Source organism: Mchenga conophoros, linkage group LG15 (assembly GCF_057382185.1).
Source record: "Mchenga conophoros isolate Kocher_MC1m ecotype Shallow Benthic linkage group LG15, M_conophoros_male_GT1.1, whole genome shotgun sequence".
In the NCBI taxonomy this organism is placed as follows: Eukaryota; Metazoa; Chordata; class Actinopteri; order Cichliformes; family Cichlidae; genus Mchenga; species Mchenga conophoros.
The window spans coordinates 11516604-12606175 of NC_140540.1; the positions used below are offsets into that span (position 1 = coordinate 11516604).

Sequence of the window (1089572 nt, forward strand, 5' to 3'; positions counted from 1 at the left end):
TCCTTTTTCCTTATCTCCTGCTCCTGCTTAGCACAGAGGACACTGGCATAAAGAGGAGGATTTTCCACAGTCCTCCACAGCTGATTACGAGGTTAAACAGATCAGGGTAATACTCAGCCTCCTGCTGTTTGCAAAAGGAAATGGTGTTCATAATTCTGTCTTTGTTAACAGCCCTAGTGTGCCACCAGACCCACACTCATAACCCAGCCAGACCTATAATCCTAAAACGAACTCTATATCACTGCCTCTGCTGCTTGAAGGCCATAAAAAGAGCAATGTTAAGTACACTAGGTATTTGATATCTACACATACCACTACACAAGCATTTTGGTGCTGAAAAGTGCATATACACATGGTGCCTAGTCCCTCTGGGACAGCCATAGAGAGAGGGGAGAAAACTAGACACAACTAGAGAAAATATAAGCGAGTCAGTGAGAATCCAAGAGCTCCTGTGCAAACACTATGAGTAGTATGAGCAGAAAAGACAAGGCGGAACGCATGAAATAGAGAAAAGGAACAACAAGAACTGTTTTTCTTCTTCTGCACCGACTCACGTTTGTATTGGCTAAGGCTGTGGAAGACACAGAGCTGAAAGCAGCACAGTGAAAGAGAAAGGGGATTTACAAGCTACCTACTCTCAAAGACAAACACATGAGCAATGATGACATCCAGCACAGGTAAACAGAAGATGTGATTTGCATACATTTGCTGCATTGTTCCACTGAATGTCATGCATACTGCATAAATTTCACATATTTAAAGAGACAGCTAATTAGGCAAGATGAACATCAGGTATTATGCGTGTGCTGGAGAGAGAAGTATGTATAAGTTGGGTATTTATGAGGGGTAGTGGTGTCTGTGACATCTGCATAACCTATTCATGAGAACCGTGATGGAAACTCAGTTATCCTGCACTCAAATCCTACAGGTGAAAAAAGGAACAGTGAGGTTAGAGTGGGGAGAATGGCAATGAAGATGAAAATAGAGGAGGAAGCAAGCGAGTGAGGGAGGGAGAGAGAGAGAAAGGTAACAGAAACAAAGTGGATAAAGAAGATGATGAAATAGGGCTAGTGGAGGGAGTAACAAGGGATGCCGTAAATGGTGGAAGACATACAAGACAAACGACAATGAACAAGGAATAAGATGAGAGGAATTGAGAGACGCAGTGTAGGGAGACAGAGAGAAAGATGGAAGCAGACGAGCACAGGAAAGACTAAGAGCAATTACCGGTAGGACGAGGAGTGTATTTCAATAAACCCATACATGTCGATTCTGCCCAGCATACCCGACACTTGTGTCCTGCACTCTGAATACCAATGAATCAGATGTGCCATAACTGGAATTCACAATCTATACAGACAGCAAGGGCAACAACATTAGATATTCTCCCAGAGAATGGAAAGAGAGTGCAGGAGAAGAAGGGGAGATGCATGGCCTTGCTTAAAAATGAAGGACAGAGGCCAGAAGCAAATCAATCAAACCTGCCAGTTTTTCCTTTTCTTTTCTTGCAAGGAACAAGAATTTCTTTCTTTTATCTTTTTAATTAGACTGAATTATAAATACCTGTTGATACATGACCATACACTGTGGTTTTACCTGCAGTGCCTAAAAGAGGCTGGGTGCGGGACATGCACTGGACTCCTAAAGATTTTCCTGCCTCAATGACAACAGATGGCATTCAACACTGCCTGGGCATGACGTCAGGAAGACACAAGGAGGGCTACAAAAATGCCAAGAACTCAGGAGTGCACTAGTTGTGGTTTACCACGGCGTATGTCCAAAAGCGGCGAACATCTTGTGCTTTATGTCCCTACCGTGACTACAATTGTTGTCCCACTTTGTGGAGACAGAGCTGGGATCCCAACTCTGAGCAAGCATCATGACCAGTTGAAACAGCATGGTAATTATGCAAAATAAGAATAGGGGAAAATCAGAAATTGTGATGTAGCGGGTGCCAAAAAAAGACATTTACCTTCTAGACCAAACTCTAGGACTCAAGAAGTTCCGCAATGCAAATCAGCTTTACTTCTATTTAACCCATAGAAGGTATCAAAATGGTTATCAAAAATGGTTATCAACAGAAAACTGGGATAATCCTAATGAGCATCGTTAATAAACACATCCTTACACAAATTGAGATGCTGTGTATTAATCAAAAGAATAAAAACAACAGAAAAGCATGTTTTATAATAAATCAGTTAGATTCTGAACCTCAACCAGTTATGTGTGATGTGTGATAAGACATGTTTCAACATTTATAGCAACTCATAAGAGCACTCAGACTCTATACTCAATCAAGACAACAACAACAAACCTTTTTAAAAAAACAAAAAACAGACTAATATTGTAGGTTACAAGTTTTAGATTTTATTTTACTTCTAAACCTTCTTTATGCCTTCAAATTCTCTACTGATACTCTCTAACGGTGTGTTCACACCGAACACGTGTGAACACACCGTTACGGGAGCCGCAATCGCGGGTCATCACGCTTTCTCATTGACTTTACATGTAAACCTGACGCTCTGTCCGCGTATATCGCGTTCGGTGTGAACACACCATAAGACGATTTCAGTAGTCTTTTAATGTTAAGTGGACTTCCAGCTGCAGTGTCATCAGTACATCTGATTTTAGGACACATCATATATCTTGCACTACTCAGCACCTTTCACTCCACAAGCTTTCTAACTCCATTGTGCACCGCTGCTCTTCAGTTACCTGCACTTACCCCGAGGCCAACAACAAGTACATTAACGCTATTAATGGATTATTGATCATAATGATTCAGCTAGCTTTAAGCTAACGCCAGCACCTGTCCTGCTGAGCATGATGACTGGGACGGGAGAAAGTTCCCAGAATTCCTCAGTGCAGCAGACAATGGAAGAGCACAGGCCATTAGTTTTTGTCTGAATGATAAACGACCACTAAGAGAAAGGAGTTGGGACCTCTGTGGTTGTGGTGAGAGCAGTGATGGTGGGCAAAGGCCACTGTGCTACATAAGCTGTGATTAAAATGAGTCATACGAGGTTAAGCTGATAGATCTTCTCTAGTGAAGAAGCATTGCTAATGAGAATTAGCTACGTTTTGGTAAGTACAATATAGAATACGAAAATCTGACTTTACCTGACTGTTGAATAAAACGAGTTTATAATTTACAGTTTATCTCTACCAGGCTTAGCTGTTTTGTTTTTTTTAAGTTAGCTAGTTTCCTGTCTTTATTTTGATTGAGCACTTCACAAGTCTCACAAGCAAGTGTTTTTTTTTTTTTTTTTGAAGTATTCCTTTACATTTAAGGTATTATTTAAGCATTTAAATAATACCCAAATGCTACAATTTATCTCAACTGAGTTTAGCATTATTTTTTGCTAGCTAGCTAGCTAGTTTCCTCACCTGTATTTTGACTGAGCAGTTTGAAAGTCACATAAGCAAGTAATGTAGCAAGTAATGTTTTTGTGTTATTGCTTTACATTTAAGGTATTATACACTTTATGCCAAAAAAAAGAACTTGTACAAACAAAGGTATATTTCGCTGTGTTGTTCCAGTGATATAAAAAACAATTTATGGATTCATGCCACAATGTGAAAGATCCCTAGGTTCAGAGTTCCCCATCCCAAAAGCCCATTTTGAAACAACCTGGGTGGTTAGAGTGGTGGGGTAATGGTCTCCTCTCTCTCAACAACTATCATTAAGCTACACTTACAATGGCCTTGAATGCTCAGTCCCAAGCTGTTTTTACACAGGACAGCTCAAAGGTGTTGATGTGTGCAGCCGACCACGGCCCAAAGAAAGGATGCATGCTGAAAACATCTATGAGATAGAAGCTAGAAAAAAAAAAGACAAACAGACAAACAATATAAAAGCTGCCCATAAAAACTGATGAGGAGTAGACCAGACAAATTAAACTGTCCGGGCCCATTTTCACCACAGCTCAAAAACACCATGACTGGACAGGAAATTGACAATGTAATAGCATATTTTGGAGCATATTTTGAGCAATTTGTCATTTTCTGACAGCACACTCCTTTCCAATAAATTGCGCTACTCTCAATACAAAAAGCATTGAACTGAACTGACAAGAATGAATTTTCCTTGTCCAAGCTCGAAAATGAAAGGAAAGAAAGTCTGTTTTCATCTGGGGGTGTAACACAACTAAAAGTATTTCCCCCTCTCATTCTGACAGGAAAGGAAAATAATGTTACAGTTAGGTGAATTATACACAAACCTAAATTCTTCTGTATATCCGCCCATTTCCATGTGTGCGGTATGGAAAGGTGTGGCAGGGTTAACAATTGTGTTGTGGCTACAGAAGGGTCAAATGGGTGGCCTTGGGACAATGACATATCATGAGCACTCCCTGAATAGACAAAGTGGATTTTGGCTCCCATTTTTGGCCCTGGATTTAATATTAGTCTTTGTTTAAACATGCCTTTCATAGATTAGCATACTCTGTGAAGTATTACACAGTATTCGAGCCGTGTGCTGATATTGCAGCTACATGGACTTTATCTGTTCTTTTATTCTGCAGCATTCTACTGTTATTAGAAAACAAGGACTCATTTTGTATTGTGGTTTTGCCACTGACCGAATCCTGGCTACAGCTAAGCTGAATCCACACACCATGTCTGCTTTAGTCAGCACTGTCTCCAGAGTGCTTCTCCCAGTCAAGCACCAACAACCCCTGAAAGAAACAACTGGTAAATAAATAGGCTCTGCTCGTTGTCTTGTCTCCTGCTATACATAGAAATGCACAAAACCCTGATTGCACAAGAGGGAGAAAATAGTAGGAGGGCAAATTAAAAGTCTTGGAAGTATGTTTCTGCCAAACCAGCAGCAGAGTGTTTTTGCTTGCATGGACACATTCCTCAGGAGTCGCACCCTATTATTATTAGAAGCATGTGTATGTTTGTGCGAGGGTCTCCGAGTGTGGTGTGCAAAGCTTGTTGAGTAGCTTCTTGCTATACAGTAATGACCCACAGGATCAAGTTTGTCCATTAGCTGTCATGGTTTACTTCTGATTTTGGAAAATATGTCATTAGACATGTGATGATAATTTGAAGAACAGCAATTAGGTAAAATTGTACTAAGAACTAAAGTTTCCCAAGGAAACAAAGATTTATTAGTAGCACCAAAACAATATGATGGAGAAATTACTAAAGGTTAGGTTACTTGCAGGATTTCATCATAATCATCATTGGTGGGTCTGATTCTGCACATCAGTGCACATTAATAATAAGTGATTGGTATGGCAAACAAATAATTTATTTAATAAGAAAAGGTCAAACTTTATAAATGTTACCTCTGTACACCACCAAAGTGGATTCAGTGCAGACACACAGTTTATTATAGACAGGTGAGGCCTGATCCCTTGACAAATAAAGCAGAGATAATGTCTGAAGTTTATTCAGAGCGTTGAATTTTTATCTTATAGCTTTTTACTGTAACTTACTGTAAGAAAAACCCTTTAGAAATTGCCAATCTGGTACATTCTTAAAAAGAGTGAATGCACTGCCCAGCTCAGTAACACCAAAAGGGCTGAAAGACTAAAAAGGATAATGATAGAATCCTTTCAGTAACTCAGAAAAAACTACTTCGCAACATCTAACAAAGTCAAGAAAACGCTCAATGAGTTAGGCATATTATTGTCAAAGTCTGCTATGAATGAATGGATCTATAGATGGTTTACAGCAAGGTGCAAACCACTGGTTACATACAAGAGCAAGGAGGCCAGATTAGACTTTATCACAAAATATCTAAAAGGTTCTGCGAAGTGCTGAAAAATAATTTCTTTGGACATTTCAAATCTAAGATTAACCTGCAGCAAAATGATGGGAAGAGAAAAGTATGGAGAAGGAGAGATGCATACCACATTATCTGTCAGACATGGAGGCAATGTTGCTGCCAGTGGAACCGGGCCACTAGTGTTTATTGATGATGTGACTGCTGATAAAAGTAACAGAATGACTTGTGAAATGTACACAGCTATACTCTCTGCTCAGATTCAGCCAAATGCGGCAAAACTGATTGAACACCACTTCACAGTGCAAATGGATAATGATCCAAAGAAAAAGCAATCCAAGAGTTTCTCAAGGCAAAGAAATGAGATATACTCCAATGGCCAAGTCAGTCACCTCAACCAAGTAGACGAGATACTGGAGATAAAACTGAAGGCAGGGAGATATGCAAACAAGCAAGTGTAAAGGCCTGACGTAGCATATAGGAAACACAACACAGGAGTTAAGGCTGCTTAACACAGGGAGCAGAAGCAGAGAGAACTGGCTTTCTTGGCAGGAGCTGAATAAAATTAATAACAGGCCTCCAAATCTGTTAAACATGATCTTGCAGCTCCAAGACAGTTAGCTTAGCTCAGTATATTTTCATAGAAGCAAGGGAACTAGTGCGGCTCTGTGTGAAGAGTTATAAAGATAAAAATATAGATAAATATTACATTATTATTTCAATTATGTTACAGTTTAAGTTGGTCTAGAGTGAGGGTGGTGATTTCCTGCAGCTTCCTGTCTAAGTACTAAGCAAAAATAATCATTTGCTGCTTGTAGTTTCATAGTCAGTGCAGAAACATGTGCTGTCAATATTAATAGAAATTAAAAGTCTAAACATTGGATTCCTGACCTCACATGAAAGAAAGCTATTCTGCTTTTTATGAGCAATACTATGACTGAGAGCTTGTGCTCAGTGGAGCCAGGACAGATGTTTACCACATTAAACCACGTCTACGGAGAATAGGTTACAGTCTGAAATCCGTTTCACCCCCTGACATTTGAATTCTTTTAATTCCAGCTAATATTGACCAGGCTCCAGATATTTGACTCTGTTTTAATAGAAGCAGCGTGACCTTGGATTCAAATGAAGCACATTATTCAGTAGAGAAAATTAGAAAGTGAGAATCTGTGAACATACAGCCAAATAGGCTCACACTCACACACCACAATAAAAAAAACACCTCCCACCTCATGCACAGTTTCCCCAGCAGAGACAGAGACCACACAGCTTGCCGTGCCATTGCTTCTCTGCCTCCACTGTGTATTTACCACTCAGAGACAAATGGTCTCCTGGTAGAGCAGCACTTTAATGCACCTTGGGGGGTCTGCAGGAGGCACATTTATCAGCACAGTTTTATTTCACTCGAGTTTTATTTCAACTCTTGACATACAAACATGCACAAACAAAAAGAGACAAAGGGGCATACGACATACTTGCTAATGGAATGTTCCATTATGGGGCAGAGCAAACGGCATAGCTTTCAAACACTGTGCCCAAGAGACACAAGGTGCAAAACAGTTTGGTTAAGTAAAGATAAACCAATAATGCTCCTTATCTTAATCCTGTTCTCACTGGCTTGGAAGCCAGGAAGTAGTTATCAAGTTGCCAGTGTCTGATATAGATTACAGATATTGTCATTAATATTAATGAAGCTGATTTTATGGGTTGGGTTTAGGTCAACTTGCACCATTATTGCTCATGTTTTGATAAAATAATTTCATCTTGACAGAACAGAAAGTCAAGTTTATAAATGCACTCTAATTAAAATTAAGATGACAAATTATTTATATTATAAAATATTCCAAAATGAAAATACAATAAATGTATGATGACATGAACCAGAGTAAAGAAGCAAACACACATTTAACAAGCTTCAATCCACTGAACAATTGGCATTTTAGTCAAATAACTGACCAGAGTAATCAATGATCAGAACTGGTAGTCACTGAAAAATTGGTTAATTGAATAGCTGTGTCAGCACATCCAAAAAGAGGACATTTCAAACAACACGGTGCATGTGTGTGAGTCCATGTCATGCCTCAGTTAAAGGTTCTGTCCAGAGTTGACAGATGAGGCCACAGCTGTCCATTAAGGAACCACTTACTGTAACTTCCCCTCTCACAAATCTATCCCATCAGCCATCATACCTACATTTGGGCCAGAGACTTGCATCCAAATGGCCATGGAAACACACTTGCGCACACACACAGCTATGTTGCACAACTCATCAGATCAATTAATTAGTCCTTGACCACTCATTTATCCCCCTCTTATTCAGCCATCGTTCCTGCCTTGTAGTATAAGCAAATCTGTAATTCTGATGGGTGCTTATGACCTCAGTCTCCGGCACAGCCATTTCATTAGTTGGATCAATTTGCCTTAGCATTTGTTCCATTTTGCCATAGGGGGGAAATACCTGACACAAATGGAGAGAAAGGAGAACTCAGTTGCTCAGATCTTTTCGATTTGAGTTGACAGCTTCAACATGCACATATGGTATCTTGTTCTCCTTGAGCAGAATGCTGTTAGTATAAATTGAAAGACTGGCAGATTGTGCATGGCAATACAACAAGATTACACATGAAGTAATTAAGACCCCCGAGCAACTGGTTTATCTTCATTAAGATTACCTGTCCAGTGTGATTTCTTACACTTGGGGTTTTGGCTCAAAGACGGCCATCCCATTACTTCTGATGTCTTTTCTTGCTAATCAGTTCATCAAGGGTGTCTTTTGTAAGCCAATTATGACTTTATCTATTTCAGCTGTCAGTGTTAGCCTCATTCTCCCTTTTCTGCTTTTCTCTTTATTATTGCTGGAGGCGAACACATTATTGTTAACCTGCTTCAGAAAACACAACAGTTTTTCATAGTTTTCACTATGTAAATAGCCATGCACATTTCCAACAATAAGACTGTCAGTGCTGATAATGGCAGTGCTGATCTATAACCTTCTCAACTCCAAAAACCTACTGTTGGAGTGGTTAGCACTGTTGCCTCACAACAAGACGGTTTCTGGTTCAAACCCTGGCTCGGACCTGTCTGTGTGGAGTTTGTTTTCCCTGTTTTTCGAAGACATCCACGTGGAGTTAACTGATGATTCTAAATTAGCTGTGGATGTGCAATAGGTGAGTTGTATAGAATACTTCTGCATTGTTAAAATCTTAAGATTGCAGTCTAAAGTACTTTGAGAGTGAATAAGTCTAGAAAAGCTGCATATAAAATGTGAGGACAGTATATTACTATACACAACAAATCTACTGCTCTAAAAACACTCTACGCTCTACAAAATTGCTTCAATAGCTAAAACTATTGAAGCAGGAATTCCCTTCTGTTTTCACCTTAAAGCTTTAGTTCATATGAAGAGTAAACACATGTGCCTTTGTTTGTTTGGCGGTAAGCCTGTACCACAGAGATGTGAGAACTGCAATACGAGAGCTGCATTCCAGATGTTGATCTTCTGCAGCTTTAATTGTTCTCTAAATGGATGGAAGTATTAATTTCATTTTTGACAGAATTCTGCCAAGTAAAACCCTTATATACTACATTTGTTTGCATTTATAGATAGCTGAGTGAACTCGATCATAACAGGTTCCATCCTGTGTTTCACTTATGTAAGTTTCTTATTAAATGTCTGTATCCTGCAAAATCTTTCCCACCAAAACTATAATAGGGATGTTCTAATATGGAGTGCTTAAAAATGACTTTTCTTCATGTTCTAAACAAAATGCATTTCTTTCAACAGCTTTTGTTTTTTAATGATTTTCTAAAAATAAAGTATGAGTAGAATAAAAATCAAAGTTTATATATTGATGTCTTGAACAATAATCACAGGATCTGGATAACAGATCTGAAAGATCAGAGAAGGTGATCTGACTTCAAAAGAAGTCATTACACAGGCTCCACATTTCCATCTGTCACTTAATCCGAGTACAAGTTTACTGTTTATAACAGTCCTCCCACACAAATATGTCAACCAAGTATCTGTGTATTCTCACTACTCATTGTTAATGAACTGACACTGAGTCTGACTGCCAGCAGTTTCTTGGTGTAGCACGCTGAGCTTTAGCCAAACAGTCAAGCTGCCTTTGAATGGGTGTTATAGCTGACTGCGAACTGGATTAGAGGGTTAACCAATTAGCAGTAAGAGGATGGGTCAGAGTACCAAGTCAATCCCAAACTGTAGTCGAGCTGACTAAGAACCTGCTAATCCACCGCCAGGTCAGAACCTCCAACACTACGGGGGCTGCAGAAGTCATGGAGAGGGAGGAAATTGTTCAACTTTTTTTTTCTTTACCAAACTGAAAATATCAATATCCATCCATCCATCCATCCATCCATCCATCCATTATCTTCTGGTTATCCAGTTCAGGGTTGCAGTGGGGTTGGTCCTTAACCCAGCTCTCATAGGCCAAGAGTCAGGGTACACCATGGACAGCTCACCAGTCTGTTGCATGGTTCGTATTACTTACATAAATCAATAATTATAAAACCATTACACAATTTGTTGTTTCTTTTCTTTTCTTTATGTTCAAAGGTCTTTGTCACTCAAATCCACCCTAGCTTTTTGTGCTTTACTGCCTCCAACAAAGCAGTGTAGCTTTCAGTAAAACACAAAATGTTTTCTTGTATTAGCTCAACAACTGTAAAATTTCAGAAACTGTTTTTATCTTTTAAATAAAATCCTATCCAGTCAGGCAGAATCCTAAGACTAAAATGCAAAACTAATCATTCTACATAAAACATAAAAGCTTTCTCTTTATATTTAGGCTCTATTTAGGCTATTTACCCTTAACCTTATAAAACATCATTATGGTCAAATTGTTTGCATTTCATTTTGTCCTGCTTGCATATTAGGGACTGCCGAGTCTCCACAGAGAGCCTAACAACATCTTCTCAAGGTTCAATAAATCTGGCCTTACCTGAGTGGTTTGAAAGCTGATTTCTACCAACAGTAGGTGCTGGATATCATCAGAAATACGTATCATTTTGTACCTATTGCTACAATGGGATTAAAGAGATGATCAGCTGAACAGTAGCGTATTCATTCATTCTTTATATGTGCAAATACACTACAATTCACTTCTCACGCACAGAGTGTCCTTTCTTTTAAGTCTCCATTTCCCAGCAGCTCCAGTTAACCTTCGAGGAATCCATCGAGGAGCTGTTTTTACTTTGTCACATGGAACTTGACAAAAAATAGCAAAAATGACCATTTTTTGTTGTAAAGCTTTTACCCCAACACAAGCAGCCATGTGGAACCAAGCAAGCAAGCAAGCACACTTACATGTTGCAAGTGTTGCCACTCTTATTTCCATTACAGGCTTGAGGAAAACCAACCTAAGAGATCGAGGTGTTTATATGAATTTACTATATGTGATCAGTGAATTTTGTTTTCTATTATTAGTTATGTACCAGGTAAACTTGTCCATATTTTAACCTCTACTTCAGATATGTTATCATTTCAGATATAACAGGTTTGTCTTTGTCATGACCTTTTTAAAATGTTTTGAAAATGAAATAAACATTATCGTATGAATTTTATCTTATCTTTTAATTCACACTTGCTCTTCAATCCCACTGCTTCCTAAGTTGACTGAGGGACAGTTCTCATCTGAGGAAAAAAAACAGCCTGAGCTTATCAGCCAAATTGGATGCAAGTCAGAAAGATTTTTACTTCATACCGTGCATGTGGGGAAAATAGATAGGTACAACTTCTGAACTGAAAATGCATTATCTGAATATATGTATGTATTTTTTTTCCATGGAGAGTGAAGGAAACGGAGAATCTAAATTATGAGATGTGATTTATGAGGTAGATCAACAGAAAGATCTGTTTTACAATCTTACCAGTTAAATTACAGAAGTGCATCTGAGGACAGAGTTGCATAAAAACAAGTAGGTTAAGCCTGAGGTAAAATTCCCACAGGGAGAAATCCTACAAAACAAGTGGAGGAACTTGCGAACACAGCTGCACAGTTACTGACACTTCTATAAATCCTGCTTCTATCTGCATCGCACTGAATGTGCCATCCAAATGCCTAAGCCCCTGGTGCTAATGGTATGCACTCAGCTGTCAGATTAAGGCTCATTTACTCCCAGCAGGGTCTTCAATTACCAATGATTAAAAGCTCTTTTGGTGTTCTGTTTTAAGAGACACAAGGTCTGTCTAGGTTAAGAAGAGCATGAAGGAGCACGGAGCAAGGCAGTGAATTTCAAAGTGGATTTTTGAATTTACTTACATTAAGGGAAAATCAACAATAATGTTAAAAAAACATAAATTGACATTAATATCTAGTAACATTTGTGATAAAAATGAATATTATCTCCTTTAAAAAGCTATAGCTTATTAGAAGGATTTTGTGCAGGTCTGAGAGTCAGGTCCTGCATCTGTGCCCAATAGATGTATACCTCTAGACTTATTAATAGAGGGTAGTTACAGCAACAATGTGATTTTTAACATTGCATATGAGATGTTAAAATTTGCTCTAAAGCCCCGTGTTGCTTTGCGGTCTTGTGTGACTTTGTTGTTTCAAAAGATTAATCGAAGTATCAGTGTTGCAAAAATGACACAAATCACTAAATGAGAGCAATATACTATAACAATGTCAGGTTAATCTTAGTAATAACAGTCTGACAGGCAGGAAAAGTAGTAAAAATACTCCAAATATAACATGCTGATAATGCAAGCCTTTTATATAATCTTGGCAGTAAAGCAAATGAAGAAGACCCAGTGGATTACGAGGGTTGCTGGTTTTCAACAACCAACTGCAGTGAGAACGAGGACAATGAAGAAAAAGGGTTACTGTAGGGTTGGTTGCAGCTCTATGAGTTATCAAATAAATTACATTTTTAAGAAAATACTAGTCAGTTTTTGTCATTTGAACCAATTCTTTCAAACGAGAGAGGTGACGCGGTGAGGTTAAAGGAGAAAATATCAGCTAGGATGGGAATGAAAACGTCCATATCTGAGGCCATGTTTCTTACCTGCAAAAAGATGCTGTGCCCACTGATTTCAGGTATCTCAGGGTCTTATTCATAAGTGATTGCAGCGTGGAGGGGGAGACTGACAGATGGATTAGTGCTCTGTCTGCGGTGATATTGAAGAGAGAGCTGAACGTGAAAGACAAGCTGATGATTTATCGGTATATTTATGTTCCCACCTTCATCTGAGGCCGTGACCTGTGTGGTTAGTAAGCGAAAGAATGAAATTGCAGATACAGGCAGTGAAAATGAGCTACTTCCATAGGGCGTCTGGGGTCACCCTTAAAGACAGGTCGATGAGTTCAGTCATTCAGGAGGGTCTCAGATTAGAACCACTGTTTCTTGACATCAGTGTCTCCTCGGGGCCTCCTGGATGAGGTGTTTCAGTCGTGTTCTACTGAGAGACTGACCTGAGGTAGACCCATGACATGCTGAAGAGCGATTACACCTCTTAGCTGGCTTGAAAATGCTTCAGTCTTCACCCAACTGAGATGGAAGTGTGGCTTTTGAGAGGGAGGGGTCTGGACATCTCTACTTAGGCTGCTACCATCCAGATAAGCACTAGTGAGCAATTGGATGGATGGATGGATGGATGGATGGATGGGTTGTCAAATGGGCAATTCCATGACAAAAATTAATGAGATACCTCCCACCTGACACTCTCAGATTCAGCTGGATTTTTCTGTAGAATAACCACACCATATTTAATGAGGCTATGCAAAACTTTAGCAACTTTCAGCAATAACAAGGGATATACCATAGTTTCCATAGCTAAACTCATGTCTATGACAGAGAGTAATAGAACCAACCACTGGAACACTAGATGTTTCAGCTGGTAAGGGCTGTGGCTAGGTTATTTCACCTAAGAAGTCATGAGAGCTTAAAAATGGTGGGGAAAAAATAAGGGGGAATTAAAACCCATGCCTATGCACATGGAGGGGCAGTAACTTTGCACATATAGTATGAAGCCAGTATATTAAAGTTGTTATATTTTTCTAATTTCATACAGAAAGATCCTGCTCCTGTCCTCTATCACTTAAAGACCTCTTGCATTAAGAGGACAACAGCCGCAAGTTACATTTACAGCAACAGCTGGAACCTGTTTAGAACTACTCTAAGGATATAAAGGATCTAAGGATATAAATATCATTTGTAGAAATTAATGTAAACTTCCAGGACTGTAGCTCTTAAAAAAAAAAACAGCAACTTTCCAGTTAACCTTAATATCCAGCAGTTTGACCTGAGGCTGATAAAAGCAGTACCAAGTAGCCTCAAGTTCTATAAGCAGTAAAACAGAACCAGATACAGGTAAATAGATATAACAGGACACAGATACCCTATTAGAGCTGAGGACATTGCTCTAATTCAATTTGTTATTCATAGAAAACACAGGTCCACTCATCATATGAGGGGCCTGCTTTTGTTCCACATTATTTTCATGTGTCCGTTCCTCTTGTCTTCTCTCTCTTTATGCATGTTTATTATTTGAGGATACAGACACAGACAACTCTAATCCAACACGGTCATTATATGTACACCACTCTTAAAGTACAGCGTTACACACTACTGAAATCTTCACAAAAGTAGATGAAGTTGCAATTGTGGTGTTAGGCCTGGGTGTATATTGTCTAGCTGAATTAGTGTGATCATTCTTAGTGTTATTGCCCATTTTATTTTGAAAATAGACTCTTTCCTGTGTGTTTCTTTTTAAGCTGTGTGTTTTAAATGCTGTCTTGTTACTCTATCACTCCAGGCCTTGACTCAAGTCCAGTAGTCTAGTGGGTTTGAGCCCTATGCATTATATTCTAAAGCACCACGCCGACACTGAACAGAGAACCATGCCACTCCATAGATGACAAATCATTTGAGGTTGCTAATCTTAAGATGAGGTAACAGGCCTTTAGCAGACCACTGTCCATATTCCAGCCTGCTATTTCTGTGCCTGTTTCAGCTCATATGTCTGCCAGCCTTTGGCTCACTAACTCCAAGTTAATCTCCCTGATAACTTGGAAACAAACTGGCCTACTAGCCTCCTGTCTGTTTTTATACCAAAGCAATGAGCCCCCCTGCCAGCATACCAGATACGTGTGGTTACCATAAGCCTTCACATCACTCTGTTAAGTCCCCCTGAGTTGGCCTGTTGGGTTTATTCTAACCTCAGCTGCTCGGTTGAACCGTCTGCTTTACCTGGATAGACTAACAAGTCCTCTGTTTCTGGGCTTGTCAATACTTGCCATGTTTCAAAATCTGTTTCCAGGTAGGTCAACCAAGGCATTCCCTGTTCCTTAGCCAGTTCCATAGTTGGCTTCTGTCTATCCTCCTCTTGGATCTGTTGATGATCCTCCTGTTCCTGAGTCTATAGAGACCAATCAGTGAAAGAAACATACAGGTACAGGTGTAGTTTTTGTCATTCTAGTCTTGACATGTACCAAATTTGCCTAGAACTCTAGTACCTGCTTTTATTTCCTGTTGGGATCTTGCACAGCAATCCTTGGTTTTGACTTCAACACCAGTCCCACCTTTCTGCCTTTCCACTATCTTCATGTGTGTACTTATCATTCTGCAGTGGTTTCAGGCGACTGACCTGACCAGCTCACCCTGAGTATACACACATGTGCGTATGCACAGCCATGCATAAAGAACACAGGGATGTAGCAGCGAGCTGCTGTTTGTGTATGACACTGTAGGTGAGGATTTAAGTGGGCAAAAATGATCATGTCAAGGGAAGCACTGAAGAGAAAAATAGGATGTATGTACCACACGCACACACAACTGTTACACACCCTAATTTTCTCTGAAATAGGCCCAGCAAGCTTGGCTGCTTGAGTTAAACTCCTTTTAGTCTGTACTGCAACTTCCAGGGACCTGCAGCTGCAGGTCTACAGATGTGATGTAAAGCTTGGTGTTCTAACTCAACTAGCTGTGGAGGTACTCTTGCTAAATATTGCCAGGTAAATCATCCATGATTTGACTTGTAAATAAGATGTCTATCCTCTCTAAATGAAGATAAGTGATGCGAGTTATTCGGGCAAAATCTGCAGCATAAATCAAAATTTAATCGTGTTTGCCGTTAGTCGTCTCTCTTTCTCCCTTGGTATTTGTATGTCTGTGCATACTCTACTCATGGCATGTGATGTTTTTCTAATTACTCTGAAAAATGACGGAGGGCGTCTTCATTCAAGTGTGTCGCTGACTATGGCACCACTGGCTGCCGAGACATACATCACTCTAATTGGCTCAAATGGCTCTAATATATGCCACCATGTTGCCTTCATGGATCAGCAGCGTCGCCTTTTGAAAATCAATATAAGAACAGCACGCCGGGATAGAAGAGTGTTGCATTCAATAAGCAGCCCAATGACTTTGGCATTTCAGTGTTAATCTTTTTGCTATCCGCCAGTGGTGAGAGCGGTAATTGGCGGTAATTGGAGGAACATTAAGGCCTAAGATAGAGACAGGGAGGCTTGACACTTGCAAGGAAGCACTGTGTTTCCTGTGCATCTTTGTGTGTGCATGTCTTTCATAAAAACATATGTGTCCAGTGAAATATTTGTGTAATTACAGCTATCTTGGAGTTTGACCCTGCAGGGTACTGCTATTTAATCGCTAGCATAATGTTCCATAAGAGGCTGGCACCTCTTATGTCGGGTAAACTAGAAAATTACATGTTGCGTCAAGAGGAAATTATGGCACTACTTTTGCACAGGTCAAACATGAGGTGACTGAGGTTTTATGGCAAAAAATGCTTCTGAAACATTTACTTGAAAGCTCAGTTGAGATAATACAAGGTTTTAGGAAGCACCACCACATTAAGTTACTGAAATTCCCCTTTTCCCCCCTCATTAACATATCAGTTCATTAATAGATGTAAAAATAGCAAAAGGAACTTGAAGAATAACCATTTACGTCGTGACATTGTGGATCTAGCATCTGTACAACAAAGTACCCAGCATTTTGATGTTTTGTCATACACTGACACTTTTGATCATCCCACATCCCACCTGCAGTTGTTTTATCTACATCTGAATGATCTTCAAAAGTATGTCACCTTTATTATTTTAATAACAGCTAGTAACAGCCCTGACAGGTTGAAGACATAAACAAATCACACAGATTAAAGCTTGTTGTATCCTCTACCTCCCGAGTGTGCCGCAAAGTAAAAAGTGATATCTACTTTCAAGAAAATTCTCCAATTGCTTTAAGAAAAGCTAACATGGTTAAATTATTTTTTGTTAACTTTTTATGAATGCAACTCGTATATGCTTACAGTAATATGTATTTCTGATCAAAGCTACTATCAAATGGCCTTTCTCGGCATTACGCCGAGGCCTTATTGTATAGTAGTTATGTGTCAAACCTTGAATCAGTAGGTGGGTGTGGCAAGCTCGGTCCATAATCGTCCAGAGCATTGCCAGAGCAGCAGTGGCTCAGTGTGGGGGGTTTTTTCAGGTGGTGTAGGGGTGGGGGCTCATCCTTCATTCCGTGAACTGATGTATTCACTATCTGTATAGTCTATCTGAGATAAAGGACAGAAGGAGAAAAACTGTATTGCCCGCTAGGAAACATAGATCACTGTCACCGTGGTGGAAATGGAAATGGGCCTTCGTCAGGATTTTTTAACACACTATTTTCCCTACATCGTTCTCTCTTTCTTTCCTGTCTCTTATCTAGATGTTCTTTGATTGGAGGCCCTGTGGAAAATATTTCAGCCGATGTTACTGGTCTCCATTTAGAAGGACACAAAGGTTTGAGGAATGATAAATATGGGCTTGGTAGCCATGTAACTCTGCAGTGCAAAAACCTCTGTCACACTGGGATTCTGACCATGCCTAAAGAAATAAAACCCAGCGTTGGATTTTTGCTACCTTATCACACCATTACAGCTGTTGGTGCTCAAAGAGGCTCAGCTGCATTCCTGTGTGTGTGTGTGTGTGTGTGTGTGTGTGTGTGTGTGTGTGTGTGTGTGTGTGTGTGTGTGTGTAAATTTAGGTTAGGGGAGTGGCATTCCAGACAGTCTTATTCTCAGCAAAGCTTTCCTAGTCCTTCAAATGTATCCTAAAGCATTCCCAGGTCTTGGAAGATATAATATCTTTGGGTTGTGTGTACCTAGAAAAGCGGTGGGAAGTGCCCAGACTTGAGCAGCGGCTCTACTCTGCAAATGTCCAAGGTGCTCAGCTTCTCCCAATAACATGGAATAGAATAGAATCTGTCGGGATAGAAATTGGGATACCGAGATGCATGAAGGGTACTCATTGTGTGCCAGGTAACATTTCACATGTATTTCATCTCCAACTTATCAATAATGGAAATAAAAGTTTGCGAGCATCTGTTTGTGAAAACAGAATTTGTGTTTTCCTATATATAGAGAGAGAAATTACCATGAGAGCCATGTAGCTCCAGTTAGCCAGTATGTAAATGTGATTTAACGCTTTAAATAAGGGGCACAGAGCTGGTGACTGCTCAGTGGTCTGCGGGAGACCAGGAAACCCACATTTAACAATATTCCTGTTTCAGAAGTATTTGAGTTATGGAGTATATAAACAAGTACCCAAAGGAGGACAAATAGCTGGATTCAACTATGCATGCACATAAAAAGCAAATTATACTAATATGAATTTGCAATTCCTCATATGTTTTACTATTACAAAAGCAATCACCTTGTGGTGCTGCCACATTAATGTAGACACATTAAGTGCTATAGGAATGGTCTTAAGGACTGATCCACTACTGGGCGTCAATGTCATCTCCCACAAAAACAGTCTGACCACAAAATGTCTTTTCAGACATTTTCCTAGAGCCATATATTTAGTATATTAGTAGCTAATTGAGGCCACATTTACTTTGTTCACTTATTTTACTTAAATCAAGCTCTTTTGTATAAGTCTGAAAAATAATGAGATTCTGTTCTTCATTTAATGCAATACTCGTAGAAAACTCATATAAACTCATATATATATATATATAACTCATATAAAACTTGAGATATGTGTATATATATATATATATATATATATACACATATCTCAAGTTTTCTTTAACTTTCCTTCCCATCAACAGATTTTTGGACGCTTACTGCAGAAATCTGATTATCTTAACGTCCCAGACCCAGCTGGCAATATTTCCTGAAACTCATTAATCAGACATCAGCTCTGCTGAACATTTAACTGATAACATTACAGATAACATGACCCATCCTGTTCCCTTAATAATCTCTGAGCCCATTTCCTAAAGGATGTAATTCAGCTTGTCTGTCCATTTATTTTATCCGGGCTATATGATAAAATGAATGAGCAGACAAGCTCTGCCAGCCTCATTGTTCAGGCAGTCACACGTCCCTTTGGAGTGCTTCTTTTTGAGAATGTTGGGTTAATATAAAATAAAAGTAGCTTTTATTTACAGGATTAGAGAATTTTCATCACTTAAATATGCGAAAGGTATTATCGTTGCAGTTTGCAGTCTGCAGTCTCATGTAGACCAAACCATGTTTGATTTTTGGCTTTTAAATGATATAACGCTTTCTCGTTCCTATCTGTATGGAATACATTGGTATTAAAGTGCTTGTGTGTGCTCAGGTGGGAATGTCCCAACAAAGAAAGTAAACAATCGCAGCTGAACAGCATGCATAAAAACAAGGGACAATCTCTTCTGGGAGCTCTGTGCATAATGAGTTGGCAGATGATACCAAGGTTTCTACTAAAGGATTAATATACCGTGTAGCTATAAACACAGTCCTAAAAATCTGAACTAGAGCCAGAGGAAACAAGGTCACCTTTTTAGCCCACTCACATAAACTTTCCAAACTGTCTTGTTGTGTTTACTTAACCTGCCAGATAAGACTGGTGAGAGCTCTTTACAGGACCACACAACTGAACCTCTGAAACATGAAACTGAACAAAAACCACTCACTCACATAAAATGGGGGTTAATCGGGGGCAGCGATAATCATTCATTTAAAAATCCCTGCGTACATCTGCCCTTACAAATATACAGTCAGCTATCAGAGTTTACTTTTCATTCAACGAAGAGGGAGACGTCTAAAGAGTCTATACTTTTGAAGGAACTTGTAAAAGGCAAATTCCTGCTAACACATTGGGAGCTCCAGATAGCTGATTTTGACCTTTACTGCCTTTTTAGTTCACAGTGAATCAAGCTGGAATGTAAATCGGCTGTCTGGCTCCCCTCTAAACACTGAGTAGGCAAAGAACCAGACATGACCCATGATAACAATAATGAAATACTTTCTGACTTGTGGTTAAGATTTTCTTATTTGGTCCAAAAGAATACACACAAGAAGTTGAGTGAAAGGAGCATTTTGTTAAGGTTTATAGTGTATTTATGCCATCAGTATAAACAATTTGTCTCACAACTGAACAGCGTTATCCTTCCATTTTTGGCAGCGTTAGATGGCATCCACGTGGCGGATCTACAGGCGGATCTCTGTATATTGATTGGCTTCTTCCCAGACTGCATTGTACAACTGCACTGTTTTAACCTCCCTTTAAATAATAACAGTGTTAGTTAAGGTCGTGTCTTTAAGCTGAACTTTTCAACTCTGTCTCATACACAAATAAGCCTCTGGTCCCGGCCGTTTGTGCACAGCGAATATCTTCAGCGGGCATGCGTTTGCAAATAAGCAACACTAAAAGCTTTTGACAAGCAGAGGTCAGGAGAAGGGGTTATCTAGCTAACATTTTTAGGATGTGAGTGGAGGGTCTGGCCCACATCTATGACCCCAAACATCTCCACTGCTGTCAAAACAAATAAACAGCGCCAAACATGGTGTTCCAGGTCTCTGCAGAGGTGGTTAGAGTTCAAAGTTCTGCAGGATTATTTTTCTCCAGGAAACACAATAAATGTTTTTCAAGAGATAATTACGTTTTTCCTTGAAATGAAAAGGCTTTGGATGAAGTCAAAGCATCTCTATGATAACCCCAATTAACCCATGAACAAAAACAGAATGACAACAAAACTGAAAAATAAAAGAAACTCCTGTACCAAATAATACTTAGTGTTTAAGGATAGTCTTTAAGGAATGGTAGTCATTAAAGTGACAGCTGCAACGGGGGAAAGTGAATTTGAAAGTGATGATAAATTAGAGCCTCTCATCTTATAGACAATTGTAGAAACTACTCAAAGTAGGCTAGACCTGATATCATCTAAACATCCAATAGACACTAGAAAAAGTTGCATTTCCTGCGAGAATGTGGGGTGAATGCTATGTAGCAGAAATCGTGCGCCGAAAACAGCTGAAGAAGTAGAACTATCTGCTGAAGATGACTTTTTTTTGAAAGGTTACACTGAAGAGCGACAAGAAAGCAGAAGGCGCAAGAGTGGGAAAGACATGTGGCAACGAGTGGGATTCAAACCACCCGTTTCCGCATCAGGGTGCCCGCTAATCTCAGTGAGCCAAACCGGCATTCATCCCAAAGAAAGATACGACGATAGAAAAAACGGCTTTAATTCCAGAGTTTGAAATCTCAGAGGATAGATTTCCTATCCTGAAACAAACGTAATTCATGGGTAAGCGGTATCAAAAAATTATTTCGCTGTGAGTGTCTGAAGATATATTGGCACAAGGCTCATGTCTCTGGAGTCCACGGTTTAGGAGATATGACGAGTAGAGATGTTCAAAAGCTTAATATTTTAAAAAGCATAAAAGTTATGAGCACCAAAAGATATAGCTGGCATTAGCAGAAATAGCATAACAGTTTAAAATTTAAACGGTGAAAATAGCACAGAAACACTCCCCCGTTTTCAGAGGCTGAAAATTTGTTTGACACTCAAAAGTTTGGTGGCCAGTTGAGGCCTGGTTCCATGGCTTCTAAACTGTATAACCCCCCATTCTTGAAGGTGAAGTAGAAATATCTGAAGCTGATTCCAGGTTTTTAATAAACTTTTTATAGTCTTTCATTGTAATTTTAAGCCGGTCAAGTCGGTCTTTCCTCTGGTTTGATCCTGATAACGTTTGTGAGCTGAAGGACTGACTAAACCAGCAGCGAGCAGGTTGGCGCCTGCGGCTTCTTTTGCCGCACTAAAATCTGAAAGCACAAAGAAATGGTGATGCAAGTGCGTGAGGCCATCCTTAGGCTAAAGAAAACACATTGTTCTCAGAAAGACAGTGAACGATTTCGAAGAACTAAAGAATCTAATCTATCTCAATGGAAGTGCATGCGGTGCCGTCCAAGTATTCACTGAGTGAAAGGATTTTTATCCAAGTATTAAAAGCAATCCTTATGTTTAAAATTAAGTTAGTTGGTCCAATTGATTCTGAGCCTCCACCCAAAAAAGAGTAATGCTGTATAAAGACTCACTGTAAAATGACTGAACCTAACTGAAGTCACAAATCATCATGTGACAAAGGAAAAAAAAAAAGATTACATTTTTGGGCCATTTCACCGAGCTCTATTTACAGCAGTAAGAAATGGTAGGGCAGACAGGAAAAGACTAATGGTGACCTAATCCAATGTCTGTTCTTTCCTAATTAAAACCTCCAATCCATTCATTTTCTTCAATAAGGACTCTGCAGAAAGCAGCAGACGGAGGTCTGATTCAAATGAATGGAGGAATTAAACACAGAAACAAAGGCCACAGCCGTAGATAATTGCAGAGGGAAAGGCAGTGCAATTGAAAGTGACATCACCAACATAAACAGTCTTCTTAGATGAAAGCACATTCTGAGTCAGATGCCTCATTTTCAGAACAAGGAAGTACGGAAAGCTAGTATGTTACAGTACATCAAAATAATACAAGCATGTAATTTTTTTGGAGGGAACTGAAGTGGTGGGATTAATTGTTGTTAGTGGCTCATGCAATGAGCAACTGCAACGTCCGTAGGCTACAGTTGGTGCTCTGTGTGTGTGTGTGTGTGTGTGTGTGTGTGTGTGTGTGTGTGTGTGTGTGTGTGTGTGTGTGTGTGTGTGTGTGTGTGTGTCGCCCCTGCTAATATTATTAGGCGTAACATCTAGGCCATTTGAATACAATAACCTTTCTGGCGACGGAATAATAAACACAGGGAACTCAAATCAAATCATCTGTAAGCAACATTTCCATTTTTTCATGTGCTCCTTTGTTTGTGCATCAGAAGATTCATTAAGGTTACTCAGCGCTCAGGGTGTCACTGCATAGCCTGTGAGTAATCGCGTCCGACTGCAAAGTAAGTAAACTGTATGTGATAAATGTACGCAAAAAAAAATCTGATGTCTTTAAAAATTAATTTTCCATTTACTAGCTATATCAGCACACATTAGTCATTTAGTTTAGTGTTTAGCAGCATCAGTGCCCTCTCAATGGCATTGGTGGCACTATCACATACTATCATATTATGAATCATTAAAAATTATATATAAAATATACATATATGAAACAAAAATAAAAATGTTTTATGACATTTACTATGCAGTACATAAAAACACTCTTATCAGAAGCAAGTGAATGTGCATAAAATATAAAACATAGGAACTACTGGGTAGACCTGAATGTGAGCATGAATGGTCGTGTCCTACTGTAAGCCTTGACTGACTGACAAGCTCTCCATTTACCAGATCTCGCTCCCAAAGTCAGCAGATGGGCTTAATTGCTATGCCCATTACACTGGCATAGCAAACAAGCAATACAAATACATCTCTTTGGCCCATCAGAAACACCAATTTGAATCAGTCACAGAGCCGAGGCCTCAATTTTTAGATCACATTTAGTTAAGTCAGTGCAGAATTCCGACTTGTTATGAGGGGGAAATTTGCTGTGGCAATAAATGGAGAAGTAACATGCAATACAGTTTCACATCTAAATAGCTGTGGGTCTCGTTTATTTCATTTATGTTTTCAGTCTAAATATAGACTTCTTTTCGTGGCATTCTCATCCAAGGAGCAGAGACAGATCCATTGCATGGATGGCTGGACAACTGCAGCAGCTGGACGGGGAAGCATACATAGTCTATACTGGGATTAGTGCAGAATATGGAACTGGTTTTAGCCTTGTGATTGAAATGCAAATGCAAAAAATGTACATCTGGTACCAAACAGTGTGCACAAGTGTAATTAATATGTAGTAGGTATAGATGTATATGACACCGGGACACAGCAGAGGCATGTGTTCTTTGCACTATGTGGTGCAGCTGAGGAATGGCTGTGTAACAGAAAGAGAGGGGGTCACTGCATGCCTTTCTACGGGATATTAATGTCAGGATTTTTTTGGACCACTGGTGCTCATTCTTAGCAAGTTGACTGACTGACGTGGTTCTAATCGCACCAACTGGCCAAAGTCTTTTTGTATAGTAGCTTCTGCACACTTTACTGTGATTTTAATATGCTTTAGAAGTGTTCAATAAACCTTGAATACAGAAAACTAGAAAATTAAAACCTTGTCTTGCTACCTAGAAAAACTCATGCCACGGGACCTAAGAAATGGGTTATACATTCTTGAGAAGTAAAAGGATTTTAAAATAAATACAGATACTTACACACAACCACCGTGAGGTCTTTAAAACAGGAGTCATTTGCGCTTTGCTCCCGGCCCGAGTTATTATTCAAACAATTAGTTGTAGTTGATTTTTGGGGAAGTTAATTCATTTTGGCACCTAAGGCCCTCCATATCTAAGAGCCTTTACCTTAATTTTAAGTAGGTTTCATCCTGGTTTAGCCTTAAAAGGCTGTAATATCCAAGTTATGTACTTAAAATTGGTTATTTTCCAACAGGAGAGCAGCACGGCAGTCTGCTGATTACATCTCAAAGGGGTATAAAGATGGTGGCTAAAATCAACTTAATTCAACTCATTCCTATTTATAGAGTGCCAGCTGACAACAACAGTTTTCCCAAGGTGCTTAATATACATTTAATTATGCCGAAGATGCTGGATTGTCCCAGCCCTTCCACCAAACAGCCAATCATCTACTTTATAGTGGCTGAGGTGGAAACCATAAAAATTGGTCAGGATGTTGCACTGAAGCATGTGCACAAGGTTCAATAGCATGGTGGCAGATATATCTATACTTTAATATATCAAAGAGATTTATGGAACTCCTTTCTCTGGGCACTCTACATGACAAAATGCTTTCAAAAATGCTTTGTGCGCCCTCTGAGCCACAGCCACACTATCTGTTCTTGCTCAACCAGCCGTTTGGCCGGCGAAATGCCCTTTGCCTTGTTATCCCTTTGCTCCCACTCCCTATTCTTAAGCTTGAGCTCTTTATCCTTCTCATCCTACCTGTCGTTATTCTGTCTTGAGTCTTTGAAATCCCCAAGTCAGGGAGATATTCATCTTGAAAGTAAAAGTGCTGACTGGATATGATCTTGATGGCAGAAGAATTTAAGTATACTAGTTTGTAAAATGCTCTCAGCACGACAGAGATTCAGAGGTGTGTGTAAGCTCAGCGCTTTAGAAGACTATATAATGGCAATGTTTGAACACAGAGTGCACTATGTAGTCTAGTGACTGACAGTGCCAATACAGAGATCTGTATTTTTATAACATCATTTATATTTGGACTGATTTTTTATTGAATGGTTGAAGTTACTGTGTTGTGCAAAAGTCTTAAATCACCCCTAATTTCTTTAGATTTCCAGGAAAATGTGAAATAGGTGTGGAAATTTATTGAAAACCGTCCCCACAGACGTGGAAATGAAAGACAAAAACATTTTGTACTACTTTTTTGTAATTTCTTTAGTCTTCAGGAATAGTTCTCCAGGTTTCTTGAAGGACTCTGAGCTCTTTCTTGGATGTTGGCTGCCTTTTGGTGTGTCTTTGTCAAGATGATGCCACACTGCTTAAATAATGTTGAAGCAAATTTGGAATTTATCACTCCATAAAACCTACTGCCACATATTTTCAGTCCAATTCTTGTGTAATTTGACATACCCCAGCCTTTTCTCCTTGTTTCCCTTCCTTAAGAATGGTTTCTTCATAGCCGCCCTTCCATTGAGACCATCTCTGATGAGCCTCTGGCAAACAGTAGATGGATTAGCGTAAGGCCCAAGTGTATTTCTCAAGTCTTGTGTCAGGTTTTTGCTGGATATTCCCCTCAGTTTTTTCTTCTTTTTTCTTTTTTTTTTATAGAAACAATTCATATGCTGGAGATAGTTTTTTAGGCCTCCCACATTTCCCTTTATCCTCCACTTGTCTATTAGCCTCAAATCTTTAAGGATACACAGCAGACCATGCTGAGATATGCCACATTTTTGGCTAATAGCTCATTCAGGGTGTTGCTGCCAAAAAAAACTATGTTATGCCTGACAAACCGCATTAGCTAAACAAGAGAGAACAAATTGTCTTCCTTCAATAGGCTGCTAGTAACAAAATGCCTAAAGATACAGAATTGAAAATTGATTATTTGCTAAGTTGTTTGTTATGTGTAGACACAACACTGCCCTGGAGAACTACTCTTTAACACCACTTTAAAAAGCAAGAAGGGAGACTTGCTATTTGGAGGCAAAATATAAACAACTGAGTGGTGGTTCAACACTTTTGCACAGTATTATATATGTGAATTTGAATATATTGTGTTATAACCAACTATTCTTCCATTTTATTCTACTTATCCCATTTAGGGTCAGAGTTAGTTGAGCTATCTTAGCCATCACCAGGCGAGAGACTGGGTACACCCTGGACAAGTCATCAATCAGTAAGACCAGGAAGAGTTATACTATATATCTTATGTGCTTCTATTATTCTCATGTGTCCAACAATGCTTAAACTTATAATTTTAATACATGTAAAAACTCTTACCTTTACCTTACAAATCACGCAATGGAATAAAAACTCTCCCAGTTAATATTGAAAGTCCAGTAGTAGTTCAGGTAAGGAAAGCCAATAATATTTGCTGGCAGAGTTTGCATTTCCATTACACATACATCAGTCATTACAAAAAAAAGATGAACCATGGAATGAAAGAGAAAGGTCTTGGGACCATAATTCATTCCATGAGGGTAGGCTATAATAAATTCCTGCTAAATAAGTTTTTCAGAAAATGGAAAGAATATAAATATATACTTGAATCAATATATTTTCCCTTTCTTTTACACTACATCATGTTTCTCAGTGTGCTTCTATATTAAAGGCAACACCGAGCGCAAAAGAGGCATGAGAAAATAAAACGCATTAACACTAGTTATGCAACAGCAGAGAATGTGATGTTACAGCTCTATTATAGCATCAGATGTGCAAAAATCAACACATTAGAAGGTGCTCCTCTTCACACATCAGCTCTGATGTAACTCCCTGCGTGTATGCGCACGGTCGTGCTTCTACATCTGTTAAATAGACACGCTTTTCAAGAACTAATATAGCATCTGGATAGTTTTTTTGTCACCAAAAGGCTTCTCAAATTAATATGACTGTCAAAAAGTTTTTAAACACGTCACATGAAAACTTTGGAGCACTTTTAGCTTATACATTTTCATTAAGGCTCTTAAGAAAATGTGTTTTTAACATGATTTTTTATTTTAAAACATGTAAATAAGAGAGTTGACTGACTAACCTGACTAACTGGCTAAGCAACATTGTTCTTGACAATATGTATTTGATTTGAAATGTTTAGGCTAATATTTAGGATTCTTTGTACAGTTTTTTTGACTATCAGATAGTAACATTGATGTATTTACTGACCAGTGTTGGGTGTAAAGGGTTACAAAGTAACACATTACTGTATATCCATTACCATACATACAGTGGTCTACAGCCTTTAAGAGTGGAGTAACATTACTTTTATTTTTATTGCACAAAGAACAAAAGTGTGATGTGTCCCCATTAGGATAGGGTTTCGTTGTAGCCTATAGGTTTATATTGTTAACTGGTAATTATGAGACAACACATTTCAGGTTATTTTACTGAGTAACGAGAAAGTAATATAACAAGTAGGGTGATAAATTACTTTCTTCAGCAAATAATTTTTGTATTCATTACTTTTATGAAAAGTAACAAGTTATGTGTGATACATGACTTTTTTTGAGTAACTACTCCAACACTGTTATTAAGATTGTGAAACATTTAAGTGTAATCCCTTAATTATGCTTTTGAAAAGTAGAGCCCACGCAAGTGCCACTGGCAGCATTTATACCTGTGTGCGCTGTGTTGGTTCATGTCAGGTTATGCCATAAGGTTACAAAAGGGTTTGTGGTTAGTATATGCGTAGCATAGTTATAACACAGAAGTAAGTGATTTATTTTATTTTTTGGCTGATCAGGATAAATCACTGACAAGGAATGTCTGGAAACACATTTAACAGTGCTAACAGGAGCTCTGCGTGTACGCACACAGAGTGCAGACAGTCCCACAAACACAAGTCCCACAAGCATCAACACTTCTGGTAATGATTAACTATCTGTTTCTCTAAATAGTGTCCCTAGAGAAACGATTATAAATGAGCAGTTTATGTGGGTGTGTGTGTGTGTGTCTCCCAGCATGAGCTCTTCACACAGGCTAAAACTTTCTCCCCAGTGAATATGGGCCAGTAAAGAGCCAGTCTGCTTACCTCAGCACTAATCCAGGAAGAAAGCACAAGCCAGCTGAGCCATGGATCCACTGCTGCTATTCATGGACAGGGCAAGGTTGGATTTCCAGTTATAAAGAGGCAGTACAGGTTTTCAGTACATTTTGCAATAAAAAGCCTTTGTGTTGAATTTTTTGTGTTGCTTTTATCCTTGTACTAAACAAATAATAATAACCAACAGATACCTCAACTCACAGAAAATTAGCTAAAAGCTGCAATTACAACATTTTAAATAAGTATAAGATCTTCTCCTAGGCCTACTAATGAGCAACTTAACGTGTATTCTTTTTAAACACAAAACATGAGATCTAAATAGCTATATTCATACAACACCAGCATGGTTAAAATATAGGATCACAGTATTTACTTATGCTGACTTGAATTTGCTGAAGACAATATAAATTTTACCATCTTGTCTCTTCAAGATAATCTCCCGTTTCTATTCTTTATATCTTCTTCTGCACGAAACAGCATTTGGATTCGTGAAAACTTCATAGCCTTGGAATGACTGACAGCAATTTATCCAATGTGTAATTCACAACCAAGTTAATTATAAGTCTGTGTATTGTTCTTCTGCTCTCATACATGTCTAAATGTCTAAATGAATCATGCAAATTAGACATTTGTGCTCTATGTTGAACATTTTACCCAGTGCTGGATGGAGGTTTATGAAATGTGACCTTGGACCACATTTCAGAGATGGCTTCTGTTTCAGAACGAGTTGATGCAAAACTATCTGTAAGTCTGTCAAGTGAACAATAAGAACTACAGTTATTGGGTGGAAAGGGAGGCAACAAAGGAACTGCTCAGATAGTCAAGACAATCATTGTCTACTCGTCCCCAGTAAAAACATGCCATTGTTGTACTATAATTTCAAATTCACCCCAACAAGTATTGCAGTACTCTCTTTTTCTTTACACTGCTGCTCACTGGAGAATTCTATCTCCTTTTTCAAAACCTAATAGCGATTAAAATGTCAGCTTTTATAAAGCTTAAATTAAAAACCATAACATAAATGGGAAGACTGACACAGTTAAAAAAATAAAAAAAATTTATATCAAGGGGTTAGGATTCAGAATTAAAATTAATTTAGTTGTAACAATGGGAATTCTATTCTTATCAGGGAGCGCTTTAGTTGAGAAAGACACTGGCATGTAAGTAGTTATTACTTTGATGAATAAATTTAACAGCTTTAGGGATTTGGGGTTTTATAAAAATGTATTTATGTATTTTTTTTATAGACGTATTCAAATTGACAGCCTAACACACCGATTCTTTTCAATATTATCATCCGGGTTGATTCTCTCTCTCCCTCTCTGTGATTGGTTGATACCTGTCATGTGTGTTCACATCTAATACTCTGTTTTCTGTGAGAATGACAAGCACAAGCATTGTAAGCGCATTCCCTGAAATTGACATAAAGCAACTTATCATCTGTCTGTCAGTGTCTCTGACTGTATGGACAAAAGAAAGCAAGTATATATAATGTTGAAGCTGTAAAAAAATATACACATATGTACTTGTTTATATACCTAGACACAAGTATATAAACAATTTAAAGCTGCTCTTGTCTGCCTCTTCCTCACACATTTATATTGATGAAAAAGTAGGCAATAAACATGCTAATGTATGTTAGATTTTCAAAATAAAGTACACTGTTCTCATTGAAAGAACGGTATACTGTACAAAAAAATGTGGAATTTTATAAATAAAAGCCTGGGGAAACTGAATGTTTTGCTTGTTTATTTTTGTTTGTTTATCAAATAAAAGCCTGCAATTATTTGTTGGACGTCACTGCAATGCTTTAATTCTGTTAAATAAAATCTCTTGTTAATTGTATATTTTACACAATTATCACAATGCTAAAATAATATCTCAGATTTTCAAAGTAAAGTCCCTTCAACTTTGTTAGACAAGTACAGCACACAATGGAAAGTAATGCAATGCAGCAATGCAACAGGTTAAGTCCAGCTGTAGCAACAATCCCATCGCATTCTCCAGAAACTCAATGGCCTTGTCATTGGCTAAAATTACATTACTGGAGCAATAACAATAATTTAATTTGCCAAAAACATATGAACCACTGATGTATTTTCAGGTGCATGTACAGGTGCAATATGTACAATTTGTAAGCGTAGGCGTCTCGACCTCAATACAACATCAGAAGGAGAATCAGACCTTTGTGCACACGCACAACCCATGCTAACAAAACGCTCTCCAGGGAGAGGCATTTGGACATGGAAAAACATGCTTCTTTTTGTGTTTGCAGCTGTGTTCAGCTTGGGCTTGAAATGTGATAGTCTCCTTTACATTTTGTCTGTTTTAATTAAACAATTTCATAATCCAGAGTACTCGGCAGATACCAGAACTTACTGTACAGTTAAAAGGAGGAAGAAATTAAAAATATTTCTTCCTCATTTGAAGTTCTATCCGGAGATGGTGATGAAAATATTTGTGCAGCATTCAAAATGACATTGTGCTTTGACACACAACTCAGGCATCTTTAATAAGTTGGAACACAGAACCACTGTAGGAAACAGGGGATTCAGTGTGGAGCAATTATTTGATAAAAGCTTCCTATTTGATTTCTCAATGGTGAGAAATGGTTGTACAAATCCAGGCTGACAGAAATTGATCACGCTAATACCTCAAAATGTAATCCCTCAGCCTTGGGGGGATGACCTCATAATGAACCCAAATGTACTGTGTAAGTTTTGCAACCGTCTGCCTTTAGCCTGGCTGATATTTACATTTAGATTTTTGCAAACAAACATGAAGAATCTGTTTTTGACAGGTTGTCCTTTGCAAGGTGGTTAAACGTCAGTGCAGCCTGCATGATAGCAGTCAGATAGCAGTCTGCACAGTTTTTGCCAAAAAAGGATTGCAAGCCTAGAATTTTTGTTTTATATCTGCCACAGAAATCACTGCGTAATAAACTCGTACATCAACATGTGGTATATCTAAAAGATAGATAGATAGAAAACAAGACAATGTGGAGCTTTTCATTCAGTGTGGTTAACTTGACACAGAGAAGCAGCATAGTCTTACATTTCCATTACATTCCTCCAAAGATAACAAAAATAACTTTGGACGTCTTGCTGAAAGGACATTTTCAGTTCTCATAAAACAAGAAACATTCATGAGTGCAGTCTCAACACTTAAGTGATAAAATAGTGATGGGTAGCAGGCCTCTTTAACATGCTGGTACCTAAAACACAGTTTTGGCAGGCCCAGTGTAACACTTCTATTTATTTAATAATGGTTCAAGCGGCTTTGTTAAAAACTGAGAATGAGTTTCGATTAAACCAGGCTGAACATCACCAAATTGTCATCTTTTATTTGTAAAAAGCCTCTTTTAAGGGTACTGTATACAGTAGGTCGGCGATAGTGTCCCAGAGAGATCAGTTCAACAATATTGCCCAGTAGTATTTAATTACAGAACAGTCCGTCTTGTTTAATTGTTGCTAAAATTAAGCAACAAAGTTTATTTAATTAGGAAAACCATGCAAAAACTGTGAATATGTATAAGTCTTGAACACATGGGGCAAAATAAACACTTTTTTAACTACAAAAAAATGCTCTTACATCATATGAAAGTGCCTTTTATGTGTTACTTCTGCCACTTCGAACATCGAACAACTTGACAAACTATATGTGTGCTGGCATCGCTTCAAAACTTGGTTATTTTTTTAATTTTTGATGTGTTTTTTTTTTTTTTACATGACTAAAAAAAAACCTAAAAAATAAAACCTGTCAATCCAAATTACATTTCTAAAGGAAAGAGGCATTCAAATCACTGTGAAGCTCTTTGGCACCGCTGGCAGTTCCTTCCAGGCAGGCGGCCCGAAAAAAGAAAATAAAATCTCGGGTGAGAGTGTTTGTCAGAGAAAGGAACCAACACATGAGTTTTAAGGTACAGTGCGGGTTGTCATTTTTGTATTGAACGTTTGACAGCTTGCATGTCTGATTTTTCGCTGGGGAAAAGAGCACCGGCACATCAGGCAGCCGTAGAAAGTCCTTTTAAAGAATAACTGTTTGTCTGACACGAGTGCTCCAACACTTCATATGTAAATTTTCTTTAAAAAGACACTTTTGCACTCAAAGAAAATTAGAAGGTTAAAAAATGTGGTGATGCCAACTTGAATACAACTAAAATGATGTAATTAAAGGAGTCATCTTTTGATTTATTTATTTTTTTAGCTGAATGTTATTTGCCAAAAATCACTCTTTTTTTAATCTCCTAAATTATCCATCCATTCACTTCTTTTCAGGGTCACGGGGGGCGCTGAACTCAGGGCCTTCTTGCTGTATGGCAACCGTGCTAATATATCATTATCTATTTATTTCTTATTTTATCTGCTTTTACTTTTAATTGACTTATATTAATTTAAGGTCTGTTCTATTATCATTACTAATTTTTCTAACCCCTTGGAAATACACGCCAGGACCGATTCTTATCAAATGAACTTCAAACTTCAGCATCCATTCCAATATTATAGTAACATGACATCCCTGGCGCAAAACAAATTCTCTATTTGTGAAGTTTTTGTAATAGAGAACTGCCATCTGCTATTTCTCTCCTTATCTTTCAGCTGTCTCATGTGAGTTGGATTATGGTGTATGTCTTGTCTATAAACACAGAGTTGGCCCTTGTCAGCTCATTCCTGCTGTCAGTGAAATTTGCTGTCTTGCCCAGCTGCTGATGTCTGCAGCTGCTGGATTCTGCTTGTTGGGTCATGGCTGAATTTAATCGGGCGAATGTCACACGCGCACATACCGAAATGCACATCTTTGGATTGGCATCACAGCACAATGGGTTAGGGTGTTGATCGCTCCCTTTCTGCAACTGAGCACAAAAGCTGGGTTTGTGTCTTGCTGTGATAGAGGAAGCTGGAGCATGTTCCTCACTGATGACACGGGATGGTGAAATTGAATCTTTCATGGTGGATTTGATGAACAAAGGCTTCACCAGCTGTTATTACTGTCTCCGTGCAATAATATCATATGATATGTAATGACCCCATGACTGGCAAATTTACCCAAAACACGGGTCAATGTCTCATTTAGCACTCAGGCACTCGCTCATACTTTGTGGTTAGTTACCATTGTAACAAACCAACAATATTTCAGGTTTGCACATGTGTGTCCTACATTTACAGTAGTCCAACTATGATTGTTCATTTTGGTGTACTATTGTTTTATTTTAGATATTAGGTATGTTGTTCTGATCTAACACTGCATTTTTAGCATATTTACACTACATATTATGAGTAATCTGTTAATGCAAACCTATAAAATAAGGCCTGGGATAGCTTTGCATGAAATGTATTTTATGGTTGTGTGAGAGATGTTGACATAGTAGCGGCTAACTGTAGAACTGCACCTCTAGCTTTATTTAACAGTCACCTTAACGAACTTTACACCTAACAACCGGCTTATGTCTGATCTGTTGGGGTGGTTTTGATAGGCCTGGTGATGAGCTTCCATCTTTATCCACTAACCACAGAATCCCTAGTCATTTAATGTCATATCTGCACTTCAGTAGCATGTTAAGCTAGCAAAACATGGCAGCGAAAAGTGTTTAAAGTGGCAATCTGTCATCCGAGTCTTGTCTGGAGTGTGGAGACTATTTTCCCTTGCCTCCCTAGCTGTATATATTAGTGTCTTATCAGCAGTTCTTGAGGTCTAGCTTCTGCACCAGAGAAAAGACTTTGAATGAATTACTGAAGGTATACATGAACTGATACCATCAATAAGAGAGTCATGCATTAGCAAGGGTTCAGCTAAAGAAGCAGACATGGACCACTCATGATATTGCTGTATCTGCTTTATTCCCATGAAAATTTATTCATTGGTCCATTCTACTCTGGCTGAAGGGTTTCGGCTGAATTTCTTTGATGTAAAAAGTAATTTATGAATTGCAAAGTTGCTTTAGATTAATTTGTAACATTAAATTGAGCCAATATCAACTTCCTCTTCTGTCTGTCAGCTGGTCACGTCTGAGCAGGTCAGGATGTGTTTAAAATAACACATACAGAGTATAATTGTCATGTTTCGGCTGTGTGGCAGGCAGGAGAGGACCCAAACGCAAACTCACAGAGACAAAAGGTAAACTCAAAAAACACAGCTTTATTGCTGGCGTGAAGTGGGACACGAAAAACAATACAAAATAAACTAAACTGGGAAAACTAAAGCACAAAGAGCCACAGGGAAAAATCACACAGCTATGATGGAGACTACGACACTATGCACTACGCATACAGAGCCACCCCCCTCCCCCCACTAGGGAAGTCAGACCACAACCTGGTTTACCTACAGCCACAATACACACCCCTCGTCCAAAGGCAGCCGGTCACAACGCGCTCCATCCGGAGATGGACCCCAGAAAAGGAGGATGCTCTGAGGGACTGTTATGACACCACAGACTGGGATGTGCTCCTGAGCCCACATGGTGAGGACATAGAGGGGGCGACACACTGTCTTACAGACTACCTCAACTTTTGTGTGGACACGGTCACCCCTGCTAAGACGGTACGGTGTTATCCTAATAACAAACTGTGGGTAACACAGGAAGTCAAAGCTGTCCTCAACATGAAGAAGAAGGCTTTCAGGAGCAAAGTGAAGGAGGAGATGAAAGCAGCACAGCGGGAGGTGAAACGCTGCCTGAGGGAAGCAAAGGACACCTACAGGAGGAAGGTGGAACAGAAGTTGGAGAGGAACAACATGAGGGAGGTCTGGAATGGTGTGAAAACCATCACAGGCCACAACACCAAGAAAAGCACAGTGGGGGGGACTGTGGAGAAGGCAAACGAACTCAACAACTTCTTCAACAGGTTTGACCAGCCCACAACCCCCCCACCCTCACCCTCACCTTCACTACAGAGTCCAATCCTCACTCTCCTACCTCCCTCGCTTCCCCCCCTTCCTGACACCATGACACCCCCCTCCTCCAATCCCTCTCTCAGCAGCAAGACATCTCCCCCCCTCCCCTCCTCCCAAACATCTCCCAGTGTCACAGTGGATCAGGTCAGGAGACAACTGAGGAAGCTTCGCCCCAGAAAGGCAGCAGGCCCAGACAAGGTGTGTCCTAGGATGCTAAAGGCGTGTGCTGCTGAACTTGGGGAGCTGCTACAACGAGTCTTCAACCTCAGTCTGCAACTGGGGAGAGTGCCCGCCCTATGGAAGACATCCTGCATCGTCCCGGTCCCCAAAAAGAACCGGCCCAATGAGCTGAATGACTTCCGACCGGTGACACTGACGTCACATCTTATGAAGACTCTAGAGCGGCTCTTCCTCAACCTCCTCCGACCACAGGTACAACATGCCCAGGACCCACTACAGTTTGCATACAAGGCGGGTGTCGGAGTGGAGGATGCCATCCTGTACCTCCTACACAGAGCCCACTCACACCTGGATGGGGGAAAAGGCACGGTCAGGATCCTGTTTCTTGACTTTTCCAGTGCCTTTAATACCATCCGGCCCTGTATGCTTAAGGAAAAACTGAACAGGATGGAGGTGGACCCCTGCCTGGTCGCTTGGATCTCCGACTACCTCACCGACAGACCACAGTACGTCAGGCTGAAGGACATCACGTCTGACACAGTGGTCAGCAGCACAGGAGCACCACAGGGAACTGTGCTGTCCCCTCTTCTCTTCACCCTGTACACCTCTGACTTCTGCTACAACTCTGAATTATGCCACATTCAGAAGTTTGCAGACGACACAGCCATCATGGGGTGTATCTGGGATGATCAGGAAGAGGAGTACAGAAGTCTGGTGAGGAACTTTGTCGCATGGAGTCACACAAACCACCTGCAACTCAACACCTCAAAGACTAAGGAACTGGTTGTGGACTTCGGGAGGTCCAGAGAAGATCCACTACCGGTTCAGATAGAGGGGGAGGAGGGGGAGGTGGTCAACAAGTACAAGTACCTCGGGCTGTGGGTGGACAATAAACTGGACTGGTCATGCAACACAGAGCACCTGTATAAAAAAGCACAAAGCCGACTGTACTTCCTCAGGAGGCTGAGGTCTTTTAACATCTGCATGAAGCTCCTGAGGATGTTTTACCAGTCGGTGGTTGCTGGAGTACTTTTCTATGCTGTTGTGTGCTGGGGGAGCAGCACAGCAAAGAAGGACTCATCCAGGCTGGAGAAACTGATCAGGAGGGCTAGCTCTGTGGTCGGCATGAAGCTGGACACTCTGGTGACAGTGGCAGAGAAAAGGACATTAAAGAAACTGATGGACATTATGGACAATGCCAGGCATCCTCTGCACATGGCCATTAACAACCAGAAGAGTCTGTTCAGTGACAGGTTGCTTCTCCCAAAGACAAGAACTAACAGACTTAAAAACTCCTTTGTCCCACACGCCATCAAACTGTTTAACTCCTCTCTGGAGGGGAGAGTGAGGGGAAACAGGAGGACAAAGGAGGGGGGAACAACTAAGCTGTAGTGCCTCTTCACCTCACTGTGCAATACCTTTTGTGCAATACTTTTGTAAATAGTCAACAGTGCAATAGACCTCAATACTTGAAATGTGCAATTCACTTGTATTTTTATTTTTATTTTTATTTATTTATTTTAAATTCCTATTTATTCTATTTATCCCCTTCGTATATTTTATTTATATTGTCTCTGTATTTATATATATGTGTGTGTATATATATATATATATATAATATTCTGTAACTCTGTAACTTCTGTCGGTGCTGTGCTTTTTTGGAAATCGAATTTCCCAGAGGAACCCACCCGAGGGATTAATAAAGTTCTATCTTATCTTATCTTATCTTATCTTATCTTACTGACAAAGAGAAACACAAGGCTTAAATACACAGAGGGATAACGAGGGAATGAGACACAGAAGGGGAGCAATCAGGCTGGACGAGACAGAGACGCAAAACTAGAAACACTCACATGAGGCATGGACCTACAAAGTAAAACAGGAAACACACTGACTGAATTCTAAACATGCAAACTTAACAGCAACAGGGGAGACATAACATGGAACACAGGGAAGCCATATGACAAAGCCAAAGAGCAAAACCTAAGATAACCATAACAGATCTAGGGAAACACGAAACAGTACCACAAAGGACTCAAAACATAATCCATAATATAAAAACACGAGATCTCTCCAAAATGAAACAGGAAACATGAGAGGCAGACATGACAACATAAGACAACAGACATGAAACACACGAAGGGCAAGGGAGACTTCACAGGGGTTGAAAACACAAGAGGGAACTAATAAGCAAATGAACATAGGAGACCTGATGAGCTTAACATACTATAAACATCAAAATGAACTAAAACTCAAAACACTGGGTCCTAAGACCCAGGATCGTGACAATAATGAAAGTAGCTTATATATGAGATAAGTAATCAGGGCCAGTATATCAGTGGATTTGCTGCTAATCGACAGCCCTTTGTGTCTGTAATTAATTGCTCCTGTTTGCAGTGCAGGTTTCTTTTAAGATGCTATCAAATCCACATTACTCAATAACTGCCTATATAGTGGTAACACAATCTAGTTTATCTCGAAAATTTGGCAAAATAAAGTTATTATCACCAGTAATTGGATTTCTGTACTGATATCATTCAGGACAAAATGTTTAAATAGAAAATATACCATAAAATTAAAAACAAAACCGGTTAGTTCACTTTGGCATTAAAGCAGCTGATCAGTTGACCTTCAATTTAAATCCCCAAGTAATATTAATACTAAATAAAGTTGTCAAACTTCTTTATTTTTACTATTTCACAAAAACAAACAAAAATACAGGGTATATGGAAAATATATCTACAAATACATTAGAATAACTGAAAAAAAGGAAGGAATTGGGTCATTAGATATTAATACTACTATCAATTACTTATAAACATAACTTTTATTGACTGTATATAATGAAACTTTTGTTTATTAGGAATTGGGCAGATTTACATTTTTTCTTCTCTATTTCTCATGTAAATGTAATTATAGTTCAAGCCACTGTTTGATGCAAATGTAAATCACTGTTTTTAAACACAGGACCTGGAGACTTTCAATCATTCTGTCCTTTGCTATGTGTGCTGAGTAGAGAATGTGACAGTGACTTAAACCATACGGGTTTTTCCTAACCGAACACCTTGGATGAGGAGTGAAGTACAGGCTCCGATTAGAACTCAGCCTCCAGGGCTGAGTGACAGCTCTCTGTACAGCACTGCCAGAGTCAATCTGAGGAGGGGCATCAAACAGGCAAAGGAGGCCTACAGGAGGACAATACAGGGTTTCCTTGATCCAAGCCCCCCTCCCTCCCTCCAGGAACACGAGGTCAAGAGAAGACTAGGAGCAGTGAACCTCAGGAGAGCTGCCAGCCCAGAGACTGTGGTTAAAGCTTGCGTACGCAAACTGGCAGGAATCCTCACCAGGCTGTTCAACCTCTCCCTGACTGATGCCACCATTCCCACCTGTCTGAAGGCCTCCACTATCATTCCCATCCCCAAAAAGACTTGAATAGACAGCCTCAATGACTACAGACCTATAGCCCTCACGTCTGAAGTGTTTTGAGCGCATTTGGTCTCAGCACATCAAAGACTGTCTACCACCCTCCCTTGACCCCCACTAGTTTGCGTATACAGAGCAAATCAGTCGACAGAGGATGCCATCACCCTTCACAGAGCGCTGAAGCACCTGCAGAACAGGAAGAGCTACATGAGAATGCTCTTCGTGGACTACAGCTCCGGGGTCAACACCATAATCCCAGACATCCTCACCACCATACTGGACCGCCTTCAGATTCCCTGCCACCTGCTCCTTGAGACTTCCTCACCAACCTGCCTCAATCAGTCTGACTCGGCCCCCACCTCACCCTCTGCCACCCCTGGAGGCAGGCCCACCACATGTTTGACCCACTGTCCTCTGGTCTGTGACTCCCACATCAGGTCCCACACCTCCAGGCTCATAAACAGCTTCTTCCCCTGGGTTATTCGGACCGTTAACAAACACTATCCCCCCCACACCCCACCAATCTTTGCACTTTGCAACTTGTTCTCTAATCTGTGTCTTTTCCTTAAATTTGTATATATTTCTCTAGTTTTGTGTATATCCCTTTTTCCTGTTTGCTTTTCATTGCTGCTGACTACTATTTATATTTTATTGCAGCACAGTTTGTGTGGAGCACCAACAATTTCGTTGTACATGTACAATGACAACAAAGCACTATTCTATCCTATTCTAAGACAAAAGATGGTGTGATACATTATAGGAAGGCAGTAAACATTTACCACTTTGTCTAATATTTAACCACTGATGATAATTTTACTGAATTGAGTCAGCACAGACTTTCTGCTATGATTAGCGTCGCTGCTTTGCCACATAGCTCATGCTAATCAGAGCAATTAGGTAACAGCATGTGTATTAATTTATGCAACTGGGGCCAACTCTGAACCTCATTTAAAAATGCGGTACAGTGACAGTGATCGTCAATTATAGACGTGGGATCAGGGACATGCAATGCCACAGATGGATAACACATCATCATGATCCCTCCCGCTAATTTATAGCCTGATTTGCATGATCCATTTAGGAAGCATTTATGAGAATGGAAAATGGCTGTTGTCAGTGATGAGGAGGCAAGTGGGATAGATAGTTAGTGGTATTTTTTTCCTCTATTGTAGCTTATTTATACCTGCTTTGATTTGTGCAAATGGATTCTCAACGCGAACCAGCAAGGATTTTAATAATTAAGTGAAATAAGGAGGGAAAATGAAACTGAGCTCGTGCTGTTTTGTAACAGCCGGTGTATGGTTTCCCCAAATGTTACGCTGAGGCAAGACTGAGCATAACAGTTAATTATAAGTAAGTTATAATTAGTTTGTGTGGTAGCCTTTTGGCTAATGAGGAGCTGCTTTACCACGGACAAAAAGTAGGGCAGTTTGGGTCCAGCAAATTATGATGCTTGAAAACAACAGATTAACCAAGTGACTCTGAGGTCAACTAAAGGTTAACACATGCTAACCTCCACTAGCTGTAGTATTTTCTTTATAGAAATAAGATGCATTTAAATAATGTTAAGAAAAGAATGATTAGGTAGCACAACGTTTGCAGCTTTTATTAGTGATCAAGAAAATTCCTTCAGATCTGAGCACTGGTTTCCACCACTCATGTTGATGTGGACAGCTGCCAGGCAGCTGCAGGGAAGTGCACTGCCATATATTTAAGGGTTTTCCTACTTTGGAGGCATTGTTTCCTCTGTTTCACACACACATAGTCTTCTCTTTCTTTTGTTTGATTCAAGTTGTAAGCCGCCAACTGTGTCAACTGCAGCCTCTCCCTTGAATGAGGTCAAAACTCGTATTATGTGTGAGGGAAACAGGCAGTAATTACAAAGTAGAATAAGATGTAAGAATCGTGGCGCTTTCCTCAATCCGTTGCTTTCATTTTTTAACAAACCACCCCATTGATCTAATTTGGTCTTTTAAAACATTTATCTCCCTTCTTTCTTCTCTATGTGTTTGTTACATCCCGGAGCCATTATGCTTTCAGATTCATCTTCTTTGTGGCTCCATTCAGATCCAATAATGGTTGAACTGGGCCAGGGTTCAGTGGTTGTCACACATCCTCGGGCTATTTCAGGTCACTCCAACAGATTGAGATGTAGACTCGGAGTCTCGGTACAATTTTATAGGCAATGATGCAACCACAAAACCAGCATTTCTTCTGTCAGCAGATCTCGCCACGTTGCAAAACACAGTTTTTCAACAATATTTGAATCTGTTGGAAATACTGAATTTCACTGTGCTGAAATTCCACCCCACAAGTAGGCCCTTTGAAAAGAATTGGTGGAAATAATGATGGTCCTAGTTTGGCATCTATGCGAGGCTGAATCAATGGGAATTTTGTTTTCAAGAATGCATGTAACCATAAAGTTTAACTTGCAATGATCAATAAACTCAAAGGCTTGAGATGAGCAAACCCGCTTCCAAAAAGTTGGGGAATTCATTAATATTTACCTGCTAGTGTACCCTGCCTCTTGACATATGACAGCTGGGATAGGCTCCAAATTCCCCAGTGCAGCTGTGAATTGTGTTTATGTGGAATTTTCAATTAAATATAGATTTTAAGTGACTTTAAATTCCTTGAATTTTTTAATTAATATTTCCAAAGTTACGTTTCAGTTGAAATCTGGTAGTAATCGTGTTTGGGATGCAGACAGTTTCTACTGCACTAATAACCCTAGTTCACAGACCAATGTGTAGGATGATAGTTGCAGACTTGTGCATCTGTGACACATGCAAATGTTTCTACACATACTAAGTTTTAGGACATGCATAAGTGAACAAATCCTGCACATATTCAATACACAAAACAGGATGGCAACATCTCAACAGCAAAACAAGCTTCTTGGTTTTTGTTTTGTTTTTTTAATTCTTACAATTGTGTTTTTCCCCTCAGTGTTTTTCATTTATTGAGGCCTTTCTCTGTGGCTTAAGAATGATACAATATACAATTGTGCTTTCTGGATGAGTGGTAAGCATTTTTATTTCTAGATGAAATTATGCATTCCATGAACAATGCCCTACTATATGCTACTACAATAATAATAAAAAACAACAACAACATGCATTTAGATGCAAATTATGAGACAGTAAATATTGTGTCTAAGAGCTGGTACATATGCCCGACCCAATTTACAGTTAATGGCATACAGCCATGCTCATTGAGCAGGGATGCAAAAAAGGGGGTATTAAAATAAATAAATAAAGGGTCATACTATTGTGTTGACGTGAAACCACAGCAAGTGAATCTGCTGGCATGCTCCCCCAAGAGAAAAATTTGAAAGAAACCTCAGTGTACGTGCACATTTCTAGTTACTTGTTACATATGCAGCTGCACAATAAGTAATTCTAGCAGCTGTTATGTACTCATGGTCCATATCAAGTGTGTGATAGAGTCATTATGTCAATTAGTGTCACACTAGTTTCTGTCCTCTCCTCCACAGGACTCTAGGTTTCATGCATCGGGCAAAGAGCCACCCTATTCTACCCTCCATTTGTCTAGGATTTGTTGTCTTTGCTGATTGGGCTGAGGAGCAGTGAGATGTTCGAATAGAAAAAAAAAAGACTATAAAGCCAAATGCAAGTGCAAAGTCAAGACAAGTGGGCCAAATTTCACTAAAAGTTGGATGAGAACGCCAGTCTGATAACTTATCTCAGTATACTTTAATGCATTTGCCAAAACGCTGTGAATCAGCACTCGCTTTATTTGACAATACTTCTCACAGAGATATGATAATAATGGCACAACTATAAAACAAATGGCACTGTTAGTTATTGGTTCGCCATCTCTGGTTAAAGACAGGGCATTACAGCTGAATATTGCTTATTGCAAACATCACATAAGTGGCTTTTTTACAGAGCGAGAAGCCTGTCTGTACTTTACAGAGTAGTTTATTCTATGAGAGATATTACCCAAGGCTTCTGTACGTGACCACAATTGATGAAGCAAACCATTCAATGCACAACAGAAGCACAGGCGTTCAGCGTTAAATCAACAGGTTGAACAAAAATACATGATTAGGGGGAATTGCATTTAGGAATTATATATATTTTATGCACATTTTCAGAGGTTCAAACTGCATTAATTAGCATACTAATAAATAAAATGCTCACTTTTAATCCTTTGAATACAGCGACTGATTAAAATCTGGGGCTCACAGGCATTGTAAACAATACATTTCCTGCGCTGTGAAGCCGAACCAAGGCTTGACTGCAGCTGCCCTGCTCTTTCCAACTTTAATTTGGTCTTCAACAAGTGAAATAAAGCTTGATTAAGTTAGAAGAAAAAAAAACAGTTCCTGACTTGATTTTGCAGTATATTTTGGGTCACTGGCCATCTGCACTGTGAAGCCCTCTTTATTCAACTTTGGCTGAATCTGAGCTGAAACCATCATTTTATAAACCCAGCTGCTTCTGTCACATAATCATTAAACACTTTTAAACCAGCACCATTGACACCAACTAGGTTACAGATGAGATTTGCTTTTGATCAGCACCTGTGAACCCTTTCCACATTTTCTTTCCGGAATTCAGGAGCAGATCGATATGACATTCATCTGTCCATGAGCTGTCCAAGAAGTTGTCTAGCCTGTTTTGGACCTTTATAGGGTCTTTGATGAAGTCTATGCTTTATGCTGGACTTGAATAATCACATGCTTGCCTAATTTCTTCAGTGGGCTTGATTTCCTAAGTAATCAAGCTCAGTTCCTCAAAACTTACCTCACTTTGCCCAGAACTTGTACTTTAAACCCATGTTCATTATTTAAAAGTAACTTGAATATGTTTTGGTGAAAGTTATACTATATTTGAACCTAACCATATAAATGAATCAGTAGCTTAGATCATTTGAGCACACACAAATTGAAAAACAGCCAGTCACAGAAGTGTGACTTCGTGCTCCGGGCTGATAATCTGAATGACAGTTTGGGTAGTAAATTAGCCAAACCTATAGCTAATTGGAATTTTAAACCTATAAGTCTTATAATCTGATGCTTTGTACTGTTTAATTTTAAGATGAGATAAATTCACACTGCTGTCACACTACAGCTATAAATAAAGCACTAACAATTTTGAATAAAATCCATATTTGCATGTTCTGGAAGGATGCTTTAATACAAACTATTGTCATTTTTTTTACTTAATTACTGTTCATTCCTTGTATATCCCATAAAAATCCTCGTTAAATGAGCTGCCTGATCAAAATAATAATAACAACAATAGAACTCAAAAGGCAAGCAAAGTGCAGGATGACATCTGCTTCCATTAGCCCGCAAGCAGTGAAAGATCTTTATTTCTCCCTTGCTTCAAACTGCCACACATTCATCACATGTTACACTGCATCTCAAACCAGCACGCAGCGCACGACTCTTAATGGAATACAGACGAGGCAAGCAAAATTCAAATTAATATGCCTCACCAGGGTGAAGACTTAATAGAAGCTTATGATTGACCCACATTTAACGTAAACTCTCACAGGGTAAAACGTATCCCTGTGGCAGCACTCAATTTTCCTCGCTGACAGCGACCATTCAGATTCACACAGTTGCCTTGGAAACACCAGCAGCTGCCAGGCAGTCATTTAAAAATTCCAAAATGAGGTGCCTAATTTTGTGAAAATTCCAGTGGTGGGAATACCCTTTGCCAGAGACACATGCACGCATCCATCGCCACAAACTGCTAATCTGTTGTGCATAGCACCTCGTTTTCTTAAACTGCACATTAAATGATTATCTTGTGTAATCTTAAATGACACAAAGGAAAATTAAACGAGGAAACGGGACTTAGCTGTGTATTTAGTGGTTTGTGTTTTATGGAGTGCTTTTATGCTCGAGACCATCTTCCTTGTTTGTGCAGCCAGTATGCTGAGCAGCTGAGTCGGTTCATTCTGGCTTTTCTTTTTTTTTTGCTTTTTAAATCACTGCTGTGGTGGGAGAACAAGGCAATTTACTGACCAGACATGTTAATTAGACCCTGTGTGCTACTCAAGCAGATAGAAGTAGAAAGACTCTCTGTGTACAAACAACAGCGATTCCACATTAAAGGATGACAGTTGGTGTTCGTTAAAGAAGTCTAACCACAGGGTCCATCCTGGAGCTTATTATTATCATACATTTTAAGAAAATCATGTGTAAGATAAATATAACATATTAAAATGTTCAAATGAAACACGATTATGTCACTTAATTTTTTGTTCATTTATTTTGTTTCCAAGCACATTCAGTGTGATTGAGAGACGCAGCTAATGTTACAATATCCCTTAACTGGACGTAATTGCAGCAAGGCAGCTCTTTAAATAGTAATTTGAAGAGTAAATAAGACTATTTTTTAAAGTCTTCTTGGGCAGCCCAGTAAGATTAGTAAAATCAAGCACACAAATTGCACACACAAGCCACGTTGTTTTGCAGATGTTGAATATGCCAGAAACACAAACACCTCAAATATCAAAGATGTTTAGTTTGGGAACTAGCTCTGGTGACACCTATCAGATACCTGTGAGTATTTGTCATGGTGCTTGATTTTCGACCCATGCTGCAACTCCTTATTCTTAGATAAGAGTATCCTTAGTTTTTGTGAGAATTTATGTTTGAAGTCTTACAATTTCCTGATAGTGGTTTGGATTGTTTGTTCTCTGTGTCATCCAGGGGCCTGTTCTTCGTACCTCGCTAAGTAAGTTAGCTGGATTAGATTGTTGACGATTTTGCGTGATCCTGGATCGTTCGGTTCCCCGAAGCTCATCCGGGACTTGCTGTCATAGCAACAGAGCCGTAAGCGTAAACCTGCTCGGGAGCAGGTTTACTTTATGTAAACAGGATTAGATCGCGGCCACGCAGGTATGTCCGCTTCATTTATACGAAAGCAACAGCGATATTCCACCACTGTTTCACCATAAATAAATATTATCAATGTAACTAAAGATAATGCAGCACTTGATCCTTTTATTGATGTCACACAGATACATACAGGTCATTTCCTAAAAAAGGGAAATGTACTATTAACATTCTATTACATGTATGTGATTATTACAGATGTAATTCATATTTCAGAGTAGTAATTGTAAATTACTTCGTGTAATCAAGATGAGAGACCACGGCTATAAAAGCGAAGGTGGATTTGGGAAGTCTGTCGCAGCCATGTCCTGTCCGTATACGCGACCAACCCATTGCGGAAGGTGCAAGATTGATAAGGAGAGTCCTCAGAATTCAGAGTATATTGCGGGATAGACAGGATCCTTTAGCTCAGCGCGACAGTGTGCTCATTGAGAGATATCGATATTCCCGTGAGGGTATTATTTACTTAACCAACTTGTTGACGAGGGGGTGCAGGACCACCACCTGTCTTTTGTTGCTCTGCCCTTTTCTTGGTTGCTGTTATAAACAAACAAACAGAGTATTACAGGCCAGTATTACCTTGCCAAGAGACGAAAAGCAATCTAAGAGATAAATATTACCATTCTGTAGAATACTCCTGTATTCCACTTTTACTTGTTCCCATGTTCTTGTGGGTCCTGTTGTGGCTCTAATGTGAAAGGGGATATAATATAACATATTATAATATAATATAATGCCATATGATATTGGACAATATAGTGTCATATGATAGATCTACCCTACCGCCTACTGGTGTTGGCCAGAGGGGCCGATGGCGCGATATGGCAGCCTGGCTACAACCGTAGCTGCCTCCACCAGTGTGTGAATGTGGGAGTGAATGAATAGTGGTATCGTACAGCGCTTTGGGTGCCTTGGAAAGCGCTATATAAACCCAATCCATTATTATTATTATTATTAAATTACCTACGAGTTTGATTTGTCAGCAACTTTCTGCCAGCCCTCTCTCCTTGCTTCTGCAGCCTTTGCAGTGTTCTCTTGCGTTTTAATTAAACTCTGAAACTCCTGAAATCCCTCACTCATGAGTTCTTGCTCTGCTGCTGGAAAATACCGTGCACGCCCCTTCGACATTTTCGCCGACCAATCAGCGGGTTGCCGATCACTGTTTCTACTATCGATGCATAGCCCCTTTTACGACACCCAGTGATGTCACATTACTGCGTCCAGCTGTACTAATCGTCAACAGCAGGTGTGTTCGGGGAACCGGATTAGCGAGCTCACGGTTAGCGCGATGGTTTGGTCTTGGATGTGTCATTTGATCTTGGATGTAGTAAGCGACGTACGAAGAACAGGCCCCAGGTCTGTTCCCCAGTTGTGTTTCTGTGTCTCTCTAGTTGCTCATGTATGTGTTTATTCTACCTTTGTCCTTGTCAAGTTTGTATGTCTCAGTCTCTGTTCCCTGTTTTATTGTGATACTCACTTGTCCTGTGTGCATCATGTTCAGTTTTGCATCCTCTTGAGTTATTAGGTGTATTCATTTCAGCTGTGTCCCCATGTGCTTCCACTTCCCCCAATCACCTGCCTGAGTCGCCCTTTATTCTTTTGTCAGAGTGTTTGTCGTCATCGGCTTGTGTTGCTGGTTCTAAGTGTTATATTGTTTATAGGTTTAGTTTGTCAGTTCCCTTTTATATTCTCTGTATCTTTGTATTTACTTGTCGGCCAAACAAACAGTTTGCTTTTTGTTCACTACATCCATTCCTGCATTCCAGGTTCACACTCACCTCTTCACTTCATGACACTATTTAGGACCTCCTGTCACTTAACGTGGCCTAAAACTTAATAATCCAAAATTATTAATTTGATCATTTATCCTGGACAAGTGGGAATATTGACCTTAACCTTTATAAACCTTTTTTTAAGCTGTTTAACACTAGCATCCCCAGGCTTCTACCTTTCTACCTATAAAACCCGGAGAGCAGTCAAATGGTGGAAGTGGAAGCTAAATTGGCTAGTCATTCATATGTATATTAGGTCGTTACCTAGGAATTCTGGAGGGAGGGGAGTGGGGGTGAGTGATTGAGGGGGTGGGGGAGTGGAGTGTTTCAGTTTGCCATCTTAGGGAGAAATCAACACATGTCCTTTGTATGTCCTTTGTTGCTGACATTTATTGATGAAAACAGTACAAAAAACCAACCATTTGTACACATATTTACAAATAATGATAAAAAGTGAGTGAGTACATTTCAACATTTTCAGCAATCACTCACAATCCTGGCACTGCCACGGTATCTGTCGTCTGCATTTACCACATGTGTACCTGTAGCAGTGAACACATCGCACAGTGGCCTGATTTTTTTTGCATCTGTGTACTTGGATTTTAGGTCGCAAGCCACCCAAAACTTGATCCCAAACTTGTCAGGTTTACTTGCAATATACTGCAGGAAACAGCACCGAGTCTTTGATGGGAAAAGCTGTTCATCAACGGTGATATGTAGACCAGGGTTGTAGCACGTGATGCAGTTGGTGACAAATGATCCCCACACACTGGAAATTGCAGCGAACTTATCAGTCTTTGCTCGATCACTGCGGGTGGACTTGTCATCAAAGCGTAGGTGTTGCATGATGTCTTGGAAGCGGTTTCGTGCCATAGTTCCAATTATCTGTGGGTTTCCCAGGTTTGCTGACCAGCAGTCATTTACCGATGGAACCCTGTAAACCCCCCGCAAGATGACAATTGCAATAAATGCCATTAGTTCAGGGAGGTCCATGAACCAATGAACATGCTCCATGCACCACTCAGCAGGCCATTTGTAAATATGTGTACAAATGGTTGGTTTTTTGTACTGTTTTTATCAATAAATGTCAGCAACAAAGGACATACACCCATGTGTGTTGATTTCTCCCTAAGATGGCAAACTGAAACACTCCAAGTTGGTGACTTTTGGAGATTTGTTTCCCTGGATGATTGAGAATGCATCAAGATGAAACACAAAAGGAAGCTCACCGCTTTTAGCAGCTCCCCCACCCCCTCAATCACTCAGTGAGTGATTGAGGGGGTGGGGGAGTGGAGTGTTTCAGTGTTTCAGTTTGCCATCTTAGGGAGAAATCAACACATGTCCTTTGTATGTCCTTTGTTGCTGCCATAAATGCCATTAGTTCAGGGAGGTCCATGAACCAATGAACATGCTCCATGCACCACTCAGCAGGCCATTTGTAAATATGTGTACAAATGGTTGGTTTTTTGTACTGTTTTTATCAATAAATGTCAGCAACAAAGGACATACAAAGGACATGTGTTGATTTCTCCCTAAGATGGCAAACTGAAACACTGAAACACTGATCCCACCCACGACTCGGTTGGGGTCTATCTGTGTGGGGTTTGTGTGAGTTCTCTCTGGCCACTTTGGATTCCTTCTAAAAGTCCAGTGTTTCCAATGTTTCACGTCTAGAGTCATAGTTTGTGAATATGGGCTGCATGCATTTTGTGCTTTCACAATATATATATAACACGCTTTATGATCAAAAGGAAAAAATGAAAATGTCATTCTCTGCAATATGGAACCTTTAATGAATCTGTTTTTGTAACCAGGACACATGAAAGTGGTTGCCAGATGGTCCAGGGCTGAGTGCGTCTCACCTGAGTGCCCATTAGTTTGTGGAGGAAAAAAATGTGTGGGCATTGAAGCACATCAGGCATGTGTATGATTTCCCGAATGTTTTCTTTTTTTAATTAATCCTCATTCGAAGATAATTAAAATGAAGCCCTAAAATTTTACTATATTTTTAATTAGGAGGAAACTTTGGAAACTCTCTTGAATGCAGTTATGGGTTAACTGCTGAACTAACATGGAACTGGCATGTAGTGAAATGATCTGGTGCTAGCCACTGCAGCAGCTCAGCTGCTTTCAAACCAGCTATTAAAGTTTCATTCCCTTTATGCAGGAAAACAGCATGCCCTGCATATTCAAATGGATCCGCTCCAGGAGAAGCCAAGCCACATGTTTCTAAACAGCATTACATTTTCTGACAAGTGAAATGTTCGAGGATTTCACATATTCACAAAAAGAATCCTTGAACAAAAAGCCACAAAAGGGAAACTTGGACCTCTGTTTAATTACTTGTGGGATATGAAATAACGGCACTAATTACACGAACTGTAGCAGTGTAGGAATGTTTTTGGAAAACAAGAGATAACCGTTTTCTGCTTTCTAGGAACAAGCATTTGATCCTTTTTTCGTGACTCAGAGAAGTAAATTGATTAAACCTCACTTCAGTGCTTGTTTGAATCATGCACACACATAAATCACTCATTTCTGCTTAATAGAGCTGCGGTATTTTAAAACTAAATATTACAGCAAACACAAATTGGTCACGCAGGCTGAGGTTTTGGATGGTGGCCATTTCGTTTTGGTGTGCATTCCATAACTTTGCCTTTTGCATGTTTGCCTCTCTGGAGATGGTTTAAAAGAGGAGGACTTGCTGTTTACACTTTTATTCTACTTTAGTTTCTTCGAACAGTTGGTCTACATCTGAAGGAAAGTGGACAACAGATGAATAAAACGGGGTCTTGTGGCCCTGTGGGACCGAAATCTTGTCTCAGAAGCACCCAGCTGAGCATGTGGCACACTGCACAGCTTCATCACTGAGCCTTCCCTTCAGACTCCCTTCACTCTGTCGAAAGAAGCACTGAGTTGGAGCCTTTTTTAAAATTAAAAGGTCAGAGTTTCAACCGCACCCGTGTCGACGACACCCCTTCTTTCCCTTTACTCATGCATGCACACAGGCACATCGCACACATAAGCCCACAGACACACACACGTACACAGGGCCAGCCCAAAGATGATCTTCAGTTTACCTCCGAACACAGATGTTTCTCAGCTTGACAGACTGAAGCTAATGATCCTTTTTAACACATTTCTGCTTGCATGTTAACTCGGTACAGATGAAACAAAACAGTAACATATGTATTTAAATAAGCAAGGACTCCGAGCTTGAAATATCTCTCTTCATCACAAGAGCTGTTTTTTTCAGGAAGCAACTGAAAAGTGAAAAGTGGTTAAAAAAAATCACACAGATAATTACAAGAAGTCTGCAGCACATTTTCTCCTTTTTTCCCCCCACACAGCAAAACAGTCTAGAAATATCAAGTGAGTCACGATGCTCATTACCTTTCCAAATATGATCCTTCCAGCACTTATTTCCTGTAAGGGAGAACTGTTATGGGGACGTGAACTGCTAATGCAGTACTGACTCTCATATCAAATTTCTAAAACAAATTAGGAAGGGATGCTTTGCTTTAATGGATTTCTGTCACCATCACTGACCAATGGGTATTGTTTAAAATATAAGATTTTTTTTTATTTAGAAACCCCAAAACTTGAAAGCTAACAAATCTATATTACTAACAAAGACATTGAAACACTGAACACATTTTGTTTCCACATCTTTCCACAGTACTGTGCAGAAGTCTTGAGCCAACATCTTATTTCTTTAATTTTTTAAGGAAAAATGGAAATAGGTGTAGGAATGAATGGAAGGAAGAAAATTAATATTTGGCATGACCACCTTTATTCTTCAATAAAGCCTGAACTCTCTCAGTCAAGCATTCTTTTAATTCCTTAAAACAGTGATTAGCAATAGTTCCTCCCATGTGGGGAAGCCTATCCATGACTCATAGTGTTCCACTGTGTGTTTTTCTATCCAAGTGCTTTTACTGCATTGGCAGTGTGTTTGAGATCATTTCCTTCTTTAAACGTTGCTTCTTTTCAGCCACCCTTGCATTGAGATTTCCTGATGAGGTATCAGTGAATAATAGATGGATCAACTGCATCTCTCAGGTCCTATGTCCTCGCTGGACTTTTCTCTATTTATTAAAAACATGAGTTCCAGATTCAAGATTCAAAAATACACTGCGTGCCATGCTGAGATAGGTCAAGGTTATGGCTAACTGATCTTTGGGATTCGCCTTCTTGGTGGAAGATATACTGTTATGCTTTTCAAAATCTTTTCTTTTAAATTGGACTAAGAAAATATAGTGTGCTTTTATGACAGACTGCTAGTAACTGCCCAAAGATATCTTTTAAAATTGATGATTTGCTAAGCTGTTGATTATGGGAGAACATAGGTGAAAAGGCAGAGCAGTCAAAGTCAAAAGAACAACTTTTAAATGGGTTCAGAAACCCTGTCGAACTACTGCTGAAGACCAAATTCAAAAAGATAAAAAGGAAATCTGTTTCCTTAGAAGCCAAATATAAAGACATATGAGGTGACTTCTTTGTATATGAGGAAATGTTTCTGTCAAAACGTCTGTTCAGGCTTGTTGCTTGTTTAGAATGCATTTCTAGAAATGGTCTTTTTCTTATGCTGATTATAGTTGGGAGAACTTGAAGCACCGGTATCAGCAACTGAATTTATGTATGTGTGCTGCATATTTGTGCTGTGATAGAAGTTAAGATCTAAGAAGTGCAGCGGTTTAGTTCATGTCACCTTTGTTGAGCCATAAGATTGAAAGGTGAAAGCTTAAGAGCTGAAAAGTTGAGAGGTCACATAGTAGTTATTCACAGATGTTACTACAACTTGGAACAGAATGAAACAACATGTTAACTGTCCGAGTGATGTAACATGTTTGTTGGCACAGTCATTCAAGAACATGATACCTACTGATTGTTACATGATTGGACTAAAACTAGCTTTAAAAAATATATCTATTGCAGTATTTCATATTCTCAAGTACTTTCAAAAGCTTGTGATTAATGCAATTAAAAGGGGCGCTTATCTGATCAAACCAGTCTTGATAAATAATCCTTAAACAACTGGTTGTTTATCGATGACATTTTTGATGATATTTTAGAACAAAATACTCATTTTGAGTCTCCCTGCTGTGCAGGCGATGCTCAGGTCATTCACGCTTCCAGTCACCACGGCAACAGTCTCACGGACATGTCATCTGCTGAGCAGCATGCTTAGCTGTGGATTGCCTGACCCTATATCTCAGTCAGTCAGTAGTTCAAACAGTACGCAACAACAAACATTTCTCCCCAGTGACCTTCTCTTCATGGCTTCAGCCAAATTGAACAAATCAACTATTTTTTTTCTCCTTACCTACCACATTTCCCTCTTTGTCTCCCTCTTCCACTCTCCCCTTAATTCACCTGTCAGCCTCTCACACCCACAGAAGCTTATCTGTGATGAAAAACACAAGCTCTCTTACCTAATAAAATGGCACCACTTTGTCTGATAATTCTGTTTAAGCAAAGACGGGAAGAACCATAAAGCCTATTCAATACACGGGAAGAGAAAGGGCAAGAGAAAGTAATAGATTCATTCAGTTATCTTTTCCAGAGATTTATGTTTTATGGAATTATAAATTTCACATATGGATTTGTTTATAAGTCCGTGGTGTATCTTCATTTGTTATTATTCCAGGAAACTCTGCTTTTCCCAATATTTGAACTATAGTGTCTCTGCTTTTAGTTAGATTGGGCATTAATCAGCTAGAAGAAGGCAACATTCAATCACAGTCTGCTTTATCCCTCTAGCCAGCAATCAATATCTGAACTAAGCGTTGTTTGTTGGTTTATAAATCATTTGTCCTTTTATTACCAATTCTAGCCGCAAAAGATTAAGATATTCTATCACTATATTACTCTTTAACCTAATTACTTTATCTAGTTTCGTCTCTGAGCTATTTTGTCCACATTAATTCCAGCTATGGCTACCTGACCTTAGTCACACATACAGTGGGGCAAAAAAGTATTTAGTCAGCCACCGATTGTGCAGTGCAAGTTCCCCCACTTAAAATGATGACAGAGGTCAGTAATTTGCACCAGAGGTACACTTCAACTGTGAGAGACAGAATGTGAAAAAAAAATCCATGAATTCACATGGTAGGATTTGTGAAGAATTTATTCGTAAATCAGGGTGGAAAATAAGTATTTGGTCACCTCAAACAAGGAAAATCTCTGGCTCTCACAGACCTGTAACGTCTTCTGTAAGAAGCTTTTCTGTCCCCCACTCGTTACCTGTTTGAATGGCACCTGTTTGAACTCATCATCTGTATAAAAGACACCTGTCCACAGCCTCAAACAGTCAGACTCCAAACTCTGCCATGGCCAAGACCAAAGAGCTTTCGAAGGACACCAGGAAAAGTATTGTAGACCTGCACCAGACTGGGAAGAGTGAATCTACAATAGGCAAGCAGCTTGGTGTGAAAAAATCAGCTGTGGGAGCAATCATCAGAAAATGGAAGACATACAAGACCACTGATAATCTCCCTCGATCTGGGGCTCCACGCAAGATCTCATCCCGTGGGGTCAAAATGATCATGAGAACGGTGAGCAAAGATCCCAGAACCACACGGGGGGACCTGGTGAATGACCTGCAGAGAGCTGGGACCAAAGTAACAAAGGTCACCATCAGTAACACACTACAACGGCAGGGAATCAAATCCCGCAGTGCCAGACGTGTTCCGCTGCTGAAGCCAGTGCATGTCCAGGCCCGTCTGAAGTTTGCCAGAGAGCACATGGATGATACAGCAGAGGATTGGGAGAATGTCATGTGGTCAGATGAAACCAAAGTAGAACTTTTTGGTATAAACTCAACTCGTCGTGTTTGGAGGAAGAAGAATACTGAGTTGCATCCCAAGAACACCATACCTACTGTGAAGCATGGGGGTGGAAACATCATGCTATGGGGCTGTTTTTCTGCCAAGGGGACAGGACGACTGATCCGTGTTAAGGACAGGATGAATGGGGCCATGCATCGTGAGATTTTGAGCCAAAACCTCCTTCCATCAGTGAGAACTTTGAAGATGAAACGAGGCTGGGTCTTCCAACATGACAATGATCCAAAAAACACCGCCCGGGCAACAAAGGAGTGGCTCCGTAAGAAGCATTTGAAAGTCCTGGAGTGGCCTAGCCAGTCTCCAGACCTCAACCCCATAGAAAATCTGTGGCGGGAGTTGAAAGTCCGTGTTGCTCGGCGACAGCCCCAAAACATCACTGCTCTCAAGAAGATCTGCATGGAGGAATGGGCCAAAATACCAGCTACTGTGTGTGCAAACCTGGTAAAGACCTATAGTAAACGTTTGACCTCTGTTATTGCCAACAAAGGTTATGTTACAAAGTATTGAGTTGTATTTTTGTTATTGACCAAATACTTATTTTCCACCCTGATTTACGAATAAATTCTTTACAAATCCTACCATGTGGATTCATGGATTTTTTTCACATTCTGTCTCTCACAGTTGAAGTGTACCTCTGGTGCAAATTACTGACCTCTGTCATCATTTTAAGTGGGGGAACTTGCACAATCGGTGGCTGACTAAATACTTTTTTGCCCCACTGTAATGCCCGGAAGCATCAAGCGGCAACGCAGAGATACAGTCTGTAAATTTGTACTCTTACGGGAAATCATAAGCTAAGCTGGTAGCCTCTCTGATTTTCACAGTAATTGATCCACATCGTAATCCTTTGTAAATACAGTATGAATTTACAGATAGTAGGGATTAGGATGATTGCATCTGTGATTCAAGAGGTCTGTTTCTATCTAGAGGCCAACTGTAAGGTATTTACAGTAAATATTAGTGGACGTCTCCCCGTGTGAGATAAAACATTTAACAGAAGTCAGACTTGGGGTGACTTCCTGTACATTACCCCAAGATGAATATATAAATAAATTAACCCTCCTTGTCTGCATCACAAGTGAGCACATGTGGGAATCTGCTGTGTTCAGTACAGGACAATGATGTTTGAGGAAATGGAGCCTTGGAGTATAAATAAAAAACTAATAAACAAGGAAAACTACTATATAACTTCATTACTACTATGTAGCTTTGGCAGTTTTCTGCTTCACTGATGAATATATGTATTTATTTTTGTAAAAACTAATCTTTTATTTGCAAGTTGTCAAACATTAAACCTGCTAATAATAACTAGTAGGATCGCCCTTTCACTGTTTGCATTTTTCCTATTTATTCAGTATTGCTTGTTGAGGCAACCATGTGTATTTACTGCCATCTAATGTTGGGATAAAATTGTGATGAAACCAGTTTTCCATGATCTAACTGTATTTCACTGAATATGCAGTGTGCCTGCATGTCGTTGAGATACTCCAACATTTTATTCCTCTTTCTGCTAAACAGAAACCGTTTAATAACCGAAGACAAAAATCCATTTTCGACTTTTATTTTCCATTGCACAGTAATCTCTATCTACAGAATTTCTAAATTTTTGTGGCAGCAGATAAAGTCATAAACATCCATGTGAAAGTTGCATAAAACTGTACAAGAAAATTGGCTACAATGAGAAAAATACTGCAACCCACTGATAACTGTTGAATCGAGGACAGAAGATGGCATATGGCAGATAGACAGGACTCCCTCTTATTGAGTGTGGATCATATCAGGTAGGAATACTGCATACTGTAGTACATGGGCTGAAAAATCAAATTCACTCAAAGATGGGAAAACAAGTATAACATTCAAAGAAATAACAGCTGGATTAAAGGGAAAGACATCAAACGGATATTGGTGGGGGGCTGACTTGTAGCTAAAACAGCTATTTTTCCTGAAGTACTTCGTTTTGTCTCTCTTTTTAAGCTTAGGGGCGAAAGATAGACCAACCAGCCAACATTCACACCACAATGCTTACTGGAAACACAGGAGGCCACACCTGTAGCTGCGCAACCAACGGAGAGAATACAGAGGACAAGTGAAGGACTTTTAAATTAAACCAAAATTTAGAGGTCGTCCTCACATATTATCACACATTATCTTACCCTTGTCCTCTTTTTTTTCCTTTTTTACTTAATTGGTGGTTTGAGTTTGTCCACACTTACCTGAACTAGGACATCACCAGCAATGAGTAAACAACCGGAACAAAATATAATAAATCATATCACTTCATTTACATGAACATAACCTTACATACAGACAGAGAAGATGTACAAATACACCCATTCACACAGATGAATACCATAAACATCATTTGAGGTGTGGTGGAATGATAGTGATTTTTATGATCCATCGTGTTATAAATGGCTGAGTTCCTTTGCGACTTTCCATTTCCTGAACCCTGAAAAGTGACAAGGGTGATATATCTAAACTGGATAACACATATTCACATGTACCGTGTGGTTTCCAGACTCGCGGCCAAATGCTATGGGACAACGCAATGGGAAAGGTAAAGCAATTCTTTGGCGTCAGAAAAAAATATGGCCTGTCTCCTCTTTTGTTGCCTGAGCAACTTCGGCATTTACTTTCCACTTAGATTGTCAAACTATTTACTTATATACAAATAAAGGTTAAAAGCCCGGCAGACAGATACATCACATTTGAGTTCGACTGCAAACATGGAAAATAGAAACAGGATAATAATGAAGATAACACCAAACACAGCTGTCTCCTCCACCTCAGTAAGTAAATATTAAAAGGAATCACACGTACAGACAAGTGTGAGCAAAACACAGAGAAAATTTAAAAAAAAATACACAAAAAAAGTTTCAAATATGTCCCTTTGAAAGATTACTCAGCCATTTTCTTGTTTTTATCCCACCTGTATGATTACTGTTAGGATTTATGCTTGCAATGTATGTAATCCAATACTGATACTTGGCTATTTGTGTATTTAACGCTGATTTCATCAAACCACCGAGCTCGTGACATCGGAGACAGAGCGAGCAAGTGGGAGGCAGCTCACATTGCATCTGCTAAGTGATTAAATTACATTTTCAGTAAAGGAATAAATGTGTGTGGCTCATACATTCTCTCTTTTAGAATAATAAAAAAAAAAAAGCTGATGTCACCATGTTACTGAGTCCCAAATATGCCTTTTATATCCTTGCCCTCCTTATAGATTCCAGCCCTTTTCATAAGGAGAAATTAATTTCAGTTGTTAGACAAAAGTCACAAAATGTATTTTCTTTTTCAACAAATTAAATATCATCCACTTTCACAACAATAGAAAAATAAGAGTTTTTCCAATAATATTACTACTAACAATAATGATCATAATACAGACGGAGCAAATAACCCAACAAATAACAAATAGAGGAATGGCGAGAAAAGAAATTCACGCACGCACATACGTTCTCACGCACGCACCCACACACACGGTAACGATTTGAAAGTTTGTCAAATACAGAGGTGAGTCTAGAGATTGAGCAAGATGATGAAATATCCAGTGTACTTCCGAATGAGTTATCCCTGCGACCCTCTGCATAGAGGAGACATCGCTATCGCAGCACTTCTTATACCTCTCCAACGGTGCCTCCTTCGGCCCTCGCGCCCCGCTTCCATCTCCCCGATGAGTTATCCCTTTGTTTTGTACTTGTCACTTGGAAGTGGATACAGCATTGCACATTTATTAGATCTATGTATATATAATGATGTATTTACTTTTTTTTTTTGTACATTTTAATAACTTTTTGAAGTCTTTGCTTCTTCATTACACATTTGTCTTTTTTTTTTTTTTTTTAGCCAGTTTGAATATTGGCCACGAGGGTACAGAGTAGAGACAACAGTAAAGAACATTTTGGCAAATGAGAGTGAAGAATCTTCAGGTGCATGGGCCAGTCAGCTACCTCAGAGGAGAGGCTGAACAGAGATAAACAATGAGACAAGAACATAAAAAGAAGACACCATTTATTAAGTTATTCCCTCTGAGGTCATCTTCCTCTCCTGTCTACCCCTCAGTTCCACCCCAAGACTGAGGTAAGTACAGTGTTTCATCGTTGTGCTAGGGAAGAAAATCCCCAAGTGTCTCAGTGAAGGAGGCTTGGAGGGACGGATGAAGGGACAGACAGATGGGTAGGGGTCACGGTGAGTCCAGATGAGCCAGATGAGGGAGGTCAATCAGACAATGGTGTCCACAGAGCTCTACTCCACCCCTTCCACCAATCAGAACTGGTACCACTTTTTGTCTTTGCACTTCAGCATCATCTGGAAACAAAGAACACGTAGTCATGGGAACATGGTCCAAATGATCGGGCAGTACCACAAAACCATCACGTCTCTCTCTAAAACCACTTCCATTTGCTGTTGATAAAGTTAATTTTATGTAAGAATGTATATGAATTTGCTTTGATTTTGAATTTTGTTTACTTGGTCAGTCAAACACTGTAAAGAACAGGGGCCCTCACATAATTTTAGAAACCGTTTCCATTCTGAAAGAAATCTACAATTTGAGTAAGTTTCTTAGTTACAGTACAGTGAAAGTTTCATGGTTACATACTGCCCTCTACTGGTTAAATAGTGTCAGGTATTACATGTAATATTTCACAGTAACTGCTTTGCTGTGTAAAATATTTTATGGAGGGTCAAGACTGGTCACAAGCATTTAATTTCATTGTTTATTGTTTGTTAGTAGCACTAATGTACAGTGAGCATTCATGATGTCACATCGTCGCTCTGTTAATTGTGGGTATGAATTTTCAAGCTCGACGTCCTTCTTGACACTTTTGCTCACCTCGTGGGCGTGTTTGGAAAAAGAGTCTGCACTGGCCATCATGGCGGCCGTCCTCTCCTCCAGTTCACCCAGTTTCTGGCCTCTTTCATCTAGTGCTATCCGGGCACGTGCCAGATCACCAACCACACCAGAGGCAGCTCCCTTCATCCCCTCAATGCCACCTGGGCCAGGGATGTGCTGGGCCAGACTTCGCGATGCCCTTCCAGCTGTTACTTCACCAACTGATCGAAGGAAGAAAAGACAGCTAAGCATGAAGTGATGGTACATATAGGACAGAAATATACTGTATGTATATCATCAGATACATATTCGGCATACATAGTTCCTCTCTGTCCAGCGACTGTGCACCGCCACCAAACAGGCCTTTGAAGAACCCTCTGTTGGGGGCCTCCGGTGTCTCCACTGGTGTGAAAAGTTCACCCAGCATCTCCTGAAATATTAACACATTTTATAAATACATATATAAAATGTATAAATATAGATAAAGATATATATATACTAGACATATAGAATAGAATAGAATAGAATAGAATTCAACTTTATTGTCATTGCACATGCACAGGTACAGGGCAACGAAATGCAGTTTGCATCCATCCAGAAGTGCTTTAGTGATATAGATATATTACAATATATATTAGCAATAGTATAGATATGTAAGTATATTACAGAAATGGGTCTATTATGGTATGTTATAATGTACACGGTATGAAGTATGTTGTGAATATTCTATAACTATAAGTATGTACAGGCTGTAGTGAGTACAAGCTATGTACAGGCTATGAACAGGATATAAATATGAAAAACTATACAGAATATGAAATAAATAACTTTACAGAAATCTGAGATATACAGCTATACAGAAATATGAACTATGGAAGTTGTAAACAGTTGTAGAATTAAAGATTATCGAATGTACAGAATGATTATTTACACAGAGCTATACAGTAGTGCAGTTAAGATAAGTGAGGGTGTAGATAGTTTCTACAGAGGCTATATAAAGTGCTAGTGGTTGTGAGTGGTGGTTCAGTCCATGTTATTATTGTGTGTTTGAGGGTACAGTTGTCCATTGTGGGTGTGTGTATGTTCAGTCCATGAGTTAACGTGGGTCAGATGTCAGGAGGCAGAGTTCAGGAGTCTGACAGCTGTGGGGAAGAAGCTGTTCCGGTACCTGGTGGTCTTAGTCCGGAGGCTCCTGTAGCGCCTCCCAGAGGGAGGGCTATCCCCCAATAATACAAGTCCCTAGCTTGTGAGACACACTGCAGTAAAATCTGGACACGGTTATAAATAGAATAGTTCTCACCATGGATGACTCAGTTCCCCATAGTTATTTCAGGCCAAGCAACTTATGTGAGACAAGTTTCAAACTACTTAGGCTACTTTGGATTAACTCCATTCCTTGCATTCATTTATTGATGTTTTGTGTTCATTAGCTATGACACAGGCAGTAAGTGAGTGTATGACAATATAAAGGTTTCTCCTGGTCCAGGCTTAGGCGTCAGAGCTTTGTGTGCCCGCTGGATATTCAGAGCAGGGTCTGGTGGGAGAAAGAGCTCAGCTCTCAACAAGTGTTCCACAAACTGCAGCACAGAGTTTCCTTCAGAACCTTCTATTAGGCCTATTGATCCATTGATAATATACATTACTGGACAATATACATTTTTCTAGGGCAGCCAGTTTTGTTACAGTGACTGAATTAATGCATCTTTTGTGGCCATGTTCCAACTTTCCATCTCTTCCAAGTGTTTTGCAGCTTCTTTGAGCCTATTGTTTCTGTCAGTTTTATATTAATGTCTGGAATTCTACCTTCATTTCTTGTTTAATGTCTTTGTTCAGTGGGACAAAATCAGTTCTGAACTTTGCCTTAAGTGAGTGAATTTCTTTAATGATGTCCTGGAAGCCTGAGTGGAGGTGGCTAGCCCCTTCTCCTTCCACATGCTCACCTTGCATGCGGTTTTCCGGCTGTCTCCTCTAGCCGGCTCCCCTGTCTTCTTGACCTTCTCCCACCGTTCATGACATTTATTCCACAGTTTAATGATTAAAAATACTTCAGCACTTTTATTTGTGAGTTTTTACCAGGAGCTGCAAACTTATGCTGCCATCCTCTCAGCATCCCCCTTGTGAATTTTGATTAGATAGAGGGAGTTTGGCAGGAGTTTTTCAAAATCTCATTCTGGCATGACAATAGGAATATAGGGTTATGGTATTTCAAAATTCTTCCTGTCTGTTACCCATAGAGACAAGGTTAATTTTAATACGTGAATATTTCTTATAGGTATAAACAAACCAAAACAAAATAGCCTAGGTACTTAGTTGGCTAATGTGTGTCTCCAAGCCATGCAGAGATTTTAAACTGTTTTGCAATAGTAACACGTAGTAGTGCTGTATATAGAAGGCTAATTCACCTGTAGGTTTTCACAAGTGTCCTGACTGTAAGTGATCCTCTGGATCTCAGTGGGGGAGCAGAGGTACATGGCCTGACCCAGGTTAGTAAAGCAGAAAGTCCTGGCTATCCGCATGTCTGTCAAAGGTAGGTAGTTCACATCCATGAGCGGTCTCAATCCTGGCACACTGTATGGGAGGCACATAAACAATATCAATAAAGTTTCTGACCTACTCTGAACTCTAATTATTTAAACTCAACGTCCATTTTGTTAGGTATACTATTTTGTTAAGGCAAATAACTCATCAGCCAAGATGTGCAGCAAATCCATAGACAGTCAGACCTGCTGAAATACAATCTGAGCATCAGAATGGGAAAAAAGGTGTCAGATTGTCTGGTCTGAATATTTCAGAAACTGCTGATCTAGTGAGATTTTGCCGGACAGACGAAACTAGACAATAACCCAAGATCAGCAGTCGTCTGAGTTGACAGGAAGGAAAGAGTAACTTGCAAAAACAAAAAAAAACAAACTCTGGTTATAAACAAGTTATGCAGAGAAAGATCTCTGAATGTACAACACGCTGAACTTGAAGCAGATGGGTTACAGTAGCAGAAGACCACACTGGATGTCAATCCTGTCAGCTGAGAACAAGAAACCAAGGCTATATTTTGTAGCCCAAAACTGAACAATAAAAGACTGGAAATTGTTGCCTGGTCTGACGAGTCATGATTTCTGCTGCGACATTCGGATGGTAGGATCAGGTGTTGGCATAAACAACATGAATGCACGGATCCATCGTGCTTTATATCAATGTTTCAGACTGATGGTGGGGGCGTAATAGTGTGGGGATAATTTTTGGCACACTTTTGACCCCTAAGTACCAACTGAGCATTACTGAAATGCTACAGCCTGCCTGACCATTGCTGCTGACCATGTTCATCTCTTTATGAACACAGTGTAACCATCTTTTGTTGTTTCCTTCCAGCAGAATTACACACCCTGTCACAAAGCTCAAGTCATCAGACTAGTTTCTTGAACATGACAATGAGCGGTGTAATGAGAGATTCACGTCATAAATGTGTAGCCGACAAATCTGGTCAAACTGTGTGATGCCAATTCCAATATGGACCAAAACCAAAAGCTCTTAAGATGGAATGTTTCCAGCATCTTGCTGAATCTAGGACATGAATAATTAAGGAAGTTCTAAAGGCAAACACTTTTCCAAACCAGTAAAAGCAAAGTGTACCTAATAAAATGTCCAGCATTGCCTGGTGTTTGGCACTTTATCCTTGCTTTTAACATAGTCCAGAAAGAGCCTGTATTATGACACAAAGTCTGAATTCTAAAAATGAAGTCCAAAGTGTGAAAAAAAGTGAGAATGCTGAGATTAAAGTTCGAATTCTGAAAATTCAGTCTGGAAAAATTTTTTATTTCTAAAATCAAAGTCCAGATTCTAAGTAAAAAATCTGAACTTAAGATCTGAACTAATTAAAGTCTGTATACTATAAAAAAAACACCTCTGGATTTCGATGAACAGGTGCAAATTATGACCAAATTAAATTATGACCCCAATTTTTGTATGTACCTGTCCTCTTTCTTACCATATGGCAGCTTTCGCTGTACACAGTTTACAGATTTTGTGTGGAAAGTCTTTGCAACAAGCACAAATATGAGCAAAATTATTTGCTCTCCTGCTTCTTTTGTTAAGTCAATTCCAGTTCATGTATATAAATATATAGACATGCCATGCATGATAGAGGGGAGAGCAAACATTCTTAATTCTAACTGCATGTATTGGTTGAAACATTGCCTGACTTTAGATGTAGCCTTACCTGAGGGTCATGATGTGGCCGTTGGCACAGAAACAAGCCACGCACATGCCTTGGTTCATCTGCACCACATCTGCCCGTAAGATGAAGGAGGTCTCTGTGATACTGTGTTTATAGATGCAGGACTGGGAAGGAAGGGCAATGACTTTGGCCTGTTTCTCTGAACACACTACAGCATACTGGCTCTCATTGAGGTCCTGGGAGGTGGAAGGGGACACTGAGACGGGCCGGCGCTTACGGACTTTTTCTCTTTCTTCGCCGTCTGCTGTAACGTTGGGTTCATACCAAGGCTCATATGCAGATGGCAGCTGAGAACCCGTGGAGTCTATAAAGGCCATCCGCAAGATGCTTCCCTTCAGCCGTACCAACATACCTGGTGAACAGGAGGAAAAAAAATCTATTGGAACATTATATTTCCAGAGGACTGCTGCATTTTGGAAATGCTTAGTGTGTTCTGGTGAAAAATGACTCCAAAGTTCAGTGATGGACGCCGAGATAATGCCATTCAAAATAAGTATCAGGCTAGACACTGGCTGCCTCAGATTTTTAAATACAAAAACTAAAGTTTTGACTGAATATATCGATAGGAAATTACAAGTTATCAAGGCCTTCATATCCTTTATATCTTTAAGACACTCCTGCAGTTTAGTAGAGGACAAGTAGAGGACAAAAGAAGAAGAAGAGGCAGGCCTAAAAACTTACACACAGAAGTAGAACAATATATGAAATTCGTTTCTTTGAGAAACAGGAAAAATCTAAAATATACACATGATAAACAGTATAATCCAATGATCTGCATATGATCACACCGTATATTTAAAACAACTATTTTAAGAACTTTTGGAATTAGTCATAAGGTCAGTAATTAGTAAATAAATGACTAAAGTGCCTACTTTAAAGTAATGGTTTGATTAAAGCCACCTTAAAAGCCTCTGGTATGTAGCCTATTAGCAGAGATAAATTGGTCATACTGTATTTATGTGTACCAGTTTTGGTCCATTTTCACTTAAACATTTAAAAATCATTGTGTACTGTTTTTCCTTAAAATTTACAGAGTGGGTTGCCAAGTTTGGTCTTTATTGCCGTTAAAAAAAACAAAAAAAACCTCTCACACTCTAATTTCCCTCCCTCCCTCCCATCTGAGATTGCTTTACCCACCGGCAGGTGAAAGGATAACTGGCTGCAGTTGCCGTTGCTCTCCAGCAGGTGGCAATGTGAGAGCCAGAACCAGGACAGTTCCCAGGGAGGTGCCCACATACAGGCAGGGTGTCAAAATGCTGTCCCCCTTCCGAGCGAAAGTCTCACAGAAGTGGAATGAGCTGATGGCCTCTCGTGCTTCCTTATCGATGCTGGTGACACTGGACGAGCGTGAGCGGCTGAAAGAGTTGTCCCGGTGGTCTAATGGGTTGGCACCCCGCGGCGGGCATACAGACAGGAGGACAGTAAGGAGAAAAAACAGAGAGGTAAAGCACCTGCAAAAAAGTATTATTGCAAGACAAACAATGGAGAAGTTGGCACAGAATATGCTAAAAAAAATAAATAAATAATGAAAAAAATAGAAACATAACAATCACTAGCTTCTTACTGCCTTAAAAGAAAGAGTTTGGAAGTTAAATGCAAATGGATTTACACTTTTCAAAGCAAATTCAAGGCATACCAGTAATAGCATTTTTATTTGTTTATAAATGATTGATTTTAGTACTGATAATGTAGATACTGGAAATTGAGAGAAAGAAAGTCGACTCGCACTTTTAACAGCTAGTGGCAAAATAAAAGTAAATAGTTAGTGGTCTTGTCTTTCTAGGAAAAACAGATCTCATAAGTTGAATTGCCTTTTTTAACAGAGCAGCATCATTTAAGACCTATTTGTTGATGATTTAACATCACTGCAGTTCCCTTACATTATACAAGAGCCATCAATTTAACACAATTTTATTACTATAAAATAAACCAGCTGTTTGGCACATTACGAAAGTTAAATGTGCATAACACTGAGATCATTAAACAAGCATACAGGTGAATATCTTATTTTAAACCCATGAAACCTAACAATATTCCATGTTTGGGAAGAAGGTTGTACAGAAAAAAAGTTGTATTGATATTATTTTATTTTATTTTTTTTGAAGGACCAATCAGACAGAGAAAAGAAAGCCATGAAAAACACACAAGAGAAAAGAAAAGCTGCAAAAGTTACACAAAGCTTTAGAGTGAGATGGGGTGTAAAAAGTTTAGCTTAGCACCACTGACCTCTGCTTTAACCCCCACCATGGTCAAAAGAAGTGTGAGCAAGGGTTCATTTCCAACAATTTGATTGAGTTCAATCATTTTAATTCAGTTCAGATCAGTGCTACTTTTGATGCATGCAAACTAAAGAGAACAGTTGCACAGCTTGCCAATTTTGAGACTAATAACCAGAAAAAAAACTGGACTAATGTAAAGTGATGGAGTCCAGTCAGAGCGAGAAAAGTATATTGCATTTCATACAAATTGTTTGGAGACACGAAGTCAAGGCTTACCCAAGTCTGGCTTTAGCTCAGTAGGCAAGCTTAATTTCCGTGACATCTTTGCTGGAAAAAAGAGAACATCCCTCTTTACAAACACATGTCTAAGCTAACACACGATGCCATGCAAAGCTAGTTAATCTAGCATTGGAGTAGGACTGTGCACACACCTGAAATACACCAAAATGACAGAAGACTGTTGAACAAGTGCCAAGGGATTGTTTTATAGAATAGGAGAGCCAAAATGCTTTAGACAGGAGGAGACACTGCATAAGGATTAAGAGACGACCCTCTGTATCACAGAGGCATGCTGTTACAGACTAAACAAAAGAGGTGACGTCTGTTTGCACAATGCCCTGAAAGACAGGACAGGTAAGACACACGTCAAAACTGCACGGCCATTCAGGACCTTCATGCCAAAGGAGCATGCAGCAAGAAGAAGGAAGTAACAAGAAACAAAAAATGAACCAGAGATGGAAGAAAACATAGTGAAAAGGATGGTTAAACCTGCTGCTGGTTATATACTTTCAGTACTAGTTTGTAAAGCATTCCATCTTTCAGAAGAGTGAATATAAATAGCAGTGAATGAAAGTCCTAAATATTATTTTCTCTGTCTGTAGGAAAAAGAAGAAGGACGATAAAATGAGACATTCAGGTAATAGAGTTATGACTGTCTTGCAATTTAAACTGCCAGAAACAATACATAAAGAAATCCATACAAGTTCCTTTAAAAAAAACTGCAACATTCGTAATACCTTCAAGTATTTGAGTTGAATTTGATTATTTTGGCTTTTTATCATTAGCGTTTTATTTTTTAAGCTAAGTGGAGAACATAAAATCTTGCTGTTGCCCGTCTACGGTACTTATGAAGGTGTAGACCAACTTTTAGAGCCCAAAACGTGCATATGCTATCCATACATGCATGATTTATCCAGATGATTTGATTTCTGTTCTCTAGTATGCTGGAAATTGGGGGAATTTTATTGACTTTATCAAGATTTTTTTAAGCTAAACTAAAATACTGAACTCACATATGTGGGTTTTGGGGATATTGTAAAAATATTGCACTGTGAATAATCAGGTGTTAAAAGGACTCAGGAGGACAACATCAGTTTCCGGACCAGGCTAAGCAAAGACAAATAATCCAGCACAAACAAAGCAGCCACAACATTAAAACTATTTACGAGACGTTGTTAACAACAATTATCTTGTACTCTGAAAAGCTGGCTCTCAACAGTCACGTGAACGTTACTTTGGCATGGTTCACCCACCTTCACATTGCTAGAGACCAAGTATATCGGACATGACGACAGCAATCCCCAAACTTTGCCTCCTGATGTTCACGTGGACGTTACTTTGGCATGTTTCACCCACCCTACACTTTGCTGGAAATCAAGCGTATTGGACATGGCAACAGCGATCCTGAAAGGCAGAGGCCTCCCCAGAAGTGCAGAAAGTGATCAGCAATAGCTCAAGCAGCATGTCAATGAGCCCAAGATGTTGAACTCCCAATACCCATGGGATGTGCCTGAGTAAGCCTGATCAACAGAGGGCTCCACTGTCAAAATGTGAGACACTAAAGAGTCAGGGCTGCTATGTCATCACAATGACCAAAAGAAATTTGTGCAGGTGGTTTTAATGCTGTCGCTGATTGGTGTGGATATTGTACTTACTCACTGTCACTTGTATGAGATACCGAATCCTTCCTTTGCTAATCCTCTTTTTTGACTTGCTCACTTAGTTTAAATGTACTTTTACAAAGTTTTATCAACACACACTGAAGTTGGACAAAGACAAAATCAGACAGACGAATTGCTCTCTGTTCAATGGTATCATCAAACTTCGTACAATTAGTTGGGACAAGTATCAGATGCAGGCACATTTACAATATGACACTCGTGCTACATACATGTAGCATGCAATATGTACAGTATATTTGACAAGTAAGGTGTCTCAAGAAAACTGCAGTCCCACCGTCCTTCCAGGTAAGCTTTTGCTTCACAAGCTCTGAATCCTTAGAATATAGTTTTCGTATATTACTCTTCTGTGCTCAAATATCAAATATGAGCATCTTGTCATTTCAAATGAAGAATACTCATTTATGTTAAAATACAAAGTGGCTTCAAAGATAGTTGAATAGAAGCTAACCCAGGAGTATAGAGGAACGTCAGCTCTCTGTTCCCTACTTTAGTTCTTCCCACTGTGGTGAGTATGGACAAAGACAGAGACACTTTCTCCACAAAAAGAAAAAAAGGGAAACAAAACAGGGCCACCAAATCTAGACCACGTTTTTTCCTGCCTAAACAGCCTCTGATAGACATTTTTGCCCAATCTTACCTCCTCTACCACCTCCATTGTAGAATTGGTGTAGATTGCTGTTTGACATCAAGACTTTTGAGGGTGTTGGGGAGGAGGGAGGAGTAAAATAGAGTAAATGCGCAGTTAGAAAAACACCCATTTTTACCCCATTACCCCAGTGCGTGTGTGTATTAGCACAAAAACTGAGTAAATATTTATTTGGTCAACTATTTCTTTGTTGTAACAATGCTTCTTGGCAAAAAATCTTGGAGAGGCAGTTTTTTTACCCTTAAGTGATGCCACATTTGTAAGGAAAATGCATTTGGAAATCCCCCATTATATGGATGTTGGCCCTCAATTTGGAGATTGTACTAAGGCTCACTCAAAATGGTTTTATGGAACACCAGCTTAAAGTTGCCCTGTGGCTCTATCCAGATCAGTCAAATGTGGCACAACCCATACTCTGCTGCTCAACCCACAAATGCATTTTCCTTACAAATGTGGCACCAATTAAGGGGAAATAAACAGGCTTTCCAAGATTTACTGCCAAGCATAGTTAAAACAAAGAAATAATCAACCAAACACAGATGTGCTTACTTGTTCTGAGCAGAAATTGGCTTGTAATGTCAATGGCACCTTTCTTTTTGAAGGAACACTGATTTCACTAAGACATCCTGTCTTCTGATGTAAATTATTCTCGTACAATGTAAAGAACTGGGAAATAAATCAAGCCAGGCCATCCACATTTACACTGTATTTAAGTCTAAAACAAGCCATCCTACAAACGTTACATTATTCCTCTGCAGAATTCATACCACAAATACTCAAAGAGAGACAGAGAGAGGAAATAAACAAAAATCTAAAACAAACTGGCTCACACTTAAAACCTAGATTACAAAGAGAGTTTTGTAGGAAAGCACTCTTTTTCTCTCCCTGTCCCATGAGTATAGCAAAGCAGACAGATGTATCACATCACAGTCTGGTGGCACCAGACACAGAGACTGGGACAGCCATCATACCTGGAAACAGCAGCAAGCAGACTCTGTGATTTGTTTTCTGTCTGACCTTTTTAAAAAGCTCCTTATTTTCATCGTGGTAATGCCAAGTTACCCATAATGAGATAAACCTAGGCTGTTCTCTCTTCAAGCGCCTTCAGATGAAATACTAATGACGCAGATTAAGATGGAAGCAAGTAAAAGAGCAACGGGGAATCTTGTTCCTGCATATCACAAAGCAGTAGATCATCAAAAGGCTGAATATTTAAAATCAGAGGTGGGATAGTGCAGCATAAAGTGGATTGTGTTTTTGTTCTAGTACATTCTATTGAGTTTGCTGTCTAAATGTCATATACACACAAAAACTGCTTAATTTGGCAATACATTTAGACGAATCTGCTTCAATACACTGCATCCGGACACAGGGAGATGTTGAAAGACGCACCCTTATCGAAATCCAAGTTAAAAATAATCAAGAATCTTGGCATGCAATATATTTGTGAGTATCAAAAAGCATGGAATTTCAGTGCTACGGAATATGTGAAGCCCCTTTTCCTACTAATATTCATGTAAATGAATAGGTTTCTCTACCAGAATGCAGAGTTTGGTTTTCCCATAATTTCGAGCAGCCTCAGTGAATTACCATCAGTCCCCGGATGCATTTACAGCCTATGTAACCCAGTTTTTCAGAATACAGAGTGAGATTATAAATGACGTATTCCCCTTTTTTCAACTCTGCAAAGTGGTAAAAAAAAAAGAAAAAAGCATGGACATATGGCAAAACTATTATAAATCCATAAATGTGCAATATTTAACTGAAACAGTGCATTTTTAAAGAAAGAGGTTGAATGAAGCCAAACACGTGAATGACTCAAAAAAGAAGAAACTTCTAGAGTTCAAGTTTGATGAGCAACAACTTCATTACAACATTAATAACCGTAAAGGCTATTTTGAAACATTAATCTTCCTCCCAGCACACGTAAGTGGTTTTCTAGGTATATTTCTGACTGCTTTACTGTTTGGTTGTTATTTCTGCTATATTCGCCACTCCTCTCTTTCAATGACAAGCTGAAAGATATGTTACCTGAAGTAGGCGACTTGCAGCGGTCCTCCGATGTAGCCGAGCCTTCATTGATGTCACAAAGACCTGTATGAGAGATGACATAATCAAAACAAAAATCAGGTGGATTTTCAAAAAAAAAAAAATATTGGCTGTTCGCTCTGCGTATGCATAAAAAATATGTTTCTTTAACTTTATATTTTAGTGTCGCCTTGGCTAGGATCTATGTGCAGTCTCATCCGCCATCTGTCAGAGACTATCAAGGTCTCTAGTTTTCTTTATCCAGTTTTAAATGCTACTTCCTCCCTTTCCCGCATGCATGTTTGAGTATAAGTGTGTTTATTTGTGTGTGACATTGTTCTGTGAGGCAGAAAGCCAAGCAGACAGAAGTCCCTATTGGCAGAGCAACACAGCTGGATGCCTGATTACTGCTCACACTTGCCAACCACTGACAAGTGCCAGCCCACTGCTCACCAGTTAGTGACACCAGATGCTCTGCGAGTATTTAATGTGAGCCTTTTTGTGAACATTCGGATGTTTACACATACAGTACTTTGAGTCTTTACTTGCATGTGTGGTTGCTTTGCATACAGCATAAAAATCTCTCAACCCACGTGGACACACTTTGCTAAATTCATTAATCAAACTTTTGCTCAAGTATGGACAGGAAACTGTCGTGACGTTGCGGCAGTATCAAAACATGCACTGCTGTTTTCTGACACGTGGTGGCAGTGTGTCCTTACTGGAAAGGATACCGTTCGCTGTCCGTGGTAGACAATAGTAAAAAGGAAGGGATGCGTGGAAAAGGGATGGGCTGCGAGAGAGTGGGTATGTGAATGAGAGGCAAAGAGAAAGAGAGAGGCGGATAAACAAAGAGAGAAAGTCAATCGAAGCACAAAGAGAGAGCGAGTATTTGGTCGTCATCGCTCAATCATGCGTCAGCATTGTAGACTAAGCAAGAAAGAGAGCATCATTGTGCATTCAAAGCGTGTCGTCACTTTATTCATTCTCATATTTGCATCAGTTTACAGTTTAGAACGGGAACTAAAGAACTGTGGGGTGAGCTGTTCTGGCAAAAAAAAAAAAAAAAAAAGCTGTCATGCTCAGAAAAATGAATAAAATGTTTTTCTTTCTGGCTTCAATCTTCTCTCTTTTTATTACCTCCAGAAGGCTGTCGCGTCTTTCTTGGCGACCGGGGCTGTCTCTGGTAGGGGTCATTAGAGCCATAAAGCTCGACCGTCCCCAAGTTGAGGACTACTGTCTTCTGGATGTAGTCCACCACTGCCAGACCGTTACTGTTGCCAAATACCACTCTGGGGATTGGCAACAAAGTAAAGAAGAAGTGGGAAGAAAAGGAGGGGTGAAAGTTTTTAAAACAAGAATAACGGAAAGTTACAGTTAGGAGATTTGATTTTGTTTTGGAATACGTAAACATTGTAGTTGAAGCCCAAAATCAGGTGGAATCTCTTAAATTCCCGTAGCTGCTGAACTGTGTCGACAGGACTTGAGCAGTAACTTCTTGAACAGCACCGGTATCTGTGACGATTTTGCCTGCAATTTGATTTGCGCTAACTTTGCTAATGTTGCTTTTTACCTTCAGATTAAGCGTCTTAACATAAATAGCATAAATCCCAGCAAAGTCCCAGAAAATGCTTCTAGTTTCAGTTAAGGCTTGCGTGTACTTACAGGCCGTAGGAGGAATTGACGGCCAGACTTGTGATCTGCTGAGGAGGCTCTCCACTCACCCACACTAACTGGACCACCAAATCTACCTGGTAACCTGGAGACTGCTTCAATGGAGTACTGCGCACTCTGTGGATGAAAGGAGGCCATAGACAAAAAAAAAAGGTTTCATAAAAAGAATGACGAGGGGCGCAGCTGCGGTTGTGAAGCTGTTGTGTATTGAGTGGCTGCAGGGGAATGTTGGGGAGGCTGTGGCTGAGAATGCTTCGAGTGTGCTTGAGGCAAAAGGCAAGACTCTTGTGTGCATGAGTATGTGTGCAAGTGCTCCTGCAGCTTATGAGCGTTTATGCGAGTGCTTCTCTCTCCCTCTCCTTAAAGTTATATATGTGTGTATGTGTTTCATACTTGAGGCAGGGTATGTTGCCTCCATCAGAGTTGTTGCTGCTGGTGGAAGGGTGTGAAGGTGGGCCGCTTGTCTGAGGAGAGGCACCGGGCGTCGGGAGCGCCGATGTCTGTTCACCCCCGCCATCTGGAGACTCTATGTCATTCAGCTCGTACTGCATTCGCACCTCTAGCAACTGGATGAGAGGACATACACACAGGTGCACATATTAACATGCACATTATAAACGAGGAACATCATGAAACTTCCTCTTCTACATTATTGTAAATAATAATTCCTCAGGACATGATGACTGTGTCGCTAAATGGCTTTCATATGCGATCGCAGAGTCACTTTGATGATAAGGAGGTGTTTGATGTTTGTGTGGGAAGATTGAGAGTCTTAGAGGTCCTCCAATACTGCGATGTTTCATTCCTTCTGAGTCCTCCTTCAGGCTACCCCTTTGCAACCCGCGCCTTCGCAGAGACACGCGTGTACGATTCACACACACCGATACACACGCAAACTCATCAGCTCCTCTCTTTTGCATTCTGTCAGTCTCATTAGCCCCACTGACATGTGGGAGTGAAGAGTGATCAGTGCCCTTGTTCAGAGACTACCTTCATTTCTGCAAGGTTATTTAGAGGTGTTTGACCTTGTTCTAACACGGGCTGTTTCGCCTAATTACTGCTCGCCATTGCTGCATGTAGCGTTCTGATCCACATTACAGCATGTGGCGTTTAGGACTAAGGGCTCTAACATTTCTCTTCTGCGTGCATCAATGCTTACTGTCATTTACCCACAGAAAACTGCAAAGCTTTCAAACATGAACGTAGCTGATTTTTAATCTCTTCCAACAGCTACTAAGAGGCTCCTAAGCAAGGCACTTGAAGTCTATAAATTCATAATTGCTTCTCGCTGTTTGTTTGAAAGAACAAAACATTTGGGCATTTAGGACAAACAGTGCTGAACACAAAAAGGGCATCAGCTAAACGCGCCACAGTGCCACCCACATGCTTTGATTGACAAGTGAACACTGCGAAGTCTGCTGCAACAACACCTCAGCAATGACTGTTCACAAGAAATATGTTGCCAGGACTAGAAAGATAATCTCATGCTAGACACTATTTTATTGCTTTGCTACCACAACCAACAGCAAAGCATATATGCACAGTTTCACGCTAATACAGAAGCTGTGAGCATACGCGGAGATAATAACGGCATTTCTCTTTATTTCATTAAGCACCCGCTCGCATCACACCACCATTAGCATTTACATCGCTATCAAAGCAGGTCATAATGATGGTCTAGCTTTGCTTGTTCACTGCCCTGTCTGTTGGCATGGTAACCATACTGCCTTTGACTAGGCAGATCTTTGAGTTCATGTGGTTGTGCATATGCCTCAACATCTGATGCTTAATTTATAATACCGCAGTTGTGTCCGTTTGCTTACGGAGAGGGGTTTTGGAGCGACGAAAACCAACCACTGCCAGACGAATGTGGATGACACTGTGCATTGGTCAAATGCAGATTGGTTGACGAGTGGGCTGATGTCATGCCAGAAAGTGATTGCCTTCATTTGCAGTGTTGTAAATGACTTTTGGCCGATAATTTGTCAGACATATTATGAACGATGAAATCATTTTGAGCCAGAAAGAACATTTCTGTCAAGCTGTAAAGACACACTTATATATCCTTTATTTATCCAGGTAAGAATAATCCTAGATATTAAAAATGTCCTTTTTAACCAAAATCTGGAGAAAAAGGCAACAGAAACTACAACAAATATGTCATGAAAGTTCTATAAAGATACACTAAGTGGTCAAAAAGGACAAGATAGATTATAATGTAAAAAACTGAGTAGGTACAATAACGCAGAGTTATAAAAATACTCGCAAAACAGGTAATTTCTTAATTTTATCTCCAGTGCTTTGTAAATCCTGTTGACTACGGCCTATTTACCAATTTTAAGAAATAATATGAAACATAAAAAACATCTACAATCACTTTTTTGCAGATAATCTTGTTTTTGACATAAGAACAGGGAAGGGAGTGTGAAAAGTACAAACAGTGGCTGCAGTGGACACTTCATTGTTTTTAACACTGTTTCACTTCAGCTCTTTGTATCTCATAACTTAGTTCTCCTCCGAGGCAAACCGATGGACCAAAAACAAAACAAATAGTAGCCCACAGCTCTACAACATATTTCTGACAATGCACCCAGTGAACAACAGGCATTTATTGCAGGCAGGCATTAGGAAGCCACGTATTACAAAAGATGATTAAGAAAAACATGAAATTCCTGGAAGTTGAAGCTAAAGGTAAAACTGAAGACTGATACCCACCTGAACCACCTCAGTAGTTACTTCCAGCTTACTGAAGCGGTAGATGATAACATTGGCTGACACACCGGCCACACACAGCATCCGGCTCTCAGGGCACCAGGCCATGATCTGAATGGCAAAGGGGTCTTCATCTGACACCTCAGTGCTGCCCTTGTCCTCCTTAGACCTGTTCCTGTCAAATATCTTGGCTGTTTTGAGTTTATAGAGCACCTGGAGCATTACTAGAAAGAAAGGAGGAAAGAAATAACATCAGGAGGAGCAGCTATATTGAAGCCTATGCTAAAGGAGACGCTCTTACAGGCTTAAATGAATGAGTAAAAAACAAAGTGTCATTTAAATTTTCAAAGTCATTCTGTTTTCTTTCTTTCTTGACTTCCCTCCTTTTTCTTCCAAGTTAAATTGAAACTCAAAGTGTCCTTTGACTTTTTCTGTTTAAAAGCTAATAAAATAGTCAATAAAATAAACTATATTTGTAATTTATGAGCTTAACCTACTTGCAGAGGCATCCCAGAACTTCACAGTTCCATCAGCGTGCCTGGAAATGCATGGGAGTGACACGAGACACAAATGAAGGACCATGTCAGTTATAACTTTTGGCTTTTTATGTGAGCAAACAACACCAGCCAATTTGTAACATTTGCAGGGAAAGAAAACAATATCAGCCCTGGTAACAAAAATGTGTCAGAATTTGCCATAGTAAAGCTTTTACAATCAAATCTCATGAGAAGTGAGAAAATCAAAATACACTAAGAGGGTAAAATGACTGAAAGGGAAGTTATTTATCCCTTAAAAAATCCTTTACATCAGCCACACGTCTCTTCTTTGAAACCAACAAGCTGATTCCCAAAGAGCTATTACCCGAAAACTTGGTGTGCGGTGTGTTCTTGAAAAATCTGAGGAAACTGGACAAGTGGAGTGAAGTGGAGTGCAAATGAAGAAGTGACAAGCCTATGTCATGGTTTGATCCACCATGCAATACAGTACCATCTCCAAAGCATCAATAGATTGATGTGAAGGTCAAAGTGATAATGATGCTATATAGAGCTATTTAAAACATGTTTGTTGCTGCCATTATTTTGTATTGATAACATATAGGTATTCTTTGGGACTCTGACATCTTCTTAAAGATCAAATAAGTCAAAACTTTTATAAAATGTCTTCTACTGTTAAAAGGATGCTGACATTTCTTCTTCTTCTGTTTGTATAGTGAACATTTAGATAATGATACTGGTATCTGGGTATTCTTTCAAGTTGTTCCCAAAACGCATTATATTTTTAAAGAAGGTATTGTCAACATAAAGAGAATGAGCTATTTCTAGTTAGTTAGAAATATACTGTAATAAGCTCTCATTACTAAAGTAGTAACATTTAGAATCCCCATATGTCATTTCATATATGCCTATATGCTGTCAATACAAACAAAAAAAATAGTTCTATATTGCATTTTTATCACTCTGACCTTCAGACCAATCTTTTGACCTTCAAGGAGAGGCAAAACGTAGCATAATTTAAATCTTCATACAGCAGTTTCTATTTGTTAATAATACACACTACACTTGTTCACATGACCCCACTCTACACCCCTACAAAGCTATTCAAAACTTCTCAAGCTATCATATTTAGAGACAGAACGATACGCATGCATGTAAACACTACCAAAAACATTTTGGCAGAGGTAATTAGAGACAACTCAAGCCTTCTGCGCAGCGCTGTCATTTGTGATTTTTTTTCATAACTATAACAGTAAGAAATAAATATATAGCCAGAAGTATTCGGGCATCTGAACAGCTCCAAAGCAATATCAACATAATTCAGATCACAAGACGTCCTAATGATATAACGAGGAGATATATTCTAGACATACACGGGTTCCCAACTCACTAACAAACATTAGAAGAAGAAAACCTTCAATAATCCATTAATATCCAAGCACTTCTAGACAAACATAAAGGCGTAACATCAATATGTGTTATAAAAGAATGCTTTCATATTGATAATTGACAGATTTTCTATTTGGTGTCACAAAAAAATGCATGTCATTTGGCTGTGTTTCTTCTTTGTTTTGTTGGCAATTCAGCTAAGTGGAGAGGGAGAGAAATACTGTGCAGGCTGTGGCACTCTTTGAAGGAAAAAAACCTGGGCAGAATAATAATGTGGCACATGGGGGAGAAGAGACAAGGAGGAAGGAGAGGAGCAAGGGGCTCCTACTGCCTAACCCATACCTCAATGTCACTCCTTTCCTGCATGTGTTCTGTAAAAAACACCCACCCCCCACCCCTGGCCCCCTTTGTTGACAGCTTTGAGAGGGATAATAAGCATCAAATGGGAGCAAAGTGCACATGATGGGAATATATAAAAACTTGGTGACCTGACAGTGCAGGAGAGGGGAAAGCAATTGTGCAGGATAATAAAGATAACACTAATGAAATTAGTGTCTTACCCAGTGATGATGATCTCTGGGTAGCTCTGTATGCCTTGACCCCAGTTTCCACCACTAATGGGCCATTCCTGGACAGACAGCAGACAACACACGCGTTACCTTAGTAAATGAGATCGTACAGGAATCACTATGTCAGTAAACAAGGTGTCAATGAACACACTGATTGTGCAAATAGATGACATGATAAACCAGCGCAAGTGTGAGTGCACGCAGGAAAACAAGCGCGAGTCCTTGGTGTACGTCTCTCAGCGTGCCTTGCGATTATGGTGTGCGTCTCCATGTGTGTTAGCGGGGGTTTGGCTATGAACACGTTGACACATACAAAGGTCAACGGGATGACTCACGGTGATCTTTATGTGAGAATACCCTCCCGCAGCTCAGTAAGGCTTGTGCTTAACAGGAAAAAAAAAAAAGGAAGAAGCTAGGCTGCCAGTTTGGGTCAGTGCATGCTGACATTTCAGACAGAAAGCCAGAACAAGGCAACAGAGAAAAGAACATAAGCATACATAATGGCTGAAAAAGCAGGGGGTCTGTCTTAAATGACACAGAGATGTGAGAAGAGAATGAGAGGAGAGAGGAGGTGTACTGAGGACGGGAGTATCATTAGGTAATACGGCACTATTATATAGTCCATTTGGCTTCATGGAAACATTAAAAAATATGTTTCCGAGGACTAAGACAAATTCACCTATTATGTAGAGCGAGGTATTAATCTACCCTTCATCCTGTGACCTTCTTGTTCTTTATGTATGTAGGCGCATTGTGGGAATTTCTGTTTCTTCGTTCATCACATCAAAAATCTGTGATGATTATTTCATGAGTTACTGCAATTCATTTTATATCAAAATATTTCAAAACGTGCCTCATTCAATAATGTGGAGCAGCATTTAGTTGTTTGTAGTCTCAGACTTCTAATTACAGTTCAGTAACTTCCTAATAATTTGTGTTTTCTGTGACGTTTCCCCAAAATACTCATTTGACACCAGTAACAGCTGTGATAGCAGCTCTCTGAGACACAGTCATGCTTTGATTTCATTTCTAACAACAGCATGCTATGCTGACAAAGCGGCAATATAAATATAGGGCTGTTTAGCATGTGGTGTCTACCCGAGGCCTGTACTCAGAAGCTGGATTTCAAACATAACCTGCTCTGGACCTTGCTGCGAAAATATTGAGGTGTCTAGTTGATCACTGAAAGCTTTTTGTGTTTCCCAAATGACCACTGATAATATAGATTTTTAGACGCAACTTTATTCCTTGTTTTTCCTGCTACGAGCAATTTAAAACCCGTTATTATTATATAAGTTTTAATACAGCAACATAAAAAAGGGCATGTGAGTCTAGTGCTTTCCGAGCTTATATAATTATATATGCAACTAAGCGTAGTTACTGGTTTGATATTGTTTTTGATATATATTTTTTTCTTTTATTGCTCTCAAACCTTTTTTACTGCCTGGTTTGCAGCTGAGGGACCTGCTAAAATTGTCTTACACACCATAGGTAGGCCTTTATTTATTCATTATTGTGCAATAAGAGCAACATATCTATGAATTTACAGTGTTTTTTCCCCCTATCATTACTTTCTTGCTTTAAAAACATTTTAAGTAGCACCTTTTTCATCTTACTTACCACTCGCACACATGCAGCACTTTTTATGACGACACTTACTTTACAGCAGTTTCCTTCTCACGCAGACTCACATACCACCTTGACTAAAGCAGCTGTATTTCATTTCATTTTAAGTATATGCTTCTTTCTTTTTATTTGTTTTATTACATCTAAAATATCGCAAAAAGCAACGAATAATGCCTCGATCTAAATAACCTCAAGAACAGATCAAAAAACAAAGTCACTGACGTCTATCAGTCTGGAAAAGGTTACAAAGATATTTCTAAAGCTTTGGGACTCCAGTAAAAAAAACGAGCTGTGAGAGCCATTATCCACAAATAAAGAAAACTTGGAACAGTGGTGAACCTTCCTAGGAGTGGCCAACTCATCCAGGAGGTCACAAAAGAACCCAGAACAACATCTAAAGAACTGCAGGCCTCAGCTAAGGTCAGAGTTCATGATTCAGCAATTAAAAAGATTTGGCAAAATAATGGTATCCATGAGAGAGACCCAAGGAGAAAATCTGTACTGACCAAAAAGAACTCAAAAGCTTGTCTCGCATCTTGATAATCTCCAAGATTTTAGGGGAAAATATTCTGTGGATTTATTAGGTTTAGGGGTAGTTACTTTTTCACACAAGGCCAGGTTTGGTTTAAAAAAAAAACCCAGATTTTTTTATTTACTGAGGTTATCTTTGTCTAGTATTACATATTAATATTTGCTGAAACATTTAAGTGTAACAAAAACACAAACATATATGGTGGATGCACTACTTTTAGTCTCCTCAGAATAAATGAATATTTTCAACCATGTAAAACTGCAAATCTGAAAAAAAAAAAGAGGCTTTGCCCTTTGAGTCTATGTCTTAATCCAAAGTCTCTTCTTCACCCACGATATGTTATACAAGTGATTTTCTATTAAGATGTCAGAGGAAGAAGGACACATAATGGCATCTAATGATAAAACGTGCAGTACCTTTTTGCTGTAGCCCTGTCGTTTCTGCCGTGAGCCAACAGAGTAAAGTGCAGGTATGAGGTCCACAGAGCAGTCGGCAAAGTACTCGCAGCAGGTCACAGGAGACTCGTGGATAGTCAGAGGATAGGGGTTCTCGAATATTGGATAACTGTTAAATACAGCCCGCACATACTCAAGTGACAAGTCAGTCTAAATAAAAATAATATGTCTGCCGGTGTCAGTTGCACTGGTCAAACACAGTGTTGCATACCTGCAATTCAACAAATGTTGGACATTGACTAAAAATGTTGAGTAAAGAAAGGAATAATAAACAACAGTGACAAGCTGTACTACTGGGCCAAGTAGCAGTTTACCCCATGGTTAAGAAACAAAAGTCAAGATAATGAACCATTTTTTGAACCTACCCATTTTGTGCAAGGTCGATCACAACTAAATCCTTTTCTAGAAGGACGACCACAGCATAGGGTTCCTGAAAATCTGCAAACCGCACAAAGATTCATAACATCACACTTTTATCAGTCTTGTAATTCCATGAGAAAAGAGCTCCCCTAAAATATGCAAACCACATGGGAAGAATTTCCCACTCTTTATACAGCAAATTATATCTATGCCCTTAAGATGTGAGGGCAGGAACGCTCAACGCTAGAATTTTATTATACTATGTAATTTATAACTGTAGGGGATATTGCTCAAGTTGAATATTTGTATCAGTCTGATTTGAGAGTAAAATGTCATATTCCATTTTAAGATTAGTGCCTCATAATAGATTTTAACTGTGGTAATGAATAAATTCATTTTATTTTACTTGCCACTGCATATTCTGCAGAGGCTCAGTATATATTGTAACCTGCAGTGCAAAAATTACTTCAGTTTCATACATTTGCAATAATCAACGTGTCAAGTGGAGCGTTTCCCAAATCTGGTTGTTATTAACAGCCCCTTGACAAAAGCAGACTGGAGTTATAAAGACCCACTTAATTTGTGGGAGAGGGCAAACATGCAAAACCTCCTCTGGAGCTTGCTGCCCTAAAGGTTTGTCCAGACCCGGCTGTCACAGAACACAAGGGTTGTTTCCTATCATATCGTCCACGATAATGTAAAGTAAAAATTCTAACGTGCCATAAAATGTCATATGCGATATAAAATGTTTATGTTTCCTAGTGTGTGCCACCATGAGACAAGCCCAGGCATGTCTGAGAACAAAAACTGTGTCTTAACCCTCGATGACAAGCTTCAATAAAACACCATTTCTCTTATATCGTCAGAAATATCATCATTGCAGATTTTCTTGACATATTGTTAAATTACTTTAAGTCCAAAGACATGCAGTTAGTGGGGATAGGTTATTTGGAAACTCTAAATTGCCCATAGGTTTGAATGTGAGTGTGAATGGTTGTCTGCGTCTATGGGCTAGCCCTGCTACAGACTGCAGACGTGTCCAGGGTGTACCCTGCCTCTCGCCCTAAGACAGCTGAGATAGGCTCTGGACCTTCCTATCAACGCATCTGTTGACCACTTACTCCCTATAAATGGGGACATGGCAAACCAAAACAACATCATTTCCCCTCACTGAAGTATAAAGCATTTAGGCATTTTCTTTCATTTGTCTCCTATATGTCTGTACTTTAAGTACACCTTAAAAAATTCTTCAATTTCCAACACTACCGTTTGTCAGTGTTTGGATTTTTATCATTTCCTTGTCTGTCTTAAGAAATCCTAGTTTGTCTGTTTAGTTTATCATTCATCCAAAATATTCAACTTTGTATTGACAAATATAGTTTATAAATGATATTTAGGGATACCGTCTCATCTGCTTGTGCCAGGATTATTAGACTATGTGGACAAACATTCATTGTGGAATCCAAAGACCCAGTAATGTCCATTACCAGATGATTTCAGTGAGCAGTGACATCAGATTGTCAGTGACATAATGAAGTCGCCATTCTTACATAATTCACTAATCCGTCCTGTAGCTGTATACGTGCCAGATAACACAGCAGCAGAGATTGCATCCTGGATCACATACATACAGGCCATACTGGTAAGCTCCAGCTGTTGGCTCCTCAATACCATAAATAAAATAATAATTAAATTTAGATTGAAGGGCATTGTGCACAGCGGGATGAAATGAAAATGTAATAGCCTATGTGTCAGATAATAAAACTGAAAAGTAGCATCCTTTCCCTTGGGAAATTTCTGATTTATTACAGAAACACACTCACACACACAGACAGGCTGTCCAACATAATTAAGAACCAGAAAGTTGTGTGCATATTTCCGCAGGTGTTAGTGCAAAAGAAGAGTAAATTAACAATGTCCACAATTCTCAGACGTTCTCATTCAGACCAAAATATGCACACTTACCATTAGGATATGGTGTCTCACATAGCGTGAGGAAGTCTACTATAGGATAGTCCATCTCCAGCACAGCAGTACTCTTCCCATGCATCACTGTTAGACAAGGCCTCCGGCCCACCGTGTCGTAGGACAGACCACCAGAAAAGATTATGAAGGGGTCTCTGGAATGAGTTGCATTCATGCAATTATTTACTTAAATGGGTTTTTAAAATATTAGGCATTTTATATGGTGGGGCTTTATTTAATAATGTGCGTTCACACTCTTAATATTTTATTTAGCCAGCAGGAAATTGTTGTGGCATTAAGAGCCTTGGCACAACTTAAAGCATGAGCCAATCTGACTACAAATGAAAAAAATCAGTACAGTGAGCTTAATTTTTCAGGAACTGTTGCATGGATATTAATGTATGTATACCATGGTATACTGTAAGTAAGATGTCATCATGCATACAAAATAACATCAGGGTTGGAGTTAAAACAAAAGACTTTGATTTAAAGAGGACTGGGCTTGTCTTGTCTTGTCTTTAGTATCCACAACTCTGAGTTTATGCTTTATATAACAAAATAGCTGATTAAGAAAAGCTGATACTACAAAATATATAGTTTTAAATGATTGGCTTAAGTTACAAACATGAGGAGTATCTGTATGTAAGTAAAATGCAACTTGAGCTGCTTTGTGGGGACTTTTGTCATGGCTCTGCCTGCATTAAACACATGCATGTCTATAAATATGCTCAAGTGAACGTGCATGGGCACAAGTGTATAACAGTATATGTGTACGCGTGTGAGACTGAGGGACCATACCCAATTCTAGTTGTTTTGTACTCCACTTTAAGAATGGGCTTACAAGACTCTGGCTTCTTCCCGTCCTTGGGCTGTTTTCCTAAAATAGAACAAACAGAAGTTACTTTGGTTTGCAGTTCACTCCTTCTTCACCCAGTCTCTTCTGTCATCTTGGGGTTTTTTCCCCCCAGAAGCAGCATTGTAAAATGCTGTGCTGAAGAGTATGCAGCAAAATAACAGAAACCTATTCATCAGAGAGAAGAAAGACAAATTCAAGGACGGGGACATGCAAAGAAAGGTGTAAAGATCCTGGATGATTTACAGAATCCATCTTCTCAAACCTCAAGGGGTGTCAGTGTGGAATAAAATTACACATCCATCACATGCATGCCTATGTGTGCGCATTTCTGTATCACAAAGTACAGTGAGCAGTTGAATTTATATGAAAAGTCTTACTGAAGAGCGAAAGTGACCCCAAATGCAGGTTATGCAAGGCAGGTCTGTATAATAAAGAACACTTTTTAATAACTACCATTTAATAATGGATATCTAAAAAGACAATTAAAAGAGGACTTATAAGCCTTACTTAAACATGTCAAAGGAATTTGCATAATTGCCCATTAAATACCAAACTAATTATGCATGCAGCAGTGGGAGAAACAACTAATTAAAAAGCCCATGCGGTGAAATCTTTTCTGCAACCCCCGACACATAAAATCAGCTTGAAAAACTGATTCAAAGTTGTTGTAATTTTTGATTTAATTTCTTTTCTTGTTCCCTTTTTCTGACTCTCTTGCTTTCTCTGCCCAGTTGCCGTCGCCTATTTTTCTTCCAGGTGCTTCATCTGTGTGAACTAAGTGGGGTGAGTCAGTGTGTTGGGGGACAGAAGAGTATGGCTTAAATGCATCTTCAAAAGAGCAGACTTGCTTTCTGCAGGAAGTAAACAGAGGACGCACATGCACACACAAAGTAAGGAAAACAGAGGCAGGAAATAATTGAACCGACAATAATCCTCTGCCTGAAATGAGGAAACAATGATTGAGCCATGTGTAGGCAGACACTTGAGAGATGGCTACAGCGAGAGTGGCTACAGAGGGAACAACATAATCAACACTACAAGACCGTCAAGTCATCAGACCATGGGCAATCAGTGTTTTTATGTAACAATTAAAAAATAAAGTTACAATCACACTCTATATGGATGTTTGTTCCAAAGCTATATTCGAACAGGTGGCACCCAACTTTTTTGTTTAGATCCTCTAAAGCAAAGTCTACCTGCAACCCATCCACCCATATTTTAATTCTCCAGCCTAATAAACATCTCACACCCTTTAGATTTATCTCAACACTCTCCATGGAGGTCTTGATCCCTTCACCGAAAGTTTCTTCACTGTCCTCAGTCAACTAGCTTGTGAGACAATATAAATTAACTCCATATGCACTGCATGTCAAATTTCAATTCAATTCAATTCAATTTTATTTATATAGCGCCAAATCACAACAAAAGTCGCCTCAAGGCGCTTCAATTTCAATAATGGTGATTGTTATACAGAAACGATGTGCGTCAAAGATTATAGAAATGTTGAATCTTGAGAGGAAAAATCAGTTAGAGTTCAACTATAGTTGATTAATGACTTATGAAGTGTAAGGGCTATTAACTTCTTATTAGTGATTGTGATTGACAACAACTGGCAGTTTCTCTTTCGATGTATAAAAATAATTGTTTTGATCTCAGAACAATGAGAAAGTCCTAAATGGTGGTCGTTTTGAGCTATTTCTAAGTAACTTAAGACACCAAGATCACTTCAAACAGGTGGAACATCAATATAACTGCCCATAGTGAAATGAATTTTACATCACCATGGACTGAGAGGGTGCCAACCAAAAAAGAAGCCCCTACTCCACTGACACCTTTAAGCTTGACTGAAGGTTTCGGCTGCCCACAGAAATAACCCAAATGCCTTGTGAGGTAAAGTTTTATGGTCATATGTGACAAAGATTGAGCTATTTGGTCATAATGACAAAGGTGTGTTTAGAAGAGTAAAGGTAAAGCTTATAAAGCTAACATTGTACCAACTGTACCAACTGACAAGGTGGTAGCATTGAGCTCTGCAGCTGTTTCGCTACCAGTGGTACTGGTATATTGCACAAAGTGGATGAAATAATGAAGAAAAACTCCAAATTCCCCAGGAAACCAGCCAATTCAAATGAATTGTATCAATGAGCGGTGAAATATCCAGCAAGAATTATGCCAAAAGCTTTTTAATACCTACCAAAGGCATCTAGAAACTAGCTAAGGGACATTTAACCTATCAGTGAGTGCATGGTGTATGTAAATATTTGAGGCAACACGTATACCTTTGACCCTGTCTGGATTAAAGGAAAGACAAAATAAAGTCAAACTTCTTCACCCAGTTCTAGTCATTAAAAATGTAGGAACCCTTGAAAAAGACCAGTTCAAGGAAATCATTACAAGCCAAAAAATTACTGTGACATTGTATGTATAAAGTGTGTGTGTGTGTGTTTTTTTACTTCCTTACCGTGTGGTGTGATTGTCTGTATGGGCTTGCCCTGGCCTCTGACGTTCCATATGGTCAGAGTTCCATCTGAGTGACTGCAGATGAACTGCTTGCCCTCGTGATGCCAGGCAACTGAGTGGATAGCCTAAGAAATGACAGGCAGGAAGGCAGGGGTTGGGGGCAGTGGTTTATTCGAATGAAACCTTATGTGCCAGCATGCAACTTGCACACTACAAGTTTGTTGCATTACCACAGCCATATGGTACATGACTTTCATACGTGGCTTAAATGGCCGCGACTTTGCACACTTGCGCAGATGGTTGAAGTGAGATAAAAGAGCTCCCTGGCTTTAGAAAATTTCCTGTGGCACAAATGCATATATTAAAAGCTTTCATAGGAACCATTTGTTGAATGTGAAATAAAGAAAAAAGAAACCCCAGCTAGATGGTTCCATTAGCAATATTATTAACTTAGGAGTCATATTTCATAAAGATACAGCATTACTCTGACAAATGTGTCCATAATATTCAATATATTTGAAAAACCGCTAATACTTCAATCAAGACCATATGGTTTAGCATGAATTACTGTGGAAATAAGAAAAAAAGTATTTCGCTTTGACTCTAGTCCATCATTGAGAGCTAGAGGAACAATAGAAGCTTTTTAAAAGGTTAAAAAAACTACTAAAAGGAAATACAGTTAATCACAAGCTTAATATCAACTACAACAGTTACAGAAAAGGTTGCAAAAGAGGAAGTTTAAGAGGTGACCTTTAGTTAGGGCTTCAAAACCGAGAAGAGGGCACAAGTGAAGAAAATAAAGACCAAATGGAGATACAGATCTGTGATTCACAGACAAGCTAACAGATAAAGAGAATAATGGGGAAAGACAGACAAGATTGAGAGAGCTGGTGCCCTCTCTGTCCTCTCATCTTTCCCATCATCTGAACAGTCCTGCTGCTGTTGTAAGCCTGGCTTGGGATGATTTATGTACTAGCAACAAAACACAAACACATCAAAACCAAAGTGTATCTGCAAAGGCCAAGCTTGCCCTTTTGTCATCGTATTCAATGCTGATAATTAAAACCAGCAAACATTTTGACATCAAACCATATGTTGGCTGCACGATGTGTGAAGCCGACAGCCATCCACATCAGCCCTTTAATATTTAGGGCATTTTGTCTGAAAATCCCCTCGTTGTCACTGGTCCCACTCGCCTTGTGTCCTCGGCGCTGCTGCTTGTCTCACATTGCTCATCTGAAATGAATGACTGCCTCTCTGTCAGAGCTGATGTGAGTGCATGGTCAGGTTAAGTCAATCTCTTCCAATTGCAGCTGCCATTTATTTAGGTGTATATCAATTTTGCCTTGAGTGTGTCATTAATCATAAGCAGTGCTATATGTCAGGCTCACCAAATCTGCTGAGTTTTAAGAAAAAAGCTGCATGAAAGGGAATAGCATCAGTCAGCGCTCTTATGGCACGCTCTGAGCGGTGTACCTGTTTTGTGTGCTCCAAAGTGAACAGTATCATACTTTTGCTTCCTAGTTAAGTGTGTGGTGTGCTGCACAGACTCTCCTGGCACGTTTTATGAAATCATAAAGACTGAATCACCTTTATGATCACACTGCTTGGTTTTAACAAACTAAAGACCAATCAGAGACTGAGATCAGTCTGCTATAAAGCGTAAAATACCCCCCCCCCCCAATGTGCTCTTGGTTCTGAGGTTTTCTCATGGAGATTTCGTCTTCCTGAGGATTGTTAGAAATAAATAGACATGATGACTAACGGCTTCTGTGTCTCTTTAAACTGGGGCGGCGGTGTGGAGAACATGGTGGGGATGGTTGGATGCAGCAGCCCAGAAGGAGAGACAGTTTGACAGCACTTTTTTTTCACTATACACCAGTGATTCACTGGTGTATAGTGGCAGGTGGTGTGGATGTAGTTATTTGCAGGTGTCTCGAATACAGTGCGAACACATCTCTAATTTTGTCAAATGTTTAGCATCCCACACTGTGGAAATGAAATCAATGTTCCAAGTTTTACTTTCAGTTATAAGTGCAGACTGTTCTCCTGGGGATCTAAATTCTGTTGTCAACACTAAAAGTATACTTATGGATAGATGATATCTAATAATGGATACTGGTATAAACTGTCTATGATTTTCCCTCAATGCAGTCCAGTCCACTTTTGAATATTCCTCCCTGGAAAATTCGCCCATTCTGTGTTACCCTGACACTAACAGACTTCTAGAAATCTATCAGTGCATTGTTCATCACGCCAGTCCCAAGAGGCAACAATGCCCTGTGCTTAATTGGAAATGAGCAGGATAATTGAAACACATGGCACTCATCAAATCAAACAATACCAATTAAAAAGGCTAATTTCATGATTTATCACATCAGGTCAGTTTTTCACAGATTGGTCTTTGGGGGCTGAGAGGATCCTGTCTACATTCATCACAGTTACACAAGACCTCCTCACACAGACACACAAATACACACTCGCGACAAAGACGCTAACAAGCATAGAAAACAGGAGAAAACAAACACATTAGTTTTGTGTCACAGTATGACCCGAAACAGCCCTGAAATATCATTGGCTAACCCTAAATGACACTTTACCTTAGAGTAGGGCTGTGCGATATGAACAAAATCTCATATCCCAATATAAGAATTCTATCATCCTGATAACGATATAAATCACAAAAATGTAACATTTTCTGTAAATTCTGTGAATCTCGGGCAGCTCGACTTGCGGGAAGTGTTTCCAGCTGCGCGTCATGTAGCTGGAGTCGAGTGTTTTAACAGATGCATGAAACGATACATTTTTAGACATAAGTTGTAAAGGCCGCCGTTTTCTTTGTGAGTATTTATTACACGGCGTGCTGCGGGGAAAAGCCTGGGCCCTGTGCTTCGTACGTCGCTTACTACATCCAAGATCAAATGAAACATCCAAGACCAAACCATCGCGCTAACCGTGAGCGCGCTAATCCGGTTCCCCGAACACACCTGCTGTTGACGATTAGTACAGCTGGACGCAGTAATGTGACATCACTGGGTGTCGTAAAAGGGGCTACGCATCGATAGTAGAAACATTGATCGGCAACCCTCTGATTGGTCGGCGAAAATGTCGACGGAGCGCGCTCGGCTCGGTATTTTTCGGCAGCAGAGCAAGAACTCTTGAGTGAGGGATTTCAGGAGTTTCAGAGTTTAATCAGAACGCAAGAGAACACTGCAAAGGCTGCAAAAGCAAGGAGCGAGGGCTGGCAGGAAGTTGCTGACAAATTAAACTCGTAAGTAATTTAATAATAACAATAATAATGGAGTGGATTGATATAGCGCTTTTCAAGGCACCCAAAGCGCTTTACAATGCCACTATTCAGTCACTCTCACATTCACACACTGGTGGAGGCAGCTACAGTTGTAGCCACAGCTGCCCTGGGGCAGACTGACAGAAGCCAGGCTGCCATATCGCGCCATCGGCCCCTCTGGCCAACACCAGTAGGCGGTAGGGTAGATTTATTATATTACACTATATTATCCAATATTATATTACATTATATTATAATATGTTATATTTTATCCTCTTTCACATTAGAGCCACGACAGGACCCACTAGAACATGGGAACAGGTAAAAGTGAAATATAAGAATATTCTACAGAATGGTAATATTTATCACTTATATTGCTTTTAGTCTCTTGGAAAGAGACCCTGGAATAATCTGTTTGTTTATAACAGCAACCAAGAAAAGGGCAGAGCAACAAAAGACAGGTGGTGGTCCTGCACCCCCTCGTCAACAAGTTGGTTAAGTAAATAATACCCTCACGGGAAAATCGATATCTCTCTATGAGCACACTGTCGCGCTGAGCTAAAGGATCCTGTCTGTCCCGCAATATACGCTGAATTCTGAGGACTCTCCTTATCAATCTTGCACCTTCCGCAATGGGTGGCTCGCGTATACGGACAGGACATGGCTGCGACAGACTTCCCAAATCCACCTTCGCTTTTATAGCCGTGGTCTCTCATCTTGATTACACGAAGTAATTTACAATTGCTACTCTGAAATATGAATTACATCTGTAATAATCACATACATGTAATAGAATGTTAATAGTACATTTCCCTTTTTTAGGAAATGACCTGTGTGAAATCAATAAATGGATCAGGTGCTGCATTGTCTTTAGTTACATTGATGTTATTTATTTATGGTGAAACAGTGGTGGAATATCGCTGTTGCTTTCGTATGAATGACGCGGGCATACCTGCGTGGCCGCGATCTAATCCTGTTTACATAAAGTAAACCTGCTCCCCAGCAGGTTTACGCTTACGGCTCTGTTGCTATGACAGCAAGTCCCGGATGGGCTTCGGGGAACCGAACGATCCAGGATCACGCGAAATCGTCAACAATCTCATCCAGCTAACTCACTTAGCGCGGTACGAAGAACAGGCCCCTGTTCTAACATTTGAGTCTAAGATTTATTTTTTTAGCACCTGGCGGCTCTTTTTTACTTCTCATCCGTAAATAAGCTGCTCTTTCACGTGGTTCAGTTTATTTTGAAAAGTCTCAACAGGATCTTGAGCTTTATTGTGAAAGGTTTATGTGGAACATAAACAAGCGGACACGTGATGGTGTTGTTACCGTCGTTGTTGCTAACCACAACACATAAAAACAGGCGCTTGTCCGTCCATAGTGTGGTTATATTAAATATAAGAGAAAGAGAGAACTTTAGGAAATTAATATAGCCACTACAGTGACCATCAAAACAATGAAAAAATATTGCTGTAAATAGTTCATTTTGCGACACCACGAAACAAACGATAGCATGAAATGAAACAATAGACGTTTTTATGTCGTCATCCGATATATATCGTTATATCGAACAGCCCTACCTTAGAGCAAGACTTTACACAGAGTACTCAACATACTGCTGTACCTGTTTTTGTACACATAAAAACACATACACACACACAAGCAGTCACATACACACAGCAAAAGTAATGCGAGTCAAGCAACACAACCAGCTTAATCTGAACAAACAAGGCATTTGGGGGCAAAACGTCAGCAGTGATTTGCAATGAGCAATCCATTTTTATTCAGTTATTTTAAATCCACATTTTCTGCTTTTGTGTTGCAAGATGCTCGTTACATAAGTCTTGAAAGAAACAAGCCCCAGTGAGCCTCTTATTTACACATTTAGATTTGTCTCTGTATTATGAAGATGATTCACCATCACTGTTTCTGACTGAATAAACAACTTTGGAAGCACAATATACTGTCAATCTCTACATAACCAGCATAATCAGACACTCCGAGTATGATGGCAAGGTGGCAGTGTGTAAATACCCGTCTGAACGAAAAGCTTTTTTTCTGTTCAGAGAATCAACAGGTCGAATTTCTTATTCTGCAAAACTCAAACTGGATCTTCTTGAGATCTTTTATAAGTTTTTAAAGAATTCTAAAAAGAGTAAACAGTCAGTATCCAACATGAAAGCGTGGATCCATCCTGCTTTGTATCAAAGGGTCAGGCTGCTGGTTGGGGTGTAATGGCTTAACTGCCACAGCCTGCCTGAATTTTGTTGCTGGCATGTCCTTTTCTTTATGACAACAGTGCACAAACAGTTAAGGCAGTTCTGAAGGCGAAAGGGGGACCAACCCAATATTTGCAAGGTGTACCTAAGGTGAGTGGTGGCCAGTTGATAACATGCTAATGTTGAAAATAAACTCCAAGTGGAGCCTCACAGAGCTGTTGGCATGGCTGTGCGGTTTACTTGTAAACAGGGTGTTGTGGTTTTTTTGTTTTAAATGAGTAAAAATGACCAAATCAGTGAGATATGTTACATGTTCTTATGTGGGTTTTTTTAATAGTCTGAGCAATTGATGACTATTCTACAGAGAGAAAGACTCATCCAAATGGTTGGGATACCACCCTGAAACCTCACAGCTGGGATGATTATGTGACTCACGTGTTATAAACAGCAGCTCGTAAACATCTCTAAAACAACTTCAGGGTGGGAATAAGCATTAGAAAACCAAATTCACCAGCAAACCAAATGCATGGGAAGTCTTGTTACGACATTACACTTATGCATTTGCATCCACTTTATCCTGATGGATGGACTCCCTAAGAGACTGACCATCATGTAAAGAGTGATACTCTCACCACTAATGGGTATTATGCAAGCCTTGCCAAATCACCCATGAGCTCTGTACAGTTAAGTTGTCTGTCTGAAATCTCAACAGGTCTTAGGGGGAAAGAAAACACTTCCTAATGAAGGCACACTTGTGTCAGATAGTTTGCAGATCATTTTGTAGCATTTGTTTTTAATCTTAAGGGATAAGCAGATGGGAGGGATTCACTGCGAGAGGACGCATTAAATTAAGATAGCGGAGCTGCCCATCACAGAGAATGCTGCAGGAAATGTGTGGAAGTCTTATCTGCCAGGTGGATTTTTTTTTTTCTTGTCGAGAATCTCACCCATCCGGTTAGAACAGTGCCGGTCTGATTCAACAGTATTAAAAATACTGGCAGGCTGTTTACAAAATGAATGCTGGAATAAAATATGTTAACAATGCAAATTTGTCCACAACTGGAGCAGGTTATTGTTATGTTTTATTTAAATTCAAATAATTAATGCTTCGTGGTTGAGGGGAATATGTTTTCCAATTTTATTGTTATTGTTGCCCTTTATTAGTAGCTGCGAGAATTATGACCTGCTCCTGCACAAATCCCTGCAAATATTTTGTCCCCCAAGTTTTTCTCTTGTGTTTGTGGACTTTTCTTCAGATCGTGGCGTAGGTGCTAAGTTTGGGTGCGCTTTGTGTTTGCGCGTCCTGGTTATCGTAGTCGCAGTCAAAGTAACCAATTTCTTATTTGTCCATTTGTGAAAAGAAATAGAAAGGAAAGGAGGAATGGGGAGAACAAAAGGAAGGGTAATAGGGAAAATAGAGTGCCTTATCTGTGCAGCTTTGGCTGGACATCTGTGACAAAAGCCTGAACAGGTCGTGCCTTTGCAGCTATAGAGACTGACTGCCAGATGCACTCCGAAGTTGAAATCAATAAAAATAAACTGCAAGCTGCAAAAGTAATGTTTTTTTTCCAGGGATACTAAAGATGTTTACTTGAATTCTACGCTAAATTCTTGTGAATAATAGCAGGTGCTGTGCTCCCTACTATATAACACTGTATGGCATCTATACACCAAAATACTACTAATTTTTTTTACTGTAAATGCACATGTATGCGTGCAGAAAGGAATGTTCATCTTTCTTAAAAGCTCCTTTCCTTCATTCCTTTCTGCACACAGTGGAAGAAGGCTGTCTAAATTAGTGCAATTAAACAATAGGCTTACTGAAGGGGAAAAAAGGATTACAAATTCCATCCATGCATTCAGTGTGCGCCACCAGGACACAAACACAGAGGGCGGAGGGAAGAACTAACTCAGATTTGGCTGCAATATTAACCATTCATCAGGTTTTGAGTCAGATGGAGAAGAGTGAGGCAGGGTCACAGTGACAGATGCTCTCTGGCTAGCACTCACTGGAAACCCATACTGCTGATCCACAGCTAATAATAGACAATCCACTGAAAGACACAGAGTTGAAGGCGTGCTCTCTCAGCTCTTTAGGAGCTTGTAAAAACAAGTTTTATTGCCTTTGTTTGCCTGAACTCTGCTGGAAAGTGTCAAAGTTTTTTCTTTGCGGTACAGGATAAGTTTGCTAATTTGCTAACTGTTCTTCAGTTTGTCAGCATCTGTAATTTCCAAATGCTGCCTTCATATATTTTTTTTTAACAGAAAGAATTTCATTTCCTCTACTTGCACAAATTATACAAAAACGCTTGCAAGACATGTTAAAAAATGTGGCAGGAAAACAGGAAGTGGCATTGCTCATTATCTCGATCTTTTGAAATCAAAGACCACAGACTGCCTTTCAGCTGTTTAAACATTCGCAAATTTCCATCAAGAGTAAAATACGCTTTAAGATGTCTGTGCATTTTCTAAAGTCTGAATCCATCACCGCGCGGTCTGCTGGCTTACTCTGCTGTTGAAAAGGAGAAGACGAAAAGCTTCCTTGTTCATTTCAGTCGACAACTTTGATACTTGGCAGGAAGCTTCTAGGCAAATAGGGTTTGAATGAAAGCACGCTGGAGGAAAAAAAAGCACGCGCGGCAGGAAGACTATAGCTTGGAGAGGATGTGAGAGCTGGAAAAGAGTTACTTCACAGTATTGTTTGAAGAAGCTATGTGGAGTTTGCATAGAGTCATGATGCCAGTAAATCACAGCCAGCGAATATAACATCGCCTGCAAATCCATGCATTATCAGTGGCTTACAATTAATGTTAATAGTTTCATTTATATTGAGGTTAACAAATGGATGCTAATTCTATTTATGCTTATTATTAAGGTTACAGTGGGTGGCATTTTAAAGCATATTATAAGAAATATGCTTTAAAATATAGACAGAAAATAAAAAGAAATTAACTGCAGTGAAGTCCATTTTAAAGATACCTGACCCTGGAAAACATTTAGATTTAGTAGCCAGGGGAGTAACTTCACCACATATCAAATGAGATGAAAGAACAGTTGCATGTTGCAGGCCCTTTTTTTAAGTCAGCCAGTGAAAAATTACATTGAAGCAAGACATAACACCCCGCCCAACCTCTAGCTCAATACCCTGTCCCTCAGTTCCCACCCAATCTAACCCCCCCAGTCCCTGGGGAGGTGTATCTGCGAGGGTTTGGAGAGAGGAGATGAGCTCCTCTGGGAGATTCAATACTAGGATCTGTAATGCCCAGGAGCAGTGGGAGGATATTAGCTTATCTGAGAAAAGGATGTAGGGAGAGCAAAGGCAGAGAGGCAGACAGAGTAAGAAGGAGAGCTTCATACATACTGAACATACAAAATCTCCACCTCTTTTTTTTTTGTATTTGTATCTTACAGACTGCCAACAAGGTGAGCATCTATGTGAGTGATACGATAATCTCATTATCTTAAACAGACTAGCCCTTTGTAAGGCCGCAGACACAGCTGCATGGCCGTGTACATGCTGAGTCAGCATGTGTGTCTATGTGTGTTCTTACAGCCATTCAGCTGGCTTAAGCCTCAGTAACAAAGTTATGAATGAGAGGTCCTATTCATAGAGATGTTTCGCTCCTACCAGGAAGTCTAAATCATGGACTGTAGGAGTTCAGACTATAATCAGATTGAAGGGGAACAGCTAGGTTTGATGTAAAAAGGCAGATATTTCTTTTACCGAGTAATAGCATTAAATTAGTCAAATTTAACTCATACATTAGTAGAATTTGTGGGGGTTTTTTAATTGCAAATCAATAAATTAATAGAGTTTAGAAAGCAGAGTAAGTGATACAGTGCATGGCTAATATCAGCGTTATTAGTCATGTACTGCTTATAAGATGAAAGCAGTGAACATGAGTCTAAATCTTAGTTTAAAACAAGATTTCATTACAATGCTGTTTAACTTGCAAGACCCAATCTCAGTCAGATAAATGCTAGGTCCAGAGAGAGTCGAAGCAGCTCTGACACCATCTCTATTTAACTGTCATGTTTTCTGTTATTTACAGAAATACACTGTTACCTTATAAAGCCAAATAATCCATTATTTTAAAAAAAGTGTATCTGTTTTTATACAAGAAAACCACTGTGCTGCTTTACAATCAGACATGAGCACATGGCACTCTACTGTGTGAATCATAACCGTGGTAAAATATGTATTTAACAAAGTCTTCTTCTTTGTAAATGACACAACACATCTTCTGCAGTGCTACCCAGAAATGCTTTTAAAGCTTTTAGAAACTACTAAAGTTTTACATACTTAAAATTCCTAAATATTAGCCCGTGCCAGCACTTCATTTGTAATTTTACACCCTCTCATACTGTTTGGGTGAAATTTGGCCCGTTTTGATATTTGACAGCAGCAAAAAATATCCTAAATTGACCCAGAATACAAATGAAAAGTGAAAATATTTGAACATTTTGTACTGTTACCTTGTACATTTAGGCTGTTCTGGGTCAAACTGAACCTGTATCTATTTTAAATGGATTTTAGAGCCACCAGTGTGAGTAATACCAAGGGAAATGGTGGTTTTAGGAAATCTTGAAATTGTATTTTCTTACGGGACAGTGGTGACAGAATCTAATGGGGATTTTGACACTGTAACAAGAACTGTCTGTGTTAGCCTGAGCTCCTGCTGAGACGGGCACCTGCTGGTCTTTGAAGGATAATGGGCAAACCTTGAAACAGCGAAACAGAACAGAATACGGTGTACATAAGGGGTCAGGCAGAGGTTAGAGAATTTCTTGAGAGATGGTTCCTGGACACTTGAGATCTATAACAGAGTGATGCAGTGGTTATCACTCTCACCTCACAGCAAGAAGGTTCAGTTTGAAGTTAGAGCTGGGCGATATGAGATTTTTTCATATCACGATATGTTTTTTTCATTTCAGGCGATAACGATATCTATCACGATATAAGCCAAATAACTATATTTGTAAGATTTAAATGTGCCGTTGCTCACAAGTAAAATGTGAAATAATCAGCAGCTTGTTTTTATTTAAATATTTATTTCCCATAATAAGTTCAACAGGGTAGATGTACTTAAGGAACATGAGACTTTTTCAGATAAATAAAGGCAAATATTGCAAACTACACAAAAGGCAGCCGCTAAAGCGTTTAAGTTTCAAAATAGAACAAACAAAACAGACTAAATTGTCAATTCCACTTAGAAACAAAATATTAATTCTAAAAATAAATCTTAGTTTGTTTTACAGAAGATCAGACAAAACTGACTAACTTTTGTCAATATCAAACTGAGAACTAAAAGGAAATTCTCAATCTCTCCTTGTTGTATAGCTGAGCTTTTCAAACAGTTTTAACAGTTACTTTAGTCTGACAAAAGCCGAATGACGAATTAGCGCTTCCAATCAGAGACTGAGGCTACGTCCACACGTACACGGGTATTTTTGAAAACGGAGATTTTCCGTTTCCGTTTTAAAAAATAATCCCGTCCACACATAAAGGCAGAAATGAAGGAAAACGCTGCTATGAACATGCCAAAGCAGCAGGTGGCGCTAGATTCCTAACCATACCGAAATGTTGGCCAATCAGAAGTCTAGAAGCCTCGGTGGGAAAAAGTAAACAAAGCTGGGGCATAGAAGCAGAACCGAGTCGTATGTGTGGAGGGACAGTAACTGTGTGTATATGTAAGCATTTAAACACTGCAGAGAGTAGAATTAACAGTAACAGTATTGTAGAAATTCATTTCACCGAAACAATAATGTGGCGCACAGTGTGACGCATGCACCAGTTTATTGTATTTCCAGACTTGCTTTCGGCACAATTTACAGTGCACGCTACTCTGTTTTTTGTCAGACTTGAAATAGCCGAAATACCTTCACACTACGGAACTTCTATGGCTCTTCCGTTTGACAATCTCTCCGGCATTGGAACCATCATCTGTTTTCTCTTCGGTCACGCTCGGTTGATTTTTCTAGTCAGCACACTCATTTCCTCCATTACGCGCTGGCTCCATTACCCGCTGGCTGCTTCCCAAACAAACACACGTGCGGCTTGGCACTTGTGCTGTACGTAACAAGTCACGCGACGTGACGCTGCGGCTGTGATTGGTTTGGCTCTGCGCTACTTAATTTGGATTGGCTGACTTTTTTTTTTTTTTGAGGACAAGAGCGGCGAGGTCTATCGCGATAGCTTAATTTCTCTATCGAGTAAAAGTTATATCGCGATACATATCGTTATCGTTCTATCGCCCAGCTCTACTTGAAGTATATGGACTAAAGTGCTGCATGGATGCATATCTCAGGTGGTTAGTAAAACTATAAAAGCTCTACGTGAATGTGAGTACATTACATTTGCATCTAGGAGCTCCCACAACGTAACAAAATAATCTGAGATTAAAACAGAAATCAAAAGAGGGACTGGGTGTTTTGTTTATGATACAGCAGTGAGAACAGAGTTTAACATTTACAGAGGTTACACGTGTTTTCCATGATTTATGTAAAGCAGGACATAGTACTGCATAAGAGTAGATATTTTCTCAAAAAACAGTAGTAATTAAGGTTTAATTATCCATTAATTGTCCATTTTTAAGTCTAAATTTCCAAATAAACCTGTAGATCAAAACTTGATTTAGACACTTATAATGAGAGAATTCTTGGCCTGTGTCAAAATGGACCCAGACCATGCTGTGAAGACATAAAATATGAACAGTGTGTGAGGGATAAAGAGGAAATACTTTGTCTTTAGCTTGACAACACAAATCTAGTTAGTGATGGCTTATTTAAAAGTTATTCTCTTATTAAGCAAATTCTGGCTTCATCCTACTATGAAGTCAAACCTGACAGCCCCCCTTTCTTATTGAGGTGAAGCAGAGACTAGAAAGTTTTATCTTTCTTATTTTATCACCCTGCCAGCACTCTTTTTGTCCTCCATTGTGTGGTTTAAAGCACAGACAAGAGAAAGGAAACACAGCTGTAGTAAAGTATTTCAAACTCAGGTAGACACACAAACACACAGACCAATACACACATTCACAAAAATGTATGCAATTCAGTTCAGAATATGTGATTTCACTTCCAGTCCTCGTATTACATTTTCTTAAAATGGAAGTCAAATGAATGCTGGAAATCTATTAGAGAAGAAAAGAAATCTGGGATATTTGCCTACCTCATCATATGTGTAGCGATAGTCTGCCTTCTTTGATTTGAGATCCCACAGGACCACGATCCCAGACTCAAATCCAATTATAAGCTGGAGAGGAAGAGCGACAGGCAGTCAGTGAGATAGGTAGGAGAGATGACAGACAGGGGGATAGAAAAGACCCCATGATGGGCAGAAAAAGAAGTAATACGTTTGACATTCAAGCACAGCGTGAAAGGAAGTCAGGTGTAAGAAGACTACAGCGGCTTAGGAAAAAAAACCTGCCCACCCTACTTCACAAAAAATGATATCAGATAATACAAAAAGAGCTGTAGAAAAAGAACATGATGCTTTAAAAAAAATCTGAGCTTATTCACAGAAAAATACTTCCCGCACTCAGTCTCAAAAATCATCAAAAATCATCTGCATTTGTGTCAAATTCCTCTCATCAATTAAAATAACCAAAACAAATATATACAGTAGTTGTCCTCCAGCACCTCATGGGTGCTGTCTTGTCAACTTATATCCTTATATACTTATCACACGCTGTTTAAAAGGCATGCTGATACATATCTGAAGAGTGGTCAAAGTGGTCAGCACAACCTGCATTCAAATTAAACTATACTCTAAATGGGGCTACACTAAAAAACTAAGTAATGCTTTCTCTTGACTCACCCCTTGTTTCTTCATATTTTGCATCCGAGGTGCCAGACTTCCTGTAAATTATTTTTAAAAGTGGGCTTAAGCTGTAATTTTCCTGGCTTTCTGAAGCTCTTTCAAAGTTTTTCATTGTGCACTGACTGCTTTTTCACTCATTGGCTTTCAATGAGGCATTCTTAAGGATAGGAAACAGGAAGAAAGGGCCGAGATGTGCCAGTTTACACAAGAACTGGCCTGAAAATTAGAGGCAATAGGTCTTATGGTGAGATCAATACCAATTTAAAAACTCTGGTGCAAATTATCATCAGTACGCTGAAAAGTACCCTCAGATGTTGATCCACCATGCAATATCATCTGGAAAGTGTCTGATTGGCAAATTTCAACATGGCAATGATCCCAAACGCACTGCCAATGTAGTAAAAACATACCTGGACAGATTAAATCCAGGTGGAATCAACCACGGAACATTATCAGTCATGGCCTCAACAAAGTCTGGACCTGGACATTGTTAAAGTACTGTGGGATCATGTTAACGGAGTCCTTTAGGAAGCCTGGAGAACTATTCCTAAAAGTTACTCAAATAAATTACAAGAAGTGTTGCCTAATAGAGTTCAGGTAGTGTTAAAGAATAAAGGTAGTCACATTAAATATTGACTTTCAAGCTTGTTAAAATTTTATAATCTGTTTGCTTTATATACTTTATATACTGTGCAATCCCTGTATGTTTCCATGTTTTAATAACTCGCTGCACATTTATCCAATTTCTTAGAAAAATATAAAGAATTGTGGGGTAATTCAAGACTTTTGCACAGACTTTTGACCAATGTAAGCTTTGCAAGATATTGCGATTGGGTGCAGAAAGCCGCTGATTCTTACCTTTCCTTCATCCATGGGGTTATCACTTATGTGAACAACTGGTCCAGGATGAGCCTTAGAGGACCTTGTAAGAAAGATCAAAAAGACAGACAGTTTTTTTTCCCCTTTAAGCCAGGATGGAGAAGACAGGCATCATGTAAGATTTACTAATATGACATGGTCATAGCCCTCATCTTAACCCCTAGTGAGGGTTAAGATGAAGACCGAGTGTCTTTGGACTTGTCGAAGAGGTCTGCTGGGAGGACAGAGCTGTCAATCATTCCAAGGCTCTAAAAGGCCGTACAAAGAAATAAGCTTCCTGAAGGTTGTGATGGATGACTCTGTCAGGCCAGGAAGTCCCCAGTGGCTATGTGTATGTGCATCCACGTGCTGATATGTGTGTCCATTTGCATGTCAGTGGAGAAGATAGGGCAAAAAGTGCTCGACAGCCTCTCCTCTCCCCCTGCTGTCTGTGCTTTACCCTCCAGACAGTCTTATGTCAAAACTCCTCTTTCTGTGAGCCACATGGGAGCCAAATGTACCTAACCTGCCCTGCCTTAAAGAGATGATGTGGACAGAGGATTGCCAGGCAAGGTCACTGCTGAAAAAAGTGGTGACTCTTGGAGCCTGAAACATATCCCCAGCACCGTGAAACAAGGGCAGGGATGCCTGACAAAGAGAAGGAGAGGAAGGAGCTGCAGCCAAATGTAAGTAATGCAAAAATGAGGCAAGGCAAAGTCGTTGTTTTGACCTATGCCTTTGCATATTTGTGACAGCGGAGGACACGCTGATGACAATATCAAAAATGTAAAAAAGATGTACATATTTCACTGGGAACATATTTTGGATGGAAATCAATTAGCAAGGGATGAATGTTAACTCTGCTCATTCGATTTAGCTTAGTATATTTCCATGAATCTATGAATATAACCAAAGGGCAATAGAAGGAAAGAAGAATAGACAACAATGTGTGTGTGTGTGTGTGTGTGTGTGTGTGTGTGTGTGTGTGTGTGTGTGTGTGTGTGTGTGTGTGTGTGTGTGTGTGTGTGTGTGTTAGAAGGTAGCAGTTAGTGGGCAGGCAAGCAGTCATTCAGTCATCTCTATATTTAGCCCGTTAGTGCTGGAGCCTTATTACCTAAGCTCTGCTGCAGCCAGAGTTGTTGATTTATCTAATCCCCCCTTCACTGCCTGTGTCTCAGCGAACAGCAGTCCACACCCGCGCACACATTTGTGTGTCAGTGCAATTAAGACACATCTTAACATCTACCCCATCTGTAAACAATCCCCCTCAATGCCACAGCAAAATAGTACTCTGTTGCCAAACTACAAACTGCAAGTTCCCCTCCGTCCCACATGGTTTACTTGGGGTTTTAGGGTTTTTATATATAATGTTCTCTGTGCTTCCCTTGAGACTTCACAGCAAATCTATTTTGTTAAAACCTGTTGTCGTACAGTAAATAAACCAGAAGTGAACATATTTACAAAGTTCACAAAAAACCCCAACACATTCAGGTTTGGAGATAAAGGAATCACCATAGCAACAGAGGCAGGATGGGCAGAGCGCGAGCAGGCTCCCAAAAATCATCCACAAGCAAACACACACATGCACACACACACACACACACACACACACAGATACACGGAATGGTGAGATGCTATACTGTGCATGTATGCCACTGTATTTGTCTCAATATATGCTTGTGTGCGCAGAGTATGCTTGTATTCTCATAGTATGTTCGCATTTATCACATTCTTGTCTTTCAAAAACTAAGTGAAGGTTTTATATGTCACACAGACAGACACGCACACACACACACACGCAGAACCAACAGCAAGAGTAAAACTAAATACCCCGTGGCAAATATAATGCTTGTTCAGAACGTCATAAAATCTTGCAATCCCCCCCACCCCGATACCTTCAGCCAGTCATCTGTTATAAAGCCTTACTGCACCAAATCCTTCTCTGTATATCAAACATTCTCCCTACCCAGCAATGCCTTTAGCGCATTAAAGAAAATGGCCTATTACAATACATATGTTGCATGCATGCGCACGTGCACTGTAAAGCAATTGTCTTTGCGTGTATAATGAACACAGGAGTGAGGGGGTATTTAAGCACTTGTAAAGGTAACACCTCATTGAATTTAAAAGCATCTCCTCGGCGCTGACACACCCACATTTCCTCATTCACACGCAGAGAATATAGCAGTAACTGAACTCATAGGACGGTATAATTTCAGATATTATGCATTTAGAAATGAAAGCACAAAAAAATCATCGAGCATACCTATTCAACAGCTTAACTCCAACACTGACACATGCCCACACAGTGAAGTCCTGAACATCTGGTGTCATCATGGGTGACAATCTCTCAGGCTGCAGAGGCGCAGTCAGCATGGCAGTGCCTCTGCGGCAACATGGCTTGAATAGCCTATTCGCAGCCTGCTGATTTCTTATGTGGCCTGATGTGACCTCAACAGACCACGCGTGTTGTATGTGTGTATGTGTGTGTCTACTATAGCGTCATTTTGTGTGATTCTTTATGTAAGCATTCATGACAGCTACATATTTTTCCAGCATAGGATCACGTTCCAGACATCAGTCCTGGCTTAGCTATACTAATTCTGCATAGAGAGCTGCTTCCTCATCAAAACTGTAGCCTCCTGAAAGAGACCAAAATCAGCAGAGGCAGCCATGAAATGGTAATTGTTATATTATTGGAACAGATTTACTTTTTTTGGAGACGTGCTCTCATTCATCTTCTTGCCACAGGTTAGAAAATAGGTGACACATCTCGGATCCGTTTCTTAAAAATGAAGCTACCACTAGACATCGATTGGCTTAGCTGAGCACAGCTACACAATATCTGCCAGAACTCGCTCATAATCCCAACATCCGATGGCATAAACCCCTATAAAAAGGTAACATGTTTTTTTTGGAGAAAGAATAAATGAAATTTTAATTAGTGACATTTAGCGTTACTGCTAGGCTTGGTTTAAGACAGGGTAGCTGTTTTCTGCTGCTTTCTGTCTCTATGTTAAGCAAGCATTTTCAGTCATATTTAATGTACAGAAATAGAGTCTTCACCTTCTTCATCTTTCCTAATGTCTTCACCCTCTAGCAGGCCACAAGGCCACGAGTTCCCTCCATTTAAGTTGTCCCCTGAGCTTGCCCTCAGGTGTAGCTCTGACACAACAGTTCTCTTCCAGATAATTCAGGGTCTGCCTGGTTTGTTTTGGGGGGGTTTTCCCCTGGTGAAGTCCAATTAATGACCCAACCATTTAAAACATTCCAGTTTTACTTTACTGCAACGAGAGTCTTCCACTCTAACTTTCCGAAAAACACCAAATACAGGTATTTAAAAAAAAATCTTGATGTTTTACGACCAAAAATCTATTTCTTTGGTACTGAAAAAAGATTAGAACAAGAACCAGACTATAAATATGTGTAGGAACCAAACAAAATTAACCTGTGAAGTGACTTATTTCTACCCTTAATTAAACAGAATATCAAAAGGATATGTATAACAACAAAAGATCACTGTACCGGGTCTACAAGCGGTAGCACAGCATTCCTGAAGTCCGAGTACATGGCTAGGGGGATACTCCCAGCCATAAATCTTCTCTAATCTATTTTAGTACCAGCTGAGGATTTCACACATGCATATAAACAAAGTGTGCAAGAAGTATTCATGTAAGAATTTTTTTTTTAAGATTCAACCAAGTATTTATACTAGCTGCAGGGTTCGAGTGGGGGAGCAGGAGGAAATGAAAGTGGACAGAACAGGAGATGCCTCGGGTCAACATGTTCACGTGAACTATGTGTCATAGTAAGCTCTTAACATTTGCTCCAGTCCCACTTCTCCTTGTCTCTCTGCACCCAGTGACTGTTTAGCTGATTTAACACACACCAGCACACACATAGTCACTGCTAGATACATACAAAACAGCTTCAAACTGTATATTCAAGTTAGATGAAAGGATACGTTGAACACTTAAACATTCAATAACTGCATACCCTCCTACACAACTAGACAAGAAAAAGGAGCTGTGTTAATATCAGAACAGTTAACAGCCACTGAAAAGGATATAATAACTCAATCTGAAATCATGGAGAGATGTATTACAAGTACGGGGTACTTAAAGAATATGCCTTTTTTCAGAAATTGTTAACTTGGTTATTTATTTATTTTTCTTGTCTTTTTCATAATTCACTTTTTGGGGGAGGGAATGTAATGCCACTGGGAACGCAGCAGTGGAGTGATGAGAATGTAGGGGATCCTAATGGAGTTAAGTCTTTGATAGGGATGCTTAGAAGAGCACAGTGGTACACATTTTGCATGTATAAAGTTTGTGTATGCTAATTTATGATTAATATACTGCAGTCAAGTATATCATATATGAAGGATTAGCCTAATTCTATTTAACCTCCTAAGATCCTGACTCTTTAATAGCATGCATTTTTAATTTCTCTTTGCTATTTGGGCTGATCAGGACCTGATGAATGCGAAAACAAAGAATTACATGATTTTTGATTTTTTACCTCATTTTTGTTTCTGAGAAAAAATGAGATCTGTATATGAGGACATTTGCTTTAAATTTCGATAGAACAGTGGCAGTATAACGTCCTCGTAAGTGGATATCAGGCCGTTGTAGAGCAAAATTTAGCATTTTGGTCTAGACAACCCAAAATGTGATGTCGACATATGTGGACGCCAGGTCCTAGGAGGTTAATTTGCTTTCTAGTAATGTTGTAAGAAGAGCTTTAACCAATACAGAATTATTTAAGACCAATACTAATACTGATATTCCAATACACTGGCTATTTTCTTTCCTTTCAGACACACCCAAAAAAAAGATTTCCCTGATATTTATTATATTTGCTTGTTTAAGCTCTTCTCGGATCAGCTGGATATTGTGTTTATGGGGCATTCAAAAACACGTGTGTGGCTAACAAGGAAGTTGGAGAGTGCCTTCCAATGACTAAGGCTACGTCCACACGTACACAGGTATTTTTGAAAACGAAAGCTGCAAACGCACGGAAAAATCTGCGTTTTCAAATATAACCGGGTACGTGTGGATGTAGCCCTAAGTCTGTAACGTCAACAATCATAACATGATTAAAGGGTTTTCTTGTAGTTTTCTTTAGTTTTCATTTAAAAGGCTCTTATAAATGCTAATACCAAGAAAAATGGCTAACATCGGCTGACAATATCGGCCCGCACATAAATCGGTCAAGTTCTAACAGTAAGTTTGTTGTGTTGTTATTTAAAGTATATAATATACCAATTCATTTAGAAGCAGAATCCTTTTGTTGTCATTAAACATCAGATGTTCAACGATATTAAAGGCAGTTTCCTGGTAGCAGCATTTAGACTAAATAAAAAAGTAATAAAAGCTAGCAATAAAACACACCTAATAATGTCAGCTGTACAAACTAATGTGCAAGTTTGCTCTGAAGTATTGCACTTTTCTTGGGGTGTGGTGATGTGTATGAGATATCATGTCTATTGAGATATCTAAATTATTTCTATGATTGTTTTAAAAAAGAAAAAACGTGCATGTTAACAAACTCAGATTCATATGTTGACGTAGCAGCCTTCATGCCTGTAGCACTCAGTCAACAACAGGGCTGTGCAGACGGCGTAGGATGTTAGTTGGTCTAATAGTCCAGTACAATTTCTAACACAGTAGCTTGGGAACAGAGGTGTGAGTCATCCAAATACTCGGAGCACTCGGCCTGGGGCTACTGGCACAGCAACTGCACAATTTGTCTCCAAATAGCAGGGCCCAAAGGATGATGACCCCTGTACACACTGCATCTTATCCTCATTAGAGCAGTCACAGCTGCACTGAGGTGTACTAGGCAGGGCTTGAAATACAATGTTTAGGTTATATTTTCCATAATACAGCATGCAGATAACAGCAAGAACATTTTGGATATTTATGTCTAATGGAGATTTGTTTCATCAGAAAGCTGCCCAAGGTGACACCTTCCTATTTTCACTCTTAAAAAAAGGCAAATTTTTCGAATTTCATACTTGAAACCAGCAGGTGTTGTTTGATAAACGAGACAAACAATTAATCACTTTGCTGATTGGATATCTATCACACAACCAGTCACTGCAGATGTAAGTGGAGTGACTGTGATTTTGACAGAGCACTATCTTGGTCTGATGAGAACAACAGAAGACGCTTTTGTATCTGGAAAGTGACGCTACTAACGCCACAGCTGGCTGAGGCTCAAGAGACAACAAGAGAATCACCTCACACCTCTCTGATCTTCATCAAAGCAAACAACCACCACACACTCATACATTTAAACAGATATGCAAACTGAATGCATCCGCATCAAGTCTGAGAACTGATTCCTGACGATGCTGACATCTTATGCCGTCGATCGAGGCTTGAACCGGAGATATGTCCTCCGACTCACACCGCAGCTTGGGACAAAAACAGCAATACGTGAAATAATAGTTTGCAACTTTATTTTCTACAAACCTGAATGACTTAATGTCGTGTGAGATGATGCCTGATAGGGAACAAGATTCATCTTCAGCTCGAGGTAATGAAATGAAAGGTGAAAGCAGATATACTGTAGAGATTTAGATGTGAATGTGATCTTGAGAAAAAGTGGAAATCTGAGGAAGGTATGGAAGCCACACAGGTCAATACATATCAAGAATGTTTAAAGAGATCTAGCATGAGCAAAAAGACAAGTATGGCACGCTTTTGTAATAATATTTGGTTTTAATACTAGAAATCCGGTCGTTAAGTGATGACGTGACGAATCCTACTTCCGGGCCTAAAGTAGTCTGCGTTTAATATGGCTTTTGTGTTGTTAACATGTTTAATGTTATGTATTTTCTTCTATTTAATCTCAAAAAACTCCTAAAACAGTCAGTGATCACTGTTGACCTCCCTCGGCTTTTATTACCACTAATCATTTATTTAAGCTCAGTTTTTAAAACCTTAGGATGTAACTACAGCCCAGCCCATGCAGCAGTATATGAATGACTAACCTCGTATTGTGGCTGGATTATCTCAGTTGTTCTCCTGGCTGAAGTTTGGTCCTTTTACAGCATCCTGCCATGCGATTACATTTGTTCCTGACCACCGAGAACACTCACGTTAACTTTTATCGAGTGGAAAAAAAGTTAGCTTGTTTATATTATGCTAACATAGCTGTGTCGCTAGCGGTCACGTAGCACATCATTATATACCAGCTAGCCAAACTTCAGTAACCCTACAAACGTCACTTCTGTTTAGTTTTCTGTCTTCATTTATGCTGGAAGTGATAACAGAGCTGTACGTTTTAATTTGTTTCCAAAACCCCGCAGTCAGGACATGCTATATTGTATTTAGATAGAAGCTAGCGAGCTAACTTCCTGCTAACTTCTAACTCCGTTAAATGTCATAAATTCCGTTTTCATGGATGTGTGGATGTTAAACTCAATTGTTACACCTGGTAGAGCAGAACGCTGATTATTTTATTAAAGATGAAAGACTTTAGACAGTTTTTCAACTCTCAGTAATGCCATAGTGATCGTTTGATATATGGACCTGCAGCGGAGTTTAGGCCCAGACACGGCTAGGGTTGCCAACCGTCCCTTAAAAAACGGAATCGTCCCGTATTTCGAAACAAAAGTACACGTCCCGTATTGAGCTAATAAGGGACGCACTTTGTCCCGTAATACAGTGAGAATCAAAAGTAGTCTATAAATGTTAATGGAATTAACGCTTTGTTTGAAAACATAATTCCCAGCCCCTCTCCTGATTTGTGACCAATGAGCTGACAGCACACTTATGACAATTCAGATTACCGCTCATCTCATTGGTCGAGGAAAGGTCGCTTACGGAGAAAATACCGGAAGACAACAGATGACCACAACAAGAAGCATGGCCAACAGGGAAACAAACGCCGACACTGCGGTGCAAGTCTCGGACGACAGTACACCTAAAGCTGGGCAGACACTGTGCGATTTTTTCAGTCGCGTTATTCAGCTCCTGCTCAAACTGCACAATTGACTCGCAGGGGTTAAAAGTTGGTAGGTCACGATGCAGGTCTCACACTATACGGCCCGATGCTCTGATGCGACCTGAGTGCTCACACTGTGCCTCCATAAAATGAAGGTTATAACAGAAAATCTGTCGCGCTCTCCCTCTGTCTTTCACTCACACAGACACACCACCACCACCATCAACTTTGCTAAATTGCTAATGAAAAACATGATCAGGCAGCTGTGATTGAGCAGCAATGTAAATCCAACTATTTTCATGGTTGTTGTGGTCGTGATAATTTTGTGAGGCCACATCGAAAAGGCTCGGATGAGCTTTCCAAAGTTCTACAAGTTGTGCCTCCATCGCTTGTGTCCAGATCACACGCTGCACAGCCGTGCTGCTCCCGTCTTTTTCGCTGACATTTGTGTTTGCGCGTGCGCAGTGTGACAAACTGCGGTGACACCCTCACGACCAAGCGATTGATGATCGGGAGCTGGTCGTGAGGTGTTAATCGCGTCTCGTTACCCCACGTATACTACACGATACACGACGCACGATGAAGGCCAAAATCGGGCCGATCGCCAAATCGGTCGCACGACTCAAAAATCGGTTCAAAATGGGCCAAAAATCGCAAAGTGTAAGCCCAGCATTACACTCACACAGACACACACACCACCACCATCAACTTTGCTAAATTGCTAATGAAAAACATTGATCAGGCAGCTGTGATTGAGCAGCAGTGTAAATCCCACTATTTTCACGGTTGTTGTGGTCGTGATAATTTTGTGATGCCACATCGAAAAGGCTCGGATGAGCTTTGAAAAGTTCTACAAGTTGTGCCTCCATCGCTTGTGTCCAGATCACACGCTGCACAGCCGTGCTGCTCCATCTTTTACACCAACGTTTACGTGTTTGCGCGCGAGCAGTGTGAGCGGCTGTGATGAGACCCTCACGAGCGATTGATGATCGGGAGCTGGTCGTGAGGTGTTAATCGCTTCTCGTTACCCCACGTATACTACACGATGCACGATGAAGATCACTCAAAAATCGGCTCAAAATGGGCCTAAAACCGCACAGTGTAAGCCCAGCATTAGAGCAGCAATGTTTGTTCCCCTCAGAGAAAGGGAAGAATGGGAAAAGGAAAACACCTGGCTGGAAAAAGTTAATATGGGCATGTGCAGTGAATATCAGCGCTATGTGGCCAGAAGTGTGATAATATAATTTATTTTGTGTAATAAACAACTGCAAGGATAGATGATTACAAATAGATGACTAATACATAAAAGTAACACATAGATGAATAATGATGATGAGTTAAGATGCGTAATCATGGGAACAAGCGGGTTTACAAACAGGAGCAGCTGATTAGCATTAGAAAAGCTGAAATAATACCTCAACTGAAGCCAATTGTACTAAATGCACTAAATGTGCACTGTTACAAGAATGTTTTTCTTTCTATTGTTTTCTATTATTTTAAGTTAAGCAGGACAGAGTTCTTTTAAAGAAAGATTTACTTATATTCTCAAAAGTTAAGCATGACAGGCTTCTGTTTAAGAAGGAGACCTGTTTTATTGTGTTAATGTTGTCATTTTGAGCTAAAAATAAATGGCTAAATGATCATTTGTTTCACATGTGTTCATATCACAAAGAATAAACATCTACTTAAATCAAATTCAAGTCAAATGGTTAAAAAAATAACTTCACACACAAAAAAAGAGCTAGAAAATTCACCACACTGGGAAGGGTGAAGACAACTGGGTCGCCCGGCCCTGGCCACGAGGTGTCCCTTATTTATTTTTCAGGGAGTTGGCAACCCTAGACACGGCTAGTGACGTCAGACTTAACGACCGGATGGAAGGACTAGATTTTTATCATTTCCAACATGGACGTTTTTGCAATTTGTGATATCAAAATGGGAAATTGAGTAATTTTTGAGATTACTACTTTGAAGAAGGTAGAAGAGTAGGGTGAGCTTTTACTTTAAACTTTCACAATTTCACATTTTCTGGAGAATATCACAAATATTTTGAAACTCAACAAACAAAAGTGTAACTTTTGGTGAAGCAGCCATATTTAAATCAGCTAAAACGTCACATTTCAAATCAGATATTGTTCCTACGGTAGTTGTTATGGCGAGTGCACTGGTAGCATACCACAAGCTGTGTGTGAGAGTCTTAATGAATTTGGGAGTAAAAGAGAAAGCGCTATTTCCATGAAGTCAATGTTAACATGTACATATGCAGTATTAACTCAACTGGCTGTACATGCAGCTGATGCCCAATAAACTGCTATTTAAATATTCTTCCAGAGATGAATACATTTCTCATAGTGCAAAAGTCTTTAATCTTTCATTTCCCACCAGACAAACATTGAAATAGAAGTCACTGAAACAATTTATGGGTGGCAGGGGATGCCAAGGGAAGGTGAACAGACATTATGAAGGTGAAGGGGAACAGCGTGGAAGGTTTTGTTTGTCCTTTAGTCAAAAGGCACCCCGGTATCTACCTCACCATCATCCATATCTACTCTCCATCACACATTATTACTCCTTGCTTTCCCCCTTTGCCCTTTTTTCTTTAATTGGAAAACTTTTTCATCTGCCTCTCTGACTTATCCGTGCAACTTTATTCTTCTGGGCGATCATTCCCTGCCCTCTCTTACCTGCATTTATCCTTCTGTCCTACTCCATTCCTATATCACTCTTCATCTCTACATGTCCTTTCCCTCAGGCAAAAGCCCTGTGTCATCCTTTCCACTCTTCTCCCCTCCTCTTCTTTCTCTCCCTCTCTCTCTCTCCCAACGCTCACTCTCGCCTTTTCCTCCCTGCAGCCCTGTCGACAAGACGAGACGTCTGTGTGTACCATACACTGATCTCGGCAGACACCTGTTCCACCCCCTCTCTCCCTCCTACTCTTTTCACTCCGTCTCCACACACACACACACACACACGCAGACACACATGCACAGTTGGAGATGAGGGGAAAGCATGAAGCAAAATGCTCCAGTGAATAATTTAAGTCTATACAGCAGGGAACCAAAATGGAGCCTGTCAAGCTGACAGATCCATTCAAACAGCAAAGAGACAGGTCCCTTACTAGCTTGAATCTGATACTGGGAGTGGAAATGATACAGTGACTAATGATTCTTTCTTATCTCCTTACATTTGGAATACAATAACCTTTTGACCGGTAAAACGTCAAACGGCGTTCTTCTGTTTTCAAGGTGAGTCACAAGACCCCAAGGTCCTCATTGGAGTGTCGCTGATATGAGTTCAACTCTAACAAAATCTATATATTGATCCACTTATCGGTGATTCTCTTTGGATAAGATACCCCGCCATGTGAGACAAAACCTATGAAGGTTATTAAGTATAAGACAAAAGCAAAGCTTTCAGGACACAATCTGGAAGAGAGCATCAGAGGGTAAAAAAAAAAAATCACGAGGGCCACTCACAGTTCAATGGCTTTGTTCCACATGATGACGTAGCCTGAGAGCATAAAGGACTCCACGTTGACAATGTGGATGTTCCCTCGTTCTGTGCCGATGTACAACCATTTACTCTGGAAGGGCAGGTGGCAGAAAGTTATTCTGTGGACAGAAGGAGAGGAGTGTTAGAAACAGAGGAAAGGGAGGAAAAGAAAATGTGGACAAAACCTCAGAGGAAGACAGAAAGCCAAAAGTAAGAAGCTTCTTGAAAATCACTCAGTCTTATTCTAACACGACAAATTATGCAAAACTATGAGAGGATTATTTACCACTCCACCAGGTCGAAGCAGTCAAGATGAGAGTGGCAAACCACAGATTTCTGAGTCATTCAATCAGACCCTTTTCCTCTACACCCACAAGATACATGAGGGCAAAGAGGCAGCCATCATTTTCTTCGGGTTTTTTTTTCATTATCACCCACATCTCCTCCTTTTATCCATCAATCAGACTCAAGTTTAATGAGAGGTTATAAACCCTTCCCTCCTTATCCATTCATCTTCTCATCCCTTTTTCATCATTTTGTTCTTTCATCCATTCTCCAATTCAACTTTCAATCCATCTGAGGAATAGTAATGTACAACCTTGCTAATCCGGCTTGCTAATATTTCAAGGTTATTCGGCTCCTCCAGCGATCCTTTTGATTCTGCATGGTGGTTTGAGCCACACCTGTGGTGCTGAGAAGCTTGTATCTATAGGACAAAGCCCATAAGTTTCATCAGCTGAGAAAGCCATCCATGCAGGAGGAGAAATAAAGCTGCACTTCTTGTTCAGTATTTCTAACAATGGTACAGCAACGTACTTCCTCCTCAGCGCTGACGGGTTTGCTCAAGTTTAACAGCAAAGTCACTTGGCACAATTGCTGGCAATTTGCTGCTATCAAAGACAGATTAAGTGGAGGCAGTGTGTCAACAAAATGCTTTGAGATAAAACAGAATATAGTTTACATTTATCTTGGTACCTTGGCAGGGATGAATTAAAAAAAACTGAACTTAAAATCAGGCTCTGTACTATATCATGAAGGATTAAATTAACCATACGCAACTAGGGCTGCCACGATTAGCCGACCAGTCACAATTATGTCGACTATCAAAATCGTCGACGGCGTTTAAAGCCTTGTAAAATCCTGAAAGACGCAGGAATACGTAGTAGGATTTAAGTGTGTAATAACGGACTGAAACAGAAGATGCATGTACAAGGATGCCAGCTGCTGTTAAACCCCGACGAAGAAGAAAAGTTATATCGTAGCTGTGTTCAGGGGCCGCATCCTTCGGAGGCCGCATTTGAAGGCCGATTACGTTACAGCGACGTGACGAAGGCTTTCCAAATTCGAAGCCTTCTGCAAATGCAGCCGACAAATGCATCCTACTTTTCCCCAGATTTGAAGGATGGGTCGGGCGTATCCTTTGTGGCCCAACCTATCCCAGAATTCATAGCTCAGCCAATTCGAGTTTCAAACAATGGTGAATGTAGCTGTGTAAACTTCAAATATCTGCTCGGTTTATCAAGACATCACATATTTGCAAAAGTGCTTCGACGTTTTCAGAGACATCTGTTACCCACCAGCTCGATAGCTAGCCGGGGTTCAAGGCTCACTAGAGCCCGTGAGAACACCGGACTCCCGGCAAATTGTTTTCAAACCCACCGCGGTCTTTCGCTACTCAGGTTAAACATGATATATAAGTCACTTAGATAACTTAAAACTTTTACTGTTTGGCTTTTTTCAGTGTTTTATTTGTTCCTGAGTAAATCGGTTTGGCTGATATTAAAGTTACAGTTTTCACACAGCTGAATAAATGTCAAACAGAAAACTGATTATCAGAAGCGTGAGATGGTCGAGAATTTACTCCAGTGTCCTGTCCTAGATAGCAAGAAGTTTATTAAACTTCACCGAGACAATCTGCAAATTTTATTAAAAGTTTAATAAACTATCATCTTGTCTTTATTTTTAGTTAGCACATACCGTAAATACTTAAAGCTGTAAGCTAATGATAGTTATATAAGTGCAGACGCATGCTGATGCAATAAGCTGTACGTTTTACGTCCAATGGATGCATGATCTGATTAGTCGACTAATCGCAAAAATAATCGGTGACTAGTCGACAATCAAAATAATCGTGTGCGGCAGCCCTATACGCAATATTAAAACAATTCCTTATAATTAGAAAAATATGCAATCCCATTTTCTGCATGATTCAATGTTGATTCAATTGAGCATAACTAATGTGCAAAAGCATTTTAGAGATTAGGGATGGGTATCGTTTAGGTTTTATCCGATATCGGTGCCAAACCGGTACTTTTGAAACGGTGCCCGTGCTTAAACGGTGCTCAAACCGGTGCTTAAAGAATGGAGAACACAAAATTGGTCCAAAAACCTCTCATGTTCAGCTGTTTTTTTGTAAAAAGATAACAATGTTAGCCTTTTTTATGGCATCACTCTTGGCTGGAAGCAGTGCTTAATCAATGGAAAAAACACAAACTTTGTCCAAAAACCTCTCATGTTTAACTGTTCCCCACTTTTTCTTTGGTCATTTTAGCCTTTTTGGCCAGGGTGAAGGGAGTATCTGCCATCAAACAAGAAGACAGCCGCATGTAGCTATGATGATGTTTGCTAGTTCACCTTACATGCATTAATTTGATAATGCGGTTAGCCTACTCAGCGTAAATTACACACGAACAACATTAAGCTACTCACTCAGAGAAGAACAGCTGCTGCTGCTGCCGTCATCATCCGTCATCATTTCTGCTACACTGGCAGGGCTAGGGGCCAGGACTCTCCTCTTCGGGTTTTTGGGGGATGTTGCTAACTCCGGGTCCGATAACAGGCACCACACCCGCAGTAGATGCGCTCGGTGTGAGGTCTCGCAGCAAGCTATCAAATACGGCGCATTTCTCAGCTTTTAAAAAAAACGCTATGCGTCGCCAGGTGTTTCATGGGATTCGAGGTGTTACCTCCTTTGACAGTATCACAGTATCAGCTTAAAGCACTTGTTGCAGGCTGCTGAGTTTGCATATTTTGCTGTGAAGTACAGCCAGACTTTGACCGCTTCGCCTTGGGCATTTTTAATCTGTAGCTCTGCTCTAAAAGAACGTACGTACCTGGACCCGCCTGCTATCCTCGGAAACGTAAAATGATTGGCTAGAATCTAAAGTGTATGACATCTCAGGAAAAAAAGCACCGAAATAAAGCACCGAAATGTGCGCTGCTTTTCGGTCTGGTTACTACCGTTTATGTCAGAACCGGTACCCATCCCTATTAGAGATACAACTAAATAATAGAAACTGTGATCTTGGTTATACATATGCAAAAAAAAATACCCTGTTGAAGCATGACGGGTAACTCGATCTCTAGTTATCAGGATTTGTGTCTCCATGTGCAGCATATGGATGTTGCCAGTGAACATTAGTAATTGCATCTCCTCCAAAACTTACTTCGCAAAGCTGTTCGGTAGCTTAAAGCATTTTAAAACTTTTCATTCACTCTGGGAGTCGATCTCACACTGTTGCTCCGGGGCTGTACTGAGATCAGCAGCAGCTCTTACTATAACACACGCTCTTCCCCTCTCTGCCTCCATGCTCTGCTTTAACAAATAAATATATTCATACTTTTGGAGAGGCAGCAGGCTGCATCACATACCAAGCCTCCAAAATAACACATGCAAAGAGACATAAAACAACATTTAACTCATATTTTGTATGACCACGTTTATTCTTCAACAGAGGCTGAACCTTCTTGAGCGATTTGTCTTGTGATTTCTTTAAGTAGTCTTCAGGAATAGTTCTCTAGGCTTCTTAAAGGACATTTAAAACTCTTTTTGGATGTTGACTGCTTTTTGTTTTGCTCTTAATGTTCCCAATGTGTTTGGGATCACTGTCATGCTGACAAATGAAACTGTTGCCAATCCAGTGATTTCCACATGGTATTGCATGGTGAATCAAAATCTGATGGTACTTTTTGGTGTTCTTTATTTCATCATATTTTGTGAAGACCCCCACCACCACTGGCTGAAATTCACCCTAAACCATGACAGAGCCTCCACCATGTTATACAGATGGCTGTGGACATACATTCTTGTACCTCTTTCCTTATACTGTTGATGATTTGAACCACAACTTTCATAGATTTATCAATCCATAAGACCTGTTGCCACTGATTTTCAGTCCAGTTCTTGTGTAATTTGGCATTTTGCCACCTTTTCCCCTTCTTAACAGTCACCTGAGATCATTTTTCACGAGCTTTCGGCAAAGTGTAGATAAATCAACCTGCAAAGACCTGAAACAGATCCTGTGTCAGAACCCAAGGACATGATTTTCAGATGCCGTTCATCTGCCTTGCCACTTCTTCCAAAGAAATGTTCGCAAATTCTTTAGAGACACATGCATCATGCCTAGATACACCAGGTTTCCAGCCAATAGCTCTTTGGGAATCACTTTTTTGGTGCAAAAATGATATTTTATGCTTGTCAAAATGTGTTATGTTTAGCATTTTTTGTAAATTCAGCTAAAGAAATGGAACAACTTTGTGGTTTTGCAACAAAATGCTAGTAACATTGTGTCTACAATTAAAAATTGGTTATCTGTTATGTGTAGACGTAACAGTGGTTCATCCCTTGGGCTAGATGGCTCTTTTGCGCTTGAATGGTTCATAACTCAAAGGTTCACAAAGCCAAGGACATTTTAAAAACTGAAGAATGAATGGTTCCCCAGAAGCAAAGTGTAGAGGAGTGAGGTGTGGATCAAGGCCTTTGGACAGTCTTGTACTATTATAAAGTGGAAGAGCTTAGCTTTCATCATACTAGGTTCATGACAAAATCAAAATCAAGTTTTAGCATATTGTGGAAAGTATTTTGCAGTGACTGACCTTTTGAAATCTTCAAAAAATAAATGTAACCCAGATTTTTCACGTCCATGTGTAAGATGCATCTACGCAAAGCAGGGACATGATAAGGCTTAAAGGTTGCTGATTTGATTTTGTGTGTTTACCAATCTCAACAGTTTCCATATATCTCTTTCTTCAAGAATAGTGTTATATACACACTTCAAAATCTCTTAGGGAAAAAACGAACCAGATACCAGAAACCATAGTTGAAACCACTAAAAACGTGATTTTTAGTGGCTAACTCGCATGTGGATAGATTATCAGAGAGATGCACATCTTTGTACAGATGCACTTAACCAGAGGAAATGTAACAGCAACACGGATATTCATGATAACTTGTGGGATCCTTTTATCTAGCAGACGGTCCACTGCACAAGCAGATGTGCCTCGTCTATGCATATGAGGGCTTGCATGTGAGCATGCGTCGATTTCATGAGCGATGGTTTTGTAAAATGCAAACATATTGTAGTTGTTACTGCATTTATGCTTACTGTCTGTCTGTATATGTGAGTGCAAATGGGTGTGTGTGTGGTTATTACGTGCTCCCCAGCTGTTGATATGAATTAATGTAATTGCACATGTATTGTGTGCAAATGTATGTTGTGTATAAATAGGTTTGATCCATGAGCATATACAAGTCAACTGCCAGAATATAAGGGCCAACTGTGAAGCATAATTATACAAATTATCCTTGCAGTTTGTTAGTGTGTTACTGTGTATGTGTGTGTCCATTTCTCTGTGCGTGTGTGCAAACACGCACTCAGTTGTTTGTGCAGTTGTCATTACGTGTGTGTCACTGTGTTCACACTTGTTGTGCATGCACGCGTCTCCTGGTGAAACCTCCAGCTTCAAGTGGTCACCACACAGCTGCTGGTTGCAGGCTCGGAGCCAAGCACACTGCCTTAGAAATGACAGACACCTGCTGCACAACACAACTCTGACACTAACTGCAATGTGAGCTAGACGTATGACAGTACGGTTCGCTGTGAATTAATTGTGGAGAGGGGACACTCCAGAAAGTCATCTTTTATAAAGCCTGGTTTTATGTGGCGTTCCTATCAGTGAGGATCATCCAGTAATCTGCTCGCGCCTGTAATTAGAAATCACCAGTTACAATACTTTGATCTACGCTGCCTTGATCTTGTGACACTTTCCTTTTTTCTGAACAACATTTTACCATGCTATCCTTCAGCACAGACCACAGGGTGCAGAATGGCTAAATAGACAGTAATATGAAACAAAGTTGTTTCCAGTGAACCTGTCCTGTGTGGTTTTATATTAATTCACATTCCTGTTTGCAAATACACTCACTGGCCACTTCACTGGTTACACTTTTTCAACTGCTCCTTAATGCAAATACCTTATCAGCCAATCACATGGCAGCGATTCAAAACATTTAGAAATGCAGACAAGTCAACCTGCTGAATTTTTCCCTGCATAAACATCTATAAGGTTTACAGAGAATGATAAAAGGAAGAAAAAGAAAATATGCAGTGAGCAGCAGTTTTGTGGGTGAAAATTCTTTGTTGACACCAGAGGTCCAAAGACACTGTTTCAGGCTGATAGGAGGCCAACAGTAATTCAAATAACCACTTGTTACAGCCAGTGTATACAGAAGGGCACATAATACATATAATCGAAACTGCAGCAGATGGGCTACAACAGCAGAAGACCACACTAGGTGCTGGATTAGTCCACAATTCACCTGCACTAATCAAAATCTGATAACAGAAGACTAGAAAAACGTTGCCTGGTCTGACAGGTGTCAAATTCTGTTGCAACATTCAAATGGGAGGGTTAGAATTTGGTGTAATCAACAGGAAAGCATGAATCCATCCTGCTTTATATCAACGAGTCAGGCTGCTATTGGTGTTATGGTGTGTGGGGGAAATTTTAGTACCTTCGTGCCAACTGAGCATCATTTAAACACCACAGCCTACTTGAGTATTATCCATCTTCTGATGGATGCTTCCAGCAGGATACTGCACCATGTCACAAAGCTCAAATCATCTCAAAGTGGTTTCTTGAACATAACAATTAGTTGACTATACACAAATGGTATCCACAGTCAGATCTCGATCCAAAAGAGCACTTTAGGGATTTGATGGAACAGGAGATTTGCATCATGGATGTGAAGCTTTGCAGCAACTGTGTAATGCTATCATTTCAATATAGAGCAAAATCTCTGAGGAATGTTTCTAGCGCATTGTTGAATCAATGCCATGAAGAATTAAGGCCATTCTGAAGGCAAAAGAAGGTCCAACACGAGCAAGCTGCAACTAATGAAGGGGTGAGTGTATATTAACAGGGGTGATCATGAACATAAATGTATATTGTTTATAAATATGTTTGATCTGTAAACAATGGGAGGAGAGGATGAAGACAAAGTTAATCATTGTTTCATTTTACTCACTGTGTTTCTTGCCAATATTCTCTTTCAAAAGCTATTCAAAGTCTGAAATTTTACAATAGTTTGGATTTCTTTGGTATTATTTGGATTAAATTGGATTATTTGGATTAGAGTGATTCAGACACAGACAGCGAACAAAAAGAAATCTCCATAAAAATGACATCACCATTGTCAAGCAGTTACAGCAGCCAAAAAAAGTCGTGTAAGAGTTGAACAGTCTTTAAACATAGCAAATTATCCATGAGAATGAAAGCTTCTAATACCCCAAAGCGGTTAGGCGGATTTTAATCTAAGGTGCCAATGCTCAAAGACATGCACGTACTTTTGCACCTTTGCATGTTTCAATGCATGTGTGCAAGGTTAGAAGCTGGGGAGAAAGTTGTGGAGTGAATCAAATCGAAATCATCAGCCCTGCAGCAGCTTTAATCAGCCAAATATCTCTGAGCAAAGTCTGCTGAACTGAATAATTCATTTTTCAAGCATTTTTAAGACATTTGATTGACGCACTCCCAATGTCAGCAAACTCCTAAGTACAAAAAAAATCTGTGATAGCAGGCTGTGACTTTAGGCTTATTATTAAGTCACCTTGATTGACTGTCAGACAGCTTCACTGAAGTATAAGAGGAATACAATGAGGTAGTATTTATAAAACAGACTTTCCTTAATCTTACCACAGAGAACATAAAATATTAGGTGTCACTTTTTTGCAAGCACACACTCCCACCTCTCCCACCATTATCTCGTATCATATCACCCTATTTTGACGATAACATCCACATCTGCAATGCATTCCTGTGAGGCCAGGAGGTGACGAGAGCATCCTACGCCAGAATGACTCGGCAGGATTTCTTTTTCCCCCCACACTCCTTCCCACAGACTGACTCACTGCTCTCTGGCTGAGGCCCAGTGTGTCTCAGCTCATCCTCTCTTCCTTTCTCTCATCTCCCTGTTGCCTAATGTGTATGGATACTGATGCTCGAGGGGCTTTCTGCAACACTGCTCTCAATCATCAACTCAAATTCTGATCAGGGCTCAATTAGGGAGGAATGAAAGATCTGTTTAGAGCACTTGAACGGGCCTAAAGATGATAGGAAGTGGGCTGTGGTGGCTCAACAGTGATATTTCTATCATGGAAGAGCCCACACTCTGACCCCAGGTATCAAGCAACTTGGCATACACGGAGAAACAAAATTTCCCAGCATGCCTACTAACCAAACTACATTTTTTGGCCATTAATCACCAAATATAGTTCGCTTTCTTTAGCTTCTCCACATTTTACAGCCTTATCAATAGTAAAAGTGAAGTTACCGTTTTAAAGATAGCAGTCATAAAGACTGATCTGCTGGCGAGAAAGCAGTCGAAAGCGAGTACCGTCCAAAACCAAAACATCCATTAAAGGAATAGTGCAACATTTTGGGCGACACGTTTGCAGTAATTGCTTTCTTACTGAGAGATACTGCAGCTGGCTAAATCAATAGCACCCTCATGTCTGTGCATTAAATACAGAGCCTGAGCCAAGAGGCATTTAGCTTAGCAGGAAGAAACAGCAAGCCCAGCTCTCTCCAAAGTTAAATAATCTGTCTACTGGCACCTCTATCCCTCTCATTAATTAACGCGCTTTATCGTGTTTCGATAATCACGGAAAGAAAGAAACAATTTGTGGCTTTGTGGTAAACGCTGGAACTTTCCAGACGTGTCACAGATTTGTCATCACCAAGAGATTAAGCAATAACCACTGACTGCAGTGAAGCGCAGAGCCAAAGGAATTTTGTTCATTACGCCAAGTTAAGTCCATCTACAACCACAAGCTGTCATAATATTTGTTTTGAATGTTGTCTTAACTTTACTATGACTTAACATTATTATTATAATTTTTATTACTATAGTGGAGTATTTTTCACCCTGTTAAGAAGCTGCTGTCACAGTTCTGGATGGGTGAGTCAGTGCTTTTCTTGATGGAGTTCACAGCTGCTCTGTCCTCTGGCAAGTTCAATTCAAGCTTTGAACAAAGTGTCAGAGAGGGCAAGAAGGAAAAAAAGATGGGATTGGATTGCAGTGGGTGACCGACATCTTGGCCTTACAAATAATTGAAAGTTTTCTGGCTTTACTAGAACACTCACTCTTAACTTCAGATGACACTTCAAGGTGTGATATCTATTGGGAAACATGACCTCATGGTATTTCTTTCTTTTGACAGCTACAGAAAGTATGATCGGGGTGCACACTTAAAAAAACGCACACACACAAACATAAACAAAGCAAGGATTACAGATATCTGTAGCTTCTTTTTAACGGTGTGACAGAAAAGCTGAGTGTGCATGAGGTCCTACAAAATCTAAGTAATTCCAAAGATCAGTTGTTTTAATAAAAATACCTATGGGAGGTATCAGCATATAATAGTAAGCTGATTTCTAATACTGTTAAAGTTTAAACCCATTAGCTTCTACACACCTATCATTGTATGTTTAGTCCAAAGAAGTCATCCAAAAAGCCTTATCAACTTCACCTTATCTGGTATTTTATATGTAAGACCAAATCAACTGATGCACATTTCTATCCGATTGTTCAGTCAGACGTCACTAGCCGTGTCTGGGTCTAAACTTCGCTGCAGGTCCATATATCAAACTATCACTATGGCATCACTGAGAGTTGAAAAACTGTCTAAAGTCTTTCATCTTTAATAAAATGATCAGCGTTCTGCTCTACCAGGTGTAACAATTGAGTTTAACATCCAGGCATCCATGAAAACGGAATTTATGACATTTAACAGAGTTAGAAGTTAGCAGGGAGTTAGCTCGCTAGCTTCTATCTAAATACAATATAGCATGTCCTGACTGCGGGGTTTTGGAAACAAATTAAAACGTACAGCTCTGTTATCACTTCCAGCATAAATGAAGACGGAAAACTAAACAGCAGTGACGTTTGTAAGGTTACTGAAGTTGGACTAGCTGGTATATAATTATGTGCTACGTGACCGCTAGCGACACAGCTATGTTAGCATAATATAAACAAGCTAACTTTTTTTCCACTCGATAAAAGTTAACGTGAGTGTTGTCGGTGGTCAGGAACAAATGTAATTGCATGGCAGGATGCTGTAAAAGGACCAAACTTCAGCCAGGAGAACAACTGAGATAATCCATCCACAATACGAGGTTAGTCATTCATATACTGCTGCATGGGCTGGGCTGTAGTTACATCCTAAGGTTTTAAAAACTGAGCTGAACTGAATAAATGATTAGTGGTAATAAAAGCTGAGGGAGGTCAACAGGGATCACTGACTGTTTTAGGAGTTTTTTGAGATCAAATAGAAGAAAATACATAACATTAAACATGTTAACAACACAAAAGCCATATTAAACGCAGACTACTTTAGACCCGGAAGTAGGATTCGTCGCGTCATCACTGAACAACCGGATAGGCCTGTAATGTACACAGCTACACTAAGGTTTCTATAGTATTACCACTTGTCTATAGAGAAGCACCAATTTTTATCTACAGTATAAGTTGGATGAGTATAGCCCAGCTAAAGACAGCTGACTCAATTTGTTTCAGTTTTATTTATATAGTGCCAAATCACAATAACAGTGAAGTAACGTCAAGACCCCACAATAGTATGAGAAAACCCCGACATTCAGATAACCCCCAATGAGCAAGGTGACAGTGGGAAGCGAAAATTTACTTTTAACAGGAAGAAACCTCCAGCAGAACCAGGGTCAATCCCTCACTGCAAAATAGTTGGGGGTGAGGATACTGTCTGCTGTGTCAGATGACACAGTGGACTTTAACACCTACAACCAACCATTTTCTTCTGTTCATTTAATTCAGAATCAAGGTGCAGTTGAAGCCTATCCTAGCGGTTGACAGGCGATGTACATCCTGAGCAGGTCAGCAGTCTGCCGCAGGGTTTTACCATCATTAACACCTCAGCTAAGTTGTATGTCTTTAGAAAGTAAAAAAAATCTATTCATACCTGAGAAAAAATGCAAACTCATATTGTGGATACACAGGGCAAATAAAAAGTTAATTCAAACCTCAAGCAAGATTGTGCCTGTGAAGGGCAGAAGAGATAGTCAGTCTGATTTTCCCAATGAGTCTGACTGGAAAGACTTCTTCATGAAGCTCAGTTATCTGAATTTTCTCCAACTTGTTACATGTTGTGTATTGATTTCAACTGAATGGGGCTGAGAACATGAATGAATTAAATGGATGCTCCATTCTCCTGCTCCTACCTTATAACCTTCTTTGGTAATCTCTAGCTTTCTTTTCTTATTCTATTTCCATCTCAAATTCGTTAACTGTTCTAAGCTTCTTCCTAAGATTTTTTCAGTTGCTTCCATTGCATTAGTTTAACGGTCTTCTCTTATTTTCCCATTTCAAACGTGTCAAGTGACTTTGCAGCTTCTTTTTCCCGTCTTGACGTCTCTTAGCAGTAACTCTGCTCTTCTTTGATGCTGTGTCTTGAGGTCATTCGGCTGGGCGGCAATGTTTACTAAATGTCAGAGGCAGTCAAGCGCCTCCACAAGAACACAATCCGCCCTAAAAGCTGCTGCTGGCCACCTGTCCATCACATCATCGCCATCTCAGATCATTTGTTCTGAGGTTTAACCCTTTCACCGCTTTCCACAGTGACAGATCGTGGGCCAGTGATATGATTGGCTCTGATGGGTGTACACTAACTTCCTGGAGGTGAGGTGATTCTGTACTTGTGTCTCAGAACTTAAACTGCATAAAAAAAAAAATGCAGTATTCAGACAGTATGACTTAGAATTTTGCCAGTATGTGCACCATTCCCTCTGTCCTTTAGATGCAACCCTGAGAAGATGTCTATCCTGGCACCTTAATTATCATAACACAATACAATTATAGGCAAAAAACAGTGTTGATTCTTCAGAAATTTACATCACAATCTAATGTTAGGAAGTGGTATACTAGCGAGCAATAATATGGTCCACATATCCATATGTGGATTTGGGACCTGAAGAAGACTGAGTTTTGGACCCAGATTACTCGTTGAGGCTCCTGACTACGGTAGCTGTAATGCTCAGACAATCCATTAAGCGGTGCAGCTTCGTCGCTTACCAAAGTCGTACTAAAGCATTTTTGATTTTTGAGCACCGTGTAGCACATAAAATCAGTTCGAGGTCAGTAAGCACAACCAGAATTCAAACATAAGGCGCCCTGGATTATAAGGGGAACTGTGGATTTTTGAGAAAATTTGTATTTTAAGTGCGCCTTATAGTGTGGAAAATACGGTAATAACTTAAAGTCGATTGAAACATGCAAAGTGGCCGAACAAATATGTATAGACTGCTTTTCTTCTTCAGGGTAACAATAGGGTAGATTTGTCCAGTGGAGAAAAGGTTTACATCACCATACCTGATCAACTACTTGAAAAAAAAAAATCACTCACATTACTTCTGTTTTTATTCATGACATGTTTGTGTCTCTGCGTGGTGTAAACTGGTATAAACCTTCAGGTGTTTGGGTAGGTTTCACACCTGTGCCCCAGTGATGGGAAAAACCTCAAAGGCAAAGCAAGTGACCCAAATACCAAGTGTTTAGTTGGAGACCAGCAGAGAGAGAAATCGAGAGTATCAGACTCTCTGTCACTTCCAGTGCTCTGTGCACAGTTTTGCAAGCGCACAGACAAATGTGCCAAATGAAATACCATCTGTTTGCACACTGTATGACTGCAAAAACTAACAGCTGAAACAGGCGGCAAACTGACACTAACCCTACTCAGAAAATCACGGTTCATGTTGCACCAGACCAGGTGTGGGGTCTAACTGAGCATGCAGAGAAACAACTGAGAGAAAAACTGGAAAGCAAGTGGACTCAATTAAGTATGCGGTGTTTCTGACCAGCTGCAGCTTTTATGCGCGACCCACTTACCTCTCTCTGTTGAACTTGAGGGAGTGGAGGATGGCTGGTCTCTTCTGTCTCAGGTTCCATAGGTGGACGCTGTCATCTGCCAAAGCGCTCACCAGCGCCCCCTGTCATAACAGAGGCATTGAGTTTCCTTTTTTGAAGGTGACAAAGGAAAAGCATTCACACAAACATGGTAGTGTCATTAACTACATACTACTGAAGCTTCCATGAACACGTCTGCACATTTTGTCTGCGAGCATGACATGTATTAGTCAGACTGCATTCCCTAGAAACTCAGGGAACTGAGTTTAAATCAGGCAGCTTTCTCCCAGGTAACGATGATGATTCATAAGATGTATATAAGTGTATGTCTGTGTGTGTGTGTGGGAGGCACAAAAAAATCATCTCGATCTCCCTAAGGGTTCGTTTGAGCTGCTGAGTCACAGCCACACAGATGCTAACACACACAAGCACACATACCGGAAACACTAAGTATGAAATACTGCACTGGTCGTAAGTGATAAAAGTCTGAAAAGATAGTCAAAAATGTTTGTGTCTGGCCTGTACAGTACTGTGCAAAAGTCTTGAGCTGCTCCTTCATTTCTTTATATTTTGCTTCCAAGGAGCCAGCCTTTCAGTCCAGGCTGGCTGACAACTCTGAAAAAAAAAAAACCTCATAATTTCTAATTTCTTTAGCTTATTCTTTAAAAAAATAGCTAGGATAGCACAGTTAGTCAGGCATAAATAGTATTTTTTAATCAAAGAACCGTTGACATATCTCAGCATGCTGTGCAATGATTTGAGAAAACTGAACAACAACAAGAAAAGTGCCGTAAAATTTTGAACCATCGTGCAAAATATGATCTCAAACACACTGTCAATGCAGTAAAAATGTACCTTTATAGAAAAGACATCAGAGACCAGACATCAACATTGTTGAAGCACTGTACAATGATTTTAACCGAGCTACTTTTGCACAGTATTGTAGCTTAAAATTATATAAGAGGTTTTCTGGTGCAGAATAATGTTTGGGTAAGTTGTGCTGTGACTGTGTTATTACAAGGAACAAGCCAAAAAACAGTTAAACTGCCACAAGATGTAAAACAACTTCATGTTATATTGTTTTTTAAATCAATTCGGCACAATAAACTTTCAACGCATCAGTATAGTTCAAACACAAGCAGCCATATTGTTCTAAACTGGAAAAAGCTCAATATTACCTGATAAGATCAATGACGAAACAAAGAAGGTTGGAGAAAATCGTGACATGGCTGTTGATTGCTAAATTTCAAGACTAAACAGCAGTTGTTTGAAATAGCAAAATCAGCCTAGTAGCTGCAATCAGTCATCAAGCGTGTATTAGAAGTAACCACAAGTAAAAATGGGAGTCATTTCTCTGTTTTTGTAACCTACCTCATTGATGAGAAACTGTAGCTGGATGACAGCCGCTCCACTCTCATGCTGACAGTAACACTCCACACCAGGACGCCCGAACCTGAAAGGCTCTCAGTCAAGGAACGTACAGTTCCAGCAAAGAGATCATCAAAGCAATAGCGCATGTTTCTGTTTGTGCAGAGAAAGCTGGTGTGTTCTGTGTCTGCATGAGAGAAGAAAAAAAAAATGGCAAAAAAGAACAAGTGCCTCAGCATTTGAAAGCTCGAGGGTCATGACACCTGATTTAAATGTCATGACATGTGTTCCTGGGTAATTGTTAGGAAGGAAAACGAAACATCCACAGTGACGTAAATTTTATGGTCTGGTAACAGAGATTCAGCCCATTCCTCCCCTCCAACAAAACTCTTTACAGTGCAAGACTTCCTCCTTACACACATTTCATTTAAAATATTAGCTCATTATGTACCCTACAGATAAAAATCACAGGGATCAGTTTCACCAAGGAGCATTTAATTTTAACCGTACGCTCTCAGTATGTATGCACTGCAAATGTAACTCAGGAAACAGTAAGCCACTTACAGTAGATGACTGCAGTTCTGTAGAAATAGCAATAAATATACAGAATCAACACAAAACAGAGCTACAGTAAGGAACAGACACAGACAGATTGACAGCGAGAAAATGGAAATGTGGGGTCATGAATTCAAGTATAGAGAATATGAATCAGCAGAGAGGAGGTGGATATTATGTGACCAGCTGAGCAAATAAGAGCAGGAAGAAGAAAAAAAAAGAAGAAGAAGAGAAATGGCACATTTGGATATACTGTACACTGACAATTCTAACAACAGATGCAGAGAGAGAAAATAGACACAACGATGGAAGTTTTTTCCTTTCTTTAAAATAAATAAATAAATAAAGGGGGAAAAGGAAGGAAAGAGCACAAGTCTAGCAAAGAATAGCAAGTTTCCTTTCTCGAGGAGAGTGAGTGGGTGAGCTTACTGATTATTTTTATTCTTCCCACGAGTATCAGCACTAAGGCAGGGGGTGTCAATTTTCATATGGGGGCACATGAAGACACCGCACTCTGGGGATGACACTATCGCTCATCATTAATATGCGAGGGGAGGGGGTTGTGTGTTTTGGCATGTGGCCAGCTACAGTAAATTTCCTGAAGAGCTCGATATTTCTCTTGAATCTACATAGACACAAGAAGCAGGATGATTCAAAGGCAGAGAGAGAAATGTTGGTTCAACAGTGGTAGCGGCAGCAACAACAAACAAGAAGAAGCTTATCTCACCTGAATGCAAACACCAATAATCAAGTCCCACTCAACACAGTGCGCCATGTGCCATAAGCCCTAAACATAGGTATATCTTATCAAAGTATTTTACAGGTGATCATAACACCTACGAAGCCTTTAACGCAGCTAGCATTCACCCAGCTATGTTAGGCTTTTCGTTTCCTCCACATTTATTCTTCTTTTGGCCTCAATACACAGGAAGGTATATATAAATACACGCACTACAGTATATATTTATCTGAACTCTATTCGTATTTTTGGTCATTTAGTCCTTTGTATTTAGTCATCTGTAGCTATGTTGACAACAAGGTGTTGTCTGATAGCATGGACAAGGCTATGCCTAAACCAGCTCGAGCCAGTATGTTTTATATTGATCTTATTATTATGTGTAAATCACAAGGTTCGCTCATAGCAAAGAATCCACAGAGAACTGTTGCATCATTAACCATGGAGCTCTCATTAGGCAGCAGCAGGTAGCCAGTTTTAGCTTTTAGCAACTCAATAACCGGATATTTTCATCAAGAGCTGGTTGAATCTGTATGGGACTGTGAAGAATTTCCACTCATTTGAATCCCTGTTTTACCCTGAACAGGATTATGTCTAAGGTAATGAAAGCCCTAGGACCCCTTGACAGTTTTTCTAAATATTCTAATTTAATTCAGCGTTTATTTTGGTTGCTCATGTTGAATGGTTTTGCACACTGTCCTACTATGGACCCAGTGACACCTCTTTTTCAGTAATGTTTTTGTTGTAAAGCACTTTGTGATATTTATCTTGGACGGTGCTACAGAAAGAAAAAATATTGGGGCAAAGTCTCAACAAATACCTGACAGGGAATTTACCTGGTAAAACAGGTTGTTATAGAACAGAGTTTTAATTGCTGAAAGGGGGTTTTGTTTGGTTTTTATTTCAAATCCAGTTGTAACCTCAATATCTGTACTGAATAATTTTACTTTTACATCTAGAATTTCTTTTATACCTGGTGTTGTTACTCAACATAATCTGTAATTTAAAAACTGCATTCTTCTTCTTGAGTTTGCCAAATTGGTTTCATATGAAAAAATGACATACCAGCAGCTAGCTCTCTGTTTCTTAAGGAGTAGCAAAGTGACTGAAGACTACACACACGTAAGCTAACCTATTTATTTAGAAATACAATGTGATACAATGTTTACAATGTGGTTTATCATTTGCAGTGTTGGGAGCAACACATTCCATTTAATCACATTACATTTCTCAGTGATGTAGCAGCATACCATGCCACAGTGATTACATTACATTTACAATTATGCTATCACTTGCGTTACAAAGGTTCAAACAAACAATCTTTTTCTTCTTTTTGTGCAATTGTGCTGCAATCGGCTGATTTTACAAAATAGTGGGGCAATCTACCGCTTTTCAGAAGTGGACACATGTGCACTGGGTTTATTTTTATTGCACAAAAAGACAAGACCACATGGCACAAACTGCCCCCAAGCCAGAAATAACTACATTGCACTGCTAGCACAACATTAGCTCTTTGTAAGCATCTGCACAAAAAGCCATAAGCTAGCCAAGAACCCAAAATGATGTTAAAGCTGGGTGCCAACCCCAGCCCAGGACCTAGAGCCTGAACTTCAACAGGTAGTAAAGGCAGTGATGAGCAGTCAGGCTTGTAGCACTGTAGCGTCCATTTTGACATTTACACGTTTTTACAGTAAAATGCTGTGAAATGGCACGTTGCATAAAACTTTTGTGGTTTTATGGAGAAATGTGGTGCATGTCTACCACTGTGATGGCATTTGTGTGTGGTTACAAAAATGTTCATGAGAAATTTTTAAAAACCACAGACAGGACATAAAGAAGAAGTTTAGTGACTGCAAAACTCCTCAGACAGTATTGAGTTTGGGGCTACAAATGAAGAAATAAAAAAGAGAATAATGAATATAACAGAGGGCCAGAGAGCTCATCAGCATGCACCAAACCTTTTACACCCAGTGGATGAGAGTCTCAGTGCTCTCTCCACTTGACCTAGTGTGCCTTCTTTCCTCTAGCATACCGCTACTAGCTAACCTGTCACAGGGTAATGTAAGCCAAATGTGCAAGTAAGGGGGGAGAGAATGATTATAAATATATGAATGTTGTGTTCATATTACATAAGTGTTTTTTTCATTACACATCACCCAACTTTTTTTGGAACTGAGGCAGTACTTTGCACGGCTAATGTAGCTAATGTCACCATTAGTTTTGATCGTGTGTACAGAGTTTAGTCCAACTTGTTTTAAAGGGAAAATAATTTAGAAATTGTGCCTCAACTTTGAGAATTTCGATACGAATACGATTGCGTTGTATGGCATAGCAACTGCAGTCTCTCTACTTCTAGGTCTGATTCTGATCTAGAACATTCAAAAATACAGTAAATAGTACAGTCTACAATAAACAGCACAGTTGAAATAAAAGGGGCTTATACTATGAAGTAGTGCAGGAATTTATATATCTACAACAGTGATAAAAACCAAGAAAAGTAAAAAGGAAGTTAGTTAAAAGTAGTAAAAGTAAGACTGAAGACTGACATTGTGGAAGACAGAAGTGCAAATTGCATTAATAAATATTAGATCAGAGCAGACTAGGCTTAGAAAAGGCTTGACAGGACAAGGGCAAAGACAGAATATTTCAGACAGAGAAAAAAAGATGTGCTGCTCAGTTTTTTTTATATTTAAGCATGTAAAACAATTCTAGCAGACCTCTAAAATAAAAAAAGAAAATGATATTATTGGCCTGTAAATGATAACAAGGATTTTTTGTTTCAACAAAACTCAAAGTAAACGGCAATACAATTGTTCTTAACCATCAGGTCACAAAGTGGAGCTAAATCAGCCTGCATGACATCACCTTATGAAATCACTCTGGGTTTTTTTCAGAGGGGGGGGTTTAAAGAACCATTTTTGGATAATTAGTGCGAAAGTGGCCCTTGTACACATTTTGTCTTTCATCTCTTTGCAGAAAGCTGCCGAGCAAACAAGCAGAAGGGCCGGCTTGCTGTTAGTTAAGATGGTTTGGACCCAGAGACAGTGCAGACCATCTAAGTCAAAGTGGCTTAATTGAAAACTCTGTCTGAATGTTGCCTGGCAACCAAATCTTCCTCTCTGTAAAAGAGAGGAAAGGATTTAAGGTTGTGCTTTTTAAACTGCTCTTATTGCTTTCTCTCTGAAGGAAGGCAGCCATCCCACATGTACGATATCATGAAGCGAACACACAAACACGCACACACACACACAGCCTGGGGATGTGATCAGGAAAACATCCTGCCGCAAAATATGTTGAAAACACTGGCTTTTTAAAAATTGTTTCAGTGAGTGTCGCTCACTTTTGGTCATACCCTCAACAAGAGGGTATGACCAAAAGAAACTGGTCATAGACTGAATTTCCTCATGTGTAGTTCAGTTTGAGTTTACCTCTGCTCTGTGTTTCTCAATTGGCATGCACCAATTCCCTCGGCATCCAATCAAGAGTAACCAAAACTGTCAAAAGTGCCCTGTTTCCTCTTTTTATGTGTTATATTGTTGTTGTGTCTCTTCAGGCAAATAGAGGAACTGCAGGACAAAAATCAACATTTTCTTTTTACCATTTGCTGACATTTCAAAGAACTAATGATTAATTAAGGAACAACAAGAGTCAATAAATCACTAAACAGGCCAACAAGCAATTCATTAAACAAAAGCAGCTATATAAAAATGTTTTGTACAGGTTATTATTGAATGCCCTTTCTGCTGATCTCAATATCTGATTAAATCTTTATCCAGTAAAAGAAAGCTTCTACTTGTGTTTTTGTAAACCTCTGGGCCGAGTAAATGTTTTCTTATGCTTTGTCAAAATGACTTTCCTATAAAAATACAAATTCCCTCTGGCAGTGTGTTTGTGCTGCAATTTCATGGCAGGGTGGGGAAAAAAACAACAACACAGCTTTCAATTCCTGTGAATTGTTTTCACATCACTGACTTTTAATGTGTTATAACAACACTGACCGAATATTTTAGCAGATGAAGAATGAGGAAGACAAATTAGAGACAAAGACAAAGTTTCTATAATGACCATGCTTTTCTGTATCGCTTGATGTACAACCACGATTCCAAAAAAGTGCAAACACTGTAAAAAGAAAATAAAAGCAATAGAACATAGAAAACGCATCAAGTGCTTGAGCTGATGTGAAGATGGCACAGGTTCACCAATTGGGGGAAAGAACTGCATCTACAAACTGTGAAACGATTTCTGAACAATGTTCCTCAACATAAAATTGCGAAGACTTTGAATATGACTGTGCCTTCCACAAATGCAGGTTAACATTTATCATCCAAAGAAGAAACCATATGTGAATATGATTTAGAAATAGTGGCATCTTCTGCTGGCTGAAGTTCATTAACATGGACTAGCCCAGGACTGTTGAGCAGCTAGAGTCCTGTATCAGACAGCGAGGGAGCAACATTACCGTCCCAAAAGTCCAGCAGCTGATCTCCACAATCCCTGCCCATTTATGGACTGTTGTTAAAAGAAAAGCTACACAGTGGTAAATACAGCCTGTGTTGCCGTCGTCAAGTTTAAAATGAGCTAATATTTTTCATTAAATAGTAAAATGTCACCGTTTAAACATTTAATTTGCTTTCTATGTTCTATTGTAAATAAACTTGGTTGTATGAGATTTACAAATGGTCGCATTCTGCGTTTATTTACATTTTGCACAATGTTCAAACTTTTTATAAACTGGGTTAGTACACAGAATAAAGCGAATGTATTTTACCTCTAATATTTTCTCAGAGGAAAGCATTTTAGTTACTCACAGTCCAGTACTGGTTGCATTACTGAAAACAGAATAAGAATATTACATAATCACAATGATATTCACCACTTTGCAAATAAAAAGTCCGGGACAAGTCAGTTGTATTTTTTTCATTAAACAAACATGCTTCAAGCTGTCTCAGCTCGATGCACATGGGACAGGCTCAGTAGGAGCCGTGTCGCAGTTGTCGACAAGAGCGGTCCTCATTCATTTTTACTCGAGCGAGCTCTATCTCAGTTTACGTCCCGCCCACTGCACCGACTCTAAAAGTGGACCTCAGGCAGCGATAGCAGCGAGACAAGTCAGGAAGACAGAGAGCAAAAGCAGAAAGTGGGTCAGCGTCCCGTCTTGTCAAGCCTAATGAAAGTTTGCTGAGCTATTCTCGAAGTCAAAGATGACTGACAATTCGCTTTTTTATTGCTCTTCTTATATTTATCTTTGTCAAAGCCACAGGCAATTTTTCTGACAAATAAAGGTGAGTCAGTGGGAATTTGGTAAAGGAAAAACGGTCATAAGGAGGACTGGCTGTGGGAAACAGACTATGGTATGGAGCTCAGCTTATCTTGATAAGTGGAACTGAACAGGGATGAGCCTGTGTGTCATACAAGACAGTAATCTTTGTTAGCCTTTCTGCTCACATCAAACATGAACTCACTGTGCATGGTATGTTTTTGAGAGGAATAGCAAGCCACATCAAGGGGGTGCAGCTTCTGACGAGAACAGAATAAAGAGGGTGGACAAAGAGAGAGCGAGAGACTATAACATGAATCGGAGTGATGCAAAATAATGAAAAGGCATGATAAAGAAATGAATTTGCAAAACGTGAAACATTAAGAAAAGTGACCATATCAGAGGAGTATACAGTGAAAGCGAAAGATGGGGGGGAAAAAAAGGTGATTAATGGAGGATACAGAGGAAAAGGAATGAGGGAGAGGCAGTGAAAGAAAGCACCAGAAAGAGCAAGCCTGGGAGCACTGAGTTGCTGTGACGTTGGGCCTGAAGTGACGTCAAAGCTAGCCACTCGTACATCACCCTGCCAAAGAAGAGGCGGGGCCACGGGGCACAGCACTGCTCTGCACTGGACCCAGTGACAGGGATGAGGTGATGGAAGTTGGGAGGCAGAAAATGCAAGGAACAGAGTGAAGGCGAAGCGAAAACAGTGGGGGGAAAAAAATGAAAGACAAACAGAAATAAAAGAATAAGAAGGATAGATGCAGGGGAAATAATACCATAGCAACAGCAAACCAAAGAAACAAACTGAAACAGACAAAAATGTTGCAGAGAAACCCGCCCCGCGGACAAAGGACTCGGCTGCCTCTCCTCACATCATCGGCTCTCATTTAAAGGCAAAATCCTACTGATCGTACATAACGTCGCAGCAGACCTTCACCTCAGTCTGCTAGGTCCCGTGTCACTTATCTCTTGCCCTTCCTCTGGCTGCCCACTGTTGTTAACATCCAATTTAAAAGCTGCTAAAGGAAGCTGTATCTCCTTTTTCTCCATCATGAACAAGCCCTACGCTGCTATTACCAGACACCTTTGTTAAGTCAACCCATATTGCTTCATGCTGATTTGGCACATCTACAGATATCCTCATGCATTTTTGATAAAGATTATGATTGCATTTAATGGGCACTAAATGCATTTCAATGTATGACTTAATCAATTAATTCTTTTGGTATATTCTAGAGTCCACAGTATATCTCTCAGGGTTAACACATTTTCATGTGCCTTTATAGCACTGTAACACATTCTGTGTGTTCACAAGGACCCTGCTTTATAGTGTTGACATGGTTTTATTAATTTAGGTTTAAAAAAAACAAACATGCAATGGGTAGAGAGAGCAGGGCTGGATTTTATTTATTTGTGAATAAGATACACGGCAATCAGGCACAGGACACACCAGTGACAGAGAAAGTGCAAAGATGCTCCAGAAATCACTCTTTTTCCCGACTTTCAGTGTCACGCATGCAAAACAGACAGTTTTGATAGTTAGATAGTTATACCGAAACACAAAAAGCACAAATGCAAAAATCGTATGCAAGCAGCATGCATGTAAAAAATAAATAAATATGCAGAGTTGAGAAAACTGGTGATTTATTTGTTTAACACGCTCCTTGTATAAATAATCCCCCCTGACACATTTGATTTATTATGTAGTCAAACAATTAAACTGTGTTGAGCCACAGTATTTTCCGCTGCCTCAGCTCCCACACACACACACGTGCATATATATAACACCCCCTATGTCTATAGATGACATTCCTGTCAATGGCTATTTGCTGAAGAGCACAGCAACATGGCAGTAATCGCCCTCCAGGTTAAAAAAAGAGGCCCGTTTTAGGAATTTAAAGATAGGTAGCTTATTAGGAGCAGTAAGCTGCAGAATGAGTGGTGCACTGGCAGGTCCATTGTGTTTAGAAAAATCATAATTTACCAAGAGTTGCAAAACAATGGGCAAAGAAGAATTACCAGCATTCCAGAAAAGATCACTCTTGACTTGTTCTTTTTTTTAGGACTTGTGTATTGTGTGTTGCACTGAATTAATCTGGCCACCATGCTACTATGCTCATGTGAGCCTTTGGTCTCCTTGAGTGACTTATGAATGCAATGCAATGATGCAGAGGCAAAAATGTTTGTGGCCAATTGTACCAGAATCTCTGTTCCGTTAAGAAATATTAGTCTGGGTCTGAGCCAGTAGGCGATGCAGCCACAGTTATGATTCACAGTAAAAATGCTGTAGGGATAATAGGGATTGTTGGGCTCTGGAGTATGGCCAGTATTAGGGTGTTAATAACCAAGAGTCTCATCTATACCAAGACAAGTCAGCGGTTAGCTACTGTGCATCCACTCAAGAGAAGCAAGAGAAAGAGAGTGAAGAAGAAGAGAAGGAATGAAATTAATCCACTGGCTGTAGAGATTGAAGGTGGGAAAGCGTAAGGGAGGGTGGGAGCGGAGAATCGGCAAGGCCAGAAAGGAAGCAGAGAGCGAAGGGGGTAAACTATGAGAGAATAAACGTTGAGTCAGCGGAACAGCTTGTGGCCGATTGCTGCTGCAAGAACATGCAAAGCAAAAGGGAGAAAACGAGAGATGTGAATGAAGGAGGAAGAGGTGAGATCGAAAGAGACAGGAGAGGAGAAGGGAAATAAAAGAGTGCGACAGAAGAAAGAGGTAAGTGGATGAACAGGAATAGAAATACAGGGATATTTAGTTGTATGACAAGATCAGCTTTTCCTATTCCCTGAGCATTTTGGAAAGAAAGGAAAGATTTTTTAGGTATGCTACTGCAACCGCCAAAAAATTCAAATTCAAATTTTTATTTGTCACGTACACAGTCATACACAGTACGATATGTAGTGAAATGCTTGGACAACTGCTCGTGACCTAAAGAGAACAAAAAAGGAAAAGGCTATGAATAAGATAGGAAATAAATATGAAAAATTAAAAAGGGTAAATTTAACTAGGAAGGAATAAAATATAAATTAAGGTTAAAAATGAAATAACTGTACAACACAAATTAGAATGAAGGGTAAATTTAACTGGGAAGAATAAGATAAAATATATAAATTAAAGTTGAAAATAAAATAACTGTACAACAAAATACACAATATAGAACTATATAAGAATGTATGAAGAAATCTAAATATAAATAAATATATACACAATAACAGCAGCTGTACAAGTATTAACTGGAAATGAAGAATATAGTGACCAGTGTTGTGCAAAACCAAAGTCCAGAAAGTCCAGTGTGTGTGTAAGAACCATATGTGTGGGTCAGTACTGTGTGGTGGTGTGATTGAGAGACCGTATCGCCTGCGGGAAGAAGCTCCTCCTCAGTCTCTCTGTGTTGGTCTTCAGGGAGCGGAATCGCTTTCCTGACCTCAACAGAGAGAACAGTCTGTTGTTGGGATGGCTGAGGTCCTTCACGATCTTCCTGGCCTTGGTCCAGCACCGCCTGCTGTAGATTGAGTGCAGGTCAGGGAGCTCGGAGCGGATGGTGCGCTCAGCTGACCGCACAACCCTCTGTAGAGCTCGTCTGTCCTGCATGGTGCTGTTCCCGAACCAGGTTAAGATGTTTCCCGCCAGGATGCTCTCTATGGTGCACGAGTAAAAGTTCCTGAGCACCTTGGAGGGCAGTTGGAAGTCTCTCAAGCGTCTGAGGTGGTAGAGACGCTGTCGGGCCTTTTTCACCACGGTGTTGATGTGACAGGACCATGACAGGTCCTGCGTGATGTGAACTCCGAGGTATTTGAAGTCTAAAAGTCTCATTTAGATGACTCTGACAGCCTGCAGCTTAATAACAGAAGTCATGAGTTCTGCTGTTGTGATTGCAATGCAAAGCCAGTTAAAGGATTACGCTCCAACAGGCAATGGAGCTCAACACAACAGGGAGTGTGTGTGGATATTGGCACTGATTCCTTCTGATTTGGAGCCCCTTAGTGCTAAATTGATTACATTTAACTAGATCTGGTTTTTAATTTGATTCATTTACATTTTTGGTGTTTTCAGTTATGCCACACAAAGTGGGATAACGCAGTTTTACCATGCATGAACTGTCAGAACCAGATGTTTCTGAATATTCGCTTTAAGGACAAATATGCCAGAAACTGAAGGGCTGAGGACTCGTCCACCTGCAATGTCTGTGCTGCCTATATAACGGTGGGGTTTAAAATGTAATAGTAATGCCAGCGAGTAACATCAGAATAGAAAGAGTCATATTTTCAGTGTATTTAATAGCAATCAGACAATCCCACATAGTAGATTATCCTAATTTTCCATATGATCGGATTTCACAGGAAATCCAATCGCATCATAAAGTAAATAACACCATTGTATAACCCTTCCAGTGCAACATGAACCGTGTGATTAGTTGTAACAACATCAAAATGCATTTTTAAGGTCACAGACGTTTGTAATCAGAAAACAGGATGGCGGACTGACATCCCGAAAGAACCATCAAAGTCGTCAAGCAAGCACCTTCACAGCTAATGTCATGTGACCACGTGGGGAGCTTGATCATTCGTGATTATAGCCCAAAGGATGGTCCCATCTTTCGGCCAGATTGCGCACTGCTAGCAACAAGCAGTGGACAAGAAAAATTAAGTTTAGTGTACAATTTAAATCAGATGGAGATCACCAAGAATTCACAGGCCTCCTATGAGATCCCTCCCTGAGCCTGGTTCTGCCGGAGGTTTCTTCCTGTTAAAAGGGAGTTTTTCCTTCCCACTGTCGCCAAATTGCTTGCTCATAGGGGTCATACGATTGTTGTTTTTTTCCTCTGTATCTATTATTGTACGATCTACTGTGCAATATAAAGCGCCTTGGGGCGACTGCTGTTGTGATTTGGCGCTATATAAATAAAACTGAATTGAATTGAATATGAGATGTATTATTTACTATATGACATTCTGGAACTTACGATAACCACACTGTAATGCCTCGATTTCCAAGAAAAGGACATTTTGCATATTCCACATCATTTAGCTCTAAATGAACCATTTACAAATATTCAGTGGGTACACAAGGCTAGTATTTCATGCAAATACATGTTCACTCAAAAAGGTGCTGAGACTGAAAAGATTTGTATCTTTAAAATAAAAATTGTAATAATTAAAAATGTATTATTTTTGTTTAGACCTAAAGAAATGCAGCCAGATTGCTGTGCAGAATAAAGAGGTTCCTGCAAAAAGAACCTTTTAGATTCTTGTTCAGTTCTGGTTCACGTTCTGTAAAATATTTAAGAGAGATCATTGGCTTTGGCAGAGGATTGTGCTCTTCAGATGCCCTTCTTATTTCATATGTGACAAGAGAAATATTTGATAAAAATTAAAAATGAATCACACAACCCCCTTATCTCCAAAGGGATACTTGCAATTCCTTTGCACACAGAGCTTATTTCTATTTCTTCTGCCACACATTCGGTATACCGTGGTCAATGAATTGCACAAAATGAGCATTATCAATATGAAAACTGTGTTCAATTCATAAGCTCATATCAGATAGGCCACCCAATTGGGTATTGAATTCAGGAAGGGCTGTGGAGAGGAAGAATAAAAAATCTCCTTAACATCTGGGCAATTTTACCCAGTAAACATAAGGTTTCACAATAAAACACGACTGTTATTGAATATAGTGAATGAAGAGAGTGAGGAGGCATCTAAAAGGCAGATCCAGTTGAAATGCTTAAAGTGTGTGAATAAGATACACGTGTAATAATTTTCTCTCTGTCACACAACTGAGAGATTGAAGACTGGGGAAAAAAGACAGCGGGGAAATAAAAGTGGCTTTTAAAGACAAAACCTCGAGTGGAGATTGAGAAAGGCACCGGGGAGAATTATTGAAGGAAAAAACATGGCTGGAACGTATAAAGATAGAAAGGAAGGAGAAAGAGAGGGAAAGGGAGAAGAGGAGGAAGACACAAACATCTGCAGGACTAACTCGGTGACTGGTTTTTTCCTGCTGTCTATGAATAATGGATGTGGCGAAAAGGAGCCAGTATATGCATTTAGATAGCCTCATGTATTATCCTTTCAGAGTAGTTGGGAAGAAAATGTTTTATTAGAATTTAAATCAATGCCAAATTAACCTTAAACACATTCACGTGGCAACATCGGGATACAAGTTTCAACAGCAATAAAATGCACCTGGAGACCTCGTTTATTCTGCTCTGAACGGGACTGCGTGGAGGGGAAAGTGTGCTGTTTTCTGCTGTATTAACTCGAATAAAAACTAGCCACTAATTTCAAGCCAGGTTTGGGTGTGGGTGGTTGTCACGAACAAATACAGATAAGCTAAGGAAGAAATATAACATATAATGCAAGCCCTTTTACAAAATCCAGTATTTCTGTCCACTGAAATTTTTAAAAAATGCTTACGTTTCTTACTTCCACCCAATGTTTTTTCTTAGCTGCTTTTCGAGCTATGGTATGTGAAGTTCCTTGGACGTTTCAAAACTAATGTGTTCAAAGATGGTGCTTAGTTTTCAACTAATCACAGATAGCTAGGAGACACTGGAGAGCTTAGTACTCGAGAGTTAAGGTGAGAGGCAAGACAGCTTGTCGCAGTGAGAGTCTCACATCCACAACTACAGTTAATTTAGATTTTTGTGTAACAACCACATTTTTGGACTGTGGGAAAAAATCACTGCAACTGCACCAAACACAGCACGCCCCTGCAATAACCTTACAGGGCAAATGATGCCTCTGATATCATCCTGCTTCAAATAAAGGTCTGTTACATGCTGCGGTTGAGGCATGCACTCCCCCCAGCACTGATATCAAGAAAATCTTTCAAAGGTAGGATCATGGGAGATTAGTAAAGATTGGCCACTAATGTGTTTCTGTGTGCCAACCGATGCAGAGCCAGATTGTGCTCTCAAGGTCATGGACCTGTGAGCTGCAAGTAAAGCCAAAATCGCTGTATTGCTAGACACGCAGCAGTATCTGATTGATAATATATACGCATGCACACCTCAGCAATTATATATGTAAAGAATTGATCATTAAAAAGAAAAATATGAAGAAGAAATGATGTTATCATCATCGGTTTGATGACTGAAATGACGAGAATGGAATCCATAGATTTACTCGGGCTGATGAATCGAGGTATTCGTACCACACTCCCTGTTGTGTCTGGTTTAGGACTAATTAGGCATCGTTGGTACACTGTATGGTTGTCAGTTTGCCCGTAGCACAGCGGAGAAGGGCATCTTGCCAAGTGTCACGCAGCATATAAAATATTAATCTGAGTGCTGTCCTTTGCTCTTTGATTAATGCGAGACAGAAGGCCAAGTATTCGCAGCACTTAACCGGAGTCTACCGGTGAACTTGCACGCATGCACGCATACACTGAGGCAGCAGGGTGCCACAGCCGGTAATGAAGGTGTCCTTCAACTTGAGGACAAAGGTTTAAGGTTTCCGATGTGAGCAGCCACCTGCCCTGCTGAAGTATCGTTGAGCAAAAAGCTGAATTCTTCACTTCTCTGCGGTACTATTCAGCAAAGACCTGGCTCCCTCCCCACAAAGACAAAGACATGCAAAGGAGGTGAAATGGTGATTGTAGTTTGGATCTAGGTGTGAACGTGAGTACGATTGTCTATGTCTGTGTTAGCCCTGGCAATCTGACCAAGCGTCCCCTGCTTCTCGCCCTGTTTCAGCTAGGACACCGCTTAAGGAGACTGCTGTTGTGATCTCAGAAAGGCAACCCACTCTCTCTCTCTCTGGGTGTCCATGCTGCCTCGGTAGTGCCGGGGATGTGCTGGTTTTGTTTCCGGGTCTTCCGGTGGTGCATTCTTTTTAACCATTTGTTATTTACTTCATTTCTGATTAGTCATTCAAGGCATTTTCTAAGGAAACAAAATGTATTTCCAAGGTTGGTCCACCACATTTGGTATAGCAACTAATATAATAGAGAGGTTCACTGGTATCATGATGATTTCTGGGCACCTTTATCAATGTCAATAAGATCAACTATATTTGTATAAAATTTAAAAAATCAATAAAGTTTCAATTTAAGTTTCAATTTAAGATTTAATTCACACTGCTAGCTGACCAAAACAGCCTAAATACCATCGTTCCCTCGAAGCTGGACAGGAAACTGCAGGATCTAGGACTGAGCAGCTCCCTCTGCAGCTGGATCCTTAGCTTCCTGTCTGACAGACGCCAGGTGGTCAGACTGGGCAGCATCACCTCATCCCCCATCACACTGAACACTGGTGCTCCACAGGGGTGTGTACTGAGCCCTCTCCTGTACTCACTCTACACCTACGACTGCACAGCCACTAACAGCTCCAACATCATTGTGAAGTTTGCGGACGACACTACAGTGGTGGGTCTGTGCCAGTGTGCCTGCACATGTGATGTGACAATAAAAAGTGATTTGATTTGATTTGATTTAAACGCTTTAAAATCCCTGACCAGGCAAAGCTGTTATAAAATGCACTGATGGATGGATGAGTGTACATTTTAATACCTGTAAGTGCAGCTGTGGATTAATTCAGGAGATGCATTCAATTGGATTAAGCAATTCGGGGCACCGAAAAGGAAGATATTCTCACTGAATGACCGGATTAAAAAGAGAAGAATGCATATTCACACAGGCAAATGCGCCATGCACTTAATTAAACAGCAGCGCTTTGATGACTCACATGTCCATCTGTGCAATATAAAAATATGTGCCTCCGACTGCAGCACAAACACTACAGTACATGTTTGTATGCCATCTCCTTCATGCAGCGCAGTTATAGTCTCCCTGAGCTTCTTCCAGGGATTATAACAGGCAGGTTAGGGGGAAAAAAACGGAGAGAGTCAGGCGAACACAGTCACATCACACAGCACATACAGGCTTTCAGGGATGGATTTGAAGTGAGTGCATGGTACAACAAAGACAGCTGCATAAGTCGACAGAATCGTTGCTGTTTATGAATGTGCGCGTGTCGGTGGGTGTTTATAGACATGTGCCGCGCTTTGTGGAGGGCGCCCAGGCCGTGACATTTCCCGTTTTGCCACTGAGTTTTGGGCAAAGTGTATACAGCGTGGGAAAGACAGGAAAAAGAGCAACAGAGTGAGAGCACAAAAAAAGAAAGCACGTCTTCCTCGCTCTGCTGCTAATCCCCTCTGTCGCCTCTCCGCCTCTCTTGCTCGTACCATTGCTGTCATTTTTATCTCTATCGCCTTTCCGTCTGATGTGTCTTTCAACTTACTCCCCCCCTCTCTGCTATTCCAATACTCCTCCAAGTTGCCCATAGCCCAACTAAAATATGCATTTACACACACACAAGCTGTGATGTGTAGTGTTTTGAAACTAGGACAATGGATGTCTGTGTGAATGTGTAATGCATGCGTGTCTGTTTGCACATATTTTACCAGAGCGTCTGTCTCTCTCTCTTATGCAGTTTTTCAAACTCGAAGTATGGCTGTAGATGCACCAACCAGGCAAAGCATGTTACAAATAAATAAACAACCTTTTATGAAGTCTAGTATAATCCGTTATTTGAACAGATTTTTGTTCTTCGGGTTCCTCATCTTACTATTTATGTTTGAAACTAAATTAATCTCAAGTAGGTGCTTTTTTAGACTTTGAGTCAAGATTGGGTTTCAACACACACACACACACACACACACACACACGTTGCATTGTATACAATAGGCATCGGTACAAAATACTGCAAGTGCAAGAATACTACCATCATCGCCTGCTTGTGGTTTCTCCCTGCATTTAGTAACATCTTTACAAAGCCAAACGCTGCTGTTTGGATCAAGGTCAAATAACTGACTCAGCTAGTCAAGGATTCCCTGCTTATTCACCTTGAAAAGCTCTTTGGTTGCTTTGGCCTTATGATTAGGATCTTGAATAAAATGCTGTCCAAAGAGTTCTGGTGCAACTAAATGAATCCTTGCAAGCAGAATTCTCCTGCACCTCAGAGTTCATTGTCTTTTTCTTCAATAAAGGCATCATTACATTTTTATTACGTTTTTTGAGCTGTTCCTTTTGTTTTTCCATTATACTGACAGATTTACACTCGATCTTATATTCTTCTGGTTTTGGTGATCCTTAGTTTTTAAGGATCATTTGTGTCTAGCTGCTTTGTATATTAACATGGCCGTAGGTTTCTATTGGCATTTATTATACTCTATTTGTAGTTAGTTTATATTCTAGTTAATCTTTTAGGTGATATGTAGTTATTGTTTGTGGTCCCTGTCTGTCTACACTCTCTGTGCCTTGTCTCTGTAGTTGTCTGGTTTTCCTGTTGTGTAAAGTGAGTCTTGTTCTCTTTTAGTAACGTCTCTGCGTTTACTTCTTCCCTGCGTCAGGTTTGTATGTCTTAAGTCTAGGTCACCGTCTCACCGTTTCCTGTTTTACTTTGATAGTCCCTTGTCTTACGTGTGTTATGTTCAGTTTTGCTTCCCTAGGTTCAGTAATTGGATTCAGCTTCCTGGGTGTTTTGTAATTTTTTTTTGTTTGTGAGTATTAGGAACAAAGCTACCCTTTATGTTTATGTTTAGTCATGTCTGAACAGTGCAGATTTAATACTAAACTGGAGTAAATCTTCTTTATTCAGAATAGCTGGTGGAAAATATAAGACACAAGGGGAAAAAATGGTGGTTTGAATGTTTGTGAGAAAGTTAATGTACAGACAATATAAAGTCAAATTAAATATATGAGTCGAGGCATCATCGTACGTCTAAGTAGTGTTTGACTGTGATTTCAGCACAGTCCAGGTGTGGTACCGGCATTTCATGAAACAAGATCTCATGTCTCATTTTGTGTGTATTCTAACGGTTCTAGCGAACATTAAAATAAAATGATTTAAAAAAAAAAGGGAAATTCTTTGTAAAATATCCGGTTGCAGGTTGTTTGTTTCCACTTTTATTTTGGATCGTCATTTTAAAGGCTTGCCAAATCCTCAAATTAATTTTGGAAGAAGCGCAGGCATGATGAAAGCATTATTGGAGAGACCTCTGGGAATCTGAGCCCAATAGAGCTTATTCAAAAATGATTCAGGGACTCTGTCTGAAGCCCAGAGCTGCTGCATCACATTAGTCCCACTGTTAGCTGGTACACAAGCAGAAATGCAGACACTCATATACTAACTCACACATGCTATATGCTGATAGACCCTTACACACACACACTGAACCAGCAGTTCTCCTTATAATGGCAGTAAAGACACCTCATGCATGCAGAATGCACCAGCTGTACACACACCCATGAACTCTCATAAAGGACAGCCATTTACATACATTAAATGCATATACTTAAAGAGCACAGTCTAATACAATGGCCTCAGCCATTAAAAATGCATTATACTGCAGCAACAGTTTCTAAAAATGACCACCTGGGCAAGCTGCTGCAACAAGGATCAGCCTGAGAGTGAGATGAAACCTAACAATACTCTTCTTTAAAGGATTCAGTTTTGTTTGCATTTAAACCGGTGATGCAACCGTCAGTGAAGTAGTTAACTGCATTCATTATCTGTCTGGATGCTAATATTTTGAGGTCTGCCGCAAAGGTTAATGCACTCACCATTGTTACCCCCCCCGCCTCATCGTGTTATTGGCAATCATCAACGCCCACTTTTAATGTGAAAGCAAAAGCACTGCCAAGCGCCAGACAGGAGGAGAAATAAGGCCAATAGACCCCAGTCGAGGCTTAATGGGGGCCTAGCGGCGTGGCTTACTGAGACCTCTCCTACCGCTTGTTCATCGCTCACACCTGCTGGTCGCCTGAGAGACGGAGGGGGCTTCTGGCTTATCAAACAAATTAGCTGCTTCATCACAGGGATGAAAGTGGCGATACACAAGCTGTGAAGCTGTCCTTTTCTTTCACGGGCAGTCCTTGCTCGAATACAGTCAAACAGAGAAACGATGCTCTGTTTGACGGAGGCCGGCGGATCTACAGTGCACTGCGTGGTGAGTAAGAAGCGATGGGTCTCCCAGCCCTCTAGGGGTCTGACACTTCAACCTGCTGTCACAGCAGACAAATGGCCAAAGTGCGGTGGCTTCTGCTTGGACAGAGGTCTGATTACAGTTAGATCAGAAGCCAATTTTTTGCCCTTCCAATCTCTGCAAACCCCACCCACACAGCACCACAGTTCTGAGTCACAGAGCTGAATGGCTGCAGCCACTATGGCTAGCGTCCATATGCATACACTCCTACAGTACACTTTATCTCCCTCTAATTTCTCATCCTCCTCTTCACTTTTCTAAACTTAGATGCAACTTCGTCAGTCTGCAGTGAGATCATCCCTCTGCTCTTCCTGTTGATTGTCATCTTGTCTCCTATAGCTGTAGGGCTTGCAGCCTGCTTGTGCTGCAATGAATGACAATCCAAGGACACATCTGCACCACTTTTAGGTATTTATGTCTTGACAGCTTTGCGTCATGTTGATGTTATCCCAGAAGTCTCCATGCTTGTGAAAAACAAAAAGAATCCCAGTATACGTCCCCTCATATGGAGTCTGCCAACTCCCAGCTGGATGATGCTACAGCAGACAGACACATAGACATATAGCTCTTTGTCTCTGGACAAACACGTCTAGAATTTTGTCCTTATTTTCCCCCGTCAGCCCTCCTCCACATACATCCCCTCGGGTCCTGAGATGTGCATCTCAACATCCTTGCCCAACCACCCCCCACCATTTCCACATTTTATAGGACAATATCTTCCACGCTGTGCACATATCAGACAAAAGTGCAGCCCGATGGCCAGTCACGTGCCACAGAGAGACAAACATCTTGGTCGTTAGCATACTCTTATGGACTTAAATATAGGCCTGTCACACTTAGCAACAGGCTGAGAGCTGAGTGGGGAGGGGGGCCTGTGCACATGCCAGCCATGTGGCAGAGCATTAAAGCCTGAGTCATCGCGTCATGTGACATGCGTGTCTTGCCTGCAGGCACTCGGCAGGACTGCATACTAAAGAGCAGCCTAGAGAAGCAACAGGGGGATAAATACCATTGCAGCTACCAGCGGAGGAAGGCGAACGTCGGGATTTGCGGAGCTCTTATTGACAGACAAAGACTGTGCCAAGTCCAGGCTCGCAGTCTCAGTCGGCTAAAGTTTAGGACATTGGCTTTACTCAAGCAAACTCCATTACAAAATGCCATTTATTTAGGCTGGCAGCAGTGAGGCTTAAGTCACTGATCAGACATTTAGAGCCTTTTCTCTCGAGCTGGGGAAAATTTCAAACATTTGTTTGCAATGTCACTGTCAGCATAAGGAAGAGACACAGAAGCCATCCAGTGCTCTCAGTCGAGGGAGGTGAAATAAATCAATGTCCCAGTGCATGAATCTGCGATCAAACTAAGTTTGGCCAGTTCGCATGGAATAGATTATAATGTAAATGTAGGGCAAGTACAGAAAAATAAAACACAGAGCTCACTTCAGCAGGGCATGGGGACCGACAATAATATCTTCCTCCCAAATAAGAAAGCTAGACTCAGGGCTAAAAGGTGGATTTAAATTCAGGGTGGGGCTTTTGAAATGTTAGCAACAGCAATGACAGGCACTCCAAGCACTGTGAAAGGCCTATACCAGTCGAATTACCTAAAAGTGAGAGGCCACATATATTTCATTCATTTTCATTTCATTCATTTATTTATTCATTTTCAGGCACAACAAATACCTATATTGAACATAAAATACACAAAACAAAAAACAAAAATTGCCTGAAAAAGGAGTGGGACGAAGAAAACTTATTAAATCCCACCCCTATACTCACTCATCAACAAAAAAAACAAACTTCCCGCAGCTACGCCCATCATTGCATACAGACCACACAGCCTCCTACACTCAACTGCAATTTCCACTGTTGCAAAAGCAGCCGTGGAAATCAGAAAGATTTGAAATTCATATTGTTTAAATTGAGAGTAAATAGGATTTGTTTGTCTACTTGGATGCTTTCAGACAGACTGAAGACCTTGGTGACACATAACTGAAGTCAGCGGCAACAGCAAGCTGTAAGAGTGCACTTTCTGCTTTTATAAATGTACATGGTTATGTTTTAACTTTTCCATCGCTGCCCCCTTTGTGACCATGGAAACCACAGAAGCTGCAGGACAATACAGGGACTCATTTTGCAGATGGGCTAATGAAGCCTTTTCTCATATAAAAGTAAGACATTTGAGGGTTTTTTTTTTAAATTTATTTCCTTTTTTCCCCTTTTTTTGTAGATGCTATTACACTCTGTCCTATCAGGAGATATTAACAACATTAAGTCTTACCAAAGCAAAGCATTTTGTACATGATTCAGCAAAAAAAAAAAGGAAGTAAAACACAACCTGTTTGTTTGTTCTAACATCATCTTTCCCCAGACACTGCCCACCAGCTACACTTTATTTTATGTCAAATACTTTCTCTTTGACAAATAATGCACAGTGACAGCCATACAAGTGCTGCTATTTTGTTATTGTGGCACAGCTGCCCCTAGTGTGTTTCTTTACTAAGTTTCTAACATGTTACATATACACAAAACATACAATTTCAATTTATGTGTGTAAGGCCAGTGCAGGAGCAGAGCTCTTAAAAAAAAGAACATCTGAGAGGTCGTTCCAGCGTGGTGAGAAATTTTTCTGTTGGACATAGCCATGAGCAGCTTCAGATGACTGTGCAAAGTATTATCTTAAGGTAAGTGTCATACACACTTTGTTCAGCTGGTGTACACTGCTTAACACTGACTGTGCAACGCGGAGCATGTGCTACAAGTAGGACCAGATTTATCCTGCTCGAAGGTTTTTGCGGCAGTTAAACGACAAACATCTTAGTTGCAGTTAGTTATATCTTCCATAATATGCTTATGAGCAACATAACCCACATGTCCACACTGGCAGTCTAGGTTTGTTAGCTAGAGCTGACAGAGACGCTAATATTCTACAGCTGGAGCTGATTTAGTTGACTATGTAGAAATTAGCCTTTAGCAAAGAAGATAAAAAGCATGACATAGAAGACTCAGACTCAAATTGCATAATCGTACGTCTTGGACCTAAGCTGTGAAGCAATAAAACTATAGGAAACTTTGTGTGTCTGTCACAACAGATGGTTCATTTGTGTGAACGTTAAGGCCTTGCTGAGGTTAACTACACATAAATATAGAAAAGGCAAGGCAAGGACACCTACCTACTGTACGCATGCAGCTCCGTCTCTGTCTACAAGAGTCTTTATCACACACATACACCCACATCTCAGCGCATAAAAACGCAGTGACAGGCAATTCCTCAAGTTCTGGCGCCTTGGGAACCTTTCTGTCTTTCCTCCTTTGCACACTCGCAAAAGGTTCAAATCTGGTTTTAGCCCTCAGGTTTTGGCTGATTTGCAGCTTTACATGTTTTATGTATTCATGCTTACAGAATCATCAGCTGGCCTCACATTATCTGCAAGTGCCCTTTTGATATCAGGATTTATTTTTAGTCAGTGACTCGAGCTGCCCGTTCTCTGAGGCAGCAAGGCAACCTCAAACCATAACTTTCCCAACACCATGATTTGCACTTAAAAACTGCCTTCAGTCCATGCCAAACATTTCTACCGTTTATGTCGCCAATTCTGTATCTATCTTTGACGTGTCACTCCAAAACACTTTATTCCAAAAGACCTGATTAATCATTTTCATTGGCAAACTGTAGTTTTGTTCTTTCTGGACAACAAAAACTCTTCTTGCCACACTTCCCATTCAGATCAAATGTGTGATATTTCCTGATTTTTTGAACAACAACAGTTGCAAGAGTTACTTAAGATCCTCTGACTACATGTTAGGTTGTTTTAGAGTTCTTTTAAAGCAAGTGACGCGCTATTAGAATGACTTTGCTGGAACAGTCGGTCCTGGACACATCGGTAGTGATTTGAAATCTATACCACTTGTTTGAGTGATTTTCCTTACAGGGGAACGATTACTCTCAAGTCATTTGGAAACCTTTTCAAAAATCTTTTCCCTGGCTCACAGCCATCCAGAAGCCTTTTTGTCAGGGCCTTGGAGAGCTCTTGAAGACGTGAGGGTAAAAGAAAGCAAAGCAAACACCCTAGAAGGAAAAGGTTTAAACAAGACTGGGGTTACCTGCCACTCCTAATGGAGATTTTAATCCCTGATATCTAATCTGGAATTTGTGATTCTAATTTTATGATTTTGAAGAGGTGATAAATGTAGCTATGTACTACAAAATGTCATTATGTTTACTTTACCTGTAGGCTGTATTTTAAAGATCAATTTTTTTAAACGTGTGAAAAACACTGGTAATTTTCATGTAATTTAATTAGATTTACATAATAAAACATCATTAACTAACAATCTATCTGTTTCTGGAGCTTGGCATAATGGCCTTTTTACATTTTGCTTTTAATTAATTGGTCATAACCGTTGTGTTGGGGAAACAAAGCACATGTGGCGAACATTAACATGCGCGTCACCTCTCGCAAGATAAGCTCCTGGATGTCTGGGTAAAGCGATTGGAAGAGGAGAGTGTTCCGAAGCCAAATCATAAGGAAACATATGAAACATTAATGCGGAGGCAGCAGCGGCCCTTGAGACAGAGTGGAAGACTGCCTACAGTGGTTGAGAAGAAATAATTGGATGCAGAGAATAAGTAGCAAAATCAGGAGCTTAGATAAAATAAAATACATTTTAAAAGCACAATGCATAACAGAAGAAAATGTAGAAAAGAGTGAGACAAATACTTCACAGTCATTTCAGAGTCGTGGCCCTACGGAGACCCGGAGGTCACGTCAAAGGCAGGGGGAAAAGCAAGATGACAAAATCTTTGTGCTTCACAGCGTTCTGTAAGCCAGTCCCCCTACAAGCACCACAGGGACTGTGCCAACCTGACAGCATAAGTTTGACTCACCCCCACCACAGTTCCACACATTAACAACAATGTCAAGCAAAACCACCGAGTCTCAACCGCTCACGTCATATTGAAACAAGCACCTGAACAAACACTCGGGTTTTTTTTTGCTTATTTTTAGCTCATCAAATGAAGCGTTTTTATCCACTCGAGGAGAAGCCTTTAATTCAGTCCAGTCATTTTGACAGCAAAGCATGTGCGGGACAGTTATGCAGTTATGATTTCTTGCACAAGCTGCTTCTTGCTTTGTGTTATCAGTTCTTTACCGTAGAGAGCAGGCCACAAAGCCATGCTCAGGACACATGTTCACCCTCCCAGACGTGAGGATAAACATGTGTTTACAGACCAGAACAATCCCCTGGCACACACTGTGTGTACTGACGGTAATCGAAGGACATCGCATTCTCATTCAACCTCAAAAATGCCTTTAAATGAATCCCATACTGCGTGTTCTCTGTTGACGTCATGTATGATTTGTTAGATGACAGTGATATTTCAGCGAGATGCCGGATTTCCAGCATGTATGATGAAGTGATATTTATATCCCTTGACAGGGGAGCGCTATCAGCACGCGCCAAAACCTTCTCTTGGAAAGTTGCAAACAACAGCTTGTACTTAACCTACCAAATAATCGGCTATTTATAGGCAAAGGGCAATCTGGAGCTTTTTTTTTTAGCTTTGAAAGGAAAGAAACGAACGGTTTACATGATTTCTGAAGCACCAGCATTTAGTCCTCTGGGAGTCAACCAAAGTGCTACGATAATGAAAGCGACAGACTCACAAATGAAATCAATAGGAAGCATAGGGTTACCACAAATATCATCACTTAATCGGAAGCCATTCACAATGACACCAAACAATCTATTAGAGTGTGCAGGGTATTTACCTTTAATGCTTGACTCTTGATGACAAGGGACCTGCTGTTGTACAGCAACCGGACAGTGGTCAAAGCTCTTGGTTGCAAGGATGCCGTTACATTAAGAGAAGAATATTGACCAGGACTTACACGAGTGCAAATCAATACAATAGGAACATGATCCTCACAAGTGGCCCAGCCAATGCTGAAAATGCAGCTGTGCGAAATAGATCCTGCCGTAAATCACAACATTCCGACAGAGCTGCGGGCTCTGACTGTCACTCACTCGCTAGGCCGAACAGCACAGCGGCGAGTATGTTATCAAGAGTGGCGTGGTTAAAATGGAGCTCACGTCTCAGATCAAAGATTATCAGTATGTTACAAAATGGGTGATATTTTCACAGTTTTGGCCACTGCTTTGGTTATAATAGAACTACAATCACTGAGAATATTGCTAAGACATGGGATGAAAGCAACAATGAAGTTAAATGAAGCGATAAATGAGCAGCAAATTGATTAGACAGCTAAAAAGGGAAAGTGTGAGGGCCTGAAATGCCTTTCTTAATATCTCACTGAACATGGAAACTGTAACTGTTGGTAAATACCGACATGCTTCCACGCCCTTAAAATTCCTACATACATCTCTAATTTATACAGCAACTCATATGGACTGGTACTTATATAGTTCTTTTCTACTCCAACAGTCCATCGACTGAGCACTCAAAGCACTTTTTAGGAAAACCCATATTCGTCCATCCTCAATTAGATGTCTGTGAAGGTTCTCAGTCATTCAGGTCATCGTAGTCTAAGGAGCTTGGAAAGAAAAGCGTCTTTAAGTTGCTTGAAGACGTTTCGACTCTCATCCAAGAAGCTTCTTCAGTTCTAAAGTCAAATGGTGGGGAGTCCCAGATTTAAGCCCTGTGGGAGGGACCAAACAGCCACTTCATAAACGCACGGCACAACATAGAAGAGCCACCTCCACGGGACAAGACTCGGCTGTCTATCTGCATCTAAAGGACAAAGGTCACTCTTTTGAGGATACCAGTGTTCACATTTCGGACAGATAAGACAGATGGTTTGAAAGAGAAGTGAAAGAGTCCATCTATGTCCACTGTGAACGGCCATTTTTGCACAGAGGCGGTGGCTTACGACACCAACTGTCTGCCATCAATAATCCAGTTTTTGGTTTCCCTTCCCAGACGCCTTAACACCCACTCACATCCTGGGCCATTGACTTCAGGAAATCACATGATAGGGTGGGGCTAGGTTTAACAATGAGCTCACCCGAAACCTCGGCTGATTGTGACCTACACCCGTTGTCACACCTTGGCTCGTGTGATTAGGTAGAGGATCAATAGGGGATCCATTGTACCTCTTGGGGGGACACTCCCACAGGGCTTAAATCTGAGACACCATTTGACCTTAGAACTGAAGAAGCTTCTCGGATGAGAGGTGAAACATCTTCAAGCAACTTAAAGAAGTCCAGACGCTTTTCTTTCCAAGCTCCTTAGACCACATCAATTAAAGTTTTGCAGGCAGGATTAAAAATGTCAATCCAAACTTCCTACTGCGTTTGCTCCACTGTCCTGGAAAATGTTAGCTAACCTTATACGGTAACTAAGGTTCCTTCAGGCTAACATAGGGATTTGCTTAGTACCACTAAGCTCACCTTAGTATGACTTTCTACCCATGTTAAAGTGGTCCGAGAGAAAATCAATCTTTTCATGGTTACTTACAGTTAATAATTACAGCTAACACAGACAGTGTAGCTTCACCTGTCCACAAGCAGTCAGAATAAAGCCGGTCAACATCCAGTACAATAGGTACACTCTCCGAGTGCGTGTGTTCAAATATAAACCTATTTATTCTCTCCAGCCCACGTGACACTGTGTATTTTCATTGAGCCACTCAAGCGTTGTCTCCCGTCTGTTGGGAATAATTAGTGCACAGGTTGGTGACCTCTCAGGCATTGCTACTCTGCATCAAACAGTCAGTACATGTGCATTACTTATAGCTTGGTTTCTTTTCATGCAGTGTACAGACAAAAGAATGAAAAAGTGCACATGCATTAACAACCAGCAGATGTAAAATGTGCCTTTGGTCAAAAGCTTCTAGACAGCACTTATTAAGCAGTCCTTCAAGTTCCCACCTTAAATGTGATGAGTCATGGTAAGTAGGAAGGCCTGTGTGTCTGGATGAACTTTACTTTTAGATGTGCACTTTTCCATTAGTTAACTGGTCAAACGGTTTAAACCATCAAAGCCACATGCCTCTCTTTAATGCGCAGACATACACACACTCATCATCCCTGACAAGGCAGGAGTTAACAGAGCAGAGAGACAAGGAGCAAGAGGAGTAAGAGCTGGAGATAAATGTACACTAAATTATTGAGGAGAAGCAACATGGCAGCACAACTTTAATCACCCTAAACCCGGATCCCATTTGGTGCCTGTCAAGGCTAAAGGACTTAAGCAGAACACGCTGTCAGGATATTGGACAGGGGGAAGCAGCAAAAACACTGTTGCGGTACTGATGCAGCAAAATTTTTTTCCATTTCTAAGAACCGATAGAACAGAGGACGCTGAGTGCTTTGGGAGGGCATGAAAGATTCAAACCTGGTACATAAGGGGTCTTTGATTAACAGCACTTCAATACAGCGCACAGCCACAAACACATGCCCTCTTTGTTCCGGTAATAGTGTAAAGTTGATGTGCACAGAACTGACATGAAAGCCACATCTTGGAAGTTCCCTTGTGACCTTACCACGGGCTAAACTTTCAAGACTTTTTTTTTTTGACTATATCACACGGTTATATCGACTGGCAGTTTTAAGACTTAATTTCAACAGATTTTCTCTTCTTTCTCTCCCCCAGTCCTTGTTCTACTTGTGTGAAAAGTAAAATGTGGTCCGCTGGGATGAGATACTAATCCCTCTTTATATTCTGTGATACCAAACCACAATCCTTCATCCCCCATATGCTACTGCCAGCTCTCCAGCTAGCCACTGAGAAGGAAACAAACTATACACTTGTAAATTTAGTAACCTTTCCACCAGAGCAGATTATATGAAATGTGAAGAAATACGTACACTGATGTTTAAGTCACCAATATATAAAATATGCATTTCCCTTCTACACTCAGTTGCTTGCAATTAAGAACCTAAATCACACCACAAAAAAGCAAAGAAAAGAAAGTTTTAACAAAACAGATAAAACACCAAACAACTGAATAAATGGTCTGTGACCTGAAAACAAGCTTTAGCTTTCCCTCCATCTCTAAAGATAGTGCAGCTATGCAGAGAAAAGTAGCCAGAGGATCACTGTAATTATTTGTTAAAGTCGAACTGTACTATGAAAGCAATAATAATAATAACCCAGAACTTATATCACTGGAATCCTCCAAGAGAGTCTCACATATATTGAAATACACGGAAATATTAATAACGTTTCATCGCGAGTTTAATCAAAATAAGAACTTCCCTCGCATACATATGATGAAGCGCTGTAGAGATTGTGAGCTACAACTGAACACTTCCTTTGGTGCATATTATACCAATTAAATTCACGCTTGTATTGCTAAGTAAAAACAATCTGTGTCATTAAGATCACGTCTCAGCAAGATTTTCAAGTGACTGTGGGCAAACGTTGAAGGGTAGCACACTCACTCATTGAATCAGAATCTGCATGCGTGCATGCATGCACGTGCCGTTTCTGCATCCACCAGAGTCTGCTCGCATATACAAATGTTTGCCCTTTTGTGCACGTCACACATTATTTGCATCCGCATCCATTAACATCTGTACAAATCATCTATCATCGTGCGTGTGCATATGTGCAGAGGCACAACTGCATGTTACCTCAGCCACCTCCGGACAGCTATTCTGAAATAATAATTCTGGGGATGAGCGCACGCGCTTCTGTGTGTGTGCCTGTGTGCCTCCATTTGGACGTGTGAGGCCTATGATGTCCTGCGTTTGTCGATGAGATAATCTGGCGGAGCATGGACTGACAATTTGATCTATTGATGGCTCACAGGGAGTCTCTGAGTTATAGCGCTGCCATTTCTCCTGGCCACCATTAGTAAAGAGCGATCTCTCTGGGGAGGTGATGCTGCCACAGTGTTAAACACATTTGCTGCAGACCACCCAGAAATTGAAATACATACAGATGACTCTGGTTCCAGTGTTATCACATTCCAAAACTGTAAATGTTTTCTGTCAGCCGGACACTCAGTTTCTATATACTGTTGCTTTGATGCGCAAAAACAATGTCTGATTAAAATCGTGTTCAGTATTACACGTTCTTGCTGACACAGCATAGAAAATATCTGACCAAAAATGAGCAAAAGATTTTCACAGTTGTTGACAGTTTGACACATTTTAGATTGTACTTGATTACTCCAATATACTGAAGTTGGAGATCCTAAACTACGGGTAACTGATCCATGTGTTGATGTCACTTGTCCCATGCTTATCATACGCCTGCAATCTCATATATCGACTACTTCTCTCACCCCAACCAGTCGGAGCAGATGGCCCCGCCCCTCCCTGAGCCTGGTTCTGCTGGAGGTTTCTTCCTGTTAAAAGGGAGTTTTTCCTTCCCACTGTCGCCAAAGTGCTTGCTCATAGGAGGTCATATGATTGTTGTGTTTTTTCTCTGTATGTATTTTTGTAGGGTCTACATTACAATATAAAGCACCTTGAGGCGACTGTTGTGATTTGGCGCTATATAAATAAAATTGAATTGGAACTGAATTATTATGCAGGATATAGCACTTTTTAATGTAAAGACTTTAATGGGTTAAGCACTGCGTTTGAATCCGCTCCAAAGCCCTACCCCTGGTCCTTCTCCCAGTTTTCCTGTCTACAACTGGTCTATTACAATAAAGGCTAACAGCTTCTAAGAGAAGTATAGCAGGTATTAACTGCACGCTTGGTTAGTGTTAGTTTTGTCTTTGGTATGCCAAAGTATCCTGATGATAGTGAACAAGTTACTGAAGCCCAAGTTGCTCCTGAGTGTGAATGTTATACGGAGAGCACTTAGACATATAAAAAAGTGCTTGTGCGAATGTGTGTGTGGATGGCTGAATGAGACATGCTGTATAAAGTGCTTTGAGTATTCAAGTAGAGCAGAAAAGCGCTATACAAGACTCGTATGATGGAGCTCGGCTGGCACATGCGGTTTAATTAAGGCAAAAACTAGCATTACTCTCAGTACTGACACTACTATTATTTAACACAATCCTCTTTTTACTTTTACCCTTCATGTTGATCCACAGCATCACATTAAAAAGAGGTGTGGAGGAAGAAGCAAGAGCATCATTGCAGAATGGTTTCAAGTAGGGCTGCTCAATTAATCGAATTTTAATCACGATTACGATCTGGGCTTTCAACGATCATTAAAAATGACTGAGCCGATTATTAGCCCCTCCCTCATGCTTTACTCTCGCGCTGCTCCGTGTGGTAAGTCAAGCGCACCGCTCTCCATTTCGAACACGCGTCACAACAATTAAGAGGACCCGAGGGAAGCTCGGAAAGCTAAGCAGAAGTTATTTGGAGAGGAGAGTGACTGCCGTTGGTTGAAAAGAGGTTAAAAAAAAAAAAACTTCAGTGGTGTGGAAACATTATGGGTTGGCGGAGTCAGACGTGGATCAAGTAGACAGTGTGTAAACTTTGCTACGATGTAGTAGCTGCACCACAGAGCAACACTGCAAAGTTGACTAAACATAGATGTTTACATTTTTCATTTATTTCTTATATTGCAAACATTTGCACTGTTATCAGTATTTGCACACTATTTTATATTATTTTTTAAAGTCATTATTCAATACATTGTTATTGTTAACCCTTTAAAGCCGGTCAGAGCAGCACACTCCGTTTTGCGTAACTATTTTTAAATCCCTGTAGAACCTGAACCGCTAAGCTAGCGCAATAATTTGTTTTGCATTATGAAACCGGAGGAGTTGTACTTACATCTTATGCCATCAGCTTGTCCTCGGTCACGGTTTCCTTCCACATAAAGCTTTGCAAAAATTGCATAAAAAGCGCTTGCAGGAACAAAAACATAATATTCCAGAAACACGCTTTGCCGATCCATCAGCTGTTCCTAACACTTCCCACTTTGAAAAAGACGTCAACTCGAACTATCGCATTTCCTGCCCGAAACCGGAAGTGATGTCATTTTTGCGGAAAATGTAGTTTTTTACTTGTAGGCCTTAAGTAAAAAACTATACTATACTATACTTATACTAGTGTTTTTATAAGTCATGTTTGACTCTATACTTTTCTGAATAGTTGCTGGGATGCTTAGAACTCAAATTGCACAGCTGGAAATAGTTTATTTTGATGCACGTGCTGTTTTCTTTGCAAATTTGCATCATAGGATTGTTTTTTTTGTTTTTCCTGCAGTATATAAAAATTGCTGTATCTCCAAAATAAAACTATGAAGACACTCAAAATAAATTTCCTGTTGTTGTAAACTATTTTTTGCAACTTTTTTGTATTTAAAGTTTTGAGGGATAAACCTCTTAAATTTCTCCAAGTAGAAATATATGTAAACAAAACAAAAACGATTTTCAATTTTTTTGTAGTTTATTGCACTTGTTTGCAATTAATGTAGTTACTATGGACTTAATGCATACATATTATTAAAATATGGGCTATAACAGTTGTATTGATGTATAGCAACTTGAAATGCTCCCACAAATGGCACTACAGCATGTACAAAAAAAATAATATAAGCTCTGGCGGACTTGGTTCTATGGTAGGTCTTAAAGGGTTAAATAAATATCGTCAAATAATCGTGATCTCAATTTCAGTGAAAATAATCGTGATTATCATTTTTGCCATAATCGAGCAGCCCTAGTTTCAAGCTAAATGCTCGTTTTATCTTTTAACCTTTTCATTTTTATGAATGCTGGAAGCCAAGATTGCAACAGTGTTTTTTTTAGTCCGGTGAAAAGCTAATCTTCTCATCTTTTTGTCTTATGTTGATGGCCTTGTGGTTAACCTCCTGGTAAACACTAAAAGGGCCTCTGCAGTGTTCATTGAAAAGTAGCGTCATCAGAAAGTATTTGGCCAAGAAATAAAGGGCATAGGAAACAAGGGAAGCTTTCTTTTTTTTTTTGCTCCTCCACCTTCATCAGAAACACTGTCTCATCACTAAAACCACTAAAAAAACTGCTTTATTAATTCAGCATTTTGCAATCTTGCTTATTTTTGAAAATACACAGCTAATCCAAAGGATAGCTAATGTGGGGTGACTGCTTGCACAGCAAATTCCGTTGTTTTTTTTAAATGCTTATGACTTCTTTTTGCTGTTGATACTGTGCAGAAAACAATTGAGTGTGTGTCTCTGTGTGTGCACTTGGGCATATCTGTCTCACTGCATTACCACACACAGATCAATAAGGATTCTATTCTTGGCCATTAGATCTTGAAAAAAAGGGATAGCCTGCCTCTCTCACTCTTCCCTAGCTATTCCCCCTCTCTCTCTGCTCTTCCTGGTTTATTGGCCTGTTCTTTCCACGGGCTCACCAGCCAAGCTCTTTCTCTATTTCCCGTCTTTCCCTCCTCCAGATAACACCAAAGGGACATTGTCATCTTCCCAAGTGGACACTGAAGCCAGAGGCAGAGTGAGTGGTGAGCAGCCAATACGAGGCAGTTTTGGGGGACCACAGAAATGATTGGCTTTATGTCTACAGGGATGAGACATATCCTCAGAGAACACAAACACCGACATGTATCGCACATGTGTACACATCAGTGCACGCCTCCCGTTTGTGCTGTAATTTTCAGTGCTTTGCCACGTTGCCAGGCTGAGGCCCTTGATCTGCCACTTCCTGTAATCCTTCATGGAAGAGGGGTGCAGCCAAATGTCCTGGCAGGCCAACCAGGCAAACAAACACACATATACACACACTCACACAGACGTCGATATCCATGAGAAGCCTCTCATGGCCCGCCAGGGCTTAGATGTGACCATGTGTATCAGCACAGGGAATCCCTAGATGCCTTTCCAAAACCTGCAACCAGCCAAAACTTCAACGAAATCACAACCTGCCACAAGACCCACATCCGGCAGTTCAGCACTGCACAATTTATGAATCGCGAAAGCTCGAACTACCCCGCCTGCATCTGCGCCACAGTGGTGTCGCTGTCATCAGATAAAGAGACAGGGCTGACTAAACAGTAAAATAACGGGGGAGGAGAACCAACACCAAGGAGCAGATAGATGACTCCCAATTCACCTTCCACTGACTCTGATAAGACTCTATCTGATCCACATCACTCAAACACAAAAGAGATCCCTCAGTTCATTCAGTTTCAAAGTGACCAATTACAGCCAGCAGGAAACATCTGACAAGATCATTCGACCAAAGTCGGTATAGTCTGAGTATAGGCTGACTCGCTATAAACTTCTTCTTCCTACTTTGGAAGTAATGGGTAATGTACCAGAAAGCAAGACACAAGCCCTATTGAGCTTATCCCCCTTAACATAGTTCACCTACCAAAGCAGGAATTTCTACTTGTATCTACTAATACAAGTGATCGAATCTGCTCTAGTCCAGTTAAGGTTTATTTTGAATCTGTAAAGCTTTAGGAACATACAGTTATCGCTTTAAAATGTGGTGTGCCTACCATCTCACTCAGTCTGTCTTAAAACATTTAAAAGGTACACAGGCTGCCCATCTTTTTAAAAAAAAAAATCTGGCAAACACGGTTCAGTAGACTCTCATGCTCATCATCATCCTCCCTTTTTTCCAGTGCAAGGTGAACGAGACTGAGTCACAACCATACCTGCCAGCAGGTGGGAAAGAAGGACAGCCAGGCGGACCGCTCTTAATCACACCGTAATGAGCTGGCAAAGGTTGTCGGACAGGCAGGAGAACACACAGAGGACCTGTAAAAGCGGCCTCACACAGGCAAGTTCGCGGGCGTTCTCTGAAGTTATATGACTCCCCGTGGTGCCATTTCATCGCAAGCTGTTGTCCCTGTTTGTGTTAACGTCCTCATATTGCAAGAAAGCCGATGCGAGCTAACACAGCCGAACGGCAACACGTATTTCAATATGTAGGGTCTGTGTGGGCTTTGCTTTGATTTAGCATCGTGGCTCAAGAGTTAGGAGTTCGCCTTGTAATCGGAAGGTTGCCGGTTCGAGCCCCGGCTCGGACAGTCTCGGTCGTTGTGTCCTTGGGCAAGACACTTCACCCGTTGCCTACTGGTGGTGGTCAGAGGGCCCGGTGGCGCCAGTGTCCGGCAGCCTCGCCTCTGTCAGTGCGCCCCAGGGTGGCTGTGGCTACAATGTAGCTTGCCATCACCAGTGTGTGAATGTGTGTGTGAATGGGTGGATGACTGGATGTGTAAAGCGCTTTGGGGTCCTTAGGGACTAGTAAAAGCGCTATATAAATACAGGCCATTTACCATTTACCATAGCATTCGGCACAAGGGTGCAAGAATGTAGCACGGTCAAGGTCTAAAAAACAGCTAAACTGTGAAATTCAGTGAAGGTAAATGTGGTCTATATTTTATGCATTGTCTCGCCTTGGGATAATATCTGGATGTTGGACTTTAAGTTGAAGAGAAATCAAACACTGAAGCTCGCAAACCCAAGAAACCCACCTTTCCAAAATCCCTCTAAGATACTGAAAACCAGCCAACATACAGGAGCATCTGACAACAGCAGCTGAGGGGACTGTTCACTTACCTGCTGCTGCCTCACAGGGATGCACCTACCCAAAGGAGCTGCCACGGGCCACAGCAGCTCATAGAGGCTCAGCGGCAAGTAAAAGGATACAATCTGAGAGCTCCACTCTGGGTGCCAACGGCCAATATCTTCTGCACAGGGTCAAAAGCCATGGACGACGGCTGATAGGGGAAGCCATGACGGACAGTCTGGTGCGATACGTAGAAAAATGAAGAAGAAGAAAGAAGGGAAAGAAAAAGAAAATGTGTTAGAGAATATCAATTTGCATTTCACAGCAGGGGTGTTGTTTTGTCAGTGGATGCCACACACCTGACTTTGATAAACAAATAGCCCAGACGGATGCGAAGAGTGTTATGAAAGAAATATAAAAACTGAAATTGTGCAGACAAGGGAATATTAAAAAAAAAAAAAAAAAAGATAGAACAAATGCTCTTTCTGTGCACAGATATCCTTTTCTTAATGATAGGTATGATATTTGGACTCGCTTTTTTGGTTCCGTTTATAATCACTGGCCTAATTTGAGATTTCATCTCTCTCTCATTTCCCTCTTTTTATGTTGTTTTCCTTCTCTCGCTGCCTCCCACGTGCAGTCGTGATAACACTTAAAGTCTGGAAATAAAATACATGGAGAAAAAAAAAACATGGATAAGGAGGAATCAGGTTATGATTAGCTTTTGTTTCTTCTTTACGGTATGCGACGCATTATAAGGTGTTCCTGGTTCACTCTGTGCATTTCTGTGAGGGTAGTTTTATGGCATCAGTCAGCCGGCGGTGGGCTGTTGGATTTGTTTGCTTAGTGACAGAAGGCTAAAGTACATTACATAAGAAGCACTCGGTGCAGCAGAGACACCTGCCTTCCTCGTAGAGAGACATTACAGAGAGATCCTGTCCAGACAGACAGCAAAGGTGCAAGAGTGAGCCTGAAGTCTTGTTCAAAGGCACTTCAATCAGACGTCTTGCTGTTGACAGACATATTTAGGCTGCCGTGGCTATAAAACCTGCAGTCTTTAAGCTGGTCTGTCTAGTCACCAAACCCCAACGTCCCCAAAGCCCTCGGGTATGTTGACATGATTCTAGATTATTTTCCCGTGTTTACTTCACGCGCTCTCAACGTAACACTTCTTACTGATGTTAATCTCTCTGGATTTGCACCTCTGTTATGTGACTACTAAAATACACGAGGACAAAAAGTCTTTTAACACACAAGAAAAGACTTCATGGTGCAAATATGCTAAAGCAAATCAATGGCAGTGTCATGTTTTTCCAGCAACCAGACATAACGAAGGATATCACACATAGATGATTTCAAATATATCAAAAACATTAGGTGGAATAAGCAAAAAAGCTTCACAAGCACACAATTTAAATATGTTGGGAAATCAATGAGAAGCACACAGTGGGGTCTATTAAAAGGGCAATTAGAAAAGCTGCTGAGGAAACTCTGAATTGACTTAACAGTAGCATGCACGTCATGTAAACTGGACGGGTATTATCCCAATTATCCCATCTACTACTGTGGTCAATACAGACAGAGGAGGGAGAGCCTTTTTTAATCTCCCAAGCAGGCCTGTACTCACTTCAGGCGCCATCAGTCCCCAATGATCTGGGGATAAAGTGGTCTGTGTTTAGGTGTGGATGAGGGAGACCGAACGGAGGGGGGGTGCGGAGAGACACTGCGTGGAAAAGACAACACGCACAGTGCCACACGTTCGCTTACACACGCACATCAATCACAAACCAATGTTTTACTAATCCAAACCAACAGATTATGCAAGAGGGGATCAGTTCAGCCCAACCCCTCGATATGACAGTTCATGCCATGCGCACATGCAGAAAAGTCCGGGATTTTCACAGAGTACACTGGCGCAACCCTAACCCTACCATACCCCGTGTTGCTCGATGATTTTAAAAAAGCTCGAAGTACATTACTTAACAAAAACATAAACAATCGAATAGAAACTTGCAGCTGGTCGGTGCAGCGCACTCGCCAAACAGCATGCGCATCGTAGCTGCCTATGTTGCACTGTTTATGCGCATAGGATGTGATCTTTCTGAAATGGACAGGCTGCTCGCCAAATGTTCATTAAATCTTTAATGAGCACGTGCTTGTTGTAGTTTAGAAGAAGACTGCAGTGTAAAACGCTTTGCGGCTAATAAATAATTCCGTGGAGCTCCACTTGCACCATCCGTGTTCTGAGATGGGATAAGTGCAAAACATTGCCTGCAATAAATATCATTAGCGCTAAAAGCCAATACGCAAACAGCTGTATGATTGGAAAAAAAAGAAGAAAAATCTCCAGTCTCGCCCACCTTGCAGAGCTGGAAATGCTCGGACTGGAGGGTCTCCTGGATGAGATGGTTCTCTTGTGGCCCCACTTGGACAGACGGCGTGGAGGAGGACACCTCTTTTAAACCGTCCAGCACCTTCCTGATGTTGAACTTCTTCATTTTCAGACTGCAGAACACAGAATTGAAATCACCCGCAATAATAATGATTTTAAAAAAAGATAAAGGGAATGGCCACTTTATTTTTCTCACACACACGCGTGCGCTCTGTTCCCCCCTGTGGCTCTTACATTTTAGTGCTTATTATTTATCGCAGTCTCCATGCTGGAAAGCTCAACGCGCGCACCGCACAGGTCAGGTCGCCGCTTGAGGTGTTTCTGGAGAGGGGGCGGTGGGGGTGCTGGTGCGTCGGTGTAATTTGCTCCTTGGAGTCCGTGCTGTGCCCCACTGCGTCTCCGTTCTTCCTCTCGGCGTCCCTCCCCTCCCCTCTCGACTGTGTGCGCCGCTCAGCCAAGGCGGAAACGCAGCGCGGCGGCGGTGGTGGTGATGCTGCTGCTGCTGCTGCTGACGCTCTTGCGCATGTCTGACAGAACAGGCTTCAACACAAATCCCGCCACCTTGCCAACCCCCCCTCTCTCTCTCTCTCTCTCTCTCTCGCTCTCTCCCTCTTGTTTCATCGGCCCCAGCGACAACGCCCCCTCCCTCCCCTCCCTGTCACGCACGTATAGTAGGTTTTGCTCCACTGCACCTGGTGATGCTGGTGAGCCTGGGATGCAGCAGCGTTGAGAGAGTCTGTGTGGAGACAGACGAGCAAACAAACCGGGGCTCAGTGCCATTATTTCCAATACACCCTTGCCTTAACCTCTCCGCCTCTTTTTATGTGCTTGCGTGGAAGATTCGCCATATTAAGGGTCACGCACAACAGATGATGGATGTGGAAATCAGTTGTTTTTTTTAAGCGAAAGAAATGGTTGTGCCAGGCTCAGCAATAAAAGACAGTCACAACAATATTAGAGCTGCATTTTGAACAGTTTTTGGGGGGCTTGGAGAAAAATGATAACATGAAGGACAAAATCATCCACTTTCAATCTATATTTAATTTTTTAGGATTTCTTTTTCCTGCTTTTTAAAGACGTTATTGCGCTCCCTGTGCTGTTTGATTTCATTATTTATTTATTTTTTGGCGAATGCTGCAAGGAGCGTTTGCAGAGAGGGAGCCACGTTAAGTAGCCCAACAGCTGAGCAAGCAAATGCGTCTATCAGTATCCATAGCAATGACTGTGTCCATCCTAGTGGAAGTTTACGCGCTCAACCGAGTTCCACGGCTACAACGCAAGAGCAAGACTTCATAGTCCAAAGCTGATGAAAAGGAAGGAGTTTGGAAATGTCTGGAACCGTATGGCATGTATGTCTCTCAACACAATAGATCTAATCTTTATCATTCTGTTTAAGATTAGATGTTGAACACATACAAATGTTTAATCCTACTTATTTTAAAGGAATTAACACTCTAATGTGTGTTTGCTGTCTTTATAGATTTGAGACTAACATTCACATGAGTCAGCAACAAAAGAGGGGCTCTGACTTTAGCTGTTCCACATACTTTTTCTGAAAGAACTTTCATATTTGCCATCTAGTGGATATATTGAGGGATAGCATGCCAGACGGTTGAAAGCTTTGAACTATGGAGGGTGTATGTCCCACCACCAAAGCATGGAGATCCTCCAAAGATTTAAGATATGCAGAGTCCGTGACATATGATTGTTAATACCTTGTGTGTATCAGACTTAGAATAGACTGGTGAGTATTGAAGAGCTGGACTCTGACCCTTCAAATCTACCAGTACAAGGGCACCAAAGATTTGAGATGTGTGCAAACAGTATTTAGATAGTCAATCCAATTCAGTTTTATTTCAATAGCACCAAATCAAAACATAAGTCACCTCAAAGTGCTTTATGTTGTAAGATAAAGACCCTACAGTAATACAGAGAAAACAGCAACAATCAAGTGCACCCCCTTTGAGCAAGCAGTTGGTGACGGTGGGAAGGGAAAACTCCCTTTTAACAGGAAGAAACTTCTAGCAGAACAAAGCAAAGGGAAGGGCAGTTATCTGTTGTGACCAGTTGGGGGTGAAGGGAGGAAGACAGGATAAAAAAATACTGTTTTTATACACTTCTGTAAACCTTTTTCACCTCACACCTAGATTAGCCAAGGCTTGATTCATGAGCTCACAGTTGCCCTTAAAGAGTAATAACATATAAAATATGTCTCCACATAAACACAGTCACTTCACAGAGTCCCGTGATCATACCTATTCGGTACCTTGCGCAGTCTGTAGTCTACCAGGAGCAGCTGCTATCGAGATCTAACGCTCACACAACTTTAGCACCAGGTACGATTCTCCTGAGCACTGAAGTGAGTTGAGTGCAGCACCCTGGTACAGCTGTGTATGTAAGGTCACAGATGAAGCACGAGCCTTGACAAGCTCATGCTTGAGTGACACAAATGTTGCCACCTGTTTGGGTTGTTTGCTAACACTCTCATCTTAGACAGGTGCCCTCGAGCAGCATGTGTGCAGCAGTGGAAGTAATAGCTGTGTGTCTGCGCTCGCTAGCACCTGATGCCATTTCTGTCCTAAAGTGGAGAAAGTGAGGGGGGGGGGGGGGAATGCATTTCTGCGACTCCTGCAACAGCATATTGTAATCAAAGCTGATATAATGAGCTGGTCTATATGTGCTTTTACGTAAGCAGTCCTTTGAGTGAGCTTGGTTTGATGTAAAGGATGCATCGAGGAAATGAAGGCGCTGCTGAACAAAACGAATCAAAAACATCTGAAGAGGACCAAAGGGAGAGGGAGCAAATTATGAAATCAGCAATCATATCAAGTTGGCTCGAGAACAATTGTTGCCACGCTGATTTGCATAATGAACTGAAATTGACCGTGCAGACCTTCCAACCCCAACCGATATCTCCTGATCCAGAATACATTATGCCGCCAAACAAAGAGGTCCTTATTAGGTGATGCTTGCATGCGTGTGAGTGTGTGTTGTTGGGCTCACATGGTGACACTGACATCAGTGATTTAATTTGGCACCATTGTGTTGTAGCCTGGCCATTCATCTGGCTACGCCATGTGTGTTTGTGTGCGTGTTGTATTTAAAGTGCTTTGTGCTCTTTGTTAAGGCTACCGAGGCAGCGCAGTGTGCGAGGACTTTTTAGGAGTCAAAATGTAAATAAAGCAGGATTCACGGGATTTATAATCCCATGTAACATTTAAGATATACAGTAATAGTTGCTAATATGGTTTTTCTTGATGATTTCTTTTGATTTCTGCAAAGTCTGAAACAGGTTTTCCTACTATGTCCATTCTTTTGGGCCATTAAGGACTTCTTACCTTAAGAACTTCCTGTAAGACCGGAGGTGAATAGGGTACACAGTCATTAATTTGCAAGAAAAGAATGTTTCAAAGTTTATTTAACCTCCTAGGATCTGGCGTCCACATATGTGGACATCACATTTTGGGTTATTTAGACCAAAATACTCAATTTTGCTCTCCTAGGACCTGACATCCACTTACGAGGACGTTGTACTGCTACTGTTCTATCAAAATTTTAAACAAATATCCTCATATGTGGCTCTTATTTTTTTTAAAAACCAAAATAAGGTAAAAAAAAATAAAAATCTGGTAATTCTTTGTTTTTACATTCATCAGGCCCCAATATGCCCAAATATCAAAGAGAAATAAAAAATGCATGCCGTGGAAGAGTTCGGGTCTTAGGAGGTTAATGTAAATTAAAAAGAATTAAAAAATAAGTGTACATGTCACATTTTTGTTTTAGACATGCATGTACCAGCCAATCATGGTTCTCTACTAGGCACTTGCCACTACTTGTTATCAATGTATTGAAATGTCCCCATATTTGAAATATTTTCTCCTAGAACTGTATCATGAAGAAACATAGAGGCGTAGTAAAAAAAAAAAAAAAGTGAAAAAAAGTAATGCCAAGAAAGTGTTTCCCTGGGAGTAATGACAGTATGCAAAAAACCAAACAAAAAAACTGCAAAGCTTGGACTGCAATAACCCAAGTTGTGAATGTTGTGTCCCTTGAGACAAGACTGCAGCTAAGGTAAAAAAAAGAAAAGAAGAGCGGACCAGAAGAAAAAGAGGGAAGGAGGCACTGGATCTGTCAGCTTAAGTCAAGAAACTCACCCCAGTTTCTGGACAAACATGCATTAGTGGGGAACGTGATGACATCCATACAACGGGCATACTTTTTATGGCCGTTTCATGTATTTGGCTGCATGTACACTGATTAAGCCTAAATTTGTATCTATGCGCTCTTCATGAACGATACCCAGGAAGAGAACTGCACGTGGGCCAATTACAGCAGAGCACAGCTTCTTGCTTCAGTGGTCCCTCCATTATCTGCGAAAAACCATCTAATGCTGCTGACCCAGCTATATATATGCAAACTGAGCTGTTATACACACACAGACTCTGAGCCTATTCGCTGCTCATTCCAGATCAGAGATGATCAGCACTGATATCTATTTTCAGCAGTTCTGAAGAAACAAATCTTAGACTCAAAATACATATTTTATGCCTCTAATTTACACATACCCAGTTGTAAAACATGTTGCTGGACAGCAGATTACAAAGAAAATTGGAAAAAAATCCACCTCAGCATGCAAATTTGCATATATTACACAGATGTTTGGATAAAGATGATAAATACGCATTTTTATCCTACATACATACATCTATCTGCATAATGCTGCTGCGATCCTGTAAAAAAAGGCTTAACCATTCTGATTATGTATCAATATGTGTACTTTATCCTCAAATAATACACATATGCCCTAAAAGTAAGTCTCTTTACACATAGAATACCTCAAGTGGATTTCAGCCCCTTATAATTGTACTGACCTAACAGGGATGCACCTTGTCACATGAGCAAGGATGAGCCTTCCCTAGCACCACAATATGCCGTTTCAGAGCTCAGCATCACAGTAAGCCCTATATGACCCTTATACCAACAAAGTCCCTGTGCTGTCTGGCAAAAGTGAAAAACCCAGAGGGAGGCAGGGGACAATATCAGGTTGCAGAGAGTTGAGGCGTCTGCCTGTCATGCAGAAGGACTGGAGGGACAGCACCCTCTGCCCTCACTGACAGCTGTAGTTAATCAAGCGAATCATAGCACACCTGAGTTTAATGCTTATGACCCAAACCCTCCCTGCAGCATTCAACCACTGTTTCCTTATACAAGCACTCTGACAAATGACAAGACGTACAACATCATTACACAAAGCCTTTACGTAACTCACACACACATAACGCTGGGAGCTTGTGACTGAAAGGAACCAGCAGACAAAGCTCACAACAGTTTTTGGCAATGAGAATGCCAAACTCACCGCTCAGTAGTCAGGAAAGCTAAGAGGGAAGCTATCTAGCTAACAAAGCCACGCGTGATACACACATACACTAGAGCAGTCCCAGAAGGATTGACTTTAATGAGCAAATGCCCTTGAGAAAACATTTGATTGTTTCTGCCTGGCTAAATGGGAGGATGTTTCAGCGACAAATGTTCAGCGCACAAACGCACGTGTTGGCGCATTACATGAGGAAGGTAACAAAATGTACACACTTCATTCCAACCAATAACACTTATAAATAGGGATGAGAGGATAAAAGACGGGAGATGGGAGGTGGAGAGATTGAAAACACTATAAAGCCTCCATCATGTTCATAGTTCTTGTGATCAAAAGCAAGAGAAGAGAAGAGAAGTCTCCTGCAGGCGAACACAACAAGACGTGTTTTACAGTTTTCTCTTCAAGGTCATGAGATTATGTGTCTTCAATGAGTCAGACATGTCTCATACTGCTGATTGTGGTTTGCGTGATTGTACGTGTGCGCGCGCAGTCATGTTTGTGCTAACAGCTCAGAGGATAGACGTAACACATTAGCCTGTCTCCACTCGGGGCAGCACAGCTGGTATCAACTCCGATAATCAGGCAAAGTGATAGGTTGACCGTTAACACACACACACGCACACAGGCACAGGGTATGGCATACACTGGGTGTTGCCAGTGTTACCAGTGCAGTGACACAGAATATCTGAGAGAATAGATTTTTGAGTAACCGCAGTTGGCCCAATTCGGCCAAAATTGAGTTTACTCGAGCCAGTCGTCTGGAGGTTGAAGAGACACGAGAGGTGAACAGCTCTTTATCCTCACATCCATGTCCCTGACTCACTGAGTCGGTGTGTGTGACCAACTACTAATGCTGGTCACAGTCCAGTGAAGTCAGTCAACAGAAGGCAAACATGACTTTACAGCTATTACATCAGACAAGGACTTGAATGTAGCCATTGCTACCATCTTCCCTTACATATACCCTATGTAGAGATAAATATAAGGGGGGGGGGAAGAGGCGCCAAGAGTTTGTGTGTCTCTCTGTTTGAGAGGGAGAGAGACAGAGGTCTTCTGTCCTGTTATCTGAGATAGCAATAATCAATGTGAAGCACAGGCAGGTTATCGATGACTCCCTTGCACAGCTGGCCCCAATTGGTCCAGCTCTAATCAATTCACACTTTATCATTTACACTTTATCATGACCGTGGCTGTGTCGCTGAGGTGCTGTGTCCTCTTTATCCACACATTAATAAAGAGAGTGTATGTCAGGAGGGAATTATAACTTGATGTGTTCAAATAAATTAAAAAAATCCAACGCTCAGAAGAGCTAATAAGTGCCAAAAGCGGATTCTGAAGAAAGTTACATTTCCTTTCCTTGAGGAGTACAGTTGTGTGGCGGTGAGCCGTCTTAACGGGGGGAGTCCTCTCATCTTGTAGCCTCCGATGGTAAATTAAGCTGCGCAATTATCCACCGTGATTGGCAAAGGGTATTGCACAATCCAATAAAGTGGGATGAAACTCAGACTCCTGTTTTATTGGCAACCTGACACCTCTCGGCTTTACTGTGTAAACTGCGTGCGCCTTGCTGAATTAATGAAAACTTCTCAGACACGAGGCAATTAGGTGGCGATTCAAGCAGTCACTGCTATGCTATTTAAGGAAATTGTGTGTATCCTTTCATCACACTGTCTATAGATTATGTCTCATCAACACTTTAACTAAGGCAGCGCTTTGAAATGTCGAACATGATCAGTGCTGCACTACGCAGACGTGTAGCTCCAGACCATGCGTGTATGTGGCACGCAAACAAAGAACCGCATCTTGGCCGAATGTTTGAAATAAACGCTAGGTAAACAGATCAGCTGCACTCTCACAATCACACCGACCTCTCTATAATAACTATAGACATGTACAACTTTGAAACACAACAGTGCCCAAAGGAGTTCCCACATATCAGCAGTAGTTAGTATAACTGTCAGGAAATATAGTTGGGACCTAAATCGCAGAGGGCAGCTAAGATACCAAAGCAAACCTTGACGAAAAGTAGGTGTGGACATTCGCATGTACACCTACACACCTAATCCTTTCATTCGCTCTACTGTAACCTGTCAACACAAGCCATTGCTTTGAATGGTGACTAGTCTATCTCTGCTGTCACTGTCAAATCTTCAAGTATACACAGATGGACCACGGACAGTTTATCCAATCTGCCTCAACCTGCAGTTCCACAGCCTTGATTAAATATTGACTTGGTGTGACCTCCAAAAAACAATAGACTAATCTTTACAAAGTATTAACTGGGAGTGCAGGGAGGACCTTCCAGACATTGATAAGTGAGGACCACAGGGAAATAACGAGGATACAATTAGAAAGCTAATCTGTGTCATTTACAATAGAACACATTATTACCTAGGATTTCCCTCCACAGGTCTCTTGTCACCCAAATCTGATGACGGCTACTGTTTTTCTCCAGTGATGATGACCTTGTGTCCCCTACACCTAAAAAAGAATATTGAAGTGAAGTGTTGCAGTTTCTTTTTTTTTTTCTAAGAAATTCTAGCAACCAGTTATTTGATTTTCACATTCTCCCTTGGCAGAAAAGAAAGACATCATTGTTGGCGAGTTGGCCACAGAAGAGTGAAAAGAGAGTGAAGCCAAAGCAAGGTGAGAAGAATGAGGCTGCAAACAGGTCAGCAGTCTGTGGTTCCATCCAGCCTCCAGCACTGGCTATAGATTGTGAACAGTGTGTGTGTGGAGTGCAGGTTGTATTCCTGCTGTGGGGACCTAAATCTGTTTACACACTCACATTATAGATGTATATCCCCAATGGAGTCCAAAACAGCAAATTCTGTTAATATAAATTGTCAAATTTTTATGTTATTTAAGGTTTAAAAAGGTGGACGTTATTGATGATCTTGGAGTAAGTGAAAAGTAAATGACTGTAATGATCTAATGTCAAGGATTCAGAGCTACCCTTGTGTGTGCATTAGCGAGAATTACAAGGGGGGAGTGAGGCTACTGCAGTAATACATTGGCACTAATCTGTGAGCCCTAACCTTTTGCCCTTCAGTGATATCTTTCTGTCAACATAAGGCTTGGCCCGATGCTCTTTGTCATCTGAAATGTGGCTTAGCCATAACAGCACAAGCTTCTCCTTGTGAAGCCTTGCTCCTCTGACTTTTATCAGCAAGGCAGGCTCTGAGTGTGAAACTCTAGAGATGTTCAATCCCACAGGAGGAGGGCAACAACAACTAAACAATGCTCCAGCAAGTTGGGTCAATAAGCTAAAAGGACCCTGTGTGCACCCCTGTGTAAGCTGGAAGTGTATATTTGTGTCTGGGTACCTTTACTCCTCCCAACACATTTTCTCGTTGTGAACAAAAAGCTCAATCTTTGTCTTGTATCGCCATAAAGCTTTTCCCCAGAAGGCACTTGGCTTGTCCATGTGGGTAGCTCTAGCTTTCAGTTGAGCTTGAAGGTGCTGATTTTGGAGCAGGGTCTTCTTTATTGTTCTGCAGCCTCTGGTCAATGGTGATCTAAAAGTCTCTACACTGTGGACAGTGATGCTCGTAGAAATGCCTTCATAAGACCTTCCCAACTTGTGTAAATCTTTAATTCTCCCCTATAACTTCTCCTCTCAAACAAATCCTTTTTATTCTGGCAAAGAGAAACTACCAGTCGTAGTAAATCACCTATCTCCCCCCACCACACTCCCTGCTGGTGGTTGATGCCCTCAGCTGCCAGTGCATTGGTGTTCTGGGCTGGACGCTCAGGTATGCACCGGCTCATTCTCAGTGGCTGCTTGGCAGATCCAGGCGCCCGTGGCTCAGTCGGGCCCCTTCCGGGTGTTGGGGGCCCTCGGGCCTCTGGGCCCAGGGCTTGGACCACTCTGGCGTGGGTGGCTGCCAGCGGAGCCTGCAGGCTCGTCACTGCAGCCCCCTCTGGCTTCTGCACTGTGGCTCCTGGGTGATCCCACATCTGGGGCTCTCTTCAGCTCGTTCCAGGAGGGTGGCACGGTTGCCCCTCCAATGGTTCTCCTTGGGCTCTTGTGATCTGGGGGCCTCTGGATGTCTGGGGCCTGGATCTCCTCCATGCATGCTTCATGCCCTGGGGGCGGGGCTATGTCTTCTCTCACTGTCCCTCTTCCCCTCTGTTTTTCTTTTCCTCCCTTTCCTATCCCCCAGTTATGTCTGTCCTGTCAGTAATAAATAAAATAAAATAAAATAAAATAACAAAGGTCAATAAAATGGACCAATACGGCAAAGCCGTGATGAACCACGGTAAAGTAAATCTGTTGGGTATCTTACTTGGCCTTCAGACAAAAATTCTGATTGCTGAAGAACCAAATGGGACAGGCAAAAAACAAACAAACAAAAAAAACAAAACAAAGCAATAGACCATGTAGAACCTTCAGTACCACTTATTATTATGACATTCATGCCCATGATGAGTCTACATTAACTTTAGGTAGGCCATATTTTGTCATTTGAAGACTGTGAATTGGATTTACTGCTCTACAAGATGTTGATAAAAACAGATTAGTAGTTTTTCCATTGTGGGCTATGGTCACTAGAAATAATAAGTTTGGTAAAGATTTTTTTCTAAAGGAAAAAAAAGAGAGAGCGAGAGGGCAACCAAGTAAAGACAGGATATCCTGCAAGTGCAAAATGCCCTTTTTGTCATTCATAAAACAACAGCAAAGAAATTGATTAAGGTATTCTTGAATTATTACCTCTGAAATGTAAAGTGAATTAAAATACCATCACCTCCACATCACTCGGGAATGTGTATTTAGTTCATTTCAACACCGCTCAATATGGGTCCATTTAAGAATCAAATATTTTCTTATTACTTGTGGAAGTCACACACCCATTCTCTCTCTCCCTCTCTCTCTCTCTCTCACACACACACACACACACACACACACACACACACACACACACACACACAGACTCATATACAGTGGCTGTCTGTCCCCTTGGTTTCAAGGTTACTTTAGAGTTCCCCTGTTGCTCACAACACATTTGCATCAAACCACCAGCTGCCAATTAACAAACCACCTCTCTGTTAATACACACACATCACTGTCAATTAGAGTCATGGCTGATCTCTCTAACAACAGAATAATACAACACACATACACTGACAGACAACCACTGTATCACAAGCACCCTGCAGGGAGAGCGAGGTCGGCTTTAGATGTATGGAAACTGTCAAATAACAGCTAATGCTTTAGAAGGGAAAAAATGAATCGGGCAAGTGAGAATGGTGCAACAGTGCAAGAGGGAATGTTCTGTTCCAGTATTGAGGCTTTCAGGATTAGCTTTGTCATGCTGTTGCGAGAGTAGAAACAGTCATTGGTTAAATGAACCCCAACAGAGTGAACAGACACACAAAACACGGCATGAGTTGTACACATAAAATAGCATGGCAATAACACTGTGCTCAAGGCATATTTGTGGAATATTAGATAGATTTGTAGTCTGTATGCATGTTTGACTACACACACAAATGAATTCAACTAAAGTGTTATGCGTATGCTGAATGTGCCTAATTTAGCTCCATAACAGGGACTCATTTTTTGCAAAGAGGAATTTTATGCTATAGGTTTTCAGCAGCAAAGTACAAAAGCCTCAGAAGAGGAGCAAATTGCTGCAGGACACACATACTACACAAGCAGGCACATATAATTCTTCTCCTCCTGCTATCTGGTCCACAAACATGCACGCAGTCTAGAATGTGCACATATACACGCGTAGCATAATGATAATTTCCTCCATGCAGCAGCTAAAAAATTGAACTATTTATTATTGTCAATCTTGAGACAGCACAGTGCAGGCATGGTAATGAGAATTTATTAATGTCCACTAGATGGCACCCTCTTCCTTTTCATTTCCAATTTAACTTCTCATTTTTCAGCTGATCAGCCGACTCTGAGGTACACAGAACTACATGCATGCTAAATACTAAACTAAGATAAAGGGCACTTTACCATATTAGATATATTTGACCACAGAAAAGCAAAACAAAACACCAGCAGCATTCTGAGTCTGTGCATTCACTTAGCTTTGATGTTAATCAATCGTTGCCATGTGGCAGTAAAGATCTGCCACCTACCTGTGTTACATTTTGTTATGTGCTTGGCTTTGTCTTGCACAATGTGACTGTATCAGCAAGAATATATCAATCAAGCGATCAATCAGTACCACTCAGCTTGTGGGAGGTTGACTGTACCCACTATGCATCGAGTCGTACGGTCAATATAGTGACCTTCAAGAAAACTAAAGATTGGGGGAATATAATCAAAGATATTGGGCACCAGAAGGTCCCAGCCATACATTGCAAGTGAGACTGGCTTCTCCGTGAAGCCAAAGGAGGCAAAAGGAAGATCCTTGCAAGCTTGTTTGTTTGACATATTATGTTTGACATATTAAGTGGTTAAATAGTTTTTTATTTAAATTCAAAATTAAGTTAAATACAGAAACTATCACTCAAAAAGAATCCTCAATGTGACCTTCAAGTTTTTCTAATTTTTAATTTATACGATATCAATACGATACTCCCGGATAGACTAATAGTTAAACTGCAGGAAATCGGACTTCCTTCTTACCACCTGCCGCCTGGATCAGAGACTTCCTCTCAGACCGTGTACAAAGAGTTAGAGTGGGGCCTCATCTTAGCTCAGCCCTCAGCCTTAACACCAGCTCTCCACAAGGCTGTGTACTGAGTCCCCTACTGTACACACTGTACACACATGACTGTGTTAGAACCCACCCAGACAACGCAGTCATTAAGTTTGCAGATGATACCACTGTATCATCTCTGGGGGCTCATCTCTGGGGGAGATGGGACGGCGTACAGAGCTGAAGTTCACAGGCTGTCAGATTGGTGTGTGGACAACAACCTGGACCTCAATACCACCAAGACAAAAGAACTGGTAGTCGACTTCAGAAGGAGGAAGTCCGAGCTGTAGCCTGTCAGCATCAACGGGGAGTGTGTGGAAAGGGTGTCCAGTTTCAAGTTTCTGGGTGTGCACATAGACACAGACCTCCAATGGAGCTCTAAAATCTCTGCGGTTTTAAAAAAAGGCCCAACAGCGTCTCCACTTTCTGAGAATCCTCAGAAAAATGGACCTGAAGGACCTGTACAGCACTCGCTGTCTCAAGAGGGCACGCAGCATCCTACAGGACTGTACACACCCAGGACACCAGGTGTTTAAGCTGCTGCCGTCTGGCAGGAGGTTCAGGCTGCTGAGGTCCCAGACAAACAGACTCAAGGACAGCTTTTACAAGCCTTATTCTTCATTTTTTATTACTAAGTTAAGTTACTGTGTTGTGTTGTTTGTGTTGCATTGTGATGTGTCGTATCGTGTCGTTGTATGTATGACTGTGCAATGACAATAAAGAGTTATCTTATCTTAACTTAAACTAAAAACTAGCTTTGCCATTAAAAAAAAATCCTTCAGACCTCCAATTCAGTTTTAAGGTTAGCTCAGCAATATTTTTACAGTTTCAGCAAGAGAATTTGAAACGTGTTTTATTCTTGTGTAGAGCAAAGAGAAAACATGGACAGTGAACATTCACTTTAGATTCAAATGAATAAAAACTACAAATCCTGCTTTCATAGCTATTAATGAACAGTATAGGTAAAGAACACATTAAATATCTCATGGGATATGATCTAAATATTATAATTGTGTGAACATCTTTGTTAAACTACTATCAAACTAGAACATTTAATAAACACTATAGTTAGAGCAACTAGTTGTTTCAAAGTTAAAGGTGTAGTGAAAAGGCGAACGCACTGAATCGTGAACAAATAAACTTCCCATCTGATGTTGTTTCGTAAGGCGCACGTAAACAATGCTGGGACACAATGACGATAATTCAGTGTGACTACTTCTGAGATGTCTACTGAGGAGAATTGAGACTGGATGTTGGTGCTAAAGACTATCATTTCTTCTTGCCAGCTTTCTTGTCTTGCTTGTTGGGTGGCTGTGCGGAAGCAGAGGTGAAGGCTGCTTGTTTTTCCAGAGCTGCGGACTGGGCCTCCTCCAGAGCCTCCTTCTCTTCTTGTTCCTTTTTGATGCTTGCGCGATGACGGCTATTAAATGCTTCGCACGTATTGTGAAAGTTCTTACAGCGCTGCTCAAAGGCTGCCTGGAGACAAGAGAAATGGCAGCGAGAAAGTAGTTAAAGAATTAGAGGGAAAGGCAGCTGACTCCTTTTAACTTTGATAGCCACAGTGGCTCATTTCTTTCTGTTTCATTACATTCTTCTCCCTCTCTGTCCCTTACCTGCATGTTTTGATACATCTCCAGCTGACATTTCATTAGCTCCTTCCTTTTGAACGCCTCCTGTTTTCTGCACTCCAACACATGCTCTCGGACCAACCGGTAAGTCTGGATCTTTTCAGTGCGCTCCCTCTGCTGGGCCTCTTCTATGTATGAGTCCATCACCACTGGAGAATCCTTTTGGTGTCTACATGTATGCACAAGAACTAAATGTATACGGTGTGCACAGCATTTTTCTGTCACATGAATGTATACCCATCTAATGAGAATGAATAGAAATCTGAAGATATGTTCAAGTACTTTGTACTATAGCACAGTGTCATTACATGCACTGTAGCTACTGTGTCAGGATCAGGTGTTAAACAAATTTTTGGAGAGGGAAACTGAGGATATAGCCACGCCTGTGTGTACACAAGTGTGAATCTTGATGTGCCTGACACCCTTTAATAAACTTAACACATCTCTTTCTCTGCTCATATTGCAGGCCAGTGTCGACAGCCACCATTAGCTGGACACACGTGTTGGCACGCACATGCGCACGCTCACAGCAGGAGAGGATGGAGAGGTGATGGGAGAGGGGCACATCTCATTGGAGTAACGAGCTCATAGTGTCCCTGAAATAGCTCTCTAATTAAAAGACCCAAATATCATCTCATTTATCCTGGAGAGGGATGGACAGAGGGAGAGATGGAGGGAGGGAACAAGAGATGGTGTCAGGGAGAGTAATGGGAAACCCAGGGGGGACTGTGGAGGGAGATTCTTCCCTTTAAAACTCTTACTCTGACAATACAGTCACACACAGGACATAGACCAATTTGGAAAGCCATTGGCTAGTCTGTTGGCTTAACCTTTGGTGCTCAACGTGGAATTTGGGGGGGATTATGGTGAAACTGTTTCCTAACTATACTCGATCAGTTTACACTGTACAGTATGTATCTATATGCAACCAAGGTTAAGTGAAATGTGATTGGTCAATTGCTAAGCGACTTATACGAAAACCAAAAAGCCCTTTCCCTATTGATGCTCAAAATTAAGTGCAAATAGTTGTTTACGATGGGTACACATAGATGGGCAGCAAACTCATAGTTGCTTGTAATCCTAGATGTGCATTGATATCAAAGATATTTAAAAATTAATCTCTTGGTAATCGTCATGAATTGCAGGTTAAAGGACCCAAATGTATACTCTGGAGGCAGAGGGATAAAACAGAAGGTAAGCCTTTGTTTCACAGTTCAAACTAACAATGAAAACTAGAAACCCAAACTCTAAATTAGCCCAGCAGATCACAGAAAGAAAACACACGGGGAAGTTAACACGAAGACAGAATTATTTATACACATGGGGAGAGCAGGCAAGGAAAGACAGCTGAGGAAAGCTAGACACAGTTGTACACAATCAAGACAATGAGGTTGGGGGAAAAGTAAAACGGGAAATAACTAAGAGTCACTAATCACAAACAGACTCCATAAACAGTAACTAGAACTCAAATGCAACAAGAACAAGAACAAGGCACAAAAAGCACAAATCAACCAAACATAAAACCCCTGAAGATGACGAAGAACTCGAAATTCTAAGTTAAGGACACAGGGAAGGTTAAATAACACAGAATATAAGGAGGAAAAATATGCTAACTAGCCTTTAAAGGAAACCAGAGTAACATTAAAGTAGAAATCAGAACCAAAGATTAACCCACACAATAATGCCAGCCTCAAAATATAGAAATCAGAACCTAAAATATAAACAACAACAAAAATGTAGCTGCAGTAAAAACTCTCGGTGACTGTTACTGTCAGTCCTTCAGTAACTGATGTCAGTAGTGGAGCTGCTGTATTGTCATTCTGAGGGCTGAGGCACATTTAGCTGTGCTGTTAGAAACTGAAGTCAGCTATATAAGAGGAGGAATGGCAGGCTCACAAATGTTACATTTGTGTATATTTTTAATGCATGAATAGCCTGTAAATCCAAATGTTTAGAGATTTCAAAACAATAAACTACTTACTGTTTTTGCTGTGTCATGTACTAATCACCCTGATGTTCAGAGTACCCACTCAAATCAAGTTACTATCAAACACTAGAATATGAATGATTAAGTGCAAAGCTATCAATTCATCCATATTCCTAACTATTTATCCTATTTAGGGCTGCGGGTTAGAATTTAGAATCACCAGTTAACCTGAGATGCATGTCTTTGGTCTATGGGGGGAAGTCCAAGTACCCAGAATAAACCCAGACAGAGAAGGGAGAGTTTAAAAGGATAAATAAGAAATAAACAGCAAAATAATATAATGCTTATTATGTAAATAATTTCATTACATTCTTAAAAATGAAAGGTACAGCTTACAAAACATTATGCCAGTAGCCGTACTAAATAGCATCCACCTTGCTTGAAGTCCTTGCATTGCCCTTTCAGGCCCTGTTAAGTATACAATGTAACACTGCTATTCACACTGGACCAATGAGAGCAAAGGTCATAAAGACAGGAAATTACTAATAATGTTCTGCAGATATTGTATGAACCAATCTGTTCCTGAGAACAAGAACACCGACATATTCACCAACCTTCCAGCTCTTAATTCAGGTCCACAAATCTACATTAGGTAACTAGACTGCATCCTGCATATTAGCCACAGGACCTCAACAGGGGGAGGAAAATGCAAGCATCTGTTTTAAAATACAATGAGATGATGTAACTTTCTTTGTTGGCTGTGTGTCATTTCCCATCTATATCGTCTAAGCTTGCATGCTGGGACAAGCTGAACAATCAAATAGATAGTGAAAGAGTGAAAAGGGACAGAGACGGAAAAGTATAGCAATGGAGAACCTGGTAAAGTGACTGTAGTCCATGTGAGGAAAGGAGCAGGGGGTGTCAGTCAACTTCTGATTGGATGCACTCTGAGAGATGTCTTGACCAGGTCTTGAAGCATCTATAGAAGTACCAATAGGACAAGCTCACATTACCATAAACCATATGAGTTCACATAAATATGTTTCCATTTTTAAAGATTCATACCATTGTTTTCCTCTGTAGCAGCATCACCACACTCTTTTTGCTGCACTTGTTTAAGAAAATGGAGACGAGACTGAAAAGCCTAAAAGCAAGACATAGTAAATCATTCTGTCTGAAGCGTATGTTTCAGTGTAGCCCACTTAAATAAATACATAAAAATAAATAAATTAGAGTACATTATATATTCTAAAAGAAGACAGAATATATTAAATTAAAAGGGTTACCTTGGCAGAGCGTCCCGGCTCGGCCATTTCCCATGCTTTTTTAATGGTTTTAATCTGGTCTATTCTTTCTGTGTCTCTCTTAACGTCGATGCCTTTTGCTTTGCTGTTGTCCGTGACAACACGTAGCATCCAGTTTGGTTTAGTTAGGTCAAGGCTCTGCACAGACATTTGCACACAGAGTGCAAAGAACCCACAGAAAAAAAATAACACATGCTGAGACACACAAACACTAGAGCGGAAGGTCGGTTTGCTAAAGTGCGCATGTCTACTTCAAACTTAGTTTTTTTGCCTTTGTTTTACACAACAGATAACTTTTAGTTTATTTGGAGATCGCTTAGTGTCTTTTCTCCATTAAAGTTGCACTTACCATCAAATTTTAAATGAAAAACGAAGGAGGTCAGTATTAGAAAAACGTTTAAATGTCACCGTGCTTAATGTGTGAATTTAATGTGTGGCACAGCTTTGATCAAAATGCTGCTATTATGTGGATCATAGGTTTATTGAGTGGTTCTGACTGATGAACCAAGTTCTTATCTGAGACTATTATTCACACTCACCATGCAGATTATGTTATCATGAATGGTGAATGTGTTTCAGACATCCTGTATACAGGCAGGCCAGAGATTTGGTTCACCCTGATATGCATTGCCTAGCATTTCATAGCTGGATGAACATCTTTGGAGAGACGTGAACTACACTGTCAAAACAAATGCCTCCATCCTGTACTCCTCAAGCTACAACAAGACCTCTGTGACATATCTTAGCACCTTCTCTTAACTTAAAAGTCGCTGTGAAAAATACATTTAGGTAAACATGGCCTTCAATCTGAGTGGGTGACTGTATAAACATGGGTATATACATGTGAATGCATGCATATACCTTTCTATAAGCGCTTTTATATTTCTACTCCTTATGTGCAGTTGACAGACTTGCAGAGTTGCGGTGTTTTGTCTTTCCTGTACCATACTGTTGTAATACATTACCGTTTCATTAGCGACAGCTGGCTTCCCCTTGTCTCCTTTGGTTTTGCGCTGGGTTTTGGTTGCATCAGACTTGAGGCCATCACGATTTGGTGTGCTAGTGGTAGATGAACGCTTTACATCCTCAAGCTTATTTACTGCATTATGAAGCAGAGATTAAGAACATTAACATTTTCTGTTGTCTTCAGAAAACCTGCTGTGCATTTAGCTTCATAAATACTTTAACTACGGTGTTCACTTTACATTAGATCTAGATTTAAGTTATTTAATGTCCTTATTGGGAAATGCTAAAATTTTAGATTTTTTAAAAAAAATTCTAATGTGAAATGTTAGAATGCTTCAGTTTTGAATGCATGCCATGTCTATAGACATTCAACAGTATCAGATATTCACATTCTACTTAAACAATTAAAGATGGGGACTGCCACACAAACAGCAAAGGTGCTGTGCGGCTGAATGTATGCTAGATGGCACTGTTGCACTTTAAAAACTGAGTCAGATTCAATCCTCAGCTTAGATGAAGTATTAACTATGAGTCTCACTTCTCTGATATAAAGGCGTAATAATCCATCATTTAGCTGACACCCTGCCATTCTGCCTGAAGAGCTTTGGTGAATACTCAATGACTTACTCCTATCTCAAGACATAAAAAAAAAAAAAATCAATGCTAAAACTGGATGTAAATATCAATCTGTGCTGTTGGAATTTATCCCAAAAGGATCCTGAAAACTGATTTAAGTTGGACATGCTTGAAGAAATTGTAAGAAAAGACTGTTGTGTGTTCTCATGGTAACGGTGCAAAGAACTGAGGCTGACTCCTCCAACAGTAGGACTTTAGGCAAATATGTGAAAATGTGCATGCATTCAAAAACATAAGCAGTGCAGTTTTTGTGTTAACTACAGATTGTTAAACAGCTTGTTAAAGAGGTTTTGAGGCTTGGCGTGCCATGTAGTGCGTGCGTATCCATGTAGCATGCAGGGAGCATGATCAAGGGCAGAGGCTCACCACTGAGACGGAGTTAAACTGGATGAAATTAATTCACTTTCCTGCTGAGATATTTCCCAGGACACCAGGGGGCAAGAGCCTGCTTCATTTGACATCCCACTGACCCATTTTCATAAGCTTAGGGAAAACATAGACGGTTTTGTATGGACACTGGCATATAGATAGATATGTGGGCTAATGTGAGCATAAACTGGCAAAAAAAATCTTAACATGCAGGAAAAACGACATTTAAAAAGACAGAAAAACACTGTCTATTTATGGCAGTCTCAAATGACAGTGTTCATTTTACACACTGACACGCACACACACCCAAACACACATGTCACCTGTAGATTTCATATCATGCAAATGGAATAACTGAATGGTTAAGTACGGGGAACCTTGGCATCAGCTCTGGTGAAAACACAACAGAAATTCGGTGATAGCAAGCTTGCTTTCCTCTCCAGGCATTCATGCACGCTCTCCCCATGCAGCAACCCGTTCAAATCAGCATCGACAGATGCTGCGATTATTTTATCCCCTTCAATTTTTTATTTTTTTTTAAGAAGCTTCAACCAATTTCAAAGACGTGATTTTTCAATTGATCCAATTTGTATAGCATGATTAAAGGCAGAGAACCAAGAGCTGGTGGCAGAGGACGGGATTACTGCCACAGCCAGCGACCACTGGGCACAAGAAATCACACTCTATGATCTGCAAAAGCAGCTGCATTCATTTGGCTTTCATTACAGTTGTGATTACAGGCCCATGGCAAGTGGAAGCAAAGAATAAACTGTGCCTGCCTTGGCCCCTGACACTGCCTACTGAGTATCACTCACATTTCAGACTGAACACAAAATAAACTGTGCGAAAACAAACATTAAGGGCTTAGTAGAAAATCCATTCAGAACCAAGTGCTTAAATGCTGACAAAGTTTTGATAGAATAATAAAAATGAACTGCTTTGTGGCCCATTACAGTCCTATCTGTGAGAAGATTCATGGCACTATAGTGAACAATCCAATCATATGTGTATGTTTTCCAGGAAAAAGATGCAAACAGGGTTTCTTTCCTGGCTGCCCCCTTGGAAACTGATGTGGTAATAGTAAATGCCTTGAGTATGTACCTCTTGTCTCATTGTTCTCCAAGTCTTTGACTGAACAAGCAAAAGCCAACTGGGATTCACTCAGATTCCAAGTCTTATAAAGCACCTCTGCCTGCACCACGTACTTGTGAACCTGTGAAACATGGATGAACAATGTAAAACACCTGCATCAGAGTACAATATAACGCATTACACACATACAAAAAAAGGCATATACGACATGATTTATGCAGGAATCAAAACTATGAACTAAAGCCAACACAACCTGACAATATACTATAAACATCTGCATCAGTGTTCATGACACAGGGAGACAAAAAAGACCTAGAACCCACTTTGCTGCTGTGGTAAACAATTAAAGTGCATGTTCACCACAAAAACTAAGTGAAGGCAGAGGGCTGGTTAGCCAAGGTTATCTCACGTAACACCCACGTCCATCACACTGAACAGAAAGGACAGAATTCAGACAAAATTCCAAGAAGTAAATCAAGCGTATAAAGAAACAGAAAAAGCACTACAAAAAATAAAAGTGGCATATATTTAATTTTTTTCCCATTCGCTTACATATATCTTTGAGTCCCCCCCCAACTCACCCTACACAAGTCTTTACAATTATTCCACCATTACGATGCATCATTGTGTGTGTTGTGAGTCCCTGTGGCAAACAACGCCACTCTATTCACTCACCCTCTGCTTTAAGTCTTTATCTGCTCTAAGCTCTAATCAATAGCTGCTATCAGTGTCATCCGACATTATCTGTCTTAGTGCTACTGACTCACTGTGTTCCCAAAAAAAGATTTAAAAACACACATGGCGTATCCGAAGCGAACGTCTTAACAGGTCTGTAAAAATACATGTTTTTGTAGCCTTAATTCACTGCTTTAACTGCGGCATTAACTGTGTGTATTTGTAAAAATTTGCTGTGTGTATTTGTGAGTATTTGCTGAGGAAAAGCAACTATTATTCACCAGATGCATCACTGTAAAAAAAATCACCACAGAAAAGAATGAATAATAATAATAATAATGAATGACAATAACTATTTTTCATTTTCCACTGTATGCCTATGCATGTGAATATGTGATGATACACACCTACAGAGCATAACATATGCTTTTGCAACCCTTAAACTAAGACAACAGGTGTGTTAGATGGGGGGTCTTCAGACATTACAGTGAGTCATAAATCATGCACAAATCATGGCTCCCTGACAAGCACTGATAAGTCAGACAGTAAAAAAACAACACCCCTCCAGTTTCTGCTACTCTCCTCTTCTTGTCAAATTGTGTCTCTGAGAATGTGAGTGTGGGTGAGACTAAATTTGCGTGTGTGTGTGTGTGTGTGTGTGTGTGTGTGTGTGTGTGTGTGCTTACAGGCGTAATCTGGCAGAAAAAAATGATATCAACAGGCAGCAAGCACGTGGGTGAGAGAGACAGAGAGGGAAAGTGAGATGCCCATGAAAGTGAGAATAGTTAAGTGTTTGAGCAATAGCAGATACCACGCAGACAGTTGTCAGTGATACCATAGTCTCTGTGGGAGGCTGGTACTGGTCAGATGAGGAGATAGATTTTTTAACTGCGCTGTCTTCCCCTTCATTTTGCTGGAAAGTGTTCTCCGAAGGAGACTGCTCCTGTTTATTTTCTTCGGTGTCTGTAACAGAAAGAGAAATCTATTAATGCTGATAAAAGACAAGAATAATAAATATACTAGGAAACATTTTATAAACACTCTAGCATCTGGTCCAAATAAGTGCAAAATTCTAAAGCTCTTCTCCTATTATTTTAACATTTAAAATTAACTCTGAATAACAGGTAGAGTTCCAGCACATTAAGAACGCTTGCTCGTGCTTTCCGAAGTGGTTCAAGGGCGGTTTTGTGTACAATTTGGTTTTAAAATGAGCATACAACAGCAGAGCTTTCTCTCAGCATATGAGAGAACAAAAAGTGCCACATTTAAAATGTTTTCTGCAAAACGAAAATCATACTCAAAAGGTCGGGAGGAACATGGAACTCTTTTAAGAAGGATTTTGTAGAAATTGCTGGCCAGCTGTGGATTGTTGGACAGCTAGAAGATGAAAAGAAAAACGAAATAAAAGAGTAGGAGGAAAGATAATCCTCTTTTTTTTTTTAAGTGCAGCATATGTTTAAAACCCCCCAAACCCTAATATTAGCAGTGTTGACTGCTGAATCCGTTTTAACATTAGTAGCATACCACCTTCCTCATAAATTTGACGTGTCTTGTGTGTGATTGTCTTACACTACACTACAAATGTTACTGTAAGCAGAATAAAGATTCAGGTTTGCTGTTGGCAGACTGCAGTAGCTCTCACCAATTAAAACTGCAAGGTGGAATTTCAAGAACTACTGAACAACTACGGTCACAAAAATTTACTGAAAGAAACAGTAAAACTGTGAGACAGTTAAATTGGTTTCATATGTCGAGTGTTAAATTATGAAACACAGATCATCACAAGCTTTGGTTACTGCACCCAATGACACCTCACCTTTGTTCACCAGGAAGAAAAAAACAGGAATCACCACATAGCCCTTCCCGGTTTTGCCAGCTACTTGTTTCTCATGGTCCAGAATGGATAGACGTATCAATACATCTGGGTGGGAAGTCTGAAGCTGAACGGTTGCTACAGTGTCTGTTGTTACATGTACTCTGTAACTATAAAACATTTCACATTATAGCATTAAATTCTCAGAGCATCCCTGCTTTTTCCATTTTATTAACATTAAAAAACAACACTGTATGCCATATAATTCTCTTACCAACAAATGAGATTTTTGTTATTTGGAATGTAATAATCCCGTAATTCCTCTACTGAGAATTCACTAACTGGGGTGTCGCGGGACAGCTTTGGAAGTGGTTCCTTTGAGCCGATCAAGCACATCCTCCACTTTGCACCAGAAGGGGGTAATTCAGGTGTGATAGCTTCCGCTACAAAGGTATAACCAAGCTGGGCCAGGGGATAGAAAGTTCATCATAAAATTATAATTTTATTTTAGAAGGGAGGTATATTGGAAAGAAAATATCAATACCAAATACTATAATAAAGAGTTTTAAAAGGATTTTTCTATATATAATACTAGAAAAGTTCAAAAAAAGCACCACGCAAAAAATTCATGTTATATCCACACACCTTATTGGGTTGATAGACATGGGGTGCTACTCTGTTGAAGACCGTGTTTACCTCCTCTCCTGTGTCATTATTTATGACGTGCAGGAGACAATTAGGGATTGGAGAGTAGACCTTTGGTATCACCAGCACCTCCTCAGAAACCAGGAAAATCTCTCTGTGAACCAGTAAAAAGATCAAGCCGATAATATATCAATATATATAATATATCTAGCACGGCTAGGTAGCAAGGTTATAAGAGGACATCATGCATTTCCACCAGGGTTTTCCAAGACAGCCTAGGAATTCTCTTTCACTGAGTTTATAATGTTCTCTGACCTAAAGACCAAGACCCATGAGTTGGCTGTGTCTGGAAGAGAGACAGTGTAATCAGCAAAGGCGATTTTAGTCGATTCATCTCGTAGACATGGGTAGAGGTCCGCTTTCCTCTTAGAATTGTTGATGATATGCCTGTGCAAGAAACAGAAAGTTCAGAGCACATTTAGAAATTTCAGCTTAAGCAAAAACTATGTCATGAATACAGTTTTAATTTAAGTAGTTAATTTAAGTATTCATTACAAAGTCCCAGAAAACAATCTATGCCTCTTTCATAAGAAAGAACCAGGATGCACTTTGCTTTTCAGTGTGATCTTTGACTTAAGTGATTATTTATGTCAGCTAAGAAAACCACCTCTTCATCCGCCGTACACACATTGACCGAGCTTTTATTGCTCATGCACACACACATGCATCCCCAGGCAGCAGGTCATTCGGCAGACGCTGGTAGTTGATTGGAACGGGGAGAGTATAAACAGCAGATGGTACCACTGGGAAAAGATGGAACACAATGTGGAAAATGCTCCCTGCATGTCCCCCACAGGCTGCCACAACCAGGAGAGGGAGCAGATTCTGGACATGCAGTGCAACAGAGAGGCTAAACGCATGCCATGCAATATACACAGCATTGGCACTGGAACGCATTTGCAGCGCTTTCATATACTTTCAAATATTTGTGTTGACAAAAAAACCCACTACGATTGCTAGACTCACCATGTAAGCGCACACAGTCAGTACATTTTTATTACTTAGTCACCTCTGTCATACACTTTGATAGACCTCAGTTGTTCATTTACCTCAGCAAGAAAGCTGCATGTTTGTGTGCATCACATTCAATTGTCGACCACACGGATGAAAGGATCTTGGACGCATTGAGGTTCTCCTTCGTTCCTGAACGACATGAGCACACGCACAGAAAAGTAGCCTCCATTAAAGATGAAAGAAAAACCCATGTTGCTGTCAAACGCATGAAAAAATCATTGAAGTTGACCTAGTTCAGAGTGGGAAGCAGATATTGCAAAGTGCATTTTTACTTCATCCAGCGATAGGCTGATAGGAGAAGATTATTCTCACCTTGACACTTAATTTTCACACTCATCTCACCTGAGAGGTAAGCCCTCTGACAGAACGCAATTTTTGACAAGAAATCCTGCATACTTGCAAGTATGCATGTATTAGTAAATGTGTGCGTGTGCACAGAAATGCTCAGAAGAGATTGTTTAATGCTGTATTTTTTTTTCACATATTCACATGTGGCAAAAGGTATCCCCAGTTTTTCCCGCCACACATCCTTGCCCTCAGCTCTCTTTTCTAAGTGGCACTTCAAACTGACCAGCATAATGTAAGACTGGCAAATGAGATTTACAAATGGAGCTAACAGAGTGGAAGAAAATAAAGCAAAAGCAGTGCGCATAAATACCGGGGAACTACTGAGGTACTTGAAGGGGACCATGTCATTAACAAGTACTATCCTGGGCAATGTGGACATTGTGGCATGTTTTGAGTGAATGGTTTTTTAAAGTGCTGTTAGACAGTCAGTATCACGCTGAGTGGAACTCTAAAGGCTGCACTTTGTGCTTTGATTTGAAAGAACTTAACTATGTTAGGCCAATTTCATAAAAAAGTCAAGCTGTTCAGTGTGTGCATGTACATGTGCTCATACTAATGTCACACGACCACCAGCATAATAATTTCGAGATGCCGGCAGACTGACTCTAATGATGTGGGTATTTTAGATGTCTGAGATGCTCAAGCTACATTTTCAAGCCATGGGAAATTAGGCACTCTCTCATTTCTGGTGTATTACAGTGCTGCTTTAGGCAAACCCCACACTAATGAAACTGTCCATACCCCCATATGTACAAGTTACTCAGAGGGGTCACAGTGTCATGTGTTGTTGCCTGGAGAAGGCACAGCAATAAACAGAGGATGGCTGTGCAGTACATCGCCTTCAGCGATTCCTTGGGAATCAACAAACAGTGATGGACCTTCACATTAAGACGATTACTGTTACATTATCTCTAAAAACACATCCAAATATTTTCACTAAAACTGAGGGAAATTTCTAATTTACCAGAAAACTGTTCAAAAGCAACACTGATACTAAAACAGTATATTATTCCAAAGCCAGACTGGAATAGCTGCACAACACTGTCTCTATGTAATCTCTCATTTTTCCTAGAAAGTGTCCACTGCTTCCCCGTCTTCTCTTCCCTATCTTTCTGTTGATGTCACTAATGAACATCAGTCAGTGATGCAGGAACGCTGTTTGCACATGTATATGATGCGCATGTTTCCTCTCGTCTGTGTATCCCCGATGTGGTTAGCCTCCATCGGTCAGGATTTATTAGTAAGAGTGGCAGTCTCATCAATACATATTTGCGTTGCTGCTCAGGAGCTCGATGTACGCCAGCAGGCTAAATTATACAGTGAATGCAGAACTAACAGGTGTTTTGTGTGTGAGGGGTTTTTTGGATAATAAATCTAGGAATGAAAAACAGGCCATCCTGTGTTTTTGTGGGTCTTTTTGCACATTTTCTATTTTTACTTAAATTGCTGTAGTTGCTGTGTCTCTCTTCTCCTTCACAGAGCACAGAAAATAAAGTATTCACTGGCGCTGTCTACTCAAAAGCCAGTATTTTTTATTATTGATTTGAAAGATGAGCTTTGAATCACACCACTTTCCTTGAAATATTATATTCTCTGTGTGTGCGCGTGTACATTCAGTTGTTTACCAGGTTTTGAGGCATCAAGGATCTCGCGCACTAAGTGCCCTCTGAATCCAGCCTGCAGAACGGTCACTGCCTTGACCTCTCTGTCTGTTGGCTCCCTGTCTCTCCACATTTCTGGGGGCTCCAAATCTGCATTTACTTAACAAACAGAATGAGGGCATAAAACAGCAAATTGTGGGTGAATATGAATTAATGAAAAGAGCGACACTGCATGTAAACAAAGACACATTTATTAATATTCTTTTGATTTAATGTGTAGTTGCAATCTTATGATATTTCTAATGTGAACAATTACTTAGGATGAGTCAGTGCCCTAAAGTGTTTAAAGCTACTGAGTTTAGTACACATATATAAATATATATATATATATGTATATATATTTAGTATATATATTTAGGTATACAGACTTTTATAAGCTTAGCACAACTGATTACATCTATGAGCTTCTAATGTTATGTATATAACATGATAGCATACAATATCTCCAAACAAATAAGTGGCACCTACATATAGGGGGGTATTCTTCAGGGAACAGTGAAGGGTCAGCAGTGAGAGCTTGTACAGCAAACTGCTCGTCTGCTTTCAGCTTCCTCCCCAGAGCCTCACGCAGCATGTGGTAAACTGCCAAGTTAAACACCTACAAACACCAGAACACATGCAGTCATGGTAAAAAGAAAACACACCTTCTGTCAATTCTAAGGTTTTACATACCAGGACATAACAAGCAAGCAAGCCTGAGCAGGTCTTAAAATCACCTAAATACAACCTGAGATGAACACCAATATATGGCATATTACAATGTGTCATTACAATGTGTCATTTATTTAAAATATAGGAGTGTGTGAAAAACCAAGTACACCTTTACTGCTTCCATTTGAATTAGGAGGGTAGGTAGCAGCCAGGACCTGCTAATCAAATAGACTTAATTAATTGATCATCAGCAAATGTGACCATTTGGGTGTGTGTAACACAAGGCCAAGGAGGAAAGACAGCAGCAATGACCAAATTAAAGAGGATGTACGGTCATTTTGTTGTGGTTGCACATTTTGCAAAATTGTAACTATGTGAATCCATAGCTCCTATGACCAATAGCCTTTCATGTGTAGGAGGGTTGTTAGACCCCACATCAGTCATTACCACTACCTAAATTCTTTAAATGAAAACCTTTTCTTCCATTGGTATCTTTGTAAGGCTTGTGAAAAATGCATTCGGTTCCAAGTAAAAGACACCACAGTCGCATAAATATGGACTCCATTGAGGCAATTCAGAAATTCTGACCAGTCAGAAATGATTATTCCTCAGAGCTATTGTAAATCAATGTCAATTAAGCAACACTAATTTTCTATAACAGCCAAACATATTTGTTCAATAATAAATTAAGTTTCTGGTCATTCAAAGTCATAAATCAATGTAATTTATCTAATCTAAATTAAAGACATGGCCTAACAACTGTAAAACGAATTTTTCAACATATAGATTTAGCAGCTGTCAACTGTCAATGACTTGCCAAAGGTATAAAGGATGCTGAGCTATGCACTCTACATAGAATCTGTGTGTACCTATGAGCAAACTACCTTGCAGTGCTCCCATTTTTCCTGGGTGGTGCTGATGTTTCTGGGACAGTGAGTTTCTTCCAGACCCTTTCTTAGTGCTGGCTGCTGCTGCTTATCACTAAAAGAAGCCACCAATCTGGACAGGGCCCTAAAGATGGAAGAGGCCTGCTCAGTGAAATGGGCACTTTCCTATTAAAAGAGAAGAACAGTTGGGAGGCATCTCAGTTTTATTTAGTGTTGGGAGTTTACACAGACAGAAAGTAAACAAGGACAGTGTATCATGCTACAATCTGGTGCACTTCCATGGTGATCAAATCAGAATTGCTTATAGAACATTTGCTATATGCACATAAACAGTGATGGGCTAAGGCTACACAATCGACAAAAGAAAGATGAAAAATATAAATTCAGCTATACAAAGGTAAGAGAAAATGTGTGAGAGGAGAGTCACTAACATGATGTGATTTTTTAAATTGAAGCTGGAGTAAGCCCAGTTTCAAAATGCCACAGTGAGGAGATTGCAACAAGGGCAATGTTATCCTCTTTGTCACTATGTTCCAAAAAGCTCTGCTTTTAAAAAAAAAAAAAATGTCATGAGGTAGGATAAAAAGCACATATTCTCTTTAGTTTCCCTTTATTTTATTCTGTTCCAGTGATTTCACCACAAAATATCATGACAGATGTGCTTAAATTGAACACCATGAGGGCTAGTTTCTCCATGTGTTTAACCACCCCTTATATTTCTTAGTCAGTATGCGCCCCTTTGACCCTTTCTATTTACATATACTGTATCATCAAAGCGATCACTTCTATTTTTGTGAAAATTTTCCTGGAGATAAAAAAGAAAGAAAGAAAGAAAGAAAGAAAGAAAGAAAGAAAGAAAGAAAGAAAGAAAGAAAGAAAGAAAGAAAGAAAGAAAGAAAGAAAGAAAGAAAGAAAGCCATTTACATGTCAAATCTTATATCAGAAATGTGAATGTGCATCTATTTAGTAGCAGCATGTGGCAGAATACGGCTGCAGGATAATATTCTGAAAGGAGCGCCACCGCTCAGAAAGCAGCCCATTTACTACAATGGAATTACCATCATTGTCATAAATAAAGGCACCTTTGTAAGGTGTGGCATGATGGTTTCTTCTTCTCCAAAGATAAATGGTGTCTTGCTGCAGAGGTGGACATGGTAACCCAATGCTGCATTTATGTGGATGCACAGCACATGCCGCCTGATGGGAAGAGCACAAAAAAAAATTTGCATTCTGAAAGCAATCACTCATTCATTGCACTTTCCTAAAACCTGTGGTTTCCAGCCTATTTGGCTTGTGACCTTCAGTCTGTCCACACCGGGCCTGACGTGTTGCCATTAGTTCAACCACAGAGTGACGTTTCCTTCTTAGATTCAACTATAAAACTATCTAGGATAAAGAAATCAAAAGAAAATCAAACTATTTGTGTAGAATCACCAACTATTTTTGTCCTACAACCACATTTCAAAAAAAATGTGTTTCTGCATTTTGTTTTTATTTACATTTTGCTGTATTTAACAATTAAAGCTACTGACAGAGAACGTGAATAGCACTCATTAACTAGTTACAATGTGATGGTCTGGTGCAAAAACGTGGGTCCTGTAATTCATGCAGTTGTTAACAGAAGCTACAAAATCAAAGAGAAATTCCTTTTCTTTTTTTTGCATTAGAGGAGCTATGTTCCTGTCAAATAATACTGACTAGGTCAGACAGTCAGATGTGCAGTAGCCTAATGTCCTCTCCACCAAATACCAAACTGAGTTCACAAGGCCTGGTCAGGCATGAGAGAGTGGAGCTCCACTTTCTTGGCCCCATTAGCTTTACATAATTTAGCCATTACAGCCCTAACTAGATGGATGAGCACTGAGGCAGAGCTGGGCTAGTACTGTGGAAACATTCAAAAGGGAAATAAATGCGAGCGAGACAAAAGAAGATAAGGCGTATGGGAGAGAAGACAGTGAGAAGAAACTAAAACAGAAACTGAGACAAAAGAGACTTAAAAACAAGATTATAATGGAAAAAAACCTCTTTAACATTAACAGATTAGCACAGATCAGCATGTGAATGGCGAGACCATAAAGTTTAACATATGAAAATGGGCATACAAAGAGAGCTTTAAAATGATTGCTGCCCAGAAGCAAGATCAGATATTATGTCTTGGAGAGCTAATACTATGAGGTTTATGGGCATGGTTAGTTGAGTGCTATGTGTGTGATTATGGCTCAGTGGTAATTGCACTCCTCCATACCTGCACCTGACCCCAGAAACTAGGCCCTCTGCTTCTAGGCCAAGTCACACCCAATAATAGAGACTAGGACAGATGCTTTTTACTGCTTTTCAGAGCATCTGAGGTAGGCAAGATATCCTCTGCAGGGTACCCTCTGCAGGATGCTCTACAGCTATGCAGAACAGATCTTTGCTCAGCTGTATAAATCCCAACAAGTGTGAAACATGAACATTTTCTTTTCTTTGTCAAAAGATCTCACAGGTGCTGTACAAAAAAGGAAAAATTCACCATTATTAGAACAAGTTCCCGTGATGACAATTACATACCGCTTAGGGTAATTTAGGATTATGAGAGTAAATGTGAAGGAGGAGAATTGAAGTGTTAAGAAATGCTAAAACAGCTGATTTTTTGTTTCAATACATAACTTGACAATGAAGTCAGAAGATAAGGTTTAAAGCTACATAAGGATGAGATTAGAATGGATACAATTGTAATGCTTTTACTTAGTATTGTGTGTTGAGTGTAATGTGTTATTAGGAAATCATAGCATCACCAAAATCCTAGGCAAAAGAAACAATGGAGCATAATAAGTACAGTACGATGATACTACAAAGGCATTGCTGCAAATTTAATCTAAGACTATCATTTTGATCAAAATACTCTACAGTTCTTAATATAAATCAGTGCTGTCCTACCCCGAGGGCAAGTTTAACACAGCTGCCTTTGTGGAGGTGGTCTTGATGGAGAGAACTGGCAGCTGAGACTGCAGACTTGTCCAGGAGTGTGGCACGGCGATGAGAACTGCAGACCTACGTGCTGCTGACATTTCCTGTTCTGTGAAAGTGGAGTAAAAAAATAAATGCACTGGTGGCACTCTGCAGGGAACAAAATTACAGTGGTTTCACAAAATAAAAATAAAAATAACCCAAAATGTAGATTAAATATGTCTTTGATGCACGGTTTGTACCTGCGAGGAAAGTTAGTGTTTGTGTTTCCATGTATGTGTGTCTGTGTCTGTGCACTGATAAGCCCTTACTCTCCTCAGCTGCATGTCCCCAGAGAAGAAGAGAAGAGAAGCTGATGAGGATCTGGGAAGGTTGCAGGCTGTCCACACACAGGTAATAAGTGCCTCTCACCTCTGGACACTGCTGGAAGAAACACAAACACGGAGCAGGACAAGTGGAAGAGAGAAAGAGCAGAAAGCCGTCGGGAGACATGGAAGATAAACTAATAGAACGGTGGCTTAGTGGAGGAGCAGTTGAAGGAAAATTCAGAGAAGAGAAGGGAGCATGGTTGCAGTGGGGGATTCAAATAAACAGAAGTAAAAACAAAAAACAGGTGGAGGCTTCATAGTTGGCACCTAAATGAGAGATACAGAGACAAAGACTTAAGTAATGTCAGAAAAAGCAGCTGCTGAGAAAGGCAAAGCAGGAGACAAAGAGAGGGGAAGACTGACAGAGACCAAAAGGGTCAGAAAGTATGAATTTCAGAATAACAAGTCGAGACAATTCTTAGTATGCATATTGGAGTGTTGCTGTTGTTTACATGCTTACTTCAGGGCTTGCTACAGCAAGGGATCCGGAGCTAAGTGTCTGTGTGGATGATCCACTGCATTTGACGGCTACTGTTGTTTTGGAGAGGACAGTATTCTGCAGATAAAACCAGCTTAGTTAATCACAATATGTCCCGTACAATTACTAATTGTATGTCAAAGCACATTCAGTTACGTGGGAAAATAAAACCAAAGTTTAGTCCCGTAGATAGAACTTGCACAGTCTGTACCTTAAAATGTGATTTCTCAATATGATGCTGGTAAGTCTGTGGCTTATGAAACACCAAGAGAGTCCTGAAATTAGAATACAAATAACCCCGCTTACTTTATTTTATTTTTTAGCATGAGCGATTATGATATTAATCAGAACCTATTTCTGCATGTATGTATATGTGTCTCACTGAAAGCATTTATCAAAGTCCTCCAGGTCAACCCAGGTCTTCTGTAGGACTGGCTTGTTAGTCGCATAGTAGGATTCCTCAGTTACAGGCTCTTTGATTTCAGTTTGGGGCCTATCTGCAAATAAAGTTTAAATTGAACATAAGGTGGCACCGTTCCTGAGTAATAATACATTTATATACATGCATTTTCTTGTGTTAGTCATTTGGTATAACGTAGTATGCATGTAGAATATAGACACCTAGCTGAAAGTGGAGCCACTGGGTAAAATTCTTGATATCCTCTTTGTCAAAATTCAGTAACTAAACGCTTTTCCTTTTGTGACTCATAGCAAGTTATCCTAGACTCAAATCATTATCTTAAACACAGCGAGCCGAATTGGCCAAACTCCCACATAATGGCACAGTGTAAGCGCACATGCACATCCTCACTCCCACTCACCGACTCCCACTATCTCAATGCATCTCATAGACATATGCACACATCCCCAAAAAACACACACATGCACACCCATACACATACAAACAGTCTGCCCCCGAGCTCTACTTAAAGCGAGAGTCTGATCAGAAAGCTGAGGTGGCAAGGGCCACCGTCTCTGCTGTTGAGCAATGGTGGTCCGTTAACTCAAACTGCAGGTGTTACTAAGCAACTAAACGGGGGCAGAGAGGAGGCAGGGAATTGGCCGGTTGTCACAAAGCATAATTTCAGTCCTATCTTTTTCAAAACGTCTCGACCAACCGCTACAAGCACGGAGAGGACGATGGTTGGATTGGAGGCAAGAGATAAAAATACGTCTAATTACATTAATTGGGACTATGATGCACGGATGCCGTTCGAGTCAAACAGTAATGAAGACCTCCATAACATATGTCAACTGCATAAAAAATCCAGAAAAAACTGAAAATAAGGGGCATTTGTTATTTGTGGCAGTCTAATATTTGACCTCGGGTAAAGCCATCTTATGTTGGGATTCAAAGACAGCTCGCATTAGGGGCCTGGTGTTGCAAAGGAACAGCTTTTACCATTGGAGATGTCATCACTGTTCTTCTTGTCCTCTGCAGTAACCTAAAGGGACAACGAGAGAGTGAAAAAAGAGAAAGTGAGAGAGGCATGAACTGTGTGTTGCTGACAGAGTAGCACTGGCAGAGATACGCCTCCACCCTCTAGTGATTCCATGCCAGCTGTGGTGTTGGGCCATTCTCACCCAACACTGAGACACGGTTTAATGTGACAGGGTCTGCCCCTCCCCCTGCTAAAAACACCAACAGGGAATACCAGCTCTAATTTACCCCGACTGTCAGTGACAGATGAGGAGTTATAATGTTGTTTAGTGTGTTGCTTCTCTGAGAGGGGATTTACTAAACAGTCCTGATGTCATGCTTATCTGGCCAGCACAATAAAGAAACATAGCTAATTAGTTATTATCATATGCTTCAAGTAGCATTATGTTTGGTGTGAGCAAGAAGGAAGATGCTGCGGTCTTTAAAAGAGCATTAGAGCTATCAAAGAGAAGTGCAAGAATTAGTACACCAATATCAGCTGGCTCCAACTTTCCTCCAGCCTCCCCACCTCCTTAAAAGAATTTTTTTTAAAAATGTATTTCAAACAATGCTCCCCTCTGGGAAAATTCTGGTGAACGTCCAACAGTTTACTCAGCTCCGAAGAAGAATTATATATCTTCATGTCGTGTAACTTCAAAGCAACCCCTGCCAAGACTCTCTGATGAGTCAGAGTGAGTGTGTGTGTCTCTGTATGTGAGTCACCGCATATTTGAATAAGTACCCAGAGACCCAGACAGACGGAAAGAGGCATTGTGATTGGGAGGCACACTTGACCTCCTCTTCATCACTGTATAGCAACACTTTCCTGCTGCAAAAATGTCAGCGCGTATGTCAACGTGTCTTGTGTGCATAAAACTTTAAGCTTTCGAGCTCCAGTCTGTGGTAGGTCCTGTTCACTGACAGCACAGCACTTTGGTGCGCTGCTTGTTTTACCTGTGTAGACTAAGGAGATATTGAGACAGACACAATTTACACACAGGGCTCCTAGGAGTTTAGCTGCTGCTTTTGGCTTTTCAGCAATTTTCCACAAAAGAAATCACAGTCATGATGGGAGAAAGATGGCATTATCAAAAGCCACCCCACCGTTTTATTTTTGCACAGACAAATTAAAGCATTTCCAATGTACTCTTAACTAATTTAACATTCTCCCCCTGAGATAAACTGTAATTAGTGATGCAAACTGAAACTATGCAGGTGCTTGGTTGTTTAATGACTACCATACTCATATTAGAAGTTGAAACATAATGCTCTAACCCACACTACGGTTGAGAGAGTGGGGCATTTAGGGTATTACGCACATCATGTGAAGGCACCTTCTTCTCTCATAGAAATATAGAGCTGGATCAAAAAAAAACCCAAAAGAAAAAACCCCTCTCATGTCATTTATAGTCTGTCAACACGTGACCCTGCCATGTGCTTGTCAAGAGCAGGAACACACACTTTAGATAAATGTGGCCCATGTGACACACACACACACACGCCTGCACACACATCAAACGACACATCAAATTAGCATGTCCACACTGCCCTAACCTAACCGCTCTATAACTGGTCACAGTTACACAAGAGGGCGATTAATATGAACTCTATTTTTTCCCCTATGCTAGGAGTGAAGTGTAATAATGAAGCCCCCAGGAGACGCAGACACTGATGGCTCATCATCTAATTGCGCTGCTTTTTTCATCAGCACAGTACATGACCTCTCCCTGCATGAAACCCACGCATTCAGCTCACCACCACCACACACCAGAGATTCTCTCTTCCCCGCTTCCCAGTTTCTTGCCCCGCTTTCATCTATTTCAGTGCAAATGTGACTCTGTTTATATTTTCTTATTTTTTTTAGTTCCCCTAAAAAAATTTTAATTGAACAATAGAGTTGTCCACCCTTTTTTTTAGTCTTTGTTATCTTTGTTTCTGCCCTCTTCTCTTTGTCTGCATGTGTCTGCTACAATGAATCCCCACCCCCTGTTATTTCCCTTTTCTAGCTGGTTCTCTCTTTAGTGCAGATGTGCCCCTGGTCAGTAGTGGCCTGGCTGGGAGACAACAGAAGTGACTTTGAGACTGGGGGATGGCAGCCGTGTTGTCACTGACACACAGAACTACTCTGAATAGCCTTTGACCGCATACATGCAGGGCAGAGAGACGAGTGAGGCAACAGGAAAGCAATGAAATGAAGACATGACAAAGGGCAACAAATCTTTTTGCAGAAATAAAATAATGTCTTCATTCATTCCTTTTTTGGCATTCCAACAGGTCACAGATGCTTAAATTCTATTTGAGGGATAACAGCGGTTCTACAACGATGCTTTGTTTGCAAATATTTGTGAAATCTGAAAATATTTCGCCCTCGTGGACCATAATGCTATATACCTCCATTTTGTCAGTGCAGTTTGGTGAGTTAGTGGTGCATTCAGCCGCGTCAAGCTCAAGGCCTTCTTGACATTCAGTCTCCTCTTCCTCAGTAATGGAGACCAGAGGGGATCTGTGGGAACACTTCCTGGGAGTGTTTTGCTTGGTCTCTCTGACACATAAAGACACGTATTCAAGCACCAAGTTGTGTGCAAATGTAACATATCATAATCATACCATGCACAGATCTCATTGTATTCTATAATCTGCCATTTTTCTTTGTTGATACAAAAATATATAGTATTACGGTAGCAAAAGGAGCAAATCTCTAATCTTTACTCCACTGTGGGTTGTAAAACACAAAAGCAAAATTCCCATAGTTCACATTTCTCAATTACTACGAATGCATTCATAACAGAGAGTCGAGATGGTGGTTAAGTAAGATCGTAAAAAAAAACAGGTGATAATGGTGTATTATGATAATGGTGATGTACTTTATTGACCTCCATATGGAAGCTGTTATCATGCTTTCCTTTTTCTATAAAGAGGTCAGGCTCAGGTTACCTATAGACTACTGAAAGACATCAGAAAGGAGAGAAGAAAATGTTATTTATAAAGGTATCAGTTTCAGTGTACGCACGGCTCTGGAACTGAGCCCCCGCTGCTCCTGGTACGGTAGGAGAGAAAAGGGCTGGCAACCTCAATGAACTGCTCTGGTTTTGACAAAGGGATCTCTACAAAAAAAGGGAGAGAAAAAAAACCTTTACATATCATGCCAGCACCGATTTTTCACACTCGGACTCTTTTTACTTCATTTTCTGTTTTTCACTCAGAGATCAGCTGATGTCAGATATACCTGAGCCAGCAGCTATTTTCAAAACTGAAATAATGTAGCTGCCCTACTCCTATTTTCATTTCAGCATGCGGTGCTGCATGCCCTCTCTAGTGCAGGTTCTAAATCTCCTGCATTAACACTCACTTTTCGTTGGAGTCATATTTATTTATGACATTCACCTACACGCTATCGCATAATTTGTGCTTTTCTATTTGTTTGATATCCTCCCCTGCATACTCCTCCTGATTCTCCTTCACCGCCTTTTTTCCAAACTTAATTTTAACATCTTTCATTTCCTGTTTCAATCTTCCTCTAACTTACTCTTTGGTTCAGCAGTGACCAAGATCTCCTTGGGCTGACGGATGAGTTTCCAACGGGGCACAGGTGGAGGTTTGGGTGGTGACTCTAGCGGGCATGCGCGGGTACGAGTCAACAGGACAGCATGGCTGTGTAGCAAGGAGAGGCCATAACGACGTAGAAATTCAGAGGAATTAGCCTGCATAACCGACACACATACACAGAAATCATGCATGCAGGAGTCAACCATTAATATTTAAAAAATACTCTGGCAGATAATTAGAAACTGTTCTCCAATCAGGTTTAGGGGTGTATATAGTAAACATTTTTTTAATCTTTAACACCCACTGCATTTTAACAATATTGTGTGATTATCTAAGGTGTTAGTTTAAAAACATAGCGACATATTAGCATGGAGGACAGAATCATTCAGGCAATAAGTTCAGACACATCTGCCAAAATACATGAAAATACAGTATGTAAGGCAAAAACAGCAATTGCACAATTCTAATGAGCTTTAAAGTCAATATTTGGTATGATCACTTTTTTAAACATCATAGCCTGAACTCTCTTGGGAAAAATTTCTTTTCAGGAATAGTTCTCCAGGCTTCATGAAGGACGTTTAAAGCTCTTCTTTGCATGTGTTTTGCTCCTTTCTCTGTCAAGATGATCCCACACTGCTTCAATAATGTGGAGGTACAGGCTCTGGGGAGGCCAATCCCTGACTGAGTTTCATTGTGTGTTTTTCCACCCAGGTATAATTACTGCAGTGGCAGTGTGCTTGTGATTACTGTCCTGTTGACAATTGGAACCCCTGCCAATGAGCTATATAAGCACCAGTCCATTTACCATCAATTTTGAAAAGATCTCCGACACAACTGGCCCAAACCATGACAGAGACTCCAGTGTGTCAGTATGTTTTACAGATAACTGTAGACACTCACTGTCATGAACCCCACCATACATACTGGTGGCATTTTAAATCAAAAATGTAAAACTTGGAAATTTTCCATCAGACCTGTTGCTACTGAATTTCAGTCCAGTTCTTGTGTAATTTGGCATACCTCAGCCCTTTGTGCTGTTTCCCTTTCTAGAGAATGGCTTCTTGACAGCCAGCTTTCCACCGAGACCATTTCTGATGAGCTTTCAACGAACAGTAGATGGCTCAAGTAAAGGGTCTAGAGTGTGTCTCTCAGGTCCTGTGCCAGATCTTTGCTGGATATTACTTAAGCACAAGACTTTCAGATACTGTTCATTTGCTATAAACATTTTTCAGGCCTCAGATTTTTTAAGGATAAACTGCTAATTATGCTGAAATATGTCAGATTTTTTATTTATTTGTTTTATGCCTGTCAAACTCTGTTATCATTCACATTTTTCAAAGATTAAGCTCAGGAAATGGGAACAAATTATGTGTTTTTGTAACAGACCACTTGTAACAAAGTGCCTAAAGATACCATTTGAAACTGGTTCTTTGCTAAGTTGTGTGGATACAACACTGGTTCATTCTGTGAATTAGGTGATTTTATTAATGCTTGGATGATTCATAGTTACATGTTAAGTGGGTTAACATACAAAAAACCTTTGGAGAGCCTGCAGAACTATTTCTCAGGAGCCTTTAGAAAATTACAGTTAAATAAATATAAAGAAATGAGTCTTGACTCAAGACACAGTACAGTATATGAAATCATTACATAAAATTTGTGTATATATACTTTAAACCTGTCACGATGTGCATGTTACAGTTACATCAAAATGTGAATTTGTATCCTCGCAAATTTGCACTAAATACCTAACTACAATCTCTAGCAAGTGAAATCGAAATTTCATAGTTCCAAAAGTCTGAAGACTAAAAATTGCACATTATGAGTCAACATATATACGTGGTCAACATTTTAGGAGGAATATTAAAAAGACATACCATTTGGCGAAACCCAAAGGAACCGTTATGTAGTTGAAAAGGGTAGCAGGCAGCACAAACCACTATGTCAGGGTCTGCTGAGAAACACACGCAATGAAGAATAACAGGTACAGTTAAACTGCATTGTCATAAGTGTTAATATACAACTAATTTTAGACTAAATGTGATTGATTCTAAATAGTAACATCAATATAGTGAAAGCGCCACACAACAATTAAATTAAATCCAACAAAAGAGAAAGCAGAGCTGACAAAAAATACCATACACAAAATAGCTTCCTACAACCTGTTTCACACCCCCTGCCTGGAATGGGGGTCGTACAGGCAGTTTGTGGTACGCTTTGGCTTTGTCCCAGTTTGCTGCTGGTTCGCGGCAGCACCTGCTCGCCAACACCTCTAAGGGGAGGGGGTCAATATGTGTACATGTGTCTTTATGTCTTTCTATGTGTCATTAGTGGGTCGGTGAGTGTAGGGCTGGTTATCGTCACTGATTTCTATAATCGATTCGATTCCGATTCACAAGGTCCCGATTCGATTCAATTTTGATTCAGACTGTTAGAAATATTATAATTCTGATCATTTATCAGTACATATCCATATTTTTATATCTATGTATAAAAACAAAGCTGACACGTGTGAGACTTCATCACAGCAGATGCCTTTGTGTCAAAGTAACTGAGGATAAAACACAGAAAAACATGAAGGAAATTTCCCTGGTCTGGCTTTTTATAGCAGATAACCCCCTTAAAAATATTCTGCAGTGCATCAAAAACAGAAGAAAACCATGAATCAACATATGAACATTACCTGATGCTGCTGAAGTGAAGCAGAGCGAAGTTACAGAGGTTTTATTAGAGACACAGCCAAGCGTTTTGCAATTTGCCATGATTTTACAAAGTTTAAATTTCTTTGGTATTAAACAGTCAAAATTAGGCTTTCTTGTTGGAAAAAGAAAAAAAAACAACAGGCCGATAGCACTGTACACAACACTAGACTGATGTTTAATAAGCAAGTGAATAATGAAGAAAACAGAGATTTGAGATGGCAAACTATTCTATTCAGTACAATGAGAGAGAGAAAGAGCTGTGCAGGAAGTGTGATTTTATCGTGTGTTTAAACAGCAAAAGCAAGAGGGAATTAATGACAATGTTTATTAAATGTGAAGTGTAGCTTTGATCTTCTTTTGCTGCTGGTGACGTGAATTTTGGTCAGAGAGTGACGAAACCTGTCGGCATCAGAATCTCTGAGATGTCAGCTTTCACCACCCGATGGCGTGTCTGTTTATGTGCTGTTGGGTGCACGATCCGTGTTTACATCTTTGTGCCGAATGTGTTTACCTGCTCTCAAATAGTTTTGTGAGCTTTAACCTGAGATTCTGGCGTTTCTGGCAAAATACATTTATATTTAAAAATCGATTCAGGATTTAATTAATCAATATCACGTTATTCAAGCTAAAATCGATTTGAATCGGAAAATAATTTTTTAAACCTACTGCTAGGTGAGAGTGAGTGAGCGAACGGCCTGTATGAGTGTGTGTGTGCATGGCTGGAGCTCGCTGAGCCTTTGCCCCTGTGGGACATGGTCAACGCTCCCCACTGGAGGCTTCTCTGTTTGTTGGTTCCACGGTGCATGGCTGGATGTTCTTGTGTGGTCGTTGGCCGACTTCCTGGCTTGGACCTCCTCCTTGGGACCTGGATCTCAACTCGTGCAAGGGTGGCCCGCCTCTAGCAGGGTCAACTTCCCGTTGCCTCTGGTCCTCTCACCCTTTGGTCGTGTGGCCTTCCTCCGGGGATGTCGCAGAGAAGTGTGACCTTAAGTCTACGGTACTCTTGGGAGCTGTGGATTGCACGGTTGTCCTGGTATCAAGCCAGTCTGCCTCTGGCTCCTGGGGGCGTTATTGCGGCTTTACACCTTCACTATCAAGTACATCTGAGACAAAGACACAGATACTCCCACCCTCTCTCTCTCACATTCACACTATAAGAAGATTGTTGACCTATATATCTGTGTATTTTCTAATTTTTGTGTTCCACGTGCTGTATGTTTGTTTTTTCTTAGAGGTGCAGCAGTTGGCGATACATTGTGTATTTCTATTTGCACTCTATCCTTTTATTACATTTACCCCTATTTTCCCCAGACTAGAAAGATTACATTAAAAAACACTATTGTCCTCCACGGGTATAAACAATGAGGCTATATTTAGGTTCTTTAGGGAGTTCTTCCCCCTTTAGTGCATCTTAAAAGTATATCATATAAGAGCACATGGGCCAGGAGACATGGAAAATCAATTTGGCCGACCATGGTGAAGAGTGATGGGAACACCGCCAGGCTAATATAAAGGCTACACATTAAAAATTGAAAAGAGAAGTTGTTGTCACATTGACTACTAATTTCTGCATTTCACTGGAATTTCACAGTAAGCACCAAAACAGCGAAATAGAAGAAACGTGTAGGGTCTTTTAGTGTTTGCATACGTAGAAAAGGACAATGCAGCAGATTTCCCTCAAGCAGAAAATGTTTTGTGAAGTAATACCACCTTCACATGCATGACATTACATTATGTTAATATGCAACACTTGAGTTATTCCAAACAAGTGAGACTGTAGCAGAGCACAGGGAACAGTCTACTGTCAGAAAGAGCAGGTGGGTGAATGTGAGAGCAAAACAAAGATAGATTTTAATTTATATAGAAGTTGAAAATAGCAAAACATCACAAAAGGATTTCTGAATTCAATACTCTGAATATTACATATGCAGGTTTTAATACAAGAGGAAGCTTTTCTTCCACATAATTACCTCATACCCATACGGAAAAGAAATAGTAAAAACTTATATGTGATTACTCATGAAAGTGGCCACTTTCATGAGTAAATCATATAAGGCTTACATGATTTACTCATGAAAGTGGCCACTTTCGCATTACTTTCATACATTGTTTTAGTAAGTATCCAAAACATACAAGTTTCATTATATAATTTTTCAAGGGATCTTATATCTGTTTTCACACTTATATGCTTTTCATACAAGTTTCACACAAGACAGATACAAACTTTATAAGATTTATATATATCTTTTCCATATGGGTAATTACCTGTTTTGCCCCTTCACCTTTAATATGCAACACCAAGACCTTAGCTAATTTATCCACGCAATTAGCATTTTGAGCAAAGCATTTAAATGAACTGTACAGCCTTAAAAAGCATTGTATTTCTGCTATGGCCTGAAACAACTCCAACCAACAAATACATTTGTGAGGACGTTTCACTTTTATCTTCCCACAGTTGACCGGGGAAGCTCTCCTGCCCTGCGGGAGCACCAAATAATTTACCCTTCTAAAGCTCCCTCTGCTGGTTTATTCATGGTCCACCATACACACATTAACCCTCTGCACTCCATAATATATGGGCGGCAGACCTCACAAAAGACAGGAAGTTATTCTTGATGTAACATGAAAGAGGCCCCAGGGCTGACAACGGAGTTCAGAAAGTTTGGCATTTTGAAGTACAGCAAAGTAGTGACTTTAGGTCTTAAGCCTGTCCTGTCCTAAAGTAAATCCCTAGACCAAAACTGTGATTGCTACAAGTTGGATTTCTTTAGCTCTATAAGCATTAACTCTATACTTGTGAACTTTTAAGCAGGACCTCCGTATTTAAATTAAGCAGACCTTCCTCTACCTCTCTACCAAGTTTCACGTAATTCAGTTTTGTCCTTTTTATGTCATTGTGGTGAGAAACAGACTGGCTTCTGGTGTGCCTTGGGAAAGGAAATATATATTGCATATAGCTGTTAATTCACCAAAGGAAATGTAGACATGACATATAAATCCATTAATACAGCACAGTTACAAAGACACAGGACACAGAAATGATTCTAAAACCTTCTGCTGATAAATTAATTAACTGAGCAGCAAAGCAATTCTGTGCATACAAATTATGACAGTAATGGCTGACTGCATTGACTTACTCACTCAATTAAATGTGCAAGCAGAGTGTGTAATTGAGACAAAAGTTTGCAAGTATGTATAATTGCATAATTATTTGCCTCTTTGTGACTTTGTGTCTTACTTGTTGTGTCTAACTGAGGCACAATATCTACCTTTACATTGCTCTGACTCCAGTAGCTGATTCTTGCTGCTACTTAGGGTGGAATCCTTCACTTGAGCTGCATCTGTGGGCTCAGGCTTCGTCACTGGCAAACTGTCATCCAGGTGTTTAAATGTAGGAATGGAGTGTTGTAAGAAATCCCAAATTTCTCTCAAGTACACTGACCTGAAAGAGAGATAAAGACAACATTATCAGGCTACAGCAGGTTATATTAGTTTCACTGTAATCACTTGTTAACTATCTGCCCCAAATAGAAAACATTTCACAATGTCACCAGTACCCTTGATGATGAGTTTTGACACCAGAGTATATATCAATAAAGATGTTGTTTGACAACCATTATACCATGCTCCCGCGTTTTTCCAAGGTTATCCTTTGTAAGGTCTATAGGTATAGATCATTTTCACTAATTTCTGATGCACACCCAGTCATTTTGTTCTGAAAGCAGGCCTGAATGAATGGAAAGCAGGTCTGAAACTGCTCAGCTCAGAAAAGTGAAACAAGGCTTAACCCTAGTAGTTGTGAGTTAAACCCTTTTTATTTGTAACTCATTCCAACTTTAAGTGTGTCTGATGTCAAATGAAGTACACTTTTGCTTAGTGTCTTTGTGACAACTGCAATTTCAGTTCCTCTTCCTATACTGTCCCTTTGTTTGCAATACAATAGGCTGTTGTATACACAGTCATGTGAAAAAGCAAGCATGCATCCAAAGGAAATTATTGACTTTTTCACTGATTCGGGGGTGGAGGTGGACGGGTGGGGGAGGTGGACTTGATACAACAGCCAGTACATGCAAAAAAAACCCTGAACATCTCACAAAGAAATGAATGAGCAAAAATAAAAGTCTGTAGTGTCGTTCAGGTATACCAGCTTCACCAGTCTGCACTTTCAAAGGTTTGGAAACAGGTGATGACTGGACAGAGCATCCAGGAGATGAACATGTGTCACCAACTCATTTCATTTGACTTCTCCATGCAATCAATTTCTCTATTCTTGCATGAGCTCAATCGGACATTACATCGACTTTGTACTGTGGAGCTTAAAGGAAAAGCCAAGTCCTTTAATGTCCGGTCCGAACGATTCTGAAGTTCTCATGCATAACTCAGTATGGTAATGTCTAGAAAGGTTAGGGCTGCAGTGCATGAATAAAAACAACTTGAGCTAATATTGCTAAGTGGCAGTATTAGCTGCACTAATATACAGTTACTTGTTATTAGTACAGGCAGAGAGGATGTAAATGTGTTATTTATTTTAGCGTTTTTGACCGTCTTTGTGTTTAGCAGTCTAATTGAATATTACAAGCAAAAGAAAGAAGCATCCTAAGGGTACTTTACAGTGTCACATAATATTTAACATAATGATATATTTATTTACTATGTTTATATTGTCAGAACTTCTACCTTGCAGTAACTGAGGTATATTAGATCCTGCGTATTCTGTGTGGGCAAGTGCATAAGTAACTACAACTTCATGTTTCATTAATCAGTCTGAAACACAAACAAATGTCATGCTCATTTATTGCACGTGCTGATAAGATTCCCCAGGCGACCCACTAACAACAGCTAACCTGCTGAGCTACAGAGAATAACACTCCCTGGGTCCACCAACAAATACTGTTGCCCCATTAAAGCTCTATCACTGATGAGCTGCAGTTCTACACTGATATTACTCTCCCTCCAGTATACAACATATCTCCTTCCATCTCTGAGGACAGATGCAATTTTCTGCATTATTTTTGCCACAGACCTTAAACTATATAAAAAAATTAAAAATATCAGCCCTGTTAACAAAGACACACAGTAAACGGAACATATATTCCATGTATATCCACTGGATACCTTATTAGTACACTTTGCCAGTACTGGATTCCCCGATTGCCTTCAAACATTCCTCTGAGATTTTGGTATTTACATCACAGCATCACACAGTTGCTACAGATTTACTGGCTGCTCATCCATGATCTGAATCTCCAGTTCCACCACACTCCCAAAGGTGCTCTATTGGATCTATTGACATCTGGTGACTGTGGAGGCCATTTGAGTGAAGTGAACTAACTGTCATGTTCACAAAACCAGTTTGAGATGATGCGAGGTTTGAGTCATGGCACATTACATAAAGTCATCGATGTAGTCAACAGCAATACTCAGGTGGCTGTTGTGCTTGAATGTCTAGGGGGCTTAAAGTTTGCCAAGACAATATCCTCCACACTGAATAGTTTCTCTTTTTTGGAGCACATGGTTGTGTGGGAAAATTCCAGTAGATCAGCAGTTTTTGAAATACTTAGACCAGCTCTTTTGGCACCAACAAATACGCCACGTTCAAAGTCATTTAAATAACCTTTCTTCCTCATTCTGATGCTCATTTTGAGCTAAATCAGGTCATCATGACCATATTGACATCCTTAAATGCAATGAGTGGCTGCCATGTGATTGGCTGACATACCTGTGTTAATGAGCAGTTGAACAGGTGTACTAATGAAGCATCCCGTCAGTGTATAATTTATTGAACAGAAAGTGACATAGAACATACAAAGCACATATCATACAATAGATCAAAAAGTATGGTCAACCATTAAAGTCCTTACTTTATAGGACGAGTTTCTGGAATCCAGCTGGTGAGGGTGTGGATAAAAGTGAACTGGTCCATCCCCCCGCAGACATCTGACAAACTGAGAAACAAACACATAAGAACTTTTTTTTTTCTTTTGTTCAAAATATGCAACATACCAGATACAGCACTCAAACTACCATTTTTAGCACTGGCACTGTTCTCAAACAGATCATGTGAGGTGACGGTTTCAACGCGGGAAATAAGTGTTTAATGTGATTGGTGACAGGGTGGTTAAATCATGAGAATGCTGTTAACTGAGAAGAAATATTGAATGTGTCTTTCTGTTTTCAAACATAGTAAAGAACTGTGTGTTTAGATTGTGTCATTAATTTCCGGTCATGCTTTTGAATTACAGCTAATAGGACAACAAAGGTCATTGATACCTAGTAGTATTCTAAGAGTCACATTATCCTGACTTGGGCATTTTTATAGTATAGTTTTTTTTTTAATACATATCAAGAACACCAAAAATTTAGGTTCAGGCTACATTCAGCATTGTTGAATTTGCATTAGTTGGTAAACCTTGTAACTGCTCAAATAATTCTGAGGAGTGTGTGTGCAAGAATGTCTATATTAGGTATCCTTCTCACACAATTTTCGCTTGAAAGAGACAGCTGCCCTCGCTTTAATTGGTCCTTTTGGGAGTCCAGTCCACGTTCATGCTATGTTCGAGTAAGTGAAATTCATAAAACTTACATGGTAATGCCATAGTCTTTAATCCTGCCAAAAATCCTGCTCAGCACCAAAGTGAACGAGACCTCATATTCAGCTTTCACAAAAAAATGACAAAAAGTTTTTCTGAAAAGCAGTAGCGAACACCTGAACAGGTAAATTAGACATTTATTATATTAAAACGTATGTCTTATAAATTATTATTATTATTATGAGGAAGACTCTTTATTTTCTGCCCTAGCTGAAACATCTATGTCTCAACCTTCAAGCGACAACAGAACAGCCCCATCAGAGGCATGAACATTGTCTATCTGCCACCAAATTACACTGTCAAATTACACCCATGGCAAATACACAGGATAAGTCCTGGGAAGGTACAGCCAAGTCAGCAAATGGCACTCCGCAGGGGTTCTTGTGCATGTGTGTAAGCTTCAAATTTTTTCAACAAATGTGGGCAACACACATATGTTTGCCAGCTTAGAGATTAACGTCCTGAAACTAAGTTTCACGGTGAAAATTGGAAACATGAAAACATCTACAATGCACTTAGACGGGGAGGAAATAACAAAAAACAAAGTGAGCAGATTTAATGACTTGCTCCGTTTTTCACGCATATATAGTTTATCCCCATATATATTTATTGAAATAAATTAAAATTTAACACTGTACAGTAACCCTGCTGAAATTAGGTTTAGTGTACAGTCTTGGGGTGCATACTGTGTGATGTATTTTTACTGTGGCCTTATTCGCTGCTACTTACAAAAAACTCGAGGTCTGTTCTAAAGCAGCATTACATTAGGATTATAAATTATTTCCCCAGCTCCTTGGGGTAGTGCTAAAATACTTATAAAGTTTCTGTCTGAACATATGTTAACTCACTTTGTGTTTGCCACTTTAATTAGAGCTTTAGCCAGCAGCATTGGCCATAACTCTGACTGACAGGTAGAGGCAGGGAGAAGCAGGTTATTGTCCTCATCAAATGGCATAAAATCATCCACTAATATCTTCCTCCAACAACCCTGAAAAAAAGAAAGGAAGGAAAGAAAAGACAGTGAAAAATAAAACGACGTAAAAAAATGAGTGCTCCACAAAAAAGAGGGCTAAACAATTGATTTGTGTTGTTTAGATGATTATCTGGCAGATTATTTTGGAGTTTGGAGTTCCAACTTTTTTGGAACTGGGGTTGCATCTTCAGGATAGGACAGCCTTTTGGTATTGCTGTCCCACATTTCTCCTTAGCATTTGCCATGATTATGCTTGTGTCTTAAGCCATTATCTGTGTTGTGGTCTATCTGGAGGCCATCTGAGGGAGTTTCACGCTGCTTAAGGAAACGCAGCAAAGCAGGTAATAATCACATCCGCAGTTCTCCTTATCTATCAGAACAGTGTACCCAAGTAATGCAAACCCACACAGAGGTCGAACGAATATTCCATTTCTCACTTGCTCTACCCTTTTCTCGTCAAACCACTGCCCAGATAAGGACCGGTGGATGAAAATACAGTGCAATTGGGGAAATTATAGGACAGATCAAGAAAAGCAGGAATGGGAACACAGTGTTGACAGGATCCATACGGAAAAATATAGGCACGGAACCACAAAGAATCAAGTGACTGAGAGAAAAGGAGCAGCCTTTAAGGAAAAACAGAGAAGGAAATGGGAAGAGGGTGATGGGGGCTGGGTGCTTAATGCCATCTCAACAACCATCTGCTAGCGTGCTAAGGTTGGCACGGGGACGGCTGCCTACAACCATGTCAGTCTTGTTTGTCAAGGCAAGAGTCACAGTGTCACAGTCACAGAACAATATCACTCTGTCTTTTTCACTCTCTTGTTGACCCAAATTGTCTCTCCCTCTGAAAAGACACAAAGATGCAAGGTCTGCCATACAGAGATTCTAATGCAAGCCCTCAGACTGTGTTCCTGTGCGATGTTTTTAAACCTGTGAAGTCTTTACACTTACACATAATCAAACTGAACGACGCTATCATCCTCATAGGCTGTGCCTGCTCTCAGGGTTTTACTAAGTGTAGTTATAAAACTTGAGCTTTGCTCTGTGAGAAGCAGCTGACTCCTGTTAAGCCTTATCTATTCATCAGGCAATGTATGAAGCCCAGCCACTTTTGGCACAGCAGCAAGACTGATTGATTTGAGCTCTGAGAGGATAAGGCTTTCTCATCCCTTCCCCCCCTACATCCCCCATCAGTCCGCTACCACTCCCTACTCATGTGCTACATCCTGCAGTCTGTTGAAGAATGTATGACAATGTTTTGCAATCCAGCTATGCCTATTTTTAAAAGATTCATTAATAAACAGTTGCTGTAAAGCTGCGACTTCCTAAGCAGCGATAAGAGAATTTTCTAGTTCTGCATAAACGTCAAACCAAAGCAATTCTCACTAGTAAAAAGGGCTTCTTCCGAACCATACTCATGTCTGAGTATGTGTTTGCATTCTGTCTGGATCCTTACCATCCAGTAAAGTCTGATGATGTATTTGCCATAGCTGTTGAAAAGTGGCACATGACCATTCACCACCTTACACATAGAGTAGATGTGCCCCCAAGGTCTCCATCCCTCGTGCTCTGTAGATGGGCAGTTAAACTGCATCCAAAGAATGTGGATCTCGCTGACAATCCACCTCATCAGCTTCATGGAGCATGGAGCAGAGACAGGATGGAGAAGAGAGAGGAAAATCGGTCTGCATCCGTTAGCGAAACCCTCAATCATCTGATTTTTAATTCACAAAGGGCATTACATTTTCCCCCATATAATTTGTTTCTGTCAGTCAGACATCACTCTGCTGACATTGGAATTAGACTATCTGAGCACTGATGGATGACAGCTAACAACAAGTCAGTGTAAAGTAGAAAACAAATATTGAATACTAACCTCACTACAAAGCAGATGACAATTAGGGGAGACTAGGTCAAATGTCATTTGATTGTCAACGACAGTGGGAGTCTGAAATAAAGCAAAAGAGTTTTCACTGTAGGTAAATTATAAAAGACATTTATTCGCTTGAGAATCGTCACAGAAAACTCACAGAAAAAGCTGCAGTCAGTATAAAGTGTATAGTAGCATGTGTGCATAGCATTCATTATAATAACATATCAGCATTACAATACTGCTGTCAAAGGTCACCAATTTAAAGTACACAAGAATGAGGGACCTACACAGTCAGCTCAACCCAGGGCCTAAACTGGTGTAACCTTACTATGACACTCCCAGAACTGTGTCTGCACTGAATATTTGACAACCAAGTTCATAGCTTCTACCATGTTACTAATTAAATATGGATAAATGGGTCAGCTAACTATGAGGCAGGCTGCAAGATTTAAAAAAAAACGTTTTGTACAATTGCAAGCAACTCTAAGCAAGAACCAAATTTAAACCATATCCAAAAACAACGTTGCTAATCTAGTAATACTTTCTGTGGAAACAGACTGAAGACAGAATGCTGTAGAAGAGCTGCTGCCTCCATCTGCATGGCTGATGGCTTTTGTGATTCGGCTCTGCTCCTCTTTTATGAAATTAATTAAATGATTTTGACATCTTGAGTGAAAAGGCAGCATGTGACCTGGCAAGGACTAATACAAAAAACAGGAAGCCTGCAGTAATTGCTCAATACTGCACTAAGAAGGGGGTAACAGAAAATTAAAACTTCATTGGAGGTGACTAGAGAGCATGTTTCCATAACTATATTTCACACTGTGTGGCAAAGAAACACAGAAAGTTAAAACAGGTTTAGCCTGCCTTTTTTATTAGTAGATCTATCCTGTAGTCTAGAAAGTATCCAATAATGACAAATGGCCGAAAAGGCTAAAGGAAGTAGGAATTGTCTTAAAATTTCATGTGTAAACCTATTGCACGCATATTCTGGACCCTGTATATCATTGTTAACCTTGCAAGGTATATAAACATGAAATGAACTGCCGATGTCTAGGTGGAAAGCCCTTTTGTATAACAGCAGTCTTCAGTGCAAAATCGAGGCGGGCAGGTAACAGAAGCATGAAGGTTACCTTGTCAACAATAAACTCTGCTGGGCGCTTCCAGGTGTGAACTTTCAAACACGGAGGCAGAAGAAGCTTTCCTTCGGGATCCTCAAAAAATGGCTGCATACAAAAGGGAACAAAGTGAATGTGAAGTACAGAAACCATAAATTAACACAACTTTACAATTTACGTAACCCTAGCTACACATATTACATATATTCTTTACAGGGTAGTTTGGGTAATGATAAATTAACTGATTATTTTAAAAAAGTAAATATTGTCCTCTTCATATTTACAGCACTAGGACTCTTGGTTGGCTTGCCATCCTCAGGACCTCTGTTTGAGTCCCATTTCTCCCTGTTGACGTCTGCATCATTCCACTCGGGCCAAATGGGGACCCTGTATTTCCCCACACCTCCTAGGCTCTCAGAGGAAGTGGCTGCTAGAGACGCTGCTCTGAAATTATGACATACTTCATTTGTTCTGTGCGAGTTTTTAACAACACAGTTAACCAGCTCCACGATTTATTACATAAACCCAACCAGTTCCCTTTTACCCTCAGACAGCGAAAGAAATACTGTAAATACTAAAGTACATCTCTTCTTAAGTGGCTTAATGGTAGCTAACGCTAAAGCTAACTATGTCTCTCCTTTCATTACACTGAACTCACTCCGTCTGCCGGTCGGATAAAGACACTTTGCTGGAAGATGACTCCTTTTTCTTTGGATGTGCCTTGGACATTATTGTGGCAAAGACGCGGGCAACTCACACAGTAAGAGAAGGAACCTCTAGAGGCGGCCTTTGTTTATCATCGTCTCTCTGTCCTTGTCAAACTGCTCTTGAAAGTTTATGCGTTGCTACGCAACCGAGCTGTAACGCGGGAGGGAGAGGCCTTGACCAGTTGCGTCTCTTGTTGCTATAGTGAAGGATGGACATATTTAAATTTTAAGCATCTTCCCATCTACCACAAGAAAGCGGTGTATATTTGATATATTAGAAGAATTCCTTAACATAAAATGAAATTAAAAGCATTACTACCTAAAACTACAGAATATGCCGCAGAGTTTCATAAGAGGAAGCAGACTGGAGTACCAACAATGAAAAAAGTTACACTAGTGCTTGTAGGCTTAACAGCTGGCAGATCTCTGTGCTAGGTGTGTGGAAGAGCACAAGCTCTAGTAGTGAGAGAACCCTGTCTGATGACTATCACACACTGTTTCGTGAGAGGAGTCACATGGAGCACCCTGCACACACACACACACACACACACACACTGTAGTTTTCACAAATACAGCTGTCGTCAGTGCTTTGAATTACTTAAAGGTAAGTTTAACACAATGGGTATAGTGTTTTCTAAAATGTGGTATATATAGTTTTCAAAATTAGTGTTAATAAAGCACTTCTGATCAACAATTGCAGTGTGTATTTCCTATGAAGAGATCCAAGTCCTCACAAGCATTAGTGCTTGTGCTCATAATGCTAATATGAAATTTGTTACTAGGAGAATATTCCCAGCTCAGCCATGCTTGAATTTCTACATGCCAATAAAAGCAGGGTATTAATATAATAAGGAATAGTTATACTGCTATGATCTTTTAGGTATACGGATCGGCATACGTTTACTAATTCATACAATCTACCAGCAGATTATGCAACATGATTGATTGATTGGTTATAAAAGATTGGTAATGTACACTGTCCTTTTCTTGTTACATATGTATAGAGTTCCGATAAACACATTTAATCAATTCATACAGTTGAGCAGACAAGTTAATCACAAGTGGACAGCACAAACCTGTTCGAATGTTTATTCTAGTTTTGGTCTTGAGTTTTTTTTTTGTTTTTTTGTTTAAGTATTTCTACATGTAAACGTGTTTAAAAAAAAAATCCTTTGCATTTCATCTGAACAGTTCAACAGATTGAGCGTAGTCCTTGCAGTCCGTTTCTGCTTTTCACAAATTCCAAAGTTATACAATACATAATCCAACACAATTTAAAAATGCATACTGAAACATACATGAACATACTATCATACCAGTGGAGAGACAATCAAAGAAAGGTTTCCTATTGTCTCATTTAGTATCATCATTAAAGTTTTTATTATTACTCATATTACTGAAATACTTCATTGTCCGGCTGTATACTTCTGTGTAAAGTAAATGCGCGATCCATTGCCTCACTAAAATATGAATCAATTAAGGCACTTTTAGAGAAAATATGGCATTAAGACAACACATTTCTAATAAGATAATACTTAACTAAGATGCCCATTTACTTGCTTTTTTACACGGTACTCTAAAAAAACGAGAAAAGCTACAGACACAAACATGATTTGCTGCTGTAAGATGAAAAATTAAGGGCCATTAAAGTCCACCTGCGTTGGTTCTGAGACACTTTTTTGTTGCTGGGTGACAAAAATAAACAGAAGGAGGCTGAGAGAAAGTACAGCAAAGAAAACACACAGACTTTGAAAGGCTACAGGTTATTTTAGAGCTTGGGTTTCTCAGCCTTTTGCTTAGATTGAACCCTTCTTCAGTGTGATACAGTCTCGAGCCTTCAGAGGCTGTCAGAACAACAAGGGGTGAGTGAGTGAGGTGAGGTTTGCTGGTGGTGGTGAAATGCACCCTAACATGAAGACAGCACTGAAGATCCTGAAAGAGTCGTGTAGATACAAGAAGGGGAACGGTTAAGGCAAATCTAAATAAAATGTATCTGTGTAAAAACTACGGATACAGAGGTCAAATGGGCATCAGTGAAGAGAGAAGTTCCTGGAGCTTTGAAGACACAAAAAAAATAAAACAACCCCAAAAAATATATTCCTCTCCAAGGCTGCAATAGAGAGCAGAAGCCACAGGCTGGATGGGTGCCAAAGGGAGGCTAATGTGAATGGATTGAGTGTTAGCAGCAGCCTGACTTGCTCTCAGCAGCCACAGTCTCCTGGTCCAGTTTGATCCTGTCTCCATTGCTCTCCTCATATGGCAAACCTTTGTCGTTAGCCAAGATGTTCTCTACCAGGAATCGAGCAGCTTCATCCACATTGATGTTGTCCTATAGAAAGGTCAAAGCATATATTAGAGAGGTGATAAAAAAAAAAATCATAATTAAAACAAAAAGTCATTTGCAGCACAGTATGTATGGAGACTGGAAATTTCCTCTGCCTTGGCCTGCACTATGGTCCTCAGAGCAGTTTCAGAAGTTCACGAAAGCCCTTTATGTGAACCAGCCTGTTTAGCTGGGTAACAGAAGGCAAAAGTGAGACCAGCAGAGACAGGCTGAAAATCACTGTTTGCCTTTGTCCTTCACACTGTGGCCCAAAAGCTGTCATAGCATGGGTTGAAGAGGTAATGAATATTTATGGATTTTGCTCAGACTCTACAGTAGCAAAGATGTTTTCAAAAAAGGCAAACAGAAATAAAATAAAGATTTAAAATATAATGAAATAAACTGGTTTGTAGTATTTACTCTATTAAAGACTACTGAGCTAAAAACAGTACTTACTGGTATGCTAGCTCAATCAAGCCAGTCTTAAAGTAATTTCTTTTAATAAATTGTAATGGCATGTGGTTGTTGACGACATTATAACTCATAGTTCACCGTGACATTGCATTTTTCCCTTGTACTGTATTAGGGAAAATATGCTCTTCGTCATTTAAATCAGCATGAAAGTTTGGCACTTATTAACAGAATCCCAGTCGCAGGTTGTTGTGGGTTGAGTTTAGTGCAAGTGTGACAGGCACACAAAACATTAATCCACAGAAAGGAACTGGCTCTGCACTCATCACACGCCCACATAGACACGTCACATGACTCAGTACGTAGCACAGCTCCAGGAACAACAGTTATTTAGAATGAGCTAAATGGGAACAGCTGATTCCAGAGTCATCAAAGCATTCCACAACATGGAAACATAATGGATGTTTGTTATTTGAAATGTACATGTGCGTGACTGTAGGCATTTCCCGGTTTATCGGCTTGTCATTTTGAAGTTTCCAAGAAGGAAGAGGCTCACTGAGGGAGAAAAAAAAAAAGAGGTCTCCCTGGAGTCTTAAAATGTAGAATATTCATGATCACAAAACAAAGTTCTACAACATGTACTAACAACTGAAGCACAGAACTTTTAGCACAACTAAGTTTAGCACTACACTTTATTTCAGATGGAAATATTATACCTATCGGAACATTTTATAAGTGAATTAATTACCTTTTAAAGGCCCTATTTCCAATCCACTCTCAAAGAGTTATAAGATTTTTCTAAACTTTGTAAAGTACGAGCGTATCTGAATTTCCCTTCTTTCTACGTGGATAACAGTCCCTTAAAAGGGCGTAGAGAACAAACAACATTAACATTAATATATCTCCAAGCAGTAGGATGTGGGACCTTTAAATGAAAGTGTGTGGAAGAGAGAGATGAGAATTAGCTTACAAAGCAAGTGCAAGATGGCAGCAATCTCAAGATAGTAATAGCAAACCAGTGACATCATGGCGCAAGTTGAAAAGAAACACTACAAAACATTATCATTCAAACCTTTATCCCTCTAATCCTTGCAGCTCTGGGCTGTAACATCCATCACTGTCATGTGATACCTTATCACACCAGCTGTCCAACAAATTTTTTTTACCAGATATTGTGCATGCATGCATGCATGCCAAAGACAGCTGGATTGATGCTTGTCTTTTTGAAAAGAAATTTCATTATTCCAATGTATTTGGTAATTTTTAAGTCATTAAACAGATTGCAGCCCTTTAATCTAATGCAAATTACTTACAAGCCTCCATATGTAACACTGAATTCTGAATCAAAAATGCTAACATGAACAACTGCTGAATCGGCTTCTGACTAAAAAAAAAAACAAGAACGTGTAACAATTTCACAATAACTACAGTCAACCTAACGTGATTACGCCACACAGAAGATGTCTCACTTCTCTTTGGATTAACTTTTGAGGATTTCCTGTCTTTAAAAATCTGTTCAGTAAAAGAATAAGTATCTCCTTTTATTCTGACTTTGCTACATGAGCACTGAGCACAAAGCTGTTATTGAACACAAGTCACATTCACGTGTAAAACGTGATTTGAATCCAGCACTAATCATGTTTAACAATGACTCGGCTGACTTTAAAGGAAATATTTCAGCCTGCCTTAACTTTTCATTTCATGCTGCTGTAGGATGTTTTAAAGTGCAGAATAAATATGAGAGGACACAAGTTTAAAAAGAAGAGCGTCACCCAGCTCTAAAGAGGAATGCATATAAAATTAAACGGCTTTTGTCCACTGGCACTTTCTCACCTTAGCCGAGGTTTCAAACCAGCCCAGAAAGCCAGTTTCTTTGCAGAAATTGTCCATTAGAGCTGTGCTGTTGGAGTTCTCTTTCTTCTGGTCACATTTATTGGCGAGCAGCACTGAGGGGATGGGGTTGCCGTTAGCCAGCTTCACCTTACTGTCTAGGTCATGCTTCCACTTAGACACGGCGTCAAATGTGGAGCCCCTTGTTACATCGAACACCACAAATGCCCCCACGGCTTCTTTGTAGTACACCCGCGTCATGTTCCCAAATCGCTCTTGACCTGAGGGGTGGGAAAAGGATGCAGCGGTAAATGCACAGTTTTTACAAAACAGCTAAAAGCAACTAAAAGATAAATAATATGATTTGGAGTTTGTGAGAGAGGAAAAAAATAAAATAAAAAATCATGGACCCTGCAAAGACGTGATAATTCGCCTGAAATGAACAGAACAGTATCTGAAGAAATAAATATTTAGTACTCGGACTTGTCATTTCTTACTCCAATTTGTAACAACTTGGTGAGAAATGAAATAATTTCGCCTCTAAATGTGGCCAAAAATGACGAGGATAGAGATGGTTACTATTTGACCTATTTTTCTCATTTGCCACGGGCTTAATCCACACACACTATGAATGACGGGAGTAATCTGCCACTATAATAAGCCTACTCTCTGAAGTTATTCTCTAAGAAAATCTGAGGTGATATTTCACCAAGCCAAAGCAAGGGAAATTATCAGCAGTATAAGGTGTGTCACTTTCAATCTGAATCACTTTAAGGCAGTTTTTCACCCCAGTTCATTAAGAGTTTTACAACCAGTGAAGACCAATTGCTTCCTTTGGTTTTGTTACATATGGATCCTTAAATCAACCAACTATTAAGAATACAGATTTTATACTCAGTGCAGTAAATGCTTTTTAAATGCCAAAACATCATGGAAATGCTTACAGTTTCATAGAATAACTGTAATTATAACTGAAACCTCAGTACTTGAGTACTTCCATTTTCTTATTTGCACTTTTAAAATGAAACTTTAAAGAGGAAATACTCCCTGGGGGTAAGTAAATAATACTAGGAACTGAATTACATGCTTTAACCTTCCTGTGTTATTTCACTTTAGTCCAGGTGTGCAGGGAGTTCAGCACATGCAATGCACTTGTACACTCTAAAATGTGCTTAAACCACATCTCCAAAGGTGTACAAAGGAAAAGGCTTTTTCCAGGGAACATGCAAGTGTTACACATCCATAGTGTGCAGATTTATCAGGCAGCTGAAATACCAAAACTGTCTTAGGAACTAGATAACCTTAGGTCTTAATTACTTTCCCAAAATGTCTCTGTAAGAATTAAGGGGTTGCCGTATCATTAATGGTTCATCTTTATGGTCTTTGATGGGAAGTCAAGCAGTTGATACTTTGATGCAAGTGATGGATGAAGGGCACCCTTTTTTTTTTTTTTTTTAAATACTGCAAGCTTGTAAGCAAAGCAACATCCAGAAGGTAGCAGTAGCAACAGCTTTGGAACTTGTGATACTTCATATCTCTGGACAGTCCCGATAGGCCAGGAATATACCGATTGCAGTGAACTGTATCAGGTGCTGGGTTGTTAGTAGGCTCAGACAATTGTTGGCAACAATAAAAGAAATGAAAGTAGGACACAGCTCTATTTGAATTGTTTATGCATGGAAGCCACTGATGTTTCAGCAGGCAAGTATCCTTGTTCAGCAGAGCAATAGAGCAGAGATGAGTTAAATACCAGCATCACTACATCACATTCAAAATAAAACTTACTCTGTCAATTTATATATGCATATATTTGACTTATTAGGTTACTTGATTACACTTTTTTATAATGTTACAAGGCTTTAGCTCGCACTCATTAAATGGGCCAGTCTAAATATTTCAGTGCAGTGTGTCAGTACTGCGCCAACCTAAAACCACTAGTAGCTAGTAGGACTGAGCACAAGCATGAGCTCCTTTTTAGACATACAGCTTTGGAGATTCCTCCACAGATTTAATCTTTTTCCTGTCAAGAGCCAGTGGTTTAAATTTACCAGATATAACAAAAGCACTTTAACGTCAAAACTTAGATAAGGATGTTTGCTTTTCTACTTTTTAAATCATATCTATCTTATCTCTATGTGAACAGTTTCTCGGACATATGCTCTCTTGCATATGGTTCCTAGTTGTAAGGCAACATCAGCTCCTCTAAGAGGTCCTGGCTCTTAAATGCCCTTGCATGTAAGAAAAACATGGGTCTTTTAATTTTCTAATGGGGACAAATTTACAACAGCATCCAGTTTGAACTTGCCTTTGTAATCACATGATTAAGACTGCTGCTGGTGCTGCTGAGGACATTTTAGTCCATATGCTATGCTTAACTAACTATTCAAATATTGGGTCACCCCCAGAGGTATAGTTACTTAGCATATTACCACAAATGAAGCCTTTAAAGCACCTGCTCGTTTATCATATTTAGATCGAGTGTCTGCAATTACAGCAGGCCACGATAAGCTTGAGATAACATGTGATGGATTTAGCACATATTTATGCTACACTGCTCCAGGGAAAGTTCCAAGTATTCAGCGTGTTAGATAATTTGCAGTCTTTACTATTATTGAGTCACAAACAAATAATGAAGCAAAAATGAGATTGAGGAAGTGCGAGCAAAGCTTTACCCAGCGCACTTTCACTTTACTGTACTTACCCAGTCACGCAATAAACTGGAGTGGCGTGGCACAGTGCGGGTGTGAGCAAGAGAGTGAATACACTGTGGGGCCCACAGGCCTGACGGTAATTGCTCATAATTGAGAGTCTAATTTTAGCTGATATAACCCCAGGTGAATTCACCAGAGACACGACACAGTGGGATAAAGAGCCGATAGACTGAAATAAGGCTTTCATTTCCAAGCCTTGTAAAGCTCATACATCCAGGATAGCGAAGGCAAGGGCAGAATATAGATGGAAGTACTGTCTTAATAATTTTTAAGGCCTCTTTTCTTTTCATTCATTGCAAGGTATTATAGGACGACATATGATTTTGCCCAAATGGAGTGACAGAACAATGCTGACCACTGATTAGTTTTGATATTTACAAATATTTTCACTTGTATTAGTTGATTTAAAATATAGTAGAGCATGTTTTATTCAGATTAGTAAAAAAAAAAAAATTTGGATTAGGGAACAGTATAACAACAGCATATTTAAAATCAATCCAATCTTCTCCAAAAGGTCCAAAAACAGACAAGATCTGGAAAAACAAATCCTGAAAACATTCTTTGTGCCTGCTTGCTGGCGAGAATTGTAACACTGTCCTGAAGAATTTATGTTTTATGATTCTATCTTGAATTTGGGGGGAAAAAACATTGCACAATAAGCAATAAGTTGCTGAACTGTCAAAAACTGGATTAGAAGTTTTTCGGGTATTCGCAAGGTTTCCATATATCACTCACTAACCTTTCAGATACTCCGACTGCTGTGGTTGCTCCACATACCTGGCTGCTATACGATTGTCTAAGGGTTTGTTTGGGTTTTTTTTGTTTGCTTTTCAGGGCATTCCCAAGTTGCTGTGGTTTTTCCCATGTGAGTCACTGACCTTAGGTAACCTTAGGTAGTTTCAGCTGCTCCACGTATTTGATTTGGCAGATTTCTACATCAGATGCCCTTCATGATTCAAGAGGTTTGTGTCTCCTTCCAGGCTCTTTCCCATCTTTTCTTTCCACTTGTCTGGCAAATGTGTAAACCACTACACTGTGGAACCACTAAAAGTCACAAACCTTAAGTTAAATGCAAATCCTGCGATGCCTGGCCTTTGTTGTGTTGCAGTTCTTTTAAATTATTCTGCTTCGCACGTTTACAGCTTAAAAAAAGTTTTCACTGTATGGATTTTCATAGGAAATAAAATTCTAAATGGATACAGACTACAGATTTTCTATCTGAGATCCATCTATCAAGCTGCTTTACTTTCCTGTAAAAGCAATTTTCAAGGACATTTTACTATTTAAAAAAAAAAAAGAACAAATTTAGTTACATTAAAAGCAGTAACGAGTGTCATATGCTCCTAACCCAATCAGCAGAAAAACATGGGAATGGATTGAGCAAGAATTGCGTATTTACTCAGAGCATGCTACAGAGAAGCATGAGATATCAGGAAAGTACAAAGGTGTGTGCTTCTGCATTAAAAGCACAATATTAGGCAACAGCATCGAAAACTAAAGAAGTGGAAAACTAAATCTACCCAGAGAGAAAACCAACTTTGTTGAATTTCAAGGGCTTTAAACAGGGTTGTTCTAATTCAGTCGACCACACTGATAAACACGGATGCATGACCTCAAGTGCAGTTAGACACTCTGCTTATGAAATCTTCATAAATTTTCAGTTACAGAAGTACTTGATGAAATTGAAATGGTTTAGTTAGATTCACTGTATCATCTCTGTTTGCTGTGTGGGAGAGACTGAAATAAAGCGAAGTCTCATCATTATCCAAAGCCCTAGCAACCCTAGTTTCCTCTTCGTTCGTAGATATTGCTATCCTGTGGGTGGGTTACCATAGAAACTGTCCAAGCCAGACATGGCAGTAACAACAGCAGCAGTCACCGTCTGCTGTTAGGAAGCAACTGGCTGAAAAACTTCCCCGCACACTCCCCCCATCAACACTAAAGTAGCAACATTGGGCCCAGTCACGAAGGTAGTCTTCAGCATGAGTTTCAAAAGAGCGTAACACATGACTGGCACGTTCAAATTCCTCAGAGCAGCATGTGAGACATGACTTACTACAGCTTGCTACAGCCTTTACCGCTGAACAGTCTGAACTGAATCCACAGCCTTTTTTCCCTCCTCACTTTGTGCTAAGAGGTTTTTGTGTGCACCTTAATTTAGAAATTTAATTCATAATTACAGTGCTACTGCCGCTGACAGCCCAGTGGGAATCTGTGCAACTTTATAGAACGGGTAGGGAGAGGTTTCTTGGTCTTAACCTCTATTGTTGGTGGTAAGAATACACCAAAAAGTGACCAAAATGTCAGTAACTACTACTACTACTACAACTGCCGATAACAGCCAAAAGAACACAACCACTCTACCATTAAATCAGGTAACTTATGAGGTAATACGGCAACCGGATGACCTTCCTGACACAACGCCAAAGGGGACTGGTTACAAAGAGGGTGCTGTATTAAAAATCTCCTTGTGATTCCTTTGGTTGTTAGCACATTAGCACAGTTCCCTGTAGTTTGAATAAAAGACACTGACTTGCCTGAGTTTAGTCTACGAGTTTTCCTGAAACTTGAAAAAGTGCTGGAAACAGAGAACTTTCACCTTTTAGGTAAAAGTTGTGCCCTACTGCTGCAACCAAATACTTCAAAAGGCTCATTTTATACTTTGAAGGTTAATGGTCTTTGTTTCCGTTTGGGTTGTACGTCACAAATTAAGTCACTTCCACTTGGCAAGTGGTTAGGAAGTCTTTCTCTGATCCCGGAGCACGCACTGTTCCCTATCAACCAGCGATTGCCTGGGTGTCAATGACTGGCCTCTAGGCCCAGGTGACTGAATCCTTAATCAATCTAAGGACTGATGATCTACTTAAGATATACATTTGATGACAAGCATCAGATTTATTCCCGTTATATACAAACAGATAAGTGGCATATTAAAGGACAACCTGGGCAAACAACAACAAATCCAGATGTCCGAAAGCAGAGAGGCAAAGAGTGTGAAAATAAAGGTGAATCACACATTACAGGATTTGCATCTGGACGCCCAATTGGAAACGAAAAGCTTTAGGTGTGAGGCACTGGTCTTCATCATCACCAAATGAGAGAATTGGAAGAATGGTGCTCAGCTTGTCCAAGAGAGTTTAGACTTCAGATGTGTGAATATATGCCAAAAACCACCAAAGCTGTTCTGGCACCTTGAGGTTGTCCAACACCTTACAAAGATCCTTACATTTGGTATTTCCTTTCATTTCGCACCGACTGGTACATTGTGTTTTCTGCCTTCGCTTCCATTTCCGTCGATGGCTGCACTGCTTGCCACACTGTGCGCTTGAAAACGTCTCAGTGTCACATTTAGTATGCACTGTCATACTTGGCAAAAGGAGCTAAATTGCTTGGCAGTGATTTGGCTTCATTCGGTCGTTTACGAGTAGAGCACAAACAGCAAGAAGATGAATCTTTCAGACCACTGACAGAAAATTAATCAGCAACTGTTTTGATAGCAAATGAATCAGTTGTGTAAATGTTTGAGAACATTACATATTTTGATCACGGGTATATGTTTTTCTCAATATGCTTAATGTCATACCATTAAGTTTTTAGAGTGTCAAATCAAACACAATGGGCGACTGAAAAAAATCCCTTCTAGTAACGGAAAACTGATTTGTTTCCCCTGTTTTCTTGTTATTTGTAATCGAAATGAGTGACTGTTTCTTCAGATTACTGATAACATAAACATTCGGCATCAAATCATCAAATCGGTTACAGCTCCTCGCCAGCCTTTTTGGCTCTTGTGCAAACAAATAGATAAGAGCCTCTTTGTACAGAACACTTCAGTTTTGGGGTATTTTTGCAAAAGTAATTAAAAATTAGACTTCTCCTTCCTCCTTAGTTTACCTGTGTTGGAAACCTCGTCCTGGGTAGCATCTACTTTTTCAAACCCTGTTAGAAAGCGGCAGCGCTATGAGATAAAGAGAAGTTTATCATTGAGGTATAATAAGTTCAGGTGAAATGAGGGATCCTAATGGGACAAAAAGTTTGGACCGCAATAGGAGTCACTGCACACATCCCATTAATGTGAAACCGTTCATCACTTCTATGTTTGAGCCCAAAAGGTGCAGGCCTTTTCACTCTATGCCATAGCGGTAATCATTGTGTCCACTGGCTTGAGTAAATCCAGGAGAGAGTGGAAAAGGGGTGGGAAACCTGCATGCTTCACACTGACTTCCCCGATGTTGTACAGTCCTCTGATTACTGTTATTCCTCCTAGACTGTAATCACTGGTGAGGTTGGTAAAAGACAAAGAAGCTCTGAAGTTGCTTTCAGTGTTGCCAAGATGATTATTCCTGCTCCTTTTCTGTACATTAAATGGCTTAATGGCCATTCATTAATGGTCTTAATGACTTGGCAACTACACCTCAAGCTTTTAGCCTTTACACCCACGTGTCGTTACTTATTTTATCCTCAAAGTGTCCTCAAGGCAGGCCTTGATGTAGGTGTGAATAACGCAGTTTAATAACAGAGTCGTCCTACCTGGTGAGACCATCCAGATCCACACACCTTCCCTAATCTATACTAGCATGTTCCCCTGTCTTAATTAATGATATCAGCCTATCAAAGTGTGTGTGTGTGTGTGTGTGTGTGTGTGTGTGTGTGTGTGTGTGTGTCAGGCTTTTATTTACCCTCGCAGATCCTCTAATCAAGTGCTGTCGGTCTGTGACAGGCAGACAGCACTTCCTGGCGCTCAGTCACAGATGCTCCTGCACACTGAGCTTGTGCTGCCAGGGCCAAAGTGATGGTGGGGAACTTGAGCCCGCACTGCCACTCACTCTGTGACAGACATGCAAGTTGTTGTGATGACTCCCCCCCGACACCCAAATGTTCGCCCCCTTTCTGTCACTGCTGTAAGCGGTGGAATAAATAAAAGAAAAACAGCAGTCTTCTAACCATCTGTCCTGATCTGTCTCAGCATATGAGCTTTGTTTGATTGAGGGAGAGGAAGGACCTGCTCAACCCCGCCAAAAAGTAAGAATAGAACATATCTAGAGGCAGGGATTGTTTTTGTTGGGTTTTTTTTAAATCATGAAAACTTTATATAATAGCCAGACAGACATTTTTAAAACCCTTGAAACCCTGTTTGGTCTCTAAAATTATGATTGTAGTTTTGTCTTATTGTTCACTATAACTTGACTAATCCAACAATGTGATACTAATCCAGCACTTAAGATCACCAAAGCGGTACGACAGGCTGTGAACCAAGAACCAAGATGAGGAACAAACACAGTGACCAAAAATTCCTTTGAGGTATAGGTTATAGAAGTCCTGTTTTTCACTTCTTTAAACATCTGTAATCAAACCACAATGGCTTTAACCCATTGCATCTAACTTCAGACTGACAACAACAGTAAAAACACAGTTAGATGAGAAGCCAACAACCTTTTTTATCCAAGACTATCAGAATAGTAGTAGAAAGACTTACGCCCAGAATTTGTCCCACTTCAAACCTCCTGGCATATAGACTTTTCTCATTGAAAATTCTCTGCTTTACCCACAGCACATGGAATTTTTGTCTCTTTAGGCTACTTTATAGAGCTCACCTTATTCTAGTCTTTAAAAGCTCTGTTATTAGCCTTAAGAAAACAACAACTTTGAAACGGCATTTTAGCAACAAGACTGTCAGAAATGCCAAAAGCTGCAATCTCATCGAACTTAAAAATGTCAGGAACACAATTTGCCACTTTGATGGATACTGAAATTATTTCTCAGGCAGCAGCGGCTCAGGCTGTTAAGTACTTGTTTGCTTTTTTAAACCTTTCTGGTGATGATTTGGGCTTAAAATTTAATAAAACCTAATTTTGTCGCATTCTTTGGACAGTTTTTTAATCAAGTATTTATTTTTCCCAATAAATAGTCAATTCATTTGAATAAAGAAAAGAAAACACACAAAATAACTGCAGTCCTATTCACCTTGCCATTTTTGAAAAGCGTAATATATGTTTCACTACTGATACAAAAAAAGAGACAAATTATTATTTTTCCGTTTTGTAAACTGCCTCAGTTTATACTTTGCCTTTTATAAATACTGTAAAATTTCTAAAATATGCCCTAAAATTTGACAGTTCCACAACGATTTCCACGAGGTCACACTCCTAATGGCCCTTAAGTCACATGATCTCATTATGTTCAACACAAAGATAACCATCACAAATTAGAGCTGGGAGTTGCAACGCAGTCAGCACAGTTCTGAATTTCAAAAGCCCCAGTGTCAGATGGATTTTTGGCACTGGGATCAAACATGAAAAGATAGAGGCTAATGGGACAGTGCAGAGACCCCTCACCCACGTCACATCACACCCTCATTCCCTCTGACTGAAGAGCAGCGTAGACCGTGTCTGGCAGCCTGGCTCCTGCTTGCGTTTTGAAGGTCGGTCTTTTTTGCTCACTTCTCATCTTTGCTCACTTCCTCTCTCTCACCTGTCCTCTCAAGCGCGTCATTCTCAGACTCTTTTGTTTACAGTGTGATATTTCTGGGCCTGGAGATGACAAACACTGGGAGTCTGAGCAGTGCCGCCTGCATGCAGGAAACTTGTATTTACACTGCTCTGATTCCTCTCAGCTTGCTTACTCAAGCTGCTGGAATGCACAGGTTGGCCTGTGTGCCAAGTTACTTAAGTTTACTGAAATCTTCTCGGAAACAGAGCCAGGCCGTTTGAATCACAGGACGGTAACAGTGATAGGATATCGTGACCAGTTTAACAAAAGATACTTGTAAGCCGTGGTGAGAATTACACCACAATATGACGGCGAGTTTAGCGAGGCGGGGCTTAGTCGATAATAACAACGTGACCTACATTCCACTGACAATTATGAGCTGCTGTGATCATAAAGTGGGCAAGAGAACAGCAGACGTGATCAACTGGTCTTTTGTACTGGAAATTCCCCCCGTGCGCCGTTGAATTCGTGGCCATCTGCGGGTTTAAAAATTTACTCTTTGCAAAATAGATAAATAAAATCTGCCTTTCTGGTTGATTATTATTATCATCATCATCATCTTAAATCATTTTTCTGATAAAACATATCTCTGAAGTCTCGATGTGGCGTGCTCAAGTGAAACTTCCCCAATGTGACACGTGACGCACGGAAAAGTTAGATTTGGTATCTCGTGGCTCCAAAATCACCGGATCCATTATTGAAACGTAATTATAATGACGTCAGCGAGCGTGTCCTTACCTGCGATGTCCCACAGCTGTAACCTGACCAGCGTTTTGCTGTCCCAGTTGATAACTTTGAGTGCAAAGTCGACCCCGATCGTCGCCCTGTAGTGTTGCGAGAAAAGTTGGTGAACGTAGCGTTTGATGATGCTGGTCTTGCCCACACCTAGTTCTCCGATCACCAGCACTTTAAACAAGTACTCCTTGCACTCGGACACCGAGCCCCCGGCCATGCTGAGACTGACAGCTGTTCTCAAACTCAGGCAACCTCTGCTTTCTCGCTCATATAGATGTCCTGCGAGGAGCGACGGAGGACTAGGCCGGTGTTACAGCTGAAGACCAGATGCGATAGAAAGTACTCGAGTTTCCCCCCAACTTTCTAATTCTCCTTTTTACTCCTCCTCCCCCTCCTCCTCCTGACGCTCAACAACCACCTGATAAGTCACAGGACTCAGGCGGAAATGCAAATCTTGATACAGTATGCTTCTCCCTCTAGTGCGAGTACATAAAGCTTTTCATGCGGAAATCATGGTTTCTGGTTTCGTATTCGAAAAAAAATAAAAAATAAAAAAAATATTTTGCGTGCTAAATTCAGGAAATTGCCGGGGCGGGGGTCATTTTAGCACATCTAAGTGAAAGAACAAAACAAACAGTGAAAAAAAATCCTCAGGAATCCTCAGTGGAACCAAACCTCTAATTTGAAAAACATGGCTCTCTAGTAAAGGTGCTCTGCACATCCCATACTATCTCAGTTGAGCCAAAAATAATAAAACCATTGCACAATAGCTCAAAAAACACCTCAAAATTCTTGTTTTCTTGTGATGTAAAGAAGTTCAAGGATATTCCATTTCAAATCAAGTTAATAGACATAGAAATCTTAAAAAAAAAAAAAAAAGATCTCGGTTTTTCCACTTTAACTACATGGAAAAAACGTACAGTTTACACCTACAGGAGATACTAGGTTGTAGAAACCCATACTATGAAGCTCCCAGTGCACAGGTTTGTGCTGATGTTAATGCCAGAGGAGCAAGCATGATCCCAGGTTTTTTAAATGCGGTGGTACAGGTCAGGAAATTGTGTTGGATAAATGTTTTGCATGTAGGATTTTTACACAAGTGAAAGTTATCATCCTATTCAAGCAACTTAATAGTGCACTCGTTTCATAATCAAAATATATTTTGGAAAAAAAACAACCCTAAAGTAAGGGTACACATTATATAGAATCGGATTAGAATTTCTGAATGTGTTTAGCCCAAACAACTACAATAACTATATATTACAATTACTGGTCCATTGATGTATGTTCCAGCTGTTGATGTATTTAATTTCTTCCATATTTTTTGTTTGCTTGACCTATAGCACAGGTGTCAAACTCCAGGCCTCGAGGGCCGGTGTCCTGCAGGTTTTAGATGTGTCCTTGATCCATCACAGCTGATTAAATGGCTAAAATGACCTCCTCAATATGTCTTGAAGTTCTCCAGAGGCCTGGGAATGAACTAATCATTTGATTCAGGTGTGTAGACCCAGGGTGAGATCTAAAACCTGCAGGACACCGGCCCTCGAGGCCTGGAGTTTGACACCCCTGACCTATAGGTTTAATAATAGAAATTATCTTCAAAAAATAAAAAAACTAAAGATATAACATTTGCATCTAAAATATAGTGGCATATAAGCAGGAAAAAGGATAACACAGAAATACGTACATTAAGTACAAGTATATTAAACCTGAAGTTCAGTAAAGTATTCAAGAAAATATCAATGGGGGTATGGTGCCACCCCATGACCCCCGTCTAGACATGCCCCTGGCATCTAGGTAGAACGAAATTTAACAGACTTGTTGCATTGATAGCATTCTATTACAGTACCAAAGTCAAACAAGGGAGCTCTTTAGAATGACAAGTGTTTGTAAAAGCAGACTGCATGGCTAATATATCATGCAACTTACTATATAATATAACTTATGACACACTGGCTCAAACATATTATTTGTGTGATATGAAAGGGCAGTCAATAAGAGGCTTGTAAAAGTGATGACAATTGAAATCTTTGGCCAATTTGAATAATTATTTTCTTCATGCAATTATTAACATCTTACAACACAGTGCATTATGCGGTGCAATTATGAGGTCCAAAATGCATGCCCTCTTTCCCTACAGTGTTCACATTTTGCAGGCCGGCCAGATTGGAACATTTTAAAGAATCATTTGGGGGGTGTCAGGATATATGTTTGACTCACTAATATAACTTTAGTTTTAGTTTGTTTGGTTTTTTCAGCTAATATAGGCAGTAATCAGTCTTTTTAATATAAGTTTTGTTTTTATTTTACAGCATCTTTCATGTTCAGCTCACCCAAAACATAAAGGCCTATTTCGTTCTAGATTTGACAGTGTTTTTCAGGTGGCACCTGATATATTTTACACTGGTTAAGATCATTTAACAACTTACACTATAATAGACTAAAAACATTTGGAAATACAATACAATTGCACTACGTACTGTGTAGTCTCGTACTTTGAAATTATTTGCATTCTTATAGATAAAAGAACTAAGAAACTTAACCTCAATTAAATTACTTAACTTTATAATGCAAGATTTAAACAAAATTGAAACATGTATCATCTCGTTACAAGAAGCAATCAATCATTGGTTACTTTTACAACCAAATGTGTTCAAGAGGATACAACTGGCTCAACTTAAAATTTACCCCAAAAAAACAAACACACTGCTTTTTGACGAGTATCCGAGGACAGTTGCAAAATGTATAAACTTTGTTTTTCTGTCGACATTCTAAATATAGAAACATTTATTAGTATTACAAACATACCACCTGCATGAAAAACAAGAGATGGCTTAACAGTATTACAAACTTTGATAACTTGTACAACTTACTGTGTTTTTCCATTACAATGACACAGCAAACTCAGAAAATGTGGGAAATATCCACACAGCATGGAAAGCAAAATCTTTTTCTGTTGTCATTTCCCACGCGCGTAAAAATTCTCAGGGTTATGGTTTTAGTGTAAACGAAATAAACAGCATTGCCATCATCTACAATCACCCTATTTACCTGTTTACCAGCTACGTCATAAAAATAAATAAATAAATAAAACAGAAAGCGGGGGCTGTAGGCTGATAACAACTTTGCTTGGCACATTGTAACCATAGTCACATATCATACAGCGCGAGTCTTCAGCAGGATCTGAGTTCGTTGATACTACTTTTGTGATGAGCACACCTTGCGGCACATAAATGTAATACTCAAACAACATACTTCACTTTTCTTGTTAATTTGTAATATATAAACTGCAATGAGGTTTGATTAGAGAAAGAGTGCAGTTACTTAATGAATACTCAATGAAAAGTTGATTTTCTTGAATGAAGCTTTGACTGCTATACACATGAACAGACCTGTGCATGTGCTGCAGCAGAAGAGCAGAGCTAATCAAAACTGGCATGAAATGCACTTAAGCTATTGCAGTCTTTAGAGAAAGTTTGGTCTGTGATGTGTAAGCGCGCTGCGCAAACACTACTGTGTTTCTCTTGCCGTGTTTTCTTTTTTGCAGACTCTACAATTGCACTGTCTCTATTAAAACAAAAAAACAAAAAAAAAACACAGCTACATCTTCTATTATGACTCTCCGTGTTACTTCATTCATTAAAAAATTTGGCGTGAGAGCTGACTAGTTTTGGCACGCGTCCCAGTTTTACATTTTTCAGGAAGGCTTTGTGCACTCACGGCCCCTCAGAAACGTAAGCACTCGTAGATAATTTGTGGTCTACCTGTATTTTCGATTAACCACTTACTGATAACAGCAGAGTAATAAATACAGTTAAGCAAGCAAATGTCAGAGCAAATAAACAAATGTTAAAAACTCGAAATGTTAAATCGTATCGTTGCACGTGTTGTGTGTCGGTGTGTGTCGGTGTAATGCACTCTGTGTGATGCTCAAGTCTGCTGACAGCCGCTGTGCCAGCGTTGGTTTTTGCTCTCACAGTGTTGAGGAGCTGTGTGCGTAGTCTCGGAGGATGTCGGCGGTGTAGACCGAGGGGCTACCGAGCATCGAATCGATGATGGGGGAGCCGGTGACAGAGTCCCCTGAATACACAGAGTCTCTGAAAGGGGAGGGGGGAGACAGAGCTAGGGAATCCTCCAGTGTTGCCTTGTTTTGAATTAAATCCTCACCTTCCCCATCCTCCCTCTCCCCTTCCTCCTTGGCGTCATAAATGTAGCCGTGTAAGAGGTCCAGTTCCTCATCCTCAAGCCCCTCTTCTGCAAATGCCCCGTGTTGTGGAGCTGAAGGAAGGTGAGAGGGTGTCAAGCTCAAAGGCTCGTTGGCAGGCATTGCCTCCTTGGCAGTGCGGTCATTCAGTGCAGGTGCATGGGAGCTGTGTGTGTCCACCACATCCCTGTGCAAGCGATCTGTGGTGTGGCCTGTCAAGTGGGAGGGCAAAAGAGAAGCCGGCTCATCCAAATCCGACTCCCGCCCTCGCAGCCGATCAGTGCTAGTTGGAGTCCAAAGGGGGCGCTGCGCGTCGCCCTCGTCGTCTTCCTCCGTCAGGTTGTACAGAGGTTTAGTGCCAGGTGGTTCTGGGGGGGGATCTTGGGAGGCGGTGCCAGTGTTGCAGGTGGAGGGCTCACAGCTGTGGGGGTCGGGGGTGTTAGTTAGGGGCCTGATGACCGCCGTCTGATTCAAGCCGGCTTCCTGTTTCCTCACATGCACAGACAGTCTGTGCCACACATTCCCCCCCCTCGGAGGGTGTCTTGGACCTGATTCAGACCATGACACAGACTTGCCATTAGAACTATGAACGAGATAAAAACCCAAGTTACTATCACAGGAAACCAGGAGGTGAAGGCAGAAAAACAACATCAACATAGCAGCAACGTAAGACAACAGAGCAGCAGCATTTCAACATTTCATTGCATGTTAAAATACTTTTGAAGTACGTGACTTGACATTAAGAGCTTGGCTAAAGTGTTCACTCATGACCTCTAAAGAGCGTCACATTTATCAGCCTCACAAACAGTGATTCATAATGTGCTGCAGACAGCATTATGATCATACATTTTTGTCAGACATTGAAATAACAGATTTAAGAGCCATCCATCTCATTTATTTTTGTCTTCTTCCTGACTGTCTAATTTTATTGTTAAAGAGGGGTGCATGCATTTGCAAAGTATTTCGGGTTTTGCCCGGACTGGCCTGATGACGACACAGTGTTTAGCGGAGAATGAGCTAGGACTGGCTCTAATGTGATTAGTCGGGGAGGTGGTGAGGGGAGGGTGTTCATGCTGAGAAAAGTTAAATGTGAGGTTAATTCAGGATAAACCGAAAGCAGCAGGGTGGCAGATCACCCTCTTGGAGGGCTGCATAGTCAAAAATATTTTTGCCACTGCCAGCTCAGGAGTGCCAGGATCACACTATCAAATGATGTCTTTAAATGAGATCTAGAATCCAGGCAGGTTGGCAACAAATGATCCAAAAGATGAGAACCAATCAATAAAAAAACAATTACTTTCAGCACATCTTTTTGACCTAAAGATTTTTTTAGTGTCATAGTGTATTGGGGAAAAAGCTTGTAGAAAAAATTGATTTCAGCTTTAACACTTTTCAGCTGTCTTGTTGCTGTGATTATCTGAATGGTGGATACTTTAATTATTCCCCAGACTGTATTATAAAATAGACAAACTGGCAGTGCAGCTCTCCAAGAAAGAGGTTGAATGACTCCAAAACATTTGCCAGCCTTGACACTTGACAGTGCGCTCCTCAGTATAGAAGGTTGAAGGGTTAGAAGATTAGATAGGCTGCATAGCAAGGGTAAGAGACAACACTTAAACATATTGGGATCACTCTCCTTCTCTGCCCCGCTCCTTACTTTAGTCACTTGTCCATGTGCCACTGCTGTGGATCTCAAAAAAGTTATATGCAAGTCTTACATCTAGAATCGCCACATGAAATCTCTACTTTCATTATCCCTGACACGTTTGAATGGCCTTTCAGCTTTAAATCAATAACAGCAAACGTCCCATCTTGACTTTCCTATTAAATTTCGCTGATGATATTTCATTCTCAGGGGGAGGGGGATGTGCCTAAAAACCAGTTTTTACTACATAAATACAAACACTCATTGGGGTACTGGAAAGATGAAAACAGACCACTGACATGCAAACACATCATAAAAAAGTGATAGCTTGATATGATTTTTTTTTTTCCAATTTGAGAGTTTAGTCACCTTTTTGGTCTCTAACCAGTGACCCCAGAAATGAAATCCAAACAGAAAGATGAAAAAGCACAAAAGGTTACTCACTTGGCATTGCCTGTTACAGTCTTCTTCCGGCGGAACATATTCAGGAAGCTGTTGCTTGTTGATTGAGCCGCAGACTTCCCATCTCCGACGTGCATTCGCACCACGTCAGATGTGGTGAAGGCGCTTCGGACGTTCCTCTCTGGTTTGGCGATGATTATGTACATCTTGGGTGTGAACATGCAGCCCAGTGCCACTGTTACACTCAGGCTGACGGAGAAGGATGTGGTTATGATCTTGTAATTAGAGCCAAAGTAGATTGGCACGAAGGCCAACCAGATGATGCAGGTAGTGTACATGGTAAAGGCAATGTATTTAGCCTCATTAAAATTGGCGGGCACGTTCCGCGTCTTGAAGGCATAGTATGTGCAGCTCATGATTAGGAGGCCATTGTAGCCCAGCGGCGCTACCATGCCTACGTTGCTGGTGTTACAGATGAGGTAGACCTCACGTATGCTGGGGTATGACTTGATGGGCTCGGGGGGCTCTAGAATGATGAGTGTAATCTCCAGAGTTAGCTGCACACTAATAAGCATAAAGGCAATGATCACTTGGGCCCAGGCGCTCATGAAACGGGGTTTCCTGGTGCAGATCTTTTTCTTGCTGCCAGCCAGAATGCGTGCAATGCGGTTAGTTTTGGTCACCAGGGCAGAGTAGCACATGGCAGATGAAAGGCCCACTAGGAGCCGCTGCAAATAGCAGGAGGCCACTGTGGGACGGGCGATTAATGTGAATGGACAGATGTAGCCTAGGAAAATGCCTGCCAAGATGATGTAACAGAGTTCTCTGCTGGAGGATTTAACCACAGGTGTATCACGGTACTGGATGAACACAAAGGTAACAAAGGAGGTGATCAGGATGCCCACGCAGGAGAAAACCACAGCAACTATAGATTCCACATCTGCCCAGTCAAGATACTTCAACGGCAGGGGCTGGCAACCTGGAAACAGTAGAGGAAACAGTGTTCGGTCAATTTTTTAATTCATCCTGCGGTTAGTTTTACTGAATGAAAGGTGCATTAAAAGATGGTGGGAAGCAGTTAGTCAAGGAGAATGAAAGAGTGGGCAAAGCAAATCAGAGTGTTGGCAATGGCCTGATTTTAGTGCCTTCCACATGCACATATTATTGTGTATATATATATATATGTATATATATATATACATATATATACTGCAGTATTTTAATTGTTGCATTCTGTCTTTTTGGGTAACAGTTAATGGTTGTACACTGAAAATAGACTTCACTGGTAAGGCAATTTTTTAAATACATTTTGGTTTTCGGAATTTTATTTTAACACTTACAGTATTAAACTACACTCAGTGAATAATTTGACATGATGACATCATTTTCTATATGATAATAAAAATGAACTTTCAGCAGCATCAGAAAAGTTTAATAACCTTGATATATGTTAAATACTTCTTATGGTAAGTCTTTGTGTTATGTTCAAGGTATAAAGAGAACGAAAAATCTGTGTTGGAAATAATGTTGTATAACCTCAGAGCCAAAGCCTCACACAGCAATAACAACACGCTGGAAAAAAAGGTTTGAAATTTTTAGATTCTGGATTTCTTAGACTGTCCTAAATGTATTTGACAATATTTAAATGCTGATGACCATATTAATAGATGTGTTTTTTCTTATTTATGTAGTTCCTTGTACACCTATAGCTGCCCATACATGTGCCCCCAACATTTGCGCTATGGCACTGATAGGAACTCATTTGCATTTTTCATCCTACACACCCCAAAGCTCTATTTCTCTTCTGTCATGATGCCCTGCATACTCATCATCCAACACAGAGAAGAAGTCTGGAGAGCTTAATTGGAGAAAAATGACATCCCTAGACTTCCCCAGCTTAACACTTCATAAATTACATGCTTCTGCTAATAGCATTACAGTGACTTCACGGAGGAACCCAGTTCTGGTCTGCATGCTAAATCCTAATATGCCAAATCATAAGACATATGAAATTTTAAAATAAACAAAATTGTCGTCCTCTGGGGATTCTAATCAGAAAGGTAGTAATGAGCATCTCAAGGTGTAAACCAGCTCTTATAGCATGGTTTCATTTAAATGCAGGGGGAAGTGGGGACAGAGAACTGTTGCTTGTTTTCTTTTGGCCACACACCCAGCTCAGCTTGCAGATGATTTTGCCCTTATGCATGCAAACAGACACGGGTGGCAAAGATGAAATGTATCTGCATTCACTTATCTAACACAATCCTCAAATCGCTTATTTGTGTTTCTAAGCTCTGGGAAGACCTTTGAAATTTACTCTTCTGCTGTATATTTTCAAAAATACACATTCACAATTGTAAACCCTTGTTCAGTGAATAGCATATTACCTCTCTCTATTAGTATTTTTCAAATGTAATGAGACTGAAGGAAACTTTTCTTTCTTGACAGACTGCTGAAATGTATCCTCAAGCCTCTCATGGCAGTAATAGGATTTTACACCTGGGAATTGAGGGCTCCTCTCAACTTTATAAATCGCTGTCAGAACAAGCACCGGGTCACAACAAGAGCAGAGAGGAAGGAAATGAGCAGCAGCATTTTTTTGAGGGAGTGGTGTTAAGGTTTGAGGAAATGAAGAAAGCAAGGGCATAGGACCTGCATGGTGAAAAAGGTGTTGTTACACTGAGGTGCTGTGTGAATAGCCTTACGGTGGGGGAAGATGACTATTGAGAGAACAGGGGAGTCAGCCCCACTAAAAGTACTGTGGTTGAGCTAAGGGTAAACGCATGAAATGGGCAAAATAATAAGTGTGAACCGTTTCAGGGGTAATGGACAAGGAGTGTGGATGAACGATGTAATAAAAACAAACACAGTTTCTGTTTTTGTTTCTCCTACCTGCCAGGTCATCATCCGGCCACCATCCCAGCTCACACGCCTTGCAGGTAAATTCATCCTGGACATATTCGTTATCCTTGCATGTGGTGCAAATCCAGCAGCAGCTCACCTCACCCTTCCTAATCACCTGCACGCAGAGAAACAACACACAGTCAACAACATGCCAAAGAAAGCTCGGTAGCAAGTCACTACACTGAGCCGTGGAAAAAAAGCACATCTCACCTTAAGCAACCTAAATAATTAATCAGCACAGAGGGGATATCAAAATGAGGATTTGTTTGTGCGTTTTTTGAGCCCCAGACAGAGTGTTTAGAAAACAAGGCCGGCTGCTTTTACATTCTGCTCCCAAAGAAGCTGTTACCAGCACTGTGATATGTAAAGCAGGGTGATAAGTGGGGCACGAAACAAAGCAGATAGAGGGGGGAAGCATGAGCAGCTAGGAGAGAGGATGCACCCTCCCTCGAGGCAACTTGGTGCATAGCCAGTCTGAAAACAATTGTCCCCAAATGAAGGAAATGAGGGCATTTATTCAGCCTTTGCTCAAAACCAGTTTTATTGCTTACTGTCCCAAACGGTCCATCTCCTCGCTCAGGTAGAGCGCAAGTCCCGTGAGTTTATGGTGCAAACCTAAACTTTTTATGTGAAATCAGAACTTATCCGTGTTTGTCATATTTACATAGACTTCTCTTTTCCTTCATTATCCCTTCTTTAAATCATTTGTAATGGGAGGAGGATTTAAAAATGTAGGACAGTGTAGCATCAGCAGCCTTCTTGCCAGCATGTGATTTAAGCAAATAAAGGATTAAGATTCACTGCAAGAAAAATCAATGACATATTTACTGGGAACAGATGTACAGTAAGGGCACCGGTTCAGCTCTTAAAACATTTCTCTTTTTAATTACAGTAGAGATTAATTGGAAAGTTAGACATTTGTGGTTCCCCCAATGCTTAATCCTAATGATTATATTGATGTCTTTACTTGACCTCCCCCATTTCCATCCGCAACCTTCATGCACATGAACACATACGAAGTAGGTGGAGTGCTGAAGTCCACGCAAAGTTTTTCACACTTTGTCCTAGTATTGATCTGATGAGGCAAATCATTTTTAAGATGGGTTTGTAGGGAGTGCTGATCCCGATGGGACATTGCATGCCCACATGATTAATCCTAATTTGCGATAGAAAAAAAAGATTATCACGGTAGATTACATTCTGCTTGTAAATCTCAAAATTCCATTAAACACAGAGACCTTTCTTTCAAACTCAAACATCACTTCCCCATAACTGTACTGCAGAAACAACAAAGAAAACATACTGCATTTGGAATTTAGAAAATGGCAAATGGTTGTGCCCTTTAAGATCTGCATGCACTTTTTTTTGTTACCAGTATAGCAAGTAGCAAAAGAAATTTAATTACACCTTCCAAATTTAATTACTAGGTCCTGCAATCTGTGAGGCAGCAAAATATTCCATATTATTCATCTCCAAGAGACGGAAGGAGCATAATCAAACCAAGAGAGAGAACTAGAAGTGCATACTAAAATTTGGAAATAGCCAGAAGAAGCAAAAGGGATCATAAAAGAGTAAATATCGACCCAAGTGAGTATGTCCATTTTAAATATTGATATAAAAGCGTTGAGTTAGTGTGGGAAATTACATTAGGTTTCAAATGTGCCTGTATTTACCTTGACAATTTTGTGTTACAGTGGATGACGTACAAGAGGACACGTCAACGTGAAGATTCTGGTATACGGGAGGGCAGAATGCTTTTAATTGCTGTCCATTTGATTTTATATTCACATAATAAGCGGAACAACTCAAAAGTGGAAACATGTGGTAAAGAGGAAACTGCACTACCTACACAAAGAAGGGTATTATCAGCATACAATGATAATCTCTGATTTTCTGATCCAGTGTTTTGAGGAAGAGAAAGAATAGTATTGTTAAAAGGGGTCAACTCTAGTTGATCCCTATACACAGAGAATAACTATTTCCTGTGCTGAACACTGACAATTTGTCTATAAGTGCTTTATCATAAGGATGAATCGTATTCTCCAGCCAGCCTGTATCTGTACCAATATTGTCCCAGTCTAACAAGCAGGAATATTCACCCTCTGCCACAAAATGATGTGTGATAGATTAACACGTTTTAATAAAATTGATTTAATCAGTGTGGATCACCTTCATTCGGTGTACCTCTAATAAAGTAGCAAGCAAGTAGACTGACTCGGATTCATTATCAGACAGAGAAGGCAGATTGAGTTCTTGAAGAAAATGCAAACATTTTGAATGCTGCACTGTGTATTACAAGAGTCTATAAAACTAAGAAGTGTTTAAAAAGCAATGATACTGGAGTATTCTTTACAGTTTTTCAGCCTTCAAGCTGATAGAGGACTGTGTCTGGGTCTTTTAAAGCTTTACGTTCTTCCGGCTTTGTGAAATAAGAACACCTTTATGCATCGCAACAAAGAGTTAAGTTATTCTTTCCTGTAAAGCCTCAGAGAATCCGACTTCTTGTTGTGCCTGAAGCTGGATCAAAGTATTTTCCAGCTCAGTTATCCTGCTAAGTCTATTTTTATTAAGGCGAGGTAAAAACAAGATTGAGAAATCCATAGGACAGCCCTTTACGTCATCGCATAAAGCTCTGGTTGTCAACTAAACCTCAGCTAAATTCTATAAAGGCTTCTTAATTGTTCTTTGTCTTCTAAAACGTGAAAAATTTTGCATTTTTCTCAAACATTAAATGATTATTAGGTCGCTCTGGAAGAGTGTGAAATGTGCCGAGGTGATATCTCAGAGAAGGATACGGATGAGTTCGTATGGGAATTTACTTTAAGGAGGATCTGAATCCCTACCTTTATCTGTCCTTTGGAACAGGGCTCACTACAGACTGAGCGAACCATGTCGCTGCTGTTCATCCACAGTTTGTTGTCATCGATGCTCAAGATGCCCTCGCTCCACGACCCCACGTTTATGTAGTCATAGCGATCATCACCCACGCTCTGTAAATTCATGATGTCATACCTGGATGTTTGAGGAGAGACGGAGGACTGCGTATTAACACACTTATTAAGTGAGAAAGGGAAGGATTTGAGAGGGAGTGGGAAAGGAGAGAATCAGAGTGAAAGGTAATTTAATGATAACAACTCCACAGCTTAAGCCTTTCCTCTTATCTGAAGCCGCAAACTGCTTACAACTCTGTTATGTGACATCAAGCGCTCATACCAGTGCACAGTGTGCCCTCATTTTTATACTGAACCAGGATGCGCTGCACCTAACCTCCAGCTGACAGAGGAATGACACGGCTGTGTTTTCTGACTGTCAAATGTTGTCCGTTGGACTGTAAAGACATGAAAGTGACTGCCGCAGTGGACAATCCACTAAATCTGTTCCAGTCCAGACTAATTACATCCTCTCATGCTCAAGACTGGGACACACATGTGTGCTAATGAGTTGGAGAGTGGGAGAAGGGGAAATGCACTTTGTGACCCAGATGGTGATATCAAATCTCTATGTTCATTTCTTGGCTTTTCTTAATTTTTTATTAGCTTCTTCTTCCTCTTACCTTCCTGGGGTGTCTCCATTTTCGTCAAAGTAAATCTCCTCTCCCGAGACTCCTCTGAAGGATGTTTTGAGCAGGTAGTCCAGAAGCTTGCTGCCATCAATGGGATCCATCGCCTCACAGAGCCCTGTCTGTCCCGGACATAGCTCCTTGTGCATATCATGAAGGCCATGAGCCATGGCGTAGATGGCATTGATGACAAAGCCCATCTTACTATCCTGCACATAGTTCTCTTGCAGACTTTCATTTCCTGTTAGAGATGAAAGAAGAGGTCGTCAAACAGTCGAAAGAATTCCAAACTGCAAGTGTAGAAAATCTGCTTCAAGGCAGAAAGAGAGATAGAGAAATTAACTGTACAACTCAAATCACCGTGTTAACCTCAATTCATTTTTTTTTAGTTCTGTCAATCTCTTCCCCTCTTCTTAACCTTGATCACAAAGGGCAGAAGATTAAAAAAAACATTCATAAGGAAGAGTTTTAAATGCAACTATTCCTTAAACTATTTTTTTGTGCTGCTGTATTAAAAGATTTATTACTCTGTGTGAATGACAGCATTAGAAGTATGATGAAATTCGAAGAACACATGAAGAATATAGAAACAAAGACAACTCTTTTTTTGTGCAGCAACAAAATATATTAGCATTGATGCCCAAAAGCTCAATAGGAAACAGATGAGGAGAACAGCCAGTGCCTGGGAAAATCCTCACTGTTTGTGCAAGCGGTACTTCAGTCATCTAAAGGCACTGTCCCACAGTCACAGTGTTTGGCAGAAGGAGGGGGGAATGATCTCTTCAAAACTACATTTATTGTTGCCTCCTTTGACAGTGCATTTAAAATACTGATATGTTTTGCTTGTGATATCAACATGCACACGCAGTGGGGGGGGGGAAAGGGATGCAACTTCTCACCATACAACATATTTTTCAGGTGTTTGTGTCAGCAGCGTGTGCTGAGTGAGCCATTCATTTGTGCAGCTTTCCAACGTATATGTCAACTTTTGTTTTCTTTCCTTTTCCTCGTACAGACCAAACAAGCAAGTGCTTTGCATCAGAGTTTGACTGATGAATTTCGCACTCTAAGCCTGCCAGGATGAAGACATCTACCCATCTACTTTATTTGACTAAATCGCAGATATTACAGAGAGCGCTGGGTTTAAAAAAGCATCAGTCAAACTCATCCTGTCTTGGAGGAGTCAAATGCAAACAAAGTGCAGATGAAATTCAGACAGTTGTTGTAATAATCGTGTCTAGAAAGATACACTTACCACCTCGAAGATCTATGGAACATAAGAGGTTTGTAAACGTGTGATACAAAGTAGAAAAGCGTCCATAACCTTACAGCTCTGAGTGTCATCACAAACCACTTGTTGATTTTTATTGATCGTTTGAATTTAGAAGCATGCTGACCAATTCGTCTTAATGCCATTCTGCAGGGTGGATTTGTTTGGAGCAGTTTTTGAATTGTGGTTGAAAAGCTATCAACAAGTCAAGAACACAATTTACCGTGATCACCTTTTGCGAGCAAATGGAGAGAATATTCATGGAGGAAAACACAGGGGGGAAAAAAATAAATCACAGGTTTTATTAATATTCACGAGTTCTGTTCTTATATTCATGATCATATTTAACCCTATGGTCAGAAGAAAAGAAGACAGTGCCTGAAAAACTAAACTCTGTGACTAGTCATTTGTTTGAAAAATATCCACTCCTACTTATGAACGTCAAAAATTTTGTTATGTCCTACCGGAGCAGACTTTTTTGTAGTTCTTCTTTTCCTGGGGATGGCCTGGGAGGCGGCACTGAAAACGATACTGCCAGAACTCTGGAAACCAAGGGTTCCTGGTATTGCTGTCCAGACGTAGCTTTAGGTAATAGTCGTCAAAGGACCTGACCACCGCTGATTGGAGCTTCATTGTGATGCCTCCCTCTGCTTCCTGCTCATAACCCTCCACAACTTCGTAACGGTCTGCCCATCCATCGCTACAGACAGACAGAAGAAAAAGAGGAGACTATGATCTTATGGTCAAAGGGTGGACAATAAAAGACTAGAAGATAAAGAAGATTTGAGGAAGGACAAAACATCATAGTAATAAGAGGTACTGTTAGACACTGATGATATTCTGTGCATAGTTGTTTTATAAAGGATTGTTGAATATTGTAATTAGTACTCAACTATTAATTCAGACTGACAAACCCAAAAAGCTGTTAACAAAAGCTGCTTTGTTCATTCATTCAACACGATGTAAACAACGAGGGTTTGAGACACTTGCTGAATGGATGGATGTCAGAGACCAAGTAGTAAAAAAAGTTACATTTAATTTGATTTAAATAAAAAAATGAACTATTATTAATAATATTATCGTAAGGTAAACTTTAGTGTCCTGTTTCTTTCAACTGACATGAACTACATGAACTTAGTAGAAGGTTTCACATTAAGGCTATAAAATAAATCATCAAACTCATACATCATCAATCAACCATAGGGTTAGTTCAGGTAGGCCACAAGGTCAAAGGGCATAGCAGATCAGCTGATCTTAATGTCAGCCCCTATCAGCTGATGGCTCAGCTGATTCCTTTGCACGTGCTCCATGAATACCCAGCTAGGAAATCTCATAAAAGCATTTAAATTGCTTTAACCTGCCTACAGTTGCTGGATAGCTTGCAACCTTCACTCCAGCTTCTTCTTCTTCTCCGATCACATGTATCACGCTGTATCTTTTGCTACTGTTGCCTGCTATGTCTTTTTATGAAAAGCCGTGTTGCTGCTCAAGCTTTATATGTATGTGTCTGCGAAGGTGGTGGGGTCCCAAAACAGAGCCTTAACTCCAAATATAGTGAGGAAATATTTTACTGTGATCAAAGGCTGTACATGCATTTTAGTTGCAGATGTGTCTGACTGTGTTTTAAAATGAATTAGAAAGTGGTTGACAGGCCAGCTGTCATCCTGTGGTGGGACTCGTTTGTCTTACAGGCTGTAAATTGAGTATCACTGTACGAGAGGACAGATTGTTCGCTTTGATCATAATCACATTAGTCAGGAGAGGATAGGTGTTTAGCACAAGCACAAAGATATTAGTTACACCAAATCTTTAAACTGAAGCACTGTGCTAAATCACTGTTATCCCTGTAACTTTTAACAATGAAACTTCTCTCAGAGCCAAAGTAGGGGAGACCGGGGATAGTTGTAACATTTTTGACATTTCTGTCTGTAAATTGGAGCTCTTTTAAGGTAGTGGATTCAAAATGTAATGCAAAGTATTTACATGTCTCGGCTATTAAATAGTGCAGCTATTTTCTCTGCAGCACAATTACCCATTGCATGGTATGGCCTCAAACACAAAGAGTGAAATGTTACAATTGACCCCATAGTCTGGGTTAGTTGTAACATATCCTGGGGTGAAATGTAACACAATGAAATAAGGGTACTAACAAAACATTAACATGTAATCTTTGTTTATTCAACACATGAATGCACTTAGAGCCATTTATGTAGCTCTGTGTGTGTGTGTGTGTGTGTGTGTGTGTGTGTGTGTGTGTGTGTGTGTGTGTGTGTGTGTGTGTGACAGAATGCAGAAATCTAGCTTTTGAACATATTCCAACCCTCCAAAAAGACAAATTATGGAATTTTCTGCAACTGAATATTTCATTAATTTTGGTTGGTCTTCCTTGAGTTTGGCCTCATTGGCTCAGTGGGCATTATAACCTACAACTCTTGCACCAATTTTGAACATAACAATGAAGCTGAAAAAATGTAGTTGTTCACCAGCATCGCAATAACATTACTTTTTATCATGGCTTACCTTGGTGTGGTTTGCAAAGTGCTTCAGAAAGATGAGGAAATCTGTTTCTTGCACTCATCCTGATTTATTTCCACTACCAGTACTTCCTACTGGTCCATCTCTGATACAGTGGTCTGCATAATGTATGTGTGGGAACACAAACAGTGGAGGAATTGTGTTGCCAATGGCATTAACCGCATATACAAAAGCGACCAGTGAACCTCTCTCTGCTGATGTCGTTGCCCCAACTTGTTTAATATAAGTTAAAGTAATAGTGCGGTAAGTTGTAACGTACATTATTATTACAACTGACCCAGACTCCTATAGCCATGAACTAGCTAACATTACAGCTAACGGCTAAAACATTAGCACTAAAGACCTACACAGAATATATCCCCATAGACATACAAATAACATAATTTAAGTTTGATGACTTTAACTGCAAAGCAGATAATGCTATTATAAATTGAAATAAAGTAGAAAAACTTACTTTTTGGCATACAAATTACTTTTTTTGGTGTTAAATTGTCTGTTTTTGACAAAATGTGCTGATTTTTCACATGTGATAGCAGAACTGAATTGGGCATGCACAGGATGAGTCACATCATTTGAAACTTAGCCCTGATTGGAGAAATTGGAAGTGTTACAACTGACCCACGTTACAACTATCCCCAGTCTCCCCTACATTTTTATTACCTTAATAAAAGTGTTTTTAAAGACACAGAAAAATAATGAGGCTTATGGTGGCTGGTATGGCCTAACTAGCAACAAAGCAGTGTTAAACTTCAGCAGTGGTCCAAATCTTATGGATTTCTCTGCTTGGGCTGTAGAATAAGTATCCTTTAACAAAGCAAAAACGATGACAGAAGAGTATCATAGCACAAGTCAAAACTTTAAGTCAGGCGTTGCTTTTATTTAAATAATATTCCATCACAAGTAGGTAGACTGCAGCCTCGGCTCTTGTGCAGCGCTAAATTAGCATGGCGGCTTGGGGACTTATCTCACGTCCCCTGCAGCAAGCCTCAATTTAAGAAGACCGTAATCATCTCAGCAATAGTGCCTCAACAATAAATGCAGACTTTACACAATCAAGTCAGCTTGCCTGTTTGTTTACTTTTGTAACCCTGTGCGCAAGAATTTCTAGCCTACTGAGCTAATTTGATTTGGGCTCTAAGAGAGATGGAAAACACCAGTGATGGGGACACTGAAAAAACAAATTAACAGATAAATAACACCACAATGAACTTGCTCTTTCTCTCTGTCCCATTGAAAGCTTCCAGCAGCACTGCTCTTCAGCTTTTACTCTCTTTTACACTCTTCTACACTTTTATGTGGGATTCAGTCTACTGATTCAACGTACCTTCGCTATAGACAGCTACACGCCAATTAGATATGATTCACCGCGGAACCAATTAGGCACCTCACACACAGGATGCGCTGGATGATGGATAAGGACGTGTGCCTGTTCATGTAGGTGCAGGTCGAAGTCTCTGACCTTTTCCTCAACAATTACTGCCAGTCAAGAAAAAGGAGACATTGAAACTAATTTGTGAGAATTTATGGTTGAGCTATTCCACCCTTCTCGTGGTAAAATCCACGTGGGTTCCTTCAGCCAGCAGGGAACTAAAAAAACATCCTAAAAATAAACCCCATGTAATCCAGACGTTGTTAAAGTAGCTCCAGCTGACCCTAATGTCCAACCTTTCGATCCCATCACCTCTCTACAGGCTTTGTGTCCTAAAAGAAAACCACACCATGATCAACTTACTGACCAGGAGCTGGAAACTCAAAGAATTATGATGGAATGATAATCGATTGATTAATCAATCCTATGAATACTCAACTGGCACATTCAGCACCAGGTGATGTGTAACCATACTGATAAAAATAAAAGGCATTTTATATGCACAGTATGATGAAGCATTGTGCAATGGGTGTATGCTCTTGAATTACAAAATTCATAGTCCAGGGGATAAAAAAACAATTAAAACTTAATGAATAAATAACTAACTGTTGTTGTTGCTTGCGCAAGATAAGTTCCCAAGTTTCACAGCCTAAGGGAAAATAGCGTGTTGAAGTCTGATACTAATTCTTTTGTACTGCTTGCCAAACAGCAGAAGGGTGAACAGGCTGTGACTGGGCTGGATATTGTCTTTTAATATAATTTGGGCCCTGCACCTTGACGATGTCGCTGATGCTCAGTCGATGAGTACTGGCGATGTTCTGCTTTAATCACCTGCTGCAGAGGCTTGGGGGTTTTCTTTTCTTACAACACAATCCAAACAGTTCTGAGAGTTCTGGGTTGGATAAATGGTCCCGTCCAAAAACCTGCCCAGTCTTGGGCAAGAAGGCTCAAATAAGAAAAGGGCATAATAGCGCCAGTCTATATAAGAGGTGAAATGAGAAGATAAATAAGGTATATTCAATACTTTCAAATGATAGTTAATAATTTAATATTATGCTAATATTCCTCAGTACCATCTTTGCAATAATGTGCATGCTGTAGGTTACTTTAATTGTTTATTTTTAGGCAAGAAACCTCCAGAAGTACTGTACATTACAGCACTCCATTCCAAAGCCTGATGTTGAAACACAACAAAAAGGTCTTTGTGGACTTTTCTCCCCGTGACTGCGTGCGTTCCCTCCTTTTACTCTGGCTTCCTCCCACAGTCCAAAAACATGCATGTCAGGTTAAGTGTCAATTCTAAATTGGCTGTAGGTGTGAATATGAGCGTGAATGGTTGGCTGTCTCCATGTGTGAGCCCCGTGATAGACTGACAACCTGTCCAAGGTGTACTCCCACCTCTCACCCCAAGACAGCTTGGCTAGTCTCCAGCACCACGACCCTGAAACTGATGAACATAAGAAGATGGATGGATGGATTCCAATTCAGCAGCTTTGGAAAATGTAAATGTAAAAAAAAAAAAAAAGTTAGAAAAGCTTTTCTCATCTTGTTTGGCTCCCTGACTTTAATCGCTGGTCATTTTTCTTTTTGTTTAAGAACAGCTCAGTCAGTGCCATTCAAGTATGCTTTAGTCAGAGTGGTGTATCTAGGAAGAACAGGTTTGCATATTTGCATAATTAATTAATCAATTTGATATCAATTGTATTGACATATTGCAATGCATGATAGGTTGACAAAGGTATGCTTTATGTAGCATTTTTTTGATAGCTTCTAATGAATGTTGTTCTCCAAGGCTCCAAAATTCATTAAAAATCCTCTGCTGCATGCAGCTAATATTGCTAAAGACAGCAACAGTGTTAGGTAATTGTGAGTGGGCAAAATAACACAACATAACATCTGTTTTATGTGGGTAACTACTGCAGTATATATTTGCCTAACATGTTTCAACATGTTTACAGTATTTTCTGTCGTATATTTGGAGATCATAATTCAGCCGACTCATTATTTTCTTCCTTGTAATTAAGTCAAGAGTTGGAGAAACGTGAACTGCATTAGTCCTGGTCACGTTTACTTCATTTAGTCTAAGTGAATACAGTCCTTGTCCTTTACCCTCCATTTCAGTACATGTAGTACAGGGAGAGGCACAAAGACTCATACACTAGCCTGCAGATTTCCATTTCGATGTTCCGAGTCACACATACGTTGGAGGCTAACTGCATTTAACGCGTCCTAATGTGGTCAGTACACTTCAGGTTTTATGTGAGAGAAAAGCCGACTGTTCGCGGATAAAAAGACAGGAGGGGCGTAGAAGAAGAGATAGATGGAGAGACAGAAGTGCTGTTCAACACGCGACATGAATAATGCACAACGCGCAGAAGACGTGCTCGACTGTTTCTCACAGTGGAGTTTGTGATGAGGTAAAATGACATTCTCTTTTCTCGCTCGCCTCTCTCAGGATGGCGTCGTCTGGCAGGGCTCCAAACAGCTCATCAAAACTCTCGGGCCACCAGAGGGATGCCTAATGGGATCAAATCTGATTTAATGTCACCTCAATGTTCACACCGCATATCGGAAGGCCCATTATTACATAACCTGGGTTAGATATACTACAGGAACACCTGTTTAAGCAGATTAAGGAGTCGCTGTTGTTCAAGAGTGTTAGTTTTGTAGTTTTCCCACTAAGTGCCAGTAAGAACGAACACAGACTAACACGTTTATAAAGTATTGCAAAAATAATTCTTGGCTGATGAAATAATATTATTAATAATACCTGAAAAGCGTCTATTTCACCATCCATAAACGATCCATGTGACTCTTTCAGAGGTGATCTTATGGGCGAATTCTGAAGATGAACCATGGACAACATTGTAAATAGCATTATGGTGATATTAAGCAGTTATGATGTGAGTCTTTATTCATGTATCTCTTTTTGTCTCTTTACAAAGCAGCCACCGGAAACCTGTCCAAGAAATATTAATCCACATCCATGATTTGTTAAAGAATTAGAACAAACTGGGAAGGCACTGGGCTTAATATTTGAGTTCAAAGTCAGTGATTATGGCAAAATAAGCTGCCGATTTTCTATATTGGATCAGTTATGATGTTATGTAAAAGTAATTAAAAGAATTTGGAACTAAATTCCAAATCTGACAGGAAGCCAGACTCGAAAAAAAATCGAGATAATGATTTGAAAAAAGCTGTAGGATCTAAGATTAAGATGCTTAGAGGTTTCACAGTGTTATAGTGATATAAGATTACACTGATGCTCATCTTATAGGCAGGACTTGATAAACACCGCTCTATCGTGTGGTCCATGAGTGTATGCCTACGTTCACAGATCAATAAAAGCTTTTAGAATAAAATAATAAAATTTCACTTCCCCTTTATTCCATACTTTCCCCAAAAAATCTACTGAAATCTAATAAATCTAAGTCAGTATTTATCTCGGCGAGTAAAGTCAGCAAGCTGCTATCCCTTCAACGGCATATGCTTAGCATTAAGACGAGCGCATTTTGATAACATACTAAGGCTCGATGATGTGTGGCATTGTTTAGAGGAGCACAGTGTGTCGACAGCTGTATAATTAATAGAAGTGTACACAACAGAGAGCAGACCGAGAGCTCTGTTCGCTCTGCCGGATGATCTAGTTCCAGTTTGATAGCACATTTGTATATTTATGAAGGCATGAATTAATTGGCAGGGCAGAGATTTAATCACATGCACTGTTTCCCCTGGAGGATGAATGAGAAGAGTTACTTTAAAAAGAAGAAGGGGGGATAGGGGAGTCAAGAGTTTCCTAATTGCTCTGTACAAAAAGTTCAGTTAGTTAATAGAAAAAAAAACTTTTAATCTGTCTGCTTCACACAAATTTAAAATGCCAACGTTTATTTGTTCTAAAAGTAATAAAAGTCAATAAAATTGTCTTTTTAATGTTTCATCGTCATGTTAAACCCACATGTTTGAACATTTGTGTTTATGGGCATATTGCATTTCCAAGCTAATCTAAATGCTTGCCTTACACTAACCCTAATTTCTCCACCCTAATAGCCCTTTAGGGTGTAGCAGAGGATGATGGACAAAAGTTCTCCCTTTCAAGGTTTAAACCTCATACTGTTTCTCTTTTATATCTTATTTTGGTGTCATTTATCTTTTTGCACATTCTCCAGTTAAATTTAGTGATCTACATACAAGTGAATGCAATTTTTGTGCTTAGCATTGGAAATAGTGTAATTACAATGCCTCATTTCTTTTGGTTTGAAAATGGGAAATGGGTACAAAGTTGTATTGAATCAGAAAAACACGGAAAGGCAAAAATATACTTTTTCATATTTATCTAATTTTAACGAGCTTGTGAGTAAGTAGTTGGTATGACCACCTTTGTTCTTCAGCACAGCCTGAACTCTCATAGGCAAATGTTCTTGTCATTTCTTTGAATAGTTTTCAGGAATTGTACTTCAGGCTTCTTGAAGGACATTCAAAGCATTTTGAAGTCATAAAGAAGTCAACATCCCAAAAAAACAACAACTTTAAAAGCCCTTCAGGAGTGCTGGAGAACTTACTGGAGAACTAGTATATACTGCAGTATACTACTACTGCAACCAAAAACCTCAAGACCCCTAAATGAAATGAAAACTGATGAAATAAACTGCACCCAAGCGCCTCAGCCTGTAAATAACAGCTATTCATGAAACTCTTTACAATTTCTAAACTCAAGGACAACCAAGCCGATGGACATACAGGCTAGTAACATACCTCCGCACCATACCATAAAAACGCATGCTGAGATGTTACAAATAACCCAGCAGCTTATTATCCTTACAAGGACTTTTGTTATGGTGACTGATAGCATAGTACAGCATTTCTATTACAAACCTCACCTGAATAAAAACACAAGCATCACATGTTATAAGGTGAACATATGACTTGTAGGAAAGTAGTGAACGCACTGAGTCAAAACATAATGAATTTAAATATTCCAATAAATAAAAAAAGAGTCTCATATATTTTCTTAAGAGCAGTATTTAAGTAAATGTTTTATACATTTTCAATGCTGCTATCTTTGTTTTTTTTTTCAGGTCTCAGTTCTCCATCTTCATCCCGATCCCACAACACTCTTAATTCATTTGAAACTGTTCAGGCGGATGAAGATCTCATCACACCAACGCTAGTCTTCTCAGCTAAGCACTAATCCTCTGTCTACCAAATTCTGTCTCCCCGCTCTTCCATTCTCCTCATTTTCTCTTATTTCTCTCAATCTGCGTTCTTCTGAGTTAAAACAGAAGTGGTGGCTTGTTAGCTACTTGGCGGTATAACAGCGAGACGCAGAGGCCCTGGGTTTGCTGGGAAGCCTTTAAAGCCTATCCAGGCTGCTTTTATTTATTCATCATGCTCCAGTTTGAGTTGGGAGATCACTGTCCTCCACAATGACAGGAAACACTGCTGGGAAAAAATAGCGTTTGCTTTTTACTGCCAAGAGACGTCAGTTCAATAAAAAATCTCATCACAAAAATCTCAATGATATTTTATGAATACTTGATAAAGTTAATGCAGAATTTCTATTAAAGTGCGAGGAGAATGCTCTTTTAGATGTTTTTCTTTCCATTCTCAGCATATTTTGTTACATTATTACTATATAACTATAGGACTTATTAACCAGTATCATTTTGATTAAGGTGTATGTTTGACTTACTTGGGCTTCCTCCCACCGTCCAAAGACATGCAGGTTAATTGATTAATCCAAATTGCCCATAGGTGTAAATGTGGGAGTGAATGTGAGCGCAAATGGTTGTCTGTCCCTGTGTGTTAGCCCTGCGACATACTGGCGACCTGTCCAGGGTGTACCCCGCCGCTCGCCCTATGAAAGCTGGGATAGGCTCCGGCGCCCCCTGCGACCCTGAAAAGGATAAGCGGAAGCGACTGGATGGATGGATGGTGTAAGTTTGAGATTTTTCTTGTACAACTGTACAAGTAACATGTTAGAAAACTATCATTATGCCACATGTACCCCAAAAATCTAATAATGCAATATTTTTGCTTTAAATGTTAACAGAAAGGGCAAAAAGCCTCATTCTCTCCTAAAGACAAACTGTAGCCTTACGTAATATTTATTTACATAATACACTATTTTATGGGGATGGTTTTGTACCATATTAACTGCCCATGAGAAAAGAAATACTGTAAAAGTAATAAATATTTATAGGTTATGGGAAACTAAGCCAGCGAGGTAGGTCTGGATCCATTTGCTTCACAAAGGCCTTTTAGGTAAAAGACTTTTTTTTCTTCTACTCTTTTTTCAATTCACTGCCGATTGCCTCTCCTTTTACTCAGCCCGCTGCTTTACCCAGCCGGGGTTGGGGCGAGCACTATCCGGCGTTACGTGAGAATAACTCAGAGCCCAGGATGATGAATTCCAGTCGCTTATTTCATCTGAGAAACCGTCCAACACTTGAGGCAGTCCGACTGGCAGCGATTCTAAAAAGCTGGAAAAACAATGTTTGCTATTTAAATTGCAAACCGTTGTAAAAAACATTGCTATTGATTGCTTTTCTTTTTTCTGTGATGTTTTGAGTGGAGGTTCAGATTTTCTGTGGCATCTTTCGCTACTCTGTTGGTCCACTGTTAGCTGTCTGCAGCAGAAAGCTTCTCAGCTTCTACTAATCTGGATCTGACAACTGTGTCCAGATGCAAAGCCCGAGTGCTATTTTTGATCGCTCCAATGTCATTCACCCGTCGCTGTGCACTTTGGGAGCACCGGGCTTCAATTGCAGAGAGGGAGATGTCCTTGGCAAAGTGTGGCTGCTTTCAATTAACATCAGAGGCGTGTTATAAATATTCAAATGGAGCTCATTGTGCTCCCTTGCACAGTGGAACACAAACAGATGTAATCGTGAATTCTGACTCAACTTGAATATACTTTCGGAGCCACAAGTGTTCGCGAGCCAGGCTCCATTACTGAATGATCATCGCCAATGTTTTCTTATCTTATAATTACCATCTTTGTTACTGTTGTTGCTGGGATGAATTTTTCAGATGTCAGCCATATTTTCTGAGAAGGGACTATTGTGCTGTATTCTGTGGAGCCCCCGCTGACAGACTGAGTGACAGATCTGCAGCGAGACGATCATACCAACTCCATCTCGAGGCCAAACAAAATCTCCATGGTGACTGCAGCACAAGCAGCACACGAGCCTTTTGTTCCAGCGGTACTGTAAGCCCTGTTCTCCTAACAAACAAACATACTGCCCTTAATTCATGAAACTCTAAACTTTCCTTAGAGCAGGGGGGTCAGAAAATAGAGGGTCACATCACAGACTGAGGATAATGTGAGAAGGAGGTTTCTCTCCCAGGCCTCGTGTTGCCTTCCACACCTTCTCTCTCTATCTCGAATCTTTGCATTCAGAACTGATTCATCAGTCACGACTTTGCTGGAAACTGGAAGTCTAACAAAAGGAAGCCGTTGCTTGAAAGCAAACATGAAGCACATCACCAATAAAGAGGAGAATCTAAGATGGTGAAAACACGAATGCAGTACATGAAACGCACTCTTCTGAAGTGTTGGATTTCAGTTTGAAACCATCACCAAATTGGAAAAAAAGATTTTAACTCCTTAAACTTGATATCCAAAGAGTTTCCTTTGCCTTAAACATATTTTTTTTAAAGATTTGACTCAGTGAGAGCTACTATGGGTTACACCCAAGCAGAATAAATCAGAAATTTAGCCCTAACCCTTTCTGGATCTACAGTTCTGGATGGCAAATATACCCGTTTATTTTGGCGGTGTTTTCAGTGCTATATTGCCAGAGATAACATCGCTCTTCGCTGAAACCCTGCAATTTGCCAAATTACTCGCAAGGAGAAGTCAATAGGCAAAATTCCACATCCTCCACGCTTTCCTTCCTGAGATGTGGAGGAGATGAGAGCCTTAGAGATGATGGAAAAAACACTTTAAATGTGTCCCACCACAACCCTTCTCTCTCAGTCTCTCTGTCTCTCATTCCTGCCTTAAACATTTCATTTATTCCGGCTCAGCGTCCCCTTAAAATGGAACAGGACAGGCAAATGCAGAAATGCATGTGACGCACACAATACGGGCTTGCAGCTTTCTTCGCACCTCAGTGCCGTCTTAAAAGATGCAGTCATACTGCGTTAATGACCGGTGCCAAGCTATTACAGAGGCAGAACATCCGCATTCCTGTGTCAGTGTCCATTTTGTCAGGAATAAAACACAAACAAGAACTGAGCAGTCAAAATGGGACCCGGACCGAAACTGTGTTTGTAAGACAGGGACAGAAATGAGCGTTACATGTGGAAAAGCAGCTTATGCAAACGATGTTTAGTAATAACAGCATTCAAGCAGCATTAGCGGGAGAGAGAAAACGAATGATGCTAATTGCAAGAGAGCAAGCAGGCAAGCAAATGAGTAGGTGGATGCGCTCCATGCTGCCATTCAGAAACCAAGCACGGTAGGCCTACTGGGGAAGAGACTTTAGAGGCAACGATAATGACACCGTACAGTAAATGTGCATCCAGCTTTCGAACATTTCAGGAACTACAGCTCAGCAGACAGAGCTGAACTGAAATTAACATTCCAGATTCAGAGGTTTCCTGAGACTGTGAGAGAGTCTAATGGTCCCCGAGGAGCCCTCAGTTAAACACACACGGCACACAAACACACACATGCTCACTACACTGTCAGATTCGTTAATGATGCATTTCTGTCACATCTGCAATCTGCAACAAATACTGCGAAACATGCTGCTGTGTTATACGGAATATAAGCTTTACAGTAGAATACTGTCAGCTGTTTGGCTGCCATTATGCTGATCCGACTGTAAAATATAACTCAATATATTATATATCGCTCTGTGTAAACTGTAGCAGTATCTGAAAAAGACGAGGATGTCTTTTTCAACTTGTCACATTTTGAGAATAAAGTTGAAATTTGAGGAAAAACGTTGTACTTGTGAGAGTAAAATCCACCTTTAAGATCAAGGCTGGCATGCTTTCTAAAGAATAAAGTGAAGTCAGCTTCAGTTTGCAAAACGCAGACGCTAAAACCAGTGAAGTCAGTGTTACATGGCTGCAGTTTATTGGACTAATCTGTGTGTCGAGGCAACGCCTTCATCCCAGATGCCTCACCTACCTAAACTCTACACCTTCACGGCTAAACAACTTGAACAAGTGTCCTATTGTGCATTATGATGCAACCTAGCCTGTACTACACAAAGATTTAAACATCGATGAGGCCACTCAGGCCACTAATGTCCTGGAAAAGGAGCAATTTGCTTGTTAATAAAAGCAGTTTTAAAGTATAAAATATGATGAACCCACCAGCACAAGGCTTTTTATAAAGGAGTGTCATCTTTATTCTGTAATTAGATATTACTCTGAAATTGGTACTTCAACTTTATTTTGAATATATTAACTTTAATCCCTTACTCAATTATTTTACTTCTAATATTTCCCCCGTTTTCCCCTGTTATGCCTTTGTAATCCTACTTAATTCAGCTCTATTGTCAAAAAGCAATTTCCAGTATTTTTACAGCAAATTCCTGACTAACTAATTTAATTAAATGTATATTTTCCATGTAATTTTGTTATGTATGGACAATGTAAAACGTTACATAATACAACTTGGTCAAATCAAATTTACTTGCTTTGATATCCATTCCGACCATACCAAGCACATTTTCCTTGATGAGTTTTTAAATAAATTAAACTTTGATTTGATGTTTTTCAGGTGCATTTAATAAAAGTTATGACTTCATGTTTACTGAGGGTGCAGAATCATGTTTTTGATTGTGGAAGTTACCACTACAGCTTACATAAAAGTCTACATTTTCAGATGTACTGATGAGAGTTTCCATTACATGATGCTTCACTTTTTCTGTGTTTTTGAAAGCGGGCACTGTGCACATTAAAAGTTAAGAGAGCCTGTTCTCGAGTTAGACAAGAGGTGTAAGCGACTCAGCTGCAGACTTGCAGTTCCATCAGAATTTGCAGCTTTTAAATATATGGGACTGGATAGAAAGGTTCAGTGTACAATGATACGTCCAAATTAGATTAATTCATTTGTCATTTTGTTAATTTACTTGCCATCCTCCAAGGAGTCCTTTGTTTAACATAGATTTGAGTAAATGATGCTGCTGTTTTCCCTGTGAGATCAAAAATGAGAGGAATTACTCAAACTATTGAGAAGCAACAAAAAACTGGACCAGTTGCAGTATTATGATAATAAACTAACGAAGCCTGTTCCCTCTTACATTTAAGTTTGTTACCTCTTCTTCTTCTCCTCCCTTATGTGTCTCCATAAACGTCTGACTAAGCTGCACTTACTCTTATGCTTTTATATTTCACTCTGTCTCATCTTCTGCGGAACATATTATTACCTAATAGAAGAGAAGAAATTTGAAATGTACTTGAAACACAACAAGAAGATGGACATCAGTGTTTTCTTGATTGGAATGAAGTAGATAATCTATGTTGCCACTGTGCCTCGGCAGCTCCCTGACAGAATATATGGATGGAATAAATATTGTCCCTTTATGCAATGTGTGTGTGTAACATATGCCTGCAGCAACAAAGTAATGGAAGCAAATGATTGGCAAAATCATGATTGACAACAGAGAGAGAAAAACAAGAGGCCCTCTGACTGACAATACGAGAGTGGAGTGGATGTAAAGTGTGGAAGTAATGCAGAGCAGCGACCGCAGATAAGGGATGAAGTGGGTCGAGCACGTCGCCACACCTGGCCCTCGTCTGAAGAGCAGGTTAGCTGCACAGAACAACAAAGGCTCTCAGATTCAAACATCCCCGAATGCCCACTTGTAGTTTATGCAGCCACTGCGGTATTGTGTTTGTGTCTGCTTCTGTGCTGCTCTGTGATCACTGTAAAATACGAGACAAGGAAAAGAAAACCGCAGCGTTCCCTGCTTTTGAACACTGCAAACATTTAGGTCTGGTGCACCACTTACGCTCCTTTATTATTTTTAATGCCAAGTAAAATGAAATGAGGACGTGCATAAAGCTTCAAAAGAAATTGGCCGCAGTATCTGCCTCACTGGTTTTGCTTCATTATCCTTAAAAAAATACACCAACTATGTTAAATTGGTGTCATATTTTAAACTCAAATATTCTCAGTTGTACCCTTACCACAAAAACAATGGGATAATTGTGATGAAGTGTAATGCTTTTTACTCGCACTTACATTTTAATTAGTACACTGATTGGCCTGATGAGGACAGTATTTGGAAGTTTTATTATTTTGGTGAAAAAAGCAGTGAAAGCCTCAAGTGTGCCTGTGTGATTTTTAAAGAACATTATGCTCCTATTCCATCCTGACTGTTGCTGATATTATTCCTGTATATTTCCTGTTTTAACTTATCTGATATTAAGCATTTTGTGGTGATTTTGGGGGCGATTGTGGCTCAAGAGTTGGGAGTTTGCCTCGTAATCGGAAGGTTGCCGGTTCGAGCCCCGGCTCGGACAGTCTCGGTCGTTGTGTCCTTGGGCAAGACACTTCACCTACCGCCTACTGGTGTTGGCCAGAAGGGCCGATGGCGCGATATGGCAGCCTCGCTTCTGTCAGTCTGCCCCAGGGCAGCTGTGGCTGCAACTGTAGCTTGCCTCCACCAGTGTGTGAATGGGTGGATGACTGGGTGTGTAAAGCGCTTTGGGGTCCCTGGGGGGACTAGTAAAAGCGCTATACAAATACAGGCCATTTACCATCTATATAGTTGACCTTGAATGAACTTCCCTGGTGTAGACCATTGGACGGACATTTTTGCGGTAATACAGAGAAGCTTTTTTGACTGGTTACTGAAGTTAATGAGGAAGTTCAATAAGGAAGGATTACAATCTGCCTGCTTTCCTGGGTGTTCGGTCGTTGGTCTATTATTTACACCACTTCCACTTTCCCATGCTGTTGAACTCAGCGTTGACACCAATGCTGACACTAGTCGAATCATCTTTTTGTCCACCTTCTTCGAACCAATCAGCCACCACTCCACGTGCTTTAAATCTCACAGCTCAACAGTTTTCACGCTCTTGTCCGCTCAGCCCACTTCCTCCCACCGTGGTCACTCAGATCTGTCCTAATTTCTATCACCAGGATTATGTTCTGCTGTGTGGAGTGGATGTAAAGTGTGTAATCGCCAAATAGATTAATTGAATTCTGTATCTCAATAATCGTGTTCGGTTCTTCTTGAACTGGTGTCTCAGTATATAAGGCAGAAAGAAGATTATTACCATATTACCAGGTTTAACTTGATATTATGAGATGTTTATTTACACACCCAGCAGGCATGGAGCAACATTTGTCATGTTTTTGTGCTCAGTTATGTTCAAAAGCCACTTGTTAACTTTGTCTGCCTACCATTTGGTGCTGGTACTGGGTTTTTTGTGGCTCTTTCCACTGAAATCAGCTACCTGCTGCCACTACAAACAATGCGGGGCTGTAAGACTAAAACAGTGCGCTGAGTTATTGTCAGCTCTTCATTACAAGTGACCTACTTTCCCAAATATTGCATAGTGCCAAAAAATTGATCACGGCATGCAAAGTCATCTAAAAATGTGCAGAGGACTTCTTTATTTCTTTTCTTTTCTTTTTACTGGCCCTTTTTTTGCTTTCTGTGGTAGATTACCACTTTTATTAGAACTCGCACACATGCACACACAAATAAAGCACGAACATAAACAGACGCACACGCAAATTGTAAAAGCTTCCTCAGAGGTGAAAGCATAAACTACGAAAACAAGCTTCTCTTTGATAAGCTAATACCTGTGTGCCAGCTTCATTCATTCACACACATGGCTTTGCATGTGTTGGCCCTCACTCTCTCCATCTCTCTCTGTCTCTCTTTGACCCAGAAGCATTTCTTCTGCCCATCGAGACTTTCACAGAAGCTAAAAAAAGACACACTTTTCCCGTCTCCTATGGAGGAAAGAGAAAAGTAAAGATATGGGAAGCAATGCAGCCGGCCCAGAGTGTCATTATAATAGATAATTTAAAAGCCTTGTGAAAAAAGAAAGAGTGCCATCCTCTGCTATGAACCTAAATATGCATGTGTGCATTGAACATGGCATATTCAATCAAAAGAGATGCTCGTGATGAGAGCACCACTTGTTTTCTCTTCATATACCGACGCAAAACATGGAACAGGAAGTCAGAAAGGCGTCTAAGGGCAATGACAGGAAACAAATGCTCTAATCACACCAGCAAATCTTTAAGTGTGTGCAAGAGAATTCGATTCGGCAAACAGTCACTGACAGATTTTATCTAATGCAACAGCAGTTTTTTATTCACAACCTAAAGACAACTTAAAGTTTAAAGTTTAAGCATTTTTCTTGGTGACAACTTGTAATAGAGATGGTTAGTGATCATACCACATGAGTGCAAATGCCATCAACAGTTTGCCCCAAATTCATTTGCAAGTCAATCAGAGCTTTACTTCATATCATTCTCCTGCTACTTGTCACCTTTTTCTTTAGGTTTCTACATACTGCTAAGTAATGAAGGGAAAATGTCCAAATCTCTTGACAAGACCAGCAGAATTATAGAATGTGTCTTAAATATTTTTAACTTCCCTCCCTTGTAAAGTGGTTCTCAGCACCAGAACAAACAGTGTCTATGGAAATCCACTAACACAGTGTTTCAATTCAATTGAAGCAGCTGGGGTCTAAAGCAATGATAGGTGAGGCTTTGGCTACACAAATAAAACTTATATTAGATTGATATGTGTACAATAAACAGCATTATTATAATTTGTCGACAGAAAAAAACGTATGCTAATGCACCTTATCGGCTTCAGTTGAGACTGATGCAACACTTGAACATCAATGGTAACAAAGAGGAAGTGATTCTGTCTAAACACACTACTCTGTAATGAAAACCACAATCTAGTTAAGAGGAACAGTTAACTGATGTCAACAAATATAACGGAACACACAAGATTTTTAAACTTCAGCTGCTGACTGACACGTGTGAGGTAAGCACTGAAATGCACCTTCAGTCCTCCTTTAAAACATGTTTCATGCACAGAGCTTTGATTCCAGATTAAATGTGCGTCGCAGAGTTTGTGACAAGAGCGTGCAACACGCAAAGAGCCAATGGCTGTTAACTGCAAAAGGATTTTCACGTGCAATTAACCCATTTAACATCCAGTGTTGAATTGGTTCGTACATTTTTGTAAGTGTAGAACAATAACGGTTTTAGTCTGTGAGAACTACCTTTTGATATGAGTGAACATACAAAAATGAAGGAAGTCACTGTACTGTATTGTTTTTCTAGGCTTATGAGTTTGATTTGCATTCATTCAGGATTCAGCAGTCTAATCATCATCAGTAAGGACTCTGTGAGCACAGGCTTCCTTAGCCAGCCATTTAGCCATTTAAGTAACTTAACAGTATATGTAAAATATTACATTTAATGTGGATATGTTTTGCCATATGTATCAAAATACATATTAACAGTACTGTGCATATGGCTGAAATAGTCTACAATAGAGAAGTGCCAAAAAACCTCTTCCTTCTCTGAAATGAAGAGTGAAAGATGCTGCAGGAATGAACTGAAAATTAGCATTAAATACGCTGTGACTTTTATTGACAACTGTGAATGTTCCTTGAGGATGATTTCATGGTGTAATGTGACACTATAAGTGTGTGAGACAACTCTACTTGCCCTTTTCCAGTGACTAAGCCACCACCAGAAATGACAGGGACAGTAAGGAAGAGAAGAAATATGGAAAAGAAAGGACTGGGTGAATATCTGAGAAGGATGTTTAATAATAAAAGGGATTGATTCTTATAAAGAAGGTGGATTCAGTATGATCTTCGTGTATAATCACATTTGAATATAAGAAATGACTGCTACTGCCTTAAAATAAAGACAAATATGACGAAGCATGGACACAGAGAGTATGGACTTGAGGCATTGTTTGCAGCTTTTTTGGCAACACAAATGCCAATTATTCATTGTTGGAGAACATTTCTATTCAGTGCTATTGGTATGTGGTCTAATTCTTCTCAGTTGCCTTGGCGACATGCACATCAGGAGGACAACGCAGCATCTCGCAGCCTTCCAAAGGCAGGCTCTAAATTGTTCAATAAAAGGCAAAAAAATGTAAAATACCCACACACCTGCCAACAAGGAGGAACTCTCCATAAACCCCGAGCCGCCTCATGGCCATCAGCAGACCTCGGACAGTCATGCCCTCGCAGAAACACACCACCACACGAGCTTTGGGTAGTCGCTCCCGTAATTTCCTCAAAAGGCGGTCGTAATGTTTCTCCCCTGCGTTACTGTAGATCTTGTCCGAGTGAGCAATGCACAAGCCTTCTTGAGAGGCCAGCTCCTTGAAAGCCTCCATGCCACTCTCCCCATAGTTTCCTGCAGGTGACGCAACAAAAGAGACAGTGAGAATAGCGAAATTTTAAATGGCGTCCCATAAAATGTATCTTCAGCGTCTTGGAATCCCATTTCTTAATGATGGGTCCATTTTCAGTCATTGAGAGCTTAAAAGATGAAGCTTTCATCTGTGATTGGAATACAATCCACATCTTGGTGTTTTGCATTACATGCCTTTTTATATGCAATAACACACTGGCATCATTAAATATGAGTAATTGCTTTTAACCACACATCTCTAATTATTGTGCTGATGGACAACAAGTGTTTAAAGCACCCCACCCTTCCCACCAGTTGTTCACTGTAACAAGCCCTGACCGAGTTGAAGCTCTGATCCACTGATAATGAGTGTGAGAGTTGGCCGGCTAGTGATTGCAATCAAAGCCAAGAGGGGTAAAGATCGTTGTCCTTGCTTAACAGCATGCTATCCCAATCAAGAGCCCGGCAAAGCTGTTGAGCCTAAACCTTCTCTTTTCATGTGAACTACTTTTCTTGACTAATGTGTGAAGAGCTGGATTTCGGATGAAGCCAACGGATCTTTAGCAAGATACCTGGATTGTACAGACAAGTCAATCAGCTGTGCATGCAGGAACACGAACTTGCATTTGATTGTGCTTGTTATCAAAAGGGAATTAAAAGCACCTTTAAATAAAAATGTGTAAACATTGGGCTGTGTGATTGGCTTCACTGCCCCCACCCCCCTCCCTCCCAAACATGGGTGATGGAGAAAAAGTATTCTCTCTGTGCATGGCATGGCTTTACAGAGCGAGGAAGACAGCAGCTGACACAGGCATCACACTAAAGCATTTATTCTGACACAATGTGGCCATGTGTTGGTTTTCCGATAGCCCTTTGATGATATTTTCAATTGCCTCGTTTCATTCTTCCACTGGTAAATGGAAATAATGATATCCAATTATTTTACTCTTTCCATCTCAGCTGTGAGACAGGTGGGCGGTGGTGCATTAGTTGACAGGCCTTTTGACAATGACCACCAAAAACCCACTCGGAGCATTGCAACCAGACGGATGATAATCGGGACAGGTAATTTATGCAATTTCACAGCCCTAGCTGTTGCTACTGGCAACAAGCTGCAATTATAACTTGAATAAGGTGGCAGGGAATAGGAACTCGTGGGCTTAAGACAGTCGTGACCACAGTTTCAGAGATAAATAAAGATAGCTCAAAACAAATTAGTGGATTTACACTGGACTTCTCAAAGGTCGAGTAAGGTCGCCATATGGCAAAATATATTAAGTCTGAATAGACTAAAAAATAGAATGCCTACAGTTAATTAAATCTTAAAAGTTTATATTGTGCAAAAGTATATTACTGTAATAATAACTGTACGCAATGAAATTCACCCTCCCCTGACTGTGCTCTCATCACTCTTAAATTATGACTTCAGTCCCACAGGATCCTGCTGTAGGTATATTGAAGGTCAGACAGCTGACGCCACCTAGATGTGCCTCCAGGTACTACACCTCCCTAGCTCCCTATCTTCATCTATCTGAAAGCAACCTGTGTCAAAGCCCATCTGCAACACCTGACTATAATAGGACTTTCCAAAGATGTTTTACACTCCCCATGAGTATGCAGTTCCTCAGGGGGGGATCCTGGGTAATGTAGCCTGTCACTCATAATTTGGGCACACAGTCGATGACTGTGTGTTCACCAAGACTTTAATGAAAACCCATGGACATAATTCATGTCATAGTAATTACTTTGTCTTCCCAACCTGTCTCTCCTTTTTACCTCCCGTCTCCACCATAATGCACTGGCAAGACTTCTTGAGACAAAAGTGAGCCCCGCTGTGTGAGACATGATATTCATTTTAATTTATATGCACTGAGAGGAATTTTAAGAACTAACGTCATTTTTCAGTGCAGTCTCACCCTTCACACTTAACAGTTTGAAAATTTCCACAAGAACACCTACAGTTTTAATGTTAATAAAGGGCCTGCTAGATTTCTACTTTTTCAACTTGTAATGATGACTTTAATAACACTGATGAGAAAGTCCAGCTTTGGATCCCAATACTGTAACATCATGCCAATATGAAGAAAAAAGAACATCAGACGACCTGATGTGTAGTCACCTTACACAGTTGCGCATGTTTGTTTGTTTATTTTTTGCGAGCAAGGCACCCATAACTCTGTTTTAGTGTATATGAGATGTTTTGCTGTACATGAGGCCAATACAACCCTCCAAACTAATGAGGGTCTACACTTAATACAGAGATGTGGATGCATTTGCCAAAAAAGCAAGAGACTGACAGGAAGGTGCAACGTGATATTCAAAGAGAAGTAAAATAGTAATCAAATGTCTTAGACCAGCTACCTTGAATTTTAAAAAAACATACACGTGAAGCTATTTTTATATATAAATATAAAAATATATGTAGTAGCCCTTCACACTTGGACAATCAAACACCCAGGATTGGCACAACATCTTATATAAAAGCTGGACATGTGTCACTGTCAAGCTCCAAACTCTGTGATCAATTACAGCCTTGCTGTGATGCTTCACTATGTTGTCCACTAATAGGCTGCAAGACTAGGGGTGAATTATTCTACTGTTGTGGTGGTGTTAGAGACAAGCAGTAATGGGCTCTCACCCTCAGTGTGCACTGCAGACACATAGGTCCAATTGTAATGCTTGACAATGTCCAGCATGGCCCGAGCCTGAAGAGTGTCTGAAGGAACGACCCTCAGGAAGTACTTGAACAAAGTCTTGTCACTCAGGTCGATGCTGGTGGCAGAGTAGGCAATCTGGGGGATGTTGAAAAGCTGCAACAGGTTTTGCACCTGAATAGCTACAGAGCTGGATCCAGGTCCGATCACACCAGCGATAGGTTTCTTGGAAGGTGGTGGCTGGTTGGATGGGGTACCGTCAATGCACCATTTGGACCCGTCCTTATCATCCCGGATGGAGATGAGGGAGTCCCGGATGAACTCGATGCTCTGCTCCAGGGCGACAGACGAGTGCCAGCAGGAGTCCCGGATCTCACAGCCAAGACTGATGTTGGGGAGCAGGTTGGGATCGGCGTTAATTCGGTCCAAAGTGTGGAACATGGCCTCGACCCTCTGTATGCCGTACTGCTCGCGCACGTCCCCGCACTTCCGCTCGGCCACCTTCTCAGCAGACGGCTGGTGGTGGACAGAGAAGAGTGCGCCGATGATCACGTCTCCGTCCATGCGAGCCACGGAGCGGGAAACAGCACGTGGGACCACCGACCGCTCATAGATGCTGCTGCTGTGGGAGAGCACGAGAACCCGAAAGAGACACGCGGGGAGACACAGGAGAGCTAAGAGACCCATCTTTACGCATGCCATGTTGCGCCACATCGCGTGAGCCGTGCCAACTGTGCAGGCATATCATCTGCTGTCTGCCAGTACTTCCACGCTTATCCCATCCATGACCTGCGAGCACGACACCTGGGAGGCATCCACGCACACCTGCTAAGAAACAAGACAAACTGCTGTGACGTGCAAGCTAGGAGAAACGAGGACAGATGTGCCAAACGTTTATGTATAAAGAGTTGACTAAGCACGCATGCTCCTTTACATCAACGCCCTGCTTCACATTCCTACAGCTGGCAGCCCTCCTTATCCCGCTATTATCAACCACCAGACGCGAGATGCCATTGAGCAAGGCATTCAAAACGGACACCCAGCTGGTCTATGGCCAACAGTGGTTCAACAGTACTACTGTCTGGTCCGCCAAGCCTCTACGTCTATTTAACACGTGCGGAGACAGTCCGTTACTTCAAAACCTCTCAGACAATACGGTGTTTTCATTGCAAATGATCGCTTGCTATTTTGTGCGGATGCTGGCTGAGCCATCCACAAGATCAGGCAGGCTGCCGATTTCAGGACCGTGGACAGCGCGTTTTCCAAACACGGTACAAGGACGTCTTTGGGACTACTGGCTGCACTCGTCATCCCCTCACAGACGCATTCTTCACGATTTTACTCATCAATAGAAACTATTATACGAATCTATGTGAGTTTAATACGAGGAAGCCTACAAGATAGACGATATACATATAAACATATTATTATTATCCGTCGTGCAGCCTAAGGTACCTCTAGGTTTAAATGAATAATAATAATAATAATAATAATAATAATAATAATAATAATAATAATAATAATAATAATAATAATAAACAAACTAAGCTGTTACCTTTATAATAGGAAGCATGACATGACATGTTCTTATTGTCACCTTTAATCAGTCCATGTTTCCCATTCTGCTACAAACACCATGCACATTCAAACATGTTTTTTTCCTGGTGTGTTAAAACTTACCTGAATCCTTGAGACATGTCGCGTGCCTTCATCCGTCTTCTGTAGCGCGTGGTCTTCGGCGGTATTAGACTTGAGTCTCTCTCTTCCCCCTCTCTCTCTTTCTCTCCGTCTCTCTCTCTCTCTCTCTCGTATTTCTTGCTTGCTCTCTCGACTCCAAACATGAAAATGAACATCCCCTCTGCAAGTGTCACCCCTTCCCCCTCCCCCTCCCCGTGTCTAAGCCCATAAATCTTGCAATGTTTTATGAGAGATAAGAATACGAGCATATGAGCAAAATCTGTATTTAAACACAACGCACAAAAAAATTTCATATTCTGAGCATTTTGTGACGTCAGGTGAGCAGGGCACTAAAAATCTATTCTGTAGTTGTTCATGTGTGTGTGGATGTTTATGTTGGATACAGGCTTTTGTATATCATTATTTCAATTAACTTGTATTTTGTCACTTGCTTTATTTTGAAAGGGAGAAAGAACATCAGATTAGTCTGAAGTCTGGCGTTACACACCATTTTGAGTCATTTGACAGCTGAAGAGAGTTTTAGGACGTTGAGCTGAGAAGTGCAAACAACAAACAGAGAGGAGCCTGCTTCTCATATCTCCACTCACTTGAGTTTACTTGAGGCCTCTGGCTCCAGCACGAAAAATAAGCCCTGGATGTTTTTAGCACGGAGTAGAGTCTGTTGCGCCACCTAGCGTTCGGTTGAAGGAGCTCGATGACTTCTCAGTCATTAGGTCAACAAAACCGGCCACGGATCTCAGCTTTTCGACCCTTAAGCAGATTCAAAGAGCTGCCATTAGGACGTAAGATCAATTTTTTATGTATTTTTAAATAATTATTCCCTGTGAGTTATGATTACAGAGAGGAATCTGAAATAATTTCGCTCAAATCTGGCGAAATTGCGAGTGAATTTAGTAATTGTTTCATCTTTACCCATCCATTATGATAAGCAAAGGTTTCCCTCCCGAGAGGCATGTATTCTCAAGTAGTGGGCCCTTGTCGTGACTCACGCCAGGCGGTATGAATCAAAAATAAACTTATACAAAGGCGTCACTACTGCCATTCCTGGTGCCCGGGGCTCCGGGAGCGAGCATCTGATATTGAACCTGAATAGAAGTGACATGTTTAAGAAGGAGACACTGCTGGATACTACGGCCAGCTGTGGGCGGGGACTTCAGCCTGAGTGGGTGGACCGCAAGGCTTTGTAGCAACCACTTAAGAGTGATATTATTTAGATTATGCAATATTAGTGAAAACAGATAAGAAAAAAAACCCTTAAATTTATTTTATAAACTGGGTATTGTATGTTTGATGTCCATTTAGATCAGGGGTGTCATACATAAGGCCAAAATCGGCAAGGCCAAGACAGGACAGCTTTAGAAAATGTGAACTTTTAATTGTATTTTACAGCTTTTCAAATTATATCCTTTCCCTTTAGTTGGATTCATACCACATATATACGTCGCTTCTTACACTGAGTCCAAAAAAAGGACATTTTCTGTGAAAATGAAAACTTTATAGTTTATAATTATAAGACAGTCTGGGAAAAATATTTGCTGGAACCTTTTCTGTAATTTTACACATTTATCATGTTTTTTATGGGTCCGGCCCACTTAAGATTAAAGTCACCTATGATGCAAAATGAGTTTGACATTCCTGATTTAGAGTTTGCATTGTTTCCACCTTCTGCTATTAATACAGTGGCTGCTTATGCTTGCAAAAAGAGACATTACAAAAAAAATAGATAAATCACCCACAAAACACTCTTACCTAGCTATTTTACATCTTCAAAACCTTACTGTCATCAATCAACGTTTTGAAAAGTCTTATGTTACTAGTCCTTATTTTGTTCCGCTTGCAGCAATGTCTGCCCTTCTCATCCAGAGCAGACGATTGATAGCCTCTCTTAAAGACAGAAAATAAGAACTGCTTAATAAGCAACGGTGAAAAGATGATACATAAATATCTGTTTTCTTGTTGAAATATTTTACATTAACCCCCTCGTGAATGTGCACAGATAGACATGGTTTTCAGGTTGGTGGGGGTGGGTGAAGTGAGAATTAAAAATAATCTACAAAGACCAAGAAAGTTTTCACAGTTCTGTGAAAAACTACGTAGTATAGACTACAACCCTCTATAAAATTAAAATTAAATGGACTCAATTAATCGATCATCAATAAGTGTGAGCACTTTTATAAAAGCCAACGTTTTGGCAGTTTGCTGGTCTAGAGCATTAAGGTGCAAAAACCCATGAGCTACATCTCAGAATCTACAAGCGTCAGTTAGTATGTTTAATGTTAAAGGTCACAATTAGAAAAAGACAGGACAAGTGTCGCTTGTTTGGAAGTGAAAAGAAGATCGCAGTACAGCCTTGGTTTGTCAAGTTGCATCTGAACAACCCACAAGACTTCTGGAATAAAATCCTTTGGACAGAAAAGATCAAAATGGAGATGTTTGTCTTTAATGCACAGAACCACATTTGGAGAAAATCAGACAAGGCATATCAGCACAAACACCTCAACTCATCCCTTAAGCATGGTGGCAGACTGGCAATGATTTGGGCTTGTTTTGCAGTCAAAGGGCTTGTGCACCTTGCAGTCACTGAGTCAACCATAAACTCCTCTAGAGTCAGATGCGAGGCCATCTGTCCAACAGCTAGATCTTGGCCTAAACTGGATTATGCAACTGGACAATGATCCCAAATACAGCAGTAAATCTGCAACAGAATAGTTAAAAAAAACAAAAGAAACAAGATGTTGCAATAACCCAGTCAAAGTCCAGACCTCAACCTGAGTGGACCTGAATGCATTTTGTTTGTTTTATTTAGTTCTTTAAATTAAATGACAGTGAGACTTCGGTTGATATGATGTTGATATGATGTAAAACAGCAATATTCCCACTGCATGGGTTTGTTTCAGCACCTCGTGACAGGTGTATTCAGTTCTGCTCAGCTTTGATGTGTCCGTGAGTCAGCTCCCCCGGGTCCTGTGGTGCTGTTATGTAGGTGGCCTCGACCTCTAAACGTGGCACGTCCTTCTGTTAACAGCAATAAAGTGAGGCACAGTCCATCTTTTTCCACCTAGGAGGAGGCTTAACAAAAACAACGGTGCAACAGTGACCTCTCCTGTTTGTTAGCAATTACTGCACGTTAGTTGAAAAATGTTTGTAAAGCTGCATTCTCTTGGACATATTAGACTCAAAAGTTTATATTACTTCTGTTTTTAAAGAGGAGCAATTTTCAGTTTAGCAGGTTATTCATTTTCTTACTTTTTCGAAAAAGTTAGAATCACCAGCACATAGGAAAATCAGTAATCTTCTTTCTAATGATCGTTTAAGTCATATTTGTAATGTTTTGTGGACTTAAGGCCAGCAAATTTATTTGTAAGCTATTTTTTTGCACGCAGACATAATAAAATGAACAAATAAAATAAATATCCGGTACACATTAAGGAGCTTCCGTCATCAGTTCATACACAGCATTGTAAGGTATCCAGAAATTGCTGAACAGAAGCAAACAAGGAATACAAGTTATTATTGGAAAAAATCTTTTTTCACTAATGGTTTAATCTATATAAAATAATCAGGTTTGTATGATGTAATATGCCAGTTTTGTTAGTTAGACTTGCAGTTTATAATGAATTGAAGCTGAACTTAACTTAATTATTGGACCCTCTTGTCCATCCTTATCCACTGGTGTTGGACGAAAATCCTGTTAATCTTACAGAACCCAACACCATTGGATGGCAGCACGTATAGAATCAGCAGTGGGATGTAACTCAGTACATTCCATCAGAAACTTTACTAAAGTATTGTTTCAGTGTAATTGTATGTTGTTACTTTCTCCTTCTATTTACAATTGTTGTAAATATTGTACTCCAAACAGTTTATCTCTCTCTCTCTCTCTCTCTAATCACATTATTAAACACATCATTAAAGTGATATACACACATTACTGAAGTAACATTTGTGTGTTCCTATGATATATGTTTGTGCTTCCAAATATATTTTTATAGGTTTTACAAATTTTAATGCTACAATGTCAAAATAACCCATGACATAACAGTACAGGTTTATCCTGTCATAGTTATTATAGATGTCATGATGTATAAGTGGAACTAAACAATGACCATAATGTGTCCTTTTTTAAAAAGTTTAGATTAATTGTTCAGTTAAAAACACCAGTTTTTCAGTATTGTTTGCTTTTAACATCGTTGCAAAACTCCATGTCTTCGCCTATGTAGGCAACTCCCGTGATTATTCTCAGCTTTTTTTTTTTTCTTTTACCCCGTGTAAAACAGATGTGCGCTTTGGTCAATAAAGTTTTGAACACAAAAAAAGAGAAAGGCTGAGAGGATATGTAGCTAGCTACTGGCTATCATTAGCACTTTCTCTATAGCCGTAACTGCAGTTAACAGCTGGGTTTGTTGTAATTTTTTTAAATACTTTTGATCGGACTTTTTGCTGCCAACATTACGATCAGGTAAGAAGTGCCCTGCATGCTAGCCCGGGTTTATACCGCTGTTGTTTTGAACCGTTCAACTTCCGAGCTAGCTAGCTGTTGTTAGCTAACAGTATGAGCCTGCCTGCCATTGTTACAAAAACAAGTTGATTTGATGGTGAAGGAGCTGATGACAACAAACAAGCTTGCAGCACTGGACTCGTAATATACTACTGTACACGGTAGTGAAAGCTTCTCGTCTTTTTTTGCTCTTGTTTTAAGTAAACTTAGCGAGGAACATTAATCTAGCCACGCTGTGTTTTTGTGTTACGTTTGTTGTCAGTGAATGCGCTTTATTTGGGTCAGACATCTGAAAAGAGATGCTGGTTAAAAAAAAAAAAAGTAACTAGTATTGTTTTGTTAAAATATTGTGGATGTTAGTCGCGTGTTTGGTTATGTATTTATACATACTGCAAGGTTTAGAAGTGACGGGGTAGCGTTTAACTTTCCAATGGATTTGTTTGCATTCACTCGTTTGCCTGAAGTGGTTACAGAAACAGATGCTCTGAGTAACTTGCCACTGGCATCAGGGTTTTTTTTTTTTTGTTTTGTTTTGCTTTGCTTTTAATCTTTTTACACGTGAGATTTAAAAATGGCTGCACAGTAAGTGTCCTTTCTACATGTCCAGCTTCGTTGGATACATTTTAGACGTGTTTCCTACTCTTAAAGATGTCACTAGCTGATCTCTGGCTACAAAAGAACTTTATTTAATGTGTTCTGTTCACAACTTCTGTTAAAGTCTTTAATATAATCTAGAATCATTCATTATGAGCCAACACACTTTTGCATTTTATGCCCGTAGGAAGTTAAACTTTAAGTGCACTATCAAATGCTAGTGCAACAGTGGAATTACACTGGCTATGTAGATTCTTAAAGATGAAGATTTATTTTGCTCCTAAATTTGCTTTAATACAATTTATTTGTTTTGTAAGATTTTTTTGGAGCCTTGCCAGTGAATGACATAATAGATACAGCAATGTGTTTATTATACTCAAAACGAGTATGCTGTTTTTCAGTATAAGTTCATTTGTAACATGTTATAAACAGAACACACTGCCGACTCAAATCATGCACAAAATTAGGGAGATATGTTATTCTCCTGTCCAAAATGTGAAAAAGAAAACGTTTTAGCGTCCTGCACTGACCAGGGAATTTTCCTAATAAGGTACTGTATGAGACAGCCTTTTAGGTGTGTCACGTGACTGCAGCTGAGTTTGTTATTCTTTAGCAGAGAGGGCACTGTTTCACAGTTGCCATGCAGGCTTCATTCATGGGAAGATGAAAACTGCAGAATATTTAGGTTTGCTTTGTAACTACTGATTTTTTTCCCCAGTGCATTCATATGAGGCATGTTATGTTGTATGCAGAGGGGGCAAGTATAATGCGCCGCTCTTTCATGAAATAATATGTGACAATAAATTAAAACGGTTCGTACACTTCTTTTGAAATATACTGCAATGAACTACAGTAAAAGTCTCTTTTAAATGCAGTTTCTGCTACCTAGAAATATCATTTCTGTTGTATTACCTACTTTTCTTGTTGCACTTTTAAGAAGCTTTGATGCTTTGCTTACATGCTATTTGGTTGAAATAAAGATCTTTAGTACTGAGGCATGGCTCTCATGTGTGACATCTACTGGTTTGTTGTAGTTGTAACAACCTTTCAAGACTTGACCAAAACTCTAGGACAGCATAATACTGATTTTATAGTTTCCTTTATTTTATGTGTACAAGGAAGGGCTCAGATGGCTACTTTTTTTTTTTTTTTAATTCTTTTATCTTTAATATTTCTCATTTAGAAAGAACAGCTGTAGTAAATGCAGATATGCAATGTGCAACATACTTCATGTGGTGCCGAGATGGCGTACATGTCAGTTATTGTTGTTAGCAGGTATATTCCCAGTGACCATTGTGAACTGTCTTTTCAAGATGATGCTATTTATTCTAATTGTAAAACGCAAAATATAGCAAAAAATAAAAAAAAATCTTGGTTTCGTCATTTACTGTATTGTAATAATATCACACTGCATTCTGTTGCTTTTTGACTCGAGCTCCGATACTGTATTAAAGCAGTCTGCTCCACAGATGTGGAGCAGACTTTGTTGCTAATGTGTCGTCGCCCTACACTTACTGCATTTGATCTTTTGGCAGGACTGTGGACTGTCTTCTTCCAGAGTCACTCCCCATCACTCTGGTCTGAAGATGGAAGAGGACCATGTTCACTGTATTTCCTGTTTTAACCAGAGGTGCACGGTCAAAGCTGAAACAGGAGTTTCTTGCGAGCTTATAACGTGTCCTTTGGTTTGTGGGGCTGTTTTTCACTCCTGCAAAGTGGATGAACATCAACTTATGTGCCCACTGATGAGGATTCCTTGCCTAAACAGTGGATATGGTTGCCCCGCCACCCTGGTGCGCAACCAGATGTATGCTCACCTGGAAGTGTGTCCAGCTGGACTTGTGTGCTGTACTATGGAGTGGAACAGATGGCCTGTTAGCTGCCTGGATTATACTTCCTATGAAAGCCTGAGCCGTGGTGTGGAAGAGGTGGAGCAGCTGGACATGGCACTTGCCCTTCAGGACCAGCGTACACTGCTGGAGTCCCTCAAGGTGATTGCCATGGCACCTACTGCACAAGGAGAGCCACTTGTCAGTGTTAGTAAAGAGAACAGAGCGACACACTCCACTTTACAAACATGTGCTCCTAAGGCCTCCTCATTTATTCAGTCACCTTCCCCGCTGCCAGCCACTCATCAAGCACAGCCACACCCACCAGGCTCAGCAAAGGAGAAAATTTTCAGTGGAATTAATGGCTTGAATGAAGAGCACTTTGGTAAACTGTATGAGGCCACAGTTGAGACTGCAAGAAGCTTAGCTGCTGCTTTAGACTTTGTTAGCAGTGCCAGCTCTGGTGAAACCAGCGCAGAGCGTGTGAACAAAGAAGCTGCTGTACAGAAAAGTAGATTGAGCAACAATGGAGACTTTCAGAATGGACTGGAAGACGAAACACCTGCAGCTTCAGATAGTTTGCATAAAAGCGGCATTGAGGAGGAAAGTGTTTGTTCAAGCTGCTTGAGTGGAAATGGGTCTCTAAACGAAACAGACGTAATGATTGTGAATACAGCCAATGGACCATTTTTAGGGGCACCTGAGGCTTGTCTTGAGACGGCCTGTCCCATTGAGGTTCAAGATAACTTGCATGCTGATGACTCTCAAGAATTACTTGCCCGTCAAATGGCACCTCCACTCCATGTCAGAAAGCCTGTGGCACAGAGGGCTGGTCATATCGTTCTAGAAGATAGAGGGCTCTTTCTTTCAGAAAACCATGGGGTCAAGAGGAACTACCAGACCTTTAGGGGCCCAAGCCAATCTTCATTTTCTAATGGTCAGATGGGTATCACTCCAGGCAGGTCATTGTCTAGGTTCCAACCCGTAATGGAGGACAAGGCAGTGGATACTTCAGAGCTAGAGCAGGATGACGACCCCATGGGTCTAGGAGAGATCGATCTGATCACAGCAGCCCTGCTCTTCTGTTTAGAGGAGTCTAGAGAGTGCAGAAGGATCTCTGATACAGTCTATATTGATGGTTACCATGTTAACTTTGGCACACAGACTTTCACCTTTCCTGCTGCAATCTTAGTAACTAACACCAGAGTGGGTGACATGGCCTCTGCTTCTGCCTGCGACCATGCTGCCCCACAGATCTCCTACCCCAGCCCTTTCCGTACCCTCCGCTTAGGTCTCGTCCTGGAAGCTCTGGAGGTCGAGGCAGTCCCCCATAACCGTTACCTCCCCCCTAACCCCCGCTACCAGCATATGTTCCCCTTTATCTGTGGTCAGTCATTCCGCCGGGACCAGTTTTCATCCCATTTCACAAATGTCCACGGTGACATTCACGCTGGTCTCAATGGTTGGATGGAGCAACGCTGCCCCCTGGCATATTATGGCTGCACGTTTTCCCAAAGAAGATTTTACCCATCTGTCCAGGGGGCAAAGGTGATTCATGACAGGCACCTCAAATCCTTTGGAGTCCAGCCTTGCCCTAAAGCAAAACTTCCAGGTGACTCCCAGTCAGACCAGTTTAGTGGGCTTCCTATTGAGATACTGTGGCACATAGCTGGATTCCTGGACAGTTTCAGCTTGTGCCAGCTGTCATTGGTATCAAGGACTATGAGGGAAGTGTGTGCCAGCCTCCTTCAGACCAGGGGTGTAGTGGACCTGCAGTGGGAGCGAAGACAAAGCCCTGGTCCTCATGGCACTGTGTCATGGCAGACGAAAAATAAAGTAAGCAGAAATCCAGTGTACTGTACTGTATACTGGTGTTTAACTATTTCTCTAAAATAGTTATTAAAATTTCTTGTTAGCACCAATGTATATAGCTATCGTACTACCTATATTAAATGCAAAGTAATATATAAAAGGCCAGATTTTAAAGATAATAAATCAAAAACTACTTTTTTTATTTACTACCCCAGGTTTGGCGATTCAGCACTGCCTTCAGCCCGGTGTTAGCGTGGGGCTTCACTGATGTCCCCAGCATGTCGAACCACCTTAAGAAGTGCCACTTCAACAATGTGGAGCACAAGACCGAGCCTGTACCCCTTCCTGCCATGTGCACCGCACGGGATGGACACTCACTCCGTCGCGTCCTACGCCATGTTAACATCTGACCAAACACAACCGACCAGTCAAAGCTGCATGAGATTCACTGCCGTAATCTGTGAATGCTGCAACTAAAAAAAAATCTCTTCCTGCATCACACTAGATTATGAAGAAGCCTTAATGAAAACACTTCACTTGCCAGGTTTGTTGTGTGTGTGTGTTTGAGGTCCCTGTGGAGAGAGAGAAATAAAACAAACATTTCACTTCGCATGGATATGATCTGAAAATACGCACTTATTCTGATAAGATGAACTATATTTTCTTGAGTACAGATATGCACAGTGGATTTATGTTATTCTATGTGATATGATATCTATATTAACAGGAATTTAAATGTTTTCACACTCTTGCCTTTCAGTAGTAGCCATGGGGAAAAGCAGATTGTTGTTTTTGTTTGTTTGCATAATTTCTGTCTGTCAGAAGGTATGCTAGCACTTTATATAATATTTGCTATTCCCTCTTCAGTGACCCTAAATGATATAGCTCTGATCTCTTTAAGTGTCAGCCAAGTGCAAACTTGTTGTCTGGGTGTGTAGGATGTCCGAATGTGAGTGTAAACAGATGGATAACACAGAAATGCATGTGCTTTAATACAGTTTAATAAAGTCTTTACAATTTTTGTAAAGTTATTTCTTATTTTTGGAGGGTTTGTTTCATTTATTTATTTATTTCTACTACTGTAACTAGGCTAGTATAGTTAAATCACAGTTAAATTATTAATTAAAATTGCATAGCTGTCTTTCTAAAACTAGTATTTCAGAAACTGTTGATCTACTGGTATTTCCTGCAGAACCATCTCTTGAGTTTAAAGAGGATGGTCTTCAAAATATCAAGTGAGCATCAGTTCCCTGGACATGTGTTTGCTAAACACATGGCAAATTTTGAAACAGATGAACTATAGTATCAGATGACGCCACCGGGTGTTACTCCAGTCAGGTACAAACTGAAAACTGAGGCTACAATTTGCAGAGGCTCACCAAAATTGGACATAATATTGGAAAAACGTCTCACGAGTCTCTATTTCTGCTGCAATACATGTCTGTAAACATGAAAGCATGATTCATCCTGACTTGTATCAACAACTCAGACCACTGCTAGTGGTGTGATAGTGTGTGGGACAGTTTCTTGGGACACTTTGGGCCTCTTGGTACTGATTGAGCATTATTTAAATAGTGTACCCATCTTCCGATGGCTGCTTCCAGCAGGATAACGCTAATGTCACGAAGCCGATTTCATCCCAAACTGGTGTCTTGAACGTGGAAATGAGGTCGTTGTACTCAAATGTCCTTCACAGTCACCAGACCTCAACCCAGTACAGCAGCTTTGGCATGTGGTGGAACAGGAGGTTTCATCCTGGCTGTGCTGCCAATAAATCTGCAGCAGTTTGCAGATTTTTTTGGCCATTATTGCAATCTATGAAAAAAACAGTGCATTTAAAAACTATAGCTACATCTATTATTGTCATCAACTCTAGAATAACATTTATGGTATAATTTAGATTAACCTCAGCTAAATTAATTATAAAACATTTTCACCACTTCTTTTTCTAGTCAAATATCAGCATTAAAATATTCATAAACAAATACAACAGTATTTATATTCTCCTGGTGAAAATACAGGAAAACTGTGGTATTTACTCAGTGATAAAAATCATCTACATTTTATAATTGTGTGAAAATATTTCTATTGCGTCTAGTACTAGATTTAGCATCAGTGTATTTATATTTTACATTTGCATTTAGATTATTCTTAATTCAAAAAGTACATCTACTACTAATGTTTTTGATTATTAATTATATTTAACTAATAATAATTATTCTCTTTTGGGTCTGACAGGATCAAACGGTTCATGAAAAACATGTTTCCTCAGAGTCTGTACAGCTGCTCATCCTACCTACTTGCAGGTATGGGAAAGAAGTCTGACTAAAATGAGCTACAGCTCCATCTGTTGGCCAGATAACATCACTGCAAAGTCTGGACTCAATCCCCAACTTCTACTACAGAGATATAATATACTAAATGCTGCTTCCTTATTCACAAGAGGTTGTCACAGTGGGTAGCTTTACATGTTTAATTTAGCAGGGTTTTTTTTTGCCGGATGCACTTCCTAATGCAACCCCAAAGGGATTTGTTTCTCCTCCCGGGATCATATAGTGAAACATCATTAGCAAGTGAAGATTAAATTAACAGAATAAGCAGAACAAGCCAACCAATCATCTAGCTGGTCCAGCCAGCAGCCCACAGCCAGGCTCCACCATCAGCCCACAGCCAGCCTCCACCATCAGCTAGCAGGTCCAGCCAGCAGCCCACAGCCAGGCTCCACCATCACCTAGCAGGCCACAACCAGGCTCTACCACAGGTCTACCAGGTCTATCCGTCAGTCAGCATGTTATCCTCGGTAGTCTTTTTTCCTTTATTGCTTTTATTGACAGCTTTTTGTCTACATGAGGTGCAGAAACAGTCTGTGGAGCAAGAGAAACCATACTTCTTACTCCTCTCAAAGGGAACAAGGTGGGATTTTACATCTTTTAGAAGCTGTGATCATCAGCAGAGATCTCATTTCAACTGATTTAACTGATTTATTTATTCCAATATGTGTAAAAAGAAAATGTTTTATTGTTCTTCTGCTTCTTTTATCTGGAAATGTGCAACCTAATCCCGGTCCAGATTGCAAATGCTTAAGTACTCCTTGTGATTTTAAAACTCGAACAGGTCTTGGTATCATTCATTGAAATGTCAGAAGTCTTCTTCCCAAACTTGATTTTGTGAAAATTTGGATGAGAGAGTTAGATACCGATATTCTCATATTATTAGAAACCTGGCTTACAAAATTGATTACTGACAAAGGCATAACGGGCTATAATCTTTTCCGTTGCGACCGCCCCAGAAAGGATGGCGGTGTTGCAATTTATGTAAAAAGCAAATTCCATGTTACTGTCGATTCATCGGTATCTGTTCGTAAACAGTTTGAACTTCTTGCCCTCAAGCTCCAACTTTTCAAGGGCTATTTTATTACCATTGTGGGTTGTTATAGACCCCCCTCGGCTAGTAGTAGATATTTTTACCAGCTTTGTTAAGTATATAGCACTATTATCCGATGTGTGCAAGGACACCGAGCTGCAGGAATGGATCAATGAGATATTTACACACGGCGTCTTAGGAAACAAACTCTCTGGTAAATAATAAATACCCTTAATTATATTTGTCACATAAAGCCTAGGTTATAATGAAAAATATAGTGACTGACAGTGAGCGTTCTGTTAACAGGGTTTCCGGCATCCTTTAATACTGTTGAGGAGGTGATCAAGTTTATCACCATGGTGATCTTCACAGTGTCAGTTCAACATGCTGCACTCAATAATGGACAGGTATGACAGCACGCTATGTAATTATGTTTGATCAAGTACAGTGAGTCTTTGCATCTCCATTAAGGAATTGATTCAACTGCCTTTTGGCCACAGAGAAGTGTCTCTATTCTATTCCATGTTTCCCTGGTTTGCATTTTTGTAAAGGATACATACTGCAGCAGATCCAGAGAAACACCTCATAATTTAACAAGAAATTTAGGAGCATTTGGCTGAGTCAAGTCATTCCAAGTTACTGCACCCAGTTCTTTGGATCATTGTCCCATCATGCTGCGATAAGCTGAGTTATCAGATTTTATGCAAACATGTGAATGTTGTCAAATTCTGACATTCTGAAACCAACTACATTTTCCAGATATTCAACTTTCACCTAATGTTATCATAAGGTGAAGCAAAAATCAAAAAACACACATTATGGCACGCAAAATCTTGGACCACATTTATCATTTATATAACTATATAAAAACATTTAGTAAAATCTTCTTTGTCAGTTATTCTCTCCGACTATAATTCCCTTTGCTTTATGTATCAGAAAAACATAATAGAAGAATAATAGAATTTGCTGTAGCTCTGAAGATATTGATAGATAATGTTTAACATGAGAACAGATATCTACCCTTATTTACATAGATACAATAGCTATGTCCTTTGTTTGAAAAATAAAGCAAGTCATTTATAAAAACTTGTTTCATTCTAGTTTGACTACAGCTCCTGGATGCCCTATGGCTCAGGCTTGCTTCACAAACCTGCTCCAACCACAAAGGGGCAGTCAAGCATGACGACATTATTGGAGACTCTTCCAAATATTGGGGAGACAGTAAAGTTTGCAGGAATGCTTTGGGTACTTTCCCACAAGTATACAGATGTGGTATGTATCTTTTTTTGCTTTTCATGCTTTATTTATATTCCTTTAAAAAAAATATCACAAATAAAATATTGTTAGTCTGACTAACTAACTTTGCTTCTGCAGGTTCTGTTGGGTCAGTACCCTGAAGAACGATTCGATGAACCTACCCCGAAACAAATGATTAAAGAGTTTCAAGCAGAGCTGTCCTACCTCAGTGAAGAAATTACAGCAAGAAATTCTCGGCTTGAAGTACCCTACACATATCTGAACCCGACTGAAATAGAGAACAGTGTAACCATTTAGTCAACAATACATGGTATCCTGCTTTCTTTGTCTATAATTCTGGTACATATAGTACCAAGTGAGGTGACGCTGGCAGCTTCTCAGGTTTTATATTTTAGTTGTATCATGATAAATAGGCATGTACATCTACTATGTATTACATAGATTACAAGATTAGTTTGGGGACATTGGGGGACATTTTCTTTAACAAAAAAATGAGAAAATGGTTTTTAATTTGTTAGAATTTCATGCTTTTTAAAGAATATACATACAATTAAAATTGTTTGTTCCTATACGCCTAAAAGTAGCATACACATCTGAGTAACTAACCCCAGTGAGTTCAGACTGTCACTGCTTTTTTTGGTTGAAGGAGGCACATGATAGACACATAGTGTGTGCATATCAGACGTCACAAAGGATAATGCCTATTACCCTAACACACACTTGTTAACTACTTATAGATATGTAAAGGTTAGTCCTTCTTTTACAATGCTGAAGATTTAGACTATGAGCCAATGTAAAGTTTATAATAATAATAATAATGGATTGCATTTATATAGCACTTTTCAGGGCCTTCAAAGCGCTTTACAATTCCACTATTCATTCACGCTCACATTCACACACTGGTGGAGGCAAGCTACAGTTGTAACCACAGCTGCCCTGGGGCAGACTGACAGAAGCGAGGCTGTCATATTGCGCCATCGGCCCCTCTGGCCATCATCAGTAGGCGGTAGGTGAAGTGTCTTGCCCAAGGACACAACGACCGAGACTGTACGAGCCAGGGTTCGAACCGGCAACAAGACAAACTGCCAACTCTTTGAGCCACGACCGCACAAATTTATAGCACATTTGTATAAAATAAAAAGCACTGGTAATTACCAAAATCATTTTTTATGTTTCTGTAATGGTTAGTGCAGCAGTATGCACGAGCTGCATTGTAAGTATTGTTATCCATTAATTTTCAAATGTACTGTTTTATAAAAAAGAAGAAGAAATAGTAAACTAATTATTTTTTTATTAAGATACCAAATTTTATTATTTACTTGCATTCCTGAACAGAAAAAAATATATGCTTGGTTCAAGTCCAATGTGTTGGCTAAAATTTTAGTGTAAAAATGTGAACTCACTTTATTTCCCTAATAACAATATAACTCTTAATTTTAAACAACTTTTTGACAAAGTTCTAAAATATTTATTTCTTGTTTTTTTATGACAGGTGGCCTAACAAATATGTTAAGCACTGTACAGTATGCATGTTTTTTACTTTCTTTTTTAAATCTCTGTGATTCAGAATTGATTTAAAGGATCAGCCAAACAATGTAAAAACGCTGGGAAACAGAAAAATTATCAAAAAGATTATCCAAAAAAAAAAAACATGATGCAGGTACAGACCTGCAGGCAAACCTACCTCACCACACAAATTCTTCAAACTGGCTTTAAAAATAACAAACACAAAGAAGGAAATTTATTCGCAACAGAACGGTGGGAACAATCACTCTTTGTGTAAAGCTGTATGTTTTCATTTTCATCTTGCTGTGACATTAAATACCAATAAAGAAATACTAATGAGGCGCAGCAAATTCAAGCATTAAAAATCTCTTTGCATCTCTGATTTCTTTTTCTGTAGTTTCCACAATGCAATCATGGGTAAATAAAAGCTAAAGGTGACAACAGCTCGCACGCATTACGCATGTGAGCTGTTGTCACTAGACCACATATACAGTACATCACTTTATGTGGAACAGAAAGGGGAGTGGACAATTTCAGCCGAACATTCAGACAGTGATTCTCAAAATAAATCTTGGAAAATAAACTTTTATATGTAAATGTTATTCTTTGTAAATAAGGACTGTGACTTTAAAGCCTGTAGATTTTTAAGATGTTAATCATTATCTGACTTTTATCACGAATCAGATTATTTTCCTGGTGATGCCTGAGGGAGGTGGATATCTTGGAAGAGAAGAAAAACACACCCGAAACAAACATCTTGCCTGACCAGTACTGTTTTCCAGTAATGAGAAACAGATTTTATGTTCCAATACCAAACTTACATTTAAACTTTGACAACACTTTCAAGTTTAATCATCTGAACTCGTGTTAAATAAGTCACGGTTATCTATTGTACACTGTATCATACATTTGTTTAATATCATTTTAGGAATTGTAGGAATGGCTGTCACTATGTGTACTTTGATTTTTTTTTTCCCTATATTTTAACTTGACTTTGTAGATATTATACAGCGACATGCATACATACAGACACACACACACACATATACACACATATATATGTATATATACGTGTGTGTCTGTGTGTGACTTTATTTTGACAGACATATACAAGGGGATAAGCCAGTGTAGCTCTAAGAGGGTTACACAAAAAAGGGGTTACAGCACATAACCAACACTTTCTAACTATGACTGAAGAATCACCTTAAAAATCAAAACTTTCTCATAAACCTAAATTTCCATTTCTTATCCAATTCGGGGTTGCACATTGGCTGGAACTCAACTGACACTAGACAGTTTATATTTATATTGATGCTGTTTATTTGATATTAAATGGATCTACTAACCAACGGGAAAACAATAATTATCTGGAAAAATGTCTGTGAGTTTTTTTCCAAGTATAGACTACACATTCATCTAAGGAGCTGCTCTCAAGCAAACCTGATTAACCAGGCATACCTGTTAAGTGAATTTTTAAAAGGGAGAAATCAAACTCCCACTTTACTTGAAACCACAAATAAAGCCAACGACTAGTGCAGCCTCTAAGAGGAGAGTAAGAACGGCTCCAAAGCAAAGGTTTGTGTACTTACTGCGCTTGTGCTTGCTATGATAGCTGATTATCATTGCATTTTAGGTTTAATAATATACCCGGGACAAGATTCAGTGAAGCTGGGCTTAAACAAGAATTTCCTTTGATTAATATTTTTAAGTTTACAAAAGTTAACGTCTTTCTGTTGTTTGCTATCATATTTTTGAGATTTATTTTCTTCTCCTACACTTTTTCAAAGACATAACCATGGCGGTGTACAAGCTAGAGGTGACAACTGGTGACATGAAACACGCAGGGACAATGGACAATATATACATCACCCTGTTTGGAACAGAAGGGCAGAGTGACCGAACTAACTTAGACAACTTGGGCATCGACTTTAAATCCGGCAAGGTAAGATATATTCAGAGTAACAATGTTTATAAAATAGGGGTGGGGGGGGGGCTTGTTCCTTCTTCCAGAGGCAAAGTCCAGCCATGTTTTGAGTCACTATTAGGGACTAGGCAGAGAACCTACCAGCACCCGATGCCATAATATACCCTCTGTCAGTGCGCCCCAGGGTGGCTGTGGAGTGGGGGGCGGCATCACGGGCATCGGCAACAAAAAAAAATTTAAAAAAAATTGCTCATACTCATGCTGCCCCGACATCAGCCAGCGCATATTGGGAATGGTACAGGCACCGATCGGTTTTCTATCACCCATTTGCTGGGAGTAAGGGCCCCCTCCGTTTGCGAGGTGCGCACAGGGAGGAGAGGGCGGGGCGGCGGGGGATTCTCTGGCTGGCTGGAGCAGCATCTAATAACTCGCAAAATAAAACAAAAATAAAACAAAACAACAAACACGAAAACACCAGACATTATGATACAGACTTATAATTTGCACCGATGTTTTTTTGAAATTCTATACGCGAAAAGTGAGCGCGAGAGCCCTCGGTGCGCCTGCTCGCTGCTGAAGTCAAAGTAAACTTTATTGTCATCTCCGCTACATACAGTACAGTATATAGAGAGACGAGACGACGAGGCTCCAGTTACGGCAGTGCAAGTAAACAAACAATAAATATAAGAACAGTAAGAAAATAAATATACGCGTTAGGACTCGGGGTAAAGGGATCAATAACAATTTAAAATTTATAATTTACAGTTTGATGATTTAAAGTCTGACACACAACCCGTCGAAAGGGGAGGGGGCCGGCTGCTTCCAAATAGAGCCCATATCATTCATAATGTTGTAAATTATCCTTCGATGCTTGCTCCCTCCTGGGAACACGGCGGGTCTGAGGCCGCGCTGGAATGGTAGTGCTGGGCAGGATGGCTGCTGTGTTTGCTTCGGATTACTCCTCATCCCCCATCCGACCCTGTGGCTTGTCACGTGTTCCATAATGTTGTGCTGTGGACATTTATGTGCTTTTTTCTGCAGAGGAGTTTTCTTGTTTCCTGTTCTCATGCTGTCCTCCCAGGACTCTTGTACTTTCCCATTGTAGTGTATATTTCAGTGGGGTTTTTTTTTTCTCCGACCTGTATCCCCACGTGATGTCTGTGTTGTGTGTGTAAGGTCCGGGGGGGGGGGTCCTATTTCACTGCAGGGCAACCTGCACGTGGCGAATAAAGCCTTCATTGATTGATTGATTGATTGATTGAAATGATGCAAAAAATATTATTTTTAAGAAATATAATAAAAACTACTGGATTGAATTGTTTATGGACTATAACAATGACAAATTCTCCCCAGCCAGTGGTTTGGTACACCTTGCTAGTATTGGGGAGGGAACACTATTTTCCTTCAGAACTGCCTTAATAGAGAAAAATTCCTCTGAGAATTTGAGCCATCTTGCAGTTGCACCAGATTTTCCAACTGTGTATCCATGATGTGCATCTTCTGTTCCAAAACATGCCAAAGGAGCTCTGATGTCTGGTAACGGTGGAGGCCATTTGAGTACAGTGAGCTCATTGTAATGTTCAAGAAGCATGTTTTAGATCATTTGAATGATGCTCAAGTGGTACTAAGAGGCCTAGAAGGTGCCAAGAAAATTATTCCCGCACCATTACACCACCAGCAGCCTGGTCCATGCTTTCAACATGTCCATGCTTTCATGTTGTATTATGCTTTCATTATGCCAAATTGTGACCCCTGCAGCAGAAATCAAGACAACTCCAATATTCACCCAGGCTTTTGATGCTCAGTTTGAATTTCAGCAGGGTTTACCATGTCTATATCCCAAAATGAATCTAGTTGTTGCCATTTGATTGACCATATTTGTGCATTAATGAGCAGCAGAAAAGGTGTACCTAATATAGTGTCCTGTGAATGTATATTGAAGTCCACTAAATTCTGTCTTTTTTTCCCTAGCACTTGAAAGCTTTAACTTGTGTGACTGCACTATTGCAGGAGTCTCTATCTTGCTTTCAACATGCATGTATGATAAAGTTGAATAATGCAATGAGTTTGCTTTTTAACGTTTGTTTTATATTCTGACTTCCAGACGGGAGCGTACACCATAAAAACCAGTATGTCACTGGGAAAGCTTCTTCTTGTCAAGGCTGAGAAAGATCCATTTTTTCTAATCTCAGAAGATGAGTGGTACTGCTCCAGAATAGTGGTGACCACTCCAGAGGGAGACGTCGTTCTCTTCCCCTGTTACAGATGGATCTCCAGGGGAGAGCTGGTGGAGCTCAGAGGAGGGCGAGGTCTTCTAAAAAATGAAATGGCAATTCATTATAAGTTAATGATGCTAACATCATTGAATGTTTTTCAAACTATGTTGTATTTTGCTTTTGACTATTTTTTTATTTATTTATTTGAAACTGTTTTTATACCTCACAGCTATGAAGGTTTTTGAGGATGATCATCCTCTGCTGATTGATCACAGAAGAAATGAGCTACTAGATAAAAAGAAATTGTACCAGTAAGTTTACATGCATATTTATACTGCTAATACTCTTACTTTTGTGTCTTTTAACATTAAACATTGAGCTATACACATGACTTTACACTTTTCTTTTTTGTTGTTGTTTTTAGATGGGAGATCACAGATGAAAAGCTACCACACCACAGCCATTTTAAAAATGTGTCTGAGTTTCCAGCTGAACTACGTTTCTCTGCAGCCAAATCAGATGAGATGTTTCATACCAAAAGGATGACGTAAGTTGGGAATTCAATCTGTATCTTAATAGTAGCTCCAAAAAAAGGGCAAAAGATTTTTTTGAATTGTGAATTACTGGTCATGTATCTTGTTTAAAATTTTTCTTACTCCTCCTCACTTAGTGGTGCTGAACTGATGTTCAAGGGGCTCGCTGGATCTACTGAACAATGGAAAAACACAGATGATATGAAGAAGATCTTTTGGTTCAAAAAGACTACAATATCAGGTAGAAAACACCATCTTGGTGAAATACATCTACATCAACGGCTGACGGCGTCAATAACTGTCAACAGCTAAACCTGAAGAAATTAGACTGTTTTATTGGGCCGTATTTTAAAGGACAGTCTGAATCTCGTTTTTCTTTGTTGTTAGCAGTGATTATGAGCAGGTACTCATTTGTAAAAGCTCAATGATTACTGACAAGATAGGAAACAATATTTTTTGCCAATGTGTTTCAGAGTATGTCATGCAACACTGGAAGGATGATGACTTTTTTGGATTCCAGTTTCTGAATGCTATAAACCCAAATGTGATCAAGAGGTGCTCAGAACTTCCCCCAAACTTTTCCGTCACAGAGGAGATGGTGAAGCCATTCCTGAGAGATGGGACCTCCTTGAAGCAGGAAATGGGGGTATGAATGAAACGTAGTTTTAAAATTTGCTGTCTCCAGTTAACTTCTGAGCTTCTGTTCTCTGTTGTTTGTTCAGAAAGGAAATATCTTCATCTGTGACCAGAAGATCATGGATGGAATACCCACCAGGATGTATGATGGTCACCCTCTGCAAGTGGCAGCTGGCTTGTGTTTGTTCTACATGAACCCAGAGAACAAACTGATGCCAATTGCAATACAGGTATTTTACTGAGAGAACAGATGGCATTCATATTATGAGCTCTTTTGTGTTGCGCAGTGATGACGTGCGTGTGGAGCCACTGGTATCATTATGCATTTAAGTTGTAGTTTTTCTCTCTTTTTGTTTTTATTTTTTCAATATATTTATTATCTTTATTTTCTTATAAATCCAGCTGCATCAACAGCCTTCTGAGCAGAACCCCATCTTTCTGCCCAGTGACTCTGAGGCAGACTGGCTGCTAGCCAAGCTGTTTATTAGAAGTTCAGATCTACTGGAACATCAAGCAGTCTATCACCTCATGAGCACTCACTTTCTGGCAGAGGTCTTTGCTATTGCTACTTTCCGCTGCTTCCCTGAGATTCATCCTCTCTACAAGGTAAAATGACACCACAAATTAACAGGTGTGGTAATATATACTATAGAAAAACGTATTTCAACATTAAAAATAATTTCTTTTCTGTTAACAGAACTTCACTTTGATTTGTATTCTAACTTGTATTTGGTATTTTACCCTCTGTCTGCACAGCTTCTGATCCCACACTTCCGTTACACTCTGAACATAAACAGCGGGGCTCGCAACTCTCTTTTGGGACCTGATGGGCCTTTAACCATTGTACATCCCAACGCTCTCATAGTTCTTGTATTTTATATTTCCATAACTATAAATTCTAGAAACCTACCAAACTGCAACTATTTAATTACCAATAGAGTTCACTTGGATATGAGGGGATAAAAGAGCTCATGAGACGGGGTCTCTCCAGAATGACCTACAGCTCCCTCTGCCTGCCAGAGAACATCGCTGCACGAGGACTGCAGTCAATCCCCAATTTCTACTACAGAGATGATGGCCTCAAACTGTGGAACATCATCAACAGGTCAGGATTAAATTAACTGTATGGAAATAATACAGTTTTTAAGCAACAGCATTGCAATACAGCTGCAAGATGTTCATTACTAGATAATATTAATCTGATTTTGTTAGTTTGGTACACTACAGATTGCATTTATATTTTTGCAACTACAACAGTGATTAATTGATGGAACTTGGTGTTAATATGGTTTTACAATGCAAATTTAATGTAAAATTGTATTTACATGCATATATTACATATTTTTACCAGCTTTGTTAAGTACATAGTAGAGCACTATTATCCATCAGACAGCGATGTGTGCAAGGACACCGAGCTGCAAGAATGGATCAATGAGATATTTACACACGGCGTCTTAGGAAACAAACTCTCTGGTAAATAATAAATACCCTTAATTATATTTGTCACATAAAGCCTAGGTTATAATGAAAAATATAGTGACTGACAGTGAGCGTTCTGTTAACAGGGTTTCCGGCATCCTTTAATACTGTTGAGGAGGTGATTAAGTTTATCACCATGGTGATCTTCACAGTGTCAGTTCAACATGCTGCACTCAATAATGGACAGGTATGACAGCACGCTATGTAATTATGTTTGATCAAGTACAGTGAGTCTTTGCATCTCCAATAAGGAATTGATTCAACTGCCTTTTGGCCACAGAGAAGTGTCTCTATTCTATTCCATGTTTCCCTGGTTTGCATTTTTGTAAAGGATACATACTGCAGCAGATCCAGAGAAACACCTCATAATTTAACAAGAAATTTAGGAGCATTTGGCTGAGTCAAGTCATTCCAAGTTACTGCACCCAGTTCTTTGGATCATTGTCCCATCATGCTGCGATAAGCTGAGTTATCAGATTTTATGCAAACATGTGAATGTTGTCAAATTCTGACATTCTGAAACCAACTACATTTTCCAGATATTCAACTTTCACCTAATGTTATCATAAGGTGAAGCAAAAATCAAAAAACACACATTATGGCACGCAAAATCTTGGACCACATTTATCATTTATATAACTATATAAAACATTTAGTAAAATCTTCTTTGTCAGTTATTCTCTCCGACTATAATTCCCTTTGCTTTATGTATCAGAAAAACATAATAGAAGAATAATAGAATTTGCTGTAGCTCTGAAGATATTGGTGGATAATGTTTAACATGAGAACAGATATCTACCCTTATTTACATAGATACAATAGCTATGTCCTTTGTTTGAAAAATAAAGCAAGTCATTTATAAAAACTTGTTTCATTCTAGTTTGACTACAGCTCCTGGATGCCCTATGGCTCAGGCTTGCTTCACAAACCTGCTCCAACCACAAAGGGGCAGTCAAGCATGACGACATTATTGGAGACTCTTCCAAATATTGGGGAGACAGTAAAGTTTGCAGGAATGCTTTGGGTACTTTCCCACAAGTATACAGATGTGGTATGTATCTTTTTTTGCTTTTCATGCTTTATTTATATTCCTTTAAAAAAAAAAGAGTATCACAAATAAAATATTTTTAGTCTGACTAACTAACTTTGCTTCTGCAGGTTCTGTTGGGTCAGTACCCTGAAGAACGATTCGATGAACCTACCCCGAAACAAATGATTAAAGAGTTTCAAGCAGAGCTGTCCTACCTCAGTGAAGAAATTACAGCAAGAAATTCTCGGCTTGAAGTACCCTACACATATCTGAACCCGACTGAAATAGAGAACAGTGTAACCATTTAGTCAACAATACATGGTATCCTGCTTTCTTTGTCTATAATTCTGGTACATATAGTACCAAGTGAGGTGACGCTGGCAGCTTCTCAGGTTTTATATGTTAGTTGTATCATGATAAATAGGCATGTTCATTTTTTGTATCTACTGTGTATTACATAGATTAAGAGATTAGTTTGGGGACATTGGGGGACTTTTTTTTTTTTACAATAAAATGATAAAATGGTTTTTAATTTGTTAGAATTTCATGCTTTTTAAAGAATATACATACAATTAAAATAGTTTGTTCCTATACGCCTAAAAGTAGCATGCACATCTGAGACTATCACTCCTTTTTTTTTGGTTGTAGGAGGCACATGATTGACACATAGTGTGTGCATAGCTAATGTTACCAAGGATATGTAAAGGTTAGTTCTTCTTTTACAATGCTGAAGATTTAGACTGTGAGCCAATGTAAGGTTTATAGCACAGTTGTCTAAAATAAAAAGCACTGGTAATTACCAAAATCATTTTTTATGTTTCTGTAATGGTTAGTTCAGCAGTATGCACGAGCTGCATTGTAAGTATTGTTATCCATTAATTTTCAAATTTACTGTTTTATAAAAAAAGAAGAAGAAATAGTAAAGCTCATTATTTTTTAATTAAGATACCAAATTTTATTATTTACTTGCATTCCTGAACAGAAAAAAATATATGCTTGGTTCAAGTCCAACGTGTTGGCTAAAATTTGGGTATAAAAATGTGAACTCACTTTATTTCCCTAATAACAATATAACTCTTAATTTTAAACAACTTTTTGGGAAATTTCTAAAATATTTATTTTGTGTTTTCATGACAGATGGCCTAACAAATATGTTAAGCAATGTACAATATACATTTTTTTCACTTTCTTTTGAAAGGAGGAAATTTATTCATGACAGAACGGTGGGAACAATCACTCTTTGTGTAAAGCTGTATGTTTTAATTTTCATCTTGCTGTGACATTAAATACCAATAAAGAAATACTAATGAGGCGCAGCAAATTCAAGCATTAAAAATCTCTTTGCATCTCTGATTTCTTTTTCTGTAGTTTCCACAATGCAATCATGGGTAAATAAAAGCTAAAGGTGACAACAGCTCGCACACATTACGCATGTGAGCTGTTGTCACTAGACCACATATACAGTACATCACTTTATGTGGAACAGAAAGGGGAGTGGACAATTTCAGCCGAACATTCAGACAGTGATTCTCAAAATAAATCTTGGAAAATAAACTTTTATATGTAAATGTTATTCTTTGTAAATAAGGACTGTGACTTTAAAGCCTGTAGATTTTTAAGATGTTAATCATTATCTGACTTTTATCACGAATCAGATTATTTTCCTGGTGATGCCTGAGGGAGGTGGATATCTTGGAAGAGAAGAAAAACACACCCGAAACAAACATCTTGCCTGACCAGTACTGTTTTCCAGTAATGAGAAACAGATTTTATGTTCCAATACCAAACTTACATTTAAACTTTGACAACACTTTCAAGTTAAATCATCTGAACTCGTGTTAAATAAGTCACGGTTATCTATTGTACACTGTATCATACATTTGTTTAATATCATTTTAGGAATTGTAGGAATGGCTGTCACTATGTGTACTTTGATTTTTTTTCCCCTATATTTTAACTTGACTTTGTAGATATTAACATACATACATACAGACACACACACACACACATATATATATATATGTGTGTGTGTGTGTGTGTGTGTGTGTGTGTGTATATATATATATATATATATATATATATATATATATATATATATATATATATATATATATATATATATATATACCTCATATATAAAAATTTTTTAAAAAAACACCCAGCACGCCCCTGCGGGCGGTTTATCCTTCAAGCTCGGGTCCTCTACCAGAGGCCTGGGAGCTTGAGGGTCCTGCATAGTATCTTAGCTGTTCCCAGGACTGCGCTCTTCTGGACAGAGATCTCCGATGTTGTTCCCGGGATCTGCTGGAGCAACTCGCCTAGCTTGGGAGTCACCGCACCTAGTGCTCCAATTACCACGGGGACCACCGTTACCTTCACCCTCCACATCCTCTCGAGCTCTTCTCTGAGCCCTTGGTGTTTCTCCAGTTTCTCGTGTTCCTTCTTCCTGATATAAAATCCCAAATGGGATCAAGAGGTGCACAGAACGTCGTGGCGGGAACGTGTCATGTGTCAAAGATTAGGAAGAGGGGCAGTTCAGGGTGTGGTAATGCACGGTTACTGCTTTTTAGATGACTTCCAACAGGACTGTAAATACAGAGGTGTAATAGAAGTTGGTACCATTGGAAATCTGCATTATAAATGGGTTGGGGTTTTATTCAGAAGCATCAGTACAATATCTTTCAATATATTTTCTATTACAGCTGCATCAACAGCCTTCTGAGCAGAACCACATCTTTCTGCCCAGTGACTCAGAGGCATAATGGCTGCTAGCCAAGCTGTTTATTAAAAGTGCAGATCTATTGGAACATCAAGCAGTCTATCACCTCATGAGCACTCACTATCTGGCAGAGGTCTTTGCTATTGCTACTTTCCGCACCTTCCCTGAGATCCATCCTCTCTACAAGGTGAAATTTGGTGAGATACACTATAAAACCCTTCTATAGTGATGTTTCTATATTACTTAAATCATTTTATATCATATAGAGGACTTTATTCTGATCTTTATTCAAATTTTTACTTTGATAATTACCTTCTATGTGTACAGCTACTGATCCCACACTTCCGGTACACCCTGCACATCAATATATTTAGAAATTTCAACTAACACCTATCTGATTACCAACAAAGTTCACTTGGATATGAGGGGATAAAAGAGCTCATGAGATGCAGTCTCGCTTCCTGCAGCTCCCTCTGCCTGACAGAGAACATCACTGCATGAAGACTGCAGTCGATCCCCAACTTCTATTACACCTCAGCATTAAGTTAAGAGTATGAAAACTGCTACAGTATGAACTTTTTTTTCAATCATTATATATTTAACAACAACCAACACGTTCTCACTCCCAACTCATCAAACGTGTGACGCATGGTCAGGCTCCCTCTGCTTCACTTATGGACGCGCAGGGTACCCCCCTCGCGTCGGGAATTGACATGAAGGGTCCTCCGATTGAAGAGATTGCTGCGGAAGTGCCTGTTGTCGGTATATTGTACTGACAATATAGTGGCTGATGCACTCTCACGCAGCTCGCAATAGGGTGTTGTTGTTGTTGTTGTTGTTGTTTTGGTAGGGCTTCAATGTAAGGGGGGGGGGGGGGGGGGAATGTTACGTTCTGTGAGGCTGTGGGAGTGTGTGGGTGGGGTGTTTGCCCACTCTCCCCGCCTCCACCCCTCTTGCCACTCCTACCCCTCTCTGTCTCTCTCACTCTCCTCTCTCCCCAGGACACAGCTGCTGCTGATTAGCCTCGTTTGCCACCTGACTCCAGTCAGCAATCATCCTCTGAGGCTATTTAAACTGGGGATGAGCTGTGAGCAGGGTGGCTTTTTCCTCGGTGGCTCTACGCGTTTCTGTGCTAGATTTTGGACAGACAGCCTCTTTCTGACCAGTGAGCAGACGGGCTTGTGGGCCCTGAGAGTGTCTCCCCGTGGTGGGGAGTAGGGTAGGAAGTGTGGGAAGTGCCTCCTTTTTTATTGTGTTTGTTTGGTAGTCTTCCTGCTGCGAGCGTTTTCTTTGTTTCTTTGGCGTTGTTGGTAAGACGGCGTTGCCGGCCCTTTAAGTTAATGTTAATGTCGTTTGTAATCCACCTGTACCATTTCGTAATAAAGTTCTATTAATACAGAACAACTCTGTCTGTTTTCCTTTTCATTCTGATTCCGGACTCATTTGTTACTGGTCCCCTCACTCACATGCCTAGACCCCTTCGGGGGGGGAACGTAACAAAGTGGGGGCTCGTCCGGGATATGAATGGAAGGAACAGCGATTGAGTTTTAGTGAGTTGTTTGCCGGTGGCCTGGTTAGTTGTGTTGTATCTGCTGCGCTCTCTCTCCAGTTAGCGAAAGGGGAGTGTCTAGCTGAGCGTAAGCTCCTCCTTCAGGCACTCGTTTTTTATTTTTCCTTTATTATTTTCGGAGTAATCCTGGGTGGGGATTAGTTCCCTGTCGGGGGTAGGCTTGTCGGTGCTTTGTGCACTTGATGCTTAGCCTTTAAAGTTGCCTCGAGCCTGGTACACTCCAGAAGCTAACTAGGCTAAGATTTTAGTAGGCAGGTCTGGGGAGAGGGTCGGTGGTATTTTTATTTATTGGTTAACCTGTGGCCACACTTTTCCCGCCTGTTTCTCATTTGTGTATTGGAGGTGGTGTTTCTTTGTTGTTATTGTTAGCCTCAGGTAGTTTTTGTTTTAGAGTCAATGGCTACCTTTGATATTGCAGTGTTTAAGGGTGAGCGTGGTGCAGCGTCTCAGCCCGTTCCGCAGGCGCCAGCTCAAGCTGTAGGTCCATTGGTGTCGACACCTGTTGATCAGGGGCTGCCTGAGGACAAACCCATGACAGTGCCTCGCTTCGAACCCCTCTCCATTGAATCAAGTGAAGGCTCGAAGCTGGATGCTAAGCTCCGTGTACGCCTGGCTCGTCTCCAGTTAGAAAAGGAGGATCGTGAGAGGGAGTTCCAGCTAAAGAGAGCTGGAGCTTAGGCGTTTAGACGCAGAGCTTGCTAGAGCCAGGGAGGTCGAGTTGAGGAAGGTGGAGGTGGAGGCAGACAGCTGTGAGGTTGCGACAGCTGGAACTCCGGCAGGTTTCCCTTCCTCCGACTGCCTCCATTCGTCAGGCCGACACCTCGTTTGACGTAGGGAAAAACAGTCGTCTGGTTCCGATGTTCCGTGACATTGAGGTCGACAGCTACTTCGAGTCGTTTGAACAAATAGCCACGGCCTTGCACTGGCCACGGGATTCGTGGGCCATTTTGCTCCAATGTATGCTGGATGAGGGCAAACTCATCAGCGAGTGTTGCAGCATGCTGTAATGAGGAAACCTTCTGTTCACTGAGGTATACTGCAATCTGCTCGGAGATGCAGTTCTTAAATTCCTCCACCAGCATTAATTCACGCATTGACGCCAGGTCAGTAGCTTCGCTGGACACACACCACCGATCAAAAAGCACACTTTTCTTCCTTGCAAAATCTCGGTAGGATTGACCCTGTCCCCTTTTTAATCCCCGGAAATGCTGCCTGTAAGCTTCTGGGACTAGCTCGTAAGCTAGCAGGATGGCACTTTTCAGCTTGTCATAATTCAGACTGTCCTGAGCTGACAATGAGGAACAAACTTTTTGAGCCTTACCCGCCAGCTTCACTGATGGACGCGCAGGGTACCCTACTCGCGTCGGGAATTGACGTGACGGGTCCTCCGATTGAAGAGATTGCCTGTTGTCGGTATATTTAGACATTTTCCAAATCACATTGTAGTGACGTATACAGAACACAATAAATTGTATAATGTAAACAACTACCTGAAAAACAGGTAGAACGATGCTTTTTGTATCGTTTATTGCATTTATGGAGGGAGTGGTTTATGCTGGGTAATGGCACAGCTAGCTACTGGGTGACTTTATTCACCCGCTTCGGCTGTTATCAGTCCATACAATGGGCGTTATTAGCACAAATCAGTCCCATAGATATGGGCCATCTCCTGCTAGATTGTTCAGAAGGTTGTTCTCATCCATCCAGATGGAGGATCACTAACAGGAGCGTGGAAGACTCCAGAACCCACTCTGGCTGGAATCCGGTGGATATGCAGTGTGTACAGGTAAGACCATTTAAACGGACAGCATTTATAGAATGACTATTAAAAGCCAGCGAGTGTCAGTAATGTTAATGTGGTTATCTTAGTAATACACCGAGTGCTAATATAACAGCTTTAAGATGCATTTGTAGATGTTGTTACGTGTTTTACCGTCTTTATGGTGCTAGCTTAAAGTTACGGTGTAAACGTTAGCTTATATTGGAGGAAAGCTGTTACTGTTTAAACGATGTTAGCACAGAAATATTAGCTTCTGTCATGACTGATGAAGTTACTAGTTAATAAAGTTTCCAGTAAAGTGTTTAATCGCAGCCACAGATTGACAGCAAATATCTCGATTAGCTTCAGTGCATCTATAATAAATATGTGCAAGTTTCAGTGCTTCGTTTAAACTGTATGATACTTATACTGACCCAGGGTCAGTGTAAAATACAATCCTAGCTGTGTGAACAAAGCCACTGTAAATTTAATCCTGCATGACAAACCTCAGGATGCAGGTTATTATTACTCTTTCCTGCTGGCACACCTGTCACACCTGAGAGTCAGCTAGAAACTTACAGTGACGTGGACATCATGCAAAGACTGCCAGACTCTGTAATACTGCAAATGATCAGTGACTCAGGTTATCACTAAACTTTAAACGATACCTCTGTGTCTCTGTGTGCTGAACATCTAGGATTGAGTCAGGCTGCATTGACTGTGGGACTTTAATGTGTTAAAAGCAGGTTGAAGACGGCTCAGAAACATTTGAAGATTAAAATTTAGCATTATGGCTGCTGGTGGTTTGTAAAGCCTCTACTCAGCTGTATTTTTGTTACTAATTTATGTTTGTTGTTGTTTAACACAGATTTCAGAAGAGCAAATATGCTTAATAGTTTAACTAGATTTCATTTGTCAGTGTGGGACTGCTGAGTCACCTGAAGAACTCATTTCATTCATTCTCCACATGATGTTCATTTACAGAAATGTTTCACAGGAACTGATTTCTCCCAAAGGTTGAACTAGTGTGTTTCCATAGATTACCTCTGTATGAATGTACTTCTTAAATGAAGGCAAGTGTTTGTCCTTTTTTGTTCCTCAGGTACAGTACGTGATATCAAGGGCAGGCAGTCAACACTGGGGGTAGACAAGAAGCAGACTTACTTCCAAGAGGGAGCTGCAGTGAGGTCAGAGGTCAGAATCTGAAACAGCTCAGGTTTATATTTTAGAGGTTATAAAAAATCAAAATGTATTTATAAAGAAACCTTTAAATAATAGTCATAATTATGATTATTAAGAAATATCAAACATTTAAGTGGATTTTCTGTTACACATATTGTGTTAGCCCTGCAATAAACTGGCAGCCTGTCTTTGTCCTGTATCAGCTGGGATAGGCTTCGTCCTCCCGCAACCCTGAATTGGATACATTTTATTCCAATTATGTAATCTGATCATTTACAAACTCAAGGTATCTAATCAAAATGTAAGTAATAATTATAAAATGGGAAAGCAGAAATAAGTGTGACATAAATGTAAATGTGTTAGCTGACATAGAGGACAGCTACATGTAGTCTGAAAAACCTTTGTTATCAAGTTTTCAGGTATATCAGCATGAGACATTCTTACATAGAAGAGACATTAAAGTCTCTAACTCAGTGAAGCATTATTGGTCCCGTCTGTTTGGATAAATATAGTAAGTTGATGTATGTCCATTTATTGACACATTTTCTTAAGTGCTTATCCAGCTCAGGATCACAGTGGAGCTGCAGCTGGATATGTTCACTAAATAAACCTTACAAAAGTTAACAATAAACCTGCATCCATGTACGTTGTTGTCCACAGGATGAGAAAATCAAACTGGAAGACTGTGGAACATGTTAATAAATGTTTGTGTGTTTATGCCTGTCTTTCACAGGAGGCGCTGGAAGGTTTCCCTAATAGTTCCTGGTGAATCAAAGCAGAACCATAAAGGTTGCTGGACTGCATGATGGCCTTACCCCTGAGCAGTCATCCTGTTAAAGGAGGAACCAGTTAGAAGCTGTTTTCAAAGTAGCTGAGCAGATTTCATCTCAAGTAAGCAATTAACTGTTTGTTCATCTGTTCTGCCACTTAAAGAGCATTTAAGGACATCTTTTGAGTGTCCAGTTGAATTAATTCTACTGGCTCTCATGGTCATTTGTTATTATAGACATATTTTTCATGTTCATCCAGCTATTTAGTAAATTCTATCTATTTAGTAATATCTGTCAGCTATAAAATGTAATATAAATATAAAAATATCTAAATATCTCCTGCCCTTTATGTTTTAATGATGTAAGTCTGTTTACATTAGCATTCCTCACATATCAATGAGATGCTGTACAGTACAATCCTACTGTCACAGCAGAGGGATAACGATGGCTATTCAACATCGTTACACGACACATTCGAGCTGCATGATGCAGACAAAGTGACTAAATCATCTTTTTTGTGGTTTATTGTCTTCAAACCAGCAGACTAAGTAAGTAAAACTTTATTTATATAGCACCTTTCAAGATAAAAATCACAAAGTGCTTCACAGAAGCTAAAACCTAAAAATAAAAATCAACTAAAAGCAAGTTTAAAAAGATGGGTTTTTAGCTGTTTTTTAAAAGCGACCACTGAGTCCACAGATCTCAGGCTCAAAGGGAGAGAGTTCCACAATCTGGGGGCCACAGTTCCAAAAGCTTTGTCGCCTTTTGTTTTCAGCCTCGTGTGCTGGACAGCAAGCAAGCCCTGGTCACATGACCTCAGGGACCTGCTGGGAATGTATGGATGCAAAAGTTCACTTATATATGTTGGTGCTTGTCCATGCAGGGCCCTGAAAGTCAAGGTCAAAACCTTAAACTGGATCCTGAATTTAACGGGGAGCCAGTGCAGCTGAATCAGCAGGGGTGTGACATGGGAAAACTTGGAGGACTTGGTCAGAAGCTTTGCAGCAGCATTCTGAACAACTTGCAGACGATCCAAAGAGGCTTTACATAAACAAGTAAACAAAGAATTACAGTAGTCCAGACGAGATGAAACAAATGCATGAATGACAATTTCTAATTCGGAGCACGATACAATGGGACTCAGCTTAGCAATGTTTCTCAAATGATAAAAACAGGAGCGAACCAAAGATTTTACATGGGCATCCAAAGTCAGAGCTGAGTCAATACTAACACCAAGGCTCCTGATAGACGGTTTTGCAAATGTAGCAAGTGGACCCAAAGCCGATTGCAGAAGATGTCAGAGAAGAACTTCAGGCCGTGGACTGAAAAGGTGTTTTTTTTTCTTGTTATCAAAAGACATTTGGAGTGGCAGCTTCTACAACTGGTTGTGCTAAAGTAAAGCTTACAGTCTAAGAAATCAGTGTTGATATTCAGCACAAAGAGAAAAGCTCACTTGTTTGAATTTATTTACAATCATAGTTTTATAAATTCTGACTGTAAACAGATTTTACAGCTTTGATATTGTTTGACACTCGATATCAGGTGATAGGGTTTAATTTAAAGGTTTCTGTGTCCCAATGAGCCATTTACACTGATCAGTGTCAGTTTAACTGTAACACATTCATTATTTAGATTCAACAAAGAAATAACTGAATGTAAAAAAATGGCAGCCCTCAGGCAGGTTTATAGAGATACATGCATGCACTATGAAATTTATGTATCCCAGATAATTGTTATTCATCTAGTCATGGCAGACCTACCTCTTCCTTCCAAGTTAACTGCAACCCAAAAGAACTAGTGGGGCTATTTACACACTCACAACCAGTGTGGGGTAAAAAGAGCCACCAAAAAGCTGTCAGCCACAGATGTGCTATAAGAGTTAGAAACTCTACTTATGGAGAAACTTTCTAAGTCTAACAGAGGACAGGTACTCCTGCCCAAATAACATGATATAACCCCACATACAGCCCAGCCATAAAGTGAACCAAGTCATTTAGTTAAAGACAGCATGGGACCAAATGTATGTAACCAGCCTGCATCAACCTGACATTTCTTCCTCCTGAATTAAATGAATGAATGGATGAAAGTTAAATGACTACAAACCTAAAGCCACTAGTTCCCACACTGGAGCTCCCTGACACTGTGTGTTAACCGTATTTAGCTTGTATCAACAGTTATAACAGGCTAAGCCACCTGAGCCACTGCATTGAATTTGTTCCTGTCTTAATGATTTCAGCTGACTGGTTTCAGCTCAGATGTTCTGCTTTTTCCTTTCAGTAGATCAAAGCAGCTCATGCTCCTTCTGCTTCCAATTTAGAAGAAGAAGGCGAAGGCTTCAGCGAAGTGGCGTTCATGGTCTCAGTGAACAGTCACGGTCACACACTGCATGTGGTTTTAAAAGCAACATGTCTGTTCACCACAACAATGGAGATGTGTAATATTAGTGCAGCTACGGTTTGTTTTTGAACATCAGTTCTGTTTTCTACTTTGATCACTTAGACCAAAAAAGTGTTTTCAGATTCTTTCTTTTACATCTATAAACCACCTGTTCATTTTTTTATTACAATTAGTTTCACATAAATGTTAGTGTTTCCTTTATGATCTTTTAATGCTTACACTACACTGTACATGTCTACATTAGAGACATTTCGGTTTCCTGTTTCTGTTGACTCAGAGTTGTGAAATGTTCTTTTATTTGATGCACAATATGAAGTTCATAATTTTCTTACAAATAAAACTATAATGACAAACATGAACAGCTGTGCTTATTTCTGAGACAGGAGTTTTTGAATGTGTTGATATTTAGACAGTGTGCATCTGTATGCTGAAACTGTAATGGTGAACCTGAGGTGATGGTCAACAGAAGGCAAATATATATCAATATAAAACAATATTGAAGTAATGTCTTTACCCTCTGCAGCGTGTGCACGCAATCACCTTATTCACTGTAGTAAACATGCACCGCTAGCTCACGTGACTGTCTCCATGGTTACATCGTATATTATTAGCTATGTAAACAGCTTCCAAAGATACCGCCATAGCTCTCTGCAGCTGTAACACTTAAACACTTTGCAAATCATTTCACGTTTTTGATAGTTATGAAGACAGAATATGTTTTTAAGGTCATGCTAGGCGGTTGCTATGGTGGTTGCTGTGGACTCGGGTGGACCGCGTCCGATTCCTGTTATTAGCTGTCCGCCGTAGGAAGGCTGCGTTCCATTTACAAGTAGTGACAATCTGCCGCAACTCGAACTCAAGAACTTTGTTCTTTAATTATAGGCCTTTTATAGCCGTTCATGACACACACATAAAGCACTTTGCCTCACCATGAGAATGCAAGTTTACCTAACCCAACCTTAAAGTATCTGATATAGGATAGAAAAATGAAGCAACCAGAGATTTAATGATGAAGACTCTGGGTTCTGTAGTTCACGTTTTACAGTCCCGAATGACTCTTTGCATATGATTTATTGAAGAGGACTTTAGAATGCACTTTACATTTAGACTGTTGCTGTTTCATTTTTTACATTGTTGCCGTGTTATGTCATGAATAAGGTTCACCTGCTGGGGGTTTGATGGATCAGCTGGACAATACAGTCAAAGACAGACTTCATTCATCATATGCAAGAATCCTAGTTGGATTTTTGTTGTCACTCATGTTTTTGAACCAAATATTGAAAACAATTTTGACAGACTGGATACCTGGTCAGGGTCTACATTACCTTGTACTCAAGCATCCCAGGACAGAGCCCTGCCCCACCATGAGCCTGGGTGGATACGTGGTTATTAATATAAAAGGACCAATACTGAATATGAATATTTCATGAAAATTGAATTATAATACAAATTAGTAATAAGGGTTTCTCTGCGCCCTTCTCTACACCATACTCAAAGAGCTGCAGGCAGAGAGGGTGACAGGCGAGGATGGCACTGAAGAGAAGATGCTCGGTTTCTGGAGTCTCCTGGTCCTGTCAGTATTAGTAGGATGCATCTGCTGTGTCTTCTTGTGGATGCTCACCTACCTTGACTCGTTCCAGCCTGGTATGGATTTCCCAACACTGCGGACAGTGGCCCACGTCAGAGATGTTTAATATTGATTACATATATCTGAATTCCTAACCCTAGCTCAACAGACCACAATGCCCTGGACTGTCAGTATTATTACATGCTGTGAACATAAGTACCTTTGATCACAGTTTATGTTGTAAAAGACAAGGAATATTGGAAAGAAAGATCAACATTGTGATATTATTTCTTCCAAACTGACCAGAAACATGCTTGTCAGACTCTCACAGCAAAGGATGAGACTCACTGTGCATGACAGCTCGGGCCAATGATGTCTGTTAGATTGTCAGTTGTTTAGTGCTTCTGTACAGTTAGGGTCACCGTCTCTATTTCAGAATAATTAATATGCAGAAAACACTAAAAGTTGATTGTCTTCCAATATTCTAGCATAATTAAAAAACTTTGACTTTGTAAGTACATAATATTAGTCCTAATGCCAGTATGATTCTTCATAACTCCTGCTTTGAAATACTGAACTTTAAAATTTACCTGATGAAAGATAATTTACAGTGGCACTCTGTCAGGATCATTCTGACTGTAAGATCACTGTATTAATCTGAATCCTTCTGAAATGTGCTGTGAATGAATGCTGATGCAACTCACTGTGGGAAAACTGTTAATAAAATGAATCTGTGACACATGCAACACATTCACAGAGGAAGAGGACACAAAGGGAGGACACGCAGAGGCTGTGTTGAAGTCAGAAATCCAAATCTTTATTAAAAAACAGGCGGCGGTTACAAACAGGAAGACAAGCAGTCCATCAAACAGTCTACAGGGTCAAACATACAGAGAATTCAAACAGCAGTAAAAAAAAATAACTGGACAGTGAAAAACTTAAAGCAATGTGTGACGCAATAAAAGGAAGCAGCACAGTATATTCACTGAATTATCATCAATTACAAAAGAGAAAAACGACGATTTCTAAGGATTATTTTCTTAAATGCAGTTAGAGTGTGGCTGGTAAAGATGGAAACATACAGAATGTAAATTGTGTGAGTTTGGTGAACTTTGTTAGTAACAAATGAGGTAAAAAAAAAAACAAAACAACCCCAAAACAGACAAAACACAGAAAGAGGCTCTCAGTATTCATTAATAATTAGAAAGAAACATTCTGGTCGTGGATTTTTACAGTCTTAGTTCCGCTCGCTGTCATCATTATAATCATGATCAATGGCGAGGTCCTGAGGTGGGTGGGGCTGTCTCTGGTGATGTCACCATGAAGGAACAGCATCTGGCACGTGTTGGTGAAACATCTCAGTACACTGGTGTAGTTTCCTCTCCAGCTGTTTGACATGTGACACTTGAACATTAAGGGGAAGAAGAAGAAACAGTGTTAGGTCAGGTGACCACATGGTTTCTAAAGTAACTGACAGGAAGTAACCAGGCCGTTAGAAATGGATGGCATGTGTTTAGAGTTACTGGAGTTGGGTAACTCTACTTACCAAAAGCAGAAGCACACAGATGAAGGATCAGATGCTGAATGTTGCAGGAACATGCTCATGTGTGGTGGTCATTCAGTGCTGCTCCGGCAGGTTAGACAGTCCAAGACTGATATGCTGCCCATCTGAGAGTTTGAAAACACACAAGCAAAGATTTATTTTGTATTACAGTCAAAGTTGGATGTTCATTTTTGTCCTTTAAAAATGTTTGTGTATTTGAAAGCACTAACATTTAAGGATGACTTGGATTGTCTCCTTTAAAGGGGAGACAAGTGTATCCACTGATCCACGTCACTTTACCTGGATGATGACTCCTCTCCCCCTCACTCAGAAACACTCCTAATATAACCAAGCAAATAAATAATATTGAAGATTTACTTACATCAAAAACATCAAAAACATCTCCCTTTGATTCTATTGCTTCATTCCTGCTGAACATCAGGCAACAAATATCTCAATAAATCACAGTAAAATGTAAAGCACATGTTTTCTCTGCTTTGTCTAACCTCTGCAGAGCCTCTGTCAAGAAAAACATAACTGTAAGCATAAAACAAATATACATTCATAACACGTCACTGGACAAACCTTGGTCAGTTGATTTCCTCTGTGCAGTGCAGACGAACATCAGTCAGCAAGTGACTCTGCTGGTTCTTCTGAGGAAACACCACCGTCTCTCCACACCGTCACCATCTGTGAGCACAAACTGCCACTCTGCTCTGCAAGCATGTAGGAAATCACATATCACACACACAGGGGTGAAGAAACATCAGAGCTCAACTTTGGATACTTTAGATCTAAACAGATCAAAGCAGCTCTTAGTTTCAGTAATCAGTGAGCAGACAAACAATGATACCATACTGATTCTGTATGAATACAATATTGTCACGGTCCGCTGTGACAGACCGTGTGGAGAGTGCGTGGAGGACTCAGGTGCAGACACAAGTGATACGGGAGTGAACTTAAACCAAAAGCGAGCCTTTTATTGTGGCTGATGAATACAAAAGAAGCAAACAAGAATAAGGGCAGCACAAGAGCAATAACTAAACAGAAACCTAAACTGGGAATAAACTATGGTAAGGCTATGACTTAGAATACAACAGACCGGGCATGGAAACACGGAGGGTGGGAACACAGACGACGCGACACAGACTGTAAGAAACACAGAGACTAAATACACATGAGGGATGATCAGGGTAAGTGGCCACACATGGGAACACAGCTGACACACATGAACTTAACGACAGGACAGAAGGAGTGAAACTGAATACACTGACAGTGAATGCAGGCCTTCAAAGTAAAACAGGAAACATGGAGATTAGACATGAGACATGAACCGGGGAGACGTAGTACAGGGGGAGGTGACAGACGCGACAGCATGAACTTGACAATACAAGACACACAGACATAAACACACGAAGGGCAAGGGAGGCTTGATACAAGGGTAACATAATTACAAAAGGACTGGACTACCTTAAAGAACCTAAACAAACAAACATCAAAATAGGTTAAGCACAAAACACTGGGTCGCACGACCCAGGACCATGACACAATATGGTATTTTCAATACAGGTGTCAAATTAATTTATTAAAACTAATACAGATATATGTATATTTTTTTGATAAATTAGTTTGCTAAATTATAAGAATATATATATATATTTTTTTTCATTTAACAATTGCAACTGAAAGAAATTAAATATTGAACAAAAATATATTGTCACATTCTGAGCATGCTCAGCACGCTGACAGACTTGAAGTTGCTACAGATTTTAAGAAGTGATAATTATAGGGAAGAAACTTCTCTTTTTCATCCGTTTAATCAAACATTTGATGCCTCAGCTGTCTCAGTCTATAGCGTTCTGCAACTACAACTAACCTGAAGCTTGGATTTGGCTGCAGGTGCCCCTGTACATCCTTCTCAGCAGCACACATGTGGGTACCATTTAATCCCACTTCTTCCTGAGCTTTGCTTCATCACAAGACCAAAGGTGGTATCCCGTGTCACAGTCTTATCATCATCCAGAAGAAACATTTGAAGAAACATCATGGAGAAGAAACATTTATGCGCCTCCTGGTTTTGTTTTCTGATCCTGCGAAAAGACTGAGGACAACAAAGCCCAGAGAACACGAGATACACAATATCCAACATTCAGACTCAACAGCCTCCATAAATGAAGAGCACCAGGTTGGTTCAGTTATAGTAGATATAAGCATACTTCACATTACTGGGTATGAATAATAATGAGGAGGCAAACTTTGAAGATGCAGAGCATAATGTCCCATCATCAGACTGTAAACAAACAGCCACCAGGCTTCTTTGTTGCCAAAATTGATGATTCTCCTATCAGGGATCAGTAGCGTGTATTAACCTGTGGTATAAGCAGCAGTCACTGAAATATTACTCTTTCAGATAAGAAATCTAGGACATAAAAGCCAGGGTGGGAGGGATCTCTGCAAACTGACTTAGCTCTGCAAGTGTGAAGCTCAACAAAAATCTGACTCTCCAGTCACAGACAAACAAAAACTCCAGGTGGGAGATAGAAAACGCTGTCTGGGTCCTGCTGGATGTTGCTGGTCAGGGTCCACACATTAGCAGAGTGCTTCTTGGTCCCACTGACCCATGTGGACAGCGACTGTGGAGAACTGTTCTGGAAAACAGAGAAGAGAATTAAAATAACAAAAAGCCAAACAGGATTTCCACAAAGACTCTCTTGGAATCAGCAATCAAAAAAAGAGCTGTGATCAAGCCATTTATTACTGCGCCAACACACATCAAACATCACGGTTCAGTCATGTCAGCGCTGCCACAGAAGTTGTGCTCCTACTCCTTTATGCATTCCAAGGAAGAGGGAGGAAGTTACAAACTGATCCTACCACACTTCAACGGATCAATGGTTAAGCTGTTTTGTGCCCTTGGCCTTATCAGCACCTGTAAAGGGAGTTGTTTTCTCAAACTGCTGACGCTGAAGTAAGTTCATCTAGTTTTAGAAACTTTCACTGAACAGTAACAGTGTCACAACTAAGCATATGCATAAGCACTTAAATACTTTAAATGAGAATAACAGAAAATTTCTATTAAAAAGGCTAGAGCCTGTCCCAGTAGTCATAGGTAGAGCACATCTGGACAGGTCACCAGTCTGTCAGAGGACTAACACAGAGACAGACATCAGAGTAACAAATCTATTTAAAATTAATGTAAGTTTGCTGCAGCTGTATGTATGAACATGTGTTTCTGTGCTCACAGTCCACCTCTCAGGAACCTGCAGTTCACTTTTAGTCAACTTTAAACAGACCTCACAACAGGCTGATGTGGCTGGATCAGTAGTCTGATTTAAGTACGATACCTTTGGCCAGGGATTAATCTGGTGCATCGCTTCACTGCAGTCTTACGTATTTTCCCCACACCTGAATAAAAAATACTGATATATACAAATAACAGCTTCAGCTGATGCAGCCTGACTCAATCCTAAATGTTCAGCATACACACAGAAACACAGAGGTACCGTTTAAAGTTTAGTGATAACCTGAGTCACTGATCATTTGCAGTATTACAGTCTGGCAGTCTTTGCATGATGTCCACGTCACTGTAAGTTTCTAGCTGACTCTCTTAAACACTTTACTGGAAACTTTATTAACTGGAAACTTTATTAACTAGTAACTTCATCAGTCATGACAGAAGCTAATATTTCTGTGCTAACATCGTTTAAACAGTAACAGCTTTCCTCCAATATAAGCTAACGTTTACACCGTAACTTTAAGCTAGCACCATAAAGACGGTAAAACACGTAATAACATCTACAAATGCATCTTAAAGCTGTTATATTAGCACTCCGTGTATTACTAAGATAACCACATTAACATTACTGACACTCGCTGGCTTTTAATAGTCATTCTATAAATGCTGTCCGTTTAAATGGTCTTACCTGTACACACTGCATATCCACCGGATTCCAGCCAGAGTGGGTTCTGGAGTCTTCCACGCTCCTGTTAGTGATCCTCCATCTGGATGGATGAGAACAACCTTCTGAACAATCTAGCAGGAGATGGCCCATATCTATGGGACTGATTTGTGCTAATAACGCCCATTGTATGGACTGATAACAGCCGAAGCGGGTGAATAAAGTCACCCAGTAGCTAGCTGTGCCATTACCCAGCATACATCACTCCCTCCATAAATGCAATAAACGATACAAAAGCATCGTTCTACCTGTTTTTCAGGTAGTTGTTTACATTATACAATTTATTGTGTTCTGTATACGTCACTACAATGTGATTTGGAAAATGTCTAAATATACCGACAACAGGCAATCTCTTCAATCGGAGGACCAGTCACGTCAATTCCCGACGCGAGGAGGGTACCCTGCGCGTCCATCAGTGAAGCAGAGGGAGCCTGACCATGCCTCACACGTTTGATGAGTTGGGAGTGAGAACGTGTTGTATAAACATGTCAGAGTCTTTACTGAACATGATTATGTCATTTGATACCAGAAAATAGCTGTAATAAATCCATAATATTTTTTTAAAAACATGCTCAACCAAACAGTTGATTTGTCAATTGATGGTAAGAGTAGAAACTTAGCTAATGTTTAGAACTGTTGTTTTAACATATGAAATTGACTATTTACTATTGAATATAAATAATTTAATGATCTATACATGTAAATATGACATGTTTAAATTTTTCCATGACAAATACTGTATGTTACAAAATGTTCTAATGTTTAAAGATTTACTCACTTTCTGTGATTATTTTTTAAAGTACAGTTTTAAATGACACATGGAAATCAAACCAACTATATTTCTACAATTTTATTTTTTTTTAATGGTTATTAGATGGATTGCAAATCCTTTTATGGAGCAAGACAACGCACCTACCTGGCCCTTGTACCTGAAAATTCTCAGGACTCCGATGGTGAACTGAGTGATGATGACCCAATAGAGGATCCAGATTTTCAACCCAATTTTGCAGATGATAGTGATGAAAGCTGCTTTGATGTTTCCCTGGATGAAGATGCTCCTTCAACAAGTAGATCTAATAAACTTTCGCGTAAAATGAGCAAAAAAGGGAAACCTATCCTAAAAACAGTTCCCTTGGATGAAGCAGAGGATACAGTAGACCCATCTTCCAAGACCCCAGCCAAGTCTACAAGATGGTACCTGCCACTCTTTGGTTACATGCTTGATCTGTCCATTGCAAATTCCTGGCTGGTCTACAAGAGGGAATGTGGACAACTAAACCAGAAACCAATCACACTCAAAAGATTCCGCCTGGCAGTTGCGCATAGCTTGAAACAAGTCAACAAGCCAGCATCCAAAGTTGGCCGACCATCATCCAGCTCTCCACCACCACCAAAGAAACGATACACCCCAAGACCCTCACATCCACAGCCAGATGTGCGATATGACTGCTTTGGGCATTGGCCACTTCACTGTGACAAGCGAGGCTGATGCAATTACTGTCCAAAGGGCGTCTCAAGATGGAAATGCCAAAAATGCAATGTTTTCTTGTGCTTGAATGCCAGTCAGGAATGCTTTGCAGTGTACCACCAGAAGATCTAATCATCAAGGGGTATTGGTGAAGTTGCATGAACGGCAAAAGAAAAGAGCCAGAACTGTTTCAGTGTGTTCTCAAATTTTTCAGTGCAAAATGGCAATGGTATATAATATACCACCAGAATTTTCTGGAAAATAAAATAAAAAATGTTAGTGCTGTTCCAACACTACAGTGAAAAGTTTATGTTAACAACAGGTCAAAAGTGAATTTGTATGTTTATGAATTTTCGGTAATTGCAGATCAAATTTTTGATCAAATTTACAATATTTTTGTGTTTCATACATTTTGTGGTTTGTTATTATAACGCCCACTGTTGAAATGGAATCCAACAATGTTTGATGTTTTACTACCACAATAAAGTGGGTCAAACACAAAATTTGGTAGTTATTGTTTTGCAAAATGAGTATAACCTTTACTTTTTTCTACTAGTTATGTCTGTAGAACTTTATGTAGTTGTACCATAGAGAGACATCTCAACCGTTTGGTAGAGGGTAATATTTAAAAAACTATAAGGTGTGTATAAATTTTTTTTTGATTGTGATCATTATTGACCTAAAGGAATAGAAAATATGAACAAATAATTTTTTCATTGTATTTTTCTTGGTGAGGCAGTCAAAGGGCTAAAGTGACATCCCAGGTTGGCTCAAATGGCTGTTGCCACAAAGGCAAAGACTAGTGAGCTTCCTGAATAGCCTGCCACAGGTATGCGTTTATTTATACCTTACTAGGTGTGGCCAATTAGCAACAGCTGAACACATTGAGGAGATTAGGGGCTGCAGAGGGGCGTAACACCACCTCACTCAAAAGGGTTCCTCTAGGACCCCTAAATTTATTAAGCCAAAGCCAAAACTTGAGCAGTTTATTACCTGCTCTCCTGACACAAAACTAAATACTCAAATTCAAATTCAAATTTTATTTGTCACGTACACAGTCATACACAGTACGATATGTAGTGAAATGCTCGCATTTCTTAACTTGGCATCTTTAAGCAAGGATGCACCTGCATTAGGATTTAAAGTTGCCACACTGAATGCACAAAGACTAACATGTGCACTGTAACAAAAAAATAATTTCCCCCAGGGATCAATAAAGTATTCTGATTCTGATACTGAAGGAACAACATTTGTCTCCTATATATGATACACCTATATATGCACTGTCAAAGATACTTGTCTTTGAGTGAAGATTTAAGGTGATAAGACATATAAATAACTGCAACTTGAATCTGTACTGAGGCTCAGTATTTGACACAGTTCATGTTCACTGCTGTAATAGCTAATAATGATTAATATAATAACTATAATATTGGCCATATTATACTTACATTACCAAAGTGATATGACTTTAGTCTCATGAACAACATTAGCTAATTGTTATTTACTAACTAATCTTAAATGACTGTTCAGTACAGAAATGAAGCCCAAAAATCATGTTTTACTGTCCTGTGGTCTCAGCCTCAGATACTTATCAAATCACACAAAGCTCTTGTAGAAACAAACAAACAAATGAACAAAATATGTTCTCCTTCATTTCTGTCAAACAAAGTTGTATGACACGTTTCCAGCGGTTAGTATCATGGTTGCTAGGCAACCTGGGAAGCGCGACGGAGACTAGACCGTCCCATTTCACAAGCCTCTCACTTCCGCACTTCTCGTAGTACGTAGTACGCGTAGTGCGCGTACTTCAAGCGTGCAGACCCTGCCACAGCCTGAGAACCATCACAGACAACAGAGTCGGGGGCGGGGCTTAAGCTCGGACAGATCAAAGGCCTTTACAACGTCACAACAAAGGCCTTTGCAACGTCACAACAAAGGTGCTTCGAAGGAGCTTCCAAATAGCATAAATAGAGCCTTGGCGACACTCTACACCAGTGAACTCCAAAGTTGGTCCGTCTAAAGTATCGCTGAGTCTAAAATACCGCTGAAAGTCAACCTTTATTAAATATGTCTCACGTTTATGCTAGAGCTAACGATCGCGTTTCCCGTGCAAAGGTTCGCACAACTGAAGAGTTGTCGGCTGAAAAAGAAGCCACAAAAAAAGAGAAAAAACGCGTCAGGTTTGCAACGCTCCCGTCACTCCACGGGAGTGTGTGCTGGGAGCACACAATCCGACTAAAGAGAGAGAGAGTGCAGGATGAACAAAGGGTAAGTCCGGAGTGGGGTCAGGCTGGCAGTACTGATCGGGTTAGTTTCTTCCGTTGTCAGCAACGGAGCAGCTCGGAACAAACAGCACCTAAAACGGAATGCCTGTTTGTTAATAAATCAAATAGGGTGGTGTCTGTAGCTAAAGACTCACCAGCTAAGAATTTAATCCCACCCCTGCCTCCTCTTCCTGTTAAACCACAGAAAACACAGCGTGCCCCCATTATTAAAAAGGTTCGCACAACTGAAGAGTTGCGGGCTGAAAAAGAAGCCACAAAAAAAGAGAAAAAACGCGTCAGGTTTGCAGTGCAGGACGAACAAAGGGTAAGTCCGGAGTGGGGTCAGGCTGGCAGTACTGATCGGGTTGGTTTCTTCCGTTGTCAGCAACGGAGCAGCTCGGAACAAACAGCACCGAAAACGGAATGCCTGTTTGTTAATAAATCAAATAGGGTGGTGTCTGTAGCTAAAGACTCACCAGCTAAGAATTTAATCCCACCCCTGCCTCCTATTCCTGTTAAACCACAGAAAACACAGTGTGCCCCCATTATTACAAAGCAACACAAGGTTCTGGCACCTTACGCAACAAGCATGTTAGAGAAGTCGGACATAAATACGAATAAGAATTTACTCCCACCCCTGCCTCCTCTTCCTGTTAAACCACAGAAAACACAGCATGCCCCCATTATTACAAAGCAACACAAGGTTCTGGCACCTTACGCAACAAGCATGTTAGAGAAGTCGGACATAAATACGAATAAGAATTTACTCCCACCCCTGCCTCCTATTGCTGTTAAACCACAGAAAACACAGCATGCCCCCATTATTACAAAGCAACACAAGGTTCTGGCACCTTACGCAACAAGCATGTTAGAGAAGTCGGACATAAATACGAATAAGAATTTACTCCCACCCCTGCCTCCTCTTCCTGTTAAACCACAGAAAACACAGCATGCCCCCATTATTACAAAGCAACACAAGGTTCTGGCACCTTACGCAACAAGCATGTTAGAGAAGTCGGACATAAATACGAATAAGAATTTACTCCCACCCCTGCCTCCTCTTCCTGTTAAACCACAGAAAACACAGCATGCCCCCATTATTACAAAGCAACACAAGGTTCTGGCACCTTGGGCACCACACTTATAAGAGACATGGAAATATTAACAGCAGTAAAATATAAATTACACCCCCCCCCCCCCCCCAACCGGTTTCAGCAGATAGCCGCCCCTCCCTGAGCCTGGATCTGCTGGAGGTTTCTTCCTGTTCAAAGGGAGTTTTTCCTCCCCACTGTCGCCATGTGCTTGCTCATAGGGGATCATTTGATTGTTGGGTTTTTTTTTCACAACAACAGTTGTGAAAATATTCACAACTGTTGTTGTGAAAATATAACTGTTGTTGTGAAAATATTCACAACAACAGTTATATTGCAAAGTCTTCACCATCCATCAGCCATTACAATACAAATAATAAAAATCTTGAAATACATAAAAATGTTGATGTTTGATTTTGTTTACTTTAGTTTTGTTTACTACTACTTGTCTGATAGTGATTGTCTGAGTAGATAAAACAGTGGTCCTGTACCACCAACATCATTATGGAGATGTGTGAGAATGACTGGGAGACAGACTGGAGGATTACTGTGAAATCAGAAAAAGCAGAGTGGGGAGGTACTTCCTGTACATTGCTTCTCCAGCTGTGTAAATTACATTTTTCTCAGCAGCAACAGCTTTGGGGTTAGGAGAATGCCAGGACCAGTCAGTGCACAATTACCAATTCATCAGCTGCATAACAGCAGCTGGAGCCTCACAGCTGGAGCGCACTGTACTGAGTGAAACATTTTCACACTTCGGCGGCTCCGCTCTTTGTGTTTGTCTTTTTTGCGCTAGATTCTGAAGCTGTAGGTTTGATCTATCTTCAAACAACATTGACTGAACCAGCAGCAAAAGAAGATCCAAACTAGCTTCATGTTTCGCTTCACATCAACATTAAATAAACACCTTAAATTCCCTCTTACTTTTGCTGTTTTAACTCCACCATGATAAAAAATCACACGTCATGCAGAGCTCTCCGTCTTTCTCTCTCAGGAATAGATTCCCATAAGAAAGTCTGTTTTCTGCGTTATTCGCTTGCTTATTACCCACCAGGCTACCGTTGTTTACAGCGCTGTCTGCCACTGCTTTTTGTTTTTTAAATTTCCAACACGAAAGCCTAATTTCTTCACTTCAATACTGAACAAATGTATCTACTGCAGAATATTTTTAAGGTTATCTGCTATAAAATCCCAGGCAAGGAAAATCTCCTTCATGTTTTTCTGTTTTATCCTCAGTTACTTTGACACAAAGGCATCTGCTGAGTGTCAGCTTTGTTTTTATAGATGTAAAAATAAGGATATGTACTGATAAGTGATCAGAAATACAATATTTCTGACTGTATGGGGCAAAATTTCCCTGATTCAAATATAATCACCGAAATTCAAAAATTGCGGTTTTAATTTTCGCAAATGGCGCTCAATGACTCATTAACTGGCGCTACTTATCAGCCAATCGGTGGCATGTAGTCTGACGACGTCACAGTGTAGTACCTGATCAGAATGCTTGGAATCCCGGGCTGTGAACTACTATGACCTAATGGAGAACCCAGAAAAGCATTCAGGATTTTCAGACAGAGCAGAATCATGGTTCCATCAATTGTTTGATGTTCATTTTATGAAATACTGTTTTAGCTTTATGATCTCACTACCACAAATAACAGAATTCAAACTATCCGCAAACTGTCTCATGACTCCACAGAATATTTTCCCTAAGTACTTGAGGATCATCTATCTGTTTTTTTTGGAAAACTTAAGGGGAGGTGTTATGACCCGGCTCGAGGCTGCAACATAAAAAATGAGACGAATATCAGAGTGTAAGTGAGAAGAGGTTTTAGCTTAAAATGACATCCCAGGTTGGCTCAAATGGCTGTTGCCACAAAGGCAAAGACTAGTGAGCTTCCTGAATAGCCTGCCACAGGTATGCGTTTATTTATACCTTACTAGGTGTGGCCAATTAGCAACAGCTGAACACATTGAGGAGATTAGGGGCTGCAGAGGGGCGTAACACCACCTCACTCAAAGGGTTCCTCTAGGACCCCTAAATTTATTAAGCCAAAGCCAAAACTTGAGCAGTTTATTACCTGCTCTCCTGACACAAAACTAAATACTTGCATTTCTTAACTTGGCATCTTTAAGCAAGGATGCACCTGCATTAGGATTTAAAGTTGCCACACTGAATGCATAAAGACTAACATGTGACCAACATAAAGGGGTACAAAGGTCAAATCCAAAATGATTATTCAACCTGCTACAACACAAAATCAGAGCAGCCACGAATAATCACATTCACAAGTGATCTGTGGTTCCACCACACAAACGGTCACATACAAGTGGCCTCATACCACAACAATTTGCTGTAATATACAAAATTCATTAAAGCAACGCTAAAAGCAATAATACCCTAACTTTACATACCTACATGCCGGCAAAGTTATGTGCCATTAGCGATGTTAGTACTGACTGGGTTTTAAAACCTTTACTTTAAAATATACGCCGCTATATATATATATACCTGACATTAATCTATGTATATATATATATACTCAACAAAAATATAAACGCAACACCTTTGTTACTGCTCCCATTCCCCATGGGATGGACGTATAGACCTAAAATTCATTCCAGATACACAATATAACCATCCCTCCCAAACAGTGGTCACAAATCAGTCCAAATGTGTGGTAGTGGGCACATCTGCTATATTGAGATAATCCATCCCACCTCACAGGTGTGCCACATCAGGATGCTGATCTGACATCATGAGTAGTGCACAGGTGTACCTCAGACTGCCCACAACAAAAGGCCACCCTGGAATGTGCAGTTTTTTGCTCTATTGGGGGTCTGGGGACCCAGAACCGGTCAGTATCTGGTGTGACCACCATTTGCCTCATGCAGTGCAACACATCGTCGCATGGAGTCTATCAGATTGTCAATTGCGGCCTGTGGAATGTTGGTCCACTCCACTTCAATGGCTGTGCGAGGTTGTTGGATATTCGTGGGAACTGGTTCACGCTGTCGTATACGCCGGTCAAGCACATCCCGAACATGCTCAATGGGTGACATGTCCGGTGAGTATGCTGGCCATGCAAGAACTGGGACATTCTCAGCTGCCATCTGCCCTGAACAATGTGAACCATGATTCATTTGTGAAGCGCACACCTCTCCAACGTGCCAGACGCCATCGAATGTGAGCATTTGCCCACACAAGTCTGTTACGGCGACGAGCTGGAGTCAGGTCAAGACCCCGATGAGGACGACGGGCATGCAGTTGAGCGTCCCTGAGACAGTTTCTGACAGTTTGTGCAGAAATTGTTTGGTTGTGCAAACCAATTGTTCCAGCAGCTGTCTGGGTGGCTGGTCTCAGACGATCTTGGAGGTGAACCTGCTGGATGTGGAGGTCCTGGGCTGGTGTGGTTACACGAGGTCTGCGGTTGTGAGGCCGGTTGGATGTGCTGCCATATTCTCTGAAACGCCTGTGGAGACGGCTTATGGTTGAGAAATGAACATTCAATGCACGGGCGACAGATCTGGTTGACATTCCTGCTGTCAGCATGCCAATTGCACGCTCCCTCATTGCTTGTGGCATTTTGCTGTGAGACAAAACTGCACATTCCAGGGTGGCCTTTTGTTGTGGGCAGTCTGAGGTACACCTGTGCACTACTCATGATGTCAGATCAGCATCCTGATGTGGCACACCTGTGAGGTGGGATGGATTATCTCAATATGGCAGATGTGCCCACTACCACACATTTGGACTGATTTGTGACCACTGTTTGGGAGGGATGGTTATATTGTGTATCTGGAATGAATTTTAGGTCTCTACGTCCATCCCATGGGGAATGGGAGCAAAAACAAAAGTGTTGCGTTTATATTTTTGTTGAGTGTATATATATATATATATATATATATATATATATATATATATATATATATATATATATATATACATATACATATATATATATGTATATATGTATGTATATATATATATATGTGTGTATATATATATATGTATATATATACCTCTTATATATATAAAAAAATTTGTCCCCTTAAATTAACTTGACTTTGTACATATTAACATACATACATACAGACACACACACACATGTATGTATATATATATATGTATATATATATATATATATATATATATATATATATATATATATATATATATATATATATATATATCCCTCATATATAAAAAATAAAAAAAAAACACCCAGCACGCCCCTGCGGGCGGTTTATCCTTCAAGCTCGGGTCCTCTACCAGAGGCCTGGGAGCTTGAGGGTCCTGCATAGTATCTTAGCTGTTACCAGGACTGCGCTCTTCTGGACAGAGATCTCCGATGTTGTTCCCGGGATCTGCTGGAGCAACTCGCCTAGCTTGGGAGTCACCGCACCTAGTGCTCCTATTACCACGGGGACCACCGTTACCTTCACCCTCCACATCCTCTCGAGCTCTTCTCTGAGCCCTTGGTGTTTCTCCAGTTTCTCGTGTTCCTTCTTCCTGATATAAAATCCCAAATGGGATCAAGAGGTGCACAGAACGTCGTGGCGGGAACGTGTCATGTGTCAAAGATTAGGAAGAGGGGCAGTTCAGGGTGTGGTAATGCACGGTTACTGCTTTTTAGATGACTTCCAACAGGACTGTAAATACAGAGGTGTAATAGAAGTTGGTACCATTGGAAATCTGCATTATAAATGGGTTGGGGTTTTATTCAGAAGCATCAGTACAATATCTTTCAATATATTTTCTATTACAGCTGCATCAACAGCCTTCTGAGCAGAACCACATCTTTCTGCCCAGTGACTCAGAGGCAGAATGGCTGCTAGCCAAGCTGTTTATTAAAAGTGCAGATCTATTGGAACATCAAGTAGTCTATCACCTCATGAGCACTCACTATCTGGCAGAGGTCTTTGCTATTGCTACTTTCCGCACCTCTCTACAAGGTGAAATTTGGTGAGATACACTATAAAACCCTTCTATAGTGATGTTTCTATATTACTTAAATCATTTTATATCATATAGAGGACTTTATTCTGATCTTTATTCAAATTTTTACTTTGATAATTACCTTCTATGTGTACAGCTACTGATCCCACACTTCCGGTACACCCTGCACATCAATGCTGTGTACAACTCTATTTTTTGGACCTGATGGGACTTTAAGCAATGTGTGGATTCTCTTTTTTTATGCAATATATTTAGAAATTTCAACTAACACCTATCTGATTACCAACAAAGTTCACTTGGATATGAGGGGATAAAAGAGCTCATGAGATGGGGTCTCGCTTCCTGCAGCTCCCTCTGCCTGACAGAGAACATCACTGCATGAAGACTGCAGTCGATCCCCAACTTCTATTACACCTCAGCATTAAGTTAAGAGTATGAAAACTGCTACAGTATGAACTTTTTTTTCAATCATTATATATTTAACAACAACAGTTGTCTATAGGCACTTTTATATTGTAAAGAAGCGAGGGAGAAGTAGAGAAGTATGAACTTGATGAAAGACTAAATTTAGAAAGGGCAATAATATGGTGTCACTTGGTAGGGAGAGAAATAAATGGATCATAAAGAGAACCATAAATGGGGTGGGGTGGTATAGGGTGATGGGCTACAAGAGAAAGTAGACAAAAGGTAATTTGTGACAAATGCATGAGGAGTAAAGAAACGGGAGGTGCTCAAGCACATAGAAGCATAACTGTTATATTAAGTTTAATCAAAAAAGAAAGCTTGGTCTTAAAAGACATCGAAACCCAAAGTGAGAGCTGGTTCCATAGGAGAGGGATCTAATAGCTAAAAGGTCTGCCTGCCATTATTCTTTTGCAAACTCTGGCAAACAAATAAATTCTGGATTTAACTGGAAGCCAATGAGTAGAAGCTAATATGGGAGTCTCGGTGATGATGAGATGAGAGATGAGATAGCCTTTATTTGTCAGTTGCAGTTGCCCACAACCGAGATGACAGACCTAGCCAACCGTACATACAATACACAAACATCACATTGGGGAGACAGGTCAGGCTAGGTAGCAAGGGGGGAAAAAAACATTGAAATGTGTAACACAGAATACAGGAATGCGCAGATATCAACACACCATAGCACAATAAACACAGACAAACAACATGGGAGAGTATTCCAGTGTGTACAGCTGATCTGGGACCGCTGCAGTCTTCGATTGCGCCTCCAGCTGATCCGGTGTCCACATCGGATGCGAGGTGAGCATGAGAGGAGGTGTTGGATCCGGGGTAGGGAGGGTGATAGCGGGGGCGTATCAGTGTACGTGTCATGGTCCTGGGTCGGTGACCCAGCGCTTTTAGTTTGTTATCATTTTCCTGATGATGATGATGATGATGATTGTTTTAGTTCTGTGTTATATTCGATCTGCCTCTGAGTCTGCGTCTGTATCTGTCTGTCTATGGTGTCACCCCATCTGTTTGTGAAGCTGTCTGTTTAGATCTGTGTCTTGTTTGGTTCCCCGTGTCTGAGTTTCCTGTTTTATTGTGAAGGTCTCTGTCTGATGTGAGTGTGTTCAGTTTACATTTCCCCTGTCCCGTCAGTTCTGATTTCTCCCAGCTGTGTTGCCCTCCTGTCCCTCATCCCCTGATTACTGGTGTGTATTTAAGCCCTGTGTGTTCTCCTGCCTGTTGTCGGCTCGTCTGCATTCATCCGTCTACCTCTGCGTTCTATGGTGTTCCTGTCTCTGCGTCTCTCTGCCCCGCACCCCTTTTGTATGGTCTCAGGTTTGTCACTTAGTTTCTCCCAGTTTAGGTTTCCGTTTGTAAAGTACTCATACCTCGTTGCCTGTTTTTGTCACCACCACCTTTGTAAATAAAACATCACTCGTATCATCAGTTTGCTGCATCTTGGGTCCTCCTTTTCCTCCACACCACACGGCTCCCTCCGCCAGCCGTGACAGTACGTGTTTCGTGCGTGTCCATGTGGAGGGGTGATGAGTGAGTGCTTATCAGTGTATATGTATATGTGTGCGTGGCCATAGTTCAGCTGAGACAGTGTCCTTCGCCCTGGCAGGCTAAGTAAACAGTCTTCCAGCCAACCCAGGTGGCCTTGCATGGAATGGGAATGAACAGTCTAAACACAGTCGTTATCAGGGAGTTTTTGTTCGGCTCCAGCCTTGAGCCCACAGCTGGCGCTGAAGGGATAGCCGCATTATGATGGTGGTTTTTCGTTTATGCGAACAACTCATGAGAATTTCAAAGCTGTTCTTTGACACTGGACTCTTAATCTCCCGTTGGAGAGCAGCAAGCTTCTCCATGATGTTATCAAACTTGCGCTCCGTGGTCTTGTCATTCTTGTGCTCAAAGAGCAGATTCTGAGACGTCACGACCGCAGTGAGCGGCTCCAAGATGTGATCCAACTTTCGCTCAGAGGTCTTATTCTGAGTATTCACGGCAGCCATAAGCTTCTCCAAGATCTTAACCATGCTGCACTCAGTGAGCCCATTCTGAGAAGTCGCGCCTCGTCGCATCCTTTCAATCCCAGCGGGAAGCCTTGGGGGGTTTTGAACAGCCGTTTCCGCTTTCTCAATTGTCCGATAAGCCAGGGCCAAGCCAGCTCCGATCAGCAAGAACCCTGTTATCATGGTTCCAAATAGGTAGATATCTTCAGCGTCCTCGATTGACAGTCCCGCCAAGCACACGATCCTCCATGTCTGCCACCCGTCCATCGTGTATCCGGCAGGGAAAGTCCCTCCAGGGCACTCGGGCTCTCCCGAGCCCAGACTTCTCGTTGAGAAAAGGGTGTCAATAGCATTCAGAGACCATTTGATCAAATCCATAATTCTCTTTTAGGTTTTAGAAACAGACTGTGAGAGAGTGTTCCAGGGAAAAGTAATACAAAAAACACAAGGGAGAGGAGAAAAAGTGCATCCGCCTCCTCCGAGAGCCAAAGACTGTACTCTCAGTGCTCTCAGTGCAGTGTTTTGGATCAGCTAAAGGTTTTTCAGAGCATTTTTAGGACAGCCTGACTCTGAAGAATTATAATAGAGTAGCAAAGGAGTAATAAACTACTTTGTCACTCAGAGGCAGGATGTCTTCATTTTGGCAATTCACAGTAATACTGGAGGCCATGTAATTCAGGAAATCCATTCAAGCATTACATAAATGTCTACAAATTAATTTATTAATAAACAGTCTTGCACATCGTTGGAAGTGTGGTGATTAATTCTTCATTTAAAAATGTTGCAGTGATGTCAGATTCATTGAAAGTCAAACTGTCATGTTTTTGCCAGATTTGTGAGGAATATAGTGGATTAATACTATCTGTCAGATAGCTTCAAAAGATGATCCACAAGATATTCATGTGGATCATCTTCTTCTTGGAAAACAAACTCTCTGGTAAGATGTAAATGCTCCAAGTTTTATTTTGTATACATAAAATCACACACTATTACATTTTCTTGTGAGTCATGACTGTGCTGTTAACAGGGTTTCCAACATACTTATACTGTTGAGTGATCAAGTTCATCACAATCCTGATCTTTACAGTGACAGTTCAACATGCTGCAAACAGACTGGTGAGGCAATGAAATGCATAAAGTGTTTCAATTAAAACATCTTTTATATATAGGGTGTCAATTTTAGATCACATTTTATAGTAAGCTAAATTTAAAGTCCAGAGATTTCCTGATGATTTCCAGAGGAAGCTGTGTGCACAGCTGTGAAGCTAATTTACTCGAAACTCTTGTATCTAGTTTGACTACCACTCCTGGGTGCAATTCATGGGCTGCATCCTCCTGAGGCCGCATTTGTAGACCGATTACGTCACAGCGACGCGCCGAAGGCTGTCCAAATTACTACCATATCCCAGAATTCATAGCGCGGCCCAGCCAAACTCCAGTTTCCAACAATGGCGGCCGCTACTAAGTTTTAAAATTACTCATACTAATCTTTCTGGGTCACAAAATAAACTTTTAACATATTTTCAGGCGAGAAAGTAGTTGTGTAAACATCAAATATCTGCTCGGTTTATCAAGATATCCCATATTTGCAAAAGTGCTTCGACGTTTTCAGAGGCGTCTGCTACCCACCAGCTCGACAGCTAGCCGGGAGCTCGAGGGTTACTGATGCGGCCGAGAACGGCACAACTCCCGGCACATCATTTTCAGATCACCGCGGAGTTTCGCTGCTCGGGTTAAACGTAATATATAAGTCACTTAGACAACCTAAAAATGTTATTGTTGGGCTTTTTTCAGTGTTTTGTTTGTTCGTGAGTAAATCGGTTTGGCTGAGATTAAAGTTATTAGATTAGATAAAATAAAACTTTATTAATCCCCCGGGTGGGTTCCTCCTTGGTTTTCACACAGCTGACTAAACGTCAAACAGAAAACTTATTAAACAGAAGTATGAGACAGTCGAGAATTTACGCCAGTGTCTGGTTATATTTTAGATAGCAAGAAGCAGACGGCCGAGTTTATTAAACTCCACCGAGACAGCGGTGACGCTAATCAGAACTAGACCGTCCAATTTCACGCCTTTAAACTTTAAAGGCGTGTTTGTGTGTGTGTTTATACAATTGCTATTATGTTTGCACTTTATGTGTAATGTTACTGACTGCAGAGATCAGTAAGATGTGTGTATTTTTTATTTATTAGTTTTATTTATTTAATATTATTTTTTAATTGAATGACTGTCTAGTAGTTCACAGATGTCGAAAAACTGAGTGTGGTAAAGCCACTGATTTTGTTATGTATATTTCTGCAATCTGCACATTGTACTGACTTTCATTTTAATGTTTACACCAGGGTTCCTTGTCAGCACTTTATGCTCAGATGTTTGTAAGCTAAAAATAAACTATTGTGTATGTTCAAATATACTGTTGTGATTGAAGTTAAATAAAAATGTCAGTCATCAATTCATGCATCACCTCATGTCATCATAACAGAGGTCTGTCTTCCAGGAAAGAACAGTTTAAAATTAATGTAATATAGTATTGGCCATACTATATGATGTATTGCTTGTCTTTGTTTAATAATACAGAAGACAAAGACCTTAAAAAATAATCGCATATCGCATCGCAATCGCAATATTGGGGCAAAAAATCGCAATTAGATTATTTTCCATAATCGTTCAGCCCTACAACAAAGCCAGGACAAATCACACATAACAAGACAAAGGATGCAAATCAGAATACCCAGACTTAAGGAAAGGACTTTCAAAGTAAAACAGGAAGCACAAGACATTCGCAGACTCAGAGACCCAGACTTGACATGACTGACTGGATATGAAACATAGAACACAGGGAAGACACAGTTACTGAAACCAGGAGCTAGAACTACAAATATAAAATGAACAGAAAACCATCAGCAAAACCAAAGCCATGAATAACAAGTAATAATGGTATATAACTTAAACACAAAAGCCATGACAGGTATAGTAAAAAACATGAACTCTCCAAAGGGATTGTGTTTAGAGTCTCTTGATTATACAAACTGATCCTTGCCACCAATTGCACGCATGTCCATATACTGCGGATGCTCACATTAGAGGAGTTGGTCACTTCTAAAGCACAGTATTAGAAATAGTCCATGTACAGCATATAGCATGCACGGTGGCAGTGTACAACAATTATTCAGCTTTAACTGATCAAATGGTGAACTGCATGTACGGATCATAATTTCATCCGGTCAGATGAGTGGCAAATTCTGTGCATGATGGCCTAAATTCTACCGACAAGAGAGCACATCCATAAGTCAAAAATGAGCAGATCTAATAAGGGAAAAACAAGTAACCTAACAAAATGAATACTATGTAAGTGCAGATTTTACACATGCTCAAGAGACGGCTAAAGAAGAATCAATACAGTTTATAAGGTTGACCCCCTTTATTTGAAATCGAAGCTAGTTGTGCAGTCTTAGAGGCAGCTGTTCTCTAGAGGCTGATAAAGGGCAGGATTCATCTAGAAAAGTGCTGCTTTATTAAAATGCTTCTACTTTAAAAGATGTGTGTAGAAGAACACAAATCACCATTTAGGGTCGAGTCAGGTCCTGAGCATACCTATATTAATTAAGTTACTGTGCCTTGTGATTAATCCACACATTGCTGGTGTCGTTTTCTGCTGCAGGATTTGTTAAAGTTTCTGTTATTGCCTAATCTCTGAGTAGAAATGTGATTAAAACCCTGAAACACTGCAAACCTATCGGCTCACTGCAACACAGAACTTGGCTGCCTAACACGCATCCTTGCTTTTCTTTGGATTCTCCTCCTTCTCGTGCACCACATTACTTCTACTCTGTATAAAACCAGCATTTTGTCATTGTTATTATTATTGTTATTATTACTGAGGACCAGAAATATTTGGATGTTAGCCCTATACATGCAGGGTGATTGTGAAGGATTAGAGGACAGAGCCCAAGTTTTGGCACTCGGCCACCCAAAGCAATTATGTGCTTGTTCTGGTAATACCTTCTCTCATTCCAAATAAATGAAAACGCCTGATGGCAACAATCACAACCACACCACACAGCTTAAGATGTTCTATTCTGTGTTAAAAAGGATCTTTTGTAGTAAATTATGGATGGCAAATTTAGTTCATTGTGTTTGTAGGATTTATTTAAATGCTATTTTGTTGCATTTGTTGCCTCTAGAAGCACTACATGTTTAAATGTAAGCACACAATAAATATCCACCAAAGTTGAAGGTCAACTTAATAATTTATGGATTAAAAATTGACAAAAAAAAACCCCTGAGAACTTAGATACCATTACCAGTGTGGTGGTTTTGTCTACACATAAAATGTACTATATAAAAATGTTAAATATTGTGTCAAGTTTGACCTCTGGCTTGTTCTAGGTCAACAGCTGATCTGAAGGCCAAAGTGATGATAAAGCTACGTATAGCTATTTAAAACTACGTTTCTCACTGCCATTGTTCGTGTTGACAAACTACAAGCATAGAGGGAATCCTATTCTAAATAATGTTTTTAAATATCACATTACTTTGTGCTTTTTTTGTACCTGTTCTTTTGTTTTTAAAGCTGTACTTAAAATTCAAATGCCACAATTAGAAAATTATACTGGTATCTGGGTATTCTAAATATCACGTTATAGTTTGCAAAAAAAAATCATGTCACATTTGACCTCTGATCTCACTTTCGCACTTCACGTCTGCCTTTCTTTCAAATTCTAAAAATCTTTAGTTAAAAGTATTGTTTGCTGCCTACAGTAGTTAGAAATGCACTGTAATATAATATTATATAATAAACTCAAGTTATTGGTGTCCAGTTATTTATAAAGCAATAAATGTTATCCATCTGTCACGCTTCCTTTTTTTATTGCACTACAGAAGTACGTTAAAAACAAAAAACAAAGAAAAGAAAATGAATGTATTGAAAATACAATACTTTTCCCTTAAGAGTAGATGCTGCCCACAGAGTAATGCGTTTTCTGAAGCGCAGTACTTTGAGCCGTCCAGTCTTACGTGGCTTCTGCAAGGTGCCCGATAATCCTGGCAGAGTGGGACCTCATTCTCTTTTTCTTGTCTTTGCTGCAAACTGAACTGTCCAACTACACCCGGTTATTTTTAGGCTACACCATACAGTCACACCGTCGCGAATGTAACGCAATAGCTGCTATAACATTATAAGCCATAATAACCCATAAGGTCGCCATACCATAATCGGCTGAACAGATTTAGGCAAGCCTGCGGTCATGTTATTTAGATTCGGCGTCATTCTCACTCCGGAGTCCTCGGAGGTCGACGTCTTTGTTTTGGGTTCGCGTGCTGAAATGGGGAACTGGGACCCGAACAGAGCGGTTCGGATGAAAGCCACACAGAAACTCCCGTCACCCGCAGAACCGTGTCTGTGGATCGGTGAGGTGCACCTGGCCGAGCCCCACAGAGACACACTGTGGTTCAAGTTCATCCAAAGAGTCAGAGGCACCTTTATCTGGGAAGGTACCTGTGCACTTCTGGTTTAATGCGCATCACATCTGGTTCACATGTAGACGGTTTTCCAGACGTCTCACAGATTTGCTGTAATTACTGTAAGGTTAGCGGGGAGAGACATAAATATGACTGCGCCATGTTTGGTTGCTATTGTGCAATGTTTTCATAGTGCCACATGATGGCGGTAAGTGACACTAAATGTTCAGTGGCTAACAAATTGCATTGAATCTGCGAACCTAAAAAAGTTTAAAATTTCTGAAAAACATCCGAAAAAACTATTGAGTCTTTTAGTTTAAATTAACAGTTGAAATTCAGCATGTGAATATAACGGTTTACAGATAGAGTTCAGCATTTATACTTCATCATCTGCACCCAGGAATGAATGCACAGTAATGCAATACTGGATTCCTCTGAAAGTTTCTTTAACAGGCAGGATGGATAAATGGATATTTCTCATTTGAAATTAGTCATATGGTCCTACTGTTGGACACAGGGGCGTAATTTCCAGGGGGGTAAGGGGGGTTATGACCCCCCCAATAATCAGACCCAACCAATATACCCCCCCCCCCCCCCCCCCCCCCAAGTAAAATTATGAATTATCTTGCATAAATAGGCTGTTGATTTTCTTTACGCATTTCAGGTATTACCAGCAAAATAGTTACATGTTTAATCATCTAGGAATTTATTTATTTAGACATAGATCTTGACCCCCCCCAATGTTCAGCACAAAGTTACGCCGATGGTTGGACAGTTTATAACAAGGGTGTCAAACATAAGGCCCTGAGGCCAGAATCAGCCCCCGTCCCAGGGATTACTCCAATCTGCCACACTGGATAGCTTTAGAATATAAGAAGTTTTACAACTTCTCCTGTTGATAAAGAATTCCCCCCAGTGGCTATTTATAGTGCATCACAGAAATTAAGTTATTTAACAGTTAAATAACAGAAAAGTGCCTGTTTTTTGTTTGTTTTTTTACAATCACTATAGAAATGTATGCTTTTTACAGTGGGCCCAGAAAACTGAAACTCATTTCTATTTTTATGTAATTTGACATATTTTTGTCATACAGTTTAAATCATGCTGACACATTTCTTCTTCGTTTACTACAACACCATCTCTTTATCATGTAGAAAAACTGAGAAATACTGTTGAAATCTGTTTCTTATTTCAAGACATCTCAGCTAAATGTGTAGTTTAACCTCTTTACACTTTACACTCGAGATCTGGGCCGCATGTGACACACCGTGGAAAATCAGTTTGACGTCCCTGATTTATATGCATTAACGTGCTTGACATCATTGTCACCAGGAAGCGGGCCGAGCCATGACAGATGGTGTACATATGATGATAAGAATGTGGTGGATGGCGTGTACTGCCACCCGATCGGCCACTGGATAGAAGAAACGGGGCACACAGATGAGATGAGGCACACCACCAACTTTTACTTCAGTGTGGCTGGTCAGAAGGCCATGCATTTCTCCAGGTAATACAGTACATATACACGCTTTCTACATGATGTTCTAATCATAGGATAATTTGCAGTGTTATGCGTTCGTACACTTCTTAAAATTTCGGTATGTAAAGACAGTTTTTTGCACTTTTACTAAGTAATTCTATGATGATCACAGTTCAGTGGGTTAGGAAAGGCTGGTTTTATTTTATTTATTTGTTTTGGTGATTGAGGTTTGTGATTTGTGATAGAAGGATAGCAGCGAGACTGAAAGGGAACATTTAAAGGATGGTAGTGAGACCTGCTGTGATGTATGGTTTAGAGATGGTCGCTCTGACAGATTGACAGGAGGCCAAGCTGGAGGTGGCAAAGACGAAGATACTAAGATTTTCATTAAGAGTGACCAGGATGGACAGAAGTCGAAATCAGTATATCAGAGGGTCAGCTCTGGTTAAGCAGTTTGAACACAAAGCTAGAGAGGCAAGGCTGAGGTGGTTTGGACGTGAGCAGACGAGGGATAGTGTGCGTATTGGACAAAGGATGGTGAATATGGGGCTGCCAATCTGGTGACAAAGAGGAAGAGCACAGATGTTGAAGTAAAGGCGAAGTATGCTAGCAATAAGGTCAGATGGACACAACTGGTCCATCTAATAAATAGCTCTTTAATCACCATTTTGCAACACATTTCCTTTACTCTGTGTTGCATCTTTTCTCTATAATTGTTACATCTGAGAAATCAACTGGAACAGCTTTGAAATTAATAATACATTTTATTTGTAAAGCACAAAAATGGGCATTTCTATTAAAATAACCCTCATGACTCAAGTGCAACGTCAAACTAAGATTAAGAAGCAATGTGATTCCACTGTAATTATATGGTTGACATAAAAACTAACGATATAAGTTGAGCTTAGAGTGACAAAAACTCTGAATCTATATTAGAAGATGGTCAAACAAAATTTAAAAAAACAAGCCTCACAATATGAATGGAGTGATTTAAAGAAGACACAGATGAGGCGATGCGTATTTCCTCAGGTCATTCCACTTCTGAGGAGCTCTAACCGCAAACACCTCCTTTGTCTTTAAGCATAAGGTGAGAACAGTTAACAGGTTCCTGTCTGAGGAGCTAAAGAACAAGCCTGTTGGATACTTTCATGGTTGTCAGTGGGTGACAGGTCTGGGCTGCAGGTAGGTTAGTTTAGCGCCCCAGACCCTTTTGATACGGAGCTTCCTTCTCTGAAAATGGTGTTATTGGGATGACAGCAAATGTTGATCCAACTATATACCTCATGAGGCAAAAGCCAGCTCAAGCCAGCAGTAAAGAAAAAAAAGGATAGCAAAGTCAATCTGGCAACCTAGTGGAAAATAGGGTGTAGTTTATAACTTAATAACCTGAGGTGTAGAGGTGCTAGTACGCACATCTTGTTACCCTCAGACAGAGCCTGAGAGTCACCTGTGGTCCATCTGCATTTCAAACAAGTCTCACCTCACTGAAAGTAGCTCCATGTTTAATATACAGACGTGGGAATGATTTATATATTTGCTCTGCAAACTCTCTGCAAGTAAGTGGATAAAAAAATCTTCTCAGAAATATAGAAGTATTCCTTTGGGGGGTTCTTTGTGATTTTTAGCCATTTGGACATTAATATATTCTTTACACCATGTCTAAAACTTCCAGATTGCTATTCGTGTTGTAGCCTGGAGTATATACAAATGGAGATCCACACCACCGCTCACTCCCAACACCACACTTCCTCTTCAGCCAGATACGCGCACACACATGCATAGACGTAATAATGAAATGCAATGATTTTTGAATCTTTTCTGCAATATTTGCCTAATAATGCTATAAAAATTAGTTAGCTCCTCTGGGGGGAATTAATATCTATATGATTGTTTCTTTATTTCAGAATTAAGTTTTGGTAATGTTGCCTTCTTTTGTCGGTCTGCAGTTTTAAGAGAGACCAAAACAAGGCCAAAAAGAAGAAGGTGGGAGGTTCCTCTGCTGGAAACTGAGCCTTGGATATTATCACTATGTGGCATGTGTCTTAAAAATTATGCCTCCAAATAGTTACTTGAACAACCTTGAGAATTGCATCACCCTGTCTTCTTACACTTTTCTTACAGTTTTCAAACTTACGCATATTCAGCAACGAGCCTTGTGCTTTCATCTGTATTGTCCATGAACGCCTAATTTCTTCTCCGTTCTGACACTAAAACGTCAGAGAAGATTTCTGCGAAGTACTTCAAGCATTAGTCGTGTCACCGTGTCCTTTCTTCCTGATAGTCATTGAGTTTAAAAACCTTCATTGTTTACAGGACAGACAAAGCCTGGTTCTCGTCTTTGTTTTTTAACCTTGCCGTTCCTCATTTAGTTATAACTCCTTTGTCACTTTTAAAATGATTACCCATAAAAAAGGTAGACCACTAGCAGTTGTATTATCACCTCCTTAACCTTGCTTGGGTTCTTAAGAGAGAGGAGATGGCATCGTTCAGAATTCATTTGGATTTCTAAGGCAATTCATACAGCGCTGGTTACTTGACTGATACGTTATTCTCTTGCATTGCTTACATTGGATTTCAAGATGGTTTAAAACTGTGAAAGTGAGAAAAGATGAACTTTTAAGTACAAGTGTATTGTTAAACATATGGATATTAAGAAAGTTAATCTCGTAGTGTTGAATTACTATCCTTTCTTGGGTCAAATAAGGTGTAAAAATAAGATCCCAACACCTGTTGTCAGAACATTTTCTTTCTTTTGCTACTCATTTCATGTTCAGGTTGTAGCCAATGAAAATGAAACTTCTGTAGATGTCCTTTGCCTAAGAGCTGGTGCCATAAAAAATATTATAAAATTATATAATAAAAGTTATTTTAGATAGTTTGAAGGATGTGTAGTACTGTGCAAAAGTCTTGAGGCATCCTACATTTCTTTATATTTTGCTTACAAGGAGCCAGACCCTCTTGTCAGGTCAGTGTTAAGCCTCTTAACACTGACCTATGAATCATTCAACCATAAAAAGGGAACCTAACTCAGGGGATGAACCAGTCTTGTATGTCTCCTTCCAAAATCTAAGGAAACTGGATTAGAAAATGATGAAAAAAACAAGTGGAAGACCTAAAAAATTTAAAAAAAAAAAAACCCTGATGAACAGTATCTGAAAGTCATGTATTAAGAAAAATCCAGCACAGACCTGTCAAAGGCCCTAAGAAATGCACGAGGCCCAACAGTTGATCTATCTACTGTTAACTGAAGGCTTCTTAAAGATGGTCTTAATAGAAGGGTGGCCATCAAGACGGGAAAATGACGTTAAAGCTGAGATATGGCAAATTACAGTCAATGGCAACAGGTCCCGTGGAGTGATGGATCCAAATGTGAAATGGTTTTCTTTGTTGGTTGTTGGGAATCTTATCAACATTGATGGAATTATGAATGCAGAAAACTACCATCAGATTTTTATCCATCATACAATATCATCTGGAAAGCATCTAATGAGCAGCAGCTTCATTTTTCAGCATGACAATGATCCCAACCACACTGCCAATGCAGTAAAAGCATAGCTGGGTAGAAAGAGACCCAAAAAAGACTATCATCCATGGATTGGCCTCCCCAGAGCCTGCATCTCCACATAACTGGAGCAATCTTGAATCATCTTGACAGAATGGAACAAAAGGTTGCCACATCCATAAAATCCAAACTCTGTTTCTGCCTTATATGCTGTATTTCCATGTATGTTTAGCATTTCAATAAATCTCCGCAACCATTTCCCATTTTCCCAGCAAAAAACAAAGAAACCTGGGTTAGCTCAAGACCTTTTTTTTACAGTACCGTATGTTCATGTTTCAATGAACGCTACATATTGGTCTTAAATGGCAGAGACCAAGTAGTTACACAGCCTACCGGTGCATGCCCTCCGTTTGTAAGGCACAGACTCGGTGCCATGGCATACCAGGCACTTCAGAAATTAGCCCCAGACCCCTGAGGCAGCAAGCACATAACTTGCATAAGAATGAGCTGGCTTGGCTTGTGCCATCAGGTTTTAATTTGTGTCCAAAGACCTTACAAGGCTTATGTCAAGGACCTGTGTTCAATAGGAAGCACTGTGCCTTTGTATCTTCCCTGTTAATAGCTTTTTAAATTAGTCTCTCAGACCTTGCATCCATATAGCCCAAAGTGTTACACACACTCTGCAGTAAGTCATTATAACATTCGCGGGGAGACCACTCACTTTATAGCTGGTAAGTCATCTGTCAAACTCATATTTAGAGAGAAGGCCCAAGGCTTACTCAGCCTTTTTTTATGATGTTTATCATTTTTATTTCAACAGATTGAGACATTTGTTTTTCAGTTTGATTCACAACTAAAGACCAGAGACAAAAAAGGCATCTTTCTCATAAGATAGGATATTACTGCACTTCTAAGTGTATGAGCTCATGAAAAGGAAAAAAATAAACTCTTAGAATCGTCCAGTGCATCTTTTGTTTCCATTTTAAAATAAACTAGTAGGAAAAAATGCTACACACATTCGAAAGGTAACAAGAAATCAGGTTACGGTTACACACAACTTGTTGTTTTTCGGTTTATATTGGCTGCTTGGTTCATATAATAAGAGTCCTTCCATCCATCCATTTTCTTAACCACTTATCAAGGGTCATAGGAGGGCTCCAGCCTATCTCAGCAATTGTCAACTGGTAACCAGTCCAACACGGGGATGATAGAGAGGGGCAATTTATGCATTTAGAATTTGTACCATAACCAGTACTATGGGAGGAAGGCACAGTGGAAACAACAAGACTCCACACAATTCATCCACATATGACATATCACTAAACTGTGATATGATGAGGTTTGTGGGGAGGGAAAAACAGAGGTGAAGTTAAGCTCCAGATACTTCCACTGCAGAGCTGCTCTGGGACATCAGGTATTAAAGGCGTCGCCTTTGTTTTGCCTGTCACGTCCTAGTTGCTGACTTTATGCATGCTAATGAACACCAGTGGAGTCTGCCTCAAACCAGAGTGGTCGGGAAGAAAATTAGGGGGATGAGGGGGTCAATAAAGCATCACTGCTATGAGGAAAAGTGTGAAGAAGGTAAGACAATGACACATAAGTGAACCACTTTTGCTTACTGTTGACCTATAATGGTCAGCTTTGTTCTGATAGCTCTGTCATCATTGCTTTGCTTATAGGAGCACCTTGAAAGTCCTAGCTATTCCATCAGCCTCTGTGTTACCTATTTTATTTGTTACCCACTGAGAGTTTTAGGCTCTCTTTATGGATTTTAAATGTGTTTTCACATTTCATTCTTCTTTATTCTTTATTATGCATATTATATACTTGATAAACACATAGTTAGAGACTGTGACACTTGAAAGTTTTTTAATGGATGGTCTGGCTGGTAGGATCTAAAAAAAATTGAGATGAAAATGCCTTGTTAGAAGGTTAGAACATTTAGCACATAATCATCACTTTAACATACAAGTAAATAATCAGTGTACACGTCTTTTTATTGACCCCAGGGTGCTGCCACGTATTTGGCTGGGCAGCTGCCCTCGACAGGTGGAACACGTGACAGTAAAGATGAAGTATGAACTGGGAATCACTGCAGTTATGAACTTCCAGACAGAGTGGGATGTGGTGAACAATTCCTACGGCTGCCGGCGTAACCCCGACGAAACCATGACCCCAGAGACCATGATGCATTTGTACAGAGACTGTGGCCTTGTGTATGTGTGGCTGCCCACACCGGACATGAGCACTGAGGGTAAGGACGATTTTCTGGTCATACAAGGTTGAAGAAAAAGCCCTTTTTAATTCCTAGTAGAACCTCTTAAGTGTGTTTAACCCCATTAAAACATTATGAACTTAGAGCTATTCAAAGGTTCAACATGAGACTGGGAATTCTGTTCGGAGGGTAAAGCCCGATGGACAGTAATAGAAAAACAAATTGAAGATGTCCAGAAAAAAAAAGTTTTATAGTCTAGGTTTAATCCATGTGTGAGAAAAGCAGGCCCTATGCCTTTGATCAATTTAATTTGGACATTCATCAAGACAGAAATGCCCATTTGATAGCAATTCTTCCACAGATGACTGAGAGTGTGAGTACGGGATGAGAACAGCCTGTATCAGCAATTATATTCCATCAGCAATTACACAGAGCAGGATATTATAAAAGGAACCATTCATTACAAATAAAGATGCAGATTTGTTTGAGTGCAGTGGGACAAAAACTGTACCTGTGGCCTGCAAGTAGAAAAAAGTGTTGTGATTAGATAAATTATCAGCATATTCTTAATCTTAGACACTGGTACATGTCTAAGATGCTGGTTTGTTCTGTGAGGTCATTTTTATCCCATGATGAATTATTTCCAATATGATGGGAGCGGTCTGTCCCAGGATCTATTCATATGGAATAAGTGATCACTGTATGCTTGGATGAGGGCGAAAATGACCTCAAAGTCATCACATTCCTACCTAATTGAACACCAATGACGGATTTTCAGCATTTCGGTATGTTTCTTTATGACCATCATCAAAACATCAAATGAGAGACTATCTTTTGGAAAAATGGCCATCTATCCCTCCATTAGAGTTGCAAGCACACTGGAACTTTTCTAACACGATGCTGTGGCCAAACACTTTAATAGCAAATTTTGATGGTTTTTTTTTTTTCCATTTATTACCAATCTCGTTGGCCAGAAACTTTAAAAAACACATTTGAGCTATGGGAATGCATTCAGTCTTTCTTACCTATAGTAATTACAGCTACAGGTAACTGCCCCCAGCAAATTCACTGTTTATTTCTGTTTGAGTAATGTCAGTATAAAAACCACAGCCTGCAGCACAGGAGCATTACTGAGCTCGAAAAAATGTAAAGATTTAATCCATCAGGAATTAACTGACCTGTTGCTGCATGCCACAGACTGCAGTACAGACAGAAATTATGGAGAGGGGAAGAGGTTTCAGTCCTTTAATTGAAATAAGTAGGATAAGAAAAATACACAAATACTCAGTATCTCTTTTATGAGTTGCCGTCTTCTTCTGCAGGCCGGATCAGGATGCTTCCTCAGGCTGTATTCTTGCTTCATGGTCTCCTAGAGAATGGCCACACAGTCTATGTCCACTGTAACGCTGGAGTGGGGAGGTCGACTGCAGCTGCGTGTGGCCTGCTCATGTATGTCCTCGGGTGGACCCTGAGGAAGGTGCAGTACTTTGTAGCAGCAAGGAGACCAGCAGTGTACATCGATGAGGAAGCTTTAGTCAAAGCTGAGGCAGACTTCCTTCAAAAGTTTGGCCGGCTGCGCTCATCTATGTCTGACCCTGAAACATGAGATCCGAGTGGCTTTGTGCTTGAAATCTGAAGCTGAATCCTTTGGACTTTCTGAGAAATAAAATGATTGAAAACTCAAAACAATTCTTGATGTGCAAAATTTTAAAAATTAAAATCTGTATCTCGACTTTAATCCAATGTATCACTTCAGCCCAAGTATCTGAGAGTGTTCTGGCAGCAGAAATGTCAATCAATCCAACTGGTGTGTGAGCTTTTAAAAGCTGGGGTAGGCAGCATGTTTTTGGCGTCACTGGGCAAATAATCCCATCTAGGCTTTCGGCGTATTGTATTTTAAATGTTCTTAAGAGGTACTCGACTCCTGCTCCTCCACTGGGCTCTTTTTTCAGGCTTCAAAAACATCTAGTCTGTTATGGGACCTTAAAAAAAAGCAGAAAGGTTATAAAGTCTTAATAGGAATCAAAGTGTGGCGGTTCAGTGGGTACTTTTTATACCACTGACTAATCTTCTGCTGTATGAATATCGTGCATACACCCATGCTCATCTGGTTGGAGGGGATTGGAGAGAGATGACAGCTGCAGGAGGAGATGTGGCTTTTAAAAAAAAATCTGGCTCCCCCTCATTCAGGGCCTTAACTCAGCCTTTAAAAATATACACATGTCCACATGGGTGCTTGTAAAGGCCTTTTCTTTTAATGCTTTTCGAAGTTTTAATGAACAAACAAAGCTGATGTTTTGAGCAAACATTAGGTTCTCTTTTAAAAGTTTACTGCAACTAAATCGCAGGAACTATGGAGGTTGATATTTCTCATTTCCTGCGTGCAGGAAATAGGTCAATTATTAAGAGAAACATACATTTTCTGTGTTGTTTTGTGTTTGTTTGTTTTTTTTGTCATTTCTGAGAATCTCTTCTTTCTTTTCAGAAAGGAAATTTGTAATTTCCCAGGTTTTAGAGATGGAACTTAATGCTGCATGAAAATGACTCTGTGCCAAAGCTACAAATGAAAATTTAAAACTAATATATCAATAATGTCTCTCCCTGTGTGTATGAGAGGAACTCAGCTCTCGGGCATCAAAGAATATAGCTCGTTCTCTCTCTCACTCTGAGCGCTTGATAGCATTTCATGTTTTATTTACCTGACAGATGCTCTTCCAATCATCTGCTGAATAAGAAAAAACATCTCTTCTAGACCGTTTTAATGCATACATAACAGCCCATTAAGACACGGAGCATTATTTGTTGTCATTTCTGAACATTTGACTACACTGTTATTGTGACGATGCTGCATTTGCTTTTCTTCAGAAGATGTTTTTGTTAAGAAAATTAGTGAATTAGAATATCAAAGATTTCTTCCCTCTAGCACAAATCTGTATACTTTTTTTATTAGTTTCTGTGAGTCTCTGCAGAAGGCAGCACCATTATGAGGGGATCAGCGGGGATGGGTGGGTGGATAGAGCTAAGCACCTGTGCTATTCAAAGTGAATCATCACGGTTTTCTAAAGATCTAAAAATATTCACAAAACTGAACATGAAGGAAAATGCTTTTCTATATTTATTTTCAGTTTTTTTGTTTTCTAAGGTATCAACATTGATTTGACAGAAAATCATGTGTTATGTTTGTGTGCATCTTATTGTATGAACAGTATATTAGTAGTGTTGGGCTTGCCGTGTCTTAGATATCAAAGTAGCTGATAAACATGCTGTAATTATTGAAATGGATTACTGTCAATGATTGATCACAAAGCATCTGAACCCCATATGATTTGCTGTTGCATGAAGTTGCATTCAAATTCAAGTGCAGAGACGACTTGCAACTGACACAGAACATTTAAAAAATGAAAGAAAAAAACCCCGCCAGTGCACCAACACTTGTGTTGTGTCTATTATTTTGCCCTGCAATAGCTGTGCATGGCATCAGCTTGTATATACTCTCTTTGCTCGGTCTTCTAGATCCACTTCATGCTGAAAGTGTCACAGATCATTGCTTTTCATTTCCTTCTGCAGTTTACCCTCTGTTTTTTATGCCTTCATGAATCAACTGAGACCGACAATGTCTTCTATTTTATCTTTACTGTAAATTGAAACATTAATAATAAAACTGAGCAGTCATTTAGAAGTAACATCATCTTAGAGTTTGAGCCACATTGCGCTTTATGCTGTTTGTCATTTTTCTGTCCTCTGCTTTTCTCTCTTTCTCGTCACTCCAATTAGCAGCAGCAGGTGGCCCTCCCACCCTGAGCGTGGTTCTGTGTGAAACTCTTCCCCCCCCCCACCCACTGTTGCAAAGAGCTTATTCATTTAGATGGATAGTTTCCATCTCTAATGTTGTAGGGTCTTGACTTCACAGTATACAACGCCTCAAAATGACTTTTGCAGCCATTTAGTGTTGGGTTCAAATGTTCAGACACATCTAAGCATTCACATCTCCCCCCTGTGAGTAAGCTCTTGGCTTGGTGTTGATAATGCATTGGTGTAAAAGGTGGATAGCGTTCACTGACTTCAATTAAAATCTAACAGAGTACACTTTGTACTTCAGTGCAGTCCTCAGCATTCATGTTCACTATGTAAACTAAATAAAAAAGGATTTACTATATGATGCTAAACTGTGAAAAATAATGAGCACCAACACAGTTTTAACCTTGTAAACTTGAATTAAGCATTAAAGGATACAGTTAATCTTAAGTATACCCCCCGCAGCTTCAAAAGGCCAGGCAGATCAGCGGATGGGCCCGTATTTAAACTAATTGGACACACATTATAATATTTTGACTTTTAACAGCCAAAACTGAATTTCTTCACATCCTAAGTTTTCTACACATCGAAGACTTTCACAACTGGTGAAATCTAATTAGTTGGAGAAAACGCCACATTCTGAAATAGGAGAAATGCCTGTAAGATGAAAACAAAATATCTTAGCTGTGCTCAGGTACTTTGAAATGATCTTCGCAGCTGTGAAGAATGAATCCCATCATTGTTTGCATGGACGCTGAATCCCAGAGAAATTACCCCGATATCTCTTGTAATGCCGGAAGGATCCAAATCAGAACTTCAGACAACTTTCACAACACACCCCTGCAGCGAGTTATAAAACATCCACCTAAACTGTAGACAGATATTAAAGACTACAGACTGATCCTGTAATTTTATCAATGACCTGAGCTGTGCCACAGGTGAAAAAAGAAATTAAACTGGAAAAGATTAAGTGTTAAATTCAATACTTTATAACAGCTCGAAATCAGGCTGTTTCAGATCAGTTCAATAGTTCTAATTCATTGTGAATTTTGAAAAGGGCAATCCATGACTTGAGACGCAGTACTGATTGAGTGCAGGCACAGTTTACGCCTCTGGTCAAATACACTGATATCAGCTACAACATTAAAACTACCCACCTAATGTGTGGTCAAAACAGCTTGGATCCACAAGGATACATTCAGGTCAGTCAGGGGTTTGCTCCAGGATGCTGGTAACAGAGTTGGGGTCTTGGTTTGTTTGGGCAAATCCTGTAGGTGTTTGATCATACTGGTTTCTGGTGAGTTTTGATGCACTATGCTTCTTGTCACGCCATGGTTTTGAAATAACTATAACTGACATGGTTCAAATTATGCAAAGAAGATGACAGAGCAGACTAAATCTATCACATTCTAACACATAAATGTCACAACTTATAGGGAAATAGTTATTAAAAAACCTTTTACACCAAAAAGTACTGAATCTAAAGAAATCCTCCTTTAAAGTATATTTTTAAAAATTGATGTTATTGAAGTATAATCAGCATACAATCGAGTCAAAGCTTTTTTAATGCTAAGAGAAAATAATTAATAAAAACTATACAAAAAATGTACATGAGACAGCCGAGACAGTTCCTTTGAGGCACTTCAGAGTTCACAATTAGTTGAATAACTTCCATTTATGATCACCAATTCACTCTAACTGATAACCCAAATATCAATCTTGAATAGTACAGACTAAGAAAAACTATAACATTTTATAATTTTAAAAAGATGTATATATCCAACTGTGGATGTTTGCATGGCAAAAGGTAAATAGGATCAGAAGCAAAATTATCACACACTTCCAAACAAAAACTATGATACAGAGCACTGAGCCACACCGTCCATGGGCGCCCCCATTTTGGGTGTTGTGGATGGGAAAGAGTTGTTGAAGCTAAATTGAGACGCAATCAGCAGGCAGAAATATGGCTTCCTGCTGAGAAAGAGCACTATAGGTTCAATGTTTATGTTGAGAGTGTTGATGGAGTTGCACTGTTCCTTCTAGAAAGGCCAATCCATGGTTGATTATGATCATTCAGACAGAGATCTTTATCAATCATTGACAGATAGTGATAGTGGTTAGACATTTTTGAGATGGTGTTGGAAAATATGATGGATCAAAATCAGAAAGTCTTGTCAGGTCTTTGCTTGATTTTTCCCCGTTTCTCATCTGCTGTAGATATCTTTTTAGGCCTGCAACTTCTTCTTTTGTACTCTTCTTGTCTAGTTTCCTCAAAAATTTTAAGGACACTTTACACACCATGCTCATGTGTAAGTTTTCAGATTTTTGCACAGTACTGTAGATTAAACACAAATCAAGTTCTACATTCAAAGACAAATGTTTGTCACTTTCCAAAGATTTTATAACAAGGCTGTTTTCAGTAACGTGCCAGACACTCATACCATATCTTAAAAGGGATAATTAAAAGTCTCCTAATTCTTGCTTTTGTGTTTCTTAGATATGATGAGCACAGTTATTTTCCATATTTAAATATAAATGTTATTATCAAATAGAAATAAGCTGAATTTGTTTTTTCCAATAATACTTTGGTTCTTATATTTTGAATGTGAACTTTGTCCTTTGAAAAAGTACACGATTCATTTTCAGTGCAGTTCTATTAGGTTGAATGTTCACATAAAGCCACAAATGATTTATATTCATTGCATCAGTGTGGGTACCCCTAGTAAATTTACTTAATATATTCCTAGTCCATCATTTGCATGGTCTGGGCTCCATTTTCTTGAGAAAAATCCAGCAATGAAGAATTTGGTATTCACTTTCCCCCAGGCAGAAGTCCAACAACCCTGGCAGATGTTTGTCAAGTTCACAATTTGCAAAAGCCAGCTCAAAGTTCAGTTCATGCAGAATGAAATGAACCAAGTCATGTTCAGAGTTACAACACATCACAACAAATGCCCAGCTGTGGGAAGGGGAGGGGGGGTATACAATGTAGTTTGCACGGACCCCGTGTGCTTCTGTGCATGACTGACAATGTTAGGGCATGTTCCTAATGAGACACTGGATGGTGTCCTAGAGATCTCCTGCCAGATCTGGACCAGGGCATCACTGAGCTCTTGGACAGTCTGAGGTGCAACCTGGCGATGTCGGATGGAGCAGAAACATGAAGTCCCAGAGGTGTTCTATTGGATTTAGGTCAGGTGACCTCCTGTCAGTGGTATCAATGCCTCCCTCCTCCAGAAATTGCCTGCATATTGACAAAGGAATCCATTGTCTATACATTTCAACAAATGTAGGAAGATGTCATTTTAATGCCTAATAGCAGTCAGGGTGCTGTTGCTTTGCCTGTAGAGGTCTGTGCATCGCTTCATATATATCCCTCCCCAGACCATCGCTGAAACCACTATCAAACCGGCCATACCGATTGATGTTGCAAACAGCATAATGTTCTCTACAGCTTCTCCAGACACTTTCACGTCTGTCACGTGTGCTCCGGGTGAACCACTGGATGCCAGTGGTAGACCTGATAATTCTGGTGTTCCATGGTAAATGCAAATCAAGCTCCACTGTGCTGGCACCTGACATACTCTGGCACACTGGAGGATGTTGGGCCAAATGTCTCTGATTGTTTGGTCAGAGACATTCAAACCAGTGGCCTGCTGGAGGTCATTGTGCAGAGTTCTGGCACTGCTCTTCCTGTTCCTTCATGCACAAAAGAGCAGATATTAATCCTGCTGATGGGTTAAGGATCTTCTGTTCAGTGTTCCTAAAATAAAAGTCTCCTGTAACGCTTTTATGTCAGGAAGACACAGCAAACCCTCTGGCGTTGGCATGCATTGCTGTGTCATCCTGGAGGAGCTGGACCACTGTAGTTTACAGGTATCGCCTCGTGCTACTAGTAGTGACACTATCATAACAGTCAAAAAAGATGAGAAGGGAAAAAATGGGGGAAAATGTCAGTGGCCCACACTTTTAAAACCATTCCTGTTTTTTGATGTCTCATTGTTAATTTCATTAGTACAAAAAGTAGCTGAAACTGATTAACAACCTCCTCTCTTACTTAACCAACCAGATCAATATCCCAGACATTTAATTGACTTGATGCAATACCCTGATTTAGTGGGTGTCCCTTTAATAGTTTTGGGCAGTGTATGAACTTCTGACTGAATAAATTGAATGGTTGCTTTTGAAATTCATGCTTCAGTGGCTGGAAGCTTCCTTAGTTGGATTTTTAAAAGCTTTGGTTTAATAAATGCAGCTTTGTGTGTGAAGTTTGACAAGGCTATTCTTTGTCTGACAAAGAATTCTCTCATTACACGCCTATCTAGAGTTATTTAAAGTAATGGCACCAAACTTTTGTTCGCTGTTGCTCGACTGCAAAGAATCTTTTAATTTATAGGCACAAGTTGATGGAATATTAGCGACTAGAATCCCAGCCTCCATTTATGATACTCGGGCGTTGCATTCAGTTTGAGCACCTTACTGTTCATCAGAAAGAAAGGAAGGGTGGTAGGTGACGTAAAATGAGGAATGGAAGAAGTAAGTCATTTGCTTTGACAAGTTCTCCCCACAATCAGTCACCGTGTTACTGTAGTCACTCGCTTTCTGTAAAATCCATTCTTGCTGTCAATACCCCTGTTGTTCTTGCGGTCTGTTACACTGCCACTGCCATTGATCAATGTCAGCTGGACAGATTGCGATGTGAACATGTAAAAGGGAAACAAAGCTGTTGTGCCATAATGGAAAACAAAAAGGATGGTGTGTCACAGAAAAACAAAAAAAAGGGGGGGGGAATGAGTGATTGAGTTGTGTGTGGTGCACAACGCTGACCAAATACTGTTGTTTATATATGTACTCTGTCATGAAATGTTGCAGGAATATGTCAAATTCTGCAGGTCTATATAGATGAGACGCCATTTGTCATGCTCAGAAAAGACTGACAGCTCTTCACAGGTAGACACTACGTTTATCGACCTTGGACTTGGCTGATAGAGATGTTTCCCGAGTCAATAAATCCCATCTGTTACCTGCAGCTCCACTCTGAGTCACAAACCCGCCTGGGACCTGAATTTCAATCTCTTTTAATATATCTTTTTTCTTACACAGAAAATCAAACAAACAACATTTTACTGTGGTAGTACTTTCACGCTGTAACTCTGTGGTTGCGTGTGTTTTTGAAAGAAGATCTCATCCCGTCCCTCTGAACCTGGTGACTGTTATGACAGGACCAGGAGCTCACAATGTTCACTACGACCCAGCCTTGTAGGAAACACTTACTTGTGTCCAAATTGTTAAGGTCTTTCGCATTTTTGGTCTCCTTTTGATTTTAAGATGCTACTGAGTTTGAGGAGGATGAAAAAGGAAAGGAAAGACATTGTTTTCCAAGAGCTTCTGCTCAATATAGAGGACATTCTGCAGCTGCAAGGACAAGAACTAAATTGCTCTATTAAAACCTCCTTTGCTATGAGAAAGTGACAAATGGTGCACCTAAACTATTCTTCAGAGGTTACGCAGCTCTAGAGATAGGTCACAGGCCACAGAAAATTAAAAGGGGAGGTTTTGAACAAATAGTCTGAACTATGTCTCTCATTTCCTGCTGCTTTTTGTTGCTTAACCTTGTTTTCTTGTTTCACATGCTCTACTTCCTGCCCTCATGTGTTTTCCATCCCTGAGATTGCTCTCCCAACACTGCCCCTTTGTCTGAGGTCAGAGGGGCTATTGATCAGGACCTGAAAAGAAGGAAGCAGAAGAAAAATCTCACAACTGGTATTGACAAAAGAGCTATGGACCATCACAACTGAAAAAAGAATGTCATGGTCGCTGCACCACTCTGAAAATAAATATGAATGAATTTATTGTAGGTCTTGAAGCACAGCATTTTGGAGAGGGCATGGTCAACTTATGTCTCACATCAATGATCAGCTGCTGGTAACAAAACATGATGGTAGCAAAAGAAACTAGTTCCCTGAAAAGAGTCGCCAACTCATGAACTGGAGTGAATCATTTGAAATGTTTTTTTGCAGTGTGATTAGAAGGAAACACAGAAATGAGCTGCAGCCAGACGAGCTATTTTTCAAACAGCATTGGTCTGCACTACACCCCAGGTGCTTGCAACAACCTACCTCTTCACCCTACCTCCTTGCCCATTCTAGTGATTTTAAATTTATTTCGGTCAGGTTTTAAAAGTACATTAGGCACAATAGGTTTGGTAAGGCCCCAGAGTGCTGTAAATGACAAACAGATTTGTAGTTATATAGCACCTTATTACTCTATTTGAGTACCCAGAGCATTTTTTTTAAATCTCAAAAAAGTAGAAGCCTTTACTGTTCACATCAACTCAGTGGATAGAAACATAAAGTTCACTGGGAAGATACAAAGGATAATAGTTTGCCATTTTTTGACTGTGCTGTAGACACTGAGTGCACAAGCTGTACATCTGCCTCTAAAGGATAAAGGTCACTCTGTCGAGGATGTCAATGTTCACATTTTGGACAGAGAAGACAGTTTTAACGGAGGAGTAAAAGAAGCCATCTATCTCCAATGTGAGCGACCGTCTTTAAACAGAGGGGGTTGCTTACAACACCATGTCTGCCACCTATATTTCAGTTTTGAGCTCCCTTCCCATGTGCCTCAATGCCCACTCACGTCTTGCGTCAGTTGATCCCAATAAGTCACATATAGGGTAAGGCAGGGTCTCCCAATGGTTTCACCTGAAACCTCTGCTGATAATGACCCGCACCCCTTTTCACACCTTGGTTCACGTGGCGAGGTACATGATCAAAAGTGGGTCAATTATACACTTAAGGGACACCTCCCACTAGAGCTTAAAGACTCTGGACTCGCCACCATTTGTTCTTAGAACCAAGGAAGCTTATTGGACTTCAAGAAACTCAGTTTAGTCGCTTTTCTTTCCGAACTCCTTAGAGTACCATGACCTGGATGACCGAGACCCTACACCAGGGGTGGGCAATTCCAGGCCCCGAGGACCGGTGTCTGGCAGGTTTTAGATCACACCTTGGGTCAACACACCTGAATCACAAGATTAGTTCGTTACCAGGCCTCTGGAGAACTGCAGGAGCTAATTTAGCCATTTAAATCAGCTGTGTTGGTTCAAGGACACATCTAAAACCTGCAGGGACACCGGCCCTCGAGGCCTGGAGTTGCCCACCCCTGGCCTACACAGACATTTGACCTCAAAGACTTTTTCTATCTCTAAGCTCTTTTAACCTGACATTCACACACACTTCACGGTGGATGCATCAGGGGCAACTGATGTTCAGGTTCAGTATCTAGCCCAAAGCATACTTTAACATGCAGACTAGACGAGGCACTTATTGAACCACAAACCTTCCAATTAGTAAATGACTTTCTCTACCTCCTGAGCCACTCCTGCCACACTCATTGCAAGCAGCAGGGCAACAGCTCAGGAAAACGGTTTTCGTAAAGGAAAATTTGGACATCCTAAAAAAAAAAGGTCTGTGAAAAAAGTGAAAAAAAGATTTATCCAGGTACCTCAGGTAACTAATTGCTGGAAAGAGGCATGTATTTGTTATTTGTTTCTCGTTTCCTGTTTTGAATTCTTAATTTAGATATTTAGATATAGTTTGAGTTCCTGTTCAGGTTTTATGTTTCATATACTTGATTTTATTTCTGGATTATTTTGTGGTGATATTAAGCCCTTGTTTTTTAGTATTTACTTGTTACTTCTTACTCTAACTTAGTCTCTAATGGTTGCTTTTATAATTGGTAGTTGTTGTCTTCATCTTCACTTTGTTTCCTTGTGTTGCCTCAATCTGTTTATGCCTGTTCCCCTTTGTTCCCTTGTCTCGTAGATGTTTAGTGTTGCATTTACGTCTTCCTTTATTACTTGCTGTCTTAATTTGAATGGCTGTTCTCTTCAGTGTCCTGGGTTTTTATTTCTGTCTGTCCTCCCCCGATTCCCTGATTATTTTCAACTTTTGTGTTCATTGGTGTTTCTCCTCTTAGCAGATGATTTGATGCCCTTGAGTTGTGGATGCTCTTGTTACAAGATATTTAGAGAATCTTTTTTTCAGCACCCAATGCATAGCATCTCATGTGTAATGGTTGTGTATTTTCTGTGCCTTTGAGATCAGTCTGAATAACAGTGTAGGTGAACTGAAGTGCTCCCCACTCAGTGCTCTAAAAAGAAAATTTATGCAGGTATTATGGCTTTGCAGGCAGGCTTTGGGTCGTTGCCATTTTACTACTGTTTATTTTGTTAGCCACATGTGAGCCACTGAAAGTGTGTAGCCTATATTTTACTTTTATGTCTTAGATGATCATTTAAAAGGCAAATATTGTCTTTTCATTAAAGTATTTAAGTATTTTTAAGGATAATTATCACATGAAATCATGCATAACCAATGTATATTTGATAGTAAAGATGGTTAATATGGCTGTTTTTAACAGTTGTGTTAAGAGTGCTTCCCTTGTGTTGAAAGATAAAGGTGCGCTCTAGTTTTCTTCTTCTCTATACCCCCTTTATTAAACACAGTACACTACAGCTGCACCGTAGTATAACTGATAGTGGTTAAGTTTATTTTTTATCTAAAACTGATGAAGAAGTAAATGAAACACTTTAGACACCTTTGACGTTCTGTCAAAGATATACAGTTCATGAGTTTGTGTAACTTTTTGGGAAAATCTGCACTGAAAGAATTTGGGACTATTAAATTTCTGTGAATCACATTTTTGGGGGGATAATTTTGAGTGTAGGACAGTCCAGGATGAGAGGAACCACTGAGTGAAAGAAGTGAGTCTAGATATTTTCAGGTTAAAGAATGTGGGGGGGGGAAAGGGCATATAGGCAAACAATCAATTCAAACATCAGCTTTGCAAACAACAGTTAGTAGTAAAACTGAAAAACAATACAGAGAAATGGCACAACAGTTATTTTTTTCTAATTTATTAAGCTACCTGCTGTGTATGTGCATGTGTGCAGCGTTACAGGTGGTTGATGCTACACATAAAATTGCAGCCCTCTTCTATTGCGTGGGAGTCACTGTGAGTCTTATGACGGTAAGTCAGAAAGTGCTCATAGGTAGACTATGTGTCCGTGGTGTCACGATGCAGCCTGCAGCTGGACAAGAACAGCAGGCAGCAGACTGAAGTAAGGTGAGATGATCTGGACATTCTAGTCATCAGATAGAAAGCAGAAATGAGATGAGAAATAACAAGTTCAGCACTCATAAGAGCAGATAACCACGATGTGGTCCAATATTCAGGAATAGCCTACAACTAAATATCTTACACATGGGACAAGAAAGCCTGCACTTTTTCTTCATAAGTGCAACAAGAACACAAGTTAAGGACCACAACGACACCGGTCTTGAATGAATTACCTAAGAAGTACAAATGTGCTGCTCGTGAGCTCAAAAACCTGACAACTTAAAAAATGCTTCACTGTTGTGGGCAGCTGCTAGAATAGTCTTTAGCAGTGCATTAAACTGTACTCCAACGCACTTTTCAAATTGAGTGGGTTTATGTTTTGACTTGCATAACTAATATCTATTTTCTAATCAGACTAAAAGGATTTTGATTAGAATATCAATGCAAATGGAGACCTGTGAAAATACTTTTGCAAAAATGATTCATGAAGTTTTATTTATTTAGTTTTTTTCAATACTCAGAAGCAGATTTATGGCATAACAAATCAGAGCCTCAGACTGGCTGATACAGTATCATTAAACCGTTGTTTGTAGTCGTATTCAAAACAGCTCGCAACTATTTTTCTCCATCTGAGTCTCGAGGTAGAGGGACATCGTTGACAGTTTGGCAAAACAGTAATGCTATTTATGCTATCAAATGAGCTTTAATGCTTTTCCTTTCATTTATTTTGATAAATTGTGTTTTTGAGACACTAATCCATCCTATGATTTAGCAATAAACAGCAGCGCTGACATGACAGAAACTAATGTCCTGTTTGGTGTATCTGTAGAAACTGTACCATACATATTTGTCAGCTTTTGAACTAAATAAGACTGGACAGGTATAAGTTACTATGTGAAAGGAGCTTGTTTGAGCACATAATTAAGCCTTTGGAGAAAGAAACTAGAGATTGTGTGACCATGCATAATAAATAGGCCTGCCTCCTTGCTCTATCGCCATGCCTGAATCAGTGATGCCAGATGCCCTAGCTGACAACTCAGTTAGCATGATAATCATAAGATCAATGAGTGGTAAATGATCCAGTGAAAGACATGCCCATCATCTTAGCACATCTCTGCAGGGAGAAGGCTAGCATGTGATGCGCATTCGTAGTCTGTTTTCACATTTGTTTTTGGTTGTTCATGAGGGTAATTTTTCAGATAGCAGACTGAAATATTCCTTAATTTCTGTCATCGAACAATTTGGTCTGCACCTTACTAAAAGTATGTATTGTTGATTTCATATATATATTTGAACTTATTCAAATTAAAATTTTGCAATAGAACCAAGTTAATCTCCGTGCACAGTTTTTACAACATGTTATTTACAGTGTAACAGAAGCGCTGACTTAACCATGACTGTGAATATATTACTGATCTTACAAGGGACTGCTAATACACTAAGGGAAACACATCAGCTATGGCTCCCCTGATCCCACCGTGTTAGTCGTAATCATAGAGCCCCAGAAGGCCACTGGGGGAAAGAGGGTGACCTAAAGTGAGCTGACAGGGGACAGAGTGTGACTCTAGTATGCTTTGTCACACTGCACAGCTTCCCACTATTTGACATGGACTCTCTGCCAGAACAGATAACACTAACCACAGAGCAGAGAAGTAATGTGCCAGATGAACCACGCTATAGTAAAATTTGTACATGTATTTTTTAGTGCTGTTAATAGATTTAAAAAAAAATTAACTAATTAATCTCACAATTTTCTGTAATTAATCGTGATTAATCACAATTACTTGATCAGTAGCCTGGTTGCAATTACATTTTTTCAACTTTATATTTAAGCTTGTAACTGACATTCATGCAATATAATTAAGTAAATGCAGAATAAACACAAAGAATGTATGCTTAAATTCAAAGAGAATTTGAATAGTTTTCTTCAATCTTTTAACAATACAACTTTTAAAAAAACCCTATATACTAATAGGTAAGTAGACACTAATATATTATATATATTAGTGCTGTCAAACAATTAACATGTTTAATCAGATTCATCACAGGGTTACTGTGGATTAATTTTGATTAATCACGATCAAATATCATTCATTTTTATTCTATTAATCGCATTTCATTTTGCATGAGCACACAGACTCGAGAAAAAAGGGAAAATATACACACTTAACATGTTTACTGAACATCTTTAACAAAAAACTCTGTAAACATTTATCCACTCTCTCTCTGTCACTCTTGGGGAGGCACTTCAAGTCCTTGAAACGAGGAACCAAAGCTATGTAAAGCACAACATTATTAATAGGTCTGCAGTTTGTTGCAACCCACTTGGCAATTGTGTCAGTTAATATTTCCGAGGTAGACTTACTGAGTCCCCGATGCTGCGTGAGCGGTTTGTTGCAAGCTGGGTGACGCGTTAGTCAAAGTCCTAGCATCCACAGCTAATGTATGCTTTACGTCAATGTGATATTTTAAGCTGCAAGTGCTTCGGTGAAAAGAAAATTCCTTCTTGCACAACGTACATAATACTTTATGCCGGTCGACTGTTCCGTCTTGTTATTTTTTTAATACTCAAATTTCCCATAGAGAGGGCCAATGTGCGTTTATCATCTTCCATACTCAGTTTATTGGTTCAGCTGCCTGTCACTACCAGATCTACTGCCCATTTGCGTTTGTGCGAAGGTAACTCTACTTGGACAAACTGCCCAAAATGTGTTGACAGAAACATTTCAGGGATTTTGAGTCATTCTGCACTCCAGATACGTTAATTGCGTTAAAAATTGTAATCGCGTTGACCATGATGGCGGATTAATTTGGGTTAATACGTTCATTTTGACAGCACGAGTATTTTTTCATTATCCCCTTCTCATTGTATCTTTCTCCTACTCCACCACTTTACTCGCTCTCGTCCTTATTTCCATCTCCTTCCCTTCCTCTTCGACTCAAACCTAAATACCTTAATACATTAAAATGTACATAAACATGCTTGTTTATTCCTGATATTGTCACAGTCACTTATTGTCAGCAGATTAGACATCCGATCCAATTCCACAGCAGCAACCGCCAGCTAAACAATAACAACAGCTCGTTCTAAGCTAACATTATGCAAGCTAATGTTAGACTTAAGTGTCTTAAAAACCAAACTTCCTTCTAATAAACAGTTTAATTACATTGTCACAAGTGTCCAACACTGTTGGACCCACTACAAAGAAATGTTTCACTAATGCCAACTAACAGCAGCTAACAGTGGATAAAAGCAGCTAACAGAGGCAAAAACAGAAACGCAAACAGAGAAGTTCAGAGCTCACCTCGGTATCCCTGTAGTGGGACAGAAGTGGGCTTCACTGACTCATCAACTCCTTTCAAAAAGTTTTACAGTGTCCTGCAGAGTTAATAGATGTGGACACCCACCATAATGACCCTGCAGTCATATTGACAGCTGAGGTTAACAGCGGACTGACAGTCTGCACTCACTACAGATACACTACCGCAGCCAGAGTTGTTTGTCCTATGGCATCCACCTTAGCTAGGATTATGCACTTAAATTGAAAGAGCAAAGAAATCAGACAACAACCACGACTAGAATCTGCAAAGTACTTACATCTAGTGGTGCCATTTTACATACTGTACCATTAAAACTGGAGATAAGTTGTTTAAAATTCAGGAGCAAGAGCTGCCAAAGAGGTTAAGATCGCCAATGTCTCATCCACTGGGGAGTATTTAAATTATATCAAGCTCTAGTACAGTTGATAGAGTACAGATTTGTAGAAATATATACACATGTGATTGTGCTAATGGTAATTTTATTTGAGATGCAGAATTTAGAATTAACCAATATAATGAAAAGTCATCATTCTGTAATATAATTGTAATAAGTTCAAGACCTTATGCACAGGAAGTCATTGAGGTTACCATTGTACATACAAATTGTTATGGTCAAGGCAGGCTTGGATTTTGCTCTTTCCAGTCTATCTCTAGTCTCACATGAAGTTACCGGCCTACACACACTCTGCCTCCGCTCACCTTGCCACTCTGGATATTTGTCTGTAACCTCTCCTGTGCTCCTGCTCCTGCTCCACAAACAAGTGAGGTTGTTGAAGCAGACCACAACAATCCATCCGAGCTCACCTCGGCCACTGCTAATACGTCTGTCCTCTCTAAAGCCAGAGAGTAGAATGTGACACTCACCACCTCTCAGTTAATTCTAGTTTACTGCTCAATAAACACAGTAAATGTGAGTCATGTGATCTCAGGAGGAGTCGTATTAAAAAGTGATGTTTCTGTAATAAAGGCCTGTTATTCCCCCAGACCTCACTGTAAGCTGACGAACCATCTTGAAGAAAGGATTATACGAAAGGTTCACAGTTGGATTATAAAATGAGGAGTACGGGAGGATTAGCTATAGCCAAACAAATGCGATATGAAAATTGGATTTATGAGACTTTTCTTCTGTGCTCGTTCTGTCGTGTTGGATTACGGACGTTACAGAACCTAGTGGACTTGCTACTTCCTCATCCGGTCTTCAACCATCACTGATGGAGAAGAAATATAGAGATTGGCCAGACAACTATCTTCGTTTTTCTCTCTACAAAATCAGTCGTAGTCATCCAGCAGCAGCTTTTGAATATCTTTAGTGATTTATGAAGTGATTTGTGCACTCATGGCACTCATAATTTAAGGTTTTAACGTGATTGAGCCTTATGCTTTGCCCCTGCTTAAATCCTTTAATTTGTGGGTTCTTCGTTTAACAGTTAAGGTTAAAGATTAAGTTTTTTTCAGGTTGTTTTAAGATGCATAGATAAAAGGTCCTTGGTGTCTATGTTCCTCATCACTTAAGTAAAAACCAAGCAATTCACCAGGTGTACAGATATAGAGGAGAGCTGCCATTAACACGTGTTTTATACATGTTTTTCTTACCCCCACCTTCCATCCTTAACACCCGATGTGACATCCACCCTGTTGTTCTCTTTCTAAAACCTTTCACACCCAATAACTAGGGCAAAGTTCAGTTATTCATTACAATGTTTACATTTTCTAATCCATATACTGTACATAATTGTATATTTATATGCTGTCCTTCAACAGGCTTTATCATTAGCTCAATCACACATGAATATTATTACTCTGTGTACTTCAGTTACCATGCTGCTTCTTTTTCATTACTTCTTTTTAGCTCAGTTACATATACATGCCCTGTGTTTATGAATCACAGCATATTCAATATATCTTCTTTTATTCAAAACCATACATGGTAAAGTCAGACATTCTCACATTTCTCTGTCTCTCACCATGGATGCACACACGCTCTGTTGACTTGGTGCTTTCACTCACACAGACAGAGCCAAGGACGCACCGTAGTTATATCAATTCTCCCAGAATAGGTGAAACGGTCAGGCAGCAAAATCATTCCATTACTCAAACTACATTTTCGGTTCTTGATTATACATTGATTACAATAAAGCATGAGTAACAATTAGCAAAATGGCATATAAATAAACTCTGCTTTAGCACTCTGTACCACTTTCCTATTAAAAGGATGGATGTTAAGACCTTTTATTCCACTTTAGCGTAAAGATAAGCCCAGGGTTCGCAATCTCTTTGACACTCCTGGGGTAATACTCTTTAGGAGGAGAGATCCAAGCCCTTTAAATAGGTCCAGGGGTCACAGGGATCTAATAGACCAAAGCTCAATATACATCAGCTGATATACATCAATAAATGTTAACCTGCTCTTCATACATGTTGTCATTTCCATGCCCCAGCCTCCTCCTCTCTTCCTGTTTGTCATTTCTTAGGTTCCATGCCTGAAAGCTGCTGAAATCCTCAGTGAGGCCTCAAAAACTGAAGCCTCAAGCCTGGTTACTCATTTATCAGTCTTCATTACCAATAAATATTGTTTATTGCTTGGGGTTTTGGTCTTTCCCTGTGGTAAATAAACATTTACTAGGCTGGGAGGCAAACTGATTGTATAAAGTTGGGGTTTTCAGTGTGCTGAAAGCTGATGATGTGCATCTTATCGTTAACATGGTATTAGGAGGCTAACTAGATAATGACTCACTCCTCACAATGGGAAGCAAATTAAGATTACCCATCAGCTAATGGGCCATTTTTGGACCTGATGTTATTTCCTCCTTCTCAACATTACGCCATGTGGCCTGATGGATAACTCTTACAGGGTAATTTCTCTGTCTATGTTTGGTAACAGCACCCTTCGGTGAAAACCAAAATTGCTTTGTGGAGCTTTTTCTTTCCCCGGATGAAAGTCCGCAGTTATGCTTGTTAAGCCGAGGTGGGAGGTGAAAGGCGGGAAAGCCCAGGTGCTGTCAGTATCATCAACAGTTCATTCGGTGTGTTCATTGTGGCTTTGGATGATGAATCTGAAAATCATTAATAGGACGGTCCTGTGTGTGGAGGAATGTGGAGACATATGGCTGCCAGTAAGCAGGTCCGCCAGACCCATAAATCACCAGTGACAATGGATAATGAATGCAGGCCCATCAGAGAAGATTGGTTTGCCCATCTGTATATACGCTCTCTAAAGTAATGGCAGAATTTATATTTACAAGAAAATCAGTGTTCAACATGAGCTACGTGTGGCAGCATGGATAGGCAAAGACCAGGATAGCAAACACTGTCAGCTAAAGTACAACATGCTGCCCCAACAAGCACAAACACAGACTAAAAAACTTACAAACACATCTTTATTTTAATATAATGCACATCTACTTGTATTATTCCACTTTCTGCATTTTGCATATTCTTTTCCAGATTTTTCCTCACTCTGCTTTGCCTTCATTACTGATCTAGTGTTCTCAGCACATCTGGCCACAGTAGCCAGACAGATGGTTAGTAGATGAGTCCTGTCTCTAGTCCGGGGATTTAGCCAGGTGTTCCGAACTTACTTCAGGAATAGATTCTTGCTACCAAATCCCAGAAGATATTAGTAAGGGCCTCTATGCAGCACCTTGGAGGCATCAGTGTCTGGTTGTTGAGTCCGAATATGATTGTAAAACCTTGAGGCAATATTCAGAGGCAAATTAGTTTTTAAATGAAGGCTAATATTATACCGCAAGTTGTCATATACTGTTAGAAAAAAGAGACAGATTAAAGGGGGAATTTCAGTGAAGTTCATATAGTTAGTTAATGAGCCATTTGAAGAATTTACTCGCACAGTCAAATCATGCACACTAAGACTACCTTCTAATGAATTTGCAAATGAAGCATCAACGGAAAGCGGTTTGCACTGTTTGACTTCATCTATATTTCTTTATCTTCAGAAAAGAAAGTGGAATTCACTGTCAATCTTTCAACCTGAGTATACAACGTGTCGCTTTCTCACTCCTTCGCTCTCACACACACACTTGCATGCAGATACACACACAAGTATACACAATTTCACTTGAAATCCCTACCTAAATTATGCTGCAACTCTGGGGGCCTGTGAAACTGCCAATCTGATGGGAAGGCAGGAGGGGATTGTGGGTAATTTCATGTCACATTTCCAGCAAACGAATGTCTCTTTGGACGGATAATAGCCTACACCACGCGCTGACAGAAAAGGCAAAGTCACAGTGCACCTTTTCATCAAATAGTTTTCCAGAGACGGTTTTATGAAGATTTTTCCGAGGAGGAATTTTCCACATTTATAAATTAGCATAGGCACATAAAAATTGGTTGCTTCCCTGAATACTGCTTCCCTGGTTTTAGTGCCTCGGCTAATAATATACTGAAAGTGGTACGTGAGGAGCCTAAAAAACAACCAAGGCATCCAAACAACTTCTATCCTCTTTTTTATATTTTGTTTGGCACGTAACCTCTTTATATGTGCACGTCACACCTATTCACATCACTAGTGGGTTGTTTGCTTTATGTAATTCATAAAGCCCTGTTTGTTTTAGTAGTTCATTTTTAATCGAGTTCTTGTTTAGTATTTCGCGGGGTTTGGTTCCTGTTTTGTCAAGTCAAGTCAAGTCAAGTTTATTTATAGAGCACATTTAAAAACAACCAAGGCTGACCAAAGTGCTGTACAGTAAATACAGATAAAAATACAATAGAACACAATTTCGTAATAACACCTCGCTGATAAAAATAAAATAAAAATATATAAAACAAATAAATTAAACCTTTCTAAAAGCCAATGAAAAGAGGTGAGTTTTAAGAGCGGTTTTAAAAGTTTCTAGGCTTTTGGAGAGTCTGACGTGAGGAGGTAAACTGTTCCACAGTCTGGGTGCAGCCACAGCAAACGCCCTCTCTCCCTTTGTCTTTAATTTATACCTGGGAACATCTAAAAGCATCAGGTCGGCTGACCTCAAAGATCTCCTGGGGCGATAAGTACTAAGGAGTTCTGACAGGTAAGAAGGTGCAGTGCCATTTAAAACCTTAAAAGCCAGCAATAAGATTTTAAAATCAATCCTAAAGGCAACTGGGAGCCAGTGGAGAGAGCAGAGAACCGGAGTGATGTGGTCTCTTTTTTTTGAACCGGTCAACAGGCGAGCGGAAGCGTTCTGCACCAGTTGAAGGCGATGTAGACAGGAACGATCTAGGCCAGCATAGAGGGAATTGCAGTAGTCTAGCCGTGAAGTAATAAAAGCATGGACCACTCTTTCTGTATTTTGTATTCTGTGATGTTCTTTTAGGGTTTCAAATATCTTACAGTCCCAGAGTTCCCAGTGTTTTCGCAATGTCAGTGCCTTCTATGATCTTTATCTTTCCGATTCTCACTGCCTTTTTATTTTAGTAATTGCTTTTCCTTCTGTGTCTCTGGTGCTTTTACTTCCTGTCTTGTCTTGCCTCCTTTATGACCATTATCTGTGGCTTAATCGTTTCCACCTGTGTCTCGGAGTTTAGTCAGCCCACTATTTAAAAGCACTCTTGTCTTTTACTTTGTCCGATCGCCTGCTTTTGCTCCTGTTTTTCTCTCGGCATTTATCATTCCTGCTGCTCCACCTGCTTCCTATGGATTATTGTTTTGTTCTTTCTTTCGCTCTGCTCCGCAGTGTTTCCTTCATTTGGGTCCCCTAATACTTCCAGTTCAAAACATAACACACATATCTCCGCTTTCATTTTGAGAGAAAAAAAAAAGACAAATTGCTAAAAAAAAAAAAAAAAGAAGCAATTTTTCAAAACAAAAGTCATCTCCATCTTGCTGTGCTTTTATTGATAGGAATGAGGCAGGGAAATGCAAATGTTCTGAATTTCAAAAAGAGTTTATATGCTATCTCTTCCCACCACCACTTAGATATTCTGTATCTAAGCCTATGACTGTGTGTTTGCAACAGAGACAGGGTAGATATTTTGGATAAATTTGGAACCAGATAAAATGGATTGGGATTTCTCTATTTCCCAACCAGAAGTGAAAACTAGCAGCTAACTTATCTTAGGAACTAGATCAGGGAATAAAATTACTTGATTTAAGCTGCAAGATCTCCACACCAGTCTTCTCTACTGAAATCTGAGGATGTCTAACAGGACTTCTTTACCTGTTCCAAATACATTTGTGTAAAACTAACAGACCTAAAAATGAAACGTACGCTTCTGAACTATTAACAGCAGCAGCAGACTTGCTTTATTATTCAGCACTGCTCGAATAATAAAAGCAAATGTGAAGCTTTATCAACATGCTGTGAAATATTAGCATTTTGCTGCTGGTGTGAGACAGGAACATACATTTCTTTTGAATAATCCACAATCCCGAACCTGCCATTAGTTTTTGCTGAGCTATAACAATGTCGTCCTATGTCCTCTTGCTGTCAGGTGCCATTAAATGTCTCTAATGGTTGTCTATACTATTAGAGAATACCTGCATCAGTTTTAAGAAACACAAATGTGGTGACAGATTTCAGCAACGAGGGTGATGTGCAGAGCTGTAGCTACTACAGAGGGATAAAGCCAGAGTGAAAGGGAAAGTTTACAAGATGGTAGTGAGATCCGCCATGATGTATGGTCTGGAGATGATGGCGCAGGAGGTGGAGCTGGAGTTGTGAGAGTTGAAGATTAGAGAGACAGCTCAGGTTGAGCAGTTTGGAGATAAAGTTAGAAAGGAGAGGCTGAGATAGTTTGGACATGTGCAGAGGATAACAGATAATGGATATATTAGACAATGGATGCTGAAGATGGAGCTGCCAGGCAGGAGGAAAAGAGAAAGACCACAGAGAAGATTTGTGGATGTAGTGAAGGAGGACATGCAGAGGGTTGGCGTGTCAAAGGAGGATATTAGGGATGAGATGAGTGGGAGGCAGATAATCCACTGTGGCGACCCCTAAAGGGAACAGCGGATATAAGAAGAAGGAGGAAACAGTAATGCATCATTTTTGCACACTTTCTGAACTTTCTTCCATCCTTTGTTCTCTTCAAAAGAGTTTAGAATTTGTTTTTGTCTCTTTTTTTGCTGGTCTTTTTTAGATTTCTTGTTTAGAAGTAAAGAGTTTTGTGATCTAATCTGGGCTGCCTGCAGCCTGTGTTCCTCATACTCTATTCCACCACCTTTACATTTCCTCATATCCTGCATCTCTCCTGTAGTTATGCCCCTACCACACTGGGTGGTTATCAAGGCCTCGTTCTTATTCAAGCATTAAAGAGTAACAAGGGAGGTGAGGACTGACAACACTGACGCATTGTTTTGGTCTGCTTTAAATTAGTTTGGCATCTTGACAGGTCGAAAATTGGAAATGTCTAATATGACATTTTTTGCCATCCTTTCCTTCAAAACCCCGCACTGCCATCTGAAACACACAATTACTGACGTAAAAATTCAAGCACGTTACTCTTCGATACGAACATGGCCGTGGTATTTGTTTCATTTAATCAGGAAAAGTGGGAATGCTTTGAACTTGCACAGTGGTAAGGAGAAGAGAAAAATAAATGGGGAGAAAATAATTCACCACAATGGCTTTAAGCCACATGGTTTCTTCATAAAGAACATAGAAATATGGCAAGATTAAATTACTCCGCCTCCACCTAATAGGGAGTGAATGTGTTAATATATGCAGTGCATTGTAAAAACAGTATTAACTCAATTAATTCTGTCTGAAAACAACATTTACAGGTACATTTAACTTGTCTTGACAAATGTTTGGCCAGTGTTGTTGAAAACCAACTGCATCATTTTTGAAAAGTCCTTGACAAGTAAAAATAAATAGACAGCATTCATCTTACCAGTAGGTACGGTTGTGTTTTCTCTGAAGATTTTTCACGCCCCAAGGTGTGTACGCTGTTCTGTATTTCAAACTTCCGAAGCAAATCACATGTCATTCAAAAGTTGTGCTCGCTGAACAATCTCTCATTTCCACACAGTAGAAATATCCTCCCCTTACTTTTGTGATTATTTCTTTTGATTTAAACCCGAAAGGTTTACATCAAAAGCTAAACTGCGTGTAATTGCACCTAGCTACAGAGCATCCATCACTGTGAGGGCTCTTAGGGCGTCATGTTTGGTGGGTCAACCTTAAAAGCCTGGGATGAAGTCCTGTCCTTGCATTAGGTTGTCATGGATACTTGGCCCTAACATTCACTCTCACCGTCAGTCACCTCACCGACCTGAGAAGAAGGTTTGCCACTTAAGCCCTCATACTGGTACCGTGTCTCCATCTCTGTGCTTGCTTACTTGGTGCACACTGGCAAACACTTCCCCCATTTCAACACCAGAAAGGAAGCTGTTTGGCCGAAAAGACCCAGAGAGAGAGATGAGCAAGTAAGCGCAGAGCGCTGAGGGATTTGAATACAGTATAGTCTCGACACATATTTCACAGTCGTTACATCAAATAACTATCAAACACACACTTTTATCACCTTGAGCATGTCAATAGCGGCTTCAGAGCTTTGTGTTCTTACGTAACAATTCTCATTCGTCTCATGCTTCATTAAATAAACAGTCTTGAGTGGCAGCCTTGAAAATATCCTGCAGGCAAACAAAGCAAGTTTGAGTGAATTTCCCTAAATAGTTGCAGTTCTGGCACTCTTTAAGAACACAGAGAGCTGTTTGGGATCATGAACGTGGTCATTAATCAGAACTGCTGCACAGAAACAAGACTAGTATTCTATATAATGCAGTGTAAATTAATTTAAATTAACTTTCCTCTCCCTCCAGCTTCGGTTGCAAGGAGAGGAGGCTTTATGCAGATCGTATCCGTATATGCCGGTGAAAAAAAACAACCTTGGTCATTAAACAGTTATTCTTGTTTTATGAAAAAGCTCACATTAGGTGATTTGTTCACTGACTTCTGTTTAGGCAAATTAGGGGAAACCCAGTTGCTTTCTGTTGCAAAGAGGATTTTTTTCTTTGGTCTCTAATAGTAGCTTCATCGCCTCCATTCCAAGAAAATATTGTCTCTTCTGCAAAATCATTATTAACATTGGATTGGTGTGATTTGTAGACAACAACAGCCCTTTCATGACTGCAATTTCTGAGAGCCTACTGGAGTTTAATTTGAAAGATTAATGGTTGTATAACTAATTATGTGGGGTTGCGTAGAAAAGTAATCACCACAGGAAAACTGCATACATATTCATTAAGGCCCATCAGAAAGTTAGTTACGGGAACTCTGAAAGTACTTTAGGATAGTTCCTAAAATGAAGATAACTGTATATGGGATAATGTAATCTCTGCACAGGAAACTGGGGGAAGACAAGGGTGGTATCTACAAGGGTGTGTTAGAGCCATTGTTGAGAAAAGATAAATAAATAAAGGAGGCAGGGGAGGAGTGGTAATAATGTGGAGGGAGAAAACTCACAGATTTAAGCAAGAAAGATATGAAAACAATTCTGACGCTTCCTGAGATTAAAGTGGTAAATGTATCCGAAAAAGCTAGTAATATTCTCTAAAACCACATACTTCACTTTTCAAATGCAGTTCGTAGAATGATTCGCGTTAAGGATGGTCACTGTGTTTGCATCATAGTGACGTGAGACTGGCTTTATCTATTTGCATGGAGCTCAAAAAGAGAGATCGACTCAGGAGTTCGCCATAAAAGTGTCCCTGGTTTGAGATCTGTAATGTGGGGGTAGGGAAGATGTTAGGCACTGATTGCCAGGAGGCAAGGAGACAAAAGATCGAGAGGGAGGAAATGAAGAGATGTACGAGTGAGAAGAGTGGGCTGATTTAATAGCGATTGTGCTCGGTCCCGAAGCTGTCGGCCAATTCCATCGAAATGAAGATCCTGATATCTGGCACAAGTTTCGAAATAGAAAGTAGGAAGAGTGAAAGAAGGAAATACATTTGCAAAGGCACACTAGTGACAAAAGAAGTTGGAAAGTCTTTACATAATATTCAGATGACTGTAATTGCTAGAAATCCCTAAATAGCCAGGCAATCATATTAATGTTGATATGTGTATCACCCAGATCTGTTATTCTCAGAAGGTAAGCAAAGTCACAAACACAAAGGCACTTAAATCTACATCTACAAGCTCAGGATCTTCCCTTTCCAACTTTGCTGTTATAAGTTTGTTGTATTCAGTATGCCCACTTATGTTTAATTACTTCTGCTCGCTATAAATACATTCATTTTTGTTTTTATTTACACACAGAAAGTCTTTTTAAGCTTCTTTGATTGAAAAGCGCTGCTGTCCTAGTAATCTTAGTAACAACCACACAGCTTAAATGTTCCTCTTTGTTGCCAGTATTTTAGCATCCCTTCCACCTGTGTCGTTCTGTTTTCAGCCCTCTTAGGATGTGATGGCTAAGGCTTGCAGTGATTGCATCAGGCTTCAGTATCTATCTAGTGGCCATTTTCATCAACAGAGCACAATAGATGAGAGAGTGGTGATACTGAGTGTCCAAAGAAGGTGAGCGTCTATCTCCTTTTTTATCAGCATCCAGTTCCCATAGCTAATACACCACTTTAGACAACAGCTCGATGAATTTCTCTAATCACTGCGATCAAATGTAACGGAGGGGATGTGTGTGTGGGTGTGACCCACATAGTATAGGATTGTCTTTCCTTTATGATGTCTAAAGCCACATATCAATATTAAATGTGATTTATTAAAATGTTCAAACATGCATGAAGAATCAGTGTTTTTACAATTCTAATGACCTTGAAAGTCAATATTTGGTATGACCACCTTTATTCTTCAAAGAAGTCTCTTTTCTCTTCCTGTCATTTCTTTTAGTAGTCTTCAGGAATAGTTTTCCAGTTTTCCAATCCATGACTGACAGTGTTCCACTCTCTATTTTTTTCTATCCAGGTTTGTTTTTACTGCATTGGCAGTGCTTTTGGCATCACTGTCATGCTGAAAAATAAAGCTGTTGCCATTCAAATACTTTCCAGATGAAACTCCGTGGTTGATCAAAATCATGATGGTACTTTTCTGCATTTATAATTCCATCAGTTGTGACAAGATACCAAACACCACTTGCTGAGATGCAGCTAAAAACAATGACAGAGGCTCCACCATGTTCTACAAATGGCTGGAAACACCCACTGATGTACCTCTCTCCTGACCTCCTCTGTAGATATTAAACGTTGAACCAGGGATTTTGAATATGGACTTGTCACTCCTGTGACTGATTTTCAGTCCTGTTCTTGTGTAACTTGGTGTAGCTCAGCCTTTTTTTTTCCCAGTTTCCCTTCCTTAGGAATGGCTTCTTGACAACCACCCTTCCACTGACACCATTTCTGATGAGCAGATGAGCAGTAGGGTCAATGCATCTCTGAGGTCCTGTTTCATGTTTTTGCTCGGGTTTTTTTCCTGTATCTTTAGATATTGTTCGTCTGCTGTAGATAGTCTTTTAGGCCTCCCACTTCTTCTTCTTGTCCAACTGCACACTGCACAGCAATGCGTTCAGCTAATAGCTCTTTGCTTTGCACTTTCTTGGTGCAAAAAAAAAAAAAGATTTTATGCCTGTCAAACTGTGTTATCGTTGGAATTTTTCATACAATCAACTAAAGAAATGTGAAGAGAAAAAAATGTGTTTTTGTGACAGGCTTGTAGTAACACAGTACCGAATGATACAGTTTAAAATTGGTTCTGTGCTAAGTTGTAGTTATATGTGGACACAACAGTGGTTGGCAGACACAACACCCCAAGCTTGGAAAAGTATTGCTCAAGACCAGGTTACTTTTAAAATGTATTCCACTACAGATTACAGAATAGGTGGCCCAAATTGTTGTTCATAATGCATTCCGCTAAGTTACTCAATGTGAGTAACGTATTCTGAATACTTTGGATTACTTGATATATTGTAATGCTTCCTACAAATACGTGCATGTACTATTGCGCTGTGATTTATTATAATTACTGAAGGTTACTCGCCACCAAGCTAACATTGTTAGCTGGCGTTAGCTGAGCTTGGTTCATAGACTGCAGCTAGCAGGTTGTAATGCAGCCTTCAGTAATAGTAATAAATGACACAGCAACAGTACATCGAAGACTCTGAAGTGGTACATAACCCAGGTAGCTACCACAACTAAAACAAGGTAGTTGCAGGGGGCTAATGTTAGTCTTTTTTTTAAAAGAACTCACTTCCAGATGTTTCTTTAGGTTGGAGCTGGAATCTTTTGGCTGAGAACAGCTTGGTTGCTGGCAAACAGAGTTTGCATTGCACGCTCAGATTTCGTCCAATCCCTTTCTTCTTTAAATGTGAAGTGGTGTCGGAATTTCCAAGTATGAAATGCATTCCTGTCCATGCACTGCTGGCTCTTTCATCCTGGCTCCAGGTCCATTGCGGAACTGATGCCGCTAACATTAACAGGACGCTTACATTAGAGCCTCTTATTGTGAGTTTCGTTTGGGTTTCTGGCAATGCGTGGAATTACCAAAATTAAAGAGGGGATAGCCTAATGTATAAAACAGGAAAAGACCGCAGTGTAATCCTTTTATTTCAACAAGGTAACTGTATTCTAATTATCACCTTTTTAAACGGTAACTGTAACGGAATATAGTTACTCATATTTTCTGTTTTAAATACGTAACCATGTATTCTGTTATTCCCAACCGTGCTCAAGACCAGATTTTTTTTTTAATTACAGGAAAATCTGTCTCCTTGAAAACAAAATATAAAGTAAAGAAAGGTGGCTTCAGACTTTTGCAAAATATGCTAAGCTGTCCCCTGCAGTCATGAATGCATGACTGTGTGCTGTCTCTATCTTTTAGCAATAAGGCAATGAGGACGGGGGAATAAATGAGCTGAGAGGCACCAGAGCTCATGCTTTGTGATTTAGAAAACGCAAAACTGGTCATACATCATAGTCACTCTATAGAGCTGCTGGTGACCCGTGAAATGTCAAAAATCTGACAACTTTTTATATAAATCACCCACTGTGCTGCAAACTAACGTATAAACATATTTGTCAGGATCAGGCACCTGAGACATGTTTAAGATGTTGAGTTGAGCACATTGCTACTTTGTACCATATAATGTATATTTATAATTTTGTTGTGTTTGATAAGAGATGATTATTCATCCCATATTTGGGAAGTTCTTTAGCCCAGTGATGTGCAGGGTGACTGTCCATTGCATGCTGGGATGAGGGTCCTGTGGGTCTCTGCACATCACGCTTGATGTTCAATCTGAATGTGATATGGGGGACTTGGAGACCAACACCCCGGGGGTCTGTGTGTGTCAAATTAACATCCACGTGAAAACCAGAGCCGAATGTTATTTTCTTCGCCTGTCAGTGGACTTACTGTTGTTGCTGATCGGTGTACTAAAGTAACCCTTCAAACTTTGAAGTAGTTAAACTTAAGGAAAGTTAAACTTTGAAGCAGACAGAAGCATCTCACTCAGACTGATAATATACAAATTAGCTGAAAATTGACTTCACAATCTCTGCATCAAGATTTTTTTTTAACGTTAGAGCAGATATATTATGTCAAACATGAGGAGCAGCAGTAAAATCTTCTCCTAGATAATGTGTTTTTTAGATGACAAATTGCCTGTAATTTGGTTATTAGTTTTCAGCAGCTTGTGAGCCTGACAAGAATCGAGTACAACCATTTATTATGGACATAGGGAAATTATGTTTAATGAAATATTTGACGCGATAGCTGACTTTTTCTCTCAAGAGCGGTTTTATCAGAATGTAATTTCAAATAGTAGGACTATGATCAATAATAATAATAAATAGATGGAAGAAACCCTGTGGAAGAATACATTTTTGTATCTTTACACTTTATTGCTCTTCAAAGCTGTTTTTTTACCTTCAAAATAGAGGAAAGATACACCAAGTCACTGCAGGTCCAGATGACAGAAATATAATAAAATACCTCAAGTGTAGTCTTAAGTTGTTTTTTCCTGAGTGCAGCCTGAATCCAATTTTCAATATTCCCTCCATGGTCTACCAACTCCATTGTAACATGCTCCTTTTACAGCATTGGTATTTTGGGTATATGGGTGGTCTCCACTGTGTGCGTGTGTGTGTTTGTGAGATGCCCATTACTATTTACTTCTTCCATTACATGTTGCATTACAATCTGAACAACATAAGCTAGCTAGATATTGGTGTTATATAAATAATTTCATTTCATTTAATTCGTGAACATAATTTCCTAACTACATGGGACAGGGAATTGTTATTGTTGGGTAACGCCACTACACTTACTGAGGACTTTAAAAAGACTAACCACTCTCATTAGAAATGTGTCTCTTCCACCTGATAGGATACATCCAAGTGGAAAATATCATATAGGGATAATATTTAAGATGCTTTAGCTCGCCATCCATTACTGCACATCTGCAAACCACATTGCAACCCACCACCAACCTCATTTTTACTGTGTGCTTAATTAACTGGTGTCACAATTGATATTGATGCTCTTTCTTCTGTCATGGGGTAAGGACAGAAATATCCCAGATGTTTTCTTTTGAAAATAAGGGACTTGCATTTTTGTCACATACTGGCTGATTGGATTATAGTATATATTAGAGGGTACCCAGGTGTTCCTAAACAAATTCTCAGTGAGGGTGTACATGCTGTGAAACTAAAGCTTTAAAAAAAAAAATGGAACAATTCTTTTTGCTTTGGGTAATATTTATCATAGCAATTCATTCATTTATTCATTTATTTGTTGCTTTGAGGAAGGTCACCATATTAATGCAAGCATTTGGCACAGCATGAGGCTGGGATGGTTTGTTTTGTTTTTGTCTAGTTAATTATTTATTTTTTATTCATTCATTTTTCAGACTTTGATTTCTAGCACAAAACAACCAGCCAGTGTAGATTACTCAGTTCAAGATCCTTCTAATTGCATTTACTTTTGGCTGTTACACTTGGCTCTTTACAATAAGTATTACACAGACCTGAGGCAACCCACCAGGAACAACAAAACAAACCAGGAGCAAAGGAGCATCTTGTTATGACAGGGGAAAAAATTACCTTACAACAGAAGTAAGACTAATGCTCTTATCTTGTACATTTTTCTATATATTCCAGGTGGTTCCAGCAGTTAAACGCAGGAATGAAAACGTAATTGTCTTTGGGTTTTTCTTTTCTTTCATTCTATCCATTTTGTATGATTGGTTTTTTGCTTCCTGTTTGGTTTATGTTCAGAGTATTCAGCTTTTACCTGCCTGTCAAACTCTACATAAAAAAATTTCATTATTATTATTATTATTATGAGTGGTTGGCATATAGTCTGAATAGGAGTGCTCACCGGGACTATACAACAGCTAAACCTTGGAGGAGAAGAAAAGGCTTCAGATATAGTCTTTAGAAAAAAGACATTTCAAAAGACATTTTCAATATTGAACTTTAACTTCTGTAAAGTTCAATATTGTTAAGATCCAAATGCTTCGAATAGTTGCTTTAAAATCCTTTAAGGAAAATAACGAGGTGGAAAAAATCAAACACAAATATTTGTGCCTTCTCTCGTTCTGCGAAAACCGGAACGATAACGGCCTACATGTGCAGCCTGTTAAAATGTGCTGCCAGTTTTAATGCTTCCATATTTTAACATTTACATTCCTCTAAAGGATGTGACAAAGAAATTTATTTTGGCAGACGGTCTACGTCTTGGCATCTGGGATAAATCACCCCTCGGTGCATCCTATCAGTCAGAGCTCTGCGGCAATGCATATTCTTGATGTCTTTGTCAAGCCTGTTGTTTATCCCCAGGCTCTTTAAATACTCAATCATGTTCTGCAGCGACCAGGGTGGAAGAGAAAAAATAGATATGACAAATCATATTTTATGGTTTCCAACAAGGAAATCAGACCCGATTCTGAATATGTTCCAGGAATTGATGTTGGATGCCGCTGTTATACTGGCAGTAGACATCTCGTATCTTTCCTTTTAATGAGAGGACATCAGCTCATGCACCACAGTGAAAGCAAACAGCAGGAATCTGAAGCCAGCGAGGCACTGATCTGGCAGTTGTGAAGCTTAAGCAATGGTTGCTCGCCATTATCAGCGGAAAGCCATATTTATCTCATATCATCGCGGACTGGATCCAGAGTTTACTTTTTTTCCAACAAATTCTTATGCTATCTGTGTCGAGCAATTCTGTGATGTTAAATTTAATCAGAATCAAAATCAGGAAAAGTCTCTCAGTTCTAATATGGAGAAAATCTGTTGCTTTATATCTTATTGATATACAATGAATATACATGTTGGCTTTGTTCACATATTCAGCCTTTTACATCAGTCTTAATGTTTTTTTTGACTGCTTGGAGTCATGTGTGCATGTGATTTTTAATAATGTCGTAGTTATTCATGTTTCTTTCTTCCTAGACTAATAAGTGTCACGTTTGTATCATCTCAGCTTCCATACAGCTTCCTCCATATCCTGTTTTTTCCATTCCATTGTGTATGTCTGTTTCTCTGTCCATATACCTCTCTCGCTAGTAAGCTTTTTCCTGTTTGACTTTGATGTTTGTGTCTCTGCTGCTTTGTGAGTTTTCCTTCCTTTGTGATTGCCTACTTTCACCTGTTTTCCCTCAGTCTGTTAGTCCCTTTGTATTTACCTTTCTGTCCTTATCCGTCATCTGTCTTTGTGTGTTTGTGTACGTCATTAGGTCTCTTCTCCTGTGTTTTTCTTTTGTCACTTTATGTTTCCTTCTTTGTTCATACGTGGGACTGCTGGATTTTTTTTTCTCTTTGATTTTTTTGCGTTGTGTTGTTCTTATTATTGTTTGCTGGATGCAGTCTGGGCTCCCCAGCTGCCTTTAGTGATCCTGCCAAGCCCAGCTTGCTTCAGTTATTACTTCCAGTAAGTTTATTAAAGTTATCTTTTGTGTCCTCCACCTTGAGAGTAAAACTTGTCCACTTGTGTGGTATCCATCCGTTACACAGCACACATCTTGGATACATGCAATCACATCCATTCAAAGCTATTTTTCAATATTGATTTTTATTATCTTTGACTATTTATACTACAAGCCAAAGTAAGCATTCCCTTCAATTATAAAAGAAACACAAATTACTCAACTAACACAAGAAGAACTTAAAATTCCCACATAAATACACCAGATCACTTGTAAATGTGCTTTTTTTTTTTTTTAATTAACATTTTAGAAACTAAAAGAAATCACAACTTGTAAAAATAAAACTTAAAAACAAATCTCCAGTTTGCACACAAAGAAGGAAAAATGAACACAGGCCAGTAATATAAAAAAGTAGAGTGAAGGCTACTGCTAATTGTTCCACAAGTGTCTGATTATGAACGTGCATGACCCGTCTCCCCAACCATGGAGTAATCAAAGCAGACGTGAACGTGTTAGCATCCTCATAGCGCCTCTTTGTTCCAGGACAGTGGCTCTGCTCTCGCCCTCAGGCTCGAGCAGGATCTCTTTATTCCGCTTGGATCCTCTTCTCTTCACAGGCAGCTGCCACCCTACTTGGGTTTCTCATTCTTTGCCTACAATCGCCCTCTCTGCTTAAAGCCTGTGCCACTTTCATCAGAGGGCAATTTGAATCCATTCCACCTTGAATAATTGCACAGGTCAAAGCTCAGTGCGGAGGTGCAGAGTTTGAAAATGGTTTGACATGCGTCTTTGGCTTCAGCTTCAAATATCGAGGTAAATTGGTTCATTTGGAATTGCTGCATGTGGCAGATAGGGTCTCGGTCTGGATATAAATGACACATTGATTTTTCCGTCTTCCAAAGTATTTCTCGTTCAACTCGTGAATAAGGTGTCTGGTTAGTATTCAGTTTGAGCACCTCATGCAGTAATTGAACCTGTATTACCCCTGTTACATCACCAAGGCCCATTTAACATTATTCAAGCAGGCATGCAACTCATTATTGTATCCAAAGGAGAGAATGTCGAAAACGGAGAAGCATGAAGAGGTGCGTCATATTTATCACGAACACAATAGACAGGAACAGAGAAAGCGTGCGAGTGAAGAATCAAACTTGTTATGAATTCTGCACCAGGTAGCAGATTCACCAGAACGTTCTGTAAGTCAAGACAACCCTCATTAGAGCGCTCTTCCTATTATCATTAGCCGGGTGAATATGCGGCTCTGCGCTTGTTAGGCGACCCTGTGTCCATTTGTCAAGAATTAACAAGTAGCTGTGTTCATTACAAGTAGATAAGCTCTGGGAAGGAGGTTAAGTGATGAGTGCAGAGGTTATCCCCTTCACACACCCAGACAAGGTGCTCAGTGTGAAATGTCAGACAAGCGCACGTCTGTCTTGTTTCTTTTCGGTTTCACTCGGTTATTACTGCAACACGTTGCTCCAATTTACTATGACAGGATTAGCGGTGATTCAGATTTACGATGTCATGCAAAAAGTAACAGGAGCAGACAAGAAGCGGGGTCATGAAGAAATGCCGTGATTCTTTGCAGGTCTTTTAAGTCGTACTTACTGCCCAGCTTTGGTGCTGCTTATAGAGACATAAACTCCTCTCTTCTGTATAATCAGAACCTCCAGATACTTCCTGCGTGAAATGTTTTCTTTGGTTCCTCATTTTGTGCTTGTCAGTGTTTACAACCAAAGCTGTACCTGCCCACTTCCCATCCCGGGCTGCTTGTGTATTCATCAGCGAAAGGCCCAGGCTACCTCTTTTCATCACTGACATTGTACTTGCAAACTTCTACGTGTTCCAGCTGTGACTGCATAGCGGACAGGATGCATTTATGGTTTTCAGTTTGAGGCATGTGTATGCGCGAGTGTGTACATTGTGTTGTGTTTGTTGTGAGAGAGGAGGAGGAAAGGGGCAAGGTTCGGGGAAATCCAATAGTTGTGCTGGTAGTAAATGACCTTTACAATAAATGCATTCCTTTTCTCAGGGCAGGCAGGGATAAGCAATTCAGCCAGTCAGTTGCAATGAAGCAAACTTAAAATTTAACTTTAAATCTACTTTTACTCTCTAGGAAAACATGAACTTGGGGCACCAGGTGATTTCTGTGCAGCCAGGCCTGAACACTATGCATGTGCAGTCTGTGGACCAAAATGATGCAAAAATACTACATTTCCTGGCCTAGTGAACTATAACTACTGGTTTTCATTGTACAGAGTGACAAAGAAAATTAGAATTGTAGGTGCACCCCCATTATGTTTGTCCTCAGAATTAAAGTTTGAAAGTTTGATTCGGTGAATACAAGGAGTTGGTAGAGTAGGCTACATGCAGAAAATTGTCCTTTTTGGAGAGTAGGAAAAATAACATGTGATCATCAAATCATTAAAAAAGCTATATTGATTTTTTTTTTTTTTTTTTTTTTTTTTTTACTTTCAGGTCAATAAGCCTCTATTTTCCCCCACCTACACTTACTTTTTTAATCCCTTAGTTTGTAGAAAATACCAATAAAGGCACACTGATGATGATGAGACGTAATAACTTGCGTATATGTTTCATCTGCTTTGATAAAAGTTACACAGAACGCCTCAGTAACAAATATTAGCTGTTACACTTGACAAAAGCTTAGGTCATTATTGACTCAACCACTTTGGCAAACTGCAGCAGCAGCTTGCTGGCACTTAATGTTCCTCCCGCATCATTTCTCAGAAGACTGTTTTAGCACAATATGGATCGGTAGGTGTGAAAGCATCCCTAAAATGATTCATACAGTGGGTGGAACTAACTTTTATTTAGAGCTAGAGGGGAAAAGGACATCTGTGAGGATGAGAGCACTTTATTAGAGCATGGTTTGGCATTGTAATTTAGTCGTGCTCTTACCAGTGGTTCCTGTTTGCAGCGAAAATGCTTCATTCTATTTGCGAAACCTTTACCAGCCATTATTTTGCCGCCTCGCTTCATCTCAGTGGAGACACAAAGTGAAGGCGGGTGGCTGTTTGGTCCAGGCTGACAAAATCTCATTAAATTGTCCAAAAGTGGCATTTGTAACCTATTTGTGGCTGTTAATGGGGTGGATGCCGGCTGTTGTTGTATCCAGCCTTTAGTGGTTGTTGCGGGTTTGAGAAATGCCATTATCGGCCACTGTAATGCTCCAAAGCAATTGTAATAAATAGCTCTATCCCGTCTTCACAGGGCAATAGTAGGTGGATGAGACAAAAGACCAATCACATTTCCCTCATGTGGCCTATAGGATGACTGATGACTCAGACACAGTAGATAGATGTAATTAAAAATATGCAAGTTTCATTTGTGCCACTTAAGTCTAATTTAATTTGTTCATAATTTCAACCATAACAGTGGCAGAAATCCAATTTCATGACATTTAATGGAGGCAATCTGTCTGACTCTAAAGTGGTTAAAGTGACTATTTGGGCTTCGTGCGAGGATGAATTAAACAAACATGATGCTCTTTTCAAAAACTCACTACCAGAGATGGGCAGTAACGCGTTACTTGTAACGCGTTACTGTAATCTGATTACTTTTTTCAAGTAACGAGTAAAGTAAGGGATTACTATTGCAAAATCGGTAATTAGATTACCGTTACTTTCCCGTAGGAACGCTGCGTTACTGCGTTACTAAAACCGTGATTTTTTTTGCGAGAATGTGTCATGACAGTGACGTAAGCAAGTGCGACGTTGGTGACAGCAGCTGTGTGCAGATCAACAATGGATAACATATCGAGTGCGGGAGAGAGTATGAGCATGCAGCGTTTAAAGCGTGGAAGTACTGACCTTACTTTGAGTTTGATTCCATAAAAAGTGACAAAAACATTAGCGTCCATCGTGCGTGGGAAGAAAACTTCTTTTTACAGCGAAAAAAACCCCTAAACTTCCGAGCAAGCACCGAGTAGCTACGACGTGATGGGAAACTCACAGAGACACTCGCGCGGATTCTTCAACTGACCGCAGCACACCTGCACCAGGGTAACCCTCCGCCTACCCTGCTCCTGCTTTACGGGTGAAAATAGAGCAAAAGGACCGCTGAGTCTTTGACTTTATTTATTTTCTGCTGTGTTTTACTTGCATCTGTTTGAAAGAGTGAGTGAAAACACAAAAAATATTTTATTTTATGAGCTGGAATGTGCAGAAAATAGGTTTAAATGTTAAACTAATTTATTCAACTCAGAGAATGTTGCATATAATTAAATGTTTTGCTTGATGCATAAAGTTAAAAGATTAAAACTGATAAAACAAGTTAAAAAAGAGACTTTTCCATTTGATTACATTTTGTATGATGGATTATGTAGAAAAAGTAGAATTGGGCTGAAAGATCTATCACTTTATCACCTCTTCAGGTTGTATATCGTGTTTTTAAAAAGTAACTAAGTAACTAAGTAATTAATTACTTTTGAAAATAAGTAATCAGTAAAGTAACGGGATTACTTTTTGGGGGGAGTAATCAGTAATTAGTTACTGATTACTTTTTTCAAGTAACTTGACCAACACTGCTCACTACTGTATTAAACACGTCTGCGTTGGTTTTCTTTCAGTTCCTTAAACTCTAAACTCTAAAGTAATAACAAAGCTTCAAGCCATTTATTTGAGTGTAAACAATTCACGGTGGCTTTTAACCTCAACCTGTTTCTGCATGCCTTTTTTTTTTATAACAGGCAGTGGCATTTTTAATGGAAATGAGAGGAAACAATCAACGCAGCTATTTTGGCAGCAAACCAGCCTCTGTGCTGGGTGATTGCATGAAATACATTTGAAAAGATTCTTTGTTTTAGAGGATGAAAATGTCGCAAAGAAAAGTCACTGTGCACCGTGCAAATTGCCTTGACCTTCAATAAAATTCAGTGCTTTTTATACATTTAATAGTAACAAGTGTGTGCAGGGTGAACTATACTGCAAACACTATGGGTGAGACTCCTACTTTAGACTTGTCCTGTGGGAAGTGTTAGCCACTGATGCTATATAAACATATTGGAGCCCTACAATGAAGGTGGCACAGCCTGTTAAATATAAATGAGGACATCAACATAAGTAATAGGTATAAATAATTAAAAGTATTTACTGCTACAGTGTAGGCTGTTATTTGGGACTCTAATAAGAAACTAATAAGACCATGGTTTATTGCATCAGTGAAGTTATGGAGCTAATAGTAATTAAAATTTGTAAGAGGGTGGTAAAGTCAGCTCAGAATGAAGCAGTCTTCTTCTCTTTCCTTTTTTCAGACCTGTAAACAAATACAAAACTGGAAATGCAAAGTAAACAAATGTTGACAAATATTCATTCAGAGTCGCAGATCCATGACCTCTGTCTTATGGTGTTTTGTGTAGTTGCGTTTTTGTTAATATTTTATGAACTTTCAATATTGAAATTATTGTAATTATTATTGATTGTTGTTAGTTTGACTCCTTTTTTGATTTCATCATTGTGTTATTGTCGGGGGGTTTCTAAATTTAAGATTCACTTTCAGTTTCGAGCTTTTCTTCTTCGCTGTTCATTCCTCTGTCTTGTGTTTCGGTGTCAGTGCCTTTGTCCTCCTGGGCTCATTAAAATCTGCCATCTTGTTCAGTGTTAGTGTCCGTGTTTCATCTGTGTGCTATTGTGCACTTGTCTCTCTTTTGTTTGCTCTTTTGAAGGTTGGTTTTTGTTTCGTGCTTTTTGGAGTTTCACTTCCTCCTTTGTAATTATCCTGATCGTTTTCAAGTGTGTGTAATTACTTCCAGTTGTGTCTCATTGCCCTCCTGTTTCTCAGTCCCAATCAGCCCTCAGCGTATTGAGGCTATGCAGACACATGAGACATTCACTTGTCTTCCATTCTGAGCGTGCAAATAAGGCCCCAGTGGTTGCTGTTGGTTGGTGGCTTTTGCTGGGAAAATTATTATTTTTAAAACTGCCCAAGTCCCAGTTAGGCAGGCCTAGAGACCAGTCAGTGGCCCACAGTCTCCAAGCAGTAGTTGAATTGCATCCAATATGGCAGACCAATCAAAAGTGGTGGTTGTCTTCTTTTTGTTCTTTTTCAGGCTTCTGTTTTCACTCCCATGGTTGGGAATATAAAGAGAACGTGTAACCACTCACTGTAGTAATGATCTAATGTCCTTGTTAGTGTGTGTTGGAAACACGAGTACACACTCTCAGCCATTACGTTTTGTGTTGTTTTTTTGTCTGCTGTCAGCCCTAAATAAAACCTGAAAAGCTTGGGAAACTGTAACAGAGTTATCTATAGCCTCCCACAGGAGAGAAATTAGCCTATTTTTCATGCTGTGTCTCTACTCTGCTATCGTGGATTACCAGCATTAGCGTGGCCAGTCATGATAAGCTAACCCAGACAAACGGCTTTCAAAACAGAGGAATGGTTTTCTATGAATACCACAGACTAAGAACTGTGGGTCTTCATTGCTACACACCTCACATATAACTTTATCTCCAAATGCCATGGTCAAGTGCATCATTTGTGTACCTCCAGTAGTAGCTTTTAGTAGTAACTTGAGGCTGTAATTCCTGCTAAAGCTGCTTTGAGCAAAGGCAGTGAGTACTCATATACATTTTATATTTTATTTTTTTAATTTGCAATCTTTATTTTAACTTTCTGGATAGATTGTATCTATTTATACTACTTAAAATTTTCAAGTATTTAATCTGGTATCCAGTTACCGGATATAGTGTGGCAGTTTTGGTGATGTGTGACAGCAAAATTCCCACTTTCTGTTCTTTTATTGATTATAATTTTACCTAACACAAAAATGCTGAATGTCCCCTTTCAACATTACTTCAAATACTTGTGTGATTAAGGCAAATTTACTCCTGGCATCCTATCATTATACGTGCCACCAAATTAAGAATAAATGTGCCAAATATGTAAATAAATGATCATTGCAATGTTTGCAAATATTTTTTTTCCTTTCATTTTTAAATAAAATAGCAGTCCAACATCATGAGAGCCTGAAATGGCTACACTGCAGATAAATTGTCCATTAAGGCAAAGAGGCAGGGGATTCTAAAAAAGATAAAGTGATGTAATCTGGCATTCTTCCACTGGAGTAAATTGGACTGTTAAGGGAAGCCAGTGGTACCGAATGTCCCCAATTGAAAGGGCTGCCACTGCCATATACACTTGTATTGTGGGCCCTAAAATGGATGATCTGTTATACTGCGACTGTCCTATCCTTGAAACACTATTAGCTAATCAGCCTAATCTCCTGTTTTTCAAAGTGATAAACTGAATTCTTTCCCAAACAGAGGAAACAGATAAGTGTGCCATTATAGTTTCTACAATGGAAATGCAAAACTCAGCCATGTCACCTGTTTCTGCTTTATTCTCTCTTGAAAAGTGAATTTCAGCTTGAGTGATGCCGGGCCTCAGGAAACCGAAACATTCTGTATATATGTGCAACTCTTTCATAGTGTCACACAGTCTTTTTAATTGTTAATGTATTTGCAATTCCCCATATGAGGAATGTGGCGTATAAGTTTGTGATATTTCCAAAAAGATGGATGTGTCCGAGAACTCATTGCCGTTACGGTGGTGTGATCCCATCACAAGATGGTCTCTAGTTTCTTGTGCATTCAAGCACAAGATAGTCTGACTTGGGGGATAAACAGAAGTAGAATCCCATTACTTATACAGCCCACAAGTTGCAGTGCAATGTAACCAGGGTAGGATTTACTGTGGGAGGATCTATTCATGGCCTATAACTGAGGGAGCTCCAAGCTACTTGTCTGAAGATGTAGATAAAGAATGTGACCTAGCTATGACTGCAGCAGTGCACGAACACACACACACACGCATACCGCACTCAAAGAAAGAATTGAAACAATGTCCACTCCAGCCAACCATGACGAGCCTGACAGGTAATCTTGGGAGAGCAAAGAAAGGGCCATTCAATGTGGCTCTGCACTGAAACTTTGTGTAAATATGAAGATGAGAAATAAATTTGGTCACGTTGGTATAAAGGAGACCCAAAGGCTTCACTGAGCATGGAGACCCTCAATCCTGCATCACCCTGCTGAGAAAGGCGCAATAAAATGTCTTTTCTCTAAGTCATTGTAAGAAACTTATGTTATTATTCATGTATTATTATTTATTTACTACTTAGTCATTAGTTACACTTTGAGTTAGACCCCTGTTTTATCATCAGAACTGCTTTAATTCTTCATGGCACTGATTCAGCGATATGTTGTTGTGGTCTCAGGTTTCACCACATCGCAAAGATGCTCTATTGGATTGAGATCTGGTGACTGTGGAGGCCAGCAGAGTACAGTGAAGTCATTGTCATGTCCTGGTGAACGCAGTAACCGGGTCATTGCAGCAGATTTCGATGCAAGACACCCAACGAGACCACCCATCTCCCATGCTACAGTTAGCAAACTGCTTGCTACGTTTCGTGAAACTGGTTCAGTGTTGGATTTGCCAAAATGTGGACGCAAGAAAACTGTCACTAATGAAGAAACATCAGTGGCTGTCCTAGCTTCATTCAGCAAGAGCCCACAGCGTAGCACTCGCCGCATGTCACTGGAGAGTGGCATTAGTCGAACATCCCTTCGGCGGATATTAGCTACTCACAAATGGCACCCTTACAAACTCCAGCTACTGTAGTATCTTAACGAGGACGACCCAGATCGGTGCACAGAATTTGCAGAATGGGCAAAACAAAAATTGGAACAGGACCCTCAGTTCACGCAGAAGATTTTGTTCAGTGATGAGGCAAACTTTTATGTGAATGGTGAAGTTAACAAACAAAACCACTGCTATTGGTCTGACACTAAGCCACATTGGATGGATCCCTCCAAGACTCTTGGCACAACAAAAGTGATGGTTTGGTGGCCGAATTGATGAATTGTACATACACATAGGTAAACATGCTTTCATGTTTTTTAAACCAAATTCTGACGCTTCCTTCTGAATGTAGCAGCAGACATTAAGACTCCACAGACATGGCAACATTCTTCCAATCATCAACTTTGCTGATCCCGTGTTTATTGTAGCCTCGGTTTCCTGCTCTTTGCTCATAGCCCGTGTGCTTCAAGGTACCCTGTGTTGTGCTGTTGTGCTGTTTTGAGCATTCAGAGATGTTCTTCAGCATACCTTGGCTGTAACGAGTTGTTATTTGAGTTACTGTCGCCTTCCTATCAGCTCAAAGCAGCCTGGTATTTTTGACCTCTGGAATCAACAAGGTATTCTCAGCCAGTAGCCCACTACTCACTGGCCATTTTCTTTTATTTTTTTCTCTCTGTAAATCCTATAAATTGCTGAAATCCCAGCAGATCAGAACCTGTCATGTTCAAAGCCACTTAAATCACCTTTCTTCTCCATTTTGATGCTTTGTTTGAACTTCAGCAGGTCACCATGTCTCTATGTGATTGGCTGATAAGGTATTTGCATTAACGGACACTTGAGCGGGTGCCTAATGAAGTGGGTAATCTTTAGATACATATTTCTATCTAAGGTTTGCTCTTAATTCAACACCTTCCACAGAATGCGATTCAAATGAGCGCATGGCAGCACATGGAAAAACGACATTTTACAGCAATTTTATAACTTTTTTCTTGTCCTCTTTTAAGAAGTAAGCTTGCACAGAGGCTTTCCAAATCTCAGCATCAGGTTATTACACAGAAATCCCACCTGTAAAATCAAAATTTGCACAGAAACAAGATCCATTTTAAATTAGCAATTATTTCCTCGTGCATGTGTTGGATGCCGGTGTTAATTCACCCGAGGCCCATGCTCTACCCTGTGATTAGACGGGAACAGTGAGATATTATTATGAATTATAGACCTCAGTGTGCAGTATATTTTTCTCCAACACAAACAAAAACACTATTCTCCATTGTTGTGAAATGAAGCAGGAAAAATGACAATAATTCGTTATTTTTATGTAGCTTTCAGCACTCATAACCACACACACACACAGGTGTAGAAAACAAAGCACAGGTCTACCTGCTCATGTATAATAAACCCACACATTACACTCACAAAGAAAGAAAAGCTCAGCAATGACTAATTAGTTCAAGGGCGCCCCTGTACTGGAGAGGAATCAATTACGTTTGCGATGCAGATGTGCAACATCAATTTATCCTCTCACAGCGAAATGGGCAGTAAAGAGGCCCGAGCCCATCACATTAGCATGAAACTGTTGTCGACAAAAACACCGAAATAAAGCAGCGGGCTCCCGGCATCCCAGCGCCCAACACACATTGGGGTTAGTCCCGTGCTATTCAACAGCTTGGCTGGAAAACAAAACAGCACAGTGTGCAGGTTTTTACATCACAGTGGACACCAACACAAATACACGGGCGGAGGCAGCACCTGAAATGTACTCGACTTCATCAGGGGAACCAGAGGAAAAACTATTTGTCTTTTGGTGGCAGCTGCCAAGAGGGAAACAGTGGAGGTGCTATATGTTTGTGTGTGACAATTCACCCTGAATTTAATTACAACCATATGTAATTGTGTGTCTGTGTGTGCGTGCAAATACGTGGATTTCTCGGGCTCCTTTTCAGTGCGTCTCCCCTCAGAAAGTGATCGGGAGAATATTGGACCAAATGCGAAATGGTCTAAAATATTATCTGCACACAGCCGGTCGTTCCCTTCTAACAAAAGCCATTCTCTCCATCCCAGAATATTAGCCGTTGCCGTGGCAATCTTCTCTGACAGACCCTGTCATTGGCTGGATTAGTGAGGATCAGTGTTAGCTGCCGGTGTGACTGAATTCACCTGGGCTTTCTGATACGTTCTGTTGTCTTTGGTAAACAGTAGTTTAGCAGAGTGTCAGGCGGGGAGATAATCCTCCACACGGGGAGGGATTAGCCCCAAATCAATAATGACCCCACACTGTGAGCATGTTAAGGCGACTGGCATCTCCCTTTCCTGAGCTGTCCGGGTGCAATTGCCCAGGTTTTGTTTTGGAAATCAGGGGGAGTAATTAGCTTTCGGGACAGGGAGGTAAATCTGTGGATTATTATGTAACAATTGAGGAGATTACTAACAGAAGAGCTCACATTCTCTGACACCAGAATTTGTGCAGTAAATCGGTTTTCTTCCATTTGAAGTGAAACGAACAGATTTGCTGTTATCTAAAAAAATGAATGCTTTCAGGTAATGCGTGCCCTGTTTTTGTTAAGTGAAGCAAAAGCATTCACATTTACTCAACGCAAAACCTCTACGGCCAAGTCTTCCATGCCAACTAATCGATGAACTTGTCAGTCAAAAACTCTCCTCTTGCATCAGAGGAGTAGCGGTCCACATGTGGAGGCTTTTCCACTCAGGAGAATCACCTGTAAGCACCAGAAAAAGGAGGGGAAAAGATACCCACAGAGGAGTTTACATTTGGGTTTTTTCTTATTTGGACTATTTCAAGTAAGATTTCAAGTTTGTTGATGCCTTGTTTGGTCAGGGCAGTGTGAATATTTAATGGCTTTTAAAATTGCTACTTGGATCGCAATGTGCTTTCGACCACTGAAAAACAAAAAAATAGCTGCTATTACTTTTGGTGCCAGTGGAGTAAGGCAGTTTACATCCCATCTGGGAGCCTCGATATTCACTTTTCAATGGCTAGAATTAGGCACCAAAAACTACTTGATTAGGTCGTTCATAACAGCTGCATGGTCAGCTGAAGGTAAAGGTTTTGGATAACACAGGCTGTGCGCATGGAAAATGTTTGTCCAGAGCATTTAAATGTGATGCCAAGGGGTCCTTGGGAAGCATCTATATGTGAAAGCTGGAAATGAACGATCCACCTCACTGGTGCCCGTATCCCCATGTGTCACAGCACACCTTGTGGGTATCTGTGAGACACCAATGGTTTTTGACAAAATGTCAGAATGGGACGCCCTGGGAATGAGAACGGGCCAGCCTAGCACACTGAGATATTACCGTCAGCATTTTGTTTCTGCACGTAAGAGCGAAAGGAAGGCAGGAAGACAATACGAGCAAGAGAGAAGCAGAAAAGAGAGAAATGGAAGAAATTAGTTGAAGAGAGTGATCGGATACATGGGAGATGAACACAATTTCAGCATCAGTGTTGCGAGTGAAGGGAAGCAAAAGCAAGGAGAACGGAGAGAGAGAGTCATTATCTGTAGGGGATGGACATGCACCATTAGGTGATTGCTGCAATGTTTCCCTTACACAATAAGGTTTGAATGCAGGCCCTGTGGATGCATTGCATTCTGGAGACCAAATAAGACTGCCTCTATGCAGAGACGCGTGGACGGTAAGATGACGGCGCCGGCACTTTCTCTTTTCCTCTCCGAGTCTCTGACAAACGCAGTCACGCTCTCTCAAGGTCAAAAACAACCGTTGTTTCCCTCCTGCTGTGCCAGCGGCGTTTCTTCCGCACGCTGTAATAATTAACGATTAACCTTTAATCGACAATGCTTGTCAGAGCTCAAACTTAACATGTCCATTAGTTTCATGTCAGAGAACGTCCGATATTAGCATCCCACACAGACACACGCACACACGCACGCTTAATATCACACATAATCCAAGATACACAAAGTCTGACCTTCTAGCTTTTGAACAGATGATTAACCTTTATGCTCATTTAGCCTTTGGTTCGCTTCATTACTTGATGAAATTTTAATTACAAAGCTGAAATTATGTTCCGAGAGCCCTCCCTAGAAATCTGTATCGAAGTTCTCCATGAAGACTATCAGCTAATGTGCAAATTGAATCCATCCACACATTTTTTTTTCTTAGTTCCTACGAGGGAACTAAAAAATTTTGAGTTAAAATTAAAAATCTCCTGGAAGGGGAACCAGGAACACCTTTTTTCCTTCGGTATTTTTTTTTTTTTTGTATTACTCCCAAGCCTATAAGTGGTGCCCACATTAAACAGCTCTTCAAACCTCTGCTGCTTTAAGCTCCAGCGCTTGACAAGGAACTCTCTGAAGCAGATGTTGCTGTCAATTATTAATGCAAAGGATGAACACATATCTTCCACTCATACAACCCCAAAGCTATAGAGTTCCACGTAAACAACCTTCAGGCTGACAGCTGCGCACAACTAAACAAAGCTCCCACATCAAAGCTCATATAAACCAATACAACTGTGTCTGTCTATATATTAATTCGACACTAGTGGATTCGCACGAGGCCGCGTTGCAGATCTCAGAGGAGTGTTTTCCTGTTTTGCTCCACTTCTGCACTTTTGCTCGTCCCTCATCAGCAGAAACCAGCAAATACAAGGTTGGCAGCTTCGGTTCAGGCGATGCCAGTTCACAGCTTCTATTGTTCACCTGCGGATTTGTGAACAAAAAAAGACAAGGTGTTGTGTTGTGTCATTCCAGGCCCCTTACTATGAAAGGATAACCTGCTTTCCAACTGCAATCTAAGCTGGATTTCCAGCTAAATTCTCATTGCGACTACAGCAATGGAAAGAGGTTACGATGGGCCCTAAGCTGGATTGGTTTCAGTTTCACTTCACATGGTAAAGAAGAAAGAGGGGAGGGGAGGGAAAAGTGGGGCAATGCTTTCCCTGGCAAGCTTGTCATCCATGAATAATGGAATACAGACATGTAGAGGGAGCAGGGGGTGAAACTGAGAAACTGGTATTGCAGCCATGAGGCTTTTGGTTTATTTTGAGGGCTGTCATGCTGCAGCTTCTCCCCTGATTCTTGTAATGAGAGTTGGGGAAATTTGTAGTGGAGTGGAAGCAAGTGTTAGGGTTGTCCACAACTTCACCATAACTTCTCTGAGGTGTAAATCTATTGTGCAGTATTGATTTGCTGAGGTCGTGGACTTATAAAGCGCACAGTGTTAGCCCCCAAAAAACAATTTCATGTAAAAGCTGCCGCGAGCCCGATTCAGAGTCAGAACTTTGTTTGGCACACGTGTATTCAACTGGTCATTAATGTAAATATCCAATCAGCCAGTTACATGGCAGCAACTCAATATATTGAGGCGGTTTATGTAGACATGGTCAAGACGACCTGCTGAAGTTCAAACGAGCATCAGAATGGGGAAGAACAGTGTTTTAAGCGACTTTGAATGTGACGAGGTTGCTGGTGCCAGACAGGTCTGAGTATTTCAGAAACGGCTGGGATTTTCCTGAACAACCAGCTGTGGGATTTACAGGTCTAAAAAAAAGTGAAAATATCCAGTCAGGAGAAAATGCTTTGCTGCCAGTGGTCACAGGAGTATGGCCAGACTGCTTGGAGCTACACTATATTGCCAAAAGTATTCACTCACCTATCCAAAGCATTGAATTGTTCCAATCACTTCCATGGACACAGGTGTATAGAATCAAGCACCTGGGCAAGTCCAGTCGTGAAATTTCCTCAGTACTATAACTGTATTTTAAGAGTGGAAGTGACTGGGAATGACTGCAACCCAGCCACGAAGTAGAAGGCCACATTAAAAACAGAGTGGGGGATTTTCTTCATGTCTGTGACTCAGAATTTCCTGAAAAAAAGTATTCTGTGTTTTATTTTGCAGTATTGTGAAATACAGCTATTTCCCATACATTTTGCAATGTTATCTGCAATTATTTTTGAAATTAAATATGGGACTTAATAAGACTTCTTTAATTTTTTTGTAAAAAAAAATATTTTAACTAGACAATTAACTAGTCTTGGCTTCACAAAATGTGAAAAAGTGTGCTAAAAGTGGGTCAACAGACAATCTTTTGAACAACAGAACACATGTTCAAAAGGTATTTGATTTCAGGTTAAAAGCAATTGTTATATTTTTCTTGAATCAGAGATGCATGATGGAATGACCCGAAAGATTGTCTTGGAACATCGTTTTAATTGTGTTATAAAGGTCATTTGTTCATTTGAAGGAAACTGTACCATAAACCTCAGTTATAAAAGAGCAAGGTCAAATGGTCAAATGATCCGTCATAGCCTGGATGATGTTTCCAGAGTTTGTAGACAGTAATTCCTCAGCACTTTGCTCAGATATGGGTTGAGATATGCTATTTCATTATTCAAACCCAGAAGCCTTATACTGAAGAAAGCCCTGGTAAACCACCACTAGCTCTGAATTTTCCATCATCAAACACTCAAACCTTGTTAAGACAGTATTTTTTGGCCTATTACGAAAGAATTATGCTGTAAAATAAATGAAATTGCATCATTATTTCCTACTGTTAGTAGCTCATTAGGCTTACTTAGAACATAATTTGCAACCCACTGCATTACGCTACACACATTACTATACTATAGTAGCAGTATCATGTTTGTATTTTCACTCCTTTTCTCATCGTTAAATTCGATGACGTAAAGTCCAGTATTTTGTATGTGAATGTGGGTTAATATCCATTGAACTGAATAGAGTGATTCACCCTGGCAATACAGAATAGCAAGTGCAGCTGCAGACAAATGGCAGGATCACCTCTAAGTAGAAATGCCCCCCAAAAAACCAAAACACCGAAGGTCGGTCGGCGTCAGTAGCTCCTGTACTCATGGACTAATGAAAGCATTACTCATCCACATAAAGAAAACACAGTGCCACACACACACCGTAATACAAAGATGAACCACAAGTAATTTGGTATTCAGTTATTCATAAAAGAACTGATTAAAATGGGCTGAATCAGAGACGGCTGCCACCAGCTGCCAGCTTGATTCTGTCTTTCTCTTAAGCTTCGGTTACTTTATGATCTCTGCTTACGTTGAAGAACCATTGCCAGTGTCCTTCCTGTATCTCTTTTTCTTCAGTTTTCTCAGAGTTTGTTTTTACTTTAACAGTCTCGTCCTTTCATTGCTGTAGATGGGAAAAGTTGTAACCCAACAGCTTTGTCTGTAGGTTTGTCACAGGAGCTTATTGAGAAACTGGATTGCAAGTAGTTAAAATGTAAAAGGAAAAAAAGGAAAATTGCAGCTTTGAGGTTTTTTGTAAATACACACACACTTTCTCTCTCTCGTTAGTGACAAGTCGGATGAGCACATCTCTTACAAGCTCCTACCTACATAATTCACTGACATCTCCCTTGTTCCTCGGCTGGTAGCGTAGATACCTGTTCCTTTGACGCGTGACAGCTCCCTCTCCTCACATCAGCCTGGATGCTGAATTTGACAGGCTCTTTAAAAGCTTCAGTGAATTGCGTTTTGATCATTAGCTCCCCATTTGTCATAAAGAGGATGCATATTATTTAAAAAAGAAAAAAAAGAAGCTGTATGTGATGAAGCTTCTTCTCTGTGGAGCAACTTTTTTGCTGTTGTTGGCGAAGCAGATACGTGGAGCTGCTACAAGGTCTGTTAATTTTCACATAAATGGCTTTCACGAGTCCATGGGTTTGCACTGTCAAAGCTTTATCACGCTTTCAGGGCTTAATCATCATCAACTGTTGATGGTAATTAAGGAGCAATTTCCCTGTCTATTTACTTACTCTTTGGGCAGACATGATAGGCTAAAGAAAAACTCCTGCAGTGGGAGGACCAGGAGCCTGTGTTATGTTAGGATCACTGAAAATCAATAGTTCAGCTTTATTCACTGGTAAGATTTTTATTTTATCCAGAGGGGGATGGTGTCTTCGAGAACGTCAGTCAGCAGAAGGGCATATTGAATAAATTTTGTTACATCCTCAGTTCATCACCCCAGATGAACACCTACAAGTGTATTATTATTATTATAGTCCGGTCTCTCCCTTTGAATATACAGTAAAGATCATTGAGGTGACTGTTGTTCTGATTTGGTGCTAAAAAAAATAAAACTGAATTTAACTGAATTAAACTGGAGATTTTGGACCGATGTATTAGACAAACATCATCAAATTACCAGTTGAGGGAATATCTTTTGGAATATATTCCATCTCTCCAATAGAATTCCAGAGACTTGTATGGGAAGTGCACCAGCAGCTGTTCTGGCCCAGCACCTCACTCCTGTTAGTCAGACTCAGAGATGGGCAGTAACGCGTTATGCGTTACTGTAATCTGATTACGTTTTTCAGGTAACGAGTAAAGTAAGGGATTACTATTGCAAAAACGGTAATTAGATTACCGTTACTTTCCCGTAGGAACGCTGCGTTACTGCGTTACTAAAACCGTGATTTTTTGCGAGAATGTCTCATGACAGTGCGACGTTCGTGACAACAGCTGTGTGCAGATCAACAGTGCATTATATATAGAGTGCGGGAGAGAGTATGAGCGTTTAAAGGGTGGAAGTACTGACCTTACTTTGAGTTTGATTCCATAAAAAGTGACAAAAACATTTGTGTCCGTTGTGCGTGGGAAGGAAACTTCTTTTTAAAGCGAAAAAACCCCCCCCTAAACTTCCAAGCAAGCACCGGGAGTGCGCTACCACGTAATGGGAAACTCACAGAGAAACTCGTGGATTCTTCCACTGACCGCTGCGGCACACCTGCACCAGAGCACACCTCCGCCTACCCTACTCCTGCTTTACAGGTGAAAATAGAGCAACAGGACTGCTAGTCTTTGATGTTATTTATTTTCTGCTGTGTTTTACTTGCATCTATTTGAAAGAGTGAGTGTAAACACAAAAAATATTTTATGTGCTGGAATGTGCAGAAAATAAGTTTAAATGTTAAACAAATTTCTTCCAGTCAGAGAATGTTGCATATAATTACATTTTTGCTTGATGCATAAAGTTAAAACTAATAAAACAAGTTTTAAAAAGAGACTTTTCCATTTGATTACATTTTGTATGATGGATTATGCAGAAAAAGTAGAATTGGGCTGAAAGATCTATCACTTTATCACCTATTCAGGTTGCAAATCGTGTTTTGTTTTTTTTTGTTTTTTTTTTCTAAATGACATCAGAAACAGCAGTATGCGACATTACGTGATGGCAGAGCTTCAGTTCATTCTTTGTCATTTTTTTTTTTTTTTTTTTTTTTTTTTTTTTTTTTTTTTTTTAATAAATAGGACAGGGGGAATGAATGAGAGAGAGAGGGGGAGAGAAAGAAAGAAAACCAAAGGGGAGAAGAGACGGTGAGAAGGGGGGGGAAGAGAGACAAAAAAAAAAAAAAAACTCCTGGGTCACCTGTATGGAGAAAAAAAACAAACAAACAAACAAACAAAAACAAACAGAGGAGACAGCAAACAACAAAGAGCAACATAATAATAGAGAAAACAAAGCACCATCACAATAAACTAGCTAGTCATAGATATCAGTATTTACTAAGTAATAAACGATATTGTGCAGCACGCAAGATAGACAGCGCACAGTGTGCTTTGAGGCAGCAGCCAAGAAAGCTTTAGTCCGCGTCTGTGAATACCCATGTGTGCATACCTGTGTGGATCAGCATGCTTGCAAATCGTGTTTTTAAAAAGTAACTAAGTAACTAAGTAATTAATTACTTTTGAAAATAAGTAATCAGTAAAATAACGGGATTACTATTTTCGGGGAGTAATCAGTAATTAGTTACTGATTACTTTTTTCAAGTAACTTGACCAACACTGGTCAGACTAGGGAAAACAGTGCTTGGAGACAGATGCATGATCAAAATTCCTGCAGCTGTTATACTGAATTTAACCAGGATGCAACCAGTTGAGCTGAGTCTGCTTTTGCTAAGAAACACCAAGTGTAGGGCTGGGCGATATGGCCCAAAATCAATATCACGATAAATTGAGCAGTTAACCTCGATAACGATAAATGGACGATAACCACCCCAAGTGCCAAAAAAAACAAACTTTTTTTTTGGGGGGGGGGGGTTTCATTTGATGGGGCTGTGGCAAGCAGCATAGTTCCTCCAGTTATTTTGATAATATTATTCCCCCTAGACCTATTCATTGCAATTATATTATTACCACTTTAAAGGACTGTAAAATGTCACTGAAAATAAATGAAGACAATAGTAGTAAGTACTTTTAGTGGTTAAGATTTATTAACTGAACAAAATAAAAAGTGTAGGATACAATATGTAACCATGCTCTCTAAAAAATGTGTATCCCTTGCAGTGTTGGTCAAGTTACTTGAAAAAAGTAATCAGTAACTAATTACTGATTACTTCCCCCAAAAAGTAATCCCGTTACTTTACTGATTACTTATTTTCAAAAGTAATTAATTACTTAGTTACTTAGTTACTTTTTAAAAACACGATTTACAACCTGAATAGGTGATAAAGCGATAGATCTTTCAGCCCAATTCTACTTTTTCTGCATAATCCATCATACAAAATGTAATCAAATGGAAAAGTCTCTTTTTAAAACTTTTATAGTTTTATTAATTTTAATCTTTTAACTTTATGCATCAAGCAAAATTTTAATTATATGCAACATTCTCTGACTGGAAGAAATTTGTTTAATATTTAAACCTATTTTCTGCACATTCCAGCACATAAAATATTTTTTTTTTTTGTGTTTACACTCACTCTTTCAAATAGATGCAAGTAAAACACAGCAGAAAATAAATAAAATCAAAGACTAGCGGTCCTGTTGCTCTATTTTCACCTGTACAGCAGGAGTTGGGTAGGCGGAGGTTTACCCTGGTGCAGGTGTGCCGCAGTGGTCAGTGGAAGGGTACGGCAGTTTCTCTGTGAATTTTCCATTACGTCATAGCGCACTCGGAGCTTGCTTGGAAGTTTAGGGGTTTTTTTCGCTGTAAAAAGATGTTTTCTTCCCACGCACAATGCTAATGGACACTAATGTTTTTGTCACTTTTTATGGAATCAAACTCAAAGTAAGGTCAGTACTTCCACGCTTTAAACGCTGCACGCTCATACTCTCTCCCGCACTCGATATATGATCCATTGTTGATCTGCACACAGCTGTTGTCACGAACGTCGCACTCGCTTACGTCACTGTCATGAGACATTCTCGCAAAAAAATCACGGTTTTAGTAACGCAGTAACGCAGCGTTCCTATGGGAAAGTAACGGTAATCTAATTACCGTTTTTGCAATAGTAATCCCTTACTTTACTAGTTACTTGAAAAAAGTAATCGGGTTACAAGTAACGCGTTACTGCCCATCTCTGATCCCTTGTAAACAAAATAGTTTAATAATAAATATGTTTCACATTGGCTATTCACAAAGTAAACAATGATTGTGCAAATGTAATGCCATCATGGACAAAGGCCTATCTCTGCTAAGGCCTTGAGGTACTATAACTTGTAAACAAATAATGTCACAAACACAAATGTCAATTGAACACAGAAAAAACTATAATAAATACTAAGCACTGCCATGTGACTAGTGAAAACTATAAACTCTTAAACAAAAACATTAAATAGTGCTGTTTGCAAAAAACTTCAATAGAACACTGATAGTTAAATTTAAGCAGGGCTTGAACATTTTTTTTGTTAACAAGCGTCTCCTCTTCCTCCTCCACCAGCTCTACCTCCGTCGCTGCTGCTTCAACATTTAAATCGTCCTCCATTTGTTCACCCGTGTCTCGTCTTGTTACAGGTAGTAGAGTCATGTGACTCCACCCCGTCAAGTCTGTAACGTAGCACAGCGTCTTAAAGGGACATGAACATCGCCAACCTGCACATGCCTTTTCTTTTTTTTTTTAAATACCGAATTTACCGACATGGGCAAAATGACGTCGATGAGAGTCATAAATTTCGGTAACGATAAATTTTTGATATATCGCCCAGCCCTAACCAAGTGTTTCTTATTTATGTATTTATGATCTGTATGAAAATCCCAATTATTCTTGGATTAGTTGGTAACATCCTGACAGTGTGGGTATATGTATACTATTATACAATAACCCACAATACAGGGTATAGTTCAAAAACCTGTGCATCTTCACTGTGCTGTTACATTCAAACATCTGTCAGCTGCAGCTGTCAATCATCTCTGTCTGCTCTACTGTTGAAAAGTTTCCACAGTTGGGAAGTCAAGTTTATTCAGTGGAATAGTTAACGGCAAGGACAAAGCCACGCTGTGTAATTCTGAATAAATTAGTCCGGATCCGCAACAAATTCCTCATTTGCTCTTGCCCCACTTCTACAACGTGATTCATGAAACTTGCCTTTGTAGTTTTGGGTAATCTCTGTGACAGACATACAAATGACACCTCCTCGCCTCAGCTCCCGCCACGCCGGAAGAAATATTAATGTCTACAGCAGATAAAAGAAAGCTGAGCTGTCATGCTGTGCGGACTTTATCATCTGATGTGACTGCATCATCACACTGAGCTTATTTCCAGAGCTTCCATAATGCACGAACCAAAGTTGTTACCAGTGACAATGGCTGGATAGATAGATGTGGAGTGTAAGCCAGAGGAAAAGGGAGTCAGCATGGACTCCGCATAGAGTTCTGCCGTCATTATTTTTTATTATACACTAGTAGATAATCGTATCCGACTGCAACATGGTGGTAAACAGCGATTGCCCCAGCCTAACCTCCATCCTTGTCCCTTGCTGTTATCTGCATGTTTTCACCTAGCTGTCTGTAAAGCATGAAGTTGGTTGATGAAAAACAGAGAGCTGTTACAAAGACAGACGAAACATAATTTCAAAAACACATCCTCAGGATAAGAAGTGAACCTGTCCTGCATGGCAGTGTAATCAGCACTGAATTTGCTTCCGGCAGACACATTTTGTTTTACAAACATGGGGAACATTGTGTAAATTCTAAATTCTTCCAATTCTCTTCTTTAAAGCATTTTACGAACGTGACAATGAGCAAAACACCTGAGAGCGCGTTAAGCACGCCCAAGGTTGGTTTTTTTTGTCCCATTTAAAATTCAGAACATCATCTGCGTATCAAACACCAACAAATCACTGCGCGAGACTGATTAAAATCACAGCGCCTTCGGTAACTTCTGCTTTGTGCAACTTCACAGAAGCCCTTAGCTGCTCCAATTTCAAAATATGGACCGTGGAATATGACATGGTGGCATCCACATTCAGTATTACGCTCATCAATATGCTAGTGTGTCTGTGCACCATGACCAAGAGCAATCTTTTAATAATTCAGCATGTTTCTCATTCACAATCCTGCAGGATTGTGGCACAAGTGTTGTGACACATCAACCAAACCCCTGTCAGCCACAGAGGTGTGATGAGCATGAGAGCTGCCCCTGGCAGGATGGTGGGTTATGAAAGAAAAGGGAGGCGGCAAACACCTGAGACATTTTGCGACTAACACACACACACACACACACACACACACACACACACGCACACACACACACACACAGAGAGAGAAATCAAACTGCTATCAGTCTGCACAGATCAGATTGGGTGCTATGATTATTTTGTCTTAATAATCATAGCAACAACGGTCCACTTCGTACTTTCCAGATGTTCCGGTGAAGCGATACAAAATGCCTATCAAATTTCATTAGAGCCCGGTCTTCTGTGTTTACAAGAGGCCTGATTGGTTTATACTGGTGTGATGGCAGCAGAGCTCTTAAAAACCAAGAGAGGGAATGTCAGTGACCTGCCTGCAGCTAATTGTCCATGCTGTAATAAAAGTGAGAAGACACTGACCAATTCTATGCATACCTCCCACTGCTTCCATTTGAGACAGACCAGTTTGGGTTCGTCTCCCTCAATTAGCCCTGACTGGGCATCATGGATGAGCCTGTTACAAAGAGATGAGGGAGCTTAAATAGCCTCAGAAAGCACGTTACAGTGGCATGACTGAAAAGGAAAGTGGGGGAAAACAGCCTTTGCATCTATTACAGCCATACGAGTGTAAAGAACAATGTAATGACTGCCTTGAAACACGAGCACCATGGAGACAGGCGGCTAATAGCGCTGGATGACATTATTCTCAAGAAGAGGTGAAAGCAAAGAGAAATGAGTGAAAATTAATGTAAGGGGAAAATTTTCAACAAAAGACAAGAGCAGGAGAGGGTGACATGTAATGCTGACTCCTTAAAAAACAGACAAGTGCTATAAGAAAGCATGCTTGATATATCAGGCTCTCTATTTCTTTTTGCCAACATGTAAAAATGCTGACATGGGCCAAATGCCCAGAATATTCCCAAAAGCATCCAAAATGAAAAGTCTAGGTCGACGCCCTGCCAAAGGGTCCGCTGCAGTTAGCTACTTAAAATTAATTGTCAGACAGAGAGATAATATGCAGCTAATGCTAACTCACCATGTGCGCTCAGCATATTCTGTGGGTCTGAAGTGCACCGAGGACAATAAACTTCAGCAGATAAGTACTGCGAAGGAACTGTTAAAGCCAGGAGGATCATTAGGATACAAGTTTAACTCAAGTTTGTGTGTGATGGAGCTTTTACATGCAGGGCAACTGTGTCAGCATAAAAGAGATTCCACTGCTGACATGATACCGATAATGAAAACAGAAATTACAGCAGCTCTCCTCTTTAATCCGTTTTTGAGTCTCCCATCTAGTTTGCCTGCCTCGTGCTCATCCATTCCCCACTCTCTCTGACTTCATCTGTCTGAGGTCTAGCTTGTATCCTACACCCCACACAGGTCCTGCCTCCCCCTCAACATCTGTTCCCTGTCCTTGCCTTGTGCCAGGGGCAGCTATACCCACCAAGACACCCATACCAGCTATGCCGCTGCCTGCCAAGCATCTGATCAAAGAGGACAGCTGTCGAACTGATCTGCAAGCCAGCATTGCTTTATGAATGAAAAATGTGCAGGGGAGGAAAAAAATAAATAAAAATAAACATCCAGCATCATCAGCGGCACCAGCATCCTAAAAAATGGGCTGGCTAGTTAGGGGACTGCTGAGGCCATACGGCCAAAGCCTGGAGGCGCCGTGGTCTGTTTTTGCCCACAGCAAAGAGAATTCGCAGATCACAGATGGTGTTGCTTAGAGGAGAAAATGGACAAGGGGACAAGAAAATTAACTAGATTAGACACTACCTAGGACCCTGTGAGAGGCTCGTATGCACAGGACAGGGGAAACCCTGCATGAACCAACAAAGAAACAGAGGAAGCTGTGACATTTATGAGGGCCCCGTTCTTCAGTGAGGTAAATTGCTCGGTTACTTCCCTTTGCATCAGTGCGTATTTGACCCCATCTTCAACACCTCGCAGCAAAATCAGTGTTGTTTGAAGTTTTCGGAGATGAAAGAAAGTGCTGTCTTTCAAACTGCTCGGCTGTATTTGAATGAAATTAAATGAACCTGCAGGCACTTGCCTTCTTCACACAGACCGCTTTTCAGTAAAGCTCTGAGCAAAATGAGCAAACAGAGTGCTTGAGAGTTCAACAAATCCATCAAATAGGTTCAGTTCGTTCACACAAAGCAGATCGGGGGAAAAGCAGTCACTTACATGATGCAAAAAGTAGCGGTATTACACAACTATGGTGTCCAAATTAGCAGTGCATGTATGCCAAAATGTCATGTGTGTATGAAATTTGAAGGGCTGCAACCTCATGGTGTTGTACTTGTTAAAGTACATAAATAAATGTCTGACTATAATGTTTGTACTTGAGATTTTTCAGGGTTGTTTGCAAACCCCAGCAGGCATCATTTTTTACACTAGTAACATTTTGCATCTCCTCCCGGGATCAAACGACAGGTCTTTGGCTTGGTAAGTGAAAGTGTTAACCACTACAGTATGGAGCAGTAAATAAGTGCTGGATATGGCATTAAGTGTTATTAATGTTTGGCAGCACAGACTCAAAACTTCAGTAATAATTATAATAATAATAATACTTGTGTATTTTTAATATTAAATTTAAATTACATTTAACCCTTTCACGCATAGCGGTCACTACAGTAGAAAGCTATTCAAAGGCTGCTTTCTTGTAATTGTGTCAGTGTTGATGGTACACTTGCACATCTGTCACTCCATACCCTGCCACCCACTGGTGGTTTAATGTTACTATAGATGTATGACGTGTTTCTTTGTAATTAGTGTTATTGTTTTCTTAAGTATTTTTATTCATCTTTTCATGCCTGAGATGAATAAAAATACTTAAGAAAAAAAATCCTGATTGAGGTTGTCATAATTCATGCATGATAGGGTTAAACTAATTTGTTTAATTAAGATTAGTTTACTGGGTACTCCGGCATCCAACAGTCCAAAGACATGAGGTTAGTGGAGATAGGTCAGATCAAGTAATATATATATGTATATATATATTTTTTTAATGACAGGAGAGTTTTAGTTTTTTCACACTCTACTTTAGGAATTTCTGTGAATTAAGAAAAACTCAGTTTTATAATTACAGGACAGTCAATGAGCTACAGCTACTAGTATGCTTTCTGTAGTTTTACATGTTTATTTCTTGCGATTTAAGCCCAAAGAGTCAACCCTCTTCCATTTACTACAGTAGAATTTCTTTGTCATGTAGAAAAAAATCTGTTAATGTTGAAATTGAACTCTTTCTCATAGATTAGGATTAAATTTGATCAAATCAACTTTTTCTTATACCGAAAGAAAGAGGGGCTCCACTTGTCTGGCCCACTTAATATCAGAGTGGGATCTATCTGGACCACAAGGCAAACTGAGTCTGACACCTGTGTTTTACACGGTTCAGGGTTTAAATTCTATTCACAAATAAATGACTGGTTTTAATACAAGTTTGATATCATGGAGTGGTGTGGGAGCTCCAGCTATACCACTTAAGGAGTAAACTCACAGGAGTGAGTGGAAGGGACAGTTAAACATCTAGTCTGTAAATATATTGTCATTTCAGCACATCTCACTGCACCCTATGGCCAAACCTCACAGTAAAGCAGCTTCACCACCATCTATTCAACAGGGTCCTTTGGGAAATAAAGATTACAACCACAGGACGCTGTTATAGGGAGTTCCAGTCTAGACTGAATTATTCATTTTCTTTCCCAGATCTAGCCTGAACTTTGCTTAAATTGATATCACGTAATGACAAACTGACGTTTCTGCTCAGTCTAGCAAAAACACTGCACCTCACTCGAATTTGACAGCCTGATGCACCGAGAGCTCGGCTCCAACCAGACAGGATTAAAATGTGTATAAGATTTCTAATAATTCCTGCAATCTTAGTTCAACTGAGTTTTATATGAGGCCATCAGAAGTCAAAATCAAATTTCACTTGTAAGATTAATATTAACAACAACAGTATCATTTCATTATAGGATATAGTAAATCACATTAGCACATCTCCCTCACTCTAGTACTTTACAGCTTAAAACGTCCTTTGCCTCTGCATATATGGGCCGACTCTTGCAGCATATTACAGATATGGGAGTGGTGGACTAATTAAAGCACCTCAGGGGTGCTGAAGGATGTGAGCAGAGCCAGAATATGTAGTAGCCTCAGATCCAATTAGGGTGCACCACCATTTGGCTACTCTTGCATTATTAAGTATGGAATTGCTGGACCTTGAATGATGGGGAACGCCATTAAGAATACAGGGTGGGGGAAATCAACTACTTTCCTTGCCTGGTTTGTTGAATCTGTACAGGTGTTACAACTTAATAAAATAAAACTTAATGTAGTTAATTTTTCTCCTGGAGAGCACAAGATTATACAGGTTTGATGCGATGAGGCAAGAATGACAGGAAGTGCTGCAAGTTTAGGAAGGAGCAGTTAAACTGAAAAACAAGCAATTTAGGTTTGGCACGGTCTAATAGAGTGCTGACGGTCTCCTGCTGGGAGACAATTTAGTCGGACAGGTTGATAAAATGAGCTGATTTTCCATCACCGTGACATCACAGGTCCCGTCAGATTTTCATTCATAGCCACCATCAAGGAACAGCCAAGCAAGATGAAGGTAGATGTCTTTAGTCAAAACATCGTGCAATCGCTGAGAAAAGTGAAATAATTAATGCGTGCAGCACCACTAATGCTGCTCCAGTGAAGAAGAAGAAAAAAAACCATCTGAAGGGTTTAAGTAAATTATGAAAAAGCTAATTGCGCTTCATTATTCATTTTGAGTTCTCAGCTACAGCTCAGCATGCTCACTGCAAACATGCAATAATGATACAACCTCTCACTGCGTGATCAATTCCTTTGATAAATAATGACTCCTGTGGCTGGATGACAGCTGAGGGAGTTGGCTGTAATAAGCCCTATAGTCCTTAAAACAGGTGTGCTTTGAATCTCATTAGAGATTGAGTCTGTAGAGTTATTAATCTGCATTACATTAATACAATTTGGAGCGTTAAACAACCTTCAAGTGCACAAACATGCGCCAAGGCAGCTCGCTCTCTCACTTTTAATAGAAGAGTAACGAGCAGTGCAAAGTGCAGGCTTTTGTTATTTGCCCGGCTGAAACTCATTTTAATAAACTTGACTTAAGCCTTAAGTTTGACCTCATTTGATCTTGAAGAGGTTGGAGGTCCAAAGTAACGTAACATTTACAATCCCCATAACATATATCAACATATGTGTTTGTCAGTACAAACAATGGCAGTAAGAAACAGTATTAATGAAGCTATGTAGAGCTGTTTATCACTATGACCTTCAGATCAATCTATTGACCTTGAAGGAGAGGTCAGAGGTCACATGTGACATGATACTTTAAATTTTTATATGGTACTTTCTATACACTGATCAGGTGAGTGAATTACAATGATTATCTCGTCATCCTTCATCTGGCACCTGTTAGTGGGTGCGATGTATAAGGAAGCAAGTGAACATTTTGTCTGTAAAATTGACGCATTAGAAGCAGGAAAAATGGGATTTGAGTGAGTTTGACAAGTGTTAAATTGTCATGGCTACGCGACTAGGTCAGAGCATGTCCAAAGCTGTAGTTCTTGTGGGATGTCCTTGGTCTGCAGTGGTCAGCATCTATCAAAAGTGGTCCAAGGAAGTAACCAGTGACAGGGTCATGGGGAGCCAAGGCTCACTGATGCACATGGGGAGTTAAGACTGGCTTGTGTAGGCAAAACACATTCGCACTACCAAAACGTAATATTTCATGCTAGGTGACAAATGGTAAACATATTACGCTTCAGAGCACCGAACACGTCCCTAAATGACGAGAAAAAAAAACGAGGAGACGTGAGAATTGTTTGGAATCAATCTACATGTTTGTTCATTTGACTTAAATCGCTTTGGAAAACAATATTTAACATTGTTAAAGTGCTGGTTAAGGTTATCGTTAAGGGATAAGGTTAGGTTTAGGGCTGGAATACATGGCTAGAACGTCATTTTACTGGATTTCACCCATAACCTGGTGCGTAGCATAAGAACACGGAAGGTCACCTTTTGCACTCCTCAGGAATGCCGGGGGATGTGACAAATCGTCGGGATGTTACACCTCAGGAGTGAGAACGGGCTGGTGGACAACAGATGAGCTACTGTAGGTCAAATTGCTCAAAAAGTTAACCTTGGATCTGATAGAAAGGAGCATCTTAATCTGTGGGATGTGCTGGGAAAACAAGTGTGATCCATGGAGGCCCCATCTCGCAACTTACAGGACTTAAAGGATAATCAAGTGGACCTTGAAAACCTTACTGGATATAAGCCAAATTTTAACGACTTGTTAGCACGACCCGACTTTACAGCTCTACAAAGTTTTATCAGAATTCATTTCTAATTTTTCAAGCTGGCAGTGGCGCCACTCGGCCTTCCAGTAGATACACCGATGGTTTCAGTTTCAAAATCATAGGTGACTTCCATCTCGAATTATCGCATTCACAAGACTTTCAGAAAGCTTGACCTCTGACCTCGACTTTGAGGTAGATTCCAACTAGCCCAAGATTTTTTAGTAGATATACCTATGGTGTAAATTTAAAACTCCTACATCGCTTTGTTCTCGGGTTAACGCATTCACAAACTTCGACAACACGACATCATTTTCAACTTTAAACGCAGACGTTGCCAAAAACATAACCTCCTGTGGTGGAGGTAATAACGAAAGCACATGGGGGACGTGTACTTGTTATAAAAATTTTATTTTGAATAAAACAACGTAGCCATATTACATGTAGTGTGGTCCATCTATTTTACATACCTCAGGAGAAGCGACACAGTTCTGCCATGGTACGGTTCATCATGATCATTAAAATCATCATCACCATCAGTTTACAGTCAGAGGTTATAGTAGTGTTGTTCAATCTCACAAGTTTTACAGGGTAACATATAGCACAACAACACGACGCAGTGAGGGACCAGTGCTAGAAGGCCAGTGGAAAACCCCCCCAAAACAACCCAGCAACAGATAAAATACTACTCATCATAACGGGAGGCTAGCTTCAGCAGGCCACAGACCCATCGTGGTACAGTAATAGTAACTTGTTTTTTTTCCTTTTTTTAAACTTGGTAACTCCTCATTGCAGTGTACACCAATACATTGAGCTAAAGCTTAGAAATCTATACCAGGTTGCTCATGGTTGTAAATGAACACACAACTGTTTGACGAGTTTACGAACCACAAAAACAAAACTGTGTCTATGAGTCTGAGGTAGCAAGGCAATCATGGCTTTCCTCTGATTTCTGAACATATATCTCTTTTAAAAAAACAAACCAAACCTATTCTACATGATAACGGCGGGCCTCTCATAAACCCAGATTCAAAACAACTTTAGATTTAAATCTGTAACTTCCAAAACCATTTTTACACAATCCCACAATAATACATCGACTCTCACCTCCGTCTTCCACGTGTGGAACGACAAACTTTGTAGGCACAGAAGGGGTAAAAGTTTACTTTAACAAAATCGCAGCTGAGACAAAGTCTGCCGGCATATCGATGCTTTTTAAAGGGGAACTTGACATCAAGCATGCTACGAGATAGATAGGAAAACAAACCAGGTGATCCGAGAGGTGATAGTTTACATTTTGGAAATGATCCTTTCAGCCACCGGGAGCAGTGTGTGCGCTCCCCAAGCATTTAACAAAAGTCTGGGGCTATTCGGGGCTCGATGGTACAAAGCAGTGGAATGACAAATAAAAATGGAACAGTTTGATTCCCAGTTAAGTCAACAGAATTCAAACAAAATCCCAACCACCCTCTGAAAAACAAAACAAAAAAATCTATACAAAGCCCCGTGTCCATATACTCATCTGCATACCTAAATAAATCACTGACAAATGTTCAATTCGGTACAATCTACAGTTCATAAAATATACAGTTTGCATAGTACAAGACAAGGTGGTAAAAGTAGTTAAGTTGTCTGCTCCTGTGCATCTTTGGGATTTAGGGGCAGGGGATTTTGTTTGTGTGGGAATGGTCTCTCCATCGTCCAGTCAGTCCTCACATCATCTGAAAACACACAGAGAGAAAACGCTTTGGATCAGACGACAAAAAGCAAGAATCTTGAAACACGACAGCGCCAGTTCACATACAGCCACAGAAAAGCTCGGATTTATGAGTCTCTTTGGTTAGTCCCGAGCGCTGCAGGTGAACCCGCCTCATTTCTCTTCATCAAGACATCACCGTGTGGAAACGTCAGAAGTTCAAACAAAGTAATCGGGTTTGAGAGCTGGCAAATGGACTGCAGTCCCTCAAGCCAGTTAGAGTCCATTAGGAGCGCAGAGGGGGGAAAGTGGGAGGTGGGCATGGATGAATCTGGGAAGATTTTACAAATCAGAGCTCTCCTCAGAAATGAAATTAGGCACTCAAACTAAAGCTTTGCGCTGAAGTTAAAGGAGAGTGCATGGAGCGCTGTCCGCCGAGGACTATAAAAAGCCAGGAGTGGAAGATGTTTGGGAAATGAACTCATTAGATTTAATATTCAATTGATGTGGTAATGCATGTGTTGTGTAACACTGCTGCAGATGAGTCAGATGAGGTTGCATTATTGTACAGAGGAACGTACTCCAAAGCAGGTGGTAAATAAACACATCATTAACATGGAACCTGCAGGAGAACAGAAGAATGAGGAGACCTGTGGTTCACATAGTGTTTGTAGTCAAAGTGCATATGTAGATAATGAATACAAGTCATAAACTCACAGTGCTGTAAAAAAGTATTTGCAGTCTTCCTGATTTCTTAGTTTTTTTTACATTATGTTTCAGGTCGATCAAATTCTAATATTAGACTAAGATAACCCGAGTAAATACAAAATTCAGTTTTTAGGTGATAATTTCATTTATTAAGGGGGGGAAGCTACACCTGCCTGGTTATGTGTGAAAAACTTATTGCTAAATGATAAATTAACTGTGGAAAGCTGAGTTCAGTTTCAGTACCCACACTCAGGCCTGATTACTGTCTGATCTCAGGAAGCAACACATCATGCCACGATCGAAAGAAAGGGCGGAGAAACAGTCATTAATATCTATCAGTCTGGAAAGCATTACAAAGCCATTTCTAAAGCTTTGGGCCTCCAATGAACCAGTGTGAGAACATGGTAAACCGGCCTACCACAAATAAAGCGAGAGAGCATCAAAGACTCATTCAGGAGGTCACAAAAGAACCCAGAACAACATCTGAAGAACTGCAGGCTTCACCTGACTCAGTTAAGGTCAGAGTTCGTGATTAAACAAGAAAACGACTGGGCAAAAATGACATTCGTGGATCCAACACAAAGGCTCGTCTAAGATGATCCCCAAGACTTTGGGGAAGATATTCTGTGGACTGAGGAGACAAAAGCTGAACTCTTTGGAAGGTTTGAATTACATGAATTACATGTGGAGTAAATCTAACACGGCATTTTTATAAAATGATTATTGCACCAACATCCTGACAACAATTCTACCTTTCACCAGAAGATCCTAAAGGAAATTACTCTGTCACTAGTTCATGCCCTGAAGCTCAAGAGCATTTGCAGCAGGGCAATGATCCGAAACACACCAGCAAGTCCAGCTCTGAATGACTCAAAAAATACAAAAAAAACAAACAAAATGAAGGTTTTGGATTGACCTTGTCAACGTCTGCACCAAATGAGACTTTTTGACACGACCTTAATCAGGTCATTCATGCATGAAAACCCTCCAGTGTGGCTGAATTAAAACAATTGGACAAAAATTCCTGCACAGGGATGTGAAATACTCATAGCCAGTCGTTCTTGCTGCCAAAGGTGGCACAACCAGTTATTAGACATAGGGGGGAATTACCAGGTAGGTTTGGATAACAAACTGCATTTTGTATTTACTCTGGGCATCTTTGTCTAATATCTTCGATCTCAAACATGTATGTTTATCAAATAAACAAAAAAACAAGCAAACCAAGAAATCAGGAAGAGGACAAAGTTTTTAACAGCGATGTAAATTTTGAGTTGCAAACTGCTTGAAAGGACGGGCTGTATTGTTCTGGTCAACAGAGAGAAAAGTAGAAATGTCTGACTCTCAGAAAATAGGCAGTTTAACTGGCATGTAAAAGTACTGCTTATTGTGCAGGGAGACAAGCTGAGCAGCTTAAAAAGACCCTGAGGGGAAAAGAGGTGTGAAGCAGAACCAAGGGACACCGGAGCGGGGTAAATAATTACAGTGGGAAGAGGTCAGCGGCAACAGCTTTCACTATACCTCTGTCCCAAAATGCACCTTGGCCTCAGACTGAGAGAAAGAGAGGAGCCGTTAATGGCACTCCCCTGGGATCCATTAGCAGCCGCTTTCTCACAGAATGTGGAGGGTTGAGGCAGGTGAAGGCTTCGTGGAGGGGACTGCTTTTGTGGCAGCAGCTGTAATTACCTCTAAAACGTGCTCTCTTCCAACTTCTCTCACCTTTGCCAATTACCAAAATACCAATCCCTCAATACAAACAATACGGCGTAAGAACAAAAAAACAACCCACTGCTAAAAGACAAATTAACATCCCCTGTTGCGTCTTTAAATTTATGGGAGAACGTCTTACCTGTGGTCTCGAGGAGAGGCTTGAGGCTGCAGGAGGCAAAACAAAGAAAAATTAGAGCAGTTTAACACTTGAACTCCCCAGTTCATTTCAGCATTTATGAGTCTACACAAAATTGTCAGCCTCTGGGTACCTCCCACGTACTTGTGCGCACACTGAGCGGCTGAGTCCCGGTGCCTCCGAGCTATGCAGTAACCAAATTCTAATAACGCTGGAACGTGTGCCAGATTACAATGGATTTATAAGTAAAGCCCTCGCAGGAGTTTCGACTCTCCAATAATGGAATACAATTTAAAAATCACCGAGCTCGATATTTTAGCGTTCTAATTTATTTTGCTATTTGATTAACGTTCCCAAAGGTGAATATTGTTTCAGATTCAGCTATTAGGAGTAATGAGCTATAACGTTTTCTTCCCAATTTGATCAAATACCAAATTTAAATGATGATGGCTGAAACAATTAGGCCTGTATTTAAACTCTGTGCATCTGAGCAGACATCAGAATCGAAGGCACAAAGTCACAAATGGGTGCAGAGGAACCTGGACCGCACTGAGCAAACCATCCGAAAACAGAAAATTTCAGCGCCGTGCAGGACGAGACCATCTGAGTTCAGGATTGCAATACTTGACACTTTGCTGTGCACACAAAGACACGGGAAACAGGCACAAAGCCGAGTGGCAGCGTGAGAGATGAGGAAATAAAAAGGAAGGATACACAGCAGGAGTGTGCGAGGGGCTGAAAGAGGAAAAAGACACGAGGATCGATAAGAGCACTGAGAAAAAATCGGAAGGCGGATGATGAGTTTGGTTGATATTGTAGATTATGATGATTACATCAGAAAAGTACCACCGTTTCTCCACAGGCTCAAGCGTGCACCTTTTTAGCAGAAAAAATACCTCAGAGATGTCTAAAGTCAGTGTTGTGCTGTGAACATACTGGGAATCATTGACTTTCATGCCATGCATGTGTAATTTCAGTTATCCCATGAACCTAACGGATCTACTTTGAGTTCAAGTTAAATACTGCTTATAAACATTCAATGGTGTTTTAACAATAATATGTAAAATAGTATGATAAAAGAGGGGAATGTTACAAAACCATTTGTGTAGCTGAAATGTAAAAGGTGGTATTTAATAAGTAAGATGACAGACAATTACTGTAAATAGCAACTATTTTTAAAAACTCTTCGTTGTTCCAGACGTGATTGAAGCTAAACTGCCAAATATTCTCCTGTCCCAGCAATTCAACAGTCTGTTTTGGCAAATTTATCTCAGTCGCAAACACATATTTCAGATCAAACAAATTTAAATATTAGACAAAGATAACCCGAGTTAATACAAACTGCAGTTTTTAAATGACGATTTCTTTTAAGTAAGTGACAAAGCTGTCCAAACCTAGAGTACCTGGTCCTAAGTGAAAAAGCGATTGCTAATAAACTAATGTGGCACCCTTGGCTTCAAGACCTGCAATCAAGCAGTTTGTGATAACTAGAAATGAGCTTTCCACATCAATGTGGAGGAATTGTGGCTCACTCTTCTTTGCAGAATTGTCTCAATTCAGCCACAGTGGAGGATTTTCCAGCATGAACAGCCTGCTCAAGGTCATGCCAAAGCATATCAATCAGATTTAAGTCCAGATAACCCAGTGTTTACATCCAAAGTGTGCTTGAGGTTCAGGACATGAGCTGATTGATGGTCAGGATTCAGGATTTTCTGGTAGAAAGCAAAGTTCATGCTTCCTCCAATTACAGCAAAACAGCCCGAGACCATCACACTACCACCACCATGTTTGACTTTGGCTATGATGTTCTTTTCTAAAATGCTGTGTTAGTTTTGTGCCAGATGTAACGTTTGTCTCGTCAGTACACAGAATATTTTTTCCCAAAAGCGTTGGGTTTTTTTAGCAAATGTGAGACCAGTCTTTGTGTTCTTTTCTCCTTGGAACTCTCTCATTGATACCATTTTTGCCAGTCTCTTTTTTGTTGTTCAATCATGAACTCTGACCTTAACTGAGGCAGGTGAAGCCTGCAGATGATGTTGTTCTGAGTTATTTTGTGACCTCCTGGATGAGTCGTCGCTGCGCTCTTGGGATAATTTTGGTAGGCCGGTTACTCCTGAGAAGGTTCACTGCTGCTCCAAGTTTTCTCCATGTGCAACTAATGGCTCTCACCGTGGTTCACAGGAGTCCCAAAGCTTAAGAAATGGCTTTCTAACCCTTTCCAGGCTGATAGATGTCAATGACTTTGTTTCTCAGCTGCTTCTTTAGATCGTGGCACGCTGCTTTCTGAGATCTTTTAGCCTACCTCAGACAGCTTCTGTTTAGATGATTTCTTGATTCAGCCAGTCTGGCAGTAATCATGCCTGAGTGTGGGTAGTGAAATTGAGCTCAGCATTCCAAAAAATGTGGTTAATCACAGTTAATTCATCGTTTAACGAGGAGGAGATTAATTACTTTCTCACACAGGGCCAGGTAGGTGCAGGTAGGTCCTTTCTCTTCATAAATGAAATAGTCATTGAATAACTGTATTTTGCAATTACTCAGGTTATCTGTGTCTAATATTAAACATTTTTTGACGATCTGAAAGATTTCAGTGTGACAAATAAGTAAAAAAGTAAGAAATGATCACAGCACTGTATCTTGCACATGCTACATCAGTTTTTCTGTGAAGGGCTTTTCCGGTTAAGCAAACTGTACTTTTTCCTCTGCTGACCTTCGACCTTATGGTGAGACAAAAAAAAAAAAATCTGCTGCAGGAGGCTGGGAAGACACGGTGGGAAATTCGAGGAGGAGGATTGGGAAACTTACGACTGCATGCAGGGAAGGAGTTGTTAATCTGCTCCATTACATCTGCCAGGTCAGAGCTGCTGTTATGGGAGTCCAACAGCTCATCTGAACACACATGCACGCAAAGCACAGAGAGGTTGATTTTCAGTTACCACACGCACTCACACTTTAATACTGCACCACAGCGAGGAACAGTTTACATTTACAGAAAAGCGAATATTTTTTCTCTGTTGTGAGCAATGGACTGATATCTTCCTATTTAAATAAACAACAGTACATTAAGCCTTTTTCAGCTTGAGTGTCTCACCTGAGTTTTCAGTAAGTGGCCCTCGATCTTGCACGATGGGGGAAGACAATCCATTTACCCTCGAGTCCACATCGGGCTGATGGAGAGACAGACATGAAAACAAAACAAAACAAAAGAACATTTAGTCATTATAACACAATTATTCTACTTGGTGGCTGCTTGACAACTTCAAAATTAGCCCTGCTTCACAGCAGCAGGCGGAGACAAGAAACAACCAAAGGGCAGCACAACGAGGCTCTTGTCATGTGTACAATTTCCCCAAACAAGCCAAAACTGAGTTTAACACACTACAGTATCAATCACATTTCAAGCCCTCAATTAAAATTAGCCCAGTTTTTTGTTTTGTTTTAGCTCAAATGCTTTACCCTGATGGTCTTCAGTGAGTGGAAAGGTAAAAAATATGTGCACATGCTCTTAAATATAACTGAAGTAGAAAATGGTTAAAACAGATGATAGTACATACTTAAATCTAAACAACAGCGCTCATATTTAGGATTTTTCTCTGCTTCTTGCCACTCTGTAACCTCTAGCCTCATCTTGATATAACAAATAATTATTTGCCCTCCAGTGTGCTGTGTTCTCAAGATCTAAAGATTCACAAATAAATTAATATATTACACACACACACACACACACACACACACACACACACACACACACACACAGCAGAATATGTCAAAAGTCTGTTGAAAAACCAATTTCTCAGATGCTCAGAAGTGAACACTTCATGTCCAGTGACATTCACGGCACAATCTCCCATTCCCTTTGGCTTTTCAAGTTCAAGAAACTAAATCAATGCTCCCTCCCCTCTCTCATATACCCTCCTTCTTCCTCTCCTCCTTCATCTCCTCGTGCCCCTAGCGCTAGCGAAGGCTAACATGTTGGAAACGTCTCTGGAGCACAACTAAGTGTCTCGAGGCTCGTCTTAGAATAGCTCAGGTCAGGGTTTTGGTCACCCTTCGGGAGTGTGAATTTAATGCGTGCCATCAGGAAGGCTGGGTTTATTACTCTGAAGCTTGGCAGTAACACAGCACTTGATGGAAAGACGTGTTGACACATCGTCAGGTCTCCGGGGACTCTCTGAGAACTGTAGTTCTTACTTAAGTGTTTGGACGTTTCCATGTGTGCAGGTAGCTGTGTGCGCCGTTTATGTTTGGATTTTCTGTCTGTTGCAATCAGCGTCAGAATAAATCCACTGCAGCATGCGGCAGCATTGATGGAAAGTCTAAACAAGGCTAACTCAGCGGAGGTAGAAATGCAGTAGCTTAGACAGTATACAACACTACAGCACATTGCAACCTGACAGTCTGCTGTATAAACCAAATTAAGAATCGCCTTTCAGCCCAGGTTTTTCAAGCATTTCTACTTTGAGATTTTACTTCCTCATCGCTATAATTGACAGTTATAGCAAACGTTTTAGCATTCAAAATAAACATGAGCGACACAGTCCTTGATTCGCTTTACTTCTTTAGTTCTGTGTGTAGTATAGGGATGAGAATTGCCAAATGACTTTCGGTTTGCCATCATTAATTAGACACCATGGGAAGTCATAAAATATTCAGTTAAACTTCAATTTTATTTTTTTCCCCCAATTCTGTTTTATTTAATGCAGTGGCAAATTACAAAAAAAGTCTCCACAAGGTGCTTTGAATTGTAAGTTAAAGACCCTACAATAATACAGGTACTTAAAGAAAAAACACTGAAAACACTGCAGTGCAAGTGTTGCTGCTGCTGGTTGCTCTGTGGCTTGTTGCTAAAAGATTCGAAGTGATTTGGTGAGCTAATGAAGCTGAAGGGAGATTGCTTTTGATACTTGTATCATTAAAAGTTAGGGGGAAAAACACTAAATTTGAGGCTTTTATTTTGGAAATGTGGCACCTTAAGGATGCTGGCAAACTATAACTGATGCTTTTTTTTAATTATGAATTTTTTAAGCATTCTCTTCAGGTTATAAATATAAATTGGGAGCTTTTATTTTTGAAAATTTCACAGCATCAAAGCACCTTAATAACATCCGATAAATAACTGAAGCCATAATGAAATTTTTAAAGAATCCTGTTCAATTCCTGCAACTATTCTGATGCTTTTCTTCTCATTGACAGATTAATAATAACACATTTAACCTTTTATTTATTAAGAAAACACACTGAATTTGAAGCATACTGGTCTTCCATTTAGAAACTAAGGACTTTTATTTAGAAAATCTGACAAACCTGTGCAGGTCACTGCCACTGTCAGGGTGTAGGACTGTTATCTAACATTGTGTGTGAGACGGACGATGAGAGGGGCAGCTTTAAATTGTGAATGACAGCCAAAATACTTCAAACTGCCTTCAAACTGCAGTATGACGTTAGCTCGTTTTAGATGACTGACTGGAAAAAAAAACCTACATATACATCTTGTTTCCCACACTTGATGTCAAGAAAGTGAGAAGAAATCCACCAATCAGAGATTCAGAATTTCAAATTCATCATAAGTCATAAACTGTCAACTGCATCCACCTGTATCAGATAAGCTGTTAGTTACCATGGCGATGGCATTCCTGAAATGGGCTTGGCGCTCCTCTCAAACAAAAATTGCTTTCATCCTGCAAACCGCGGCTCATATTCACCAGCTTTAAAAAGCATGAGCGCCCCAAAAAGTTCACTAACAGATCTGCATTTTGTTTTTGTGATTTTACTTTTAAAAACATGGCCATGGAAGCTACATAAAAATGGTGCTTATTTCTAGTTTTTCCTTGATCAAATTATAACGGGCCACCCAGATACAGTATCACTCCTTTCACTTAAATACTACAGATTTTAAAAAAACAAACATTTCCTACAATCTGGTGGTAAAATGATGCTTGTAGAGTTAAAATTGACAAATCGAATCAATGAGCAAATGTGGGTTATAGTGTCTGTATGTCCTAATAACACTACCAGTATCTGGCAACCTTGTATCATTAACTGCATTCTAAGAGAAAGTAGAAATCAGTGTCCTAACAGCTATTTTATATTTTATTTTATCTACTGTACTTCTGCTGAAGGACACATTTAAATTTAGTGAGAGTGCAATACTAAAACTGTTTCTGTCCAAATGTTAATCATCTGCCATTAAATATCTGCTGAGTCACGTCAGCTGCCGCCTGTTGTTATGAGTTATTGCCCATGCTCACAGCTTCTCAGCTTCCAGAGAGCCAATACCTGCCCCCCCCTCCCCTCAGTTTGCTTTATCAGGATTGCTGCTTGTTTGGCTTGAGGCTTGTGAATTTCTCACTTGGCACAAACAATCCAACCTCAGTGAGCAATTAGGCCGGGTATAAACAAATCTGGAAGTTATTAATACGGAGATCGGAGATGGATGCTGGGTGGAATGGAAATGATGTGATTAGGATCTAATCTGAATGATGATGAGCAGTTTTTTAAAAATTGTGATAAAAGTGGGTTATCATGTGGATTTCGGGATTAATAACTGCAAGCTCATGATGGAGCTCGACTTTGAACGAATCCCTTTAATTTACTGGAAGCTTTCTGTATCAGCATTTTACTTTTACGTCTGCTTAAATTATTTTTTTCCTGAGCCGTCTGAAACAGCCCTGCCAGCTGGTGTGCGTGAGTGAGTCTGTGAACCGTGATTACTGCCCTGCTGCTCCTCAACAACAAGCCTAATGAACTGAACGGAAAGGAAGCTAATGTGGAAAATAAACTTTATATCGCAGTTGTGTATGTGCTGTACTCAAAGGAGAAAACCATAATTCCTCTGCTCTGCTGCAAATTGGTCCTACTAGCCATAAGACAGTAATCATGTGCTGTATGAACTTGCTGTATTAACAATAACAATGTTACTTCAGGTTTTAAATTATTTTCAGAGAAACTGCATGTTTTCTGTCTGCAAAGCACCAAAACTACAGTCGGTAACGGGAACAAAACATAACCCCAAGTCGGGGATAAAATGTGTACATGATACGTCACCTGGTGCAGTAGCTGTCGGAGGCGATGAAGCTGAGATTCCAGCTGTTTGTTGTGTTCCTCCAAGATGTGCATGCGGGTCTCCAGCCGGCCTTTGTGTTGTCGTAGCAGCCTGGCTTCAGCTAAAAGATCTGCCTCATCGGGGTGGGCCGAGGGGCCCTCCGTCTCCCAGGGGCTTCCTGTAGGCGTGCCTCGCTGTCCATGTTGCTCCTTAAGTTGCTCATACTCCCTCTGCAGTGTCCTGAAGAAAAATTGAGAACAAATAAGTGAAGAAACAAGAAATGTGTCCATACACATGGATGAATGTGAAATTGACGCAGAAGCTGTGGCAGCTGAACAGCTGGGAAATTGGACAAATAACGGGAATATGTTCTTCTGCCTGGTGTTTCCCGTGTAAATATATAATGTTTTAATATTCTTAAAACATTCAAAAAGCCAGTTCTGAACCTCCACAGCGGGACGCCACACAAAACACCACACTCGTGTTTACCTCTTCATTCTGTGTGAAATCCTATCCACAGTGGATAACCAAACATAACGCCCCCTACCAAATCTCTCGCCTCACTTCCTCTTCACCCTCTCAGTGCAGAACTATAAGCTGCAGTACTTTACTTAAGTTGGCATTTATGAGACCAGCTGTAAAGCTCTCACCCGCTCCCCTCTGCCTGTGTATGTGTGTGTGTAATCAGTGTTAAATCACTCCAGTCGAGATGCTGGAAAAAGCATCTCGACAACAATAGATTGCACAGTCACTCTGTGTCTATACCAACTCCATTTACAAATCAAAACGGGGAAGGAGCTGGCGGGTGAGATGCACTGGTGGTACGGTAAGTGTCTGTGTGCTGTAGTGTGACTCGAGCGTACACGTGTACTTGAAAGAAGAAGCTGTCAATAAACACTTAGCGTAACAAAGGCAAACAGATAAACCCCATTTTTATGCATTTTGAGAATGTCACTTTTCATAAAATTAATCAATAGCTTGTAATCACTATCAGCAAAGACGTGATTATCAATTTTAATAAGATTAGCCAGTTTTGATGTTTGTCTCCTACCTCTGCTCCTCCTCCAGACGCGCTATGATCTTTTCCAATTCGCCGCGCTCTTCCTTCTCCACAGCCTGTAAGATTTGGGCAGGACTCTGAGGCTGGCTGCAAGGAGAGGCCTCCCCCCCCAGTGTTTGGCAGTACTGCAGGATCAGGGCATGCTCATCATCCCTGTGGAAAGTGTAGAGCTTATGATGAGTGACGAGACCCACACATCCTGTCCCTGCTATTCAGTTCAATTCACCTTCTGTTCAGTTAGAGACGAGCTATTTACTTTTGCCATTTGAAAGAATTATGGTAACTACTTGTATCAAATCAGTACGCTTGAAAATGGCTTTGAATGAACCCTGGGTGATTACCATGACACAGTGCTGCTCTATAAAGGCAGCAGAAGGAAAGTGGAGGTTGAAGGGTTTTTCATGCCAGCCAGCAAACTGTATAAAACAGTGGTTCCTAAATGTTTCACCAAAAACAGCCCAAAAGCCCAAGAACCCATTTATCAACTACAAACTGAGCTTTAACAGTGAATTTTAATCCGTTTACCAGCTATGCATAATAATTTTGTCTTTTCATGTTTTTATTATGTTTTCTGACTTTCAATTGATCCGTTTTATTAACTCTTAACTGTGTTCTCATTACATCTAGCTGACAGTAAGGTTCAGCTACGCATGCTGTTAGCTTACAATTTCAACTGGCACTTAAATTTCACCTCTTCAGTCATGATTATCTTCTGATGGTCTATTTCTACTCTTTGTTCACTTTAGTCAACTCTTTACTTGTCTGCTTAAACATGTGCAAATCTATAATTTTTTTTTTTTTAAACAGCTGTAATTTGTATTTCATGTTAGTTATGCTAACTATTGCGCATATTTCTTGACTACTGCAGAAATACCTTTTCAGGCTATTTGTAAACAAGGCTAAGGTTCTCAGTTCTGCTCAATATTGTTATTTATTTATTTAATTTTTTTAATCTCTTTATAAGATTATTGGTCCCTCCACAACAATCCCAATTTCTCATTTAGCCGCTTGGGAAAATGAATTGCCCACCCCTCCTTGTCTAGCAATCGATGCTATACACACAGACGGGAATGCTTTTCCCCTATTTAAGCCAGTTCGCATCTATTCTCTTGTTTGTCTGTTTTGATTTTTTTGATTACATTTAACATTTCAGCTTTACATATTCCATAGCTAAATGTGCAGTACACTCCGTTGATTAGTCTCTGTGTATTGATAGCATGTATAGTTAATTTAAATCAATAATAAATTTAGTTTGTGTTATTATTTTCCTCTTTCACCATTAGCAGACCCAAACTTCATACATGCAGTAATCAAATTCTGAGACCACTGCTAAAAAAGACACCAGTTTCAAACAATTTATTTATCTATTTATTATTATTTATTTATTTTACATTTTTCTGTCCAAATTTGAGTCAAAACACTTGACTTCTCTCAGAAATGAATCAAGCACAACATCAAACCGCTTCTGTTCAGGAATGCAAGTAAATAATTTTTTAAAAAAGTGCTTTGCTACTTTAATCTGCTTTGGAAAAAACAATAATTATACTTAAACATTAGAAAAATAATTTTGATTAAAGAGTTTAGTGTAAAAAAGCAGTAAATTAGCCATTACAAAAAGAAAAAAAAATGTTTACCAATTATAAAGTCTGAATTTATGGCAGATGCGGTATAACCCTTTGACTGGATAGTGGTCTAATACATTTCTTAAGCACTGTATGTTATATAAAAGTATATAACAACTATGTAACAACTTTATCTATAACTCTCGACTTAATGTTTCAAAATACGAGTTTTAACAGAAGAACAGAAGAAACATGAATGGCAGCTTCCAAGCACCCGATCTAAACAAGGATTGTGTTAGCTGACGTCTTGATCCTTAGACACAGTAGGTGTGCCACGCTGTAATCTCCACAAACCCGGGTTTAAAACACAGATGTGTCAGTCGTTACCATCAGATAACTGAAATGAGGGGAGGCTGTGAGGAGATGGAGGGAGCAGAGAGGAGAAAGAGCCCGGCAGACAGCGAAAAGATATGGAGGAAGAAACAGCTGCTGCTCTATACCTGCATGTGTGGTTATCCGCCTCTCTCTTTATGTGCCATCTCAGTGATGCGAGTAGTGCCAAAGCCCACCTGTCACCTTCATTCTGAAACACAGCCTGCGCTGAAGCCGAAGCCCTGACACACTCACACGAAAAGTTACACTATAACTTAAAAATCCTTTCTCCGGCTGTTGTCCTATAATGTTTATAAATTTACGTGAATAAATTTTAAGGAAAATTTCAGTCTAACGTCATCTGTAGAACTTAAGTATTTAACATCTGTGTTAAAGATAAATATTTATTTTATTTATGCTATTATTCTATGCTATTTTACATTAACATTAACCTGCTCACACTTCCTGTAGCGTCTGTGCCACACGTTAATTGCTTAAATCCGTGTTCCCAGATCTCAGCAATTAACCTGGTGAGTGTAAGATTATTAGCATGGATAAGTTTTATGTATGAAAAGTAAATGCACATTATCTGACTCACAGAACATAATACTGTGCTTGAGGTGAAATTGAGTCTGTGAGCTGAAAACCCTGCAAAGCTGACTCAGTGACATTAGGCAGGTTTGATTGATTGATTGATTGATTGATTGATTGATTGGTAATTTATTTCAACATGTGAACAATATACAAGTACATTTAGAAAAGAAATGAGAGAAAAAAAAATATACTATACAAATTACATACAAAAAAACATTCTGATTAATTTACATGTTGAAAGGGAGTGGGAAGAAGTATACACTTATTTAATCCCACCCCTGTCCCATAAATTATCAGTGAATATTTAGTCAGCTTCCTTACTGATATAATTTGTAATAAAAATAGTGAACAGATTTCTGATATACTATATACTATAATATCACATCATGAATTTTTTGTTTGTTTGTTTTTAAATAGAGACATTCACTTAATTTAAATATTTTCCTTTTCTTTATAGATCGAGAAGATCATATTTTTATAACTCTTTTTGAACAGTTTTATGTTTGGACATTGCTTTAATTCCATATTCAGTTTGTTCCATAGTTTCACTCCTTGAACAGAAACACAAAAGCCTTTTCTTGTAGTACGTACCTTCATTGTTTTGAAGTTACAAAAACCCCTTAAATTATAACTTCCTTCTTTCAAAAAAAACATACTCTGAATATTACCTGGCAGTTCTTTATTTTTTGCTTTGAATAGAATTTGTGCTGTTTGGAATTTCACTATATCGTCAATTTTCAATATTTCAGACTGCAAAAATAGTGAGTTTGTATGTTCCCTATAACCTGCATTGTGGATGATTCGAATTGCTTTCTTTTGAAGAGTAAAAAGTGAATGTAATGTGGTTTTATAGTTATTGCCCCAGACCTCTGCACAATAGCTTAAGTATGGTGAAACCAGTGAACAGTAGAGAATATGAAGTGATGTTCTGTCGAATACCTGTTTTGCCTTGTTTAGTACTGCAATGCTTCGTGATACTTTGGAATGAATATATCTTGCGTGAGCTCTCCAGTTAAGTTTTTCATCTATTATTACCCCCAGAAATTTATTTTCACTGACTCTTTCAATATCAACACCATTTATTTGAATCTTTGCATTTGTATTTAAACTACTATTTCCAAATAACATAAGTTTAGATTTATTCAAATTTAATGATAATTTGTTTTTATCAAGCCAGAACTTCACTTTACTTATTTCATTAGTCATATCCTCCAATAAATTCTGCAGATCATCACCAGAGCAAAAAATGTTTGTATCGTCAGCAAAGAGAACCATTTTTAATACTTTGGACACTTTACAGATGTCGTTAATGTACAAGTTGAAGAATTTTGGACCCAAAACTGACCCTTGGGGTACACCACAAGCAATGTCCATACATAAGGAGCAACCACCATTTATTTTCACAAACTGCTTTCTGTCACTTAAATAACTCCGGACCCAATCTAAAACTACCCCTCTGACACCATAACGTTCCAGTTTTCTTATTAATATATCATGATCTATAGTGTCAAATGCCTTTGTCAAGTCTATGAATAACCCAGCCACATATTGCTTTTTGTCTATGGAATTTGTGATGTATTCTATTGAATCTAATAGTGCCGATGATGTTGATCTGCTTGATCTGAATCCGTACTGACTCTCAGTGAGTAGTTTATGTTTATCTATAAATTTTTCCAGTCTGTTTTTAAACAGTTTTTCAAGAACTTTTGAGAATTGAGGTAGTAAAGAGACAGGCCTGTAGTTTGTGAAATGGTGTTTGTTTCCAGATTTGTATAGAGGTATAACTTTTGCTATTTTCATTCTGTCTGGAAATCGACCAGTTTGAAATGATAAATTACAGATGTATGTAAATGGTTTTATAATAGCCTCAATGACTCTTTTAACCACTATCATATCAATATCATTACAATCCAAAGATTTGTGATTTTTACATTTTTTGACAATTTCAAGAACTTCATTTTCATCAACGGCTGTGAGAAACATAGAATATGGATTTCTGTCAATCAGCGTATCGGGTTTTTCCTGTGCTTTCCCAGGATGAGTGATTGTTCTTGCTAAATTTGGTCCAGCAGTTACAAAGAATTCATTGAGACTATTTGCCACAACATCCATATTGTATTCTTCATGGTCATTACAAATGAAATACTTGGGATAGTTCTTTTGTCCAGTCCCACATTTTATAACACTGTTCAGGATTTCCCATAATCTTTTATTATTATTTCTATTTATATCTAATTGCTTCTTATAGTATTCCTTTTTACTAAATCTAAGTATATTAGTTAACCTATTTTTATATCTTTTGTATCTGATTTCAGCATCTTTAGTTCTCGTTCTTAAGAACTCTCTGTATAGAGCATTTTTCTTTATACATGCATTTTGCAGACCTTTTGTTATCCATGGACAGTCCATATATTTCTGTTTCCTACTATATTGCTTTATTGGACAGTTGGTATTGTACAGTAATGTAAATATTCTAAGGAATTTATTATAAGCACTATTAACGTCCTGTTCCTGATATACTTCACCCCAGTTTTCCTTCAATAAATCTTTTTTAAATGCATTCATTCTTTCTTCTGTTCTTACTCGTCTGTACTCTTTTTTACTGTCCATTTTATTGATCTTGTAATTCCTATCATAGATTGTAAAAATTGGAAGATGGTCACTTATGTCGTTAATCAGGAGTCCACTTACAGTCTTATTTTCAATGTCATTTGCAAAAATGTTGTCTATGAGAGTTGCACAATGTGATGTAATCCTGGTAGGTCTAGTAATTTTAGGGAATAGATTCATACAGTGCATTGTGTTTATAAATTCCTCAGTGGTTTTATGTTTATTTGGGTTTAGCAAATCAATATTGAAGTCTCCACAAATGAAAACTTTTTTGCGAGCTATTTCAATAAATGTTTCTTCTATCCAGTCTTTAAATGTCTCAATACTACTGCTTTCTCTATACGCAAAGGAGACTATGAAATGAGTCCCTAATACTTGGCTATCAAGAAAAAGTTAACACAATAACCCTGAAGAACAATCTGGTGAACTAAAATGTCTCAGGTTTTCCATTTCACTTAAGAGTAGTGAGCAGAAATTCAGAATCCATTATGGTCACATGTATAACCACAGACAGAGGTTACCGAAAAGGACGCCTTTTTTTCTGGAGACGACAGTAATTATACTATTTCATGACCAAGGTATGGGCTGAGTGAAACGCTTATGAAAGGGAGCTCAAAATAGTCTTTTTTTATCTCTTTTTAACATAAAAGAAACAATATGCCCAGCCTTGCATGAACACAGAAAAAAAAGCTTTTTATGATTAACCGGCCTAAGCAGCTTATATGATGAGTTCAGAGCATCCTTTTCTTTAGGAATTCAATTCGGGTCTAGTTCAACCTTCCCTGTATTTCGGTAAAGATTTTAGGTGCCAGTCATAAAAGGGACATGAAAAAAACTTTCTAAGTGGTGAATGTAATGCTTAAACCTTTCCGCACTCTCAGAGAAGAACAAACACATTCCATAGCTTAAAAAAAAAACGAACTCCTGTAACTAGCAGCTCCTCTTGGCCTCTTCTTGCATACCACTTCTTCCAAATATAGTTTGTGTGATGACTGCTTTAACTTTCACACACTCTTCACAAACTTAACTTTCCTAGACTTTCTGAAACTTTTATGGAGATTCTGGCATATGCATGAACACAAAGTATCTGTAGTTATTCATCAATTTCACTAAATAATTGAAGGCTGAAGATGCTGAAACCAGTTGTTGAAAAACGGCACAAAGAAAGCAGAAAGAGACGGGAAGTCGACACAGCTGTTGTTGCAACAAGCAGCAATACACCAGCAGGCACACACACAATCACATTTCTCTCTTTGAATTATCACTCTGCTGTGACAGGGCAGACGCTCATGATGGAGATGGAGCTACTCGCTACAGAGAAACTAGGACCGGGGTCCTGCACAAACCGAGTGACCAATTAGGGAAGGTCCCCGACAACGGAAAGCTGCAGCAGGACATTATAGCTGGCAGGAGGAACCCAGAGGACTGCAGGAAGGGGATCATTACGTGCGAAAATGGGGACTAGAGGCGGTAGAGTAGTCTCACAGACCACCTGCTCTGAAATCCTGAGAGAAGGAGGAAGTGCCCTTTCAGTGCACTTCCTCCTGCAGGCTTACACAGCGTGGGGGCGGCTGAAGAGAAAGAGACCCAGAAATTATAGAGATGATAGAGGATCAGTGTGGCAGAAGATTTAAATGTGAATAATAGTGATGAATACCAAGGCTGTTAGTTCACTGTAGCTACAACTTGAATATGAATTCCATGCTTGGTACGCGGGAAGGCGTAGGACATGCCCGAGGGGACTTTTACAGTTTATTCCGCTACAACAGTGATCTCCAGGCTCAAAGTCTACCTAACATATCACAAAGCAAGCATCTCCTCTCAAGCTGAATGCCACGATCAACTGAGTAGTCTAAGCTCAGAGAGAAACAGTGAGAGATGAAGACGGATGAAAATATAAAGAAAGAGAAACAACGAAATCAGGAATACCAGAGGAAACAGGGAAAAAAGGGGGGGATCAAAGACGGTCAAAGGCAAAAATCTTTTATTCTTCTCCCCCGGCGAGAAACATTTATAATCCTTGATTTCTGTGTGTAAAGTCCTTCATTTATTAGAGTTACTGTTCTGCACTGCACGCAGGGCTCTAAAACATTATTTCAGTGTTTAACACCCTGCAGTGTTTAATCTGAAGGTTGCCTGGGCCCAAAGGTAAAGCATGATTAGACTAGAACAAAAACTGATGAAAGAAGGAAAAGAGAAAAAGGGGACAATCGGGTAGGATGAAAGGTGGTTTCAAAAAGTAAAGGGCTGGAAAAATAAAAAGGGAGAGGAACAGGAATAAAAGGGCAAAATATGAAAGACAAGAAAAAGGGACAGTGCTCGGGGAAAGACTGGAAAGCGAGAGATAACCAAACAATAAAGCCCGGCAACAAAAGGGGAATTGGAGAGTCTCGCTCCTCGGTGGTGTCCTACGGCGCAGATGACAACGCTGCGCTTCGGTTGAGGGTCAGAAATAAAAATAGGCAACGCTAGGTTTCTAATTAAGAATTCCCTTTTACATAAAAGTGACGCGAAACAAAGAAGCACACGTGCATGCACGCGCACGTAATAATTATTGAAGTCAATGCAAAGCTAAAGATGAGTGGATGTACTGAAAATACCAGCCAAAAGCCAAACACGCGCATTTAACGGGCAATCGCAGTCACCCGTGTTACGGAAGCGCCGACACCGCCGCCTCCTACAGCAGTTGGGATAATTTCTGTGACTGTGTGTCCTTACAAATCACCAGATGGAGTGCAGTGATAGACAAAGAGGCTTTGGTGAAATCAGCTGTAGGCAGAAAAAAGTAAATCTCGCAAAAAGAAAGAGGGGGAACAATAAACCACTCAAAACTCAAAGCTTTGAAAGGAAGGGGAATGAGAGTTAATTCGTTGCAGAGAGGGACGCGTGGCTGAGTGGGCTGCTTCACTGTAGTGGTCTATATAACAATGCCTTTAAAAAAATTTATTTGATTCAAAGTTACTAACGGGCCCACTGATGTGCAAAACAGCTGCTAGAACTACTGTGAATGGCATTCAGCTGCAGAACTGAAGCACTTAAGTGGACACTCATGACGTTTAGTCTAAAGTAAATTTCAGGGCAAGTAGGCTGGCTCTAATGATTATGCTTTTCACGTGTAACAATTCCCATCAGGGATGAATTCAGGATTGTTTAGCCAATAGTCAAATGTAACAGCAGACAGACTAAATGTAGGTAATTTTCCCAGTCAATTAGCGATACCCTTTAGGCTGAAATATAACACAAATGTTCCCCATTCAGGGCCAGGTTATTTATTTAAAGCACAGTAACTAGAGCAAGGTTTTACTGCATTAAAAAGCATATTACGTACATGACCCTGCTGAAATTGGATATATATAGAAGATGGCTTTATGGTGCACCATGAATATAAAACACTAACCAATCAAATAACAATGTATAGTTGATAATACATTACTTCTATGGATCTAAAGGCATTTAAATGTCCCTGTGCTGTTTGTATATGTAGTTTGCATCTGTTGCTTTGCAGTGAAAGTGTAAAAGTAAGAGAAAGCCCAACTTTGACTATGCACTAAATGTTCCCTTTCTGCTGTTAAACCCATTAGCCTTTCATCGAACCACCATCTTCCTCACTTCATTAATGCCCTGCATACATTCTGTGTCTAACATCTGCGTTCTTTCCAGTTTGTTTTAGAGTTGGAAACGATAATGGCTTCTTCTCTTAAATAAGCCCGAGCGCAAAGCACAAAAGAGAGCGTGAGGAGGAGTAATGATAATATGTTTGTCCCGCATTACGAAAGCTTTGAGCGAAAATAAATCCACCTCTGTTTCTACTTTGCCCTGCTCGCCAACAGTTTTTGTCTTTCCATTCTTCGGTCCTCCTATTGAGAGCGGACAAATGCAGCTTTTGGGAGTCTTCAATAGCGTTTTGTCTTCGTCTGAAACTGTTATTCTAAGCATCAAGGTTGGTTGAAGGTGAAGTGTGGGAGCAGTGGTCCACATGATGCAAGCACATCAGCAGGGGATACAACCTACAACACAGCGAAGTTGCTTTATAAGGTTTTAACCATCCACCCCGTGTGCCCTTCCTCTGTTGTGCTGTAAATGCTGTAAATACTCTTTGTTTTTTAAAGAAGAATTTCCTTTTAGAAATCCCCAAACTATATTCGCTTCTGTTCACACAGCGTCTAGGGAATCTCTTTGCTCTCCACTTCCAAAACCTCCAAAAACACGTTTGTATAAGGTTTTTTTTCCTGCCACTTCAAATTGTTTTTGAAAATTAAAAAAAAAACAAAAACAGCTTAAATCTTTCCATGCACGTATCCAAACCTATTTGGAAAATCTTAAAGATCTACAAATGTCTTACCAAAAACGATGCAAAACCCAGAAGTAATTCCCTCCGCAATGATGAGTGTGTGTGTTTCTATTTGAGCTCGGAGGGCATTTGAGCCGCAAGAGCAGCTCATTCCCGCGATTGGGATCTTAGTTGGGAACCAATACGTCCTTCAACTTGAAAGGCCTGCAGACAGAAGCACGAACACAATCGGGATCCTCTGCGCGCATGCTCCTCATCAGCTTTTCTCCCATTTCTTGTGATTTTCTTTTCACGGTTTGCCATGTTCTCATCTCCTTTGATTAACGATAGCGCTGTTGTTATCGCAGATCCTGAAAGCAGACACTCTCACTTTGTCATTGTTGGCACTCTAATCCGGTACGTTCTTTCTAAAGTCCTCTACTTCACACTAATCAACCACATTGTCTTTTCCCCCTCATTTCTCACTTCTTTTACTCTCCAAGAAACCTTTCTAATTTTTTTGTGTCTCCAGATCTCGGTGCAAAGATGTCAAAAGCTACCTGGTATTTATTTATTTATTTAAAAAAGTGCTAGGCAAAGCAAGGTGAACAGTTTTCACTGAGGATTATAATGAAACCAAATATCTAATATGGATATCTGGAACATATTCACTTGTGAATTATCAGCTTCATGAACATTAAAATGGGTGTTACAATATATTATTAGACAAATCTCAAGTCCCAGACACTGGAAATTGAAATCTGTCCAACATAGTTGAATGGAAAACACGTAACCATGTAGAAAAATGCTGAAAATGACCAGCAGTGACTCACATGCTTCCTGTGGCTGAGCTGCTGTCTGTGGGTAGAGAGCCGTTGGAGCGTTCCATCTGAGCCAACCTGAGGAAAAAAACAAAACAAAACAAAAAAAACACCATCAGGGAAATTACCAGCTGAAACTAAACCATTTGAAAGCTGTCAGCATCTCATTTAAATGCAACAGAGCATTAGAGCAACAGCGTCAACAAATTATATTAATGCCACAGTAGCAGACCAATTAAAATTTAAAGCATCTCGTGGAGTCCACAAGCATGTTAATGATAAAGATGCCACAGTTTGTTTGGGCTTTTTTTGGTGCTTTTTGTTTTTAAGGGAGGAAATGGATTACATCATTGAGTGATTCTACTTTATGCATGCACAGTTTATATCCGAATGTATGGGATCAATGTTTGGATGAATATGTACGACATGCTATGGGGAAAACGTTTGTTTTCTTGATGACATATGCAGTCAAAGCAGCCATGCTAATGAGGCTGGTTCCCCACATCAAAGCCTGTCTTACACCAGTGTAAAAGGGGCAGATTAAAAATATAACCCACAATATTAAGAAGTTGATCTCTGACAGAATATACATTAAAGGGAGAAGCTATAATTCTAATATGAAATCTCATCAAAGTGTGCATATCTTCATGCGCATCCGTACGCTCCAATCTAATCTCTTATGTGTTTTTATTACAGCTGAAATTGTAATTCTGGTGTCACTTCTTCAGTGAAACGATACCACCAGAAACAGTGAGCGAAGGTTAATGATGTGTAGCTAATGGAAGGTTACAGGGCTGCGTCACGAGAGTCATAATGAGTAAAGCTTTCTGCAGAAGTCCCGGAAAACTGCGGTTGGGTTTTGATACAGGAGATGAGATTTGGACCAATTAGAAAATCTTTTTAATGGCACAGATAGGATATAGCAAGTATATCAGTGGATCTTAGTATTAAAATGATTTTTAAAAGAACACGACAGAAATTCAGTCCAAGTGCAAAAAAAAAAAAAACCTACTAAAAACATCAGTTTGTTGATGCTGTTAATGATTAACTGCAGCTCACACACTGTGCATACAGATGTGCTGATGTACACAGCAAGATAATTTGAAGCAGGCGGTTAAAAGCAGCTATCAGGCCAATCTGTTACTAGACTGATTTTAGCAACACATCTATAATGTCACCAGCTCATGTGGTGGGTGGCTGCATGCCACTAAATCCACTCAGCAAGCAGACATCGGCATCAAGCTGATATTTAATGTATGTCAACACTGTGATGGATTGTCACAAAGTTCAAAAAGAGCATATTAGGATTGTTTGTGCCTTCCCTGGCACCCAAACATAATCTCCCTCTACCACCAACGCATTTCCCTCACTTTAATCAAGATTTGGAAAACATCAATAAATGTTGTATTTTTCTATTATGGATCTCTTGAAAGGTTCAGGTCAATTATTTTTTTCTATTTTTAAAGTAACAATGAAAAATCCAAACGTTATCGATTTTAATCAGATGCTTTGGTGCCGTCTGAGAAGAAAACTGGCAAACAGTATTCCGGTTTCTCTAATTTGTATGAAGCAAGTTTTAAAATGACACTTTCAGCACATAAATGAAGGCGAAATGCTTATTTTCGTCTCCAGTTTAGTTGGAACCATGCCATTTCCATCTTTCTGGGCTTTTTTGCCTCCCTTTCTTTTCTTTTGTCTCAGCTAGTAGGAGACATTTAATGTCCCTGACAATAGAGCCAGCTCAATTTCCTAAAATAAGCAACGGGGTACTTTGATAGATGCAGAATTTACTTTTTTTGTGTTTGTTTCCGAAACTGAAGAGCCATTTGAGACATGTTTTGCTGTGTAATGACACTAAAACACAAAAAGAAAAGAAAAGCTGTTCCATTACTTATGAACGCCTGCACTACACATGCATCTTATGGTACTAAAAACACATTATTTACTTAATTAGATCCCATTTACTGGAAATTACATTAGATAAATTATACATTTAAGAAACCACAATTGAATGTTTTCCCTAGCTTCCAAGCACCGACTGTTTCCGATTTATTCCATTTCTTTAGCTTGGAGAGATTTAATTTGGTTGTCACATCTGCATTTGTTGTTGCCCCTTTCAGATCATTATTTTAGTGCAGACTGAAGGGAAGTGCGGCCTGGGGGGAGGGAAAAGCATCTACTTAAACGCTGATGTCCATTAGATAAGGGTCCGCAGTTACAAGAATTCATAGAAAACTTTTTAAAATGGTCCTCAAAAAAGAAGCTGTTCAACATTTAAATGCAATTATCGATTCTTTACACACATGCTTCGTGGCATTTGCAATGAGAGGATGGTGACTGGAGAATCCAGTGCCTACCTGCTGGCATAGTGCCCTATCCTGGAATGGGTGTCGTCATGAGAGAGCTGAGGTGACTGGGACAGCCTGAAAATGAACGGGGTAATGGAGATGAATGAGATTCAGCAAGCCCACACAAGCTCATTAACACACTGATATTCACATGCGCGCACACACACACACGTTCATGGACAGCCTAACAGCCCCTCATAACATCACCTAGAAAACAAATCTCATGGTCCTAGACAGAGAAATAGGAGAGCAGGATTATCTAAAGAGCGACTGGATGGTTTTTGACAGGCCTGCTGGGATCAGCAACTGAATGCTAGCTGGGTGCTCTAACAAGGAGAAAAAAGTGAGGGTGAGGAGACAGGGGGAGACTTTTTTTGGTCCCATGCTCAGCCAGTGACTCAGGCAGGCAGGTGGGCAGGCAACATGCAGAGCAGTCATGGCTTAGTTGGTGTGAGGATGATGGGGGGAGATGAGTAAGTGAACAAGGGAGTAAAAGAGGCGGTGTTTTAAAGGCATTCCAGGCTGGAGACGAGGTGGTGTTTACTGGTGGCGTAGATACTCACTCATACTGCTCCGGACACATGCTGATGAGGGTGACGGGACTGTAAGAGAATCGGGAGGGGAGAGGGAAGGGAAGTAAAGGAACCACAAATCATTTCAGGGTCAAAAACCACTGAGCGGGTCAGAAACAAAACACACAGCAGGTAGAGGAAGAAGTGGAAGGAAAAAGTATGTCCAGCTGCTGAGCGCCTGGATTCAGCACACGAGAAGTTTGCCTGTAGGGCTTTCTTCGACTTTCAGATTCTGTCACTGTTTGGTTAGTTTTACTCAGCAAAAATACTTGTTTAGCTCTGGGGAAATCAAAATCAAAATCAAATACATCCTTTCAAAACTGTCACCCATATCTACAGAGTCTGACTGATAGAAAGCACTGAGCGCAAACTTCCCCCGTGTGCACACAGGAAAGGCGTGTAAAACAGTGACCAACATATCTAAATATACACCGAATGTGGCCGAGACTATCTCTCGTGGAGTTATCTTCAATCTGTTTCAGAAGTAGACTTGGAAACAGTTTGGAAAAAGTGAAAATGGGCAGCTGGATCTGTCAGTAACACCCTGTAACACAAACAATGGTTGTGTGTGTCTGAAAGATCTCACACACAACGGGTTAATGATGCAAGTTGATTTTGCTGCAGTCACACACATCTCATTAAATTGGTTTCACAGTTGCTCCTGCATACAGAATGATATGGCCTAAATTCATTCCCTTTTCTCATTTATTTCCTGCAGGATTTACAGAAATAGCAAGCCAGGAAAAAAAAAATCAGTACAGTAGAACCTATTTCCTGGTTAATCTGCTATTGAGTCCAATACAATATGTTATATAAGGAGAACTAAAAAAACAGTGCAATAAGCACACAAACGAAGATACGGGTCATCGAGTTTTGCTAAGAAAACACTGATGCAAGTCTTTTAAAGTTTCTGCTTTCCAGCCCACAATAACTGCTGCTATTTTTAGCGACCCAGAACACAAAATTGTCATTTGTAAACAAACGGGACACCTTCTAATCCCAAGAACACAAAGAAATGTGCCGTTTTCACAAAGGAGGCTGGCTAGAAATTGTTAAGATAACAGTTGAGGTTGACGTTCTGTTGCCTCGCGCTTTTGTTCCCACATTAAAGCAAAGAAAATCAGAGGGAGACGTGAGGCACGGTGGTTATGTTTCTCACAGCGGGGCAGCCAGCGTAGTCACACTTCTGTAGCTGTGAGGAGAATTCAAAATGTAACAGGAGATTCAGACAGAGGAGAGGAGAGAGAGAAAAAAGACGAGATGGGGGTCGGTATGGCAGGCTGAGCTAACTTCTTGGAGGCAGTGCTGCAGCATTTTACACACCCCCGCCTAAATCTTTGCCTGGAGGAATACTCGTTGTGCTCATCTCGCCTTTCAGGAGACCGACATTAGTCTTTAGCTCTGCAAAGATAGATAGCTTTGCAGATTGCAGATGTGTTTCCTTTCATACATATCTCTGCAACCTCTATTCAGTGAGAAAACTTCACTCTTTAGATGAACTCTGGAAATAAAGAAAACAGGGGGGGGAGAAGCTGCTGCCTGCGAGTTTGCTGCAGACAGAGGAGAGCTTAAGTTTGACCAGGTACCAAAGCAAATCATTTTGAATACAATTTGGTGCCATTTACAATTAAGAAATACAGACAATTTCTCTCTTTACTCTTAAATTTAACAAATGTTTTTATATTTATCAAACTAAAAAACTAAACATTTAGTCTGATTTGATGTTACAATTAAAAAAGTGTTTGTGTTTTTAGCTGAAGAGTATGTAAATATCTGGTTTTAACTGTATATTTGATGATGTTGGTGTTTGGCTTGATTGTCAGCACACAGAGGGAGAGAGAGGAGAATGAGGACAGAACAGAGATGGAACAAGAACCAGGTGAGACAGACCTGTTAGTCAAATGGTTGTTTACCAAAACTCATGAGAACATGTATCCAGTACCTAGTGTTTCTTCTTAGATACCATTTGTTACTTTTCAAATTCTATATTTATTAAGTTATGCAGGCTTGTTTGCACAACAAGGCTAAATAATTACATAAACTTTTCTCAATCTAAATAGTGGACTTTGGTAAATTAAAAAATGAGTGTAGTGCAGGTCTGTGATGATTTTTAGTGCTACTATCATGTAGTTGTGATTGTGGTTCTGTTTTGGTGAAGTCCTAAGTAGTCCTGATTTTGAACTGTTGTAGTCCTGTTTTAATTCCGGATCAGTTCTGGGTCTGGTTGAATTGGGGTTTAGTCCATGTGTCTTGATACAGCCCCGACTTTGTTCTGCCTTGCTGCTTAATTAAAAACCTAGTTTAAGGTGTCCTGCATATGTGATATATATTTTTTTCCTATGTGAAGTCATTCTTTTTTTAACAAAACTCAAAACAGAGCCTATTAATCTTTCAGTCATTTCTACCCTCACTTAATTTCCTTTCGCTGCTCAGCTCTCACACAGTGGCTCAGCTATGCTCCAATCCCTCCTGTGCTGTGCGAAAGCAAAAACACAAATATGCCTGACACCCGTAAACGAAGCAGCATCTGGCTGACTTTTTTCGTCTCGGTCTTGGTCTCGTCTCAACTTCGTCTCGGTCTTTGTCTCGATACCCTCTGATCTTGGTCTTGTCTTGGTCTCGGTTTAGGCGGTCTCGACTACAAGTCTAATTCAAAGTCATGTAAATCACCTTTAGTTTGTTCTTTTCCTCAGTTTAAACATCAGCAGGTCATCTTGTCTATATATGTGAACTAACAAGAGTTTGAACAGTTGTACCTAACAAAGTATAATGTGTATGTGTTAGTCACCGTAGGGAAATTACTCCTCTGCATTTAACCCATTCACCCAGTGAAGCAGTGGGCACCAGTGCCACCAGTGGCCACCAGTGCAGCGCCCGGGGAGCAGTGTGTAGGGACGGTTCCTTCCTCAGGGGTACGTTCAGTGGATTCAAACCCCCGACCTTCCGATCATGGGGCAACCACTTTACCTACTGAGCTATCCCCCTTCCCACTGAGTGGCCACTGAGTATTTAAAAATAGCAAACATATATATAATAAAACAGTTTTTTTCTTAATGTAATTAATATAAAAACTATTTTACTGCCATATGACAATAGAAAACTTTTCCTTTTAAAAGTCTGCTATTGATTTATCCTTGTCAAATCATTCCATTAAAACTTTTAGTTATATAAGAAAATTCTCCCACAAGCTTTCAAATCCACATTCAAAACCATTAACCTTCCTGCGAGACCTAATACAACAGAGACTCATCTGCTCCATCTAGTAAGGTTGGGTGAAAAGCAAAAAAACCTAACACTGAGTGGAATACCATTTGAATGGTTCTTTCACATTATCAAATATAGCTGCGACGAATCAAAAATCCTATCTGCCGTGAAATGAAGCAAAGATATCAGTGGGAGGTGAGAGTAGGTGGTGTTTTGCTCACTCTCAAGGTGGAGAGAGTGGGTGGAATTAAACAAAAAAACAAAAAAGAAACAATGTTACACGAGTGGAGAAGAGGGAACGCGAGAGAGCGAGTGCATTAGTGAGGGCGATTATTCAGCAGACAATCTAATTTTCTCTTCTGCTGCTCAGTACTATAAAATCACTACTTCTTAAAAGTTCCCTTTGTTATGATGACTAATGAAGACTGACAACGCACTAAAAAGGTTTGGAGTGACACTTAAAATCTCTTAATATTTAGAAATAAAAACTGCAAAACAAATTGGAAATTAAAAACTGTATATTTTAAAATTGTAAACAAGCATTATCTTACTGCAACAAACATGACTGCAATTGTTCTGGTGTTTACCTAATCTGTATTAAAGCTCTTATAAAGCAGGAACCCAGACCTTGTTCCAATTACAGAAAAATCCATTTCAATTTAGGTCACGGTATTCATTTTTATGACGCAGAGATGGCAGAAGCCACCAGACTGTGACAATACAGAGCCAAAATGAACAGGAGCATTTCTTAACACTGGCTATGTTTGGGCCAGATCTTACAGGCGGTTCAAAAGCTGCTTTCTTTGCCTGTGGCGATACATGGATGGCCCGCTGATCACAGATGAGACCTAATGCTGTAAAAGAGACAAAATGATGAGCATGAAATAGCCCTAAATTTCTTTAAGTCTCCATTCGCTTCTGCCATATTCCCTGCATTTCGCTGTAATTTCACTACCTTTTAGAGACATTTATCAAACCAGAAGCTCTGCAGGAGTCATTTGTCAGAGAGGAAGAGAAGTGAAAATGGAGCGAGGTGGGAGGTGAGGAGGACAGGCAAGGATGGGAGGGATGAAAGCGGTACGGCAATCCATCTGAACGGTGACTGCGCACGAGTCGGGGAAAAATTTATTGAGAGAGAACAAGTGACTCATTGTGTGTGCATACGTGAACAGCGCCGAGAGTTGTTTTGCTTTAAAAGATGCAAAAAACTACATGGTTCAACGGAAATGAATGTTGCATTAGGAGTGAGTGAGTGATGGCACATTAAAAAAATACTAACAAAGAAAAACAAAGGAAACAACGGGGGGACAAAAATGCACAGTGAGGGACGTTTTATTTTATTGTGAGTCTCTTGTTTGAAGGGGCAGTAACTCAGACAGCCTCCTGGAAGGTATGACGTAGGGTATCTACATAATATGGGCCTAATTAAATGGCTCTTTTCAGTAGGATTTAAGGCTGGTAGCAGAAGGGACATAAATTAGACATAATCACTGGGCCAGTGCTGCAGACAAAGGATCCACAGTGCACCCGCTTGAATTCAATTGGTCCATTTCTAAGAATTAAGAAAAAGAGTGTTAGTGCTAACTGTTGCTTATGCAGCGAACACCACAGTTCTGTCCCTTACTGAAGGATAGTCCAAAGCTCTGTGGAGGTTGGCTGTCTTTTGCACATCTTTGTGAATTCATAATTCTATCAATTTTGATAAGATGCAGATAACTGCAGACACGCACTGCTGCTGTAGCTGTCCCCTGTCCTCCTTTGAACATGTTGTTGACTATCTGAGCAAATAATCCCAAATTTAGATGAATGGAGTGAAAGACTAAATGCATGTTTGAGCTTTGAGTTAAGTCTTTGCTGGATTTTTTCATATTTCTTAAGGACATGACTTTCAGTGACTGTTCATCTTTTGAAGATTGCTTTTCAGCCCTGCTTTTGTCTCCCACTTGTCCGGTGTCCTTAATTTATTTATTTTTTTTCCACAGACACAGTTCACACTATGCCGATAGCTCTTTGGGAATCACTTTGTTGGTGCAAAAATACTATTTTATTCCTGTCAAACTCTGTTATCTTTGCCATTTTTCATAAAACGAACTAAAGAAATGGGAACAAATTATATGTTTTCATGACAGGCTGCAAGTGAAAAAGTGCTTAAAGATAGAAAAGTACCAATTTTAAATTCTAAGTTGTGTGTAGGCGCCTCAGTGTTTCATCCTTTGTTTGTTAAGCCACTCAGCACTGACATATGAATCATTCAAGCATTAAAAAGGCACCTAAATCAAACAGAAAAACCAAAACATTGAAAATGGCCAGGTTGCAGGACTGGACTGAAAATGAGTGAAATAAGCAAAAGGCAGCCAGTGTCAAAGAAAAACTTTCAAAGAGCTTCAGAACCCTGGAGAACTGATACTCAAGACCACTATAATGAAAGTGAAAGAAAGTCTGTCTCCTTGAAAGCAAAATTTAAAGAAATGCTGGGGGGCTCAATGCCCTCAAAACAAGACTCTAAGAACTTTAATGGTGTTTTTATGCTTGCGGCGTCTACTACATGATGTGCCGTCAAACTCTATGCGTGCCACCATATTTGGGACACTTTGGCTAGTCATGCACCAGATTACAAAAATCAAGCTGCTGCAGCTGAGTTGAGGGTACAGTCGGTATCAGGTTTTATCACCATTTTAATGTTACTCCAGCACTGAAGCTCAGAGATATACAGATATACACTGGGACATGTTGCAACAGTTTGAAAACGTGAGACTATATCAGTGCTTATGTGGTGGAATTGTCAGTGTGTCTTCTTATGCCTTCCTACACCTTAATGGTAGCACAAATAGAAATGCCAGCGTGAGGATATTGCATCGCGCGTGGAGGGTTAACTTGCTGCTTAATAGTCCTTAACAACAGTGTGGACACACAAAACATCCTTTAAGGGTTATAGCAACTATGGAAAAGTTTTTGTGATCCAAAAGCACGTATAAAAAACCTTATGGGTTACTTACGTTTCCATGTTGTCGCCCTCTAAAACCGTCTGTACTGGTAGGTAACCTAGCCGTGGATGTTTGGCGAAGTACTTCTTAGATCGGAATTTGTTCTTCAGCACTTTGGTGAAATCACGCATGTCCTCACCTGATGTCGTCTGTAAGAGGAAAAAACATAGATGGGCAGGGGGTCGCTTATTATTTATTGTAGTGTGCAATGAGTTCAAAGATTTCTACAGTCTCTTCTGCACACATAAGCATTTGCGTGTAAGAGAATGTGTTTGCTAATTAGATACTTAGCAGAGGTGCGCTTTCCGCCACGCAAGCAACCAGTAAATTACCAAACGGGTTTGACCACAGGGAGAGAAAATCCCTTCCAAAAGATGCAGACAACCACTGCTAAACACACACACAGGGGCACGCGCGCACACACACACGCAGGCAGGCAAATACACAGCTCCTACAGTTGACAGATATGCATAAATGAACAGACTCTATTGAGTTCACTCGGCTTATTGACTAATCCACACAATTTAGGATGGTAGCCTGAGCAAACCAACAGCAATTACAGAAGAGTTATACTAAAGCTGGAGAAAAATTTGTGCAAGTGTGTAAGCTCCTTCCTGTGAGGATTGAGAGACATGCATTTTTTATTCTACTGCCTCTATTACATTGGGGGGGGGGGGGGGGGGGGGATATAAGACCCCAGTTGGAAACGAGTCAAGACGTTTCAATAACATGACCAGACAGGCAATCGCAGTCAAACTGAAACACAATATTCTCTTAGGTCAGTTCAAAACTTTGAAATTACGGTAATCAATACATCACGCCCCAAAGTTGTTTAATATCCCTGACAAAGACAATGAGAAATATGAAGACAGCACTCCCATAAAAATCATAAGCTAATAAAAAAAATACAATATTGTGGCCATAAAATAAACAGTATGACAAAGATGAGAAAACAATCTTATTAAATGACCGCAGTGAGTCTCACCAAAGCCGCTATAAATCTGTAACTCTCTGCAAAATGCGTTTATTATTCAATATGGACTTAATATTTTCAAAAGCATAAAACTGAAACACAATTTGGTTCGAGCATGGGGAGACACACAAGTATAATTACATATCATGCTGATGGTTTTTTGTGTTTGGTTTTTTTTTTTTTTGAGGGAAATAAAGAAAAAAACAATTAAAAAAAGTCTGACTTTTACTACACAGGTGCAGATAAAGCTACGCTGAACTGTGAGATTTAAAATGAGACAATAAGGTGATCCACAACTTATTATTTTGTCAGAGATCTATATCTCTCAGGTTGAAACAGCAAGATCTGGGTGATTTCCTCTCAGTCCTCACTGTGCTGAGGTTCAATAAAGCTCTGTGGAGATGGATATGTAGCGTTTATGAACCTGGAGTTGAGTTTTGGGGCTTTACACGGGGATTTGAGTCAAAGCTTTCAAAGTTTCTCTTCGTGATCTTTTATTGATCTGGCTGTAAGCTTTACGTCAGTGTTTGAGCAAAACACAGCTTCACCATGTTGTGTTGTTCTTGTACTTAGCCCCATCCACTCTTTCTTTCTCCTCACACATTTCCCTTGCTGAAAAACCTGTGGATACTATGCTGCTGTCACATCCTTTCAGACACATGCACGCAAACTGAAAGTTGCAGCTGTTATAGCAGACACGAATCTGAATACTCTGGCTGACAACTTAAAATATTCATTTAATCTTTGTTTTTTGTTTTGTTATTGCACTTTTCAGGCTGCTGTCATGAAAAGAGATCTCTGCAACACTGATTACTGTCCCTCTGGCAAGATCTGCCATCATATCTCTTGCATGAGCGTGGCCCCCTTGAGTTCACAATCATATCTAAGTCTGTCTTGTTCCACTGCATGGGTTGTTGGGCAACCCGTGAAGTACCTCCCTTCGCTTTGGCTCCAACAGAGGTAGAGGTGGATATCCACAGATCAATCTTAGTCAGAGTTTCAATTATCTTTGCTGTATTTGATTTGCATTTCACTTACATGTGTGCAAATGGCCGAGAAAGACCTCAATAAAATCTCCTTTGATGTTAAGAAAAAATAAGAAAAGTGAAAAGGGAAAAAGCCTTCCCCCCCCCCCCCCCCATTTTTATTTTCAGTGAAGGGAATCAGTAACCTCTTGAGTGATTACCCGGTAGCTGAGTACTAATAATTAACCAACAGATTAAATGTTTGTTGCTGCAGCACAGCTGAAAGTAAAAAAATAAAATAAAATAATGTTTTTTCAAAGTCAAGTCTGTCAGGCAGCTGCTGGGCATTTTAACTCAGGGAAGAGTGATCACTGCTCCCTACAGCTACTCCTCCAAAGTCAATATCTATCCCATTTAGGAAATTGAAAAAGCTAATTAAAAGACAGAAATGAGAAATGTCGAGAGAAACTCGAGTCACTCAAAGTATGACGTTAAGCAATACTGAAAAGAGTCAGCCCACAAGTGTTAGATCCTAATTGAGGAGAAGAGCAACGTTCAATTTTGCCAAGCTCCCGTTTTTCCAATATTCATCTCTAGCTGTGAAGTGAAATATTTTTGGCTTGGAAGGATAAAAATATAACCTTGAGTATTTTACCATTTGTACGTTCGGAATTAAGCCAGGGGTGTTTCGGGAGGGCTGATTGAGAAACAAGACAAAGGAATTTAACAGCATGTGAGGCGACAAGAAATTCTGCAGTTGACAGAACCTAGTTTAAAGGGGAAAAAAGAGGTTAGTTAAAGCCTAGATGCTTCAGATTCACTAAATGTGTCGTCAGTATAACGTGATGTGAACAAGTCTGTTTGTGTTTTGATTCGGGCTGTTTCTAATCTACGTTACATCCGATACGTTTGCCTCTTGTTGTGCCCTCTGATACACGCAGTTTCTGATTTCTCTGTAAAATGCCAACCACCTTCAGCACGTTGGGTGACTGCCAAGGTATTATGCACATTAAATGCTGTCTGTCAGTTTCATTAGAAAATTCATACACTAAATACTTACCAGTAACTTCCATTAATCATGCTACGTTACCATTCTCATCATGTATATGCGGTATCATATAAAGATTTAGGAACTGATGCATTTTCATACTTTTTAACTCTAGACTCCTCCTGCCCTAAAACCTACCCAATACTTTAGAAGTGAACCTATCCTGAGTCTACAGCTTGATCTATCACAATTTCTCACTGAGGCTGCTGTGAACGTCAGAGAGAAACTCCCAGCAAAGTTCAAAAAAATTTCCTCCCAGAAGAGTGCAGTCTACTTTAGCTGCAGATGAATGCAAATGACTTTCAAACAATGCACGTTTAATAAATAACTCTGGTTGAACCCAGACAAAGAAAACCAGAGAGTAAGACATGACTAGAAGATTAAAATAACAGCATGCATTAAGTGCAAAGAAATTGGAAATGAAAATATGTATGAATGTGCTGCTGTAATACTTCGGATTTCCCTTAACGGGTATTAAAAAAAGGACATGAATATTCAAGGAGTGGGAAGAGTGTGAGTCAGTGATTTATGACATCAGGCACGGAACGGTTTTAATGAAAGATGGGTTAGGAGGTAACCAAAGCCTGAAGTCTGTCTGAACCCCGAATTCGTGTGCTTTCATTAAATGGATGAGTGGAATGTGTGAGCATGTGGAAAAGAGATATGAGATGAGTTAGTGAGCAACGTCTGTGTGTGTGTTACTTTCTTACCGGTGTGCAGTACTCCACCATTGGGTAGTTAAGCTTGTGACCCTTGGCGGTGCGCCCAGAAAAGAAGCAGCTCTGACACACGTCGTAGTTGAAATGCTTCAGACTGCGATACCTAGAGACAGAGAGAGGGCGAGGTGAAAAGTGAGATAAGTTGAGATGGGACGGTGTGTGTGTGTGTGTGTGTGTGTGTGTGTGTGTGTGTCACTTTCATGTCTTCAGGATGTGTTTCTGGGTGTGTGGGCACATATACACCACTACAACACGACTCCTCTCCAGGCTACTCCGGAGTCACCTGGAGAGCTGCTGTTTTCCAGAGTCACTCCATCAACCTTTGCTGCATGAATATGTTTATGTGCACACAAAAGTACATTCACGTGCACATACACACACACACACACACACAAAATGTGCTGACAGAGCGACAGACAGTTGGATTTTCACCAAAGCACAACAATGTGACAACAACTGTTGGGATGTTGTCCTCAGCAGCAGCTGTAGCCAGAAGGCCATTTAACAGCTAAATTGAGACAGGAGCCATTCAGACATAATAGCTTAAGTCTTTTATCTTTCTCTCCTTTCCAGCTCTCCCAAGGTTAGCTGACTGATGAGCTACGAAAGAGAGCTATATATCAAAGGATGCAACAGTGCGCATGACACCTCCAAGTCAAATTTGCCATTATGTACTGACACATAGCATATTACTGTTAAGGGGATGGGGGTGGGGTTTGAGTCACCTTCACTTAGAAGGTGTTGAGATGGCCCTCATTTAATTCGCCAACTTTGGGTAACCAGCAAACTTGTATTGTTTGGTGATCTCCTTTTTGCTATTGATCAATGTAGGATCAACTCAAGCGGTGGAAAACCCCCCCCCCCACAAAAACCCAACAGCAACAGCAGCCTTGGTGATAACTGATTAGCGTTTAGCATTATTGCCTCTTCAGTTACGTACTGGTAATTTTAAGCCCATGCTCTTGGTTGTAAATGTTCCTTGAATGGCCGATTAATGGCTCAGTCTCAAAACATTAACCTCCTAGGACCTGGCGTCCACATATGTGGACATCACATTTTGGGTTATTTAGACCAAAATACTCAATTTTGGGCCTGATATCCACTTACAAGGACATTATACTGCTACTGTTCTATCAGAATTTTAAACAAATATCCTCATATGTGGCTCTTATTTTTCATAAAAACTAAAATAATCTGGTAATTCTTTGTTTTTACATTCATCGGGCCCCAATATGCCCAAATATCAAAGAGAAATTAAAAATGCATGCCATGGAAGAGTTCGGGTCTTAGGAGGTTAAAGTAGGACGGTAACCTCCTTCAAATTAGGGGGGAAAAAAAGACTGCATTTAGGTTTTTGCAACTGCCGACTTATTCCAAGTAGTTGCAGTGACTGGCTGGTCGGACAGATGTTGGGGGTTTTGCACTTTGGATTGAAGGATATTGCACAGGTCACCCTAGTGGGAGACAAATTGTCTCCAAACTCAGTCCAGCTCAGTGGCTAATCACTCAAAGACAGCGTGGCAAAGGTTCCCAAGTAACTGACATCTAAATTATAAACACACATTACAAACAGAGCACAACTCTGTCGCTTGCAGATAAACTGCTGTCCTGCAGCAACTTTGTCACTAATTGTGGAATTTCGGCTTTAATCCATGAAGTTCCGCCTGGTCTCTGTATGCAGGTAATTAATGTAAATTTCTGTGTTTGTAGACAGGAATAAATCTGTAATTTTCACAGGTTTATCTAAGTTAATTGCCGTTTTTTTGTTGTTGTTTTCTTTCTTTTGGGGGGGGAGGGGGGGGTGTTCTGTTAATACCTTTGGTATTAAGGTTGTTATCAAGTTGTTATCTTCTTTTTGGGGAAAAAGAAAAGTACTTAGAAAACCAATGTGAATAACTATTTTCCACTTAACCACAAATATATTAATTTAATCAAACCATCCATCTATAAACTCTAATTAGTTTACGATTCATTCCGATTCTTATTATTACATTTTGAATTTTTAGCCCCACAAAATATGTAAAGCCTTTGGGCTCCCAAGGATTTTGCTGTAACAAAGTGTGATGACTGCTGTCAGAATCAACAGTGCAAGAAAAAAAAATACATGCAAAGTACCAAGAGTGCAACTACGACTCAGTGGCATATAACCTATCTCACTAATTTGCAGAATTGAGTTAACATACACCCAGTCAAATCAAACGTATATGTCGACCCTCCTCATCCGAGGCTAATTTTAAACCTACTGATATTCTGAAGAACATGAAAAGTACTTGAAACCCAGTTGGTGCCATGTCTCAAGACCACACAAAATGCCTGCTATGCATTTTTCCTCCCCTTTCATTCCTGCTCCCTGCCTTTCCTTCCCACTATCGCGCTCTCTCATCGATCAATGACACAACTTGGGAGATGTGTGCTTCATCAAATGCCTGAGCGTATTTCTCTTTCTGCTGGCAAAGCAAGGTATCCGAAGGAGGCAATCCTGCCACCTAACCTTACTTAGAAAGGTGGGGTTATTACCATCTCCGGCCACACAAAAAGCATTTCCATCATGCTGGCCAGTGGAAAACCTGAATTTTGTTTTGAAATAAATAAACCTGTTGATCTTTCGCTACCTGTGATTACTCAGTAAGAGCAGTAGCCAAATAAAAGACAGGCAATATTTAGAGCACGTGTTTGTGTGTGTCAGTACTGCACAGGATCACTGCCAGTTGTTAGCTGGGTGATCAGCTGTTTAAAATTTTTGAGAATCTGGTGGTGAGCTACCTGTTTGTGTGCTACCTGTTTGTGTGTATGAGGATGTCATTTTGTTTGTGAGTACTTGTGCAAGCTCCACTGCAAACCTCCGGATGGTATTTAGTCAGTGGTGTATCAGCTGCTGACATTTAGATAAATGCCTGCCCTCCAGAGCAGACCTGCCCTTTATGCTCAACCAGGAGAAAACAATGCAGAACACTTCTAGATTTGCTGTGTGTGTGTGGAGCCTGTTACAAGTTGCAGACTTTATCACCTTTATTTATTTGGCATGTTACGCAAATGCCGACCTGAATGCTAAATAGGAATATGTGTATTTACCTGAAGCCAACAATAGGACACTCCTTGCAGATGTTACACTTGGCCTGATGTTTCGCCGTTTCTGCAGCAGCCACTCTGTGCAGGACAGGAAGCCAAACCATGGACTGAGGCTCCAGACGCATCCAGTCAATGAACTCTCTGGGCTTTAGCTCCACCTTATTGTTTACCTGGACATTTAAAAAAACAAGGGGGCAGGATTAAGAATTAGGCTTTTAAATCAAAGGTTTATCAATCATATGATTTACAGTTCAATAAAGGTTCAGCAATGAGAGCTGATAAAATATAAAAGGCACTCTCTGCAGCATGGGAGAAAAACACGCAGACCAGAAATAACTAACAGGCAATAACTTCTGACTTGTTACCAAACACGCAATAAAGACGCAGACAAATTTAAGATGACCGTACATATTAAAGTGATGAGTCCCTGCGGCTCGTTAAGGCCTTGAATTGTGAACCAAGACTAAATAACTTTTATGAGCTCTTTATTCGTGTTTATTGGTTGAAATATCTTACAGTAAACAATGATTGAGTTTAACACCCTCTCTGCCCTACATACCCCATAGTTGCACTGTTAGATAACAGCATTGTTGCTCTGTGCAGATACCTTTGAAAAATGCTCTTAAACTCCTACTCATAAGTGCTGCTTTATACTTTTGGGGGTGTAACGTGTACAGTGCTATGCATGAAAACTGCAGAGTAAACAGTCTGCTTATCTCCTGTTTCAATAACTTAAGTTCTTTATTAGCTTAAAAGAACTTAATCAAATGTTTTAAATGATTCCAACAAGTGCCGTAATCCAACACAGGAATGTTCACAACATGTTTTTCAGCTGGATCTTTGCTCATCTGCAGAAAATAATGAACCCAATGGAAAAGTCAACACATGAAGCAAAGCTTTGACATGGCTGCTATTACTGCAAAACAAATCAAAGGCAACCTTTCCATCATGCCTGACACACAAAAGGGCAGCAAAGGGCAGAATGCATTTGCAACAAGAAGAGCAAACAATCAAAAGGAATAACATTAGTAAATGTCTTTGTGTGTTTCCTCCTGATCCCTTTTCAAGGCTTATGGTGTGCAGGACTATACGGCATCTCGACTTCATTTACATATACTTCTGAAAATAAATTCCAGCTCAAATTTAAACCAAAGAAATCCTGTTCTGGCTGGACTCTCAATGTAAGCAGTGTCAGGATGTCTTTACCTTCTTTCAAAGCTTTTGTTTTACTGAACAGAATATATATATATTTTTACTTCTACTCAAATCAAAGTCAGGTTTCTAAGCTTTTTTTCCTTCACCATCCCAAAGTTTAAACTAACAAAATAAAGGTATTGTGGAACAGTAACACTTAATTTAAAATTATCTGTGGAACAGATAGAAAAAGGATAAATTTCAACAAACAAAAAGCCAAATATCCCCGTTTTCTGCTTCAAATGCCAATCTAAAAGGGAAATATTTGCACTGTTTATAGGAGTGTGGTGACAGAGAAAAACCCTATCCTTCCTGACTCTTGTAAATATGTCTGCGGGCCTTAAAACCCCTTAATATTATCTAAATATGTGGTTGATAACCTTTAAAGGGAAAACAGCTGAATACTTAGCTCACTGATCAAAGACAGGACATATTGACATGTGGCATCATTGATTTTATCAATCAAAACTGCCTTCAAATTATCCCAAAAAGCCATGGTGTACTCATTTACTCTCAGCCTTTCCCATTTATCCTAACTGTGTCATAAATGCAGACGACGATACTGTAAATCAGCAAATATCTACACTGGATATTGGTGAAGCTCTAGTTTAAATGCATTGTATCGGTGGCTCTTTTTACTCAATTATAATCTTGTAAATAATAACATGCTCCATGTAACATATATATCATTAACTGCAGGTAATCAAAGAAAGCTATATTTTGGTATTCTTTATGAAACTCTGGTTTTACACTGACATTGTCTTTAAAGTACTAAAGTGAGGTTTAACTTAAAAAAAAATTAACCTTGGGTTTGGTAACTGTTAATGTTTCTGAGGCAGGTTTGGGTTTTTTGGGGTTTTTTTAATTGAAGGCAGCTTTTAAGATTCAGATTCATAAATGAGAACACATCCAATTAATTCCTCACCTTTATGACTTCTCAAATGGTCTTTAACGCTCCTCCACTCTTTCATTTGATCTTCCCATGCACCACCTCTCCATCTCTCCTTTCCCATACATTAGTCTGATCTGCGCCTTCTCTCCCTCCTACTTACCATCTAACGGCAGAATTATAGCACTTACAGATTAATTGCTGGGTGTCTCGAAGGATGACTAGATAGATGGACGGATGGATAAATGAAGGAGAGTAACAAAGGAATGGCGAAAGAGGCTATATTTATGGCGGCGCAACTCATTTATCACAGACCCCATTAAAGGAAATGGAATAAGCGACTGCCCTGTCACTGATGGGGCTGACTGACACACAGGTGGCATGGGGCTTTGCTCGTCCATGTGTATGCATGTGTAAATAAAAGAGAGAGTGTGAGAGTTTATGTCTGCCTGGTTTCCACTTGCCAACCCGGCTGGATGATTGAATGATTAATGAGCAACTGGACTACAGCTGGCACAGCAATTCACGACCAAGTTTGTGAGCAATTTATGTCCATATAAGCTAGTGTGTGCACTCATGCATGTATATATCTCCTTGTGGATATGTGCGTATTATTATGACATCAAGGCGAGGCAGCAAGGTGTTTGCCTCTTTGCAATATTTCGAGAAGAAAACAGAGGGAGAGATAAAGTTTAAAACTGCCTCCCTCTGCTATTTTGGGAGGCGCGCGGCAGGAAATCAGTGAAATTTATAGCTTCCTAATTTTAATGTTTGGCTCCCATTTATGACCACCGAAGCACGAGCCAGGGGGAGGAAGAGTGAGAGGAATGAAACAGTGATTCTGGGGGGGATAAGGACATCATTAAATGCCAGTAATGTCCAGAGGTAAACTCGCAAAAAATGGTTAGCTGACTGCAGTAAAACACTAGAGGACAGCCAGCAGAGCACCGGAGGCCATTTGAGGCTTTGTGGTTGGTTAGCAGAGCTCAAACACTCAAGTACTTTTCTCAGGATCTGGTGTTAGGTGGCTGGAGAAGGTGAAAAAAGCTCAGATGCTCGATGATAATCAGCCTTTGGAAGATGCACTGAATAATAATGTCATATAGCACACCCCACTGATAAAGCAGCCATGGAAGGAGAAGATGATATCAAGAAGGCCCTGAGTTAATGTGGTTATCCCAGCTGGACATTTGTCAAAGCTAAGAAGGCACCCAAAGAATGCTCCAGGCCATTCAGGAGACATGGACAACTGCTGCCTTAGCGAAAACCTATAGAGATCCTGTATGTGTCAGGAGTATCGGAATAAGCTGAGACGCATTTCCTCTAAACACTGTGGACTCTGTGGCTTTTAAACCCCACGCTGTGCCAAAAATTGGCCCACCCCAAATATCCGATCACCCGGCACAAACAGAGTAATATAGTGCACGCTGTTAAGTGCCAGGAGGACTGGATGATTTATACATCGGGGAAACCAAACAACCTCTGGCTAAGTGGACGGCACAACACAGAAGAGCTACCTCGTCAGGCCAGGACTCTGCAGTCTATTTACACCTACAGGCCAGTGCACACTCTTTCAATGATGAGGATGTACACATCCTGGACAGGGAGGAACGCTGGTTTGAGTGGGGAGTCAAGGGGCCTAAGGGTACATCTTTCACCATCCTAAAATGCTGTGATTGCAGCCATTCCCCAACTCTCTGTGAATGGTACTCATGGCCATTGATCAGTGGTCATGACAATGTGCATTTTAATGATCAAGAAACTGACCTTACAGCCCATTGTTCATTCAGTGGGCTACTTTCCCTCGTTGTGCAAAGGTAGTTTCTTGCACTGAAAACGCTACGTCAAGATGAACGGAATCAACTTTTTTTGGCAGCGCTTTTTAAGCTCATACCTTTCAGCTTTTTTAGATTCTGTAGCAGAAAGCTGAATCAAAAGAGTGTCAAAGCAGTGTCCACGCAAGAAATCTTTGTTGGATAATTGGAAAATCAGACTTTTCTTTTACAAGTATTCACAAGCAGTGACAGATAGCAGAGACAAAATGTGCTTGTGACAAACAAGAAGATGTCTCTTAAGATAGAAATAAATATGATACGGTGGAGTAGGTTCAAGAGGAAGACATGAATAATATATTAACAGAAAAATCCCCAGGGATCGATTGCCTAATCGGCGTTATGAGTTATATAAAAATATAAAGCATAACATGAACCCTGTAGCTAACAGGACATATATTATCTTAAGAAGAGATTTAAAGCTTCTGCTTACGCATGAGCACCAGACTACCAGTTAACTGTACACAATATGTGTACATATTGTGTACAGCAATAAAGAGGTCATTTTGAGTCGACTAGTTTTGGGCTCATTTTGTCCTAGCATTTCTATTCTATCTGCCCAGCACACATTTTCAAACCTTTATTTTAATTAGTCATTAATATGCCATCTGATTTCCCCCACCAGTTAAGCAATCACAAGTTCACATTCAGACTGTTTTTGTCAAACGAAACAGAACAAAAACAAAGCAAAACAAGAAAATCATTTTCAGCTTATGTATTAGAGGTAAAACCAGTGAAATCAATAGTTTAAACACGGAGAAAAATCACTGATTAATCAGATTGAGGTTATAGATTTGTTACAAACAAAAACCCTGAACTTGTTATTCATTAACATGTGGGGAAAAAAAGAATTTAAATGGAATTTAAATGGATTTTCCCCCCATGCTTATAATCCATCCAGTGGTAAGAACATTAAAAGACTATGGCATGAACAGCTTATGTGCTTCTGTATTCTTCAGATGTGTGTAGGTGTACACTAATGTGATGTGTTAAATGCACATGTTTGTGTGTTTCTGTGTGAACATACATGCTGGAAGCAGCTGCGAACACTGGGTTCAATGTTGGAGCCTCCAAAGGCAGCCACCTCGCCCAGCTGTCTTGGGATCTGGATGGCTTCATGAAGCAGCAGTCCAAGCTGCCGCTGGTCGCACGTGTCACCTGCTGACGCCACCTGGCTGAAGAGGTCTGCAGAGAGAGGACAGGGAGGAGCGGTGAGGTAAAAGAGAAGGAATAAGGGAGAAAGTTAGAGCATGTGGGTGATATTTAAAATAAAAATAAGTATAAATAGAAAAGATGTAGAGAAGGAAAGAGTGACAATATAGCAGAGAGTGGGAGGGAAAAGCGTTAGTGTATATGTGGGTGAGAGGGAGGACAAAAAGAATCAGAGAACAGATGCATTTAGTTTTTCCACAGCAGGCTTTTTTTCTCTAATCTTTCCCTCCCCGTCTCCATCTTTCCATCCCTTCTCACGGAGATTGACAAAGCTCCGTACTGGATATGGATGCCTGCCCAATGACACACTATCTAAGCTACTCTGCATGTTGGCAACACCCCCCCAGATGAGGTTACGAAACATTGCTGGAGCACATGCACAAAATGAGCAAAGAAGGCAGAGAGTGTAATCCAGAGAAAAAGAGGAGAGGAAAAAACAGAGGGCATGACAGGTCTTTCTGCTCCGCTTGCCACTGTCTTTGATCTCTCTATGAAGCCTGGTCCTGATGCCAGCTCCTGCCATGACTGTGTGTGGGTGTTCATGGATTGCACATGCAAAAAAAAAAAAGAGAGACAGCAATTACATGTCTCTGACCCCATCCCCCCCCACGTACACATCTCTTATGAAATCAGTCCAGTACAGATATACATCTGACATTTGCAACTGTCAAAAATGGGTGTCAAATAACAGGACACCTAGTTAGGTGCGTGCGCAATGCAGTGCAGCTATCTGCAAGGGACTGACAGTCAATGAGACCCTAAAAGAGTAAAGGAGGAAGGACGCAATCAACCATGCTAGATACCCTTCTCAGGCTAATAGAAACTGCCAGTGGAACGAATAGGCTCAGGGATGGAGTCCATGCCATGGGAAGAGAAAAGGAGGCGAAAGAGTAAGAAAGGAAAGAGGATGGAAGCAAGACTAAGTAAGACAGGACAAAAGATAAAGTGGAACTGTTAGCTGGATGAACAGTGGCGTGAGCAGTGACAGCAAAGGAAGACAGGGAGCGAGAGAGAGAGATAAAGCAGCAAAAACAAAGAGCAGGAAGCTAGGATGACATTCTCCTCCCAGTGCAGCAAGCCTATATTCACGCTCCCTAATCCTAAAAAATAAGGGAGAATAGAAAATTAAATAAAGAACAAGAGAAACGCGGAGGAGGTCTCTCATCCAATTAGACGACCCGATTTCTAACTCCTCTCCGTCTCGAGTTTGATTAATACTGCTGGGAGTACAGCCATCGTGCAGCAGTATCACTTGAAATCGGAGACAGGCTGGTCTCTTATGAAAGGGACGCGAGTGGGTTTAGATGCACGTGTACAGAATCAAACGTCACACCAACTCGCTGACACTTACATTTGTATTTCTCCTCCAGGTGTCCCTTGGAGAGAGAGAGCAGGCCGATCTTCATAGACAGTACCCGGATCTTCCCACTGCGACCACTGCAGACAGCACCACGGAGACACCAAGCAGACAGTGAAAATTAGTTACATTTACTGTTGCTGTGTGTTTCTGAGTATACATTCAATTTAAGTGTAGCGAGATCATTTCAGATTTGAATTACATGCAACAACAGAGACATAAAACCATTATGTGCCTGGAAAGGAAAGGATTGCGTGCAGGACGTTGTGAGTTGTTTGTGCTTTTTTCCCCTGAATGCGCACAAATGGTATTTAGAGTGCGGAGATGGTTGGTTTACAGTGTATGAGTGCACACATGATTATGCAGAGAGTACTGTATGTTCTGGCGAGAGCAGATTATATTGACACATGAAATTTGCTCCTAAATTAGCCCAATGCGTAACACGCCCACTGAGGCACTTGCCGACTTATGCATATGACATGATGACAGCATGAATATGTGCATTGTTGACATGACAGCTCCTTTAATGCAGTCTAATTTTAAACAAGTGCATGATTCATGTGCATGCAACAGCATGAAGTAGTAAGCATTGCTTCAAATATGTACGGCAACATGTATCGCAGAGGGCATACGTACGTGTCATAAACATTAAGCAGCCAGTTGAGACACATGTCAACGCAGAGAGGCACGTTAACCAGGTCTTTGTGCTCCTGTTCCAGGCCGTCGTAGATAGAGGTTAGGCAGTTGATGACGTCGGGAACGGTAAGCAGCTGATTGTTATTGGTGAGTTTATGCTGCTCAAAGGTGTTCTGGGCAACGCTGAGGTCCAGCAAGTCCACTGCAGATGAATGGGGCGGTCGAGATATAGAAGGAGAGAAACAGCGAGGAGAAGGAGGCGGGAGGAAAATGGAAGAAAGGGACAAAGAAACACAGGACCATTAGTAACCTTTCCAGCTTGCTCACTGAGCTTTCAGCAGCTGCTCTGATTTTTTCAACAAATGTCAAGATATCAGAAAAGGACAAGGAGCTGAAAATGGCACAGGCTACTTATAGAAGAACGTCTAAACTACAGACTTGACTGATATTTTATCAAAATAGGTTCATAAAAAAAAAAATAAGTGCAGGGGTAGGCCAGAATTACAGACAGAAAATAGACGGATCCATTGAGGAGAAATGTGAACTAAAAAAAGACAAACGAGGAACAGAGATGAAATGAATCAGACAGAGCAGTCTCTCTGGAGTCTTGGCTCTAGAATGACAAAAACAAAAATGTAACCATATTTTTTATATAGAATTTCAATTATGCCTCCATCATACTGTCCCCTTCACTTACGCATCTGAAGCGCAAGAGAGATGGCAAAAAAGACGGAAAATCGAACGGAAGAGGATAATTGAATAAAAAAGCCAGCGCATTGAGACAAAGTACCTAAAATATAAATAAATACAACAGAAGCTGCTGTATTTATAGTGCTTGAGCATGAACTCCCCATCATAGGAGGCCTTTAACTGTAACAGTGCAGTACTTCTTTTAGAATAAGGAAATATAAAAGCACTCATAGAGCGTAACGCCTCTCGAAGGACAAGGGTTATACTAAAAATCTGTTCTATGATGTTTTAATTACACTATGATGACGTCAGCCTATTTTCATTACAATATACTGATAATCTAGGGAAGTATATTAAACTTTGAGTGTCACTGTGAAGTCATACTGTTGTATTGAGATTTTTTTTTTTTTAAAAAAGCCCAGACTAAGAAACATATAACATAACATTATTAAACAAAAATGCTTCCACAGTAAAGATATTGTCTCCATTTTCAAGAAACCAATCTGTTAAATATCTGACATTAAACCATGACACAACCCACTAATGAGTTAATAAGATAATCAAAACTGCGCTAATATCCTGCTCTTTAATATGACACTGGATCGAACAGCTGGCTGTCTCTGCCCGAAGTGCCGACCAGCACCTTTCAAGCTCACTAATTAACAAATTATATCTCATTTGGTTTTGTCAGCAAAAAAAAAGTAGATAAGTAGTTTTCTCTAAATGTTAAAGCATCTCCTTCTTTGTTTTCTACAGCACATGTACTGCTTAATAAATACATGACAAGAGTCAGGATCTAGTTACATAGTACAAGAATATATTAATAGGTGAGGATGAAGCTCAGATACCAACAGGATTTTTAATTAGTGCTTTGCTTAGATCCACTGGCAGGTCAACCAACCAGGAGGTAAAATGCAGACAGTGGGATAATTACCACAGAAAGAATCTTTAACATTTAAAAATCTACCGTACTTTATGGTCACGGCATCTTGTTTCAGATTTATCAAAAGATTTCAAATCTATTTCACAGGTATACAGGAACATAAACCACAGTTGTAAACTCCTCTCTCTGCATTACTCTTCTGACCTTTAATGAATTTTCTATAAATATTTAAAAACTTCCACACTGCACATCTCTCTCACCCTCCTGCCCTCAAAGACAGCACTAATTACTGGAGTAATCCACACAGAGTGGACGCAGCAGGGCAGCTGTGCTATCAGAAAGCAAAACTTTCCTTCTCTGCAGCTTTGTCATTACACACTCTGGTATGGAGCTGAAAGGCTGTGGCACATTAGTGGATGCCACGCAAGCTCATTTGTGCTTCTCCACCCCCCTGGCACAGACTTAACCCAATTAGCCGTTTTATAGTATCCCCGTCACGTGTGTGTCAAATTCTCTCTCACACACACACACAATCACAAACAGTCAGACACATGGATCTCCAAGCAAAGATTCCACATGAATCCAGGCTAATAACTAATAACTACTGATCCTTCTGTGCCTCCATGTGCATGTGTGTGTGTGCATGTCAGTGTGTGTTTGTATACTGTGACTGCTCCAATCTAATGAATGAAATTGAATCGCAGTGCCCCAAGTCGAACTCACTAATGCATTATCGTCACAATCACACGCACACACAGAAGCAATATGAGATAGCAAACTAAAACGCCTGAATCATTCAAACTCATTGACAACCAACACACACAATAACACACTTTGACATACCCTGCTGGGCATGCTGCACATGCACACAACCGTCTGAGGTAACGGTACGGTTTTGATGTGTGGTATTTGTTACACTCGTACACACTCCAAACTTCCTACAAACAGCAGGATGTAAATAAACAGTGTAGGCTCACAGTGTGAGGTGCACTAATTATGTCAACAGCTGGATAATGGTTAACATTTGTCACCATTATTACGTTGAGCTGAGCCCAAGTAGCTACTGCCATGCTGGTTGAAACCCCACATGGAGGAGTCTACATGCACCTGTAATGTGTGTGTGTATTTGTGTATATATATGGTGTTTATAGCCACCTGAGACTCTAAGTAATGGCAACTTCCTATCGAAGATTACATTATAAACACAAAAACCATCACTCTCTCATTCTGAGAATGTATTTAGTTATTTATTTTTAAAAAAAACTCCACCTGTGCTCACCAAATGAGGCTTACGCTCAACAGGCTTAACACAAGCACCAGCTGTGACTCTGTATGCAAAGAATCATGCACATACGCGCACACAAATTCATGCAGAGTGGGTAATTTTAAAGCCAAAAATATGCTTGGCTCCTATGCTGTTCTGGCACAGCATCTGGCAAAGCTTCAAATCATTACTGCATCCCCTTGTTGAGCCCAAACATCAAAAGAAGCAGACCGCGGCTGTAGGTATTAAGGTGTCTGTGGGTGTGTGTGCGCGCGCGCGCGTGTGTTCATCTTACTTACAGCACAGTGCTTTCTGTAGTCTGCGAATCTTCATGGCTGTTCGGTATGCTGAGAATCTCACATTGTTCAAGTCCGCTACAGGCAGGAAAGGAGACAGAGAGATAAAAGGTAAATGGACAAAAAAGGAAAACAGAGGCAGAAAATTGGAAAACAAAATGCAGCAGAAATCTGCCTTCTGGGCAACACAAGCAACCTCTGTCTTCAGTGAAATCTGACTTCTGTTAGTTATTGTCTGTGGAGACGGCTGAGGCGAGAGGCTGCTAATATGGACTGTGTAATTAGGTTAGTGAGTTCTATCTCAGTGGAGTCTGGTGCTATTTGTTGAGCTCCTGGCCTACAGAATACTCTCCCAAAGTTTCACAGGTTATTACTTATCTGGCAGCTCATTAAAAAAAATACCACAGTCATACGGGTGATCCTGAAGGGACACAGGCACGCATATGGATATTATCAGGGAGGGGGAGAGAGGGAAAAGATCAGGGTGTCAGCTTCATGTAGTCAAATCTAAAGAGTAAATGAACCAGACAAGTGAGAATGGGTCAACAGCGCTGTGCTGATCCCTGATCAGAAACAAGACGTCTGCTTCAAAGAGCCACATCACTTGTTTAAAAGGTGATCTTGTTCATGCAGATATTGCTGTGCAGAAGTTGAGATCACAGTGATGATGCTTCAGCCCACACCCTGATGGGAAGCTGCAGAGCCTTTAAACCTTTCTGCAGCTACTTTGCAGTCATGTGAAGCTTTACTTTGCCTCCCGGTCCAGCAGATGTACATTTCAGTCTTAAAGTATTCTTCTTCTTCACCTTCACTGCATTTCTGACAGGGAGCACTTTGCTATCTTTTTATAGCCTTCCGCTGCTTTGTAGGCATGCATCGGCTTTATTTGAGATTCTCAATCAGTTTCTTAGAGATGCCAGAGTTGGACGAAGTCAGGGAACGTATCAGCTATGATACGTCACGATCAGCTGACACCTAATGACAATTTTACCTGACTTACAAATCACATTCAGTAAATTAACACTTAATTCATACTTTAAGTAAACTTTAGTTCACAAAACCAAAACCAGCCTTGTGTTAGTGTGGTTAATAAGTGCTGGGTTTGACTCAGTGGACATTTCTGCGTGGCATCTGCATGTTCTCCCTGTGCTGGTGTGCATTTTCTGTGTACTCCGGCTTCCTCTCACAGTACAAAGATGAGGTAAATTGCCCATAGTTGTGAATATGAGTCTGTCTCTGTGTGAGCTGTCGACCCGTCCATGGGGTACCCCGCCTTAAGCCCTGTGACAGGACTAAAGACCAGAAAAACAGTTTTTGGACCCTAGCATCATACAGACAAATTGCGTTATGTGAAGCACAGAGGAATGACAGATTACATTTGAAATATTTAACAGCAGCATCTCTTTTCAGGATCAGCAACCTCAGTACTTTGGATAATATGAAGTACAGACTGTGAAAAGTTCGCATTGGAACAACTTTCCCCCAAAGAAATGCTGAGGGGGAAAAAAGCTGACAGTGAATTCTGTGGATTATCTTGCGTGACAGTCTTTTTTTGGTATGGAAATGTTTTTAAATTGAATTTTTAATATCTCCATTGTACATTTCTCCGTCAGTATCTTATTACCTGGGCAAAGAAACCCCAGCTAAATAACACTATATAAAGTTGGAAATAAGTTTATTCTTAGCAATTTTCTGAAGCGACATTTATTTTGAAAAATAAGTCGGGAGCCTAAGTCCTCATACATAATACTATGTTCTATACCTAGTGATTGGTAGAGCTCTGTCATCTTTGGATGGTCCCAGCACGTCGTTTGTGTCTGATGACTAAAAATGGAAACACAGAAGAGAAAACTTAAGAGTGCAAAATACACAAAATCATGAGCTGACACATAAACAGAACAACTGCTGATGTCTAAACACAGACACACACACACACACACTCATAAATACTTTCTACACTTTCAAGGCTTATCACAAAAAAACAAGAAAAAAAACACTGAATAAGAAAGGTATGCAAAAATCATACAGAGAAACTGAGCAAAAGGATAAACAAGTGGAATTACACAGAAGCTAACATTACTTTTATCATCATCACTGGAACAGTACAGACACTGTGGACGCTCATATTGGCATCTCTTTTGTTATCACCCCTGAAATGGAGACAGAGGCTACGAATACATCATAAATCACAGAACTCTTAATGAAACAACACAGACACACACACCCACCTTTCCTTTCAAATACCATAATAAACATGAGGGGACCAAGTCTAAACCTTCTGTTTACATTTCTGCTTCAGGTAGAAGCCACAGCACGCACGCACGCACGCACGCACGCACGCACACCTAACACAAATAAAAGCAGTCGGAAAACCAACAGTAGGAGAAGGAAAAAAAAACATTTAAAAAGAATGATCAAACATGAGCTGTTTCGCCTGCCAATCACTTCTTTTATTTGAGCTATTCTGGCCATGATGTGGCCTTACGTGTGTGTATGTGTGTGCGTACGCCTGCATAATATTTCAAGGAGGCACCTGGCTGTCAGAAGCCACACTCAGATCTGCGTGGGATGTTTGAGGAGTTTTCTGGAAGATCTTTTTTTTTTTAAAATAAAAGTCTGCTTCAGAATGCAGAGGCTCCCCTGTGGATTCTGCGATGGCTCGCTCTCTGCTGACAGTCGGCAGGAAGTAAAGCCGAGTGCTGACAGAGAAGCGCAGCGGCGAAGTGGATGGCATAAGCCCTCCTCTTGCGCAGATGTTCATCGCTATTCAACGGCTACGCAGACTGGTGACCCTTTTCACACCTGAGCAGGCATATTTAATGCCGGGACATTCCTGCACTAAGGACCTGCGAAACATTTGCCTAAATTGTCAAAGGCTGGTAGGGGATTCGCTGATATTTGCTCCACACAAACAAACACTAGGAGAAAGAGCATGATCTCTATGCAGACCACATTCGCAAGCAGCTATCACCAATAAAATGTTTTTTTACACCGACGTGTCGAATGGTACATCGCAGACGAGACAGAACTAGTACACTGATAGGATACACATGAACTCACAAAACATCAAAAATCAGACTTCTGTACACACACACACACACACACACACACACACACACACACGGCAGCCAGTATTTCCATCACCAGAGAGATTAGACAGCTTGTGCTCATATCCACAGCTCATGAATGCCATGATGGGGACAACTGAATTGTCAAATTTAACAGTCTTCACTTCTTTCCCCTCAAAATATTCCCTTTGCAATGTCAGTCCTTTTGTTGTCCTGTAGGAAGGCAGGGGGGGGAAAAAAGAAAGCTAAGTGAAGTGATGGCACACTTATGACAAAGCTGTTACAGTTTAGATGGCGCAGTGTGAAACATTCATCCACAGTAAAATTCAGGGTAAGGTTGGCTTTATACAAACAAATCAGGCTTGACGGCTTGATTCAGTAAACACACATTAGAACTAAACCTTTACAACGTTTTACCATGGATGGCTAACTTTGCTAAAGAGCAAAAAATCTGTGTCTATTTCACACTGGCTGGACTTTTGTGTTGACGATTATCCCCAGAGATGATCACTGTGTCTCAGCTGTTTTTACCTGACTGGAAACAGCAGCTTTCAGTGGAAAAGCTGAAAGGCAGTGCGTCAGGCTGGGAGTAACACTAGGAGCATGCTTGTTATTTTTGTTTGGGTTTTCCCTCCTTTTTTTCCACTGGATTGTGCACTGTAAATTTATCCCACAGGGTCAAAACATCTACTATAACATCCTGAGTTTTCGTGCCCCAAACTTTGGTGCATGCCCAAGTTTTTTTATTCACTTCCCTAAAATTCAATCCAAGTTTAATGGTCATGATCCAGAAAACCTTGAAAGGTAAACCGACAAAATTTAGGAGTGGACTTGAGCCTAGATGGACAACTGGAGACCAGACGGCCGAGTAGTCATGCCCATTATGCTTCTTTGAAGTCTGCTGCTTTGGCTCATACGTGTTTAGCGTATTGTAATGTAAATTCAGACCCTCCTTTTTCAGGAATATTGTTTAGCTCACACTGTAGTCAACAAATAGCTTTCACACCAGCTTGACTAATCCAAATGGTTGAACATAGAAGCATTCTTGAATGTTTCATTGACTGGGCATATCAGTGATCACGGGATGTCGTTGACTTGTAAGTCATAAGCCTGTCCTCAGCATTGTTGTTCATTCTGGCTTTTATCACTGATTCCTGTTTAGTGTCGCCAGCAGCAGGTGCAAACACAGCACAGCTGTCACTCCTTCTCTTCCTACGCTCCAAATCCTATTTATCTCCATGCTGTTGTCTGAGCGAAAATCTTTTATTACCTCATGAAATTAAGCCAGGTTATGAGTCAATAAATTAACTAAGCTACTTTTAATTGTTTAATTGGTGATTTTACGATGGATAATTGTCCTTTACTAACTTTCAAGAAGCATTTGAATGCACCACAAAGTTCAAAAACACTCCAAAAGCACACCATGATGCAAGGCTGCCAATTTCAATCGAGTTGAGCGTCTGAAGTTATTTCATTCCAATATCTCGAGCTTTTCAAACTCAAGGATTAGCGTGATAGATATTGAACACTTCTCCAAATTCCTCGACATTGATTTCCACAGTGGAAAATGACTTCTCATATGCATCAAATTAAAAGGAAATTCAATTAGAAACAAGGCAATTAAAGCGGCCACTGATGACACGTAGTGGTTTTGCCGATTCGTCAGGCAGCAGATAGCTGTGAGACAGGAGTTCTGGAGATGAATCCTCTTGGGTCTTGTTTAATGCATGTGACATTTTCCCTCATAAAAGTCATTAAATGACATCTCAGAATAACCATCTACAAGTCGAACGGCGTCACAGAAAGGGGATGCAGCAGCAGGCACAAAGAAAAGGATGATATTTACGTATCCACAAGGGTACTGTGAGGGGAAAATAACCTTTTACAAGATGTTTTAATGAGATTTCTGTCTCACCAAGTCAGCATAATAGGCAGCTGAAGTTATGACATAAGTGATACGATCTGACCCTCTTAGATTAACTGATCATAATAATAATAGCAGTTTAGCTTATCAAGCTTGTGTAGCTTTACAATTTCCAGCTACTTAGAGTCTCATTGAAGGTTAAAGTGGTTCTGCTAATTACTACGTCTTCATTGGTGCTTCTTAAAAATAAATTATAACCACAACAACCTCCTACTCTTTCCCTCTACCCTAGAAGTAACCTAGACGTTTCATATTTCCTGAGGGAAAAGCCAAAATCCTTCTTGGATAGATCTACAATCACAGCACGGCCGGAGACGATTCCCTAAAAACGGCAACAGTGTGGCCAAACACGTCTGCAGTCGCTTTGCTGGTGGGTGGTGGGAATTTGTCACTGTCACACGCTCAGAGACTTCCATGAATAATCATGAGCGTGCACTTGAATGATTAGTAGCATATCTGGATATTCAAAGACACAGAATCAGGGAAATATCTGAGTAAGCACGAGGAAGATTTCAAGAACTATTTTTTCCCCCCACTGACAGCAGCCTGCCAGGCTTATCACCAAGTGTCTGTGACAGGTGATAAGTGCCTGCATTCACCACCTGACATCTTCTGTCTCTCACCGCTCCACCTCCACCCTCCCTTAAAAAGCCACCCCCATCTTTCCTATAATAGCATCCCCCTTTTTTGGGCTTTTGAGTTACGGTTCAAATAGTTTAGGATTCCTATTAAAACTTCCTAAACTAGACATCCTGAGGAGCATACTGTCACAGTGAGCAGAGTGGCTGTTTTTTTGGGGGGGGGGGGTGGGGTTATTGCTAGGCTCAACCCCACCATAACCGTTTGGCACCATTTCACAGTGCCAAATGTCTCCTAACACAAACACAGACAGACAGCACAACCAAAGATTTCTTCGAATGTCGAGAGGGTGCCAGTGGTGAAATGGGAAAGCATATGAGGTTGCCAGCATGATGCAATAAATACACCGAACTTATGTGAAGCCATTTCAGTTTCCCCACAAAATGTCACTGGAACTGCTCGCTACAGGGGGTGGACAAAGACACAGTTTTAATCAGAGGCCCTTTGTCAGCCCGGAGAAAAGAGGCAGAGTATGAAAGGAGATGGGAGACGAGATGGGGAGGAGTTTGGGGAAATGAATGTTTCAGAGAGAGGCACTGATGTCCCAAGGATGTCACGGCACAAAAAGCGACCTGTGATTAGTCCTGGAGATGGATTTAGACTTGAATTCAAACAACAAATTAGGTGGAATTTTAAAACTGCCTCCAAGGCCGAATATGTGTGGATGTGAGAGAGGAGGATACTGCTGTAGACTAGCTTCAATTTGAAATAGAAAAAATATATATCACTGCTTGTGTCTCTAAATACATTTCTGTGTACAGTTTTCTGTGAATACTTTATATATTTATTTAGTTAGGACAGTGCATGTTAATGAACATAAATGTAAAAAAAAATTACATGAATGTAAACATACCAGATTATAGCCAAGGGCTAATTTCCATCTGTTGTCCTTAAGCATAAAAATAGACATAATAATTCATAAAAATTCATCATTCATTCATAATAAAAACTCCATCACCAAACTTACACATACACACCATTCTGTTCCCAAATAAAACATTAAAACTATACAACTCATACACGATCACACACTTGATTTGTCCATAACCACTTTTTAACCTTTGCCTTAAACAAATTGAATGTCGAGCATTCTCTAATGGGTTGAGGAAGACTGTTCCACAGATGGCCACCCTGGACAGAAAGGACGTTCTGCCCAAATGCTGTCCGTCTGTGGGGTATAAACAAGTCTCCTCGGATTGTAGCTCGAGTGGTCCTGTCTGAGCTTTCTTTATGCCTAATGAACTGCTTTAGTGGTGGTGGAGCAAGGGAGTGTAAGACTTTATATATTAAACTCACTCTTTTAAGTTTCACTAAGTTATTGAAGTTCAGTAATTTATGTTTTTTTAACACATGACAGTGGTGGTGGGAAGTCGGTTTTTTGTCAAGTAGTTTTAAACTTCTTTTATAAATGTTTTCAATAGTTTTAAGTGTTGTTGGACAAGCAAGTGACCAGGACGTCAAACAATAGTCCATATGAGAGATGATCATTGAGTAAAAATAAGTTTTTGCAACATTCATATTTAAATTATTACGTATATGATTAAAATTTCGATTATTAAATTTAAGTACCTGGGACACTTTATTTATGTGTCCCAGGTACTTAAATACCCCTGTATTTTGTTTGTGTGTTTGTATGAGTGGGTGGACGCAGGTTCATTGGCTGGCCACATCTGTGATCACAGGCTGTTGTTGACTCTAAAGTTATAAAGCCTGTCCTCCGAGTCACTGGCTTTCACATCTGAACCCTTTCTAGTGCCAAGATGCAGGCCCAAACCCAAAGCAGGTGTCCCTCCCCTCTCTCTATATATATAAATCCCATGTTTGTCTTCGTCTAGACATTACCTAGCTCTTTAAAGGGGACCTATCATATAAAACAAAGATTTTTTTCAGACGCCCTTACTGTTGACATCCAAATTAAGAGGGTAAGAAGCAGCCAGGTGCTGCTAATCAAATGCTAATCAAGTGCACCTCAGCACCAGTAAGTGTGAGCACCTCTATAAAAGCAGAAGCTTTGGCAGTTTACTGTTCTGGAGAAAGTGGGTGTGTGAATACAATGCCAGACTTCCCAGGTATGGACATCCCAGCAAATTCACACCATGAAATGCCCCAAGAGCTACATCTCAGACTACAGACCTCAATCGGCAGCTTAAATGTTAAAAATGTTAAAGTTCATGAGAGTACAAAGAGAAAAGAACTTAACAAGCATGGATTGTTTGAAGATAAAGAGAGAAATCCTCTCTGAAAAACAAAAAACAAAGCACAAGACTTCTGGAACAATGCCCTTTGACTATAATGCGTTTGGCAAACAGCATATCAGCTCTAACACCTCACACCAACTATTAAGCACGGTGGCGGAGGGGTGATGATTTGAGCTTGTTTGACAGCCACAGGGAACCTCACAGCCATAAACTCCTCTGTGTAACAAATATGAGGCTGACAGCTAAATAGTGACTGAAATGCTGTGGCGGGACCTCAAGAGAGCGGTGCATAAACAAATACCTACAAACCTCAACGAAGTGAAGCCACGTTGTAAAAAAGATTGGTTCAAAATGTCTCCACAATAGTGTCAGAGACTGAAAGTCAGGCAGAAAACGGTGTTGTCTTGTTATTCAATCTAAAAATGGCTTTACATGCCTCTTCCTCTAAAAACACAAGGCTTTTAGACACCATTCACAAGGCTGTACATAAACATTGTATTATTAACATGATTTAACACTTAAGCCTCTTAATACCGTCCAGCAAAAAAGATTATTATGAAATTTTGTTTTTCTTCATTACTGCCTATATGCACACAAACGCATCACCAAATAAACAACAACAGACAGATTTTCTACATAAAAATAAAACTATAGAAGCTGAGATTGTGACCACACTTAATAATATAGAATCTTTTGGAAAATGGATTCATCAAACTTTTTTTGAAGACATTTAACTAGTTACCGAAACATGACTGTATCTTTAAATCTTCATAGCTGTAGCTTTTATTGTGGACTGTTCTGTGGACAGTGAACAAGTGGGGTTTTTCCCTTGTGTAAATGGCCATTTGACAATTTTAACTGAGACGGTGACATTTCCACTCAGGGCACAGGATGATTTAGGAGGGCAACCTGAAAAAACGCTACCACTTTATCATCCTAAAAATAAATACAGGCAGTAACAGCGTTATAAAAGAAACCAGAGAGCAGCAGAACTGATAAATGATAGCTGAAATAGAGTTTTCTAACCGCTACACAAAAATAAGTGTAGATCTGGTTAAGGCAGCAATTTACTGACGTACAGTTAGATGTTTTTTGGATAATGAGGTCCTTTATACTTTCAAAACTGACATCTCCTAAGCAGTAGAAAAGCTGTCCTGGACGCCATTTCTGCCCATTTAAGCAAAAACCTGCAGTTTGGAGTGATTTGGCAAAAAATTAGAATGGGAAGCGAGATGTCAAGCTAAAGTCATTACAGCCACTGTTAGAAGAATATGGGAAGCAGTCCTGGGATTCAGCCAAATATTATCTATTCAAAAGGAAGTGCTACTGTTGAACTGAATGCGAAATGTGCAGGTGAAACAGCCTGAATGGTAATTTACAGACAAAAACCAATCGCGAGAGAAAGAAGTTCTTAATTGGACGACAAAGAAAATGCACAGAAAATACAAAGGAAAAACAAATGGCTACTAAGATCCATGACCAGGCGGTGTTTACCGGAGGTCACAAGAGGTTACAGCTCTGACGCACAAAAGAAAAAACTGAAAAGATCAGATAATAATGAGCCATTTCACAATCAGCTCTCAGCATTTTCAAAATGCAGATCATTTCAGTCTGCACCATACTGCCCGCATCTGAATCTACCTTGAGATGAATAAAGATGTCATAAATGTGCAAACTTCAACTTTTCTACCAAATCTGTTACTTAAAAGGCAGAAAAGATCGTATGACAGTAAAGACTGTTTTCACACCTGAAACGAACACAATGTCAGGAGATTCAAATCAGGACATTAAATAAATGTAAATGGTAAATAGACCGGTTCTATATAGAGCTTTTCGATTCCACGCTCAAAGCACTCAGGAGGTAGGAGACGGTCAAAAGTAGCAGTTGCTCCTGATCACTTGAGTGTGAATGCATAGTCTACTTGAGCACTCACAGCACTTTATACAGCATGCCTCGTTCACCCATTCAAACCCCATCATACCATTATCATCAGTCAACACCAGTCATTTTCTGCACCTACTATCTAATCGGCTTTAATCACCAAGGTGTCGAACCACCAACCTTCTGATTTGTGGATGACCTGCTGAAAGGGTTTAGACAATGATGCTGCCTGAGTAGAGCGTCCAAGAGACATGACACATGGCACCAGCCTGCTCACTGTCACTTCAACAGACAGTTGCCTACATTATTCTCAGATAAGTACAAATGAACTTTGCACGGACTTAACTTTGGGGAACTGACCGTTTTAAAGGAAGAAGTTATTGCAAAATTACAAAAGGGTCATGCCCTATAAATACTCCCTTAAAAGCCTTAGAGGTCCTTTAGGAGATTACTTTACAAAGTTGCACAGTCTAGACTTGAAATATTCTACTATGGTCATATGCCGCAAAAGGTCATGTAATAAAATTCAGGTGCTTGAGACTACCAGTGGACAAAGAAATCCCAAGAATGAAAATTAAAGCAAAAAATTAAAGCAAACTCAAATTTGATTGGAAAAAAAGACATTTAAAAAAATCACTCACACACAATCATTCCATTTCAAATAGCATTTTTTTCCTAACCTACTACAGCACACAGACAGACGCATGCATACAGTTTATACAGGCACAGTGAGTGCTATCGAAGCCATTTCTCGCCACTTACTTGATGTAATAAGGAACCTTATTCTGAGAAACTGCACGTTGCCAGGGGAGCTGTACAGATGCTGCAGACAGAGAGAGACAAAGATAAAGAGAGCAGTGAGATGAGGGGAAAGACAAAAAGTCGGGCAACTAAAATCCAAACGCCATCTTAATAAATGCTGCACAATTCCACCAAGCAGTGAAATAATCCATTTAGTGTTTGGACCTTGACTTGAAATAATTTTTACATGTAACGCTTCCATTATAACACAGTCTAGATGTATAAGGAAGACTCTCACGGAGCATGAAATTGGGGTGGGGGGGGTGGGGGGTGGGGTTGGGTAAATGGATATTGTTTTCTTGGCAGAAAATCCGGAGGAGGGAGACAATGGGACATGAAAGAAAAGATTTTTTTTTTTTTTTTAAATAGAGGGAGAAAAAACTGGGGGCACAAAACAAGACAAAAAACACAGACAAGCAAGGGAAATCTTAAAAATGACAAGCTGATAAAGTGTTAAAACCAGACAAATATAACTCTTGAGATGTTCTCAAAAGCAATAAGCAGAAATGTTGCTTGATTTATCGCCCTCCCACTTTCCCTCCTCCTTGACACAGCTCTACACTCCGATATAAAGATGAAAAGACAGTAAGAGAAAGAGATTAGGCGAGATTGGGAGATATACGAGATGGATAGGGGACGATAAGAACGCACTACTTTATTGATCCCTCGGGGAATATTAAGCTACTAGTGTAATGAGAGCGAATGTGTGATGGAGAAGATAGTGTCATAGTGCCAGGAAGATGAAAGAAGAGACAGAGTGGTGTTTTGTCTGGGTGCAGTTGCTGAGCTCTCAGCAGCGCTTACTTTGTAAACTCGTGTCTGTTGGTGACACAGCATGCCGGCTGAGCATGCCACCTGCTCTGAATCGCACACCGTCCATTTTGTCTCCGTGTCTGACAGCCAGCAAAGCAAATCAGGTGGAACGGGGAGAACACTAATGGCTGTATGATTATAGAAAATGACGAAAGTCAGAGAGCGAGGGAGAGCGCGACAGAGGCGCAGGGAGCCGGAGTCTGGCTGCTCTGTTTAATGTTCACGCTTCTGCATTTGTCTTTTCTCTCCAGCTTTGTCTCTAACTCTCTATGCTCTGCTAATGACCACTCTAAAGAGGGAGGGAGAGGAAGGAGTCAGTGCAGAGCTGTAATTAAGCCTTGCATTATTCATGAGTGAAGTGGCGCGTCTGCACGCTATGTGTATGCGCGTGCACGCGTCCACTGAGCATCCGCGACGGCGAAGCATATGGCTGAGGATGAAAAGACGGGGCATGGGAGAGAAATTGGACGATGTGAAACTGTGTAACTGAGTGGAATCAAACCAAGTCACCCCAAATCTATAATTTCCTTAGAGAAGTAATAGGCTCGGTACTCACTGGAGAGGAAATGTTGGGAGGAGGGGCCAAAGTCTCTGTGGGCTTCTTGAAGGAGCTTCAGTCTGTCATCCACTGCCACCTGTATGATGACCACACACACACACACACACACACACACACACACACACACATAGAGACAGTCAGCTGTGGGCTGGCAGGCTCTGCTCGCACAGACAGAACTTTACAGTGGCTAGACTTGGCGTCATGGTTGGAAAGAATTCAATTTCAGTGCAATTAAGTTACAAGTGGATTTTCTGTAAGACCCCAACTCAAGAAATTTTATTTCCAATAGAGGTATACATATACACAGTATCACGTCTTGACTCGACTCACAGGCACTTGGTGTCAATTTCAGGACATTTACCATTGTCTGGAAATTATAAAGCAGCTTCAATTAGCTGAGCACATGTCAAACCCACAAACAGCAGGTAACTGAGTGCTTACATGCACGTGTCAGCTAATAAGTATCTACACCGGATGCAGTCAATCACAGTACGGCTGTACGCTCGCACACAATGAGCTCAAAGCCCATAGCAAATCACTGCAGTGACAATTACAGGTAACTGTGGACCAAAATAGACTTGCAGGTCACAAATCCACCATCTAGTGTGCTGGGGCCAGAGGGAAACCCATTATCCAGATTTCATGGAAGTGTGCCATGTGCATTCTCAACTTTGATGGTATATGTGACCGTAATGGGAAACAGAGAATTAATGGAAGTTTTTTTTTTAAAATTGAAAAATGAAGAGAGAAACTCAACGGGGAAACACATAAGAAGCTAAATCAGGCAGCACACAAGAACACTAAGTTTCCTAAATCTCTACTTTTGAGCTAATCCCACAAAAACAACAAATATATATCAATATGGGGCGATCAGAAACGTAACATAGCACCAGAATCACACTGTGCCTATTTGTGTGTTAACATAAAATCGTATATACTTTCAAAATCAATGCTAAAACACTGCTGTTTACTCCATGTTATTATCTCTACTACTACTTCAGCTTGCTTACAAAAAAAACAAAAAAAAACAACACTCCGATATAAAGATGAAAAGACAGTAAGAGAAAGAGATTAGGCGAGATTGGGAGATATACGAGATGAATAGGGCACGATAAGAACGCACTACTTTATTGATCCCTCAGGGAATATTAAGCTACTAGTGTAATGAGAGTGAATGTGTGATGGAGAAGATAGTGTCATAGTGCCAGGAAGATGAAAGAAGAGACAGAGTGGTGTTTTGTCTGGGTGCAGTTGTAACATAGCACCAGAATCACACTGTGCCTATTTGTGTGTTAACATAAAACCTTATATACTTTCAAAATCAATGCTAAAACACTGCTGTTTACTCCATGTTATTATCTCTACTACTACTTCAGCTTGCTTACAAAAAATTAAAAAAAACTTGTGTGAAAAGCATTTAAGTTATCAATCACTCAGACTCTTACTCCCGCGCTCCTTTGAGAGCCGTGTATTGACCTCTCAGGCACTGCACCTGTGCCCTGCCGCACATGATTTGCTTTGCTCCATCATTCTGACTAGCTGGACAGTATTGGCAGCCTATAATACTGAGACTCGCACATTCACACATGAGCCTCGGGTATTAAGTCAGCCAGATCACAGAGGGATCCTGGAAATGGGTACAGAAAGACCAGTAGCTCAGTTTCTTTTTTGGCCACTTAGTGACTATTATCCTCACTCTCCCGCAGCAAGGAAGATGGTAGCTGTCTGGAAATGAAAACCAAACCATCAAACTACACAGCCAGATCTGGCTTATTAGTGAAGCTGAAGCCGTCCTGCAGACTGAAAGAAATGAAAAGAGCGGACAACAGAGAGAGACAGAATGAAACTAAGCCCTTCTCTGACTCACAATCTAAATTATAGTCATATTCCAGGCAACAAGACTGTTAGTGGGTATCTGTGCAGTGCACTGGAAAAAAAAAAATATCACAGGGCTACAAATTAGCACAGCTAACCAGTTTTGCTGAGCGGGGAAGGGGGGCCACATTTCTTTTCCTGCTTAAATTCCCGAATAATGCAACCACACTGTGTGCCTCAATTATAAAGGAAGCTTCAAAAACATTGCACTGGAAAAAAACTCTACATCTGTCTCATGTCCACAGCTGAGCATCTAACCTGTATTCAGTTCCTCTATGTGACAAAGTGGGTGAGAACACCATTTGTCCATATTCTTAGTTAACATTCTTGTTTTGATTTAACCATATTTCATATGTAGTCTGCAATAGGCAAACATCTACTATTGTTTATGTTTTGCACTTTTACAGATTATGTACAATAACATCTTGGTTTAAATCAATTCTGACAAGTTTGTCAAGTTAACATGTTATTTATTTCAACTGTTAATTGGTGTAGTTTGAACTCACCTTACTTACCTGTGTTCCAGGAACAAAAGGAGGAAATTATAGCTTTACTTCCTGTATTTATAGCTTTATAGCTAATAGCTTATAGCTAATCTGAGGTCACAGGAAGAGACCAGGTGAAGAAGTCGGAGAATTTTAGACTGTGTTTATACAGAAATAGATTTATTGGTGCAATATGTATTGATTACACCGTAGCGATTTTATTGCTAGTAAAGAGTAGCAGTATAGGTTTGAGTATGATAATGTTCATCTTACCTACTGAATGGAATAGTCCAGGGGCGAGTGGACTATTTAAGCAGATGAATGCAGGTGTTCAGGGGGGAAAGGACCAGGTCAGTGTAGCTGTGTGCAGTTTGACCTTAATTTCCACTGATTTAAGTTCAGTTATGTTTATTTGAACTGAGTTAACTATGGAGTTGAGCTTCTTCTTCTTCTTTTTGTAAATATGGTTTGATCACAAAATGGTGAATAAATCACTCGCTACACTGGACAGCACCTGTCTCCTGCCATTCTTAGCCGCTTAGGTCAAGTCCCACCGCACTCTACCACTGCAGATCTCAAGCATCACTGGGTATCAATGCCAAGGACCCTAAATCTAAGAGACATGACAGAAAAGCTACTTTGGCATAGCAATCTAGAGATTAAAAACTGACTAACAGTGCACCTTTAAGTTTAAAAATCCCCAATTAGAATACAAAAATGACTGAAACTTGTCTAAAGGATATCAACACAACTCCAGCGCTCATGCTCAAAACCCACTCCTCTATCTCCTTGTAATAACTTGTTAAGAGACTTTTTCACGACTTCTCCTCGAGGTCTGAGACATGTTCAACTCTGAGAAACACTCGTGACTGTCTAGCTGTGACTATCAAGCGTGCAGAGAGCCAAGGATATGACCGGTGCGCTGCGAGAATAGTGGCCAGTGATGTGTAGTGACAAAGTGTCGCACTGAACATAAAGCTGCGTTCAACTAAAACAAGTAAACAGGGAGAGGGACGGCTCCAAATCCCCGTGTGTTCAGCTGACAAAGTAAAATTGGTATACAGTGAAAAAAAGCGAGGGAGACACAAAAAACAAAAACATCGAGACAGCGCAGTCTCCTTTGAAGTCATTTAGACAACTGTGACAAAATATAGAGGAAAAAATGCGCGCGCGCGCACACACACACACACACACACACACACACACACACACAAAAAACCCTACTCCTGCTCCGAAATCTGTAGCTGTTTCAGGGGGATTTAAAGTACCTGCAAAAGTTTCCACCTCATGTTGAGCTGGTCCAGCTGTCTCGAGGCTGTGGATGACAGCTGAATGTCCAATGGTGTCAGCTCAGCAGAAAGCTCATTGACAATTCGAACGTCCTGACGCAACGGGGCAATCTCCTCTCTGAAGGCCTGGGAAAAAGATGATAGCGTATTTGTATTATAGTTGTGAGATTAGCCTAAAATAAATATGCTTTAGTCCAAACTGCTGACTGCTGTTTGTTTATCCCTTTCTTGTTTGACCACCTAAAATCTAACAGGAGATGAAGTTTGCAGCTTCAGCTTTAAAATTTGCATTTAAAAAGTCTCCTCCGTGTACTGTCCTACCTGTCTCCCATATTAGAGACAAGTGCTGCTCTGGTTGCAATCTAATCTATCAATAGACCATTTGATCTAAAGTGGATCGCTAAATGACACGGATATAAAGAAATACGAGTGCCCGGACTGGCTGTACCTCAGGTGATTAAGATCTGAGGTGCAGCAGAGAGAGAAATGAGTGCAACAGCTGAATTTCCTCATGCAGGCTGTGAATCGTGACTTGGCTATTTTCAGTGCCCTTTTGTCCTCCGCTTCTCGACTCTTTCATTTGTTGTTTACAGTTTACAAGAAGATGCTCTCATTTCTCTTGCTTGTTAAATTAAATTTGTTGCTTGTTTCTCAGCCGGTTCTCCTTGGCAAAACGAGACATCCTCAAATATGATGTGTAAACAAATAAGACTATACTGAATATATCCTCAAATGAAGTAGCACTTTCTTTTAAAAAACACACACACACAAAGTAAATAAAGAACCAGGGAAACCATGTGAAGCATCAAACATTTCTTCTTCTTTTTTTAAAATCAGGATTTTCAAAGATTTTATAACAGAAAACAACAAGATTTGTTAAACAGCACTCAAACTGAGCATATCTGACAGTATAAGAGGGATGGTTATGGTGCATTAGCAAAAATCTGACCCTCTGACTCACCGTGGTTCTATCGATGTGATCCTGCAGAGAGTCGATCAGCAGATCGCCCACAGGCTGCCAGGTAGCTTTGGCCTCCTCTGCCCGAGTCAGCCGCAGGTCAAGCTGGTCCATGGAGCTCTGCAGCTCCTGGAGTCGCTCCAAGGCTCGCTCCACCTGACTCTGCCAACCGCCCACGTGCCCTTTCAGACGCTCCCACCGCTCCCTCACTTCACCAGATTGCTTTCGGATAGCCCGGGCCAAACCTCGGGCCTTCTCCTCTGGTGTGAGATCTGAAAGATAAAAAAAAGAAAATACGGGAAATAAAGAAGCACGCCATTTTGTGGAGAAACGCTCATGGCCTTCATTATTATTTCATATTTTGTTCAGTTATTTCTTCACAATATGCTAATGAAAGGCATTTATTTCAAGACTACTTCTATAAAATGGAAGAAATGATAGAAATGCATTTGTAATGTGTTCACATCCTTGCACTGAACCGGATCTTTTCTTTTATTTCACAGTCCTTGACTTCTTTCCAGCGCTGCAAACAGGCTCCCCCACACTGCTTCACTTGCAAAAATACACATGCTTGTGACGTTTCAGTGCTAGAGCTTCCTAAAAACAACCTTTACCATCTTCAACATTTAATCATTGTTCTCTAAATACGTACTTCTACAACAAAAACACTGAAGAGACCTGTATAAATTTTTATTAAAGTCTCTTCTTTTCTCTTCCTAACATGATGTGGCAGAAGATTCTGAAGAACTACGAGCCATTTATCTGCAAATTTTACTATAATTATACAGCTGAATAAGCCCTTTGTGATCATTTTTTCTTTTATTGCACATTCCTTCAGTAGTTGCACATCTTTCATGTCTAAGTCTGACCCTTCTATGACTCATCTGCAAACCTGACACCCATCGACAAATCAAGCTCCAGGACAATATAAACCCCAGCCCTTCGATCCTCTTTCTGACTTTGTACTGCCTGGTAGAAAAACTACAGTCTTGTCAGAACTGATATGTAGAATTTTCTGACCCTTAGAACTAATTCTTTTGTCCCTTTGTGTCTCAGGTCTACTAACTTCTTTCCAGTAACAACCTGAACTAATCCAAACTGCACACGCGCCTCTTCTCCATCACTCTCGCCAGCCTTGACCTGCTCTCTGACACGCTATCTGCCAAATTCAGCTGCATTCAAGTCACAAATACGACCTGCTGAACTATTCACTGTTGTCCCTGAATTCAGCTTTTGAGTCCTCACTTCTTCAGTTAAAGCTTTGATCCCATACTAGGTAAATGAGCGACACTCAACACGAGGAGAATGGAGGAGCAAAGGAGAACAGGAGGGCAGAAAAATAAGAAAAGAAGGTAGGACGCTGAAGCTTTAACTAAAGTCAAGGCTTGATCAAAGAGAAAGACAGGAAAAAAATGAGAGAGACTGAGGGTCTAAGAAGTGACAGAAGTCTAAGAAGTCAGAAGGTGAGAAGACATGACGACTGTGGCATATCTGAGGATGCGGTTAGAGAAGAGGAGGGAATAAAAAAAAAAAAAGAAAGAGCAGGTATAGGAGAAAACTGCTCCCCAGATAATCATTTTAATTGCAAAAAAGATGAGCAGCTCTCAGGAGTTCTTAGGTCTTATCTCCAGGGTAGTGACTGAATTACCATCTTCACCTGTTGCACCTCTGCAATCTCGCTTTTTCTCATCTTGCTCCCGGCATACAAAAACGCCTGACACTGCAGGAAGCCTCATGTCATTGCTGATACTGATGGTGTCTGTAGTTTATAAAGAAGAATGATGTACACAGGCAAAGTAATGTAAGCTCGTTTGATTGTCTTTACAAAGCATTACTATACTAATACACTATCAGAGTGTTACTCTGACACATTCAATATCCTCTCATTACACCACAAGCACAGCTTCTGATCTTAAATTAGCTCGTTTTAAAAAAAATCTATTTACTGTATACAATGAGATGACACTTTGATATCTGCATCAAAGACCACAGACAACAAGCCTATCCGTCTGCGCTCTGAAGTCTCGCCACACCCCTACACATTCCCTTGGGTCGGTTTAATTATTTACACAGTAGGGGTTTAGTTAGAAGGGAAATATGCTGACCTAACGAAGACTTCCCTGCTGCACCCAAAAAGAGACAGAGAGGGAATACTGAATGAGTTGGTGTATTTGTAAGCCCAGCTCCTTGTCTATTTATACCAACTTCAACAGAGGTAACAGCTTGAATGATTTTAACCTCAGAAGTGAGGCAAATAAGACCTTAGATTCTGGTTCTTCAAACTGGCTGAAAAGCAGACATTCTTGTGATTGATGACAGGTTAAGGTACCCAAAACAAAACCCTTGTGGAGCAGAAAAGAAGAAGTTTCTTCTGGCAGTTCTCCCATTTACATCAGGTTATCACAGCGGATGGATCCATATATTTGATTTTGCACAGATTTGAATGCTGCCCTTCCAGACACCCGCACCACCAGGTATCTTAAATCCAACTAAAAACCTTTAGCAAATGACTTTGTAGGATGCAAGCTGCAACCTTTTCCAGCTCCTTTTTTTTTAATATTGTGGCTCGCGTTCGGGGGCACCACAGCACGTCATCTGCAACCACCTCACCCTCTCTTTTGCATCACATCAACCCTCTGCATGTCCTCCATCACTACCTTCTCTAGAACTTTCTCTGAGGTCTTTCTCATCCTTACCGCCAGCTCCATATTTCACATCCTTTGTCCAGTGTATGCACTATCCCCCCCGTTACACATGTCCAAACCATCTCCTCTTGCTTTGCTTACACTGTCTCCAAAATGCTTAGCTGGCACTGTCCCACTGACATACTGTGACACTAAATCTGTCCCTCCAGGTCACTCCCAAACATTTTCATCTTCATCCACCTCCTCTCTTTGAGTCAGACCTACCATCTCCAAACCATACATCATAGAGGGTTTCACAACAGTGTTAACAACCTTCCTTTTCAGTGCTGCTGCTATCCTTCTGTCACTATGCCTGAAAAATGAAGACAAGGTATAGGTGCCAAAAACTAGAGTTCTTTCAGGGGCCAAAGGTCCAACTTTACAACAGAAGCAAACATGGAAACTGCTTCAACAAAGACATTTTTGTGTAGCTAATGTATATATGGGTGATCTTTTTTGATAACTCAACAGCCTAAATTGCATTAAATTTAGTGGTGTGGCAGTATTAATTGTGGATGGCTTCAAAACAGGGCTTTACAAAGCAATTTTGTCTTTTTAAGTGTTTACAGTCTGCAGTTTATTACCACGGGCTGCGTCCAAAATCAATGCATTGTTGTTACCCATCTACTATTGTCATACAGTACAATTTTAGAGTGGGAAATTATGTTTCTACAAGATTCTGGCCATGTAAGGGTAGGGCTGTTCGATATAACGATATATATCGGATGACGATATAAAAACGTCTATCGTCAAACGTCAAAATTAACTGTTTACGGCAATATTTTTTCATCGTTTTGATGGTCACTGTAGTGGCTATATTAATGTATTAAAGTTCTCTCTTTCACTCATATTTAATATAATCACACTATGGACGGACAAGCGCCTGTTTTTATGTGTTGTCGTTAGCAACAATGACGGTAAAACCATCGCGTGGCTCCGCTGTCCGCTTGTTTGTTTTCCACGTAAACCTTTCACAATAAAGCTCAAGATCCTGTTGAGACTTTTCAAAATAAACTGAATCACGTGAAAGAGTATGCAGAGAAGCAAAAAAAAGAGCCGTCAGGTGCTAAAAAAATAAACCTTAGACTCAAACTTTGAAAGAAAATGGTTGCCGTTACAACTTGTGTCTAAAAATGTATAGTTTCATGCATTGGTTAAAACACTCGAATCCAGGTAAAAAGGACGCCGAGATGGAAAAACTAAATGCAAGTCGAGTTGCCCGAGATTCACAGAATTTACAGAAAATATTACATTTTTGTGATTTATATCATTGTCAGGACGATGAGATTTTTGTCATATCGCACAAGGGAAAAAAATGATATGTGAATTACAAAAATAGGCGATTAGTGATTTAAAATCTGTTGAAAACAGACTAGACTAACTAGAGACACAGAGAACTGTGAGTTTCTAATAGTTTTTCATTATGTCATTATCTCCAGATACTTACTATACCTAAAAGATAAAACTGCCTAAGCCTCATTATGAGCTCTGATTTTACCACAATTTACTCAGGAGGTGGAAAAAACTGCATGGCATGGCTTTAATGGACTCGGTAGTGGTGTGCAGTATTTTTAAGCTGCAATTATCTTTTCAAACCTGTTTCCAGGACTGAAAGTTTATATATTCTGTTAGAGATATTTTTTTTTTTAATGAAAAGGAACAAACCAGTCTTTGGCTGCAGGTTCTTGCGTGGCTCTCCAGGACCCTCAATGGGCTGATCAGCAAGAAACGTCCTCGCCTGGTCCAAAGTGCTGATTACCAAGTGCTCACGCTCCTTCAGTTCTGACCGTAGCGCCTGCGGGAAAAGCACAGAGCAATGGCTTAGAGGGGACTTGATGTATATAAAAATGTTACTAATATCAACCACAAATTTTTTGTAACTTTGTTATGATCTATATATTAAAAAAAGAGTTTGAGTTTAATTTTCAAACAGTTCTTGCAGGTCCTAGTTTTTGAAATAATATACATACTAATCAACCAGTTCTTAGAGTTCTTGTGATTAAAACACTCACATCAGCCCAATGAACAAACGCAGATGTTTACGTTCTGCCTATCGGCAAGATAACCAACACATTCAATGGCTAATTAGGTGATTGCAGCACAACAACAGTTTCCCTGCTCAGTCTTTGCCTATTAAGAAGGAATCAAGAGGTAAGAGAGACAGTGTGAGAGAGAGGCTATGTAAGGAGTGTCAGCGGTATTGAAAGCTCTGAGAACAGAGCAGCGATTGAAGTGCGAGTACTGGGTCAAACTGGGCTTCTCCTCTGGGTCTGTGTGAAATTAGCTGAGCAAGGCACAGAATAAAGCGAGTCACTGTAACCCTGCAGGAATAATCATTATAGAGCTTGCTAGTAACACCACACATCCTGCACATCCTCTCACAGCGCCGCTCATATTGAAATGAGCATAGTGCACCACACACTCCAGGCTCTAGTTCATGAAGTTCATGAAGCAATCTGACAAATGCTCTTAACCTTATGTCAAGAGTTCTGCCTCAGCAGAGTGCACGGCAGGCGATGGAACTACATAAAGGGGGTGAGATCGGTATGTAACGGCATAATTGTTCTTGTCTGAATATACATGTGACACCCCGAAGGACTTCATTGCCTATCGGAGTGTGTGATTGCTTTGTGAAGAGGTGATGTAGTTGAAGACACTGTGAAGCTGGTTGACCCGCTCTGATAAAGTCTCACACTTATCAGACTGATCAAACAGTCGACTGCAGCAAAAATGAGATGCAAAAGATTGACGACAAGATGCTGGCTTGGGTGCAATCGTATTACCGGCAACATTTGAAGACGTAAGACAAGAACAATAAGAATCGCCTAGAAGAGAAACTATCCAATCCATATGTATGAGAACACCCCACCACTCCAGCAGCTTACATCCATATACGCACATACCTGAACTCGCACCTTCTGTGTGACCTTCATTATACAATGTCATCACAATCTAATTTCATCCTTTTAGACATTTGTGTGAAGATTTGCCATAATTAGCCTATAATTTCCTGAGTGACCTTAACCCTCTCACCACTTCTTTCAATTCTATTTCACAGTTCACACACGGCTGCTGTGGAAGCATTTAAAAATAAAAAATTTAAATTCTGGAAGTAAGTTCTTGTAAAAGTTGGATTTAGACCAATGCAATGACAATTTCACACAGCCTCCTGCAGACAAATGTACTCTCACCCTGAAATGAAGCATCCTGCTGAACACAAATTAGATCATCCCTGCTAATAAATGGTTTGCTTCGTTCCAATGATTTCCTCCCCGTTCACACAGAGGAAGCATAATAGGCAGGTAGCGCAGAGAGGGGACCTTGAGAGATTGAGGAAGAGGGAAAGGGGTGTGAGCAGAGATAAGAAAAAGAGGATGAGGAGCTGAGCAGCGAGGACAACTCCCAGTTGATACCAGCACCATTAGTTTTCCATATATTTCCTTTTGTTTTTGCTGTCAGATGTAGAGTGGTGGTTTAAATTAGGAAATGAAATGAGGGTAAAGAGGCTGTTTATTTTCAAAGTTTGTTGCATGTTACTCGGAGTGACGCCAGTAAAATATTCCGATGTCAGTTTTGTAATGTGTTAATCACAGATAACAGCTCAGGTCGATGAACAGCATCCTGGTGGAAACAAATTGCACCTGGTTGAATAATTCAGGGAAGTCTGATTACAGCCAGATGTAGAAGGAACCAACATATATACAGCATCAAAGCAGCAAATGGCTTGTTGAAGCCATTTGTAGAACTGGCTTGTTTATAGATATGTGAAGTTTGACTTCATGTATTACACTTTTAACATCTCCAAAGATCCGTCAGCAAATATTTGCAAGTCTGATAAACCCATGTTATTCAAAATAGAAGACAGAAAACAAATACTTAACCTCAGAAAATTAAGAAATATCCACTCATTTTGAATGTGATGGAAGCAACATCAAAAAAAAAGTTGGAACAGTGACACGTTTATTCAATTCAACAGTTGCCTCAAGTCGCTTTATGTTGTAAAGTAAAGACCATACAATGACAGAGAAAATGAAGAAAGCTTCAACAGGGTCTGCCAACAGTCTGAGAGCAAAACGTTTTACTGGGGCGATACTGTGAGATGAATGTTGTCCAATTCTTGGCCGATACAGGATTCTAGCTGCTCTACAGTTCCGGGCCTTCTTTGTCTTATTTTTGCATTTCATGATGTGCCAAATGTTTTCAGTTGGTGAAAGGTCAGGACAGGCAGGCAGGCACTGTCCCTTGTGCACAGAGATTTCTCTAAATTCTCTGAATCATTAAATATTAGGCCGTATAGATGATGAGGTATTCAAAGTGTTCTTTATTTTATGTTGAACATCATTACTCTGAAATTTGCAGGGGTTTTTTTGCAGATTGCTGAGCCTCTGCCGATCTTTACTTCTGAGGAGCTCTGCCTCTCTAAGATGCTCTTTTTATACCCAATCATTTTATTTTGATGAGAATTAACCCAATTAGTTGCAAAATGTCCCTGCCTCCATTTCTTTATAGAACATTTACTTTTCTAACCTTCGGTAACTCCCAGTCCCAACTTTTTTGAGACATGTTGCAAGCCATCAATTTCAAAATGAACCCCCCCCCCCCCCCCCTTTTTTTAACGAAGTATTAATGTTTCACTTTAAACATTCTGCTAAAAATGTGTTTATGACACGCGCACATCATTTTTTCTGGTGTTTTCTTTCATAACACACAGCGTCTCACCTTTTTAAGAATTGGGGTTATATTGTCAGGAATTAATTTCGAGTCACTTCTAAGATAACGCCTACCGATTTCTTACTGAACGTTTGATTTTTCTCCTTCTCTTGTTTGAACATGTATCTCATTTCTCACACACTCATAATTTCTGAGATACTGTATTCTGTTTGCCATGTCTGTTGTGTAATATCACTTCTGTGAAGTGAAATGCAGTGCTGTGTTGTTGCTGCACTGTTTACTTACACTGTGTGTGAGAATAAATTCAAGCTGGGGAAAAAAAAAAAACTGTTGATAAAGATCATGTGGCTCAAAAGCTCAAGAACAGCCTGCAGTAAGGCCACTGTGGTCAAAAGTGAACTCTGCGTCTCAGACGTATTTACTATAATAATACCCATATTAATAATCATGTCACACAGGCATAGTTTGAGTAATACAATAAATGTAATATTATCTTCTAATGTAAACTGGCTCCAAAGAAATGAGCCACAGAAGGCTTTAATATCTGCAACGTGAGCAGCGCCAAGTAATCCTCTTTGTTAGATACAGCCTCGCCGTCTGTTATCCAGCCACTGGGTATCCTTACAGTTCAGGCAGGTGACAGCACAAAACACTTTCACCCAACACTCAACCAAATCTTTTTAGTGAAACCTCAGCACGCGCACATTATCAGAGTTTCACACAGGGACACACTTTTCACGCTTTTTTGAAAGGCGGATATCAAACACATACGCCGCTTTTAAGTTAACAAAAAAAGCTCTTTTTCCCCAAGCAAATCCCAGACAGCCTTTGAGTGATGAGACATAGACATCTAAGTCAAAGATAAAACAGGACAGGTCTTCTCTTTGCTCTTTTTCAACAATTTCCAGGCTCTGGCACATCAGAATATGAGCTGTGATTTATGGAGACTAGAGCAAGAGGGGACTCTTGTCACTTTCACAATGCTTCTGGCATCTACCTTGAAGCTACGAGTGACCGTGACCTTGGCTGTGAGTGTGTGATTATGTCTGTGGGCAAGTGCTTGTGCCCAGGTCTGTGTAAGAGTGTAGTTTGTGGCTGTAGCAGCACAGCAGACTCTTATCACTAAGTGCCCTGTGCTGTGGCGCCAATGAGATAACATCACAACACAGTTTCTTTCAGAGCTCTGCCAAACATCCCTCTTCCTGCTCTCAAAACCCTGCTATCTCGTCCACAATATTACCGTAGCCCTCATCTTCTAGAAGAAATAAGCCTCCCAAAAAGGACTGATACAATATACCATCTCTCAACATAAGAGAGGCACAAGGCAGGAATTTTCAGGCGCCTTTGCAATAAGGGTTCAATCACACTGCGGGAGAAGGGGGAGAAAGTCACAATACTGATGACTTCTTATTTTTCTCTAGCAAAAACTATTTTTAGTTGAGGCCAGAATTTGAACTTGTGTCGTCTGGGCCAAATTAGATTTTACAGTTGCATACAGTTGCACAGTTCATAAAGGAGCCACAGAGTGATTCAACTGGAAAAAAAAATTAATTGCTCCTTTGCCCTCCCAACATTTGCTGTTATCTCAGAATAGCTGAAAGCTAGTGATAGCTGCTAGTAGTTTGAAAACAAATGCTCCACTTAACTAATGCATCCAACCTTGGCCATTGTTAATTTAGTACCAATACCCACAGGCTGTGAAATGCCTGTGGATGTACAAGAAACCTATATGTGACAAATTCGCAGTTGCCGAAATAAAAATATAAATTTTTTCCATGTAAAACATATGTATATTTTACATTGTTGTGTTAGTGCAACTGCAATAATTTACAAGTTTGAGGTCAATTTAGAACCTTTGTTTTTTGAATCGTCACTGCATCACTCTTTAGCATAGTTTTGCAGTACTTAATGAGGTTTGCTGTCACCGATAATTATAACTGCTAACAGCAGCATTGTTCATATACTTCTTTGCTTCTTTAAGCTATCATAGCCTTTAAAAGGTTTATTGCACACTTACCAGAATAATATTAGCATTAATTTAGAGGATTCATCTCCTAACACAGTCCAAATATGCAGTCTCTTTTTAGTAATCTGTTTTGGTTTTGATTAACTCCCAAACCTCTCTCTTCAGCTCATAAATGCTCGACTATACTAACCATCTATGTAGCAATCCGTCAAAGGCTCAAAAGTAATTAATTGACAAGCAGCTTTGTGGCCAGATGCAGTCTGTTCCCTTGATGTTCCATGACAAATTAAACCAATAAAAACATCTGTATTTGACTCCAAGTGTATAAGTTGTGTTTTCACCGGATCTCTCAATATGATGTCGGCAGAGATTCTGACGTGAGTGAGGGAAGCGGCCATTAGACCAATAAACCAAAGTAAACCCATAGAGTGATCACAAACACTATGAGAGTGGCCAAAAATTTGGTACATTTTTAAAAAGAATGAACACACTGACCTGCTCAGCAACCCCAAAAGGTCTGAAACACCACATAATAAAACTGAGGTGGATGATCACAGAATTATTTCCATGGTTAAAAAAAACAACAACTTCACATTAAAAACCAAATGACAGGCGAAGTGAAAAACTTTAAATTGTACCTAGATGATCAATGTTCTGCTGGATCCTAGCATCTTGATCCACCTAATCACTGCTGCAGACCATGCATACACATGGCACTGCCCTTTGGCACAAAAGAGACAATAAAGGACCCATGGCGTTGACCTGGTTTGCAATTGCAAATTCCTTTGATTCTAGCTAAATCTGCATCCATGGAATGTGCTGAAACATACCGGATCTAAGGATGCCCCACCCCGGAGCTGACAGGACCCAAAGGATTTGAGGCCAATGTTTCAATACTGCAGGACAAACCCATAGGACCCCCAGCAGATAAGGGCTGGTTTTTGCCAGCAGTGCTTTAGACCATCAACACACACGTCTAGCAATTTCATTAAACTGCAAGTGTAAATGAAGCAGACAAAAACAATTTAAAGTTCCTCAGAAAAAAACCCAGTGGTGAGTTCTAACAAAAGCCCTGTGTCTCCAAAGACACCCTGAGGTAAAGTCCAGCACAGCACTTAAATCCATTTCATTCTCCTTTACTACCTGTCCATTCAAGAGAAAATGGTGCTAATCAATCATTCAGGCACAATGATTAAGATGAGTCCTGTGGCAAATTATTAGACTCTCCCCACTTTAGTTTGAGTAATGGTATGCTACTTAAGCATATTTAGAAGATATGGGGAAGGGGGGTTTAACTAAATTTAAAGTATATTGCCTGTTGCCTGTATTCATTCTGAATGAGTCGAATGAGCTTTTGAAAGAACCAGATTGAACTTGCGTAACAATGCAGACAAGAAACCAACTGTTGCTGAAAGATAAGAGTCGTTAAAGATGCCCACAAGCCTCTGGTCCCTCGTTCCCACTCCTTGATCTAAAAGCTGCTAATTTAATAGAAGAGACTGATGAGTTTAATCGGCTTGATGCTAACAAAGGCATTTTTACTGGGTAATTGAATGTGCAATTAATAAACGCTATTATGGCCATTTTAGAAGAGAAAAACACAGACACGGATCAATACACAGAGGAGGGCGGGAGAAGTAACTCAAGTTAGCACAGACAATACCCACTCAGTCGCCTCACACTTTCAGCACTTCAACAATCAGCTTGTTGAGCTAGATCTGAATGCAGCTGATGTGTTGGAAACCTAAATATTATGAATATAAAAAGATGTACTATGTATACTTTTCCTACTTCCACTAACCTGGGTTCTCATCTACTGTACATAACATCTTTCTCTTTTCTCCTCATTTAATTTTGCTTCTGTTTGCCACTTCCTGTCTATCACTTTCTGCTTGGACCACTGCTCTTTCATATTTTTCTTCCTTCCGATTCTTTAATAACGGCAATATCCGTTGCTCTCTGCTGGGCTAAGTGGCTTAGCCTTCATCTTTTATCTCGCAAAGTCTCCCAAAACAAAAAGAGAATGGAAAAAAAACCCTCACTCTAAGCCTTCCCTACCTCAGAGACACCAATTTCCATATATTTATATCCATGCACATTCCCCCAATCTCTCCGGCAGAGCAGCTGGTACATGCACTGCTCACCAACTGTGTCTGCGTATGTATGCGTGAGCACAGGGGACTTGCAAGTGTGTGTCTGTCAGTGTAAGCAAGTAATAGAGCATGACATGTTCAAAGCCCCAGCTTTTTGTTCTGCTCAGCCACCTCCCCTCATCCTTTTTAGGGTCACCAAGACCTCCAGGCCAATCTACTAAGAACACAGAGGAAGTGAGGGAAAAACATAACACAGGGAAAAAATGGTAAGTGAGACTCCCGCACTTTCAACACGCCAGTTTCATTATTTCCTTTTTTGAGTATTCTCAAAGCTGAATACCTGGAGATGAACAAGGGAAAGCAGAGAGGAGAAAATGTGAAAGAAATAGAGAGGAGGAGTGTAAAGAAAAGAGACAAAAAGGCTAGAGACAGGAACCACAGCAAAGGATGACAGAAAATGAGATAAAAGGGCTGAGAGAGGGTAATGAGAAAAGGAAAGTAGAAGTGGACATGAAGGTAGATTAAACTCTGTGGTTACTGCGTGTGCTCTCAGACTCATTGCTTATATAATGGAGCTCATCTGATCAGCTGGGGTAATGCCTTTCTCTTCTCTCTGTAAGGTGTTCAGCAGACACGTGGAGCAAGCCTCATCTCAGATCACTGAGAGCATACTCTGATGAACCCATCTCAATTAAAATCAGAAACAAGATTCCCATAAAGGCTCCAAGTTTGGACTGTCAACCAGGCAAAGTGTGGAAGAGTGTCTCTCTTTTCCCATAATATATAGTTTTTACATAATCTGCTCTGCTTTCTGAGTAACGACTCTTCATTAAACCATTAAAAGACTATATTTAGCAGACATTACAGCAGCCAAGAAATTGATTGTGTGCCACTGGAAGAGCCCACTCTTAGTCTCTGTGGTCGATCAGTTATGTCTTTTTTTTCCTTCTCCATTTTCTTTCAAAAAAGGGAAAGCACTGAGCACATTGCTCTAATGATTTTTTTCTTTTGAAGTTTGGAATTAGTGCTTTAAGTATTACACACTTTATTATGTGTGCGTGTGTAATTTGTCTTATTTTTTCCCTCTCTTTCATATTTCTTTCTACAAATTATTACAGAAATGCTTCACAAAATTGAAACTCCTTTCTTTTCTATGTGCATGATTGCTTCATTAGCCTCAAACAGTATTGTATCTAACAAATTGCCATCTAAAATTACAAAATGACATTTCAAAATATAGTTTGTCAAACTTCATTGAAAAGTTACACAAAGATGTAGCAGATCAGAGAAGGCATTCAGATACAAATGCGCTTCGCGTATGCTAAGGTGTCGCAACGCAGGAGTACTGAGCTCCGTGTGCGCGTGTGCCAGCTGATCTGTCAGCGTGTCTGTGATCCTTGCGTCTGTGACACATGACTGCACACGTGTTTACTCTCAAGGCGTTTTGGGGAACAAAATAATAGTGTGGCGAACGGGATGCCGAGAAACGCATTACGATGTCAAGAGCGGCCGGCAGGCTCGGAGTAAACAGTAGCCACGGGCTGAGTCATTTATCTGAAAGCAATTACACTCCGGTGCACTATCACAATAACCAGTGGTTACAATAAATAATACAGTGGGGAACACTGCTGACAAACGGCACTGATGCCAAAGGTACGAATGGGTCAGCACAATAAAGGTATTGACTGCTTGTTAGAAAAACTGATTCTGTGTAGTGTAAAAACATCAATAAGTGCAATGATAAAACACGAGAAAGGACACTACTCACTGTACGGCAATGATGTCGAACCTGGCCTTTAAAACTCTACCAATGCAGGATTTGGAAACGAATAAATGTACCATAGCCACACGGCTGCTGGGCTTAACGCTTGAAAAACAATCATCGTTAGCACGGTTATATTTTTAATAACACGTTTGTTTATCTTTATGACAACAACAACGCATCTTGTGCAATTTAATATCTTTATTCTAGTTAATTAGACGTCTGCTCAGGATAAGGAGGGAGGAGTTAGGCTGCTACGATATAACATTAGCAAATTTCACGAAATAAAAGAAATCTTAACCCTCTGTACCCTAACAGGAGAAAATGATTAGGACAGTGAGGGAGATGTTAGTCAAACGCAAGGAAACCATCTGCGCACACAGAAAGAGAGAGAGGACAACTAATGAGGCATTTGCTTTAAGAAGGGGAAAAAAGCTTGATAACATGGGGCTGGCTATATCAAGCTGAGAGTATGGTTACAAATGCTTAAAATGTTCAGAAGGAACGTTTATTTTAGGAAAAAAAAGTTACTTTCTTGAAGCTTCTCTCTGAAAACTTAAAGAAAAATCAATAAGGAAAGGACAAGGTATGGATAAATCTTTCAGAGTGTGGCAGGAACATCGCCTGTGGCAACAATTCATACCGTGCAGTGATTCTGCTGCTGCAGCAGAGTGGGCACATCTCCTCCGATGGGCATCTGCTTCGCCAGCTCCTCATCCTTCATGCAGATCCACCTCCACAGCTCCTCCAAAAGGCCCAGCAGTCGAGACCAGCGCTCAGCACTCACCTCCAGATGTGCTCTGCCAAGATGAAGCATCCACTTAAACTAGTACCACCAGATCCCTGTGACAGTATCGCAGTAAATCCTTTCAAACTGTACTCCTTACTTTACACTTTATTCTATACATGCGCACATATTACGGTCTCAAATTTGTTATTCTCTAAATTATAGCGTTTAAATCACATAGTAAGGTTCAACAACTTTTGAATTCTTCCTGCTACATTCTAGCTATGACTGTATTTCAACACGTAAAAAGACATATCCTTACAAAACCCTGTAAAAACCAGATTGCTAACCACTCAAAAAGAGGTCGCTGGCCTTCTGGAGTGGACGTTATTTGAAGAAGGTGGATGCAGTTGGCTGCTAACGGTGTGGGTGGCAGCTTGAGTGCAATGTGTGTTGATAATCACTTATTTTTCTCTTCTCCTCTGGGCAAAATGTATCTGAACACGGTGTACAGAGACCTCCTAATGCCACTTACCGAGTTAGCCTTAATTACACATGTACTGCAATTAAGGCATAATGGCCTGCATGCAATCATCATACCGTATCCCATCTCCCGCACGCACGCACACACACGCGCACACACACACACACACACGCACACGCAGTTTTCTTGCTGTCTATTTCCCCCGTTCTATCCTTTCTGTGCAATGCTTCAGCTTGACTAAGTCCCATTTCTCCCACTAAAATAAACCATTATAAATTCAGAATCATTTCATCAGTTTTGTTTTTTGTTTTGTGTATTTTATGTTCAATATAGGTATTTGTTGTGCCTGAAAATGAATAAATAAATGAAATGAATGAATGAAATGAATTTGTATTGATATCCCAACCTCACTTTGTTCTCCTGGCATGGCTTTATTCACCCTCCCCTCTTCCTCTTTGAACATCTCCATCTGGCCCTGTCACCTTCACTTCTGCCTTCACTTTCTTCACCGTCCGCGTCCCTACTCATCACCAATCTTTTTTATTTATGCCAAGGTTGTGGCTGACGAGGCACTACGTGTGTGAAGTTTATGTCCTACCGTGGTTGCTCTCGGGTATTTTTTGTGCTATACGTCATCCCTCTGCTTCACGATGGACATGCAGAAAACAGGAGGCAGTGTAAGGCTGTTATAAACAACTCAAATGAATATTTCCTAAAATACTGTATGCAAATGAATATTTTCATATACGAAGAATGTTTTTAAATCATGACTACAATAGGAGCAACCTTGAGACCAATTTCAATCATGCAATCAGAAAAATCAATCCATCTCTCTCTTTTTTGTTTTTAAATTAAAGTACCACCTGAATTCCCCCCAAAATGGGACACTTCAAATTTACAAATTTCTTGAATATTCATCAGCTTCAACTTCTTGCCTTCGGGATTGCATGTGTAGCAGCCCAAAGTTGGGCTGACTGCTGCAAGTCAGTCAAAGAACTACCTTCACTTCGCTGAAACTGCAGTACCAATCACAAAGAAATAGGATGACAAAAGCTCAACGAGCTATAAATTGGTTGCTGCAGGATGTTCTGTCGTAGTGTCAATAGCGCAGAGAGAGGCACGATGCAAACAGACAGCACCACTGTTTTGTGGCTATCCTGCATCGACCTGACATTTTATTCTGCAGTATTTGATGCTGTAAACGGTCACATCACATATAAAAATATCACGCAGTAGCTATTGTTCTTCCTCCTCCAAAATTTCTAAAGCATTTTAAGAAAACAACATTGGCAGCAGCCTGGGATGGAGGCTGTGATGCATAAGAGTAATGACTGAATTAATGAGCTTGTTTCTGGAATGAGTAGATTACTGAGTTAAGTCTGACCCGCCTGATGTAGTTACTGTGTAGAAGCCTGGTGTAATTTGTGTAAAATAATCAAAGTAGACACTATGGACACTGTGTTTAAAGGCGCAGTGTTTAGGATTTTCACTGAGTACAAAGCAGGTCCAAATGCAGACCATTTTACTGACATTGTTATTTCATTTTTAAATGAAAGCATTTTCTGATTGGATTGTTTTCATTTATCAACTTCCTGGGCTCCAGAATTCCACATGTTGGGGAAAAGGAAATTTTCTGATCAGGAAATAGCACATCTCCCAATGCACTACATTTAATAGTTAATCAAAACTTCTGCAATGTTATGACACACTAGCTGATTAAAAAAAGGAGTACACTCAAGCTGAGACCTACTTGAACCATTGCCTTGAGACCTTATGCCAAGATATCTTTTTTCTTCCAAGTTTGAGAGCAGCAAAAAGGCAAAAAACTGCAATCTGACATCCATGACCCAAAAGACTCGAGAAAGCAAAAGTTAACAAGTTAAGTTGAGAGCTTTTACTGACCTGATGTTGGCAGATTTGGTCTTCAGGTCGCTCCATCGTTGATTCATGTCATCCAGCCTGTGCTGGAGGAACACGGCCTCCTCTGAGCTGCCCAGCGCTTTAACCATCTTCGACTTGTTCCCGTCGACGCTCTTGTAGATGTCATTGTGGGCATCGATCTCAGCCTGGATGTCCTAAAAATACGAACAGAGAACATGGTTTTATCAGCGGAAAATTAAAGTACAGTCAAGGGCAGCAATATAGTAGTTTCACATCATTCTTATCACAAAAAATGGATGAGACAGCTGACTACAAGTGAACCTAAAATTTCTTCGGATTGTGTCACAAAGACTTTTCTTGAGGGACATCACAGCGTACTGTAAACAAATTTACCAGAGGGCAGAAAAGTTTATATTTTCTGGAATATCCTCAAGGTACTTTGACTAAAAAGATTTGAACTTCTATCCTTTTGCCGACTTGGAAGGCCCACGCCATCCAGAAGCAAGTCCCCGAGCAATATCAGCCTTCATATTAATGCTGGACCACCATTACATTACACCAGGTCTGAATGACAGCAAGAATTTCTCATTTTATGCTGGTATAAAGTTCTAATGCACTGCAGTGTGACTCAAAAATGCTCTGTGTATGGATGTGTGTATGTTTACAGGACCAAATTCAATATTATGATGAAGCAAGATTTTGTGCGTCTGTGTTCTTAACTCAGTGGCTCTATTACAGAACCCCATCTCAAAGGGCATGTGTGAACGTCTGTGTGTGAGGGTTAAACCACAAGGGGCGCTGACGCAAGCAGAGGATCCTGTCAAATGTTTTATTTTTAGATGTATAAAACTGTTCCATGTTCTTCTCTCGCGCACTCTCTCTACTGGGACTCCCCTCAGTTCAACCTTTTTCAACTGCACATAAAGAAAAGACTCCAAAGAATACCATGTGTGTAAGTGTAACACTGCTTGGAGCACAGAGGTGTGCAAATGGGGCAAAATTGCTGTAGCTAATAAAAGTGTAATAAGACATATAGCCTACAACAGTGCAGGAACGTAAAATAATACAAGACATGGTGTATAAAATTACACATCTTCAGCAGCTTAAGTAGTTAATTGTGTATCATTTGCACTGGAAATGTAATATTTTACATTTATTCTAATTATAAAAACACAGGAAAATCTTGGAAAAGGCCATTGTTGCGGAATTGCTTTCCTATCCTCTGCATCACTATAATAACTGTGTGCAGTAATGGAAATGGTCTGTACTGCCATTAATGTGCTACTACACTAACTAGAGCCTAAAGGATACACGGATCACCCCGTGCTAATTTTGGCCTATTACAGATGAATTAATGAACATATCTTCAAAATGTTTCTAGATATGAAACTTTTTAATATTACACTATTATATTTGTAAATTATACATCATAACTGAGCAGTTAAGCAATGTATTTGTGTTAAGTTTCTCACTGGTTTGTCAAAAATGATTAGGGATTTGGCAATGTCCCCCATTGTTCCATCATCCTGCCGTTCCCCAGTGAGTAGGGAATGGGCACAGAAACCTGGTATTAAACAGGCTCCAGAGCGAAATTATTAAAAGATTAGAGTATTAGTAACCTACAACATTATTGGAATTGGTTTCGGTACTGGATTGCTTAAGAAAAAAGAATGCAGTCATATTCTAGTTTCATTTTTCCTGCCCAGTTTCCTTAATAATTTGCTATTCAATATCCTGAAGATAACTCCTCTCGCTCGACTTGACTGAAGTCTGTTGTAGACACGGACAGCTGGAAACACAGGTTCAGAACCCATTTCATACTTCCTTTAAGCTCACCTCAAGTCCACCATCTGGGATGCAAGTCCAGTTGGGGTGGGTGTAATGTAAATTCTCAGGATGAGTCCGCGGTCACAAAAAAAAAAAAAAAGAAAAGAAAAAAAAAAGACAGGTACTCCCCATTTACCAACAAAATTTGCATCACTTGAACCCAAGCGGCTGCAGAAAGTATAATCAAGGCTTAACAGGAATAACTATCCGGCCATTGTGTCTCCAGCTGTCCGTGTCTGTGTCAGCAACAGAGTATAAACAAGGCTTCAGGCGCACACATCATGCACACATCCACAGACTCTGGTCTTAGTGAGGACTGAGGAGAAAATGAAACTCTCCAAAGTGATGGATTCACTTGGCCAGAGTCGACACTTACAGTACACTCATTGCCACAAGTGCAACAGGTCAAAACATGAGTAGCGTGTGAAAACATTGAATGAAAGTCCATCACACTAAGGTGAAAAAATGAAGAGTTTTCAACTGTCCAACTACCATGACCTACATGTAGCGATGCCAAGTGTGTGCATTTTTTGTACACAGAAAAAATCCACTGACAAAAATCAGCCGTGGTTCCAAATACACACTCCAATATAAACAGAGGGAAGACGCTGAATGGGTATAAACAATACAGGAGACTCAGAGTGGATGTATGTTAGACGAGTATGAAAAGACATGACCTGTGTATATGTTTTGAATAGTTTATAGTAGAGTTTAAATACTCTGCAAAGTGCGCTGATGAAAAACAAAAAATACATTTCAAAAAGTAAATTTCAGCCACAGTGCGACCAGACTGCACATGAAACGGCTACACCTGTGGCAATATGCCGCAGTTAGTTAATGCCAATGGGCATTTCACTGAAGGCCGAAGCAAATGCCTCTGCTGTGATCTGCAAGGATAATGATCCACTGCATTTTTTTTAAGGCACAAATAAAATCCTTCTTAAAGGTTACAGAAGAAAGAAGGAAAGCCAGGGAGAGACGGGCAGAGGGAGAGGATATGGAGATAAAGACAGAAAGAAAGAGTAACACCAAGAATAAAAGACAGAGACACATTTGGCTTCTGAGCCAGCTGGCTGTGTTTCAAGTCATTACCCAAGTGCTTCCCTTATATTTTCCTTTAGCGCTTCTACTTCCAGTGGAAATAGTTTGCACACACTAGCACATTCACATATAACACAGAAAGCATACATTGAACGGACATACAACGGCACATATATTCATTTACAAAAAACCCCTTTTAGGGTGCATTTCAACTAATGAAAGACTGCTTGCAGCCAGAGGATTGTATATGTTGATGTATAAGTGTAGCGACGGATCATTTTCTCCCTCTCGTCAACACAGACATACCCAAACACACACATAAAAAACCATTTGTATGCCACAGGTCACCATGAGAGTAACCACCGGCCTGTGTTTACTTTTCTTCTATGTTTTATTTATGAATTATTGACTAAAAATGGACCATTTTAGGTCCTGGCAAAGGACCTAAAATATGCCTCCTCTCCTCGATCTATAAACTCGCACTCACCATACACACAAACACTGATTTATGTGCGAGTGGGAAGAAAAGCAGCAGAAAGGTTAATGGTTCTGGATCTCATGCACATTGTAATGAGTGATAGAGATTTGCTGGCTGTGAGCTTGTTGGAGCTGGAGAAGCGATTCGACCGAGTCTCCCTGGAAACTGAAGCAACAACTACTGCTTAAAGCTTTATGAAGGATAAAAGCATTAAACATGCTGTTAAGCTATGGCTGAAGGGCAAAAAAAACAAAACACCCAGACGTGCTCGCCAATCGGTGAAACTCTCACCTAAAGGAACTTGTTTACATTAACAAAACAACAATGACCCTTACTTGGCTAAGCCATGTTAGCCTTTAGATCTTAATAAAGCAATTAGCGTAAAGGTCCGCTTTGACAAATGATGCCGATTTCATGGCTGTGGGTCTCATTCTATACTAATTCGCTCTCTGCACAGTATCGTCTCTCAGAACCATTCATTCCACTTTAATGAGTCCAATAAGGACTGCTTAGACTTCATAAAGCTGACTAAATTTGGACCACAACAACAAAGATAGGGGGAAAAGAAGAATGAAAGATGGTTGTGTTTGTACTGATAGTTTGCATCATTCAAAAACTAAAGGAAGTCAAGCTATGACAGAACAGACTTATAATATACCTTTTCAAACTTTCTGAGCAGCTCCTGCAAGCTGAAGTTGAAGCCAATCATTCTGACTCCTCCTACTCCCTTGTGTCCCTACATCTTCTCTACTTTCATACAGATGAAAGGATGTTTCAGGTTTAGAGCAAGTAGACAAGTCCTCCAGTGGTTATGGTCAAAACCAGAACATTCAAGGTCAGCGTTCAGATCAATAATAAATCCAGAATTTGAAGAATCTCGAATCTGGCAACTGAAAAACCCAGCTCTTGCAAAAAATCCAGACACAAAAGGGTCAAAACCAGGTTGCAATCCCAAAACAGGCAATTTACACACCCCTTGGCAGCATTCGAACATGCATGCCGGTGCGTGTGCTCGCCTAATCCCGCCACATGTTGGTAGCATCCTCCTTTGAAAGGCAGCCAGACTGCATAGGGAAGGTGACAGTTACCCTGCAGTCATGCTTCAGAGCTGAGACAAGGATTTAGGGACAAGTGGTGCCACTGGAGGTTTGACAGAGTAGCAGCTGTAGGCTGATTGTTGAGTTCCTCGGGCCAGGAATGGAGCACCTAAACCGCGACAGAAATCCGACAAATCTTGGGTGGAGGTCTGCAAAGTGGAGATAACGGTTTGTGTCTTGAGGGACGACTGGTGTGGTTGAGGACAGGTCTGCGCTCTCCTTCGGGTTTGCTTTGCTTTCCTTCTACCACTTCCCTTCAAAGTATGAAGGAAGCTTTGTTCACCGTGTAGTCCACCAGTAGTCCAACCCTGGGCAGGGCCGGGACGTTTGCTCTCAATTAGTGAAATAAAAAGCACTTTCTCTCATCCAGTCTCACACACACCAAGAGGAGAGACCACAGCAGACGGAGGCATGTGATTTACCCTTGCTAAAGGTAACTTGGGCTCAAAGAGACAAAGTCCCCCTCAGCGTCCGACTTGCTACCAGCCCCAGTTTGGTCGCTCTATGACACCCTCCTAATCACTGCCATGACTGGGCCACTTAGTCAAAGAATGCCGCCTTCTTTTTGTTGGAGCCACATGTTCGCAGAGAGCTGCCTCGAGGTTCTGCGTCTAGATCCTGAACAGCGAGTCTGACACTTTGGCCCCTCTTTTGAGTTGGAGCTCTGCCGGATATCCCCTTGTCTCTTGGGAAGGTGAAAGAGATGAGCGAGACCTATTTGCCATTCCGTCCTCTCTCCCTCTTCGAGAAGAAGAAACTTTTTTAAAAGTTACCTGAATTCTCCAGCTCTCTGCTTGATTTTTTAGCGGGGGGCGGGGGTCATACAAACTCCATAGCTGGTATCCCCATTCCTCTCTCTTCCTCTGTTGCTCTTTCTTTCTGGCCACTAGCCTCGCTCTATCACACAGCTGTTTATTATTTTAATCAGTATCCTCCCTTTCCCCTCCTCTCCCTACCTCTCTCTCTTTCTCTCTCCCCCCTAAACCCATTCAACACACTACACACCCACTTCCTGAGGCCTGCATGGGCATAGAGCTAGGCAGTTCATGAGAAAAGTAAGGCTTTCTGCCAAGAAAGAAAATACAGACCAGAATTCAGTAGAAGCAAAATAAAAAGTGGATAAAAGGGAAAAAAAAAAAAGATGTCAGTGAGAAAATGGGCAGAGAGGAAGAATATTAATAGAAGAAAGGATGTCTGTGAGGGTTAAGAGAGAAAGCGAGGGGAGAGGGCCAACAGTGCAGGTGGAATCTTCTACCCGTCTGGTGCAAAAGGGATGAAAACGTGGATGTTTTGTTCATAGATGAGAAAAAGGAAAGTAATGGGAATTTGGGATGGTGGGGTGTCAGGACAGGGGCCGATATAATCTGCTCCACAAAGAACCTTTTTCATTTCTTATGTATTTTAATCAGTGAACAGCACCTTTCCTTGACAGCCCTTATTCAAATTACTAGAACTACCCAACTACTAAAGGCCGTTACTGTTCAGATCCCACAATTTGAATATCATCACTCTGCAGAGGACTGAATTAAGTGAGGCCTGAAATTCCTACTATAGTGTAAAGGCTAAATGCTTTGAAGAGGCTCGGATAGGAGCTGTGTTATATAGGGCTATGTTAAAGAGGTGCAAGCATTAAAATTGATTCCATATATTAAACCTGTGTGTGAGTGTGGAAGTGATAGCCTGACTCCTCGAGTGTGTGCTGGCATTTTGAACAGCAGGGTAGACATGTGGTGTGCATCAAAGACATGCAGACAGATGGCTGTCAAGTGAGGGGGAAGAAAAAATACAATACAACCTTGCATATTCATCAGACAAAGACTTTGAAGTGCACTTAGCTAATTAAAAATATTTACATACTCGAGGCCATTAAATCGCACTTGTGAGTTATGCTGACAAATATATGCCGTTTGAGGGGTTTCTAGTGAAAGATGTAAAATTAACTGCAGCGAATTGGCACATTTGACAAGCATAACTAATTCAACAATGGGTGGAAGCTGGGAGAAAAGAAGAAAAAAAAACGCTAAAACTTGTTTGATGATTTTGGCTCACCGAGGCTTTTAATGCTTTAACTTTGTGCAATCAACTTAAGGAGTGCGGTTTACAAAAGTAGACATTTATTAAGAATGCAAAAACAGAGATGGATGAAGCCTAAAGCGAGGCACGTCGGGGTTAATGTTGGGCTACATTACTAAAGTAAGCGGATTAGAACCATTACAGGGGTAAGAATGTAACGCTTCTAATCCCTCGGGCGAAAAGAGGAGAGGAAAGAAAAATAAAGTTCAGTGAATGAGCAAAGAGTAACACAAACTTACGGAGTAATAACATGAAGGTGAGCAAAGCAGAGAAAATGCGAGGAAAGGCAAAAAAAGGATTTAGAAAAAACCCCGTAATAGATTCCCAAACGTTTCCAACTTTTGCTTAAAGAAAAAAAGAATGGGAAAAAAAAACCTCGAAGCACTTAACTGTAAACTAAAAGATTTATATTTGATAAAATAAGCTGAGTGAGTCAGAAATTAAATATTACAGTGCACACGCCATATGTCTCAAATCCTGTTTTTTCTTCCGCATAAGCTTTAGTTGTTATACTTTTACTTTTTTACTTTCACAACCAAGCGAAGGATTTTATTTTTTTCTAACAGTTTACATATTATTCAATATGTGTTAAAAGGCCAAAGAGAATTAGTGTTTTACCAGTGATGAGTGATGTAGTGCGCTTATCACTGAGGACCGAGTATTTACGGCCTTAGAGAACTCTTCATATCTTGGTACGTTGAGATCACACACTCCAGCAGCAAAGAGAACAAACCCTGAATGTCAAAAGTTTGAGTAGTGCAGATTTTTACCAGGGATCGGATCGTCAGAGCTTCCACTCAATTGACAATGTACCAAACCCTTACAGCACTTCCTGCAGGTGGTGGCCCCATAGGAGGGCAGACCCCATGTAGCTCTTCAGGCTAAGACACCCAGCCTTGAGCCAATGCCAGACTGGGACCCTGGTAACCCTCTCCCAGGGTGAACTGGTCCCTTGTCTGGTCTCTTTGTCGTCATATGGGTTTTCTGAATTTGTTTTGCCCCTCGCCGACCACATCGAATGAATCTAGTTGAGGTGGTTCAGGCATCTGACTAGGGTGGGCCTCCTCCACCTCCAAGATGATGTATTTTCAGGATGTCCAACCAGATGATGCCCCTGGGGCAGACTCAGGACATGCTGTACCAACTATATCGCTCAGCTGACTTAGAAACACCTTGATGTTCCCTGGATGAGGTAGAGGTGGCAGTGAGGGACGGCAAGGAATGAGTTTCCCTGCTTAGACTGCTGTCCGACTGATTGGGAGGGATGAATCAGGATGGATATATAGATGCTTTTATCTCTCTTTAATGCATTTTTGGAATGTGAAGGTGATTCATGTAGGTTTATACCAACTTTTTCCATGTGACTGATTTGTTGTTTTATACGTTTTAAAAAAAAAAAAAAAAAAAAAAAGTACATTTTGTGTGTTATTCTTGAGTGTGTCATGATTATACGTACACAAAGTTTCACAGATGGCTAAGTGTTTGCTTATTTCTAAATTTCTAAACTGTTTTTTTCCACAAAGACTTCAGTTGAAAATGGAAAAAAAATATTGAAAAACCAATTTCTAAAGCTTTCTAAAATTACGCCAACGCGTCATCAAAGATTTAAGACAAAAGAAAGAACCTATACAGAAATATCTGGACCAAAGGAACTATAAATATTAGGACAGGAATGACAAATCCAAAGCATATTTAATCAAAATTATCCAACAAAAACCTCGTCTCAGTATCTACACAGAAGACCACCGAAAAGGATATGAAAGCGTTAAAGAGCAACTGCTGAAGGACAGGAGACAGAAGCAGGGCAATTTACCATCTCGGATGATGTCAAGAGGGAGCCGGGGCCATATTGTCCAAATAAAGATTGTGATCCTGTGATATGGTTGCCAAACAGAGCAAATGAATAAACACAAATGTGGGCACGTAAACCAAAACACACAAGCACACACAACGCAATTCTAACAGCAGACCCATCCACCAGTAACCATTCCCTGTCAGATCAGTTAAAATTCACACAAACCTATCTAATCCAGGCTCTGTCTTTACAATGTGCAGCATCTGCTGAAAAATCAATGCAGCTGCAGCATTCCACTATAATTCGCAGCCTCTTAAATTCACATCTAGTGAAGTCACTTCCTGTGCCTCGGGTTATCACTGACACTCCTCTTCCTGTTAGGAGGGCAGCAGCCCTTTGGGGAGATCTGAGCCCTGAAGAGAGATAGTGTGTGTGTGTGTGCGTATGCGTGTGTGTATCTGTGCGTAAAGCGGGCAAACTGAGTGCGTCTTCGTTGTGGCTCATTTGGCAGTATAACAAATGTGTCAAGTTTTGGAACAAAGTGTTGTGGGTGTGCACAGATGAAAGAACTCTTGCAGTATTTTAAAGTACTCTGCTTTCAGATGTGTAAACCCTTCTCATCGAACAAATGTGCAATTGTGCAGCAGAAATAGTTCTGTAAACTTGAAGGCCACTTCTCGAACTCGTTTAGGCTTAAATTTCTCAGAGAATACGATCGCAGAGTTGACAGCAGTTTCAGCTATCGAATTCTGCACCGTACTTAGTAAACACAAGGTTAATGCGGCTCCCAATGTGACTACTGTGAAGGAGCGTGAATAAAAAGACTGGCAGATAAAAGAAGAATAACCAACATAAGAATGATGACATTGTTGCATCACATGCTCTTATTATACAGAGTCTCTTCCAAGAAAACAATTATCTGGCGTATCTGCTCACAGAAGTTATATATGGGCTACACTTACAAGCTGACAAAGTAATAAAGCATGTTCCGGCTAACACGCACATTAAAAAGCCACAATCCGATATTCAATTGACAGCTAACCTCCAGTGATGTGACAGAGCTGCCATTAGAGAAGACAACTGGAGTCAAAGGTCATGGAGAAGAATAATAACTTATTCTGGGGATTCAATAATAGCAGACACTCTACATAGCCATTGTAATAACCAAGAAAAAAAGGACATCCTGAAATTCGTATGCAAGCTCCTTAACACAGGGAGTGGAAATTGATTAGAAGAGCCTGTGTGCTGTTACCTGGTAATCAGCTATTGATTGTGGAGAGGCTTTTTGTCTTGCAGTGTGTCTACAAGACTCTTGGGAGATGACCTGAAGATTGAGGTAAAATGCAGTGGTTCTTAGATGCTAATCTTGTGCCTCCGGGGTTGTGTGTCCAACGAGTGTGCCTCTTTCCTGGTGTCTGATTAACAATTAAAAGCCATCCTTGTCTCGTGGTAGGTCAGATCATTTAAAATGTGACCAGCAAGTAGTAGAAAATGTTTATTTTCGATTAACAGCAACTTAATATACCGCCCGCATTGCCATAAAGACTAAGCAGCAAGGCAGACATCAAACAAATCAAATAAACGGTAATAGCATTGTTCCCTGTAAGCCACTTGTGCATTTTAAATCTAACAAGGTGAAGGCAAGCTTGCAACAAACAATAAAAATAAAATACAGAGTAGTAATTGTACAACAGAATATGTCAATAGCTTCTAGGTGTGTGTTGGCTACACAGTATTAAAAGACAAAAACAAGGTCTGACTGTTTTATGTCAGTAAGATTATAGTTCTAGTACAGTTTAACTAAAGCAGAGGTCTCACTTATTAATAGAAATCAATGAATCCTTGGATAGCAGACCTTTGGAAGTAAAATAATGAACAAGAAGTCATTGAATTGTGAGCACTATTAACTTACTCAATTTATTGGATTAAAAAAAAAAAAAAAAAGGGTTTTTATCACCCTGCTTTTCCCTAGCATTCAAAGACTTCTCCCTCTCCATCCTTCCTTTTCATCACTATTTTCCTCCAGCGGCCCATCTCTTTTACTTTATCTCCACTCTTGGCCACTATTTGAAGTGAAGCCATCTAGGTAAAGGCATCTAGGAACAGAAGATCTTGACCTTTGTGGGTGGTCTGCCAGCAAGTCACCGCATCATATCACAACAGAAATTATTTTTAAAAGGAAGAAGAAGAAGAAAGTCGATGTGACGTGATTGCTTCTGAGGCGGCTGTCGCCTCCACGGCGGGCTGCCGGAGAAATACGCTTTGAACATGAGCCTGACACCTGCTGTGTTTGGTGGGGAGGAAAGAGGCCTCAGAAGGTTAGGTGACTGGACCAATTAGTGTGCTCCAATAATGAACAGTAGGAGACCACTGTGTGAAGGACTGTCCTGTGTTATGCAATGAGCCCACTAACATACATTCAAATTACATCTCAAACACATTGATATTCTCAAAGAAAATGAAAAGCATTATGATAATGGCTTAAAAGCAGCACATTGTCACACTCTGTGGGGCTGGCCTGGAGCAACAAACCACACAAGAAAGGAACTGATGGATAAAGGAAATGGTGATGATGATAAATTATTGCATACTTATGTCGATGAAGGAAGAGAAAGTTGGAAAACAATCAGCAAATGCTTTAATATCAAAAGAATGGAAGAATGAGAGCGCCCTGAAGAAAGCAACAACAGAGACAAATGTGCACAAAGTGACACATTTAGCAACAAAGGCATGAAGGGAATAATTTGTTTTCACCAGAGAAAATAGACACATGAATAATGGGTAGTGTGGGAAAGCCTGCCTTCATATCCTCCACCTTAAAATAAAAACATTATCGAGTTTCTGGTAACAGTCTTAAAAATTTACTTGGCGATTCTTTACTTTTCAGTGAATTGCATAATTACGCAGATCAACACTACCTCCTACTCACCCTCTCACACCATCCTCGCCAAGCAAACCAACTGCTATACATATTGTTTTTAAGAGAAAGAAAATCGCCGACATTTGCTTCATATAACAGTTGTGCCTCGCTTTTTTCAGCCATCAACTTCAAATATTATCGACGACTAAAGAAAACACCCTTCAAAGATACTCAATCTTTAGACAGTGAACTCATAGAAACTGACTGATTCTTCACATATTGTTTACAATTGCCTTTTTATTGAAGTTTGAAACACGGCATTCAGCTTTGGTGTGACATTTACTTTCCCATCTGTCTGAAGCTATTTTATTTAGAGCCCACATCGTTCAGTGAAGAGGAAGGATTTCCAAATTGGGGTGGCCGAGCTGGTTGGCGTCCAGCTTTGAGGCTGCACAGAAAACAATTTGACAGCTTCTGTGTATCTTCAAATAACTGATGCATCGATCATACGGATAGCCAAGCTAGGATTTCAAAAGGATGTCAGTGTAAGAATTAGAGCTTCATTACAGTAAGAAAAAAAAAAAAAAGGATCAATAACCACAATCCATTCTCTACTCCAAATTTAATGACAACACTGTCATCAACCACTGAAACAGCAAACAGGGAACAAGAACAGAGTTGATGATTGATGTTGCACATTTCCATGAAATCTCACGGTGTAGGGGTCTAACCGCCTACAGACACAGTTCCTGTCTAACCCCTCGGGGATGAACTGCTGGGTGGGACTCACAACAGAGCTTCAGTTCAGAGGAAAGATAAGACCACAGAGTTTCCAAAGGCCAAACCCTACACCGTACAGCCGTGAAATTTCATGAGAAACAAAAAACACCACAGATTTCCATTTGATTAACTCCTGAACATGTTTATGAAAAAGCACCATAAAGGGATAAAAACCTACACACACCAGCCTTCAAGCATCTATACGTAACAAAGTGGTACATCCACTTTCTGTAGATTTTCTAAAATAAAATAATTCAGCTAGATGCCTTCTTATTGTTTTGTATTGGAGAAGACATGAGTGATAATTAACACCACAAAGAAAGAGCTTAAACTTCAGATTTAAAAAAAAAAAAAAAAGGAAATGTCAAGAAGGAGAATAATTCAACAAGGGAATTGGATTTTTGAAAGTATTTCAGCCAAGCTACATAATGAATGTTTGGCCTGGCAGCAAAGATGCTAATAAGAACCTCCACCCCCCAAAACACTGACAACAATCCTGGGAGGCAAGAAGTCGGTGTCCAATAAAAGAGCGAAAATGGGGATAAAACCATAAATATGTAATAATACATCCTGCATATGGTGCTGGAAACTGAAGCGGTGAAGTCTTTCCACAGCCTCTGAGCATCCAAACAGACTGATATTTTTGCATAACTGCTCTGACAAGCGCTGTAAAAGTTTGCGGCTCAGCAAAAATACGCCCAACCTTTCATTCTCTTACAACTCCTTACTGCGTGTACTTCCTAGTTTTGTAAGTCACACCCTAGTGAGATTTAAACAAATACTAAGATTTCTTTGCAAAAACACTATTAGACCCGTGTCAAGTTGAAAACAAAAATGGAAGTGTTTACTGAATACAAAATAAGACGCGAGTCAAAAAAACCTGTGCCGAGGATATAAAGGCCCCGCGGAGGAAGCGATGACACTGACATAGTGGGCGCCTAAGTGTATGATGAGTTCTTTTTATTGCAATGCAGTTTTCTGGTTATACAGCCTGTGGGCTCCCTCTACACCCCGGCTTCTCCATCCTACCCCTTCATATAAACTTTTCATCCCATTTCTTGGCCATATTTATCTTTCTCCACTGCTCCTGTTAACTCCAACTCCTCTTTTTTATCCTCCTTCTCAACCTCTATCTCCTACTTTCAGAACCTTTGTTCCACCCCATTTATCTTTTTATTTTCTGTCATCTCCACCTCCTAGTTAGTTTACTGCCCAGGGGAGGTGAGTGAGATATCCAACCCCCACAAGCCGGCCTCTTGCTGAGCTCCCATCACCACAACAACAGGCCGGGCTGATGGTTGGCTTATTACTTCCTGGAATGTTTACTGTAGGGAAGCTGTCTCAGTCCGCATCATTGACGCGTCTTCTGTCGTGCTGTGCTAAATTACTTTACCCATCACTCAAGCATGACTCTGTCTGGAGTCCCTGCCTTCATTTGTCTTCTTCCCTTCCATAAATTGCCTACTGTCCTAACAGTCACTACATGTTGCTATTTCAGACCACGAGTCAGGAACCATTTGCTGCTGCTAGACTGAAATGACTTGTTTGATGGTGTGTAATCCTCCGTGCCCTGATATCCAGTTTACCCATCGGATTTAAGGAAGATCTGACTCTGTGTCATCTCAGCAGGGGCAAGTTTTTTACCCTGGTTTAAACAGCTTCAATTGTCATGTACATGCCTGAAGTTTAATATTCCGTCTCCCACCGAGACTCCATTACAAGTTGTGATGAATACCATCAGCATACAGCAGCAACTTTACTTACTTAAGACGTCCTGCACAGTGCAACAACTTAATATAAGCTGTGGACTCAATTTTCGTCCCACGGATGAGCACTGAGCCACTTTTTACGCTCCGCTGGGTACAAGGTGAAAATAAAAGAACTAAAAAAAATGAGTGCGTTCTGTGACCGCATGGTTTTTCTCCCAAATTTCTTCATCTCCAGAGACACATGGATCTTTTCCATCAGTGACAAAAGCAATATTCTGCAGTCAACCACAAAGATCTTATTCCTAACTGAATAACCTTTCCCCCCCCTCATTTTCTCTCATCTCACTGACATTTCCCTGTTGACTTTCACATGATCAATGATTTGTCTCTTCATGGCTTTATCAAGCTTCTCTCCAGGGATCGGGTCCAGTTCTAAGCTATAAAGCCAGGACATCACACGTCTCCAACCCTACATGTGCTGCTGCTCACCCCAGAGGATGAATAAGGACCACTATAAGAAACTTTTAAGCAAGTGCAATTCTGCTAGAGTTTGAGAGAAATCAGCTGCCAACGCCAGATAACTTTGAGGCTCTGCTGTCACTAGTGTCATTCGGCAGTTTTTTGCACTCTGAACAGTGATGTCAACCAGCAACAAGCAAAAAAACACTGCATTCAAAAGTTAAGTATGAGCAAGGATCCGAAAAGTTTAACCAGCTGCCCAAATACTTCAAATATATCACAATGCATCAGCGCTCCTTAAACGAAAACTCAACTGCACAGCTTCCTTCTGTCTGACTGACATACAGGGTCATGCAGAGACAACTGTCAGCAGATTACACGCTTTACTGCTTCACATAATACTTAACAATAATCCCAACCAATAATTCGTCACACTAATAAGCTACACATTCGGCTCCAAAGACAACTTCTTCCTGCTACTAATGAGACATATTCTGTCAGACGATAACTGAGGCGCAAACCGAATTCTAAGGATTTACTGAGCTGGAATAACATCCTAACCTCAGTGCTGTTTTGTATTTGATGCCCCCTGAAACAGAAAAATAACCACTTGGATAGTCCAATCGAGGGGAGGAGAAGAACATGCAGTAATTTAGGCAAACTGCAGACCATCTGGGGCACTGAGATTATTTAACCAAAAATAGAGTGGCAGGAAAGGTATCATCAGTCCGACAACCAGTAGGTTTTTCACTGCGTTAGAGGAAGCAGAAGTAACAAAGTGCTGTTTAAACTAAAGATCAATGTGGGAATCAAGACATCAAGACCGTGAAACCAGACAGCCTGCCGATGGCTACCTTTATTCTTCAACACGTTCTGCATTCTCTTGCAAACATTCTTGTAATTTCTTTAAGTAGGCTCCAGGAATAGTTCTAAAGGCTTCTTGAAGGACATTCAAAGCTCTTCTTTGAATGTTTCCTGCCTTTTGCTTTGTTCCCTGTCAAGATGATCCCACACTCCTTAAATATTGTTACGGTCTGGGCTATGGGGAGGCCAATCTATGACTGATAGAAAAAACACACAATGGAACACTATCTGGGTGTGGTTTAACTGCACTTCGTTGGGAATCCCTGTCATGCTAAAAAATGAAACTGTTGCTAATCAAACGCTTTCCTGACGGTATTGCATGGTGGATCAAAATCTGATGGTACTGCTGTCATTCCTCTCTGATCTTTTAACAAAAAATACTCCAAATAGAACTCTCGGGTCAGCTGATAAGTTCCTTCTGATTGTCTCTAGTAGCAGGCTAAACCACAGAGGAGACCAGGCCTTTGCGATTGCTGCGCCCAAACCTTGGAACAGTCTGTCTCTTCAGGATCAGGATCAGTCCAAAACTTGCCATCTTTAAAACCCTTTTACTCACTAGCTTTTAATTGTGACTGAGTTTTTGTTTTGTGCTTTGTGTGTGTTTGTTCTACTTTTTAACTATGTACAGCACTTTGCTCAACTTCTGTTGTTTTTAAATGTGCTTATAGATTTATTGATTGATTGATACTGTTCTGCTTTCATAATTCCATCAATTTCAACAAGTTCCCCAACCCCAATTGCTGAAATGCAGCCCCAAACCATGAGAGCACCTCCGCTGTGTTTTACAGATGGATGCAGACACTCATTGTTGTACCTCTCGCCTAACCTCCTCCATGACTCAAACCAAAAAAAATAAATTAATTAAAAATTAGATAACCTCTGCACTATTTAAGACTGGCTGCCATCAATTTAAGTTTTGAATTTTGTACTTCCCTTCCTTAAGGAATGTGTTTTTGACAGCCAACGTTCCCCTGAGACCATTTCTGGTGAGGCTTTATCGAACAGCAGATCAACTGAAGGACCAAATGCATCTCTCAGGTCCTCTGTCAGGCTTTTGCTTCATCTGCTGTAGATATTTTTAGGTCAGTCAGCCATTTTTACTTTTGTCCTTCAATTGTCAAATGTCTTTAAGAATACACTGCACACAATGTTGATATGTTTTCAGCTTATAACTCTTTGGGAGTCACCCTGTCAGTGCATACTATTTCATGGCAATTTTATCTATTTTATGGGAACATATAATGTTTTTGCAACAGGCTGCTAATAAAGTGCTAAAAAGATGCCATTCATTGCTTTCCTAAGTTGTCTGTTATGTGAAAATGCTCAGGTACAAGGACTGGACTGAAGAGGAGAGAAAAAGCAGCCAATGTCTAAAGAAAAACTCAAAGAAAGAAGATGGTGATAAAGTCTGGCTCTTGGAAGCAAAATATAAAGAGATGAGAGGTGACTCAAGACTTCTGCACAGTATTATACATGAAGTTAACTTTTAATGGGTCAAACGGTTGTCTCTCGGCACATCACGCTGATGTGACATTGTTTCAGGGAACTAAAAACTGAAAGCCATTAATTGCTGCTGCTCTTTGATCTCCCATAACAAACTACATGGAAGTCACACACTCTATTCTGTGCGCTTTTATCATTCCTTTCACTGACATTTCATGACACTCACAAACACACACAAAGCGCACACAGTTTATCACGTCCCTACTGATGGGACCGGGGATGATATGATAAAACTCAATCTCTCACTATTTCCTGTCGAAACAGGGTCACTTTAGGATGAACGACAGTACAGACACCCATGTAGTGGATGTTAGATGAATATGGGAGCATGAATGCATTTATTACCAGGGTCGCTCAAGTAAATAGCCGTAATGCACCATGCCACTATTATGAAGGAACATCATGTTCCATGTTATGTGGTCGTCTCCACAGAACTCCTCCTGTGAAAAACACAAAGCCAATAAGAGTGACAGCTTATGGAGCCCCGCAGGGGACATGGGAGAAAAAAAAATTAAGACGAACTTTTGCGAGATCTCGCAAAACTAACTCGGGATCTCGCAAAAGTCAGTCTTAATTTTTTTTCTCCCATGTCCCCTGCAGGGCTCCGTAACAGCTTGATATGATGGTGGAATTTTATAGTTTATAGTTAGCGCTAGTCGCAAGTAGCAATGGCATTGATGTGGCTTCAATATAGCGGATATGGGCCGTGCGATTTGCAACAGCCCACACCCAATCAGCATTCAGCACATCTTTGTTCAGTAGTAAGTTTAAAACCAGTGTAAAGTGTCAAATTTATTTATTTATTTTCGAAATATTGGCAGACTTTAAATGAGCTCTCTAGAGGACATGCATTGTTTGACAGGGCCAATTATAGAGGATTTGTCTAGTCTGTGTGTAGGCCCAAAAAGATTGATTGGGGTACACAAATCTGTTCTGTATGTTACTCGGCTTTTACTGAGAAGTCACTAAACCCCCCCTTAAGATCAATCAAATAGAAAAGTTTGCTCTCTTGCCCCGACAAAGTTTGTGCCGATCCGATCACAACACCATATGACAGAAAAGAAAGGAAACGGAAGCCCTTCTAACTTTGTTTTTCTGCATGCATTACACTAATGTGTCCTCACTGAGGAAATCAGGGCAGATGTAATCTGCTTTCAGTCAAATATATGAAGAGAGGACATGGTGACACAGCTCTGAACTTGTACTCACAAGTACACCAGAGGGTTATTCAAATGAATCCATGCGAGGGACAGGGGAGGTGGGGGAGATCAAAAAGACAGCGGCGGCCCTGAAAAAAGACTGACATTTCCTTTTTGCCTTGATTCGTACAGAGGGAAATCGTTTTCAGCCTGTGCGAAAATATACACATCCCCCAGTCTGATCTGTCTGCGCCTTTTCTCTTCCCCTGACTTTCTAGCTGATCAAACAAAACCCAGGCTCTCTACAGTGGCGTCGTAAGACGAGCTAGAGTCTTCAGAGCAAAGAAAACTCAATTAGTCTAATTAGATGGAAAGACACAAACAATCAGCGTGCAACAGCAAGACTGAGAGAGAGGTGTGCTAAAAGAAAAACACCGTGTGCCTTTTGCAGCGGGTCTGTGTGAGAGGGTGAATGTCTGGGAGTGTGTGACTGCACGAGCACGTCGCTGAAACACTGTTGGATGTGTGTGCTAAACCTAAAAGAAGTTAATGAACAAACAACAGCTGCTTCCATCGCTGAGGAGCAGGAGCACGAAGAGTGGGAGGAAAATGAGCAAGATGAGGAGAAAAGGATAGGAAGACTACTTGTGCTCATCTGGGCCTCTGGTGTGTGCGAGCTGTGCCTCAGTACTTCAAATGAAGATGGGAGAGTGTAGGTAGGGCGGGAACAGTGACAAACACACACACAGATAGGGCCAGCCCCGTGGAGGCTCCGGCGCACGTTTCTCAAGCAGCACTGAAGGAGGCACAAATGTTATGTAAGTATGCCTTGTGACTTCAAAGCCACAGATGGATGCATGTTAAACATCCTTCTGCCTTCCCAGGGAGATCTGTCTGAGTCATGCAGGGTCATAAGATGAGCCAAGGACATGACAAAGTGAGACCAACCATATTACATCTAAAGTGATAGGAGAGTAATGAGTTAGTCAGCATTACTGTCACAAGTGTGCAAAATCACAAAGCGGGGACTTTGGGAATCAATCAGATGACCACACAGAGAGAACATGTTAATAAGATACCTTCAGAAAAATGAGAGGCTAAATCAGCCTAAATGAAATATGACTCACTGGCCATCCAGTGTCTTCAAATTTAACTTTACTGGAGAAACCAGCATGTTTCATATTTACACTTGTGCACATAACTCATCACTTTGGGTCGATGTTCTTGGTCAGTTTCCCAGATTCCACTAGGAAACAATCTGCTAATAGGTGCACCAGGGGCAAACTTTTTAATCGTTATTGCATCTGAAAAAAATATTGATTTTCTGTTACTGCTCGACTGTCAAGCAGCGTGCGAGTGTTTACAGGAAGTACATTTATTTAGTCCCGAGTAAAACGCGGCTTGACAAATAGAACAAACGAGAAAGTTAGAAATGTGTTAACAGAAGGACTAAGAGGCTACAATTTAAAAAAACAAAAACAAAAAAACATGATTAACAAGACTTTAAGAAACTGAAATTACACAGGCTAACACAAAATGACAATCTGGAATAAAACCAACTAAAGCCAAATTAGCGAGTGAAAAAAGCCGAAGAAGCGTATTCAAAATCTAACCAAATTCCCAATTCGCAGGAGCCCCATTGGGCAAAATTCCCAATCGCAATTTTAAATACCTAAAAGCCAAAGTTCGATTTTCTATCCTGCTGATAAATTAGAGTTTCCGCTTCGTCATAATAGCAGCTCTTTGCTGAGCAGCAGAGCCAGACGAGGATTAAGAAAAACAGATAAACAGTGATAAACATGGAAAAGAGGGGGCTGATATCAATGTTCCCTCAGATTTCCTTTTTTGTGATGAGTATTTGCAGACACACGCATATATCTGCGCGCACACACACTTATACTCTCTTCTTTTTAATCTGTAAGTGGTGCCTTTGATCTGCCTCGATGAGGAAACGCATATTCAAAGGCAGCGAGAGCGGGAGATGAAAGGCCTGTCCAATTATGGTGAAGTAAAGCGACTCCCGAAATATGCAGCTGTTCATAAACACTTGTACACATTAGTTTGATACGCTGCGAAAAGTCCATACGCTAACATATTTACAGCTCTGCGGAGGTAACAGATCATTTTGAATACATAAATTAATCCTGCTAATCATTCAAACAGAGAGAGGGCATAACCTGACAGATAATTACAACAAAACACATCAACGGCAAAGAAAAATAAGACAAAACTGTTAGAATAGAGCTGTAAGGATGCAAATAAGGTCATTAGAAATACAACACAGAAATAATTCGTTAATAAACTAGACGACAACCAGGTGATTCTGTGACTAACTCGAGTGTCTTATATTCTAAAAACCTACTGACAGTATTTTGGATTTTCAGTCTGTAGTGTACCATTGTACAGTCTATACACATTGTCTATATTTATTCATCACAGCAACTATAATCCTCTAGTCACTCTGTAATCTCCTTCATTAGGCTCCATCCTACCAAGCAATCAATTACCAGGACAGACTTAATGATATAAACAAACTCTCAAGTGAAAAGCTGAATAAAAAAAAGATACAACAGTGTAACTAAACGACTTTTTAAGAGTATTGTATGTAGTTAGCTTTCTATTGGTGGCATGGCACCAATTTTATGCTCAATCTGAATGGATTGTTCTTTGGATGAATGGATTTCTGTGGATTACTTGTTAGCTTGTCATCAATTTCATGGTTTGTTTCAAAGGCTTGTCTAATCACAAGGCTTCTGATATTACAGCTTTAACATGCAGATGCTTGAAGTGGAGCAAAAAGCTGACACGCCAAAAGCAGATGACTCTGCTCTATATTTAAAGTTCATTTTGCAGCTGGTAATGCAGAAGTGATATAACAAATTACCGATGCGGCACGTAACACATCATGTTCAACAGAATTTATTTTACTTTAACTGTAAATAGCATCTGACACGCACCAAGACTGTTAATCTGCAGTCATGCATTGCATTTCCATGAGGGCTGCTGTTAAAAACAACAATACTGATGTACCAATGCAAGGCACATTAGTGCAGCATGTTAGCGTGCTAGGTTTTTTATTTAGCATGTTAAAGGGACAGCTGGCGCTTATATAAATATGACGGTTTTGCAGACATGTGTAAGCTTTGGGCAAATTAAATTTAAGACATAATAAAGGCACTATATAAAAATTAAAAAAGGATCCACAAATATATTACACATCATCCTGAGGGAGACATGAATATACACAACAAAAATAAAGTTACATATTTTACAGCCGGCTGAAGAGTTTGCATGCTCTCCCTGTGCCTCTGTGGGTTTTCTCCGAGTACTCCAGCTTCCTTCCACTGTACAAAGACATGAGTGGGGTTTAGGTTAGCTGGTCAATGAATGGTCATCTGTCTCTCCGAGTCAGCCCCGTGACAGCCCGGTAATCTGTCCAGGGCGTACCCCTGCCTCTCGCCCTATGACCACCGCCCTCATGACCCTGAATTGGATAAGTGGAAGAAAATGGATGGCTGCATGAAAACAATGACATGTTGGTGGCGGCAAGTAGTCAGAAGTCCCTATGGATCATGTTCCCTTTCCATCAGTCCAACATGTATTGTATGTGTTGTACCTCGTTTCGCTCCTACTGGGAACAAAATTTATAAACACTTCATTTTTGGGACCAATTTTGATGGCAGCTCACTCACTCTAGTTTGGACTTAACTGGTGAACCAACAAAATAAAAAAGGAAATTAAACTGCTTAACTGGTTTGTAGTTGTTATACTCAAGGCACTCAAGACTTTCCATTTCTTTCAATTGGTTTAAAAAAAAAAAAAAAAAGTCCAAAAATGAATTAACCTTTCATATCAAACATCCTCTGCTACAATCATGCTAAACCTTTTAACGGCAAACATACTAATGCATCAGTGCTTAATGTGGGTCATTTTAAGTGGCAGTAATAAATGTCTGGGATAAGTCGGAGATGACCGCCGAGATCCATTTTAATGTGTGCCCCATTTGCATGTATTTTGTGCTTTAGGCTATAACTGGTGTCAGCTGCTGCTCACCTTTTGATACCCAATTAACCCTCCTCTGACCTCGTGTACTTTTAGCGGCTGTGTTAAGAAAAAGAAAAGAGCACGACTGATTGAAACCAGGAAAAAAAAAAAAGTTTAATTTTTGTTTGTTGGCTTTTTGTTGAAAATTTGGTAGGAGAAAACAGAAGTCGGCCGCGGGGAAGATGAGAAATAATAACTTCGTTCCAACAAACAAAAACAGGAACAAAGTAAAAGTCTAAAGCACTGAAGCTGCAGTGATTGCAACAGACCTGTGAAATTCATTTCATCATACTCCTAATCAGCGCAGTAAATGGAAGAGAGAGGTCCAGATATACCGAGTGACACGAGGTAATTACTCATCTGTAGGAGGTCTCCCAGAGTCTGCTATTGCTGAGCAAATGAAAGTGTTTGACTGCACGTTACGTAAAACAGATTTATAACGTGACGTGTTAATTAAAACTCAGGCCATACTGGTCTGTAGCGCAATTACAGAGGCTCTTCAGAAGTCAATTCATTCACTCAGCACATAGTTCCTTGCAGCACAACCACTCTTCTCGCAACTGTGTAATGTATATTAGCATATGCGTGTTTCGGTTTGGCAGCATTAAAAATAAATAAATAATACACTTTCCCTTTTTTAATGAAGCCTGAACTGCTGAGCTGTTCTCTCTGTCGATAACAGCCTCAGTAATTGAAGTTAGGATGTGGCTGAGATCCGATTTTCAAGGCTGAAAAATAATAAAATAATAACATGCTTTGAAGAATCCAGGACACCCTGGTGATAGATGTTTACCATCACAATCTTCCAAACACACTCAGACACTTTTGAAATTTAGTGATGGCCTTGACCGAGTTGGCTTAATGCAGACAAAACAGTAGGTGCAAAAATACGTTACTGAAAGTGGAAAAAGGAAAAACACAACTTGGTTACTATTGACTTCAAAGCTATACTCACTTTATCTGATTAAAGGAAAGTGGATTATATTTTTTAAATCAAAATTGATGTTCCAATTCTCAGCAGTTATTTATTTTTCTATTTTCTTTTTATTTACTATTCTTCCCCCCCATCCAAGACTGTGATCAAACCCATTTGGAGTCTGATGCCGTGATGCAGTTTAAGGTCCATGTTTCTCTAATAAACCGTTTAACCCTGAGGAGGATCGCTGCGATGCAGTAATGGGCTTGACTTAAAGCCCAATCTCTAAATCACATTGCAAGAAAACGCTCAGAAATCACGCGCCTAGTCATTGACCATTTTCTCCGCTTTGTGCACTTCTCCCTGACAGAGCACACTTTAGACGCATTAGGATGCTCCGAGGTTTTAATACTGACAAGACACTAATAGCAGCCCATAATGGGAGCTCATGCTCCATCACGGACGAACACGCAGTCAAGCACGCGGCCCGCAGACAAATGTACCAACTGCAGTGGTCAAGAGTAATGGCTAGCGTTGCGGAGCTTCTCATCCAGGGTAGCCAGTATTGATTCAAACTCGAAAGAGATGCTTTAAAAGCTTTAGGACAAGTGCAGTGAAGCTCCTCTCACTCTCCCTCAGCTTGTTTACTTGTTTTGGGTTTTTTTTTTTTATTTACATACTGTGGCCCTGCAGAGGCAATTCACCACTGCAGCAAACATCTCAAGTCCTCATTTCTACCTGCAGAAACATATTTCAAAGAAAGCTAAAGATAAGCCATTAGGCAGCGTCTACTTTGTGCAATGCCATCATTAGCATAGTGTGCTGCTACTTTTAATTTGTCTTAAAGCCTCCCAAAACATGTTTTTTTCCAGTGATTCAAATCTGCTTTATTTTCAATAATTAACTGAACAATGCAGCGTCATCTTCAATCCATCAACATCAAAACAACAAGCATTTGAACATTTTTTTGCATAAAATAATTGCATTTTATCCATTTGGTCTCAAATAGAGTTTACATTTGAATAGTCTGAACACAGGTTTAGTCAACAGAAGAGACACACGAACCATAAGTGTTGGTTTGCGCTCACAGAGTTCAAGTCAAATCAAAGTGTAAACTAGTTTCATTTATTACCAGATGTGTTTTTTTAAATCCAAGATATATCTCCAGAAATTCTCCATCAGGTTTGACTGATCTGAAAATATGAAAATCAGCAAGTCGACAAGTCACCCGCTATCAGAAAAATGCAACACATCATGCTATCATAAAGGTCATCTCATAAAACTAGACTGCATCAATAAAGCCAAATGTCACCGAAAGGCAGCATGACAAACAATCCAAGCTGACCCAACCTTCAGTATCAATGAAAAATGAGAGCTACACAGACTGTAAGACAATATATAACAGTCTATTCAGATTTTCTCTCATTGATAGAACAATTACAACAACAACCTGTAAGTCAGACACCTCAGTGAAATAGCTAGAAGATGAGCACTTGATGAAAGTCATCAGAGCAGCCAAAAAAGGTGAAGAAAAAAAAAAAAACTACAAGCGAGAGAAGGAAATTGGTCTTTTCTTGCACTTTAGGTTTGCATACACTGTTATATATTCTATGATAGGAACGCAGCAACAATGAGTTGTGCTTTTTGTGGACAAAATGAGCTTTTGACGGATACAGACTGTGACTGATCAAAAAACTTCAACCTAAAAAGCGGGGGGGGATATCGAGTTATTCTCACAAACATTTTTCTACCAATGAGTCTGATTTCGAGATCAAAGCATTCTTGGACCATTAGTAACTGGGAAAGAAATTTTTTATGCACGCATAAAAAGAAAGAGGAACATTTCGAAGTCAATGCAGACGGCACAAAGGAAATCACACGTTTAGTAAAGAACACGATGTAAATGCAAAGAAAATAAAAAGCAAATCTCATTTATAAGAAGGAGTTTGTTAAAAAAAAAAACTATTTAAAAGAAAAAGTAAAGTCCAAGTTTTTAAGCCTACAATCCATTTATCTCTAAAGCACACTGTGCGTAAAGCCATTTAAGCGACTGGTTTACATAATAGAACTCTAGCTTTGGTGAATCATCGATATTATGGCCTGAAACAACTTCGTCATTACAAAGAAAGCAGTCACTTATAAATGTCAGCTGAGCATTAACAAGGCACTCGGTGCACTCTACCCACTGACAGACCGAGAGAGTGAGGCGGACGCTGGAGAGATTATAAAACAAAAAGATGGAAATAGAGCGTGTGACGTCTTAACTGAACAGCCAGTCAGCATTAGATCAACAAGCGCCAGCCAGCACCTCCAGCGTTAGAGCAATTTATCAATCCAGTCTGCTTTGTGTAGAAAAAAGTAGAAAGTGTGGCACAGCTGCTGTGTCTGCACGTCTAGATGCTCAGTGTGTGTGTGTGTGCAGGCGTTAGTTAATTAAAGTGAACTAGTGAACTGAGCAATTAGGTGATGAGTGACATATTTATGGAAAGGTTAAAGCCTCTAAGTTGATTTACTTCCTGCCTCGGGGCCAAGCACGCCAGTCCAAGTTTATAAATGGAAACAAACCAGCGCAGACAAGAGGAAAAGTTACAGTGTCACAGTTTTCTACCGAGGTGTATAAAAGAAAAGGAAGGGGTTGAAAAAAGAACAAGAAAAGAAATGAAAAAAGTACACATGAAATTGAGAAAAACTACGCCGTCTATGATAACAGTGTGCTGAAATTGGAGAACAGAAGTGAATAATACCCACTAAACCTGTGGAAAAAACCTCGTTATTCCACAGACAATGCCGAAAGCCATCTTCCATTACGGAGACCATCTGTGCCCAATTCAGTCACTTAAAACATTCGGTTTCCTGAAGCAATTCAGCAACACGGCACATCACCTCAATATCTTCCATTCTACTGGGAAAATATCAAACTATGGTTGGAGCCATCCAGTCAGACTAGCAACAGTTTTATATGATGAAATGGCACCGAGGCAACAATGTAGCCAACAATGCCCGAGAGAGCTTCAGCTGGACGTTATTAGATATTCGATACGAATTCACATCTGACTACTTTGTAAATGATTGTCGCTAAGCTGTGATTATTTTATAACTCTTGTATTATTGGATTATTGTAACACACACAAATACCATCAGAGACGGTCAGGGTTTGAGCCTCTACTCAGTCGGACTGGTTCATCTTCTTGGGCATATTCGCACAGCTTTGAGGAAGAGCAGGGACAACTACTGAAGCCAGATACAATTACTCTAATGCATGCCATTTAGTGGAAGATAGTTTTATCATAATTGAAGCCATTAAAATATCTGAACCAGTGGTTTGAGTATACAATGAACAGCCTCCTCACACCAGACTACAAATGAGTATAAACGTTGTCTCTTTTATCGAAAACACTTTACTGGCACCGTGGCTCTTTTTCGTCACCTGATTGACATTTGTCATCTAAATGGAAACTTTCTCATCATTTTTAAGCTCATAAATCACTTAACCTAGATTGACTTTATACATTCAGGTCACTTCTTTCCTGAGCATTATTGCCTCCCACATCGTGACTCACAGATATCTCTGAGTGCTTCTGCTGCTCGGGACCGGCTGGCTAAGCCAATAATGAGAAGGACTGTTTAAATAATAGAGCAGTATACAAATCAAGGATGTTTATGATTGTGATGTTCTTTTATTATATAAAAAGGAAATTACTTAGGTAATTAGGAAGAGGAGTATACAAACATGTGCCCTCCCAAAGGGACAGGTGAACAGGGTGAGTTTGTGTCATAATGCACCGGCGAGGTGGCGAGAGGCTCAGCTCGAGTCGCAGCAGTTTTCTGTGGTCGGCCTCGCTCTGTCGTCTGCAACCTTTAAAGCGGGCCGTCTCTGGCACTTCTTTAGCTGTGACCAAACTACCAAAGCCCATCTCTGCTGCATGTGTAGGGAAGGGAGAAATGACATTTCATGTTCCTTCATTACATTTCTTTTTCATTTCCTCTCACCCGTCTGTGCACTGGACCCCTTTTCTCCTCGAACCATCTGCCAGTGACACTGTCATGGCAACCAGAATTTGGAGATCACGCTTGCTAGCTATATAGGATTGTACTAAGTGAAACCCACAGGATTATTGGAATGGAAAGGGGCAGACACCCAGAGTGAGCTACCCTTTTAAAAAAGTGGAGAAATTTGGATCAGGTCAACAGTCGGGTTTCTGCACCTTCCACAGTCACATGGATCTTAAATAGTGTGTTGAGGTAAAGAGAGACTTGATGCTATCAGAAAAAGCTTCTTTACAGGTGGCGAGTTTCTCCTGACATCTGAGTCATGACCTCAAATCTGAGATGAGTGGCCAAATTTGGTGTACAGAAAGAACAATGCTAGTTTTAGCATTTGAAGGGAAAAAAAGTCTATAACCAAAAAGTGGAGAGTCCCAGGTATTTAAACCCAAGTGGGAGTCGTCCCTTAGAAGGTGGTCGTTGACCCACTATTAATCATGTGTGTCATCACGTGAGCCAAGCCTGCAGGTGTGAGCCAAGGTGTGAAAGCTGTGGGTCATTACCAACAGATGTTTCAGCTGAAACTACTGTGAGACCTTACCTCACTCTATAGGGTGACCTACTGAGGTCACCTGACGCAAGATGCGAGTAGGGGGTTGAAGTGCCTGGGAAGGGATCTTAAGACAGCAGTGTAGCTGGCTGACAGTGTCGTGAGCCGCCCCTCTGTTCAAAGGTTGCTCACAGAGAACTAGATGGCTTCTTTTACTCCTCTTTCAAATCATCTGTCTTCTCAGTCCAAAATCTGAGCATCAGAATCCTCGAATGAGTGACCTTTATTCTTTAAGTGCAGATGTACAGCTATCTCACGCTATCCTTAACATCCTCCTGTGTCACACAAGCCATCACCCTCTCTGCCCATGCTTTTTTTCTTTTCCCCTCATCCTTCGCACACAGTAATAGTACCAAGGCTACTTCTTTGAGCATATTCCTCTAGGATTTACATGGATAGCAGTGGGTACATTCAACCGCGGTAAAACCTCAAGCAGAGCCAAAGCACGGTGGAAGAACTCCATCTGGCCTGGAAACACTTCCTCCAAGAGGAGCTGAAGGGCATGGTTGGAGAGAAAGACATTTGACCTACTTCGCTTTTTTTGCTAGGGGGAGCAAAAGACTCGACTAAACCACTCATGCACAAAACAAGCAAACAAATATTGAAATATAAAAATATGTAAACACTTGGAAAGATTGCAAAGCTCCAAAATAGAGTTAGTTGATAAGACAGAAGGAGAAAGGCAGCACTTGAATGAAATGCATATCCGCAGAGAGCAAAACGGCTAAGCATGGGCAAAAAAATATCAGCTCGATTCCCAAAGCATGCACTCTCAGAACCGTCCAGGGTTGTGCCTATGCCGATATGGAGACTGTACGTTTCCCATGCTGTCAACAAACATTAAAACAAAAAAACAGAATTGCAGCTTCTTATGGTGATAACAGGGCACTGTGTAAAGTTAGTAGTAGGTACAGCTAAACTGCAGGACAAGAGAAAAACAACAGGCATGGAAAGAAATAGGTCGCAGGCAGCAACACTCAAATGAAACGGTTTGAACATAACACCTTGGAGGATTTCTGAGAGGTCTGCATAAGTGAAGAGGTTCAGTTAAACTACGGGGTGAAATTAAGTGCGTTTGGGCATGTGATACAGAAGGTGACATTCAAGCTTCACCCAGTAATAATATATGAAAATGTGAGTCTTAGTCCTCCCTCAAAGCACATTTTAGCATTTTTCCTTGATTTATTTATGGAATATACCACTTTGGTAGGTGGCCACAAATCTTTCCGTATCTGTTGAAGGTGTTTTTGTTTTAATTACTTTTAATCTGCCAGTAGTACAGAAGCATGGCTGCTGCTACTTATTTTACCACAATTTATATGTAAAGTTATTCAAAATATACAATACTTTATCTCCTGGAGATTAAGGGTGAGGCTTTCATGAATCTGATGCATCCTGAGTGATAATTTTCTTAACCTCTACCTAACCACGAGCACTACTGCTTGATTCATGCTGCCACTTTTGCCTCAGTTGAGTGACAGCCAAAATTACTCTTTGTAATTCAACTCAAGCGGCTTTATTGGCTTCACAATATTGCGAAGGCATCAGAATATGCAATAAAGAACAACAACAACAACGATATTAATGTATTATATAACAGGAAAACTGATTTATGCATTAATAATTTACAGTGTTTAAAGCACATCATGTGCCCTTGTGTGTCATTCAGTATCTCTCAGATTGCAGCATGTTTGTACAAACTGGGCATCGAGGTCTGCCCCGCCTCCTTACCCAAGAAGCATTTTTAATTGCATGTAATAACTCATAATAAACCCTGCCTTTCATACGGATCACCCCTGCTGAAGTAGGAAGCCTGCTGCATTTACAGTTTTTAGGCGGTGTCTACAATTGTGAATAAAAAGTAGACACACAGTTGATACACAGGCACAAAGGTTGAGGTTAAAAAGGTGATTAATGGATGTAGTCATATGCAGTTAAGGTAGTATGTGTACGAGTGTGCGTTTTATGACCCGCTCTTCCTCTCTGAGCTGCGTATCTATCTCTGTGTGAGGGGGACATTTAGCAGCGGGGTGCAGGGCCATCCAAACTGAGTTATGATCACACGCAGACAGTACGGACTGAAGCGAGACAGTCAGACGGCGGTGATGTCAGAGAGAAGGTCAACGGGAGGAAAGACAGTAGACTCAAAAGGATCAAGCGCACTTGACAATTGGCCTGTCAATCATGTAGTTGCCATAGTGCTGTCTCGGAGGGTGGGGCCTAAAACGAGCTATAAATAGAGCAAAGCAAGCTGGGAAGAGGACAGAGGACAATTATGATACATCAGCCGGGGGTAGTGAGGGGTGTTCTTGCGCGTGTGCGCGTGTGTGTTGTGATTGTGTGTGCATGAGCACTTTTCATGCAGCGTTTAGTGGTAATTACTGGTCTCTCTCAGGGATGAAAAAACATCAAACCAAAATTAAATCTTGATGAACTACAACAAATCGTCAAACCTGAGGGCACAAACAGATTACAAACACACACACACACAACTTAAAAATGCACAGGAGTGAAAACTTTGTCTCTGTGGCAACCAAAACCACAATTTTAACGCAAATTCTCTTCCTATATGCTCTAGGGATGCACCCATTCTGAATAACGCAATACTGGGCCAATACCAACACCAATGTTTAAAACTAAATTTCAGCTGAGAGCCAATACAGATAATTTTGGCTTGTTTTATTGGTGGAGGAGAGGGCCATTGGGTCATTTCTTCGCCCCTTTGGCCAAGGACGCCAAGTAATCTGCCAGTACAAAACTGATGAAACACAACATGGTCCAATGGCATGGGTAAATACTAAATTATTTACAGATATATCATTTGGGGCAGGGGAGGGGCTAATATCTGATATTATCCCACCTATCCAAAAACAGACTAACCTTAGAGTGGCTTCAGACACTAAAATTAGATCTATCCAAAGTTCAACTTAGGCTAAATTCTCAATATCCCCATAGATAATCTTTGATTTTAGGTGTACACAAAGCATTGCTTTGTATTCAGACAGCTTCATCATTTCAGGAAATGACCCACCCCACACTTTTTTTGGCAGATTCGCCTCTATTGTATCGAGCATACTGGGGGTTTTCAAGGGCACAACAGAGTGAGTCTCAGAGAGATGATCTAATTACTGTCATTAGCGACATCTAATTGGAGCTTTAAAATTAAAAGATTAGCCCAGGCGCTAACTCTGCTAACCTATTTTAGTGTTTGAAAGCGCAAGAAGAGAGGTACAATGGGAAAGAGTACACATGCTTAGGAGCTCCAAAATGAATTGGATGTGGGGTATATCATTTGCCCACTTAACCTCATAAATAAACTCACAGAGGCCGTGAGATGCAGAGGAAACGGTGCGTCTGGCCCTGCAGTCCCTCTTCTACCCTTTCAGCCCCCACCCCACTTCGCTAATTAACAATTGTTTTAATCCCCCTTTAATTCTGCAGACAACTGCACACATCTGTGTGCGCGCTACATGCTGAGGGTCCCTCACAACATTCACCAGATTAGTCGAGCTACCCTCCGCCAAGCGTCACCCGCAGCGACCAAAGGTAATTGCTTTTTAATTAAGCCTCCGGCGCTAATCCCAATGATATTTAGCAGGCACGAATTGGCGCGCACACACACACACACACACACACACACACACACACACACACACACACACGGGGGACAGGCTAAAAGAGGGAGACGTTCAACAAGACATACTTGGCTGTAAACTGGACAAATGTGTAATAGGCTTTGTTGGCATTTCTCTTTTGTCCACAGTGGGAAGCAAGGCAGCCAGTGAAAATGAAGTCACTCATGTACTGAGGCAATAAATGAATTCTCACCCCCTGCCCAATCTGAGAATATCCTTTAGGCTGAAAACGAGTACTCGGGTCGATTCTGAACTCTCTCTCTCTCTCCCCGTCTGTCCGTTTGTGTGCGTGTTTGTGTGTGCGATCGTCTCTCCGGTGACCCTGAAATAAGCCCTGCAAACCCCAGAGATGGAAAAGGCAATCGCACACTTCTATCGACCCTTTCTTCTTCAATCCCTTCTCCTCCTTTCAGGCACTGGTCTCTCTTTTCCCATCTTTGCACCCTTTTTCCATTTCCAGGTTCCTACTTGATCTTGTCACCATATCCAACTTTTCCCAGTTTCCATCGTCCCGGTGTCATGTTTAGATAGCTCTTTCCTCACTTCAATTTCGTCCTTCTTACAAAAAATAAAACATACTTGGCAGCCATCTTTTCTCTCATGACATGTTTTTCTTCCTCTTCTGCTTTTTGAGTCAAAACTTTTTTTGTAACTTTACTTTTCAGAAAAGGCAGACTTCTCTCCCCAAGGAACAAAAAAGTCCCCTCTTCTCACACATTTCTGCTCTAACTATGAAATATGCTGAACCAGTGAACACCCACACTTGCAGCACTGTAGTACATCTAATTTGATTCCTTGTCTCACCTAACAGCTCTGGATTTTCTTTGATGTCTGCGGTCCGACGTGTGAAGGCACCACTGAGATGGAGTTAAAGCTTACGTCGAGCTGTCTTTCACAAACATTTTCATTGCTCACGCTGATCCGCTCCCGTCATCTCTGATCCCTCTCTCAACTTTCTCGAGTATCACATGGTTCCGTCTCGTGTCTAATCTTTTAACCATGTAGTACGGAGAGGACATTTCTAATTTAAGAAGAGTTTTACCTTTCAAAAGCTTGTCAGAGCAGAAACTGCACGCCAACAGTGAGAGCTCCTCTGGGCAAACTTAAGACTTTACAAAAACTCTGCTCAACACTTCTGTGACGTGATTGTGACTACCCATCAAACTCCTTCCCCCCCCCCCATAGTGGCATTTGACTCTAGCAGGCTGTTCCTGCCTGCAGATTACAGACTATATATAGCTTGATTTATCTTTAATCTCCTGTGATATAACAGTGAAAACCATTTTCAGCTCCTCTTTGTGTTATCTCTGAGAGGATGCTCAATGCTCCATTTCCTTCATCGCAGTACCTTCTACACTGGGGCTAATTTCTTTTCCTCTTGTCTTTCCCACTTTTTCTTCCACTGCTATTTTCTTGGGGTTCTTGTTCTTTTTAACCTCCACTCCTTTTTTTAATTTAGGCCACTGAAAGCCCCAAGTCAGGGACATTCAGACAAAATAACACAGGTGAAGTAAACATCCGCTGATTTAACCAATTGGAAAAATGTTAAGATGAGCTACCTGGATGATAAACCTTGAGGCGACTCATATATGACATCCACGCAAGTATAGTTTCAGTGTTGGAAACTCGCAGAATGCAAGTATCTGGTTTGTAAAGGGTGCATGAATGAAGGCTCAAGTAACATCTAGTAAGCCATCTAAGAGTTGAGGAAGATGGGCAGAATGTTTTTGGAGGATGGGAGGGAAAAGACAGAAAGCATGAATGATTTAGAAGCGGTGTGCAAAGAGCAGATGATGGCATAAATAGAAAGAGGGCGAGGTGAGCCGGTGCATATGCTGCATATTATGGTGATATTAGGAAAATTGCTACTGAGTGAAATGGTGATAGTAGATCAAGAAGAAAGGGAATGAAGTGTGTCTTTGTATTTCTCTGCTAAAAATAATTTGTAGTTCCATCTAAGTGTTTTCCCCCCTTTTTTGAGTGGTTGTACAAAAAGCCTAAAAGACAGGTGAATAGATCAATTAAATGTTTATCTCTACAGCAAGGACAAGATTCGGAGAAAGAATGGCATCAAGACAAAGACGCTTGCTCATACGTGAATGTTTCACCTTTCAAAAGAGATTTCTAGACGTGATAAATCACTGCAAATGCACACCGTGTTTTTGATAGATGTTTTTAAAAAAAAAAAATAATGATGAAATACAAAATCATTTGGGCTCAGAGCACTGTGGAAATAACACAGAGGCGTTGAAACGTAGCAGGAACAGACGTTATCGTGGAGCGAATGTTCCACTCCTTCTTGAAGAATTAATTATCCTTGACAAGAGAGGGAAACTGTCCGAAGGTAGAAGAGATTCACAGAGGAGAAAGAATGAGAACTGAAGCTGATGCAGGTAAATGGGGGGGGGGATAGGAGGGAAGGGTCAAAGAGGAGAGAAGTAACAGAGGGTAGTGAGAACAGGATCAATCGATACACTTTCTAATCTGTTGAATACTAATTGGCTCAATCACCTTCTGATTATTCTGACCTTATGTTATCAGCACATTTGTATAAACACAATCTCTTCTTCAACTTGAAACTGTGGTATTTGTCAGCACCACAAAAAGGTGCAGGCGCTCACATATACACACTGAGAGAAAGCAAAATATGGACGGTGAGTCAGCACTGTTTGTGTGCTCACCATAGATATTGGCAAGGTGGGACTCTGGCAAGGTGCAGAGCGCAGGCCTTGTCCCCGCAGATTGATTGTCAGCACAAGAATAGAAGGAACAGCAAAGGAAAAATGATTGCATGCTTCATTTTATTTCCCGCACTTAGGGTGCCCCCTGGATCGCACCCCGACTCAGTCGGGCAAGCGGTACATGAGACAGTGAAAGGATGATAAGAGAGCTGGAAGGTCATAGGGACCTCTAGATGGCAACAAAAATGACTGCCTCCTCATTGCCTTCAGGTCAATATTTCCCTTTTTTCCCCTCTCTTACGGGTTAGTTTCTACAAATCTTTAAGCACTTTAAGCACGTATTGAGAGATTGCCATGCCATAAGGGAGAACAACGAAAAGGCAAAAACCTTGAGATCTCTATCTCTCCCTCTGCTTGCCGTGATTCGGCTCAGGCCATTTTTGGGCCGGCCATAGATCACGGTGTCAGGTGGGCCAGTGAGTTTTGGCCAAGTCTGCTGTCTGAAAACAAACATGTCCTCTAGTAAACCTGAGTACTGGACCTCAGATCTATCACATCATCTACTTTCTTAATAGCTGGACAGACAGGTGGGGAAAAAAAGACTGTAGAAACGTTAGATCAAATTTGTATCAAGACTGTAAAATGTGATCAAGTTGTTAGTAACTTTGACACTAAAATGTAATGTTAGTTCAGATTTTTCTGTTATATGTCACATGGTTATGTCATTGTTCTGTGCTCGGTGTGTTTAATTTATTAACTTTTAACTGGGCTTTGATGCTTTTGTATCAGTGATTCCTTTTAATACTTATGCATGCCACGGCAAAATGATGGGTCCAAGTAGTCATGCTAACTAATGTGCATTGTCCCTTTAGGAGTTACACAATACCTAACTACCTCTCTCTCTGTTTGTATACAGACTTTTAAGAGTGAATTTTGTAGGTGCTTCTCATGGTTAAGCTATTTTTCCTCCCGTTTCCAGCCTCAGTGCAAAGATGCAGTCATCACAAGAGAAAAACAACTCCTTTGAAAACTGATCACGACAGTTAACCAGTACACAGTTACAGAGGTAATTGCGCACATCTCTCCATCAATATCTTTCCCTTTCTTCCTTGTTATTTACTCTGAATATCACATGTTGAAGTGCTGGGTGAATACAGAGCTTTCCAGCACCATAAAGTATACGTGATGACAAACTACACAGGCATTAGCAGCTTTAGCTTGGTGTTAGGAAGTGCCTGAAAGCCACTAATGGAAGTGCACATAAACACAAACCGGACACACGCATGCATTACTGGCTCGATAAATGGGTTTACTGGATGTGCAAGAGACAAAATGGGATGTAGACAAAGGGAGGAGAAAGGCGAGGAGGTTGAGGGTCTCCCCCCCCTCCTTTCTCTGTTTATATTTGAAGCAAATATAGTATATTGTGGATTCCATCTAATCCTGGGGTGTTGATTTTCAATCTCAAGACCAGTTTTTCTGTCCTCTTCATCTCATCTTATCATAATGGAACGGTCACTTTCTGCCGTAATGGCAATCGAGAAAAGGAGAGCAGCTTAACTCGGGGCTGTATCAGTGATTTAAGTGCTATTTCACCTCAGTCCACTCCCAATAGAAAGTCCATCTGTGGTGATTTACATATAATGTTGATTGGGAGAGAAAAACCCATCTTCATTTTCTTTTATTGTCCCTGCTCGTTCCCAATACGGTCTTGATGAATTTAAATGACCTGCATTTATGAATCTGTTACCACATAAATCTCCCGCCTGTGACTCATCACTCACAGAGGAGTTGAGGAGTGAGTGAGTGTGTGGGTATGCTTGTATTTTAAATGTGTTCATCCACATATGTGTTGGAGAACTGAATGCATGAGTGTCCGTAAGCTAACTGTGTCTAAGGATGCATGAAAAAAATAAAGAAATAAATTATCCACAATCTGAGCGTGAGCCAGGTTACTGGGGGGAGAGGATTGTGGGGGGTGGGGTGTAATCTGACTGCACCTGAGGCTCTAACTGCTAATGCTAACACTTGCTAATAACCCATAGGACCCCTGTGGAGCTCAAGGACAGGGAGGTCAGACAGCTGGGCTCCATGCCCACGCCTGAGTCACCTGTCCTGGGGTAGCAGTGAGCCAGGAGCAAAGGTGGATCGAGTGTGGAGCCCAAAGGCCAAAGCATTTTCCAGAGAAACAGAGACAGACAAGGCATGACTGCACATTTTTGCTGCTTTAGGGCTGTTTCTAAAGTAGGCTTTGGTTTAACACAGACACACGCACACACGAAATAGCAGCCAACGCTACAGTAATGAGAGTAGGAGGACGCTCCTCTGGAGAGAGGTGGGCCCTTCACCCAATTCTCAGCTAGAGATTACACATGGAGAGACAGAGCGCAGCAAAAGTGAGGAGATGAAATGAGCCACAAGGGCCCCTCTGTATGCCTCACTATAAATGAACCAGGCATGCCACTCAGAGCTTCTATTCACCAGTAAACTATATGTCACATGCTTGCAAGCAATTTTCAAGAGAGAACGCTACAGAGCGAGAGCGCCAGGTGAAAGGCCGGTCAAGAGGAACAATCGGGATGCAGCGAAGCTCGCATTTACATTTAAGGCATTTAGCCGATGTTTTTAATGAGTACAGAATGAATGCATCGAATGCAGCCTCAGGGGAACGCCGTATAGATTAAAGAAAATTTCCCAGAGCATACAACCTCATTAAATGTTATTGCTTTGAACTGGAAAAGATAATTTACTCTCCAAATAACAGATGAAATTTTAAAAACGTTAAATGGCTGCCGTTTGCAAACACAGCTAAGCTCGCTATTATACATCAAAATAACTGGTGCTCTGCATAAACCCAAAAGCTCCCAGAAAAATATGATTAACAGATAAAAAGATATGACTCTGTACATTTCATACTCTTCCCATCCATCACAGCACGGTGAGTCAGTGGTCACCGTGCCCTGCACTGGTACTCTGTTAGAGGTAGTGACGACAAACATGATGCAAGTCCGTGTTTTTCAAGAGGTAAGCTTGATATTGCCGTCTAATTGGTTTTCCAAGGGTAAAAAGCAGCCTTTGTGACAGTGAGTCAGACGAAAACACGAACTGTTGACTTGAGTTAGTGTGATCAAATTGAAAGTGTTGGTGGGATTTATTTTTCTTACGATTTTAAGAGTGGTACGAAAACATAAACAACATGTTCTTCAGGAAACTAAGGAATACAATATATGAAATCAGTTATTTCCTCTGAGAATAATTAGAAATGTTAAAATTATTAAATTTAAATGAACCAGCTCCCATTATTTTTGCACTTAATAACGCGTGTCAGACGATAAACAGGCCGTGGTCTGCCTCCAAAAAAGAAAGAATGACCAGAGCCGGAGGGTGAGCCCATTTCGAATCTATCATCAGGATGTCATTGTTCCAGTCTGCCGGCCAGTGAGCGCACCCCAGGGAGGCAGGACTACCCTGGCATTACAGTCCCCCAAGGGAAGGCCAAACGAAGCTGGAATGACTGATGCAACCCAGGGGAGGGTAATCGGCTGTGGAATGACTGATTCCTCCCACAAATCAACTCAAGAGGGGTAGAGTTGCTACCACAGATCTAGTTTTAATTGTTTTTGCCAAGAACTGTTTAAAAACAAACAAACATAAGTCAAGCATCTGCAAGATAAGCTGAGAAAGAGCAGGAAATAAATGCCTAATCCCAAATGCCTAATGCTCTGTTTATCACTCTCCCATAATTTTTTTATTTTTTAACAAGGTCTAATCCTTGAGTCGTCACTATTGCTTTTTGTTTCTTGTTTTGTTCCCAGAGAAACAAGACAGGCTAGAAAAAAAACAGGGAAAAAATACATATAAATAGACTTTCTCGTGATAATTTTTGGCTTTTCTTCTGTAGAGACAAAAAAATAAATAAATAAATAACCACACACTTGGTGAGTAGGAAAAAAAAAGGCAAAAACATGCAGCTCTAAAGCGTAACGAATTTTCAGGATGGATTAAACTGAGCCACCACATGTTTGTCGAGCCATGATTGAAGCTGGAAACTAATCCAAAACTGTTCTGATGCATTAGTCTGTCGCTCTCCAACAGTCACACACGCACAGTACTGTCAAATCTCAACAGCTGGTCTCCCCTCTCCACCCCCACCCTTACCCTCTGAGCGAGAGCAGGTCAGTGCTGTGCAGCGCAAGAGAGACGGCAATGAAGATCAGCGATCAATAATGATCAACAGGGGTACAAAATGACATCGAGTCCGGTGCACATCAGCGGTCGTTTTCTCTCAAGTAAAATCAATAAAGCTGACTTTGATTTTCTTTTTTTAACCAAATACACTCTCCTCATGTTTCTCTTATGCGCTTTTCGAATGAATGTGTGTGTGGCGCCAACCTGTTAACCGGTGTGTCGTGTCAACATAATGAGATCAGCTAAAAACTTTAATCAAGAGATCGAATTAAATTAGGTTACAGAACAGCGTCCCATCAGTCCCACCTGTCACAATGTCTCTGAAAATCCCAAACAAGCAAAAATAGTTGTGTACCAAAAACAAATACAACACACTCTTCACCACAATCCCTGTGTATGCCTGCACTCACTTTAAAAGCTGACAAAAATACAAAGCGTGCACACACAACCTCACTCTACGGCAGGGACGCACAGTTTGAATTCTTCTTTGATATGTGAAAGAAGTGCCAAAAGTTCCTAAAGCTGCTGATGTATATATGCACATATATATTTAAAACGACAGGCTGTGGAGGTGACTGGAGTCCTCAAAACAACTTCAGCAGGAACTGAATGTCTTGACAACCGAATGACTCATGAATAAAAAGGCCAAAAATAGAGGAGAAGCTATGGATGAGGCAAAGACGGGCAACTTGGTGATAAGCTCCAGATTTCTGAAAAGCAAGAGCATTTACACTGGGGGTGGGGGAAATACAAATACACATGTGCAGCAAAAACTTTATGGCTGCTTGCTGACACAAACCGAGCATCTGATAAATATAGACTCCAAACAAATCCCAAAGAATCAAAAAATAATCATTTAAATGACACATACGAGTGCAATCGTAAAAGTTTAAAAAGAAAATCCAATTAAATTAGGAAAAGAAAAATAGAAAAAAAGAAAAACATGAACTCTCTGCTCTCCAGCTCCGTGTCTCCACGTACCTTGCAGAGTTTCTGGTAGCGCGGCGAGGAGATGGCCATCCTCTGGAGCCTGTGTAAGAAGACCACCACTTTCTGGAGGGAGGTCCGGACCATGGCCATCATCTTAAGACTGCTACAAGTCTGCAGCAGCCTGCTCCTGGTCCGCATGCTAGCACTGCCCTACCCCGCTCATATTGTTCTCCCTCTCCAGCCGACCAGACCCCAGCCAAGCTGACGTGATGCGCACACACACATGTACACAGAGAGAGAGAGAAGGGGGAAAAAAAACCCCACACACACTCACTCACTCGCAGGCGTACTCAGCTCAGCATGCACCCACGTTTTGTCACATACACGCACGCACACACAATAAACATAGTGAGCGCAGCCTCAGTTTGCTTTCTCCCCCCCCCCCCCCTCTCTCTCTCTCTTTATAAATAGTCACTCACGCAGCTCTTAGCATGCACTCACACATGCGCGCGATGATGCAAAAGAGCCGGACAAGACGAGACACTCACTTTCTCCTCCACGCGGACATTCACACGCGCACCTCGACCGCAGAGCCAGAAGAGAATCAAACAAATCACTCGTGACGGCACCCTGCAGAGTCAAGAGAGTGACAGAGAAGAGGGAAATGATGAAGAAGAAGAAGAAGAAGAAGAAGAAACAAAGAAGAAGAAAAAGATAAACGGGGAGAGAAAGAGCGCAAAGTGCTGGCAGAGATGAGAGGGAAGGGAGAGAGGACGGCACGAGTTGCACTGGACGAGAAGAGAAGCTGTCCGTACGCGGCTTACTTTTTACTGCTGCCGATCCGGAGAGGAGAAAGAGAGGGAAGGAGTGACAGAGAGAGAGAGAGCAGGAGGGAGAGAGAGAGAGAGCGAAAGAGAGAGAGAGCAAAATAGAGTGAGAGACTAAGAAAGAGGGAGACGGATGAAAAGCACCACTGAGGGAAGACAAACAATGCATCTGTTGTGAAGGTTGAATGACATTATGCCAGGCAAGAAACAAATCAATGAGCGAGAGACAATCAGACGAGAGAGAGAGCGACAGAGAGAGATAGAGATTGTGCAAGAACTTGGAGGACAAATGAGAACCACACACAATAGAGATATAGAGGAGGAGGGGTTATTTCAGGCATCCAGGATTCTGGGAAGTAGCGGTCCCATTCATTTTCTGCACTGGCAATCTTAGCTGGAGCACTTCCACGGCTTAGGTGCCCGTGAAGCTGGTGGCTGACTCATGAATGTTAAACATGAGTAGTCAAAAACATATTTTTCATTTTGATGACAAAAAGAAAAATACATCTTTGCACATGTGCAGAGGTCAAAAATAAGTAAGAACTGTAGTATCGCAGCTCGAATGTGTGACGTGAGCGCCAAGAAGTCTGTGTCGGTTCACAGTCATCCGTGTCATGGTAGTCGAGTGCTTGATAGACTCTGCTGTACACCTACAGGAGAGAGGGCATTCCGTCAAGGATGCCAGTGTTCACATTCTGGACCGAGAAGACAGATAGGTTGGAAGGAGTAAAGGAGGCCATCTACATCCGCTGTGATCAACCATAGTTGAACAGAGGTGATGGCTTACAGCACCAGCTACCAGCCACCTTGAGTCAGCAGTCTTCAATCCCCCATTCTCACCTTGCCTTATGATGGTGGGTGAGGCTACATCTTACAGAGGTTTCACACCTCACACCACTACACAACCCCCACATTACCTCGGGCTCTGTCAGTTGCTTAAAACTGAAGAAGCAAGACATCCTCACTTGTCAAGCACTCGAGACACTATGCCAAGAAGGCTGGTACCATTCATACTTGCAGACAACACTGTTGAGTGCTTGTTCTTAAGCGTTACTGATGCTCTGTAGTAGGGCTGTTCGATATAACGATATATATCGGGTGACGATATAAAAACGTCTATCGTTTTTTATTGTACGCTATCGCTTGTTTCATGGTGTCGCAAAATAAACTGTTTACAGCAATATTTTTTCATCGTTTTGATGGTCACTGTAGTGGCTATATTAATTTCTTATATTTAATATAACCACACTACGGACGGACAAGCGCCTGTTTTTATGCGTTGTGGTTAGCAACAACGACGGTAACACCATCGCGTGTCCGCTTGTTTATGTTCCACATAAACCTTTCACAATAAAGCTCAAGATCCACTTGAGACTTTTCAAAATAAACTGAATCACGTGAAAGAGCAGATTATTTACGGATGAGAAGTAAAAAAGAGCCGCCAGGTGCTAAAAAAATAAACCTTAGACTCAAACATTAGAACAGGCTTTTCCCCGCAGGACGCTGTGTAATAAATACTCACAAAGAAAACGGCGGCCATTACAACTTATGTCTAAAAATGTATAGTTTCATGCATCGGTTAAAACACTCGACTCCAGGTACAGGACGCGCAGCTGGAAACACTTCCCGCAAGACGAGCTGCCCGAGATTCACAGAATTTACAGAAAATGTTACATTTTTGTGATTTATATCGTTATTGGGACGATAGAATTCTTATATCGGGATATGAGATTTTGGTCATATCGCACAGCCCTACTCTGTAGTGCACTCAGGTGGATCCAACAAATCTGAGAACACATAGGATTGCATGAACCCAAAAACAATGCTTCTAGAGATACAATAATGCACCATACAGGTTAAAGGTCAATTCTGAATGCCTTCAAACTACACTGAGCCAATTTGTTACTACACCTACGCAACTTCTTAATGCAATTTGCGACAGACTTTTTTCTCCATTAGGGTAGCTGACAACCATTGGTAAGGTTTTTATTAAAGAAAAAAAGGTTTGTTGAGAAACTTTAGTTTCAGACAGTAATTTTTCAATGCAAAAAAAATAACAGTCTACTTTTTTAGCTCTAGTTCTCCTCTTCCATTAAGGAAGCCATTTTTGTTGTCTCAGTTTCAGACACCTGAGATATGATCGTGGAACAAATTACATCAGGAAATGCCAAATGCACTTAAAATCTCCCGAAAAAGCCATTAAGTGACTGTTTTTGATTTAGTTTTTATCTGTGGTGCCAAACACAGGCTGCATCAGACCAGACTTCTGTCGTTACCCATGTGGTGTCTCCTCCTGCCTTCCTTGCTGTCTCTTTGCTGCCGCTTATCTAATAAAACCACTAGCAGTCCAAAAAAATTAAGTATTTAAAACTAAAGGCCAAAAACTACAGTACACCTACCAAAAACAGAAAATTATGTTTTTTCGGTGTTTATAACTGATAATATATCTCTTTAAAAAGCCAAATATGTTACAGAAAAATATTTCCAGACACAAACAAGTGTGTGGGAGAGATACGGTGCATGTGTCTTTAATTAAGAGCCATGTTTTTGTCGCCAAAAAAAATAAAAAAAATACTATTTTTTTAAGCGATTAACTGAGAAGAAAAGAGGGAGGACATGCTGGTAAACTGCAGATAAAACCAAAAAATGAGGAAAATAAAAAGTGGGTGGAAAGCAGAGCATCAGAAGATAGGGTAGGAGGGCAAGGTCAAAAATAAAAGATAAAAGGCTTTTAAGTATCTTTTATCAGTGCAGAAAACAGCTGAATGTTTAGAGAATGTATCTGCTGGAGGCACCAGGCAGCAGAGAGATGACATTTAGAGAAGAAAAAGAGCAGAGAAAAGCAGCCGCTCACTTCCTCCTGAACTCCTAACCACGCTGTATAACAAAGTATAAACCATAGAGTGGATATTTTAACCCTTTTCATGCCCTCTGCTAATGTCTGACTTTCATTTAAAGTGATGAAAAACACCCTTCTTTCTCCCAACCACAAGACAAGAGGCACTAATTTGAATTGAGGATGAAAACCCAAGACCAGCCGCCTCTCCATCATTTTTTTTTTTTTTTTAAAAAGATGTGACACAAATTGACGCACAAAACAAAAACTGTTTTGTTTTTTGGTCCCTGATTACCGGTAAGTTTATTTAAATGACAGTAACTTGACAGTGGAAAGGAAGAAAAAGATGCAGCCAACTAGAGTAATCATCATTCACCAACAGGCACACACACACACACACAATGAGAGATGGCATGATGAGCTCACTGAAGAGCTGTGTTTAGACAAGGTTTAACTGGCTACAGCATCCATTTCAGTCATTCCACAGAGTATTGACTCTGCTTCACGGGGAATTACAAGAGACACTGAGTGTTTTGTTGGCTCTGGGTTAATAAAACTATGAACCATTTTTCAAAGAAAGAGGTTGTAGAAAGCATGTGCGACTCATCTGCTTACACCACAGTACAATCATGCACAAACCCACATAAATCTAAAGCCCACAGCTAAACATGCACAAGGCAAGCGAGATATAAGCAGATCATCAGGCTGTGTACATCTTTGCACCTTCATGATGGAATAAATCTGCACATTATTCCACCAAATGTGCAGATTTGTGATGTAAACAAGTGACTTCCTGTATGCTCCAGTAAGACAATATGCAATTACATAACATGGTGGTAATTATCCCTTTGAAGTTTTTGTCTCTACTGGACCAGTGCAAATTAATGAGAGGGAGTTTGTTATAAAAAGGCACAATTTATAGAATTAAATGTCCAGAAAATTAACTATTGAAAATATAATGCATGTAGATAAAATAATACAAAGTTACATATATCTCTATAATGGCTCATGCACAGCCTGCCTTCCAGTGCCAAGATAATGAAAGCGCACTGAACTGGATCAAAATTTATTTTTGTAATTAATTACCGACGCTTCAAAAATGTAGTCAGGCGACCTTATTTTCTGCAAAGTTTTAGTGTCTGTTAATTCAAAAAGAAATAAAACTGGTACTTCTTCCACTCAGTGAAGCAAAAACTATTTAAGGAATTTTATAAATTCATAAAAAAACCCCAGAAAAATAAATAAATAAATAAATAAATAAAACAAGGACTTTTTTTTATAGTGGCTGAGCCGAGTAAAGACATCAGATATCTGCTTGTGATTATGGGGAATCTGTAGCAAAGGGACAAGATTTCTGGCACAAAGTTTGCTCTACTGAGCAAACCTGAAACGATAGCTGTCATCTGACAACGATTAAGCTTTAATTAGCTTTTTTCTTTTCGTAACCAATGACCAATGAAGAGAACAGGAATTTTTGAACTGGAAATCCATTATTCTTTATCCCCGATTTCCTGGCTACATTGGAAGCCCACAAAAATCCGCAGGAGACTAACCAGACTGATCACATAATTCCCCAATTTATCAGACAGTCACGATCAATTCTAATCCAACTCGGCAAGAGAACAAACAAGTTTGTTTCCCGGTATGTTGATTCCTGTGGCCATGACTGTCATTACTGCATCACACGCAATAGCATCAGTTGTTTTTCGGTCTTATGCCATTAAGCCTCACATTTTCATGAAATATCAGTTAATGCACCAATTTGTATTTGTCACCGAGTCTGACCAGTCACCAACTGCGGGCTTAATATGAAAACAGCAGTGAGAATGACAACCGCCTGCGGCTACAAATTGTCATTAAAGTAACTAAGCACCGAACAGTGGCAGAGCAGTCAATGAAAGGGTTTGTGGGGAACAACACTCAGTAAAGCCACAACATCAAAGGCTTGAAGCCTGTCTGTGTTATGTAAACCCACTTTCTGGGCGAGGACCATCCATCAATCTCGACTCCAACTGGTAATGAAATGAGAACAGAAGATAAAGACAGGCGGCGGGTGATAACAAATTAGGAAAGCTACACCAATATGTTTGCTCTTAAGCACAAACATAATGGAGTCAGGTGGAAACTACCCTTAGTTACTATTTTAACACATTTACTGAACTCACTACAGTAGGTTGATAGGTGGTTGCTAGGCAACACGATGACATTACAATACATGTATAAGTTAAGGTTTGTGAAAATAAACTTGTCCAATGCTTGTCTAAAGTGTTCTTGGTGCAAAATGCTACAAATGGCTAATTTTAGCCCATTGGTTGGTGGTTGCTAGGTTGCAACATGATAATGTGCTAAAACGTAATATAGCTGATAACCTTCAGAGCCCTAAGATCTACCTTTGTGCCAATTTTGGCATCCCAACTCATCGTATAAGAGGAGTTTATACAGACAGTTTCTGGTGTTCTAGTAAGACACACGACCTTTGCAGGACTAAATTGTAATAATATGCAGGACGTAAGTTTGAAAAGGTTTATATAATGATGGATTATGTTCAGTACAACAAATATAGATGACTGTAATGGGCAGGTAAATGTGATAATAGCATTCATTACTTCCAAATCCGGCAAGGGTTCAACAAACGGGTTACAAAAGTCTGTGACCATCAGATTCGCATCAAGTTGATGAATCAGAAATCTTTGCAGCCATTCATGCGGTGATTCAGCGTCATTTTTCTCTATAACCTTGGCCTCTTTTTAAATGATCGGAAAATGGAAGCGGGAGTGATGGCAATGTAGCGTTCAAGACAAGAAAACACAGAATTTTTATTGGACTGGTGATTTCGATTCTGAAAGATGGATGACACTGCAGCGCTTTTTCAGGGACAAGGAGTTCCTCTGAAAAAGCAATGAGATTGTTAAAACGTCGCTCAATGTAGAAGCCAAAAGAGATGACCACAAGACATTTTTAAAAACACCTTTTCAACTTCAGCAAGAAGTAAAAAATAAATAAATAAATGAAAGAAGATTAGCGCCTGTTGTATCTGCTGGAAGGCTGAGGTGAGGTGATTTTGGGATTAAATCATTACATAGAGTATAGGATGATGTGCGTCAACTGATCCTGGAGGGAACATCTGAGTAAATGACAAGCAAGCTGAGGGCGCACACACACACACACACACACACACACACACACACACACACACACACACACTTCGTAAGCGGGACAGAACAAGGAGATCACTGAGCTACGTTCAAGGTGTAAAAGCATTCACACGCCCTCTGATTCACACACACCTTTAACCAGCAGCATACACACACCCCAGCCCCTGTTCGGTAGCTGAAGGATGCGTTAATGAAGGATGACAGTGAGATAATAGGCTGGCACCTGTGCATATATTCCTCACATACTCGCGGTTTCTCTATCAATTTACGGCCCCTACCTCCAGTTGTCGCCTCAGCTCCTTCGCGTGGGCGGAGTCCTGCGACACATCTTCCCTCTGGGAGGCATCGGCGAGAACGTTGACCGTAGTCTCAGCCTCCTGGAGCCATTTGAGGAAGGACTCGAGCTCCCTGAGAGACACTTGCACGCCCTTCAGGTCACTGTCCAGCTGCGTGTGACGGTCATTGGCCCTGTCCATTAATATGATTGAGACAAACGCATAGCTATATATGAGATATAGCAATAACTTCAAAAACATTTAATACTGTTAAAGGGTATCTGCCTTGAAGCACAGTGAGAGGGTGAGCGGGCCAACTTGTATGCACCTATTGTTGAGGCTGTTCCAGGCAGCATTGTGTTTATCTGCGACCTCTTTGATCCTCCTGGTGTCATCGGTAGAATACTCTCGTAAAAGGTGATTAGACAACTCGTTGAAGGCTGCGACTGTAGCTTGGCCTCGGCCCAGAGCTTGGAGAAACTCCTGTAAAACAATGCAGCGCTTTGATATTCGTGACACTGGACTGCCACTCTGAGGATGTGACAGATGTGAGTCAGGGTGAATACTGTAAGTCACTGTGAAGGGCATTGTTTATCATTATTGGAGTTATCCATCTTCCTGTGCCGTTTGCTGTATACTGTTGCGGCCTGGTATATGAAAAACTGCCGTGTGAGGATATTAATGACTCATTCTCTAAGATGAAAAAAGAAATATTAAACTAACAACAAAAAAACAACAACATGCACACACACACACACACAAATTTGTTATTCTGCTGCTCGGCTCTTTGACATTGTTTGTTTAACCTCTGCTTAATCAAGCATGTTACATTAGACCCTGGTGATTAAGACTCCAAATTCAGCATTTGGAAGTAAGTCATCCATATAAGACTTTCTTTTAACAAAAAAAAAAGTGTACTTCACTATTTTAAATACATAATTACTCATTATTACAAGACCACACACCAGGAGCAAACAGCTGTGTATACAGCATCCTGGATTCTGTTAAACTCAGTTGCCCTCTAGTGTTCGGTCCCTGTAATCTGTCAGAAGAGGCAGGATTTGGTGCCAGAAATCATTGGCCAAGACATCATCTCAAATTAAAATGATGGATGATGTGGGTGTACGAACGTTATTAAAGTTCAAAGTGATACTTCAGAGAGGTGATTTATTCATTCTCGCCTTGTATAAACTTACACGACTGTATAAAGGACCTCTAATATGTTATAAAGTTCGCTTTGATCCATTTTTTTTTCTCTCCGTGAGGAATATGAGTAGACAAGCTTGCTACAGAATCACAGTAAATGACCTCAAGAGGACAGATGAGGCGTACTGAGGTCACAGAGAGAAAGTTTAGCAGTGTTTTTTTCCTCGCTAACCTTATTGTCTTTAAGCTGTTCAGTCAGGGGATCTCTGGACTGACGCTGAAGAAGGTTATGGAAACATCCTTCGTGGTGCCCAATAAGGCCCATCACCTCCTTCCTCCGCTCCTCCCACTGGTTGCTGTGACCAATCATATTATCCAGCTGCTGGAGCCGTGCCTCGACACCATGCTGAGTGCTGTCCCACTGGCTGCGCACCTTCTCCACTAAAGCCAGAGACAGATGTGGTTATATGGACAAACAAAGGCTAAAGCACAACATACATATTTGCTACTATTTTTTTTTCTTTCCCCTGACAACTTTTTTCTTACATTTCTCAGTAATGGATGTGCGAACATCAAGGTTGGAGGTTTTGTTTTTGATGTTCTGCGCCAGTGTGAAAATGTCCTCTAGCTGAGGGTGACGCTGCTCCAGGTCATTCTTTGTCACCTGTCAAGTGAAGAAACATACAAGGAAAGTTTAGTGAAAGTTCAGTTTAAAAAAAACAAAAACAAATGAATCACACACATAAAAAAAAAAAAAAAAAAAAAAAAATCAACCAATTTCTCACCTGAAGACGTCCCATAGTGGTCCTGATCTCCTGCGTGTCCCCCACGGTGACAATATTAGACTTGAGCATCTGGGTGATGAGGACTAGCCAGTCTGCAAGCTCAGTGGCAGTCTCGTTAAGATCAGTGGGCGCCACGGTGTCCGGTGTGTGCGGGGTTTGGTGGTGTGGGTCCTCGCTCACCAAGCTGGCCATCTGCACGGCTGAAGGGACGGCAGACACTGAAGCAGGGGTGGGGGGAGGAAAAGAAAAAAAAAAAAGGAAGAAATCTTGATCCAAGCAAGGTTTGACATATAGAGCTCCTTTAAAAGGAAATGATGCAACAAACATTAAAGATGTTAGAAGGAGGGAGGTGGTGTTGTCAAAAGGCTCTCAGAGGATAGTAGCACCATACCAAATCATGACGAACGAGCCATCGGGGACTGTTTTAGTTTGCTACAACCTTTGCCGCTCACCTCTTGTTATTTTTAATCAAGCATTTCATGCTCCAGATTAAGGCAGGACAAAGGGGAATTGCAAATTTAAGAACTTATTACTTATTTTTGTCATGCCCTGCTAATGATCCACAAGCATCTCATTTTTAAATACTTCACTGGGGCAAGTTTTGGATGCCTTCTTCCTTATGCCCTTGATGCACCATAAAAACAGAGGCAGCGATACATAAAGAGAGAAATAATTGCATTTCTTGGATTTTTATTTTTTTTTACCCAGCTGCTGGTGTTGGACTACATGTTGGTGATGTGTCCATGGAGACAGAGGTGGCTCAAGAGATTCCCTCAGCCGGCCATCCAAGGCTTTCCAGTCAGCTGCCAGCTGCTCAACCTTAGCCTATACACATGATAGCGCATAAGGAGACACACACACAAACATGTATATAGACTTAGTACAAAATAATAGCATTAGAAATGGTGTGTAACCAGATAAAGAGCTAATTAAACTAAGAAATTACAGGAAATTGTATCTTTTTGGCCCAAGGTGAGGCAGCAGCACTTCAACAGTGCAATAATGTGTAATTATATGCCACAATCACTAGTACTTTGTTATTAAATTATATTACTATGGAAACCTTTTCTTGAGGCAACAGCTGCTGTCGTCTCTGCAGCTCTATTGAATGAGCTAACAGGTCCTCCAGCTCCTTCTTTCTGTCCTTCATGGAAGCCTCCAGATCCTACAGCGTATTTAAAAATCATATAAGAGAACAGGCCTGCATAGAATTGATGGATTTTCAGTGAGCACCAGTGTATTAGTTTTCTGAGTTCTGTTTAGTCCACCTACCAGTGCCTGGCCAGGATTCAGGCCGCGGGTCGTGACCGTCTGGTGCGTGATGACGGCCCAGTCAGTCAGTCTGTTCATCCGGTCTTGAAACTGGGCGTGACTTTGCAGGTTGGTCTCCACTTCACCCACTTTGTCCAACAGCTCATTGGTCACCTGCAGGAGTGGTAGAATCAGGGATGAAGCAGCAGATGAAAGGGAACTCAACGTTTCACACCAACCACTTTGACTACAAGGCTAAGAAGCCAGCTATAGCTACTGCTAGCCCTCAGCCTCCTGGTAGATGCACCTATGGTATAAAATTGAAAATTCTAGGTGATTTTCAGAAAGGTTGACTATGAGGTCGAGGTCACAGAGATTCAAACCCGCTCAAGATTTTTAGTAGATGGACATATGGTATTAATTTCAAAATCCTACATTGCCTCATTTGAGGTTCTGCATTCACAAACTTGGGTGTGCATGCCGCCCGCTCGGTTTGTTTCATACCTTGCTCCAGTTGAGGTTTATGCCTCTGAGTTTGGCAACATGCTGTTCTCTGTTCTGCGGGCTAACACTGGGACTGGACAGGATCTGAGGAGCGTGCTTGTTAAGCCAGCCAAGACGCTCGTTCTGTAAATCCATTTCCTCAGCAAGGGCCTGCAAGGAAAGATGCACCGAGGCTTAATTTCACCGTGTGATCGAAAATGAGAGATAAAGTCAAAGGAATGGGAAACAAAGAAGCAAACTCCTGTTGCACAGAGATATGTAGTGTGAATGATTCTACTCTGCAGTGTATTTCCATAAGGTACAAGTCTGAGTTTGAGGGCTTGGGGGATGTAAACAGGAATATTAAAAACAGGAAGTGTCAGTGCTCTTTCTGTTTACGTTTGCTGGGTGAGACTGGTTCTGCTTGTGACTAACTGAGACACTCTGAGCAACTTGTGCTCACAGTACAGCATAGAGGGGAAAGAAGAACAAAGGACAACACAACACAGTCAGAGCTGACCATAAAAATAGCACTTCCCCAGCAGCTCCTGAGCAGGAATAGAAATCTCTGAGCTCCCATGAATCAGACTAACTCGAGCATGTTTTGAGTTTTGCTTTACCTTCAGTTCTTTGAGATTTCTGTCAGTGGCAGTGACAGGCAGGGAGCTAACAGCGTTTTCTGCCTGCTCGAGCCACACAGCGAGCTCATCGCGCCTCCTCACCAGCTCTGACAGGGCCGGATCCCTTCCAGCCAACCTGCACACACACACACCTTAGATTAGGATCTCCATTTCCTCCAGGTTGCAGGCCTGATCCTAAAAATTTACATTTAAATTGCTGTTATAGGCTGACTGACCGCATTGATAACGTTAACCTGACAAACACTGATAAAGAAACAGACTGATGGTAACGGAGAATGAGCACCAACCTCTATGCTACATTGTATTCTAGAACTAAGATGTTATATGTCAACACACAAGAATGTCAAACGCCAAATCCTCAATCTTTCCCCCCTCGTTTGTACAAGGTCATTTTTACCTCCGCTGTCTGTCTAGGACTTGGCGGTTTACCGCTCTCCAACGCCGACCCAGAGTTTTCAGCTTCTCTTCAAGCAGGGGCCCATCAGGAGAGGAGAGCTTGCCAATTATCTGCTCTCCAGTGTGGCTGAGTCCAACCAGGACGGGCTTATGACTGGCAATGCCTTCTTCCAACTCCTAAAATGCATGCCGAACAAAGGAAGAGACAAAAGGAGAAAAAGAAAGGGGGGGAAAAAAGGCTTCAGTCAAACAGCATAATCTGATCTACTAGTGCTGAAATCCCGAGCTCAGGTCCATCTCTCCAGGCAAATCTCTTATTGACACATAGGCATGATTTGTAGCGAGTCACGACTTAAGCTGCCAAATCTCTGTTTCCACCGAGAGAGATTTAACCTGCCAAGACAGACTCGTAAAGTAGAGTGAGTGATCGTAAAGTCCGCTAAAGGGTGACTCAGCTAATTGATCTCTCAATTCCCATCCACTTGATCCCTCGTCTCATTCTCAGTCTGTGAAAACGTAAAAAAGACAGACGCACTGGACTGCGGCTCGAGCTTTTGCAAATCACGCCGATAAAGGTGTTAATGGCACCGGCGCCGTCAGCGACAATGCAACAGCTTCAGAGAATTTAATTCCCCTTGGAAATGAAATTACCGCTTTAGCAATCAAACAAAGCGAAATTTAAGTCCCCTTCTAATCTTACTCTTCAGTTCACTTCTCTCCATTTCCACTCTGCATAATGAACAGTCAGATGTGTGGTGTATTTATTAGATACAGTATAGCACCCATTTTCCCCTGGGGGAGCCAAATGCAATTATCTTCTGTCTAACACATCGAACCATCAAGCTGCCTATAGCGTGAACATATTACTACAGCATCCTTGGGAGTTAATAATCTTGATTTAAACTTGTAAACACACGCTGATGATGTGATATTGCCAAATTAATCTAATTAGTCTCCATAACAATAAAAGAAAGAGACCTGACAGGCCTTTTGTCACAAAAAATACATATTTATTCTGTCTCTGGGGTAAAGAAACCAAAACAGATTAGGAGAGAAAAAACAAAACAAAAAACTTAACACAGACCAACGATTCACCACCCTCCACTGACCTCTTGGTATTGTCGTGCAGATTCCAGGTCCAGCTGTCCATCAGGGCTAACGCTCTCAGACAGCAGGTTTTCTGTGTCAGTCAGCCACTGACTGATGTCTTTCAAGTCACAGTGAAACTGCCCCCACTCTTCTACAGCACGGTCGAAACTCCTGCAGCACAAAAAGGAAACGCACATGCATCAAAGCTGAAATCTGGAGATAATCTGTAAAAAGAGGAAGGACACACCGACAATCTGTCCAACTTTCTGCCGTCGCTTCAGACCCTTTTAACACAGCTGAACTCAAAAGTGTGGTGCACAGCAAAGGCTCTGTGAAGCACTGGGCTATAAATTATATAAATGTAATACATCACCAATAAAACAGTCATATTGTGTATATCACTAACATCGATGTTATCTCTATGGCTGTAAATCCTCTCGATTGTGACTCAAACTGTCATTTCCGCTGCCACTTTTATTGAGAACAGTAGCCAAACTGAGTGAAGTGTTTTCAGCTGCATTGATACCATAAAATCACTGTGATCCAATTCCCATTCCGTTGACTTTCTCTCTCATTTTCAATTACGCATCCACTGTTCAAAAAGCATACCTAATCTACTGTATCTGTAGTGAGTAAGAGTATAGTAGTGAGAAAACAGTCTGCATAGTTTATCCGTTGTGTTGGTTGGAATCATATCCGCTTGTTAATATGCTACAGCTACGGAAAAATGAATGAATTCATCATGTTCTACCATCGGGAAATGATAAGGGAAAACTGAACAGTTGACCTCTATTAAAAACGCTGCAACAATCAGGAACCTCTGACAACACCGTGAAGATCACAGCACAACTACTGAATAAAAAGAAATAGAGAGCGAAAGGATGATTACTTAAAAAAAAACAGATCTCTATCACAACGGTGGTCTGCTCAACGGCTATTTCCTTTCAGAGCATCGCTCTGAAAAGAACAAATCTGATCAGAGGGACAAGCTGAGGAAATGAGTTCTGGATGAGTAATTTTACAACATGTACTCTATTCTTTTGATACTTAATGATGCCCAGAGGTTATTGTGATTACAGATGCAGTGCTGCAGAGTTTGTGTGCAATCTCAAAATTAGCTTACTAGTTTACTACAGTGTCTTTGCACACACTGCACTCAGCAAATGTGAAGACTGTTTATGCCCAATGGACTGTGCTGATGGCACTGAGGGTCATGCACTGTGCATGTGTGTGAATGAGTGAATGACTGTAAGACTGCGTGAATTGGCATGAGACTGTTTATGCCCAAGGAATTGTTTTTGACATTAACTAAGGTCAGCGTGTACGTGTGTGTGTTCTTTACCATGTGTGCTGGTCTCTCTTTATCTGGTCCTGCTGTCTCTCTTGACTAGTGGACAGCTGGCATATATTGTCCCTGCAGCTACTAAACATCCTGACATGCATATTCTTACTCACACAAATACACCCCAAGTAAAAATAGCAGCTTGTTCACTGTTCTCCTTTGTTGCGTTTAAAGGTTTGATTTAAAACCTTAAATCTAGATAATGAATATAAATACACCTTTATCTGTTATATTATAGGAAGCTGGTGCACGCACCCTTTCCTCTGGTTGTACATGCGGTTGAGGCGGTCCCACTCGGCATTGAGCTGTGTCAGGGCGTCTGCCATTTGCGCCACCTCAGCAGGCGAAGCGTCCCGGATGGCGTCAGGCTGGCGCTCGTGGATCCCTGTGACCTGCTCGCTCAGACGCTCCAGATTGTCTTTGATATTCTGTGACATGAAAACGGAATAATAAAAGAAGAGGAAGTTCATGCAGCAGGCAGATTGCAGAACTGCAAATGTGGTCGCTGGTTATCTGACACCAATTAACGTCAACAATTCCACCCCCAGTCTTATGAAGCTTATGGGTTCAGTGGTGATGGGCAGTATACAAGATAATCAGTGAATTACATATTTATTTATTTTTAATAGACAGAACAGCCAGTGTGACTTTTTAAGAAGTCTGAATGAATTCTGTTATTGGTCTGTTAAGTGTACTGATGAGGGGATCAATTAAACTGTAAAGCTTTCTTCAACAGATCAACCATGATGGAACACACCAAACCACCAGAAAACGTACATTTCAAAATAAAACCCTTGATGAACCTCTAATTTAAACTGTTATTAGGGCTGCCACGATTAGTCGACTAGTCACGATTACGTCGACGACTGATTTAATAGTCGACGCGTCGTTTGAGGCTTTGTAAGATCCCAAAAGACGCAGGAATAAGTAGTAGGATTTAAGAGTGTAATAACGGACTGAAACAGAAGATGGCAGCACTGCATGTACAACGATGCCAGCTGCCATTAAACCCCGAAGAAGAAGAAGCTGTGTCCCAGGAATCCATAGCGCCCTGCTCAGTTGTCAACAATGGCGGCAGCTAGTTAGTTTTAATATTACTCTTATTATTCTTTCTGGGTCACAAAATAAACGTTTAACATATTTTCAGGCGAGAATGTAGCTGTGTAAACCTCAAATATCTGCTCAGTTGATCAAGACACCACATATTTTCAAAAGTGCTCCGACGTTTTCGGAGACGTCTGTTACCCACCAGCTCGATAGCTAGCCGGGGGCAAGGCTCACTGGAGCCCGTGAGAGCACCGGACTCCTGGCAAATCATTTTCAAACCCACCGCGGTCTTTCGCTACTCAGGTTAAACATGATATATAAGTCACTTAGACAACTTAAAAATTATATTGTTTGGCTTTTTTGTGTGTGTTTTATTTGTTCCTGAGTAAGTCTGTTTGGCTGAGATTAAAGTTAAAGTTTTTACACAGCTGAATAAACGTCAAGCAGACAGCTGATTATCAGAAGTGTGAGATGCTCGAGAATATACTCCGGTGTCCCGTTATATTTTCGATAGCAAGGAGCTTATTAAACTTCACCGAAACAATCTGCAGACTTCATTAAAATTGAATAAACTGTCATCTTGTCTTTACTTTTAGTTTGCACATACCTTAAACACTTAAAGCTGTAAGCTAATTATAGTTATATAAGAGCAGATGCATGCTGGTGCAATAAGCTGTACGTTGTACCTCCAATGGATGCATGATCTGATTAGTCGACTAATCACAAAAATAATCGGTGACTAGTCGACTATCAAAATAATCATTTGTGGCAGCCCTAGCTGTTATTGGTGCAAAATAAGTTTTACTTGGGGGGGGGGGGGGGGGGGGGGGGGGGGGGGGGAGGAGTCTTGTGTCTCTTCTATTCTTTAATTTGGTTAAACTTTTTCAAGACTGCTCCACAAAACCAAACCACATTTATAAAAAAAAACAAAAAAAACAAAAAAACAGAACTTTCTCCACGATTTCTACAGTAGAGAGACTCATTTCAAAGGCTGGGTATGGCTCACTCTCAGTGTGTCTTCCTGGCTAGAAAAGTCTTCATAAAGGCCCCCGCTGAGCTCAGAGGAGTTCAGCAGCAACTCGTTGTCAGCCATGGCGAGAAGAACTTTATTGATGTCTAAAAGGTAGTCAGATGGAGTCAGCGAAGGAGCAGTGCTGCGCCCCACTGCAGACATCTCCTACAAGACAGATGAGAAGAATTAAGTGGCACACTAGGTATTTAAAGTACTTATTCGTTGTTACAGCAACCAAATTAAATGAACCACAAAAAGAAAGAGGGTGGATGAATAATAACACTATTTAAGGATAAATGCGTATAATAACCATAAAAGACGAAATACAGTGTAAATTAAATAAAAAATATTGATATTACAAAAGAAAACAGGAAGCTAAGAAGACCTTCGGCTACACTGAGAGCTGATATTATAATAGTACAGATCTAAATGAGAGCAAATCAGAAACAACTACACTTAATGTAATTAGAGGGGCAAAAAAACACTAAAAGATGAGAATCAAACTCTAATACAGAACTCAAATCCACTGAAAAACTACAGCACTCTCTGACAAAGAGGAAAAACAGTGTAAATGTGATGCCAGCTGACACTCCCTGCTTTTAGCCCTCTACTGGATGATCATCAGGTCACAGAGGGGATGCAGCACCCTCTCCATGATGGTTGGCAGTTTAAGTTGAATTATTCTCTTAGAGCTATCCTTCCTATTCACTTTGCTGGTCTCACTGGTTCTGATGCTGCTACCTCAACCGACTTTAAGCAAAGAATGTTAAACTTGACTCGTAAATGAGCTGCAGCATCATGAGGCACACGCATTAAGCCCTCCCTATAGTTTCTCATCAAGGACTGCAAAGTATTTATTCCTCCCCTTTCTTAGATGTGTATGCTTGCATTCGTCTCTCACCTCAGCTGTAAACTCAGCTGTCTCCTCTCTGAAGGTGTGAGAAGACGACGTTTGCACGGAGACTTCGGCTCGCCTGATTTGCAGCGCCTTAAGCTCCTGAGACAAGCAGACACAAAAACACACTTTCAGTGTACTGCATCGGCGCACAGCAGAAAACACAATATAAGAATATCCCGTGTTTTTCTAGGAGAGGAAAAAGAAAAACTCTACAGAGGACACATGATATGCATCTCACCCTGTGAGCAGAGTATTGACTTTGCAGCCGGAGCAACAGAAGTCTCAGCTCCTCCCTCTGGCCCTCATCTGAAGTTTGCTGCAGCAGTTCTTCTCCTCTTCTCAGCAAGTCCTCCACACTGGCTTTTTCCTCATCCATCTGGTACAGAGAGACACAGGGTAAAAGGGCAAACTGAGCATTCAAGAGTTCAAAAGTTATGCGAATAGTTATTCCCCCCCCCCCCCCAACAGTCCTCGATGGATCTTAAATCGAGCATCTTCTATTCAATAAACATGAAGAAAACATTTATACCACCATCTGACATAAACTCTGCCTCTTTAGAAGCCTGAGCAACATGTTGCCTGTTTAGCTAAGTATACACCACTCAGGAAATACTGTTTAAAACACAGCAAGAACTCCCTGACTGGCACAGTGACCTTGCTTGTGATTGGTCTTTTTTCATCAGTCAGTTTGTTTAACATCATAAACTGTGATAAGTCAGACTGAATTCCAGGACTATTAAGCCAATCAAACCTCATCTTATCAAGTGAGAGCTTTACATTACACAATCTGCAACCTGGCATATTCAGAACATTTCACTGAAATTTCAGAATAACCTGGGTGAGTACTCTGTGTGCTCCAATTCCTCCTGAGAACTGATAGACATGGTAAACCTTTGACCAGGCAATAGACGGAGTCTTCTTTCCTCTGTACAGTAGTTGAAGCTACTTTTCTATTAGCATTACTATCACAATCAGTACTGCTACTTTTAAATAAATGGACCTTATTTAATAATATTAAAAGAAAAAGTCTAACTGAAAGGTAATTCTCTGTACCTTATCATCATCCAAGGTGTTTACTGGGTCATGCTGATGCTGCTGCAGAGCCTTCAGTGTGTCCTGGAGCTCTGCCTGAAGGTCCTTCACTTCACCTGGGACTGCAGCCTGGTCAGGGAGACTCTGACTCCGACTTTCAACTTGCATCTCCTGACTGTGAATGACCTGATTAGAAGAAAATGGGGGAAAAAAACAAACAACAAACCTCAGGCAACACAGTCAGAGCTGCTCACGTCAATCTAATTATCTGACTAATTATCTGAGTTCAGCTGTGCTGCAATTCATAGAGACACACGGAATAGGGCCGTGTTTTTGTCTTAAAACACTTGGCAGCAGCATTTGTAACTTACATAAAATTAATTATAAGCCTATTGCCTGTGATATTATATCTCCTGGTAAGATATGGTGTGTTTCACCCTTGCATTTAATACCAAGGATAGATTCTTTACCTGCTGGTTCACCTCAGCAGTGCCTGACTCCAGACTCGTCAGCATCTGTGTTGCCAAAAAGAAAAGAAACAGACTGGCTGAACAGACTGCATCTATTTGACAGTGTAACCTTCTGTGGATATAGTGAGATTTAATTCCACACTGCATCAAGGCAGTAATTAATCTCTCTTTTGTTCTGTTTTTAATACCTTGGCTGTTTTTATGTGCTGGGAGACTTTGTCAAAGTTGCAGTTAAGCTCAGCCAGTTTGGGCTCCACCACATCTCGACATGCGGGCCCCCTGCTGGTCATCAGGATGACAGCTTGATCTCTGACGTTGTCCACGCGCAGACCGATATCCTCCAGCTCCTCCAGCATGCTCTAAGGACAGACCGCAGAGTAGCTGGTCATTGAATTATCAGTTGATGCCATCAGTCATCCTCCCTCAGACCGGCTGGCAGTGTAGCCTTGGGTCAGATTAAAGAGCTCGGGACATCATGTACTGATCAAGGTTAGGAGGCCTTAAGCTCAGCTGATATGTAGTGGGGACCTTCACTCTTCTTGGCAAAAGGAGAGTTAAGAAATTAATGCAGCTGTATGACGCCATCCTAGCATTTATAGACACAACAGACACAATAAAGGATTCTTCAGTTGGCCTCTAAACAAACAAAGATTAAAGATGGTGCTTTCATTCACTTTATCTGCTTTAGATAAACGCGTTTCGAGGTCTCTGCTGCCGTTTTGCTGCTCTTATTTCACTGTGCATATCTCTTTGTGCAACAGGCACTCGTAAAATGGAGACGGACAGATGAGAGATGATAATCATTTTCTAAAGCCTTAAAAGTATTTTACAACGCTACCTACAGATGAATAGACACTGCAAATACTAAAGAAATTGCTGATTTTAGGAGGCAACAATCCACCCACTTTCATTAATTGAGAACTGCAGTGTGCAACCTTATATATGTACCTTGGGGTTGTAGCTCACTACAGACTGAAATGAGAGTCCTGGACTGAGTGTCTGAGCACAGAGGCACAACAAAGAAAACACTTTTATCCTTGACTGCAGACAAAATGTTCCTGTGCTCTTATTGAAATTGTTCTGAGTTTTTGGATCATTTGTTGGTTTGGAAACACTTCTGAGACCCAGGGAAAGTGTTAGAAAGATAGCAACACCAGACAGCAAACTGCTGGCGAGTACAGAAGCGAATTAGGAGCGAGGCAAATGCTATTGCAAGTGATGAGAGGCATCCTGTTACGCTCACTGAGCTTTTGGCCTTTTTCTGAAAGAAAGATGCTCTGTCGCTCCCTTTCAGTTCCAGCTCTCCCACACCTGACTGCAAAAGCTGAACATCATTCAAGTTTTGTGTGGAACTTCATTTGCAGCTCCTGCAGCTCCAATTTTGGCCACTCGGCTCAGAAGTGTGTGGCCACCGGTTTGTTTAGTGATATTGGAAGAAAAAGTGGCAATCTTGAGGGATCCAATTGATCTGCTATTTTGATGAAGTGTTGTATTTGTTAATGGAACCTTTGTAGGGGTCCTCTGCCGATATTTTGGCCTTGGAGACCCCGGCATGAACCTTTTTATTTTGAATGGTGTAGCCCAGGGGTCGGCAACCTTTCTGATGATGAGTGCCATCGAAAATTTCCACAGAAGTCAATGTGCCATACCAACCATTGCAATAGCAATAAATGTAATAACGCTCTATATCAACAGTTACACACTACAGTGGGGCAAAAAAGTATTTAGTCAGCCACCGATTGTGCAAGTTCCCCCACCTAAAATGATGACAGAGGTCAGTAATTTGCACCAGAGGTACACTTCAACTGTGAGAGACAGAATGTGAAAAAAAAATCCATGAATCCACATGGTAGGATTTGTAAAGAATTTATTCGTAAATCAGGGTGGAAAATAAGTATTTGGTCAATAACAAAAATACAACTCAATACTTTGTAACATAACCTTTGTTGGCAATAACAGAGGTCAAACGTTTACTATAGGTCTTTACCAGGTTTGCACACACAGTAGCTGGTATTTTGACCCATTCCTCCATGCAGATCTTCTCGAGAGCAGTGATGTTTTGGGGCTGTCGCCGAGCAACACGGACTTTCAACTCCCGCCACAGATTTTCTATGGGGTTGAGGTCTGGAGACTGGCTAGGCCACTCCAGGACTTTCAAATGCTTCTTACGGAGCCACTCCTTTGTTGCCCGGGCGGTGTGTTTTGGATCATTGTCATGTTGGAAGACCCAGCCTCGTTTCATCTTCAAAGTTCTCACTGATGGAAGGAGGTTTTGGCTCAAAATCTCACGATACATGGCCCCATTCATTCTGTCCTTAACACGGATCAGTCGTCCTGTCCCCTTGGCAGAAAAACAGCCCCATAGCATGATGTTTCCACCCCCATGCTTCACAGTAGGTATGGTGTTCTTGGGATGCAACTCAGTATTCTTCTTCCTCCAAACACGACGAGTTGAGTTTATACCAAAAAGTTCTACTTTGGTTTCATCTGACCACATGACATTCTCCCAATCCTCTGCTGTATCATCCATGTGCTCTCTGGCAAACTTCAGACGGGCCTGGACATGCACTGGCTTCAGCAGCGGAACACGTCTGGCACTGCGGGATTTGATTCCCTGCCGTTGTAGTGTGTTACTGATGGTGACCTTTGTTACTTTGGTCCCAGCTCTCTGCAGGTCATTCACCAGGTCCCCCCGTGTGGTTCTGGGATCTTTGCTCACCGTTCTCATGATCATTTTGACCCCACGGGATGAGATCTTGCGTGGAGCCCCAGATCGAGGGAGATTATCAGTGGTCTTGTATGTCTTCCATTTTCTGATGATTGCTCCCACAGTTGATTTTTTTCACACCAAGCTGCTTGCCTATTGTAGATTCACTCTTCCCAGTCTGGTGCAGGTCTACAATACTTTTCCTGGTGTCCTTCGAAAGCTCTTTGGTCTTGGCCATGGCGGAGTTTGGAGTCTGACTGTTTGAGGCTGTGGACAGGTGTCTTTTATACAGATGATGAGTTCAAACAGGTGCCATTCATACAGGTAACGAGTGGGGGACAGAAAAGCTTCTTACAGAAGACGTTACAGGTCTGTGAGAGCCAGAGATTTTCCTTGTTTGAGGTGACCAAATACTTATTTTCCACCCTAATTTACGAATAAATTCTTTACAAATCCTACCATGTGAATTCATGGATATTTTTTTTCACATTCTGTCTCTCACAGTTGAAGTGTACCTCTGGTGCAAATTACTGACCTCTGTCATCATTTTAAGTGGGGGAACTTGCACAATCGGTGGCTGACTAAATACTTTTTTGCCCCACTGTATATAGAACAACTTTATAGAACTATATTTGTTCGCACATGTTGGCATAGTACAGTATTGTATTTGTGTGTATTTCCATGGTGCTGATGCTGCGCTAAGCGGACGGCTCCTGAAGCATTTGAAGTGTTGGAATGCGGAAATTTCAACATCGCTTGAAAAAACTGCCAGCAAGCAATGTCCCTCTCACCGGTAGGCCAAGTGATTTTTAGTCAATTACAAGTTGAATCTGGTAATTGGGGTTGTTAGCAAAGATACCATCATTAAGAAGCAGCACAACTAATGTGTCTATGTGAGCTAATTTGCAATGTGCATCAGTGGCCCAGCCATTTATTTTTAATGCACCTTCTCAGAATCTTATTCACTGGGAGCTTTCTAAAAAAACTCAGGTTTTAGAATCACTCAGGCAGAATCTACACATTAGCTTCACGCTCTATTGTTGCTTTACCAGTCACACTAATAACCTGCGCTGCCTTACCTTTATTACTTTTTCTCTTTCTGCTGGAGCCAGCCGTTCAGCCTCATCCAGGTGGATCTGGGTCTGGTAGAGCCAGGTACTGATGTGAGCCAAGTTTTCATCCAAAATTTCCACCTCATTCTGGTGACTCTAGACAACCCAAAAATGGATATTTAGGCAATTAAAAGTTCTACATATTCACCATTTTGTACTTTATCATAGACTTGCTGCAGTGCACTAAAGAGGTGATTTGAAGTCTTTTTTTTGGTTTTGACATTTATTTATTTCCTGCAATCAGGTGAGTAAAAGAGCACAAAAAGAGCATGTTTCATGTGAGTTGTGAATCCTTAATAAATATAATCTTGTAATGCACTTTGCACTGAGCAGAATATGCAACTTTTAAATACATTTCTTAGAATTTCTAAACTCACCATGTCCAACTAAATAATCCTGTACTACTGATATGCATTATAAAGTATGCATATGCAGTAATAGCTGACATGGGTAATTGCCTTTACCTTAAATATATCTACTCAAGAGTAGCCTTTATGCATTTGCAAATTATGCAAAGAAATGAAATGAAATGTAAGCAGCTGGAAGGCTCGACTTCATTAAGAAACCAAAATATGACATCTTGTGACCAATACGGCCTTTTATTAGTCTTTCTATATGCAGTATTTGCACTCACAAGAACAGTGCTAAGCCAGTCCTCAGTCAAAGTGTGAACACGTTCCCAGGCTTCATTAAGACCACAGAGTTTGTCCTCCAGCTGAGCGTCACTTCCCTCCACCAGAGTCTGCAAACCAGCGCTGATCTCCGTCAGGCCAGATAGCTCCGCCTTCCGACGCTCCGACTCCTTCAGCAGACCCTGGTTAAGCACATCCAGTTCAAAATATTCAACAAGATCATGTTATGACCACCATGTTTCAATAATTCAGCACCACCTCAGCTACCTGTCTTAATATTATCACACAGGCACATGTACACACTGACACACTGCTATATAAAAGAAAAAATAATGCTGATGTTACTAAAACAACAGCCTGCCTTCACCAAGATATGAAGAACATTTTCAGATATTTCACTGCATAAATGTTTCAAAACAAGCACAGCTGAAAAACAACAAAAACACTTTCTACACCCTACTGGACTAAAGCACTTTTAATGACTTTATGTAAACTAGTGAACTATTATTAATTCATAGCATTTCAGTTTTAATGTCGTTTCTGGGTATTTTTGGATAAACAGGGTCATTTTTTTTCCTGGTTCTGTGTATGTAATCATAAATCTTTCAGTCCTTTTTACCAAAGTGGGATCAGAGAAGAGCTCATCAATTATATACGAAGCCACACAAAATTCACACCGCTCATAATGTTGATTACCATATTAGAAAGAGAATCAGATTCATGTGTTTAGGGGCAAGAAACTGTCCCTCTGTGCCATCTACTGGCAAGAAACAGACTGACCGCTATTGTTTTGAAAGGTTTTGTTTTCACAGCACACTTTTTTCTTAATAAATGTCTGTTTAAAAAACAAAAAAAGCTTTCCACATACTGATACAGCTACTCACATTAGCCCATGCAATCTCAGCGTCGATGTCAGCTGGCATGTCTCCGCAGCCATTTTTCTGCTGGAGCTCGGCCTCGTTTGTGTTCAGCCAGTCCTGCAGGACAGCACTTTCCTTCTGGAACTTTTGGGATAGAGACAAAGCTTTTTCCAGGTCCTGTTTGCCCTCTGTTACCTGTAAGGACAATTAATACAATGGCATCTTTAAAAAGGGCTCAGAGCTATGACAGAAGTACTCAATGTTAAAAGCTAGATTTTGTGGAAGTGTTAATTCGCCCAGAATGAGGTACCTGCGCCCCGAGTTCATTGTAGAGCAATTTAAGAGCAGTAAGCTGCTCGTCCATGGCCTTGGGGTTCTCTGTCTGCTGTTTCTGCACAATCTGGCGGCCTGTTTTTATCACCGTCTCCACCTCCAGCTTCACCTCACTCAGCAACTTGTACAATTTCTATCCAAGAAAAAGACATGAAATAAGTAGCTGTGTGGATTGACTGGAGAGAGAGAAAGAAAAGAGAAGAAAAGGTCGGTTTCTTACCAGACAACCAGCAAGATGAGACTGAATTTTTTCCGGTTCCACATCTTTAACATCCAGGATGTGAAGCTCAGCTTTAGCACCATCCAGGACCCTCTTACAGTCCAGCATGCGCTGCTCAAAGTTAGCAGGCTTCTGGAAAAGCTGATATTTTGTGGAGATCTCCCTCAGTTTCCTCTGCGGAGAGCAATTCAGAAGGCAAACAAAGTCAAAGATCGCCGAAAAAATAGCCAATGTTTACCCAGCAAAATGTTAAAGAAAGTATGAAACTTTGAATGAAATTTAAATGCATCTTCAGGATTACAGAAACCTTTATACAAGTAAAAATGGAAGAGAAGAAATCTACTATGTCTTATTGGTAATATTAGCCCAACACATAGTAAAGAAAATGTATGTAAAAGGTATTAAAGCTATATGATAAGTGGTGGTGGCATGACAACTCCTAACATTGTCCAGCAGGGGTCAGTGTTACCTGTAGGTGATCCAGCATTGTCCCACCACGGCCAGCTTTGCCATCAGCGGTGTTAGGAGGCAAGTTGGCCACATTTCTTCTCTTCATCTCTTCCACTGTCACCTCGTGAGCTGCGATCTCTGCTCCAATAGTCTAACGAAAAATTCAAAACAACCCTTATACACCGAGGGTTTTTTTTTAATGCACATGGAACATTCAAGTATGCATTATTATGGTGGTTTTATGTTTAAGACGACAATTTGAAGTTCAAGCATATTTCATTGCATATGCAGTTTATTAGTGTTAGATGAAGGGCCTTTACGCTCCGAGGCTTCTCTGAGTGTCAGATCTCATTAGGTGAGTCTTACCAACACGGAAGTGTTTTATGTTCACGTGCGCTGTACCTGTGCTTCCTGTGGAAGCTGGAAGGCGTCTATGCGATCAGTGAGGTAGGAGGTGAGCGTGTGGTCCAGCTGGCTCAGAGACTCCTGCAGCGCTTGGAGCACCTGTTCGTTTTCTCTCAGTGTCTGCAGCTGCTGCTCGAGGCTGATCTGCCGGTTCACTGCCTGGACGAGGACACAGACACCGAGACACACATTTGAATCTGTTATAATCACAGATTTTAGTGTAGACAGATATTATATTTATTCTTATCATGCATGTGCAATTGGCTAAGAAAAAGACTGAAAATAATAGCTAATATACACAGTGTTACACTCGCTGTAAGCCTCTTAATTATTTCTACTTTTAGCTGCACTCAATTACATTTGACAATACATTGAGGCATATTTCTCCATGTAGCATAGCTGATACAGTAAAGGAGCACTCCATAAATACTGTATGAAATGTCAATGCATGAACTCTGTACAGATATGGACATGTTCTAGTTTGCAATAGACAGAATCAGATATAAATTCCCCAAAAAGAATAAGCACAGATTCTCCGTAGAAAAAGGAACTGAGATGTAATTTGCAACATTCCTGTTTATGCAGGAACAAATGTAGAACATGCGCACACACACACACACACACACACACACAGAGACAAGGTCCTGACCTGGTGGTTCAGTTGCTCGTAGCGGGAATTAAAGGCCTCTAGTTTTTCACTAATGAGCTCATCAAGTATGCCCCCGTCTATCAGCGTCTGACCCAGCTCTCTGATTTGTGTCCGGTTGTCCCCAGGGTGGCGGAGCACACCCTCCAAAGACTGGTGGTGACAAAAGAGATGGAGAGAAACATAAATACATTCGCAAAGAATCAGGAAAAAAATGAATAAATAAGAATGAAGCAAAAAGGGGAGGAAAGCAAATCCTTTGAGGATGCTGAAACAATGATGAAGCTTTACAGTTCCAAAAATTTGCAACAGAAACTTGCAAAGCATGAATGAATTAAAAAGAAAAAGAAGAGCAGAGCTAACCTTGTAACCAAACGATCAAAAAGCGCAAAACATCAGGGTGAAAAATGAATTCCGGTACATAAGCGTATGTGTGAATGAAAGAGAGAGAAACAAAAAAACAACAAAAAACAAAAAAAGCTGAGCAAACAGATGCAGTCCAGATGCAGAATTTCGCTGGGCTGGGTGTGTCAGACAGCGGCAAACCAAAACAAAGATGATAACTGAATGAGAAATGAGAGACGAGTGAGAGAGCGAGCTTGAATAGTGACGGCACCGGTTTGGACCCAACAGTCACTGTTTATGTGGGGTGATTAAATTTGCTTTTCCTTCCCCGGAGGTAACAGACACAGAGAAAGACAGCCCCCACCAGAGGGGTGGGTCTGATTAGGAAACCGAGAGGCCAGGAACGAGTGCCGGGTGATGAAACAGGATTTAAAAGAGTGAAGAGGAAGAGAGAAAGAGAAGGACTTGTTGGAGGAGAAAAGAAAAGTCAAAAAAATATATTATAAGGACACAGACTAGAGCGGGGAAACATTGTCTTCAAGGGTCTTCAACTTCCTTCATCACTATGCAATGTTACAGAAGCAGCACTGTGATTAAATTGACTCTGACAGTCGTGCCGCAGGCGGTCTACAGATATAGCAGCAGATCAAGGCAAAGCAGAAGAAATTTGGAAGACAAATCAAAGACAAATGAGGTTATTAACATCCAGTTCAACGTGTAATGGAAGAATTAGTTTGTTAAATGTTGCCGCTTCATGCATACAGAACCAGAAGTGATCAGAACTTTACATACAGTCATCACAGGCATAATTGTCATGGTAATTTGAGGCTTTTAAATGATTTATTTGAACTGTTCTTTTTCCGAGGTGGAATGATTGTACAGCTTACATCTTTAATGATGTTAAAAACAAGTATCCAAAGCACAAGTTTGAATATAGTTTAGACCACAACTCTGTTTATTTGTGAGGTTATGGTGTTGTATCGCAGATTAAAAGATAAAAGATAAAATCCATTCAAAGATTCATGTCTTCTCTGTTTATATATTAAAGATGTAACTAATTATATCAGATTTCTTACACACTTGCTCCTGACACATGCCTTCAGCTGTCGAAAATGCTTGTGTGTACTTTAAAACTGTTTCCACATTTGCTTTTGACATCAACATGTTTCCTAAAATTATGTAGTTGGATGTATAATATTAAGATTTCCCACTTTGAGACGAAGAATGGTGCATTGTTCTCATTTTATGTCAACCGCCCCTTAGATGATGAGGATATTAGGACAGGCTTGCCGGTTTAAAAGAAAAATGAGACAGAAATTGGAATGTGGCACTGAATTACATTGAATTTGATTACAGGTGTGCGTTTTTACCTCCAAGGCTTCATTAACGGCCTCGGTGCTCTCTGGCAGGTTTTCAGTAGCTTGGAGCTTCTCCTCCAGAGTGTTGAGCCAGCTCTGCTCCATGTCCAGGTATTGAAGCAGCTCCATCCAACAAGACCAAACCTCCTACAGAGCACAGAGCAACACAAAAACTATTAAAAGGGAAATTCTTTATGTTACTATGAGGTGACCACACTCATGAGCATGCCCCTGTTCAGGCGCTTAAAGAACAATATAAAACATTTTAATGCTTATTTTCTTCTTTATAGCAAGACTAAACAGCCAAATTCTACGGACAAAGAGGAGGTTGTGACAAACAGGCTGCAGGCAAAAAGCAGACACAAGCATAAACACAGCTTTCTGACGTGCCTGACCTTTACTCTGCAGTGTTTAATCAAAAAAGGAGCCCTTAAGTAGGACTTTACACTTACAGATTAGCTCTGAAAACAAGAATCACCATTTTCCCTTCAAGCTTCTTTTGGTCTTTGCACGAAAATTAACAAACGAGGGCCCAAGAAATGACACATTGCATAACCCGACATGTCATTCCTCTACTGAACTACGGGACTTCTGAGCTGATCGACAAAATCGTGCCACTCAAGCAGAAAACCATGAATTAACTTCATGTTAATGTGTCATAGCAGCTTTCACTTAAGCTTCAAGGTAATTTAAATGCAACACAATAGGGGGAAATGCCACTTTTTATAATTTACTTAGTTAAGTACAGGTTTCAAGCAATAAAAGCTCATAATAATGAGATTAATCAATATATTATGTGAGTAGAGCTCATTTATTACATTTTTATTCACCACCAACATATATTACATTAATAAATTGATTACATTACCTCCAGGGTGTGACACTTGCTGTTGAGGCGGTCACAGAGCTTGTGGTAGTTGGCTAGTACCCCCTCTAGCTCTGAGGTCAGTTCTTGCCTGCTGCCTCCACCTGTGGGTGATGTTCGGGACACCAGCAAGTTGATGCTGTCTTTCAGGATCTTCACTTTCACCTCTTTCTGTACAACATCCTCTTTAGCCCGCTGCGAGAGCCGAGGCCACCCAAGATGAGAGAGAGCAAGAGTTAGATTCAAACACAAAGAATTACTCAACACCGCTTTCTTTGACCGCCCTTCCAGTCCAACCTTCATCTCTTCCAGCGATGCCTCCAGCTCCTCTGGACTTTTGTATTCAAAATCCCTCATGAGAAACTCCTCGTCAACTTGGGCCATCCACTCCTGCATCTCTGCCAGGTCTTTCCTCAAATTCACATGCTTCTCCTGACTCTCTGCCACGCGCTCCTGATGGCTCAGCAACTGGAAGGAAAATGCATTTCATCAGGTTTGTAACGAGCTGGCATCACATTTTTAGAATTTTAGAAATTCTAATATTGCTTTGAAACTCGCATTTTAATTGATCTTTTAATGGTTTACATTCATGATGAAGCAATTATGCAATGATATATACAGTACAGCATATTAGTGAAATGAAGTGGACTTCATCTTCCTGTTACTTATGATGTACAAAACAAAAGGTACAGGACACAGGTGAGACCACATGTTATGAAACCTTAACATTAAAACATTAAGGTTAGTTGTGCATGCATAATTTGTTATTGTAATTTATAATGTAAAATTAGTGTTTTAACTTATTTAGCCTCTGTGTACTACTGATATGTGATTGTAACTTTATTATACGAATAGTTTGTGTGAAGACTGCAAACAAAAGGCCCAAAACTAACAGTTAGCTGTGTTCAAGGTAATGATGCACTTTCCATGTCTCTGTTATCAGACAGGTTCCTACATGACTGTGAGAAACAAGCTCCTTACAGCTGAGCAGAGTTTGTATCCACACAAAGAGCATAAAGGAGCTGTTATTCTTCTGTTCTGTGCTGCTATGAAGACTGTTCGTGCTGTGCTGCTGGTTTGGTTTCAGCGTTCAGTTTATTTTTCCATGACATAAATCAGCCACTAAATAAATTATAAGCAATAAAACAAACTCACCTGTTTGCTGAGAGAAGTCCACCGAGCCTGGCACTCATCCAATTTGTCCTGCCCCCACCTGGCCAGTCCTGGTAGTGCAGCTGCCTGTACCGAATTCACATTCTCGCCCATATGCTTCAGTGAACCTTCCACCTGCTCCATCTCATTCACATGCTCCTGTTTATAGGAACATGAAAGGAAATCTTTTAAAAAATAAAAAGTTCATTCAAGCCAAGCCCCCCACAAAAAAACCCTACTTCAGCATATTGTTCAAGTTGATTTCTGAGCAGTTTGTGCGTCATTACCACCAGTGTTTGTTTTTTGTTGCATTTTTCTCTCACCTTGCACTGATTCAGTTCTTCCCTTAGACTCTCTGTGTCACCCATCCCTGTGGCATCCCGAGACAACAGCTCCTGAACTGCATCTAGCCAACGTTCCACTTGCTCCAAACGAACCTGAATGCAGCACAAGAGCAAAACCACAGTGTAAACTACAGCCATAATTTAAGCAGAAACAGACTCTTTATTCTCCCTGACAGCTGCTCTACCTGATTGTCCTTCATGCTACCCAGAATGCACTGCAAAGTGCCAAGCTCCTCACGGGCCCGGGAGGACAGCTGACTCCATTTTTGTAGTTCTGCAGGGTCAGAGGCTTGCTGTGTTTGCTCAATATCCAGACACAGGACCTGACGTGAACACAAGTACAGAATTGAAATGACATTTCTGAGAAACAATCAATCAATCTTGGAATTCTTGGAAAACAAATTTGACCGCCTGGAGTGGAAAACATCTCTTAAACATTTTTGCATTTGTAAAAGAAACATTTAAAAAACAACAAAAAAAAACAACAACAACTTGAGATTATTCCAGAGTTTAACAAAAAACAAAAAGTTGAGTCTGACAGGAATTTAAAGACCGATATGATATTTGGCGATTTAAAAATCCAGTATATCAGCAAACATTTGTTCTTCTTTCAGGGTCACACAACGGAAAAATTTCCCTAAAAAAAATATTATCTGTATCTTTACTCAGATACAATTGCAGGCATAACAATGCAGTTTAAAAGTAACCTTGTTTTATTAGGTCATGGATTACTTGTTTACACTCTGCCCGACTCTGCAGGGATCATCTGGTTGTTGTGTTTGAGGCTCCAAACGCATATTGCCAACAGGGAAGTGGCAGCATCAATAAGATGGTTGAAGCGTGTTTCTGGTGTCTTTTCTTTAATTTAAAATTACCTGGCTCTTATAATGCAGTATGTCTGCAAATAACTAACACCGTACATCATATTGCGGTAAGTTATAAAGTCATTAGATATTGATCATATATTATACACACTGCAAAATGTAGCTTCTTGAAAACAAATATAGGGGTTGTGGGCGGGTGGGTGCATGGGGGCCCATCCCTGGCGCAGGGTGCCGCCGGTGCGTCGAGCCGCCTGGGGGGGCTCTTCAACTGGTGGGGGAGATTGTAACACCTTGCAGGAGCTTTCCTCTCCTCAGGAACTCTCTGCAGGAGGGGGAGATACAGGAGAGGTGGAGAAAGATCTCAGCCTGGGCGTCTATTGTCTCATGTAGTCTGGAAGATGAATGGATGGTGGGGTGGGTGCAGTTTTCTCTGTGGTGGGGTTGGGTGGACTGTCCCGGGCTCTGTGGGGCCGGGGGGCGCTGCTGCGCTGGGCCCCGGTCTGGATGGGCCTGGGCCCCCTTCCCCTGGCGGGTCGCGGAGTATGGGAGTGCCTACTGGGGTCAGCGGGGGAGCTGGCCCCAGGGAGGGGTCACCTGCCCCTCCCTTCCTTCCCTCCCCATCTCCAGCTGCCTCTCTCTTCCCGCTCCACCACAACCACCCACACATGCAGGGCCTTGGAGTAGGGGTATGTCACCAGGGTGCAGAGGAGGCTACCCCCCCCCCCCCTCTGTCCCCTTCTGGCTGCCTCTGCCTCAATTTTATCCCACAACTTAGACATTCACATTACTCACACTCTCATTACACATACATATAGGATCTTGGGGGTGGGCACGATACACGGAGTCCAAATTACCATCAGGGTGTACACCCCACCCCTGGCGTCGTTGCCCACCCCTCAATACACGTAGACATTGAGGGCTAGCAGGAGGGACCATGCGCTTACCTGCTTCTCTCTGGCAGGTAGCTCCATGCCCTCCTGGGTTTTAATTGCACCTTAAAACACACATGCATCAACACTACAATGAGCGGGTGGGAGGGAGGTTTGGAGTCTTCTCTCACCCCCGTTCTCTGCGACCTGCTGGAGCGGGGGGGCTAGGAGGAGTTGGCCATCCGACTGCGGCCTGGAGTGTGGGGCCTCCCTGCTGCTGTGGAGTCGGGGCGGTCTGCCTCTCCCCACCGCAGGGAAAAGGGTAATACCACCTGGGTCTGGGTGCAGTTCCCCCCCTCCAGGGGCAAGGGTACCTAGACCCGGTTTGTAGAGTATGCTTGGGGTGTGTGATCGTGTGTACAGCGTCTCTTTATGTCTGTCTCCACGTTGGTTGAGTGTGGAGTAAGTGCATATGAGAGCATGAGGGTGGGAATGGATGTTTGTGTCTGTGTGTGCCTGTATGTCTGTGTCTATATGTCAGGTTTGGTATCAGACGCCACCTCTCTGGGGACATCTCATGCCCTCCAAGGTTTGGAGGCCTATCTCCACCCACCACCACTTCCCCTGCCAGTGGCGGACTCCCTCAGGTATCGATGCGTTGGTGGTTCTTTGTGTCTGGGGGTGGGCGTCCGGGTACACACCGGCTCACTCCTTGGCGGCCGCTTATCGGGGCCTGGAGCCTGGGGCTCGCTCGGGCCACTTCGGAGGTGGGGTGCCCCCGGCCTCTCGGCCTGGGGCTCGGTCACTCAGGCACAGCTGGCTGCCGGCGGAGCTCACGGGCGCGTCACTGCAATTCCCCCTGGCTTCTGCTCCGCGGCTGCTGAGTGAGCCCTCATCTGGGACTCTCCTCAGCTCTTACTGGGACAGTGGCGCGGCTGCCCCTCTGTTGGTCTTCCTTGGTCTCTTGTGTTCTGGGGGCCTCTGGATGTCTGGAGTTTTGATCTCCTCCATACCTGCTTCAAGCCCTGGAGGACGGGGCTGGGGCTCCCCCACACTCCCTAGCAGATCGTTACATGGAGAAACCTTTGGAATGCAAGCATGCTGATCCACACAGGTATGCACACAGGTGTACACATGGGTATTCACAGACGCGGACTACAGCTTTCTTGGCTGCTGCCTCAAAGCACATTGTGCGCTGTCTACCTTGCGTGCTGCACAATATCGTTTATTATTTAGTATCTACTGATATCTACTGCTAGCTAGTTTATTGTGATGGTGCCGTTTTTTTTTTTTTATTATGTTGCTCTTTGTTGTTTGCTTTCTCTTCTGTTTTTTTTCTCCATACAGGTGACCCAGGTGTTTTGTTTTTTTTTTTGTTTGTTTTTTTTGTTTTTTTCTTTCTTCCCCCCCTTCTCACCGTCTCTTCTCCCCTTTGGTTTTCTTTCTCTCCCTCTCTTTCTTTCATTCTTTCTCCCTGTCCTATCCCCCAGTCATGTCTGTCCCGTTTGTAGCAACTGAAAATAAAATTAATTCATAATTATAATAAAGGTCAATCAAATGGACCAATATGGCAAGGCCATGATGATCCACTTGGTAAAATAAATCCGCTTGGCATCTTTCTTGGCCTTAAGACAACAATTCTGATGGCTAAAGATCCAAACGGGACACAAAAAACAAAAAAAACAAAAAAACAAAAACAAATATAGGTATGATTGTAATCTGCATGTGTACTGAAGGCCTAAAAAGCATGTGGTTTGTTCCTCATTAAATGTTCAACTCTTTAGTTAAATAGTGTGTAAATTAATTTAATTACTCATTATTCATAAACACTCCTAGCAATTCAATTCAATTTTAAGCCTCAAGGTGCTGCAAGTTAAAGACCATATAATAACACTGAAAAAAAAAACAAACATCAATCAAATGACCCCTTATCAGCTAGCGCTTAGCGACCATGGGAAGGAAAAACTGCCTTTTAACAGAAAGAAACATCCTGTAGAGCCAGGTTCAGGGAGTGGCAGCCATCAGCTGGGGTTTGATAGGAGGAAAACAGGTTAAAACCAGCAGTAAACTAGTGAGGTTTAACTGTGGATCCAAAGCTTAAACACTGAAAAGTGCTGCTGTTAATTTTATGTCATCAACATAAAATATCTATATTACAAAAAACTGTGTGCTGTCATACATTAACACAGAGAGAAACCAGAGCCAATATGGTGATTATCACCTTGCCTCATTTGACTAAAGGGAACCTGAACTCGCACATGCTGCTATGGTATTGCATGTTGCGATCAACAAACTGACTGACAGGTTCAGCGGCTCCACACTGAGCTGTTAGGAGCTCCGCGCTGCATGCACCGGCATGCTGCCCAGAATGCGCGTAGTCCCCGCCCCCCTCCCCGGCACCGTGCCCTATCTGCCATGATAACAGGAGCGCAGACGGAGCCACATTCCACTGAAGGATGGAGGAGGAGACCAGCACACACAGCAACACACAAAGCACAACAATGCACAGATAACAAATCTACACACCCTTCCCTCTTACACAAAGGTTTAATACAGTGCAGAGGGAAGTGACTGGCTGATACAAGGATCTGTTATTCTTTCAGAGGAAAAGAGGACAGCAAAAACTGAGATAATGTACGTACAAGGACACAGAAACAACCAAAGTGAATGATGAGAATAAATTACTTGGGTCAAAGGGCACATATGACAGCAGCTAAACTTTTCAGCAGGCTCAAAATAACATTTAACATTTATATATTTATATAGTTTCATTGTGCTTTAGAATACAAGCCACATTTAACCACACATTAATAAACCCCTTTATTCTATACGATTTAAGCACTTTATCTGACTCGCTGTGGGAGGAAACTGGAGAACCCAGAGGAAACCCACTTAAGCACATGATCGAACCAGGATCTTTCTTGCTGAGAAGAGACTGTGCTAACCGCTGCAACACCGTGTTGCACAAAAAGCAAACCTAAAGTGCTAACGAGTACCTCAGATCATCAAAAATACTAACTATCCAACTAATTAATGCAGCTATATCCTCCTCAGTCGAATTCACATTTTTGTCCTAGCTGTCTGCTTGTCAGTTAGCAGAATATCTGTATTTAAACTCATCTGGAGGTATTCAAACTCACCTGTGCCCGCTCCACTGCCTCTTGTGTTGTAGGCATGTCAACCATCCCGTTCCTCAGAGTGGCCAGTCTGGCTTCTAGACCCTCCACCACAGACTGTACCAGCTGCGTGGCTTCCAGATTAGCCAGGGCTGAAATAAGGCAAAGAAGAGAAGCTGTTTTTAGAAAATAACAGAGAAGAAAAGACAGGAAAAACTGTGAAATATAACTTTAGCATTCAGGCTTAAGCATCAAGCTTCTGCCACAAGGGGGTAGTGAGCAAGTTTGGGATTCTCCCTCTTTACAGTTGGAGATGCTTGTGTTTTCCATACACTAAGAGGTTCCCAAACATTGCACTGTGTGTTAAACTTAAAATAAGTTTAACACACTATTTCCAAAATAGCAAATCCAAACCTCCAAAAGGTTCACAAGTGACCAATTTATTTTAATTAGTTCAATTACCTTTCATTTTACTCTTATTCCTCTGCACATTTTTCTATACTTCCACTCCTGTCTTCCTTCCCCTGTGTCCCCTTCTCTGTTAACTACCAGGTGATTTAATGCTTACGTAATCTGGCTATGTTCATATACACAAGGAGCAAACCTGGAGTGAAAGTGTGGGGTGGGGGTGGTGATAGAGAGGGCCCCAGCAAGAATCAAACCGCCCTCAGGCAGAAACAAAAAGGTTTTCCTTGGATCCCATCCAAACCCTCAGTGTCATAAAAGCCCTAGAGGTACAGCAAAACAGGCATGCAAACACAACACCCACCCACATCCCCCTACAGTCAGCAGAGCATTCAAGCCTCCCTTTACGGATATTTTTTGGCCAGGATCAGCGCACGTAAATTCCAGAGGTAAAACGGTGACTTATTTTCAGAACTCGTCCAGGTCCAAGTCAGGTCCTCAGGTAGAGACGGAGCTGGCACAGAGGTACGATCTTACGCACGATCGCTCACGTACACACTCGCATCTCCGTGAGCTTTGGAGGCCATATAAGGGCATCATCTATTACTTGTGGCTGGCCAAGGATTCGTATAAAAGCTCATGTCAAATTTACACAGCCCGTGTGGAACAGGGCTCTGCTGATCGTAACCATTACTCATTCAGTCTCCCATAAACCTGAAAGCTTTGCACCACAAGCAACGAGAGAGATAAAGGCATTTGTTTTAAGGGCGGTTTAAATCTCTGCCCTGCAGATCTCAGGAATAAGAGGATATCTGAAAGCTCTCAGGTCACTGGAAAAGCAGGTGGACCTGCTCAGAGTTTCGGACTTCATTTCTACTGTATTGATTTACGAAATTATTTCAATGCACTTAAGCAGTACCTTCATTGACTTCCTTTTCTCTGCTCTGCAGCTTCTGCAGGGTGGAGGCATGATGTGCAGAAACCACCACCATGTTGTCTTTTAGAGAAGGCAGGGCTCCCATTGACCCTGCCTCTGCAGACAGCTGCTCCAGTCGTGGACTGAAGGCGGTGACCTGAGCGATTCGAGACTGACAAGCACAAAAGAAAACAAATGTGTTCAGTGCTTGAAATGAGGAGTGATCACATGACCACACTTCATTCAATTAGCTTTCAGACTTCTCATGTTTGTTGAAGAGAATTAGAAACATTTACATTTGATTCTTTATTGTGCAATTACATACATTTATCTAAAATAATTACAAAACATCTTACTCACACTGCTGCAGTGAGTTAGCTGACTGGTCTGGAATTTACCAGATGGAGTCATTGTTTCCAGTGACAGGCAAGTAAGTTAAGCTCAAATTATGACACACTGGAGGGAGGTTTCATGTGTCTTACTCTACTCTACAAGCTTTTGAATGCATTTCAACTTGATTTACTGCATCCCTGCTGTGGCCTCGTGGTTTCTGATCAGTGATTTTAATGGTGATTTATCTTTGCTGTAAAAATTGTAATACTTGTAAAGAAACTGCAGTTGAATGAGAGGAATTTAACAAGTGACGTTTAGGGTTAAAGTCACACAAAGGACATTGAAGTGTCTGCGAGTGAGACGGTAAATCTTACCTGGCATTCCCCCTTCAGGTTTCCGAGCTCCATCTTGTTGCACTTTTCTACAGGCGCGGTCGAGTCCAGCCACTGGTCCTGTTCCTGCAAGACCCGGTCCAAGCCTGCAAGTTCATTAGAAACCGCTCTCAGCCGGGTCTGCGTGAGAACCCGCTCACGGGCTGCCTGCAGCTCCCTCGCACAGACATCCCACTCAGTCTGGAGCTGCTCTATGTTTGCCCTCACCAGATCCACACTCACAGCCTCTATAGATAGAAACAAAGACACCGGCTCACATCAAATGCACTTAACAGCTAACTGATTTTAAGCCTTTGAATGTTTGAATGTGTCACAGCTTTTGTTCTAGATTTTATGTGGGAGCTCCTAGCAAGTAATAATTGTAATAACACCAGAGGATAAAATAGTGGAGATAAGGCAAAATAGATGAAAAAGCAACTGATGGAATAAAACTGTTTAATGGAAATTTTGACGTTTAAAAAAAAAAAAAAAAAAAAAAAAAAGTAGTCTCCAACTTAGCCACGCCGCCACCTCCCACTGCCTCCAGAGCAGCGTAAACACGTAAAAACCCTGAGTGCCTCTTCATTTCATTGAGTGGTTATATGAAATCAGCAACCCTGCAGACTGACAGGGTTTTATTACTCAAACTCCAAATACACAAACACATGTTTAGAGTTCTGGCATTTAAAAATAAATAACAATAAAAATACGTAGGCTTGTAAATACCCAGAAAATACCAGACAGCTGCAGAAAAGTGGTAAAATCTTATGAGGAAAACACAGTTTAACAAGGAGATGGAAGATTGTTGTTTGAGCTGCCTTAAGGCAATAAATAGAAGTCAAGATCTTTACACACTTTAGAAGAACATACGTGACAAAACTTGGATGATTTGTTTCTAATAATTTGGTGGTTTATACAGAAAGAGGAACCTTTACTCTATGTTTCATACCTCTCTCTAGCTGGTCCATCAGGGCTCTTCCCCCCTGGATCATCTGACTCACTGTGGCTTCTTTTGCTTTAAGTTCTGCTTCCAAATCCTAAAGTGGTTGTTTAACACATATTAAAGTTTATGCCTACAAAATATATTTTGTTAAATTGAAGTTGAAATTATGTTAAATGTCTGCAGGTCTACCTTTAGATTCTCCTGAAGGTCTGGAGTATCAGGTGTAGTCTCAGGATGTGTGGTGGCCAGTGCCTGAGTGGACATCTTCCACGTTTTTATCCAGCTCAAAAGCTCAGAAATTTTGTTTTCAAACCTGCAGAACACAAAAGACATGCACACTATGTACACACTGCTCTGTGTGTGTGTGTGTGTGTGTGTGTGTGGGGTAGGGTAGAGAGATTTATTCTGTCTGTTTATGGCCCCATTCTTACATTCTTATGACTTCTGCATCCGTCTCCATCAGACGTTTCTTTGGGGGAGCAGGTGGGGCCAGGTCCTGATCGTCAATTGAAGTGACTGAATCCACGGCAACTGTATCCACAACGACCTGTTCTTCCACCTGAGTCATCCCAGCATCCGTCACAGCTTCCATTAGCTGTGAGGAGTGAGTTAAAGTATTAGTGAAAAAGAAAGGAAGATAAATCAATCTAAGCTAAGAAAAAGAAATAAAAGTACACTACCAGTCAAAAGTTTGGACAAACCTTCTCATTTATGTTTTTTCTTTATATTTACTACTTTCTACATTGTAGATACATAATGAAGATGTCAAATATATGAAGCAAAATATAAGGAATAATGTAGCAAAGAAAAAAAAAGATGAAAAAGACTAAATATGTCTTATAGTTTAGATTCCTGAAAGCAGCCACCCTTTGCTTTGTTGACAGCGCTGCAAACCCTTGGCTTTCTCTCACTCAGCTTCATGTTGCAGTCACCTGAAATGGTTTTTACTTCACTTGGTTTTCATTGCCTAACTTCATCCGAGTCACCAGCCTCAGAAATCGCAAGTTAACAGCACCTCAGATTAGAGCCCAGATAAATGCCACACAGTTCCAAGTCGAAGACAAATCTCTACATCAACTGTTTAGAGGAGACTGTGCCAATCAGGCCTTTATGGTCAAATAGCTGCTAAGAAGACAGCACTAAGGATAGCAACAAGCAGAAGAGATGTATTTGTTCCAAAAAAACACAAGGAATGGGCATTAGACCAGTGGAAATCTGTACATTGGTCTGATGAGTCCAAATTTGAGATCTTTAGTTCCACCCGCTGTGTCATTGTGTGACACAGAAAAGGTAAACAGACGGTCTCTACATGCATGGAGGATGGGGTGGGGAGTGCTTTGCAGGTAACATTGTCAGGGATTGATTCAAAACTGAAGCAACGAAACGAACCAGCATGGATACCAGAGCATCCTGCAGCAATATGCCATCCCATCCGGTTTCAGGACAATAACCCCCAAACACACCTCCAGCCTGTGTAAGGGCTATTTGACCAAGAAGAAGAGTGATGGATTGCTGCGCCAGATGGCCTCCACAGTCACCTGACTTAAACCCAATCGAGATGGTTTGGGATGAGATGGAGCACAGAGTAAAGGCAAAAGGTCCAACAAGTGCTCAGCATCTCTGGGAACTCCTTCAAGACTGTTGCAAAACCATTTTAGATGACGACCTCGTGAAGCTCATCGAGAAAATGCCAAGAGTGCGCAAAGTTGTAATCAAAGCAAAGGGTGGCTGTTTTGAAAAATCTAAAATCTAAAACATGTTTTTTTAGTTACTTCACACTTTTTTTGTTTACTACATAATTCTATGTGTGTTCATTCATAGTTTTGATGCCTTCGGTGAGAATCTACAATGTAAATAGTCAAGAAAATAAAGAAAAAATATTCAATGAGAAGGTAGGAACAAACCTTTGACTGGTAGTGTATACAAAGCATTTTTTTTAAATAAAGATGCTTGCAATGCCGAGCAGTTGGGCAGTGTGGACAGTTTTGAAAGACACTGCTTTCATTTTTATTTTTAACCATGTTTTGATCTAATCTTAGACTCTGTTGTGGCTTAACCTCATTTGTAAAGTTTCAAACTAACGCAAATGAAGGCAACTGCACTTGAGACCATGACCTTGATGACTGAGAACCTACACAGACAACAAGCATGAGTTTTACTTCAATCAAGAGGTCCATCATTAGCACATTAACACATATTATATATGATGACTCCCTTGCAAAAATGGTGAAACAGTAAATGCTCATACATTTGAAGCATTAACCATGTGAGAATCATGTTTTACCACCTGAGATAGAGTCACACACCTGAAACGAGCAGTCTTCTAACTTCTGCACCAAGCTGTCCCATCGCTGTGTCAGCTCCTCTGTGTCTGCCTCGATCTTCGCTCCTGCCTCAGGACTTCGCAGCAGCTGAATCACATCCTGTCCTGCATCAGACAGCTTGTCCAGAGCCCTCCTTTTCTTTTCCATGTCTTCCTTTAAAATCTATAAGAGCGGAAGACAAAAAAATTAAGTAAATACATAAAGATGGAAAGGTCATTCATTACAGTGAAAGCTGTACTGACATTTACAACGCCAGAAATTCAAATTTGCAACAACCAAAACAAACAGGCGTAATACTTACAGCTAACTGGCGCACGTTCATATTGATTTCAGCGGAGTCTTTAAAGTTGCTCGTCTTTACTTCATTCAAGGCCTCCTCTTTTTCAACCAACCATATACTAAACAAGCTCTGCAGAGAAGTAAAAAATGTTTTGTAATTACACACAGAGACTCGTGCCTGGGTTAATCTGTTTTTATTTTAAAAAGTCTGATGCTTTTCATCCCAAGTGGAGACACAAGTGATTCATTTTTTAAATCATCTCAATACAGTTTAATTTTTCTCTCCTGAAGTAGTTTGTTATAAATGTGCATTTAAACAGGAGGGAAGAAAAACCTGTGCAAGATATGAATGTACTGCATAAGGACATAAATATGTTACCTGGTCTGATAGAAGCTGTTGCCAAACCATAAAGACTTCCTGCAACTTGTGCCACCTTTCCTCAGTCCAGCGGCACACGGCTCCCCAACGTTCACCCAAAGACTGAATTCAAGATGAACAAAAAATGAATGAAAGCAGTAGCTCATTAATGACAAAGCATTTTATACTCAAGTGCATCCACATAAGGAAGCAATTAAAAGATACTGAACACAAATTCGTATGTTCTGAACATAATGGAAGAAAACTATTTGATAAATGACAAATTGCTGGCCAATCAGCTTCAAAGCCTGAAAACTTACTTGTAATTGCTCCTCCAGGGCAGCAGTGGCACTCTCACCGCTATTCTCATCCACCACAACCACCATGTGTGTTAACGAATTGACCTTTACTTGCTCCGCCTCCAAGTCATTCTGGAGTTCCTGTGCAGGAACACAAACAACGAATTCAGTCATATGTTGCAATTAACTAAGCAGGCAGAGAAGCTACTCAGCCTTATCGTGACTCATGAAAGATTACAATCAAACGGGAAGGAGTGATCACAAGACCAGCCTGTTTTAGAGCGAGAGCTGCATGCATGCACTGGCACTTTTTTGGCATTTTACTTGACACTGTCAACAATGAAGCATTTACCCATGCAAAAGTGTTTTAATATTAAGTGTTAACGGTAAACTGTCCTCACTTTGTGTTGCTCTATCTGTTCTTTATAGGCCTCCATGTCCTTTGCTGCTGGCTGTGTCTCTATCCTCCTGATTCGCTCCTCTGTCTGTGTCAGCCAGTCAGAAAGCTGCTGCAGCTGCTGCTGCTGAAGATCCATCAGGACTTCATGGAGCCTGGAGAGAAAGAAAGCGAAGGCAGAAGGGCAGTAAAGTGAGCACATAAAGGTAGAAAGGATATGTAAGCCATAAATTTCATAAACTTTAGGACTAAGATTTAACTGCAACAACACAGGAAGACAAACGCTGTGGCTAAAAAAGCTCAGGGTCAACAAATGTAGCGTTTATCATGAACACAACTTGTGTGCAGTTTGTGTGTGTGTGTGTCGTAAACCTTGATGACACAAGCTGAGAGTGCAAATCGTAAGACCTTGGGTGGCTCAACGCTCAGCATGTGTCATGTCTGGCAACTTGCACCCCTGTCCATTCTTTACAGCACAAACTGATGGCTTGATAACACTGCACACTAGACCATAAAATGTTCAGGTTTATAGTCATATTTGTCCTGAAATAGAAATGTCCTTTACCTGTTTCTGAGATGAATCAGTAAGGGACATTTAAACAACTCCAGAAGACCAATTCAGGTATGTCTCTGTTTACCTGGCCTGACGGTCCATGCTTTCCACTCTAAGAGCCTCCCAGCGGGCATTGAGGAGGGTCATCTGTTCCTGGATTTCATCTTCTTCCTCATCTGTTAGGTTGCCTTGAGCAATCAGTTGGTTACCCGCTTGCAGCACATAACCCACACTGCTCTGACGCGCTGTCAGTTTCATCATAAATGTCTTGAAAGGAAAGAGTAGTAAGTGGTTACAATTTTAAACAATAAACAGAAAAATCTCTGTCTATGAAACAGTTTGCATCCTGGGAACATGAACACGCAGCACTCATAATAAGGCCTTTATAATCTGAGCCTGTTTGTTAGCACTTGGCAGACACATGCTAACATCTGGATGCGCTTCTGTCATTAGGTTTAATGTTAATAATGCCCTGCAGAAGTACTGAGCAGTACCGTAGCACCCTCATATTTAAGTGCTGCTGTAGCAACAACACAAAGCGTGAGCACAAATCGAGGGGTGGGCTGTCAATTAGCAAACCAAAGCCATCCAAAACAAAAAGAAGCGTAAAAGGTTTGAAGAAGAAATGCAAAAGCTAATGTTTGGTTGTTTTTATTTCATTGTAGCTGTGGAGAAGCCAGTGAACTGAGTTGCTGTCCATTACAGGGAGCTCTCTGGATGAGTAAGCATTTTCAACTGCGCCTCTAACGCCTTTGTTTTTTGACTAAGCTTTACTGGCGAAACTGGAGTAAGTCAGGGAAACAAGGCCGAAACAAACTGGATTGATTTTTGTAGACTTTCTGAAAAGCCTGGCTGTTAACGCAGCTTTCAATCCTGTTGCTTTCTGTCTCCATAGCAGATTTCAGCTTTGACCTGGATTCCAGGCATTCAACTTCACAAATATTCACAGTTCAGCCGAGGGAATCCAGCCAAAGCCCCTTTACACACATGCACCGAGAGAGACGATGTAACTAAGCCTTGTCGAGCAAGGAAGTAAGCTGTGGGCCAGGGCACCATGGAGTGCAGTGTGTCACTGTTAGCCATGGAATTCCTGCCATTCTCAACATGTTAAAGGCATGCACTGCTGTTTGTGGGAGGCCTCTGTCTGTGGGATACTTTTCTCAGTCTCTCTGGAGAGCGACAGCCTAAATGTGTCACCAGTTATTGTAAAATTGATGCTCCTGAATGTGACGTCTCAGTCCAATCCATTTTTGTTTTTTTACTGTTTCAGAACTGACAAATGAATTCCAAAAAGAAAATAACAGCACTGTTGTGTCTTCTTACCTCATGTGTGTGAAACTGCTCTTTCACTTCTTCCACATCGTCCGAGACGTCGTCCTGACCCTGTAGATCATCCTCAGCCATCAGCAGCCAAGTCAGAACCTCCTCTAGCGTAGTCTGGTAGGTGTCAAGGTCCCCCTCCAGCAGGCCGCCCTTCATCTCACCCTCTGTCTCCGTCATGGTGCTGGGGGTCTCGGGCCGAGGACTGCTGCCTGCCTCCTCTGTCTGTACAGTCTAAGAAACATTAGGCAAGGTTTGACCAAGTTATAAACAAGATCATTACTTAATAAGTAGGAAAATAATACTGAAAGCAGTACAACACTTGATTGAAAGAACTGGCTTATATTTTGTAAGTATACAGGCCAAAGTGTACAGTAAAAATAAAAAGGAAGGTTTTTTTGTTTTTTTAATTTCCCAATGTGCCACATTCATAAGACCAAGACGCCTATGAAACATAACAAGTCGAAGCAAGACTTTGGTTTGTCTTCTGTGCTCATCTGCACACATCAGCTGGCAAGTTTTAAAATAGACCCAGACATCTAGAAGGGGGTTGTGCTGCTCTTGAGCACGCAGTGCGACCTGCCCTGTTCAGCAAAGGGGGGGGAAAAAGAAAGACTGCAAGCCAATTATGGGATGGTGGGAAGTGGGCAGGTCAAATCTTATTTTGGGAACAGCAGTAAGTCTGAAACAGCATTAACCAAGATAAAGTTGGATGTGCAGTGCAGAAGGACTGGGAAAATTACATTAAGTCTACACTTAACTTTACCAACCTTTATCAAACTGAACCATCACTAAAAAAAAAAACCTACACTTCAACAAAATCAACACCTTTATAACCGACTGCACAGACAAAACTATTCCAGGCTTCTAGTTTTGTAAAGAAACGGCTCAAAGGTGCTCAACAAATCTGAATGAAGCTGAACTCCAGATAAAATCTCCACAATGGCAGTGAAAGATGGCAGAAATGGTAATGGGTGTGCAGTAACAAATCAAACAGACTTTTGTTTTCCAGGCTGAAATTATACAGTGGTAATGCCTGTGCAACAAACTCAGGAAAGGTCACCTGCTGAAAATATTCAATGACCTTTTGGATATTTTTGGAATAAGTGACAAAAGAACTGTAAGCCCTTATGTTACATCAATGAGGGCTGGCAAAGAAGGGCGACAGGGAGAGAAATAAAGAGGAGAGAGAGTGAGAGAGAAGGGAAAACTGCAGCCTTGCTGCATTTATTGAGTTGAATGGCTGTAAAATAGCTGTGGTCTGGCTCAACAGAACACTTTATTATCACTACATGATTTGCTCAACTGTCTATGCATTCATCGCGTTTACAGTTGTAGCCGCAGAGCATGTAATTCGCTACCACACACCAGCAGCTCTCTAATTATCAATGATATTACAAAAGGAAGGCGATCGTGGGAGGATCTCTCAGTATGTTTCAAAGTATCATCAATACCGAAAACTACTCTCATAACAAATCCGATTAAAATTATGAATGTAAAAGAAAAGTGGGAAACCATATTGAAGTTATGAAATACAAAGAGCCCTTTATTTTAACTACACTCAGTCTCCCAGCAGCAACAGTCTTACACATTGGTTCCTATGCAGAGAGGAAGCGAGCCAGGAAAGTAAACCCTTTGTTGGACCAATCAGAACACTATTTTAAAAAAAGACTGTTCCAGGACTCATTCCAGGGGCGTGTGAAGTATGTGCCCATGGGCAATAAAACAACCTAAGAGGTGGTTTGGGGGTTTTCTGACTTTTGACCAAAAAACAAAAAACCCTCTTAAATGAGAGATGCCCCAGAGCTATATGTGATTGACCAATCCAGCAAGCTGGGAGGGGATGAAAAGCTAACAAGACGAAAATGCATACTTAACTTTTAATTAATGTCAGCAAACTCCTTTTCAAAACACAAAGATTAAAAACTAATAATAATAATTATAATAATAAAGTACCTGGAGTTGTCAAATCACAGTTAACAGGATAAAGCAAATTATAAACAGATTCCAATCACTAGTTTGTGAAATGCTGAAGAAAAACTACTGAATTCACGGTGACACTGCACTGCACCCCGACTTTAATGTTGTAACAACCTTTTCCTTTTCTCTCAGCTATCTGCACTCCCATTCTCACCAATTTACTCCCCTATTTCCTTCCATCCTTTTACAGCTCTGCGCTTCCACCATCCAGTTCGGCCTGTTGGATAATGTCAGGGGGGTGAGTCATGGCTCTGCTCCCCATTTCTCTGCGCTTGCTGCGCCTTTCATGAGCGGTGCCGGAGAGAATGAAGGAGGCTGCTTTATCAGAGTGACTCACTGTATCTGGCAACATACAATAAGACACTATTCCTTATGACAATATTCCTCATGCTTGCACGTAGCAACATCTGCTGCCTTCAAACTAAACATGATGATCAGAAATGGAGCACAGCAGCAAAGCAAAAGCTGGAGCTGTTCAGTTTTTGCAACTCAAGATTTTCAGTTGTTTAAAAAAAAAAAAAAAAAAAAAAAAAAAGGAGCTGGACTATCATTCCTGCATTCATAGAAAAGAAAAAAAAGATAACAGTTGTTTATATCATCATAGTTCATCAAGGTTCAGACAGGCAACGTCTGGAGATAATATAGCAATAACCAGCTACTTTGAAGCACCTTCAGGGATTCTTGTTTTATGATCATAAGATAAAACAAGGAGGTAAATTCCTTCTCTGTAGACTGACGTGAGGTCAAAGAAACAGTGAATGGTACTATCTTACTTAAACACAAAGATCCACCATCTCTGAGCCACTCAGAAAGTTCTTGCTCTTAAAGAGGGCTTCTTTTTTTCCCCTCTCCGCTGTGCCAAGTGCTCAAAGAGATTTGTTGATTTGCTGGGCTTCGCCCTCTAAAGTTGTAGCATCTTAATAATATTAATTGCCTTGAGGGACCGCTGATGTGAACGGGTGCTACATAATTGAAGCTGTTTGACTGAAATGCATGCAGGGCCCGTTTCTGAAACTGAATCTGGTTTGAGTTTTGATTTTGCTAAACTCCAAATTTACATTCTTTGAAACTTATGAGTGTTTTGCTCTGAAAAATACTTTCTCAATTTCTTTTTATGTTTAGGTCAAACCTGACATGTCCAACACCTCTGCCCTAAACCTAATAGCTTGTCTTGCACCTTCCTGTTCCTACATGTCACGACAGCTCTACTCTAGATTTTACCTGGGCACCGAGTCCTGGACCTGAGTCTTCTGACTCCACTTTATATTTGCGTGGGAGGGTCTCCACTTCTTTGATGGCCTCCATGCTCACGTCTTTAGGCAGCACGGCAAAAAGCGATGTTATATACATGAGGATGGACTTCTTATCTGGTACTTGCACTGCCACGTCTGTGAATGATAAAGAGAGCAAGACGGCGTTAGGGAGAGGGATTTAAGGCAGAAAGATCAGAGATACAAACTGTGCGTGACAGGCAGGAGGGAGAGAGTGGAGAGAGAAAGAGGGGAGGATACAGAGGTGAAAATTGCATGAGTAGAACAGAAGCGTGGCGCGATAGCCGTTAAGGGTGACAGAAGGAGATTAGATGGGAAGGACGGTGAGAGAGACAAACAAAATGCCAGGTTAAGACAAGATGTACTAATTAAATACGCTTTCAGTACAGGTCAGGAGTGACTGCTCCTCAGTCATGACATAAAAACAGGCGTCTGACTTGGACAGCTCAAGCAAGTAAGTAAGGGTCCAGCTTGTTACAGATGTTCAGCCAAAGCAACATCAAGATCCTTCTTCACTCTGAGCTTATCCAACTGCTGGCAGGACATGAAGGGAAGGTTTGTGAATGCAGACTGTATTTTACTATGTGGGAATTTTGGCCAGTAAGATTTATGTCAATCCATAACCAGGTGCTATAAAAAGCAGATGCAGGTGCCAATTCTTAGACTTACATCTAAAAACATTCCTATAATATTTACCTGAGTCACAAATGTGCTCAGAATAGCTCGGAACAACAGTACCTTCAGGATCCAGCAGCTTCTCAATACCCAGCTGGTCTTTGGCGAAAGTGAAGGCGTGGTCCAGTCTCTGCACAGGGTTCATCGTGACCACCTTATCCCAGCTAAAAGCGTCTGGCCTGAAGTCACACACAGAACCGCACCAACACAGTTTTATATCATGGCTACTTTATACATCAGAAACTACAAACGTGCAGAAGCAGTGAAGAGCCTAGTGGCACAACTTCATCTGCTTTAAAGGTCAGAAGAGGTCAGAACTTGAGCAACACTTGAAGTAGAATGATGCAGACGAAATCCAAAACCTGAAGCCAGGTGCTGCTGACGTTTTCATCTTTTGAAAGCGCACACATGTTCAGAAACATATGCATTCTTCTGAGTGCAACATTGTTTTTTTTACCATTTCCCCCATAAAGACAACATTTGATGACCTCCCCTTTACCCGTAGTGATACGTTTTGAAACCTCAGTACATATCAATAAAGACGAGGTTTTATGACGATTAGAGTCGTTTCTGGGTTTTCCAAGGGTAGCTGCACACCCTGAGACAATTCAAAACTCGTTCTCTGTTCACCTAATGTAGAAACTAGCTCATAGATATCTGAAACATTTACAAACCCTGTGTATAGGCAAAGGTCTTCCCTGATCTGTGCATTGAGGCCAGCCGTGTGTGGAATGTCTTTAAACCCTAGCCCAAGGTCTAAACCAACACTGGACTGTATGTGTGTGTGTTCATGTCACTAGTAAGAACAAGGGGTTACAAGAAAGGGGGAAACACCCCAGACAATTCTTTCCCTCTTTCTTTTACGCACACACACACGCACACACATGCAAACAGTGACATGGCAGGTGTAAACGAACACGCTAAGCAGTATCAACACACCCTGCAGGCGCTGACCTATCAACCTGATCTTCACCCACATGTACAGCTTGGGTATCCTCACAGCATCTCTCTCTCTCTCTCATATACATGCACAAAAAAGGTCCTAAACTTTTTTTTTTAATGTCCTTGATTTCTTCACAACTTTGTATCTAAAGGGTACATGCCATACTACGTTAACTTCAACAGTAAATTCACCTCACAGCAACACATACTACAACAGAAGGCTGCTGCACGCTTGCAAGTGTGGAAAACAATGCAATCACGCAAAAATTGGTCATCAATATAATTTAGACTTAATGTAACAAAACACAATTGCATGACCTGGACTTGCAGGCTTTTACCTACGATGAGTATTATATATGTATATAATGTTCGTTTTGAGAATAAAGCTGAGATCTGGGGATTAAAGTTGTCATTTCAAGTCAGGCAACTGCCACAGCTGCTATACTCTTTACAAAATGCTTTGTGAAGTTGAGTTACAACATGAGACACTGCTGAGCGTCCCCTTATTCCTCACCTGAAGTGGTGAAGTATGCCGTTTAGAGCTAGGCCATCCACCCAGCTGGTGGTGAAATTCAACACATTGATTTGCGGGTAAGAGCGGGTGCACTGTCGTACCCAACTCAGTAAGAGCTTTTCACTGTTGGTCTGCTGTAGGTTGGACATAACATCCTTCATGACGTCTTTCACCTAAAGAGAGACATGTACATTGAAAGAGGAGTTTTAATGTGGATGATTAATGAAGAGCAAAAACCTGTACGCCCACATTTTGATACAAAACAGTAGTTTCTATATTCTGGCTGAATAGATCACTTCTCCTTGTATTGAAAGTCAGCAGAATCATTGTATTGATTCTCTTATTAGCAGGTGGGCACATTGAATAGGAGCATCAGCAATGAAAACCTCTTTCTCAATAACTCTATGCACATTAAATAAGCCATTTTTTTTTATCCTAAAAGGATAAGGATTCCTGTAGTTATAAAATATAATGCAGTTAATAAAACCGACACCATGTCTAACACCCAAACAAAGACAAAAAAAATGCACGTGGCATCTGTTACATTAACTAACAATAATGAAAGTAATGAAAAACAAATGTTGAAAAAAAAAATGGTAAGGTTCAAACCTTATGAAAGAACCTCATGAGCCGTTTTACGCCAGCAGGTTGAGCACACAAAGCACTGGATGATATACATGTTTACATGCATACACGCATGTGTGAACATCAATACTGATTTTCCATCATCTGTTTTTTTTGATCCCAGGGTTAGCAAACAGAAGTGTGTATGTGTGTGCGTGCACCCTGCTCACCTGCCAATGAAGGATAATACTCCAGATGAGGCCCAAGGTCAGCTTGTGGTTCCCATCCACAATATCTGTCCCTCCTATGTTTACCAGATCCACCTGAAAGGAGGACAGACCAAGTTGTTAAAAATATCACAAGCAACCAAATAAACATTTGTGATTTCTACTTTCTGAGCTTGCAGGTTATTAACGTTCAAATATATGGAAATGTGTTCTTATGGGGAACATATTAATCCTAAAAATTGAAGCTATTGCTCTGAAATACTTCTGAGTGACTTGAAGAAATTAATCAGCTTTCCCAAAGATATCTGTGGGACCATAAAAAGCTTGCTGCGAGTCGTTATGCTCAGTAACACTCGGCAGAACCTTTAAACACACTTGCTGAGTAAAACCAGAGGAGCTCTCCTTTGAAATGGGATTCGAGTTTTCTTATGCAGCTGAGTAATATTACTTTACATCTTAATGAGCCATCAGTGTTAAAGCTGAACACTTCCACCCAGTCAACTGTCTCCACAAAGCAGATTATGCCACCCTAATTACAGCCTCCCAGTGGTGAAGTGAGGTCTGCAGGTTCATCAGACATGTATCATATGAACTAAGGCCAAGTGTGAACTGATTATATATAAATATTGTGGAGAGGATCAAGGCACAGGGTGGAACATGAGGTCATGTGTCTGGTCAAGTTATGAAGTGTCCTTTCTTGTTCTATGCAGAGCTGGCCTCTGACCCATCTAGTACCAATTAGCCTCATGCTGCCACACCATTACTTCTCCACATCATGAAACAAAGCCTCACATATGCATCAGAGCAGACACGCACAAATACAGTCATCACCCACTCCAAAACTCGCAGTATTGTCTCCTGAAGTACCCTCCATCCGAAAAATAATAATAATAATAACATGAACTGACTAAATCCAATTGCAGAGTTGTGTCTTCCATGGGAAAATTTTTAATTGTTTTCAAATATATTTCCACTGTTCAGGCTTGTGGAAACTTTGGCCAGTTGACACTTATTTTGCCTCTTGCAAGAGTGAAAGCAGCAGGATTTGCATGCAAACTTCAGTCTCTGCTGCTTCCCATGAGTCTGCCCTGCCCCTTATCTCCCACTGCTGAGGTCAAGGCATTATGACCAACTGTTGTACACAGAAAGTAGGAGGAGGGATGATGAAATGAAGCAGCGAAGGAGGCAGAAGGACAAAGAAAAATACACAAGAAAATGACTTGTGTATGAAATGAATTCAGAGGCCACAGGAGATTAAGGAGTTTTGTATAATTAGAGGAAGAGTTACTGGTTTGAATCAAAAACAGTGCAACCATGACTGTAAATGTGCAGTGTGGACATAGGGTTTGGGAGTTTCTACTTCAACAAAATACAACATGACATCATTTCACAGTTTAATATAGCTCCTTATTTCTGATTATCTTATGAGGCTGAAATGAAACAGACTCTTCTTTAACGGCACGTGGCAGAAAATGACAAATGCACAACAGTTTTGCCACCAAACAGGAAGTACTCACATTGTTTTGATGTAGGACTTGAAGTACTTTGTTGACGTTGTTCAGAGAGTGCACTCTGGTGGAACCTCGCTCTTTGCTCTGAGGAAGAGGAAATGCAGCATAAATCAGCTGACACGTTCACGGTTCACCAGCCAATCAAGGCTAAAAATCATGCAAGTCAACAGTTTTGGCTCTCGTTTCCTGTAACTCATTTATTCAAATGAGTTTCTGCGGGTTAATAAATAAATAAATATATTCTCATTTGCGAACAAGTCACCTTGACGACTTGTTCCCCAACTTCAAGCCAAAGCTTGGGGGTTAAATGTAGATAAGGTATGCCATCACTCCACACAGTGTTTCACACCATACATTATCACAGCTATTACGCTCTCAGCAGCGTCCACAAGAACTTATGGAAAGAATGGCTCGGTGAATGGCTGCCAACTGCTAATCCCTTTTAAGTCTTCACATACGTCAACCACTCATTAGCACCCAATTATAGAATTAGTATTCTGGTATCAGTGAAAAAGCCTTTGTGCACATGTGTGTGCCAACATATATGGCACAAAGACAGTTGGCATTCAATATACGGCTGCAGGTGTTAGAAATATGATATGCTGCTGAAGGGTGGTACAGAAAAAAAGAAAAAGAAAGAAAAGAAAACAGTAAAATTAAAATTGCATATACAAGCACAAAGCCAGTCATAGAGGACATGCATATCTTTAGTCTCCTTTCCCATAGTACTTCTTTATCCATTATGCCAACCTCTTTTTGAATAAAGTTTTAGGTGAGTAAAGTGATAGTTTGCTGAAAGCTGCAGAAATTCAAATAACATAACATGTATTTACCAAAATTAAATAAGAAATAACATAAGCGTAAAATACGTGTTTTAATTTAGGAAGCAAAAGCCAAGCACGGCACTCCAGAGTGGCTCAGATGTTTACATTAGATTTAACCTGTGTGTTTACATCACATCGTGCATGTGCTTGTACTGGCATGACTTTCACTTAAGAGGAGGAGGAAAGGGGGGAAAAGAAACAAAACAAAACACTGCACTACTATAATTTGACTGCATGCACTGCCAAACCTTTCATGAGCATTTCTGCGGCTTGAACGTGCCTCCTTGAAATCAAATCTCGAACTTCATGCATTCAAACAGCAAACTTTTTTAAAATGTCAAATTTGAATAAAAACAACAACAACAAAAAAAAAGTCTCACGAATGTTAATGTACGTATACAAAAACCCACCAGGACACTGCCAGTGAGACCCTCCAGAAGGTCCAGCAGCTTCCTCCCGTCTCTCAAATCGGTGAACATGTCTTTGATGGGCGTCTTCCCTGTCTGGAAACATCACAATTTCTGCATTAGATTTATCATAAGACTGGATTAGAACAATCAATACCAGTGATAAGAGGCCCTGAGTGTGGCTGTAGCTTTGGAGAGACAGGCATTTACATTTAATTCAAACACTTCAAGCGTCACTGAGAATAACCTCACATGTCACAGTGTTATGCAGAAAGAAGAAGAGAAAGTTTGGCACATTGTAACAACCAGTGTTAAAAGGCACAGACAGTCAACAAATCTGAAACTATCCAAATGAAACAAGTGTAAGAATGAAACTCAAAGTATTTAGGAGAAAACAGTGTGAGGACAGTAATTAGCTCAGGTAGACCAACTAGAAGAAAAAAAAAAAAATCAGCCAAAAATATTTAATATCATTCTCTGATTGTTGTTTTATAAGAATAAAAAATATATACAAGGACCACACACATAGACTATTAACGCTCTGACATAAACGAAAAGACATTAACATTACCCTTTTTTAATTTATTATTTAGTTTTTAGCTTAAGAAATAATAGAAACAATAGTATGGCAGCGCTGGTATCATGGATGGGTCTTGAGGTCACTGTGCCCCCTGAGCTTTAGTCTAATGATGCAGCTTGGTAATGAAAAGGTTAAACACCCACTTCGCTGATAAGTTGCTGCAGCTCAAGTTCAAGTTAATTATTCAGTTAACAGTTGTTTAGAAGACTAACTCTGGAGCAGGTCTATGCAGGTCAGACTGTGGGAAGTACCCCTCATGTCTCTTTAGCACAAGAAAGATGTCATCCATCAGTTTGTGCAGCTGCACTGTATGGAAAAAAAAAATACTGGGCCACACCTGTTAATCTTCAGTCTCATTGGTGTATAAAATCAAGCACCTAGACATCCAGTCTATCTTTAAAAACTTTTGTGCAAGAATGGTCATTTAAAGAGCTCACTGCATTTGAGTGTAGTACTGTAACAGGAAGTCAACATTACTCGGCTCACTGTGAAATTTTTCTCTCCCAGATATTCCACGATCAACTGGAAGTGGTATTATTGCAAAGAGGAAGTGTTTAGGAACCACACAGCAACACGGACAACGTAAATTTACAGAGTGGGATTGCTGAGTGCTTAGTCACATAGTACGAAAAAGATGCAAATGCTCTGCTGACTCACTAACTGCAGATTTAACATTTTACAACATTATTAGGCAGATGAAGATATTTTTGTACTATGAGGAAAAAAGGAGAGTGCTTGACATCCATTTGAAAATGTTTGGCTCTAATGTTTCACATTACCTTGGAGAATTGTGCATTTATCCATTTGGTGAACGTTTTCTTCTGCACTGCGTCGTGCTCATCTGTGCAGGAAAAGAACAAAGAAGAAGAATTGATTGTCAAGAACATGAACAGGTGGATCAAAAGTGACGTCAGGTACAGTCAGCCTTTTAAAAGAAGCAGCGAACATTGTTACAACTTGATGTCCATTTCCACCTGGTTTTCCAGGGAGCGACTTGATCTCGGCACAAATTAACTTACACTGATGAGGTAAATGGTAATTACAGCCTGAGGCTTTTTGACTTAAAAGCATCCCGATCAATGTGGCTGGAACATCAGAAAATTACCAGAACAAAATGAGGGGTATTTTAAACGTGCGTACCAAATGTCAACAGGTGCACGGTGTGACAAGTAAAGCCAACAAACCTTTTTGCACATGTGCGCACACCCTTGTCCATTTATAATGTTCCCCTGAATCCAACTGTACAAATATTTCACATTCTCTTCCCACTTGACTCCCTCCCTTCCTGCGCCTCCTTTATTCTCTCCAACATGGCTCTCTAATAAGGCCTCATTGTGTGACAGGCAGAGGGTCAGCTGCTTTGATGTGCCAGGGCGATGGCTGGCTCCTGTAATGGATCAGAGTAGCTCGCACAAAGCCTTGGACTTCTCTTGAGAATTGATTTCAGTTTTACTTAGGCTTCTTTCTAATGTGCCGTTTCTATGAACTCTAAAATAACTAATCCATTGCGTTCTCAGTCAATTTCAGTGTAACCACCAAGGAAACGGGTAAAAAGACGTATTCACATCTGCCTCAAAACACTCTGGCTGAGGTCTTGATCAGACTGTAATCTAAGGTTAGGAAAGCTGTTAAAGTGCCTTATGTGTGTGGGGGTCAGGTCAACCAGCAGCTGTGCAAAGCACCATGAAGTGAACAAAAGGTTAACATCACCAGCCTCAGCACTGGTTGGCTTCTCTGTTTGGGATGTGTAGAGTGTGTGTGTTTGTGTAGCGGCTGGCTGGGTGACAAACTGCATAAAAACAAGTGCATGGTAAGAGTAGAGTAGAAGCAGGTGAAACAGGTGAACAGGTGACGGGACTGGATAAACAGTGGTAGCAGAGAGGGTTTCTCCTCTGACTTTCCCCAAATCAGTGATCTAAAAGACCTTAAAGACCAAATACATAAGGGCAGATGAGGGAAATGGACAATAGTTTTATAATATACATTTCTTCAGAAATGCCACAGGAAAGGACGAGGTAGCAAGAGACTAGTAAGCGTATGAGGAAACAGGCAACTGGCTAGGTTAGATTTTGAGGTGGGGACCAAACCAGAAGAGGCTTGTTGCCTAGACTGGTATACGCTTGAACTTTGCTATCTTTGTGTCATTGCCTTTAGTGCATCGAATCACAGACTGCTATAGAAACACCTCCCGAGTGTTGGTTGAACCCTCTTCCATATAAATTTGAGGCAGGAAAAAAAAAAAAAAACGCTTGGGGTTTCTTTACTTTTTTGTATTATTCTTAAAGAAAAGACAGCTGATGGAAGGGTTTAATGAAGATGATGACAGAAAAAGGATACATGAGACAAAGAAGGTTTCATGTTGAAAAACAAAATGACAAAATGGTTGGCAAAGACCACGAGCCATAACACGGCACCCAGTAACAGATGATGATCAATTACAGTAGATAACTTACAGGTGGTTAAACATGTTCTGACAAGGAGAACAGACAAGGAAAGGGATGAAAGAAAAAATAGGTGGACCACCAGACAAAAACAATGCTGGGGGGGGCAAGCAGAGTGGGCCAAAAATACTAGAGAAAGGCAGCCAAAAGGGGAGGAATCACTGGCAAGAACATTGAGAAAATAGCTCACAAGGAGCAAAGACAGGTATGCTTTCAACACAATATCAATTTTCCTTTTATAAAAAGGCCCATGCACAGGCCTCCTGTTCTTACAGCGTTATTGGCACCCTGTAGAGGCCCCTGGGGAGAGGGTCCCTTGGGGTTCAGGTCTCCTAGGCTCTCTACCTTACCATCTTCATAGGACAATACACTCGATTCATACACAATGCTCCCCCTCAATCTGTCTGCTGCTCCTACTCGCTGCAGCACAGGAATGCCTCGCTGCAGGATAGATCAAAGTAGGCAGCAGGCTGTGTGTGTGAGAAAGTGTGTTCAAGAGTGTGTTTGTATGAGCAACACAAGAAAAAGCAATTTAATAAAAAAGGGGAGTATGCACAAGTTTACAACTTTACATTACACATGTACACCGATGCCAGTTTTCTCATTTGTAGCTAGTCACAGCATCACATACACAATTCAGCTACAGTCCTATTTGTGCAAGGCAGGTATTATGCTTGATTGTGGACACAAACATTCCTTTTACACTCTTCTAGTGTCCCCGAAGCACACGTGCACACTCAGTGTGTTGCAATGTACAGCTTGTGCAACAACTCTTGCAATGACATCTTGTTTAGGTCATTTAAAAATTGTACTTTTATTTTTATATTTTGTTTAATTGGGCCAGAGCCACAAGTGTTTGCTCTAATCAGCTGGGAGGCTTCAAGTTTAAGCTTCGCTTCATTGTAAGTTGATGTGATACGAACATCCAGTGTGACAAAAATAATTCAGCACAAATTCTTGTATCTGTTAAGGAGCTGAATTTAAAACCTGCTATTACAAACATGACTGTTTAATCCGGTCTTTAAGTGATGACGTGATGGAGGCATAAACATTAAAGACTTATGTTCTACATATGGTGCTTTCTATTGACAATACACCAACAATAGCATAGAATAGACATGCTAGACATAGAATAAATAGAATAAATATACAATATTGACTTTTTGTTACGCTTTAAATAATCTGCTTAACACATCAGTCAAATCTTTTGCACTTTCTCTTGTTGCTCAGTGAGTAACCGACCCTTTTATCCATCAATGAATCAAGCTTTTACTAGGGCTGCAAAGACTCATTGAGTAAATTGAATAACTAATGAAAAAACCACAACGCAAATATTTTTGCTTTGATGCTTCATTAACCCATGACTCTGCAGCACTCAGCTGTCACTATGCAAGTATTTTAGCGTGGCTAGTTTACGTCTACACACAGCAAAAAGCAAAGAGGCCGAGCTGTTTTCACGACTGTGAGCTCAGGTGGAGTGAATAAACATTTCTTCTAGTGTTCAAAACAGCAGCGCTTGTCACTGTAATCACCATAAAAAAAGTTTACTGGGAAAAAGCTAGTGAGCGTCCTTAATCAAATCAAACCACCTGTTCAGCAAGCTCCAGTGTCAAGGAAAAACAAACATTGTAGCTGCTCCCATCAACCGCTGTTGGTTTTACACTGAAAAATGTACAAAAAGCCGCAGAAGTTTAAAATAGAAGCGCATGTGGGCAGATGAACTGGTAACTTAGTCAAATATCGTGTTTAAATCACGCAGCTTGCTAAAAGCTGACAGCAGCCGTCCCACTTTCTATTGCAGTGATACCTGCAGCAAGCAGGGGTGAGTCTAAAAGTGGGACATGGGGTGTACTAGACCCTATTTAGCTCAAAGCTTTAGTAACATTATTTATCAGATTTAGATTAAAGGAATATATAAATAAATTATTATGATAATTAAATTATAATATTTTATTGCAGGCCAGTAAAACTCTGAGCCACTTACCTGAGGCAGTTAGGTTGGACACTGATTTATTATTAACATTAATTATTAACATCTACACCATCAGAACGTGCATTTCTGCAGCAGGAAATTTCGCATCAAATTAAAGCTCAGAGAATGCTCATATGCACCTTTAAAGGTTTACACACTTCAATATGCACATAAACACACCAAAGCTTCCTGCTAATGTAGGAAAGCCTTCAAAGAAGACAGCGCAAAGCCTCGTTTTAGGTTCTATTTAAACATTGTTTTATATGCCATTACTGCATTTGTGATTACTTTTTTTATGCACTTATGTTTGCGCTTAAAAACTACTTTTAAATTTAGCATCCAAATATAGTTTTTAAACTATTAAAACACTGAAATTTCTCAAATAGAAACTGATTAGCTTATTTTTAACATTTTTATTATTGTTTATTAATGTGACACAATTTTTTCTTGTTTCAGTATCTTTTACCAGGTCCTCGTCCAATCAGTTTGGAAACTTTCACTTCACTTATTCATGTAATCTGCTTTGACACATTCTATCAACCAAATGAGGAGAAGTAAATATACAGCACAAGCACAGTGAAGAAAGGAATTACATGCACATTCCTTCACGGAGAAAAATATTCCAGCCTTGCCAAACAGTCAACATACGTCTAATAACTGAGTCATACATAAACACATCAGTCTAAGTCTGTATATGCTTTGCACAGACAGTACTGTTATATAGTATTGAGAAACAAGTGATTGTTTTGTTTTTGTTTGTTTGTTTGTTTTTGTTTTGTTTTGGGGGGGGGGGGGGGGGGGGTTGCCAGCAGTCAAAAAATGAAGTAATGATTACATCAGGAGGAGTAATCTCGAGTTCAGCAGAGTGATCCAACTCATACTCTCAACACATGGTATGCATGGGTGTGCACCCACACCACAGCTTAAGACCAAAGTGTTGTGTTTCATCCTGTTTGCAGAATGACAACAACCAAGGTGATAAATTCTAAAAAACTCAAACCCACTTTACAGTTCACACCTATTTCTGTCCAGAGTAACAACTTTGTTACAATTACAGTAGGAATTCTTGAGTTATGTTCAAAGCATGTTTCATGAAGTCAGTGACCTTTGATGCACAAATTCTAATCAGTTCACTCTTTGAACCTGATGTGATAACACAAGTTTATTTTTCCTGAAATTTGGCCAAGATCCATCAAGCTGCCAAACTGCAATCATTTCCCTAACTGCTGGATAACAGCACGTTAATTAAAGTTTAAACAGTGCTGACAAACCTGAGAAAAAGAATCACAAACACACCTGAAAAAGATAATATAACATAAATGTTCAAGGAGCAAAAGAAGAAGGAAAAAAATTAACAGAAGCACACGTTTCTCAAAGCAGCCAGCTGGGAACACAAGAGCAGACACATAAAATATACAGCCCCGGTCTCCCCCTCGCTCTCACAGGTGGAGAGAGCCTGTGACCGCAAAGTAGAGAAAACGGGGAAAACTATGTGGAAAGCACCGAGGTGAGAAATCAAACAAACCATCAGGGTTTCCACGACAGCACCACACAGTAAACACACGGGAGCTCGGAGCTTTTCCAAACAGAGATATTTACAAAGTTTGCCACACCAGTGAGCAGCTGTTACCTCTAACTAATTCATACCCAGCAGCTAAAAATCTTAGCCCAAGGTTTTCCCAGTTCGCCGTTTCAGCGAACGGCTTAAAATGCATGTTCGACCGATGAATGAGCACGGCTAACACGTCAACAATACAGCTCCTGCATTAGCTGAAGTGTCTGGAAAAGTAAATGAAAGAAAAACAACAAACTAGCATGAGTGTGGCTACACCAAAAATAATGAGACTGAATGCGTGCCTTTCTCAGGTCATTGGTGAAGCATTAAACTGAGCTCTTGGCTTGGCTGCCACACAGCTCACAAAAAAAAAAAAAAAAAAAAAAAAAAAAAAAGCATCACATGCTGAACTTCACCTTGATGGCTCCTTGGAAGAAGCCTTGGCTACGGACTGTCCTGTCAGGAGAGCACCACCCACGGTTGAATGAAAGGCGCTAATCCGTATACAGGAAATACACACAATCCTACAACAATCACGCTCATACAAGGATACTGCTCAGTCTGACTCAAAGTGTGCTGGCAGACGTGTATTACTTTGAATCTGTAGGTTTAGAGGAATGAATAGAATTCCTATAATTTCCTATGCATTCCTCCTCCCTACCCCACTAGTCACTTGTCTAAGCTTGCCCCAGCCCATACAGCTTTGTTGACACTCTACCCTTGCCAAGATCTGGGAATTTGCAAGGAAAACACTCATAACGTCCAAATGGATTAACCCATATCCCCACTTACATTCTTCAAAACACCCCCATGGTCTGCAGAGGTGCGTGTAATTAGGGCTGAGCAGAAACAGTGAGGTGAGAGGGCACGGGGCTTTGGGGAAGTCAGGCCAGGGTGACGAATTTTGTTCAACAAGCCGGATCACCCCACACACGGCAGAGATTTAACAAGAGCAGTATAAATCGCCTGTGCTGCTTGTAAAAGTGAGGGAAAGAGAAAAAATATAATAAATGCAGTGAAGGAATGTGAAGGAACTCGAACTGGTTTTAACTCCATATGCCCAATTTACAACAGTCCAAATATAGCTTGTATTTTTCTATGCTTGTTCAGATATGTTCAGTTTTTCAGTAGAAATAAAAAGAAATGTCCAAAAACTGACCTTTGGTAAACCCCACCAGTATCTTTGGCGCATTTAACAAAGTGCATGAGAGAAGAAAAACAGAAAAAAGACAGTTTGAGAAAACAAAATCTCTCGTTTCATGGCACACTCTCCTTTTAATCCAGCCACCCCATATCTTGCGCCTACACCTTGATCAGATTGCAAGAACACTAAAAATATGCACGATTTAAAACCAAGGTCCTAGCTGCCACCAAACTACAAGCGCGCACACCTGTCAAAAGTTCCTACCTCTAAGACTGAGTCCATGCTGAGCCATCTTTTACCAGAGGCCACCGTAATGCTCAACATAAGAACCAACAGAAGTCAAGTAAAGAGCCGGAGGAGATAGTCCAAGAGTATCTGCGCAAAGAAGAATTCGATATTCCTGCCTCCCTCTTCTTGTCTCTCCCATGTGTCTGTCACTCCTTGACCACAGAGAGAGGAACAGATCGCAAGAATGCAGCAACAGAGAGAAAAAGGAGAGGGGAGGGAAACAGGGACGCTGTCAGGGAAAGGGAAAGTGGTTGGAGCAGAGCGAAACAGGACAGGGCAAGCCAAGGGTAGGGAGTCATGATGCATCGTGTGATAGGGGGCGAACACAGATGAACGCTGTTCGGCACCATTCCAGCATGCGATGGGACAGAATGCAAGTTTGAGGAAAACAAAGGCAAAAATCGGCATGTCAGACAGAGATTGGCACACAAACATAGATGCAACACGGGATTATGGAGTAGGCGATGCGGTGGGGCAGAGGCGTTGACTTTCCTATCTGCATTTGCTGGAAGTCTACACAACTCAAACTAAGGTTGGAAAGGAATTCACAACCAACTTTAACACAACACAGAGGAGCTGGAGTGAAAGAAATGTAAACGCTTAACTCAATTATGTGTAAATGTTGGCAATCTTTACTCCAGTTTTATCAAGAGGTGGTGCAAGCTCTGCAGTGCAATTTGCAGAGCTTCGTGTAGTTACTTTTTCAGTAGAGTATGAGTGTTTTGTGGATGTGACAAAATGAGACATCACACTCTCTTCCATTGTGCAGATAAATCACAACACGACTGCTGATCAGCAGTCTTCTGCTGTGTGATGGTTGACTGGCTAGATAAGGAGCCATAAAACCCAGGGATGATCAACTATCTCATTCACACAAATAAAAAGTATGCACATCACGACTAAAATATGACAGAAAGAGAGAAGTTGTATAAAAATCACAAGGAGGAAAAGAAAAAGAATCGATCAATTGATCAAAGTCATGGGTAACGTTCACAATTACGCTCCTTCGGCTATGAAAAACAGAATCAATGCCGGTGTGTTTAGTCTGCTTTTTAGGTTAATCAAGACAAGCTTACCTAAATCGAGGCTACTTTCATGCTTTCCTTTTCTTCTGAAAAAGTTACGCTTTCTCCACGACATCCATTTACCCAAATTCATGACAGCAATACAGACCTTACAAATATATACACACACACAATGGAGAAAAAGAAAAAGGAAAACAAGTAATCCGGAACAGGAAGACAAGGTAGTGGCAGCAGCGTTAGTGGTGGGAGAGTGAGTGAGTGAGAGAACAAGAAAAAAAGAGAAAGAGGAAGTGGAGGTGTGACAGCATTCATCGATGACGCTGGGTGGGTTTATGTGGGGTGCCGGGTCGGGCACTCTGTCACGACATACAAATGTTCGCACACACAAGGCTGAGAAAAAACCACGAGTGAGAAAAACAGATCGTTAATTAAATAATTAATAGGTAAGTGAAAGGTTAGAGAGGTGTGTGTGTGTGTTGTACGCTTTGTGAAATCAGTTGATTCTCGCCTGCAAACACGATACTGCTGGAAACAACAGCTCTAATTCAAATAACCGCGACCCAGAATGAGCGTGCCTTAGCAGAACGGTTTAGGGTTAGGACAGCCACCTCTTTTGCCTTTGGTTTACATCAAAGTGAAGCAATCAGTGTCCCTGACTCTCAGAAAAACAGAACTGTTACAGCAGACTGAGTTAAAACTGAGACGTGGGTCCTGACATTCACCGAGGGTCTCAGCCGGGGCAGTGGAGCAGGGAACAGGGAAAAAGCCAGAGTCCATTTGCCCATTGATATATTTAGTCAATGAGGGCCAACTGAACAAACAGCTCTATTCCCACACAGAGAGAGTGAAAAAAAAAGAAAAGAAAAAAAGAGTAAGAGAGAGAAATGAGAGGGAGGGCAGAGGGTGAGGGCAAAAGAGAAAGTATATTTTCCTGTGTTTTGTTTTTTGCTTTCCTTTCCTTAACAAAGAGGAAGTAGAAGAGGTGATTCCAGCTTGGTGACCAGCTTCCAGAGTCTGACTGAATTAAATCCACTTCCTTCCACAGGGAGCTGCGGCAGCTGGTCTGGTCACAACTCAGAGGAATGAAATGGTTCGGGTCAGGCTGGCTTTGGCAGTGAGTGAAGGAAGCAGACACCAAAAGGAACTTTCCACTAGGGTGCGTCAGTCAGAGACAGGCGTCCTCCCCCTGTCAGTCCATCCTTACACACCGTCCCCAGAGCATCATCAAGCTGCTTCACTGAAGCCATGCAAAAATGCCCCCCTCCCCCCTTAAATATGCACATAAACATCTCTCTCACGCTTTATATCCAAATATCACTTCTGACTAGAGACTGGAAGACATGAATGAAACCCTTTCATTCCACGTCTCACCACAAACAGTCCTAAGTTTACATGACAATCAAAGTTGATGGTTTCCTGGATGTCTGGTATTTGAGCTTCAGTAATTATTAGACAGAAAATTACTTATAAAACTTAATATAATTAACTCTTGCCATATATTAAGTCTAAATGTGTATGTGAACATAAAAGTCAAAAATGGCAAGTGAGACATAAAGTTAGATATGCAAAACATGCGTACATGCAGTTTTCCCTGGCTCAGCATCATAGCTAACACTAGAACTCCTTTCAATTATGAATAATACAAAGGACCTTATGAAATCTATATGCACAGAGATGAGACCGCCCATCAGCGATTCATCTACACACATCACCCTCTGGCATGGACAGTGCAGTCGCTCTGCAGCTTAATGCACAACTGTCACCCCAGTATTTTTACATTTACAGTAATCACACTAATAGATGTACAACCTTCTCAAATGATCTCAGAAGAATGCACACAAAGCATAAATCAATATAAACATCATATTTGGTGTTTCACACACAGTTTTGGAGGATTTCATGGACATGACATTGAGTTAACCACATCAAAGTGAGGTGAAAAGACATATTCATGCTTAATATCATGAAACGGTAACCCAGCTGTGCATTAATCCTGCCACCTGCCACATTCTGGCGTCATCCTGCATTTCAGCTGCTGCAGCCTACAGTGTCACCAGCGTACAGTGCAGCCCTCCGCTCTGCACTCCGGGGGTAGATAATCACAGGAAGACAGCAAAATGCTGATTGGATTTTATTTTGAGATTCAATTTAGCTTATATCCATAGTGTTGTGACTCACTGGCAAGAACAACAACACTGATTTAAATGTTTTCTATAAAGGAGAAGTACAAGTACTGCACTGTGTAAAGAGAAATGAAAGAAGGGTAAGAGTCGAGGTATGTTATAATCATTCCTTATTTATTAGGGGTGGGGGAAAAAATCAATACTGTGTAGTATCGTGATATTTTGTTTGCTAATAATGTATCGATACAGGGACAGCAGAAATCGATATTTTGTTACAAAAACATTTTCGTGGACTGGAACTGACTTCAGAGCATGTTGATCCTTTTTCTGAGCAAGAATCCTGACATTCCTTCACTGTCCAAATGTGTTTAACTTTTTTTTTGGCAGCAATAAACATGACAGTTTACTTATTTTAATTTAAGACATGTTTTATCTTAATTAAGCTTAAAACTTTTTTATTTAATGTAAAATTATATTTTGTTTTAATTTACTTTCAAATTCTTCAGTTGCTGAATGGGCTGCATAGTTTTCATAAATTGCATAGTTCAGAATAGCTATAATTGTACCAGATGGTTGCATTCAGTTAAGTTGGACTAGACTGTAATACAAACCGTTCAGTTTGTATTACAGTCTAGTCCAACAATGTTTTGCCAGGTTCGCTTGTCTCCAAAATGTCTGTACACGTGGGTCAGACACAGACAGACTGAGACTACCTGATTGTGGCTGAGAAGTCCCATGTTAGCCAACTGCCTTGTCAAACTGGATTCTGAAACTATGGATTCTGAAACTATACAATCATTGAGCATGCAGTTCAGACAGATCACAAAATAAGCTCAACCAACAGCCATTCTCCGCTGACAGAAAATCCCCAAAAGAGACCTTCCGACTCTGCTGTCACTCTTTGATGTTGATGTGTTGCAGGAGTTAGGTGATGAAATGGTGCAATTAACTTTGTGTTTGTTTCCTCCAGCCTCCCTTCCTGATATTCCACATTGATTTCAGGTTTGTGAGCCTCTCCTGTCACGTGGCTTCTCTGGCTTTTTCTCTCTCTTTTAACCACAAACAGGTTCTTCTTTAACAATAATGTCTGTGTGATCGTTATATCTCAACACAACATCGCACATCATACACCAAGTTAAAATTGAATAACTAGGAAATCCAAACCTTTTACATGTTGGACCTTCACTTAAATCCACTCAAGTAGATTCCTTTGTTTACAGCCTAGAACTTCATCAGCTCATTAGCACATGTATCATTGTAGTCAGTCCTTTCCATCTCTATTGAGCCTCTCTATGCAACGCTGGAAAAACAAAGTGGGTTGTTATGGATCTATGCTAGTTGCCAAATAACCATGCCACAACTTTATATAACATTTTTAGCATGATAACTAAATAGATCTGTATCATTTTATGCACCAAACAACAAAAATATTTAGTACTGTAGCAAGAAAGTAGGAGTGATGCGATAGGTCAGAATGTAGAATAGACAACATAGATTGTAGCTGTAATGAGCTTAGGACAAGGGGTAAGAAAGGAGGAATGAAATGGGAAGTGCCTGCAGTGGAAAATAAGAAATCCACAGGAGGAGGGGAAAAAAGTGGTCTGTGAGTGTTTAACAACTGTAGGAACATTTAAGACTGATGATTTTCTGCCATTCCCAGTGTGGTCTTGAAGAGCTTGACATCTTGCCTGGGCGGGGTGTCTCAATGCTGCTCATGCACATGCACCAAAGAGGCAGAGTCCCACACACAACCACACCCAGGGGAGATGCTTTGGCCCAGGCCTTCATTCCCACATTTCCAGCCAGGACTTTGCAAAGTAAAGTTTCCTCCCATTTCCCAAGCAGCCAGATTAAGCTGCAATCAAAGACATTAACACAAACACAGAGAGGCTTGTGTGCCCATATAGAGTGAAGATACATCCAGCTGCGTGTTCCCTGTGGAAACTTCTTTCTCAAAGTGGAATAAACTCATGAAAACTCCCACTGACCCAAACAAGCCTGGGAGTCTCCAAAAAAGCAGAGGCAAAGAAACAATTCAGGTCATTACGTTGCATCAAGAGGCGGCACACAGTGAAAGCCTCTTTGTTTTGATTTGTATTCCATGCTACCCACACATGCAAACACACACCCATTATAAGCATTTTGCATGTATATCATTGCACTCACTGACAGCTTGAAAATCTGTTTTTAAAGTAACAGCAAAGCTATGAAACAATAACAAATGAGAATAATAACAACTCCGGATCGTCTCAGTGTTTCACCCAGTTACTCTTGAACACAGGCACGCACAGAACAGCTGAAATACTGAGTACACCCAGCTCCAAGAAGCCAAGGCCCGAATTAAGGATCTGTGACATGTAGCTGAGCGAGTATGGTGACAAAACACACCCTCTACACCACCCATTTGGTGACATTCACATTCTCTTGTTGAAAACACAAATATGTCTTACATTGTGTCACACCCAAAGGTAAGCAGATGATCCAGTCTGTGGCTCATCGCACATATAAAGCTGATGGTTAAGCTTCCCATTTCAACCAGTCAACCAATTACTTTTTCCTCATATCTTTCATGTGACACATATTGCACAAAGCACGTACCAAAACAAAGTGTGGGAACCAAGTAGGATAGACTCCGTCAGCTAATTTCAAAACACTACACTACACAACATTTCAAGGCACCCACCAGCTCTTAAAATATATTGTCTGGGACTTATACAGATACTGTTATGGATCATACGAAATCAATACTGATGAGTGGAGAGCAGAACAAAGAGCAGAAACAATAGAGAACAACAAGGCCAGGTCAGGTACTGACTCAGGTTTAGAGCAGGCTCCTCCACAGAGCTCTCAAGTGACAAATAAGGATCGGGTGATTGTTTCTCACCTCATTACCGTGTGATGTTAAACAACAGCCGCTAACCCTGTGAGTGATATATGACCTTTAACATTTGTATGCACTCAGGAATGGAAAGAAGAAAAGCACACGCACAGACAGGATGTAAAGGCAGGACTTTAGCGGTTATAAGGTAATCCAGCTGTAACTGTGTCAAGTAGTGTGTCTAACCATCCTCTTATCCCATTCAGAACTGATTTGCAATGTGGCAAACCACAAAATTAGCACTTTACCATATACAGTACAGCCTACAGGTCAGATGGAGGGCAGCAGCTAGTGATTTATTTATTTTAATTATAGGGGACTTATTACCCTAAATTCCAGCTTTAAATTCTTGGACTTTGTTAGAGTAGTTTTGCATGATGCATCGTTTAACATAATCCTTATTTACAATTTCAGCCACTCAGTTCATGCTGTGTGAAACATGGCCAACCTTTCTCCTGATTGGTTGTCCATCATGAACAGAAGATTTGTGTGCTAATAGCCAGAGCTGTGTGCCTGGGATTAACAATAGCCCCTCTTACTGACATCATGCTAATCCAAGAAAAGACAAAACTCTGGAAAGTGTTAAGAGCAATCAGAAGCCTGACCTGTTTGCTCCCCACCTTTCTTTCACATGTGAGGTATGTATGCATGCATGCAAGTATGCATTCATTCATTTTCTTAACTGCTTACTCATCTTCAACTGGTGAGCGGACTCGAGCCTATCGTAGCTGAATGGCAGCAACAGGGTTGTGCAGAAGGACAATGGTGTCAGACATGGTCAAAGTTAACGATGACAGCTCGCCAATCAAGGCGACTTTTAGCCAATTTCCCCATTGATGTGTTAAATTTATGTTGTCATTGTGCTGAGATTTGTGATAAATTCAATCTGTGAAGCACTAGGTTTCACATCGTACCTCAACACATAACCAAAACTTGCAACGCAGATGTTTCCAGGCATGCACAAGTTGGTACCCAAACTTCTCTGCACTTTGAAGTTGGTGTGTGTGTCTGTTTATGTGGATAGCGGCTAAGAGATCCATCATGATCGTCATCTAACGAGAACAAACAAGAGGAGGATATTTCTGACTACTGCTGGATTGATTTTTAAATCTGAGTGTAATATGACCACATCTGCAGAGATCCAAGAGATGCCATTTCATCTTCCTCCACTGGGTGTTTTTGTCTGTGAGAAACTCGGCTGTGTTGGGGAGGGGAGGGTAAAGACTGCAGTAGAATCAAGTGAGATTTTAAGTAGAAGGAACCAGGATGAATTTGTAGAACTGGAGTTTCAAGTTAAACTCCAGTTCCACAAATTAAGCTATGTGTTTAAGCCATACATCTTTACATTATGGAAAAAGAAGAGCATTACCACAAGGTAGGCTCCTCTGCAATGACTGAGCCTGATCCTAGTATCCAGTCTTCTAATGACTTTCACACTGAACTGAGATGATACAATGCAAATACATTACTTTGCACTAGTATAATTACATTAAAATAAATGAAATTAACATGTTAACATAAAAATATGAGCTTATTTTTTTAAACAAGGTTGTTAGCTCCCGAACAAATGCCACATAAGTTTGGCTCTCCTGTTTCCAGGAAACTCTAAACTTTTCTCTATAACCTTCGGGAAATCAGCTTCATACAGACAAACATGTAATCTTAACCTTTTCAATTCCACTTCCTGCTCTTTTGCCTCTCTTTTCTTCACACTCCAAAGTGTGTTGATGCTGCAACATTAACATCTCTTTCTGCTGTTCAAAAGTTAACGCAGATGGAATTACCTTGCGGCCACCTTCTGCAATCAATACACCGTTCTCAATAAGCTTTTCTTTTAAAATAGAAAAAACTTCATCCTTTTGGAGAGTCTAGAGCAATCAATGCCAAAATGCTCTGCCACTTCCCAGTGCTCTTTTTTTGTAAGCAGTTAACAACTGTTCACTGGGAGTTTGAAAAAACTCATGTGCAGATGCCATGTCCACACAAAAATAGTGTAAAATATACTGTACACACTTCTGGGACTGGACCACAGAATATAACTGATAGAATAAAAAACAGTTATTGATACAAAATTGTTGTACAACACTAGGTTAACAATTACTGGTATGAAACACCCAGCAGTAAGGCACACTCTTCCCTTACTAGCTACCTAACCAAAAGAAACTTACTACATACACTAGACCGTAGTTTTCATGCATTTGGTGGTGGGTGTTTTAAACACACAGCACGGTAACTGATGACAAACCGACTAGCTGCCAACTTTGGCAACAAATTGGCAACAAAAAGACAAGGCTTAGCTTGTTCAATTAGTTTATTTAACAAAGAAATACTTAAACGTGAGATGAGTAATCGCACATATGAGTGATGAAATGCCCAGCATGGATGCTTGTAAAGGTAGGTGCAATATGTTGTAAAAAGAGGCATGTAACAAAAATACTACACGTTGGCAAGCAGCCTCCCGGATTCTCTCTCTCTCTGTCTGAGTGAGTGAGTGAGTGAGTTGGTTTTATATACTCCTGTCACTCCCACCTCTCAGGTGCAGCTGGATATGTAACAATCTAACCCAGGGCTGCAGGAAGGGAAAACACAACAGTGCCAAATGAAGTGCTACCAAGCCATTATATGTTTCATTATTTTGATCCCACTGTCATTTATTATTTTACTAATAAATACACTTACTGTAAACTATTCATTGTTGTATATTCAAGTTATTTTACTCTAAGATGGAAGAAGTTCGATCAGTGCATCCCTAGCAGATACATTACCTGCTCTGTCAGCTTTAACCTCCACCCCATTTCCTCTGTTTTCTTTCCTCCTTGATCCACTGTAAGCTTGGATAGTAACCTGACACACTGAACCACCTCCCCTCGCCCCTCCAGAGACACTAATGTGCATTTGTCTGTGAAACGGAGTGACTATATAGCTAGTTCATAGGAAACTTGGTAACACACATACACACCCCTGCTCCAACCTACACTGCAGTGAGATCTCAATCAAGCACCAAATGGAAAACGAGCCAGCTGAAATAACGAACGTGCTCACTCTCTCTGCAAGATCAGGACGCCTGGCGCTAACTTTGTGACAGTCACTAAGCGTGACAAAAAACAGAGTTTACCGTTTGAGCGCGCGCTCTGCTGTTGGCTATGAATTCTCCAACCTTTCAAACATGCCCACATGGTGGCCGGCATGGAGATTAACAAGTGCGCTAATGCTTGTCTTCACAGCTGCAAAAACATCCCTCCACCTGCTCACCACACACACACACACAGACGCACACACACTCACCTGCTTGTCACTCTCTTCTAATACCCCATGTTTCAGCTCTGTGTAGACTTTTTCTCATGATGACAGAAACCACATGAAACAAACCCAGTTTTGGGTGGGTGTCTAAGGATCACTGTTAACAATCAGCCTCACTAGTTTATAACATGGTGAAAGAAAGAAGACTTTATAGTGATCGGGGTAGACCACATGATATTTTATCAGCGTTTAGCTTGAAGCCATTTCCCAGATTTGCCTTGGTTTCAAAGCAAGCGCGTACTCTCTGAATTCTAAAACAGAACAGCTAATTTCTGTCATATTTATCCACCAACTACAAACACACACCACAAATTTCCATCGTCAAAGAGAAGATAAGAACCACTTGTGCCGAGGCTCCCAGGTTACCTCGACATACATGTGAGCGGCCGTATTTTCTAAGTTGCGTTTTTTTGTGCAGCTATGCTACGTGCTAAATTTTCCCCTCATTGCCATAAAAGAAAACATTACTTTTAGGGTTGCTAGGGAAACCTGAATCTTTGTGAGAAAAGCATTGTGGTCTGGAGACAAGCATTATAAATTACAAACTCCATCGGCACAGTGGAATTCCTGGCATGGAATCCACCAGTGCTGTGAGGCTGGGTGGGTGAGGCTGGGTGGGTGAGGAAAGCTGGCATGAGAACTGGCCTCTTTTTTACTGTATTTAACAAGTTTACAGCAGGAATTGGGAGTTAGAAGGGGGGAGGGCTATGGTGAAACCCAGAACACAGGCTTTAAATATATTTATATGTGTTCTTTTTTATAGGAACATTAAAGTAGAAACATTCCAAGGCCGAAGCTCCTACTTACCAATGACCTAAAATAGGTCAAGTAACACTTTAGCCTAACATATAGCAGGGTAATCCTATTACCAATATCAGTGTGTTAAAATAACAATTGAAAGACACTGTTTTTTTCCCCACTTCTTCATATTATTAATTCCATTTTTGACACTGAATTTTTTTAGTACAACAGGGGTCAACCTCATTTATATCAACAGCCACATAAAGCCCAATTTCATTTTAAGAGGGCCAGACCAGTAAGGCTACTGCCTAATAACCTATTGAAAATACCCAAAACATTTTCCCCTTACCGTCAGTCTAAAGCAGTTTGACTACACATTTAATCCTGAGATGTTTTATAAAAGAAACCTGCAATTTTACTATTACATCTCACTTTTTCCAAATCACAAAGACACCAAAGAAACCTATTGACACGGCTCATTGAGACTACACTGTAAGAAATAAACAACTTTATCCTGTAATTTAAAAATAATAAATCATGTGAGAACTCAAAGAAAAACTTTCTTTTTTTTTACTGTTTAAAGCAGAAAAGTCTTATTTTTAAGTATATGATAGGCTTATGTTTTACATCATTGTCAGTAAGAGGCCTGTAAAACTGATCCAAATACAGTCAAAAAGCCACACTTTATACTCTCCTTTGAAATTTCCATGTTTTCCAAAGCCCTATAGTAGGCCAGATTGAACTCTTTGGCAGACTGATTCTGGGGGGGTGTTTTAAACTTCTGTCTGTGCCAACAGATAAATATTGAAATCTGTAAATTATTTTTTAAAAATCTAAACAGGAATAACAACTGTTGCTCAGCTGATCACAATAGTTGGCTGATGTATATAAATGCATTCCTAACTTTGAACCTCATTTCAGTTATCAGTGGAAATGGAAACCTCATGAGTTACATGGCAATGATTTTGCACCTTAAGCCAAATGCTGCTTTAACATCAATTTACATCCAAGACGTTTAACTTAAAGCTCAGTTTTTGTCAAAAGTAAACAATCCCCATATGACAATAGTGTTTGTGTAATAGTTACTCGTACAGGTAAAGTGTTTGATATAAGAGTGATGAGCTTGCTTTCCTCTGTTCTGTCTTACACTCCAATTTTCTTTGTATCTTGTCAGCCCATTTGACCTGGGCACCAATTTTAAAATGGGACATCCTTTAACAACCTCTTTAGCGGGATGTATAATGATAAACTTACAATGCAAAGTTTCACTCTAGACTCCTCTAACATAGGAAAATGTGTGCTTATATTGTTCTTCCAGTTTGCCATGTTCTAACTAAATGTACTGTTCAAAGAGCCAGGAATAGACTAAATCAAGATGGGTACACAACATCAGGGCATTGTCCTCCAATTACCTTAATTTAGACCAACTAAAGCACTCCTCTAACTAGAACAACAACTTGTTTGTAAGCGTCTCTCCCTCTGAGGGCGGTGTCTACGAAATATTAACCTATGGAATGGAACGATCTGCAGAGAACGTGATCAGTGGGTGTGTCTCTCTCTAAAACCATCCCTACATTCTTGTCCTCCCCTTCTTCTGCTGCTGGACACTTTCCCTTTCTGTTTCCCCTTGCAAAGGTGTGATCGCAAACCCACTCTGTCCTCATTACGCTGTGTTGTGTGCTGTGTCTCTCTTCCCCTGCCTCCACGTATGGTTAACCATACACCAACAGGATTTCTGGCTCTGTCACGGTTTTCTAACAGTGACTGCACATGTTCACGCACAACAAACTGTTGCCTCGTGCCATTTATTCTGTTAAAGAACACTGAAAGCTCTGACAACCTTTGGACTTGCATGCTCTGCTTCATTTGTTCACGTTAGGGAACATTAAGTACTGGAGACAGCTGCAAAATACCAACACAAACAATGGACATAAATATCAAAACATACCAGATCTTGATTTGATTTTGTCGTTGAATTCTTCATTAGCTCCTCCCCCAGCGACGTCTCCGGGTGACGCCATTGCAGCCCAGTTAATCCAGTGCTAGATTAGGTAAAATAGTGATCAATTTCCAGGCCTCTCAGCAGCCCTCTTCCTGCACCTGTAAGGAATAAAAATGAAAACTCAAACTCCACAGTTCCTCCAAAAACAAAATTTTTTACTGTCAAATTAGTTCTCTATTGCTTTCATATGACATTTAGTAGAAGACAAAAATCCACAAATGGCCAGATCAAGTGTCTCAGACCTGGTACCTCATGACAACCTAGGATGTCTCAGGAGGAAACAAGCTTTTTAAACCATGTCTTAGGATGCCAAGCTGTGCTCTTCTTTATCTTTAAATAACTCCTTAACTGGCAATTAAAATGTGGACTTAAACCTTGGCATGGAAGCAATCTAGATATTGAAATCAGCATCAACACAACAAAGAAATCTGACCGAAGAGATGTTTTTTGTTCAAGTCTCAGTTTGAAACTCAAAAGAAAAAAGCTCCAGTCAATACTTCAGCTGGTCATCTCAATTCACTAGCTTACATTTCTGAGTCATGCTGCAGCTTTTGAGACCCCTTTTTTTGGTCTCGCTTATGCCTGTGGTCTGTTTCACTTCAGGGTATCCTTTCATTAAAACTCAACCACTTTCCCTTCCAAAATAGCTTACTTTTTTACCATGAAAGGACTTCATGTGCAGTTTCCCCCCCTTACAGTTCTTGGTGAGTTACAGTTCTTGAGGGATGATGCAAGACCCCAAAAATAACAACTGTAAACTCAATGAAAAGTCAGCCTCATCTGTCTTGCAGCTATCTTTACTTTAATTTCAGTTCCTCTTCTTGTAAGTGGAGTAGTGCTGACAACCAGACCAAAACAACTGAGAAGATTTAAAAAAAAAATAAAAATTATATATATATATATATATATATATATATATATATATATATATATATATATATATATATATATATATATATATATTCTAATCTCATCTCTTTGACTCACAAGTGTGGTGCAGAACTTTCTAGCTTGCCCCAAAGTGGACTGGACCAAAGTGCACATGTTAACTGCTTAAAAGCACGCATATATATGGATAATCTGACGGGACTAGCGCGATCCTTACAAAATATGCCAAGTGACTTTTAAACAGTGAATCAATGATAGTCTTGTTTTAGTTAATGTTTTATCTCTTAGGTATGACTGCGGCAGTTTGGGAATTTTTGTTTAGTGCTGCACCACCCCTCAGCCAACTCACTGCAAGATTACTGTGATTTTTTTTCTTATCCCATTTAATTTCAAACTTTTCTCTCTCAGTGGCTCCTTTTACAATTAAATCCGATAGCGAACTTCACAATAACGTACCATAGTGATGAGCACTACAGGTCATGGGCGTTTTCGTGGATCCAATCACTCACCTCTGCTGTCACCAAGGGTCAGGAGACGTGTTCCCTCAGAGCAAGTCCAAAACGTGTCGAGTACGGATGGACAAACAGGGTAAAATGTATTAAAACTGCGTGGATCTAATTCATCTAAGGCATTTTCTACGAGAAACGAGGCGTCTTTCCCCACTAACTAGCGTTAAAACTTAGCTGACGTTAACCAAAGAGAACCGTCCCCGAGCGCATCCAGTCTCCGCGATGTGCCAAAAAAGCTTCAAGAGACGCCTTTTGGCAACGCAATGCAAGGTGAGGCCACCGTCGTCTACCAAAGCACACGGCTAGCTGTCTGTTGCAAACGGAGAGCTGGTTACAACATTTCACGGGTGAGCACCGCAGAGCTGTTCACTCAGGTCCACAACTTTTGTTCCTGTTGCTTTTCTCCACTCTTTCTCCCTGTTACATACACTGACGCAAACAGCAAACTAAATGCAACGGAAACGGTAGCGCTGTCTTTCAAAATAAAATAGTCAAAGAACTAAAGCAGTTCCTCGCAGTGTTATATTGTTACTGAGGCGTCGGAAATAAACGAAATAATCTTTTTATAGATGGAAAATGATATATTCACCGGATAATAGACTCAATCCTAATAACCGACTCACGTTGCAACAACCGAGGACTTATTTTGAAGGCATATATCGGAACTACATTGGCCCCTCTGGGTGACTTGATTTCGCTCTGTAGCGTGTCCCTCTGGCTGTAAAAGTTTTCCTGAGTCTGAGATGGAAACATGGCGCGGTGGCCGTCACGTGATGTAATTCTAACAAAACCTATGACTCTCACGGGGAAACACAAACTTTAATAGAAACACTAAGCCAGGAGAAATAATGGACGGTGGAAAAACAGTTTCCACGCCTTTCCACCTAAAGGGAACGCAAACTGACTAAAGCCTGACGCTGGATCAGAGAGATTTGTTTTATTGCAGCATGTGGGCAATGTGACCCATTTAATTAATTGAACTCTCTGCATTAATGGTTGTATTTAGACACCTACAGATTTGTTGTCTCTACAAACTGGTCCGTACCAATGCTTGATTGTATATCATATTATAATATTGCTATTGATGCATTAAGAGGGGCATTTCATTTGACCTATATTTTGGGTAGTTTTATTTATTAACACTAAATATTTCACTGGCAGATCAAGCAAAGTGATTCATTTTTATTTATATACCAACAAATCAGACACTGTACCTTACACTGTAAGGTAAAGACCCCTGCGGTATTAAAGAGGAACCCTCCGATAACCCCCTGTGAGCAAGCATTAGGCAAATGCGGGGAGGAAAAACTCCCTTGCAAGAAAAGAGACCTCCAGCAGAACCAGGCTCAGTCATCTGCTAATACTGGTTAAGAGGTGAGGGTAAAGAGAAGAGAAAAAGGAGATGTGATGCACAGAGACTATGCAAGAGACAGGACAAGAATTAATAGCCTGCAGCAGTGGTATATAAACACCTGGGGAATGAAAAGAAATCTAGAGAAGAAATGCTGAATGGATCACAGGAAGTACCCCAGCAACCTTAGTCTAGAACAGAATAACTAAGATATGCTTCAGGGTCACCTGACCCAGCCCTAACTATAAGCTTTATCACAAAGGAAATGATGACTCAGCGAAATAGTAAGTACAGTCATGTAAAAGGAAGAGGGACAGAATGTATAAGATGCATAGAAATGGACAGGTACCCCAAAGATGCACTTCCTGGAAAGAGTAACTGCATTCCATGCCTGGCTGCTTATCACTTTATTGAGTATTTCAGCCCATAAACAAATCCTGGGAATTACTGGGCACCCAGGTACAGTGTAAAATCCCCAAAATGTGTGTTTGTGTGTGGGTTTTTTCTAGTTTAATTCAAAATTACAACCAGCAAAGCTCCAACAAAACATATGTTGCTTTTTTCAATCAACACACAAAACAGGTTTCTCCTCAATAACCAACTTTATTCATATAGCAGCTTTGATACACAACTACAAACAAAACAAGACAGGAAGACAAACAGATAATCAAGTTTAAAACATAAATAATGACAAGTAAAATAAGAATCAAACCCTTATTTATGGCCACGGCTTAAATGGAAAAAATAATAAGAAAGTTAATACATACAACAGCAACAATCGTTACCATACACACCCCTCCACCCCTGATGTCTCAGGTTTCATGTTGTGATAGTGAGTTATGTCGGCCTGAAAACAACAACTTTTCCCGTGTCTGAGGGGACTGAATAATAGATTAGACCCCATTAGAAAAAGTCTCTGAGGCTTTGGGGGATGTTGAGATGTTGATCTGCCATTGTATGCCCTCATCCTTCTCCCTCTGCGTCTCAGTTGTCGGGCCTCTTTTGTGGATGCTTCCTCACGCAGCCTAAAGAAGAGGCTCAATTTCACAAATCAGTGCTCTATTAATGCCTCAAAAACGTATCAAGTGACAGCATATGCGTTTGTCAGTGAAAAAAAAGAGGGAGGAAGGGGACAAAATATGGTCTAAGACCAGGAAATCTTTAGTATGTAAGGCCCCATTAGCGATTTTTACACACAGTAATTCTTCCTCAATTTACCCCAATTTGCTAAACATGATTCATAGTTACACACTCACCATGTTTGTGAAGTTGAGAAGTATTTATAAGGCTGCATGACTACAGTGCACCAAACTGTTGAGTACTGCTTGCAGCTATTTTCTGTCAAGCCTTTCCGGTGGCATATGCAGATGACTGGGTATCGATGGATCTAAGGCATCGCCCTGGCTGTGAAATTACAGGGGTGAGTGTGTGCAGGCCTCCTCTGGGCCAGTGCTGAACTCCAGCCCAGAAACTACAAGAAGGCGTTAAAGTGCCCTCTTCTGTCCTAATCACGCAACTACTCCTGAAAGATTTAGTAATGCAATGTGCTTTGCTAAGATCTAGTTTTAAACTTCTGTGGATAATCTTAGTATATCCTAAGTAATTTACAGATGCTGGTGTGCCAAAAAGTTATTTCTGATGTTTCAATTTTTTATGTCTAATATCTTATATTACTACTACTAAACTTATATTGATAAATAGACTGTAATCAACAGGATTTCCCAATCCTGAGTTATAAAGAAATTACCTGTTTTGACTCTGCGTTAACTGCACCTACATTATATTTAGTTATATTTCTTGCAATTTCTGCTGCCTCTGTGGTCCCTCAGTTTTTCCACTACTTTGTACATTCACTCACTCAGTTTCAGTTTCTCCTTGCATTAATTTGCCTAATTTTGTGAGTTTTTATATTGACGCTATGATTATTATACCTTATATTGAGATAATTCTTGTTATTCTTTCACTGATAAATCCAAAAACTGCGGCGAAATTCACAAGAGGAAACGATCTCACTGAACAAGCCAGTCACAAGAGTTCCGTCAATGGGGGTGTAGCTGCATTTCTAGAGTGGTGCACGTCGGGTTACGCCTTAAACAAGTAATAATCAGACGGATAATCAGAATTTAAACCAACCTTCCTAATTCTCCAAGTAATGTTTGGATACTTGGGTTAACCGCAAGCTGGCGGCTGGCTTTGTAATACGACACTATTTTAGCGCCCGCGATTTTCAGCACCGTTTTATTACCAATAGACTGCTGCAAATCTGTTAACTTAGAGGAAAACTGTTATTATCAAAAGAAATTGGCTGAAAAAAAATGTGTATTTTTTAAATAACTAATTACAAAATGGGAGAACTGTTAAAAAGTGCAATTTTAAACGGAGCTGAAATTGTTGCATTCGGTGGAAATAATACAAGACGATGCATACGCAGCTACCACATCTGCAACTATAAGCTCTTTATCATCAGTGCTCTCTGTTTTGCCTCGGTCTCGCTTATAATGTAACAGAACTGTTTCTTTGTTTATGTTATGTGACGCAAACCTTCCAATACATCAACAAAATAAATTTACCAGGAGTGGGGTTCGAACCCACGCGGACATATGTCCATTGGATCTTAAGTCCAACGCCTTAACCACTCGGCCATCCTGGTATATACACCGTACCCCAACACATCCCCACACTTGTAAAACTCAACACATCCAAATACCGTTAATCATTATGTATTCTAGACTTAGTCATTAAATTGGCACGAAGCTAGCAATGCATAGCAGCGTAAGCCGACGAGATAAACAATAGCAAACAAACATACTGGTCTAAACAATTGACATTACCGCTGCTAGTAGCTAGCAGCTAAGTCATTTACTATCATGCTAACGACAAGCCCGACCTCAAAAGCTTGAAATAAAACTACCGCTATCCTTAAGGTGGCTTGTATTTACAAAAAAAACCTAAAATATACACACACACACATACATACATATATATACCAGCTCGCATACTTGGGTTAATTGCTTCCATTCCATTCGAATTCCTGTGAACCGCTCTCTCAAATTAGAACCCGCATAATAACATTAGCGTATGCTAACCCGTAGCAGAAGTTATAGCAGGCGTACAACTTCTATATTGTAAATATACACAGCGTGTTTAGCTGCGCATTGCAGCCAAACAAAACCTCGAAGCAAAGCAAAACACCGATACCGCACAACAAATCTCTAAATTACGAAGTCACGGAGAATAAGTTGCCAAATAAAGTCCGTAGAAACTTCGGAGACTGAATGACAGCTAGTCTTGCTAGGTGTATGTGGATCTGAGTGAGTGGGGCATTAACGGGACAGGCGCCATCAGGGATATTTCATTCTGTATTTGAAAAACGAAAAAAACGAAAACAAAAAAACTATAGTATAGGGCCACATTAAGAAAAAAAATAAATATTATTGTTCATTTTGACCATAAAGATGAAATTTCGAGACTGAACTCGAAATGTTATTTTGAGATTAAACTGTTTTGAAAATAAAATCTAAATACTGCTAACTGGTACGGAAATTAAACTTTGAATTTTGATCATACATAAGCTATTATGCATAGTTTTAAAAAGCAAAAAGCAGTTAGACGTGCACACAGTCTGACTCCAAATGGCCGAGATAGGAAACTTCAGTTTGGCATCTAGTTTGTTAAACAGTTTGTGGAGTAGAAACTGACTGCATCTATTCGCATGGCTGTTGTTGCCTTGTCTTGTGCACTGAGCTATTCTTGAAATAACTACAGGATTTAATTCCAAAAAGTTCCAAATATTATACAAAGATTCAGGGTGCGTTTTTCTCATTTTTAGCAGATTTCCAGCAATTTTTTTTTCAAATAACAGCGAATGTTCGATCTTACATTCAAAAATGAAATTTAAATTGAAATACTAAGTGTTAATAGGTACATCTAAATATTACATTTAAAGCTTAGGATGCTGAACAGACCGGATAAGCTGAAGAAAATGATAGATGGAAGCTTGAATATGTCAAATATGCACTCACCATTTAGGTACACCTTGCTAGTATTAACATGAACCCCTCTTTTTCCTTCATAACTTCTTCAATTCTTCATGGAATTAGTTGATTACATCAGCAGCAGTCTGAATAATTGATACGTGCAGGATGGAACAATCTTTCATGTTGTTCACCATAAATTCTGCCCTACCAACCATATATTGTGGAAGAAATTGAGGGTTAATCAGACCAAACAATTCTTCCAATCTTCTATTGATCTTCTATTAGTAAGCAGGTACAGATTGTAGCCTCAGTTTACAATTTCTGTTCTTAGTCTTGCCATTCTCCTCTGACCTGTGGGATCAGCAAGACATTTTCACCCAGAAAAGTACACGCATCATGTGTCATTCTCTGTAAACCCTAGAGGTAGTTGTGTGTGAAAATCCCAGTACATCAGCAGTTCTTGAAAGACACAGAATAGTCTGTCTACTTGACACCAACAATCATGCCACATTTAAAGTAATCCATATCATCTTTCTTCCCCACCCCAGTGCTCATTTTAAATATTAAATCTAAACATAAATTTACAGATTAGCAGAAAGTACCAAAAATAAAACCTTAATGGATTAGATCATTTTGTTACATTAACGCAAAATAATCTTGGGCCAGTGTAATAAGAGAAATGTACACACAAGTCCCCTTGTCTACATCATACTCACTGCACCTCTTACTGATATAACTTAGTTTTATCTCAGTCTGACATGACATTTAGTTAAAAGCTACACAGTACAGCTCTTGTTAGTTGTGATTATGTCTGGATCATTTGGGTGTCAAATAAGAATCTGGAAAAACTAGCAGATCTTTTTTTCCTACAGCTATAGTTTATTTTGTGCATCACTGAACACGATAACAGTCTCAACTTAAAACATCAATTTGTTAAAACTTCTCTCAAATACATACAGGGGTAAATTCTGTGATCATAACATTATCTGTAATTTGATAAATTTTGAGCTTACAAATTACTCCCTTTCACAGAAATACATTGTGTTTCTACCCAGGGAAGAACTGTCTTCAGTGCACTTAGTGCCATCGTCTTTCATCAAAATATTGCACATTACTTTTTCCTTTTTGTTTAGTTCCATATCTTTTACGTAAATAGTTAAATGTTTAATCAGAATTTCAATCATTTAAGTCAAACACAGTCCTAAAAAGTTTGGTCGTTTTTCCAGCACAGTAGACAGGGGCAACACTGGAGGAAAGGGTTTTTCCTCTTGTACTGTATGGCCTTCTTCATATGAACGTGGACTTTTTCAATATATTCCACAGTGTTGCACACATGAGCCTCAATGTTATTGAGCATGGATCCCTGCTCCTCCACTAGTATGGCCATTTGGAGGAACAGTTCGTGGATCTCCTTCATCCTGGCCTCCAGCTCCACCAGGTCCTTGTGTCTGCCTTTGATCTCGCACAACGCAGTGCGGCAAGAGCGTACACTCTGATTCTGAAGGCCTTGGGACAGCTCCGCCCAGCCCTCACCACCTTTGTCCACCAGCGCATCCAGCTGCTCATCAGTGATTTCTTTCCCCAGTATTGAGGCCTGCCTCTGGATCCTCACCCTGCAGGTATTCCTCTGAACCTCTTCCGCCTTACTGTAGTCAGTCATAGCACTGTGGAAGGCGCAGGTCAGTGACTCGTACTGAGCACGGGCAATGCGACTAACAGCACTGTTGGGGCCCTCTTTCTCTTCAAGCTCTTTGCTCCGTTTACCCAGGACCTGTAGACGGGCGTACAGAGCCTCCCCCCGCTGTTGGATCCCTCTGGCAATGGAGTCACAATCCTTTTTAATAAGGGTCAGGCGGCGCACAGAGGTGCCAAATCGTTCGTTGTGGGCGTGCAGACGTGCCACCTCCAAGTGGAGCAGGGAGATGTCCTTGCGTATTGACTCAGCCTCCTTTAGGATGACCTCAGTAGCTGAGGAGCTCTCAAATATTACCGCTTGATGAGACAAAGTTCCCTTGTCTACATCATACTCAAACCCATAGAATCCGGGCTCGTACTCCTCCTGCTCCTCTCTAATGGTCTGCAGCCTCTCCAACCTGTCCCGCATTCTGCCTGAGAGACTAGTGTATTAAAAAAAAGAAGTAAAAGGTATAATAAATAAAATCCATAATTCAAAATGATTATCATGAACATTCTTCAAAGTGATGACACACATGAAACAGAGTAATCTGATCACTTGGCTGTAAATTATTGTGCTTTGTTAATTTAGTAAGGGGGGAACTTTAAGAGCCATCTAGAAAGATTGTTTTAAAAACTGATGATGCAACTGATGCACGTAAGTTTAGTTTTATCTTCAGTAGCCTTTTCCCGTCAGCAGTCACAGCTAAGTGACCAACAGGAATTTCTCAATTTAAACCAGGAACAAGGACCTTCTCACCTTAAAGCAGACTTTTCCATTTAAATTGAGGTTTTGCAATAGGATGGTGGTTTCTGCATTTATCCAAGTACTTTCTCTACGTTAGGTCTGTCAACTCCACAAGTTGCAGTGCTTTTGGATGGCAGGTATCTTTTCATCAAGTTCCTGTCATAAGCTCAGAAAGTCAATTTCCTTATTCCGTACCGTTCGAATGAACAACATTCACTTCAAAAGTTGCCTCAATTAAAAATAAAAGACTTAAACAAGTCTTCAGAAATCATATCTTCCCCTCGAGTTGCCTGTAGAGTGGAGCCCAAACTAAATAGCCAGCAAGTCCCATCAATTATCCAGTTGCCTCCAGGTGGCAACACTTTTCCTATGAAAAAACCCAAATCATTAGACTCACAAATCAAATGATCTTACCTTCTTTAAACGGCCACCACGCTACAGAAAAGGTAAGTAAATCCTTTCAGCTTGTCTCATTTGACATTTTTGTAGCAAGTATGTGTTTAATCTACTGAAGGAAGTTGGCCGTCTACTTTCTTTTCAGCATTGTGTGTGATTGCCGGCCCTTTAACAGGTGAGTCACTTAAGCCTTCCCACTGCGACACATAATACCTCCTAAAGTACTGTTTCAACTCACGAATCAAGCAAATGGATTAAGTAAGAAGGCATTCCTGGTAAATGACATGCCCAAAAACAAGAATTAATGAAAATTTAAGGAAACAAACAAGAAAACAAAGGGATTTGACTAGACGTCTTGAAAAACACGTAATAAGCAGCTTTATTTGTTTTGTGACGGCACCTGTGTGCAGGTTAAACAACTGGTTAATGGCGTTATACGCATCATGACAAAGAGCAGCTGTCATTGAGCTGGAAGTCCAGATTTTCTCCAGTTTTCTGTGTTTGAGTAAGAACATAGCAGGCCTTCTAAAATATTAGTGTTAATGTGAATTGTATGTTTAAAAAATAAACCCAGACATATTATATTTAATATATTTAATATTTACTTGTAAGAGAAATCACATAAGACAGACAAAAACATTTTAATATACAGAAGTCAAAATAAGGTAGTGTGCATTGTGCATCACAAGTACAATCCCTGCAGAAATTATATCCCTGTTAAACTGCTTCGTTACCGGTACGCTCTGTTTTACTTCAACCACAACATCCATGGTATTAGTGCTAAGATGTGTAGTGACAAACCAAACATTTCTTCAAGGTTATTTTAATGGAACTTTCAGAAATTGTATAAAAATATCTGAAAGCTACTTATTAGTAAATGTGTAACCTGAGCAAGCTGAAAAATACCTTCACGTACCGTTTGTTTTCAAGTATGCATCGTGCCTAGGTCATTGTTATTTGACACAGGTTATGTCTCAAACCCTTACTACAGACATTAAAAATCAAGGAATTACATAAATAGAGTTTTATGAAGTTTAACCCAAGAATTTTTACATTTAAACCAAGCAGTTTGAACCCTTTTCCTCAAACCTTTATTTTACTCTCTGAGAAAATATTAGGCAGTAACTACAAAGACCGTGATGATAAATTATTGTGAAACTAACATTTTCGTGACACGTCGAACATTTTGAATATCCTAAGAACTAGCTGACATTGTCTTTGCCGGGTCATCCTGTTGTACCGATTAGTCGACGCACGGAAAACAGCTGCAAAACATCTTTCTAAACGGGTTCTTGCTGTCGTGGCGTTTTGCCTTGCCAAGTTTGAAGAGGACATCCTGCATGACAGCATCGGTTTTCTGAACGTTGTTCTGGATGGAGTCCATCATGGGGCCCTGCTCCTCTACCAGCACGGCGATGTCCAGGAATATCTCATGGATGCCCTTGATGCGGCTCTCCAGGTCCAGCAGCTCCTGGTGCCGTTTCTCAACCTGGGACAGAGCCGAGCGTGCCGTTCTGCCTTCAGTCACGATGTTGTCGTTGAAGATGTTCCACTGACCTTTCTCAATCATCTCCTCCACCTCCTCTCCCGTCACCTCGTGCCCCATTATCTCCATTTGCCTCTGGATCTGGGCTTTGCAGCTTTCCCGGTGGCTCATCTCGGCCTCATTGTAGTCAAACATTGCATCGCGAAAGCCATTACTGAGGCAGGCGTACTGGGTTCTGGCGATACGCGTCACAGCAGAATTTGTGCCGTGCGTTTCTTCTAGTTTCTGCGTCATGTCGTCCATTTTATGTAGACGTGCTAGCACATCCTCAGCCCGCGCCTTGATATCAGCTCCAATAGTGTTAGAGTCCTTTTTAATGGTGCTCATGGTGGTGGTGGCTTGGAACATGCGGGAGTTCTGCTCACGAAGCCTCTTAACCTCCAGGCGGATGAGCTGGATGTCTTTGTGGATACCTTGTGCCTGGGTAAAGATTTCGCCCAGAGCAGGGCTGTTGTCGCTAAACACCACTGCTTCATGAGGCAACTCATCCTCCAGGTCAACGTTACTGAAGGAGTCAGAGACAACGGACTCCGCATACTCCATTGGCTCCATGGGGCCGCTGGACAGCTCCTGGAGGTCAGTTAGTCTGTCCCTCATGGTTGGTCTAGGGAACAAGTGAAGGTTAGAGGTCAAGATGCTTTTCTCTCTCTCTGATTGCTGTTGATCTAACATACAATGATAAAGCTGACTAAATAAACAGGGGCCTTTCTCAACAGTGCAACACTAAGCAACTCAAGACACCCCCCCCCCCTTTTTTTTTTTTCATAATTAAACACCTTCACACCTTGTCTTTTAACCTGTTTCATACCAGGTTAAAAATATTTTCCTTCTTCCTTTACATATAATCCACCCGGCACCAATCACTGGCCTAACAGGTTCTCTAAAGAATAGTAAGAGGTGTTCCTTCCTACCAAACTAGTTCCTTCAACTTAGGATCTTTCTGTAGCTAAATTCATTTTGACTTTAAAATCTCACAGACAGAATTATTTGTCAGAGTCTGAGAAGCAGTCTAAGTAAAAGATCTTTATAGTGTGAAAAAGGGACGGTGGTGACATAATTTAAAGGCATTTCTGGCACTGCCACTACACCCTTCCCGTCCTGATTGCCCTGTCTGATTTTGTCACTGCTTCTAGTTGAGAATAACTGATAATCTATATCATTGATCAAAACAGCCTTTATACAATTTTCCAGTTAAGATGCAATCTAGTGGATTAAATGTGTATTATAAATAAATAAATACATACATGTGGTCCTTATCATCATGTTGTTGTTTTGTTGGTAGACGTATTCAACACTTAACTTGTTTCAATAATCCGAGTTCTTTTAATCTAGGAAATATTTTGATTTGGGCACAATGTATCATAAAGTACAATAAAAATGTAAAATAACAACGATAATAGTAAAAAAAAAAAATTAAACAATTGTGGAAGAAAGGTGTACGTTTTTCCACAAATGTATGGACATGGTTTTAGGCTGTGTATATGTCACGCTAGTGTCTATTTCTACTACGATAAATCTCGTTTACTACTAAAAACCCCAAACAAAAACAAATTTAAAATCACTTTTCATTTGTCTGATGGGCCATAACTTAAACTTCATCTTCCTTCGCCGTTCATGAGCAACGAGATGAAATAATCTCGTGAAAATAAAAGGAAGGATCCTCACCTGTTTCGCTTTTATGTCCACAGATATCAAAGTTTGTACGTTGCTGTCAGGTGGCCGCCGTGCCTCAGCAGCATCCTCCTGCTCTGATGTCGACTGCTCCTGGCCGTGAGCACAACAATGGGCCCTACACGCGTAACGCTGCTATATCTGGAACTAAAGCTGGAATTTTACTGTGTTATTTCTTTTTTGTCAAGTTGACCAACTGCGCCTCGCCATGCAACTGCGATGAGATGTGACTTGAGGAATGAAGCCCGGTCGGTTTGGTTTGCAGTGACGCCAAGGTGTGAGCAGCGGGTGTGTAACACTCGAGTGCCAAATGCAACTTGGCGTCTATCTTATTGTACAATTAAGCAAAACTGTTGGCACGGAACCTTCGAGGTCACCTTTTTTAAGGGGGTTGCGCTTAAAAACGCATTGGCGACACTTGGCCAACCACTGCCATAATATCTAAAAGCCGCGGTAGGCTACCTGACAGTTTCCGAGATGAGTGAGTGAAGCCTGAGCTGATTTTAGCTCACGTCAAGATTTTCCCAGCCACGCCCAAATGACTTACACAGTACCGGCTTGTGTTTGTGCAGGAGAGATCAGACTTGTGTGGTTTTACCAGCTTCTTGCACTGTACCTTGACTAGAACACACAATAAATTATGTCCATTAACAGGTTGGTTAGGTTCCAGACATTCAAGCACTATATATACACACACTAATAAACATACGAAACTAATAAACAATATCGTTGTGCTTTATTAATGTAAATCTATAGGCAGTATTTACTAAAGGTTTTACTGTTTCAGAGATGCCTGAAAAAGCAAACAGTGTGTCTGCCTCTTTAAGAGTGACTTAAAGTAAAATGTGTGTAGTATCCATCCATCCATCCATCCTCATCCGCTTTGTCCGGGGCCGGGTCGCGGGGGCAGCAGCCTAAGCAAAGAGGCCCAGACCTCCCTCTCCCCAGCCACCTCCTCCAGCTTATCCGGGGGAATACCAAGGCGTTCCCAGGCCAGCCGAGAGATATAATCTCTCCAGCGTGTCCTGGGTCTGCCCCGGGGCCTCCTCCCGGTGGGACATGCCTGGAACACCTCATCCAGGAGGCGCCCAGGGGGCATCCTTGTCAGATGCCCGAACCACCTCAGCTGGCTCCTTTCGATGTGGAGCAGCTCTCTCATGTGTGTAGTAGATCTAGTCAATTTTTAAATGAGCTTGTGTGGATTATATGTTTAAACAAATATGTTAAAAATTTCAATATATTTACTTAGAGACAAGGCACAGAACACAAGAATAAAACAAAACGTTTAATATTAAAAAAGTAATTAAAAGACAGTAAAACAGATTAGTGCATAAGTAGTGTAATCCCTGCATAACCTATATAAAATTAAATCTCTGTTAAAATGCTGTATTATTGCCTCCCTTTCAGGGGTCTGGATGAAAGGCTTCTGAAAACCAGCCAAAGTTTAACAGTTCAGTCAGACTACAAATAATTGAAGAATAATTCAGCCTTTCTTCAGCTACAGCAGATATTTTATTGAGTTTTATCTCTTTTCTGAAACTGGAAAAAAATATTTCTCAAAGTCACAGTTTAAAAAAAAACAAAAAACATCAGACACAAATTAGACAAATCCCCTTGGGGCTGCAACAGGAAGCGTATCCGACAAAAAACAAAACATTTAAAAAAAAAAAAAATAGCCAAATCAAGCATCCGCTGTGGTGACACTTTGTGAATGTGGGAGGAGTCAAAATTAGCTTTAATAGCAAATCCCTCACATGATGAGACTGAGCCAGCTTAAAAACCAAAAAGTGTCTTCAGCTGCTATGTCTTTTTAAATATTCTTTTGAATGGGTTGTTGCGGTCATGGCGTTTGGCCCTGCCAATTTTGAAGAGAGCATCCTGCACGCCCTCATCGGTTTTCTGAACGTTGGTCTGGATGGAGTCCAGCATGTTGCCCTGCTCCTCTACCAGCACGGCGATGTCCAGGAATATCTCATGGATGCCCTTGATGCGTCTCTCCAGGTCCAGCAGCTCCTGGTGACGTTTCTCAACCTGGAAGAGAGCTGAACGTGCCGTTCTGCCTTCAGTCACCACGTTATTGCTGAAGATGTTCCACTGACCTTTCTCAATCATCTCCTCCACCTCCTCTCCCGTCACCTCACACCCAACTATCTCCATTTGCCTCTGGATCTGGGCTTTGCAGCTTTCACGGTGGCTCATCTCGGCCTCATTGTAATCAAACATCGCATCGCGAAAGCCATTACTGAGGCAGGCGTACTGGGTTCTGGCGATACGCGTCACAGCAGAATTGGCACCATGTTTTTCTTCTAGCTTGCACGCCATGCCATCCATGTCACGCAGGCGTGCTAGAACATTCTCAGCCCGCATCTTTATGTCAGCTCCAATAGAGTCCCTTTTAATAGTAGAGGTGCCATGGAACATGCAGGAGCTCTGCTCACGAAGCCTTTTAACCTCCAGGCGGATGAGCTGGATGTCTTTATGGATCCCTTCTGCCTGGGAAAAGATTTCTGCCAGAGCAGGGCTGTTGTCCAGGTCGACTTTGCTGAGGGACTTGGAGAGAGTGGAGTCTGCATTCTCCACTGGCTCCACAGGGCCGCCGGAGACTTCCTGCAGGTGGCTCAGTCTGTCCCTCATGGCTGATCTGGAGATCAAGTGAAGGTTATAGAGGTCAAGATGATTTTCTATTCACTTAACAAACATTAGTAAAGCTAATTCATTCAAGTAGGTGAACCATTTATGTTTGAATTTAAACACACTTGGCACCTTGCTTGCTTCTCATATCTGATGAAAATAGTTTTCCTTCTTCCTTCAAGTATAATCCACCCACCACCAATCACTGGCCTAACAGGTTATCCAAAGAGTAGTCAACAATGTTCCTTTTCACCAAAGAGAGATTCATTTTGACTTTAAAAACCGAGCTTTAGATTCTGCATATAAGTTAGAGTTATATCTTGGATAAACAGCCTAAATATTTCTAATGCATAAAGTACACTTGTGATAGCATTAAGAGGCATTTCAGTCGTTGGCGCTACACAACAAATATATGGTTCCAACGCTATAAAATCTAAGAAAAACCCCAAATGTTTTAGAAGAAATGATAACTTAGACATATCTGATCTTTTCTTACATCTCATACAAATTACTGCCTCCTGTGCTCAGTATCTATCACCATGTAATTTCATAAGTTACCCATACTTTCTGTCAAACCACAAAATCCCACTGTTACCATTTCATATGCAACAAGGTCAAATAATCATGCGCACAGTGACAAGATTAAAGGAAAGATCCTCACCCGTTTGCTCTTTATCTCTACAAATCAAACTTTGGCCATCATCTGAAGTCTACTAATCCGGACTGTGAGCACAAAAAACAGTCCCACGTGTTACCAGTGCTGCAGGCTGTGAGGTAAAAACTGAAAATCTGCTGTGCTTTTTGTCAGGGTGCACAATTGCGACACTCAGTCACAGTCATGTGACTTTAGGAATGAAGACAGATCAGTTCAACCTTGACCTGCACCACAGGAGCGTCAGTTGTGTAGGACAGCTTTGTAAACATAAACTTGGACCTAGACTTTAAATCAACACACCAGACTTTCTCTGTTCCCACACACAATCTGGTGAATCACCGGTTGATTCACCATCAGCAGCTTTTCTCCTGGCCCCTGATCCTCTGAGTCTCTGTCACAATGAGATTTCCCATCAGTTACAAATCCCAAATTATCAAAAGAAATAAAATGGTTCTGGATCAGACATGGGTACGAGAAATTTAGATAATGCGCAGTTTAAACCGCTCTTTTTAAATTACTTTTTTAAAATTTTGATTGTAATATTTAATTAATTAAATGGCTGGAAAATAAAATGATGCCACGGCTCATCTGCACGGCCACCAGGGGAGGGCAGCCTACACTATGAGAGTAGGCAGAACAAGGTCTGTGCAGTTTGTGTGTTAGCCACACCCAAATGACTTCCACAACTACATGCACAAACAAGTTTGGATTTTAGTAGCTTCTTCTTCTTTTTTTAAATTCTTCTGACTACTACACACTTAGTTATGCCCCTTAGCAATTTAGTTAGGTTTAAATCAACCCCTGTATTTGGCGACGGTTTTACTATTTTGAGGAGGTCAAGTCTGCTGGAGGCATTTGTAGCACTGTCCTCATTTTTTGGCTCCAAAATCAACCACAACTAAGCACAGCTTAGGTGCTTGTTGATCACACATAGACAAACAATGTTTTCTTATCTGGATAGTTGATGTAGGAAGGGGTGTACGAGCATAGATAAGAACTTTAAACTTGGATGAACATTCCTGCTGTAAAATGCATATTAACTGTTTCTTATCTATAGTATATTTATTGCCATCTTTTGAACTATTATTGCACAACAAGGGCAAACCCGGTCTCACTGGAATTTCTATTAGATTAGACGCATTCTCTTTATATATAGATACATTAGTTTTCTTTAATATTCTGCCAAATCCCTTACTTGCAGTCTTTCGGACACACATCAAATTTGCACGGTTTAGGCTTCAATCATAGGGAACAGGAATGTCGCTAAACTTACCAGTTCAACTTAGGCCACCAACCCACGCTGTGTATAGAAGCCTGATTTATCACATGCTGTTAAATGAAGAGTGCCAGCTCTGGTTTAGGAGTATATTGACACGCGTTTGCTGATAAGGAACCTGGTTTTAAAGTATTCTAATACGACATATGAATTGAGGGAATGATTATTAATACTGATTGTTTGGCCTCCTGTGAATAGGTATGTTTGAGTGAGTGAAACGTTGATTCTTAATGAGCCTGAGACTAAATATAGTTTTACTCACTTACATTATTGCATTGGGTTGGATGGATATGTTAACTTACCGACTGAGGTGTATTTTGAACCCAATGACCTAACTCCTCTCAGGGTCTTCAGCACGTGAACTCGCGTAGTCGCGAGCATTCGCTTCTTGTTAGGCTGCTGCTTTCAAGTGTACCCCGGATTTTCAAATGAAAACATATGACTTTAAAATGCTGGTTTAATAACAGCATCTAGACTTGCAAGAAATGTAGCATTTATTGTCTTATTCAAACAGTCTTTCATATTACCAGTGACTTTGGAGGAAGGAAACAAATGCGTTTACACACGTTATTAGATAATCAAAATATTGCGGAGGCATATACACACTAACAACAAGGTATCCATATGTCACTCCTAAACGCAATGTGTTGTCTTAAAAGACCTTTCTTTCTATGGGAATTGCCCATTTGTGGGTGGGAGGATGGGGGAATGGGGGGGAAACAAAGCACACCGACCGCTAGTTTTTCATCTTTCCGACTGCTCGTGAAGACAGCGCACCTTCATCAGCACCCTGTTGCAACCTCAACTTTCTTTTTGTTCCTTTCAAGGAACCGGGCTAATCACCGCCGCCAGAGACGAAAGGAGAAGAAACAATTTTTAGTCCTGTTTATTTTTTTAAACATAAAACTACAATGAAGTTGGCGCTTATTCGCAGTGCTTACATGAGTCTCCGGGCACATCAGGTCCGTCCGGGTAGCAGATTCACCGGGTTTTCGCGAAGATGCCTACCGATAGGCATTACCAGCAGTCGATTGAGCCTCCGAGCGGCAAGCGCTACCTCCAGCACCGGCACCAACCCGAAGTTAACCGGTAACTTTGGGGTACAATCTCAGAAGGGGGATGAGTCTGATTACGACAACCATGTGAGGTAAAATAACAACAGCAGCAACAACAATGTAGAGTAAAAGTCTGATTGTGGTGTGTCATGACAAATTGTTTTAACGGCTAGCTAAAAAAACGAAGTTCGTTGGAGGGATGGTTATCTACGTGACAAAGGTAGTAAGCATTTCCGGTCTCACCGGCGTTTTGGCCCCTGGCTAGTAGCCAGTTCTGCACGTGTCCCCGGGTTAGGGTGTCAGAGACACCAGCCAGCTGATGCAACCCTTTTCTGTTGTTGCTAAACATGCGACACATGAGGAACCGAGTAAAAACACGCAGGCGTGGATGACTGATGCTAACTAGTTTTGCTGCTAACATTTAAATGCAATCAGATCTATAACACTTGTATTGAGTGTGAAGAAAATTAGCAAAAAGGATTTATTCAGTTAAAGTTTAACTTTAAAGTTTTGGACTTTTAACGTATTTGTAAACATTTTTCCCCGCCCGCCCGCATATTGCCGCATGCGCACTGAAAACGACCATGGGTTGTTCCATACCACAAATTCTGGTATCAATCCGATACCAAGTAAATGTAGGGCCAATATTGCATATACCAATACTGATACCGATACATTTAACTTTTAAAGGCATCTTATGTAGGGGAGAGCAGTGGTCAACAATTTATTAATGTTGATCCAATACCAATATAAGCTCTGGTTTCGATACTATTGATATTTGGATTACTACTACTCTACTCCACAGAGCCTGATGCATAATTCATTAGGAAAATTCCTGCAAATAGACAAAAAGTGATGGCTTGATAGGTCCTAAGCAATACTTATCTCACATATTTCACAAGCTAGTCTGTGAATTAAAGTAAACACAGCACCTGACTGCTTCCCACCTTCTCATCAGCTCCATAGTTTGCTGCAGACATTGCTTGAAAATTTAGTTACACCATGTGCTGCTTTCAGTGTTTCAGCACATGTATGTGTACTATCTGTACTTTCTCAGTGTTCATGTGTTCGATTGTTCGTTCTCTTCTGAGCCGCCTCCTCGCATTTCATCTGATTTCTTGTTGCATTGCACTGAATTCTCAAAGCCACTGTAGTTATAAACCCCCCATAGTTATGCTGCTTCTTTACCTTGCAGCATTCAGCACCTTGAGATGGTTTTTGTTGTGAATTGGTGCTATATAAATGAACATATTTGAACTTAATTATGTATTATCTACTTTCCTGATGGGGGTGTTTTATCCTGCGTGTACCCATTAATAGGTTAATGGGTATTTCTAACCAGGTTGTCTTCTCTTGTAGGAAAGTGGTTCAGAGCACCAGAGAAGCAATTGTGACTCTGCAGAAAAGAAACCCAGCAATTCAACCCTTGTTAGCCATTCTACAGGTACTGTAAGGGAATACTGTTAAAGAACAAAAAAATGAGTGCAAACACACCGTCTTATTTTGTAGTAAGCAGTCTTACGGTAAGTGTTGTTAATGCTTAGAAAAAGCGTAGCCTAAACATTTGATGCTAGAAGTCTCCTAATTTGCTTTAATCTTCTCCTGACCTTGAGGGTATCTGTTTCTACTGAAGTTTCATCTTAGCTTTTCCATATTATCAGGGTTCTGTGCGTTGTTTCAGTGTGCTCATTTTATCTCAAAGGCAGGTGAAGACGACAGCATGCTGGAGATCAATAAGAAAATGGCAGTAAAGGTAATCCACGCCACCACTTCTCCTTTTTCTGACTTCTCTTCTTCAGCTTGGCCATTTTGTTCTTTTGTAATGTCTACAAAAGATCTCCTATCTCCTCGTCCGCAGATTGGTTTGAACATCACTCAGATTTGTCTGGTAAAGGAGTGCAGTGAAGATGATGTAAGTCGATGTGACTCACAAGTTAATTTTCCCCTTAATAGAGAACTCTTCCTCCCCCCTCAAAGTTTAGTAAGTCACTACATGATTACCGTTCTCATGTTTGTGCAGCATGTGATTATGGTGCCTGTGTGTTCAGGTCTTCAGTATTTCCAGTTTATTCTTCATTTATCATCTAAGTTTATCATCAGGTTTTATCCTACCTAGTGATATTTTCCAGCATTATGTAACTGAGATTTGGGGAACCTTCTTGGCTCTTCATTCAGCTGGAGCCTGCCACTTGAACCATGTAGACAGAAGGAATTCATGGGAATAGCTTAGACATTTGACCTGACAGTGGATGATCTATGTGTGCCATGCCTGGCCTTAGGAGAACTCAGCTGCTCTACTTTTACACATTATCTCGTCCCCCTTTCTCCTGTTTTTCACCTCCTCAGGGATTTCCACCACCACTTTCCCTGTGCTCATTAGGTAGTGCTGCTTTGTTAGATTTTGAAGGTGCATGTGCTGTTTGTTTCTCTCTTGACTTTTTTGTAGACTGCCACATAAAGTACCTGATTGTATTTGGTATATCTTCAATATTTTCACACTTGTTTCGTCTGCTATTTTTTCACTACATTTCTCAGATGTGTGTCATTGTTATTTGTTCTCTTTATGTATGCATGTAGATTGTAGAGGAGTTGCTGAAGTTGAATGATGACCCCAAAGTGCATGGTATCTACCTTCACCTCCCCCCAGCTTCAATCACCAGTCGGGTCCTCAACACCTTAAAACCCGAGAAGGACATCGAAGGGTAAAAACCTGCAGGGGCATAAATATTCAGTCATTTATTTTATAAGTTCTATAAATGTAAAAATGTATGTAAGGTTGTTATTCCAATTTAAAATAAATGAATTAACTCACTGTGCGTGTCCTATTGACCCAAATCAGAAAGGACTGCTCACAATTAAGACGTTTGTGCCCAGTGTGTGTAGACACGTGATGAGAAAATTAGCAGGGGACCCTTCTTAATCACGATAAATTGATCAGATCTGGTTCAGTTAAGGATAGATTATCCAGAGGAAAAGTATATATGTTCCTGATGATTAATGGAAAACTTTTTTAACCTAATCCTGATGAAAACTATATATCCTCATATGTTACTTGCTAGTACTGTGCTGTGTCTTTAACATTTATTATGTGTGATTGTGTTATCCATCGCACTTTATTAGTCTGTTACGGCCTGTAAAACTGGATGGTTAAATAAAAAAATGAAATTTTTATGTTTTTCTCTTGTTGCAGCATATCAGACTTGAATATGGGCCGTCTGATACGAGGAGACCTGAGTAAAGGCTTTGTACCTCCTTTAGCTAGTGCTGTTTTGGATCTGCTGGAGAACCATGGTGAGTTTCTGCTGAAGGAAACTGAAGGTTTTCCTCTCTTTACACAGTGTTCACACAGCACACAGGAAACATGTCAGAAGTGAGACGTTAAGTCTCCTGTGAGATTTTAATTTTAAAACTGAGTTGATACTTTAGAAACCAATTATATGCCTGACTTTCTGCCATCCTTAACTGCATTGTGCAGGTTTATGCCCCTTGTGCCAGAAATAGAGTAGGAGCATATTTTTAGCCAGTGAGAAAAATCATCACTTTTGAGAAAGTCAGTGTTCTGATTAAGTGCATTTGCATTGGTGTGTGTAACCAATCGACTGTATAAAATTACAGTTTATATAAACAGTTGACCCAAAAGTGTCAGAGTGAATGAAAAAGAAATTAAATGCAGCCAGTGTGCTTGAAATATTTTCACATTTCTGTTCAGTTCAATTGAATTTTATTTTTACAGCGCCAAATCACAACAACAGTCGCCTCAAGGCGCTTTATATTGTAAGAAAAGTGTCTGGACTTCTTTAAGTTTCCTTGAAGATGTTTCACCTCTTATTCCAGAAGCTAAACTGAGAACCTTCACAGACATATATTTACATCATAAGGTAGACCCTACAATATTACATACAGAGAAAAACCTAATAATCATATGACCCTTTATGAGCAAGCACCTTGGTGACAGTGGAAAGGAAAAACTTGCTTTTAACAGGAAGAAACCTCCAGTAGAACCAGCCTCAGGGAGGAGCGGCCATCTGCTGCGACCGGTTGGGGTGAGAGAATGAGGACAGAGATTTATAACAAGTATGATATAATGCAGAGAGGTCTCAAAGTGATTCTCACTGTGCTCTGACTGGACGATATATAAACACTAGAAATTAAATTACATATACTAATAAATGTGACAGATGTTTCTCTTTTTTAAATTTACTGTAAAATACATCAGTATCCTTTACTGTTAACTACTGAGATCTGATACCTAACAGGAAAAGATACCATTGCTGTGGTTATTGTAAAGACAACTGTGACTTTAGAAAATATCTTCCAATTTATTATTTAAAAAAATACAATGAAAACATGAGCAAGAAAAATATCAACAAATATGTGAACACGTAATGTACTTGAGTCCAAATGACTATATTATAAAAAGGTGAAGGAAAGACATTGAATTTGGTAAGATTTGACCATATTTCTGGGATGTTTCTTTTTAATTTAAAATGCTGGTAATTTACTGAACAGGGGATCTGTGCATATGAGATACAGACTTAGATCATTTTGGTTGAAGGCACACTTCAGGGTTTAGATATTTTCAGTACTTCTGATATAACTACTAAAGATTTCCAAGCTCTTTAATAAAAACGTTGAACATTTCTGTGTAGAATGTTATAAGCTAAAGGTACATTTAAAAAAAAAAAAAATCTGGTTTAAGATTTTTTAGATTGTTATTTTTTTATATTTTGCCTTTATTTAATAGTTTGGCTTCAGATATATTTAAATGGGGAGCCTGACAGGGAGTCCATGGACAGACTCGGCTGCTGGGAGCATTTCCACTCGTGAATGATCATTTTAAACATCCCTACAGATACTCCTTTGGAAGGAAAAACTGTGTTGCTGGTTGGTGGAGAGGGTCCCCTTCAGCTGGCTGTGCAGTGCCTGATTGAACGAAGTGGAATGGTGATTCTGAAGAGTCACTGGAGCTCCAAAAGCCTGCAGGCACAGGTGTGACAGGGTGTACTCACATTAGATGATCTGCATTGTGCCTTAGAAGCTACCTATGTCAAAATCACTGTCCTAAGTAATGAATTAATGTATAAGGAGTGCCAGCTCCTTAATCAGAAGTTAACCAGAAGTTGTTCCAATGAATCCTTAAAATGCATAAAAAAATTTTCTCCAAAACAGAGAGGGAGAGCTTGAGAGAGAAGAGTTGTAGACTAAGGCCCACTGCGGGTGAGGGTGTCCAATTTAAGAACCAGTTCAGTTTACTAAACATTCAGTATGTACAATTGTGGTTTGAAGTTTGTATACACACATGGGTTTAAATCTCATGTCGGGCTTGTGTAGTGTTAGTTGCTGGCCACACAGAGACAGTATTCTCATTTTACAGCAGCTCACTGGAGCAGTTTTGCTAATGGGAAGATGCTGAAAGACATTTTTCTGCAGAGGTTCTTTTAGGTCATTAATATTTCATTATTTTAATTATCATTTTAATTTCTTCTTCTTTAATAATTCTCCATTTTCCCAGGTTATGCAGGCTGATGCTGTGGTCCTGCTAGATGTTGGAAATATGTATGTTCCACCCACCTGGATTAGACCAGGGGCTGCTATCATTTACTGTAAGCCAGCTCTGGAGAAAGGTATTGCATTATATGTTGTGTTTCCAATTAACTTGTGCTATAATGAACATGAAATGATTTTAAAGCCCTCCATTGCAGAGACACTTTTTAAAGTTATTGTTTAAAAATGAATAGAAATCAGTGAAACTGCAGTTTCAGATGCACTGGTTTGCTTCCACTATCACATGCTTTTTGTTGTTGTATGGATTTGTGTACTTATTGTGTTCATTAATCCTGTTGTCGTTTGTTTTAGATGAAAATGCTTTTGGATTGTCTTCAAAATCTGGATTAGAAAGCCTCACAGCAGCTTACAGAACACAGGTATATATATTCCCATGTGACTCCTCTCTTTGGCTTACTATATTCTTCCTTACTTATTCGTTAGCTTTCTCTGTCCTTCTCTTTTCTTTTCTTTTTTGTCCATTAGAATGTTGTCCGGAGTTGCAGTCGGTGGCTCAAGGGTCAGGAATACAGACCCTGGCATCTGAGCAGCCTCAAACTGCAGCCCTTAACTCCTGTACCAAGGTATAGACCACTGTGTGGTGAACACTGGAATTTAACTTCATTAATCTTACCCGGATTCTTGTATACCTCATTTTAATGCTATTTGAATAAGATGTGGTGCGTAGAGCCATTATCCATATAGTCTATATGTTTTCTCTGTCAGTGATTTAGAGATATCCAGAGCTCAGATACCAAAACCAGTAGATCAGCTGGCTGAAGAGATTGGTTTGCTACCAGAAGAGCTAGAAGCCTATGGGAGGAGCAAAGCTAAGGTTCGACTCTCTGTGTTGGAACGCCTCCAGTCACAGCCTAATGGCAAATATATTCTGGTTGCCGGGTGAGTGACTGACCAAATCCTCTCTTATTCTTTCTCCTGCTTCATAATAATAATAATAATAATAATAATAATAATAATAATAATAATAATAATAATAATAATAATAATAAAGTTTATTTGAATAGTACAAAATTACCATTACAAAGAAAATACATAGGTCCTAGTATAGAACCCTGAGGGACTCCACAGTACAGGGTCATATTGTGCACACCAGAAAAAGTGATATTTGAAAATCTTCTGTATTCTCTCTTTGTTCAGTATAACTCCCACCCCACTGGGCGAAGGTAAAAGCACAGTGACTGTTGGTCTGGTCCAGGCGTTGTCCGCCCATCTTAGGCTCAACTCTTTTGCCTGTCTCCGTCAGCCATCCCAGGGACCAACTTTTGGAGTTAAAGGTCAGCAATGAATACTTGGGTCTTTATGCTAACTGTACTTGGCTTATCTTCTCTGAAAGATATGCTGTCATCTCTCTGTGCTCCTTTGCATTCCTTCATCTGGATACTTTTTTTTTTTTACTTTACTGTTGGTCATTCCAAACTATTTTCTCCAAAAACAATGAGTGTTTTCTTTAAAATCCTGTTTTGTAAGAAAACGTTGATAGAATAGTGTATTTTCACATTGGAACCAATGTTTAATGTTTCAAATTGTGAATATTTCTACTGAATACATTCAGTGACATTTGGACAAGTTTAGCTATCTTTGTCAGTGTGAGGTCAGCTCTACATTTTGTTCTCGGGTGGAGCAGTTCATTTAAAGTCCAACACTCAGCACTGTTTCTTTGTGTGTCCTCGTCCTGTTGCCTGCCTCTCACAGTGTTTCCTCTCCTCCTTTGCCTAGGGGGAGCTGCAGGAGGTGGGTATGCCCAGGTCATCCCTATGGAGGAGGTAAGACACACAGACAGGCTCAGAGTGTTCCCTAGCAGGACAAACGCAGGCTTCAAAGACCTGAGGCATGCAAAGACTCACAGTAGTTTGCACAAAAAGACACACAAGCATACATTCATGACCCCGGAGCTGTGACTACAAGCACAGTCCATAAAGACACACAGAACGAGGGGTTAAGCCCCAGCCTTGTAGGCTACAATAAGGCCAACTACTTTTCTCATTCTCTCAATTCACCCTTTTTCTTTACGCCTCCTTCTTTTAGGCGCACTAAAAAAAAAAAATATTTGTATGTCTTGAGATCAAAGGGCTTGTGTCAAACTGTGAGAAAATGTGTCATAATATATTTAAAGACTCAAGGGACAAAATCCAAGCCATGAGAAGATTGCTTTAGTTGAACCCACATTTATCATCTGCTACCAAATGCTGTGGGTGCAGCCCACTGACCCCCATTGTTAGCGGGTTTTTTCTCCCTAGGGGCCATTCAATCAATCTTACAGAGTGTACACTTCTGCAGTAGCATGTTGATGTCTCGCCTGTAATCCTTTCATCTCTCACTGGGTTCTTTTTTTTTTTTCTGCTATTTTTTAAAATCTTCTCAGTTCAACCTTCATTTGACTGGTGACATTCATGCCATCACAGCTGCCAATAACCTGGTGGCAGCAGCCATCGATGCCAGGATGCTCCACGAAGCGACGCAGTCAGACAAGGTGGCTGTGCGAAAAGATATCATACAGCAACTCTAGTTTAAAAAATGCGTGTGTAATATAATGACAGTATGGATTCCTTTTGCTCTCAGTCATGTTTGCGATTTGCTGTAGATTTATTGTAGTCGGTGACTGTAAATTATTCTGTGGTAACTTTTTAAGTATTTGATTTATTTCTGTAATCCTGCTTTTCATGCACATAATGCTATCTCGTTATCTAAATTCCAGCTTAACAAAAGTCCTTTCCTCCTGTAAGGACCGGTTAAATGTACTTTAAATAATAGTATTGTTTTTCTTGTTTTCTTTACCACCAAGGCCCTTTTCAATAGATTAGTCCCTTCTGTGAATGGAGTCAGAAAATTCTCACCCATCCAGATCTCCAGGCTGCAAGTAAGTTTAAATACTACAGCTCCATAATCACACGTGATGTCCATGATCACACGTGAACTAACTAACTAAGGGTTGTGACTGGGGTGTTCATGAAAAGTTGTCGTCGTTGTTGTTGTTTTTTGTCCACTAGGGGGCCTCTGTGAATCCATCTTAAATTTTCAATCTTACCCTTCACATTGGCTGCTTTACCAAACATTTCTTTATGCCAGATAAAACTCCTTGTTTGTAGAAGAAAGAGTAATTCAGTCTTCATGTAATGCTGATGAAGAATGTCTAATATTTAGTCCTAACAGATAAAATATGCATGGCAGATGTTACTGATCCAGGAGATGAAGGTTTGAACATGTGTACAGTTTATGTCCTGTTGCAGGAAAGTCCAGGTTTAGAGAAAAAGACTATGAAATTAGCCTTAATTGATGAAGGGAGAGATAAAGATTTTTAAAAGGCTTTTTTTTAAGCAGAAAACTCCAACTAAACCTGATCTTGACAGTGAGTTAATAATTTCCTGGTTATTTAGTCTGGATTTGTTTCCTATACATGAATGATACCTCCCACCTATTACGGTGGACATAGCAGGCTTCTTTCATGTTAAATAAAATCTAAACAACATCAGAAACATGTGGAACAAAATCTTGTTGTCTGTCTCAATTTCCAGCGCCTTGGCATCAGGAAAACAGATCCTGCATCACTCACACCTGAAGAAATCAACGCGTTCGTACGTCTTGATCTTGACCCCTCAAAAATCACCTGGCAGAGAGGTATCTTTATAAACAGACACATTCTCTGTGTGTGCTTTTTTTTTTAAGGGGGGGTTGTAACTGTACCGCAAGCATGGCTGATTCAAGCTGTTTTCACACTAACTGTGTCGGGAGACTCAAACAGAGATGTTGTCCAACTCAAATGCAGCACCCAGCAGGAGAAATACTCCTTAGGCAAGAATTTTAGGCGAAGATACCGCCTGTGTAGAGCTGCGTATGCACCAGACAATTACCAGCAGCTTTTTTTTTTTCACATGAGCACAGTTTAATCAGTTAGACTAAAATGGAACTTTTAATGTCTCTCTCTAACTAAGCTGGATCTTTGTGTTCTCGCATATAATGGGAAACATCTTAACACTGAGCAATTACGCTTAAATGTATAATGGGGTAACTGAGTTAGCACTGGTTCAAATCTTCTGGTCAGCTGGGGCTTTTCTGTGTGATGCTTACATGTTGACAAAGACATGTATGTTAGGTCAATTGGTGGCTCTGAATTAAAGATAAATGTGAGCTATTTAAAGTGTATGAAATAAAAGTGCTGCATGCATGTGTGGTTAAGCATGGCTTGTATTTTTAAATAGTTTTTAAGTGCTCATTAAGAGTAGAAAAACAACTGTTACATGTAAATTTTGCAGCTTTATCTACAACTGCATTAGGTTTGTCACTCAGAAAAAGTATTGCTTTACATTACTTGGCTGCTCCAAGGAGAAAGTCATTTGTTGCGCTACTTTTTACATTACCTATGCACAAATTGGTAATATGGCCTAAGATGCATAATTACCAGCAAGCGGTCCCACACCACATATCACTGTGCTAATGAGGGGCACTTCACAGTGATGCTACTGTCCTAAGTCCAAATGCTCATCAGTGCAGTTGTTACCTGTTGGACATCAGGTTGTGGCTTCTTGTCCAGGCTTGGCATACATTCAGCTTAAATCTGCCTGTGCAGATCCTTGGTTCAAGTTGTCATGTTAGCATCAGTTGTTTCTGGCCTGTCCCTGCTAATAAACTGAAAATAGCTGATGTGCAGGAAAAAAGGAAAATTTGATTGATTCATTTATTTATTTTTACATTTATAACAGAAATGGGCGACTGGTTCAGGGGGTTGGGAAGCTCATCTTGTAACCGGAAGGTTACCGGTTTGATCCCCTGCTCTGTCTGTCTTGGTCGTTGTGTCCTTGGGCAAGACACTTCACCTACCGGCTACTGGTGTTGGCCAGAGGGGCCGATGGGGCGATATGGCAGCCTCGCTTCTGTCAGTCTGCCCCAGGGCAGCTGTGGCTACAACTGTAGCTGCCTCCACCAGTGTGTGAATGTGAGAGTGAATGAATAGTGGCATTGTAAAACGCTTTGAGGGTCTCGAAAAGCGCTATATAAATGCAATCTATTATTATTATTATTATTATTACTATTAAAAGTGCTAAGTGTATGTAATACAGGTAATGGCATAAGTAACATTATTCTTTGCTAAGCAGCATTATTGCGATTACTGAATCTCCGATAGTGTTGTTGCAGAGAAAAACGTAATTACAGGAACATGTTACTAAACCCTACACCGATCTCCAAATGCTTATGCAGTCAAGTGGTTTTTATAGCAGCGGCGGTGTAAAGCACGCAATCTTAATCTGGCCAAATGTGAACAACACCGCAGCAGAGATGCCTTATATTTCAAACTGGTGCAAAGGGGCTGCTTCAGAACACCAGTCTGATTGTCTGCGGTCGGATGTACTCGCAGTCAAAAAGCAATATCATGACTATCACACAAATCTAATTATCATAAAAAATGTCTGACAAACATCTCATGCTCTGCAATGTAAGTGTCTTATTGAGCCGTTCCTGAGGAATGTCACATGCAGTCTTGAAATAGAAGGTAATTTCCTTTCTTATATAATGAATACAAAACTGGCTTCATATTAAATTAATGTAAAGTGTCAGACCATCAGTCACAAGATTATAAACGTGGGTACGGTAGCTGTGGAATTAGTTACAGCAGTGATAGCTGGGTTCGTTTAAAGTTGCCTGTGAGACAGCCGGCCAGGTGTTGCTTTGACCGACGTGGTATTTTACTCTGTCGGCTTCGGGGTCACTCATCATAAACAAACTCTGGAGATTAAAAACAGGTTCAGCACCCAGTGTGACTTTGTTTCATGTGTTCACGGGACTTATTCTTGCTTAACTTTTTTCCTAAACTTGTTTTTTTTTAATGGACACACTTTCCTTTTTTCATGAAAGGGAATGTTCTTTCATTCTACAAAACCAACACAGGAATAATGTCTCCTAAAATGATTTCCTGGCTGAGCGCAGTGAATTTCTAACCGCATTATCAGAAAGTAGCCTTAAGTGCTGAGTGAGGAAACCTTCATTAGCTAATCCATTTTAAGATAAACACATGTTATGGGGTAGTATTTATAAACGTGTAAAGATGAATTTTTACAGTGTGTCAGGCTAACGCTGTAAAAACATACATTTTCCTTGTGGCTCAGGTATCAGATCAATTAATCACAGTTTATGGGCTCTTACAGTCACGTACTGTAGTCCTGTTGGGGTTTTTTTTTGTGTTTTCTTTAAAGAAAAGTGCTTTTTAATCTAATCTAACATGAAATTAATCAGAAATGTGAATAATGTTTTTCTGTGGCATATTGTTTCACATAAGGCAACTGCACCATGTCAAAAGGTGAATGTTTCATGGTCAGAGTTATAGATTATATAACAAGGTTTGCCCAAAAAAAAATGTTTCTTTTTGTCTTTTTTTTTCCAGTTGTTGATACAAATGACCGTTTTTTGAGGAAGATCACCGTCGGACAGGCAAGCTCTGAGAAAGGACAGATCAGAGAGGTATGGCATTATAGTGGAATAAAAGTGGAAAAGCATTCCATTTACCTAACAAACAATTTTGGGAAGTTGGAAAATTAAAGTGATTTAGCTTTAGTCTTTGTTAAATTGGTACAGTGTGTTATCACAACCTGCCTGACGAGGCTGTAATGGACGTGTTTATTAAGACTTTTGACGTCTACAAGAATGTGAGCCAACTTTTTTCAAGGGTTTTTATTGTAATGCCTATACTGTTTTCCTTACCTCCAGCTTATTCCCTCCATACAACAATACTAAAATAGACTAACAAATAAAAGCTCTACTAAAATTAAACTGAGCTGAGCAAATCCACTCTCAAAACAAAATGAGACCAAATTAAAACAAGAGTAACAATGTAAAATATGTTGAATATACTAAAGTATAATAACTGTGGTATGAATCACTCAGGCTGTGAAAATTATGATTCTTTAAAATAACAAACAAACCATGTTGCATACTTTTCACCCTGGATTTGTGTAATTTGTTCATTTAAACAGAAAACTTCACATGAACTTACTTTATAATGAAGAACAATGGTGCAGCAGTTTATTTACATTGTAAAGATGTAGCTGGTGGGGCGTCGTCAAAGGAGCTTGCAAAGAAAAGCGTCTGGATTTCTTTAAGTTACTTGAAGACGTTTCACCTCTCATCCGAGAAGCTTCTTCAGTTCTAAGGTCAAATGGTGGAGAGTCCCAGATTTAAACCTAGTGGGAGTAACCCCCCACAGAGGGACAAAAGGACCCCCTGATGATCCTCTAATTGCCTGAGCCAAGGTGTGAAACTGGGTGTGGGTCCCAATCAGCCAGAGTTTTGGGTGAGTTCATTGTGAAACCTGGCCCCACCTTATCATGCGAATTCCTGAGATCAGATGGCCCAGGATGTGAGTGGGCGTTAAGGCGTCTGGGAAGGGATCTCAAAACTGGATTATAGATGGCAGAGAGTTGGTGTCGTAAACCCCCGCCTCTGTTCAAAGATGGTCGCTCACAGTGGACATAGATGGCTTCTTTCACTCCTCTTTCAAACCATCTGTCCTCTCTGTCCAAAATGTGAACATTGGCATCCTCGAAAGAGTGTCCTTTTTTTTTTTTGAGATCCCTTCCCAGACGCCTTAACGCCCACTCACATCCTGGGCCATCTGATCTCAGGAATTCGCATGATAAGGTGGGGCCAGGTTTCACAATGAACTCACCCGAAACTCTGGCTGATTGGGACCCACACCCAGTTTCACACCTTGGCTCAGGCGATTAGAGGATCATCAGGGGGTCCTTTTGTCCCTCTGTGGGGGGTTACTCCCACTAGGTTTATATCTGGGACTCTCCACCATTTGACCTTAGAACTGAAGAAGCTTCTCGGATGAGAGGTGAAACGTCTTCAAGTAACTTAAAGAAGTCCAGACGCTTTTCTTTGCAAGCTCCTTTGACTACGATGACCTGGATGACTGAGAACCTTCACAGACCTGGTGGAGCGTCATATTACTATTAACATGGCCTGGCCTCGGATATCTCTGTTTTATTTTTTGCTTTTTAATATAGTAAAACCATGACTAAAATCTTTCTCATGCATGTCCACTCTGATACACTCCCCTCTGCACATGCTCCTCTGTTCATGATACAGCCCAGATGTAATCAGCCCCCTCCACCACCACCATACATCTGTAGTAATGGCAGCTAAATGAAATTCTCTAAATAAACATTTCACGTCAGTGGGAAGCTAGCAGGCCTAAGTGAAAGCAAATGTTTAGAGAATGAGAAAAATGACCCACCCATCCATCCACACTCACACACGTACACACCTAGAATAGTCTCTAAGCTAGTTCACCATATGGTTATATTTATGATCATTGGTAAATCCATTCTGTTTCCACTGCCCTGCACTTTCTCCAGTGCTGGTTATACTATAGCCCCTCGGGTTATTATCAGTGGGAGTAGGAATAGAATTCTTTTATTCCTTGAGGGATTATTGTGGGTTTTATGCTTTTTTTTTCCTAACCTTACTTACTCATGTTTTCTTGTTCTCTCCATCCTTTTTTGTTAAACATAAATCATGACAGAAACTCGTATCAAAACAAGTTAAACATGTTTATAGGTTTTTTTTAAGTTTTCTTCATCAAATTAGCTGATCCGAAACTAGGCCATGTTCATAGGACTTTATTCTCTTTCTCATGTGATAAGCCTGGTGACTGCCGTTTTGAAGAAAGTTGCCAGTTTTCTTCCCACGCTGTGCAAAACATTTTATTCACTTAAAGCTTTTATTCTTGAGTCTGAGAAAGATAAATTAGATTGTAAAGGCTTAAGCTTACTATTTTGCAATCTAGCTCCAAACAAACTCATCCATTAAACTTTACTGCAGGTAAAACATTTGTTTTCAGCTCTCCGCTAGCAAGTGTATAAAAGAACTGCTGAAACTACAGTCCTGGTTTATGTCGCAAGTGATTTTTCTTTTCTCACACCCCAGACTGGGTTTGACATTGCAGTGGCCAGTGAGATCATGGCCATCCTGGCCTTGGCTGACAGCCTCGGGGACATGAAGAACAGGCTGGCACGCATGGTGGTGGGGACCAGCCGCTCTGGACAGCCTATCACAGCAGAGGACCTCGTATGTATTTAGTGTTGTAATCTCATTTGTAAGTGTGGAAGTATTATTGCTGTCTAACTCAGAGAATTTTAGACCAAAAATATGGATTTTTAAAAAATTTGTTCTGAAAAAAGTTGTTTTTGTGCTTAAGACTGTAAAGAAGAGTTATAGAAAGATAATGGTTTTAGTCCTTATCAAGCTATCTTTGATTTATTTAAGTGATACGAAACATCTTCAAATCTTAATTTGAGAAATTAACTGTATATAGTGGAAGAAAAACACTTGTAGTGTAGAAAGTGGAAGTTTTTTTTCACTCTGGAGCATTCAGCTGTGAGTTAGTACAATGCTCCAATCTTCCCAGGAGTGAATGTCCCAGCTAATTCACCATGAAGTCCGACCGTGTAATGGTCAGAGAACACAAGCAGAAAATCCGAGTGTTAATCTCAGACTTCACAGGCCTCGGTTAACATGTTAAATGTTAAAGGTCGTGAAATTAGTTACAAAAAAGGACTGAACAGGTGTGGCTCTTTTGGAATTGTTGCCAAGAGAAAGCCTGTATTCTCAGAATCAACTTTCTGAGATTTCCTTACTTGGATGATTGAGCTTGCATCAACCAACCAAACCAACACAGCATATCAGCACAAAAACATCATACCAAGTGGCAAGCACGGTAATAGAGGGAGGATTTGGGCAACCGTGAACTCTTCTGTATACCAAAGTATTCTAGAGTCAAATGTGAGGCCATTTATCCAACAGTTAAAGCTTGGTCAAAGCTGGGTCATGCGACATGTCAATGATCCCAAGCACAGGAAAACTTTAAGTTTTAGCGACCCATATTAGATTCTTCAGGCTCTGGTTTCCCACACATGACTGTGATGTTTCAGAGCTGTAGAGGAGGAACCTCCATAAAGTTGCATTAGCATTTCTGATATGCCTCTGATATGCCAGGATGTGAAAACACAACCACACATCAATGCCTGCCCAGTGGAAATATGGTGTGTGTGTGTGTGTGTGTGTGCGTGTGTGTGTGTGTGTGTGTGTGTGTGTCCACGTTGCTGACAGAGCATTTTGTGCAAAGCAAGATTTACTTGCATGCAGGACGGAAACTTGCAAATGGACTGTAAAAACATTTATCATCCAAAGTGGACAGCTGTTTGACTATACTTTACATTATCAGTTGTTTGTATTAACGAGCTCAAAGTTTTGTCTGAATCTTGATAACCTGCTCGGTTTTCCAGCCAGCACCCTTATTTTTCTCTCTTCCTCTCCGTCAGGGTGTGAGTGGGGCTCTGGCGGTGTTAATGAAAGATGCTATCAAGCCCACGCTGATGCAGACCCTTGAGGTGAGACCTGTGCACAGCCCCTCTTAAATAGTCGTTATCCCGCTCAGCTGAGCAGCTTCTGATGAATATCTTATGGAATAAATGGGTTTGCTCCGCTGCTGCCGGAGAAAGCGTTCCGCTGAGATCCTTAAAGAAAGGATGATGGATTGGCTTTTTTCCTCCCAGGGCTCTTTATCTTAATGGCAGTTTAGCTCGGTGGACAGGTGAAGCTCTCGGCCAGGAGATCCGCCTGATCCAGTTTCATGCAGCTGTGCTAGGGAAACACTTTAATTTGGTTGTGATGATGATAACAAAACTCTGCTTCTCACAACATCTGGCTTTTATTAGGCGTTTGAGATTTTACCTTAAGAAGAATTAGACATGTGATACCACAAGGATATTTCTTCCATGTGGACAGAAAGCACATACGCACCAACATATTTGTGACACTACGCCCAAATCTAGTCCTTGCAGCCAACATGATTAGTCAAACTCTATGGGAAGCTGGGGCACTTTTAAAATTGAATACACCCAACATGAAGGATGCATATTTTTGGTTTTCCCAAGTTTATTTGTGCATTTTTAGAAGTTGTGATTAAAGTCCAAAGCAAGGATTCAGTTTTGGATGATGACATCACAGAGAATAAAAGAGTAAAACTTTAATGTCTCTGCTTTTTTTTTTTTTTTTAATCCAGTAAACACTGATGATTATCTCTAGTGTACTCCTGTTTTTGATATTATTATTATTTATATATATTTCTCTTTTTTTCCTATGAGCAAGCACTTGGTGACAGTGGGAAGGGAAAAACTCCCTTTTACCAGGAAGAATCCCCAGGCAAAACCAGGCTCAGGAATGGGCACCCATCTGCTGCAAATGGGTGGTGTTGAGGGAATGCACAGAGAGACTCTCTGCTGGACAGGCTTCCATTAAACCCAATCCTAATATATGTTTGTTAAACAGGATTGTATACAAGTGGAACATTGGCTTTTATGCATTTTTAATAAGTTCTCACCAACGTTTGGACAAACATATTCATTAGGCTTGTTCTATAAAGGTGTTGTGTTATAGCATCACAGTAGAATGTGTCATCTTTAATGTTCACATTCCCGAATGTAAGAGGTGCGATCAAAACGTTCTGGTCAGATGCTATTTTGAGCACCTTTTGATTTTTTTTAAGGTGTTTGATTGGATATCGGTTTTTTTTTGTTTGTTTGTTTGTTTTTAAATAATGGGATGATTGCTTTTGACTTTTTGATCACACTTGATTCAGTTTTCTTGTGCACAGACTTAAAACACTGAGTTAAAGGCCAAAGATTTACCACACAAGCTGAGGGTACTTTTCTGCCCATTTGGTTTAAGTAATTAAAGTTTGCAGTGAACACAATGTTAGCAGTCATGCTTGTGATAGCGACTTTTTGTTTCTCGTTTTGACGTGATGGCTGTTTCTCGTTTGTTTGTTCCTTGTTGGTTTTTGAGCAGAAAGCTTGATTATATGGCTGCTGGGTGGAGAAAATAAACATCGACTGTCCCGGATTCTGTGTTTTCAAGGGTGCGGTGAGGGTTGTGTTGTACGAAGCAGAGATTTGGTTACTTTTTGTTTTTGGGAGGAAGCGTTGCGGTCCTGTTGTGTGAAACTGTTTCCTGTGTGGGTTTCCTGCAATTCTGGTCAGGGAACTGGTATCGGGACCAAGCGGGCCTCAGAGCTCCATGAGAATTTTCCGCCGAGCTTGACCGCCTTTGCCCTTTGTGCCCTTTTGGCTCGTCACGGCTGTGAATGCAGATGCACTCCTGACAATAGAGCTGGCATACGAACGCTGGCGCTGAGCTTGCATTTCTGTGTCGTTTTTAGATGGGACACAATTTGGATCACAAGAAGAAAGGGGATAGTTTTTTCTCCCTGTGTACGTGTCTGTTAAGCAGACTTCAGTTGTTGTGTGAGTTTTCCAAACATCCTGTCTATGTGGAGGTTCACAGAATGCATCTTTCCTGGGGGAGAGGAAGTAGACTATAGTATAGAGGGCAAGGGTTGTGTGGAAATGCGGAGCAGTTTGAGTCGTTGTGCTGTGTCAGAATACATTTTGGATACTTTGTCACTTTAGCCCTGCTCTGCAGTTGACATATAAAATTGGCCAAGTGATGCGCGATACCCGGAAATATTAACATGATCTCCGGTTTCCTGTTTTTATTCGTCTCCCTTTCCGAATGTTCCTAATCCTTGCGTTCAACAGATGGAAAGGTGACACAATGGATTTTCATTGATTTCCACTTTCATTCCATTGTTGTTTCCTCCTGGACAGATGTGGAAAGAGTGAAAATTTTGCACTGGGTCAAGTTAAACCTCAAAGTTTGCAAACACAGATGGAAATCCGTGTAATGTTTGACGTCCATGTCCTTCCACTAAAACACAGAAATGGATGTGATGTTTTTGACTAGGTAATGGTACTAAATTGCAATTTCTCTTCATCTCACGGTCTGCGTTTTGTCTTCTTCCCCCTTACTTTTCATTCTTAACTATGCATACACTTTTTTTTTCTTTTTTCTTTCATTCAGTAAATGCTGCTAGTGGCAGCTTCGCTCCTGACCTTGTTAAAGAAATGATTTACTCCTCTGAGGGGAGGCTGTTTATGCTGGGTGAGGGAGAGGTATGCAAACAAAAGCCTTGAAAATCAGACTAGGCCTTCCCATCCTTCCCTTTTCCTCTCTCTCTTAAGGAATTCATATTCAGTGTAACAATGGGTCAGCTGCCTTCCCTAGTTTTCTTTCTAAGTAATGACCTTCTTTTAAGAGCCTGTCTAGAGTGCGGCAGAAGGATTTTGATCTCGATGAGTGGGCCTTTCCTTGGCAGCCGTAGTCTTTCATGCCTTTCTTGCAAGCAGGCTGCACTCCACAAAACGGATCTGAATTATTCCGAGAGGATACATCTGCTGCTTGTAAAGTACACCAGCTGTGCGTCTGTGCATTTGAAGTAACTTTAACTGGGAGGCAGCAAAATAAAAAGTCATTAGTTATTCCTTTACTTTATTTAATAAGTGATTTAGTCCAAGAAATGTTGAAAAATAGTGGAAACATGACAGTAACAATTCTTTACACTTAAAAAAAAAAAAGCCAATGATATTCAGTTACACCTAGAAGAATATGTGTCAGTGTTAACTCTTTAAGGTCCACGCCAAGAAAAAATTTGTTTGCTTTTCTTATTGACTTGGGTGAGTAATCACCACAATCAATACTTTTTTTTTTTCAATAGACCCTGGAGTTTTTAAAATATTGATCTCTACCAAATGGTTGAGATGTCACTCAATGGTAAAAGTATGAAATGTCATGTAATTCAAGTACAGTAGATAATACAGTTGAAAAAAATCAAATAAAGGCCCAAATTATAATGAACCTAATAACAAAAACTATCCAGGGCATTGGATAGAGTTTATTTCTAGTAGCATGCCAGTGACCATTGTTGGTTTTCATTCTATCAAAGGAAAGTATATCAAACAACAAAATACATATTTTTTTAATCTGCAAATGTGAAAAATGTGCAACAGCACAAAATACTCACATTCAGGCCACTTCTGATTGAATGCTACTGTGGAAAATCATTTTTGTTTGTAAAAAAAAAAATAAAAACAGTGCAAATCGAGCACATCTGCTTATGGTTTTGGTCTTTGGGGTCTTATGGTGTAGCATTTACTCTGTGGTGGTGGAGAGCTGAATCATGGTTGTCCAACTCTAGATGCAGCTTGTTAACTTGGTTCAGACACAGCCAGGCAGAAACCTTTTGAGAGCCATCGGTTTCTGGTCCAGTAGGGCACAGTCCCTCTTGTAGACCAGGTATTCAAGTCAAGGATGCATCCGAACAGTGGAATATGCCATCTCCTTAAAGATGAATTGATCATCGGAATCTTAGGTATTTAAATGACATCAGCCAATCTTACCTATAGCAAACCTGTGCAGGGTGACTTAATAGAGCAACGGAAAGGAGTGATTTTTGTTGTATTTCTTACTGACTCAGTGTTTCCTTTGTGTCTTTGTAGGGCTAATCGCTGCGAATGTGAACTTTGCACAGCTGCACTGCCAGATTTGAGGCCTTTAAGTGCTCCTTTAGTTCGTGTGGGTGTGTTTCTAGCCTTTCCAAAGCAGTCCAAATCAACAGGCAACACAAGCCTGGCTCATATTCAGGCTGGCAAGCCAGTGAAGGGCCTCTTAACTTCTGCCCACTGTTTAGACAAACCCCGCATCAGCATGTCATCATTTATCCTGGCAGCCGGGGTTAAAAGATGTTGAATTTTCTATGAAAGAAGTGGTTAGTTAGTATTTAAACTTGGTTGCCATGGGTTGCAAAGTTTTCTCAACTCCTCCCATATGTTTGTGCACCCCTCTTAATTGTTGTAGGGTACGCCGGTGTTTGTCCACGCTGGGCCCTTCGCCAACATCGCCCATGGCAACTCCTCGGTGCTGGCAGACAAGCTGGCTTTGAAGTTGGTCGGACAGGACGGCTTTGTGGGTAAGAGCATGCGGCCCATGCATACAGATCTCTCACACACACACACACACACACACACACACACACACACACACACACACACACACACACACACAACCACAAAACCTTTGGGGATGACAGACAAGAAGATCTCAGCTGTCGGATCTAGGAGTCCCAGATGTGTTTGAACTGAAGGCTTAAGCTTCGTTAGTAGAACAAACAAATTTATAACTTATAATTTATTCCAGCCATGAACTTCAGCGTGATCCCCTGCCGCTGAAGGCTTTAGCATGAACTCATTATCAGCCTGGTTCTGGATCTGTTCTGCCTGCCTCTGGTGGACTAGCATTCTGCTCTGGTGCTGTTCCTCCATAACTTTCTAAGAAGCTAGTCGAAAGAAAAAATATCAGCGCAGAGGAAGGAAGCAAGTTGATAATCTTAAGAGCCCTTGGAATGCTTTAGAGTAAACCACACTAATCCCTTCAACGTCAAAGCACACTGCAGCATTTCCATTTTTATCGGCCTATCTGTCCCGCTGCTCTCTCCCTGTCTTCATTTACTTTGGCTGCAGGAATATGTCTGGAATGCATGTGTGTGTCTGTGGTTTTTGCCAGGTGCATTTGGCGTACACGCAGATCTCCTTAAGGCGTACGTTCATGTTTAGGCGACAGATACTTTAGCCATCAAAGCTATAACAGGTATAAAAGGAAAAAAAAAGGTTGACTGCTTGGGCAAAACCAGCGTTTGTCCAAGCTATCATCTGTGAGTCGGACAAATGTGAGGGCAGAGAGCTGGATTTCACAACACTGAGCATAAAAGCAGGGAGACTTGTATTTGTTTTAAGCCTCCACCTCTCTCCATCTCACTTAGTTACCATCTGTATGTCTTGTTCCCTGTCTCCCTTCCCTTTCCGCATATTCGCTACCTGACTCTCAGGTATGCCGGGAACCCCCCACCTGGCAGCTGGGACGCGTGTGCCCTCCTCTCGTTCGTCCCATCTACAAACAAACAGGAACACTGAAAAAACAAGAACATTTTTACAGATGTAATGTGGTACAGCAAGTCATTTCTTTGTGCAATCTTGTGCAGTGAAGCCCAGCAGGAGAGTAAACCCGTTTTCAGATGATCAGATAGGTGGTAAAACTGTGATGATGTTGATAATTGTCTGTGAAGGTTCTCAGTCATCCAGGTCATCGTAGTCAAAGGAGCTTGCAAAGAAAAGCATCTGGACTTCTTTAAGTTACTTGAAGACGTTTCACCTCTCATCCGAGAAGCTTCTTCAGTTCTAAGGTCAAATGGTGGGGAGTCCCAGATATAAACCTAGTGGGAGTGACCCCCCAACAGAGGGACAAAAGGACCCCCTGATGATCCTCTAATTGCCTGAGCCAAGGTGTGAAACTGGGTGTGGGTCCCAATCAGCCAGAGTTTTGGGTGAGTTCATTGTGAAACCTGGCCCCACCTTATCATGCGAATTCCTGAGATCAGATGGCCCAGGATGTGAGTGGGCGTTAAGGCGTCTGGGAAGGGATCTCAAAACTGGATTATAGATGGCAGAGAGTTGGTGTCGTAAACCCCCGCCTCTGTTCAAAGATGGTCGCTCACAGTGGACATAGATGGCTTCTTTCAGTCCTGATGTTGATAATTCCATATTTCTCAGAAAATTGTTTAAATAACACGGTATGGTAGGTCAAAGATGAAAACAGAAGGAATATAGGATTTGGCATCATCCTGATGTCTTATTCTTTTTCACCTTGAAACTCCAAACCTATTGAAAAAAAGACATCTGCGAGCCAACACATGAAGTTTTCCTTCATTGTGTCACCGCACATCATCCTGATGCTGTAAATGCAGACTAAGGTGTGTAAAAGCAATATACACTCACTGTATTAAAGGTAGAATTCCCTACCCTTGTAGGAAATCACATTGCCTTGTATAAAAGAGTTTTGTCAGAAATAGAGGAGCCAACTACTTGTTAGTATTTGTGTTACTGTAGTGGTTTAACAAGAGAGATAGACAGTACACATATTTTGAAATGTTTGCAGGAGCCTGTTAAATATTTAGGCTCTGAAAAATTATTATTACTATTATTGCTATTATGACTAATGACCAAAACTGCAAAAAATTAGGCTAAAGTTTTTTTAAAGGACAATTAGAGTGAAGAAACTACGTCTGGCACTCATGTACAGTAAACACGCCCAAGTTTCGTTAATTGCTGGGACCCTCTTTGGTGAGTGAAAGTTGTTGTTGTGCCATGAACTCTTTGTGAACTCCGGGGGGGTCCGGCACTAATGCTCACTTTAAACCCCCTTTTTCATCATTCTTAATATTATTGTGGTGTTTTTCAAGTCACTCTGGAATCTGGACTTAACATGAAGAAATGCTGCTTTTGCGGGGAGGGGCGGCTGTCGGGAGATGAATTCCACATGACAGATGTGTGCGTCTCTTGTACCATTAACCGTCTGGAGTCCTGAACGCAGATAACCCCGCGACACTTATTTATTATAAGGTTTTAAAGATCACATTAGAAAACGTGAAAAAAAAGTTTTGCAGTCATGTTGGAGTTTTTTTTTTTATCACCTACATAGACAAACAGTTGCTTGAAAATTATGTTTGAACAATTATGTGAATTCAATTTAAAAGAAAACTGTTACATTATAGAATTTGATTCTAAATTGGCTCTAGGACAGCGGTCCCGAACCTTTTGGTTTATGTATGCTGGTTTATCTCCGACAATATTTTCACGGACCGGCGTTTAAGGTGTTGCGGAAAAATACAACAAAATAAAACCAGTACCAAAAAAAGGAAGATTTATTCGTAACACACGGGAAAAGGCCCAGGCAAACAGAGTTAACGATAAAAACCGATTTTAAAAACCCTGAAAAGCATAAATTTCACACCTGAGCCTCAACTCTCGCAACCAGTCCGTGGCCCGGGGGTTGGGGACCGCTGCTCTAGGAGGTAATGTGAGCATGAATGGTGGTCACCCAGCAAATAGACCACTGGCCAATAGTCCAGGGTGTACACCACCTTTTGAGCAAATGCAGATGGATGAGAGATAAATCACATTTCTTTATGATCGCTTGAACATTTAGTTAGAAATGTTATAGGATTAGCTGATTTAGCTTTTCTCAGTTTGTTTGTTCATTACACAAAAATTAAAGAAGTTAAATTAAAGAGCCTTAAGGCAAATAATGACAGGCATGTGTTCTGACATTTGATTAAAGTAGTAGTACTTTTTACTTTTAAGTCTCTTATTGTGGAAAACTAACAGCACATAGATGGTCGTGCAGCCTGCTCTGCCTTGTTTGTGTTTTTATTGGCAGCTGTGCTGATACCAATGCTTTGACATCTAGTTCCACCATCCCGATCTTTCTCTCTCTCCTTCCCTCTGACTCTGCTCACAACATCATCGACCTCTTCCTTCCCTCTCGGTCTCTGGGCAGTTCAGGGTTGTCATGCAGAACAGGAAGCTTGCCAGTGTTTCCTTAGGACATCCTCCGGGTTCACTTTCCCGCTTGATGCAATGCCATCGAGGGGAAACTGTCTTTTCTGTTTTCTTTCTTTCACCTCTCAATATGCTGCGTTGTGTCGTGTGAGTACTCTTGTGCTCGCTTTTTGTCATAAAGTTTCTGGAAATCCACAAATACTGTACCTAAGAATCAGATTTTTGTTGGCAAGCTGTTTTTGTATTCAGAGCCAAAGCTCTAGTGTGGTGCTAATGAGAAACATTGCACTGAGCGCTATTTGGCCAAAAGAAAGCCGAGTTACATTTTTGCAGTCCTCCCGCAGGCTTTATTTTTTTTCCTCTTTGAGCAGATAGACTTTTCAAGATGCAGGCGATGCAGCCAAGGCCCCCCAAGTCACAGTTTCTGCTAAATGTTGTTGTTGGTATTCCAAGAAACTAAGTCCTGTTAGACTTAGTTCTTCTGCTCTCCAAAAGACTTTCTCAACTTTCTGATTTAATTTCATTTCTCACGTATTTCCATCTTCTTTCTCTCCTCCTCTCGCCTTCCCTCCTTGAAGTAAATTTACGCTTGCGTCTCGTGAAATAAATCACACCGTGACTAGCATTAAACGAAGACAAACAAAGCAGAGTGATGCATTTCTTCTCGCAAACACTTGTTTTTTCTCTAAAGCCTCAGAGAGATTGACCGTGGCTCAGGGGGTTGGGAGTACTCTCGTGTTTCCAAAGGCATGTCAATAAATGTTTTCAGCAAATTTCTTTTTGGATTAAACACAGTTTAGCTCATAAAATTTAGTGAGGATTCATTATTTTGCTGTCATAAACTTTAAGTCTTCAAAGTTGAACCAAGAAAACGACTTGACATATTAGACATTACATGTAATAAAAGTAGAATGTACAAAAGCCTGATTTATTTTTTTATGTAATTATAAAAGCCTTCCAAAAGTTCAAATCTTCCAAAAGTTATTCCATCATTTAGTTTTTTAATAACGGCGATGGAAAGAGGCGTTGAAGGTCATAGCTTATGATTCACTTCACTTCAGTGACTCCTCTTGGCGGAGACAGCTCTCATCAGGATGGGAATGATTTATCTTAGAATGAAGGAGACCGCTCAGATTTGATTTGCAGTGACGCTTCCCTCCAAGTGGAAATAGATCCAAGCCCCCCTCCCCTCGTTCCCTTTTCAATTTGTAAACCCATGTCTTCGTCATTACTGTCTACGTTCAGAAGTGGAACTGGTCAAAGCCCGTCTCTGTGGAGCTCAAGTCTGCGCACAGGGTCCTACGCACAAAAACTTGTATGAGACGTAAAACTGATCAGAATGACACAAACATTTTATTTGTTTTTCCCATCTGAGTCCCATTTGGGTTTTTTTTTTTTTTTTTTTTTTAAATCGTTTTAATCAAATTAGCTGTCAATAAGGTTAGCAGTTGACGAGCACAGATGTTACACCACTGGAAGAAAGAGGTTATCCAGGATGGGTCAGTTTGAGCAAGAGGGGAAGCGGGGTCTGTAGATGATTAAGTTTATGGGTTGTGTATTGGTTCTTTAAAAAAAAAAAAAATTAAAAAAAATGTTAACTCCAAAAAAACTCCCCAAAAATGGGAAAATAACAGCAAACTCCTCCTGTTAATGTTATTTTTCGTGAATACCCATAGTGAGCAATTTGCCCTATATGGTCATCTGGTGACCTTTTCTCTCACAACAATCCCTTTTTTGGCTCTTAAACCCTGTGATTGTTTTTAGTCAATAATGTCCTGACCTGCCCACCCAGTTGGTTCGGCAATTACAAAAGTTAGTTGTTTTTTATTAGAATAACAAAACTGTAATATGGATAATTACCCTTGGCTGTTAAAACAAATCTGCGCCTTGGTCTTTGTACCTTAGTAATATTTGGTTGTCATGGGACAGTACTCCTTGTAGATTCCAGTACCATTTAAAGATTGTATTTCAGCTAAATTCTGTGGGGGTTTTCTGACTGAGTTTTCTGTGTTTTGTGATTTTCATCAGTCTTAAATTTGTAAAAAATTTACTTTTGGGCTTAATTAGAGTTTTTCCTTGCTTTAATCACTGACATGTTTTTTTTTTATCCTTTAATAATACTTAAATTATCACTACTTTGATAAATGTTTTCTGAGATCAGCTGGTTTAGACTGGTTCCTTTAAAAAAAAAAAAACATTTTACACTAATATTGCGAGGGCCAGCTGCTACTAATGGACCACAACTTGTTAACATTATGTCACATTGACAAAGTCCTCTATATTATCGGGACCCGTGGGAGACATTCAAAACAAACGTTATTAATTTGACTGACAGAAAATCATGCTGCATTTGAAGGCTTAATCTCTCTTCTCGTGGTCACAAAGAGTTCCAAACTGGACTCCATGCACGTTACGGTGCATTTATTCTGTTTGGATTTTAGATTTAGATTAAATGTTTTACTGGAAGATTTCTCGTAAAATATGTGTTGGAACAAAGGCAAAGCATTTAACCAAACAGCAAAGCCGTTAGTCTTTACTAGTACCAGTAAAAGTGTTGGGGCAATGCCACTATAGCTCACCTGGTCGAGCCTGGTGACTGAAGGCCACTCTAAATCATCTCTTGCATGTCATTCCTCCCTCACTTTCTCCCTTTCTTCTTGCACACACTCTGCACTGTCCTCTTGAATAAAAGCTAAAATATTTGCAGTAATAATGTAGTCGACTTTCAGCGCATTGTGCGGTCTATCCTGCAAACTGTGATGATTCATCATGACCCATCTTTAGCACAAACCAAAAGCTTCAGAGATCACAAGAAAACAGACTTGGAAGCATGCAGTGAATTCTTCCCTTTCAAGTACCGAAAGGGAAGAATAATGGCATCTGAGCAGACTAAACAAACAGCCCAAGGTGATTAAAACCTGCCTAAACACTTTTGATGGGAAATAAACTTTAGTTTTACTGTAAAATGTGTAAAACTAGCCAGCATGTAGCAGGAAACCTTATCTTGACAAAGGCTGCCATTTCAGGTGGGGTATTTGCTTTGTTTGGAGCCTGTTCAAGAGGCCTGTGCGTAGAGCTGTCTGTATCAGAGGCCCTCTGTCTTTTTCAGAGCCCCTACGATGTACCCATTACTCAGTACTACTGTTCAGAAACCGTTCCCATGTCTCTTCCAGGCGTGTAATCGAGCTCACATGTGGTGCTGTGAGGTCAAACTGGGTCAAACCTTGAAGGTGGAACATGAGTTATTTCAAGCAAGATGATACTTTAATGCCTGTGTCCAGCGCCGCTGCTCCAGCTTCTAACACGGCTGAATCGCAGTCTGCTCACATTCTTTATTTGCTGACCATAAATTTTAATATGTAATTCAATAATTCACTGGTAGACATGTTTATGCGTTTTGTGCCTGTTTCCTCACAGTGACCGAGGCAGGTTTCGGAGCTGACATTGGGATGGAGAAATTCTTCAACATCAAATGTCGAGCCTCAGGTTTGAGGCCCAGTGTGGTGGTGCTGGTCGCAACCGTTCGAGCGCTAAAGATGCACGGCGGCGGCCCAAATGTAGGTCAACACAGCGCTGTTGTAATAACACAGTATAGCCTAGCCATAAATTCTTCTCTGGTGTGGATGAATTAAAGAACCACTCACTTAAATGTCTCTGAAAATCTAGCGCAGCTTGTGATTGACAAACTCCAATAGTAAAATGCTCTTAATGGTCATGAAAGGCACTGCGATCCTGTGCTGAGCTGTAACTCAATTGAATTTAATGAGCTGACTATCTCATAGGGTTATCTCAGTTTCTTGGTATTCATTAGTCTTCATCCTGTTTGCTGAAATTAATCTTCCAAATTAATAACTGTGTTTATAGACTTGCTAGTGAAAATATTAAGAATTAGAAGGGTTGATTTCTTGTTTATCTCCCATATGGACAAAACCTGTGATGCTGAAGTGTCTAATTTGTTGGTCTGTTTGTACGGTTTTAGGTATCTGCAGGTGCACCGCTTCCCCGAGAGTATACCGATGAGGTAGGAACCATGAAAAATATGCATGAGCAAACATAAATATACACTCACCAAACACTTTGTTAGGTATATGCTTTGCTAGTACTGGGTTGGAACCCGTTTGCCTTCAGAACCGCCTTAATTCTTTGTGGCACAGATTTAACAAATTACTGGAAATATTCCTCAGAGGTTTTGGTCCATGTTGACACGATGGTGCGTTATCCTGCTGGAAGCAGCCACGAGAAGATGGGTACACTGTAGTCTTAAAGAGATAGGCATGGTCGGCAGTAAGAGGTCCGAATTCTGCCAAGAAAATATATCACCACCAGCCTAAACATTTGACACAAGGCACGAGGGATCCATGCTATTATGTTGTGCCCACCAAATCCTGACGCAGCAGTCTGAATGTAGCAGCAAAATTCGAGGCTCAGACAAGACCAGACAAGGCTTTTTTCCAACTTTCTGTCGTTCGATTTTGGTGACCCTGTGCAATTTTAGCTTACTTTTCCTGTTCTTAGCTGGCACGAGTGGCAACCAGTGTAATTTTCTGCTGCTTTAACTCATCTGCTTCAATGTTTCAACATGTTGTGCATTTTTCTGCGTTTTTTAATTATAACGAGTGGTAATTTGAGTTTATATTACTTTCCTGTTAGTTCGAAGCAGTCTGGCCATTCTCCTCTGACCTCTGATATCAATAAGATATTTTCACCCAGAGAATTGCTGCCTACTGGATATTTTCTCTTTTTCCCAACCAGCAAATCCTGGAGATGGTTGTGTGGGAAAAGTCCCAGTAGATTAGCAGTTTCTGAAATACTCAAACATGCACCCACATCCAAAGTCACTTAAAGTACCTTTCTTTCCCATTCTAATGCTGCCAGCAGCTCGTCTTGACCACATCTACATGCCTAAATGCATTGAGTTACAAGAGAGTTAAAGAAAAAGGCAGTGTGGTAAAATAATGGGGGATGGGAGGTAATTATTGGCCCGTGGCATCACTTGTAATTAGGATAAAATAGTTATCTGTATCTGTCCTTATTGTATTTAGTCTGAAAGTTCAGGATGTTTTCAGGAGAATTAAGGCTATTTACACTCATTAACATAACTCTATTTGGTGATGTGCTTGGTGCTGTGTTTTGAGTAAACTACCATGGCAGTGAAGCATGACCGTGGGTGGTGATCCCACTTCCTCTTCATGCAGCTGTTTTGTGACCTGGCTCCTAATGGGCTTACTGTACACATTAGGGCTACTTACAGAGCAGTGCATCATCTTTGTATTAATGTATACTTGGTCTCTCCTCTGTGTCAAACATGTGTAATATTAACCAGAAAAATCATGGAAGGGAGACGTCATTTGACAGCATTTATAAGATGTTTATGTGATGCAATAAAGGGTCTTGGAGATTGTACTGAACCAGTCCACCTCAAGCTTTCAGCTGCATTCCCACTGACATTTAAATCTCCATCTACCTGCATAAATCTGCTGCCAACAACCGTGATTAGAAGCATTTGATGTATTAAGAGAACATTTGCTGTCGGTTTCTACTATGTAGACTTAAGCAAAAGTGGAGTCGGGATTCTTTTGGTGTGTGTGTGTGTGTGTGTGTGTGTGTGTGTGTGTGTGTGTGTGTGTGTGTGCGTGTGTGTGCGGCTGTATCTGGCCAAAATCAGTGGTCTCTCAGGCAGGTTCAGCTGAGTAAATAATGAAGCAGTTAATTAAGGTTAACTGTAAAGCCTGTAATAAGAACCAGAAGTACTGAGGAAAGCAGAGCTCAGGAAATGAATTTATGGGACCTGTATGGCCTTACTCTTCTTAGCCTGTGGCTACACACAAATAGTGCTAGATTAGATTACTTTGGTCGCATAGGAGCTTATCGTGAAGCTACTACAGTGTGCACGTAGTAGCATGCGGTTCAATATGAACTATTGAATTGCTGCACACATCACCGGATCAAGTATAATGATGCAATCACATGCAAAGCACACAAGTGTTAGTAACGAGACATTTTATATCAGCCTGAACAACTTATACAAAATGGTGAATAGGACATTAATGTATTTAAATGAAGCTCCCACTAGAATCACAGATTTCCTGTCATGCCCTTTAAATCATATCTCTGTAAACTGCTTATCAGTTACACAAGAATCTTTAGCATTTTTTCCACTGGTGAGCTGAAGATGCAGGAAAACTTTCTCCATCTCATTTGTTATCTTTTAGGGTTTTTTTGTATTTTTATTATGACACAGAATAATTTCAGTATTAAGTAAGACAGGAATTTCTTTTTGGCGGGGGCTGAGTGTTTTCATAGAACAAAGATCCACAGGACACAATTAGCATGTAAGATTTCTGCAAACCATTTAAGTACTTATTTCTGACTTATATAGTACTCGGAGTGAGGGATATGGCCTTGAAATTCTATCACGATATAAGTGTAACAGGTTTTTAACCACCTGCTGAAAGCTCTGGTTTTCCACCATGTAGCTGAATCAATAAATTCCATTCTACCATCTTCCTCCCTCATGGAGTGCAACTTGGAAGTGCTCCAACGATGCTTGGTGGAGTATTTTGCTTACATTTAGGTCACAGATGATAGTATCTCCTCCCTCACGCCGTGATTTCACCTTTAACAGGAACCGTTTTCTTGCATAATTTGCAGGTTGTTGGGGAATGTTAAAGTAACTGATGTGCAGCTCTTGGGCATCCCCTGAACTTAAACTCGTGTAGAAAAGATGTGACACAATGTGACATTTTTATATTGCATAATATACCGGTGTAATCGTGGGCGGGATAATATAACACAGCCCTGTGTATTGTTTATTCTGTTAAAGAAGCCAAATGAACACATCCACCTTGTAAGAAACTGTGCAGCGCAGATGTTATGAAGCTACAGGACGTGTAGCTCGTCTATTACATTTATAATATGTTTTGGTTCAAGTTGTGGCACATTTTATGGGTTAGATGTGTTTTGTTTTTTAATAACAGTTTGTTACCTCTGCTCTCTTTCCTCTTTCTCTTCCACCTCTAGAACCTGAGCCTGGTTGCTGGCGGCTGCCGTAGCAATCTCAGGAAGCAGATCCAGATTGCACATCTGTTTGGGGTACCGGTCGTGGTTGCTGTTAATGTCTTCAAGTAAGTTGTATATTACGGCTATATTTTTTTTTTTAAATAGCTACTAATTGTGATTAATTTGTATTTTATATAAACGCCAGCTTCGCGCTGCTAATGGTGCTTTTTTCCTCGGATCTTTTAGGACAGACACCCAGGCAGAGATCGACCTTGTATGTCAGATAGCGAAAGAGTGTGGCGCATCCGACGCTTTGCCGTGCAACCACTGGGCGCAGGGTGGAAGAGGCTGCTCGGAGCTCGCCCAGGCTGTGAAGGAGGCTGCCAGCAAACCCAGCGACTACCAGTTTCTCTACAACACAGAGGTGAGTGCAGATAATGTAGTGGAAATTTTATTTAGTTATTGCTCTACGATAGGCGGTATCCCTGTTCCTTCTGTTTCAGTGTTGGATAAGTAGTAAATTATGTTGATTTTGGGAGCTAGAGTAGGTTGAAGTAAAAAAACATCAGCTGGTTTGAGTTAGCGAGTCTAGGAGGTTGTGACTTAAATTAACTGACCTTGTTATGCTGTTTGTGTCTTTGTGCATGGCTCCATTAGCAGTAAGCATGTGCCTGCATGCAAGCGCTCTCAACAACAGGATTTATTGGATATTAAATTAATAAATCAAACCTTAACTGTATAATAAGGTGTTCAATCTTTTGATTATTCCATGTGCTAGACGAGTTAGAGGGAAGGTCAGACAGAAAACCTCAGGCTTGGATGTTTGCCAGAAGAGAAGGTAGTGTGAGAATATCCCATACCTGCTAAAGTTCCAAGTTAGCAGCTCGGATGGATGATACAGAAGAACTGCACCTCGATACACCTGGCAGGTGATGGTGTCTCATAGCGAAGATGCTGAAATTCTGAATATATTAGTGATGAGATATTCTGCGACAAGCTGCAGTTTAGGAGATGAAGAAAGAAGTCAAAGATGTGTTTATAAATGGTTTTTATATGTTTCTCATTAATAAGCTGTTGATGCCATAGTGCTCAAATCCGCTGTTATTACATGTTTTTGACCAAAAAGGAAAAACAAAGGTTTGTAGTGTCAAGTGAGAATCAGATATAACGTTCTTTTTTTAATCTAATGACACCTGAATGTGTCGGCTTTGTTTACAAACCACACCTCGGGCAGTTTTGCATTAGAAATTAGGCCATCAGTCTTCCAGGTCAGAAGTAATATTTGTGCATCCCTTTCAGTTTGTCAGAAGTCTTTTGTCACATTAAAAGAAAGTAGAATTGCAAATACATGAGTCCATCATTGATTGTTGTCTAAATACCCCTGAAATGGAGACAGGCTTGATCAAGATCTAAAAGCAAATGACATTGTGTACTTGGCTTCAGTCAAATGGGCAGAAAATCCGAATAAAGTCACTTTAACAGAGGAATAAAGGCAGCTTTCTTAGCTATCACATGTCTGATAAGAGCTCAAAGTTTAAATATTTCATTCATTTTGCTGAACTGTGTTTGATTCTGATGTCACGCTGATATGTGTTCACTTCACCAAATCTAATTTCCTCACTTCCCTTTGAGTGTAGAGCTGTTGTGTGTTCACCTGCATTTGATGCGCTGTCCTTCCGATAGATGTCGATCGTGGAGAAGATCAGAACAATAGCCCAGAGAGTGTACGGGGCCGATGACATCGAGCTGTCTCCAGAGGCCAAGACCAAGACAGATTATTACCATCAACAAGTGAGCTCACTGCCGCTGCAGTAACTGACTCATCTCATTTCTCTTTCCTCTGTGACAAGGTCACACAATGACTATTTCTCTTTTGCCTTTTACAAGGGTTATGGTTCATTGCCCATCTGCATGGCCAAGACCCATCTGTCCCTGTCCCACATGCCCGACAAGAAGGGGGCACCCACTGGATTTGTTTTGCCAATCAGAGATGTCCGTGCCAGCATTGGAGCTGGCTTCATCTACCCATTAGTGGGAACGGTACGTGGTCTGCAGCAGGTTAACGTTGACGTCTTGGTCCATGCCTCATAGCGCGAAGTCACAGAGCTTTTTGAAAGTGATTGGCTTCACAATACTGCACAGAGGTGATAAGAAAGTGCATTTGGTGTCACTTACAGAGAAAACTTGGACCAGCTTTATGTAGGCTGTAAAGCAGACGTCTGCACAGAAATCACACCACAAGTGTTTTCTTGTTTCTCGTGCCTACACGTTTGCCTGTGCAGCTGCTTCTTTCTTGAAGAATGTTCAATTTAATTTTGTTAACATGACACCGTTCCTTAACCTTGCCAAAGCTTAATATCTCCATTCTCCAACCCTTGAAGCTCATTCTGATCTTCAAGGGTTCGGTGGGTGTGTAGGATTATTGTTCCTTGAATGTGCTAATTCATCTGTCAATGTTAATTCCTTCCTCCCTCGAGTTCGTCCCCGGAGAGTGTGTGTGATTTTGGTCCTCTCTGTTGCTTTCCCTGAGCCATGTAGTCCTACTTAGAGCAAACAAGGCTGGCTGGAGCCTTTTGCTTGATGATGGGCTGGGCAGGCAGGAAGGAAGCGGCTTCCTGAGTGCTTTGGCTCCCGCTGTTTCACCAGTGTGCCCTCAGGGCCTGGCTTTGAAAGGCTGGGCCAGAGGTGTGAGACGCTGGCCATGCTTGGAAAGGCATCTTGTAGGGTTGTGGCATCTCTCCACTTTCCACAACCTGCCTTTGATGTGCTGCTGCCTATGGAGCCACTGGCACACTGACATCTCTTGAACTATGACTTCTAACCCAAAGGAAGTTCTTTGTTTGTCCTCTGAACTCGTTGGCTTAGCTTCTGCTTGACACACTGACCCAAGACTGAAACTTTTAATAGTTTAAAGATTACACCATTTCTCATCGCTGCATGATTTTCATGTTAGCACCTGTTGCTCTGGCACAGTTAAAATTGTGCTATTTTGTTTAAAATGGCTTTATTAAGAAAAAAGTCAAGAAACCTCCATGAGATAATTTCTTCGATAGAACTGTCAGGGGACTTCCGATGCCTTAGCTCTGATTACAGCTAAGAACTCAATTCTCCCTTCACGGAAAGAGGTGAAAAGCTCTCAGTCAAGATAATAAGAAGGAGGATGGCGGGGTTTTAGATCGATGGGTAGGTTAGGGGTCTGCAGGGTGAAGAGTCAGGAAGGCACTGATGTGATTCTCCAGATATGTATGGGAGGAGTTGCAAGCGGAACAATAGATGTCTTTGGAATTCATATCCCGTTAGAATTGCTTTCACTGAATCATTACACCCTAAACCAGTCAGGTTTATAGAAACGCCCTCCTTGGCTGAATATTCTCTGGTTAAACTTTAAAGATGGTTGATGATTAAAGATTTCTTATCAATTCTAAGAAAGGCAACAGATATAGCAGTTAGCCCTAAAGCTGCAGCATGCAATACGAGTCGATCTCCTGCAGTGCCCCCTTTTCTCTTCTAAGCCCCACCCATAAGCAGTAGTTGTAGTGGTCTACGCATTCACCTAACAAGCAAAAGATCCCCAGGTTGATGCTGGAAGGAGCCACAAATCCTATTGAGGTTTGGTCAGCAAAGGCATCTGGCATTTAAAGAAAATATCTGCCAACCCAAATACGTGGAGCCTCTTGCTGCAGCAACCCCATGTGAATAACGTATCAACCGAAAGCAGCTTCTTAGATACACACTAGGATGTTCCTGGTGACTAATTTACTAGTTGTTTAAACAGGAAGAAGAAAAGACCAGACTACTTTAAAAGATGGAGAACATCCAGAACTGACCACAGTCAGGCTTAAACATTCAGGGTGGGGGCAGGCTTCTGTCCAGGCTGGATTCTTGGATAGTGGACGGTGGAATTGCAGCATCTAGCATTCAGCTGACTTGTCGCCCACATCCCTACTACACGTGCTTCATACATGCTGCACCTGTGAATCGAACCCTGTTTTCCCAGGTTAAAGTCTTCTGTTTAATCACACCACACCATCTTACTTCCGATCTGGAATTTTTTGCTCTTCTTGCTACTTCATAGAACTTACCTGAACTCGCCTGACAAAACCTGTGATTGGCTCCAATCTTAGTGTAGAGTTTCTATTTTAAAAAGCCCAGTAATGGCACAGGATTCCCTGTGTGCTGAAAGATTATTATGGATTTTCTTGTCCAGTGATGGCAAAAAACAGCTGTCTGTTTCAGTTTTCATTAATTTTGGATAACTCTGTTATCTTAATGACCTGCCGGCCAACAGGTCCAGTAAATGTATTTATCTGGTAATTGACCTGTGCCTCAACTGCAGCTTTACTAAAGTTAAATTAGACACGAGGCAGAGATTGATCAAGTTGCACAGCGTCATTAAACGCATTATTCAGTTCTTCATCATCAAGGCAGCAAACATACATGAACAGATGCGTCTATGGTAGTATACATGTAGCATTAGAATGAATACACCATACACACCACAAATAAGCAGTAAATGTACAAAGGTTCACAAACAATGGAACACCTTTGGCAAAACGAAGGACAATTTACAAGCTTGGCTTTATTTATCTATGCAAGCACGCAGCCTGAAGTACATCACAGAAGAAGATTCAAAATTAAAGATTAAAAGTTTAAAAAGTTTGGCATGAAAAAATAAAAACCTGTAAGTACACACACATGTGATACTGTTTTTTTAGCCCCAAACAGGATGCACCGTAGTCCGTAAAAAACGTAAGAAGTCCAAAGTGCACGGTTCAGAGTTCAGACTAGATCTAAAACTAGGGCTGTTCGATATAACGATAGATATCGGATGACGATATAAAAACGTCTATCGTTTCATTTTACACTATTGTTTGTTTTGTGGTGTTGCAAAATAAACTGTTTACAGCAATATTTTTTCATTGTTTTGATGGTCACTGTAGTGGCTATATTAATTTCTTCAAGTTCTCTCTTTCTCCTTTATTTAATATAACTAAACTACAGACAGACAAGCCCCTGTTTTTATGCGTTGTCGTTAGCAACAACGACGGTAATACCATCGCGTGTCCGCTTGTTTATGTTCCACATAAACCTTTCACAATAAAGCTCAAGATCCTGTTGAGACTTTTCAAAATAAACTGAATCACGTGAAAGAGCAGATTATTTACGGATGAGAAGTAAAAAAAAATAAAAAAATAAAAAAAAGAGCCGCCAGGTGCTAAAAAATAAACCTTAGACTTAGACTAGATGTATAGTTTCATGCATCGGTTAAAACACTCGACTCCAGGTACATGATGCGCAGCTGGAAACACTTCCCGCAAGTCGAGCTGCCCGAGATTCACAGAATTTACAGAATATGTTACAGTTTTGTGATTTATATCGTTATCGGGACGATAGAATTCTTATATCGGGATATGAGATTTTGGTCATATCACACAGCCCTATCTAAAACTTGTTAAATCTCATCTGTTCTTCACATTTTATCCATTGATTTCTATCAGACACAGATGAACCATAAATCTTAAAATGAAAACAGCTTTAATAAAAACCCCATTACTCAATAACCAAATCAACTGTGGAGAATCTGTGTGACTTTTAAAGATTTACTGTTATGGACTTCACTTATTTAATTTTAAATTGACACAAGTGTTTTTTGGTCTTTTAGATTTCATAATCTTCTCAGTACTTTTTCAAACTCTGCTGCTTGTTGACCGAGACACTTCTCCAAAACCAGTGGGGGGTAAAAAACCAGCTACATTGTCTCCTCCAGGGCTTTCCCCAACAAAGGCACATTGTGTTTGGGCATAATGAAGGGACTTATTTGCCTGAATGGGCTTTCCAACTTTAGCCACGGAGTGTTATGTGTTTTTGCGAGTGCCAACTTGTTCTCAGGCTTGAGAGGAGGACTGGCAGAACAGCACATCTTTTGTTGCTTTCATCACTTTGAAAGGTTTTCATACACTTTTTATTACCTTTTTATATTTAAATGTGCTGCCCAATATTTCATTCAAGGACGAGAAAAGTGAAAGGACCTTTTACTTGTGAATCGGAATTGATATTTTTAAATAAGGTTTGATTTGCCTCCTCCTGTGAGCTGACATTTTGTAGTCTTTCATTCAAGTAAATAAAGTGAAACTGGGATTTTGTTGCAGAACAAGGGGATGAATTTATTCCTTGCAGCTTTGCTTTCTATTACAGGAATGGAAAACATTTGCATTTGTACACAGAAGTCATCACAAAAGCAGTCTAGAGTTGTAGGGACAGAGTTTTCCCCCGTAACGATTTCTAATCACATGTCATATGTCTGTTTTTTCTGAATGGAAGCCCTTAATCGGATGCTTCTGTTCATTATTTATCAGCTGATTGTTATGACATGAGGAGCATGCACGCTAGCTAGGGCAGGAAAAATAATTTAATATTTGAATATGGAACAAAACGATTTTCCAAAACATGGCTTCTTGTTCTGGTTAATGCAGAGATCCATGGCTAAAGTGAGATTCATCAATGATAAGCCTTATAATTAGTGTATTTAATGTAGGCACACACATTTCTATAAAGTTTAGAGGGTGGTGGAGTAAATCCTACAGGTGGACAAGTTAAAATGAGATTTTATCGGGCCGGGGGTTTCCACTAAAAGGTTAATTTTAGTACCAAAAATATCAAATTACATCAAGAACAGCTTCCTATTAAATCCAAATGGATCTGATTTTTAAAGCCTACCGTATTTTTTTGGACCACAAGGCACTGGATTATAAGGCGCACTGTCGACAAACGGGTCTGTTTTCATACATAAGGCGAACCGGATTATAAGGCGCATTAAGCGAAACAAAACAGACAGATAAGTTAAAATTTGCTCAACTCATTCTTCTTGTTTCCTCCACTTCTGTAACATTAATTCATTAATTTTGAATTCTCTCTATTCCCATGTTGTTGCAGTATATTAATGACTAACCTCATATTGTGGATGGATTATCTCAGTTGTTCTCCTGACTGAAGTTTGGTCCGTTTACAGCATCCTGCCATGCGAACCCTCACGTTAACTTTTATCAGTGGAAAAAAGTTAGAGTTCATCCTCCAGCTTCACTGTGTTTATGTTATGCTAACATAGCAGTGTTGCTAGCAATCACATAGTACATCATTATATACCAGCTAGTCCAATTTCAGTAACCCTATAAAAGTCACTGCTGTTTAGTTTTCTGTCTTCATTTACGTTGGAAGTGATAGCAGAGCTGTACGTTTTAATTTTTTCAGAAATCTCTCAGTCAGAACATGCTATATCATGTTTTAGGTGGAAACTAGCGAGCTAACTTCCTGCTAACGGCTAACTCCGTTAAATTTAATAAATTCTGTTTTCCTGGATGCCTGGATGTTAAACTTAATTGTTGCACCTGGTAAAGCAGCAATGCTGATCATTTTATCAAAGTTGAAAGAATTTTGACAGTTTTTAACTTTCAGTGATGCTGCAGTGTAAGTTTGAGTTTGGGACCTGAAGAAGACTGAGTTTTGGACCCAGATTACTCAGCGAGGCTCCTGACTACAGTAGCCATAATGCTCCAAAAATCCATCAAGCGGTGCGGCTTCGTAGCTTACGAAGTCGTGCTAAAACATTTTTGACAGATGTTTGAGCGCCGTGTCGCACATAAAATTAGTTCGAGGTCAGTAAGCACAACCAGAATTCATACATAAGGGGCACCAGATTATAAGGGGAACTGACGATTTTTGAGAAAATTAAAGGATTTTAAGTGCACCTCATAGTGCGGAAATATGGTAATTTCAGTATCAGATGTGCAATCGATGCCTCAAGGTACATATTGGACATCACAAATGTTTGTTCTGTTTTTCATACCTGATAAAAAATATTAATTAAATGTGTGTGCAGAATACTTACCGAATTCAATTCAGTTAAATTAAAAATTTTTATACAGTTCGAAATCACAACAACAGTCGCCTCAAAGCGCTTTATATTGTAAGGTAGACGCTACAATAATGCATACGGAGAAAAACGAAGTAATCATAAGACCCCCTTATGAGCAAGCACTTTGGCGACAGTGGGAAGGAAAAACTCCCTTTTAACAGGAAGAAACCTCCAGCAGAACCAGGCTCAGGGAGGGGCCTGGCCATCTGCTGCGACTGGTTGGGGTGAGAGAAGGAAGACTGGATAAAGACATGCTGTGGAAGAGAGACAGAGATTAATACCAGATATGATTCAATGCAGAGAGGTCTATTAACACATAGTGAGTGAACACTGTCTCTGTTTCAGCTCAGCCGTTCAGTATGATTTGATCAGTCTCTCATGTCATTGTGGAGAATTTTGGCCAACTCTTCTTTACAACATTGCTTCAGTTGATTGAGGTTTGCAGATATCTGTCATGCACAGCTCTCCTGAGGTTCTATCACATTGTTTCAGTCAGGTTGAGCTCTGGACTTTGTCTGGGTCACTGCAGCACCTTTTCTTTGTCAGCCCTTCTGTTGTAGACTTGCTGCTGTTCTTGGGATCATTGTCCTGCTGCATGACCCAGTTTGACCCAAATGTGAGGGCTGCCTCACATTTGACCCTACAATACTTCTCTATACAGAGGAGTTAAAGGCTGAATCAGTGAGTGCAAGCCGTCTATGTTCTGTGGCTGCAAAAAAAGTGCACATTTATCCAATCATTAAGTATTAAGTATTTCAAAATGTTTTCTTATGATTGTAAGGACAGATGTTTCACATATGTCACACTACCTGCATTCCCTTTAGATTTAGGCTTCTTAGTGTGTCCTATTAGATTTTAACATTTTTATATTTTTATGTTATATTAATGTTATTACAAGTTATTTTCATGTTTTGGCTGCTATAACACAATAATTCCAATCTTTTGGGATAAATAAAGTATTTGTTATCTATTATGTTTGTTCACAGAGAGAAACATTCCTTCTTTAGCCAATTAACTCTACTCATCAGTCTACATAGTTATAATCAAAACATCCAACAATAACCCAAATTATTATTATTTTTTTTAGGGGGAGGGGGGATTTCCAGAACTATTATCCAAATTGGTGAGGAATGTAGGCAAGGAATGTAGACAGAAAAATATTTTTTTGATATCGCATGATGATTTTTGCGGAGCTTTTCCTTTATTAGATTAGATATTGGTAGCGCTAGAAGCAAAGCAAAGGAGGTGGTATAAACAGAAAGGCATGAAGTGACTGGAGCAGTAAATGCTGCAGTTAAAGTGAAAGTCCCCCCGCACTCCACCCCTGAAAAATATTTAATTGTCATTCAAGTCCTGTACAACTTTTTCAATAATCCAAATCAGGCAGCAAAGAGACCACCAACATGTCATTTAATTGAGAACGATCATGTATTTTAATTAGCCTAACCATAACTCAGTAGCATAGCAGTGGTGTACGTTTTTTGTCCATCCATCAGTTTTATGCTGCTTATCCAAGGCCCAGTTGCCAGGATTAAAGTCTAACTAGAGAAGCCTAGCCTTCCTTCTCCCTAGCCACCTCCTCCAACTCATCCAGGGGACACCAAGGGGTTCCCTCAGTGTAATTTCGCCAGTTTTTCCTGGGTCTTTCCCAGAACATTCACCTCAACTGGTGAACCAATCCAATCCTCATCCTAGCTTTAAAGCTGACCCCGGCCACCCTTCAAAGGAAGCTGCATTTCCACCACTTCTATCTGTAATCTTCTTTTTTCCATTACTACCCAGAACTTGTGGCCAAAGGTGAGGGTATAAATGTAGATCGATCGGTAGAGTGACATCTTTTCTTCTACGCTTCACTCTCTCTCAAACGCAATTCGTTGGTGCAGTGTCCTTCGGACGCCACACCAAACCATTGTCAGTCTTCACTCTCCCCTCAGCCATAAACAAGGCCTCAAGATAGTTCAACTCCCTCATTTGGGGCAGCACCTGCTCCCTGACCAAAAGTGGGAACGCCACAAACTACCTGACCAACTCCTCTTAGCCTTGTAGATCCTGTTTCCCATGGATGCATGGACAGAGAACTTTTAATAATATGTTGGAGAACGGCTACACTGATCATGTTATTGGATTTTTAAAGAACTTTGACCTTATTTTATTTGTTAATGGTCCCTCTCTGTTTCATTTTGGCAACTGAAAGAGCATTGGGACCTCTTAGTTGGATTCATTTGGGATGTAAGCATTGACGGTGGACTTTAAAGGACACGCCCATGTCACAGCAGTCATATTTGAGGAATTGTTATCCGCTCTGTGAGATTGCGAAGGCACGTTCTCCTTGTTTTGTGCTTCTGCAAGTATGCAGAGCCATGTTTCCTCAGACAGGAAGCTCACTGCCCACTTCCTCCTGTTTAATTCCCACTTGTGGGTCCATAAAACTGCTCCTGGGTCAGAAGAAGGGAGGTATGCAAAGAATGTCGCTGTCTGTCTAATGAGCAAGATAATTTACTTTTGAGTCTGGACGGGATGAACCGGCTGGGTTTTGAGAGAGTAAAAGGAGTTCATGAGTCACATAGGAGTCTTTGATCCATTGAACTGTGCAAAACATGCCCTTCTCCCCCCCGACTATGTAACAGAGACCCAGACCTGACTAAATAACTTTTAATTAGTTGCTTAGATAGCTTGATGTCATCATCTCGTGAACCATGATAATGTCAAATTTCTTTTGGCAGCATTTCCAGCCTCTTATGTTTCTTTTCTTCTTCTAGAGTCAGTCTCAATGTACTTCCACGTGATGCTCTGTAACTGACACAAGCTTTCTCGTTGCACTGTAGACATGATCAGGATTAACAGGACGGTTCCTCTGTTGACTCATTGTCATTCAGAAACTTAAACACGAAGTCTTTCTGGCAGATGTGATGGATCAAAACCTTTTAATGTAAAATAATTACAAGGCCCTCTAAACATTTTTCCGTTTATGTTTTTCTATTTTTAAAACTCTAAGATATATCTCAGTTGAGCTTCTTTTTTTTTTTTTTTTTTTTTTTTTACAACTTTATTTATAGTTTTCCAACAAAACAGTCCAGAATTTCTTACAAAAGTTGCGAACCCTACCCCCCACCCCCATCCAGGTGGCATCCCCACAACCAGGAAGCACAATACACACAACACAAAAAAAAAAAAAAAAAAAAAAAAAAAAAGGGGAGAAACACTCAAACCAATCTGTGACAGTCATTATAGCACCAACAGCCGGACCCCGGCACATGAGAGAAGAAACAAAGAAGAAAAAGGGAATAAAGAAATCCCAACAGTCAAAGTACGGGCATTGAGGAGACTATGGACAGCAGTCCGAGAAGAGAGCAAGAGCATAAATTACCAACAAGTAAAGAACAATAAATCAGGCAAAAGACAGACTCTTGACATGAGTTATGAACCGTGACCAGGTTTTGTCATATTTACTCTCCAAGCCGCGCACGGTATACCTAATTTTTTCCAGAGCTAATCCCAACATCACCTCTCTAATCCAATGGACGTAGGAAGGAGGGTTCGACGCCTTCCAGCTCAGCAGTATCAGACGGCGGGCATGCAACGAGGCAAAGGCTATTGCGTTTTTGTGGAGGGGAGAGAGTCTCAGCTCTTCCCGAGGTACACCGAAGATAGCTATCAAAGAGTCAGGCCGCAGTGTTTCACCCGATATAGCTGACAGTGATTGAAAAATTGATGTCCAGAAACCATACAGGGAGGGACATGACCAAAACATGTGCCCCAAAGAAACAGGAGAGTAATCACATCTAGGACAATTCGGTGCAACATCAGGGTACAGTTTAGACAGTCTGTCATTAGAATAGTGGAGCCTGTGGACGACCTTAAATTGAATCAGGCCATGTCTAATACAGAGAGAAGACGTATGTATACGCTGTATGGCTTTCTTCCAGATGTCTTCTGACATGAGTTCTCCAACCTCCCCTTCCCACGCCGCCTTAGGTTTGTCCCATGTATGAGGGCAGCTTTCAAGAATCAATGCATAAATCTTCGATATTGCTCTTTTAGTGGGCTGACTCACATTAAGAACTAGATACAGTAGGTCCTTAGAGGGCAGAGACGGGTACCCTGGGAGAAATTTAGAGGCAAAACTCCGAGCCTGAAGGTATCTGAAGTAGTGAGACTTTGGTAAGTTATGGTCTTCACACAAATATTTAAATGAGACAAAGCCATCCTCAGTGAAGAGATCTTGAAAGAAAACCAGACCGTTTCTGCGCCAGACTGCAAATGAATGATCTATTTGAGATGGTGTAAAAAGATGGTTGAACATTATCGGAGAAAAGCTACAAGTATTTGTCAAGTTAAAATGTTTCCTGAATTGACCCCAGATCTTAATTGAATTTTGAACCACCAAATTGGAGTTCAGCCCAGATGCTTTGACATTCAGTGGGAGAGGGGCAGTTAAGATCGAAATCGGAGAGATTGGGAGTGTAGCTCTCAGTTCCATATCTGCCCAGACTGGACCCTCCCCATCCGCAAACATGGTTATCCAATATGTCAGCTTGACAATGTTAGCAGCCCAATAATAGAATAAGAAATTAGGTAAGCCCAAACCACCATCAGCTTTAGCTCTCTCCAGGCTCGCTCTCCTTATGCGTGCAGGTTTTTTGTTCCATATGAACAAAGAGACAAAGCGATCCAGCTGGGCAAAATAGGATTTGGGGAGAAAGATGGGGATCATTTGGAATAGATAAAGAAACCTGGGCATTACAGTCATCTTCACCACATTTATCCATCCTGCCAGCGAAAGTGGAAGTTTTGACCACCTACCCAGATCAGATTTAGTACTGTCCAGAATAGACCTGTAGTTATACTGGAAAATAGTCTTAATCGAGCCAGCTATTTCCAGTCCCAAATATGTGAATTTGTCATTTTCAATTTTAAAAGGCAAATCGTCATAAGTGGTCTGTTTTGCCAGATTGTTCAATGGAAACAGTAAAGATTTTGATAAATTAACCTTATACCCCGATATGTTGCTGAACTCCCGCAGCCAGCGGAAAAGGTGGGGCATACTCCCAATTGGGTCTGATATCTGCAAAAGGAGATCATCAGCATAAAGCAGAGTTTTATGAGTTACCTCACCCCTGGATATACCTTTAATCCTCTCATCAGATCTGATAGCAATTGCCAGCGGTTCGATCGCAATGTCAAACAGGAAGGGTGACAGGCAACAGCCCTGCCTCGTCCCCCTGTAGAGCGAAAAATATTCCGAAATCAGACCATTTGTCCTGACTGCAGCCATAGGCGTTGAATATAGGACTTTAATCCATCTACAAAAAGTAGGTCCCATGCCGAATTTCTCCAGAACTGTGAAAAGGTAGGACCATTCGATTCTATCAAACGCCTTTTCAGCGTCAAGGCTCAGAATAACTTCCGGTTGTATTGTCGAATGGGGGGAGAATACCACATTAAACAGTCGTCTCACATTAAAAAATGACTGCCGTCCGGGAATGAAGCCCGTTTGGTCCTCATTAATAATGGTGGAAATAATAGGGTCCAACCGTAGTGCAAGAGTTTTGGTTAAAATCTTATAGTCACAGCACAAAAGACTTATTGGCCTGTATGAGCTACACTGTACAGGATCTTTATCTTTCTTTAGTAAGACTGAGATCGTGGCCTGGGTAAGCGTCTGCGGCAGATTGCCAGTAGCAAAAGATTCAGCATAAACTGATTCTAAAATAGGTGTGAGCTTCGAAGAGAATTCCTTGTAAAACTCCATGGGGAAACCGTCCGGACCTGGCGACCTTCCAGTCTGAGATAATTTAATAGCGTTCGTTATCTCTTCAATCGACAACGGCTGTTCCAAAGGCGACTGAGCGTCCGGAGAGAGCTTGGGAAGATCCAGCGAGTCAAGAAACGAGTAGATCTCGGATGAATTACTGCCCACCTCTGATTGATATAGGGTAGAGTAAAAATATTTGAACTGGTCATTAATGACTCGGGGGTCGTGAGATATCGAATCAGCACCTATTTCAATTCCCGAAATCACGCGCTCAGCTGACCGCTGTTTGAGCTGAAGTGCAAGGAGCCTCCCCGCTTTATCTCCATGCTCATAATATACCTGCCTGGATTTAAAAATATTTCTTTCGGCTCTCCATGTCATAAGCGTGTCAAATTCAGTTTGCAACAGTAATTTCTCCTTAAAAAGATCTGGCGTAGGTGAAAGAGCGTAACGCCTATCCATATCCGCAATCTTGTCAGCCAGTTCTTTAAGTTGTTTAGAGCGCTCCTTGTCTCTGTGTGCCACATAAGAAATAACTTGGCCCCTAATATATCAGTTGAGCTTCTTAATGCCCAAATCAAAACTGTGATTCTCTCTGACTTCACATAGCGCTTATTAACTGTCTCGTACCTGCAGGACCTCTTTTCGTTTATATTTTGACAACAGTAAAAACAAAGCTGCCATTTTCTGCGGGCGTATTCATCACCGCTAACCTTGAGTTAAATTAAGTCTAGATTACAGTTATCGAGCTTGTGTGGAATGACCCTATTCTGTCTAATTTACACAAGTTGTGATGCTAAATGTTGGCAGATGGTGTTTTGGTGTAGAGCAGCTGTGTTGTGGTGACGGCCTTAATGTGAGGTCATTATATAGATTGTAATTTTACCTTCTTATCTGATTTTTGTGGCCACTGACAGTTTCATGAGAAGATCTGTACCAGCTGCGTGTGCTTCCTCGGATATGTCCACTCATTAAAAGCTTTCTTGAAATTCGACTAGATTAGGATAATAGTAGACAACAGACATATTCTTTTTTTTCTTTTCAAATTCTATTGTTTGTTGATGAGTTTAATGTCATCTGAGCACCTTTTTGATTTCTAGCAAACGTGGATTGTCACATAAAAAGGATTTTAAGTACATCCATTAATTCAGTAGCTTATAAATCCACCTCTAGCATTTGATTAGCAGTGTTATTATTCTCTTAATTCTGTGGTCTGATATTTCCACATATGCATTTTTTTTGGTGACTTCTCATCAAACTCTTTGTTTGATATATGATTACAGTAAATGATTGACATAATTAAAATTAAATAGATCAAAATTAGATTTATAATAGTTCAAATATGGGTTAAAGTTCTTCTCTGATGTGTTTTCCCTCAGATGAGCACAATGCCTGGCCTGCCCACACGACCCTGTTTCTACGACATTGACCTTGACCCGGTCACGGAGGAGATCACTGGGCTCTTCTGAGCATGCTCCCCAACGTTATTCTCGTGGGTATCATCTCATCTGTATCATATAAATGCTTCTGAAGAAGCTGCCATTGTTTCACTTTACATATTTCACAAGCAGCTATTGACAGTACAGTTCGTTACATCGACTGGCTGCTGGGACTTTGCTGCGTCTCCAGGCTCAGAGGCCCTGCAAACATCTTTGTTTTTGTTTTTTTGTTCCCAGGCTCCCTGCTCTGTTTTCAGGAGCATGGGCTCCATGCATTCACCATAAGGCTCATCTAAACCTGAGCCACTGGCAGGAAACAATTTCTTTCTCTTCCCAGCTGATCCGCATCAAAGCAACGTGGAAGAAGAGGGAGGATTAGTGGACCATTAGACTAGCATTAGACTAGCATTATGCTGCATTTGCACGTGTGTCATATGCCAAAGACCATGCCCTACAACCATATATATGTATATCATACATCCTCTACTTGTGTCAACTTTTTTCTGGGTATAGAAGAGTCCATTTTCTTGGATTTTATTTTGTTGTTTCCTTGGATGTCTAACTTCTGTTTGTTTTTCTGGAAAGAAAATCAAATGTCTTAATACAGTGTTGTTGTTTTGTACCTAAATGCAGTGAGTGGGCAAACTTGTCAATTAAGATGCTGGTGTACGCACAAAACGCCCTCATGTGACTTTGAGTTTCCTAATCTGTTAAGTGGTGCTGAATGTTAAAGGTGCTTTACATACACTGAGAAACACTACAAATGTCAATTATGTTCATAATTTCTAAGCAGTTTTTTCTTTAAGTATTAGTAAATTATTTTGTTTTGTGGTTTGACAAGAATATCTGTGCTTCTGTCATGTTATATATGTTGTTTGGAGGTATTTCAGACAATACCAACCAACCAGATTCTGGAGCTTCTTTAAGTGTTACCTTCAGAAAAGATAAAGTCAGCTCATTTTCACTTTTTTTCCATAGAGTGTAAAACAAACAGAGGTAGTACTCTCTGAAAACATCTGGTACAATCCTGAAAGCTGCTGTATGTCAAACATTTCATTTGTCAAAGATCAAAAGTGCCTTATAGCAGTAATAATAAACCTTTTCTTCACTCCAAAACTGTGTATTTCTGTTTTTACGTCAAGCATCAGACATGAGCTCTTTTCTTGCTGTTGTCTCGCGATTCTTTTTGAGATGCCGCGATACAATCGTGCCTCCTTTCACAGATGAAACCTTTAAGATTTTCTGTGCTTTTTTTCATTTCTTCGCATGCGTTTTGGAACGGTGTCTGAAAACAGATGATCCCCCTCACCCCCCAGCAGCACCCCAGGGTGCAACATCTGTCATTATGAGGTGTTTGGGTTTTCAGCATGAAGCCAAGTGTGCATGTGTGCACATGTGTCATAGCTGGCATTCCACACTTTCAAAGTCTCCGTGATATTCTGCGTGTTCACCCGGCAGTATCTGGCACTGGGAATCTTATACAATAGCTCCCCAACAGCAGATTTAGTGTGTGTATGTGTGTGTGAGAGAGAGAGACAGAGACTGAACCCTCTTGTTTTGATCTGATGACAGATTTAAAGATGTGTTGATAAGTTGTACACTTTGGCATTGCACTGTAATGCGCTGACAGATCCCTGTTTTGTTCGGTTAGAGTTGTTTACATTGAGTTTTTGACTCCATCTGAGAAATTGTTTAGGCTCTCATCTTTTAGCACTTCTGGACAGATTTAATAGATTTTCCAATTTCAGTACCAAGGACAGTGTCCTGTTGAATGTTTCATGTGAGAGGAATTCCAAGAGTTTCTGGAAAATTGGTCCAAATAGTTGAAGCTGAATGATCCTGGTCCCCAAACATCCAATTCACTCTCAGTTGTTTCAGTACTTTTATACTAAAAAAGTGCTACATTAACTGGGTCCTCCATTGAAAGTTATCCAATTAGTTTAGATTCTAGCTGCTCCGCAGTCCTGGGTCTATATGCTATCGTATTCTAGAGCCATCCGGTCTGCAGAAAACTATAAAGTGGCAAGTATCTGCTTTGTGCCTTTAACGTACCCTTACGTTACTGTTTCATAGAGCTCTGAGCATGACATATCTAGTAATGCTTTCAGTGTAATGAGAACATGCTTCCTTTTTCCTCTTTCATGTGACACCAGCATTACATTACTGCTCATTTATTGTGTGGACATACCCTCTGTCTTGCTGTCTCAGTTGGTGTTCATGAGTTTGTTCGAGATTTTACAAGATTGTCAGCTCTGCTTTACATCTGAGTGTTATTGTAATACTGTGTTCAGTTACTCTTCTTGAAATCTCCACATTCATCTTTTCACTGTGGCCCACTAGCTCTATCTTTTCTCCCCGAAACTTTTCTTTGGCTTGTCTATGTGGACAGTAAATGGCAACGTAGACTGGCTTCACTGTGGACAGAGTTTCATGGCAAGCTTGAGCCTTAGTGGTTCCACACTCAAAAAAATCTGTTGTTGGATGAACACAATTTAATCATGGCACCTTTTTCCACGCGATTTAACCAAGTACAATTACCTATTTTTGACCATGTCAAACCAACACATTTGGCATTTGGTGGTTTAATGTAACCAGATTACGTTGGATCAACGTAGTATACTTACATTGACTTGAAGTAATTTGTTGAAGTATGTAAAGTGAAATTTGTTTTAATTCATTCTACACAAGTGAAAAACTTTAGGAAAACACAATGAAATCTTGTTGTTTGAACAACTACTTTGTTAATCAAGGCTGGTAGTCTTGCTTAATGAACCAATATGGGGGTTGATGATTTCATAGAGACAAACAACCATTTGCACTTACATTCATGGGTAATTTAGAATCACCAGTTAACCTAACTCTAATTACACACTGCAAACCAGCCAGATTGTGGATTTGAACCCAGTCCCTTCTTGCTGTGAGGCAACAGCACTAGCCATCACACCACCAGGCTTAACAAAAGTAAGAAAGCTATGATTACAAGGCTTGATGCAGAATTTTCTGTACGTTTTTTGTCCTTGACAGGTTAAACCACAATAAATAGCGATACCATACACGTGGTGTGTGTGTGTAGCTGTCTGCCTCTTAAAACTCCAGCGATTTTTCCTGCAATTTGACATCTAATGTGATCTTGTGAATTTTGTGAGTCCAGGTAACTAACCACTCTTTACTAGATTGTATCATGTCATCTCAACAAGAACAAATTAAGTTGCTGAATTTCGTGCAGATGCTACATGATTTAATTACTTTCACCATAGAAACATGAAATTATTTAGTTCAAATTACAAGTTTGAATCTTGTACATGTATCAGCCACACAAATTCATTTTTTTGAGTGCATGATTGTTTCTGATCATCCTAACCAGTTTCCGATTAATCTTCCCAAAGTCCCGACCTAAACCCTACTGCAAACTTGTTGGCTATGATTTCCTGGCGTGGTCCCTGCTTTTAAGTAATCAAATCAATGAACTCTACCAATTATGCCAGGAAGAGTGGGCAAATATCCAAGCAGAATTATGCCAGGAGCTTGATGATGGCTACCAAAACTGGACTGATCGAGGTGCACCTTGCTAAGGGACATTAAACATCACTTTGGCTGCATCAGAACAATGATGTTACCATTGTTTATTAGATTCAGACATTTTGCCTTATCTTCTAGACATACATTTAAATCAAATCTTTCTGGAAGTCTCAAATAAATCCTAGTCAAAGCCAGGTTACAAAGCCAAAAGGGTTTTAAAAATTCAAAGATGGAAGTCTCCATGACACAAAGCTATTTTTACTGGAGAAAAAATGAAAGATTTATAAAGCAGCGTGAGTGGTCATAAAGATCAGTGTATGTTGCTTTAAATGAGTCCCCCTTATATTACCAGTAAGTAGCAGATGATCTCCAGTCCCTATCAGTTCATGTTGCTGTTATTGTTTCATAGTTGTATAATGTGTCCTGTGTGTTTTACTGTTTGACTGGTTATATCCTGTTATCTCTGAGTGTTTCTCTGTGTAAAGTCTTAATTTGTGTTGTTGCACTACATGCTTGGGTTTGTGTTTTGGTTTAGCTGTCGGGACCCTAAGTTTAGGCGTGTGTGAACTTGGCTTTAAATGCTTGGACTGTAATTTGTGTGTTCAAAAATTCCAAACAAAATGACACATTGGCTCAACCTACAATTACAATTACCTACAAACCAGTTCTGTAAACCAGAGCAACTGTACACAGACTTCATCAGAACAATGAATCACAGCAAAATGTAAACAAGATTAAAAATTAGGATCTAAAGAGATGTCAGACAGAGAGATTACATCATGGAGCGAATTCAGCTGGAATAACAGAGAAACTGTTTGTTGTGTTGCAAGTGTTATGAAGGTTGTGTTAGTGTTTTTACACGAAGCACAAGAAAGATTGTTCTCTCTGCAACACAAAATGAGTTTTCTTCCTGTTAAAAGGGAGTTTTTCCTTCCCACTGTTGCCAAAGCACTTCCTCATGGGGAGGGGGATTAAAATGCATGATCCAAGATAAGGTGGATGTCAAAGTAAAGCCAGGAGAACCTTTTTAAACAGGAGGAGAAGTCTTACCCTACCCCTGTCATCCTCTTCTCTAACTTTGTCTCCAAACTGATCAACCTGAGCTGTCTCTCTCATGGACTTGTAATTCTGTCCATCCTGCATCTTCAGCTCTGCCCAGCATGTCTAACTACTATTTTGCTGCCGTCACTCTGACACAAATCACCCTGCCACTCATCGTCACTTGTTTGTGGGTTCTTCTGCATTCAGTTTTGCATTAAATATCTGAAAAGCATACTCTGTTTGGGTTAAGATCAAGTGACTGACGTGGCCATTTCTCATTTCTTTGTGAGAAAGTCTCAGGTTGCTTTTGCAGTGAGCTTTGGGTCATTATCCATTTGGACTGTAAAATGCTGTATGACTAATTTTGTAGCATTTGTCTGAATCTGAGCAGAGAGTGTAACTCTGTACACTTCACAGTTCATCCTGCTATTTCTGTCATCAAAAAAACACTAGTGAGCCAGTTCCTCTGCAGCCATACATTTACTTTCCTTCACCATGTATGACCGATCACAAGCTGTCCTCTTTCCCTCTCTATACTTGTCTCTTCCTATCATTCTGGTGCAAGAATAAAGATCAGTGTATGTTGCTTTAAAGCACATTTCTATCTATCTATCTATCTATCTATCTATCTATCTATCTATCTATCTATCTATCTATCTATCTATCTATCTATCTATCTATCTATCTATCTATCTATCTATCTATCTATCTATCTATCTATCTATCTATCTATCTATCTATCTATCTATCTATCTATCTATCTATCTATCTATCTATCTATCTAAGTCAAATCGTGTTCTAGAGTGTAACCAGTGGTTTGCACCTCTTAACCACCTTTTGTTATCTTCTTTTCTCATGTTAGATATTCCAGTGAAAAGATACTAAATGCAAGTTCAAAATTCTGAATGAACCGCATCTTTGATTAAATTTGTCATGACAACAAGGGAAGAGGTCTTAGCTGCACCTCTGAAAATCGGGCTCTATGCATAAAAATGTCTTTAATTCCTAAAAAAAAATGAATGCATTTTTGTTGTTAAACCACTTGAATTATAAGTCTGCACTTATGATGTTTGCCACTTCTGCTCAAACTTGTCGGATTTCTGCCCTCGTGTCATTGCTGTGTTTTTAAAATTGCTCAAATTTAATTTACAGGAACAGAACAAAACTAACGGATTAATGCGGCGTGTGAATAAAAGGCCCTTTATCCTTTTAATTACTTGCCCTCCTCTTCCCTCGTTTGTTTATCCTCCATCAGCACCGGCTCTGCTCCTGCAAGGCGTGCCGCTGCACACCGGAGCCCCCCATGTGATACTGACGGGAGATGCAGGAGGTGGGGGCGTCCTGAAAGAGTTTGCCAGTCCCGACGCTTCATCACTCCAGATCCAGGCCACCCCGCGGCGGAGCTGCATCGTACATCGGACGCTTTGGATATTTGCTCCCTAAACACAGTAGTTCTGCTCTGGCTGCGTTTATTGCGGAGGCTTTTTTAGACCGTAAGTAGCCAAAGACGAAAAGAGTTGGCCATGGGAGCACAGAACTCAGCGCAGCAGGACGGGAAGAGCCAGGAGGATGCCTCAGCCTCAGCTTCAGCCTCCGCCGGGGATCTCAGCGCAGAAGTGAAGGCGCACCAGGAGGGAGACAGCGTCCTGGACAGCAAGGTACAGCCGACACTTGCGCCTTTTTAGCTCTGTCACAGTAAACAAGACCCCCCCACCCCAGCCCTGCACGGTGAGCAGAGACAGACCCGGTTGCGGGGGGCTGTATCTGCGTCTGCTTCCAGCTGTAAAAGCTGTCGTTTTGTGCATTTATTGTGAGTTTACCTACATGTTTGCAAACATACCTGTCGCCCCCCATCCCGCCTCCCCAGCCTCAAATCATGTGCTTCGCTGTGTGCATGAGTAATGTGCTGCAGCGCACCAGCTCCATGTGCGCCTGACGCTGTTTTTGCTGAGTAATGGCTCGAGTCTGCAGTCCCGCAGTAATAAAACGCCAGCAGCAGCTCAGCTTGGTCCAGGTTTACAGCCACACAGGCCATCGTTTAGTCCCGGATAACGAGCATATTTTTCTTTATAGAATAGGAACTGATTGATTTGACTGTTTTCGGCCAGCTTTTACCGGGAGAAATGACGGATGTGATTCTCACAGGGACCGATGATTGCATAATTAATGTTCCTTTACAGCAAAAATTGTCAAAAGTTATTTTTATACTTCATCATAAACTATTAATCCCAATGTTCTTTGTAATTCCCACATCTTTTTTCAAGATGGCAGAAAAACGTAAAAAACAAACAAACAAACAAACCCCCAAACAATTAAAACTAAGAAAATGAAATGTGTTAATAAACAGAAATCTGATAGATACTCAGATTTTCATTCCATAATTTTAAAACTACATGCATTACAGTTCAAGAGGTTTTTGGTGATGTTGTTAGTTCAATGTCAATGTTGATGTTAGAGCACTGAAGAAGCACCTGTTTTTATTTTATCTTTGCAAGACAGGAAATAGTTAAAATGCCTGTTATAATGTCTCAAAGCCCAAGGTGCCACCACTTTAACAGTCTTAGACACAAAGATGAAAACATTCAGTTTTTATCTAGCACCAAATCCTCTCAGAGGAAATCAGAGAAGGTTTGGCATTTGTGCTTGAGAAATGATTGATGCGGGAAAATAAACAGGCCCACTGATCAGCTAATTATTTAAACCTTTCCCTTCAAATCAAATCCAATCAAATCAAGCACTTTGATCTCGTGACTCAGCTGTTAGGAGTAAACAGCATTAAAGTGCTTTACATTTCCCATATGCTGGGCAGTTTTCTAACTCTAGTGTCACATTTAAGTCAGATGACACTTCCCGAGTCCCTCTGAAAGTGCAAGACGCTGCCTGCGCAGACAGCAGAGAATTTAAAGATAATGAATGTATTTTTATTTCTTTATTTTTTTAAACTTTTGTTTTGTTTTTTTCCACATTTGAAATTAAAATTATATAAAATATCCCTATTCCAAAAAGCTAATATGCTGTTTTCACTGCTTTAGCCCTGGACCATGCTGGGGTCCAGCTGCCACCACCTGAGGTATCCTGCAAACACTGCACTCTTACCAATGTGTCAGTTGCTCAGTATTGTGTGAATGCATATTTGGAAAGTGCCTACTAAGAACTATTTATGTCTTCACCTTCTGCTCTGTTCACGCCTCACATAACCCATCGGATTTATTGAGTGTTTTATAGATTAGAGGGCAACAGGTTACATTTCGTGGCTCATCTCAGTCTCTTTAAGGTCAGCAGAAAGGTCACATGATACTTTGGGTGGGAGGTGTTGGTGGGGGTGGTGGTGATGGGGGGGAAAGGGGCGGGGGTACATTAAGAATCTAATCCAGATTTGAATCACGGTCGTTGCTTCTTGTTTATTTCCAAAGAACGTCTGTGTGGCGGTTGGACATTTTAGCCTCAAGCCTCGAGCTCTTATCTCAGGCGTCATCATGGATTGCAGTGTTTTCACTTTTATTTCCAAGTAACTGTGGGGACTTTGTCATATGCAATATTTCAAACGTCCCGGGGTGTTTTAGGTACATCTTTTATTCTCTGTGATTTCAACCGTGACAGGTTGGAACAGGTTGGAACAGTTTGTGATTCCCACTGACAGTAAATTTCCAGTCATGCTGTTTTGCTGTTTCTACATCAGTAATTACCAGCTAGTATCAAATATTAGTTATTTGTGGAAAAATATGAGAATTTGTAGGACAGACCTTTATTTCTAATTGGAGCAGAGTCACGGATCTTTAAGAAGACTTTTTACCCCCTCGAAAAAAAGTGAAATTTACTAACTTTTCCTCTCAGCTGGAGCGATCTGACTTTGCACGCTGTCGCAAGCATGAGCCTCTAGTCATGGGTAAATGGATGTTTTCTTCTCTAGTGGTTTGTTTAGTATGTGTGGTTCAGTAAAAGGGAAAATACCACCTGCATGGAAACAACACTGAAAACAAGGTTTGCGTGTTCTCGAGTAAGAGTCACCACTCGCAGAGAAGATGTTGCTGCTGATTCTTTTCAACGCCACTTCCACTGAAAAGAAAACCCATCACATGTCTAAAATGAGAAAAGGAAACATTTTGAGAAAAGTATCAGTTCATTCAATTTCTTCATTCGTTCTTTTGCCAAGAGTTTGTTGGGGAGACCTGGGTGTAGGATGGGTATCGAAAACCGGTTCATGTTGAGAACCGGTTCCCACTGTTTCAATTCCTTGGAATTGTTTGCCATTTTTGCAAACGATTCCCTTATCAATTCCAGTCGCCCCGAATGACGTCAACACGTCATGGCTGATTGGGACCATCATTTACCTGGCAGGAAACATGGCGCCTAAGCGGCTCAAACGCTCAAAAGTTTGATTATACTTTATGAGAACGGATGACAACTTGCAATACTTACAAAGTAGATATTTCATTTAAGGGAGGAAACACTACGAATATGCAAAAGCTCACAAAACACGCGATGACCTTAAATGAATGTCATGTTTTTAATTCCGCTCCGGATTCGTGAATCTCAACCCAGCAGCAGCGGTAACGTTTGCACGTCCTCTCCCGTTAATGCGGCAGGTATTATGTTAGCGCGATCTGCCTTATTACAAAACCTGCCATTACTGTGCATTTAGGTGACCATGATGAGAGAGACAGACAGAGGCTGGCTCAGATGCTGGCAGTTCTCGCTGCAGTCTACCGGTCGCGTCTCCTTTCAGGCCAGGATAGACGAATGTCACCGAGCAGTGACTAAGTTTGTGGTCAAAGGCTTGCACAGCAGATGCTCCGATTTTCGGTAAGTGAATGTGTTTAATTGTAGGCAGGGACATTACTGGATATTCTTGTGTAATTGTTACAGAATAATTTCTGTTATACTTTGTTATTGCTACAGAAGAATATTTATGTTATTATTTTACATTTACATTTTTTTTCCTGGGGACCCTGTGACACCCCATTGAAGAGCCGTAGGCTGGATCTCTTAAGATCTCACTGTTGGGTTTGTAAGGCCATGTTACTCCTAAATTTCTATCTTGTTCAAAGAGAAGATATAAAATAAAGTTCTAAGCTATTCGACCTTAGTGTTCTCCTTTTTTAAAAATAAGAATCGATAAGAGAATCGATAAAGAATCGAATTGTTAAACAGAATCGAAAATAAGATAAGATAAGATAAGATAAGATAAGATAGAACTTTATTAATCCCTCGGGTGGGTTCCTCTGGGAAATTCGATTTCCAAAAAAGCACAGCACCGACAGAAGTTACAGAGTTACAGAATATTATATATATATCTACACACACACACACACACACACACACACACACACACACACATATATAAATACAGAGACAATATAAATAAAATATACGAAGGGGATAAATAGAATAAATAGGAATAAAAAATAAAAATACAAGTGAATTGCACATTTCAAGTATTGAGGTCTATTGCACTGTTGACTGTTTACAAAAGTATTGCACAAAAGGTATTGCACAGTGAGGTGCAGAGGCACTACAGCTTAGTTGTTCCCCCCTCCTTTGTCCTCCTGTTTCCCCTCCCTCTCCCCTCCAGAAAGGAGTGGGGATCAGAATCGTGAAAATCTTATCAATACCCATCCCTACCTGGGTGGGAGCATATGTTGCTTTAAATCCTTTGTCTGAGCACAGAACAGCCTAAATGAACTGAAGCCATCTTTCTGTGATATTATATACCATAGATGATGAGATGATCAAAGTCTTCACAATTGTTGAACCTCTGCCAATCTTCAACTCTGAGAAGCTCAGCCTCTACAAGATGCTCTTTTGTTATGTCCATTCATTTTGCTCACCTGTTGCCAAATTAACCCGTTTTTTCTCAAAATAGTTCATTTTCTCAGTTTAAACCTTTGACATGTTTTCTGGTTTCTGTTGTTTTCTTCATTCCCTGATCTGTTACTTTTTTAATAATGTCTTTAAAAAAAACTCCTCAAACTAAAACCTTCCTAAAGTTTTTTTTTTTTTTTTTTAAATGAATCACTTGTTTGTCCAGCAAATAAAAATCTCAACAACGGGCACACATAATCTAATTAAAAGAAGCCAGAAGCTAGAGCTTTGGCTGTGTTTTGTATGAAAGTGAGATTTTAAAGACTAAACAAATACTTCCACGTCAGTTAAACTGACAGGTATTTGACCTCTAGTCAGGACTTCAGACGTTTTCTTGCTGTTTTCCTTTTAAACCTGTGTGTCGTCCAGCACAGAGGAGAACCATGACCTTGTCTGTGGCTCCCAAGTATTTTATACTTGAACCAAAAGAAAGGAGTCGCTGGAAAACTGCTGTTTTCTCTGTAAGTGATACACGTCTATCTAAGATGAAAACAGATATTTTAAATCCATTTATTCAGAACAAACATCAGAGTTAGACAAAGCATGTAATCTTTAAGGGTCTATTTTCATGTACATTTGTATAATATGTTGTATTTTAGGGCGAGAGCGGGAAGCGTGTGTGTGCTTTGTTGGTTGTAGCGGTTGGAGCCTTCGTGCTTGATACGCAGTCAATAAATATCCTCCTGACTCCACAGAGGAATGTTAGAAATGTCTCCCTCTCCACCAGCGCCACGGCCCGCCTTGCTCATACCTCTCTGTCTCCTCGACCTCACCAGTGGTATCAAAACGATCACATTACGCTTGTAATTTAAGTAGGTGTTTCCGAGACTTTTTTCTTTTTAACGCAAAAATGTTTTTCTTTAACCCAGCTCTGCTGGCTTTGCTGCTGTTTACATGACATACTCTGTGAACTTAGAGGCTCAAAATAAGAAAATAAACAAGTTTGGCCAACACAAATGAAAAAAATAGTTAAAATGAAGAATCAAAGAATTTAGATTTCACAGTACTACAACTCCTTCTTCTTGTCTCTCTATAATGCTTTTATACATAATATAGCTAGAATGTAGTCTATAGATATAGAATCTGCTGCACTGGATTCTGTTCGGAGCACAACATGTAACCTCCTCTTGTGAAAAACTCCTAAAATATTAAGCCTGAATTTTTAAGAATAAAGATATAAAACCTTGCAAAATTTGGGAATACTTGCTACCTGATGGTCAGTGCATACATTTATGATTAATACATAGAAGCAAATTGTTTAAAGCAAAGGTCTTCTTAGCTCTCTGATTATTTAATATTGATTAGAGTGATTCAGCAATGCCTGGAAAAGTTTCCAGGGGTCATCACCTGGGTCGGGATGGTCATGAGCATCAGATCTTTGCAGGGAAGGATTTCTACAGAGAAAGACCCCTGCAAAATACTCATGGAAAAAAGTAATAATGTTTGCAAAAGTATGAAAAGAAATATAAGTTATGAAATATTAGCATAGCTGAAGTTTAATGTGATGGTACTGTGAGGATTATTCCTAATCGCTATTCTGCAGCTCTGATCTGAAAAGCTATCGAGCTATCGAGCGTGCTGCCATTTAACTTAACTGTGTGATTGTAAGCACCCTGATAGTGGCTGAGGTAACATGTGACCATGATGTGACACCTTTGGGTTTTTGAGGTGTGAGGCACTGTGAAAAACTAAGTGCATCCTTACTGCCTCTGTAGAAATTAAGAGGATAAGTAAAATCCAGGTGCTGATTATCGAATACATGTGTGAGCACCTGCAAAAAAGCAGGATTTCTGGAAATTTGCTGGTCTGGACTAATCAGTTGTGTGTTAACATAATGACATTAGCTTCTCAGGAGCGGATGTCCAAGCAGATCCATCTCAAATTCAGACTGTGCAATACTCAGAGAAACTGCAAAATAAACCCCGTAAGGCTGGGCCAATATTTTAGGCTTGTTTTGAAGAGACAGTACCTGGACACCTCGCACTCACTGAGCTGACCATGTACCAACGTGTCCCAGAGTCCAAATGTGAAGCCGTCTGTCTGACAACAAAACGTTTAGCCGTGCAAAAGGAAAATGATGCCAAGCACAAAAGAATGACTCCAAAAGAAAAGACTCATGACATTGCAATCGCCCAGACAAAGTAAAGACTGCAAACTGATTGAAATGCTGTGGTGGGACCTCAAGAGAGCTGCCAACAAACCTCAATGAACTGAAGTAATGTTGTAAAGAAGTGTGAACCAAAATTCCTCCACTACAGTGTGAGATCCTGATAAAGTCATACAGAAAATGATTCTACAAGCTACTAAACCATACTGACTGTAAGGTGATGATCAGTGGCACTGTAGGCCTCCTCCGTTTAGTGGTGGCTGTTACAGTCTGATGTAGGTTTATTTTACTCCTCTTGGAGTGAAATGATATCTTTTACAGATTAAATCTTTATCATGTATTCCCGAGCTGAACATTCACAAGTATTTGTTAGGCACTTTTCACGGGCACCTTCCATTCAGAGCTCCTGCTTACATGGAAAGTTAATTATGGCACTGTGACCTTCATTTTAGGTTAATGTACAGCCTGACAGTGGTGTCTGCAGAAGACAGTGTTTCCTTGTTATGAGTGTATATCATGGAAACAGTACGGACATTGTTCATAAGGAGAAGGTTTCAGTCTTATGATGATTTATGGGTATGGATTTTAGAGGCCTTTGGACTCGTGAAATTAATGTTGCACTGCGGGATCTCAGTTCTTTGAGCACACTGGAAGATTTCGGTGTTTGTAGGGTTGCTGCTTCAGCTTTAGGACGTTACTGGGCTTGGAGTGCAAAGGGATGCAGGGATCCTGCAGTCAGAATGTATCACAGTGCATGTGTTCTCTTTAGTTTCCTTTTTTGCAGCCCAGTTAAATTGGAGTTGGATGGGAGGTGTCTCTCAATGCAGTGTCAGAGTTGCAAAAGTAAATTCTTATTGTTTTAAGTCGCATGCACAGAGACTTTGAGATTAAACAGAGCAAGCGCACTGCAAATACCCACCTAGACACGAGGCCTAGGATGGGAGTCAGATCCTCCTCCCCTCGCAGAGGCAGCGGCAGGTGACTCCAATGATCCAACGTCATGTTATGTAATGTAATGTGCGCTGATTAAAGCTCGTACGTTCCTGTGTAATGAGCTGCGGCTGATCAGACGCTGCTCTGGCTCTGATTATCCTGTTTGGAGGGAGAGATGAGAGGGAGGCAGAAGGGGGTCAGACAGAAGATCCATTGAGGATGGGCCGGCATGGAGACAAGTGAGGAGCCCCTCTGTGCACCAGGGGAGGGGGGTGAAGAAATGCATTTTGGGTGGACAATGAGAAGAGGGGGCGAGCATGGAGCACAGGGAGAAAAAAGTTTGAGAAAGAGAGAGTTACATGGGGGGCCTGCCAGTGTGACACAAAGCCAGATGAATCAGTCAATTGTGTTCTCAGTCCTCCCTTTGGCCTGATTTTAAAAGGACACTGATGATAGAGGTTGAATGAAAATAGGCTCAGGTAAAAAGAAAGAAAGAAAGAAACGTGCTAAAGACTGTTACTGCCATCACAGGATAATGTGAGTGAATGAACATTGATTTACTTTCCACTCTGCAGTTACAGCTACCTGCTTCATTCAGCAGTTTTATCAACTTTATATTAAGGAAGAAAACAAAGGCACACAAACATTTCAAATTTAGAAGCTTCATCGAGGCAGAAAAAGTTTCAGCACAAACAGACGTTTCACCTCCCCGCCCCGGTGATGACGCCCTTTTAAACACCTGTAACATGTAATGATTGAGATTTTAGTGAGTTAACAACCCTCAGGAACAGTTTCTAGTCCCCACTACCTGGGGATGTCCACCAGTTGGATGTTGGTTTTACTTCAGACATACTTGTTGGTTAAATTCAGATGTAAATAGACTGTGATGGACTGGCAACCTATACAGGGTGTACCCCAACTCTTTCCTAATTACAGCTGAGATACGCTCATGTAACCCTAAACAGAATCAGTGATTAATATAAACAATGCAACAATCATACAGCTTATATATGACATGTGCCTTATATGTCATATGAAGGGTTAGCAATCTACTATCTAAAGAACCATTTTGAGCAAATTTTGATTTAAAATAAAATTCTATAGAGCCATAAAACATCAGTGAGTTTTATCATAAAGGTGATGCACACCATTAAAATTATGCAAGGCATGATTTTATACCACGTTTTTGTGCATATGAGTCAAATAAAAGCCTTCTTAGTGACCTTTTTTTGTAAACACCTGTTCGTACCACAGCTTTGGAGGTTGAGCAGAATAATGAGGATGAGGCTACAGGTGATAGACACAGGTTATCCTACGGTTTATCACATTTTTACAACTGAGGAATCTGCAGAATTACAACAATGACAATGAATTAAAATATTCAAAAACAGCCATTTTTTTACTTCCACGTTAATATTTTGGTAGTTTTTGTTTGTCACAGCCACTGGGGGCTAAATGCACTAAATAGCTTCAGTGTGTTTGGTTGATTAGATATTTGTGTTAAGGAGTATACCTAATGAAGTGACTGATAAGTATTTTATATTACTTTATTATAATATAGGTGCAAGCACAATTAAACTACAACAAATAATGAACCTCCCATGGTTTTTTTTTTCTAAAAGGGAAATCAAATTTAGAAAGTTTTTTTTCCTGCTCTTGTTGAGGTAAACAGGAAGTGTCTCACTTCTAATTGGTCTGTTCTAATTGCTCACACATCTCTCAGATACACTGCCAGATCCATAAAAACAGGCGTGGGTGTTTGAGGATGTGAAAAACCAGGGGTCTTTTGTTCCTCTTTACCCATCAGCACTTGGGGAAAAAAACTGCATTGAAACATTATATAATATTTTTTTTCTGTTTTTTAGTTTGTTTTTCTTTTACTGGCGTCTTTTGTGTTTCCGCCTCTTTTTTCCACCTAATAATCCAATAAGCTGTTTACCCTGCATATCATTAAGCATTTACATCAAGAAATGATTCAAATGAACTGAAACAAATTCTATTAAAATGCAGTTAGTGTCTGCTTCTTCTCATAATACTGAAAACTGTATATTTTTCCCTACAAATCTGCAGTAAAATCCACCGAAAGAAGAGAAAGAAAAGTTTTTTGTTTCTTGAAAATGAGATTATTTCTTGATGTGTTCTGCAGTTGCTGACAAATAAAGATACTTTCTACGGGTTCCAACAGCAGGGAGCTCTGCATTTTTAAGCAAAAATATACACCTTCCTGCTGTAACCCTAAATGCGATATGTATGGAAGCCCATTTCCGCTACTAAAAAACAAACAAACAAAAGTTTCCATAACAGTTAGCAGCGCTGAATCGAAATTTTTAGTTATTTTCTCGAAATTTCGACTTATTAACTTGAAATTTTGAGAAAAGTAACTTAAAATTTCGAGTTAGAGCTGCCAATCAGTAATCCACGTGAATGACATCATTTCCTTGTTACCCGGAAGCTGAAGCGCTCAGCTACAAATGCTACAGCTAAGCTACCAGCCAGTCATGAATGCACAAATTGCTGAGTATTTTCAGCGTGGCTTCACAAATGATCACATCTTTTTGTTATTAGCTGAATCACATGCCGTTACTATGAGCAAACGTACTCTCCAAAGCGCCAATTTGTTGCAGTACGGTTTTGAGTGTGCATTGCGCTATATCCTCCCAGGTAGCAAGAAAATGACATCATTCACGTAGATTACTGATTGGCAGAGCTAACTCAAAATGTCGAGTTACTTTTCTCAAAGTTAATAAGTTGAAATTTCGAGAAAAATACGGATACTTTTTTTAGTGGCGGAAATGGGCTTCCATAGATTTGTCTCTAACTGGAATCAAACCAGTGACCTTTTGTTTGCCAATAACCAGAGCAGATAACCACTACATTATGGAGCCTTCTGCAGCTGGGGATAAGCAATAGACTACTTTAGACACTGGAAGCCTTTAGCTCCTCATACTGAAGAACACTTACATTTTAAGTTGATCATAACTAGTACACACCTTGAAACTGCGGCTTTTGCAGTAATTTTAAGACACAAGCAGCTCCCTTATTTCCCAGAGCAGATTCATCCACATGTTTGATTTGGCTCAGATTTTATGGCACATGGTCCTCCTGATAAAACCTTCCCTTTTATCCTGGGATTGACTCTAGGAGTACATTACTTTATGCCCCGTGAGGCTTGGGGATCCCCTGGAACTGGGGATGTTTTACATGTGAGATGACCTCTAACCTTTAGGCCATGTTGAACTTAAGGCCACTGCGATTTTTTTGTATATACCCTTATAGTATCAGTTTGAAAAACCTACGTGACTTCCTCCTCGAGTTATCGCATTCACGAGATTTTCAGAAAACTTGACCTCTGACCCCATGCGTGTATAATGACACCGCCCATTTATTATTGTAACCATTATAAACACAGAAAAAAGAGACATGGAGCTAATCAGGTGTTGGACATGTTTGCTATTTTGTTAGTGATGTAATTTAAGTGCGTCACCAGAAATAAGAAAATTATTTTATTCACTTTAGACGTTACACTGTTTTTCTTTTCTCCTTTTCTGTGGAGATGGTGGGAGGAGGTTTTGAGAACTGGGAACTGTTGTCTTGTGGTGATGATACGTTATTGAATATCTCAGGTTTGCCCAGCCAGACTTGTCTTGTCCACTGTCCCGCAGGGACCGTTATAGCTACTCTGTCCAAATCAATCATTTTGATTGGACTGATTCTCCCACATCAGCATCCCTAATATGTGCAGCCTTTCAACACTGCTTTGCCCAGTTTTGTGTCTTCATGTGGAAGCAAAGATAAAGCAGAGTGGAAAGCCTCAAGAGTTATTGTCCCCTGAATGCCTAGTGTGTTATATTTGATATATAAATTTTTGAGCCTTCTACATCACCAGAGTGATTTTGTTTTCCTCCAGAAAAATCTAAATAAATTGCAAAAATAAATAAATAAATAAAAATAGATAATGCCAGATGTAGCAAACATGTTGCAAATTAAAACTCATATATGCAATTTAATATTTATTTCATTTAAAAAAACTCCAGATGGTTCAATAATCACTTCATTTTAATGGTTTCAAAATGTTATTTGCACATTACATTAAATTGATGAGTATGCACAACCTTTCACAGTTAGGTTACGATCGTACACATAATATGATTAAAGTATAATTGCTTTACAGGGCCATGCCTATCCAACAATTCTGTTTGCATGACCCAGGGAATGTGATTTGAGGAGTTTTAGTTAAGGCGTTTGCTCTTCTAGCAGTGTCCTTTGTGTGGTGCTCATCGGGCATGAGTCATGTGGTTTTTGCACAGTTTGAAGTCCCTCAATTCAGTTAACATCCCACCTCAACTCCATTAAGAGCTTGCTGGATTCGCTTGTCAGCCTTGCCTCTGCTTTCTTCTTTCGCAGCTTCGTGAGTCATCATTTTATCTTTCCCCACACCTCTGAGCTCATGCTCTGCACAGCGTGGACTTACAGTCGCTTTCTGTATTTTGCTGTCTGCCTCTCAGCCTGTTTGTTGAAACAGAGTGGGGCACAATGGGCAAAAAGGGTGGAAATAGCCCTAAAAGAGTATTCCCTTTGATTTTATAACCAAGCAATTATGTTGAAATTCCACAGACATGATCATGTGTAGTCCTTTCACACGCCCCACACAGGTTCATCTGATCTGCTGTGAGGCTAATGGAAACAATTACATGCGGCTTAGTGTAAACAAGTGTGAAATTAAGCCACGTATTTAAGATGATGGCATCCTTGTTTTTAGCTTTGAAAAAACAAAGCAGTAGCATTCTTTTTCATTAAATAGTCCTTTTTTTTGTTGTTTTTTTTAGGGCTTTAAGAGGTAGAAAAATCGTATAATTCATAGCTCCCCCCCACACACCCTCTCTTGCACTCACTCACCTCGCTCGCTGCCTTCCTTTCTGTTGCTCTTTTTAACACATCCATTTTTCATCAGCTTCGGTCCTGATGCAGCACTAGCTGCATCACGGAGCGCAGTGGAAGACGTATGAGGTCATGTTTTGTGTGTGTATGTGTGTTTCCGGTACCGGTGTGTGTTTGTGTGTTCTGGTGAGAGTCGGGGCATTTGAAGGACAAACAGTGAGTCATAGCCTGTGCACAGCTGCTTTTTCGGAGATGCTCGTGTGGGGCAGTGTGGTCACTGTAATCCTCACAGCTGAGGTGTGCTTACTGTATTAACTCCTATCTTTATTGTAGTCTTATAACACCTCTGCCTCAATCAGATTTAACGTGCTAAATCTGTCAAATGCTCATAATATTTATAGAACAGCCTAATTTTTCATACCAAGATTCGACAAGGTGCTGGAAACATTACTCTGAGACCACATCATCAGATGTGGTGACTGTGGTTTTGAGTAACTCATTGTTATGTTCAAGAAAGCAATTTGAGGTAAAATTCTCACCCTACCAAATGTTGCAGAAATTGAGGCTTTTTTCAGAGCAGGCCTAATTTTTCCGATTATCTTTTATCCATTTTTGAAGCACTCGTGTGATATGTAGTCTTTCCTGTTCTTAGACGTAAGTGGCACCTGGTGTGATCTGTTGCTGTAGCCCATCTGCTTTAAGGTTTGACCTATTCTGCATTCATTTTAAGTTACTATTAAAGTTACTCCTATTTAAGTTACTGTTACCTTCCTATTAGCTCAAAGCTGTCATTCTACTCTAACTTCTAGTCAAGCCATTTTCTCCCAGAGAACTGCCGCTCACTGGATAGTTTCTCTTTTTGTGGGAAAATAGACAGTCCAGCCTAACAATTTAAGACTTCACTTGCACTTATTTAAATTTAAGTCAAGGCAATTCATTTTTATTTATATACCGCCAAATCACAACAACAGTACCTTCAAGGTGCTTTATATCTTAAGATAAACACCCTATAAAGAGAATCAGATGACCCCTATGAGTAAATGACTTGGCGACAGTGGGAAGGAAAAAAACCCTTTTAACAGGAAAAAGCCTGGGAGGTAGGGGAGGCAGCCATCTGCTGTGACCAGTTGGGGGTGAGAGGACAAAGAAAAACAATTTTGTAGCCTATGTCACAAACTAAGGATAATGAAATAGTCCAGCTCCAATGTAGGCGACCCTATTTGCCTAACTAAAGGTGCTGTTAGCCCAAACCATATGCTGAGTACATTAAACTGCCTTACCTTGGCTCTAAATGGGATCTTGACACACAAATGCTGTTACTAAATGATTAGAAACATATAGCAGAAGGTTTTGCTTGAAACCTCTCAAAGTGTTACTATGTAACCACAAACAACCATTCACAGCTTCACTGAGTTGAGGATTGAAATATATCCGTGATAAATGAACGTAACAAGATGAGGAGACCAACACTGAGGTGGTTGTTTTCTTGCCAGAGTCCACCCTCAGTGCTCATCTCGTCATATAATTTCTCTCACATGTGTGTTTTCATTGGATTTAAATCAAATGGCACACTGCAATATGTTAGGAAACTTCATTTAAAAGACCCAAATAAGAATTTTTCTGTCAAGTCAAGCTAATGGGTTAATATCCCTATTAGTGTTAAAGCCGTAATAAATCAGTCAATTGGCTGTAATGTGGAAGGTGTTAGCTCGCAATTACAAGCCCACAACTGTCACTCGTTCATCTTTAAAGCTCAGTGTTTTAAATGACCTGGTCTTTAAAACCGTATCTTATGACCTCATGACAAAGAAGTGGCTCGCTGGAGAACCTTGTGGATAATGTAGCTGCTCTGTGAAGTTTCGCCCTCAAGATATCCATGTCAAATGCAGTCGGACTTGTTGTGGATCTGTGGTCCATACTGGCTCAGCTGTCAGCCGTACAGTGAGCGCTGCTGTTAAAAATGTGTTGCCTCTTGGAGAAAGGAATTGCTATAGGGAAAGAGTCAGAACATGACTACAAGTAACTGGAATTTATCTATTTTATGACAGTACATGGATATTTGGAGATTTATAGATCGGTAGGTAGGTAATTTGTTTCAAACAAATAAATGAAATTGTAGTAGTCTGAAAGGGACTAGAACAGTAGACGTTTAATACATAAAACCCCCGAAACAAACACAAAGTAAACTTTATACAGACTTCCTATCTCCTCATTGGCTATAGAACTGTTGACATAACAGGTTTTCATTTCCTCTGTACTGATATTCCTCAGTGTTTTAAAGTGATTTTACAGGCTAAACAAAAGAGCAGTTGGACTAAAGCAGTTTTTTAATTATAAATTATAAACTGTAAATGCAAACGTCCTGTTAGCAGGTTTGTGGTGTTAAATAAAAACACTTCATCATATTAAGAAACAACCAAACAGCTTTTCATATTACAATACTGTTCTGTCTGCATGATTTTTTGTGCTTTAATGAATAATAAATGAAGATATTGCCATAGTTTTCACCATTTTATCTTATTTTTTGCAGATTTATGTTTTAAGGAGAAGTTTGTGCTCCTTCTCAGTGACACCCTGTATGAAAAAGTCTGGCCCTTCAGAAAAAGTCTGGCCCTTCAGCCCCCCACTGATGATGTGACCTTGAATGTTGTTTCTGAGCCAAAACCTGGATCAAACTTATAGATATTAACTGGGCAATAATGTAGGAGTAATTTGAGGCCCAAAGCCATAAAAAAACAGTCTGCTTTAAGTGCCTCGCTAATTAAAACCATGTTATGCTTCTTAGTCGTCCTCTCTTCTCATACAGGACTCTGAAGCTCAAATTCTTATCGGACGTGAGACGAGGAGGGTCAGCAAAGAGGCTGGATTTGTTATTTCAACCCATTTAGAGAGGCAGGCCCCTGGGGTCAAACACTGGCCAGTGTGGCCTGATTATGATCGTGTCCTGGGGGGTCTTAACTGCGGCCAGGCTGTTGTTGTTGTTTGGCTCCGTTTGCTGTTCAAGTGTAGCAAGCTGCACAGATGAGGGGGTGGGGATGATGAAAAACAGACAATTTGTGGGAGGTATAGAGACGTGGGGTTAAAAGGTTAGCGATGCACTGATGTAGGTAGAGGAGGGCATCCCGCCCTCGTGTGTTGTCCTGAAACGGCAGCTAACAGGTGTGCGTGTCTCTGCAGCTTTGGTGTCACTCATCGGTTTTTCTTCGCTTTCATCTCCTTCCCATGTCTCTCTCTGTCTGTTACACACAAGCATACATGGACACACTGAAAAGATTGTGTTCTGGGGGTTTATTTTTATCCCTTTCTTGTTTAATTAATCGAATTCAATGTCCCCGTGGTCCCTCCTCTCACATCATGTATGTGAACCGGAAATTGAATACAGCTGACAGTCACACAGAGAGACTAATGAGGTTTTCAGGGCTGACTGGCAACGGGCAGCATATGCAACAGAGATGTGGTCTTATTATGGCTCTGCAGTTAATCAAATTTAAATTTCAGGCATAATTTTGTCTTTTAATCTTAAAACGTCTTATGTTTATTCCAGTTCATAGTCTAATTCTTTTTTCTTTTTTAAATTTTGTTTATTTTGTTAAAGTTCAAAGAAGAGTTGTTTGTTTGTTTTAATCCAATAATTTCATATAGTCCATCAGTAATCATGTTAAGTAATCATGGTCAACAATAGTTAGAGTTTTTTTTTTTTTTTTGAAACGATGATTTATTGATTTTGTCAGAACAACACGAACAGCAACAAGTCAGCACAGCCAAGCACAAAAAAAAACAAAAAAAAAAACAAAACAAAGCAAATGCAGGTATATGAGTTACCAGTACACACGCCTGGGACAAAATATGTAAAGCGTTTCACATTCGAAGTCAAGGGAAACGATAAATAAAAAAAAAGGGGGGGGGGGAAACACAGACATTAATCAGTGTGTTTAAAAACAAACTGCGAGTCCCCTTTATGTAATAGCACAGTAAGGTCATGAGGTAGGTGATCAAGCAGAGGCTGCCATATGCTACAGAATGCATTACAATTGCCCTTTATGATGGCACTGAGGCGCTCCATCGGCAGCACCCTGAGCAGTTCTCTGTACCACTGTGTAACAGTAGGGGGCCGTCTCTGAATCCATTGAAACAGTACACATCGCCTCGCCAAATGTAAAAGTTTACTTAACAAAAGCATCTGTACAGAAGACAGAGAGAGCCCTTCTATAAATAGACCCAGAACGAACAGCATAGGGTTCAGTGGGATCGTTCGGTGGAAAATAGAGCAAAGCTCTATAGCAATATTCTTCCAAAATCTAGTAATTAAAGGACATTGCCATATGCAGTGGTAATAGGTCCCTACAGCCGTGTTGCACTTCACACAAAGAGCAGAAATCTGAGGGTGAATTTTATTTAGGAACTCCGGCGTACGCTGTAGTCTATGTAAGATTCTGTACTGGCTTTCCTTTAGTCTGTTACAGGGAAACAATTTCATGGCAGATCTGAAAGTTTTGGACCATGCTTCCGCACCAACCTGAGCTTCGAGGTCGGTTTCCCACCGAACCCTGGCCTTATCAGTGGTTATAAAGTTCAAAGACAACAATTTCCCATAACAAAGAGAAATAAATTTCTTTTTTGTAGTCATTTCCTCGTTAACTTTGAGAAGAAAGCTTTCAACAGGGTTCAAAACTGGTTGATTGGCTGGAAATTTAAGGGAGTTCACATAATGCCTTACTTGCAGGAATCCAAAGAAGTGTTTCTGTGGTAAATTATACTTAACTTGAACTTGATTAAAGGCCATAAAACTACCCCTTTCGAACAGATCACAAATAAACCTTATACTTTTAGAATACCAATCATCAAATATATTAATGCCAATACCCGGGGGGAAAGCTTTATTCCTAGTTAGAGGCTGCAGTGCACTAGAGAAACCTCTTCTTCCGACGTGGGCAGTAATATTACGCCAAACCTTTAAAGTGGGCATCAAGACGGAATTAGTTCTGACACCAAGAGGGAGGTCCGCCAGGTCAGTGGATAAGAGACTAAGAGGTGAGAGAGGGTCACAGCACCAGGCATCTACCGATGGTTCGCCCCGGTGAAGGAAGGAATGTAACCACCCTGAGATTATTTGTGCATGGCAAGCCCAGTAGTAATATAAAAAGTTAGGCAGTGCCTGACCCCCCTCATCCGTGGGCAGTTGTAAAATCTGTATCTTTAGTCTAGATTTCTTCCCACGCCATATGAATTTAGAAAGACATCCCTCAATCTCTATGAATGTTTTTCTGTTGATCCTGAGAGGCAACATTTGAATGGGGTATAATATTCTGGGTAGCACATTCATCTTGATTAAACTTATTCTACCCGTCCAAGACAGGGGGAGGTCAAACCACCTATTGAGGTCATTCTTGATTGAGGCCACAATCGGCTTGAAGTTCAACTTGTACAACTCCGCTGTGTCTGCGGACACCCTGATACCTAAATATGTGAAACCTGTGGTCGACCACCTGAAAGGGAAATTAGGAGGAGCGTCCCACCTCCCCCCGTCACCCAGTGGCAAAGCTTCAGATTTATCATAATTTATCTTATACCCTGAGAAGAGGCCGAATTGGTTGATGATATGTGTCAGTGCAGGAATAGAAGTTTCTGGCTTAGTGAGAAAGAGCAACACGTCATCTGTATAAAGGGAAATCCTGTATTCAGTATTCGACAAGGTCACCCCACAGATCTCAGGATCAGTTCTTATAGCCTCTGCCAGTGGCTCCAAAGCAAGTGCAAACAACAGGGGAGAGAGGGGGCATCCTTGCCGCGTTCCCCTACCCAGTGGGAAGACATCCGAGACCGAGCCATTAACCAAGACCCTTGCAGCTGGGGCCCCATACAGCAGCTTGACCCACTTGACAAATTCAGATCCCAAACCAAACCTGTCCAAAACATCGAATAGATACTCCCACTCCACCCGATCAAATGCTTTCTCAGCATCCAAAGAGATCGCAAGAGCCCTATAATTGGTGTTCTGAGAGAACTGCGCAACATTTATGAGTCGGTGGACATTGGAGCGGGAGTATCTATTCTTGACGAATCCCGTCTGGTCAGGCTTTATCAGAACCGGCAGAACCTCCTCCAAACGTCTGGATAAAATTTTGGACAGAATCTTACAATCCACACTAAGTAGACTTATAGGTCTGTAGGATGTACACAGATCCGCGGGTTTATCCTTCTTTAAGATCAGGGATATATGGGCAAGGTTTAGGGTGGGTGGAAGCACGCCCCTCTCAAGAGATTCTGTATACATTCCCAACAAAGGACCCGCCACATGTTTGGCCATTTTTTTATAAAACTCTGGCCCAAACCCATCAGGGCCCGGAGCCTTCCCACTCTGTAAGGATTTAATTGCATCCAAGACCTCCTGCACCCTGATAGGGCTGCATAGATCCAATCGACTTTCCTCTGACAGTATAGGGAGGTTAACAGTGTCAAGAAACAGTTTCCTGGCGTCTACAGTATTTTGACACTCAGGGGAATATAAGTCTTGATAGAACTCTTTCATTATTTTGCTGATAAGTTTAGCCTCAAACTGTAAGACACCTGCCTTATCTTTTAGAGAGGGTATTGCATAAGAGCCCCGTTTCCCTTGGGCAAGTCGGGCGAGCAAGCGTCCAGGTTTGTTGCCTGATTCAAATAATCTATGCTTCGCATAGAATATTGCAGTTTCCGCTTTCTGAGTTAACAGTTGGTCCAGGGCCGATCTAGCTGCATCCAACTTCCGAAGCACAGAAATAGATGAGGATTTCTTAAACTCCCTCTCCAAGTCAGTGATATCGCGTTCAAGCACTAATTGTTTGGCTAAGTTGCTCTTCTTTTTTGCCGAGGTAAAAGAGATAACGGAGCCCCTGAGAAATGCCTTACCCGCCTCCCATAGAGTAGAAGCACTAACCCCCGGTAAGTCATTTGTAGAAAGATAGAGTTCCCACTGATCTTCTAAATACTTTACAAATTTAGGGTCACTAAGGAGAGCTGGGTTTAGCCGCCAATGTCTAGACGAAGGGTCATAATAAGGTGGTGATAGCTCCATTGAAACTGACGAGTGGTCCGAAAGCGCACATGTGTGGATCAAACAGCCCCGAGTTCTGTCAAGGACAGATCCAGAAACAAACATGTAGTCAATTCTGGAAAAGGAAAAATGGGGGCGTGAGAAAAATGTGAAGTCCTTCACATGTGGATTACAAACTCTCCAAGCATCAAAGAGACCAAGATCTGAACAGAGGTCCGTTGTAGCCTTTGCCATTTTTGAAGATGGTTGAGATTTTGGTGGATTATAATCAGTTTCAGGATTCAAGCCACAGTTAAAATCCCCACCAATTATTACGTGGTTCGGACACACAGGGGAGGTTTTTGCCAGAAAATTTGAATAGAACGATCTATCAAAAGTATTTGGTGCATAAACACTTCCCAATAGAATTAATTCCCCATATAGAAGCCCAGTAATCAAAATAAATCGTCCGTCCGTATCCCTTACAATAGTATGTAGCGTGAATGGTAGATTTTTATGGACCAATATTGCGACGCCTCTACTTTTAGAGTTAAAGGAGGAATAATAAATTTGTCCCACCCAATCACGTTTGAGTTTTAGGTGTTCGGAATCTGTGAGGTGAGTCTCTTGCAGTAATGCAATCTGCACTCTATCTTTTTTGAGTAAGGAAATTATCTTGCGCCTCTTAATGACGTGGTTAATTCCCTTGACATTAAGAGTAATAATTTTAGTGTTACTCATTGCAAAAGTAATCTGTCATTGGACAAGAATCGTCAACCCAAGGCAAACAGAAAGAGCCATCATAATAAAAGACATGTGAAAGACTTAACCCATGGCCTGAACCGGCCGTGCTGACATGAACAAAACCATCACAAAAAGATGGCAAAGGAACCTTCACCCACACAACAAATTGCATACAATAACAGAATTAAGATAAACGTCAAGGTATCACGAACTAAAAACAGAAGTTAGAGTTTTTAAGTCATCAGTACCACCGAGCTTAGGCGACGGTGAAGCGTCCATCTGGGATCTGTACCTCCACGTTTCCCAGGAGTCCCCGCTCCCTCCGGAGTGTTGGTCAGATTTGAGGGAGATTTGCACAATAATAATCACTTATTAGATCTTCATCTGAACTGAGCTCTAGGTCAAGGCCATATTTCTTGATTTACAGCCACTTTTCGATCGTGGCTCAAGAGTTGGGAGTTCGTCTTGTAATCGGAAGGTTGCCGGTTCGAGCCCCGGCTCTGACAGTCTCGGTCGTTGTGTCCTTGGGCAAGACACTTCACCTGTTGCCTACTGGTGGTGGTCAGAGGACCCGGTGGCGCCAGTGTCTGGCAGCCTCGCCTCTGTCAGTGCGCCCCAGGGCAGCTGTGGCTACAATGTAGCTTGCCATCACCAGTGTGTGAATGTGTGTATGGATGACTGAATGTTGTGTAAAGCGCTTTGGGGTCCTTAGGGACTACGTAAAGCGCTGTACAAATACAGGCCATTTACCATTTTTCATTTTTACGAGAAGAATTACTCCTCCTCCTTGGGTATTAGTCAGATTTTAGTGAAATGAGATTCATTTGTCCTGGATTTGTGTCTGTTTGAGAGCCTCCGGGAGGCTTAGTTTGTGCAATACAGCCAGCTAATCACAACAAAACTTAGAACCGTCTTTCTGTACTAAACACAGCCTCTGAATTGTGCCGCATCATGAACTGAATGAGCTGCTTATGTCACTGCTGGTCTGGTTGTCATTCGTTTTAGCTCCTAGAAACCAACAGAGATAGTTTAAATATTTTACAAATTGCAGGTCATTCACATCTCTGACTCCAGGACCACACCCTTCTTTGAAAATATTGCATGTTTGCACAACAGATAAAGGAGTGTTTCAAATAAATTGCAGATTAAAATGAATGAGCACGATAGCATGAAGAAGGGAGCATCCTCTGTGAAGCCTTTATTATGTCCTCATGGTCCAGCCACACCCAAATCCTCAGAGTATTGAGTTCTGTAGCCACAGAGGGACAGGCGGTATAAGCACCTGTCAAAGCCTCGAAAATTGCCTTTGTGGTATAATTTCTGCTACAGTAGGTGTCTTCATCTCCACGTTTTACCCTGATTACAAGATGCTTGTCCTCTTACTCACCCACTCTGCAGTGTTTGCAACACAGAGGACTCACTCGAGGATAAGTGGAGCCAGCTGTTGATACATTTCAGACAATCGTCGGTTGTAACAACGACAGTTGAGTTGTGGAAATTCTTTATTTTCTCTGTTACGTAAACAAACAGTGGATTTTTTTTTTTTACCACAGTGAGGTCAGGGACACCACAGCCTTGCTGTGTTTTTGGTAAAGTGGGGCCTGCAAGCTGTAAGTGACATATTTCTCCCTCGACACTAAAATGCAAAAAATTTTGGCCACACATAACTTTATTTACAAAGTACAGAGCATGATGGAGGACTGCAGCGTTATCTGTACTATTATTACTCTAATAAGCTGATTGTGGATTAATGTCATCAGACAAATAAAAATAAGCATTAGATAGTGTTTAATTTATTTTAAATCTTGCTGCTTAGAGCAGGAGGCGAGCCACTGCTGGGTAAGAAATCAGCACTTCAAAAGGGCTGATTTTCTGTATGGTTATCACTGATTTTTAATGTATTTGTTATAGTTGCTGGGTTTCGTCTTATTTTTAATGCCGGAGTCTTAATTTGTCTCTTTGTCACTTCCTGTTTTACTTTGAAGGTTGTTTCCTGTGTGAATTGTTCTAGTTTTACTTCCCCCGTCTTCTACCTTCTTTATTGTCTATGCAACACTTATTACTTTCTCCTGTGTCTCATCCCCCTGTGTATTTATAGTTTATTCCTCTTGTCAAGTCATCCATTTATGCACCCCGTGTTTCTTGTGATTTGGAATACCGCTCTTTTTTTTTTTTTTTAAATCTCTTGTATGGTTCCTCATGCTTCATTCCTAGTTCCCAGTTTAGTTTATCTGTCTTGGACTTTGACTTTTTTGTCAAATTAAAAGCAGTTCAGTTATTTCCCTCACATGCTTTTGAATCCTGCAACAGGGTCCTCTGACCACCAGACTTAAGGCTGGCCACAGATGACTAAAGAACAATACAAACAGACCAAGACCCCAAAAGTGAAGAAAGTACCAGCCTGGCTGCCGGAGCTCCCAAACACTCGTTTTCTGTCATACAATTTCTGCTCATTGTGCTGAAATTTTGTATAAATTTCCATGAAATGTCAGGGATCCGATTTTTTTCTAACACAGTTAGAGTGATTTTCTTTGTACATGTCAAACCTCACTAACTGCTAGCCCAGTAGTACAAAGACTTGATAAAATGTGGGGCAAACTATGGTGAAGGTTTGTATTCAGAGTGAGAGTTGTCCCTCTGAGCTGCAGCTCGCATGTTTCAAAAGAAACAGCTTTTACTTTGAAGGCAAATTGTCGCATTTCCAGGTTGTGATGCACTTTTCACAGTTTCACTACACCTCGGGGAGCAGATGACCAGTGTTTGTAGACAAGTCTGCCACTAACGTGCAAACTGCAGGCGTCCGCAGCAATAAAGTAGCAACCAAATCAATCACAAGGTTTGTGCCAGAAACCAGTCGGTTACTCCCATTTCTCCATTATGACCCAAATGACTTATGAACAAATGTGTGACTCCCACCCCAATCATTTTCTCAGCAACTCCCATCAACCACCAGCAACCAGTTGAGGAATACTCATTTTCCCCCCGTGACCTGTGATTGCCAGATTGTAACAGGTTGATCTTTAAACCTGGAGCTTTAATCCACTTGATCCTACATTGTCACCGTGATTATCACATCCAAAGTGGCTGACAGGTTAATGTCACATGGTTAGCAGTCACGTGTCTGCAAAACTTCCATACACTAAACCAGGCTGGACCAACTCCAGGCCTCGAGGAACGGTGTCCTGCTGTTTTAGATCTCACCCTGGGTCAACACACCTGAATTAAATGATTAGTTCATTACCAGGCATGTGAGGAGGTAATTTAGCCATTTGAATCAGCTGTGATGGATCAAGGACACATTTAAAACCTGCAGGACACCGGCCCTCGAGACCTGGGTTTGGACACCACTACACTAAACCAACAAAACTAAAAGCATTAGCTTGCAGAATTTAAATTAAGTCTAACATTCACATTTTCACTCAAGTTTGACCTGAATGCACTCATTTGTTCTCTTCAAGGTGATGAAATCCAAAGCAAGTTTTAAAAGCATATTACTGAGTTTGACTAACTTAATTCTGAACGTCTAAATTATATTTTTTGCAATTTGCAGGTCTTTACCAAACTTAATTTAGACTTTCAGCCAAACACAAGACTGAATGTGACCCTCCTCCATTAAAGATAAAAGAGTAAAAACATTTGGCAGCTACACCATCGCACATAAAAACACACTGGGCCTCTTACAAACATGAGGAGCAGGGAATTATTTCCTTATACAGCTTGTGCCTGTGTGTTTGCTGGGGGAAAAAGTTGACAGATTCATGGTAACGGATGGGTTCCCGAAAGCTGCATTAAATATACTCCAAGTGGCAAACCTGCTCTGTTTATAGAGCAGAAGTGGATGAGATAGCTGGAGTGAAAGAGGGCAGAAAAACCTTTCCACCTTGTAATCCCCAGAAACATTCGACTTACTTAGTGCTTTGCTAGTTCACCTCAAACCACACAGAGGCGCAGGTGTTGAGTTTGAGCACCTGAGCAGAGTTAATGGGATGTGGAATCAGCGAGAGTGTTCGTCGGGGGGTCTTGTCAGGCTTTGATCTTTGGTATGTACTGAATGTGGGGGTCAGGGATAATAGTTTGGGGGCTGGCAGGGGTGAAGAAACATGAAGAGAGAAGGAGGACGTAAGCGACGGCAGACATGATGGTGTCATGGCACCCCAGGAACCTCCTGGTGGGAACTGATAGAAATGTCACAAAAAGTACTGGAAATTTTTAAACCCCTGTCTTTATCTTTCCTGTCTCCGTGTTTCCCAGTCACCCCTTCTGCCCGTGTCATCCCCCTTTCGTTTGCTCAGAGACCCTTTCCACACCTCGGAGGTCAGAGGTTGTCGCGTTAACTATCCCGGGCAAAATACGAGTCCACTGGGAGCCTTTAAGCCTGTTATCTCATTCGCCCAGTTTGCTTTTGTGTGCATGTGTCCTTCTGAGAATAATCCTGACATCCCAGCTAGTGTTACTAAACTTCAGCACAGCCATTTACACAGACAGTTAGAAGACTTCTTAATATTTGGGCTATTTAATATTTCCTCTTTACTGCATAATTCCCATTATAATGGCAACAAAATGACCATAAAGGCTGGATGGAGTAAATTTACTGCCATTTCTGCTTTATCCTTACTGTGTGTTATGATTGACGTTTATAGGTACTTTCCTGGCGAGACTGAAAATATTAGCCTACTGTATCTGTTTATTTCTGCAAGGATTTCAAAATGTATTCAGTCCAATAAAAGCTATTTTCATCCATTGCTCGGCTGTATGAGCTGGGTTTTAAGCCGACTTGATATTAACTTGTTGCATAAATTGCAATAGAGCAGTGGTTCCCAAACTTTTTTTGCTGGGCCCCCCTTTGTTTTACAAGAAAAATGTCCGCGCCCCTCCCCCGCACACACGCACGCACAAACACATCCTCCAACCACACACACCCATATTTTGCTACATTGCGGTTTATGTCACACCTCAAACATTTAGTAAATAATTAAGCAAATACAAGTAATCTGCAATAAATTACAGGTAGTAATAAAATAAACTACTAACTCTTTTACGCTACGTCCACACCTACATGGATGATTTTGAAAACGCAGCTGTTTCATCCACATGTAAATGGCGTTTGGAATCACCGAAAACGCAGTTTTTTAAAACTCCTTTTTTGTGTTTACGTGTGGACGAGGAATACAGAGTTCGTCACACAACGTCAAAGGTATGTGCCTTTTTTCACGTCACGCTGTGTGTATTGTTTACATGAGATGAATTGCAGAATGGCAGATAGAGACAAAATACTATGACTATCTTCAGTTTTTACACGCTTACATACACACACGCAGTTACTGTCCCTCCATTTCAGTGGCGTGTCTAGAAAATTTTTGTTGGGGGGGCCAGGTAGGGGCACAGATTTGGAGAAGGGTGGCAGATGTAATTGGCAGATAATGTTAAAAAAAATCTACCAACCATTAACCATAATTCAATAACCCTATAAACCTAATAACCGAATGCGCTTTTAACTCTTATTAGAATGAGATTTTAACCACTACGGTGCAAAGTTTTTAGATACTGCGTTGATAAAGTACAAGAGATACAATCAGTGCTTTGTCAGTGTTTATTCAGCATTCAAGGACAGCAATATTTGCATGGTATTTTTACTGACATATAGTGCACATATGTTTTGGGCAAAACATTTTTGAATATTAAAATACGAACATTTTTAGCCAGTGCCAATGCAAAACTTTATCTGCGTATTAAAAAAAGAAGATAATCTTCTCACAAACTGGTGTTTGATTTTGAAACAGGAAAAAAGTGGGGAAACAAATGAAAAGACTAACATTTGAATGAAACCTGAAAGCAAGTAAATACTTTCTATGCTGCCGTATGGTAAACTTTGGTAATATTGATAAAGAACAACACTGGCTGATGATGAAATACAGTCAGCTGGCATGGGGACACTGCCAGTATTAACCTGCAGGGCTGGACTGGGACAGAAATCGGGCACAGTTACCAGCTGTCAGCTACTTAGAAAAGGATCCTGGTGTTATTTGTCTCTCAGAACCCGTTTCTCCATCACCTGTTCAGCTCTGATGATTCAGTAAGGACATCTCCTGGTTTCATCTTCATGTTTCCCTCTCACCACAAATCCAAACCGAAATCATGACCAGCAGCTTTTACAGCTGTGGCTCCAGCAAACATCAGCTGATACTAGAAATTAATGTTAAATAAATTCTAACAACAGCTGATCAAGCTTAAACGTGCTGCTGTTGTTTACCGCGACATCCGCTGGGTTCCTCTTTCTGCGCCAGAAAGAGGAACCCAGCCGATCAGAAAAGCCGATCAGCTGATCATTGATCAGTTTCATGATTGAAGTAGGAACAGGAGAGGGAGGGGGAGAGAATGAGAGAAGCAGAGGCAGCTGTGCAGCAAAGACACAGAATAACTCCAGCTTTGTGTCTTTTTTTCATTATAGCGAAAGTACGGGACAAACTGTGTCTCTTCTCAGCTCAATACGAAACGCGTAATATTGTCTCTGAATGAGGGACCATTCCATTTTTAAGGAGCCATTGGCAACTCTACTAACTAAACTTATGAATAAAATAAAGTTCACTATCAGTAACATCATAGCACCCACCCAGCTGTATAGAAACTCTGTCATGCTAGCTAGTACGAATTACTGTAACTGACTGTAAAAAGTCAGCACAACGAAAATAAACTACCCCTAAACTTGGTTTATATCTGACCCAGATAGACTGCAGGTCATAACTTCTTACCTGAAGTTCAGTTCACCTGACACTCGGACTGGCGGCTGCCTCTCTCCTCCTGCCTCCCCTTCCCTCATCCACCTGCTGGCCTCTGTGGAAGCTCCGCCATAGCCACCACCAAACAACTGAGTTATTTTTACACATCGGCCAGCATCTGGCCAATCCACCACTCTCATTGTTCATGCCGTTACAAAAAAAAAAAGTCATCAGCCCACGGGCAAATGCCCGGTATGCCCGATGGCCAGTCCAGCTAGGTTAACCTGCAACCAAATCTGCAGCTCCATACAGCAATGTTACGACTTGGATTATATCTTATAACTCATAACTCTTATGCTAGCTCCCCCCAGTAGCCTACTGTCTGAAATATTCGATGGTTGCAATAATTCTTTAAGTGTTATTTTTTCCTTGGTATTCTAATTTCACCGAAGTTTACTAAACTCAACAAACTTAATATTAATTACAGGGACATTTATTCTCTCCTCCCCTCCTCTCCTCTCCCCATTTCGCCGAAAAATTGTTTTCTGCGGTGCTGTCTTTCGTGCTTGGCTCTCCGAGTCCTACCTTTGCTAACCTTATGCTCATAGTGCAGAAGCTGATGCTGTATTCACTTACACTCGGATATCTGAGCTTCACTGTGAAAACATAATCGTACATTTGATATTTGATTGAATTTTATTGTTTTAGCTTCGGGGTGGCACCTGGGGTGGCCAGTCTGGTAGGGGGGGTGGCCTGATCATCATCACCCCAGGCCACCCCGCTGGACACGCCACTGCTCCATTTAGAAAGGCAGAGGCGTCACCGTGTAATTATTTTACATGTAGTTGTTTTTTTTCCTGTGTAATAATATTCAACATAGCTATCAATACATTTTTCAAAAAATGCCTCTCTGTGCAAAATGGGTTTAAAAACATAAACAGCTGTAGGAGTCTGTGATTTGAACCGGGGGAACAAATCGTGGCAGGATCAGCCTGATATTATTTGTATCCCACTGTAACTTTACTGTATAAAGAGCTAACATCTCCAAAATGTCAGGAGTAGTTAGTCATTACAACAAGTGTTTGTGAACTAAAAATCAAGAATGTGGGCTACTGTTTGTCCCTGATTTGAAGAGCCCAGCGTGTGCTCCCAACAAAGGGAAAACCAGTTCTGCAGGGGAGGCCTACCTTGGCACTTGTGCAGGTGAAACCAAAGGGCAGACATGCTTCACCATATTTTCTAGTCTTTGGCTTAGAATGAAGTTGGTTTGGAAACATATTCAGCTATGCTTCATCTCCTGCTTTGCGTTTGTGTGGGCGCCCCGTGCTAGCAGTGTTCAAGCGTTGGTTTTTTTTCCCCTTTCATACCGCGCCCCCCCTGCAATGGCTCTGCGCCCCCCCTAGGGGGCGGGCCCCACACTTTGGGAAGGTCTGCGATAGAGCTTCAAAAGAACAGGTGTTTTCGATTAGACTGTAACAAATCCAGACTATAAACCCAAAAGATTCTGCTGTTTTTCTACATGTGAGCTCCTAAATCAATTTCACCAACAATTCAAGGGTCATTTAACTGTAGACTTTTAGATAACATCCTAAAGACATCCCTGGACTATTTTATCTAGAGATTTAAAGGAAAAAGGAGGGTCATCAAACTTTATTTACAGAACTTAATATCTTAGACTACATGCTTGGTTTTAAGAAGTAACATGCCATTGGTGGCACCCTCTTTTTTTCCCCATTAGCTCCATTCTCCTGCTTTCTGTATAAAGGATATAAATCTCCTCTGTTGCCCTTTGTGAAGTGATTTAGAAGACAGCAGGTTGTCTCTATGCTGGAGCCGATGAGCAAAGGCGCAGCCAAGAAGTAAATGAAAGAGCCAGATAAGAGGTATAGGAAAAAAATAGATAAAATGAAGATAAAAGTGAAAGCACAAAGAAAATCTATTCTGAATCCTTTTGCTTTCACAGACTAATTACAATTTAAATAATTCCTTTAAGCAAACAATATTCAAAATGTTATTCCAAGAGCTTTCCAGGTGTTGGTATGAGAGTGTTGGAGCTGTAATTTGACCCAGCAAACTGTTTTCATTTGTTTCCTGTCTTTGTGCAAGAAAAAACCTCAAGCCAATTTAGAAATATTAAATACCAAGCTAGTTTTGCTGGTGAATTGAACAAACCAGAGTTTGTTGATGCTACTGAGCCAAATTTTTTAAGTTAATTACATGCTCCTTTTTTTTATTCTTAGTGATTCATTAAAAATCGGATAGTAATGATGTAAAATTTGGGTTTGAGTCAACTAACCTAATGGCCTCTTTGCTCAATAGCCTCTCATTAAATTAAATTAACATCAAATTCACCACACTGAAGTAATTATTTTACAAAGCAAACAGTGACCAAATCTTGAAAATAGCTACAGTAATTTTTTAGTACTCAGAAAAAGAGAAAATACACCAAAATCACAGCAATAATTTACTGGGTTGTTTTTTTTTTAAAGTGGCTTTTCTTACTTGTTTTTTGTAACATGGACGAGTGTGTTAACAGAGTTAACAACACACAGCCGGGTTCACAGGACTCTTATCTGAGGATCTGAGCATTGACAGTTTTTCTGGCTGCCACCAACTCTGACTGACAGGTGGACAATTGCAGGCAGGCCCAAGCTTTTGTCCTTCCCAGCCTGGGGAAAAGGAACCAGAGCCTCCCCACTGAGGTGCTAATATAACTAATGGACAAGTCGGGCTCTATTCCCGATTTCTCTAGGAAAGCCCTGAAAAATGACACCACGAAGGAAACAATCTGCTTGGGACAGGTCAGAGGGATGAACTAAAAGAAAATGGGACCAGATTAGGAGAGTGCAGGGAGACTCAATCATCACCTGGAGGGATGACCGACATGGTGGTGTAACCACTTGGTGTACAAGGACAAATGGAAAGGATGAGGACAACAAGACAGGAAAAACAGATTAACAGATTAATTCTTTTAGATTTAATTAATTCTTTTAGATTTGAAATAATGAAGCTGAAGTTTGATCAGAGAAATTTCCTGCAATGTTAAAGATCAGCCAATAGATCCTTGGCTGACATGGTTTATATTTATGGTTTTATTTGATCTGTGATCTTTTAAAGTACTAATCTTATTTTTTCTTTTCTGTTAGCAAGAACACCAACTTATGACATATGGCTTCATTATACAGAAGATCTAGATGTACAAAAGTCTCATAATTGCCTCTGAACTCTGTCAATACTGCAACCATGAACATTTCAGTACACTGAACTTTGTTGAATTGGTCAAATATCTTACTTGTTTGTATTGGCTTATAATGAGCTGTGAAATCAGTCATCTGAAAACATGTTTACTTGAAAAGCACAATGCAGTCTAAGTTTTAATCATCGCCCAGCTCGTATAGCAAAGTTCAGTACCTCATCGTGAAGTCATGAAAAATTTGATTCTTCTTTCACTCGTACTAAAACGTGCATCCATCCAGGAATGTGATACTCGAGTGAAAATTTGCCAACCGCTTGTTTGACTTCTCAATTTTCTATACTAGAAGAAAGAAAATTTCTAATCCTTATCTGATTCAAAGGCTGGTCTGATCTATTGAAAAGAGAAATAAATGACTCAAAGCCAACAAATGTGAGTTGTTTTTGGAACTGTGAGGCCTGTTTCACAATATGTGCATCATGCAAGCTGCAATTTGCTGCAAGACATCATTTTTTCCTTTAATTTTGACATCTTTCACCGATTAAAACCCTAACTACAACCAGTGCATGAGCTTTCAAACACAGCTCTCAAAAGTTCCTGGAGTTTCTGAGCAACAATGTCTGTAGGATCCCACCGTCTAGATCTGTGTCTAAGGTTCGCTCGCAAAACAGGGTAAAAAGAGCATTTATACCCCATTCATGTAAAATGAAATCTTCACTCAGTCAAATGCTTGCATGCAGGGGAGGGTGGGGCTGTCATTTTTGTCCTTTTCAAGCCATCAGGACCTGTGATCACATTTAGCACGTGAGCCATCAACTCTCCTCCAACCCTGCGACATTCCCAGGATTCCTTGTCCCCTTCACCAAAATTCCACAGGTCCACTAACACCTGACTCCACCTTCTCCAAATGTTCACGTCCCTTACCCGAACATGGTGGGCAAGGGAAAGTATCCCTAAGAATTTATGCATATTTGGAAAGAATTTGCATCTCATAATTTTGAAATGCAATGAGGGTGGTGGTTGTGGGTGCAGCGTTTCTGGTCATCACACAGGATTAACCTTGCAATTAATGTCTGGATGTCTTTTTATTATCACGTTTCTCTTTTGTTTTTATTTCTAATCACAAACGGTTCAGTTCAGTTTTTACCAAAAACTGCTAATGCTGTCTATCCTTAACTAAAAATAAGAAAGTAAAGTTGATTCATAAAGTGTTTTTCACAGACATATATCCACAAACTTATTATCAAAGTAATAAAAAGTGAGAACAGTCAAGACCCCACAGTTTAGAAAAATAGTGTTAGAGGAGAACTCAGGCTAACAAATAAATTCCTGCCAGATAAATATGTGGAAAAGCTGTTTAATGCCGAGCCAGAGATACCAGCCCTTAAGCCTATTAAGTGACATAGTATGGTCAAAGGCCAACCTGATACCATTAAAAGATCGTCACAGACCTTTAAAAGGGAAGTCTCAGTGGAATTGATGAGGATAAAAAATTGTAATTTACACAATAAGCATCTGAACTGAATTTTTCCAATAATTTGCTAATAAATAGGCTTATTATTACCACCAGAGCTGGCTTCAAGATGAGGTTTATACTGTAGTTCAGCAAAATATTTAAGAAAATTCAATTAAAAAAGTTTGCATTTGATATAATATCTAAAATATTCAAATATTGAAATTTTTCTCTGGTTGGGTATATATACACATGAATGGATGGGCATGTAAAATTTGGGAACATGTAGATTTAATGCAAACAAATGCAAATTCCTATAGAAACCGCAGCGACACTTAACAATCAATTTTAAACTTGGGTTGTCTTTAGATTGGAATTTCATCTACTTTACAAATCTCTGACCTGAACCACATGAGCAAACAGATGATATCTTAGGTTTATTTTGCATCAAATTAGTCTCAATTTTGCTGTTTATGCCTTTTTTAAATCTTACCCAACAATGATGCTAAGCAAGGATAGGGTTTCTTTTTGTCAAGGTTTTTAATGTCATATGAAAGGCAATACTATCTATGTGCATCAGCATGTGACCAGGTAAGGATAGACATTCAGTAATGTCATATTATGTCATATATACATTCTTGAAGATTGAAAATTTTCTTGGTATTAAAGGAATTTTTCTTGCATTTTATTATTGCATTGAACTGAAAGTGAACCGGCCCAAACACTGAAAAGTGGTGTGACGCCTGAGTAACTCTGAATTTCTTTTCGAGTGTTTGGACGCAATCAGTCACCGTTTCACTGCCAGTTGTGCATTTTTTGATGTCTGTCTGGTCAGCATGGTGTGCCACAAAGATCTAAAGACAGACTTCCTGCTCGGGAAAAAAAGTGCACAAGGAATGGCCACATAACGAAATGTCTGCTTATGAAAACAACAGCATGGAAAAAGTAATCTCCTCTTGTTTTTTTCCATGCTGTTGTTTTCTCTTGTCTTGTCTCCTGTGTAATATGATCAGATTTAATTTAGCCCAATGAAAAACATTTGAGAAGTCACATTTCTGTCTATGAATAGATTTGATTATTTTTGCTGTCTAGAATGAGACCGCATAAACTGACAAAACAGCAAGATAAGACACAGCACACATGAATGCATATGTTTACTTGTAGTATTCATGCGGTAGGGTAGCACAGAGTCAGAGAGAGCGAGTAGTAGTAAACACCTCCTTCCTCTCTTACAGCCCCTTTCACCACTTCTAACATGTTCCTGTCTCATGTTCATTTATCCCAAGCAGCCTAGCACTCACAGAGTGATTTCATCTTCCCCTTCCTTTTCTTCAGCCTCTTCCACTTGAGGGATTACACATGCATTAAGCACTTTTTTGTAGCACTTACCAAACCTGCTGAGTCACCATTTACACTTGCAAAAAAAAGCTGCAGTTTATTTGAATTGACCTGCACTGGCAGATGGGCATGATGTCTAACATATCAGAAACCAAAGTAGAGATCTGGTGACTGTGGAGGTCATTTGAGTACAGTGAACTCACTCTCATGCTGAAGAAAGCAGTTTGAGATCATTTAAGCTTTGTGACTGAAGTCAGGCAACCGTTTTCTATTCTTTTCTTGCCCAAATTTGGTGAGCCCATGCAAACAGAGGACAAAGGAGGGGGGAACAACTAAGCTGTAGTGCCTCTTCACCTCACTGTACAATACCTTTTGTGCAATACTTTTTGTAAATAGTCAACAGTGCAATAGACCTCAATACTTGAAATGTGCAATTCACTTGTATTTTTATTTTTTATTCCTATTTATTCTATTTATCCCCTTTGTATATTTTATTTATATTTGTTTCTGTATTTATATATGTGTGTGTGTGTGTGTGTGTGTGTGTGTGTGTGTGTGTGTGTGTGTATATATAACAATTCTGTAACTGTAACTTCGGTCGTTGCTGTGCTTTTTTTGGAAATCGAATTTCCCAGAGGAACCCACCCGAGGGATTAATAAAGTTCTATCTTATCTTATCTTATCTCTTAACTACAGCCTCGGTTTCCTGTTCTTAGCTGACAGAAGTGGTGTGGTCTTCTGCTGCTGTAGCACATCTGCGTCAAGGTTTGATATGTTGTGTCTTTAGAGCTGGCTTTCTGCATACCTTCACGGTAATTTTGAGTTACTTTTGCCATCAACAAGTCACTTCTACCCAGAAAGCTCCTGCTCATGGGATATTTTCTCGTTTTCAGACCATTCTCTATAAATCCATGAGGTTTAGTGCACCTTCATTAATCTATAAACAAACTGTTACAGTCTGTGGTTTTATAGGGAGTTTAACAAATGTTGTGGCTGGTCAGACAGCCTGCTGCCAAGGAATACTTCCAGCAAGCAATTTCTATTGCTAAGCCAGTTGTTGTTTTACATTTCTTCCCATTTACAGATTAAACAAACACTATAACGCTTGATAATTAGAAAGCTTTCGAGGTTTTGGTGGTGTGTCTTTGAGCTTCTCCTCATGCCCAATTATTCCCAGTCTCTATGCTAAGCTACAGAAAGCTAAACGAGTCTCTTGCTGCCCTAGCTTCACAGTGACCACAGACAAAACATAAGCAACATTAAAGAATCTGTAAAGTTTCTTTAAGTTAAGTTTGATTGTGTTACTTGTTGAGTAAATGCTTCCCCTTCTTCCAGTTTTTATGTTAGCTTGTGCTAAGCTAAGCTGCTATATCCGATGCTAGCTTTATGCTTAGCAAACGGAAAACAGATATCTTAAAGATATCATTCTTGTATTTTGCTCGTTTGTGTTGTTGTGTTTGCACATCTCTGTTGCTTGTGGGGCTCGCACACAAGAATTTCACTCGCATGTGCTGTGCCAGTGTGCCTGCACATGTGATGTGACAATAAAAGTGATTTGATTTGATTTGATTTGATTTTAAAGTCGGGAAATATATGTGTATCCACATATGTTAAACTTTCCCTTTAAAGAGAATTAACAGCACTATGCTATATGTGTGAAATGTATTTATTTGTTTTTCTTTGCTGTTCTTTTCAGTCTTTGCAGAAGAATGGACAAATCTCCAGCATGACTAGCCTGAACGGACACTCGGAGGACAACACGCTAGCAGAAGGTGTGTATGCGTGTGTGTTTCTGTATTGCTTGGAGTGTTTATTTACTCTGTGTGTGACTTTGGGAGCTGTTTCTTTGGTGAATGTGGTTAAGCGGTGACCATGTGTGTGTTTGTGTCTGGGGTTTTGTCCTATGTCTTAAGCAGCAGCAGAAGGTAAGCTTGTTTGTGTGAGGTCTGCTTTCAGTGTGTGTGCGTGAAGAATTCTTGTGTGCAAATGTCTTCATGGCTTTGCATGATCTAGTTGATACTAACCTAATCCCTTTGTCAACACACAAGGGACAGCTACATGAGCTTTTCTCACTGGAGCCGCACACACTCGCTCTTACATGCCCACATACCAAGATACTCCTTTACTCTCTTTTTTCATCTTTAGCTTAGCAGTTTACTGGATTCGAACTGAACTTGCATTCGCTTCTTTTGTGAATATACATATATCTCTTGAAAAATGGCAGAAATCTAACTATTTTGTTCAATAAAATTAAGAGTAACATTTATTTCCCAAAAGAAAATATAAAAATATTGATTGGTAGAAGATTCTTTATACAGAAGTAAGCCTCATTTGTTATTTTCTGACAAATGAGACCTACTAAAGAGAAATGGTTTATTTTGAAAGATATTCTAAGGAAATTGTAAATCAGTTATCTTTTAAAAGCATTAAACAGTAATAAACTGTGTAAATTAGTTTTAACATGTGCATCAACCTGCTCTGTTCATCTCCTGCAGCGCCTGTCCATCACTAAAGCTGCGTTTGTTTATTTTTAATGCTATCTCTATCGTGTCCCGCTCAGTCTGGGATGGCTGCAAGGGCACGTACGCCCTCCTTAAATATTTATCAGGCCATGACCCAGGGCCCAGCACAAAGCAACCTGTGCACTTCATAATATGTTATGGCCCAGGGGAAGGAGTAACCCTACACTACTTAAAACACAGAGATATGTCACATACTACTCTGTCAAATAACTTATTTAATAAGGTATTTAATGAAGCAAATCTGTCCATCCATAGAGTAACCCAATACTCTTCTCAGTGCCGAAGTACAGATTGTATGAGTTGATGTGGCATGTAGACTTGAGCGAGTAATTCTGTTGGGAAAGTAGTTGCTTCTGTGGCCCTGTACTCTAATTTAATCACTATTTGGAAATTTATAGAGCAGAAAAGAGGGTATTCAGATGTTTACCTTATTAGATGTACTTGGGTCGTATGCACAAATAGAAACTGCTGATTAGTTAATTTATTTGTAGAAAACCAAATAATTTAATTTAGGTTAAAATAATTAAATTTTTTGAACACAAGTGACTCGTTTGTTTCTGAAGACCTGATTTTCTAACCCTCGATCTTAGACTTTTGGCTGTAGTCAGTTTAAAATCATCTGTGATAAATGAGGGGTGTCTCTAACAATATACCCTGATTTTTCTTCTTTTTTTTTTATTAATTAAGTCTTTAAACTAGCGATTAAGACCATGACCATCAGGAAGGTACATACTGAAGGTCGCAGATCAAGTGAAAAACTTGGTAATTTTATCCTTAACCTCTTTAAATTTGGGCTTTTTTAAAGCCAGAGGAGTCACCTTGTGCTGGCCGTTACACAAATTTGCTTTAAAGCACTGCCTTCACCCAGGCTTAAGATCCGTGGTCCATCCTGCTAATTGTTCCAAATTGGAAAGTTAAAAATTTACATGGAGATTCACTTGAACCCAATGCATATATATAATATTTCTTAAAAAAAAGAAATCAAATTTGTCTTTTGTTTGACTTTGACAAAAAAAAACAATGTCTTATTTGACCCCATTCCACCTGATGTTCTCAGTAAGCCGGACCTAAACAAAAAAGACAAAAAACTGAAAACATCAGAGGTTCTGAAGAACTTTCAAGGCTACAGATTAGAAGAGTACAGGGGAGTGAAAGGAAGAGAGTTACACAATACACAGAGAGAGAAGATAGAGGAGCAAAAGGTATGGAAGAATTTCACATCCCAGCAGCGCTCTTCCTCTTGCGCAGCCTGATAAAGGCAGCAATGCATTATGGGAGACAGGAAGAGAAACAGAATCTTTCCGATAACAGCAAAAAACAACAAAAGACTGGATGTAGATCAAAAGACCCGACACACATGCAAACCCACAACCATAATCTCTCTCTATCAGGTAAAACAGAGTGTTTATAGTTAGGAGGCCAGCCCAGGCATGAAACTCCCCAAACACATAACACACAAGCCAGTAGTGTAGTGGCCTCGTTGAAGATGCCTCCTAATATGATAAAAATCCATATGTAGGTGATCAAGAAGCAAAACATATATGTTGGATATATGTTTAGAAATGATATGTTTAGCATATATGTCAAACTCAATTTCCAGTACCTTTGTCAGCAGTCAACACGCATGAACCAGCCACTAACTAAAGTAGTATATAAATAAATAGCATATAAATAACTGAATTCAACCTAGTACCAATTTACTCAAAACTTAGCACAGTATTTGTGAAAGAGCAAATGTGTGGTCTAGTGTAGATTTTATAGGGCCATTATATTTTTATCAAAATGTGATAGGAAATTCTCTACATTTCTATTTGAAAATCTTTCCTTAACCTCCTAAGACCCAAACTCCTCCGTGGCATTCGTTTTTAATTGCTCTTTGATATTTGGGCTGACTGGGACCTGATGAATGTAAAAACAAAGAATTACCCGATTCTTTTTTTTTTTTTTTTTTTACCAAAATTTTGTTTCTGAGAAAAATAAGAGCCACATATGAGGATATTGGTCTAAAATTCCAATAGCACAGTGGCAGTATAACATCCTCGTAAGTGGATATCAGGCCCTTGTAGAGCAAAATTTCGTATTTTGGTCTAAACAACCCAAAATGTGATGTCCACATATGTGGACGCCAGGTCCTAGGAGGTTAAGGCTGCCAGAGGCTTTGAAATTAAGGGTTTTATGACACTATCCCAGGTAGACAGAGAGGAGTTCAATAAATATTGCATGTTTGTAAAGTTCTGAAGAGGCACTCTGAATTTTTGGAGGCAGGAAGATTAAAAATAGGTAAAGAGAGGAAACAACATAAATGATGCAGCTACCGATTACGTAACCCAGTGCAAGGCCTCGACCCTACAAAACTAGCTCCAAATGCATCAACATCACTTCATTTTTTTGTCTCCCCTATCGCTTTTTGTGTACACTTTTTAATTATATTAGCAACAGGATAGATTTTTATGTGCTCTGTTTTCCATTTAGATGTGCATAAAAGCCTGCATGTGTGATTCAGGGGTGTGGATGAGTTAGGGGTGTAATGGGAGCCTAAAGAATGACATGAAGGCTGAGGTAATTCACTGGCCAGAGCATTGAGAGACCCTCCCAGATGGCTCACAGACTCAAAAAAAAAGAGGACAGATTAAGTTTTGTGGAAGCCTTCAGAAGGAAGACACTGCTGACTGTGTGAGTGTGTGAATGCGTTCGGACATGCCTGTTTATCTGCAGTGCGACCGGACATCATTCGCTGGTCAAATCATCCGTGTTTGTTTGTTACATTCCACCCACGGGACTGGTGGGTGCGGTTCACCAAACTGAAGTCAATTTAAAGAACGCATTCATTAACGTGTGTGTGCGTATCAGTTTTAGATACTTTAAGAAATGTAACTGGATTTAAAGCTTTCTGTCATTCACTTCAGAAATGCTGCTTCAGAAATTATGTTGAAATGTGTTTATAATCATTAGGCTGAGTCACTTCTGGGTTTATAGGTTGTTTAGAAAGACATCACTCTGAGCTTAAGCCATTTGCTTGTTCTGACGTCTTATAGACTAAACAATAAAAGTAGTGGACATGCTAATAAATACCGACAGCTCCTCGTCAGAGCTTAGTGATTGTCGCACAAGGAAAAGTAAAGTAAGCAAAGGTTTTTCAAGTGCTGCTGGTCCCTGCTAGTTCCCTTGTGTCTTCCTGTACTTCGTTTTTATTACTTTTTTGGTTGCAGGTGTAAACTTTAACATTGTGTTGCAGTCTGGTAGGCATGTGTGTGATCGTGTTTAATGTGAAGCCATGATTTCATCCCAGGATGGGCTTGCTCGGGCTTGGCTCCGGGGAATAAATGACTGCGTTGCCAAAATGTTCATCATGCCTGTGGAAGGGACCTCTCCCTCCACTTAAGCTCTGTCTGATCTCTGCCAGTAAAGCTTCGAGTTCCTAACACAATCCAGCCGCTGGATTTCTCCTCTTGGATTCCTGCCCCATATTACTTTTACATTCCAACTGACAATACTCATTACAGTCGACAGTTGTGGTTCAGATGTTTTGTGCATCTTTTTCTACTGCCTTTACAGTACTGGAAGGAATATGTGCGCTCTTGATTTGTACTGTGAGTGCGAGGAGGCTGCAATCCATTAACTTGCCTTGAGATGTCAAAAGGATTTCTCCAGCTACAAATAAAGGAAGATGTCCCACAGGAAAGTGTTAGAGTTTTATACCGGAGTGCTTGAAAGCCCCTCGGTCCCCCAAGATCCATCGTTGTGCAGTTATGACTGCAATTATGTCCATTTGTGCTGCATGTTTTATTTAGTCTTTAGGTATGAAGTGGGTGCTTCAGGGTAGGAGATAATAAGAGAACCCTATTAGAAAGCTGTCAGCTGCTGATCAGGCAGGAGGCTTTTCCCCTCCTAGTCAAGCATAGCTTGCAGCTCATAGGGGTAACAAAATGTTTAATGTTGCAGCTGTTTAACTCTTGCTCAGTTTTAAAAAGTCCACATGATCAGCAATAGAGGAACAGACAGCAATACCCCGCTGAGCACCAATCTACCGATGTTTGTTGGATTTTGGGTGGGTACGTTCAGAATTCAATTCAAAGCTCTGATTTCCTATACCTGCTTTCAGTCATGTCAGCAGCAGGCCTTATTATTGATTCCTAGACTAAAACCTTCATCTTATGACCTTTGAGATGTGAGCAGCTGAATACTCGCCACTTTAAGTTGACATTTCTGTGACATTTTTCTGTGTTCCTGTTTTTGCTTTGTTTTGTTTCTCTCTAACATCCTTAAGCCTGTAAGATAAAGCAGGATTTTCTTGATTTTCATTCCCTTCTTGCCAGGTCACATCACCATGGTAGCTTATGCTGTAAACCTAACCTGGTCTGGAGTTGATTATATTCTAGATTAGAGATTAGCCACCTACTGCCTAATCAGTTCTCTGGAAAATATCATCACCATTGCTGGAAGATCCCGCGGACTCCTGTGTGCAAATTAAAGGAGTGTCTAAAGTTCTTCGGTAATAAATAATGTCTGTGTTTCCCTGTTCATGAGGAAGAAATATAAATTCTTAAATGTAACATTATTTTTCCCCCAATGGCTCCCACCAACAATTCTAATGTTCTATAAGCACAAATATCTGATTCGAAAACTCAGCACCTATTTGAATTCTGCTGGCTTTGTTTGATAACAGCATCAAGGTACCTTTATCAATGCTTAAAAAGCATTGATAAACATGACAAATATGTTTTATTTTAAATTTTCACTGTGTTTACATTTCTACAGCTTATTGCAAAAGTCACACAAAGAGGAAATTTATTATTTATCATTACTTTTGGCTGTTTAAAAAATGATGGTGTAATATGCAGCTGACAGCTGCACACTTTTAACTCTTAAAATTCCTGATCATTTATTAAAATTCATGCAAGAAAACAATCGTAATCGTGTTGTTTTCAAAATCCACCATATTCAAAAACTAGAGCTTTTGAGCCAAACCACAGCATATGAAATGACTAAATTAGGTTGTCAGCTCAGCAGCTTTTAAGTAATAGTCCTCAGTGCACCGGACCTAACAGTTCAGTAATAATTAGATATTTATGGTAGGCTCCCATCAGAGCTTTCAGACCCCCACAGGACCTGCTCGTCTCCATGGGCACTCCTCTCTCATCTTCTCCGGCATCAGGGAACCTAATCTCCCTCTCCCTCCCTAACCTTCTTCTGAAAATGGGCCCAAAATATGTTTGACCCCTCCTCCCCTCCTTCTTTAATGAAATTATCGAGACTCTTCCTAAGCAGTATGTATCCATAAATTATCATTAGTCATTTGTACCTTAAAATTGAGAACAAAATGCTTCTTAAAAAGGTACCAGGAATTAGCCAGTGAGACGAGGTTTTTCACGTGTTTTGGCAGACATTTAGCATAACCGTCTTGGTGCAGGATACCTGATACTTGTACAACTGAGACTACCAGCAGTTGTATCAACAAAAGTCACAAATAATCCAAATTGTTGTGGAATTATTTCCCTCTGTGAGCCGTCTCAAGAAAACTTTGATTTGAACGATCAGTTGAAAGTAAATGTAGGGTTCGGATCAGCATTTTTATACATCAGTCACAGGTAAATGAATATTTGCCAAAAGCTAATGTTAAACAGACACTGGAGTAAGAAAGGAGGATGAGCAACGAGAAAGATCATAAAGGAACCTGAACATGTGAGCCACCTTTGGGTTGAGCAACATTTAGTAATCAGCATTGTGCTTTTTTTGTGGGGGGGTTGGTACACAGCTTTTATCTGGAGTTAGTTTCAATGCACACATTCATTTGAAATGCAGATTAAAGTGAAGCAAAACACACATGAAAGCCTGCATTCTTGTTAAACTGGCAGCTGACGTAAAGGAACACCATTCATCTCCATTCATTTGTAAATGTTGACAGGTTTCAACCTCTAGGAGGAGATCTTAAGATCTCCACTTCTCCGTTTATACATTCCAGTCTGTACTGCAAGACAAGATGATGCATAACAACAACTGGAATGCCAAATTGCTGGGCCAGATATTTCAGGAATGCAGAGGAAAGTGTAGATCAGATGGCAGCTGTTGGCTAAACATACTACTTTGTGAGAACTGTCTCTCCTCGCCCAGATTTATAACCCCCTTTTTGTCTTTATAAAACTTAAGAAAGACCAGCAGTACAGGAAGTGAGCTTAATTGTCTCAAATGTGATATTAGCCAGTTGCGTGCAAGTCAATATTCAATTTAGTGGAGCCAGAAGCTTCTCCCTGATTACTGAAAGCTGTAAACATGACTGTCCCATTGTTTTACAGCAAAACTAAACAAAAACATGGGAGGCATCACAGTCACGGTGTACGCTTCATCACACGACATCACGTAATGTACGGTCTCAGTAAGAAAACGGAAAGATTGCTGGACAGAATGTGCAGAGAACAGAATGACTGTAACTCGAGGAAATGGGAAGAGGAAACTGTGATGTCAAGAAGTGACTATTTCCTGTCCAACATTCTTATCCATCCCTCTGGCCCACACACAAACTGGGGAAGGGGTGGGATGGGGTTTAAAGTGGATAGAAGAGACTGAGGCGAAACTAGTGGGGTAGGATTAAAGGGGATTGCGGTGTGGATTTGGGGAATAAACTACAGTCTGAAAAGGAGAAAGAAGAATTAAAAAATGTGGAAGGCAGGAAAGTCACTGAATGAAAAAATCTCTCAGATCTTGAGGGCAGTTTCACACACTTGTTGGCCTCGTTTCCCTTTCCTCCAATTATTTCAATATCACCCAATCCAGCCCTTGGAGGAGTATGAGGCACTTTCTTCTGTGCTATCTAATGATGTCACTCACTTATTTACAGTCACCAAAAAGCCCCTCCACCCAGCACCCTAAACCCCCACCCGCCCAACCACTCAGAACCCCTCCTCAAACATTCCTGAACTCCAGCACGTTTTCCGATTTATCGAGATATGCGAGGCATGTACTGCACAGCATAACGTAACAACACAACTGGTCTTTGTTTGTAGTAAAAAATAGAAGTTTTAATTAAAGGAAAAGACACTTGTTGTTTCACCCAACATTAAAGCTATACAACATTTGCATTTCATGAAATATTCAACCCTAACACAGCATATAAACACTGCACCATTTAAATACAGTGCTGTGAAAAAGTAACTGTTCCTCTGACTCTATTGTAAAATCAAAAGTTAACTATGATTGACCACATTTTCTTAAAAAAAAAAGTGAAGCAGAGTAAAAGATATCAAAAAGTAACGATTTAAAGAAACTCAGGAAACAAAAAGTCAGTCTGGAAAGGGATACAAAGTTATTTCTAAGGCTTTGAGACTCGAGTGAACCACAGTGAGAGCCATTAACCACAAATGGAGAAAAGTCGTAACAGCGGTGAACCTTCTCAGGAGTGGCCAGCCTAGGAAAATCACTCCTAGAGCGCATCAACAACATCTAAAGAACTGCAGCCTTCACTTGCCTCAGTTAAAGTCAGAGTTCATGATTCAACAGTAAGAAAGAGACTGGGCGAAAATAGCATTCATGGGAGAGATCCAAGGAGAAAACCACTGCTGACCAAAGAGAGCACAAAGACTCGTCGCACATTTACCCCACAAAAAAACACCTTGAAGATCCCTCAACAGTTTTAGGAAAGTATTCTGTGGACTGACGAGACAAAAGTTGGAAGGTTTTAGTCACGTTACATGTTAGAGTAAAACTAACACAGCATTTGATAAAAGAACATCACACGAAGACTCAAACACGGTGGTGGTAGTGTGATGGTCTGTGGCTGCTTTGTTGCTTTACAACCTGGATGACTTGCTGTAATTGATCCAACCACGAATTCTTCTCTCAACTGGAAAATGTCCAGCTATACGTTTATGTTCTAAAGCTCAAGCAGTTACTTTTTCAGACAGAGGCAGGTAGGATTTAATAAATTCAATCAGAAATTAAAAACTCAGGTTACCTTTGTCTAATATTAAACATTTATTGAATGATCTAAAACATGTAATTGATCTTTTTATACTCCTTTTTATACTTTCCTTTCAAGTTCAAATAAGCAATGTAAAACAATCAGATCCGGGCTGCCCAAATGTAAATACTTTATGGTTTTCTTTGTATGAAAAAACAAACAAAATAATCAAATTCTGTGTATTTGAAGGATTTCTGGCTCCAAACTTGCAGATTTCTTGCTGTTTGTAATTATTGGCCAACGGCAGCTCAGCTGGATTCAAAATTGTAATTACTTTGTGCTCTTAAGTTTATATTAAGGCAAACATAATAGTGCAAATATGTAGTACATTTGAATTGCAGTAGTATCAAGTCAGGCCAGGCCAGCATATTTTGTAGACATCTTTGGCAGCAGGACAAATTTAGAGTTGATTGTTCTCTGCTCTGTTTTTAATAATGGTCATTTTAAAGGGGATAGGGATCTTTCCTTTATTGTCTTCAGTGTTTCCCATACAGTGTAGTCTAAATACAATACGTCTCAGCATGTATGGAAGTCCAGGAATGTGATTGATGTGGATGAGTCACATGAAGGAAGCTGGCAGGGAAAAGGAAGACGTGGTTTGACCTACTGGAGGCACTCTATCTAAATTCCCTTCGGTCTGACTCAGTGTTCACTCAGCACAGTATCCTGTCAAAGCGGTCACTTTGTACGGGACGGATAGTGAAATAACTCTTTAATGAGTCAGTAACCGAATAACTTGGATGATTCAAATAAAGAAAGACTCACTGGTGTGTCTGAATGAAATTCTTTTTAGGTGATCAGCATCAGAATAATTAATCTGTAATGACAAGATTTTCTCACTCTAAACCTGTTATTGCACAGATGGATTAAAGTTATATTCTTAGTTAGAGTTAAAATAAGTCTCTATATTACTATAACCAGATCATGGATATAGCATTCATCAGCAAAAATCTGAAGGTTTAATCCATAACGTGATAATAGTGTAATGCTTTATAACTCTATTTAAGTAAATAAAAGAGAATCAAATGACTAAAGTAAAACTGAGAAATTCTGGAAACCATCTCCTCATATTGAGCTTGATGACAGGTACTTTCCAGCCTTCTTGTGACTGTATTGTTTCTTATTAGGTGTTGGGGAACTTTGGAGGCAAATTTCCAAAATAAATGTTTTCTCATTCTTGCTTGGTAATAGATTTGACGGTTCAGAAAGCTGCAATAGTTGGTGCAAAGGTTCTGAGCTGCAAGTAGGCAGACATCTGGGCTCTTTTACTGCCTTCCCTTTAAAATATGTTGTCTATATGGCAGTGTATTTGGCAATCTAATAAAAATCATACTGGTCCCTTTACACATGTTTTTTTTTCTTTGTTGCAAAGATGAACTCTGTTGCTGAGCCTATGCAATGATTTCTACAGCTCAAGCATGTCTCTTTTTTAAGATCACAGTTTTCCAGTGTTGATTTCTTGTCTTTTTTTTTTTACAATTTGATTGTCTGCAAGCCCAATAACTCCTTCACAACTGACTCAGTTTAGTAAAGCTGATAAAAAACTCACAGGAAGTGGTGTTAGATAAGGAGAAAATAATATTTCTCTTGCCCATGTTCCTTGGTTTGCCTTGTTTTTTTTTTAGCCTGACATTCTGGAGGTTTAAAAGCTATAAGAAATGTTTTTTTCATAGCATATACTGAAAAATCGGAGCCGACTCTTCAATCGTCTCACTTCTGGAGCCGACACTTACCTTGATTGCTTCGGCTAGACTCTATGTCGATTAACTTCCTCTATGTGAATGCTTTTTCTCACACTTTAAACCTCAAGCACATAAACATTTTCGGCGGCCGCTTTCAGACGGTGCTTGATTACTGTTATCACCCATTTGGGGGGCCGGCTAAGGTGGAGTTCACACATTCCTGTGGGACAATGTTAAAGTGTGACAGATCTGATTATGTTGGTATTTACCTGAGGATTTATCTGCATTCCTTGTCGTCTCTCTTGCCCCACAGACAAAAGCCGAATTAAATGTGTCTGTATTGGAGCAACTGAGCCCCATTAACATTCACAGGGGGCAGGCTGGAACTTGATGGCAGTTCCCATTCATGATTTTGGTGCTTTAAATGAGAACATACTTGAGGTCAGTGTACTAAGATGTCTCAATTTCCATACAGTGCAGTTAGCATCCATATTAAATCCTGGATTTCCCTCTGGGTTTCCTCCATCAACATTCCTCTACATGATTGGTGACGTGAGCCACGACACACTGCACGGAAAGCCTGGTGGCCTCCTTAAGAAGTGGAGTAGAGGGGATTCAGGGGGGATGGGGGCGCTCAAGACTGTTTTACAGTTGCTATTTTAGAAATAACATAGCCATGAATACCCACGTCTTTCCTTAAAAGACAGTCATGGGTATTCAAAGGCCGGAGAGGACACCTGTAGAGCGCCCATCCGAGGAAACAATGTGTGTAAAGTTTGCGTCTACGTGACAGTGGGGAGAATAGATGGGACTGGGGTGGGGGTCGCTGGTGGTTTGTACATGTACAATAGTTTTTTGAAGAAGTGGACGACAAAAGCTTCCTCAAAAGGTCACACGATGAGCTCAACTTGTTCAGGCTGGACGCTCAGGTCTGAGGGAGTGTGAGCGGATAAAGGATGAGGAGGAGGAAGAGGTGGGGGTGGTGTGTGTGTGTGGGGGGGGGGGGGGGTTCATTCAGAACAGCTGAAGAAAGGGAGGTGGGAGGGAGGTAGGGGTGGTCCTAGCATGACGTGTGTGGGACTATTGAAATGTGTGTGGAGCCCTGATTTCTGTTCATACTGACTGAGAACCACTGGAGGAAAGAGAGAGAGACACACACAGCTTCTGCCCTCTGAGTTAATAATAAGGACGGAGCCAAGTGAAAGAGAGTTAACCTAGTCCACAGTGAAAGAAATCAACGCTAAAAGGCTACATAGTGTAGGATTTTATAGTTTTGAACTCCAGGTTTTTTTTTTTTTTGCATCTTTATTTATTTTTAAAGGTTTTTTGGGAGAAAGGATTTTTTGGACTTCTACCAATGCTTGGAACAATTACGTTAACAGGTAAGGAGAAGGATTGAGTGGAATATAAGCAATTGCATGTGGACACATTCGGTCTTTTTCAGTACAAGATGCAATTATATCAACTTAAACGTGTAAATAAATAGAGGTGTGGCTGCTGGTTTACTGTGCTTGCATGAGATAATGTTTAAAAGTTAAATGTTGTGATTTATGCTTTTGCTTTACTTTGTTATTTGAGGGAATTTCGAAACCTAAAGCATGTTTTTCTTGTACTGTATGAGGGAGTATGGCCAGAGGCATTGTTGTCCTGAGGGTGTGGTTAAGTGAGTATTGTGGTTTGTAGCTTTCCCGACACAGATGAGTGATTTCACTTTGGGTGCTTCCATTGATCACTATACAGTAGAGCCTTGTTTTTTATTAAGTAAAGTAATCCTGTTACACTGTTACAGTCCTTCTAACAAATATTCTAAGTGTTAAAATACTGACCTACTTCCCCTCATCCCAGAGAATACATCCCTCACCAGCTGCCAAACTTCTTAGTGAGGAAATAATTCACACAGACAGCTGACGATTAGAGATGTATAACGATGCATGCACAGATATGTTTTGAAACCTTGCTTTTAATGTGTGTCGTCATCTCAGCCAGCTGCGCTCCGTGCATCCCATCATGTGAAGTGTTTCATTAGATCAGAGTGGGATCCCAATTCCCAGTGGGGTTATTTAACTTAGCCACAGAGGATATAGGGAGGGAGGAGACAAGGGGCCTATGGAATTAATTACATGCCAGGACTGTTCCTTCTTCTGGGACATCTAACCAGGAGATGTTTCAGGCTGGGCAGGGTTGGACTGTTTTGCTTCATGGTGACCCATGGTTTTGGTTTCTATTGTGCGCTGCTGGTTAATTCAGCTTAATTTTGGTTTGTCCTGAGAGGCAATTATGCAGCTGTTGATGTGCCCCACCCCCCTTTGGAGACACTGAGACACTCTGACCACACCTTTCATACAGACGCAGGGTGCAAGACAGAGTCTGTTAGTCTCCTCTCTGTTGGGAGGACAGGGGGCGGGGTTGTCCCTACCTTGGGTTTAACTGACTTCTTTTGTTTTAAGGCTTCAGGTCCAGACTAGGAATTATAACAAGGATTTGCATATATTTTATAATGTTTTACATACTGTATAGAAAGAATAGCTGCTATTCATCCTCCCAACTGACACACCCACCCCCTGCAGAGTGGAGTACATGAACAACAACCAGTTTTTTGCAGTAGTGACAATATTTAATACAAGTGCCTCGCCTCGCCACATGCTCTCACACTCACACATAAACAAAGCCTGTCTCCAGTGGAGAGAAGCATTTCAGCTATGAATGTGTGTGTTTGAGATATGTGACACCCTCTAAAGTGAATTAGAGGGTTGGATGCACCCCCCCCCCCCCCCTCTCTCTCTCACACACACACACACACACACACACACACACACACACACACACACACACACACACACACTTCTGCCCCTTCATCTCTTAACTGTCTCCTCCTCACCCCTTGTAGCCACCTCACCCTTCGCTCTCACATTCTTTCTAGTACAGTCGTTACTTTAAACACCCTCCTCTTCCTCCTCCCCCCCAGATAAGAGTTGTGTGTCTAGAGGGGAAAAAAAGAAATAAGAAAAATTATGGGCTGGAAAACAGAGATCAAAAAGAGGGGAGAGATGCCAGTAGTCTGTTAAGTCAGCATGGTTCCTGTTTTATTATCAACGTAGATGCACACTACTGTTGCTGGCCTGGCTTACCAACTGTCTGACCCCTCCTCTATACACATTTACTCGGAAAAGTCTTTACTACATCATTATGCGCTCTATTACTGATTTTCTGTTGCTAGCATATGTAAATTGAATTTGCAAAACGTTTAACATGGGTGGGGTTTTTTTTCTGCTGGTCTGTTTTGATGTTTTTTGGTGTTGCCTTTCCAGTTTAACAAGGGTGTGATCGGACCCTGAAAATCACACCTACGTGAGAAAGAGAGAGCCCACTGCCATGTGACACTGATGTAATTAAGAAACCACTCAGGCTTGTTTTTTTCTCCCTGTTTCATTCGTGTTTACATCAGCTGGGTAAAGTTCGCAAAATCCTAATAATTTTCAAACTTCCTCGGGGCTCCAGTGTCTCTTGATAAGAGGAAAGCTGACCAACCCCCTTCCTTTATTTTCGGAGGCCAGAGAGGGTTAGAAGACTATTGTGTTTGAATGCGTATGTGCCTTGGGAAGGGGGTGGGTCCCCATCCATCCTGCTGTGGTGGAATTTGGGTCAAGGGGATTGGGACTTATTCTAAGGGGGGGTAGTAGAGGACTGTATTGTTTGTTTTGTGTATGCTATATGGGCACAGGCAAGACACAGTTTAGCTGAGAAAAAAACAAACAAATAAGCATTCTTGAAATCTGCTGGGATTTAAGTTCTAGTTATGTTTAGCGTATCCTAAATTCTTTTCCTAAACATATGGTGAACCGCGTAGCTCACATTCCTCTCAAGTCAAATTCATGCATAAGATATGGGCGTGCCCTCGTTAACAAGTTGGCATACAAAAAAAACACAAACTGTTTGGGTTTTTTAAAACCAAAAAACATTCAAGGAATTTGATGACTTGAAATTCATGCCTATAATTTAGAAAAAGGGATGTAGGCGCAGGGAGAGTTGTACATTTTTGTGTGAAATGGGAAAACTGAATTCTGCTTGGAAGTAAATCGTTGATCTGTGAAATATGATTTTTCATGTTTCAAAGGTTTTCCTTCCATATTTTAAAGTCTGCCTTGTTGGTGACTTGCAAGCAAAGGGCATATTTCCCACAGTGTGCGTAGATTGTGGAATGCATATCTGCCCTCCTGTGTAATCATGTAACCTGATATCCAGGCATTAAAGTTCTGGGAATTTGTTTTGAGAGTCTAGGGGTGTTAGATGTGAGGTTTCCCAGACTGCACTGAGATCTGAGGACTCCCTGGCAGGTCGTCGTCACCCCCCACCCGCCACGCCTTCTTCTGTCAAAACACAGAGATGTGGCAGGCGTGTATGCGTATGTGTGTGTTGCATGTGTGGTTTTCATTTCTTACATCATCATGCACCATTTGCCTAGCAAGTGTATCGCTACCAAGAAATCACTCGTGATAATGGAAAGCGTTGACCATCAAAGGCAACTAGATGCTATTTACAGGTTGCACAATAGCAGAGTTGCTTTGTAGACTTCTGGACAATAATCTGCAAATTGTTGAAGGATTGCTTGCATAACACTTCCAATCAATTTCCATTTGGGGATCACTGTTCTTTATATTTCTACGTCAAACCTTTTCCTTTTTACGTCAATGCCATTTCTTTGGCATGTTTACGTAGCGAAGGATTAGTGGGAGCAGATTGCAATTTAGTAGTAAAACATGATCTCTGCAAATGCTTTCTGTTTAACTTCTTTTTTCTGCAGATGGGGGTGAGAGTTTTGTTGAAGATATAAAACTTTTTATTGTTTTTACTGGGTCATCTCCTCAGAGATTTTTATGGAATGCTGAATAATTTATGCTGTCTCAGCCAATAATTTGATTTCCTCAACATAACCTGAATTTGTTAAATTGAATATTGCCTATTGTAGCTTTATATCAATGTCATGGGAATGTTATTTGTGATTTTTTTTCTGTAGACAGAGACAAGTAGTAAAGTCCAGTGAGAGATTTGATCAACATCTTACAGAAAGTTCTTTCTCTTGTCTTGTGCTCTCAGTTGGCCAGCCAGATGGGGTGTCTGTGGGTCAGAAGGAGGACGCTACTGAGACCATGGACACCATCCAGGATGAAGTGACCCCTCAAGTAAATGGAGAAAAAGTTGATAAAGAGGCCCCCGATGCAAATGATATTTCAGCTGCTGAGGAGAAGGCTCCGGAGGAACAACCTGATGATGCAAGTGAAGTTGGTTTCAAGAAGATCTTCCGCTTTGTGGGCTTTAAGTTCACCCTCAAGAAGGACAAGAGTGAGGAGAAAGACCCTGTGAAGCTCCTGACAGTCAAAGATAAAGAAGGAGAAGAGGGCAGTGGGACAGATGAGCCTGCGAAGGAAGAGGAGGAGAAGGAGAAAGAGAAGGCTCCTGCTGTTGATGAGAAAAGCACGGCTGAAGAAAAGGAGGCTGATGCAGAGGCAGCTGCTGTTGAGGTCACTACAGAAACTGTAAAAGTTGAAACCACTGAAGCCACGCCTGAAGGTGCTGCTGCTGCTGAAGCTGTTGACGAAGCAGTCAAGGAGGAAGGAGCTGAGAAGGAAGGTGAGAGCACTTCACCACCTCAGGAGGCTGCCATGTCCCCTTTCAGGAAGTTCTTCAGTGGAGGTCTTTTCTCTAACCTGCGAAAGAAAGCGAGCATAAAGAAGCCAAAAGAGGAGGAGGTCAACGAGGTGGCTACTGAGGAGGAGACTGCTAAGACCGAGGAAACTGTTACTGCTGTCGAAGAAAAGGAGGTCAAAGATGTGACAGAAAAGGAAACCGAGGAGGAAGTGTTGGAGGCTGCTGTTGAGGAAAAATCTGAGCCCAAGGAAGAGGCAGCGATTACCCCACAGGAAACAAAATCAGAAGATCATCCAGAGCCCGAGGTCACAGCTGAAACCCCTGCTGTTGCAGAAACAACTAATGATGAGGTAAAACAAGAAGAGCAAAAAGCTGAACCTCCCACAGGAGTGGAGGCAAAAGCTCCAACTGAAGTGACATCTGAGGCTGAGCTGCTGTCATCTCAGGAGAAGGCAAAGCCTCAAGGAAGCCCCCTGAAAAAACTCTTCACTGGAGCTGGCCTAAAGAAGCTCTCAACTAAGAAACCGAAAACCAAGAAAGATACTGAGGCCAAGCTCACAGAGTCTGGGGAGCAGGCGGCTGAGCAGCTCCAGGCCTCCACAGAGCCAGCAGAAGCTCCTAAAACTGATAGTGGGCCCTCATCTCCAGAGGAGTCGGGAGAGCATGTTATTGCTGTGGAGGTGACCCAGAATGAGTCTAGCCAAGAGACTGAAGGTGAAGTTGGATCTGATGGAGAAAAGAAAAAGGAGGGCATCATGGCCTGGTCCTCATTCAAGAAACTGGTGACGCCAAAGAAGCGTGTAAAGAGATCATCAGAGAGTGAAGATGAAGCAGCTGCGGAGAAGCCAGCCAAGTCGGCCACCCTGTCCTCTTCTGAGAGTGCTGCATTAGCAGATAAGAGTGTTGAGGAAGAAGCTAAAGAAGATAAGCCCTCTGAGGAAGAGCCAAAGACTGAAACCACTGAGAAGCTGCTCAGCAGCACCGAAGAGCCCAAAAAGAAAATGGACACCTCTGTCTCCTGGGAGGCTCTAATGTGTATGGGTGGACCCAAGAAGAGGGGCAGGAAGACCTCTGATTCCGATGATGATGAGACCAAGATTGAAGAGGAAACACCAGCAACAGCAGAAGTAGAAAAGGAGGGTAAAACAGAGGCTGCAACTGACACTGAAGGTGAACCAGTTTCTTCACCAGAACCTTTGCCCAGCCCTCCTGAAAGAGAGTCTACCTGGGGTACCCTAAAACGCATGGTTATGCCAAAGAACAAGGCCAAAAGTGAGGAAAAGCCTGATGAGTCTGCAGAGCAAGTCCAGTCTGACAGTGAAGCACCAAAAGATGAGTCATCCTTCTCTCTGAGAAAATTCTTCCCAGGACGCAAGAAGAAGAAGGTTGAAAAACAATCTTCCACTGACCAGAGCTCAGGAGAGGAGGACTCTGAAACTCCAGCTGTGGTTCCGCTTTCAGAGTACGATGCACAAGTCGAAGCTGAACCCGAGGCACAGGCAGAACCAGCTCCTGTCCAGATTAAGGTGTCATCTGAAGACAGATCCCCTTCTTGGATCCCAGCCGATGTTGAAGACGCTGCTGATAAACACGATCAGCTGAGTGATATCCCAGAGGAAGCAGAGAATGCTGCTACACCAAAGTCTATAGATACTGACATCGCAGAGGATGAAACTGAGGACCCAGCCATGCTACCTAAACCCCCGGGACGCACAGGTCGCCGACTCTCTGTCGCTGAGGTCAAGCCTGTCGATCCAGCTCCAGCTGCTGCAACCACCCCTGTTCCTCAGACACCCAAGTCAGAGAACGCAGAAGAGGTTATGCAGGGTGTTGAGTCCCAAATCAGTGAAATCCCGTCCCAGACATGTGTGGCTGTAGAAGATGTACGATTAGAGGTAGCTGCTGAAAAGACGGAGCCTGAACCACCGATTGACAGTGCCAAGGCCACAACAAATACCATCCTCGAGCCACATACTCACGATGACGCCATGGCTATCTGCACTGGCCTCGGCACCAAGGAAATCGCCAAAGTAGCTCTGGAGAAGCCTGCACAGCCTCTGGTAGAGACTGTGGCGGTGATCCGTGATTCTCTGTGCTCTGAGGTGTCAGTGGAAGAGTTGGACCCACCTACAGTGGAAGCAGTATTCACAGAAGACCCAGTGTTGACGGCCCAAGTGCAGCTACTAGAACCCACTGAACTTCAAGTTGCTGTTGAAAGTTCAGGGAGTGATGGAACTATTCAAGTTGCCAGCTTGTGTCAAGAACCGGAGATTGAGAAGGTTGGAGTCGTGAACACTGTCACAGAGGAGTCTGAGGTCCTTCAGCCCACCACAGTAAGCGAGAACTCCCCTAAAACTGTGCTACTCAGTCCCATTGCTCCGACCTCCGAAGCGGTTATCTGCACCCAAAGTGTTGAAGTCTCTGAGGTAACTGTAGAGACCAAGGAAGTGGAGATGGAAATGGAGCACTTTGCTGCCACTGAAGAAAATATCCCTGTACAAGAGGTGTTTCAGGCTACAGCTGCAGAGATGTCATCAGACATATGTGAAACCACAAAGACCACCTTCACAGAAGAGACTGACCCGCCCATTCCTGTAGTTCTTCCAAGTGAGGCGGTTCCTGTTATCATAGATACAGTCGTCCTTGTGGCTCCAGTCAGTGTGGAAGCAGAGAAGGCGGCGGCCACAGAAAGTGCCTCAGAGTCTAAAGTAGCCGATGTTGAACAGTTCAACTCGCAGGAAACCACGAAGGAGGTTGCAAAGACCGCAGAGGCTGCTGCCACCCCAATAGTAGAGACAGTGATCAGTTCACTTGTCTCTAGCGAGAAGACTAGCAAGGCCAGTCTTCTCGCTGGCCTTGCTAAGCAGGCCAGCGAGAAGACAGAGGAAATCAAGGAGGAAGCCCAACAGGTCAGTGAAATTGAGGTTCAGAGCATGGCGATTGCTCAGACTGTCATTCAGGATGCTGTAGATAAAGTTTCAGAAGATGTACCTGAGCCAAAGAAGCCTCCCACTCCATCAGCTGCCATCCCAACACCAGTCCAGGCAATAGCAACAACAGAAAACGAGATCGACATCGCAGCCGACGCACCAGTTGTCACTGAGACCCCTGTTCCCATCGTCTGTGTAAAACCAGTAACAAAGTCACCTCAGCCACTCAACGTTGCCATTCAGGTCATTGATGCTATCCCAATCGAGGTCACTGAGAATCTTGAAGAGGTGGAAAAGAAACCAGAAGAGGGTCAGAAGCAAGATGCAGAGATTAAAGTAAGTGAGGAAACGCTTAAAACAGAAGAAGCAGGACAGGTAAAGGAAGAGAGTCAGGAAAGTGAAGAGCCTGCACAGGTCAAGGAGGTACAGAGCAAAGATCAGGAAGAAGCTCCTGAAAAGGTGGAATCACAATCAGAGGAAACCAAGCCTGAAGCTTCCTCAGAGGAAAAGAAAGAGAAAGTGCTTGAAGTCCACATGCCCATCCAGGTGGTCCTGCAGACAGCGCTTGTGGTTGAGGAACCATCAATCGAAGAAGAGGCCGTTGAAGAGTTCGACAGCAACGGTCCTGCAGCTCAAGACACCAACGCACCACCCAAGAGCAGTGGAAGCGAGAAGCTCCCGGTGCTGGAGGAAGAACCTCAAGCGATAAATGCAGTGGAGGATGCAGCTGGCACATCGGAGGCCGAGAAAACACCGTCAAAGTGTGCAGAAGTGATGGCGCAGGTGATTGAGGTGATCGAGGAGGCTGTGAAGGAGATCGAGCCTGTGTCCACAGAGATCACAGCAGCATCATGAGCAGGTGAGGCTAATCTTTCAGCACTGTTATATTGTCTGTTTGACTGTCTCAGAACTTTAAGTAGCTTCTGTACTAATAGTATCTCAAAACTTGAGATTTTTTCTTTTTAAGCGTAGTTATTTACAAAATTCCTGTGTTGGCCTATCAAACAATCTTCTCATAGTGTTTTTTTTTTTTTAAAAAACATCAATGGGTCCTGCTTTTATTAGGGAGTAGGGGAGGGGATTTGCACTCTCACCAGATGAAAAAGCTTTTGTTCAGGCTATGAGTAACCAGGGGACCTTTGATATCAAAGCAGGAATGCCGCCATTGACCCCTTCTTTGTAGGCCGGGGTCTTAAAGGGAAGTGGTGTGTGTGTGAGGGGCAGATGAACTTGTGCTGAAAGGCTGATTATGATTCCTCCGCTCCCTCCTTCTGTTTTTCTTCTATCACAGGCTCAGTATGGAGTCAAGAAACCATGTCGGAGTATGCATTTACTAGACTCAATTACAAAGCTTCAAAGAGCAGGCATTTTTCTTTTCAGTTTTAACTGAATTATCCTCTTATAGTGAGCACAGTTTTCGAAATACAGTGTGATGTTACTTGATACGACCAGATACGAGGACAAGGGGGAAACTGGGCGTAGTTCGCTTAAATATGTATTAAGCAATGCAATGAGAGGCTGGACAGGAACAGAAACGGGAGATAAACACAGTAATTCAATATGATGCTAATGCTAATTCAGCCACATTTAACACAGCTTTAAGATGAGATTCGGAAGATTTTATTTCCTAATGTAATATAACAGAAGACAAGATCCAGCCATTTCTTCTTCCTAATATATGTTTTATGTGCTTCTCCACTGCAGCAGAAAGGAGGCGACTGATGCCTGGGAGACGCACTGTCTGGACCAGGACATGAGTGATGAGGGAGAGAAAGAGAGAGACAGTAAGAGACAAAAAGAAGCTGCTCTGGGAGAACATGTTGAGAACGACCTCGGCCATTCCGCCCAGAGAGAAGAGCAACAGCACCGCCATTCTCTCCAGCTGCCCTCCCACCTGTATTCCAACCCCGTCCTGCAGCCCTGTCACCGCAACGTGACGACCCACTGTTGCACCCTCACCCCACCCACTCACTCACACTTTTCACAAACACACACTCATGCATGTCTTCTGCCCCAGAAGCATCCCATCTGGCTTGTAGTCAGTGCAGTGTATCTACAGTGTCCCAGTGACTTTCCATTGCCCTTGTTGCACACCGCAAGAGTCAGCAACCCGGCTGAGTGTGTTTCTGTGCATATGTGCGTGTGTGCGTGTATGTGAAAAGAAGGAAGAGTAAGATGGTCTTAGAAAGTGACGAGATGGATTAATATCCTGTAAATTGTATTTATATCTTGATTATTCTTACATTCACTCCTAGGTCTTTATTTTTTTCTTTATTTTGCTCTGTTTTGTTATTGTATGGACTTTGTTGCCTATTTTTTTAATTTCTGATATTAAGCTGTGATATAACAGGTATTTTTGAGCAACATAAGAAAGCAGACTTTAAAGTTAGATGCCCACGTCTACAGTATTTCTTACTAAATGTATCTGGATGATCAGAATTTACCAAAACAAATGTGAAAGTGTTACATAAAAAGTGCTTAGTGTATCACAGCTTTAACTGTCATTTTCAAAGGTTATTAGGATTTGTAGCAAGCCATGGTACAAGTGTTATTCCTCTGGCAGAGAAAACAAGCAGTAGGGGCAGAGAGTATGATGATACTTTTCAGAAATGCATCACATGTTTGACTTTTGCCACATTCTCTTGTCACAGTTTGTCCTTCGCCACTCGACACCCCGATCAAAATGCAGCTCAAAGTCGATAAGAAAACAATCACTGCCTGGTTTACTGTAAAAACACATTGTTACTCATTGTTTCATGTAATAATACAATAAAATACTATTAAAACCACCTCATCTGATACTGTGACACAGGCATGCAGTAAACAGTGCAAAGAATATTGATGGCACTTTTGCGCATTCATGAAACACTTGCACTTGTCTGCAGTGTTTAATGACCCTGTTTTCTGACTTTCTCTGTGAAATATGTCTAATTGATGTGAAGCAGTTTAACACTTTCTCTGCTGCACTATATTTACATTTGAAATGAAATTTTAACGCCCTCTGCTGCCTACAAAAAGCACTGCAGCCCATTAGTCTTCACTCATTGGTGTCATTTTCTTTTGAACTTCAGCTATATGTTAACTAAAAGTTAGTAAAATGTGAGATCATCATCGTCCAGTTTTGACTTGATCTGCGCTTGTTCACCACGCATGGTCGCTCAGGGTCAACAAATTGGCACAAGGGAGGATGTGGACCAAGAGGTTGATCAATAAAGCGTGGTACCATAAATTAAAAACAATAGCTCATTTTACTCTTAATTTAAAAGCCAAATCAAGTTAGGATAAATCAGGGAGTCGTGGTTTCCATTGCTCACAGGATAGGAAATCAGTTGCATCCAATTAGATTCCCAAAGCCTCTACTCAGCTACTTTGATTTGGGCATCAAAACTCAAAACCGAGTCAAAAGTCGGGGCCTCTTTTGGAGATTTATTGGCAGATGATTTCTGAATATCTGCGTCATCCCTGTGATGCAGTTTCACCACCAAAGTAATCGCTTTCCTATTGGTCACAACTCCTGAACAATGAATTAAAAGTAAAACGAGGAACCTCTTCAGATGTGAGTTCTATTATCCAATCAGTTTAATTTAGTGGGTGATGCTAGTAGCTCTGAAGGCTCCCCTTTCACTCAGCTTTATTGCCAAACAAGTCAAGGATCAGGAAGTCTGGACCATTATCTAGGTCACCACTTCACTTTGCTTTGACCCCAGAGGGCCTGTTACATTAGTGATATTTGCTTTATTTAAAATAAGTGATTTAAAAAGAAAAAGGCAGACTAAAGACTTTTGCTATTGCAGCATATTGTATATTAAGCATTTAGGGGCACCCGCCCACCTTCAGTCCTCCCTGCTTTTTGTAACACTCTTAACTGTGAACCTGTTAACATTTGTACAGATTGTATACCTACTGTATGTACTTAAATCATATTGTTGTAATATTAACGATTAACCTGCAGGCATTTAGCATAATATTCATGTAGCATGTCTGTTATATTTCCCAAGCTGTTAATAGTAAGGATTCAGAAACTTCTATATTTCATTCAATAAAGTTAGAGAAAAACGGTGTGTAACGTGAATACTTTAAATCATGATGACTCACCATCAGGTAACAACAATATTTAGTGATTATGAAGAGTGCATAAATACACTTTGGTATAATAATGTGCAAAAGTCTTAAGCCACCCCTTATTTCTTTAGATTTTGCTTCCAAGGAGCTGTGTTTTTTAAAGTGGTCTTGAGCAATACTTCTCGAAGCTACTTGAGGTACATTACACCAAGGAAGCACTACTGAAAAAAAAAGGTATGACTACCAGATTGTTGCACTGTGACAGCACCATACCAGACTGAACCCAGAAAAAAATTGTGGGATAAAATAAGACAGATTATAGTTACTAAATGACTACAAATCACTTTAAATTTGAAAAAGGAAAGAAAATTAAAAGTAAAAAACAGAAATAAATGAATACATAAGAGGACAAAAGAAAAGAAAGACTCATAAGAGGGAGAAATTGATTGAAATGATCAAAAACCTCACCTTATGATAGTTCTTGTTTTAAATACAATATTTGAGCGAGCTGACTGGAATTTTCTCGATACTGTTAGATAATAATCACATATTGTTATATTTGTGCCTTTAAAAAAGATAATTCCTCAGTGGACAGTTAACTCCTGATAAACCTTTTTACAAGACAGTCATTCAAATCTGTGGTTATAAGATGCAAATATGAAACCAAAAATTCACCTGAATAAATGTCCTACTTTGAGTTTGTCTCCACCTGCTGGGCGGTGGCATGTTTAGGGTGGAGGATGTAGTTGCAGCTGTCCTGCAGGTGGAGGTGGTGCAGGACAAGCAGAGCAGCAGATTTGTGAGTGTTTTGGACTTGAATTAAAAAGACCAAGACGTGCTGATGAGGCTGCTGTGTGAGGTAGAGACAGGTATAAGGATGTGTATAAAGATTGGGTCTCGCTGTATTGCTCAGGCTGCTCTACAAAATCTATTCACAGGTGTAATCCCACTACTGAGCAGCATGGGGGCTTTGACCTGCTCCGTCTCCGACCTGGGCACCCCTCCTTAGGTGACCTGGTGGTTCCAGGCTCCCCCAGGATCACTATATCGATGCCGAACTTAGTGCGGACACCCAATCGACATAGCCTGCTGCAGCTCAGAGCTCGTGAGCTCAAACCTTTTATTTTTTAGCAAAACTATGATTAATAGTTAAATATTATTGTTGAGGGGCACAGACAGGACTCCGCACGCACACACACATAAAATAAATAAATAAATAAATAAAAAAAATGTAAAAGTTGCCTCAACAAAAGGGCACTTTGGGCACTCATCAGGAAAGGGGCGGGTGCTCAAGCCCCTCTAGCCCCCCCCCTCTGCACGTCCCTGGTCTCTATCCATCTAGTATTAAATCTTTCTGGGAAACAAGTATGTATATTATGCACACACACAAACACACATGCAGCTATTACCTATTTCTTGTTTTTATACCTAAGATGAATTATTGTTGAATGAAGACTTTTTTCAAACAAATGTAAAATGTGGGCAATTGTGTTTATTGGGTAAAGGAAAAGGCAGAAGGGGGGGAAAGGATAGAAAGAATGAAAGAGAGAGATGAGAGAAAACCCCAACAATCCCCTCTGAGCAAGCAGCAGGCGACAGTGGATAGGAAAAACTCCTTTTAAAGTGAAAGACACCTAAAGGAGAAACCTATGGCAGAACCAGGCTCAGGAGGGGGCAGTCAACTGCCGGGACTGGTCGGGGGGTGAGGGTGAAAAAAGAAAAAGGAGGGAGGGGAAGGGGGGAAATGAAGATGGAATAGAGGTGGAGGAAGACGAGGTTACATCAGGTGAGAAGCAGCAGTGCCCCTCCTCCAGAACCAGTGGAAGCGTTTTTTCTTCTTTTTCAGATACTCTTCCACCAGCACTTTTTTCTCAATGATGAGGGTTTTCAGCTCATCGATTGTTTCTGCGTTTTCTTTCTCAAGTTTGTTGCATCTTTTCACCATGTCTTCTAATTGTTCTTGTTTTTCTTTAAGCTTGTCTTTCAGTTCTTTAACTGTTGCCTCCTCTATTCGCTTTGCCTTGTGCACATCTGTGTGCATGTCTTCCAGCTGCTGGTTTCTCTTCTGGATTTCTTGAAGTCTACACTGCAGGTCTTTATGTGTTTTCTGTTGTTCTTGCTTTTGCGCCTGGATTTCAGTGTTTTTGTACTTCAAGGTCTTAGAAAGTTCCTCAAGTTCGGTATTTTTTCTCAGCATCTCATTGATGCTACTCTGCATCGCTGAGCATTGTTTTTCCAGCTTTTTCTTTTCTTCTTCCAGTACAGTTGATTTGTACTTTGTTTCGTTATACAATTCTTGGAGTGCTTGATTTTTCCTCTGGAGATGAAGTTTTTCTTCTTCCTGTTGTATTTTCTGTTGGTCTTTTTCTTGAAGAAGCTCTTTATTTCCATGCACTTTTTTATCAAGCCTGATTTGGAGCGATCGGTGTTTTTCCTCCATCTCGTCAAGCTTGGAGTCCATTTCCTTCTGTTTTATTTCCAGTTTCTTCTTGTCTTGAAGCAACTGTTGACTTTTGTGCAGAGTTTTGTCATGTTTCACCTGCAGCGCTTTGTATTTTTCCTCCATGGCTTGGAGTTTGCTCTGCAGGTCTCTCTGCTCTACGGGCTCTTGTTTCTTTTCTTGGAGGTTCTCCTTATTTCTCTCCAGAGCTTCATCAAGCATTACTCGCAAGCCTTCATTTTGTTTCTCAATGTTCCTCAGCTTGCAATCCATTTCTTCCTTTTTTATTTTCTGTTGGTCTATCTTGTGAAGAAACTCTTTATTTCTCTCCAGAGCTTCATCAAGCATCACTTGCAAGCCTTCATTCTGTTTCTTGATGTGCCTCAGCTTGCAATCCATTTCTTCCTTTTTTATTTTCTGTTGGTCTTTCTCGTGCAGAAACTCTTTATTTCTCTCCAGAGCTTCATCAAGCATTACTCGCAAGCCTTCATTTTGTTTCTCGATGTTCCTCAGCTTGCAATCCATTTCTTCCTGATGTATTTTCTGTTGGTCTTTTTCTTGAAGCAGCTCTTTATTTTTGAGCAGTGTTTCCTCAAGAGTTAGTTGCAGCATTTTCAGTTTTTCCTCCAAGACTTCAAGCTGGGAGTCTGTTTCTTTCTCCAGCATTTCTTGTTGCTCTCTCTCTTGAATGAACTCTTTATTTCTGTGCACTGTTTTCTCAAGCTTGATTTGGAGCGATCTGTGTTTTTCCTCCATCTCGTCAAGCTTGGAGTCCATTTCCTTCTGTTTCATTTCCATTTGCTTCTTGTCTTGAAGCAACTGTTGACTTTTGTGCAGAGTTTTGTCATGTTTCACCTGCAGCGCTTTGTATTTTTCCTCCATGGCTTGGAGTTTGCTCTGCATGTCTCTCTGCTGTGTGGACTGTTGCTTCTCTTCTTGGTGGATTTCCTTCAGTTTTTCCAGAGCTTCGTCAAGCTTCTCTTGGAGCTCCTGATTCTTCTTGAGCATTTTATCCCCTTTAATGCTCTCTTTTTTCTCATTTTGGAGCAGATCTTTAATTTTTTCTAGAGCTTCATCAAGCTTTTCTTGGAGCTCGTGATTCTTCTTATCTTGGAGAGCCCATTGTTTCTCCTCAATAATACCTTCCCTTTCCTGAAGCTGGTAGGATAATTTTTCTAATTCAGCGCTCTTTCTCTCATTTTCTTCTGTCAGGATCTTAATCTTTTCTCTGTTCATGAGATTTTCCTTCTCCATTTCTTCCAATCGCTTTTCCTCTAATTCCACCTGTTCATCCCAAGGAAGAGAGCTGATGTAAGGGTCTAGGGACTCATACCATGGAATAGAGCTGGGGTCAGCTTCTTGTCTTTCTTGCTCTTTCTGAGACATGTTGGAGTCTGTATACCGTGAGTACGAAAAGTATCCAGATGTTTGAAAATGCTTTACTGGTGAACGTTTGAATGCTGCTAACATAAGTGCTGCAAATAACGGACTGAAAGTTGTACCTCCTCACCCCTATTTATGGATTCAGAAGCCTGTGACATCACAATTCCATAAGCCAATGAGGTTGTCACATGACATTCTAGAATGAGGTCATGTTTTTGTATGAATTTTTTAAATAACATCAACATTCCGTAAGCCAATGAGGTTCTTACATGACTTTTGAATGAGGATAATTATTTTGTGTTAATCGACATAGCCTGCTGCAGCTCAGAGCTCGTGAGCTCAAACGATCCTCCAACCTCAGCTTCCCGGTAGCTTGGATTACAGGCACGCGCCACCGCACCCGGCGAGAAGCAGCTACGTTAAGATAAGATAAGATAAGATAAGATAACCTTTATTAGTCCCACACGTGGGAAATTTGTTTTGTCACAGCAGGAAGTGGACAGTGCAAAAGTTATGAGGCAAAAATTAGAATACAATAAGAATAAATACAGTACACAACTGTACAGAATAGAATAAAATAAAATACTATATACAGTAGAATAAAATAAAATAAATATACAATAAGATAAAAATAGAATACAAATACAAATACTATATACAACTGAGTAAAAATACAACGATGACAGAAAGGATTATTGCACTTAGTATTATTGCATATGTATGGATGTGTGTGCTTGATCAGTTAAAGTCTTTATTATGGAGTCTGACAGCAGTGGGGAGGAAAGACCTGCGAAATCTCTCCGTCCCACACCGTGGGTGCCGCAGTCTCCCACTGAAGGAGCTGCTCAGTGCTGTCACAGTCTGCTGCATGGGGTGGGAGATGTTGTCCATCAGGGATGACAGCTTAGCCGCCGTTCTCCTGTCACTCACCACCTCCACTGGGTCCAGAGGGCATCCTAGAACAGAGCTGGCCCTTCGGATCACCCTGTTCAGTCTCTTCCTGTCCCCAGCAGAGATGCTGCCGCCCCAGCAGACCACGCCATAAAAGATAGCAGAAGCCACAACAGAGTCATAGAATTTCTTCAGGAGTGGGCCCTCCACTCCAAACGACCTGCGTCTCCGCAGCAGGTACAGCCTGCTCTGCCCTTTCCTGTAGAGGGCGTCTGAGTTATGAGTCCAGTCCAGTCTATTGTTCAGATGAACACCAAGGTACCTGTAGCTGTCCACAGCCTCAATGTCCATACCCTGGATGTTCAGTGGTTGCAGTGGAGAATGCTTGTGCCTGCGGAAGTCTACCACCAGTTCCTTGGTTTTACTGGCGTTGATCTGGAGGTAGTTCAGCTGGCACCAGTCCACAAAGTCTTGGGTCAGACCTCTGTACTCCTTGTCGTCCCCATCAGTGATGAGGCCGACTATTGCAGAGTCATCAGAGAACTTCTGCAGGAAGCACTGGGTGGAATTGTGGGAGAAGTCTGCAGTGTAGATGGTGAAGAGGAACGGAGCCAGAACCGTTCCCTGTGGGGCCCCCGTACTGCAGACGACCCTGTCCGACACACAGCCCTGAGTCCTCACATACTGTGGTTGGTCGGTGAGGTAGTCCAGGATCCAGGTAGTGAGGTGATGGTCCACTCCAGAGTTCACCAGCTTGTCCTTTAGAACCGAGGGAAGAATGGTGTTGAAGGCACTGGAGAAATCAAAGAACATGATTCTCACAGTGCTTCCAGCGGTCTCCAGGTGAGCGAGGGAACGATGTAGGAGGTGAATGACGGCATCAGGGCTTTTAACAGGGCTTTTAACTATGTCTGAGGTGACATCATGACACTAACCTGCTGCCCATCATTAGCAAAGTTGTAATGATGGGCAGCAAAGATGAGGAATGAATGGTGCACAATTGTTATATGCAAGTTTTTAGAAAGCTCGTGGTTAACCCAAGAGTATTTTGTCACAATATCAAGAAGAGTAAAGCTTCAATGTCAAGAATAGATAGGAATATAGGGAATTATATATTTTTATTTAAAGACAGGACTCACATGTTTTCATTTCTAGTCTTTAAAACCTGTCTCTATCCATCTAGTATTAAATCTTTCTGGGAAACAAGTATGTATATTATGCACACACACAAACACACATGCAGCTATTACCTATTTCTTGTTTTTATACCTAAGATGAATTATTGTTGAATGAAGACATTTTTCAAACAAATGTAAAATGTGGGCAATTGTGTTTATTGGGTAAAGGAAAAGGCAGAAGGGGGGGAAAGGATAGAAAGAATGAAAGAGAGAGATGAGAGAAAACCCCAACAATCCCCTCTGAGCAAGCAGCAGGCGACAGTGGATAGGAAAAACTCCTTTTAAAGTGAAAGACACCTAAAGGAGAAACCTATGGCAGAACCAGGCTCAGGAGGGGGCAGTCAACTGCCGGGACTGGTCGGGGGGTGAGGGTGAAAAAAGAAAAAGGAGGGAGGGGAAGGGGGGAAATGAAGATGGAATAGAGGTGGAGGAAGACGAGGTTACATCAGGTGAGAAGCAGCAGTGCCCCTCCTCCAGAACCAGTGGAAGCGTTTTTTCTTCTTTTTCAGATACTCTTCCACCAGCACTTTTTTCTCAATGATGAGGGTTTTCAGCTCATCGATTGTTTCTGCGTTTTCTTTCTCAAGTTTGTTGCATCTTTTCACCATGTCTTCTAATTGTTCTTGTTTTTCTTTAAGCTTGTCTTTCAGTTCTTTAACTGTTGCCTCCTCTATTCGCTTTGCCTTGTGCACATCTGTGTGCATGTCTTCCAGCTGCTGGTTTCTCTTCTGGATTTCTTGAAGTCTACACTGCAGGTCTTTATGTGTTTTCTGTTGTTCTTGCTTTTGCGCCTGGATTTCAGTGTTTTTGTACTTCAAGGTCTTAGAAAGTTCCTCAAGTTCGGTATTTTTTCTCAGCATCTCATTGATGCTACTCTGCATCGCTGAGCATTGTTTTTCCAGCTTTTTCTTTTCTTCTTCCAGTACAGTTGATTTGTACTTTGTTTCGTTATACAATTCTTGGAGTGCTTGATTTTTCCTCTGGAGATGAAGTTTTTCTTCTTCCTGTTGTATTTTCTGTTGGTCTTTTTCTTGAAGAAGCTCTTTATTTCCGTGCACTTTTTTATCAAGCCTGATTTGGAGCGATCGGTGTTTTTCCTCCATCTCGTCAAGCTTGGAGTCCATTTCCTTCTGTTTTATTTCCAGTTTCTTCTTCTCTTGAAGCAACTGTTGACTTTTGTGCAGAGTTTTGTCATGTTTCACCTGCAGCGCTTTGTATTTTTCCTCCATGGCTTGGAGTTTGCTCTGCAGGTCTCTCTGCTCTACGGGCTCTTGTTTCTTTTCTTGGAGGTTCTCCTTATTTCTCTCCAGAGCTTCATCAAGCATTACTCGCAAGCCTTCATTTTGTTTCTCAATGTTCCTCAGCTTGCAATCCATTTCTTCCTTTTTTATTTTCTGTTGGTCTATCTTGTGAAGAAACTCTTTATTTCTCTCCAGAGCTTCATCAAGCATCACTTGCAAGCCTTCATTCTGTTTCTTGATGTGCCTCAGCTTGCAATCCATTTCTTCCTTTTTTATTTTCTGTTGGTCTTTCTCGTGCAGAAACTCTTTATTTCTCTCCAGAGCTTCATCAAGCATCACTTGCAAGCCTTCATTTTGTTTCTCGATGTTCCTCAGCTTGCAATCCATTTCTTCCTGATGTATTTTCTGTTGGTCTTTTTCTTGAAGCAGCTCTTTATTTTTGAGCAGTGTTTCCTCAAGAGTTAGTTGCAGCATTTTCAGTTTTTCCTCCAAGACTTCAAGCTGGGAGTCTGTTTCTTTCTCCAGCATTTCTTGTTGCTCTCTCTCTTGAATGAACTCTTTATTTCTGTGCACTGTTTTCTCAAGCTTGATTTGGAGCGATCTGTGTTTTTCCTCCATCTCGTCAAGCTTGGAGTCCATTTCCTTCTGTTTCATTTCCATTTGCTTCTTGTCTTGAAGCAACTGTTGACTTTTGTGCAGAGTTTTGTCATGTTTCACCTGCAGCGCTTTGTATTTTTCCTCCATGGCTTGGAGTTTGCTCTGCATGTCTCTCTGCTGTGTGGACTGTTGCTTCTCTTCTTGGTGGATTTCCTTCAGTTTTTCCAGAGCTTCGTCAAGCTTCTCTTGGAGCTCCTGGTTCTTCTTGACCATGTTTTCCTGTTTTATGCTCTCTTTCTTCTCCTTTTGGAGCAGATCTTGAATTTTTTCTAGAGCTTCATCAAGCTTTTCTTGGAGCTCGTGATTCTTCTTATCTTGGAGAGCCCATTGTTTCTCCTCAATAATACCTTCCCTTTCCTGAAGCTGGTAGGATAATTTTTCTAATTCAGCGCTCTTTCTCTCATTTTCTTCTGTCAGGATCTTAATCTTTTCTCTGTTCATGAGATTTTCCTTCTCCATTTCTTCCAATCGCTTTTCCTCTAATTCCACCTGTTCATCCCAAGGAAGAGAGCTGATGTAAGGATCTAGGGACTCATACCATGGAATAGAGCTGGGGTCAGCTTCTTGTCTTTCTTGCTCTTTCTGAGACATGTTGGAGTCTGTATACCGTGAGTACGAAAAGTATCCAAATGTTTGAAAATGCTTTACTGGTGAACGTTTGAATGCTGCTAACATAAGTGCTGCAAATAACGGACTGAAAGTTGTACCTCCTCACCCCTATTTATGGATTCAGAAGCCTGTGACATCACAATTCCATAAGCCAATGAGGTTGTCACATGACATTCTAGAATGAGGTCATGTTTTTGTATGAATTTTTTAAAATAACATCAACATTCCGTAAGCCAATGAGGTTCTTACATGACTTTTGAATGAGGATAATTATTTTGTGTTAATCGACATAGCCTGCTGCAGCTCAGAGCTCGTGAGCTCAAACGATCCTCCAACCTCAGCCTCCCGGTAGCTTGGATTACAGGCACGCGCCACCGCACCCGGCGAGAAGCAGCTACGTTAAGATAAGATAAGATAAGATAACCTTTATTAGTCCCACACGTGGGAAATTTGTTTTGTCACAGCAGGAAGTGGACAGTGCAAAAGTTATGAGGCAAAAATTAGAATACAATAAGAATAAATACAGTACACAACTGTACAGAATAGAATAAAATAAAATACTATATACAGTAGAATAAAATAAAATAAATATACAATAAGATAAAAATAGAATACAAATACAAATACTATATACAACTGAGTAAAAATACAACGATGACAGAAAGGATTATTGCACTTAGTATTATTGCATATGTATGGATGTGTGTGCTTGATCAGTTAAAGTCTTTATTATGGAGTCTGACAGCAGTGGGGAGGAAAGACCTGCGAAATCTCTCCGTCCCACACCGTGGGTGCCGCAGTCTCCCACTGAAGGAGCTGCTCAGTGCTGTCACAGTCTGCTGCATGGGGTGGGAGATGTTGTCCACCAGGGATGACAGCTTAGCCGCCGTTCTCCTGCATGTCACTCACCACCTCCACTGGGTCCAGAGGGCATCCTAGAACAGAGCTGGCCCTTCGGATCACCCTGTTCAGTCTCTTCCTGTCCCCAGCAGAGATGCTGCCGCCCCAGCAGACCACGCCATAAAAGATAGCAGAAGCCACAACAGAGTCATAGAATTTCTTCAGGAGTGGGCCCTCCACTCCAAACGACCTGCGTCTCCGCAGCAGGTACAGCCTGCTCTGCCCTTTCCTGTAGAGGGCGTCTGAGTTATGAGTCCAGTCCAGTCTATTGTTCAGATGAACACCAAGGTACCTGTAGCTGTCCACAGCCTCAATGTCCATACCTTGGATGTTCAGTGGTTGCAGTGGAGAATGCTTGTGCCTGCGGAAGTCTACCACCAGTTCCTTGGTTTTACTGGCGTTGATCTGGAGGTAGTTCAGCTGGCACCAGTCCACAAAGTCTTGGGTCAGACCTCTGTACTCCTTGTCGTCCCCATCAGTGATGAGGCCGACTATTGCAGAGTCATCAGAGAACTTCTGCAGGAAGCACTGGGTGGAATTGTGGGAGAAGTCTGCAGTGTAGATGGTGAAGAGGAACGGAGCCAGAACCGTTCCCTGTGGGGCCCCCGTACTGCAGACGACCCTGTCCGACACACAGCCCTGAGTCCTCACATACTGTGGTTGGTCGGTGAGGTAGTCCAGGATCCAGGTAGTGAGGTGATGGTCCACTCCAGAGTTCACCAGCTTGTCCTTTAGAACCGAGGGAAGAATGGTGTTGAAGGCACTGGAGAAATCAAAGAACATGATTCTCACAGTGCTTCCAGCGGTCTCCAGGTGAGCGAGGGAACGATGTAGGAGGTGAATGACGGCATCAGGGCTTTTAACAGGGCTTTTAACTATGTCTGAGGTGACATCATGACACTAACCTGCTGCCCATCATTAGCAAAGTTGTAATGATGGGCAGCAAAGATGAGGAATGAATGGTGCACAATTGTTATATGCAAGTTTTTAGAAAGCTCGTGGTTAACCCAAGAGTATTTTGTCACAATATCAAGAAGAGTAAAGCTTCAATGTCAAGAATAGATAGGAATATAGGGAATTATATATTTTTATTTAAAGACAGGACTCACATGTTTTCATTTCTAGTCTTTAAAACCTGTCTCTATCCATCTAGTATTAAATCTTTCTGGGAAACAAGTATGTATATTATGCACACACACAAACACACATGCAGCTATTACCTATTTCTTGTTTTTATACCTAAGATGAATTATTGTTGAATGAAGACATTTTTCAAACAAATGTAAAATGTGGGCAATTGTGTTTATTGGGTAAAGGAAAAGGCAGAAGGGGGGGAAAGGATAGAAAGAATGAAAGAGAGAGATGAGAGAAAACCCCAACAATCCCCTCTGAGCAAGCAGCAGGCGACAGTGGATAGGAAAAACTCCTTTTAAAGTGAAAGACACCTAAAGGAGAAACCTATGGCAGAACCAGGCTCAGGAGGGGGCAGTCAACTGCCGGGACTGGTCGGGGGGTGAGGGTGAAAAAAGAAAAAGGAGGGAGGGGAAGGGGGGAAATGAAGATGGAATAGAGGTGGAGGAAGACGAGGTTACATCAGGTGAGAAGCAGCAGTGCCCCTCCTCCAGAACCAGTGGAAGCGTTTTTTCTTCTTTTTCAGATACTCTTCCACCAGCACTTTTTTCTCAATGATGAGGGTTTTCAGCTCATCGATTGTTTCTGCGTTTTCTTTCTCAAGTTTGTTGCATCTTTTCACCATGTCTTCTAATTGTTCTTGTTTTTCTTTAAGCTTGTCTTTCAGTTCTTTAACTGTTGCCTCCTCTATTCGCTTTGCCTTGTGCACATCTGTGTGCATGTCTTCCAGCTGCTGGTTTCTCTTCTGGATTTCTTGAAGTCTACACTGCAGGTCTTTATGTGTTTTCTGTTGTTCTTGCTTTTGCGCCTGGATTTCAGTGTTTTTGTACTTCAAGGTCTTAGAAAGTTCCTCAAGTTCGGTATTTTTTCTCAGCATCTCATTGATGCTACTCTGCATCGCTGAGCATTGTTTTTCCAGCTTTTTCTTTTCTTCTTCCAGTACAGTTGATTTGTACTTTGTTTCGTTATACAATTCTTGGAGTGCTTGATTTTTCCTCTGGAGATGAAGTTTTTCTTCTTCCTGTTGTATTTTCTGTTGGTCTTTTTCTTGAAGAAGCTCTTTATTTCCGTGCACTTTTTTATCAAGCCTGATTTGGAGCGATCGGTGTTTTTCCTCCATCTCGTCAAGCTTGGAGTCCATTTCCTTCTGTTTTATTTCCAGTTTCTTCTTCTCTTGAAGCAACTGTTGACTTTTGTGCAGAGTTTTGTCATGTTTCACCTGCAGCGCTTTGTATTTTTCCTCCATGGCTTGGAGTTTGCTCTGCAGGTCTCTCTGCTCTACGGGCTCTTGTTTCTTTTCTTGGAGGTTCTCCTTATTTCTCTCCAGAGCTTCATCAAGCATTACTCGCAAGCCTTCATTTTGTTTCTCAATGTTCCTCAGCTTGCAATCCATTTCTTCCTTTTTTATTTTCTGTTGGTCTATCTTGTGAAGAAACTCTTTATTTCTCTCCAGAGCTTCATCAAGCATCACTTGCAAGCCTTCATTCTGTTTCTTGATGTGCCTCAGCTTGCAATCCACTTCTTCCTTTTTTATTTTCTGTTGGTCTTTCTCGTGCAGAAACTCTTTATTTCTCTCCAGAGCTTCATCAAGCATCACTTGCAAGCCTTCATTTTGTTTCTCGATGTTCCTCAGCTTGCAATCCATTTCTTCCTGATGTATTTTCTGTTGGTCTTTTTCTTGAAGCAGCTCTTTATTTTTGAGCAGTGTTTCCTCAAGAGTTAGTTGCAGCATTTTCAGTTTTTCCTCCAAGACTTCAAGCTGGGAGTCTGTTTCTTTCTCCAGCATTTCTTGTTGCTCTCTCTCTTGAATGAACTCTTTATTTCTGTGCACTGTTTTCTCAAGCTTGATTTGGAGCGATCTGTGTTTTTCCTCCATCTCGTCAAGCTTGGAGTCCATTTCCTTCTGTTTCATTTCCATTTGCTTCTTGTCTTGAAGCAACTGTTGACTTTTGTGCAGAGTTTTGTCATGTTTCACCTGCAGCGCTTTGTATTTTTCCTCCATGGCTTGGAGTTTGCTCTGCATGTCTCTCTGCTGTGTGGACTGTTGCTTCTCTTCTTGGTGGATTTCCTTCAGTTTTTCCAGAGCTTCGTCAAGCTTCTCTTGGAGCTCCTGGTTCTTCTTGACCATGTTTTCCTGTTTTATGCTCTCTTTCTTCTCCTTTTGGAGCAGATCTTGAATTTTTTCTAGAGCTTCATCAAGCTTTTCTTGGAGCTCGTGATTCTTCTTATCTTGGAGAGCCCATTGTTTCTCCTCAATAATACCTTCCCTTTCCTGAAGCTGGTAGGATAATTTTTCTAATTCAGCGCTCTTTCTCTCATTTTCTTCTGTCAGGATCTTAATCTTTTCTCTGTTCATGAGATTTTCCTTCTCCATTTCTTCCAATCGCTTTTCCTCTAATTCCACCTGTTCATCCCAAGGAAGAGAGCTGATGTAAGGATCTAGGGACTCATACCATGGAATAGAGCTGGGGTCAGCTTCTTGTCTTTCTTGCTCTTTCTGAGACATGTTGGAGTCTGTATACCGTGAGTACGAAAAGTATCCAAATGTTTGAAAATGCTTTACTGGTGAACGTTTGAATGCTGCTAACATAAGTGCTGCAAATAACGGACTGAAAGTTGTACCTCCTCACCCCTATTTATGGATTCAGAAGCCTGTGACATCACAATTCCATAAGCCAATGAGGTTGTCACATGACATTCTAGAATGAGGTCATGTTTTTGTATGAATTTTTTAAAATAACATCAACATTCCGTAAGCCAATGAGGTTCTTACATGACTTTTGAATGAGGATAATTATTTTGTGTTAATCGACATAGCCTGCTGCAGCTCAGAGCTCGTGAGCTCAAACGATCCTCCAACCTCAGCCTCCCGGTAGCTTGGATTACAGGCACGCGCCACCGCACCCGGCGAGAAGCAGCTACGTTAAGATAAGATAAGATAAGATAACCTTTATTAGTCCCACACGTGGGAAATTTGTTTTGTCACAGCAGGAAGTGGACAGTGCAAAAGTTATGAGGCAAAAATTAGAATACAATAAGAATAAATACAGTACACAACTGTACAGAATAGAATAAAATAAAATACTATATACAGTAGAATAAAATAAAATAAATATACAATAAGATAAAAATAGAATACAAATACAAATACTATATACAACTGAGTAAAAATACAACGATGACAGAAAGGATTATTGCACTTAGTATTATTGCATATGTATGGATGTGTGTGCTTGATCAGTTAAAGTCTTTATTATGGAGTCTGACAGCAGTGGGGAGGAAAGACCTGCGAAATCTCTCCGTCCCACACCGTGGGTGCCGCAGTCTCCCACTGAAGGAGCTGCTCAGTGCTGTCACAGTCTGCTGCATGGGGTGGGAGATGTTGTCCACCAGGGATGACAGCTTAGCCGCCGTTCTCCTGCATGTCACTCACCACCTCCACTGGGTCCAGAGGGCATCCTAGAACAGAGCTGGCCCTTCGGATCACCCTGTTCAGTCTCTTCCTGTCCCCAGCAGAGATGCTGCCGCCCCAGCAGACCACGCCATAAAAGATAGCAGAAGCCACAACAGAGTCATAGAATTTCTTCAGGAGTGGGCCCTCCACTCCAAACGACCTGCGTCTCCGCAGCAGGTACAGCCTGCTCTGCCCTTTCCTGTAGAGGGCGTCTGAGTTATGAGTCCAGTCCAGTCTATTGTTCAGATGAACACCAAGGTACCTGTAGCTGTCCACAGCCTCAATGTCCATACCTTGGATGTTCAGTGGTTGCAGTGGAGAATGCTTGTGCCTGCGGAAGTCTACCACCAGTTCCTTGGTTTTACTGGCGTTGATCTGGAGGTAGTTCAGCTGGCACCAGTCCACAAAGTCTTGGGTCAGACCTCTGTACTCCTTGTCGTCCCCATCAGTGATGAGGCCGACTATTGCAGAGTCATCAGAGAACTTCTGCAGGAAGCACTGGGTGGAATTGTGGGAGAAGTCTGCAGTGTAGATGGTGAAGAGGAACGGAGCCAGAACCGTTCCCTGTGGGGCCCCCGTACTGCAGACGACCCTGTCCGACACACAGCCCTGAGTCCTCACATACTGTGGTTGGTCGGTGAGGTAGTCCAGGATCCAGGTAGTGAGGTGATGGTCCACTCCAGAGTTCACCAGCTTGTCCTTTAGAACCGAGGGAAGAATGGTGTTGAAGGCACTGGAGAAATCAAAGAACATGATTCTCACAGTGCTTCCAGCGGTCTCCAGGTGAGCGAGGGAACGATGTAGGAGGTGAATGACGGCATCAGGGCTTTTAACAGGGCTTTTAACTATGTCTGAGGTGACATCATGACACTAACCTGCTGCCCATCATTAGCAAAGTTGTAATGATGGGCAGCAAAGATGAGGAATGAATGGTGCACAATTGTTATATGCAAGTTTTTAGAAAGCTCGTGGTTAACCCAAGAGTATTTTGTCACAATATCAAGAAGAGTAAAGCTTCAATGTCAAGAATAGATAGGAATATAGGGAATTATATATTTTTATTTAAAGACAGGACTCACATGTTTTCATTTCTAGTCTTTAAAACCTGTCTCTATCCATCTAGTATTAAATCTTTCTGGGAAACAAGTATGTATATTATGCACACACACAAACACACATGCAGCTATTACCTATTTCTTGTTTTTATACCTAAGATGAATTATTGTTGAATGAAGACATTTTTCAAACAAATGTAAAATGTGGGCAATTGTGTTTATTGGGTAAAGGAAAAGGCAGAAGGGGGGGAAAGGATAGAAAGAATGAAAGAGAGAGATGAGAGAAAACCCCAACAATCCCCTCTGAGCAAGCAGCAGGCGACAGTGGATAGGAAAAACTCCTTTTAAAGTGAAAGACACCTAAAGGAGAAACCTATGGCAGAACCAGGCTCAGGAGGGGGCAGTCAACTGCCGGGACTGGTCGGGGGGTGAGGGTGAAAAAAGAAAAAGGAGGGAGGGGAAGGGGGGAAATGAAGATGGAATAGAGGTGGAGGAAGACGAGGTTACATCAGGTGAGAAGCAGCAGTGCCCCTCCTCCAGAACCAGTGGAAGCGTTTTTTCTTCTTTTTCAGATACTCTTCCACCAGCACTTTTTTCTCAATGATGAGGGTTTTCAGCTCATCGATTGTTTCTGCGTTTTCTTTCTCAAGTTTGTTGCATCTTTTCACCATGTCTTCTAATTGTTCTTGTTTTTCTTTAAGCTTGTCTTTCAGTTCTTTAACTGTTGCCTCCTCTATTCGCTTTGCCTTGTGCACATCTGTGTGCATGTCTTCCAGCTGCTGGTTTCTCTTCTGGATTTCTTGAAGTCTACACTGCAGGTCTTTATGTGTTTTCTGTTGTTCTTGCTTTTGCGCCTGGATTTCAGTGTTTTTGTACTTCAAGGTCTTAGAAAGTTCCTCAAGTTCGGTATTTTTTCTCAGCATCTCATTGATGCTACTCTGCATCGCTGAGCATTGTTTTTCCAGCTTTTTCTTTTCTTCTTCCAGTACAGTTGATTTGTACTTTGTTTCGTTATACAATTCTTGGAGTGCTTGATTTTTCCTCTGGAGATGAAGTTTTTCTTCTTCCTGTTGTATTTTCTGTTGGTCTTTTTCTTGAAGAAGCTCTTTATTTCCGTGCACTTTTTTATCAAGCCTGATTTGGAGCGATCGGTGTTTTTCCTCCATCTCGTCAAGCTTGGAGTCCATTTCCTTCTGTTTTATTTCCAGTTTCTTCTTCTCTTGAAGCAACTGTTGACTTTTGTGCAGAGTTTTGTCATGTTTCACCTGCAGCGCTTTGTATTTTTCCTCCATGGCTTGGAGTTTGCTCTGCAGGTCTCTCTGCTCTACGGGCTCTTGTTTCTTTTCTTGGAGGATCTCCTTATTTCTCTCCAGAGCTTCATCAAGCATTACTCGCAAGCCTTCATTTTGTTTCTCAATGTTCCTCAGCTTGCAATCCATTTCTTCCTTTTTTATTTTCTGTTGGTCTATCTTGTGAAGAAACTCTTTATTTCTCTCCAGAGCTTCATCAAGCATCACTTGCAAGCCTTCATTCTGTTTCTTGATGTGCCTCAGCTTGCAATCCATTTCTTCCTTTTTTATTTTCTGTTGGTCTTTCTCGTGCAGAAACTCTTTATTTCTCTCCAGAGCTTCATCAAGCATCACTTGCAAGCCTTCATTTTGTTTCTCGATGTTCCTCAGCTTGCAATCCATTTCTTCCTGATGTATTTTCTGTTGGTCTTTTTCTTGAAGCAGCTCTTTATTTTTGAGCAGTGTTTCCTCAAGAGTTAGTTGCAGCATTTTCAGTTTTTCCTCCAAGACTTCAAGCTGGGAGTCTGTTTCTTTCTCCAGCATTTCTTGTTGCTCTCTCTCTTGAATGAACTCTTTATTTCTGTGCACTGTTTTCTCAAGCTTGATTTGGAGCAATCTGTGTTTTTCCTCCATCTCGTCAAGCTTGGAGTCCATTTCCTTCTGTTTCATTTCCATTTGCTTCTTGTCTTGAAGCAACTGTTGACTTTTGTGCAGAGTTTTGTCATGTTTCACCTGCAGCGCTTTGTATTTTTCCTCCATGGCTTGGAGTTTGCTCTGCATGTCTCTCTGCTGTGTGGACTGTTGCTTCTCTTCTTGGTGGATTTCCTTCAGTTTTTCCAGAGCTTCGTCAAGCTTCTCTTGGAGCTCCTGATTCTTCTTGAGCATTTTATCCCCTTTAATGCTCTCTTTTTTCTCATTTTGGAGCAGATCTTTAATTTTTTCTAGAGCTTCATCAAGCTTTTCTTGGAGCTCGTGATTCTTCTTATCTTGGAGAGCCCATTGTTTCTCCTCAATAATACCTTCCCTTTCCTGAAGCTGGTAGGATAATTTTTCTAATTCAGCGCTCTTTCTCTCATTTTCTTCTGTCAGGATCTTAATCTTTTCTCTGTTCATGAGATTTTCCTTCTCCATTTCTTCCAATCGCTTTTCCTCTAATTCCACCTGTTCATCCCAAGGAAGAGAGCTGATGTAAGGGTCTAGGGACTCATACCATGGAATAGAGCTGGGGTCAGCTTCTTGTCTTTCTTGCTCTTTCTGAGACATGTTGGAGTCTGTATACCGTGAGTACGAAAAGTATCCAAATGTTTGAAAATGCTTTACTGGTGAACGTTTGAATGCTGCTAACATAAGTGCTGCAAATAACGGACTGAAAGTTGTACCTCCTCACCCCTATTTATGGATTCAGAAGCCTGTGACATCACAATTCCATAAGCCAATGAGGTTGTCACATGACATTCTAGAATGAGGTCATGTTTTTGTATGAATTTTTTAAATAACATCAACATTCCGTAAGCCAATGAGGTTCTTACATGACTTTTGAATGAGGATAATTATTTTGTGTTAATCGACATAGCCTGCTGCAGCTCAGAGCTCGTGAGCTCAAACGATCCTCCAACCTCAGCCTCCCGGTAGCTTGGATTACAGGCACGCGCCACCGCACCCGGCGAGAAGCAGCTACGTTAACAGGGCTTTTAACTATGTCTGAGGTGACATCATGACACTAACCTGCTGCCCATCATTAGCAAAGTTGTAATGATGGGCAGCAAAGATGAGGAATGAATGGTGCACAATTGTTATATGCAAGTTTTTAGAAAGCTCGTGGTTAACCCAAGAGTATTTTGTCACAATATCAAGAAGAGTAAAGCTTCACTGTGAGAAGTGGGATTCAAGCCCACGCCTCCACGGGAGAGTGCAACCTAAACGCAGCACCTTAGACCACTCAGCCATTCTGACATTGCAGTGTCAGTTTGGTGGAGGTTACCACTGTTAGATACTTTGGAAGAAACAAACATTATCCTTCTCATAACACATATAGCAGCTGTTCAGCCATGGAAACGTAGTGCGAATAATCTACAATGTCATCCATACTGATCATTTGGCTGAATACTTTTTGGCAGGTTGCCATGACCTGACAGTTCTCACGTTTTCACATTGGTTCCATGGTGTAGTGGTTAGCACTCTGGACTTTGAATGCAGCGATCTGAGTTCAAGTCTCGGTGGGACCTGCTTTTTGGGAGGTGAAGCCATACTGCATGTCACATAATGATAACTTGTTCATGTTTTTGGTCACCAAGCGGTCTAAGGCACTGCGTTCAGGTCGCAGTCTCCTCTGGAGGCGTTTGTTCGAATATAGCAGCTCTTCAGCCATGTAAATACATACTCCGAAGCTCGTGGCGCCCACTTTCTGTGCTGACTTTGAGGTCGGAAGAGGTTTGGAGCTGTGAGTCAGCAGAGTGTTTGTGACTTTTGCACACAAGCGCACCTCAGCACTCAGATACTCCAATCTGTAACTTTGTGTGGGTTGTAACTGAATTTCAAACAGCTCTTTAGTACCACATAGTGACTGACAAGTGAAGGAACTCTTTAGTGATTGACAAGTGTTTTGTAAAGGCAGACGTCATGGTTAGCTGCTTTATTTTATAAAGCTCTCACAGAAAACACAAGTCATACAGAAATTCAATGTGCCAGAGAAGACATGCAGTATGGTTTCACCCCCCAAAAATCAGGTCCCACCGATTTCACTCCATAAGAGTTTCCTCTTTTCAACACTCTCCCAATTCATCCAGTGACCCTGCTTGGCCAGCGATATGGCTCTGGCGTGTCTTACTGTTTCCTCCTTTCGACACACCTCCTCCACCACCAATTTTTGACGTTCAGTTACAGATGCCTGTTGCCAAGACCAAATCCTTCTCTGCCCTGTTGGACGCGATCCACCACGTCATTATGGCTCAGAGCCGATTTGGCCTGTAGCACAGACGTGGCTGGGGTCCACTTCCTCCCTGTTGCTAGGGTGGGAGCAGCGACCCTCACTATGGGGTCCCGGGAGTCCTTGAGTGACATCTCAAGCCTCACTCAAGGAGTGCAGTGTTGTTAATCCGCTTGAGGTCATTAGCCCAGTTGCCAGGTATCATTGAGGTCTACATTATACCACCGTCCCAGGCTCTTGTTGGACGTCTCTTAGACTGTTGGAATTGGTTCTCCACTGATATAGAATTGCTCGGCTGTCAGTTTTCCTTTTAGGATGGAGATGCTGCGAGATTTACTTCGCTTAAACTCCATTCTTGCCTATTCGATGTTTTCCTGGAGCTTCTGTAGCAATGGCCTAGTACATGGTTTTGTTGTTGTAATGATCGTCATGTCATCCCTGTAGGCTCTAATACAAGAGAGGGGCTAGACCAATTCTTTCCATCATTACAGAAGCCGGCAGAGTGCACGGATAAGGAGTGTGCTACAAGCACGTCTGTGGATACACTAATAAGGGTGTCTCACATAAGGTGCAACCTCAGAAGTGAATACTGCCTACTTGTGAAACGGAACAGAAGTGGGACTCGAAAACACGCCTCCAGGAGAAACTGTGTCCTAATCATAGCACCTTAGTCCGCTCAGCCATCCTAACTCTTGCCAAGTTGCATTGTGGTGACGGTAAAAATTCCAGACAGCTGCTGTTATCGAGGTTATGGCAGAAATGTAATATTTGAAGTGAATGAAAAAGACAAAGAAGGGCTGATGAGGCTTCTGTGGGATGTAGAGTCAGGTATACCTGACATATCAATTCTGTGACAACAACATGAATTGAATGTATAAGATGATATCAGGTGCTGTTTGGAATTTTTAATGTCACATGTCTGTGGTTTTTACAGTAAGAAGAAAATATAACTACTACTAGGATTTTATGTTTTTGTGTGATTTCAGATCAGTTGTGTTAATACAGTATGTCAATGAAAAAATAACTGTAAATTCAGACACGTGAGGTTGTGCTGAAAAGAATGATACCAAGCAAGGCAAGGTAAAAAAACAAAAAAAAAGAGAGACAAAAAAACATTCAAACAAACAAACATTTACACAGTAAACATCTGAAATGATGACAGCCTTTCATATTTTCATACCATCACATGGGAAGGACCAGTCCTTATTTTGGGATAGTTGGAGTAAAAGATAAAGATTGTTTCAACTTGCTGAAAGTTATGACTTCACAAAATCTGGTTTTTAGCACATCAGTGTCAGTGTGAACAAATCCACCCTCTAGTGAATTTTATTACAATTATCTAGAATGTTGTTACATTCTGCATGATTACAAAATCCACTGCTGTCAGGGATGAACAGTGCACAACTCTCATAGTTGCCAGTTTCAAGTGTATTTTGTCACAACAGTAAGAAGTCTCCAAAGGTTGATTCTGTTCATCTGGATGTAGCGTTTTCAGTGGGAGAAATGTCTCGTCACTCATCCAAGTGACTTCTTCAGTCTCTGCTGACTGCAGGTTTCCCCAATCTTATAAACTTATATATTAACTTGTATATTTGCATAATGACTGAAACCAGTCCCCTGAAGGAACAGTGGGCTTGGAGGTCAGTTCCTTCATCATGATTATGCAAATTCTCATGACCATTGATCAACAACCACTGATCAAAGACCCATGAGTATCAGTAAGAAAGAAGTGCAAAGAAACAATTGTCAGAAGTGGGATTCAAACCCAGGCCTCCAGGTGAGACTGCAACCTGAACGCAGCGCCTTAGACCGCTCGGCCATCCTAACACATTGTGACAGCCCACTAGTTGAATAATCCCGTGCAGTTGCTGATTTCCATTCGATATACTTGTATGTTAAGTGCATGTAATAAACAAAAACAAATAAAAACTAATTACAAAGAAAATATATTGATTTAAAAGTTTGTGTTAAATGTTGTAAGTCAGATCGAAATAGAAAGATCAGGTGTGGGTGGACAGGAATGATTAGATGTCAACAACTTGATTGGATGGCCAAAGTGTGAAATGTGACGTCCTGTGAGGGAAGCGTGAAAAAGCGTGATCAGGTATAAAAAGACATTCTGGGTTCTTCCATTTTGTCTTTTGCGAGATGAGCAGTTGGGAAGGTTGGATCTAAGAGGTTCACAGTTGAAAGTTCAAGCAGAGACGCTAGAGGGGGAACCACAGCCCAACCTGTGAACTGGTTTCAAATGAATGCCCAGCTGCTTTCCTGTTGGGTGATTTTCATCAACACAGAACACGGGGATAAATGCATTTTTGGTTCCATCCTCTCTCCTCACCAATAAAATAAGAATAAAATCTGCATTAGCTCAACGTAGTTTAGTCAGATAAGTGTTGTTTACATACATAATTGTTTGGCGACCATAAACATGCACGTGTTATCATCAAATTTTCATGGCATGCTGCTGTTACACATGTTACAGATTTAAACCAAGTGGGGCTTAAAACTTTACTTTGGAAGACATAAATATTATACTTCACAAAACCAAAAGCCATGGAAACCCATACCACGATGCTCATGTTTGTTTGTTTTTTGATGTTAAAGACAGAGGAGGTTTAGTGCTGTACAATTGTTGACTTTTACTCTGTAACTTTGTGTGGTGTGCAACTGAATTTCACACAGCTCTTTAGTACTACTCTTTAGTGATTGACAAGTGTTTTGTAAAGGCAGACGTCATGGTTAGCTGCTTGATTTTATACGGCGTTCACTGAAAACACAATTCATACAGAAATTCAAAGTGCCAGAGAAGACATGTAGTATGGTTTCACCTCGCAAATATCAGGTCCCACTGAGATTTGAACTCGGATCGCTGGATTCAGAGTGCTAACCATTACACCATGGAACCCCTGCTGTAGTGTTCATACTGTCAGGTCGTGGCAACCTGCCAAAAAGTATTCTGAATTAAGTAAGACTGGTTCCATCTAAACCCATGCCGGAGGTGGATCAGATGAGAAATAGTATATCCTCATGCGCAATTGTGCAGCCCAATAGTACCACTGAAAGTTAGGACCCTTAAGCCCATCCCTGTCAAATGGCAGATATAATAAAGTTAACCGAAGCCGATGGCGATGATTTTGCCAAATAAAATTGGTAATAATTTTCTTTAAGTTAAGAAAAAGACCTACAGGTACTGGTAGAGGGATATTCTGAAATAAGTAGAGGTCATGGTTATCTGCTTGATTTTATACACCTCTCACTGAAAACACAATTGTAGCACAGTTCTGGTGTGCCAGAGAAGACATGCCAAATGGTTTCACCTCCAAAAAGCAGGTCTCACCAATTTTTGAATTCAGATCACTGGATTCTAGGTCCACAGGTTTAGTTAGTTTGTTAAGCAAACCACTTACAGTAACCACCAATCATTCAATCATAAAGGGGCATAACAGACAACTTGGCAAAGAACCAAGTTTAAACTCCATCTTTAGACACTTTACTAGCAGCCTGTCACAAAACCACACACTTTAGTCTAATTTCTTTACCCGAATCTGTGAAAAATACCAGATATAACACAGTTTGACAGACATAAAACAGCATGTTTGCACAAACAAGGTGATTCCCAAAGAGCTATAAGCTAAACTGTGGTCTATCTCAGCATGGTGTGCAGAATGTCCTTAAAAAAATGAGGATGTTTGACAAGCAGAGGACTAAAGAAGACTACATATAAAAACTAGACGACTGAGACATGCATCTGGCTCTTCAGTTGATCCCTCTAATGTTCATTGAAGCCTTATCAGAAGTGATCTTAGTAAAAAGGTGGCTGGCATGAAGCCCTTTTTGAAGGAAAACTGGGAGAAAAGACTGAAGTATTCAAATCAAATGGCCTGCATTTGTATAGCGCTTTTCTAGTCCCTAAGGACCCCAAAGCGCTTTACACTACATTCAGTCATTCACCCATTCACACACACATTCACACACTGGTGATGGCAGCTACATTGTAGCCACAGCTGCCCTGGGGCGCACTAACAGAGGCGCCACAGTAATTTCTGGGTTTCTTGTGTAATTTCTTGTGAAATTACACAAGAACTGGACTTAAAATCAGTGGTAACAAGTCTACAGTTAAAAATTCTTATTCAAATCTTCTACAATGGAACCACAGAAAGTTCATTCTGTTCATCTGGATGTGGCGTTTTCAGCAAGCGACATGTTTTATCACTTGGATGTTTCACAAAGCGTTTCTCACTGAAAATGACACATCCTTTCTTGGGACTTGGATGATTATGCATTTCTGGTAAATCAGTAGTAGTGACATAAAATGTGTCATCCAGAAGTTCTGCTGGTGGGGAAAACAAGACAAAATCATCAAAAAGAAATGTTTTTATTGTTCTTTCTTCACAGAAAAAAAAAAAGTTTATACAGAAAAGTTACTCACATTCCTGAGAATACAGATTGATCACAGTAGATGTCTGATGGGCACTGGGGGGGACTAACATTGTTTGCAGTCAGGTTTCATGGGTTAGGTTGGGGGGAGTCCTCAGTGAAATTATCATCTCAAAACCAGCAAACGGAAAAGACAAAAAATTTCATCTTCCTGAGACACACAAACACATCCATTCAGTTACAAGACCGATGTGTCTAAAGCACAATTTCAACCTTGGGGAGGGTTAATCTTTTTTTCTCCTTTTTTTTAAGCTGTGCATTTTTCTGTACATCAATGTAGCTCAGAGAAATAAAAGTCAGTAGTACAGCATTTCAACTGCCTCCCTTGAGACAGTCATGCAAGAACCGCTCCCTGTTAGAAGACTGAACATTTGCACTAGTACATATTCACAGACATTTGTGCTTTTATGATAACTAAACTTGACATGAAGACAACTCCTGGCAAAATAGGTCGTTTATGTCATTGGCAACCACACAGTCAGATCGGTATAAATTAACTGTTTAAGTTTGAAAGCGTTCCCCTTCATTCAGGCTGAGCAAGGAGAAACAGCTCCATCTAGCTCATGGGTGGGCTAACTGCATCAAAGCAACAACTGCTTTCTGCTACTCAGGAAGGAAAAACAGATGGAAGCAAATTTTAAGCTGGGGGTAAAAGAAAACTGCTCTATCAACAGATTAAGCATGTTAAACACACTAGAGATGAGCATTTTTAGCATTTTCATTAATTACTAAAATAATGCATTTACAACACGGGCAGTGTAACTTTTGTGTGCCTTAGTTGGCAGTTGTAGTTTCTCCCCATATTTCTAAATTGTTAAATTCATCTCTACTACCACCACAACTATACTGTGTCATGGAGCAAGATAACAGTACGTGCAGTATGCTTCTGTTTTTGTACCCTCTTGAGAAATGGTATGGAAATACTTTAAAAGAGAATATGGGAAAAACTGGAGTAAACTGGAGAAATTTGGAAGCACAGATTCTATTAAAAGTAAAGTAAAAAACGCAATTTTGTAACAAGTAATTTCCTCTTGGAGAGATGTTTACACGTCGCCCTGCACTGACTTCATTGCAATACTTTAAAAAAAAAAAAAAAGAAGAACAAATTAAAGATATTTCTACGAGTAGATTTTTAATCACAGTTAAAATAAAGTTCAGTTCTGAAATAGAGAAATGAAAATATACGCTTGTTAACAACTTTATCATTTAATTTACAGCAGTGGAGCTTATTATATTCGAGGATGAGAAATTATGTAAGGAGTAAAAACTTTTCCTAGCTTCACATTTATTCCACACTTATTCAAAAGATGTCTCACAAGTTCCAGTCATCAGTAGTACATACAAAGTGTTTGGATATCCCAAAGAATTGGTGAAAAGCACATTTTATAATTCCATATAATTACATAACCCTGTTACTTCGTATATCTTGCAAACTTCATGTTAATCAAAACTCTTCCTATATCCCACTGTCAGCTTGAACAAGCCCAAAGTTTTTCTATGAATCACAATTGCTGGTGCCACTACTTTTTTCTAATGTGGACAGAACTAAAGAATAGAAAACAAACAACTAAAAAACAAAACAACCCTTCAACTTCCCTATTAAATTCCCTTTTCACAAAATGATTTTTAAAATATATCAACAGTGAGCACTAAGTTGGCAAGTTAAGGAGGCTTAAAACCTAATTTTTAAATCACAGCCTAATTTTTGGAGAAAGATATTTATCACGGTCATCCTTATGTGTGTGTTTTTGAAAAGCGATTTTTCAACTAGTATACATAAATCTTTTCAATACAATGTAGTCTTTGTAAGTATAGCAGAGTATATAAAATAATAATAAAAGCGTTACAAACAAATATTATAAGGATTTTTAGAAGATGACCCAGGCTAACTGTAAAGACAAGATGTAAAATATTGTACAGGACAGCCTTCCATCTAGGTATGCGTGTCTGAATGGATCATATTGCTTCTTCAAATCAGAACCTAGTTATTAAAAAGTTATACAATGTCTCACACACTCACACACAGCAAGAAAGATGAGTCGAATCAAAGCAGCACAACTGTAGACAGATGAAATGTGTTCCCTGTGACTTTTTCCTCAGTGGCCAAACACGTATTACGAAAAGAAATTGTGCTTTAATGTGGCGTGACAGGACTGACGCAGGAACCTCAACCACACTCCGCAGAACAGAAAGGAAACTAAATCGTTGCTGAGAATTAATGATTACATGTCGAGGTGTTCAATCTGCCGAGCCCTCACAAGTAGACTAATGGAAGACAAATGTAGTTTGATGCATATTAAGAATCTACTCAAATAAGAGCGCAGATTGTCTCAGGTTTGTGTGCTTTTAGCCGGAAATTCTTATGCCTGATCTGTGAAATCAGCCTCTCATTTATGGACATGTAGAAGCGACTCTACTGTGCACGTCCAGAGGAATTGTTAGAACTTTGCACCTCTCACAAATTTAGCACAGGCAACTCATCTTGCAACATGCTGTCTCCTCCGGAACTGCCTCGGCTTCCTCTTCCTTTTATAGAGAAGAAACTGCCTCACCACAATAGTAGCTCATGAGAGTGTGGTACACCCTAACATGTCAGATATAATACCAATGTGCGCTAACAATTAAATGATAACACAAAACAGTGGTAGTCGAGCCTCAAGCCAAATGTCACGTATTTGATTTTCTTCCAAACAGAGCAAGCGTATTTACTTTAAACATTGTTTTATCGAGCCTAAACACTGCACCTTTAAAAAAATAAAGTTTAAGAGAGCCTCAAACATACGTCACCTGACTATCTTCACCTTTAGCTTACCTATTGAACATAATTTAGATAACACACTTGTTTGTTTGTTTTTTCAAAAACAGGACAGAAGCACAAGCCTTGGCACTATTCTACGAGGATTTCCTCAGTCTTTATGGGTTCTAGTGGGGTAACAGAGTTGGACAAATCTGAGCCTTCATCTTTGGAAAATTCTTCACGTGGGAGCAGCGCACCTGCACCTGAGTTTCCCTGCAGCCCCACTAATCCCCCTTGGGTGAAACACAGATGTCTGATCACCTCATTCGGGCTAGAGAACGTAGTTGCACAAATGTTACACTTGTAAGGCTTCGATGAGCCCATAAACATCGCCTCCATCTGGTTGCTGTCGTCACCTGCAGCGCACAGCTCCATACTCTGCCGGTCCACCATGGTGTATGTGTCGGCCCCCTGGTTTAAGCACACGTGCCGGGCTGCCTGGTTGGCACGGCAAAAGCTCTTGCCACAAGTGCTGCATTTGAAAGGCTTTCCTGTGTGGATGTACATGTGTTCGCGCCAGTGGCTCTTCTGAATAAACTTGCGGCCACAAGTGGAGCACTCGTACTTCCGTCGCTTCACTTCCCGGTCCACGTCTGTGTTCTCCAGGTTGTCGATGTCTGCGATATCTGAAGGAGGAGGCGTATCGGCCTGAGAATTTAACCCTCCCACTCCCCAGCTGGAAGTGGACACCTCTGCTCGAGGAGAGTCTGAATTGGTACCTGAAACAGGGGTTTGCTCACTGTCGCTAATGATCTCGACCGCTGTCGGTGCAACCGAGCCACTTGACCCAGCCTTGTTTCCCTTTAGAACTCCCTCAGCTGGTAAGCCGTGCTCTTTAGTTATGACAAGTGAGAGTGAATTGCTGGGCTCAGTCGAGGTCTGCTGAAGAGCCTGTGTGTGCTGCAGGAGGTGCTCTCGCAGGAGACTTCTCTGGGTAAATCGACTCCTGCAGAGATGGCAGGAGTAATGCTTCCTAAAGGAGGAACTCCGCTTCATTATGCTGGGCTTTACATGGAGGATGGCACCTGCTGACGAACCGTCCGGACTTAGGATATCCATTACCCCGTCCTCAACCATAGGCTTTGCACCACTAGTTGAAGCCTCCATATCTGGGGGTGAGGAAGCTTGCTTTGGTGGTAAGGAATTTGTGTATGAACTAGTAGGCGGCGTGGCTGGATACTTTCCTTCTGAGCTCCCCTGCTCGGTATCAAAGGGTGAAGAGAGATTCTGCCGACTGGGCAGTCTGGCCGACAGCGCAACCTGTTGGTCAGAGATCTGGATGCCATAGAGAGAGGTTGAGAGGTTGATGCTTTGCTCGGGGTGGGAATACACAGACTGGCTTGCCTCCTGCAGGAGTGGATAGGCGTGCAGGAATCTGACCCCCTGCTCCAGTCGTGCAGGGTCTATGAGCTGTGGGGCAAGTTTGCCTGTGTACATCAGGTTGAGGAGGTAGCTGAAGATATCTGGCTGTATGTCCGTAGCCTTAAGACGCACACAGTCACTAAAATACATACAGAATATGGTCAGTTAACATCAAATGATACCTGAGATTTAAAAAAAAAAAAAAAAAAAGCAACAGCAAAATGCTGCAACAAGTTTCAGTTTTCAGCAGGAAAGACAACAGATTCAAGCGAGGACTCCTGATGTCTGAATAATTAAAAACCTGTAACAAGTTGTTTATCACTTTTTTGTTGTTGTTGTTTTTTCATTTTACATCTGCATTATTCTGTTTGAATGCAAATTGTCATCACTGAGGGACTTCTGAGCTATTTCTCTGATACAACTATTAGTACTCTCCCGCTATACCTGTCTTGGTGAATGAAGAGCATTCTAAAGTAGTTGGAGAAGGCAGCGAGGACAGCTTTGTGGGCTTTGAAGAAGACATCTCCTATAGCCACGGTGCAATCGCACAGGAAGCCAAACTCTCTCTGAGCGTTAAGCTGCTGCAGCAGGATAAGACCATGGTTGGCCAACTCCATTCTTCAACCTGCACAAAGACGCACAAAAACACACACAGACACAAGCGACAGTAAGTTTCCTGTCTGGAAGCAGACCAGAGTGTATTGTGACCACAAAGAGTTAGGCTGACGGTGGAGATCTAACGACCCTGTAAAGGCTAACTTGACGCAACCATAAAGAATCATTTAGTGACACTGGAGATCATTTCTCAAGCAATAATTCACAGAAACGCATGCTTATCAAAGGTATGATTTAGCAAATCCAAACATCTTAATCTGATTGGCTAACTGTATTGAACTCCTGTGGATATTGAGTGTTGTACATTGGTAGACGTGGGAAAAACAAGTCGGCTTCTTATTTAAATTTCATCCAGAACATCAGACGCATGGAAAAAATATTCTTGTTCTGAATGAACTTCAGAGACCAGACACTTTTAATCAATTTTATCCAGACTGACTGGCTGCCTTTGAAGTTTTCAAACTAGCTTTGCACTCAAGAGTCCCTAACTGACTTCTAATGGCAGTCTCAAAAACGCTACCCTGAGCTGATGAGAAAACAACAAAACCTAATCATGAAAATTGCAAAATGTCTAACAAAGGCTGTGTTTCTATGGTGATGGATATATATATCCAGGTATATTTTAACAAAAATACACCTTTAAATTGCATTTAAATTCCTATAACAGGAAACTCATCTACTAGATGTGTGAGAGAGGAACATATACAAAAACCTTTTTTTAATTAATACATAATTCTGAAAAAGGTTTCCACTCAGAATATTTAATGGAGAAATTAAAAATTATATCACCATACTACAAACAAACATTGACACAAAAAAATTTAGTCAAAGGGCCTCAAATGACATCCTGGTAGGTAGAAATTGCATGCTTTTTAAATTAACGTTATGTTTTCCACGATGTTTGAGCCTTTAAAAGTTGGAGGAGACAACCACATATAATATTCAGGTCTGAATAACACATTTGAGCTCTTTTAAAAACTGTGTCCTACGGTGAAAGTGCACTAACTGTTATATACTATATCTGCAGCTCTTGTCTGTGTACAATTAACTTTTTGAAGCACTCAGTTCTGGGTAAGTCCTGGGAATTCAAACTCAAGGAGCATTTCTGAGCTCTGCGGCTTCACCTAACCAATGAGATGAGCTTTTGCTGACCCTAGGTCACCGGAGGACTGAGAGGGCTTTGGGCGATCACATGACCAGGGTTATGGGTGTCGACACACATTCCTAAGACAAACTGGTTCTAGCCCTGTTCAGTAGATAACCATGTGGATCTCCTTGCTACAACAGTTCTCCACATCACGCAAGCAGACAATAAGGGACACCTCACCACTTAACTTCTCATACAGATCAGAATGTGTAGCACCACAAAAAAAGCATTCAAAAGCCCTCCGCACATCTGCTTCAGAGGTCAGAGTGCAAAGAAGCTGGCATTGCAGCACACCAGGAACATGCTAGAGTTTCTGCAATAAAAACTGGCACAGAAGGCTCAGAAGACTAAATCATAATATAGACCACCTTTGATTCTGTCACACGTAATATTAATATACACTAGGTAGATACACCTTGCTAGAATTACAATTCAGCACTAAATCCAACCTCCACCAATGCTAAATTGCTCACTTTTCTTCATTCACAACAGACAGCTTACAGTCAATTACAGGTGAAATGAATGATCACTCAATCAATCAATAATAACTTTTCTTAAAAAGTATTTTGCCCTAATTTGGTCATCATACATTAGACATTAACAAGCTAAAAATAACAGTACAGAACAATCTGTGGTTCCAGTTTATATTTCTTCTGCTCTTCTCTGTAAAGATGGGCCCCACTACCTTAAATATCTAACCTCACAATATTACACCATCTATGTCAGTGACGATCTGTGCTTTTTATTCAGAATACCTCACAATTCCAAACCGCCATCATCTCCAAACCATGTCTCTAAAATAAATGGAGAAAAAAATGAACATCCTAATTTTTATGATTTTACTGCTAGGTTATTTTTATCTAGGTGTGCTACAGCTGCGTGTCCTCTTTACAGCACTGCTATATACCTAACAATCAATGAATGGTCTTATTAATAGTTGCCCTGATCCTGGGTACCTACTCTATCACAACATCATAGTTGCTTTTTGAGTACAGTGACATGCATCATGTATGTTATATATCTAATTTTATGTTCACTAGTTTTCGGTTTACAAAGCAGCACAGGAAAACTAAAAGCAACACGACAGAGGCAAATGTTGTCCTTAATAGCTGCTAAACCCACAAGAGAACCAGAAATCATTAATGTATCAGAATCTTCAGTCATTAATTGACTGCTCTTTCTTAATAAATAACCTTTTCACTTATAGATAGATAGATAGATAGATAGATAGATAGATAGATAGATACTGCAAAAGTATTTATTTCTATATGCTGCGGGTTTCTGCAACACCAGAAATCGCGGTGAGCCTCCGAATCCGCCTGTTTTCTTAAAGCAGTCTAATTTGGGGCTTCACTTACGCGATTTTGTAAGATAACAGTACTATTTAACCGCAATCGAGCAACTCGAAAGCCAATAGAGTACGTCTTAATCAATACTAAGTTGTTCGTAACAATGTTGCACCGCCCCCGCTGTGATGTAGACACGTGGAACAGTTACTTCCGTAGTGAGATTCTCCAAAAAAAATACACCGTACAAGTGCCCATGAGGGAAGCATGCGAGGAAGGTAAACACGCTACAGAAATAAAGCATTTCATTACAGAGAACAGAAAATTATACGTCGAGTACATAAAGAAGCCCAGACGGAGCGTACAACACAAGCGCGCTTGGACTGAGTCCTGCCCCTGCCTCAGGTCTCTCTCGGTTGCTATTGCTAGCGCGAGAAAACGGACGTGCGCGCTCGCGCGCGGCCAACACACACATACGAGGAAGGAGAGCGAGCGACGCAAGGGGGATGGGGCTGGTCACGAACGCGTTTCTTTTAACTTCCCCGTGACAATTACAGTATTAGCCGAAGCACACACGAGTAGCGCACTAATTTTACAATACAAGTAAACGAACTGGCTGGTATGTCGCTAAAAATAACCGTACCTGCGCGCTCCTTAAATTGGCGGAGTTTGCCGTGTCGCCGTTGTTTGTTTGTTACCGGAGACTCGTCCGTCCTCTGGGCTCGCAGCAGCTTCAACTGTTCCTTGTAAACGCTGCATTCGTTGGCAGCGGAGAGGGTCGTCCGTCGGTGTTTTCCGGTTAGGGGTTTTACGTTACAATCACATGACTGTGGGTAAAAGCCAGCCAAAAACAGCCGTTGTAAAATCCGTTGAGCAGGGGGCGTTTGAGTTAACGTTAATTTCCCGCACTGTGTAACCGCCGCGAGATCAACCCCCGCTTGCCAGCTTTCTTTTTTTTTTTTGACAGTCGGCCGAAGAGGTTGAACACAAACAGCCAGCAGCTCCACGCAGTCCGCGAGTTAATAATTGTGCCGCTGCCGTTAACGACACGTAAACATAAAACCAAACTGTGGCAGTGAGTGTCTCTGTGTGTTGGCCATGACTTTTTGGCCACATTACAAACTGCGTTACTCACAGTCGTCTCATGTTTGCATATAAGGTTAAAGTAGATTTTCAACAAGTTAAAGGGCAGTATAGAGATACTTAAGCTAGGCTAACGCAACCGTGCATGTCGGGGGCTGTTGCAGACATCAAATAACGGTTCAAAAGACGAATTAAGATATCTAGGTTTAAATGGTCATTATGATTTTACTTTTGTTTTTAACAGTAATAATAATTAGGGGAGAAATACTAATTTGTTTATTTTTATTTACAACTTTAACACTTAAATAATTTTTATAGTATTTCTTAAATCAGATAAGAATATTAAATGTATTCACACTGATTATTAAAAGATTGCATTGTTCTTTGGAATAAGAAAAGTGGTCGCTTTTATGAAGAAGACACCATACTTAATATACCTGTTTAGATTATAATCGAGTAATAATTATATTGCAGTTGAAAACCTAACTGTATGATGATGAATTATATATAACTCAAACATCCACAATCCTGCTGCTGAACTAAAGCATGGTGTATATATTGTTTTGCTGTGCATGTCTATATTATACATAATACTGTCAATATTCCATGCATATACTGTATATATAACTAGTGATCCATCTGTTATTTGTTCCACAATTTATTGCACTCTGCACCATTGCATTGCAAATATAAATCTAAACACACTGTACACGTTGTTATTGTTTGTGTTACGTTGCTGTTGTCTTTTTGTCTATTCTGTTAAGTACATTGAGAACAAAGAGAAAAAAGAACAGCACAAATCCTTGTTTGATTTCATATAAGATAAGAGATAAGAGAGATAAGATAGAACTTTATTAATCCCTCGGGTGGGTTCCTCTGGGAAATTCGATTTCCAAAAAAGCACAGCACCGACAGAAGTTACAGAGTTATACACACACACACATATATATATATATATACACACACACACACACACACATATATATAAATACAGAGACAATATAAATAAAATATACGAAGGGGATAAATAGAATAAATAGGAATAAAAATAAAAATACAAGTGAATTGCACATTTCAAGTATTGAGTCTATTGCACCGTTGACTATTTACAAAAGTATTGCACAGTGAGGTGAAGAGGCACTACAGCTTAGTTGTTCCCTCCTTTGTCCTCCTGTTTCCCCTCCCTCTCCCCTCCAGAGAGGAGTTAAACAGTCTGATGGCGTGTGGGACAAAGGAGTTTTTAAGTCTGTTAGTTCTTGTATGTTCTTGTCTGTTAGATCATATACTTGATCGATAAAGCTGATTCTGATTGTGATCACTGTTGGTCTGTTTTGGTTCCAGTTTCTTAAACAAATCCCTTTATCTTTCAGCAAAACAGAATTTCAGAATTCAAGAATCACGTTAAGTAGATCTGTAACACAACTTAAAAGTCTACACTCTCTTTTTATGGTAACTACTTGGTTCCTATATGACTATATCATGTCACATGTTTGGGTAATGTTATATTTAGATATTTTATCAGTATTCTGGCTATTTATTGTCACTTCTTTTTTATTTGTGGAACTAAAGTAATTTCCTGCCACATCTGTAAAAGAGTACAAATAGTAGCAAAGAAACCAACGCTGTACTCTGTATTCTGTAGTGGTAACTTGCCTTGGCAGTGTTATATGTGTAAATTCCTAGTTGCAAACACAGTTAAGGTCTAATATTTCATTAACTTTGTATCACCCAATCACTTGGACACCAACTATAACATTTCTGTTTCTTTTATTTTCAAAAGTTTAATTCCTCAATAAAAAGATGTCCCCTACATCAGTGAAAGTTGCCCAGCAAAGCAAGCTAAAAAATATGTTGCAGAGTTACTTCTTGGAACAGGTTTGGTTGTGATGTCACCAGACATGCTCACCGGTGTGCACCTTAAACTCGTGTTATAGGCGAGACACTTTCCACCTACAACTATGTGATGTGAAAACTCTGAAAATGCATCAATTTGTATAGAGTTCAGGAGGGGGCTTTAAGTTACAGCTGTTACTTTGTGAGCTCAAAAAAAAGAAAAGAAAAAAAAAAACAAATGCATTGGGAAACTCAAAATGTTGGAAGTCTTATTCTGAAAAGTTTTGTGAAGGGGAAGTAGTTTCAGTTGAATTTTAACCAAAACCAGAGACACAGAAAGTATAGGCGGAGCTTTTCACGAGTGTACTTTGGAGTCATGTCAATATTTTGTCATCAGATGTTGTCATCAGCAAGTTGCTGGATGTTGTCCCAGTGTAAACACCTTTTTTTTTTCCAAGGCCTGCCATTACTGAGCTACATTTAAGGACACAGGGTTCACAAGGGAGGATGAACCTAAGCAAGTTGTGGCTCTTTGAAAATGCTTGCTTTGCAGGAGGCTGGGTGGAGTCTATTCAAAGGAGGGGATAAAATGGCTATTAGGTGGGGACGTAAGGGCTTTTAAGTCTTTGTCCTGTTAAAAAAAAGGAGAAACAATCTTGGCCATTACTTAAGCTACTCGGTTAATAAAAATGTAGATTTATGGATGGTTCAAAATATTTAACAAGCAAAACATGGATGAAGACCACGAGGACGTCAAGAACAAAAGCATATTTGATTACTGAAAGATGTACTGAATGTAGTAGATAAACTGTAAACCACTGGATCACTGTTACTGTTTACAATGAGGATCAATACATTCAAGCTTTATTCTGTGTCATTAGGATAAATGTACTCCTTCCCACGTTTGTTTATATGGACTTAATCTGTCTTAAATTTTCTCAGAACAACTTATTCTTTGCAGTTATTACCGGTTAATTCATCTGCGCTGCAGTAACGTATCTTTTAACACGAGAATGGTGAGATTTGTGCCTGTCCCTGCAGTTTATAGGGGCTTGTCGCACAAACGAAATCCTGCTGTTAAGTAATGCATGGCGTGACTGCGTGTGGGGAGCTGAAACACCCAGCTGAACAAGGCCTTTAACGTTAACTGCCGCCCTGCCCCCGTCCTTGGCCTGTTTTGAAACCGGAGTGGTGAGTCACTGCTCTCTCGGTTTAGAAAAACAGATCCGGCCAGGCTGGGGCCCGGCGGGGGGATGGGAAGCCGGCGATAGATGAACAGCGGAGGTGGACGCAGCTGGACTCCCACTCCCAAGGACCCCGACATCCTGACAACCGCCCGGTCGTGTTCCCATAGTGACCGCGGGGATGATCTGAGAGAAGGGAAAGCACCGCCTGAATTAATTGATATGCGCATCTCTCCAGGCCAGTAATCGTGATAGCAGAGTCAGTTGGCCATGTTTCTCATAAAAGGGGAAGCCCGGATCCCCCCCACCCCCCACCCCACAAAAAAAAGAAAGAAAAACGGACCGACCGCGAATTTACGTCATTAGGCCTACTCTGTTGCCATGTTTTGTTTGTTTTATTTTGTTGTATTTTTTCCTGGAGCTGATCAAACACGACATATACAGTGCATGTTACCCTGTTATTTTTGGTATACCAGAGTCATGTGTATCACAAGCTAAAAAATAACGTATTAGATTTTGTATTCTTTAGCTGTTAGTTTGACTGCTCTTCTGTTACTTGCCAATTACATTTTCCATTTTCGTTAATCATTGATTGGTTGATTTTCGTAACCTTCTTGGCTATACATGAAGGAGTCGTTAAAAAGGGTGTCAGTAGGTCAACTTTTCTCTAAACCTTTCGGTCAATGCTTGTCTGCCGAAAAGTGATTTCCGATTTTTTCCATGTGATCATGTGTTAGTATCTTTATTTACATTAGTAAATACACCGTAGTGAATGTGATTTAGATAGATATTACATAGATAAAATAAAGTCTCTGCATTTGACACCGACTCTGTGTTACTGTGCACATTATAATCAATCAAGTTATTTTTGGTCATTAAAGTATGCTCATAGAACTGTACAATTTCCTCTGCCTTCTTGGCCAGATCTGTCTTGAAAAATAAATTTTTACATTTACGCCATCTCATATAAAAATATTAAGTTGAATTGTTTCATGTTCAGACTTAAACTTTAAAAAAAAAAAACAAGTTTTATCTTGTAAGAGCAAGGATTACGTTTTGTTTTTTACCTGGTTAAATAAAGGAAATGTAGCAGTTGCCAAAAAAGATTCGATGTTTTACATGTGCGTGTTTTTGTTTCACATGTTGGCCGGCAAACTAATGAAAAACACAGCTAGTTGTTATTGATGTAGAATTTAGTAAAGGTTTTAAGAAGGAAGAAGAAACAACATATATAACATATTAATATATAACATAACCCATTCATAACTCCTTTTGCCCACATTCTATATTTACTAATATAAGCAAACATATTACACATAAAAAACGACACTTGTATGCATTGTTATTCTTCCACATTTGACAAGGGTCAGAAACAGGAAGTCAATGGAAACCGCAGTACCCAACCCCGCCCACTTCTCCTCCCCTTTTGCCGCCAAAAACCCTTTGGCCTTTTCTAATAGGATGAATGAATGTCTCCATGACAATAGTTTCCCTGGACAACAAGTGATGCTCAGCGTGCTACCTCAGCAGCTCAATGCAACGCGGCAGGCGTACCAACCTTAGAGCCACCTGAGATAACACCAGCTTTGAGACCTTTGATATTTAAGGTAATATGTATTGCTGAAACAGTTGATACGACTTGAAAATGCAGTCTCGGTAACAGTTTGACAGGTTGTCAGCACTGTAGTTTACGTGTTAACCGTTAGATGGTAGTATCGTGTCCCTCACTAAAAGCACAAAGCGCAAGTGGGAAGAAATGTATTTTTTACAAATGTAAAAATATTCTTAGCAAAAATAAGAAGTGAACCCTGGGGCAACCTATCTCAACACGTGACTTCTGCAGAAAAGCAGACGTCACCTTTAACCTCCTAGCTATTCAAGAAACTTTATTGCTGTCCCAGTGCTTTTATTGATAAAGTTTGAATTTGAACCCCTGCTAACATCATGGCGACGGATCAAACTATGCACGGAGTTCCCCCTTCATTGTCTGCCAGAGTGGTTGGGTAGGTTGACAGCTGATTACTTGACTTTATCGCAGAATTTTTAATAACCTGGGGATTTATGTTTCCTTATGAAAATGGTCTCGTAACGTTGGGACGGTAGAGTCCAGACTAGCAATAGCATTAGCTTCCTGCTAGCTGTAAGTTGGCAGTGATGGTGTGTAGATATTCAAGCACAGGACGTTGTTTAGGTCAAACCAGAAATTTTATGGGTAAACAAAGATAAGCATGCGAAGGTAATATCACTCCAGGGAGTATACTTTTTGTATTCCACAAAGAAAAAGCTAAGCTTACAGATGGCTTATTAGCTAGTTAACTTGCAAATCAGTGCTGCAGTATAAAAGGGAGATATTCTTGGTTATATGTTTTCTCTGCAGGTCATTTGCTTATTTGACCGTTAGAGACAGACTACCCACCATCCTGACCAAAGTTGTTGACACAATTCATCGCAATAAAAACAAGTTTTTTGAGGAATACGGAGAGGTAAGACCACGTTCATTCAATTGAGGCAGTTATGAGGTTCACGTTAAGACTTGCGTTGGATTTTGCCGGTGCTTCCCCTTTATTTTCAACCAGGTGGGTATCCAGGCAGAGAAGCAAGCTATATCTCTGCTATCTAAGCTGAGGAATGAGCTGCAAACTGACAAGCCAGTGCTAGCACTGACAGACGGCCTACCGGACACAGATTCCTGGAACCAATACCTAGAGAGGCAGCAGAGACTGCAAGGTGACCAGGAGCCTGTCAGCTGGTTCAAGTCTCCCTGGCTTTACGTGGAGTGCTACATGTACCGTAGGATACACGAGGCGCTCTTGCTCAAGTGAGAAGCATTTATATGTTACAATGGAAGCTACTGTAGATGTAAACCCTGGAATTTTGTAATAACTTTTAGTATATTACTGAGGGATACTTTTATATACTGACAAAACCTTGGTACTGACTGATATAGTGGTGCATAGAAAAACAAAAACACAGTGGCATTGGTTAGTGGATAAATGATTTTGACCATCAACATCAACCTTGAGTTTCACAACCGGTGGACCTTCAGTAAATATGTTCCTCTGCCAAGGCTTGTATTTATCTCTTTGTTTGTTAGCCAGGTTAGACAAAAATTAACACAACTGAATTTCATGAAACTTTATGCAAAGGTACAATAGAAGACAAGGAAGCATCCACTTAGTTGTTGTGTAAATCCAGATCAGTTGCTTTGAAAATCTGAGCTCTATCTTTGGCAGAGGATATGCTCTCCAATTCCCCTTCTCATTTCTTTTTAGATTGTGTTTGTTTAGTTTTTGTTATGATTTCTGTTATGATTTTATTTCTTCTTTTATTTCAGTCCTCCCATCAGTGACTTTGATGTCTTTAATGAGGGAAAGACTCAGAGCTTTACTGAGTCTTCACAGGCTGTGATGTCCTTGTGTACGTACTTGGAGGGCATCAAGAACAACATAGACGAGCTGTCTACGAATCCGCTGTTTGAGCATTTCAGCAAACTAATGCAGGTCAGTTCAATTTATGTCCTTAAAGCTATACATTTACAAGATTCTCAGTATGTAAGTTACTATTCTTTTTTTTCAATTTTCCATTTGTATTTATTTAAATTATTTATTTATTTATTTAAAACTTTGCTTTTTAGTATTTAAAAGTGAGTGATTCTGGCTACACCTGAGATGAATGGTCCTCTTGTGAATCCTTGTTGTGATTGGTAGCCTAATTTAAAATGAACCCACTAATACCAGTGGGATTAGACCTTCATAACTGCAATAAATGTGGTGCATTAGTTCTTGGAGATTTTATGTTTTACAGTATTCAGTTACTATTTATTGAATACATTTTGTGACTCTTTTAAGGTATCTCTGTGGGGAAACAAGTGTGATCTGTCAATATCTGCTGGCCAAGAGAACTCCCAGAAGACCAGTCCACTAGATTCCCTCTACAGCCTCCTGCCCTTCATCCTGGTGGATGACACCAAAAGGGTATGGTCAGCTCTTATTTCTGCGCAGAGGCCAAGGGAGTCAGGGAAAAACAATGCAGACAGAGTGGACATTGTTCTAGACAATGCTGGCTTCGAGTTGGTCACTGACTTGGTCTTAGCCGACTTCCTGGTTTCCTCTGGCCTTGCACGTCAGATTCATTTTCATGGCAAATCCATCCCGTGGTTTGTCTCTGACGTCACAGCTAAAGATTTTCAGTGGACCATTCGGCAGGCCATGGCAACCAATCACAAGTGGGTTTCCAAATGTGGTGTTCAGTGGCAGAGGTACTTGAAAGAGGGAATGTGGTGCTATCATGATCATCCTTTCTGGACACAGCCCCATGAGTTCTGCGACATGGCAGCCGATGCTCCTGACCTGTATACAACCCTGCAGGGAGCAGACCTGGTGCTGTTTAAAGGCGATCTCAACTACAGGAAGCTGACTGGAGACAGGGACTGGGAGCACACAGTAAGCTTTGAAACTGCACTGCGAGGCTTTGGGCCTGCAACGCTGTGCAGCCTGAGGACTCTCAAGGCCAACATTCAGGTTGGTCTGCAACCGGGACAAGGGGAGAAGCTTACCTCCCAAGAGCCAAGCTGGATGACTAGCGGCAAGTACGCTGTGATTCAGTTCCACAATCCAAAGTCAGAATAGTAAGGTTCAAATCAGGAACTCACTTTGATGACATGGGTTTAAAAAGAAGCTTCATAAGCAGGCGATACCTTTAAACCACTAGACACTTAAGTTAGGGGAATTGTTAAATGTTGTTTACTAGCACTTCATCAAGTTTGATTCAGGAACGCGCACAATAATTAATACTCAGTAATAATTTCATAAAAAGCCATCTCATATCAAAATTTCACCTCCTACATTTTATCCTACATGTGTAGTAAACCATGAATTTAGTCATACTGTTTACAGGTTAATGCTGTGAGCAATCAATTACTGAGAAAAAATTGAGTATGAATTCTATAGCAGAAACAGTTTTGCATGCAGTTGTGAGAATGATGTAAATCTAACTTATAGTTTGTTTGGGTTTTTTTGTTGTTGTTGTTGTTGTTGTTGTTTTTCTTTCTTTTTTTTATCTTTTTTTTTTTATTCAGCTCAGGTTGTTTTACTCCGTGTGATTACAGCGAGTTAAGTTCACCAAAAGCAGATCATAACATTTTTTGAAAATTACATTGTTGTTGGAGCAGTGTAACAATAAGTGGCATGTGCTTGTTTTGCTTAAAATGGGAACCTGGACCTCTATCTCCATAGATAAAAGTGGATGTCTCTTTGCACATTGTCATGTCGTTTGTCACTTTTAGTAATCAACAGGTGATGTTAACTGGATCCCATAGTGCTGCTGGGTGAAAATGTTATTTTGATCATTTGTTTTGATTTAATAAATCACTACTATGACTCTGCTCTTTTTCCTTTTGTCGTACTTTACAAGCAAGAAAAATGTTTTTTGGTTTTTTTTGTATACTAATAGCTATTTTGTAAATTTGTCCATATTGAAATGAATGCATTTCTGAAAGTGCTATAACTAAATTTAAGGATATAATTCCTCCACTGTAACCTTCTTGAATACCACGTGCCAACACAGTGCAGAGTAGCTGCCTAAACTCTACATTATTGTAAGGACTTTACCATTATTATAGGGTCCTTTACCTTACAGTGTGAAGCACCTTGAGGTGACTGCTGTTGTGATTTGATCTTAAATTTGACCTGTATTTTTGGTCTTGCATGTAACAGTGTAACAGGAGAGTTTAATTTACATGTATACACAGCAAAATATAAAGACCCAGTTAACCTTAATGTTAAAACAATGAACAAATACATTTGTAAACACACAATCTCTTATAAGGTAGTCGGTTCACCAGGGTTGTGACTTTAGTCTGTATTTATAAGAGTGTTTTCCTGATGACCTTTCATTTACTCAGGTCGGGTTGGACCAAGAAAAATGGCCAACAAAACAGCTGGAAATGCTGCAGTATGTGCATTACAATTCAGAATGAGCTGTAACAACACTGGCATAATTTAGGCTGCTCTGATGCTTTGTGAATGTGGTACCTTATGAAAATGAGGCCTTATTACTGCAGGAAGCATCTTATCTTGAATCATTTAGGTGATTTAGCTGTTTCATTTCTCACCCTTCATTTTCTTTTCCCCTGGTGTAACAATGTCTTCATTTTACTCTAGGGAAAATAGAAAAAATCATCAGGGCCACTTGTTTTCCACTTGACCTGACATGTCCTGAAAATTGGGCTGTTTACACAAGAAAGATGTACCACAGAGAAAGGAAAATTAGGGCTCCGTGTCAAGTTTTCTCCCCCACTTGGTGGTAGCCATTAATTATTGCATGAGAACATGTTTGACTTTATAAATTTCTCACATAAATTACAACATGTCTCACTTGAGTAGCAAGAAGACGTGAATTCAAATGGCCCAAATAATTTTTGTGCGTCTTTCTGTCATTGACTCCGAAATCTGTAAACAGTTATTTTTTACATTTGATTTTTATCAACAGTGGTTGGTCGGTCCCTTGGCTTTGTTTTTGTACACATAGTGTTCTGCTTCGCCTGTGATTTGAACGGATAAAGTGATGATTAACTGGTCCATGCTGTGGATCTGTAACTTATATCAACCTTCCCTTAATGGAATGTGACTCAGAAGGTATCTTTTAAAATTTCTCTCAGATTTATTGCAATTTTTAACGAGAAGAAATAAATGTGAAGCATAAAAATGATTATCAATCTCTTCATTGGGGATTGATTGTGTAATTACTCGCTGTCAGAAAGAGATTTGACCTCCTGCTTTGTTTGCTGTGTTATGGTGACCTGGCACTTAAACGCACCACGGTTATCGATTTGGCTGTATCTTTAATTTGTTTATCCTTTTTTTCAAACCTTTCCACTGTTCCCATTGTGTCCAATGAGCTCAACTAAATGCCTGTGAGGCAAGCAGAGCCAGTACGTTGTACAGCACATAGGAGGATGCTTCGTTTGTAAGTGGTGAGTAGTAGTATAGTAGTAGTAATGGTAGATTGTGGTTTTCTTTCAGCCTCTGCTGTTGTTGTTGTAAACTGTCCACAGTGATTTCTTTAAATCTCACTGCAAATAGACTGGCAGTACATCACATCTGTCCTGTGCTGCTATCGGCTGAGCAAATAATGAATAAGCAGTCAACTTTTCTCAGCAAAACAGGTGCAACCAGTGACAATTCTTCCATATTACACAAATGACGAGTGGGAACTGTGGCACGCATGAGAAGACACGAGTTGTTTGTGAATGGCTATTTTTTCTCCCTCTGTCCCACCAGCCTTTCTCCCTCTCACACTTTGGTGAAGATGTATTAGAAAAGAAGGAGGTGCTTTGCTGACAAAAAATAAATAAAATACAGGAAGAGTTGTTTAAAACTCTTTTTATTTTGTTCTTTTGGAGCTTAGTGACCAGAAGCTGAAGGCAGACACAAAAAAGCTGAATAACAGTGGAGCTTTCAAGTTGTCTGACAAGCTTTGTTGGAGAGAAGAGACCCAGAGAGCAAGTGAGGGGGAAAAAATAAAGAGAGGGAGAGCAACACTCCTCTCCACTCCCCCTCCCAACAAATGGGAGAGCCAGTCTAAATCATGTTGCTTATCACTGCTGTTGTGCTGTGATGTTGCTCAGGCAGAGCCCAGCGCAGAGCAGACAGCCGTGCGGACCAGTACTCAGACCCAGGGACAGCCCAGCCTCCTCAGAGCTGGAGCCCCACTCTCCAACTCGCGTCTCGCCATCGCTGCGTGCCCCCCTCTACGACATGTACCCCGAAGAGAGCCGGGGGTCTGGAGGGGTAGCCACTGTGGACTTCCTGGAAGGGTCTTATGACTATGCCGCCCCCACCCCTGCCCCGACTCCTCTTTACAGCCACTCCACCACTGGCTGCTACTCGGCTCCTCTGGACGCTCACGGACCACCGTCCGATGGCAGTCTTCAGTCCCTGGGCAGTGGGACAACCAGTCCACTTGTGTTTGTGCCCTCCAGCCCACGGCTGAGCCCCTTTATGCACCCGCCCAGCCACCACTATCTGGAAACCACTTCAACACCCGTCTACAGGTGAGGAAATGCAGTTTTTTTTTCTGGTGGAGAAAAGTGACAGGAAAAAAGTGAATGGAATTATTACCCCCTTCTGACACATTTAATTATTTGTCTGGCAATGGCACATCCAGGGCTTGGTTTTGATTGTTTGGCAGTTGTGTTTGTGCAAAAGTTTGGTGATTATGCAAGCGTAACATGATAAGTACAGTCAAAACCAGTTCATCAGGTATGCTGCTTCATTGTGACAGCTGTAGCTGCCTCTATCATGTCTTCATTATAAATTTTAGGTGACTATACCATAAAGAAAAGAATTAAGCCCGGTGTTTTCTGGCATTTATTTATTTAATTGGTGTGTTCTACCAGGGGACAGTAGAACAAAATATTACTGGAAAACTAAATTCAGAATTTGTAATTAGTGAATTATGGCAGTGACATTCAGTTGGGTCCTGTAAATGCCGTTATAACAGAACAATTATATAACCACATTGTTTTTATTCTCTTGCTTTATACAAAACATAACTATTATCTCTGAGGAAAGGATCAAGCTTTGTCCTGGTCTCTAATTCCAGAGATTAAGGACTTTGTTAAGGACCTTGAAAAGGGAACAATACGTAAGAACAACAGACGCACACACACAGTTTGTTTCCTGCCTCAGGTGAAAAATAAAACTCCGCTCCTCCTGTCAGCTGCTGTCGTATTAAAGTCGTTCTGATAAGATTTGATTAATCACTAAATGACTTGCCTAACATTTTCAGGGAAAAGAAAATGTTCCATTTTTTGGCAAAAATATCCAGATGTATTATTTGATTAACTCTGCAACTGAGCTTTATCTTTATGAAAACAAAAGAAATTACCAAATTAAAATTCATGGCGTGTTGCAGGTCCAGCCATCAGCCGGTTCCCAGAGACGACCAGTGTGGTACCCGTGATGAGGCATACGGCGTGGGCGAGTTGGGAGCTGGAGCTGGGGGGTTTGAAATGACCAAAGAGACGCGTTTCTGCGCTGTGTGCAGTGACTACGCGTCTGGATACCACTATGGGGTGTGGTCTTGTGAGGGCTGCAAGGCCTTCTTCAAGAGGAGCATCCAGGGTAGGTAGTCTGTCTGCTTTATCTGTTTGTCATCAGTAGATATAAAAGGATTGCGCTATATTTTGTGAAACACTACAGATCAACTACAGTTGATTAACTTAGGAAACTGTCTAAATCATGGGCTTTATTGTGTCTGTCATAGAAAATAACAGTATTGAAGAACACAGTGCACTAAAGTAATTGGCTTCTTAACTTTGAGTGCTATCAAGCAGAAAAGACATAGTGTCCTGTCCTTCAGCCAAAGACATTAAATATGGGTTAATTTATGACATGGGGAAATCTAAAGAACATTCCTGACAGGAAGTTTGGATGTTGTTGGCTCATTTTACAGAAGTGAACGACCTGTAATGTTTACAGAAAAATAAGCAGCCTAATTGGAGTTGAATACTGTTGGGTTAAAGGAGGAGACGGAGGGAGGACGCATGTCAGAAAGTGGACATTGTGAAACTGAGAGACAATTTAGGTTTCAGTCCATTTATTTATTTTCATTTGTGAGACATCAACTGTTTTCCAAACTCTTTGTGCTGTTGCCCCTATGTGTGCAAACCAAAACTCAGTGTGCTTGGTGTCTGCGTCATGTTTATGATTTGATGCGGTTTGTGCATTGATGCAAAGTCGTGCAATGAAAGAGCGCTCAAGAAGAAACCAATTGTCTCCATGGCAATGACAAAGCCAAGATGCCACGTTTTAATTTGCTCCATCTCAGATTCATTTAGAATGGGGAATAGAGTGCACCTGGCTACTAAATAACCTAAATCTGAACTGCACACTGAAGTGGGTAGCTGAAAGTAATAGATTTTCTTTCATCTCAGGTCACAATGACTATATGTGCCCAGCGACAAATCAGTGCACCATTGACAAGAATCGGAGGAAGAGCTGCCAGGCTTGCCGTCTTAGGAAGTGCTACGAAGTGGGCATGATGAAAGGAGGTGAGGGTGAACACCAGCAGAAGAAAGATTCTCCACCTTTTGCACGTTTTAATTTTTTGTAAAATCGTGTAAAGAAATTCTATTAATAATTTTTTTTAACAAAAATTACACTCTTCTTTATAAATTTAAAAACTGATTGTCTTGCTGTGGAAAAACTTGGCACAAACATGAGGCTGCTGTTGGATCCAGATAAGCTTGAGACTAACTTTAACATGACCTTGAAGAGATTTCCTCTTAAGGAGTACAACTGCTCAGTCACATTTTTGTTTTCATACTTCCTGAATCACTCAGTAGTCCAAAAGAATCTGCGCATCTGTGGTAAGACGTGGCAAAACATGAAGTTATTTTTGAACAATGTGGGGGAAAGAGTGAAGTGATTTATCTACACACCCGTGACTACTTGTTTGTTTTTTCCCTCTTTTTTTGTATCATGATGTTATTTCATCCTTGGTCTGTCCTCAAGGTATGCGTAAGGACCGCGGACGTGTTTTGCGGCGTGAAAAACGACGGGCCTGCGACAGAGACAAACCAGCCAAAGACCTGCCACACACAAAGGCGCCCCCTCATGATGGAAGGAAGCATGCAACGAGCAGCAGCAGTACAAGTGGTGGAGGAGGAAGATCCTCTTTAAATAGCATACCTCCTGATCAGGTGAGGAAATAGTGAGCATCTACAGCAGGTTTTTATGAAAGTCCACTATCAGGTTTTATTGATTTAGGGGGAAATTTTGATTGTCATCCAGGTGCTCCTCCTGCTCCAGGGTGCTGAGCCTCCAACCCTGTGCTCTCGTCAGAAGATGAACCAACCCTACACGGAGGTCACCATGATGACCCTACTCACCAGCATGGCCGACAAGGAGCTGGTTCACATGATCGCATGGGCCAAGAAGCTTCCAGGTAGGAATTAATCTAAAGTATAGCAAAGAAGAATTTAAAGAAGCAACAATTAAACATTAAGACAAGAGCAGCAATAGACAGTATCCAGAGGGTGTTCATAGAATGGCTGTGTTAGTTTACCAGATACATCTTAGCCTGAAGTCTTCTTTGACTCTTTAGGATATTCCAAGGATCTGGTGATGTTCATCAACAAAAATCCTCTCTGTAAGACGAAGAAAAAATATTACAGCACTGTAATAATTTATAGATTAAATGTCTAACAGGCCCTGAAACTGTGGCTTACATCACAAAATGACAAATGACCACACATAAAATGATCAGGTTTAGTTGTATGTGTATGGCAAAGTGATGCCTTTACGATCTATTTTAATAAAATGTTTCCAGTAATCATGCAAGTGCTACAGTATCCTATTGTTTATTGTTAAATAGTTATAGCGCATCAGTCTACAACATGTGCATAAATGTGAGGTCACATGCAAATTATGTGCGCCATTTCTTTGGAGCATCGTGACATCTAATAAAAAATCTTGGAAAAAAATCCCTTAATCGTGCACAGACGTAATGTGTGAAGTTGCAGTCGTGTGTGTGTTGTTGTCAATTTGACTTCTTAGGAAACAGCGAAGAGATGGGAGACCTCTGTAGTAAAAGTACACATAAGCCCCCCACACGAATACAGAGCCATTACAGAAATAGTAGTTACAGTCATCACCTTTGAGAGGATTGTTTGGTCAATCTGCAGGCACCCCATAGAGCCTAAATGCAGTATAAGACACATCACCCTTTTTACATGTGCTCTCACACACACACAAACCTGGCAGGGAGGTTTAAAACCCAGATTTTGAGGCATTACAACCTTGTGTGTCACTAAAAGCCCAAAGATACCCAACTTTAATTGCAAGAGGTTCCAAACATTGTACAGGGGGCACAATGGGGGAGATTGGCTGTAATTATATATGAATTTAACCCAGCTGATTGCCAGCAATAAAGCTTCTTTTGTGAGCAGAGATTGCAGATGATATATTCAAGTAGATTTTCTCTGGCTTAAAACAAGAGTGTGGATGTTTTAGTCATTTTTGAGTGAGTTGAAGGTGAGCAGGAGACATTAATATTCTATTACTTGTCCTGGTTAAAAAGCACAGATATTCTGAGTAGACTTATCTACTTTTTTTGTTTTTAATTTCTGAGTACAGAATAATGGCTGAAACTACTAATGGCTAATATTTGTAGTGAAGATTTTTATTTTGCTTTTATCTGTGAGTCTTCTGGCTAAAGGCCTTATTTTGTTTCAGGACGGATGCTTCAAATGCTCAGAATTGTTAAATCTGCTGGGTGTGGTTGAGATTGCCTGCATGGCATCAAAAATTATCATCACGACGTGCTTTGTATTTTGTGTTTCTAGGTTTTCTGCAGCTGTCTCTTCACGATCAGGTGCTGCTGCTGGAGAGCTCGTGGCTGGAGGTGCTGATGATCGGGCTCATTTGGAGGTCCATCCACTGTCCTGGCAAACTCATCTTCGCACAGGACCTCATCCTGGACAGGTAGCGAGGGATACTTCCCTAATTTTCACCTTGGTATCCTTTCTCATCTCGCTGTCCCTGCTATTCCAACCTATTTCTCTTTCTTTCTCTATCTCAGACACATCTTAAGGGTGATACATCAGCATTGTAAATTTTCCATTTCACACTTTGCCAGGCATTGTGCCATCCCAACATGTCTGTCACACGGTGAAAGACTAATTACATGTTCCCCATGGAGAGGAGAGCAGCCTCTTTCCTACCTGAAATACCCCGTCATCATTACAGTGCTGAGCTTGCAGCCAGGAAAGAGATTTAATCAAACCCTCAATACAAGGAATGATGGAAAATGAAGAAAGATGGAGTGAGAGATGACAGTGAGAGAGAGATAGAGCTAAATGATGAACAGAGAGGACGAGAAAATAGAGATACGGGGGAGACACGGCTGTTTTCTGCTTTGCAGGCACAGCCTGTTCCCTCCATTTCCCGCCATGTTAAGAGTAAACAAGCTGGCCAAAGCACAGTATCTACCTCAGAGAAAAAGAGAGAGGCAGAGACAGATCGAGGGATGAGGGAGACTTGCGGGCAGACAGAGCTTTTACCCTCTGATGTGCCTGATGGTCCCATTTGATTCAAAAGTGTATTAGAGAGTATTATCTCTAAAACCTGGTCCCGGTATGAGTGTCCTCTCCAATTGGACTTGATGACTAAAATGCTGTTGGACCAGGGTTGGCAAATTCCCTCAGCTCTGTGCCATCCAACTTTAACTTGCACTCCAGCCACATTATCCATCTTTCCATCACCTTTCAACTGTGTGGACAAATGGAGCCTTGCAGCCATTCAGTCCATTAGTTGTTTATCTGGTTGCTTGTTTGATAGTTTGATGGTGCTCTTCTCCTTCTGCACTAAAGCGGTGATCTGCTTTTGTTAAAATGTGACTTTTTGGGTAACTTGTGTGATCTTGATATTGTTTTTCTTCCTGCATGACACATTAATTCATTCTGCTGTCCAGGACTGAAGGCACATGCGTCGAGGGCATGGCCGAGATCTTCGACATGCTGCTGGCCACAGCGTCCCGCTTCCGGATGCTCAAGCTCAAACCTGAGGAGTTTGTCTGTCTCAAAGCTATCATTTTGCTAAACTCTGGTAAGACACCGTGTTAACGTGACCTCCTTGTGAAAGCATTTCAAAGAGAGAGAGAGAGACCAAACTGATACCTGAAAACATCGAAGGACACTTCACAAATAAAAGGATCCGCTCCCTAGTTCATTTATTTATTTATTTTCTAATATCCACTCCGTTTGTTCACAAGAACGCCACACCAAAGGTTTGTGTATCTGCTCCTGAGAGTAAATATTGAACAGTGTCAAACTACACCCACAGAGGTAAAGCTCTCAGTGCTGCGCAGACAGATTAGGCGAACAGAGCGTTCTGGAGAGATCTGTACCGTCAATAACCAATAGCTGTTCCCATGACAACATGAGACAGCACAGAGGGCTGTGTTTGCCCCGGAGATTGAGGTATTCTATAAGAGAAGTCTGAAATACCAGTGAAATGACAATACTGGCTCAGCTGCTGGAGCGGGATGAACTTTAGATTACTGAGATTGCCGTGCGTCATCTTAAGCATGTGGATCAGATCCTTTTTCAAATAAAAATTTAGACGTTTCTTCATTGTAAGAAAGCTGAGTATTGTTAAGGAAGCTCCATAATTTTCTTCTCGGACTCAACTAGAGGAGCCACGCCTTGATCTGAAACGAGCTGTTTTAGCGCACCTTCCTTTAATGCTGCAGGCACACTGGGGAAAACAGCGGATGAAGACTGCAGCACAGTAACCAAAATTATTGTGGCGGCGTGCAATGATGTCATGATTTTGTCGGCTTTGAAATGGTTGGGGTCCAGATCCTGGACCACTCGTAGATGTTGACGTGTCGCTTTTAAGGCGGCAATAAAACCTCAACAACACGCAGTCAGTCTGCTATCAGTTTGCTACCGAATGGGGTTGAGTCGGCGATGATATGCAATCTGTTTGTGGTAACACAGCAATTATCTTTCAATTCAGTTTTATTTATATCAAGCCAAATCACAACAACAGTTGCCTTTTAAGGTGCTTTATATTGTAAGATAAAGACAAACAAAGCTGTGTGCCTGAGATGACCAGAAATATCTTGTCTCACTGATGACATCATACGGAATGAACAGTAGAAAAAACGAAACCTCTAAAACGGGGCATTTAAGCTTACAGTGACATCCTTATTTAAACTTTTGTGTTTTTTTGTGAATATTGCAAGAAAAACATGTTTGAAAAGATTAGTTCAAGAGAAAAAACGAGCTTTAGACAGAAAGTTGGCAGTGAGCTGATGATGTCTTGGTCTCTTAGGTGCCTTTTCTTTCTGCACTGGCACAATGGAGCCCCTTCACGACAGCGCGGCAGTGCAACACATGCTGGACACCATTACCGATGCGCTCATATTTCATATCAGCCAATTGGGGTGCTCGGCTCAGCACCAGTCAAGAAGACAGGCCCAGCTGCTCCTGCTGCTCTCCCACATCAGGCACATGAGGTAGAACTCAAAACACTGTGAGAAAATTTCTAGTTTCAGTCGCCCTAATGTGATGACGGTAACAGTGTGAGGAAGGTTTTAAACACATTGTAAAATCTAACAGAGACTCTAGGTTGCAGAATGCAGTGTTAGAAAGCAGGTGAGGTCACCATCTCTCTTTGGTTACACTCCCTGCAGCAACAAAGGCATGGAGCACCTCTACAGCATGAAGTGTAAGAACAAAGTGCCTCTGTACGACCTGCTGCTGGAGATGCTGGATGCTCAACGCATCCATCGCCCAGTCAAACCATCTCAGTCCTGGTCCCAGGGTGACAGAGACTCTCCCAACACCAGCAGCACCAGCAGCAGCGGCGGGGGTGGTGGCGATGATGAAGGCACCTCCTCGGCTGGTTCCAGTTCAGGACCTCAAGGCAACCACGAGAGCCCGAGGCGTGAGAACCTGAGCAGAGCGCCCACAGGTCCAGGTGTCCTGCAGTACAGGGGGTCCCATTCCGACTGCACCCGCATCCTATGAAGGTTTAAAGTCATTTTTATGGATGGTTTGTGCAGAGAATTTAAAAAAAAGGGGGTTGGTGAATTAAAGATGGTGGTTATAGTCGAGTTTGCATGAGAGAATATTTATAAATGAGGTGATTTTTATAGCTGTTTAGTGAGAACCTTCTCATTGGAATTGCACAGCAGTCTGAATTTCAGTGCTGTCAGCCTTGTACACTGCCTTTAATGATACCTGTGATTTTCAATCAGCTTTCCAGTACCGCTTATCATTTCCAAAACAGCAGATGTTTAATGTGGTGCTCTGTTAGCTACGGTGATTTCAAACAATGAGCAGCTAATCTTTCTGTTTATTCGCCTCGACCAAAGTGCACTTCCTCTGTGATTTAAGAGGCTGATGGGCATTATTTTTTCATATAAAGGAAATAAAAGAGAAAGAATTACGCAGGAAATGATGGTAAAACTAGTTCAAATGAACGTGGAATTCGTTGTGCTTAGATGCCGGTATTGTTAAAAAATAGATATCAGGTAATGTGGGTGAGCGCACCCAATTTTCTCTCAGATATATCTGAGAAAAAATATTTTAGTGATGGCAATTTTGAAGTGAGGAGTGGGAGAGGATGTATCTGTTGAATTTTAAGTTGGCAGAAATTGTGCGATCGAGTCCTAAATATCAGTTGGCTGTTTGTTGGGTAACGTCTGTGTACAGGAGGATTGTTCTCTGTGCTAACCTACGTCAAATCCTTTTTCCTTACTCTCTTATGTGGCCGTCCGTGTTCACTGTGCACGTGTGTGGTTAGCAGAGAGACTACACGCTGAAACAGGTAATAACGGTGTTAAAAAGGAAGTCTCCAAAATGAATATATGTCAACCTAATTTCTGTTTAAATTGCAGAATTTGATGCAGCTGAAGAAATGAAACACCTAAAAGGAAGTTTATCAGATTTTTTTTCTCTTTTAGTTGGCTTACAAATTCCTGAGGTCACGTATTCAAACTGTTTTTGGGTCTGACTAACAGCCTGAAATGGTTTCAACACACAGTGAGGACAAATTTAACAGCCAGCTTGCCAACTTTAGATTAGCTGCAACAGTGCAGTCAGCCTGGGGGTTGTTTAGCCTCTGAATAATTTGCTACAACATGCCACTCAATGTTTTAGGCTTAAAATCTTGCATCAGATTAAATGCACATTTTGGACTGCATAGAGTATACCAATATACGTTACATATTGGTTGCACTGTGCAAAAGTCTTGATTCGACCCTCGTTTGTTTTTATTTTTCTAGGAAAATGAGAAATAGATGCAGGGATTTGTTGGAACCTGTGAAAACAAGCATAAAAATACAGTATATAAGGTAAAAACAGAGTTTGTACAGATGTAATGAGCTTGAAAGTCAAGATTTGCTCTAACCACGTTTATTTTTTAAAGCAGCCTTAACTGGCTTAGGCAAACTTTCTTGTGATTTCTTTAAGTAGTCTTCAGGAATAGTTCTCTAGGCTCATTAAAGGACATTCAAAACTCTTCTTTGAATGTTGGCTGCTTTTTGTTCTCTTGTCTATGAAGACGACCCCACACTGTTTTGATAATTAAGGTCCGGGCTCAGGGAGAGACGCTTTCCAGATAGTATCAATCCCTTATGCTACTTTTGTGCATTCACAATTCCTTCAATTTTGAGAAGATCTCCAACCCCACTGGCTGAAATGCAGCCCCAAAACCCTGACAGAACGTCCACTCACACTCTCTGTTGTTCCTCTCTCCTGACCTTCTCTGCACATATTTAAAATGAATTGAACCAAAAGTTTAAAGTTTGGGTTTATCAGCTCTTTTATCAGAAGGACTTCACTTTCCCTTACTGTTCATCTGCTAATCAGAAATATTACTTCTTCTTTTGTCCTCCAGCTTTTAAGTTTCCGGAATTTTGCAAACCCTGTTGGGATACGCTGGGATACGTTTTTGGGAAATAGCTCTTTCGGAATCACCTTGTTGTTGCCAAAATACTATTGTCTGCCTGCCAAACTGTGGTATTCTTGGTATTTTTGATATATTTGGCAAAAGAAATGGGAACAAATGATGATTAAATCTTTGCAACAGGATGCTAGCAACAAAGCTCAGGGGAGTTTAAAAGTGCTGCTTTGCTAAATTGTCTGTACTGTTTAGACACAGCACTGGTCCATCTCTTGAGTTAGGTGCCTTTTTTTTATGCTTAATTGATTTATGGGTTAGTGTTAAAGAAAAAAATATGGTGTGAAAGAACCAATGTCCAAAGAAAAACCGAAAGACCTTCAGAAAGGTCAGAAAACTGAAATTACAAGGAGGTTTGGCTCCTTGGAAGCAAAATATATATAATACTTGTGTACACTGTAGATTAGTGTAAAAATGTCTTGGATGCCCTGGAACTCAGGTCGACACATTTTTTTTTAAACACAATGAGATACGATTTTTCAAATGAGGTTTTAGTGACTTCTTGTTTGCACCATCATTGGCTGTTTCAGTGTATGAGGCCCCGGCTCTGCCTGCTTCCTTCCTTCCTCTTTTTCTCTCTACGTTAATAAAGCCGATGCACACAGCACTCTGCTCACTAGGTGTACCTTTCTCTTAATTTTGTTTGCAGTCACACGGCATCTGATTAATTGCACACAGTCACACTTGGGAAGCAGGGATGAGTCCATATTTGACACCTTTTGCTCAACTGATGGTTTGCTAGTTGCGTTTTTAACTAATTGTTTTATTAATCCAGTTGCATTTGGGGGACATTAAATGTTTTTACCCAGCCTTTAGTTTGTTGATGCAAAAAATAAGTACTTTAACACAGGAGCCAAGCTGACTCCAGAAAAAAAATAAAATAAAAAAATAAAGCAACTGAATCTGGGATCAAAACACAGCTTCTGTAGCGATAGATACGAGTCTGGCTGCTATTCTGCGTGCTTTCAATGCAAAATGCTGCCAGCCCAAACATGAAATTACCTGCAACCTGTGATGAGTGGAAACTGCAGGCAATTATAATTTATGTTGCCACGGGAGAAGCATTAAAAAAAGAGGCAGCTGCAGATTTGTGTCATTTGAGAGACGTGTGGAAAGCCTCCACACAGGATCAAAACATCAGATTTGGAAGTGTAAATCCAGCCAAACCTGCCTTGACTGTCGTTTGTTTACTGTGCATACAAATAAAAACAACAAGCATTGTTCATCACCGCCTTTCTCCTGACTCGATTTTCTCCAAATCAAAATCCACAGAAGTAAATATTTCATGTTTTATTACTTGCAAAGAGGGTATTCTCCATGAAGTTGGCATTAGCAAACTGTACATACATAAATAACCATTTTCATATTTAATTTTTTTTTAAACAGATTCAGATGTCTCATCACCGCAGAATAATAATCGCAGTTATTACAAAGCACACTATTTCATGTCACAGCCGTCTACTAAAACTACCAGTGATTGTTTGGCCTTCGTAAAAGCGAGAGACTTTCAAGTGCATGCTCAAACTGAAAGATAAAAAAATAACTGCCTGTACTCAAAGGCATTTCAAACAATGATATACAAATGAGAGCTCATCCTCTTTTTTTTTTTTTTCATTTTTGTCCCAGTTGATAAAATACTAAAATTTAAAAAAAAAGAAAAAAGTACAAGCCTTGGCTTTTGGAGAAAGAAGTCTGCCATCTTGGCTGGAGGGCATCAGTGCAGTACCTTCAGACAGTGCTCGTGTCAGTGCTTTACGTGCAGGTTTTAGACTTCATTTCCAAATTGACAGGCAGGTCCTTCTGAAACGAGTCATCCTGGGGAAAAATACTTCTGCTGACCTGATTCTGTGCGGTTTTGGTCTTTTTTTTCCTCAGTCGATGTTCAAACGTGAGTCTGAAACTAATCTCTTCAGACCCAAGGCTGTAAATAATCTGCTACTCTGACGGCAGGCCTGCTCTTAAAATTTACAATATCCCCCCCACTCACAGTGGGGCTTCAGCTTAATCAATGCTAACAATCTAGTAACAGATTGAACACTAAATAAATAGTAGCAGCACTTGATATAATGGACAAAAATGCACAGTCGACTTTGGCTCCCAACATACAGTATATAAATAGTGCTTTGTTTTTCAACGATTTCGCAGGTTTCTCCAGAAACCTTAAAAATAAAATACTTATTTAAGTTAAAACGACATGAATTTTTTCTCTTTTTTTTTTCTGGGGGGGGGGGGGTATCCAGAGTGTTTTTGTTGTTTGTTTGTTTTTTTAAAGGGTTGAGGTGACTCAGGTGAGTGGGTGGGTGTGCAATGTTTTGTGACATCAGTCTTCATGTCACCTCTGAAATACTTCATAATACATCCCCAGCAAGGGGGAAGAGTTTGTTCCTTTAGGGCACAGGGTGAATAGGAAACATTCACATGAGTCAGTGGAGTCCTTGGCAAAGCAGTAGGTAGATTTAAAAAAAATAAATACAAAAATCAGCTGCTCCTCATATGGGTGGAGGTCCGTTGGTGTAGCGCAGCATGGGATGGAAGGAGCGAGCGAAGTTGTTGGCGTGGTGGCAGCTGTAGTCCTCCTCCGTCATGGGAACCAGACAGGCCAGGCCGATGAGGAGCAGGAGGAGCAAGTGGACGGGGAGCGCTGCCCTGAGGACCCGCAGCAGGAAGGACTTATCCTTTGAGGAGGAGGAGGAAGCTGATGAAGTGACGTCTGAGAGGTCAGAACGGGAGGAAACGCAGCCAGCGGCGCCTGGTGATCTGCTCCGGCTGCAGGAAGACCCAGACAAAAATTAAACACTGCAGAGAGTGGGGCTCAGATCACTAGTTGTTGTTTTGTTTTTTTTTTTTAAATTTGTGCTAAAACTGCTTTATAGTGAAAAATGCTCCGACTTCATGAGACTATGAATTAATGAATAATATTGCAGATTCATTTAAAATGCCTGGAAAGGATCTGAATGGTAGGAAATTGTCTCGTTAAGCTTTTCATCTGTCAAACACTCTACTCGTGTCGATTTTTAGCTTTTAGTTGCTAGCTGAAAGGCTTTTAGAGAAAACAAGACATCGGGGGAACTGTGGCGGGCATTTTTCACTGGTTTTTTACATTTTATAGTTTGTAAATCTGACATTTAGAGCATGAAAACAAAATTATGTTGAATGGAAAAATAAGAAAGGATACAAAAAGAGTCACACTCATGTAGAAATTTGCAAACACACAAAACAGGCACTCACTTGCACGTGTAAGACAGCATTCACAGATAATGGACTGCGTCTCACCGTATCACTGTGTGTATGTGTGTGTGTGTTTTGCTTTTTTGGGGGGGGGGGATTCTGGCTTCAGAGCTCACTATGTGAAAGTTCAATGCCACATATCTTTTCAAACAGAAGCAGGAGAAATGCCAAAAGCCTCTCTGGAGATTTCCACTGACAGAGCAAAAACTCTAAGGGAAGAACAGCATGTTCTTACTGCGACCCGTCATCATGGAGACAGAGGGTCAGACAAGCTGACATCCCAGTTTCATTGACCTCCATCGTACAGTGATGCAGCTGTGAGTAGGCATGTGCACGCTGCGCATGTGTGCTTCAAATTATTTGGCCAGGCAATGCCTTCTCCTCTGCTGAATTTCTACTTGGAAAATCTCAAATGTACAACATAAAGAAACTGTGAGGGGAAAAAGCACATTTAGTTTCTCTACAACCCTCATGGGAAGATTAGTTCAGGAGTTTAGGAGACTATGTGGTGTAAAGGGGGTGGGTTTAAAGAGGTCTGGAAAGGAAACGGAGGAGAAAATGGGAGTTAACGTGGAAGGAAGACCAGGAGTTAATGCATCATATCCTGTTGGAAAACTATGAAGGGAATGAAAGAGGAAGGAAAACAAAAAAGAAAAACAGAGCTAAAGGCATGACCGCTGGGGTGTGGGTGGGTAGGTGGGGACAGTGGGGCTCAGAGAGTGCCATCTAGTGGGCGAGGAGCGTACTACAAAGTCAGAAGAAGCAAAATGTGTGAAGGCAATACTTCATGATGCCATTCAAAAAGCAGCAGGGCAAAGAGAAGCAGTGGAAAAAAAAACATTTAAAGGAGAAGGGGAGCGGCCTGATGGAGGCGATTCCCCTCTCGTTTAAGAGCCGACAACATGGTCTCGAGAATAAGGGAAGATCATGGAACGCCGGGTTTAAACCTCAAAGCAGCGGATCACAAACGCTGCAATCGAAATAATATGATAAATCTGCCACATCTTTGACGAGGTGATTGTGCCTAACTGAGTTAATAAAAATCATGCTTGTTGGAAAGGTTTGGTTCCACCATCATCCCAAGTTTCTAGAGTCCAGGAGAGAGGTACCTGTGGCGCGGGCTGCTCTCAGGGTGTCCTGGGTGGGCCTGACTACTTTTGCCTCGGGGCTGAACCAGATAATGAGCAGGGAGGGGTAAAAGAAAGAAAACAATGTTTCAGTCAAAGGCAAATAAAGACAAAGCCTCAGATGAGAATAAAAACAACATAAAGAGAGCCATAACATTGCTAGAGAAATCATCATCAATAACCAAAGAGCAGCAGCATAATCAATGACGGTGATTGACTTTTAGAACCAAGAAATCTGGCTTCTCAAAACTAAATCCAGAAAGGTCAAGCCCAAAAAAAACCTCACACGATTAAATGTTTTAGCTGTCATTTACAATAAAAGTTAATATTCAGGTATTTACACATAAATTAAAAATTACAGAAACGAAAAGCCAGGTTTTCTTGTGAGTTTTTTTGCAGATCATTATGATGTGGGGCAGCAAAAACATCTCAAAAAAAGGGAGGTGGGAGGGGTCAACTACATTTTCTTCCACAAACATGTTAGCAGAGCAAAAGAAACAAGTGGAAGGTAATGTGAGCTCAGCCCTCTCCCTTCTGGACATTATGAAGAGAGACATTACCAATCGTTTGCGGGTCTGGCTGGTCACATCTGAACCAGGTGCTGTAGATCTGCTAACAGGCAATGGCGAGCAATCCTGAAAACACCAAAACAACAACATTCGCTCTGATGTTCAGATCTACAACAAACTAATGCCACTAAAGAACTAATGAGCACTCAGTATCATAGAATAGAATTCAACTTTATTGTCATTCCAAATGTCACAAGTACAAGGCATATTTGCAATAATATATATCTGACCTGCTCTGCATCCATGGCCCCCAGTCTCCTCTCCAGCCCCTCCAGATCTGAGTTGACCTCCCTCTGGAGCAGCCTTAGCCTGTTCCAGATCACGTGAACCTTCTCCTGGGCCTCCAGACACTCGTTGCCCTGAGCCTGGGTCCGCTCTGAGGTCTGGGCCAGACTCTGAGGTTTAATGTTGACCAGCAGCTGAGCTGACAGCTCCTGAAGGGACGACACCTTCTGCTGCGAGTCCAGCAGCTCGCACTTGATTTGCTGCAGAACAATAAAGCGGACAGAGGAGTCACCCACACATTAGGAAGAAATTAAGACCTATTGTGCATCCTCAACTTGTTATTTAAAAAAAAAATCAGACAACTTCTAGTTTTCTGTCTCCTCTGACTGTGTTATATAAAAAATTTGGGGGCATCTGCACGAAAGGTGCTACAAGTCTGAACAAATCGACCAAGACACGGAGTCACGTGTGCCCACTTTGTGAAGTAACACTGATCAGTGTAAAAAGGTAAAACAGTCGTATGAAACTCACACCAGGTTAGTCTACTACACACAGAGGCGGTTTTAAGAGAGACATACCATAAGTGTTTTATGATGAGCTCGTAACGTTTCGCGATTTGCTTTTTGGGGGATGGGAACCACCTCGTTCCTCCTGCGGTCAATGTTCTCCAACCATAGCAGCAGACCGTGACTCATCTCATGGAACTCCTGACAAATATAAACAGTTGTTTTTGTTAAGGCTGTCTCTCATGCCCAGTTTCGCAAAAGGAGGAAATAAAAGACTTTTCAATAACAAGATAATTGGTATTTATATATTTTTTAATATATTTAATATATGTGTGTTATATATTCACTGTACACACAGTGAATATATGTGGGGGGGGATAGGTCATTGAAGAAGCGATAGGCTTCCAGGTGAAAAGAGATTGGCAGAACAGGCAGCGGGTCAGAATTGAACCCAGGCTCCTGCAGTTGGCTCTAAGACACGTGGCTCCCTGCTCAACCGCTGTAGCACCGGATATTTTTACTGCTGTAAATTTGTAGAGCTTAAAAGTGGGCTGCCAAAGTTAGTGTGTGCTTTTAATACCTGGCACTGCATCAGTGCCCTCTGCAGCTCCTCCCTCCAGTCCTCCAGTGAGGCGCCGAGCCGGTCCCAGCGCGAATTCATCTCCTTCAGCCTGTCCCTCAGCTCCCACGCCTCCTCAGAGTCGGGCTCTGATTGGAGGAAGTCAGCACTGCTCAGGTTGATGGACAGGACCTCTGCCTTGTGAGCATCCATCCCCTTCTGCAGCTCCTGTATGGAAGAGAGGTGATTAATTATAGAGTGCTGGAGCAATGAGCCAGGCATCAGAGAGAGGAAGCTGAGAAAGATGTATTTATAGCACAGTGACATGCTGCTTTCTAGTAATCGAAAACTAGTGGAAATACCTAAATGTGAGTGTTTGGGGAAGGAGGAAAATGTCAGCATACTGCACTGGAAGTTTGACAGGTGACTAAATAACCGCAGATTTGTTGGACTTTCTGCAACGCTGCACTCTGCATGCACCCACCTTGAGCTTCTTGATTCTCTGCTGGATGGTGTGTATGTCAGTGCTGAGATCGAGGCCTCGCAGTTGGCTGAGTTCAGCCTCCGAGTGACCGAGCCAAGCCCTCAAGGTCTGCAGATCTGAGATCAGCTGCTGCCACTGCTGCAGGTTCTGTTTGTGTTTGTGCTTCTCACTTAGAGACTGAGCCTCGATCAGCTCCCAGCGCTCAATCACACCTGGAGGGAAAACAAATGATGGAACCACAGCCCACACAGTATCTGCAGTGTGTATGTGTGTGTTTGTGTTTACTGACCGGCGCTCTGTGTGTCTGTGTTGGTAGGGTTGGTGAGTCCCGGCATCTCATCCTCATCTTCGGTCAGCTCTCCTTCTGCTCTCTTCACTGCGTCTATGCTGCTGCGACACTCTCCCATCAGACGCATCTGTGAGGAGAACATGAGCCACATGGCATTTACTGCATTTACATCACGCTTTAAAAACCTTTGTTTAAGAATAAGAAGAGAATTAGGGATAAAAATCCTGCATGTAGCAAGATGCAATCCATTTTAAAGTAACACTGATCATGATTAACTATTACATCACTACTGGACTTTAGTTGGGTTTTTTAGGGCATTTAATCTATCATTAAGATCCAAATGTATGATCTAAACCTTCATATGACAATGTTATAGTTTTTACCATTCATTGTTTGTGTCAGTCTAGTGGTTAAACTATTTCCCTAATGTGCAGAAGATCCCTGCTTTGAGAGCAGAAGGGAACACAAATCCCTGGGAGGCTTTGTGTCAGTGCAAAAGTCTGCACACCCATCTGCTGCTGTGACCCCCTTTAAACAAGGGAGCAGCTGAAAGAAGCTACTACTGCTGCTATTCATCATTTATGTTGCTTTAAGACATCAAACAAACACGAGGAAGACTCACGTAGCCCATGTAAGTGGAGTCCACATCGGGGCTGACCCGGTTGGCAGTGGCTTCTCTCTGCTGGAGGTGATACCGCCCTGCGTCCAAAGCCTGGTCCAGCTGCCTGAGACTGGCCTCCAGCTGGCCTGGCTCACCTGCACAAAAAGCACAAGCAGATCTACATAAACAGAGAAGTAAAAGTTTCAATAACACAAATCTTTATTAGCATGCTTGTGGTGTTGAATGGGGCTGAAATGGCATGCATTAGTCTGAAACGCAACATACTGGCAAGCCATCGCAAACAAGAGCTCAGTTTTATGATATTAGATGTAACACAAATGTGGACGCACACTACTAAAAATGCGGTGGTTATTCAGTGAGTGAAAACTCATGCCTGCATGCAACTATACAAAGATTTATCTAGATGGTTGGACATCCAGCCTGTTTAAAAAACAAAAACAAACGTGATTTAGTTGACGGCATGCGCTTCTAACTCGTGCTGTTTCCTACCAGAGGATGATTTCAGTGTTTTCTCTGTCAGTTTTATATAGGCCTCTGGGCTCTCTGGGATAACTACATCTGGGAAGAGACATACAACAGACACTACTTACAATGCACACACGACTCTGAGGGATCTCTGAGGGATCTCTGTCTTCGATTGAATTAAGTCTTTAACTATTTAACAATGAATTTGTAGTGATTCCAATGACAAGTGTTTACGTGTGAGCTCATTTTGTGCTTTTCTTATTTATAAAAAATATTATAGGTTGTGTTCTTGCCTGCAGACAAATGTCACATGTTAAGCTGCTCTGCTGTAAAAAAAACCAAAACATGGTACTTTCTAGATATTTATTTATTTTTATTACACTGAATTTAATTGACATAATTGAATCTTTATTAATTTTTCACATCCACCCCTCTGCTGACAGGGCAAATGTGTGATGTCATCCATGCTGTTACTGCAAAACTTTAAACTATTTATTCTATTAAAGTCCTATCCTATCCTATTATATGTATATGTGTATATATGTACTTAAGCAAGTCCATCAAAACTGTTTATTTCTGGGAAATGTTAAATCAAGCTAATCATCCATCAGACCAACCTGATAGTGCTGTGGCAGCCGTCCTCATATACTCATCCTCGTCCTCTTGCCCTTGGCTTCTTTCCCCATTGCCTCGTCCCGAGGGGCTCTCCAGGCCTCTGCTCAGATCGTAGTCGTGGTCCCACTCTAACGGGATGGAGTCCACGCTGGCCGGGGTGTCTCTGCCTGAGCGGTCGGCCCGGACGAGAGCCACAGTGCCCGAGGCTGGACGCGCTGATGTCCGGGGCAAAGAGGAGTCGCTCCACTGCATTTCAGAGAGGTCTCCTCCATCCTCCATGTCCAGCTCTCTGTCTGAACCGTCGAGCTCATCGTCTGCAAGCTGAGTGAGACAGGCGAGACGAGAGATATAGTTAATGTTGCAATTTCAAACTAAAACATGACAGAGTGCAGTTTCTAAGGACTAGGTAGGTGAGCATGTGTATTGAAATGTTGACATCCTAATAATCATGCTCAGTGTCTTTGTCCGGCATGTTTACACCATGTCAGGAGTGTGAAGATGTGTTTATTTTAACATCTTCAGGTCCTGGAAATCAGCAGAAGTGCAACTTGTAAATACAAGAAAACTAAAAACAAAGGAAGTTGCCACTGCAATGAGAGTTCATGCTTCATTTCTGACATTTCAATAGGACATGTTTTTCACATTAATCAGAATTTGCTTCACAAAAACACATCTGCTTGCACTTTCATTCAGACTGTTTGCCGCGTACCCTTTGACTCAAATCTGCCCTGAAAGCTTTCTGCATGTGGGGTAGAAAATTCTTAACCTGCTCCTAAATATTGTCGTTAGATGATATTCAGAAATTCGGCAGGCTAGCTTTCTTATTTTTACTTACAGGGAGTCGTGTGAGTTTCTTGTAGTATCTGTCCACTCGTCCGAAGACCTCCTGACAGTATCTTTGCAGCTCCTCCAGCTCCTCCTCGATGACAGCTGCATCCAGAGGTTCACTCTTCTCAATCAGAGCATCACCCTGCCTGAACACCAGCTCGATCTTCCCCGTGTTCAGGTAGATCTCCTGCTGAAACGCCTGTTGAGAAACACGTTTTGTTTTTTTTTAATTTACCCAAAATTAACTAGACCTGTCAAAAGCAGTTCTCAAGTATTGTGATTTCAACAAACAAGAGAGAAAAGACAATAGTATGCTGCCATGCACTCAAAAAATCGTCTTACCCTGAGCTGTTTGATTTTGGCCTGTACGTCACACTCGGAGAAGTGCTCTATGTTGGTGAGCTGTAGGTCCATCTCAGTCAGCCACACCAGGATGCTGTCACGTGCAGTCTCAAACTCCTCCCTCTGGCTGATGAAGTGCTGTGACAGACCAACAGCCATGCTTTATGATTTCAGATTTTGGATATTTGTTTTCAATAAAGCCAGTGCCCAGAGAAAGAAAAGAAATAAGCTCAATGGCAAGGGTGATTTCAAAAATCTTACTGTCCTCAAAGAAAGCTACCTTTAGCCTGCGTATGACTGCAGCCACCCTCTTCTGCAGGTTGTCCCATCGCCTGTTCCCATCGTGGACCATTTCCCTGAGACGGCAGGAGGAGTCTGTGCGGTTTTCCCGGGCCAGACGACGATACTGCTTGTTGATGAGCTCTAGCTGGGTCAGGAACTCCTGCACCTGACGCTGGAAAGCCTGCAACACACATAAGTCCAGAGGAAAACGGATATATATTACACTACACAAATACACAAAGATTACAGATGGTTATAATGGTTATATATGGTTTAAGTTCAGATGATATATCGAAAATAACAACTCTGAAAAGTGAAAGTCGCTGCAGTCGGCTAAAGACTTGATTCAAAAATAAACTTTGAATCAAAATCCTTAAAAAATGTGAAATTATGTCTAATTAGGCTCTTACATGTCAAATCTAATTAAAATCCTAAAATTTTACAATTCTACTACAATGAATTCTCTGTTCAGCCACAAGTAGGACAGTTGGCGAAGGCTCAGGCGAGTCAGCTAGCAGGAATGTGCACGTGCACAGTGACAGACAGCAGCAGCTGAGCAGACCAGAGCAAACGAGTTTCTGCAATGTGACACTCTTCTTACTTCTGTCTCGATCTTCTCACATCTATCACTGTATTTTAACTGTATAAACACATGCAACTTGTGCAGCCGAGGCTGACCTTTACTCTTTGTTGTGTGAATAAATGTTAAATATGCAAACCTCAAACTTCTTGAGCTCCTCTTTAGCGACGGTATAGAGAACTCCAGAGGAATTAGGCAGGGCTGCTGTTTTTTCCGAGGTCTTGAGCCAATCCTCAAACCTGCTGTAATCATCCAGGAACTTCTGCCACAACCTCCAAGTTTCTTCAATCCTGCAGAGAAACAAGTTACAGTATGAGGGAGGTTGAACGAGCTCACTAAATGTTCTGAAATCAATATTTGTCACTGTATTACTTGTATCAGAGGTGATAGCAAATTGTCATGATTCTGAAGCTGATTGAGGATTTGTTTGAATTTCAACACCAGTGCAGAATCTTGTTGCAAATTAGGCAGAAGATGCACTGACTTGAGCCTCCTCTCCATGGACATGGCGCAGATGTTCCTCCAGCGTCGGTCCAGCCCTCTGGTGGCCTGCTGGATGGAGTCGCACTCAGTCTCAGTCGAGCAAGCATCGCAGTCGTGCAGCAGGACTTCGCACAGGTTCAGCACCGACGCCACGCCTGTGCTGTGTTTCTCTATGTCCCTTTGCAGCTCCTGGAGAACATTCAGAATAATTACTTGATTTTCAGGACCCATCTCATAAAGTTTTCTGAGAGAAAGCAAGCTCCTCTGGCACCATAAATTCATTCAGATAAGAATCAGCCCTCCAGGCAAACTACAGTAAATCCATGTGTAAGATAAGTACGTCTCTGGAAGAGGAACAAGGTTAGTGGGGTCCCAGAATCCAGACCAGATTTAGAGAAGCGTCTTGGCAGGAGGAAGTCTATTGACACCTACAGAGCACTGAACGTAAACAAACAGCTAGAGTCATGCTTTGATTTCCTCATGTGCTTCTGTGTCATTTTCCACCAACTTGCTTTGAGTCATACGGTCCTGCTATAATTAAGTCTTTGCAGAAAAAGACACACATTATACATATCTGCTTCTATGTGTTTGCAAAGGTGCTTATACATCTGAGCATTGCACTGTAGGTTTGGATGACCAATGCCTACCACATGCTGGCCAAGTTCTGTAAATTCAAACAAAGGATGAGCACTTGTTTTCTTTATTCTGTTTTTTTTATTACCTAAAAGGCCCGTGAACACATCAGTAAATTAGCCTAGTAAAATTTACGCGTGTGTGTCTGGTTCCCACCTGCTGTTGGTTGAGCTTCCTCTGAATCTCCTGGTCATCACAGGTGGTGTAGACGATGGGCTTGGACAGCTCGGTCTCAATGTGAGCGAGCCATGACCGAAGGCTGCTCATGTTTTTATCCAACTGCTGTACCGCCACCAGGGTTTCCCTCAGCTTCTTCACCCTGGAACAAAGTCAGAGAAGAAGTCAGTGTCAGTACTGGTACGACTGTAAACTGTAAATAAGGGAAATCTAACGGTTTGCTCAGGTGGGTGACAGCATATAATATAAATAATTTAAAAAAACTGAATATAAAGGAATATGGTGGTAAATTACACAAGCAGGCTTTAAAGAAGGAACTAACCAACCTTAGCATAATAGACTAAATCGAGTGTTATTTCACATGTGAGCAGATTCAAAGCCCATATGACAGCTGGGGACCATTTTGGATCTGTAAGTTCCAGACATTTTCAAACACTGACCCCTGCAATCTAGTGCTGTTTATTAGGTGGCATCCAACTACAAGTTTTGTTCAGCAAGTGCAACATTCAGCACCTCGCCCTGCAAAGCAATGCAACCCTGTCTGTATGTCACCACACGGACGCAGTAAGAACGAGCGGCCGCTCTTTGTTGCATAAACATACCGAGGCCCATAATGTTCTAAAAATAGATGCATTTAGCAAGTCTCCTCCACCTCATATAAAGTCCATCATTACACGACTGGCTGCACTGGGGTATGCAACCTGCAGCTGGATTTTGCTTTGCATGGGGTGCTGCATGATATCAGTTGCACACCACATCTCCACTTCCTAAACCTACCGTCACACTTGAAATACTATAGGATAAAACAGCTTGACTTTTTACATCACAGGGAAATAAAGTGAAGAGCTTTACAAGTAACCCTCATCAATGACAGACTGCAAATAATTCAAATAGGTAAACATTTGTTTAACTTGCTTTTTGTATGTGTTTGCACAGCTTCACTGCTTCCATTCGGCCCAGATAAGATGTGAGCCAACAAATGATGCTGCTCTCACATGAACACCAACACACAACTGTCTTTTTGTTTTTAGCCTCCTCCTGAAAAATACCAAGTAGCTAAGACTTAAAAAATATTATTAGCACAAATTAAACCAGATGTGCACTCATGAAGCTAAAATACTTGGGGCAACAAAAACCTCTATATTAGGCACTAATGACCTAATTAAAATATTATTTATATGCACTTCTACAAACGGTAGCAGGAGTATGTTAAAAATGCAACATAATGCATATGATTTACAAGAGAAAACAACATTTTTGAAAAAAAATATAAATATAAAATATAAATTGCAATATAAATTCTTAAGGTCATCCTGCCTGCTGACATCGCAGTCGCAATCCAGCAAATCCTCCTCGCTCGTGCATCCTTCCATATTATCCGTACCCAAATCCAAAACCATGGGGGTGCGGGATTCCTAAAGACAATCTTAACCTTAGGAAGTGTCAGTCCAAACGCTCTGTTTCGTCTCTGAGCAGCACATGGGACTTTCTCTCAACTCTGTGTGTACAGAGTGGGAGGGCCAGCAGGTAGTGGCAGGGTGGCACAACTGTGACTTATCAACTGTTGCTCTCCAAGGTTAAAAAAAGAGAAGCTCCAACAGATATGTGTGTGTGTGCTCAAGTGCGAGTGGAGTGACAAGTGCTGCTGTTTCTAAAAAGAGACTTATAGTCAGAGGCATGTGCTGCAGAGCTGGACTGTGCTGGAATATCAGACACACAGAGGGAGTGTGAACAGCAGTAAGGACTGTAAACTTTGCGCTTGTACACGCAACTCGATGGACAATAGGACAATAGTAATAAAACATGGCTTCCACTGAAAAGACAAAATCCAAAGACTATGAAAATGTTAACTTACAACACATTCTGCTCAGTCTGTGAGAGGAACAAGGTCACTCTTCGTGTTTTGTTTTAGCAAAGGAAGGATATAAGAAACAAAGAGTCTGCAGCTGTCTGTGTGAGGTTAGAAAGAGTTCTCCTTTTCCTCCCTCCCCCAGTACAGTCCCAGAGGGGAACTGCCGGAAGACAGCAGACCGGGGCAGCTAGAGGCAAAGTTTGGGCCAGGTCACTTTCAATTCACTAATCCTACGTTGCTTACAGTTCTAGTTTCAGCGTGCATTTTTTAGTACCTTTCATATCAGCACTGAAACATAGTGGAGGAGTGATGAGGAATGTGACCTCTCTCTCAGCTTCACTAAATGAATGCCCCACTGATGCTGGTAAGGAAATTCCTCAGCAGCACTGTGGGAAAATTAATTCCCCACAGGCTCCAGTTCAACTAGTACCTCCTTGTTCCCACTAGGGGCCAGATTTACCACAGCATTAAACTGGGTTTTGGCATAAAAACTGTACTTTTGGTATTTACACAAAAAACACATGACAAGCTTGAGTGAAAGCAATGGGAACTGATTCTGTTGCATGTATTTTTAGGACTTCCTTTCTTTAGGGGCAAAATATAGGAAGGAGAACATATAAATCATGCAAACTGATTTACTAACATTTGTAACACTTTTGCAATTTACTAATTGCACTGATATTTTAAAAAAAAAAGCATGTCTTTTTTTGCAATTGATATTGAAATGACAACAGCACAACTTCTATAAATCACCAATAAAACTAACCACACCTATGGGTGCTATTTAGGGACTGTACTCACATGCTAGTTTGCCCCATTTAGTAAATCCGGCCTGCTTCTTATCAGCATTAAAAAACATTTAATTCAACATAATGTCCTGGTATTGTCCTGACACTGAAAACTGTTCAAACTTTAAGACAGCTTGGGAAACCTTTACTATTTAACTTTGTGATTTGGACATGGACCCTTCCTTTCAAGTCTCGTACACCCACCTGGCTGCAATGAGATCCAGCAGGTGTTGCCAGCGCTCGCTGACTTTGTTGAGTTTGTGCTGGATTTCCGTCGCCTTGCTGTCTTGGCTGGCCCTGGCCAGACGCTCACCCATAACCTGCAGCTGCTGCTTGTTCTCCTGAGCGACACTGATCTCCTCCTGGTAGTCCTGGTGTGCAAACATACATGAGGTTAACACAGTGAGGACTACAGCGGTTCAGTGCTGTAGTTTAGCTGTATTTTAGTAAGTCAAGACTGGCCATTTTCAGACTTCAAAACAAGCCAGACTCAACTCTTTCATTTGTCTGTACTCGATACTTCTGTATCAAAGCATACTCTTTAGTAGTTTCTTTACAAGTGCATTAGACTGTTTTGAAATTACCTTGCGCAGCTTTTCAATCATCTCATCGATACTGATGTCCCCATTCTGAGAGACTTTGCTCTCCATCTGTGTGAGCCACTCACACAGTTCCTTATTCTTCTCATTGAACACAGCCCACTCATTCAACTTCTCGCTCACCTGCTGCCTGCGCAGGGAAAGCTGAGGGGACACGGGTGGAGACAGGGACAAGAGAAGGGGTGAGAGTGAGAATATGTGACAAAAGCAGTATCAAAAGTGAGCATATCAAGAGAAAGAATATAACTGGTGGAAGATGAATTAAATAGAAATTAATAGGATTTTAAAAACAGAAACCAGACTGGAGCAAAGTCCTTAAAAAAAAAAGACACAAAAAAATGGCAGACACAACAATGTGTGTGTTTGCGTGGATGTACCTGGTGGCAGACCTCCTCCCACTGGCGCTGTAGCAGCTGGAGGCGTTCTTGTAGAACTGTGATGTCATCAGCACTCACCACGCCCTCCAAAGAGTCTCTCAGCAGGAATAAGGAAGTAAGGTCATCGGTCCAGCCCTCCACGCTGCTCTCCAGCTCCTGCATCCATGACAACGAGAAATTAAGTAGGAAAAAAGAAGCAAGGCAAGCAGTCCCCACGTTCAAATGCAAAGACAGGAGAGAGCATGTCGAGAGGGTTGATTAAAGCAGGAAACACCACAGAGCATGCCTGCTGAAGCTGAGCTGCAGCACCTGCATCCCCCGAAACACTAAGAAAATGCAAAACAGCAAAGTGACAATGAATGTTAGAGGAAGGCGCGGTGCCAAATGCTATGATTCGACATTGGTTTACTGTAAATCCCTAAAATAACAGCAGCGCATTATATTCAATGCAAAAAACAGCTACATTCAAGGCTAATAGCAGATAAGGTAACAGAGGCATCCAACCTTGCATCTCCTCCTCCGTCATTGTGACGGTTTTGCTGTGCTGTAATCATTTGCAGACCCAGAGCATGTCTCCATTACGCAACTCACACACACACACAAAAAGGAAGCACGCACACACACACAGGGATGCTCTCTCTCTGTCTCATGCGCACGCACCCTCTCTCTCTCTCTCTCTCTCCCGTTCTCTTTCCCCACCCCCTTTCTCCTCAGCTGATTCTATGTGCAGCTACTCACACGGTCCTCCTCCTCCTCCACCTCCTCCCCCGAGGAGCAGCCGAGGACGTGTGATGCATGAAACATGACTGCATACACTATTGGGTGGAGATGAAGTAAAAGAAAAAAGAAAAAAAAAGAAAGATAGGGCCTGGGTCAAATTAAAAAAGTATTTAAATTGATAAAGGGTCACTTAAAAAAAACAACAAAACAAAACAAAAAAAAGTTTCGTAAATGACATGTCAAAGGAAAATAAAGCTACCCTGACTACCGCACACAAGGTCACGCAATCAGACAGCAGACTGATAGAAAAGGGCGTTTTTTCTGTTTCTTTTTTCTTTTTTTTGTTCCTGCTCCGTCTGTTTGTCCGTTTATCCCCGCAGATAGATTAAAGAGGTAACGAGAGGACATGCCCGAGTTTGTTGATGTGTGAATGTTTAGACAGAGAGAGAGAGGGGGGATGTGACTGATGAGAAACAGCCAGTAGGGTGGAGAGTGGAGAGGATCTACATATCAACACTTTCAGTAAAGCATTAAGCTAAAACAGAAAAATGAAGAATATTTAAAAGAGTGTGTATGTGTGTGCGAGAAAGAGAGAAAGTATCATATTCTCCTCACCTTGCATCTGATTTGCTCTGAGTGCAGCTCCTCATGGTGGTCAGGCAGAGGCACAGACAGCTTTCTCTTGAAGGCCCTCAGCTTCTCCAAAGACACATCTATGCCCTTCTCACATCGCTCCCAGTTCTATGCAAGCACACGCACAGTAAGAATTAGAGCAGAAAACACCCCCCCCCCCGACACACACATAACACACACACACACCAACTGCAGACCTTCCCATTTGCAGGGAAGTTGCTGTGTGTTCTTCTTGCAGCCATAGCAATGGCATCGCAAGCAGTAAAATGCAGAATACACAATTACAGACTAACAAGGACACACATCACAAGGCTGAAGTCAGACCCCATCACTTACAAATGGCCAACTTAGCTCTGAAGCTCTCAAGTAGCAGCTCGAGAAAGAGTGATACAGCATAAACAGCTCTCTAACAAAAAACAGGGAGGTTCTGCTCCAGAGGACGTGGATTACAGCTATTTTTAGAGACTAAACAGCAGTCCAGTTTAGGATAAAACATTACAGTATTTGGTAAGCAGTGGAGAAAGGCAGCATACCTGAAGCAAGAGTCACAGTAAGAGAAGAGCCAAAACAAGACTAGAAATGCTACAGCAGCTGATTAAGAGCAAACCAGGGAAGACGACACAGATCACAGGGGAAAGAGTGTATGACGAAGACCTTCAATGAAAGAGCCAAAACCCCGGATGTGTCTTTAAACTGCGTCACTTAGTCCCGTTTTAAACAGGGCACTATCACAGCTTCTAAAATCCACCTCGCTGGGTTCAAATCATTACAGCTCACTGCAGTGTCTGCAGTCTGTGTGCGTGCCTGTATGTGTGTGTCTGTGTTTGCCCTGGGCTGGCACTTTTTTTTTTTTAAATCTTGGTGCCATTTTGTGGTGCTTGAGCCTGAGTGTGTGAGCAGAGAGGCTCAGCTATTTATATAAGGACAGAAGAGTGCTCCATCTCTGCACTTCGCTTCTTTTCAGGCCTTAAGGTGCAACGCTGCATAATTAATGTGACAACCTGGCTCCACTGTCCTATATGTACAACTGGGCATGCTCAATAAAGGCTCAGACGGGCCAATGCCCTTCAGCACCCTTCACAGCACCTTTCTACACTGCAGTATGTGGGAAACATGGCTTAGCCTACGTACAAGAAAGACTTGACGTTGTAAAAAACTAACTGCTGTAAAATCACTGTAACAATAACACTCAGGAAAACATGAACCAGATGGTGCTAGCAATCACGAGAGCAGGAAAAGAAAAGTATACTTTATGAAGATTAGTTATTCTCGAAGCTGGCGTCTGACCTTCAGTAAGCCCTGCAGCTGCCTCCTCTGCTGGTCCAGGCGATGGTGGGCATGCCTCCACCTCTCCTGAATCTCCATCAGCTCAGTCTGCAGTGTGGACTCCGCCTTGGCGTCCGCTGACAGCAGCAGACTCCTGCCGGCCTCTACGGTGAGGATGTAGCCTCCTTGCTGCCGCTGAAGCACTCGCTCCCTCAGCTGAAGAAGCAGACATGAGGCAGAGAGTTTTGTTATCAGATCAGGATTTTGATGTTTTTAGGTTAATTTAGTGCTCAATTAAGCTTTGCAGTTTGAAGAGTGAAAGGCTCAGGCTATAAAGTTTGTTTTTACAGTCTTTTTTTTTTTTTTTTTTTACAGATTTCAAAAGAAAATTTTAAAATATCAGTACAAAGTTAGTATAAAAAGCAAAAGAGAAGATTTAAGTAATGAGGCTGTAAATGTCTTGCTGAAGCTTACCTGTATCTGATCTAGCAGGTTTCTGGCCTGCTGCAGAGCCACTGGTTCTCCTGGCTGATGCACATCTGGATCACGGGTCACTTCCTGTAGCCATCGGAGCAGCTTCTCTGCCATCTCCCGGTAGTTCTGCCACTGCCGAACCAGACTATCGATGATGCCTCGCCGCTGTTGTGCCCGCCTCACCACACCTTGCCACTGATTGCTCAGCAAAGCCAATTTTACACTGAAGTCGTAACTGTTAGCATGGCAAGAGAAAGAAAAGCGTGTTAGCGTCCCTCTGGCCTTAATTTCCCTGAAACTCCTAAAGAGATTTAGCAATTGTCTGCGTGCTTTTACCTCTTATCAACTTGTCCTTGGTCCAACAAACGATGCCCGTCACTTATGATGGAGTAAAGAATCTGCTGTCTGCTGAACATTTCTGCCTGGAACAACTGCACATGCACACATATGAATCAATAAAACACTGCACGCAATCAAAGAAAACACTAAACAGCATAGCAGCAATCCTTTAATGTAACACAAATAAGCTGATATATACAGACAACCACTGACCTCATGGTCTCTCTGTTGCTCCAGCAGACTCTGGTAGTTGCCTGAGATCTCAGCACCTAGCTTCTTCTCAGTCTGAGTCAGGAAATCCATCCAGGCCTCACACTTCTCAAGGAAACTCTGCTGCTGGAGCAACACCGACTGCAGTTTACTGGAGACGAATAGAGCCCTCATTAGAGACATTTACATCACCACAAAGAAGATCACTATAGCACTGTGTAGTCACAACTCTGCATGTTTCTACTATTAAATTCATCAAACATTTACAGTTTTCTATTGATTTTTTATGATATGGCAGGTTGTAATCTAGCATAAGTGAAGGACACATCTCTATCAGTGTCAGTGTAGCATCGTTTCCTTTTTATCAGCTTCTTTATTAAAAGTGTATGACTTTTGGGACCTTTTGTTCCATGAATCAACATTATTATGGATTTCAGATGTTTTCCAGGTCAGCCACTTATTTAATAATGACTAAGTGACTAGTTAAAGACTTAAATAAACACTTAATAAATGACTAACTGTGAAGTCAGACAGTATAAACATCTCAAGTTCAACAGTCTGAATAAAAAGACTTCGCCCATGTTTGTTACGTCCCCTTCAAACATGCACTCCTTTCGATAATATGACTTTGTTTGAACTGGTTGGCGTCATGTCTAAATGCTCGCTCTGGTCACTTTTGAGAGCAAACTCATCAGGTTGGTTCTACATTTACAGATCACTTTAAACAGCATGCACGTGTCACATGTCTCAGAATGCCCAGAATGCAATAACATGAGAAAAAACACTCTAGCACACTTGTATCCGTCTGCCATGCTGTAAGAATGAAGTTCTGACCCCTTGTATTTTATGCCCAGTGGCAAATATTTTGTATGTATCAGAGTTCATATCAAAGAAGCATGAACCTAAAAAGACAAATGCCAAAATGCTTTCAGTAAGACACTGATGAGCTCAGCCATGTTAGGGGTTTCCCACTGAAGTTGTACTGTATAAAAAAGGATCCCCCACAGCAGGTAGTTTGATTTGGCAGAGGTTTAAATTGGAGTCCCTTCCTGAGGCAACCAAAGGGGGATTTTTGGTACCTGAACCTCTCGGTGAGGTGAGCAGAGTGAGTGGCCCAGGCTCTGTTGAGACTTTGAAGCCGTTTAATGTCTCTGTCACTGACTGGTATTCTGTACACCATCTCATTAACACGTTCCAAGTCTGGAGATAGACTGCTCAGCTTCAACAGGTGACCCTGGAAAAGTATTATGTAAGTTAGAGGACACGTGACACATAAAAATATAATGTTAAATAACACATTAAAAACAAATCTTCTAATGTGGACCATTCTTAATACCTTGAGTTTTTCTATACGCGTCTGGACCACATTAAGGTCGGGTGAACCCACTGGGTCCGAATCCTTCAACACTTCCTCAGCCTCCTCAGCCATGCAGATCAGCTTGTCTAGCTGCTCTCTGAAAACCCCACACGTCACAGATCCACACTAGAGACAGACAGGTGATACCGTGTAAATACAAACTCAATGGATTACCAATCGCATACCTTTCTTTAAGGTGTCTTTTTTCTTCTAGTTCCCACAACCCTACCTGCAATACATCCTGTTGCCTGTGCAGGGCGTGCTCTAGTGCTGCTAGGCGATGAGTGAGCGACAAATGGTCGGACTGAAGGGATGCCGCAGAGGAGGAGTCGACTTGGCTCCTCAGTTGTTCTCCCAGTGCTTGCAGCTGCTGGAGGGACTGCTGCACCGCGTCTTGGTCACAAAGGCAATCCTGCAATAATTCAGGAATAATTTTCAGGAAGAGAGAGAAAGAAGCTAGGAATCACTGAATGCCTGCGCACACACATCAGGCATACAAGAATTTATAACCAAAACTGGTAATGTGTTGGGTTTTTATTTGTGGTATTTGTAAGGATTGGAATTTTTGGAAACTAAAGTATCATTTGCCACTGACTACAACAAGTTTGAGTGAGCAATAAAAGTGAAGAAACTCTTAAACAGAGTGTAAGCAGCTCTGAATTCTTAACTTTGTCTGGCAGTGGTTTGCATCAGTGATCCGCAGTAAAAAATAAAAACAGTCGGCTTACAGTATTAAGACTGTGTGTCTCTAGACATGCCCCAGTACGGTCCTACAAACCCAGCATGACACCGGGGGAGACCCCTGTAGTGTAAATCAGGGGCCTGTCTTTCCCTTTGCAGTCTCCTTTGAAAAGGCTTTTGTTAGTTGTGTCATGAATCTACATTCAAGCGGACAAAAGGACAGGGTGGTATTCTGCAGTGCTGATAGAAGCTTTGTGAGCCGTCACAGTGAGCTGACAAGCAGTTTAGGAGCTTATTCCCAAATTCCTCAGAAAGGAGATTGAGGGATAGCAGGAGGAATCCTCTGATATATTCTAAGCCACAGAATATGTGGATGCAGTATTAACCTAATGCTAAGCTCAGGCATTGGACGATAACTACAGACGAGAATGTTTAACATGTCGTGCTCCAGTGTCTCATCTCTGCTTACATTGCAGTCCTTAATCCAGGCACTGCTTTCGTCTTCAGTTATCTCCCTGTCAGTGGCGCTCCTCAGAAGTCGATCAGCACGTTCTTCCTGTTTGTGGACTGCAGTCACGCACTGGCTGTACAGTGACCTGTAGCGCTGCCACAGTCCGAGCAAGGACTTACTGGTCCTTAGCTGCTCTGAGATCTGCTCTAGCAGAAGATTCCACCTGAGGGAGAAAATTTTAAAAAGTGTTATATTCTGAAATCAACTGAGGGTATAGTTGATATTTAAGACTGAAGTCACTCAGAGATGAGTTGTTTGTTACCTGATGTTGACGTCCCGGAGAGCTTTGTTGAGCGTTTCCGCCACCGACGGGTGGCACTCCGTTAGCAGCTGGTGAGTTATGGAGCCAAACTTCCTCAAACTACTTTCCTGCTTATCCATCTCCTCCTGAAGGCTCTAAATGGCACAGGTACCCACAATGAATAAAAACTAGCCACAAATAACAGCGTGCGGTTTATTTTCTGCACTTCTCACCTCTAGACTCTCCACCTGCTGCTGCACGGCCTCCAGAGACCCATTAAGGAGACGTAGCCTGGACACAGAATAACGCCCCTCCATCAGGTAGCCATTTATCTCCTCTGAAGCTCGCCGGTACAACGTCCACTGCTCCAGCACCGACCGCAGGCTCACTTTCATCTGACTTATCTGATAGGAAAAGTGGGAGACGAAATACGTAAGTGTGGGAAAATTCAGAAACCATCTAAAAGTGACATCAGAGATGTGAGAAGCTCACCATGTGGTCCAAATGAGCCCAGGACTGGTTTAGTCCTTTAAGAGTTTCCTTTACAACACAGCAAGCTGCTCCTTTCTTATCCTGGATGAGAGCATTTCCTCGTTCCTCCGCTTTCTCTAGATCCTTCTCTTTTTCCTTCACTAATTCTTCCAACTCCTGTGAAAACAACTTTATTTATTTTAAGCTCATTATTTAAAGAACAAAAACAAAACCAAACAAACAGATTTTTGCGTGAGTGTGGTCCTACCTGACAGTCTTTGAGTGCACTCTGCACCGATGCTACATCCTCTATCCTCTGTCTCTTCTTCAATTTCTCCTCCTGTACTGTGAGCCAGGTTTTCAGTGCCTGAACTCCATTTTCATGCTCCAACCAACCTTCCACAAGTCCTTCTAAAAGCTGAATCTAAAATACAGAACATTGTGGAATGGTTAAGTGACTCGAAAATGGTGAAGAGCAGCTTTTAAGTACACGTTGAGGGCTACCTTTTCCGCAATGAGCCCCTGCAGTATCTGCCATCTTCTGTTCATAGCTCCTAGCTTCTCAGCAAAGTCCGTTTTGTCACTGCGCTTTCCCTCCACATCCTGACTGCTGATCTGCAGCACTGACTGGTTTACAAAGTCCACAGTCAGCTGCTTACACGTCAGATCTATACGAAAGCCCTGTGAAATTAAGAAGACGCATCATGAGACAGATGATGGGGAGCAAAAATATCAATCCAAGGACCGGTGGCATGAAAACCTTTGTACCTTATACTTCTGTAAGTAGTCCTGTACCACCGCTGAGCCCACAGCTGCCATGATCTTGTCCTGATCTTCCTCTATGATGTTCTCCATGAGCGAGATCCAGCTCATCAGCTCTGTGATGGCATGCCGTGATGCTAACTTCTCCATCTGCAGCTGAGGAAAAGAGAAAGAAGAAAAGAAGTTAGAGATGTCCAAAAAGTTATGATAAATATTGACTTTGTAACAGCTGCTTTTCTCAAACCTGGTGGAGCTTCTCTTGTACTACAGGGATACGAGTCAGCAGCTCAGCCCACTGAGTGTCGACTTGGCCCAGCGCTGTCCTCAGGCCAGCCGTGTCCACCCTTTTTAGTCTCAGAAGCTGGTTACCTGTGCTCAGCACTGACGAGCGCAAAGACGACTTAGCGTCCACCTCTTTGGAAAACTCCTACAAGAAAGAGAAAAACAGGAGTTGGATTTCACACATTTGTTAACTTTACGTCATTAATAGGTGTGTGACACATTTTTGCTGCTGATGTAGACATAAGCATTATTAATTATTCTTTTTACAGCAGCACAAGGGATGGGAAGAAAAAGTAAAATAGAGATACATCAGAAAAATAAAAATAAGACAAATAGTGTACAAACCCCCCCCCCCCCCCCCCCCCCCAAACACTATAGTATGTAAAAATGGTCACTATTTACAGTAAAATGCACAGATTTTTTTTATATGTACATAAATTACAGTGGGAATAATAATGTATATGCATGTATTTTTAAACAGGGTGTTAGTATTAAACAGTTTGACTGCTGTCAGGATGGAGGACCTGAGTTAATGTTGACAGCCCTAATAAAACCACAACTAACCAGGAAGGCACAGAGGTGGTCTCTGACAGTCTCCAGCTCCTGAGGAACGGTCACCGACTGGGTCGTCCAGAACTCCAGTCTGTCCAGGGCCGACTGCAGCCAGTGGCTCAGCTCTGCTGACTCACTCTGGTACCTGAGATTTACAAACACACAGACTTAGAGGATACTTTCAACATCATTCAGGCTCTAAGTGTCACAAACAGGGTTGCTGAGAGACCAAGAGCGAGGACTGTAACCACAGACCCTTACCTGGTCCAGTGTTTGAGTGTCGAATCAAGGCGGTGCAGCTCCTTGTTGACCTTAGTGGTGGAGGAGAGCCAGTGCTCTCCCAGCTGTGTCAGCTGGTTCTCCAAGTCTGAGCAACCAACAGACAGAAAAAGCTTCTTGCCCTCCTCTAGTACCTGATAGAGTTGGGGCTGGTGCTCAGTCAGGCTGGCTTTAAGTCGCTTTAAGAAAGAGGATGGAACAGATAAATAATCAGTTTATTTAAAAAAGCATATCTGACTACAGCTTTCTGTAAAGTGTGCAAAGACATTCACCTGGTAGAGGCTGATCCTTTCGGTTAGCCTCTCTTCCGTTTCCTCTACCAGACCCACAGTGGGGATGCTACACTCCACCGCCTCCAGCTGTCTGCACAGAGCCTGATAGTCCTCCACGAGTCTGCTCCATGACTGTGAGAGCGAAAGGAAAGTGTATGCTATTTATTTTCATTTTCTAAACCACAAACCACTGCTCTTTGGGATTAAACTGAATAAGACTGCAGTTACTTTTAACCAATAGCTCATTATTATTCCTACCTCCAGAATCCCCTCCAGCTCCACTCCTCTTCTATGGGCCTGTTTGAGCACACTGTGGGCTAAAGCCATGGTCTCTTCCAGGGTTTGACTTTCCCTCTGAGACACCAAACCAGACACTTTACTGAAAAATGTCTGGGTGAGTATCATATGGCATTCCAGACCCTGGAAAAACTCCTGTATTAAAAAGAAAAAAACAACATTTTAAATCCGATTGTACAGTAGAAAAGATAACTAAAACCAATTAAAAAGTTACAAAATCAAAGCCCCCTCCTTACTTTGTGTTTGTCTAGTAACATCTGAACCTCTATGACTGAAGCCACTGTCATCTTTTGGTCAGCAGCCATCTTGTCCTGAGCGGTGTCCACCAGGTCATTAAGGTCGTGCAGTGCAGCTTCATACTGAGCCTTCAGAGACAAACCATGGTTCAAACTACTCCGTCTGGAGCCCACCATGAGCACCAACTCCTCGTATGCATCCTAAAAAGACAAATTAATATGTGACACAGTCCCTGTTACAGTGCTGGAGCATTATGATCACAGTGTAACAGAATGAAAGTATTACTTGTAGTTTGAGTAGCTCCTGATTGGATGATGAGTCTGATTGGAGTCCCTCTGCTTTCGTCTTCAGCTCAGTAACTTTCTGCTCAAATTCCTTCAGGCTGTCTTCCACTTCTGATAATGTCTGTAGAAAATGCAACATATTTACTATAAAATCTGTTTGTAAAAACTCCCTTTAGCATATTAAATCTGCATCTTAAATATGCATCTAATTCTTGTGTATTTGCTGCTGGTGCGCATACATACCTCTATCTGTTTGGATGCAGGTCTGTCTGCAGTTCCGGCCATCTTATGTAGCAACTGGTGTTTGCTTTCAGTCAGGGCTGTGAACAGCAACCGCAGTTCATTCTGGCAAAAATAACACAAACAAAGTCGGGGAATAAGAACAATGATGTTGTAACATCAACAAGATGCTTCACAACCCAAGTTTCCAGTAAAACTATTCAGCTTTAACACCTGGAAAGCTGAATGTTCCTGCAGCCTGTCCCTCATGGCGTCACAGTGCTGTTCCAATGCAGAGTCCAGCAGGCCCATCCTCTCCTGCAGGCCCTCTAGCGTGTCTTCCATCAGAGCTCGCTCTTCACCTCCACACAGCCTGTCCAATCCACCACCCAGCAGATCTCTGCAATTTTTCACTTCTCTGGTCATCTCCTTCAGCTGTTTATTCAAACCCTATACAGGGGAGCCAAACTCAGTTAGTATTATTTTATATTAAAACCTTGAACTCAAGTAAGACAAAAGCTTTTTGTTAATGCTCGAGAACAGCTAGTACTTTTCCTCCTGCTGCGATTTATATGTCAGACTATTTAACATCTTTATTGCTGTTTGTCTTCTCCTACCTCCAAATGTGTGAGCTGTGTCTCTGTGTCCTCAGAGAGCAGCACAGGACCAGCGAGCAGCTGATTCTCAGCAGCATCTAACCAGGACGAGGCAGCTGATACTGCAGCATACAGGTCCTGCTGGATTGTTGCCCCCCCTAAAGATGCTGCAAGCTTACTCTCACTGCCCGCTGCCTGTGAGGGGCAAAAAGATTATGCACTTGATATTTTGAAAGGCATGACTAAAAATAGTTTTGTATTACTGGTTAAAAACATTTTTTATTTTGAGAAACACAAAAGAGAGATTAACATGAGAAAATGTTTGCTTCACCTCCTCTGTGATTCTTTCTAAAGTCTGGCTGCAGGCCTCAAACGAAGCTCTAGGAGAGCAAGAGTCCTGGCTGGTAGCCTCACCTCTGAACACCACGCTGGGACTGGACAGACGGGACCGGTGGAGGACCTGCACACAAAGAACGAAATATGAGAAAGCTCAAGGTCACACTGGCAGCATGCATAACAATACAAGTGTGAAATTTCATCAGTGGAAGAAACAGTATGAACACAAACTTCTAGCTTCTAGTAAGCACATTTATTTAAAGATTTTTAAAACCATTTAATGCATAAAATAAAAATGCACAGTTTCTGGCATGTATACCGGGCTAAGCTGGTCTTGCTCCAGGGAGTTCAAGGAGAGCTGCAGCTTTGTGTTCTGATCATTATTTAGGTTTTCCCATCTCTGTCTCAACTGCTCCAGAGGAGACAAGGTCTCATTCTCCAGCAGCACTCCACCAGGCACAGACACCTCACTGCAGGAAGGAGAGGACGTCATTAGAGAGCAAGGCAACGCAAAAGCTGTGTCGTGGTCAAAATCCCGACTGGAAAAAACAAAATACTCACAATTTTTAAATGTTTTAAGGACGGAAATTATTTTTCAAGATCTTTGATAAAATACCTGTCCCCATTGGGTGTGGTTTGTTGGCCGAGTAACTCCTCTCCAACGCTGGCTACAGACTTGAGCAGCTTCCTCTGTTCAGCGACGTGCTCCTGAAGCTCCTACAAAATATATTACACTTGTGTTCGATTTTATCTATATGAAATATGCACTTTCTTTTTGCAGTGGATTCTAATAAAAGGGGAGTAATAATTACAAATTGCATATGAGACAGTCAGCTTAGGTCTTTCAAATATATATTAGAGTATAAAAGAGCTTCCTCTTACCTTCTGTCGACGCAGGTTGTCGTGTTGCTGCTGCGTGCGTGTCGACCGGGCCTGAGAGAGCCAGTCCTGAACGTTAGGACTCTGGGACAGAGACGAATCTGGCTCACTGTCCTCCTGCTCTTGCAGTGAACCCTGGGACAAAGATGGACATTAGGTATAAGATGTAATTTTGGAATAAGAGTATTTAACAGCTGCCAATTTTTAAGCCAATTTTTAGTAAGCAGAAATAAATATGCCCAACAGCCTAACACATATCTATGATATTTATCATTAAATTATTTTGAGAATGGTAAAGATGAACTAATATTTATTCATCAGAGATTGCTGCAAGCATGTACCTAGAAAGCTTCACTAGCCTTCTGATTTATTATACAGTGATTAAATATCTGAGGATTAATGTGAACAACCAAAAGGGCATGTTAAAGGAGACCAGGAGCGAAAATGCAAAGTGAAACTTTCATGTTGTGTCCTCAGAAACGCACCTGATCGAATACATTTAGTGTTTACATCTGATGAGTCAGCATCCTTTTGTCTAAGCGCCATTGTGAGACACACAGCTGTTGCTGTTTCACAGTGGAAAACAGTGGACTTTTATGAAAGCGCATGAATTAGCCTTTAGTACTTTTTGCACAATGCTAGCATTGACGTCGCAGGCCAATTCAACATAATGCAGCAGAGCAAAAGAAAAGACAAAGAAGCATGGAGGAAGGAAAGCTGGGAAGTGAAAATACACTGGGGTGTGGAGGGTTGATGCAGCCATGAATGTTGAGACAGTAAAGAAATAACATATGACTGCTGATCTCACCTGTATGTCAACTTGTTTGTCCTGCAGCATCTGCTGCAGCTCTAGCAGGCTGTCTTTGAGGGAGCGCAGTTTCAGGGTGAGCTGCTCCGCCTCGCCTTTGGTTTCAGCCCGGCCCTCCAACAACAAGCTCTCGCTATGGACGGATAGCTCTGATAGGTACGACACCTTCTGTTCGATCTCATACAGCATATTCTATTAAAAAAACAGGATTACAGTTGATCAAGCATTAGCATTTCTCATAGGTTTAAGCTGCTCTCCTCAGCTCCCAGATTAGTTTCTTAATAGAAACAGTTTTAAAGAGTCTTCCCTTTTAGACTAAAAGTCCAGAGAGAGCTTGAAAAGGCCAACAATTGTAATGAAGTGAAGAGAGGCGGTAGTTTGTATTCTCTAAGCTTGTATTCTCTTCTTTCACACAGGGAAAGAAGGGCCCTCAGTAGAGATGGGAGGTGATCATGTGCAGAGAATTTTCCACAACAATACAGTGCGCCTCTTATCCCTTAGTTTGTAGCATCACTCTGTCATTCAGGAGGCAGGCAAAGAAACTGGTTTATCTCCACTTCTGCAAAAACCTCCATAGTGCATTTTAATTAAAATTCTCAAACACCAGTTACAAAGTTTTGCAGGTTTTTTTCTTTTGATGAACAGACCGAGTAAACAACATAATAGAAACTGCTATGATGACGCAATTAAAGCTCAAAGTTTAAAGTTAGGAAAGCATTCGATTGAGAACAGACTGAAGACATATTATATGTGAGTAGTTTTTAAGCTGCTTACATTGTGGTGTGCAGGCATTTAAATAAACAGAGTGGGTTAAGTAAGTTCAACAAAATACTTTCCTAAGGTCTCTGCATATCATACCACATTTAAAAGACGATTAACCAGAAAACTGAAATTTTAAGACACAATTTTTTATCATTATTTAATCTGGACATGAAGCTCAGCATGGTCCAGACCTTTATATGTGCAGACCACACAAAGCACATGTGAACTACAGTTTAATCAGCTTACTGTCTCCCAGCTGCTACAGACACACTCTTTAAAACACTGACTCTCTGCCTGGGGGACAGAGCGAGTATTATAACTTCTAAGAAGCCTATTATGGAGCATCACAAGGCAAATATGTAAACATCTCACAGCTCACATGTAATATGAATGTAGAATATGTGCAACATGAATATTTTAGCATCTAGGCTCTGCCGTAAATCCCCACAAGAAAATATTGAGTTTGACACAGCAGGGAGTTAGATGTGACAGTATTTTTAACATAATAACTCCCCTCCCCACAAAAATTAAATCATGAGCCTGACATGCAGAAAATTCCCAGGGGGCAAATCAAGTAGGACAGAGTATCTAATGGTGACAAATAAGAAAGAACCATGAATTATAAATTTAAACTAAAAGATTGAAAAGCTAGAAGATCTCCAGGGCAACAGGATGGAGGAAATATTGGATGAAATGTTTGAGATATTTGATATAGTACGACAACATGTAGACAGAAGTTAAAAACAATTATTTTTAAACTCTAAGTACGAATATATCACTTATATATATACACCTTTAATAATAATGGACACTAAGATTTTAGTTTTAAATTATTTAATCACAGTGGTACCGTAAAATTCAAATGCTCATATAATGTTAATTATAAACATATGATAATATTGCAAAAATATACATATATATAATTAATTAAGCTCAAGTGCAGTTATGGTTTGTTAGCACCTTCCCCAATTGAATCAATTTTCCATAAAAAGACTCCAAAAACACAAAAACAATGCATTTTTTTTTCTATAGAAATGAAAGTGAATGCAAGCATGAAGATCAGAGAGTCCAAGAAAAAGTACCATTTCTAGGACAGTGAAGCAGCCAGATACTTCAGCCTTTGATAAAAACACAGCAGCATACAAGCTGTCATCCCCAATTTTGTTTCTTTAGAGCAGATTTGGCTTCTCACCTGACAGTCGATGAGCTGCTCCTCCATGTCCATGTCTTCATTTTGGGGCTGAAGGGCAGAGCTGAGAGTGGCGCGAGTGCTGAGCAGCCAATTGTCGAGCTCCTCGGCCTCGCTGTGGTATCGCTGCAGCGCCTGCTCCTGTCGCTGCTCCTCCAGTTGTTCACTTAGTTTCTCCTGTAGAGATCAATGCGACGCATATCTTAAATTCTCAGGTGAGCTCACCAGAATTATAAAGATAAGGAGCAGACATAACATATACAAGCACATGATAAACTAGAAAAAGTATGAGGTCTTGGTAAATCACCTCCAGCAGCTGCCGTTTCCCCGAAGCCTTCATTCGAATGGTGGCCATCCTTTCTCCCAGTACAGTGAGAGTAGACTGCAGGGCCAGCTGTTCCCCAGCATCCCCATCACTCTCTGCCAGCTCCTCAGAGAAGCACATCTGTAGCTCACCAATCTCATCCTGCAGCATCAGGATCTCATCCATCAAAGCCTGAATAAACGGCAATAAGACGTGTGTGAGGATTAAAATGAGAATATACAAGAAAAAAAGAGCCAATGGGAATTAATTAACATATATCTGTAATTTATCATTTCAGTCCGGTTGTTTTCCAAAAAAAATGAAAATTGCGAAAGTAATACCACTATATAAAAGTAATGACAAACACAGTTTTACCAATTATAGGCCTATTTCTCTACTGCCTCAATTCTCAAAAGTTCTAGAAAAACTTTTTAATTCAAGATTAGAAAAATTCCTTGAAAAACATCAAATAATAAATGTTGGTCAGTATGGTTTCAGAACGCAAAGAACCACTTCAATGGCGATAATTGAGGCAGTAGAAGAAATTACTGATACACTGGATAAAAATAAATATGCAGTTGGTATTTTTGTTGATCTCAAAAAGGCCTTCGACACAATCAATCACTCAATTTTACTGGATAAATTGGAAAGATATGGTATTCGAGGGAAAGCTGGTAACTGGTTAAAAAGTTACCTAACGGGTCGGGAACAATATGTTAGCATAGGGCATTACCATTCAGAGAAACTTGGTATTACATGTGGTGTTCCCCAAGGGTCAGTGTTGGGACCAAAACTTTTCAATGTATACATAAATGATATTTCTGATGTTTCTCAAGTACTTAAACTCATACTGTTCGCCGATGACACCAACATATTTTTCAGTAGCGATGATTATACTGATCTTGTAATGACCGTAAACAGGGAGCTACAATTAATAAAAAAATGGATGGACATAAATAAATTATCATTAAATATAAATAAAACTAAAGCAATGTTTTTTGGTAATTTAAAATATAATATAGAATTACCAATTATCATTGAAGGTGTACCAATTGATAATGTGAGTGAAAACAAATTTTTGGGAGTCGTAATTGATAATAAAATTTCATGGAAACCCCACGTCAGACACATAAAAACCAAAATTTCCAGAAGCCTCGCAGTTTTGAACAAAGTGAAACAATTCCTTGATAAAGATGCACTTCGTACTCTGTACTGTACTCTGGTTCTTCCATATCTTACATATTGTGTGGAAGTGTGGGGAAACACATATAAAAATACAACTAATCCATTAGTCACAGTACAGAAACGAGCACTGCGTATTATTCACAAGGCTGGTTATCTAGATCATACTCACAAATTCTTTCTTCAGGCAAAGTTACTTAAATTCCAGGATCTGGTTAATTACAATACATCCATAATTTTTTATAAAGCTTTTACTAAACTTTTACCGGCAAATTTACAAACTAGATTTGAAATTCGAGAAAAGGTTTATAATGTGAGAGGCTTTGGAGAATTCAAATTACCCAGAACTCGAACAACCCGTAAAGGCTTTTGTGTGTCTGTATGTGGTGTGAAAATCTGGAACAGTCTGAGTTTACAATTGAAACAATGCAAAAATATTCATAGATTTAAATTTCTCTACAAACAGTTGGTCTGGTCACAGTATACTCAATGATGCTTTTAGTGTGCTCTGTAATGTCTGTTCTCTTACCATTGCTGGTATGGATTCAAAAAAAAAAAGAAAAAAAAAGTGTGCGTATGTATGTACATATATGTACTTGTGTGTGTAGATATATATGTATGTATATGTATGTGTGTTTGTTACTTGTAGTTATTACTGCCTGTTACCTGTGGTAATGCAATTTATAATTTATATATTCTGTATTCAGTTATGAAGGCTCTAATTGTTGGTTGCGAGCTGCCGCTTAGATGCTTGTATGTGCCCGGAGCTGTTGATGGGTCTGTATGCAATGATGGGCGTAGCTGCGGGAAGTTTATTGTTTTTTTTGTTGATGAGTGAGTATAGGGGTGGGATTTAATAAGTTTTCTTCGTCCCACTCCTTTTTCAGGCAATTTTTGTTTTTTGTTTTGTGTATTTTATGTTCAATATAGGTATTTGTTGTGCCTGAAAATGAATAAATAAATGAAATGAATGAAATGAAATGAGAAGAAGAGGCTGAATAGAAGATGGTGTGCCAGCAGTGAAAGAGGGTGTGCAGAAACCTCTTGACAGTAGTGTTGCAAAAGCAAACTGTTTCTCTTAAAGCCGTGATGTTGGCATAGCAACGAAGAACAGTGCCATGCAGTCTGTCCAACCATTGCCTTGCCCCGTGCAATATTAAACCCCCGAGTCGTACTCTGTTTCCCAAGAGCTCGCTGGTCTATACCATCTTTGTGAGGATGTCTCCCATGAGCCTTACAGATTACACTTCATGTATTACACTACTACTTTTACACTCTTTATCTGCACTACATTATGGTTCCTTTATCCCTTTAGAACACACATGAGCACATTTCCCCTAATACCACCCCCCCACTCAGCTCTCACCTGGTGTGCAGCCATCTGGCTCTCTGGAGTCTTGTTGGGCTCTAAGCCCTCATTCAGCGCCCCCTCGATGGACTCCATCTTAATGGAAATAGATTGGAGGGACTCCTGATAGTGTTGCTGCCGCTCCAGAGCCTCATATAAGCTCTTCTGTTTCTCACTGATCTGAAAATATGATGACAAAGTCAAGCTGTCAGACATGGCAGTGTCGGTCTGAGGTCACTAAAGCTTCAGGCCGGAATTTGGGACAACTCGTGCCTCGCTCAGTATGCTAGGAGACAAACTAATCCTGAGTTTGTTATTGTGTTTGTCTAACAGTAACACAAACAATAAAAATAAATAAATGTGTTGAATTAAAGTGAAGATGTGACATACCACATTCTTTAGCGTTTCCCAGGATCTCTGCAGGTCATCCAAGTTAGCAGCACTGCTTTCCATAGATGGGTCGTACAGTTCCTGAAGAGGTACTCGGCTTAGTGTACCTCGACCCTGTGAAACGAGGAAAAAGTAAGTGTGGGCTTCATTAGTGTGTCAGAGTGATGTACGCTATTGATGGGAATAGTTCTTTGGGAAACCTTTGGGCTTACATTTACAGCATAAAGTCTATAAAAAGCCTAGTGGCACACTTGGCCTAAGAATCTGAAAGTTTTACAAAAACTTACTTTTAAAATGTTTTTTTCCCAGACGTGCTTAAAAAGAGGCAGCTAAATGTTATAACTTGATACTACTTTACCTACTAAAATGCAATTCAACATTGCAAATAAAACTGGTTGACCTTGAGTCGGGTGTCTCTTGCTGATACAGCTGACGTTACTTTCTGTTCTTGCTGGGAGAACAGAATAAAATCCCTCCTTTCTCATGTTACTCTCTCACAACAAGAGAGAAGCATTTAGTTTATGTCATATATAAGTTCAACATTAATGCCTTTCTAGCACACGAGAATTTATGTGCGTTATACATAGCAAAAGATGAATTTCAAATAATTACATTTGTTGTATGAAATATGTCTCTTATGTGTTCTATGTATTCTCATAAATTGACTTTACATGTTAAACAGTCACCTACATTGTCCATTTTCAGAACTCATCTTAAAACACATTTATACCCTTTGGCTTTCGACCCAGTATGAAACAAACTGATCATGGTTGTTTTTATTCTATTATATAACTGAAGTCAATATGTCATGAGTTAACAGTAATAGTAGTTCTCTTTAATTTTAAAATTAGGCTGCCCCCATAATCATATCCTGCCACACAGTGGGCATGGGTCAATCCTAAGGCAGATTAACTTAGATCTGCTGCTGCATTTCCCCCACAGCAACAGTTAGTTTAAATTCCCACATATTTCCCAGCTGTCTTTGAACTTGTTTTTTCTTTCAATATTTAAGTGTAGAGGCACATAACAGGCCACTAAAACAGCATTTTAGATTTTACAGCTAAAATAAAAAATTTGACCTTTGCTGTTTCTCCCAGCACAACGAGTGTTTCTGTTTCACTTCTACATCATTCGCGGTCACAGACAGCACAAAAAGCTACTTGATGACACCTCAGTTGTGTGTACAAAAATGGGAATGGCAAACAAAACTTCCATCAGCAAAGTAAATATGCAAACAGGAGGCCAATTTTTTTTAAAAAAAAAGGAAAAGCGGGTAAAATAAGCGCAGCAAATCTCCAGCTCTCTCAAACATACTGTGTTAACAGTGATGATGGTGGGGTGGTCACTGTAGGGTGGTAAGTTGGTTTGTTATGGTGGTGATGGTGAAGAGAAGGGGATGTATTTACCTTACGTCAAAATTTTGCCACATATTCAATATTTTTTAGCTTTTGCATTTTGCAACATTTGAAGCTTTAAAGATTAAAGTGTTATCTTCTAACAATGATGGTGATGACTGAACGTTTAAAGGTGCAAAACACAAAGTGGCAATAGGGAAGTTGAGACCATCAGGTAATACTGGTCGGTTTGGAGTTTTCCAGGGTGGGATTTGCAATACCTGGTTAAGAGCAGCTTCAGCGTTAGCCCCCGGAGAGGGGGAGCGGCAGGCAGGGGGAGAGGAGACCTCGCTGTTGGTACCCTCCTCCCCTGACTCCTCTGTCACAGGGGAGAGGAGTGTGTGGCAGCGGCCGGCTGTCATCTGACCACACATACACGCCGCAAAGAAATGAAACGCACACATCAAAAGAAGCAGGTGAAAGAAAAAAGGAGGGGGAGCCAAAAAAGAAAACAACCAGATCAAAGGGGAGAGGAGACAGAGAGGGAAAAATGAGGAGGGAGAAGAAGAAGAAAAAGCATAAAAATTAATGGGGAAGTGCAGGTTAGCCAGATTGAAGTGGCAACACATACTGCTTGATTAATTACATAGTGAGTAATCAAATAACACAGAAAGGAGACCCATTAGCTCACATTAATGACACTGATATGCCTCACTGAAATTCTTCTGCCGTAACACAACATTAAAGAGCATTGCAGAGGTAAAAGTCTTTGCTGTGTGAGCAAATGGACAAACATTAGATTCCACTGGCAGTGAAGTAGTTGCTTGGATTCTTTACAGGATACATCAGGATAAAGGAATGGCCCTCACCAGGAAGCTGAGAAATCACACACACACAATGTACACAGACAGTGATTGCTCACATCACACATGAACCCATACATGCTGTAGAGTTAGTACACACATATACAACAGGAAAAGGTTAAAGTAGTCCTACAGACAGTAAGAATAAGGTCTCTGACAGAAAAATCCAGCAGTATCAAAGCTCAGACTCGAACAAAGCATGGCTAGCATCTCTGTTAGCATGAGATAGCTAACAGAGACAGGGACTGGTGAATACAGCAGCAGCTGTCCTAGAAGTAGCACTGTTGTCAGTGTGCTTGCATGCTTCAGCAGAGGCAGAGCTGAAATGCGAGCCAAACCCTACTGGGCTGCTTTTTGGCAATGCGATGCAGACCTTAGTCTACTGACTCAGGACCTTCGGAGGACTGTTTCGCGGGCTTTATGATGCAATGCAAGGCAACTAAGAGCATTAGCACACCAGTATGTGTGGGAAACTGTTTGGTTTTACATTGTGAGGTTCGCTTGGTAAAACCACTGCTGTAACAATGACAACGTGCAATTTTAAAAATATCAGTAATCCATGCGTGACAGTTACCATACACGGAAAATGACAACGTTTAAACATACACACAAAAACACACACACACACACACACACACACACACACACACACACACACACACACACACACACACACACACACACACGCAGTAATATCCTGTTTCCTGGCCTGCTGAGACGAAACACACCACAAACAACAGTAGTACACCGGGAAGGCTCAGAAACCTGATTCAGAAACAGACTGAAAGGAAGTGGGGTGGTTACTAGTGCTAACTGTATGAAAAATAAATGATTAAGATGAGGGCGACAGACAGGCTCAGGCTAACATTAAGTGACAAACAAGGTACCAGTGACACACCAGAGGAACCTAAATAACATACAGAATTAATAAAAAAAAAAAAAAACCTATTCAAAACCTTTTACAGTACTACTTCTTTGCTGTAGTGGGACAAAAACTTCCCACACACGGCCGGATTTATAAAGAACTATTTTCACCTACAAGAAGAAGGAGTCAGCAACAGATGGCAATGCCCTCACAGGGCCCTGAGCTCAACATCAGTGACTCCAGGATTACACGAAGAAAGAGCCTAAATCCACAGAGCAGGTGTGGAAACATCTTCATAAGGGAAGAACCCACCTGGGTGCAAGTGTACCAGCAAGAAGTGGTGCTGTTTTAAAAGGCAAGGTTTTACACCCGCCCCAACGACCTTTGAACTTGAACTTTGAATTAAAACATAATTGGTGACTAAAAATATTCATGCCACTAGTTTAAAACATGTTGCGTAGCACTGTATCCTTATCCAGCTGTTACGTAGGCCTGAACAGCTGCACGTGAGGGAGGGCCTGCTGTTCAGCTACTTCTGTGTGGCTCATTATTATCTTGTAAATGAACTGCACAGTCATAACTGTTACCGTGACCTTAATAGTGGAGAAGAAAAGGTTTGCAGATCTAAAAAATCTAATCTTAAGTGATATTATCAGACATGCATTAATGTGGTATAAGTCAAGGGTAACTAACCTAACTGGAGTTTTGTTAAATGAAGCACATAGAAACCTTAAAGGCCCCACTGGGATCCTTGGAGTCACTTTGGCAGTCAGTGGTATGTGCAGAAAGGGAGAGATGCTACAACTTATGCACACATGCACACACATCCTTGTAATGTCTACAGGTCTATGACTGTATATCCCCCCCAAAAACCAGAGGTTTTCCCACTCACCATGACTACAGAGGGGTGTGCTGGAAGCTGCTTGGCGTCAGCTGTGGTGGTGTCTGTCACAGCGCTGGGAAGCTCCTCGTCACTCAGTTCATCCATGCCGTCTGAAAAGCCCTCCACCTCGCTGACCGTCAGCAGCATAGTGGCGTGTTTGGCCTTCACCGTCAGCATCTTGCACTTGGAGTGGAGCGAGGCGATCTGCTCCTGGTAGCCACGGATCTTCTGGGCTAACTCCTGTCAAAACATTCCAAGCAAACAGAAAACACCACCCCCAGGATCAGGAGAGTGTGGCTGAGTCCACACCACAAGATCAATAGTTCCTGTTTAAATAGGATCCTGTGAAAGTGGGTGGCTGAGTTGGATCAGCCTTGAATGTGGTGCCGGTCTGAGAGGAGTAAGCGGAGCAGACGCATTCTCTTTGGCTGTCTTTGGTGTAAGTGTAGAAGGAGAATAGCACCGCCTCACTCTCCTTTTTTCCTCTCTGTCTTTCTCACTCTCTCTCTCCTCTGTATCTCTGAGCCAATCGGAGCAGCACAGAGGCGGGTGACTCAGATCAGCGCTGAAGCTAAGACAGGATGTTTGGTTGAAGCAGAGACCATAGCAGAAATACTTCAAAATCCCTCAGACACTCCCTCTGCTACACATACACAAATGGCAAGGAAAAACAGGAAGTGATCTCACCGAGCTGTACCCTCCCCCTCCCTTGCCTGCTACTGTCGTTCTCAGCCAATCCCTTGGGCAGATTACTTCTAACAAAAGGGAGCTGAAGGAGAGAGGGAGGGCGTCTGGAGGAAGAGTGACAGAAACGGTGTCAAATTACAAGTACGCTAATGTGCCAGCGGGCCAGCCCATCTCTGCCTTCCTCCTCCACCCCTCTTTTCACCCTCTGTCCCACAGATGGTCATTGCACTGATAATCAGGTCATGTGACTAAAGGGGACAGTGGAGTTGCAACTCTCTGCTGAGCTTAGAGATCTAACTTAGACATAAAAGTGCTGGCATGCCAGGCTGCTCTGCTGCGACAAAAGTGATTACAGGGTTGAGAAAATATCTGCAAATATCTGCAACACCTGGGTTAATATTTTCCAGGCAGTCAAACATTGGAGTAAGATATAAATCTGCCTGAACCGTGCAGCAGAAATTAAAACGTAATAAAAGAAAAAAATGTTGCCTGTGGGGAGACACGATGTTTCTCTGCAGGTCTTTGCATCTGCACTCCCCCTTCACAATCTCCTTCTCGGCATGGGAGATCTAACATACTCAGCAAAGTGAAACTGCAGCAGAGGCTCAAATCGCTCAGGTGAAAACCATCTAACTCTGGCATCTGTCTATGCAGATTATATTTACATGCACCATCAGATAAAACTAGGAATGTGCGTGAGTTGGGCTTGTAAAAGCACCACACAACATTTTCTCTGGATTGCTGTTTGGGAAAATGCATGCTTTGATCATGTTAAAAGGGAGATTAAATCAGATGTTTTTAAACTGGGATTTAGGGGGAATGATGGAAAGGGGTATTAATTGACCATTTATTTTTAACCAGGGTCCCTTGATGGCTGACAGCAAGGAGGTTTTGGGTTTGAATGTGCAGATTGACTTGCATCTAACTCCCACAGTCCAAAAACATGCATGTTAGGATTGGTCTAAATTGACTGTAGGTGTTTATGTGAGCATTGTCGACTGCCTGGCCTGTCTGTTTGGTTTAGCTGAGGGAATTGCCTGGGTGGAGCGTACAGAAGGAAGCACATGTGCATGCTGCGAATTCCCTGGACTACACACCTCTGTGCCATTCTCAAACAGGTGTAATAAGACAGACAAGCATTTGTACTGAAGAGCTGGAAGATTAAAGAACAATTCATGTCCAACCTAACCACTTTGACATTTGTGTTCTCACACTAGATTTACTCAACAATTTCAGGGCTCTATAGAAGCAGCTTTTGCTTATACTGAATGATGCAATGAAATGATAGAATTATAGTTTGAGTCATTTTAGTCAGGCTTTCCTAAGGCTAATTTAAGATATATGATACATTCACTGGTGCCACAACTTCTGCTTTTTGCCTCTGTGCATTGAAACATAGGACAGGAAACATAATGACTCAAGTTCTCTGTTTCTTTCACTTAACTCTTTGATGTTAAAAATACTGACCTCAATAGAAATGTCTGAATGTCTGAGGCATCAACTAATTTTTTAAGAGTCACACTCAATTTGGTTTACGGCAGAAGACTAAAATGTTGTTCTAGGAGCAAATCTTGTAGGGAGGGCCAGTGAAACCACTGTACAGAAGTTTAACCACACAATCCCTGAGAAATATATAAATATTAAAAAGCCAAAATTTCTATTCTACTTTACATTTTCCAAAGCCATTCGGATGGGAATCTTTGCAGGGCCAATTCTGGCCTTATTTTTGACAACCTTGGATAAGACAATCATAAAGCTGCATTTTATTGATAATGTTGATGATTTGGGGGTTACATGTTTATCACCTACACACTGCTGTTCTAATAAACCGAACAGATAAATGACAGAAAGTAAGGAGACCTTCATACCTCGTGGTGGTGTATCTGAGCCTGAAGTTCCTGTATATTATTAGTGGAAACGGGCCGGTCCTGAATGATCCGATGAGCTTCTTCAATTAATCTCTGGAGGTTCTTCACTTCCTGTTCATACTGCTCATACTGCACCACGGCCTCCTGTCAGGGCGTTAAGGTAAAATGAGATGAATGAAACTGTATTTACTATATAGATCCCTGAAGGAAATTATATTTTCCCTTCCCAATCTTCGCAGGAAGTCAAGTTCTAAACTTTTACGTTGACTCTCATATCCATACGCAGTAACTGGTACTGAGCATGCTCATTATATTGTTGGTAAGCTCTTATTAGACAGAATAATCTGTATTTTTCATTTGCTGATATTGAAATAATGCAGGTGTGTGAGAGCTAAATTACCACGATTAGAATATTGTGATTACAAAGATAGATGTGAATGTAAATGGTAAATGGACTGGTTCTCATATAGCATTTTTCTACTCTATCTGTGCACTCAAATCACTTTATACAACTTGCCTCATTCACACATGCACTTTTTTCTATGTTTTTTCTAGTTATGTGCTTTCTATCTATCTAGCAACTTGGGGTTAGTATCTTTCTCATGGATATTTGGACTGGATCAGCCAGGGACTGAAGAACCAACCTTCCGATTAGTAGATGACCGAATCAGAAGGTCTGTGTATCAAAATGTTTTAGACAGCCTGTCACAAATTTGACCTTGAGCCAGAACAATGTGCCCACATGGGAGATGAACTGTTTCAGTTCTTGTTAAACATGATGTATTTGGTTCAAATGGATTGACTGATTTATTGGCTGACAGTCACTTGCTTCGTCCTCAGGGCTAATCTTCACTACAGTTGGCCTCTGATGGGGGCTTAAAGAAAACACAGACATTCCTGAGAAGGCTTGTTGAAACACTACAGAGCCCAGGTTTCAGAGCATCCACTCTTCAAAGCAATAACTCTTCTCATCAGCTGAAATTTCAGTGCTACTTTTAAGCGATAAAATACTAACAAAAACTGAAAAAATATATAATTTTGATAGTAGGGTTCTTATCACAAAGGCTGATAATGTAGTGTTTCTTGTCTCTGTCACTATGACTTTATATCTAACAGCTCATCAACAGCCTTCATAATACTCGGGCTGCCTTTTACCTGCAGGATGTTGCACTGCTGGATTGTGGTGTGTTGCACTTGGCTGGCTTCTTGCTGCAGAGTCTGAGCTGTGCGGCAGATAGGCAGACTGGCCACTACCTCCTCTGGCAGCCGGAGGGCGCTCTGACACTGCTGAACAGCAGCTACTTGCTGCTTAAAGCCCTCCATTTCCACCAGCAGACGCTTATTGAAAAGCAAAGAGGTTGATAATAAGACGGGAGATAGAAATGCTAGATGTATATCAATGGACGCTAATTTAAATGACATCTGCAGACTGACTGGACACAAGCTGTTTGCCAGTATTATGTTTGTGTTTACCTGTCTCTGTGTCAACTGCTCTCTGAGACTGAGCTTGTTAAGTTCAGGGGAAGCAAGTGTGGCCTGTATCTGATCTACAGCAGCATGGAGGCTCTTGACCTCCGCTTCCAGACGCAACATGTCCTGAGGAGAGATACAGACATAACAAATCAAGGGAAAGTATATGTGGGCAAAGATACAAGATAGAATGTAGCTTCTGTACACAGCAGTAATCAAACCCACATGAAAACAGATTTTTAAAAGTATCAAAGCTCCTTTGTGGATATCTAATGCTGCAAATGTTTTTTTTTCCCTCAGTGCAGTTTGAATGATGAAGATAGTGGTGCCTCTCGCTTTAAAATGTATTCATTTGCAAATTCTAACTGACCTTAATGTGCATCATTGGAAAGAAACTAAATTACAAGTCGCTACAAATTAAACTCGTGCTCTGCAATCTAGACCCAGAAAAAAAATCTAACTCACAAGAGGAGTTGTAAACAGATTTCCAATGCACAGTGTTATTAGCAACAATCAGCAACAGACTGTCGTCTGGGAAGCAGCTGCATGGCAATCAGATTAGCGTAACAGATTACTGCTGCACACGCTAAATGAAACAGTGCCTTCCATTATGATGGAGTAATCTGTCGTGAATGACCATAAGGGGGCACTGTTGAGTTGTGGCTAAATTATAATTGACTCAATTTGAAAGGATGTGCACATGCTCTTATGCAACAGAGTGTGTGGAATTATAAAATGGGAATAGCCACAGTTTTTTTGGCAGCAATGGAGATGATGTGATCACGGGAAGACTGAGGCAGGGGGGTACTGCATAACTCCTGTAATGCTTTCTTAAAAGTGTCATGTACCTTAGCTGCATCCTGCAGACTCTGGAGGCGAGTCTTGGCAGTTTGCTGCAGCTCTTCTGTGCGTCTGCTGAGGTGTTTCACCCGCTGGCTCCACCCCTCTGTCTGCAACACATCCGCCAGCTGCACCTCCCTCTCCCCCATGGCCTCCAAGTCACCATGGAGACCTCGACACTCACGCAGTAAGGCCTGCCACCAAATGAACGCAAATTATAAGTCAAGGAGAGGAGTCTTCTCGGGTGTGCAGTTATACTAATTAAGGCCGGTCGACATAGTGTAGAGCATGACGTTTCACCGGAATTTTAAAAACTCGGTGCATCTAATTAGCTTCAACTTTGTGGGGTATCCACAGCTCCAGGATTAATATTTTGGAGGAAGAATAAACATGGATTTTAATAGAACCCATTCATCTTACACAACAGCAGCTTTAGGAAAACTTATAGCTATTCACAATCCCTGCTGGCAGCGCCATTAAAGCTCACCTGGTGTGCTCGAATTTGCTCCTGCAGCTGGGACGCAGAGCTCCAAATGATATTACCGGTGACCAGAGCCTCAGCTTTCTTTGTCCAGCTCAAAATGAATGCCTTCATGCCCTGATATTCCTCCACCTGTCTTTCTGCCTGCTCAACAGAAGACCACAAAGTCAGAGCAAATAATACAAAAACTACATTTAATATAATAATATTTAAGAGAATTATATGAAACAAATCATTTGGATGGCACACTGAACTGACTGCCCCCCCCCACACCTTCTTCAGTCTGTTGGCTCTATCCTGGACCTGCTGCGAGGTGTGGTGCTGCACCTCTGTCAGTTTGGCTACAGCATCACCCAGCTGCTTACACAGGAGAGGGTTCTGCTCCCCAAACTCCTGCACAGCCACTCCCAACTCTGCCAGAGAGCAACCGCAGGATTCACACTCCTCAGAAAGAGCCTGAAGAAGGGAGGAGAGGAGGGGGTGAAAAAAAACGGAGGAGAAAGGAGGTGTAAGGAGGGCAGAGATTAAAGAAAGGGAGTTCATGAGCGAGGTAAAACTAGATTTAGAGTTTATTTTGAACACAGTCAGGATACATTTCAAGTAACACTCTCATCCTAAAAGCAGTAACTACTTAATTGTGACCCACAGCTTTAAAAGCGTATGAATGACAAGTTGTGGTTTTATAGCTTTCCTGGTGAGGAACAGTGATTAATTACTAAACCAGAGGCATGTGGGATGTGCTCAAACTGCTCCTTTAAATGAATTTTAACTCCAAAGTTTTTTTTCTACAAATGAGTGAGGGAAGAAACATGCTGGGGAGACAAGAAGAAGAACAGGAGGCAAGGGGCTCAAACTCCCATCTGGAATACTCCTCTCAAAAGTGGGTCACTGTTGAAGCCAGAACTCAATTCACTCATTAACCTCAACATCTGCAAAATGAATAGCCGATTTAACAGGGGTTAATTGCTTGCTAATTAGTCAATCTGTCTGTTTGATTACTTTGGTGTCTTCTTTGGCCTCCTCCAGGTCGGCACCCTTGTCTTCCAATTTTAGAGCAATGGTCTTCAGCTTTGCCTCGATGTCCTGCAGTCGGGAGCTGAAGTCCTCTTTCACATCTCTGGTCTGCTGCACCTCCCTTTCCCTTGCCTGCACCTGAAGTGGATATCAGAAACACACACAATGTTTGTTTAACATCCCTTTTTGGCTTTTTGTTAGTGGCAGAGAAGTTACAGATAGAATATGTGTGAAGAAAGAGTTGCAGACAACATCCAACACAGAACTTTTGTGATTGTGTAATAGAGCCTTAACAATTAGACCACATAATACCTTAGAAATACACAGTTAAAAAAACATAGGTCAAATACTAACATAAACCTCTTGACAAGACTAAATGAATGTTAAACAAATCAGTGTCATATTTCATTGATAATATTCATACATGCATCATTATTAGAGTCAAATAATACAATAAGTAAAATGAGCTTACCTGATCCTCAGCAGATCCGAGAGCCAGCGCCACCTCAGCTAGCTGCATGCTGAGTTCAGAGGGCAGGCCAGCTTGGAGGTCCTGGTACTTTGATTGCTGCAGCTCTGTCATCCGCTCCACACTCTGACGTCTGCTGATCACCTCACCGTGTGCCGTCTACAAGGCAAAGTGTATGACATGAATGTAACATACGAGAAGCTGCACTTGATGAAATATACATGGTTATAATCAAGCTGAATGATCAACAATTAATCAAAAATTAAACTCCCGTTATAGCTTGGTCTTGTTTAACTTAACTAACTCATTTAAGTGTATAAATCTTTGTCAGGGAGTTAAACTAACTTCATGGAGACAAAGCAGTGATCCACCAATAGCAACATTTCATTATTGGTGATTTCACTTTAGAAATTGTTTGGGTGTTTTTTTAAATTTGTAATTATTACATGAATGACTACAAATCCCTTTTTATCATTTTTCCATTAATCTATCTATTTTTCACCACTTATCTGGCTCTTGGTCACAAGGTAGCAGACTAAGCTCTTCCAGCTCCCCCGCAGGACACCAAGGCATCCTCAAGCCAGCCGAGAGGAATAACCTTTCTAACTTGTCATGGGTCTGCCTCAGGGACGTGCAGAGGGGGGGGCTAGAGGGGCTTGAGCACCCGCCCCTTTCCTGATGAGTGCCCAAAGTGCCCTTTTGTTGAGGCAACTTTTAAATTTTTTTTATTTATTTATTTATTTATTTTATGTGTGTGTGCGTGCGGAGTCCTGTCTGTGCCCCTCAACAATAATATTTAACTATTAATCATAGTTTTGCTAAATAAAAGGATCTGGCTTGCATCAGTCACATGATCACATTTAACCAATGATCGCCCTCGACGGCAGAACGCGCTGGTTACGAGCCGGGAACGAGCTCACAAAGAGCACGCGCATTTGTTGCGGTCCGGAGCTGTAGGAGAAACACAAGTTAACTCAGAGACACAGACTGATGCGACAAACCCAGTAAGTAGGTGTACAGCGCACACTGTAGTGTGTAGCACACAGGAGTATTAGCTTATTACATACACGTTGGTAAGCTGTCTTGTTGCAACTGACGAACTGAAACAAACGAGCGTGCTGTGTGTGCAACAGCGTGACAAACATTACCTGTCCTTTTATTAACTGCACAAGTAGTGCTGGTCATAGCTGCTGGCTACCTGTGTAAGGCTGTCATGGGTCTGTAGCTCTGTCACCGTTTTAGGGAACATATTTAGTTTTAAAGTAAGTTTCTGGGCATTTCCTGCCTTTCTGGAGGGATTATATTTCACTAAAAAACGATCTAATATGCATGTCCACATAATAATTATTATAATTATAATATATTAAAAAACACACGCTGTATTTTAAAGAACATACATTAAGAAGCAGATTATATTAGATTTATATTTTAAATAAGACAAAAGTTGGATTTTACAGCAGTAAAATGATTGTATCTCTACAGTTTAAAAATGTAATAAGCTTTGCCCTGCACAGAGTGGATAGTGAAACAAATGGAATCATCATAAATACATTATTTCATATTTATTACTTCCCCCTCCTCATTGCTTTATTATTGTAGCTCTAGTAATAAATAATAATGTAAGGATGCCCATAGTATATACAGTATTCTGAAGAAGGTCTAAAATGTCACTGTGTGTGCATGTGTGTGTTTTATTTAGCTGGATTTAAAAAAATATTACTCATGATATAACATTGTGCAGACATGGCTGGTAAGGACATGAGGAGGAAACAGTAGGAGCTGTATGAGGCTACTAAAGGCAGGGCTATAACATTTTGCTGTCATCATTTTATTATAGATTAAGTGCAAGAGTTGTTAGGTGTGGATAATTAGATTATAGTTTATTGCAATAGCAAGTTGTGCCTTGTTCTCAGATAGACAGCAAGTGGAGAGTGATATATGAAATGATGGGAAGGAAGGAAGAAGAGAAGCAAAGAGTGATTCACAGGCAGAGCCGAGTTTATGTCACAGTTTTTCGTTGCCTTATGGTTCCAAGCGCTGTCACCAATCTTTGCATTTTGTTATTATCTCATGAAACTTGTTTAATCAGCTACCATCTCTCCTGTGGACTTTTTAATGTCTACAGTCTCAGATCAACACAGCCCTGCCCTTCCCATATTAGATTCTTGATGAATGTGTGTTGTTGTTATTCAGCATGGTTCAATGTGCCCCTTTTTAACTTTGAGCACCCGCCCCTTTAAACCTCTCTGCACGTCCCTGATAGAGACAGGTTTTAAAGACTAGAAATGAAAACATGTGAGTCCTGTCTTTAAATAAAAATATATAATTCCCTATATTCCTATCTATTCTTGACATTGAAGCTTTACTCTTCTTGATATTGTGACAAAATACTCTTGGGTTAACCACGAGCTTTCTAAAAACTTGCATATAACAATTGTGCACCATTCATTCCTCATCTTTGCTGCCCATCATTACAACTTTGCTAATGATGGGCAGCAGGTTAGTGTCATGATGTCACCTCAGACATAGTTAAAAGCCCTGTTAACGTAGCTGCTTCTCGCCGGGTGCGGTGGCGCATGCCTGTAATCCAAGCTACCGGGAGGCTGAGGTTGGAGGATCGTTTGAGCTCATGAGCTCTGAGCTGCAGCAGGCTATGTCGATTAACACAAAATAATTATCCTCATTCAAAAGTCATGTAAGAACCTCATTGGCTTACGGAATGTTGATGTTATTTAAAAAATTCATACAAAAACATGACCTCATTCTAGAATGTCATGTGACAACCTCATTGGCTTATGGAATTGTGATGTCACAGGCTTCTGAATCCATAAATAGGGGTGAGGAGGTACAACTTTCAGTCCGTTATTTGCAGCACTTATGTTAGCAGCATTCAAACGTTCACCAGTAAAGCATTTTCAAACATCTGGATACTTTTCGTACTCACGGTATACAGACTCCAACATGTCTCAGAAAGAGCAAGAAAGACAAGAAGCTGACCCCAGCTCTATTCCATGGTATGAGTCCCTAGACCCTTACATCAGCTCTCTTCCTTGGGATGAACAGGTGGAATTAGAGGAAAAGCGATTGGAAGAAATGGAGAAGGAAAATCTCATGAACAGAGAAAAGATTAAGATCCTGACAGAAGAAAATGAGAGAAAGAGCGCTGAATTAGAAAAATTATCCTACCAGCTTCAGGAAAGGGAAGGTATTATTGAGGAGAAACAATGGGCTCTCCAAGATAAGAAGAATCACGAGCTCCAAGAAAAGCTTGATGAAGCTCTAGAAAAAATTCAAGATCTGCTCCAAAATGAGAAAAAAGAGAGCATAAAACAGGAAAACATGGTCAAGAAGAATCAGGAGCTCCAAGAGAAGCTTGACGAAGCTCTGGAAAAACTGAAGGAAATCCACCAAGAAGAGAAGCAACAGTCCACACAGCAGAGAGACCTGCAGAGCAAACTCCAAGCCATGGAGGAAAAATACAAAGCGCTGCAGGTGAAACATGACAAAACTCTGCACAAAAGTCAACAGTTGCTTCAAGACAAGAAGCAAATGGAAATGAAACAGAAGGAAATGGACTCCAAGCTTGACGAGATGGAGGAAAAACACAGATCGCTCCAAATCAAGCTTGAGAAAACAGTGCACAGAAATAAAGAGTTCATTCAAGAGAGAGAGCAACAAGAAATGCTGGAGAAAGAAACAGACTCCCAGCTTGAAGTCTTGGAGGAAAAACTGAAAATGCTGCAACTAACTCTTGAGGAAACACTGCTCAAAAATAAAGAGCTGCTTCAAGAAAAAGACCAACAGAAAATACATCAGGAAGAAATGGATTGCAAGCTGAGGAACATCGAGAAACAAAATGAAGGCTTGCAAGTGATGCTTGATGAAGCTCTGGAGAGAAATAAAGAGTTTCTGCACGAGAAAGACCAACAGAAAATAAAAAAGGAAGAAATGGATTGCAAGCTGAGGCACATCAAGAAACAGAATGAAGGCTTGCAAGTGATGCTTGATGAAGCTCTGGAGAGAAATAAAGAGTTTCTTCACAAGATAGACCAACAGAAAATAAAAAAGGAAGAAATGGATTGCAAGCTGAGGAACATTGAGAAGCAAAATGAAGGCTTGCGAGTAATGCTTGATGAAGCTCTGGAGAGAAATAAGGAGAACCTCCAAGAAAAGAAACAAGAGCCCGTAGAGCAGAGAGACCTGCAGAGCAAACTCCAAGCCATGGAGGAAAAATACAAAGCGCTGCAGGTGAAACATGACAAAACTCTGCACAAAAGTCAACAGTTGCTTCAAGACAAGAAGAAACTGGAAATGAAACAGAAAGAAATGGACTCCAAGCTTGACGAGATGGAGGAAAAACACCGATCGCTCCAAATCAGGCTTGATAAAAAAGTGCACGGAAATAAAGAGCTTCTTCAAGAAAAAGACCAACAGAAAATACAACAGGAAGAAGAAAAACTTCATCTCCAGAGGAAAAATCAAGCACTCCAAGAATTGTATAACGAAACAAAGTACAAATCAACTGTACTGGAAGAAGAAAAGAAAAAGCTGGAAAAACAATGCTCAGCGATGCAGAGTAGCATCAATGAGATGCTGAGAAAAAATACCGAACTTGAGGAACTTTCTAAGACCTTGAAGTACAAAAACACTGAAATCCAGGTGCAAAAGCAAGAACAACAGAAAACACATAAAGACCTGCAGTGTAGACTTCAAGAAATCCAGAAGAGAAACCAGCAGCTGGAAGACATGCACACAGATGTGCACAAGGCAAAGCGAATAGAGGAGGCAACAGTTAAAGAACTGAAAGACAAGCTTAAAGAAAAACAAGAACAATTAGAAGACATGGTGAAAAGATGCAACAAACTTGAGAAAGAAAACGCAGAAACAATCGATGAGCTGAAAACCCTCATCATTGAGAAAAAAGTGCTGGTGGAAGAGTATCTGAAAAAGAAGAAAAAACGCTTCCACTGGTTCTGGAGGAGGGGCACTGCTGCTTCTCACCTGATGTAACCTCGTCTTCCTCCACCTCTATTCCATCTTCATTTCCCCCCTTCCCCTCCCTCCTTTTTCTTTTTTCACCCTCACCCCCCGACCAGTCCCGGCAGTTGACTGCCCCCTCCTGAGCCTGGTTCTGCCATAGGTTTCTCCTTTAGGTGTCTTTCACTTTAAAAGGAGTTTTTCCTATCCACTGTCGCCTGCTGCTTGCTCAGAGGGGATTGTTGGGGTTTTCTCTCATCTCTCTCTTTCATTCTTTCTATCCTTTCCCCCCCTTCTGCCTTTTCCTTTACCCAATAAACACAATTGCCCACATTTTACATTTGTTTGAAAAATGTCTTCATTCAACAATAATTCATCTTAGGTATAAAAACAAGAAATAGGTAATAGCTGCATGTGTGTTTGTGTGTGTGCATAATATACATACTTGTTTCCCAGAAAGATTTAATACTAGATGGATAGAGACCAGGGACGTGCAGAGGGGGGGGCTAGAGGGGCTTGAGCACCCGCCCCTTTCCTGATGAGTGCCCAAAGTGCCCTTTTGTTGAGGCAACTTTTAAATTTTTTTTATTTATTTATTTATTTATTTTATGTGTGTGTGCGTGCGGAGTCCTGTCTGTGCCCCTCAACAATAATATTTAACTATTAATCATAGTTTTGCTAAATAAAAGGATCTGGCTTGCATCAGTCACATGATCACATTTAACCAATGATCGCCCTCGACGGCAGAACGCGCTGGTTACGAGCCGGGAACGAGCTCACAAAGAGCACGCGCATTTGTTGCGGTCCGGAGCTGTAGGAGAAACACAAGTTAACTCAGAGACACAGACTGATGCGACAAACCCAGTAAGTAGGTGTACAGCGCACACTGTAGTGTGTAGCACACAGGAGTATTAGCTTATTACATACACGTTGGTAAGCTGTCTTGTTGCAACTGACGAACTGAAACAAACGAGCGTGCTGTGTGTGCAACAGCGTGACAAACATTACCTGTCCTTTTATTAACTGCACAAGTAGTGCTGGTCATAGCTGCTGGCTACCTGTGTAAGGCTGTCATGGGTCTGTAGCTCTGTCACCGTTTTAGGGAACATATTTAGTTTTAAAGTAAGTTTCTGGGCATTTCCTGCCTTTCTGGAGGGATTATATTTCACTAAAAAACGATCTAATATGCATGTCCACATAATAATTATTATAATTATAATATATTAAAAAACACACGCTGTATTTTAAAGAACATACATTAAGAAGCAGATTATATTAGATTTATATTTTAAATAAGACAAAAGTTGGATTTTACAGCAGTAAAATGATTGTATCTCTACAGTTTAAAAATGTAATAAGCTTTGCCCTGCACAGAGTGGATAGTGAAACAAATGGAATCATCATAAATACATTATTTCATATTTATTACTTCCCCCTCCTCATTGCTTTATTATTGTAGCTCTAGTAATAAATAATAATGTAAGGATGCCCATAGTATATACAGTATTCTGAAGAAGGTCTAAAATGTCACTGTGTGTGCATGTGTGTGTTTTATTTAGCTGGATTTAAAAAAATATTACTCATGATATAACATTGTGCAGACATGGCTGGTAAGGACATGAGGAGGAAACAGTAGGAGCTGTATGAGGCTACTAAAGGCAGGGCTATAACATTTTGCTGTCATCATTTTATTATAGATTAAGTGCAAGAGTTGTTAGGTGTGGATAATTAGATTATAGTTTATTGCAATAGCAAGTTGTGCCTTGTTCTCAGATAGACAGCAAGTGGAGAGTGATATATGAAATGATGGGAAGGAAGGAAGAAGAGAAGCAAAGAGTGATTCACAGGCAGAGCCGAGTTTATGTCACAGTTTTTCGTTGCCTTATGGTTCCAAGCGCTGTCACCAATCTTTGCATTTTGTTATTATCTCATGAAACTTGTTTAATCAGCTACCATCTCTCCTGTGGACTTTTTAATGTCTACAGTCTCAGATCAACACAGCCCTGCCCTTCCCATATTAGATTCTTGATGAATGTGTGTTGTTGTTATTCAGCATGGTTCAATGTGCCCCTTTTTAACTTTGAGCACCCGCCCCTTTAAACCTCTCTGCACGTCCCTGGTCTGCCTTGAGGCCTCCTTCTAGTAGGATATGCCCAGGAGGAATCCTATTCAGATGTCTGAACCACCTCAACAGGCTCCTTTCAATTGGGAGAGTAGTGACTCTACTGTGAGCCCCTTCCAAATGACCACTGTTCTTACTTTAAGGAAGAGCCCAGAGACCCTTCAGAGGACATTCATTTTTACCACTTCCATGTACTATCTCATTGTTTTGATGACTACTAACAGCTTGCTGCCACAGGTGAGGGTAGGAACATAGATAAACAAGTAAATCCATAGCTTTACTCTCACACATTCAAACATAATCACATCTGTTAATTATGTTAATACATTGTATTTGTGTCTAAACAAGAAAAAAAACACCACTGAAGTCAGACTATGTTTGCTTTATGTGTGAGACTAGTAAGTCCTTTACCTCTAGCTCTTGCAGCAGTGAATCCAGGTCTGCAGTGGGACTCAGCAATAAACCTCGGGTGTCCTGGATCCAGCCTTTGACTAAGCCTAGCTCTTTCTCAACCTCCTCTCTCTCCCTCAATTCCTGATGCACCTGATGCCTGCTAGCCCGCACCTGCAACACAAGGCTGACAAGACAAGGAAGAAAAAGATCAAAATAAACAAACACATTTCGGTCTGAATGGGATATTTATTACATTTACTATAAACAAATTTAAGTGGTAAAAAGCAGAAACTCTTTTTAAAAATGAAGATAAACTGAAAAGTAGCCCCATTATCCTTGTACTAGGAGGCTGTAAAACAACTTAAATATCCACCTACCTAAGTTGAACAATTATAGCAATAATCATTATGAGTATAAAGTGGCTGTCAGCAGCCCCAGCAGCAGTCATCTCACCTGTCATACTGCGCCTGCATGCTCTGGATCTCCTGTGAGCACGGCGTCTCCTTGTGTCCGTTCTCAGTGCTTTTCTCCATCACTTCCACCTTGTCATCCTCTCCCCTAAGACTGCAACTTTGTTGCCCCAGCAGAGCCAGTATGGACTGCTCCCTCTCCACTTCCAGACTGAAGGAGTCATGGTACTCCAGGAGACTCTGAAGCGCCGCCCTGGTGGCTGCTTTCTCAACCGTGCTGTCTGGGACACGACCGTGGAGGTCTATGGACACCGATCGTACCTTCTCCATCTGAGGGACAGATGTTTATTTACAGAATTATTCTCCACATTCAGCTTCATGTAGAGCTTGTGGGTTTAATAAAGGGGCTGGGAGACATAATTACTAACATTTTTGTCTGTTTTCACTTGTGATTGCTGCCAGTCTACTTTATGTGGGACAAGACGTGATAGTCAAAGGAATCAGTGGACAAAGAGGATGACATCATGCCCAGTTGAACAAAGGGGCCACAGAAAAACAGTGGACAGCAGGAATGTGCCACATATGAGGAAGTGACAGTTACTTACAATATGACTTCATTTCCTTTTTTAGGAAGAGTGTCTTGTGGGTATTTATGGGAAACAGAGAGCGTTCAAACACAAATTAGGTCAAAAGGCGGGAAAACACTCCATGACACAGTGTTTTGGCAGAAGGAAACAACTGGCCTAAAGCCTGGAGTTACATCACTGCACACCAACTGGTGTTCAGCGGTTACTGTGTTTGACCCAAATTTGCAGACGCATTTTTGCAGAAGGTTAGTAAGTAAAGTCATATTTTATTTACAAAGCACCTTTATAAATAAAACAAAACACTAAAACATCAAAACAAAAAGTGAAAAAGTGGGTGGACCACAGCATTCTTAAAATAAACAGGGACTTAACTGGACGCCAGTGAAGGGTTGATTATAGAGACCACACAGGGACAGACTGAAGACTTGTGACGTACTCGGGTCTGACTTTTGCTTCAGCCATAGCTAATGCTTGTCTTACCTGAACCTTTATCCAAACCTAAAATGTCCCATATTCTCTGCAAGTTTCCGGACCGTCAGAGTGGGACTCTGGTGATTCAACATAAAAGCCACACAATAACAGAAATAACCTAACTGATCAAGCTGAGGCAGATCAGCCTCTTCTGTGTTCGGCAAAGTATGAGTGTTTTTATCAATGGAGTCTGGTGCCTTTGACAGCAGAATAAAACAAGTCTTCTCTTAGCAAAGGCCATCACATATCACGTAAAGCAAAGAAGTAATAAAATAAACACAGCCCACTCTGAAAATAATATTTTTTATATGATCCAGTTAGTTTCCTTGCTACTCCTGTCTGCTTCACCAACCTGGCAAAGTACAAACTATCATCCACTAAAGCTAATAAATCGACCGTGCACAAGGTTCTGATACAGCCACACTTAAAAAGAGTCTGAGTTGCGTGCTTAACTAGGACTTTCACATTCACCTAAAAGAAACCGAGCAGTCAGAGAGTAGGATGTGTTGCATTTATTAGCTATATGTCTATAATCATTGATCATCCAGTTTTCAGTGGTTTATAAAACTAGAAGGTGGTCTAGTTGTGGAGAGTGCTAGAAAAATTACGGTGACAAGGAAATTTATACTTTTTACATCTTCAAGCTAATAAAAACACATTTTCATGATTTGGGACCTTAAAGTAAACCTTTTCCCTAAAGGTTTACTTCAGCGATTTACAGTGTGGGGACCTGCTCTTTATTCCCCAGAAAGCAGGCCAATACGTGAGGACCACCACACCAATAACATGCACAAAAACCCACGGGTAAACTGTCTCTTACTTTCTCATTGAAGTTCCTCCACTCTCTAGTAGTGTCCTCCAGTGCCCTCTCCTGGGCTCGGGCCACACTGCGGAGATGGGTCCACCGTTGCCATAGCGACGACACAACGTGACTGGTGATAGCTTTGCTGGATTCAGAGATTAATTGCTCCAGCTCTGCTGCTCTTTCTTTCAAAGCATTCAGAGGCATTTCCAGCAGGTCAACATGCGCCACCAGTGACTAGAACCAAAAGGTTATAAGAGATACGACACAAAGCTGTTTAATAAATATGTTCTCCTCAAACATATCATGCAAAACTAAAAGATACAACCCCTGGGAAAGGCTAGATCATTTCTGTAATTTCTAATACAGAATCTCTTTTTCTCTGACACAGTGACCCACCTTGTATCTTTGACACTTGTCTTCTGCTTGGTGGGCGCTTACAGCTTTAGCTGTAGTGAACATGGCCATCCTGCCCTCTGAATCATTCATTTGCTCAACCACGGTCTCTTTCTCACGTTGGAAGGAGCTCCACAGAGCTGCACATCTAAGAAACATTCAGATTGAACATCAATGATGGGTGACATAATAAAGAAACTATGCACAACATCATTTTAGGTATATGGAATAAATATAAACTGTATATGTATACTTGATATAGCACACACCTCTCCAACACTTCTCTGTAAGTATCCACTTGCTGTTTGACTTCGGTGCTTCTTAGCTGCATTGTGTTTACTTTTTCTCTGAGCCCACTCATCACTCCTGCCTCCAGAAAATCCACCAGCAAGGGATCTAAAGTCCCGAACTCCTGTAAACCAGTTTTGAAGTTTTTTTCCTTAGCTAAAATTTCTTCCAGATCCTGTGCACAGTCTGCTTGGTTTTCGAGCTCCACCCCTGTGGTGGCCCTCTGAAGCAAAGCCGCAGCGGAGTCTAGCCATTTCTGCATGGACTGCAGAGATAAGTGGTGCCTCTGGACCAAGGAAAGCGCTTGATCCACAGCCAGCTAGAATATGCAAAAGGTGATTTAATTAACTTCTTTTTCTGGCCTCCCACAAGATTTTATCTATGTAAATGAGTTGATAGAGAAGGGCACAGTTTAAACATTAAACCACATTTTTGCTGTTAATGTGTAAAAATGTCCTGTTTTTAAACTTACCAGTAGTCTTGTTTTTATAGAAGAAGATGCTAAGGATATATTTGAAATGTTTTAACCTCCCCAAGTTGATTAATATTAACAGTGAGGGAGGACATGACACTGAAAGTAACATTTAGAACTTTAAACCATGAATGATGGCTCAGGAATACTGTGGACAATAACTGAGGCAGTCATTTCCAAATGTATATCAATTACATTTAGTGCAACGTCACAATACTATCAGAAAATAGCTATAAGGTGAATTAAAGCAATCAACAAACATAATTACATACTTGTTTTGCACAAATTCCTTGTTGGACTTCATCTCCCAGCCTTCCCAGCTCCTGCAGTTTCTCTTCTACATGGGAAGGAACGGTTGCTTTCCTGCTTTTGTACTTTTGCTTTTCTCGTGCACCCAAGACATCAACGACCCTCAGTCTACTTTTCACTTCTTCCTCCTTGATTTTCAGTTTCCGCACTTCCTCGTGTATCCTCTCAATTTTGACCTCTGAAAAGGTCAAAGGATCCTTCGTTTTGTCTTTAACCGTCCTCAACCACTCGAACACTTTCTCAACAGCTCTTGTGAAGTCTTCATTTTTTGCGACTGTCGTTTCGCTTTCTTCAACGAAACGCTTAGCGTCACATCGTAAAGACTGCAGCGACTGGAGCTGCAGACTAGTTTCCTGAAAGGCAGCAGCATCAGTCGTAAGACAAAGGTTTTGCATCTGTTGGTTGCATTCTTCAGCCTGAGAGTTCACTCCATCCAGATTTTCCAGCAGTAAATAAAGACTTGAGATTTTATCTATGGCACTTACTTCTTTGTCTGATTTCAATTTCACCAGCTCCTCTTTAGCAGACTGTAACTCTGAGTCTAACTTGGAAAAAACTACTTTGTGTTTAGATAGTATTTCCAAGCAATCATGTAAGTGTTTGATCTTCTGATCAATTCTCCTTTTCAGTGTGTTGTGGAGACTCACAAGCTGCTGTGTCTCCTCAGCTCTGTAGTGCTGACCTTTACTGAGGAAACCCTCATTTTTCCCGTGCAGTTCTCTAACAGCAGGGCTAATATGGACTAAACTTTCATTTATATTGCTGTATTCATTAACTAAACTAACAACTTCCTCCTCTTCAATACTGATAGTCTGCTTCTCCAGATTGTCAAACTGCTCCTGAAGCTCCTCCAGTGCATTACGAGTAATATCAAAGAAAGTGCAGAACTCTTTCCGTTCTAGGATAATCTGTTGGACCCTGTCTTTCTTCTCTTTGGCTAGAGCTAGGATGGCATTGTACTGCTGTGGCAGGGCATTGAGCCGCTCATCCAGGTAGCAATGGTCGATCTCATTCAGAGTAGGGAGGATCTCCTGACCTATTCTTTGGACAATAAGAAGGAGGTTCTCATACTCGGAAGCTTGTTCTAGGACATTTTGATAATTGGAAAGCTGTGACTGCAAATCCGAGCTATCATCAGCAGTGCTTAAATTGATTTCCGGAAATGTTATGTCATCTGCTTGTCTCAGCCACTGACAAGTCTTGTCTAGGTCAACCTGGAAGTACTTCCTGGAGGTCAAGGCTTTCTCTAAGGCTGCAAGACGCTGGGTAGTCCTCTGGAGAGCAGTTTCAAAAGCAGACTGTAGCTCCTCAAGTCTTGCCAGCGTTTCTGCTCTCTCTTTGTCAGTGGCATCTCTCTCCAGATCGCGGCCTTGTACCCAGAGAGATGCCAGCTCCCTCTGATAAGCTCGTAAGCTGCTCTGAACACCTCGACATCCAGCAACCTGCTTTGCCAGGTCCTCAGGAAGAAGTGCTATGTGGTCATCTATCAAGGCCTTCCTCTCCTGTTGCTGTATCCAAGATAATGCTCTCCCCAGGCCTTGAAGGAACTGTGTCCTCTCTGTGAAGGCCTGAGAGGAAGACAGAAACATCACAATTTATTTACAAATGGACTTTGGCAGGATAAGCAGAATTTATTTCTTGGACTACCTGGTTTTTCTTTGGGTCTTTTTTTTCTTTCACCAGACTAATAGCTCAGGATATAATTAGCCCCGTTAAGGCATAATTAAAATGTTATTTTCAATCTAAATCATAAGTCCAGCTGTTACCTTACTAAGGTACTTCCTCCTTTGGGCAACCCGAGCCCCGAGAGCCTCCACTTCAGTCTGGGCTTGTTCAACGAGCTCCTGCAGGCGTCTCTTTTCACTCAGTCCCAGCCTGGAAGCCACAGCTTGAGCTTCCTTCACTGCCTGACCGAGCAGCTGCTGACGGGCCTCCAGCTCTACACATACGCTCAGGTGGTCAAACAGGAAACTCTGGGCCAGATCGGGGGGTGGGCTGGTTTTCAGGGCAGAGGTGAGGGCAGGCCGCTGCTCCTCCACCCACTCTCTGGCATCTCTCAGCTGATTTTCCACTCGGGCAAGATCCTCTAGCATCTGCGCAGAGTCCTGGATCTTCTGCTGAATCAGCGATTCCAGCTGTGCCCAGCGCTGCTCCAGATGACCCACCTGATGAAATACAATATTTCCAGAAAATGTGTCAATATTACTTCGACTGTGTGATCACATTAGCATATTGCTGGACACATACAGTTATAGAAAAAAATAATGTCCTCACCTGTTGTTTGACCAGCTCCTTGTCTAGCAGGCTAAGTCGAGGCAGGATAGCTTGTCTCTGGTCCCTCAAGTCTTCCAGAGTTTCTCTTTGCTCCTCTAGGTCACTGGCGAGCTTCCTGAGTGCTTCTAGATGCTCACTTGTACTCTCTGTGTCAGCCCTAGTAACATATATACATGAGTTAAGGGACATCAGGGATATAGTAATAAAAATGTAAACTTTTGTCTCTATTGCGGTAGAAAGACTAATGAAACTATGTTGTGTATTCATATATATAGCTATTTCTGTATATACATAAGTGGATGCCATGCAGAGAATGACATTACAGCCTTGATAAAAACAAAAAAGTCTGATACCTAGCAAGGTAGTCCCATTCCCTGGATACTTGATGGAAAAGTTCCTCTACAGCAACAACACTCTCCTGGTACTCTCCACTTCGCTGCATGTCCTCCCCCCGCAGGGCTTCCAGCTCTTCAGCCCGCTGGCCCAGGTCCATCCAGCTTTTCTTCAGTCTCCTTATCTCCTCCAGGGCAGGAGAGACCTGTCCGTCCATCAACCTGCCGATGGCTTCATGCAGACGTGTTACCTCAGATTGTTTCTCCTTAATCTGCTGCAGGAACTCCTGGAAGAAAGATAAGAGTTGGTTTCTGGGATTATTCTGAGCAGCAACTCAAATTGTATGATTTTAGCTAAAAGAAAACTCTTTGAAAAATGTAAATGTAAAAAAATGTAAAAAAAAAATGTAAAAAAAGTAAAATAGTAAAATCTAACCTGGGCCTTGTCCAGCTGGTTCTGTGCAATCTTAGGCTCCAGCTCTGCAGGTCTCCTGGTGAGGTTCTGAAGCTGCTGCTCTGTCTCTATTAGCTGGGTCTCCAGATCTGCCTTCTGCTCCTCGATGTCTCTCCAGCTGTCGGCTACCTCTTCACAAAGCAGCATACGCTCCTCAATCTAGACACAACAATAAAGTGCAGTCATTTCACGATGGGTATATGAGCTATAAACATGCATGCTGAAACTTGTACTCTTTTGCTTAAAAGCTTCTTAAAGTGAACTGACCTGCAGTTTGACCTGTTGGATAGCTGCTGCGGTCTCCCTCACCCTCGGCTCACACAGGTCACACGTGGCGCACACAAGCTGGAGGTAAGTGCCAGCCTGCTCCTGCAGAGCCCGCTCCTGCTTCACCTGTTTGTATATAGCTGTCTATTAATTTTATTGATTTTACTGGTTGGGCATATTATATCCTCACTACATCCTCTCTCACCACGTTGCGGAGCGTCATTTACCTGGCAGGAAACACGGCGCCGAAGCGGCTCAAACGCTCAAAAGTTTGATTATACTTTACGGGAACGGATGACAACCGGGCAACTTGCAATACTTGCAAACAACTTGCAATACTTGCAAAGTAGATAATGAATGTCATGTTTTTAATTCCGCTCCGGACTCGTGAATCTCAACCCAGCAGCAGCAGTAACGTTTGCACGTCCTCTCCCGTTAATGCGGCAGGTAAATAATCAACTAACAGTGCATATTATGTTAGCGCGATCTGCCTTATTACAAAACCTGCCATTACTGTGCATTTAGGTGACCATGATGAGAGAGACAGACAGAGTCTGGCTCAGATGCTGGCAGTTCTCGCTGCAGTCTACCGGTAGCGTCTCCTTTCAGGTCAGGATAGACGAATGTCACGAGCAGTGACTAAGTTTGTGGTCAAAGGCTTGCACAGCAGATGCTCCGATTTTCGGTAAGTGAATGTGTTTAATTGTAGGCAGAGACATTACTGGATATTCTTGTGTAATTGTTACAGAATAATTTATATTATACTTTGTTATTGCTACAGAAGAATATTTATTTTATTATTTTACATTTACATTTTTTTTTCCTGGGGACCCTGTGACACCCCATTGAAGAGCCGTAGGCTGGATCTCTTAAGATCTCACGGTTGGGTTTGTAAGGCCATGTTACTCCTAAATTTCTATCTTGTTCAAAGAGAAGATATAAAACAAAGTTCTAAGCTAATCGACCTTAGTGTTCTCCTTTTTTAAAAATAAGAATCGATAAGAGAATCGATAAAGAATCGAATCGTTAAACAGAATCGAAGATGGAATCGAAATCGTGAAAATCTTATCAATACCCATCCCTAATACTTACTTTATGTATGTATGGTTACTAACCTGCTGTAAAGCCTCCTCGAGGCTGAAAGAAGGATGTGTAGGAGGCTCTGGCTCTTCTGACACAGAGTTCAACCACGTCTGGCACTGCTGCAGTGTGTCCTGCAGACTCACATGTCTCTGTAACTCATGATCCAGACTCTGATACACCTGTAATACAGAAGAAGCTAAATATAAGTGCTCCTATTGACGCACCTCTGCATGGCAAACCATTTAAATGTTTTCTGTTTTACCAACAGTAGCAGAATAAACACATGCAAGAACACGGAGTGAAAACAACGAACTGTTGGTAGACGACACAGTGCTACAATGCTTTGAAGTCAAAACCTATGGCCAAACACAATGACAGATTAAAACCCAAATGATTAGGCAGTTTTTCATTGTTATATTTAACAGGTGTTGAATGTGGAGGCGTCCATGCCTTCCAGGGGAGAGCGGAACAGCAAGGTCTGATTGACAGTGTTAATATGAGAACCCGAAAGAGAGGAATAACGGGGGGCAACTACTGGCAAAATGCCCAATGTATTTGGCAAAGGCTAGAAGGCTGGCATGGTGGCAAGTGGCAGGCAGGATATTAGAGCTGTGCTGCGCTGGGACACAGTTGGCAGCCATCGTAACACTTGAGGCGCAGTTGTAGAGAAGCCAGCAGTGTAGTGGTAAAGTGTGGCTGGATCACACAATGCCAGATTGGATGTGTGAGTGGTGGTGGAGGTAGTGTCTTGGGAGGTGAGCTATGATGACAGAACAGACGATGCCAAAATGACAGAGTGGGGCTGGATTATGGGGGCTCGCCAGATTCGCTGAATGGTGGTGTGTGATCATTTTTGGCTCAAGCATGAAAAAGTGGAGCTGACAGGGGATACACGGAGATTAATATGGCGAGATTGAGTTAGTGATTTTGGCCGGTGGGGTCTGTCCGCATACGGCTGCTGTTGAGCTCCACTTTGGCAGCACTAATTGGTTGTGCCCTCTACGCTGGCAGTAAAGGGCTGTCTTAAGAGATGGGTTTAAGTGTCAGAATGATTTAGGATTAAGTTGCTGTCTAATCTGTTGGAATATTAACGGAACTGATATCTAAACCATGCGTTTCTGTGCATGCACGTCTCGTCCAAAGGACATCCAAGAATTACTTCATGAATGTGTATTAACCATTTCACTGCTCCATAGACAGACAGACTATCTGTCTTTCTCAGCTTCCCACAACTCCCTCCCTTCTCCTCCACGTTCCCTCCCTCCCTCCCTCCATCTCTCCATCTCCTCCTCCTCCTCACTCACTCTCTGCGCTGTGCTGCAGATGGCAGAGTAGCTGTCTCTGGTGCCTTGCTGGTGTGCCTGGACCTGCTGTCTCAGCCTGCTCTGCACACGGTCACTGCAGCCTTCCATCAGGTGGTCTCCTCGCTCTTTCAGGCCTGCCAAGCGATCCTCAAACCCTGCAATTTCCTCCATGATGGCCTGTGGAGGATAAAGTAACCACGTAGGATTTTATGAGAGAATCTCCAGTGGAGATATAATAGCAGATGAGCTTGTACATTTGTGATTTGAGCAGAGTGACCACAAAGAGCTATTAAACTGTCTGGATTAAATGATGACTAAATCCAGCATCTGTTAAACATTTAGACTGAACCTACTAAAAGAAAACATTTCATTATTAATATATTACTTATGGTTTCATGTCCAAAGCAAAAGTCTGATATTTTTCCAAATTAATTGTCGTAAAATTCACTATTATTGCCAAACCCAAACACCATGCCAATCACTTATGCCCAGCAAAATGAGGTCTGAGCAGTATATCGATGGGAGACACTGGGATAGCCGGACGTTCCCCAGAAGGGACTAGTCCCATCCGGGGAACCCCAAGGATCCCCAGAAGGGACCAGATGTGTAGGGGGGAAAGCAACAGTGGTCCCAGTGGTAATTGGAGCACTAGGTGCAGTGATTTCCAAGCTAGGCAAGCGGCTTGAGCAGATCCCAGGAACAACGTCTGAGATCTCTGTCCAGAAGAGCGCAGACCTAGGAACCTCAAGCTCCCAGGCCTCTGGCAGAGGACCCAAGCTTCAAGGATAAAGACTGCCCGCTGGGGTAAGAAGGGAATTATATATATATGTATATGTATATGTATGTGCCCATGTGTAAAAGAGGCATAAGTAAAATTTATTGAGAAGACAGTAACCCTGGCATCCTATATGCAACAAAACCCTTTCAAATGATGATGACACTAACATCAAATAAAACAAACATCAAGTAGTAGTACAGGCCACAGGGGATCATTTTTGTCCCCCAATTAAGGCGATTTGTCATTAAATACAACCAATAAGTCCAAAAACAGCAAAAGTGAAATATTTTATTTGGGTACCTTGTGTCTGGCCAGCTGTTGAGTGGCTGCCTCCAGGCTGCCGCTAATACTGGGATCAGGGGTCACCATCCTGCTGGACATCTGCAGCAACCAGCGCTCCACTTCCTGGAGTTCGTTGTGGTAAGCTTCCTGTTCCTTCACCTGGCCTTCCAAATTCTCCACATGAGCCTGGGCCACACAGTTCACAGACAAACTATACTGATGACAATGCATATGCAACAGCTGGGCAGGAAAGCTTCTTTGACACTGAGAAGCAACAGTGTTTTGTTTTTTATCAGAAGCTAGTTTTACACAACTTTTTAGAAACATCCACATGCATGTACATGCACTTAATTTATGTGAAGCTGATTCCAAAGTTGCTGCTCTGCCTGCATGGAAAGTACATTAGTTTGTCCTCTTTTTCAAAAAGAACTACTGTCATCTGTGTACAGCTTCTCACCAAGGCAGTATTACAAAGTCCAGTGTAGTCCTTTTGTAGTTTGCTTATTTTATCTCGAATGGAGGGGTAGTGGACAGAGGAAAGTAGAGCGTCGCCCTTTTCCAGCACTGACTTGATGGCTCCATCATGGGACTGAACCATCTGCAACAGAGCCTAAAACACACAAACAGACAAGCTTTATCTTCAGTATCTTCCGCACAATAGGGTATGCTATGTGGCGTTAGATGTTAAGCTTTTTTTTTAATCTAGTTTACTATTAATAGGGTTTACTTATTAATGCCAACTGCTGTTAAAGCAGCCAATAAGCATCTGTCATTATGACTCTGGAAAATGGTCAGCAATTATTTAAAGCAAATCTACTTTTAAAGTTAATTTTCAGACATGCAAGGTCACTCATGTGGTTCATTATGCTAATATTAGTCTTGCTGAATTCGCCAAAGAGAAAAAAATCACTTAGTGTAAAATTAATCCAGATGTCCCCCTCACTTTTTTTATACTATACCTTATACTTAGTCAGCTGTGCTCTGCGTTGATACAGCTCAGCCTTGGGCTCCACTGGCGTACGAAGCAAAGCCTTGGTTTCCACCAGCCACTGAGCCTGAGCCTTGTACCGGTCCTGGAACTCCTTAGCTAGCAGTAATGCCCGCTCAAGGAAGCTGCGCTCCTGCCTGAGGCCTCCGGCTAACTCCTCCAGCTGGGAAAGACGCGCCTCTACTTCTCCTCCTAAACTTTCAGCTGCAGATTCATTCAGGAAGCCTGCCGCCTGTTCTGCTCGCTCCCTAAGTGATTTCAGGAAGCTGTGACCGTGCTGGAGCTCAGACTGGAGACTCTGGGAGAAAGAGAAAGCATGAATAGAGCTCACCATGGGTCCTGCTACTGTGTTATCACCATTGCTTGTTACTAACTGACCTTCAGCCAAGGCAGTTTACACACTACTGAATGAAAGAAAAGAGTAAATCATCCTCTTGGATAAAATAGATTTATATCATAGCTTCACTGACTTTGAGGCTGGCATTCAATACAAGATCACTGATTCCCTTGTCCTTCACCTCCGGTGCTGTCCCAGTCACCCAGACAAGCCTTACAGTGCATTTGAAAAGCTTTGAACTCATCGGGTAGGCTGACACCTGCATGGTGCGATGTGGAGAGGACTGGGAGGTCATGTTGGGGAGAAACCACAGTGAATAATATGAAAGGAGGACCCAATTATAACAGGCCCTTAACAGGCACAAGTAGCTGCAGGGTTTCCAGGGCAACCATAACATGCCACACACACACACACTCACACCTCCACTCTATGGGATGCCATCTAGCTTTCATCATCAGTCTGTTATTGCCTCTCACTTCAGCAATCCCGGATCTCCAGCTATGGCTGTTGGTAATATAATATAACAAGAGCCGCGTCTGTCTGCACACGTCCATGCTTCCCGCTTAATGTGATGCTCCAGGCTCGCTCGTCACTCGAGTAATGGCGTTCACGCTTTATGGCTTTAATGAGCGACACTGACTACATTTCAATTTCATATAGTTCTCTGTGTTTACCAAGAGCTAAAAGAAGAAATCTGCAGTAATTGCAGTTACAGCACTTTAGATTTAGTGCTGAAAAACTCATTATTGCCTCTTCATCTCACACCTGATATCAGTTTTCCATCTTAGCAGCAGCGGTGGTTGTTTACATGTTGAATTAAAGTTGCAAGATTTTGTTCTTCCAGAATCTGAAATAATCAGTGACTTCACTTAAGAGAATGATCAGAATTTGGTGCTCACAATCTGTCTTTGCATCAAATAAGTTATCAGCGTAAGGTTTTAAACTTGCATAGGCTCATATAATTTAATAATTCTACGGCTTCCATATAGCATAAGGCAGTACAGTCTTGTGAACAATGTATATCAGGTCTTAAAGACATCATGCCCTTTCTGCTGTAGCTGTCTTATAGCACGTCAACCCAATTATCCCAGTCAAGTTCCTTGTCCACCTGCTGTAACTGGTGATTCTGCATCAGTGCCTGGGCTCTTTTATCTACTGCACTGCATCTACTATGGATCTGCCAACCATGTTTAGCAGTTACATTACCTACTAGAAGGGGAAGGACATTACAAAAATGACCCTTTAAGCAGTTTAGCAGTCTCTGCCGTCAGTGCATGAAAAGCAGCGAAACCACAGAACAGAAGGAGCATGTTTAATTCTGCATAGCTCAAAATTTTGTTCAAATTAATTAAGAAGCATATGTCAATTTCTGTGCTAAACTAAATGCATTCATTATTCCCAGTTACAAATATGGAATTAAAAAATGGGGCGATTTACCTTTACCTTTGGGGAAAAAACTCTGACTGTGTGCATCAGAAACCATCAGGGACTCTGGGGAGGATATGACCTTGAACATTTATGAAATGCGAATGAAATTAAAAATTATGGAGGGAGGAGAAAGGAGGGGGGGGGGGGTGCTTATTAATGAGAACTAACCCTTTTCTATTTTGCATTTTGCCTTGTTTACATGTTTGTACGAGCCAGTCATTTCAAAATAAATCTTGTCAAAGAAAACTACAGAGACGCTTCAGTTGAAGGGGACAAATTAAATTATATGTTACATTCTACATGATCACGATATGTACAATGAATTCACAGCACATTTACAACTGAGGTAGTCCATCATTACTGTATGACTCACACTTTGACAGTATCAAATAAAGTCCAAATCCAACTAATGGCCCTTGACACAACTATTGATTACTGGTCTTTGTGTCGATGCATAATCATCCCTGCTCACTGAACAGCCCTGTAGCTCTCACTGCAGGAGATGAGCAAGCGCTCGTGTGTTATATGCAGTGCTGGAAGGACACATGTGGTGGCAGCATGTCTTCAGTGCATACGCAGAGACAGAGCATCGATCCCAGACACGGATTACTGCAAAGACTGCACCAGATGATCTATTGTAAACATCTATGTTTGGTGTGCGGGTGTGTGTGTGTGTTAAGGCTGTTCTGGATGTATGTGAAGAAGACAAAGAGAAATGAGATATAGCGATGGAGAAGTAAAAAAAATGCGCGAGGACTCATGGGTTTGCTGCAGCTTGTTAGTTAGCACTTTGGATGGGTTTTATGATATGAAACGAGTGTTTGAGGAGAGAAGTGTGTGTGTGTGTGTGTGTGTGTGTGTGTGTGTGTGTGTGTGTGTGTGTGTGTGTGTGTGTGTGTGTATTGAAGCAGTAAGGGCACTGCATCAATTACAGTGTCTGTGCCAGCAGGCTCCTGACACCGGCGCTTCTTCATCCTCTTACACACAGTGGGAGGTCTCCCCCTGCTACCACGCTTCCTCTAAAGCAGCACCCGCTTTGTCTTCATAAAGAGCCGATCGATACACACATTCTCACCCAATCCTCTACACACTCGATTTGAACTATGCCAGGCAAACTATAGTGGTGATTCTCTTTTTACAGTGTGTGCATTTCTGAGCAGGGCTACCTCCCTCAAAAGCCAATTTGATGAAATGAACATAAGAGAAAGTGCTGCAGTCATTTTCTCTTAGGTGAGAGCGCTGTCCAAATATTATACGAACAATGAACGCTTTTCAAGTTTTACAGGAAGCCTATGCATATTTTACCGGCCATTTTGCAGCTGCCAAAGAAAACTGCACAAAGGATTTGTTTGCTGGCTTGTGAAATTGGATTCATATGAGTTTGTGCTCAAATTCTTTGACATAAACAGTTCAGGGAGGTGCATTAGGTGCACCGCTGCACCTTCTATCCAAATGCATCACTTTGGGTCTAAACCGTGGAGGTTTAGAAATGTAACAGTGAAACTAAATAAACATACCTCTAGTTTTTTCATCTTCTTCTCCATGGCCGCCTGGTCTAGAGGTTCAGAAGTGTCAGTTAATGCTGTGAAGCTTTTCAGAGTCGAGCCAAGCCACTCGGTGAAGGACTTGCAAAGATTCTCTGTCTCTTCAATGCTCCTCAGCTCCTCTTGTAGCTGTTTGATGGTGTCCTGAAAGTAGATTAAATCGAAGGTCAGAAGAAAAAAGTTCCAGAAATGTTAAGTTTGGATTTTTAAGGAGGATAAATATCTTACTATGATACATAAAAGCTCTGTCTGCCTGAAAACTCTGTCTAGACGATCAGGAGATGAGCAACCAAACTTGGCACACACATAGATCTGAAACCCCTGAAGGGACTTATCGAAATCAGATACTATGATATCCATCATGTTGCCTAGCAATGGGCTAAAAATACCTATTTTTTCCATTCATGCACCTATAACGTTATGTTAAAGTATGTTTCTTCTTCTTTCTTTTTTTTACCACAGCATCTACCCTATATCCACAAAAGGTGAATTATGGATGGCTTTTAATTACCTGTTTTTTAGTCTTTATTGACTTAAAACCTTATGAAAGCATCCTATTGGAACATCTAATTTATATCCCAAAAAGTTGAATTATACATGGCAAGCAACAGGCTAAAACCACCCATTTTCGTCATATAAATGTCTTAAACCTCCCTTTCTTTCATAAACAACATTAGTCCTTCCCGGAAATATTAAGTCGACTGCTGTAGGTCAAATATAAATTGAGGATAAATGACAAAAACACAAACAAAACAGATTTCGTGTTTCATATGTCAGAATTATTGGTGAGACTCTTCAAAGTCTAACATTATATTTCTTTGGGGTAATTCTAGAAAACACTGCCTGTATCCTTTCCTTTTGAAGGTGTGATTTTTGCCCCAGCAGCAGTCTAACATTAGTCACCAAGGACCACAAGCTCTCTGATCAGCCATCAAAACAGAAAATATCCGTTTCCCCTCTACTCTTTCATCTGCTCAGTGTCAGTAGCTTCACTACAAGGAGGAGTGGGTTTTTATGCTTTTGACGCATTATCCACTTGACTGATATTCTGAGTCGATAACACCGTGAGGATGGAGAGGGTTTCTTGCAGGTTTTGACACATTATTCACTCAACTTGCAAATCCTGTGGTGAGGAGCTCCAATTAGCTGATAGTGCTGAGTGCACACCTTTTCTGACTAGCCAGAGGTAACAGCTTCCCACCTCAAGCCCATATGGCCCACACTTCACACGGTATAATTACAGGCATCCACAGTTTGAGAGGGATGTTATGTGTTTGCATATGTGTGTAGGCACGACTGTAAAGTATATGCATATGTGAGACAATTTTAGCAGGAAAGGAAGGGTGTGGGCTGTACGGAGGTGGAGAAACAAAAGTGAGGGAGTAAAGGGGGACAAATGCGCACATACGCACACTCAGATGTGTTACTGAAGGTGTAAAAAAAAATCAATGCAGTGCAGGCAAAGCTTTTCCACTCCTGGTGCAGGGTGTGAGATTGTTTTCTGTAGCGTTTAATTACAGCCTTAGCTCCAGACCAGCAGAGCCCCATTGATTTTCCTTTAGTCCCCCCCCCCCCCTCAACCCAGAGGAGAAGACAAATAGAGAGGCTGGATCTGAGTATACAGAACAACCCCGGCAGGGGTAACACGGATAACTCTCAAAGCTACTTCAATGGGGTGTTACAGAAACAAAGTCAAAACTCTCCCAGGAGTAAATTCCACAGTGAGGGAGAACAATCATGTGTGAAAAACACACTGTGGGAAGAGACCCCAGAGGCAATGCATGAAAAATTCACATTTTCTAAAATATATGATTGAGATGGTAACGCAAATTTTTTTTTAACCTGCAGCCAGCTTGTTTTTAATTCTTTTTATTTATTAAACTCACAATGACACCTAGGTCTTGTTTACACATTTACATATCAAGGCTGGCAGTGTAGGCAATAGGGTGGATCCAAAGAAGCAGGTAAGAAAATCTGGTGAAGTGTTTTAAAAAGCTGTGATGACAATGGAGAATTAGAGGTAAGCAATGTAACAGATACAGTCACCAGGCATGGTGGCTCTGAGAAAAGAGCAGCTGAAATTGAGCCTTTATGAATATTGAACAAATAAGGAAAACAGGAACAGGTGAGACATTTGTGATTTATACTTCTGCAGCGGTAATGAAGCTATGTGTAGACAGAATGCTGATTGGTTCAAACTCTGCTTGAACAGGAAAGGCAGTGATAATAATAAACCCAGAGTAATAAACATCTGAATGGAAGCACAGACAATGGTTGCTTCTGATGCTCAGTTTTAGTTCACTGCAAAGAACTTCTTTGACTATTATGACTTCTGATTTCATGGCTGCAAGGGCGACACTGAAGGAACAACTTTAGCACAAACATGAACAAAAGCAGTCCACATTGTAGTACGCAGGTTTTTCTACACTGCCCTCAAGTGACAGCACACATCTACAACATACTGATGTGGGTTGCAAAGCTCAGTGTAACACCTGCACGCTACAAAAGCAGTACCGTGCTGGGAGCTTAAGTGGTCGGGGTAAATCAGGTGAAACCGAGATGGAAGCAGAATCTGTGAGTGAAGAAATGCATGAACTGGCAAAGTGCGCCCAAAGGCAGAAATATAAATACATGCAGGAATGTAGGGCCTTTACATTACAATATAAAACATCTTGAGGGGACTGTGTTTGTGAAATGGTGTTAAATAAAAACAAACAAACAAACAACTGTGACATCACACTGTTCCTGAGTACATTTGGAGCAACAGAGGAACAACTGGGTTAGCAACACCACAAACGCTGAAAACACCACAACAAACCCCTCATGTGGCTCACTGTTAAATAGATAAAGGATCTCTGAAAATGCAAAGCACCATTAACTGAATATAAAGGCAATATTATTATATTAAACTGCAGATAATCAAGAGCGCCAAACCTGTATGTTGAGCAGCAGGGAGTGGTAGCGGGCAGTGAGCTGAGTGGCCGTAACACTGATACGACTGCTGATGTAAGTTTCCTCCAGAACCTCCTGGGCTAAAGATGAAAGTCCATCGACTTCACTCTGCCGTGTGAGCACTGCCTCCAGACACCCCTGATCACAAGGGACACATAAGTTTTAATATTTTAGTTACATACTGCCAAAGCTATAGATGATTTATATGTCAGCAAAGTTCATTTAAAAGCCAGGTGTCAGAAAACGCATTACAAGCAAAACAATATAGGGCCTAGAAGGACAGAAGGGTGTGTGTGTGTGTGTGTATGGGGACCAAAAATTGGAATTTTACTACACTTGTGGGGACCGACAGCCCTTATGGGGACCAAAATCCCAGTCCCCACAACTTTGAAGGCATTTTTGAGACTCAAAAATGGAGTTAGTGGACACTTAGTGTCAGGGTTGCAATTGGGTTAAGGTCAGGTTTAGGGTAAGAGTTAGGTTTAGACTTTCTTTTTTGATGGTTAGGGTAAGTGGCTAGGGAAAGCATTATGTCCCACAAGATATGAATCCCCAACGTGTGTGTGTGTGTGTGTGTGTGTGTGTGTGTGTGTGTGTGTGTGTGTGTGTGTGTGTGTGTGTGTGTAAATGCAAGGAAGGAAAATACTGAGACTCTTTGGCATCCTGACAGTGGCAGGAAGCATGCTCCAGAGGGAGGAGACCAAGTATGGGAAATACTGCTGTTTTATTTGAAACATGACAAAGTGATGCGCTGTAGTATAAAGTGACACAATGCTTCACAGCTTACTGCATGTGTGGCTGTGTTTTTAGGTTAGTTTGCTTCTTCTGTGTCCTGAAATGTAAATCACGAAACTGTGAGCTTGATATTCTTCTGTTTGGTTTTCAGTATAACCAGAAGGTACCTCTGACTGAAGTGACCAGTGAAATAAAAAAAAACATTTGTTGAAATATTATTAAACTATGGTATTCCATATGGTGGCTGGGATGGGCTCCAGCCCCTCCAGCGACCCTGAATTGGATTAGCAGAAGAAAATAGATGGATGGGTATCGCTAAACAATTTCCTGGCTGGGGGAAGTAGCTTCCTGAAGTCTCTACATCCTGGCCCCCAAAAATAAATTCTTCTAATAAGACAGTATGTTGTTCCCTTTTGAGCTTTACAGTGTTGACAGTTGCATGAAATATCAAGGGCCTGTATCTTATATGGACTGCAGCAATCAGGCCTCTTTCTCACCTGGAGTTTCTTCAGCTGAATCTGCTTGGTGGTTGCGTCTGACCTCCGATTACTTCTGATATTAGCTACCCTCTCCATCTCCTCCAGCCACTGTGCCAGGCTCAGGAATTTATGTCCCATCTGCCTCAGTCGGGTCAGCATTGAGTGCAGCTGGCCTTGAGTCTCCTTTAGACGGCTCTGATAGGCCGCCCACTCTCGCTGAGCGGTGTCCAGGGCTCGGTCCTCGATCTGAGGTATACCCCAGGGGATTACTCTCTCTCTGCTGGTGAGCACAGCGGAGAGTAAGGCTTGGCCATTTGAACAGTGCTCCTGCAGGTTCTGTGAAGAAAATGAAGAGTCAAGAACAAAGTAAATACTGGAGGTCACTGAAGACTTAAAACATTTAGAAAGGGTTAGGTGTTAGGTGCTTTACTTTTGAAAAATACGACTATGCGTAGGCAGGGTTAAAAGTTTGCAGCTATTCTCTTCTCTGATCATAACCATATAGAGTTGACATAAAACTCCACAGTGTTTCTACCTGTAGCTGCTGCAGTGTATTCTCAAGTGTATCCACGTTTCCCTCTGGATGGGACAATGAGGCCAGAGAGGCCTGCTCCTTCTCCAGCCAGTCCTCAAACACATGTAACCCCCTTTGATACTCTTGATGCACCAGCACCAGCTCCTTGGCCTTGCTGACTGCATTCTGCAAAAAATAAACAAGACGCAAACATTAATGGATGAAAGCAGTTCAAGCTCAAAGAGAAATATGTGTAATGATTTTACAATAATTATTAGGCAAGTCAGTAAAATTTTCAACAAGTTCATGCCCTTCAGTATTTTGGGGAATATAATTAATAATAATTAATTTCTGAAAAAGCATGAAGCAAGCTTTTAAAGAAATACACTCAAACTATTCGGTTATTATTCAAATGCCTGCAGAGGAAAAAATGAAGCCGTATGTTCTGAGTAAGCACCTTAGCCTTTTCTTTGAGGGAGTTGTATCTACACTGCAGCTGCTGCACCTCCTGCTGTGTCGTGTGGTGTTCAGTCATATTGGAACCCTTTGTGGCAATAGTCTCCAGAGGACTGCTATGACTCAGTACTTCCTCATAGAGAAGCTGGAAAGAAAGGAGAACCCATAGATCATTGCAACTGGGATGCTCTGAGGTATAAATGTAACTGCATGAATCTAAAGCGGATAAATGGCTAAAATTTTAATTAAATTAAAATTACAGTCAGGCTAATCTAAATACAGAGTTTGGATAGTCTACAGTGGCATTTGATACCTTGGTCTTTCCCAGGTTAGCAGTCTTGTCTCTCATCTCAGAGTACTGTCTGTCTGAGCAGCTAAGCGTCTCTTCAACCCGATCCATCCACTGCATAAACTGACCCACGTCCTCTTGATAGCTGGTCCACTGCGACAGAGCACCTTCCAGCTGACTGTGACCATAAATAAGGCAAAGTTAGCACAGAGGGAACAAACAAGATTCTGAACAGCTAAATCTAATAATCCCTTTAACCTTTCAACTAGCAGAAATCCATCAAGGGAAACTAGGCAGTTCCCAGTCCCATTTATCAAAGACTGACAGATTAATTGCCCCATGCTCACCTTTTACACTGGATTGAGGCAGACAGCAGTGAGTCCCACGAGTCTTTGAGGTCTTGGATCTGTTTGCGAATCACCGGGACTCCCTCAGCTGAAGTGTTCCTCTGGACTGCCTCTCCCCGCGTCAAGAGCATTTTTAGCTGGATCTCCCTCTCCTGACGGGCAGTTAGTAAGGCCTACAGATAGAGGTGAACACACAGACAGAAAATAACTCTCTAAAGGGTAAAATGCATCTCGCCCTGTTTCTTTCTAAACCATTAAAATAGATGCAACATATCTACAGATAAAACTTGTGTCAAGTCAGAAATCTGCAGTTGCATGGTTTGTAAAATAAGCCTGTGTAATGTTTACTTCTGAAAATTTTAAACACAATATCTCAGTTACAGGGAGGGCTCAGTCACACAGGCCTAGAGACTGGTCGGCAACAGGGCAACACCAGTCTCTATTCTAGTCGGTGGAAGCTGGAGGTTTCCTGCTGTCGCTGGGTGAAATCACTTGTAAAGACGGTGCTGACTGATAACCTTCTTGTGATTGCTTTGGTCACTAACAGATTGCTGCAATCCTCCGTTTCTTGCATGGAAACTGACTTATCTGCCAGCACTCTACAACTTCTTGGTAGGTGGCTGTGAAATTGTGAAGCCTGTGACGCAAACAAGAAATGGAGAACCTTGTCTTGGTTTCAACGGTAAGGCATTACTTTCACGGCTTATTGTTTTTTTTTAAATTACACTGCTGCTTGGTTGTTGGTTGCAGCTGTTTGCTGGTAATTTGGTATCTTGTGTGCAACATGCAGGGGACCACAGCAATCTGTACAGCTCTCCGCAACAAATTTAATCAAGCTACAGCAACCACACGCCAACTTAATAGGGAATACTCATTTTTGTTCCTAGCGGCCAGCAAAGAAAAGTCTTGCTAGGAAAATGTGCATGAATGGACTTTTTGTGTATCCCTTTAAAGAACTCCATCCATGTCTTCCTTCCTTACTTCAAGTTGTAACATCCGGTCCTCCAACAAGCCCTTGTCTGTAGTGGTGGAGATGCAGGTGTTGAGGACCCGCTGAGCCTCACACACCCAGTCCTGGAGCTCTTTCAGTCCTTCAGAGAAAAGGCGGTGTTCCCCTACAATGCGCTCAATCCTGGATGCCTTGTCCTGTTAGATATTAAAGTAGAGTAATGTGACTATACTCCTCAAGTCTTTCCTTACCAAAGAGTTTAACATTACACGTGTTTCCAGTGAACAACAACAGTTTCTTCATATTTTTCTGTGTTCGTGTTTGAAATTACAGCCTTGTTTTCCCAGATAGACATCTCTAGAGACTCTCCCACCCACATGTTATAGCACAAGAAAAAAAAACGCATTGTGTTTTCAGTCATCACTCATACATCTGCAACATCTGTGGATCTGCAAAGCGCAGAAAGTAAAAGCTTCAATAACTGGTGGCAATTTTTGAAGTGTTTTCATTCCTGTTTCCACGTCTAGGATGGAAGAGGACCTAAAAATAGCACTTCACTGGCTGGCCAGCAAAGTAAATAAATCCCATTCATCATCGCCGGGGTACTCTCATTGTCCCGAGGTAACAGAATGGTGCTCTGTGGTCAGCGTAATATTTTGTTCTGTGATGTATCAAATTAATCATACGAGTGCGACCACTTTAATGAGAGCTCCACAAAGGTCAGCTTCTCAAGCAGTGACACATTTCAGCTGTGACATTTCAGAAGTGCTTTGGTGGATAAAGGTACGCTGCACAGTCTTGGCCCTTTTATGCTGATGAGGCTGCAAGCACAAGGGCGTTTTAGAGGTAAGAGAGATTACTGAGCTCAGGTAAATTACTCTGGGAACCAGGTCTTCCCTTGGAGACATGACTAATGTGCAAGGGGGCAGCAGTCCATGACACGGCAGATCATACAACAAAACAGCGAACACCAGAGCTGGACAGAAAGCTCTTTAGTGTTTATCAAGAGCACATGGGTTAAGCAAGGCACATTCCAGCACACTGTAGCAGTCTGTGATAGAAGCAGAGCATAAAGAGAGGAAAGGCTAGAAATAAGGTTACAAGGCGTGAGCGGTGTTACCTTGGTTAAGTTGCTGAGGGCTAGGTATTGTGCTGACAGCTGAGATACTCTGTGGACGAAGCCCTTTCCGGCTGCTTGTCCCTCCCAGAGTCGATGAGCTCTTTCCCTCAGCCTGCCCAGCTCTACCTCCTGACACGCCATCTCCTCCAGCACACACTAAGCCGATGTGAAGCAGGCAAGTGGTGGAAAAACAGAGACGGAGCAATTGGATGTTGGTGAGCGCAGGGTACAGAAAAAGTGATGGGTTGGAAAGTATGGTTGTGTGTGAGCACCATTAGAGGTGAAAATGAAACAACAGAAAACATTTTTCATGACAGCAGAGACACGAGGCACAAGAAGCGCAGAGGAGGAGGGATATGGGATTAACATGTCACAAGTACACACTAGAGCACATCAAAATACATGGATAAAAACAGAGGAACACGAGCATCAGCAGTATTTCTCCTGATGTTCACTTTTACATATAAATGCTGTTATTAGGTTAGACACCACAGCAAAGAAGAGGCACAGGAGACACGGCTGATAACGTAATCCAAAGACGGGTTGTATACATGTTAAAGGGTAAGGAGGATTTTCCCTACATGAGTTCAGAGACTGAAGCCTGTGTGTTTTATTGTACTTCAGGTGCTGTGGGAAGAAATGTAATTGCTTGCAGGGACCAGACAAAAGGCAATGACGAGAAGTGCTACAGTGGGGGACAGAATAAATATAAAAATAGCAACAATGATACGAGCAGAGCTTTGAGATGGGTTTGATTTTTTTTTTTTCCTTTGTCAGTTTTATCTTTTTTAACGCTTCATGCCTGTCTTCCCTTTTTGTCTCTGCCAGACGTGGCAGAGGCTGTTATCGCATTCTGAAAAAGGCCTTTTAGCCACGCAGTGCTTCAGCTTTGACAGAAGGAGAATTAATTAGATTTCTGGACTTTTCTTCTGACTATTGTGTCAAGACGCAGCTCTATTTTGATCCAGTGGTGCTCGAAAAATGTAATTAGGTCCTTCTCTTCTCCCCAGTGAATTGAAATTGTACTTCAGGGATCCATATCTGATGGAGAGCTGACTATTTAGTATCCTTGGAAAATCTACTTAATATTCAATTTGCGGTGTAATGACAAGGTTTATTTGAGTGAAGAGAGGAAATTAGAAAACATCAGTGAGAGCAGCTGAGAAGAGAAATGTAAAAGGGGCAGCCTCACTAACGTAATGCAATTTAACAGTAAATGGACCCTACAGTATTGATTAAAATGTCCTGATGTACTGCTACAGGGGTGGACTAACAGATTGACCCTTCATCAGCCACAATAACCGCAGAAGTAATGTCATTGTAAGAGGACTGTAATGTCCAGGGAGAATCATGAGCACGACTGTGGGCTTCACAGTACCTGTAGTTTGCTGAGCTCCTGCTTCTTGGCTGGAAGGTCATGTAGGCGAGCACTGCTCTCCTGAACTCTGACCTCTGTGCTGTTCAGCCATTCCTGCAGAGGCTCAGCACTGGCCTCAAACTCTGTCATCTGGGCCTGCAGGTTCTGCAAATGTGAAGTAACTTGTTAAATACACCTTTTGAGGTTCTGAATTTGCACAAACTGTACAAATATCAGAGAAAGTGAGCTCTCTGATAAAAAAATGAAACTAATGATTGCTTGCTTTCTTGCACATTAAATACACATTGATGTAATTTTGCAGCCATCTGCTAAGCACGGAAAACAATGCACCAACCTTGAGAGCATCTTCTCTCATTTGCAGGTTATTCATCAGGCTCTTCCAGTCTTCTCTCGCATTTGCCACCTTGGCCTTGATTCCCTCCACCCTGTCCTTGGACACTACAGCCATCAGCAGCTCCCCACTGGCTCCTACTGTACTAAGCCTGGCCTGGCCATTCTCCCTGTCACTCAAGAACTCCTAAGGGGATACAGTACACAGACAAAGACAAAGGAGCAGTGACTATTTAACTGAAGCACGCACACAAAGGGAGAAGGGTGTGAAAGGAGGGGAAAAAAAGACTGAATGACTATCCCAAACTTCTTCTTTTTTTGCCTTTTGCTGCAGTGCCTGACGGGTAACAAAGCCATTCTCTACATTGTCAACAAATTTTCTCTCAAGGTCCCAGAATGTGACCCTACATTGTGAAAAGCAGTAATTACATTAGATGAAGTCATTACTAATTCTACATGCATATGAAGAAGTGGCCTGACCCACAGACGCAATAACAGATAAGGGAAGTCAATGAGCCTGAAATGTGTCTGCTTTTTTTTTTCTTTTTTACAAAGCGCCTTCATACACACCCACCGGCAATGTACACACACATATTAGGATAAACACGCATATGCAGCATGCACACACACAGACACCCCTCCCTCTGAGCTGAGCCGATGACAGTAGCGCAGCAGGGACCACTCCACCATCTGTGCAGTCAGCACATCACTTACACACACTATCTAGCTTCAGCCTCCTCAAAACACACACACACACACACACACACACACACACACACACACACACACACACACACTTGGTAAAGTAAAAGGCACACACAAGAAAAGAAAGTCTCCGTCACCGTTTCGCTCTCTGTGTTCTACATTCATTTACTTGCTCGCTCTTTTTCTTTTCCACACTTGCTGTCTTTCTCACCCTGCCAGTGTAACCGTATACCACCAATTAAGCATGACACAATGGATACCCCAGCCCCTCCCACGCTAGCCCTCCTGGAGGTCAGCCATGTGGAAACATTGTTCCACATTCCTCACCAAGTCAATAATAAATAAAACATGATTGCCTCTCTAGTCAGAAAGTATGAAAATCCCTCTCATCCAAAAAACTAGAAACTTCTAAAGGAGCAGACTTTGCTAAACCCCTGCAGAGGATTTCCAGCAAATTATTTTGTCAAATAACCACACGTTGCTTTGCCATTTTGAACTCACTCTCCCTGACCACCTAACTGTTGATTCACTGCTTCGTCGATCATCTAAGAGCTCCAAAATATGGTCTGAGAATGCAGAGTTTAGAAATAATAGCACATTGCTTGATAGTAATGCGGTGCATGGATGTGGGGATGTCCACCTTCACAGACAAGCAGCTGACTATTAGCCAGAACCCTGCGGTGCTCTGAAGAGGCTGCCAGACCTGCCAGAATTTCAGAGACTTCTCAGAAAGAGAGACACACAGATATTTTGAAGAGAAAGGCTGAGAGACCCCACTGTGGAGCTTTCTCTTATCTCTTTTGGCTATGAGCCCATTTCTAGCTTATCCAGGCTACTGCAGGTCCCATCACTCCAACAAGCCCACCAGCAGACACTCAACAGTGGGCATGTTCACACACGCTTCCCTTTGAGCAAACATCCAATGAAAGAGGATTGATTGTTTAACTACTACATCTTTTGCTTTTCTTTGTAGTACCATATTGTTGCTTAGCCTGCCTCTATGGAAACAAAATAAAAAGCGAGAACCAGTCTGTAATTAGCAAGAGTGGATTTAAGTGGACTCAAACTGATGCAAGGTTGCAGCTTCTCAAGGAGCAGACAAATGGCTTTTATGACAAGAAGCTTGTTAATATCATCACCCCGAGAGGCAGGAAAAGTCTGGTTTATGTAAGTGAATAAATGACACTCCCTACCTCTACTATCAACAGACACTCACAGAAGCAATCTGCCTGTAGAAAAAATATCATACGGCCACACTGGCTGGCAGCTCCGAGACATCAATATGAATGAGCACAAAACAAGTTATTGAAAATGTTATTTCTCAAAAGACTTGACTACAGTAATATTTAGTTACGTTTCCATCCCCAAAAAACTGCTTGATATGCTGGTATTACTTCAGTCTGCCCTGGAATAATATGACAAAAATGTGATTAAATCTGTGATTAATTCCTGCATCAGGTAAGTCTGTCTTGGAAAAACACCTGTGCAAAGAAGACAATGAACTTCAATTTTACTACAGTTATATGTCCCCTTAAAAAACACATGCGCATACACACACACACACACAGGAAGAATAAATTTTTTTTTAGCTGTACATAAGGGTTTTGCAAATTATATCCCTTACCTGAATCCTTTGCAAAGCAGAGGAGGCCTCTGTGACAGTCTGTGGCACATCAAAGCATTTGGCAGTGCTGATTTTGGCATTGACCAGCCACTGCTGGAAGTCTCTAAGGGCTGCACGAAACCTTTGCTCCAACAAGCGCTCCTTATTTTGACATTCCCTGGATGCACGAAGACTCAGACTGCAGGAAAGAAGAAGAAAAGAAAGAAAAGGCCTCATTTAAGTTGTTGTTCATGGGTTGAAATCTCCCGTGAGAAATGAACAAAGAAAGAACGAAGCTACAAACAGAGGAAGTGTTTACTGCCCATGTGTCCATCAAAACAAAGGAGACACGTGCTGATGCTCTGATACTGTCCAGACTGTACTCACGTCATGGAGGATGAGCCAGGGATGAGAAATGGGCAGGTGGAGAAATGGCAAAGTGGGTGAAGTGGAAGGAATGAGCGCTGGGGCAAAGAGGGAGAGCGGGGGGATGGCGCTAAGGGGCACTGTGTGGGAGGGGGGTTGAGAGGCAACATATGACTGGGGCAAGAGTTCACATGGGTGACAAGATGGAGGGAACGAGGCACGACAGCTTGATGCTATAAGAAAGAGATGAGATGGAGGAGATATGTGAGGAAGCGGTCACAGCGAGGCTTGACAGAATATCAAAGGTACACTTTCAAATTTGGATTTTAGGAGAATGAAGCTTTTCATCCAGAGGAATTTTTCTGCTATTAATATATTAACCACAAGGTACAGCAGGTATGTAACTGAAGCATAATAAAATCACTTGTTGAATGAGACTGAGATTTGAAGCTTTAAAGGATAGCTAAAAACACAAGAAACCATAATAATCTAAAGGGATGCACAAACAGAACACACAAAATGAAAATGTCAGCGAAATTTGATGACAACTCCTAACTTTACGGAGCGTGATAATAAATTTACAGCAGCTCAGGAGGTAGATTGGGTCGTCTACTAACTGGAAGGTTGGTGGTTTGATCCCTAGCCCCTGTAGTAATTGTGCTTAAGTGTCCACGGGCAAGATACTGAACCCCAAAATTTCTCCCAATCCATCGACTGCAGTCTAAGTGTGTGCATGATAGTCAGAAAGCACTTAAGGGTACAAAATAAAGATCTTTATGAATGTGTGAATGAGCCTTGGTGTGTTGATTTAGAGTAGAAAAGACCCAGCAGCAAAAGTACCAGCCCAGTGGGAGCGGATGTTGTTGATTGGCACATGAGGGGGTGGGAGACCAGCTGTCAGCTACAAAATGATCGGCAATGAGATTTTTTATTTTTTTAAATTTGTTAATGGTGCTTTGAGTACATCATGAGACCAACAATCAGTTATGTGTTTTTATAACCAGACACAATTCAGGTATTTTACCATATTAGGCAATTTAAAAGTATAAAATGGCAACAACAAAAAATTTATTTCAGATTCAAATCTCCAGCATGACGCACTACACAACCACCCGTCTTCTTGACCTCCATACTCCTTCACACACTTCTGCTCAGTGCTCCCTGGCACTAAATTTACATAACCAAATTGTGAGGTGTGTTATGACCAACATAGATACAAGTTCATATATGGATAAGCTATATGTACAACCAGCAGAATTATTTTCTTTCAACTCTGGGATAAAGAAAAAAAATCTACGTACATGTAGTTTCATTCAAAATAGATTTAAACATGATGTAAGACAAAAAAAAAGAAAAACAATTACTGGATTTCACACATTGTGGGGAGTGTGTGAAGGTTAAAGGAGGAAGGGGGAGACGTGGATGACAGCAGGGAAATAAGGTTACTTATCAGAAATAGAGGTATGAAAAACATGGCAAAAAACACATTGTCCTCATGTAGCATCTCAATGCACTGAAACACGCATTAAAGTCAGGCACAGACACTCTTGAGCTTTAACGGTGTGATGAGGGCATGAAAGGGTAACACAGTGGGGATAGCACGGGTGTAAAAGAAGCACTTTTTCTGCTGTGACAGACAAAATCTGGCATGCGGTATAAAGAGGAGGTGGGGCGGAGGGGAGTTATTGCCTTTTGCTCCTCTCCTCTGACTCCTTTTTTTTTTTCATTCTGTCTGTGCACTCTTCTTTCTGCAGCGCTTAAATGCAGGACAGGTGCAAAGAGCGCACAGGCCAAGTCTATTACAGACTAAACAGCCAAACGAATAAGGAAAGGTGGTGTTTTGCCAATCAGCAGTCGACGCCAATTAGCTGCCAAAGCATTTCCAAAAAGCTGACCTCACTTAGATTGTCTGCCAGTAAATCTTCAGAGAAGCAGCAAATAAAGGAGATCATTTGCGCTACGGTAGAAGTTTATACTTGTACATGAATGCGTTGAATGTGCATGGCTGTGTGTGTGCATGCTCTTTTGTATGCACTGTTGTTCTTTTGAAAAGGCACTGCACGGTGCGTTCACAAACAAGTGGTGCTCATTGAACACGGGCTCACTTGAGGGTTTAAAGCAGGCAATTAGAGCTCAGTAAAGAGACTAAAGTGGGTATCAGTGTGAAGAAAAAGACCTTCCAAAAAATTGTAATTTCCCTAAAAAATTACACTCGGCGTTGCATAAAATTAAACTGGGGAAGGACAAAAACATAGTCAATAAGTGGAAGTGAGGGAAGACGGTTAAATGTCGCTTAGCAACTGGTGACTCTGTTGTTGTCCGTCACCTTTCCACCTTCACCTGGCTGATACGGACGTCAGACCTCTGTGTGTTATTGCCACAAGCGCGCGCGCGCGCGCACACACACACACACACACACACACACACACACACACACACACACACACACACACACACACACACACACACACAAAAGAGCTTATAAAACATAGCCCTGGCTTTTGAGCTGTAATTAAGGAGAACTTTCCTTTCCCGCTCTTGTTATTGTGTTATGGAACAGCTGTTTTTAAGACTGTTATATGGAATAATGTGTGACATCAACAATAATTATGAGGACAGGTTTAATTGAATCATTAAAATGACACATTTTTATATAATATGCCAGTTAAAAAGTATGTCAGGTATCTGCAGAATCACATACTTGTACAGTAATAAATAGCAAATAACTTGTTTATACGTTATGTTGCACGTTGCATCATAATCACTTGATCATCTGTATTAATCACAGGCTTTTAATAAAAACTGTCTAAAGGATAAGGTTGGCTAGGTTGTTGACTAATAGCTAATAAAGCTTCTCTTTCTCCAATGCCTCAATCAATTATGGAGTACCTCAGGATTTGATTTTAGGTCCCTTTTTGCATTATGTGTCCGTTAGGCTTTATTTTTCACAAGTACAATGCATCTTTCAAATGATAATCCAATGTCACACAAATATTTTAGGATGTGTATTTCTACAGAAAAACTGTCTTCATCTAAATGACACACAGACAGCTGTGATCATTTTTAGCTAGCCATTTAGGACCATTAGCACTAAACCTTTAAGCCCATAGCAAAAGTCTTGGTATCACCTTTGACCTTGCACTTAAACCTAAATCGAATTAATTCACTTCCGCTCTCTATAAACAGATAGCTACAGAAGAAAATGCAGACTTTTTAGGCAAAACACAATTTCTTTAACATTGGAAGTGTCTTGGTTTTACTCAACGTAATCATACATGCATGCCTCCACTGCAGAACGTAGTTCTAAAGTTCAAGAGCTTAAAAAGTGTGGCCATGTCTATCAAAAAACTCGGATCAGATGATTAGAGAGGCCAACTGCTTGAATAAGGTCTCACCAGGTCTGTTATGTACACAGGGAGCTACCCATAAAGGCAAACTAGGCAGACAGACATAGCTAAGCATCCCTTCTCTCACTCATATAAAGAGTGTTACAAACAGTTTATTCTCCTCGAGGATGGATTTTTGACCCTTTACTGCACCAGCCCTCATCTCATCATGCAGCAGTTGCGGAATCCTGCAGTGAGACTAACTGGTAGCAGATAATGAAAACACATTACACCAGTACTAAAATCCCTGTACTGGCCACCTGTCAGATTGATTTTCAGAACCTAATGTCCTCTACCCAAGCAGTAGGTCTCAGATCCCCAAAACAACTGCTTTTAACTGTTCCACTATCCAAGTGGGTCAAGGAGAGTATGCCTTTTCAATGGCCTTTGTTTGCACTTATTGCTTTTAGCATACTATAATTAAACAAATGAAATTCATTTTTATTCAGTTTCCTCAACATATTTCGATTATTTCCTGTTTATTTGTTTGTCTTATGTTATTTTATTTTTTTTACTTAAAATGTATATAGCATATTGGTCAATAGAGGTTGATTTGAACATCCTAGCTGAAAAAAAACCTCCAAAAACATTTTTTTTTTTGATCAGTTAACTTTTAAACACATTGTTACCACCTTTCCATTTCAGGTATACACAAAAGAAAGAAGTGAAACAAAGCAAAATAACAAAAATCCCAAAATGATTGTCTCTAGTTTGTTCCTGTGACATTAATATTTCAGTCCTCACCCTGTCATTGATGTGTAAACATGGTCCATATCTCTCAACACTGTCTGATCTTATGAGTCGGTTACTCCATAACATATATTACACTCACTATTTACAGCCATTCGTCTTGTTATAGTGGGTCTGGGTCGTACCATCTCTCCAGGAAGGCTTTTTCACAGGCTCCTACCAAGATTTTAAACAAACATCTGTCTTCTCTCAACACAATATTTCCTGCTATATCACCAAAATGCAACACCAGAGATGATCCTGTATATATTTTAACAATAAATAAATGAACACTCTCCCAAAACTGCACAATGCCAGGGCAGATCCAAAAGACATGAGAATGGTTTACATTTATCACATTGGCTTCAATATGGCTTTGTTAGAGAACACTAGAAATTTATGTTTAATATTGGGGGTGACAGAGAATTTTATTCAACCCTTCCAACAGTTTTCTCTCAAGCTACATGATGATGTAGTAGATTGCTGTGTTCTCCATACAGGCAGCCATTTATCTTGAGAAATATACACACCTAGTTCTTTTTTGCCCATTTCGCTTTAACATAATGTGCTGTATTTCCTTTCCTCTGTTGGTACTATGCAGATATTACTCTATATTTCTTTAAATTGTAGATTCCTACTATGGTTGGAGAATGGTTGCATAATGTTAAATTTTGTTCCATCTCCTGAAAACTCATAAAATTCCCATCTTTTTTTACTGTACACAGTGCTGTTATTCCATTTGGTATCCATTGTTTCTCATCTCTGGTCCAAAGTATCTCCAGGTTCTTCCTCTAATTTATATTTTTGTTCTATATTAAACCACAGTTTTCATATAATCTGTGTGATAACGTCTTCACTTTTGAGAAAACCTTTTACTTCATCTCCAGTGTGACTCTGAATTTCCTTTCCTTGAGCATTTGTTTGGATAACTTTGTTGGCTTTTAGGTTAGGAAGTTCAAGTTGGGGCCATTTCTATCTACATTTGAAAAAAGCAGCTTTTGGCCTCATCATACAGACTTGAAGCAAAAGGCATCATGAATAAACTATAGTTAATCAGTCAGTGTTTCGTTTTACATCCACAAACACTCCAAGGAGTAATTCTCGCTCACCCACATCACATCACTACAGCAGAAATGTTCCTCTCACCTGTTGTGCTGTTTGATTAGCGCCGTGACCCGGTCTGACTGTGAGCCGAGGTCTCTGGAGTATCGCACCAGGTCATTCAGTTGGCCTTTCAACTTCTCCGCCATCGGCTCGGCGCTCTGCAAGCCCTCCAGTATATCCTAAACGGCACAAATCAGACACCAGCTCAGTGTGTGTGTGACAAGGAAACACAAGCACCCAACGGATCTGCATGACACCCTCCAATAAGTCCGCTCGCATTCCTATTCACACCCTGCCTCAGTCGTTTTCGCTCTTCTCACATTCAAACCGCGCACACAGACGCTCAAACACATACTCACAGTGCTGCCTGTACAAAAGCATTGCTGTTCCTGGCGGAGTGTGGCAGGAAGGAGCTGTGGATAACGGTCTCCAGCTCGCCTCAGCGTGCCTCACATTCTGCACTCACACAGTCATGAAATCCTGTCCCATGAAATATGTACAAGCTCTCTCTCTCTCGCTGTGTGACTCTCACTCACTCTCTGACGTATGACGATTAAAACAACCCTCCCTCCCTGCTCCTGTGGACTCGCTGCTCCCGTCTCCCTCTTCTCCTTTCCTTTCCTCGCTCCCTCCTCCTACGGCGGTTCTACTTCTTTCTCTAGCCCACTCTCTCGCTCTCTCCTCTTTCTCTCTCCCTCCTCCCACTCCCTCCACTTATTCCCTCGCACACATTTTTCCTCCCGATGACTCTCTCACGCTCTCTCCCTGTGGAATTCAGCTGTCAGCCCTCACAGATGTAGAATTGGTTCAAACGCACACAAACAAGCGCGTAACGAAAACAAGGCCGGACACAGGAAACAGGCTGGAGAAGGAGGAGAACGAGAAGCGGAGGAGGGGAAAGAAAAAAAACCCAACTCCTCCTCTGTTCTTTAACAGCCCCAAATTGAGGAAAACCGGAGAAAGGCATGGCTGAAGAAGCCCGGAGGGGAAATATAGGGCTGAACGTGTTGGCACGGCCTTGACAATACAGAGAAATTGTCACACTGTAAACATCCTGTGGAGGTTAGAAACAGAGCAGCAGGGGAGGTGAGGAGCACAAGCATCTAAGAAAGAACCCCTGCAGCCAAGAAGGACATCTCAGCACACTTCAGTTCAACCAAGTTGGAGTATAGGCAGGAGAAACAATGAGGGAATGTTTGGGAGGGAGAGATAGTGGAAAATAATGGTTAAAAAAGACAAAGCGGGGAGGGGTAGAGGGGACAGCACGGAAGACAGAATGAGCAGGAAACCAGGGGAAGTGATGGGATTGTGGCTGTCACTTGTTCATCATTCCAGTAAAGCTGATTTACAAACTAATCTGTTTTTAGGATTTACAAATAGAATGGATAATTACTGACAGAGAAAGCAGGGCTAATTGCAGAGGGTCCTGTGTGTGTCTGTGTGTGTACTTTGTATTAAACAATGCTAATCATAGGACGGCAGCATAGCCGCTGTCAGCTTTCACCCACCCCAGCGAGTTTTTATTATTGATGCTGTTTTTTTAAATGCACCATTGTGAGAAAATGAACAGATAATAATTCAGGCTCTCTTGTCATTATGTTTATTTAAATTCTATAGTACCTTAGCCAGCTGCCATCCCTCCACGGCCTCCTCGCCGTTACTCTGCCCTTCAGCTTTAACCAGCTCCTGGCTCCACCCCCTCAGACGTCCATCAAACACTTTTAACTCTTCCTCCAACTGGGCGGTCAGACGGTTATATTCCTCTTCGGAAGCCGCGGCAGCGGACAGGGCCCCCTCCAAGCTATCCCGGGCCCTCAGAGCGGCCCCTTCCCATTGCTCCAGAGCGTGGGACAGCGCCCCCAGCTGTCGATCCATGGCCTCGCAGCCTCCCGCTGCCGTGTGCTCCGCTGTGGACGCCGCGCTGCGACGTACCCGGCTGAGGCGGTCGCGGCCCTCCAGAAGTCGACACTCCACACGCTCCTGGAGAGATAAAGAGGGTAGGTAGGTAAGAGACAAAGTTGCTACGGAAACTGTGGCTAAGGAAACCGCAATCTCTGGCTGTGCTGGTGTCTATTTAAAGCTGCCGTATAGTGTTTTCATCAGATGTCCCCTGCTTCATCACCTTACATGTTTATATCTACTTCTTTGATTCTGTCAGTGCACCAGTTATTCTGATTTGCTGTATTTTTAATTTCCATATCAGTAATATCGCTCTGTTAGTGATTTTTTTTCCCTCTCCTTCCATCTTCACCTCTTACTCTCTAAGGGAAAGCCAGGCAGATGATGTGAAAAACACTTGAGTGTGATGCGATAGCAGTGAGCTGATAGAGGGATTAAAAAGGGAGAAGATGGCTATGAAGATCAACCTTGACACTAAATAAAAAATGAAAACTAGCTTGTGTACACAAGACATCATATCTCCTCTTCTACTGTAATGCTTCACACAGCATAGCTCTGCTGACACACATTTATAATGTGATAATTAGTACCCATGTGTAAAATTTAAATGCAAATCAATTTTTCCTCACATATTTTCTCTCCTCTGTAATCACAGAGTTATCGAGCAGGGAAAGATTTAGCATTAAATTCATTGCTCCTTTTCTTTTTTCCTTTTACACACAACCATAAACCATATTATACTGCATTGGCAGTAAAATGCATCATGAGAGATTGAGATATTTGGCTCTGATATGGGAACAAGCTGAGAACCAATTCCAATTCCCCGCATAATTTGCTCTCCTTCATAGTGAGAATGTATTCATCAAATGGGTTCAGATAATTCAGCAATCAGTTATCTTCGCAAGAATTGGGTGTGGATTAAAAAAAACAAAACAAAACAAAGAACAGCACACACATTTCAAGCATGCAGAAGAGCCAAAGACAAAGTATTCTTAAATAAGTTAAACATTGCTTCCACACAAGAGTCGCTGATACTGCACTGAGAATCATTATGTCTATATTGGGTTTAAAGAGTTAATCCTTCTTTAATAGATGTGTAATTAGTGCCTGTTACACATCAATTATCCCAACAAATTCCTACAAGATGTCCAGCCAAGTTTTAATTCTCAAATAATCTAAGTTTATAACTAAAAGACAATTTAACCAACATGTACCGCATGCTGTTAACATGGAGTGGCTCAAGAGATTTCAGATTATGTCAAATAAATTTTAGATTGTTTAGCTGATACTGTTTTAGCATCCGTGTACTTGTGTTTTCCCTACAGTTTTATCACTTAATTTATGTGGGCTGAAATAATCTGCAACTCTTTATGATTTGTCCCCGAAAAAGGGCCGTAAGCACAGAATGGAAATGCTTGAGGTGACTAACAAATGTTTGTCTTCCTTACCCTAACTTCTGACAGTTTCTTTTTGATGGATGTGGAGTCTCCTGATGTGTCAGACCAGTGCTGTAGCTCCTCCCCTGCAGTCATTAGCCAATCAGTGAGCTCTCTAACGGCCTCCAGGTAGTTCTGGTGCTCCAACACCACTGCCTGTGCCAGACGTACTCTCTCCTATAGAAGAAACACAAAATGTGTACACGTTATATTACCGAAAGCCTTGATCAAGGTGAAAGAGGTTGATGGTCATCTACATTGTAAATTAATAAATAAAGGCAGATGTTTTGTACCTCCACCAAAGCTGTGAGGTTGTCAAACTGCACCTGCAGCTGGGTGCGAGCACCATGGTTAAAGCTGGCATCACCAGTCTTCTTGAAGAGTTCTCTGGCTTTTTCCTCCAGTGTGGACAGCGCCATCTGGTGGTCTTCTAGATCAGCCAGCAGAGCACGGAGTCTCTCCAGCTGTGAAGCTTTTTCTCTAGGTCCTGGCTGAGGGGTGAGAGGGGCACACACCTCCCGCTCCACAACCTCCATCCAGCAGCGCAGTTGGGCGGCACTCTCAAGGTATCCTCCCCACTGAGACACAGTCCACTCTAATCGACTGGAGACAGAACAGTAGATCTCTCATACACTTTTACAAATGGTGCAAAAAAAATAAATAAAAGAAAATAAAAAAACAAACACATGAAATCTTTTATAACTACATGTGTAGACTGCTTAATTTAAATCTTGGTGCATAAAAATCTTTTCACCTTTTTACTCTCCTGTACATTTGCAGCATTGCAGAAGAAGCACAAACTGGCAGTAATACTGGCTTATAGCCTTTCTCCCCTTTTATCAGGAGGTTCAAAACACACAAGGACACAGACACACACCCATAATTTTCCTTGCCATCTGTTACCCCTGCCTGTGCAAATAGTGCCAATATCCACATACTCACACACACCTCTAATTCACCTGCTACCCCTCGCCTCCTGTTATCCCTCTCCCCTTTCAACACAAACACACCGCACGTGTGACCCACTGTTTGCCATCCACCATTTAGTCCCTAATGGGATCAATTTTTTTTCTAGGAGGGGCCATAATTGGTCAATTAGACATACACACACAAACTGATGCACATGCATGCCGTCACGCACGCACACAAACACACCCGAGAGCACATACTAAGACACATCAGTCACAGTTGGAAAATGAGACACATACTTCTCATTATTTATTTAACCTAATGGTAATTAACAGCACCGACACATCAATCTGTGGTGATGAAAATAACCTGTTCCTAAGAGAGAATTTTTTTTTTTGGCAAACAGAAACATCCTCTCTTAAATGTTCATGGGCAAATGTTTCAGTGGCAGAGAAATGGGGATTGACTGGCATTTATATTGAGCTCATCTAGTCTCACTGACCAGTCAAAGTGCTTCACTCTACAAGCCAAATTTATCCACACATCCATACAGTGCTTTTTGAATTTTAAGCACTTTATCTGCATCACATCCATGGCCAATTTAGAACCAGGAATTAGCCTAACATGCATATTTTTGCATACCTTGAGGAGTACTCAGAGGAAACCCACCCACGCACAGAGAGAACATGCAAACTCCACACAGAAAAGCCCCGGTTAGGGTTCAAACGTGGAAACTTCTTGATGTTAGGTGACCGTGCTAACCAAAGTGCTTTATCCAAAAGCATACATGTATTCTATAACTGCATGCAAAATTTGTTAAAGGTAGGAATGCTTCTTTACTCATTAGATTATCATTTGTAGTTTATAACAAATTGCAGGTGATAGTTAAAGTGAGTAGTTGTACCTATGGCAACTCATGGCTGTCACAAGCAGTGTAGCCCATGCGTCCTCCAGTTCCTGCAGCTGAGAGCGAACCACTTCCTGTCCGGCGGCGCCATAGCTGCGCAGGGCGAGCTCACCTTTACCCATTGCCATATTTAACTTGACCTCACCCTCTCCCTTCAAAAGCAGGATATCCTGTGCAAACAGACATTCAGAGTAAAAAATAAAAATAAAAAATATATAAATATATCTTAAGCAAACAGCCCCCTCTTGTGTTCACTGGAAAAACTAGATTGTAATAAAGGTGAATTACCTAAATAAAGAATACATGCAGATGTAGTCTTGTTGTCCTCTCACCTGCACCGTCTCCAGCCTTTGCTCTAACTGCTCTTTGGTCCCCATCGTGCTGTCGACTGTACCCAGTCGCTCCTGGATCTCCTCCAGCCAGGCCCAAACCCCCTGGAGAGTGTCTCCAAAAGCCTGGCTCTCCTGGCAGCCTCTGAGCCTCTCCCTGGCTGCCTTCAGTAGGGCCTGGTGCTCCATCTGTAGCTGGCCTGTTACTCTGACCTCTCCTCCTGACCCGCGGCCTGCCTCAGATAGAGCCTGGGCTTCCTGGCAGAGTTGCTCAATAGATTCCCTTACAAAAGAAATTGATATATTATTGTTCTGAATATTCAGTAACTTATGCTGTGACATATATAGCATATGGCCACAGACACCCTCATATACAAACCTTCTTTCTGTCAGTTCCTTATGGAGTTGCTCCATCCTCTCCAGCTCTTCTGTGGTGTCTGGGGCACCTTGCTGGCTTTCTCCCCCAAGAACTGGCTCAGCCTTAAGACTGAGATCCATCTGCTTTAGCCAGTCTCTTATACCCTGCACGCAGTCGTCAAAACTATGGGAAAAGAGGGGAAGGAAGAAAAAAAAAGAATTAATGAGAGCCATATTTCTATTTGATTCAAATTCGTTTGTATAAAAGCAAGAAATAACCATAAATGAGGGTGTTACTTTTTCAGAAGGCCAACGCTCTCCTCCAAGTCCAGCTTGCTCTGATAACAACCATCCAGAAAGCTCCTCCACTCTCGCTGGCAGGCAGAGAGGTTCTCTTGAACCTGCACTGCTCCAGCTTTAGGTAGGTGGAGCTGGAGTTTCCCAGCCTCTTTAGAAACCTGAGAGAGGCGTTCCTCACCCTCTGAAATCCGCTGAAGTGATACCTGTGAACATAGGATGCGTCTCTAAATAAAGAGCCAAAATCTTCAGACCAGGACTTTTTTGTGTGTTTTCATCCATTTAAACAACTCAAAGTGTTTATTATTTACAAGCCCAGTGTAACTTATGACTTATACTAATAAATTATGTGGAAGGTACAGATATATGTTTCTAAAAATACAAATTGTTTATACTGTAGCATGCTCATATCAAAAAGTCAACCTCCTTAGAACTTTTAAGTGGAATATGCACTTCATAGCCCTTACATCTGCACAGAGAAAAAGAGCAACAAGTAACGTACCTTTAACCTTTGTAACTTGGCTCCTAGGAGGACAACATCTCCTGACGGGTTAGAGCATTCTTTCAGCTCCAACTTGAGAATCGCTAGCCAGGATTTGAAGTCTTGGACAAGCTCTGATTGAGGGAACAGGAAGAAGAGATGAGTTAAAAGCTGAAGAAACATACAGCGACAAGTCGAGGAAGACGGATATGTTGCAGATTATGGCAGAAAAAACATTTTAAAGTGAAGAAACCTGAATAAGAAGTGTGAGAGCAGGCAGTGTGTTAAGGCAGATGGAAAGTGTGGGCGTGTCCACGCTATGGAGTGCTAGGTTGCCTTGGCAACAAGCCCAAAATGAGTCCCTCGAGAGCAGATGTGACGAGAGCGACATTACTCTCCGAGGCACAGGTGTGTGTCGGCGCAGTGAGAGTGCACCAGTGTACCTGACAGCATGTGTGTCAATGGAGTGTGGGCTGTAGTGGGCGGATTGAGTGCGCTCTGGGGAAAATGTAGGATAATCAACAGCAAATCTGTTGCACTACTAACACGAACAAATGGCTCTGCTTCGTGTAACAGTGCAATGTTTGATTGGGTGATTATGGCATTTTAAGTGTTATTAAAAATTTTAATTTGTCCTCATCAGGGAATAAGTTATTGCGGCTACTTACTATTACTGATAGATAAGATCGCTCGGTGCATCAGAATGAAGAAGAATTAAGCACCTTTTGTAAATTAGCTGATACATCATCAACGCCACAAACAAAATCTGAGCAAAACTGATGATCGCTTACCGTTGAAATGGAGCTGCAGACCGTCCTGCAGGTTTCCTCTGGTCTTGGCACAGCGTTGGGAAACGGTCTCGGTTCGTTTGGCAATGGAGGTGAGATCAGACGAGAGGCGTGACAGCTCCTCAGAGGGATGCGATCTGCACAGAGCAGTCAGGGCATCTCTAGCCGAGTCCATGTCTGCCCTCTGCTGCTGCACGACACTCTGCAGGTCCTGGAAATGGACCACAGTGAGAAATTATGCAAATAATTCTGCACGTTTATAGCTATGTGCTCTGTATGTGTTGTACTGTGTCTATCCTGCAAATGTGTCCTAAGGCAACAGTCTCTTCTAGCAGAACAGATGCTGATCTGTTGCTGGTTTGACATCTGTCCTCCAGAAAAGCATCACTAATCAGGACAGGCGTTTTCCTTCAGGAATCAAAATTCTATGATGTAAACATTTCTTTCCTTCTTAAAGGAAAGAACACCTACTACACCGCCTATGGTGCTCAGATTTTTATTAGGGAAATACTTTTGAGGAGTTTCCTGCTAGAATAACAATAATTAGCACATTATGATTAGTTCCTCTAACTAATTAGGTAATAAGCTAGTTGTAGGTGTGTAAATAAAATAAACTTTGTACAGTTTTTTGTGAGTTTTTCTGTCTTACTGAAGGAACTGATAATGCCATACCTTAACAGTGCCAATGTCTTCAGGGGAAGTAGTTTCGGTGAGGTCCGATAAGGAACCCTCGACTGCCTCCAGCCGCTGGGCCATCTGGGACATGAGGTCCTCCAGTCGCTCTTTCTGGAAACTGAAGTAGGTCAGAGTGTGCTTGGCCTGATTGTACACCTCCTCAGCATGGGCCATTTTCTTCCTCAGATCTGATTGCAGGACCTGACGTGTGAGAATCAGTTTTAGTCACATTTAAACAACACAAGAGTATGTTTAATTATTGGTCCAGTACGGTTTCATAGATTTGATTTACGGTTTCATAGATTTGTGACTATAAGTTCCTCCTGAGTAGAAGGTACAGATACTTTATTTGTCTTCAGCTCAACTGAGAGCGCTTATTTGTAAAGTTTAAGTCAATCAAGAGGCAATTTGGAGCAGAAATTCTAGGAGTAAAGCATGAACCACATAAATCAGATGAAAGTAAATTACACAGGGATCAAGGACCATGGCTTTGTCCAAGATCACAGAGGGATTTATCACTATTTTGTTTGTTCAAAGCCCTGGCCCTATAAATGGGGGAAAAAACTGATGCACTCTTCCAGGCAGCCAGCAACAGGGGGAATTAGTACTCCTGCAGAGGACTGAGGGAAGTGGAAGGGAGAGGCAGTATAGCATAGCAAATTAATTGGAAGAATAATGAAGATAAATGTGACTTCTGTAATGTGCTGTACTATGGTAAGGAGAGACGGCCACGAAAGAGACCCCGAATTAATAGAACGGTTATTTATAAACAAGAAAAAACTGAGAAAAAAAATATTTTAACCACAGGTGTCATAAGCTAAAAATAAATAGGTAAGTCAATAAATTGTGTTGTAACGTACATGGGTGTAAATATGCTGTTTACACCACTACAAAACATGTTCTAAACACACACAGCAGAGCTTGACTGACACACTAGTACTGCCCCTTGGCTACAGCAATTAAATGGCCCCTCCTTTTATCTGCCACGGCTGTCACCTAATCCTCCTGATGTGTCTCTGTCACATAATCCTGCCGGTTTTGCTGCATGTACATTAATGCACTGAGCTTCTGCACACCGTCTAACGTTTATAACTGCTTAGCACTCTCAAATGTCCCTCTGAAGCTCTTACTGGTAACACAACAAGAGCACAACAGCAGTGGCAACAGGTGTAGATGAGAGGAGGAGGGTTACTGGATGCAGGAAGACTGAACCAAGGCGCAAAAAAAAGGTTGTCAGCACTGGATGTTTCAGTGTCTACTTATTCTATACGCGAAATCTGCACATGATCAGAGAAGAAGTCTGGGTTCCACATATTGTGGTTTTAATCTTTGATGAATAATACCTTGCATTATTTTTCTCTTCTCCTATACATTTACCTGCATTTGTAATGGGATTTCCTGCAGTTTGGCTCGAGCCTTCAAATCTGCCACTCTCTCCTCCAAAACATCCAGCATGTGCTCCCTCTTTTCAACCTCCTCCTATGAATCAAAGTGCAAGACAATGAAATAACATTCACCGTCATCTGAGCAAACATTCATTTGCGCACACTTTCACGCAGCGTACTCTGACCTGAAAGGACGCAAGCTGGGCCTCTGTCTTCTCCTTGTCACTGAGACTGGCGACAGCGTCAGTTAGATCAGCGATGGATCCACTGGTCCACTGGTTGATGTCATGCTCTGCGGCCTTGAGGTCATCCCAGAGTTTCACACAGTAGCCTAATCTTTCTGTATTGGTTTGTATTTTCTCTGCGATCTTAAAAGAGAAAAAGAGAGACCAGGACACTATGTGAGGTATGTAAGAGAATAATGCATCTCAATCAAGAGGAGAGGAAGGCCCACCTCCTTTGTGTTTGGCTTTCTCTCTGTAACAGGGGATGTATGCTTTACAGGGAGATGGAAGAAAATCGCTGCCTAATTAGTCTGACAGATGTGCAAGTGAGAAGCGAGAGAGAGAGACAGAGATGCAGATAACCTGTCTAGACTTATTTATTTCTCTGTCTCATTTCGACAGCTGAGCAGACAACAACAACTCAAAAGAGGAGAAAATGTAGATAAAAGAAAAGAAAAAGCAGAGAAAAAATATAATTGAAAAAAGTGACGGTGCAGGTGTTCAGCAGAGATGAATGTTTTTTTATACTCACACAGATTTGTTCATACCCTTCATAGTTATTATTGTACTTCAGGCCCAGACTCGGGGAAAACACCATTTATAGTTTATGGATTTTTTTTCAGTTTTTTATTTAGATGTGGAAAATTCTGGGAAACTTTTTGATGTTACAAAAATATTTCACTTCAAAACACCTGAAATAACAGAAAGTCAGTATTGTGCATTTATCTTTACTAAAGACTACTCACCGCCAGCCACTGCTCTCTAAGTGTCTCTGTGTCTCTCTGGATGGAGGACATTTCACAGTTGGGAACCTTCTCCAGCTCCCTCTGCAGGTCCTCGACCGTCCTGATGAACTGGTCCATGTCTTCCTGTTTTTCTCTCAGTTCATCTTTTATGGCTTTATGCTGAAGAGAACACAGCAAGGGAAATGGCAACAGGAGGGAGAGATACTGTTCAGTGGGGAGGTAAGTTTCTGAGATTTGGTTTGCTAAATAAATATAAGACAAGTTTCTTCTTCCTCCACCTCCTGTTTTTTTCTAATATACAATAAAAACAGTCAAACCACAGAGAAAGCTGTGAAACTTTTCAGACTAATTTCCTTGATGAAAACAGATTATTACTCACTTAAAACTCATTGAATTACCAGAAAATGACACTAAAGCTGATTTTTCTTCTTAGCTCATAAAAACATTATTACATAAGTTTTCATACAAAAAATAAAATCATACTTGGATCTATCATATCCGGTTTTAACAGTAGTAGATATTTTAACTCATTATAGTAGGTAAAATCATAATGAATAAACACTTTCGACCATCAAAAGTTCCAACAAGTCATAACAATGAAAAAAAAAAATCTTTGAGAGGAATGGATACTGTCCTTTTTGACTCCATAACAAGGCTCACAATTAAAGTTACCAATTTGATTGCTATATAAATTACTACTGTATAAATTCTTTAAAATTAACAATAGGTTCATTTCATGTTAGCTCATCAAATCCCTCACACCAATCAATAGATCTTCTCAAAAACATCTTTTCAAATGCTTTTCCTAGTAGCCCTTTTAAAAATCGTGCTATTAAAAAACTACTTAAGCATGGCATTCAATTGTTATTAAGTATCTGGTAGTATGGCTCTATGAACATGAGGATAACTTAAGCTAACATACAATGATGTAACTCCAATCCCCGATGCCAGATCTGTGGAAATCATAATTTTGAGTTGATGAACTGATGTTTGTTGATAATTTCTCATATACAGGGCACATCTTTTTAAAAAAAAAAAAACCCAGTCCAAATCAGGTGAAAGGTTTTACAGAGATTACAGATCGAATATGAAACCCCTACCACAAAACAAAAACCCACATTTAGACCCAACTTCAGTATAATTTCTTCAGCCATGACACCATGTACAAAATATAAACTCACTTAATTAGAAGAAGCAGATTTCTCTTAATATTATATATTATATCCCAAATTTCTGATGATCATTTTTCACATTTTGTCATTATGAGTTTTATAAGGCACTCATTTTTATGTATAGCAGCCAAAGACTGTTTTGAAAGCAGAGCAAGATGTTTTCATTCAATTTATCCACCCTTCACAGCCAAGTTTTTTTCTGGCCAAGAAGAGAGCATGTGTGCTGGGTGCCTTTGCAACTATCCCTAATCACAAAGTAGATTGGTAGACCTATAAAAAATTGAAGCACCTGGGTCAAGTAGTTTTCTAGTTAGTGGATTTTTTAAATGTCCCTCATCCCTTGAATTATTTATTTTGTATTTATTTAGAGAAATTACTTTTCCTTGTATATTTTTCCCCAAGCAATTCTGTGATGGTCATTTTTTTTAGTCTGATGCACAGAAATGTAATAATTCAATACTTTTCTGAGAATAAACATAAACTACTGACTTGCGTGAAAGTCCTTTTGGCTTCCTGAGCACTGTGGTTGTGGTCGGGCAGATTGTGAGCGACGGCCTGAGCGCTCTCCATGAGTGTGGTGAGGATCGACTTCAGGTGGTGGAACTGGCGAAGAAGATCTAACACAACTCCACTGTGTTCCTGACTGCATGTTAAAACAAATCAGAAAACGTCAAATATATTATTTTTTTTAAAGCAGGTGGTAAAAGATGAAAAAAAAAAACAGATGGGTGAGAGAAAATTAATCTCTTACCTGTTGATGATTAGCGTCCTGACGTTATCCCAGGCTGTCTTCACCAGAGCTACCTCCCTGAGTGCTTCTCCTGCCAGCTCACTGTCTCTCTGGGCCAGCTGGTTTCCCTTTTCTTCTAACCACCGTTGCGAGTGCTGCAGGGACTGGAGCTCATCCTCCAGCTGGACAAAGAAACGCATCCTGGGAGAATAGATGCAGAAGAAAACAATGGAGATTAGTAGCCTGCTTCCAACATATTACATCTCAATTTCCAGGAGATTAAATTTGTCTGCCTGTATGTTGGCTTCTGTAATAGACAATAGACTCTGGCATACAGTAGATCTTTGAATCAAAGGTTCATAGTAGGCAGTAGAAATGCAAAAAGTAGGAATGAAGCAAGGACTGACAGCATTATTACTACTGAAAGCCGACATTACCAACTGTGCTGATACTATGAATACTGATATATTTACTGGGCTGAAGTGTCAAAATTAAAATGAATAAACCTGTTGTGAAAGGCCTGTACAGAGCTCTCTCTGATGCCCTCCTGTCTTGCATCGTCCAACAGTTTCTTCAAATTCTTCATCACTTCTTCTCTTCTCTCTCTGAAGGAGCTCCACAAAGCCCCTAAAGCATCCGCTTCACTTTGTCTCCACCCCACACCCCTCTGCACCTCCTCCAGAGCCATTGTCAGGGCCACCGCCTGTCCTCTGCAAGATGTTCTTCCCTGAGGATGGCTGGCATCTTTAGATCCCCTCCACTCTGCTCCACACAGGTGCAGATGTGCTTTGCTCAGCTGCCCATCTAACCCGACAGCTTCAGCCTCTAGTCGGGCCACTTCTTTAGCCACCTCTCCTATTTTGCGATGCAGCTCTTCAGCTTTGGAAGGGTCCCAGCTCCCTCTGCCCTCCACAGCCTCATGAAGGCGACGCACGGCCTTAGCAGCCATTTTATGCTTCTCGAGGAAAGTGTTTAACTCGGTCAGGCACTCTTTACGAAGCAGCAGGAGACGTTGGGATTCACTGAGAGGTTGCAGGCAGTCCTCTCTCCATGCCTGGAGCTGCTCTTGGGCCTCTGGGGTGGAAGAGCAAAGCAGGAAGGACTCTTTTTTATGGAGAGTCTCTCTCAGTGATGCATTCTCCTGTAGCTGTGCCTCATGCTCCTGCAACACGATTGTTCAATTAGACACATTTATGTGAGCTCCAACAGCAATTGATGCAAACTTGTTTACTAAAACTGCTCCAATATACATACAGCCTATAAAGGACATCAGTGCTGACAGCAAGTTATTGATCTCTCACCTTCAGCTTAATAAACACAGCCTCAAGATCAGCAATATCAACCTGGGAAGAGCTTCTCAAGAGAGACAGGAAGTTTTCACTCCACTGGGTAAGGGGCAGCAGTGCCTGATCAAACTGCTCCAAGTGCTCCAACTGCAGCTTCAACCGCTTTATCCTAAAAGTGAGGGTGGGAAAAGCATGGACTGAGAATATGGAAGTGACTGTTTTAAATGTAAATTTAAAAAAAAAATTCTAGGATCCATTTACATACTGTAACCCAGATGTAAATAAGCTATATCATAATCAATCACCCTAAAAAATACCTGCGTAATATGCTGTTCTTCACAGAAGCGCATCTCTCCTGTAGTTGTGTGAGATCATCACTGAGCTCCTGGATACGAGCTTCGGGTGCCGTGGGGTACAAGCAAAGGCCGAGATTCACGAGACCCTGAAGGAGAGTCTCGTGTGACACCGTCTCTACCTGCATTTCCTGGATAGGCATATCATCAATGCAAATTAGATAAAATAACAAAACTTTCTTGTAGAAACAAATACAGAAAAGTAAAAAGATTTTACCTGCACATTTTGTAATTCATTCCTAAGCTTTACTTTATCTGCAGAGAGCAGTTCGGTGTCTGGGCAGCACACAGACTCACACCTGTCCAGCCAGCTTTTCATGGACAAATTTTCCTTTTCATATCTGTAGATGCAGATGTTGCATGTATTAAAATCAAGGAAAATATAAGTTGCATCCCCTTAGGACACACACAATTACAAGTTCACTTTTTTTTTTTCTTAAATCTGACCAAACCCTAGTATCAGTGACAAGGTCATAATGGGGCAACCATATCTTCCCAGTGCACCCAGTGCTGGAAGTAATCCCTTATACATATACCTGCAGGATACAGGATGAGGCTAACTGCAGAGACACTAAGCCGAACACACACACAAACAGACACACATAAACTCTGCTGAAGTTTAGTGGCAAAAACATAATTGAGTTCATTTCAAAAAGAGTCACCGGCTGGGTAAATAAAAGGAAGCGCTAAAGCTTGGGCAATTTAAACAGCCAGCATGTGGCTAGATCATTATTTTCTCCTCACGCTTAAACAGAAAAGAAACAATCACTCCGGTGAAGGACTATTGTGTGACAAAAGAAAGCGATAAGAAAGCATATAATTAGAATAGAAATGCACTGGCTGACAGGGGGACAGACAAGATCTCGCTCTTCCACATCACACTAAGATGAGAGACAGATTCAGAGGAATAAAGAGGAAACTGGCACAGAGAGAAGCAGAAACAGCACATGCACAATAGAAGGGAAAATGGCATTTGCTTATTCAACTGCAGGTGTGTGCTAATGGAGACTACAGATGTTTCTCAAAAAATGACTCATAACATATTTCTCCATTTTTATAAATGTACTTTTTGATTTTATGGTTTTTTTTTTCAATGTGGCAAAATCTGAAATATTCAAACAGGCCTGTTGTAGGTGTTTATCTATACGGCACCAAATCACGACAACAGTTGCCTCAAGGCGCTTTATATTGTAATGTAAAGACCCTACAGTAATACAAAAGTGTTGAAGGGACACATACACCCGAAACCCTGCTTTGGGCCATACCAAAGCACAATAAACTCTAAACACTAAACTAAATGGATAAATCTTCACACATTACAGTGAACAGTGACTCATGCCTTCAGTTTAACAATTAACACTATTTTCTCATTGTCTAGCATTTGTCTCTTCTATCCCAGACAAACACTGACTTTTTCCTGTACTAATGCTATTTTTCCAAAAGGTCTAGGACACTGGTATCAACATAAGAGCCCGGGGCCAGAATTGGCCCGGCAATTTCTCCAATCTGGCCTGCTGGGACAGCTTTGGAAAACATGAAGGAGATGATATATTTTTAGACTTTTAACTGTATTTTTAGATGTTTTGCAGCTTTTCCTGCTGTTAAAGACCTCCCCACAGTGATTTTTATTACCATTCATATTCAGTAATAGATAAACAAGCAAATGACAGAAAACTTTATCGTGTAGAAAAACTAAGATATGCTGTTGAAATTGCACTTCTTTATCTTTTATTAATATATAAAAGGGAAATAAATGTGTAGTTAATCAACTTTACACTAACACAAAGTTGATGTGGCCCTCCAGACAAAATGAGCTTGACATCCCTGGTCTAGGACAAAAGCAACCACATTTTGCAGTTTATTGTACCTCTGCCACAGAGCTAGAAGGCTCTCTAACATAGATTTCTTTTCTGAAGCCTTTTCCATCAACTCTCTCTGCTGCTTCTGGAGGTTAGCCACTTCTTCCTCCAGCTGGCTGCCCTCTCCAAGCCTTTTTGTGGCAGAACACAGGGCCATAAGCCTGGGCTTCAGAAGCTCAACAGTCTGGCAGACCTCCTGGGATAAACACAAAAATACTTGTTATCAACTGCACATTAAGTAAACCCTTGAAAATACAACATAATAACATGGTGCCACTCTGAAAAGGAAGCCAGTGATACTTATTCATGTATCAAAGAGGTGCCAAGTTGTGCTCTTACAATGTGATCCTGGAGGGCTTTGTAGGTCTCTAATGATGATACGCAGCATGTGATCAGACAGTCCAGTTTTTCATTCAGATCACTAACTGTTTTCTTAACCTGATAATAAAAATAAAAAAGTCCGTTTGTATTGTGTAATAAAATACCTTTAATAAAAGTCATAAATTGTGTGATGCTCTAAACCTGTTCAAGGTTATCATTGCATCTCTGCCTGTAGGAGGCGCTCTGGTTGAGCTGCACGCCAAGCTGCTCTGCTCTCCCCTTCAGCTCTTCCCAGTATTGTCTCGTCTGGTTAAGTTGCGCCCGGATGCTACCGGCCTCTCCAGAAGTCACAAACCTGGACAGAGCCTCGCAGTCGGCCTCCATGAGGACAAGAACCGCCTTTCTCTCCTCTAAAGCTTCCCCCACGGCCTGGAGAGATGCAATAAGAGAGGAATTCAACGAGGGAAAGCATACAGGAAATTACGACGATAAAAGATCGCTCTTTCAAGAAGAAATTTATTTTCAAACTGAGAAGAAAAAAAAGGCAGATGATGGCAGTATCCTTTTTTTTTTCTAAAAACCATCATGAGAGTGACAAGTCTGGGATTAGGCATGCCAAGATTATATTTTATTAAATATGATCAATTTATTTCCTTTAAATTCCAGCCTCTGCTACAGCACTGACCCAATTTCCCTTGGGGTTAGATTAAAATTTAATCTCATTTCATCATAATCTTAATCATTTTGGGCCACAGTGATACTGTAAACTACAGACACAAGACCAGACAGCAATGTGACTCCAGTTTAACTGAAGCAACCAAAAAATATGATGAGTATTTACTTGTGAAGATATAAAAAATATTTAAGGAGTTGTGTAAAAAGTGTGCAGTGAACTGCCTCACCTTTGACTGACCTCCAATTGGAAACCTTGTGATCAGGTATACAATGTAATGCTGTGATAGAAATATAGACCTGCACAAACCTCTACAGCGCTGATGTGTTTGTCTAAAGGATCAGAGGAGGAGAAAATGTTGACAGCGTCCAGCTCCTTCTGTTTCTGATTGATCCAAAGAAAGAAGGCCGCTGATTCACTGCTGAAGCGCTCCCACCACACAAATATCATCTCCAGCTGGACAACACTGGGACACATGAGATTAGGCAACAGCCCAAGGTCAGAATATTGGAATGAAAACAAACAACCAGACAATAACATGGATGCAATTTGCAGGTGAATGCCAGACAGACATCATATGTTGGCAAAATACAATTTCACATTTTGATACTTTAGGTTTTTTCAGACTAATATCACAAGTTAGTTTTTACACTTAAAGCTCATTATTGGGCACTCGTAAAACTGCCGGTTAAGGCCCGTACCACATTTCAGACCTTTATTGCATGTAATAGAAGAAAATAGTCAGACATACTTCTTGTTGAGGTGGTCTTGAAGTTGTGCGATTGCTTCTCTGGTGGACTGCGCCTGCTGCAGGAGAAGAGTCTGAGTCTTCGGACCAAGCTGAATGTCTTCTGCTTTCTCTGAGAGGAGATCTGCTCGTATAGAGTACTCCTCGACCTCCGTGAAGAGTTCCTATAGACCGAAAAACAAGCAGTTACACAACATGACCAAATACAGGCTAATAAATCAGAATATGAATGCATGCACGTTTTGCACATACACACCTTGTTATGCTTCAGTTCAATTTTCAGGCTGTCCAAGCAGTTGAAAAGGAGTTCCTTGTGCAATTCATTGTCAGTATTGCTGATGAACCTCCAAACTGTTTCTCTTTCTGCTTCGAAACTTTCCCAGGAGCTCAGCGTTGCCTTGAAGTGACAAAGAAATGAAAGAGTAACGTTAGTAGGTACAAATTCAGACCTGATGATAACATGCACTATTTACACAAAGGAGATGGGCACTGTAATATTTACTGCCATTCTCCTGATTTCATCTGTAAGCATAGGGTATTTTACGACAGCAGATGATCTGCTGTCTTAAAATACACCGACATTTACTTTTAATTTTCTGATCAATTCACGGATAACGACAAGTGTACAAAGAAATCACAAAGTAACAAACAAAATTAACGTGCAGGATAACAGTCAGCAATAGGCTAATCAATTATCACAGCGGGAATGTGTGTGGATGATCAATGACACTCACACGTGCAAACACCAGGGCGCCGACATGAGAAAAATCTTGGCTCTGCCTACCTGCAGACTTTGCTCCTTTGCCCCTGATTTGTGGTCAGCCTCACTGAAAGCTCCTTCCAGCTCCCGTAGAGATTGACTGAGCCCCTCCCCTTTCTGCAGCTGGCGGCAGTGGGACACCAGAAGCTCTGCCTCTCTCCTGTTAGCATGCAGGTGCTTTAGGTGTTGCTATAACACACAGACACAAAAACAACATGCTATTTTGTGAGCAACCTTGATTTTGCTTTGCCTTGCTCAAACCATTCATAATGTAAACTGTTAAACAGTTAAATTAAATACAAAAGAGACTTTCAAACATGGAAACCAAGTTGTTACAAGTGCATTTGTACTAAACAAATACCTGGTGAATAAGGTAAAGTTGTTTGGCTTCCTCCAAACCCTCAGCATCCAGGATTCTGCCTATCTGCTCCTCAGCCTCTTTTCGGGCCCTCAGAACCTCCTCCAGAGCACCATGAATCTCGTCCCTCAGCTCCTCATACTGGAACATGGCAGAGCCCTCATCACCCAGCTGTGGCAAAAAGGTCATTGGATTATTTTTTGATGAAAATTTTCAGTACGGAAGAGAATATTCAGCACTTATCCTGGAATACCTGACAGAGTGAAGAGTAAACTGCCCGCAGGTCAGTTGAGAGTTTAGCCAAGGCTGCTCTTTGCCTTTGGACTTCCACTTCAGAGCTAACTTCAGACAGCACAGCAAGGCGGCTCTTGAGCCACAGCAGACTCTCCTCTCGAGTATCCACTGCTTCCTGTAGTGCCTGGAATTGATGGAAGCACTAGATGTTAACTGAAGTTGAAGTATAGCCTAATCTCAGTGCCTAAAGCAGCAAATGTAGCCCACTAGCTCACCTGAACAGCAGCATCAAGTTGCTCCTGATGACGGGAAGTTATTGCTGTTCCTCTTAAGAGCCTCATTTGCCTTTTTTGAGATGAGAGCCAATCAGAAAGCTCGCAGAACCTAAAATAAAAATGGACCACTGAGTTCTGCATTTGCTTTAAATCACTTTAAATCTGTGCTTTTTGCCCATCTTTACCTCTCATTCCACTCTTTCCATTTATCAGGGTGCTGCTCCAGCTTGAGGTGGGTGCTCTTTATCTGCTCTGTAACCTCTTCTACGGCCCTTCTAGTGCAGTCAAGCATTCGATAAGCTTGGTCGTTGTCAGGCAACTTGTAACACAGATCCTCCATGTTTCTAATCCTCCTCTCGCTCTGAATTAAAGGTTTGCGTTCCCTGAAGAAAGTCTGAGGAAGAAGAAAAAAAAAGAAAATTAAGATATGAGAGGCTCCCGAATGTCAGTGATAACAACATTAAGTGATTTTGTCTTTCTCTGATTTTCAGTTCTATCTGTTTCAATTTTCCACTAAATCCGAGACTCACTCTGTGCTCTTTGATCACTCGCTCGCTGGTGCAGGTGCCAGACAGGGCTTGCATTTCTCTGTGCAGCTCTGCTCTGCAGTCTTGCAGGATCACAGCAACTCGGCTTCGCTCCACATCCACCTTGAGACGGAGTAGGTGAGATGGTACCTCGCTCTGCATGTCCTGTAAAAAAGATGGAGATGAGACAAAACATAGCAGACCTGAAAGCTACCCTTAAGTGTCACATTGTATCTGTCACTGATCAAAAGTTCCCTGGAGTGGCTGCAAATAAACACAGAGAGGGTTGCATTTTTATCTAACCAGGTTAATTGGAACCAGACTGGAGGGACTCTATTGAAGCCAAAGGTTTTCCTGGTTAAGTTAATGAAGTAGTGCTTATGCGCCTCAAGAGGTGTACAGTAATTAGTGAGAGTGGTAAACCATGGTGACCTCTGACCTTCCAGAGTTTGTGCAGCCTGCGGACAGTTTCCTGCAGCCCCTGTTGCTCCTCCTGTGGCAGGATGTCCGTGAGCTCATCACACGCTTTCAAAAACACGCTCAGCACCCGCTGGTCCAGTTGTCCAAAGAAATCCTGTAATGTAAAATAAAATAAGAGTAAACATGACACAAGACAGAGTAAAAGTTAAGTCAAGAATGTTAACACTCTACCCGTTTCCACTTAAAAATGTAATTAGAAAATAGAAATGCCTCTGCAGATTAGCCGCAGCTTTCACAGACATGCTTAGAGGTTAGAGATTTAATCTTACAGTGTGTTTCTTTAATAATTCCTCAGCATCTCCAGTCTCTCTCAAGCAGCCCTGAGCTTTCTTCAGCACTCTCTCCAGCTCTTGTCGTGATTCCTCAAATCTCCTCCTCAGGGAGTTGTTGGCCTCTTCCTGCCTTCTCCATTCTCCAACCTCCTTTAGCAAAGCCTGAGAGGTTAGATAGTAGTAATACAGTGTAATTACATTATTTGTCCTACAAACAAATGAACAGTAACACACATGGTGGGTAAATCTAATCTGCACGAATCCCTTGTGTTTTTCTGATGTCTGTGTAATCTCTATAGTATAATCAGTATTGTGGTTTCTGACTGGCATTCTGGTATGCAAATGCATGTAATGCATAACTGTAATACTAACCTGTGCCGAGCCCTGAATTTCAACAACTCTCTTTTGCAGCAACGATATGTCGAAGTTCCTGAGCACCTTACTGGTGGAGAGCGCCCTCTGCAGAGAGTGGTGGTTCCTCTCAATCACCGATAAACATCGTTTACAGCTTTGCTGATGGTTTAACAAATCCTGTCACAAAAGGGGAGACAAGAAGTTTAAAAAAATTACTTGTGTTTCCAATATCCATCCATCTGTCCATCCATTTTCTTATCTAGCTATCCAATTTAGCGAGGCAGCGTGCACACTGGACAAGCTGACAGTCCCTGAACTGGATGAGTGGAAGAAAACGGATGGATAGACTTTTACAAGTTTGGACACAGTGTAAATTGTAAATAAAAACAAAATGCAATGACTTGCAAATGTCATAGACTCATATTTTATTCACAATGGGACACAGAAAATATTAGTTTAACCTGAGATAATGTTATCATTCCATGAAAAATATGAGCTCGTTTTAATTTGATGGCAGCAACGCATCTCAAAAAAGTTGGGAAAGGGGGTGACAAAAGTAAGTGGTGTTAAAAAAGAAACAGCTGGAGAAACACTTTGCTATAATTAGGTTAACTGGAAACAGGTCAGTAACATTACTGAGTATAGAAAGAGCATCTTAGAGATGCAGAGTTCCCCAGAAGTAAAGATGGGAAGTGGTTCACTGCAGAAAACTGCATCTAGAAATGACACAATAATGCTCCTCAGAGTAAAGTAAGCACATATTTTAAGTAAGCAACATTTCAACACAAATATCTCTTCTTTCTACTCCTTGAATTTTCATAAGAGGCTCATTGCTTTGAAGACGTTTGAGGGGAGTTATTATTTTCTGTCAGCGTGCATCAGATTTGAATATAAAAGAAGGGAACAATAATACATAAAAGATACAGCAACAGGACTATAGTGTTATAAATGCAGATCACTGCTTATGGAGCTGGCAGCTCATATCCATAATAACTGTGAAAAAATAAAAATAAACTGAAAAAAGAATAAAAACATATCTAGTAAGCACTTATTGTAAATTTAACGTGTTCGTGTCTGACCTGCCACTTGTATTTTTGCTGGGCTTGTGCCTGTGACTCTGGGTCTCTCGCAGCAGAAGTGATGCGACTCGCTCGCTCCAAGGCCTGGTAAAAAGTGTTGATGTGTTTCTCCATCTCCTCCAACAGCGGCAGAAAGGCATGACACTCCCGCATCAGAGATGGGCACCGCTCTCTCACCTGAACAGATACAAAACGGACCGCTTAACAGTGAAAAAATGTATTAACTTAAAAGGCTTTGTGTTTACCCTCAAATGAGACTCACCTTGCTTAGTTGACCTTTGACTGTTGCCATAGTTGCCATGACCCTGGTTGCCTCATCCTGTGGAGCATCCTTGGCAAGGAGCTGAGCGCTGCGGGCAGCCAACTTGTATTGTGTCTCCATAGCGACAACCTTTTGCTTGGTATTCTGCGATGTGACGTGCAAGGGTAAAGGGTCATTTCATACGTTCTTAAAGTGAATGCACTGCCATCAAAGCTGTTTTAGTAATAAAAATGCTGACATCAATAAAGCAGTGACTTGCAGCTTTTAGTAACACCTTATCAAAAACGTATGAGAGTAAAGCCGTTTTCACACATTGAGTGCAGATGTGAAATCTCACTTTATTGTGATTCAAGCGTGACTTTATCTGATTTGTCTCAGGCGAGGAAGAGAGCTCGAGCTTCAATTCATGTTGACCTGAGCCAGTGACATTATTTACTGCAGTCATGAACATTTCTAAGCATTAACTGATGAAACTGCATTTATGGGACATAAATTCTGGACGCTCTCAGATCAGATCTTTAGCTGCCTTTAACCACCACAAAGTCTGACAGATATCTGGTGCCATGCATTAGAGTACAGAGAAGAAAATTATCCGAATTTCACAGTGAGTGGGCGTCACACAAGCTTACTTCTGTTTGCTCTACCCAGATAGTACCATTGCCAAGACCAAGGACAGCATTGCCAGCATAGTGGGAATGCATCTAAAATAGACTATGGTCTGTTGTATGTAACTAATTCTCAGACAAAGTCTGAAATACAGTCATGTCAAAAAGGAAGAATATCAACAGGAAAAACTCAAGAGCAGCTTCTAAGTCTCTACAAGCTTCAGTTAGCATGTGAAACGTTAAAGTTCATGACAGTACAGTTAGAAAGAGAATGAACAAGTTTGCATGGGTTGCCAGGGGAAAGCTTGTTCTCTTTTAAAAAAGAACATGGCGGGATCGCTTAGGCTTGCAAAGTTACATATGAACAATGTGCTTTGGACAGATGAGACCAGAGTGGAGATAGTTTGTCATAAAACACAGCTTATTTGCAAGCAAAACACCTGACACCAGCTATTAAGTGTGGTGGAAGAGGAATGATTTGGGCGTGCATTTTACAGCCACAGGATCTGGGCACCTTATAGCCATTAAGTCAACCCTGAATTCCTCTGAGTAACACATTCTTGGCTCATGCAACAGGACAATGATCCCCAAGCACAGCAACAAATCTAAAATAAAAGGACTGAAAAAGAAACTGTTCTAATGGCCCAAGGAACAGAACACAACCCCACTGAAATGCCGTGTTGGGACCTTAAAAGGTGTACCGACAAATACACACCACAAACAATTACTTCAATTTATTGCTGCTAAAGTTAGCTTATAACAGGATGACACAGAGTCCTGTTAAAAGTCCCTCTTTAACATGGAAAAGAGAGTTTACATGTCTGAAAATGGCTTGGAAGGACTTGAAACAGTTACGTTTCACCTGCTGTTGGTGTGTGGGGCAGCTGTGTTCCTAAAAAGAGCTGTGATGACCATTCTCTTTGAAATCACATAAAGCTAAGAGTAAAAAAAAAAAACTCCATCTAGTTCCATATTTGAAACTTTGGCCATGTTTAACATGAGTATCCACCATGAGTAACAGCAAATAAACACAACAGGAAAAGAAAGAAAGAAAAGAAAATGCATATTAGGTCCACTTCAGAGTCAGGCTTGTCATTCTCGACCAGCTTAAGAAAGAACAGATTTGAAACAAACTCTAAGCGATGTGATCAGGGATGGTCTAATATAAAGTACAGTGGGGCAAAAAAGTATTTAGTCAGCCACCGATTGTGCAAGTTCCCCCACTTAAAATGATGACAGAGGTCAGTAATTTGCACCAGAGGTACACTTCAACTGTGAGAGACAGAATGTGAAAAAAAAATCCATGAATCCACATGGTAGGATTTGTAAAGAATTTATTCGTAAATCAGGGTGGAAAATAAGTATTTGGTCAATAACAAAAATACAACTCAATACTTTGTAAAATAACCTTTGTTGGCAATAACAGAGGTCAAACGTTTACTATAGGTCTTTACCAGGTTTGCACACACAGTAGCTGGTATTTTGGCCCATTCCTCCATGCAGATCTTCTCGAGAGCAGTGATGTTTTGGGGCTGTCGCCGAGCAACACGGACTTTCAACTCCCGCCACAGATTTTCTATGGGGTTGAGGTCTGGAGACTGGCTAGGCCACTCCAGGACTTTCAAATGCTTCTTACGGAGCCACTCCTTTGTTGCCCGGGCGGTGTGTTTTGGATCATTGTCATGTTGGAAGACCCAGCCTCGTTTCATCTTCAAAGTTCTCACTGATGGAAGGAAGTTTTGGCTCAAAATCTCACGATACATGGCCCCATTCATTCTGTCCTTAACACGGATCAGTCGTCCTGTCCCCTTGGCAGAAAAACAGCCCCATAGCATGATGTTTCCACCCCCATGCTTCACAGTAGGTATGGTGTTCTTGGGATGCAACTCAGTATTCTTCTTCCTCCAAACACGACGAGTTGAGTTTATACCAAAAAGTTCTACTTTGGTTTCATCTGACCACATGACATTCTCCCAATCCTCTGCTGTATCATCCATGTGCTCTCTGGCAAACTTCAGACGGGCCTGGACATGCACTGGCTTCAGCAGCGGAACACGTCTGGCACTGCGGGATTTGATTCCCTGCCGTTGTAGTGTGTTACTGATGGTGACCTTTGTTACTTTGGTCCCAGCTCTCTGCAGGTCATTCACCAGGTCCCCCCGTGTGGTTCTGGGATCTTTGCTCACCGTTTTCATGATCATTTTGACCCCACGGGATGAGATCTTGCGTGGAGCCCCAGATCGAGGGAGATTATCAGTGGTCTTGTATGTCTTCCATTTTCTGATGATTACTCCCACAGTTGATTTTTTCACACCAAGCTGCTTGTCTATTGTAGATTCACTCTTCCCAGTCTGGTGCAGGTCTACAATACTTTTCCTGGTGTCCTTCGAAAGCTCTTTGGTCTTGGCCATGGCGGAGTTTGGAGTCTGACTGTTTGAGGCTGTGGACAGGTGTCTTTTATACAGATGATGAGTTCAAACAGGTGCCATTCATACAGGTAACGAGTGGGGGACAGAAAAGCCTCTTACAGAAGACGTTACAGGTCTGTGAGAGCCAGAGATTTTCCTTGTTTGAGGTGACCAAATACTTATTTTCCACCCTAATTTACGAATAAATTGTTTACAAATCCTACCATGTGAATTCATGGATTTTTTTTTCACATTTTGTCTCTCACAGTTGAAGTGTACCTCTGGTGCAAATTACTGACCTCTGTCATCATTTTAAGTGGGGGAATTTGCACAATCGGTGGCTGACTAAATACTTTTTTGCCCCACTGTATGTATGTAAGTGCAGGTGCCCATTGAAAATCTAAAGTATCATGATGCTGCAATGCCACCAGCTTAAAAAAACATTACTGACAGGTTGTATTTTTACTGTCAGGCTATATTATCTTTTACATTTGATAGTTAAACTGACAGTTTGCTTTCCTCACCTCCACATCCTGAAGAAAAGCCCTAACACTGAGGAAAGAGACTTGAACAGGAGCATTGAGTTTGGCTTCGGCAGTGTCCAGCAGCTCTTTCAGGGCCCAAATAGCCTTCAAGTGTTCTTTTCTCCACTTCTCCAACTCATCTGAATGGGCATACTGCAGCAAAAAAGAAGCTAATTACACTTTACACTGAGAAATGAATCAAACAGAGCCAGCACATATGTTTTGACCCAATTCTGTCTTTGTCTGACAGGCAGTATTTTTAGATGTTTTCATTCATTACTTGTTTGACTTTGAGGAAGAGGTCTCTCCATCGCCCGTTTAAAATGAGTAGCTGCTGCTTGAGATCAAGTGACACTGTCTCGTCACACGTTTCAATAAGAAAATTCCCTGCATCGTTCATGGCCGCATGCTGATCCATCCAGTGGCTGAGATCCCTGAAAAACTCCTGGAAGACAAAGAAATTAAGAGAAACAAAGAGCGAGTGTCAAAGAAAGAGATGAAGAAAGCTAATCAAAAAAGGAACAAAGAAAGTGATTCAAAGAAAGAAACAAAGGAAGGACAATAAAAAAGTGGGGTAATTAGATGTCTAATCCTAGACGGAGATGTGAGTCTGTGTAACCATGGCAATGCAACAACAGGAATATCCTCAGCGGCTTGTTGAAGGATCATTTGATACTTGAGTGGAGACTCCTAATAAGCTTCCACATAAAAAAACTAAATTCTTCAAAATGGCTTGATTGCTACAATTAAATCTGAGTCCATCAAATAAATGGGTGTATGAACAGGCTCCTAATCTGTTCACAGAAAAAATAAAGTAAAAAAATCAAAGGCTCAGACAGTATTAAGATCTAATCTCATACCCGTTTTGTGTTTTCTGGCTGGCTCAGGGCTTCCTCTGCATCTTCCAGCCAGGCCTGCAAAGAGGCCACAGTGGAGGTGTACCTCTCCCAGTTGGACAGCACTTCCTCCAGCATGCTCCTCACGCTGCGCACTTCCATGGACAGACTCCTCCACTGAGTCACCACCTCCCGCATAAACCTGCGCACTCCCATCTCGCCTTCATCCACTGGAAGAGAGGTAAAGTTTAACAAGAATGACAGCTACCGATAACACCACCATTACCTCTGATTCTGCTGCCGCTAATAATGTCACTTATTCACAAGAGTCAAATGGAAAATGAAGCACTGAAGCAGCTGTTTTGAAGCTGCAGCTGTACCTTTTATGTCTGTGTGTGCCTGATGACTTTCACTGCTTTGTTTCACATCACCACACTTTGGCAAAGGCAGGGGAACACTCGATAAAGCAAAAGAAGGCACACGCTTTTGCAGAAAACTCCCTGACCCCAAAAACTCACTACAAGGAGATGTATCATCTGTGCTTGTGCTACATTCTTAGATGCAAACTCTCTAGTTGTTAGAGTATGTGCAAAACAATGGCATAAAGACGCACATCAGATAAACGCAATGCTTCTAAAATGGGAGACAAAAAACAGATCAGTACCCTAACCCTTTTCCTTATTTTTCTCAGGCAGCCAATCAGAAACCACGATGCTAACTACAGTACCAGCAGGACCTGCTGCATTTCATTTGTGGGGTCGACCAATCAAACCTCAGATGTCCTGATTTCTCACCACACCTCACTTCTCTGCTCTGCATACCCTAAAGCAATGCAACCCTGAAACCTAATGAAACCAGCAAGCTAGCTCAGTTTGCGCCCAGAGACCTGCAGAAGTGGAGCAGCCCCCCAACTAGCAAATGGGGTCGTATTCCCCACTGAGAGCAGAGAGTGGAGGAACCTCATTTAGCTGTAGCCTGCAGACTCTCCTCCTCTATCAAATTGTGAAACCAGTCAGGGGCAAACTGAGCTGCTGGCAGGGAAAGCCTCATTGGTTAGTGAGTTGTTGAAAAGGGAAATAAAGTTGAAATATAGTGAACAATTGAGAGATACTGATCTCAGCCAGGATACACTGGAAGTATCAGATCAATTTCAGATTAAAGTTCCATTAAAAGGATGAGAATGCATTGGAAATGTGACATAATAATGATGTTCCCAATCAATGAGCAGGACTGCTTTAATGCATTGTTGGACATTTTATGTGATTCTGACATCATCGCAATAAAGCGCCTTTCAGATTACTGTCTGGCAGGATATTGATAAACATTTCCCAGACTTCCCGGGAGAATTACTGAATTACTTTATTATAAGAAAGTGATAGGATAATAAATGCTTATATATACATATAGTAAATATTACACCTTGAGCTACTCACCTGAGCTGTCAGCACTCACATAGGCCTCTGCAGACAGTTTCAGAGACTGGAACAACATCTCATAGTTTTCAAAGAAACGCTGCTTCTCCACAAATGACTGATGAAGACAGATTCCAAAAGAAAATGTTATTAGATGTGAAAAGCATCTTAACAGATACACAGAAACAGAACTAAATATCTTATACATGTGCTATGTAATGGTAACTATCCTTCATCAACCAATAATTATTATACAATATACAAAAATTTATTCAAAATTAAAAATCCTTTCCACATAAGCATGCAGGTGAACCCTGAAGATCAAACTACACAAATCAGAGACTGAGCTTACGATATAGCTGTGAAGCATCAGTTCCACAGATTCCTGTTGACCATATTTGATGATCCAGGACTTTAGTTTGGACTCAGCCAGACTGAGGAAGGCCTGCATGTGATGTTTGTTCTCCAGAAATTCCATTTTTGCTAAGTGGATGCTAGAAGATGTAGAGATAAAGTTCATCCTAAAAAAGACACAGTTCATACAGGGACATCAGACCTATACCTCGACCTTCTCATACTGCTGCTTTCCCAAAAAGCAAGGTTGTGAAAAAAAACACACCGACTGAGGTGCCAAATTTCTTTCAAATAATCTGTTCTTATCAGAAAAACATTACCACGAAGAACATTAATTTTGTATTCTGCACTTTCAAGAGAGACTAGCAGGAGTTTTGTTTACCTCTCAGCCATGTCTTGGAGCTGGTCTGGGGGAACAGGCACTCCATCAACACTTCTGTCTTTATGGATTCTCTGAAAGACCTGCTGGTGACTTTCCAGGCTCTTCAACACATCCTGTGCAGAGTACACCGAGTAAAGATATGAAAACAGACATAAAAATGTATTTATACATTCTGTGTTCATTCTAATAGTATGTTTGATTCTCACACTCTATTGTGCTATGTATGGCTCTGCACTAACCTTGTGCTGCTCCAGAGCTCTATGCACAGTGCTGGCTGTGATATCATGTGCCTGCTGGATGGTTATCTCCTGCCGCAGAGCTTCCTCGGCCTCATGCAGCCATGCTCCCACTGTGTCCAGAGGAGCTGGCAGAGACCTATCCAGCTGAAGATGCCAGTCCAGTAACTAAGATGGATAAAAACAGACGATGTCTCCTGAAATAATGACCTCATCACACAAATAATTTAATTTTTAATTTCTATAAAAAAAAAAGAAGGAGACACTAAGTCATCAGCTCTTTATAAAAAACACAACTTGTGTTAGCCCAAATAAGGTAAAAGGAAATAACCTTAAACGATAAATCATCATACAAGCTTAAAAAATGGCTGATTCTCAGAGTTGCTGGCAAAGCACAAAATAAATTCAAATTATGCCTTCTGAAGTCCTTATGTATGAATTAGAACATTGTAAACACTCCATCGACCTCCAGGAGTAGCTTTAAATATCTTTAGATATCACTTTTTCTGAATGGAAAAAAAATGCTCTGTGTACAATTCTGAACAGGAGGCGAGTGGGTAATCCCGCTGCTCTCACCCTTTTGGAGATCCTTTCCCAGGCCTGTTTGACCAGAGCCTGATCCACAGTCAACATCCCATCCCTCTGAGTAGACTGCAAAGCTCCCTCCACCTGCTTCCTCCTCATCTCCAACTGGACACGCAGACTTTTGAACAGCTGAAAAGCAAAAATCATTGACTCACAGCTCTTTATCCTCGATAAAAGGATGATAATGAGTGTTCTCTCCCTCACAGGTCATACCCTTTTCCCATTTGCATCTTATCAGATCCTCATATGTTCTACCTTTAAAAACTGTCCCTCTATCTGGCTTTAGACTTTCCGAGCTATGCAATGACAATGAGGATATCCCACATGCTGCTGAATATGGAATGTATCCCGAGGCTTGGTGGAATAAGCCAGATTGACTGAAAATATGACGGCTGCTGCCTGATCCCCACAGTCTAATACCACTGATTAAGCTAATAATAGGAGCGTCTGTGCCCAGTGTGCCCAGTTTAAACACACCCCGCCACAGACACACACACACTCACACTAACCTGGTACTGCTGAGCAAGACTGCCCTCAGTCTCCTGAGCCTGTATTGCATCTCTCTCCAGCTGGTCGAGCCACATCCTGAGCTCCCTCAGGCTCTTTCGCTGCTCTCTCTAGGTGGCCGGGATCATGCAGGAGTGGCAGAGTGAACGAGTAGGAGATTGGGAAATAAAAGAAAAGAGGACAGTGCACCCAAAAAAAGGAGGAAAGAAAAGAAGACAGAGTGGAAAAAGTGATTGACCAGGATGAAAAGAGGAAAGAAGGGAACAAGAAAGCAGAGCATGCACGGTTAAACATGTGTTCCCCTAATCCTCTGTGTCTCCCTGCAGGACAAAACGTCAAAAACCCACAGCTGCCAACAACACTCAGCTTAGACAGGGTACTTTGTCTAAGACCCCCTACGAACATTTCATTGGATTTTAAATAAGCATGACGATAATGCGATGCTGCTAAAAAGCTTGTGCGATAGACCATTCCGTTTGAGAGCTGTTCAGTCTGAATCTATTCACTTGTACCACCCCTCCTGAAGGAAGCCCCAACTTTATTCTCTATGACAGCTCAGAACATGGAAGTAGATCAAGTTAATTCTAAAAGGAAACAGTCTGCCATATTTTACTCACCATCATTCTCTAAATATTTTCTACCCAAGTGTTTATGCTTCTGTTTATTTTTTAAATTCACGCTTTGTCACAGCTAATTAATCTCCCGTGCAAACACCAGGCAGTAAGGAAGAACAAAAAACCCTATCGGTGCTGTAAAACAGCAAAACACGGTGTGACATACATCTGGACACAGCAAACAATAAAAAAGGCCAACCTCTATTCACAAGCTTTCCATCAAATATGCTGTATCAGTGCACACTGCCGATGCCAGAGGCCTTCATTGTCATGCTAATGGGACCGAGAGCCAAAGCGCTCAGTGGTAGCATTCATAAATGGTAATATCACATCTTATTATATTGGACTTCCTTCCGTTATCATGGCTTAGAAACCCCGCGGCCCGAATATCACATCAGGTTAGATAAAGAGCCAATATTAGGATACAGGCTTTATTTTGACATGAAAAATCAGTGTTTAATCCCATTCTTACAAAGTACAGTAGGGACTGATACAGCAATCCAATAGAGGAGGCAGAAAAATGTGCTTTAATCAAATTTATATGGAAACCATGAATGATCATGGGTGGTAATTGCATTGTGTTGGAGGAAATTATTGAAAACTCTCCCCTGGGAACCGAAGTGGCTAAATAACCTACCTCCAACATTTCCTCTATATCCCGAGGTGCAAGATCATGCTGCAGAACAGAGTCCAGCACAACAACCACAGGAAAGCAGTCACCATACAAACGCACCAGAGAAGAAGACAAAGAGCAACACAAAGAGAGAAAGATGTACAAAAACGAAACACAGAACAGACAAGACACTGCAGCAGCTCGTTTCAACCTACTTTAAAAACTAGATAGCTTCAAGTCATTAAATAAGAGATTTTAACTAAATTCTGAATCAATTAAATATAAAATTAGACAAGCAGATTTTTCTTTCCCCCCTGAACCTTGAACATTGCACTTTGATAGCTCAAAATGATTATAAATAATACACATACAAACATACAAATACATATACAAAAGACAAACATTCACTATGCAGAAAGAGAGAAGATGATCACAATGACAGGCTATCGAGACCGAGACAGCCGGTTACCTCTACTTGTAGCTGTCCCTCGGAGCCGCTCTGCTTTCGTTCTGGAAGATGCTTCAGGAATTGGGCTACATATGTCATGACAGATTTCTCATCTGGCTTTTCTACGTCGACATCTGAGACGGGAACCAAATAAATAAAATCAGAAGTCAAATAAGCTGGCTGTAAATTCTTCAAGTTTTCTCATAGAGAAAAATATCAGCCGCTGATAAGAATCAGCTTGACTGAAGGAGACAAGCGGGCATCTCAAATAAAATCAATTTTCACCATTTCAGATCAGTGTCCAAGTTTTGTTTGGGGGTTCCGCCATGCTGGATCTCATGGCCTAATGCACCTTAATTATGCTGATGTCAAGCTTGATTTGCTGGAGTACATTTTGAAGGGCAGGCATGAAGGGGAGCAGATGGTGTCTGGCAGTGAAAGTGAGATGCACATCTGATGCAAGGACTGACCCAGTATTGTACAGTATTTCTATTCTCTAAAACTTGCCTTGCAAACATTTCCGACAGTATTCATGCCCCATGGTAGGCAACTGTCTCCTCAGTCTTGTGTCTAGTTTAACTTCCCCCTTGTTATCTCGTCATCTTGATTTAACTGAGCTGTATTTTGGTATCCTTCTGTTTCTACTCTCCTTGATTACCTTCATGCGTATAAATAGTCCTGTATGGTTTCTTAGTCTTTGTCATAACATTTGTTTACCTGTCCTTCTGTTCCCCCTGTCTGTTTTCAAGAAGCTTTTTAGGAATATGTTTTATATTTTAGACATTTGGGGAGGACTACTTTTGGGTCCTTCTCCTGCAAATCGTAACAGAAATTTGGGTTTAATGAGTAAACATCCCCTTGTACTGGTGAAAGCCAGGGTGGTGGTGACATTGAAACACCAAGCAGCAGAGGAAGAAGCATGTTAGAGGAAGAAACAAGACATTTTTCAGCTTAGGATGTGTTTGGTATATGTAGGTGTATAATGCACCATGGCTTCAGTGGACTGCCTATCTGCCTCTTTACTGCATTAATCTGTATTTTGTAGCAGAGAGAATCCAGTCAGCGACCTAAAATATTATTTTAGGTCGCGACCAAATTTTTTAATGGTGCGACTAAAAAACATATTAGGTTGCACCGGTGCGACCAACTGTTTGAGTAACAAAAAAATAAATAAATACTCTGCAACTCCGAACGTCTCCGTGTGGTCAACAGCAGACACACATTATGCCCCTATCGTGGTCTAAACCAATCAAAGATAGTCAGGGGCGGGACCTCTCTGATTGATCGTGGTCCAGATATTCATGTAGTCCGTGTGTATGTTTGAAAGTGCAGGGCAGGTGGATAGAGAGAGGTGAGTAGCTTGAATAAAGCGATATCGATTCATTAAATCCTGAATCGACTTTTAAATATAAATGTCTTTTTCCAGGTAATTTTCTCAGGTTAAAGCTCACAAAACTATTTCAACAACCACCAAACAGCAAATGAGAGCAGGTTAACGGACTCCACACGGCATCGGGGCTGAAAGCCGACAGCTCACTGATTCTGATGTGTCAGGTCTGCGCTGTGTTTATGTCTTTTCTGCACTAGATTCTGAGCGGCCTCTCTCCAACCAAAATTCACTGAACCAGCAGCAAAAGAATCAACAACTACGCTTCACATTTGATAAACATCGTCATGAATTCTCTCTTACTTTTGCTATTTTTTGCTCTACCACGATTAAAAAAAAATCACACTTCATGCACAGCTCTCTCTCTCTCTCTCTATGTACTTCAAGAACAGTTTTCCATCTCAAATCGTGATAAATGCACTGCCCAAGTGTCCCCTCTCCCCATTGCCTTTCAGCGGCAGGCAGCAGCAAACAGGTGCTGGTCGTCAGAGGAGGCCGATGTGATGATTAGGTTTAACATTGTCTAAAATATTGCCAAAGAGTGCCAAAGCACTTTAAGCACAAGCACAAGATTATTAGTTAATCATTTACAAATCAATATTGTCTGTATGGACAGCAATCCCGCCCCCCCCCCAAAAAAAGTGCACATGTGAAACTGCGGTGTTAAGTGAAGCGGTTGAAAAATTTGGGTGTGCCTAACTTTTGCACTGGTGCGCCTAAGAAAAAAATGTAGGCGCACCAGTGCAACCATGGCAAAAAGTTAGTCTAGAGCCCTGTTAAGACAATAAAAAGAAATAAAATACATAGTAATTTTATGCCTACTTGTAGGTTTATTGCTGGTCAGGCTCAAGTTTGCTTTTGATAAACTTAATGACAGAGTCACTCTGAAATGCTACTGGAAATGTTATTTACCCTCTGGCTCAAGAAGCTGTGGAATCCCTAGCTCAGTCTCGGCCAACAAGAAGGCTTCATGAAGATTTTCCCGATTGGGCCTTCCCCATACTCGCTCCATGTCGACAAGATTAGGCCGGAGAGCATTGATTACCGCGAAGAATGCTAAACCAGTACGCCAGCTGGGGCCAAAGTCCCTCACCTCAAGGCTCAGACTTCTAGAAAGGACAGAAAATTACAAGGTCACAGCAGAGAAAAAACAAAACATAACCTACAACCTGCAGCAACACTTGACCATCAAATCAGACTTCATACTTGGTGGCTGTCTGCTGGACCCATCTCAGTAATGCCTTTCTGGCTCCACCCTGCAGAGGAGGAAGAGTCTTCTTTTTGACGGGTGGGCTGGTGATCTCAGTGCTGCTGGTGGAGCTGTCCAGTGAGGAGGTGCTGCTGGACACGGTATGGAGTGCTGGTAGGCTACTGGTTAACTCCTCAATCTGGAAGCAACAGAATACCAACTAAAGTCAGGCTTAGCCACAGTTAGTGATTCAACTGCGTTTCTCCCTGTTTATCATGCCCTGTGTTGCTCTGCTCTCCGGCTCCTTCAGGTTTGTTACTTTGGTTCTTAAGTTTTTCCCAGTTTAGGTGTGCTCCAAGTTGTTTGCTTAATTATTAGAGCTTGTGAGTGAGAATCTTTTCCTAACAACCTTATAAGGAATCGTGTCTGCAAATTAGCTGTGGCTTTAATCCTTGTATACATCAGCCGCATTTTACTTAAATATTATTTTTTATCTGTGGTATCATTATATCATACTTTATTCATTGAACAAAGCAAAAATTGTGAATCTGTACGAATAGAGTCAACGGACATATTTAAGCAAGCATGTAAATTATTATATTGGGAGCTCAGTCTGATAATATCCTATCAGGCCTGCGGATGAGCCACAGTTTCTGTTCCCTAAAGTCAGCAGACTCAGAAAATCCATAAATAAAACAAATCAATATGTCAGTAAGTGAAAGTGTACATTTACTAGTGCACTACATTTCCTTTATTGAATATCCTTATGTCTGATGGAGTAGCAGGCATTTATGTGTACTGATGCTGCTACCAGAGTGGAGTATTAAGTTCTGATTTATTCTCTGCATGTCTGAATTACCTGAGGCAGATGCTGTTTATTTTGAGTGTAAGTACTTTTAAAGATCAACTTATTTTTTATGTCCCTTAAGCTTAAATTGCTCATTTTTTTATATATATAACTAGAAAAATACACATCTGCTCTCTCTGCAAACTGGATATTCTCAGCCATGTTAGCTGTCAGGTTAAGGTTCTTGTGGTGAGCAAGTAGTAATATTCACATCATGTTTTTCTTCTCACTGTTTTTCAAAAAATAATGCTGAATTATGTGCATTGAATCTGATGATCTAATCGCACTAATGCTGCAAAAAGTTACCTGGAAATAGAGAATGATGGTCCACACCAACCCCAGGACAATAGATGGCCGTCCATCCACGATGTCTGTTGAGTTGATGTTCACCAACTTGATCTGTGTCCAAACGCAGCAGCATTAAACTACACTATTAGAAGGTCTAGATATTTCCAGATCGCAGACTAATCTATCATTTTTTACTATTACCCCAATAAGCTAATTTTATTCAGAAAGTTAACAATAAAGAGTGTAATGTACAAACACTGCCCAGCCAAAAAAAAAAGCAAAAAAAAAAAGCTCAACATCTGGATTTAACCAACCGAAAAAGTAAGCGCCATCCATAGGATTTAAGAAGATTCAAAGCGTTTATTGTCATGTGTACCAAGAAAAAGCATTTCTCTGTACAATTACATTCTTTCTCTGCTGTCCAATTGCTCGGGTGTAACTGATGCTACGACTAGCTTCTTGTTTCATAAACAACGATATCCTATCTCATGACTTAAACATTCATCCTCAAGAAAGAAATTATGTAGCTGGAAAAAATCTTGTTTGTGGTCAGAGATCACTTAAATATTTGGTGAAATCAAATATAATGAATAAATAAGTCTACTAGTGAAAGTAGAAGATTTTCCTTATAAACAATGTGAAGGAAACTGATGGGATTAGGACTAAACAATTGTGCAGGGTAAAGAAAACCACTTATCAGTAGCTTTAGTTTAGTTGGGAGCAAACGGGTTGAACTCTGGAACAATGGAAAAAGTATTATGATTTGGGGTTGCTTTAGTTGGTCTGGTTCAGGAATGTTATGTGGCCAAAAAATACATGGGGTCAGCAGAATCTACTTAATGACCAGATAAATGTTTTTAAAGATCAAAATGGCAGGATTCAAAGAGGGCACCAGTGTGAAAGAGTTGTCCAGGGAGCATCATTTTCACACATGGGTTGATCACTTTAAACCTTAACCCCATTGAGAATCTTTGGGATGTGCTGGAGAACTGATCAGACTCTTCTAACATCAATACAAGATCGTGGCACAAACATAATGCATTTATGGACAAAAATAAATATTAGGACATTCATAAGATTATCTAAACCATACCACAGCAATTAAGTCAAATGAAATAAAAGAGCACGTGACTTTTTGGCCAGGCAGTATGTTCAAGTCCTACTGCGATTGAGAATCTCTTTTTCAATAGAGTGATGTAAAAGATAAAAAGCTGCACGAATACTAACGTTACACACATTAAAGCAGGTGAACTTAACATCCAGATTGAGAACAAAACAGCCACAGGTTCAAGCTAATTTCAGTGCATCTTTAAGAGAAATCACATGTAATCATCAGAACTCCTGCATGCAGATGTTTCTGACACAATTTATCAACATCACAAAGAAAAAAGTAGAGCAATGTTATGAATACTGACCGGAGATCCTCTGTACGCAGACTGGAGGCAGATGGAGGTGGAACAGGAAGAGGAGGAGGGGGAGAAAGATAATTCATAAGTACTGGAGATGATTGAAAGCAAACGCCTGATTGACTGTGAAAAGGCAGATACTGTAGCATCTCTGAGGTGAGATAACTTGAGTGGTTGGCTGAGAGGAGAGATCTATCACTACTACACAGGCAACAGGGATTATATCCAGCAGAGATGGACACAGAGAAAGGGAGAAAGGGGCCGAGTGGAGCAAGAAACGAGAGAGAGAGGAGGCTGTATCTTGTGATATGATGAAGTATTGTATATTATCACATAGAGGGTTGTATTACTGAGGCGCCGCAGCACAACAGGTCATCTAATGGTAATACCTGCCACTCCACACATGTGAACAAGCATGAAAAACGAGATTGGGGGCAGACGAGGGCAACGTGGGGAACCGTGGGATAGTGACTGATAAGAACATATGCAATACATGGTGTTATATTAAAAAACACAGCAGGTTATCCTGGCAAATCAAAACAGTAATGCAAGGCTGGAGTGGTTAACAGAGGTATAGCGTGACCACACTGAAAACACACCAGTATAAAATGACAGCAGTAAGCATATACAGTAGCAGTAGTTGTGTTTCTTTGGATAAATTGTACTAAACTCTAAATAGCAAAACTAAAAAGTTGTGAAGCTGCGTAAAACGCTAACAAACTATCCATCCATTTTCTAAGTTGCTTATCCAGTTCAGGGTCAGGTAAACTGGAACCTACCCCAGATGTTTGCATTCAAGGTGGGGTAAACACTGGAGCGGTGACCTGTCCATCACAGGTAACCAATCATCTAAATTTATTATATTAATAACACGTCAAAGGCAACATGTTAAATCATGAAAACCAAATTCAACCATTTTTTTAATAATTTGACTATGAGTTCTTCTTTTATTGTTTAAATATTTGACACTCAGTTTTTTTACTCCTCGCCGTCTGTACTTTAGAAAGTCTCAATCTCTCCGTGGCACTCGTTTACATCCAATTATTACTCATTAAAATAATAATTTATTACTACATTTTTTTAAGAATCTTATTTCTATGTGCATTTTGTTGCCACAGTCCAAGGTTTTGTGAAACTTGTTGCTGGGATCGAAATCAAAATGAGAAAATGACCATGGTGGTGTTTACTACACCATCAGTGATGACCCCAAACCCTAACTCTTCATTCTAACAATTCAATTTAAGGGAGTCATGCACTGACTTGTGCAACTATCTCAGAGTTTCTTACAGGCTGTGGTATGTACTATGTACAGTTACAGCCGACATAACAATTTCAGGATCTGGCAACCCAACCCAGTCGTTTTCCCTAACCATAACCACAGCTTTCAATGACTAAACCCTAACCAGAGACTTTATTAACTAACCCTAATCACATGATCTGAATGCCTAATCTGTGTCAGTTAGAAATATGTTTTTTTTATCCCTGACTGTCAAGAACAATGTTTTAAAAGAAGTGAAGGGAATATCGTCATAGGTTCAGGGTCATCACCGATGATTGGGGTCTGATTTTGCATCCAGTTTTCATTTACATTTTAGACAGCTTCTCTACTTTCCCAGAAGGGAGGCTTTACATCACAGGGTTTCAACAGTTTCCAAACATCAGTAAACATCATTACACCAGCAAACACTTACTTTCTATGACACAGACACGAGACACAATCGCGGAGCAGACATGGGCAATCTAAAGCAAAATGTAAATATGCTCTGTGTGTACATCAGCTTCACACACAGAGAGCATATTTACGTTTAATTTTCATCTCTCCGATTTACGCAGCAGAGTGCCCACTGATGTCTCATCTCCAGACAGCAGATTACTGGTTTAGGATTTACAGTTTTAACCCTGTCACACTCGAGGAAGACAAGTCAGTGTCCCCGCAGACGTCAGCTCCTACTCATGGCTTTATTTATGTATATCCAAGGACGAGCCAGGCGACACTTTGAGAACGTTTTACTAATCTCATGGAGGGGCAGTTGATGCATTTAGATGATTACATTCAAAACCATATTGAGCGTTTTTTCTGATGCAATTCTGCCAATGAAGCAGAGAAAAGGAATTTGCTAAGTGCTAATAACATGGAGTGCAGTAGGTGTAGTGGTAATCAGCTGAAGAGAGAGAGACATTCTTCTCCATCTCTTAGAGGGAGCCAAACAATTAAATGTAATGAAGTAGTTAAGACAGAATTACATTTAACAAACAAAGTCTTTGTGGAAATATAAATTGAGAGAATCTACTAATTTCAGAATACCCAAAGGATGTGGGAATGTGAAGACAATGAGAGGCGAGAAGGAAAGAGAAGCGGGTCACACGAGGTCAAGATTCAATATTTGCGCCCACAAGGCTCCAGATGAGCAGGGAGAGGAGCAGGAAGGTTAAGAAAAAAAGAGAGAAAAAAACACATAAAAAGAAGGCGGCGAACTCTTACCTTTCTACCCTCAAGGAATTTAAGAGCTGTACCAATGTTGGCGACCCAGTGGATCCTTTTTAGCTTCTTGCCCTGTTCACATGGCTGGAAGGAGAAGGGAGAACAATGGATATGGAAAGGAAGCAAGAGAGATATTGAGAGGGAAAGAAAACGGGAGGGTAAAATGTATCAGTACATGTATAAGAAATTAGCACAGTTTAAACAGACAATAAAGCATAGATGAAAAAAATATAGCATAAACGTTTTTGAAATAATGAGACTCAGAATTCCAATCAAAGACTATAAACAAACAGATCAATAGGACAGAGGCAGATTAGACCTTAGGCAGTATTGGTCAAATGTAATCCTCAAGCCGTGTGTGTCTTTGTCTGTGTTTGTGAACTCTGATCTGTCCTTGTTAATCTGGGCTTTCCCACTCAATTCAAACATCCTAATAAAAGTCAGTCAATAGGCATTTCCATATAATTCTGGCTCATTTCACATTCACTGCATTAAGTCTGCAGCCCACTGGACAAACAAACATTCAAAAATTATTGTATTTCTCTTTTATTGCATCAGCCTGAGCCGGTTCAGTGTGAGAAAGTAGAAAATATAATCCAGAGAGATCAGAGGAGAGGACGTGTTTGAAGCTTGTAGCCAAATCCCATGATGTAGAAATGACCCACAGGCTCACCAGCTTTTGTCCTGAAAGGACTTCCAGCAAGGCCAGCAGCATCACACCATCTTTTATGTCCTCAAAGAGATCGGTCATCACCAGGGGAGGGACATGCTACAGAAGAAAACACACACATCATATGAAATAAGTAAACTTAAGTGCAATGCTTAAACTAGAAACATTGTGGTTTTTAACATTGAGAAAGACTTGAAAACACTCGTCTGAAGGCAGGTGCATACTTTATAATAACACAATTTTTCCAGGCAAGATATTTCTAAACAAGCGACTGAATTTATGTAACTGTTTGTGCAAAAAAAAAAAAAAAAAAAAAGAGGGGGGGGGGGGGGGGGGATCACTGTTTACATAAGTGTTTCATGTCACACAAAGCTTTCCCAGTTTTCTTGGAATGCAAAGAGTCAGGATTACAGAGCTAATAGGTCTAGCAATGTACAGAAAACTTTGAGGTAAGAAGTATTTTTCTGCACATTATCCCCCACAAAGCTGCATAGTGCATACATAACCCTAACATAATACATATGTTAAACTGTAAGACATTCATTTAAACTTGTGGGACATGGATAAAGGAAATCTTCATAAAAAAACTGTGCTAGGAGCCCAAACAGAGTCTGGTGGTGCCGTGTATTACTGACAGCTGGATTCATCCATAAGCGCCGGCTCAGAGGACTCTGAACGGCTTCTTCAAATCCTAAAATATGCTGATGATTTCAAACTGTATCCTTCCCATTGACTTCCTCCCTGACCTGACACAGACTTCCAGACTTGAGGAAATCCACATATCTCAGTTTTTCGCCGCCGCCACATCAAGGATTTCTCTTAAAGCACAGTCACATGCTGGGGCTGAGGAGAGCTTTAGAGGGGAGGGGGAGCTTTCAGACGAGCGAACCATTCACAGGGAGATTAGCAGCAAAGGGAGTGAGTGAAGAGAGGGAAGGCAAAAAGTAGAGATGTGCGCAAGAGTGTGTGTGCAGCCAGAGTGAAAATATATGTACAACCCCAACAAAGTGAAAATGAGAGAGGGGTTTAATTGAGTAGAAGGAGTGGCAGTGAAAAACATGACAGAGGCAGAGAGAGACAGGACACTAACCTCACGTCTTTCAAATTTAATTAGCAAACGCAGCAGCGCTTCTCACTAATTCCTCTTCTAACGTCGTTTCATGGCTTTGGATATTAGGGTTTTCAGACAGCACTTGTGCCCGTATCATAGCCTGACAGAAGAAGCACTTAAAAAAGATCCCATTCAGAGGGATAAATTATACCATGAGCTAATTGAAGCCAAATTTACCTATTTGTTCATTATAATCCCAAAGCTAATGAGGAAATTTCAGACTAATTACAAAAAAAGAAAGTAATATTCATTCCCTTTGCTCGGCAACATGCGGTAAAAAAAATAAATCACGAACTTAATGAGCTAATTACACATGAGCGTCTGGGTCGTAATTGATTGTGAGCAGAGGAGTTTGAGGATGTGCGTCTGTCTGTGCTCTCTTGTTATTCCCCTGGTACATTTGACTGGATCCCAAAAGATCAACAGCATGAAAGACACAGAAGGGGGCAGAAACAAAGAGAACACTTAGAGGTTTCAGTTTGAGCTGCAATACATCCAGTTTGAAGGGACAATAAAAACTTGAAGCCTATTGGCAAAGTCTTTTTAGGATGATGGTATTCTGACAGGGAATTATTGGCACATAAAATCACTCATGTAGAAACATTTCAATTAAAATCATGCAGGACTTGTGCAAAGTCAGCACTGTCATCTCACAGCGACGGGGTTGTGGGTCTAAATACATTGGCTGGGGCCTTTCTTGTTGTCATTATCAACTGTGCTGCTGACCATGTGGAGTCTTACAGGATGCAGAAATGTGGAGGCAAACCGAGCAATCTTAAATGAACTGTTTATTGGCTGGTTGCAATAATCCAAAAAGGGGAACATCAAAAAAATAAACTACAGAAACAAAAGGTTGAACCAACACTGGGGCAAGGAGAACAGACACTGATCAAAGACAAGGAGAGAGAGCGTCTATATACACACAGAAGAGCAATCGGGGAAGTGGAAACAGCTGGGGACACAGCTGTACTAAATCGCAGTAGACGAGACGATGGAAACAAACTAAGCAAAGGACAGCTCTAAAAATAAAACAGGAAGTGGGACAACTAAAAAGAAGGACTAACATACATTTTGGACTTTTAAATATATTTTCATGAATTTACAACTTGTCGAGCAGATAAAGACCTCATCCTTCACCATTCATACTAATATGTAATAGACAAACAATTAATGTCTCTTTTAATTTAAATGCCTGGAGTTTTTTTAATGTGTTAACAGAAAAATAAATAATAAAAACGATTCACTTTATAATTACAGGGCAATTTAGGCAATAAGTTACCAGAATTTTTCTGTAATTTTACATATTTACTTCTTAGAGTTTAAGCCCAAGGAGTCATGCTGGCACATTTCCTGCATTTAATACAACAGTTTTCTTTATCATGAAGAAAAACAGAGATACTGTTGAAATAACACTTTTTTATATTGAGACATCTCAGGGATTAAATGTGTAGTTAAACATCTTTACACTGATACAAATTGTTGTTTTTTTTTTACCTGTCTGACCCACTTAAAATCAAAATGGGTTGTATGTGGTCCACAATGTAAAACAAGCTTGTATGACTCCTAAACACAAGTATGAAATGAAATGAAATGAAAGAAAGCAACACTGCCGTTAAAAAAAATAAAAATAAACACAACTTAACAATTTAAGAGGACACCACAAGCAGAGTTAGCTGATTGAAATTTTTAATACTTTGAAAAACATAACAGCAGCTTAGTTAGCTGAAGCACATGCCACATGCCATGATTTGCTGTCTCTGAACTTCATGTGCACGGGATGTATCACCCTCTCCCCTCGCTCTAACCCGAGAGTAAACACCAAGAGAGGAGCTGGGAGCTTCATTTCTCTTCCTTCTTTAATCTCAAAGAACACTTGCTTCACTGATGGCTGAACTAAAGCTGTTTTCCCGGGAAAACGCCTGAAAGACGGCGAGACCTCCGCAGTTCACACTGGCCACTCTGTAATTAAGCTTTAACCTTCTCAGAAAGGATTTGTCAGAGTGGAAATTTGGGGTCCGCTGACTGAAACCCCTCCACATGTGTCACTCCACGACCGGGTGCAACATAAAATACACTGTGAGGAGAGCAATTTTGCAAGTTGAGTGTGACTGCTGTGTGGGTCTAAACGACATCAACCTTTATCTAAATGAAATGCACCCCCTGGAAAAATACTACCTTGCAGCTCTCTTATAGTTCATATCTTTGGCGAGTTAATCTGGTGAACTAATGAGAGTCATTCATCTTCTGTATAAATTACCAGCTCCAATACATCCCCTCTCATAGAAAGTCTTTGTCGGAGCCCGTAAGACTTCTTTTGTTATACCTGTGGAGTAGTAAAGTGAGGGGGAGGGCGGTGATAGCAAAAGGAAGCCCTCATGCTATGGCTCAACTCACCTAACGATTAATCACATACCTTTAGGCGGTGAATTAAAGACCTGTGATAACTGGAGTGGCCTAATCATCTGCATAGCCAAGGGCAGGATTTATCCCTGTGAGAGTAAAGCTAAACCAACTGTTAAAGCTTCTCTGTCTTCTATCCTCCTGTCTCACTTTCACACTACTTTTTGCGTATGATTAGCTATTCTTGTGATAGTGAGTCCATAAGATACCACATAATCTCTACTAGTCTGCAGAATGATGACTTCCAGAAATGGCTCTCTTTATTTTTTGCACCACCTTTAAGTTGGTGAACCTTTACCCCCTGCTCATCACAACGCTCTTTGAAAATTCACCAAGCCGCTATGACAGCCAAGACATTTTTAAGACAAATATAGGCCAATCAGTATCACTATGGTAACGTCAGGCATCAGGTGGAAGTGTAAGCAGCTTCGTGATGAGCGAGGAGAACATCACATACGTAATTTGATCAAGTCGGCAGAGGGAAAAGCATGAGGAACAAATATGGTTTTCTCTTCCAGTGGAAGTGTGATGGTATGACTAATCTATTAATTACCCGAATCCATTAATTAAGGCAAATTTAAATGGAATTTTAATGAAGTCTCCGGGATCTTTGTTGGATCAGTTCATTGAGTTTTTAGTGCATGAGTGTTGATATAGCAAAAATGATCTTTTTCCACTTTAGGTTAAAAGATTAGTTAGACATCCGGCCTTCTTGCTGAAAGCTATGTGAGGAAATAAATGCCAATCTTTGGCTCTTAGAGTAAATATAGAAGTAGGACAAAGCAACAACCTCGGGGATGAAAAATGAGCCCATTGCTGAAGTGTCAAAAATTACAGCCCTGTGAATGGCCACTTGAAACTGCAAAAAGAGGTCAGTCTCCCTGGACTCCTGTGTTAAAAATGGTCAGCTTTAGACAGCTAAGGTTTTTTTTTTTTACGTCCACTTATTTATTTATTTTAGAAACCACCTGGTTTAACTGTGTTTGTAAATGTATTAAAATTAAGACACTGGCTGCTTTGGCACTGTCTCCTAGGCTTCACATCCCTGAATCGATACATATCTGGACTTTTTTTACTGTCTGAAGAGGAGGGATAGTGGATATATTGAGCAAAGGATGCTGAGAATGGAGCTGGCAGAGAAGAGGAAAAGAGGAACCTCAGAGAAAGTTCATGGATATAGTAAAGGAGGACATGCAGAGGGTTGGTGTGGCAGAAAAGGATAAAAAGGATAGATGATCTGTGGTGATCCATAAAAGGAGAAGCCAAAAAAGAAGATAAGCTACTAGATCTACTCATCTACATATTTATAATGCAAATGTGGGATATGTGTTCATTTTCTCAATTTACTCATCTGACCAAAAAAATGTTGAACTACCCCCTCAAAGCTTCGTGGGAATGCCTCTCCAAAATGTTCAATCACAATGAAATAACAAAGGGACTGCAGCTCTGGTCAACTGCAGGCTTGATAAATAAAGTATGTGGTTATACCTTGAATCTTATAAAAAATTCACAGCATTTAAATATTGGGCTGTGTGTGTGTAATTTTCTGCTGGCACAGTCCTGAGACGTGCTTATTTAATATTACGTCACGGTTTATTCCCTTCTGAGTGCTCTTCAAATGAATTTTCAGCTCCACGTCACCGCAGTTCAAGAACTCCACAGCTGTTGTAATCAAATAGGGAACCTTGAGAGGAGCGTCACTGATTGGAGTAACACTTAATTGTGTTGCACTGTGCCATATTTGCCTTGTCTGCCCATTCCTGACATACCATTTAAGCATTAATGAGCGAAACTGATGAGCCTAACGTAGTATAATGCAATAATTACAGGCCCCTCAGCATGCAGTAGCATCAAATGTGTTTGTTTACTATAAGGCAAAGACATATTGTCCACTGAGTGGACAAATGAAGAGCATGCTTTAATGAAAAACTCTTATCCTAAACAATCTAAATTGGCCCATATTGAGATAGCGAGATTACTAAAATGTAAATTAATGACTCTAGCTTGCAGGGGAAAAAGACATACAGTGTATTAAATGCTGTAATATGAAATAGATAATTAGAGTGAGAGTAAATCCTTGCTAGTAGCTATATGAAACTGACAGAATAACAAGGAGCAAAAAAATCATGCAAGAATGAAGGACCGTGTGTGGTCTGAGCTGGAACAAGCAGTCCCATGACCAGCTCTTGGAAAATGTCAGCGCATGCACACAGGATGTAGTAAAGTCACTCACAGTGGAAAAACATGGAGATCGGGGAGTTTTAAAACAAACACCAGCACCAGCTTTTGTGTAAATGGATAACACAATGCTGGCACTAGCAGGGAAACACAACCAGACTTTCTTACCTTTGCCAAGTGGGAGTTGATCCATTTTGTGAATGTCCTTTTCTGCACTGCTTCCTGCTCATCTGTAAATCAGAGCACAGAGCATCACTATTAGTCACGCGCAATAATAAACAAAGAAAGGATTAAAAACACAATCTTCTCATTGTTTATTGTGAGAGTCGCTTGGGTTTCTGATGCTGGATGGCTGCCTCTTGTTATCTCTGATAATCTTCCTGTCTCTCTAATGTGTCAGTCACACCAAATCATACCTTACACTAATGTACAAAGAGAAGGCATTTGACATTTACAGATGGCATTTTCATTATCTGAACTCCTCTTGCTGAGGACAGAAAATTGTGCTCTCGAAAATGCCCTTTAAATGATAGGAGGCCGGTGGTTCTCCCTCTTATCTGCCATGTTCTAGTCATTTCTGAGTACAGTTTAAACATGAAATCTGGTGCTCTGTTCAGGGCTGTGATCAAAATACACAAACGCGACATTACCCCAAATGCATTGGTCTTGTTTATGGCAGCTAACGTAATGAAGGCCCTTTTGGAAAGACCCAATCAATAGTATACATGTCTGCTGACAATGTCCCCTAAAAAGGCACTTAACCTGAATGAGAAAACCTAATAAATCAAGCATATATACAATTTTCTGTGCATTTATAGTATGAAAGTGTGTGTGTTCTGCTGGATTTTTACCAACTAATGTGTAGTTTATTCTTCGTGATATCTTGTGTCAGCAAAATTCAATGTTATGTGCAACCCATGTATTAAAAAAATTGAACATGAATGAGGTTATCTCAGAGAAATTAATGTGCAGCTGCTACACTTATACCATTAGAGTGTACAAAACCACACAATCTACCTGGGATTCAAAGCATCCCATCACGCGCATGCAACTGATGTTTTTGTGTGTCCCGTCTTTGCTGCAGAGCAATATCCTTGAGATAAGCACGTTATCAGCGAGAAAGGACGTCTGACACAGTGCCTTCCTCTACCTTAATGAAATATGCTGACGCCTTGATTGCACTCAAGTTGGTTAGTGTGTCACTGGGTGCTGTGGACAGACGCTAAAGGGAAGAGGTGTGTCTGTGTCTGAGGGAAGGTACCTTTCATACATAATGCATATACACTCACACATAGTCATACGTGCCACTGAGCAGCTTCCTGCTCTACAAATTAATCTTTTGATTGGGTCCAAGAGTAATCAAATATTGATGGGCGGTAATATTGGATGAGAATGGGGAAAGATGTTCCCTCCCTCCACATTCTTGAGCAGGAACATGCGTGACGGAGAACAGGCCTGCATGTGCGTGGTGCCAGCCTCTCAGTCTCAGGGACGAGGTGACTTTGAACCTGCCGCACAAACGCAGTCACTCTTAAGCACACACGCTCATCTTCTTTCAATATAACAATGGGAAACAGCCATCCTTTGCAGCAGCATTTTAACACACTTGATTACCTTCTGTATCACTTGTCTCATACACAGTCCCTGATTTCTCACAGCGAAGATCACCTTAACAAATTATCATTGATATAGTCAAGGAAAAGAATGCAAACTTGGTGCAAACAAAGAGACCAGTTGTCAGACATCTCAGAGTATTTCCTTTCTTCTCAACAGTATAGACTGATAATGTGATTTATCCAGAGACAAGCTGGCAGACAGAATGCTGAATATGTGATATCCAAATGAGCAGAGAGGCAGATAGCCACAGGGTCAGACAGAGAGATAAGGAATCAAGCATTTTGACAGTCAGCCCTCTGTGCTGTGACACCTGCAGTGAGTTGTTACTTGTCTGCTGGGTATGCTTGTTTCACCAGCTGTAGACCTCCACACACACACAAACACATGCACATGCACACACACACACACACACACACACACACACACACACACACACACAGGCTCACTCGCTGACTCCGCCAGTGTGGAAACGCCCCCTTCAGACGTCTGCCCATTTCACTTTATTCACACACTCACAGCTTTGACAAAAAAACAAAAGCATCCTTCAGGGAACTCTTTGGAAGAAAACTGCACTGCAAAATGCACACAATCATTCATAGTTATGCACACACACATACACATATGTCCAGCAGGCACGTACGGTCCATGCTGCAGTGCCGTTCTAAATCACACACCCTACACACATGCAAAAATACACATTTTGTGCACTTGCTTTCTTTTTGGAGTCTCTATCTGTCTCAGCAGGACACACACATGCACACAGCCGCGCACACAAACTGCCCCACTTACCCCGGAGGTATTGGTAGAAGCCCGCCACCAGGTTGAGGGATGTGTTCTTTTTCGGGGAGGCTTCGCCCCCTACTTGCCGTGCCATCTTGTAACCCGGATTATGCCTCAATTTGTGCTTGTTTCATGGGGGCACTGAGAGGACATCAACGACCACCTCTGGGAGAGGTAACACTTGCCCTTGCTCCTGCCCTTGTTGCCCACCCCCCTTTTTTTCGGGGGGAGGTGTCTTTAAATAGCTCCCTGAAGCACCGGACCTCCTGGGATGACAGCAGTGGAACTGTTGCGCTGAGGTAAAACAGGGAGGAAAGAACCACCCTCTTGTTTCGCCTGTCGCCCTTTACGTTTTGCCGTCCTCTGTCCTGTCCTGCAGTAGCGGGCTGCAGACTCAGTCAGACTCAGTGGTTTTCCTGCCTGTTAAGCAGCTTGGGAGTGTGATGCGAGAGTACGCGTGATGCAATGACTGTTTGTGTGTGTATGTGTGTGAGAGAGTGCTGCGCAGTGCCGGCTTGCCTCAGCATCAATCTTTTTTTGCTTAGTCTCCCTCTCTCTCTTCCCCTCTCATATCCTCTCTACCTGTGTCCTTCCCTCCCACGTTTTCTCTCTCTCTCTCTCAATTTTTCGCTATAGGCTGCAGGAAAAAAAATTACTTCCCTCCAATGGCTAGCCAATCAGAGTGCGTGGGAATGAGTGATGTCACAGTAGCCCCATCCGCATGTGGAAAGGGAGGACTTAGCGGTGGTGGGTGGGTTAAAGGAGACCATTTAGCAGGTTAGCAGGGGAAAAGCGGGAGCTCTTCTGTGACAGCACCACACACACAAACACACAAACACTAAAGCAACGCGGGGACAGACGTGCAGGAATTCCCTATGTGCTGCTGGCACTCTTAATTCCCCTCCTCGCTCTCCCCTCTGTCATCCATACAGATACCATGCGGTGCTCTGAGGCACGCTGCTTCCTTACTCCATAGAGCCTTCAGGGGAGCAGACTATCACTGACAGTCATCCTGTCTGATCTCCTACTGTACTCCCTTCAAAAAAAGAAAAAAAGAAAAGAGCCACTTTCATCTCAACCACAGTCACAAACAGTCTGTTTGTTTTCTCTCTGGGTAAGCGACTACCGAACAGGAGTGGAAAACAATACAGGAGGATGTAATATCTGGGACGAGGTTTGGATTGTCATACAACATGAAATGTACACAGTCCACAAAGCGTCTCGGACAAGAACAATATAGCGAAGTCCAGAACAAAGAAGACTACCACTTTCATTCTGATTCAGTCATGCTGTGGAAACTGCACTGCTGCTGCTGCTGGTAAAACTTTTACTGCTAAACAAGGCAACAAGAAAACATTAGACAATGGGTGCACTGTTTGTCCAACTACTGAGAGTTCATTTTACAAAGGCATGTTCCCTGAGTGCGAGAAATCCCAAGACGATACTGGGAATTAAACAAAAAGCTAACTTGTGCCATTCCCTATGGTTTAACATCTTCTCATGATGTTGCATAAAGCTGGGTGTGCATGTCCCCAGTGTATGTTGACCCCTTCTTCTTTCACACTCTGATTCCTATCTCAGTTTCTGCCTGACCTCTGCTCTCCTGCATTCAGCCTTTTCTGTTTGTTCCCCATCTCCTCCAACAACCACAGGCATACACGCGCACACACAGACACAAAAACATACAGCCAGTGTGAGCTCTGGCAAAATTAAAATTGCAGAGCTCCTTTTGAAACCATATTCAGAGAGTTTCCTGGAAAGCAATATTCATGCTGAAGAGCCCGGTGCATCTTATATCAGCCTTAAAGATGAAAGGACCATTCATCATTTGTATGATTTTCCCTTTTTGTTCTTTGGGTTCCCCCCATAAGGGATTTTAATTAAAAAAGTCATCAATAACCGATGGCAGCTGTCATCCGCTATCTGTCTGCTGATAATCACACCGCTGACACTCCTCCCTCTAACAGCCCTGGAACTGGCCGTCATAACGTGAGCCTATCCCTCTGGATGACTCTTTGAAACGAGTGTCTGTCAAGCCGCGCTTTACATTTCTGAACATACAGTTGGAGAGCTGTGTATGTGTGACGGACTGTGCAGGCATTTTAGCTCAAATGACAGTTCAAAGAAATATTCATGCAGTCCTGTTTTTTTTTTTTTCATATTTACATTTGCATTGCCTTTACCAGCTTTCTCTAAACTATGAAAAGATGATTTATGCCAGTGGAAAGCAAAATCCATTGGGGGTTTCACTCTGCACAAACTCGCAATCCCAATTCAATAACATTACTGCAAGAAAATCCTTTGGCCCATGCTGCGCTGCAACCAGGCAAAGATCTATTGTTCTAGAGAGCCCACGCATTATCAATGATGTAAATAATAAAACAGAATATATTGACCGATGCACAGTGTGTTTCCATTTACTCCAGCCTCTATGCCAAGTTCAAGGTGCTGCTAAACAGCTACACCCGAACTCAGAAGTGTGAGGGAACTATCCGAGGTGCTGAACCCGCCAAAAAGAATCAATCAACGAGAATTAATGCAATTTTTAATCCACTTTAAAGCAGTAAATTTACAAAGAGCCAGCACTAAATAATGACCAGCTATAGCCACGCTGAAAGTCCAAGTCTTTTGAGCTCAGTATTTCTAGTTTGTTTTGTTTTGTTTTGTTTTTTTTAGATAATTCTTCCTTTTTAACAGTGAAAAATGTGGAAGCAGAACTTCTCTGGTGAACTAAACTGTTAAGAAAAACAACCCCAGGGCAAAAACCAAAACAACATGGTGAGGATTCATGGGACTTATTAGACTTCACCACGGGAGCTGAGAGAACCACAGGGTGAGCAGGTGCACACAGGCTCACACACACATGTTGAACAGAATAAGCTGAATGGAGACAATCACTTTCACATATACTGTATGTACAAGAATAAACCAACAGACTCCTTTAGGCTGCAGATCTCAGGAGTGTTTCAGTCTTTCCAAGAGGAAAAAAAAAAGATGATAGTGGGGGGGTTGAAACAGCCTGAACCTCAGCTGGTCTGGATCCCTGTTGGAGCCCCTGGCAGCCCCAGAAAATACCAGATCCTTCACTGAGGTTGTGGAGGTTGGACGTGGGTCAGCGCCCAGCGCTCACACAGGTATGCCTGCAGGGTGCGCTGCTTCCTGAGGAGAGGAGGAACCGTCTCTTTTCAGCCATTAAAGGAAAAACAAACGCCCCCCTGGAAGGTGGAATAACGCCGTGTCTGCTCATCATATAATGCATTCACCCTAAGGATATTTGGGTTTTCTCTCTGAGCAAACAAGACTTCTTATTTAGCCCTTCATGACTGTACAGAGACACAGCGCCACCTTGTGGATAAGTAAAGCTTTAAGTATTTGAAGTTGATGGGGTTTTTTTTCTTATGAATGCATATTACCCAAAAGGCAACGTACAGACAAAAGAAAGCAAGAGAAGAGGACAGAAAGAACAAGCTCAGCTTTAAACCTCAGCCTCTCAGATGACCCCGCTCTGCACTCAAAGCATTTCTGATCTCTTTTAATCTATTAATGACTCCACAACTCACCAGCCATGATTATGGCCAATCACATATGGACGGGCACTCCACATACTTACTGTACAAGGTCACACACTCTGATGTCAAGTATTAATGTAGTAATACATTGATTTAATCATATTATCTTCATATTATTCAAGCTGGTGGACATTTAAATTCATCTAACAGCTGCATACCAACCTGGATTAATTGCTTAAACGACAGTCACTATGAATGTGTGTGTATATGATGAGGCTTTTTTAGATTTCTGAAAATAGTGCGTCTTGCAGCACAACATTAATGGATCGTGCCTGTGAACACCATCGTGCACTAAATGGATGGCTTTGTTGTACGCCGCAGAGGTACCCTATAATTGCTTCACACACTCTTTCTCACACACACACAACCTATTTTGCAACACTTGCACGCACACCCATCCCACTGCACTGATTTCACAGGGTTTAGAGGCTTTTCTACCCCTGCTTCTTCCAACAGCTTATTTATCCACTTCCTGACTCCAGCTCTTCTCTTTCACCCCAACAATTCCTAATTTATAAAAAAAAAAAAAACCTTCTCTGCACTTCCGCTGGAGTACTTCAGCCCGAGCACTCAATAACACCATCTATCACGCTCTCAGCACCTCCACTCAACCCTCACGTCCATTCAGCCTCTCCATTCGCCATCCCACTTCATTTACAACACATTTTTACCAGACTCGACGTAAGTGCTGAGACGGAAGTCCAAATGTCAGCCAATTAGCATACCTAATTACATTTCAGTAATAATGATACCACATTAAAAGGACTAAGAAGGGGGGAACAAGTCAAAGTGATTATCAAAACAACCCCTTGCCTCTTTCAAGCACCATCACTCCCTTTTCAGTAGCAGATGTGCAGAGAAGGCACTTTGTCGTTTGACAAAAATGTCCAAATATCACAGTGTTCATTAAAGCCAGGCCACTGATACAGTAATTTCAGCAATTTTAGCACCTGCGGTACTGACGCACACACATACACACACACACAACAGCAATGAAGGCAGATCAGAATGCAAATGCAATACAGCAAAACAAACTAAAGGAATTTAAAAAAGAAATATGTAAAAATCAAATGAGACAAAAAAGTCTAAACAGGTCATCTCTCTTAGCGTAGACAGTATATTTGTTTCAGATATTAATTTGATTCATTTCTGACAGAGGAGCTGCAAAATATCAGACACATCCTGCAGCGAATCAGTGTTAGTCCGTGAGCTACAGCCTTCTGTCTTGTTTTATCAAGGCCTTTATCACAGCGAAATACATTTAGGTGAACACAACAAAATTTTAACATCACACACACAATCAGACTAAACAAGCGGCTAATACAAAGCATCTATTCCACTGGAGGCACAGGGGGTCGTATCAAAACACCATTCAGCAGCACTAAGAGCATTAGAAAGACTCAATTTGGCTTTGAAAAAATATTTTCTGCTTGATGTTTCTCTGCTGCTCTCCATGAATGTATGTGATGATTGTGTGTGTGTGTGTGTGTGTGTGTGTGTGTGTGTGGGAGAGTGCGGGAGTGGGTCAGACAGTCTAAGCTCTTTATCCAGGTTCAGTGGCTCGCCGCACATTACAGGGACGAGTAAAGTGAAAGGACTAGCGTCAGCACACTAAATAAATCACTGTGGCCAGAGCAGTGAATTCAGTTATAATGCTCGTCTTTGCTGTGAAATAAAAATGCTGCCTGGCACAGAGCCAGAATCATCTGCAAAATCCTGTTGCACATATCCACTTGAGCGCATTTATGCCCATCCAGCTGGGCAAATTTTCTTTGTTATTAAAAGTGAACCTAAACCAATTCTTTTTTGCATCTGGCAGATGTCCGAGCGCCTTTTACTTCACTAAAACCATCTGTCCCATTCACAGTGCATATCTGTAAAGGTATTACATTTAATTTCCTTCTACTTTCACCTGAATTTTGTTGTTTTTTTTCCTTATTACGCATTCTTGCAACAGGCAAAAAGGGCTTGTTGTGTCAGATGGCAGAGTTGCGTCTGTTTCTTAAAAACAAAATGAGGTGTTTTTATTTTCATAATTTTCTGTGAGCGACACAGAAAACAGGAAAACTTGGAAATTACTTACTTATTACCACATTATCTGCCTGACTGACCTTTACTAGGTCAAGGATTCACTATCTGACCTCTATTTAAAAGCGCTAAATTTACCGCCAGAGGCAAAAGTTTCTACTATCCAATCACAATGAGATGGAGGGAAAAGGGGGACAGAGGTGTCTGTGGGTGAGAGATAAGAGCCTGCATGAGACTCAGAGTATTACAGAAAGAGGCTGAATGTGTCTCGGGGTCAAAAGCTCAGGTGTCAGGATTTTATCTGTTAAGACATTGTTTGGCACGTCCATCAAAACTATCTGAAGCTTCAATCTGACAGACAGCATCAAAGAAGATACTGTATCGTGGAATCGGTGTGGCCTAAAGCTGTGATTTTGCCCCATGCTACAGCACCTAATAGTTTGAGATAACATAAATACTCCTTTCATTATATCTTTAGAGTCACTTAATGCTGCCTGTGTTGCATAAAATGTTAGAGTTAGAGAAAGATTTTTATATTGTAATTCTTCTTCTTCACTTAAATAACGCAGGAATACACTCTGACCTTCGTGAAAGAGTGACATTTAAAAGAGCGTCTAGAGTGGATGAGTGTGACCCACCGTACATATTGTACAGGAGGGACCCTCAGTGACCTAATCTTGTGATACGTCACTCAAAACCTCACTGACTGTCAGGTTAAAAGAGATTATGATCTGATCTGCAATAGAAGCTGCCACTGGGAAGCTTGCATGGTCTGAACACAGATACCCATTAGTGCAGGGACAAACATACACACACACCTTTTTATCAAGCATAACGTGCCGTTACAGAAGCAGAGCCTGAACCAGACATGCCCCATAAGCCCACAGGGTGAAAAAGAGAAAAAAAAGCCCTGTGCTGGCTGTCATGCGACTGCCGTTTATGGCAACGAGTCACAAACACAATCTGGAAGTACAAGGAGAAGAAGAAGCAGCAGAACAAACAACAACTCACGCTACAGCGTTGTTCCCGAGCAGACGCTCTGCCACAGTTCTGCTCTGGTGGCCTTGAAGACTTCCTCTGGGTCTGTTTAACTGCTCAGTTAAACTGCTGACACCCAGTCTTATAAAAAATTACAAAAATAAAACGTTGCACTAGAGCTATTTTTAACACAGCGATTATTTCGGTGTCTATGTAAATGTGGACACGTGTGTGTGTGTGTGAAGCCACGGTGTGCAGAGCCACAGACGATAAATAGTGGTGTCACAGCTAAACAGGAGGCTGGCATGGCTCAAGGTGACCGTCTGCTCGGGCCTTCCTTGGCTGCGGCCGCATCATAATGTCGCCCCTGGCAACAGGATGTCAAGCTGGCCCTGGGCCAACCCAAGGATCTGTGCCAGGCCCACTAGCAACTAGGAGCTTAAAAGCTGGTGTGTGGGCTCGCTCTCTCTCTCCACCCCCCCCCCCCCCCAACAACTCTGCTGGTCCAGTCCTCATTTTCCTGCTTTTCCCGCTGTCGCTCTCATTCCCATTTCATCCATCTGAAACTCTCAGTATGGGGCTCATATCTTCCAGATGTGCTGCCTCTCTGTTGCCTATGCACTTTACCCTCTCAGCCTTTTTTCCCCCTGCTAAGCATCTTCCTTTACCAAAATTACACAATGCAGAGAAAACTCATGCAGGTGTGCACACCCACCTCAATGAGATTTAGCAAACTTGTCCACTCGATGGGCCGGCAGACGGCAGCGTGGACGTACCCCTCTTCCGCCCACGACAGAGAAAACAGGTGAGAAATTGTAATAGCAAAAACAGCGCATCGCTTTTCTCGTTAATGAGAGACAACAAACAGGCAAATTCCACAGCATATGGATGAGTTCAGGCTGGGAGGTGTTCAAAGCGGCCTTGCCGTTCTCTGCCATATGGTGTCACTAATTGCGATGTTTTTGGGGTTTTTTCCCTTTTGTATGAGACAGAGAGGTGCACCAAAAGAGCTGGTTAAAGGGAGAAAAACACAAGCCCAAAACTGGGGCAAAAGTTTTGATTGTTTTGATGTTGCATTGAGCCGTTTCTTGCTTCTCAAGCGGTCGCCAAATTGAGCCTTGAGGGAGAACGGTTTAAAACATGGCGATTTGAGATTGTTATATTCCCTCGAGATGATGAGGAAATATGTTAAACTAATCGCGGTTTACAAGATATGCAAGTGACATTAGATTAGATATATTTATACAACTAACCGAGTTTTCTTCCCTCAAACACATGTGAACATAACAATTATCCCAGTAGAGTCACATTGTCATGAACAAAGGCTCCATACATTTCATCTACAGCTGTCTTAGGGTACAAGCTCAGAACTATATAATACTGGAAAGAACACGTTTTTATGTTGTGTTTCACTTTCATCTGCAGATTAATGAAAAAAAAAGAAAAGTGCTCCTCTTTGATTCCTACAAAACATCTTGATTATATTATCACAGGTTTAGCTCTCGCCTCCCAGGAGATGAACGGCAACCAGAACACATCAAACAAATGAAATTAGATTCTGCTTGCCCGCTGTCAACAAGCTAATTTGATGCTGTACTCAGAGGCGAGAACATATGAGATACATGAGAGCTACATGTTATGAAAAAAGAAAGAATAAAAAAAACTACAGAGTACAATCAAAAAGTTCCATGACTCAACCCATTATAAAGGAAAGACAATACTCCTGATTTAAATTTGGACTAAACCTAAATATCTGGAGAAAGTACATGTACAGAGGCAACTGTAAAGGGGACCGGCCACTTCATTAGGTATACCTTGCTAGTATTGAGAGATTTTGGTCCATATTGAATTGATTATCACACAGTTGCTGCAGATATGTGTGCTGCACATGCAAGCATGTTCCACCACACAGTAAAGGCCCTCATCTTGATAGAGAAAATGTGACCGTGGAGGCCATTTGAGTACATTGTACTCATTGTTATATTCAAGAAACTAACTTGATGTGATCGAGCAGTGTGACACGGTGCATGAGAAGATGTGTACACATAAAGGCATAGACATGATCCGGATCAATACTCAGGTAGGCTGTAGCATTCAAACAATTCTGTGTTGGTACTAAGGGCCCCAAAGAGTGCCAAGAAAATATCCCCCAACACTATTATAATATTAAGAGTACTTTGAATCAGTGGTAAAAGGCAGGATGGAGCCATGCTATCGTGTTGTTTCTCCAAATTCTGACCCTACCCTCTGAATATCACAGCAGAAATCAGAGTTCATCACACTAGGTAATGTTTTCCAATCATATGTTGTCTAATTCTAGTGAGCCTGTTTGAATTGTTGCCTTAACTTCCTGTTCTTAGCTGATAGGAGCAGCTCCTCTTGGGTTCTTCTGTGGCTGTAGCCCATGTGCTTCAACGTGGTGTTCAGAAATCCTCTTCTGCATATCTTGTTTGTATTCAGTTACTGTCTTCTCCTCTGACCTCTGCCATCAGCAAGATATTTTCTCCTGCTAGTCATTGGATAGTTTCTATTTTTTTGGACCAGTCTCTGTAAGCCCCTGAGATGGTTTTGTGGGGAAATTCTCAGTAGGTCAGCATTTTCTGAAGAACTCAGATCAGCCATTTTTTAACACCAACAACCATGCTGCGTTCAAAGATACTCAAATCACCGTTCTTTCCCATTCTGATCCTTAGTTTAAACATTAGCAAGTCGTTCTGATCATGTCTGCATGCCTAAATCCTTTTAGTTGCCGCCATGTTTGATAAATTAGACATTTATGTTAAGCAGCTGAACAGGTGTAGCTAATAAAGTGGCCGGTGAATGTAGATCAAGTACAGATTTTGCTTTTTCAACACATTTAGTAAGAACGATGCATATTCCAACCACAGGCAATATATCAGACTCGAATATAATAGGCACATACTAAATTCAGCAGAATCAAAGATGATCTACGCGTTGTATTTTTGTGGTAACGGCTACTGCGGCTACATTAGAGCAGCATTGTTCCCACAAACCCTCAGTCTTTCCATTTGTAAAGACACCCACAGCAACAGAAACAATTTTATCTGAAATGCTTACAATTTGTGAAACCATTAAAGCAACAGTTGGTAAAAGGGCCGTTTGCTAAAATGAGATAAAAGTTTCACTAACTGGAGCTGACACACTGCCAAAAAAAGTAGGATCCAGTCAGAAGTCTGTGGCTGGAACAAACCATTGTCATGTTATTTACATCCTTACAGCATTCAATAAGAATCCTATACCTATAAGTAGTAGAAGCTTGCCAGATATCTAGAAACACCACCATTTAGATGCCGATGAAACATTATCCACCTCTTTGAAATCGGGGTGTCTCCCTGCGGATTAATTTGTTTTAATTCTAAGAAGTATGAATAAATAATGGGATCATATGACACCCTTTCATTGTTGCAAATGGTTAAATGCGCACTCAATGCGTGTCTGCATCAATCCGTCTTTGCACTGGAGAGACGGCTCGAGGGGAGGCTTCTAAAATTAGATCCATCAGCGTACAATTGAGATTCAAAGTGTGCATCCACACCTGCACACAGTGATGCAGGGGAACCACGTGGCTGCTGATGCTGTTCTCGGCTTTCACAGAAACTGCCACCTCAGAAGCCTTACAGTGAGCAGCCATATTGGATCTCAGCTCTAGTGTCACCTGACTACTTTGCAAGCGTCATCAATCTGATCCTGTCAGCAAAGGATACATGATCCCGGCACACTGAGATACACCGTTTCCCACTGGAAGCTTGTGAAACTGTTAAAGCCATGCTGTTTCATTATTAGCAAATGGGAATAAATGCTAGTTATCTGCTCCAAAAAATACAATAAAATAAAATTTTAAAGAATAGAGAATAAAATTTTAAAGAAGAAATAAAAGTTAGAGGTTAGAGAAGATTTAAAAAAAATACTTTAAGCTGATTATTTTAAATTAGCCAGGTTGGATGTAACTGTGCCAGCAAGCTGAGGATATAACTGTCCATTATGAGGAGTCCTGCTACTAAAGCCGAGTTAGGCTGAGGAATAGACTTCATCCTGTCAGCTTCTCTGAGGATTAGCTTTGCTATTGTCTGCTTCCCTGTCAATCAACATACAGAAACATATATATACACACAAACACACACACACACTGCACTCCATGTGTGCAATCACTAACACAGATAGACCAAACACACAGCGAGCAAGCAGGCAATTAAAACAAACACAAAACACAAACAAGAATGGGGCAATAATGCTGTCTCTCACACATTTACTCATTACCATTTGATCAAGTTTTTTTCCCAATGAAAAAGAAAAATTATATGTCAAATAATAAGCTCTAACTGCTGCAGGTTTCTCCATCTTGATTTAAAAAAAAGATTCAGAGCATTTAAAATAAACCAAAGCACTGATAGGGCCTGAAGGTGAGATAAAACAGAACTGATTATAACCCCAAATTTCTACTGTACTTCTTACACTGCATGCAGTGACATTGCACATTCCACTGATTTATGCCCTTCTCATACCAAACATTTATCAGCCATATGAACTTGAATTCCAGCATTACACATCAGGACATTCATGTCATGAGGATGAGATGGAAGACAGATTTTTCCACGCTGTCTCTACCTCATTCTGCTCTGCTGTGTCATACCAAGCTCTAGGTCACCTCTAAACACTCTGCAAAACCAAGTTAGAGCATTGTGAGTAAGCATTTGGCTCCTACCTTGCAGCTTCTGCATCACGTTGGTAATATCCCGAGCAGAGTGTCCGTAGTGCCTGGGTGATGCCATGCTGCTGTGCTGAGGTCACTAAAGTCACGTCCCAGCTCCTGTGAATCACCCTGGCAAGATCCTCATGCTCTGACCAGGACTGCAGCAGTTTAGAGTCTTCACACTGACCGCAGTGTGTCAAGACTGAATCATGCCAATGTTGCTGTTTCTTTTGAAGTCATCCCTGTTACAGTAGCTGTCTGCAATCCTCACATTCTGCAGAGCTCCTCCCCTGGTAATGATGATGTAAGTGCAAACTGGATGTGTATGCGAGCATGCATGCATGTGTGTCTGTGCACTGAACATCTTAGAGGCCCCCCTCCCTTCCCTGAGCCTTTTACTCCTGCAGACTGTATAGCTTTGTGGTCTGCATGTACTGCCACCTGCTGTCCAACCAAAAGGAATACGCTTCCATCTCAGACCTCAGGATAGGGCTTCTTCTCCTGCCTTCTGGTTCTTCCACATGGGAAGTTGGCTTCAGCTGGGCAAATGTGCGTGTCTGCAGAGTGGCAAAAGAAAGAAACAAGAAAAAACAGAATGAGTCACAGAAAATGTGCGATGGAAGATAAATCCCACTTTAAAAAGGGCTGACATTAAAGAATCAAACCTGTCAGCACCAATACATGTTAAGGATACTGAAAATTTATCAGACTCAATTTGAGGGTAATATTGGTTTGAGCATTAATTTGTTGAAATGGTTAAAGCCAAACTTGTGCACTCACTCCAGAGTGATAACTACGCCTTCAGCCAGACAGAAGGACTGATGTATTTGCTTTATTAGTGGTGGAAAATGGATGCTATTTACCAAGATTAACTACTCTTAAATTACTGAAGATAAAATGGAGGCAAAATGGATTAAAACAATTAGCGTTAATGATGCATAGAAAACAAAATCACTTACATATTTGAAAGCATGTTGTTTTGAAAATGAGCTATATGGCTCTACCACTTAAAAATCCAGAAAGTATAATAATTTGTTGGCTTTGTTTGATGGTTAAGGAAAGAATTTCAAGCTCCAACCTGTTGTATAAATCACATTTGGGTTGGGTTGCACCTTAAAAATACAGTTTTTTAATATGAAGTCATTGTAATAAATAAAATAATACAATGACTAGATGATCATATATTGTCTATATTTTTCTCCTTACTTAAAGGAATACACTGGAACCCTGTTATTAATCATTTTTCCTAACAGAAAAATTGTTATTTCACTGGTATTAATAGAGGTAGACCATCTCTAGCATGATAAAATCTAAATATACATAAGCATACAGAGAACATGTGCACACGTGTGCAAAAGTATGACATAATGCTGCTTGATTTCAATATAAACTAGAAGTTTCAGTTGCTACTTAATTCATTGCTTTGTGAATTATCCCATGACATCACCTTTACAGTGTGCTCAGGTTAAAGGTTGGATGGGGTGCGGGTGGCAGTGGGGGGGATTGGTGTCTTTTGCAGATCAAATCCTTGAAAATAAGCGAGCTGTATCCTAACCAAAGGACATTTCATTTTAAGTGTAGTTTTAAAGGAATCACACATATATTTTGGGGCTGGAATGACAAAGAACATTAAGAACAAACCTCTGTGAATCAAGCAATAAAGCATCTCCCTTAAAACACAATGTCCAAGATATACTACCCAACAACAGATCAATGCCACTCTTTGAAATGCAAGAGGGAGGTGCGATGAACCACTGGGCTCTGAGCACTTATTGCGATGTGTAATCCCATTAGACAAGTCCTTTCATCATCATCTCAGGAGAGCTCTTAGAAAACTAAAAGAGGGAGCTACAGAGCTCCGTCCAGAGCGTCATTCCACAAAGGCAGACACAGATGAGGACGCCTTGAAAACAGAAAAACTAATAAATGATCGACTGAAGCTTCTTTGATTTCACTAAATGATTGGCAGCAGGTGAAAAGGGCTGATTTTAAGGATGAGGATTTGCCTTCCACAGTATATCTGCAGGTCTGGATGTCTAGATTTCTGCAACATCTCGGCAGCCTTTTTGAAGCTTTTGTTGCGTGCTGTTGTTTTGTTTGTTTTCTGCAGTGACTGTGTAAAAATAATATTTACTGGGGGGAAATATTTGTCTTTCAGCCAAAAAGCTGTGGAGAGAAGATGTGGAAGAACATGAAATCCTCAAAATAACTCCCCCAAACAAGATGAATTGGTGTTTTACTGGTAAACCTACTAAAAAATGTTCTAAACCACAGTGTAAGACAAGGCAAAAACAAAACAAAACAATAATCTATTCAAATTACAGGCCTGCCATTGCTACTGCCATAGAAAATATGGGGCAAAAGATTTACCTTGGTGAATTCAGTATCAGCTATACAGGAACTCCTTCCCAATAAATGTACATGTGTCAGAATCAGCCGTTTGACTCGTCAGTGCACTGAAATGTTGTGGGATTTCGCTGGATTGGCCGGCTGCTCTGCAGCAGGAATGGACTGCTGATTCCTACATTTTTACACAGCTCAGCTCGAGGTGACCTCTACCGTTCAGCGCCCCTGTGGACCAAAACAGATTCAGCGAAAGAGTAAGTCGACAATGCTGCAGCAGAGGAGAGCAGAGACAGGTCAATAGGAAACCATCCAAGAGTAACCCTTTTAAGATCCGTTTTCTTATCTAATCATTGCACAGCCAGAGAGCTGGGAGCAAGACTGCTAGCATGGTAATCTCTTTCATGCATAGTCAGCAGTTTTCTGAAATCTCATTAGAAAGTTTGCTGTATGCATGGCAAAAATCAACATGCTAAGAGAGAAACGCTGTTCTGCAAATCTATTATGGGTCCTGAATTATTGTATCTGAAAAGTTGTTTACCACGAAACATGTTTGAAACATGAGTGAATCTTTCCAGTTATACTGATGTATGTTATGTATTCAACTCAGAAGCCTTTTACATGTTTTTCTGTAGCAAAAAGGACACAATTATTTATGTAATTAATTCATGAAAATTGTGTAAAAATGTACTTGCCTTAAAGGGCTGCCACCCATTATTAATTAAGATGCAGAAAGCGTGGCTTTTTTTGAGTGCAATACAGTTGAATAATCATTATGTGGAGGTCTGCAAACAGACTGCATCACACATTCAAAAGTACAGTGCAAATATTAAAGATAAATAACCTCAGCCCTTTTATCATTTGTGTCTGCTAATTAGCTAACAGAGATGTTTTTCTAACTCTTTCCCCCCATTTTGACTGATGTTTAATGTTTACAGATGTTTAATGTTTACAGGGTGGCAGCAGACATGCTCTCTGACTTTCAGATCACATAAAGAGATATGAAGTTACCCTGGAGTATTGCTCCATCTACTGATCAAAGCGGGGACAGAAGAAACACAGAGAGTAGCTCCCTGGTGCATTAATTTCTAACCAATGCAATGTCTTTAAAACAAAACAGTATCACCTGTTTATTTTTATTTTACTAATTTTATACATGCTCCAGAAAAGCACATTGATACAAGCCACAGCTTTGAAGGTTTATAAAATATTAATTTTTAAAAATCTGTAAAATCTGCATTTTTCCTTGCTACCTAAATCTTTGAAGTACTTCTGGATGTGTATTTCTTTACTTTAGACATTAAGACATTAAGGACTGCACAGTTATTTCCCACCACTCCGCCCTGCTACACTTGATAAATGCCATGAACAAAAGCTATAAAAGCTTAAAGAATGTCTCCGCCACATATCAACATATTGGTTTATTGGCCTTCAGCTTCTCTATATCAGAAAACAATGGCCTGACATACTATTTTCAACAGGTCATACAGCCGAGCCAACAATTAAAGGAAGTTCAAGCTTTGGTTGGGATAGTCTCTCTCCCTTACTCTCTCTTTGCCAGTAAGAAGGTTAAAGCTCTCTTAACACAATAAACTCTCAGAGATTTTTGAGTAAAATGCTCATAATTGTGTATTTTAAAAAGAAAAACAAAAAACCATTGACTCAGTGAATGTTTAGAGAAAGCTGAGATCAGGGGTCAACTCGGAGAAGTAAAATAAAAAGCTGCTGTTGGAGCAAAGGGGCCGGTCTACCTCAGAGGCATACCAATGTGACTACTGGCATCGTTCTTCCTGACTGAATTGATGAATTTGCAGCAGATTTGACTGCTATTCTTTTTCCTTAGTTTAGCGTGGGATCAAAAACACAGAGATTCATTTCAGTGCATTATATCCTGATTTGTTGAGAGAAGGCGGTAAAAAAGAACTTGAAATAAAAATGTTGGTGTATCAAAAGAGCAGCTGAGCAGCTCTTCTTTCTTATCAAATTACATTTTTTTAATGAATCTCTCAAATTCAGGCAACTTTGGTTTTGATAGAGAGAGAGGCACCGAAGAAACACTGAGTTTACCAATACAAATGCTGCAGTTAAAGACACGTGCAAAATTACTATCACCATTTTCAGTTGGAGATTTGCCTTTCAATGCCCCTTACAGCCCCAGAAATGTAACTTCTGGTGCAAGGTGGTGGCTTGTCGCCTGGGGTCTCTGTGACGGAAGAAAAAAAAGAAGAGATTGAAATATTTATCATTTCTGAAAGGAAGAAAAATATTTGTGATTGTAATAGACTCTCATATGGTAACAGCTGAAGGACTAACTCCTGCGGTGGTGATCCTTCTTCTACTTTAATCAACCTGAAGGAAATGATGAGAGAGGAAGTGATTACAGAAACACCCCGTCTCTATACCTCCAGGATCTCTGTCCTGAGTAGATAAGCCCCTCCTGTTGCTAATTTCCAGCAGAAAAGCAGGAAATGTGACAGTGTAGTTTTCCGCTTCCATAAACAAGCTGACTGTCAGAGTTAGCTGCCAGCCCTGCGAGCGTCTGGGCTGAGTCTCCTTTTGAGGAAGTCGGACGTTACTGACAGGGAAAGTGAGCAAAGGAGAAGAGGGAGAAAGTAGGGGGAACAGGAAAAGAGACGGGACAGAAAGACAGGAAAACCCATCATAAAAAAGGACAGGAAAGAATTGACAGGAGAGAAGGGAGAAGACGAGGAACAGACAGACTGAACTGAGCTTCAGTCTCTCTTCCTCTCCTTTGACAAAGCAGATTAAGTCATGGCTGCGAACAACACAAATTTCCTTCTGGAAATGCTTCAGCCTGCCGACGTTGGTGAGTTTTCTGAGTTTTCTGAGTTTTCTTTCTCTTTTAGCTGGTGTGTTTCATGTGGTTGCTCTGATTGGTGCCTTCAGGAATTCAAGCTTGGATCGCCTCCTAGAATAGATGTAATATGCGGGCCTGGTGCCTTTTTGAACCAAGCTTTATCATCCAAATTTGAATATTCAAAGAAACCTTTTCAGACTTCTAAGAATGCTCGATCTGTTTGGTGCTCATCTAAGGAGCGTGGAAAGAAAAGCGACTGGACTTCTTTAAGTTTCTTGAGGACGTTTCACCTTTCATCCGAGAATCTTCTTCTGTTCTAAAACCAAATGGTGGAGAGTCCCAGGTATTTAAGCCCTAGTGGGAGTTTTCCCTTAAGAGGGTACTTGACCCACTATTGATCAGGTGCCTCATCAAATGAACAAAGGTGTAGGTCATTATCTGAGTTTTAAGGTGAAACCTCACCCTATCATGTGACCTACTGAATCAATGTTAATGTCAATCCAGTCACTTTTCTTTCTAAGCTCCTTAGATTACCATAACCTGGATGACTGAGAACCTACACAGACATACTTGCTGCTGATGTTTTCTTTTTTTCAGTTTTCCCTAATGGTATTTCCAGATGACTTTTTACTAGCGTCTGCCCTCCATTTTCCAAAATTAGAGAAAAAAAAACTTGTGGAAATGTGGTCTAGTAACAAAGCAGGTTCAAACTTTTTGAACATTTTATTGAGGGGAACCCGATTTCTTTTCCTGGCATAAGTCCAGTGGTATTTGTCTCATCTGCTACATTCTCTTCCTTCTCTCAAGCATGCTCAGTTGGCTTTATCCAAGGCAAAGTAGCACAGAGCAAGAATATGTCAACAGCTTTTCATTTTTTGTCTGTGTGTGCGTGTGTGGAAATGAAACTCAGTTGGTTTGTTTTCTCCAAGACGCTCAATCTGTTAAACACAGGCAGAGGAAAGCCTATTATTATTTTGTCAAGGGCCACCATATTTCAAGACACGTCTGGCAATTCTCAGTTTCTTCCTAGCACACATTAAATCCCTTGCATTCACAGTGGATTATTAAAAAAAAGACCATAATGGATATTTAGATGCACTGCATGTGCATAAGAGCAGTGAGGATGTATAACTTCACCAAAGCTGAAAAACCCTCCAACCTGTGCATTAATTGACTGTGTGGATCCAGAAGGATATTTAGATCCAAATTAATTTCTGATGTTGTATTGAGAGCATCAAAAAATGTATCTAAATGTATCTTTTTGTCAATTTTATATGCATTTGTAGAAATATTAACTGGTTGTTCCACACTTGCCACACAGAACTGCAAGCAAGTATTTGTGATACCTGGTAATCAGTCTTTCACATCACTGTGGTGGAATTTTGGCAAACTCTTCTTTGCAGAATTGTTTTAATTCAGCCACAGTGGAGGATTTTCCAGCATCAATGGCCTTTTTAAGGTCATGTCAAAAAAGACTCAATGGGATTTAAGTCAAGACTTTGACCAGGCCACTCCAAAGCCTACATTTTTGTTTTTGTCTATTCAGAGGTGGGCCTGCTGATGTGTTTTAGATCACTGTTCTGCTGCATAGCCCAAGTGTACTTGAGCTTTAGGGCATGAACTGATGGCCAGACATTCTCCTTTAGAATTTTATTTTACTGTTGGTGTGGTGATCTTTTTATGAAATGATGTGTTAGTTGTATGCCAGATGTAAAGGTACTCAAGCCTTCAAGAAATCTTGGGGATCACCAAGATGTTTTTTGGCAGTGCAAGACAAGCCTTTGTGTTCTTTTTGGTCACCAGTGGTTTTCTCCTTGGAACTCTCTCTTGGATGCCATTTTTGCCAAGTCATGAATTCTAAGTGTAACTGAGACATGTGAACCCTGCAGCTCTTTAGATTTTGTCCTGGTTATTTTCTGACCTCCTTCCATAAGTTATGTATGTGCGCTTGGACTAATTTCGGTAGGCCGGACACTCATAGGAAGGTTCACCGCTGTTCCAAGTTCAGATTCCCAGCCTTAAAGCTTTAGAAATGGCTTTATAACCCTTTCCGGACTGATAGATATCAATGACTTTGATTCTCAGCTGTTTCTTTAGATCTTGGCACGATGTGCTGTCTTCTGAAATCTTTTAGCCTGCTTCACTTTGTCAGGCAGGTTCTATTTAAGTAATTCTTTGATACAACAGGTCTGGCAGTAATCAAACCTAAGAGTGGCTTGTGAAACTGAAGTGAACTTCTGAAAAAATTTGGCTAATCACAGTTCATTCATGATTTCACACAGGGAATCATGAATTAACTGATTAATAACAAAATGATGGTTTAATAAATTAAACCATAATTTAAAACTGCATTTTATACTTACTCAGGTTATCTTTGTCTAATATTACAATTTCATTTAATGATTTAAAGCATATAAACAAAGAAGAAAGCAGGAAAGGGAGCAAACACTTTTTCACAGACTTGTAATGGGAATATTTGCGATATAAAAAAGATACTACAGCACAGATCATTTTATAATGATCCTTTTTTAAATGGTATGCTTCTCTCTTCACAGACCACCTGATTATAGCTTTCTGTGCTTCTGTGGCAGTGGGCCTTCTCTTGGGCGCCCTAGTTTATGTGATGCTTACTTGGTTTTCCCGACACAAAGCAGGCTCTGCCAGCATCACCCGCCGCCCGCATCGCCGCTCGCACACTTCTTCCCGCCATCGTCCAGGCTTTAACCGCAGCAGCAGCTATGACCGGCGAAGCAACAACAGCTTAGTGACAGCTGCTTTCACCTTTCACCGCCAGACTTCCTCTCAAGATCACTTTGACGCAATGGCGCATAAATCCAGCTTCAGGGGCTCCACCTTCCACCCGCTCCTCCAGTGCAGCCAAATTGCAAGAGAGGCAGAGGAGGGGAGCCAAACCACACTGCCACGTACACCACCTCTGACTACATCAACTGGATCAGCTCAAAGCGTAGCCCAGCCAGCTGCCACCCCACCAAGACCAGAGTCATTTTGGGGGAACAGTGTCAGAGGTCTTCATGCTACGCAGACCCCACCTCCAGCTTATGAGAGCATAATCAGAGCTTATCAGGAAACCCGAACCTAAGAGGAGTGAAAGCAGCACTGGCTGATACTAATTGGGAGATGAATGGATTTCCAAACTGGACTAAATCTATAATGATTTTTATGATCAGGTGGAGCTGGAGTGGAGAAAACAAAGAGGCCAAGCTCAGCTAAGTGCCCTGCTTAACACAATAACTTCCTGAAATTACATAATTTTTAGCAAATCTGCTATATATTTATAAACATATTTGCCTTTCATCATTAGATACTTTTATACAAAAAAAGAAATTGTAAAAAGTTATTTGAATGGTGTTGCATCCTGTCAATGGTGATTATTTATAATGTAAGGCAAGACATATGCTTTCTCCGTGCAGGTCGTATAACTATGCAAGAAAAGATGTAATGATTGTACACGTGAAGCTTAAAAGATAAATAAAAAGTGTGTGTAAGCCTGTAGTTAATAAAGTGCATTAGACTATTTGATGTTTTATCAAATTCATGATGAAAACTTGGTTAAATGGACCTGATGTTTTTTATTTTCTGAATCACATATTCAAGATGATTTTGTTTATGTGTTTGCATGAACAGCACTTGCGAATGTGACATGTGAGAAAATGTGGGCATTAGGTATAAGAATTTTTGTTCTGTATGTTTTGAATGTATTTTACTGGACTCTGCTCTTAAGTTAATGCAATAAAGCAAGACTCAAAAAGGCTTTTCAGTGCAGACATTTTGGTCTGCAACAGGTCTGGAGGGACTCGGCAGGACAACCATTTCTTCACATAAGCTGACACAAAATATATAAAAAAAAGTGAATAATTCTTCCAATAAGGCCTCTGGGTATAAAGAAAGGATACTGAGCAATCTCAAAATGTAATGGGTTCTGTCCTTTACCACTCCACCTATAGCTACTTTCAGCTGCTCCCTTGGTACAAGCACAAATGGGCTTTTAATCTCCAGCTAAAACTGAACCAGTGACCTTTTGCATGGCAAGCAAATGTCTGAACCATTGTACTATGAACTGCTACTATGTTGATTTTCATGAAACCTCTCCAGCACACTTCATAAAAGTCAAGGTAGTCACCTTACAATGCAGTTCAACCTAGCACTCACTCAAATATGAGCTACCAACAGTTCAAGACTATAGTGTTGTTCCACAGTAATGCACTCTAGAGCAAAAAAAAGCCAGAATACAATAATAGTAATAGCTGTGTTAGACTGCTATATTTACAGTGCAGCTGTGCTGTCATTTTTATTACTGTCCTAACTGTTGTTTCCTGAAGAAGGAACTTGTGTACAACAGTAAAGTTTGAAAGGTGAAGGACACAATCCCTACAGAGCTCTTAAACTTTACAGGACCAAACGATGAGCAGCACTCGTAATGGCAAAACACATAATCGCTAAGGTATTTACAGCTGACTAAAGCCAGACAGAAAAATAATAATAAAAGCTAACCTAAAACTTAAAATTTTTAAACAATGCAAACTAAAAACTAAACCGAAACAAACAAACCTACTATGGAAACTAAATTAATTAGTTTACCACATTTAATACACACAAAAAAGAACTATACAACCAAATCTAAAAACATGACTCCAAAATGCCAAACTCTTAGCACAATTTTACTGGTCTCACTCAAATATCATTATAAATCCAAGATTTGCACATTTCTGACACACAAATCCATTATTCAACACGCTTTTTTCACCTACAAAACACTGGCCTTCAAAAGGCAACACAATCATTACCAGTTCCTCTCACTCGTCATGCACCTCCTCAAACTCAACTAGAAGAACAATTCAGTCATGTGTCAGAGTATAAAAGAGGCCTCAAGTGTAGAAGAGGAAGACTAGCAGGCAGCGGAGGCCATCGTGGACGAGGAGGAAGAGGAAGGCTCAGCCATGCCAATATTTCCAGTGAAATGTGTGCAGCTGCTCAGTGGGACATTTTGTATTATAGTAACCAATAAATACTTCTTTTGTTACCTTTTTGTATCTCTGCACTGATTTTCTTGGCAATGTTTCTCACTGTACTAACATTACATGGTGGAATTACTGAGTTTTGCCATATACTACATGAAACAGGTAACACTGGTGTTGAGATATATGTAGAACTGTAAATGCTATATTTGGACAAAACTCCCTACACTTCACCAGAACAAGAAAAAATAAACTTACTCTTACACATTTGCATGGATTTAAATATGTAGCTTCATGGCCAAAAATACACAAATAATTTTTATAGTAGTTTCCTGAATTTCTGAATTTGGTTTTTGATGTTCTGTAGGAATGTAAAGGTATGTGCGTGTTGTTTTGGTTAAAGAAATCAGTTTTGAGAAGAAAGAACAATGTTTTGAGTTGTGTTTAAGTTTTTAAAAGTTTTATGATATGTTAAAAATGCAAATAAAATGTAAAAAACATGTAATAACAAATATGTTACTGCATGTAAAAAATACACTTCTGTTTAGATAGATATATTTTGCTCTTTTTGTCAGACCTTCCCACAGATGTCCTCCTATATATATTTTTGTCTTGTACTTATGGAAAAGAGTTGTAGAAAAGACATTACTGGTTTTAGTTCTAATAACATTTTGTCAAATTCTCACTTTAAATAAATCTGGTACATATTTGACTGAGAAAGAGAAAGGAGGTCAAACTCATTTTAAACTGTGAGCCAGATACAGCACACTTTGATCTTAAGTGGGCCAGACCAATGAAACTCTTCTTTCTGTCCGTTCATAATGGGTTATTCGATTATTGAATATTATCTTAATATTTGACAAAGAAGCACAATTTCAACAGAACATCTCAGTTTTTTTCTACATAATAAAGATTCATCCACTGCTGTAGTGAATGAAAGAAATCTATATGTATGAGAATTAAATTGTAAGAAATAAACGTGTAAAATTACAGAAAAGGTTCTGGTAGCTATATCTTTGTCAATCCTGTGATTACAAAACACAAAGTTTTTGTTTATTCACAGAACACGTCCTTTATTTGTATCCATTGTTAAAAAAACCCCATTAATTTCTGTAGTGAAGAAAAGGAACTTTTCTGATATATTTTTTTTATTATCTGTTACCTAATTACTTAGGTGTGGCCACATAGGAGGTATTTAGCAGTAAAGATAAATCTGTGATACAAAATTATATTAAAAGTCAAACTAAAACAGACTCTCTTCGCATTTCCTAAAGCTGTCCAGTGAGGCCCGATTGGAGTGTTCATCAGCTTATTTCTGGCCCCTGTGCCTTATATTTGACACCCCTCCTCTAACCCATCTATTCTTATCAGTTTGCTGATATTGCCAAATTTCACATCCATAAATTGCAGTTCTCCAATAAGAAGCCACACTTCCCTATTTTCATGAATGGAAATTAAACTTTATGTGACCACAATTTATCCTTCCCGCAACAAGAAGGCTATAAACATTTTTGATTTTATAATATCGCATTGTAACAGTATTACCGTCTTTATTTGATGTCTCTCTTACTCTCGCCCCTCCTCTTTCCCCCCGTGACATATTTACTTTTTACACTGTCGTTTTTGCGTAATCTTGCAGTTCACACACCGAACCTCTAAAGCGGTCAATAAAAAAAAACTGTTGCAGTGGATGACGTATTATTTGTGGGACAAATTTATGTTGTGTTTATTTACACCGGCTGCAGTCTTGGAGGACGTTATCGTAGTTCTTTTAAAACGTGTCCATCGATAAATACGGTAAACTCGCTTATCAGAAATGGACATTAATCCACTACATGTCCACCGGGTTACTCCATTAGCCGTTTGGGTGCCTTGCACAGAGCTAGAACAATCATAGCCAAATGCTAACTAATCTCCACCAAGTTAGTGGCAGCTAAGGCTTCATTTAGCTTCACCCGGATTACGTTTGGGTGTTCATGCCAGCTTTGGCTTTATGGCGGAGACTTACCGGTGTTTATGTTATTTACTCAAGTAATTTTAGCCCAGCTGTCAGTTACACCCATCTGTGTGGCTAGCTAACGTTTAGCTAATGGTCTTTGATTATATTAATGCTTTAGATTAGTTCACCATTAGCACTGTCACGAGTTAAATGTTAGCACTGCTAAGTGTTTAAACTGACATGATAACATTAAATGTAATTATCGGGTCGTTTTTGCGTTGACATACCGTTATGTGCCTTATCAGACACTGTCCTCACGTCTGTGACTTGGTCAGATAGGTTGGACAGCAGTCTGGTTAACACACGCACATCTGGGAGGGCACACAGGGGAAGGATGTCCGCAGCCGCTCTGCGCTGGATCCGTTGTCGGAGGCTGAGCACAGCTGGGCCGCCTAGTGTGAAGAAAGTGCTTCAGTGGAAAGATTTAAGTAAGTTATTAGACAAATCAGCAATCTTGTACAATAAATTTCAATAAACACGTTGAAAATAAAGATCTTCCTCTTCGCTGGCATTTAGGGAAAGTTGCTAAAGTAACTGGCGCAGTTGTCTTGGGGTAAGTTACATTATTAAAAGAATGATTTATGCAGCGTGTGAGAGAAGAATGATCTCTGTCCCATAGCTTATTAAACATGCTCCTTTCTGCAGGGGCTGTCTTTTTATTACTTATGAGGTGATAGCCTTGGATAAGGCTGTGACCATTGACACTAGTGCAATTCTTCAGGAGAAGAACAAGTCGTACATCTATCTGAGGGCCACTCCTTCAGATGAAAAAGACAACCTAACTGGAGGTAATTAATGCTATCCTAAACAACCTCATGGGTAACATGACACATTATATATCTTTTGTTGCTGGACTCAGTCACAACTTTTCACCAAACCCTGGCTGGTGTTTGTAGGACAATCCCAGAATAAACAGTACATTTATAAATGCATCACGGAGTCTCATATTTGATGTTTTTGCCTGTTGTACGACTGTGTTTGTAGTTCTACATTTTCTCACTGCATCAAAATATTCACATTCTGTTTCTACATACCTCCATCTAGTGTCGGACGTATTTTGGGACGAATTACACGTTTTGTTGTGAAAATACACAAGGTCAAATGTAGCATCTCCCATTTGGCATTGCAGTATTTCTTCTTGTACTAAATCTGTCATTTTAACCTCTTTTGCTGTATAAATTATTTATATATTTCCACTAGCCTATAAATGTAGTAAGACCTGTTTAGATTTTTAATTTAAATTTACTGGGTTTTGGACATGTTCCTTCTTCCCTACTGTGGGAGGGCATTATCTGACAAATATGCTGAGTGGCCCCATTTTGTTCTTGTATGAGAAAGTGTTGTTGAGTTTTTTATGTTCAGTGGGGCAGTGACATCTGCCTTCATTCTTCCTGTCTTCCCTTTCCTGCCAGGACTTTGGGCCATTTGGTGTTGGGTGATTTTACTTCCTCGACCTTTTTAGTGGAAGCTTTCACAATCAACTTATAAACTCAAATATAAGCGGCTTGACTATGCCGAAACATATGATCATGATCATTTTAAGCAGTAATCACTCATAATGCGCTACTTCACTTTTAACTTAAAATAAATACATGTGAACTTAACACACAACAGTATAGCAGGGAATGTGTTTAGGCTTTCGGGGAGGTGCAAATGCTATAAGGATGAGATGGATTTATAGTGAAAGATAAAAAACAGAATCTTTATTATAAAAATGGAAATATAAATTAATCTGACTCAAATTTGATTAATTAGCCACCTCTACAGGGAAGCATTTCTAAATGGTTTCTGTTGTCTTTATAATGTTATAGAAATGCAGTTCTAAATTTTGTCAAGAGAGTAGTGGCTAGTTGTTTTTTTCTGCATCTCTTCCAGGACTTACACACAAAGCAAGGAGGGAACTTCATAAAGCAGCAAGACGGTTTGTGGAAATATCCTCGAGGCTTTTACTGCAATCACTCGATGGTAAGAAACTAACAAACACCAATTCACCAATAACATAGACAGATACACGATAATGCCCCTAATATTTTTTGAACTGAAAAGTATTATTGCCAATAGCAGGGCAAGTGTTTATGCTCAGAAAACTGTAGTCATTTAGTCAATTTTATGTGACATATGTGCACAGAGACCAAAGGAAACACCTGCCTTTGCACATGCACATCCTGTTTTGAATGCCACATAGCTTTTACAGTGGTGTGGATCTTGTAAAAGTGAGTGGAATAAACAAGTCTGAGATTTTTTGTTTTGTTTTTAGCCACCTGTAGTTTTAAATCCGCAGACAAAAAGTTACATTCACTTTTGTTTACTTTAACCTTTTACAAATTAATAGCTGCCAAATTGATGACACAAGTTTCACTCCTGCAAGGTTTGTACTGTAGCTCATTAGCTCTTGTAGTAATCTAAAAGGTGGTGCAGTAGACACTAGTAGTTAACCTTTTAGTTGTAGTTAGAATTGCTAAAAGGTCCAGTTAGAGGAATTAGTAGAACACGTCTCCACTTTTATTTTGTAAATGTTCAGACGGTCAGTTTGTTCCGTAATTTTGTGTCTTAGAGCACTTCAGTCATGTGGATGCTGACCCACATGAGGTGGCATTGTGGGTCCTGCTGAAGAAGACACAGTCAGCTAACAAAGCCATCAGACTAGAGGCTGTTCAGGAGCTTGCAGACAATCACCACTGGCATGGTAAAGGACCCTAAAAGTTTCCTGTCACGTTAATTTGATACACAACAGAGACCTGCTCTGGTCTTAGATCACACCTGTTTTGAATAATCCAGATTACCAGTACCAGACGGCAGCCCAGGTTATAGACCATCGGACAGCAGTGGGCTTGGCCCGGATGCCTCAGGTAGACCTGAGGTTTTTCCGTCACCCACCTGCACTGCCTGATTTGGAGGAGGTACTCAAATCTACTTTTTAGGATAGTTACCATTTGAATGCCTACCTCACAGATGTGCTGTGATCTTCTCAGGGTTTGTCAGCGGAGGACGGACTGAGGCAGCTTTTGGCATCTCTGCCTCAAACTGAGGTGGACAAATGTGTTCGGTACTTTACCTCACTGGCCCTGAGAGAGAGCACTCAGTCCTTGGCAGCACAAAGGGTAACAATCACAGATGTACACATACATGTACAGTCATTAGGAAGGCCAGGTCTAAAACTAAAAACAGTCACTGGGATGTGATAAAGAAAAAAAGAAGAAGCTAGTTTCTATATCCTGTCATTAACACGTGCGCTTCATTGTTCAGGGTGGTCTGTGGAGTTTTGGTGGCAATGGGCTGCCTTATGCCCAGAGCCTTACCTCTGTTCCTTCTGAGAAGGTGGAGTCCTTCTGTCTGCAGGCACTGGTACAGCACTCAAAGGTAATCATCATCATTGTGCATCCAAAGGTGATTTAGTCTGGAGTCGGTGGCTTGATTATTTACTTACTACTCATTGTGGTCATTGTAGCAGTGTATTAAGGTAAATTCTATGCGCCCGCTGTCTGGATGTTGCCTTGTGGTTAATACTTTGTGATCTGCAGGTAAGGAGCCACTGTGACCACATAGTTGCCAACGGAGGTCTACAGCTTCTCCAGAGGGTTTATCAGCTTAGAACAGACTCTATGAAGATTCAGAGGAACATTGTTCGCATCATCGGAAACCTGGCTCTCAATGAAGGTGCCCATCAGGCCATAGCCCAGTCCGGTAAGTCTGTAACTAATCTGAATAAACTGGAGACAGCTCTGATTATGTGTAATCCTGACTGGGTGCGCTAAAGATGTTATGAAAGTAAGGTCTAAAATATATGTTGTGCTTGTTTCAATTAGAGATTCGATTTTCACCATCACAAAAAATGTGTTTACTTTTATAGTTATCCACCCCAACTTATAAATTTTATCGTACTCCTCACACTTTCCTGTTTTTTTCCCCCTACTTTACCCATAAAACACTTGCAGGCTGGGTGTCTGTCCTGGCTGAGATGATGCAGTGCCCTCACATCATGCAGGCGTCTCACGCAGCTCGCGCTCTTGCAAACCTGGACAGGGAGACAGTAAAAGAGAAATACCCAGATGGCGTCTATATCCTGCACCCACAAACACGTAGCAAGTAGGAAAACAAATTCAGTTATTACATAATGCATTAACGTCATATTATTTTATTGTTATAACCCAACCGTCATCTTTGACAATGTTTTCAATTTCCAGTCAGCCAATCAAAGCAGACGTGCTGTTCATCCACGGGATTCTAGGGGCAGCTTTTAAGACGTGGAGGCAGAAGGACCGCAATGCATTAGAGGAAGAGGAGGCAGCCAAACGCGAAGATGACTATACAGAGTGCTGGCCAAAGGTAACAAAGGCACCTAATTCCTCTCATTACATTAATGGATTGTTTCAGTGTTTTCCAGTGTTTCTGAGGTCTCACACAGCTTAAGATTTATCTCAGTGTTCTTCCGTGTTGTTTTATCACTGTTTATTGTCAGTCATGGTTGGCTGCTGACTGTCCAAATCTTAGAGTGCTGTCGGTGGAGTATGACAGTCATCTAAGTGACTGGATGGCCCAGTGTCCTGCTGAGAATCAGAGGTAAAAAAAACAACAACTATAAGTCTGTAGTTTCTTTATAGGTCTACATGTGATTAAGGTGCTATTCTTGGTAAAATAGAATATTTTTGCAAAGTCGGGTACCCTTGGATTAATTACTCCAACAGATTAAAAAGGGTTGACTATCTGTCTCTCCAGGAAGTCTCTAGCCTACAGAAGTCAGGAGCTGCTAAAGAAGTTAAAGCTGGCGGGAGTTGGAGAAAGGCCTGTGGTCTGGGTAGCCCACAGTATGGGAGGTATTTCTCCCACATCTTTCCTTCCACAAGCATGTCGGACTTTTATGCAGATCCCTTGAATCCAATTTGAAAAACAAAAATTACTAATCTATCCTCTTGCATTTGGTTTCTCTTGCAGGACTGCTTGTAAAGAAAATGCTGCTGGATGCCTTACAGGACCCAGACATGCATGGGTTATTACAGAACACCAAAGGGATTATGTTTTATAGTGTTCCTCACTACGGCACCTTCATGGCAGAGTACTCTGTCAATGTTAGATATCTTCTCTTCCCCTCCATAGAAGTCAGAGAACTCTGTAAAGGTCAGTGAATATGATGAATTCTGCGGTCTATGGAACTCTTTCAGCATCTAATGTGAATTGATGTGTGCGTTTTAAGATTCACCAGCTCTGCGCAGCCTGAATGACAACTTCTTGAACCTGGCCAAAGAAAAGGATTTCAAGGTGCTGAGCTTTGCAGAGACTCTACCGACAAACATTGGACCCATGATCAAGATACTTGTGGTACCAACGCAGTCAGCAAGTATGTAACTCCAAATACTGTAATGTCTGAAATGTACAGCTTAAATATTAAAAAAACAACAACACATAGTTGAAGCAGTGTCTTGCGTCTCATCGTGTTGTGGTTTCAGATCTCGGGATTGGTGAGCTCATTGAAGTGGACGTAGATCACCTAAACATCTGCAAACCAGAGAGGAAGGACTCGTTTCTATACAAACGCAGCCTCCAGTTCATCCTGGACGCTCTGCAGAGCTACATCGCCCACTGACAGAAATCTATGAAAACAATGACACTGAGACCACCTGCTGTATACTTGAAATGTATACTACACTCCAAACCAAACAGAGAAATAACTGCACATTCACATAAAGCACCACAAATGCGATTGCAGTATAGCTAATTTGTGGAAACCTGTCAGTTGTGATAACGATAGCAGGGTGCGTTTTTTGTTGTTGGGGTTTTTTAAGTCATCCACTGAGATAGGTCTCTTAATGCTACATCAGCTAAGTTATAAAGAAAATAACTTATGTTTACAAGTAAATTAAGCACATTGAAATTTTATCTAGATTTCCTTTTATTTTAGATTTATTACCAGCTAATCATGGGATACACAATGCTCATTATCTATTGTATTTACTTAAAAATGCACTGACATTTTGTTGCTACTCATGCAACTCGACTTTTGACCAGAGCAAAGGTTTAAGACTTTATTTTTATATGTATTTGTTTTACTCTAACTATAGTGTGATTATCATCTTATGTGCCAAAACATACTCTTTCCCAAGCCTTACCTCAAGTGGACCTGAGTTCATACATTTAGTTCAGATTGCACATGCAGTTGTATGGGACCGATCAAGCAAATTAATTTTAATACATGTGTTTGCAGCCCCCACTGCCACTAGCAGTCCTAAATGCTGGCAATGAAATGAATAAATGTGTAACGTTTGAGGGTTTATGAGTCTATGCATTTCTATATACAAAGTACAAAATACAACAAAGTACTTGAAACATTCCTCTGGGATTTTGGCCCATATTGACATGATACCATCACACAGGTGCTGCAGATTTGTCAGCTGAATATCCATGATAGGAATATACCACATCCCAAAGGTGCTCAAGAGGATTAACATCTGGTCACTGGAGGTCATTTGAGTTCAGTGAACTCATTGCCACCTACAAGAAACCAGTATGACATGATATGAGCTTTGTGACATGATGTCTTATCCTGCTGGAAGTGGCCATCACAAGATGGGTACACTGTTATCATAAAAGGATGGACATGGTCCAGAACAATAAATGGGTTGAACTAAGGGGCCTAAATTGTGCCAGGAAAACATTTCCTACACCATTAAACCAGCCTCGGAAACCTTAGTTTCCTATTCTTACCTTATTCTTCTGCTGCTGTAGCCCATCTGCTTCAAGGTTCAAAGTTTTGTTCAGTCATAGATGCTCTTCTGCATACATTGAATATAAAAAAGTGATTATCTGAGTTACTGTTGTCTTCCTGTCAGCTCAAAACAGTCTGACCATTCTCCTCTGAGGCATTTTTACCCAGAGAACTCCTGCTCACTGGATATTTTCTCTCTTTTTGGATCAGTCTCTATAAATCCTAGAGATGGTTGTAGCTCAAGTGACCAGCAATTTCTGAAGTACTCGACAATCAGCCCACATTCAAAGTCACCTAAATCACCTTTCTTCTCCATTCTGATGCTCAGTTTAAACCTCAGCAGGTCATCTTGGTTGTCATGTCTACACGCTTAAGTGCACTAAAATACTTCCACGTGACTGGCTGATTGGATATTTGCCTTAAGGAGCAGCAGAGCAGTTGTACCTTATAAGTGGTTCTGAGTGTTTGTGTAAATAAATAAATATATATATATATATATATATATATATGTATGTATGTATGTATGTATGTATCAAGTTGTCATAGTTTTCCTGTTAGTGACAGAAGGAGGGAAATGGCACAGTACTGTATTTTATACTGGATCTTAACTTACATTTTGCATCAATGTCATGATGCAGTTTTTGTAATGGATTTTATGCACTTGGGTACGAATGTTGCATTATTTTTTTCATAATACTCACTCAACTATACACAGCGTAGTTTTTTAAACCCACGGTATTGATATGATACCTTTTACCAAGCACAGAAAAGCAGCACAGAAGCAGCAAAAACTTTTAAAACACGCTAACGCGATATTTGGACATCAGAAGATTGTCCCTTGGCGCACACCTTACATAACCCATCAATGCCTTGAAAACTTAACAGGAACAGCTGGAGATCTCGGGTAGATAAACGGCTGTTTGTTGCTTTATGTTAATCCTTCGCTTAACTGTAGACAGGTATGTACATGAAGTTTGCTCTTTTAGATATTTAAGATCGTGGTATGTAGCAGAACATGCCTGTGGCCATGCTATTTTGAGCTAATGGTAGCAGCAAAATGCTAACCGGTGCTAAAACAAAGAGCTAGCATACGCTGTACTGGAACGTTTACAAGTATTTTCTTTGTTGTAATGGTAATAAAAGTATTATTAAAATGTCCGAAAACATGTGACGCGTTTATCTGACTGTTTGGTGGCTTAATAATGGTTTAGCTGCCGTAAAGCTGCTTCTACCTGAGGCCTTCAGCTGTCGGTTTGTTTACTGTGCTGCAGGTGTTCAGCTCTTTAATCCGCTTCGACTGTCCATTTCTCTGCACCTGTCAATATGGTCAACGTGCACAAAGGTGTCCTTGTTGAATGGTAAGGTTGTAACTTTGCCAAGAAATATTTGTAGTTAGCTTCACAGAAATCTGTTTTTAAGTAGCCGAAACTTTAACTTTCTCTTCCTGCAGTGATCCTGCCATGAAACAATTTCTCCTGTACCTGGATGAAACGATGGCCTTGGGAAAGAAATTCATCCTCAAGGATCTTGACGACACGCACGTGTTCATTCTTGCAGAGGTGGTTCAAACACTCCAGGAGAGAGTTGGAGAGTTGATGGACCAGAATTCATTCCCCATCACACAGAAATAAACGCAAACTGTCAGGAGAAGTGCTACTTTTTGGCCATGGACTGCTCATGATCTCTGGATAAATGTTTGCAGTGTTTTAACTGCAGACTACAGTGGATTACTGTGAAAATGCTCAAGGAGTTTAAATACATTTTAATAACAGGTTCCAGAATATGTTTTCTTTTTCTTTGCCTTCTTTAAATTGCAGATCAAAGCTACCGTGTTGGCAGCAGCATTTTTTCCCCCCCTTATTAATAATTGATATGAAAGGAGCAAGGATCCGAAGTTAAATAAATTGACAGCTGCTTGCTGTTTAACAGTGACTTTGAGGTTTTTTTTTTTCCATATTTGGATTAAAGTTGGTCTAAAAATATTTAAAACTGTCTTCTGAAAATTTTGGGATGTTGTTTCTAATGTAAATCAAAATAATACAATTGTGTATTGAAGGTCATATAAGCCCTTTTAAAGCATTTTAAATTGAAAATAATTTGAGGGTAAATAGTCTCTTTTATCACTATGTGGCATCTTTATTTTTCTTTCTTTGTAATGTGACTGGATGAAGTAACTAGATTTATTTAGCATCATTAACGGAAGCTAAGTTTCTCTACATTAGTTATACATTGCACCACGAAACATACAGAAAAACCCCTCTGATTGTGCACAGAGTGGGAAGCAGGAAAACTGTTTAAAAAGAACGTTGAGGAACCACTTCTGACTGAGTTTTAGGATTTGTCAAGCCAGCTAACAAAAACAAGCCCGGCTGAGTTCAAGCTGCTTTGTAAGAATTGATTTAGTCTTTTTCTGTTTAATTCCATACACACACATAATGAAATACCCAAATTCTTTGCAATGTTATGTTGAAAAGAGTGTAACTGCCTTTCAGAGAGGTGACCCCTCCCAATTTTAATGTATTCATTTTATTAACAGTGAGCTGCTTTTTATAGCCATTAATTTTACTAATTAATCCAAAAGCTTGGAGTTTTTCCATTAACCATTTAACAATTTTCCCTTTGGGTTCAGCATCACAGCTTTTTTGTGGGAAAGATATTGCTCACATCAAATGCCTCAAAATCACATCTGTTGCTCTCATAGATTCCATCCAGTTTACCAGTCATGAGGCTCCAAATTATACCAGGAGTGGGGTTTGAACCCACGAGAGGATGCGCTCATTGGAGCTTAAGTCCAACGCCTTAACCACTCGGCATGCGTGTTCCTTTAGGAAACAGGAAGACTGCTAGGAGAAAGAAACGTCTTAATCTTGTTTGTTAGGATCATAGCCATAAATGGAGGACTCTTATAAAGTCCATGGATTTTCATTCACACATATTACATGAGGTATCTACTCTTTACACACTAAGGATCCACACTACCAGGGCTACGGCACACAGCTGTTTTATAAATCATCAAAACCAATACTATCCTAAGATTTATTATATACAAAAATGATCTGTTCCAAAATGTTTTCATGTAATCCTGAAAACAGAAAAACAATCTTCTGCACTATTAACCATCCACAAATGGAAACAACAGACAATACAGGTGATTTTAGCTAAAAAGCCAAGAAAAAATTGTGTGGGTTTTTTTTTTTTTTTCAAACGATGTAATTTACAGCCACAGAGGACAGAAAGCTGCAGTATGTAGAGAAAGAGAAGAGTTAAACCTATAATCAACATGAGTCCTTGTAGATGGCAGCCTCCGGTTTTTAAAGACTTCTATTGGTCTCTAGTGGACAACAGAGGTAACTGCAGGATTGGAGCCAGAATAGTGTAACTGCAGTTGAAAACGACATATTTTTTTGATTTCCCATAGAAAGTGTGTGTCCAGCCACGTGTCAGTCCAAGTGGCAGGATTTAGTAATTCTGGTAATAGTTAAATGTAAGTCATTCACAAATATTAAGTCGCAAGATTTCAGTCTGACTAACCTTGGAAGATTACACGAAGATAATGTCCAGATATGCAGACGCACACATATATCTAGCGTATAAGAAAATTCTTTGCACAAACTGTTGAGTCAAATGCCATTTGTTTTTCACAGCTTCAGGGGGTGCACCGTTCCTAGAAATACTGCAATACCAGGTCGATGCGTGGAGTGGACGGAGCAAGCCCCTATTCCATCTCCCTGCTCCAAAAATCAATTTAATATATGGTCCCCGGGTAGGGGACGTATCAGATATTAAACTGATAAGAACAGATTTTTTTTTTTTCCTTTTTTATTTTTACTTACAACACCATCTTACATTTCCATTTGCTCAACATTCCATTGAATACTTTTCATATTTCACAAAAACATCTTTTACATCATTCATAATAATCCTTCCACCTGTCCTTAATCGTGTCTATTCCCCATCTTTGTAATTCATGCCGATATATCCCCTCAAATTCCCTCTCTATATCCTTTATTGTTCCCATCTCTTTCCATTCATACCCCCCCCTTATATACCCCTGTCTTGCCCTCCATATCTTAAGTTTTGTAATTGATAACAACATACAACGTATTTTATTTTCCTCCTTCTTTTTATCCTTAGGCCTAAGATAAGTTGTTTCCTCATATGTCAAAGCCTCTAGTCCCTTATACCTCCTCTTCATTCCAGCCCATACCTTTTTTGCATATTTGCACCCCCATAGGACGTGTTCAATCGTTTCTTCCTCTGTGCAATTATCCCTCGGACATTCTTTTAACTTCCCCAAATTATGTGCATACATCGTAGTCCTTACAGGTAATTTCCTATGTAGGTGCATCCAATTAAAATCTTTCAAAACATTCTTATAACTCTTATCCTGTGCGTATTCCCAAACTTCCGAACTCACTATCCCCTGGTTGTAGTTAGCATTCCTCACCAGTTTTTTATACAGAAGTTTATGATTTTGTATTGTATCCACCTCCCTGCACTCTATATGTCTCTTTCCCCACTTAACCATCCTCTGAAAGTATTCTGGTCTTGTCTCTGCCTTCGGCCCCTGATTTTCCCACCCAATTAAAAACCGGTATGGAATAGCTAACCAGAACCATAACAATATCTGACATTTATGAATATATGGCTTCTTTAACAGCGTACACACATTTGCATAAAAAATCGTATCTAACTTTAACGGAATGTTCGGTACCCCTTTTCCCCCATCGGCAACCTCCTGATACATTTGTACTCTCTTTACGTACTCGTAACCTCCCCATATAAAGTTAAATATTCCCCTCATTATTTGTGCTCTAAATACTTGTGGCATCGGGAACACATAGCCTAGATACAATAATTTCGGCACCACCTCACTCTTTATCACTAACACCTTCCCAGTAATTGTAAGCTTCCTCATTTTCCATAGTCGTAATTTCCTTTCCACCTCTGCCATCTTCCCCTTCCAGTTCCAAATAGCATCGCCCTCCTTATTCCCAAAAGAAATTCCTAGAATGTCCATAGGACCTTCACACAAAGTATAATCACAAATATTTTCCCTTCTACCTTCCCACGTCCCCAAGTACTTATATTTTGTCTTTTCCTTATTTATTTTTGATCCTGTAACTTCTTCATATATTTTTAATATTTCCACAACTTCTCTTAAACTGTCGTCGTCCGCTAAATATAGTATAGTATCATCCGCATATTGAGATATTTTCAAACATTCCCCCCCCGGCATCATTATCCCCCTCACTCTTTTATTCTCCCGAATCGCACAAGCCAATGGTTCAACATATAATACATAGAGTACCACCGATAACGGGCACCCTTGTCTCAACCCCCTCGCTTGATGAACTTTTTCCGTGAGGAACCCGTTCAATTTGATTTTTGAATATATCTCTTTATAAAGGATCCTCACCCACCTTATAAATTGTTTTCCCAAGCCCATCTTAGTCATTACCTCCCACAAAATTTCGTAATCTAGCCTATCAAATGCCTTTTGTTGGTCTAAACTTACACAGATTGCCGCCATTTTTCTATCCTTTACATATGCAAGTATGTCTCTATGTAATTGTATATTCCATGAAATTTGTCTCCCCTTTACCCCACACGTTTGATCACTTCCCACTATATCCGACATTACCCCTACCAATCTATTTGCAATTATCTTACTTAAAATCTTATAATCTACACATAACATAGTGAGAGGTCTATAATTATCAAGTAAATGAGGATTCCCTTTCTTAAATAATAACGAAATCACACCCGTCCTCATACTCTCCGCCATCTCTTCCCCCTCTAATATTTCTTTAAAGACCTCCAACAAATGTAACCCTATCACTCCCCAAAATACCTCATAAAATTCTTTCGTTAATCCATCTATTCCTGGTACCCTATTTACCTTCATTCCCTTTACCACCTTATATGCCTCTTCCATCGTTATTTCCCTTTCCAGAAACTCCCTATCTTCCTCTACTAATCTACTAATCTCCTCTCGAGAGCTTCTTTCTAATTTCTGTATTGTAAAAGTGTCTTAATTGAAAGTACCTAAATAAATCTGATTTATCCAATCCGAATTGTTTCTGTAGATTCTCAAAAGATTTAAATGTTGTCACATCTATTAATGTACACATTGCTGTAATTCCTTTATTGACCCATCTTAAAAATGTGCTATCCCATTGTCCACTTTGGAATTTTCGAGAGTATGCAGGCCAAATCAGCAATTTACAATCTTCTGTAATTCTATATTTCTTCATTATTGTCCACCAGAGTTTAATAGTAAATTCAGTAATGAGATTTTTGTTCGTGGGCTGGGTAGTTTCTTCTCCCAATCTTGCTTGTGGATGACATGATAGGCAATAATTTAACTCAATATGCTTCCATTTTGAAGTATATTCTGATGAACACCAGTAAACAGTATATCTCAGCTGGGCTGCATAGAAATATTCCTTGAAATTCGGGAGGGCAAGTCCTCCTTTTTCTTTTCCTGATTGGAGTATTTTAAATCTTATTCTTGGCTTTGTCCCTTTCCAAATAAATCTACTAACTAATTTATCCCATTTACCAAACTGTGCATCTGTTATTTGGACTGGTAATGAGGTGAATAGGTACAATAACCGGGGAAGCACATTCATTTTTATTACCTCTATTCTTGAGCTAAGGTCCTTGACAAGCGGAGCCCATTTAATCAGATCTTTTTGGATTGTGTTACTAAACTTCACATAGTTTGCCTCGTATAAAGTACTTGTATCACTAGTTAAATAGACACCTAAGTATTTGATCTTATTTGAATCCCATTTTAGTTTAAGTTCATTTTGTAATAATTCTTTGGGGAAATAATTCAGACAGAGTACTTGAGTCTTTACGATGTTTAGTTTATATCCTGCGTTTTTACCAAAATATTTTAATGCTTTAAACAGCCAAGGAAAGGTCGTATCAGGATCCTGTAGATATATAATTATATCATCTGCAAAAAGACCTATTCGTTGTTCAAGTTTGGAAACAAAAACCCCTTTTAAGTCTGTACTTTGCCGTATATACTGAGCCAAAGGCTCAATATACAAAGCAAAAAGAGCTGGACTCAAGCAGCAACCTTGCCTAGTTCCTCTAAAGAGCTCAAAGCTGTCTGTCAAGTCCCCATTTATTTTAACTCTAGCCATTGGCCTATGATACAGGGATTGTATACACTTGATGAAGATACTGTCAAAGCCCATTCTCTTCAAAACAGCAAAAAGAAATATCCAAGAGACTCTGTCAAAAGCCTTTTCAGCATCTAAACTCACTAAGGCTGTTGGGATTTTTTCTCTATTAACTTCATTAATTATATGCAATGTGCGTCGTATATTGTCTTGTGTCTGTCGCCCCTTAATGAACCCTGTCTGGTCTTCATCCACCAGGTCAGGAAGGAACAGCTCTAGGCGTCTTGTGATTATAGATGTAAATAGTTTATAATCAACATTTAAGATGGAGATTGGGCGATAAGAGTCACAGTTTTCCTTGTTTTTACCTTCTTTCGGTAAGACTGAGATGATGGCCTCTTTCCAGGAAGGTGGAATTTTAGCGTGTTTTATTGTCCAATTAAAAGAATCTATCAAAATAGGGGCCAAAACCTCTTTGAAAGTCTTATACCACTCATTGGGGTACCCATCACTCCCTGGACTTTTATTCGTCTTCAATCTCCTTATTGCCTTATCCAGTTCTTCCTTTGTAATTGGTTTGGTTAATAGTTCATTTTGAGTTGTCCCTATTGAAGGGAGGTCTAACTGATCCAAAAACTCTACAATTTCTGGTCCATTTTTCTGATCCGGTTGACTATACAATGTTTTATAATATTCTTGAAAGGTGTTTTTTATCTGTGTTGGTTCATATAGTAGTTCCTTGGTATTTGGATCTCTAATCTTGTTGACTGCATTAGTTATTTGCATTAATTTTAACCGTTTAGCCAATACTTTAGTTGCTTTGGAGCCAGACTCATAGAATGTTTGTTTTGTGAATCTCAGTTTCTTTTCTATTTCCTCCATAGTCAAATCACTTAGTTGTTTTCTTACGTTTTTGATTTTTTCGGCCAAATCAGGACTCAAATCTGTATGCTTTTTTTTTTCCAAATCCCTTAATTGTTGTTCTAATTTGGACTGTGTAAGCTTCTTCATTTTTTTGAGGTAGCTGGTCCTTGATATCAAATACCCCCGAGTTACTACTTTCACAGTATCCCAAATTATTGTTGGGTCTATCTGATCATCCTTATTGTGGGCAATACAGGTTTGTATTTCTTTTTTGATCTCTTTTACCTCAGATTCATTATTGAGAATACCAATGTTCAATTTCCATAATAATTTCTTTTTCTGATTATGTAGGTGAATGGTCAAATGAATGGCGTTGTGATCCGACAAGTCGGCTATACCGATATTGCATTCTGTGACTCTATGTTTATCACTTCTATTTATCAAAAAAAAATCTATCCTAGAGTGAACCTTATGGGCTGCTGAGAAATGGGTATAATCCTTCTCCAGAGGGTGTAATTCTCTCCATACATCACAGAGATCCGCTTCCTTTATTAATGAGTTAAGAGATTTAGATTTATTATCTTTGCGTCTTTTTTTGCTTGTAGTATCTTTAGTATGATTTAATATACAGTTCCAGTCGCCCCCACATATCAAGGTCCCTTCACTAAAGCTTATAATTTTTTCAGATAGTTTTTGATAGAATTTTGAGTTGTCCTCTGGAGGGGCATACACATTTATCAGGGACACCACTTCATTATTAATCCTCCCTTTGACAGCAACATATCTACCCTCCTTGTCACAGATTTCCTCTAACTTTTCGAAATTTACCGTGTTAGCTAATAAAATTATAACTCCTCTTCGTCTGCTATTCTTACATGAGCTATAAAAAGAATTTACATAGCCAAGCTTTTTAAATTTTTCATGTTCTTCTTTTGACATATGAGTTTCTTGAATGAATATAATCTGTGCCTTGTGTCGTTTCAATTTAGATAGCAATCTACTCCTTTTAACTGGATTCCCCAGACCATTGATGTTGATTGAAATAATTTTTATTTTACCTACACCACTCATAATTCGTACAGTGTGCAATGATCATCCCCTCTAGTTTAAGAAAATAAAATAAAACAATATTACTAGACATTAAACAAAAATTAAACACAAACTTGCGACTCCCAATTAGTAGGAAGAAACTGTCTCCCACCATGACCCCGTTGGTAGATCTAGGGTAAAAAACCTTCGTAAAGGAGGGCCCTATGAAATATTTGAGAACTGAAGAAGTAGTTCCCAAATTATAGTCCAACGTATTTACCTCCATCCGGTGTTGCTCCTCCAGAACTTTGAATTTAAGAGGCCTATAATTTTCTGATCAGTAACAGGGGGAAGATATCCCCCGAACTAATCAGCATTTCTCTGAAATTCCTCCAATTTTTTTTTAACTCTCTGCCTCGGGGAAGAAATTTGCTCTCGATGGGAGATTGAGGCCCGTTTCCACTCTCGACACCTTCTGCTTAGCGCATCGTCCTCCTCAGATGCCGCCGGGATCTGGACATCGTATCCCCTCCTCTGCATCTCCATAGCCGCCTCTCGTACGTTACCGTAGTTTCTGACTCCGTCCTGCCAGTGGATCCGAATGCTCGTGTAGGGAGTTTGGAAGCGCACTCCCGCTTCCTTTAGTATCCGCTTAACTTCTCTGTATTGTTTGCGCTTTTGAACAATATCTGATGCATAGTCATGATCAAAGTAGATCGTCTTGCCATTCACCTGGATTTGCTTCTTTTTCCAAACTTCTCGAAGTATGAGTTCTTTCGTTGTGAATTCCTGGAAATTAATAAGAATCGGACGTGGGAATTCTCCAGGGCGCGGTTTCTGTACAGAGATACGATGGGCCCGCTGGATCTTAAGTTCTAGCCCGGCCGGTATAGGTATCTCGTGCTGTAGCAGCTCCGAGACAAAGTCTTGGACAGATCTCCCCTCGGAGCCTTCCTCCACTCCAACCAGGCGTATATTATTTCTGCGGGATCTTGACTCCAGGTCCACCAGCTTGTTCTGAATAAATTTCTGTGTTTTCAAGCTTTGGAGGAGCGCTTCAATTAACTCCATTGTCACATCTTCTATATTTCCCACTCGATCCGCGGCTTCCCCCACTCTCTTCGACAGAGTTTTTATGTCCTCCTTTATCTTGTCGAGCTTACCGCCCAATTCCCGCTGTAGCGTGTTAATGCCTTCTCTCAGCCTTTCATTATCTTGTTTCATTTCTGATTTCAATGATTCGATGGCTTTTAGTAATTCGCCAGCCGAATCTCTAATTATGCCATCGGGGCTCGTGCAGTCTTGTCCTGTTGCGTTATTGGTATTTATTTTTGCGGCTTTATCATGTCCCCTTGGCATTTTGGCCTCCTTTTGCCTTATTCCTCACCAATTATATTCGTTTTGCTCAATTGAATTGTCTGTTGACGAGTTTTCGGTGTTTTAAATTCCTGATAGGGAGCTACCACCAAACGCGTCCACTCAATCCGCCATGACACCCCTCGGACATTCTTTTAACTTCCCCAAATTATGTGCATACATCGTAGTCCTTACAGGTAATTTCCTATGTAGGTGCATCCAATTAAAATCTTTCAAAACATTCTTATAACTCTTATCCTGTGCGTATTCCCAAACTTCCGAACTCACTATCCCCTGGTTGTAGTTAGCATTCCTCACCAGTTTTTTATACAGAAGTTTATGATTTTGTATTGTATCCACCTCCCTGCACTCTATATGTCTCTTTCCCCACTTAACCATCCTCTGAAAGTATTCTGGTCTTGTCTCTGCCTTCGGCCCCTGATTTTCCCACCCAATTAAAAACCGGTATGGAATAGCTAACCAGAACCATAACAATATCTGACATTTATGAATATATGGCTTCTTTAACAGCGTACACACATTTGCATAAAAAATCGTATCTAACTTTAACGGAATGTTCGGTACCCCTTTTCCCCCATCGGCAACCTCCTGATACATTTGTACTCTCTTTACGTACTCGTAACCTCCCCATATAAAGTTAAATATTCCCCTCATTATTTGTGCTCTAAATACTTGTGGCATCGGGAACACATAGCCTAGATACAATAATTTCGGCACCACCTCACTCTTTATCACTAACACCTTCCCAGTAATTGTAAGCTTCCTCATTTTCCATAGTCGTAATTTCCTTTCCACCTCTGCCATCTTCCCCTTCCAGTTCCAAATAGCATCGCCCTCCTTATTCCCAAAAGAAATTCCTAGAATGTCCATAGGACCTTCACACAAAGTATAATCACAAATATTTTCCCTTCTACCTTCCCACGTCCCCAAGTACTTATATTTTGTCTTTTCCTTATTTATTTTTGATCCTGTAACTTCTTCATATATTTTTAATATTTCCACAACTTCTCTTAAACTGTCGTCGTCCGCTAAATATAGTATAGTATCATCCGCATATTGAGATATTTTCAAACATTCCCCCCCCGGCATCATTATCCCCCTCACTCTTTTATTCTCCCGAATCGCACAAGCCAATGGTTCAACATATAATACATAGAGTACCACCGATAACGGGCACCCTTGTCTCAACCCCCTCGCTTGATGAACTTTTTCCGTGAGGAACCCGTTCAATTTGATTTTTGAATATATCTCTTTATAAAGGATCCTCACCCACCTTATAAATTGTTTTCCCAAGCCCATCTTAGTCATTACCTCCCACAAAATTTCGTAATCTAGCCTATCAAATGCCTTTTGTTGGTCTAAACTTACACAGATTGCCGCCATTTTTCTATCCTTTACATATGCAAGTATGTCTCTATGTAATTGTATATTCCATGAAATTTGTCTCCCCTTTACCCCACACGTTTGATCACTTCCCACTATATCCGACATTACCCCTACCAATCTATTTGCAATTATCTTACTTAAAATCTTATAATCTACACATAACATAGTGAGAGGTCTATAATTATCAAGTAAATGAGGATTCCCTTTCTTAAATAATAACGAAATCACACCCGTCCTCATACTCTCCGCCATCTCTTCCCCCTCTAATATTTCTTTAAAGACCTCCAACAAATGTAACCCTATCACTCCCCAAAATACCTCATAAAATTCTTTCGTTAATCCATCTATTCCTGGTACCCTATTTACCTTCATTCCCTTTACCACCTTATATGCCTCTTCCATCGTTATTTCCCTTTCCAGAAACTCCCTATCTTCCTCTACTAATCTCCTCTTTAATGACCCCAAAAGAACATCTCTTTTTTCTGTCCCTACTTTTTCTTTTCTAAATAAATCCTCGTAATATTCTTTTACTACCCCCAACATGCTTTCCCTCCCTATAATCTCCTTCCCATCCTTTTCCAATTTCTCTATAACCCCCCTTTTATCCCTACTTTTCATCTTTTTAAAAAAATATGCGGAACACCTTTCATCTTCCTCATACTCTTTCTGTTTTAATTTATGTGTTTCTGCTCTTGCCTTCCTCTCTAATAACTCTTCTTGCCTCACCTTTAAGTCTTCAATTTTCAAATCTACATTTTTTTCCTTCCCCTCCTTTTGTATAACTCTGTTCTATCTCTTTTTGTAACATATTAAATTCTTCTTTTCTACGTTTAGATCTATCTGTACAATATTCTATCGTAAATTTTTTTATCTTGCATTTTACATCCTCCCACCAATCCCCTTTTTTTCCATAAAGTTCTTTTACTTTCACCCATAAAGGGAAGATCTCTAAAAATTTATCCCTATAATCTTTTTCCTTTAACACCTCATTATTTAATTTCCAATATCCCTTCCCGTATTCCATCCCTTCTATCTCCAAATCCACCTCTACCGCCTGGTGATCCGTGAGTAGAACCGGAATCGTTTTTCCCCCTTTAATTTTACACTTTTTATCTATCAAAATATAGTCCAACCTACTCTGTACCCCCCTTGTATTCCTCCATGTATACCCTACTTTTTTCCCCAGAAGTCTGCCCATAACATCCGTTAACCCGTATTGTCTTATAAATGTCTTTAATGGGAGAGAAAATTTTTCTTTTTCTAAAGATACATTAAAATCCCCTCCCACTATAATATTTTTCCTTGTAATAAAACAAGTGTCCATCGACAAAAGGAGTTCTCTTCTTTGTTTTGGATCCACATGTGCATACACATTTATTATCCGGCTTTGGACCCCGTTTTTTTCTACATCTACCACCATCACTCTTCCCTGTATCACCGTATAACTTTCTTTTATTTTTATACTTTTATTTCCACACAACACTCCCACCCCTGTCCCATATACTCCTCCTATACTCCATGCCGATTCACCCCCCCTCCACTGCTCCGAAAAAATAACAACATCCTTCTCGTCCTTCAAATGTACCTCCTGTAATAAACATATGTAACCCGTGTAATTGTTACGCCTGCTGTTCTGCGTTGTGTTTTGGTGTTGAAGCAAGAGGCAGGAGACAGTGTCGAATCTTTGGCTCTTTACTGCACATCTGCAACACAGAGACACATGTTCGATCCGTGCGTGTCACGCGACTGCCCGTAACCCTCTCCTCCGGCCATGCTGAAAGGAGCTGTGCCCTTAATGTACATTAATGTAACGAACCAAATACAACAAATTATTTCAAACCATTGACTTAAACTCTCAAAAAACAAAAAGCACAAAATAAACAATATGTCACTAAAAAACATCAAAACAACTTATAAGAACAATAAATGAAAGACTGCATCTCCAAAACATAAAAACATCTCCATACCTGCAACACAGAGACACATGTTCGATCCGTGCGTGTCACGCGACTGCCCGTAACCCTCTCCTGACGAAGAAAGAAAAGGTGCATGCTGTTACACAAAAGGAGAGACTGACGCGAGTAAACTCTCAAGCCGCTAGCGATACGGGCTAGCTTAGCATGCTAGCATATTAGCCGAGTTCTCGGCTATAACTCATTATAATTGTGTATTAATGAACTCGTCCTCCACAAAACTTATCCCAAATGAGTCTCTTAACGATAAACAAAAACGCGGCGGTACGGTCGTATTCACACTGAAGCTTGGGATCCAAACAAACTTTGATTAACTGAGAGCAACGTGGCAGTGACTTACCTCCGGCCATGCTGAAAGGAGCTGTGACCGGGGCACACATGCACGCGCCTACGTCACCACGCAGCGCACACACGCACATGAACGCACACAGACCGAACACACAGATAGGAGAGTGAGATGCAAAAAAATGACATATTTATTCCAAAAAAGAAAGTATTTTGGGTGAAATTCACAAGTGTTTAACACATATGTTACATTCACCCCCCCTGAATTTCACCAAAATCACTACACATCTGAATGGTACTGCAGTACCAAGAGGCACAACGACGCCGAACTACCATCACCTCCGGAACAGGTAACCCAAGGATCTTATCCCATAGTTCAGTTAGAAACTATCCATAAATGGATTAAAAGAAGTTGGATAGGTTGATCAGGCCTCCAACCCTTTCAGAACACAAAGGTGCAGCCTACACCTCATCAAACGTGGTCCCATAAAAACGCCCAGGGTGGGTGTCATGATGCCTCAAGCAAGTACAACACATTCATAATACGCAATGGGATGACCCAAAAAAAACAGTCTATGTCAGAGGCCGAGCCTCCCGTGGCGGTAACAGGCCCCATGTAATAGGCTTCTGGACCATGTTTTCTATCAGCCTGTTGACTGACTTTACCACCCGACCTGCTCTGGTAACCACTCTGCTTCGAACATTGGCATGGTCAGAGTCATGTCTTGGCAAGTTGGATGGCTGCTCAGTATACGGCTGACCAGAGGTCTGATTGATGTCTGAACCAGAAACAGGAACAGTCTGCGGAACAACAGCGTCCCCATGACAGGCACCTGGAACAGAATCTGTGCCAGACTGTGTCGAATCAGAGGTAGCGGAACAGTCAACCGGAGTAGGAAGAGCAAAGTGCTGGGCCTGACCAGCAGGGCTTGCTGGAATGTCCGTTGTGCAAGTCTGAGAGTCAGGTAGGGCATTGTCCACATCCGCACCATCACATGAACCATGCTGACGATCCGTGGACTGTGAGGCATGCTCTCCTGCCACAGAATCCACATCCACTCCACGGCTCAAATCCGAAAGGACCCACAAGGAAGTCCTTGCTGCGGTAGACTCTGTCTCTAGACTGCCAGGGTCCTCCAGATCCCCACAATCACTGAGATCCCCCTCACTGGAGAAAAAATCTAGGGACTGACTTCCCAACGAATCCTGGACAGGAAGGAAACTCACGTCCAACAGAAGGTTTCTGTGTACAACCTTACTCTGGCCTGAAGAGTCACTGATCCTGTAAATGTGGGTCCTGGGATGCCTCTCCACAACAGTGTAAACCTGAGGCTCCCACTTGTCTGCAAGTTTCTTCTTGCCCCGCTCGCCTTTATTGGCAAGCAGGACGCGATCCCCAACGTTCAGAGACACACCTTTGATTTTCTTATTGTATTGACGAGCCTGATGCTCCTGCTCATTGCTGGTGTGCTCCCGGGCGATCTTGGCAGCCTCAGACAAGTATGACAGAAGAAGCTTGGAGTAGCCGTTAAAGTCCACCACAATAGGATCATGCAAAACAGACTTGAACATAACGTCGACCGGTAGTCGTGGGACACGGCCGAACATCAAGTAGAATGGGGCATATCCAGTAGTCTCGTGAACAGTTGCATTATAAGCAAAGGTCAATGTCTGAATCTGCTGCGGCCATTCCTGTTTGGCTCTGAGAGGGAGAGCTCGCAGCATGTTGCCAAGTGTGCGGTTGAACCGCTCCGTGCCCCCATTGCCCATAGGGTGATAAGCCGTAGTGTGAGACTTGGCAACGCCCGAAATCTGCAGAAGCTCAGAAAATAATTCACTCTCAAAGCTGGGACCTTGGTCTGAGTGAATACGCTCAGGGAAACCATATACACAAAAAACACAGTCCCATAACTTTCTGGCAACCTGCTTGGCAGTCTGATTCTTGCACGGGAAAGCAAAGGCCATTTTCGTGAAGTGGTCAGTTGCCACAAGCACATCAACAGAGCGCTTCTTTTTGTCCTCTGCTGACCAAAAGTCAATGCAGATGAGCTCCATGGGAGCAGAGGTCTTAATGCTCTCTAATGGGGCTCGTGCTGCAGGCTCTGGAGTCTTGGCAAGTATGCACCTTCCACAGCACCGAACATGCTCCTTCACATCCCTCTCCATATTGGGCCAGAAAAAACGTTGCCTTGCTAGGTGGAGGGTGCGAACTTGACCCTGGTGCCCTGCCAAATCATGGACACCTTTCAAGGCCTGCACCCGTAAATTCACTGGCAACACCAACTGGAGTCTCTTTGTTTTGCTCACAGGGTCTCTCGTCTCCCTGTAGAGAATGCCATCCCGAACCTTGAGCCTCTCCCAGTGCTTCAATAGGGCCAGTGCCCTGGAATCCATACCATGTCTCTCACGCCTGGAAGGGTGCCTCCTGCGGGCTACGAGTGGCAGGACAGCGGAGATGACGGGATCTTGAAGTTGGTGGTCCTCCAGCTCATGTAAGGTAAGTGATGGCAGTACATCATTGCCAACTGGTTGCAACTGCTGAACAAGGTAGAGAAGGGAGGCAGCTCTATTCTCCGCAGCGGTTTCCCAGTAATCGTGGTGAACCAAGGTAGCCGTGACTTCCGACGAACTGTAGGAATCTTCTGAGGTCAGAGCTGGAACAGGTTGTTGGGCAACCTGAATATTTTGGACACCAAACCTGAAAGCGTCCTGCACCTCATGAGCCGCCGCACCTTCTGCATTCCGCACCAAGTGCTCGTAGGGCTCCTGAAGCAAGCGCCCACCAATAGAATAGGTGAAGGGGTCACGACTGAGTGCATCTGCTACAACATTCTTTCGACCTGGGATGTACCTCAAATCAAAGTTGTAGGATGACAGCTTGGCCACCCACCTTTGTTCATAAGCGTCCAGCTTGGGTTTGGTCAATACATGAACGAGCGGGTTGTTGTCAGTCCACACTGTGAACTGGTGCCCCTTCAACCAGTGGCTGAACTTTTCAGAGATGCTCCACTTCAGGGCCATGAACTCAAGGCGATGGGCTGGGTATCTCTGCTGTGACCTGCTTAGTGCTTTGCTCGCAAAAGCAATAGGGCGTGCCTTATCCCCGTCGATAGGCAATTGTGATAAAACCGCTCCCAGTCCATCCAGAGAAGCATCCACAGACAAAATAAACGGTCGTGAAAAGTCAGGGTGAGCCAACACGGCACAGTTAAGGAGGTCGTCCTTCAGTTTATGAAAGGCCTTGTCACATGCAGGGCTCCAATCTGCAGCAGTCAACTTCCTGAACATGCCAGCACCCCTCCCAGCGTGAAGAGTCCGTCCCTTCCTCTTCTGACCAGCCGTCAGAGCAAACAGAGGCTTGGCAATGGCTGAGCAACCAGGAATGAAGCACTGATAGAAAAAGACCATTCCTAAAAAGGACTTAATCCTTTTCACAGAAGGAGTGCAACCATCCTTCTCCATTAGAGCCTCCTTTGGCATCTTGGAAATCACTTCCACCTTAGCTGGGTCCACAGCCACTCCGGTCTGGTCGATGACATGACCAAGAAACCTGACTGACTTCCGCAGCAGATGACACTTCTTTGGACTCAACTTGAGATTGTTGTCTCTCAACCTTTGAAAAACAGCTCGGAGCCGGCACAGGGCTTCCTCTTCAGTGGGAGCAAAGACCAGGAGGTCATCCAAGTAGCAGAGCAGACTGGTGAAGTTGAGGTCACCAAAGATGTTCAGCATCATGCGCATGAATGAAGCTGGGCTATTGCAAAGCCCTTGTGGCATCCGGTTGTATTCGTAGAGGCCAACAGGCGTCGTGAAAGCGGTGTACTTCTTATCCTCCTCACACATTGGGATGTTGTAAAACCCAGAGGTTAAGTCCATCGTGCTGAAGAAGGCATTGCCCCCAAGCGCGGCAAGGCAATCCGCTTGGTGAGGGAGTGGATGCGCATCCTTAAGAGTCCGCGCATTCAACCACCTGAAGTCCGTACAAATCCGCAATCCGCCATCCTTTTTCCAGACCATGACGAGGGGGGATGCATACTCGCTGATGGATTTGCGAATAATCCCTTTCTCCTCCATGTCAGTGAGTACCTGCCTTAGTTGTTGGTAATGAGCAGGGGGTACTCTTCTGTAAGGCATACGGAATGGGCGTTCATCAGTCAGGTGGATCCGATGTACAAAGCGTCTAGCTTCGCCACAGTCAAGCGGGTGTCTAGAGAAGATGTCCTCATACTGCTCAATTAGCTCAACGAGCTCTCTCTTTGATTGTAAGCTGGCATGGCATGAGTCAATGTCAAGATCACCCAAACCTAGGGAGCACAACCTGTCATTCAAGTCGGCCTCAGTAGCAGCTGGCCCACTGGCTGGTACCTGGGCCATACTCGCCATCTTGCAGGAGTCCTGCTGGAAATCAAGGTCCTCCACCGCAAGGCAAGATGAAACAACAGCAACCCTCGAGTTGCGTTTCAAGGTCAGTGGTTTTGAGGAGAGATTGGTCATCTTCAATGGCACCCACCGATCACCCCACATGGATGTGATCACCCGGCCAACAAGAACGTCTCTCGGCCCAGACCCAGAGGTGCACGGTTCCACGATGATCGTGCTGCCTGGAGAGACTGGCACGTTGCTGGGTAGCCTGCCCCATACCAGATGTTCACACCGTGGGAGTAGTGTCACAGCACGAGGCAGTTTCACAGTGCCAATTTTGTCGGGAACCTCCTCACCCCTCCATCTGGTGGTGCACGACATCATGTCCAAGAAGTGCTCATAGTCAAGAAGCGAGTGCTTGCTTCCCACAGACACAAGCTTCCAATAGTCATCAGAATGTTTCATAACTCGCATCAGGTACTTGAGAACGTTGGAGCCAATGATGAGCTCATCACGCTGGCCCGACACTACCAAAACTGGTACAATGCATTTCACACCGTGGACAGTAAGTGTCAAGTCATAAACGCACTTTGGGTGGGTCTGCTTCCCACCACAGCCAACCAGCACAATCCGTTCGGCCGACTGCGGTCCACTCACAAGAGCCCCAGCCTCTCTAAGTGACTTCTCGGCCTCTTCACTCATAGTGCAAGCCATAGACCCGGAATCCATCATGCCCCTCAAGTTAACCTTGTCATTCACTGCAACTTGGGTGTAGAACAATTCACTAAATGTGGGCACTACTGCTGGTCCCTGAACCACGACACGGTACCCCTCTGGCATTGTTGAACAGGTGTTGACATAAAGAATTTCGAGATCCGATTCATCATGATTGAGGGTATTAGGTTCTTCCCCCACACTGCCCCTCTCCAAATGTGGGTGATTCAGTTTTCCGAAGGCCAACCCTGCCTCGCGACAGCCCCGGCCTCCCGTCCCTCACGACGACTGTGACAGTCCTTTTTCCAATGACCAGGAGCAAAACATGCAAGACAGAGATTCTCTCTCCTGCAGTGCATGTGAGTGGAATGACCAGTGTTGCCACAGACCTGACAATTCTTCTTAAGAAAGGGCCCGCGGGTAAGACGCTGCGAAGGTGTAGATGCAGGGGCTGCAGTCTGCACATTCTGACATGCAATCACGCGATCCAAGAGGCTGATCAGAGCGCGCATGCCAGTCACATCAAAAGCTTGGGTGTCAGTCGAACCAAGCTCGCAACCAACTGACTGCTGACTAGGTTGAGTGGTCACAGTGTATGTTGGTGACTGTTGGAACTGAGGAGTAGGCGTAGGCACCGGACAAGAAGACACTGATGTCCCAGAAGGATAGGTCGTCGAAACATCAGCTAGAACAGGAGTGAAGCAAGCTGCTGTGGGCGAAAGCTGACAAGCAAGGTTTGAGGCTGGTGCTGTAGGCTGAGACTGCAAGGCGACACTGGCCTGCCCAGGCTGTGATGCCATCGCTTCTTGAGGCACAATAGAGCAGTTGTGGCTAACCTCTCTCCTCTGTGAGGTGTGGAAACTGCCCTGACTGCGTGCCCTGAGCTCACGCTGGAAGCTATCAATGCGTTCTTGAACCTCAGTGGTTGTCCACTCCTCAGCTGCTTTGATGCTGAGCCTGTTCAAGAGGATGGGGTCAGGGCAATACTTGATGAACATCATCGAGACCTCACGCCCTGGATCCTCAACATTACGCCCCTGCCTACGCAAGCACTCGTCAGCAGCGTCAATAGCATTGTTTAGCCTTATCCAATATTCCATCACTCCCTCATGTTGTAATGGTTTCGTGTTATAGAAGTCAGCCATAGGCATAGAAGAGTAAGTCAATACACTAAAGTGCTGTTTCAGAATGTCAAATATCAAATCAGGAACCTGGACATGGTCAAGTGAGGGGTTGTGACGTAGGGTGACCCTCACTACATCCTTAGCCTTCCCCATCAACCTAGCCAATATGTCACGTGATCGCTGATCTGTTGGTGTGTTGCGTTTTACAAAGTACATTTCCATCATTTCAACCCATTCATGAATGGAAAATTTATCACTGCCATCACCCCTGAAAACTGGTGGCTCCTTGACGTCTGATTGCAAGACAAGTTTCACCCCAGACAAATTTAGCTCAGGGGGTCCCTGCTCAGCCTTAGAGCTTTCAGTAGGCATACTGGTCCCCTTATCACCTTGCAGCTGGGCTACAATGGACTGACCAATCTGATTGGCCAAATCTGAGATGAGTGTACTCAACTCAGCACTGCCAGCTGTCTGCGGGGTCTGAATGTCACAGGGGGGAACCTGGAGACGAGTGGAACAAAACTTGGGAGCAAATGACACACCAACTTTAGGTGTCTGAACCCCATCCCCAAGAAACCACCCTCGCCCCATACCAACATTAGAGGAAACCTCCCCATCAGGAACACCAGTTGCCTCTGAACCAGATGCTGACTCCATAATGATGAATAAAGCACAATCACAAGAAACAAGATTCCAAATAGTGCAACTGTACAAAAGCAAACACAGTATTCTTAACTAACACTTAATGTTATTCAGGATGAGAATTGAGCAGATTAAATGTCCAAGTTCATTCAAAAAGTCCCACACAAGTTAGGAAAAGCAACCAACTTGGAACGAGGGCAATTGTGAAGAGCTCCCCACGGTGATCGAGATGACGTCGATGCTTGATGAATCCAAAGGGTCACGGCACCAATGTAACCCGTGTAATTGTTACGCCTGCTGTTCTGCGTTGTGTTTTGGTGTTGAAGCAAGAGGCAGGAGACAGTGTCGAATCTTTGGCTCTTTACTGCACATCTGCAACACAGAGACACATGTTCGATCCGTGCGTGTCACGCGACTGCCCGTAACCCTCTCCTCCGGCCATGCTGAAAGGAGCTGTGCCCTTAATGTACATTAATGTAACGAACCAAATACAACAAATTATTTCAAACCATTGACTTAAACTCTCAAAAAACAAAAAGCACAAAATAAACAATATGTCACTAAAAAACATCAAAACAACTTATAAGAACAATAAATGAAAGACTGCATCTCCAAAACATAAAAACATCTCCATACCTGCAACACAGAGACACATGTTCGATCCGTGCGTGTCACGCGACTGCCCGTAACCCTCTCCTGACGAAGAAAGAAAAGGTGCATGCTGTTACACAAAAGGAGAGACTGACGCGAGTAAACTCTCAAGCCGCTAGCGATACGGGCTAGCTTAGCATGCTAGCATATTAGCCGAGTTCTCGGCTATAACTCATTATAATTGTGTATTAATGAACTCGTCCTCCACAAAACTTATCCCAAATGAGTCTCTTAACGATAAACAAAAACGCGGCGGTACGGTCGTATTCACACTGAAGCTTGGGATCCAAACAAACTTTGATTAACTGAGAGCAACGTGGCAGTGACTTACCTCCGGCCATGCTGAAAGGAGCTGTGACCGGGGCACACATGCACGCGCCTACGTCACCACGCAGCGCACACACGCACATGAACGCACACAGACCGAACACACAGATAGGAGAGTGAGATGCAAAAAAATGACATATTTATTCCAAAAAAGAAAGTATTTTGGGTGAAATTCACAAGTGTTTAACACATATGTTACACATACATCAAAATTATAAAACAACAGAAATTCATATACCATTTGTCTTTTTCTGGCATTTTTTAACCCCCTTACATTTAACGTAATTATTCGGAACCTCACCATTTTGTAGTAAAAAAAGGGGTATCTATACACCTAAGCAGAGGGCACTTAATAATTTTATAACAAAGAAACAAAAGAAAAAACAGATACCATCTCCTAGTTGTCTTTTTGATCTTCATATCCCCTAAAAAAAAGGAAAACTTTACAAAATTAGAGCCGAAAAAGAAAAAAAAGAAAAACCTCTGTCGTCCATTTTCCCCTTCCTTATTAGTCCATGTTGACTTGCGCCAGCAAATTTTTTATAAATGAATCTTCCGATTTTTCTTCACTTTCTACTTCTTCTTCTTCAACGTCTCCATCACTCGTTAAATCACTCATTGGTGTGTGCATACATTCAGTCTGCGACCCTCTCAACACATACGCTCCCATCTCCCCTCCCTCTTCCATCCGCTCTCCTTCACCTTCTTTCAAATTAGTCTCTCCTGGAGGGACTCCCGAGCTCACTTTCCTACGCCTTTTGGCCGACTTTCTTCGTGGCTTAGCTGCCACTTCCCATATTTGTCCTTCTTCGCACTGCTTCTCCCCATTTTTCTCCCCCATCTTATCGCCTTCTTCTTTTCCTTGTTCGGCCCCATCCTCTCCCCCCCCCCCCCCTTCTTCCTCATTAGTCTGATTCCTTTCTGCTGGTGGCGCCTCTTGTGCGCTTTCCCCAATATTTGTTCCTATATCCGTTTCTTCATACCGCTCTACCTCGGTCCCTGCTTTAGCTGCTTCCGAATATGATCTGGGCCTAGTGCAATCTCTTGCCATATGTGTATCTGAGCCACATAAGTGACACCTTCTAGGCTCTTTGCAGTCTCTTGTGATATGGCCATTTTTCCCGCAGCTCCTACACCTCACCTGCTCACAATTGTCTGCATTATGTCCCGTACTGCCGCATTTTCTGCATGCTTGTGGCTGTCCTGCATACACCAAAAAACCTCTGTCTGCTCCGATGGAAAACACTGCAGGCGGGTGGCAGTATCCATCTTCCGTTGTCATATCCATTTTAAGTTTTACCCGAAACTGTCTTTTTCCAGTCCATAGGCCTAGCCCGTCCTTTATTTTTCGTACCCCTGGGAGCACTGTAACGTACCGCCCCAGGAAGTACTTAATGGTCTCTTCTGTAACCCAGGGATTATACATGTGCACCGTTAAAATCCTATAATCGTTCCTGTATAACGGGGTTACCATATATTTTTTTAGTTCTTCATTTTCTTCTGTACCACATCTCTTTCTCACCTCCTCCGCGTACTCTCCCGTGCAAAAAGTCACGTCATAGTGCTTACTTGCCGTGCTTTGCTGGAGGCAGTAGATTTCCTCTGGTTGTACCTTCAATGCATCATAAAGAATCCTTCGTCCGAAATTAATTCTGTCATGGAAATCCTTTTCTTTATCCATTAGTTCGAATCTCAAGGTATTCCTCGTTCCATACGACCATGTATTCCTCTCCGAAAAATTGGCCGACGTCGCCGCCATCCTACATTGCTTCTCGCCTTGTAACTGATAAGAACAGATTTTTTTTTTTTTTTTTTTTTTTTTTTTTTACTTCTTTTATTTTCTTTCCACAACAATTCAAAAAACTTTTTCCATTTCCATTACAAAGACATATTTACATTTCATTTCTTTCCCACATTCATTCATCGCAAACCAATCATTTTCATGTAACATATTCATATAACTTATTGCTTTTCATTGCTCCTTTTCCCTTTCTCCCTTCCTTACTCTTTACCTACCACCACTTTTTAGGTGCCTTCGCAGTAAAGAAGGAAGGGAAATCTTTCCATCTATCCTTGATCGTGTCTATTCCCCATTTTTGTAGTTCATGCCAGTATGTCTTTTCAAATTCCCTCTCTACAGCTTTAGTCGTACCTATTTCCCCCTCTTTATATCCTCCCGTTATACAACTCTGTCTTGCCTTCCACAATTTCATTTTTACAATTGTTAACAACATACAACGTATTTTGTATCTCTCTTTTTCTATGCTGTTAGCCCTGAAAAGGGTAATCTCTTCATAAGTCACCGTGCCCAAACCTTTATACTTCCCCTTTACCCTTTCCCATACCTTTTTTGCGTATTCGCATCCCCAAAGTACGTGTTCTATTGTTTCCTCTTCTACGCAGTTGTCCCTCGGACACTTTTTCTGTTTTCCCAAGTTATGTGCATACATGATGATCCTCACGGGTAACCTTTTGTGTAAATGCATCCAATTAAAATCCTTCAAAACATTTTTAAAGGTCTTATCCTGTGCACATTTCCACACTTCTGGACTCACCGGTACCTGGTTATAATTAGCTTTCCATACCATTTTCTTATATAAAAGTTTATGGTTTAGTACGGTATCCACCTCTTTACATTCAGCATGTTTCTTTCCCCATCCCAGCATCCTCTGAAAATATTTTGGTCTAGTTTCCGCCTTTGGTCCCTTATTTTCCCACCCTATCAAAAAACGGTATGGAATCGCTAACCAAAACCATAACAATATTTGACATTTATGGACATAGTTCTGTTTCAATAGCTTGCATACATTTGCATAAAACATTGTATCTAACTTCAAAGGGACATTTGGTACCCCTTTCCCACCATCTTCAATTTCTTGATACATTTGCGTTCTTTTGACATACTCATAACCCCCCCAAATAAATTTAAATATCGCTCTGGTTATTTGCGCTCTGTAGATCTGAGGCATCGAAAACACATAGGCCAGATGTAATAACTTCGGCACCACCTCACTCTTTATAATCAGAACCTTCCCCGTAATTGTTAATTTCCTTGCTTTCCAAAGGCCCAGCTTCTTTTCTACCGCACTTAACCTTTTTTTCCAATTGCTAAACTCATCTCCTTCCTTATTTCCAAAGGTGATTCCTAAAATATTCATTGGGCCTTGGCACAAAGTAAAATCACAGATATTATCTCTTCTACCCTCCCATGTCCCCAAATATTTATACATCGACTTCTCTTTATTTATCTTTGATCCAGTCGCTTTTTCATAAATATCTAAAATTTCTATCGCACCCTTTAAACTATCATCATCTGCCAGATATAATACTGTATCGTCCGCATACTGCGATATCTTTAAAACTTCCCCCCGCGGCATCGGAATCCCTTTTACTCTCTGGCTTTCCCTTATTGCGCAAGCCAAAGGTTCAACATACAGTACATAAAGAACAACAGATAATGGACATCCTTGCCTCAAACCCTTTGTTTGATACACTTTTTCTGTAAGGAATCCATTTACTTTTATTTTCAGACTTATGCCGTTGTATAAATTTTTTACCCATTTTTTAAATTTCTCTCCCAAGCCCATATACTGCATTACCCTCCACAAAAAATCATAATCTACCCTATCAAAGGCCTTTTGTTGATCTAGGCTCACACATAGTGCTGGCAAATTTCTATCTCTAACGTATGTGAGTATGTCTCTGTGTAGTTGCACGTTCCAAGACATTTGCCTCCCCCTGACCCCACACGTCTGATCCTTCTCCACTATTTGCATCATTACTCCCGCGAGTCTATTTGCCAATATCCTACTCAGGATCTTATAATCCACACATAGCATAGTTAACGGTCTATAATTATCAAGTTGTTGTGGGTTACCTTTCTTGAATAGAATAGAAACCACACCCGTCTTCATACTCTCTGTCATCTCCTTTCCCTCCATGATTTCCTTAAAAACTCCCAACAAATGTATCCCCACCATTCCCCAAAAAGTTTCGTAAAATTCCTTTGTTAATCCATCTATCCCTGGCACTTTGTTTGCCTTCATTCCTTTTAATACTTTATATGCCTCCCCTATTGTAACTTCCCCTTCTAAACTGTCGCTTTCTTCTCCCGTTAATCTCTTTTTTATTTTCTTTAAGAAAAAATCCCCTTTTTCTCCCTCTAATTTTTCTTTTCTAAACAAGACCTCATAATACTCCTTCGCCGTTTTAAGCATATTTTCCTTCCCTTCTATCATTTTCCCATCCTTCTCTAATTTTATTATAACTCCCTTTTTTTCCTTACTTTTCATCTTTTTAAAGAAAAAGGCCGAACATTTCTCGTTCTCCTCATACTCCTCCTGCTTTATCTTATATGTTTCAGCCCTTGCCTTCCTTTCAAGTAGTTCTTCCTGCTTCAATCTTAAACTTTCCATTTTCTCGTCCATGTTTTTGTTGTTTCCTTTTTCATTTTGTAGTGTATAAGTATATTCTATTTCTTTTTGCAATATACGAAATTCCTCTTTCCTTACGCTGGACCTTTCCGTACAATAATCCACCGTGAACTTTTTTATTTTGTTTTTTACATCCTCCCACCAATCCAGTTTATTTATATATAAGCTTTCCATCTCCTCCCATAAAGGGAAGAGCTCTGCAAACCTTTCCTTATATTCTTTTTCCATAAGTACTTCGTTATTCAGTTTCCAGTATCCTTTTCCATAATCTATTCCTTCTATCTCCAAATCCACCACTATCATTTGATGATCTGTGAACAAAGCCGGTATTATTTTCCCTTGTTTTATTTTACACTTTTTCTCTATCAAGATGTAATCTAATCTACTTTCCATCCCTCTTGTGTTCTTCCATGTGTACCCCACTCTTTTCCCTTGTAGTGTGGCCATTACATCTATTAAACCGTATTTTTTTATAAAGGTCTTAAAAGGGAGCGAAGTTTTTATTTTCTCCAGTGAACAGTTGAAATCCCCTCCCACAAAAATATTTTTCCTTGTCATAAAACAAGTGTCCATTTTTGAAAGAAGTTCTCTTCTTAATTTGGGATCCACATATGCATACACATTTATTATACGGTTTTGTGTCCCACTTTTTTCCACATCTACAACCATAACCCTTCCCTGTATTAAAGTATAACTGTCCTTTATTCGTATACTTTTATTCCCACATAACACTCCTACCCCAGTCCCATGTACTCCCCCTATACTCCAGACCGATTCACCTCCTCTCCATTCCTTCGTAAAGAGGTCAACATCCCCCTCATCTTTTAAATGTACTTCCTGCAACAAGCAGACATCAAAATTATAATACAACAAAAATTCATAAACCATTTTTCTTTTCCGAGCATTCCTAAGTCCCCTTACATTTAATGTTATTATTCGAAAGTTTCCCATGTCTTAAAACATAAATCAAAAAAAAAAAAAAAAAAAAAAAAAAAAAAAAAAAATGTCTCAAAAACAAAACCAAAACAAATCAAAACCATAGGAGTTTTATTTCAGTATCCCCATTTTTAACTCTTCATATTAACCTGCGCCAATAAGTTCTTAATAAAGGAATCTTCCGATTTTTCTTCGCTTTCAGCCTCTTCCCCCGTATCCCCATCACTAGTGAAGTCACTTAAGGGGGTATGCATGCATTCAGTCTGTGTACCCCTCAAAACATGTCCCTCCGTATTTTCCACCTGCTCGATCCGTTCCTCCCTATCCTCTTTATTTTTCGTTTTTGTCTCTTCTGGAGAAGCACCTGAGCTCACCTTTCTCCGCCTCTTTGCTGATTTTCTCCGCGGCTTCGCTACTACTGCCCACACCTGTCCGTCCTCTGCTTGTTTCTCTCTCTCGGCGTCCGATTCACGTAATGTTCCTTCCTCCTTATTCCTCTGCTCTACTCCGCCTTCCTTGCTCCCAGCTCTCTCCTCGTTAAGGTGATCTTCGGCAGCCGTTGACGCCTCCTGTGTTCTTTTTCCGATATCAGCTTCTGCATCCGATTTTCTGTAATGTTCATTTCCTGCCGCTTCAGAATATGACCTTGGCCTAGTACAGTCTCTTGCCATATGGGTCTCTGAATCGCACAAATGACATTTTCTAGGTTCCTTACAGTCTTTAGTTATGTGGCCTATCTTCCCGCAACTCCTGCACCTCATTTGTTCACACCTGTCCGCATTATGTCCGGTACTGCCACATTTTCTGCACGCTTGGGGCTGCCCAGCATACACTAGGAAACCCCTATCTGCTCCTATGGAGAATACCGCGGGTGGATGGCAATATCCGTCCTCGGTAGACGTATCCACATTTAATTTGACTCGGAATTGTCTTTTTCCGGTCCATAGTCCTAAGCCATCCTTTATTTTGCGCACTCCTGGTAGTACTGTGACGTACCTTCCTAAGAAGTACTTAATTGTCTCTTCCGAAACCCAAGGGTTATACATATGGATCGTTAAAATCCTATAATCATTTCTGTACAAAGGAGTTACCGTATATTTCTTTAGTTCTTCGTTTTCTTCTCCGTGAAATCTCCTTCTCACCTCCTCCGCACATTCTCCCGTGCAAAAGGTTACATCATAATGTTTACTTGCCGTACTCTGCTGGAGGCAGTAGATTTCCTCAGGCTTTATCTTTAAAGCCTCGTAAAGGATCCTTCGTCCGAAGTTAATTCTGTCATGAATCTCGTCCTCTTTCTCCATCAACTCGAATCTCAAAGTATTTCTTGTACCTTGCATCCATGTATTTCTCTCATGAAAATTGGCCGACGCCGCCGCCATCCTGCATTGCTTCTCGCCTTGTAACTGATAAGAACAGATACTACACTTGATCTTAGCCAAAAGGCCGAGAAGCGATACCCACATATCGCACGACAGAAACGACTCATTCTGCTTACTGCAACTCTAACTCATGGTTACAATGAAGAACACAGTCGCCTTCTAACAAATGGTAGAGGACAGGTCGATGTTTTACTGACGTTTTACCTCCGAAACATCACAATATAACTATGGTCGGCATGTTTCAGTTTTTAAACGGCGCCACATATATGACGACACTTTAGTTTCTGAAACGCCGGTCAGCGCATGCCGGTTAATGAGATTCAAAATCACGTGGTCGCCTGCAGTCCAATCAGCGGTCGTTGAGACGGAGCGTCTTCAATTCATTTTTATAACTTTCTTGGCGTTATAATTGTTTTCATAATATGATAATTACATACTGTTAAATTTTTAATGTTTCTCCTCCCGGTAACTGTATTCCTGTTATGTCTGGGCTTTCCCTAATTGCACAAGCCAACGGTTCTACATATAACATGTACAGTAAGACTGAGAGGGGGCGACCTTGGCACAGACCTCTCATTTGTCTTTCATCCCAGCTTTTTTGGGGGTGACTGGGTGGGGGGATATTGCTCACAGCAAATTCCTAAAAACTCCTATTGATCATTGTTGCTCCCATAGATACATTTCAGTTTACCAGTCATGAGGCTCCAAATTATACCAGGAGTGGGGTTTGAACCTACGAGAGCATGCGCTCATTGGAGCTTAAGTCCAACGCCTTAACCACTCGGTCCTCCTGATGCATATATATTGTGCATGCGTGTTCCTTTAGGAAACAGGAAGATTGGTAGGAGAAAGAAACGTATTAATCTTGTTTGTTAGGATCATAGCCATAAATGGAGGACTCTTATAAAGTCCATGGATTTTCATTCACACATATTACATGAGGTATCTACTCTTTACACACTAAGGATCCACACTACCAGGGCTACGGCACACAGCTGTTTTATAAATCATCAAAACCAATACTATCCTAAGATTTATTATATACAAAAATGATCTGTTCCAAAATGTTTTCATGTAATCCTGAAAACAGAAAAACAATCTTCTGCACTATTAACCATCCACAAATGGAAACAACAGACAATACAGGTGATTTTAGCTAAAAAGCCAAGAAAAAATTGTGTGGTGTTTTTCTTTTTTTCAAACGATGTAATTTACAGCCACAGAGGACAGAAAGCTGCAGTATGTAGAGAAAGAGAAGAGTTAAACCTATAATCAACATGAGTCCTTGTAGATGGCAGCCTCCGGTTTTTAAAGACTTCTATTGGTCTCTAGTGGACAACAGAGGTAACTGCAGGATTGGAGCCAGAATAGTGTAACTGCAGTTGAAAACGACATATTTTTTTGATTTCCCATAGAAAGTGTGTGTCCAGCCACGTGTCAGTCCAAGTGGCAGGATTTAGTAATTCTGGTAATAGTTAAATGTAAGTCATTCACAAATATTAAGTCGCAAGATTTCAGTCTGACTAACCTTGGAAGATTACACGAAGACAATGTCCAGATATGCAGACGCACACATATATCTAGCGTATAAGAAAATTCTTTGCACAAACTGTTGAGTCAAATGCCATTTGTTTTTCACAGCTTCAGGGGGTGCACCGTTCCTAGAAATACTGCAATACCAGGTCGATGCGTGGAGTGGACGGAGCAAGCCCCTATTCCATCTCCCTGCTCCAAAAATCAATTTAATATATGGTCCCCGGGTAGGGGACGTATCAGATATTAAACTGATAAGAACAGATACTACACTTGATCTTAGCCAAAAGGCCGAGAAGCGATACCCACATATCGCACGACAGAAACGACTCATTCTGCTTACTGCAACTCTAACTCATGGTTACAATGAAGAACACAGTCGCCTTCTAACAAATGGTAGAGGACAGGTCGATGTTTTACTGACGTTTTACCTCCGAAACATCACAATATAACTATGGTCGGCATGTTTCAGTTTTTAAACGGCGCCACATATATGACGACACTTTAGTTTCTGAAACGCCGGTCAGCGCATGCCGGTTAATGAGATTCAAAATCACGTGGTCGCCTGCAGTCCAATCAGCGGTCGTTGAGACGGAGCGTCTTCAATTCATTTTTATAACTTTCTTGGCGTTATAATTGTTTTCATAATATGATAATTACATACTGTTAAATTTTTAATGTTTCTCCTCCCGGTAACTGTATTCCTGTTATGTCTGGGCTTTCCCTAATTGCACAAGCCAACGGTTCTACATATAACATGTACAGTAAGACTGAGAGGGGGCGACCTTGGCACAGACCTCTCATTTGTCTTTCATCCCAGCTTTTTTGGGGGTGACTGGGTGGGGGGATATTGCTCACAGCAAATTCCTAAAAACTCCTATTGATCATTGTTGCTCCCATAGATACATTTCAGTTTACCAGTCATGAGGCTCCAAATTATACCAGGAGTGGGGTTTGAACCTACGAGAGCATGCGCTCATTGGAGCTTAAGTCCAACGCCTTAACCACTCGGTCCTCCTGATGCATATATATTGTGCATGCGTGTTCCTTTAGGAAACAGGAAGATTGGTAGGAGAAAGAAACGTATTAATCTTGTTTGTTAGGATCATAGCCATAAATGGAGGACTCTTATAAAGTCCATGGATTTTCATTCACACATATTACATGAGGTATCTACTCTTTACACACTAAGGATCCACACTACCAGGGCTACGGCACACAGCTGTTTTATAAATCATCAAAACCAATACTATCCTAAGATTTATTATATACAAAAATGATCTGTTCCAAAATGTTTTCATGTAATCCTGAAAACAGAAAAACAATCTTCTGCACTATTAACCATCCACAAATGGAAACAACAGACAATACAGGTGATTTTAGCTAAAAAGCCAAGAAAAAATTGTGTGGTGTTTTTCTTTTTTTCAAACGATGTAATTTACAGCCACAGAGGACAGAAAGCTGCAGTATGTAGAGAAAGAGAAGAGTTAAACCTATAATCAACATGAGTCCTTGTAGATGGCAGCCTCCGGTTTTTAAAGACTTCTATTGGTCTCTAGTGGACAACAGAGGTAACTGCAGGATTGGAGCCAGAATAGTGTAACTGCAGTTGAAAACGACATATTTTTTTGATTTCCCATAGAAAGTGTGTGTCCAGCCACGTGTCAGTCCAAGTGGCAGGATTTAGTAATTCTGGTAATAGTTAAATGTAAGTCATTCACAAATATTAAGTCGCAAGATTTCAGTCTGACTAACCTTGGAAGATTACACGAAGACAATGTCCAGATATGCAGACGCACACATATATCTAGCGTATAAGAAAATTCTTTGCACAAACTGTTGAGTCAAATACCATTTGTTTTTCACAGCTTCAGGGGGTGCACCGTTCCTAGAAATACTGCAATACCAGGTCGATGCGTGGAGTGGACGGAGCAAGCCCCTATTCCATCTCCCTGCTCCAAAAATCAATTTAATATATGGTCCCCGGGTAGGGGACGTATCAGATATTAAACTGATAAGAACAGATACTACACTTGATCTTAGCCAAAAGGCCGAGAAGCGATACCCACATATCGCACGACAGAAACGACTCATTCTGCTTACTGCAACTCTAACTCATGGTTACAATGAAGAACACAGTCGCCTTCTAACAAATGGTAGAGGACAGGTCGATGTTTTACTGACGTTTTACCTCCGAAACATCACAATATAACTATGGTCGGCATGTTTCAGTTTTTAAACGGCGCCACATATATGACGACACTTTAGTTTCTGAAACGCCGGTCAGCGCATGCCGGTTAATGAGATTCAAAATCACGTGGTCGCCTGCAGTCCAATCAGCGGTCGTTGAGACGGAGCGTCTTCAATTCATTTTTATAACTTTCTTGGCGTTATAATTGTTTTCATAATATGATAATTACATACTGTTAAATTTTTAATGTTTCTCCTCCCGGTAACTGTATTCCTGTTATGTCTGGGCTTTCCCTAATTGCACAAGCCAACGGTTCTACATATAACATGTACAGTAAGACTGAGAGGGGGCGACCTTGGCACAGACCTCTCATTTGTCTTTCATCCCAGCTTTTTTGGGGGTGACTGGGTGGGGGGATATTGCTCACAGCAAATTCCTAAAAACCTCCTATTGATCATTGTTGCTCCCATAGATACATTTCAGTTTACAAGTCAAATTATACCAGGAGTGGGGTTTGAACCTACGAGAGCATGCGCTCATTGGAGCGTAAGTCCAACGCCTTAACCACTCGGCCATCCTGATGCATATATAGTGTGCATGCGTGTTCCTTTAGGAAACAGGAAGATTGCTAGGAGAAAGAAACGTATTAATCTTGTTTGTTAGGATCATAGCCATAAATGGAGGACTCTTATAAAGTCCATGGATTTTCATTCACACATATTACATGAGGTATCTACTCTTTACACACTAAGGATCCACACTACCAGGGCTATGGCACACAGCTGTTTTATAAATCATCAAAACCAATACTATCCTAAGATTTATTATATACAAAAATGATCTGTTCCAAAATGTTTTCATGTAATCCTGAAAACAGAAAAACAATCTTCTGCACTATTAACCATCCACAAATGGAAACAACAGACAATACAGGTGATTTTAGCTAAAAAGCCAAGAAAAAATTGTGTGGGGTTTTTTTTTTTCAAACGATGTAATTTACAGCCACAGAGGACAGAAAGCTGCAGTATGTAGAGAAAGAGAAGAGTTAAACCTATAATCAACATGAGTCCTTGTAGATGGCAGCCTCCGGTTTTTAAAGACTTCTATTGGTCTCTAGTGGACAACAGAGGTAACTGCAGGATTGGAGCCAGAATAGTGTAACTGCAGTTGAAAACGACATATTTTTTTGATTTCCCATAGAAAGTGTGTGTCCAGCCACGTGTCAGTCCAAGTGGCAGGATTTAGTAATTCTGGTAATAGTTAAATGTAAGTCATTCACAAATATTAAGTCGCAACATTTCAGTCTGACTAACCTTGGAAGATTACACGAAGACAATGTCCAGATATGCAGACGCACGCATATATCTAGCGTATAAGAAATTTCTTTGCACAAACTGTTGAGTCAAATGACATTTGTTTTTCACAGTTTCAGGGGGTGCACCGTTCCTAGAAATACTGCAATACCAGGTCGATGCGTGGAGTGGACGGAGCAAGCCCCTATTTCATCTCCCTGCTCCAAAAATCAATTTAATATATGGTCCCCGGGTAGGGGACGTATCAGACATTAAACTGATAAGAACAGATTTTTTTTTCTTTTTTATTATATACAAAAATGATCTGTTCCAAAATGTTTTCATGTAATCCTGAAAACAGAAAAACAATCTTCTGCACTATTAACCATCCACAAATGGAAACAACAGACAATACAGGTGATTTTAGCTAAAAAGCCAAGAAAAAATTGTGTGGGTTTTTTTTTTTTTCAAACGATGTAATTTACAGCCACAGAGGACAGAAAGCTGCAGTATGTAGAGAAAGAGAAGAGTTAAACCTATAATCAACATGAGTCCTTGTAGATGGCAGCCTCCGGTTTTTAAAGACTTCTATTGGTCTCTAGTGGACAACAGAGGTAACTGCAGGATTGGAGCCAGAATAGTGTAACTGCAGTTGAAAACGACATATTTTTTTGATTTCCCATAGAAAGTGTGTGTCCAGCCACGTGTCAGTCCAAGTGGCAGGATTTAGTAATTCTGGTAATAGTTAAATGTAAGTCATTCACAAATATTAAGTCGCAAGATTTCAGTCTGACTAACCTTGGAAGATTACACGAAGACAATGTCCAGATATGCAGACGCACACATATATCTAGCGTATAAGAAAATTCTTTGCACAAACTGTTGAGTCAAATGCCATTTGTTTTTCACAGCTTCAGGGGGTGCACCGTTCCTAGAAATACTGCAATACCAGGTCGATGCGTGGAGTGGACGGAGCAAGCCCCTATTCCATCTCCCTGCTCCAAAAATCAATTTAATATATGGTCCCCGGGTAGGGGACGTATCAGATATTAAACTGATAAGAACAGATTTTTTTTTTTTTTTCTTCACACATATTACATGAGGTATCTACTCTTTACACACTAAGGATCCACACTACCAGGGCTACGGCACACAGCTGTTTTATAAATCATCAAAACCAATACTATCCTAAGATTTATTATATACAAAAATGATCTGTTCCAAAATGTTTTCATGTAATCCTGAAAACAGAAAAACAATCTTCTGCACTATTAACCATCCACAAATGGAAACAACAGACAATACAGGTGATTTTAGCTAAAAAGCCAAGAAAAAATTGTGTGGGTTTTTTTTTTTCAAACGATGTAATTTACAGCCACAGAGGACAGAAAGCTGCAGTATGTAGAGAAAGAGAAGAGTTAAACCTATAATCAACATGAGTCCTTGTAGATGGCAGCCTCCGGTTTTTAAAGACTTCTATTGGTCTCTAGTGGACAACAGAGGTAACTGCAGGATTGGAGCCAGAATAGTGTAACTGCAGTTGAAAACGACATATTTTTTTGATTTCCCATAGAAAGTGTGTGTCCAGCCACGTGTCAGTCCAAGTGGCAGGATTTAGTAATTCTGGTAATAGTTAAATGTAAGTCATTCACAAATATTAAGTCGCAAGATTTCAGTCTGACTAACCTTGGAAGATTACACGAAGACAATGTCCAGATATGCAGACGCACACATATATCTAGCGTATAAGAAAATTCTTTGCACAAACTGTTGAGTCAAATGCCATTTGTTTTTCACAGCTTCAGGGGGTGCACCGTTCCTAGAAATACTGCAATACCAGGTCGATGCGTGGAGTGGACGGAGCAAGCCCCTATTCCATCTCCCTGCTCCAAAAATCAATTTAATATATGGTCCCCGAGTAGGGGACGTATCAGATATTAAACTGATAAGAACAGATACTACACTTGATCTTAGCCAAAAGGCCGAGAAGCGATACCCACATATCGCACGACAGAAACGACTCATTCTGCTTACTGCAACTCTAACTCATGGTTACAATGAAGAACACAGTCGCCTTCTAACAAATGGTAGAGGACAGGTCGATGTTTTACTGACGTTTTACCTCCGAAACATCACAATATAACTATGGTCGGCATGTTTCAGTTTTTAAACGGCGCCACATATATGACGACACTTTAGTTTCTGAAACGCCGGTCAGCGCATGCCGGTTAATGAGATTCAAAATCACGTGGTCGCCTGCAGTCCAATCAGCGGTCGTTGAGACGGAGCGTCTTCAATTCATTTTTATAACTTTCTTGGCGTTATAATTGTTTTCATAATATGATAATTACATACTGTTAAATTTTTAATGTTTCTCCTCCCGGTAACTGTATTCCTGTTATGTCTGGGCTTTCCCTAATTGCACAAGCCAACGGTTCTACATATAACATGTACAGTAAGACTGAGAGGGGGCGACCTTGGCACAGACCTCTCATTTGTCTTTCATCCCAGCTTTTTTGGGGGTGACTGGGTGGGGGGATATTGCTCACAGCAAATTCCTAAAAACCTCCTATTGATCATTGTTGCTCCCATAGATACATTTCAGTTTACCAGTCATGAGGCTCCAAATTATACCAGGAGTGGGGTTTGAACCCACGAGAGCATGCGCTCATTGGAGCTTAAGTCCAACGCCTTAACCACTCGGCCATCCTGATGCATATATATTGTGCATGCGTGTTCCTTTAGGAAACAGGAAGATTGCTAGGAGAAAGAAACGTCTTAATCTTGTTTGTTAGGATCATAGCCATAAATGGAGGACTCTTATAAAGTCCATGGATTTTCATTCACACATATTACATGAGGTATCTACTCTTTACACACTAAGGATCCACACTACCAGGGCTACGGCACACAGCTGTTTTATAAATCATCAAAACCAATACTATCCTAAGATTTATTATATACAAAAATGATCTGTTCCAAAATGTTTTAATGAATCCTGAAAACAGAAAAACAATCTTCTGCACTATTAACCATCCACAAATGGAAACAACAGACAATACAGGTGATTTTAGCTAAAAAGCCAAGAAAAAATTGTGTGGGTTTTTTTTTTTTCAAACGATGTAATTTACAGCCACAGAGGACAGAAAGCTGCAGTATGTAGAGAAAGAGAAGAGTTAAACCTATAATCAACATGAGTCCTTGTAGATGGCAGCCTCCGGTTTTTAAAGACTTCTATTGGTCTCTAGTGGACAACAGAGGTAACTGCAGGATTGGAGCCAGAATAGTGTAACTGCAGTTGAAAACGACATATTTTTTTGATTTCCCATAGAAAGTGTGTGTCCAGCCACGTGTCAGTCCAAGTGGCAGGATTTAGTAATTCTGGTAATAGTTAAATGTAAGTCATTCACAAATATTAAGTCGCAAGATTTCAGTCTGACTAACCTTGGAAGATTACACGAAGACAATGTCCAGATATGCAGACGCACACATATATCTAGCGTATAAGAAAATTCTTTGCACAAACTGTTGAGTCAAATGCCATTTGTTTTTCACAGCTTCAGGGGGTGCACCGTTCCTAGAAATACTGCAATACCAGGTCGATGCGTGGAGTGGACGGAGCAAGCCCCTATTCCATCTCCCTGCTCCAAAAATCAATTTAATATATGGTCCCCGGGTAGGGGACGTATCAGATATTAAACTGATAAGAACAGATTTTTTTTTTTTTTTTTTTTTTTTTTACTTCTTTTATTTTCTTTCCACAACAATTCAAAAAACTTTTTCCATTTCCATTACAAAGACATATTTACATTTCATTTCTTTCCCACATTCATTCATCGCAAACCAATCATTTTCATGTAACATATTCATATAACTTATTGCTTTTCATTGCTCCTTTTCCCTTTCTCCCTCCCTTACTCTTTACCTACCACCACTTTTTAGGTGCCTTCGCAGTAAAGAAGGAAGGGAAATCTTTCCATCTATCCTTGATCGTGTCTATTCCCCATTTTTGTAGTTCATGCCAGTATGTCTTTTCAAATTCCCTCTCTACAGCTTTAGTCTTACCTATTTCCCCCTCTTTATATCCTCCCGTTATACAACTCTGTCTTGCCTTCCACAATTTCATTTTTACAATTGTTAACAACATACAACGTATTTTGTATCTCTCTTTTTCTATGCTGTTAGCCCTGAAAAGGGTAATCTCTTCATAAGTCACCGTGCCCAAACCTTTATACTTCCCCTTTACCCTTTCCCATACCTTTTTTGCGTATTCGCATCCCCAAAGTACGTGTTCTATTGTTTCCTCTTCTACGCAGTTGTCCCTCGGACACTTTTTCTGTTTTCCCAAGTTATGTGCATACATGATAATCCTCACGGGTAACCTTTTGTGTAAATGCATCCAATTAAAATCCTTCAAAACATTTTTAAAGGTCTTATCCTGTGCACATTTCCACACTTCTGGACTCACCGGTACCTGGTTATAATTAGCTTTCCATACCATTTTCTTATATAAAAGTTTATGGTTTAGTACGGTATCCACCTCTTTACATTCAGCATGTTTCTTTCCCCATCCCAGCATCCTCTGAAAATATTTTGGTCTAGTTTCCGCCTTTGGTCCCTTATTTTCCCACCCTATCAAAAAACGGTATGGAATCGCTAACCAAAACCATAACAATATTTGACATTTATGGACATAGTTCTGTTTCAATAGCTTGCATACATTTACATAAAACATTGTATCTAACTTCAAAGGGACATTTGGTACCCCTTTCCCACCATCTTCAATTTCTTGATACATTTGCGTTCTTTTGACATACTCATAACCCCCCCAAATAAATTTAAATATCGCTCTGGTTATTTGCGCTCTGTAGATCTGAGGCATCGAAAACACATAGGCCAGATGTAATAACTTCGGCACCACCTCACTCTTTATAATCAGAACCTTCCCCGTAATTGTTAATTTCCTTGCTTTCCAAAGGCCCAGCTTCTTTTCTACCGCACTTAACCTTTTTTTTCCAATTGCTAAGCTCATCTCCTTCCTTATTTCCAAAGGTGATTCCTAAAATATTCATTGGGCCTTGGCACAAAGTAAAATCACAGATATTATCTCTTCTACCCTCCCATGTCCCCAAATATTTATACATCGACTTCTCTTTATTTATCTTTGATCCAGTCGCTTTTTCATAAATATCTAAAATTTCTATCGCACCCTTTAAACTATCATCATCTGCCAGATATAATACTGTATCGTCCGCATACTGCGATATCTTTAAAACTTCCCCCCGCGGCATCGGAATCCCTTTTACTCTCTGGCTTTCCCTTATTGCGCAAGCCAAAGGTTCAACATACAGTACATAAAGAACAACAGATAATGGACATCCTTGCCTCAAACCCTTTGTTTGATACACTTTTTCTGTAAGGAATCCATTTACTTTTATTTTCAGACTTATGCCGTTGTATAAATTTTTTACCCATTTTTTAAATTTCTCTCCCAAGCCCATATACTGCATTACCCTCCACAAAAAATCATAATCTACCCTATCAAAGGCCTTTTGTTGATCTAGGCTCACACATAGTGCTGGCAAATTTCTATCTCTGACGTATGTGAGTATGTCTCTGTGTAGTTGCACGTTCCAAGACATTTGCCTCCCCCTAACCCCACACGTCTGATCCTTCTCCACTATTTGCATCATTACTCCCGCGAGTCTATTTGCCAATATCCTACTCAGGATCTTGTAATCCACACATAGCATAGTTAACGGTCTATAATTATCAAGTTGTTGTGGGTTACCTTTCTTGAATAGAATAGAAACCACACCCATCTTCATACTCTCTGTCATCTCCTTTCCCTCCATAATTTCCTTAAAAACTCCCAACAAATGTATCCCCACCATTCCCCAGAAAGTTTCGTAAAATTCCTTTGTTAATCCATCTATCCCTGGCACTTTGTTTGCCTTCATTCCTTTTAATACTTTATATGCCTCCCCTATTGTAACTTCCCCTTCTAAACTGTCGCTTTCTTCTCCCGTTAATCTCTTTTTTATTTTCTTTAAGAAAAAATCCCCTTTTTCTCCCTCTAATTTTTCTTTTCTAAACAAGACCTCATAATACTCCTTCGCCGTTTTAAGCATATTTTCCTTCCCTTCTATCATTTTCCCATCCTTCTCTAATTTTATTATAACTCCCTTTTTTTCCTTACTTTTCATCTTTTTAAAGAAAAAGGCCGAACATTTCTCGTTCTCCTCATACTCCTCCTGCTTTATCTTATATATTTCAACCCTTGCCTTCCTTTCAAGTAGTTCTTCCTGCTTCAATCTTAAACTTTCCATTTTCTCGTCCATGTTTTTGTTGTTTCCTTTTTCATTTTGTAGTGTATAAGTATATTCTATTTCTTTTTGCAATATACGAAATTCCTCTTTCCTTACGCTGGACCTTTCCGTACAATAATCCACCGTGAACTTTTTTATTTTGTTTTTTACATCCTCCCACCAATCCAATTTATTTATATATAAGCTTTCCATCTCCTCCCATAAAGGGAAGAGCTCTGCAAACCTTTCCTTATATTCTTTTTCCATAAGTACTTCGTTATTCAGTTTCCAGTATCCTTTTCCATAATCTATTCCTTCTATCTCCAAATCCACCACTATCATTTGATGATCTGTGAACAAAGCCGGTATTATTTTCCCTTGTTTTATTTTACACTTTTTCTCTATCAAGATGTAATCTAATCTACTTTCCATCCCTCTTGTGTTCTTCCATGTGTACCCCACTCTTTTCCCTTGTAGTGTGGCCATTACATCTATTAAACCGTATTTTTTTATAAAGGTCTTAAAAGGGAGCGAAGTTTTTATTTTCTCCAGTGAACAATTGAAATCCCCTCCCACAAAAATATTTTTCCTTGTCATAAAACAAGTGTCCATTTTTGAGAGAAGTTCTCTTCTTAATTTGGGATCCACATATGCATACACATTTATTATACGGTTTTGTGTCCCACTTTTTTCCACATCTACAACCATAACCCTTCCCTGTATTAAAGTATAACTGTCCTTTATTCGTATACTTTTATTCCCACATAACACTCCTACCCCAGTCCCATGTACTCCCCCTATACTCCAGACCGATTCACCTCCTCTCCATTCCTTCGTAAAGAGGTCAACATCCCCCTCATCTTTTAAATGTACTTCCTGCAACAAGCAGACATCAAAATTATAATACAACAAAAATTCATAAACCATTTTTCTTTTCCGAGCATTCCTAAGTCCCCTTACATTTAATGTTATTATTCGAAAGTTTCCCATGTCTTAAAACATAAATCAAATAAAAAAAGGGGTCTCAAAAACAAAACCAAAACAAATCAAAACCATAGGAGTTTTATTTCAGTATCCCCATTTTTAACTCTTCATATTAACCTGCGCCAATAAGTTCTTAATAAAGGAATCTTCCGATTTTTCTTCGCTTTCAGCCTCTTCCCCCGTATCCCCATCACTAGTGAAGTCACTTAAGGGGGTATGCATGCATTCAGTCTGTGTACCCCTCAAAACATGTCCCTCCGTATTTTCCACCTGCTCGATCCGTTCCTCCCTATCCTCTTTATTTTCCGTTTTTGTCTCTTCTGGAGAAGCACCTGAGCTCACCTTTCTCCGTCTCTTTGCTGATTTTCTCCGCGGCTTCGCTACTACTGCCCACACCTGTCCGTCCTCTGCTTGTTTCTCTCTCTCGGCGTCCGATTCACGTAATGTTCCTTCCTCCTTATTCCTCTGCTCTACTCCGCCTTCCTTGCTCCCAGCTCTCTCCTCGTTAAGGTGATCTTCGGCAGCCGTTGACGCCTCCTGTGTTCTTTTTCCGATATCAGCTTCTGCGTCCGATTTTCTATAATGTTCATTTCCTGCCGCTTCAGAATATGACCTTGGCCTAGTACAGTCTCTTGCCATATGGGTCTCTGAATCGCACAAATGACATTTTCTAGGTTCCTTACAGTCTTTAGTTATGTGGCCTATCTTCCCGCAACTCCTGCACCTCATTTGTTCACACCTGTCCGCATTATGTCCGGTACTGCCACATTTTCTGCACGCTTGGGGCTGCCCAGCATACACTAGGAAACCCCTATCTGCTCCTATGGAGAATACCGCGGGTGGATGGCAATATCCGTCCTCGGTAGACGTATCCACATTTAATTTGACTCGGAATTGTCTTTTTCCGGTCCATAGTCCTAAGCCATCCTTTATTTTGCGCACTCCTGGTAGTACTGTGACGTACCTTCCTAAGAAGTACTTGATTGTCTCTTCCGAAACCCAAGGGTTATACATATGGATCGTTAAAATCCTATAATCATTTCTGTACAAAGGAGTTACCGTATATTTCTTTAGTTCTTCGTTTTCTTCTCCGTGAAATCTCCTTCTCACCTCCTCCGCACATTCTCCCGTGCAAAAGGTTACATCATAATGTTTACTTGCCGTACTCTGCTGGAGGCAGTAGATTTCCTCAGGCTTTATCTTTAAAGCCTCGTAAAGGATCCTTCGTCCGAAGTTAATTCTGTCATGAATCTCGTCCTCTTTCTCCATCAACTCGAATCTCAAAGGATTTCTTGTACCTTGCATCCATGTATTTCTCTCATGAAAATTGGCCGACGCCGCCGCCATCCTGCATTGCTTCTCGCCTTGTAACTGATAAGAACAGATACTACACTTGATCTTAGCCAAAAGGCCGAGAAGCGATACCCACATATCGCACGACAGAAACGACTCATTCTGCTTACTGCAACTCTAACTCATGGTTACAATGAAGAACACAGTCGCCTTCTAACAAATGGTAGAGGACAGGTCGATGTTTTACTGACGTTTTACCTCCGAAACATCACAATATAACTATGGTCGGCATGTTTCAGTTTTTAAACGGCGCCACATATATGACGACACTTTAGTTTCTGAAACGCCGGTCAGCGCATGCCGGTTAATGAGATTCAAAATCACGTGGTCGCCTGCAGTCCAATCAGCGGTCGTTGAGACGGAGCGTCTTCAATTCATTTTTATAACTTTCTTGGCGTTATAATTGTTTTCATAATATGATAATTACATACTGTTAAATTTTTAATGTTTCTCCTCCCGGTAACTGTATTCCTGTTATGTCTGGGCTTTCCCTAATTGCACAAGCCAACGGTTCTACATATAACATGTACAGTAAGACTGAGAGGGGGCGACCTTGGCACAGACCTCTCATTTGTCTTTCATCCCAGCTTTTTTGGGGGTGACTGGGTGGGGGGATATTGCTCACAGCAAATTCCTAAAAACCTCCTATTGATCATTGTTGCTCCCATAGATACATTTCAGTTTACCAGTCAAATTATACCAGGAGTGGGGTTTGAACCTACGAGAGCATGCGCTCATTGGAGCGTAAGTCCAACGCCTTAACCACTCGGCCATCCTGATGCATATATAGTGTGCATGCGTGTTCCTTTAGGAAACAGGAAGATTGCTAGGAGAAAGAAACGTATTAATCTTGTTTGTTAGGATCATAGCCATAAATGGAGGACTCTTATAAAGTCCATGGATTTTCATTCACACATATTACATGAGGTATCTACTCTTTACACACTAAGGATCCACACTACCAGGGCTATGGCACACAGCTGTTTTATAAATCATCAAAACCAATACTATCCTAAGATTTATTATATACAAAAATGATCTGTTCCAAAATGTTTTCATGTAATCCTGAAAACAGAAAAACAATCTTCTGCACTATTAACCATCCACAAATGGAAACAACAGACAATACAGGTGATTTTAGCTAAAAAGCCAAGAAAAAATTGTGTGGGGTTTTTTTTTTTCAAACGATGTAATTTACAGCCACAGAGGACAGAAAGCTGCAGTATGTAGAGAAAGAGAAGAGTTAAACCTATAATCAACATGAGTCCTTGTAGATGGCAGCCTCCGGTTTTTAAAGACTTCTATTGGTCTCTAGTGGACAACAGAGGTAACTGCAGGATTGGAGCCAGAATAGTGTAACTGCAGTTGAAAACGACATATTTTTTTGATTTCCCATAGAAAGTGTGTGTCCAGCCACGTGTCAGTCCAAGTGGCAGGATTTAGTAATTCTGGTAATAGTTAAATGTAAGTCATTCACAAATATTAAGTCGCAACATTTCAGTCTGACTAACCTTGGAAGATTACACGAAGACAATGTCCAGATATGCAGACGCACGCATATATCTAGCGTATAAGAAATTTCTTTGCACAAACTGTTGAGTCAAATGACATTTGTTTTTCACAGTTTCAGGGGGTGCACCGTTCCTAGAAATACTGCAATACCAGGTCGATGCGTGGAGTGGACGGAGCAAGCCCCTATTTCATCTCCCTGCTCCAAAAATCAATTTAATATATGGTCCCCGGGTAGGGGACGTATCAGACATTAAACTGATAAGAACAGATTTTTTTTTCTTTTTTATTATATACAAAAATGATCTGTTCCAAAATGTTTTCATGTAATCCTGAAAACAGAAAAACAATCTTCTGCACTATTAACCATCCACAAATGGAAACAACAGACAATACAGGTGATTTTAGCTAAAAAGCCAAGAAAAAATTGTGTGGGTTTTTTTTTTTTTCAAACGATGTAATTTACAGCCACAGAGGACAGAAAGCTGCAGTATGTAGAGAAAGAGAAGAGTTAAACCTATAATCAACATGAGTCCTTGTAGATGGCAGCCTCCGGTTTTTAAAGACTTCTATTGGTCTCTAGTGGACAACAGAGGTAACTGCAGGATTGGAGCCAGAATAGTGTAACTGCAGTTGAAAACGACATATTTTTTTGATTTCCCATAGAAAGTGTGTGTCCAGCCACGTGTCAGTCCAAGTGGCAGGATTTAGTAATTCTGGTAATAGTTAAATGTAAGTCATTCACAAATATTAAGTCGCAAGATTTCAGTCTGACTAACCTTGGAAGATTACACGAAGACAATGTCCAGATATGCAGACGCACACATATATCTAGCGTATAAGAAAATTCTTTGCACAAACTGTTGAGTCAAATGCCATTTGTTTTTCACAGCTTCAGGGGGTGCACCGTTCCTAGAAATACTGCAATACCAGGTCGATGCGTGGAGTGGACGGAGCAAGCCCCTATTCCATCTCCCTGCTCCAAAAATCAATTTAATATATGGTCCCCGGGTAGGGGACGTATCAGATATTAAACTGATAAGAACAGATTTTTTTTTTTTTTCTTCACACATATTACATGAGGTATCTACTCTTTACACACTAAGGATCCACACTACCAGGGCTACGGCACACAGCTGTTTTATAAATCATCAAAACCAATACTATCCTAAGATTTATTATATACAAAAATGATCTGTTCCAAAATGTTTTCATGTAATCCTGAAAACAGAAAAACAATCTTCTGCACTATTAACCATCCACAAATGGAAACAACAGACAATACAGGTGATTTTAGCTAAAAAGCCAAGAAAAAATTGTGTGGGGTTTTTTTTTTTCAAACGATGTAATTTACAGCCACAGAGGACAGAAAGCTGCAGTATGTAGAGAAAGAGAAGAGTTAAACCTATAATCAACATGAGTCCTTGTAGATGGCAGCCTCCGGTTTTTAAAGACTTCTATTGGTCTCTAGTGGACAACAGAGGTAACTGCAGGATTGGAGCCAGAATAGTGTAACTGCAGTTGAAAACGACATATTTTTTTGATTTCCCATAGAAAGTGTGTGTCCAGCCACGTGTCAGTCCAAGTGGCAGGATTTAGTAATTCTGGTAATAGTTAAATGTAAGTCATTCACAAATATTAAGTCGCAAGATTTCAGTCTGACTAACCTTGGAAGATTACACGAAGACAATGTCCAGATATGCAGACGCACACATATATCTAGCGTATAAGAAAATTCTTTGCACAAACTGTTGAGTCAAATGCCATTTGTTTTTCACAGCTTCAGGGGGTGCACCGTTCCTAGAAATACTGCAATACCAGGTCGATGCGTGGAGTGGACGGAGCAAGCCCCTATTCCATCTCCCTGCTCCAAAAATCAATTTAATATATGGTCCCCGGGTAGGGGACGTATCAGATATTAAACTGATAAGAACAGATACTACACTTGATCTTAGCCAAAATGCCGAGAAGCGATACCCACATATCGCACGACAGAAACGACTCATTCTGCTTACTGCAACTCTAACTCATGGTTACAATGAAGAACACAGTCGCCTTCTAACAAATGGTAGAGGACAGGTCGATGTTTTACTGACGTTTTACCTCCGAAACATCACAATATAACTATGGTCGGCATGTTTCAGTTTTTAAACGGCGCCACATATATGACGACACTTTAGTTTCTGAAACGCCGGTCAGCGCATGCCGGTTAATGAGATTCAAAATCACGTGGTCGCCTGCAGTCCAATCAGCGGTCGTTGAGACGGAGCGTCTTCAATTCATTTTTATAACTTTCTTGGCGTTATAATTGTTTTCATAATATGATAATTACATACTGTTAAATTTTTAATGTTTCTCCTCCCGGTAACTGTATTCCTGTTATGTCTGGGCTTTCCCTAATTGCACAAGCCAACGGTTCTACATATAACATGTACAGTAAGACTGAGAGGGGGCGACCTTGGCACAGACCTCTCATTTGTCTTTCATCCCAGCTTTTTTGGGGGTGACTGGGTGGGGGGATATTGCTCACAGCAAATTCCTAAAAACCTCCTATTGATCATTGTTGCTCCCATAGATACATTTCAGTTTACCAGTCATGAGGCTCCAAATTATACCAGGAGTGGGGTTTGAACCCACGAGAGCATGCGCTCATTGGAGCTTAAGTCCAACGCCTTAACCACTCGGCCATCCTGATGCATATATATTGTGCATGCGTGTTCCTTTAGGAAACAGGAAGATTGCTAGGAGAAAGAAACGTATTAATCTTGTTTGTTAGGATCATAGCCATAAATGGAGGACTCTTATAAAGTCCATGGATTTTCATTCACACATATTACATGAGGTATCTACTCTTTACACACTAAGGATCCACACTACCAGGGCTACGGCACACAGCTGTTTTATAAATCATCAAAACCAATACTATCCTAAGATTTATTATATACAAAAATGATCTGTTCCAAAATGTTTTCATGTAATCCTGAAAACAGAAAAACAATCTTCTGCACTATTAACCATCCACAAATGGAAACAACAGACAATACAGGTGATTTTAGCTAAAAAGCCAAGAAAAAATTGTGTGGGTTTTTTTTTTTTTCAAACGATGTAATTTACAGCCACAGAGGACAGAAAGCTGCAGTATGTAGAGAAAGAGAAGAGTTAAACCTATAATCAACATGAGTCCTTGTAGATGGCAGCCTCCGGTTTTTAAAGACTTCTATTGGTCTCTAGTGGACAACAGAGGTAACTGCAGGATTGGAGCCAGAATAGTGTAACTGCAGTTGAAAACGACATATTTTTTTGATTTCCCATAGAAAGTGTGTGTCCAGCCACGTGTCAGTCCAAGTGGCAGGATTTAGTAATTCTGGTAATAGTTAAATGTAAGTCATTCACAAATATTAAGTCGCAAGATTTCAGTCTGACTAACCTTGGAAGATTACACGAAGACAATGTCCAGATATGCAGACGCACACATATATCTAGCGTATAAGAAAATTCTTTGCACAAACTGTTGAGTCAAATGCCATTTGTTTTTCACAGCTTCAGGGGGTGCACCGTTCCTAGAAATACTGCAATACCAGGTCGATGCGTGGAGTGGACGGAGCAAGCCCCTATTCCATCTCCCTGCTCCAAAAATCAATTTAATATATGGTCCCCGGGTAGGGGACGTATCAGATATTAAACTGATAAGAACAGATACTACACTTGATCTTAGCCAAAAGGCCGAGAAGCGATACCCACATATCGCACGACAGAAACGACTCATTCTGCTTACTGCAACTCTAACTCATGGTTACAATGAAGAACACAGTCGCCTTCTAACAAATGGTAGAGGACAGGTCGATGTTTTACTGACGTTTTACCTCCGAAACATCACAATATAACTATGGTCGGCATGTTTCAGTTTTTAAACGGCGCCACATATATGACGACACTTTAGTTTCTGAAACGCCGGTCAGCGCATGCCGGTTAATGAGATTCAAAATCACGTGGTCGCCTGCAGTCCAATCAGCGGTCGTTGAGACGGAGCGTCTTCAATTCATTTTTATAACTTTCTTGGCGTTATAATTGTTTTCATAATATGATAATTACATACTGTTAAATTTTTAATGTTTCTCCTCCCGGTAACTGTATTCCTGTTATGTCTGGGCTTTCCCTAATTGCACAAGCCAACGGTTCTACATATAACATGTACAGTAAGACTGAGAGGGGGCGACCTTGGCACAGACCTCTCATTTGTCTTTCATCCCAGCTTTTTTGGGGGTGACTGGGTGGGGGGATATTGCTCACAGCAAATTCCTAAAAACCTCCTATTGATCATTGTTGCTCCCATAGATACATTTCAGTTTACCAGTCATGAGGCTCCAAATTATACCAGGAGTGGGGTTTGAACCCACGAGAGCATGCGCTCATTGGAGCTTAAGTCCAACGCCTTAACCACTCGGCCATCCTGATGCATATATATTGTGCATGAGTGTTCCTTTAGGAAACAGGAAGATTGCTAGGAGAAAGAAACGTATTAATCTTGTTTGTTAGGATCATAGCCATAAATGGAGGACTCTTATAAAGTCCATGGATTTTCATTCACACATATTACATGAGGTATCTACTCTTTACACACTAAGGATCCACACTACCAGGGCTACGGCACACAGCTGTTTTATAAATCATCAAAACCAATACTATCCTAAGATTTATTATATACAAAAATGATCTGTTCCAAAATGTTTTCATGTAATCCTGAAAACAGAAAAACAATCTTCTGCACTATTAACCATCCACAAATGGAAACAACAGACAATACAGGTGATTTTAGCTAAAAAGCCAAGAAAAAATTGTGTGGGTTTTTTTTTTTTTCAAACGATGTAATTTACAGCCACAGAGGACAGAAAGCTGCAGTATGTAGAGAAAGAGAAGAGTTAAACCTATAATCAACATGAGTCCTTGTAGATGGCAGCCTCCGGTTTTTAAAGACTTCTATTGGTCTCTAGTGGACAACAGAGGTAACTGCAGGATTGGAGCCAGAATAGTGTAACTGCAGTTGAAAACGACATATTTTTTTGATTTCCCATAGAAAGTGTGTGTCCAGCCACGTGTCAGTCCAAGTGGCAGGATTTAGTAATTCTGGTAATAGTTAAATGTAAGTCATTCACAAATATTAAGTCGCAAGATTTCAGTCTGACTAACCTTGGAAGATTACACGAAGACAATGTCCAGATATGCAGACGCACGCATATATCTAGCGTATAAGAAATTTCTTTGCACAAACTGTTGAGTCAAATGACATTTGTTTTTCACAGTTTCAGGGGGTGCACCGTTCCTAGAAATACTGCAATACCAGGTCGATGCGTGGAGTGGACGGAGCAAGCCCCTATTCCATCTCCCTGCTCCAAAAATCAATTTAATATATGGTCCCCGGGTAGGGGACGTATCAGACATTAAACTGATAAGAACAGATTTTTTTTTCTTTTTTATTATATACAAAAATGATCTGTTCCAAAATGTTTTCATGTAATCCTGAAAACAGAAAAACAATCTTCTGCACTATTAACCATCCACAAATGGAAACAACAGACAATACAGGTGATTTTAGCTAAAAAGCCAAGAAAAAATTGTGTGGGGTTTTTTTTTCAAACGATGTAATTTACAGCCACAGAGGACAGAAAGCTGCAGTATGTAGAGAAAGAGAAGAGTTAAACCTATAATCAACATGAGTCCTTGTAGATGGCAGCCTCCGGTTTTTAAAGACTTCTATTGGTCTCTAGTGGACAACAGAGGTAACTGCAGGATTGGAGCCAGAATAGTGTAACTGCAGTTGAAAACGACATATTTTTTTGATTTCCCATAGAAAGTGTGTGTCCAGCCACGTGTCAGTCCAAGTGGCAGGATTTAGTAATTCTGGTAATAGTTAAATGTAAGTCATTCACAAATATTAAGTCGCAAGATTTCAGTCTGACTAACCTTGGAAGATTACACGAAGACAATGTCCAGATATGCAGACGCACACATATATCTAGCGTATAAGAAATTTCTTTGCACAAACTGTTGAGTCAAATGCCATTTGTTTTTCACAGTTTCAGGGGGTGCACCGTTCCTAGAAATACTGCAATACCAGGTCGATGCGTGGAGTGGACGGAGCAAGCCCCTATTCCATCTCCCTGCTCCAAAAATCAATTTAATATATGGTCCCCGGGTAGGGGACGTATCAGACATTAAACTGATAAGAACAGATTTTTTTTTCTTTTTTATTATATACAAAAATGATCTGTTCCAAAATGTTTTCATGTAATCCTGAAAACAGAAAAACAATCTTCTGCACTATTAACCATCCACAAATGGAAACAACAGACAATACAGGTGATTTTAGCTAAAAAGCCAAGAAAAAATTGTGTGGGTTTTTTTTTTTTTCAAACGATGTAATTTACAGCCACAGAGGACAGAAAGCTGCAGTATGTAGAGAAAGAGAAGAGTTAAACCTATAATCAACATGAGTCCTTGTAGATGGCAGCCTCCGGTTTTTAAAGACTTCTATTGGTCTCTAGTGGACAACAGAGGTAACTGCAGGATTGGAGCCAGAATAGTGTAACTGCAGTTGAAAACGACATATTTTTTTGATTTCCCATAGAAAGTGTGTGTCCAGCCACGTGTCAGTCCAAGTGGCAGGATTTAGTAATTCTGGTAATAGTTAAATGTAAGTCATTCACAAATATTAAGTCGCAAGATTTCAGTCTGACTAACCTTGGAAGATTACACGAAGACAATGTCCAGATATGCAGACGCACACATATATCTAGCGTATAAGAAAATTCTTTGCACAAACTGTTGAGTCAAATGCCATTTGTTTTTCACAGCTTCAGGGGGTGCACCGTTCCTAGAAATACTGCAATACCAGGTCGATGCGTGGAGTGGACGGAGCAAGCCCCTATTCCATCTCCCTGCTCCAAAAATCAATTTAATATATGGTCCCCGGGTAGGGGACGTATCAGATATTAAACTGATAAGAACAGATTTTTTTTTTTTTTTCTTCACACATATTACATGAGGTATCTACTCTTTACACACTAAGGATCCACACTACCAGGGCTACGGCACACAGCTGTTTTATAAATCATCAAAACCAATACTATCCTAAGATTTATTATATACAAAAATGATCTGTTCCAAAATGTTTTCATGTAATCCTGAAAACAGAAAAACAATCTTCTGCACTATTAACCATCCACAAATGGAAACAACAGACAATACAGGTGATTTTAGCTAAAAAGCCAAGAAAAAATTGTGTGGGGTTTTTTTTTTTCAAACGATGTAATTTACAGCCACAGAGGACAGAAAGCTGCAGTATGTAGAGAAAGAGAAGAGTTAAACCTATAATCAACATGAGTCCTTGTAGATGGCAGCCTCCGGTTTTTAAAGACTTCTATTGGTCTCTAGTGGACAACAGAGGTAACTGCAGGATTGGAGCCAGAATAGTGTAACTGCAGTTGAAAACGACATATTTTTTTGATTTCCCATAGAAAGTGTGTCCAGCCACGTGTCAGTCCAAGTGGCAGGATTTAGTAATTCTGGTAATAGTTAAATGTAAGTCATTCACAAATATTAAGTCGCAAGATTTCAGTCTGACTAACCTTGGAAGATTACACGAAGACAATGTCCAGATATGCAGACGCACACATATATCTAGCGTATAAGAAAATTCTTTGCACAAACTGTTGAGTCAAATGCCATTTGTTTTTCACAGCTTCAGGGGGTGCACCGTTCCTAGAAATACTGCAATACCAGGTCGATGCGTGGAGTGGACGGAGCAAGCCCCTATTCCATCTCCCTGCTCCAAAAATCAATTTAATATATGGTCCCCGGGTAGGGGACGTATCAGATATTAAACTGATAAGAACAGATACTACACTTGATCTTAGCCAAAAGGCCGAGAAGCGATACCCACATATCGCACGACAGAAACGACTCATTCTGCTTACTGCAACTCTAACTCATGGTTACAATGAAGAACACAGTCGCCTTCTAACAAATGGTAGAGGACAGGTCGATGTTTTACTGACGTTTTACCTCCGAAACATCACAATATAACTATGGTCGGCATGTTTCAGTTTTTAAACGGCGCCACATATATGACGACACTTTAGTTTCTGAAACGCCGGTCAGCGCATGCCGGTTAATGAGATTCAAAATCACGTGGTCGCCTGCAGTCCAATCAGCGGTCGTTGAGACGGAGCGTCTTCAATTCATTTTTATAACTTTCTTGGCGTTATAATTGTTTTCATAATATGATAATTACATACTGTTAAATTTTTAATGTTTCTCCTCCCGGTAACTGTATTCCTGTTATGTCTGGGCTTTCCCTAATTGCACAAGCCAACGGTTCTACATATAACATGTACAGTAAGACTGAGAGGGGGCGACCTTGGCACAGACCTCTCATTTGTCTTTCATCCCAGCTTTTTTGGGGGTGACTGGGTGGGGGGATATTGCTCACAGCAAATTCCTAAAAACCTCCTATTGATCATTGTTGCTCCCATAGATACATTTCAGTTTACCAGTCATGAGGCTCCAAATTATACCAGGAGTGGGGTTTGAACCCACGAGAGCATGCGCTCATTGGAGCTTAAGTCCAACGCCTTAACCACTCGGCCATCCTGATGCATATATATTGTGCATGCGTGTTCCTTTAGGAAACAGGAAGATTGCTAGGAGAAAGAAACGTCTTAATCTTGTTTGTTAGGATCATAGCCATAAATGGAGGACTCTTATAAAGTCCATGGATTTTCATTCACACATATTACATGAGGTATCTACTCTTTACACACTAAGGATCCACACTACCAGGGCTACGGCACACAGCTGTTTTATAAATCATCAAAACCAATACTATCCTAAGATTTATTATATACAAAAATGATCTGTTCCAAAATGTTTTCATGTAATCCTGAAAACAGAAAAACAATCTTCTGCACTATTAACCATCCACAAATGGAAACAACAGACAATACAGGTGATTTTAGCTAAAAAGCCAAGAAAAAATTGTGTGGGTTTTTTTTTTTTTCAAACGATGTAATTTACAGCCACAGAGGACAGAAAGCTGCAGTATGTAGAGAAAGAGAAGAGTTAAACCTATAATCAACATGAGTCCTTGTAGATGGCAGCCTCCGGTTTTTAAAGACTTCTATTGGTCTCTAGTGGACAACAGAGGTAACTGCAGGATTGGAGCCAGAATAGTGTAACTGCAGTTGAAAACGACATATTTTTTTGATTTCCCATAGAAAGTGTGTGTCCAGCCACGTGTCAGTCCAAGTGGCAGGATTTAGTAATTCTGGTAATAGTTAAATGTAAGTCATTCACAAATATTAAGTCGCAAGATTTCAGTCTGACTAACCTTGGAAGATTACACGAAGACAATGTCCAGATATGCAGACGCACGCATATATCTAGCGTATAAGAAAATTCTTTGCACAAACTGTTGAGTCAAATGCCATTTGTTTTTCACAGCTTCAGGGGGTGCACCGTTCCTAGAAATACTGCAATACCAGGTCGATGCGTGGAGTGGACGGAGCAAGCCCCTATTCCATCTCCCTGCTCCAAAAATCAATTTAATATATGGTCCCCGGGTAGGGGACGTATCAGACATTAAACTGATAAGAACAGATTTTTTTTTCTTTTTTATTATATACAAAAATGATCTGTTCCAAAATGTTTTCATGTAATCCTGAAAACAGAAAAACAATCTTCTGCACTATTAACCATCCACAAATGGAAACAACAGACAATACAGGTGATTTTAGCTAAAAAGCGAAGAAAAAATTGTGTGGGGTTTTTTTTTCAAACGATGTAATTTACAGCCACAGAGGACAGAAAGCTGCAGTATGTAGAGAAAGAGAAGAGTTAAACCTATAATCAACATGAGTCCTTGTAGATGGCAGCCTCCGGTTTTTAAAGACTTCTATTGGTCTCTAGTGGACAACAGAGGTAACTGCAGGATTGGAGCCAGAATAGTGTAACTGCAGTTGAAAACGACATATTTTTTTGATTTCCCATAGAAAGTGTGTGTCCAGCCACGTGTCAGTCCAAGTGGCAGGATTTAGTAATTCTGGTAATAGTTAAATGTAAGTCATTCACAAATATTAAGTCGCAAGATTTCAGTCTGACTAACCTTGGAAGATTACACGAAGACAATGTCCAGATATGCAGACGCACACATATATCTAGCGTATAAGAAATTTCTTTGCACAAACTGTTGAGTCAAATGACATTTGTTTTTCACAGTTTCAGGGGGTGCACCGTTCCTAGAAATACTGCAATACCAGGTCGATGCGTGGAGTGGACGGAGCAAGCCCCTATTCCATCTCCCTGCTCCAAAAATCAATTTAATATATGGTCCCCGGGTAGGGGACGTATCAGATATTAAACTGATAAGAACAGATACTACACTTGATCTTAGCCAAAAGGCCGAGAAGCGATACCCACATATCGCACGACAGAAACGACTCATTCTGCTTACTGCAACTCTAACTCATGGTTACAATGAAGAACACAGTCGCCTTCTAACAAATGGTAGAGGACAGGTCGATGTTTTACTGACGTTTTACCTCCGAAACATCACAATATAACTATGGTCGGCATGTTTCAGTTTTTAAACGGCGCCACATATATGACGACACTTTAGTTTCTGAAACGCCGGTCAGCGCATGCCGGTTAATGAGATTCAAAATCACGTGGTCGCCTGCAGTCCAATCAGCGGTCGTTGAGACGGAGCGTCTTCAATTCATTTTTATAACTTTCTTGGCGTTATAATTGTTTTCATAATATGATAATTACATACTGTTAAATTTTTAATGTTTCTCCTCCCGGTAACTGTATTCCTGTTATGTCTGGGCTTTCCCTAATTGCACAAGCCAACGGTTCTACATATAACATGTACAGTAAGACTGAGAGGGGGCGACCTTGGCACAGACCTCTCATTTGTCTTTCATCCCAGCTTTTTTGGGGGTGACTGGGTGGGGGGATATTGCTCACAGCAAATTCCTAAAAACCTCCTATTGATCATTGTTGCTCCCATAGATACATTTCAGTTTACCAGTCATGAGGCTCCAAATTACACCAGGAGTGGGGTTTGAACCCACGAGAGCATGCGCTCATTGGAGCTTAAGTCCAACGCCTTAACCACTCGGCCATCCTGATGCATATATATTGTGCATGCGTGTTCCTTTAGGAAACAGGAAGATTGCTAGGAGAAAGAAACGTATTAATCTTGTTTGTTAGGATCATAGCCATAAATGGAGGACTCTTATAAAGTCCATGGATTTTCATTCACACATATTACATGAGGTATCTACTCTTTACACACTAAGGATCCACACTACCAGGGCTACGGCACACAGCTGTTTTATAAATCATCAAAACCAATACTATCCTAAGATTTATTATATACAAAAATGATCTGTTCCAAAATGTTTTCATGTAATCCTGAAAACAGAAAAACAATCTTCTGCACTATTAACCATCCACAAATGGAAACAACAGACAATACAGGTGATTTTAGCTAAAAAGCCAAGAAAAAATTGTGTGGGTTTTTTTTTTTTTCAAACGATGTAATTTACAGCCACAGAGGACAGAAAGCTGCAGTATGTAGAGAAAGAGAAGAGTTAAACCTATAATCAACATGAGTCCTTGTAGATGGCAGCCTCCGGTTTTTAAAGACTTCTATTGGTCTCTAGTGGACAACAGAGGTAACTGCAGGATTGGAGCCAGAATAGTGTAACTGCAGTTGAAAACGACATATTTTTTTGATTTCCCATAGAAAGTGTGTGTCCAGCCACGTGTCAGTCCAAGTGGCAGGATTTAGTAATTCTGGTAATAGTTAAATGTAAGTCATTCACAAATATTAAGTCGCAAGATTTCAGTCTGACTAACCTTGGAAGATTACACGAAGACAATGTCCAGATATGCAGACGCACGCATATATCTAGCGTATAAGAAAATTCTTTGCACAAACTGTTGAGTCAAATGCCATTTGTTTTTCACAGCTTCAGGGGGTGCACCGTTCCTAGAAATACTGCAATACCAGGTCGATGCGTGGAGTGGACGGAGCAAGCCCCTATTCCATCTCCCTGCTCCAAAAATCAATTTAATATATGGTCCCCGGGTAGGGGACGTATCAGATATTAAACTGATAAGAACAGATTTTTTTTTTTTTTTCTTCACTCATATTACATGAGGTATCTACTCTTTACACACTAAGGATCCACACTACCAGGGCTACGGCACACAGCTGTTTTATAAATCATCAAAACCAATACTATCCTAAGATTTATTATATACAAAAATGATCTGTTCCAAAATGTTTTCATGTAATCCTGAAAACAGAAAAACAATCTTCTGCACTATTAACCATCCACAAATGGAAACAACAGACAATACAGGTGATTTTAGCTAAAAAGCCAAGAAAAAATTGTGTGGGGTTTTTTTTTTTCAAACGATGTAATTTACAGCCACAGAGGACAGAAAGCTGCAGTATGTAGAGAAAGAGAAGAGTTAAACCTATAATCAACATGAGTCCTTGTAGATGGCAGCCTCCGGTTTTTAAAGACTTCTATTGGTCTCTAGTGGACAACAGAGGTAACTGCAGGATTGGAGCCAGAATAGTGTAACTGCAGTTGAAAACGACATATTTTTTTGATTTCCCATAGAAAGTGTGTGTCCAGCCACGTGTCAGTCCAAGTGGCAGGATTTAGTAATTCTGGTAATAGTTAAATGTAAGTCATTCACAAATATTAAGTCGCAAGATTTCAGTCTGACTAACCTTGGAAGATTACACGAAGACAATGTCCAGATATGCAGACGCACACATATATCTAGCGTATAAGAAAATTCTTTGCACAAACTGTTGAGTCAAATGCCATTTGTTTTTCACAGCTTCAGGGGGTGCACCGTTCCTAGAAATACTGCAATACCAGGTCGATGCGTGGAGTGGACGGAGCAAGCCCCTATTCCATCTCCCTGCTCCAAAAATCAATTTAATATATGGTCCCCGGGTAGGGGACGTATCAGATATTAAACTGATAAGAACAGATACTACACTTGATCTTAGCCAAAAGGCCGAGAAGCGATACCCACATATCGCACGACAGAAACGACTCATTCTGCTTACTGCAACTCTAACTCATGGTTACAATGAAGAACACAGTCGCCTTCTAACAAATGGTAGAGGACAGGTCGATGTTTTACTGACGTTTTACCTCCGAAACATCACAATATAACTATGGTCGGCATGTTTCAGTTTTTAAACGGCGCCACATATATGACGACACTTTAGTTTCTGAAACGCCGGTCAGCGCATGCCGGTTAATGAGATTCAAAATCACGTGGTCGCCTGCAGTCCAATCAGCGGTCGTTGAGACGGAGCGTCTTCAATTCATTTTTATAACTTTCTTGGCGTTATAATTGTTTTCATAATATGATAATTACATACTGTTAAATTTTTAATGTTTCTCCTCCCGGTAACTGTATTCCTGTTATGTCTGGGCTTTCCCTAATTGCACAAGCCAACGGTTCTACATATAACATGTACAGTAAGACTGAGAGGGGGCGACCTTGGCACAGACCTCTCATTTGTCTTTCATCCCAGCTTTTTTGGGGGTGACTGGGTGGGGGGATATTGCTCACAGCAAATTCCTAAAAACCTCCTATTGATCATTGTTGCTCCCATAGATACATTTCAGTTTACCAGTCATGAGGCTCCAAATTATACCAGGAGTGGGGTTTGAACCCACGAGAGCATGCGCTCATTGGAGCTTAAGTCCAACGCCTTAACCACTCGGCCATCCTGATGCATATATATTGTGCATGCGTGTTCCTTTAGGAAACAGGAAGATTGCTAGGAGAAAGAAACGTCTTAATCTTGTTTGTTAGGATCATAGCCATAAATGGAGGACTCTTATAAAGTCCATGGATTTTCATTCACACATATTACATGAGGTATCTACTCTTTACACACTAAGGATCCACACTACCAGGGCTACGGCACACAGCTGTTTTATAAATCATCAAAACCAATACTATCCTAAGATTTATTATATACAAAAATGATCTGTTCCAAAATGTTTTCATGTAATCCTGAAAACAGAAAAACAATCTTCTGCACTATTAACCATCCACAAATGGAAACAACAGACAATACAGGTGATTTTAGCTAAAAAGCCAAGAAAAAATTGTGTGGGTTTTTTTTTTTTTCAAACGATGTAATTTACAGCCACAGAGGACAGAAAGCTGCAGTATGTAGAGAAAGAGAAGAGTTAAACCTATAATCAACATGAGTCCTTGTAGATGGCAGCCTCCGGTTTTTAAAGACTTCTATTGGTCTCTAGTGGACAACAGAGGTAACTGCAGGATTGGAGCCAGAATAGTGTAACTGCAGTTGAAAACGACATATTTTTTTGATTTCCCATAGAAAGTGTGTGTCCAGCCACGTGTCAGTCCAAGTGGCAGGATTTAGTAATTCTGGTAATAGTTAAATGTAAGTCATTCACAAATATTAAGTCGCAAGATTTCAGTCTGACTAACCTTGGAAGATTACACGAAGACAATGTCCAGATATGCAGACGCACGCATATATCTAGCGTATAAGAAAATTCTTTGCACAAACTGTTGAGTCAAATGCCATTTGTTTTTCACAGCTTCAGGGGGTGCACCGTTCCTAGAAATACTGCAATACCAGGTCGATGCGTGGAGTGGACGGAGCAAGCCCCTATTCCATCTCCCTGCTCCAAAAATCAATTTAATATATGGTCCCCGGGTAGGGGACGTATCAGATATTAAACTGATAAGAACAGATTTTTTTTTTTTTTTCTTCACACATATTACATGAGGTATCTACTCTTTACACACTAAGGATCCACACTACCAGGGCTACGGCACACAGCTGTTTTATAAATCATCAAAACCAATACTATCCTAAGATTTATTATATACAAAAATGATCTGTTCCAAAATGTTTTCATGTAATCCTGAAAACAGAAAAACAATCTTCTGCACTATTAACCATCCACAAATGGAAACAACAGACAATACAGGTGATTTTAGCTAAAAAGCCAAGAAAAAATTGTGTGGGTTTTTTTTTTTTTCAAACGATGTAATTTACAGCCACAGAGGACAGAAAGCTGCAGTATGTAGAGAAAGAGAAGAGTTAAACCTATAATCAACATGAGTCCTTGTAGATGGCAGCCTCCGGTTTTTAAAGACTTCTATTGGTCTCTAGTGGACAACAGAGGTAACTGCAGGATTGGAGCCAGAATAGTGTAACTGCAGTTGAAAACGACATATTTTTTTGATTTCCCATAGAAAGTGTGTGTCCAGCCACGTGTCAGTCCAAGTGGCAGGATTTAGTAATTCTGGTAATAGTTAAATGTAAGTCATTCACAAATATTAAGTCGCAAGATTTCAGTCTGACTAACCTTGGAAGATTACACGAAGACAATGTCCAGATATGCAGACGCACGCATATATCTAGCGTATAAGAAAATTCTTTGCACAAACTGTTGAGTCAAATGCCATTTGTTTTTCACAGCTTCAGGGGGTGCACCGTTCCTAGAAATACTGCAATACCAGGTCGATGCGTGGAGTGGACGGAGCAAGCCCCTATTCCATCTCCCTGCTCCAAAAATCAATTTAATATATGGTCCCCGGGTAGGGGACGTATCAGATATTAAACTGATAAGAACAGATTTTTTTTTTTTTTTCTTCACACATATTACATGAGGTATCTACTCTTTACACACTAAGGATCCACACTACCAGGGCTACGGCACACAGCTGTTTTATAAATCATCAAAACCAATACTATCCTAAGATTTATTATATACAAAAATGATCTGTTCCAAAATGTTTTCATGTAATCCTGAAAACAGAAAAACAATCTTCTGCACTATTAACCATCCACAAATGGAAACAACAGACAATACAGGTGATTTTAGCTAAAAAGCCAAGAAAAAATTGTGTGGGTTTTTTTTTTCAAACGATGTAATTTACAGCCACAGAGGACAGAAAGCTGCAGTATGTAGAGAAAGAGAAGAGTTAAACCTATAATCAACATGAGTCCTTGTAGATGGCAGCCTCCGGTTTTTAAAGACTTCTATTGGTCTCTAGTGGACAACAGAGGTAACTGCAGGATTGGAGCCAGAATAGTGTAACTGCAGTTGAAAACGACATATTTTTTTGATTTCCCATAGAAAGTGTGTGTCCAGCCACGTGTCAGTCCAAGTGGCAGGATTTAGTAATTCTGGTAATAGTTAAATGTAAGTCATTCACAAATATTAAGTCGCAAGATTTCAGTCTGACTAACCTTGGAAGATTACACGAAGACAATGTCCAGATATGCAGACGCACACATATATCTAGCGTATAAGAAATTTCTTTGCACAAACTGTTGAGTCAAATGACATTTGTTTTTCACAGTTTCAGGGGGTGCACCGTTCCTAGAAATACTGCAATACCAGGTCGATGCGTGGAGTGGACGGAGCAAGCCCCTATTCCATCTCCCTGCTCCAAAAATCAATTTAATATATGGTCCCCGGGTAGGGGACGTATCAGATATTAAACTGATAAGAACAGATTTTTTTTTCTTTTGGAAAAATTTTTATTGATACTCAGACATATAACAACATCATCATCATCTCATTTATTTTCATAAGCCCACCCCATTTAAAAGGATTACTTCTTTATTATCTCCCATCCCCTTTTAAAATACAACAGGAAAACAAATATTTAAATGTTTTTTCCTTTTTTTTTTTTTTTTTTTTTTTTTTTTTTTTCCTAGAGAATTTAAATTATTTAAAAAAAACCATCCCATCCCTTCACAAGCTTCCGGTGCTCAGAGGGGACTCTCCCCAACTTGCTCCTTCCACACCGACCTCTCCCGGAGAGCCAGGCTGTTGCTGCTTAGACCTTTCTATGTGCGAACCCGGCTCCTCCATCCGAATGGGCACAGAGGCGATTCTTCTTTGCGGCTGCTCTCTCAACTTAGTATTTCTGGCACAGATTTCTTTTACTGTTGCTGTTGCCATTCGGAGAGCAGCCACGGGGGGGATCTGCGTGTGCTTGCTCACCAACAAGTTTCTGGAGGTCCAAATGGCGTCTTTTATAGCAGCAAGGGCGAGCCACTGCTTTTCAAAGCCTTTTCTTTGCGTTTTCACTCCTTGGCTCACCCCATAGAGGATTAGGTTTGCTGTCAGGACCTCCCTTGCTGGTAAGTACGGGAAATTTAAGGAGCCGGCCATGTCCCACAGGTCTATAGCAGCACTGCACTCCCAGAGTAGGTGCCTCACCGTCTCAGGCGCGCCACAACCCGGTCGGGGACACATTTCTGTTGTCGACATTCCTCTGGAGTGCATGACAGCCCTGACTGGGAGAATCTCATGAGCCACCATCCAGGACACATCCTGGAGCCTGTTAGAAAGGACGGGATGGTTTGTCAGACGCCACACTTCTATGGCCTCTCCAATAGGGAGGCCTCTGACTGGGACCACCTCTCCCCTCTCCTGCACAACTGAAATGAGAGAATGATGTTTTGTTAAAATGTCCAAACTCTGATCTTCCAATTTAAAGGAGGTTAAAAAGGATTTCAGCTCTACATAGGCTTCAGGAACATCAAAGGAGACGGGGACTCTAAGATCTACTGGCAGGATTTTCTTTTGTCTTAGGTAGCTACCTAACCAAAATCTAACCCATGCCTGTGTCAGAGGATTACTACTAGGACTCGTAGCCTGTCTCATATGGCTACTTGTATAGAGGCTTCCCATGAATAAATACAGATCTGGGACTCCTTTGCCACCATCTTCCTTTAATTTCTTCATTATCCCTCTTTTAAGTCTCTCCCATTTGGAGTCCCATAGAAAGTAAAAGATGGCTCGTTCTAGTTTTAACAATACGTCCTTTGGTGGCAAAAAGACTGCGCTGACTAAAAGAAGCAAGGGTAAAATCACTGCCTTAATTACTAAAACCTTCCCTCCAAGAGTCAGCTTTCTCAGTCTCCATAGGCCTAATCGTTGATTCACTTTTCCTATCATTCCCGGCCAATTTGCCTTTCCTCCACCATCCTTATCAAATCTAACCCCTAAAATTTTTTGGTCGGTTTGTGTCACATTTATTCCAAGTCCAGTCAATTCTATAGTCTCCCATGGCCCGTAGAATTGTACCTGAGTCTTGCCCCTGTTGAGTCTAGAGGCCGAAGCCCTTCCGAACCAGTCCGTAACTTCAAAAGTCCTTCTCATCGAGGATATGTCTGTACACAGGATGCTAATATCATCCATGTACAGTACACACTTTGCCACCTGCCCCCCACTCCCAGGTATGTTCATCCCATTTATACTCTTATCTTTCCTCAAAATTTGTGCCAGGGGTTCAATACAAATAACATATAAAAGAGCGGACAGGGGACATCCCTGTCGTAAACCACAGTTCACCTGAACTGCATTCGTCAGGGTCCCATTCATGACAAATCTGCTCTTTATATCTGTGTACAACAACTTTACCCAGGATATAAGCCTTTCTGGGAAACCCATCTTCTGCAAAACTTTAAAAAGGTACCGGTGAGATATTCTATCGAAGGCTTTTTCAAAGTCTAAATTCAAGACAATCAGTCGCTTGTTTCTCTTTCGAGCAAAACAAATTGTGTCTCTAATCAACACCAGACTATCTGTGATCTTCCTGCCCTTTACAGTACATGCTTGGTCTTGGTGGATTATCTGGTCCAAAACCGGTCTTGTCCTTTCTGCTAGAAGCTTGCTGAATAATTTACAGTCACAGTTTAAAAGCGTAATCGGTCTCCAATTTTCCAAGAGAGTTTTATCCTTCCCTTTATGAACGAGTGTGACTAAACCCATTCTAAAACTTTCAGGCAGCTTATCTAATTCACTAAAATCTGTAAAAATTGAAAGTAAATCAGTAGCTAAAATATCCCAAAATGTCAGATAAAACTCAATCGGCAGGCCATCTAAACCAGGGGATTTTCCAGTTTTAAAACTCTTAAGACACTGACCTAACTCGGCTGTAGTAAAAGGTTGACTTAACATATCACTAGACTCAACAATCTTATCAATATATTCCAGGGTTTGCTCAATGACTCTTTCCTCCACATTTTTCTCCCCATACAGGTTTTCATAATATTCTTCAATCACTTTTATTATACCTTCAGTACTCACTACTTTTTCTCCCGCTCTGTTTCTTAGCTGAGAGACAGAGCCAGGTTTGTTCATGATTTTTTTGAAAAAGTATCTCGTACATTTTTCTCCCTCCTCTCTCGCTCTCTCTCTACTCCTTAGTATGACTCCCATACTTTTATCATTTGCTATTTTCTGCATTTCTTTTTTAACCTCTCTAATTTCTTCGTAGAAGTGTAAACCCCACCTATTTAAGAGATGGTACCTCTGTAACCTTTTCTGTAGTCCTCTCATACACCTGTCTTTTGCGGCCTTCTTTCTCTTTCCTGCTTGTTTAAAAAAGGACCGAGTCCTACACTTCACCATTTCCCACCATGAGACACGTGTTGCATAGAAATCCTGGAGAGTCTGCCATTCAGTATACCTCTCCTTATACTGTCTGAGCAGATCCTGATCCTCCAGTAGGGAGCAGTTTAACCTCCACACTCCCCTCCCCATTGTTATATCTAGTTCAAGGGAAATTTTAACAGTTAACATCAGATGGTCAGAAAAAAAGACGGGAATCAAAGTGGCCTCTACTGGTGAAAAGTCTCTAACAAAGATATAATCAATTCTAGAGGCCCTGTCACCGTTTCCACTATACCAAGTAAAACCCTCCTCCATTGGATGAACCGTTGGAAAACAATCTATCAATTTAAAGTCTCTGACTAAACCTTGTAGTAAAAGTGACGTCTTATCAATCTTCACATCTTGTGTGGCTCTTTTTCTATCTTTCCTGTTTAAAATACAGTTAAAATCCCCTCCAAACACTAAAGGCGCTTTTCCCAACAAGTGGGGTTGCAAAGCCTCTAAAAGATCATATCTTTCGTGTTTGTCATTTGGGCCATAAATGTTCAAGAGCTTAAATTCCTTTTCCATATAAATAAGGTTAACAACAAGTGCTCTTCCATCACTTACTACAGTACTTCCCTTCACCGACACCAGAGGGTTTTTCACCAATATGGCTACTCCATCATTTTTATTTTCATTTGATCCACTCCAGATGGACATTTGTGGCCACATATCCTGCCACTGACCATATGCTTTTAGGAAAGGTATAGCACATTCCTGTATTAAAATAACATCTGATGTTACACTATTCAAGAAGGATAGAACACTTTGGGCTCTTACTTTAGACCTAACACTCCTGACATTTATGGATGAGAAGGTCAGAGCCATGAAGATTAATACAGAACACAAGCTAGTCATTATGAAACTAAGGAAAGATTGTTCTCTTCAAAGGCTCAACCCAAACTTTGGGGGCATACCATCAATTTATTTCTTGTGAGTGTAACTCTTCCTTCACCTCTCCGGGTTCCGAAGGGGGGACCGCCACTCTATTCCCTTTTCGTACTCTAGGTGACGGCCTTTGTCGCAGAGCTGCATTTACCATCCGCTCCTTTGGCGTTGACTGCAGAACTATGTTAAGGAAGGAAACCTCATTTGGTGAGTCAGAGGGGAAGACCCTGGAGTCCTCCCCTGAGGAACTCCCTGAAGGTGTTTCATGCCTCCCTCTCTTTCCTGAAACAATTGTCCCAGAAGACAGTTCTGTTGCAGTCCTCTTTGCCACCTGTGAATCAGGAAGGCCAGGGGGGACAGGGGGGGCAGGGGGGGGCTGCCCTTGAGCATTTTCACTTTCACCACTTACTCCTTTCTGAACTCCACTCTCCTCCTGCCCTCTCTCCCCCTCCTCTGAGGGTTCTGGTTGGGCAGGTCTTCCATGCTCCTCCCCTTTTCCCTCCTCCTCCTGTTCCTCCCCTCCGTCTTCAGGTGCTGGGAACTGATTTAAAATATCTGTCCCAGCTGCATCAATCAAGACATCCTCGTTTACCATTGCAATCAGGTTTCCCTCATTAATCTGGTTTCCTTTTTTAAGTTTATTTGCAAAGGACCGCGGACAGTCCCTAAAGAGGTGACCTTCCCCTCCACACAAGTTACACTTACGGTCATTTTTACAATCAGCATACGTATGCCCTTTCTCTTTACATTTCCCACAGATGATTTCCTCACATGCCTCTATCAAATGCCCATGCTCCCCACCCCTCCGGCAGAGCTTTGGTTGGCCCTGGTAATGGATATAGCCTCTATTATCTCCCAAAACTATCATGGACGGGAGATGTTTTAAACCCCGGAACCCTTGGGGATCTTCCCATTGCTGTATTGGTACTTTCCATACACAATTCCATATTCCATCCACATCTCTCACCTTCCTCGGCTGACCCTTCACCGTACAATATCTCCCCAACCACACACAAATGTCTTGGGCATTCACCGTTTCATTAAACATTTTAACTATTACTGTTTTCATAGTATTGTCTGTCAGTTTCTCCACATTGAAAATTTCAAATTGTGGTCTCAAATTTTCGAATCTTCTCCAAAACTCTTCCAACAATTCGCTTGAGCTGAAACTTACATCAAAACCCCTGTTAAAAGGGAGGGTCAAAATGCAATTCAAGTCATTTGGTGAAAATCCCAACACCTGTTGAATCAATTTCCTGGAGAAATCCAGCCTGGACATCTTTGGCACTTCTCCAACATTCTCAATTAAACTGAAGCGCACACAGTGGTGCCTCCGCATACTGGCATACCCAGCCATTGCGGAGGCACCAAAGGTTTAGAAAAAACACCTGCTACAAACACACAACAGAAGATTAAAAAGGAAACGTTTTCTATACAAACAAGTAAAAAAAAAATACGTACCTTTGCGCTGCAATAAATAACCAAGGTTTCACCGCCCAGACACCCAAAGGGGAGGGTCGCAGTCCTAGCCTAAGACCAAGAATCAAGTGCGAAATGATAAGAACAGCTACTACACTTGATCTTAGCCAAAAGGCCGAGAAGCGATAAGAACAGATACTACACTTGATCTTAGCCAAAAGGCCGAGAAGCTGATAAGAACAGATACTACACTTGATCTTAGCCAAAAGGCCGAGAAGCGATACCCACATATCGCACGACAGAAACGACTCATTCTGCTTACTGCAACTCTAACTCATGGTTACAATGAAGAACACAGTCGCCTTCTAACAAATGGTAGAGGACAGGTCGATGTTTTACTGACGTTTTACCTCCGAAACATCACAATATAACTATGGTCGGCATGTTTCAGTTTTTAAACGGCGCCACATATATGACGACACTTTAGTTTCTGAAACGCCGGTCAGCGCATGCCGGTTAATGAGATTCAAAATCACGTGGTCGCCTGCAGTCCAATCAGCGGTCGTTGAGACGGAGCGTCTTCAATTCATTTTTATAACTTTCTTGGCGTTATAATTGTTTTCATAATATGATAATTACATACTGTTAAATTTTTAATGTTTCTCCTCCCGGTAACTGTATTCCTGTTATGTCTGGGCTTTCCCTAATTGCACAAGCCAACGGTTCTACATATAACATGTACAGTAAGACTGAGAGGGGGCGACCTTGGCACAGACCTCTCATTTGTCTTTCATCCCAGCTTTTTTGGGGGTGACTGGGTGGGGGGATATTGCTCACAGCAAATTCCTAAAAACCTCCTATTGATCATTGTTGCTCCCATAGATACATTTCAGTTTACCAGTCATGAGGCTCCAAATTATACCAGGAGTGGGGTTTGAACCCACGAGAGCATGCGCTCATTGGAGCTTAAGTCCAACGCCTTAACCACTCGGCCATCCTGATGCATATATATTGTGCATGCGTGTTCCTTTAGGAAACAGGAAGATTGCTAGGAGAAAGAAACGTATTAATCTTGTTTGTTAGGATCATAGCCATAAATGGAGGACTCTTATAAAGTCCATGGATTTTCATTCACACATATTACATGAGGTATCTACTCTTTACACACTAAGGATCCACACTACCAGGGCTACGGCACACAGCTGTTTTATAAATCATCAAAACCAATACTATCCTAAGATTTATTATATACAAAAATGATCTGTTCCAAAATGTTTTCATGTAATCCTGAAAACAGAAAAACAATCTTCTGCACTATTAACCATCCACAAATGGAAACAACAGACAATACAGGTGATTTTAGCTAAAAAGCCAAGAAAAAATTGTGTGGTTTTTTTTTTTTTCAAACGATGTAATTTACAGCCACAGAGGACAGAAAGCTGCAGTATGTAGAGAAAGAGAAGAGTTAAACCTATAATCAACATGAGTCCTTGTAGATGGCAGCCTCCGGTTTTTAAAGACTTCTATTGGTCTCTAGTGGACAACAGAGGTAACTGCAGGATTGGAGCCAGAATAGTGTAACTGCAGTTGAAAACGACATATTTTTTTGATTTCCCATAGAAAGTGTGTGTCCAGCCACGTGTCAGTCCAAGTGGCAGGATTTAGTAATTCTGGTAATAGTTAAATGTAAGTCATTCACAAATATTAAGTCGCAAGATTTCAGTCTGACTAACCTTGGAAGATTACACGAAGACAATGTCCAGATATGCAGACGCACGCATATATCTAGCGTATAAGAAATTTCTTTGCACAAACTGTTGAGTCAAATGACATTTGTTTTTCACAGTTTCAGGGGGTGCACCGTTCCTAGAAATACTGCAATACCAGGTCGATGCGTGGAGTGGACGGAGCAAGCCCCTATTCCATCTCCCTGCTCCAAAAATCAATTTAATATATGGTCCCCGGGTAGGGGACGTATCAGACATTAAACTGATAAGAACAGATTTTTTTTTCTTTTTTATTATATACAAAAATGATCTGTTCCAAAATGTTTTCATGTAATCCTGAAAACAGAAAAACAATCTTCTGCACTATTAACCATCCACAAATGGAAACAACAGACAATACAGGTGATTTTAGCTAAAAAGCCAAGAAAAAATTGTGTGGGTTTTTTTTTTTCAAACGATGTAATTTACAGCCACAGAGGACAGAAAGCTGCAGTATGTAGAGAAAGAGAAGAGTTAAACCTATAATCAACATGAGTCCTTGTAGATGGCAGCCTCCGGTTTTTAAAGACTTCTATTGGTCTCTAGTGGACAACAGAGGTAACTGCAGGATTGGAGCCAGAATAGTGTAACTGCAGTTGAAAACGACATATTTTTTTGATTTCCCATAGAAAGTGTGTGTCCAGCCACGTGTCAGTCCAAGTGGCAGGATTTAGTAATTCTGGTAATAGTTAAATGTAAGTCATTCACAAATATTAAGTCGCAACATTTCAGTCTGACTAACCTTGGAAGATTACACGAAGACAATGTCCAGATATGCAGACGCACACATATATCTAGCGTATAAGAAATTTCTTTGCACAAACTGTTGAGTCAAATGACATTTGTTTTTCACAGTTTCAGGGGGTGCACCGTTCCTAGAAATACTGCAATACCAGGTCGATGCGTGGAGTGGACGGAGCAAGCCCCTATTCCATCTCCCTGCTCCAAAAATCAATTTAATATATGGTCCCCGGGTAGGGGACGTATCAGATATTAAACTGATAAGAACAGATACTACACTTGATCTTAGCCAAAAGGCCGAGAAGCGATACCCACATATCGCACGACAGAAACGACTCATTCTGCTTACTGCAACTCTAACTCATGGTTACAATGAAGAACACAGTCGCCTTCTAACAAATGGTAGAGGACAGGTCGATGTTTTACTGACGTTTTACCTCCGAAACATCACAATATAACTATGGTCGGCATGTTTCAGTTTTTAAACGGCGCCACATATATGACGACACTTTAGTTTCTGAAACGCCGGTCAGCGCATGCCGGTTAATGAGATTCAAAATCACGTGGTCGCCTGCAGTCCAATCAGCGGTCGTTGAGACGGAGCGTCTTCAATTCATTTTTATAACTTTCTTGGCGTTATAATTGTTTTCATAATATGATAATTACATACTGTTAAATTTTTAATGTTTCTCCTCCCGGTAACTGTATTCCTGTTATGTCTGGGCTTTCCCTAATTGCACAAGCCAACGGTTCTACATATAACATGTACAGTAAGACTGAGAGGGGGCGACCTTGGCACAGACCTCTCATTTGTCTTTCATCCCAGCTTTTTTGGGGGTGACTGGGTGGGGGGATATTGCTCACAGCAAATTCCTAAAAACCTCCTATTGATCATTGTTGCTCCCATAGATACATTTCAGTTTACCAGTCATGAGGCTCCAAATTATACCAGGAGTGGGGTTTGAACCCACGAGAGCATGCGCTCATTGGAGCTTAAGTCCAACGCCTTAACCACTCGGCCATCCTGATGCATATATATTGTGCATGCGTGTTCCTTTAGGAAACAGGAAGATTGCTAGGAGAAAGAAACGTATTAATCTTGTTTGTTAGGATCATAGCCATAAATGGAGGACTCTTATAAAGTCCATGGATTTTCATTCACACATATTACATGAGGTATCTACTCTTTACACACTAAGGATCCACACTACCAGGGCTACGGCACACAGCTGTTTTATAAATCATCAAAACCAATACTATCCTAAGATTTATTATATACAAAAATGATCTGTTCCAAAATGTTTTCATGTAATCCTGAAAACAGAAAAACAATCTTCTGCACTATTAACCATCCACAAATGGAAACAACAGACAATACAGGTGATTTTAGCTAAAAAGCCAAGAAAAAATTGTGTGGGTTTTTTTTTTTTTTCAAACGATGTAATTTACAGCCACAGAGGACAGAAAGCTGCAGTATGTAGAGAAAGAGAAGAGTTAAACCTATAATCAACATGAGTCCTTGTAGATGGCAGCCTCCGGTTTTTAAAGTCTTCTATTGGTCTCTAGTGGACAACAGAGGTAACTGCAGGATTGGAGCCAGAATAGTGTAACTGCAGTTGAAAACGACATATTTTTTTGATTTCCCATAGAAAGTGTGTGTCCAGCCACGTGTCAGTCCAAGTGGCAGGATTTAGTAATTCTGGTAATAGTTAAATGTAAGTCATTCACAAATATTAAGTCGCAAGATTTCAGTCTGACTAACCTTGGAAGATTACACGAAGACAATGTCCAGATATGCAGACGCACGCATATATCTAGCGTATAAGAAAATTCTTTGCACAAACTGTTGAGTCAAATGCCATTTGTTTTTCACAGCTTCAGGGGGTGCACCGTTCCTAGAAATACTTCAATACCAGGTCGATGCGTGGAGTGGACGGAGCAAGCCCCTATTCCATCTCCCTGCTCCAAAAATCAATTTAATATATGGTCCCCGGGTAGGGGACGTATCAGATATTAAACTGATAAGAACAGATACTACACTTGATCTTAGCCAAAAGGCCGAGAAGCGATACCCACATATCGCACGACAGAAACGACTCATTCTGCTTACTGCAACTCTAACTCATGGTTACAATGAAGAACACAGTCGCCTTCTAACAAATGGTAGAGGACAGGTCGATGTTTTACTGACGTTTTACCTCCGAAACATCACAATATAACTATGGTCGGCATGTTTCAGTTTTTAAACGGCGCCACATATATGACGACACTTTAGTTTCTGAAACGCCGGTCAGCGCATGCCGGTTAATGAGATTCAAAATCACGTGGTCGCCTGCAGTCCAATCAGCGGTCGTTGAGACGGAGCGTCTTCAATTCATTTTTATAACTTTCTTGGCGTTATAATTGTTTTCATAATATGATAATTACATACTGTTAAATTTTTAATGTTTCTCCTCCCGGTAACTGTATTCCTGTTATGTCTGGGCTTTCCCTAATTGCACAAGCCAACGGTTCTACATATAACATGTACAGTAAGACTGAGAGGGGGCGACCTTGGCACAGACCTCTCATTTGTCTTTCATCCCAGCTTTTTTGGGGGTGACTGGGTGGGGGGATATTGCTCACAGCAAATTCCTAAAAACCTCCTATTGATCATTGTTGCTCCCATAGATACATTTCAGTTTACCAGTCATGAGGCTCCAAATTATACCAGGAGTGGGGTTTGAACCCACGAGAGGATGCGCTCATTGGAGCTTAAGTCCAACGCCTTAACCACTCGGCCATCCTGATGCATATATATTGTGCATGCGTGTTCCTTTAGGAAACAGGAAGATTGCTAGGAGAAAGAAACGTATTAATCTTGTTTGTTAGGATCATAGCCATAAATGGAGGACTCTTATAAAGTCCATGGATTTTCATTCACACATATTACATGAGGTATCTACTCTTTACACACTAAGGATCCACACTACCAGGGCTACGGCACACAGCTGTTTTATAAATCATCAAAACCAATACTATCCTAAGATTTATTATATACAAAAATGATCTGTTCCAAAATGTTTTCATGTAATCCTGAAAACAGAAAAACAATCTTCTGCACTATTAACCATCCACAAATGGAAACAACAGACAATACAGGTGATTTTAGCTAAAAAGCCAAGAAAAAATTGTGTGGGTTTTTTTTTTTTCAAACGATGTAATTTACAGCCACAGAGGACAGAAAGCTGCAGTATGTAGAGAAAGAGAAGAGTTAAACCTATAATCAACATGAGTCCTTGTAGATGGCAGCCTCCGGTTTTTAAAGACTTCTATTGGTCTCTAGTGGACAACAGAGGTAACTGCAGGATTGGAGCCAGAATAGTGTAACTGCAGTTGAAAACGACATATTTTTTTGATTTCCCATAGAAAGTGTGTGTCCAGCCACGTGTCAGTCCAAGTGGCAGGATTTAGTAATTCTGGTAATAGTTAAATGTAAGTCATTCACAAATATTAAGTCGCAAGATTTCAGTCTGACTAACCTTGGAAGATTACACGAAGACAATGTCCAGATATGCAGACGCACGCATATATCTAGCGTATAAGAAATTTCTTTGCACAAACTGTTGAGTCAAATGACATTTGTTTTTCACAGTTTCAGGGGGTGCACCGTTCCTAGAAATACTGCAATACCAGGTCGATGCGTGGAGTGGACGGAGCAAGCCCCTATTCCATCTCCCTGCTCCAAAAATCAATTTAATATATGGTCCCCGGGTAGGGGACGTATCAGACATTAAACTGATAAGAACAGATTTTTTTTTCTTTTTTATTATATACAAAAATGATCTGTTCCAAAATGTTTTCATGTAATCCTGAAAACAGAAAAACAATCTTCTGCACTATTAACCATCCACAAATGGAAACAACAGACAATACAGGTGATTTTAGCTAAAAAGCCAAGAAAAAATTGTGTGGGGTTTTTTTTTTTCAAACGATGTAATTTACAGCCACAGAGGACAGAAAGCTGCAGTATGTAGAGAAAGAGAAGAGTTAAACCTATAATCAACATGAGTCCTTGTAGATGGCAGCCTCCGGTTTTTAAAGACTTCTATTGGTCTCTAGTGGACAACAGAGGTAACTGCAGGATTGGAGCCAGAATAGTGTAACTGCAGTTGAAAACGACATATTTTTTTGATTTCCCATAGAAAGTGTGTGTCCAGCCACGTGTCAGTCCAAGTGGCAGGATTTAGTAATTCTGGTAATAGTTAAATGTAAGTCATTCACAAATATTAAGTCGCAAGATTTCAGTCTGACTAACCTTGGAAGATTACACGAAGACAATGTCCAGATATGCAGACGCACACATATATCTAGCGTATAAGAAAATTCTTTGCACAAACTGTTGAGTCAAATGCCATTTGTTTTTCACAGCTTCAGGGGGTGCACCGTTCCTAGAAATACTGCAATACCAGGTCGATGCGTGGAGTGGACGGAGCAAGCCCCTATTCCATCTCCCTGCTCCAAAAATCAATTTAATATATGGTCCCCGGGTAGGGGACGTATCAGACATTAAACTGATAAGAACAGATTTTTTTTTCTTTTTTATTATATACAAAAATGATCTGTTCCAAAATGTTTTCATGTAATCCTGAAAACAGAAAAACAATCTTCTGCACTATTAACCATCCACAAATGGAAACAACAGACAATACAGGTGATTTTAGCTAAAAAGCCAAGAAAAAATTGTGTGGGTTTTTTTTTTCAAACGATGTAATTTACAGCCACAGAGGACAGAAAGCTGCAGTATGTAGAGAAAGAGAAGAGTTAAACCTATAATCAACATGAGTCCTTGTAGATGGCAGCCTCCGGTTTTTAAAGACTTCTATTGGTCTCTAGTGGACAACAGAGGTAACTGCAGGATTGGAGCCAGAATAGTGTAACTGCAGTTGAAAACGACATATTTTTTTGATTTCCCATAGAAAGTGTGTGTCCAGCCACGTGTCAGTCCAAGTGGCAGGATTTAGTAATTCTGGTAATAGTTAAATGTAAGTCATTCACAAATATTAAGTCGCAAGATTTCAGTCTGACTAACCTTGGAAGATTACACGAAGACAATGTCCAGATATGCAGACGCACGCATATATCTAGCGTATAAGAAAATTCTTTGCACAAACTGTTGAGTCAAATGACATTTGTTTTTCACAGTTTCAGGGGGTGCACCGTTCCTAGAAATACTGCAATACCAGGTCGATGCGTGGAGTGGACGGAGCAAGCCCCTATTCCATCTCCCTGCTCCAAAAATCAATTTAATATATGGTCCCCGGGTAGGGGACGTATCAGACATTAAACTGATAAGAACAGATTTTTTTTTCTTTTTTATTATATACAAAAATGATCTGTTCCAAAATGTTTTCATGTAATCCTGAAAACAGAAAAACAATCTTCTGCACTATTAACCATCCACAAATGGAAACAACAGACAATACAGGTGATTTTAGCTAAAAAGCCAAGAAAAAATTGTGTGGGGTTTTTTTTTTTCAAACGATGTAATTTACAGCCACAGAGGACAGAAAGCTGCAGTATGTAGAGAAAGAGAAGAGTTAAACCTATAATCAACATGAGTCCTTGTAGATGGCAGCCTCCGGTTTTTAAAGACTTCTATTGGTCTCTAGTGGACAACAGAGGTAACTGCAGGATTGGAGCCAGAATAGTGTAACTGCAGTTGAAAACGACATATTTTTTTGATTTCCCATAGAAAGTGTGTGTCCAGCCACGTGTCAGTCCAAGTGGCAGGATTTAGTAATTCTGGTAATAGTTAAATGTAAGTCATTCACAAATATTAAGTCGCAAGATTTCAGTCTGACTAACCTTGGAAGATTACACGAAGACAATGTCCAGATATGCAGACGCACACATATATCTAGCGTATAAGAAAATTCTTTGCACAAACTGTTGAGTCAAATGCCATTTGTTTTTCACAGCTTCAGGGGGTGCACCGTTCCTAGAAATACTGCAATACCAGGTCGATGCGTGGAGTGGACGGAGCAAGCCCCTATTCCATCTCCCTGCTCCAAAAATCAATTTAATATATGGTCCCCGGGTAGGGGACGTATCAGATATTAAACTGATAAGAACAGATACTACACTTGATCTTAGCCAAAAGGCCGAGAAGCGATACCCACATATCGCACGACAGAAACGACTCATTCTGCTTACTGCAACTCTAACTCATGGTTACAATGAAGAACACAGTCGCCTTCTAACAAATGGTAGAGGACAGGTCGATGTTTTACTGACGTTTTACCTCCGAAACATCACAATATAACTATGGTCGGCATGTTTCAGTTTTTAAACGGCGCCACATATATGACGACACTTTAGTTTCTGAAACGCCGGTCAGCGCATGCCGGTTAATGAGATTCAAAATCACGTGGTCGCCTGCAGTCCAATCAGCGGTCGTTGAGACGGAGCGTCTTCAATTCATTTTTATAACTTTCTTGGCGTTATAATTGTTTTCATAATATGATAATTACATACTGTTAAATTTTTAATGTTTCTCCTCCCGGTAACTGTATTCCTGTTATGTCTGGGCTTTCCCTAATTGCACAAGCCAACGGTTCTACATATAACATGTACAGTAAGACTGAGAGGGGGCGACCTTGGCACAGACCTCTCATTTGTCTTTCATCCCAGCTTTTTTGGGGGTGACTGGGTGGGGGGATATTGCTCACAGCAAATTCCTAAAAACCTCCTATTGATCATTGTTGCTCCCATAGATACATTTCAGTTTACCAGTCATGAGGCTCCAAATTATACCAGGAGTGGGGTTTGAACCCACGAGAGGATGCGCTCATTGGAGCTTAAGTCCAACGCCTTAACCACTCGGCCATCCTGATGCATATATATTGTGCATGCGTGTTCCTTTAGGAAACAGGAAGATTGCTAGGAGAAAGAAACGTATTAATCTTGTTTGTTAGGATCATAGCCATAAATGGAGGACTCTTATAAAGTCCATGGATTTTCATTCACACATATTACATGAGGTATCTACTCTTTACACACTAAGGATCCACACTACCAGGGCTACGGCACACAGCTGTTTTATAAATCATCAAAACCAATACTATCCTAAGATTTATTATATACAAAAATGATCTGTTCCAAAATGTTTTCATGTAATCCTGAAAACAGAAAAACAATCTTCTGCACTATTAACCATCCACAAATGGAAACAACAGACAATACAGGTGATTTTAGCTAAAAAGCCAAGAAAAAATTGTGTGGGTTTTTTTTTTTTCAAACGATGTAATTTACAGCCACAGAGGACAGAAAGCTGCAGTATGTAGAGAAAGAGAAGAGTTAAACCTATAATCAACATGAGTCCTTGTAGATGGCAGCCTCCGGTTTTTAAAGACTTCTATTGGTCTCTAGTGGACAACAGAGGTAACTGCAGGATTGGAGCCAGAATAGTGTAACTGCAGTTGAAAACGACATATTTTTTTGATTTCCCATAGAAAGTGTGTGTCCAGCCACGTGTCAGTCCAAGTGGCAGGATTTAGTAATTCTGGTAATAGTTAAATGTAAGTCATTCACAAATATTAAGTCGCAAGATTTCAGTCTGACTAACCTTGGAAGATTACACGAAGACAATGTCCAGATATGCAGACGCACGCATATATCTAGCGTATAAGAAATTTCTTTGCACAAACTGTTGAGTCAAATGACATTTGTTTTTCACAGTTTCAGGGGGTGCACCGTTCCTAGAAATACTGCAATACCAGGTCGATGCGTGGAGTGGACGGAGCAAGCCCCTATTCCATCTCCCTGCTCCAAAAATCAATTTAATATATGGTCCCCGGGTAGGGGACGTATCAGACATTAAACTGATAAGAACAGATTTTTTTTCTTTTTTATTATATACAAAAATGATCTGTTCCAAAATGTTTTCATGTAATCCTGAAAACAGAAAAACAATCTTCTGCACTATTAACCATCCACAAATGGAAACAACAGACAATACAGGTGATTTTAGCTAAAAAGCCAAGAAAAAATTGTGTGGGGTTTTTTTTTTTCAAACGATGTAATTTACAGCCACAGAGGACAGAAAGCTGCAGTATGTAGAGAAAGAGAAGAGTTAAACCTATAATCAACATGAGTCCTTGTAGATGGCAGCCTCCGGTTTTTAAAGACTTCTATTGGTCTCTAGTGGACAACAGAGGTAACTGCAGGATTGGAGCCAGAATAGTGTAACTGCAGTTGAAAACGACATATTTTTTTGATTTCCCATAGAAAGTGTGTGTCCAGCCACGTGTCAGTCCAAGTGGCAGGATTTAGTAATTCTGGTAATAGTTAAATGTAAGTCATTCACAAATATTAAGTCGCAAGATTTCAGTCTGACTAACCTTGGAAGATTACACGAAGACAATGTCCAGATATGCAGACGCACACATATATCTAGCGTATAAGAAAATTCTTTGCACAAACTGTTGAGTCAAATGCCATTTGTTTTTCACAGCTTCAGGGGGTGCACCGTTCCTAGAAATACTGCAATACCAGGTCGATGCGTGGAGTGGACGGAGCAAGCCCCTATTCCATCTCCCTGCTCCAAAAATCAATTTAATATATGGTCCCCGGGTAGGGGACGTATCAGACATTAAACTGATAAGAACAGATTTTTTTTTCTTTTTTATTATATACAAAAATGATCTGTTCCAAAATGTTTTCATGTAATCCTGAAAACAGAAAAACAATCTTCTGCACTATTAACCATCCACAAATGGAAACAACAGACAATACAGGTGATTTTAGCTAAAAAGCCAAGAAAAAATTGTGTGGGTTTTTTTTTTCAAACGATGTAATTTACAGCCACAGAGGACAGAAAGCTGCAGTATGTAGAGAAAGAGAAGAGTTAAACCTATAATCAACATGAGTCCTTGTAGATGGCAGCCTCCGGTTTTTAAAGACTTCTATTGGTCTCTAGTGGACAACAGAGGTAACTGCAGGATTGGAGCCAGAATAGTGTAACTGCAGTTGAAAACGACATATTTTTTTGATTTCCCATAGAAAGTGTGTGTCCAGCCACGTGTCAGTCCAAGTGGCAGGATTTAGTAATTCTGGTAATAGTTAAATGTAAGTCATTCACAAATATTAAGTCGCAAGATTTCAGTCTGACTAACCTTGGAAGATTACACGAAGACAATGTCCAGATATGCAGACGCACGCATATATCTAGCGTATAAGAAAATTCTTTGCACAAACTGTTGAGTCAAATGACATTTGTTTTTCACAGTTTCAGGGGGTGCACCGTTCCTAGAAATACTGCAATACCAGGTCGATGCGTGGAGTGGACGGAGCAAGCCCCTATTCCATCTCCCTGCTCCAAAAATCAATTTAATATATGGTCCCCGGGTAGGGGACGTATCAGACATTAAACTGATAAGAACAGATTTTTTTTTCTTTTTTATTATATACAAAAATGATCTGTTCCAAAATGTTTTCATGTAATCCTGAAAACAGAAAAACAATCTTCTGCACTATTAACCATCCACAAATGGAAACAACAGACAATACAGGTGATTTTAGCTAAAAAGCCAAGAAAAAATTGTGTGGGGTTTTTTTTTTTCAAACGATGTAATTTACAGCCACAGAGGACAGAAAGCTGCAGTATGTAGAGAAAGAGAAGAGTTAAACCTATAATCAACATGAGTCCTTGTAGATGGCAGCCTCCGGTTTTTAAAGACTTCTATTGGTCTCTAGTGGACAACAGAGGTAACTGCAGGATTGGAGCCAGAATAGTGTAACTGCAGTTGAAAACGACATATTTTTTTGATTTCCCATAGAAAGTGTGTGTCCAGCCACGTGTCAGTCCAAGTGGCAGGATTTAGTAATTCTGGTAATAGTTAAATGTAAGTCATTCACAAATATTAAGTCGCAAGATTTCAGTCTGACTAACCTTGGAAGATTACACGAAGACAATGTCCAGATATGCAGACGCACACATATATCTAGCGTATAAGAAAATTCTTTGCACAAACTGTTGAGTCAAATGACATTTGTTTTTCACAGCTTCAGGGGGTGCACCGTTCCTAGAAATACTGCAATACCAGGTCGATGCGTGGAGTGGACGGAGCAAGCCCCTATTCCATCTCCCTGCTCCAAAAATCAATTTAATATATGGTCCCCGGGTAGGGGACGTATCAGATATTAAACTGATAAGAACAGATACTACACTTGATCTTAGCCAAAAGGCCGAGAAGCGATACCCACATATCGCACGACAGAAACGACTCATTCTGCTTACTGCAACTCTAACTCATGGTTACAATGAAGAACACAGTCGCCTTCTAACAAATGGTAGAGGACAGGTCGATGTTTTACTGACGTTTTACCTCCGAAACATCACAATATAACTATGGTCGGCATGTTTCAGTTTTTAAACGGCGCCACATATATGACGACACTTTAGTTTCTGAAACGCCGGTCAGCGCATGCCGGTTAATGAGATTCAAAATCACGTGGTCGCCTGCAGTCCAATCAGCGGTCGTTGAGACGGAGCGTCTTCAATTCATTTTTATAACTTTCTTGGCGTTATAATTGTTTTCATAATATGATAATTACATACTGTTAAATTTTTAATGTTTCTCCTCCCGGTAACTGTATTCCTGTTATGTCTGGGCTTTCCCTAATTGCACAAGCCAACGGTTCTACATATAACATGTACAGTAAGACTGAGAGGGGGCGACCTTGGCACAGACCTCTCATTTGTCTTTCATCCCAGCTTTTTTGGGGGTGACTGGGTGGGGGGATATTGCTCACAGCAAATTCCTAAAAACCTCCTATTGATCATTGTTGCTCCCATAGATACATTTCAGTTTACCAGTCATGAGGCTCCAAATTATACCAGGAGTGGGGTTTGAACCCACGAGAGCATGCGCTCATTGGAGCTTAAGTCCAACGCCTTAACCACTCGGCCATCCTGATGCATATATATTGTGCATGCGTGTTCCTTTAGGAAACAGGAAGATTGCTAGGAGAAAGAAACGTCTTAATCTTGTTTGTTAGGATCATAGCCATAAATGGAGGACTCTTATAAAGTCCATGGATTTTCATTCACACATATTACATGAGGTATCTACTCTTTACACACTAAGGATCCACACTACCAGGGCTACGGCACACAGCTGTTTTATAAATCATCAAAACCAATACTATCCTAAGATTTATTATATACAAAAATGATCTGTTCCAAAATGTTTTAATGAATCCTGAAAACAGAAAAACAATCTTCTGCACTATTAACCATCCACAAATGGAAACAACAGACAATACAGGTGATTTTAGCTAAAAAGCCAAGAAAAAATTGTGTGGGTTTTTTTTTTTTTTCAAACGATGTAATTTACAGCCACAGAGGACAGAAAGCTGCAGTATGTAGAGAAAGAGAAGAGTTAAACCTATAATCAACATGAGTCCTTGTAGATGGCAGCCTCCGGTTTTTAAAGACTTCTATTGGTCTCTAGTGGACAACAGAGGTAACTGCAGGATTGGAGCCAGAATAGTGTAACTGCAGTTGAAAACGACATATTTTTTTGATTTCCCATAGAAAGTGTGTGTCCAGCCACGTGTCAGTCCAAGTGGCAGGATTTAGTAATTCTGGTAATAGTTAAATGTAAGTCATTCACAAATATTAAGTCGCAAGATTTCAGTCTGACTAACCTTGGAAGATTACACGAAGACAATGTCCAGATATGCAGACGCACACATATATCTAGCGTATAAGAAAATTCTTTGCACAAACTGTTGAGTCAAATGACATTTGTTTTTCACAGCTTCAGGGGGTGCACCGTTCCTAGAAATACTGCAATACCAGGTCGATGCGTGGAGTGGACGGAGCAAGCCCCTATTCCATCTCCCTGCTCCAAAAATCAATTTAATATATGGTCCCCGGGTAGGGGACGTATCAGATATTAAACTGATAAGAACAGATTTTTTTTTTTTTTTTTTTTCTTCATACATATTACATGAGGTATCTACTCTTTACACACTAAGGATCCACACTACCAGGGCTACGGCACACAGCTGTTTTATAAATCATCAAAACCAATACTATCCTAAGATTTATTATATACAAAAATGATCTGTTCCAAAATGTTTTCATGTAATCCTGAAAACAGAAAAACAATCTTCTGCACTATTAACCATCCACAAATGGAAACAACAGACAATACAGGTGATTTTAGCTAAAAAGCCAAGAAAAAATTGTGTGGGTTTTTTTTTTCAAACGATGTAATTTACAGCCACAGAGGACAGAAAGCTGCAGTATGTAGAGAAAGAGAAGAGTTAAACCTATAATCAACATGAGTCCTTGTAGATGGCAGCCTCCGGTTTTTAAAGACTTCTATTGGTCTCTAGTGGACAACAGAGGTAACTGCAGGATTGGAGCCAGAATAGTGTAACTGCAGTTGAAAACGACATATTTTTTTGATTTCCCATAGAAAGTGTGTGTCCAGCCACGTGTCAGTCCAAGTGGCAGGATTTAGTAATTCTGGTAATAGTTAAATGTAAGTCATTCACAAATATTAAGTCGCAAGATTTCAGTCTGACTAACCTTGGAAGATTACACGAAGACAATGTCCAGATATGCAGACGCACACATATATCTAGCGTATAAGAAATTTCTTTGCACAAACTGTTGAGTCAAATGACATTTGTTTTTCACAGTTTCAGGGGGTGCACCGTTCCTAGAAATACTGCAATACCAGGTCGATGCGTGGAGTGGACGGAGCAAGCCCCTATTCCATCTCCCTGCTCCAAAAATCAATTTAATATATGGTCCCCGGGTAGGGGACGTATCAGATATTAAACTGATAAGAACAGATACTACACTTGATCTTAGCCAAAAGGCCGAGAAGCGATACCCACATATCGCACGACAGAAACGACTCATTCTGCTTACTGCAACTCTAACTCATGGTTACAATGAAGAACACAGTCGCCTTCTAACAAATGGTAGAGGACAGGTCGATGTTTTACTGACGTTTTACCTCCGAAACATCACAATATAACTATGGTCGGCATGTTTCAGTTTTTAAACGGCGCCACATATATGACGACACTTTAGTTTCTGAAACGCCGGTCAGCGCATGCCGGTTAATGAGATTCAAAATCACGTGGTCGCCTGCAGTCCAATCAGCGGTCGTTGAGACGGAGCGTCTTCAATTCATTTTTATAACTTTCTTGGCGTTATAATTGTTTTCATAATATGATAATTACATACTGTTAAATTTTTAATGTTTCTCCTCCCGGTAACTGTATTCCTGTTATGTCTGGGCTTTCCCTAATTGCACAAGCCAACGGTTCTACATATAACATGTACAGTAAGACTGAGAGGGGGCGACCTTGGCACAGACCTCTCATTTGTCTTTCATCCCAGCTTTTTTGGGGGTGACTGGGTGGGGGGATATTGCTCACAGCAAATTCCTAAAAACCTCCTATTGATCATTGTTGCTCCCATAGATACATTTCAGTTTACCAGTCATGAGGCTCCAAATTATACCAGGAGTGGGGTTTGAACCCACGAGAGGATGCGCTCATTGGAGCTTAAGTCCAACGCCTTAACCACTCGGCCATCCTGATGCATATATATTGTGCATGCGTGTTCCTTTAGGAAACAGGAAGATTGCTAGGAGAAAGAAACGTATTAATCTTGTTTGTTAGGATCATAGCCATAAATGGAGGACTCTTATAAAGTCCATGGATTTTCATTCACACATATTACATGAGGTATCTACTCTTTACACACTAAGGATCCACACTACCAGGGCTACGGCACACAGCTGTTTTATAAATCATCAAAACCAATACTATCCTAAGATTTATTATATACAAAAATGATCTGTTCCAAAATGTTTTCATGTAATCCTGAAAACAGAAAAACAATCTTCTGCACTATTAACCATCCACAAATGGAAACAACAGACAATACAGGTGATTTTAGCTAAAAAGCCAAGAAAAAATTGTGTGGGTTTTTTTTTTTTCAAACGATGTAATTTACAGCCACAGAGGACAGAAAGCTGCAGTATGTAGAGAAAGAGAAGAGTTAAACCTATAATCAACATGAGTCCTTGTAGATGGCAGCCTCCGGTTTTTAAAGACTTCTATTGGTCTCTAGTGGACAACAGAGGTAACTGCAGGATTGGAGCCAGAATAGTGTAACTGCAGTTGAAAACGACATATTTTTTTGATTTCCCATAGAAAGTGTGTGTCCAGCCACGTGTCAGTCCAAGTGGCAGGATTTAGTAATTCTGGTAATAGTTAAATGTAAGTCATTCACAAATATTAAGTCGCAAGATTTCAGTCTGACTAACCTTGGAAGATTACACGAAGACAATGTCCAGATATGCAGACGCACGCATATATCTAGCGTATAAGAAATTTCTTTGCACAAACTGTTGAGTCAAATGACATTTGTTTTTCACAGTTTCAGGGGGTGCACCGTTCCTAGAAATACTGCAATACCAGGTCGATGCGTGGAGTGGACGGAGCAAGCCCCTATTCCATCTCCCTGCTCCAAAAATCAATTTAATATATGGTCCCCGGGTAGGGGACGTATCAGACATTAAACTGATAAGAACAGATTTTTTTTTCTTTTTTATTATATACAAAAATGATCTGTTCCAAAATGTTTTCATGTAATCCTGAAAACAGAAAAACAATCTTCTGCACTATTAACCATCCACAAATGGAAACAACAGACAATACAGGTGATTTTAGCTAAAAAGCCAAGAAAAAATTGTGTGGGGTTTTTTTTTTTCAAACGATGTAATTTACAGCCACAGAGGACAGAAAGCTGCAGTATGTAGAGAAAGAGAAGAGTTAAACCTATAATCAACATGAGTCCTTGTAGATGGCAGCCTCCGGTTTTTAAAGACTTCTATTGGTCTCTAGTGGACAACAGAGGTAACTGCAGGATTGGAGCCAGAATAGTGTAACTGCAGTTGAAAACGACATATTTTTTTGATTTCCCATAGAAAGTGTGTGTCCAGCCACGTGTCAGTCCAAGTGGCAGGATTTAGTAATTCTGGTAATAGTTAAATGTAAGTCATTCACAAATATTAAGTCGCAAGATTTCAGTCTGACTAACCTTGGAAGATTACACGAAGACAATGTCCAGATATGCAGACGCACACATATATCTAGCGTATAAGAAAATTCTTTGCACAAACTGTTGAGTCAAATGCCATTTGTTTTTCACAGCTTCAGGGGGTGCACCGTTCCTAGAAATACTGCAATACCAGGTCGATGCGTGGAGTGGACGGAGCAAGCCCCTATTCCATCTCCCTGCTCCAAAAATCAATTTAATATATGGTCCCCGGGTAGGGGACGTATCAGACATTAAACTGATAAGAACAGATTTTTTTTTCTTTTTTATTATATACAAAAATGATCTGTTCCAAAATGTTTTCATGTAATCCTGAAAACAGAAAAACAATCTTCTGCACTATTAACCATCCACAAATGGAAACAACAGACAATACAGGTGATTTTAGCTAAAAAGCCAAGAAAAAATTGTGTGGGTTTTTTTTTTCAAACGATGTAATTTACAGCCACAGAGGACAGAAAGCTGCAGTATGTAGAGAAAGAGAAGAGTTAAACCTATAATCAACATGAGTCCTTGTAGATGGCAGCCTCCGGTTTTTAAAGACTTCTATTGGTCTCTAGTGGACAACAGAGGTAACTGCAGGATTGGAGCCAGAATAGTGTAACTGCAGTTGAAAACGACATATTTTTTTGATTTCCCATAGAAAGTGTGTGTCCAGCCACGTGTCAGTCCAAGTGGCAGGATTTAGTAATTCTGGTAATAGTTAAATGTAAGTCATTCACAAATATTAAGTCGCAAGATTTCAGTCTGACTAACCTTGGAAGATTACACGAAGACAATGTCCAGATATGCAGACGCACGCATATATCTAGCGTATAAGAAAATTCTTTGCACAAACTGTTGAGTCAAATGACATTTGTTTTTCACAGTTTCAGGGGGTGCACCGTTCCTAGAAATACTGCAATACCAGGTCGATGCGTGGAGTGGACGGAGCAAGCCCCTATTCCATCTCCCTGCTCCAAAAATCAATTTAATATATGGTCCCCGGGTAGGGGACGTATCAGATATTAAACTGATAAGAACAGATACTACACTTGATCTTAGCCAAAAGGCCGAGAAGCGATACCCACATATCGCACGACAGAAACGACTCATTCTGCTTACTGCAACTCTAACTCATGGTTACAATGAAGAACACAGTCGCCTTCTAACAAATGGTAGAGGACAGGTCGATGTTTTACTGACGTTTTACCTCCGAAACATCACAATATAACTATGGTCGGCATGTTTCAGTTTTTAAACGGCGCCACATATATGACGACACTTTAGTTTCTGAAACGCCGGTCAGCGCATGCCGGTTAATGAGATTCAAAATCACGTGGTCGCCTGCAGTCCAATCAGCGGTCGTTGAGACGGAGCGTCTTCAATTCATTTTTATAACTTTCTTGGCGTTATAATTGTTTTCATAATATGATAATTACATACTGTTAAATTTTTAATGTTTCTCCTCCCGGTAACTGTATTCCTGTTATGTCTGGGCTTTCCCTAATTGCACAAGCCAACGGTTCTACATATAACATGTACAGTAAGACTGAGAGGGGGCGACCTTGGCACAGACCTCTCATTTGTCTTTCATCCCAGCTTTTTTGGGGGTGACTGGGTGGGGGGATATTGCTCACAGCAAATTCCTAAAAACCTCCTATTGATCATTGTTGCTCCCATAGATACATTTCAGTTTACCAGTCATGAGGCTCCAAATTATACCAGGAGTGGGGTTTGAACCCACGAGAGCATGCGCTCATTGGAGCTTAAGTCCAACGCCTTAACCACTCGGCCATCCTGATGCATATATATTGTGCATGCGTGTTCCTTTAGGAAACAGGAAGATTGCTAGGAGAAAGAAACGTCTTAATCTTGTTTGTTAGGATCATAGCCATAAATGGAGGACTCTTATAAAGTCCATGGATTTTCATTCACACATATTACATGAGGTATCTACTCTTTACACACTAAGGATCCACACTACCAGGGCTACGGCACACAGCTGTTTTATAAATCATCAAAACCAATACTATCCTAAGATTTATTATATACAAAAATGATCTGTTCCAAAATGTTTTAATGAATCCTGAAAACAGAAAAACAATCTTCTGCACTATTAACCATCCACAAATGGAAACAACAGACAATACAGGTGATTTTAGCTAAAAAGCCAAGAAAAAATTGTGTGGGTTTTTTTTTTTTTTCAAACGATGTAATTTACAGCCACAGAGGACAGAAAGCTGCAGTATGTAGAGAAAGAGAAGAGTTAAACCTATAATCAACATGAGTCCTTGTAGATGGCAGCCTCCGGTTTTTAAAGTCTTCTATTGGTCTCTAGTGGACAACAGAGGTAACTGCAGGATTGGAGCCAGAATAGTGTAACTGCAGTTGAAAACGACATATTTTTTTGATTTCCCATAGAAAGTGTGTGTCCAGCCACGTGTCAGTCCAAGTGGCAGGATTTAGTAATTCTGGTAATAGTTAAATGTAAGTCATTCACAAATATTAAGTCGCAAGATTTCAGTCTGACTAACCTTGGAAGATTACACGAAGACAATGTCCAGATATGCAGACGCACGCATATATCTAGCGTATAAGAAAATTCTTTGCACAAACTGTTGAGTCAAATGCCATTTGTTTTTCACAGCTTCAGGGGGTGCACCGTTCCTAGAAATACTGCAATACCAGGTCGATGCGTGGAGTGGACGGAGCAAGCCCCTATTCCATCTCCCTGCTCCAAAAATCAATTTAATATATGGTCCCCGGGTAGGGGACGTATCAGATATTAAACTGATAAGAACAGATTTTTTTTTTTTTTTCTTCACACATATTACATGAGGTATCTACTCTTTACACACTAAGGATCCACACTACCAGGGCTACGGCACACAGCTGTTTTATAAATCATCAAAACCAATACTATCCTAAGATTTATTATATACAAAAATGATCTGTTCCAAAATGTTTTCATGTAATCCTGAAAACAGAAAAACAATCTTCTGCACTATTAACCATCCACAAATGGAAACAACAGACAATACAGGTGATTTTAGCTAAAAAGCCAAGAAAAAATTGTGTGGGGTTTTTTTTTTTCAAACGATGTAATTTACAGCCACAGAGGACAGAAAGCTGCAGTATGTAGAGAAAGAGAAGAGTTAAACCTATAATCAACATGAGTCCTTGTAGATGGCAGCCTCCGGTTTTTAAAGACTTCTATTGGTCTCTAGTGGACAACAGAGGTAACTGCAGGATTGGAGCCAGAATAGTGTAACTGCAGTTGAAAACGACATATTTTTTTGATTTCCCATAGAAAGTGTGTGTCCAGCCACGTGTCAGTCCAAGTGGCAGGATTTAGTAATTCTGGTAATAGTTAAATGTAAGTCATTCACAAATATTAAGTCGCAAGATTTCAGTCTGACTAACCTTGGAAGATTACACGAAGACAATGTCCAGATATGCAGACGCACACATATATCTAGCGTATAAGAAAATTCTTTGCACAAACTGTTGAGTCAAATGCCATTTGTTTTTCACAGCTTCAGGGGGTGCACCGTTCCTAGAAATACTGCAATACCAGGTCGATGCGTGGAGTGGACGGAGCAAGCCCCTATTCCATCTCCCTGCTCCAAAAATCAATTTAATATATGGTCCCCGGGTAGGGGACGTATCAGATATTAAACTGATAAGAACAGATACTACACTTGATCTTAGCCAAAAGGCCGAGAAGCGATACCCACATATCGCACGACAGAAACGACTCATTCTGCTTACTGCAACTCTAACTCATGGTTACAATGAAGAACACAGTCGCCTTCTAACAAATGGTAGAGGACAGGTCGATGTTTTACTGACGTTTTACCTCCGAAACATCACAATATAACTATGGTCGGCATGTTTCAGTTTTTAAACGGCGCCACATATATGACGACACTTTAGTTTCTGAAACGCCGGTCAGCGCATGCCGGTTAATGAGATTCAAAATCACGTGGTCGCCTGCAGTCCAATCAGCGGTCGTTGAGACGGAGCGTCTTCAATTCATTTTTATAACTTTCTTGGCGTTATAATTGTTTTCATAATATGATAATTACATACTGTTAAATTTTTAATGTTTCTCCTCCCGGTAACTGTATTCCTGTTATGTCTGGGCTTTCCCTAATTGCACAAGCCAACGGTTCTACATATAACATGTACAGTAAGACTGAGAGGGGGCGACCTTGGCACAGACCTCTCATTTGTCTTTCATCCCAGCTTTTTTGGGGGTGACTGGGTGGGGGGATATTGCTCACAGCAAATTCCTAAAAACCTCCTATTGATCATTGTTGCTCCCATAGATACATTTCAGTTTACCAGTCATGAGGCTCCAAATTATACCAGGAGTGGGGTTTGAACCCACGAGAGCATGCGCTCATTGGAGCTTAAGTCCAACGCCTTAACCACTCGGCCATCCTGATGCATATATATTGTGCATGCGTGTTCCTTTAGGAAACAGGAAGATTGCTAGGAGAAAGAAACGTATTAATCTTGTTTGTTAGGATCATAGCCATAAATGGAGGACTCTTATAAAGTCCATGGATTTTCATTCACACATATTACATGAGGTATCTACTCTTTACACACTAAGGATCCACACTACCAGGGCTACGGCACACAGCTGTTTTATAAATCATCAAAACCAATACTATCCTAAGATTTATTATATACAAAAATGATCTGTTCCAAAATGTTTTCATGTAATCCTGAAAACAGAAAAACAATCTTCTGCACTATTAACCATCCACAAATGGAAACAACAGACAATACAGGTGATTTTAGCTAAAAAGCCAAGAAAAAATTGTGTGGGTTTTTTTTTTTTTCAAACGATGTAATTTACAGCCACAGAGGACAGAAAGCTGCAGTATGTAGAGAAAGAGAAGAGTTAAACCTATAATCAACATGAGTCCTTGTAGATGGCAGCCTCCGGTTTTTAAAGACTTCTATTGGTCTCTAGTGGACAACAGAGGTAACTGCAGGATTGGAGCCAGAATAGTGTAACTGCAGTTGAAAACGACATATTTTTTTGATTTCCCATAGAAAGTGTGTGTCCAGCCACGTGTCAGTCCAAGTGGCAGGATTTAGTAATTCTGGTAATAGTTAAATGTAAGTCATTCACAAATATTAAGTCGCAAGATTTCAGTCTGACTAACCTTGGAAGATTACACGAAGACAATGTCCAGATATGCAGACGCACGCATATATCTAGCGTATAAGAAAATTCTTTGCACAAACTGTTGAGTCAAATGCCATTTGTTTTTCACAGCTTCAGGGGGTGCACCGTTCCTAGAAATACTGCAATACCAGGTCGATGCGTGGAGTGGACGGAGCAAGCCCCTATTCCATCTCCCTGCTCCAAAAATCAATTTAATATATGGTCCCCGGGTAGGGGACGTATCAGATATTAAACTGATAAGAACAGATTTTTTTTTTTTTTTCTTCACACATATTACATGAGGTATCTACTCTTTACACACTAAGGATCCACACTACCAGGGCTACGGCACACAGCTGTTTTATAAATCATCAAAACCAATACTATCCTAAGATTTATTATATACAAAAATGATCTGTTCCAAAATGTTTTCATGTAATCCTGAAAACAGAAAAACAATCTTCTGCACTATTAACCATCCACAAATGGAAACAACAGACAATACAGGTGATTTTAGCTAAAAAGCCAAGAAAAAATTGTGTGGGGTTTTTTTTTTTCAAACGATGTAATTTACAGCCACAGAGGACAGAAAGCTGCAGTATGTAGAGAAAGAGAAGAGTTAAACCTATAATCAACATGAGTCCTTGTAGATGGCAGCCTCCGGTTTTTAAAGACTTCTATTGGTCTCTAGTGGACAACAGAGGTAACTGCAGGATTGGAGCCAGAATAGTGTAACTGCAGTTGAAAACGACATATTTTTTTGATTTCCCATAGAAAGTGTGTGTCCAGCCACGTGTCAGTCCAAGTGGCAGGATTTAGTAATTCTGGTAATAGTTAAATGTAAGTCATTCACAAATATTAAGTCGCAAGATTTCAGTCTGACTAACCTTGGAAGATTACACGAAGACAATGTCCAGATATGCAGACGCACACATATATCTAGCGTATAAGAAAATTCTTTGCACAAACTGTTGAGTCAAATGCCATTTGTTTTTCACAGCTTCAGGGGGTGCACCGTTCCTAGAAATACTGCAATACCAGGTCGATGCGTGGAGTGGACGGAGCAAGCCCCTATTCCATCTCCCTGCTCCAAAAATCAATTTAATATATGGTCCCCGGGTAGGGGACGTATCAGATATTAAACTGATAAGAACAGATACTACACTTGATCTTAGCCAAAAGGCCGAGAAGCGATACCCACATATCGCACGACAGAAACGACTCATTCTGCTTACTGCAACTCTAACTCATGGTTACAATGAAGAACACAGTCGCCTTCTAACAAATGGTAGAGGACAGGTCGATGTTTTACTGACGTTTTACCTCCGAAACATCACAATATAACTATGGTCGGCATGTTTCAGTTTTTAAACGGCGCCACATATATGACGACACTTTAGTTTCTGAAACGCCGGTCAGCGCATGCCGGTTAATGAGATTCAAAATCACGTGGTCGCCTGCAGTCCAATCAGCGGTCGTTGAGACGGAGCGTCTTCAATTCATTTTTATAACTTTCTTGGCGTTATAATTGTTTTCATAATATGATAATTACATACTGTTAAATTTTTAATGTTTCTCCTCCCGGTAACTGTATTCCTGTTATGTCTGGGCTTTCCCTAATTGCACAAGCCAACGGTTCTACATATAACATGTACAGTAAGACTGAGAGGGGGCGACCTTGGCACAGACCTCTCATTTGTCTTTCATCCCAGCTTTTTTGGGGGTGACTGGGTGGGGGGATATTGCTCACAGCAAATTCCTAAAAACCTCCTATTGATCATTGTTGCTCCCATAGATACATTTCAGTTTACCAGTCATGAGGCTCCAAATTATACCAGGAGTGGGGTTTGAACCCACGAGAGCATGCGCTCATTGGAGCTTAAGTCCAACGCCTTAACCACTCGGCCATCCTGATGCATATATATTGTGCATGCGTGTTCCTTTAGGAAACAGGAAGATTGCTAGGAGAAAGAAACGTCTTAATCTTGTTTGTTAGGATCATAGCCATAAATGGAGGACTCTTATAAAGTCCATGGATTTTCATTCACACATATTACATGAGGTATCTACTCTTTACACACTAAGGATCCACACTACCAGGGCTACGGCACACAGCTGTTTTATAAATCATCAAAACCAATACTATCCTAAGATTTATTATATACAAAAATGATCTGTTCCAAAATGTTTTAATGAATCCTGAAAACAGAAAAACAATCTTCTGCACTATTAACCATCCACAAATGGAAACAACAGACAATACAGGTGATTTTAGCTAAAAAGCCAAGAAAAAATTGTGTGGGTTTTTTCTTTTTTTTCAAACGATGTAATTTACAGCCACAGAGGACAGAAAGCTGCAGTATGTAGAGAAAGAGAAGAGTTAAACCTATAATCAACATGAGTCCTTGTAGATGGCAGCCTCCGGTTTTTAAAGACTTCTATTGGTCTCTAGTGGACAACAGAGGTAACTGCAGGATTGGAGCCAGAATAGTGTAACTGCAGTTGAAAACGACATATTTTTTTGATTTCCCATAGAAAGTGTGTGTCCAGCCACGTGTCAGTCCAAGTGGCAGGATTTAGTAATTCTGGTAATAGTTAAATGTAAGTCATTCACAAATATTAAGTCGCAAGATTTCAGTCTGACTAACCTTGGAAGATTACACGAAGACAATGTCCAGATATGCAGACGCACACATATATCTAGCGTATAAGAAAATTCTTTGCACAAACTGTTGAGTCAAATGACATTTGTTTTTCACAGCTTCAGGGGGTGCACCGTTCCTAGAAATACTGCAATACCAGGTCGATGCGTGGAGTGGACGGAGCAAGCCCCTATTCCATCTCCCTGCTCCAAAAATCAATTTAATATATGGTCCCCGGGTAGGGGACGTATCAGATATTAAACTGATAAGAACAGATTTTTTTTTTTTTTTTTTTCTTCACACATATTACATGAGGTATCTACTCTTTACACACTAAGGATCCACACTACCAGGGCTACGGCACACAGCTGTTTTATAAATCATCAAAACCAATACTATCCTAAGATTTATTATATACAAAAATGATCTGTTCCAAAATGTTTTCATGTAATCCTGAAAACAGAAAAACAATCTTCTGCACTATTAACCATCCACAAATGGAAACAACAGACAATACAGGTGATTTTAGCTAAAAAGCCAAGAAAAAATTGTGTGGGTTTTTTTTTTTTTCAAACGATGTAATTTACAGCCACAGAGGACAGAAAGCTGCAGTATGTAGAGAAAGAGAAGAGCTAAACCTATAATCAACATGAGTCCTTGTAGATGGCAGCCTCCGGTTTTTAAAGACTTCTATTGGTCTCTAGTGGACAACAGAGGTAACTGCAGGATTGGAGCCAGAATAGTGTAACTGCAGTTGAAAACGACATATTTTTTTGATTTCCCATAGAAAGTGTGTGTCCAGCCACGTGTCAGTCCAAGTGGCAGGATTTAGTAATTCTGGTAATAGTTAAATGTAAGTCATTCACAAATATTAAGTCGCAAGATTTCAGTCTGACTAACCTTGGAAGATTACACGAAGACAATGTCCAGATATGCAGACGCACACATATATCTAGCGTATAAGAAAATTCTTTGCACAAACTGTTGAGTCAAATGCCATTTGTTTTTCACAGCTTCAGGGGGTGCACCGTTCCTAGAAATACTGCAATACCAGGTCGATGCGTGGAGTGGACGGAGCAAGCCCCTATTCCATCTCCCTGCTCCAAAAATCAATTTAATATATGGTCCCCGGGTAGGGGACGTATCAGATATTAAACTGATAAGAACAGATTTTTTTTTTTTTTTCTTTTGGAAAAATTTTTATTGATACTCAGACATATAACAACATCATCATCATCTCATTTATTTTCATAAGCCCACCCCATTTAAAAGGATTACTTCTTTATTATCTCCCATCCCCTTTTAAAATACAACAGGAAAACAAATATTTAAATGTTTTTTCCTTTTTTTTTTTTTTTTTTTTTTTTTTTTTTCCTAGAGAATTTAAATTATTTAAAAAAAACCATCCCATCCCTTCACAAGCTTCCGGTGCTCAGAGGGGACTCTCCCCAACTTGCTCCTTCCACACCGACCTCTCCCGGAGAGCCAGGCTGTTGCTGCTTAGACCTTTCTATGTGCGAACCCGGCTCCTCCATCCGAATGGGCACAGAGGCGATTCTTCTTTGCGGCTGCTCTCTCAACTTAGTATTTCTGGCACAGATTTCTTTTACTGTTGCTGTTGCCATTCGGAGAGCAGCCACGGGGGGGATCTGCGTGTGCTTGCTCACCAACAAGTTTCTGGAGGTCCAAATGGCGTCTTTTATAGCAGCAAGGGCGAGCCACTGCTTTTCAAAGCCTTTTCTTTGCGTTTTCACTCCTTGGCTCACCCCATAGAGGATTAGGTTTGCTGTCAGGACCTCCCTTGCTGGTAAGTACGGGAAATTTAAGGAGCCGGCCATGTCCCACAGGTCTATAGCAGCACTGCACTCCCAGAGTAGGTGCCTCACCGTCTCAGGCGCGCCACAACCCGGTCGGGGACACATTTCTGTTGTCGACATTCCTCTGGAGTGCATGACAGCCCTGACTGGGAGAATCTCATGAGCCACCATCCAGGACACATCCTGGAGCCTGTTAGAAAGGACGGGATGGTTTGTCAGACGCCACACTTCTATGGCCTCTCCAATAGGGAGGCCTCTGACTGGGACCACCTCTCCCCTCTCCTGCACAACTGAAATGAGAGAATGATGTTTTGTTAAAATGTCCAAACTCTGATCTTCCAATTTAAAGGAGGTTAAAAAGGATTTCAGCTCTACATAGGCTTCAGGAACATCAAAGGAGACGGGGACTCTAAGATCTACTGGCAGGATTTTCTTTTGTCTTAGGTAGCTACCTAACCAAAATCTAACCCATGCCTGTGTCAGAGGATTACTACTAGGACTCGTAGCCTGTCTCATATGGCTACTTGTATAGAGGCTTCCCATGAATAAATACAGATCTGGGACTCCTTTGCCACCATCTTCCTTTAATTTCTTCATTATCCCTCTTTTAAGTCTCTCCCATTTGGAGTCCCATAGAAAGTAAAAGATGGCTCGTTCTAGTTTTAACAATACGTCCTTTGGTGGCAAAAAGACTGCGCTGACTAAAAGAAGCAAGGGTAAAATCACTGCCTTAATTACTAAAACCTTCCCTCCAAGAGTCAGCTTTCTCAGTCTCCATAGGCCTAATCGTTGATTCACTTTTCCTATCATTCCCGGCCAATTTGCCTTTCCTCCACCATCCTTATCAAATCTAACCCCTAAAATTTTTTGGTCGGTTTGTGTCACATTTATTCCAAGTCCAGTCAATTCTATAGTCTCCCATGGCCCGTAGAATTGTACCTGAGTCTTGCCCCTGTTGAGTCTAGAGGCCGAAGCCCTTCCGAACCAGTCCGTAACTTCAAAAGTCCTTCTCATCGAGGATATGTCTGTACACAGGATGCTAATATCATCCATGTACAGTACACACTTTGCCACCTGCCCCCCACTCCCAGGTATGTTCATCCCATTTATACTCTTATCTTTCCTCAAAATTTGTGCCAGGGGTTCAATACAAATAACATATAAAAGAGCGGACAGGGGACATCCCTGTCGTAAACCACAGTTCACCTGAACTGCATTCGTCAGGGTCCCATTCATGACAAATCTGCTCTTTATATCTGTGTACAACAACTTTACCCAGGATATAAGCCTTTCTGGGAAACCCATCTTCTGCAAAACTTTAAAAAGGTACCGGTGAGATATTCTATCGAAGGCTTTTTCAAAGTCTAAATTCAAGACAATCAGTCGCTTGTTTCTCTTTCGAGCAAAACAAATTGTGTCTCTAATCAACACCAGACTATCTGTGATCTTCCTGCCCTTTACAGTACATGCTTGGTCTTGGTGGATTATCTGGTCCAAAACCGGTCTTGTCCTTTCTGCTAGAAGCTTGCTGAATAATTTACAGTCACAGTTTAAAAGCGTAATCGGTCTCCAATTTTCCAAGAGAGTTTTATCCTTCCCTTTATGAACGAGTGTGACTAAACCCATTCTAAAACTTTCAGGCAGCTTATCTAATTCACTAAAATCTGTAAAAATTGAAAGTAAATCAGTAGCTAAAATATCCCAAAATGTCAGATAAAACTCAATCGGCAGGCCATCTAAACCAGGGGATTTTCCAGTTTTAAAACTCTTAAGACACTGACCTAACTCGGCTGTAGTAAAAGGTTGACTTAACATATCACTAGACTCAACAATCTTATCAATATATTCCAGGGTTTGCTCAATGACTCTTTCCTCCACATTTTTCTCCCCATACAGGTTTTCATAATATTCTTCAATCACTTTTATTATACCTTCAGTACTCACTACTTTTTCTCCCGCTCTGTTTCTTAGCTGAGAGACAGAGCCAGGTTTGTTCATGATTTTTTTGAAAAAGTATCTCGTACATTTTTCTCCCTCCTCTCTCGCTCTCTCTCTACTCCTTAGTATGACTCCCATACTTTTATCATTTGCTATTTTCTGCATTTCTTTTTTAACCTCTCTAATTTCTTCGTAGAAGTGTAAACCCCACCTATTTAAGAGATGGTACCTCTGTAACCTTTTCTGTAGTCCTCTCATACACCTGTCTTTTGCGGCCTTCTTTCTCTTTCCTGCTTGTTTAAAAAAGGACCGAGTCCTACACTTCACCATTTCCCACCATGAGACACGTGTTGCATAGAAATCCTGGAGAGTCTGCCATTCAGTATACCTCTCCTTATACTGTCTGAGCAGATCCTGATCCTCCAGTAGGGAGCAGTTTAACCTCCACACTCCCCTCCCCATTGTTATATCTAGTTCAAGGGAAATTTTAACAGTTAACATCAGATGGTCAGAAAAAAAGACGGGAATCAAAGTGGCCTCTACTGGTGAAAAGTCTCTAACAAAGATATAATCAATTCTAGAGGCCCTGTCACCGTTTCCACTATACCAAGTAAAACCCTCCTCCATTGGATGAACCGTTGGAAAACAATCTATCAATTTAAAGTCTCTGACTAAACCTTGTAGTAAAAGTGACGTCTTATCAATCTTCACATCTTGTGTGGCTCTTTTTCTATCTTTCCTGTTTAAAATACAGTTAAAATCCCCTCCAAACACTAAAGGCGCTTTTCCCAACAAGTGGGGTTGCAAAGCCTCTAAAAGATCATATCTTTCGTGTTTGTCATTTGGGCCATAAATGTTCAAGAGCTTAAATTCCTTTTCCATATAAATAAGGTTAACAACAAGTGCTCTTCCATCACTTACTACAGTACTTCCCTTCACCGACACCAGAGGGTTTTTCACCAATATGGCTACTCCATCATTTTTATTTTCATTTGATCCACTCCAGATGGACATTTGTGGCCACATATCCTGCCACTGACCATATGCTTTTAGGAAAGGTATAGCACATTCCTGTATTAAAATAACATCTGATGTTACACTATTCAAGAAGGATAGAACACTTTGGGCTCTTACTTTAGACCTAACACTCCTGACATTTATGGATGAGAAGGTCAGAGCCATGAAGATTAATACAGAACACAAGCTAGTCATTATGAAACTAAGGAAAGATTGTTCTCTTCAAAGGCTCAACCCAAACTTTGGGGGCATACCATCAATTTATTTCTTGTGAGTGTAACTCTTCCTTCACCTCTCCGGGTTCCGAAGGGGGGACCGCCACTCTATTCCCTTTTCGTACTCTAGGTGACGGCCTTTGTCGCAGAGCTGCATTTACCATCCGCTCCTTTGGCGTTGACTGCAGAACTATGTTAAGGAAGGAAACCTCATTTGGTGAGTCAGAGGGGAAGACCCTGGAGTCCTCCCCTGAGGAACTCCCTGAAGGTGTTTCATGCCTCCCTCTCTTTCCTGAAACAATTGTCCCAGAAGACAGTTCTGTTGCAGTCCTCTTTGCCACCTGTGAATCAGGAAGGCCAGGGGGGACAGGGGGGGCAGGGGGGGGCTGCCCTTGAGCATTTTCACTTTCACCACTTACTCCTTTCTGAACTCCACTCTCCTCCTGCCCTCTCTCCCCCTCCTCTGAGGGTTCTGGTTGGGCAGGTCTTCCATGCTCCTCCCCTTTTCCCTCCTCCTCCTGTTCCTCCCCTCCGTCTTCAGGTGCTGGGAACTGATTTAAAATATCTGTCCCAGCTGCATCAATCAAGACATCCTCGTTTACCATTGCAATCAGGTTTCCCTCATTAATCTGGTTTCCTTTTTTAAGTTTATTTGCAAAGGACCGCGGACAGTCCCTAAAGAGGTGACCTTCCCCTCCACACAAGTTACACTTACGGTCATTTTTACAATCAGCATACGTATGCCCTTTCTCTTTACATTTCCCACAGATGATTTCCTCACATGCCTCTATCAAATGCCCATGCTCCCCACACCTCCGGCAGAGCTTTGGTTGGCCCTGGTAATGGATATAGCCTCTATTATCTCCCAAAACTATCATGGACGGGAGATGTTTTAAACCCCGGAACCCTTGGGGATCTTCCCATTGCTGTATTGGTACTTTCCATACACAATTCCATATTCCATCCACATCTCTCACCTTCCTCGGCTGACCCTTCACCGTACAATATCTCCCCAACCACACACAAATGTCTTGGGCATTCACCGTTTCATTAAACATTTTAACTATTACTGTTTTCATAGTATTGTCTGTCAGTTTCTCCACATTGAAAATTTCAAATTGTGGTCTCAAATTTTCGAATCTTCTCCAAAACTCTTCCAACAATTCGCTTGAGCTGAAACTTACATCAAAACCCCTGTTAAAAGGGAGGGTCAAAATGCAATTCAAGTCATTTGGTGAAAATCCCAACACCTGTTGAATCAATTTCCTGGAGAAATCCAGCCTGGACATCTTTGGCACTTCTCCAACATTCTCAATTAAACTGAAGCGCACACAGTGGTGCCTCCGCATACTGGCATACCCAGCCATTGCGGAGGCACCAAAGGTTTAGAAAAAACACCTGCTACAAACACACAACAGAAGATTAAAAAGGAAACGTTTTCTATACAAACAAGTAATTTCTATAAAAAAAAATACGTACCTTTGCGCTGCAATAAATAACCAAGGTTTCACCGCCCAGACACCCAAAGGGGAGGGTCGCAGTCCTAGCCTAAGACCAAGAATCAAGTGCGAAATGATAAGAACAGCTACTACACTTGATCTTAGCCAAAAGGCCGAGAAGCGATAAGAACAGATACTACACTTGATCTTAGCCAAAAGGCCGAGAAGCGATACCCACATATCGCACGACAGAAACGACTCATTCTGCTTACTGCAACTCTAACTCATGGTTACAATGAAGAACACAGTCGCCTTCTAACAAATGGTAGAGGACAGGTCGATGTTTTACTGACGTTTTACCTCCGAAACATCACAATATAACTATGGTCGGCATGTTTCAGTTTTTAAACGGCGCCACATATATGACGACACTTTAGTTTCTGAAACGCCGGTCAGCGCATGCCGGTTAATGAGATTCAAAATCACGTGGTCGCCTGCAGTCCAATCAGCGGTCGTTGAGACGGAGCGTCTTCAATTCATTTTTATAACTTTCTTGGCGTTATAATTGTTTTCATAATATGATAATTACATACTGTTAAATTTTTAATGTTTCTCCTCCCGGTAACTGTATTCCTGTTATGTCTGGGCTTTCCCTAATTGCACAAGCCAACGGTTCTACATATAACATGTACAGTAAGACTGAGAGGGGGCGACCTTGGCACAGACCTCTCATTTGTCTTTCATCCCAGCTTTTTTGGGGGTGACTGGGTGGGGGGATATTGCTCACAGCAAATTCCTAAAAACCTCCTATTGATCATTGTTGCTCCCATAGATACATTTCAGTTTACCAGTCATGAGGCTCCAAATTATACCAGGAGTGGGGTTTGAACCCACGAGAGCATGCGCTCATTGGAGCTTAAGTCCAACGCCTTAACCACTCGGCCATCCTGATGCATATATATTGTGCATGCGTGTTCCTTTAGGAAACAGGAAGATTGCTAGGAGAAAGAAACGTATTAATCTTGTTTGTTAGGATCATAGCCATAAATGGAGGACTCTTATAAAGTCCATGGATTTTCATTCACACATATTACATGAGGTATCTACTCTTTACACACTAAGGATCCACACTACCAGGGCTACGGCACACAGCTGTTTTATAAATCATCAAAACCAATACTATCCTAAGATTTATTATATACAAAAATGATCTGTTCCAAAATGTTTTCATGTAATCCTGAAAACAGAAAAACAATCTTCTGCACTATTAACCATCCACAAATGGAAACAACAGACAATACAGGTGATTTTAGCTAAAAAGCCAAGAAAAAATTGTGTGGGTTTTTTTTTTTCAAACGATGTAATTTACAGCCACAGAGGACAGAAAGCTGCAGTATGTAGAGAAAGAGAAGAGTTAAACCTATAATCAACATGAGTCCTTGTAGATGGCAGCCTCCGGTTTTTAAAGACTTCTATTGGTCTCTAGTGGACAACAGAGGTAACTGCAGGATTGGAGCCAGAATAGTGTAACTGCAGTTGAAAACGACATATTTTTTTGATTTCCCATAGAAAGTGTGTGTCCAGCCACGTGTCAGTCCAAGTGGCAGGATTTAGTAATTCTGGTAATAGTTAAATGTAAGTCATTCACAAATATTAAGTCGCAAGATTTCAGTCTGACTAACCTTGGAAGATTACACGAAGACAATGTCCAGATATGCAGACGCACGCATATATCTAGCGTATAAGAAATTTCTTTGCACAAACTGTTGAGTCAAATGACATTTGTTTTTCACAGTTTCAGGGGGTGCACCGTTCCTAGAAATACTGCAATACCAGGTCGATGCGTGGAGTGGACGGAGCAAGCCCCTATTCCATCTCCCTGCTCCAAAAATCAATTTAATATATGGTCCCCGGGTAGGGGACGTATCAGACATTAAACTGATAAGAACAGATTTTTTTTTCTTTTTTATTATATACAAAAATGATCTGTTCCAAAATGTTTTCATGTAATCCTGAAAACAGAAAAACAATCTTCTGCACTATTAACCATCCACAAATGGAAACAACAGACAATACAGGTGATTTTAGCTAAAAAGCCAAGAAAAAATTGTGTGGGTTTTTTTTTTCAAACGATGTAATTTACAGCCACAGAGGACAGAAAGCTGCAGTATGTAGAGAAAGAGAAGAGTTAAACCTATAATCAACATGAGTCCTTGTAGATGGCAGCCTCCGGTTTTTAAAGACTTCTATTGGTCTCTAGTGGACAACAGAGGTAACTGCAGGATTGGAGCCAGAATAGTGTAACTGCAGTTGAAAACGACATATTTTTTTGATTTCCCATAGAAAGTGTGTGTCCAGCCACGTGTCAGTCCAAGTGGCAGGATTTAGTAATTCTGGTAATAGTTAAATGTAAGTCATTCACAAATATTAAGTCGCAAGATTTCAGTCTGACTAACCTTGGAAGATTACACGAAGACAATGTCCAGATATGCAGACGCACACATATATCTAGCGTATAAGAAATTTCTTTGCACAAACTGTTGAGTCAAATGACATTTGTTTTTCACAGTTTCAGGGGGTGCACCGTTCCTAGAAATACTGCAATACCAGGTCGATGCGTGGAGTGGACGGAGCAAGCCCCTATTCCATCTCCCTGCTCCAAAAATCAATTTAATATATGGTCCCCGGGTAGGGGACGTATCAGATATTAAACTGATAAGAACAGATTTTTTTTTCTTTTTTCTTTTTACTTACAACACCATCTTACATTTCCATTTGCTCAACATTCCATTGAATACTTTTCATATTTCACAAAAACATCTTTTACATCATTCATAATAATCCTTCCACCTGTCCTTAATCGTGTCTATTCCCCATCTTTGTAATTCATGCCGATATATCCCCTCAAATTCCCTCTCTATATCCTTTATTGTTCCCATCTCTTTCCATTCATACCCCCCCCTTATATACCCCTGTCTTGCCCTCCATATCTTAAGTTTTGTAATTGATAACAACATACAACGTATTTTATTTTCCTCCTTCTTTTTATCCTTAGGCCTAAGATAAGTTATTTCCTCATATGTCAAAGCCTCTAGTCCCTTATACCTCCTCTTCATTCCAGCCCATACCTTTTTTGCATATTTGCACCCCCATAGGACGTGTTCAATCGTTTCTTCCTCTGTGCATTTATCCCTCGGACATTCTTTTAACTTCCCCAAATTATGTGCATACATCGTAGTCCTTACAGGTAATTTCCTATGTAGGTGCATCCAATTAAAATCTTTCAAAACATTCTTATAACTCTTATCCTGTGCGTATTCCCAAACTTCCGAACTCACTATCCCCTGGTTGTAGTTAGCATTCCTCACCAGTTTTTTATACAGAAGTTTATGATTTTGTATTGTATCCACCTCCCTGCACTCTATATGTCTCTTTCCCCACTTAACCATCCTCTGAAAGTATTCTGGTCTTGTCTCTGCCTTCGGCCCCTGATTTTCCCACCCAATTAAAAACCGGTATGGAATAGCTAACCAGAACCATAACAATATCTGACATTTATGAATATATGGCTTCTTTAACAGCGTACACACATTCGCATAAAAAATCGTATCTAACTTTAACGGAATGTTCGGTACCCCTTTTCCCCCATCGGCAACCTCCTGATACATTTGTACTCTCTTTACGTACTCGTAACCTCCCCATATAAAGTTAAATATTCCCCTCATTATTTGTGCTCTAAATACTTGTGGCATCGGGAACACATAGCCTAGATACAATAATTTCGGCACCACCTCACTCTTTATCACTAACACCTTCCCAGTAATTGTAAGCTTCCTCATTTTCCATAGTCGTAATTTCCTTTCCACCTCTGCCATCTTCCCCTTCCAGTTCCAAATAGCATCGCCCTCCTTATTCCCAAAAGAAATTCCTAGAATGTCCATAGGACCTTCACACAAAGTATAATCACAAATATTTTCCCTTCTACCTTCCCACGTCCCCAAGTACTTATATTTTGTCTTTTCCTTATTTATTTTTGATCCTGTAACTTCTTCATATATTTTTAATATTTCCACAACTTCTCTTAAACTGTCGTCGTCTGCTAAATATAGTATAGTATCATCCGCATATTGAGATATTTTCAAACATTCCCCCCCGGCATCATTATCCCCCTCACTCTTTTATTCTCCCGAATCGCACAAGCCAATGGTTCAACATATAATACATAGAGTACCACCGATAACGGGCACCCTTGTCTCAACCCCCTCGCTTGATGAACTTTTTCCGTGAGGAACCCGTTCAATTTGATTTTTGAATATATCTCTTTATAAAGGATCCTCACCCACCTTATAAATTGTTTTCCCAAGCCCATCTTAGTCATTACCTCCCACAAAATTTCGTAATCTAGCCTATCAAATGCCTTTTGTTGGTCTAAACTTACACAGATTGCCGCCATTTTTCTATCCTTTACATATGCAAGTATGTCTCTATGTAATTGTATATTCCATGAAATTTGTCTCCCCTTCACCCCACACGTTTGATCACTTCCCACTATATCCGACATTACCCCTACCAATCTATTTGCAATTATCTTACTTAAAATCTTATAATCTACACATAACATAGTGAGCGGTCTATAATTATCAAGTAAATGAGGATTCCCTTTCTTAAATAATAACGAAATCACACCCGTCCTCATACTCTCCGCCATCTCTTCCCCCTCTAATATTTCTTTAAAGACCTCCAACAAATGTAACCCTATCACTCCCCAAAATACCTCATAAAATTCTTTCGTTAATCCATCTATTCCTGGTACCCTATTTACCTTCATTCCCTTTACCACCTTATATGCCTCTTCCATCGTTATTTCCCTTTCCAGAAACTCCCTATCTTCCTCTACTAATCTCCTCTTTAATGACCCCAAAAGAACATCTCTTTTTTCTGTCCCTACTTTTTCTTTTCTAAATAAATCCTCGTAATATTCTTTTACTACCCCCAACATGCTTTCCCTCCCTATAATCTCCTTCCCATCCTTTTCCAATTTCTCTATAACCCCCCTTTTATCCCTACTTTTCATCTTTTTAAAAAAATATGCGGAACACCTTTCATCTTCCTCATACTCTTTCTGTTTTAATTTATATGTTTCTGCTCTTGCCTTCCTCTCTAATAACTCTTCTTGCCTCACCTTTAAGTCTTCAATTTTCAAATCTACATTTTTTTCCTTCCCCTCCTTTTGTATAACATAAATATGTTCTATCTCTTTTTGTAACATATTAAATTCTTCTTTTCTACGTTTAGATCTATCTGTACAATATTCTATCGTAAATTTTTTTATCTTGCATTTTATATCCTCCCACCAATCCCCTTTTTTTCCATAAAGTTCTTTTACTTTCACCCATAAAGGGAAGATCTCTAAAAATTTATCCCTATAATCTTTTTCCTTTAACACCTCATTATTTAATTTCCAATATCCCTTCCCGTATTCCATCCCTTCTATCTCCAAATCCACCTCTACCGCCTGGTGATCCGTGAGTAGAACCGGAATCGTTTTTCCCCCTTTAATTTTACACTTTTTATCTATCAAAATATAGTCCAACCTACTCTGTACCCCCCTTGTATTCCTCCATGTATACCCTACTTTTTTCCCCAGAAGTCTGCCCATAACATCCGTTAACCCGTATTGTCTTATAAATGTCTTTAATGGGAGAGAAAATTTTTCTTTTTCTAAAGATACATTAAAATCCCCTCCCACTATAATATTTTTCCTTGTAATAAAACAAGTGTCCATCGACAAAAGGAGTTCTCTTCTTTGTTTTGGATCCACATGTGCATACACATTTATTATCCGGCTTTGGACCCCGTTTTTTTCTACATCTACCACCATCACTCTTCCCTGTATCACCGTATAACTTTCTTTTATTTTTATACTTTTATTTCCACACAACACTCCCACCCCTGTCCCATATACTCCTCCTATACTCCATGCCGATTCACCCCCCCTCCACTGCTCCGAAAAAATAACAACATCCTTCTCGTCCTTCAAATGTACCTCCTGTAATAAACATACATCAAAATTATAAAACAACAGAAATTCATATACCATTTGTCTTTTTCTGGCATTTTTTAACCCCCTTACATTTAACGTAATTATTCGGAACCTCACCATTTTGTAGTAAAAAAAGGGGTATCTATACACCTAAGCAGAGGGCACTTAATAATTTTATAACAAAGAAACAAAAGAAAAAACAGATACCATCTCCTAGTTGTCTTTTTGATCTTCATATCCCCTGAAAAAAAGGAAAACTTTACAAAATTAGAGCCGAAAAAGAAATAAAAAGAAAAACCTCTGTCGTCCATTTTCCCCTCCCTTATTAGTCCATGTTGACTTGCGCCAGCAAATTTTTTATAAATGAATCTTCCGATTTTTCTTCACTTTCTACTTCTTCTTCTTCAACGTCTCCATCACTCGTTAAATCACTCATTGGTGTGTGCATACATTCAGTCTGCGTCCCTCTCAACACATACGCTCCCATCTCCCCTCCCTCTTCCATCCGCTCTCCTTTACCTTCTTTCAAATTAGTCTCTCCTGGAGGGACTCCCGAGCTCACTTTCCTACGCCTTTTGGCCGACTTTCTTCGTGGCTTAGCTGCCACTTCCCATATTTGTCCTTCTTCGCACTGCTTCTCCCCATTTTTCTCCCCCATCTTATCGCCTTCTTCTTTTCCTTGTTCGGCCCCATCCTCTCCCCCCCCCCCTTCTTCCTCATTAGTCTGATTCCTTTCTGCTGGTGGCGCCTCTTGTGCGCTTTTCCCAATATTTGTTCCTATATCCGTTTCTTCATACCGCTCTACCTCGGTCCCTGCTTTAGCTGCTTCCGAATATGATCTGGGCCTAGTGCAATCTCTTGCCATATGTGTATCTGAGCCACATAAGTGACACCTTCTAGGCTCTTTGTAGTCTCTTGTGATATGGCCATTTTTCCCGCAGCTCCTACACCTCACCTGCTCACAATTGTCTGCATTATGTCCCGTACTGCCGCATTTTCTGCATGCTTGTGGCTGTCCTGCATACACCAAAAAACCTCTGTCTGCTCCGATGGAAAACACTGCAGGCGGGTGGCAGTATCCATCTTCCGTTGTCATATCCATTTTAAGTTTTACCCGAAACTGTCTTTTTCCAGTCCATAGGCCTAGCCCGTCCTTTATTTTTCGTACCCCTGGGAGCACTGTAACGTACCGCCCCAGGAAGTACTTAATGGTCTCTTCTGTAACCCAGGGATTATACATGTGCACCGTTAAAATCCTATAATCGTTCCTGTATAACGGGGTTACCATATATTTTTTTAGTTCTTCATTTTCTTCTGTACCACATCTCTTTCTCACCTCCTCCGCGTACTCTCCCGTGCAAAAAGTCACGTCATAGTGCTTACTTGCCGTGCTTTGCTGGAGGCAGTAGATTTCCTCTGGTTGTACCTTCAATGCATCATAAAGAATCCTTCGTCCGAAATTAATTCTGTCATGGAAATCCTTTTCTTTATCCATTAGTTCGAATCTCAAGGTATTCCTCGTTCCATACGACCATGTATTCCTCTCCGAAAAATTGGCCGACGTCGCCGCCATCCTACATTGCTTCTCGCCTTGTAACTGATAAGAACAGATACTACACTTGATCTTAGCCAAAAGGCCGAGAAGCGATACCCACATATCGCACGACAGAAACGACTCATTCTGCTTACTGCAACTCTAACTCATGGTTACAATGAAGAACACAGTCGCCTTCTAACAAATGGTAGAGGACAGGTCGATGTTTTACTGACGTTTTACCTCCGAAACATCACAATATAACTATGGTCGGCATGTTTCAGTTTTTAAACGGCGCCACATATATGACGACACTTTAGTTTCTGAAACGCCGGTCAGCGCATGCCGGTTAATGAGATTCAAAATCACGTGGTCGCCTGCAGTCCAATCAGCGGTCGTTGAGACGGAGCGTCTTCAATTCATTTTTATAACTTTCTTGGCGTTATAATTGTTTTCATAATATGATAATTACATACTGTTAAATTTTTAATGTTTCTCCTCCCGGTAACTGTATTCCTGTTATGTCTGGGCTTTCCCTAATTGCACAAGCCAACGGTTCTACATATAACATGTACAGTAAGACTGAGAGGGGGCGACCTTGGCACAGACCTCTCATTTGTCTTTCATCCCAGCTTTTTTGGGGGTGACTGGGTGGGGGGATATTGCTCACAGCAAATTCCTAAAAACCTCCTATTGATCATTGTTGCTCCCATAGATACATTTCAGTTTACCAGTCATGAGGCTCCAAATTATACCAGGAGTGGGGTTTGAACCCACGAGAGCATGCGCTCATTGGAGCTTAAGTCCAACGCCTTAACCACTCGGCCATCCTGATGCATATATATTGTGCATGCGTGTTCCTTTAGGAAACAGGAAGATTGCTAGGAGAAAGAAACGTATTAATCTTGTTTGTTAGGATCATAGCCATAAATGGAGGACTCTTATAAAGTCCATGGATTTTCATTCACACATATTACATGAGGTATCTACTCTTTACACACTAAGGATCCACACTACCAGGGCTACGGCACACAGCTGTTTTATAAATCATCAAAACCAATACTATCCTAAGATTTATTATATACAAAAATGATCTGTTCCAAAATGTTTTCATGTAATCCTGAAAACAGAAAAACAATCTTCTGCACTATTAACCATCCACAAATGGAAACAACAGACAATACAGGTGATTTTAGCTAAAAAGCCAAGAAAAAATTGTGTGGTTTTTTTTTTTTTCAAACGATGTAATTTACAGCCACAGAGGACAGAAAGCTGCAGTATGTAGAGAAAGAGAAGAGTTAAACCTATAATCAACATGAGTCCTTGTAGATGGCAGCCTCCGGTTTTTAAAGACTTCTATTGGTCTCTAGTGGACAACAGAGGTAACTGCAGGATTGGAGCCAGAATAGTGTAACTGCAGTTCAAAACGACATATTTTTTTGATTTCCCATAGAAAGTGTGTGTCCAGCCACGTGTCAGTCCAAGTGGCAGGATTTAGTAATTCTGGTAATAGTTAAATGTAAGTCATTCACAAATATTAAGTCGCAACATTTCAGTCTGACTAACCTTGGAAGATTACACGAAGACAATGTCCAGATATGCAGACGCACGCATATATCTAGCGTATAAGAAATTTCTTTGCACAAACTGTTGAGTCAAATGACATTTGTTTTTCACAGTTTCAGGGGGTGCACCGTTCCTAGAAATACTGCAATACCAGGTCGATGCGTGGAGTGGACGGAGCAAGCCCCTATTCCATCTCCCTGCTCCAAAAATCAATTTAATATATGGTCCCCGGGTAGGGGACGTATCAGACATTAAACTGATAAGAACAGATTTTTTTTTCTTTTTTATTATATACAAAAATGATCTGTTCCAAAATGTTTTCATGTAATCCTGAAAACAGAAAAACAATCTTCTGCACTATTAACCATCCACAAATGGAAACAACAGACAATACAGGTGATTTTAGCTAAAAAGCCAAGAAAAAATTGTGTGGGTTTTTTTTTTCAAACGATGTAATTTACAGCCACAGAGGACAGAAAGCTGCAGTATGTAGAGAAAGAGAAGAGTTAAACCTATAATCAACATGAGTCCTTGTAGATGGCAGCCTCCGGTTTTTAAAGACTTCTATTGGTCTCTAGTGGACAACAGAGGTAACTGCAGGATTGGAGCCAGAATAGTGTAACTGCAGTTGAAAACGACATATTTTTTTGATTTCCCATAGAAAGTGTGTGTCCAGCCACGTGTCAGTCCAAGTGGCAGGATTTAGTAATTCTGGTAATAGTTAAATGTAAGTCATTCACAAATATTAAGTCGCAAGATTTCAGTCTGACTAACCTTGGAAGATTACACGAAGACAATGTCCAGATATGCAGACGCACACATATATCTAGCGTATAAGAAAATTCTTTGCACAAACTGTTGAGTCAAATGCCATTTGTTTTTCACAGCTTCAGGGGGTGCACCGTTCCTAGAAATACTGCAATACCAGGTCGATGCGTGGAGTGGACGGAGCAAGCCCCTATTCCATCTCCCTGCTCCAAAAATCAATTTAATATATGGTCCCCGGGTAGGGGACGTATCAGATATTAAACTGATAAGAACAGATACTACACTTGATCTTAGCCAAAAGGCCGAGAAGCGATACCCACATATCGCACGACAGAAACGACTCATTCTGCTTACTGCAACTCTAACTCATGGTTACAATGAAGAACACAGTCGCCTTCTAACAAATGGTAGAGGACAGGTCGATGTTTTACTGACGTTTTACCTCCGAAAATCACAATATAACTATGGTCGGCATGTTTCAGTTTTTAAACGGCGCCACATATATGACGACACTTTAGTTTCTGAAACGCCGGTCAGCGCATGCCGGTTAATGAGATTCAAAATCACGTGGTCGCCTGCAGTCCAATCAGCGGTCGTTGAGACGGAGCGTCTTCAATTCATTTTTATAACTTTCTTGGCGTTATAATTGTTTTCATAATATGATAATTACATACTGTTAAATTTTTAATGTTTCTCCTCCCGGTAACTGTATTCCTGTTATGTCTGGGCTTTCCCTAATTGCACAAGCCAACGGTTCTACATATAACATGTACAGTAAGACTGAGAGGGGGCGACTTTGGCACAGACCTCTCATTTGTCTTTCATCCCAGCTTTTTTGGGGGTGACTGGGTGGGGGGATATTGCTCACAGCAAATTCCTAAAAACTCCTATTGATCATTGTTGCTCCCATAGATACATTTCAGTTTACCAGTCATGAGGCTCCAAATTATACCAGGAGTGGGGTTTGAACCTACGAGAGCATGCGCTCATTGGAGCTTAAGTCCAACGCCTTAACCACTCGGCCATCCTGATGCATATATAGTGTGCATGCGTGTTCCTTTAGGAAACAGGAAGATTGCTAGGAGAAAGAAACGTATTAATCTTGTTTGTTAGGATCATAGCCATAAATGGAGGACTCTTATAAAGTCCATGGATTTTCATTCACACATATTACATGAGGTATCTACTCTTTACACACTAAGGATCCACACTACCAGGGCTATGGCACACAGCTGTTTTATAAATCATCAAAACCAATACTATCCTAAGATTTATTATATACAAAAATGATCTGTTCCAAAATGTTTTCATGTAATCCTGAAAACAGAAAAACAATCTTCTGCACTATTAACCATCCACAAATGGAAACAACAGACAATACAGGTGATTTTAGCTAAAAAGCCAAGAAAAAATTGTGTGGGGTTTTTTTTTTTCAAACGATGTAATTTACAGCCACAGAGGACAGAAAGCTGCAGTATGTAGAGAAAGAGAAGAGTTAAACCTATAATCAACATGAGTCCTTGTAGATGGCAGCCTCCGGTTTTTAAAGACTTCTATTGGTCTCTAGTGGACAACAGAGGTAACTGCAGGATTGGAGCCAGAATAGTGTAACTGCAGTTGAAAACGACATATTTTTTTGATTTCCCATAGAAAGTGTGTGTCCAGCCACGTGTCAGTCCAAGTGGCAGGATTTAGTAATTCTGGTAATAGTTAAATGTAAGTCATTCACAAATATTAAGTCGCAACATTTCAGTCTGACTAACCTTGGAAGATTACACGAAGACAATGTCCAGATATGCAGACGCACGCATATATCTAGCGTATAAGAAATTTCTTTGCACAAACTGTTGAGTCAAATGACATTTGTTTTTCACAGTTTCAGGGGGTGCACCGTTCCTAGAAATACTGCAATACCAGGTCGATGCGTGGAGTGGACGGAGCAAGCCCCTATTCCATCTCCCTGCTCCAAAAATCAATTTAATATATGGTCCCCGGGTAGGGGACGTATCAGACATTAAACTGATAAGAACAGATTTTTTTTTCTTTTTTATTATATACAAAAATGATCTGTTCCAAAATGTTTTCATGTAATCCTGAAAACAGAAAAACAATCTTCTGCACTATTAACCATCCACAAATGGAAACAACAGACAATACAGGTGATTTTAGCTAAAAAGCCAAGAAAAAATTGTGTGGGTTTTTTTTTTTTTCAAACGATGTAATTTACAGCCACAGAGGACAGAAAGCTGCAGTATGTAGAGAAAGAGAAGAGTTAAACCTATAATCAACATGAGTCCTTGTAGATGGCAGCCTCCGGTTTTTAAAGACTTCTATTGGTCTCTAGTGGACAACAGAGGTAACTGCAGGATTGGAGCCAGAATAGTGTAACTGCAGTTGAAAACGACATATTTTTTTGATTTCCCATAGAAAGTGTGTGTCCAGCCACGTGTCAGTCCAAGTGGCAGGATTTAGTAATTCTGGTAATAGTTAAATGTAAGTCATTCACAAATATTAAGTCGCAAGATTTCAGTCTGACTAACCTTGGAAGATTACACGAAGACAATGTCCAGATATGCAGACGCACACATATATCTAGCGTATAAGAAAATTCTTTGCACAAACTGTTGAGTCAAATGCCATTTGTTTTTCACAGCTTCAGGGGGTGCACCGTTCCTAGAAATACTGCAATACCAGGTCGATGCGTGGAGTGGACGGAGCAAGCCCCTATTCCATCTCCCTGCTCCAAAAATCAATTTAATATATGGTCCCCGGGTAGGGGACGTATCAGATATTAAACTGATAAGAACAGATTTTTTTTTTTTTTTTTCTTCACACATATTACATGAGGTATCTACTCTTTACACACTAAGGATCCACACTACCAGGGCTACGGCACACAGCTGTTTTATAAATCATCAAAACCAATACTATCCTAAGATTTATTATATACAAAAATGATCTGTTCCAAAATGTTTTCATGTAATCCTGAAAACAGAAAAACAATCTTCTGCACTATTAACCATCCACAAATGGAAACAACAGACAATACAGGTGATTTTAGCTAAAAAGCCAAGAAAAAATTGTGTGGGGTTTTTTTTTTTCAAACGATGTAATTTACAGCCACAGAGGACAGAAAGCTGCAGTATGTAGAGAAAGAGAAGAGTTAAACCTATAATCAACATGAGTCCTTGTAGATGGCAGCCTCCGGTTTTTAAAGACTTCTATTGGTCTCTAGTGGACAACAGAGGTAACTGCAGGATTGGAGCCAGAATAGTGTAACTGCAGTTGAAAACGACATATTTTTTTGATTTCCCATAGAAAGTGTGTGTCCAGCCACGTGTCAGTCCAAGTGGCAGGATTTAGTAATTCTGGTAATAGTTAAATGTAAGTCATTCACAAATATTAAGTCGCAAGATTTCAGTCTGACTAACCTTGGAAGATTACACGAAGACAATGTCCAGATATGCAGACGCACACATATATCTAGCGTATAAGAAAATTCTTTGCACAAACTGTTGAGTCAAATGCCATTTGTTTTTCACAGCTTCAGGGGGTGCACCGTTCCTAGAAATACTGCAATACCAGGTCGATGCGTGGAGTGGACGGAGCAAGCCCCTATTCCATCTCCCTGCTCCAAAAATCAATTTAATATATGGTCCCCGGGTAGGGGACGTATCAGATATTAAACTGATAAGAACAGATACTACACTTGATCTTAGCCAAAAGGCCGAGAAGCGATACCCACATATCGCACGACAGAAACGACTCATTCTGCTTACTGCAACTCTAACTCATGGTTACAATGAAGAACACAGTCGCCTTCTAACAAATGGTAGAGGACAGGTCGATGTTTTACTGACGTTTTACCTCCGAAACATCACAATATAACTATGGTCGGCATGTTTCAGTTTTTAAACGGCGCCACATATATGACGACACTTTAGTTTCTGAAACGCCGGTCAGCGCATGCCGGTTAATGAGATTCAAAATCACGTGGTCGCCTGCAGTCCAATCAGCGGTCGTTGAGACGGAGCGTCTTCAATTCATTTTTATAACTTTCTTGGCGTTATAATTGTTTTCATCCATCCATCCATCCATCTTCATCCGCTTATCCGAGGTCGGGTCGCGGGGGTAGCAGCCTAAGCAAAGAGGTCCAGACCTCCCTCTCCCCAGCCACCTCCTCCAGCTTGTCCGGGGGAATACCAAGGCGTTCCCAGGCCAGCCGAGAGATATAATCTCTCCAGCGTGTCCTGGGTCTGCCCCGGGGCCTCCTCCCGGTGGGACATGCCTGGAACACCTCGCCCAGGAGGCGCCCAGGGGGCATCCTTGCCAGATGCCCGAACCACCTCAGCTGGCTCCTTTCGATGTGGAGCAGCAGCTGCTCTACTCTAAGCCCCTCCCGGATGGCCGAACTTCTCACCCTATCTCTAAGGGAGAGGCCAGCCACCCTTCGGAGGAAGCTCATTTCCGCCGCTTGTATCCGCGATCTCGTTCTTTCGGTCACTACCCACAGCTCGTGGCCATAGGTGAGGGTAGGGACGTAGATCGACCGGTAAATTGAGAGCTTCGCTTTTACACTCAGCTCCCTCTTCACCACGACTGACCGGTGCAGCGTCCGCATTACTGCAGCCGCAGCCCCAATCCGTCTGTCGATCTCCAGCTCCCTTCTCCCATCACTCGCGAACAAGACCCCGAGATACTTGAACTCCTCCACTTGGGGCAGGAACTCATCCCCGACCCGGAGTGGGCACTCCACCCTTTTCCGGCTGAGAACCATGGCCTCAGATTTGGAGGTGCTGATCCTCATTCCCGCTGCGTTACACTCGGCTGCGAACCGCTCCAGTGCGAGCTGGAGGCCCTCACCCGATGAAGCCAACAGAACCACATCATCCGCAAAAATCAGAGATGAGATTCTGAGGCCACCAAAGCGAAAGCCCTCCGCCACTTGGCTGCGCCTAGAAATCCTGTCCATAAAAATTATGAACAGAACCGGAGACAAAGGGCAGCCTTGGCGGAGCCCATCACCCACCGGGAACGAGTCCGACTTATTGCCGGCAATGCGAACCAAGCTCTTGCAACGGTTGTATAGGGATTGAATGGCCCGTAGCAATGGGCCAGACACCCCATACTCGCGCAACACCTCCCACAGGACGCCCCGAGGGACACGGTCGAATGCCTTCTCCAGGTCCACAAAACACATGTAGACTGGTTGGGCAAACTCCCATGCACCCTCAAGTATCCTCGAGAGGACAAAGAGCTGGTCCAGTGTTCCGCGACCAGGACGAAAACCGCATTGTTCCTCCTGTATCCGAGGTTCGACTAGCGGACGAACCCTCCTCTCCAGCACCCTGGCATAGACTTTCCCGGGGAGGCTGAGGAGTGTGATCCCCCTGTAGTTGGAACACACCCTCCGGTCCCCCTTCTTGAAGATGGGGACCACCACCCCGGTCTGCCAGTCCACAGGTACTGCCCCTGATCTCCACGCAACATTGCAGAGACGTGTCAACCAAGACAGCCCTACAACGTCCAGAGCCTTCAGGAACTCGGGGCGGACCTCATCGACACCAGGGGCTCTGCCACCAAGGAGTTGTTTAACTGCCTCAGTGACCTCGCCCCCGGAAATCGGTGGGTCACACCCCTCATCCCCAGACTCTGCTTCCTCCCCGGAAGACGTGTCAGTGGGATTAAGGAGGTCCTCGAAGTATTCCTTCCACCGCCCGACAATTTTCTCAGTCGACGTCAACAGCGCTCCGCCAGCACTATACACAGTGCAGGTAGAGCACCGCTTTCCCCTCCTGAGACGCCTGACGGTTTGCCAGAATCTCTTCGAGGCAGTCCGAAAGTCTTTTTCCATGGCCTCTCCGAACTCCTCCCACACCCGAGTTTTTGCTTCAGCCACTGCCCGAGCCGCATTCCGCTTGGCCTGTCGATACCTGTCGGCTGCCTCCGGAGTCCCACAGGCTAACCAAGCCCGATAGGCCTCCTTCTTCAGCCTGGTGGCTCCCTTCACCTCTGGTGTCCACCATTTGGTTCGGGGATTACCACCACGGCAGGCACCAACCACCTTGCGGCCGCAGCTCAATGCAGCAGCTTCGGCAATGGAGACGCTGAACATGGTCCATTCGGACTCAATGTCCCCAGTCTCCCTCGGAATGCTGTTGAAGCTCTGCCGGAGGTGTGCGTTGAAGATCTCGCGGACTGGGGCCTCTGCTAGACGTTCCCAGCACACCCTCACTACGCGTTTAGGTGCACCAGGTCTGTCCAGCGTCCTCCCCCGCCACCTGATCCAACTCACCACCAGGTGGTGATCAGTTGACAGCTCAGCCCCTCTCTTTACCCGAGTGTCCAGAACATATGGTCGCAGGTCTGGTGATACGATTACAAAATCGATCATCGACCTACGGCCTAGAGCATCCTGGTGCCACGTGCACTTATGGACACTCTTATGTTCGAACAGGGTGTTCGTTATGGCCAAACTGTGATTAGCACAGAAGTCCAATAACAAAGCACCGCTCGGGTTCAGATCAGGGAGGCCGTTCCTCCCAATCACGCCCCTCCAGGTCTCGCTGTCGTTACCCACGTGAGCATTGAAGTCTCCCAGCAGGACAACAGAGTCTCCAGGTGGAGCACCTTCCAGCACCCCCCCCAGGGACTCTAAGAAGGCTGGGTACTCCGAACTGCCACTCGGCGCATAAGCGCAGATGACAGTCAGGACCCGTTCCCCGACCCTAAGGCGCAGGGAACAAACCCTCTCGTCCACCGGGAAAAACCCCAACGTACCGGCAGCAAGCCGAGGGGATATAAGAATACCCACCCCAGCCCGCCGCCTCTCACCAGGGGCAACTCCAGACTGAGACAGAGTCCAGCCCCTCTCCAGGAGACTGGTTCCAGAGCCCAGACAATGCGTAGAGGTGAGCCCAACTATATCTAGCCGGTACCTCTCAACCTCACGCACCAACTCAGGCTCCTTCCCCACCAGAGAGGTGACATTCCATGTCCCTATTGCCAGTCTTGGCAGCCGGGGGTCGGTCCGCCAGGGCCTCCGCTCCTGGCCGGGTGGCGGCCAGGAGCGGGTGGCGGCTCCAGTATGTAATATGATAATTACATACTGTTAAATTTTTAATGTTTCTCCTCCCGGTAACTGTATTCCTGGGCTTTCCCTAATTGCACAAGCCAACGGTTCTACATATAACATGTACAGTAAGACTGAGAGGGGGCGACCTTGGCACAGACCTCTCATTTGTCTTTCATCCCAGCTTTTTTGGGGGTGACTGGGTGGGGGGATATTGCTCACAGCAAATTCCTAAAAACTCCTATTGATCATTGTTGCTCCCATAGATACATTTCAGTTTACCAGTCATGAGGCTCCAAATTATACCAGGAGTGGGGTTTGAACCTACGAGAGCATGCGCTCATTGGAGCTTAAGTCCAACGCCTTAACCACTCGGCCATCCTGATGCATATATAGTGTGCATGCGTGTTCCTTTAGGAAACAGGAAGATTGCTAGGAGAAAGAAACGTATTAATCTTGTTTGTTAGGATCATAGCCATAAATGGAGGACTCTTATAAAGTCCATGGATTTTCATTCACACATATTACATGAGGTATCTACTCTTTACACACTAAGGATCCACACTACCAGGGCTATGGCACACAGCTGTTTTATAAATCATCAAAACCAATACTATCCTAAGATTTATTATATACAAAAATGATCTGTTCCAAAATGTTTTCATGTAATCCTGAAAACAGAAAAACAATCTTCTGCACTATTAACCATCCACAAATGGAAACAACAGACAATACAGGTGATTTTAGCTAAAAAGCCAAGAAAAAATTGTGTGGGGTTTTTTTTTTTCAAACGATGTAATTTACAGCCACAGAGGACAGAAAGCTGCAGTATGTAGAGAAAGAGAAGAGTTAAACCTATAATCAACATGAGTCCTTGTAGATGGCAGCCTCCGGTTTTTAAAGACTTCTATTGGTCTCTAGTGGACAACAGAGGTAACTGCAGGATTGGAGCCAGAATAGTGTAACTGCAGTTGAAAACGACATATTTTTTTGATTTCCCATAGAAAGTGTGTGTCCAGCCACGTGTCAGTCCAAGTGGCAGGATTTAGTAATTCTGGTAATAGTTAAATGTAAGTCATTCACAAATATTAAGTCGCAACATTTCAGTCTGACTAACCTTGGAAGATTACACGAAGACAATGTCCAGATATGCAGACGCACGCATATATCTAGCGTATAAGAAATTTCTTTGCACAAACTGTTGAGTCAAATGCCATTTGTTTTTCACAGTTTCAGGGGGTGCACCGTTCCTAGAAATACTGCAATACCAGGTCGATGCGTGGAGTGGACGGAGCAAGCCCCTATTCCATCTCCCTGCTCCAAAAATCAATTTAATATATGGTCCCCGGGTAGGGGACGTATCAGACATTAAACTGATAAGAACAGATTTTTTTTTTTTTTTTCTTCACACATATTACATGAGGTATCTACTCTTTACACACTAAGGATCCACACTACCAGGGCTACGGCACACAGCTGTTTTATAAATCATCAAAACCAATACTATCCTAAGATTTATTATATACAAAAATGATCTGTTCCAAAATGTTTTCATGTAATCCTGAAAACAGAAAAACAATCTTCTGCACTATTAACCATCCACAAATGGAAACAACAGACAATACAGGTGATTTTAGCTAAAAAGCCAAGAAAAAATTGTGTGGGTTTTTTTTTTTTCAAACGATGTAATTTACAGCCACAGAGGACAGAAAGCTGCAGTATGTAGAGAAAGAGAAGAGTTAAACCTATAATCAACATGAGTCCTTGTAGATGGCAGCCTCCGGTTTTTAAAGACTTCTATTGGTCTCTAGTGGACAACAGAGGTAACTGCAGGATTGGAGCCAGAATAGTGTAACTGCAGTTGAAAACGACATATTTTTTTGATTTCCCATAGAAAGTGTGTGTCCAGCCACGTGTCAGTCCAAGTGGCAGGATTTAGTAATTCTGGTAATAGTTAAATGTAAGTCATTCACAAATATTAAGTCGCAAGATTTCAGTCTGACTAACCTTGGAAGATTACACGAAGACAATGTCCAGATATGCAGACGCACACATATATCTAGCGTATAAGAAAATTCTTTGCACAAACTGTTGAGTCAAATGCCATTTGTTTTTCACAGCTTCAGGGGGTGCACCGTTCCTAGAAATACTGCAATACCAGGTCGATGCGTGGAGTGGACGGAGCAAGCCCCTATTCCATCTCCCTGCTCCAAAAATCAATTTAATATATGGTCCCCGGGTAGGGGACGTATCAGATATTAAACTGATAAGAACAGATTTTTTTTTTTTTTTTTTTTTTTTACTTCTTTTATTTTCTTTCCACAACAATTCAAAAAACTTTTTCCATTTCCATTACAAAGACATATTTACATTTCATTTCTTTCCCACATTCATTCATCGCAAACCAATCATTTTCATGTAACATATTCATATAACTTATTGCTTTTCATTGCTCCTTTTCCCTTTCTCCCTTCCTTACTCTTTACCTACCACCACTTTTTAGGTGCCTTCGCAGTAAAGAAGGAAGGGAAATCTTTCCATCTATCCTTGATCGTGTCTATTCCCCATTTTTGTAGTTCATGCCAGTATGTCTTTTCAAATTCCCTCTCTACAGCTTTAGTCGTACCTATTTCCCCCTCTTTATATCCTCCCGTTATACAACTCTGTCTTGCCTTCCACAATTTCATTTTTACAATTGTTAACAACATACAACGTATTTTGTATCTCTCTTTTTCTATGCTGTTAGCCCTGAAAAGGGTAATCTCTTCATAAGTCACCGTGCCCAAACCTTTATACTTCCCCTTTACCCTTTCCCATACCTTTTTTGCGTATTCGCATCCCCAAAGTACGTGTTCTATTGTTTCCTCTTCTACGCAGTTGTCCCTCGGACACTTTTTCTGTTTTCCCAAGTTATGTGCATACATGATGATCCTCACGGGTAACCTTTTGTGTAAATGCATCCAATTAAAATCCTTCAAAACATTTTTAAAGGTCTTATCCTGTGCACATTTCCACACTTCTGGACTCACCGGTACCTGGTTATAATTAGCTTTCCATACCATTTTCTTATATAAAAGTTTATGGTTTAGTACGGTATCCACCTCTTTACATTCAGCATGTTTCTTTCCCCATCCCAGCATCCTCTGAAAATATTTTGGTCTAGTTTCCGCCTTTGGTCCCTTATTTTCCCACCCTATCAAAAAACGGTATGGAATCGCTAACCAAAACCATAACAATATTTGACATTTATGGACATAGTTCTGTTTCAATAGCTTGCATACATTTGCATAAAACATTGTATCTAACTTCAAAGGGACATTTGGTACCCCTTTCCCACCATCTTCAATTTCTTGATACATTTGCGTTCTTTTGACATACTCATAACCCCCCCAAATAAATTTAAATATCGCTCTGGTTATTTGCGCTCTGTAGATCTGAGGCATCGAAAACACATAGGCCAGATGTAATAACTTCGGCACCACCTCACTCTTTATAATCAGAACCTTCCCCGTAATTGTTAATTTCCTTGCTTTCCAAAGGCCCAGCTTCTTTTCTACCGCACTTAACCTTTTTTTCCAATTGCTAAACTCATCTCCTTCCTTATTTCCAAAGGTGATTCCTAAAATATTCATTGGGCCTTGGCACAAAGTAAAATCACAGATATTATCTCTTCTACCCTCCCATGTCCCCAAATATTTATACATCGACTTCTCTTTATTTATCTTTGATCCAGTCGCTTTTTCATAAATATCTAAAATTTCTATCGCACCCTTTAAACTATCATCATCTGCCAGATATAATACTGTATCGTCCGCATACTGCGATATCTTTAAAACTTCCCCCCGCGGCATCGGAATCCCTTTTACTCTCTGGCTTTCCCTTATTGCGCAAGCCAAAGGTTCAACATACAGTACATAAAGAACAACAGATAATGGACATCCTTGCCTCAAACCCTTTGTTTGATACACTTTTTCTGTAAGGAATCCATTTACTTTTATTTTCAGACTTATGCCGTTGTATAAATTTTTTACCCATTTTTTAAATTTCTCTCCCAAGCCCATATACTGCATTACCCTCCACAAAAAATCATAATCTACCCTATCAAAGGCCTTTTGTTGATCTAGGCTCACACATAGTGCTGGCAAATTTCTATCTCTAACGTATGTGAGTATGTCTCTGTGTAGTTGCACGTTCCAAGACATTTGCCTCCCCCTGACCCCACACGTCTGATCCTTCTCCACTATTTGCATCATTACTCCCGCGAGTCTATTTGCCAATATCCTACTCAGGATCTTATAATCCACACATAGCATAGTTAACGGTCTATAATTATCAAGTTGTTGTGGGTTACCTTTCTTGAATAGAATAGAAACCACACCCGTCTTCATACTCTCTGTCATCTCCTTTCCCTCCATGATTTCCTTAAAAACTCCCAACAAATGTATCCCCACCATTCCCCAAAAAGTTTCGTAAAATTCCTTTGTTAATCCATCTATCCCTGGCACTTTGTTTGCCTTCATTCCTTTTAATACTTTATATGCCTCCCCTATTGTAACTTCCCCTTCTAAACTGTCGCTTTCTTCTCCCGTTAATCTCTTTTTTATTTTCTTTAAGAAAAAATCCCCTTTTTCTCCCTCTAATTTTTCTTTTCTAAACAAGACCTCATAATACTCCTTCGCCGTTTTAAGCATATTTTCCTTCCCTTCTATCATTTTCCCATCCTTCTCTAATTTTATTATAACTCCCTTTTTTTCCTTACTTTTCATCTTTTTAAAGAAAAAGGCCGAACATTTCTCGTTCTCCTCATACTCCTCCTGCTTTATCTTATATGTTTCAGCCCTTGCCTTCCTTTCAAGTAGTTCTTCCTGCTTCAATCTTAAACTTTCCATTTTCTCGTCCATGTTTTTGTTGTTTCCTTTTTCATTTTGTAGTGTATAAGTATATTCTATTTCTTTTTGCAATATACGAAATTCCTCTTTCCTTACGCTGGACCTTTCCGTACAATAATCCACCGTGAACTTTTTTATTTTGTTTTTTACATCCTCCCACCAATCCAGTTTATTTATATATAAGCTTTCCATCTCCTCCCATAAAGGGAAGAGCTCTGCAAACCTTTCCTTATATTCTTTTTCCATAAGTACTTCGTTATTCAGTTTCCAGTATCCTTTTCCATAATCTATTCCTTCTATCTCCAAATCCACCACTATCATTTGATGATCTGTGAACAAAGCCGGTATTATTTTCCCTTGTTTTATTTTACACTTTTTCTCTATCAAGATGTAATCTAATCTACTTTCCATCCCTCTTGTGTTCTTCCATGTGTACCCCACTCTTTTCCCTTGTAGTGTGGCCATTACATCTATTAAACCGTATTTTTTTATAAAGGTCTTAAAAGGGAGCGAAGTTTTTATTTTCTCCAGTGAACAGTTGAAATCCCCTCCCACAAAAATATTTTTCCTTGTCATAAAACAAGTGTCCATTTTTGAAAGAAGTTCTCTTCTTAATTTGGGATCCACATATGCATACACATTTATTATACGGTTTTGTGTCCCACTTTTTTCCACATCTACAACCATAACCCTTCCCTGTATTAAAGTATAACTGTCCTTTATTCGTATACTTTTATTCCCACATAACACTCCTACCCCAGTCCCATGTACTCCCCCTATACTCCAGACCGATTCACCTCCTCTCCATTCCTTCGTAAAGAGGTCAACATCCCCCTCATCTTTTAAATGTACTTCCTGCAACAAGCAGACATCAAAATTATAATACAACAAAAATTCATAAACCATTTTTCTTTTCCGAGCATTCCTAAGTCCCCTTACATTTAATGTTATTATTCGAAAGTTTCCCATGTCTTAAAACATAAATCAAAGAAAAAAAAAAAGGTCTCAAAAACAAAACCAAAACAAATCAAAACCATAGGAGTTTTATTTCAGTATCCCCATTTTTAACTCTTCATATTAACCTGCGCCAATAAGTTCTTAATAAAGGAATCTTCCGATTTTTCTTCGCTTTCAGCCTCTTCCCCCGTATCCCCATCACTAGTGAAGTCACTTAAGGGGGTATGCATGCATTCAGTCTGTGTACCCCTCAAAACATGTCCCTCCGTATTTTCCACCTGCTCGATCCGTTCCTCCCTATCCTCTTTATTTTCCGTTTTTGTCTCTTCTGGAGAAGCACCTGAGCTCACCTTTCTCCGCCTCTTTGCTGATTTTCTCCGCGGCTTCGCTACTACTGCCCACACCTGTCCGTCCTCTGCTTGTTTCTCTCTCTCGGCGTCCGATTCACGTAATGTTCCTTCCTCCTTATTCCTCTGCTCTACTCCGCCTTCCTTGCTCCCAGCTCTCTCCTCGTTAAGGTGATCTTCGGCAGCCGTTGACGCCTCCTGTGTTCTTTTTCCGATATCAGCTTCTGCATCCGATTTTCTGTAATGTTCATTTCCTGCCGCTTCAGAATATGACCTTGGCCTAGTACAGTCTCTTGCCATATGGGTCTCTGAATCGCACAAATGACATTTTCTAGGTTCCTTACAGTCTTTAGTTATGTGGCCTATCTTCCCGCAACTCCTGCACCTCATTTGTTCACACCTGTCCGCATTATGTCCGGTACTGCCACATTTTCTGCACGCTTGGGGCTGCCCAGCATACACTAGGAAACCCCTATCTGCTCCTATGGAGAATACCGCGGGTGGATGGCAATATCCGTCCTCGGTAGACGTATCCACATTTAATTTGACTCGGAATTGTCTTTTTCCGGTCCATAGTCCTAAGCCATCCTTTATTTTGCGCACTCCTGGTAGTACTGTGACGTACCTTCCTAAGAAGTACTTAATTGTCTCTTCCGAAACCCAAGGGTTATACATATGGATCGTTAAAATCCTATAATCATTTCTGTACAAAGGAGTTACCGTATATTTCTTTAGTTCTTCGTTTTCTTCTCCGTGAAATCTCCTTCTCACCTCCTCCGCACATTCTCCCGTGCAAAAGGTTACATCATAATGTTTACTTGCCGTACTCTGCTGGAGGCAGTAGATTTCCTCAGGCTTTATCTTTAAAGCCTCGTAAAGGATCCTTCGTCCGAAGTTAATTCTGTCATGAATCTCGTCCTCTTTCTCCATCAACTCTAATCTCAAAGTATTTCTTGTACCTTGCATCCATGTATTTCTCTCATGAAAATTGGCCGACGCCGCCGCCATCCTGCATTGCTTCTCGCCTTGTAACTGATAAGAACAGATTTTTTTTTTTTTTTTTTTTTTTCAACAGATTTTTTTTTTTTTTTTTTACTTACAACACCATCTTACATTTCCATTTGCTCAACATTCCATTGAATACTTTTCATATTTCACCAAAAACATCTTTTACATCATTCATAATAATCCTTCCACCTGTCCTTAATCGTGTCTATTCCCCATCTTTGTAATTCATGCCGATATATCCCCTCAAATTCCCTCTCTATATCCTTTATTGTTCCCATCTCTTTCCATTCATACCCCCCCCTTATATACCCCTGTCTTGCCCTCCATATCTTAAGTTTTATAATTGATAACAACATACAACGTATTTTATTTTCCTCCTTCTTTTTATCCTTAGGCCTAAGATAAGTTATTTCCTCATATGTCAAAGCCTCTAGTCCCTTATACCTCCTCTTCATTCCAGCCCATACCTTTTTTGCATATTTGCACCCCCATAGGACGTGTTCAATCGTTTCTTCCTCTGTGCAATTATCCCTCGGACATTCTTTTAACTTCCCCAAATTATGTGCATACATCGTAGTCCTTACAGGTAATTTCCTATGTAGGTGCATCCAATTAAAATCTTTCAAAACATTCTTATAACTCTTATCCTGTGCGTATTCCCAAACTTCCGAACTCACTATCCCCTGGTTGTAGTTAGCATTCCTCACCAGTTTTTTATACAGAAGTTTATGATTTTGTATTGTATCCACCTCCCTGCACTCTATATGTCTCTTTCCCCACTTAACCATCCTCTGAAAGTATTCTGGTCTTGTCTCTGCCTTCGGCCCCTGATTTTCCCACCCAATTAAAAACCGGTATGGAATAGCTAACCAGAACCATAACAATATCTGACATTTATGAATATATGGCTTCTTTAACAGCGTACACACATTCGCATAAAAAATCGTATCTAACTTTAACGGAATGTTCGGTACCCCTTTTCCCCCATCGGCAACCTCCTGATACATTTGTACTCTCTTTACGTACTCGTAACCTCCCCATATAAAGTTAAATATTCCCCTCATTATTTGTGCTCTAAATACTTGTGGCATCGGGAACACATAGCCTAGATACAATAATTTCGGCACCACCTCACTCTTTATCACTAACACCTTCCCAGTAATTGTAAGCTTCCTCATTTTCCATAGTCGTAATTTCCTTTCCACCTCTGCCATCTTCCCCTTCCAGTTCCAAATAGCATCGCCCTCCTTATTCCCAAAAGAAATTCCTAGAATGTCCATAGGACCTTCACACAAAGTATAATCACAAATATTTTCCCTTCTACCTTCCCACGTCCCCAAGTACTTATATTTTGTCTTTTCCTTATTTATTTTTGATCCTGTAACTTCTTCATATATTTTTAATATTTCCACAACTTCTCTTAAACTGTCGTCGTCCGCTAAATATAGTATAGTATCATCCGCATATTGAGATATTTTCAAACATTCCCCCCCCCGGCATCATTATCCCCCTCACTCTTTTATTCTCCCGAATCGCACAAGCCAATGGTTCAACATATAATACATAGAGTACCACCGATAACGGGCACCCTTGTCTCAACCCCCTCGCTTGATGAACTTTTTCCGTGAGGAACCCGTTCAATTTGATTTTTGAATATATCTCTTTATAAAGGATCCTCACCCACCTTATAAATTGTTTTCCCAAGCCCATCTTAGTCATTACCTCCCACAAAATTTCGTAATCTAGCCTATCAAATGCCTTTTGTTGGTCTAAACTTACACAGATTGCCGCCATTTTTCTATCCTTTACATATGCAAGTATGTCTCTATGTAATTGTATATTCCATGAAATTTGTCTCCCCTTCACCCCACACGTTTGATCACTTCCCACTATATCCGACATTACCCCTACCAATCTATTTGCAATTATCTTACTTAAAATCTTATAATCTACACATAACATAGTGAGCGGTCTATAATTATCAAGTAAATGAGGATTCCCTTTCTTAAATAATAACGAAATCACACCCGTCCTCATACTCTCCGCCATCTCTTCCCCCTCTAATATTTCTTTAAAGACCTCCAACAAATGTAACCCTATCACTCCCCAAAATACCTCATAAAATTCTTTCGTTAATCCATCTATTCCTGGTACCCTATTTACCTTCATTCCCTTTACCACCTTATATGCCTCTTCCATCGTTATTTCCCTTTCCAGAAACTCCCTATCTTCCTCTACTAATCTCCTCTTTAATGACCCCAAAAGAACATCTCTTTTTTCTGTCCCTACTTTTTCTTTTCTAAATAAATCCTCGTAATATTCTTTTACTACCCCCAACATGCTTTCCCTCCCTATAATCTCCTTCCCATCCTTTTCCAATTTCTCTATAACCCCCCTTTTATCCCTACTTTTCATCTTTTTAAAAAAATATGCGGAACACCTTTCATCTTCCTCATACTCTTTCTGTTTTAATTTATATGTTTCTGCTCTTGCCTTCCTCTCTAATAACTCTTCTTGCCTCACCTTTAAGTCTTCAATTTTCAAATCTACATTTTTTTCCTTCCCCTCCTTTTGTATAACATAAATATGTTCTATCTCTTTTTGTAACATATTAAATTCTTCTTTTCTACGTTTAGATCTATCTGTACAATATTCTATCGTAAATTTTTTTATCTTGCATTTTACATCCTCCCACCAATCCCCTTTTTTTCCATAAAGTTCTTTTACTTTCACCCATAAAGGGAAGATCTCTAAAAATTTATCCCTATAATCTTTTTCCTTTAACACCTCATTATTTAATTTCCAATATCCCTTCCCGTATTCCATCCCTTCTATCTCCAAATCCACCTCTACCGCCTGGTGATCCGTGAGTAGAACCGGAATCGTTTTTCCCCCTTTAATTTTACACTTTTTATCTATCAAAATATAGTCCAACCTACTCTGTACCCCCCTTGTATTCCTCCATGTATACCCCACACAAAAAATTGTGTGGGGTTTTTTTTTTTCAAACGATGTAATTTACAGCCACAGAGGACAGAAAGCTGCAGTATGTAGAGAAAGAGAAGAGTTAAACCTATAATCAACATGAGTCCTTGTAGATGGCAGCCTCCGGTTTTTAAAGACTTCTATTGGTCTCTAGTGGACAACAGAGGTAACTGCAGGATTGGAGCCAGAATAGTGTAACTGCAGTTGAAAACGACATATTTTTTTGATTTCCCATAGAAAGTGTGTGTCCAGCCACGTGTCAGTCCAAGTGGCAGGATTTAGTAATTCTGGTAATAGTTAAATGTAAGTCATTCACAAATATTAAGTCGCAACATTTCAGTCTGACTAACCTTGGAAGATTACACGAAGACAATGTCCAGATATGCAGACGCACGCATATATCTAGCGTATAAGAAATTTCTTTGCACAAACTGTTGAGTCAAATGACATTTGTTTTTCACAGTTTCAGGGGGTGCACCGTTCCTAGAAATACTGCAATACCAGGTCGATGCGTGGAGTGGACGGAGCAAGCCCCTATTTCATCTCCCTGCTCCAAAAATCAATTTAATATATGGTCCCCGGGTAGGGGACGTATCAGACATTAAACTGATAAGAACAGATTTTTTTTTTCTTTTTTATTATATACAAAAATGATCTGTTCCAAAATGTTTTCATGTAATCCTGAAAACAGAAAAACAATCTTCTGCACTATTAACCATCCACAAATGGAAACAACAGACAATACAGGTGATTTTAGCTAAAAAGCCAAGAAAAAATTGTGTGGGTTTTTTTTTTCAAACGATGTAATTTACAGCCACAGAGGACAGAAAGCTGCAGTATGTAGAGAAAGAGAAGAGTTAAACCTATAATCAACATGAGTCCTTGTAGATGGCAGCCTCCGGTTTTTAAAGACTTCTATTGGTCTCTAGTGGACAACAGAGGTAACTGCAGGATTGGAGCCAGAATAGTGTAACTGCAGTTGAAAACGACATATTTTTTTGATTTCCCATAGAAAGTGTGTGTCCAGCCACGTGTCAGTCCAAGTGGCAGGATTTAGTAATTCTGGTAATAGTTAAATGTAAGTCATTCACAAATATTAAGTCGCAAGATTTCAGTCTGACTAACCTTGGAAGATTACACGAAGACAATGTCCAGATATGCAGACGCACACATATATCTAGCGTATAAGAAAATTCTTTGCACAAACTGTTGAGTCAAATGCCATTTGTTTTTCACAGCTTCAGGGGGTGCACCGTTCCTAGAAATACTGCAATACCAGGTCGATGCGTGGAGTGGACGGAGCAAGCCCCTATTCCATCTCCCTGCTCCAAAAATCAATTTAATATATGGTCCCCGGGTAGGGGACGTATCAGATATTAAACTGATAAGAACAGATACTACACTTGATCTTAGCCAAAAGGCCGAGAAGCGATACCCACATATCGCACGACAGAAACGACTCATTCTGCTTACTGCAACTCTAACTCATGGTTACAATGAAGAACACAGTCGCCTTCTAACAAATGGTAGAGGACAGGTCGATGTTTTACTGACGTTTTACCTCCGAAACATCACAATATAACTATGGTCGGCATGTTTCAGTTTTTAAACGGCGCCACATATATGACGACACTTTAGTTTCTGAAACGCCGGTCAGCGCATGCCGGTTAATGAGATTCAAAATCACGTGGTCGCCTGCAGTCCAATCAGCGGTCGTTGAGACGGAGCGTCTTCAATTCATTTTTATAACTTTCTTGGCGTTATAATTGTTTTCATAATATGATAATTACATACTGTTAAATTTTTAATGTTTCTCCTCCCGGTAACTGTATTCCTGTTATGTCTGGGCTTTCCCTAATTGCACAAGCCAACGGTTCTACATATAACATGTACAGTAAGACTGAGAGGGGGCGACCTTGGCACAGACCTCTCATTTGTCTTTCATCCCAGCTTTTTTGGGGGTGACTGGGTGGGGGGATATTGCTCACAGCAAATTCCTAAAAACCTCCTATTGATCATTGTTGCTCCCATAGATACATTTCAGTTTACCAGTCATGAGGCTCCAAATTATACCAGGAGTGGGGTTTGAACCCACGAGAGCATGCGCTCATTGGAGCTTAAGTCCAACGCCTTAACCACTCGGCCATCCTGATGCATATATATTGTGCATGCGTGTTCCTTTAGGAAACAGGAAGATTGCTAGGAGAAAGAAACGTATTAATCTTGTTTGTTAGGATCATAGCCATAAATGGAGGACTCTTATAAAGTCCATGGATTTTCATTCACACATATTACATGAGGTATCTACTCTTTACACACTAAGGATCCACACTACCAGGGCTACGGCACACAGCTGTTTTATAAATCATCAAAACCAATACTATCCTAAGATTTATTATATACAAAAATGATCTGTTCCAAAATGTTTTCATGTAATCCTGAAAACAGAAAAACAATCTTCTGCACTATTAACCATCCACAAATGGAAACAACAGACAATACAGGTGATTTTAGCTAAAAAGCCAAGAAAAAATTGTGTGGGTTTTTTTTTTTTTCAAACGATGTAATTTACAGCCACAGAGGACAGAAAGCTGCAGTATGTAGAGAAAGAGAAGAGTTAAACCTATAATCAACATGAGTCCTTGTAGATGGCAGCCTCCGGTTTTTAAAGACTTCTATTGGTCTCTAGTGGACAACAGAGGTAACTGCAGGATTGGAGCCAGAATAGTGTAACTGCAGTTGAAAACGACATATTTTTTTGATTTCCCATAGAAAGTGTGTGTCCAGCCACGTGTCAGTCCAAGTGGCAGGATTTAGTAATTCTGGTAATAGTTAAATGTAAGTCATTCACAAATATTAAGTCGCAAGATTTCAGTCTGACTAACCTTGGAAGATTACACGAAGACAATGTCCAGATATGCAGACGCACGCATATATCTAGCGTATAAGAAAATTCTTTGCACAAACTGTTGAGTCAAATGCCATTTGTTTTTCACAGCTTCAGGGGGTGCACCGTTCCTAGAAATACTGCAATACCAGGTCGATGCGTGGAGTGGACGGAGCAAGCCCCTATTCCATCTCCCTGCTCCAAAAATCAATTTAATATATGGTCCCCGGGTAGGGGACGTATCAGATATTAAACTGATAAGAACAGATTTTTTTTTTTTTTTCTTCACACATATTACATGAGGTATCTACTCTTTACACACTAAGGATCCACACTACCAGGGCTACGGCACACAGCTGTTTTATAAATCATCAAAACCAATACTATCCTAAGATTTATTATATACAAAAATGATCTGTTCCAAAATGTTTTCATGTAATCCTGAAAACAGAAAAACAATCTTCTGCACTATTAACCATCCACAAATGGAAACAACAGACAATACAGGTGATTTTAGCTAAAAAGCCAAGAAAAAATTGTGTGGTGTTTTTCTTTTTTTCAAACGATGTAATTTACAGCCACAGAGGACAGAAAGCTGCAGTATGTAGAGAAAGAGAAGAGTTAAACCTATAATCAACATGAGTCCTTGTAGATGGCAGCCTCCGGTTTTTAAAGACTTCTATTGGTCTCTAGTGGACAACAGAGGTAACTGCAGGATTGGAGCCAGAATAGTGTAACTGCAGTTGAAAACGACATATTTTTTTGATTTCCCATAGAAAGTGTGTGTCCAGCCACGTGTCAGTCCAAGTGGCAGGATTTAGTAATTCTGGTAATAGTTAAATGTAAGTCATTCACAAATATTAAGTCGCAAGATTTCAGTCTGACTAACCTTGGAAGATTACACGAAGACAATGTCCAGATATGCAGACGCACGCATATATCTAGCGTATAAGAAATTTCTTTGCACAAACTGTTGAGTCAAATGCCATTTGTTTTTCACAGCTTGAGGGAGTGCACCGTTCCTAGAAATACTGCAATACCAGGTCGATGCGTGGAGTGGACGGAGCAAGCCCCTATTCCATCTCCCTGCTCCAAAAATCAATTTAATATATGGTCCCCGGGTAGGGGACGTATCAGATATTAAACTGATAAGAACAGATACTACACTTGATCTTAGCCAAAAGGCCGAGAAGCGATACCCACATATCGCACGACAGAAACGACTCATTCTGCTTACTGCAACTCTAACTCATGGTTACAATGAAGAACACAGTCGCCTTCTAACAAATGGTAGAGGACAGGTCGATGTTTTACTGACGTTTTACCTCCGAAACATCACAATATAACTATGGTCGGCATGTTTCAGTTTTTAAACGGCGCCACATATATGACGACACTTTAGTTTCTGAAACGCCGGTCAGCGCATGCCGGTTAATGAGATTCAAAATCACGTGGTCGCCTGCAGTCCAATCAGCGGTCGTTGGGACGGAGCGTCTTCAATTCATTTTTATAACTTTCTTGGCGTTATAATTGTTTTCATAATATGATAATTACATACTGTTAAATTTTTAATGTTTCTCCTCCCGGTAACTGTATTCCTGTTATGTCTGGGCTTTCCCTAATTGCACAAGCCAACGGTTCTACATATAACATGTACAGTAAGACTGAGAGGGGGCGACCTTGGCACAGACCTCTCATTTGTCTTTCATCCCAGCTTTTTTGGGGGTGACTGGGTGGGGGGATATTGCTCACAGCAAATTCCTAAAAACCTCCTATTGATCATTGTTGCTCCCATAGATACATTTCAGTTTACCAGTCATGAGGCTCCAAATTATACCAGGAGTGGGGTTTGAACCCACGAGAGCATGCGCTCATTGGAGCTTAAGTCCAACGCCTTAACCACTCGGCCATCCTGATGCGTATATATTGTGCATGCGTGTTCCTTTAGGAAACAGGAAGATTGCTAGGAGAAAGAAACGTATTAATCTTGTTTGTTAGGATCATAGCCATAAATGGAGGACTCTTATAAAGTCCATGGATTTTCATTCACACATATTACATGAGGTATCTACTCTTTACACACTAAGGATCCACACTACCAGGGCTACGGCACACAGCTGTTTTATAAATCATCAAAACCAATACTATCCTAAGATTTATTATATACAAAAATGATCTGTTCCAAAATGTTTTCATGTAATCCTGAAAACAGAAAAACAATCTTCTGCACTATTAACCATCCACAAATGGAAACAACAGACAATACAGGTGATTTTAGCTAAAAAGCCAAGAAAAAATTGTGTGGGTTTTTTTTTTTTTCAAACGATGTAATTTACAGCCACAGAGGACAGAAAGCTGCAGTATGTAGAGAAAGAGAAGAGTTAAACCTATAATCAACATGAGTCCTTGTAGATGGCAGCCTCCGGTTTTTAAAGACTTCTATTGGTCTCTAGTGGACAACAGAGGTAACTGCAGGATTGGAGCCAGAATAGTGTAACTGCAGTTGAAAACGACATATTTTTTTGATTTCCCATAGAAAGTGTGTGTCCAGCCACGTGTCAGTCCAAGTGGCAGGATTTAGTAATTCTGGTAATAGTTAAATGTAAGTCATTCACAAATATTAAGTCGCAAGATTTCAGTCTGACTAACCTTGGAAGATTACACGAAGACAATGTCCAGATATGCAGACGCACGCATATATCTAGCGTATAAGAAAATTCTTTGCACAAACTGTTGAGTCAAATGCCATTTGTTTTTCACAGCTTCAGGGGGTGCACCGTTCCTAGAAATACTGCAATACCAGGTCGATGCGTGGAGTGGACGGAGCAAGCCCCTATTCCATCTCCCTGCTCCAAAAATCAATTTAATATATGGTCCCCGGGTAGGGGACGTATCAGATATTAAACTGATAAGAACAGATTTTTTTTTTTTTTCTTCACACATATTACATGAGGTATCTACTCTTTACACACTAAGGATCCACACTACCAGGGCTACGGCACACAGCTGTTTTATAAATCATCAAAACCAATACTATCCTAAGATTTATTATATACAAAAATGATCTGTTCCAAAATGTTTTCATGTAATCCTGAAAACAGAAAAACAATCTTCTGCACTATTAACCATCCACAAATGGAAACAACAGACAATACAGGTGATTTTAGCTAAAAAGCCAAGAAAAAATTGTGTGGTGTTTTTCTTTTTTTCAAACGATGTAATTTACAGCCACAGAGGACAGAAAGCTGCAGTATGTAGAGAAAGAGAAGAGTTAAACCTATAATCAACATGAGTCCTTGTAGATGGCAGCCTCCGGTTTTTAAAGACTTCTATTGGTCTCTAGTGGACAACAGAGGTAACTGCAGGATTGGAGCCAGAATAGTGTAACTGCAGTTCAAAACGACATATTTTTTTGATTTCCCATAGAAAGTGTGTGTCCAGCCACGTGTCAGTCCAAGTGGCAGGATTTAGTAATTCTGGTAATAGTTAAATGTAAGTCATTCACAAATATTAAGTCGCAAGATTTCAGTCTGACTAACCTTGGAAGATTACACGAAGACAATGTCCAGATATGCAGACGCACGCATATATCTAGCGTATAAGAAATTTCTTTGCACAAACTGTTGAGTCAAATGCCATTTGTTTTTCACAGCTTGAGGGAGTGCACCGTTCCTAGAAATACTGCAATACCAGGTCGATGCGTGGAGTGGACGGAGCAAGCCCCTATTCCATCTCCCTGCTCCAAAAATCAATTTAATATATGGTCCCCGGGTAGGGGACGTATCAGATATTAAACTGATAAGAACAGATACTACACTTGATCTTAGCCAAAAGGCCGAGAAGCGATACCCACATATCGCACGACAGAAACGACTCATTCTGCTTACTGCAACTCTAACTCATGGTTACAATGAAGAACACAGTCGCCTTCTAACAAATGGTAGAGGACAGGTCGATGTTTTACTGACGTTTTACCTCCGAAACATCACAATATAACTATGGTCGGCATGTTTCAGTTTTTAAACGGCGCCACATATATGACGACACTTTAGTTTCTGAAACGCCGGTCAGCGCATGCCGGTTAATGAGATTCAAAATCACGTGGTCGCCTGCAGTCCAATCAGCGGTCGTTGGGACGGAGCGTCTTCAATTCATTTTTATAACTTTCTTGGCGTTATAATTGTTTTCATAATATGATAATTACATACTGTTAAATTTTTAATGTTTCTCCTCCCGGTAACTGTATTCCTGTTATGTCTGGGCTTTCCCTAATTGCACAAGCCAACGGTTCTACATATAACATGTACAGTAAGACTGAGAGGGGGCGACCTTGGCACAGACCTCTCATTTGTCTTTCATCCCAGCTTTTTTGGGGGTGACTGGGTGGGGGGATATTGCTCACAGCAAATTCCTAAAAACCTCCTATTGATCATTGTTGCTCCCATAGATACATTTCAGTTTACCAGTCATGAGGCTCCAAATTATACCAGGAGTGGGGTTTGAACCCACGAGAGCATGCGCTCATTGGAGCTTAAGTCCAACGCCTTAACCACTCGGCCATCCTGATGCGTATATATTGTGCATGCGTGTTCCTTTAGGAAACAGGAAGATTGCTAGGAGAAAGAAACGTATTAATCTTGTTTGTTAGGATCATAGCCATAAATGGAGGACTCTTATAAAGTCCATGGATTTTCATTCACACATATTACATGAGGTATCTACTCTTTACACACTAAGGATCCACACTACCAGGGCTACGGCACACAGCTGTTTTATAAATCATCAAAACCAATACTATCCTAAGATTTATTATATACAAAAATGATCTGTTCCAAAATGTTTTCATGTAATCCTGAAAACAGAAAAACAATCTTCTGCACTATTAACCATCCACAAATGGAAACAACAGACAATACAGGTGATTTTAGCTAAAAAGCCAAGAAAAAATTGTGTGGGGTTTTTTTTTTTCAAACGATGTAATTTACAGCCACAGAGGACAGAAAGCTGCAGTATGTAGAGAAAGAGAAGAGTTAAACCTATAATCAACATGAGTCCTTGTAGATGGCAGCCTCCGGTTTTTAAAGACTTCTATTGGTCTCTAGTGGACAACAGAGGTAACTGCAGGATTGGAGCCAGAATAGTGTAACTGCAGTTGAAAACGACATATTTTTTTGATTTCCCATAGAAAGTGTGTGTCCAGCCACGTGTCAGTCCAAGTGGCAGGATTTAGTAATTCTGGTAATAGTTAAATGTAAGTCATTCACAAATATTAAGTCGCAACATTTCAGTCTGACTAACCTTGGAAGATTACACGAAGACAATGTCCAGATATGCAGACGCACACATATATCTAGCGTATAAAAAAAATTCTTTGCACAAACTGTTGAGTCAAATGCCATTTGTTTTTCACAGCTTCAGGGGGTGCACCGTTCCTAGAAATACTGCAATACCAGGTCGATGCGTGGAGTGGACGGAGCAAGCCCCTATTCCATCTCCCTGCTCCAAAAATCAATTTAATATATGGTCCCCGGGTAGGGGACGTATCAGATATTAAACTGATAAGAACAGATTTTTTTTTTTTTTTTTTTTTTCTTCACACATATTACATGAGGTATCTACTCTTTACACACTAAGGATCCACACTACCAGGGCTACGGCACACAGCTGTTTTATAAATCATCAAAACCAATACTATCCTAAGATTTATTATATACAAAAATGATCTGTTCCAAAATGTTTTCATGTAATCCTGAAAACAGAAAAACAATCTTCTGCACTATTAACCATCCACAAATGGAAACAACAGACAATACAGGTGATTTTAGCTAAAAAGCCAAGAAAAAATTGTGTGGGTTTTTTTTTTCAAACGATGTAATTTACAGCCACAGAGGACAGAAAGCTGCAGTATGTAGAGAAAGAGAAGAGTTAAACCTATAATCAACATGAGTCCTTGTAGATGGCAGCCTCCGGTTTTTAAAGACTTCTATTGGTCTCTAGTGGACAACAGAGGTAACTGCAGGATTCGAGCCAGAATAGTGTAACTGCAGTTCAAAACGACATATTTTTTTGATTTCCCATAGAAAGTGTGTGTCCAGCCACGTGTCAGTCCAAGTGGCAGGATTTAGTAATTCTGGTAATAGTTAAATGTAAGTCATTCACAAATATTAAGTCGCAACATTTCAGTCTGACTAACCTTGGAAGATTACACGAAGACAATGTCCAGATATGCAGACGCACACATATATCTAGCGTATAAGAAAATTCTTTGCACAAACTGTTGAGTCAAATGCCATTTGTTTTTCACAGCTTCAGGGGGTGCACCGTTCCTAGAAATACTGCAATACCAGGTCGATGCGTGGAGTGGACGGAGCAAGCCCCTATTCCATCTCCCTGCTCCAAAAATCAATTTAATATATGGTCCCCGGGTAGGGGACGTATCAGATATTAAACTGATAAGAACAGATTTTTTTTTCCTTCTTTTTATTTTCTTTCCACAACAATTCCAACATTTTACCTTTTCCTTTAAAATGATAAGGTTACATTCACTTTTCTCCCAACATTCGTTCATATCACAAAAAAAAAAAAAAAAAAAAAAAAGTTTCCTATTTTCATCTTTCCCCATACAAAGTAACATTTTCAAATAACTTATCATATTACTCCTTATCTCCCCCTCCCCACTTTACCCCTTACCCTTTATCTACCACCTCCTTTTGGGTACTTTCAAAAAATAATCTTTCCATCTATCCTTAATCGTATCGATTCCCCATTTTTGTAGTTCGTACCAATATATCCCTTCAAATTCCTTCTCTATAGCCTTAATCGTCCCAATTTCCCCCCATTTAAATCCCCCCGTTATGCAGCCCTGTCTTGCCTTCCATAATTTAAGCTTAATAATTGACAACAACATACAACGTATTTTATGTCTCTCATTTGTTTTGCCCTTAGCCCTAAAAAAAGTGATTTCTTCATACGTCACCATCCCCAACCCTTTGTACTTCCCCTTTACCCCTTCCCATACCTTTTTAGCGTATTCACATCCCCATAGTACATGTTCAATTGTTTCTTCTTCTACACAATTTTCCCTTGGACACTTTTTTTGTTTCCCCAAATTATGTGCATGCATTGTGACCCTCACTGGTAGCCTTTTATGTAAGTGCATCCAGTTAAAGTCCTTTAAAACATTTTTGAAACTCTTGTCCTGTGCAAGTTCCCACACTTCCGGGCTCACCGTTACCTGATTGTGATTAACTTTCCATACCAGTTTTTTGTATAAAAGTTTATGATTTAATACTGTATCCACCTCTTTACATTCCGAATGTTTCTTCCCCCATCTAACCATCCTCTGCAAATATTCTGGTCTAGACTCTGCTTTGGGACCTTTATTTTCCCACCCAATCAAAAACCGGTATGGTATCGCTAACCAAAACCATAACAATATTTGGCATTTATGCATATAAGTCTTTTTCAATAATGTACAAACATTTGCATAAAATATTGTATCCAACTTTAAAGGAACGTTCGGTACCCCTTTCCCACCATCTGCAATTTCTTGATACATGTGTACTCTTTTTACATACTCATAACCCCCCCATATGAATTTGAATATCCCCCTCGTTATTTGTACTCTATAAATCTGAGGCATCGGAAACACATAGGCCAAATGTAATAGTTTCGGCACTACCTCGCTCTTTATGACCAAAACTTTCCCCGATATTGTAAGTTTTCTTGCTTTCCATAGGCCTAATTTTTTATCCACCGCATTCATCTTCTCTTTCCAATTACAGAAAGCATCACCTTCCTTATTTCCAAATGAAATTCCTAAAATGTCCATAGGACCTTCACACAAAGTGAATTCACAAATGTTGTCTTTTCTACCCTCCCATATCCCCAAATATTTGTACTTTGTTTTCTCTTTATTTATTTTCGATCCCGTCGCTTTTTCGTAAGCTTTTAAAATTTCTATCACTTCCCTTAAGCTATCATCATCTGCCAGATATAATATCGTATCATCTGCTGATAAGAACAGATTTTTTTTTTTTTTCCTTTTTTTTATTTTCTTTCCACAATCATTCAAAAACATTTTACCATTTCCTTTACAATGACAAGTTTACATTTCCATTTTTCCCCACATTCGTTCATGACAAACTGATTAACATTTTCATATGACATTTTCATTTGACGTATAGCTTATCATTACTCCTTTTCCCTTCCTCCTTTCCTTACACTTTACCTACCACCACCTTTTGGGTACCTTCAGAGCAAAAAAAGGAGAGAAATCTTTCCATCTGTCCTTAATTGTGTCTATTCCCCATTTTTGTAGTTCATGCCAATATATCTTTTCAAATTCCCTTTCTATAGCCTTGATCGTCCCAATTTCCCCCTCTTTGTATCCCCCCATTATACAACTCTGTCTTGCCCTCCACAACTTAAGTTTAACAATTGATAACAACATGCAACGTATTTTATATCTCTCTTTTTCTGTACCTTTAGTCCCAAAGAAGGTGATCTCTTCATAAGTCACCGTCCCCAAACCTTTATACTTCCCCTTTACCCCTTCCCATACCTTTTTTGCGTATTCGCATCCCCATAGTACATGTTCAATTGTTTCTTCTTTTACACAATTGTCCCTCGGACACTTTTTCTGTTTTCCCAAATTATGTGCGTACATAGTAACCCTCACGGGTAGCCTTTTATGTAAATGCATCCAATTAAAATCCTTTATGACATTTTTAAAACTCTTATCCTGTGTGAGTTTCCACACTTCTGGACTCACCGGTACCTGATTTTGGTTGGCTTTCCGTACCATTTTCTTGTATAGAAGTTTATGGTTTAATACTGTATCCACCTCTTTGCATTCCGGATGTTTCTTTCCCCATCCCACCATCCTCTGAAAATATTTTGGTCTAAACTCCGCCTTAGGTCCCTTATTTTCCCACCCTATCAAAAAACGGTATGGTATCGCCAACCAAAAACCATAGCAATATTTGACATTTATGCACATAAGTCTGTTTCAATAATGTACACACATTTGTATAAAACATTGTATCTAACTTCAACGGGACATTTGGTACCCCCTTCCCACCATCTTCTATTTCTTGATACATTTGTAGTCTTTTTACATACTCGTAACCCCCCCATATGAATTTAAATATCCCCCTCATTATTTGTGCTCTATATATCTGTGGCATCGGGAACACGTAGGCCAAATGTAGTAATTTCGGCACTACCTCACTCTTTATAACCAAAACTTTCCCCGAGATTGATAATTTTCTTACTTTCCAAAGACCCAACTTCTTTTCCACCGCGTTCATCTTTTCTCTCCAATTACAAAGCTCATCGCCTTCCTTGTTTCCAAAAGAGATTCCTAAAATATCCATTGGACCTTCACACAAAGTAAAATCACAGATGTTATCTCTTCTACCCTCCCATATCCCCAAATATTTATACTTTGTCTTCTCTTTATTTATCCTAGATCCCGTCGCTTTTTCATAAGCATTTAAAATTTCTATCACATCCCTTAGACTATCATCATCTGCCAAATATAATATCGTGTCGTCCGCGTATTGTGATATTTTTAAACATTCCCCCCGTGGCATCATTATCCCTTTCACTCTTTGGCTTTCCCTTATTGCACAGGCCAAAGGTTCAACATAAAGTACATAAAGCACAACAGATAATGGACATCCTTGTCTCAAACCCCTTGTTTGATACACCTTTTCTGTAAGAAATCCATTTAATTTTATTTTCGAGTTTATGCCCTTATATAAATTCTTTACCCATTTTATAAAGGTCCCTCCCAGCCCCATATACTCCATTGCCCTCCACAAAAATTCGTGATCTACCCTATCAAAGGCCTTTTGCTGATCCAAGCTCACACATATTGCTGCCAAGTTTCTATCCCTCACATATGTAAGTATATCTCTGTGTAGTTGCACATTCCAGGTAATTTGCCTCCCCCGTACCCCACACGTTTGATCCTTCTCCACTATGTGCGACATTACTCCTGCAAGTCTATTTGCAAATATCCTACTCAAGATCTTATAATCCACACATAACATGGTTAACGGTCTATAGTTATCAAGTTGATGTGGGTTGCCTTTCTTAAATAATACGGAAACCACACCCATCTTCATACTCTCTGTCATCGCCTCTCCCTCCATGATTTCCTTAAAAACTCCCACCAAATGTATCCCCACCACCCCCCAAAGGGTTTCGTAAAATTCCTTTGTTAAACCATCTATTCCCGGCACTTTATTTGCCTTCATTCCTTTTATTACTTTATATGCCTCCTCTATTGTCACTTCCCCCTCTAGCCTTTCCCTTTCTTCTCCCGTTAGTCTCTTCTTTATTTTCTTCAAGAAGAAATCCCCTTTCCCTCCCTCTAGATTTTCTTTGCTGAACAGCTCCTCATAATATTCCTTCGCCACCTTTAACATATCTTCTCTCCCTTCCGTCATTTTCCCATCCTTCTCCAATTTTGTTATGACTCCCCTTTTTTCCCTACTTTTCATCTTTTTGAAGAAAAAAGCGGAACATTTCTCGTTCTCCTCATACTCCTCCTGTTTTAATTTATATGTTTCAGCCCTTGCCTTCCTCTCAAGTAATTCTTCCTGTTTCGATCTTAAAATTTCTATTTTCTCGTCCTTATTTTTATTTTTTTCTTTTGTTTGTAGTGCGTAAGTATATTCTATTTCTTTTTGCAGCGTGCGGAATTCCTCATTCCTAGCTCTTGACCTTTCCGTACAATAATCCACTGTGAACTTTTTTATTTTATTTTTTACATCCTCCCACCAGTCCAGTTTATTCATGTATAACTTCTCCGTCTCTGCCCATAAGGGGAAGAGCTCTGCAAATTTTTTCTTGTATTCTTTTTCCATAAGTACTTCATTATTTAGTTTCCAGTAACCTTTTCCATAATCTGTTCCTTTTATCTCCACTTCCACCTCTACCATTTGATGATCCGTGAACAGTGCCGGTATTAGTTTTCCTTGCTTTATTTTGCACTTTTTGTCTACCAATATATAATCTAATCTACTTTCCACCCCTCTTGTATTCTTCCATGTGTGCCCCACTTGTTTCCCCTGTAGTGTAGCCATTGCATCTATCAAACCATATTTTTTTATGAAAGTCTTGAAGGGGAGGGAGGATTTTTCCTTCTCCAAGGTGCAGTTGAAATCCCCTCCCACCAGAATATTTTTTTTTGTCATAAAACAGGTATCCATTTTTAAGAGTAGTTCTCTTCTCAACTTTGGATCCACATGTGCGTACACGTTTATTATCCGGTTTTGCATTCCACTTTTTTCCACATCTACAACCATCACCCTTCCCTGTATTAACGTGTAACTTTCCTTTATCCTTATACTTTTGTTTCCACATAACACTCCGACCCCAGTCCCGTGTACCCCCCCTATACTCCAAGCCGATTCACCTCCTCTCCATTCCTCCGTAAAAAGGTCAATATCCCCCTCATCCTTTAGATGTACTTCTTGCAGTAGGCAAACATCAAAATTATAATGTAACAAAAATTCATAAACCATTTTCCTCTTTCGGGCGTTTTTAAGCCCCCTTACATTTAAAGTAATTATTCGGAATTTTCCCATATCTTAACAACAAAACCAAATCATTACCAAACAAAACCATGGGAATACGTTTATAATTAAAGTCCGGAGGAAAAAATTAAATAACTGCATTAAGTAACCTAAAAAATCTTCTTTTATTCCGAAATCCCCATTTTTAACTCTCCATATTAACTTGCGCCAGCAAGTTTTTTATAAAGGAATCTTCCGACTTTTCTTCACTTTCGGCCTCTTCCCCCGTATCCCCATCACTAGTTAAGTCACTTAAAGGCGTGTGCATACATTCAGTCTGTGTACCTCTCAGAACATGTCCCTCCACATTTTCCACCTCCTCGGTCCGTTCCTCTCTGTCCTCTCTACTTTTCATTTTAGTCTCTTCTGAAGAAGCGCCCGAGCTCACCTTTCTCCGCCTCTTAGCTGATTTTCTCCGAGGCTTCGCTACTACTTCCCACACCTGTCCGTCCTCCCCTTGTTTCTCTCTCTCGGCATCCAGTTCGCGTGGATTTCCTCCCTCCTCCTTTCTCTGCTCTGCTCCACCTTCCTTGCTCCCATCTCTCTCCTCATTAGTCTGATCTTCGGCAGCCGTTGGCGCCTCCTGTGCTCTCCTTTCAGTATCAGTTTCTGTGTCCGTTTTTCTATGATATCCGTCTTTAGTTCCAGATTTTGCCGCTTCAGAATATGACCTTGGCCTAGTACAGTCTCTTGCCATGTGCGTCTCCGAATCACACAAGTGACATTTTCTAGGCTCCTTGCAGTCTTTTGTTATATGGCCTATCTTTCCGCAACTCCTGCACCTCATTTGTTCGCAACTGTCCGCATTGTGTCCGGTGCTACCACATTTTCTGCACGCTTGGGGCTGCCCGGCATACACTAGGAAGCCCCTATCCGCTCCAATAGAGAACACCGCGGGCGGGTGGCAATACCCGTCTTCGGTGGCCATATCCACATTTAATTTGACTCGAAATTGTCTTTTTCCGGTCCATAGGCCTAAGCCATCCTTTATTTTCCGCACTCCTGGTAGTACTGTAACGTACCTTCCCAAGAAATACTTAATAGTCTCTTCAGAAACCCATGGGTTGTACATATGAACAGTTAGGATCCTATAATCATTTCTGTACATAGGGGTTACCATGTATTTTCTCAATTCTTCGTTTTCTTCTCCAATACACTTCCTTCTCACCTCCTCCGCGCATTCTCCCGTGCAAAAGGTTACATCGTAATGTTTACTTGCCGTGCTCTGCTGAAGGCAGTAAATTTCCTCAGGCTGTATCTTTAAAGCCTCGTATAGGATCCTCCGTCCAAAATTAATTCTGTCATGGATTTCCTCATCTTTCTCCATCAGCTCGAATCTCAAAGTATTTCTTGTACCTTGCATCCATGCATTCCTCTCATAGAAGTTGGCCGATGATGCCGCCATCCTGCATTGCTTCTCGCCTTATCACTGATAAGAACAGATACTACACTTGATCTTAGCCAAAAGGCCGAGAAGCGATACCCACATATCGCACGACAGAAACGACTCATTCTGCTTACTGCAACTCTAACTCATGGTTACAATGAAGAACACAGTCGCCTTCTAACAAATGGTAGAGGACAGGTCGATGTTTTACTGACGTTTTACCTCCGAAACATCACAATATAACTATGGTCGGCATGTTTCAGTTTTTAAACGGCGCCACATATATGACGACACTTTAGTTTCTGAAACGCCGGTCAGCGCATGCCGGTTAATGAGATTCAAAATCACGTGGTCGCCTGCAGTCCAATCAGCGGTCGTTGAGACGGAGCGTCTTCAATTCATTTTTATAACTTTCTTGGCGTTATAATTGTTTTCATAATATGATAATTACATACTGTTAAATTTTTCTCCTCCCGGTAACTGTATTCCTGTTATGTCTGGGCTTTCCCTAATTGCACAAGCCAACGGTTCTACATATAACATGTACAGTAAGACTGAGAGGGGGCGACCTTGGCACAGACCTCTCATTTGTCTTTCATCCCAGCTTTTTTGGGGGTGACTGGGTGGGGGGATATTGCTCACAGCAAATTCCTAAAAACTCCTATTGATCATTGTTGCTCCCATAGATACATTTCAGTTTACCAGTCATGAGGCTCCAAATTATACCAGGAGTGGGGTTTGAACCCACGAGAGCATGCGCTCATTGGAGCTTAAGTCCAACGCCTTAACCACTCGGCCATCCTGATGCATATATATTGTGCATGCGTGTTCCTTTAGGAAACAGGAAGATTGCTAGGAGAAAGAAACGTATTAATCTTGTTTGTTAGGATCATAGCCATAAATGGAGGACTCTTATAAAGTCCATGGATTTTCATTCACACATATTACATGAGGTATCTACTCTTTACACACTAAGGATCCACACTACCAGGGCTACGGCACACAGCTGTTTTATAAATCATCAAAACCAATACTATCCTAAGATTTATTATATACAAAAATGATCTGTTCCAAAATGTTTTCATGTAATCCTGAAAACAGAAAAACAATCTTCTGCACTATTAACCATCCACAAATGGAAACAACAGACAATACAGGTGATTTTAGCTAAAAAGCCAAGAAAAAATTGTGTGGTGTTTTTCTTTTTTTCAAACGATGTAATTTACAGCCACAGAGGACAGAAAGCTGCAGTATGTAGAGAAAGAGAAGAGTTAAACCTATAATCAACATGAGTCCTTGTAGATGGCAGCCTCCGGTTTTTAAAGACTTCTATTGGTCTCTAGTGGACAACAGAGGTAACTGCAGGATTGGAGCCAGAATAGTGTAACTGCAGTTGAAAACGACATATTTTTTTGATTTCCCATAGAAAGTGTGTGTCCAGCCACGTGTCAGTCCAAGTGGCAGGATTTAGTAATTCTGGTAATAGTTAAATGTAAGTCATTCACAAATATTAAGTCGCAAGATTTCAGTCTGACTAACCTTGGAAGATTACACGAAGACAATGTCCAGATATTCAGACGCACGCATATATCTAGCGTATAAGAAATTTCTTTGCACAAACTGTTGAGTCAAATGCCATTTGTTTTTCACAGCTTCAGGGGGTGCACCGTTCCTAGAAATACTGCAATACCAGGTCGATGCGTGGAGTGGACGGAGCAAGCCCCTATTCCATCTCCCTGCTCCAAAAATCAATTTAATATATGGTCCCCGGGTAGGGGACGTATCAGATATTAAACTGATAAGAACAGATTTTTTTTTTCCTTCTTTTTATTTTCTTTCCACAACAATTCCAACATTTTACCTTTTCCTTTAAAATGATAAGGTTACATTCACTTTTCTCCCAACATTCGTTCATAACACAAAAAAAAAAAAAAAAAAAAAAAAAAAATCCTATTTTCATCTTTCCCCATACAAAGTAACATTTTCAAATAACTTATCATATTACTCCTTATCTCCCCCTCCCCACTTTACCCCTTACCCTTTATCTACCACCTCCTTTTGGGTACTTTCAAAAAATAATCTTTCCATCTATCCTTAATCGTATCGCTTCCCCATTTTTGTAGTTCGTACCAATATATCCCTTCAAATTCCTTCTCTATAGCCTTAATCGTCCCAATTTCCCCCCATTTAAATCCCCCCGTTATGCAGCCCTGTCTTGCCTTCCATAATTTAAGCTTAATAATTGACAACAACATACAACGTATTTTATGTCTCTCATTTGTTTTGCCCTTAGCCCTAAAAAAAGTGATTTCTTCATACGTCACCATCTCCAACCCTTTGTACTTCCCCTTTACCCCTTCCCATACCTTTTTAGCGTATTCACATCCCCATAGTACATGTTCAATTGTTTCTTCTTCTACACAATTTTCCCTTGGACACTTTTTTTGTTTCCCCAAATTATGTGCATGCATTGTGACCCTCACTGGTAGCCTTTTATGTAAGTGCATCCAGTTAAAGTCCTTTAAAACATTTTTGAAACTCTTGTCCTGTGCAAGTTCCCACACTTCCGGGCTCACCGTTACCTGATTGTGATTAACTTTCCATACCAGTTTTTTGTATAAAAGTTTATGATTTAATACTGTATCCACCTCTTTACATTCCGAATGTTTCTTCCCCCATCTAACCATCCTCTGCAAATATTCTGGTCTAGACTCTGCTTTGGGACCTTTATTTTCCCACCCAATCAAAAACCGGTATGGTATCGCTAACCAAAACCATAACAATATTTGGCATTTATGCATATAAGTCTTTTTCAATAATGTACAAACATTTGCATAAAATATTGTATCCAACTTTAAAGGAACGTTCGGTACCCCTTTCCCACCATCTGCAATTTCTTGATACATGTGTACTCTTTTTACATACTCATAACCCCCCCATATGAATTTGAATATCCCCCTCGTTATTTGTACTCTATAAATCTGAGGCATCGGAAACACATAGGCCAGATGTAATAGTTTCGGCACTACCTCGCTCTTTATGACCAAAACTTTCCCCGATATTGTAAGTTTTCTTGCTTTCCATAGGCCTAATTTTTTTATCCACCGCATTCATCTTCTCTTTCCAATTACAAAAAGCATCACCTTCCTTATTTCCAAATGAAATTCCTAAAATGTCCATAGGACCTTCACACAAAGTGAATTCACAAATGTTGTCTTTTCTACCCTCCCATATCCCCAAATATTTGTACTTTGTTTTCTCTTTATTTATTTTCGATCCCGTCGCTTTTTCGTAAGCTTTTAAAATTTCTATCACTTCCCTTAAGCTGTCATCATCTGCCAGATATAATATCGTATCGTCTGCATATTGCGATATTTTTAAGCTTTCCCCCCTTGGCATCATTATCCCTTTCACTATTTGGCTCTCCCTTATTGCACAGGCCAAAGGTTCGACATAAAGCACGTAAAGTACGACAGATAATGGACACCCTTGTCTCAAACCTCTTGTTTGGTACACTTTTTCTGTAAGAAAACCATTTAATTTAATTTTTGAGTTTATGCCCTTGTATAATATTTTTACCCTTTTTATAAAAGCCTCTCCTAACCCCATTTCCTCCATTACCCTCCACAAAAAATCATGATCTACCCTATCGAACGCCTTTTGCTGATCCAAACTAACACAAATTGCTGCTATATTTCTATCTCTTACATATGTAAGTATATCCCTATGTAATTGTACGTTCCAAGTAATTTGCCTCCCCTGGACCCCACACGTTTGATCCTTCTCCACTATGTGTGACATTACTCCTACGAGTCTATTTGCGAGTATCTTGCTCAAAATCTTGTAGTCCACACATAACATGGTTAGAGGTCTATAATTATCGAGTTGATGTGGATTACCTTTCTTAAATAATATAGAAACCACGCCCATCTTCATACTCTCTGTCATCACCTCTCCCTCCATGATTTCCTTAAAAACCCCCAACAAATGTATCCCCACCACTCCCCAAAACGTCTCATAAAATTCCTTTGTTAGGCCATCTATTCCCGGCACTTTATTTGCCTTCATTCCCTTTATCACGTTATATGCCTCATCTATTGTCACTTCTCCTTCTAGCCTATCCCTTTCTTCTCCCGCTAATCTCTTCTTTATTTTCTTTAAGAAGAAATCCCCCTTCTCTCCCTCTAGTTTTTCTTTCCTAAACAAATCCTCATAATATTCTTTCACCACTTTTAACATATTTTCCCTCCCCTCGATCATTTTCCCATCCTTCTCTAATTTCGTTATAACCCCTCTTTTATCCCTACTTTTCATTTTTTAAAAAAAGAAAGCTGAACATTTCTCATTTTCCTCGTACTCCTCCTGCTTTATTTTATATATTTCAGCCCTTGCCTTCCTCTCAAGTAATTCTTCTTGCTTCAATTTTAAATTTTCTATTTTCTCGTCCATATTTTTATTTTTTCCCTCGTTTTGTTTTACATAAGTATGTTCTATCTCTTTCTGTAGCGTACAAAATTCTTCTTTTCCTGATTTTGACCTCTCCGTACAGTAATCCACTGTGAATTTTTTAATTTTATTTTTTACATCCTCCCACCAATCTAATTTCTTCATATATAGATTTTTCATCTCTGCCCATAACGGGAAGAGCTCTAAGAATTTTTCCCTATAATCTTTTTCCGTAAGTACTTCATTATTTAATTTCCAATATCCCTTTCCAAATTCCGTTCCTTCTATCTCCAATTCCGCCTCTACAGCTTGATGATCCGTGAACAGTGCCGGTATTATTTTCCCTCGCTTTATTTTACACTTTTTGTCTACCAATATATAATCCAATCTACTTTTCACCCCTCTTGTATTCTTCCATGTATACTCAACTCGTTTCCCCTGTAATTTGGCCATTACATCTATCAAACCATATTTTTTTATGAATGTCTTAAAAGGGAGGGAAGATTTTTCCTTCTCCAAAGAACAATTAAAATCCCCTCCCACTATAATATTCTTTCTTGTCATGAAACAGGTATCCATTTTTAAAAAAAGTTCTCTTCTCAACTTTGGATCCACCTGTGCGTACACATTTATTATCCGACTTTGCATCCCGCTTTTTTCCACATCTACGACCATCACCCTTCCCTGTATTATCGTATAACTTTCCTTTATCTGTATACTTTTATTTCCACATAACACTCCAACCCCTGTCCCATGTACCCCCCCTATACACGCAGATTCTCCTCCTCTCCATTCCTCCGTGAAAACAGCAACATTCCCTTCATCCTTTAAATGTACTTCTTGCAATAAACAAACATCAAAATTATAAAATAATAAAAATTCATAAACCATTTGTCTCTTTCGGGCATTTTTAAGCCCCCTTAAGTTTAACGTAATTATTCGAATTTTCCCCATATCCCAACAACAAAAAGGAAATACAAAAACAAAACCATGGGGACATATTTAAACTTAAGATCCAGAGACAACAACAAAGAAAAATAAAAATAAAAATACCAACTTTAACTGTCCATATTAACATGTGCCAATAAGTTTTTTTATAAAGGAATCTTCTGACTTTTCTTCACTTTCGGCCTCCTCTTCTATGTCCCCATCGCTTGTTAAGTCACTTGTAAGAGTATGCATACATTCAGTCTGTGTTCCTCTCAGGACGTACCCCTCCTCATTCCCCACCTCCTCAGTCCGCTCCTCTCTGCCCTCCTTACCTTTCATCTTAGTCTCTTCTGAAGAAGCGTCCGAACTCACCTTCCTCCGTCTCTTGGCAGTTTTTCTCCGTGGCTTAGCTACCACTTCCCATATCTGACCGTCCTCACCTTGCTTCTCGGCATCCTGTTCACAAATCGTTTCTCCTTTCTCTGTTCCACTCCGTCTTCCATACTCCCAGCTTTCTCCTCATTAGTCTGATTTTCGGCAGCTGGTGGCACCTCCTGTGCTTTTTCTCCAGTATCAGTTTCTATGTCCGCTTCTCTGTGATGTTCAACCTCGATTCCAAACTTAGCCGCCTCCGAATATGACCTGGGCTTAGTACAGTCTCTTGCCATATGCGCATCCGAGTCACATAAATGACACCTTCTAGGCTCCTTGCAGTCTCTTGTTATGTGGCCAATTTTTCCACAACTCCTGCACCTCATTTGTTCACAATTGTCTGCATTATGCCCAGTGCTACCACATTTCCTGCATGCTTGAGGCTGCCCTGCATAAACCAGGAAGCCTCTATCCGCTCCAATAGAGAACACCGCGGGCGGGTGACAATACCCGTCCTCGGTGGCCGCATCCACTTTGAGTTTGACACGAAATTGTCTTTTTCCGGTCCATAGGCTGTTAAGTCTAATTGTTGAATGTTGCCATTGTGTTTCTTAAATTTGTACAGTCTTAGTTTAAGCAGTAGGATCAAAGCCATTCCTTTGATTCTGACCACCTCTCCAGCCACTCTGTGCTGGGGGAGGTTTTATTGTAGATACATCCTAACTTGAAGATCTGTTTGATGTTTGGTAGAGCTTCCTACCCTTTGTATGGTTTCACTGTGTTATCTTTGGTAAACCATACATTGGGTGTGGGGGAAGACTACCCTCTTTATGACCAAGGATGTTGTTCCTGCTTTTAGGTTTTATGACCCTTTGACCAACACACACACACACACACACATTCTCACATAACACACACACATTCTCACACACACACACACACTCAGTGTATACATTTACATACAGTGCCTTGTCTTTGTAACCAAAGGGGGGTTGCAAGGGGAGGTGTTTTGTAAACTATTGTTTGAAGTTTGTCAATAAAAGGCGGCGAGAGGAGGCCACCAGTGTGGTCATTTCAACGTGCTGGTCACAGACGAGAGGCCTCCCTTGCGCAAGAAATCGATCGAACACTGTTGCCTTGCTTTTCTTTCATGGGAATAAGTCTTGGATACAGCGGGGTCTGAGTTTAGACCCAACATTTATTTGGTCCTTCGGAGCCGGAGCCTAACACATTGCATCCACCGAGGAGAGGGAGAGGACGCCACCGCAACGTCTGGGATGATTGACGTAAAGCCCTGGTGTTTTTGGCTTGCCACCAGGCCGGGAAGTTTGCGCCTGACCTCCCCTCGGGATGGATGACGATTGACGGGATCCAGAGACTCTTCCCATGAACGTAAACAAACAGTGAGTACAGAAGGCCTTAGAGAGTGTCTCTATAACCGTGTGAATGAATGTGGGATCCTAGAAACGCGTCACCGTGATTCTGCGTGAAACGTTTGAGTCCCGGGGAGCGCTGGTCACGAGAGCGCACGTGGACCCAAAACAATAGAGAGCGGCTACGGGCTGTGCGTTAAACGTGAGTCCGGGAGCGCGCTAGCCGCGTGAGAGAGACGCAGGCTTCTCCGCCGTTTGGGGTGTAGAGAGTTCTCCGCCATTTGGGGCGTGGAGAGAACCTAGGTTCAGTGTTAAGATATTCATTGTGTGTACTCATGTTGTACAGTGTTTAACTGCATTATGGTTACTGTGGTTTAACAGAGAGTGTTTTAGTGCTCACCACAAGGAGGCACTTTTTCATTGTACGTTCCTAAAACAGAAGAAGAAGAGAAATGGATACGGCACCTATGAGAAAAGTTTTTGCCGTGTGTTGAAGAGGAATAAAGTTCATAAAATATTAAGGACATTTTTGCCTCCGTCGTCATTTTCCTTCGAGTTGATCGCTGTCGATGCTGCAATACTCAACAGGTTATGGGCCCAGGGCCGACTCGAAGAAGAGTTTTTTCTCATGAAGATCCGGAGCCACAACGGATAGCGGGCTAACGGCTAAATAGCAACATGGATCAACGAGGAGCAAGCAGGCTGCCTCGACTCATGTTTGACGGAGATGAGACCAGATATGAACTTTGGGAAACTAAGGTGCTTGGATATTTGCACTTGTTGGGATTAAAAGACACCGTTCTGAAGGAACCGAACGGCGCGGCTGAAGTAGCAGCAGACGGTAAGAAGAACGCCGACGCTTACGCCGAGTTAATCCAATTCTTGGACGATAAAAGCCTCTCACTGATTATGAGAGATGCCCCTGATAATGGGAGAAGAGCATTAGAAATACTAAGGGACTACTACGCGGGAAAGGGGAAGCCCCGAATCATCAACCTGTACACCACGCTATCATCGCTTCAGAAAAAGAGGGAAGAGACTGTCACAGACTATGTCATCAGAGCAGAGGCCGCCATTACAGCACTGCGCAATGCGGGTGAGACTTTAGGTGATGGATTATTGATTGCTATGGTTTTAAAAGGTCTACCTGAAAGTTTTAAGCCATTTGCAATACACGTTACTCACGATAAAGACGATATGACATTTGCTGAGTTCAAAACAAAGCTACGGAGTTCCGATAGACCTGAAAAGGAATGTGAAGTGTGTATCCAGGGAAAGTTTGCACAAACCCGAAACAGAGATCCGGATACAAGAGCAAAGGCTCCTTTACAAATGGTACACACAGATTTAGCAGGTCCGATAGCCACTGAATCTATTGATGGGTACAAATATGTGCAGTCATTCACTGATGATTATTCAAACTCAGTGTTTGTATATTTCCTGAAGACGAAAACTGATACAGTGCAGGCAACAGAGAAATTTCTAGCGGATGTTGCACCATATGGCAACGTAAAATGCATTAGATCAGACAATGGGACAGAGTTCACATGCAGAGATTTCCAAACCCTGTTAAGGAAAAATGGCATTAAGCATGAGACATCAGCCCCGTACTCACCCCATCAGAACGGTACCGCCGAGAGGGGGTGGCGTACTCTTTTCGAGATGGGCAAGTGCATGCTAATTGAGAGTCAGCTACCGAAATGCCTATGGAACTATGCCATTCAAACTGCTGCTGTAACACGGAACAGATGCTTTAGTAAGCGAACAGGGAAAACACCCTACCAAATGCTGACAGGTAAAAAGCCAGACTTGTCAAAAATGCAGAAATTTGGGTCTGTGTGCTATGCATACAAACAGGACAAGGGGAAACTTGATTCAAAATGTGACCAAGGTTTCTTTGTAGGTTATGATAAGAACAGTCCCGCCTACTTAGTTTACCACCCTGAAACTGAGAAAGTTCAGAAACATAGACTTGTTAAGTTTGTGAGCAAAGTAAATGTAGAAAGACAAACACAGACAGATGAGGGAGAACTAAATGATGACTGTAGCAGAGTAAGACAGCCTATGGCTAACAGACCTTCAGAGAAAGGTGACAAGGACAATGAGGTTCCAGAACCTATTGTGACAGACACAAGTCCACAAAGTGGTATACCTGATGAGCGTGAACGAAAAGAGACAAGTGTGACAAGTGATGGATTTGTCAACAAAAGGTATCCTCTTAGGGAGAGAAGAAAACCGGGACATTTAAATGACTTTGTAGCTGCCAACAGTGGCTGCGATGAGATCCACACCACCATAGACTACTGCTACAGGGCAGTGTGTGGTGTCCCAAACACATTTGAGGAAGCCATAGAATCAGCTAACTCAAACAACTGGATCAAAGCCATGGATGAAGAAATCCACTCGTTACGGGAAAATGACACTTTCACCTTAACCACTTTGCCAAAAGGGAAGAAAACAGTGGGGGGAAAGTGGGTTTATTCCATTAAGAGTGACATTGAGGGAAACGACAGATACAAGGCAAGGTTCGTAGCCAAGGGTTACAGCCAACAGTCGGGGATAGATTATGGAGAGACATTCTCACCAACAGCCAACTTAACTAGCATAAGAGTTTTGCTACAGAAAGCAGCGCAGGAGAACCTGTTACTTCACCAAATGGATGTGAAGACAGCGTATTTACACGCTCCCATTGATTATGAAATCTACATTGATCAGCCAGAGGGTTATGAAGAGGGAGAAGGGCTAGTCTGTAGATTACAAAAATCCTTGTATGGGTTAAAACAATCTGGTCGTAACTGGAATAGGATCTTGCATGAATACCTAACAGCGAACAGTTTCAGGCAAAACCCAGCAGACCACTGTGTTTATACCAAAGAGACAAAAGATGGTAAGGTGATTATGATCATCTGGGTGGACGACCTGATAATTGCTGCTGGCAATGAAAAGGTAATGAAGGATGCGAAAGAAATGCTTTCAGTCAAATTTAAGATGAAAGACTTGGGCAGACTTAAGCATTTTCTGGGTATTGATTTCACTCAGTCTGATGGATGTGTAACAATGTCACAAGAAACCTATGTCAACAAGATACTGATGAGGTTTAACATGCAGAACTGTAAACCCAGAGGAACTCCCTGTGATCAGAAGTTGTGTTACACAGAAGGTGCAACTAAGATAAAAAATGTGAGGATGTATAGGGAGGCTGTAGGCAGTCTTATATACCTTGCATCAGGTACCCGCCCTGACCTGAGTTTTGTGGTAAGCAAGTTATCGCAACATTTCCATGAGCCTACAGAAGAACAGTGGGGAACTGTGAAACATGTGTTGAGATATCTCAAAGGGTCCAAAGATAAGAAGTTGTGTTTTAGAAGAAACACAGATGAAAATTTGGGTCTAGTGGCCTACAGTGATGCTGACTGGGCAGGTGACACTGCCGACAGACGCAGCACTACTGGTTACTGTGTACGTCTATGTAACAACAGTTCTTTAGTTTCATGGAAGACCAAGAAACAGCCCACTGTGGCGCTCTCTACCTGTGAAGCAGAGTATATGGCTCTGGCTTCCACAATGCAAGAGTGTATATATTTAGAACAGCTTTTGAAAGGTATAGATGACTACAGCTACACTCAAACAATAGTGTACGAGGACAACCAGGGAACAATTGCCCTGGCTAAAAACCCTGTGAGCCGACAGAGGTGCAAACATGTGGACATTAAATATCATTTTGTAAGGTCCATTGTAAATGAAGAGAAAATGTGTCTGTTATATTGCACCACTGAAGAAATGGTTGCAGATGTTATGACCAAACCTGTTTCTAAGCTAAAACTTGCTAAGTTTGCTAACGTTATGTTTGGTGCTTAAAAGAAAAAAGAGAGAGAGAAAAGAAAAAAGGAAGTGTGGTAGAGATTGTACAACTGTTTATCGTTTATTGTACAACTTTTCTTTGATTCCAGCAACCTGAGTACAAGAGGGGGTGTTAAGATATTCATTGTGTGTACTCATGTTGTACAGTGTTTAACTGCATTATGGTTACTGTGGTTTAACAGAGAGTGTTTTAGTGCTCACCACAAGGAGGCACTTTTTCATTGTACGTTCCTAAAACAGAAGAAGAAGAGAAATGGATACGGCACCTATGAGAAAAGTTTTTGCCGTGTGTTGAAGAGGAATAAAGTTCATAAAATATTAAGGACATTTTTGCCTCCGTCGTCATTTTCCTTCGAGTTGATCGCTGTCGATGCTGCAATACTCAACATTCAGAGTCCGGAATCTCCGCCATTTGGGGCGTTGGAGAGTGTCCGAAGGTTGAATTCTCCGCCATATGGGGCGTTTGAGAGTTTTCAACAGAGAGCGCTAGCTGTGCGTGCAGACGCAAGCGATAGGCCTATGTTGTGTGTGTGTGCGGGCCAGACGTGGTCTGCGTGAGTGTGGCTGATTGTTGTCTTGTAATGGAGAATAAAATGTGTAAGTCTGCCTTAGAAGGAGATGTAAAATTTATGGAGAAATTTTTACCAGGCAGCACGCAGTATGTAGGTTGTTGGCGTAAGAAATGTGGATTTGAAGGGACATTAGTGGAAGTTCAGTGTAAAATGCTGGTAGAAAGAATAGCTGTAAGTGTAGCAGGTAAAACAGGTAAAGCGAAGCAGAGGAAGGAATTGCAGTTAGCAATTGCTAAGTTGTGGCTGGAGCAGGCTCAGAAGAGGAGAGAAGCACAGAATGTTAAAAGAGCAATATTGCAAGAAGTAGTTGTGAAACCTGAGGATGAAACTACAGCTCAATCCACTGCAACTACTCTAGAACAACACCGTAGAAAAGCATTAGGAAGAGCAAGAATGTTAGCAGAAAGTAGAGTCAGAGAAGAGCGTGAGAGAGCAGAGGTAGAAGTGGAGGAGAGATTAGAGGCATATTAGGAGCAGCATTGAGTCCAAGACAGACTAGGCAAGAGAGGAGACAGAAAAGATGAAGAAAGTTTTTCTCCTGATCAATTCCGCGAGTGTGAGAGTGTCTGACGTCATGGTGTGTGTGAAAGGTATCCAGCTGGGGCAGACGTGATTCTGCAGGTCACCTGCCCAGTGGACAAAAAGAAATAAAATAGTTGTGTGGATGAATGATGGCACGAAGAGTGTTTGGTGTTTCTCAGTCTGAAACAGCTGTAATGCTATTTTCTGTTTTGGAGAAAAGTACAGTTAAAGAAAAAAAACAGAGAGATGTGTGTTGTTTTAAGCAGTGATGAGAATAATGGAAGTGTGGTGAGAGATGAACACAAAAACATACTGAAAATGCATTAACTATACTAACCCCACATGCATATACACATACAATGATACTCATGAGACCAGACAGCATCTTAAGCATGAGATTCTGTTTGTCATCTTGTCCAAGTCACTAGTAAGATGAAAGTGATACATAGACTAGTGGACTGAATATTATAGGAGGACAGATGGTTGCATCATAGAGGAGGAAACAGAATGCTGATGAGAGGTCTTGAATGAGTGAGTTGAGTGAGCTGATTGTGAGTTTCTGGTGTGTGAAGAAGTTTTACCATGGCACACATTTAGTTACATGAGAACTAAAACTTATTATGTGCTAAGACAACAGGGTTATGCTGTATGTTGTGTGTATGGCTGATTGGATGAATGTTTGAGATTAAACTGGCTGTTTGATTTGTCTTTATTACTAAAGTTGAACCTGCCAATTGGGTTGTTACGATTTATCCCCCTGGCATGAAGAACACGTGTCATGATTTAAACAAGGCCTATCTTTCCTTTATTTTCTTTGATTTCTTTGATTTTCTTTCTTTTATTTTGTTACTTTCATGGTGCACTGAAAGTTTTGTTTGATGATCTCTGTTTGAGCAGATCTGCACGATTAGAATCGAAGCGTCGTCAAGAAAACTGTTGCAAAGTGAGCTTCTCCAAAATTAAAATGGGCTCTTATTTGGGACAATCAGGAAACAAATTCCTGTCCAAAAGGATTCAACGAGAAAATCCAGTCTAAATTATTTTTCTTTTTGAAATGACGTTGTTTTGCTGAGCGTGGAAACGGATGCGACGATAATTTCCACAATTAGCAAAAGAAGGAATCACTGAGTGAATGAGTAAGAATTTTAAAATAAATGGGGAACTGACTGACTGACTTAACACCATTGTGTGAAGTCAACCCCCACTTGACAAAGGTGTGGATGTATCTCTGTGTGTGTCTCTGTTACAGGAGCAGAAAGATGATAGCAACATCTGAGGTTGCGTGATGGTTTAACCTTTTAAATGCCATTTTTATGTTTGTGAATCTATCAGAGGTGTGTTATTCATGGGCTTGTGGTACTCACAGAAGTTACTGTGAGAAAGTGTGTACACACCTGCGCAGCGCTAACATTTGCATTTTTTCTTACAGCATTGCAGTTTTTCATGTGATTTGATGATGTGGTTTTTAGCAGAACAACTGGTGGATGTTTGTTTCTTTATTTCAGGTTTTGTTTTCTTTAAGAGTGCATGTAGCATTCAGCAGAAGTGGACAAGTGACATGAGTAAAACAAATAAGAGATTACGATATTTATGGAATAGTTTATTATGGGCTCATTTGCTGGCCACTTTTGGACCCATAATAATATATGAGTGGAGTGACTTTGCTTAAGGGAAGTCACCGATTACATTAATGTTAACTGAGCACATGGGATGATCCATGTTTGAGGCGAATTATGGTAACAATAGTGATTTAATGATTTGAGAAAACCTGCACATGACACTTGTCTTGCTGATGCTGAATGCTTGTTACCCTTGTGATATACTTGTTTATAAGTGTGAAGTTTAATTTTACTTCCAGATCTTGTTTTCCAGGCCATGATGGTGAGTATGCAGGCTCCTGGTGGAGCCAGTTTTTAAGGCAGGGATCCAGGTTTGGTGAGTTGACGCATGAGAGTGTCCATGCGTCAAGAGGTGGGGTCCAGAAGTAACATTAAACAATGTTTTCTATTATTGTTGCAGTGATTTGTGTGATTAGCTGTTTATTTACAAGTATTAAACCTATGCAAGTGGTGCATCCTTGTTCAGATGAGGCTTTGATGGCCTATAAGTGAAGTTCACTGATTACAATGTGGAATAACATTGAGATGTTAAATAATTTGGAATAAATTATGGGAAAACGTAGGAGTTTAATGAGTTTAGAATAAACCTGCAATGATACTTGTCTCTGTGATGCTGAATACTTTATTACTCTTATGATCTACAGTTGGTTGCGAATGTGAAGTTGTTTTAAATTTAAGACTTTGTCTTCTGTGATACAGGAGCTGGGAGCTAAACAAGCTGAACATTTAAGTGCTGATTAATGTTTTTACACAGGGTTACAGCTTGGAGTGAAGCTGCTCCAAGGGACAAACCCTGGAGATTGTTTTAGGGAGACTGTGCAACACTCTTGTACATGTCTCATTGGGGAGTTGACACATGGCGAAAGCCGTGTGGCGAGAGGAGTGTCATTTTTTCAATTTGTAGATGTCGTGAGATGCCATGATGAGAAGGAGTGACTGAGAGGATCGCCCACAAAATGGAACCTGAGGGAGCGTGCCAAGCTCCAAAAAGTGACAGCGCAGAGGAGGTCCAGCGATGGACTTGTGGTTCTGTGAACAGCACAAATGCAAGGTGACTGTAAAATAACTAACAGCACTTTTTCCACAAGTGAAGCCAGTAACTTACTATCCTAAAAGATTAGCTCTAGTTGCTCGTGCTTTACCTCCATGCGTGAGATCAGTATGTGCAGCAGCTTAAGCTGTACAATGTTTCAATAGTTTATTTCACCTTTTGCAATTGTTAGTTCCACACGAGGTAGATGTCTACTACTGCAGACTAAACTTACATTTCTGTCACCTACAAGACACTTGTCTTTAATGTTACTGTTACTCTCACAACCACACATATTACCATAAAGTGGTGCAGAATTCTGAATCTGTCCAACCCTTTTTGCCAACGGAGGAGGGCACTTCTCATGAGTGTAGAGAGCGCGAGGAGAAGACGTGTAAGCTGAGGGATGACTTAATAGATGTGCCACTCGTTGAGGAAAAGGTTTGGTTTGTTGATGATTTGAGTTTTATAACAGCAGAGGGACAGACTAGAACAGGTTTTACTGTAGCAGACAGTGAGAGAGAGTTATCTATGTAGGACAACTAGCATGTTTCATGTTTGCTTGAGCAGCAGAGATGCTAGCTTTAACGGAAGCGTGTAAAGCTGTAGAGAGACAATATACACTGATAGGTAGTATACATTTGCTACTGTACATTTCTTTGTAGTGCAGTGAGTGAGACGAGGTGTGACAACCTCTACAGGGAAACCTGCAGAACACACCAAACTCTTGCAAATTCTGCTGGATGCAGCGTTATTAACCAGTGGAATTGCCGTTTGTAAATGTGCAGCACACATGTGAGGGAAAGATCCAGTTGCATTAGGAAAAGATTTTGCAGATAAGATCGCAAAAGAGGCAGCTGTAGTTAAACATGGTGTTAACATTTTGGAAATACAGCATCAGCAGACATGCACATCCACTCACCTACAGCAGGAAAACAGTTGTGACTTACAGAGGGAGCAAGCTTGCAGGATGATTTTTTTTTATCTGTGTGATACACCAGTACTGCCTAATAATTTGTATAAGACTGCTGCTATTTTGAGCCATTGGCTATACCATGTCTCAAACAGGAGGGAGATGAGCAGTCGTTATACTCACTCTAGGATTATTAAATACTTTTAAAAAAAAAAAACTTTTTTGCAGAGAGAACTAATGGAACAGTAAAGTTAGGATTTAGGAAGACAGGCAGGACATGGTTAGACTGTATAGAATAAGTACACGAGGATTACTCCAACAGAGAATGGTCTGACTCTTTGAGATTACACATGTTAGAGGATTTAGAGTTAGAGTTAGAGTTCCAGTCTTCTGTAGTGATGATAGAAAAGCAGAAGAGAGAGCATATTAGCAGATTAGATGCTTGAAAATGTTTAAAAGTAAAGTAGTCATGAGAACAAATGATCTGCCAGATGATTCTGTTTCTTCGCAGGAGCAGAGCCTGAAGTCTGGAGATTGGATGATGATAAGGCCATGGAGAGGAAGTGCTGGTCCAGTCCATGGTGGGAAGGTCCATATCGGATGCTGCTGACGACGACCACAGCAGTGAAGATTGCCGGAAGGAACACTTGGATATATCAAGCGCACTGCAAGAAGGTGACACACATCCAGGCCAGCTCGGAGTAAGTGGCAGTGTTACAGGAAAAATGTTTCTATGTTTCTTTACCTTCTTTTAAATGTGCAAGCATGCCCTTTTGTCTATGGTTAGATTAGTTTAGAATTATCTTTTTAGACTTTCTCAGCAAAGACATACTGTTTTGGGACATATTGTTTTAGATTGTTTTATCTCTCACAGCCTTCTCCCAGCTCTCTGCTGACGAGACTAGCGCCACATATGGAGTTGTTTATTTTATTTGTTTTGTATTTTCTTATCCTGTTCTCACTGTCTTTCCTATAAAAATTACCAAGCCACTGTGCATGGTGTGAGTTGTTCTTAGCAGCTCACCCGTGTACACGTTTGATAAAGAAAGTAACTTTGTCTCATTGTGTCTTTATTTCTCCTGGGTCTTTTACAGAGTTTTCCCCCAACATTTCTTGGTCCTTCGGAGCCGGAGCGCCTCCATCGTGTCCCATCTCCGTGACCAGTCCACGTTGCTCGTCTGTCGACAGCCCACACACTAGGTGTGTGGTCAAAGACCAAGGGCGTTAAATTCGAGTCTTGGCCAACGTTCTTAGAAAGCGACCCACGGTGGTGGGGCCCGATCGAGGTGGACCAGACCCGGCGACACTGACCAGGTAGATACAGACACACTGACACAATCTTGCGTAAAATCGTATTTTAAATTCAGGGAATTTAAAATAGCGAAAGTAGCTCGTCGCGACTGGAAGCTCCCCACTTCTGTGGGTTTAAAGTAGCTCGTCGGCTGGTAGCTTGGAGCTCGTCGACTGGAAGCTCCCCACTCTTGTGGGTTAGGTTTGGAGCTCTGGGTAGCTCCCCCAGCTGGGTCAAGGGAATAAGTAGCTCGTCTACAGAAAGACTGGCAGCTCCCCTTATGATAAGGGTTCCGATCGCGCGAATAAGTGTGAATGTGAATGTATGTGTGTGTGTATTGTTTTAATTAACGGAGCAAGCTGAATTTTCACGGTCCAATAAGAGACTGAGCTGCTCCTACTGTGTTTTTCTTTTACTGCTATTCACTGACGTGCTGGTGAGTTGAGAGAACGGTCGAGTTCCGTCTCGTAAAGTTCACACCGCTTTTGGAAATAGTCCGAAAGTAGAAGGGCGTGTGAGCAACCACTCTCGTCTCTAATACCAGCGAAGGTGATAGCAGCTGTATTGTGTATATATTACTTAAACAAAAATAAGTAAATACATAAATAAGATGGGTAATCAAGCAAGTGAAATTAAAACTCACTCCTGCTGACGAGCAGTGGTGAGAAAAGAAAAGTCCAGACGCCGGACAAAAACAGTGTCTGTAAACTGAGAGATTTAAGAAAACAAAATATAAACAGTCAGAAGAACAGAACTCAACTGCCAGTTTAGTAAAACCAGAAGACGAGACACTGTGCAGTTCCCACAATCTTTTTAGTAAACCATCACTCACTCCTGCAGCCGCATCTGCAGCAACACCCATATCAGGAAGAACATAATAATCCTTTATTAAGTGAAAACTAGAGATCACAGTAGTTTTGTAGTAGTTTAAAAGGGTTGAAAACAGACCCCACTGAGTAGATATAAATATAAAAAGTACGAAATAAAGATGAACAAAGGGAAAATTACAGTAGAAATTATCTTTAGAGTATTTGAAATTAATAATAGCAAGGATAACAACCTGTAAAGTGATATTAACAATGAAACACAGTTGGCATGATGACCATGCCCACAATGTATAAAATGAATATAAAGCAAATAATTCACACGAAAATATTTTAATAACATAAATAAGGTATATTAAGGCTGTGTCATTGTTCAGCCAAGGACAGTGTGTGAAAAGGTAACTGTCTCCACCCTGGGAAAAGGATGATACTGCAGGTCATCTGAAGCCCTTGATGGATACAAAATAAAATATAAATAATATATTATAATAGAACTGCCTGGTCCGCCATGCAACAGAGAGAACAAATGTGACCGCAGATTGGATGAATTCAAAATTATCTGTTTGCTGAATAAGATGATCCTAACTATCAAATTGGCTCAGTAGTAGTATAGTGGTACACACTGATAAAATATTATAATATGCTATTGCTGTTATATAAGACAAAGGGTATAATATTAACAATGACATAATATTAATATGAAGAGGCACCTTAATCGGTTATGATGTGAGGTGGATAATTGTTAAGCAGTAGTCTGCATCAAGCTTAAGGTTTGCTGAAACTCAGTGTAATGACATGTGAGATGAAGACAATACAGAGAATAACTAAACTAATGAAGTGCATAGAGGCACTTGACCAGCTTGTAACCTATCATCCTAGAATGACACATTGCTGAGATATAGAGCACACCTATAATAACAACCAATAAGCAAAACCCTGTAGACAACAGCTAAAACTACAGGATTGAGAAGCTGAATTAAATATGTAGACACTGCTAAGCTGATGAGCATGTTACACATTTTCTTTTCTTTTTATTTATTTGTTTCTTTTAGAGCAGAAGCTGCTGTAACACACCCAAAGAAAGACTCTAGGTCTGACCAACCGTTTCAGTCGTGGGAAAAAGATGACAGTCAATAAAATTCTAAAAGATAATTTATTGACGAAAAATATATCAAGAGATAAAAGATAAAACAGTCCAGTGTCCCACTTATGAATTGTATGAAAACACACAGTCCCAAGGCCAGAGCCAGCTATGCCACACGGCCAAGTTTAACAGGGTTAGAAGTTGTCCTTGGAGACCCACCACCCTGCAAGCATATAGTCAGTGGTCACTCAAGCCTCTGCAACCCTGCTGCCTTTAGGCTGTGGCATATAATAGGCCCTGGACTGCACAGAGAGACAAAACAACACAGCAGTGTTTGTAGTGTGGGCTATAAGAAGACCGGTGTATCAGTGCAATCAAGTACACCTGCCTCTAATTAGTCCAACCCCATTCCAGCCATTGGCTCACCAAAAATGTGACACACACAAAACCACTCCCAACCCAGTGCAACTTCACACAATAATATGGAGCTGAATTAACACAGGCACATTAGTCTACCATGTTACAAGCTGCATGCTATTAAAAGCCAACATATGCAGACTTCTGCCTTGTTCGGATGGCAGCATTTTTTTTCTTTTTCTTTTGTGTCCTGACACGTTTATGTTTTTTGTTTTTGTTTGATTATTTTGTTGGTTTTGGAAACGAATTTAAACGAACTTGTGACAATACTTGAGAATCACAGTGACACATAGTGATTAGGCATATGATTGAAAAATGCCTAGGTTTAGAGCTGTGAGCTATGAGCTGTGAGCAATGCAAAGTTAAATATATATATTTGTATAAATGGGAAACAACCGTAACTTGAAAGTTTGAAATGTGTGAGATCCATGCATTGTTTGAAGAACTAGAAATTATCTAAAACTGCCTTAAGTGAAAATGTAGAGTTGCATCTATTCTCCCAAACAAAAAAACAAAAAAAGGGAGAAGCATTCTGTAACTTAAAAATAAGGCTGACTGTTGACAACAGACTAAAACACTAATTCGCAGGTGGCTATCAGGAACAGAGAGGCGAGCAAAGTCACAAACACCAAGGCCGCAGACAGCCACGCAGAAACAGCAGATAACATAGAGACAACGCCTGCTAGAACCGTGGAGAGGAAGGTCACTTCACACGAGATTGTTGCGCATGTGAAATACACAAAGATAAACAAATAACCATTTATATAGACAGCCAGTATGTTTTCTCTGCTGTGCATCATTTTGCAAAAAATCTGGAAAACCAGAGGAATGATTACACCAACTGGCAAACCAGCATGCCAACCTCTTACAACGCCTACTGACTCTTTCATTACTACAGGCAACAATTTTGCTGACAGAGCAGCAAAATAGGCGGCACAACAGGCAAACATCACATTGATGGCAGTAAACACACATCAGATTCCACTGGATGTGTTGAAAAATGAACAAAAAGCAGCAAGCACAGCAGAGCAGGCAAAATGGCTAAAACACGGTGCAGTTCTGACAAACGACTTAATGATGTGTTATGGCAAGCCAGTGTTGCCAAAATTCCTCCACAAAATGGCGGCATTAGTGACTCATGGCTGTACGCATTTGTCAACGGGGGGACTGACCAGTATTGTCAACTCTCATTTCTACACTGTAAATTCTACACAATACTCTCATTTCTACACTGTAAATTCTACACTGTAAATTTTGAAACCTCAGCAAAACAATTTGTCAGAACGTGCATGACGTGTCAAAAATATAATGCTCAGGGAAACCTGAGACCACACAATCCATATGGACTTTATTGAGCTAAATGAATGCCAAGGGTAAAAATACACCCTAGTGGTTATAGATGTATTCTCAAAGTGGCCAGAAATCTACCCAGTGAAAAAGGCAGATACAATTTCAGTAGCAAAATGTATGTCTAAGTTGTAGGAAAATAAAGAGATGATTGTAAATGACGAAGAATGTAATGATGTCTATCAAGTGTCTTGCAGATCACAGCCCGGTGACTGGGTTCTGATCAAAGTGCTCCAAAGGAAAAACTGGAGCTTGCAAAATAGCGGAACGACCATCTTGCATCCATCAGAGCCAGTAAGTGAAGCCATCTAAACACAGCTGACAGCAGGCTTGCCCACTTGTTGTGATCTCGCCCGGTGGAGGGGTCAGCTTTCCTGGCCGGGGGGTCTACTCGCGACAGGAGGGTGTGTCCCGTCGTCATGAGGTGGTGGCTCTTAACAACTGCAGCGGCCCTGACCATGGCCGGGCTCCTCATCTTTGCTTCCGTGAGGGACAATAAGTCACGCTATATGAAGAAAAGGCAGACACTGTATGACAAAGGAAAGTACACCAAGTTTCCCCATGGCTATGCCACTAATTTCTGGTGGCAGTTTATGAACACTACAGCTTACTTGAATAATAAAACTGACTGCTATGCAAAAACATATACACTTTCTGCCCACCGAGGAACGAGAGGAAGTGTATGGACTGTTCACTCAACGAAACCTGTGCCAGTAACGCGACACTGATGAGCCTCAACTGTCGCTCCAACTACAGCTACCGAATGATACTACAAACAAAGACTCATTACCAGACAGGATGTGCACGGACGGCACCAAGCAGTAAAGGAACCAGAGTTTCGCATCTGAGGAGGAGTGAAATTCTTACAGAGCTTGATCCCCGGCATTGGAGTTGCCGAGGTGCGGGATCACGTGGAAATCAACCGATATGCTCTGCTACGACACATCAACTTAACTAAGGCCCTGGGAACCGCCTTAGCAGGAGAACAGCAGGCCATCAGAACGATGGTGCTGCAGAACAGACTGACACTAGACCTGCTAACAGCATCACAAGGAGGAGTTTGCAAGCTGATCGGGGAAACATGTTGCACTTTTATCCCTGATGGATACGAAACTGGAGGAGACATTTATGAAGCTTTGCAGAATTTGACCGCTCTGCAAAAATATGTCACTGACCACACACCTGGAGCAGCTACAGCACAAGGCTGGCTGGACTGGCTGTTCAGCGGTTCATGGCTGGCTGCTGTAGCAAAGCCATTTTTCCTTCTAGGTCTCATCATGATAGCACTGCTCATATTAGTGTTGTGTGTGTTGCCATGCCTAAGAGTAATGATTTCAAAGATGATAACAACTACAATGACTGCTTATGTTGCCGTGCCTCAAGAAGAACAGCATCCCGTTGCAATTCTGTTAGAGGAGAACTTGTACTAGCTGCTAATAAATGACGTGGTGATTAAAAATGACTTGTCAAGTGATCATGCACTGATTAAAACATTAGTAGGTTATGCAAGTTTTCATGCTTTTATTTTTTTTGAAGTCTTCAGTTTTAAACATAAAGTTTCCATTTTAAATATGAAGTTTTCATTATTTTACATATAAAGTTTTCAATTTAAGGTTTGCATCGTTTTAAGTATAAGGTTTCATACTTGTATTTTTTGAAGTTTTCATTTTACATATTAGGTTTTCATCATTTTTAAATATAAAGTTTTCATTTTACTTTTCATCCTTTTATTTTTTGTAGTTTTCGTTTTAAAATATAAGGTTTTCATCCTTTATTTTTGTAGTTTTAGTTTTATTATTTTTTCTTGTTTATTCCACTTGTTATTTCATTTACTATGATTTTCATTTACTATGTTTTTCTTTGTATTATTTTCTTTTGTTTTATTCTTTAGACCAAATGACTTCCATTTCTGCTATGCTGACATTTTGAGAATTTTAAAATTGCTTAAGATACTTAATAAATAACCTTCACAGACAATTGTTGTATACATTTAAAATAAGTTAAAACAGGAGGGAATGTTACAGGAAAAATGTTTCTATGCTTCTTTACCTTCTTTTAAATGTGCAAGCATGCCCTTTTGTCTATGGTTAGATTAGTTTAGAATTATCTTTTTAGACTTTCTCAGCAAAGACATACTGTTGCTGTAGAGAGACAATATACACTGATAGGTAGTATACATTTGCTACTGTACATTTCTTTGTAGTGCAGTGAGTGAGACGAGGTGTGACAACCTCTACAGGGAAACCTGCAGAACACACCAAACTCTTGCAAATTCTGCTGGATGCAGCGTTATTAACCAGTGGAATTGCCGTTTGTAAATGTGCAGCACACATGTGAGGGAAAGATCCAGTTGCATTAGGAAAAGATTTTGCAGATAAGATCGCAAAAGAGGCAGCTGTAGTTAAACATGGTGTTAACATTTTGGAAATACAGCATCAGCAGACATGCACATCCACTCACCTACAGCAGGAAAACAGTTGTGACTTACAGAGGGAGCAAGCTTGCAGGATGATTTTTTTTATCTGTGTGATACACCAGTACTGCCTAATAATTTGTATAAGACTGCTGCTATTTTGAGCCATTGGCTATACCATGTCTCAAACAGGAGGGAGATGAGCAGTCGTTATACTCACTCTAGGATTATTAAATACTTTTAAAAAAAAAAAAAACTTTTTTGCAGA

The 1089572-nt window shown here is 40.7% G+C and overlaps 24 protein-coding genes, 3 long non-coding RNA genes, 84 other non-coding genes and 15 pseudogenes across 149 annotated transcripts; 15 read left to right on the forward strand and 111 right to left on the reverse strand.

The window, feature by feature from the left end:
- Positions 1-55769: 55769 nt before the first annotated feature.
- On the reverse strand, positions 55770-162324 carry stxbp5a (syntaxin binding protein 5a (tomosyn)). Of its 5 annotated transcripts, XM_085246002.1 has the most exons (28): positions 162023-162324; positions 161757-161901; positions 159537-159634; positions 125462-125543; positions 124073-124173; positions 110862-110996; positions 99430-99493; positions 97921-98004; positions 85243-85366; positions 82724-82802; positions 81926-82080; positions 79966-80038; positions 79562-79709; positions 76979-77046; positions 75033-75073; positions 74539-74759; positions 72217-72389; positions 71815-71940; positions 71290-71441; positions 70153-70215; positions 68113-68166; positions 65791-65841; positions 64433-64714; positions 63278-63647; positions 61467-61632; positions 59383-59494; positions 59065-59285; positions 55770-58538 (listed from the first exon to the last, which is right to left on the reverse strand). In XM_085246002.1, exons 2-28 carry the CDS (start codon positions 161892-161894, stop codon positions 58497-58499), a joined length of 3423 nt encoding a protein of 1140 aa, XP_085102128.1. In that variant the 5' UTR covers positions 161895-161901; positions 162023-162324; the 3' UTR covers positions 55770-58496. The 5 variants fall into 5 exon arrangements, with proteins under 5 accessions (XP_085102128.1, XP_085102129.1, XP_085102130.1 ...); XM_085246003.1 differs by lacking the exon at positions 68113-68166; XM_085246004.1 differs by lacking the exon at positions 65791-65841 and having other exon boundaries at positions 64433-64672.
- A 12340-nt stretch (positions 162325-174664) lies between these two features.
- adgb (androglobin) lies at positions 174665-212377 on the reverse strand. Of its 9 annotated transcripts, none has more exons than XM_085247234.1 (35): positions 212182-212377; positions 211808-211967; positions 211539-211631; positions 210409-210480; positions 209989-210165; positions 208405-208544; positions 206828-206911; positions 204236-204408; positions 200142-200215; positions 198245-198419; positions 197729-197822; positions 197110-197260; positions 194701-194743; positions 193681-193795; positions 193510-193573; positions 193281-193376; positions 192764-192875; positions 192423-192561; positions 190586-190700; positions 189501-189668; positions 188434-188563; positions 187930-188064; positions 185992-186085; positions 185198-185329; positions 184883-185036; positions 184512-184699; positions 184241-184407; positions 183236-183387; positions 181759-181870; positions 179652-179785; positions 178669-178824; positions 178448-178526; positions 178259-178361; positions 175441-175624; positions 174665-175303 (listed from the first exon to the last, which is right to left on the reverse strand). In XM_085247234.1, exons 1-35 carry the CDS (start codon positions 212250-212252, stop codon positions 175097-175099), a joined length of 4443 nt encoding a protein of 1480 aa, XP_085103360.1. In that variant the 5' UTR covers positions 212253-212377; the 3' UTR covers positions 174665-175096. The 9 variants fall into 9 exon arrangements, with proteins under 9 accessions (XP_085103360.1, XP_085103362.1, XP_085103359.1 ...); XM_085247236.1 differs by having other exon boundaries at positions 197110-197221; positions 200142-200218; XM_085247233.1 differs by having other exon boundaries at positions 192764-192872; positions 200142-200218.
- A 928-nt stretch (positions 212378-213305) lies between these two features.
- On the reverse strand, positions 213306-227126 carry rab32a (RAB32a, member RAS oncogene family). The gene is made up of 3 exons (XM_085245786.1): positions 226730-227126; positions 216798-217075; positions 213306-214559 (listed from the first exon to the last, which is right to left on the reverse strand). The coding sequence occupies exons 1-3, from the start codon at positions 226941-226943 to the stop codon at positions 214410-214412; spliced, it is 642 nt and encodes a 213-aa protein (XP_085101912.1). The 5' UTR covers positions 226944-227126; the 3' UTR covers positions 213306-214409.
- A 1880-nt stretch (positions 227127-229006) lies between these two features.
- On the reverse strand, positions 229007-264450 carry grm1a (glutamate receptor, metabotropic 1a). 2 transcript variants are annotated; one of them, XM_085245784.1, is made up of 9 exons: positions 264331-264450; positions 262635-263478; positions 259750-259999; positions 241175-241410; positions 239435-239681; positions 238725-238893; positions 235870-235996; positions 233020-233956; positions 229007-231513 (listed from the first exon to the last, which is right to left on the reverse strand). In XM_085245784.1, the coding sequence occupies exons 2-9, from the start codon at positions 263362-263364 to the stop codon at positions 230700-230702; spliced, it is 3510 nt and encodes a 1169-aa protein (XP_085101910.1). In that variant the 5' UTR covers positions 263365-263478; positions 264331-264450; the 3' UTR covers positions 229007-230699. The 2 variants fall into 2 exon arrangements, with proteins under 2 accessions (XP_085101910.1, XP_085101911.1); XM_085245785.1 differs by having other exon boundaries at positions 262635-263475; positions 264331-264436.
- On the forward strand, positions 235699-238097 carry LOC146557838 (uncharacterized). Its single transcript, XR_014888454.1, has 3 exons — positions 235699-235916; positions 237309-237468; positions 237576-238097. It is a non-coding gene; the product is annotated as an uncharacterized LOC146557838 (long non-coding RNA).
- Positions 264451-268637: 4187 nt separating the features above from the next.
- Positions 268638-274102, forward strand: LOC146557839 (F-box only protein 30-like). 2 transcript variants are annotated; one of them, XM_085247702.1, is made up of 3 exons: positions 268638-268807; positions 270976-273105; positions 273297-274102. In XM_085247702.1, exons 2-3 carry the CDS (start codon positions 271027-271029, stop codon positions 273489-273491), a joined length of 2274 nt encoding a protein of 757 aa, XP_085103828.1. In that variant the 5' UTR covers positions 268638-268807; positions 270976-271026; the 3' UTR covers positions 273492-274102. The 2 variants fall into 2 exon arrangements, with proteins under 2 accessions (XP_085103828.1, XP_085103829.1); XM_085247703.1 differs by lacking the exon at positions 268638-268807 and adding an exon at positions 268862-269007.
- A 1839-nt stretch (positions 274103-275941) lies between these two features.
- Positions 275942-278078, forward strand: LOC146557840 (hydroperoxide isomerase ALOXE3-like). Its single transcript, XM_085248253.1, has 5 exons — positions 275942-275994; positions 276644-276658; positions 276751-276851; positions 277546-277716; positions 277819-278078. The coding sequence occupies exons 3-5, from the start codon at positions 276801-276803 to the stop codon at positions 277996-277998; spliced, it is 402 nt and encodes a 133-aa protein (XP_085104379.1). The 5' UTR covers positions 275942-275994; positions 276644-276658; positions 276751-276800; the 3' UTR covers positions 277999-278078.
- A 2657-nt stretch (positions 278079-280735) lies between these two features.
- LOC146557841 (hydroperoxide isomerase ALOXE3-like) lies at positions 280736-288332 on the forward strand. The gene is made up of 15 exons (XM_085247629.1): positions 280736-280782; positions 280995-281149; positions 283236-283440; positions 283577-283658; positions 283772-283894; positions 284018-284121; positions 284354-284526; positions 284603-284746; positions 284919-285122; positions 285273-285359; positions 285455-285621; positions 285868-285989; positions 286082-286182; positions 286876-287046; positions 287154-288332. The coding sequence occupies exons 2-15, from the start codon at positions 281003-281005 to the stop codon at positions 287331-287333; spliced, it is 2010 nt and encodes a 669-aa protein (XP_085103755.1). The 5' UTR covers positions 280736-280782; positions 280995-281002; the 3' UTR covers positions 287334-288332.
- A 4405-nt stretch (positions 288333-292737) lies between these two features.
- LOC146557842 (uncharacterized) lies at positions 292738-297775 on the forward strand. Its single transcript, XR_014888677.1, has 3 exons — positions 292738-293100; positions 294176-294267; positions 294989-297775. It is a non-coding gene; the product is annotated as an uncharacterized LOC146557842 (long non-coding RNA).
- Positions 297776-299784: 2009 nt separating this feature from the next.
- LOC146557843 (uncharacterized) lies at positions 299785-308753 on the reverse strand. 10 transcript variants are annotated; one of them, XR_014888534.1, is made up of 8 exons: positions 308382-308753; positions 304456-304534; positions 303877-303951; positions 302409-303180; positions 301118-301248; positions 300763-300871; positions 300536-300657; positions 299785-300393 (listed from the first exon to the last, which is right to left on the reverse strand). It is a non-coding gene; the product is annotated as an uncharacterized LOC146557843 (long non-coding RNA). The 10 variants fall into 10 exon arrangements; XR_014888532.1 differs by having other exon boundaries at positions 305421-308752; XR_014888530.1 differs by having other exon boundaries at positions 302409-303175; positions 305408-308752.
- Positions 308754-321840: 13087 nt separating this feature from the next.
- Positions 321841-332685, forward strand: epm2a (EPM2A glucan phosphatase, laforin). Its single transcript, XM_085247623.1, has 4 exons — positions 321841-322239; positions 323539-323713; positions 329198-329442; positions 330726-332685. Exons 1-4 carry the CDS (start codon positions 321993-321995, stop codon positions 331007-331009), a joined length of 951 nt encoding a protein of 316 aa, XP_085103749.1. The 5' UTR covers positions 321841-321992; the 3' UTR covers positions 331010-332685.
- A 58473-nt stretch (positions 332686-391158) lies between these two features.
- Positions 391159-585069, reverse strand: utrn (utrophin). 4 transcript variants are annotated; one of them, XM_085247254.1, is made up of 79 exons: positions 584634-585069; positions 583183-583334; positions 564547-564608; positions 563191-563283; positions 561963-562040; positions 560449-560541; positions 559655-559827; positions 558262-558377; positions 557474-557640; positions 554276-554506; positions 553038-553219; positions 552404-552554; positions 552024-552143; positions 551725-551826; positions 551368-551475; positions 551049-551228; positions 549174-549337; positions 548932-549055; positions 548749-548836; positions 547803-548047; positions 547099-547267; positions 545799-545926; positions 541151-541288; positions 540945-541058; positions 540625-540780; positions 539767-539937; positions 539473-539664; positions 538617-538751; positions 536905-537054; positions 536253-536414; positions 535870-536001; positions 535401-535574; positions 535158-535313; positions 534872-535042; positions 533990-534169; positions 533323-533451; positions 529725-529895; positions 529537-529581; positions 529088-529252; positions 528273-528410; positions 528038-528133; positions 527131-527301; positions 525333-525505; positions 523756-523906; positions 522648-522823; positions 522230-522365; positions 521631-521780; positions 521148-521300; positions 520939-521040; positions 520580-520700; positions 519876-520093; positions 519637-519754; positions 519323-519531; positions 518273-518427; positions 517948-518137; positions 472260-472432; positions 469790-469946; positions 460320-460449; positions 455974-456242; positions 454992-455138; positions 451361-451439; positions 449953-450013; positions 441242-441303; positions 439483-439557; positions 436347-436548; positions 435705-435790; positions 434169-434326; positions 429230-429396; positions 426149-426260; positions 422465-422601; positions 416256-416294; positions 415702-415767; positions 413357-413422; positions 403107-403268; positions 402058-402295; positions 398105-398180; positions 397819-397902; positions 395017-395042; positions 391159-392487 (listed from the first exon to the last, which is right to left on the reverse strand). In XM_085247254.1, exons 2-79 carry the CDS (start codon positions 583253-583255, stop codon positions 392479-392481), a joined length of 10626 nt encoding a protein of 3541 aa, XP_085103380.1. In that variant the 5' UTR covers positions 583256-583334; positions 584634-585069; the 3' UTR covers positions 391159-392478. The 4 variants fall into 4 exon arrangements, with proteins under 4 accessions (XP_085103380.1, XP_085103379.1, XP_085103381.1 ...); XM_085247253.1 differs by lacking the exons at positions 583183-583334; positions 584634-585069 and adding an exon at positions 572244-572340; XM_085247255.1 differs by lacking the exons at positions 416256-416294; positions 583183-583334; positions 584634-585069 and adding an exon at positions 572244-572340.
- A 3482-nt stretch (positions 585070-588551) lies between these two features.
- Positions 588552-588634, reverse strand: trnal-uaa (transfer RNA leucine (anticodon UAA)). The gene has a single exon. It is a non-coding gene; the product is annotated as a tRNA-Leu (tRNA).
- A 2042-nt stretch (positions 588635-590676) lies between these two features.
- On the reverse strand, positions 590677-592951 carry LOC146557847 (syntaxin-11-like). Of its 2 annotated transcripts, none has more exons than XM_085246816.1 (2): positions 592396-592697; positions 590677-592078 (listed from the first exon to the last, which is right to left on the reverse strand). In XM_085246816.1, the coding sequence occupies exons 1-2, from the start codon at positions 592413-592415 to the stop codon at positions 591163-591165; spliced, it is 936 nt and encodes a 311-aa protein (XP_085102942.1). In that variant the 5' UTR covers positions 592416-592697; the 3' UTR covers positions 590677-591162. The 2 variants fall into 2 exon arrangements, with proteins under 2 accessions (XP_085102942.1, XP_085102943.1); XM_085246817.1 differs by lacking the exon at positions 592396-592697 and adding an exon at positions 592798-592951 and having other exon boundaries at positions 590681-592078.
- Positions 592952-593368: 417 nt separating this feature from the next.
- On the reverse strand, positions 593369-596488 carry LOC146557848 (syntaxin-11-like). The gene is made up of 2 exons (XM_085246667.1): positions 595991-596488; positions 593369-594929 (listed from the first exon to the last, which is right to left on the reverse strand). The coding sequence occupies exon 2, from the start codon at positions 594920-594922 to the stop codon at positions 594023-594025; it is 900 nt and encodes a 299-aa protein (XP_085102793.1). The 5' UTR covers positions 594923-594929; positions 595991-596488; the 3' UTR covers positions 593369-594022.
- A 797-nt stretch (positions 596489-597285) lies between these two features.
- Positions 597286-601951, reverse strand: LOC146557849 (syntaxin-11-like). 4 transcript variants are annotated; one of them, XM_085246516.1, is made up of 2 exons: positions 601857-601951; positions 597286-598637 (listed from the first exon to the last, which is right to left on the reverse strand). In XM_085246516.1, the coding sequence occupies exon 2, from the start codon at positions 598628-598630 to the stop codon at positions 597797-597799; it is 834 nt and encodes a 277-aa protein (XP_085102642.1). In that variant the 5' UTR covers positions 598631-598637; positions 601857-601951; the 3' UTR covers positions 597286-597796. The 4 variants fall into 4 exon arrangements, with proteins under 4 accessions (XP_085102642.1, XP_085102641.1, XP_085102640.1 ...); XM_085246515.1 differs by lacking the exon at positions 601857-601951 and adding an exon at positions 601500-601843; XM_085246514.1 differs by lacking the exon at positions 601857-601951 and adding an exon at positions 600861-601108.
- On the forward strand, positions 601323-648671 carry mthfd1l (methylenetetrahydrofolate dehydrogenase (NADP+ dependent) 1 like). 2 transcript variants are annotated; one of them, XM_085246512.1, is made up of 28 exons: positions 601323-601705; positions 602973-603057; positions 603316-603366; positions 603472-603525; positions 604191-604315; positions 604804-604904; positions 606466-606602; positions 607126-607237; positions 607470-607537; positions 607644-607741; positions 607884-608057; positions 608316-608452; positions 608895-608941; positions 609541-609648; positions 609961-610035; positions 610691-610793; positions 613552-613628; positions 616098-616238; positions 617492-617560; positions 621924-622035; positions 628877-629016; positions 629439-629480; positions 632480-632583; positions 632705-632882; positions 634142-634249; positions 634346-634498; positions 647505-647617; positions 647802-648671. In XM_085246512.1, exons 1-27 carry the CDS (start codon positions 601470-601472, stop codon positions 647592-647594), a joined length of 2925 nt encoding a protein of 974 aa, XP_085102638.1. In that variant the 5' UTR covers positions 601323-601469; the 3' UTR covers positions 647595-647617; positions 647802-648671. The 2 variants fall into 2 exon arrangements, 1 of the variants encoding a protein (XP_085102638.1); XR_014888514.1 differs by lacking the exons at positions 634346-634498; positions 647505-647617; positions 647802-648671 and adding an exon at positions 633237-633387 and having other exon boundaries at positions 634142-634250.
- Positions 648672-653345: 4674 nt separating this feature from the next.
- Positions 653346-711155, forward strand: akap12b (A kinase (PRKA) anchor protein 12b). 3 transcript variants are annotated; one of them, XM_085246640.1, is made up of 4 exons: positions 653346-653782; positions 688057-688132; positions 703613-707953; positions 708799-711155. In XM_085246640.1, the coding sequence occupies exons 1-3, from the start codon at positions 653648-653650 to the stop codon at positions 707947-707949; spliced, it is 4548 nt and encodes a 1515-aa protein (XP_085102766.1). In that variant the 5' UTR covers positions 653346-653647; the 3' UTR covers positions 707950-707953; positions 708799-711155. The 3 variants fall into 3 exon arrangements, with proteins under 3 accessions (XP_085102766.1, XP_085102767.1, XP_085102768.1); XM_085246641.1 differs by having other exon boundaries at positions 688057-688126; positions 703610-707953; XM_085246642.1 differs by lacking the exons at positions 653346-653782; positions 688057-688132 and adding an exon at positions 699617-699900.
- Positions 711156-712055: 900 nt separating this feature from the next.
- LOC146557852 (signal recognition particle RNA) lies at positions 712056-712273 on the reverse strand (annotated as a pseudogene).
- A 360-nt stretch (positions 712274-712633) lies between these two features.
- LOC146557853 (uncharacterized) lies at positions 712634-719644 on the reverse strand. Its single transcript, XM_085247723.1, has 2 exons — positions 717493-719644; positions 712634-715085 (listed from the first exon to the last, which is right to left on the reverse strand). Exons 1-2 carry the CDS (start codon positions 719619-719621, stop codon positions 712934-712936), a joined length of 4281 nt encoding a protein of 1426 aa, XP_085103849.1. The 5' UTR covers positions 719622-719644; the 3' UTR covers positions 712634-712933.
- Positions 719645-721743: 2099 nt separating this feature from the next.
- On the reverse strand, positions 721744-728735 carry LOC146557854 (uncharacterized). Its single transcript, XM_085247283.1, has 2 exons — positions 727127-728735; positions 721744-723810 (listed from the first exon to the last, which is right to left on the reverse strand). Exons 1-2 carry the CDS (start codon positions 728729-728731, stop codon positions 722044-722046), a joined length of 3372 nt encoding a protein of 1123 aa, XP_085103409.1. The 5' UTR covers positions 728732-728735; the 3' UTR covers positions 721744-722043.
- An 802-nt stretch (positions 728736-729537) lies between these two features.
- trnaq-uug (transfer RNA glutamine (anticodon UUG)) lies at positions 729538-729609 on the forward strand. The gene has a single exon. It is a non-coding gene; the product is annotated as a tRNA-Gln (tRNA).
- A 5060-nt stretch (positions 729610-734669) lies between these two features.
- On the reverse strand, positions 734670-742957 carry zbtb2b (zinc finger and BTB domain containing 2b). The gene is made up of 3 exons (XM_085247603.1): positions 742598-742957; positions 739351-739531; positions 734670-739045 (listed from the first exon to the last, which is right to left on the reverse strand). The coding sequence occupies exons 2-3, from the start codon at positions 739521-739523 to the stop codon at positions 737635-737637; spliced, it is 1584 nt and encodes a 527-aa protein (XP_085103729.1). The 5' UTR covers positions 739524-739531; positions 742598-742957; the 3' UTR covers positions 734670-737634.
- A 4783-nt stretch (positions 742958-747740) lies between these two features.
- dcph1 (damage control phosphatase 1) lies at positions 747741-751437 on the forward strand. The gene is made up of 5 exons (XM_085247604.1): positions 747741-748057; positions 748432-748537; positions 748631-748872; positions 749389-749554; positions 749903-751437. The coding sequence occupies exons 1-5, from the start codon at positions 747999-748001 to the stop codon at positions 750680-750682; spliced, it is 1353 nt and encodes a 450-aa protein (XP_085103730.1). The 5' UTR covers positions 747741-747998; the 3' UTR covers positions 750683-751437.
- Positions 751438-753633: 2196 nt separating this feature from the next.
- esr1 (estrogen receptor 1) lies at positions 753634-764759 on the forward strand. 3 transcript variants are annotated; one of them, XM_085247602.1, is made up of 11 exons: positions 753634-754107; positions 754971-755179; positions 755992-756108; positions 756572-756759; positions 756851-757004; positions 758404-758542; positions 759531-759664; positions 760898-761081; positions 761259-761597; positions 762374-762397; positions 762468-764759. In XM_085247602.1, exons 1-9 carry the CDS (start codon positions 753671-753673, stop codon positions 761593-761595), a joined length of 1899 nt encoding a protein of 632 aa, XP_085103728.1. In that variant the 5' UTR covers positions 753634-753670; the 3' UTR covers positions 761596-761597; positions 762374-762397; positions 762468-764759. The 3 variants fall into 3 exon arrangements, with proteins under 3 accessions (XP_085103728.1, XP_085103727.1, XP_085103726.1); XM_085247601.1 differs by having other exon boundaries at positions 762374-764759; XM_085247600.1 differs by having other exon boundaries at positions 761259-764759.
- Positions 764760-764806: 47 nt separating this feature from the next.
- syne1a (spectrin repeat containing, nuclear envelope 1a) lies at positions 764807-907152 on the reverse strand. Of its 2 annotated transcripts, none has more exons than XM_085247598.1 (148): positions 906910-907152; positions 893383-893444; positions 887529-887624; positions 886856-886939; positions 884383-884403; positions 882986-883078; positions 881850-882031; positions 881556-881752; positions 879278-879390; positions 878833-878871; positions 877584-877691; positions 877066-877203; positions 876493-876657; positions 876254-876366; positions 875870-876038; positions 875539-875635; positions 874130-874335; positions 873550-873714; positions 873270-873422; positions 869733-869876; positions 869471-869647; positions 868410-868568; positions 868035-868199; positions 867725-867859; positions 867289-867450; positions 866944-867152; positions 866759-866867; positions 866503-866667; positions 866253-866420; positions 865916-866080; positions 865388-865528; positions 865135-865295; positions 864693-864849; positions 863912-864139; positions 863729-863827; positions 863398-863585; positions 861748-861871; positions 861495-861661; positions 861193-861346; positions 860398-861053; positions 859913-860092; positions 859651-859804; positions 857990-858148; positions 857205-857387; positions 857012-857113; positions 855632-855835; positions 854963-855170; positions 854193-854305; positions 853691-853896; positions 853416-853577; positions 853040-853319; positions 852705-852877; positions 851185-851494; positions 850904-851068; positions 849177-849536; positions 847599-847735; positions 841993-842170; positions 839668-839850; positions 839334-839477; positions 837956-838111; positions 836868-837032; positions 835887-836059; positions 835564-835717; positions 835252-835395; positions 834816-834980; positions 834299-834616; positions 833049-833204; positions 830088-830258; positions 826777-827103; positions 826275-826427; positions 825836-826003; positions 824758-824934; positions 823486-823632; positions 822371-822496; positions 822086-822262; positions 821671-821936; positions 821318-821474; positions 820810-821208; positions 819007-820611; positions 818244-818581; positions 817978-818122; positions 817597-817815; positions 815762-816048; positions 815327-815492; positions 807820-807975; positions 807333-807485; positions 806607-806789; positions 806340-806477; positions 805861-806046; positions 805016-805138; positions 804698-804880; positions 803543-803686; positions 800997-801227; positions 798658-798798; positions 797043-797156; positions 796671-796832; positions 794126-794314; positions 793822-793995; positions 791868-792059; positions 791063-791194; positions 790797-790897; positions 790500-790650; positions 790176-790304; positions 789866-790039; positions 789483-789698; positions 789273-789374; positions 789031-789150; positions 788745-788945; positions 788470-788643; positions 788212-788343; positions 787922-788118; positions 787673-787805; positions 787071-787253; positions 786833-786982; positions 786569-786745; positions 786333-786488; positions 786086-786241; positions 785827-785997; positions 785615-785748; positions 785311-785515; positions 784390-784572; positions 784140-784286; positions 783883-784037; positions 782807-782954; positions 782591-782685; positions 782255-782489; positions 781802-781996; positions 780497-780622; positions 779162-779317; positions 778770-778928; positions 778390-778556; positions 775525-775687; positions 774737-774924; positions 774392-774542; positions 773671-773853; positions 773391-773528; positions 773056-773247; positions 772223-772541; positions 771630-771698; positions 771141-771274; positions 770519-770645; positions 770230-770441; positions 769767-769973; positions 769259-769387; positions 768686-768940; positions 768447-768521; positions 767869-767927; positions 764807-766297 (listed from the first exon to the last, which is right to left on the reverse strand). In XM_085247598.1, the coding sequence occupies exons 1-148, from the start codon at positions 906974-906976 to the stop codon at positions 766021-766023; spliced, it is 26568 nt and encodes an 8855-aa protein (XP_085103724.1). In that variant the 5' UTR covers positions 906977-907152; the 3' UTR covers positions 764807-766020. The 2 variants fall into 2 exon arrangements, with proteins under 2 accessions (XP_085103724.1, XP_085103723.1); XM_085247597.1 differs by lacking the exon at positions 906910-907152 and adding an exon at positions 895621-895720.
- On the forward strand, positions 810645-813126 carry LOC146557860 (uncharacterized). Its single transcript, XM_085247599.1, has one exon. It carries the CDS (start codon positions 810694-810696, stop codon positions 812824-812826), a length of 2133 nt encoding a protein of 710 aa, XP_085103725.1. The 5' UTR covers positions 810645-810693; the 3' UTR covers positions 812827-813126.
- Positions 907153-911733: 4581 nt separating the features above from the next.
- myct1a (myc target 1a) lies at positions 911734-915829 on the forward strand. The gene is made up of 2 exons (XM_085247839.1): positions 911734-912067; positions 914614-915829. Exons 1-2 carry the CDS (start codon positions 912013-912015, stop codon positions 915156-915158), a joined length of 600 nt encoding a protein of 199 aa, XP_085103965.1. The 5' UTR covers positions 911734-912012; the 3' UTR covers positions 915159-915829.
- Positions 915830-918701: 2872 nt separating this feature from the next.
- serac1 (serine active site containing 1) lies at positions 918702-925298 on the forward strand. 2 transcript variants are annotated; one of them, XM_085247607.1, is made up of 18 exons: positions 918702-918831; positions 919313-919461; positions 919550-919586; positions 919679-919821; positions 920909-920998; positions 921366-921401; positions 921588-921719; positions 921812-921933; positions 922006-922134; positions 922280-922393; positions 922555-922717; positions 922969-923119; positions 923218-923359; positions 923493-923593; positions 923750-923847; positions 923966-924148; positions 924225-924368; positions 924478-925298. In XM_085247607.1, the coding sequence occupies exons 2-18, from the start codon at positions 919368-919370 to the stop codon at positions 924612-924614; spliced, it is 2016 nt and encodes a 671-aa protein (XP_085103733.1). In that variant the 5' UTR covers positions 918702-918831; positions 919313-919367; the 3' UTR covers positions 924615-925298. The 2 variants fall into 2 exon arrangements, with proteins under 2 accessions (XP_085103733.1, XP_085103734.1); XM_085247608.1 differs by lacking the exon at positions 921366-921401.
- A 1241-nt stretch (positions 925299-926539) lies between these two features.
- On the forward strand, positions 926540-927829 carry gtf2h5 (general transcription factor IIH, polypeptide 5). 2 transcript variants are annotated; one of them, XM_085246664.1, is made up of 3 exons: positions 926540-926692; positions 927005-927091; positions 927184-927829. In XM_085246664.1, exons 2-3 carry the CDS (start codon positions 927057-927059, stop codon positions 927362-927364), a joined length of 216 nt encoding a protein of 71 aa, XP_085102790.1. In that variant the 5' UTR covers positions 926540-926692; positions 927005-927056; the 3' UTR covers positions 927365-927829. The 2 variants fall into 2 exon arrangements, with proteins under 2 accessions (XP_085102790.1, XP_085102791.1); XM_085246665.1 differs by having other exon boundaries at positions 926556-926637.
- Positions 927830-929381: 1552 nt separating this feature from the next.
- LOC146557864 (U2 spliceosomal RNA) lies at positions 929382-929574 on the reverse strand. The gene has a single exon (XR_014888794.1). It is a non-coding gene; the product is annotated as a U2 spliceosomal RNA (small nuclear RNA).
- Positions 929575-954289: 24715 nt separating this feature from the next.
- Positions 954290-954430, reverse strand: LOC146557865 (U2 spliceosomal RNA; annotated as a pseudogene).
- Positions 954431-955999: 1569 nt separating this feature from the next.
- Positions 956000-956190, reverse strand: LOC146557866 (U2 spliceosomal RNA). Its single transcript, XR_014888801.1, has one exon. It is a non-coding gene; the product is annotated as a U2 spliceosomal RNA (small nuclear RNA).
- Positions 956191-957759: 1569 nt separating this feature from the next.
- Positions 957760-957950, reverse strand: LOC146557867 (U2 spliceosomal RNA). Its single transcript, XR_014888812.1, has one exon. It is a non-coding gene; the product is annotated as a U2 spliceosomal RNA (small nuclear RNA).
- Positions 957951-958577: 627 nt separating this feature from the next.
- trnav-uac (transfer RNA valine (anticodon UAC)) lies at positions 958578-958660 on the reverse strand. Its single transcript has one exon. It is a non-coding gene; the product is annotated as a tRNA-Val (tRNA).
- Positions 958661-959508: 848 nt separating this feature from the next.
- On the reverse strand, positions 959509-959695 carry LOC146557869 (U2 spliceosomal RNA). Its single transcript, XR_014888843.1, has one exon. It is a non-coding gene; the product is annotated as a U2 spliceosomal RNA (small nuclear RNA).
- A 590-nt stretch (positions 959696-960285) lies between these two features.
- Positions 960286-960477, reverse strand: LOC146557870 (U2 spliceosomal RNA). The gene has a single exon (XR_014888779.1). It is a non-coding gene; the product is annotated as a U2 spliceosomal RNA (small nuclear RNA).
- Positions 960478-961173: 696 nt separating this feature from the next.
- Positions 961174-961364, reverse strand: LOC146557871 (U2 spliceosomal RNA). The gene has a single exon (XR_014888795.1). It is a non-coding gene; the product is annotated as a U2 spliceosomal RNA (small nuclear RNA).
- A 637-nt stretch (positions 961365-962001) lies between these two features.
- trnal-uaa (transfer RNA leucine (anticodon UAA)) lies at positions 962002-962084 on the reverse strand. The gene has a single exon. It is a non-coding gene; the product is annotated as a tRNA-Leu (tRNA).
- An 847-nt stretch (positions 962085-962931) lies between these two features.
- LOC146557873 (U2 spliceosomal RNA) lies at positions 962932-963150 on the reverse strand (annotated as a pseudogene).
- A 4794-nt stretch (positions 963151-967944) lies between these two features.
- On the reverse strand, positions 967945-968085 carry LOC146557874 (U2 spliceosomal RNA; annotated as a pseudogene).
- A 627-nt stretch (positions 968086-968712) lies between these two features.
- On the reverse strand, positions 968713-968795 carry trnav-uac (transfer RNA valine (anticodon UAC)). The gene has a single exon. It is a non-coding gene; the product is annotated as a tRNA-Val (tRNA).
- Positions 968796-969643: 848 nt separating this feature from the next.
- On the reverse strand, positions 969644-969830 carry LOC146557876 (U2 spliceosomal RNA). The gene has a single exon (XR_014888844.1). It is a non-coding gene; the product is annotated as a U2 spliceosomal RNA (small nuclear RNA).
- A 590-nt stretch (positions 969831-970420) lies between these two features.
- LOC146557877 (U2 spliceosomal RNA) lies at positions 970421-970611 on the reverse strand. The gene has a single exon (XR_014888777.1). It is a non-coding gene; the product is annotated as a U2 spliceosomal RNA (small nuclear RNA).
- A 697-nt stretch (positions 970612-971308) lies between these two features.
- On the reverse strand, positions 971309-971499 carry LOC146557878 (U2 spliceosomal RNA). Its single transcript, XR_014888840.1, has one exon. It is a non-coding gene; the product is annotated as a U2 spliceosomal RNA (small nuclear RNA).
- A 637-nt stretch (positions 971500-972136) lies between these two features.
- trnal-uaa (transfer RNA leucine (anticodon UAA)) lies at positions 972137-972219 on the reverse strand. Its single transcript has one exon. It is a non-coding gene; the product is annotated as a tRNA-Leu (tRNA).
- Positions 972220-973068: 849 nt separating this feature from the next.
- LOC146557880 (U2 spliceosomal RNA) lies at positions 973069-973259 on the reverse strand. Its single transcript, XR_014888814.1, has one exon. It is a non-coding gene; the product is annotated as a U2 spliceosomal RNA (small nuclear RNA).
- Positions 973260-973896: 637 nt separating this feature from the next.
- On the reverse strand, positions 973897-973979 carry trnal-uaa (transfer RNA leucine (anticodon UAA)). Its single transcript has one exon. It is a non-coding gene; the product is annotated as a tRNA-Leu (tRNA).
- An 849-nt stretch (positions 973980-974828) lies between these two features.
- Positions 974829-975015, reverse strand: LOC146557882 (U2 spliceosomal RNA). Its single transcript, XR_014888848.1, has one exon. It is a non-coding gene; the product is annotated as a U2 spliceosomal RNA (small nuclear RNA).
- A 587-nt stretch (positions 975016-975602) lies between these two features.
- On the reverse strand, positions 975603-975789 carry LOC146557883 (U2 spliceosomal RNA). The gene has a single exon (XR_014888849.1). It is a non-coding gene; the product is annotated as a U2 spliceosomal RNA (small nuclear RNA).
- A 590-nt stretch (positions 975790-976379) lies between these two features.
- LOC146557884 (U2 spliceosomal RNA) lies at positions 976380-976571 on the reverse strand. The gene has a single exon (XR_014888780.1). It is a non-coding gene; the product is annotated as a U2 spliceosomal RNA (small nuclear RNA).
- Positions 976572-977266: 695 nt separating this feature from the next.
- LOC146557885 (U2 spliceosomal RNA) lies at positions 977267-977457 on the reverse strand. Its single transcript, XR_014888817.1, has one exon. It is a non-coding gene; the product is annotated as a U2 spliceosomal RNA (small nuclear RNA).
- Positions 977458-978094: 637 nt separating this feature from the next.
- On the reverse strand, positions 978095-978177 carry trnal-uaa (transfer RNA leucine (anticodon UAA)). The gene has a single exon. It is a non-coding gene; the product is annotated as a tRNA-Leu (tRNA).
- An 849-nt stretch (positions 978178-979026) lies between these two features.
- On the reverse strand, positions 979027-979213 carry LOC146557887 (U2 spliceosomal RNA). Its single transcript, XR_014888847.1, has one exon. It is a non-coding gene; the product is annotated as a U2 spliceosomal RNA (small nuclear RNA).
- A 587-nt stretch (positions 979214-979800) lies between these two features.
- On the reverse strand, positions 979801-979991 carry LOC146557888 (U2 spliceosomal RNA). Its single transcript, XR_014888823.1, has one exon. It is a non-coding gene; the product is annotated as a U2 spliceosomal RNA (small nuclear RNA).
- A 637-nt stretch (positions 979992-980628) lies between these two features.
- trnal-uaa (transfer RNA leucine (anticodon UAA)) lies at positions 980629-980711 on the reverse strand. Its single transcript has one exon. It is a non-coding gene; the product is annotated as a tRNA-Leu (tRNA).
- An 849-nt stretch (positions 980712-981560) lies between these two features.
- Positions 981561-981752, reverse strand: LOC146557890 (U2 spliceosomal RNA). The gene has a single exon (XR_014888786.1). It is a non-coding gene; the product is annotated as a U2 spliceosomal RNA (small nuclear RNA).
- A 697-nt stretch (positions 981753-982449) lies between these two features.
- On the reverse strand, positions 982450-982640 carry LOC146557891 (U2 spliceosomal RNA). The gene has a single exon (XR_014888824.1). It is a non-coding gene; the product is annotated as a U2 spliceosomal RNA (small nuclear RNA).
- Positions 982641-983277: 637 nt separating this feature from the next.
- Positions 983278-983360, reverse strand: trnal-uaa (transfer RNA leucine (anticodon UAA)). The gene has a single exon. It is a non-coding gene; the product is annotated as a tRNA-Leu (tRNA).
- Positions 983361-984209: 849 nt separating this feature from the next.
- Positions 984210-984401, reverse strand: LOC146557893 (U2 spliceosomal RNA). Its single transcript, XR_014888781.1, has one exon. It is a non-coding gene; the product is annotated as a U2 spliceosomal RNA (small nuclear RNA).
- A 698-nt stretch (positions 984402-985099) lies between these two features.
- Positions 985100-985291, reverse strand: LOC146557894 (U2 spliceosomal RNA). Its single transcript, XR_014888782.1, has one exon. It is a non-coding gene; the product is annotated as a U2 spliceosomal RNA (small nuclear RNA).
- Positions 985292-985986: 695 nt separating this feature from the next.
- On the reverse strand, positions 985987-986164 carry LOC146557895 (U2 spliceosomal RNA; annotated as a pseudogene).
- Positions 986165-986628: 464 nt separating this feature from the next.
- LOC146557896 (uncharacterized) lies at positions 986629-987379 on the reverse strand (annotated as a pseudogene).
- A 4094-nt stretch (positions 987380-991473) lies between these two features.
- On the reverse strand, positions 991474-991568 carry LOC146557897 (U2 spliceosomal RNA; annotated as a pseudogene).
- Positions 991569-991571: 3 nt separating this feature from the next.
- LOC146557898 (U2 spliceosomal RNA) lies at positions 991572-991663 on the reverse strand (annotated as a pseudogene).
- Positions 991664-992300: 637 nt separating this feature from the next.
- Positions 992301-992383, reverse strand: trnal-uaa (transfer RNA leucine (anticodon UAA)). Its single transcript has one exon. It is a non-coding gene; the product is annotated as a tRNA-Leu (tRNA).
- Positions 992384-993231: 848 nt separating this feature from the next.
- Positions 993232-993418, reverse strand: LOC146557900 (U2 spliceosomal RNA). Its single transcript, XR_014888850.1, has one exon. It is a non-coding gene; the product is annotated as a U2 spliceosomal RNA (small nuclear RNA).
- Positions 993419-994006: 588 nt separating this feature from the next.
- Positions 994007-994197, reverse strand: LOC146557901 (U2 spliceosomal RNA). Its single transcript, XR_014888825.1, has one exon. It is a non-coding gene; the product is annotated as a U2 spliceosomal RNA (small nuclear RNA).
- Positions 994198-994834: 637 nt separating this feature from the next.
- On the reverse strand, positions 994835-994917 carry trnal-uaa (transfer RNA leucine (anticodon UAA)). Its single transcript has one exon. It is a non-coding gene; the product is annotated as a tRNA-Leu (tRNA).
- An 850-nt stretch (positions 994918-995767) lies between these two features.
- Positions 995768-995958, reverse strand: LOC146557903 (U2 spliceosomal RNA). Its single transcript, XR_014888839.1, has one exon. It is a non-coding gene; the product is annotated as a U2 spliceosomal RNA (small nuclear RNA).
- A 637-nt stretch (positions 995959-996595) lies between these two features.
- Positions 996596-996678, reverse strand: trnal-uaa (transfer RNA leucine (anticodon UAA)). Its single transcript has one exon. It is a non-coding gene; the product is annotated as a tRNA-Leu (tRNA).
- An 848-nt stretch (positions 996679-997526) lies between these two features.
- Positions 997527-997713, reverse strand: LOC146557905 (U2 spliceosomal RNA). The gene has a single exon (XR_014888851.1). It is a non-coding gene; the product is annotated as a U2 spliceosomal RNA (small nuclear RNA).
- Positions 997714-998302: 589 nt separating this feature from the next.
- Positions 998303-998489, reverse strand: LOC146557906 (U2 spliceosomal RNA). The gene has a single exon (XR_014888852.1). It is a non-coding gene; the product is annotated as a U2 spliceosomal RNA (small nuclear RNA).
- A 587-nt stretch (positions 998490-999076) lies between these two features.
- LOC146557907 (U2 spliceosomal RNA) lies at positions 999077-999263 on the reverse strand. The gene has a single exon (XR_014888853.1). It is a non-coding gene; the product is annotated as a U2 spliceosomal RNA (small nuclear RNA).
- Positions 999264-999852: 589 nt separating this feature from the next.
- On the reverse strand, positions 999853-1000043 carry LOC146557908 (U2 spliceosomal RNA). The gene has a single exon (XR_014888826.1). It is a non-coding gene; the product is annotated as a U2 spliceosomal RNA (small nuclear RNA).
- Positions 1000044-1000680: 637 nt separating this feature from the next.
- On the reverse strand, positions 1000681-1000763 carry trnal-uaa (transfer RNA leucine (anticodon UAA)). Its single transcript has one exon. It is a non-coding gene; the product is annotated as a tRNA-Leu (tRNA).
- Positions 1000764-1001611: 848 nt separating this feature from the next.
- LOC146557910 (U2 spliceosomal RNA) lies at positions 1001612-1001797 on the reverse strand. The gene has a single exon (XR_014888845.1). It is a non-coding gene; the product is annotated as a U2 spliceosomal RNA (small nuclear RNA).
- A 589-nt stretch (positions 1001798-1002386) lies between these two features.
- Positions 1002387-1002573, reverse strand: LOC146557911 (U2 spliceosomal RNA). The gene has a single exon (XR_014888854.1). It is a non-coding gene; the product is annotated as a U2 spliceosomal RNA (small nuclear RNA).
- Positions 1002574-1003160: 587 nt separating this feature from the next.
- On the reverse strand, positions 1003161-1003347 carry LOC146557912 (U2 spliceosomal RNA). Its single transcript, XR_014888855.1, has one exon. It is a non-coding gene; the product is annotated as a U2 spliceosomal RNA (small nuclear RNA).
- Positions 1003348-1003936: 589 nt separating this feature from the next.
- On the reverse strand, positions 1003937-1004127 carry LOC146557913 (U2 spliceosomal RNA). Its single transcript, XR_014888827.1, has one exon. It is a non-coding gene; the product is annotated as a U2 spliceosomal RNA (small nuclear RNA).
- A 637-nt stretch (positions 1004128-1004764) lies between these two features.
- On the reverse strand, positions 1004765-1004847 carry trnal-uaa (transfer RNA leucine (anticodon UAA)). Its single transcript has one exon. It is a non-coding gene; the product is annotated as a tRNA-Leu (tRNA).
- An 849-nt stretch (positions 1004848-1005696) lies between these two features.
- On the reverse strand, positions 1005697-1005893 carry LOC146557915 (U2 spliceosomal RNA). The gene has a single exon (XR_014888789.1). It is a non-coding gene; the product is annotated as a U2 spliceosomal RNA (small nuclear RNA).
- Positions 1005894-1006588: 695 nt separating this feature from the next.
- On the reverse strand, positions 1006589-1006779 carry LOC146557916 (U2 spliceosomal RNA). The gene has a single exon (XR_014888828.1). It is a non-coding gene; the product is annotated as a U2 spliceosomal RNA (small nuclear RNA).
- A 637-nt stretch (positions 1006780-1007416) lies between these two features.
- trnal-uaa (transfer RNA leucine (anticodon UAA)) lies at positions 1007417-1007499 on the reverse strand. Its single transcript has one exon. It is a non-coding gene; the product is annotated as a tRNA-Leu (tRNA).
- Positions 1007500-1008347: 848 nt separating this feature from the next.
- LOC146557918 (U2 spliceosomal RNA) lies at positions 1008348-1008534 on the reverse strand. Its single transcript, XR_014888856.1, has one exon. It is a non-coding gene; the product is annotated as a U2 spliceosomal RNA (small nuclear RNA).
- A 589-nt stretch (positions 1008535-1009123) lies between these two features.
- Positions 1009124-1009310, reverse strand: LOC146557919 (U2 spliceosomal RNA). Its single transcript, XR_014888858.1, has one exon. It is a non-coding gene; the product is annotated as a U2 spliceosomal RNA (small nuclear RNA).
- A 587-nt stretch (positions 1009311-1009897) lies between these two features.
- LOC146557920 (U2 spliceosomal RNA) lies at positions 1009898-1010088 on the reverse strand. The gene has a single exon (XR_014888829.1). It is a non-coding gene; the product is annotated as a U2 spliceosomal RNA (small nuclear RNA).
- Positions 1010089-1010725: 637 nt separating this feature from the next.
- On the reverse strand, positions 1010726-1010808 carry trnal-uaa (transfer RNA leucine (anticodon UAA)). Its single transcript has one exon. It is a non-coding gene; the product is annotated as a tRNA-Leu (tRNA).
- Positions 1010809-1011657: 849 nt separating this feature from the next.
- On the reverse strand, positions 1011658-1011849 carry LOC146557922 (U2 spliceosomal RNA). The gene has a single exon (XR_014888783.1). It is a non-coding gene; the product is annotated as a U2 spliceosomal RNA (small nuclear RNA).
- Positions 1011850-1012546: 697 nt separating this feature from the next.
- On the reverse strand, positions 1012547-1012737 carry LOC146557923 (U2 spliceosomal RNA). The gene has a single exon (XR_014888830.1). It is a non-coding gene; the product is annotated as a U2 spliceosomal RNA (small nuclear RNA).
- A 637-nt stretch (positions 1012738-1013374) lies between these two features.
- Positions 1013375-1013457, reverse strand: trnal-uaa (transfer RNA leucine (anticodon UAA)). The gene has a single exon. It is a non-coding gene; the product is annotated as a tRNA-Leu (tRNA).
- An 849-nt stretch (positions 1013458-1014306) lies between these two features.
- LOC146557925 (U2 spliceosomal RNA) lies at positions 1014307-1014498 on the reverse strand. Its single transcript, XR_014888784.1, has one exon. It is a non-coding gene; the product is annotated as a U2 spliceosomal RNA (small nuclear RNA).
- Positions 1014499-1015195: 697 nt separating this feature from the next.
- Positions 1015196-1015386, reverse strand: LOC146557926 (U2 spliceosomal RNA). The gene has a single exon (XR_014888831.1). It is a non-coding gene; the product is annotated as a U2 spliceosomal RNA (small nuclear RNA).
- Positions 1015387-1016023: 637 nt separating this feature from the next.
- Positions 1016024-1016106, reverse strand: trnal-uaa (transfer RNA leucine (anticodon UAA)). Its single transcript has one exon. It is a non-coding gene; the product is annotated as a tRNA-Leu (tRNA).
- An 850-nt stretch (positions 1016107-1016956) lies between these two features.
- LOC146557928 (U2 spliceosomal RNA) lies at positions 1016957-1017152 on the reverse strand. The gene has a single exon (XR_014888788.1). It is a non-coding gene; the product is annotated as a U2 spliceosomal RNA (small nuclear RNA).
- Positions 1017153-1017850: 698 nt separating this feature from the next.
- LOC146557929 (U2 spliceosomal RNA) lies at positions 1017851-1018034 on the reverse strand. The gene has a single exon (XR_014888842.1). It is a non-coding gene; the product is annotated as a U2 spliceosomal RNA (small nuclear RNA).
- A 462-nt stretch (positions 1018035-1018496) lies between these two features.
- On the reverse strand, positions 1018497-1019247 carry LOC146557930 (uncharacterized; annotated as a pseudogene).
- Positions 1019248-1023349: 4102 nt separating this feature from the next.
- LOC146557931 (U2 spliceosomal RNA) lies at positions 1023350-1023444 on the reverse strand (annotated as a pseudogene).
- A 684-nt stretch (positions 1023445-1024128) lies between these two features.
- Positions 1024129-1024211, reverse strand: trnal-uaa (transfer RNA leucine (anticodon UAA)). The gene has a single exon. It is a non-coding gene; the product is annotated as a tRNA-Leu (tRNA).
- Positions 1024212-1025058: 847 nt separating this feature from the next.
- Positions 1025059-1025245, reverse strand: LOC146557933 (U2 spliceosomal RNA). The gene has a single exon (XR_014888859.1). It is a non-coding gene; the product is annotated as a U2 spliceosomal RNA (small nuclear RNA).
- A 587-nt stretch (positions 1025246-1025832) lies between these two features.
- Positions 1025833-1026021, reverse strand: LOC146557934 (U2 spliceosomal RNA). Its single transcript, XR_014888793.1, has one exon. It is a non-coding gene; the product is annotated as a U2 spliceosomal RNA (small nuclear RNA).
- Positions 1026022-1030835: 4814 nt separating this feature from the next.
- On the reverse strand, positions 1030836-1030951 carry LOC146557935 (U2 spliceosomal RNA; annotated as a pseudogene).
- A 637-nt stretch (positions 1030952-1031588) lies between these two features.
- trnal-uaa (transfer RNA leucine (anticodon UAA)) lies at positions 1031589-1031671 on the reverse strand. The gene has a single exon. It is a non-coding gene; the product is annotated as a tRNA-Leu (tRNA).
- An 848-nt stretch (positions 1031672-1032519) lies between these two features.
- Positions 1032520-1032706, reverse strand: LOC146557937 (U2 spliceosomal RNA). Its single transcript, XR_014888860.1, has one exon. It is a non-coding gene; the product is annotated as a U2 spliceosomal RNA (small nuclear RNA).
- Positions 1032707-1033293: 587 nt separating this feature from the next.
- LOC146557938 (U2 spliceosomal RNA) lies at positions 1033294-1033484 on the reverse strand. Its single transcript, XR_014888832.1, has one exon. It is a non-coding gene; the product is annotated as a U2 spliceosomal RNA (small nuclear RNA).
- Positions 1033485-1034119: 635 nt separating this feature from the next.
- trnal-uaa (transfer RNA leucine (anticodon UAA)) lies at positions 1034120-1034202 on the reverse strand. Its single transcript has one exon. It is a non-coding gene; the product is annotated as a tRNA-Leu (tRNA).
- Positions 1034203-1035050: 848 nt separating this feature from the next.
- LOC146557940 (U2 spliceosomal RNA) lies at positions 1035051-1035237 on the reverse strand. Its single transcript, XR_014888861.1, has one exon. It is a non-coding gene; the product is annotated as a U2 spliceosomal RNA (small nuclear RNA).
- Positions 1035238-1035827: 590 nt separating this feature from the next.
- LOC146557941 (U2 spliceosomal RNA) lies at positions 1035828-1036021 on the reverse strand. The gene has a single exon (XR_014888787.1). It is a non-coding gene; the product is annotated as a U2 spliceosomal RNA (small nuclear RNA).
- Positions 1036022-1036718: 697 nt separating this feature from the next.
- LOC146557942 (U2 spliceosomal RNA) lies at positions 1036719-1036909 on the reverse strand. The gene has a single exon (XR_014888833.1). It is a non-coding gene; the product is annotated as a U2 spliceosomal RNA (small nuclear RNA).
- Positions 1036910-1040545: 3636 nt separating this feature from the next.
- Positions 1040546-1040628, reverse strand: trnal-uaa (transfer RNA leucine (anticodon UAA)). Its single transcript has one exon. It is a non-coding gene; the product is annotated as a tRNA-Leu (tRNA).
- Positions 1040629-1041476: 848 nt separating this feature from the next.
- LOC146557944 (U2 spliceosomal RNA) lies at positions 1041477-1041669 on the reverse strand. Its single transcript, XR_014888792.1, has one exon. It is a non-coding gene; the product is annotated as a U2 spliceosomal RNA (small nuclear RNA).
- Positions 1041670-1042366: 697 nt separating this feature from the next.
- LOC146557945 (U2 spliceosomal RNA) lies at positions 1042367-1042583 on the reverse strand (annotated as a pseudogene).
- Positions 1042584-1050895: 8312 nt separating this feature from the next.
- LOC146557946 (U2 spliceosomal RNA) lies at positions 1050896-1051083 on the reverse strand. Its single transcript, XR_014888841.1, has one exon. It is a non-coding gene; the product is annotated as a U2 spliceosomal RNA (small nuclear RNA).
- Positions 1051084-1051670: 587 nt separating this feature from the next.
- Positions 1051671-1051861, reverse strand: LOC146557947 (U2 spliceosomal RNA). The gene has a single exon (XR_014888834.1). It is a non-coding gene; the product is annotated as a U2 spliceosomal RNA (small nuclear RNA).
- Positions 1051862-1052498: 637 nt separating this feature from the next.
- On the reverse strand, positions 1052499-1052581 carry trnal-uaa (transfer RNA leucine (anticodon UAA)). Its single transcript has one exon. It is a non-coding gene; the product is annotated as a tRNA-Leu (tRNA).
- Positions 1052582-1053430: 849 nt separating this feature from the next.
- LOC146557949 (U2 spliceosomal RNA) lies at positions 1053431-1053622 on the reverse strand. Its single transcript, XR_014888785.1, has one exon. It is a non-coding gene; the product is annotated as a U2 spliceosomal RNA (small nuclear RNA).
- A 699-nt stretch (positions 1053623-1054321) lies between these two features.
- Positions 1054322-1054512, reverse strand: LOC146557950 (U2 spliceosomal RNA). Its single transcript, XR_014888837.1, has one exon. It is a non-coding gene; the product is annotated as a U2 spliceosomal RNA (small nuclear RNA).
- Positions 1054513-1055149: 637 nt separating this feature from the next.
- trnal-uaa (transfer RNA leucine (anticodon UAA)) lies at positions 1055150-1055232 on the reverse strand. The gene has a single exon. It is a non-coding gene; the product is annotated as a tRNA-Leu (tRNA).
- Positions 1055233-1056081: 849 nt separating this feature from the next.
- LOC146557952 (U2 spliceosomal RNA) lies at positions 1056082-1056272 on the reverse strand. The gene has a single exon (XR_014888778.1). It is a non-coding gene; the product is annotated as a U2 spliceosomal RNA (small nuclear RNA).
- A 699-nt stretch (positions 1056273-1056971) lies between these two features.
- Positions 1056972-1057162, reverse strand: LOC146557953 (U2 spliceosomal RNA). The gene has a single exon (XR_014888838.1). It is a non-coding gene; the product is annotated as a U2 spliceosomal RNA (small nuclear RNA).
- Positions 1057163-1057799: 637 nt separating this feature from the next.
- Positions 1057800-1057882, reverse strand: trnal-uaa (transfer RNA leucine (anticodon UAA)). The gene has a single exon. It is a non-coding gene; the product is annotated as a tRNA-Leu (tRNA).
- An 849-nt stretch (positions 1057883-1058731) lies between these two features.
- Positions 1058732-1058930, reverse strand: LOC146557955 (U2 spliceosomal RNA). The gene has a single exon (XR_014888790.1). It is a non-coding gene; the product is annotated as a U2 spliceosomal RNA (small nuclear RNA).
- Positions 1058931-1059625: 695 nt separating this feature from the next.
- LOC146557956 (U2 spliceosomal RNA) lies at positions 1059626-1059849 on the reverse strand (annotated as a pseudogene).
- Positions 1059850-1066243: 6394 nt separating this feature from the next.
- On the reverse strand, positions 1066244-1066384 carry LOC146557957 (U2 spliceosomal RNA; annotated as a pseudogene).
- A 629-nt stretch (positions 1066385-1067013) lies between these two features.
- On the reverse strand, positions 1067014-1067096 carry trnal-uaa (transfer RNA leucine (anticodon UAA)). The gene has a single exon. It is a non-coding gene; the product is annotated as a tRNA-Leu (tRNA).
- Positions 1067097-1067946: 850 nt separating this feature from the next.
- Positions 1067947-1068171, reverse strand: LOC146557959 (U2 spliceosomal RNA; annotated as a pseudogene).
- Between the last annotated feature and the right edge of the window lie 21401 nt (positions 1068172-1089572).

Coding starts and splice junctions, on each gene's coding strand:
- stxbp5a (XM_085246002.1), bottom strand. CDS start 161,894: ATGAAGAAGTTCAACATCAGGAAGGTGCTGGACGGTTTAAAAGAGGTG. Junction 71,442..71,814: donor GTCAATTCCTCCTACGGCCT/GTAAGTACACGC, acceptor GCCAATCCCCAG/AGTGGTATTTGGCAACAGTA. Junction 65,842..68,112: donor CAATGGAGGTGGTAGAGGAG/GTAAGATTGGGC, acceptor TCTTTTTTCCAG/CAAAGATGTCACGGAAATTA.
- esr1 (XM_085247600.1), top strand. CDS start 753,671: ATGTTGCTCAGGCAGAGCCCAGCGCAGAGCAGACAGCCGTGCGGACCA. Junction 756,760..756,850: donor ATAGCATACCTCCTGATCAG/GTGAGGAAATAG, acceptor ATTGTCATCCAG/GTGCTCCTCCTGCTCCAGGG. Junction 757,005..758,403: donor ATGGGCCAAGAAGCTTCCAG/GTAGGAATTAAT, acceptor TTGTGTTTCTAG/GTTTTCTGCAGCTGTCTCTT.
- akap12b (XM_085246640.1), top strand. CDS start 653,648: ATGGGAGCACAGAACTCAGCGCAGCAGGACGGGAAGAGCCAGGAGGAT. Junction 653,783..688,056: donor ACAGCGTCCTGGACAGCAAG/GTACAGCCGACA, acceptor TGTTCTTTTCAG/TCTTTGCAGAAGAATGGACA. Junction 688,133..703,612: donor GGACAACACGCTAGCAGAAG/GTGTGTATGCGT, acceptor TTGTGCTCTCAG/TTGGCCAGCCAGATGGGGTG.
- LOC146557839 (XM_085247702.1), top strand. CDS start 271,027: ATGGAAGAGGACCATGTTCACTGTATTTCCTGTTTTAACCAGAGGTGC. Junction 273,106..273,296: donor CATGGCAGACGAAAAATAAA/GTAAGCAGAAAT, acceptor TTACTACCCCAG/GTTTGGCGATTCAGCACTGC.
- epm2a (XM_085247623.1), top strand. CDS start 321,993: ATGTTATTTAGATTCGGCGTCATTCTCACTCCGGAGTCCTCGGAGGTC. Junction 323,714..329,197: donor AAGGCCATGCATTTCTCCAG/GTAATACAGTAC, acceptor TATTGACCCCAG/GGTGCTGCCACGTATTTGGC. Junction 329,443..330,725: donor ACCGGACATGAGCACTGAGG/GTAAGGACGATT, acceptor CTTCTTCTGCAG/GCCGGATCAGGATGCTTCCT.
- LOC146557860 (XM_085247599.1), top strand. CDS start 810,694: ATGTTAGCAGCATTCAAACGTTCACCAGTAAAGCATTTTCAAACATCT.
- adgb (XM_085247232.1), bottom strand. CDS start 212,252: ATGTCCAAGGCACATCCAAAGAAAAAGGAGTCATCTTCCAGCAAAGTG. Junction 204,409..206,827: donor CCAGAAACTCGTCCTATAAA/GTAAGGACTTTA, acceptor TCTCTCTTTCAG/GTCAGTGTACTTGAGAGAAA. Junction 197,823..198,244: donor GGTCACTGCTGAACCAAAGA/GTAAGTTAGAGG, acceptor CTTTTTTTGTAG/AGATCCCTTTGTCAAAACCA.
- LOC146557848 (XM_085246667.1), bottom strand. CDS start 594,922: ATGAGGGACAGACTAACTGACCTCCAGGAGCTGTCCAGCGGCCCCATG.
- LOC146557854 (XM_085247283.1), bottom strand. CDS start 728,731: ATGTTAGCAGCATTCAAACGTTCACCAGTAAAGCATTTTCAAACATTT. Junction 723,811..727,126: donor ATCTCCAGAGGAAAAATCAA/GCACTCCAAGAA, acceptor CTCCAAGATAAG/AAGAATCACGAGCTCCAAGA.
- zbtb2b (XM_085247603.1), bottom strand. CDS start 739,523: ATGGAGTTGGCCAACCATGGTCTTATCCTGCTGCAGCAGCTTAACGCT. Junction 739,046..739,350: donor CTCTTCATTCACCAAGACAG/GTATAGCGGGAG, acceptor TATGTATTTTAG/TGACTGTGTGCGTCTTAAGG.
- syne1a (XM_085247597.1), bottom strand. CDS start 895,705: ATGGCACGGCAAGTAGGGGGCGAAGCCTCCCCGAAAAAGAACACATCC. Junction 830,259..833,048: donor CCCTGCTGCTCAACATACAG/GTTTGGCGCTCT, acceptor ATCTACTTTCAG/GACACCATCAAACAGCTACA. Junction 781,997..782,254: donor ACCTGCTAGATCAGATACAG/GTAAGCTTCAGC, acceptor CTGCTTCTTCAG/CTGAGGGAGCGAGTGCTTCA.
- serac1 (XM_085247607.1), top strand. CDS start 919,368: ATGTCCGCAGCCGCTCTGCGCTGGATCCGTTGTCGGAGGCTGAGCACA. Junction 923,360..923,492: donor ATACAGAGTGCTGGCCAAAG/GTAACAAAGGCA, acceptor GTTTATTGTCAG/TCATGGTTGGCTGCTGACTG. Junction 923,848..923,965: donor GGTAGCCCACAGTATGGGAG/GTATTTCTCCCA, acceptor TTTCTCTTGCAG/GACTGCTTGTAAAGAAAATG.
- dcph1 (XM_085247604.1), top strand. CDS start 747,999: ATGGCGACGGATCAAACTATGCACGGAGTTCCCCCTTCATTGTCTGCC. Junction 748,538..748,630: donor TTTTTGAGGAATACGGAGAG/GTAAGACCACGT, acceptor ATTTTCAACCAG/GTGGGTATCCAGGCAGAGAA. Junction 749,555..749,902: donor ATTTCAGCAAACTAATGCAG/GTCAGTTCAATT, acceptor GACTCTTTTAAG/GTATCTCTGTGGGGAAACAA.
- LOC146557847 (XM_085246816.1), bottom strand. CDS start 592,415: ATGGAAAAGTCTGCTTTAAG. Junction 592,079..592,395: donor ATGGAAAAGTCTGCTTTAAG/GTGAGAAGGTCC, acceptor TTAATACACTAG/TCTCTCAGGCAGAATGCGGG.
- gtf2h5 (XM_085246664.1), top strand. CDS start 927,057: ATGGTCAACGTGCACAAAGGTGTCCTTGTTGAATG. Junction 927,092..927,183: donor AAAGGTGTCCTTGTTGAATG/GTAAGGTTGTAA, acceptor CTCTTCCTGCAG/TGATCCTGCCATGAAACAAT.
- mthfd1l (XM_085246512.1), top strand. CDS start 601,470: ATGAAGTTGGCGCTTATTCGCAGTGCTTACATGAGTCTCCGGGCACAT. Junction 613,629..616,097: donor AGAAAGGACAGATCAGAGAG/GTATGGCATTAT, acceptor CTCACACCCCAG/ACTGGGTTTGACATTGCAGT. Junction 632,584..632,704: donor GTTGCTGTTAATGTCTTCAA/GTAAGTTGTATA, acceptor CGGATCTTTTAG/GACAGACACCCAGGCAGAGA.
- grm1a (XM_085245784.1), bottom strand. CDS start 263,364: ATGTGGCGCAACATGGCATGCGTAAAGATGGGTCTCTTAGCTCTCCTG. Junction 239,682..241,174: donor CTACAAAAAAGTCTGCTCCG/GTAGGACATAAC, acceptor CATCTCTAACAG/GAAATGAAAGTCTGCAAGAG. Junction 231,514..233,019: donor ACTGTAACAGGCAATGCCAA/GTGAGTAACCTT, acceptor TCTCGTTCATAG/TTCTAATGGCAAGTCTGTGT.
- LOC146557841 (XM_085247629.1), top strand. CDS start 281,003: ATGGCGGTGTACAAGCTAGAGGTGACAACTGGTGACATGAAACACGCA. Junction 284,527..284,602: donor CCTTGAAGCAGGAAATGGGG/GTATGAATGAAA, acceptor TTGTTTGTTCAG/AAAGGAAATATCTTCATCTG. Junction 285,622..285,867: donor CTGTGGAACATCATCAACAG/GTCAGGATTAAA, acceptor TATTTTTACCAG/CTTTGTTAAGTACATAGTAG.
- myct1a (XM_085247839.1), top strand. CDS start 912,013: ATGGCTGCGAACAACACAAATTTCCTTCTGGAAATGCTTCAGCCTGCC. Junction 912,068..914,613: donor GCTTCAGCCTGCCGACGTTG/GTGAGTTTTCTG, acceptor CTCTCTTCACAG/ACCACCTGATTATAGCTTTC.
- LOC146557849 (XM_085246516.1), bottom strand. CDS start 598,630: ATGAGGGACAGACTGAGCCACCTGCAGGAAGTCTCCGGCGGCCCTGTG.
- LOC146557840 (XM_085248253.1), top strand. CDS start 276,801: ATGGTGATCTTCACAGTGTCAGTTCAACATGCTGCACTCAATAATGGA. Junction 276,852..277,545: donor CTGCACTCAATAATGGACAG/GTATGACAGCAC, acceptor GTTTCATTCTAG/TTTGACTACAGCTCCTGGAT. Junction 277,717..277,818: donor CCCACAAGTATACAGATGTG/GTATGTATCTTT, acceptor TTGCTTCTGCAG/GTTCTGTTGGGTCAGTACCC.
- LOC146557853 (XM_085247723.1), bottom strand. CDS start 719,621: ATGTTAGCAGCATTCAAACGTTCACCAGTAAAGCATTTTCAAACATTT. Junction 715,086..717,492: donor ACTGCTGCTTCTCACCTGAT/GTAACCTCGTCT, acceptor TACAACTTTCAG/TCCGTTATTTGCAGCACTTA.
- rab32a (XM_085245786.1), bottom strand. CDS start 226,943: ATGGCCGGGGGCTCGGTGTCCGAGTGCAAGGAGTACTTGTTTAAAGTG. Junction 217,076..226,729: donor ACAGCTGTGGGACATCGCAG/GTAAGGACACGC, acceptor CCCACCCCTCAG/GTCAAGAGCGATTTGGGAAC. Junction 214,560..216,797: donor GGTTTGAAACCTCGGCTAAG/GTGAGAAAGTGC, acceptor ACCTTTCTATAG/GACAACATCAATGTGGATGA.
- utrn (XM_085247253.1), bottom strand. CDS start 572,325: ATGAATTTGGGTAAATGGATGTCGTGGAGAAAGCGTAACTTTTTCAGA. Junction 520,094..520,579: donor AGTCCAACACCAGCAGCTGG/GTAAAAAAAAAT, acceptor CCCCTGCTTCAG/TGTCTGCCGTCCCTTCAGCC. Junction 441,304..449,952: donor AAGGTTCCTTATTACATCAA/GTAAGTGGCGAG, acceptor TTCCATTTTTAG/TCATCAGACACAAACGACGT.